Source organism: Triturus cristatus, chromosome 2_1 (assembly GCF_964204655.1).
Source record: "Triturus cristatus chromosome 2_1, aTriCri1.1, whole genome shotgun sequence".
NCBI classification, from domain to species: Eukaryota; Metazoa; Chordata; class Amphibia; order Caudata; family Salamandridae; genus Triturus; species Triturus cristatus.
Window position 1 is genome coordinate 1191564784 of NC_140581.1, and position 1153433 is coordinate 1192718216.

Sequence of the window (1153433 nt, forward strand, 5' to 3'; positions counted from 1 at the left end):
TTAAATTACTGTCATTGCTAAATGTTGCTTTTGTTTCTTCGAATGTTTTCTGATTGCGTGTGGCAAAGAGCGTGTGGCAGAGAGCGTGTACTAAAGTGTGTGGTAGAGAGTGTGTTGCAGAGTGTGTAGTAGAGTGTTGGATAGAAACTGTGGTAGAGTGTGTGGCAGAGTGTGTGGCAGAGTGTGTGGCAGAGTGTGTGGCAGAGTGTGTGGCAGTGTGTGTGTGTGGCAGAGTGTGTGTGTGGCAGAGTGTGTGTGTGGCAGAGTGTGTGTGTGGCAAAGTGTGTGTGTGTGTGGCAGAGTGTGTGTGTGTGTGTGTGTGGCAGTGTGTGTGTGTGGCAGAGAGTGTTTGCAGAGTAATAACGTGTATTACTTGTGTGAACATAGAGATATACAAAGGTAAAAGTTGTGAAAAAAGTTGACACTGCCTCACGTAAGTAACACCATTTGAGTTTGCAGATTGGTTCTCACCTGGATGCTCACTTTCTCATCAGCTATTGTCAACTTAAAGCTGGAAAGTGCAACAAAGTAAGGAAAAAAGAAAGAGGAGAGTATAGACAGTGTGTAGTATACATGAAGTAGTAGAGAGTAGTAGGAGCAGTGTATGTAGTATAGAGTAAGTATTAAAGCATAGTAGGGTAATAAAGTGAGTAGAGATGTAAGTGTTGACTAGGGTGCATGTAGTGGGGGGGTGCATTTAAATGTGTGTAGTAGAGAGTGTGTGCTATAGAGTATGTAAAAAGAGTGCGTGTTGTCGAGAGTGCGTGTTGTCGAGAGTGCGTGTTGTCGAGAGTGCGTGTTGTCGAGAGTGCGTGATAGAAAGTGTGTTAGAGAGTGTGCAATAAAGAGTGTTTAAGAGTGTGTGTAGTAGAGGGTGCATAACAGAGAATGTATAGCAGAATGTTTATTAAAGAGTAATAGAGTTTGTTTAGTAGAGTAATACAGTGCAATAGGAGTGTGAACAAAGAGAAATAGCAAGTTAGAAAAGTGCTGAGAAATGTTGCCAATGCCTCACATAAGTAACACCATGGGAGTATGCATTTTTCATTTCACTTGCATACTCACTTTTTCATCATCAGCTATTGCCAACTTACAACAGGAAAGAGTAAAAAAGTAAGGATAAAAGAGAAAGGAGAGTGAAGAATAGGCAGTGTGCAGTATATATGAAGTAGTAAAGAAAGTAGTAGAAGCAGTGCATGTAGTATAGAGTAAGTAGTAAAGCATAGTAGTGAGTGTAATAAAGTGATTAGAGAAGTTATTTGAGTTGTAAGTGTTGACTAGGGTGCATATAGTAGATTGCCTGGAAACTAGTAGGGGGTGTGCATCTAAATGTGTGCAGTAGAGTGTGTTATAGAGTATGTAAAAAGAGTGTGTGTGTTAAAGAGTGTTGTAGAGAGTGATTATTTTAAAATGTGTAGTTAAATGTGTGTAATAGAGTGTAGTTTAAGAAGTGTGTAATATAGAGTGAGTATTAGTAAATAGTAATTATTAGTAATGTGTATAATATAGAGTGATTAGTAGTAAAGAGTAAATATTAGTAATGTGTGTAATAGAGAGGGAGTAGTAGTAAGTATTAGACAATGTAATAGAGAGAGTATGCTAGAGAGTATAGTAGAGCGTGTGTTAGAGAGCACGTGGCAGAGAGCGCGTGGCAGAGAGCACGTGGCAGAGAGCGTGTGGTAGAAAATTTTTTGGGGGGTTTTCTTTTTCAGGTCTACCCCAATCCGTGTCGTTTCCGTGCAGTGTCATGCAAGGAGTGCTTTTCCTGGTATGTATGCTGCTGTTTGCCTGTCCCAGGTAAGCCATCTTGTCTATGTTCCACATCCAATGCATTTTTCTGTTTCTTTTACTGGTCTACCTCAGCCCGTGTCGTCTCCGTGCAGCGTCGTGCAAGGAGTGCTTTGCCCAGTATGTATGCTGCTGGTTGCGTGTCTCAGGTAAGCCATCTTGTCTATGTTTCTCATCTAATGTTGTAGAGAGTGGGTGGTAGAGAGTGGGTGGTAGAGAGTGGGTGGTAGAGAGTGGGTGGTAGAGAGTGGGTGGTAGAGAGTGGGTGGTAGAGTGGGTGGTAGAGTGGGTGGTAGAGTGGGTGGTAGAGTGGGTGGTAGAGTGGGTGGAAGAGTGGGTGGAAGAGTGGGTGGAAGAGTGGGTGGAAGAGTGGGTGGAAGAGTGGGTGGAAGAGTGGGTGGAAGAGTGTGTGGAAGAGTGTGTGGAAGAGTGTGTGGAAGTTAGAGTGGAAGTTAGAGTGGAAGTTAGAGTGGAAGTTAGAGTGGAAGTTAGAGTGGAAGAGTGTGTGGAAGTTAGAGTGCGTGGAAGAGTGTGTGGAAGTTAGAGTGCGTGGAAGAGTGTGTGGAAGTTAGAGTGCGTGGAAGAGTGTGTGGAAGTTAGAGTGCGTGGAAGAGTGTGTGGAAGTTAGAGTGCGTGGAAGAGTGTGTGGAAGTTAGAGTGCGTGGAAGAGTGCGTGGAAGAGTGCGTGGAAGAGTGCGTGGAAGAGTGCGTGGAAGAGTGCGTGGAAGAGTGCGTGGAAGAGTGCGTGGAAGAGTGCGTGGAAGAGTGCGTGGAAGAGTGCGTGGAAGAGTGCGTGGAAGAGTGCGTGGAAGAGTGCGTGGAAGTTAGAGTGCGTGGAAGAGTGTGTGGAAGTTAGAGTGCGTGGAAGAGTGTGTGGAAGTTAGAGTGTGTGGAAGTTAGAGTGTGTGGAAGAGTGTGTGGAAGAGTGTGTGGAAGAGTGTGTGGAAGAGTGTGTGGAAGAGTGTGTGGAAGAGTGTGTGGAAGAGTGTGTGGAAGAGTGGGTGGAAGAGTGGGTGGAAGAGTGGGTGGAAGAGTGGGTGGAAGAGTGGGTGGAAGAGTGGGTGGAAGAGTGTGTGGAAGAGTGTGTGGAAGAGTGTGGAAGTTAGAGTGGAAGTTAGAGTGGAAGTTAGAGTGGAAGTTAGAGTGGAAGTTAGAGTGGAAGTTAGAGTGGAAGTTAGAGTGGAAGTTAGAGTGGAAGTTAGAGTGGAAGTTAGAGTGGAAGTTAGAGTGGAAGTTAGAGTGGAAGTTAGAGTGGAAGTTAGAGTGCGTGGAAGAGTGAGTGGAAGTTAGAGTGCGTGGAAGAGTGTGTGGAAGTTAGAGTGGGTGGAAGAGTGGGTGGAAGAGTGGGTGGAAGAGTGGGTGGAAGAGTGGGTGGAAGAGTGGGTGGAAGAGTGGGTGGAAGAGTGGGTGGAAGAGTGTGTGGAAGAGTGTGTGGAAGAGTGGGTGGAAGAGTGTGTGGAAGAGTGTGTGGAAGAGTGTGTGGAAGAGTGTGTGGAAGAGTGTGTGGAAGAGTGTGGAAGTTAGAGTGGAAGTTAGAGTGGAAGTTAGAGTGGAAGTTAGAGTGGAAGTTAGAGTGGAAGTTAGAGTGGAAGTTAGAGTGGAAGTTAGAGTGGAAGTTAGAGTGCGTGGAAGAGTGAGTGGAAGAGTGAGTGGAAGTTAGAGTGCGTGGAAGAGTGTGTGGAAGTTAGAGTGCGTGGAAGAGTGTGTGGAAGTTAGAGTGCGTGGAAGAGTGTGTGGAAGTTAGAGTGCGTGGAAGAGTGTGTGGAAGTTAGAGTGCGTGGAAGAGTGTGTGGAAGTTAGAGTGCATGGAAGAGTGTGTGGAAGAGTGCGTGGAAGAGTGTGTGGAAGAGTGCGTGGAAGAGTGCGTGGAAGAGTGCGTGGAAGAGTGCGTGGAAGAGTGCGTGGAAGAGTGCGTGGAAGAGTGCGTGGAAGAGTACGTGGAAGAGTACGTGGAAGTTAGAGTGCGTGGAAGTTAGAGTGCGTGGAAGTTAGAGTGCGTGGAAGAGTGTGTGGAAGTTAGAGTGCGTGGAAGAGTGCGTGGAAGAGTGTGTGGAAGAGTGCGTGGAAGAGTGCGTGGAAGAGTGCGTGGAAGAGTGCGTGGAAGAGTGCGTGGAAGAGTGCGTGGAAGAGTGCGTGGAAGAGTGCGTGGAAGTTAGAGTGCGTGGAAGAGTACGTGGAAGAGTGTGTGGAAGTTAGAGTGCGTGGACGTTAGAGTGTGTGGAAGTTAGAGTGTGTGGAAGTTAGAGTGCGTGGAAGTTAGAGTGCGTGGAAGTTAGAGTGCGTGGAAGTTAGAGTGCGTGGAAGTTAGAGTGTATGGAAGAGTGGGGTGGAAGAGTGTGTGGAAGTTAGAGTGCGTGGAAGAGTGTGTGGAAGAGTGTGTGGAAGAGTGTGTGGAAGTTAGAGTGCGTGGAAGAGTGTGTGGAAGAGTGTGTGGAAGAGTGTGTGGAAGTTAGAGTGCGTGGAAGAGTGTGTGGAAGAGTGTGTGGAAGTTAGAGTGCGTGGAAGAGTGCGTGGAAGAGTGCGTGGAAGAGTGTGTGGAAGTTAGAGTGCGTGGAAGAGTGTGTGGAAGTTAGAGTGCGTGGAAGAGTGTGTGGAAGTTAGAGTGCGTGGAAGAGTGTGTGGAAGTTAGAGTGCGTGTGTAGGAGAGTAGGGTCTGCTATCCTATGGTCACCCCAAATTTTTGCTTTTTGCTTCACTGGTTTTTGACATATTGAGGCTGTGGGCCTGCCAATCAGACCCCCAGCCTGCTGTTCTCTCTACTAAATTAAAACTATGCACCCTAGGTGCATAACCAATTGGAAGTGGATCACCCTGTCAGCCCCTGTACCAGTGTACACTAGGTACCCAGGGCATTGGTGTACCCAAGGCCTGCCAAGGGCTGCAGCATGTATTATGCCACCCCAGGCTTGGCCTAACAATTTGACACAACTGGCTGATCACTCAGCTGGGGTAAGTTGGTGTAATCACCTCTTACTTAGGTGTAGTATACCTATACCTAACCTTAAATGGGACACCTGGTAACCTATAAGTCCCTCCTATGGCAGGCCTTAACAATCCTGAAGGCAGAGTGCTTGGTTCCATGTGAGATGGTGCTCTGGCATGAGCTGAGCCTGTCTGCAGTGGTCGGAACAACTTCCTTCTACTGTTTCCAGATATCGTCATACCATATACTCTTAAGTGCATTATGAACCTCGCGGTTAAATGCTATCTTTTGTTTGGCTTTATCAAAACATGTCGAGTAAGGTGTCATACGAATTGGAATACTAACCCCTCGCCAATTCTGGCGACGGGGTTAGCATTCCACCCTTCTAGAGGGACACGACATGTACAGTACCTGAAACCCGGGTAAAATCAGACATAGCCTCAGCTCCACAAAATGGATGCTGCCACCACAGACACAAGTCTGCCCTCCTGCTGCTGGGAGTCCTTCCAGCTTGGGAGGTGTGGACAAAGGGTTTCCTGCCAGGGGAGGTGCGTGCACCACCCCAGACAGGATTTTGTGTATTGGTCAGGTAGGGCTTGAAAGAAACCAGACATGCCTGTGGCTCACAAGGAGCCTCGGTGCATATGCCAGTTCAAACCGGTCCTGGGGCACACCAGTCCCGGGCCTGGGGCGAGCTGGACAAAGGATTGGGGGTGTAACCACCCCCCTTCCTGGTCCCACCCATAGGGAGGGACCTAGCAGGTAGTCCGGCCCCTAGAATCCGCTTAAAGGTAGGAGCTGTGTCCTAAGACTTCAGACATCCTGGAATCAACTTAACACTAAGAAGAAGACGGGAACTTCGACGCTCTGCTGCACAGAGGACTGAAGCCAATCTCCCCTGTGGTCAGGGAGTGACCACCTTGCTAACGCAAGCACCATCCAGCGAATCAACGTCTGCTTTGCCGCCGCCTCCCGCCGGAGCCCGAGCCCAGAGACTGACAAGACCTGGACCTCCAGACCTCTCACCGCCCGATCCACAGTCCCTGAAAAGAGGAGACCCGTGGAGGCACCGAGACACGTGGAGCCAGCCATCTTGGATCGACTACGACAAGCTGACAAGTGCAACAACCGAGGCTCCCTCCAAGTTGTGCTTTGGGATCTGAGAAGCCCAACTCTCGAGCAGCATTTGCACCAAAGGTGAGCCCTCCAGCATCTCCACGATCTGCGTGGGGCCCTTCTGCATTTTGCCACTCGACGCGCCTAACCGGTTGCTGGCCCGCTGGCTAGTGGCCATCTTGGCGACGAACTCTACGAAAAACACCGCTGGTCTGGTTGCTCCAGACTGGCCCTTGCTCCTCTCCAAAGGAGCAATCCCTCTGACCTTGCTGGTCAGAACCCACAGCTGATTTCCGAATCCTCCTACAATTGCTTTTGCCAAGGCTTGTTTGCTTCGACCAAGTCGCCGACACCGCCGACAGCGAGAGCCTGCGTGGGACAGCTCGTGAGCCGACTCCTGGACGTCGTCGACCTTCAGGGACCACGTGGCTGCGGAGACAAGCTACCCCTCATCACCTGTTTGCACCCGACATTGCCTGGTACCTACCTGGTGCCACGCCGGTCACTGGCTAGTGACTGTGAACACTGTCCCCTCTGCTTTCAGGTCTTCTGCAACTCCGATCCACCCTTGGATCCACCGCATCTCTCCCGGACCGACCGCCTGCAGCATCTTTGTCCCAGGCTCAACGGAACAGATAGAAGAAACCCGACGCACTTTGAGGCCTATGCACCCGCTTCCTGTGGGTGAGGTAAAGCTGGTACTCCGGTGCCCATGTGTAGTAATACATCTCTAGTGCCTGTGTTCCAAATCTTAAGTTCCTAGTCAACCCGGAAGATCTCCTTTGCAGTAACTTTGTACTTTTTACGCACCCATTGAAACCTATGGGAGCCCGCGTGTGACTATTTACTCTGCACACGCCACCCGTGGACCTCCTGGTCACTAACTAACGTTAGCTCCTTGTAGGCCCAGCGATTCTAGAGGCCCTAGGCCTTTTCCCTTTTCTGTTCGTGGTACTTATACCACTATTTTAGTATATGGTTCGAGTGGCCACCAGGGCCTATCCATATAAAGTGCAACTTCTGTGTATTCTGTGATAATCCTGTTTGACGATTTGTGCTCCTGTGCTCATAAAGAGACTAGGGGTTACTTTGAGAAATAAATACATATATATTTTGAATATATATCTGTGTGGTGTCCTTTCATTGGTATAAAAGGGGGTTGCATTTGGTAAAACAGCTGGCTTAACACGCATCACGAGTTTAGCCTCAAAGACTGCTTAGCCTACGCTACCACTAGGGCAGCTAGTCCGAAAAGGTTGACTTACAACCACACCATAAGGGTTGCTTGGCATGGTACAAGGTGACCACTTTAACCAGTGAGCATCATATACCAGGCCAACTTCTCACAGCGTGGAAGAGTGTGTGGAAGTTAGAGTGCGTGGAAGAGTGTGTGGAAGTTAGAGTGCGTGGAAGAGTGCGTGGAAGAGTGCATGGAAGAGTGCGGGAAGAGTGCGTGGAAGAGTGCGTGGAAGAGTGCGTGGAAGAGTGCATGGAAGAGTGCGTGGAAGAGTGCGTGGAAGAGTGCGTGGAAGAGTGCGTGGAAGAGTGTGTGGAAGAGTGCGTGGAAGAGTGCGTGGAAGTTAGAGTGCGTGGAAGTTAGAGTGCATGGAAGAGTGTGTGGAAGAGTGTGTGGAAGAGTGTGGAAGAATGCGTGGAAGAGTGTGTGGAAGAGTGCGTGGAAGAGTGCGTGGAAGAGTGCGTGGAAGAGTGCGTGGAAAGGTGTGTGGAAAGGTGTGTGGAAGAGTGCGTGGAAGTTAGAGTGCGTGGAAGTTAGAGTGCGTGGAAGTTAGAGTGCGTGGAAGTTAGAGTGCGTGGAAGTTAGAGTGCGTGGAAGTTAGAGTGTGTGGAAGAGTGCGTGGAAGCGTGTGTGGAAGTTAGAGTGCGTGGAAGAGTGCGTGGAAGAGTGTGTGGAAGAGTGTGTGGAAGTTAGAGTGCGTGGAAGAGTGCGTGGAAGAGTGTGTGGAAGAGTGTGTGGAAGTTAGAGTGCGTGGAACAGTGCGTGGAAGAGTGTGTGGAAGAGTGCGTGGAAGTTAGAGTGCGTGGAAGTTAGAGTGCGTGGAAGTTAGAGTGCGTGGAAGTTAGAGTGCGTGGAAGAGTGTGTGGAAGAGTGTGTGGAAGAGTGTGTGGAAGAGTGTGTGGAAGAATGCGTGGAAGAGTGTGTGGAAGAATGCGTGGAAGAGTGTGTGGAAGAGTGCGTGGAAGAGTGCGTGGAAGAGTGCGTGGAAAGGTGTGTGGAAGTTAGAGTGCGTGGAAGAGTGCGTGGAAGAGTGTGTGGAAGTTAGAGTGCGTGGAAGAGTGCGTGGAAGAGTGCGTGGAAGAGTGCGTGGAAGAGTGCGTGGAAGAGTGCGTGGAAGAGTGCGTGGAAGTTAGAGTGCGTGGAAGTTAGAGTGCGTGGAAGTTAGAGTGTGTGGAAGAGTGCGTGGAAGAGTGTGTGGAAGTTAGAGTGCGTGGAAGAGTGTGTGGAAGTTAGAGTGCGTGGAAGAGTGCGTGGAAGAGTGTGTGGAAGTTAGAGTGCGTGGAAGAGTGTGTGGAAGTTAGAGTGCATGGAAGAGTGCGTGGAAGAGTGCGTGGAAGAGTGCGTGGAAGTTAGAGTGCGTGGAAGTTAGAGTGCGTGGAAGAGTGCGTGAAAGAGTGCGTGGAAGAGTGCGTGGAAGAGTGCGTGGAAGAGTGCGTGGAAGAGTGTGTGGAAGTTAGAGTGCGTGGAAGAGTGCGTGGAAGAGTGCGTGGAAGAGTGTGTGGAAGTTAGAGTGCGTGGAAGAGTGCGTGGAAGAGTGTGTGGAAGAGTGTGTGGAAGTTAGAGTGCGTGGAAGAGTGCGTGGAAGAGTGCGTGGAAGAGTGCGTGGAAGAGTGCGTGGAAGAGTGCGTGGAAGTTAGAGTGCGTGGAAGAGTGCGTGGAAGAGTGCGTGGAAGAGTGCGTGGAAGAGTGCGTGGAAGAGTGCGTGGAAGAGTGCGTGGAAGAGTGCGTGGAAGAGTGCGTGGAATTTAGAGTGTGTGGAAGTTAGAGTGCGTGGAAGTTAGAGTGCGTGGAAGTTAGAGTGCGTGGAAGTTAGAGTGCGTGGAAGTTAGAGTGCGTGGAAGTTAGAGTGCGTGGAAGTTAGAGTGCGTGGAAGTTAGAGTGCGTGGAAGTTAGAGAGTTTGTATTAAAGTGTGTATGTTAGCTCGTGCTGTGTATAGTACATCATTTTATGATGAGGTTGTGTAGGAGAGTAGGGTCTGCTATCCTATGGTCACCCCAAATTTTTGCTTTTTGCTTCACTGGTTTTTGACATATTGAGGCTGTGGGCCTGCCAATCAGACCCCCAGCCTGCTGTTCTCTCTACTAAATTAAAACTATGCACCCTAGGTGCATAACCAATTGGAAGTGGATCACCCTGTCAGCCCCTGTACCAGTGTACACTAGGTACCCAGGGCATTGGTGTACCCAAGGCCTGCCAAGGGCTGCAGCATGTATTATGCCACCCCAGGCTTGGCCTAACAATTTGACACAACTGGCTGATCACTCAGCTGGGGTAAGTTGGTGTAATCACCTCTTACTTAGGTGTAGTATACCTATACCTAACCTTAAATGGGACACCTGGTAACCTATAAGTCACTCCTATGGCAGGCCTTAACAATCCTGAAGGCAGAGTGCTTGGTTCCATGTGAGATGGTGCTCTGGCATGAGCTGAGCCTGTCTGCAGTGGTCGGAACAACTTCCTTCTACTGTTTCCAGATATCGTCATACCAGATACTCTTAAGTGCATTATGAACCTCGCGGTTAAATGCTATCTTTGGTTTGGCTTTATCAAAACATGTCGAGTAAGGTGTCATACGAATTGGAATACTAACCCCTCGCCAATTCTGGCGACGGGGTTAGCATTCCACCCTTCTAGAGGGACACGACATGTACAGTACCTGAAACCCGGGTAAAATCAGACATAGCCTCAGCTCCACAAAATGGATGCTGCCGTGGAAGAGTGCGTGGAAGAGTGCGTGGAAGAGTGTGTGGAAGAGTGTGTGGAAGAGTGCGTGGAAGAGTGCGTGGAAGTTAGAGTGCGTGGAAGTTAGAGTGCGTGGAAGTTAGAGTGCGTGGAAGTTAGAGTGCGTGGAAGAGTGCGTGGAAGAGTGCGTGGAAGAGTGCGTGGAAGTTAGAGTGCGTGGAAGAGTGCGTGGAAGAGTGTGTGGAAGAGTGCGTGGAAGAGTGTGTGGAAGTTAGAGTGCGTGGAAGAGTGTGTGGAAGTTAGAGTGCGTGGAAGAGTGCGTGGAAGTTAGAGTGCGTGGAAGAGTGCGTGGAAGAGTGTGTGGAAGTTAGAGTGCGTGGAAGAGTGCGTGGAAGAGTGTGTGGAAGTTAGAGTGCGTGGAAGAGTGCGTGGAAGAGTGTGTGGAAGTTAGAGTGCGTGGAAGAGTGTGTGGAAGTTAGAGTGCGTGGAAGAGTGCGTGGAAGAGTGCGTGGAAGAGTGTGTGGAAGTTAGAGTGCGTGGAAGAGTGCGTGGAAGAGTGTGTGGAAGTTAGAGTGCGTGGAAGAGTGCGTGGAAGAGTGTGTGGAAGTTTGAGTGCGTGGAAGAGTGCGTGGAAGAGTGCGTGGAAGAGTGTGTGGAAGTTTGAGTGCGTGGAAGAGTGCGTGGAAGAGTGCGTGGAAGAGTGTGTGGAAGTTAGAGTGCGTGGAAGAGTGTGTGGAAGTTTGAGTGCGTGGAAGAGTGCGTGGAAGAGTGCGTGGAAGAGTGTGTGGAAGTTTGAGTGCGTGGAAGAGTGCGTGGAAGAGTGCGTGGAAGTTAGAGTGTGTGGAAGTTAGAGTGCGTGGAAGAGTGTGTGGAAGTTTGAGTGCGTGGAAGAGTGCGTGGAAGAGTGCGTGGAAGAGTGCGTGGAAGAGTGTGTGGAAGTTAGAGTGCGTGGAAGAGTGCGTGGAAGAGTGTGTGGAAGAGTGCGTGGAAGAGTGCGTGGAAGAGTGTGTGGAAGTTAGAGTGCGTGGAAGAGTGCGTGGAAGAGTGCGTGGAAGAGTGCGTGGAAGAGTGCGTGGAAGTTAGAGTGCGTGGAAGAGTGCGTGGAAGTTAGAGTGTGTGGAAGAGTGCGTGGAAGAGTGCGTGGAAGAGTGCGTGGAAGAGTGCGTGGAAGTTAGAGTGCGTGGAAGTTAGAGTGCGTGGAAGAGTGCGTGGAAGAGTGCGTGGAAGAGTGCGTGGAAGAGTGCGTGGAAGAGTGCGTGGAAGAGTGCGTGGAAGAGTGTGTGGAAGAGTGTGTGGAAGTTAGAGTGCGTGGAAGAGTGCGTGGAAGAGTGCGTGGAAGAGTGCGTGGAAGAGTGCGTGGAAGTTAGAGTGCGTGGAAGAGTGCGTGGAAGTTAGAGTGCTTGGAAGAGTGCGTGGAAGAGTGCGTGGAAGAGTGCGTGGAAGAGTGCGTGGAAGAGTGCGTGGAAGAGTGCGTGGAAGAGTGCGTGGAAGAGTGCGTGGAAGAGTGCGTGGAAGAGTGCGTGGAAGAGTGCGTGGAAGTTAGAGTGCGTGGAAGAGTGCGTGGAAGAGTGCGTGGAAGAGTGCGTGGAAGAGTGCGTGGAAGAGTGCGTGGAAGAGTGCGTAGAATAGTGTGTGGAAGAGTGCGTGGAAGTTAGAGTGCGTGGAAGAGTGCGTGGAAGAGTGCGTGGAAGAGTGCGTGGAAGTTAGAGTGCGTGGAAGAGTGCGTGGAAGAGTGCGTGGAAGAGTGCGTGGAAGAGTGTGTGGAAGAGTGTGTGGAAGAGTGCGTGGAAGAGTGCGTGGAAGAGTGCGTGGAAGAGTGCGTGGAAGAGTGCGTGGAAGAGTGCGCGTGGAAGTGTGTGTGTGGAAGTGTGTGTGTGGAAGTGTGTGTGTGGAAGAGTGCGTGGAAGAGTGCGTGGAAGAGTGCGTGGAAGAGTGCGTGGAAGAGTGCATGGAAGAGTGTGTGGAAGTTAGAGTGCGTGGAAGAGTGCGTGGAAGAGTGCGTGGAAGAGTGCGTGGAAGTTAGAGTGCGTGGAAGAGTGCGTGGAAGTTAGAGTGCGTGGAAGAGTGCGTGGAAGAGTGTGTGGAAGTTAGAGTGCGTGGAAGAGTGCGTGGAAGAGTGTGTGGAAGTTAGAGTGCGTGGAAGAGTGCGTGGAAGAGTGCGTGGAAGAGTGTGTGGAAGTTAGAGTGCGTGGAAGAGTGCGTGGAAGAGTGCGTGGAAGAGTGTGTGGAAGTTAGAGTGCGTGGAAGAGTGCGTGGAAGAGTGTGTGGAAGTTTGAGTGCGTGGAAGAGTGCGTGGAAGAGTGCGTGGAAGAGTGTGTGGAAGTTTGAGTGCGTGGAAGAGTGCGTGGAAGAGTGCGTGGAAGAGTGTGTGGAAGTTAGAGTGCGTGGAAGAGTGTGTGGAAGTTTGAGTGCGTGGAAGAGTGCGTGGAAGAGTGCGTGGAAGAGTGTGTGGAAGTTTGAGTGCGTGGAAGAGTGCGTGGAAGAGTGCGTGGAAGTTAGAGTGTGTGGAAGTTAGAGTGCGTGGAAGAGTGTGTGGAAGTTTGAGTGCGTGGAAGAGTGTGTGGAAGTTTGAGTGCGTGGAAGAGTGCGTGGAAGAGTGCGTGGAAGAGTGCGTGGAAGAGTGTGTGGAAGTTAGAGTGCGTGGAAGAGTGCGTGGAAGAGTGTGTGGAAGAGTGCGTGGAAGAGTGCGTGGAAGAGTGTGTGGAAGTTAGAGTGCGTGGAAGAGTGCGTGGAAGAGTGCGTGGAAGAGTGCGTGGAAGTTAGAGTGCGTGGAAGAGTGCGTGGAAGTTAGAGTGTGTGGAAGAGTGCGTGGAAGAGTGCGTGGAAGAGTGCGTGGAAGAGTGCGTGGAAGTTAGAGTGCGTGGAAGAGTGCGTGGAAGAGTGCGTGGAAGAGTGCGTGGAAGAGTGCGTGGAAGAGTGCGTGGAAGAGTGCGTGGAAGAGTGTGTGGAAGAGTGTGTGGAAGTTAGAGTGCGTGGAAGAGTGCGTGGAAGAGTGCGTGGAAGAGTGCGTGGAAGAGTGCGTGGAAGTTAGAGTGCGTGGAAGAGTGCGTGGAAGTTAGAGTGCTTGGAAGAGTGCTTGGAAGAGTGCTTGGAAGAGTGCGTGGAAGAGTGCGTGGAAGAGTGCGTGGAAGAGTGCGTGGAAGAGTGCGTGGAAGAGTGCGTGGAAGAGTGCGTGGAAGAGTGCGTGGAAGAGTGCGTGGAAGAGTGCGTGGAAGAGTGCGTGGAAGAGTGCGTGGAAGAGTGCGTGGAAGTTAGAGTGCGTGGAAGAGTGCGTGGAAGAGTGCGTGGAAGAGTGCGTGGAAGAGTGCGTGGAAGAGTGCGTGGAAGAGTGCGTAGAATAGTGTGTGGAAGAGTGCGTGGAAGTTAGAGTGCGTGGAAGAGTGCGTGGAAGAGTGCGTGGAAGAGTGCGTGGAAGTTAGAGTGCGTGGAAGAGTGCGTGGAAGAGTGCGTGGAAGAGTGCGTGGAAGAGTGTGTGGAAGAGTGTGTGGAAGAGTGCGTGGAAGAGTGCGTGGAAGAGTGCGTGGAAGAGTGCGTGGAAGAGTGCGTGGAAGAGTGCGCGTGGAAGTGTGTGTGTGGAAGTGTGTGTGTGGAAGTGTGTGTGTGGAAGAGTGCGTGGAAGAGTGCGTGGAAGAGTGCGTGGAAGAGTGCGTGGAAGAGTGCATGGAAGAGTGCATGGAAGAGTGTGTGGAAGTTAGAGTGCGTGGAAGAGTGCGTGGAAGAGTGCGTGGAAGAGTGCGTGGAAGTTAGAGTGTGTGGAAGTTAGAGTGTGTGGAAGTTAGAGTGTGTGGAAGTTAGAGTGTGTGGAAGAGTGCGTGGAAGAGTGCGTGGAAGAGTGCGTGGAAGAGTGCGTGGAAGAGTGCGTGGAAGAGTGCGTGGAAGAGTGCGTGGAAGAGTGTGTGGAAGTTAGAGTGTGTGGAAGTTAGAGTGCGTGGAAGTTAGAGTGCGTGGAAGTTAGAGTGCGTGGAAGTTAGAGTGCGTGGAAGTTAGAGTGCGTGGAAGTTAGAGTGCGTGGAAGTTAGAGTGCGTGGAATTTAGAGTGTGTGGAAGTTAGAGTGCGTGGAAGTTAGAGTGCGTGGAAGTTAGAGTGCGTGGAAGTTAGAGTGCGTGGAAGTTAGAGAGTTTGTATTAAAGTGTGTATGTTAGCTCGTGCTGTGTATAGTACATCATTTTATGATGAGGTTGTGTAGGAGAGTAGGGTCTGCTATCCTATGGTCACCCCAAATTTTTGCTTTTTGCTTCACTGGTTTTTGACATATTGAGGCTGTGGGCCTGCCAATCAGACCCCCAGCCTGCTGTTCTCTCTACTAAATTAAAACTATGCACCCTAGGTGCATAACCAATTGGAAGTGGATCACCCTGTCAGCCCCTGTACCAGTGTACACTAGGTACCCAGGGCATTGGTGTACCCAAGGCCTGCCAAGGGCTGCAGCATGTATTATGCCACCCCAGGCTTGGCCTAACAATTTGACACAACTGGCTGATCACTCAGCTGGGGTAAGTTGGTGTAATCACCTCTTACTTAGGTGTAGTATACCTATACCTAACCTTAAATGGGACACCTGGTAACCTATAAGTCACTCCTATGGCAGGCCTTAACAATCCTGAAGGCAGAGTGCTTGGTTCCATGTGAGATGGTGCTCTGGCATGAGCTGAGCCTGTCTGCAGTGGTCGGAACAACTTCCTTCTACTGTTTCCAGATATCGTCATACCAGATACTCTTAAGTGCATTATGAACCTCGCGGTTAAATGCTATCTTTGGTTTGGCTTTATCAAAACATGTCGAGTAAGGTGTCATACGAATTGGAATACTAACCCCTCGCCAATTCTGGCGACGGGGTTAGCATTCCACCCTTCTAGAGGGACACGACATGTACAGTACCTGAAACCCGGGTAAAATCAGACATAGCCTCAGCTCCACAAAATGGATGCTGCCACCACAGACACAAGTCTGCCCTCCTGCTGCTGGGAGTCCTTCCAGCTTGGGAGGTGTGGACAAAGGGTTTCCTGCCAGGGGAGGTGCGTGCACCACCCCAGACAGGATTTTGTGTATTGGTCAGGTAGGGCTTGAAAGAAACCAGACATGCCTGTGGCTCACAAGGAGCCTCGGTGCATATGCCAGTTCAAACCGGTCCTGGGGCACACCAGTCCCGGGCCTGGGGCGAGCTGGACAAAGGATTGGGGGTGTAACCACCCCCCTTCCTGGTCCCACCCATAGGGAGGGACCTAGCAGGTAGTCCGGCCCCTAGAATCCGCTTAAAGGTAGGAGCTGTGTCCTAAGACTTCAGACATCCTGGAATCAACTTAAAACTAAGAAGAAGACGGGAACTTCGACGCTCTGCTGCACAGAGGACTGAAGCCAATCTCCCCTGTGGTCAGGGAGTGACCACCTTGCTAACGCAAGCACCATCCAGCGAATCAACGTCTGCTTTGCCGCCGCCTCCCGCCGGAGCCCGAGCCCAGAGACTGACAAGACCTGGACCTCCAGACCTCTCACCGCCCGAGCCACAGTCCCTGCAAAGAGGAGACCCGTGGAGGCACCGAGACACGTGGAGCCAGCCATCTTGAAACGACTACGACAAGCTGACCAGTGCAACAACCGAGGCTCCCTCCAAGTTGTGCTTTGGGTCCTGAGAAGCCCAACCCTCGAGCAGCATCTGCACCAAAGGTGAGCCCTCCAGCATCTCCACGATCTGCGTGGGGCCCTTCTGCATTTTGCCACTCGACGCGCCTAACCGGTTGCTGGCCCGCTGGCTAGTGGCCATCTTGGTGACGAAATCTACGACAAACACCGCTGGTCTGGTTGCTCCAGACTGGCCCTTGCTCCCCTCCAAAGGAGCAGTTCCTCTGACCTTGCTGGTCAGAACCATCAGCTTAAACTCCTTGCCTACAACAATTGCTTTTGCCAAGGCTTGTTTGCTTCGATCAAGTCGCCGACACCGCCGACAGCGAGAGCCGGCGTGGGACAGCTCGTGACTCGACTCCTGGACGTCGTCGACCTTCAAGGACCACGTGGCTGCAGAGTCAAGCTACACCTTCCTTCCTGTTTGCACCCGACATCGCCTGGTACCCACCTGGTGCCACGCTGGTCACTGGCTAGTGACTGTGAACACTGTCCCCTCTGCTTACAGGTCTTCAACATCTCCGATCCACTCTTGGATCCACTGCATCTCTTCCCGACCGACCGCCTGCAGCACTTTTGTCTACAGGCCCCACGGAACCGATAGAAGAAACCCGACGCACTTCGAGGCCTATGCACCCGCTTCCTGTGGGTGAGGTAAAGCTGGCACTCCTGTGCCCAAGTGTAGTATTACATCTCTAGTGCCTGTGTTCCAAATCTTAAGTTCCTAGGTCATCCGGAAGATTCCTTTTGCAGTAACTTTGTACTTTTTACGCACCCATTGAAACCTATGGGAGCACGCGTGTGACTATTTGCTCTGCACACGCCACCCTTGGACCTCCTGGTCACTAACTGACGTTAGCTCCTTGTAGGCCCAGCGATTCTAGAGGCCCTAGGCCTTTTCCCTTTTCTGTTCGTGGTACTTATACCACTATTTTAGTATATGGTTCGAGTGGCCACCAGGGCCTATCCATATAAAGTGCAACTTCTGTGTATTCTGTGATAATCTTGTTTGACGATTTGTGCTCCTGTGCTCATAAAGAGACTAGGGGTTACTTTGAGAAATAAATACATATATATTTTGAATATATATCTGTGTGGTGTCCTTTCATTGGTATAAAAGGGGGTTACTATTGGTAAAACAGCTTGCTTAACACGCTTCACGAGTTTAGCCTCAAAGACTGCTTAGCCTACGCTACCACTAGGGCAGCTAGTCCAAAAAGGTTGACTTACAACCACACCATAAGGGTTGCTTGGCATGGTACAAGGTGGTCACTAGAACTAGTGAACAGCATATACCAGGCCAACTTCTCACAGGTTGGCTGCAAAAACTCTCCGAAAAATTGCTCGTTTAACTTTCTTTGCTTTGTAACACTGGCTTATCTAGTATAATCCTGTTTTCATTAATGTTATTTATATCTATTTTTTAACATACTCCACAGACACACTTACACACACACACACTGCTTCCCTTGATGAGCAATTTGAGCGCTCTATTGAAACTTTCACTTTAATCCAGTTCTGGAAATGCAATAATGCGTTAGTTGACTGTGCAGAGCCATCCATAGAGTGCATTTCCTGGTATGTATGGTGCTCTTTGTGGGTCTCAGGTAAGCCATTTTGTCTTACTTGCTCATCTAATGCATTTTTCTGTTTCTTTGTCAGGTCTACCCTGGCCCGTGTCATTTCCGTGCAGCGTCATGCATGGAGTGCTTTTCACGGTATGTATACTGTTGTTTGCGGGTCTCAAGTAAGCCATCTTGTCTTTCTTGCTCATCTAATGCATTTGTATGTTTATTTTCCAGGTGTACCCCGGCTTCTGTTGTCTTTGTGTAGCAGCATACATGGAGTGTTTTCCTTGGTATGTATGCTGTTGTATGTTGTAGAGAGTGTGCCATAGTGAGTGTGCGGTACAGAGTGTGCCATAGTGAGTGTGCGGTACAGAGTGTGCGGCACAGAGTGTGCGGCACAGAGTGTGCGGCACAGAGTGTGCGGTACAGAGTGTGCGGCACAGAGTGTGCGGCACAGAGTGTGCGGCACAGAGTGTGCGGCACAGAGGTTGTGGGTAGAGTGGGCGGTAGAGAGGTTGTGGGTAGAGTGGGTGGTAGAGAGGTTGAGGTAGAGTATGTTGTAGAGAGATTGAGGTAGAGTATGTTGTAGAGAGGGTGTGGCAGAGAGAGGGTGTGGCAGAGAGGGTGTGGCAGAGAGAGGGTGTGACAGAGAGGGTGTGGCAGAGAGAGGGTGTGGCAGAGAGAGGGTGTGGCAGAGAGGGTGTGGCAGAGAGGGTGTGGCAGAGAGGGTGTGGCAGAGAGGGTGTGGCAGAGAGGGTGTGGCAGAGAGGGTGTGGCAGAGAGGGTTTGGCAGAGAGGGTGTGGCAGAGAGGGTGTGGCAGAGAGGGTGTGGCAGAGAGGGTGTGGCAGAGAGGGTGTGGCAGAGAGGGTTTGTAGAGTAATAAAGTGTATTACTGTTGTGAACATAGAAATATACAAAGAAAAAAGTTGTGAAAAAAGTTGACAGTGCCTCACGTAAGTAACCCCGCTGGAGTTTGCAGATTGGTTTTCACCTGCATGCTCACTTTCTCATCATCAGCTATTGTCAACTTATAGCTTGAAAGTGTAAAAAAGAGTGCGCGGTAGAGAGTGTGCGGTAGAGAGTGCGCGGTAGAGAGTGCGCGGTAGAGAGTGCGCGGTAGAGAGTGCGCGGTAGAGAGTATGTCTAATGTCTTTGTGTACAGTTTATATGTATTTAGTTTAAAAATTACTGTTAACATTATACAGCTATTGTTTATGTCTTTGCCCTTTTGTTAAATTACTGGCATTTCTTAATGTTGTTTTTGTTTCTTGGAATGTTTTTTGATTGTGTAGCGGTGTGTCAAGGTAAGTTAGCCTGTTTTACTAGGGAGTGACGCAGCTACATTAAGAAACAGTGTGATATTTCGCTTTTCTGTAGTATGCTACTTTTTGGTTGATTCAAATTGCTTTGTTACATTCTCACTGCAGCTTCTTTGAGGTAAGTCCAATAGGTATTGTTATGTAATTTTTTTTATTGTTAATAATTAATTCTTAGGATAATCTGTTTGTGTTGTAATCTAAATTTTGTCCATTTTTTAGTTTGCTTTCTCGTAATAGTAATTGACTTTATTTAAATATATAGGTAATGTTTTAGGACAATTCCAATAGACGTTTTTAGACGAAAGTGCGGTTATTCATATTTTGTGGGAAGTTCCTCATTTGACTACAGCATGGTGGGGCACGTTTGCCATTGAATCTGGGAGTGGTTTCCAGAATGAACAATGGGGTGACGCAGCTACATTATAGAAAGTGCAATCTTTGTCTAATGTTTATATGTATTTAGTTTTAAAATTACTGTAAACATTATGAATCTATTGTTTATGTATTTGCCCTTTTGTGAAATGACTGTCATTGCTTAATGTTGCTTTTGTTTCTTTGAATGTTTTCAAATTGCGTGTGGCAGAGAGTGTGGTAGTAGGAGTGTGGTAGTAGGAGTGTGGTAGTAGGAGTGTGGTAGTAGGAGTGTGGTAGTAGGAGTGTGGTAGTAGGAGTGTGGAGTGTGTATTAAGAGTATGTGGTAGAAATTGTGTTAGAGTGTGTTTGGTAGAGAGTGTGCAATAGAAAGTGTGTACTAAGAAGTGTGTAATATAGAGATAGTAGTAGTAAATAGTAAATACTAGTAATGTGTGTAATATAGAGGAAGTAGTAGTGAGTAGTATACATTGTAATAGAGTGTGTTGTACAGAGAGTGTGGCAGAGAGAGTGTAGAAGAGTGTGTGGCAGAGCGTGTGTGGCAGAGCGTGTGTGGCAGAGCGTGTGTGGCAGAGCGTGTGTGGCAGAGCGTGTGTGGCAGAGCGTGTGTGGCAGAGCGTGTGTTAAGAGTATGTGGTAGAATGTTTGGTAGAGAGTGTGCAATAGAAAGTGTGTACTAAGAAGTATGTAATATAGAGTTAGTAGTAGTGAGTAGTATACATTGTAATAGAGAGTGTTGCAGAGAGTGTGTTGCAGAGAGTGTGTTGCAGAGAGTGTGTTGCAGAGAGTGTGTGGCAGAGAGTGTGTGGCAGAGAGTGTGTGGCAGAGAGTGTGTGGCAGAGAGTGTGTGGCAGAGAGTGTGTGGCAGAGAGTGCGCGGTAGAGAGTGCACGGTAGAGAGTATGTCTAATGTCTTTGTGTACAGTTTATATGTATTTAGTTTAAAAATTACTGTTAACATTATACAGCTATTGTTTATGTCTTTGCCCTTTTGTTAAATTACTGGCATTGCTTAATGTTGTTTTTGTTTCTTGGAATGTTTTTTGATTGTGTAGCGGTGTGTCAAGGTAAGTTAGCCTGTTTTACTAGGGAGTGACGCAGCTACATTAAGAAACAGTGTGATATTTCGCTTTTCTGTAGTATGCTACTTTTTGGTTGATTCAAATTGCTTCGTTACATTCTCACTGCAGCTTCTTTGAGGTAAGTCCAATAGGTATTGTTATGTAATTTTTTTTATTGTTAATAATTAATTCTTAGGATAATCTGTTTGTGTTGTAATCTAAATTTTGTCCATTTTTTAGTTTGCTTTCTCGTAATAGTAATTGAGTTTATTTAAATATATAGGTAATGTTTTAGGACAATTCCAATAGACGTTTTTAGACTGTTGGACAGGCCACACGAAGGGCTTGCGCCCTCCCCGCATGACAGGGCCCAAGCCCCGGCCCCCCAGGCGCGGCCCACGAGAATCACCCGCACCCCGTCTCCCGACGGAACTCCTGCCCTCGGATCTCCCTGTAGCACGGGCCCAAGCCACCACCGACTCCCTCGGCCGGGTCAAGCCGCCATCTTGGGCCCTGCGCCACGAGGCCGCGTGGCCTCCCCCCGACCCTAACCCTGGGCCTGGCCGGCCCCGACATCCCGGCACCACCATCCACCCAGGAGGTGAGCGGATCACTTGGCAGGTCAATGGGAGGACGAAGTGCCAAGGACTCTCCCCCGCCAGGTGACGATCGCCTCCAGCTCCCCCAGGCACTGGCTCCACCCCCCCGCTGGGTGTCTGGACACCTTCATCCCGGACCCTCCGACCCCCAAGTGCGAGGGTCCGGACATCAAAGGGCACCTGCCCTATAACTGGAGCAGCTGCGGAGCAAGAAGGCAGTTGTATCCTGGAGTCGAGAGACACCGAGAGAACTCAGCCTTGACGGACTACTGGCGCTGCCGTAGCCCTATCTTGTGATCTATCGTCCTGCCTGCTGGCGCTGCCGCGGCCTTCTGCAACATCCATCCTCGTCGGGACCTGCTGGCGCTGCCGCGGCCCGTTGTAACGACCATCTTCACCGGGACCTGCTGGCGCTGCCCCGGACCGTACATCGACCATCTTCTCTGGGACCTGCTGGCGCTGCCGCGGCCCGTGTATCGACCATCTTCACTGGGACCTGCTGGCGCTGCCGCGGCCCGTACCAGCTAGACCACCTAAGCTCGAGGATTGTGAGCTACCCACCACACCACCTCAACTACCAGACTGGTAGCCAGACTGTCCCGCTACCCCCTTTTCCCATCTTGAGAGACTTGAATCGAGGGGACCCCTGAGTCCAGACCTCCTTGTACCTTTTCATCGTACCTTAAGAAGTGCTTATAAAGAACGCTAACTCATCTCCTTGTGTGGTATCTGTCTGTGGGGGGGAAGTTATTTGTCTGTACGATCGCTGGAGACGGCTCTCCCCGGAGACCTCTCCTCTTGTCCTCGGCCGACCCTCCCGGTCCGTCTAACATTGGTGGCCAGCGGCGCGATCCGAATCAACGCGTAATCGTACAGAGAGTAGCTCACCCCACGACAAAAACACGATGTCAGCTAAAGATAGCGGTTCCACTGAAAAGTTCCAAATGGATAAGTTGGAAGAGTATAACCACCGCGAACTTAAACAATTCTGCATGGAACTAGGCATTGCTACCACCGGCCTGAGTACCAAAGAAGATTTGAAGCGCGCCCTTGAGTCGTGGGCAGAAACTGGGATCACCGGATCCTCCGACCAAAACAGTGTCGCACCAGAGGGGAACGCCACGGCTCCCGAGGAGAGGGGAACGGGCCTCTCGCAGGAGGAGATCCAGGAAAGAGAAAGGACCAGATTACACGAGTTGGAAATGGCACGACTCAAGATGGACGGTGAACTAAAGTTAGCCGAGCAGAAACTAAATCTAGAGCATCTGCGGCTCCGAGAGGAGCGAGAAGAAAAACAGAGACAGAGAGAGCTTGAGGAAAAAAGAATAACACTCGAACACGAACGCAAACTGGCGGAAATAGAACTTCGGAAACAGAATAAAGAGACGGGGGTGCCTGAGCGACCGCACACCCCAGGGGCAACCGAGAAAAAAGTCCACATCCCCAAGGATGTTGTCCGAGAGTATGTCCGAGAAGACGACATACAGCAGTGGTTCAAAGCCTACGAGATCGCCATGACCTCCCACCGGATCGACCGGAGTGATTGGGGAGCTGGACTATGGGGGAGGTTCGTCAACGAAGGTCGCGATGCCCTGTTGCAGCTCCCAGATCACCAAATGTCGTCCTACGACCACATGAAGGCTGCCCTCCTCACCCGCTACGGCCTCACACCCGAGATGTACCGCCAGAGGTTCAGCGATTGCACCCGGATCCCGGGTACAACTTGGGTGGAGTACGTAAACTATTTCAGCAGAGCCTTCGAGGGGTGGATCAAGGGGAGCCATGTAACGACCTACGAACAACTCTTTAACCTCATGGTATGGGAACACCTGTCGAACAACTGCTTCGTCGAGCTCAGGCAGCACCTCCTCGACAGTAAATTGACCGACCCCCGGCAGCTCGCCGCTGAAGCTGACCGATGGGAGAGCACCCGAGTGGGCCGGAGAGGACCGCACGAGCAGAACCGAAGCAACCAAGGCCAGCACCGTCCTCGGGGAGGAGGAGGAGGCCAGGGGCGAGGGAGAGACACCCTCCCGGCAACACCCGTGGCCAGCACCCCGCCCCCGGCCGGCCGGGTAAACCCCCCGATGCGTCCAGGGTTCCGAGCCAATGTCACGTGCCACCGATGCCAGCGAGTCGGCCATTACGCCAATGACCCGAGCTGCCCGCAGAACCAGACGCCCAAGCCCCGCCAGGTAGCTGCCGCCGCCCTGGGGGAAGAACGACTGTCAGAGGAACAGGAAAAGTATGAGCCGGCCCAGCAAGAGTGGGAACCGGCCGCCATGGTTCTAGCGTGCCTAGGGGGAAAAGACATAGTCCCGCGGGCTCCCCTACCCGCCAACACCAGGAAATACGGTCAGTGGGTGACCATTAATGGGCATCGGGCCGAGGCCTTACGTGACACAGGCGCCAGTGTGACGGCCGTCCGCTGTCACCTGGTGAAACCCGAGCAGATCCTGCCGAACATTCTCTGCCCCGTCCGCTCAGCTGACAATTCCGAAAGTCTGTGTCAAATGGCCTGCGTCCCCTTCGATTGGGGAGGGGTCTCCGGCCTGTTGAAAGTGACGGTCCGGGATGATGCCCCCGTGGACTGCCTCCTGGGGAATGACCTTGAGAGTTCCCAATGGGCCACCGTCGAGAGAAGAGAGCACCTGGGGATGCTGGGCCTCCCGGACTGGGCCTGCGTAACCACCCGGTCCAGGGCAGCCCGTGCCGTTCCCCGACCAGAAGAACCGGAATGGCCAGCACCTCCGCCCCCGGTCGCCCCAGTAGAAGACAACGATGAGGCCAACCCCCCGGAGCCAACGACCGAAGGGGACGCGCACCTCCAGGACGTCCCCGGCCTGGCTCAGTGGCGTCAAGAAGGGGGGCCCACCCAAGAACAGTTCCGCCAGGAGCAAAAGACCTGCCCCTCCCTCGAGGGACTCCGCCAACAAGCCAGCGCCCAGAGCGCAGGGGACTCCACCGGAACTCACTGGGTCTACTGGGAGAACGACCTGCCATACAGCGAACAGAGGATCGCAGAGCTAGGGGCCGGTCGAGTACTGGTGGTACCTCTCCGCTTCAGAAACTTCCTGCTCAATCTGGCCCACGATGTCCCCCTGGCTGGACACCTGGGCCAAGACAAAACTTACAGTCGCCTAGTGACCCACTTTTTCTGGCCGAAGATGCGGAACGACGTCCTGAACCACTGCCGGTCCTGCCCCACGTGCCAGGCCAGCGGGAAGAGTGGCCGTAAGCTGAAGGCCCCTCTACAACCCTTCCCGGTGGTCACCACCCCGTTCGAGAGGGTAGGAATAGACATTGTGGGGCCCCTGGACCCCCGCACGGCACAAGGACATAGGTTCATCCTAGTACTGGTGGATCACGCCACCCGCTACCCCGAGGCGGTGCCTCTACGAACAGTAACAGCTCCGGTGGTTGGCCGGGCCCTAATGGGGATCTTCTCCCGGGTGGGCTTCCCCCGAGAAGTCGTCAGCGACCGAGGCACGAACTTCATCTCCAAATACATGAAGTCCCTCTGGCAACAGTGCGGGGTCACCTACCGATTCACGACCCCCTATCACCCCCAAGGGAACGGACTAGTGGAGCGATTCAACCGCACTCTCAAGGGGATGATTGGGGGATTGGAAGAGCCCCTCCGTCGCCAGTGGGATGTACTACTCCCGTGCCTCCTCTTCGCCTACCGGGAAGTTCCCCAGAAGTCCCTCGGTTTTAGCCCCTTCGAACTCCTGTACGGGCACCCTGTGCGAGGGCCCCTCAGCCTAGTCAAAGAAGGTTGGGAGATGGCCCCCCTAAAGACCCCTCCAGACGTCTTCAAGTACCTCCTGGCCCTACGTAATCAGACCCGGCGCTTCAGGGAGATGGCCAAGGCGAACCTCGAGGCCAGCCAGGGAGACATGAAGAGATGGTATGATCACAATGCCTCCTCCGTCGAGTTCGAACCGGGACAACAAGTGTGGGTGATGTCCCCCACCGAACCATGTGCCTTGCAAGATAAGTGGACAGGGCCCTTCAAGGTGGTCGAGCGCAAAAGCCCCGTCACTTACCTCATCGACATGGGGACCACCCGGAACCCCCTTCGGGTCCTCCACACCAACAGACTCAAACCACACTTTGTGCGCTCAGAACTCAGCCTCCTGATGGCTACAGACAGTGGGGCGGAAGAAGACTCCGAGCCTCTCCCTGATCTCCTGAAGACTCAGGAGAAAGACGGTTCCGTGGACGGGGTCCGGCTCTCCGATGCCCTCACCCCAGAGCAACGCCAGGGCTGCCGGGACCTCCTGCTGCGGTTCGCTTCACTGTTCTCCCTCACTCCCGGGGTCACCCCTTGGTGCTTGCACGACGTAGACACCGGGGACAGTCCCCCTGTCCGGCACCGGGCCTACCGCGTACCAGATCGGGTACGGGCCTGCATACAAGAGGAAGTGGCCAAAATGCTCACGATCGGGGTCATCGAGCCCTCGGACAGTCCCTGGGCCAGTCCAGTTGTATTGGTCCCCAAAGCCGCTGCCCCCGGCACCACACCTGAACTGAGATTCTGCGTCGACTACTGGGGCTTGAACGCTGTCACCCGAACCGACGCTCATCCTATCCCCAGAGCGGATGAATTGATCGACCGACTGGGGGCCGCCCGCTACCTCAGAATCTTCGACCTAACAGCGGGCTACTGGCAGATCGGTCTCACACCCCGAGCTCAAGAACGATCCGCCTTCTCTACCCCCGATGGCCACTACCACTTCAAGGTCATGCCCTTTGGCATGAAGAACGCCCCCGCTACATTTCAACGTCTTGTGAACCAGGTCTTGGCGGGGCTCGAAGAGTTCAGCGCTGCCTACCTGGACGATATCGCTGTATACAGCCGCCACTGGTCCGACCACCTCCTCCACCTCCAGGAGGTCCTACAGGCCCTCCAGCGGGCCGGCCTCACGATTAAGGCCGGCAAATGCCAAATTGGTCAAGGGTCCGTGACCTACCTGGGGCACCAGGTGGGGAGCGGGCTGGTGGCCCCACTGCAACTTAAGATTGCTGCCATCCAGTCCTGGCAGCCCCCCGTCACTCAGACCGAAGTCCGAGCCTTCTTGGGGCTCACCGGCTACTACCGGCGGTTCGTGAGGGACTACGGCAGCATTGTGGGGCCCCTCACGGGTCTCACGTCCAAGAACCAACCAAAGCGGATTAACTGGACCCCCGATTGTCAAGCGGCCTTCGAAAAGCTGAAGGCCGCCCTGTGCACCGCCCCTGTGCTCCAGGCCCCGGATTACAGTCGGGAATTCGTAGTACAGACAGACGCCTCCGACCACGGCATCGGAGCGGTTCTTTCCCAAGTGAACCCCGAGGGTCATGACCAGCCGGTGGCCTTCATCAGCCGACGTCTCCTGGGCCGAGAACAGCGCTGGAGCACCATCGAGAGGGAGGCCTTCGCAGTGGTGTGGGCCCTCAAAAAGCTCCGGCCCTATCTCTTCGGTACCCACTTCCGGGTACAAACCGACCATAGACCCCTGCAGTGGCTGATGCAGATGCGGGGGGAAAACCCCAAACTACTGCGCTGGTCCATCTCCCTGCAGGGAATGGACTTCACCGTGGAGCACCGACCGGGCCAAGACCACGCCAACGCAGATGGCCTGTCCCGCTTCTTCCGCCTCGACGAAGAGAGTCCCCAAGGAGATGGGTGACTCTCCCCGCCTTCAGCTGGGGGGGACGCATGTTGGACAGGCCACACGAAGGGCTTGCGCCCTCCCCGCATGACAGGGCCCAAGCCCCGGCCCCCCAGGCGCGGCCCACGAGAATCACCCGCACCCCGTCTCCCGACGGAACTCCTGCCCTCGGATCTCCCTGTAGCACGGGCCCAAGCCACCACCGGCTCCCTCGGCCGGGTCAAGCCGCCATCTTGGGCCCTGCGCCACGAGGCCGCGTGGCCTCCCCCCGACCCTAACCCTGGGCCTGGCCGGCCCCGACATCCCGGCACCACCATCCACCCAGGAGGTGAGCGGATCACTTGGCAGGTCAATGGGAGGACGAAGTGCCAAGGACTCTCCCCCGCCAGGTGACGATCGCCTCCAGCTCCCCCAGGCACCGGCTCCACCCCCCCGCTGGGTGTCTGGACACCTTCATCCCGGACCCTCCGACCCCCAAGTGCGAGGGTCCGGACATCAAAGGGCACCTGCCCTATAACTGGAGCAGCTGCGGAGCAAGAAGGCAGTTGTATCCTGGAGTCGAGAGACACCGAGAGAACTCAGCCTTGACGGACTACTGGCGCTGCCGTAGCCCTATCTTGTGATCTATCGTCCTGCCTGCTGGCGCTGCCGCGGCCTTCTGCAACATCCATCCTCGTCGGGACCTGCTGGCGCTGCCGCGGCCCGTTGTAACGACCATCTTCACCGGGACCTGCTGGCGCTGCCGCGGACCGTACATCGACCATCTTCTCTGGGACCTGCTGGCGCTGCCGCGGCCCGTGTATCGACCATCTTCACTGGGACCTGCTGGCGCTGCCGCGGCCCGTACCAGCTAGACCACCTAAGCTCGAGGATTGTGAGCTACCCACCACACCACCTCAACTACCAGACTGGTAGCCAGACTGTCCCGCTACCCCCTTTTCCCATCTTGAGAGACTTGAATCGAGGGGACCCCTGAGTCCAGACCTCTTTGTACCTTTTCATCGTACCTTAAGAAGTGCTTATAAAGAACGCTAACTCATCTCCTTGTGTGGTATCTGTCTGTGGGGGGGAAGTTATTTGTCTGTACGATCGCTGGAGACGGCTCTCCCCGGAGACCTCTCCTCTTGTCCTCGGCCGACCCTCCCGGTCCGTCTAACATAGACGAAAGTGCGGTTATTCATATTTTGTGGGAAGTTCCTCATTTGACTACAGCATGGTGGGGCACGTTTGCCATTGAATCTGGGAGTGGTTTCCAGAATGAACAATGGGGTGATGCAGCTACATTATAGAAAGTGCAATCTTTGTCTAATGTTTATATGTATTTAGTTTTAAAATTACTGTAAACATTATGAATCTATTGTTTATGTATTTGCCCTTTTGTGAAATGACTGTCATTGCTTAATGTTGCTTTTGTTTCTTTGAATGTTTTCAAATTGCGTGTGGCAGAGAGTGTGGTAGTAGGAGTGTGGTAGTAGGAGTGTGGTAGTAGGAGTGTGGTAGTAGGAGTGTGGTAGTAGGAGTGTGGTAGTAGGAGTGTGGAGTGTGTATTAAGAGTATGTGGTAGAAATTGTGTTAGAGTGTGTTTGGTAGAGAGTGTGCAATAGAAAGTGTGTACTAAGAAGTGTGTAATATAGAGATAGTAGTAGTAAATAGTAAATATTAGTAATGTGTGTAACATAGAGGAAGTAGTAGTGAGTAGTTGTTGGACAGGCCACATGAAGGGCTTGCTCCCTCCCCGCATGACAGGGCCCAAGCCCCGGCCCTCCAGGTGTTACCCACAGAAACAACCCGCACCCCGTCTCCAGACGGAACTCCTGCCCCCGGACATCTCTGTATCATGGGGCCGAACCACTACCGGCTCCCTCGGCCGGACCGGCCGCCATCTTGGATACTGCACCACGAGGCCGCGTGGCCTCAGCTCGACCCTAACCCTGGGCCTGGCCAGGCCCCGACATCCCGGCACCACCATCCACCCAGGAGGTGAACGGACCACTTGGCAGGTCGATGGGAGAAAGAAGTGTCGATGGCTCTCCCCCGCCAGGTGCCGATCTCCCTCCAGCTCCCCCGGGCGCTGGCTCCACCCCCCCTGCTGGGTGTCTGGACTCCCTCATCCCGGACCTCCCGACCTCCAAGGGCGAGGGTCCGGACATCAAAGGGCGCCAGACCTATAACTAGGACAGCTCCAGAGCAGGAAGGCAGTTGTATCCTGGAGTCGAGAGACACCGAGAAGAACTCATCCTTGACGAACTACCGGCGCTGCCGTAGCCCTGCCTTGTGAACTATCGTCCTGCCTGCTGGCGCTGCCGCGGCCTTCTACATCCTCCATCCTCGTCGGGACCTGCTGGCGCTGCCGCGGACCGTTGCAACCACCACCTTTGTCAGGACCTGCTGGCGCTGCCGCGGACCGTTGTAACCACCACCTTCATCGGGACCTGCTGGCGCTGCCGCGGACCGTGTAACAACCACCTTCATCGGGACCTGCTGGCGCTGCCGCGGACCGTGTAACGACCACCCTCACCGGGACCTGCTGCCGCGGCCCGTCCAGCTAGAACACCGAGCTCGAGGATTGTGAGCTATCCATCATCGCATCTACCAGATTGGTAACCAGACTGTCCCGCTACCCCTTTTCCCAACCAAGAGACTAGAATCGAGGGGACCCCTGAGTCCAGACCTCCTTGTACCATTCTATCGTACCTAAGAGATCGCTTATAAAGAACGTTAAACCTTATCCTTGTGTGGTGTACATCTGTGGGGGGGGAAGTTACTCGTCTGTACGATCGCTGGAGACGGCTCTCCACGGAGACCTCTCCCCTTGTCCTCGGCCAACCCTCCCGGTCCGTCTAACATTGGTGGCCAGCGGCGCGATCCGAATCAACGCGTAATCGTACAGAGAGTAGCTCACCCCACGACAAAACCACAATGTCAACCAAAGAGAGCGGATCCACCGAGAAATTCCAGATGGAGAAATTGGAAGAGTACAGCCATCGTGAATTGAAACAATTCTGCATGGAACTAGGCATTGCTACCACCGGCCTGAGTACCAAAGACGATTTCAAGCACGCCATTGAGTCGTGGGCAGAAACCGGGGCCGCCAGATCCCCGGACCAAACCATTGCAGCATCAGAGAAGAACGCCACGGCTCCCGAGGAGCGAAGAACGGGTCTCTCGCAGGAAGAGATCCAAGAGAGAGAAAAAAACAGACTACATGAGTTAGAAATGCACGGCTCAAAATGGACGGTGAACTAAAATTAGCCGAGCAAAAACTGAACCTAGAACATCTGCGGCTCCGAGAGGAACGGGAAGAAAAACAGAGGCAGAGAGAGCTCGAAGAAAAGAAATTAGCATCGAACACGAGCGCAAACTGGCAGAAATAGACCTACGGAAGCAAAACAAAGAACCGGAGGTGCCCGAGCGACCACGCACCCCGGGAGCGACAGAAAAGAAAGTCCACATCCCCAAGGATGTCGTTCGGGAGTATGTCCGAGAGGACGACATACAACAGTGGTTCAAGGCCTACGAGATCGCCATGACCTCCCACCGGATCGATCGAAGTGACTGGGGAGCCGGTCTATGGGGGAGGTTCGTCAACGAAGGCCGCGATGCCCTGCTACAGCTCTGTGAGAAGTTGGCCTGGTATATGATGCTCACTAGTTAAAGTGATCACCTTGTACCATGCCAAGCAACCCTTATGGTGTGGTTGTAAGTCAACCTTTTCGGACTAGCTGCCCTAGTGGTAGCGTAGGCTAAGCAGTCTTTGAGGCTAAACTCGTGAAACGTGTTAAGCCAGCTGTTTTACCAAATGCAACCCCCTTTTATACCAATGAAAGGACACCACACAGATATATATTCAAAATATATATGTATTTATTTCTCAAAGTAACCCCTAGTCTCTTTATGAGCACTGGAGCACAAATCGTCAAACAAGATTATCACAGAATACACAGAAGTTGCACTTTATATGGATAGGCCCTGGTGGCCACTCGAACCATATACTAAAATAGTGGTATAAGTACCACGAACAGAAAAGGGAAAAGGCCTAGGGCCTCTAGAATCGCTGGGCCTACAAGGAGCTAACGTCAGTTAGTGACCAGGAGGTCCACGGGTGGCGTGTGCAGCGCAAATAGTCACACGCGTGCTCCCATAGGTTTCAATGGGTGCGTAAAAAGTACAAAGTTACTGCAAAGAGGATCTTCCGGATGGACTAGGAACTCAAGATTTGGAACACAGGCACTAGAGATGTAATACTACACTTGGGCACAGGTGTGCCAGCTTTACCTCACCCACAGGAAGCGGGTGCATAGGCCTCGAAGTGCGTCGGGTTTCTTCTATCTGTTCCGTGGAGCTTGAAGACAAAGATGCTGCAGGCGGTCGGTCCGGGAGAGATGCAGTGGATCCCAGAGTGGATCAGAGATGTTGAAGACCTGTAAACAGAGGGGACAGTGTTCACAGTCACTAGCCAGTGACCAGCGTGGCACCAGGTGGGTACCAGGCAATGTCGGGTGCAAACAGGAAGAAAGGTGTAGCTTGTCTCTGCAGCCACGTGGTCCCTGGAGGTCGAGGACGTCCAGGAGTCGGTTCACGAGCTGTCCCACGCAGGCTCTCGTTGTCGGCAGTGTCGGCGACTTGATCGAAGCAAACAAGCCTTGGCAAAAGCAATTGTTGTAGGAGATGAAATAAGCTGATGGTTCTGACCAGCAAGGTCAGAAGGACTGCTCCTTTGGAGGGGAGCAAGGGCCAGTCTGGAGCAACCAGACCAGCGGTGTATTTCGTAGAGTTCGTCGCCAAGATGGCTACTAGCCAGCGAGCCAGCAACCGGTTAGGCGCGTCGAGTGGCAAAATGCAGAAGGGCCCCACGCAGATCGTGGAGATGCTGGAGGGCTCACCTTTGGTGCAGATGCTGCTCGGGTGTTGGGCTTCTCAGATCCCAAAGCACAACTTGGAGGGAGCCTCGGTTGTTGCACTTGTCAGCTTGTCGTAGTCAATCCAAGATGGCTGGCTCCACGTGTCTCGGTGCCTCCACGGGTCTCCTCTTTTCAGGGACTGTGGATCGGGCGGTGAGAGGTCTGGAGGTCCAGGTCTTGTCAGTCTCTGGGCTCGGGCTCCGGCGGGAGGCGGCGGCAAAGCAGACGTTGATTCGCTGGATGGTGCTTGCGTTAGCAAGGTGGTCACTCCCTGACCACAGGGGAGATTGGCTTCAGTCCTCTGTGCAGCAGAGCGTCGAAGTTCCCGTCTTCTTCTTAGTGTTAAGTTGATTCCAGGATGTCTGAAGTCTTAGGACACAGCTCCTACCTTTAAGCGGATTCTAGGGGCCGGACTACCTGCTAGGTCCCTCCCTATGGGTGGGACCAGGAAGGGGGGTGGTTACACCCCCAATCCTTTGTCCAGCTCGCCCCAGGCCCGGGACTGGTGTGCCCCAGGACCGGTTTGAACTGGCATATGCACCGAGGCTCCTTGTGAGCCACAGGCATGTCTGGTTTCTTTCAAGCCCTACCTGACCAATACACAAAATCCTGTCTGGGGTGGTGCACGCACCTCCCCTGGCAGGAAACCCTTTGTCCACACCTCCCAAGCTGGAAGGACTCCCAGCAGCAGGAGGGCAGACTTGTGTCTGTGGTGGCAGCATCCATTTTGTGGAGCTGAGGCTATGTCTGATTTTACCCGGGTTTCAGGTACTGTACATGTCGTGTCCCTCTAGAAGGGTGGAATGCTAACCCCGTCGCCAGAATTGGCGAGGGGTTAGTATTCCAATTCGTATGACACCTTACTCGACATGTTTTGATAAAGCCAAACCAAAGATAGCATTTAACCGCGAGGTTCATAATGCACTTAAGAGTATATGGTATGACGATATCTGGAAACAGTAGAAGGAAGTTGTTCCGACCACTGCAGACAGGCTCAGCTCATGCCAGAGCACCATCTCACATGGAACCAAGCACTCTGCCTTCAGGATTGTTAAGGCCTGCCATAGGAGTGACTTATAGGTTACCAGGTGTCCCATTTACGGTTAGGTATAGGTATACTACACCTAAGTAAGAGGTGATTACACCAACTTACCCCAGCTGAGTGATCAGCCAGTTGTGTCAAATTGTTAGGCCAAGCCTGGGGTGGCATAATACATGCTTCAGCCCCTGGCAGGCCTTGGGTACACCAATGCCCTGGGTACCTAGTGTACACTGGTACAGGGGCTGACAGGGTGATCCACTTCCAATTGGTTATGCACCTAGGGTGCATAGTTTTAATTTAGTAGAGAGAACAGCAGGCTGGGGGTCTGATTGGCAGGCCCACAGCCTCAATATGTCAAAAACCAGTGAAGCAAACAGCAAAAATTTGGGGTGACCATAGGATAGCAGACCCTACTCTCCTACACAACCCCCCCCCAAACGCTGGGACATTAAACTAGCCTTGACCAGTCTCGTCTTCATGTCCTAAGTGGAAGTACCTGGAGAGACCATCTGCATTCCCATGGTCAGTACCTGGCCGGTGCTCCACTGTAAAGTCCATCCCCTGTAGGGAAATGGACCACCTAAGCAGTTTGGGGTTTTCACCCTTCATCTGATTTAGCCACAAGAGGGGCTTATGGTCGGTCTGAATCTTGAAGTGAGTGCCAAACAAGTATGGCCTCAGCTTCTTCAGGGCCCACACCACAGCAAAGGCCTCCCTCTCAATAGCTGACCAATTCTTCTCTCTGGGGGTCAACCTTCTGCTAATAAAAGCAATGGGTTGGTCTTGACCATCTACATTAAGTTGTGACAGCACAGCTCCCACACCCAACTCAGAAGCATCTGTTTGGACAATAAACTCTTTGGAGTAGTCAGGACTTTTCAGGATAGGTGCAGAGCACATGGCCTCCTTCAGGTCATCAAATGCCTTTTGACAGCTTACTGTCCACTGAACCTTTTTGGGCATCTTCTTGGATGTCAGATCATTAAGAGGAGTCACAATGGACCCATAGTTCTTAACAAACTTCCTGTAGTACCCAGTCAAGCCCAAGAAAGCTCGAACTTGAGTCTGGGTGGTTGGAGGGGACCAGTCCTTGATGGATTGTATCTTACTCTCCAGTGGTTGAACTTGGCCTCCACCTACAAGGTGGCCCAAATATACAACCTTACTCTGCCCTATCTGGCACTTTGTAGCCTTGATAGTGAGGCCTGCCCTTTGCAGAGCCTCAAGAGCCTTCTTCAGGTGGATCAGGTGATCCTCCCAGGTGGAGCTAAAGACAGCAATGTCATCAAGATATGCTGCGCAAAAGTCATCCAACCCAGTAAGGACTTGGTTCACCAGCCTTTGGAAGGTGGCAGGTGCATTCTTCAGACCAAAGGGCATCACCACAAACTGGTAGTGCCCACCTGGGGTTGAGAATGCTGTTTTGGCCTTAGACTCCTCAGCTAATCTGATTTGCCAATAGCCAGCTGTTAAGTCAAATGTGCTCAAAAACTTTGCAGAAGCTAGTTTGTCTATGAGCTCATCTGCCCTTGGAATAGGGTGTGCATCTGTCCTGGTGACAGCATTGAGTCCTCTGTAATCCACACAGAACCTCATCTCTCTCTTGCCATCTTTGGTGTGAGGTTTGGGGACCAGAACCACTGGGCTAGCCCAGGGGCTCTCTGAGGGTTCAATGACACCTAATTCCAGCATTTTATGTACCTCAGCCTTTATACAGTCCCTGACGTGGTCAGGTTGTCTGTAAAGCTTGTTCTTTACAGGCAGACTGTCACCAGTGTCCACCACATGGGTACACCAGTCAGTTTGACTAGGTATCTAGAAAAACATATGTGTAAATGATTGTAGAACCTGTCTACATTCAGTCTGCTGATGGGCAGTGAGGTTGCCTCCAAGGGTCACTCCTTCAACTGTGCCATCTTCAGGGTTCTGAGACAACAGGTCGGGGAGAGGGTCACTCTCTTCCTCCTGTCCCTCATCTGTAGCCATGAGCAAGCCCATGTCTGCCCTGTCAACATATGCTTTAAGCCTGTTAACATGGAGTACCCTGTGGGGACTCCTGGGAGTTCCTAGGTCGACCAGGTAGGTGACCTCTCCCTTCTTTTCCAGGATTGTATGGGGTCCAGACCATTTGTCTTGGAGTGCTGCTGGGGCCACTGGCTCCAACACCCATACCTTCTGTCCTGGCTGAAACTCAACCAAGACAGCCTTTTGGTCATGCCAAGCTTTCTGTAAGGCCTGGCTTGCCTCAAGGTTTTTGGATGCCTTCTCCATATACTCAGCCATCCTGGAGCGGAGACCAAGTACATAGTCCACTATGTCTAGCTTAGGCTTTTTGAGAGGTAACTCCCATCCTTCCTTCACCAAACACAGTGGACCTCTCACAGGGTGCCCAAACAACAATTCAAAGGGGCTGTAGCCAACTCCTTTTTGTGGGACCTCTCTGTAAGCAAACAGAAGGCAGGGTAGAAGGATGTCCCATCTTCGCCTGAGCTTTTCAGGTAATCCTTTGATCATACCCTTTAGGGTCTTATTGAATCTCTCAACAAGCCCATTGCATTGTGGGTGATAAGGGGTGGTGAACTTGTAGTTGACACCACATTCCTTCCACATAGCTGTCAAGTATCCTGACATAAAGTTGGTACCTCTGTCAGATACTACCTCCTTAGGAAACCCCACTCTGGAGAATACTCCCAGCAGGGCCCTGGCCACAACAGGTGCTGTAGTGGTCCTAAGGGGAATTGCCTCTGGATACCTGGTGGCATGATCCACTACCACCAGTATAAATCTGTGCCCAGATGCAGTGGGAGGATCCATGGGACCCACTATGTCTATTCCCACTCTTTCAAAGGGGACCCCCACCACAGGTAGTGGTATTAGGGGGGCCTTTGTTGTGCCACCTGATTTGCCACTGGCTTGGCAGGTAACACAGGAGCGACAAAACTCCTTTGTATCTTCATTCATGTGAGGCCAGTGAAAGTGAGGGACAAGTCTGTCCCAAGTCTTGTTCTGGCCTAAGTGTCCTGCTAAAGGAATGTCATGGGCCAAGGTAAGAAGGAAGCCCCTAAATTGCAGAGGTATAACCAACCTCCTGGTAGCACCAGGCTTGGGGTCTCTAGCCTCTGAATAAAGGAGCCCTTCATCCCAATACACTTTATGGGTACCTTGAGCATTCCCAGCAGCCTCAGCAGCAGCCAGCTGTCTGAGGGGTTCAAGAGAGGGACAGGATAACTGAGCCTGCCTCAAGTCAGCCCTTGAAGGTCCCCCTGTCCCCAGAAACTCAACCTGATCAGGTTCAAGCTCTTCAGGGACAGTTCCTTCAGGGTCCTCTAGATCAGCTTCCTGGGAAGGCTGATCATCACTCTGAGGCAGGGGGGAAGGCACAGCCTTGACCCTCCTGTTCTTCTTCTTGGTAGGTGCTTGGTCCATTGTTCCAGGATCCAAGACCTGAGGTTCAGTGAGGCACTTTTTGGCCTGTGACCTGGTCACAGCAAGGACATGTGATGATATACCTAACATCTCTGCATGAGTCCTGTACTCCACTTCTGACCATAGAGAACTCTCTAGGTCATTGCCCAACAAACATTCTACTGGGAGGTCTGCACTAACCACAACCCTTTTGAGGCCAGTTACCCCTCCCCATGAGAAGTTAACAACTGCCACACTATGTGAAGTAGTGGCATTGCTGGCATTGGTCACCAGGTAGTTCTCACCTGGTATGTACTGTCCAGGGTCCACAAAGCCTGGTGTCACCATAGTGACACTGGCACATGTGTCCCTGTAGGCTTGAGCCACTTTGTCATTAATTAAAGGAGTCTGTCTGTACTTGCCCAGGTTACTGGGGCTCACAGTCAGGGACAAATCAATGTCCCCATCACAGATCAAGACTGCCTGTGTCAGGGTTCTGTCTAAGTCAGAATCCCCTTCAGTTCCCATAGTGATTCCCACTACACCCTTTGTCTGGGGACCAACACTGCTAACAGTAGTACTGGGAGCAGGTGCCTTAGGGGCAACAGTGTTGGGGGCTCCACCCTTTTTGCAATCACTAGTCCAGTGAGTTGTATTCTTGCAATGATTGCACCAGGGTTTCTTTTGACCTTCTTTCTTCTTTTTGGACTGTTGTTGGGACCCACCCTCCTTAGCAGTAGTTTGGGGCCCTGTTGAAGACTTCTGGTCTTTAGATTTCTGATCTCCACCCTTTTGGTCTGTTTTCTTCTGATCACCCCCTTGGCCCTGGTTCTGGTTCTTTTGCTTAACCCTGGTTCTGACCCATTTGTCTGCCTTCTTTCCCAATTCTTGGGGAGAGGTCAGATCAGAGTCAACCAAGTGTTGATGCAGTTGCTGGTTTTGACAGTTATTTAAAATCTGTTCTCTCATCATCAAATTATACAATCCTGTAAAATCAGATACCTTACTTCCCAGCAACCAACCCTCCAAAGCCTTAGTGGCACATTCAACTTATTCAGACCAGTCCTGAGTCTGTGTCTTTTGGGTGTCTCTGAACATTAACCTGTACTGTTCAGTGGTTAAGCCTAACCCATCTACCAGAACACTCTTCAGGACTCTGTAGTTTCTGACATCCTCTTCTCTAACAGTGAGGAGTCTGTCTCTGCCTCTTCCTTCAAAGGAGAGCCAGAGGATTGCTGCCCACTGGTCTTCAGGAACCTGCTGTACTTTGCAGGCTCTCTCAAGAGCAGTTATCCATTTGTGGATGTCATCCCCACTTTTGTAGGGGGGCACAACCTTAGACAGGTTCCTATTGTCAAAGACCCTATCTTTGTCCTTAGGGACAATGCTGCCACCAGTGGGTATAGACCCACTCTCTCTAGGTTGCCTAGCCTTGTTCAGTTTTTCTTCCATCAGGGCTACTTCTAGCTCCTGCTTCCTGATCCTCAGCTGGGCTTCCTGCATTCTGGCCTCATGTTCCCTCCTCTGAGGGGTGGTCATCCTTTTCCTGGAGTGACCTTGAGAGCCTCTAGAGCCATGAGAAGCATTGGAGTCACCTGAGCGATTCCTTTGCCTCCCAAGCCCTGTGTTAAGTCCACTGGGGAGATCCAATGGGGTAAACCCACTGTCAATCCCCAATAGCCTTGGTTTAGCTGGGCCAAGTATAACACTTGGCACTGGGCTAGTTCTCCCTTCATCCTCACCACTTTCTGTATCCCCATCACTTTCCTCCTCTGTAGTATGGTGCTCATCTAAGGGATGGCTATTGGAAGGGGGTACCTCTGTGGCATCTTCAGAAGGGGGGCCTCCTGTTCCTGACCCTAAGGGGGCTAACTGGGAAGCTTTCCTGAGTTCTCTCTGATTCTCATCATTCTGTAAGAGTTCTCTGAGCTCAGCAGAGGTAGGGTTCTTGGGCTGTTTAAGGCCTCTAAGAGTTGCCAAATGCCTGAGCTCATTCTGGTTAAGGGTAGCAAAGCTGGATGGTGCCCTCTGGGGATCACTGTCAACAGAGATGGGTACATTGGACCCCTCTGCCCCAGCCATTGCTCTTAAGTGTGGGTGGATGTGTTGCAATCTACCTACACTTGGGTTTACCTACTAAACCTATCTAGTAGTTGTAGTCAGGGTGTGCTACTCCCTTTGCTCTACAACAACTAAGTTCAGTAGAACTTATGTATATCTAATCTTGTTTTATATGTACCTATAGGTACCTATGTGATCTTTCAATTGGTAACCAAGAGATTACAATGGTAAAACACAGCAAGCTCAAATCCAACCGCTGCTCACCAATGTGAGAAGTTGGCCTGGTATATGATGCTCACTAGTTAAAGTGATCACCTTGTACCATGCCAAGCAACCCTTATGGTGTGGTTGTAAGTCAACCTTTTCGGACTAGCTGCCCTAGTGGTAGCGTAGGCTAAGCAGTCTTTGAGGCTAAACTCGTGAAACGTGTTAAGCCAGCTGTTTTACCAAATGCAACCCCCTTTTATACCAATGAAAGGACACCACACAGATATATATTCAAAATATATATGTATTTATTTCTCAAAGTAACCCCTAGTCTCTTTATGAGCACAGGAGCACAAATCGTCAAACAAGATTATCACAGAATACACAGAAGTTGCACTTTATATGGATAGGCCCTGGTGGCCACTCGAACCATATACTAAAATAGGGGTATAAGTACCACGAACAGAAAAGGGAAAAGGCCTAGGGCCTCTAGAATCGCTGGGCCTACAAGGAGCTAACGTCAGTTAGTGACCAGGAGGTCCACGGGTGGCGTGTGCAGCGCAAATAGTCACACGCGTGCTCCCATAGGTTTCAATGGGTGCGTAAAAAGTACAAAGTTACTGCAAAGAGGATCTTCCGGATGGACTAGGAACTCAAGATTTGGAACACAGGCACTAGAGATGTAATACTACACTTGGGCACAGGTGTGCCAGCTTTACCTCACCCACAGGAAGCGGGTGCATAGGCCTCGAAGTGCGTCGGGTTTCTTCTATCTGTTCCGTGGAGCTTGAAGACAAAGATGCTGCAGGCGGTCGGTCCGGGAGAGATGCAGTGGATCCCAGAGTGGATCAGAGATGTTGAAGACCTGTAAGCAGAGGGGACAGTGTTCACAGTCACTAGCCAGTGACCAGCGTGGCACCAGGTGGGTACCAGGCAATGTCGGGTGCAAACAGGAAGAAAGGTGTAGCTTGTCTCTGCAGCCACGTGGTCCCTGGAGGTCGAGGACGTCCAGGAGTCGGTTCACGAGCTGTCCCACGCAGGCTCTCGTTGTCGGCAGTGTCGGCGACTTGATCGAAGCAAACAAGCCTTGGCAAAAGCAATTGTTGTAGGAGATGAAATAAGCTGATGGTTCTGACCAGCAAGGTCAGAAGGACTGCTCCTTTGGAGGGGAGCAAGGGCCAGTCTGGAGCAACCAGACCAGCGGTGTATTTCGTAGAGTTCGTCGCCAAGATGGCTACTAGCCAGCGAGCCAGCAACCGGTTAGGCGCGTCGAGTGGCAAAATGCAGAAGGGCCCCACGCAGATCGTGGAGATGCTGGAGGGCTCACCTTTGGTGCAGATGCTGCTCGGGTGTTGGGCTTCTCAGATCCCAAAGCACAACTTGGAGGGAGCCTCGGTTGTTGCACTTGTCAGCTTGTCGTAGTCAATCCAAGATGGCTGGCTCCACGTGTCTCGGTGCCTCCACGGGTCTCCTCTTTTCAGGGACTGTGGATCGGGCGGTGAGAGGTCTGGAGGTCCAGGTCTTGTCAGTCTCTGGGCTCGGGCTCCGGCGGGAGGCGGCGGCAAAGCAGACGTTGATTCGCTGGATGGTGCTTGCGTTAGCAAGGTGGTCACTCCCTGACCACAGGGGAGATTGGCTTCAGTCCTCTGTGCAGCAGAGCGTCGAAGTTCCCGTCTTCTTCTTAGTGTTAAGTTGATTCCAGGATGTCTGAAGTCTTAGGACACAGCTCCTACCTTTAAGCGGATTCTAGGGGCCGGACTACCTGCTAGGTCCCTCCCTATGGGTGGGACCAGGAAGGGGGGTGGTTACACCCCCAATCCTTTGTCCAGCTCGCCCCAGGCCCGGGACTGGTGTGCCCCAGGACCAGTTTGAACTGGCATATGCACCGAGGCTCCTTGTGAGCCACAGGCATGTCTGGTTTCTTTCAAGCCCTACCTGACCAATACACAAAATCCTGTCTGGGGTGGTGCACGCACCTCCCCTGGCAGGAAACCCTTTGTCCACACCTCCCAAGCTGGAAGGACTCCCAGCAGCAGGAGGGCAGACTTGTGTCTGTGGTGGCAGCATCCATTTTGTGGAGCTGAGGCTATGTCTGATTTTACCCGGGTTTCAGGTACTGTACATGTCGTGTCCCTCTAGAAGGGTGGAATGCTAACCCCGTCGCCAGAATTGGCGAGGGGTTAGTATTCCAATTCGTATGACACCTTACTCGACATGTTTTGATAAAGCCAAACCAAAGATAGCATTTAACCGCGAGGTTCATAATGCACTTAAGAGTATATGGTATGACGATATCTGGAAACAGTAGAAGGAAGTTGTTCCGACCACTGCAGACAGGCTCAGCTCATGCCAGAGCACCATCTCACATGGAACCAAGCACTCTGCCTTCAGGATTGTTAAGGCCTGCCATAGGAGTGACTTATAGGTTACCAGGTGTCCCATTTACGGTTAGGTATAGGTATACTACACCTAAGTAAGAGGTGATTACACCAACTTACCCCAGCTGAGTGATCAGCCAGTTGTGTCAAATTGTTAGGCCAAGCCTGGGGTGGCATAATACATGCTTCAGCCCCTGGCAGGCCTTGGGTACACCAATGCCCTGGGTACCTAGTGTACACTGGTACAGGGGCTGACAGGGTGATCCACTTCCAATTGGTTATGCACCTAGGGTGCATAGTTTTAATTTAGTAGAGAGAACAGCAGGCTGGGGGTCTGATTGGCAGGCCCACAGCCTCAATATGTCAAAAACCAGTGAAGCAAACAGCAAAAATTTGGGGTGACCATAGGATAGCAGACCCTACTCTCCTACACAACCCCCCCCAAACGCTGGGACATTAAACTAGCCTTGACCAGTCTCGTCTTCATGTCCTAAGTGGAAGTACCTGGAGAGACCATCTGCATTCCCATGGTCAGTACCTGGCCGGTGCTCCACTGTAAAGTCCATCCCCTGTAGGGAAATGGACCACCTAAGCAGTTTGGGGTTTTCACCCTTCATCTGATTTAGCCACAAGAGGGGCTTATGGTCGGTCTGAATCTTGAAGTGAGTGCCAAACAAGTATGGCCTCAGCTTCTTCAGGGCCCACACCACAGCAAAGGCCTCCCTCTCAATAGCTGACCAATTCTTCTCTCTGGGGGTCAACCTTCTGCTAATAAAAGCAATGGGTTGGTCTTGACCATCTACATTAAGTTGTGACAGCACAGCTCCCACACCCAACTCAGAAGCATCTGTTTGGACAATAAACTCTTTGGAGTAGTCAGGACTTTTCAGGATAGGTGCAGAGCACATGGCCTCCTTCAGGTCATCAAATGCCTTTTGACAGCTTACTGTCCACTGAACCTTTTTGGGCATCTTCTTGGATGTCAGATCATTAAGAGGAGTCACAATGGACCCATAGTTCTTAACAAACTTCCTGTAGTACCCAGTCAAGCCCAAGAAAGCTCGAACTTGAGTCTGGGTGGTTGGAGGGGACCAGTCCTTGATGGATTGTATCTTACTCTCCAGTGGTTGAACTTGGCCTCCACCTACAAGGTGGCCCAAATATACAACCTTACTCTGCCCTATCTGGCACTTTGTAGCCTTGATAGTGAGGCCTGCCCTTTGCAGAGCCTCAAGAGCCTTCTTCAGGTGGATCAGGTGATCCTCCCAGGTGGAGCTAAAGACAGCAATGTCATCAAGATATGCTGCGCAAAAGTCATCCAACCCAGTAAGGACTTGGTTCACCAGCCTTTGGAAGGTGGCAGGTGCATTCTTCAGACCAAAGGGCATCACCACAAACTGGTAGTGCCCACCTGGGGTTGAGAATGCTGTTTTGGCCTTAGACTCCTCAGCTAATCTGATTTGCCAATAGCCAGCTGTTAAGTCAAATGTGCTCAAAAACTTTGCAGAAGCTAGTTTGTCTATGAGCTCATCTGCCCTTGGAATAGGGTGTGCATCTGTCCTGGTGACAGCATTGAGTCCTCTGTAATCCACACAGAACCTCATCTCTCTCTTGCCATCTTTGGTGTGAGGTTTGGGGACCAGAACCACTGGGCTAGCCCAGGGGCTCTCTGAGGGTTCAATGACACCTAATTCCAGCATTTTATGTACCTCAGCCTTTATACAGTCCCTGACGTGGTCAGGTTGTCTGTAAAGCTTGTTCTTTACAGGCAGACTGTCACCAGTGTCCACCACATGGGTACACCAGTCAGTTTGACTAGGTATCTAGAAAAACATATGTGTAAATGATTGTAGAACCTGTCTACATTCAGTCTGCTGATGGGCAGTGAGGTTGCCTCCAAGGGTCACTCCTTCAACTGTGCCATCTTCAGGGTTCTGAGACAACAGGTCGGGGAGAGGGTCACTCTCTTCCTCCTGTCCCTCATCTGTAGCCATGAGCAAGCCCATGTCTGACCTGTCAACATATGCTTTAAGCCTGTTAACATGGAGTACCCTGTGGGGACTCCTGGGAGTTCCTAGGTCGACCAGGTAGGTGACCTCTCCCTTCTTTTCCAGGATTGTATGGGGTCCAGACCATTTGTCTTGGAGTGCTGCTGGGGCCACTGGCTCCAACACCCATACCTTCTGTCCTGGCTGAAACTCAACCAAGACAGCCTTTTGGTCATGCCAAGCTTTCTGTAAGGCCTGGCTTGCCTCAAGGTTTTTGGATGCCTTCTCCATATACTCAGCCATCCTGGAGCGGAGACCAAGTACATAGTCCACTATGTCTAGCTTAGGCTTTTTGAGAGGTAACTCCCATCCTTCCTTCACCAAACACAGTGGGCCTCTCACAGGGTGCCCAAACAACAATTCAAAGGGGCTGTAGCCAACTCCTTTTTGTGGGACCTCTCTGTAAGCAAACAGAAGGCAGGGTAGAAGGATGTCCCATCTTCGCCTGAGCTTTTCAGGTAATCCTTTGATCATACCCTTTAGGGTCTTATTGAATCTCTCAACAAGCCCATTGCATTGTGGGTGATAAGGGGTGGTGAACTTGTAGTTGACACCACATTCCTTCCACATAGCTGTCAAGTATCCTGACATAAAGTTGGTACCTCTGTCAGATACTACCTCCTTAGGAAACCCCACTCTGGAGAATACTCCCAGCAGGGCCCTGGCCACAACAGGTGCTGTAGTGGTCCTAAGGGGAATTGCCTCTGGATACCTGGTGGCATGATCCACTACCACCAGTATAAATCTGTGCCCAGATGCAGTGGGAGGATCCATGGGACCCACTATGTCTATTCCCACTCTTTCAAAGGGGACCCCCACCACAGGTAGTGGTATTAGGGGGGCCTTTGTTGTGCCACCTGATTTGCCACTGGCTTGGCAGGTAACACAGGAGCGACAAAACTCCTTTGTATCTTCATTCATGTGAGGCCAGTGAAAGTGAGGGACAAGTCTGTCCCAAGTCTTGTTCTGGCCTAAGTGTCCTGCTAAAGGAATGTCATGGGCCAAGGTAAGAAGGAAGCCCCTAAATTGCAGAGGTATAACCAACCTCCTGGTAGCACCAGGCTTGGGGTCTCTAGCCTCTGAATAAAGGAGCCCTTCATCCCAATACACTTTATGGGTACCTTGAGCATTCCCAGCAGCCTCAGCAGCAGCCAGCTGTCTGAGGGGTTCAAGAGAGGGACAGGATAACTGAGCCTGCCTCAAGTCAGCCCTTGAAGGTCCCCCTGTCCCCAGAAACTCAACCTGATCAGGTTCAAGCTCTTCAGGGACAGTTCCTTCAGGGTCCTCTAGATCAGCTTCCTGGGAAGGCTGATCATCACTCTGAGGCAGGGGGGAAGGCACAGCCTTGACCCTCCTGTTCTTCTTCTTGGTAGGTGCTTGGTCCATTGTTCCAGGATCCAAGACCTGAGGTTCAGTGAGGCACTTTTTGGCCTGTGACCTGGTCACAGCAAGGACATGTGATGATATACCTAACATCTCTGCATGAGTCCTGTACTCCACTTCTGACCATAGAGAACTCTCTAGGTCATTGCCCAACAAACATTCTACTGGGAGGTCTGCACTAACCACAACCCTTTTGAGGCCAGTTACCCCTCCCCATGAGAAGTTAACAACTGCCACACTATGTGAAGTAGTGGCATTGCTGGCATTGGTCACCAGGTAGTTCTCACCTGGTATGTACTGTCCAGGGTCCACAAAGCCTGGTGTCACCATAGTGACACTGGCACATGTGTCCCTGTAGGCTTGAGCCACTTTGTCATTAATTAAAGGAGTCTGTCTGTACTTGCCCAGGTTACTGGGGCTCACAGTCAGGGACAAATCAATGTCCCCATCACAGATCAAGACTGCCTGTGTCAGGGTTCTGTCTAAGTCAGAATCCCCTTCAGTTCCCATAGTGATTCCCACTACACCCTTTGTCTGGGGACCAACACTGCTAACAGTAGTACTGGGAGCAGGTGCCTTAGGGGCAACAGTGTTGGGGGCTCCACCCTTTTTGCAATCACTAGTCCAGTGAGTTGTATTCTTGCAATGATTGCACCAGGGTTTCTTTTGACCTTCTTTCTTCTTTTTGGACTGTTGTTGGGACCCACCCTCCTTAGCAGTAGTTTGGGGCCCTGTTGAAGACTTCTGGTCTTTAGATTTCTGATCTCCACCCTTTTGGTCTGTTTTCTTCTGATCACCCCCTTGGCCCTGGTTCTGGTTCTTTTGCTTAACCCTGGTTCTGACCCATTTGTCTGCCTTCTTTCCCAATTCTTGGGGAGAGGTCAGATCAGAGTCAACCAAGTGTTGATGCAGTTGCTGGTTTTGACAGTTATTTAAAATCTGTTCTCTCATCATCAAATTATACAATCCTGTAAAATCAGATACCTTACTTCCCAGCAACCAACCCTCCAAAGCCTTAGTGGCACATTCAACTTATTCAGACCAGTCCTGAGTCTGTGTCTTTTGGGTGTCTCTGAACATTAACCTGTACTGTTCAGTGGTTAAGCCTAACCCATCTACCAGAACACTCTTCAGGACTCTGTAGTTTCTGACATCCTCTTCTCTAACAGTGAGGAGTCTGTCTCTGCCTCTTCCTTCAAAGGAGAGCCAGAGGATTGCTGCCCACTGGTCTTCAGGAACCTGCTGTACTTTGCAGGCTCTCTCAAGAGCAGTTATCCATTTGTGGATGTCATCCCCACTTTTGTAGGGGGGCACAACCTTAGACAGGTTCCTATTGTCAAAGACCCTATCTTTGTCCTTAGGGACAATGCTGCCACCAGTGGGTATAGACCCACTCTCTCTAGGTTGCCTAGCCTTGTTCAGTTTTTCTTCCATCAGGGCTACTTCTAGCTCCTGCTTCCTGATCCTCAGCTGGGCTTCCTGCATTCTGGCCTCATGTTCCCTCCTCTGAGGGGTGGTCATCCTTTTCCTGGAGTGACCTTGAGAGCCTCTAGAGCCATGAGAAGCATTGGAGTCACCTGAGCGATTCCTTTGCCTCCCAAGCCCTGTGTTAAGTCCACTGGGGAGATCCAATGGGGTAAACCCACTGTCAATCCCCAATAGCCTTGGTTTAGCTGGGCCAAGTATAACACTTGGCACTGGGCTAGTTCTCCCTTCATCCTCACCACTTTCTGTATCCCCATCACTTTCCTCCTCTGTAGTATGGTGCTCATCTAAGGGATGGCTATTGGAAGGGGGTACCTCTGTGGCATCTTCAGAAGGGGGGCCTCCTGTTCCTGACCCTAAGGGGGCTAACTGGGAAGCTTTCCTGAGTTCTCTCTGATTCTCATCATTCTGTAAGAGTTCTCTGAGCTCAGCAGAGGTAGGGTTCTTGGGCTGTTTAAGGCCTCTAAGAGTTGCCAAATGCCTGAGCTCATTCTGGTTAAGGGTAGCAAAGCTGGATGGTGCCCTCTGGGGATCACTGTCAACAGAGATGGGTACATTGGACCCCTCTGCCCCAGCCATTGCTCTTAAGTGTGGGTGGATGTGTTGCAATCTACCTACACTTGGGTTTACCTACTAAACCTATCTAGTAGTTGTAGTCAGGGTGTGCTACTCCCTTTGCTCTACAACAACTAAGTTCAGTAGAACTTATGTATATCTAATCTTGTTTTATATGTACCTATAGGTACCTATGTGATCTTTCAATTGGTAACCAAGAGATTACAATGGTAAAACACAGCAAGCTCAAATCCAACCGCTGCTCACCAATGTGAGAAGTTGGCCTGGTATATGATGCTCACTAGTTAAAGTGATCACCTTGTACCATGCCAAGCAACCCTTATGGTGTGGTTGTAAGTCAACCTTTTCGGACTAGCTGCCCTAGTGGTAGCGTAGGCTAAGCAGTCTTTGAGGCTAAACTCGTGAAACGTGTTAAGCCAGCTGTTTTACCAAATGCAACCCCCTTTTATACCAATGAAAGGACACCACACAGATATATATTCAAAATATATATGTATTTATTTCTCAAAGTAACCCCTAGTCTCTTTATGAGCACAGGAGCACAAATCGTCAAACAAGATTATCACAGAATACACAGAAGTTGCACTTTATATGGATAGGCCCTGGTGGCCACTCGAACCATATACTAAAATAGGGGTATAAGTACCACGAACAGAAAAGGGAAAAGGCCTAGGGCCTCTAGAATCGCTGGGCCTACAAGGAGCTAACGTCAGTTAGTGACCAGGAGGTCCACGGGTGGCGTGTGCAGCGCAAATAGTCACACGCGTGCTCCCATAGGTTTCAATGGGTGCGTAAAAAGTACAAAGTTACTGCAAAGAGGATCTTCCGGATGGACTAGGAACTCAAGATTTGGAACACAGGCACTAGAGATGTAATACTACACTTGGGCACAGGTGTGCCAGCTTTACCTCACCCACAGGAAGCGGGTGCATAGGCCTCGAAGTGCGTCGGGTTTCTTCTATCTGTTCCGTGGAGCTTGAAGACAAAGATGCTGCAGGCGGTCGGTCCGGGAGAGATGCAGTGGATCCCAGAGTGGATCAGAGATGTTGAAGACCTGTAAGCAGAGGGGACAGTGTTCACAGTCACTAGCCAGTGACCAGCGTGGCACCAGGTGGGTACCAGGCAATGTCGGGTGCAAACAGGAAGAAAGGTGTAGCTTGTCTCTGCAGCCACGTGGTCCCTGGAGGTCGAGGACGTCCAGGAGTCGGTTCACGAGCTGTCCCACGCAGGCTCTCGTTGTCGGCAGTGTCGGCGACTTGATCGAAGCAAACAAGCCTTGGCAAAAGCAATTGTTGTAGGAGATGAAATAAGCTGATGGTTCTGACCAGCAAGGTCAGAAGGACTGCTCCTTTGGAGGGGAGCAAGGGCCAGTCTGGAGCAACCAGACCAGCGGTGTATTTCGTAGAGTTCGTCGCCAAGATGGCTACTAGCCAGCGAGCCAGCAACCGGTTAGGCGCGTCGAGTGGCAAAATGCAGAAGGGCCCCACGCAGATCGTGGAGATGCTGGAGGGCTCACCTTTGGTGCAGATGCTGCTCGGGTGTTGGGCTTCTCAGATCCCAAAGCACAACTTGGAGGGAGCCTCGGTTGTTGCACTTGTCAGCTTGTCGTAGTCAATCCAAGATGGCTGGCTCCACGTGTCTCGGTGCCTCCACGGGTCTCCTCTTTTCAGGGACTGTGGATCGGGCGGTGAGAGGTCTGGAGGTCCAGGTCTTGTCAGTCTCTGGGCTCGGGCTCCGGCGGGAGGCGGCGGCAAAGCAGACGTTGATTCGCTGGATGGTGCTTGCGTTAGCAAGGTGGTCACTCCCTGACCACAGGGGAGATTGGCTTCAGTCCTCTGTGCAGCAGAGCGTCGAAGTTCCCGTCTTCTTCTTAGTGTTAAGTTGATTCCAGGATGTCTGAAGTCTTAGGACACAGCTCCTACCTTTAAGCGGATTCTAGGGGCCGGACTACCTGCTAGGTCCCTCCCTATGGGTGGGACCAGGAAGGGGGGTGGTTACACCCCCAATCCTTTGTCCAGCTCGCCCCAGGCCCGGGACTGGTGTGCCCCAGGACCGGTTTGAACTGGCATATGCACCGAGGCTCCTTGTGAGCCACAGGCATGTCTGGTTTCTTTCAAGCCCTACCTGACCAATACACAAAATCCTGTCTGGGGTGGTGCACGCACCTCCCCTGGCAGGAAACCCTTTGTCCACACCTCCCAAGCTGGAAGGACTCCCAGCAGCAGGAGGGCAGACTTGTGTCTGTGGTGGCAGCATCCATTTTGTGGAGCTGAGGCTATGTCTGATTTTACCCGGGTTTCAGGTACTGTACATGTCGTGTCCCTCTAGAAGGGTGGAATGCTAACCCCGTCGCCAGAATTGGCGAGGGGTTAGTATTCCAATTCGTATGACACCTTACTCGACATGTTTTGATAAAGCCAAACCAAAGATAGCATTTAACCGCGAGGTTCATAATGCACTTAAGAGTATATGGTATGACGATATCTGGAAACAGTAGAAGGAAGTTGTTCCGACCACTGCAGACAGGCTCAGCTCATGCCAGAGCACCATCTCACATGGAACCAAGCACTCTGCCTTCAGGATTGTTAAGGCCTGCCATAGGAGTGACTTATAGGTTACCAGGTGTCCCATTTACGGTTAGGTATAGGTATACTACACCTAAGTAAGAGGTGATTACACCAACTTACCCCAGCTGAGTGATCAGCCAGTTGTGTCAAATTGTTAGGCCAAGCCTGGGGTGGCATAATACATGTTTCAGCCCCTGGCAGGCCTTGGGTACACCAATGCCCTGGGTACCTAGTGTACACTGGTACAGGGGCTGACAGGGTGATCCACTTCCAATTGGTTATGCACCTAGGGTGCATAGTTTTAATTTAGTAGAGAGAACAGCAGGCTGGGGGTCTGATTGGCAGGCCCACAGCCTCAATATGTCAAAAACCAGTGAAGCAAACAGCAAAAATTTGGGGTGACCATAGGATAGCAGACCCTACTCTCCTACACAACCCCCCCCCCAAACGCTGGGACATTAAACTAGCCTTGACCAGTCTCGTCTTCATGTCCTAAGTGGAAGTACCTGGAGAGACCATCTGCATTCCCATGGTCAGTACCTGGACGGTGCTCCACTGTAAAGTCCATCCCCTGTAGGGAAATGGACCACCTAAGCAGTTTGGGGTTTTCACCCTTCATCTGATTTAGCCACAAGAGGGGCTTATGGTCGGTCTGAATCTTGAAGTGAGTGCCAAACAAGTATGGCCTCAGCTTCTTCAGGGCCCACACCACAGCAAAGGCCTCCCTCTCAATAGCTGACCAATTCTTCTCTCTGGAGGTCAACCTTCTGCTAATAAAAGCAATGGGTTGGTCTTGACCATCTACATTAAGTTGTGACAGCACAGCTCCCACACCCAACTCAGAAGCATCTGTTTGGACAATAAACTCTTTGGAGTAGTCAGGACTTTTCAGGATAGGTGCAGAGCACATGGCCTCCTTCAGGTCATCAAATGCCTTTTGACAGCTTACTGTCCACTGAACCTTTTTGGGCATCTTCTTGGATGTCAGATCATTAAGAGGAGTCACAATGGACCCATAGTTCTTAACAAACTTCCTGTAGTACCCAGTCAAGCCCAAGAAAGCTCGAACTTGAGTCTGGGTGGTTGGAGGGGACCAGTCCTTGATGGATTGTATCTTACTCTCCAGTGGTTGAACTTGGCCTCCACCTACAAGGTGGCCCAAATATACAACCTTACTCTGCCCTATCTGGCACTTTGTAGCCTTGATAGTGAGGCCTGCCCTTTGCAGAGCCTCAAGAGCCTTCTTCAGGTGGATCAGGTGATCCTCCCAGGTGGAGCTAAAGACAGCAATGTCATCAAGATATGCTGCGCAAAAGTCATCCAACCCAGTAAGGACTTGGTTCACCAGCCTTTGGAAGGTGGCAGGTGCATTCTTCAGACCAAAGGGCATCACCACAAACTGGTAGTGCCCACCTGGGGTTGAGAATGCTGTTTTGGCCTTAGACTCCTCAGCTAATCTGATTTGCCAATAGCCAGCTGTTAAGTCAAATGTGCTCAAAAACTTTGCAGAAGCTAGTTTGTCTATGAGCTCATCTGCCCTTGGAATAGGGTGTGCATCTGTCCTGGTGACAGCATTGAGTCCTCTGTAATCCACACAGAACCTCATCTCTCTCTTGCCATCTTTGGTGTGAGGTTTGGGGACCAGAACCACTGGGCTAGCCCAGGGGCTCTCTGAGGGTTCAATGACACCTAATTCCAGCATTTTATGTACCTCAGCCTTTATACAGTCCCTGACGTGGTCAGGTTGTCTGTAAAGCTTGTTCTTTACAGGCAGACTGTCACCAGTGTCCACCACATGGGTACACCAGTCAGTTTGACTAGGTATCTAGAAAAACATATGTGTAAATGATTGTAGAACCTGTCTACATTCAGTCTGCTGATGGGCAGTGAGGTTGCCTCCAAGGGTCACTCCTTCAACTGTGCCATCTTCAGGGTTCTGAGACAACAGGTCGGGGAGAGGGTCACTCTCTTCCTCCTGTCCCTCATCTGTAGCCATGAGCAAGCCCATGTCTGCCCTGTCAACATATGCTTTAAGCCTGTTAACATGGAGTACCCTGTGGGGACTCCTGGGAGTTCCTAGGTCGACCAGGTAGGTGACCTCTCCCTTCTTTTCCAGGATTGTATGGGGTCCAGACCATTTGTCTTGGAGTGCTGCTGGGGCCACTGGCTCCAACACCCATACCTTCTGTCCTGGCTGAAACTCAACCAAGACAGCCTTTTGGTCATGCCAAGCTTTCTGTAAGGCCTGGCTTGCCTCAAGGTTTTTGGATGCCTTCTCCATATACTCAGCCATCCTGGAGCGGAGACCAAGTACATAGTCCACTATGTCTAGCTTAGGCTTTTTGAGAGGTAACTCCCATCCTTCCTTCACCAAACACAGTGGGCCTCTCACAGGGTGCCCAAACAACAATTCAAAGGGGCTGTAGCCAACTCCTTTTTGTGGGACCTCTCTGTAAGCAAACAGAAGGCAGGGTAGAAGGATGTCCCATCTTCGCCTGAGCTTTTCAGGTAATCCTTTGATCATACCCTTTAGGGTCTTATTGAATCTCTCAACAAGCCCATTGCATTGTGGGTGATAAGGGGTGGTGAACTTGTAGTTGACACCACATTCCTTCCACATAGCTGTCAAGTATCCTGACATAAAGTTGGTACCTCTGTCAGATACTACCTCCTTAGGAAACCCCACTCTGGAGAATACTCCCAGCAGGGCCCTGGCCACAACAGGTGCTGTAGTGGTCCTAAGGGGAATTGCCTCTGGATACCTGGTGGCATGATCCACTACCACCAGTATAAATCTGTGCCCAGATGCAGTGGGAGGATCCATGGGACCCACTATGTCTATTCCCACTCTTTCAAAGGGGACCTCCACCACAGGTAGTGGTATTAGGGGGGCCTTTGTTGTGCCACCTGATTTGCCACTGGCTTGGCAGGTAACACAGGAGCGACAAAACTCCTTTGTATCTTCATTCATGTGAGGCCAGTGAAAGTGAGGGACAAGTCTGTCCCAAGTCTTGTTCTGGCCTAAGTGTCCTGCTAAAGGAATGTCATGGGCCAAGGTAAGAAGGAAGCCCCTAAATTGCAGAGGTATAACCAACCTCCTGGTAGCACCAGGCTTGGGGTCTCTAGCCTCTGAATAAAGGAGCCCTTCATCCCAATACACTTTATGGGTACCTTGAGCATTCCCAGCAGCCTCAGCAGCAGCCAGCTGTCTGAGGGGTTCAAGAGAGGGACAGGATAACTGAGCCTGCCTCAAGTCAGCCCTTGAAGGTCCCCCTGTCCCCAGAAACTCAACCTGATCAGGTTCAAGCTCTTCAGGGACAGTTCCTTCAGGGTCCTCTAGATCAGCTTCCTGGGAAGGCTGATCATCACTCTGAGGCAGGGGGGAAGGCACAGCCTTGACCCTCCTGTTCTTCTTCTTGGTAGGTGCTTGGTCCATTGTTCCAGGATCCAAGACCTGAGGTTCAGTGAGGCACTTTTTGGCCTGTGACCTGGTCACAGCAAGGACATGTGATGATATACCTAACATCTCTGCATGAGTCCTGTACTCCACTTCTGACCATAGAGAACTCTCTAGGTCATTGCCCAACAAACATTCTACTGGGAGGTCTGCACTAACCACAACCCTTTTGAGGCCAGTTACCCCTCCCCATGAGAAGTTAACAACTGCCACACTATGTGAAGTAGTGGCATTGCTGGCATTGGTCACCAGGTAGTTCTCACCTGGTATGTACTGTCCAGGGTCCACAAAGCCTGGTGTCACCATAGTGACACTGGCACATGTGTCCCTGTAGGCTTGAGCCACTTTGTCATTAATTAAAGGAGTCTGTCTGTACTTGCCCAGGTTACTGGGGCTCACAGTCAGGGACAAATCAATGTCCCCATCACAGATCAAGACTGCCTGTGTCAGGGTTCTGTCTAAGTCAGAATCCCCTTCAGTTCCCATAGTGATTCCCACTACACCCTTTGTCTGGGGACCAACACTGCTAACAGTAGTACTGGGAGCAGGTGCCTTAGGGGCAACAGTGTTGGGGGCTCCACCCTTTTTGCAATCACTAGTCCAGTGAGTTGTATTCTTGCAATGATTGCACCAGGGTTTCTTTTGACCTTCTTTCTTCTTTTTGGACTGTTGTTGGGACCCACCCTCCTTAGCAGTAGTTTGGGGCCCTGTTGAAGACTTCTGGTCTTTAGATTTCTGATCTCCACCCTTTTGGTCTGTTTTCTTCTGATCACCCCCTTGGCCCTGGTTCTGGTTCTTTTGCTTAACCCTGGTTCTGACCCATTTGTCTGCCTTCTTTCCCAATTCTTGGGGAGAGGTCAGATCAGAGTCAACCAAGTGTTGATGCAGTTGCTGGTTTTGACAGTTATTTAAAATCTGTTCTCTCATCATCAAATTATACAATCCTGTAAAATCAGATACCTTACTTCCCAGCAACCAACCCTCCAAAGCCTTAGTGGCACATTCAACTTATTCAGACCAGTCCTGAGTCTGTGTCTTTTGGGTGTCTCTGAACATTAACCTGTACTGTTCAGTGGTTAAGCCTAACCCATCTACCAGAACACTCTTCAGGACTCTGTAGTTTCTGACATCCTCTTCTCTAACAGTGAGGAGTCTGTCTCTGCCTCTTCCTTCAAAGGAGAGCCAGAGGATTGCTGCCCACTGGTCTTCAGGAACCTGCTGTACTTTGCAGGCTCTCTCAAGAGCAGTTATCCATTTGTGGATGTCATCCCCACTTTTGTAGGGGGGCACAACCTTAGACAGGTTCCTATTGTCAAAGACCCTATCTTTGTCCTTAGGGACAATGCTGCCACCAGTGGGTATAGACCCACTCTCTCTAGGTTGCCTAGCCTTGTTCAGTTTTTCTTCCATCAGGGCTACTTCTAGCTCCTGCTTCCTGATCCTCAGCTGGGCTTCCTGCATTCTGGCCTCATGTTCCCTCCTCTGAGGGGTGGTCATCCTTTTCCTGGAGTGACCTTGAGAGCCTCTAGAGCCATGAGAAGCATTGGAGTCACCTGAGCGATTCCTTTGCCTCCCAAGCCCTGTGTTAAGTCCACTGGGGAGATCCAATGGGGTAAACCCACTGTCAATCCCCAATAGCCTTGGTTTAGCTGGGCCAAGTATAACACTTGGCACTGGGCTAGTTCTCCCTTCATCCTCACCACTTTCTGTATCCCCATCACTTTCCTCCTCTGTAGTATGGTGCTCATCTAAGGGATGGCTATTGGAAGGGGGTACCTCTGTGGCATCTTCAGAAGGGGGGCCTCCTGTTCCTGACCCTAAGGGGGCTAACTGGGAAGCTTTCCTGAGTTCTCTCTGATTCTCATCATTCTGTAAGAGTTCTCTGAGCTCAGCAGAGGTAGGGTTCTTGGGCTGTTTAAGGCCTCTAAGAGTTGCCAAATGCCTGAGCTCATTCTGGTTAAGGGTAGCAAAGCTGGATGGTGCCCTCTGGGGATCACTGTCAACAGAGATGGGTACATTGGACCCCTCTGCCCCAGCCATTGCTCTTAAGTGTGGGTGGATGTGTTGCAATCTACCTACACTTGGGTTTACCTACTAAACCTATCTAGTAGTTGTAGTCAGGGTGTGCTACTCCCTTTGCTCTACAACAACTAAGTTCAGTAGAACTTATGTATATCTAATCTTGTTTTATATGTACCTATAGGTACCTATGTGATCTTTCAATTGGTAACCAAGAGATTACAATGGTAAAACACAGCAAGCTCAAATCCAACCGCTGCTCACCAATGTGAGAAGTTGGCCTGGTATATGATGCTCACTAGTTAAAGTGATCACCTTGTACCATGCCAAGCAACCCTTATGGTGTGGTTGTAAGTCAACCTTTTCGGACTAGCTGCCCTAGTGGTAGCGTAGGCTAAGCAGTCTTTGAGGCTAAACTCGTGAAACGTGTTAAGCCAGCTGTTTTACCAAATGCAACCCCCTTTTATACCAATGAAAGGACACCACACAGATATATATTCAAAATATATATGTATTTATTTCTCAAAGTAACCCCTAGTCTCTTTATGAGCACAGGAGCACAAATCGTCAAACAAGATTATCACAGAATACACAGAAGTTGCACTTTATATGGATAGGCCCTGGTGGCCACTCGAACCATATACTAAAATAGGGGTATAAGTACCACGAACAGAAAAGGGAAAAGGCCTAGGGCCTCTAGAATCGCTGGGCCTACAAGGAGCTAACGTCAGTTAGTGACCAGGAGGTCCACGGGTGGCGTGTGCAGCGCAAATAGTCACACGCGTGCTCCCATAGGTTTCAATGGGTGCGTAAAAAGTACAAAGTTACTGCAAAGAGGATCTTCCGGATGGACTAGGAACTCAAGATTTGGAACACAGGCACTAGAGATGTAATACTACACTTGGGCACAGGTGTGCCAGCTTTACCTCACCCACAGGAAGCGGGTGCATAGGCCTCGAAGTGCGTCGGGTTTCTTCTATCTGTTCCGTGGAGCTTGAAGACAAAGATGCTGCAGGCGGTCGGTCCGGGAGAGATGCAGTGGATCCCAGAGTGGATCAGAGATGTTGAAGACCTGTAAGCAGAGGGGACAGTGTTCACAGTCACTAGCCAGTGACCAGCGTGGCACCAGGTGGGTACCAGGCAATGTCGGGTGCAAACAGGAAGAAAGGTGTAGCTTGTCTCTGCAGCCACGTGGTCCCTGGAGGTCGAGGACGTCCAGGAGTCGGTTCACGAGCTGTCCCACGCAGGCTCTCGTTGTCGGCAGTGTCGGCGACTTGATCGAAGCAAACAAGCCTTGGCAAAAGCAATTGTTGTAGGAGATGAAATAAGCTGATGGTTCTGACCAGCAAGGTCAGAAGGACTGCTCCTTTGGAGGGGAGCAAGGGCCAGTCTGGAGCAACCAGACCAGCGGTGTATTTCGTAGAGTTCGTCGCCAAGATGGCTACTAGCCAGCGAGCCAGCAACCGGTTAGGCGCGTCGAGTGGCAAAATGCAGAAGGGCCCCACGCAGATCGTGGAGATGCTGGAGGGCTCACCTTTGGTGCAGATGCTGCTCGGGTGTTGGGCTTCTCAGATCCCAAAGCACAACTTGGAGGGAGCCTCGGTTGTTGCACTTGTCAGCTTGTCGTAGTCAATCCAAGATGGCTGGCTCCACGTGTCTCGGTGCCTCCACGGGTCTCCTCTTTTCAGGGACTGTGGATCGGGCGGTGAGAGGTCTGGAGGTCCAGGTCTTGTCAGTCTCTGGGCTCGGGCTCCGGCGGGAGGCGGCGGCAAAGCAGACGTTGATTCGCTGGATGGTGCTTGCGTTAGCAAGGTGGTCACTCCCTGACCACAGGGGAGATTGGCTTCAGTCCTCTGTGCAGCAGAGCGTCGAAGTTCCCGTCTTCTTCTTAGTGTTAAGTTGATTCCAGGATGTCTGAAGTCTTAGGACACAGCTCCTACCTTTAAGCGGATTCTAGGGGCCGGACTACCTGCTAGGTCCCTCCCTATGGGTGGGACCAGGAAGGGGGGTGGTTACACCCCCAATCCTTTGTCCAGCTCGCCCCAGGCCCGGGACTGGTGTGCCCCAGGACCGGTTTGAACTGGCATATGCACCGAGGCTCCTTGTGAGCCACAGGCATGTCTGGTTTCTTTCAAGCCCTACCTGACCAATACACAAAATCCTGTCTGGGGTGGTGCACGCACCTCCCCTGGCAGGAAACCCTTTGTCCACACCTCCCAAGCTGGAAGGACTCCCAGCAGCAGGAGGGCAGACTTGTGTCTGTGGTGGCAGCATCCATTTTGTGGAGCTGAGGCTATGTCTGATTTTACCCGGGTTTCAGGTACTGTACATGTCGTGTCCCTCTAGAAGGGTGGAATGCTAACCCCGTCGCCAGAATTGGCGAGGGGTTAGTATTCCAATTCGTATGACACCTTACTCGACATGTTTTGATAAAGCCAAACCAAAGATAGCATTTAACCGCGAGGTTCATAATGCACTTAAGAGTATATGGTATGACGATATCTGGAAACAGTAGAAGGAAGTTGTTCCGACCACTGCAGACAGGCTCAGCTCATGCCAGAGCACCATCTCACATGGAACCAAGCACTCTGCCTTCAGGATTGTTAAGGCCTGCCATAGGAGTGACTTATAGGTTACCAGGTGTCCCATTTACGGTTAGGTATAGGTATACTACACCTAAGTAAGAGGTGATTACACCAACTTACCCCAGCTGAGTGATCAGCCAGTTGTGTCAAATTGTTAGGCCAAGCCTGGGGTGGCATAATACATGCTTCAGCCCCTGGCAGGCCTTGGGTACACCAATGCCCTGGGTACCTAGTGTACACTGGTACAGGGGCTGACAGGGTGATCCACTTCCAATTGGTTATGCACCTAGGGTGCATAGTTTTAATTTAGTAGAGAGAACAGCAGGCTGGGGGTCTGATTGGCAGGCCCACAGCCTCAATATGTCAAAAACCAGTGAAGCAAACAGCAAAAATTTGGGGTGACCATAGGATAGCAGACCCTACTCTCCTACACAACCCCCCCCCAAACGCTGGGACATTAAACTAGCCTTGACCAGTCTCGTCTTCATGTCCTAAGTGGAAGTACCTGGAGAGACCATCTGCATTCCCATGGTCAGTACCTGGCCGGTGCTCCACTGTAAAGTCCATCCCCTGTAGGGAAATGGACCACCTAAGCAGTTTGGGGTTTTCACCCTTCATCTGATTTAGCCACAAGAGGGGCTTATGGTCGGTCTGAATCTTGAAGTGAGTGCCAAACAAGTATGGCCTCAGCTTCTTCAGGGCCCACACCACAGCAAAGGCCTCCCTCTCAATAGCTGACCAATTCTTCTCTCTGGGGGTCAACCTTCTGCTAATAAAAGCAATGGGTTGGTCTTGACCATCTACATTAAGTTGTGACAGCACAGCTCCCACACCCAACTCAGAAGCATCTGTTTGGACAATAAACTCTTTGGAGTAGTCAGGACTTTTCAGGATAGGTGCAGAGCACATGGCCTCCTTCAGGTCATCAAATGCCTTTTGACAGCTTACTGTCCACTGAACCTTTTTGGGCATCTTCTTGGATGTCAGATCATTAAGAGGAGTCACAATGGACCCATAGTTCTTAACAAACTTCCTGTAGTACCCAGTCAAGCCCAAGAAAGCTCGAACTTGAGTCTGGGTGGTTGGAGGGGACCAGTCCTTGATGGATTGTATCTTACTCTCCAGTGGTTGAACTTGGCCTCCACCTACAAGGTGGCCCAAATATACAACCTTACTCTGCCCTATCTGGCACTTTGTAGCCTTGATAGTGAGGCCTGCCCTTTGCAGAGCCTCAAGAGCCTTCTTCAGGTGGATCAGGTGATCCTCCCAGGTGGAGCTAAAGACAGCAATGTCATCAAGATATGCTGCGCAAAAGTCATCCAACCCAGTAAGGACTTGGTTCACCAGCCTTTGGAAGGTGGCAGGTGCATTCTTCAGACCAAAGGGCATCACCACAAACTGGTAGTGCCCACCTGGGGTTGAGAATGCTGTTTTGGCCTTAGACTCCTCAGCTAATCTGATTTGCCAATAGCCAGCTGTTAAGTCAAATGTGCTCAAAAACTTTGCAGAAGCTAGTTTGTCTATGAGCTCATCTGCCCTTGGAATAGGGTGTGCATCTGTCCTGGTGACAGCATTGAGTCCTCTGTAATCCACACAGAACCTCATCTCTCTCTTGCCATCTTTGGTGTGAGGTTTGGGGACCAGAACCACTGGGCTAGCCCAGGGGCTCTCTGAGGGTTCAATGACACCTAATTCCAGCATTTTATGTACCTCAGCCTTTATACAGTCCCTGACGTGGTCAGGTTGTCTGTAAAGCTTGTTCTTTACAGGCAGACTGTCACCAGTGTCCACCACATGGGTACACCAGTCAGTTTGACTAGGTATCAAGGAAAACATATGTGTAAATGATTGTAGAACCTGTCTACATTCAGTCTGCTGATGGGCAGTGAGGTTGCCTCCAAGGGTCACTCCTTCAACTGTGCCATCTTCAGGGTTCTGAGACAACAGGTCGGGGAGAGGGTCACTCTCTTCCTCCTGTCCCTCATCTGTAGCCATGAGCAAGCCCATGTCTGCCCTGTCAACATATGCTTTAAGCCTGTTAACATGGAGTACCCTGTGGGGACTCCTGGGAGTTCCTAGGTCGACCAGGTAGGTGACCTCTCCCTTCTTTTCCAGGATTGTATGGGGTCCAGACCATTTGTCTTGGAGTGCTGCTGGGGCCACTGGCTCCAACACCCATACCTTCTGTCCTGGCTGAAACTCAACCAAGACAGCCTTTTGGTCATGCCAAGCTTTCTGTAAGGCCTGGCTTGCCTCAAGGTTTTTGGATGCCTTCTCCATATACTCAGCCATCCTGGAGCGGAGACCAAGTACATAGTCCACTATGTCTAGCTTAGGCTTTTTGAGAGGTAACTCCCATCCTTCCTTCACCAAACACAGTGGGCCTCTCACAGGGTGCCCAAACAACAATTCAAAGGGGCTGTAGCCAACTCCTTTTTGTGGGACCTCTCTGTAAGCAAACAGAAGGCAGGGTAGAAGGATGTCCCATCTTCGCCTGAGCTTTTCAGGTAATCCTTTGATCATACCCTTTAGGGTCTTATTGAATCTCTCAACAAGCCCATTGCATTGTGGGTGATAAGGGGTGGTGAACTTGTAGTTGACACCACATTCCTTCCACATAGCTGTCAAGTATCCTGACATAAAGTTGGTACCTCTGTCAGATACTACCTCCTTAGGAAACCCCACTCTGGAGAATACTCCCAGCAGGGCCCTGGCCACAACAGGTGCTGTAGTGGTCCTAAGGGGAATTGCCTCTGGATACCTGGTGGCATGATCCACTACCACCAGTATAAATCTGTGCCCAGATGCAGTGGGAGGATCCATGGGACCCACTATGTCTATTCCCACTCTTTCAAAGGGGACCCCCACCACAGGTAGTGGTATTAGGGGGGCCTTTGTTGTGCCACCTGATTTGCCACTGGCTTGGCAGGTAACACAGGAGCGACAAAACTCCTTTGTATCTTCATTCATGTGAGGCCAGTGAAAGTGAGGGACAAGTCTGTCCCAAGTCTTGTTCTGGCCTAAGTGTCCTGCTAAAGGAATGTCATGGGCCAAGGTAAGAAGGAAGCCCCTAAATTGCAGAGGTATAACCAACCTCCTGGTAGCACCAGGCTTGGGGTCTCTAGCCTCTGAATAAAGGAGCCCTTCATCCCAATACACTTTATGGGTACCTTGAGCATTCCCAGCAGCCTCAGCAGCAGCCAGCTGTCTGAGGGGTTCAAGAGAGGGACAGGATAACTGAGCCTGCCTCAAGTCAGCCCTTGAAGGTCCCCCTGTCCCCAGAAACTCAACCTGATCAGGTTCAAGCTCTTCAGGGACAGTTCCTTCAGGGTCCTCTAGATCAGCTTCCTGGGAAGGCTGATCATCACTCTGAGGCAGGGGGGAAGGCACAGCCTTGACCCTCCTGTTCTTCTTCTTGGTAGGTGCTTGGTCCATTGTTCCAGGATCCAAGACCTGAGGTTCAGTCAGGCACTTTTTGGCCTGTGACCTGGTCACAGCAAGGACATGTGATGATATACCTAACATCTCTGCATGAGTCCTGTACTCCACTTCTGACCATAGAGAACTCTCTAGGTCATTGCCCAACAAACATTCTACTGGGAGGTCTGCACTAACCACAACCCTTTTGAGGCCAGTTACCCCTCCCCATGAGAAGTTAACAACTGCCACACTATGTGAAGTAGTGGCATTGCTGGCATTGGTCACCAGGTAGTTCTCACCTGGTATGTACTGTCCAGGGTCCACAAAGCCTGGTGTCACCATAGTGACACTGGCACATGTGTCCCTGTAGGCTTGAGCCACTTTGTCATTAATTAAAGGAGTCTGTCTGTACTTGCCCAGGTTACTGGGGCTCACAGTCAGGGACAAATCAATGTCCCCATCACAGATCAAGACTGCCTGTGTCAGGGTTCTGTCTAAGTCAGAATCCCCTTCAGTTCCCATAGTGATTCCCACTACACCCTTTGTCTGGGGACCAACACTGCTAACAGTAGTACTGGGAGCAGGTGCCTTAGGGGCAACAGTGTTGGGGGCTCCACCCTTTTTGCAATCACTAGTCCAGTGAGTTGTATTCTTGCAATGATTGCACCAGGGTTTCTTTTGACCTTCTTTCTTCTTTTTGGACTGTTGTTGGGACCCACCCTCCTTAGCAGTAGTTTGGGGCCCTGTTGAAGACTTCTGGTCTTTAGATTTCTGATCTCCACCCTTTTGGTCTGTTTTCTTCTGATCACCCCCTTGGCCCTGGTTCTGGTTCTTTTGCTTAACCCTGGTTCTGACCCATTTGTCTGCCTTCTTTCCCAATTCTTGGGGAGAGGTCAGATCAGAGTCAACCAAGTGTTGATGCAGTTGCTGGTTTTGACAGTTATTTAAAATCTGTTCTCTCATCATCAAATTATACAATCCTGTAAAATCAGATACCTTACTTCCCAGCAACCAACCCTCCAAAGCCTTAGTGGCACATTCAACTTATTCAGACCAGTCCTGAGTCTGTGTCTTTTGGGTGTCTCTGAACATTAACCTGTACTGTTCAGTGGTTAAGCCTAACCCATCTACCAGAACACTCTTCAGGACTCTGTAGTTTCTGACATCCTCTTCTCTAACAGTGAGGAGTCTGTCTCTGCCTCTTCCTTCAAAGGAGAGCCAGAGGATTGCTGCCCACTGGTCTTCAGGAACCTGCTGTACTTTGCAGGCTCTCTCAAGAGCAGTTATCCATTTGTGGATGTCATCCCCACTTTTGTAGGGGGGCACAACCTTAGACAGGTTCCTATTGTCAAAGACCCTATCTTTGTCCTTAGGGACAATGCTGCCACCAGTGGGTATAGACCCACTCTCTCTAGGTTGCCTAGCCTTGTTCAGTTTTTCTTCCATCAGGGCTACTTCTAGCTCCTGCTTCCTGATCCTCAGCTGGGCTTCCTGCATTCTGGCCTCATGTTCCCTCCTCTGAGGGGTGGTCATCCTTTTCCTGGAGTGACCTTGAGAGCCTCTAGAGCCATGAGAAGCATTGGAGTCACCTGAGCGATTCCTTTGCCTCCCAAGCCCTGTGTTAAGTCCACTGGGGAGATCCAATGGGGTAAACCCACTGTCAATCCCCAATAGCCTTGGTTTAGCTGGGCCAAGTATAACACTTGGCACTGGGCTAGTTCTCCCTTCATCCTCACCACTTTCTGTATCCCCATCACTTTCCTCCTCTGTAGTATGGTGCTCATCTAAGGGATGGCTATTGGAAGGGGGTACCTCTGTGGCATCTTCAGAAGGGGGGCCTCCTGTTCCTGACCCTAAGGGGGCTAACTGGGAAGCTTTCCTGAGTTCTCTCTGATTCTCATCATTCTGTAAGAGTTCTCTGAGCTCAGCAGAGGTAGGGTTCTTGGGCTGTTTAAGGCCTCTAAGAGTTGCCAAATGCCTGAGCTCATTCTGGTTAAGGGTAGCAAAGCTGGATGGTGCCCTCTGGGGGTCACTCTCAACAGAGATGGGTACAGTGGACCCCTCTGCCCCAGCCATTGCTCTTAAGTGTGGGTGGATGTGTTGCAATCTACCTACACTTGGGTTTACCTACTAAACCTATCTAGTAGTTGTAGTCAGGGTGTGCTACTCCCTTTGCTCTACAACAACTAAGTTCAGTAGAACTTATGTATATCTAATCTTGTTTTATATGTACCTATAGGTACCTATGTGATCTTTCAATTGGTAACCAAGAGATTACAATGGTAAAACACAGCAAGCTCAAATCCAACCGCTGCTCACCAATGTGAGAAGTTGGCCTGGTATATGATGCTCACTAGTTAAAGTGATCACCTTGTACCATGCCAAGCAACCCTTATGGTGTGGTTGTAAGTCAACCTTTTCGGACTAGCTGCCCTAGTGGTAGCGTAGGCTAAGCAGTCTTTGAGGCTAAACTCGTGAAACGTGTTAAGCCAGCTGTTTTACCAAATGCAACCCCCTTTTATACCAATGAAAGGACACCACACAGATATATATTCAAAATATATATGTATTTATTTCTCAAAGTAACCCCTAGTCTCTTTATGAGCACAGGAGCACAAATCGTCAAACAAGATTATCACAGAATACACAGAAGTTGCACTTTATATGGATAGGCCCTGGTGGCCACTCGAACCATATACTAAAATAGGGGTATAAGTACCACGAACAGAAAAGGGAAAAGGCCTAGGGCCTCTAGAATCGCTGGGCCTACAAGGAGCTAACGTCAGTTAGTGACCAGGAGGTCCACGGGTGGCGTGTGCAGCGCAAATAGTCACACGCGTGCTCCCATAGGTTTCAATGGGTGCGTAAAAAGTACAAAGTTACTGCAAAGAGGATCTTCCGGATGGACTAGGAACTCAAGATTTGGAACACAGGCACTAGAGATGTAATACTACACTTGGGCACAGGTGTGCCAGCTTTACCTCACCCACAGGAAGCGGGTGCATAGGCCTCGAAGTGCGTCGGGTTTCTTCTATCTGTTCCGTGGAGCTTGAAGACAAAGATGCTGCAGGCGGTCGGTCCGGGAGAGATGCAGTGGATCCCAGAGTGGATCGGAGATGTTGAAGACCTGTAAGCAGAGGGGACAGTGTTCACAGTCACTAACCAGTGACCAGCGTGGCACCAGGTGGGTACCAGGCAATGTCGGGTGCAAACAGGAAGAAAGGTGTAGCTTGTCTCTGCAGCCACGTGGTCCCTGGAGGTCGACGACGTCCAGGAGTCGGTTCACGAGCTGTCCCACGCAGGCTCTCGTTGTCGGCGGTGTCGGCGACTTGATCGAAGCAAACAAGCCTTGGCAAAAGCAATTGTTGTAGGAGATGAAATAAGCTGATGGTTCTGACCAGCAAGGTCATAAGGACTGCTCCTTTGGAGGGGAGCAAGGGCCAGTCTGAAGCAACCAGACCAGAGGTGTATTTCGTAGAGTTCGTCGCCAAGATGGCTACTAGCCAGCGGGCCAGCAACCGGTTAGGCGCGTCGAGTGGCAAAATGCAGAAGGGCCCCACGCAGATCGTGGAGATGCTGGAGGGCTCACCTTTGGTGCAGATGCTGCTCGGGTGTTGGGCTCCTCAGATCCCAAAGCACAACTTGGATGGAGCCTCGGTTGTTGCACTTGTCAGCTTGTCGTAGTCGTTCCAAGATGGCTGGCTCCACGTGTCTCGGTGCCTCCACGGGTCTCCTCTTTTCAGGGACTGTGGATCGGGCGGTGAGAGGTCTGGAGGTCCAGGTCTTGTCAGTCTCTGGGCTCGGGCTCCGGCGGGAGGCGGCGGCAAAGCAGACGTTGATTCGCTGGATGGTGCTTGCGTTAGCAAGGTGGTCACTCCCTGACCACAGGGGAGATTGGCTTCAGTCCTCTGTGCAGCAGAGCGTCGAAGTTCCCGTCTTCTTCTTAGTGTTAAGTTGATTCCAGGATGTCTGAAGTCTTAGGACACAGCTCCTACCTTTAAGCGGATTCTAGGGGCCGGACTACCTGCTAGGTCCCTCCCTATGGGTGGGACCAGGAAGGGGGGTGGTTACACCCCCAATCCTTTGTCCAGCTCGCCCCAGGCCCGGGACTGGTGTGCCCCAGGACCGGCTTGAACTGGCATATGCACCGAGGCTCCTCGTGAGCCACAGGCATGTCTGGTTTCTTTCAAGCCCTACCTGACCAATACACAAAATCCTGTCTGGGGTGGTGCACGCACCTCCCCTGGCAGGAAACCCTTTGTCCACACCTCCCAAGCTGGAAGGACTCCCAGCAGCAGGAGGGCAGACTTGTGTCTGTGGTGGCAGCATCCATTTTGTGGAGCTGAGGCTATGTCTGATTTTACCCGGGTTTCAGGTACTGTACATGTCGTGTCCCTCTAGAAGGGTGGAATGCTAACCCCGTCGCCAGAATTGGCGAGGGGTTAGTATTCCAATTCGTATGACACCTTACTCGACATGTTTTGATAAAGCCAAACCAAAGATAGCATTTAACCGCGAGGTTCATAATGCACTTAAGAGTATATGGTATGACGATATCTGGAAACAGTAGAAGGAAGTTGTTCCGACCACTGCAGACAGGCTCAGCTCATGCCAGAGCACCATCTCACATGGAACCAAGCACTCTGCCTTCAGGATTGTTAAGGCCTGCCATAGGAGTGACTTATAGGTTACCAGGTGTCCCATTTAAGGTTAGGTATAGGTATACTACACCTAAGTAAGAGGTGATTACACCAACTTACCCCAGCTGAGTGATCAGCCAGTTGTGTCAAATTGTTAGGCCAAGCCTGGGGTGGCATAATACATGCTTCAGCCCCTGGCAGGCCTTGGGTACACCAATGCCCTGGGTACCTAGTGTACACTGGTACAGGGGCTGACAGGGTGATCCACTTCCAATTGGTTATGCACCTAGGGTGCATAGTTTTAATTTAGTAGAGAGAACAGCAGGCTGGGGGTCTGATTGGCAGGCCCACAGCCTCAATATGTCAAAAACCAGTGAAGCAAACAGCAAAAATTTGGGGTGACCATAGGATAGCAGACCCTACTCTCCTACACAACCCCCCCCCCAAACGCTGGGACATTATACTAGCCTTGACCAGTCTCGTCTTCATGTCCTAAGTGGAAGTACCTGGAGAGACCATCTGCATTCCCATGGTCAGTACCTGGCCGGTGCTCCACTGTAAAGTCCATCCCCTGTAGGGAAATGGACCACCTAAGCAGTTTGGGGTTTTCACCCTTCATCTGATTTAGCCACAAGAGGGGCTTATGGTCGGTCTGAATCTTGAAGTGAGTGCCAAACAAGTATGGCCTCAGCTTCTTCAGGGCCCACACCACAGCAAAGGCCTCCCTCTCAATAGCTGACCAATTCTTCTCTCTGGGGGTCAACCTTCTGCTAATAAAAGCAATGGGTTGGTCTTGACCATCTACATTAAGTTGTGACAGCACAGCTCCCACACCCAACTCAGAAGCATCTGTTTGGACAATAAACTCTTTGGAGTAGTCAGGACTTTTCAGGATAGGTGCAGAGCACATGGCCTCCTTCAGGTCATCAAATGCCTTTTGACAGCTTACTGTCCACTGAACCTTTTTGGGCATCTTCTTGGATGTCAGATCATTAAGAGGAGTCACAATGGACCCATAGTTCTTAACAAACTTCCTGTAGTACCCAGTCAAGCCCAAGAAAGCTCGAACTTGAGTCTGGGTGGTTGGAGGGGACCAGTCCTTGATGGATTGTATCTTACTCTCCAGTGGTTGAACTTGGCCTCCACCTACAAGGTGGCCCAAATATACAACCTTACTCTGCCCTATCTGGCACTTTGTAGCCTTGATAGTGAGGCCTGCCCTTTGCAGAGCCTCAAGAGCCTTCTTCAGGTGGATCAGGTGATCCTCCCAGGTGGAGCTAAAGACAGCAATGTCATCAAGATATGCTGCGCAAAAGTCATCCAACCCAGTAAGGACTTGGTTCACCAGCCTTTGGAAGGTGGCAGGTGCATTCTTCAGACCAAAGGGCATCACCACAAACTGGTAGTGCCCACCTGGGGTTGAGAATGCTGTTTTGGCCTTAGACTCCTCAGCTAATCTGATTTGCCAATAGCCAGCTGTTAAGTCAAATGTGCTCAAAAACTTTGCAGAAGCTAGTTTGTCTATGAGCTCATCTGCCCTTGGAATAGGGTGTGCATCTGTCCTGGTGACAGCATTGAGTCCTCTGTAATCCACACAGAACCTCATCTCTCTCTTGCCATCTTTGGTGTGAGGTTTGGGGACCAGAACCACTGGGCTAGCCCAGGGGCTCTCTGAGGGTTCAATGACACCTAATTCCAGCATTTTATGTACCTCAGCCTTTATACAGTCCCTGACGTGGTCAGGTTGTCTGTAAAGCTTGTTCTTTACAGGCAGACTGTCACCAGTGTCCACCACATGGGTACACCAGTCAGTTTGACTAGGTATCAAGGAAAACATATGTGTAAATGATTGTAGAACCTGTCTACATTCAGTCTGCTGATGGGCAGTGAGGTTGCCTCCAAGGGTCACTCCTTCAACTGTGCCATCTTCAGGGTTCTGAGACAACAGGTCGGGGAGAGGGTCACTCTCTTCCTCCTGTCCCTCATCTGTAGCCATGAGCAAGCCCATGTCTGCCCTGTCAACATATGCTTTGAGCCTGTTAACATGGAGTACCCTGTGGGGACTCCTGGGAGTTCCTAGGTCGACCAGGTAGGTGACCTCTCCCTTCTTTTCCAGGATTGTATGGGGTCCAGACCATTTGTCTTGGAGTGCTGCTGGGGCCACTGGCTCCAACACCCATACCTTCTGTCATGGCTGAAACTCAACCAAGACAGCCTTTTGGTCATGCCAAGCTTTCTGTAAGGCCTGGCTTGCCTCAAGGTTTTTGGATGCCTTCTCCATATACTCAGCCATCCTGGAGCGGAGACCAAGTACATAGTCCACTATGTCTAGCTTAGGCTTTTTGAGAGGTAACTCCCATCCTTCCTTCACCAAACACAGTGGGCCTCTCACAGGGTGCCCAAACAACAATTCAAAGGGGCTGTAGCCAACTCCTTTTTGTGGGACCTCTCTGTAAGCAAACAGAAGGCAGGGTAGAAGGATGTCCCATCTTCGCCTGAGCTTTTCAGGTAATCCTTTGGTCATACCCTTTAGGGTCTTATTGAATCTCTCAACAAGCCCATTGCATTGTGGGTGATAAGGGGTGGTGAACTTGTAGTTGACACCACATTCCTTCCACATAGCTGTCAAGTATCCTGACATAAAGTTGGTACCTCTGTCAGATACTACCTCCTTAGGAAACCCCACTCTGGAGAATACTCCCAGCAGGGCCCTGGCCACAACAGGTGCTGTAGTGGTCCTAAGGGGAATTGCCTCTGGATACCTGGTGGCATGATCCACTACCACCAGTATAAATCTGTGCCCAGATGCAGTGGGAGGATCCATGGGACCCACTATGTCTATTCCCACTCTTTCAAAGGGGACCCCCACCACAGGTAGTGGTATTAGGGGGGCCTTTGTTGTGCCACCTGATTTGCCACTGGCTTGGCAGGTAACACAGGAGCGACAAAACTCCTTTGTATCTTCATTCATGTGAGGCCAGTGAAAGTGAGGGACAAGTCTGTCCCAAGTCTTGTTCTGGCCTAAGTGTCCTGCTAAAGGAATGTCATGGGCCAAGGTAAGAAGGAAGCCCCTAAATTGCAGAGGTATAACCAACCTCCTGGTAGCACCAGGCTTGGGGTCTCTAGCCTCTGAATAAAGGAGCCCTTCATCCCAATACACTTTATGGGTACCTTGAGCATTCCCAGCAGCCTCAGCAGCAGCCAGCTGTCTGAGGGGTTCAAGAGAGGGACAGGATAACTGAGCCTGCCTCAAGTCAGCCCTTGAAGGTCCCCCTGTCCCGAGAAACTCAACCTGATCAGGTTCAAGCTCTTCAGGGACAGTTCCTTCAGGGTCCTCTAGATCAGCTTCCTGGGAAGGCTGATCATCACTCTGAGGCAGGGGGGAAGGCACAGCCTTGACCCTCCTGTTCTTCTTCTTGGTAGGTGCTTGGTCCATTGTTCCAGGATCCAAGACCTGAGGTTCAGTCAGGCACTTTTTGGCCTGTGACCTGGTCACAGCAAGGACATGTGATGATATACCTAACATCTCTGCATGAGTCCTGTACTCCACTTCTGACCATAGAGAACTCTCTAGGTCATTGCCCAACAAACATTCTACTGGGAGGTCTGCACTAACCACAACCCTTTTGAGGCCAGTTACCCCTCCCCATGAGAAGTTAACAACTGCCACACTATGTGAAGTAGTGGCATTGCTGGCATTGGTCACCAGGTAGTTCTCACCTGGTATGTACTGTCCAGGGTCCACAAAGCCTGGTGTCACCATAGTGACACTGGCACATGTGTCCCTGTAGGCTTGAGCCACTTTGTCATTAATTAAAGGAGTCTGTCTGTACTTGCCCAGGTTACTGGGGCTCACAGTCAGGGACAAATCAATGTCCCCATCACAGATCAAGACTGCCTGTGTCAGGGTTCTGTCTAAGTCAGAATCCCCTTCAGTTCCCATAGTGATTCCCACTACACCCTTTGTCTGGGGACCAACACTGCTAACAGTAGTACTGGGAGCAGGTGCCTTAGGGGCAACAGTGTTGGGGGCTCCACCCTTTTTGCAATCACTAGTCCAGTGAGTTGTATTCTTGCAATGATTGCACCAGGGTTTCTTTTGACCTTCTTTCTTCTTTTTGGACTGTTGTTGGGACCCACCCTCCTTAGCAGTAGTTTGGGGCCCTGTTGAAGACTTCTGGTCTTTAGATTTCTGATCTCCACCCTTTTGGTCTGTTTTCTTCTGATCACCCCCTTGGCCCTGGTTCTGGTTCTTTTGCTTAACCCTGGTTCTGACCCATTTGTCTGCCTTCTTTCCCAATTCTTGGGGAGAGGTCAGATCAGAGTCAACCAAGTGTTGATGCAGTTGCTGGTTTTGACAGTTATTTAAAATCTGTTCTCTCATCATCAAATTATACAATCCTGTAAAATCAGATACCTTACTTCCCAGCAACCAACCCTCCAAAGCCTTAGTGGCACATTCAACATATTCAGACCAGTCCTGAGTCTGTGTCTTTTGGGTGTCTCTGAACATTAACCTGTACTGTTCAGTGGTTAAGCCTAACCCATCTACCAGAACACTCTTCAGGACTCTGTAGTTTCTGACATCCTCTTCTCTAACAGTGAGGAGTCTGTCTCTGCCTCTTCCTTCAAAGGAGAGCCAGAGGATTGCTGCCCACTGGTCTTCAGGAACCTGCTGTACTTTGCAGGCTCTCTCAAGAGCAGTTATCCATTTGTGGATGTCATCCCCACTTTTGTAGGGGGGCACAACCTTAGACAGGTTCCTATTGTCAAAGACCCTATCTTTGTCCTTAGGGACAATGCTGCCACCAGTGGGTATAGACCCACTCTCTCTAGGTTGCCTAGCCTTGTTCAGTTTTTCTTCCATCAGGGCTACTTCTAGCTCCTGCTTCCTGATCCTCAGCTGGGCTTCCTGCATTCTGGCCTCATGTTCCCTCCTCTGAGGGGTGGTCATCCTTTTCCTGGAGTGACCTTGAGAGCCTCTAGAGCCATGAGAAGCATTGGAGTCACCTGAGCGATTCCTTTGCCTCCCAAGCCCTGTGTTAAGTCCACTGGGGAGATCCAATGGGGTAAACCCACTGTCAATCCCCAATAGCCTTGGTTTAGCTGGGCCAAGTATAACACTTGGCACTGGGCTAGTTCTCCCTTCATCCTCACCACTTTCTGTATCCCCATCACTTTCCTCCTCTGTAGTATGGTGCTCATCTAAGGGATGGCTATTGGAAGGGGGTACCTCTGTGGCATCTTCAGAAGGGGGGCCTCCTGTTCCTGACCCTAAGGGGGCTAACTGGGAAGCTTTCCTGAGTTCTCTCTGATTCTCATCATTCTGTAAGAGTTCTCTGAGCTCAGCAGAGGTAGGGTTCTTGGGCTGTTTAAGGCCTCTAAGAGTTGCCAAATGCCTGAGCTCATTCTGGTTAAGGGTAGCAAAGCTGGATGGTGCCCTCTGGGGGTCACTCTCAACAGAGATGGGTACAGTGGACCCCTCTGCCCCGGCCATTGCTCTTAAGTGTGGGTGGATGTGTTGCAATCTACCTACACTTGGGTTTACCTACTAAACCTATCTAGTAGTTGTAGTCAGGGTGTGCTACTCCCTTTGCTCTACAACAACTAAGTTCAGTAGAACTTATGTATATCTAATCTTGTTTTATATGTACCTATAGGTACCTATGTGATCTTTCAATTGGTAACCAAGAGATTACAATGGTAAAACACAGCAAGCTCAAATCCAACCGCTGCTCACCAATGTGAGAAGTTGGCCTGGTATATGATGCTCACTAGTTAAAGTGATCACCTTGTACCATGCCAAGCAACCCTTATGGTGTGGTTGTAAGTCAACCTTTTCGGACTAGCTGCCCTAGTGGTAGCGTAGGCTAAGCAGTCTTTGAGGCTAAACTCGTGAAACGTGTTAAGCCAGCTGTTTTACCAAATGCAACCCCCTTTTATACCAATGAAAGGACACCACACAGATATATATTCAAAATATATATGTATTTATTTCTCAAAGTAACCCCTAGTCTCTTTATGAGCACAGGAGCACAAATCGTCAAACAAGATTATCACAGAATACACAGAAGTTGCACTTTATATGGATAGGCCCTGGTGGCCACTCGAACCATATACTAAAATAGTGGTATAAGTACCACGAACAGAAAAGGGAAAAGGCCTAGGTCCTCTAGAATCGCTGGGCCTACAAGGAGCTAACGTCAGTTAGTGACCAGGAGGTCCACGGGTGGCGTGTGCAGCGCAAATAGTCACACGCGTGCTCCCATAGGTTTCAATGGGTGCGTAAAAAGTACAAAGTTACTGCAAAGAGGATCTTCCGGATGGACTAGGAACTCAAGATTTGGAACACAGGCACTAGAGATGTAATACTACACTTGGGCACAGGTGTGCCAGCTTTACCTCACCCACAGGAAGCGGGTGCATAGGCCTCGAAGTGCGTCGGGTTTCTTCTATCTGTTCCGTGGAGCTTGAAGACAAAGATGCTGCAGGCGGTCGGTCCGGGAGAGATGCAGTGGATCCCAGAGTGGATCGGAGATGTTGAAGACCTGTAAGCAGAGGGGACAGTGTTCACAGTCACTAGCCAGTGACCAGCGTGGCACCAGGTGGGTACCAGGCAATGTCGGGTGCAAACAGGAAGAAAGGTGTAGCTTGTCTCTGCAGCCACGTGGTCCCTGGAGGTCGACGACGTCCAGGATTCGGTTCACGAGCTGTCCCACGCAGGCTCTCGTTGTCGGCAGTGTCGGCGACTTGATCGAAGCAAACAAGCCTTGGCAAAAGCAATTGTTGTAGGAGATGAAATAAGCTGATGGTTCTGACCAGCAAGGTCAGAAGGACTGCTCCTTTGGAGGGGAGCAAGGGCCAGTCTGGAGCAACCAGACCAGCGGTGTATTTCGTAGAGTTCGTCGCCAAGATGGCTACTAGCCAGCGGGCCAGCAACCGGTTAGGCGCGTCGAGTGGCAAAATGCAGAAGGGCCCCACGCAGATCGTGGAGATGCTGGAGGGCTCACCTTTGGTGCAGATGCTGCTCGGGTGTTGGGCTTCTCAGATCCCAAAGCACAACTTGGAGGGAGCCTCGGTTGTTGCACTTGTCAGCTTGTCGTAGTCGTTCCAAGATGGCTGGCTCCACGTGTCTCGGTGCCTCCACGGGTCTCCTCTTTTCAGGGACTGTGGATCGGGCGGTGAGAGGTCTGGAGGTCCAGGTCTTGTCAGTCTCTGGGCTCGGGCTCCGGCGGGAGGCGGCGGCAAAGCAGACGTTGATTCGCTGGATGGTGCTTGCGTTAGCAAGGTGGTCACTCCCTGACCACAGGGGAGATTGGCTTCAGTCCTCTGTGCAGCAGAGCGTCGAAGTTCCCGTCTTCTTCTTAGTGTTAAGTTGATTCCAGGATGTCTGAAGTCTTAGGACACAGCTCCTACCTTTAAGCGGATTCTAGGGGCCGGACTACCTGCTAGGTCCCTCCCTATGGGTGGGACCAGGAAGGGGGGTGGTTACACCCCCAATCCTTTGTCCAGCTCGCCCCAGGCCCGGGACTGGTGTGCCCCAAGGACCGGTTTGAACTGGCATATGCACCGAGGCTCCTTGTGAGCCACAGGCATGTCTGGTTTCTTTCAAGCCCTACCTGACCAATACACAAAATCCTGTCTGGGGTGGTGCACGCACCTCCCCTGGCAGGAAACCCTTTGTCCACACCTCCCAAGCTGGAAGGACTCCCAGCAGCAGGAGGGCAGACTTGTGTCTGTGGTGGCAGCATCCATTTTGTGGAGCTGAGGCTATGTCTGATTTTACCCGGGTTTCAGGTACTGTACATGTCGTGTCCCTCTAGAAGGGTGGAATGCTAACCCCGTCGCCAGAATTGGCGAGGGGTTAGTATTCCAATTCGTATGACACCTTACTCGACATGTTTTGATAAAGCCAAACCAAAGATAGCATTTAACCGCGAGGTTCATAATGCACTTAAGAGTATATGGTATGACGATATCTGGAAACAGTAGAAGGAAGTTGTTCCGACCACTGCAGACAGGCTCAGCTCATGCCAGAGCACCATCTCACATGGAACCAAGCACTCTGCCTTCAGGATTGTTAAGGCCTGCCATAGGAGTGACTTATAGGTTACCAGGTGTCCCATTTAAGGTTAGGTATAGGTATACTACACCTAAGTAAGAGGTGATTACACCAACTTACCCCAGCTGAGTGATCAGCCAGTTGTGTCAAATTGTTAGGCCAAGCCTGGGGTGGCATAATACATGCTTCAGCCCCTGGCAGGCCTTGGGTACACCAATGCCCTGGGTACCTAGTGTACACTGGTACAGGGGCTGACAGGGTGATCCACTTCCAATTGGTTATGCACCTAGGGTGCATAGTTTTAATTTAGTAGAGAGAACAGCAGGCTGGGGGTCTGATTGGCAGGCCCACAGCCTCAATATGTCAAAAACCAGTGAAGCAAACAGCAAAAATTTGGGGTGACCATAGGATAGCAGACCCTACTCTCCTACAAGCTCCCAGACCATCAGATGTCATCCTATGACCACATGAAGGCTGCCCTTCTCACCCGATATGGGCTCACACCCGAAATGTACCGCCAGAGGTTTCGAGACTGCACCCGGATCCCGGGTACAACTTGGGTGGAATATGTCAACTATTTCAGCCGAGCCTTCGAGGGTTGGATCAAGGGAAGCCACGTAACGACCTACGAGCAACTTTTTAATCTCATGGTGTGGGAGCACCTCTCTAACAACTGCTTCGTCGAGCTCAGGCAGCACCTCCTCGACAGTAAATTGACGGACCCACGGCAACTCGCCGCCGAAGCTGACCGGTGGGAAAGCACCCGAGTGGGCCGGAGAGGGCCACACGAACAGAACCGGAACAACCAAGGTCAGCACCGTCCCCGAGGAGGTGGAGGAGGCCAGGGACGAGGAAGAGACACCGTCCCGGCCGCTCCCGCTGCCAGCACCCCGCCCCCGGCCAGCTGGGGCAACCCCCCGATGCGCCCGGGGTTCCGAGCCAACGTCACGTGTCACCGATGCCAGCGAGTCGGCCACTACGCCAATGACCCGAACTGTCCACAGAACCAAACTCCGAGACCCCGCCAGGTAGCTGCCGCCGCCCTGGGGGGAGAACAAATCTCCGAAGAACAGGAAGAATACGAGCAGGCACAACAAGAGTGGGAACCGGCCGCCATGGTTCTAGCGTGCTTAGGGGGAAGAGACATGGTCCCGCGGGCTCCCCTACCCGCCAACACCAGAAAATATAGCCAGTGGGTGAACATCAATGGGCGCCGGGCCGAAGCACTACGTGACACGGGGGCCAGTGTGACGGCCGTCCGCTGTCACCTGGTAAAACCAGAGCAGATCCTGCCGAACATTCTCTGCCCCGTCCGTTCAGCCGACAATTCAGAGAGTCTATGTCGGATGGCCTGCGTCCCCTTCGAATGGGGAGGAGTCTCCGGCATGTTGAAGGTGACGGTCCGGGATGATGCCCCCGTGGACTGTCTCCTGGGGAATGATCTTGAGAGTTCCCCGTGGGCCGCCGTAGAAAGAAGAGAACACCTGGGGATGTTGGGCCTCCCGGACTGGGCGTGCGTAACCACCCGGTCCATGGCCGCCCGTGCCATCCCCCGACCAGAAGAACCAGAATGGCCTGCACCTCCTCCCCCGATCGCTCCAGTAGAGGACACAGACTATACCGACCCCCCAGAGCAAACCCCCGAAGGGGTCGCTCAGCCCCAGGACCTTCCCGACCTGGCTCAGTGGCGTCAGGAAGGGGGGCCCACCCAGGAACAGTTCCGTCAAGAACAGAAGACCTGTCCCTCCCTCGAGGGACTCCGCCAGCAAGCCCTCGCACAAAGCGCAGGGGACACCACCGGAGCCCATTGGATCTATTGGGACAACGACCTATTGTACAGCAAACAGAGAATCGCGGAGTTAGGGGCCAGTCGAGTGCTGGTGGTGCCCCTCCGTTTTAGAGACTTCCTGTTAAATTTGGCCCACGATGTCCCTCTGGCTGGACACCTGGGCCAGGACAAAACCTACAGTCGCCTGGTGACCCACTTTTTCTGGCCAAAGATGAGAAACGACGTCCTCAACCACTGCCGGTCCTGCCCCACGTGCCAGGCCAGCGGGAAGAGCGGCCGCAAACTCAAAGCACCTCTGCAACCCTTCCCAGTTGTCACCACCCCGTTCGAGAGGGTGGGAATAGACATTGTGGGGCCCCTGGACCCCCGTACAGCACAAGGACATCGGTTCATCCTGGTACTGGTGGACCACGCCACCCGCTACCCCGAGGCTGTGCCCCTGCGAACTGTAACAGCCCCGGTGGTCGGCCGGGCCTTAATGGGGATCTTCTCCCGGGTGGGCTTCCCCCGAGAAGTCGTCAGCGACAGAGGCACAAACTTTATTTCGAAGTATATGAAGTCCCTCTGGCAACAGTGCGGGGTCACCTACCGATTCACGACCCCCTATCACCCTCAAGGAAACGGACTAGTCGAGCGATTCAACCGCACGCTCAAGGGAATGATTGGGGGATTGGAAGAGCCCCTCCGTCGCCAGTGGGATGTACTACTTCCGTGCCTCCTCTTCGCCTATCGAGAAGTTCCCCAGAAGTCCCTCGGCTTTAGCCCTTTCGAACTCTTGTACGGGCACCCTGTGCGAGGGCCCCTCAGCCTAGTCGAAGAAGGTTGGGAGATGGCCCCCCTAAAGACCCCTCCAGACGTCTTCAAGTACCTCCTGACCCTACGCAATCAGACCAGGCGATTCCGAGAAATGGCAAAAGCGAATCTTGAGGCCAGTCAGGAGGACATGAAAAAATGGTACGATCAAAATGCCTCCTCCATCGAATTCGAACCTGGCCAACAGTAGTATACATTGTAATAGAGTGTGTTGTACAGAGAGTGTGGCAGAGAGAGTGTAGAAGAGTGTGTGGCAGAGCGTGTGTGGCAGAGCGTGTGTGGCAGAGCGTGTGTGGCAGAGCGTGTGTGGCAGAGCGTGTGTGGCAGAGCGTGTGTTAAGAGTATGTGGTAGAATGTTTGGTAGAGAGTGTGCAATAGAAAGTGTGTACTAAGAAGTATGTAATATAGAGTTAGTAGTAGTGAGTAGTATACATTGTAATAGAGAGTGTTGTACAGAGTGTTGCAGAGAGTGTGTGGCAGAGAGTGTGTGGCAGAGAGTGTGTGGCAGAGAGTGTGTGGCAGAGAGTGTGTGGCAGAGAGTGTGTGGCAGAGAGTGTGTGGCAGAGAGTGTGTGGCAGAGAGTGTGTGGCAGAGAGTGTGTGGCAGAGAGTGTGTGGCAGAGGGTGTGTGGCAGTGTGGCAGAGGGTGGTGTGGGTGTGTGGCAGAGGGTGGTGTGGGTGTGTGGCAGAGGGTGGTGTGGGTGTGTGGCAGAGGGTGGTGTGGGTGTGTGGCAGAGGGTGGTGTGGGTGTGTGGCAGAGGGTGGTGTGGGTGTGTGGCAGAGGGTGGTGTGGGTGTGTGGCAGAGGGTGGTGTGGGTGTGTGGCAGAGTGTGTCGAAGAGGGTGCACAATAAAGAATGTATAGCAGAATGTTTATGAAAGAGTAGTACAGTGTAATAGTAGTGTGAACAGAGAGAAATAGCAAGTTAGAAAAGTGCTGAGAAATGTTGGCAGTGCCTCACGTAAGTAACCCCATGGGAATATGAATTTTGCTTTTTGCTTCCATACTCACTTTTTCATCATCAGCTATTGCCAACTTACAACAGGAAAGTGTATAAAAGAAAGGAATAAAGAGAGAAGAGAGTGAAGGATAGACAGTGTGTAGTATATATGATGTAATAGAGAGAGTAGTAGGAGCAGTGTATGTAGTATAGAGTAAGAGTAAAGCATAGTAGCAAGTGTAATAAAGTAAAGAGATGTAAGTTGAGTTGTAAGTGTTGACTAGAATGCATGTAGTATATTTTCTTGGAATTAGTAGGGGGTGTGTATTTAAATGTGTATAATAGAGAGTGTGTGTTGCAAAGAATGTATTGTAGAGAGTCAGTATTTTAGAATGTGCAATTAAATGTGTGTTAGACTTTTTTTTAAGAAGTGTGTAATATAGAGTGAGTAGTAGTAAAGAGTAAGTATTAGTAATGTGTGTAATAGAGAGGGAGTAGTGGTGAGTATGCTACAATGTAATAGAGAGTGCAGTCAAGAGAGTGCAGTCAAGAGAGTGGTGTAAAGAGAGTGGTGTAAAGCTTGTCTGTCGAAACAAGCCCCGTCTTTTTTGGATGGGGGGGCGTGTTTTTTCGCTTCTTTCTCTTTTTAAAGCCCGTCCCTTTTACACTGGTGGGCGTTTGTATTTTTTTTTTTTTTACAGGGACGTTCTCGTGTTTATTCGTGTCTCTTACTGGGATGTACAGAGCGATTTCCGAACCTCTAAGGTAAGCGATCTTTGTTTCTGTACATTGCTTGTTTGCTAATGTATTTTTTGGGGTGTTTGTTTTTGAGGTCTACCCCGGCCAGGTAAGCCATCTTGTTTTTCTTTCTCATCTAATGATTTTTGTGTTTGTTTTTCAGGTCTACCCCGGCCCGTGTCGTCTCCGTGCAGCGTCGCGCAAGGAATGTTTAGGCCGGAATGTGTGCTGCTGATTGCGGGTCTTAGGTAAGTCATCTTGTCTATGTTTCTCATCTAATGCATTTTTCTGTTTGTTTTACAGGTCTACCCCGGATGTGCGGCAGAGAGTGTAGGGCAGAGAGATTTGTAGAGAGTGTGTGATAAAGAGTGTGTGATAAAGAGTGTGTGATAAAGAGTGTGTGATAAAGAGTGTGTGATAAAGAGTGTGTTGAAGAGCGTGTGTAGTAGAGGGTGCATAACAAAGAATGTATAGCAGAATGTTTATGAAAGAGTAGTACAGTGTGTTTAATAGAGTAATACAGTGTAATAGTAGTGTGAACAAAGAAAAATAGAAAGTTAGAAAAGTGCTGAGAAATGTTGGCAGTGCCTCACGTAAGTAACCTCATGGGAGTATGAATTTTGCTTTTCGCTTCAACACTCACTTTTTCATCATCAGCTATTGCCAACTTATAACAGGAAAGTGTAAAAAAGAAAGTAATAGAGAGAAGAGAGTGAAGATTAGACAGTGTGTAGTATATATGATGTAATAGGAGCAGAGTATGTAGTAAAGCATAGTAGCAAGTGTAATTAAGTAAAGAGATGTAAGTTGAGTTGTAAGTGTTGACTAGAATGCATGTAGTCTATTTTCTGGGAATTAGTAGGGGGTGTGTATTTAAATGTGTGTAATAGAGAGTTTGTGTTATAGAGTATGTGTTATAAAGAGAGTAAAAATAGAGTATGTGGTAGTGTGTGTGTGTGGCAGAGGGTGTAGCTAAGAGTGTATGGGAAAGAGTGTGTGTTGCAAAGAATGTATTTGTGAGACCGGCCTCACGGCGTTGCCCTCTCCATCATCCAGCCAACCTGCAACCACCCTCAAGACACGACATCTCCGACTCCGGCCGCCCCAGCCACCCCCGATCCACGGGCCGGCCAGAGGCCTGACAGACTCAACACCCTACCACGCATGCCCAACCGAGGGAGCGGGAACCCTCGAGCCAGACCCAGAGGCGCCAGCCCAGTCACACCTCGGGTCGCCTTCCCCGGGAGGACTCAATCGGCCACCAGGCCCCTGGGGAGCAGGCGCCTCCCCTACCGAGCGTCTGGGGTCCCTCCCAGACCCACCTGAAAAGACCAAAGAAGTGAGCGGCAGGAAATCCCGCCGAACCCCCTCCGTCACCCCAGTCCCCCCTCTGCGAGCACTCCGGACTTCAAAGAACCAGCGGAGTATAACAAGGGGTGCCAGAGAAACAAGGACAGAGAAGACCTGGAACCATCTGAGCCTGCTGACGCTGTCGCGGCTCCTGAACCCTGAAGTCACCTGGGCCTGCTGAGTGACTCGCGGCCTCTTGCTATTGAACCATCTGAGCCCTGCGGACGAGGTCGCGGCTCCCGAACACTGAACCACCTAGGCCTGCTGAGTGACTCGCGGCCCCCAGCTATTGAACCATCTGAGCCCTGCTGACGAGGTCGCGGCTCCCGAACACTGAACCACCTAGGCCTGCTGAGTGACTCGCGGCCCCCAGCTATTGAACCATCTGAGCCCTGCTGACGGAATCGCGGCTCCCGAACTCCGACCACCTGTGCCTGCTGAGAGACTCGCGGCGCTCCCCTTGAGGACGACTCGGTAAGAGATCGCCCAGAGATACGACACCCTCCAGCTCGAGGATTGTGAGCTTCCGCAGGGTATTTCGCAGAGACACTATCTTGAAAGACTGTCCCGCTACCCCCATTCCCCACGACTGATTTGTGGTACGTTGTGCCACTGCTGTACTACTTGCCTTTTGGATCATAAAGATCCCTTGAAATCATCGATAAAAGAACCTATCGTCCTACAAAGAATACGTGTGGTGTCACTCTGTTCGTAGTGCATCTCAGGGTGTGCGCGCCTGGTTCGGCATACTTGGGAGAGGTGGGTCAAAGGGGTGGGCAAGACATGTATCGAACCCCCCTCCGGCGAACGCCTTTCCAACATTTGGTGGCAGACGACGGGATCCGAGCCGACACCGAAAGAGAGCGTGCAGTGAACGACTGACGCACTACCAAACAGAGATGGAAGGAGAAACCTCCCTGGGTGCCGCAGGTACCGAAGTAAGCTCACCGTTCCGAGAGGATCAATTGGACTTTTACACGCATAGAGAATTAAAACAGTTTTGCAAAGACCTTGGCATCGCTACCACCGGACTAAGCACAAAGGAAGACTTCCAGAAAGTACTGAAAGCCTGGGTCGAGACGGGAGCGACCCCGACCCAAACGGAAGGGGATTCTACCCATGAACCACCAAGCATCCCGGCAAGAAACAACGGGCCAGAGGGGAACCTGTCCCCCGAGGAACTAGCGGACCGAGAGAGAAGCCGAAACCACGAACTTGAACTGGCAAAACTAAAAATCGAGGGAGAGATAAAACTGGCAGAGAAGAAGTTAGCCGTCGAGCAGTTACGGCTACAAGGGGAACTCGAAGAGAAGAGACTCCAAAGGGAGCACGACGAAAAGAAACTCCAGCTAGAACATGAACGCGGCCTGAAGGAGATTGAGTGGCGGGCTAGAAACGAAAAGTCACAGCCACCCGGGAATCCACCGTCCGCTCCCACCGGGGAAACCATAATTCACATCCCCAAGGATGTGGTAAAGGAGTATTATAAGAACGATGATATCCAGCAGTGGTTTAAGGCCTATGAAGTCGCCATGACCTCTCACCGAGTCCCGAAAAAGGATTGGGGGGCTGGCCTATGGGGCCGGTTCTTAAGCGAAGGAAGAGACACTCTGCTAGATCTGCCCTCCACGGTCATGAACTCCTACAGCCACATGAAGGAAGCCCTCGTGGGCCGGTACGGACTCACCCCCGAAATGTACCGACAACGGTTCCGAGATTGCAAGAAGATACCGGGCACCACGTGGGTAGAATACGTGAACTTTTACAGCCGAGCCTTGGACGGGTGGATCAAGGGCAGCAAGGTCTCCACCTTCGAAGAACTGTTCGATCTGATTGCCTGGGAACATTTAGCGGCCAATTGCTTTATAGAACTGCGCCAGCATCTCCTGGACAGTAAACTCACCGACCCTCGGAAGCTGGCCGCTGAGGCTGATCGTTGGGTGAACACCCGGGCCACCCGGGGCCCCGTGGGGGACTACGGCCGCCACAGTCAGGGTCCCCCCCGCCAGAGGGGTGGAGGGAACCACGGTCGACCCAGAGACTTCCCCGGGGGGTCCTCAACCAGCCCCCCCAGCAGCCCACCAGCGGCGGGTTCGGCACAGTCCCCAGCAAGCACCGGAGCCCCAGGACGACCAGGTCCACGAGCTAGGATCACCTGCTTCCGCTGCCAGCAGCCCGGACACTACGCCAATGACCCACAGTGTCCCCAGTATCAGCGAACCACAACGACCAACCCCACGGCACGGCAGATGGCCTCCGTGGCTCTGGGGGAAGAGATGGAAGACTCCGAGGAATGGGAACCGGCGGCCATGGCCCTGGTCTCCCTTGGTGATCGAGAAATGGTCCCCGGGACACCCTTGCCCGCCAACACAGAAAAATACCGACAGCGGGTGACCATCAACGGCCACCGAGTCGAGGGCCTTCGCGACACCGGGGCGAGTGTCACCGCGGTCCACCGCAGCCTAATTTCAGAAGACCAGATCCTAACCGGGGCCCTCTGTCCGGTCGTATCCTCCGACAATTCTGAGAGCCTCTGCCAGATGGCCCTTCGAGTGGGGAGGGGTCTCCGGAGAACTGAAGGTAGCGGTCCGGACATCGCAGCCCGTAGACTGCCTCCTGGGCAACGACCTGGAGAGTTCCCCGTGGGGGCAAGTAGAACGAAGAGCCCACCTGGAGATGATGGGCCTACCAGAATGGGTCTGCGCCACCACGCGCTCCATGACCGCCCGAGTGCCTCCCTCCAAGGGCGGTGAAGCCCTCTTACCAAACACTATCCCCGAGAGCCGGGACCCCCTCCCAGAAGCAGACAACCCTCCTTCCAAGGGAGAAGGAGACACTAACCCAGGGGAAGGATCGGAACCTTCCGCCCCAGAGGCCCCGACGGAACTCGAAGAACTGCCCGAGTTGGCCCAGTGGCGCTGCGAAGGGGGGCCCTCCCGCGAAGAGTTCTGCCAGGAACAGACCTCCTGCCCCTTCCTCGAGGGACTGAGACAACAAGCCGAAGCCCAGGCCGCCGGTGACCGAACCGGAACCCATTGGGTCTATTGGGACAATGGCCTCCTATACAGCGAGCAAAAGTCCGCCGAGCTAGGCGCAGCACGAGTACTGGTGGTACCCCTGCGGTTCCGGAGCCTCCTCCTGGGCCCGGCCCACGATGTACCCTTGGCAGGACACTTAGGCCAAGACAAGACATACCAGCGATTGGTGACCCACTTCTATTGGCCCAAGATGCGAGCGAATGTAGAAACACACTGCAAGTCCTGCCCCACGTGCCAGGGCAGTGGGAAGAGTGGCGGAAAACGCAAAGCTCCCTTACAACCGTTCCCCGTTGTGAGTACCCCATTCGAGCGGGTCGGCATCGACATCGTGGGACCCCTGGATCCGAAGACCGCCCAGGGCCACAGATTCATCCTTGTCCTGGTGGACCATGCCACCCGCTACCCCGAGGCCATCCCCCTCCGCACCGTGACGGCTCCCGTGGTGGGCCGGGCTCTCATGGGGATCTTCTCCCGTGTCGGATTTCCCCGCGAGGTTGTGAGTGATCGCGGCACTAACTTTATATCCCGCTACATGAAGTCCCTGTGGCAGCAGTGCGGAGTCACGTATAAGTTCACGACCCCCTACCACCCCCAGGGCAACGGCCTAGTGGAACGCTTCAACCGAGCCCTGAAGGGAATGATCCTGGGCCTCGAAGAGCCCCTGCGCCGGAAATGGGACGTCCTCCTCCCTTGCCTCCTGTTCGCATACCGAGAAGTCCCCCAAAAGTCTCTGGGGTTCAGCCCCTTCGAACTGCTGTACGGACATCCCGTCCGAGGGCCCCTGAGCCTGGTCAAAGAGGGCTGGGAGACGAGCCCCCGGGGGACACCCCCTGATGTGTTCCGCTACATCCTGGCGCTCCGCAACCAGACGAGGAAGTTTAGAGAACTTGCAGAGGATAACCTCGAGGCCAGCCAAGAAGAAATGAAGCGCTGGTATGACCAGAACGCAACCCTGGTCGAGTTCCAGCCGGGCCAGCAGGTTTGGGTCATGGCTCCGGTGAAACCCTGCGCCCTACAAGACAAATGGACTGGTCCCTTCAAGGTGGTCGAGCGAAAGAGCCAGGTCACGTATCTGGTCGACGTGCAGTCCCCACGGAACCCCCTCCGGGTCCTCCACGTGAACCGTCTCAAGCCCCACTTTGTAAGGACGGAATTAAGTTTGCTACTGGCCACTGATGATGGGGCGGAAGAAGACACCGAACCCCTGCCCGATCTCCTGTGCACGAAAGACCTGGACGGTTCCGTGGAGGGAGTGAAACTGTCGACCACCCTCACTCCCCAGCAGGCCGACGACTGCCGCCAGCTGCTCAGACAATTCGCAGACCTCTTCTCTCTCATTCCAAGGGTTACCGACTGGTGTGTCCACGACGTGGACACCGGCGACAGCCCGCCTGTGAGACACCGAGCCTACCGGGTGCCTGACCGGGTCCGCACCTGCATCAAGACCGAGGTACAGAAGATGCTCACCCTGGGAGTAATCTAACCCTCCGACAGCCCCTGGGCCAGCCCGGTGGTTCTGGTCCCGAAGGCGGCTTCCCCGGGGGTCGCCCCCGAACTAAGATTCTGTGTGGACTATCGGGGGCTCAATGCGGTCACCCGCGCAGACGCTCACCCTATTCCCCGAGCCGACGAGCTCATCGACCGCCTGGGGGCCGCCCGGTTCCTCAGCACTTTCGACCTGACCTGCGGATACTAGCAGATTGCTCTCACGGAAGGAGCGAAAGAGCGCTCTGCCTTCTCTACGCCAGATGGCCACTACCGCTTCAGGGTCATGCCGTTCGGGATGAGAAACGCCCCAGCCACGTTCCAGCGGTTGGTGAACAAGGTCCTGGCCGGACTCGAGGAGTTCAGCGCAGCGTACCTTGACAACATCGCTGTATTCAGCTCTCAATGGCACGAGCATCTCCAGCACCTCCGACAAGTACTAATGGCCCTGCGCCAAGCCGGACTAACCGTGAAGGCCAGCAAATGCCAGCTCGGGCAAGGCTCCGTGGTCTACCTGGGGCATCAGGTGGGCAGCGGCCAGGTCGCCCCTCTCCAGCCGAAGATCGACGCCATCAAGTCCTGGGAGCCCCCCACCACGCAGACAGAGGTTCGGGCCTTCCTGGGCCTTACGAGGTACTACCGGAGGTTCATTAAAAATTATGGTAGTATCGCAGGGCCCCTCACAGAGTTGACCTCCAAAAAGCTTCCGCAGAAGGTGCAGTGGACCACCCCGTGCCAGCAGGCGTTCGACGCCTTGAAAACCGCCATGTGCACCGCTCCCGTACTCAAGGCCCCCGACTACTCCCAAGAGTTTGTGGTCCAGACCGACGCATCCGAACACGGCATCTGGGCCGTGCTCTCGCAGTTCGACGACAAGGGCATTGATCAGCCCATAGCCTTCATCAGCCGAAGGCTACTGCCGAGAGAGCAGCGTTGGAGTACTATAGAGCGAGAGACCTTTGCCGTAGTCTGGGCCCTCAAGAAACTGCGGCCCTACTTGTTCGGAACCCATTTTCGAGTACAGACGGACCACCGGCCCTTGCAGTGGCTAATGCGGATGAGGGGGGAGAACCCCAAGCTACTACGATGGTCCATCTCTCTCCAAGGGATGGATTGCACTGTCGAACATCGCCCTGGGACGGATCATGCCAACGCCGACGGCCTGTCCCGGTTCTTCCGCTTCGGCGAGGAGAACCCCCCAGTGGATGGATAGTTCTCCACGCCTTTCAGCTGGGGGGGACGCGTGTGAGACCGGCCTCACGGCGTTGCCCTCTCCATCATCCAGCCAACCTGCAACCACCCTCAAGACACGACATCTCCGACTCCGGCCGCCCCAGCCACCCCCGATCCACGGGCCGGCCAGAGGCCTGACAGACTCAACACCCTACCACGCATGCCCAACCGAGGGAGCGGGAACCCTCGAGCCAGACCCAGAGGCGCCAGCCCAGTCACACCTCGGGTCGCCTTCCCCGGGAGGACTCAATCGGCCACCAGGCCCCTGGGGAGCAGGCGCCTCCCCTACCGAGCGTCTGGGGTCCCTCCCAGACCCACCTGAAAAGACCAAAGAAGTGAGCGGCAGGAAATCCCGCCAAACCCCCTTCGTCACCCCAGTCCCCCCTCTGCGAGCACTCCGGACTTCAAAGAACCAGCGGAGTATAACAAGGGGTGCCGGAGAAACAAGGACAGAGAAGACCTGGAACCATCTGAGCCTGCTGACGCTGTCGCGGCTCCTGAACCCTGAAGTCACCTGGGCCTGCTGAGTGACTCGCGGCCTCTTGCTATTGAACCATCTGAGCCCTGCGGACGAGGTCGCGGCTCCCGAACACTGAACCACCTAGGCCTGCTGAGTGACTCGCGGCCCCCAGCTATTGAACCATCTGAGCCCTGCTGACGAGGTCGCGGCTCCCGAACACTGAACCACCTAGGCCTGCCGAGTGACTCGCGGCCCCCAGCTATTGAACCATCTGAGCCCTGCTGACGGAATCGCGGCTCCCGAACTCCGACCACCTGTGCCTGCTGAGAGACTCGCGGCGCTCCCCTTGAGGACGACTCGGTAAGAGATCGCCCAGAGATACGACACCCTCCAGCTCGAGGATTGTGAGCTTCCGCAGGGTATTTCGCAGAGACACTATCTTGAAAGACTGTCCCGCTACCCCCATTCCCCACGACTGATTTGTGGTACGTTGTGCCACTGCTGTACTACTTGCCTTTTGGATCATAAAGATCCCTTGAAATCATCGATAAAAGAACCTATCGTCCTACAAAGAATACGTGTGGTGTCACTCTGTTTGTAGTGCATCTCAGGGTGTGTGCGCCTGGTTCGGCTTACTTGGGAGAGGTGGGTCAAAGGGGTGGGCAAGACGTGTATCGAACCCCCCTCCGGCGAACGCCTTTCCAACAGTATTGTAGAGTCAGTATTTTAGAATGTGCATTTAAATGTGTTAGAGTTTTTTTTAAAGAAGTGTGTAATATAGAGTGAGTAGTAGTAAAGAGTAAGTATTAGTAATGTGTGTAATAGAGAGAGAGTAGTGGTGAGTATGCGACAATGTAATAGAGAGTGTAGTAAAGAGAGTGTAGTAAAGAGTGTGTGTGGTAGAGAGTGTGTGGGGTAGAGAGTGTGTGGGGTAGAGAGTGTATGGGGTAGAGAGTGTGTGGGGTAGAGAGTGTGTGGGGTAGAGAATGTGTGATAGAGTGTGTAGAAGAGCGTGTGTAGTAGAGGGTGCATAACAGAGAATGTATAGCAGAATGTTTAAGAAAGAGTAGTAGAGTGTGTTTAGTTGAGTAATACAGTGTAATAGTACTTTCAACAAATAGAAATAGCAAGTTAGTAAAGTGCTGAGAAATGTTGGCAGTGCCTCACGTAAGTAACCCCATGGGAGTATGAATTTTGCTTTTCACTTCCATACTCACTTTTTCATCATCAGCTATTGCCAATTTAAAACAGGAAAGTGTAAAAAAGAAAGGAAAAAAGAGAGAAGAGAGTGAAGAATAGACAGTTTGTAGTACATATGAAGTAATAGAGAGAGTAGTAGGAGCAGTGTATGTAGTATAGAGGAACTAGTAAAGCATAGTAGCAAGTGTAATAAAGTGAAGAGATGTTAGTTGAGTTACAAGTGTTGATTAGGATGCATGTAGTATATTTTCTGTGAACTAGTAGGGGGTGTGTATTTAAATGTGTGTATTAGAGAGAGTGTGTTATAGAGTATGTGTTATAGAGTGTGTAAAAAGAGAGTATGTGGTAGAGTGTGTGTTGTAAAGAGTGTGTAGCTAAGAGTGTATGGTAAAGAGTGTGTGTTGTAGAGAATGTGTTGTAGAGTCAGTATTTAAATGTGTGTGGTAGATTGTATTTTAAGAAATGTGTAATATAGAGTGAATAGTAGTAAAGAGTAAATATTAGTAATGTGTGTAATAGAGAGTAGTAGTGAGTATGCTACAATGTAGTAGAGAGTGTAGTAAAGAGAGTGTAGTAAAGAGAGTGTAGTAAAGCGAGTGTAGTAAAGCAAGTGTAGTAAAGAGTGTGTTGTAAAGAGTGTTGTAAAGAGTGTTGTAAAGAGAGTGTTGTAAAGAGAGTGTTGTAAAGAGAGTGTTGTAGAGTGTGTGTGTGTTAGAGAGGGTGTGGCAGAGGGGGTGTGGCGGAGGGGGTGTGGCGGAGAGTGTGTGGCGGAGAGTGTGTGGCAGAGAGTGTGTGGCAGAGAGTGTGTGGCAGAGAGTGTGTGGCAGAGAGTGTGTGGCAGAGAGTGTTTGTAGAGTAATAATGTGTATTACTGGTGTGAACATAGAGATATACAAAGTAAAAAGTTGTGAAAAAAGTTGACAGTGCCTCACGTAAGTAACACCATTGGAGTTTGCAGATTGGTTCTCACCTGCATGCTCACTTTCTCATCATCAGCTATTGTCAACTTATAGCTTGAAAGTGTAAAAAAGTAAGGAAAAAAGAGAGTTGAGAGTGAAGAATAAACAGTGTGTAGTATATATGAAGTAGTAAAGAGAGTAGTAGGAGCAGTGTTTGTAGTATAGAGCAAGTAGTAAAGCATAGTAGTGAGGGTAATATAGTTAGTGGAGATGTAAGTGTTGCTATGGAGCATGTAGTAGGGGGTGTGCATTTAAATGTGTGTAGTAGAGAGGGTGTGGTAGAGAGGGTGTGGTAGAGAGGGTGTGGTAGAGAGGGTGTGGTAGAGAGGGTGTGGTAGAGTGTGATTAGTAAAGAGGGCGTAGTACAGAGTGTGTGCAAAAGAGTATGTGGTAGAGAGTATATAGCAGAATTGTGTGGTATAGTGTGTAAGACAGTGTATGTAGTACAGGAAGTATAGTGGAGAGTGTTTTGCTTAGTGTATATCAGAGAGTAGTAGAGTGTGTCTGGTAGAGTAAGATGTGGTAACATAAAAAAAAAAGGTTTTGGTGCATTGTGATATGCTAAATAACTTAGTGTCCTAGTAACGAAAGTAGACCAACTGCACAGATGTATAGTAGAAATGGCAGGACTGCTTTGTTTTCCTGTGTAAGCAAATGACAGTGCAAAGAAAAGTTAGTTAGTCCAAGCCTTAAGTCAAAAAAATCAATACACTTATTATGTAGGTTGCTTGTAAAATGCAGCGCGCGCTACTGAATTTGTTTTATTAATTACATAGTTTCCTTAGCTCTAATTATCCATATTCTGTTTTTGAGAACCCCCGACCCTGGGCCTTCTTCGCCTCGCCTTTCAGCCTCACCGCAAATCCCTCCAAGGGCTGCGGTACATTGTGCAAAGAAAAGTTTCTTAAGGAAGCGCGATAAGGAGCCCCTATATGTAATATGCTACAAAGTGCAATGTCAAAGTAAATGCAGCAAAAAATTTACAATTCGCGCGTTTAACTTTCGAGGCTGGAAGCATGTGTCTATAGTTTTAAAATGTATTGTGCTGTAAAGTGCGATTGAAAAAAGCAATGTCTCCCAAAAATAATTTTATTAGCACAGCTAAATAGCGAGACTAAAAGCTTCAAGTCTAATGTTTGTAAAGCGCACAATAAGAAAATATACAATGTATTTAGAAGTGTGTATCTAGTTTCCTAAGCGCACAATGTCAAAGTCAATGAAAAGACTAAAACAAACATATTACATTCAAATGCCAGAAATAGTATTAGAATAACCCCCCCCCCCCCCTTCACCCACACTTTGTTTCGTATAAAAAGCAGCTAAGTGTCTCAATGTAAATAACGTGTATACGACTGTCAAGGAAAATATAAAATTAAACATAATGTAGCAAGAAAATCTCTGTAAAGAGGCGAGAAAAGGAGATGGTAAATATATCGTAGTACAAAGCATGACTAAAAGCAATGTATCAAAAACATTTAAAGGTGCGCAGTAAAAAAATGAGTCTAGATGGTAAAGTCTATTGTTTGTAAAGCACACGATAAGAAAGTACACATAGGAATCACAGATGTAATGTAATTTCTGCTGCAAACCGAACATGAGATAATTTCACTGATAGACAGGAGAACGTTTAGCATTATAAAACGTATTTCAGTGGCAAGAGAATAAACGTTAGAAGTGTTACATTGTGGCAGTTCAAAATTCCGTAACAGAGGATAATTGTCCGATCAATGGAAACAGTTGCAAGTATTGAAAGCAAGTGAAGTAAAACTATACACATGCAGAAGTAGCTTTACTAAGTATCAAATGTAACGCAAAGGATAGCTAAGTGTTAGATTAATGGAAATGGTAATAGTGGTGAAAGCAAAACCGCAAAGATTATGTACATGTTGCGAGCGATATTTGTTTTTAATGGTGTGCAACATATGTTGGTTAATCGATAGTGTTCTAAAATAGTCGCAAGTATGAAAATAAAGGTCACCAAGATAATAAACGCGCTCCTATAACTAACAAGCAAAACGGATTTTTAAAGTATTAACTTAAAGAACAACTGCACAATAAATCTGTTAAAAAAGAATTTACCAAATAGTTGCATGCAAAATGGCAAAAGTGTTGAAAGCAAGACTGCAAAGACCATGTACGCATTTAAAGTGATATTGTGTTTTAAAATATGTGCAACATATGTAGGTTGATTGCTACTGTTCTAAAATAGTGCAAAGTTTGAAAAGAAAGGCCAACAAGATAATAAACGCGCTCCTATAACTAACAAGCAAAACGGCATTGTAAACTAAGGCCAACTACACGATAAATCTGTGAATAAAAGGGATTTTATAAAACAGTTGCAAGTATGGAAAGCAAAGCCCCAAAAAACGTTAACATATATTCTAAGACGGTAATGCGAAAGCATATTCTTATTGCAATGTAATAAGTTACTTACCGTGTTTTTGCAACAGAGATAGGTCAGCTCTCGATGTATACCGGATGACGTTCTTCCGAGAAATGTTTAGATGGTTGCTCTTCTAGTTTAAGTACTGTAAAGGAGAAAAAAAAGGGCAGTTACTTAAAATGAATAACAAAAGAGGGCAACACTTGGTGTTTACGAACAGCATGTATGCAAGATGTTGTTGTCTAGCCGTATGCTAATGTTTGGGTGCGGGCTTCCTTGTAAGGATGAAAGGGATGTCTAGGCGGGAGTGTTTTTAATTGTTCGTAAGGATGTGCGAATTACGTGATAAGTGAATGTGAAACCATGCATATAAACACCTAGTGGTGCAGTGAAAAGCAATGTGGCTCCAAGTTGTCTGCCTTTGCTACAAAGTCGTGTTTTAAGAAAAAGAAATGCAAGTGTGTTCTAAAGTAAAAAAAAAAAAAAGCATGCATTTTAAATACAAGCAAGTTGAGAAAAGAAATAATTAGTCTTACCTTTAGGTGATTGTTGACGCCGTACTAACCTATATCGAAATCAGTCTTCAATATACCAACACGGGCGACATACCACCCTGAAAAGAAACACAAAATTAGAATCACCAAATACAACAAAAGACCTGTAAAAGAAAACGAAAAATGCATTAGATGAGAAAGGTAGACAAGATGGCTTACCTGAGACACGCAAACAGCAGCATACATACCGGGCAAAGCACTCCTTGCACCACGCTGCACGGAGACGACACGGGCCGGGGCAGACCTGAAAAAGAAAAAAAACATTAGATGAGAAAGAAAGTCAAGATGGCTTACCTGAGACACGCAACCACCAGCATACATACAGGGCAAAGCACTCCATGCACCACGCTGCACGGAGACGACACGGGCCAGGGTAGACCTGTTACTTACCTTGAGACGCCGCTACACACAATCAGAAAACAGTCCAAGAAACACAAACAACATTAAGCAATGACAGCCATTTAACAAAAGACCAAATACATAAACAATAGATTAATAATGTTAAAATTAAAAAATAAACTACATGTGAGCGGGTGTGAATGACAACGCAAGACGCGGCGTCTAGGTAGAGAGGGTTTTATTCGTAAAGTGTCTTTATAGTTCCTAGTAGCCAGAGTGGGAGGGGTCCGACGGCCTGGTAATGTCCTCGAAGGCCGGTCTCCGGGTCCCGGGGAATGGCTCCTTCCGTCGTCCGATGTTGAAGACGTCTGTTCTGGGTCACGGGCGTAGAAGACAGGGGATTCCCAGTAGCGATGACCCAACAACGGGAGACACAAAGGAATAAGCTGGGGTCAGTAAGGTGTTCAGTGTAAGTTACACTACAGGGACCCGGGGGTGAGGAAGACACTCCGGTGCGCAGGTGACAAACAAAGCCAAACGACCGATGTGAGAAGGGGAAAGGGTGCTCGTGAGGGGGGGGGTATCGTGTTCAGTATTTACAGGCGAGGCGGTAAACAGCCCTGAGGTTATTTCCCCGCTGTCTCCCTCCTCCCGACCCAGCCCGTGAAACTCTCACGTACCTGGGTCAGCCATGCTCCTACGTGGGCGCGGCTCGGCGATGCGTGGGTGCGGAGTCCTCCCGTCTCCGACTTCTCCTCCTTCGACGTAGTCTCTCGCGTCTCCTCGCTTCTCCGGTGTCCATAATCCTTCTCCGATACTCCTCTCGCTTCCTCGTCTCTTGCTTCGGTGTACACACACCCTCTGACCTGTTCCTCCTGTGTTCTTATTGGTTGGTCGCCCGCTTCGTCATCGTTGGGGGCGTGGTTGTCAGGGAGCGACCTCCAGTTAAAGGGGAAGATGTCTGTTGTTGTATTCCCCGTTATGGCAGGAGTCCGCTCGTCTCCCTGCGAAGCATAAAAGACACTGTCCGTGATATTCCCAGCCTCCCACCAGTCCACCCTCTCCTCGTGACACTACATTAATATAAACATTAGACAAAGATTGCACTTACCATATTGTAGCTGCGTCCCGCCTACCGTTCAATCTGGAAACCAACAGAACATACCGACACCAGCAGATTCAAGGAAAAACGTGCCCCGCCCTGCCGTACTCAAATGAGGAATTTCCCACAAAAAACGAATAACAGCACTTTCGTCAAAAACAACGTCTATTAGCATCACACAAAAAGCATTACATACATATCCAACTAAACTCACTTACTTTCACCAAAAAGCAAAGTAAAAACTGTACAAATTATTGAAAAAAACACAAACAGATTATGCTAAGAATTAATTTTAAACTATAAAATAAATACATAACAATACCTATTGGACTTACCTTAAAGAAGCTGTAGTCAGAATGTAACATAAAGCAATTCCAATTAACCAAAAAGTAGCCAAATACATAAAAGCAAAGTATCACACAGTTCCTTAATGTAGCTGAGTCACACCATAGTAAAGCAGACTAACTTACCTTGACACGCCGCACGCAGATGACACGGCCCGGGGAAGACCTGTAAAAGAAACAGCAAAATGCATTAAATGAGAAAGATAGACAAGATGGCTTACCTGAGACCCGCAACCAACAGCATACATACCGGGCAAAGCACTCCTTGCAAGACGCTGCACGGAGACCACACGGGCCGGAGAAGACCTGTAAAAGAAACAGAAAAATGCATTAGATGAAAATAGATATACAAGATGGCCTACCTGAGACACAGAAACAGCAGCATACATACTGGACAAAGCACTCTTTGCACGACGCTGCACGGAGACGACACAGGCTGGGGAAGACCTGTAAAAGAAACAGAAAAATGCATTAGATGAATATAGATATACAAGATGGCCTACCTGAGACACGCAAACAGCAGCATACATACCAGGCAAAGCACTCCTTGCAAGACGCTGCACGGAGAAGACACGGGGCGGGGAAGACCTGTAAAAGAAACAGAAATATGCATTCGATGAGAAACATAGACAAGCTGGCTACCTAAGATCCGCAAACAGCATCACACATACCGGGCAAAGCACTCCTGAAGTACTGGGTATTTTAGTCCCAGCGGTGCAGGGGCACACACCCTATGACTTCTGGGTTCACCCTGTTCCAGACCTACAGAAACACAGAGTCTTCTGGGTGAAGTCAAAGATCGTTTATTGGCTGCAGACCAATTACAGGTATCCTAGAAGTACAACAGCGTGTATGTTCTCAGGAGACTGCTGAAAATCATAGAAACGGACTTCATCTTAAATACACTTTTCCCTGCCTTAAGCATACATTCCTAGTTTTTATGATACGGCAATATACAAGTGTACATTACAAAGAAAAGGCAGAGTCATGATGACCATCCCACATTCCAGTTCGGCCAGCCCACAATGATTTACACAGTAAGGTTCAGATCCCACATTTGATATCAATAGGCCCCAATAAAACACGGGCAGCTCCTGTTTTGGGAAACAGGTCATAAAGCGGGAACAGTCAGGTGTGAAAGAGATTAGCCGGAGGCTCGTGTAGAATGAAAGGGTTTTATGATGGGTCAAACCCTGATGCTAATCACAGGTGGACGGAGGAAGGGGAGCTCGTGAGACCAGTTTGACCTGGGGCAGCAGAGCCAGCTGCCCAGGTCACAGAGAAGTCACGGGAAAGCACATGTACTGCAAGGCCCGTATTTGCTCCATTATAGCCTATGTGAGGGCAATGACAAGATGGCCACCGCTCTCAAAATGGAACCCGCGTAGTGAAGCAGAATAACCTGTACACAGTGCATTCATAGCTAGAACGATATATAAAGCACTCGTACATACCGCATTAATCATTTGCGGTTCGCCAATACCAGATAAACAGGGGTAGGGCCCTGTCCCCTACGCGGTCACAGAGATTAAAGTACGACACTCCATGCACGACGCTGCACGGAGACGACACGGGCCGGGGTAGACCTGTAAAAGAAACAGAAAAATGCATTAGATGAATATAGATATACAAGATGGCCTACCTGAGACACGCAAACAGCAGCATACATACCGGGCAAAGCACTCCTTGCACGACGCTCCACGGAGGCGACACGAGCCGGGGTAGACCTGTAAAACAAACAGAAAAATGCATTAGATGAATATAGATATACAAGATGGCCTACCTAAGACACGCAAACAGCAGCATACATACCGGGCAAAGCACTCCTTGCACGACGCTGCACGAAGACGACACGGGCTGGGGAAGAACTGTAAAAGAAACAGAAAAATGCATTAGATGAATATAGATATACAAGATGGCTTACCTAAGACCCGCAACCAGCAGCATACATATCGGGCAAAACACTCCTTGCACGACGCTGCACGGAGACAACACGAGCCGGGGTAGACCTGTAAAAGAAACAGAAAAATGCATTAGATGAATATAGATATACAAGATGGCCTACCTGAGACACGGAAACAGCAGCATACATACCGGGCAAAGCACTCCTTGCACGATGCTGCACGGAGACGACACGGGCCCGGGAAGACCTGTAAAAGAAACAGAAAAATGCATTAGATGAATATAGATATACAAGATGGCTTACCTGAGACACGCAAACAGCAGCATACATACCAGGCAAAGCACTCCTTGCACGACGCTCCACGGAGGCGACACGAGCCAGGGTAGACCTGTAAAACAAACAGAAAAATGCATTAGATGAGAAACATAGACAAGATGGCTTACCTAAGACCCGCAACCAGCAGCATACATACCGGGCAAAACACGCCTTGCACGACGCTGCACGGAGACGACACGAGCTGGGGTAGACCTGTAAAACAAACAGAAAAATGCATTAGATGAGGAACATAGACAAGATGGCTTACCTAAGACCCGCAACCAGCAGCACACATACCGGGCAAAACACTCCTTGAGCGACGCTGCACGGAGACGACACGAGCCGGGGTAGACCTGTAAAACAAACAGAAAAATGCATTAGATGAGAAACATAGACAAGATGGCTTACCTGAGACATGGAAACAGCAGCATACATACTGGGCAAAGTACTCCTTGCACGACGCTGCACGGAGACGACACGGGCCGGGGAAGACCTGTAAAAGAAACAGAAAAATGCATTAGATGAATATAGATATACAAGATGGCCTACCTGAGACACGGAAACAGCAGCATACATACCGGGCAAAGCACTCCTTGCACGATGCTGCACGGAGATGACACGGGCCGGGGAAGACCTGTAAAAGAAACAGAAAAATACATTAGATGAATATAGATATACAAGATGGCTTACCCAAGACCCGCAACCAGAAGCATACATACCGGGCAAAACACTCCTTGCACGACACTGCACGGAGACGACACGAGCCGGGGTAGACCTGTAAAACAAACAGAAAAATGCATTAGATGAGAAACATAGACAAGATGGCTTACCTAAGACCCGCAACCAGCAGCATACATACCGGGCAAAACACGCCTTGCACGTTGCTGCACGGAGACGACACGAGCCGGGGTAGACCTGTAAAACAAACAGAAAAATGCATTAGATGAGGAACATAGACAAGATGGCTTACCTAAGACCCGCAACCAGCAGCACAAATACCGGGCAAAGCACTCCTTGCACGACGCTGCACGGAGACGACACGAGCTGGGGTAGACCTCTAAAACAAACAGAAAAATGCATTAGATGAGAAACATAGACAAGATGGGTTACCTAAGATCCGAAACCAGCAGCATACATACCGGATAAAACACTCCTTGCGCGACGCTGCACGGAGACGACACGAGCCGGAGTAGACCTGTAAAACAAACAGAAAAATGCATTAGATGAGAAACATAGACAAGATGGCTTACCTAAGACCCGCAACCAGCAGCATACATACCGGGCAAAACACTCCTTGCGCGACGCTGCACTGAGACGACATGAGCCGGGGTAGACCTGTAAAACAAACAGAAAAATACATTAGATGAGAAACATAGACAAGATGGCTTACCTAAGACCCGCAACCAGCAGCATACATATCGGGCAAAGCACTCCTTGCACGACGCTGCACGGAGACGACACAAGCTGGGGTAGACCTGTAAAACAAACAGAAAAATGCATTAGATGAGAAACATAGACAAGATGGCTTACCTAAGACCCGTAACCAGCAGCATACATACCGGGAAAAACACTCCTTGCACAATGCTGCACGGAGACGACCTGAGCCGGGGTAGACCTGTAAAACAAACAGAAAAATGCATTAGATAAGAAACATAGACAAGATGGCTTACCTAAGACCCGCAAACAGCATCATACATTCCGGCCAAAACACTCCTTGCGCGACGCTGCACGGAGACGACACGGGCTGGGGTAAACCTGAAAAACAAACAGAAAAAACATTAGAGGAGAAAGAAAAACAAGATGGCTTACCTGACCGAGGGAGACCTCAAAAACAAACACCCCAAAAAATACATTAGCAAACAAGAAATGTACATAAACAAAGATCGATTACCTTAGAGGTTCGGAAATCGCTCTGTACATCCCAGCAAGAGACACGAATAAACACGAGAACATCCCTGTAAAAAAATACAAACACGCCCACCAGTGTAAAAGGGACGGGCTTCAAAAAGAGAAAGAAGCGAAAAAACACGCCCCGAATCCGAAAAAGATGGGGCTTGTTTCGACAGACAAAGCTCTTCTCCAATGGCTGACCAGCATTTAAGAGGCCAGTCAATGGAGAAGTGGGGCGGGTTCAAGCCCCACTACTGAAAAACATTAAATCGCGCAAGCGCAGCCTTTGCTAGCCGAGACCTAAATAAAAAGGACTCAAAATAAAAGTCAGGGACAAAGCTAGATGCATCTATGACGGCTGAAAAAAGCAAAAATGACGGTTCCTTATTCAAAAACAGGAGTGCAGTGGCATTACATGACCTAAGATGAAAGCACATGATGTAATATCTGATAAGGTCCTACTGATTCAAAGGAAGACAACAGAAGGCAACACTCACAGTATTTAGAGTAGATTCAGCTCAGAGTCATTATCCCCTATAAACCGATTTGCTCTCTGGGGCATCTGCACGAGGCGGGACTCCCTCAATGTAAGGGGTCTAGATAAAACAATAGGTGGAGTATATAAGGGAGCAGCTAATTAAGGGAAAAAATATATAGTATCTGATGAAAAACTATCAAGGGAACATACAGCTTTCACCATGTAACAACAGAAAACAACACTCACGATTATGGAGTAGATTCAGGCCACATAGTCAACAGTCATAATAGATCCTCTTAAGATATCTGCACGAGGCAGTGCTCTCACAAAATGAATGGTCTAAATATAACAAGAGACCAATCAAAAGGATGGTTAATGGGAGCAGCTAGTTTACGAGGGAGTGGACACGCAAACATAGATTTTTAAGCAATTCAGTTAAAAATAGACCCAGAGATATACTTACAGGGGAGCGGCCACCCTCCTGCTATAGTGGGACCTCGTTCTTGTTAAATCGTCGACCACAAAAAAGTGTTGCTGCTAAAGCCGACCTTTAGAGGAACGCCGAAAAGGATCCAGAATGGAAACACAAGTGTGCAGGGAGGTAGCGCCCTGAACACAAACGACGGTCTGATATTACAAGTGACCCCGATTGCTCAATGTAATCCTATGGTGTTTTAGACAGCGAGAACGGACAAGCGCCTATGAGGATCAGGGGGGCCATATTAGAACGGATAGAGAACAGACAATGGGCCATAATTAATCCACAATCCTTCGCGTAAATTAAACTTTAAATCCCAAAAAATGGCCTAGAAAGAAATAATAAATCTACATACTGAATTACTATATATGTGACCATAGGAGACAAATCTCATATAAAAAGGGACCTGCTGCAAACCTGATAAATATGTCCTCAGAAAGGTGCCAAAGGCGGTAAAATAGGAATGTATGTTAAATGCAAAAAATGATGGCAAGACAGACATAGTACTTATATGATAGCATTCTCCCAGGGGAGGGACTCATTGAGCCCATTGTTAAATGTCTGTAAAGTATAAATCCAATAAACTTCCCTTTTGCGTCTCAGCGCATCCGTATTGCCATCCTTGGGTGTGTGTACATGCTCCAATATAATCCATCGAAGATCCTTCACGGAATGTCCAGACTCAAGCCAATGAGTAACCATAGGGGCACTAAGGCGTTTGTTGTGAATAGCCGATTTATGTTCACTGAACCTTACTCTGAACTCCCTGCCAGTCTCTCCTACGTACCCCTTTCTGCAGGGGCACAGAATGAGGTACATCACATTGATGGTTCTGCAGTTGGTCATGTCTTTGAGTAGAAATGTTCTCCTTCCCCACTCCAATTCAGAGGAGACACATGCAAACTCACAAGCGTGGCAGCTCCCACATTTGTGTGTGTCCCTAATGGGATTAGTACCCAGGATAGATTTCTGGACAAATTTGTTATTCTGTGGTACAACTGATTTAACTAGAGCATTCCTAAGATTGTTTTTCCGACGGAACGCAAAGATAGGTTTGGGAAGAGCACTCTTTTGATTAGCCGAATTTAAAATATGCCATTGGGTGTTAATGATTTGGCGAAGTTTGTGGTTAAGATTGGATTGTCTAGTCACACACACACCAATCTTTTGTCAATCTTGGCAGTCTTGTTCTAAGAGAGCTGTTCTGTTATAATATTTAGCCCTTTTGTACGATTCTTTCATGAGTCTGTATGGGCACCCTCTATTAATAATAATAATAATAAACCACATTTGTAAAGCGCGAACAATCACCCGCAAGGGTCTCTAGGCTCTGGGGGCCGTTGGGAAGATTAAGCAAGCTATTGCCCAGAGTCACATGGTGCTGGGCTAATCTGCCGCAGGCGCCGTGGATCGAACCATGATCCCCAGATTCCGGAGTCAGTCGCCCTGGCCGCGGCGCCACACCTCTTCCACATTCAGAAGTTTCTCTTTCAGTTGTCCCGCATGTATTTCAAAATTCTGCATAGTAGTACAATTTCTACGTAAACGCAGAAATTGACTAAACGGCATGCTATCCTTTTGATTACGAGGATGATAGCTTTCATATTGTAAGAGGGTATTCCGTGCAGTGGGTTTGGTATACAGCGAGACTTCAATTTTCAGGTTAATACACTTGGATCTATATATCAAAAAATTTGATTTTTTCAGTACTCATATTGGGACTGAATTTTAGATTAGTATCACAAAGATTAATCCATAAGACAAATTCCTCTAGTTGTTCCTGTGGGCCTCTCCAAATAAAGAGGATATCGTCAATAAAACGATACCAGTGTAGTATATTCTCACTGAAGGGCGCTACTTTATAATAGACAAACTTTTTTTCAAAGGCGCCCATGTAGATTTAATGCGGTGACTGATAACCCAGTTTTCCTGTCAGGAATGCTGCACAAACTCATCAGAACCAAGGGCTACATAGCAGGCCATTTCAAAGATGTTGATGCACACGCTTTAGCCAGTCTTGCCTTTAGGGTTCAATTAATTTGCTCCACTATCCCAGATACCTTCGGCCTGTAACTACAATGCAGTCTTTGATCCACACTCAAGGCGCTATACAGCAACTTCATGACTTTGCTGTGGAAGTGTGTTGCTCTATCCGACTCCAATGTAGTTGGAAATCTGAATCTAGGAATGAGTTCCCTCAGCAATAACTTTGCTACTGTAAGACTGTCACGCCTCCTAGTTGGATAAGTTTCCACGCATCGGGAAAAGATGCACACAACCACCAAGATGTATCTCAACCCATTACACACAGGCATCTCAACAAAATCCAATTGAATCCGATTGAAAGGACCCCCTAATCTGCCAATATGGCTCAAGGCAACAACTGTGTTCTTCCGAGCATTCATTTGTTGGCACGTGACACACCAATGACACACCACTTCTGCACTCATGCGAAACCTCAGATTGAACCAAGTCTGCCGGGACAATCTCACCATTGCACCCCTTCCTATGTGAGCTGCTCCATGAATTTACCTTGCCATTGGGTTTAAAAGACAATCAGGCAATACGGCCCTACCATCAGTTGAAACCCATATGTCATTTTCCCCTTTTTCACAACCTGCTCTGATCGAACCTGCTTGTTCCTGATCTGTGACTTCCATTTGCAAACGCCTGACCTCATCCAATGTCTGCAACAGCTAGCATCATGCCGAGTTCGGTCTTCTCTGCACTCTCACCAGTGTATTCCCCATTGAAAATACATGCAGTGTAGCACAAAAGCAAGCAACTTCACCCGCATATCGTTTCCCTGTTGTAACAAAGTCATCTCCTTTCCCATGGGCAGCACACTTGACGACAGCCACTTCTCTTGGTAATTGCGATGCTTTCTGCAGTTGTCTCACATATTCCCCATTCCAAATGTGTGATCCTGATGATGTTAGGAACTTTCTCTATGACCATAGCTGTCTGGAGTCATGAACCACACCAAAACCGTACTGGCTATCGGTATAGATGGTGACTCTGATCGGCTCAGAAACTCGACATACACGGGTCAAGGCAATGATTTCAGCCACTTGGGTGAAGTGTACTCCTTGTAGACAAGCAGCTTCTACCACTCCAAAGATGGTACGGACGGCAAATGCCACTCTCAGATTATCTTCACTGTTTCTTAGGCATAAACCATCACCAAAAATGACTTGATCGGGATCAGATAATTGCTCATTGACAATGTCAGGTCTCGGCTTGGTGCACAAGTTACTACTTGTGTAACGATATATCTGTAAGAGACATTAGTTAGTGATGGATTCCTTACCTTAGAATATCCCCAGGCGTCAGACTGAATACGGAAAGTTTTTCTAGCAGTACCCCTGCGCGTCAGTAGGTGGCTTCGTGCGGCTCCGCGTCCGTCGCTGGCATTGTAAGCGCCGAGATGACATCACGGAGAATACTTAGGCGCCACCCATGCGCGCTGACGTCAGTTCTGTACACGACGTTCTGTGCCAGGAGCGCAGAGCCATGCAAGAAACTGACCACTGGTGCCAAGAAACTAGGGCCCTGAAAGGGATGACCTTAACCCTAGAAATCAGTTCGCAGAACAGGGAGGATGGGTGGGGCGGTAAGGAATCTTTCACTAACTAATGTCTCTTACAGATATATCGTTACACAAGTAGTAACTTGTGCATCTGAAAGAGACATCTTAGTGACAGATTCCTTACTAATAGATACCCCAGCAATACCAACCCCGGTGGTGGGTCTGCGAATAGATTACACCAGAAAGTCATGGAGAACAGAATGGCCAAAGAAGCCATCTCTCCGGACTTGACTGTCAAGGCAGCAATGCTTGCTAAACATGTGCAGCGAGGCCCACGTAGCTGCCTGACAAATGTCCTGCAAGGGGACGCCACGTACCAAGGCAGTAGTGGCTGCTGTTGCCCTGGTAGAATGGGCACGCAGCCCCACAGGAGGCTCTTTCTTAGCCAACGAGTAACAGGCCTTGAAGCAGAGAAAGACCCACCAAGAGATGATCCGTTTGTGCACAGCCCGACCCTTTTTGGCGCCCACGTAGCCAACAAAGAGCTGGTCATCCACCCGGAACTGTTGTGTGCGCCTAAGGTAGAACAAGAGTGCACGTTTTGGGTCCAGACAGTGGAGCCTCTCTTCCTCTTTTGAAGGTTGCGAAGGCGGAAAGAAGGTGGGCAAAGTGATGGTCTGCCCGATGTGGAAGGGCTTGACAACCTTTGGCAAGGAAGAAGGACAAGTCCTTAAAACCACCTTGTCCGGATGAACGGAAAGGAAAGGAGGTTTGGAAGAAAGAGCCTGGGGCTCACTCACATTTCTGGCAGAGGTGATAGCTACCAGGAAAGCCGTCTTGAGAGTGAGAAGACGCAAAGGACAGTTATGAAGGGGATCAAAGGGAGCGCACATCAGATATGTCAAGACAAGATTTAAGTCCCATTGAGGCATTATGAACGGCACGGGAGGAAACGTGTGCGTAGTCCCTTTTAGGAAACGGTTAACAACCGGAGACTTAAAAAGAGAAGGCTGATCTGGAAGCCGTAGAAAGGCTGAGATGGCTGAAAGATAACCTTTGATAGTGCCCAGAGCAGAGTCCTGCTGGGCCAAAGAAAGAAGGAACATAAGGACTTTGGAAAGAGGGGCAGAAAGAGGATCCACAGCCTTAGCTGTGCACCATGCCACAAACTTGTTCCACCTGCAGGCGTATACCGTTTTAGTGGAGGGATGCCTGGCTACCAGAATAACGTCACAGACTTCGGGAGGAAGATCGAAAGCTGTCAACTGTTGCCGCTCAATCTCCACGCTTGGAGGTGGAGGCTGGACAGGTTCGGGTGGAAGACCGTCCCAAGCTGCTGCGACACAAGATCCTCCCGAAGAGGCAGTTGGATCGGGGGATCGGTCGCCAAGCTGAGTAGCTCGGGATAATAGTACCTTCGTGCCCAATCCGGAGCCACAAGGATGACTTCTTCAGCACTCTGGGCAGAAGTGGTATAGGCGGAAAGGCGTACAAAAGACCGCAACTTCACTCACGACATAAAGCGTCGCCTAGCGAGTGCCGCCTTGTAAATTCCAATACGCAGAACTGAAGACATTGCGCGTTCTCTTCGGTGGCGAATAGATCTAACCAAGGCTCTTCCCACTGCTGAAAGAGACCTTGCACCACTTCCGAGTGAAGACGCCATTCGTGATCTATCAAGCACCGGTGGCTGAGTTTGTCCACCCTGGCGTTCAGAGAACCTGCCAGGTGTTGAACCATCAAGGTGATGCCTTGATGTTCCAGCCATGTCCAGAGGCGCAGAGCCTCCTGACATAGGGTCCAGGACCCCACCCTGCCCAGTTTGATGCAATACCACATGGCGGTGGTGTTGTCCGTGAACACCTGCACCACACTTCCCCGGACAGAGGGAAGGAATGCCTTGAGTGCAAGTCGGATCGCCCGAAGCTCCAACAGATTGATATGGAGCTGGGAGTCCGCCGGAAACCAGAGGCCTCTGATCTCCGCCTCTCCCAAGTGGCCTCCCCATCCCAGGAGGGATGCATCTGTCACCACTGTGTGCTCCGGTTGGGGAAGGGAGAGGGATCTGCCATTGAACCAATCGCGATTCGTGAGCCACCACTGCAATTGCCGTGCAGTGCCCTCTGAGATCTGGACATGATCGGACAGGTTGCCCTGATGCTGCGCCCACTGGAACTCCAGGTCCCACTGCAGAGCCCGCATATGCCATCTGGCATATGTCGCCAGCAGGATGCAGGAGAACATCAGGCTCAGAAGCCAGAGGGTCGTCCTGACTGAAACCCGGGACAGAGGCTGAAAGATTGGAATCATAACCCGTATATCCCGGACTCGCTGCTCGGGAGGATAAAACCGAAACCGCGTCGAATCCAGAACCGCTTCGATGAAGGGGAGCTTCTGAGAGGGACTCGGGTGCGACTTCGGCACGCTGATGGAGAACCCCAGCAAATGCAGGAGATCGGCTGTAGTCTGAAGGTGGTTGACGACTGCCTGGGGTGAGCCCGCCTTCAACAGCCAGTCATCCAGGTAAGGGAAGACTGGCACCCCCGACCTGCGCAGGTGAGCCGCGACCACCATCATCACCTTTGTGAACACCCGCGGGGCGCTGCTAAGGCCGAAGGGGTACAAAAGGGGGTGGTGATGGACGGAGCATCAGAACCAATCAAACACTCACACCCAGTCAACAGATCCGGGTTTGATCCATCACCGTTCTTTAGCCCACTCTGCCACCCCAGTTCAGACATGGCCATTTGCAAATCAGTCTGACCCTGTGCCTCATGGGAACAGTCCAGCCCGAACTGCCAAGCCATGCCTTCCCTGGACCGGAAACAAGCTTCCTAGGACCGGTTTCTGGCATTTCAGCCATCTTTAGCCAGGCTTGCTTGAATCCAGTGGCAAAGTGAGCAAGGGAATCACGTCTGAGCATACCCTGCCAACTTATGGCGAACAAAGCGGTACAAAAGGGGGTGGTGATGGACGGAGCATCAGAACCAATCAAACACTCACACCCAGTCAACAGATCCGGGTTTGATCCATCACCGTTCTTTAGCCCACTCTGCCACCCCAGTTCAGACATGGCCATATGCAAATCAGTCTGACCCTGTGCCTCATGGGAACAGTCCAGCCCTAACTGCCAAGCCATGCCTTCCCTGGACCGGAAACAAGCTTCCTAGGACCGGTTTCTGGCATTTCAGCCGTCTTCAGCCAGGCTTGTTTGAATCCAGAGGCAAAGTGAGCAAGGGACTCACGTCTGAGCACACCCTGCCAACTTATGGCGAACAAAGCGGTACAAAAGGGGGTGGTGATGGTAAGGCCGAAGGGGAGCACGGCAAACTGAAAATGCTCCTGGCCTACCGTGAACCGCTGGTAACGCGGTGGGCCGGCAGGACGGGGATGTGAAAATATGAGTCCTGCAAGTCCAACGCTACCATCCAGTCTCCAGGGTCGAGGGCAGACAGGACCTGAGCCAGAGTCAGCATTTTGAACTTCTCCTTCCGGAGGAAGCGATTAACGTTCCGGAGGTCCAAGATGGGGCGCAGGCCCCCTTTGTCCTTCTTGGGGACCAGAAAGTAGTGGGAATAACAACCACTCCCTACTTCCGGCCCAGGAACGCACTCAATGGCCCCCTTGGCCAAGAGGGCCGTGACTTCCTGCTGGAGAAGTACCAAGTGAACCCCCGACATGCGGTGGCACCGAGGTGGCATGGCTGGAGGGGAGGACTGAAAGGGAAGGGAGTAACCCCTGCGGATGATCTGCAACACCCACTTGTCCGAAGTGATATCGCGCCGATGGGGGCGGTGGTGGCAGATCCTGCCACCCACCGGTTGGGGTGCTCCACAAAGCTCGGATTAGGAAGGTTTGGAGGTAGAAGCGGAGGTGGACTGATCCCCACGCTGATTCCCAGACCCACCCCAGCCGCAGCCGCGCTGAGGCTGGTTCTGCACAGGCTTGCTGAAGGAATGTGCCTGGGCGCCACTGCCGTGGCCGCGAGAGGAACGAAAACCAGGCTCTTTGCGGAAAGCCCCAAGGACTCGGCCATGGCTCACGAGTCCTTAAAACGCTCCAGAGCACTGCTGCCTTATTGCCAAACAGGCGAGTGTCATCAAAGGGCATGTCCATGAGCGAGCTCTGGATATCGGGCGAGAACCCGGTAGATCGCAACCAGGCGTGGCGACACAGCGCTACAGTCGTAGAAATCGCCCTACCCAGTGAGTCCGCGGTGACCAAACCACAACGAATGGCGAACTTAGCCGCATCTTTACCCTCAGCAACAGCTTGGGACAGCACAGCGTGGGTCTCCTCAGGACACTGAGGCAACACCTGTGCAACTGTATCCCACACCGCGTGGGAATAGCGGCCCAATAAGCAGGCGGTGTTCACTGATCGCAGCCCCAAGCTGGTCGAAGAGAACAACCGCTTACCGAACTGCTCCAGCTTCTTAGAGTCCTTATCAGGCGGAGCCGTGGGAAAGGCACTCTGTGACGTCGAGGCTTGGATGACCAGGCTCTCAGGCGTAGGATGAGTGGTCAGAAAAGCGGGGTCACCAGGCGCCGGGCGGTGACGCCTGGCGACATTCTTATCCACAGGGGCCCCTGTGGCTGGCCGCGACCAAGTGCCCAACAAGACGTCAGTGAGGGTGTCGTTAAAAGGAAGCAGGGGCTCCGACGAAGTGGACTCCGTCTGGAGCACCTCAGTGAGGAGATTAGTTTTGAGTGCCACCATAGGGAGATCTAGGTTGAGGACCTCAGCTGCCCGACGGACCACCATCGTGTAGGAGGCGCCCTTCTCCATGGTAGGCAGGGGAGAGGCAAACTCCGGGTCAGAGGAGACATCGAGGTCGCCGACATCCTCCAACTCGTCCACCCAGTCCTGTTCGGAGTCACACTGACGGGCAAGAGGGTCCTCGGACCACTCCCAGTCATCTTCCACCTCTGTCGCATGGGAAACAGACCACAGCGGCAGAGCTGGAGCCGGAAAAGGAACATACGGCATCGGAAACTGCGCCGGCCCGGGTCGAGCCGGCGCCGCGTCCCAATGCGGATCTCAGGTAGGAACAAAATGGTCCTGGAACCGGGGCAAGGTCGGGACAAACGGCACCCACTGCGGCGCCGGAGGCAGAGCCGAGGGTGGTGCTGGGGCCGGAGCTGGTAGCGCTGGACCTTGCGGCGCCGGGGCCGGAGAGCCAACGGTGCAGGATCCTGTGGCGCCGAAGCTGGATCTGCCGGCGGCCCAACAGGATCCGGACGCGGGACCACTGGGCCCGAAGGTGCGCCGGTGGGAGCCCGAGGCCTAAAGAGGCGGTCCATGGTAGCAAGAAATTCTTCACCTGTTCGGGAGTCGCCGACGGACCCGGGTAAGGTAGGTAGGCCGCAGGACTCCCAGGCTCCCCCTCATCCACATCCACGGACCGACGGGGGGACGTGGGAGAGCGAACTCGCTTCTTCGACTTTTTTTTGTGGCGTCTCTTACCCGAATCCGAGGGCGAAGACTTGGAGCCCGAGGAGCGACGACTGCAGCCCCCCGTGCGTTCCGACATATTGCGACGGCAGGCCCCACAAGACTTAAATCCAGGCTTCCCTACGTGCACCAAGGAGAAAAGGAGACAAAGTCTCAAAAAAGAGTAGTCAAAAAGTGACTAAGGTACGTGCTCCAACCGGATCTGCGCTTGCTGGCGCGGAAAAAGAAAGAACTGATGTCAGCACGCATGGGTGGCGCCTAAGTAGTCTCTGTGATGTCATCTCGACGCTTACGCAAGGGCGCTGCTAGCAAAACTTTCCGGATCCAGTCCGACGCCTGGGGATATTCTGAGGTAAGGAATCTATCACTAACGTGTCTCTTTCAGATGCAAAGTTCAGTAACATCCAGATAGTCATGGTCTTCCCAATCAGCATTTGGAACAGGTAACAAGGTAGCAGGATTTAAAACAGAAGAGAGCTTCAGAGTCACATTCTCTGCAGCGAGCAAAACCTGGTCATATCTTGTTAACCTATTATTAATTAAATGCTGTGTTTTGGTCCTCATCATCAGGAGCTCAACTGAATGCAGTACATATACAGAAAGTGGATGACCCATCACAATGCTTTCACATCGTTCAATACTGACACCTGTTGCAAAAACGGATTTAAGACATCTGGGCAACACTGAAGCTACAGGATCAAATGTAGCTGAGAAGTAGGCCACTGGTCTACGGGCACCTCCATGTGTCTGGGTGAGTACAGAAAGAGCTCAACCCTCCCGCTCATGACAGAATAATGAGAATCCTTTGTTGTAATCAGGCATTCCTTAAGCTGGAGTGCGACACAGGCACTCTATCAATTCCAGGAAAGCAAGCAAACAGTCATTATCCCAAGGTACCAGATCGCACACATCCTTGGGGGTCAGCATCTGCAAAGTCTTTGCCATCAAGGAGAAATTAGGAATCCACTGTTGGTAGTAGCCAACCATGCCCAAAAACATCTGACCTCCTTCTGGGTAGTAGACAGATTTATTTTCATGATCGCTTCCACTCGCTCTGGTGACACCTTCCTTTTGCCTCTCTCGATTCAATGAACCAAATACTGTACTTCAGTCAGACAATACTGAAGTTTACTCGTAGATACCTTATGCCCATTGTTGGACCCGGCCTCGTGGCGTGGTCCTTAACCCCCCTGGACTGTGGCCGTTCCCCGCCCCGGCCTTCACGGGCCACCCGTCTGAACTGCTCCAAGGCCCTTCACCTGGAACTGCACGTGGTCGCATGCTCCTCATGGCTCCGCCATTTTGTTGGCATCTACGTCACCCCGTACACCAGCCGGCGCGACCCCGCTCAACCCGGCCTCGACCCCAGCGAAGCCCCGACATCGAGGCACCACGAACTGGCCAGGGGGTGCCGCAGGAGCCATTCATCGCCCCCGGCGGAGGACAGTATCGATGGGACCCCCAACTGTCCTCCCCTCTCGAGGTGTGATCGCCCTGCAACTCCCTTGGGCCTGGCGCCTCTCCTGCTGGGCGTCTGGCCACCTCCACCCGGCCACTCCGCCCCCTCGGGCGCAAGGGTCCGGACATCAAAGGGCTCCAGACCTATATCTGGGGCGACCCCACCACAGCTCGGCAGTTGTATCCCGGAGTCGAGAGCCCTGCTGATCGAATCGCGGCTGACCCTACGGAGAAGAACTCTTGTCGGAACCATCACGAGCCCTGCTGACTGCGTCGCGGCTCCCTCTTGTGAACCTTTCCTGAACCACCTGGAACATCGGAGCCCTGCAGACGCCGTCGCGGCCCCACCTCGCTGAGACCTTCCTCGGAGCCCTGCTGACGACGTCGCGGCTCGAGCTGAGCAGAAACCATCTTGAGAGCCCTGCTGATTGAATCGCGGCTCTCCACGAACTGTACGCCAGAGCCCTGCTGACGCCGTCGCGGCTCGACCCCTCCGAGATCGGAGGTCCTCCAGCTTGAGGATAAGAACTGGGCCCCAGGTACCCTCGTACCACATTCCTGCCAAAGACTGTCCCGCTACCCCTACCCTTCCAAAGAGACATTGAGACTTTTGATGGATCCCTCGATCCCTTCGTGTAAATATTGAACTCGTAACCTTTTATTGATGATAAAGAATTGCTTGTCTTGAGACAACCTCCTTGAGTCCGGTGTGGTGGTGTTACTGTGCTAGTACGTGATAGGAGAAGGATCTCTCAGGAGACTTCTCGGCAGCGCTCGGCTACTTCGTGCAGTGCGAGGGCCCCCCTTGGTGGTCTCACCGACTCCTCGGGGTCCGCCTTCCAACATTTGGTGGCCAGCGACGGGATCCGAGCCGAACGCAGTACGTACCAGCCAGTACCCACTAGCTACCCATCCAAACGAATAGCATCATGAGCAGCCAGGAAAACAACGCGACAATGGAGTTCCAGCCCGAACGGCTGGAAGAATATACGCACAAAGAATTAAAACAGTTCTGCAGAGACAAAGGCATTGCAACCACCAGCCTAGGTACCAAAGAAGAGATGCAGAAAGCTCTGAGGGCATGGTTGGAGGCTGGGGCCGGCCCCTCCCAGGAAGAAGGGCCCTTGCCCCTGACGGAGACCACAGCAACCGCACTGACCCCGGCAACCGGAGGACGAAAGAGCCTAGAAACCGGCCTCTCCGAAGAAGAAATACGAGAGCGGGAAAAGGTCCGGAGCCACGAGCTAGAGCTCGCCCGACTGCGACTGGACGGCGAACTCCAGCTGGCAGAAAAGAAACTGGCCCTCGAGCAGCTACGCCTTCAAGAAGAGATAGAAGAGAAGAGACGACACCGGGAGCTGGAGGAAAAGAAGCTCACCCTTGAGCACGAGCGCAGCCTCAAGGAGCTCGAGATCAAGGCCAAGAACGGAGGGACCAACACCCCCAGTACGAGAGACACTCTACCGCCTGCCGAGGCCAAAGTACATATCCCGAAGGAGGTCGTCAAAGAGTATTACAAAAATGACGATATCCAACAATGGTTCAAGGCCTATGAGGTGGCCATGACCTCCCATCGAGTACCCCGAAAAGACTGGGGCGCGGGCCTGTGGGGGCGATTCCTGAGTGAAGGGCGGGACACGCTGCTCCAGCTACCGGAGGAGGTGATGACCTCCTACGATCACATGAAGGAGGCCCTGCTCACCCGCTACGGGCTAACAGCGGAGATGTACCGCCAGCGGTTCCGAGACTGCAAGAAAATCCCGGGTACCACATGGGTGGAATATGTGGACTTTTTTAGTCGGGCCCTAGAAGGGTGGATCAAAGGCAGCAAAGTAACCACCTACGGGCAGCTGGTCGACCTCATCGTGTGGGAACATCTTTCCAACAATTGCTTCGTGGAGCTGAGACAGCACCTCCTCGACAGCAAAATGACCGACCCGCGGAAACTGGCCGTCGAGGCCGATCGATGGGTCAACTCCCGGGTCCCCCGGAGCTCAATGGGGGAGTACCAGAGGAACCCCAACGGACCCCCACGCCAGCGCGGTGGGGGGGGGGAGGGCCGAACAGGAACCGAGACCCTCCCGCTGGGGCCCCCAGGAGCCCCCCTCGAGGGCCACCGCAGCCACATCTCTCCCCGAGCCTAGCACGAAGGGTGGGCCCGGCCCGACCCGGACCACGGCCACCAGTGACCTGCTATGGCTGCCAACAAACCGGACACTTTGCCAGCGACCCGGCCTGCCCTCTGAACCGAAGAAACGGGGCCGGCGGGCCCCCGCCCCGGCAGCTGACAGCCGCCGCCTTGGGGGGAGGAGAAGAGGAAGAAGAGGCCCTCGACCGAGAAAACACTGAGTGGGAGCCGGCAGCCATGTCCCTGGTCTGCCTGGGTAGCCGGGAGATGGTACCCTGCACCCCCATCCCAACCAACACCCAGAAGTACCGGCAGCAGGTCACGGTCAACGGACAACGGGCCGAAGCCCTTCGCGACACCGGCGCCAGTATCACCGCTGTCCGCTGCCACCTGGTGACCCCTGAACAGATTCTACCGAATGTGCTGTGCCCTGTCCGGACGGCCGACAACAGTGAAAGCCTATGCCAGATGGCCCTGGTCCCCTTCGAGTGGGGAGGGGTGACGGGCCTGCTGAAGGTGACAGTGCGCGACGACGCCCCGGTCGACTGCCTCCTGGGGAACGACTTGGAGAGTTCCCCCTGGGCTCAAGTAGAACGACGAGAGCACCTCCGAATGTTGGGACTGGCTGATTGGGCCTGCGCCATCACCCGGTCCATGACCGCCCAGGCCCCCCGCTCATCCTCGACCTCCGGGACCGCCCGACCCGAGGGGCTCACACCCCCTCCCGCCAGCAGCGAGGAGGAGGCGGACACCGACCCTGGGTCCAGCGAATCCTCCCCCGAAGAGATGACTTCTCCGAGCGCCCTACCGGAGCTGACGCAATGGCAACACGAAGGGGGCCCCACCCGAGAGCAGTTCCAGCAAGAGCAACAGTCCTGTCCCTCTCTCGAAGGGGTCCGGCAGCAGGCGACCGCGCAAGCCAACGGTGACCAGACCGGCACCCACTGGATCTACTGGGCCGAGGGCCTGTTGTACAGTGAACAGAAGGTAGCAGAACTCGGGGCCAGCCGCGTGTTGGTGGTCCCCGTCCGCTTCCGGGAGTTTCTTCTCAACCTGGCCCATGATGTGCCCCTCGCCGGACACTTGGGGCAAGACAAAACGTACAGTCGTCTGGTGACCCACTTCTACTGGCCCCGGATGCGGAGAGATGTGGACAACCACTGCCGGTCCTGCCAGACCTGCCAAGCCAGCGGAAAGACGGGGGGTCGGGTCAAGGCCCCCCTCCAGCCCTTTCCCGCCGTCAGCACCCCGTTTGAACGGGTCGGAATCGACATTGTGGGACCCCTGGACCCCCAAACCGCCCTGGGCCACCGCTTCATCCTGGTCCTCGTGGACCACGCCACCAGGTACCCGGAGGCGGTCCCGCTCAGAACCATAACGGCCCCTGTGGTAGGCCGGGCCTTGATGGGGATCTTCTCCCGAGTGGGATTCCCCAGCGAAGTGGTGAGCGACCGCGGCACGAACTTTATCTCCAGGTACATGCGGTCCCTGTGGCAACAGTGCGGGGTCACATACAAGTTCACGACCCCATATCACCCTCAGGGGAACGGACTGGTTGAGCGATTCAACCGAACATTGAAAGGGATGATCCAGGGCCCAGAAGAACCACTCAGGCGGAAATGGGATGTCCTGCTGCCCTGCCTCCTGTTCGCCTATCGGGAGGTCCCGCAGAAGTCCCTGGGGTTCAGCCCGTTTGAACTATTGTATGGACACCCGGTCCGCGGACCGCTCAGTCTGGTCAAGGAGGGCTGGGAGATGAAGCCCCGAGGCGCCCCTCCTGACGTCTACCGATACCTCCTGACCCTCCGAAACCAGACCCGCAAGTTCCGAGCCCTCGCCGAAGCCAACCTCGAGGCCAGCCAGGAGGACATGAAGCGGTGGTACGATCGCAACACTTCTACTGTAGAATTCGAGCCAGGTCAGAAAGTATGGGTCATGGCCCCGGTCGAACCCGGCGCCCTCCAGGACAAGTGGACCGGGCCCTTCAAGGTGGTGGAGAAGAAAAGTCCCGTCACCTACTTGGTCGATCTGGAGTCCCCCCGGAACCCCCTCCGGGTCCTACATGCTAACAGGCTAAAACACCACTTCGCCCGGACCGAACTGAGCCTGCTGCTGGCGACCGACGAGGGGGGCGAGGACGACTCCGAGCCCCTGCCCGACCTCTTGCAAGCCGACATTCACGATGGATCGATCGAAGGGGTCCAACTCGCCTCGTCCCTGACCCCGGAACAGCGCAACGACTGCCAGCGATTACTGCGGGACTACGCAGCCCTCTTCTCTCTCACCCCGGGGGTGACCCACTGGTGCGTCCACGACGTCGACACCGGGGAGAACCCCCCCATACGACACAGAGCCTACCGGGTGCCTGACCGAGTGCGGGCCTGCATCCAGGCCGAAGTAGCGAAGATGCTGGCCCTGGGGGTCATCGAGCCGTCCGACAGCCCGTGGGCCAGCCCTGTCGTCCTGGTGCCCAAGGCCGCAGCTCCCGGCCACCCCCCGGAGTTGCGATTCTGCGTGGACTACCGAGCCCTGAATGTAGTAACCAAGACGGACGCACACCCGATACCCCGGGCCGACGAACTCATCGACCGCCTAGGGGCCGCTCGCTACCTGAGCACGCTGGACCTCACCGCCGGGTACTGGCAAATCCAGCTCACCCCCGGCGCCCAAGAAAGATCCGCCTTTTCGACTCCGGATGGGCATTACCACTTTCGGGTGATGCCCTTCGGAATGAAGAACGCCCCGGCCACCTTCCAGCGACTGGTGAACAGAGTTTTGGCCGGGCTTGAGGCCTTCAGCGCGGCCTACTTAGATGACATTGCCGTGTACAGCAACCACTGGGCTGAGCACCTCCTCCACCTAAAGGCCGTCCTGGCCGCCCTCCAGCGGGCCGGGCTCACAATCAAGGCCAGCAAATGCCAAATCGGCCACGGATCCGTGACCTACCTGGGCCATCAAGTGGGGAGCGGGCAGGTGGCCCCCCTCCAAGCAAAGATAGAGGCCATCCAGACCTGGGAGCCCCCCACTACCCAGACCGCTGTCCGGGCCTTCCTGGGCCTCACCGGATACTACCGACGGTTTATCCGGGACTATGGGAGCATTGTCGGCCCCCTCACAGAGTTAACGTCCAAAAAGCAGCCCAAGAAGATACACTGGACACCCCGCTGCCAAACGGCCTTCGACACCCTCAAAACGGCCATGTGTACTGCTCCGGTGCTGCAGGCCCCGGACTACCAGAAGGAGTTCGTGGTACAGACGGACGCCTCCGAGTATGGGATCGGGGCCGTTCTCTCCCAAACTGACGAAAAAGGGGCTCGACCGACCAGTGGCCTTCATCAGCCGGCGACTACTGCCCCTGGAGCAACGCTGGAGCACTATTGAGCGTGAGGCATTCGCTGTGGTGTGGGCCCTCAAGAAGCTCCGGCCCTACCTCTTTGGCGCCCACTTCCGGGTCCAGACCGACCACCGGCCCTTGCAATGGTTAATGCGAATGCGGGGCGAGAACCCCAAACTGCTGCGATGGTCCATCTCGCTACAAGGGATGGACTTTGACGTCGAACACCGGCCCGGCAATGACCACGCCAACGCCGACGGCCTGTCCCGCTTCTTCCGCCTTGACGAGGAGAATCCCCAAGGAGATGGGTGACTCTCCATGCCTTCGGCTGGGGGGGACGCCTGTTGGACCCGGCCTCGTGGCGTGGTCCTTAACCCCCCTGGACTGTGGCCGTTCCCCGCCCCGGCCTTCACGGGCCACCCGTCTGAACTGCTCCAAGGCCCTTCACCTGGAACTGCACGTGGTCGCATGCTCCTCATGGCTCCGCCATTTTGTTGGCATCTACGTCACCCCGTACACCAGCCGGCGCGACCCCGCTCAACCCGGCCTCGACCCCAGCGAAGCCCCGACATCGAGGCACCACGAACTGGCCAGGGGGTGCCGCAGGAGCCATTCATCGCCCCCGGCGGAGGACAGTATCGATGGGACCCCCAACTGTCCTCCCCTCTCGAGGTGTGATCGCCCTGCAACTCCCTTGGGCCTGGCGCCTCTCCTGCTGGGCGTCTGGCCACCTCCACCCGGCCACTCCGCCCCCTCGGGCGCAAGGGTCCGGACATCAAAGGGCTCCAGACCTATATCTGGGGCGACCCCACCACAGCTCGGCAGTTGTATCCCGGAGTCGAGAGCCCTGCTGATCGAATCGCGGCTGACCCTACGGAGAAGAACTCTTGTCGGAACCATCACGAGCCCTGCTGACTGCGTCGCGGCTCCCTCTTGTGAACCTTTCCTGAACCACCTGGAACATCGGAGCCCTGCAGACGCCGTCGCGGCCCCACCTCGCTGAGACCTTCCTCGGAGCCCTGCTGACGACGTCGCGGCTCGAGCTGAGCAGAAACCATCTTGAGAGCCCTGCTGATTGAATCGCGGCTCTCCACGAACTGTACGCCAGAGCCCTGCTGACGCCGTCGCGGCTCGACCCCTCCGAGATCGGAGGTCCTCCAGCTTGAGGATAAGAACTGGGCCCCAGGTACCCTCGTACCACATTCCTGCCAAAGACTGTCCCGCTACCCCTACCCTTCCAAAGAGACATTGAGACTTTTGGTGGATCCCTCGATCCCTTCGTGTAAATATTGAACTCGTAACCTTTTATTGATGATAAAAAATTGCTTGTCTTGAGACAACCTCCTTGAGTCCGGTGTGGTGGTGTTACTGTGCTAGTACGTGATAGGAGAAGGATCTCTCAGGAGACTTCTCGGCAGCGCTCGGCTACTTCGTGCAGTGCGAGGGCCCCCCTTGGTGGTCTCACCGACTCCTCGGGGTCCGCCTTCCAACACCCATCGTCTTCCAGATGGTTCAGTAAAGCGATAGTATTGTCCTAACAAGCCTCCTGTGTTTCAGATGCAATGAGGAGGTCATCAATGTACTGAACTAGCACTGAGTTTCTGTGCAGAATCAAGCTCTCAAGGTTCTTTTCAGTACCATATTAAATTTGGGTCAAGTGTGGCTAATTCGCTGTACTGCTTAAAGGCTTGTAATAGGCATGCACTGACTCTTTAGGTTCCTGGGTCGTTCGATCTATCTTAACCCAATCGATGTCTTGAGGGGCTATTTTGGACTGCAACCATGTGATCACCTGCTCTTACTTCTTCATAACCACTGGTGAAAGACCATGAGTTACAGAATCCTTCGCTAGTGATTCAATAGCAATTTTGCATGCAGACCACAGATCACTAGGAACCACAATTTTGAACAAGGTATTTAAGTCAATCAACAACACCTTTGAGATCTTAATAAAGCGATCGACTTGCTTATACCATTCAGCAGGTTTCTCTCTCAAACTGGGAAAATCATTCAGAAATGCAGCAAGGTCACCTCTACTCCAGGGAACATTCACATACCCTCAGCTAGGTACCTCCTACAATGGATATGCCTCAACCGCCTGTGCCCCCCCCCCCCTCCTGGAGGTGGTGTTTCCACTGTCACCTTCCTCACACTCTTCTTTTTCACTATTTTTCTTCCCACTTATCTAGCATACGCCAAGCCCTTATTCCTATAAATAGCTCTAGAATGTGTGTTTTCAATCCCATCATCCTCTTTTCCTCCAGCTCCTGGTCACTGTAGTTGAGCCTATGATTGCCATGTAACATTTTCGCCCGACACAAGTCTACTTCATATCTCTGAGCCAACTCTGATAACTTCTCATGCGCTCGTCTTGCCCTACGGGTGACATCCTTCACTACAAACAGGTCATCTGGCTCATAGGTCTCTAGCCTATCCAAAGGTAAATTCCCAATGATGGTCTCATCTACCTTGGCCTTCAACCTCACCACATCCATTAGCTTCGCTTTCACTGCAGCATTGATTGTACCCTGACTTGATGTATTAATCTGACCCTCCTTGCTATTGATGTGATCCCTCAACCAGGATTCTAAGCCTGAAACTTCTAAGACATGCTGACTTCCAGCGGCTCCCTGACTCGTACTTGCTTCTGAGGCCGCAACAATTGATCCTCTCACTGGAGTTTCCCACATCCGTAGGGCTGAACTAGTGATTGCCATAGGTATAGACCATATAGTACTAGAACCAATGTATACTCCCGAAGGATCAGCAGTAGCTACTAAAGGGGTACTAGATTCCCTAGGCACTAGAGATGGGCAATTCCCCCTCGTGATCCCTGTTCTTCCCAATCCAGTCCCTTCAATCTCTACAGGCTGACTCTGACTAAGGCTTCCGTCTAGTTTGGGTCATATACAGGAACAACAGGACCAATAGTAACCGGTACTGTAAGAGCTTCCGGTAACTGTAAAGCAGCATTAGCTTCATTCTGTTCCATACCTCCTAAGGTGGGTACTCCTGTCCCCCCTACTCCTGCGGATATTCTCTCCACAACTCCTGTACCAGGACCCACTTGAGCTGGTGCGCTTCCCACAATTACATCCCACAATTTCTGCACTTCTGGAGACTTGCCCCCCCATCCCCTGATTGTGGACTGTAAGGTAAAGGACGCTCAGATAACAACCCATCCAACAAGTTGTCTTTGTTGTCACTACTGTCACTTCCATTTATCTTTCTGCTCCTGTTCTAGGAATCTTCCTCTTAGACCAGCACTGGATATAACCTTTCTCCTTCTATGGTATGCACTCTTCATTTTCTAAGATGTGCATCTCTTTGTGCTTTGTGATATGACCTCACAGTTTTCTTCATTCTCCCTTTGAATCTCGCTCTGTGTTTAGCATGTGCTGCACGCGTCCAGGCATCTAATGCTTCAAATTGTGTTGGTCTAGGCAAAGGTCGCAGCGCAAACATTGCTCCTCTTATCTGATGCAGTACATCTAGAGGAAATGAACCAAAGCCTGGAAACAACAATTCACCCTCCTTTTTAGTGATGTTATGCAAATATCGAAGCCAAATAGTATAAAGCCCAACTTTTGTTGCCATATAATGTGCTGGAGTATCCTCGGGCAGCACATCTTTGCCCACTCCAGTGACAAGCCCTTCATCACCCCAGAACAGATGTCACAACACTCTAAAACCTTGCATGATTTCAATTGCAATTTGTTGTTCATATTTTTACAAGGGAACAATTCTTTCCCAACCACAACTTCCCAATGACTACCAACCAATCCCAGTGCAGCGTTACACCAACCGACCTATCGCTGCACAACATTCTCTGATGTACAAGTTACTTACCTTCGATAACGATGTATCTGGTAGAGACGATTCTAGCCGCAGATTCCTTAACGTAGAATTGTCCCCAGGCGTGAGACTGGACCCGGAAAACTTTCTTGCCCAGCATCTCTGCACGCCGGGGGGCGGCACCTCGCTATTCTGCCCTGACGTCCTCCGCAGGCATGACGTCAGCGAGGTCACATAAGCCCCACCCCGGCGCGCTGACGTCAGTTTGCTTTGGAGAACTTTTCCCCGCCACAACACGGAGCCATCACAACAAAACTGAGGAGAGCATGGGAACAGTGTGTGAAAAAAACAGAGAAACAAAAAGAGAGAGAAGGTGAGGAAAAGCAGGGAAAGAGCAGAGCACCTCTGAGGAACAACTGTGCAAGCCAAGGCCATAGCACCAGGCAGCACCAAAGCACCAGAAGGCCACAGCAGTAAAGCCACAGCAGGGAAAGCGTAAAGTACCCCTCAGTGGAACCACCGTGCAAGCCAAGACGATAGCCAGGCTGGAGGCACAAGCAGTGGAAAGCGCTGTAAGAGAAAGAGAGAGAGAGAGAGAGAGAGACTGCAACCACAGACCACACAGCAAAGGGCCACAAGCCCGGAACAGAGGAGCATCAGCAATCCACCCCCAGACTACACAGTCAAGGAGGGCCAGAGCTTCTGAAAGGAGCAGAAGGCCAAGAACAGGCAAAAGAACCCCCAGCGGGAAGACCGCAAGGGGATCAGAAATTGTAACAACAAAGGGAAAAAGAGCAAAAGCAGGCCCCTACACTGGAGAGAACCCAGCTGGAGGGAAGCCCGACAGACAGAAAGTGAAAGGACCCCCACAGAAGACAAGCCACCCATAGGGAGGAGAGCGCAGAAAACCAAGCTAAGGGTCCTCGCAGAATGGGGAGGAAGGGCGGGTCGTGAAGGAATCTGCGGCTAGAATCGTCTCTACCAGATACATCGTTACCGAAAGTAAGTAACTAGTACATCTGATAGAGACTACTAGCCGCAGATTCCTTAATGTAGAATAGATACCCTAACCATACCCAGAAGGGAGGAGGGCCTGCGAGAGAGTCTCCCCACCAGGAGAGACCAGGGCCCCAGTGGGAGACAGGGCACAAGAACAAGAAGGAAAAGGCCAGGATACCCTAAGCCCAACCAAGGGAGAGTGCCCAACACCCCTCAGGGCCACCGCAAACCCAGTGAGAAGAGGTAGACCAGAGCCAGTGCCCACCGTAAGAAACACATGCACAGAGAGAGAAAAGGGGCTGAATACACCTTGGCCGCAAGCAGCGGATAAGGTCAGAACAGCTCCACCACCAACAGCACAGGCGGAAGAAGAAAGCACCAGCGCGCAAAGCCCCTAGCGGAACCAGAGGCAGGGGCGCAAGGGAACACAGCAAGATCACAACGGTGGAGTAGAATAAGAAGCCCCGCACGGGCATGCTCCGCCAGCAACAGGCAACACTACGGAACCACGCACCCAGGACAAGGCAGACGCTCACCAAAGGCAGAGGCCAGGGAAGGCCAGGACACACCCCTAGGGAGGGGATGGGCCAGGAACACACACACACACCCACGAAGAAGTGGAGGAACCGGCTGAAGAGAAAGAGAGACGGAGGACGGCCTCAAGCCGGCCAACGGAACACTGAGGCCAAGAAAGCCAAACCACAGGACAAAAGTGCGGAACCGCCACAACACGATGCCGCAGACAACCGGCCAGACCGGCCGAGCGACGTAGCGACAAGGAGAAAGACGGACCGAGCGCAAGCTGCCCCAAGACAATTGGCAAGAAGATTGCGACATACCGTGACGCCATGGAGAGCAAGGAGCCCGAAAAGGGTGACCACACCTCCCAAGCACATGACAGAGCTATGTAATAGCTACACGTACCCCACATAGGGTAGGTTACGTCCCAAGAACCATGGGAACACCTCTTAGGAAAACATTTCCGCAGCAGAGGACAAAACAGAAAAACCTGCAGAAATAAATCCGCAGACGGCTTACCAAGCAGCCAAGAAAGAAGACACGGAAGGCCTAATCTCAGGCCCCACCGGGCTTACCAACAGCCAAAACCACAAGTCAAAAAATGGTTGGACCAGCAGCCAACAGCACCAAGGGCTCAACAAAAGGACACTAAGGTACACCAACCACACAGAACACACAACGGGGGCTACTCGTTACAAGGCCCCCAGAAAACAACAGGAGAACACCTCCCAAAACACAGACCAACATCCAGGTCATTGAGGGGGAGGAGGAGGAGGGCGAAGCCCTGAAAGAAACCTCTGAATGGCAGAATCTGCAGGGGCATGGAACAAAAGAGCACCATCAAAGGGAAGGTCAACCAGTCATTCTCTAACGTTCTCAGGGAATACACTATCCCGTAGCCAGGCATGGCAACAAAGGGCCACCGAAGTAGCCATGGTACGACCAAGCACCTCCGAAACGTCCAGAGCCGAGCGAAGAATAAAGGCGGCCTGCTCCCGGCCATCCAACACATGGTGCCGCAGATCAACACAGACACCCTCCTGAGAAGCGGAAGACATAAGGGACTCCGCTGAATCCCACAAGCAAGAAGTGGCTCTAGCCAATACACAAAGAGTGTTAAGGGCCCGCAAAGCAGCACTGGAGGAGACAAAGATATTGGGCCCCCAGGAATCTAAACAGCGGGCCTCCCGTGACAGGGGAGGCAACACCGATGGCAGGGAGGGAAAGGCAGTCTGTAAAAGAGGGCCCCTGGTAGAAGGGTGGAGGGAAAGAGAGACAGGATAATGCGGAGCAGGACGGTGACGGTGTAGAAGTGGCTGGGGCACCAGGTCCCCCGTGGCAGGACGCCCCCAGGTCCCCAAAAGAGAAGTGTGGAGCGAAGCCTCGAAGGGAAGAAGCAGCTCCCGACCACCAGTGCCCTGTTGGAGAACCTCCAGCAGATGATCCATGGGTAAATGGGCAGCTGGATCGCCAATGCGCAAGATGCCCGCACCCGTGGAAACAGCCCGAGTGAAGGCAGCACTCGCCTCCGTAGGGCCCCACGGCGGGGAAAGCAGGTCCTCCGTGGGCGACGGCTGCAAGCTAAGGCAGCCGTCCCCCAGCCCAACCGGAGGAAGGAAAGGCCAAGCTCGGAAAAGGGGAGGGGGGACCGATGAATCGGGAACCTGAGGTGCCTCCGACGAAGACTGCGGACGCGGTGATGGCAAAGAACCGTCCTTGGAAGACGCCAGGGAAAAAGCCACGACACAGTGACCAGTCTCCGGAGAAGATGAAACAAACAGCTGCTGAACCTCTGGAGAAGAGGGGGCGAATCAATGACCCGACGCCGGCATGGCGCCGTAGAGTCCGCCACCAGCATCAGGCCAACGTCGACCGGCGCCAAAGAGGACGCCGGAACGACCTCTGCCACAACGCACGGCGCTGGAGACCGGGGCTGGGTCGGAGACGGGGCGGCTAAGGAACAGTGCCGAAAAGGCGTTGACTCGACCACCGACAAGGCAGCTGCCTGCATGGAGGGACATGGGGGGCCCGGGGACACGCCCCAACCCCTATCCGGCCTCCAAGGCGCCGTCAGGGCCAGCAGCTGCCGGCGCCTGAGCGGCGTCATCTCAGCCTCGGACAAGACCACAGCCTGCCCAGGGGACCGAAGGGGACTCTATGACACGCCCCAAGCCCCGGCAACCTCCCACGACACCACAGGGACCCCCGCGGGGGTTTGCGGCAAGGCGCTGTGGTCCGAAAAAGGGAACCCCGAAGGGCCGCACCCCGACGGCACCACATCTTCAGAACCTGGAGCTGAACGTGTCGGCGCCAGAGCTGCCGGCGACGCAGCAGAAGTCCCCGCACACTGCAAGGGATCCACAGACGTCCCAGGAAGAGAAGGAGAAGAGGGAAGAGCCAACGAGGCCTGCAAGGCCGCCGCATAGGCTTCCATCTGGGCTCTGGTCAACCCTGCGCCGGGGAACGGCGGATAGGGGGGCGACGCGCAGGCCGCACCACCCGCAGAGAACCTGCGCCCCCCACAGGCCGGGGACCGGGCCTCGGGGAAAAACTGCGACACTTACCCACAGGTGAGCAACACCCTTGCGGCCTGGGAGAGGGGCGATGTCGGAGACAGAAGCAGAGGTTCTTGAAGCCTTCGGCAGGGGACGGGTGCGGCGAATACGCCGATCTGGACATGCGTGCCGAAAGAAGTTTCATCCTGCGCTCCCGCCGGGACTTTGGCTTCATTTGCTGACACGCCTCGCAGTCCATGGAGTCGTGGTGCTCCCCCAAACACCACATACAGATGGGGTGAGGATCCGTCGCCGATATCTGGCGCGTGCAAGACAAGCACATCTTGAAGCCCGAAGGCATTCCCACACTGTTCTCAAGAAAACGCTGAAAGCAGAAAAAGTAGGCATGAAACAGGCCAGGAACACAATCCGGATCCTCGTTGTACGCGGAACAGAAGAAAACTGACGTCAGCGCTCTGGGGTGGGGCTTATTTGACCTCGCTGACGTCATGCCCACGGAGGACGTCGGGGCGGAGTTGCGAGGTACCACCCCCCCCCCCCCCCCGCACGTACAGATGCTGGGCAAGAAAGTTTTCCGGGTCCAGTTTCATGCCTGGGGATAATTCTACGTTAAGGAATCTGCGGCTAGTAGTCTCTATCAGATGTTACCTTCACTCCTCTCAGCTGCTCACTCTCCTTCACAATTTCTCCGCACGCATTCACTCACACAGTTGCCTTAAACTCTGTAATTGTCTGCCATCATAAAAGATCAATAGAATTCAATAATCCAAGAACATTTACACACAGCGACCCTCGACCTGCGTTGGGCACCAGAATCTGTATACCTTACCTCTATACACCAAATTTACCAAACAATTCCCATACGTCCCGTTCACACAAAGTTCCCTGTCTTTGGGGGAACTGCCAATGACGTCTCCTGACAAATATATATATATATATATGTATTTTTTTTTCCCCCCAAAAACAAGGTTGCCCACAAATGAAGACGCACTCAGTGCAGGTTAAAGTTCCGCAGGAGCGGAATCCTTTTATTAGGCAAACCGGCATAAGCAGCAGGGTAATTTCACCAGCCCTAGGCGTTTCGGAGATCCCTTCTTCTTGTCTTGTAGAAGAGATTGCGAGCTTGGAACAAGAGATTTCAAAGGATGCTGATAAAGATAAACAAGATGAATTAAGAGAGCAAATGAAGAAACGATTACAAAAATACAAATGAAAAATGCAGCAAAGAAAGCAGGACAAATTTGAAAGAGATGAAAGAGATTATATGCAGGGCAGGATTCAGACATTAGCCAATAAATTTGATGGACACCGCAAAGAATTAAACAAAAAGAAAACTACCTCTCCCCCGAGAGAGTCAAAACCTCCGAATCTGATATCACGGAGAATGAACAGTCAGGAGATGACATGGCTACCTTACCAAGTGATAAAGTGAAAACTCCTTTTCACTTGGAGTTAAATCTCATCCGCCAAACGGGGCTCAGAGGTGGGAAAAGCAAGCCACCAGAAAAAGATCAACAAGGCGAGGCGGCTGGAAGGGGAAGAGGAAGAGGAAGAACGACATGACGAGGAACACGCAGCAAGAGGGGCAACAGATGGTATGGGTTGAAGGTAACCTTACCATCATCAATTTAACATCACAAATACTAACCGCAGCAGAAGAATCTGCCCTCCAACTAGGACTAACATTCTGTCCTAATGATCGAATGGAATTTACACAGACCAGGATAGATCTGTTCAAATTTGTGCGAAAAATAAAACTGCACAAGTTTTTCAAACTGAAACCATCAATAACTGAGGCACGGCGGTTAAAACTCAAACCATCAATCAAAGATACCGATATTCTTGCAATACAAGATCTGAGTATGCTCGAAATGTTAGAGGAGTTGTGTTCAGAACAAGAAAATGAAGATAATCAGAGTACAGACGTGGCACTTAGAACTCGACAGGTGGGCATTGAACAATAGGCACCAGTGACTGCCTTTAAACCCTCATCTCAATTCAACCCACAAATGCCATATGACGCAATTGACTTTCTCTGACGCAGTCTTGCGCGATCTCATTAAATTCAGAAGTAACAACAAGTATAAAAGTACAAAACAAAAGAACTTAACCAAGGAGCAAGAAAAGACACTTATGAACCTCAGTAAGGATGATGGAATAATATGTAAACCTTCAGACAAAGGTGGAAATATTGTGCTGTTAACCAGAGAACAATATTGCCGCGAATCATTACGACAACTGAATGATATTAGACATTACGAAAAGACAAATAAAGAACAATACCAGGAGAGTATTACTCTGCATCATAACCTCATTAATAAGTGGCGTGATAAATCGATGCTAGATACTAACTAATTTCTATTCTTGAGGAACAGTGATCTGGTCATACCGACTTTTTATCAACTCCCGAAAATACACAAAGATCAAATTGACCCACCAGGGAGGCCGATTGTCTCCTCAAAAGGAGGACTCACTGAGAATATGTCTACCTATATAGACTTTTTTCTTTTTCAGATGGCAATGCAACTTACCTCTTATGTCAAGGACACTAAAGATTTTATCATTCAAATTAGTGGTATACGGTGGGAACCTACATTTGTATTGATCACCTTAGACATAACTAGTCTTTATACATGCATTGATCACACTCAGGGAATCGAAGCCATGAGATACTTCCTGAATAAAAGGCCACTCAAATTCATGGAACACAGCTTAATGTTGACTGAGTTCATTGAATTTTGTCTATTACACAATATTTTTCTGTTCCAAGGAGAGTTGTATAGACAGATCTCTGGAACGGAGATGGGCACCTGCTTCGCCCCCAGCTACGCAAATGTATTCGTTGGCTGGTGGGAGGAGTAGGTAGCCCTGACCGGAGACTAGGAAAAGTGGACTCAGTTTGTGGTAGTGTGGCACAGATACATCGACAACCTCTTCCTTGTATGGAGGGGGTCAGTTGAACAAGCGGAGGAGTTCATCCAGAAACTTATTGATAACAATCTTAACCTGAAATTTACACATGAGATCAGTTCAGTGGCAGTAAATTACTTAGATCTCAGGGTATATGTCAAGGAGGGAGTACTAGAGACTGAGTGTACAGAAAACCTACTGCCGGCAATTCAATCTGACATGCCGGCAGTAATCATCCTCCTCAATTGATCAATAGTATACCATATGGTGAACTCCTCCGTTTGAAACAAAATTGTTCTAGCAATGTGGACTTCAAGGAGGCAGCAGAGAGTTGCATAGCTAGATTTAGAGCCAGAGGGTACGAATTAGATCTATTAACCACCTCATACAAGAAGGTGCAGAGAATTCCAAGAAAAGAGCTTTTGAAGGTAAAGGAAGCAAATGCTACTGGAAGAAATCAAGATCAGGATAGTGGCCTATTCCATATGATAACTACATATTCGGATGACGCCAACACTTAGAGGGGGATGCTGAAAAGTAATTGGCATATCCTCCAGACAGACTCAGTAATAGGCAAGGACATTCACTCAGTACCATTGATTACTTTTCGTAAAGCAAGATCACTCAAGGACAAATTGGTCCAGAATCATCTGCTGCCCATCGCACAGAAAACAGGAACATTGAAAGACATGAAGGGTTTCATTCCCTGTGGGAAATGCAGGGCCTGTGCGAATAGCAAAAGAGTCCTGCATTATAACATCCCAGGTGTAAAAAAAACAGAGAGCGATAAACAAATTCATCATGTGTTCAACATCTCATGTTGTATATTGTCTTGTTTGCCCCATGGGCTAAGGTACATAGGGAGCACAATACATAATGTTTAATTACGTATCTTGGAACATCAACGTGCCATTGTAAATGAGGATATTAATTATCCAGTAGCCAGGCATTTCGCCTCCAAACACCAGAGTAACAGGGAGCTGTTGCAATATTTTGGTGTGGACCACGTACTAATAAGTCTGAGAGGTGGGGAGAGGGTACTAAGGTTGCGGAGATTAGAATCCCGCTACATAATTGATTTACAGACTATGGCACCACATGGGCTCAATGGTGGGGAGGAGCTTACAGTCCACCTAGGGAGATAATCCCAATGTAATCTTTTGAACTTTGAAAATCTGATTGACAATCTCTCTTGACCATTAACTGTATTTAACTCAGATTGTACATAGAAACGGGCTCATGCAATTTTGTTAGTCTATCCAGCCCTATACAGCAATGACTGTGGAATTCTCCTTGTAGTTACTGATCTACGGTGTGATGTTTTTTGCAAATAGTACTTACTCGATGTATGCCCATTATATAATTGATGTATCATTGGTAGAGCATGATATGATTCTGGCGAGAGAGTGCCGATATACGGCAGGATTCCGAATAAGAGTTGTGATTAGTACTTTATAGTATCTAGTTTTGCCATGAATCGCTATGACAGCTTATACATCACGCTTAGCATAGCGATGGGCTTACAGTCATTGACAGTGCCGATATACGGCGGGAATTGTTATAAGTACTAACAAGGACACTAGAGGTTCACCGAATACACTGTATATATATTGTATATATCTTGTATAGAGTGTGAATAATATTTCTCCAAAGTAGAATAAGGACTGGTAGATATTTCAGTAATTGTAACCATGGCATGCCGGCATTAAAATACGATAATAGTGCCGTGTTAAGATGGCCGCCGTGAGATATGCAATGTGACGAGTATGTACACCGTCATCTATGTTGTTGCATGGATGACGTGAATGAATTTGAAAAGCCGCCTCGCAGCGATCGCTGTAGACACTGACGAAGGATTTTCCGAAACGCGTCTGTTTTGTTTTGCTGATTAAAGAAGCAGTAAGATACACCCCCCCCCCCCCCGAGTGCTCGACTTTGTTTGGAAGGATGATGAAGTCTGCGTAGTGCTGGTTTGAACGTGGGGCACCACCACGACAAGCACCCGCCTGCGAGTGCCCTGGCCTCAAGGTGCATTTGGGGGCGCGATATATATATATATATTACTTACTGGCGGTCGCCAGTAGGTAGTTATAGTTAGGACCTTGTTTCTATTTAAAAAGCGTTTTTTGTTTTCCCAATAACTTTGGCGCCGGTTGACGATTCTTCGCTAAATTTTCAAAACTTATGGCCCGCTCCGGTCAGCTCCTATCTTTTTTTTTTTGTTCTTTTTATTGGCATTTTCTCATAACCACATTACGAAAGGACTGAAACAAGGTAAAAAAAAAAAAAAAAAAAAAAAAAATATATATATATATATATATATATATATATATATAAAAGCCATCAATACAGTGCTTTCCTTCGTAACAGCGATTACAAGTCAGAACATTCGGGTATCTACAAAGGCAGTCTGTATACCATGTGTAGTCCAAATTCGGAGACATAAGTCCCGGCCTCAAACGCTGTTCATGTGTTTAATGCATACCCTGCAACCAGGCAACAATCAACCCACCCCACAGTAACAACCTCACAGCAATCTGATGGTCCATGCTCCCCCATCCCGCAGGCACATTTACGTTTTGGTATACTCCGTTCATGATTCACAACATTAAATTTAGATCATCTGCTGCCTCCGTGCCAAGCCATGCCACAAAGGGCCCCAAAATGTCCAACGGTCTAGATTTTGGCGGTAACAGCTCCCAATAGTTTCCCAGTTGTGTTTTGCAGTATGTCACACTCCCCACCCACTCCTTGGCTGTGGGGGGCGTCAACGCAACCCAGTGTATGGCTATTTGTCTTTTGGCCATGAGTAGTAGCATATCTGGCAGTTTGCGCGCCTTTGGCGGTATGGTAGTTAGGATTCCCAATAGGGTGGCCTGGGGTGTGCATGGTACGTCCCAGCCTGTAATATTTTTAATATGATGCAACATTGATTTCCAATAGTTCGCTATGGGCCTACAATGCCAGTCCATATGTATAAAGGTAGCCCTCGGGGTCCCGCATCTCCAGCAATTATCATCTGTGCGTAACCCCATTCTGTGTATTTGTGGTGGTGTCCGGTATAGACGATGTAAATATTTAAAATATATGTCTTAGACGATAATTTGGTGACAGTTTCTCTAGCAGTTTGCAACTCTGATCCCACTGTTCATCTGTGAGTACCTCCCCTAGGTCGTCATCCCACTCTTTTCGGGCCCACGGGTCTGCCACTGGTGCCGAGCGCTGAGTCGTGCGGTAAATCCGCGATATCAATTTCTTACCCGAGTCATTGGTCAATATGTTTTCAAGTGCGTGTACTGTTTGCAGGGGAGTGGGATAAGAAGTAAATTTGTCTTTACAGAACATCCGTAATTGATAATAGAGCAACATATCCAATACCGTCGGGGGACGCACATGTCATCCATTGTAAGGAAGACCTCCGCATGATACAGATCTCCTGCCTTAGTCAGTCCATGCAAGGTGGTCCTTTCGCGCGCCTTTGCATCTTTGAGGGGGGGCATCATGGGGTTGTTTAAGATAGGCATGGAAGGAGCATATAATAGATCAGCGTGTGTTCTTTTACGGATACCTTCCCACGCCCAACGTAATGTTTGTACGATATCTATTTCGTCCCGTAGTCTACGGTATGGCTGGTACAGTGTGGTGACTAATGGGAGGGGAGCAACTTTATCAATCTCTATGGCAACATGTGGTTGGAACGGCATAGGGTGCATCCAAAAATGCAAAAACTGAGCCTGGGCGCTGTAAGCATATAGCGCGAAATCAGGGGCCACCATCCCTCCCTGTGATTGGGGCAGCGTCAGAATCTCCCATGCTATTCTAGGTTGTCTTCCCGCGCAGACTAATTCTATTATTAGTGAACGTATACGTTTGAAAAAATGCTGCGCTAAGGGAAGCGGGATGTTTACAAAAAGGTATAGTAGTTTGGGTAAAAAAATCATTTTTGCTATTGCTACTCTACCTGCCAGCGAGATTGGGAGATTGCGCCAGCGTTTTACACTCTCTTCCCTCCAATCTATTGTTTTCCCATAATTGGTCTGCCAAATCTCCTGTACATCACCACTAATCCATATTCCCAGATAGCGGACTGGGTCTTTCGCCTAAGTAATTGGAAACTCTGCACCAAATTCTGGGGTGCCTGACGTCAGCGGAAGTATAACTGACTTTTTCGAGTTTATGGAAAGCCCCAACAGTCCCCCATATCTTTCTAGTTCACGCGTCATTGGAGCAAATCTTTCTTTGGGGTCAACCATGTAGAGAGTAATGTCATCCGCATACATGGACACAGTGAGGCCGCGGGTGGTAAATCCGATACCCCGGGCAGCATGATGTTGGCGCAACCGAGCTGCCAAAGGTTCAGTGGCAATATCTAGCAAAACTCCAGCACTTACAGAACGCTGCAGCAAGGCTGGTGCTGAACATTCCAAAATCTGAGCCAGTAGCCCATAGATTAGGAGCCCTCCATTGGTTACCTATTGGAAAGGGAATAAAGTTTAAGTCAGTTTGTCTGGCTTATAAAGCCCTCCATGGGTCAGGATCCCATTTTTTAAAAACACATTTGAAACAATACGAGCCTTCCAGAAGCCTGATATCGAGCCAGGCAAAGCTGATTCAGGTTCCCAAATTTAAGCAGGTTAGGTGGGGGGGAGAAGCGTCCTGCTTTAGGCAGCCAAGACCTGGAACCTTCTCCCTATTACAATCAAAAACAGCACATCTCTGCTCACATTCAGGAAAGAGGTAAAAACCTGTCTGTTAACTTCTTAGGTAGAGCACTATCCCCCGGCAGACCTTGACATTACATCGACTTAGCGCCAAGACGCCCATGGGCAATCGTGCGCTTTATAAATACACAAATCAAATCAAATCAAATGGCGAATAAAAGTGGTGACAGGGGACAGCTGTGCCTCTGGTGATAGTTATTGGGTCCGATATTTGTCCGTTTACTCGCAAACGAGCTGTTGGCATGGTACATAGCAGTTTGATTTGTTGTATGAATAGCGGGCTTAGACCCAGTCTGCGAAGAAAGGGGAACAGAAAGCCCCATTCCAAGGAATCAAACGCCTTAGTGGCATTCAGTAATGCAGCTACAGCCGAGACATGTGGCACCAAGTAATGCAGTAGACCAAATAGTGTTCTGAGGTTGTGTGAGGTAGATCTGCCCGGCACAAATCCGGATTGATCCGGTCTCACAATTATTGGTGATAGTGGTTGCAGTCTAGTGGCCAGAGGTTTGGCAAATATCTTTGCATCAAGGTTTATTAGGGAAAGTGGACGATATGAGTCACACTGGAGAGGGTCTTTGTCTGGGTTCAGTAATGTTATTATTATGGCCTCTCTCATAGACTCAGGGAGAACCCCAGTCTGTTGAGCCTCTTGGTATACTTTTAATAGTTGCGGGGCCAATAAGTCAGAATATTCTTTGTAAAATTTTGGGGTGAGCCCATCTGCTCCTGGTGCTTTGTCTGCAGAGAGGCTACCTACTGCTGCACGTACATCTTCCACGGTGAACGGGATATCCATATACTCCCTGTACCAATCACTGAACCATAACAATTGTATGGAATTAAGGTATTCCTCAAGGATCTTATCTGCTGGGGTCGACTGTGAGGTGTACAATTGAGCATAAAAGTTACGCATCGTGTGAAGTATTTCCGGTGGACTGTGTACAATGTCGTTTTCCGGGGTTTTAAGTGCTGCAATGAAGGTGGAGCTCCTTGGTGGGCGTAATAAGTTAGCAAGTGTTTTCCCCGCTCTGTTGCCCTCCCCGTACCTGCGAGCCGATGCATAATTATTTAGAAAATGTGTTTCCCTGAGTGCCTCCTCCTCGTGTTCAGTGAGTAGCCTGCGTATATCGCCAAGTAATGTGGTCGTTGGTTGTGTGCAGTATTGTTTCTCTAATGTACTCAATTCTGCTTCCAATTTTGCAAGTCTAATGCGTATGTCTTTTAGTATACCCGCTTGTCCCGCTATACATTGCCCTCTAATTACCGCCTTAAATGCGTCCCATAATGTGCCAATACTCTCCACCGAGCCAGTGTTGATTTCAAAATATTCATAAATTTTTTCCCTAAGGTCTTCCCTGAACGCTGTATCCAGGAGCGCGTTGGGGGGCATATGCCATGTAAAAGGGGCACGAGGAGAACACTGACTCGGCGCGCTAAAACAGGATAACCGCCCGTGAAAACTACAAGTCCCATGAGCCTCGGCGTTTTTGACGTTGGCGACGTCAGTACGCACCCGAGGCGTCTCTTTGAAAACCCTTGCAGAACGATGCCGCTTACTTTTCCTTGAGGAGCCACACTGCTTAATCAAGGAGGCTGGTAAGGGTGCTCGTGCACCGACTCTTTTGTTCCATTCCTCTGGGTCGCAGTGCCACGCTCATTTCCTAGTGGTGGCAGTTTTGGGGATCCGCGCTGCTCCTTTTGTTGCTCTGTTGGCGGAATCACTTTGCCGGTTCCTTGCGGAGCAACTTCCGGCACTCACAGAGGGAGAGACCCATGCTGTTTCTTTAGGGGTCTTCCTCTATGGTGTGCAAACGCTGTGTGAAAAAATCCTTGGTATAGTGGGGGCAAGCAAGCCCAGACACGTTTTCCCCTGTTGGTGAACTGCTATCGGTTCTTGCGGGGAAAACGCTATTTTTGTTCATAGCCGGTAACAGTTTGGTTGCCTATTATACACCGCCAGGAGCAATTGGCGGTTTTTGCTTATATTATTTTTTGGGTCCTGTGAACTACATATGTGGGGTACCTATCGCCTCATAAGAAGGGGAACAATCCTTGTATGACAAAGGATAGAGACGGTCTTGAAATCTCCTTGTGCATAGGGATTGTACCCAATGGATCACGGCCTCATTGTGCCAGGGGGCCGGAGTTGTTTCTTGTGGTTTCTAATATTCGTTCCATGATTATTGCAGTCATGTTTGTTTCTTTGTGTGTCCAGTAGCAGGGGTATTGAGAGTGAGCAGGAGGACGGCTCTTCCGCACCCCTGTCTCAGCATACCGGATTGTTCATATGGTATCCTATGTAAACCCTCAAACTTTGATGTTACGTGGTGTTGATTAAACTGCTGATTATGGTAATCTTTCACCAGATTTAGCTGAATACTACGACACACCAGTAAGACTCACAGAATTAGAAGAGAAGATTTTCTTTCTTTACAGGTACAACTCTTACAATTCTGTTTATAAGTCCATAGGGGTCAGGGTAGGACAGGAAAGTATTGTACGGTTTCCCTATCTGTTTATACCTGTCTTGTTCTCTTTCCAGGTCTCCCTCCCTGCTGTCCCCTTCCTTCCCTTCCCCCGCTTGACCACTCCATGGAGTCTGTATATATACTTTCAGACCGTGGTGGTGTCGAGAGGTGGACCATTCTAAGCAACGTACGATTCTGAGGATTCCAGGCCACGACAAATCTGGACTGGGGCGTGGTCAGATAGTGTACGGGCCTGATAGGCTATGGTGGTTGTCCAGGAGTGGATCTCTGGCATCATTAACCAGTAATCCAACCGGGACCATGCCAATCGGTGTTGGGTGATACATGTGCCTTCCCTGACTTGTGGATGAAACACTCGCCATGTATCAAGCAGCCCTCCATCTGTCATCAGTCCCCGCAGTGCTTCCACTGCCTGCGGATGATGTAGACGGACAGCTCCTGCCCAGTCCTCTGTTTGGGACAGCACTATGTTGAAGTCCCCGCCCCCACAATATCCCTGCCTCACCCATTGCCTGTATCTTGTGCCACACTTCCTGAAAGAATGTTGGATTATCTACATTTGGACCGTAAATATTTGCTAATATCATATGCCTACCAAATGGTGTACCCTTGATAATAAGGTACCTGCCCTCTGGATCCCTGACCACAGTCTGTGATTGCCAAGGAACCCCCTGTTTAATCAAGGTGGCTACACCTCTGGAGTAATTGGAATAACAAGCGGTGTGAATCTCACTCCAGCGCTTAGAGTGTAGTTTAGCGCTCGTAGCATCTGTCAGATGGGTCTCCTGAAGCATACATATTCCTATTTCATGCCTTGTGAGGTAGGAATGTACTAATCTATTTTTTCTATGGTCATTTAGACCTCGTATGTTCCATGTAATACATTTTAAGCTAGTCATCTGGTATCATCCCTACTCTGTGATCTCTTCGCTGAGTGATAAGTCTACTTTCTGGACCTCTTGCCTCTACAGGCACGCAGTCTGCCCTGTGAACACTGTTGTGGTTGGACTGTCTCCATCTAGTCAGGAACAATAGTTTGTGTAATGCCTTTGATTTGAATGTGAAGCCATCATGCACTACATTGAAAAGAAACAACAATAAAACTCCCATTCCAAACCACCCACCTCCCACACCAACCCCCCAATTAGGTTGTGTATCCCGTTCAAAAGAACACCCTTTAACCAAAAAGTCACCCAACAATGGGCTTTGGGGAATTATCCCAACGGGGGCGAGGAGTTACCGGCGAACTACCCTGTCGTCGTTGCAACAGGGTGGCCGAGCGTTAACATGAATAGACCATACTGAGAGTATTTTCACCACAATTTGCATTTAAAGTTCCAGCGACCATTAATAGAGCCAACAGAAGATGCAGTCGCACAGCCGAACACACGCTGCACTTCTCAATGTCACTTAAGTGGCCCTGCGGTGAAGTCTCAGGGTCCTGCGCACTGGTTTTCATCTTTTTAGCATGTTGATTAGCAAATTTCAGAGCATCACCTGCTACCGTGAAGAACATAGGTTTTCCATTTGTTTGCACTCGAAGTTTGGCAGGGTACAACATTGCATACTTTGTGCCAATTTGTTGGAAAATCTTTTTTCTCTACGTGCAGCCTGGACCGCCTGCGTGAAATCTGGATAGAACGCTATTGTGTTATTTTGGTATTGAAATGTGCCCCTTTCACATACTAGTCGCAATATCGTGTCCCGGTCGCTGTAATTTAGCAGTCTTGCCAAGATGGCTCTAGATGTGGGCCAAGCGTATGGTGAGCGCGTTCTACAAGAACATGGGTGACAGATCTGCTCCAAAAAGTTCTTGCAGGAGTCCTTCCACATATTTTTCCATATTTGGAATATTGGTTGATTCGGGTACGCCAGTTAGGCGTATGTTGTTGCATCTGGACCTAGCTTTCAAATCTTCGTTGTGCGTTTTGATCACTTCCAGCACTTTGTCCATGCGCAACACTTGCTCACACGTGTCCATTTGATTGTCATCTTGATCCGATACCCGCGTTTCTAGGGCATCCAATCTGTTCTCATGCTTCTCCACTTTACATGGAGCTCTCTACTGTGCCCCGGCGTGAATGCTACACAAGCACTGCAGTTGCACTCTGTACAGGAAGCAGGTACCCAGACTTTCTCTGGAACCGCGTCCCTTAGCAAGCAGTTCAATTGCGCTACAGCACCAGTCCCGTTGGGATCCCACCATGTGATCTCCCGCCTGCCGCTCGTCTCAGCCGCCGAACTCCACTCTTCCCCCTCGGGCCAAATGAATCATCCACCTCACCTCGTTCACGTTGCAAGTGGTCCCGCTGTAACTTTCGCCTGTTCCACTGTACCTTGTACTTCAGCCGCTTGATCCCCTGCTCAGAAATACGCTCCGGCACCGTCCGCACCTCACTCCTCGCGGCTCGGTCTAAGTTTGTGCCCCACGCAGCAAACGACCAGCCCGCCACGGGCGGGCGACTCAGAGGGCCCCGTGGGTGACAGAGGCGGGTGTTGCGATCGGCTCATGCTGCTAGTGAAGTGCGCGGACGGCCGGATCCGCTCCCAGCTCCGTGCCCAATCTCCGCTGTTCCACACCGCACTTTTGGGCGCGAGTGGTGTCAATCTGCGCAGCAGAACCTCTGGTAGCAGTTTTCAATTTATGGGTTCCAGTATGGTCATTGTTTGGACGGATTCCTGGGGGATTTTGCGCTCGGCCAGCAGAGCTGACAGATTAGGCGGCCATCTTGCTGCACGGCTCAGCCACGCCCCCGGTCAGCTCCTATCTTGAAAGTTTCAGAGTGAATTGGCAAGCGGGGCGGAGAAAAAAGGGGGGTCCCAAAACGTGTTTCCTCCATGTTAATTCCCATAGGAAATATTAGACACATCTACAGCCCAAACTGCTGCACGGAATTACACCAAATTTGGCAAGAAAGTAGCCCTTGGTTCAGAAAGAGACCTTTTCTTTAAATGGTCTAAATCCGTTCAGTAGTTTGAGAAATTCAAAAAATAGAGGTCGGAAAATCATTTTTCCCATAGGAAACTTTAGACACGGTTACAGCTGAAACTGCTGAACGGAATTACACCAAATTTGGCAAAAAGGTAGTGCTTGCTTCAGAAAGAGACCTTTTTTTTAAATGGAGTAAATCCGTTCAGTGGTTGCTGAGAAAATCAAAAAATAAATGCTACGATATCATATGGCCGTGGTGGATCTGCGCACCCTCCCGAACACGAGCTGCATTCTAACTGGCTGTCAACACTTCAAACCAGGAAGTGTTGGTAGCCATCTGTGCCTCGGTAGAACAAGAAAAGGGGGCAGGGTAGAAACACCCTGACCCCCTAGGCCTGCTTATGGGTCCCACAAGGACCCCCAGGGCCCAAAAAAGCATTTTTTTTTTTAAATCGCGAGATGCGCGGAGAATCCGCGGATCCGGCCGTGAAAATAAAAAAAACAAAGCGCGGACTCCAGCGCTTCGTTAATAATTAGCCCCCGGGTGGGCCAAGTCCCGGGGGCATGTCAAAAAATATTTGTGGGGGTCCAGGGGGACCCCCGCAGTCCTAGGGACCGCCACTCACCGGGGCTTTCTATAAATATTTGCGAGGGGGCATACAGCCCCCCCTGTAGCCCCGGGGACCGACACCCCAGGGCTTCTTTTTTTAATGTATTGGGAGCCTCAAAGGCCTCCCAAGCCCCAGGGACCGCCACCCCCCGGGGCTTTCATTAATTATTGTGCACACGCCCCCCCCCCACTGCCTCAGGGACCGCCACCCCTGGGGCTTCTTTTAAAAAAAGAAAATACCTGTGTGGGGGGGCTCGAGCCCCCCCACATGCCCCAGGGACCGCCACCTCCCCGGGACACTAATATGTAATACTGAGGGTCCCTGGGGGCCAACTAGCCCACCAGGTACCTCCAGTATGCGCCAGGGAGCTGCGTTGCAGAGAGGTGTCCAGAGGCCACGCCCCTTTTTACACCTCTCTGCAACAAAGCTCTGTGGCACTTACTGGAGGTACCTGGTGAGCTAGTTGGACCCCAGGGACCCTCAGGATTCCGCTTTTATGAGGGTCTGTTGTGTGAAGGAACAATGGTATGTACTATTTTAGTACACTTGTGATTAATAAAACCTTTGTTACTCCTAGATTTGCATTACAGTCGAGTGCTACTGAGAGGACTCATATATGGAGCCTTGTGTGTTTGACCTACAAAAAAAAACATTTTAGAGAATTGGATGAGACTAACGAGTTGTGTGTGTCCTTTTGTTTTTACTTTTGGCAGTCCCTGGAAAAAAGTCATTTAAGTGTCCATTACTGGTGCCAAGCGACCCTGTTTGCCCTGAAGAAATTGCCCAAAATTGTTGTGGCAATGAAACATGTTGGCTCAGTATAACGGTATGCATGATAAGCAACCTATTTTTAATTTGAATAAGGTGCACAGGGAATAATAAAGTTGGTATCGTGAAAAGTGCAACCTTTTTCAATTTTAGATTCACTTTGGTCGCATCGTGGGATGTGATTATTTCACTACCTTTCACAACACTGATTTCTTTTTGTTTGTTTTTGGACACTATAAATTTTATTTTATAAGTTAGATGACAGCCAATGATGATAAAAGTGGGCATAGCTGGTGAGTATGTAAACAAGAGAGGGACTGATGGGCTTTTATTCAAGGAGGTCCAGCATACATGCCCAGTTAATCATGTGTAAAGAAAAGAGTATGCAGTTCCTCAAAGAAAAGGCGGGGGGGTGCCAAAGGAAAGAAGAGACCGTAAAGCAGAGGAATACCTCTATTCGGAACTAGGGTCCTCACACACCCAGCAAGCTAGGTGTCATGCTTCATCATATGGACCTGCTCCTCGTCGGGCCGGCGCTGCAATGCCCGACGGGCACCCTAAAAGGGGCTCTTTGGCGGAGATCTTCAGTTCCTGGCCGTATGATGCAGTGTGTGTGAGAGGGACCTAGTGGTGTAGATGTGAGTGCAGGTAAGCGAATTAAAACAAGTTAGAGAGTCCAAAAATAATTTTATTGGGGATGGCTCTCTACCTGAATAAAAATGTGTGGGAGCAGAATGGCAGCTAACTGATGTTAAGATTCAGTTTGGCTATGCTCATCTGCGCTGGTCGACATGTTTCTTGCCTGATGGTCCTATTGATCCGGGAATCCCGGGTCGAGTGGCGCGAGGGTAGGTTGATAGCCCTTCCTGCAACAACCTCAAAGACACCAGAGTCTTGGTGTCCAGGTGGCGCCACGGCCACGGATAGGAGTATGGTACTAAACCATATTAGGTTTCCCTAGGCAGATGGCGAGACCGTTTCCTAACAACAGGTAGTAGGTAACAGCTGTACTTACCACCCAGTGTAGATTACTGACAGCTTTTTTAGGTCCTGAGGAATTGCCACGGATCAATAGGACCATCAGGCAAGAAACATGTCGACCAGCGCTGATGAGCATAGCCAAACTGAATCTTAACATCAGTTAGCTGCCATTCTGCTCCCACACATTTTTATTCAGGTAGAGAGCCATCCCCAATAAAATTATTTTTGGACTCTCTAACTTGTTTTAATTCGCTTACCTGCACTCACATCTACACCACTAGGTCCCTCTCACACACACTGCATCATACGGCCAGGAACTGAAGATCTCCGCCAAAGAGCCCCTTTTAGGGTGCCCGTCGGGCATTGCAGCGCCGGCCCGACGAGGAGCAGGTCCATATGATGAAGCATGACACCTAGCTTGCTGGGTGTGTGAGGACCCTAGTTCCGAATAGAGGTATTCCTCTGCTTTACGGTCTCTTCTTTCCTTTGGCACCCCCCCGCCTTTTCTTTGAGGAACTGCATACTCTTTTCTTTACACATAGCTGGTGAGTACCAACCAGTGAGCTCGATTGGCGGTGCGTACGTAAGGTGTCATCTTGCTTTTTCACAATTCTTTTGACTATTCTTGCACTTGTTTCATTGATTCCTCCTGTATGTTGGTCAGGGGTGACAAAAAGTGGGGACTCCCAATTGTAAAAACAGTTTAGTTTTTCTTAAAATTGAAGGTATAAAGCTGGAGGTTACTACCTCATATTGGTAAAGAGAGGCATATATGGGAACAAAGAATTGTGTATCCCCACCTCAGCTTAAATGGATATATTGTCAGACACCTTCAGAGACCGGGTCTATATTGTATTTACATTGAGGGAGAATTCTACCATGTGCAGTGAGAGTGCCCCACTCTTGGGGGTTTTAGTCGTTAGGCCTCAGCCCATGCAGTGGGTGAATCTTCTGGGGACCACCTGATCTACTGTGAGAACAATCTCCTTTATAGTGAACCTAAGATTTCTGGTGCTGGGGCAGCCTGTGTGCTAGTAGTCCCGTAATGTTATTAACCTTTCCTACTATGTTTTGCTCACAACATACCCCCGCAGGACATTTAGGGCAAGACAAGACATTTGCCAGGCTTGTCTCCCACTTCCATTGGCCCTGAATCAAGACAGCCTCAGATAAATTCTACAGGACCTGTCCCACCTGCCAGGCCAGTGGGAAATCAGTGAAAAAAAACAAAGCTCCCCCAATCCTACTACCCTTCTTTGGCACCACCTTTGAAAGGGTGGGCATCATTGTCAATGGACGTTTGGATCCCAAGACAGCCCTAGGCAACAGGCATGTCCTGGTGGACCATGCCAACTGCTACCCAGTGGCCATCCCTCTGAGGTCTGTGACTACACCCAGGTGGCGAGAGCTCTGATGGGGATCTTTACCCTTCGTTGGTCACCCAAAGAGACTGTGTCAGACAGAGGCATTAACTGGGACGAGTGTGGTTCAAATTACAAGTTCACCACACCCTATCACCCTTCAAACCAATGGTCTGGTCGAGAGATTCAACAACACCTTGAAGGACATGATCTGAAAGAGACACGTTAGTGATAGATTCCTTACCTTAGAGTAATCCCCAGGCGTCAGTCTAGATCCGGAAAGTTGTCTGCTTAGAAGTACCCCTGCGCGCCAGTAGGTGGCGCCGTGTGGCTCAGCACCCGTCACTGGCGTCGGGCGCGCCTGGATGACGTCACGGAGGCTTCTTAGGCGGCACCCATGCGCGCTGACGTCAGTTCTTTCTTTTAGCTAGTTCAGCTAACTATAACTCGCGCGACCGCAATCCACTGCTGATGACGTCACATATTACATCACTGTATTCACTAAGATACTGTTAATAAGTCAGTTATACAATTAATTTTACAAAAAAAACCATCCATTTAGACACTTATTTACCCATTTATTCTTCCATTAACCTTTAGATATACATATATAAAATATATTTATTTTTCAGAAAGACACATTCACTGGATGATGTCATCAGTGATGTCACTGACCATGTCATGAGTGATGTAATATGTGACGTCATCAGCAGTGGATTGCAGTCGCGCGAGTTATAGTTAGCTGAACTAACTAGAACGGGGGAATTTCAATGGTTTTTTACGAGTGAAATGTCCAGCTAACTATAACATGTGTGAAACCTATGGTTTTTTCAGTGAATTTGCACGGTTTTTTAAATGCTAATTCCTAACTATAACGTGTGTGAAACCTATGGTTTTTTAAGTGAATTTGCAAGGTTTTTTAAATGCTAATTTCTAACTATAACATGTGTGAAACCTATGGTTTTTTTAGTGAATTTGTAAGGTTTTTTAAATGCTAATTTATGTTTGTATTATTATATTTTTTATATATTTATTTTACAATAAACTACCTATGTATATAGTTATAGATTGACTGTATCCTGTAATATGGAATGGCTCAGCTCTTTTTTTTTAAATTTGGATAAGGTTGAACAGCATAGTTAAAATCTTCTATAAACTTATAAACAGTTTAAAATGTTTATTTTTTTAAGGGTTTTTCACCGTGCGCGCACCTCGCGATTTTTTGAAAAAAATAAACTGTTTTTTTCACCCTTTGGGGTCCTTCAGGGACCCCCTGATAAAGGCTAGGGGGTCAGGAACTCTCTACCCTGCCTCCTTTTCACGTTCTCCACCTTTCTTTTTCACTGTCACACACAAAATGGCATCGACACTTCCTGATTTCGACCGATTCGAATGTTGACTGACATCCAACCACCAATCAGAATTACGCTCGCGGACATTTGGTGCGCGCACGGTGCGTGCATATAGATATTTATGTACTTTTAACTGCAATTTTCTCAGGAACCACTGAACAGATTGACACCATATATGCAAAAGGCACATGCCTGACCTTAGGACTACCTCTTTGCCAAATTTCAAGTAATTCTGTTCAGCCGTTCGGGCTGTACCTTCGACTAAAGGTCCTATGGGAAAATGCATGGGGAAAACGCGTTTTGGGACCCCCCTTTTTTCTCCCCCCCCGCTTGATGAATCACCCCGAGACTTTCAGGGTAGGAGCTGAGCGGAGCGCCCCATTAGTTTTGAAAATTTCACGAAGATAAGTCAACCGGCGCCAAAGTTATTCAAAATAGAATTTTCAGATTTCCTATGGGAACTCGGTCCTAACTATAACTATCTACTGGCGACCGCCAGTAGATAATATATACACATGAATACATATATACACACACACAATTGAGTATCACCAGTATCACCAGTAACGCGCCGCCTGAGAGCAAAAGTATTCAAACCATTTCTCTCATGCACTCTCATGCACTCCCACACTTCCGTAAACAGGACTTGAGCTTTACGAAAAGGCAGCAAACTAAACAATGTTCTCGAAGACTAAATGTGCTTGTGTTGATGTAGAGCAGCACCTGGTGGGGGGGAAAAGAAGTATTCCCTAATTTTTGCATTTGCAAAGCACAACGTTGGAACAGTGATAATATTTTAAATGCACATATATTTTACTTACCGTTTTGCAGGTTTTCAATTATAAACTGGGGCACATATACTTATATTTTGGAGCTGAACAAACACTGATCACGACCAGAGTTTTGTAATCTATGCATTATGTGGGTGTGCTGCGAGGTGTTTTGCATGGATTGAGGTTTCACTATGGAGACCCGACATTTGCCGCAGGTATTTAACCGGTGGTCTTCAAGTTGCAAACAGCCATAAGTGCGGCCATCAGCAGTATTGCTATCATTAACTGTAGTAGCTGTGGTATTTTAAGTGTAATAAGGTCAGCATGGACTACATTTAAAAGCTGTTTTAAAAAACAGTAATTTTGAAAGAATTAATGCAGTTGCAGTTTTCTTCTATGTCCATGCACCATGTGATCTGTGACAAATTGTTTAAGTGAGCTTAATATGGTGCCCTAATTATGTGAACAAGGCCGGTGCCTTGGCCGAAACGTGTCAATTTGGCTAAAATAAAAATCAGAGGCTGAATAATCTGGTCTGTGCTGTGTCATTACCTGTAGTATTCATGGACAGGTCATTGCTGATATATATGTATATATATATATATACACTCACATACAATTATCTTTACATTTTTGTACCTTACTGGAAGAGGTGTCGTAATAATGCCTGACCAATGACAGCATTCGTCTTCCACGACGAGTCCAGAAAGTAATGTTTGGTGATAATATGGACATTAGCCCATGCTGCTGCTCTGCAAATGTCCAGCAGAGCCAGTACAGCATACAAGGCCGCAGAACCCGCCACTTTCCTTGTAGAATGACCTCCCACTGTTGAAGACAGTGGCCTTCCTGCTTCCTTCTCGGCACAAGTTTATCACTTAAGACACCCAACGGGCTATAAAGTTTCTTGACAAAGCATTGGCCTTCTTAGGCGGAGCAAAGGAAACAAAGAGTTGGTTTGACTTTCTAAAAAACTTTATTCTGCCTACATAAAATGTCATGCATCGTCTGACATCCACTGAGTGTAAGGTTTTTTCTGCCGTAGTAGAAGGATTCTTAAAAAACATCAACAGCACAATAGGTTCTTTTAAATAAAACTAAGTTGGGACCTTCGGGGTGAACTTTGGATTAGTTCATAAAATGTCTGTCATCCCCTAATCGCAAGAAAGGTTCAGTCACAGTAAAAGCTTGGGTTTCGCTTACTCGTCTTGCAGAATTGAGGGCCAAGAGAAAGGCCAATTTCCATTAAACATATTTCAATTTGTCTAATGTATAGGTTCAAAAGGGCCTTTCATAAGTTGTGATATTACTGTATTTAATTGCCAGGATACTGGTGGATGTTTTACAGGAGGAAAAACTCTGAACAGCCCTTCGTGAATTCTTTTAATCAGTCTATGTTACCATAAATAGACTTCATCTGCTTTTCTTCTAAACCTTGTGATTGCTGCAAAATGCACTTTTATTGGTGTTTGAGCTAGGCCTGATTTGGCCAGGTGAAGAAGGTAAACCAGCAACTGTTCAGGAGATGATGTGAAAGGATGCAGATTGGTATTGTAACACCAATAGCAGAATCTTTTCCATTTTGCGTTGTAGGATTTACTCGTTGACGCAAAGAGTGCTGTTCAAGAATTGACATTCCTGAGTAATAGTCCGTGATCCGAATTCATTATCATGAGGAGCCAGGTGGATACACTGAAAGACGTTATATGTGAATGAATACTTTGACCCCTGTTCATGGAGATGAGGTTCTCCACCGGCTTGAACTGGTGTGAGGGCACAGGGATAGGAGAAGGAGCTCTGTGTAACGATATTGCCTTGGCCACGCTGAGGCTATCAAAATTAATTGACTCTGCTCCCGTTTCATTTTCCGTATCACCCAGGGAATTTAAGTGAATGGAGGAAAAGCATAGGTGAACAGGCCAATCCAGATCACTAGAAAGGCATTCCCCAAGTAGCTTTGTTGAGGAACACAGCTTGCGTATCCCACACATTTCTTGTTCTGGACAGTTGCGAACTGATCCAGGTGTGGGATATGCAACTGTCTGAAGACGTGAAGCAAATGATCCTGGTATAACTCCCAATCGTGACATTGTTTTGCAGTTTGGCTGAGAGAATCCGCCTGTTGTTTTCCACCCCTGAATCATCTTTCACTTGCAAGGAGATGATGTGGGTAATGAGTCAGTTTCAGATCTGCTGGGCTTGACAAGATAGAGCTTTCAATCTTGTTTCCCTTTGTTTTGCGAGATAGAACATGGTTGTGGTGTTGTTCATCCTCACTAGGACAGATGAATTGCAAATGCTTAGAAGAAAGGCTTGCAGGCCTAAAAACACTGCCTTTAACTCTAGAAGGTTGATGTGCATTTTTGATTCCTGAAGAGACCATTTTCCTTGTATTTCTAGGTCCTGAAGGTGAGTTCCCCTGCCCATCAGAGAAGCATTTATTGTCATCACAAACTTAGGTTGCGATGGTATGAAAGAGAGACCCAGAGAAATGTTTTCCTTCTTTCTCCTCCATGACATTGTTGTTTTCATAGTTGGGGTGATATTGATGGTGCCCTCGAACGAAGCCTAAGTTCGTAGCCATTGAGTGTCTAAGTGTTCTTGCAGAGGTCTCATGTGCAGACGACAATTTTGAATCAATGGAATGCCAGAAAACATCATCCCCAGCACTGACAGCAATTCTTTGCTGGTTGGAATTAGGGAAGACCTGTTATAAAAATTACTGGTGGTTCAAAATACAGCAGTCCGCCTTGCCCTCAATAAAACGGCGCACACCCACTCTTTACCTCTCTGCCAACTACGCTGGCTTCCCATTAGGAAACAAGCTATCTTCAAGCTGCTATGTACGGTCTTTAAGTCTCTCCAGGGGACTGGCCCTGCCTATCTTAAGAAGAAACTTGAACTTTATCAACCCGTGCGTCAGTTGAGATCTAGCAATCGCAATCTGCTCTGCACGCGGAGAATAAGGCAGGCCAAAATGGGCGGTCAAGCGTTTTCTCATCTAGCCCCCACCTACTGGAATAGTCTCCCTGAGGAGATCTGCGCCTGTTCCAACCTTTCTCGAATCAAGAAAATGCTTAAGACCTGGCTATTTTAAGATTATACTACTCATAGGGTGTCCTCTTCTCAGGTGCCGAGAGATCCCCTTGGGGATGATTTGCTGCGCCTTACAAATGAGTATAATAATATAATAACAATAGTAAGTCAGAACAGGAGTGGACTCTTTTCTTGACAGGGAACTTGCTATGTCCATTATCTGTTGGATTCTTTCTACTGTAGGATACACTTTGTAAACCTTTGTACCCAGAACTGCTCCCAGTAACACTGCCGATTGAGATGGTATCAGGGTAGACTTTTTTTGGTTTCATTTTTAGACCTAAACTGTTGAATACCTACAGACAAGCCACGGTGGATTCTCTTGCTAACTGGTATATATAAACCTTGACAAGCTAGTCGTCCAAGTATGGATACACCTGGTGGCCGATTCTTATTAGGAAAGCCGGCACGGGTGCCATGCATTTTGTGAACACCCTGGGAGACGAGCATAATCCAATGGGGAGGACTTTGAATAAGGTAATAACACCCTGCTACCTTGAATATGAGAAACCTGTGATGTTTTGCATGTATGGGGATGTGGAAGTAGGCATCTAAGAGGTCTGGGAGGTCATGTAATCCCCTTTGTTTTTGAGTGGTAAAATCTCTTGCAGAGACAGCATTTGGAAAGGTTGTTTCTTGATATATTTGTTCAGCAACCTCCGCTCCATCACTTGGTGCCGTTTCCCGGACTTGTTCTTGATTAGAAAGAATTTAAAATAAAATCCCTTGTTGCGATGTTGAAAAGGAACCTCTTCAATAGCGCCCTTGGAAATATGTGAGCGAATTCCCTGTTTCAGCAGGGCGAGATGATGATTTCTCTTGGGCAGAGGATGGTTTGGAGGCATTTGAGCAAAATCCAAGGTGTGACCATGATGAATTATATCTAACACCCGCTTGTCTGACGAAATAATTTTCCAGTGCTTGTAAAAGTTTGAGATGTGCGGGTTCTCAAAATGATTGGCTATTCGAGGTGACTGGTGCCTTGAAGTTGTCACTGATGCCTTGCCGCTTCCTGTCCCTTTCCATCCGCTGGCGGGCCTTGAAGTGTTGGCTGGCATGAGTACATAGAAGCTGAAGAGGATATGTATTGAGATTGAGCAGGGTACTGAGGCCTATATCCTTGTTGGGAGTATGGTTGGTAACTCCAAGTCTGGTAAGATGCTCTTAATAAAAACTGGCCTCTCCCTCTGCCTCTATGAAAGGGCTGAAAATGTCTCTGCGGCAACGTCTGTAGCGAACATGAAGAATCGGTATTTAAACTCATAAACTGCAGAGCATCATTGACGTGCTTGCCAAATAAATTCAACCTCCATAGTGTTGTCTCTTGGAGCATACTGGTCAGTATAGTGGTCTTCATAAGGATAATGCTCCTGAAAGGAATGATAGCGTTCAGGCGCTTTCTAGTGCCCATCTTTGAATGAGTATTCTCCTTACATATATGCAGAAGTCTGACCACCAGGCTTATCGTTGCCACTGTCCTGACACAACATTGAGCTGTGTGAGACTGTAAGCTGGCCCAAAAAGACCTTCTTCCCCAGATTGCTCTGTTTCAAGTAGATGCACAGGAGGCAGTTGCCAAACCTTGCTCGGAGAAGTTTGATCGGGCGCAGGACCACAGGAATTCACTCAGTGGAAATAAAAACAGGCTATTTTTGGGCCGTTGTCGAGCTCATCGCCGACAACGAAAGGGCCTCTTTGCTACTAGCTGTGCTTCAGAGTGAAGACTGCTTTGCCGATGGAGAATTAAAATTTCCAGTTGACGGGATTATCGTCAACAATGTTGACGACAAGGTGGTGGTCATTGCAGACTTTGTCGACGAAGTCACCATCGTCTTTGTCATTGTCTGTGTTAGTGATGCCATAATACACAAGACCTGATTATAAAGGAACACTATCTTTTCAAGGACACCAAGGGCAGTCTGTTTCCATCTCTGCCCAGGTGCTGGCTTAGTAAAAATGCCCGTCACACGGGGTTTCCAGTGTTAATTTTTAACTATTTGTCAATATACCAAATAGCATTTCATCTTGTGAAAATAACCAAGAAGAAAAAATGTGTGAAAGGTCACAAGGTACCTCACGTAAGCATCACCAAGGGAGCTGCTGGTTGGTACTCACCAGTTTGCTCACGCTATCATTGGTAACCTTCATGACCGTGAAGAAAAAGAAACAGTCTTCTAATTTTAGAGGTGAAGAATAGAATAAAGTGTGAAAGAAAGCAAAATATATGCTTGTGTCATTCTTCGCCAATAAGACCCTGTAGTGAGAAAGAGGAAAATTGCTTCTTCAAGCTAAAATGAGTTGTGACTCACTTGCAGGTAGACATACTTTATTAAACGCCGTGAGCACACTCAGATTAAAAGAATGGCTAGTGTTAGACCATTTAAAGTAAGAAAGGCCGACATGTTTCATTGCCAATTATGTGCGGCAATTTCATAAGGGCTCGGGGACCAGTCTTCACCTCACTGGTACTTCAAGCATAGCCTGTGGTTATTGACAAACAATAAAAAAAAGATGGTGCCAACCATTGAAAGCACATTAAAAATGTTTACTGGCAACATTACCCAGAAGTTAATGCATGTAACTATGAGGTAATATCATATTTACCAGGTGGTTGCTACCCTCGTTCATACCAGCAACACACAATCCGGGAGGTGCACAGAGCTTTTTAGCCACACATACCCTGCAGGGAATAGCAGTCGCCGATCATCAACCTGTGGATATATACAAACATATCAGTAGATATGTACTGGTCCAATCTCCTCGGATTATTTCAGATGACGTTTCCTTTCTAGACGTACAGGCATAGACGATGAGAGTAAGGTGGACTTACTTCCTTTTTGCCAGATTTTGCAGACCCAGGGTCCTTAGAAAGAGATTTTGATTTTTTTAGTGTCCTTTTCGTAGGAGGTAGAGCCCTCATTTTTACACTTTCTCCCCTCTGAGGAACAACTGTGTCCCTCATCTTCAGATCCAGATTCCGAGTGAGTCATTTTCTTCCGGAGTCAGAGGACAAGCCTGGCCTCTCAGTCCTTTAGAGTCTTGGCCGAAGAGGTTCTGCAATGTTTACATTCCTTGAGCTTATGAGGTGTGATATAGGCAATATAAACATTCTTTATGGGTATCATCAGAAAAAAAGTCTTGGTTTACCACAAGACTTGAAAGGCCTGAAAGCCTCTTCTTGGATACCTCAGACATGATGTTGATGAGGATAACAATACAAGTGTACCTCAGAGCTGCTTGGATGTTCAAATATGTCACTTCTAGAAGAAGGCAAGGGTCAAAAGGTGACTGTGCACAGGAACAGAGCAAAGCTCAGGAGACTCACTCAAAAACAACGAGTTAAATTCTGAGGTATGGTGGCCTTGCAGGGGAATAGTGCTTCAGAGTCTGGTCTCTGATTGGTTGGAGTTTGAGTCTTTTATAACAATGCAAATTGGTTAACAATGTCAATTAATATGGCTGTTAATGTCATACATAGCACTGCTTGCTATATATATATAGTGGGACTCCCACAATGACGACGGGGAACATTCAAGCATGTTAATTCATGAAAGATTCAATACTGAAGAAGTAAGGTTTCCTTTTTGATATTTTTCCTCTACTTTCATACAAATCTTTGATGAGGCTATCAAATTAAGGTTCCTACAGTGTAGGTTTAGTTAAATCACTAAAGGGTTATGTTTGTAGCCATTTGGATATCTATGTTGAGATGTACTGCTTTTGAAGTGTCAATTAAAAATATCAAATTGTGAGTCAATTCCATGGGGCGGGTAGCGCCTAAATTGTTGCAAACTCATATGAGCCTCCCTCATTGGCCAAATAATTCTCTGATCCTTAATATGGTATTAAATAGCACAAATTTTGAAAGCAAGTGAAGAGATGTTTTCTTCTTTCCTCAACATTTTCTTTCTGCTTTTTCAGCATGCAGCCATTGCTTTCATCTGCATTCTCTACTTTCACTCCTGATAACAGAGATGTTCATTCATGGCTGAATTTCCTTCAAAACCAACTTCCGTTGTCTGTTGAGACTGAAAAGAAATTAGGATGTGTCAAGGACTTTACATGGCTTATTAATTGGCAAATGCATTATAGCCCCATTGAGACCACAATGAAGATATTATAACAAGGAGTACAGTTGCAATATTTCTGTTGGGCAGGTTCTCAACTCTTTGGCAATTTCTAGTATGTCTATTGTAAAAGTGTACCTTGAATAACGCCAGACTCTTTGCTGTGGCATATTCCTCAGGAGAGTCAAATGGAGAAAGTGAGTAATACAGTTCATATTAGAGTGCAATAGTATCAAGGATTTTAGGATAGAAATGGTAGATAATAGTGCCCAATGGAAATACTGCCACTTATTTACTGACTGCCACACTTTACAGAGACAAACAAAACTCACACAGAGCAAATACAAGAAAATGTCAGGTACACTTATACAGAGAATGATTATCTTTCTCCTCTGCATACACAACAAAAACATGCATTCAATATCATGGAGGCCAATCATTAAACTAGACAGAACACTTTAGGATGCTTTGATCAGTCCAGTTTTAATACTTTCAGCAGCAGAGCTTGAGAGGAAACACAGTTAAATGAAGTTTCTTGTACATTGTTGTTGTACCACAATTAAGATTTCTGACATTTCATTTCTGTTACATACTCACCACTTTAAGGTGCTCTGCTAACAATTACCTTGGTACAAAATAACAGTTGAAGAGTATCTTTCTCACAACTAAAACATATGGCTTTTTCATACATAAATGCTGAATGGACAATAGTCACAAACACTCTCCAGCTACATTCTGTAAACCAGAGAAAAGTAGGTAACCAAACAGGACCAAATGATAACATTTGAGAAGGTTGTATCTTGCAAATCAAATAGGACTGCAAAAACATGTCCCTCTGTACAGATAAACAATGGCCACAGATAGTTCACATTTCACTTACTGTAGGAGTAATGGGGCGATTAACCAGAGCTCCAACAGAACATTCTGATACTTCAGAAATCTTATCAATCATATTAGCCTTGTTAATACAGTAAGTAAACGCATAAATACCGCTTTTAAATATAATAGTATAAAACTACTGTACAAGTAGGAAAATATTTTGTTAATGTTTATATTGAAAGATTCCACATTCAGCAGTATCAAAAATGAAGACAGACGAAAATCTAACGAATTGAGCTTAAGCACAGGGCAAGGAATTGAGTTGAAATAATTCTTTAACAAAAAGTAAAATTATACCTGTATATAGTTTGGCTTTAGTTATGGCACAACATAACTTTTGGGGAATTGAACGAAAACTCACTTGCATTTTTTCCAATACATAGTTGTGGTTCCAACATCTGCACAACTGAAAAATCAAAACATTACCACCAACAGAATGGTGTGAAAAAAAACTGATTTCAGAAACAAACATTCATAGAGGAAGAGACGCCTAATAATAACGTTGCTGGTGTGTGAAAGGGCTGGTACTGTTTTTCAATACATTCAAAAATATATAAGTGGAAAGGAGAAAATATTTTTTTTATATACACAAAAAACTCAAGCATCATCAAAGAATAGCATGATACTCACAGAAATGAAGAGTTCATAGCACCTGTAACTTTAGCTGACTTTTGTAAATTCGCAAATATTTCAAAGGTATCTGGTTGAACATTCAACACTGCCAGCGTGGACGTCGCCTCGCTCTGTAAATGCAATCCTTATTTTCATTTAGAATTAGTCGTCCCTTGTTTCCAGGGGTGGAGCAGGTTAAAGCTTCACCTTGGTGATAGCTCCTTCACTGTGTACTCCGTACCATCACTTCACGTGCCTGACTGCTCACAGGAATGAAGACAACTTCGATGAGAAGCACGAGACCCACCTCTAGGTCACCTTGTTCACAATAGAAATCTCCAAATACATGAATAGATTGTACTGTGGGCAGGAAAGGGGTGGATACGTTTCCATTAAGCCCTAAATATTAGGTATTAGAAGAACAGTATTCCTCTGACCTGAACATTAAAATGATTAGCTTCAACTATTCTTAGAACCTAGACCTAAAGAAGTGGGTACAATTGGAACTACAGACACTCTTGAAAAGAAGGCAGGAATTACACATAAAAGTAGCAGCAAGCTCTAAAATTTCCTGAGTTCAAAATTAAGTGCAGAAAAATGCTTAGTACCTGCTTAACTGCATTATCCCTTAAAACGTATAACCAAAATTCACAAAAACAGTATGAAAACATCTAATTAGAATACATGATGTACGTACACAAAACACACACGCCAAAGAGAGCCATTCTTGTTGCTGCCTTGTCATTTACCATCAACACCCAATTTCAAAGTAGGCACTTAAGAGTTATCGATAATTTCCCCAAACTCAAGATCGACAAGACCAGCCCAGTGACTCAGAAGGGTATGACTATGGTTGTGCTCAAAGTCCTAGACGAAAGAGATGCGTCATGAATCCTATTAATCTGTGTGAGTGCTGTTATCTTTCCCAGAGAGAAGGAGCAGCTTTCCACCTCATTCTTTACTCATCTGATCTCACTTTTAAGGAAAATAACTGCCTTAGTACCAAAAAGCGTAGGCAGAGGACACTTAATTGGACTCCTTGAATTTAAGAGAGGTGGCATCCTGGTCCAGGCAGATTCTATGTCATTCTGCATGGTTGTGAATAGGGCTATAAGTCCAGGAAATAGCAGCTCTGCAGCATCTCAACCAACAGCACTGCAACTTAATGGAACAGATACCCCTGCAATACTCAAAAACCATGAAGCACAGCAATCAGTGGAAAGAAGAGGGAAGCAGCGAGACTTGTGGCACTTATGATGGCTTAAACAATCAGAACTAGAAACCCAGATTCACATCTGTGGGTCCCCAACGACACCAAAAACAAATTGAGCAACACTATCATCAACTCTAGAGTGTCTATGGAGCTGCCTATCCTGGGTGGAAATTCGGCCCAGTTGCCACTTGGAGTTTTTTTGAGTGATGCACTCACTCAGAATATAAATAGCATCTCCAACTTGGTAGATTGGAATTTGTGTACTTTAGTTGTACAATCAGACTAAATGCACTGCACAGGGTATATCATCAGCGCGTGTGGGACTTTTTGGAAGAACTTCATTAGGGCAACTAGATGAGGAAAAAGGCTATTTATGCTTTCTGGTGAAAAGAAGAGTATATACATGTCAATGAATAGCAGATATTCTAATACCATACAAAATACAAGTCCCTCAAACATCATTTAATCATATGGCGTCAACAAGCCCATAATAAAAACATGCGAAGGGACACTTCCTCTCAATGCAGAAGGTACACTTTGCACAGCACAGTTTAGAAGTATTTTATATTCAAGTTATCTTGTAAAATAGGACTACCATATTTAATATTTGGAATCCTAGCTATATACTGACATAGGCAATTGTGAGAATAGCTGTTAACAGTAAACAGTTTATCCGAGACCATGTAATTAACCCACTAGATAGCCTATAAAATCCCTTGAGGAAAAGTAACGTGAAATTCCTAGACGTTACGATAGCACATCCTGAGGTCTTTGCAACTCACTGAAGTTATGGATATGATGATGTAAGCCTGCAGTTATGATACGAAATTTGAATGAATTAAGAAGCCTGGCCATCTTAACACAGGAAATTGAAACAATGTCTCAATCAGATAGAACCGTGCAAATGACAACGACTGGAAAGCGAACCTTTGAGAATTGACAATTTATAGACGTGCACTGTGGTAAGCCTGATCCATTGCAAAATGTCCTTGGAATCTTTGAAATAGCTACAAATGTCAGTATGCCCCTTCAACATCAGCTAAGGAAGTATAACGGAATCTTTCCAAGGGAGGCAACAAATGCTGTGTGCATCAAGGTCAATGTCTAATACGGGGACGTTATCACCCGGGTCCTTTTTAAGCAGGTTTACCTTTCCATAAAAGAAAAATATCCTTCATGGACATCGTAAGCGTTCAAATGCATTAAACCACATGAACAATAAATACTTCGAGTTCCAGAACTGCAGTCCAGGCCCTGAAAATGTTCTTGTTCTCGTTCTCTTCTAACTGTGATAGGAAATGAGGAATAGGGCTCAGGCTCTAGCAAGCAGCTAGCGAAAAGCGAATAGCTTATCCCTGGAGTGGTGCAGTTTACTGAATTATTTCACATTCCTCTTAATTTGGAAGACAGCTGTGTGCATGCATGCCTGATCAGGTTAAGGTAGGTATTGACAGTCAGAAAAAAGTAAATACACAAGATCTAGCTGAAGCCTTCGATACACTGCAAGAAGAATACAAGAGGCTCCAGCTCGGCATTCACAAGTCCCATGCCCCCAAATATAAAAAGCTTTGAGTAGCGACGCAATTCACAGAACCATAAAAGAAGGTAAGTGCTCTGCCTTCAAGTGCAATGCGGCCATCTCTCTTTCCCGTCTCCACTTCCTGTCTTCACCTGTATAGCCTCTGTGTCACCACTTCTCTATACATGACTGAGATGTAGATCAAAAGCAAAAAGATAACAAAGAAATCATCCAGAAAGCCCAGGATCCCGAACAGAGCCTCAGGAATGATGTCCAAGGGCGAGGCCAGGTAGAGGAAGGCACCCACGAGACAGAGGACAATTCGGATTCGGAACATCCAGAAGAGCCCTCCAACCGAAAACATCTCTCGGAAGGCATGTCGAAGTAAAGTGGGAAGATCCATAATCCTTTCCATGATCTGTTGAGATGCAATAAAACAAACAAAACATGTATGCTCATTAGAGATAAGACGTGAGAGTGTGCACAGTATTTAGGGCCATCATGCCAGATAACTTGGTTCTGTGGCCAGCTGGCTCAGTTACTCAACTGATCTGGTGTACAACAACGGGCCGTTCATTCATCTAAATCTAAAGTCATTTTCTCATTACAGTACAAAGGCACGTACATGTGTGATTTGAGTCTTATTAATATTTCATCACATACAAAAAGCAACAACAATGTCAGGATTCTAGAGAAAGGTTGGTGTACAGCGACCACATATGTATGACTAGTGTCAGCTATCATGGTCATATGTGGATGCTAAAAACCGTTTTTAGCACAGATATTTACCACCAGGGTCTACCTGACGATAAGTTCCTGTTTTAAATTAAAACAATATGGCACCAACACATGTAAAAAGCATTGGCAATGCCAACAAGTCTGGCTTTAAAGAAATTATGTATGATAGTGTGAATCATTACAAGTAAAAAGCATAGAAAGAGATATGTATTTGTGGAGGAGCAAATAACTGTAGAATAATATTGGTGTAGGTCAAAAGGTGGGGTGAAATTTGTACTGTTAAATAAGACCTAAAAATACATGTAATGACTGCCTTCCTCCCATCTGTGCTGCTGCCAGAGAAAACATAAGTTATCTAAGATACTAATAGCATTCCAGTGTCATATGTGTGCCCCTGAAAGGTCAAGCTTAGGCAGTTGGATAAATAAACAAAATAATCACAGCTGTATAGAGGGCAAACATTTTTTGGTGAAAACACACAACTTTTGCCCAATCAAAACATGCACTCTTTGCTCCCAACATCTGGACAGAGCCAAAGCCCCTCTCTAGTAATGCTCACAAAACTATCTGGCACCAGCTGCGCTGTCAAGCCAGAACATAAAAAGGACGCAACACAGATTAGCCGATGTCACTGCTCATGTTTCAGTAAAAAAAACCTTATCGAATGCAAAAGTTTTATGTTAAACTATGCAGCACGGTTATCGGAGAATTAAGAAAACCAACAATTGTATTTTCTAAGTAAGTTGGAAAATTCTTCAGGCAAGCTCAAAGAATAAGGATTAGTTCAGGCCACCATACCAATCTGCTCGTGGCTATTGTTCAAAGATGCCCCGGTTACTTTCCAGTAATCTTCATTACTCTGAGTATTGTCTTCCTTGCCACATGAGTTACGTACTGAGCTTTAGCTCTACACCAGAACCCTCCAAAGCAAATTAGCATTCCATGCCTCCCATCATGGCTGACCACCGTCACCCCTGACCCAGCATAAGGGGAGGGTCGACCCACCTCTTTTCCTGTAGAACTACCAAGCCCCAAGCAACGGTCCGAGGAAGCCACAACTTCCCCTTGAACCAGCAATGGAAGAATCTCCTGCAAAGAGAGCATCTTACATTTAACATGCAGGATAAAGGAATTCACCCTCTTTAAATCCAACAGAAACCTTTCTCACCAGAAACAGGATGAAGTAAACTCCAAGACCCCTTTGACAAGCCGGAACTGGACGAATGGCCCCCTTATCGAGAAGATCGTGAATGCCTGCTAAAAGCGCCTCCCATTTTGGCGTGGCTGAACGCGGGGGAGTGAGAATTAAAGTGTCCCGGGGGAGGGAGTCGAAAACAACCGAGTAGCCTTCTCGCACAATCCTCAGAGCCCACAGATCCGGGACGAGTCCTCCCAGGTCTTGATGAAAGTCAACAGATGCCCCACTACAGGAGCCCTGACAGTCGGAACCAGAGGTGAGTCAGGACATGGAAGCGGGGGTTGAATCAGCCTGCTGAGACCAGGATTTGGTGGAGAACGGGGTGCCCTGGCTGCGGCCCCATCCTCAAAAGGGAACACACCAGGAACCTACAAACAGCCGCAAGCCCACACTGCCAGGCAACCCCAAACCAAGCAGGAAGCTGGCTGTGTGAGGCGCCGCCTCCCTGGAGGCAGGACAGGCAGGAAGACTGGAGGTCATAAAATCTTTTGGTCGCCCTACTACAGGGTCGGAATAAGAGACACGTAGGAGAGCATCTTGCGCTCCATGTCCGTAACAGACCGCTTGAAAGAGCTGGCGCATCACTTCACTCGGCCTTAGAGCAGAAGCGGACCTACAGCGGGAAACAGACCGTCCAGGAACACACGCGTAGGTCTGAAACACTGCTGCCTGCTCGTGCCCCAGCCTCGGAGCAGAGACGAGATATTAATCAGGTGAGCCAGCTAGTGTAGGGTTGACTAAAAACAGAAGAGCCCGTTTCTGCTTGAGTCCGCTAGGGCAGGGCTGACCAAGAACAGAAGAGCCCACTTCCGCTAGGGTCGCATGCCACGAGGGTGGGGACCCAGTACCTGAGCCTGCTCGCGCAGTGCCTCCTCCCAGGGCTGTGGGACCTGCTACAGCAGGACCGCACCCCCACTTACCTGAAGCGCTGTGGAGAATCTGCAGCGCAGAACAAAAAAACACCAGGAAGTGGGGTGGGTCGACCCTCCCCTTATTCTGGGTCAGGGACGACGGTGGTCGGCCATGTTGGGGAGGGTTGAGAGGCATGGAATGCTAATTCACTTTGGAGGGTTCTGGTGTTGAGATAAAGCTCACTATGTAAGTCTGGTGGCGAGGAAGACTTACAAGGAGGTAAAGTATATTCTGACTGGGGGACATGAAGAACAGTGCAGCAATGTTTGCTCAGGCCAAAATGCATTTTACAATTGTGCCAGATACAAACTCATCATTTCTGTCAGTTTTCTTGTAAACAGGGAGGTTTGTCTGACCTCATTTGCTTTGTTAATAGATGATGTTTCTTCTGCATTTTTATAAAGTGCACAGAACTGAAGAGCTGAATATCCCTTGTTGTGTAAAAGAGAAAATCCAATTAACCAAATGTTACCAATAGAAGATTATAATGGCCCAGAGCCTATTCAACAAATGATTACTAGGAAGTCAGAAGGTTAGGGATAGAGAGATAGGGGTTAACTTAATTGAGAATGAAGAAATGCTAGAAAAATATTAATAGTCAGGGGTAGCTTACAGCAGGGGAGAGAAGGCAGAATGAGAAGAGAGTAGGGAATTCAAATGTGTTAGATGTAAAAGGAAGAATGGAAGATAGGAAATGAGATGAGGAAAGGGCTGCATGAAGTCAATAAAAGATGCGTTACGTGCCATTCGCAGTTTGAAGGCACAAGTTACTTACCTTCACCTTAGAATACTCTCAGGGTGCCAGACTGGATCCGGAAGGTTTTCTTAACATCAATTCCACTGCTATGAGCTGATGCCAGTCTCTTATTTCCCTTTCCTCGCCCCCAGACGCAGAGAATGAACAATGGTGTGCACTGATCTCCAACATGGTACCTTTTCAGATGTTAAAAAGAGGCCACTCCAAAGAACGGGAAGGTGAAGAATCATCTGCAGACAGAGTATCTTACAGAAAGAGCAATGATATTGGTAAGTAACATGGTCTTCTACAGGATACTTCTAACCGCAGAGTCCTCCCTTGAGAAAGGATACCAAAGCTGTACCTCCCCAGGTAGAGAGTCTGTGCCATGGACTCAGCAGGCAAAGTGACATTCCTGCCGGACCCGGCTGCCACTACAGTAGTGCTTTGTGAATATATGCATTGAAGCCCATGTCACAGACTGGCAGACATCAAGGGGTTGGCACTCTGCGAGCCATCCCATTGGTAGCAACCACTGCACCAGTCAAATGGGCTGCTTCTTGGCCAGTGCAGCGCAGATCTTAATTCAGACCTTGACAAGCTGCTCTTCTGCAGTGTGTTCCTTTTCTTCGCACCGGAGAACTCCACAAAAACTTGTCTTCCACATGGTGTTCCTTGGTAAAATCACTGTAAAAGCTTAAAGCCGTAAATTAATGGTGTCCAGCCAATGGGGACTTCCCTCCTCTCTCTCTCGAGAGAGAGGTGAGGTCGAAAGAATGTAGGAAAGAGACTGCTCTACACTAAAGACAGACACGACTTCTGGCAAGAGTGCCGCCTAGTTCCACAGCTCCAACCAGTTCAGGAATAAGCTAGTATATGGCAACTGCACTTTAGGTGTGTCGACTTCGTTCACGCAATGATCATGATGAGGAAGACCATCTTTAAAGTTAGGAGCTGCAATGAGACTACGCATTGGCTTGAAGTACGTTTACATACAAAACATTTAGACCAAGTTAAGGTCACACTGTGGCATTACAAACAGCTTGGGAGGGGAACATGTATCAGACGTTTAATAAATATCATTAGTTACAGTCAGACAAGCTTTATTAGGTGGCATTATAACATCCATAAAAGCGTCATACAATGAAACAGTTAAAAGTACAATACATAGAAAACAAAAATCAAGACTGAAATTAAGATGATAATACGAACAGCAGCAAAATACAAAAAAGACAGATTTTTAAAACAACATGGACCTACGAGCTCGGACGGCAAATTTTAAAAAGGCCCCAATGTGAAAATCAGCTTCACCGTTGGGTAATAACAATAAAAATCTACAAGCAGGCCTACAGTGACCAATATTTTGACAATTCTTTTTTAAAAACGAAATTAAAAAGAGACTTGTGTACCCTGCATAAAATGTATAGAAGAAAGTAAAATGAAGCATTATTTATCAATATAACAGGTGATTACCTTTAAAAGTGCCAACAGCAAGGCCTTGCCTTGCTAAAGATAAAACAAATAAAAAGATGGACGACAGCTTTGCTTGTAAGTTATCAATCTTACGAGTGCCACACCAGGCTACAGATTTGTCCCAGAGCTCAGTAGAAACAGACTTTACGGAAGGGCACCTGGCGTAAAAGATTACATCCACCACCCCAGGTAGGTCAAACAGGAAGTTGCCACTATGAAATCTCCACGCATGTAGGTGTAGATTGCGCATATTTGGGTGGAGTATCCTGTCCTGTTGCTGAGACAAATAATCCTTCCAAAGTTGAAGGAAAGCATTTACAAGTATTACTGTGAAAACATCAACACGTGGAACCGTCAACCTTGTGCTTCTGAAGGTGGCAGGATCCCATCCTGGTTGAATGCATTCTACAAATCTGCATAACATAATATAACAAACCATAACAAAAAGATTAATCCAGGGTTTTCCTGCTGCTAGATGATGCCCCAAGCCACCTAGGGAAGTAGACACCCCTTGTGATCTGCCAGACGCTACTTGCGCAACCCGATTGCTCGGGTATTCAGTGACCCAGCCAGCTGGTTTACGAACAGAGGAAAGCCCCGGTGCGCCAACCAAGTTCAGAGGCGCAGAGCCTCCTGGCACGGGACCCAGAACCTCACTTTGGGCTGTTAGTTGCAATACCACATGACATTGGTGTTGTCCGGAATTCTTTCAGGGCCAGATGAATGGCCTGTAACTCCAAAAGACTGAGGCGGAGCAGAGCTTCTGTTGGAGATCAAAGTCCTTTGAACTCCACCTCCTCCAGGCTACAGCCATCGGCCAACAGAGAAGCGTCCATCACCACAGTCAGCTCTGGTTGGGTAAGGGACCTGCCACTGGACCATTTTCTTTCAAACACCCACCACTACAGAGCGTGGGCCACCTCCACCAAAAATCTTGATGATATCTGTCAGATTTCTTCAATGCAGACTCCATTTTAACTTCAGATTCCATTGCAGGACCCAAATACGTCACCTGAAGTAGCTGAAAAGGAGGATGCAGGAAGATAAGAAGCCAAGAAATCTCAGGGCCACTTTCACCCTGATCCCGGAGGAAGGCTGAAACATCAGGACCATAGCCCTAATGCCCTTGACTCGTTGCGAAGGAGGAAGGCCCAGAACTGCACTGCGTACAAGTCAGATTCAGTAAATTGATGAAGCCTCTGAGAAGGATTCAGACGCAACTTTGGCTCATTGATAATGAACCCCAACAATGTCAGGAGGTTCGCTGTCACCTGGAGATGGTCTATGACTGATTGTGGCAAGCTAGCCTTCAACAGTCAGTTTTCGAGGTAGGTGAAGACAGGCATCCTTGACCTCTGAAGATAGGCCATGACCTCCACCTTCACTTTCAGGAACACTTAAGGGACACTAGTGAAGATGAAAGGGAGCACAACTAACCAAAAATGCTGCTGGCCTACTATAAACCGTAGATAAAGTCTGAAGGACAGGTATATGAAAACATGCATCCTGCAGGTCCATGGACACCAGCCAGTCGCAGGGGTCCAAGAAAGACAGGATCTCGGTCAACATGTGCATTTTGAATTTGTTCTTCCGGAGTAAGTTCCATAATAGACTGAAGATCCAAATCCTTTTTTGGCCTGAGAAATATTGAGAGCCACAACCCTCTCCTCTTTCTGAGTCTGGTACTCTCTCGATAGCACCCTTGGGGAGTAAAGCTCACAACTTCTGCAGACGAATGGAGAGGCGTTCTTCCGAAATTTTCTCTGATGTGGGAGGAATATTTCAAGGGCAAAAAAAAGGTAGGGCAGCCATGCTGTGCAATTTGTAAGATCCAACTGTCGGATGTGATGGATCACTTGCCAGTTAGAAAGCTCTAGATCCTGCCCCCTTCTGGATGGGCATGCACCACTAAGAGCAAACGAAAGGGGAGGGGGAATGGGAAGACTGATGCTACTGTTGCTGCATGCCACCTGCCAGACTCACATCGACAGCCTCAAAAGGACTTGGGTGACTGCTAAACTGGGTGAAGAGACTGTTTTTGCTCATACTGCAACCCTCTGGAATATCCGCTAAACGTTTTCAACTGGTGTGGAAACTGCTTGACAGGGGTCAACAGACCCAGAGAGCCTGCTGTGACTCTACTTTCTTTAAAGGGCTCCAATGCAGAATCTGCCTTTTCAATAATAAAGTGAGAGCCATCAAAAGGCATATTCATGAGAGAGGCTTGCGCAATGTCAAAACAAATACAGTGGATCACATCCACGCATGTCAACGACGTACAACACTGGTGCCAACTGCCCTCACCAGGCAATCAGTAGTATCTAGGCAAGCACCTCTTGTCTACAATTAATTGCCTGAGTCAAGGAGGCTCTAGGTTCTTCCAGAAATGCTGGCAAGATCTCAATGACCATGTCCCACAGGGCATGTATAGAGCCGCCAAACAGGCAGACAGAATTAACTGATCACAATGCTAGACTGGCGGAGGTAAACATATGTGTGCCAAAAGCCTCAATGCTCTTGGAATCCTATTTAAAGGAGTGGGCTGCGGGGAAATACATTGGAATTCACATTACTAGTTGAAGCCTAAACCACAAAGCTCAAGGGAGTAGGATGTTTAGTAACTAAATCAGGATCGCCAGGAGCACATCTATGAGGTGTGGCCAACTGCCTATTCAACGGTGGGCAGGAACAGGCTTTTGATATGTTATGCTAATAATTTTGTAAAGCAGGCAAACGCCAGTCGGCGTGTGAGCGCTAGTGTCAGACATGAAACCCAAGGAAGGAGGTAGCAGAACAGTTTAAGCGATAGAACGAAAAAGCCAGGATTTTAATTGCGTTCTGATTTTTATGAAGTTTGGCTGCACTGACATAGTCAGGCACCATTTGCATGTGGAGTAGGATTAGTTTCAAAAGCTTCAAATATTTTTACCAGGTGGCAATCGAAGTATTGGTGAGATCCTTATTAAAAGGGAGCCAAGGCCAAGACGTGGCCGGCCAGGCTGGTCTCAACTGAAGACAGCTGCACTTTCTCCTATTGGTGGCTGAAGTGATGAGTCAAACCCTGCCTCAGGCATGTAAAAGTTATCATGTGTATAATGAGGGGGGAGAAAATTATCTCCAGGCCCATCAACATTTTCCACATTCTAGGGGATCCTTTATTCAGAGGCAGAGCCAAAACGATAACAGAGCCTCTGCTGGTGCATCCGTCCTGGTAGAGGCACCAGGTTTGAGTCAGGATGTATGACAACTTGTTGCACTTATGTAATCTCATAGTGCAACATCAGTCGAGATCAAGCCCAAGCGAGTTCTGTGTTCGACATTGGAATTAGCACTGTACCATCTTGCAGCATCAGTACCGGTGTTGCTGCAGAAGGGCGAGGCACCAAACTTGGAGTAAGAGTGGAAGCTTGTACCAGAGTCAATGCTGGGCCTTAGGTAGGTTCCAAGGGCCAGACGGCACCAAGGAAGGATATGCTGGCAGGAACCCCACTGGGCATCTGTAGGCAAAGCTTGGGCATTTGGCATTTTCTGGGGAGGCAAAGAGGTCTACACTGGGTTAATCCCACTGGCGGAAGTACTGGAGTAGAATTTAAAGGTGAAGTTGTTGCCACATCCTCCTGAAGAGATCTGCTAAGTTGTTGTCTACTCTGCCAAAAGGTGGCTCAATAAAGTGGGCAGTTCTGGAATGGACTTCTTTTTATCACGGACAGATAATTCTCAGGGAAGATGATGATGGAGAAGGTCCCATAAGGGGCAGAGGCCCCACACGGGGCATTGAGCAGTTTTGGTGGCAAAGATTTGCGATGCTACAAAAATGGTGCAGGATGTACAGATTTTCTAACCTACATATCTGTAGAGTCCAAACGGGCCCGGAGATGATACCACAAGGGATCAAATTTGAGCTCCATGGAGACATGGCCAAACCGGACCGCGTAGAAAAAAACAATCCAACAAATGAGCAGATGCCCATGCGCATTACCAATCATAGGTGGAGTCACCACACCTTGCGACTTGAAACATTTCTTTGGGAAAAAAACTTGCACATCTGAACCGAGCACTTGATGGCAAGAGTATGCAGAGCATGTGTATCTACAGCTACACATGACACGAACAAGAACTGAGTCCCCAAACAAACCCTCAAAATAGAGAGCTTTCTCACTTTCTGCAAATCTCTTAAGAGTTGGTCCTTCCCATACACCCTAATAAGGCTTGCTAAGAAGCTCGTCATGAACCCTTGCCCTTAGAACAGCAGTACCCACAACTCAGGTAACATGGGAGGGCAGATAGCTTATCACACTTTGTCATCCAAGTCAAAACATCTTTCCTCAACCCACTCAGCCAAGCAAAATGATACAATTAAGCACAGAGGAAAAAGTGTTTATTCCTCTATACAAATCATAGCATTTAATCAAATACTTTACTTACCCTTGGTAAAGCTCTTTCTGGTAGAAACTATCTAATCGCAGATTCCGCATCTGTTGAATACTCCCCCAGGCATCAGACTGGATCCAGAAATTAGCTCACCGGCCCTCAGGAGGCCAGTGTGTAACATATAATCCAGAGTATGATCCTACACAAGATGGTCTGTTTCTGCACAGCCTTATTTTATTTATTTATTTATAAAGTTTTATATAGCGCAAACAAGATCCCAAAGGATATCAGAGCGCTTTACATTAGGATGGAAGGAAGGACATAAATGCAAAATCGGCATCAAGTAGGAGTAAAAAAAAAAAAACAGGATGGAACGGAGATTTCAGGACAATTGCACCATGGAGGGTAATACAATAAACAGGTATAAGCGAGCAATGAAGGGGCTCACAGTATGCGGTAAAGAGGAGCAATAACAAATGAAAGTACAATGGAAGTAGGAAACAATGTCTTTGAGCAGATGAGCCTAGCCCAATTAGGGTAAGAATTTATTCCTAAGGAATCATTTGGCTTCCAATTTGAACGCCGTCGTTGAGGAGATTCTGCGTACTTCCGGTGGAAGAGAGTTCCATATCTTTGGAGCAGCGCCGGAGAAGGTTCTGTGACAAGTTCTCTTTTTGCTAATGATGAGTAGTTTCAAGAGAAAAGTATTGGCACTACTTGAGGCTCTTACACCGCAAGAAAGCTCAAGTTTTTGCGCAAGGTACCTGAAGTGAAGGGCTTTGTGTGCAGGAACGGCAATCTTTAGCTGAATTCTTGCTTCGTAGGGCAACCATTTAAGAGATTTTAGGACTGGGGATATGTGCTCATTTCGTTTGGTGCCTGTAACCAGTCTAGCCGCTGTGTTCAGTGATGCCCTTAGTGGTGCCAGGGTGTATTTGGGAAGGCCACAGAGGGTAGCGCTGCCGTAGTCAAGCCTCGGTAAGACAAGCGCTTGGACCACCTGCTTGAAATCATTTTGTGGTAGGAAAGGTTTGATATTTCTGAGTGTCCTCATCAAGTTTTTTGCTCCCTTACACACCTTGCTGATATGATTTTTCATAATTAGGTGCTTGTCCATGGTGCGATTTAGCTGAGTCTATGATGAGAGGAGTGCAGTTGAAGGTAGTGAGGTGACTCAGCCACAGGTCTAGCTTGGGGATGTGATTCAGGGGGGGGGGGAGATGAGCAGGAATTCCGTTTTGGAGGTGTTGAGCAGGAGATGGTTCTCAGTTAACCAGTTTTGAGTAGATGTTAGGGTAGTGTTGAGTGAGATTATGTTTTCCGGGGAAGAGATTTTCAAATAGAGTTGCACATCGTCCGCATACATATGGAAGAGAATGTAAGTGGAGTTTAATGAGTTAACTAAAGGTTCCAAGAACAGGTTGAAGAGGATAGGAGATAGGAACTGGAGATGGCTGGGAGAGAGAGTGGTTTGCCTTGACTCTTTGAGATCTGTGGTGAAGGAAGGACGGGAACCATTGTAGCACCTGCCCAGAAAAACCCATCCTGTTTTTCAGAATGGCAAGTAGGTGGTCATGATTAACCGTGTCTAATGCGGAGGAAAGGAGAAGGAGAATAAGGAGGCAGGATTTGTTATGGTCAAGCATTTTTAAAATGTCGTCCATAAGGTGAGTGAGCATCGATTCAGTGCTGTGCCGAAAGCTGGTTTGATGCTGGTCAAGGAGTTGGTAATTCTCTATGTGAGCACAGAGTTGGGATTGTACGCATTTTTCTATGAGTTTCGCTAGGGTGGGGATGTTGGAGATAGGGCAGAAGTTATTGAGATCAGCTTTGTCTGCGTTTTTTTTTTTTTTAGTATAGGTGATACCTGGGTTGCTTTTAGGCAATCGGGGATAGAGCCTTGTGAAAGTGAAGCGTTTACAAACCTTGTCCAGGTGGGAATAAGTACATTCTTGATTCTTTTTTTTAAGATGGCCGGGGGCAACGGGTCACTGAAGTGGTTGGATGGGTTGATATTCTGAAGGATCTTGTAGATGTCTTTCACTGAATGGGGTAAAGGTGCCCCATGACGCATTGTTCTTGGTGTTCAGAATGGTAGATCTGTGAGGTCAAGGGGTGATACGGCCCTGGGGGAAGGTAGTAGAGCCTTCTTAGAGGCGAGGTCAAAAGAGATGAGTCTTGCTTTATCAGTGAAGAAAGCAGCAAGATCGAAGAGGGTGGGCTGCCACCAGGGTCAGAGTGGTTTGGACCTACAACTGATTGATGTTTGACCAATTCGAATAGTTTCTTGGGGCAGTTTGCTGCTTGATCTAGTTGGTGTCTGAAGTAGTCAGCCTTAGCGATCTCAATTTGTTTGTTGTAGAGGCTCCTAGCATCTTTAAGGAGTTTTAGTTGGTCCAAGGAGGGATTGGATCGCCAGGAACATTCAACTGCCTAAAGGTTGCGGCGTTCCGTGTTTAAGTTGTCATTATCCCAGGGTTTAGATATTTTTGTTAAAGGCATTTTTTTGTTGGATTGGAGCAATGTCATCCATGATGTTGGAGATGGTTGAATTGTAGGAGTCGGTGAGTGACTGCACCTCAACCAAGTCAGGTTGGGAGGAGAGGGACGATTTACAGTGGGCAGCTAGTTCATCAGAGTTTATTGATCCGAGGTCCCTTTTCCATATCTTTGATTTCGCTGGTTGCGCGTTCCTCATCGACACCTCCCTGTTAATACAAAAGAGGATGCAATGGTGGTAGGACCAGTCACACGTGGTAATTGAGTCCAAGGTGATGGTCTGCCCTTTTGAGATAATGAAGTCTAGAGTTTCTCCTTTAATATGAGTTGGTTGGTCACAGTGTTGAGTCAATTCTTGATCATTTAAGAATGATTCATGGCAAGATACAGCGAGGTCATTGGGGTTGGACCAGTGAAGGTTGAGATCACCAAAGAAGATTTGGGACATGGTTGAATCAACATTGACAGAGTCGATTTCAATTAGTTGCCCGATGAAGGGGAGATTGTCTCCCGGGGGTGGTAGAAGGTGTAAAGTTTACACACCAGTAGGTTCATACTTGAGATGCTGAGACAAAGGTATTCACAGGAGGCAGGCTTAGAGGACTCCAAGTGAGAGATCGAGAGTGTGTTTCTATGAATACAGGCTAGGCCACCACCCAACTTCAGAGCTCTGTCTAGCCTAATTATGTCGTGAGTGGAAGGTACTAGCAGGTCTAAGATCGGAGTGGAAGAGGGATTTAGCCAAGTTTCAGTGAGGATGATAATGTCCAAGTCATTGTGTTGGATGAGGTCGAAGATGTCAGAGGCATGTCAACTGGCTGATCTGCAATTAAGTAATACACATCTAAGTTGTAACGGATTGGGGGGGGGGAGGAGTCTGGGTGACTGCCACACGAGTGAGGTTGTCTTTATTGCTGCCTCTAAGATTGCGAGGGGGTTCTCTGTACGGGTTTAAATGGATGGATTGTATTTGTCTCGGCTGGATCATGTTGGGGTTGGACCAGGTAGAATAAGAGTTGTGAAGGTCATGGAGATCAATGGACGCCGAGTGGGTCTCATATCTTCTGGGGCGGAAGGGAGCGTTAGATAGGGGAATGGATTTTGGGACGGAGGGGGCTAATGGCTGACCCGTGCGATCATTATCATTAGTGGAAGCTCTGGGTAAAATCGCAGAGGTGAGGAGAGAGCTGATCACGCAGGAAAGATCATTATAGAGGGCTTTCAGGTCATGCAGCTCAGAAGTGAGAAGGTGCAACTGGAGAGATATATCAACCAGGCGCGCAGCCAAGTCGGAGTGTTGGGCGAGGGGTGGAGGGAGTGTAGGGAAAGCGAGTGGAGAAGGGGGGTCTCGATGTAAGCCCTTGGGGTCTGCGGTGGAGGTGACTAGTTTCTGGGGAGGAAGTAGATCATTAGGGACTAGAGGAGTTCAAAGTACTTTTAATGGTGAGGTTGGAGCATTAGCAAGGTGGGTGTGATCAATGAAGTGAGGGTTAGGTAAGGTAAAAACCGGAATGAGTGGGATTGACCAATAATGATCGGTGGTGGGCGTTTGCCCGGATTCAAATCTGGTATGAATCGTAGGGAGAAGGCTGAGAGATGGGGGATCAATTGTTGGAGGAAGTGCCAGTAGGTCACACGGGGATCTCTCCAGTCAAGGATCGGATAGGAATGGACTGGCTATATGTGCGCCGAGTGAACCTGAGAAGTCTCTCGCTCTCCGAGTCGAGGGTCTAGCTGGTTGGGGCACTTCAACCTAGGACAGAGCCACTCTGTGAAGAACTAGTGGCAAAGGGTGGTTTAGATGGAGTGGGGGCCTTCCTGGTTGGGGCATGTCAACAGGGGACAGAGCCACTCTGTGATGATCCAGTGGCGAAGAGTGGTTTAGATGGAGTGAGGGCCTTCCAGAAGAAGAGGGGTGCGGACTTGACAAGTCATGAGAGATGATAGGGTAAGTGTGGGTGTCATTGGGTTTCGCCGAAACCACATTTTTGATTAATGGGAAGATAGTGGTTATCTTAACTAGATTGACACTGGGCGCTTGGATTAAGATGATACCATTGTTATACAGGGTGATGGTGGCATTGGCGTGGAGTGTGGACGAGGGTGCTGTTGTGAGCTCGAGACCATGAGGTGTTTTTCTGGTACCTGCTATTCGGAGCATGGAATAGAAGACTTTTCGGCCGGCATGCTCTTTTCCTGGTGTAGAAAATAAGGTCATTAACTCTAGTGCCTTTGTTAGTACAGAAGTAGACGTCAGAGATTAACGTTTCGGGTCTGGACCTGAGTAGGTGATGCTTGTGTTTCTTGGTGGCATTTTTCGATAGGTTGGGTGGATAGTTGATGATGAAGGCGTTGGATCCTGAGGGATCGGGGCTTAGCTCCATTGTGATAGTGTGTCTATTATCCGATGATAATACCTTATCAGTGGAGGGAGGATGGAGTTAAAGTGAGAATTACCTGGAACCAGTCTGTGGCATAATGTCTTCCTGAAACCAGGTATGAGGGGTAATGTCAATAAGCCTACTCCAAGATGGCCCCCAAATGCAGGGGGAGTGACAGGCCTTTTCTCTTTCTATGCCCTAACCAGGTGTGAAAAGATAATGACAACAAGCCCAATCCAAGATGGTCCCCAAAAGCAGGGGGTGTAATAGTCCTTTTCTCTTTCCATGCCCAGCCCAGGTGTGAAGAGATCCAGTCAACATGCCGACTCCAAGATGGTCCCCAAAAAGCAGTGTGTGTAGCCAGTCCTTTTCTCTTACTATGGCCTGCCCAGGTGTGAGAAATAATGACAACATGCCAATTCCAAGATGGCCACCACCAGGAGAAGGTGGAGCCAGCCCATTTCTAGTTCTAGTCCCAGCCGAGCATAGGAATTGGTGGGGGGGGGGGGGGGGGGCATCCAGCTTCAGATTCGATCCCAGAAAAAAACAAAATCGATGCCAGAGAGCATCCCCAAAGCTGAACAAACAAAATGGGTGCCCGCGATGTAACCTCAGAGCTCAGGCAAGAGCCCCAACTGCCAATGAGTCAGAAGGCAAACAATCAGGCCGGTGCGGGGACTTCCTCCCGGGAGATCTGTTTGTCGGGGGGAGCGGAGAGAAAAAGGCGCCGGGAGAGCATGCTCGGTAGAAACCATCCGCACCCACGAGGAAGCGGGAGTGGCAACGGGTGTGGAAGCTGTCAAGCTGAAGCCCGTGTAGCGCAGTCCCTCTCGGCGTCAGCAGGTACACGGGGCAGGAGGGCTCAGAGGCCACCAGACAGCGCTACACACTGGGATCCGTTGGCCGAGAAAGAGAAAAAGACACAGAGCCAGACCCCAGGCGATGCGGGCATTGAGATGTGACACACAGGCACAGGCATAGAAAACAAGAGGGGGCTCGTGGGGGGTCCGGCTGGCAGAACTCACAATCGGCGCAGAGCAAGTAGATGTCCAAGTCCGAGAGAGGCAAGGCGAGGCAATCTCACCATCGCCAATTTTAGGCTCGTTGGGGTTTTGGAGCGGGACCACCCCTGTCGCTGGGCAAGCCTCCGCAGCCGTGTCAGGGAAGGGGCCAGCGGGGCCGGAGATCCGGCGGGAGAAGCCGAAGTGATGGCTCAATGGGAAGGAGGCAACAAAGTGGCTTGGAGGAAGTGGAGTCGCCGAGTCACGGGAGGCCTGCATCCCGTTCAGAGGGACGAGCAGTGGAGTCGTTCTCTGCTGTGCCGCCCCGGGGTGAACCAATAAAGAGGTGATCGTCCAGCCAGTGTTTTTTCATGCAATGAATATAGATGCTGACAACACTTTTCAGATCCAACCGGTGAAGTTTCTCCTCCTCCTTAGAAGGGTGAGGTGCAGAAAAGAACACCGGGAAGGTGATATTCTGATCAACATGAAAGGGAGTCAATACCTTTGGAGGGTCTGCAACTCGCTGACCTGTTGTGCCAATGTTAGAGCAGCACAACTGTCTGGAGGGTAAGGAGTCTGAGAGAGCAACTGTCAAGGGTCCAAAAGGCATGCACACAAGGGATGTAATAACCAAATTCAAGTGACATTGGGGCGCAACAAGCAGAGCAAGGGAGCATATGTTGTAACCCTTTGAGGAAACGCATCACAATGGGTGGGTTACATAATGATTACTCGTCTGGCAACCGTAAAAAGGCAGAAAGAGACAACAGGCATCCTTTTACAGTGGCCAAAGCATTGTCTTGATGGGCAAGGGACAACACAAATAAAAGAACTTCATTAAGTTTGGCATGGAGAACCAACCAACCCATAATATCTTACACAAAACATGTTTGTTACGACTTAATGCATATGCTATACAATGAGCTAGGCAATGTTTTATTTTTATTTATTTTCTCTAGCATTGTATGCTCTGCCCTATAGGTCAGACACTCTGACCACTCCAGGAAGCTCGCTGAACAACAAACACACTTACTCACACGCATAATTTGGCTTAGAGAATAGCCAGATTTAGGGCACACCAATCACAATAGCCAAAGACATATGAGACACAATAATAACGTGTACACTATGAAATGTTCATAAAGTAAACACCCTGATTATATAGTAATGCAAATATGCAGAATCACGCAGTCTTGGTAGACTTAGTACCCATGCCATCATACATGTCTCGCCTGCCTATTGCGGCAGAGGAAGTTCTCTTCTCCAACCTTGTGCCTTGAAGAAGGAGAGGCAAACAGATACTAGTGTTCCATCCATTAATTTGTTCTTTGAAGTAAGGCAGCTGAGACGCATATCAGTTTAACACTGTGAGAGACCTCCAGTTTAACTTCTGCAGATGTGCTCAATCTCTTGTCCTGTATTGGCGGTTGACCTCATTTGACTTTCTGGGTACGCATCCAGTGCCTTCTCATCAGTCGCTCACTTTATCGGACTCTTCAACACCCACTCTCTACCACATAGTGGGATCTGTATCCAAAAACCTATAGCAACAGTTATAGTGTCATCAAAATCTAAGGGATCAAACCTAGATGCCACAAAGGCCGTCGATTCTTTGAAATGGTCATATGTGTTTTTCCTTCTTGGCAGACAACCAAATGGTGGACGGTGCATCAATGGCGTTCTCTTATCACTATTCTCTATCTGCATAGGCACCCGCCAGTGTTGCCCCAGTATACTAGTATATCCCCTTGCCATGGAGCCGCCTGCGGCCCACCTGCGTAAACATCACGTCGAACAGGGGTTTAATTATCTAATCCAACGGCATATGGTCTCCATCTATGGGGACGGTGTGACCGTATACATTTGTAATCCAGCTCGAATTCTCAGCCCTGTGTAGCAGGAGTTCCTTCAATTTGGTGGACTTACTGGGATTAATATATATTTTTCCCATTGACCACAGCTGCGCATATAATAATGTTAATGTAAGAGATTTATAAAACGCACAGTTACCATTCAGTGTCCTGGCGTTAGCTTAACTGATCGGTGCAGAAGACCAATATCTTAACAAAGATCAGAGTTGCTGAAAGTGCCACATTTTCAACCACCTCTGAATTTAAGCAGAGAAGTGATTGATCAAATCGATAATGGAAGCTTGTTCCAAATGGCTACAGTTCCTACATAAAGTTCTCCCACCCCAATTCGTTCTCTTACATTTTGGTACCATCAAAGTCCTGGAATTGGAGGATTAAAGTGGTCTGTTAGGTGAGTACCATCTAAATTTCAGGCCAAGATATTGTGGTCCCTGATTGTGAAAAGCTTTATACGCTAAGCACAGAGCCTTAAATTGTATCCTCTCTTTTACTGGCAGTCAATGCAACTGCTTGATGATTTTCCTCTCCGAGATATGTTTGGGGGTGCAAGAGAGAATTCTTGCTGCTGTGTTTTGTAGTACCTTAGGTTTTTTGAGGCGTTTTATCTGAAGATTCAGGTACCCATCCATTACAATAGTCTAATTTAGCCAGCACCAAGGCCGATATTCAAGCAATTTTCCAAAAGTTGGTTATAAGTGCTAAGATCTTTTTAATTTTTCTTAGAATGAAAAATGTGGAGGATGTCAGAGCATTGATCTGATTGGCAATGGAGGAGTTTACTATCTATAATGACCTCAAGGTTTTTTGCTTTTTCAAGTGGCTTTGGTAAGTCACCCAAGTTCGCAGGCCACCAACTCAGGAACCAAAATGAAGGATTGTTGCCAAAAAGTACCACCTCTGTCTTATTATAGTTCAATTTTAAGCAGTTGAAACTCATCCATGAGCTTACTGCCGTCATGCACTAATTGAATTGCTTACTGATGGAATGAGGTTGTTTCGCGACTGCTACGACAATCTGCGTGCTGTCAGCATAAGACGTTAGGGCAACACCAAAGGGTTTTACGCCTGGGGCCAGGGCAGCAATATAAATATTAAAAAGAGTAGGGCTAGTAGAGGAGCCCTGTGGTACTCCACATGGGAGCCAAAAAGGATCAGACTTGAACGGATCGAAGGCAACATATTGCGCCCTTTCATCTAAGAAAGATTTGAGCAGACTGAGTGCCATTCCCTGCAGTCCAACTACTGACAGCCTTTCCACCAGGATGGTATGGTGGACAGTATCAAAGGCCGCCAACAGGTCTAATAAAATGAGGGGGGGGCCTTCCACCATTATCCAGAGCTTTCCTGATTTCTTCTACCGATTTAATCAGGGCTGACTCTGTGCTATGGCCAGCTCTAAAGCTGTGTTGTGTCTCATCTAGCCAGCCATGTTCTGTAACATAATCCATGAGCTGTTTATTCATTGCCATTTCTCCGAGGTCAGCGGGAAAAGCAAGGAGCAATATAGGACGATAATTATTAGCGTCCTCTCGGTCTAAGTTAGGTTTCTTTAGAATAGACAGAATTGGTGCAGTTTTCCACATCTTAGGAAAGCATTCTGTCTTAAAGATTATATTAAAAAATATTGACAAATTGTCCGCTATAATCTCTTGCGCCATTTTACCACAGCCACTGGCAGGGGACCGTCGGCGAACCGGATTTGGTCTTAGCGATAAGATCTTCAACTTGGGGCATGTCCAGGTCAGCAAACTTATCAAAACTTGGTTCTCCTAAAGGCCTACATGAGGCTGGACCATTGTCCCAGGTGGGCTCTACAACCTTGGTTCTGTGTCTGCCTACTTCATTAAAGAGGCTTTCAAATTATTGCACAAAGTGTGAAGCAATCTTGTCGCACAGAGATTGAGTTGGCACAACCTCGGGAGTGTGAGGCGATGTTAGGTGCATAACTGTATTAAAAAGTTCCTTGCAGGAGTTTTTAGCACTTTCTATTTTTTGGGGAGAAATATTTATGTTTTTTTCCCAGTTATCATTTCTTTATAGTTACAAAGAATTTGTTTATATTTTTGCCTCTCTACAGGATCGAAGGCCCACCACCAGAGACGTTCCTGTTTTTTACATCCTAATAAATAGGGATCGAGTTCCAGTTGTGCTGGGAGGACTCCGAAATCAAGTATATGGACACATGGGTCAGCAGAGATCTCTGCAAGATCTGACCGGAAACTTATGGCAGAGTGATGGCCTGGCTCAAGGGACTGTGCTCCTCTATGGATTAAATTGTCCCTATCTTTGGCTGCTTAGATAGCTCTTACCAAAATGACGATCCTGCCCAAATTCCTTTACCTCTTTCTAACACTCCCTTTCCGCTGACAAAGGCCTTTTTTCCCCAACTCAGCTCACTAGTGGTTTACCTGGTTTGGGCTGGAAGACAGTATAGACAGGTGTGGGAGGTGCTGATGCTGCCATTCGAACAGGGGGGCTATATGTACCTGATCTTGAACTCTATTATTATTGTGTACAGGCCCAGTTTTGCTAATTGTTGGCTCTTCCCTATGGGGTTTCAACACAATACTGCAATTGAGGCAAGCACCGCTGGGCCCTGCCCATTGAAGATGGTGCCTTGCTTGTCCACAAAGCGCCCTCGGGCAAAGTGGACACTATTAAATGTACAATGTGGGGGGGTGTATTTCCGGAGGTGGGTCAGGCTACCCTACCTGTTTTCAAGAAACCTGTGACTGGCACATAAGCCGTTCTAATCTATTACAATGGATGGTTGCATTGGCGAACGTTTTCACCACCTGGGCTCGACAACATTGGGTTATCTATTACCTGATGTCCTTTGTCGCCTTACAGGATATTGGGAGCAGGGCAGAATGCATTCCCCTAGATACACTGCTCTACTATCGGCTATGGAGCATGTGCAGAGAATTGTACAGTGACTATACTCAGGAGCCCCGAGTCTGGCAGCGCTAAATAACAGACTTACTACACCCTCCCCAAAGCTGCTGATTACATGACTAACAATCATTATGCAGGACTGGGCCCTCTCTACTTCGCCTAAAGCACATTTACTCTGGTAAATTTCCTTAGATGGTGATATACCGGATGACCATTGGAATTTCTACTGCACCCAAATGAGCACCATGTCCCCCAACTACAGACTGCATCTAATACATATCAAATATATTCACCAAATCTATCGCACACCGGTCCAGCTACAAACAAATGGCTTATTGGAGAGCTTCTCCTACTCCAGATGTGAACCTGATAGTGCCACTCTTTTACATCTTGCATGGCTGGGGCGGGGGGGGGGAGGCTAAGTTCTGGTTGGAGATGTTAAAGGTTATAGTGGAAATTTGTGGCTTGACTGTTCCTAAAACACCAAAGGTGGCCTACTGGGATTTGTCAAAAATATCCCATCTGGCATTTGGTGAAGATGTTGCCTCTGTTGGCAGAACGAAGGGTGGCTGTGCACTGTGGTGGGAGGGTGTCTTTTAAGGTGTAGACTTGGCTAAAAGACACCTCCTACTACCAGGAACAGCTTGAGAACTACTGCACCGTGATGCCAATTACCACACAACATTGGGCACATTACAGCCTATTTATGGCCATACCCCAGGCAACAGATCAGGCTGGACAGCCGTTACTGCACCCGCTAGTGAGTTGAATGGATATAGGCCCAGCTCACCTGCCAACATGAACAAGTGTTGTCTTGTATGTCTTCTCTTCCTGAGACCTAGCCCCATGGTAGCCATCCAGTTGACTTTAATGTTTTCTATTCATATCCTGCTTTTCTGATATGTGCCATTGGGTCTGCATGTACACTTACATGGGTCTGGTATACGCTCACTACCAAGTAGATATACTGCGACTTGGGCGCCTATTGCCTGAACTAAATGTTACAGGAGAGAATCACATTGGGTGCTGTTTTACTGTAATTGTGTTCTGTACTTAACTACAATAAAAGTGCATTAAAAAAAATCTAAGGCACCCAAAACACAGCCTATTAAGGACATGCTGATTAAGCAGAAGACAAACAAAAAGGAAGATCAAGATACTATGGTCTAGTGCAGTGCAGCACAGATGACTCAACGAGTACTACTGATTTGCAGATAGGAACATTCAGCTTTTGATGCAAGAATTCAAAAAAGACATTGCTGTGCTGAGACAGAACTTTCAAAGTCTCTATTGGACCCGGTTCACGTTTCGCGAAAAGCTGAAAAAAGAATTGACGATATATAAATAAGACTGACTAAGCGGGTCAATTAACGGGCCAAACTATGTTTGATATTGGAAAGGTGTGAACAATTCTAAATAAGACTGGAACATGGGAGATTCACTCCAGTCATAATAACGTGCAAATCCGTAGAGTCAGTAGCGAACCTATGAACACAGAATTGGAGGCTCACGTCAAGACCCTGCCCCTGGCTTGTAAGATTTTGGCAACCAATTAAACAACAACATTCAATTAGAAAGGGGCCAAAGACACCCTTTTCCCCGATTTGGCAGCAGTCCCTTTAGTTAAACTTTAAAGACTTCACAGCTTTCATGAGGAAAGAGAAAATCTCCCTCAAAGGGGGCTTCCCTTTTCGTCTCTTCTTCGCTGTCGATAACAAGCAATACCCGGTCACGCAGCTAGAGGAGGCAACAAAGTTATACGAGGAGAAAATTGTTTTGAACCTCGCTGACCCAACAACTACAAAGGATGCAAGAAACAACGTACTCCCAGGAAACAAAGAGCATCTTGATGTCTATGGTAAAAAAAAAATTGAAAAAGAACTTCTGGATGGGTCATCTAATGTGGGCTGACTCCTGCCAGTCGCTACTTCATACAACCACGGTTAATCTTACTTCAGTGGTTTGCTTACAGTAACTTTCCAGAAGTGCATGTCCACGTCTAGGATCCATACTAATTATATTGGCTGGGCTTTTACTGTTTATTTGCACTAACCAACACTACCTAATCTGTCAATCTTATTAATGTGGATCTGGGGTTATGTGGAGTCCTGGCGATCTTAACAGTTGCTGTTCTGTTACTGTTTGGAGGTGCTAGTTCACTCTGCTTACGAATCTGCTTGCCTGTTTTTGTTTATGTTTTATTATGTTTATGTTGCAAGGTGCCGATTCAAAGCATTTATAGAGGTTACACTAGTGAAACAGATGCAATGGATAACAACGTCAAGACTTTGGTAATTATGCCAGAGATCTCAGACGAACCTATGTATGTGTGTGGAAATGTAAACGTCCATGTGATTCACATGGTCAAGAAGGAATCTATTTGCGTGGAGAGTGTTGCTAAAATGGTAACATGTCAAGCAAGTTCATATTGTCTTATTTTAAAAGGCTCACCTCTTTTAGGAGCGGTCTATCCATCAAAACAGGTCCATTTTTAGTTACAGACTGTAGAATTATGGGTGAGCAGGACATGATTTATATGCACTTTTGTTCCCTAGAGTTGCTAAATTTACAAAGTGGGGTTTGATTATAGGTGGAATTTCAATACACCTACTAGACCCTGCAGAAGATAGTGGAACTGGAAGAGAAGACCCTCCACAGATATGTACCTGCACAAGTATACTGAACAAGCATTAAAAATGTAGTAGGTGTAGCCTTTCATTAAGTTAAAGCCATTTGCTTCGCTATATAATACCATTAGCAAAGCAAATGGCTTTAACTTAATCTAAGGCGAGACTTATTGCATTTTCAATGCTTGTTGTTAATTTACGTTCCTTCGTGCACTACTTTTTTTTGGGAGGGTCTACCTCGGGCTGGTGTATCAAAAGGCACACAATTGATGGACGGAATGCAGAACAAATCAAAACGTTCACCCCCCAGTCAAGAGATCTGGGTAAATCCATCATTCTTTTGCTCACCATGCCACCCCAGTTTAGACCTGGATATAAGCAAATCAGTCTTGACCCTGTGCCTCATGGGAACAGTCCAGCCCGAACTGCCAAGCCAGGTACTCTCTGGACCGGAAACAAGCATCCTGTGAGCATGGTGTATCAGCATGCTGTTCATGCTGGGACCAGTTCATACGGTTTGTATTTTGTTTCCTTATTGCAGCCTGCCCAAATTATTTAAGAATTTGTTTTTTTTCGTCAGGGCTGCGTTTATTTCACAAGCATGTTACCTATGCAACGGGTGCTTTATATTCAGGCCACATTTACGGCTGCTTTTTGTTGTACATGTTTTGTGTTGGCGCACTCTTCCTTTATCTGCAGCCTGCACACATTACTTCCACAATGAATTCTACGCATGACATGTCCATCTAAACCCACTGTGAACATGCGTATGGCACAATTCTCACGATGAGCCTTTTTACTCTCGTTTTTAACCCTTCCACAAGTTAAAATAAAATGCACTAGCCAAGTATTTAAAGGCATAGTGCCCATTTTGTGAAATTTTAGGACAGTGGACCTGTACGAAGCATTAACACCAGCCAATCTCCCTGAATCCCGTCGTTAGCAGACTGAGATAAACATATATTTTAACTGTGAGAGGCCCTAGCCAAGGGACCGCCCTATGTTCAGACCCCATTTACAGCTGCTTTTTAGACGTGTTTTATGTAGGCGCACTGTTTGTTTGCAGCCTGCACACATTGTTGTGTGTCACAGTGCTTGTCCAAATTAACAAAGCAGTGCTTTGTTTTCGCAACATAAATAAAAGCATGCCTTCATGGAAAGTATACTGAGCACACCATGTTGCGTGTAATCCCCAGAAACGCCGCTCATGCACATCTTCTGTCCGTCCGCGTGCACGCTTGGAATCCGTATTGATTCCAAAAGGCTCTCACATGGCGAGAGGAGCGCATGCGCGCTGCTAATGCCAGGCGAGACCTAAAAAAGAATATCTGCCAAACGTATGCCTTTTCCCATTGCATTTTTAGTTTGTGCACGTGCATAAATATGTGCCACAGGATCTGAAAATAAACAATTTGTTGTATATGGTCGCCGTCGCCTGGTGACAGCATTAAGGACTGCGTCATTCGAATGTTCCTTTTTCAAAAGGCGCGTGCACGTGTGATCTGAAATTTGTGCTGAAAGAAAGGAAGATAAAGTAGGCCTGAACGGCTGTTAGAGGGCTGGGACAGAAGATCGAAGCAGGATGAAGTCCTCAGATTCTCACATATGCCTAGTGGCCACAGTTATAACGAGCGAAAATGTGAGCAGTCTTTGCATTCTGGGACGTGTAGTTTTACGCCTAACATTAGTTATGGACTAAAATCTATAGTAAGCAAAGTGCTGCGGCTAAAAGGGCAGTGCCCGCTTGGTGTGTCACTCTTGACATGGAACTACCTGGTGTTTATGTTATGTCATTTTATTCTATGTTGCTGATATCTCTCAGCATTGTATCTAGAAAGTTTATTCCATGCTGTTGCAGCCATGCTGTGGCAGATAGGCTAGGACTGGTCTTTTCTGGCACGAGGGCAGTGTCATAAAACTGGTCCGAAAGGCCTGTGTGTCCTGCTTTAGTGGCATAGGGGTCCGGCCTCTGTCGGATTAGTAAATTAAGCCCATAAGAGCCAAAGGATATGGGCATACAGTTCGTGTGCCGGGTAAGTCTGCAAGCCGTCTGCATAAAGACACGATACTCAGCTAACTTATGCTTTTTTTTTCAACATGGAGCCATTTCCAGAATTTGGTCGAGGGCCAACCTCCCAGATATTATTAAACTATCTTGGGCTAGATGTACTAAAATATAGTCCAATGTACTGCAGCAAGGGGGAGGGGAGGTTGGGTACAGGGTCCTATTTAGAAATTATGGCCCAAGGCTGCACTCTTACCCTGCTCTGACCTGGAAGCTGCTTAACTCCATTCACACACCTTTGCACTGTGGAACAAAGGAGTGTGGATGGTGTCTAGCATACATTTTGTACTGGAATTATACACTTCCACCACAAAATCCAATGCCCAGACAACTTTTAAAATATTTCACATATTTACTGTGCTCAGTGCAGCACCGTGCAATGTGCCAACTCTTTGGAGAGATAAGTGTGTTTCTCCAACTTTGCTCCTGCCTCAAGGGAGGGTTATTTGTTGTTGTAAAGCCTGGTTGGACAACTTTAGCAGATAAGGTTTCCAGTCAAATAAGGCTTAAGTCGAAAAACATGCTTGCTTTCAGTGGAAGGCCTACCTTCCACTCATATAACGCCCCTAACCTCAAGGTGGGGTAAAACAGCACAAAGGGCTTTTTGTGCTAAAAAATATGCTGTAGTAAAAATGAGCACTGAAATGCAAATACCCTATGAAGACTTTAGGCTGCTTTGCCTCACTTTGTATGACGTTGAAGCAGGCAAAGTCTAGCTATATCTGCCCCACGTGTTTGAACTTCTATATTATTCCCTTTACTCACAAGGTCACCATGTTAATCACCCGCACAACTGGATACTGTATTGAGGAATTTATGCGTTTGAGTACTTTACGCAGACCTCAGTGCACATTTTTTCGGCACTCGCTGAAGCGACTCTGCGGCGTCACTTTATGTGCCCCTCGTTTACTTCCAAGGGAGCATTTTGCCGTCTCTCTTCTCTCTATTTATCTCTTTCCTCCCTACTTACCTGAACCTCTGTTTTCTCTCCCCCTCACTATGTCTCCCTCTCAGTTTTCTTTCTTGCCTCTGGTCATCCCCTCTTTAGCTCTTTGAGTCTGTTTAGAGAGAGGAATGGTGGGGCTCGGCTTGATTTCAAAGGGTGAAACTCCCTGACCAAGCTCTGGCCTCTTGATTTCCAGAGGCGCCCTCTGCACATTTGCTTTGACCCGTCACCAGGGGGCGCTACAGTAACAGACCGCGCACAATCAGCTGCAAGGAGGGCACTGCGCAAGAAACGCCTTCAACCTTTCGGACGGTCTTCTTGATGCGTATCCGCCGATTTGTATTAGAATCCTGTTATACGGTACAAATCATTTTTGTTCAAATAGTTGTAAAATAAAAACTGGAACTCTTCGTCATGAAGATGGATTTAAATTAATTAATTAATTCATTCATTCAAGATGCACACGAAAATGGTGAAGGGTTTCAGTTCTTTTTCTGCTGTTTAAAGGCGGGTTTATCTACTTCACGTTAAAATACTACAAGGTGTTGAAAATTGGAAGTGCTCTGTGGCGACGTGGGCTCTCGTTTAGCGTCACTTCGGGGTGAGGAGCTGCAGGGGCTCTTAGAAGGGGTGAAACAACAGCAAGGCCTCATTTACAAGCAAATGGTCTTTTAAAGACCTGTGAAGTGCTCGGGTGCGGCTGCTTTTTTGCCCAGGAAGGTGTCTCATCCCAGGCTGCCACACACGACGGGGGGGGGGGGGGGGGGGGCTGAAGCCCTTTGAGTCCAATGGGTGTTGGCGCCTGGTAGGGTCTCGCAGTCATTGTCTCCTCGTCCCCTTCCTGTCCCAGTCCTTACACCCAGTCCTTACTCAAGGACTGAGACAGGGAGACTTGGACTCGGAGTACTGAAAACTGCCAGTAAGTAACCAGGCATCGACGCACTCTCGTGCCACCTCCACGTGACACCAGTATTTTGAAACGGGCAAATACTGTGGGACCCTAGGCTTATCAATATGTAAAATAAATAGACATCCGAGACGAATGGATAGTGGGAAATACACAAAGAGCCTCCGCTGTGCCTTCTTCACCCCCGAATAGACAACTTGTAGGTATATCCTCATTTGTCTGCCTTCTTTCCCAATTCTTGGGGAGAGGTCAGATCAGAGTCAACCAAGTGTTGATGCAGTTGCTGGTTTTGACAGTTATTTAAAATCTGTTCTCTCATCATCAAATTATACAATCCTGTAAAATCAGATACCTTACTTCCCAGCAACCAACCCTCCAAAGCCTTAGTGGCACATTCAACATATTCAGACCAGTCCTGAGTCTGTGTCTTTTGGGTGTCTCTGAACATTAACCTGTACTGTTCAGTGGTTAAGCCTAACCCATCTACCAGAACACTCTTCAGGACTCTGTAGTTTCTGACATCCTCTTCTCTAACAGTGAGGAGTCTGTCTCTGCCTCTTCCTTCAAAGGAGAGCCAGAGGATTGCTGCCCACTGGTCTTCAGGAACCTGCTGTACTTTGCAGGCTCTCTCAAGAGCAGTTATCCATTTGTGGATGTCATCCCCACTTTTGTAGGGGGGCACAACCTTAGACAGGTTCCTATTATCAAAGACCCTATCTTTGTCCTTAGGGACAATGCTGCCACCAGTGGGTATAGACCCACTCTCTCTAGGTTGCCTAGCCTTGTTCAGTTTTTCTTCCATCAGGGCTACTTCTAGCTCCTGCTTCCTGATCCTCAGCTGGGCGTCCTGCATTCTGGCCTCATGTTCCCTCCTCTGAGGGGTGGTCATCCTTTTCCTGGAGTGACCTTGAGAGCCTCTAGAGCCATGAGAAGCATTGGAGTCACCTGAGCGATTCCTTTGCCTCCCAAGCCCTGTGTTAAGTCCACTGGGGAGATCCAATGGGGTAAACCCACTGTCAATCCCCAATAGCCTTAGTTTAGCTGGGCCAAGTATAACACTTGGCACTGGGCTAGTTCTCCCTTCATCATCACTACTTTCTGTATCCTCACCACTTTCCTCCCCTGTAGTATGATTCTCATCTAAGGGATGGCTATTGGAACTGGGTACCTCTGTAGCATCTTCAGAAGGGGGGCCTCCTGTTCCTGACCCTAAGGGGGCTAACTGGGAAGCTTTCCTGAGTTCTCTCTGATTCTCATCATTTTGTAAGAGTTCTCTGAGCTCAGCAGAGGTAGGGTTCTTGGGCTGTTTAAGGCCTCTAAGAGTTGCCAAATGCCTGAGCTCATTCTGGTTAAGGGTAGCAAAGCTGGATGGTGCCCTCTGGGGGTCACTCTCAACAGAGATGGGTACAGTGGACCCCTCTGCCCCGGCCATTGCTCTTAAGTGTGGGTGGATGTGTTGCAATCTACCTACACTTGGGTTTACCTACTAAACCTATCTAGTAGTTGTAGTCAGGGTGTGCTACTCCCTTTGCTCTACAACAACTAAGTTCAGTAGAACTTATGTATATCTAATCTTGTTTTATATGTACCTACAGGTACCTATGTGATCTTTCAATTGGTAACCAAGAGATTACAATGGTAAAACACAGCAAGCTCAAATCCAACCGCTGCTCACCAATGTGAGAAGTTGGCCTGGTATATGATGCTCACTAGTTAAAGTGATCACCTTGTACCATGCCAAGCAACCCTTATGGTGTGGTTGTAAGTCAACCTTTTCGGACTAGCTGCCCTAGTGGTAGCGTAGGCTAAGCAGTCTTTGAGGCTAAACTCGTGAAGCGTGTTAAGCCAGCTGTTTTACCAAATGCAACCCCCTTTTATACCAATGAAAGGACACCACACAGATATATATTCAAAATATATATGTATTTATTTCTCAAAGTAACCCCTAGTCTCTTTATGAGCACAGGAGCACAAATCGTCAAACAAGATTACAGTAGAATACACAGAAGTTGCACTTTATATGGATAGGCCCTGGTGGCCGCTCGAACCATATACTAAAATAGTGGTATAAGTACCACGAACAGAAAAGGAAAAAGGCCTAGGGCCTCTAGAATCGCTGGGCCTACAAGGAGCTAACTTCAGTTAGTGACCAGGAGGTCCACGGGTGGCGTGTGCAGAGCAAATAATCACACGCGTGCTCCCATAGGTTTCAATGGGTGCGTAAAAAGTACAAAGTTACTGCAAAGAGGATCTTTCGGATGGACTAGGAACTCAAGATTTGGAACACAGGCACTAGAGATGTAATACTACACTTGGGCACAGGTGTGCCAGCTTTACCTCACCCACAGGAAGCGGGTGCATAGGCCTCGAAGTGCGTCGGGTTTCTTCTATCTGTTCCGTGGAGCCTGAAGACAAAGATGCTGCAGGCGGTCGGTCCGGGAGAGATGCAGTGGATCCAAGAGTGGATCGGGGATGCTGAAGACCTGTAAGCAGAGGGGACAGTGTTCACAGTCACTAGCCAGTGACCAGCGTGGCACCAGGTGGGTACCAGGCAATGTCGGGTGCAAACAGGAAGAAAGGTGTAGCTTGTCTCTGCAGCCACGTGGTCCCTGGAGGTCGACGACGTCCAGGAGTCGGTTCACGAGCTGTCCCACGCAGGCTCTCGCTGTCGGCGGTGTCGGCGATTTGATCGAAGCAAACAAGCCTTGGCAAAAGCAATTGTTGTAGGAGATGAAATAAGCTGATGGTTCTGACCAGCAAGGTCAGAAGGACTGCTCCTTTGGAGGGGAGCAAGGGCCAGTCTGGAGCAACCAGACCAGCGGTGTATTTCTTGAAGTTCGTCGCCCAGATGGCTACTAGCCAGCGGGCCAGCAACCGGTTAGGCGCGTCGAGTGGCAAAATGCAGAAGGGCCCCACGCAGATCGTGGAGATGCTGGAGGGCTCACCTTTGGTGCAGATGCTGCTCGGGTGTTGGGCTTCTCAGATCCCAAAGCACAACTTGGAGGGAGCCTCGGTTGTTGCACTTGTCAGCTTGTCGTAGTCGTTCCAAGATGGCTGGCTCCACGTGTCTCGGTGCCTCCACGGGTCCCCTCTTTTCAGGGACTGTGGATCGGGCGGTGAGAGGTCTGGAGGTCCAGGTCTTGTCAGTCTCTGGGCTCGGGCTCCGGCGGGAGGCGGCGGCAAAGCAGACGTTGATTCGCTGGATGGTGCTTGCGTTAGCAAGGTGGTCACTCCCTGACCACAGGGGAGATTGGCTTCAGTCCTCTGTGCGGCAGAGCGTCGAAGTTCCCGTCTTCTTCTTAGTGTTAAGTTGATTCCAGGATGTCTGAAGTCTTAGGACACAGCTCCTACCTTTAAGCGGATTCTAGGGGCCGGACTACCTGCTAGGTCCCTCCCTATGGGTGGGACCAGGAAGGGGGGTGGTTACACCCCCAATCCTTTGTCCAGCTCGCCCCAGGCCCGGGACTGGTGTGCCCCAGGACCGGTTTGAACTGGCATATGCACCGAGGCTCCTTGTGAGCCACAGGCATGTCTGGTTTCTTTCAAGCCCTACCTGACCAATACACAAAATCCTGTCTGGGGTGGTGCACGCACCTCCCCTGGCAGGAAACCCTTTGTCCACACCTCCCAAGCTGGAAGGACTCCCAGCAGCAGGAGGGCAGACTTGTGTCTGTGGTGGCAGCATCCATTTTGTGGAGCTGAGGCTATGTCTGATTTTACCCGGGTTTCAGGTACTGTACATGTCGTGTCCCTCTAGAAGGGTGGAATGCTAACCCCGTCGCCAGAATTGGCGAGGGGTTAGTATTCCAATTCGTATGACACCTTACTCGACATGTTTTGATAAAGCCAAACCAAAGATAGCATTTAACCGCGAGGTTCATAATGCACTTAAGAGTATATGGTATGACGATATCTGGAAACAGTAGAAGGAAGTTGTTCCGACCACTGCAGACAGGCTCAGCTCATGCCAGAGCACCATCTCACATGGAACCAAGCACTCTGCCTTCAGGATTGTTAAGGCCTGCCATAGGAGTGACTTATAGGTTACCAGGTGTCCCATTTAAGGTTAGGTATAGGTATACTACACCTAAGTAAGAGGTGATTACACCAACTTACCCCAGCTGAGTGATCAGCCAGTTGTGTCAAATTGTTAGGCCAAGCCTGGGGTGGCATAATACATGCTTCAGCCCTTGGCAGGCCTTGGGTACACCAATACCCTGGGTACCTAGTGTACACTGGTACAGGGGCTGACAGGGTGATCCACTTCCAATTGGTTATGCACCTAGGGTGCATAGTTTTAATTTAGTAGAGAGAACAGCAGGCTGGGGGTCTGATTGGCAGGCCCACAGCCTCAATATGTCAAAAACCAGTGAAGCAAAAAGCAAAAATTTGGGGTGACCATAGGATAGCAGACCCTACTCTCCTACACCTATGTACTGGTTGAGTGGCCCATCCCACCCTAAATCCTGGCTTGTATGCTCGGCATTGCAGGGAACGAACATTTATACCTGGCTATCTGATCCCACCATTTGTCCAGTGTTCGAATTTCGACAAATGACAAAACGGTGTAGGTATCTGTATCCTGAAGGTCCCATTCTTCCGTACTCTTCCTCGATCCTTATCTGGGACTTGGCATTACTACGGCGGACACCGAGACGTGTCGGCCCCGTGGACCGAGGTTACAATCACACAAGCAGGGATCTCTACAACTAAGAAAACGCTCAGGTAATTCCCAGAGATAGTTGAAACATATGGACTGCATGCCGGCCATTTCTTAACATACTGCATCATACGACTGGTGGACCACGAGACATTGGGGTGCTGGGGAGGCCGAGCCGCCAACGTCTCAGGCCCTGTCCATACTGCTGACGACCGACGCCCCACTCCATGTCATCACATTCTTGTACTCTGCTTTTAACGCTGCCCCACCAGATCACGCCATGAGGGCACATGCAAAATGGGACGCAGGGATCCAACAACCTCTCACTGACGCAGCATAGACTCGCACCCTACAGTTGACTAAGAACGTCTAGTGTGACCCCAGGTTTTGTTTCACTCAGTTTAACTACATACACCACACCTATCTCTCCCCAGATCGCATTCAACGCATGTTTCCAACGCTCTTCCCGGAATACCCCCGTTGCAAACTGCAGACTGCAGATTTCATAAACATGATATGGACTTGAACACCACTATCACAGACTTGGGCAGAAGCTACCTCAACGGTGGCATAACTATCTACATACCCTCTCATTTCCTCTCCCAAATCCAGCCTACTGGGATTGCGATCCCATGCACAGGGGGACAAACACTTGCATCCCTTTATCGACCTAGCCTTCTGTCATGTAGGTTCTATAAATCTATATAGGATCTGCACGTTTAGACAACATAAACTAACAAATTAGTGTCCAGACTGATTCCAGACACCCCCACAGAATATGTTAGCCTTTTGACCAGCTACCTCACAGTGCATCTAATGTTGGGAAGTGATTGAAAATCAAGCCAGGCTAAACAATTCCATCTTTACAGTATTAAAAGAATCTGTCTCAGCATTACAGCTAGAGGAGGCCTGGCTTACCATTACCACATACTCCGGATTTAAACTGTTGTCAATAAAGCAATCAAACGGATCTCGTTATTAATGAATAAAACAGTCTTTTCTAAGAAACATGTATGGGCAGTGATACAATCTTACCGAACGCTGAAACCTCAACCGTACTTGTCTGAACACCTCTCATATCAAAAAAAGCATTATTTGACTGCTGCGGCTGGGGTCATTCCCCTTGAAGGATTTGACCCCGAACTGGAAGCGTACCTGGCCGACAAAGAATGCCGCCTCTGCGGTCAGGGTGAAGAGACATTATTACATCTCCTATGCTCTTGCCCCTCATTACTCGAAATCCGAAAAACTGTCCTTAGAGAGTCATTAAGGAAAGAACAAATAAGGACATGCAGAGCGGCGGTCATAAAATGCCGTGGGGGTTCGTCGATCCAATTGTCCTGTAGAGCTATAAAATTCTGGAAAATTGTGGCAAAAGAACTGTTAAAAAACAAAAGCGATCTAACATGAGTATCCTTGAATTGAACTGTTTGCACACTTGCTATTTGCACAGTCTACATTTTTTAAATATTTTCTACTGAATGGTTTGCACATTGTTCAATTGCACTGAATATACTTTTTAAGATTGTCTCTCAGTCTAATTAGCAGATGACTGTCCGAGGATAGGACCTCGTTGTGTTTTTATCTTTAGCTTTTATAAATGGCTTTCCAATGTATTATGTATAATAGTGGTTTTCCCACTCTTTTATGATTTTTAACGAAATCAAATAAAAGTATTATTGACTTGACAGTGCCACTATAATCCCCTAAACCTTACCAAGGAGTGAATAGGTTCTGGCAACTATCGAACATGACAACCCTTGATCCTTCAATGATTGTGGAAACAGGGCAGACCCTTTTGCTCAGTAACTCGTGCTCACTTAGTCTCTTAGAGATACACAGATTAACAATGGGAACGTTTCCAATAAACATTTACTGAACCAGCATCATTCTAGTATAAAACATGTTTTCTGTGACAATCATTACACAGAAACAGATATATAAGATTATGAGCACCAACAGAGTAAATAAAAGGTAGAATTCTACCATGGTGCTAAAACAGTGAATAAATGCAGATATACAGATGCATGGCAGCAATCACTCGTACTCCATCTATGCGGACTCTATCTAAATGTACCCAGCAAGTATGTGGGTGTAAAGCCATGAATCTCCTAGGAAAGAGTCAGCCCCATTATCTGGTGGGAGAGAACGAAGGACACCGTTTTGGTCTCGAGTTGGACAACCCGCAAAGGATGTCAGACCACTGCGTGCTGGGGTTTCTGCGTGCAGGAATCTCAGGGTCTTGTGTCAGCATGGAAGCTTCTCCTCTGGTTGCCCAGTGAAGATGTGGTTCTTTTATATTCAAAAGGTACCCTCAGGGGTTCTACCTAGATGTGTAATAGTACTGTGGGTCTGTCGTCCAAGGATGATGATAGGGGGTACTTTTGTGCAGCGTTATTGTAACGCCCTGAATGTCTCAGGATCGTTTAACAGACACGATAATGAGAACGCAACCACTTGTGAAGGTTTAGTTATTTTAATGAAGGCAAAAATAATACAAGGAATAAACAAAGGTTATAGTCACTGGAATCCTCCAGGCTAAGTACGTTACCAGCCCACAGTACGGATGGTCCTAACCGTCCTCTGCATATACGCCGATCCCGGCGTATGCCAACAGAGGGCAGAAATGAAATGGCCGACAATGCCAATCGGTAGGCTGTGAGGGGCACGAAGAGTGTTGGGGAGAATCGAGGAGTCAGGGAAACACCCAGCCGGGGTCTCTACCTGAAGGGAGCAGCCGCTCAACCTCTTCCTCAGACTGCACCGGGACGCAGAGTCACCTCCTGGTGATGCGTCACCGATACCCCAATCACAAGCAAAGAAGACTGAACCGAGAGCAGCCGCTCGATCGATCCCGTGGACTTCCGAGTCTGTAACGCGGCAAACACCTCCTGGTGTGCGTTACAGCTGGCAGTCCCTGTATCTCTGGTCGGGCTGGGAGTTACGACTCCAACCAGCAAAAGCGCCACTGCGCTTTGACTCAGCCGAGTCAAAAAGCGAAGCTCAATGGTTATCCGGTAGAGCTTCCGGGTCCTTCACAGGTGACGATGGGGCAAGACACGGCCCAGGGAGTAACGACTCGACCTACCTCCGTTCTTGCCTTACTGGAGCACCACTCCGGAACACTGCTCTTCACTAAGCAGGTACATCGGTGTAAACACAATATCCGACAGCGTTGTACCTCCCGGTTCCTCCCTTTATAGGGCGTGTTTTCCTTGAGTTATGTAACAGCTCTCCTGTTTACATAAGGGCGTGTTTTCCTTGAGTTATGTAACAGCTCTCCTGTTTACATAAGGGCGTGTTTTCCTTGAGTTATGTAACAGCTCTCCTGTTTACATAAGGGCGTGTTTTCCGTGAGTTATGTAACAGCTCTCCTGTTTACATAACCTCTCAACCGCTAAGCATCCTGGGAGATGTAGTCCGTTTTTGCTGGTTACCGTTTTCCTCCCCTCGCATGACAGGGATTCTTGACAGTACATCCTCCCTCTAAGCGGCTCCCCACGGGTCCAGCGCTGGCAGGAAAACGCCGATGGAACAAGGAGACCAAGCGCGGAGCATGAACCCCTTCAGCCGGTTCCCATGACTGCTCCTCCGGGCCATAGCCTTTCCACGCAACCAGGTACCACAGCTTCCCCCTGCGCCATTTGGACGCCCGTATGCCCGACACTTCATACTCCACCTCCGACTCCACGCATACCGGCCTAGGTGTCCCAGACGGCTTGGAGGGTGCTGGTTTGAGCAATGATACATGAAAGACAGGGTGTATCCGCAATGACTGGGGCAAGCACACCTTCACGTTCACGGGACCCATACACTTGGTAATTCGATAGGGGCCCATGTACTTGGGATGGAACACACTGTTCTTTCGAAACCTCATGTTTCTTGTGGATATCCAGACGTAGTCTCCAGTGCGGTACAGTGGCCCGGGCCTTCTCTTCCTGTCTGCCGCAGCCTTGTATCTTCTCTTGGCCTCTATTAGGACAGCCCTTGAGCGCATCAACGTGTCTTTTATGTGTGCCACCCTGTCCGCTGTGGCGGGAATCCTGTCCTCTCTGAACGGATGTAGAAATGGCAAGAACCTGGGATGTTGGCCATAGTTGCTATAGAACGGAGATGACTGTGTGGAGCTGTGAGTGGCGTTGTTATAGGCTATCTCTGCAACCCATAGCAAGTCGACCCATTCTTCCCTGCCCTGGTCCACAAAACATCGCAGATACTGTTTGAGCGTTTGGTTCAGGCGCTCGGTTTGGCCGTCCGTTTGAGGGTGGTAGCTGGTGGACAGGGCGGTCTTAACATGCAGCGCAGTGCACCAAGTCTTCCAGAATTGCGCAGTAAACTGCGACCCCCGGTCCGACACGATCACCCCAGGTAATCCATGCAGTCGTACCACATTCTTTAGGAGTAGTGACGCCAATTCCCGGCCGTAGGGACTCTCTTGCAGGGGATGAAGTGCCCCATTTTCGTCAAGTAATCCACCACCACCAGTATTGCCGTCATCCCCTGGTCTACCGGTAGGCCCACCACGAAGTCCAGTGATATGCTATCCCATGGTCTATCCGGGGTCGGAAGTGGATGTAAGAGCCCTTGGGTTCGGCCATGGTCGGCCTTCATGGTAGCACACGTAGGACACTCCTGTCCCCACCTCCTGACATCCACTCTCATGGTTGGCCACCAGAAATGCCGTCCCATGCTAGCCACCGTTTTCTCAAAGCCCAAATGACTTGCGCATGGAGAGTCATGGCACCAGATGAATGCTTGTTTCCTTAGCCTAGGCGTGGGTATCAATAGGCACCTGCCCTTCAGGGGTATCCCGTCCTTCAGCTGCCATTCTCTGTGACTGAGGAGCCACCTCCGCCATGCGAATGACCTGATCCCTCTCTTTATTCCCCTCAGGAAAGTATCCGGTTGGATAACCCCCAATACCATCCTCGGGGAAATGATGGAATGCTCGGTCGCAGGCAATGGTTCCTTAACTGCAGATTGACGGGACAGGGCGTCCGCCTTCCGGTTTTCCGTCCCCGGCCGATATGTGATGCGGAAGTTGAACCCCGCAAAGAAGATCATCCACCGCAGCTGTCTGGGAGAAAGGTGTCTTGTGGCCGTCATGAACTGTAGGTTCCGATGGTCCGTGTACACCGATACCACATGTCTTGCCCCCATCAACCAATGCCTCCATTCGGTGAAGGCGTCCTTGATTGCGAGAAGCTCCTTCTCCGCAATATGGTAGTTGCGTTCGGCGTCGTTGAGTTTGCGGGACATGTACGCAACGGGATGAAGCACCCCTGTGTCGTGGTTGCGTTGGGACAAGATAGCCCCCAGCGCCACATCCGATGCGTCCGCTTCCACCACGTAGGGGAGCTCCGGATCGGGGTGAGCCAACACCGGCGCCTTACCAAAGGCGCTTTTCAGGGCCTCAAAGGCTGTGTTCGCTTCAGGGGACCAGACAAACTCCTTGGACTTCCTCAGTAGCTGTGTGATTGGGGCCACCAATCCTGAAAATCCATCTATAAACCGCCTGTAAAAGTTGGCGAAGCCAATGAAACTTTGGACGTCCTTCACGCTTTGGGGCACCGGCCATTCTTTCACCGCCTTGATCTTTCGTTCTGCCATCTCCTGTCCCTCTGGACTCAGCATCACTCCGAGGAATTCCACGGATGTGACGTGGAAGTCACACTTGCTGAGTTTACAAAACAGCATGTTTTCCCTCAGCTTTTGGAGCACAGCTTTGACGTGGTGTACGTGCTCCTCCACACTGGACGAATAGATGAGGATGTCGTCGATATATACGACCACGTAGATATCCAACTCCTCTCTGAATACCTCATTCAAAAAGTACTGAAAGGCTGCCGGGGCGTTGCACAGACCGAACGGCATGACGAGGTACTCAAAAAGGCCGAACCTGGTCTTAAAGGCGGTCTTCCACTCGTCTCCGTCCCTCATGCGCACCAGATGGTATGCCCCTTTCAAATCCAACTTGGTGTAGATACGAGCTTTCTTGACCTGTTCCAGAAGTACACTGATGAGAGGCAAGGGGTACCGATTCTTTACGGTTATCGCATTCAATGCCCTAAAGTCCACACAGGCTCTCAGCTCCCCATTAGCCTTCGGGATGAAGAAGAGTGGCGAGGCGGCCGGAGACTTGGACGGGCGGATGAATCCTAGCTTGAGGAGTTTATCCAGGTACCCCCGGAGATGCACGTTTTCAGGCTCCGTCAGGGCATACAGCCTGCCGCTGGGAACGCTGGCCCCTGGCACCAGGTCGATCTGGCAGTCAAACTGTCTATGTGGTGGTAGCACTTCCGCCTTCACCTCATCAAATACATCCTCAAAACTGTGATAAGCCTGGGGGAGAGCCACATCTTTTTCTGCCGCTGTAGCCACCGTCTGACTCCCGCTCTCATCTGCGTCAAAGGATTCCGTTCTTATTCCACAATGCAGGATGCAATACGGTGACGTCAGTTCGATGCGATGTGTTGGCCAATCCACAGAGGGGTTGTGTTTCTGTAGCCACGGCAATCCCAATATGACGCCATATTGGGGCGCTCGGATGATGTTAAAATCGATTTGTTCCAAATGGTTCCTCCCACATCTCATCGGAAGGACCCCCGTGTGCTGCCCGATGGGCCCCGTCACCAATCGCCTTCCGTCTACAGCATAGACGTCTTCGGGTACAGCTTTGGGAAGAAGCACTAGCCCTAGCCTGCATGCCTCGTTGTGGTCCATAAACATGCCAGTGGCCCCTGAATCCACCATGGCCACAACGGGTATCCACTGGTCATGCACTCCCACGTGCACCGTGAGAAACAGGTGTCGTTGTCCCTTAGTGACCGAGTTGTAAAGTGAAGGGATGGATGAGTGACTCCGAGAGGCCCCTTCTTTGGTCTGGGAGTCCTCTAGTTTTCCGCCGGTACGTCCACCACGGCTGTTACCGACCGGTTGGCCCGATAACGTGACGTCTTCGGTTTGGCAGGGCATTCACGTACGTAGTGGCCTTTTTTGCCACAATATAGGCACAATCCTTGTTTACGGCGTGACTCTTTCTCCGTGGCTGTGAGGCTCGCTCGTATTGCGCCGATGTCCATGGGTTCTCCCTTGGATGCGGTGGCAGTTTCAGGACTTCCCACTGTCACATAGGATGGAAGGGATTTTCCTTTTCTCCCATGATCCCCCTTTCTTTCACTTAGCCTATGTTCCAGCCGTAATACCAGGTTGATAAGGCCCTCACATGTCTTGGGTTGTGGGTCAATATGAGCCACGGCGTCCTTGAGCTCATCGCACAGCCCGTGATGGAAGAGCGCCGTCTGTTTAGCAACAGGCCACTTGGTTTCCGCAACCAGCCTTCGGAACGCGTTGAGATACTGCACCAGGTCGTTGGATCCCTGTCTCAACTCAAGCATTTCACGGTCTGCCGTGTACGAGTCAGCCCTTCTGTCGAAGACCTTCAGGAATTCCTCGCGAAAAGCACCCCAATCACATAAGATGAGGTCGTCCCTGCTCACCAGAGGTACGGCCCATTGTGCCGCGTTTCCAGCCAAATAGGATATAAGGAAAGCCACACGCCCTTGGTTTGCACGATAAATGTAGCGCCACTTGTGTGAGGAATACCTGCACTGTGTTAGGATCCCCACTGTACCTCTCTGGTGTTGCCAAGGGGACGGCTACCGGCATTTCCACTACTACCGCAGGGGTCTGGTTCGTGAGGGAGGTGCTGGGCGTGAGCGGGTCCAATTGGATAGCATCCAGTCTGGCTTTTACATCGGCTGTTTCTTGCCTGGAGGCAGCCAATTCAATTTGCACGGTCGCTAAAGCAGCCAGCACATCATCAAGTGTTGCCATGTCTGTTATCGACCGGGAGACAGTTAGTGTTATTAAGGTCGGATATTTTGTAACGCCCTGAACGTCTCAGGATCGTTTAACAGACACGATAATGAGAACGCAACCACTTGTGAAGGTTTAGTTATTTTAATGAAGGCAAAAATAATACAAGGAATAAACAAAGGTTATAGTCACTGGAATCCTCCAGGCTAAGTACGTTACAAGCCCACAGCACGGATGGTCCTAACCGTCCTCTGCATATACGCCGATCCCGGCGTATGCCAACAGAGGGCAGAAATGAAATGGCCGACAATGCCAATCGGTAGGCTGTGAGGGGCACGAAGAGTGTTGGGGAGAATCGAGGAGTCAGGGAAACACCCAGCCGGGGTCTCTACCTGAAGGGAGCAGCCTCTCAACCTCTTCCTCAGACTGCACCGGGACGCGGAGTCACCTCCTGGTGATGCGTCACCGATACCCCAGTCACAAGCAAAGAAGACTGAACCGAGAGCAGCCGCTCGATCGATCCCGTGGACTTCCGAGTCTGTAACGCGGCAAACACCTCCTGGTGTGCGTTACAGATGGCAGTCCCTGTATCTCTGGTCGGGCTGGGAGTTACGACTCCAACCAGCAAAAGCGCCACTGCGCTTTGACTCAGCCGAGTCAAAAAGCGAAGCTCAATGGTTATCCGGTAGAGCTTCCGGGTCCTTCACAGGTGACGATGGGGCAAGACACGGCCCAGGGAGTAACGACTCGACCTACCTCCGTTCTTGCCTTACTGGAGCACCACTCCGGAACACTGCTCTTCACTAAGCAGGTACATCGGTGTAAACACAATATCCGACAGCGTTGTACCTCCCGGTTCCTCCCTTTATAGGGCGTGTTTTCCTTGAGTTATGTAACAGCTCTCCTGTTTACATAAGGGCGTGTTTTCCTTGAGTTATGTAACAGCTCTCCTGTTTACATAAGGGCGTGTTTTCCTTGAGTTATGTAACAGCTCTCCTGTTTACATAACCTCTCAACCGCTAAGCATCCTGGGAGATGTAGTCCGTTTTCGCTGGTTACCATTTTCCTCCCCTCGCATGACAGGAATTCTTGACAGTTATCATATAGAAGATTGTATTCTTGCTGTGCATGTCCTAGGAAGAGGATTAAGATATTATTATATATATATTATCCGGCACATAACTATGTAAAAGGTCAGCACTCGGACCGATATGAAGAGCAAGGTAAAACAAATGTAGGTAAATGGTCGTGCAGCTACCTAGGACTATATTGGGGTACATTGGGGCTCATAACACCCACTCCTCATGCGAAGGTCGATAATATTAACTAATGCTAAAATAAGCCTGTCATAAAAGCACAAGAACATAGTTATAAAAACGAGTGTAAAAACATCTAAAACATGGTATATGTACAAACGATGAAAAATCTCTATAAGTCAATAAAATAGTTAATATACTGTTAGACCAACTGAGTACTCCGAAATCCAAGGTGCCCAGTGAGAGAAGGAGAGAAAAATACAACAAAAATGATGTTTTCGAATTCCAATTTGTCTTGTTTTGGAAAAAGGCTGAATTGTTCCCATCGCACGGAGAGCCAAATGTTTATGTTTCCTGTGTGGGAGACGCAACAGCACTGTCACTTACATTTGCAGACGACGATCCCTGTAACACCTCTTGTATCAGGTCAATGAGGCAAAGATGATCCTCTTCAGTTCGTGCAGCAGCCTCCGAGGAAACACTTGAAGCCATTTTGCTGGCTGTAGAGCCGGTGTCTATTCCGTCAAGAGCCGAAGCATCCTGTGGATGGCTCTAAGAATGCCGTCATCAACATTGGAATACACTGAGGACACTGTAACACGTGGGCCTTTAAGGGGTCCAGTAAATCATAAATGTCTGGTGACACAACAGATGGAAGGGTCAGACGTATGTTCAACACGCATTCATATTCGCAGAATAGGCAGCGGAGCACAGGCAAGATGCAGTCTACTCAAATTGATCTGAACGAAAGAAACCGATGCCGACTTAGCTTCGGAAGCTGAGGTGCACCCAGATGGAGTACCATGCGTTCACGGCTACTTCGCACCAGGAGTGCTTTTCCATCTCTTTGGAAACTGGACCTTCCATTGCGTAGCAGGAGAATTGAAACAAGGATACCCTCTATAAGTATTAGGACCAGCGGAAACCCTCTAAAAATGCTTCCCATCACGGAGTATATAAATGATGGAATAACTGAAGATTCTCTGAAAGGTGCTCAATAGGCCAGAAACTATGCTCTTAAATAGGTGCACAAGCGCACTCGTATCAGACATGTTAGAGATACGATGTACCATTTCTCCGAAATGAAGTGGGAAATTTGTCCAGACTTGCACCTGTATCTCAGACCTTGCAACCTGGAGATCAAAAATCTCTTGGGATGAGGTTATGGCCATGTCCTTCTGTAACAGCATGGCTTTCAGTCTGCTCAGAGAATCAAAATGCATAAGGGAAACATCCAACAAAGGCCATAGTGTTGCCTCCCTAACTTTGTGGGTCAGTGGAAACAATACTTGCATGCAACTAGTAATCTTGGAACTTACTGTGACCAGTAACCAGATATGAAAAGCCGGATACCATCCCACAAAAACCTTGATCATTCAACATAAAAAAACTCTCATTCGAGAGTAGTTTGAACACCGGATGAATCACAGCAGCTGGGGATCCTTTCAAGTGACACGATAGGCTAGCAAACGAAGCATTACAGGCTCCGTGAAGCAAAATATCCTGACGAATTCGAGAGCCACTTAAAGAACTCACAGACTGAACTGCTGAGAAAAACCTCTGTGTACTCATTCCTGCATCTAAATCTTTACGGTAGATCCCAAGATTTATGTATGCACCCCTCTTCCAACGCTTCATACCTGCCTACCTGGTGATACTGTAGACAATACTGAAATAGGAATGTTGTGACTAGCGTTTCTCTACCAGGCACTGTATTGGTTTAAAGACCTCGGCATTTTTTGACCGGGTGGCTGGGAGTCTATGACTTTCTCTAAATTTACCTTATTGAATCCCCCTCAGTTTTACTATTTGTTTAGCCCCCAAGATCGGGCTCTATCTGCTGCTAAACATATACTTTTAAGGAATCCTCTACCGGCTGTATTGGGCCTCTTTTTCCTGTTTATCCCCATGATACCGACTTTAATGTCTAGACTCTTATGGAAGCCAAATCTTGCGCTCTGACACTAATCATCTGATTTAGTGCCATTTTTCTGTCACAAATGTTTAATTCTTTACATTCCTTTTGTAGTCATGTGTCACTTTTTTAATTTCCAGTATCTAGCTTTATCTTATTGGATCCATCTGTTTCGTTTTTTTATCTAAAACCACTAAGTGCGAAGTGGCTGTCACCGGGAGGATTCTGTTGTTCTCTTTAACCTTCGGGTAAGCTGTGATCCTCTGTTTCCACCTCATGCTACTATACTATAGTAGTCTGTTCATAGTATGTATCTGACGATTAATAGTTGTCTGCTCCATTCCTCTTTTTTCTCCATGTTCCTTCAGGGATATACCTACCCTGCTGACCACACCTTGTGCATCCCTTATTCCTACCGATTGTCAATCAGTTTATGACTTTGGACCCCAATCTGGCATTCTAATCCAGGTATATTTTCCTGCAGTGCCGTCTCAACCTTTTCTGACTGCTGTCTTTGCCATCTGCGCATATTGTCTTCTCCTTTTTACTTTTAATCTTTCAACTTGTATATCACTACTGGGTGTTATCTCATATATATGTCTTTATTAAACATTTCTGTGATTGCATATCTACTGAATCACGGGGATCTTCTGGTGATTATCTGTATTCTTTTCTTCTCTTGGTTAGTGGTTCTTTGGCTTTCACATATTCACCATATGAAACTTACCTTGTCACATACTCCTTTCCTATACTATATTGTCGTACATTTTGCTAGTGTGCGCTAACCCTGGTTGAATTGAAACTATATAGATCCCCTTATCAAGCAGTCCTCCTGACGGGTACCTTTGTTTTGCCTGTGATTTTATATAGGGATGTATTATGCACTTGCACCCTGGTCTAACTGTCAATCCCATAATATGTGACCATGCCTTACACTGCATTTGTTTTCATAGGTACTCTTCATGTCCTTTGCTTGCACACAAATTGTCGCCCTGAAGAAGGTGTGACCCAAACGAGGGTTAGACACCAAAACACGCATCGGCGCTGGAGCCCCTGTGCTTCTTTTGCTTGCATCTGCTCCTTGGAGAAGAATCCTTAACATGGACTGCATCGGTTTTATATACTGATTAACAAACAAGCCTGGATTTTCAACATTATTCGACATTGTCTGATGCCCTTATATGATGACCGTGTTCAGCACCATTTAATATATTGTCCTTGGATGGAATGTCTGAGTTTGTGTTTGTCTGTATGTCTGAAAGTGTGTGTGTGTGTGCAGCCTAGGATGTGTGCAATAGTTTGTGGATGTTGTTGTTTTTTTATGTTTTTTCTACTATGGCGATAAAATAATATAAATAAATATGATATCCCTAATTCGCTAATCTGTTGTTCTGTTAAATGTGAAAGGTACCCTACTTAGGACTGTCTTTTATATAAGAGTGACTTATTGCACTATATAAAGAAATATTGAGGCAGAGTACTTTCTTTGATTGTCTCTTGATTGTTCCCCTGCTCACTCTGCCTTAAATCGGTATCACGGGCCCCCTTTCTAGTGAGTGGTTGTCAGTGTAATATGGCCATGGATTAACCATTCTGTGAAGGGTGACTCAGCAATGGTAAAAGGTAATTGGTCCAATTTTTCAATGTGCAGCATTGTATACTTTGCATCTCTTCGTGCCATTGTTGTCTATATTTCTGTTAGATTGTACGCAAAAAACAGAGACATACTGTTAATATACCGCCAGGGCACGCGACCAGAACGCAGTGATTGCAGCATCCAGCTCAATAACAGAATAGATCGCAATTGCGATTGCCCATGCTGAAGAATAGACAAATCCTGTATCTATTACAGAAGACACTATGTTGCTCAGTGATTAAATCCTGGATGCAAGTGTGGTCATGTCATTGTCGACGACTGCCATCTCACGCAATCTCTCAGCAGTCTCCTGCTGGGAGATTTCCCGTACATTGTTATAAATAGCGTAAAGGAAGTGCTTCTGACGTGGCTTCTGGGGGCCAAAAAAATATCCCTAAGATCCATGTCATCGGAGAGTAAGGCCACGTGTTTTTTCACCTGCGACATTGTTGAGGTCTTTAGCCAATCTAGGCATAACTTCCCAACACGGAAAGATGTCACCACACCCGAGTGTTCTCGTTGTACGCAGCGTTGGTCAGACCTATGGATACTAAACCCTTCGGTGGTACCCCTGAATCTTGACTGACACCTACTTGTGTCAATTGGCCTAACCAACCATTCCTTCCAATTGGGATCCGATGAATTGTAGGAAACATTGTGTAGTATTGCATCCAATGTATCCTCACTATGTTGTGTATAATTTTGCCAACCCTCAAAGTGTGAAAGCGATGAAATCCAAGGTGTGTTCAAGTCCTTGATCTTGGCTAGACTAAGACAGGAAGTATTTTGTACTGTATCGTTTAGGAAGAAAATTTGCTGTGGTATGAGGCATGCTTTAAATAAGGCCTCAGTTCCTTGAACGTGCCAATCTTTAGTCCCCCAGACAGATTTTGTTTCTATGGTCAAAGTCAAAACCCTGTAAAGACAACTGGGAAATAAAGGAAGCAGAGTATATCTGTTTCGTATTGGTGAACATATTTTTCTCTGCATGTGTACGCGCAAGCTTACAATAATAAGATCTCAGGTCTGAAGTGTTAAACCCAGAAAAATAAGCAAACGTTTGTGCAAATGTTGTTGAACTACCTTTTGGCGGTTTTGGGCAATGTTCCCATTAATGGTAAGAGAAAACATTACGTTGGATACTTTCATTGTGCAAGAATGATTACCATTTTACTTTCTTGTTCTCCTGTAGCAAGAATTAAGTCCAAGCTTGAACTCTCCTGGGAATTGGACCTAGCCCAAGAGTTTCCTCTCCAAGTTTGGAACTCTTTATGGTTAAAGTTGCACACTGCTTCACGTTCTGCCAGTACCACACAGACTCTGTATTTTTTTTATAATAAACTTTTTTTTACCCCTTCTGATTTATATAGCTTTAAATTGATTGACTCTAAAAAATTTTGGTCTTGCCCCTCTGAGAATAGTGACTTTTTGCATATGTTTTTTCACTGCCCGTTGGTTAAATCCTTCTGGTCCCGTGTTTGGTCTAAACTGAACAATATCTTAGCTACTGACCACACTTTTGAGATTGTTCATATCTTTTTAGGTGGTATGGCTCCTATATGGAATGTTTCTGCTAATGTTCGTAAATTTATTGACTTGTATATAGCCATTACTCTACAGATAATTACAACCAATTGGAAAGATGCCTCCAAGATCTCATATAATGCATGGTGGAATCTATTATTTCATCACCACCGAATGGATCGTGCTTTTGCCACTACTGTACCCCTTTTGATCAAAAAGGATTTGTTATGGTTGCCATTAACCAATTTTCTTTCCCAAACTGTTCCTTAAATAGCTGTTTTCATTTCTCTTATTTTTTTGTTGTTGTTCATTTTATAGATACAGCTTCTCCTAAAATGTTTATTCATCTATTAACTTCTACACTTATATGATGTTTATTCTGTATAATGGTTACATTTTTCCCCCCTCCCCCTCCTTTTTTCCTCTTCTCTACCCTCCCTACCCATTACTCAAAACCTTAAAATGCTTTTTACATATGTATATTCTCTATCTTTCTATGGCACTTTTTTCAGATTTTACGATTTAGTTTTTTTTTTCCATTGTTCTATTACACTGCCTTGGTCTATTTTTATGTACTGATGTTTTACTTGGTTTATGATATTTAATAAAGCTTTCTAAACTTAAAAAAAAAAAGAATGATTACCATAGTGTTGGTAACAATACATGGAGTCAAAATCAGATGTATCATCATACAATTTATTACTTGAAAATACAACAGAGTGTTCTAAATCAGAAAGCATAGTATTTACACCTTCATAAGTCCCAATCATCAGAGTAAGTGCTGGAGGTGATGATATCACTTAAAGAAATTTTAAACATGTGTGGTATTTTTTAAAGTTTAGTTGGACCATATACATAATATGAAACCCTGTACCAAATTATTCCTTCTGGAACAGGAACTGCTGTAATGTTCACTAAGGACAGGTATCTTTGTTCACGGTGTGATGATGCATGCGGTTTCAGGACTACGTTTCCATTCAACACCGGCCGAATCCCAGGATGCTACCAAGCCACCCCACGACGCTCTCACGGACCCTTCAGCTGCCATGCCTGCAAGTTCACCTGCATCCGGACCTGCCCGGCACCAGCACCTACCAAGCCGAACACCAGCAGCTACCACCTCAAGTGCATCCTGCTCAACACCCGCTCCGTCCGCAGACACGCCATCGAACTCTGGAACCTCCTAGACACCACAGCCCCTGACGTCGCCTTCCTCACGGAGACCTGGATGAACGCCTCTTCAGCGCCCGACATCGCCATCGCCATCCCAGAGGGCTACAAGATCACCCTGAGGGACCGCACCGCCAACCAGATGGGAGGAGGCATCGCCATCATCCACAGGAACACCATCCGTATCACGACTAGCACCGACAACATCCTAACCACCGCCGAACACCTGCATTTCCAGATCCACACCGACCCGAAGACCACCCTCATTGGCACCCTGATCTACCGACCCCCGGGACCACGCACTCAATTCAGCGAGGACATCGCCGACTTCGTCAGCCCGCATGCCCTCCCCTCCGCTGACTACATCCTCCTGGGGGACCTCAACTTCCACCTGGAGAACAACAACGACCGCAACACCAGCACCCTGCTCGACAACCTCGCCAACCTTGGACTCAAGCAACTGGTGAGCACCCCCACCCACCTCGCCGGACACACACTCGACGCAGTCTTCTCATCCAGCAAAGACATCGCCTTCAGCCACGCCACAGAACTCCACTGGACGGACCACAGCTGCGTCCACTTCACCTTCGTAAGAACGACGATCCACCACCACCAGCAACAGGTTGCCCGTAGAAGCTGGAACAAGATCACCGTCGACCAGCTCGCCGCCTCCCTGAGCCAGCACCCTCCTGCCAGCTCAGCGAACCCCAGCCAGGCCGCCGAAAACCTCACGAAGTGGATCAGCAACTGCGCGGACGAACTCGCCCCTCTGAGGACCCCGCCCAGCAGACCCGGCAGCAAGAAAGCCCCATGGTTCACCGACGAACTCAAGAGCTCCAAGAAGAACTGCCGAGCCCTCGAGAAAGTCTGGAGAAAGGAACCTACACCGGACAACATGACCACCCTCAAGCTCGCCACCCGGAAGCACCACCAACTGATCCGCGCCGCCAAGAAAACTGCATTCAAGGACCGGCTGGACAACATCGCACACAACTGCAAGGAACTCTTCAACATCGTGAAAGAGCTCTCCAACCCCAACGCCGGAAACAACGACATCACCCCTTCGCAAGACCTCTGCAACTCCCTCGCCTCCTACTTCCAGAACAAGATCGCAGACATACACAACAGCTTCAGCACTCAACCGACGCACGCCACGACCACAGCAACGCCGCCCACCACCACCCTCCGAACCTGGACTCCGATCAGCACCGAAGACACCGTCCGCATGATGAACTCCGTCCACTCCGGATCTCCGACCGACCCCTGCCCTCACCACATCTTCAACAAGGCCGACGCTGTCATCGCACCCCACCTGCGGGACATTATCAACACCTCCTTCAACACCGCCACCTTCCCCGAGAGCTGGAAGCACGCCGAACTCAGCGCTCTACTCAAGAAACCTACAGCAGACCCCACCGAACTCAAGAATTACCGCCCCATCTCGCTACTCCCGTTTCCAGCCAAAGTCATCGAGAAGACCGTCAACAAACAGCTGGCCGCCTTCCTCGAGACGAACGGATCCCTCGACCCCTCACAGTCCGGCTTCCGTGCCAACCACAGCACCGAGACCGCCCTCATCGCCGCCACCGACGACATCCGAGCCCTGATGGACAACGGAGAAACAGCGGCCCTCATCCTCTTAGACCTCTCCGCGGCCTTCGACACTGTCTGCCACCGCACCCTAGTGCAGCGCCTCAGCAATGTCGGAATCCAGGAGAAGGCACTGGAATGGATCGTCTCCTTCCTCGACGGAAGAACACAGAGAGTCCGCCTACCACCGTACAAGTCAGAGGCCACCGAAGTCATCTGCGGCGTCCCTCAAGGATCCTCGCTGAGCCCTACCCTCTTCAACGTCTACATGAGCCCCCTCGCGGCCATCGCACGCCAACACAACCTCAACATAATCTCCTACGCCGACGACACCCAGCTGATCCTCTCCCTGACCAACGACCCCGCCACCGCCAGAGCCAACCTGCACGAAGGGATGAAGGATGTAGCCGAGTGGATGACGACCAGCCGCCTGAAACTGAACTCAGACAAGACGGAGGTCCTCATCCTGGGCTCCTCGCCCACCGCCTGGGACGACTCCTGGTGGCCCCCCGCCCTGGGCACCGCACCCAAACCGACGAACCACGCACGCAACCTGGGCTTCATCCTGGACTCCTCCCTCTCCATGACCAGACAAGTCAACGCCGTCTCCTCGTCGTGCTTCAACATCCTGCGCATGCTACGGAAGATCTTCTGGTGGATCCCCACGGAGACCAGGAAGACCGTCACCCAGGCCCTCGTCACCAGCCGACTGGACTACGGCAACGCCCTCTACGCCGGAACCACCGCCAAGCTCCAGAAGAGACTCCAGCGGATCCAGAACACCTCAGCCAGACTCATCCTCGACATCCCACGAAACAGCCACATCTCCGGACACCTGAGAGACCTGCACTGGCTCCCCGTCAACAAAAGAATCACCTTCCGTCTCCTCACCCACGCACACAAAGCCCTACACGATCAAGGCCCGAGCTACCTTAACAACCGAATCAACTTCTACGCTCCCAAACGCCACCTCTGATCAGCCAGCCACGCCCTCGCCGCCGTCCCACGCCTCCGTAGAGCGACAACAGGAGGAAGGTCCTTCTCCTACCTGGCCGCCAAAACCTGGAACTCCCTCCCGGCCGACCTGCGCCTGACCCAAGACCACCTCTCCTTCAGGAAGAAGCTCAAGGCCTGGCTGTTCGAGCAGTAACGGCCCCCCCCCCCCCCCTTAGCGCCTTGAGACCCTACGGGTGAGTAGTGCGCTCTATAAATGTCTTTGATTGATTGATTTTGTACTGCGGAGCGTTCTGGGAGGTAATGTCCGTTCAGGAGGAGGAAAAAGACAGTCACTACACCTATCCTAAGGACTAGGAACAGTAGACCTATAGCAATCCAGAGCTGTAGCCAGGGAGAAACAAGTTAAGTCTTTTTCAGCCAAAGGTAGAAATCACAAATGTGTTGTTTGTGGGAAACAGGCGGTAGCGGTCACTCTGGTTCACTTGTGTCTATACCTGGAATCCAATCAAATTTTGGATTCCTCGCAATCTGGCTTTTGACCGGGTTTCAGTACTGAGACCGCCATCCTGGCAGTGACTGTCTCCGTTAGGCAGACAATGGACGCGGGAGGATCAGTAGTACTGATCCTCTTAGATCTCTCTGCGGCGTTCGATACCATCTCGCACTCAAAGCTCGCAGAGAGACTATACTCCTATGGCATCCAAGGGACAGCCTTGAAATGGCTGCAGCACTTTATGTAAGACAGAACGCAAACCATCATGTTAGGGCCATACCTGTCAGAAAAAATGCGTTTGGATAGGGGTGTACCTCAGGGCTCCTGCCTAAGCCCGACTTTATTCAACATATATATGGCCGCTCTGGCAAAAATCATAGAACAGCTAGGCTTTGAGATAATTTCATATGCTGATGATACTCAGCTTATGTTTACTATCGGCCCTAATCTAGAAGCAGATCAAATTTGGTTCTCCGTCGGTATGCTTGCAATCTCCAGCTGGATGACGGAGAACTGCCTCCAGTTAAACCCTGGAAAAACCGAGTTCATGCTAATGGGGAAAGCCTCAGTTATCTGGTCGGATGAATGGTGGCTCTCACAATTGGGAGTAGCCCCCGTTCCTAAACAATGTGTAAAAAACTTAGGCCTAAAACTGGACCAGACATTAACAATGAAAGACCATATTGCTGCCACTACCAGCTCCTGCTATTATAGTTTACGTCTACTCCGCAAAATCCTTCCTTATTTGCCCACTAAGCACCGTAGAACTCTAGTTCAAGCTATGGTGATTAGCAGATTAGACTATGGTAACGCTCTGTTGGCCGAAGTGGGAGAGACCCTGCTCACCAAATTACAAGTGATCCAGAACACTGTGGCCAGAATGATTCTGAATCGCCCAGCAGGTTCCCTCGCTGGCCCCTTGTTGAGAGTTACATTGGTAACCTGTAAGGAAGAGATCATACTTTAAAACTTGCTGTCTCACCTATAATGCTCTGAAAGGTAGAGGTCCAAACTATCTGCAAAAGAAACTCGTACAACATGTACCGTGCAGAAATCTTAGATCCAGTACATTAGGCCTTCTACAGGTACCCCGTGTACGTCTGAGTCGCACAGGGCTTTTTCGTATCTTGCTCCAAGATCCTGGAATAAACTACCTATGGCCCTGCGTAAAATCTCCATATACAGCACCTTTAGGAAACAACTAAAAGTCTCCCTGTTTTAATTTTTGCTGCTGGTCCGATTTCTAGTTCTCTTTTTCTAGGCAAGCGCCGAGATGCCCCCGGGTGAGTCGTGCGCTATAGAAATAAATATAACAGAACATATAACTTGGATCCAGAGAGAAAGTATCAAAATCTATGAAGTAGACAGACACAGTTCAATCTATCTTTGGTAACTCAACAGGTTTTGTAGAACTGGCAGATGACTCGTTTGAGACATATTCACATATATTTCTGTATTAGGCCAATTTGAGATCTGTGTTTCATTTGTATTTTGCTGCTGTTCAATTTCAACAGGCACGAGTTCCATTACCTTGCTGGTAACTCCTTCACTTTGTAGAGTAGAATCTTTCTGTCTGAACTTCCTGTATGGTAGTGAAAGGAGATCGGCAGCTACCCAAGAGCCCATGCGGCCTACTACTGAGTATCGGCCACACAGTGTGGTTTGATCAGATCAATTGAGACTAATCTCTTTTCTTTTTTGCCAGCAAGAGGCTGAAGAAGTAATGTTCTTGTTACTTCGACAGCCAGGACAGGTACAGGTAAGATGGCCCAAATTCTTTTTTGTCCAGAATCTTTTCTCTGAAGAGGATCCCAAGCTTCGGGACTCAGGCAGGTCTGAACAAAACAGCTTTCACTTACCCAGTGGCAGTGCATTTTACTGAGACTTTGCTTTGTAATGCCCGAAATTCAATCAGTTCCTGTAAAACAGCCAAACGATCATTCATATCAAATGGTTTTTCATCCGCCACTGTGCTGCCACAATTGAGGTCAGGTACCCACATTCTAGCCCCAAACAGGACTTCATATGGAGTACGCCCCCCTACTGATCTTCTTGGCATGTTATTAAGTGCCCTCTGGAACCCATATAGGTGATTGACTCAACTGCAACCCGAGACTAATACCTTTGTTGTTAAGGATTGCTTTAAGTCCGGTTTTTCCTCCCCAAAATTGAATTTCCCTCGGAATGATACAGAGATGAGTACCACAAGACCACACCCAAATTTCCCATGGCTTCTTTGTAAGCCTGAGAGCTAAACGCAGGGCCACAGTCAGAATGTAATGTGCCAATTGCGTATCTCCTTATAAAGACTCGCAAATCCTTTATAACAGTTCGAGCGTCAGTCAAGCGCTGCGGCCAAACCCACAGAAATCTAGAGCATGAATCCACTGCCACCAGGATGTACCTGTAAGCCCCGTCAGATTGTAAGGGGCCACAGTGGTTCAAATAGAAACATTAGAGAGGTCTGTCTGATATCAGTAGTGGTGTTTGTGGCGGACGTGCTACAGTGGAACCCTTCAGCTGCTGACAGATTTCGCACTTAAGGACAAAGCCTTTGGTCTGTTTGGTACGACCTGGCCACCTATAACGTGGTTTCAAATGTGAAACCGTTGCAGTAATACCTGTGTGTGCTGAACACAGACCCTTGTGTACAGCTAGAATGAAACCTAATCTTGATCCATGTTTGGTATTCCTCTATCCCCCACTCCTGGAGTTTGAGCATCCGGAATGTTTTGCGCATCTTACTTGTAGGATTACTTGAGTGGAAAACCTTTTGGCAAGGCTGAGCTGTTGTTGCACGGTATTACTCTATCCCCCACTCCTGGAGTTTGAGCATCCGGAATGTTTTGTGCATCTTACTTGTAGGAGTACTTGAGTGGAAAACCTTTTGACAAGGCTGAGCTGTTGTTGTGTGTAGCGTTCACAGCTATCATTATCTGTCCGTCTATCCTCGTACTAAAACAAGTGATTGCAGCAACGGGAGCAATTCGCACTGTCGCCTTGGCGGCTTCATCAGCCAGTGAATTCCTTTCAACATGTACGCCAACACGCTGATGACTCAATGTGTGTATTACATGAGCCGGTGGCAAGCCTTTTTTCAGCTCTGACTCTTGTTCCCAAAGCAAGTTGTGCTTTATTGTGCAACCTTTGGAATCTCTAAACCCATTCTGGCCCCAGTAGCGAAGATATTCGTTGTATGACTGGACACAGTAAAATGAATTGCACACAGTAAGTGTGGAGAATTCGCGATCCGTATTTTTAAGTGCCAGTATAAGGGCTTTTAGTTCTGTCAGCTGTGCCGTGCAATCTCCTATAGACTGCGTTTGTGTAAAGCTAGTACAGAACTTACAGTCCCGCAGACATCCCTTCACAATCGCACATGCTGCACTGTATTGCTGTTTACTTCCTACAGCCAGCTGGGCAGATCCGTCAGTGTAAATTATGTATTCATACTGATCTAGAGGCATTATTTAATTCGGGAGAGACTATTCTTGTTCGTACTGCAGGAATGCTTGTGTTTTTAATATAGAATCAAATTTGTAGTCTACATCTGTTGCAGTGAGAGAATTAGCCCATTGTATCCATCATGGATGCAGTGCTTTTGCGTTTGGAACGCTTGCTTTTGTAACAGCCTCTAAGGTTGGTACTGGAGTCCCGACAATTATTAGTTTCCCCCTGAGCTAGTGCTCTTTCTTTCACTACAGCAGTCTTTACTACTGTCAGTATTTTTTCTGTGGATGCAAAACGCTTTTCAGCGTTTGTGTACAAATGATATATGTATGCAATGGGTACTATTTGTACTTCATTGAAGGTTAGGTAAGTGTATCCTGATTGACCCGCTATTACACAGATCACCAATTTTGTAGTGTTCACACGTGTAAGTGTTTAGAAGCTATTATGTCAGCTTGTAAGGAACAGAGAATTTCTGTGTGTTCCTGTGTTCAATGTCGAACTGAAAAATCAGGTCTAATTAGGTTGTAGAAAGGTTTTAATTTTTCTGCGTAATCCAAAATGTATGTTCTGCCAACATTTAGGAATCCTAAAATGGATTGTAGGGTCAGACTGATTTGCATATGGCCATGTCCGAACTGGGGTGGTGGAGTGAGCTAAAGAATGATGATGGATTTAACCCAGATCAGTTGATTGGGGTGAGTATTTGATTTGCTCAAACGCTCCATCCATCATCCCCTTTGGTATTGCTTTGTTCGCCCTAAGTTGGCAGGGTATGCCCAGACGTGGGTCCCTTGCTCACTTTGCCACTGGATTCAAGATAGCCTGGCTGATGAGGGTTATGAACCCGAAACCAGTCTCAGGATGCTTGCTTCTGGTCCAGGGAAGACATGGCTTGGCAGTTCGGGCTGGACTGTTCCCATGAGGCACAGGGTCAGACTGATTTGCATATGGCCATGTCTGAACTGGGGTGGTGGAGTGAGCTAAAGAATGATGATGGATTAAACCCAGATCAGTTGACTGGGGTGAGTGTTTGATTTGCTCAAACGCTCCGTCCATCATCCCCTTTGGGATTGCTTTGCTGTAGTCTAAAACTTGACTGTATGAATTGTGGGGTTTCATTACTGAAAACAAAGGATCATTCATGGAGGAGGTGCAATTCTCAATCATACCTTGGTATGCAAGCTGATCTAAGATCTCCTTAACTGGTTTCTTTGTGTCATGTTTTATTGGGTACTGCCTCTATGGTGTAGGAATAGTTTTAACTGGGATTTCATGGTGAGGTGACTCAGCATCCTACCCTACATGATTGAGGTACAATGCAGGAGCTAGAGCTTCCACCCACTCCTGCGATTATGTGTGTTTTAGTGTTTCTCGAATGAGGTTGGAGAAAGGTGGTAAAATTACCTCTGCCCCCTTTGGGCAATCCATGCCTAACTCAGGCAGCCAATCTCTTTCAACCAAAAAGATATCATATCCAAAAGTCGGAATCTCCCAAGAGAGACCTTCACTTTTCTGGGGTATGTACCCCTCCATTTGGAGCGTAAATTCGTATAAACGATGGGGGCACTTACCCTTGCATCAGGTGTTTCCATTGTGATATGTTCATTCAACGCTGCCGTCACCAGAAATTCCATCAGGTTCCGGCGAGCAATTGTTACTTTTGCTGCAATGTCTAACATCTCAGGAGCCCATTACCCATTCATTATTTGAGTCCTCAGTAGCCTGGGCATTTATTTTAAGGCCAGCTACCTTTTTCTTTTTAAATTGAGGTTTAGCTTTTGGTTTATCTTCTTGTTTGATAATGTAGTCTGAAGTGTGATGTGTGTCTCTTGGTTTCACTCACTCTTATGAACTGCGTTTTGACCGTCCTTCCCTCTCAGAGTTTTTGGATGAGCCCTGAAAGGAACGAGAGAAATGTGTTTCAGTATCCTGATAACTGTCAGATTTTTAATGTTGTCACAGCTTCTAATTTTATATCGTTTATCAAAGGGCTCCTGTTAAGGAGACCCACCCCGTGATTCTGATGCAGTCTGCTTATTTTTTTATTGTTTATTATCCCATTTCTTTTTAGAAGAATTGGGTGCCTGCTTTGAGTTATCCTTTTCAGGATTACTCGTCATTGTGGGTTAACATATCTAGCTACCACGTAATCTCTACCCAGCGAAGCATAGGTATCTTCGATCATTTTTGGTAATTTTCGCTCCTGTTGAGCAGGAATGCATTCCCGCAGGCGTTGGCGTATAGCCATTGCTGCTGCCTCCCTTTTTATGTTAGCTAACATAATTGTGGTACCTGGGCAAAAGTGCCTATCTGACCCTTACTTGTTCTGTATTTGTTTCAATACTTCTGGTATGACTGCTAATGAGGGGGTACCATGAGTCCTGGTATAAACAGCAGTGAAAACTAAACCCAAAGTGGTACAATCCTCTATTGGGGGAGCTATCCCCATTGGCAAACAAATTTTCAGTATTCTGAGTTTTTCTTGCGGGCCTGTATGCGGAAAAACGACCTAAAGCTTGGCTATTTTCTGTGCTATCCAGAATGGCATTTGTTCACGTTTAGTGGGCATTCTTCCCATAATCACATTCAGCGTTTGTGGTGTGATTTTTGATGCAGTCCCTTGTAGTTGACCAGCTTTAGTGACACATGTAGTTTGAATTTTAAGTATCGCATTATGAACTATGTAATATTTCTGTATAGTTAATTTATTTCTTTGTAAAGTTGAGGTAAGTGTGCTGCTGGCAATGTATCAACCTCTGGATGCGGTGTGTAAGCAGGTAGGACCGGCCAAGTTACTCCATCTCTGCTGAGTGGACCGAGTCTCACTTTTTTTGTGGTATAGAGAGGGCGCCTTTAAACCAATTTATATGTTCTTGCCGAGTTAACGGGACTTCTATGTCCTGGTATAGAGAGTATTTTTCTGGTATTTCATCTGGAATGTAACTATGAAATACATGTGTGCGTGCATCTGCAGGCGGGCATTTAACCCAACAGTAGGACACCTCTGTCCTGTATGCCTTGTGTGCCTCAATCACGAAGTTAACGGTTCCACCTAATGATGAGAGACCATAATCTGCTAATTTTTATAGTAAGTGCATTTCTGAAATAGTCTGAAATGTTTAGAGCACCTACCTGTTCAGCTTCCTCCCCATTAGCACCACTCGTACCAGTGCCTGTGGTCTGAGACATTATGGGAGGAAGTATTAGGAAAAAAGAGGAAGTATTAGGAAAAAAGACAAAGTTTTGCACAATGTGGGGAACTATAATCCTTGAAGCTTGAAAAAACCTACAGCCAATATATAGTATATACCTACTCCGCTGTGGCGGATTTTCTCTCCCTACTCCAGACGCCTCTGGGTATATGCGAGATGGAGTCTCCGAGAAAGCACAACTTAACTACTAAGATTTGACCATTAAAAAGAACCAAACCAACGTTGGCGGCGCCATGTTGTGTAGTTCCTACAAATCTATATAGCTTCTGCACGCTTAGACAACATAAACTAAGGGACTGGTGTCCAGACTGATTCCAGACAATCCCACAGGATATGTTGGCCTTTTGAGAAGCTAGCTCACAGTGCCACTATAAGCTCCCTAACTTTACCAAGGAGCGAATAGTTTCTGGCAACTATCGAACATGACAACCCTTGATCCTTCGTAGTTCGTGGAAACAGTGCAGTACCTTTCGCTCAGTAAATCATGCTCAATTAGTCTCAGAGAGAAAGATACACAGAATAAATGATGGGGACATTTTCAATAAACATTTACTGAACCAAGGTCATCCTAGTATAAAATATGTTTCCTGGGGCAATCATTAGACAGAAACAGATATATAACATTACGAGCACCAACAGAGTAAATAAAAGGTAGAATTCTACCATGGTGCTAAAACAGTGAATTTATGCAGGCATATAGATACAGCAAAACACACAAGATGATGGACGGAATGTTGCACATTGGCAAAACATTCACCCCCAGTCACAGATCTGGGTTTAATCCATCGTTATTTTGCCCACCACGCCACCGCAGTTCAGACATGGCCATATGCAAATCAGTCTTGACCCTGTGCCTCATGGGAACAGTCCAGCCCGAACTGCCAAGCCATGTCTTCCCTGGACCGGAATCAAGCATCCTAGGACCGGTTTCAGGGTTTCACCCCTCTTCAGCCAGGATAGCTTGACTCCAGTGGCGTAGTGAGCACGGGACCCACGTCTGGGCATACCCTTCCCACATAGGGCGAACAGCAAAACACACAAGATGATGGACGGAATGTTGCACATTGGCAAAACATTCACCCCCAGTCACAGATCTGGGTTTAATCCATCATTATTTTGCTCACCACGCCACCCCAGTTCAGACATGGCCATATGCAAATCAGTCTTGACCCTGTGCCTCATGGGAACAGTCCAGCCCGAACTGCCAAGCCATGTCTTCCCTGGACCGGAATCAAGCATCCTAGGACCGGTTTCAGGGTTTCACCCCTCTTCAGCCAGGATAGCTTGACTCCAGTGGCGTAGTGAGCACGGGACCCACGTCTGGGCATACCCTTCCCACATAGGGCGAACAGCAAAACACATAAGATGATGGACGGAATGTTGCACATTGGCAAAACATTCACCCCCAGTCACAGATCTGGGTTTAATCCATCATTATTTTGCTCACCACGCCACCCCAGTTCAGACATGGCCATATGCAAATCAGTCTTGACCCTGTGCCTCATGGGAACAGTCCAGCCCGAACTGCCAAGCCATGTCTTCCCTGGACCGGAATCAAGCATCCTAGGACCGGTTTCAGGGTTTCACCCCTCTTCAGCCAGGATAGCTTGACTCCAGTGGCGTAGTGAGCACGGGACCCACGTCTGGGCATACCCTTTCCACATAGGGCGAACAGCAAAACACACAAGATGATGGACGGAATGTTGCACATTGGCAAAACATTCACCCCCAGTCACAGATCTGGGTTTAATCCATCATTATTTTGCTCACCACGCCACCCCAGTTCAGATATGGCCATATGCAAATCAGTCTTGACCCTGTGCCTCATGGGAACAGTCCAGCCCGAACTGCCAAGCCATGTCTTCCCTCGACCGGAATCAAGCATCCTAGGACCGGTTTCGGGGTTTCACCCCTCTTCAGCCAGGATAGCTTGACTCCAGTGGCGTAGCGAGCACGGGACACACGTCTGGGCATACACTTCCCACATAGGGCGAACAGCAAAACACACAATATGATGGACGGAATGTTGCACATTGGCAAAACATTCACCCCCAGTCACAGATCTGGGTTTAATCCATCCTTATTTTGCTCACCACGCCACCTCAGTTCAGACATGGCCATATGAAAATCAGTCTTGACCCTGTGCCTCATGGGAACAGTCCAGCCCGAACTGCCAAGCCATCTCTTCCCTGGACCGGAATCAAGCATCCTAGGAGCGGTTTCGGGGTTTCACCCCTCTTCAGCCAGGATAGCTTGACTCCAGTGGCGTAGTGAGCACGGGACCCACGTCTGGGCATATCCTTCCCACATAGGGCGAACAGCAAAACACACAAGATGATGGACGGAATGTTGCACATTGACAAAACATTCACCCCCAGTCACAGATCTGGGTTTAATCCATCGTTATTTTGCTCACCACGCCACTCCAGTTCAGACATGGCCATATGCAAATCAGTCTTGACCCTGTGCCTCATGGGAACAGTCCAGCCTGAACTGTTAAGCCATGTCTTCCCTGGACCAGAATCAAGCATCCTAGGACCGCTTTCGGGGTTTCACCCCTCTTCAAAAATGATGGATTTAGGCCCAGATCTCTGTACTGGGGTGAATGTATGACATGGTTCTGCATTCTGTCCATCAACTGTTGTTTTTGCATTTGTCACCCCGAGTGGGACGGGTATGCTCAGATGTGAGTCCTGTGCTCTCCATGCCACTGGAATCAAGCTATCCTGGCTGAAGAGGGGTGAAACCCCGAAACCGGTCCTAGGATGCTTGTTTCCAGTCCAGGGAGGACCTGGCTTGGCAGTTCGGGCTGGACTGTTCCCATGAGGCACAGGGTCAAGACTGATTTGCATATGCCTGGGTTCAAACTAGAATGGCATGGTGAGCAAAAAAACGATGGATTTAGGCCCAGATCTCTGTACTGGGGTGAATGTATGACATTGTTCTGCATTCTGTCCATCAACTGTTGTTTTTTCATTTGTCACCCCGAGTGGAAGGGTATGCTCGGACGTGAGTCCCGTGCTCTCCATGCCACTGGAATCAAGCTATCCTGGCTGAAGAGGGGTGAAACCCCGAAACCGGCCCTAGGACGCTCGTTTCCAGTCCAGGGAGGACCTGGCTTGGCAGTTCGGGTCGGACTGTTCCCATGAGCCACAGGGTAAAGACTGATTTGCATATGGCTGGGTTCAAACTGAAATGGCATGGTGAGTAAAAGAACGATGGATTTAGGCCCAGATCTCTGTACTGGGGTGAATGTATGACATTGTTCTGCATTCTGTCCATCAACTGTTGTTTTTGCATTTGTCACCCCGAGTGGGACGGGTATGCTCAGACGTGAGTCCTGTGCTCTCCATGCCACTGGAATCAAGCTATCCTGGCTGAAGAGGGGTGAAACCCAGAAACCGGTCCTAGGATGCTTGTTTCCAGTCCAGGGAGGACCTGGCTTGGCAGTTCGGACTGGACTGTTCCCATGAGGTACAGGGTCAAGACTAATTTGCATATGTCTGGGTTCAAACTGGAATGGCATGGTGAGCAAAAAAACGATGGATTTAGGCCCAGATCTCTGTACTGGGGTGAATGTATGACATTGTTCTGCATTCTGTCCATCAACTGTTGTTTTTGCATTTGGCATATAGATACATGGCAGTAATCATGTGTACTCCTACTATGCGGACCCTATCCAAGTGTACCTAAGTTTACCTAGCATGTATGTGGGTTTAAAGCCAAGAATCCCCTAGGAAAAAGCCAACCCCATTACCTGATGGGAAAGAACGAAGGACTTCACCTTGGTTTCGAGTTGGACACCCGCGAGAGATGTCAGACCACTGCATGCTGGAGTTTCTGCATGCAGGAATCTCAGTGACTTGTGTCAGCATGAAAGCTTCTCCTCTGGTGCCCAGTGGAGATGTGGTTCTTTCATACCTGAAAGGTAACCTCAGGGTTCTACCTAGATGTGTAATGGTACTGTGGGCCTGTTGTCCAAGTATGACGATAGCGGTGACTTTTGTACAGAGTTATTATACACAAGATGGTAATCCTGCTGTGCATGTCCTAGGCAGGGGATAAAGATATGATACTAAGAAACCTCATGCATAATAAATTAGGCTAGTTTTAGAAGAAAACCACGCAACATTTATTCGGCACATAACTAGGTAAAAGGTCAGCGCTAGAACTGTTATGTAGAGCAAGGTAGGACAAATGTAGGTAAAAGGTTGTGCAGCTACCTAGGCCTATATTAGGGTACATTGGGGCTCATAACATAACCATGGCTTGGAATTCCCCGGAGATCCAGGGATGGCTTAGAGTGCTGCTTACATGGACCAGAGCTGAGACACACACACTCAGATTACTCTGCATGAGAGGGGATTACCGCACGGGGGTGACGCATGGAAGACATTCTTGACTGAAGTTGAAGTCAAGACTGATGAATGTCCACCTCAAGCACAATGAGTAACGCACACTCTCCCCTGAGAAGCACTAATGGGCAACACCCCGATGATCGGGCTATCGCTTCTCCTCACACCCAAAGCCACTGAACCTATGCGCCATTTCCATGCATTCCCTACAATGACTCCCCCATGCGCGACTGCCCGATCCCACAGATCTTCCTCCAGGGACCCAGTCTGCCTTTAACTCCCTCACTTATGGCACAATTGGTTACTAACGGACCTGCCCACCTGTTACCACTAAGTAGTGACACCCACACATGCTGGACTGCAGCACAGCTCTCTGTCAAAACTGGGATATGTGGCTGTGTGGACTCTGTATCTCAAAATGTAAACTTCACGGACCGTAGAGCTCTCACATTGTTGTATACTGTGTTTCCCTTCTCTTCCTCCTCTATCCCCCCCCCCGGTTCCTCCCCACACACTTTCTCCACATGGCGGTGGACCACTCAAACAACCTGTCGATCTGTATGTAGTACTTGATCGTTAATTGCTAAATGTGTATATTTTTGACTCCCTACATAACAAGCAACATGCTGAGATCCCCACTGTTAACGGTCGCTCACTGTAATTTGTGTTGTTAATAAAAACATTTACAAACAAGTATTACTGGCTCATTAAGATGACAGCCCGAGGGGACTTCAGGAATAAACTTAGGGTTTGTGCGCAGAATAACTCTATTGTTCCTAAATTACAGGAATGGTTCCTGGATAGTAAAAGCCTGAATTCCACTAACCCTCCTTGCAGACGTGAGAGTGAGGAGAGCTACCTTTCAGGATAAGAACTTTGTATCCGCTTATAGATAGGCTCTAATGGATGTTCTCATTAGTTGTGCAAGCACCGTATTGAGCTGCAATGTTGAAGGAGGTACTCTAACTGGTGGAAATGCCCTTAACAATCCCTCAAGGAATTGCTTAACAAGCCTGCTGGACCATAAGGATGGAGTGTAGGATGGCCTTCTGAAATGGCCTCCAGATGTACCTTTATGGAAGCGTGAGCTAAACCTGTTTGCACTAGGTGTAGAAGGTAAGGTAAAATTTCTTCTAAGTAAGATGAGATAGGATGCCCTTTAGCAGTTTTACACCAAATGCAGAATCTTTTCCACTTCAAGAAGGAAGTTTTGTTGTTACTGTCCGCTTTTGCGCTTGCTAGTAAGTCTCTGCATTCTTTTTTTTATTTTTTATTTTTTTTTAAGGAATTGCAAAATGTTGAAATTCTTGGGACTCAGGAGCCAGGCTGATAATCTGAGAGAACTGGGATCTGTAAGGCGCACTTGTCCCTGGTTCATCGTCAGCAGTGACAGAATAGGTTTGAGGTGTATCTGAGGCTGCACTGATAGGAGAAGAAGTTCCGTGTACCAATGTTGGCACAGCCATGCTGGAGCTATAAGTATGATCTTGCAGGGTTCTGCCTTCAACTTCTTTAGTACTTTTGGAAGGAGAGGAATGGGAGGAAAAGCATGGGCAAATATGCCTGGCCATGCAATTGAAAAAGCATTCCCCCATGATCCCTGATGGGGATGCCAACTTGCATGGCACTGGCATTTGGTGTTGTGGGGAGTTGCAAAGAGGTCCAATGTTTGGCTTTCCCCACTGGAGGAAGATGCTGTTGAGTGTGTGTTGATCCAGTTCCCACTCATGGCAGGTTGTTTTTAGTCTGCTTAAGTTAACCGCTATGGTGTTCTGATTTCCGGGTAGTGACACCTTGTGAACTACTGTCCATTTCCAGATAATTTGAGTTTCCTGGGATAGAATGTGAGATCGTGTTCCTACCTGCTTGTTTATTTAATAATTCCTATTTGTAAATCACAAACATATCACCCCCTTAAGGTTTTCAAAGCACTGGGGGCTGTCGGGGAGAATAAGTGAGCTATTGCCCAGAGTCACATGATACTGAGGGTGAGCTGCCGCCGGAGCCAGGGATTGAATCGTGAACCCTGTGCTCCGGACTCAGCCACTCCGGCTGCTGTGCCCCACCTCTCACTCACATGTAGTGCGTTGTTGCAGTACTGTCTGTTCGTACAAGCACTGAAGAGTTTCAAATTCTGGGCAGGAAGGCTTGTAGAGCAGGGAATACCACTGTTAATTGAGAAGGTTGATGTGAAGGCTCCAATGGGATGGGGGCCATCTGCTGCTGACTTGGAACTCCTGGCAGTAAGCTCCCCAGCCGTCCAAGGAAGCATCTGTTGTGATCACTAAAGGAGAGGGTTGAGGTAGTAATGGTAGACCCAGTGACAGATGACGAGGTTGCGTCCACCAAACGGGTGATGAAATCATGGGTAGAGTGACCTGAATTATGTCATTATATGTTTCCTTGTCTTGTGCCCACTGGCTGTCTAACACTTCCTGAAGAGCAGACACATGTGTAGTAGGCTACAGCATGGAATGAGATGAATACAGGAGGACATTATGCCTAGGAGAGATTTGTAACGGCATATGGAAAGTAAACCTTTTTTGTACGAGCTTTGCCAAAGCCAGAAGCTTCAGTTGTCTCTCCAGTGTGGGATATGCTTTGTTCAGAGTGGTATCCAGTATGGCTCCTAGGAAAGTTAGTTACCATGAAGGTTGAAGGACTGATTTGTTTGGGTTTAGATGCAGACCCAGCTGGTTGAGGAGGTGCATACAGGTGTGGCTTTGAAAGTAGGGGCCTTGACTAGCCAGTTGTCGAGGTAGGGAAACATTTGATGTTGCAGTTGCCTGAGGTAGGCTGCCACCAGCGCTAGGCACCTTGTAAAAATGCAGGGCAGATTTGAGAATGGCAATAATCAGAACTGATAGTGGCTACTGGCTACCGTGAACCTGAGAAATGTTTGGTGTTTCTGGTGTATGGATATATGAAAATATGCATCCTTGAGATCCAGGAATGACATGTAATCGTTATGGAGAAGCAACATATCCTGGATGGTAATCATGCGAAACAATTGTTTCTTGAGGTATCTGTTGAGGCTTCTTAAGTCCAGAATTGGTCTCCACTGCTTTGAATTCTTGCGAATCAAGAAGACACGGGAGTAGAAACTTTTCCCTCTTTAAACGAGTGGTACCCTCTCTATGCCGCCCTCTTTTAGCAAGGTAATAACCTCCAACTTGAGAAGGCGTAGGTGTTTTTGAGGGAAGGTTGAGGAGGGAAGGTTGAGGAGGGGTCGGAGGTGGGTTTTGTATGAATTCAGAAGAATGTCTGAATCGAATTAGGTCTAAGACCCATTGATCTGTGGTAATTTGCTTCCACTGTTGTAGATGATTGAAAATGTTTCCGCCTATTCTGGATGGAATGAGAAATGAAGTAGCTGGCAGTTGGGGGTACTCAAGTCAAGTCATATAACTTTATTCGGTTTCAAACGAAAACCATAAATGTTCATGAAAACGTTCACAACAAATTATTAATTCAAAAGAACAAGTTACTTACCTTCGGTAACGATGTATCTGTAAGAAACATTAGTTAGTTAGATTCCTCACCTTAGAATATCCCCAGGCGTCAGGCTGGATCCGGAAAGATTTTTGTAGCAATACCCCTTGCGCGTCGCTAGGCGTCGTCTGCGGCTCCGCGTCCGTCGTTGGCATCGTGCGCCGGAATGACGTTGGAGTACTTAGACGCCGCCCTCGCGCGCTGACGTCAGTTCTTGTACATAGCTTTCCGCGCCAGGGACGCTGAGCCATGCAAGCGACCGACACTGGTGCCAAAAAATCTAGGGCCCTGAAAGGGAGAACCTTAACCCTAGATGTCGGTTCGCAGAACGGGGAGGCTGGGTGGGTCGGTGAGGAATCTAACTAACTAATGTTTCTTACAGATACATCGTTACCGAAGGTAAGTAACTTGTTCATCTGAAAGAAACACGTTAGTTAGATTCCTCACCAAAGAATAGATACCCCAGCAATACCAACCCCGGTGGTGGGTCTGCGAACCAAGATCACACCAGAAAGTCCTGGAGAACAGAACGGCCAAAGTGGCCATCCCTCCGGACTTGGCTGTCCAGGCAGTAATGTCTCGCAAACGTGTGCAGCGAAGCCCACGTCGCCGCCTGACAGATGTCTTGCAAGGGGACTCCCCGTCCCAGTGCAGTCGTGGCCACTGTGGCCCGAGTAGAATGGGCCCGTAGCCCAACAGGAGGAACCTTTTTCGCCAAAGAATAGCAGGTCTTAATACACAACACGACCCACCGAGAGATGGTCTGCTTGTGTACCGCTTTACCCTTCTTAGCCCCTACGTATCCAACAAAAAGTTGGTCGTCCACCCGGAACTGTCTTGTGCGGTCCAAATAAAAGGATAGCGCACGTTTTGGGTCCAGACGGTGGAGCCTCTCTTCATCTTTTGAAGGATGCGGAGGCGGAAAGAAGGTGGGCAGCGTGACAGATTGCCCGATGTGTAAGGGAGTCACGACTTTAGGCAGGAAAGAAGGACGTGTCCGGAGGACAACTTTGTCCGGATGAACTGAAAGGAAGGGAGGCTTGGATGACAAAGGCTGGAGCTCACTCACCCGCCTAGCGGAGGTGATGGCAACCAAGAAAGCAGTTTTCAAAGTCAAAAGATGGATGGGACAGTTATGAAGGGGCTCAAAGGGAGCGCACATCAGAAAAGTGAGAACAAGATTCAAGTCCCACTGAGGCATTACGAAAGGAACATGAGGGTACATATGAGTAATGCCCTTGAGAAAGCGTGAAACAACAGGGGACTTAAAAAGAGAAGGCTGATCAGGAAGCCGAAGGAAGGCGGAGATAGCAGCAAGATAACCTTTCAAGGTGCCCAGAGGAGAGCCCTGCTGGGCCAAAGAAAGAAGAAAGAGAGGAACCTCAGAAAGATGGGCAGAAAGGGGATCCACAGCCTTTGCTGTGCACCATGCCACAAATTTGTTCCTCCGGCAGGCGTATACTGTCTTTGTGGAGGGACGCCTGGCTGCCAGAATGACATCACAGACTTCAGGAGGCAAGTCAAATGGCATCAACTGCCGCCGCTCAATCTCCACGCATGTAGGTGGAGGCTGGACAGGTTCGGGTGGAGGACCGTCCCCTGCTGCGGCGACAGAAGATCCTCCCGAAGAGGCAGTCACATCGGGGGATCGATGGACATACTGAGTAGCTCGGGATACCAGTACCTTCGTGCCCAATCCGGAGCCACCAAGATGACTTGGGCCCGGTCGCGTCTGATCTTCTTCAGCACTCTGGGCAGAAGTGGTATAGGCGGAAAGGCGTACAACAGACCGCAACTCCACTCGCGACGAAAAGCGTCTCCGAGCGAGTGCCGCCTTGGAAATTCCAACGCGCAGAACTGCTGACATTGCGCGTTCCCTTCGGTGGCGAATAGATCTAACCAAGGCTCTCCCCACTGCAGAAAGAGACCTTGCGCCACGTCCGAGTTCAGACACCATTCGTGATCCATCATGCACCGGCAGCTGAGTTCGTCCGCTCTGGCGTTCAGAGAGCCCGCCAGATGTTGAACCACCAGTTCCCCCAATTCCTCTGCCCAGTCCTGAGACAATTGGGCCTGTTCGGCCAGAGGGTCCTGAGACCCCTCCCAGTCGCCCTCATCATCCGATTCCTGGTAGACAGGAGGAATGATCGGAGCCGGACGGTGGATGAAGCGGTCACCCATCAGCGCCAGTAACGGCGTCGGACGGCGCCGTACCGGCGGCTGGTCCGGAATAGGGCTAAACTGAGGCTCGACGCCGAGCGGGGTCGGGGGCGGAACCGGTGTCGGCGCAGGAGGCGTTGTGAGGTCGACCGGCGCCGGCAGAGATTCAGGCCTGGATCCCTCGGGGACCTGCGCCGTCGGGGCCGGAGCCCTCGACGGCGCCGGGGCCGGAGCCGCCGGCACGCGAGGTTGCCCAGTCAACCCTGCGGGGCCCAAAGGCGCGCCTGCAGGCGTCGACGGCGGAGCCAGATTCCTCATGGCCGAGAGGAAGGAACTGACCTCCGCCGGAGTCGCGTCAGTCCCAGGGACCGGAGGGTATGGGGACGAGCGCGGCTCCTACGGCTCCGTCGGAGCCACGGGGGTGGAACCACCCGGACCCTCGGCCGGGTCGCGCGACCGACGAGGGGAGTCCGAAGAGCGCGGACGCCGCTTGGACTTCTTAGAGTGTTTGGAGTGACGGGACTTACCCGAAGATCCCGACGAGCGATGGCTGCGGCTCCGCGAGCGGTCCTTGGACCTCCTCCTGGACCGGGACCGAGAGCGACGCGGAGCCGAGTGTCGAAGCTCGAGTAGCTTACGGGACCGCTCCCGCCTAGCCTTCGACGTCAAGGCCTGACAGTCGGGGCACGACTCCGCGTCATGGTCGGCCCCCAGGCAGTACAGGCACCGGCGATGGTGATCCGTGACCGACATCAGTCGGTGACAGGCGTCACAATGCTTGAATCCAGGCATCCTACCGGCACCAGATGTCGAGTTGAGTAACCAAAAGAGGTCAAAAAGCTAGTCAAAAAGTGACTAGGGGTAAGCTCTGCCCGGATCGGCGCTTACTGGCGCGGAAAAAAGAAGAACTGACGTCAGCGCGCGAGGGCGGCGTCTAAGTACTCCGACAACGTCATTCCGGCGCACGACGCCAACGACGGACGCGGAGCCGCAGACGACGCCTAGCGACGCGCAAGGGGTATTGCTACAAAAATCTTTCCGGATCCAGCCTGACGCCTGGGGATATTCTAAGGTGAGGAATCTAACTAACGTGTTTCTTTCAGATATCTATATACAAAGCAGCAAAATGAACAGTTCATACCAACCTCATCAGTGAAGTTAAGGTAAACCTATTTGATTTTAAACAAGGACCATAAAAATTCATAAAATCGTCATAATGGATTATTATTTAAAAAGACTATATACAAAGCAGCCAAATAAACAGTTCATACTCATCAATTCATTATATAAGAGGAGGGAGAAGTATAAACCTTAAAACATTCCTCTAATAAAATGTACAGTCTATATTACAAGGCACTCGTCATAATTTCATTATACGGCTCCCTCCATAAAGGTACATCAGTGCTTAGGGTTACATGTTAAAAATGTACTCTAATCGGGTTCAGTAGCAAGGCCTAATCACGTTTCCTAATCGCCAAAGCTACTGTGATATAGTTGGAAACCCTAATACATATATCATAAGTGGCCAAAGAGGATAGATTATAAAACCCTTCTATAGAAGAGCACGGCCTAATTTCTTTTAAAATCGGGACAAAAACCTTTCTCCTGGTACCTTATAGAGGGGGTAAAATAGCATAAAGTGCACAGTGCTCTGGGGTGCCACGTTATCACATGGGCAAGGCACCAGTTTATCCTCCCACCCCAAATATTTTGGGAAAGCCACCAAAAAATGCAAGGTATGTAAACGTAATCTAGTTAAATAAAAACGAGTCTGTACATTTGTCGTAAAAGTTAAATAAAATTGCTGGGGATAAATAAAGGCGCCCTGTTACGTCATGGTTAGAACGTGATGTCCTTACCTCTGTAGAGTTTGCCTCTTTTATGATGTTTTTAGCATTTTCAGGGATGCTATCCGGACAATCGAAATAATGACCCAAACCTAACTTACTGAAGCTATCCCTTACAAATCGAAGCCAAGGGATAGAAAGTGCTCCATCTAGGTTAATACAGTCCTTGATAACCTCTCTGGAGAATACTAGTTCTTCGGACAACCAGATTTTAGCCCATAATAACAGAGGGGCAATTCCAATGCGATCCTCGATGAAATCAAACCTCAGCTCTAGATGACAGAATATCGTGGGGGTACTATTAGGAGTCATCAATAATCTTTTAATAAATTTGTTATCCATAACTTGAGGCTGTCGGTTGTTATGGTATCCCCACACTCCTGCCCCATATGTTACAACGGGCACACATTTGGATTTATACAAACTAACCAACTCAGACACCGGCTTATGGCCCAGCTTTCTGGTAAAACGGAAAAGCCCCTCAACTACCCTGCCTGCCTGTTGCACCCTTGCCGTAACTAACGGGTCCCAACTCAGCCTATTATTAAAAACAATCCCTAGATAGTTACAATTATTCAGTTCATCTCCCACTGTGTATTTCCTTGTTTTTGTCATTTTAGGGCCACGCACCATAATATCCGATTTTATAAAATTCACTTTTAGGTCAAGAGCCAGCATAAAATCTGTAAATGCATAAAGCAATTTTTGGAGGCCAAGTGCTGTTAGTGCCATTAACATTGTGGCATCCGCAATAGAGAGTAGCGGGACCCGTGTGCCTCCAATACGCGGACAATCATTTTCTTTGTCTATTAAAAGGGCCTCCAAACCATGGGTGTAAATTAGAAAAAGAAAGGGAGCCAAAATACATCCCTGCCTTACACCTTCCATGGAGGCTATAGGCCTAGTTTTCTCACCTTGGGAGTCATATCTTATAGAAACGGAGGTCGATGCATGGAGCCTGCGAAGGAGGGAAATCAAAGCCTCATCCACACCCATCTTTCCCATCATTACCCACAACTTGTCCCGGTTAACAGTGTCAAAAGCAATGGACAAGTCCATGAAGGCCAGGTGGATGGAACCCTTCCTGGCCCTCATGTACTTGCCCAGCACCAGTGACAAGTTAAGGCACTGCTCTGTGGTGCCCATCCTTCTTCTGAAGTCATATTGCGATCTTGCCAATACCCTATTGTCAGTCGCCCATGTTTCAAGCCGGGCAAGGACAACCCGCCCTAGCAACTTTGCCGTAGCGTCAATAAGTGAAATTGGCCTATAGCAGGCGGGGTCACTTCGGGGACAACGACTACCTCTATCCAGAATACTGGGATTGGGCCACAAATCACTGCCCTAAAAACATTGGTCAGCACTGGAGCCCATAACTGGGGATTACTTTTAAATAGATCTAAGGGGACCCCATCAGGACCTGGTGCTTTCATGCAGACTCCTTTGGCTATGGCTTCCTCGACCTCAGCCACTGAGATAGATAGACTTAACTCAGAAGCAGAGGTTAACTTTTTACGGCAAATCCCCACTGGGAGCATCTAGATGACGGTCATGGGGGGTTAAAAATGGCTGAAAAATGAGTTTCCCAAGCCTCCCCTGTGATCAAGGAATCTATCCTCCTCACCTCTTCTGTGAAAAAGGGACGATTTATAACCTCCCAAAAACTTTTGGAATCTTTGAGGGAGCTAGCTCTCTCCACATCGTCCCAAGCTAATGACCTTAGTTCTTCCTTCCTCTACTTAACTGTGGTTTTGTAAAGCTTCCTGGCAATTTAAATTTGTGCCCAGTCACTAGGATTAGCGTGGAGGGCCGATTTTAATATTTTTGGGGCATTAGATTAAGCAGCATTAAACCACCTTGTCTCCGGGAGATTCCTGACCTCAATTGATTTGGTCAGGTTTTTTGCAATATCTACACATATCAGTTCGAAATCACGAATGATCTTGGGGGTACTCATTGTTGACAGTTGGTTTCTTTGCCCCCCTCAATCCTGTTTTTCCTCTGAAAGAGGACGTGTTGTAGGCAGCCATAGGTGGTTGACATTGGTGATATTGGGGCCAAAATTACTGGTTAGAGGAAGTGTATGTGGGATAGTGATACTGTTGGTATCTCCCTCTATAAGATGGATGCCCCTTTCTTTGAGCGGCACGAAAAGGCATTTTTTTAAATTGTAAAGTCTCCAGGGACGTAGCTGTGTCTGTATCTACCTTTATTGTTTGGCGAGTCTCATCCACATGTTTTTTAAACAATGCTTCCCCATCGTAAAGCAAGTCTAATATTTTGGTCTGAAATTGTGGCCTGAACATAGTAACTTTGAACCAAAACAGCTGCCTCAGCCAGCGAGCCAGCTATCTGAATCCGGTGGAAGCAATATCCATCGCACAGTCTATTATTTCTGAGGCGGAACGCTCACCTTCCAGCAATATTTTCTTTGCCTCCTCCTTGACCTCTTCTGGAAAATTGTCCAGATATGCAACAATATCTGACCACATCCATTTATTATATCGGCCTAGTAAGGCAAGGAATTTGATGCTCTGACTGTGAGCTATGACATTGTGGAGAAACGTTTGCCGATATTATCAAGCCTTCTACCCTCTTTGTCCGGGGGTGCTGAAAGGGATGTGGAGGGATTTTTAGATCTTTGCTGTGCCGCTTGAGAAAAAAACAAGTCTGGTTTCGGGTGACCCATGAAGCAGGCAGGTGCGTCCTCCGGGGCCTTGTATTCTTTATTTGACCCTGGTAACACTGGTGGTACAGTAGCTGGCTAGCGCATGTTCTTCAAGCCTTGGTCCCAAATATAATCTATGATGGGCATAGATCTTACTGATATCCTGAAAGGCTTTTTAAATCATAAAGAAAGCAATCTTGTTGATGCGTGGGCATGGGTAACTCTAAATCCTCTGGATGATCACTCTAAAGTTGTGGAAACCTCCTATACCTTCTGGAGGAGAATCTGTTTGGGGTGCAGACGGCAACGCCGGTGATGGCAGTATGTAATTATCCCATTCATCTTGTACAATGAGAATTTCGCCGCCTTCTCCATCCTTAGAAGAGGACGATTCATACCGAGTCACTTCGAGATGCCTGTACTGGAGGTGGAGTTAGTGGTTGAACCTGAACTGTAGGTGGTTGAGGAGCTTCTTGGTAATGAGAAGGAGATGTTGGTGGCAATCTCATTTTCTAATCTGCCAACACAGATTGCACACTGGCTACTAGAGTGGTAGGGAGCCATACCTTATATTGATGGTATTGTTGTTGATGACGTTCCTGAGGATAATAATATGGTTGATCATAATAGTCCTGATCATCTGAATCTTCCTGATATTTTACATTAAACTCCGAAGGGCTATAAGCTGCTCCAAAGAGACTGTCATCTTCAGAGTCGTCCTAATCCAAAAGATGTGCAGGCAAAACTGGTTGCACTTGACTTGTGGATGTTAAAGATGGTGTTAACCCATTTGGCTTACTTTTTGCATGAAACTGATTTTGTTTCTCTTTGTCGTCAATGAGGATTTCCTTAAAAACAATGTAGGATCCAATGTTGATAAGTTAGGTATCATCGATGAGGAGCCACCAGTAATCGGAGATTGCCATGGTAGTGCAGACGACGATGGCGGTGGGACTGCCATCGAAGATGATGTCGTAGATGAAAGGTTTGCCGTCGGTGAAAGATTTGCTGCCAACGAGAGGTTTGCCGTTGACAAGAGGATTGCCGCTGACGAGAGGTTTTGCTGTTGAAGAAGGAATTTCTGTTGACAATGGTTTTGAGGTAATATTTACCGTTGATGACAGTGTAGCCTAACTTGTAGACAATGAGGTTATCAACGAGGCGAATGGCGCCGTAAACACTGTAATGGTGGTGATGGTAGAAGCCGTCAACGCTGCTGAGACTGCAGTAGATCTACATAGGACAGAAGAGGATATTTCGTCAATGGAGATGTTCTCGACGAGCCACCCGTCAACAGAGTAAAAGTAGGTTTCTTAAAAGTGTGTTTTACCTTAGGTGGGGATGTAGGGGGTTCCGAGGCCTTTTCTGAAGGGATCATAAGGAAGAACTTGCCTTCTTCTTGTCTTGCTGCTGCTTGTGAGACAACTTGGAAGGAGCTCCATGTCCATGAGATCCCTCAGATGCTTTTTTAGATGCCTTTTTAGGTGGTTCCTGGGACGAGTGACCTACAGGGTCATTTAGAGGTCTCTTAAGAGACCTCTTTAACAAAGACATTAAAGAGGCATCACTCTCCTCATCAGAGACAGAATTATCTCTGTTTTTTGTTGTTTTTGCAGATGCAAAAGAAGCCTCCCTTCACTGTCTTTTAACGTTTTTGTAGAAAACATTCGACATACCTTCCAGTCTTTGGTTTTGTGGTCCGGGTATAAACAATATAAACAGTCCTTATGAGTGTTGTCAACATGTAATCTCTTCCTGCAAGTGCAACAAGGTCTGAAGAGACCTTTTTTAGGTGTTTCAGACATAATGGACGTCAGTTTGCTCCACCTTAAAACCAATATGCAGATCTGTAAAGAATATCTGTTATGCCAGAATAATAAACATTTGTAGAGAATCTTCTTTGAAAGAACTGTGAGGAAAAAACTGAACAGAGGTCAGTGAAGACTCCCTAGCACGACATACAGTAGAATATATGAGGGCCTGGAGCTTCTCTCAAGAAGGTTCTACAGGGTGGTGTCATCTGATTGGTTGTATAAATCGAAAGGCCTAAGGCCTCTATATTTTTATGTCTACTAGGACATTACTTTTCTAAGGTACCAGGGACTCCAATCTCAACGGCGGAGAATGATTCAAGCATGTGAATCTATGCAAGTTCGAATACTGGAGTAAAAGAGGTGAACATCAGGAGGCTCTCCGGCTCTTGACCGTCATCATGAAAATGCGGCCTCTCAAGGAGTAATCCTCTTTTACGGAACAGACCGTCCTTCCGCTTATGAGGGATCTTGCTGGGTGTTAGGTGACTAGCTAGAGCTGTGCACAAGATGTTGGGATAGTAGCCTGTAGTACTTTTGTTCTGGTGAGAGCAAATAGACACAAACTCGGTCACTTCTTTTACACATGTTTTGCACTGGTAGACCACAGTCAGGCCTAGGGTACAGAGAAACCTTTCCAACCAAAAAGATGTACAGATATCTCAATGCCAGCTCACAACTTGAGTGAGAGCAAGAAAGGCACACCTCATGTTCAGGGGGACATGAAAGGTCCCAGTCATGACGAACTATGCAGATTTATCATAGAAAGACAAATCTGCAACCTATTCAATCCAGGGTGTAGATAAAAAGCTATTTATCCCATCAGTAATATCTGTGGCCACAAACGCTGCCCTCCATACTCTGACAACAGGCCGCTCTTGGCATCCCTACTCCTACTGGCTTACTCACCAAACAGAGAATGCTTGCTTGGTCTGAGGGCGGTGTCTCTACGGTAGGCGCTTTGTTCGACGAGGGGGATGCACGCTCAGGAACATGCTAATTTCACCAGGTACCATGGGATCACAGACACACTATATCTCATGCATGCTGCAGTCCTCCTGTATGTGAATAAACACTGGGCCCCGCACAGGGAGGCACCTGCTTAACACAAATCGGTCCATATGACCTACCGGATGGGAGACGGCCGCCACCTCACTAAATGGCTGTACAGAGGCATTACAACACACACTGGAATCACCCTGACGGACTTACGCAATAGATGGTCCACGGATCTAGGAAAAGAGCTGACAGACAAGGAATGATGCACGGTTTTAGAATACCTCCCCAAAAAAACACGTAATGCCAAATGTAAGCATATCTCACCCCGCACCGTCTACAGCGCATGTTCCAAGCCAGGCAACACCATTGCCCCAAATGTATGCTAGAGGAAGCCGACCTGCTCCACATGCTGTGGCTGTGCCCCGTGATCGCCTCTTACTGGTTGGAAGTGGTTACAATGGTTATTTCGGCGACTGGGATTCCCGTGCAGAGTACGGCTGGATTGACCCGGCGCCCCAAGGCGCAGAAAGTACAGCTTCGCTTTGTAGACCTAGCGCTGCTCATGGCCAAACGCTCCAACACGATGCGGTGGAAGTCAGTTAAACCCCCAACACTTTATGGTTGGCACGGGGAGGTGGTAAGATGGGGCAGTGCGGAAAGCGCGGCAATCCGACGAGAGGATGCCCGTGGACTGCACAAAAAGGTCATTTCTCTGGACTGCGATACTATACTGGAAGCTTTCAAGGCCATGGCACCAGCACCAGTCCCTGTAGTGCAGGGTCAATAAGAGCTCTAGCTACCCAGGCCCTTCCCAGCCTGCAATGTAATTTTATATATGGTCTAATGACTTAACAATGTAAAGTAGGCATATTAAAATGTGTAAAGAGTGTGTGGGAACAACCGGTGGAGCACTCTGACAAAAGGTTGAGATGTGGTTAGGGTCAGACGAAGTTGGGGAATTTAGTTTAATTACTCCATTTCATTTATCCTCTCCCCCAGTCTACAACTGTTTCTGTAATACAGCGAGAATCGGACCACTTAGTACTACATACGAACAATACTGTTTATCAAGCACTGACCAACAGGAAAAAGTAATGCTGTTAAATACATACGGTGACACTACTGTATCCACAGTGGCCTTCCTAAACCTGACTGTATTGCGAAATCTGATGTACCTAATATGCATGTCTATTTACTAATGGATGTATGTTATTATTTTCTATTCAATCAAAAATATGACCATTCACATCATAATAAACAATACATAAAAGTAAAAGTTAAAATTACATTAAAATTTTAAATTGTTAAAGAAAAAACCTAATAAAAAGGCACAAAAAAAAAATCCGTGGCCACAAACATCAGTCGTGTCACAGCGTGGACATGGGGACTGTAGTCGTCCATGTTAAAAGCACTTTGGACTAACAACGATCTGCAGGCACGGATATGCACTCTGCTAGGGAGCAACACTTCCAATGTCATGAATAGTGCCTGCCAGGAGAATTGTACATTAGTCTGCAGTGCAGGTGAAAAGCCAGAGTTTGCTAGAAACCATGAAATCAGGAGCACAGGTTAACTGCTTTATGGCCGGAACGCAAAGAAAGAAGAACAATGACTCCAAGCAATTGCTCTCCATCGACGCTTTATTGTGCTAATGCTTGCAGACATATGCAAGGACAAATGTGCATAGACTATTAGCGTTGTGTCACTGGATAACCTGCTGCTCGGCACATCAAGCTTGAGGAATGAACAAGCAGGGCAATCATAGATGGCAGAAAGAGACAGGTTGCAGAGACAAGGCACAAATAGTCTGTGCACATTTGTGCACGGCTATATTTAAATAGGTTAGCACGTTAAAGGCAGATACATTGGTTCTGCCTAAAGTTGTTTGTATACTTTCAAAGTGAATGATACCCCAAGACATGGATCCTGTGGTCGCTGCGTCGAGGCTGGCTGTTTTGAGGTGAAAAAGGTTTGTGAAAGGAAGTTTTAAATGATTTCTGCGTTTTGCTTTAAGCAAAAAAATAAAATGTAAAAAAACAGAAATGTTTTTGCTTACAGATCTAGGCTGCCCGGAGAACCTTCGATTGTAGTCATTAGCATCCCGCAGAACTTGAATTGCTTCGGGCTCATTATTTCCATCACCAAATAGCGGGAACAACAATGTTACCTATGTACATCAAATACATATTATATTAATTGACTTTATAGATATTAAAAAACAAACATAGAATATTAAAAGCATTTAGCGTTTATTGTTTTAGGGTACAGGTTTTCTGTGTACCACATCTCACAAAGACACAACTAATATCAACATTTTATTCTGATGAGATGTTGAAGGGCATGGCCTGGAAGCCTACGTAGTGGGTGCATAACCGGGGCGCCAACAGATCCGTTCAGCTTGAGCCGCAGGAATGCTACTCGCAATTCAGAGGTTTGAAGCACATGGGCCCTGGTATTATGCCATCGAGGAGAGTGGCCAAGCAGCGAAAGGTACTACTGAGTAAGCCTGGGCGGTAAATTCCGTTCCGCTCGCAGAATTTCAAGAATTTAGGTAATTTCACGTTCCGCGGAGAGTGCAGAATTGCCCAAAATTATACGTTCCGCAGCTTGGCGGAATTTTTTGCTTGTTCGTGTTCTCAAAATGCGTGTTCGTGAGATATTTCCCCCCTGAGCACGCACACAGCGTTCGCGAACAAGAAAAAAGCATTGCGAAGAAGCAATTCCGCGTGTTTGCGGAATTTCTGCGTGCGCGCGGAGATTTTTTACCATTTTGCGGAGCATTGCGTAGCGCAACTATGCAAATTCCGCCCACCCCTATTACTGAGGCACCGGAATGTAGAGGCAAGCGGGCTCCCATCAGCAGGCTATCGCAACACAGCGAAAGCATGCAGGATGCCTGTGTGGCGGGCCACAGTAAATACAAGCGTTTGAGTGGCAAGAAGTGATGGAAGCTCCTAGTCTCACTCAAGATGAAATCATCTGCAGTGTAAAGAGTGTCCATAACTCTGCCAGAGGCCGCGGGCACCCTACGAGATGGATGAACTGCATTCCATTCCTCGTGTGTTGTCTTGAAGGGGCCCACACTTTCGACCATTAACAAATGCATTTGAAAGCAAATCTGTACCTCTCCTACATCTGAATCATCCATCTGCAATTGTCACAAATCACAAACTGGACTCTCTTGCCTTCAACATAGTTTATTTTTGAATCAGTATGATCGCCTTTGTTTCTTACGAAAAAGATGTACAGTGTTTGTGGGAGTGCAAAATGCGTCATGCCTTCTTTTAAGAGTGACTCTGTGCCCCTACATGCGACGAGTTCCGCACATTGTCTGCCGGAGTTTGACCTGAAAACACAATCGAAATGAAAGTATGCCTTGTGGATGCCACTTTCAACTGCACTCCTTTATCAATCATCCCTGCAGTACCAGGACAGAACAGGCTAAAAGCCTCTTCACAAGGTCAATGCTCAATGAACCAACGTGCAGTCGGGACGCAGTAGTGTTTGGTGAGAAGACTGGGCAGTGGTTTCAATATTGCCCATGCAGAGTATTCAGAATTACTTTTAGCGATTGTTTTCGGTTTGTATTATGAGAGCGACCAGAAAAAAGAAGACATGCAAAATGTGACATTGCCATTCAGAGGCTCATTCCGTGGCGGGAGACACACGTGATCTGTACCAGATAAGAAAACGGGTGCGCATTTAGGGATAAAAGATTACATACAGGAGAAAAACAGATTGATGAGAGAGTTATTGGCAAAAAGATACGACAGTAACCTGTACATAGAGAGAGGACAGTAATGCATGTAACAGTAAGAATAAAGGGACAAAGAGAGTGGTAGGGTGAAAAGAAATGAAAGGGAGATAACACTGAAAATACTATGGGGCACTCTCCTCTCTCCAGCAGTAACTAGCAGCAATGCATAACCCCATGTTCATTAAAAAAAATAATGCCAAGCAACTTCTCGAAGAGAGTTTGTTTTGGTGGGGCTACACACAGCAGCATTTGGGGCAAGGCATAACGTGGGGGCCCACAAACATCCTTTTGAAATCTGTTCCTTCATTTCTTCAGCTGGCCTGGGCAGAGCTATGGCAGTAACAAGAGCAAGGATGGCACCTCTCTGGAACGTTTCCTAGCCACAGACCGCCCGTGAACTGGAAGAGAACATTGATGGGAGCATTCATGCTCGGCTGAAAATCTTTTTTTAATGGGAGTCGTGATGAAGCAGGGTTTTGCGAAACAAAACCTGCTCAAATTAACGCCCTAGTAACATTTACTAATAGTGTTATGTGATAATAAAATGCACCAACACGAACACATTGGTAAATGCTTTGCGCATGCGTGCACTAATGCTAAGACTAATGCATGAAAGACAAGACCGCCTTTTTGGGGAACGCTAGGTGGCGCACTAGCGAATGGACGCCTTCGCGTAGGGCTCCCGCTGTCCGGCGGTAATTATCCGCTTATTATCCTGAACGGGCACACCTGGGTGCCGTGACTGCAGGCGGAGGATCAGCAGAGTGGCTGGAGTGGACTGTCCGACGTTGAGTGCCCCCGGTGATGTGAGATCGCAGAGCGGCGAGCTGCAAGTTGCGGCGGAGGTGAAGGCCGACAGCGCTGGGCTGCAATCCCGGCCCGGGCTGATAGGCGAGGCCGCGGCTGAACAGGCGGAGGGCCGCAAACACTGAGATCGCGTGGGACGTCCCCTGGGGTCGCCGCAAATTGGCCTGGTGAGGAGTGCGGGGGAAGATCGGAGAACCACTGGAGGGGGTTGTGCAGGGGGGCATCCCTCCTCCCCCTCCCCCCTCGGAGTAGCTGCAGGACCGGAGCTCCTACCGCGGCCCTGATGTGGATCGGCATTGGTATGCTCCTAGGAGAGGACCTCTGAGCGGATTTCTGGATCTGGGGATTGCGGCGAGAGGTGCCGATCCCCCCCCCCCTGGCAGTGTGTGGGCAGCGGTGCGACGGACCTCAGGTACGGAGGGGGCGGTGCCTGGCGAACTGGTGGCGGAGTGCGGTTCTGATCGACTGGGGTGCTTAATCCGTGAAGATTGGAGCTGCTGGAGTCCGGAGTGGGCGAGCACGTGTTGTCCCCCCTGGTGTGAAGACAGAGACTGGTGCAGCCCCGATAGGGCATACTGAAGAGTGGAAGTTATACCGGGCGAGGTACTGGGAGAGAGACTGAACGTGGCCAGTGTTACTGGTGGGGCGTTGCGTCTGCCGGAGGTGAAACGAAGTCCATCACTAGGCGTGGATGGTGCCGCCTGCTGCGTGTGGAATGCAGTATTAAGTCCATCTGCCCTGGCCACTTGTGTCCGTAGGTTGGCGAAGGGTAGAGGCACAAGAAGGATCGGAAAGGGGTTCGTCTCCATCACTGCGCCGGAGACGGCTGATTCCGTCACGGTCCCCTGCTGGTGTTAACGGAGAGCTCTGCCCTGGACCAGGATGGGCAGAACGGACACGAAGCAGCCCAAACTCACGTTTGAGGCCAGTAAGAAAACGACCGCGCCTGGGGAGGCGGCTCGCGGCACGGGGGGGACGTCTGGAGCGGCGGAGGGAGCTGTAGACACGGCGATCAATCTGCAAGATGTCCTACGAGAGATGCGCCAAGGGTTTGCGACAATCGCGGATAAGGTGGACAGGATGTCGTCGCGTATGGATGCGGTGGTGCACAAGCTGGATGCGCATGAGGAGCGATTGAAAGAGGTGGAACAGCGCATGTCGGACTCCGAGGACACGGTGACACAGCACACGTCGCAGTTATCAAGAATGGACAATCTCCTGCGGGTCATCGCGGCTAAAAATGAGGATTTAGAAGCGAGAAGTCGGCGTAATAACGTACGCATTGTGGGTATTCCGGAGACGACCAATGTGGGCAAAATGGAGGAGTAGTATGTCGAGAAGATGCTGGTGGCGGCGATTGGTTCGGACGCCTTTTCTCCCCACTTTATAGTGGAGAGGGCGCATCGGGCCCTGGGCCCCAGACCAAAGCCGGGAGCGACGCCCAGGCCGATCATAGCCCGGATGCTAAATTATCGGGATGGGGATGTGGCCTTAAGAGCAGCAAGAAGTACGCGTTCGTTATCCTATGATGGGAATTCCTTCACGCTGTATCCGGACTTCACTCCACTGGTCCAAGAGGAACGTAGGAAATTTCTCTCAGTTAAGGCAAAGTTGCGAAACTTGCAAATAGACTACGCATTGCTCTACCCGGCGCGCCTGCGGGTCACGCATCAGGGGAGACAGCAATTCTTCACAAATCCTCAGCAGGTGGAGGATTTTCTCAAGCATCATAAACGAACTCACAAGCCGGGGGCTGGTGCGGAGGACGATATGGACCCTCGGCAAGAGATGCTGGTGGATGGTGAACCGTGAGTGGGGAGTTCCTCGACTGCATATTGTTCTGAATGTAGAGCTTAGAGCGTTGCCCAAGAGTTAAGAGTGGGGTTTCTTGCTGAGAGACATTGCACTGATCTTTGTATTAGTTTGGTTGATGTGGGGTTGAGAAGGTGGGGTGATAGCTGGCTGCCTCGGGGGTCTCTGCGGGGTGGGGGCCTTCTCCGGCCGCACTGCGGGAGCTGTACGTTTTTTGCAGACTAATTGCTGGCATTGGTTACTTGTGGCAGGTCCCAGATGCCCCTGATTATAGCGCCGGACGCCCCTCTGTGTCGCCGGGCCGAGCTGCACACTGTGGTTGGGCTTGCGTTCACGGGGGGGTATCAGTGATGCCACCTAGATGTGTTTCCCGATGGGAATTACCCTAGTATATGGTTTTGGGGTTGTGGGGTGTCTTTGCCCTAGTTCTAGGGGCGTCTGTGGGAGGGACGGGGGGTACGATGCTGGCAGGTTGGGGATTGCTTCAGTGGGAGGGGGGTGGGTGCCAGGGATTCAGTTATGGTTTGGTTGTTCGGAGTTCATGTACTGAGATGAGTGAATCGAAAGGGTGCTGGGGTGGTTGTCTACGGAGCAGGGAGTTGACAGAAGTGCAAAACGCTAGTGCTAAGATTACTACTGAGGTTCCAATGTTTGTTCACCGCTGTGATCAGGCGCTGTCTGGACGGTTCCTGTGGCAGAAGATGCATTCGGAGTTGGGTGGCTATTTGGATCCTGGTTGGTTGCGGAGTGATGGCTGAAAGTGCTCGTAGCTCAAGAATTACGATCGTGACCTGGAATGTCCGGGGGTTGAATGATGCGAGGAAATGTAGGAGGGTGGTGGCCTATCTAGAACAGCATCAGGCGCAAATTGCATTGTTGCAGGAAACGCACCTTAGTCCTCGGTCTACTTACACTTTCGCGAGCAAATGGGCGGACGTGCGGAGCTTCTCCTCATATTCTGGGTACGCTAGAGGAACGGCGATTCTGATCAAGAAAGCGGTGCCGTTCGTACGGCTGGGTGAACGCACGGATGACGAGGGGAGATTTGTCCTGTTATGGGGTAGACTGGGTACTGATATGGTTGCGATTGTAAATTGTTATGGGCCAAATGTGGACTCACCTGCTTTTTACACCAAGTTGTGGGGTATGATACTACAGGTTCCATGCATATTATATGGGGCGGAGATTTTAACATTACAATGACTCCTGGGTTGGACAGGTCGGATGGTAGCCCCCAATATAACAGGTGTGCGAGGGATGCTGTGGCGGGCATACTGGAGGAAGGAGGACTAATAGATAGTTGGAGGTTTGTGCATGCTGGGGTCCGTGAGGGGACACACTTCACAGCGTATGCCAACACTTGGGCTGGGCTTGATTATTGTTTCCTATCTCGTGGATTAGCGGTAGACTTAGGCAGAGTGACGCATCTGCCGAGGTCATACTCGGATCATTGTCCGGTTCTGGTTCAGGTAGCGTTACCGGGGTATGGTAGGGCAACACCACGATGGCGGCTGCAACCCACGGCATTATTGGATCCCCTATTCCAGACAGAATTCGGGGCGGAGATAGCGGATTTTTTTCCACGTAACAAGGGGTTGGTAGATAGTGTTGAGACCATCTGGGAAGCGTTTAAGGTGACGATCAGGGGATATTACATCTCTAAGAGCTTCGGTGTACTAAAGGCCATACGAGGCTCGCTTACCAAACTAGAGTCCAAACTTAAGGTGCTGGAGACTAGGATGTCCCGGGAGCCGATGGGTCTTCTCCACAAGGAATTTAGGGAAAGATTGTCGCGATACGAGCAGGAGGCAGACAGAGAGACCAAATTCAGGGGCAAATATTGGCAGGCCCGTCGCTATTGTTAGGGAGAGAGACCGGGTCGGGCCTTGGCGGCGATCACTAGGCATTCGAGGGGAACCTCGCACATAATAAAGATACGGGCACCGAGTGGTGTTATACATCAAGACACAAAGGGAATTTTAAGGCAATTCACGGAGCATTATGAAGGGTTATATGCTGCCCGCGATGGTGGTAATGTTCTGTTTGAGGATTTCCTGGATGATGTAGCATTATGTTGGCTGAGTGATGAACACAGGCAATTTCTCGGAGCTCCATTCGAGCTGGATGAGATACGGGAGGCGATTATGTCTCTGAGTGGTGGTAAGGCTGCAGGATTGGATGGGTTGCTGGCGGAATTTTATAAATGCTATATTGATATCATGGCCCCTGTGCTTCGTGAGGTTTATGAGGAATCCCTGGAGGTGGGAGTGTTTCCGGGGACGATGAGAGAGGTAGTGATTACCTCCCTGCTGAAGCCAGACAAGGACCCGGCGGACTGTGATTCTTACAGGCCGCTCTCCTTGATAAATTGTGACGCCAAGATCTTGGCAAAGGTGCTGGCCACTGGACTCTCACTGCTTATGACTAAAATTGCCCTCCCGGATCAGGCAGGGTTCGTCCCGGGTAGATCCACTGCTAGTAATTTGCGTACTCTTTTTTCTTTGATTCATACAGTGGCGCCGGAACTGCCTGTCGCGGCCATATTCCTTGATGCAACCAAGGCATTCGACTCGGTTGAGTGGAACTACCTGTTTGCTATTCTGTCAAGGATGGGGTTTCCTAAAATCTTTGTGGCCTGGATAAAACTGCTTTATACTGACCCGAAAGCGAGAGTGCTAATCAATGGGGAGATGTCCGATCCCATTCCATTAACCAGGGGGACCAGACAAGGGTGCCCGCTGTCCCCATTGTTGTTCGCTATAGCAATCGAGCCTCTGGCATGTCGCATCCGACAGCTGCACAAGCAAAGTGCCTTTAAATGTTTTCAACGTCAGATTGATGTGTCCTTATATTCTGATGATTTAACGCTATATGTGGTGGATCCGCAGACTAACCTTAATCCGCTGCTCCGAGAGTTTGTGGTGTTTGGGAGATTGTCAGGAATTCAAATTAACTGGAAGAAGTCGCAATTCTTTCCTTTGACGCCTGCGGTGGGGCGATACCCGCCGGATTACCCGCTCGAATGGTGCGAGTCGGATCTAAGATATTTAGGGGTTCAAATTTCGAAGGTCCGGGAAGAGACTCTGCGTTTGAATTATGGCACGGCCATGAGTAAGTTGGCGGAGGATGTTACTCGCTGGATATCGTTACCGTTTACCATGGCGGGTAGGGCCTCATTGATTAAAATGGTGGTGTTGCCTCGCTACTTCTTCCAGAACATTCCGTATTACCCAGGGGCGTTTTTTTTTCGGACGTTGCGCTCTGAGTTGCTGCGACTGTTCTGGGCTGGTAAACAGCCCAGACTGGCTTGGTCGACTATCACCCGGCCATATAGTAAGGGAGGATTTGACGTTCCTGACTTCCTAGCGTATTATTTGAGTGCGCAGGCACACTTTGCTTACCATTGGTTTACCCCTACGCCGTGCATGCCGCAGCTGGCGGTAGAGGACTGGACAGTCAGACCTCTGCCGCTGCAGGGCATTATTCATGGTCCCGTCAGTGCGATTGATATGCCGTTCACTACGGTGACATGCACGATTGATGCGTGGCAGCGAATAATGTGTAGGATGACACTAAGTCTTTTGTATGCCCCGACCTTGCCGTTGGTTTATCATCCGTGCTTGTCTCTGTTGCAGGAAGTAGGGTTTCGTGGGTTATGTGCTAAGATAAAGATCCGACAATGGGGTGATCTCTTTGCGAAGGGTCAGCTCAAGACGAAAGAGCAATTGTTCAATGGATATCAGCCTACTCCGCTGGATGTCTTTTACTATCTCCGGTTGCGGCAGGGGATGTGAACGGTGTTGCCGCATTATCCGGAGGAACCTGAGATAGTGCATCCGTTGCAAGTCCTGCTTACTTCTACGGATGGTAGGCATTTAGTCTCTCAACTATACAGCAGTATTCGAGAGAATGGTGGGTATGAAGATTGTAAAGCGCGCAGGAGTTGGAATGTAGAGTTGGGCAGTGATATAACGGAGGCACAGTGGGCGTATTGTTGTGAGCTCACCTCCCAGATCTCTTCCAGCTGCAGATTGCGTATTATTCGTTACAAGTTTCTGCAGCGTTGGTACTACACTCCTGTTAGAAAGCTTAGATTCCAGCTATCGGACAATGATAAATGCGAGAGGTGCCACTCGGAGGGAGCTGATTTTTTACACCTGGCTTGGATGTGTCCAGGGGTGGCCGAGTACTGGTCGCAAGTCCATACTGCGCTGACGGCTATGGTGGGGGCTGTGATTGAACTGGACCCGCTCATGATGCTGCTGGGCCATACAGTGTCAATCCCTAAGGCGCATCGTAAATTTGTGAACATTGCACTGTTGATGGCGAAACGGCGGGTTGCATGTAGGTGGGGTAGGGGTCGAGCACCGAAATTCAAGGACTGGATAGAAGATGTATTGTACTGCCAGGAGCAGAACGCTATATATGCAGAAACGCAACCGTTGAATAGCAGCGCTAAAGACATATGGGATCCGTTCAGAACATACCTGGCGGCACAGACCAGCTCCGCTGAAGGGGAGAGTCAGGTACCGGCGAGTGTAACACCGACAGATATAGCAACCGGCCAGTAGGGGCTCATTGCGGCTTGGCAATGGCGATGAAGTGATGAGTAGTGGTGGAAACTGTAGTGGGGAGAGGGTCTGTCTGCGGTGGGACTAGTTGAAGCGTGGTAGTTCACATTGCTGACTGATGGAGCTGGAGGGTGAGTGGATGAGATACGTGCACCCGGTGTACATGGCTCATTTTGCAACACGGTGGACGGGCCGCAGGAGTGAGGAATGGGGAGACGTGCTGCGTAGGCATGGTCGTATGGCACATTGTGTAGAGGTCCCCCACGGCTCTGTTTCTCCTGTGGTTATGACTGAAGGGGCTGCTTGGAGATGTGGGGGCTACCTGCCTCAGGGACCTAATCCGATGGGTGCTATGGTTGTATGCCCAATGTGATCGTTACTCTTATGGCCTCTAGTAGGAAGAAGGGCTTCTGGACATCCAAACCCCGGGTCTGATGTTCGCTGGGGGCACACGGAGCATATGTGCTTAATGGACAAACACTCATCTCACGGCACAGGATTGTAATGCATTTCACATGACTGACACTAAGAAAGGTATGTAGCTGCTTGCCGCCGGACCTCCGGGTTGTCGGTAGATTGGCTGTGTACAGGGAGGCTTGTAACATCGAAAACGTGTCTACCATAGCCGGCCCGTGGGGTTGTAGGCGTGAGAATGTATGACTGTGGAATGCTAAAATAAAAGTTTTGGAACTTAAAAAAAAAAAAAAAAAAAAAGACAAGACCGCCTTTTTCACTTTGCTTTTAAAATTAATAAAATAACGCTGCTTTTGCAAATTAATGCCTTTATTAGGAAAACATAACATTGGGTTAGTGCAATGGTGGGAGGTAAACAGTGAGAAGTACATTTTGTTAAAATAATAATGTCTGTGTTCTCATATATTTTAGAAGAAAGTACAGGCCTATGTTTCAGCATGAATGTTAAGGGTTAAAAACTAACGAATATGGAATAATGCTGAAAATCGAGCTCTGAAAGAGAGAGGAGAGACGCGGAGGAGGCTAGTGTTATTGGCCTTCGGAAAAGAATGTTACATGTCAGCCAAAGAACGGAAAGACGGCCATGGGAATGAAAGGAAGATGTATACATGTCTTCCATCGAAAGCGGCAGTGCTGAACAACGTGAGTGTGAAAAGTTGAAAATTGTTGCCTGCGAAAGGAAATGTGCTCAGTGGATGTAGTAATGTCACGGGAAGTTGTATATAACAAAAAACTCTATGAAGAATATGAAGGAGACTATGGTGGTCGAACACCCCCCAAATCAGCCAATGAGAGACAGAGTTTTCATAGATGTTTCAACTATTGTGGGTTGGACATGTAGGTTTTAGGGTATAACTGGGGTGCTCCGAGGGTGTGATAAATTGGCTTTGCTCGAGAGTAGAGGGAGATCGTCGCTGTCCTTCAGTTTTGCTGATAGAGGCCTACCTGTTTCCTGTTCCTGTTATTAGTTTCCAGTATCCGGATCTAATCTTTGTTCCCTGAACCTGTCTCAGGAAACCCTTTACTATCTCCATGGCCAAAGGGTGGTATTTCCTCCAATTTTCCTTAGGTTAGTATTTAGCTAAATGACTCGTACTTGGCATATTAATTTGCAAATGCATTTTTGTCTCTGAAACTCTTGTCTCTTCGCCTAGCCACTCCTTCATGTGCATTTATTTGTTTTGATATGAGTTTGACACTGTTTTGCATGGATATATGTACTCTCTCTCCCCGTGATAATGCATTTTTCTCTCTGTGATTCTGTACATGTTTGAGCTTTCATTTTACATTATTTGGTGATAAACACTATTAAATTTTATACTGAGTTTGTGGTTATTCAGTGAGATGATTAGAGAAATAGATAATACTATTATTACCATCAACTTCTCAACTTTTGGTCCTACGACCAGAGGAAAGAAGTTTGACATTCAGGCTCAGTCAGTTAGAGTGTTGAATACGAGTCTGTATAATGAACAGCTGATTTCCATTTAGTGTTCATTTAGTCTTGATAACTGAGAATAAATATATACAGCGTCGACATCGGAGGGTTATGCTGGTGTAAGTGTGTGTTATATGTTGTTGATGTGTTGAGTTACTGACCCCCTGATTTGGTGCTGGATCAGTCGTGAACTGAATGAAAGAGGACCAGGACTTTAATGAGACCAAGAGAGGCAGAGGATCTGGGGAATCTAAAGAAGTCTACGTACAAGAAATCCAACAAGCATCTTCAATGCGATAGGTGTCACAATTGTGAGATTTTAAGCTATTCGCATTGTAAATGATAATGCCTTTTATTTATGTGTTTTTCAAAGGAACACACATAAAAAGCATTGTCATTTCTAATGCTAAAAGCTCAAAGTCTCGCAAATGCGAGACCATTTTAATGGTGGCTGCGCCCCTTTCTTTAGACGCTGCTAGCCGAATTCAGGTTACAGTGAGCAGCCTCTAAAGAAAGGGGTGCGGTCAACATTAAAATCAAAGCACGTAGATGGCGCTTTTACACAAAGTGTAAAAATGATCACATAAAGCATTTGTTGCGCGGCCGCTAAAGTGAAAGCGGATGCAAAGAAGATTAAAAAATCATTGGCTAATAATACAACTGCCCTGTGACAAGACCTAACTTTAGCAACCACAAGGGCACCCTATAGCACGGCTCCACCCCGTTCGCTGTCAGTAAGCCAGATGCTCGGCGTCTCCCCCATCGGGATGCCCTCCCAAGACATAACCCCTCCCCTCTCCGCCGTAGCTCATTCAGCCTGGACCTCACCCTTTAACCCTTCCTCAGTGACTGAACACACAGGACCGACGTCACCGTTACACCTTTATCCTAACACACCTAATCACCCTACGAACACCACCACTACACCACACTATCTGTCTCCTAACAACTTTCCATCCCCTGCCACTCCTTCCAAACAAGCCGGGTCCCCACAAGTTCCTAAGGATGCATCCCCTTCCCCGGACCCTCGCATCCACATCTCACCTCAGACGACGATCAAGAGTGGTCCCCCCTCTCCTCAGGACCCCGCCACTCAGCTCCTTTCCTTAAACCAACACTCAGATTTGATGGCACGTCTGGACAAGCTATCTCTCCAAGTGAATCTTCTCACCCAAGAAGTCCATGAACTGTTAGCTCTCTCGCTTAACCAGCTTCCCCTTCTCAATTCTCTGAGCTCATCAGGAAAAATATCCACAGTCCCCACCGGAGCACCCTCGGACCTGGACCAGCATGCCTCTCACCTAATTTCCTGAACCTTACCCCTCCCTAACACCCCCTCCCGCCCTAAAAGAATGATGGTCGAACTTGTGCCCAGTGAGATTGAGGAACTACTCCTCTCTTACTCAATCACTCTAGAAATGGACAAGGTCCCTATGGCCCAAATTCAAACCATTCTTGCCAACCCACACAGGGAACCCTCGAACAAACACAGATTCATAAATAGTGACAACCTCAAGCAACTGAATATAGCCCAGACTCCTACATCACACACACACAAAAGACTGAAATGTGCATTACTCAATTATAGATCAGCTAACAAACATGCCTCTGATATCTTCGATCTCATACAAAACAATGAGCTAGATATGATCATCCTCACGGAAACATGGCTAAATTCTTCCTCCACCCCCATTCTAGATCTCCTAGTGCCCCCTAGTCACGACATAATCCGTCTAGACAGAACAATGAAACTGGGCCGTGGGCTAGCTTGTATATACCGGAACACACTATCTGTCTCCCACATGGAGACCCCCTCCTTACCTTTAGTTGAATACCTTTGTCTCAACATATCCAGCAACCACATCTCGGTCTGCAAACTTCACACTGTCTACCACCCTCCTGGTGATAACTTCCTCATCACTGAACACCTAATGGAAATTATATCTTCCATGGATGACCCACCAGTATCCCAAATATACCTTGGTGATTTCAACCTTCACTGGTCCAAACCCAATGACCAAGGGGTGACCTGCCTTAACGCCTTCTTATCTGACCTGGACCATATCCAATTCTGTGATCGGCCAACTCATAATAAAGGAGAGATTCTGGACCTCATTATCTCAAAAGTCGATGTCATCACATTGGAGGACATTACCCCGTGTGACTGGTCCGACCATTACAGCATCTTCTTCTTTATCAACAGGGAGGTGATACGGAAAATGGCCCAACCAAAGAAAATTAAATAGTGGAAAAGAGACCTCAGGAATATTAACACGGACCGTTTAGCTATCGACTGTAAAAATGCCTTGTCCTCCCAAACGGACGTGACTGATGTACATGATCTCACTGATTTCTAGAACTGTACCATCTCTGGTATCATGGACTCAATAGCTCCTCTAGAGCAAAAAAATGCCTCTGCCAAAATCTCCAAACCATGGTTCAACGGCAACCTGACCTCTGTTCTTACAACAAAAAAATCAAGACGACCAAGGCCGATTATTTCAGAGCCCAACTCACTTAAGCCTCAAATCGTCCAAGAAAACGTTTCGAAATTGGCATACAGCAATCAACTATAGCACCCAAGCATTTCGAATGAACAGTCACCTCACCCTCCTGCAACGATCTGGCTATCTTCTTTATGGAAAAAACTAAGCTCATCAATCGTGAGCTCGAATCCAAGAGGGCCCTACTTACACAATCTGCAAATGTGACTGTTCCTGCCCTCTCTGAGAGTCTAAAGCCACTTAGTATTAGCACCAAGAACATGGCCACCTGGAGCTCCCTTTCCCCCTCAGTGAAAACAACATCTTCAAAACTCTGTTGTTTATTAACCCCTTTAATCATTTCAGCGACCCTTTACCCTCGTCTGTCTTCAAAGAAATCAAGGGTGCCCTTTCCCCCTTTGGACAAAGATTGTCAACGCCTTCCTGTCTCAAGGCAAGATCCCAGAATGTTTAAAAGCAGCTCAGGTCTCACCCATTCTCAAAGAACCTGATGCGGATAGATCTGACCTCAACAACTTTCGTCCCATCACCAGCATCCCATAACCCCCCCCCCTCCCCCGGTTTCCAAATCACGTTTATTGTTGGCAATGCCCGGGGTCTTCTGCTTGTACACTTCTCTGTTGGTACGCCTGGGCTTTCTAAATGACAGGGACACTGCACACATCCTTCGCTGAGTCGAACCATGGGCCAGATGACATTCCAGTCGCACTTACTCTCTATCTCAAAATCCCTTCCTTGGGATCTCCTGTTTTCAATACCATATACCTCTTGTTGGCAGGTTTTGGTGCACGTACCACATGGCTAATATGCCAGGACAGACGTAGTGAATTCCGCAACCTACAGTGGTGAGTCACACGTCAATCTTGACCGCACATTGATCCAATATGTATATGTGTTTGAGAATATTAGGTTTTAACTGTGTGTTTGACTCATGCTATATTTACACAGTATATGCATTTGGTGACAACATGCCTTTTGTCTCTATTATAGGTTGTATGCATTACATACTGAACAGTCAATCATATGGGTTCAGTATCATACTTTTGATTTATTCACGTGTTTTTCGTTTCTTTCACGTTTACTTGCACCTAATTAATGCAGTAGCTGAACAACTGACCCTGAAGAAGGCCGTGACACTATTATAGGTCTTTCTGGCCAAAACATATTAGTCTAGTGACCTACACATTTGTCTCTAATGTCGGCACTTGTGTTATCAGCTTTTCACTGTTTTTAATCCTGAAGCTGGGTTGCTGAATAAAGTCATAACATAGCTAACCCTGTAGCCAGTTTAAAATGTTCACATCACAGCACTGCACCTTTTTACACACACGCCTGGCTCACATAGGGGTTTAGTACACCCCGCTTGACTCAATAAAAACATCTCTGAGCTCCTCCCTCACAGAGAGGGGCTTGTAGCCCACGCGAGGACTAGGTCTTTCACGTGAGGAGGCACCCCTATGATGAAGCATGACACCTCTGGTGTGTGAGGGGAACCGTCCTGAAAAGGGAAACCCCCTATCTTGCATGGCAGAATACGTCCCTGGCTAGAAGCCATTTTCAGATTGTCTGGATCTTATGGGACGAGAGCCTGGACCTCGCCCCTCCCTGCTTGTTGAGGTAGTACATGGTTGTTGCATTGCCCGTCTGAAACAGTGGGGAGTGGGATCTTAAGGACGGACTAAATGCCATCAGCGCTAGATGGACTGCGCGCAGCTCGAGGATCTACGTCGATTCCCTCTGTGCCCAGTTGCCTTGGATTTGGAGGTGATGTATGTGGGCTCCCCATTCCAGTAGTGAGATATCGGTGACTATCGTTTGAGGAGGGATCCTCTAATGAAATGGCATACTTCGAAGTAGGTTGGTTGGAGAGCACCACCATGTGAGGGAAAGCTTAGAATGAGGGGACAGCTTTATCCAGTCTTCTCAATTGCTTGCCAGTTGGGCCCACTGGTCCACTAGACATTCCTGCAGAGGGCGCCTGTGGAGACAGGCATTCAGAGCAAGAAAGATGTTGGAAGCTATTGAGCCAAGGGGTAAGGACACTCTTGGATGAGAGGCTTTCTTGATAACCCGACACTTCCTAAGGATCTAGAATCGTCTCCCCTCCAAAGGACACACTCTTGCCTGTATAGTGTAGATGGAGGCACCCTGATAGTGTATAGTCTGGACCAGGAGAGGTGTTAACTTGTAGTTGACCTGAAGGCCCAACCTTTGGAGGAGACTGCAAGTCCAGTGAAAATGAAGCTGAGCATCTTGAAGAATGGATACTTTGATCAGCCAATCGTCTAATTATGGGTAGACAAATATTTTGTGTCTTTGAAGCGCAGCAACTACTGCCATGCACTTAGAGAATGTCCAGATTGATGTCTTCAGGCCAAATGAAAGTATGTGATACTGATAATGGTCTCACCGAATTTAGGAGCGACCTCAATTACATGTTTGCAGCTGGATTCTGGTTGAAAAATTGTGAGATGGTGCCCTTTACTGGCGATAGTACCAGAAGAGTGGGAACAAAAAGTTAATGGCTTAGTGCCTATTGTCTGTTGTCCCTTGCTTGATACTAAATGAATAAATTAACCCTCTGAGGATGAAACTGGCTCTGGTAAGCTTGATGGGAACGCCTTTCTAGGCTGAGAGCCATATGATTCTCCATTTATATATTCTATGTACGGCATCTAGTTGCCAAAGAGGGGAACATTCTGAATCTGAAAAATCGAGTATTGTCTGCTGAGACTCTGGAGTAGGAGCCCTAAGATGAAGCCAAGAATGTTTTCGGAAAATGTGCCTGTGCTGGGTAAAAGGAGGACTCAGTTGCCGCATTGATGACCTTATTAAGCACTATGAAGCCTGTATTGACTATTTGCAGGTAGACTTCCCATTGTACCCTGGGAAGAGCATTTGCCAACTTCACTATCAATTGCAATAGCGCTGTCTCATAACAGCCTCTTGCAGTGGTATCTACCATGGTGGTTGCGGCCGTGGTTGATGGTCAATACGGTCTGTGAGACCAAAAGTTCAGAGCGGAGGACAAGAGAATCCCGCACAGTAGAAATTGATATAGCACAGGCTGGATGTAACACAATTTCTATGCTAGCTTAAGAGCACCAGTACTAAAGAACGGAACACTCATGACACTGACACTGACCAAGTGGTGCAGCATCTCTTTCCAGAACCATTTGGAAGGAGAAGAGCCTCAAACTATTACTGAAGCCAAAGACAACAGAACTGACATCGGTAATGCCAGCCACCTAAAAAATGCAAGACGGTGGAGAGTCCGACAGAGTTGGCATAAATCTCCCTGTAGAAATGGAGGAAGAGTATTGTGATTGACGCCTAGATCATGTGCGAGATCTGGCTTGATCAAGACACAACTTTGGAGGTGAAAACGCCTGTAAGATGTGATGGAGCAAACAATGGCGCTTATTTGATTTATTTATTATTATCATTTAATTTATTTATTTTTGGGAGGAAAAAAGCAGTTCCTGGCAGTATTAGCGCCGGAGAAATAGACAGTAGAGGAGGCGGAGGAACAGAGCTTTTAATGACCGCGACATCAGCTCTCATACGGCACTTAGATGGAGACTTGCTCCTCGACGTTGACCTCCGGTAACAACTCCTCAACACTGACATGTCTCAAAGTCGGTATACACCTCATCGTGGACCTCCTGTTTCGCCTCGACGTTGACAAATTCCTCAACGTCAACTCTGACCTTGACGTCGATGGTCATGACGTTCAAAGCCCATAACGTGAAAGCTCATGACCTGGAAGCTCATGACGCTCAAAGCTCATGACGTTCGAAGCCCATGACGTCAAGGGTCATGACGACCAGGGTCATGCCGTTGATGGTCATGACATGGACACTCTTGCGGTCCATGGTGAACGAGGATCATGACGTCGAAGCCCATGACATCGAGGGGCATGATGTCGAGGGTCATGACGTCGAGGGTCATGACATCGAGGGTCATGACATCGAGGGTCATGCTGTTGATGGTCATGACATTGACGTTCTTGACGTCCATGGCAAACTAAGGTCATGACGTCGAAGCTCATGATGTCGAGGGCCACGACGTCCACGGCGAACGAGGGTCATGACGTCAAAGCCCATGACGTTGAGGGTCATGGGTTCGAAGGTCATGACGTCGAAGCCCATGACGTCTATTGACATGACGTCGATGGACATGACGTCGATGGACATGACGTCGATGGACATGACGTCGATGGACATGACGTCGATGGACATGATGTCGATGACCAGAAAATATGTTTTTGGGTTGTAAGCCTCAGTTTGGACTTTCCACGTTCTTCAGAAGTAAATGGTAGAGCACTGTTGAGGACTGACCCTCTCCTCGCTCTTCAAAGGTAAATGGCAGAGCCCTGGTAGAGGACTGACCCTCTCCTCGCTCTAAAGTCCTACCTTCAGACGATATTCTTTTCTTCAAAGTATGTGCTGAAATTCTTCAGAGCAATGCTGCCTAGAAGGCAGAGTCTTGCTCCCTCAGGCACGTCATATGGACAAATAAAAATGAGCCCTTTATTTGACAGAAAAACACAATTTTCTGTCAGAAAAAGGCAGAAACTGCAAGAGAGACATGAAAAACGTCAAATGAAGTTGAAACCAAAAGAAAACAATGTTTTTTGAAGAGAAAAAACTAAAAATGCTAAGCTCACGTCCATGTTGAACGAGGGTCATGACGTCGAGGGTCATGACGTCGAAGCCCCGTGACGTCGAAGCCTGTGATGTTGAGGGTCATGATGTCGAGGGTCATGCTGTTGATGGTCATGACATTGACACTCTTGACGGCCATTGCAAATGAGGGTCACGACGTCAAAGGCCATGATGCTGAGGGTCATGACGTCGAAGCCCATGAGGTTGAGGGTCATGACGTTGAGGGTTTTGACATTGATGGACATGATGTCGATGGTGATGATGTATATGGTCATGAAGTCGATGACCAGAAAATATGTTTTTGGGCTGTAAGCCTCAGTTTGGAACTTACACGTCCTTCAGAAGTAAATGGTAGAGCCCTGGTAGAGAACTGACCCTCTCCTCGCTCTTCAAAGGTAAATGGCAGAGCCCTGGAAGAGGACTGACCCTCTCCTCGCTCTAAAGTTCTACCTTCAGACGATATTCTTTTCTTCAAAGTATGTGCTGAAATTCTTCAGAGAAATGCTGCCTAGAAGGCAGAATCTTGCTCCCTCAGGCACGTTATTTAGACAAATAAAACAGAGCATTTTATTTGACAGAAAGACACAATTATCTGTCAGAAAAAGGCAGAAACTGCAAGGGACACATGAAAAACGTCGAATGAAGTTTAAACCAAAAGAAAACAATATTTTTTGAAGAGAAAAAAACTAAAAATGCTGAGCTCAGTGCTCCAGGATCCTGTCAGCAGGAGCCCTAAAAAAGAACTGAAGCAACTGCCATCTGCTGAGCATGATGGGATACTGGGTTCTTAATGGTACAGTTTCTTTTTAGCCAGATAATGACAGCCTATGAGGCTACTCTGTCCTGCTCTCCTTCATCTCTATCATAAAAAAGGGTTTTTGAGGGGGATTTATGCTGCTTGCGAATCATCTCAAGTTGTCCTTATTTACTTTATCTTGGCCCTTTTTTGTCTTCATGAAGAAGAATGTGGCCATTGTAGCCTAGGTATATAGGCTGCATAATCTGTCTCTTTCTCAAGTGTCTATGCAGGCCTTTCTTAAGAAAGGCAAAAGTCTACACTTAAGAAGTTATATTGAAGTGCTAGGGGGTCCGTGCACGTGGGTGGGACTATTCAGTGCTTAAGACTATAAATGGAAATCTTCTACTAGAGAAATAGGCGCGGCCGCTGAAGTGAAAGCAGACCATGCTGTAAATTAAATAAGCGCAGCAGCAATAGTTATACCGGACCAGGCTGGAAATTAAATAAATACATGACTAATAACAATATAAAAGCGGGCGGCGTGCTGCGACGTTGTGGGTGGAATAGAGAAGATCATTAAAGAAAATAGCGCTCACCGACTAGATAAAGCAGACCATGTAACAACACAAGTTAAAAGTCCAGTCGTTATGGGAGGTTACAAATGCAGACAAGGAGGACACAACATAATGATGGATAGAGAGCTTGGTCCCAGTGCAGAATGGGAGCCTACCCTAGTTTCTAATACTGATTGTGGGCAGTGAAGATGAATATCTGCAGTCGTGAAGCAGATTTTGGCCCCCGCAAGAGAAATCCTGGTGTGCAGAAAGAAACAGTGACAAGAGGCAGAAACAACAGGGATTTTGATGATGGACAGAAGGCTCGCGAAACCCTTTCAGATGATGGAAAAATGCTAAAATAGCAAAAGCAATCATGCAGAGGTTATGAACCCCCTAGGGGCTTTATTTAAATGATTGAGGTGGTCAACTGAGACAGCAAATAGAACTGCAAAAAAAGTGGTAGTGTGTTGTATAGGGACATTTGCTCCTACATAACCTGAGCAATAGAGCAACAATGTCCAGAAACCCGATTTAATGGTACTCACATTACTGACCTTAGAGGAGAGAAATGCTGAGCTGAATTTCTCAGGGCTCGAACCTGTGACCTGCAAATCAAATAGATTTGTCTAAAGCAAACGCCTTGCTCGTTGAGTCATCTTGCCCAATTGTGATTGAGGAGACTTAAATGGGGACTGATTTTGCCTTTATACCCAGAGGCGGCTGGTGACATTTGAAAGTGGTGGGGCGGAAAGTCATCGTGGTACTGCACTGAGGCAAGCGAGCGTAGCGAGCGAGCCCGAAAAACCTACCGGGGTTGGCTGCAATAGATCAGCTATTTTCTTCATAACAAGCGAAATGAGAAAATGAAAGGCTGTTAAGTACTTTCCCGTTGTGTTTCGACTGCTGAGCTTCAAGCGTGATTTGGTGAATGGCTTTGAAATATTCTACTACAGGTTATGGCAAACTGCAGTTTCTTGTTTTAATGACAGATAAGCAGCCCACTTCACATACACACACACGCACACCATTAGAGCATGCACACACACTCCATCACACTTCCAACACACCTGTGCTCTTGTCACTGGAGAATTGTGCAGCTGCAAAATACGTGCATGCATGCGTACCATAGAGTAGAAAGGTTGCTTGGTGACAACCCTGCCATTTGACCCGCGACACTTCCGCGCCATTTCCTGCTTTGGAAGTTTGTTATAAAAAATGCGCGATTCGGACAAATCACTACATATCACTGTCTCAGAACTAAAATGACTGCATTGGCATAGCTTTTCAATGAGACAGCAGGAGCATTGGTGCTGGGGCACATAGGTCTGGGGAACGGCGGCAGCCTGATTATTGGTGCATTTTACTGCGCAGCCAGCGGTCAGCGGGAGTAGAGGGTGTGGGCACGCTCTTCTCTTCCGGGACATGAGGGCCTGTGGCACGCGCTACACCACTGAAATATGCCTAATGTTATATAACAGTGATTGTGTGATGTAATTTAATGTAGTAGTGTAAAACCAATTTGCTCAGTGCGCCATTCAGTAAAGTGATACTTATATGATCCCCTCCCCCACCCCCAGTCAAATCAAGGTTTCTAAAATCATGTATCAGTAAGATATCACAACAATCTTACAGTGTACTGTGTAAACCCTTCATGTTCAATATATAAAACTCTCCATGTTCTTTGGAAACAGCCCATCTAAACCGGCCATTTTAAATAAAGTAAAAAAATAGATCACATAAAAACAACCATTAATTGCAGTCCAAACACAAACGATTGGAAAAAATACATGCACATTGAATGGTACAGAAATAAAAACACAGACTGAAACCCAGTTCCCTCACAGATACACATACAATTACAGACAAGCTGAAAAAGTTCTAAGCTTCGAGAGGCCTGCATTCACACACTCGCCACAGACGCGCACACCGAGCATATAACCGAACGCACTCATACACACGCATCACACACAACCCTAAAAGCAGAGTGTTTGTTTACATTGTGCCCTATGCGGCTGACACGTTCCTTTTTACAGAAGAGATAATACTGCAGACGATTTACAGGCACCTCGTCCAGACCTTGGTGTATTCTAAACAGAAAGGGATTTAAGGGAAGGAAATTCCGTACAGTAGAAGATTATGCAGTGTTAAAACAATGTGTCTTCTCTCTCATAAATTATAGACTGGTTGACTAAGGAAACAATTTATTAAAAAAACGGTCTACCCAGACATCCTTTCCTTCACAAATAAGCCTAAAATCAGCCTAGGAAATAAACTATACAACTATACAACTTCACTACTCGCAAAATCCTAACCCACCTCTCACAATATCCCCAGCAACATTTTATAAAGTAAGGAACTCTTACCCTAATGCTAACTCTAGATGGAAGTATATTTCGATACTGTAATGCTATGTATTGTAAAAAAATGACAGGTTGCTAGCTGACCATGCGCAGGGGTAAAAGAACCTGCCCAGAACATTGTCTTTTTGGTTTCTGTATGTGTGAGTTCTCCAGCCCTACTGACAAGTCTCTCTTAATTGACATTAAGTGTATTTATTTTGGCGCTGCTTTTAATCGCATGATAAACGAAGTTTCAGTCATCCGACTTCGGGAAAACAAACTTTCGAACTTTTGCTTAGTATTCTAAACTCGACAAATAAGCTATTGTGTTTTCCAGATTAAACGAAAAATGCTTGGAGTGCAGTGTTACTGCACCTTCTCTAAGAACTCCACGTAGATCAGAGATCAGTTCTGGGAATAATTCAGCATTCTTAACATCTCAATGTCCATGTTTCTTGACTCGGCAGTATCTCTCACAAATGGCAATGTAAACACAGTCAGCTTGACAATACAACTCATACATGTAAAGATAGACATGTACACTTTTTAAAAACTGTATTCCCATGTGAGGACTGGTGCTTTACCAATTTTGGCATGCACAGAAATAAAAAATGGCCTTGGCGATTGGCGAGCACAATCATTCTTGCCGTGGTTTGTTTTACTTGTGTGTACTGGTCAGACAACCACTTGTTCTTGTCCTTGCATGATACATGCAACACTTGAGTTAGCCAAGCACCCACCAATCTCTGTACAACTACTACAGATGCCCAAGGAAACTACAGAGCTGTCCCTTCTGTCTAATATTTTAATTTATTTTCATTTTTTATGTAGTTAGCGCTTTTCTAGCACTGCCCAGTTCTTCGCCCTCAAGTCTGCGTAGGTTTTCACGTTTCGCCACAGCGAGGAGATCCCGCTCGGTGGCCACAATCCAGCTTAAATCATGTTGGTGTGCACAACTCTGAGGAGAACGGCACCTCTTCCAATAAGCTGCACACACAGCAGCTGCCAGGCCAGGGATCGATCCTCTGGCAGCCGTGTTTACTCGTTGCCTCCAAAATGCAACACTTTTGTGACAAATTGATCAAGTACATCTCAAAAAGAGTTGGCTAATCGAGGAGGCTGCAAGTTTAATTAAGCAAAATATTGAACTATACAACTTCACTAATAAAACTCGCAATACTAGCGGGAGAGGGGAGGAGGTCGCCGGGGGTGGGGGGATTACAATTTAAAAAAGAAAGCTAAACTTTAGCTTACCAGACCAGGTCCGGACCGCGCGGCGCCTCTCTGCTTCTCGGCCGGGTCCCGTTGGCGCCTCTTCTAACTTAGGAACAGGCAACAGCACTGGTTGGCAGCTCTAAGCCAATACTGACGCTGCTCCAGCAGCGCCAGCATTGGCTTAGAGCAGGGTGACTCACCGCCCGCCTGCCCATTAGGAGACCGAGGTTTGAGCCTTTGCTCAACCCTCGCTCTCCTAATGGGCATGCGCCAGTGTAGGAGAGTAGGGTCTGCTATCCTATGGTCACCCCAAATTTTTGCTTTTTGCTTCACTGGTTTTTGACATATTGAGGCTGTGGGCCTGCCAATCAGACCCCCAGCCTGCTGTTCTCTCTACTAAATTAAAACTATGCACCCTAGGTGCATAACCAATTGGAAGTGGATCACCCTGTCAGCCCCTGTACCAGTGTACACTAGGTACCCAGGGCATTGGTGTACCCAAGGCCTGCCAAGGGCTGCAGCATGTATTATGCCACCCCAGGCTTGGCCTAACAATTTGACACAACTGGCTGATCACTCAGCTGGGGTAAGTTGGTGTAATCACCTCTTACTTAGGTGTAGTATACCTATACCTAACCTTAAATGGGACACCTGGTAACCTATAAGTCACTCCTATGGCAGGCCTTAACAATCCTGAAGGCAGAGTGCTTGGTTCCATGTGAGATGGTGCTCTGGCATGAGCTGAGCCTGTCTGCAGTGGTCGGAACCACTTCCTTCTACTGTTTCCAGATATCGTCATACCATATACTCTTAAGTGCATTATGAACCTCGCGGTTAAATGCTATCTTTGGTTTGGCTTTATCAAAACATGTCGAGTAAGGTGTCATACGAATTGGAATACTAACCCCTCGCCAATTCTGGCGACGGGGTTAGCATTCCACCCTTCTAGAGGGACACGACATGTACAGTACCTGAAACCCGGGTAAAATCAGACATAGCCTCAGCTCCACAAAATGGATGCTGCCACCACAGACACAAATCTGCCCTCCTGCTGCTGGGAGTCCTTCCAGCTTGGGAGGTGTGGACAAAGGGTTTCCTGCCAGGGGAGGTGCGTGCACCACCCCAGACAGGATTTTGTGTATTGGTCAGGTAGGGCTTGAAAGAAACCAGACATGCCTGTGGCTCACAAGGAGCCTCGGTGCATATGCCAGTTCAAACCGGTCCTGGGGCACACCAGTCCCAGGCCTGGGGCGAGCTGGACAAAGGATTGGGGGTGTAACCATCCCCCTTCCTGGTCCCACCCCTAGGGAGGGACCTAGCAGGTAGTCCGGCCCCTAGAATCCGCTTAAAGGTAGGAGCTGTGTCCTAAGACTTCAGACATCCTGGAATCAACTTAAAACTAAGAAGAAGACGGGAACTTCGACGCTCTGCTGCACAGAGGACTGAAGCCAATCTCCCCTGTGGTCAGGGAGTGACCACCTTGCTAACGCAAGCACCATCCAGCGAATCAACGTCTGCTTTGCCGCCGCCTCCCGCCGGAGCCCGAGCCCAGAGACTGACAAGACCTGGACCTCCAGACCTCTCACCGCCCGATCCACAGTCCCTGCAAAGAGGAGACCCGTGGAGGCACCGAGACACGTGGAGCCAGCCATCTTGAAACGACTACGACAAGCTGACCAGTGCAACAACCGAGGCTCCCTCCAAGTTGTGCTTTGGGTCCTGAGAAGCCCAACCCTCGAGCAGCATCTGCACCAAAGGTGAGCCCTCCAGCATCTCCACGATCTGCGTGGGGCCCTTCTGCATTTTGCCACTCGACGCGCCTAACCGGTTGCTGGCCCGCTGGCTAGTGGCCATCTTGGCGACGAAATCTACGACAAACACCGCTGGTCTGGTTGCTCCAGACTGGCCCTTGCTCCCCTCCAAAGGAGCAATCCCTCTGACCTTGCTGGTCAGAACCAACAGCTGATTTCCGAATCCTTCTACAATTGCTTTTGCCAAGGCTTGTTTGCTTCGATCAAGTCGCCGACACCGCCGACAGCGAGAGCCTGCGTGGGACAGCTCGTGAGCCGACTCCTGGACGTCGTCGACCTTCAGGGACCACGTGGCTGCGGAGACAAGCTACCCCTCATCACCTGTTTGCACCCGACATTGCCTGGTACCTACCTGGTGCCACGCCGGTCACTGGCTAGTGACTGTGAACACTGTCCCCTCCGCTTACAGGTCTTCAACATCTCCGATCCACTCTTGGATCCACTGCATCTCTTCCCGACCGACCGCCTGCAGCACTTTTGTCTACAGGCCCCACGGAACCGATAGAAGAAACCCGACGCACTTCGAGGCCTATGCACCCGCTTCCTGTGGGTGAGGTAAAGCTGGCACTCCTGTGCCCAAGTGTAGTATTACATCTCTAGTGTCTGTGTTCCAAATCTTAAGTTCCTAGGTCATCCGGAAGATTCCTTTTGCAGTAACTTTGTACTTTTTACGCACCCATTGAAACCTATGGGAGCACGCGTGTGACTATTTGCTCTGCACACGCCACCCGTGGACCTCCTGGTCACTAACTGACGTTAGCTCCTTGTAGGCCCAGCGATTCTAGAGGCCCTAGGCCTTTTCCCTTTTCTGTTCGTGGTACTTATACCACTATTTTAGTATATGGTTCGAGTGGCCACCAGGGCCTATCCATATAAAGTGCAACTTCTGTGTATTCTGTGATAATCTTGTTTGACGATTTGTGCTCCTGTGCTCATAAAGAGACTAGGGGTTACTTTGAGAAATAAATACATATATATTTTGAATATATATCTGTGTGGTGTCCTTTCATTGGTATAAAAGGGGGTTACTATTGGTAAAACAGCTTGCTTAACACGCATCACGAGTTTAGCCTCAAAGACTGCTTAGCCTACGCTACCACTAGGGCAGCTAGTCCAAAAAGGTTGACTTACAACCACACCATAAGGGTTGCTTGGCATGGTACAAGGTGGTCACTAGAACTAGTGAACAGCATATACCAGGCCAACTTCTCACATTGGTGAGCAGCGGTTGGATTTGAGCTTGCTGTGTTTTACCATTGTAATCTCTTGGTTACCAATTGAAAGATCACATAGGTACCTGTAGGTACATATAAAACAAGATTAGATATACATAAGTTCTACTGAACTTAGTTGTTGTAGAGCAAAGGGAGTAGCACACCCTGACTACAACTACTAGATAGGTTTAGTAGGTAAACCCAAGTGTAGGTAGATTGCAACACATCCACCCACACTTAAGAGCAATGGCTGGGGCAGAGGGGTCCACTGTACCCATCTCTGTTGAGAGTGACCCCCCGAGGGCACCATCCATCTTTGCTACCCTTAATCAGAATGAGCTCAGGCAGTTGGCAACTCTTAGAGGCCTTAAACAGCCCAAGAACCCTACCTCTGCTGTGCTCAGAGCACTCTTGCAAGAAGATGAGAATCAAAGAGAGCTCAAGAGAGCTTCCCAGTTAGCCCCCTTAGGGACAGGAACAGGAGGCCCCCCTTCTGAAGATGCCACTGAGGTACCCCTTTCCAATAGCCATCCCTTAGATGAAAATCATACTACAGAGGAGGAAAGTGAGGGGGATACAGACAGTGGTGAGGATGAAGGGAGAACTAGCCCAGTGCCAAGTGTTATACTTGGCCCAGCTAAACCAAGGCTATTGGGGACTGACAGTGGGTTCAACCCACTGGATCTCCCCAGTGGACTTAACACAGGGCTTGGAAGGCAAAGGAATCGCTCAGGTGACTCCAATGCTTCCCATGGCTCTAGAGGCTCTCAAGGTCACTCCAGGAGAAGGATGACCACCCCTCAGAGGAGGGAACATGAGGCCAAGATGCAAGAAGCCCAGCTGAGGATCAGGAAGCAGGAGCTAGAAGTAGCCCTGATGGAAGAGAAACTGAGCAAGGCTAGACAGCATAAAGAGAGTGGGTCTATACCCACTGGTGGCAGCATTGTCCCTAAGGACAAAGATAGGGTTTTCGATAACAGAAACCTGTCTAAGGTTGTGCCCCCCTACAAAAGTGGGGATGACATCCACAAGTGGATAACTGCTCTTGAGAGAGCCTGCAAAGTACAGCAGGTTCCTGAAGACCAGTGGGCAGCAATCCTCTGGCTCTCCTTTGAGGGAAGAGGCAGAGACAGACTCCTCACTGTTAGAGAAGAGGATGTCAGAAACTACAGAGTCCTGAAGAGTGTTCTAGTTGATGGGTTAGGCTTAACCACTGAGCAGTACAGGTTAATGTTCAGAGACACCCAAAAGACACAGACTCAGGACTGGTCTGAATACATTGAATGTGCCACTAAGGCTTTGGAGGGTTGGTTGCTGGGAAGTAAGGTATCTGATTTTACAGGATTGTATAATTTGATGATGAGAGAACAGATTTTAAACAACTGTCAAAACCAGCAACTGCATCAACACTTGGTTGACTCTGATCTGACCTCTCCCCAAGAATTGGGAAAGAAGGCAGACAAATGGGTCAGAACCAGGGTTAAGCAAAAGAACCAGAACCAGGGCCAAGGGGGTGATCAGAAGAAAACAGACCAAAAGGGTGGAGATCAGAAACCTAAAGACCAGAAGTCTTCAACAGGGCCCCAAACTACTGCTAAGGAGGGTGGGTCCCAACAACAGTCCAAAAAGAAGAAAGAAGGTCAAAAGAAACCCTGGTGCAATCATTGCAAAAATACAACTCACTGGACTAGTGATTGCAAAAAGGGTGGAGCCCCCAACACTGTTGCCCCTAAGGCACCTGCTCCCAGTACTACTGTTAGCAGTGTTGGTCCCCAGACAAAGGGTGTAGTGGGAATCACTATGGGAACTGAAGGAGATTCTGACTTAGACAGAACCCTTACACAGGCAGTCTTGATCTGTGATGGGGACATTGATTTGTCCCTGACTGTGAGCCCCAGTAACCTGGGCAAGTACAGACAGACTCCTTTAATTAATGACAAAGTGGCTCAAGCCTACAGGGACACATGTGCCAGTGTCACTATGGTGACACCAGGCTTTGTGGACCCTGGACAGTACATACCAGGTGAGAACTACCTGGTGACCAATGCCAGCAATGCCACTACTTCACATAGTGTGGCAGTTGTTAACTTCTCATGGGGAGGGGTAACTGGCCTCAAAAGGGTTGTGGTTAGTGCAGACCTCCCAGTAGAATGTTTGTTGGGCAATGACCTAGAGAGTTCTCTATGGTCAGAAGTGGAGTACAGGACTCATGCAGAGATGTTAGGTATATCATCACATGTCCTTGCTGTGACCAGGTCACAGGCCAAAAAGTGCCTCACTGAACCACAGGTCTTGGATCCTGGAACAATGGACCAAGCACCTACCAAGAAGAAGAACAGGAGGGTCAAGGCTGTGCCTTCCCCCCTGCCTCAGAGTGATGATCAGCCTTCCCAGGAAGCTGATCTAGAGGACCCTGAAGGAACTGTCCCTGAAGAGCTTGAACCTGACCAGGTTGAGTTTCTGGGGACAGGGGGACCTTCAAGGGCTGACTTGAGGCAGGCTCAGTTATCCTGTCCCTCTCTTGAACCCCTCAGACAGCTGGCTGCTGCTGAGGCTGCTGGGAATGCTCAAGGTACCCATAAAGTGTATTGGGATGAAGGGCTCCTTTATTCAGAGGCTAGAGACCCCAAGCCTGGTGCTACCAGGAGGTTGGTTATACCTCTGCAATTTAGGGGCTTCCTTCTTACCTTGGCCCATGACATTCCTTTAGCAGGACACTTAGGCCAGAACAAGACTTGGGACAGACTTGTCCCTCACTTTCACTGGCCTCATATGAATGAAGATACAAAGGAGTTTTGTCGCTCCTGTGTTACCTGCCAAGCCAGTGGCAAATCAGGTGGCACAACAAAGGCCCCCCTGATACCACTACCTGTGGTGGGGGTTCCCTTTGAAAGAGTGGGAATAGACATAGTGGGTCCCATGGATCCTCCCACTGCATCTGGGCACAGATTTATACTGGTGGTAGTGGATCATGCCACCAGGTATCCAGAGGCAATTCCCCTTAGGACCACTACAGCTCCTGTTGTGGCCAGGGCCCTGCTGGGAGTATTCTCCAGAGTGGGGTTTCCTAAGGAGGTAGTATCTGACAGAGGTACCAACTTTATGTCAGGATACTTGACAGCTATGTGGAAGGAATGTGGTGTCAACTACAAGTTCACCACCCCTTATCACCCACAATGCAATGGGCTTGTTGAGAGATTCAACAAGACCCTAAAGGGTATGATCAAAGGATTACCTGAAAAGCTCAGGCGAAGATGGGACATCCTTCTACCCTGCCTTCTGTTTGCTTACAGAGAGGTCCCACAAAAAGGAGTTGGCTACAGCCCCTTTGAATTGTTGTTTGGGCACCCTGTGAGAGGCCCACTGTGTTTGGTGAAGGAAGGCTGGGAGTTACCTCTCAAAAAGCCTAAGCTAGACATAGTGGACTATGTACTTGGTCTCCGCTCCAGGATGGCTGAGTATATGGAGAAGGCATCCAAAAACCTTGAGGCAAGCCAGGCCTTACAGAAAGCTTGGCATGACCAAAAGGCTGTCTTGGTTGAGTTTCAGCCAGGACAGAAGGTATGGGTGTTGGAGCCAGTGGCCCCAGCAGCACTCCAAGACAAATGGTCTGGACCCCATACAATCCTGGAAAAGAAGGGAGAGGTCACCTACTTGGTCGACCTAGGAACTCCCAGGAGTCCCCACAGGGTACTCCATGTTAACAGGCTTAAAGCATATGTTGACAGGGCAGACATGGGCTTGCTCATGGCTACAGATGAGGGACAGGAGGAAGAGAGTGACCCTCTCCCAGACCTGTTGTCTCAGAACCCTGAAGATGGCTCAGTTGAAGGAGTGACCCTTGGAGGCAACCTCACTGCCCATCAGCAGACTGAATGTAGACAGGTTCTACAATCATTTTCACATATGTTTTCCTTGATACCTAGTCAAACTGACTGGTGTACCCATGTGGTGGACACTGGTGACAGTCTGCCTGTAAAGAACAAACTTTACAGACAACCTGACCACGTCAGGGACTGTATAAAGGCTGAGGTACATAAAATGCTGGAATTAGGTGTCATTGAACCCTCAGAGAGCCCCTGGGCTAGCCCAGTGGTTCTGGTCCCCAAACCTCACACCAAAGATGGCAAGAGAGAGATGAGGTTCTGTGTGGATTACAGAGGACTCAATGCTGTCACCAGGACAGATGCACACCCTATTCCAAGGGCAGATGAGCTCATAGACAAACTAGCTTCTGCAAAGTTTTTGAGCACATTTGACTTAACAGCTGGCTATTGGCAAATCAGATTAGCTGAGGAGTCTAAGGCCAAAACAGCATTCTCAACCCCAGGTGGGCACTACCAGTTTGTGGTGATGCCCTTTGGTCTGAAGAATGCACCTGCCACCTTCCAAAGGCTGGTGAACCAAGTCCTTACTGGGTTGGATGACTTTTGCGCAGCATATCTTGATGACATTGCTGTCTTTAGCTCCACCTGGGAGGATCACCTGATCCACCTGAAGAAGGCTCTTGAGGCTCTGCAAAGGGCAGGCCTCACTATCAAGGCTACAAAGTGCCAGATAGGGCAGAGTAAGGTTGTATATTTGGGCCACCTTGTAGGTGGAGGCCAAGTTCAACCACTGGAGAGTAAGATACAATCCATCAAGGACTGGTCCCCTCCAACCACCCAGACTCAAGTTCGAGCTTTCTTGGGCTTGACTGGGTACTACAGGAAGTTTGTTAAGAACTATGGGTCCATTGTGACTCCTCTTAATGATCTGACATCCAAGAAGATGCCCAAAAAGGTTCAGTGGACAGTAAGCTGTCAAAAGGCATTTGATGACCTGAAGGAGGCCATGTGCTCTGCACCTATCCTGAAAAGTCCTGACTACTCCAAAGAGTTTATTGTCCAAACAGATGCTTCTGAGTTGGGTGTGGGAGCTGTGCTGTCACAACTTAATGTAGATGGTCAAGACCAACCCATTGCTTTTATTAGCAGAAGGTTGACCCCCAGAGAGAAGAATTGGTCAGCTATTGAGAGGGAGGCCTTTGCTGTGGTGTGGGCCCTGAAGAAGCTGAGGCCATACTTGTTTGGCACTCACTTCAAGATTCAGACCGACCATAAGCCCCTCTTGTGGCTAAATCAGATGAAGGGTGAAAACCCCAAACTGCTTAGGTGGTCCATTTCCCTACAGGGGATGGACTTTACAGTGGAGCACCGGCCAGGTACTGACCATGGGAATGCCGATGGTCTCTCCAGGTACTTCCACTTAGGACATGAAGACGAGACTGGTCAAGGCTAGTTTAATGTCCCAGCGTTTGGGGGGGGTTGTGTAGGAGAGTAGGGTCTGCTATCCTATGGTCACCCCAAATTTTTGCTTTTTGCTTCACTGGTTTTTGACATATTGAGGCTGTGGGCCTGCCAATCAGACCCCCAGCCTGCTGTTCTCTCTACTAAATTAAAACTATGCACCCTAGGTGCATAACCAATTGGAAGTGGATCACCCTGTCAGCCCCTGTACCAGTGTACACTAGGTACCCAGGGCATTGGTGTACCCAAGGCCTGCCAAGGGCTGCAGCATGTATTATGCCACCCCAGGCTTGGCCTAACAATTTGACACAACTGGCTGATCACTCAGCTGGGGTAAGTTGGTGTAATCACCTCTTACTTAGGTGTAGTATACCTATACCTAACCTTAAATGGGACACCTGGTAACCTATAAGTCACTCCTATGGCAGGCCTTAACAATCCTGAAGGCAGAGTGCTTGGTTCCATGTGAGATGGTGCTCTGGCATGAGCTGAGCCTGTCTGCAGTGGTCGGAACCACTTCCTTCTACTGTTTCCAGATATCGTCATACCATATACTCTTAAGTGCATTATGAACCTCGCGGTTAAATGCTATCTTTGGTTTGGCTTTATCAAAACATGTCGAGTAAGGTGTCATACGAATTGGAATACTAACCCCTCGCCAATTCTGGCGACGGGGTTAGCATTCCACCCTTCTAGAGGGACACGACATGTACAGTACCTGAAACCCGGGTAAAATCAGACATAGCCTCAGCTCCACAAAATGGATGCTGCCACCACAGACACAAGTCTGCCCTCCTGCTGCTGGGAGTCCTTCCAGCTTGGGAGGTGTGGACAAAGGGTTTCCTGCCAGGGGAGGTGCGTGCACCACCCCAGACAGGATTTTGTGTATTGGTCAGGTAGGGCTTGAAAGAAACCAGACATGCCTGTGGCTCACAAGGAGCCTCGGTGCATATGCCAGTTCAAACCGGTCCTGGGGCACACCAGTCCCGGGCCTGGGGCGAGCTGGACAAAGGATTGGGGGTGTAACCACCCCCCTTCCTGGTCCCACCCCTAGGGAGGGACCTAGCAGGTAGTCCGGCCCCTAGAATCCGCTTAAAGGTAGGAGCTGTGTCCTAAGACTTCAGACATCCTGGAATCAACTTAAAACTAAGAAGAAGACGGGAACTTCGACGCTCTGCTGCACAGAGGACTGAAGCCAATCTCCCCTGTGGTCAGGGAGTGACCACCTTGCTAACGCAAGCACCATCCAGCGAATCAACGTCTGCTTTGCCGCCGCCTCCCGCCGGAGCCCGAGCCCAGAGACTGACAAGACCTGGACCTCCAGACCTCTCACCGCCCGATCCACAGTCCCTGCAAAGAGGAGACCCGTGGAGGCACCGAGACACGTGGAGCCAGCCATCTTGAAACGACTACGACAAGCTGACCAGTGCAACAACCGAGGCTCCCTCCAAGTTGTGCTTTGGGTCCTGCGAAGCCCAACCCTCGAGCAGCATCTGCACCAAAGGTGAGCCCTCCAGCATCTCCACGATCTGCGTGGGGCCCTTCTGCATTTTGCCACTCGACGCGCCTAACCGGTTGCTGGCCCGCTGGCTAGTGGCCATCTTGGCGACGAAATCTACGACAAACACCGCTGGTCTGGTTGCTCCAGACTGGCCCTTGCTCCCCTCCAAAGGAGCAATCCCTCTGACCTTGCTGGTCAGAACCAACAGCTGATTTCCGAATCCTTCTACAATTGCTTTTGCCAAGGCTTGTTTGCTTCGATCAAGTCGCCGACACCGCCGACAGCGAGAGCCTGCGTGGGACAGCTCGTGAGCCGACTCCTGGACGTCGTCGACCTTCAGGGACCACGTGGCTGCGGAGACAAGCTACCCCTCATCACCTGTTTGCACCCGACATTGCCTGGTACCTACCTGGTGCCACGCCGGTCACTGGCTAGTGACTGTGAACACTGTCCCCTCCGCTTACAGGTCTTCAACATCTCCGATCCACTCTTGGATCCACTGCATCTCTTCCCGACCGACCGCCTGCAGCATTTTTGTCTACAGGCCCCACGGAACCGATAGAAGAAACCCGACGCACTTCGAGGCCTATGCACCCGCTTCCTGTGGGTGAGGTAAAGCTGGCACTCCTGTGCCCAAGTGTAGTATTACATCTCTAGTGCCTGTGTTCCAAATCTTAAGTTCCTAGGTCATCCGGAAGATTCCTTTTGCAGTAACTTTGTACTTTTTACGCACCCATTGAAACCTATGGGAGCACGCGTGTGACTATTTGCTCTGCACACGCCACCCGTGGACCTCCTGGTCACTAACTGACGTTAGCTCCTTGTAGGCCCAGCGATTCTAGAGGCCCTAGGCCTTTTCCCTTTTCTGTTCGTGGTACTTATACCACTATTTTAGTATATGGTTCGAGTGGCCACCAGGGCCTATCCATATAAAGTGCAACTTCTGTGTATTCTGTGATAATCTTGTTTGACGATTTGTGCTCCTGTGCTCATAAAGAGACTAGGGGTTACTTTGAGAAATAAATACATATATATTTTGAATATATATCTGTGTGGTGTCCTTTCATTGGTATAAAAGGGGGTTGCTATTGGTAAAACAGCTTGCTTGACACGCTTCACGAGTTTAGCCTCAAAGACTGCTTAGCCTACGCTACCACTAGGGCAGCTAGTCCAAAAAGGTTGACTTACAACCACACCATAAGGGTTGCTTGGCATGGTACAAGGTGGTCACTAGAACTAGTGAACAGCATATACCAGGCCAACTTCTCACAGCCAGCCACAGTAGACAGTAGTGCGCATGACTCGGCACGGAGAGAAAATTCGCCTCCTTCACCCAGCATGCGCACTGCTGCCTGCTGTGCGCTCTTCGCCACCCCTGGTCTGCTGCATGTACTGTCAGTCACTCAGCAGCATGACGTCGGACTGCCCTCCCCCTTCAGAATCTGAAGGGGGTGGGCAGCCCGAGTTCATGCTGTCTGCTGAGACTGTGACTGACATGATTGACGCAGAGGGAGCTGCCGGTGCGGGCGGCTTGTGGGGCAACGCCCCAGCGCCCTTAATGGACGCACCGCCACTGTTTATACCACAAAACTTTAAGGGATCTGAAAACACCTTGTCAGCATTTAGAGGGACTGATGATACATCTCCATATCTGCGAAGTAAGTCAGAACTTGAGGAATCAGCCAACACTCAATAAGGAAGTTACAAGTAAGGCAAAGGGACAAGGTTCATTGTGGTCTACTTGATAAGACACCTAGCTGGACTAAAATACGTACACAAATAATAATAACTAGCAAGACAGAGTCACAAAAGGAATGGAAAGAAATCTGGCTTACAAGTGCAAAATAGACTCAGAATCGCGGCCAAGTAGGCTGGTCTCAGTTTAAAACTAACAGTCTGAAGTGAGAACTAAAGGATAGGACGCCAAGTAAAGAAAGCACGCAGGACGGCGCAGCCGGATCAGTGAGGGGCCCACAACAAACCCCAACCGGAGGTGGGTACAGAAATGAGAGCAGGCAGTAGCTGAGCCCAGGAAAATGCCAGGCACCAATTGGTCAGCTTGCTTTGAAGCCACTAATCGGCAGGGGACCCCCTTGGTGTGCCTCAAGGATGAAAGGCGTGGGGGGCCCCCAAAGTCATGTGCTTTCGCCTTTGAGAAGTTTGGGCAATTGCCCGGGCTGCTCGGACTAACGTGGCAACCGAAGAAGAGGCCCAGCAGGGTGAGAAGATACTCTAGGTGGGCAACAACGTAGGCGGTGCCTGTTGCCCGCGATTCCCGGAGAAGATTGTGAAACTGGTGTAGTGAGCCATCTAACCACTGCTATACTTTGTTGCACTTCACAGCCTTCCGGCCCGGGCACGGACCGGAGGCTATAAATAAAAGGGTTGACAATCATTCCTGGTTGTCGTCGCACACTAACCATAATTCCGTGTCGTCCCTTTGTCCGTAGCCAACCTAGGCCCCATTTCGATAATAAGCCCCCTCCACATTAGCAACGAGGTAAGCTCGAGCCTGCGACGTGCATCGGCCGCTGTCACCGAGGCGGTGTGCAGCATGTTCGAGACATGAGGGTGACTCACTGTCGCTGGAGGCTGCGGGCCCAGCGCAGTGCGACCGCTGTGACAGGTGAGGAAGCTGTGCCTGCTGGGGGCTAAGTGTTGCTCCGCGGATCGGCTGAGATAGAATCTTGAGGAGGCGGCCTGCTGAGAAGAGCCATGTGTGGTGCAGCACCGCAAGGAAGTGAGGGTGTGCTTCGGCGGAGCGAAGCAAAAGTCTAGCCCCCTCCTGTGGTGTGCACGGAGTTAGCCTGCGACCACGTGACAGAGAGTAGCGGGACGGCAAGGAGCGAGTCAGGACCCCAGGCAGACTGCAGCAAGAGGTGCAACCCGCATGGAAGGCGTGTGTGAACAGGAGGCCTAGAATGGAGGGCACCAAACGTGCAAAGAGCACCAAAGTGGACACCCACACTACTCCGGTCACAGTGAGAGGGGACCGAGGTAAATACAAGCTATGGGGAACCTTAGCAGGAAAATAAAAACACCTAAACAAGCACGAGCAAAGGCAAGGCTTTGAGAAGGACATCAGGAGTGTGGCAAGGCACATCACAATGGCAAAGACGACAGGAGCGGCGGCAGTAGGGGCAAATCAAGCACTGGCAGAAGAAGGAGGACTCCGACAGAGAGGGGATCAACGGGACGTAGCGAGGAAGGGGAACCCTGCGATCTTGAACAGCAAAGAAGACAGGAGATCATGTCTGTGCAGGGGGTGATGGTGCAGGAGGCGGTGTTGGAGGAGTAGTAGAATATTGCTCGCACTCCGCACTAGCGACACTAACCCCATTTAGTCAACTGGCAGACCTGGCCATGGCTGCACCTCATTGGAGGAAATGGATTGGATGCCTGGGAAACTATTTTCTGGTGGCATGAGAAACTAATGGGGAGGTCAAGCGATCGACGATGCTCCACATGGATGGAGACGAGTTATACAAACTATTTCAAGATCTGCCCAACACCGGGAACCAGAATGACTATGAGGCGGCCGTGGCTGCGTTCAACCGGCATTTCGATCCGCAGCTGAACCCTGATTTTGAGCACTTCAAGCTGCATCAGGTGAAGCAACAGGAGGGAGAGACGGTGGATAGGTTTTTCGCCCACCTCTGAAGATTAGCAAGCTCATGCACAGGAATAGACAAACAACTGGAGATACGAGCCCAGTCCATACAAGGATGCAGATCGTCCGATCTGAGGAAACTCATCCTACGGCAGTCCAGCAACTCGCTGGATGAGATACTGATCTTGGGAAGGTCACACGAACTGGCGGACATCAGAGCGGGAGAAATGGAGTCGGCGCTGGCACATCGAGCATCGTAGATGCCACAATCACACCTGGTGACGATCAAGGAGGAAAGGGTGGATGCAGTCCAGAAAGGGGTCAGACAAAGTAGAGGTTACCCTAATGCCCGCCAGGGTAGACGTGGTTGCAACAACTGCGGGATGGAGAACCACCCACCAAGGGGCTGTCCGGTCTATGGGAAAACGTGCCTAAAGTGTGGCAAGACTGGCCATTTAGCCAAAGTGAGCATGAGTACGGCGAAGGTGGCAGGAACAGGAGGACGCGGAAAATGGCTGGAGAAAGTCAAGCAGGTGACAAGGTGAGCCGAAGGGGCAGAAGACTTGGACGCCCAGGATGATGACGCATTTGTGATATCGTTCACAGAACGGGGCAACAAGAAGAAGATGCCTCCTCCAACTGCCAGATAACAATCAGTGACAATGAGGTGACCGCCCTCACTGACTCAGGAGCATCAGTGAACGTCCTGGATGCCAATCACTACAGACAGCTCAGCCATTGCCCACAGTTGATGCCCATCAAGGCAAGGATATTCACGTACGGGGGTGATACCCCCATTCCTCTGCAGGGAGTGATTGAGGTGGAGGTCCAGCACGGCAAAATCTTGGCAAAGACAGAGTTCCATGTGACCAAGGATAGTGCAAGGACATTACTGGGCTGCCATCCCGCTGAAGATCTTGGATTGGTCAGGTTTGTGGGACAGGTTCACCAGTGTCAAGTAGCAGAGTTCTCAGAGCTCTTTGAGTGGCTGGGATGCCTTAAAGGATTGAAGGTCAAACTACACGTTGACAAAGCAGTCTAACCGGTGGCGTTGCGCCACAGGAGAGTGTCATTCCACCTACGAGCGCTTGTGGAGACGAAATTAGACAAGCTCGAGAAGGCCAGCATCATTGAAAAAGTATCAGGGCCGACACCTTGGGTGTCCCCGTTGGGCATTGCTCCCAAACCCAAACAGCCGGGAGATATCAGGTTGTGTGTGGATATGCAGCTTCCCAACAAGGCAATCAAGAGGGAGAGGCACATCTCACCTACTATTGACGAGATCGTTGCGGACATAAATGGGGCGGGTGGTTTTCAAAGGTGGATCCCAACCACCAGTTGGTGTTGAACAAGGACAGCCGCTACATTACAACCTTTTCAATCCTCGTGGGGCTGCGGAGTTTCGAGTGCTTAAGCTTCGGTGTATCGTCGTCAGCCAAAGTATTCCAAGATGCCATTCGGGAGGTACTTTCCGGAATGGTAGGGGTGATCAATGTCAGTGATGACGTGTTAATATACTCGCAGACACTGGAAGAACATCACGAGAGGCTAACAGCGACGCTAAAGAAAATTGTGGAACAAGGCCTGATACTGCACAGAGACAAGTGCAAATTCTACGCGACAGAAGTGGAGTTCTTTGGCTACAGATTCTCCAAAGCCGGTATCCAGGTAGACCCAGCCAAAGTTAAAACCATCCATGCAGCCTCCATTCCCCAAAACCGAATGTAAATGAGGAGTTTTCTGGGGATGGCTAACTATTGTGGGAGATTCATCCCACACCTGGCGACCATCGCGGAACCGCTGAAGGCATTTACAAACAAGCATTTGCAATGCAATAGGTCTCGCATTTACGAGAGTTTGGGCTATTGGCATTGTAAATGACAATGCCTTTTATTTATGTGTTGTTTTTTAAACAGATAAATAAAAGGCATTGTCATTTACAATGCCAATAGCTTAAACTCTCGCAAATGTGAGGCTGATTGTATTGCAAATGCCGGCGCCCATGCTATAAAAAAAATTAAAAAGCATTAGGAGAGAGCATGTCCTGCCTGCTGTGCTGGGAGCCTGTAATTAAAGCAAAGCCTACCAAGTAACAACACTCCTAACAGGGGGTGTCACCATGGGAAGTTACAAATTGAGACAAGGTGGTACTAAGGAGGGACTACTAAGCCTATTGAGCAAAGAACAGCCACAGTCTACAGTGGACAATGACACAAGCCAATTAAAAATGTGGGCGGAGAGGGGAAATACGCCACACCCACCCAGGAGGGGAACACGCCACACCCACCCAGGACGGAAAACACGCCACACCCACCCAAGAGGGGAAACACGCCACACCCACCCAAGGGGGCCTGGTCCAACATGGCTGCGGCTCGGTGGGGCTGTCAGAGAGAGTTGTGAGGTGACTAGCACTGCCAGAGCCCCACGCGCCCTGCACCTCTTTAAAAGCAGCTCCACATCCGGGCCGGGAGGAGACCTGGGAGGGCAAGAGCTGCCTGGGCATGCGCGGTACCTGGAACTTTTCGCCCGCATTCTAAGTTTCGAGTCAGCCTGGCTGAAGTGTCCGTCTGTGGTGATTGTGCCTGTGTGTGAGTGAGGTGTGCTGTCTGTTTGTGCTGTGAGAGCAGGAAGTGGGTAGGTTTTGTATCAATGTCCACCGGCCCCCTCCAGGCGCCTGGCGGGCTTTGTAGTCGGAGGTCCGTCTCGCTGTCTTTTCCGCGTAGGTCTTTGTGAGGCCGCTGGAACAGATGAGGCGGGCCCAGGCATCTGCTGAGAAGGCTACTTGTCTTTCTCTCACAAAGGAACGGGTTACCGGCCTTTAGTGTTCGCTCGAGGAAGTAGGGAGCATAGCGCTGCACACCCGCCGACCGACTGTATAAGCAGAACAGCTCGACGATCACCGGTGCTCCATTTTATGAGGGAAATGCGAGACTTTTGTGGCACCACTGACTGTGGGGGCGTGCAGCTCAAACGCCTGATTGTTATATGGAAGTAAATAACATATGTCCGATGAGGCCCATTAGGATTACTCCACCCCCCCAGTCCCTGAATGCAGCCCAAATGTGTTAAACCCTGGCCGGGAAAGAACCCGAGCGCAGGCCTGGCGAGGACCTATGGTGTAGTGTTGTGTAGCATTGCATTCGTCGGGTTTCGATTGGGAGAACTTGCATAACAGCTTGGGAAACGTGACCCTCGGAGGCTCTAGAAGAGCGTTTTTCACCCCCAGTGGGGGAAGGGTGGTACGAACAACGCAACCCCCAGGCGTCTCCGTTGCACACTGGTGTTCTGATCTCCCTGGCTCGAATGGCTTACTCGTGTGCATGTCTTAGCCCACGAGCAGTTTTATGTTACTCACAAGGTTATGGTTTCCCAACTCCTTTCAAAACGTGTTCAAGATCCCCGTTATTGGTTTAGTTTGCCTGTAGCAAGTAACTCCTCAGTTTATGTTACGACTGGCTTCCGTGGTTGCTGCCTTGTAAACTATGTACCAAGTGTTCAGCATTCTTGTTGTGGTAGTGGATCAGCACCATCTACTCTGCCAAATCACCCCTTTTGGGTTACACGCCAGCGAACTCAGTGTTTAACCTCGCCTCAGGTGACTGAGAACACGTACTTGGGCTTACCACCTGTTATCTGTCAGTCACTGTTATTTTAGGACGAATGCCTCGATGCTAGGAAGGGGTTGTAGATTATCAGATTCGCTTTCAAATTGCCACTCTTGCTGGAGCATTCGTAGTGATGGAGAAATTGGCTGGATGCCTAAGCATATCAAATAATGGTGAGTGGTTGCTGTGTGGTACTGCAGACCGTTCGTGGAAAACTGGTTTTTTTCACGACAGATAATCACCCAGAGAAGACACGTCGCATAAAGTGCATGCGGAAACCACTACTCTGGGGCAGGTGCATGTACATTTATTTTGTAGTGCTGCAACACCCATAAGGACGGGAAACACGCCACACCTACCCAAGGGGCTCTGGTCCGACATGGCTGCGGCTCGGTTGGGCTCTCAGAGAGAGCTGTGAGGTGACGAGCACTGCCGGAGCCCCACGCGCCCTGCTTTGTGTTATGGTCCTATGCTCTGTTTGTGTACGGTTAGGTTGCATAGAGGGATTTTGTACCCTTAATGTTACGTGAAACGCGCAATAATGATGCAGTGCACCAGCTGTTAGTGTGCAAAGATGGTATCGAAGGACACATACAGGAGCAGCGGTTTAAACGAGTGCTAGACTAACGAAGTGAAAAAAAAACAAAGAGCACACAAGAAAGCGACAAACACAAGCAGTTTGGAAGGGAAACAAAACGGGAAATGGAAACAGCTGTTTAAAAATTAAAATCTGACAAATGCAAAAAAAACAAGTTAGGACTATTGGCTTTGTCAATCGTTGTTAGTTGCATAAGATAAATTAGCAGTAACTGTGGCTTGTATATAATATTGAAAAAGCATCCACTTGAAGCCCTAGTGACACCACGACAATGTTACTGCTCCTGAGTTTCAAAAAGAGGCACAAGAATCCAGAGCAGACATGGCGAGTAAGTTGGCTGAAGAGGTGGGGGTGGCAAATGGTGTTCATGGGCGCTTTGATGTCCTCAGTGGCCGCGCGGCTCACTGAAAACATCAAAGCGCCCGCGAAATGTAAGTGATCGCAATCGCGATCACACTTCAAAGCGCGGCTGTGTGACAGGCGAAAGTGAAAGACGAGTGCTTTCAGGCTGCCAAATGGTGCGCGCGCCCGGCACACATGCACAGTAGTTGGCGGCCTGAAAGCACTCGTTTGCACTTCCAAAAGTGCTTACTATAAGTCTCGCCAGAACTGCGCTAAAGCGCTGTCTCAGGCGAGACCTAAAAAGGACACCAAGTGGGTGTGGACAAGTGCAGCATCGCAGTCCTTTCAGGAGGTGAAAGGTGCACTCCTGAAAGGAGCAACGGTGTCATACTTCAAGCCAGGGAGCCTTACAGAGCTGTAAACAGCCATTAGTACGTGACTTGTAGTTTGCATACCATTACAACGCAAGCGTAACAACGTATGCGCTGCAACAACACGTAGCCTTTACTACGCATGTCATTACTTCGCAGTGAGGCGGAGGCGGCCTCTGTGTAAAGTCTTGAGCGGTGCGGTTGGAGCAAGTAGGGGAGAGGCGCTGGTGCCTGGGGCGGATCTGCAGGCTCCTGTGCGCTGGCCGAGGGCTTTTTGGGCACTTCTGCTGTCCTCACCGCCTTTGATTGACAACGCTTGCATCCAAGGACAAGGGACGTGCACCGAGGAGAGAGAGGTAAGAGGGGCTGTGTACTTTTAAAGGGTTTGTGTTTGAGGAGTAGTGTTTTTGAGTTTAGGGTAGTGTTGTGGGTCATGCAGGATAGTGTTTGTGTGTAGGGACAGGAGTGGGAGATGGGGGAGGGTTGTGCAGGGGTTAGTGTTTAGGGTAGTGTTGTGGTGTTTGTGTAGTGTAGGGAAGTGTGGGGGGGGGGGTCGTGCAGGATAGTGTTTCAGCGTAGGGACCGGGGTAGGGGTAGGGGCAGGGTCGTGCCAGGGATAGTGTTTTAGGGTTTAGGGTGGTGTTTCTGTAGTGAAGGGTAGTGTTTTAGGGTAGTGCCGGGGGGTTGTGCAGGGTAGGGTTTCTGTGTAGGGAGCAGACTGGGGGTAGGGGCAGGGTCGTGCTTGGGGTAGTGTTTTAGGGTTTAGGGTAGTGTTTGTGTAGTGTAGGGTAGTATTTTAGGGTTTAGGGTAGTGTCGGGGGATTGTGCAGGGTAGTGTTTCAGTGTAGGGGATGGGGTAGGGTCGTGCTGGGTGTAGTGTTTTGGGGTTTAGGGTAGTGTTGTAGTGTTTGTGTAGTGTAGGGTAGTGTTTTAGGGTAGTGTCTGGGGGTTGTGCAGGGTAGTGTTTGAGTGTAGGGACTGGAATGGGGAAGGGGGAGGGTCGTGTAGGGGGTAGTGTTTTAGAGTTTAGGGTAGTGTTGTGTTGTGTAGTGTAGGGTAGTGTTTTAGGGTAGTGTTGTGGAGTATGTGTTATGTAGGGTAGTGTATATGGATGTAGAAATTAGTGTAGTTTTGGGGGTATTTAAAAAAAAATGCATTGTAAAAGTATGCGGGAATTGGGATCTGTTGTAAAGACATTTTATATGCATTTTAAAGCAAATGCGAAGTAATGGTATGCGTTATAGAAAAATTTGTTGTAATGATACTTGCGAACTAAAAACAATGTTGTAAAAGTATGCGTTGTTTTAGTTTGCGAAGTATCGACATATATTCCTACATAGCACATCGGGGATGCCAGCCCCGCAGGACTTGGGGCAGTACTCCTGCAACACACTGGCAAGAATGGGTCGTATTGCCTATGTCAGCAAGTCTCGGACGGCCGTGGAAACAAGATACGCGCAAATCGAAAGAGAAGCGCTAGCGATCCGGTGGGTTTGCCAACATTTTGACATCTATCTATGTAGGCACAAGTTCTGAGTGGTCACTGACTACAAGCCGTTGATGCTGCTGTTTGGAGGAACAGCGAGGAATGGGCCCCAGAGGATTGAAAGGTGGGCTGTCCAGCTCGAGCAATATGAATTTGAGGTGGTATATTGGCCGGGAGTTAACAATCCAGCTTGCTATCTGTGACGACACCCCATGGTGGCCAACCCTCAATGTCAGCAGGACGTTGATGAAGGAGCAGAAAGCTTCGTGAAGCTGATAATGGAGCTGGCATGCCTGATGGCGCTATCGGTGGAGGAGTTGGCGGAGGCCACCAAAGAAGACAGCAGTCTGAAGGATGTCAAGGAGGCATTGCGAGGACATAACTGGAGCAACTTCCTGGATGGCATGAAGAGACTGACTGATGAAGAGCGAAAGACAAGAACCTGCTTGTGGAGATGCAGGGAACATCTCTGCAAAAACAAAGAAGGTTTGGTGTTAAGAGGAACACAGATCTTTGTACCCCAGAAACTGTGGAGACGGGCAGCGGAGCTAGCGCACCAAGGTCACCAGGGGATAGCTAAAACAAAGGCGAGACTGCGCGCAAAAGTGGGTTCCCTAGGGTCGACAGGATGCTGAGGAAATTGTGAGAGAGTGCCACCCCTGCCTGATAACGAGAGGCGAACCTCCTGTGCCCCCAGTGATAATGGAAGAGGCCAGCAAGCGACCGTGAGCCGCCATCAGCACGGTCTTTTGAAAGTTTCCGGATGGGCGTGCTACTTTGGAAATGATGGATAGCTATTCAAAATTCCCAATAGTGGAAATAGTATCTTCCACAGCTTTTGAGTGCATCAAACCAGTCATGCAAAAGACTTTTGCTATGCTAGGGTTGCCTGAAGAAATCCAGACCGACAATGGGCCACCATTCCTAGGAGTGGAATTTCGAGAGTTCTTGCACCATCGCAACATCAAGCAGCGAAAAGTGACCCCTCAGTGGCCTCAAGATAATGGGGAGGTCGAAAGATTAATGCGGACCCTCAATAAGACACTGAGGATCGGTGTTGAGCAGCAGGTCGAGATGGACAGATGTCTGCATCAATTCCTGAGGGCGTATCGACAGACACCCCACCGCACGACATGGTGCTCACCGAGTGAACTCATGATGAGGAGAGCGGTGAGGGATGTTGTGCCGGTAAGTGACCAGTGGCTGCCGGGAACAATGAATGGAGAATTGGCTCAGGACAAGAGGAATAAGAAAAATGAGCGAGCCAGCCAACGCCGGAGAGAACGAAGGGTGGAACTGAATGCGGGAGATCAGGGGGTTGCAAGAAACAGATATCCCGGCTCAAAGTTCAGGACACCGTTTAAGAGAGAGATTTCGGTGTGGGAAATCAGAGGTCTTGCTATTTGGAGAGGCAGCAGTGAGGTGGGCCCCCCGGATGGTGGCCAGAGGAACTGGGCACCGCGCCACCTCCCAAACTAGTGGCAAAAAATCTGGGAGTCTGTCTGGATCACAAATTAACATTCAAAGAGCATGCCACAACTACTGGTGGGGCATGCTTCCATGCATTAAGTCTTGTCTGCAGAATATTCCTGTTCCTACCTTCAACTACTCGGAAAACTCTGATCCAAGCACTTGTGCAAAGTCGCCTGGACTACCGCAATGTCCTGCTGATCTCCGCTAACGAAGCTTCCTTAAATAGATTGCAGGTGGCCCAGAATACTGCAGCTCGCCTGCTTTCCAACGCTCCCCACGAACGGCCTCTCTCCCCCTCTTGCGACATCTTCACTGGCTTCCGGTGAAGAAGCGGATCAGATTTAAAATCTGCTAAATGGTCTACAAAGCTTTAAATGGACTCGGTCCCAGCTATCTGTCAGAGAAATGCACCAAAAATGTACCACCCAGATCACTCAGATCCGGGTCTAAATCTTTACTTCTTATCCCGCTTTACAAAAAATCCTGCTTGGGTGGCAAAGCCTTCTCCTATCTAGCCCCCTACTGTTAGAACCAACTTCCCAGCCATTTGCGTAACTGCACAGATTATCTGAAGTTTAGAAGGCTGCTTAAAACCTCTCTGTTCTAATTTCTGCATTCTCGTGGTTAGCTGCAGCAATCCGGAGCACAGAGATACCCCTCTGGGGTGATTTGGGCGCTTTATAAAATAAATAAGTAAATAAATAAAAGGAACCGTGGTCACAGCCTGGAGGGGAGAACGACAACCGTCAAGAAATGTGTTGTGGTTTAGGAAGTCTTGTCACCCAGGGAGGCGAGTGGGAGTGAATTCTCAGAGGCCTCATCGTCAGAGGCCCTGACAGAAAATGAGGAGGTGGGCAGACCTTTACCGACAAGTGAAGAGATGGAGACTTTTGCTATGTTCTCTTTATTAAAGGCTATGAGGGATGTAGTGAGCCATCCGGCCACTGTTATACTTTGCTGCACTTCACAGCCTTCTGGCCCGGGCGCGGACCAGAGGCTATAAATAAAAGGGTCGACAAACACTCCTGGTTGTCGTCGCCCACTAACCATAATTACTGAGTCGGACCTTCATTGTCCATAGCCAACCTAGGCCCCCTCTCCCTAATACGTCCCCTCCACAGCGGGCAACGGCGTAGGCAGAGCGCATTGCCCGTGATTCCAGGAAGTCCTTGTGAGGGGGTGAAGAACGGGCAGCAGCGTGGGGTGAAGAACGGGCAGCAGCGTGGGGTGAAGAACGGGCAGCAGCGTGTGCTGAGCACTCTGCCTGTGAGGAGACCTGGAAATGGAAGCGGGCACCGGCATGGAGGTATGCTCGCTGCCCGTGGAAGGGAAGATGCAGACGAGACAGCGGGAAACCTGGAACAGCAGTGCTCACGAGATGATGACACAGTGGAGTTGATGGGGGCGCAGGTTAATTTGAGCATGAGCTCTGGCATTACCTTAAGATGGTCAGCCGCCGCATTGTGTGTCGGTGCGGGCGGCGGTGCCCCCGAAACGGTTGATGACCCCACGTAGTGGAGGTAAGCTCAACAGCAAGGCTCCGATTACCAAAGAAGGGCGCGGGAAGCAGCGTAGCCTTGGTTTAATGTTGCGGCGCACTGAGCATAGTTGGTTGGACCTGGGTGAGATCTGGAGAGCACACGATTTAGCAGGAGGCTCAATGGTGGCCAAACCCCCTTCCCGATGTGGAAGTTCCACTTGCAGGACAATTCTGCTCGAGTAAATGATGTGTACTTGTAAATGATGTGGCAGTAATCCTTTGCAAGACTGACTTTTTCTCAGCAGTAAAAAAGCTTTTGCTGTTGACAAATATTTTCTCCATCTACCCATTCAGGGTTTTTATTTTATTTGCCCAACCAGGAAAGGCCTTTACATCTTTACAAAGAGCTAGTTTCGTATTCAGTTGTCCACTTTTCCACAAAAAACACATTACTAACAACCGCAACAAATGCAAGTAACCATTTACTCGTCCAAAGAGCATAAGGCTTCATCAGGGCATTGAGTATTATAGATTGAAAATACAGTCAGGATGTGCATTTTACCCTTGCTTTTGCTTTCCTATGCGCAAAAACTTAGTGAATGAGGCCTTCGGAGGGAAGAACAGCCTATGAGGCAAAACCAGCTAAATCCAATTTCTTGGTGTGAGGCATGGTCTGAAAGCTGTGAGAGTGAGGATTTGAACCGTATCACTCGATTCACAGCAAACATGGAGAACTAATCACTGTCACATTGACTTAATTATATGGAAATTTTCACTTCTACAGAGGCCACTGGATTAGATTAGAAAACATTATGAAGTAAAACAGAGGTTGGGCAGCTAATAGGATGGTGGAAGCGCTACTGTTAGTAGCGGACAATCATCTCAGTGGTTTGTTACCTGGAACATTTGGAATGACTTTTCAATAACTAATTTCAGCCCCAGATTCTGTATATATTTCCTCTATAAAAACTCCATCCCTAATATCTTCTGGACCCAGACATCTCATTCCAGACTCTTAGATTGTCAACATCCCAAAGCTGTATGTAGGGATGGAGTGACAGCTAGTAACCTGATAGTTAATCATTCAGGATCAACAGATCTCTTCGGGAAATCAGGAGTAAGTCACACCCAAATTCTGGGGTTAGACATGACTACTACTAAAATCTTTATATAAAATAAGCAACGATGGAGTAGGACATGTGAAGTAATTGGGGACTGTTACCTGTAAATCAAAATAAATAAATAAATCGCATAGGCATGTGTCTCTTAAAGGCAGCTTTAAAGTTTGGGGTCTGGGCTAAGACAGTAACATGTCAGGCTAACTGGCCATCCAGGGGCATGCTTGACTCCAACCCTGCCACTTTCCCTGGTCACAACAAATAAGCATGTATTCCGAGAAGGACCCATCTCAGAACCAGGAGGTGTAGTGCAGAGGCAATGTCTTCAGCCTACGGTGTCACAGGCCCCTTTAAGGTAGGCAAGGGTTCAAGCGTTGTTCCCTAGTGACTCTGCTGGCAGTACTTCCGGCAGCTTGGTGATTTAATTGACAACTTTGCACTCTGGTAGCGTAGAAAATGACCTCCAGGGCTTGATCATGCAGGGCACATGCAATGTTAGTCCGGTCAATTGGAATATGCTAGGCAAAAATGCGCTACCACAGGGAAAGACATAAGTCATGTGCAAGCAATCGATGGACAGGCAGCCCATGCGGCCATGCGGCAAAGTTGTTTACACCGCAAAAGACAATGTGGAACAAAGGTTTAGCTTCACCTGTGCTAAGGAAAGACCTTTTCCTGCATCTATAAGGGGAGAAGCTGTTTAAATGGCACACTATGCTAGGTGCTCTCATCTCTACTTTGAGCGAGTTAAGTGCATGTCTCACTGCCCGATAAATCAGGTTATTAGTGGTTCAGTTTCAGAGGTCGGGTGGAAGCCCCAAACGTGCTTACGCAGGCTACTAGACCCTATTGCCATGAGAGGGTGATTTAGGGACAGGCAGATTCAAGTAACTCACTGCGTGGTGGCAGCTCGCAGGAGTTAAACAATGGACAGTGGAAGTCACAAAGAGTTTAACATGGAACAAAGGCCGGCACTAGGGCGGGGTGATTGGCGTCATCTCACCGGGTGCAAACTCCAGGTGGGGGCAATGTGTTAATGGTCTTAAAAGCACCTATGCTGCGTTCCAGGCGTCAGCAATAGTCAGGCAACAATTAAAGTCAAGAAGACTCCAGTGATTAATGTTCTTACGGGAGAGAGAGCGAAGTGTTGCATAGTGGATATTTTGACTCAGCGCAAGGTAGCGCTAAGGGTTAATATTACTGCTGTGGGTGTAGAGCCAAGAATCCCCTCAAGGGATGATCCAATCCAACCCCATTACCTGGTGTGAGAGAATGAACACCCCCGTCTTGGAAACAAACTGGGCATCCCTCACGGGATGTCAGGCCACTGCGTGGTGAATTCTCAGGATGCAAAGACTTCTAGTGTCAGCTGGAGTGCCTCCTCTGCTAATCTATTGGGATGCTCATCTTTTATAATCGAAAGCAGCCTTGTAATGTGCGTATAGATTAGGGATGTTATGGATATGTAGATATCCCTGTTGTCCCATGGATGAAGATAGAGATGACATTTGCACAAAGTGTGAAAAGAAACCTTGTCTATGATGTTCAGGGCATTGTGATAATGTTGGGCAAAGCTAGATGTGTAAACAAGTTTAGTTTCAGGGAAACTAATCCAACATTGTCGTCCACACAAATATGTGCAAAAGGTTACTGCTCAAAAAATAGGACAATGTAAGTAATAAGCTGCTTCCCACCATGGGCCTAACTCGGGAATATAACAGTGGCTTGTGTGGGTACATCAACGTTTTCCTACGCAGAATTCCATGCAAACCTCAAATTTAGATTAAAAAAAAAAAAACACATTTCCCTTACATTTCTGTCCGGGATCACCGCACCGGTACAAATTTCCTACCATCCAGCATTCCCCTTGGTCTTCTGAGAAAAATGATACTGCACTTGTGTGGGAATCCAATGCAGAGACAGCCCAAAACCGTACCTAAAAAAAAATATAGCACTTAGAGCTTGCTGTGCTTTCCTCTCAATCTCTATATTTTAGGCCTGTCCCAGGCCCTTGGCCCACCCACACAAGTGAGGTATCATTTTACTCAATTTTACTCAGGAGACCTAGAGGAACACTGGGTGGTAGGAAATTCGTTCCAGGCGGTGATCTCACACAGAAATGTGAGGAAAAGGTGATTTTTGTAGAAGAATTGGAGGTTTACAGAGGATTCTGGGTAAGAAAACCTTCACCAGGTGTCTAGCTTTCAGAAATGGCTGGGTTTGGTAAGTTTCCCCAGAAGTCCACAGAGCCTCGGACCAAAAACGTAGATGCCACTCTTGCAAAACCAGGTCCACAAGTGCAGTTTTTTTAAAATACGCTTTTAAGGTGACTCTGCTTTGGGCACCCACCCAAGTGAGGTATCATTTTAATCAGGAGATCGAGGGGAACGCTGGGTGGTAGACGATTTGTGCTGGCGCAGTGATCCTTCAACTTTCCCACACAGATATGTGAGGAAAATTAGACTTTTTAGCTGAGGTCTGCAGAGGATTCTGGGTAAAAATAAAAAGGGAGATATACGCAAGGCGCATCGCCAGCCAAGCGAAAGTCCACACACACCACCAGCCAAGTGCCAGTCCACGCACACCGCCAGCCAAGCGCCATTCACACACACCGCCACCAAGAGCTAGTCCACACACACACCGCCAGGCAATCGCCGGTCTACACACACAGCCAGTAAAATGCCAGTACACACACAGCCAGCCAAATGTCAGTACATGCAGACCATCAGCCAAACTCCAGTTCACACGCACAGAAAATGTCCCCCAAAGGGGGCAGAAACGGCAAAAATGTGTGCATATACTTGACTATGGGGCCGCTCCACAACATGCCCATAAACAAATCTCTAGTGCCTAGCGGGCTTTCTGCCCCGATCCGGGGCAGGGCAGTTAAGATGTAATAACCACCAGCTACCCCCCAGGGGGGCAGAAAGACTGGACCCATTTTTTGGGGAGGAGTGGGGGCATCGATATGCCCATTCTGTGCTGCCCCACCCCTATTCTAATAAAAAAGAAATAGTCCCTGGTGCCTAGTGGGCTTTCTGCCCCTCAGGGGCTATTGCCCCTATATGCCCCCGAGGGGTAGAAAGACTGGACCCATTTTTTTAGGTGTGGGGGCATTAGCATGCCCATTTTGGGCAGCCCCCACCCCTATGTTTTTAAAAATAAAATAATCCCTGGTGCCTAGCGTGCGTTTTGCTTCCCCATTGGGGTAGATTAGGGGCTATTGCCCCCATCTGCCCCCCAGGGGAGACAGAAAGACTGAATATGCCAATACAAATTTGAAGGAAGCAAAGGCCCTTGCCCAATGGGCCGCTCCCCATCCCTGGTTGCTAGTGGTGGATCCCTGCTTGCATATTGCCCACCTGTGGCGATCCCCTAGCAGCGATTCACTGTAAAGGGTAGATTCTCCCTTTTCGAACGATACCTCTCCTGTGTTCTTCAGTGCTCAGGGGACTGAGATAACCCCACAAGAACCGAAGCAGTGAAACTGAAATGAGCCGATCGGCTCATTTCAGTTTAACTTTCAATGTAATTATATCAGTGTCCTTTGCGCACGATCGTCATTACATTGGAGAAAATTCAAATGCCTCGGGAGGTTGGGGAAACACTTCTCCAGCTTCCGAGACTCAAAACCCCAAAAAGGAAATCTCTCTGATGTTTACAGCAGAGGAATTTGGTGGTCATGTGCAGAGGATGGAATGGGTACGTCCTCCGCACACGAGCACCAATGCGGAGGACGAAACCGTTCCATCCTCCACACCAAACAGGTTAGATTAATAGGAAATTGGTGTGATCATTAGTGGAGTTTATGTGAGTTCAAGCAAATTATTGGTGGGATAAGTAGATGGGTTCAAGAAGAGTAGGTATTGATGGTTGCAGGGATATAGTTTCAAAGAAGGAGAGGTTGTGATCCATGAAATGAGGTGTTGGCAATTTGTACAATAAAGTAGCTGGTCATGTGATTAGGAGTAAGCTATGCTTAGAAAGAGGAAGCACGCAGAAGATGGAAGGTGAGGAGAGGGTCCTTTGAAAGAAAGTAGAGGGAACAACGGAACGTTTTCATCCAGGGATTTAAGAATCTAGTGGGACAAGACTCTTTGGTTTAGTATGCACTTTGAGGATGTGAAAGTGTCGAAAGAATAAAATTTTGGTGGACTTTGGACATATTTTAAGTGGCACTATCCAGTGATCACCAGCTTCTGGCAGGAGGTGACGGAGGATCTGGAACAGATGCGGCATGTGCACGGCTGACATTTGCCTGCTCGAACTTTACACTAGGCAGCAGGAGAGGAAGGCAAAGTATAGGTTTGTGGATCTTGTCCTAATTACTGCCCACAGAGACAGAGCAAGACACTGAAAGTTCCCGGAGGGCACACTTTAAAACCAGTGGAAGGTGCAAGTGGACAGCTGGGTGACGGCTGAGGGACTAGGAGCCTCTGTAGAGCACCCCTACCCTGGTGGACCAATCATTGGAGGTGCTTACAGCCTTCCACGCACCCTAGGGACAAAACGTCCTGCTCCGGCCTCCCCCTATCCCAGAGGTATAATGTAGTGTAACAGCCACCAAAACAAAGAGCCCTGTGCTCATATGCCAAGTCAACATTCTAAGGGACACCCGACAGCTTAACAAACCGAGAGGGTACTGAGGCCTAAGACAACGTGCAATTCATTGTAAATGGACTGCATCTGTTTAATGTTCAGTATACGTTTTTGGTGGGCTATACACCAGTAATGAGACCCAAATCCAAGTATGTCGCCCTAAGGCGAGTCCTATCAATTGGTAAACCGTTAGACTCAAAGAAGTTCTATCATACCGGCAGCTCACGCGAGTGGCAATTGCGTACCGAAATATTTTTATGCATGCAGTGCTGTACATTATTGATTTTAATCGTGATAACCTCATAACAAGCATTTGCAATGCAATAGGTCTCGCATTAGTTTGAGTTAGAGATTTTGGCATTGATTATATTTTTCTGGATTTGTTTGTTGTTTTCTGTACTGAATGTGTTAGCTACCAGTTTTTTATGTATCTGTGGAGTAAGTAAGTGTATTATACCTTTCGCATTGAATATTTGCTGGTGTAATACTATATGTAGCATAAGCTAGGGTAGCAATAATGTGTATTTTTAAACCATAAAAATAGTACGGATAAAAAAAAAAATCAAAGTGCCGAAATTTATAAAGTAAAAGCACCACGAACACGGATAAAGGCATATATTGGACACTAAATAGAACAGTAGGTAAGAAATAATAGGCAGATGCTGCATGTGGCTGTGCCCTGCAAGCCACCAGAAAGCGCATAAAAACGTATAACAGAACTTATAAGGTACACATAAGGGCATCTGTTTGTACACTACTATTTGTAAAACATTGCAGAAGGTATCAATAACTAGAAATAATGCCTGTCCTTAGAAAAACCCTGTTTAGCCTTCATATCCATTTTCGGTGCGTTTTATATTAACAGATTTAAAAGAACGTGATTGCACGAGCACTAAAAATAGATTAAACAAATATCATCACTACAATTAGTAGTTTACACATCAATATCTAACGCAGGTCAAATTATGTATAAACCCTGCATTTTTTTTCCTGGAGTTCTCAGGGTAGAACAAACTTTTTTTGTAGCAATTTACAGTCTTTTACAGATTGCACTAGCGCATTTTACTATAAAAAGGCATTTTCACTCGGAAATGAAGGCTCACAGTCTGTCCAGCAAATGCTTATTTGAGAAGCGCGGCCTAGAATCGGAGACTCAGCTGCCCAAAAAGGCACACAAATGCACCTTTTGCAATGCCATGGGTGCGCACTCGCACCTAGGGAACTGGAGCGCTTTCTATTTTTAAATGTAAGGGGGGCCCTAGGCCCATAGGTACGACTGCTTTTCCATTTCCAAATTTGCGATTTCCTAATAGTGATTACGACTCTGTAGGAATCGCTATTAGGAAATTGCAATTTTAGTACATTCCATTTCCTAAATTGCAATTTCTTAGGATTCGCTATTTAGGAAATGCAAAATGGAAGTTTCGTACATATGGGCATTAAAGTGTACAATACAACAATACTTACAGTGGAATTCAGGCCAGACCCACCTCTCCCAGTCCTGCCCTGTTTAGGAGGTCCTCTGTTGCTCCCTCGCTCCCCCCTGCTCACCACTACTCATGTCGATGATGACTATATCCCCTCACCTCCTGCTTCTCCGTTGCACTGACGCCCTTCTGCATCCTTTTTTTGGTATTTTTCTGATGGGCCCAGTATATACAATTTACTACTGCAACACCCATCTCCCTAAATGCGCTTTTGTGCACCTTTGATTTATTTAATTTACCACTCCAAGATGAGTATCTGCCATCTTAGAATGGTAAAAAAAAAAAAAAAGAATTGCTGCAACAAGGCGCGCATGCATGGTGGTGTATGATGTGTGAGCATATGTCATTACAGTGGTGTCAAAACCAAAAATGCTGCAGCGACAGCATATATTCACACATGCATGGCGATGCATGAGCAGACATAGGTAACCAAGTTGGGGCCACCGGAGCGTTTTGACGAATATTCGTGATGAGACAGACATCATCGCAATGGTGCTTTTATGGCATATTAAGTTCAGCATCTGCATTAATAATTTTTCAATCATTTCTCATTCATCGCTCCAGGATAACCAACAGGAACCCATGTAACACCCCCAAAGAGCTGCCAACCATCACGGCCTTCTCAACACATTCCAACAACCTTTAATGCTCATGTATCTGTTCAAGAATTTATCTGGGTACAACAAGGTTTACACAAGAAATAATCCACAACAACTGCTCTGTTCCAGCCTCTTGCGTAACCACCAGCCGCCCAGATAACAGCCACAGCCCACCAATGTCTATGCCATTATCTACTGACGAGTCTTATAGGAGGAAGACCACACCCTGGCTGGCGCCGAATACTGTGCAGTACAGTGCAGTCTGAACTGGCCACATTGCCGGCCACTGTGCAGTACACTGCAGTCTGAACCGGTCACGGTGCTGGACACTGTGCAGCACAGTGTAGTCTGAACCAGCCACGGTGCTGGACCCTGTGCAGCACAGTGTAGTCTGAACTGGCCACGGTGCCGTATACTGGGGAGTACAGTGTAGGCTGAACCAGGCACAGTGACGGACACTGGGGAGCATGAACCGGCCAAGGGTTGCCGGCCACAGTGCAGTACATTGTAATGTAAACCGACAAAGGTGGTGGCCCCTGTGGAGCCCAGTGGAGCATGAACCAGCCACAGTGCAGTGCAGCCTGGCCCCTGCAGCACCTAGGTGACTAACAGCATGTCTACAATGCACACTACCGTCTTCACAGAGGCGATACATCTAGTTCCAGGTAAGACAGCAGCGCACAGCACATCATCTGCACTGTTCTTGCAGTTTCACCTCCGCAGCCTCCCACCCCGCACCCCGTGCTGCGAGGACAGCACAGTCCACCAGGTGCCTCGCATGGAACCTCGACACCATGCTGGGTGCAGATGCTGAAGTCCATTAAAGCCAAACGAAGGAGCCCTCCGTCTGCGCGCGCTCGGGTCTTACTTGTGAATATGGAGTCCTTTCTACACCCCGGCCTGTTGGGAGAGGCCGCAGGGGGCAGCACAGGTGGGTCTGGAGCAGAGCAGCCTCGGTCACCGCCGCCGGACGGAGCCTGCGCCGTCGCAACACAATGCGGCTCAGTCAGCACGCGGGGCTCTGCCAGATTGGATCCAGACGGGGAGGGGGAGAGCGGAGCTGAAGTAGCATGACCTGAAAACGGGATGATTGTGGCAGCATGGCCACTTCCTGTTCAACTAGCTTTAGAGAGCTTGCATTCTGTAAACCAGTGGTGCGCGCGCACCACAGAGGAGCGGGGGGAGGGAGCGCGGCAGCGCGTGCTAGACACGGACGGGAATGGGCGTTGCAAAGGTGAAACATGCGCCCGCCGTTGCCCAATTGCGTGCCTTTTTTTAAAAAAAAAACCAAAAACGCGAAACCCAATGGCTGCCCGCAAAAGCGAAACCACACGCACGAGCGTGTGGTCAGCTTCCAGAACCCCCTTACAATACATCACGCGCTACGCACTGCAACGCTAGGCGCGAGACCTAACCTAAAAATACTTGCTGGAGAAGAAAAACAAAGTTTTGCTGCAGCAGGTTCTTTACGCCTGCTGCATCAAATTTGAAACTGAGCTATTCAACTGCAATTTCAACATGTAGTACGCACTTTACACATTTTTTCTGTACAAGGTGCATTAACACCAGCAGATTAGATACAGATCTTTGCAGTAAATGTGTTAACACACTGTGCTATCCTACATAGACTGTGGTATGTAAAATTACCAGCAGCTACTGGATTAACCTGCTTGGCTACCTTGCTGGGTTGGGGGACACTGGGCTGTCACATCGGTTCTGTCCATCACACCCTGCTCTACTCTTGGTACCCAAGGAGGTCTGCCACATAGCACACATGATCATGCTCAAAACTGGCAAAAAAAATGTATAGCCATAACTTGGTTGTCACAGGTGGCCCAACAAAATGCTAACAGATTTAAGAACGCAAAAAGGTGGGATGGCTGATTTAGACCTCAGAAAGCTGACAGAAAGGATGAATATCTGGGACAAGGCCCTGAACTCACTATACTAGCCTGCAGATAGGTTCCTGCCATGATTATGCATATTAACAATGCTAATAATGTACGGAATGATAAGATAGTAGAATACCTAGTAGTAGATAGTAGATTACCAACCTAGGGGACACCCATTTTATGCCCTGCTGCACTGCTGCCTTACAGGGAAAGGGTCAGGACCACGAGACCCAGACTCCCAAGGGACCTGCCCGTCTGCCGCCAATGTCATCTTCCGTGCCAGGGGGCGCTTCAAATACCATCGAGGACTCCGACAGCGCGGGACGCCCGTTTTCCGTCCTGCCACACCGCTGCCTTACAGGGACAGGATCAGGACCATGAGACCCAGACTCCCAAGCGGCCTGCCTGTCTGCTGCCAACGTATTCTTCACTGCTAGGAGGCGCTTTAAAAGTCATCGAGGACTACTGCAGCACGGGACACTCGTTTTCTGTCCTGCCGCCCTGCTACATTACAGGGACAGGGTCAGGACCATGAGACCCAGACTCCCAAGTGGCCTGCCTGTCTACCACCAACGTCATCTTCCGTGCCAGGAGGTGCTTTAAAAACCATCGAGGCTCCCGCAGAGTGGGACGTGCGCAAGCTTGCCTGGGCCATGGGCAGGCCCGTCCCCACCTGTCAGAGCCCGGAGGACGCTGGGCTTAGCCACCCCCGACAGCAGAGATTTGTCTCACATATGCTACGCCTTTTGCTACTTGTGTTCCCTAGCTTGTTTTTATCGTTTGCTCCTTCTTACTTGTGAGTAGTGGCCGGAAGTAGGGGTGGGAAATCGCAAAATCAATAAGGCCAGCAGCAGGGGGGGGGTAGGGGCAGGGGGGTGTACTTGATCGTAATGATAACCTCCTAGCAGAATGTGAGGGTCTTCTTGACCAACCCAGCACCACTTCCTTGCCAAAATCTATCCATGCGCAATCCCCTCCAAGTCCCACTCACCCTGATCGCATACCAGTCTGGGTTGGGATCAAACTGGAATGGCATGGAGAGCAAAAAAAACTATGGATTTAGGCCCAGATCGCTGTAATGGGGTGAATGTATGACATTGTTCTGCATTCTGTCCATCAGCTGTTGTTTTTACAATCTGGGTTAGGCAGGTATTGGCCTTACCATACAAGTACTTCAAACGGAGAGCAATGAAATTCTTGCTGTCTGCTTTCGGTGCGGTACATATGGCGACATATATATTTACAAGGTTTATGCTAGAGGGCTCCGCGGGGGGGGGGGGGGGGGGGGGGGGGGGGAAAGGTCGGAAACAATCTCTGGGTTGGACAAACTTTTACATAACATCTCCTGGGCTGCCTCTGTAGTTTTTGGGGGGACTTTAATACAACTTTTCAGCCCCCTGATAATGGGGAATTCAATCTAGCGGGGAAGGAAGATGAGCAGTGGGGTATTCCTCACCTGGAAATAACCCCAATCAAAAGATGGACAGAGCAGCATTACAGATGAGGGCTCTAAGCTTAAAACATGGCCTAAGGGCGGTCAATGGAAGAACATCTAAACAAGAATGGGGCCCACACGTATAGCAATGGCATCACTCAAGCCGTATCGATTACCTGTTAATTAGTTGAAAAGTACAAGTTACTTACCTCCGGCAACAATGTATCTGGTAGAGACAATTCTAGCTGCAGATTCCTTAACGTAGAAACATCCCCAGGCGTGAGACTGGACAAAGAAAAGTTTGTTGTCCCAGCATCTCTGTGCGCCGGGGGGGCGGCACCACGCGACTCCGCCCCGCCATCTTCCGCGGGCATGATGTCAGCGAGGTCACATAAGTCCCACCCTGGCGCGCTGATGTCAGTTTGCTTCAGAGAACTTTTCCACGCCACAACGTGGAGCCATCACAACAAAACTGAGGAGAGCATGGGAACAGTGTGCAAAAAAGTAGAGAAACCAAACAGAGAGAAACAAAGGGTGAGGAACAGCACAAGTTGGTACCAAGGTACCAGAAACCTATAGCATCGAAGCCATAGCAGGGAAAGAGCAGAGCACCACGTTGAGGAACAACTGTGCAAGCCAGGCGATAGCACCAGTCGGCACTAAAGCACCAGAAGGCCAAGCAGCGAAGCTATAGCAGGGAAAGAGCAGAGCATCCCCCCGAGGAACAAACGAGCAAGCCAAGGCGATAACCATCCTGGAGACACAAGTATATGAAAGCGCTGGAACAGAACGAGAGAGAGACAGAGAGAGGCTGCAACCCCAAACCACACAGTGATGGGCTACACGCACGGAACAGAGGAGCAACAGCAATCCACCCCCAGACTACACAGTCAAGGAGGGCCAGGGCCCCTGAAAGAAGCAGGAGGCCAAAGGACAGGTAAAGAATCCCCAACGCAGAAGACCGCAAGGGGATCAGAAACTCCAGACAAACAGAGGGAAAAACGAGCAAAAGGAGACCCCTACACTGGAGAGAAACCAGTTGGAGGGAAACCAAGGCATGCAGAAACCAACCATCCCTGTATCAAAAGAAAGAAGGGGAGGGATGGAACCATAAGCAGAACCGGACAGCCTGACCGGAAGAAAGCGAAGAGGACACCCACAGAAGACAAGCCACCCAGAGGGAGGCGAGTGCAGAAGCCCAAACAGAGGGTCCTCGCAGAACGGGGAGGAAGGGCAGGTTGTGACGGAATCTGCGGATAGACTCGTCTCTACCAGATACATCATTACCGGAGGTAAGTAACTTGTACATCTGATAGAGACTACTAGCCGCAGATTCCTTAAGGTAGAATAGATACCCTAGCCATACCCAGAAGGGAGGAGGGCCTGCAAGAGAGCCTCCCCAGCAGGAGAGACACAGGGCCCCAGCAGGGGACATGTCACAGGAACAAGAAAGGAAGGCCAGGAGATCCCACGCCCAATTAAGGGAGGACCGCCCAACACCCCGTAGGGACAGACAGCGCCCGAATGGCTGCAAGGAACAAAAGAAGCACCTCAACCCAAGAGAGAAGATGCAGAACCGGAGGCAGGGCCCGCCGTAAGAAGCACACACAGTGATGGGAAACAGCCGAACAAACCTCGGCCGCAAGCAGCAAACAAGGCAGGAATGGTCCCACCGCCAATAGCGCAGGCGTAAGAAGAAAAGCACAGATGCACAAAACCCCAGCAGAACCAGAGGCAGGGGCACAAGGGAACACATTAAGGGCCACAACGGTGGACCAGAACAAGCAGGCAGGCGCAGGCATGCGCAGCCAGCAGCATGCAACACCACAGAGCAGCGCACTAGAACAAGCCAGGCGCAAGCCGAAGACAGAGGCCAGGGAGGGCCAGGACACACCCTAAGGGAGAGGCCGGTTCCGAAACACACACTGACCCACGAAAGAAGTGGGACCAGGCAGGAGAAAAGGAGAGAGAGAGAGACGGAGGACGGGCCCAGACCGTCAACCAGAACACAGAAAGCCAAAGAAAGCCAGTCCCTCTGGAACACCAGATAGAGGACCAGGTCAAATCGCCAGACAAAAGGGTGGAATCGCCACAACATCACGCCGCAGACAGCAGAACAGACTGGTCGAGCAACATAGCGAGCCTGGAGAAGGACAGACCTGGGCGAAACGCAAGCAGCGCCAAGACCATTGCAAAGAGACCGCACCAGCGATATACCGTGACGCCAAGGAGAGCAAGGAACCCGAAATGGGTTTTCCCTATGGGTCCTCTAGAAGATCCGGTTGCGGTTGATGCCGCGCGCTGATGGCGGGGGGGGGAGGGGTTTTCCTGGAATTGGGGTGTTTTGAGGGTGGGGGGTTCTTTTGGAGTTATAGGCTTGTTTAGAAAAGCAGATGAAGGACAATGGATCTTCCGGGCCAACCCCGACATCCTCCGGAGCCCCCATTGAATTTCGCCGCCCGACCCTAGGGTTGTGGGCTGAATGGCTGTGTAAGCAACATCCGGAGGGGGATGGAGGGCTGTGTTTCAAAGCTTTGGTTTGAGATGTAATGTTGGCCGATCATGTAACGATTTACTGATTCCTGCAATAAAAATAATTAAAAAAAAAAAAAAAAAAAAGGAACCCGAAATGGGTGACCACACCTCCCCAGCACGACAGAGCTATGTAATAGCTACAAGTAGCCCACATAGGGTATGCAACGTCCCAAGAAAACATGGGAACACCTCTTAGGAAAAAATTACGCAGCAGAGGACAAACAAAGGCCTGAGGGTAAAACCGCAGACAGCTTGCCAAGCAGCCAATAAAGAAGACACAAAAGGCCCAACCTAAGGACCTACATGGGCTTACCAACAGCCAAAACCACAAGTCAAAAAAGGGGGGCTGAACCAGCAGCCAACAGCACCGAAGGACCCTGGCGGCGCACCAACTACACAGAACACACAGCCAGGGCTACCGAACGGTAGACCTCAGAAAACAATGGGAGAACACCTCCCAGAACATAGCAGAGGACCGACATCCAGGTTCACTGAGGAGAAGGAGAAGAAGGAGGAGGAGGAGGAGGAGGAGGAGGAGGAGGAGGACGAAGCCCCGCAAGGAACCGCTGGATGGCAGAATCTGCAGGAGCGTGAAATTAAAGAGCGCCATCGAAAGGGAGGTCAGCCAGACGCTCCATAACATTCTCAGGGAAAACACTATCCCTCAGCCAAGCATGGCGACGGAGGGCCACCGAAGAAGCCTTTTTTTTTTTTTTTTTTTTTAAATATGTTTATTGATTATCATCCTAGATCACTCAAAAACAATTCAAACATGAGCTTCCGCTCGCATATATCTTCCCTAATACACATGTCTCCCTATACGGTCTTTCCATTAATCCACGGGTACAATTGGGAGTGCTCAATACTATACTGGAGAACAGTTTGGTGGCCCACCAACAAGGCCCACAATCGCATTTCTATAGCAAGGCACAATGTGATAAAGGGCAATAACAGGTATTATATTCGGAAGCTCTGGATCATAGTAAAGAAAATGAGCACAAAATCATAAACCCTATAACATGCAACAATCCATCCTCCCTCCCACCAACCCCCTCCCACAACTCGATAGCTTGAGACATAACAGGGCATTCAGCTCAGTGTCCACAACACAATAACCCTGCAACTGAAAGGTACACATCAAACTTTCATATCATAGGACAGTTGGTAGGCTAATAGCGGTATCATCAATTCTCCAACACCGTTCTAAACCAGTAGTGAGGAGGGCAGGCCTTGCGAATCACTAAGCACAGAGTCCACATCAGTATCGGAGTCTGTGGGTTTTAGCAGCTCCGTTAAGGCTCCCCAGGCGCGGGCAGAGTCCATTGCTTTGTCGCTATGAGCTCGACCAGCCGTTTGCAGTCGGAGAACCGCCTCGCACTCTGCCCACCGAATAAATTCAGCCTTTCACCTCTGCAATCTCGGCCCCCGCTGAGCCTTCCAATTAGCGGTAATTTCCCTTTTGGCCAGGACCAGCCCCAGGTCTATAAATTTACTAGTTATTTTTGTCTTAGAAGTATGGGGGAACCAATGTAATAAACATGGACCTATACCAAATTCAATATCCCTCTCCGTAACATCATAAAGTATTGTCCACACTTCCCGCCAATAAATCCCAATCCGGGGGCAGTCTCACATCATATGGCGGAAATCTGCTTCCTCTCTGTTGCAGCGGGGGCAGGGTGCTGCGAGTGTTTTAAAATAGTGTTTAATTTTGACTGGGGTGAGATCAGCTCTGTGCAAAATAAAAAATGTAATCTGTTGAAATCGGGCGTTCCTGGAGCATTTCCATGGGCGCTCAAGCAATTCAGCCCAGACTTTGTCAGGAATTTCCCCTTCCATGTCCTCCTCCCATTGTTGCTTCAACCTCAGAAGGGGGGGCAACTTTTCACAAGTCATCCGTCGATATAAACAAGTAACAGCTTTAATGGTACCGGCCGCCAGCACCACGTACTGGCAAGCCATTGATGTCTTGGGTTCAGACAGCCCCCCTTTCCATCGCCGCTGAATAGCCGACACTAAGGCCGCATGCAGCAGATAATCTCCGCGAGGGAGATCAAAACGCTCACGAATGGCCTCAAAAGGCATCAGAACATTATCTTCATATAAATCTCCCACAGCTGTCAATCCCGAAGCACACCACCCCGTGAGCGCCGACGAGTTGCCCCCATGAGGCAATTGCTGGCACATTAACAACGGGATCTCAGGAGCGTACGGGCAGGCGATCCGCGCCCTCTGTTGACTCCTATTCCAGCACAACCGAAAAGCCTGCACGTCCCCAGGGAGATCCCCAAGGCGAAGCGGCTGTTATAAAATAATTCTAGATAGCAAGTAGGCAGGAATCCGCCCCCCGCAGCATCTCCCATGCCCCGGAACTCCCGAGCCACCGCTAGAGTCAACCATTGCAGCTGGGCCGCCAAGTAATAGGATTCGAAGTCCGGAACTGCTAACCTCCCTCCCCCCGCGGACGTAGCAGAGTGTGCAAAGCTACACGTCGCCTGCCAGAGAGCCAGAGAAACCCCGTTATCATCTGTTGAATCCTCTTAAAAGTCGATGCAGGGAGCCAAACAGGAAGCGTCCGAAAATAATATAACAGCCTGGAGAGTGCCACCATCAGGGACAGCGGCAACGACTGCCAAAAGTCCATACTGCCTTGGAGACCCCGTATAGCCCTGCCAATATTACCCTCCACCAGATCTTTCTGTTCATGGTAGATACGTGTCCCCAGATACGTTATACAGGTATACTCCCAGTTTACAGCCTCCGTAGACCGAGGACCCTCAACTGTCTTGGAGGTGGGAACAGGCACGATTTTGTCCAGTTCACTCCCAGACCTGCCATTTCTTCAATATGTCGAAGCAGTCGCTTAGATCCTAGCAAAGCTCCTGGGTGTCGGCTAGGATCAGGAGGAGGTCGTCCGCGTAAAGCGCAATAGAATGGGTATCGTCATGCACCTGGAGCCCCCTGAACCACCTCCCCGTTCGGGCCTGGGCCGCCAGTGGCTTTATGGCCAGTGCAAATAATAGCGGGGATAGAGGACACCCTTGGCGAGTCCCTCTACGCACCGCACAGGGAGCCGATATCAGACTTCCTGACTTAGTTCTAGCCGTGGAGTCCCTATATAGCAAAGCCGTCCAGGTCACAAACCGCTCCCCCAATCCAAAGGCACGCAGTACCTGAAATAAATAAGGCCACTCCAGGCTGTCAAAGGCCTTTTCCATAACAACCGAGAATATGGCAGCAGTATGGGACGAGTACGTATCGGCCTCTAAAACACGGAGCAGGCGACAAACGTTGCCCGCTGTATTCTGTTTGGGTATAAACCCCGCCTGATCCACATGTACTAGGTGGGTCATATACAGCAGGAGGCGAGTGGCTAGTATCCGACTTAAGATCTTATAGTCGGTGGTAAGCATGGAGAGTGGACGGTAGGCAGTCCTGTCCGAGGGGGGCCTCCCAGGCTTCAACAGAGGTATGATAAGCGCCTCACGCGTCGTAGAAGGAAGCCGGCCCACCCTCCGTGAACCATTATAGAGGGCCACTAACCTAGGGGCCAACAGATCAACATAAGATGCATAAAATTTGATCGGCAAACCATCCACCCCTGGAGTCTTCTTCCATGCCATGTTTGATTGCACCTCGTACTTCCCCCAATGTGATGTCTTGACCCAACAGATCTGCTTCCGCTTTGGCAAGGGCCGGCAAACCCGCCTCTGCTAAAAACCCCTCTAGACAACCCTCGTCCAAGGAGACTTTACTGCAATAAAGTTCCTCATAGTAGTCAGAAAAAAGGCGATTAATGCCCTGCTGAGAGTAGCATATACTCCCCACTGGATCGCAGAGTGCCAAAATAGGGACCGCCTGCCTCGCGGGGTTTGCTAGCCACGCCAGCAATGTGCCAGATTTGTCGCGCTCTGCGTGGGCGCATACCATATACCTCTTATAATCATAACATCGCAGCTTCTCAACCCCCACTGCTACTGCCTCCCGGGCCGCTAACAGCTCCTCCTGCCCAGCTGGATGTTCTGGGCGATCACGCTCCAAGTGGCGAAAGCGCTGGTCCACGGTGTCCATCTCCTGGAGGAGAACTTTTCGTACCCCAATCATATTAGCAATACAGAGTCCCCTCACCACCACTTTAAAAGCGTCCCACTCCACTGTCAGTGAGGACGCTGTACCTGCATTCTCCTGAAAATACTGGGTCGTCCCAGTTCTTATCACCTCCCGGAAGGCCGGGTCCTCCAGTAGCTCCGGATTTAATCGCCATGTCGGGATTGCTGGGCGCTGTGGGGCCCAACGAAGTCTCAGCATCAGGGGATTATTATCCGAGAGCTTTCTGGTCAGGTATTCACTGTGCTGGACCACCATGTGTATCTCAGGGGAACAAAGTATTGTGTCTAATCTAACGTGCAACTCGTGGAGAAAAAGGAGTAGTCTAGCTCATGTGGGTGGTGCTCCCTCCAGGTATCCAACAACCCCCAATTCGACTGCCATGTACTTCGAGCCCTAGCGATCTTTAATAATTGGTGCTACAGGAAGAGGGGGGTGAGACCTGTCAAGGGCGACAACTGTAATGGAATTAAAGTCACCTCCCAGCATCACTGCACCAGACAAGTAGGACGCCAGCTTCTCCGACAATAAAGTACAAAAGGCCTGTTGCTCAGTATTCGAGGCATAAATACTGCCCAGCGTAATGTCCCTCCCATCAAGTCTGCCCCGTACCAGTACATAACGCCCTTCCGGATCTACAATGTGCTGCACAGGTTGAAAGGGGACCCCAGCTCTGATCCACACCAAGACTCCTCGTGCAAAGGCTGAATACGAGGTATGAAAAACCTGACCTCTCCATCTGCGCTGCAGTGCAAGACCCTCTGAGCCCGTGATATGTGTTTCCTGGAGGAAAGCTACCTGAACCCCCCTCCGCACCAGATATGTATGGATCTTATGCCGACGGCTCATGGTGTGCAAGCCCCCAACGTTCCACGTTATGCACTTTAAATCATTCAGTGAACCCATGGTATATAGGATGTCCAGTGCCCCAACAATAAAGTACAAGCGTCATGCCAGAGCCCCTGATAAACATTCCCAAACTCCCAAACCCCCCTCCCTAGGACAGTTACCTTAAAACTAGTGCCCATCCAAACAATAAAAAGTAGCAACTAAGCAAAGTCCTCTGACTACTTCAGAGGCAAGGGTGAACGCAGCTGGCCCAGGACAAGATCTGCAACCAAACAGAAGGCACCAACCGCATATAAACATAAAACCTTCCCAAGGACTGCTCGCCCAGCACACAATCAATTCCTTTCAGCAAGTAGCCAGAATTTTCCAACCTCCCCACAGTAGAGTCATATTATATCATCCACACTCTGGGGCGTTACCACTGGCAGTCTCGCACTACTAGTAGTAGAATTGTCCGAGTCATTATCTGCAGAGGCCCTGGTAGAGCCTGCCTCATCTTCCGGCGGGGGCGGACTGACGGAACCCGCCACAGATTCCACCGCCCATAGAGTGGCTGCCCGCTCCAGTTCAGCCTGCGTCGTGGAGGGTTTCATCCGGGCCATCCGCCGCAGCCGCCAAAACCCACGCATTCCAGTCAAACCACCTCGGGGCGCAGATCCCCCATGCCCGGCCGTGGCTGTCAGACCACCTTTATACTCCTCCAACTAGTCCCAGGCCTCCGCCGAGGAGTCAAAAAAGTGGGAGGTATTATCGACAACAATTTGTAGCCGTGCTGGAAACAAGAGGGAGTACTGCAAGCCCTCCTCCCTCAATGCTTTTTTGACCTCCAGGTAAGAAGCTCGCTTTCGCTGGACCTCCAGGCCCAGGGTATAATCGGGGAACAGTGTGACTCTGCTGTTATCCACAGTGAAGGGGCCCGCCGTTCTCGCCCTTTGAAGCAATAGATCCCGGTCACGATAATGTAGAAGGCGAGCAATCACTGGTCTCGGTTGTTTGCCCGGCCCGAATGGCCTAGCTGGGACCCTATGAGCTCGCTCCAAAGTGTAAAAGCCAGATAGGCCCTCCGGGGCAACCACAGTCTAAAGCCAGGTCTCTAAGTACGCCACCATGCAGTCCCCTCCACTCCTTCCGGCAGCCCAACCACTCGACGTTGTTCCTCAGATTTCTGCCCTCCGAATCTTCAGCTCTGCGTTCCAGGGAGTTCACTCTATCCGTAAGAGCATGCAGCTGTTGGGCCATATCCTTATGGGCAGGGAGCAATTCCGCTATGCTGGTTTGTGTCCTTGACCCTCCCCGCTAGCTTCTTATGTTCATCTCGGAAGAGCCCTAGCCCAACCGCACTAATGTCCTGGTGGAGGGTGGCTTTAGTATCTGTTATGGCTGCTAGAATTTCTTTGAGCTGCCATTGGATAGGTTCCCCAGGGGCCATCTGCGACAGGTCAGGTGCTCCATCCTCAGGGTCCTGCTCCGTACCAGCGATCCTGGCTTTGGGCTTACGCATGGCAGCGAACCAGACCCCAACCAAAGGCGCCCCTGGTCTTCAGGCCGAAAGTCCCTGGACTGGAAAGGCCCTGCTACTCCCTGTGCCGCTCACCACTCACAGCCGGCTAGCAGGTCCCAGAGACAGGCCCCCACAGGCTCCCTCAGGGCACCGCAGCTAGTATACCGGACCCCCTGATCTCGGAGGAGGCAGATTCGCACTGTCCGCAGTCTACAGGCAGGCCTCACAGGACTCCGTTCCGCACCCAGTCCCAGAGACGTGTAGCAGCACAGGAAGCGCTCAATCAGGGCGATCTCGGCTCCAGCACCCCTATATCCCTAGGAGCCGCAGCCAGGGAGAAACGCACACCACTCTGCAGAGGCTTCACCGCCAAATCCGGACACCAGCGGCAACTATCCAGAGCCCAGCAAGATCCAATATGGTGGTAGACCTACGTGGGCCCCAGCAGACACTGCCCCTTAGTTACCAGCCCAACCTCGGTAGGACCGGCTAACACTCACCACCGGGACACCGATTGAACTCCAACCAGCTAGCTCGTCATATGGTCCATCCAGGTCACCAGTTGCGTCACGCCGCCCCTCCAGCAATAACCTCACGGGGCCGATGGTCTCAGCACTCCGCTATAATTCACCCACCTTCACTGGGCAAGTGTTAGTAATTTGCAAGGTGTCTGCGTGGTCGTGGCGATGGTCGCGGTGAAGATCCGCCGCCCCTCCGTTGCGCATGCCGCCCCAGCGTCTCGGCCGCAGCACCTCGGGCCCATCAGTCAGCCCGCGACTGGGGATTCACGTAGTCACGCAGCCATCCGTGCGCTCCACAGGAAGTCGCCGCCAGAGCTCCTTGCGCCCAGAGAACCAGGGACAGCTGCCGCCTCGTCCACACCGCAGCGAGGATCGCCCGAGTGCTGCCGGTGACCACCGCCGAACACAAGCGGGCAGTCAGGTGTGGCACCGCAGCCCCGGTCAGCGTTTGATGCAGGATTTATGTGCGGCTGGTGCGGAGCTCCTCGCTCACGCGTCCGCCATGGATCCCAGGCAAGCCACGCCCCCCCCGGCCACCAAAGAAGCCATGGTGCGACCAAGCGCCTCAGAGACATCCAGAGCTGAGCGAAGAATAAACGCCGCCAGCTCCCGGCCATCCAATACATGGTGCCGCAGATCAGTGCAGGCACCTTCCTGAGAAGCACAAGACAGAAGGGACTCCGTGGAATCCCACAAGCAAGAACTGGCTCTGGCCAGCACACAAAGCGTGTTGAGCGCCCGCAAGGCTCTAACCACCGGGCCTCCGGTGACAGAGGAGACAACACCGATGGCAAGGAGGAAAAGGCAGTCTGCAGAAGAGAGCCCCTGGTAGAAGGGTGGAAGGAAAGGCAGACAGGATCATGCGGAGCAGGACGGTGGCAGTGCAGGAGCGGCTGGGGCACCGGGTCCCCCGTGGCAGGACGCCCCCAAGAGAGAATTATGGAGCGATGCTTCGAAAGGTAGAAGAAGCAGCTCCCGTCCACCAGAGCCCTGATGGAGAACCTCAAACAAATGATCCGCGGGGAAATGGGCAGCCAGGTCTCCCATGCGCAAAATCCCCGCGACCGTGGAGACAACCCTGGCGAAGGCAGCACTCGCCTCCGTAGGGCAACACGGTGGGCAGATCCATTCCTCCGTGGGCGACGGCTGTAAGCTAAGCCGTCTGTCCCCCAGCCCAACCGGAGGAAGAAAAGGCCAAGCTCGGAATGGGGGGAGGTTGACCGATGAGTGGGGAACCTGAGGCACCTCTGTGGGCGTGGGGACACAGCGTCCCGTCTCCGGGGAAGAAGAGACAAAAAGTTGCCGAACCTCTGGAGAAGAGGGGGCCTCCGAAGACTAATCAACGACCCGACTCCAGCACGGCACCGTGGAGTCCGCCACTGGCGTCAGCGCAACGTCGACCGGCGCTGAAGGGGACGCCGAGACGACTTCCGCCACGACTTGCGCAACGGGAGAACGGGGCAGGGTCGGAACCTGGGGCGGCCAAAGAACGGCGCTGAAAAGGCGTCGACTCGACCTCCGACAAGGTAGCCGCCCGCATGGAGAGACGAGGGGGAACCGGGGATGCGCCCCAGACCCTAGCCAGCCCCTATGGCGCCACCAGGGCCAGCAGCCGCCGGTGCCCGAGCGGCGTCAGCTCGGCCTCGGACAAGGCTGCCGCCTGCCCAGAGGACCGAGGGGGACTCGAGGACGAGCCACGAGTCCCAGCAACCTCCGGCGACACCACAGGGACCCCCAAGAGGGTTTGCGGCGAGGCGGAGGTGCCGTGGTCCGAAGGAGGGAACCCCGTAGGGTTGCACCCCGACGACACCACATCTCCAAGACCTGAAGCCGAAACTGTCAGCGCCGGGATTAGAGCCACCGGCGACGCCGCAGAAGGCCCCGCACATGGCAAGAGATCCGCAGACGTCCCAGGAAGAGGATGAGCCAAGGAGGCCTGCAGGGACGCAGCATAGGCTTCCATTTGGGCTCTGGTTGCCCCCACGCCGGGTAGGGTGGCGACGCGCGAGGCCGCATGACCAGTGGAGAACCCGCACCCCCCACAGGGCGGGGACCGGGCCTCAGGGACAAGCTGCGACACTTACCCACAGACGAGCGACGCTCTTGCGGCCTCAGAGAGGGACGATGTCAGAGACGGAAGTGGCGGTTCCTGAACCCTTCCGCGGGGGACGGACGCGGTAATGATGCCGACCTGGACATGTGGGCCAAGAGGAGTTTCATCCGGCGCTCCCGCCGGGACTTCGGCTTCATCTGCTGACAAGCCTCACAGTCCGTGGAGTCATGGTGCTCCCCAAACACCACATACAAATGGGGTGACGGTCCGTCGCCGCCATCTGTTGCGTGCAAGACGAGCACGTCTTGAAGCCCGAAGGCATTCGCAGACTGTTCCCAAAAAGAAACGCAAAGTGTGAAAAGAGGGCCTGAAAACAGGCCAGGGACACGATCCGGATCCGCGCTGCACGCTGAAAAGAAGGAAACTGACGTCAGCGCGCCAGGGTGGGGCTTATGTGACCTCGCTGACGTCACGCCCGCCGAAGACGGCAGGCGGAGTCACGTGATGCCGCCACCCGACGCGCAGAGATGCTGGGACAAAAATACATTCCGGGTCCAGTCTCACGCCTGGGGATAATTCTACATTAAGGAATCTGCGGCTAGTAGTCCCTATCAGATCTTTGGCATACTCTACAAGACATGGTCGTGATGGACAGAATTGAGAGCGACCACAATCTACTATGCACCACGTTCATAATCGGGGATTAACAAGAGAAATCTCAAATTTCCAACTCACCTTTCACAGTTGAACTGGTATTGACCAATGATATGCGACACCTCAAATGGCCAATGATAATCGAACGACCAGAAATGTTATCAGCCATTAACTCTGATGTGGAACACACTCTAACTGAGATGGTGTCTTCTTTTCTTGACACCCGCTCACCAAAAGAAATAACACTATTACACACCACTATATTAGAAAGAATGCGCTTATATTTCCAAAACCCCTGCAGGCCCAAGGTGAGGGGAAACCAGCAACAGTTACAGTGGTATAATAGGGAATGCAAACAAGCTGGCAGAGCCTTGGGGCGGCAAAAAGAACAGGAGACCAGTCTAGAGTTCAACTCACTAGGAAGCTTTATAAGAAGGCGATGATGAAAGCAAAAAAGGCATGGGATTGGAAAAGATGGCAGGATTCAAAAGAAGCAAGTATTGAGAGAAAGATGCAACACTTTTGGAGCTTGGTAAAATGGGGCGCAGTGGGAGTAGTGCAATCTTCCCAAAACCACGTGAAACTCGAAACGTGGGTAAAGTTTATTTCAGAGCAATATGCTGATAACAATAACGAGGACTTTGATCCTTCTTGGGCTCACTTCTATTCACCTGATATCGTTTTTAGGTCTCGCGAGCCAAAGGCTCGAAGAGACATTTTATATGTGGGATTTTCAAAGTGCTACACACAGTCTTTTGGCTGGCCTAAACCTTGAGTGCACGATCACATGCACGTGCACAGCTGCTCCTCTGATCATTGCATTCCCCCCTCCCTTCTCACCCAGCCCTTTGATGCTCTGCTCGATTACTTTCACTTTCGCCGCTTTGACCCTTGCATTCCCCCTCCCTTGTCACCCAGCCCTTTGATGCTCTGCTCCCATCTCCCTCCTCCCTGGGCGTGAAGGTAGACAGAGCCATCCTGCTTGATTAATGGCTTTGCATTCCCATGTGTTCCCGTAGTAAACATGCCCGAGGCGCCAGCCGAGCACAAGGCTCACGGAGACATTCTCTTTACCCTCGTTTTGCTTCCTAGTTAACCCACAGCATTTGTATCCTGCTCATCGTCAGAGGTGTCTGGAGGGAGCCTGTTGTGTTCTTTGCACTTCGCTCCAACCCCCATCTTGCATGTTTTAATAATTTTGAACATATTTTATCAGCGCTGCGCCCGTTTCAAGAGCGTTTCACACACTTGTCAGCAGTGCCACTGACTGACTTGCAGTTAGCTACCGTGAACTCGTAATACCGAGGCTTCCATTTTACAGCGCTGTACATTAAACGGGTGCTGCAAGATGTGTCAGTGTGACGTTTAACAGCACAAGTTGCCATTCTTGAGCTTGTCAGAAATGTAAACCTAGCACCCTGCTACTGTGGGAGCCATTCTCGGAATGCTGTGTTTGTCCACGAGTCGAAATTGACAAAGGTTTGGAATTGTGCTAAGTACAAACCAAGTGATTGCATTGAACTGTATGAAGTGGAGAGGGGGTCAAGTTGAAGTTTTGGCTCTGCCTAGTGACGTCATGGTTGTGTGCTACCCTATGAATCCTTTTATTGTGAATGCACCAGCGTACCTTAAAATGCCAAAAAGGAAAGGAAAACCTTCCGAAATTGGTATTTTCGAGGCCTAGTTACGTAGCACTTGGTTCTGTGGCATCTTTGAAAAGCAATTTTACCATTTACTGGGGAATTGCCACATATAATCCCCCCCATGACATTGCATAGCCATCCATTCAATACCAGTTGATGCAAGCACAACTCCTCTTAGCTTTCGGCTTGTAATCCCATACTGGATTATTGTCCACATACTGAGTGCGCTGTAAACACTCAAACTACCGTAATTGCGCACACAAAGGGGCCACGCTCTGCACAAAAATAATTGCTCTGTCCGATTCATGTCTCCCGTCGACACTGTAACTCAATCACAGTTTGTCCAGTACTTTAAGTGCTATGATTCTACACTCTGGCCATACCATCTCCCACCCCCGGTACAGTTCTCTGTAGCCAACAATTAACTGCACAAGCAGACCTATCAGATTGCTATGTTTGCTCCCTATCTAGAAGTAACCAGTTCCTATAGCTACAGGCTATCCACTCTCACTATCCAGCACAAACTTGCCTGGCCACTCACACACCTTGTTACTTTTAGGAGGAAGTTGGGAAGCACCTTTTGGACCTGCCAGTTCAGTATTTCCTTCAATCCCAAGGAAACTCCACGCTGTAAAGGAGACCATGGATTTTTTCATAATTGGATCTAAGAAGTCGAATGGCCTTCCTTATAAAAAAAAGGCAAACCTACTGCAGGATCTATAACAAGCATTTGCAATGCAATAGGTCTCACATTATTAATGTTCGAGCTATTGTTCTTGCATTATTTAGCAATGCCAATAGCTCAAACTTTAATAATGCGAGACCTATTGCATTGCAAATGCTTGTTAATTTAGTGGATGTAAGCATTGCACTGTGCACAATTACTAGTGGGAGAGCCCCAGGTATTGATAACGTGTCTGCAGATATCTTCCTGCAGAACAAGGCCAAATGGAACCAGTATATAATGGTCCTAGCGAATGCCATCGCCCATGGTGCCCCAATCCGGACACTTGGCGGGGGCGGAGATTATCCGGATATATATAAAAAAGGGGACAAATCTTTACCAGGGAACTGTAGGCCGATAAGCCTTTTTGACTCAATTCAGAAAATAGTAGCACAACTTGTTTTAGCAAACATTCAATCCTGGATTGATGATAATGACATCCTGAGCCCACTTCAGGCAGGCTTCTGGGCCCACCAAAGTACTATTGATCAGGTCTTTCGATGTCTATTAATTTACTGGAGGACGGTGGCCCTTGGAAAAGGCAGCATTTATGCTGCCTTTGTTGACCTCAAGTCTGTCTTCGACTTAGTTTCACGTCCCACATTGTGGAGGGTACTCCAAGAGCTCGGGCTGCCCCTTGACCTACTCTCCCTAATTGTTCGTCTCCACGAAAACAATTATGTTAAAATTCAATGGGGGGCACGGGGAAGCAAGACTGATCCCTTCCCAGTTGAGAAGGGAGTGTGTCAAGGCTGCGTCCTAGCTCCCACATTATTTTCAATAGAATTGTCATTTTTTGGCTTCTACTTCCACAGACGCTACAGTCCTAGCAGGCAAAAAAATCCCAATATCAATGTTTGTGGACGACCTACTTATATTATCTAAAACACAGAGCGGGTTAAAGCATCTGGGCAGCGCTTCGAAGAATTCTGGTCATTGCGTGGTCTAAAAATGAATACTGCAAAAGCAAAGTTTATGACCTTTAACCAACACAGGTCATTTAAGGGTGGCATGGTAATGGATGAGCTACCCCTGGAGCAGGTAGATGCATTCACTTACTAAGGCATTACCTTGCATAAAGGACTAAGATGGAGGCTGCACATCGATACCATGGTTGTAAAACACCGGCAATTAGCCAGTGTCATGATCAAGGAATTCAAAACATCATTGACAAAGCCTCTTATCCTAGTGCTGCAGATCTACAGCTCCAAGATATTGAGCTCAGTCCTGTATGGTGCCGAGTTATGGGGTTTTGAGAAATTATCTTAATTAGCTGCATCAGAGAACAGGTTTTTTTGAGGGATCACAAGCATACCTCAAAGTACACCTATGTTTCATTCAATCAATCAGTCACTTGTAAAGCGCACTACTTACCCGTGAGGGTCTCAAGGCGCTGAGGGGAGGGGGGTGCTGCTACTGCTCGAGCCAGATCTTGAGGAGTCTTCTGAAGGTGAGCAGGTCTTGGGTCTGTCGCAGGTGGGTAGGGAGGGTGTTCCAGGTCTTGGCTGCGAGGAAGGAGAAGGATCTGCCGCCGGAGGTTGTTCGTTGGATGCGGGGGACGGCTGCGAGGGCGAGGCTGGTGGAGCGGAGCTGGCGGGTGTGGGTGTAGAAGCTGAGTCTGCTGTTCAGGTAGGCTGGTCCGGTGTTGTGGAGTGCTTTGTGTGCATGGGTGAGGAGCTTGAAGGTGATCCTCTTGTTGACGGGGAGCCAGTGCAGTTGTCTCAGGTGGGGGGTGATGTGGCTGCGACGAGGGATGTTGAGGATCAGTCGAGCGGAGGTGTTTTGGATGCGTTGTAGTCGTCGTAGGTGTTTGGCAGGGATTCCTGCGTAGAGTGCATTGCCGTAGTCCAGCCTGCTGCTGACGATGGCTTGGGTCACCGTTCTTCTTGTTTCGGTCGGGATCCATTTGTAGATCCTGCGGAGCATTCGGACGGTGTTGTAGCAGGCTGAGGGGATGGCGTTGACCTGCTTCGACATGGAGAGGGAGGAGTCGAGGATGAATCCTAGGTTGCGTGTGTGGCCCGTGGGTGTCGGTGCTGTTCCCAGTGTGGTCGGCCACCAGGAGTTGTCCCAGGGGGTGGGCCGAGGATGAGGACCTCTGTCTTGTCTATGTTCAGTTTCAGACGGCTGCTCCTCATCCACTCGGCGACGGCCTTCATTCCCTCATGGAGGTTGGTTTTGGCGGTGTACGGGTCCTTGGTGTGGGAGAGGATGAGATGAGTGTCGTCGGCGTAGATGATGTTGAGGTCATGCTGGCGGGCCACTTGTGCGAGTGGGGCCATGTAGACGTTGAACAGAGTAGGGATGAGCCCTGGGGTACGCCGCAGATGATGTCGGTGGCTTCAGTTCGGAAGGGTGGGAGGCGGACTCTCTGGGTTCTGCCGGAGAGGAAGGACGTGTTCCAGTCCAGGGCCTTCTCTCGGATTCCGGCTTCTTGGAGGCGTGTCTTTAGTGTGCGATGGCAGACTGAGTCGAAGGTGGCTGACAGGTCCAGGAGGATGAGGGCTGATGTCTCGCCGTTGTCAAGTTGGCGCCTGATGTCGTCTGTGGCGACGATGAGGGCTGTCTCGGTGCTGTGGTTTCGTCTGAATCCGGACTGGGACAGGTCTAAGATGTTGTTGTCCTCAAGGTGGCGGGTCAGTTGCATGATGGCGATTTTCTCGATGACCTTCACCGGGAAGGGGAGCAGGGAGATGGGCTGGAAGTTCTTGAGGTCCGCCTTGGGCTTCTTGAGGAGGGCGTTGATTTCGGTGTGCTTCCAGCTTTCTGGGAATGTCGCTGTTTTGAAGGAGATGTTGATGACCTTCCGTAGTTGGGGTGCGATGGTTTTATCCACTTTGTTGAATACATGGTGTGGGTAGGGGTCCGATGGTGATCCTGAGTGGATGGAGTTCATGGCCATGCGCGTCTCGTCGTCGTTGACGTTGGACCAGAAGGTCAGGTGGTCGGTGCTGGTGGTGTTCGAGGGGGTGTTGGAGTCTGACGTTGTCGGGGCAGTCATATTGTTGAAGCTGTCGCGGATGTCGGCTATCTTGCGGTGGAAGAAGGTGGCCAGTGAGTCGCACAGATCTTGTAAGGGCGGGATGTCGTTGGTGTTGGCGCTGGGGTTGGAGAGTTCATTCATTATGTTGAATAGCTTTTTGCTGTCGTGTGCGTTGTTGTCCAGGCGGGCTTTGAAGGAGGATCTCTTGGCTGTTCTGATGAGGTGGTGATGTCTGCGGATGGCGTCCTTGTGGGCTGCATGGCTCTCCGGTGTACGTTTGTGGAGCCATTTCTTCTCCAGTTTTCGGCATGTGCGTTTGGAGGTCTGGAGCTCCTCGGTGAACCATGAGGCTTTCTTGCTGGTGTGGTTGTTGGAGGGTTTCTTGAGCGGGGTGAGGGTGTTGGCGCAGCCGTCGATCCACTGTCTGAGGTTGCTGGCGGCGGCGTCTGGGTCGGTGGGAGGGTTCTGGGCGAGGGTGGAGGTCAGCTGGTCTTCGGTGACTTTGCTCCAGCAGCGGCAGGGCGGCTGTTGGGTGTGGTGGTGTGTGGTTGGTTTCTGGAAGGTGAAATGGATGCAGCGGTGGTCGGTCCAGTGGAATTCGGTGGTGTGGTTGAAGGCGACGTGAGTGCTTGTGGCGAAGACGGGGTCAAGCGTGTGGCCGGCGGCGTGGGTGGGTGGGTGTGGTGACAAGTTGTCTGAGGCCGAGGTTGGTGAGGTTGTCGATGAGGGTGGCGGAGTTGGTGTCGTTGTTCTCGAGGTAGAAGTTCAGGTCCCCGAGGAGGTTGTAGTCTGTGGAGGCGAGTGCGTAGGTGCTGGCGAGGTCAGCGATGGAGTCGCAGAACTGAGCTCGGGGTCCGGGGGGTCTGTAGACGAGTGTTGCTCTGAGGGTGGTGTTTGGGTCGATGTGGATCCGGAAGTGCAGGTGTTCGGCGGTGTTGAGGGTATCGTCTGTGTGGTTGTAGCGCTGGAGGGTGGACTTGTGGACGATGGCTAGACCTCCTCCAATTCCGTTGGTGCGATCCCTGCGGGTGATCTTGTAGCCGTCCGGGATGGCTATAGCGATGTAGGGCGCCGAGGAGTCGTTCCACCAAGTCTCGGTCACGAAGGCCACGTCTGGGGCGGAGGTGTCGAGCAGGTCCCAGAGCTCGATGGCGTGTTTGCGTGTGGAGTGGGTGTTGAGAATGCAGCAAAGGTGGTTGGGTCCGGTCTTTGGAGGTTTGGTGGTTCTGTTGCAGGTGAAGTTGCAGGTAAGGCAAGAGAAAGGTCCGTGGATACCGTTCGGGGCGGTCTGGAAGCAGCGGTTGTCACGGCAGGTGTTGAGTGCGAGGAGAATGCTGGCGTCGTATCGGAGTCTGGCGTCGTGGTGTGCGCGGGGTCCAGGGGTTCTGACTCTGGGCGCGATCCGGGCGCAGACGGGCTTGCCTCCGGCACGCCAGCGGCGCGCCCGCTGCACGTGTCCGCTGCGCGGCCGCACAGCGCCCGCCATTTAAGGCGGGGAGGGAGGGAGGAGCAGCTGGGAGGCGGGGCGGCGAGGGGGCAGGGCCGCAGGGGAGCAGCGGCGGGGAACAGGCTGAGGGGAAGCGGAAGAGAAGAGGGGGGAGGGGGGGAACGAGCTGGAAGCGAGGGCAACAGTACAGTACAGATTCACAAAAAGAAAAAACACGCACTGAATCAAAGGGGCAACAGTACAGTACAGAATCACAAGGCAGGCACTAAATCAGATGGGGCGCAACAGACAGCAGTATCGCACTCACGGAGGAGGAGCAGCGGTAGCGAGGGAGGCGCTGGCACACAGGTGGAGCTGTGCGGCAGCAGGGGAGCGACCTGGCCTGCAAGCAGGGTCAGGGGTCACATGCTTCCCCTGAGTTACGATCTAGGCAAAAAAGCATTTGCAGATTTAGCAAGACTATGCCCTATCCTCTACTGGCGCAGAATCTGGTGCACGCCAGAACTGGCCATTTTCTCAGAAGGTCTTAGAGATATAATGGAGGCTGATTGCTTCCATAAAATCAGCTGGTTGCGTGACATCAGAAGTTCTCTAGCCTGTATGGCAATGTCATCATTGTGGGAAACCCCTAACAGCACCCATTTCCCATCAAAAGATTTAATTAAGCAAAGGTACTGGGAAAGGATTGTACAAGAAGCTAACAGAAAAACGAAAGTTGTTGCAAACAAAACCAAGCCCGACTGCTGAGAACTATTGGGATGTAATCTCCAAGCCGCTAGACCGCAAAATGTATTTTCAGTTTAGAGCAGGATGCTTACCCCTGAAGTCTTTTAATGCTAAATGGTTTGCCACTGACAATGGTAAATGTCCAAACTGCACTGCCTCGGAAGAAACATGTGCTGTTTGTATGTCCTGCGTATGTCGCACCCCGTAAAGTATGGCTGGCGCCGACTTGTAGGAATATGGGCCCCAACTCGTCGAGTGTAGTCATGAGAATTTTTTGTACTGATCCATCTCTATCGTATGAAGTACCAATGGCGAAATTTTTAGGATGGATGGGGATAATAAGATCTAAATTACTTCCTGCAAATAACTGAATGAAGGACTTTCCCACCAGTGATAATGAAATATGTTTTAGTTCTGCTATGACTTTTTAAAGTGTTACTAACTTATTTGTTTTAACTTACAATATTGTGTGGATGTTTTTCACTTTTTTCCAAGTTTTCTTTCTATTTTAATATGCATCTTGCGGTATCGATTTTATTCAACTACTTTTTTTTAGCCAATGTTTAAACTGTGAAATTTGACTTTTTATGTATCTAGCTTTTATGACATTGAATAAAGCTTATGCTGATTATAGAACATCTATCACTAAAGGCCACACTAGATGACATATAAATGATTCACAATTCATGAAGATTTGCTACAAGAAAGGTTAAGTCGATGCTATTAAAAAATTAATGTGTCTGAATCTGTGTGATGTTTTGGCGGGTTCGTTGCCATTACTGGTTGCTCTTTCTTAAAGAGGAAACAGAGACCTCGATTTTTATCTATCTTCGTCACTGCTGTGAAGGAAGTGTTGAAATACAGAGCTCATCGGGTTTGTTTCAGAGACAAAGCTTTTCTTCGTGTTGGCGCAGAATAGCGGTTACAGAATGAATTATTGCGCATTCACTGATAACGTTGATTAGGAAATCTAATTAGCCACCCCCAAGATAGCATGTGTAAAATAAATAAAGTGATACATTCGACATTTGGCTTTGGCCACAAAAATAATACAGGGATGAATTATGAGTAATCTAGTCGTTTTTTGAAGTATATGATAACTGACTTATGTTTTTTAAGGAGAATACTTCTTGGTTCTATTATGTACTCTGCTCTGCTACATGTATGTCATTTGCTTTGAAGCTGTGCTGTTTACTTATGCACAAATATTTCTTGTGTTTCTTTTTTTGCTATAAATCCTCTATTTATCTAAAATACGAAAAAAATGTAAACAAAAATGAATAACAAGCATTTGCAATGCAAATAGGTCTCGCATTTGTGAGTTAGAGCTATTGACATTGTAAATGGCAATGTTTTTTACATACATGTTTTATTTTTGGAGTGAATGTATGTAGTGTGCAAAATCCCTTGGAAAGGTCCTGCACTTCGTAATAAATATATGGAAAAAAACGCAAAGTGTGGATTGTGTCAACAATTGCTTGGCACGTACCTCATGGGTGAAGTGTCGCCACACATGCACAACGTGGTGCTTTACTAATGCGAAACTCATCAATAAAAGTAGTGCTTACAGACTAACCAACTCGATCGGGATCGGAGCATGTGAATCTGAATCCCGGCTTCTCTTTCATTTTCTAGACTATTTGACTCACTCTCCTGCGTCTTGGTTAAACCCCAAACACTGGGAGGGAATGAAGCTTGCCAGGGGAGCTCCGGGGGTACATGAAAATGTATTAATTGCCTAGTTGTCAAAGGTCAGCTGGTGCTATTAGTTAAAAGTGTGCAGATTTCAGATTTCATTAAGATATTAAGAGTACTTTACTCGCATCTATGAGAAAATCGACATTAACTAAACAAAATGCCAGAATGCGTGTCAGTTTTCACAGTGTTTTAGACAGTACTGGTCGCTTAGTTTCATTGCATTAATTTTTGTATTTACTCTTTTACACAGCATCCAAAGTAGGTTCCCTAACCCCAAAGCCCCGAGTTGTTAAATGACCAATAGATGGGAGTGTTTTACAGTAGAGACAATGTGTCCAAATGTAATTTTGGTAGTGCCATGGAATGATCAGCCAATGAGGTACTCGATGAGCAGGTATTTAACTACACATTCAAAACGTACGGTATTGTGGCTGTTTGTTTGTACACAACCACCTCTCCAAATGTAATTTTGGTAGTGCCATGGAATGATCAGCCAATGAGGTACTCGATGAGCAGGTATTTAACTACACGTTCAAAACGTACGGTATTGTGGCTGTTGTTTGTTTGTACACAACCGCCTCTCTGAATGTGTTTATTAACACAGAGCTTCATCTACCAGACAGTGTTCACAGAGGGGCGACTAAAGCACAGAACAAAATGTATTCATTTATCCTGAGTGTGAAGATACCCAGAAGGCTTAGGTGCCCGGCCGGAGAGGCTAGGGACCCCAGCGCTTTTACAGACTCTGCCGTGCTCTTCTGCACCAGCAGGGCACAGCACAGAATCTGCCGCTTCTGCTAAGAATAGGTGAGGGGGATGAGGTTGGGGCATGTAGTAGTTGCCGACAGATTTCCAGGTTATTGAAAGTGATGATTCTTATGCGAGGCAATGGAGTCTGACTTTGTCTGTTTGTCTGCACCAGTCTATTTCTCTACCATCTACCGGGCTCACTGTCATGTATCCATTCATCTCGCTTTGTTAGAGGTGTGTGAGCAAATATATTAATTAACAGGTAGAGCCAGCCGGAGAAGAGCCAAGCGTATATGAGCCAGTGGGCGAGCCGTGAAAATGATCGGCATGTTAATCATACAGTAAACATGATGTAAATGTGCGATAATGTCTCTTCAGAATTCAAAAAGGTGCATTTCTTTTGCGCGTCACCTCGGTACACAAGATTATAGCACTGAATTGAGAGGAAGTTATTAAAAGTGCTTGTTTTAAGCATGAGTTAAAACACTGCCGCTCCTCCCGCCCGACAACAATGCCATGTGAACTAAGAGGCATCAGTTGCCATGCATATCCCGAATGTTGCCTAGCGTCTTATTATATTTAGAGTAACATTAAAATCTAGTTCATTAAACACAAGAAGTTTTTGTACAGCACGCATCCTGAACTCGCATATTTAAAGGTGGCAATGATAAAGATGAAAACGGAAGTGCCAGCAGGCAAGAAAACACAAACGGGAGTGGGGGTGGGGGGGTTGAGAAGTCACAGACTGAGGGAGGGGGCGGTGGGGTGGGGGAGACAGGGAATAAAATAGTGTTAGGAGTAAAGGGGCCAATAGCCGTGGAAGGATACAAATGATGAATGAGGAGGGACTAACAAGCTTCAAACCAATCGGAAGGCAGCATTTAAGAGAAAAACCAATGGGCAGAGAGTGGGCAGAGCTTCCACGAAGCATCCACACTACAGTATATACTGCATGTCTCGCAAAGCGATGGCAGCGCATTCGCACTGCAATGCTAGCCAAGACCTAAAAGAAAATAGTGTCAGGAGTAAAGGTACCAATAGCCGTGGAAGGATACAAATGATGAATGAGGAGGGACTAACAAGCCTCAAACCAATCGGAAGGCAGCATTTAAGACAAAAGCCAATGGGCAGAGTGGGCGGAGCTTCCACGAAGCTTCCACACTACAGTATGTACTGCATGCCTAGCAGAGCGATGGCAGCGCATTCACGCTGCAACGCTAGGCGAGACCTAAAAATGTGCGTTACATATCAATACAGAAAGGCTTGGAAAAGGGGGCCATTAATCTAATCAATCAAGATGTTATAATAAACCGATGTTATGCTGCAGCCATATGTACAGAGCAAATGCCCTCGTATTATGGCGTCCTACAACTGTGGACAACAAGGGTCGAGTCATCCTACAAGGATATTTAGTAGCGACTGTGTTCATTTGGTTTATAAACTGGACAGCGAGCTATTGGTGTACGATTTTGGAGTCTGATTGATTGGTATATTTGGAGGGGTTTAAATGTTTTAGGTTGGCAGCATGCATACATGAAAGAGATGACGTACGTAGGCTTTGGTTTTTTTTCATGGAAAAAGGCACCCACCACACTGACTCTACAATCTAAGTGTTTATTAATGAATGTAACACTGACATACCCAATGTAACTGCCGTACCAGTAGCAGCAGTGAGTCTTTTCATGTGAATGTACAGAGCAAAAGTACTTACATGACTCACACCGAATGCTCCTTCTGCTGCACACTGCGCCTTATGTTGCATCCATTTTAAATGTTACATATTTGTGAAACTATAGAGCAAAACGTCCCATTACAATGAAAGTAGGTGCTGTAGTCTGATCGGGTCCCAGCCATGGAGCATAAGTGTGCGTTTGCTCCAGGATATAGCAAAAGAAAATTGCTTTCTCTAAATGTATAGTACTTTATACATTGTCTCCCGAAAACAGTCAAAGCTTGAACTATACACACAAAAACACCTAAGCACTGGCGCCGTGAGGTATTCAGATTGCTATACTGAAATGACAAAATAAAAGCTCTGCATTTTATTCAGATACAAATATCCTTAATTACTTAAATTTCAATCAAAAGGTGCACCAAAGCACAATATGAATTAATTACAATATGTGGTACATAAAGCAAAGATTACCTACCGTTTGTCTGCAGATCGGGCAACTGATAGCGCCAAGCCAAGAGCCGTACCGCCAATATGCAATAATACAAGAACCTGGACGGAAAGAAAAATGTCAATGACCAAGACTGAACATCGAGAGTTAAACCAACAGTTTGAGCCTCAGTTAGTTGTACAGGCCACACACAGTTATCTGTTATGTATTCATAGATATGAAATGTATGGAAAAAGTGAGTCATCTTTTTTGATGCAGGGAGATGAAATCAACTTTTCCACCCTTAGTGCTGTTCCATTAGAACTGGCCAACAATCCTTTAAGTAGTAAGGTATTAATAATGCCAAAACGGGAATACATTCTCAAGAGCAAACCAGAACTTGTGAGAAAAAGACATAAAACAGATAGTCATGAACCTAGCCACGATATGTAGGGTGGAACTATAAAATGATCACATACTCCCACCACCTAAAGATAGTGCAAAATGCGAATTACTTGATTCCATTCGCAATATCCTAAAAAAGGGAATGGTAACTGAAACATGACTGGCAAAGAAGTCCTGCAAGGTGGTCATAGCTCCCCCATGTAGAAGAACATGGAAATGGGGGCCAGCCTCCCCCATCAACACAAATACAACGTGCTATCCCACCTAATGGTGGCATACTTCTGGCTAAGTATTTTCAAGATAGAAGTAGCAATAAGGCTGGCAAGGCACTGCATGGCGCAATCAAAGTGCAAGAGCGGATCACCTTATTTATTACCCCCAACAGCAACCTCCAGAGATCAGAGACTTGTTGGGGCAAGAATCCCAATAGCGGGAAGTGGACAGTTATATGGGAAATACCTATTTAGGATGGGACCCCCTGACCAGCAATACCGAAAATCAGTGGTATAAGGAATGGCGGTAAAAACGAACTAGAGCAATTTAAGCCATAATACGAAATTGTGTGCTATCTGGGCACATGGACACAGCAGTGACGCCTGGTCGAGATGCGGCGAGAGCTCTGTCGCCTGAACGGACATAAATATGCAATACTTTGGTTGATTGCCTCAGATGCAATGTCTGACACTAACACTCCGCTATTCTTTACCTGTTGCACAGGACTCATATTAGTCATGGTTGGCCACTGTTCAACCAAACCGCAATGTAACTCTCGTCGTACATGTATTGATCACCTGTCCCTGCCTCATATATGTTTTTTCTTTCTATACCCTTTCTGTTACCTGCACGTTTGACGAAATGCAAATAAAGATATGTTGTACTCCTAATACTCTACCACCCTTCTTTGTCTTCACCCTACCTTCATCCCCTTCGTTCGTCCTTTCCCAACCAATCACACCCTGTTTCCCCTGTGACGTATTTTACAGTATAAACATGACGTTTATGGAATGTTCGTCATTACGATCTAGTTATGTGCTTGATATTGCTCCACCTGCGTGTGGGTCATATTTATATAGATTTATCTTAATAAATCTCTTTTCTACCAACTTCCGTTGGCTTATTTGACACAACAATTTTGGCGACGAGGATGGTTTTATGGCCCACTACGCAAAATATAAAGGATTTTTAAGAATATAAAAAAAAAACTTGGATTGAAATCAACGGACCATAACGGGAGGAAAAATGAAAATTAACAGCGTACAAGGTATTTAACGAGCGCATATTTATACAAGCGCGCAGTTGAAAAACCTGAATGTGACGGAGATTGTCTTGAGGAGATTTCGGTTTGGCAGTTGGGAATGCGGTTAGAAGACAGCGCGAGCGTGCAGAGCCCTGCCTCGAGCCTTAATCGTGACGTATTCTCCTGTTGATCAGCTATTCTTTTTACCTTCCGAGCGTTCGTATCCACGCAGCATGCATACGTAATGCGTGCGGCCATTTTGGAAGAGTGAAATTGACTTTTTTAAGTGGAAAATATACGGAGCAAGTTTATTTTGGTTACTAACTTTATTAAAACATGGAAAATTAAAAAAAAATACTAAAGTAACGTATAAAAAGGAAAAAACTTTATAAATCTTTATTTAATTAAAAAAACAAAAGAAATCCATTAAGTGACACAGAAATTAAAGAGGACACAGGAAATAAAAACCAGACAAAAACAGTCATGGCGCAAAGTAATGCAATCTGCACACCGGCGTGTTTTTTGAGTGAGGCAGGAAAACCACCTTTGAGATGGAAAAATTGGCACAGAGCTTTTGAAAACTACTTGGTGGCAATAGATGGGAAAGAGTATAGTGCAGAGAGAAAAAAAGCTATAATGTTTGGTTTACTCGGTAATGCTGGTCAAGAAATCTTTGACAGTTTACCAGAGTTTGAGGAACCGGCAGGTGAGATGGATGATTTTTGAATATTTTGAAGCAGTTAAGCGCATGGAAAAACAATTTTCAGAAGAACCAAACATAATGGTTGGCAGACATAAATTTGCTATGCGCAAGCAAATGGAAAGTGAGACAGTAGAAGAATATATTGCAGCACTGAGAGTACTTGCAACTAAATGTGAATTTAAGGATATGGTAGATGTTTATATTAGAGACCAGTTCGTTTTCCATTGTTTCACAAAGAAAATACAGGAACGTTTATTGGCTTGCAGAAATCCTACACTACAGGAAGTAATTGATATTGCTAAAGGGATTGAACGCTCTTTAATATCAACAATGGATTGTCTAGAGATACTACAAAAAATGCTAATGTTTTTTCTTTGCAAGAGAAAAAAAAATATGAACTAAGAAATGAGAATTTAAACAGAAATTATAACACGAGAGAATGCAAAAGTTACAGTTGTTACAGATGTGGATCTAAAGAACACTTAGCTAATTTTCAAAAATGTCCAGGACTTGGTAAGAGGTGTGGAAAGTGCAAAAAAGTTGGACATTTAACGAGTTCATGTAAAAATAATAAGAGTAGTTTTCCTAGTAGAGTTAAAGTGAATGCATTAGAAGAGTTTGATGAGGAAATGTGTTCAAATATTGTGCTATCTATTGATGCACAAGAAAATAGAATAAGAGCACCTTTGGGTAGTGTACACATTGGTGCAATTGAATTACAGATAATGGCTGATTCAGGGTCACCTATAACCATAATTTCTGATAAAACCTTTGATGAACTCTGGGAGGATTGTAGTTTGAAACAAAGTGATGTAAACCCAAAAGCATTTGGGGAGTTTGAAATTGAAATGGTGGGTTATTTTGAACATTTCTCTAATTTTAAAGGTAGAGTAATCTTTACAAAAATTTATGTGGCAATAAAAGGACGTAATATTGTAGGTTGGAAAGATCTTGCAAAACGTGGTGTCATTTTAAAACCATGTTCAGATGAACCAATAGTTTTAGATGAAAATTTTTGTAACATGATTAGTTTAAATGAAAAATTCAAAACTCTTGACACTGTTCTGGAAGACAACAAGGAAGTTTTTGAGGACCACATTGGTTGTGTAAGAGGGTTTGAACACAAAATCAAACTAAAAGAAAATGCAATTCCAACCACACACAAAGTTAGGCAAGTACCATTATCGGTAAGGAAAGAACTCAAGTTATTATTAGAAAAGCTTTGTGAAGAGGGTGTAATAGAGGAAACTGATTCCTCTGAATGGGTTTCTGCCATTGTCGTCACTAAAAAAAAAAATGGCGAATTAAGATTGTGTGCTGACTTGAGATCATTGAACAAAAATATTGTAGTGGACTGACACCCATTACCCAAAATTTACGAGATTTTAGCCTCTACTAATGGGTCAAAAATCTTTTCTTTGATTGATCTCAGATCAGCATATCATCAGGTGAAATTGGTAGAAGAGTCAAGAGATCTAACTACGTTTGTGACACCATTTGGAGCTTATCGGTATGTAAGGTTGCCTTTTGGACTGGCATCAGCTGCAAGTGTGTTTCAGAAGATGATGGATATAATTTTTAAAAATATGAAAGGTGTGGAAAAATTTCAGGACGATATTTTAATACATGCTCCAACACTGCTTGAACACAATCACATCTTAAATGAAGTATTAAAAAGATTGAAAGGAAAAGGAATGACAGTAACTAAAAAAAAAGTGTATTTTTGCTCAAGATAAAATAGATTATCTTGGACATCAGTTAACGTCAAAGGGAGTAAAACCAAAAGATGACTTGGTGCAAGCAATTAAAGACGCACCATTCCCAAATGATAAAGACACTTTAAAATCATTTATGGGTTTGTGCGGGTATGCCATTAAAGTTGAACCTTTAAGGAAGCTTTTGAGGAAAGGTGAAAAGTTTATTTGGGAGAGGGAACAGATACAAGCTTTCGAAGAAGTTAAAAAATCAATACTTTGTGCACCTACATTATTACCATATGATCCAGACAGTAAAAATGTACTAACTGTAGATGCAAGTTCTATAGGTATTGGTGCAGTATTTAGTAAAAAAAAACTGAAAAAAGAATCTACTGTGGATTTCGTTTCAAGACGATTAAAAGAGGCTTAGTTGGCGTATAGTACCATTGAAAGAGAAGCTCTTGCATGTGTTTGGGCAGTAGAAAAACTTAAAACATATTTATGGGGCAAAGAATTTGAAATTGTCACAGACCATAAGCCTTTAATATATATGTTGGATGGAACTGGAAGAGGTAACAATAAAGCATCATCAAGGCTTGTTAGATTAATTTCTAAATTGCAAGAATATAATTATACTGTAAGTTATATTCCAGGAAAAGACAATTCTAGAGCAGATTTCCTTTCAAGGTTACCTATTAATGATTTGGGGGATAAAGAGAAGGAGGAAGTGGAGTGTGTTGTTGCTCCCATTGATGCTACTATACCAAGTATAGGTGATATATCAGAAGCAGAATGGATTGAAAATGTAAAAAATGACGTCATTTTGCAAAAAGTAATTGGATTTATAAAAAGTAAGCGGCCACCATTGCGAAATTTGAATAATAACTTGAAGTGTTATCATCACTTATCTGATGAATTGACTTTCGCAAATGGTCTTTTAATGAGACATGATTTATTTATTCCACCTAACCATCTTCGGAAAAAACTAATTTACATTGCGCATAATGGTCATCCTGGATCTACAGCAACAAAAAAAAAACTTAAAGAGCATTATTGGTGGCCAGGATTAAATTCAGATGTAAATAACTACATTGATTTTTGTGAAGACTGTCTTAGGGCAGATAAACATTGGAAGGTTAGTAAAAATTATTAGCTATTGACTTTTCTGGACCTTTTATAACTATGGATGAAAATTGAAAATACCTGGTTGTTTTATCTGATTATTACACAAAGTGGATCCACTACAAATTTTTGTCTAAAATTACAACTGATTTTGTGATAGATTTTTTGGAAGATACGTTTGCTGTTGAGGGACAACCTAAAATCTTGGTGTCTGATAATGGAACACAATTAGTTTCTACCAAAATGTGCAATTTTTTGAAAAGCCTAGGAATAAAACAAGAGAAAACACCTTTGTACAGCCCTTCTTCTAATGGTCAGGTAGAAAGGGTAAATAGATTTCTAAAAGAAGGTATTCAACAAGCGATGGCGTCTAAAATACCAGTAGAAAAATGTATAAAAGAAAAAGTAAGTGCTTACAACAACACTATAAATGGCATAACAGGGCAAACACCTTTCTTTCTTATGAGAGGGAGAAAGAGTAATACCATGTTAAACCCTAAACTTAAAAATTGGTATCAAGATAAAACTAAGTGTACTAGAATTGATGACTCAGAATTAAATATACATCAAAAAATTGTTGATAAACAAAAGATAACTAAGGAATACCATGATGTTTCAAACAAAACTAAAAAAAAACCATTTCATTCTGGAGATTTTGTCATCATTAAAAAACCAAATATGGTACGTAAAAGAGAATCGACTTTTACTCAACCATACAAGATTAAAAAAGTATCTGAAGGTTCTGTTTTCCTAGGTGAAAAAGGTTGGTGGAGTAAAAGTGATGTTGTAGGACTAAAACCAGGTCAAGAGAAAATTCTACTTAGAAATAAAGATAAAATTGAATCTGAATCTAATTTGGAGTTTTATGACGATTCCAGTAGAGATACCAATTTGAGCCAATGTCATTTAAATGAATTTATGGGAAATCCTGTTATGGTTGAAAATGATCATTTTGATTTTCAAGAATCTTCTGCAAAGGTTGTTTCCATGGATCAACAAATTAAAGAAAATGTCAGAAATGATAATTTACTTGATTCATCACAATATGGTGAAAATTCAAATAGAAGAATGTGTATGAAACCAAAACATTTTAAAGATTTTGTAATGTACTGAATTTCTTCTTTCTTTTATAAAGCAGGGAGATGTTGTACTCCTAATACTCTACCACCCTTCTTTGTCTTCACCCTACCTTCATCCCCTTCGTTCGTCCTTTCCCAACCAATCACACCCCGTTTCCCCTGTGACGTATTTTACAGTATAAACATGACGTTTATGGAATGTTCGTCATTACGATCTAGTTTTGTGCTTGATATTGCTCCACCTGCGTGTGGGTCATATTTATATAGATTTATCTTAATAAATCTCTTTTCTACCAACGTCCGTTGGCTTATTTGACACAACAAGAAACTGTGTGATTGTGATAATCCCCAAGCTGAGCGTTGGCTGTCGGCAGGGGGATTAATTAAATAGCTACTATTTACACAGGTGTTATCCATCCAAATTAAAAGGAAGCTTGGATCGCTGAACATTCCCCGATACAAGCGAGAGTACTGACCTCAGGCAACTGAAAAAAAACAAATATATGATATACAAAGCTCACTGCCAATATCCCGGGGCCCTTGGTAATGAAAGCGAGCTGCAGGGGGGGGGCGGAGCTTGCTCACGACCAAGATGGCCGCTTGAGCTCCGTAACAACACTACACTATCCGTCAAATATTTGCACCCTGAGGCATGGAGTGGGCACCTGGAGAGGAGCAGAACGCTGTTGCTCCGACTGCTGTGCGGCGCTGGATGACGAAGCGGGACCCGGCTTACTGCGGTGAGGGCGGCTCGGCCTGAAACCCCGGGCTGTCGTTAATGCAGCGGCCGCTCTCCCACCCCCATTGTTGCGGCTGAGAGCGGTGCCCTGCGATCGGCGAAGAGGCTCGTCCCTCCCTGCTCCTGACTGAGGCTGGAAATTTGCCCTCTCTATACTGGCTGCTGGCGAACACCTCCTCTGGCTGACTGTGTTGTATGTTGAGCATGTGGCTCTGGGGGCGCCTGCCGGCCCACGCCCTGGCCTCGGTCGACATTGCTGTTGCGACTGCAGATGAGGCGGCTTGGGAGGCCCGACGGAGCTTGAAAGACGCTGCGGGCTCTTGTAGGTACTGTACCTGTGGCTGCAGAATTGGTACACAACACACTTGAGGCCAGATTGGCAGTCCCGGATCCCCGCTGGTGCAGGCGCTCAGCCGCCATTTTGATCTGTCCTCACCCTATCTTGCCCTAATGAACGTCTGGCTGATGGAGACAGATGTGTGGAGCTGACCTTCAGGGACTATCGGCTGGACTGGGATGTGTGGTAAAGACCGTGGCCTTTCTGAGACTGCTGTACTGTGGGTTGCTCCCACTCTCCTTTCTAGGACGTGCCGGAAGCGAGTACTGGCCCGAGCTACCCCATCGGCAGCCTGCTGCTTACGACTGTTGGCGCTCTGGCTCTCCCTTGCCCGGTTCTGGACTGTCTCCGTCCTATCAGCGAGCTTCCACTCTCAGTCAGCTGCTTATAGAGTTCGGCTGCTCTTGCATTAGTCCAGAGTGAGGGAAAACACCAAAGATGGGCAAATTCGACAGAACGCAACCGAAGATCACCTTTGACCAGAGGAGGGCTAAGGGACGTGAAGCAGTGGTTGAGGAAGGTGAGAACATGCAGGATCCGCCCCAGGAAGAGCCAGATGGGGACATCCGCACTATGCTGGTGGCAATGGAGAAGGGCCTACAGAGTAGTCTAGCAGTGCTGGACTCCAAGATGGAGTCTCTCTCCTACCGTATGGCCAGAATGTCCGAAAGACTGAACAAACACGCACAGCGATTGGATATGGCAGAACGCCGTGTCACGGAGGTTGAAGAAGCGCAATTAACACTAGATGTGGGCCACAAGCAGTTGGGAAAAGTTATGCAAGTCCTGCAGTACAAGACAGAGGACTTGGAAGCGCGCTGGAGGCGTAGCAATCTTAGAATCACAGGCCTTCCGGAGTCCACCCAACTGGAAACATGGAACAGTTCATTGAAAATTGCTAGTTACACTCCTTGGGCAGGAGATTTTCACATCCATGTTCGTTGTCGAGCGGGCACACCGCTCTCTGGGCCCGCGTCCGGTGCCCGGGGCGGCCCCGAGGCCCATCATCGCGAAGCTCCTTAACTACCACGACAGAGATTCTGCACTTCGAGCGGCCAGAGACAAACAACCACTTCAATTTGAGGGCTCTACTATTTCGCTGTTCACTGACTTCACTTTCAAGGTTCAGGAAGCACGTCAACAGTTTAATCCCTTGAAGAAGCAACTAAGAGAGAACAATATGGACTACGCAATGCTCTACCCCACCAGACTCCGGATTAATCGCCATGGTCAGATGCACATATTTACAGACCCGAAGGCCCTACAGAGGGCCATGAAAGACTGGGCTAGAGACAAACGACACAGCCCTGAACGACCTCTGCTGGATGAAGCATCGGGAGGAGGTCTTGAGGAACAGGACTGATGGTGCAACTCTGTTCCACGCAGATAAGATTATTGCTGGGGTTTGAGCAGGATGTTACATGGCATTAGAGAAGATTTTTTCTGATATGTTGTTTTTTACGCCTTATATACGTGGTACTGTTACTATGCAGGATAGGCGTGTGCTGTGAAGGGTTACGGGAGAGGGGGGTTATCAGATTACGCCTCTTTATTGTCATGGTTAGTCCACTAACACGCCGTCGGGAGGGGGAGGGGATTTTACTGTATGATTCCAGCCTCAGAAGTTCTTAATCCGTAGGTGGTGTGAGGAGCAGAGACCAGGCATGGTCTCTTTCAGCTTTTAGTATAGGAAATGTGCCACCCCTGCCCATGAGTGTTATGCACAATAGGGGTATTGTTCCAGGCGGGGTGTGGGGATGGGTCCACTTTGCGTTGTATTGAAACTTCTGTCTTTGTTGTTATTCTATGATGCTATGCAGGAGGTCTGTATGCTAGTTAATCGTCTAGGCAGTGTTGGGGTTGGCCTGACGTGGGTGGGGGGTGGAGAGGGATGGGGTCTTATGATGCACAGCTCTGCTTGGAGACACTACACACATTGCACAGTTACTATGCATGTATCAGGATCTTATGGCTGACACTGGTGTGAATGGTTCGACGGAGTACGACGCTACTGACCGCACTTCCCGCAGGGTTGGTACACAGGGCGCTCTACGTGGTCTTACATGGAATGTGTGTGGTCTTAATGACCACAGGAAACTATGAAAAGTATTGGCATACCTAACTAGACATGACATCGATATCGCACTTTTACAGGAATCCCACATGCCTCTGTCTAGTCCGCTACTTCCTAGCAGAGGTTTGCAAGGGAACACGCATGCTGCGGGCTTCATTACACACGCCGGGGGAGTACTCACATGGGTTCTCCCTAAGTCTGCCTACACACTGGAGCCATTACATACTGATGTTAACAGTAGATTTGTGGTCTCTAGCTGTTGGGGTAAGGGCCTGGATCTACTGGTTATCAATGTATACGGGCCCAACTATGACAACCTGGACTTTTATATAAACTTGTTTGGTAGAGTGCAGACTCTTGAAAGGGAGCAGCAACTATGGGGCGGGGACTTCAATTTAGTTATGAACCCAGAATGTGACCGCTCAGGGGGACCGACCAGACGTGTCACCGCCTCGGCTCGTACACTCGCTGCATCTATGATACATACAGACCTACGTGATGTATGGAGGCAGCAATTCCCCGACAAAGGTGGATTTACACACTATTCGGCATTCCATGACTTGCACACACCTATTGATTACTGGTTAGCCTCCAGACAGCTGTACAATCAGGTGCGAACTTGTGAGGTGCTTGCACGTACGCTTTCGGACTATTCCCCGGTTTTGGTCGTAATTAACACCCCCTCAAAGACAATCCCTCCTTACACCTGGAGGTTTCCTCCATATTCCCTAATGGACGAGGTATTCAAGGCTGAACTAGCAGAGGCAATTGAAATATATTTTGACAAAAATGTGGGCTCGGAAGAGAGCTTCCAGGTAGTATGGGAGGCGTTTAAAGTATACATTCAAGGGGTCACGATTTCCAAGCACTCGGGAGTTCTTAAAGCGCTGCACAGAAGGTTCACTGACTTAGAGGCCAATTTGGCTGACCTAGAGACATGTCTGCAACATGGTGTTGATGATAGGGTGATGGCAGAATTCAAGACCCATCTGGCGGACTTTCAAGAAACAGCTGATGCTGAAATTAAACATCTCTGCAAATATGAAACTGCACGTATTTACGGTGAGGGTGTAAGACCGGGTAGGGTACTTCCACAGTTACTACGGAACCGCCGTGACCACTCTGGGGTCACCGTTCTGAACTCTACAGAGGGGGTTGCACAAACAGATGATCATGCCATAGCAGAGCGGTTTAGACAATTCTATTAGTTATTGTATTCTTCACGTAGCACAGGCTCTGAGGCTGAAATATTAAACTACTTATCACATATTAAGCTGCCATGACTGAATGATACACATCGCGAATTTTTGATGCGGCCAATAGAGAGAGAGGAAATACTTCTAGCGCTATCTACCATGAGAGCGGGTGGCGCCCCGGGGATAGATGGCCTAACGGTGGCATTTTACAAGGTGTTTTTGGACCTCTTACTGCCGCACCTAACCGCTTTATTTGATATGTGTGAATCGGGCTCGATGCCGCCCTCCATGAGAGAGGCAGTAATTGTGGCCATTTTAAAACCAGGGAAACCGCCTGAGGAATGTTCGTCATATCGTCCCTTCTCATTGCTCAACGTTGACACCAAAATCTTCACAAAGATTTTGACCAATCGACTGGTGCCTCTAGTCCCCATGCTAGTCGCACCGGAACAGGCTGGGTTTGTCCCGGGACGTAACATCACTTATAATCTATGCAGTGTTTGGTGCTTCACAGCACACCATTCCGGAGACGCGTGCAGTAGCGGTGTTTCTCGATATGGAGAAGGCATTCAACTCTGTTGAATGGCCCTTCATGAGGCAGGTACTGTCACGAATGGGCTTGGGACCAGTCTTGTATTTGTTGGGGATACTCTATTGCTCAACCACGGCACGCATTAAAATTGGAGACTTGGTAACAGATCCGATATTTATATCACGGGGCACGAGACAGAGCTGTCCACTCTCTCCGATTCTCTATGCGTTAGTAGCAGAACCCTTAGCCTGCGTGCTGCGAGAGTATCATAGATATAAGGGCATTCGCATCCCAGGATATGAACTCATAATCTTGACCTATGCCGATAACACGCTTCTTTATGTGCGTGATCCTGAACGACATCTCTCATCGGTTTTGCGGGAAGTGGTACTTTTTGGGGGGTGTTTCGGGTTTGCGAGTCAATTGGTCCAAATCTATTATATTCCCCCTCACGCCGTCTACGACACAATTTGACCTGGACTACCGACTTCAATGGACGACGGACTCAGTGAGGTATCTTGGAATACAGGTGCACTCAGACTCGGATGTGGTTTTTATAGAAAATTATGGAGTGCTAGTGTTAAATGGTAGCGGCAGTTTCAATCGATAACCTTTCAAGTATTTGCCCGGCGGTAATCGCCTCTCATACCACTCGATAATTTACCAATGAAAGAGGCAGGCGCCGGAGACTGGAAGGCAGGAAACAAAGTTTTATTCCGTCGGAGCAGAACACATCAGATCAGACAGCAAGGTATCGTCACGAGGTGCTCTAACTGCATCTCTGAGACCTGGTCTCTTATACACAGGTTTATTGCTTTATTACACATAATACATTCTTGAGATTCCCTTGATGCATGAGAGAACATCCCCTGAAGCCCCGGCTCAGATCCGATCCCACACATAGCTACAGTAGAAGTTCCCACCTTACCCGCAGTAGGAGATGGCTATCGCGCAGCAGGGTATTCCGCCAATTCCCGGGGGTGTGTGTGACCGGTCGGGTCTCAGGGGGTAGGGGCTTTAATCTACTGTAATCCCTTTGATGTGGGGTGTTTCCCTTACAGTAGGAGCAATAAACTGCATCCGCAGGGCTAGGTGATGGCCTGGGATCGGTTCGGACAATGGGGCGCAGAGGAAGGGGGGGTTTATCAAAGAGAGGCATGACCATATATGGGATGTCGGTCAGGTGTGGGATGTGGTTCCATGGCAGGGTCGTGCTGAATGAGAGGGTTTATGGCCCGTGTATGAGAGAGCGGGGGCGGCCGGCGCGCGGGGGGATGCTCGCAGCGCCAGGGGAAAGCGCTGGCGATCGAGAATGAGCGGGGAGAGAGTGGGGTGCTTAAAATGGCGGCCGTGCATTCGCTGTGCGTGGCGCTGGGGAGAGGCAAGATGGCGCAGATAATGTTCAGTTTGCAAGCTAAATTTCCACAGTCCTCCCTTTTAACATATCTCGCCAGCTTGCCTAGTTCGGATCTATCCCCATAATACTCCGAACTTCCACCTCATACAGAGCTTTCATTCGCTCTGTTTCAAAGTCCAAAGTCTTAGGGCAGATGCAGTTCATAAAAAGCGAACATAAAGGTGGCAGACACTGAATCCCCAAGCAACATCCACATAGTATCACAATTGGTATGAGGATAAATGAAAACAGCCTCCATCCCCAACTTTTAATAGTGTCCCAAAACCAACTCCCCAGTGACCATTCTCCTTGTTCTTGATGGACCTCTGCGGACAGTCTGTGGAGGTGTTCAATTGCTTTGTAGACTGAGGGTGAGTTATCCGGTACGTAGGTACAACAGCTGGACCCAATGATGCGGCATGCTCCTCCACGATCAGCCAGAACCACATCTAGAACGAGGCGGTTCTGAAGGGCCACTAAGCGGACGGCCTGGAGCTCGGCGGTGTTGTTGGCGAGGGCGCCAGCCGTAATGTTCATTGTCGTTTCGACTGCCTGGGTTAAGTGGCGGATGGCACGGCTGTTTGCCATTGGACCCCAGAGTGGAACAAGGCCTTTCACTGCGTCCATGAACTGTGCTCCGGCGGAGTCGGCTTGCACAATGTCTTTGGCCCGCTTCTGTCGGTGATGGTTTGCTGGAGCCACATATGTCGGAGGAAGGACAAAGGCGATGTAGCAGGTGCCTCCCCAACCTTTCGGAAGCCAGGTGTAGGCCTTAGTACCACAGACGAAGTACATATTCGGGGAGGCAACAAAGGAGGGTGGGTCAACTGAGTCCAATGTTCGGGTGATGAGGCAGGAGCTGTGGCCCACCAGCTGCGCCCCCAGGCCTTCGAGGCACACAAATCCAGTGATGTTGATGACGGACAGGGCCACTGTTAGGGTGGCGGCCGTCCGTTTCCGGAGGTAAGAGAAGGTGGGTCTGGCTGGGTTGTTGAACACTTGCATTTCAACTCGTTCTTTGGCAGGGATGTCCATGTGAAAGGAAGTGTTCGATCTCAGAGGGCAGAAGTTCTTCCAGTTTTGTTCAGCCAGAACCCATGGTAGAAGTGTGACATGGTTCTGCCGGAAGTGGCATTGTCCTTGTAGCTTTCTTGCAGGAGGATTAGCCAGGCGAGGCAGGAACCATGGACAGAAAAAGGTGAAGGGATGAAAGGGATAGAGTGTCCAGTGGCATGTGGTAGCAATCCACAGATCCATCAATTAGTGGCGTTGGCAGCAAGATTGTGTTGGTGGAGCAACTGCACAAAAGAGTTATTCCAGAACTCCTTACGCCTTTCTCGGAGTTGAGGTGAAAGTGAGATCAGATGGTGTTCTTTTGTGGTGGTAGGTTGAACGGTGGTCAGCAATATCTTATGAGCGGGTGTGCCCTCCTCCATGATCCAGAAGGTGACCACGAGGAGAAGGCAAAAGAGAAGGGTAATGAAAAGTGCAATAGTCTTTAAGCTGTGCATTCGGTCAGTCTTTGGGTTTTTGTAGTGGATCTTCGGACGTCCGGTTGCTTCCATCATCTTCATGTCGGGCGCTTCCATCACCTTCAAGAGACTCGTAGCGGGCAGAACCACAGACTTCGTTTAGTTTCTCTCCTGGTGGCCTTTGAGGTGACTAGGCTACCGCTCTGAGATTTCCACTTAGCCTGTGGTCTGCTTAGCCGAAGTTCTCTCCTTTCGTCGCAAGTTATATCCTTCCTTGGATGGCACGGTGGGATCAGGATATCTTACTAACTCGAGTGTCTCTGTATCTGGGCAGCGGCTCAGGGATGGTCGGTCTTTGTCCAGAAGTTCTTCTTGGGCGGCGATGTTGTCCGTGGTTGTCAGGGTCGGTGATACCTTCTTGCAGTGGTGTGCATGCAGCCAATTGCGTTTCCCCTCCACTCGAAGAGCTGTTCGGGTGGTGATCAGGACTTGCAGGGGGCCCGTCCACCGGGGCTCCAGACTCTTGGTGCGCTGGAAGTTACGCACTAAGACGAAGTCACCGGGTTGGATGTCGTGTCCGGGGCCCCTGGAAACATCGGGAATGGCGTGCAGCACCTGCTGATGGATGACAGACAACGTTTTAGTTAGGTTATACAAATAGTCAGACATGAGGACGTCCGGGACGTCGTGGATGGATGTTGGCTTTGGAGCAGCCCAAAGGTTCATGGGCCGCCCGAAAACGACCTCGTAGGGGGTTAAGTGGTGTTTAGTGTGTTGTGGCTCACCGTAGAGCACTGACAGCCCGAGGGCGACACGCCCGTAGGAGACGGGCGTAAGGAACTACATATCCCAGCGCGCTTTGCGAGATGACGCTCCGACGTCATCGCGCACGGCGCGAAGACGATGAAAAGGAACTTCCGGCATCAAGCGGGTGCCGGTTATTTTGGATTTCCAGGTTCGAGTGCGGACGAGATCGAGAGCGGACGATAAGTGGCGTTCTGGTAGGGGTGCTTCGCACCAGCCTTGACTTTGTCGCGCACTATTGTGCGTGTGGTCCGTGCTAGAATTCCGAGGGTGAAATAGAACCGCTGCGGTTCCGTTGGACGCCTTTCCAAGGCATTGCGGGATCCCCCGAGCGGTGAGACATTGTACTGTGGTTCTGGTAATTGCATACCAGCAACTCCAAGGATTGGAGCCTTTCCTATCGTTCCTCCTGTCAGAGGGAAACCTTCTCGGAGAACGAGAGTGGGCCCGCCCGCTGGGGTTCTCCTTAGTTCACGCTATCCCAGGAGTATGGGAGTAGCATTCTAAGTTTGTACAGAAGTCGGTGAAGGAGCTGCATGCACCGAACAGGGCTTAAGCTTCGCTGCACCTCAATTGTTTATTTGTATCCAACAGGGGCGGAGAGGACTTCTGACATACGTCCTTCCCCACCCCCTGTTATACCCGAGGTTCAGGAATTGTGGTAGGTCCGTTTGTTCTGGGGATAAAGGAGAAGGAGGGGAAAAGCAAGTAGGGGTATCTTGTGGCTAAACCATGTCCTTTCTATAGGTCCCGAACTGCTTGTTCCTCGGCTCTCCAGGTCTCCCAGTCAGGAGTGCTTTCTTTCCTTTACAGGTACAGCAGGGGAAAATAGGGGAAACATTGAGTACGGGAATTTAGGGGTTGTCCTAACCATATTGCCTTGTGCTTTTTCTTTCAGATCTCCCGCCCCGCAGTCCCCTTCCTTTCCTTCCCTCGCCTGATCACCCTTTTGTGTCTGTCATATACATACCAGACCAAGGGGCTATCGGGAGGTGGACCCCTTACAGCATCGTGCGACCCTGAGGACGTTGGACTGCGACAAAATAACCGGCCCACGAATAGCAGTCCTCCCAGTCGCACGGTGGGATGGCCACCTTAGAGGACGTATTGGCTGCTTTGGCCCTGTTACAGGCCGAGGTAGTCACCTCTAGAACAGAAACTGCCACACTACAGGCGCAGGTAGACCGCTTGGAGCGTAACCCCTTTGACGCTGGCACCCCCCGCGCTATCCCAGCTGCTCCTGTGGTGGTAGAAATCCCCACGCCTGTTCCGTTAGCCACTCCCGAAAGATATAACGGGGATAGCGGGAAATTACAGGTCTTTCTCACACAGGTAATGCTACACTTCACCTGTAAGGCCCGGGCATTTAACACCAACCATTCGAAAGTCGCCTTCTTGCTCTCCTATTTATCCGGGGACGCTGCACAATGGGCCGTTCCATTGGTGAGAAGAGACGATCATATCTTGTATGATTGGAACGCCTTTTTGATCGAATTTGAGAAGACCTTTAATCGACGAGCGGCCACGCTCTCAGCCGACAGAGATCTCCTGGAGTTGCGTCAGGGCAATCGGGACGTCATCTCCTATCTCAACGATTTTAGGAGACTGATTACGGAAACTGAGTGGCCTGAAGGGAAACATGCGGCTATCTTCCATCAGGGGCTGAGTGAAGACATGAAAGATGTGCTGGCTCAGATCGACCCGCAACCCTCCTCCTGTGAAGATCTCATTAGTTTGGTCCTAAGGCTGGACCATCGCATGAGCGAACGTAAAGGGGAGCACCGAAAGAGGGAGAAACCCGTGCCAAGCGTGGAATTCTCTCGATCTACGAACTCCGGGGTACAGAACAAGACAGAGCCCATGGAAATAGGCGCTGTTCGTTCCCCGCTATCGGCGGAAGAAAGAGACTACCGGAGGAAGCGAGGGCTGTGCCTGTACTGTGGTCGAAAGGGTCATTTTATACGGGAATGCAGCCTAAGGCCGAAGGTCCCCCGTCCAGAACAAAAGGCCGCGGTAACTCGCACAAACAGCTCTACTGCGGGAAACGACTCTGCTTAAAGGAGGAGGAAGGGAGTCCTTTGAGCGCAATGTACATCCCTTCTTTGGAGGATTTACCCCTCCACAACAAAAACCACTTCTATGTCGAAGTACACATCCTGGTGGACGAGGAGTGGATTCCGGTTAGTGCATTGGTGGATTCGGGGGCCACGGGGTGTTTTATGGATCAAGCCCAGGTGGTAAGGCTAGGGATCACCTTGCAAGAGAAAGACAAGCCTGAAAGGGTGTTCGCCGTAGATGGGAAGATGTTGGAGTCCGGTCCGGTGAGATACCATACAGAGCCATTAACGATGAGACAGGGGACTGAGCATCAGGAACTTCTTTCCTTCAATGTCATACCGGCACCCCATTATGGATTAATCCTGGGGTTGCCGTGGCTGCGTCTCCACAACCCTCTCATCAATTGGCAGGAGAAGACCATATTTTATACCTCAGGCTACTGCTTGGCTAATTGCAATGGCTCACCCAAGAACCCAGCCTCATCATTGGCTATCTGCTATCAAGTAGCGACTGCAGTAGAACACGCAGTCACCTTACCAGACGCTTACAAGGAATACGAGGACGTCTTTAATGAGGACAAGGCAGAAGTCTTACCACCGCATCGGTCGTACGACTGTCAAATCGACCTGATCCCCGGAGCGGTCATTCCAGCTGGACGCGTATATGCCCTAACGGAGCCCGAAAATAAACACCTCAGGGAGTATTTGGATAAATACTTGAGCTTGGGCTTTATACGAGTGTCGAAATCTCCCGCTGCATCGCCTCTCTTTTTTATCCCTAAGGCGAACGGCGAGCTGCGCGTGTGTGTGGATTTCAGGGCCTTGAACGCCGTTACGGTGAAGAACCGGTATCCCCTTCCATTAATCAACGTCTTGCTGGAGCAGGTCAAAGAGGCAGTGATATACACGCGTCTTGACCTAAAGGGGGCATACCATCTGGTCCGTATGAGGAGAGGAGACGAGTGGAAGACCGCATTTAAAACGCGCTTCGGTCTCTACGAATATTTGGTTATGCCGTTTGGGCTGTGTAACGCCCCAGCGGCGTTTCAGTTCTTCTTAAATGATGTCCTTCGTGAACACCTTGACCGCTTCGTCGTCGTATATATAGACGACATCCTGATCTACTCTACGGACACCAAAGATCATCCACAACATGTCAAGACCATTCTGCAAACCCTGCGACGACATCACCTCTTCTGCAAGATCAGTAAATGTGAATTTGGGGTATCATCGGTAGAATTCCTAGGAGTAAACCTCACCCCTTGGGGTCAGGAAATGTCGGAAAGAAAGGTAATGGCCGTAAAAGAATGGCCAACCCCACGTAACCTTAGGGATGTGCAGTGTTTCCTGGGGTTTGCAAATTTTTATCGTCGTTTCATCGACCGCTTTTCGGAAGTGGCCAGCCCTCTCACGCAACTGCTGCGTAAACAATCGATGTTTCAGTGGACTGAAAAAGCCCAAAAAGGATTCGAAGAGCTAAAGGAAGCCTTTTCGACAGCCCCGGTATTGGCTCATGCACACCCGGAATACCCCTTCATAGTGGAAGCGGACGCTTCCGACACTGCGGTGGGAGCAGTCTTGTCACAAAGACATTGCGAGACAGGACGTTTACATCCGGTGGCCTACATGTCCAGAAAACTGAACCCCGCTGAATGCAACTACAATATTGCAGAAAAGGAGCTGCTAGCCATCAAGAATGCCTTCAGTGAATGGAGGCATCACTTGATGGGCGCCCGACATGTAGTTACGGTCTACACGGACCATAGAAATTTACAGTTTATGACTGCAGCCAGACACCTCACACCCCGTCAAATGAGGTGGACACTCTTTTTCGCAGGGTACAACTTTCTTGTCACTTACAGACCCGGAAAGGATAACAAGAAAGCAGACGCTTTATCCCGGCAAGCATCCCAAGACATCACCTCAGCTGCTAATACAGGAGCCATAATCAGCCCAGAACACGTAATTGGGGCGACTTGCACGGATCCATTCTTAAAGAGCGTATCACAGAACGTGCGGACACCAAAGTGGAAGAACTGGCTGAAAGACAATCCTGATTGGAAACTAGTACAGGGGCTACCGATAAGAGGAAAACAACTGCTCCTGCCCATCAGATCCCTACGGCTACAAGCGTTCAAATGGTGCCATCAACTGCCCTGTGCAGGTCACAACGGCAGGGAAAAAACACTTGACAGAATCCTGAGACAGTTCTGGTGGCCGGCGGTTCGGAAGGATGTGATCACATGGGTCCAGGACTGCGGGGTTTGCAATCAAATGAAGGCTTCCCATACCAAACAAGCAGGTTTATTGCAACCTCTTCCCACACCCGACCTCCCTTGGGAGAACATCTCGGTAGACTTTATTGTGGGTATGCCGCGTGATAAGGGATGCACAGTGATCACGGTGGTGGTGGATTATTTAACGAAGATGGCGCACTTCGTCGCCTGTAAAGCTCTGCCCTCGTCAGGCCAGTTGGCGCACTTGCTCTTGGAGAACGTGGTACGCTTACACGGATTGCCTAGAAAGATTATTTCCGATAGAGGCGGCCAGTTCACTGCTCATTTCTGGAAGGCCTGGTGTTCAGCCTTGGGAATCGAATCCAACATATCCACCAGCTTCCACCCCCAGACGGATGGGCAGACAGAGCGGGTTAACCAAACCCTTAAGCAATACCTTCGGTGTTACTCCAACGCTTCTGATAACGAGTGGGTGGATTTCCTATGGTTGGCAGAGGTAGCATATAACAGCGCTACGCACACGTCCACCAAACTTACACCTTTTTATTGCTCTTATGGGTTCCATCCTTGGTTTTCCCCTTTCCTGAATCCAGCGCAGGTTACCAAGATCCCCGAGGCGCAGAGTAGGGTAGAACGCATACAGGCAAACTTACTCGTAGCAAAAAGCAATCTAAGGGCTGCGAAGCGCAACTACAAGGCATCCGCGGACAAGCACAGAAGGTCAGGGCCTGTCTATAAAGTAGGTGACTACGTATGGTTGTCCACAAGACACATACGTTTTAAACGCTTCAGCATTTTCAATCCCAAATTCATCGGTCCTTATCGGGTGCTTCAATTGGTAAACCCTGTGGTAGTGAAGCTATCCCTACCTTCCTCGTTACGCATCCATCCTGCATTTCATGTATCCCTAGTGAAGCCCGCACGGGTAGGGCCAGATCGAAAGCCTACACCAGTGGTGGTGCAAAGCGAGGCAGAATACGAGGTGAGGGGTGTGTTGGACTCCAAGATTTACCGCAACAGGTTGTGGTACCTCCTTGCGTGGGAAGGTTACGGGGAGGAGGAAAATTCTTGGGAACCTGCCTCCCAGGTCCACGCTCCTAAACTCGTTGCCCTGTTCCACAAGAAACATCCCATGAAAGCGTGCTTATGTCAGTGCTCTTCGGGGGAGGGATGTACTGTTGTGGCTCACCGTAGAGCACTGACAGCCCGAGGGCGACACGCCCGTAGGAGACGGGCGTAAGGAACTACATATCCCAGCGCGCTTTGCGAGATGACGCTCCGACGTCATCGCGCACGGCGCGAAGACGATGAAAAGGAACTTCCGGCATCAAGCGGGTGCCGGTTATTTTGGATTTCCAGGTTCGAGTGCGGACGAGATCGAGAGCTGACGATAAGTGGCGTTCTGGTAGGGGTGCTTCGCACCAGCCTTGACTTTGTCGCGCACTATTGTGCGTGTGGTCCGTGCTAGAATTCCGAGGGTGAAATAGAACCGCTGCGGTTCCGTTGGACGCCTTTCCAAGGCATTGCGGGATCCCCCGAGCGGTGAGACATTGTACTGTGGTTCTGGTAATTGCATACCAGCAACTCCAAGGATTGGAGCCTTTCCTATCGTTCCTCCTGTCAGAGGGAAACCTTCTCGGAGAACGAGAGTGGGCCCGCCCGCTGGGGTTCTCCTTAGTTCACGCTATCCCAGGAGTATGGGAGTAGCATTCTAAGTTTGTACAGAAGTCGGTGAAGGAGCTGCATGCACCGAACAGGGCTTAAGCTTCGCTGCACCTCAATTGTTTATTTGTATCCAACAGGGGCGGAGAGGACTTCTGACATACGTCCTTCCCCACCCCCTGTTATACCCGAGGTTCAGGAATTGTGGTAAGTCCGTTTGTTCTGGGGATAAAGGAGAAGGAGGGGAAAAGCAAGTAGGGGTATCTTGTGGCTAAACCATGTCCTTTCTATAGGTCCCGAACTGCTTGTTCCTCGGCTCTCCAGGTCTCCCAGTCAGGAGTGCTTTCTTTCCTTTACAGGTACAGCAGGGGAAAATAGGGGAAACATTGAGTACGGGAATTTAGGGGTTGTCCTAACCATATTGCCTTGTGCTTTTTCTTTCAGATCTCCCGCCCCGCAGTCCCCTTCCTTTCCTTCCCTCGCCTGATCACCCTTTTGTGTCTGTCATATACATACCAGACCAAGGGGCTATCGGGAGGTGGACCCCTTACAGCATCGTGCGACCCTGAGGACGTTGGACTGCGACATAGTGGGGGTGGAACGCATTGATAGCAATGCTAGCGGGAGAGCGTCTGGCCATCTCAGTCCTGTGGTGGCGACTATTTTTGCTATCTTAAGCTTCAAGGTGGCGTTGTGTCGCTCAACCAAGCCTGCAGATTGGGGATGGAAGACCGCATGGAATTTCTGTTTCACACCCAACCCCTTTAAGATGAGTTGGATAACTTCGGCTACGAAGTGAGGGCCGTTGTCGCTCCACAAAATTCGACAAAGGCCGTATCGGGGGAAGAATTCCTTCAGTAGTACTTTTGCGGTAGTCATGGCGGTGTTGTCGTGGGTTGGATAGGCTTCCACCCACTTGCTGAAGGCACACACAACGACAAGTACGTACTTCAAACCTTGGCACCTTTCTAACTGGACATAGTCCATTTGTAGGACTTCAAAAGGGTGATTGGGGACCCAGAACCCTCCCCGGGGTACAGCAGTTCCTTTCCCAGGGTTGTGTTGGAGGCATACTAGGCATTGTTGGACCAGACGTTTGGCTGAGTCTGGGATCTTGTCGTTGTGCCAGACTTTGGAGATGAGTTCGATCATGGGGGCAGACCCTATGTGTGCGGGGGAGTGTGCCATGGTCAGCATGGGGATCAAGTATGAGTCTGGTAGCAACCATTTGTTCGAGTCTTTAGTCCGCCAGCAACCATCATCGTCCTTCAATCCCACCCGTGCCCATTCAGTTAACTCGTGTGGTGTACTGGCTAATTGGATGTCCCTAATCGTTTCCCTAGCATCCTTCCATTTCTCAGCTTGTGACCTGGTCACGTACATACGGGTCGTGGACCTATTCTCGACTGTGGTTCGGGCAGTAATGTCAGCTAGTGCATTTCCCTGTCCTATAATGTCTGTCACCTTCTTGTGTGCTTGGCATTTGATCACAGCCAGCCGTGTGGGGAGGAGGACCGCTTCGGTCAGGGCAGAGACTAGATCTCCATGCAGGATGGGTGTGCCATGAGAAGTCAAGAATCCCCTCTCTTTCCATAAGAGCCCAAAGTGGTGAACTACCCCGAAGGCGTACTGACTGTCTGTGTAGATGTTTGCGGTTGTCCCTGCTGCCAGGATGCAGGCTCGTGTGAGAGCAATTAGTTCCGCCGCCTGTGCGGATCGCTGTATTATGCGGGCTGTCTCAACAACTGTTCGGGCTGTGGTGACTGCATAGGCAGCTGAGGTGGTGCCATCGGGGAGCTTGATGCATGAGCCATCCACCCACAGTTCTCCGTCAGGGTCCGGGAAGGCAGTATCTCGGAGGTCGACCCTACTCTTGGTCTGTTCGTCGGTGAGGGTCACACAGTCGTGTATAGGGGACGCATTGGGATCAGTGTCAGGGAGAGGTAGTAGAGTAGCTGGATTCAGAGTGGTGCATCGTTTCAATGTGATGTGGGGTGCAAGCAGAGTCAGTTCGTAACCGGTCAGTCGTGCGCTAGTCAGGTGTTGAGTCTTGGTTTGGTTCAGGAGGGTGTCAACCGCATGGGGTACCAATACTGTGAGGGGGTTTGAGAGTACGATCCCCTCGCTTTGCCGGATAGAGATAGCCGCGGCGGCTACTGCTCGAAGGCATGCGGGCAAAGCTCTGGCTACAGGGTCAAGAGTGGCAGAGAAGTAGGCACAAGGGCGTTGTTTAGGGCCTATGGACTGGGTTAGGACAGACAACGCACATCCCTCCCTTTCGTGGGTGTAGAGGGAGAAAGGTTTAGTGTAGTCTGGGGTTCCTAGGACTGGGGCCGAACAGAGGGCGTCTCGTAATTCTTTGAAGGAGGATTGACATTCGGGTGTCCAGGGGAGGGGGAAGGGGACATCTTTAGCCAGCAGGGAAAGCAGAGGTTTTACGATAAGACTGAAGTTTGGCAACCATTGTCGACAAAAGGAGGTGAGGCCTACTAGGGACCGCACTTGCTTCTGAGTTTTGGGAACAGGGGTTTCTAGGATGGTCTGAATTCGGTCAGGGGTAAGCTTTCTCCCGTCTTTGGATAGTAGGTGGCCTAGATACGTTACTTGGGGCTGGCAGAATTGCAATTTCTTTCTGGAGACCTTGTGACCGTTCTCCGCAAGGAAGCGGAGGAGGTGAATGGTGGCTGTGACGGCAAGTGGAGTGGTGTCGGCCGCCAAAAGAATGTCATCCACGTACTGTATCAACACCACTCCATCGGGTAGTTGGACTGCATCTAGCTGCCTCTTGAGGGCCTGGCTATAAATACTGGGACTCTCAGTGTAGCCTTGGGGTGCCCTGCAGAATCTGTACGAACGGGCTTTTAAAGTGAAGCCGAACAGGTAGCGGCTGTCTGGGTGGATGGGGATGGAAAAGAATGTGTTTTTGAGATCAATAACAGTAAAGGTGGTGGCAGTGGATGGAATCAGGGTGAGGATGGTGGTGATGTCTGAGACCACGGGGTACTGGGGTATGACTACTTTGTTAACCTCTCGCAAATCAACAATGAAACGGTAGGCTTTCTCATCTCCCTCGCCTTGCTTCTTTACAATGGGTAGGATAGGGCTGTTGCAAACATTACTGACTACTTCTTCTACCACTCCTGCCTCGACTAGGGACTCGATGATTTCCACCAATGCCTTCTCGCCTTCGGGTGATATCCGATACTGTGGAAGCTTTGGGAGCACTGCGTCCGGTCGGACGGTTATGTGTACCAGGTCGATCACCATGCGCCCTACATCTGAGTCGGTTTTAGCCCATAGATGTGAAGGTAATGTGTCGAGTAGGGACATGTCAGCATCGCTTATAGAGAGCATACGCCGCGTGTGACAGGGTCTGGACAGATCTGGGTTATCGTGTAGGATGACTCGAACTCCGTCTGGGGAGCATCTGATGGTAGCTCGAAAATGTTTTAGCAAATCAAGTCCCATAATAGCATCGGGGGTGTTGGAGGAAAGCAAAAAGGTCGTGTCAGTGGTGTTATCTTCTAAGTCAAAGGAGATTGGTGTTGATAAGGGGTTAGTGGAGGGCGTTCCATCGAAGCCTATTGAGGTTACATGTGAGCCAGACAAGGGTGCCCTAGGGATCAGTCGTTTGGATAACGCACTACGTGTCGCCCCAGTGTCTACCAGGAATGGAGATTTTGTGCCCACGACCTTAGCAGTGACGTAAGGGCCTTGCTGGTCAACACGGAGTTCGACTGGATCCCTCCCTTGCCCCTGGCGGTCCTATGCGAAGTCATGGGTGCTTTCGTAGTCGGACTGCTGACACTGGTTTTGTCGGGGGCGATCAAAGGTGTTTGGTCTGCCTGGCCTGTCGTTGATTGCGTCGTTCGTGTGCCCTCGTCCCTGTCCTCTATTTCTGGGGTCATATGCTGTGTCTCTGGGATCCCTATTTTTGTTCAGCTCCAGAAGGGCCGGGCACTGGGATTTCCAGTGTCCGAACCCTCTACAGAACGCACATTGGTTCCCATCTAAGTCTCTCCGTCCGTTGTAGGGTGCAGGTGTATGGTCTCTAGGGGGTAGCTTTCTAGGGGCGGTTGGTTGGTAATTCCCTTTCGGGGGTTCCCTTCCTATGGTCACCCCTTGCAACTGTGCTATCATTACCCTCTCCTTCAGTTCCTTTTTCTTCCTCTCTGACGCCCTATCGTTCTCGTTCTTCTGGTTTTCGTAATATTGGGCCATCTGGAGAATTGCTGCGGGTTTGGAGGCTGCCCAACTACTCTCGCTGGTCTGTAGCTTCTGGGAAACTTCTTGTGACAGACCCTTCACATAATTCTGGACAAAGAGGTGATGTCCGGTTGCAGTGGTCATGTCCTGGCCACTATAATCGGAAAACACAGTCTCGAACCGAGAGAAATATTCAGACACATCCTCCTGGGGTTTCTGGCGACAAGCCGTCACTATTGACCAATCTACCTTTCTTTCCGGGATTAGAGTCTTCAACTTAAGTACAATCTTGTCTGGGAGCTCTAATATGGCTTTCGGGGGTTTCTGTCCCGGTTCTCGCTGTTTATCTATGGTATCGAGTTGTACCCAGGTATATCCGAACGGCTCAGCGTGGTCAATTTTCCGGATTTGCTTCCACACATCAGCCGGCAGACATAGCCCAAAGAACAAGTCGATATCTGCTAAAGTCATTATCGTAGAACCTAAGGCTGTACCCAGTTCAGTGTAGAAGGCAGTCGGGTTCTTTCTCAAGTCGGGTAGAGTTTTTCTAAAGGTCAAAATATCTTGTCGGTCCCATGGCTGGTAGACCCAATTATATACAACCCTTCCCTTCGCATCTTGGTGGTTGATGTCGTCATGTGTTCCCTGACCTCGTGGGGGGACCCAGTAGGGGGCAGCCTCTTTGATGGGCATCATGGTATCAGCCCTTCCTTCTTGGGGCTTAGTCGCTATGGGGGTTTCTGCTTTGGTGGTCTGCCTGTGTTCTCTAAGGTGTCGATAGACCTCGAGTGTACGAGTGAAGAGGTTCGTTACATCGCCCTCTCCTTCTTCCCCAATGTCTACCTTCCTATATAGGGTCGCTAAGCCTTCGGGACCTTTATCGCGGTACCTATCCTCATATGCATTTAGGGCATGATAACAAAGTCGTACGACAAAGTGTCGTCTGCGGCTGTCTGCATACGAGTTATATGCGTCTGTTATATACTCCTCACTTTCCTTACGCTCCACTAGAGTCTTTACTATTTTGTCGATTCCTGCTCTTTCATCCTTCGTTAGTCGATTCATTCTGGTGGAATCTTTCTTTCTCATCTCAGGGTCATCCAACGTTATTGCCGACGTTGTGTTCAGTACAGGAGGCTCGGCCGGCGCGGAGGCCGCGAGGGCCGAGGCCCCTGTACTGCTTTCGTTCGTGTTTGGGGGTTGTGGGTGTTGCACTACCGATTGGGAGGGTGCGTATGGAGGGGGCATGTAAATGATCGGGGGACCCAATAGTAATTCATCGTTCGTTCGCTGTTTAGAGGATAACTCAGGGTAGAGCAAAGAAGGGGTCCTAACAGCGTACTGGCCTGATGTTTCGGGCTCCTGTCTTAGTTTAGTTTCCCTTCTCTCCTTTATTTCTTCTTCTAACTTTCTAGCGGCAAGGTGAGCTGCTTTTCGTAATTCCTTTTCTGCTTTTACTTCTTCCCTCTTTTTCCGTTGTGTTGCTTCTTTGCGCCACATGCCGATACTGTCAAGCATAGTAGGCGTCGTTTTATTGCTACGCAGAGCTATTTCTAGCACTTCTATCTTATGGTCGTCGAAGGATCCCATCAGTGGCCACTGACTCTCGGGGTCCTTCTTTGTATATTTATGCCATAGCTTGGTATAAGCTACGGCGACTAGTCCATATTTAGTGAACATGTCCTTATTAGGGGTGCCTTCCAGTGGGGCCGGATGGTCCACCTCTAATAAGCGGTCCGGGCAGAACCAACTACCAATCAGTGGGGAGAAGATAGGCATGACGGGTTTCAATGGGGACAAAAGTCAGCACTACCTATCTTTTCACTGCTTGCAAAGACTAGACAGAATATCTCTATTCCTCGTTATTTGTAAGCAGAGAATACCTCCAAAAGAACCAATATCGAACAACTAGTGTTCGGACAATCAATCAATCAATCAATGGGGAGATAAAGATAGGCACGACGGGTTACAATGGGGACAAAAGTCTGCGTTACCTACCCTTCACTATTTGCAAAGACTAGACAGAATATTTCTATTCTACGTTATTTGCAAACAGAGAATATCTCAAAGAGCACTATTCTTCAAAACAATCAATGTTCGGACAATCAATCAGTGGGGAGATAAAGATAGGCACGACGGGTTTCAACGGGGACAAAAGTCTGCGTTACCTACCCTTCACTATCTGCAAAGGGAGAGAGAGAGAGAGAGTATTTCTACCCCTCCCCGTTTGTAGACCGCGAATATCTCAAAGAGAACAATCAATGAGCACAATCAATGAGCAATACTAGTATTCCAAAGCTTCAAACAATCAATCAATTATTTCGCAATTTGTCGTGTATCACGACCTTACCCGGACCGCGTGGACAGTTTCTCGTCTTCCGCCTCCAGCGCCCGATCGTCCTCTACTCTCCGTATTTGCCGCGGCACTCCTGATGGTTCCCAGTCAGGACCGTAGATCACTCGAGAGAGGTCTGCTCGGAACCAGTGAAGTTCGGATGATCGGCTGCCAGACGAGGGTCTATTGGGCAGGAGCTCTCCCGATCGTTGCAGTCGTTCACTCTGTCGTCGGGACCTCTCCCACTGGATCCACGTGTCGCTGATGGGCCCCACGTTTGGGACGCCAATTGTTAAATGGTAGCGGCAGTTTCAATCGATAACCTTTCAAGTATTTGCCCGGCGGTAATCGCCTCTCATACCACTCGATAATTTACCAATGAAAGAGGCAGGCGCCGGAGACTGGAAGGCAGGAAACAAAGTTTTATTCCGTCGGAGCAGAACACATCAGATCAGACAGCAAGGTATCGTCACGAGGTGCTCTAACTGCATCTCTGAGACCTGGTCTCTTATACACAGGTTTATTGCTTTATTACACATAATACATTCTTGAGATTCCCTTGATGCATGAGAGAACATCCCCTGAAGCCCCGGCTCTGATCCGATCCCACACATAGCTACAGTAGAAGTTCCCACCTTACCCGCAGTAGGAGATGGCTATCGCGCAGCCGGGTATTCCGCCAATTCCCGGGGGTGTGTGTGACCGGTCGGGTCTCAGGGGGTAGGGGCTTTGATCTACTGTAATCCCTTTGATGTGGGGTGTTTCCCTTACAGTAGGAGCAATAAACTGCATCCGCAGGGCTAGGTGATGGCCTGGGATCGGTTCGGACAATGGGGCGCAGAGGAAGGGGGGGTTTATCAAAGAGAGGCATGACCATGTATGGGATGTCGGTCAGGTGTGGGATGTGGTTCCATGGCAGGGTCGTGCTGAATGAGAGGGTTTATGGCCCGTGTATGAGAGAGCGGGGGCGGCCGGCGTGCGGGGGGATGCTCGCAGCGCCAGGGGAAAGCGCTGGCGATCGAGAATGAGCGGGGAGAGAGTGGGGTGCTTAAAATGGCGGCCGTGCATTCGCTGTGCGTGGCGCTGGGGAGAGGCAAGATGGCGCAGATAATGTTCAGTTTGCAAGCTAAATTTCCACACTAGTGAGTAAACTGGAAGACAATGTGGATCGTTGGATTCGATTACCGTTGACGCTTCTGGGTACAATTTCAATAATGAAAATGGCAATACTCCCTCGATTCCTGTTCCTTTTTTACAAATATCCCGATGGTCCTCCCCGGTATAATCTTTAAGAAACTCACAACTCTGATGGTTAAGTTAGCTTGGGCGGGCAAACAGCCGAGAGTCAAATGGCAAATACCCTACCATACCACATGGGTGGGTTGGGGGCAAAGGACTTCGATCTTTATTATAGTGCTGCGCAGAGCACCCACGCTCATCTCTGGATACACGGTGCTCCAGATATTCCTCACCTACGCATTAAGCGTGAGGTTGCCGCCCCGAGCCCGCTGCCCATGTTGCTCTTCGCGCCTCCGGATCGTAGAACTGGTATTCTAGACTCGATTAACGCAACCAATCACGTCTGGCATCACCTACTGAAGTTGCAAGCTGATTCTCTGCTGTATTCACCTTTGGCGCCCCTGGATTGGTGTCACTGGCTGTCGCCATGTAGATATAGGGGTGTGGTCCGTGCGCTTAACTCGATTGGGGTCAATACTATGGGGGACTTGTTTGAAAGTAGAACCATGAAGGGTTGGGGCTCTGTAGCTGGTGAGGGAACTGCACCCTCGCTCCTCACCAAGTTTCAATATCATAGGACAAGACATGCATTGCTGCAGCTGCTAGGCACTGACCTGACTGAGCTGCCGGAAATAACTGCACTCTCCTTGATCATAAAAACACCAGCCCCGACGGGAATGGTCTCTAAAATTTACAAACTAGCTATGTCATACAGAGAGAACCACTACACTAAAGCTCGCTTAGCCTGGCAGACCGACCTGAATAAGGAAATAGATGACGACATGTGGTTATAATGCTGCCTTAACACAAAACAAGTTTCCCTTAATGGTAATCACCGCCTAATACACTTTAAATTCCTCAATAGAGTCTATTATACCCCAGAAAGACTTTGCAGATATGGGTTGCGGGAAAACTCGTGATGCGAGCGATGCAGTGATCAGGTAGCAGACTTTACACATCTAGCTTGGCTCTGCCCCGGGGTGGCAAATTTTTGGAGACAGGTATTCTCAGAATTGACAGCTATAACAGAGCAGGAGCTTACACCAGACCCGGCTCTGGTGTTGATGGGCTACTCGAAACCTTTACCTAAGGGACTACGCAGGTTAGTTGATATGGGACTACTGATTGCGAGGCATAGGGTGGCCATTTGTTGGTCGAGAGGCCCGCTACCAGCTTTGACCCAATGGGCCTCTGACATGTTATATTGCTCTACGCAAAAGGAAAATTTCAGTGACCTCATGCCCTCCGCAATAGACCTAAGAATTTTTGGGCACTGTACAATACATATAAGGCCAATAAAAACAACGAGGGTGGGGGCTCTCCGAGAGAGGTACAGATATGATCGGTTTTGCCTCAGACACGTGGTTCCTATGCTATATTACGTAGGGAGTAAGCTGTCCTAGGTAAAATACTGTGAGTGCGGGAACCGAGGTGGGTTATAGTGTTATGTGAGTTGCCTTATGATCATAAATGGACTGTCCTCCTGTTACCCCCCTGTGGGTATGTTATTCTCGTATCGTGTACGTTGTGATATTTGCTTGTATATTACCCTGTTGCACTTCGAACTTTCAGTGAATTTTTTACTAATTTGTCACTATGATGCCATAATAACTGAAATGTGTCTGCAGCTTATTGTACAGCTCGCAACTGGTCTTTCTTTGTTCTTGTTAAAGCGCAATAAAAAAAATAAAAAATAAAAGCGAGCTCCATGAGATAACAGAGGATGACTGGAGGGAGGCAGTGGGAAGCACCTTAAGAGGCCATATTTAACTCTAGGTACAATTTACATACCTGTATATGATTTAATACTCTAGACTGAGACTACACAGTAGAGGTAACAGCGCCCCCATGACTACACAGCAGTGATGGTTGTATCACCCTGTATGGGATTCCAAGTACATTCTAACATTTTGAAGAGAAGTGCACCAAACTACATCCACAGTGATGAGGTGGGCGGATGCTCTGCTCCCAAGATGTTCGAGAATCCAGTGGAGACTTCAATGGCAAAATAATTTGAAGCATGGGCTTCCTGGTGGCCAAGTGGGACGTAGCAGCTTACCAGGCAGCACTTACATGGAAATAAGGGATTGATCAGTGTGAGCTGTTTGAGGAAATAGCCTATAAGCACTCTGAAACATGGCAACCTATAGGGATGAGAAGAAGTGAGTTCAACCTAGGACACCAGGTTACCTTGAGTAGTGGACCGGCTGGAATGAAACGTTTGGGAGGAGACAACACAACCCTGAACAGACTCATGGTCCGGTACGTCTAATGCCACGAAGAAGAGACATTGACTTGAGTCAGATCATCCGTCTGTGTTCTTGCCAAGGTCAAAAACTATATAAGGTGTTTCGGAACGGATGCCTGGTCACATTCATAGTTCTGTAGTGTTGCAAGGTGGCGTAAATGCACAAGCATGCCACGGTCTGTTCTGATGTCTTAATTCGCTAGTTTTACAATTATGACGCAATCCATTTCTGTGAAAATGCTAATGAAAAATAACTTTTTAATAAGAGAACTGAGAGTTGAGGCAGAAAGGAAGGACTGGGTTGTAGCACATAGAAGAGATGCATGTTTTACCCATAGCACTTCACAACCGTAAAGCGAGCCTGAGGGCAATGACATTCTTAACAAGAACACGCCAGCTATTAAATACTAAGATTATCATCTACACACAAAAAAAAAAAGCATCAAGAAATTATCAGTATACAAATCATTGTTAACCTTTTCTAGACAACAAGTAAGGGATTACCTACAGATCTAAGAGTCATATCCCTGAGAGATAAAGAGCCAAAAGAAGGCATGGCCTTTCAATCTGTAGTGTTTTTGGTAATGTGGACGGATAGAATAAATGTCGGAGTACTGCATAAAATGCAATGACCCCCAGAGAGTCAAATAAGTCAGGCAACTTAATTACTCAGCCTTCAACATCTTTTAAGGTGAGGAGCGGCGGTGGTGGGATTTTTCACCAAATGGGAACAAAGTGGTCAAACTTTCTTGGGATCTGAATTTAGCTATCTCCAGAAAGGAAAACAGCCTCCCATAGGTTTTGAGGCCATAAACAGATTTGAACAAAATTGAGAGTTAACCCACAGGGTGTGTATTATCCCCTTTACCTCCTTGTCTGCTTTCATCTCTGCAAAACTAATTGAAGGGGTGTCCCTGCTCCTCGAAATGTTGATGCTGATGATCCTAAACACTTTAAAAATAATCTTTTTATGTGGCTAATGTTGCCCTATGAAATATTTCCTCTCTTTTACAACTGGCATTAACAAAGACCATATGATTTTATTAAAAAGGTATGAATTAAAACATTTACTTACCTGTAAATGTGGTTCTGTAGCATTGGTATCTTTCATAGATTCACATGCTTGAATCATTCTCCGTTGAAGTGGGAATCCTATGGTAACTTTACAGTAGCAGTACAAGTCACTTTCTGCCAGAAAGTCCCCAGCATAGTGACAATTTATTAGCACATCCACCTCACTGGAAAGACCCAAACTCTGGCCAATGAGGTAAGAGTGCCCTTAGCCGCAACACTCCTAGAAGCCATCTCACCACATACTTCCAGCACAAAAATGGAAACATACATGCATATCAACTATAAACTTAGGTCAGCCTCTATTCGGGGTGGAGGGCAGCCACATGCAATTCTATGAACGATACCAACAATGGAGAAGAAAATGCAGTCGACTGGTTTGAAAATAGGATCCTGATTTGGTCCAACCTCCCAATAACCTTAGCTGGCGCATAGCCATCACCAAGATGGTCATCTTACTGAAGTTCCTTTATTTATTTCAAAACATTCCAATACCACTCACAAGCACATTCCTCCAGCCACTCAGTTTTAATTTGATATCCTTGACCTGGGCCGGAAAACAACTGAGCAGGTTCTCACTTTGCCTCTTACACGTGGAGGGTTAGGTGCGCCCGACCTGGCGCTATATGCCCTCTGCACACTGCATACAGGCTCAATTCTTGCATTTCTGGATACACCCCACCCCATTTCATCAGCATGTGGCTTTTGAACAGGACCGCGCTGCCCCTCTCCCCGTTGACAACGCACTCTACACTCCATACAAGGCTCAGCGCGGAAAATAAATACAGTAGAATGTGTTAGATGGGCTTGGGAGGGAATAAGAAAAAGGGTAGGACTTCCACAATTATACGCCCCATCTATCCCACTCAGCGATAACCCAATGATGCCACACCTACAGGAGGCTGGTGCTCAAAGAAGGGCGCAGCGACTCAACCTTCACAGGTTCACGAACATATATGCAAGAGACAAGTTCCTCCAAGCACCAGACACACAACAGGTGAACACAGCAGACACTACTATACTACCAAATTAGGGCGATGTGCCACAAGCGGTACCCTGCTTTCCCAACACAACCATAGGCGGCACCATATTAGAAGAAATGATCAATACACCCTCAGCTCAGAAACTAATCACACGATTGTATACCGGAGTACAGCAGTAAGAGACAGAACTGCAGGCTAAGTTTCGTTGGGAAACAGACCTAGGCCTGGAATTCACAGAGGCACACTGGGAATTATGTTGCGGACAAATGGACAAGCTGTCTCAAAACTACAGCCATAGGTTGATATATTTTAATTTCTTACACCGCCTAGCTCATACCCCTTTGCAGCTACACAGACTTGGGCTAACAGACACTAAGGGCTGCCCCAGATGTGGTGCCCCGGGGAGGATTTTCTTCATTTGGCATGGGCTTGGCTTGCCCAGAGGTTGCGAGGTATTGGTCCGCAGTATTTGCGGCTATCCATGCCATGGCGGAGACACAGGCTTGTGGCCATGCTCCTGCTCTTGGCAAAACGCAGAGTGGCAATGGTGTGGGGCAGACGACGAATACCAAGGGAGAAGGACTGGCTCCTGGGTGCGGTTTACTGCAGCGACCAACTTTCTCACTATTGGGATTTGATGCCACCAATATCCCGTCCAAAAGACATTTGGGAACCATTGCAGGAATCCTTAAAATCCAAAGAAGACCAAAGAGTACCAACTCCACATGCTGGTCCCCCCAGCCGTACCAGCCAAGAAAATCCAGAATAAAGCCCCCTTTAGAAAACAACTTGTTCAGGTGCATGCCAGACACGACAGATAGCCCAGGTCTAAATAAAAATGTCAAAAGTAGATATGGACACTACCCAAGCGAAATTAAGAAGGTGTTGTTACCAAGTCCAAGACTCACACAGGTGAGAAGAAGACCCAAAGGGACAAAGGTATGATTAACTCACAGACTATACCGAGGGACTTTTTCAATTGTTAAGTGTCATTTGTTTTCCTTTCTCTTTTGTTGTATTTACAGGTATGATGCCTTCTATAAGATGTATATTCATCTTGTCTAACTCACAATGGGAATGCAAAGGCCCAAAGTTTGTATGTTATATAAATGCAAATAAAGAAATAAAAATAAAAAATAAAAAAAAACAATGGAGAAAAAAACATACTTACCTTTGTTAACGCTCTTTCTGGTGGACGCTCTATTTAATCCAGATTCCTCACCTTGTGGTTGAGCTCAGACAGAAGACTGGATCCAGAGAATGTTCTTAGCAAATCCATCACACGTCAAAAGATGGCGTTGAGCAGCTCCACATCAGGTCTGAACCATTCTGGATGTGATGTTGGGGCCACTGCATAGCCACCAACTCCACTTGCTGATATTAGTTATTTTCTTCCTGCGCCTTCTGACTGGGCCATAGAGCTTGCTTCCTTGATTTCTGTCAGGCCTCACAGACTTTGACACAACATTTGTTTCCAGTATGCTAGCAACATGTTCTACCAGAAAACAACAGGTTTTAAGTAGTGCAAAGATTGCCACACACAGATGTCAGTGACGGACCTCCACAAGGTCTGCCTCTGGTTTCTGGGTGCAACGTACTTCAATAGCATATGACAACTGAGCGAAGATGAACCCGAAGGCCATTCAAGCCCATAAAGCTAAACTTTACGTTGTGAAACACAGTTGGAAAACAAAGAAGGCCTGCTTCAGAGTGAACTCTTCGTGTCTTTGTAATCAGCCTTCCAGCTTTCGGGTGGCAGAAGGCAAACGTTGCAGCAAACCATCTGGAAATTCCTTGCTCAGAGACTAGAATGCTTTACGTGGGTTGCGGAAAGAGACTAACAACTGGTTTGTCTTTCTGATGTCCTTCAATATTTTGAGGTATAACTTGAGATACCTTATTACAGCTCACCAATGTAATGCCCAGTATACTCTGCGTGACTCTTCACTACATGCCCTCTTTAGCATGTTAGAAGAGTTTTGAAAGAAGGATTTAAGGACTACTGTCTCATTCAGATGACCTTATGTGTACACCTTCGCTATGAATTTCGGATTAGTCCTCTGAATAACTATCCGTGGTAAATTGCAAGTAAGGTTCCATACTTGTGAAAGCCTGTCACTCACTTACTCACCTTGCCGAAGTCATAACCAATTGCGCCACTGTCTTCCAAATTAGTTTGTGTGTGATTTATGGATGAACGCAAATAGGATGAGAAACTACAGTATTCAATCCTCATTTCGTTGGTGGAGTCCTTGATGGTGAGGTGACTCGGACATGGCCTTATGACAATTCCTCAAAAATCAGATGACAGCACAAGTAATGCGTAAGGGGAAATATTTGCTAGATGGACTTTAACGGACACATGCTTGATTTTATTTACTGTGTTTCAATTGGTAGGGTAAGATTTGGGGCTATGAATCTGAAGAGGGTGAAAACCTTTGGGAGGGCATCAGACACAGAATCTCTTCCATTTTGCAGTATAGGTTTTGTTGGTTGACAAACCTCTGAATATTCCTACATTCTGATGAATATCTACAGACCAACATTCATTGAGTTCAGGAGCCATGTCAACATTTTCAGAATACCTGATCTTGATACCAGATCTGCGCTCACTCCTAAAGGAATGGGTGGAGTCTACGCTAGAAGTAGAAGGTCCATAAACTAGTTTGGTCTTAGCCATGTTGCTGCTACGAGAATTAGCCTGCACCATTTCCTCTTTATTTTAGTAAGCACTTTGGATAGAAAGGGAAGCCGTGGAAACACATAGGGAAATATTTTGCACCCATTTGATCAAAAGGACATTCACACATGAGTTTGGTTGTAGACACCTGGTTACAGTAAATTGCCATTTCCTATTGCTTTTTGTGGTAAATATATTGATTTTCGGCTCTCCTTATACATTGAATATCTTTTGCGGAATCCTGTCTTTTAACACCCACTCTGACAGTCTTCAAATGTTCTGTTGAGCTAAACTGCATTTTTGTTTCTCACCCATGGATGGTGTTCTGCTTTTAGGCTTTGTGGCTGTGAATTGCTCAATGGCACAGAATCTGTGCCTATGCTGACACATTATTGTAAGACATTGTGGTAGTGGTGTCCATCTGGATCAACACTGGTGAGTGTTAAATGTGTGGGAGAAATGAGTGTAGGGCTCTCCTGTCAGCTTTTAGATCAAGAATAAAGCGGTCTTTTTTCTTGTGATTACCAAAGGCCTCTTGCTCTTGAAGGTGGGCGCCCAACCCACTGATTGAAGCATCTAAGCTGTCAACAAAATGTGACTGGAAGAAAAGGAACAGGAGATCGTATTCTATGTCATAGTCCAAGTTCTGGGAGTTATAGCTACTTGATCATCGAAAGACCCCGATGTTTGAGACCACTGGCTGTCTAGCTCCTCCTGAACAGGCCGCATGTGTAGGAGGCTGAATGATAGTAGCACTATACAGGAAGACATCATCCCCAGGAAGCATTTCACAACTGACTGCTTTAGAAATGGTCTTACCAGCACGTTGAGAGTGGACTACCTGTTTGTCAATGGGCATGCTTTTGCCTCCTTTGTATTTACTACAGCTCAAAAAAACTGAAGTTTCACTGTGCCAGAGCAGATTTGTTGCCGTTGATCTTGAGTCCCAATCTTTTAAAAAGCAGGATACAGGCTGCAAGTGAGTCTTTTGTAGAGTCTATAGATGAACGCTTGACCATCTTGTTTAGTTTTGGCAAGATGTAGTGACGTAGACAGCAACAGTGGGCTGCAGCGGGTTTAATGTATTTTGTGAATATTGTGAGAGCAGATCGGAGGAGGTGGAAAGGGAGTACATTAAACTGATAGTGGCAACCGGTTACTTCAGATCTGAGGAATCTGTGATGCTTTTTGAAGATTCGCATGTTTCAGGTCAGGGAGCTTATGTATTTATTTGTCATGAGCAGCAATAGTACCTCTTGTAGAGTCACCATTATGAATGGCTGCTTTCTTAGAAAACTATTAAGATGCCACAAGTCCAGAAGGGGTCTTTATCCTTTGAAGCTTTAATTTTCATAAGTAACAATTGGGAGTAAAACCTAACATTCTGATGAAGTTTGGGGGCTGGTTCTACAGCTCCCTTTTATAGCATGTTGCCAATGTCTGATTTCAAGATGTGAAGGCGTTTGTGCTTGGTTTTAGGTGAAGCAATTGTTGGCGAATGCAGCAGGAATTCTAATGTATGAGCAATCTATATTAAACCCATCACCCACTTGCCTGCAGTGATATTCATCCAATCATTGAAGACAGATGAGATTCTGCCCGCTAAAAAGCCTGAGATGTTGCAGGGAGAAAGGGTGGTAGCCGGTGCCTTTGGTCTGTCAATGGCGTCAAGGGCCTTGGCTCTTTGCCTGTCCACCTCCTCTACGCTTTGCCGGTGGCATGGTGTGCGGCTGAGTAAGTGACTGTACGTCTGTTCATATTGCTGTTGTATATTGGCGGTATGGCTGGGGCTGGTATAGTAGGTACCCCTAAGGTCGATAAGATTGATGGTGTCGCTGCATTCTCCCTTTATCTCCACAATATGAATGATCCATCTGTTTTAATGCCACTAATGATTGGGCCATCGGGGTATCTGCTTTTATTCTCTGGAAAGTATAATTTCTATATTTTCTGAATAATTACTCCCAGTCAAATACCATGTCAAGAATTACATGTTGGTAGGACCGTCCACCACATATTGGAATGAACAAACTCACCATGGGATGGTATGACGGTGGCATAGCGTTACCAGACATACAACATTATCACCAAGCTTCGCAACTGACCGCAATAAATAGGTGGGTGTTTGGTCCACATGACGACCCTAACCTCCGAACAGATCACTGGCTCATGGGGCAGGGTGTCTACAATAGGGCACTATACACTAATCCCTGTAAGCTTAACTTGACAGGCCCTACAGCCCGTACGGTGGAGATCTGGCATGGAGTCAAGAGGAGGTTAGGTTGGCACAACGGCTTGACTAAGGCAACGCCACTCTCGGAGCATGACATATTGGGATAGCAAAGTAAATGTCCTGGGTTTTATAAAATGGGACACAATTGGGGTTTCCTCAGTAGGGGACATGTGGGTGAAGGGGAGGCTAGCCACGTTCGCCAAACTTCAGACTAAGTATCAATTGACACACACTATGAGACCTTCAGATACCTCCAGATCAGCCACGCCATCTCGGCGGCCATTCCTAAGGGGCTCCCCCTACCCGAGTCTTCCCCCCTAGAGGACCTGTTTCTACTAGACCCCATGGACCAAAAAGTAATATCCCTCACTTATAAAAAAACTTGGTAAAGAACTGTACTGACCCGATGCAGCGACTACGTGTGGGTTGGGAATTGGACCTGGGAAGTATCGACGATAAGGACTGGCGAAACGCGCTGGCCTTCCCCAGGGGAGTCGTTACAAATAGGGTAAATCCAAAGGTACTGGGACCTGGGTATTTAAGCAGTACAGCAAAGATGGGTCCCAGCAAACAATACTCTTAAACAGAAGACGTTACATAAATGGTTACAATACATAAAAGAAATCACAACGATAAATGACTGAGTGATGTTATTTAATCACATCCTCATCTTTGCTATCATATGAAAAACCTTCAGGCTTATATTGATAAAGTACCCAGAAGAGGGGCAGCGGGGTATAGGTAAAGTGCGTGATTTTTTGTGACGGATGGAGTGATATAGACAGGAAAGGTAATTGGTGCAATCAAACAATTCACATTTGGCATCCAATATGCTTGTTATTTTGCCACATGAAATATTACAGTAATTATTGGCCAAGCCTATGTAGTGAAAAACAGTAAGAATAGTCCGTTGTTGATAGGCTGGTTAACAAAGATGTTGATGTTTCGACCCCAGAAAGTACGTAGGTTACTGGCAACCTTACAGCGGGGTCTTCCTCAGGACTGTGATGGGGTAAAGGGGGCACCTACGATTAAATAAAGAGTATTTGTTTTAAAAAACGGGGAATAGTTACCAAGAGAAAGCCCTACACTAAGGGCTGAAGCACAGAGAGGTCGGGCGCGTGGGATCCACGAGGAAAAGAACGTGATAACTCCACCTGCAAAAGTAAAGTGTCGTTTGAACATCCAACCTTCAAAAGTGAATGAATGAAAGGTTGGGAATCAGCATCTAATGTTGACCCACAACTCGCAAGCAAATAATGAATGCAGGGACACTTACACGTGACGGAAAAAAATCCGGTACACTTCTTAGAAGCCTGCCGTATTCATCAGCTTGCCGCCACTAGTTAAAGAATCTAGACAAACGGAGGAGTAATTATAGACTGTTGACCAGAAGCAACGTGAAAAATCTAAAAATACTTAAAAAGTTAGGGAGAAGTAATCGATGTTATGTAGACGTTCATCACATTAAAGTTACCTGCTCACCTCCCCGAGATGTATATTACGAGGGAATTAAATATGGGGAGGAAAAAATAAAAAAAAGGAGGTATATGGACACAACTTATTGGTCCTTAAAAATGGAAATAGAATCCACAAATTGAACGAGTGCAGTAAATATATACAACAAAAGGGACTCACCACTCCTCGGTGGTCCCGTCTCATAAAACTGATGTCATCGCGCATCAATCTATAATTAGACAGGGCAGGATTAAATCAGTGACCGCCACTCCCCACTGAAGAATAAAGTATCTTGTTAGGCAACGGAGCATAATGCTCAATTGTGCTTACCGCGAGTCCGCTGTCAGCTAACATGAAAGAGCGCGAGGGAAAGAAGCCGGGCTCACCGTGTCATTAATAAAGTGCGTGCGTGTACCGCGTCATTGCCAGCGTGTGGTACTCGCAGACACTAGATGCTGCTGCAACAGTGTCATCGCGTCATTGTCCAATGAATGGAGAAGGACAAAAGACTAATCCGTCCAGTTTATTAAATTAATGAACTCGCTCAAAATAGCCTCGTGTAGAGGAAGGGAACCTATTGAGCAAATGTAAATTGAAACTTAAAACATTATACATTTCGTAATACGGAAAACGTGGATATGGAAATACACGCATATAATCATTGAAAGACATTAAAAACAAAGATGGTCTGAAACTCACGTTTCGAGCATAGATCAAATACACCTCATTATCCATAGAAATAGATGCTTATACAGGTGAAAAACATAATTATTCAAGGAAAAAAAGAATGTCAATATTCAAAGTGAGGAAAATATATACATTTGGCTGAGCAAGCTCCTTATTAAACAAATAGGGAAAGAGTCGGATTACTTCACATACAGTTGAAAAAACTAAATCACAGAGGCTACGGCCACTCTCACCACAGAATGTAAAATGGTAGAATCAGGACAACCCCTCATTTTGAATAGAACTAAATCTAGTGATTCGTAAGGGGTCAGAGTCATGATTATAGGGCGAGGCAAGCTAGTTGAGCATAACTAGCATCTTGTTCATTTCGTCCATCTTTGATAGAGTCAAAATGTGTCATCCATTTGCCTTCCCCGAGGTTCAGAATATTCCCTATATTACCTCCTCTAGCACAATCCAATGAAGTTCCTCTGGTCCAGGTCTTGCAATTTTGAAATGTTCGACAAGTGGTGCCCCCTGCACATCACACCGTATTCTGCTGCAATGTTGCAGAATCCTTGCTTTAATCTTTTGTTGTGTTTGACCTACATAAATAAGCCCGCAAGGGCATGTGATACAGTAGATCACATTGCTGTTGTTGCAGTTTGTAAATGACTTTAAATCAATGGTGTGTTGTTTATGTGTGAAACGTTTAGTCTGTATAGTCGTCTTGCACGCCTTGCACTGTCCACATCTAAAGTGTCCTATTGTTACCGGTAAGTTCCAAAGGGTTTGTATAGATGGTGTTTCAGGACTTTCAAGAAAGGAGCGCACCACGTGGTCCCTGATACTCTTTGCTTTCTTAAACGAATGCATCGGTGGGAATGTTTGCTCAATATCCTCCGATATCAGACCCCAATGTTTGTTTATTATCTTTCAGATGGCATTACTCTGGGTACAGTATGTTGTCACACAGATCATCCTCTGGGCGCTTTTGTCATTCCTAATCTGCATGGTGAGTAGGATTTCTCGAGGGCTGTACCAAGCCCTCTTCTGAGCCTTCTTAATCAGTCGCTTAGGATAGCCTCTCTCCAGTAGTCGTGTGCTCAGGTCATCAGACTCAGTCATGTAATCTTCTTTTCTCGTGTAGTTCCTGCGAATACACAGGAATTGGCCTACTGGCAAGTTATCTCTCAACCCACGTGGGTGGTGGCTGTTGTATCTTAAGAGTGAATTTCGCTCCGAAGGCTTCCTGTATAAGGTAGTAAATAGTCTGTCCTCTTCATTGAAGATAGTAATGTCTAAGAAGTCAATCCGATTATTATCAGACTGCATCGTGAATTAGATGTCCTGACTTAGCTGGTTAAGCCACTCATGGAAGGAGCCCAATTGTCCTTTGGTGCCAGACCACAGCATCAGTACGTCGTCGATGTATCTTCTCCACAATGTGACCTGAGTACGATATGGGTTAGTCGCATTAAGAACATATTTCCGTTCAAAATCGTCCGTAAAAATAATGGCTAGGTCAGGTGCGAAGGCTGCCCCCATCGCAACTCCTTTGGTCTGTAGATAGAAATTGCCTTGAAATAAGAAGAAATTCTTCATCATGGCAATTGATAGTAGGTCAATGATAAAGGTGGTAGGTACCACCATGGGTGCTGGAACGTTGGTCTAGAGCACACCGGATAACTTCAAGGGCTGCCATTTGGGGAATATTGGTGTAAAGTGATATGATGTTGTTTATCCGAGTCAAGGGAAGTTGATCCACAAGATTAATAGTCTGGAGGTTATCCCTCAGGTACGTTTCTGTGGCTTCTGCAAGTGGTTTCAAAAAGAAATCGATATATCTGCAAAGTGGCTCCAACATCGAGCCGCACCCCGATACTATAGGTCTTCCTGGTGGATTGAGCATGTTTTTATGAATTTTGGGCAGGTATATATGGTGGGTAGCCGGGGATCTTTCTGATTCAGATACTGGAATTCTTGTTCACTCAGGAATCCCTGTTCTTTGCCTTCCTTCGTTATGGTCAATATCTCCTGTGCCAGATCTTTTGAGGGTCTGTTCTCAATTTGAGATAACTCACTCCATCCCCTAGTTGGTTGAAGATCTCAAGTTTGTACTTGTTGGTATCCTGTACCGTACCACGATGGCACCACCCTTGTCTGCAGGTTTAATTATGATGTCTTTGTTGTTTTTAAGTGTAGTAAGGGCTTCACTTTCGAGTCTCGTCACATTGATGTTCGTATGTTTGTGCACCTTAAGTGCATTGGATACATCTTTCAACACAGTGTGTTCATATGCCAGAATCTGATTGCTCATGGAATATGATGAATATAACTAAATCTAGTGATTCGTAAGTGGTCACAGTCCTGATTATAGGGAGAGGCAAGCTAGTTGAGCATAACTAGCATCTTGTTCATTTAGTCCATCTTTGATAGAGTCAAAATGTGTCATCCATTTGCCTTCCCTGAGGTTCAGAATATTCCCTATATTACCTCCTCTAGGGCCAAGGGTCACCTTCTCCAACACAATCCATTGAAGTTCCTCTGGTCCATGTCGTGCAATTTTGAAATGTTCGACAAGTGGTGTTCACTTTTTTTTTTTTTTTTTAAAGCAAAATAATTGGGTCTGAGCACTGACGACGGATATCAAGGAGATTGGCATCAACCCCAGGGACCTTTCCTTTTTTTTTTTAGGAGAAAGCCAATGGAGACCACCGAGAGATCGAGGTGGCAATTGGTCCAGAGGAGCACCTCGGGGACAGCACCCCATCACGTGAGCTGGGAGAGGGGGAGAGGCAAGACCCAGAAGCAGGTACGCTTTCCACCAGAGAGCCACGGGGAAATAGCTACTCGACGCAAGGTCTACAGGTGGTGAATAGACAGCCCAAACCAGTGGTCAACATCTCTTCATATGTTCTAAAGGAAGATGAAGAAAGTATCCTCAGCAAGGGTTTGTCGTTTGTACCTACAGCACAACCCAATTAATTTGCTTTAAAAACTGAATTATTGAGATTCTTCCGCAAGATCAGATTGCGCTATTTTTTTAGGAACACTTCCACACCATTGAGTACATCACAGACAGGGTTACGAATACCCTCTACCTTTGTTCCTCCATCATATTCCATGAGCAATCAGATTCTGGCATATGAACACACTGTGTTGAATTATGTATCCAATGCACTTAAGGTGCACAAACATACGAACATCAATGTGACGAGACGCGAAAGTGAAGCCCTTACTACACTTAAAAACAACAAAGACATCATAATTAAACCTGCAGACAAGGGTGGTGCCATCGTGGTACAGGATACCAACAAGTACAAACTTGAGATCTTCAACCAACTAGGGGATGGAATGAGTTATCGCAAATTGAGAACGGACCCCTCAAAAGATCTGGCACAGGAGATATTGACCATAACGAAGGAAGGCAAAGAACAGGGATTCCTGAGTGAACAAGAAATCCAGTATCTCAATCAGAAAGATCCCGGCTACCCACCATATATACTTTGCCCAAAATTCATAAAAACATGCTCAATCCACCAGGGAGACCTATAGTATCGGGGTGCGGCTCGATGTAGGAGCCACTCTGCAGATATATCGATTTCTTTTTGAAACCACTTGCAGAAGCCACAGAAACGGACCTGAGGGATATCCTCCAGACTATTAATCTTGTGGATCAACTTCCCTTTGACTCGGATAAACAACTACTGGTGACATGTGACATCATATCGCTTTACACCAGTATTCCCCAAATGGCAGCCCTTGAAGTTATCCGGTGTGCTCTAGACCAACGTTCAGCACCCAAGGAGGTACCTAGGACATTTATCATTGACCTGCTATCAATTGCCATGATGAAGAATTTCTTCTTCTTTCAAGGCAATTTCTATCTAAAGACCAAAGGAGTTGCGATGGGGGCAGCCTTCGCACCTGACCTAGCCATCATTTTTATGGACGATTTTGAACGGAAATATGTTCTTAATGCGACTAACCCATATCGTAATCAGGTCACATTTTGGAGAAGATACATCGATGACGTGCTGATGCTGTGGTCTGGCACCAAAGGACAATTGGGCTCCTTCCATGAGTAGCTTAACCAGCTAAGTCAGGACATCCAATTCACGATGCAGTCTGATAATAATCGGATTGACTTCTTAGACATTACTATCTTCAATGAAGAGGACAGACTATTTACTACCTTATACAGGAAACCTGCGGAGCGAAATTCACTCTAAAGATACAACAGCCACCACCCACGTGGGTTGAGAGATAACTTGCCAGTAGGCCAATTCCTACGTATTCGCAGGAACTGCACGAGAAAAGAAGATTACATGACTGAGTCTGATGACCTGAGCACACGACTACTGGAGAGAGGCTATCCTAAGCGACTGATTAAGAAGGCTCAGAAGAGGGCTGGGTACAGCCCTCGAGAAATCCTACTCACCAGGCATAATATGAATGACAAAAGCGCCCAGAGGATGATCTGTGTGACAGCATACTGTACCCAGAGTAATGCCATCAGAAAGATAATAAACAAACATTGGGGTCTGATATCAGAGGATATTGAGCAAACATCCCCACCGACGCATTCGTTTAAGAAAGCAGAGTATCAGTAGTCCTGAAACACCATCTATACAAACCCTTTGGAACTTACCGGTAACAATAGGACACTTTAGATGTGGACAGTGCAAGGCCTGCAAGACGACTATACAGACTAAACGTTTCACACAAACAACACACCATTGATTTAAAGTCATTTACAAACTGCAACACCAGCAATGTGATCTACTGTATCACATGCCCTTGCTGGCTTATTTATGTAGGTCAAACACAACAAAAGATTAAAGCAAGGATTCTGCAACATTGCAGCAGAATACGGTGTGATGTGCAGGGGGCACCACTTGTCGAACATTTCAAAATTGCAAGACCTGGACCAGAGGAACTTCAATGGATTGTGCTAGAGGAGGTAATATAGGGAATATTCTGAATCTCAGGGAAGGCAAATGGACGACACATTTTGACTATCAAAGATGGACTAAATGAACAAGATGCTAGTTATGCTCAACTAGCTTGCCTCTCCCTATAATCATGACTGTGACCCCTTACGAATCACTAGATTTAGTTATATTCAGAATGAGGGGTTGTCCTGATTCTACTATATTACATTCTGTGGTGAGAGTGGCCGTAGCCTCTGTGATTTTGTTTTTTCAACTGTATGTGAAGTAATCCGACTCTTTCCCTATTTGTTTAATAAGGAGCTTGCTCAGCCAAATGTATATATTTTGCTCACTTTGAATATTGACATTTTTTTTCCCTTGAATAATGATGTTTTTCACCTGTATAAGCATCTATTTCTATGGATAATGAGGTGTATTTGATCTATGCTCGAAACGTGAGAGTTTCAGACCACCTTTGTTTTTAATGTCTTTCAATGATTATATGCGTGTTTTCTGTATTACGAAATGTATAATGTTTTAAGTTTCAATTTACATTTGCTCAATAGGTTCCCTTCCTCTACACGAGGCTATTTTGAGCGAGTTCATTAATTTTAATAATGCCAGTTACTTACACTTTAAACTGGAAGGATTAGTCTTTTGTCCTTCTCCATTCATTTGACGGTGACGCGATGACACTGTTGCAGCAGCATCTAGCGTCTGCGAGTACCACACGCTGGCAATGACGCGGAACACGCATGGGCTTTATTAATGACACTGTGAGCACGGCTTGTTTCCCTCGATCTCTTTCATGTTAGCTGACAGCGGACTCGCGGTAAGCACAATTGAGCATTATGCTCCGTTGCCTAACAAAATACTTTATTCTTCAGTGGGGAGTGGCGGTCACTGATATAATCCTGCCCTGTCTAATTATGGATTGATGTGCGATATCATCAGTATTATGAGACGGGACCACCGAGGAGCGGTGAGTCCCTTTTGCTGTATATATTTACTGCGCTCGTTCAATTTGTGGATTCTATTTCCATTTTTAAGGACCAATAAGATATGTCCTTATACCTTCTTTTTTTTGTTTCCTTTTCTTCCCCAGATTTAATTCCCTCGTAATTTACATCTCAGGGAGGGGAGCAGGTAACTTTAATGTGATGAACGTCTGCATAACATCGATTACATCTCCCTAACTTTTGAACTATTTTTAGATTTTTCACGTTGCTTCTGGTCAACAGACTATAATTACTCCTCCGTTTGTCTAGATTCTTTAACTAGTGGCCGCAAGCTGATGAACACGGCCGGCTTCTAAGAAGTATACCAGATTTTTTTCCGTCACATGTAAGTGTCCCTGCATTCATTATTTGCTTGCGAGTTGTGGGTCAACATTAGATGCGGATTCCCAGCCTTTCATTCATTCACTTTTGAAGGTTGGCCGTTCAAACTACACCTTACTTTTGCAGGTGGAGTTATCACGCTCTTTTCCTCTTGGAGCCCACACGCCCGACCTCTCTGTGCTTCAGCCCTTAGTGTAGGGCTTTCTCTTGGTAACTATCTTGAGCTTTGGCCCATAGTAATTGTTTTGAAGTATTTTTATTTTCCCCCTTTTTTAAAACAAATACTCTTTATTTAATTGTAGGTGCCCCCTTTACCCCCATCACAGTCCTGAGGAAGACCCCGCTGTAAGGTTGCCAGTAACCTACGTACTTTCTGGGGTCGAAACGTCGACATCTTTATGTTAACCAGCCTATCAACAACGGACTATTCTTACTGTGTTTCACTACATAGGCTTGGCCAATAATTACTGTAATATTTCATGTGGCAAAATAACAAGCATATTGGATGCCAAATGTGAATTGTTTGATTGTACCAATTACCTTTCCTGTCTATATCACTCCATCCTTCATACAAAATCACGCACTTTACCTTTACCCCGCTTCCCCTCTTCTGGGCAGTTTGTCAATATAAGCCTGAAGGCCTTTCATATGATTGCAAAGCTGAGGATGTGATTAAATAACATCACTCAGTCATTTAGTGTTGTGATTCCTTTTATGTATTGTAACCATTTATGTAACGTCTTCTGTTTAAGAGTATTGTTTGCTGGGACCCATCTTTATTGTACTACATTCCCCAGGGAAGTGGCCATCCCCATGAGACTACGTCTCATCCAGCTGAAATTTCTCCACCGAGTCTATTTTGATGCTAAACTCCTTTTTAGACTTGGTAGACGGCCTGACCCTCTCTTTCTCCGTCATTGTAATCAGACTGGCACCTTCGTTCACATACTATGGGAATGCCCACAAATTAAGCATTACTGGGATAAAGTCACAAAGCAAATGTAAAGGACATGCGATAAGTCCCTAATGTCATCTTCCCAACTCGGTATCCTTAATATATGGGAGGCTACTGACCTTTCCCAGGCAGAGCAGGCATGGGTGTCGATGGGTTGGGCCATCGCGAAACGGAATATTGCACAGAAATTGGGGGTGGACACGATCCCAACTCTGCCAACTGGGCCATGGATAGTGCAATGATCGCTGAGAAGGCTGTGTTCAAGGGTAGAGGCTGCCCCAGGAAATGGGAACATAAATGTGGGAAATGGAACAAATATAGAGGGGATATCTGCATCTCTCCTACTATAGAACTGCAGTGTGAAAGAAACACTTAGCTATCTTTACTAACAGATACTGATGAGCTCTCTTCTCCGGCACACTAAGGAGGATATATCTTGTGCCTCATTCATTTTACACTTACTGATGTATGTATTTCCTCTACTTAGTGATTCGTCACATAAGTGGCTGGACATTACCCGGAGTGGTGGAACCTATGATTATTGTCATGTTGTTGTAAAGATGATGGAGTCCTTTATTGGGGGCCTGACTATTGCTTTGACATTGCTCTGTACCGATATTATTTGGTTGAAAATAAAAATGGTTTACACACAAAAAAAGAGAATTACATGTTGGTTCTCGGGGCTAATTGTGGTGGTTATCAGCCATCCCTTCTTCCTTGAAACAACTGCACTGGCCAGTAGCTTAAAGCATATATTTGCCACATTTATTGCTGAATAAATCAGCGCAGCAGAAAATCTTTTTTCTTCTTGAAGGATTACTTTTACTTTCCGTTTATTTTCATCAGGATGTAGATCTAGACATTGTGCAATATCTGACCCGATTGACATTGCTACCATGAAGAAGACTCTCTTGCTAAACATATCCATTCTACAGCCTTCCCCATCAGGGGAAGTGCATGGTGTCATTGGGTTTCTGGAGCTTCATTGCACACACACCATGACAACGGAGTTTGCTTTAGGGTAGGTAGACAAGCAAGCTGATGAGTTTTCTCGAACCTTATACTTGTTATCCAGGTTGGGTGCTACTGCTGCCACTGGGGCTGGTTTTGCATTAATTCCACTCCCTTTTGCAATATATGATAAACAAGAGGAATTGGTCCATTGAACTGTCTAGCAGGTTCTTTTAAAACATGCAAGAAACAATTGTTCTCCCTGGCTGTGACAGGCAGATCAGATCGCTGTGTCTCTTTCTTTTAGAATGTGGATTCTAATGAAACTGTCCAGCAGTATATTGGGGCGGTATTAGGAGATCTGCTGCTGGAAGGATGTAGTCATGTCACTTGTCACCTCTGGGCCTATGGGTGTCGGGCAACTCCCCTTCTTCAACATCCTTTCAGGGGTCTCCAACCGTTTCTGTACTCAGAGCTACTTCTGTTCAATGAAAAGCATTGAAAGCTACAAATATTATTAGTGTTGGATAATTTCAATTTTGTTAGATGTATATTAATTCAACCAAGCAAAAGCTTCATAATTTAATAAGCTGGGCTGCATCCAGGTGAGCTACTCAGAGGTAGCTGGAGAGCTACAGCAGCCGATGAGCTACTGCTTGGAGACCCCCATATACTGACCATCATCAGACATGTCCATCTGAATTGGCTTTTGCTGTAGGTTGGAGAATTGGTGGATTTGCTGGTGCAGACATGGAGGTGGTGGAGCTTCCATCTTCTTATTTCTTGAAACTTCAGATGCTTGACCTGACATTTGAGGAGATTTTGGAACAGCTGGTTGCTGAAAAGGGTGCAAGACCATTTGAGGCTGTTAACCCATTGGGAGTCTGCTATGATATGGTGAAGATCTTTTAGAAGATCCACCTGTACTCTCATCATTAGGGGCTCTTCAAAGTTTTCACATACAGACTCAGAAGTATCACAGTGATGATCATAGTACCCTCTTTCTCCTATGCAGTGTTGTCCTTGATAGGTCAAGTAAGTGGGATGAAAGGTATCGGGCAACAGGCAACCACATACGGGACAATTGGGTTAAAAAAAACTCCGCCGCTTCAGTTGCCAGAGGCATAGCTGGTGTTTACGATGGAAATGTGCATAGGAGTGTGTGTTCTAGATGTAGTTCTCCTAATGCCTTCTCTTTTTGCGTCTGCAAAGATGACTCCTTCATCAACTGTGAACTTTTTGATGTCATCAGTGGTTTCATCTAGGAGTCAGTCGACGATGGCTTTTTTGATGATCTGCTACGGTGGTGCTATATCCAGTGAAGTCAAGGATAGTATCTTCTTCACTGACTGTCTTGTGAACAGCACCTTTGGTGAACTGCATGCCATGAGATGCTTCCTCACTTCAGCAAGAGGCATTGAGAAAGGGTGGTCAGCGAGGTATGTCGATGGTACAGTTGATGGTGTCACTGTCGACGAAGTAGTCTACTTCCCCTCTTTTACCTTCGGAGACTGAGAACGAGGCACAGATGTAGGCGACTTTCTCTTTTACCACTCTTGTTCAGGTGACGATGGGCAAACAGATTTTCTTCAGGATTTTTTTTCCCGTTTTTTCTTGTAGCTCATTTGAGTCAAATTCTTCAGTAAACATTCTTGATTTTGAATCCTTCGCTGTCTCTGGCTTACACTTCGTCAAAATTGTTTCTGTAGATATGTGAGATCTTTCCCCAGTCATCCCCTGAGGAGGGGTTTTCAGCAGCCTTATGTTTCTGAACAGGGCAGCTATAGGGCGGTATGGCCGTACTGGGTGGTTACCTGGAGGGGTTCCCTGACCTCTGGGTGGTGCTGTCGCTGTGTTTAGCAATAATATACTATTTAAAAGCATCTGCAGCACATTGTTCCCCCTTCACTGCAGCGTTTAAGGGAGACCTGGGAGGGCGATATGGGTCAGATGGAGGAAGAAGACTGGACGGAGCCTTTGGCATCTCCGCAAGGAGCGGCCATCGCGATGAGCCTACGACTTATCCAATTCAAGTACCTACATCGGGTATATTATACCAGGGTCAGGCTCTAGAGGGCGGGTTTGGTGGCCTCCCCGGTGTGTCTCCAGTGCGAACACGAGGGCGGGACCCTGTTGACTACTGTCTGGCATTGCTCTGCATAAGCGAGATTCTGGAGGGGGGTGCTGGCCTGTCTCTCTGAAGTGCTGGGGTGGGAGCTTCCCAGTTCACCGAAGCTAGACCTCCTACATGCTATGGAAGGGATCAGGGGCAATATTTACAAGCACCCTCTTATGCTTCTGGGCTTTACCCTGGCGAAAAGGGACATTGCTAGGGCTTGGAAGGCAGCAGTGGCTCACTCTGTCTCTGCCTGGAAAAATGGTCTAGACTTTTGTATGGGTCTGGTGATCCCAATTTTTGTGTCCAGGGGGTGTCCCCGAAAAGAACTTTAAGATCTGGAAGCGTTGGGCTGACTATCGAGGTTTGGAGCTTGAGCCGCCACAGGGGGACCGGGGCCGAGACCCAGTGTGATCTCCACACCTTTCACTGTTACTTTCCTTTATTTTCTGTTTATGCCCTTTCCTGCAGCTTATCGGCAGGGCGGTTGCCTCGTAGGTCATGATAACTTACATTTGTACAATGACAGTTTTTGATGTGATGTGTTGCTTTGGAATAGACGACTGTGGGGTGGGGGGGTTACAGTTTTGAGGTTTTGATTTTAGTTGTATCGCTTTTCATCTTCTCCTGAAAATTTATGAAAATGGTCAAATTCAAATTAAGTATATCAATGCGGCAGCTGCCTCTAGGTCACAGAGGTCTGCGACATATGTGATGTTAGGACAAATAAAATCTGTTTTAAAAAGAAAAAGCACCTGCAGCAGAGTTTTTTGTGCATCTTGCTTCCAGGCAGCTTTAAAAATATCATAACTACTGTGATTTATGTTCCTGCTAGAGAGAAAGACTGGATTTTAACTCACCATAAGGTAGGGCAGAGGGTTAATATGCCTGCTGCAAAGAACATATCTGTATTTTATGAGGATAGCTGAGTGAAATAATAAAGCAAGCCTTTACCAGCACTGTAAAACAAATGAAATATATTTGAGAGAAGAGCTATGGAGGGATGATGGTCACTTTTCCTCGGGTGGTAGTAAGGAAATTCGAGGCGGTGGTCATGGGGGGGGGGCGCCAAAAAAAGATTGTCGTACCTGGCGGCACCAGCACTAAAGCTGGCCCAGTTACTGAATCCACCTCAGAAACTTAACCTCTCTGTCATGGAGTGTTTTAGCAAAACATGTTTTACAGATCTTACAGTCTTCGGGTTTATAAGTTGAGTAGAAGCAATAAATGCTCCTTTTGTGCAGATCAGCTGTGAAAATTCTTAATTCAACAGGAATCACAAACCTTGAACATGCTCCTTTTTTATTATTTTTCATATTATCAGTCCTTTTTTGCTCCAATCTAAAGATAGTAGTGGGAACTAAGGAAGGGCGTTTAAGAGGAATAATTCTGGTAAATCAGCAACTTATCTGATCTGAAGAACCTCCTTACACATGACGTGTAGTAGAAATCCGAGGTGAGATGCCCTCTGTGAGTGTTAAGGCTAAGGGCACTCTGACCTCCCTGGCTGAAGTTTGAACTTTTCCAGTAAGCTAGATGTGCTAATAAAGTGCCACTGTTCTAGGGCTTTTAGCCTTTTGCAGTCAATGCATTATACTGCAATTAAAACAGGTCTCAAAATGGTCATTTTTCCCTGGGTCCTACCAGCACCGGCGTGGAATCTCAACATTGTACTCACACTACTCATGGGCCCTCCATTGGAGCCTCTCCACTCCTGCCCCCTTCAGGTCCTCTCTTGGAAGGTGGAATTTCTGGTTGCTATCACTTCACTAGGCGTGTCAGTGAGCTTCAGACCGTAACCCTGGAAGAACCTTTCATCCAGATACATAGGGATAGAGTTGTTCTCCATGCCAAACCCAAAATTCTCACTTTTTTAGTCTCTCACTTCCAACTTAATCAGTCCATTAAACTTCTGTCTTTTTTCCACAACCTGACCCAGTTGCGGAACGGGCTCTCTATACTTTGAATGTAAACGAGCCCTCATATACTACGTAGACAGAACCAAACCATTTAGGAAGACACAACAACTTTTAGTTGCTGTGGTATTCCACTTATATTGTTATGTTTATATTTGTAAGTCCTCATGCTATGTTAAAATAGAATCTTACTGATGTCATGGAGTTCTGTGCATGAAAAGGTTCTGATTTGATTCAGTTACTTGACTGTCTGCTTGATGATGGATGGGATCATTTCTCTTGGAATAAACTTCTTAAATTAGCATTCCTGAGTGCTGGATTTATTGTCCAGGATGCTTCACTGGCGTAGTCGGCAGGATCACTGACAAGAGAAGATCTCAACATAAGGACTTGGTGAGATTTATACTTTTTAATTTTCATTCCTTGATTTAAGCCCTGGATGACTTCATCTCACTTGTCTGGCAAGCAGTGAGCTTTGAGAAATCTTCTGTTTATATTGAAGATAAAGATTAAAATACAAGTCTAAATCTCCTGAAATATAAAGACTTCTTTTTACAAAGGACAGTGATTTGGAGCGTGATATGTGGCAAGCCATTTTGATGAAAAGTGAAGCTTGAGGATTGCTGAGCATAGGAGCGCTTCAGCTGTGCTGTGTGAGTCTTTTTCTACTGTTCAGGGGTGTTTGGTAAAGCAGTAAGGCGCTTTTGCCTAGCTATGAAGATTGTGTCGAGGAAAAGAAAGAGCGACATGACATTATTGTGACTGGTTCATTGCATGAGATATTGCGGAGGATTGCTGTTTTTCTTGAACGCCTGCAAGTATCAAAAGTCAGTTTGAAACACGGCGCATTTCGTTGTTACTTTTCAAAACATACACAACATTGTTAATTGCTCGAGGCATTGCACGACGTAAGTTTCAGGAGTAAACACAACATTGTTAATTGCTCTAGGCATTGCGCGATCTAAGTTTCATAAGTAAACACTACGATTCTGAGGAGCAGACATTGTTCTTACCTGGAGTTGGAGTCTTCTTATCATTCTGGAATCTCGGATAGCGCTCAGCGCTCTTCGCCATCTGACGTCTTGGATCTCTCTCAGCGCCCCTCATCATCGCGCACATTCATGCGTGCGTGGGGGCCATCGTGTTCGGTTGCCTAGCAGCACTCAACAAGTTCCTTACGTAAACATAAAAGCTCGCAAGTGACGCGCTCACTATAACGTGAATACGGAGGCAAGTCAGTATTGCGCTCACTCCAATGTGTTTGCTTATGGATAATATTATGATTGGGTGATCTCGAAAGCTCGTCAGTGATGCGCTCACTCAAGCTGAATCTGAAACTCCGTCAGTACTCCCGCTTGAAGGTATTTGGGTATTGATATATTTGGATCTTAGCAGTGACAAGCACACTTATACTTGCATTTTAAGCGTATCTCAGTGACACGCCCACTTAAGGATATTTGCGTGTTACTAATGCATTGACATCTCAGCAGTGACACGCACACTCAAACCTAAATTTTGAATGTCCACGATTGGTGATACTAAGGTGGCACACTCACCTTGTTGGTAATTTGAACTTGTATGTCTTTGTCTAACGTACAATTTTCATCCTTACCTGTATGAATTCATGAATCTTGTTGCACTTTGATATTAACTCATTCTATCTCATGTGCAGTTTTACAGTTTAACAAATATTTTGAGCTGTTGGGTAAAATTACAGTCGGAATTAATAATATTCCATTTGATTTGATTCAATTTTAGTTTGCGCCAGGTGCAATTCAAGGTCTATATATATTGATAAATTAATTTCAGTAGAAATGCAAAATGTTACAGCAGCTCCATTTTTCTTATCTTGTCCTTGAACACCTCCTATAAAATGGAAAAAGTGGAAGGTTGATTTTGAGCGGAGTCTGTGGACCTTCTATAAGCGCTGAAAGTAAGTCATCATTGTTACTTCATTGTTTAGGATCCGAAGGTCAAGATGTTTTTGACCATTTGCCAAATCTTCCATCTTTGGAATCTAATAGTTTGAATGACTAATGAGATTTGTATTAAAAAACTAGACAAGCATTATCTGCCTAAAGTCAGTACTATTCTCGAAAGGTAACAATTTGCAAAGCAGATGCAAGGCACGGATGAGACAATTGAAGACTATGTAACCCAATTTGGAAAGCTTGCCTCTTCGTGCAGATTCGAGAATTTGACCGACGAACGCATCCAAGATCAATTCATGTTTGGATGCAGTATAGAGAAAGTTAGGGAGGAATTGTGGCTAAGAGACGAACCAACCCTTGAAGAAGTGTTAACAGTTGCTAAACGTATTGAGCATTCTTTCAAGTGTGTTGCTGTCATAAAGAAGGACTCTGAGAAAGGGGCCAGTGTTAAGATAGTTAAAGTTAAATCTGAAAAGCGAAATGTAATTGATAAAAAAAAGACGCTGATAAAACATGGACAGAAAGAAAATGTTATAGATGTGGTAAGGCTGGACATCTTGCCAATGACAAAAGGTGTCCAGCTCTCAACCAAACATGTTCCAAATGTAAAATAAAGGGTCATTTCACAGCGTTATGTAAAACCAAGCTTAAACCTAAGGTTAAGGAAGTAGAAATCTATGAAGGGGCAATGGGAGGATCTAATTCTGAAGATCTTGAAGGTGGACAGATTATTGTGCAGGTTGAGAATAGATCTAATAACAAATCTTGCCCCTTTGACGAAATTTCGGTGGAAGGAGAGCAAACTAGGGTACTATTTGACTCTGGAGCAAAGATCACCATTATCTCAAATGAGTTTTTTAATTCCAAGCTTAAGGGAAAGATTACACTAATGAAAGCGGACATTATTCCGTTAGCATATGGGGGGAACCTATAAAGCTACAAGGATATTTCATAGGCCTCATAGAATACAAGGATAGATTAGTATCTGGAAAGATTTACGTCTCAAAGAGAGGAGACAGTGTTATCAGCTGGATACATCAAGGTGACCTGGGGGTATTTTTAGATCCAAATGCTAATCCTCCTATACAACTGAGACACAAAATCCAATCTGTGGAAAAGAACTGTGATGATAGTTTTGTGCATAATCTAAAGGCAGAATTTCCTAATGTGTTTAGAGAAACGTTAGGTTGTTTAAAGGGCTATCAGCACAAAAGTCAATTAAAGGGGAATTCCGTTCCTGTGTGTTTTAAAATTAGAAACGTTCCACTCTCTGTTAGGGAAGACATGAAGAAAGAAATTCAAAAATTAAGGAATAGCGGGGTCATAGAAGAAGTTGAAGAATCCGAATGGTTTGCTCCGGTCGTTGCAGCATGCAAACCCAATGGGGATTTGCGTCTCTGCATTGACCTGAGACAACTTAACAAATGTGTTGTGGTGGATCGGTACCCTTTACCCAATATTACTGAATAGACCTTACATCTGCATATCATCAGATTGAGTTAGAGGAGTCATCCAGAGACTATACATCCTTTATCACTCCCTTCGGCACTTTTAGGTTTAAGAGAATGCCCTTTGGGTTAGTGTCTGCTTCTTCGGTATTTCAACGTGTTATGGAAAGAGTATTAAAAGATCTTCCTGGGGTATGTACTTATCAGGATGATATTTTGATATTTGCCAAAGATGAAGTAGAACATGATTCAAGATTTAAATCTGTTTTGAGGAACTTATGCAAACACAATCTCACAATCAAAGTGGGAAAGTGCAAGTTTAGGTCTAACACTATTAACTACTTGGGACATAACATAAATGGGGATGGTGTAAAACCCAAAGCTGATTTGATTGATACCATAACAAAAATTAGTTCTCCTACAAATAAGACTGAATTAATGAAATTTTTAGGAATGATTGAATATTATGCCAAGTTTGTGATGGGTTTTGCTGTTGCTATTGTGAATATGAGGCAACTGCTACGCAAAGGTTAAGAATTTTTGTGGTCTGATCTTTGCGAGGATGAATTTGTTGCTATCAAAAAGAAACTTAGCCAAGCTCCTTCATTAAAGAGCTTTAATCCAGCGAACAAATCCATCCTGGTTACTGATGCGAGTGAAAAAGGATTGGGAGCTGTGTTAAAACAAAGCGGTCCAAGTGGTATTCAAACCATTATGTTTTTGTCAAGGAGTCTGAGAGATCCAGAAACACGATACTCGGTTGTAGAAAGGGAGGCTTTAGCAGTGTTTTGGGCAATAAAGAAACTTAAAACATTTCTTTGGGGTTTGGATTTTGAGATACACACGGATCACAAACCTTTGATTGAGATTTTTAGCAAGAAAGACTTAGATCTGGTTTCTGGCAGGATAACCAAATGGATTATTGGTTTACAAGAGTATAATTTTGGGATTAAATATATTCCTGGAATTGAAAATGGAGTTGCGGATGTGCTTTCACGTTTAGTCTCAAGTGATCATATGCAGGAAGATATTTCGGATGATGATGATGATGATGATGATGATGAATTGGTTTGTGTTGTAGATCACGATATCATTTAAGAAATAAGATGGTCTGAAGAATTAGGCAATGATGCAACTCTGTGTGAAGTGATGTCTTTAGTTAAAAAAGGGTGGAACAGTAGCAAAGACGGGTCAGAATCTACAAGATCTTTTTGGATTGTACGGAATGAATTATCAGTGGACAATGGTTTGCTATTTTGAGGGACAAGATTGATTCCACCCACTAGTCTTAGAAAGGAATTGATTGATTTAGTGCATGTTTCTCACTCAGGTTTGTCTAAAAGTAAAGAAAGACTTCGTATGTCATATTGGTGGCCTGGAATGGACAAAATGGTGGAGCGAGTTATAAGAGATTGTATTCCTTGTGCTATCAGTGACAAATCTAAGTGTACTCATGTACAACCTATGGTTTTAAGAAGGCGACCTAATGGGCCTTGGCAAGACATTGCCCTTGATATAGTTGGTCCTATACATGGAAAGGAATCACAAATGTTTTTGTTAGGAGTCATTGACATGTATTCAAGGTGGCCAGAGATTTTATTTTTATCAGCTGTTAATTCTTGTAGTGTAATTGAATGTCTGAAGAATTTATTTTCTAGGGAAGGTTTACCAATTTCAATTTTATCTGACAATGGTGTCCAACTTATTTCTAAGGAAATGGAACAATTCTTATCTTCTAGAGGGATTGTCCATAAAACGTCTGCTCTTTACCATCCCGAGGAAAATGGCATGGTTGAGAGATTCAACAAAGTTATTAAAGAAACCATTGCGTTAGCCAAAAGTGTGGGTCTATACTGGAAAAAAGAAGTCATCTTGAAAATTGAAGCGTACAGATTAACTCCACATGCGACGACTGGGAAAAATCCCTTTTTGTTGTTTCGTGGTAGGGTACCCAATACTTGTGTGGAACCTTATTGGGTTAATAAGTATGAATTATTGAAGGGAAAGGAGAGTGCATGTGATAGTAAGGATATTCAAAGAATGGAAGAGGAAAAGGCTAAACAAATGAAGGAATATGCTACTTACCAGTATGCATCTGTTCTTGGCATGTAGAGCTGCAGATCTACACACTCGTGCATAGATCGCCGTCTGGTGTTGGGTCCGTATGTTTGCAGTTATTTTTCCTCTTGGAAAGTCTTTGTAAGTCACGAGGTCGGCGACTCCTCCTTTGGATCGTATTGCGCATGGGCTTCGGCTCCATCCTCAGATTGTTTTTCGCCAGCAGGGAAATGATGGAGCGTAGTAATAAACAGTGAAGATGTCCATGTGTGTTGTATCTAAATAAGATAAACTGGAACAGATAAAGGTAGCCGGGGAGGCGGGTGGGCGTGTGTAGATCTGCCGCTCTACATGCCAAGAACAGATGCATACTGGTAAGTAGCATATTCCTTTCGAGGCATATGAGCTGCAGATTACACACTTGTGCATAGATTATATAGCAGTACCCACCGTTAGCGACGACCACCCGTATCTGTTGCAGTGGTTTGAAATAATGTTTTGAGTACAGCCTGGCCCACACTAGCCTGTTGCTTAGTTTGCACATCTACACAATAGTGTTTAGTGAAAGTGTGCGGTGTTGACCATGTAGCTGCTTTGCAGATATCATCTAATGGGATGTTTCCTAGGAAAGCCAGTGAAGCCCCTATTTTACGTGTAGAATGGGCTTTAGGGGGGAACGGATAGCGTTTGTTTTGCTTTGTGGTAGCAAATCTGATTGCATTTGACAATCCACCTAGCTATCCCTGATTTTGAGATGGGGTTGCCTTTGTGTGGTGGAGAAAAAGAGACAAACAGTTGTTTGGTCTTACGGAAAGGTTGTGTTCTCTCGATGTAGTAGAGTAAGGCTCGTTTGACATCTAGTGTGTGAAGATCTCTTTCTGCAACGGTCCGTGGTTGCGAGAAAAATACTGGTAGTTCTACAGATTGGTTTAGGTGAAATGGAGAAATGACTCTGGGGAGGAATTTGGGGTTGGTACGGAGAACCACCTTATTATGGTGCATTTGTAGAAAAGGTTCTTGAATAGTAAGTGCTTGTATCTCACTGACCCTTCTGAGGGAAGTGATGGCTACAAGAAAAGCGGTTTTCCATGTTAAGAATTGAAGTTCACATTTGTGTAGTGGTTCAAAAGGAGGTCCCATTAGTCTGGTGAGAACGATATTTAGGTTCCACACAGGTGAGGGTGGCACTCTGGGGGGAAATATTCTTTTAAGGCCTTCCATGAATGCTTTAATGGGAGGTACTCTAAAGAGTGAGAGATGTTGCCTATTTTGTAGGTAAGCTGCTATGGCTGCGAGGTGTAGTCGAATGGACGTATAGGCTAGATTGCACCTTTGTAGGTGGAGTAAGTAGCCTATGATGTGTTGAATGGACACATCTAGGGGATCGATGGTGTTGTTATGACAATAGACAACAAAACGTTTCCACTTGGCGGCGTAGCACGCTCTAGTGGTAGGGCGCCTAGCTTCTTTGATGACGTTCATACAGTCAGGGGGAAGATTTAGGTACCCGAATTCTAGGATTTCAGGAGCCAGATCGCAAGGTTGAGCTGAGCTGGGTCCGGGTGTCTGATCTCAACATGGTTCTGGGTTAAGAGGTGTGGAGAGAGGTGTAATTTTTGATGCGGTACTACCGATAGTTTTAGCAGTGTGGTGTACCACGGTTGTCTGGCCCAAGTTGGCGCTACTAATATTAGTATGAGGGAGTGCTGTTGTAGTTTGCGCACCACTAGTGGAATGAGTGGGAGAGGCGGAAAAGCATACGCAAATCTGCCTGACCAGTTCATCCATATCGCATTGCCTTTGGACAATGGGTGTGGGTATCTGGCGGCGAAGCTTGGGCATTTTGTGTTTTCGTGGGTGGCGAAGAGGTCTATCTGTGGATGCCCCCACATTTGAAAGTACAGGTGAAGAACTTGCGTGTGAAGTTCCCACTCGTGGAGTTGTTGTGTTTGTCTGCTGAGTAGATCTGCCATAGTGTTTTGGACTCCTGGGACATGTTGGGCTAGGAGAAAGATTTTCTGGGGTATGGCCCATCTCCATATGCTCTGTGCTAATTGAGAGAGCTGTGGAGAGTGTGTGCCGCCTTGTTTTTTAATATAATACATGGCGGTCATGTTGTCTGTGCATATTAGGACTGCCTTGCCTAAAATCTGTGTTTGAAAAGATTTTAGGGCTAGGAAGATTGCTAGTAATTGCAGATAGTTGATATGGAGTAGCTTCTGTTGAGGTGTCCATTTGCCTTGCATGGTGAGATGTAATAGATGAGCTCCCCAGCCGGAGAGCGATGCGTCTGTTGTTAGTACTATCTGGGGAACCGGGTCCAGGAACGGTCGACCTTTGGAATGGTTTGTGGTGGTTCACCACTGCAGAGAGCGATGGGTACGACCATCTACCAACACCAGATCTGTTAATTGACCCTGGGCCTGGTTCCATTGGTGCACTAAGCACTCTTGGAGAGGACGCATCTGGAGTCTTGCGTAAGGTACTATGAAGATGCAAGAGGCCATCATCCCTATTAGTTGCATGAACACCCGAGCTGGAAGGGAGTGTTGTGCTATGAATTTTGCGTGTAGAGCCTGAATGCTTGCAATCCTGGCAGGATTGGGGTAGGCGAGCGCTTTTGAGGTGTCTATAGTGGCACCTAGATATTGTTTTATGTGGGATGGTTGTAGATGGGACTTTTCGTGGTTTACCGTGAAGCCTAGCTGGTGAAGTAGCTGGATCGTGGTGTGTGTGTGTTGTACACACTGATTGTATGAACTGGCTATTATCAACCAGTCGTCTAGGTATGGGAAGACATGAATTTGTCGTCATCGCAGATGTGCTGCCACCACTGCTAGGCACTTGGTGAATACTCGTGGTGCGGTTGTGACTCCGAACGGGAGCACTTTGAATTGGTAGTGTTGGCCGTCCACTACAAATCTGAGGTACTTCCTGTGAGCGTTGTGCACTGGAATGTGGAAATAAGCGTCTTTTAGGTCCATAGTGGTGAGGAAGTCGTTTTGGGAAAGCAGCGGAAGTACCTGCTGAAGCATCACCCTATGAAAATGGTCTGAGTGTATGTATTTGTTTAGGGGCCGAAGGTCTAGGATGGGCCGTAGAGTCTCGTCCCTTTTTGGTATGAGAAAATATAGGAAGTAGACCCCCATATTTTGTTGGTTGGTAGGAACGTGTTCTATTGCGTTTTTGTCTAGGAGGGAGATTACCTCCTGCTTGAGTAGCCGTAGATGTTCTGGTGACATTGGGCGTTGTCTGGGTGGAATGTTTGGCAGGGTAGATATTAGTTCTAGGCAGTAGCCTGCCTGAATTATTTGTGTTACCCATTTGTCTGAGGTGATGGTAGTCCAGACCGGAAGGAAATGTTGGAGTCTGCCCCCGACCGGAGTGGGATGGTCTGGGGGAAGTGGAGGGAAGTCATTGGGTAGGCGCGATGGCAGAGCGGGCGGTGTTTGTTTTGCCTCTGCCTTTGTTATTGTTGCCCCTGTAGCCACCTCTTTGATAACCCCTTGTAAAGGTGGACTGAGTAGGGGATTTGTATGAAGTGGAAGTGGTGTCTGAGGAGTAGCCTCTGGATGTGCTCCGAAAGGAAGAGCGGCGAAAGGAGCGTCTGGGAGGGTGAGATTGTAAGGCTCCCATGGATTTTGCCGTGTCAGTGTCCTTTTTCATTTTTTCTAGGGCGTCATCCACTTTTGGGCCAAACAAATGTTCCTGGTCAAAGGGATGGTTGAGGATGGAGGCTTGTACCTCCGGTTTAAAACCTGATATCCTTAGCCAGGCATGGCGACGGAGGAGGACACTAGTATTGATGGCCCTAGAGGCTGCGTCTGCTGCATCCAAGGCACATTGTATGGAGGTATTAGTAATTGTTTTGCCCTCCTGAATTAGCTCATTGGCCCTAGCTTTGTATTTATCAGGGTGATGGTGCATTATGGCTTCTAACTCGTCATAATGGGCCCTGTCATACCTCGCTAGTAGTGCTTGTGTACTGGCGATACGCCATATATTGGCCGCTTGAGATGCAGTACGCTTGCCTGATGCGTCCAAGAGTTTAGACTCTTTGTCAGGTGGTGGTGCGTCGCCTGACGCCTGGGAGTTGGCCCTTTTCCGTGCTGTGGATACTACCAGGGAATCTAGTGGCGCTGGCCCTCTGATGTAGGAGGGATCTGTTGGGGCAGCTTTATATTTCTTTTCAATGCGCGGGTTAATGACCCTGGCCCTGACTGGGTCCTTAAAGATCTCCGGCGCATGTTTTATAACACCTTTAAGCATAGGCAATATGGAGGTGGTCCTATGCGTGGTGTAAAATGTATCTAGGAGGAAATCCTCCTTCCCTGGGTCGGTATGTAAATCCACCCCGTGGTAGTGTGCCGCCCTTTGCAGTAAATGGTTGAACCCCAAGGAGTCTTCTGGTGGAGAAGGTCTGGAAGGGTAAAGATCGTCTTGTGGGACGTTAGGGATATCAGGGATATTATAATCGTCCCATGGGTCTGGGGATCCTGTGGGAGTGGGGTCCCCTGTAGGTGTATCATGGGGCACATCCCCTATGTCATCATATGGATCCGCTTGATCATGATCATCCGGGGATGGGGTCGGGGAATGATGAGGAGGGGGTGGAGGAGGGGAAGGTGGAGGAGGTGGTGGAGGTGGGGAAGGTAGTCTGAAAAGGGAGGTAGCAGAGTCCTTCCTTTTTGGAGGTGGAGGAGGTTTCTCTAACTGTCTCTTTTTGATCGAGAGCATCAAATGTCCAGTTTTGGGATCCTTAGTTAGTGTTTTTTGTAAGGGATCCAGTGCGAATAGTTCTAGAGAGGTTGGTTGGTCCGTCGGCGCCGAAGGCATTGGGGCCGGTGGTTTCTTAGGTTTATCGGTGTTGGTTCGTTGTTTGGAACCATGCTTGGAAAGCTCCAATTGTTTAGTAGGCGCCGAGTTGGATTTCGGCTTCGAAGTGTCGGTGGCCTTGTGTGCTTTTGTCGGTACCGAAGATGGGGTCGGTGCCGAGGAGCTGGGTCTCGACCCCGAGTGTTTCGGTGTGGGGCTCGGTGTCGAGATGGAGGCCGGTTTCTTTTTCGGTGCCGAAGAGTTTATCGGCTCCGACGGTGGGCTGGCTCGAGCCCGAGCCTCCCGAAGGCTTAATTGGCTTCTTTACCGGTCCCGAAGGTGCGGTGTGGAAAGCAGTGTCTTTGGTCTTGCTTAGGCCTGAAGGCAAAGGCATGACCGAAGCCTTTTTGGGTGCCGGTGAGGGTGTGGGAGGGGGTAGATTAGTACTCACGACCCTCTGTGCCGGAGTGATGTCCTCCACATCAGAATCGTCAGCTTCAGAGGCGCTGACGAGTCCCTCGTCGGTATGTTATTCTGGAGCGTCGACGCCTTCCCCAAAGATGTCGTCCGGGATCGCCGTCGAGGAGTGTGCCATGGTTCTTCTGGCTCTTCGGTCGCGAATAGTTTTCTTGGACAGGAAGGATTTACACGCCGGACAGTCTTGAGCCTCGTGTTCAGGGGAGAGGCAGAGATTGCATACCTCGTGGAGATCGGTGTGGGGGAATTTGGACCCACATCTAGGGCACTTTTTAAATGGAGTCCTTTCCATTAGCCAGGACCGGAGCTTGAGTAGGCCCGAAGCCCGCCGTCGACGACGACTGGAACCGAAGGTCTTGCCGATGAGAGGCGAGTCGAGTGGGGAGATCGCGATCGAAACAATACCGCGAATTTGGGTGAGGATTGCGCGTCGATCGTCGAACTGGAAGCTGTTCGGAACCGGAGCGCGAAGATTACATCCGAGACCGATGGCGTAAAAAAACAATCTGAGGATGGTGCCAAAGCCCATGCGCAATACGATCCAAAGGAGGAGTCACCGACCTCGTGACTTCCAAAGACTTTCCAAGAGGAAAAACAACTGCAAACACCAGATGGCGATCTATGCACAAGTGTGTAATCTGCAGCTCATATGCCTCGAACATCATATTTTGATGCTAAGAACGTTGTAAAGAAAAATGAAGTGAAAGTAGGTGACTGGGTCATGATTAAGCGTTCTGGTATGTTGGGAAGCTCTTTGTTTAAATTCATGAAACCCATCAAGGTGATAAAAAAAATTAATAATGCTATTCAAACACAAGACCATCGCATTTGGAACTTAAATAGAGTAGTTGTGTTTAGAGGTAATTTAAAACATGACAAGAATGTGGATTTAACTAATGGAAATTCTACCTTCTCTCACACTAAGTCTAATGAGGTTAATGATTCTAATTATCCTAGAAGCTCTTCCAGGTTAACAAAGAGACCTAGTTATCTTTCGGATTTTGTTTAAGTTATCATTTTTATTTCATGTTTTCATAATTAATTTCTCTTTTCAAGGAAGGGAGATGTGTGGTATTCCACTTATATTGTTATTGTGATGTTTATATTTGTAAGTTCTTATGCTATGTTAAAATAGAATCTTACTGATGTCATGGAGTTCTGTGCATGAAAAGGTTCTGATTTGATTCAGTTACTTGACTGTCTGCTTGCTGATGGACGGGATCATTTCTCTTGGAATAAACTTCTTAAATTAGCATTCCTGAGTGCCGGATTTATTGTTCAGGATGCTTCAGTTGCTTTCTCCAAACTCCACTAAGGAAACGGTCTATCCAAGTCAGACATTGCTATATAGATAGTTAGAAGCATCCAGACATGCTATGCTAAAGCTAAAAGGAATCTGCTCACTCTTCCTAGAGCCCACACCACTAAGAAGAAATGAGCCTCTATGGCCTTTCTGAGGAACATCTCAATAGCTGATGTATGCAAAGCAGAAACTTTTACAAACTATTATTGTGTGAATGTCCTAGACCGACAACAAGCTAATGTTGGTCAGGCAGTGCTCCATACACTCATTCTGCTGTATGACCCACAGGTTAGCCACCGCTTTTCAGGAGGACTGCTCTACAGTCTATGCACAGCATATCTATTTACAGCCACATATGCCTCGAACAGAAAATGTTACTTACCATGTAAGCATCTGTTCATGTCATGTAGTGTTGTAGTTTCACTTGCGTCCAACCTCCTCCCCAGATGCCTCTGGCCGTTGGACTGTTTCTTGTGCATGAACATCTTCATATATCGCTTTGCTTCACATTCCATTTACACCTGCCGTCCAGGAAAACAATCTAACAACGGAGCCAGTGATCATGCGAATTATCACCAAAAGGATGAGTCACAATACCTTGTGACTCGAAAGACTTCTTTGAAGAAAACAACTTACTTGCACACATCTAGGCCCAACACTAGATGGTAGGAGCATGCATAGCACATGCATCTACAGCCACAAATGACTCAAACATGACGTCATGATTTTAGTGTTGCGTTTTAACTTCGTCTCTCTCTACAGGCCATACTCCAACCAGTATAATACAGAAGCAGGCCAGAGTTGAAGAATAGCACAAAGCTGACCCTGCCCCACTGAAAAAGTCTCAGTCACCTACAGTGGCGTATGCACAAAACAATTGTAGGTCACTGTGTGCATGAACGCTGCAAGAGTGGCTACCTTCCTCTGTGGAGAGTGTCTGACCACCATCATGGTGCCAATCTCACAATATTGGGGAGAGGAGTTGGCCTAACGGCTAGGGCGGTCGACCTTGAATCTGGGGAACCGGGTTCGAGTCTCGGCAATGATGCTGAACTTCCTATGATTCTGGGCAAATCACTTAATCTCCCCGTGCCTAACAAAAAAAATAAAGAAATGAATGTGTCCTCATGTAACGCAACTGGTGCTATGTAAAGCGCTCTGGTACCAGATACCTTCGGGTCAAGTTCGCTCTATATAAAACTCCGATAAAGAAATAAACTACCAAACTGGGCTTAAATTTCGCGTATTTCTAGAAGAATAAATTGAAAGCGTCAAGAAGTATACATTCACAAAAGCGCTTCACGATTCAGACAGAAAGCACAATAGTGGCTAAAAGAAACAGAAGAAATAAAGAACATTTAATCTATTCAGCCTTGCAGATGGAAGGGACCCAGCCCAAAAAAGAGATATTGGTACTGCCACAAGAAGAAAGAGCAACAGGGCAGCGTAGAAAGCAATGTGTAAAGCAAAGTGCCAGCTGACACAAAGATTCCAAGACCATAGGGTAACATGGAGTCCGACTACGGAGTCCTGGACTAACATGCCATGCCCAAGAGGACATTTCCTTCAAAAGACAGCTATTGACCAACTTGATCCACACAAAAAATAGGAATATGCATTCTATTCTTGTCCTTATGCTGAATGTATCTGGAGAAATATGGATAGTACTCAAACTCAGGGCCTTGAGCAGCAGACTTCTCAATCAACACATCTTCAAGCCGGTCTCTCTACAATCGATGCCCTAACTAAAGGAAGCCTTACAAGTGCAGGGGCTAATTTTATGTTTTCATACCAAGAGTCACTAATATAAGATTTATATTTCTCTAGGGTCAATGCACAGCTGGTCCACTCTACACCAGTACAACCATGGAGTGTTGATCAACAGCAGGAAGACTACCCTTTCTCCAGACTTTGAGGTTTAATAGAGGCTTGTTTCAGAGAAAACTAGGAAACTTATCCTGAACCAAGAGAGAGCCTGGAGTCTCGCCTCTCTTCTAGGGAAGGAGCATCTAACCACAAAATGACTACAGATGTATGGCAACAAAAAAAACTCCACTGATCCCTGGACAAAAGGTCATCTCAAAACACTGGCAGGGCATCACTTAACACTTTCATTTCCTAGTTCCCAGGTGTTTGAAACTACTAGTCTGGAGTCTCAGCATATGATGAATAACTTTGATTGGTAATACTACCTACCAAATTTGATGTCAGGGTGTTATTAGAGATATTCTTAACTCCCTTTCTACTGTCTGATAAACGGCAAGCTTTGCTTAGAGAAAAGACAGTCTCCTGGGTATGTCAGCAGCAATTCTTCAAGGGAGAGAATGGGCCTGCGGATCCCGTCAACAGATTGATCTATTCCTGAGTGCCATCTCAGCTGCATGCCTGCAAAGTTAGACAGGTTATTAATGATTGGCGGTGTCCCATGATTCGAGAAGGTGGGCTTGTGACAATGTTGCTCATTTTGGCACACAGAGACCTGGGTTCTAATCATGGTTTCAACATTTGACCGACAACTGAGTAATATTGGGCAAATCAGCCTTATAACAAGTGTTGTGTACTGTTATTATAATGTAATGTTAAGCAACTGTCCCGTTTTGATACCAAACAACATAATCACAACTCATTGTAACCAATTTTCCACTAGTTATCTAATTAATTGACATGTAACTATGTACAGAGCTTCTGATAGAAATACTAATCTATAAACAAAAACATCTCTTTGCAGACATGAGTAAGGATCTCTTTCTGTTTTTGCCTGAGTCTGTCTCTGATGGAATGAAAAGGGGCATAGTACAATGGTTTCAACATCTAATGTAGTTATTCCACCTGATGCCACTGCTTTTAGGGTTTCATGAAAACAAGGAGCTTATGTGCTCACATGCTTCTGATCTTCCCTTGCATCAGGATATAGTACTTCCTGATTTCCATTTAAACCATGCATCCCCAAAGAAAAGGCTCCTCCCTACCATTCATTATATGAGGTCTTTATTCATCTTTTTGGAAGGATGTCCTCCTTTAGCTCAGGTGATGTTAGGTTACGCCTCAGTTCTCATACTGTAGGTGCCTCCTCAGTGACAACCTGTCGTGTACCACTTCTCAACAGACAATGCAACCTCCAAAAGAAAGGCTTGCTTAGACTGAAAAGGTAACATGTTTCCTCACTCCTGGACTTACAACATGTGCCTTTCCAATGATCTATCTAATTGGGCAGGGAGTAATGATCCCTTGTACATATATAATCTACACCTCCTATACCACTCCAGACCTCTTCATATACTGAACAGACTTCTCTTTCCAAGAACTACTGCGAGCCTGAAAAATTGCTTATCTTGTATTGCATGTTTCATATATGGGGCTCGTATATTGTTCTATGCAAGTCTCATTTATTATTTCGAATGCTGCTGTGTGAAGCTCTATGTAACTTAGGGGTCTGGTTAATACTATACAATATTGTATATTTATTATACAGTGGTAGTTGCTACTTTGTTTTTATTAGTTAGGTTACAGTTTCCACAGAAAGAGTGTTTTTGTTCCGTTAAGAACTTTGGTGATGTGAGAAGTTGGCCTGGAATATGCTGTTCCTAGTTATAGGGACACCTTGCATTAGTCCAATTCGACTCTTATTGATGATAGGTTTAAGACAACCTTTAAAGAAAGCTATCCTAGTGGTAGCTGTGGAGAGCAGCCATCAGGCTAAGTCTTGAAGGAGTGTTAAGCTTATTGTTTTACCCTAAAAACCTCTTGAATAACCAAATGAAAGAGTAGCCCACACAGGTATATATATAAAATATATGTATTTATTCTAGACAGAATCCCACAGTCGCTTTATGTGACTAGTGGCAAAGTTACACTTCAAACAAGCATTTATAAACACAATAAATAGCACAGAAATCAATGGGCCCCGGGGGGGACCAAACCATATACTAAAATAGTGGTATAAGAACCACGACAATTCTACAGGCAATGCCTAGGGCATTCAGGATCGCTTGCCCCTTCAGAATCCACCCACAGTTATGAGAAGGGGACCAACGGGAGACGCGTGCAGTGCAAAGAGCTGCTATCGGGATCTCAATGTTAGCCTATGGAGAATGTCGCGGTTTGAAATAAACAGATTAAAAATACTTCTAGCAATAGTACAAAGTTAAAACTTTGGAGTTATGCTTTTGAAGAGCCCACCACCTCGAGAGTACCGTAGTACCACTGTTACCTGCCCCAGGGAAGCCGGGTGCATAGGTCGATTCTGGTGTCGGGTCGCGGGCTGATTTTCTATAGGAAAATAGTCAAAAGTTCTGCTAGCCAAAAGCGTCGATGATGTCGTGAAGATCAAAGATGTGAAGATTGTAGAGAAGAACCTGAAAGCAGAGGGGACAGAGTCTGGGTCACGGCACAGTGACCAGGAGGCTCAAAACAAAGAGCCCTTCGATGTCGGGTGCTTCAGGTGAGAGGTGCTGTTGCTTGGATCTGCAGCCACGGGCTCCGGGAGGCTTCAAGGAAGGCCAGCTTCCGGAGGGCGACTGTCCCACGTCGGATGAGGGTCGCTGCGGTGTTAGTGTCCGGATTGGATCCACTAAGCCTTGGCAACCGCAACCCACGAAGAATAAACAAATCAACTACAGTGCAGACCCACGAGGTCTGGGAGAGGTCTCCTCTGGAGAGACTGTAGAGCAGGCCTGGAGCAACCAGGGGAACTCTTGTTTGTCGAGATAGACCTCCGCTAGGGCCCACAAGTCGAGAGACAAAGGATCGCGGGAGGCGGCAATTTGGCATGCGTAAAAGGGCACCCACGGGCCACCGGAGGGGGCTAGGGCGCCGGTCTTTGGCACAAATGTTGTAGAGTGGTTGGCTCGAAAACGGGCCAAAGCACAACTTCCCCACTGGTCAGGGTCGTGTGCTATGCAAGAGGTGGCCGGTGTCCTGGGGTATTGGGGATCTCGGCACCCACGCGGTCCACGGTGCCCAAACTCGTTGAGCACACTCACTGGCCTCTGGGATGCGCTGGAAACCCACCTCTAGGTTTCTGGAAGTCGTCGAAGTTCGTGAGAGCAGCGAAGTTCCAACCGGGTCACTTGCAGTGTTTCAGGTGCCTGCCAAGCAGGGGAATAACTCCTTTATCCCAAGGGAGATTTCTTCAGTCAGCTGGGCAGCAGCTCGTCGAAGGTCGGTTCTGTGAAGTTCCAAATTAATCTGAGGCTCTGGGGCCACGTTATTCACCTTTATCCCCAAGATTAGGGGAGTGTCCAGAGTAGTGTCCACCAATGGCTGGTGAGGCAGGAAAGGGTGGCTACACCCTCTCCCCTTTGTGTGTTTCCCGCCTGGGCGAGGGGCAGGATGCCCCTGAACCGGTTCCAAGCGGTGTATGCAGAATTAGGTCTCTGCAGCTGCCTACGTGCAACTCTGAAAGGACATTTGGTGCACCCACCCTGTTCCAATCCACATTATCCTGTCTGGGGAGATGCTAGCACCTCCCTGCCACAGGAGCCCTATTGTTCAGCTGGCGAGGCTGGGGTTTTCCCCAGCAACAGCCAGCCAGGGTCGTGTAGGTGGTGGGCAGTAGCCATTTTGTGAAACTTGTGCACTTTTAAATTGGTGTCTAAATTCTACCGCTTTTCCCATATCGCCCTTCTAGCAAGGGGGAATCGTACCCTCATGCCCATGGCTGGACTGGGGGTATGATTCCTACATGTTTGACACCAAACACGATATGGTTCTGTGTAGCCATTCTCAAGTTATCGCAATATCGCAATAGACTAATAATGCGGTTAAGAGTATATGGTATGGCTACACTACAAACAACCCAGTAACGATTTTACGACGGTTGCAGAGAGGCCCTACTCATGTAGGGGTCCCCCCTCACACATACCTCAGCACCCTGCCTTGTAGGATTACCAAGGCCTGCTATAGGGGTGACCTATGAGAGTATATGTGTTGTAATGGGGTGGGATATAGGGTACCTATATCCCTGTAAGGGGTGCTAGCACCACCTTACCCAGACTACAGTAGTGGTCTGGTGGTGTCAGTTTGTGTGGCTGTCCCAGGGTGGCACAATAAGTGCTGCAGCCCTGGTAGGCCTACTGAGGGACCCATGCCCTGGGTACCTAGGGTACCATCTACAAGGGACTGGTAGGGCATGCCCAGCATCCAATTAGGTTTGTACCTAGAGTACTCACATCAGTTTTAGGGAGAAAGCAGATAGGCTGGGGTCCTGGATAGCAGGACCCCAGCCAGACTAGTCAAAAACCACTCAAATACCAGGCAAAAAGTTGGGGGCAACCATTAGTCAGATTCCACCTTCCTACAAGTGACGTAAGACAAATCTTCACAAAACTTTCCACAAACAAAGTTCACCCACCTCAGCTCTTTGCTGGATCCGTCGAGCGGTGGCAGACAATACAAGCATTTGCAATGCAATAGGTCTCGCATTTATAAGAGTTTGAGCTATTGGCATTGTAAAATTACAATGCCTTTTATTTATGTTTTGGTTTTAAAACAAATAAAAGGCATTGTCATTTACAATGTCAGTAGCATAAACTCGCATAAAAGCAGTGTGTGGAGTGCAGCAGTGTGCAGCGTGCAGCAGTGTGCGGCATGCAGCAGTGTGCGGCGTGCAGCAGTGTGAGGCGTGCAGCAGTGTGAGGCGTGCAGCAGTGTGAGGCGTGCAGCAGTGTGAGGCGTGCAGCAGTGTGCGGCGTGCAGCAGTGTGTGGCGTGCAGCAGTGTTTCGTGTAGCAGTGTGAGGCGTGCAGCATTGTGTGGCGTGCAGCGGCGTGCAGCAGTGTGCGGCGTGCAGCAGTGTGCGGCGTGCAGCAGTGTGCGGCTTGCAGCATGCAGCAGTGAGTAATGCAGCAGTGTGCAGCAGTGTGTGGCGTGCAGCAGTGTGCGGCGTGCAGCAGTGTGTGCTGTGCAGCAGTGTTTCGTGTAGCATTGTGCGACGTGCAGCAGTGTGTGGCGTGCAGCAGTGTGTGGGGTGCAGCAGTGTTTCGTGTAGCAGTGTGCGGCGTGCAGCAGTGTGTGGTGTGCAGCAGTGTGTGGCGTGCAGCAGTGTGTGGCGTGCAGCAGTGTGAGGCGTGCAGCAGTGTGAGGCGTGCAGCAGTGTGAGGCGTGCAGCAGTATGCAGCAGTGTGCGGCGTGCAGCAGTGTGCTGCGTGCAGCAGTGTCGTGCAGCATGCAGCAGTGAGTAATGCAGCAGTGTGCAGCAGTGTGTGGCGTGCAGCAGTGTGCGGCGTGCAGTAGTTTGTGCCGTGCAGCAGTGTGTGGCGTGCAGCAGTGTTTCGTGTAGCATTGTGCGGCGTGCAGCAGTGTGTGGCGTGCAGCAGTGTGTGGCGTGCAGCAGTGTGCGGCGTACAGCAGTGTGCTGCGTGCAGCAGTGTTGTGCAGCATGCAGCAGTGAGTAATGCAGCAGTGTGCAGCAGTGTGTGGCATGCAGCAGTGTGCGGCGTGCAGCAGTGTGCGGCGTGCAGCAGTGTGCGGCGTTTAGCAGTGTTTCGTGTAGCATTGTGCGGCGTGCAGCAGTGTGCGGCGTGCCGCAGTGTGTGGCGTGCCGCAGTGTGTGGCGTGCCGCAGTGTGTGGCGTGCCGCAGTGTGTGGCGTGCAGCAGTGTGCGGCGTGCAGCAGTGTGTGGCGTGCAGCAGTGTGTGGCGTGCAGCGGCATGCAGCAGTGTGTGGCGTGCAGCAGTGTGTGGCGTGCAGCAGTGTGCGGCGTGCAGCAGTGTGCGGCGTGCAGCAGTGTGTGGCGTGCAGCAGTGTGTGGCGTGCAGCAGTGTGTGGCGTGCAGCAGTGTGTGGCGTGCAGCAGTGTGAGGCGTGCAGCAGTGTGCGGCGTGCAGCAGTGTGTGGCGTGCAGCAGTGTGAGGCGTGCAGCAGTGTGCGGCGTGCAGCAGTGTGTAATGCAGCAGTGTGTAATGCAGTAGTGTGCGGCGTGCAGCAGTGTGCGGCGTGCAGCAGTGTGTGGCGTGCAGCAGTGAGTGGCGTGCAGCAGTGTGTGGCGTGGTTTGTAAACAACAAGAAAAGCTGACATCAAAGGAAGGGTGGGAGGGAACGAGCATAAGGGGTGTGAGTTATAACGAAAGTTAATTGTTGTAAGAGGGGATGCAGGAAGTGAGGCCGAGCGTGCGCTGGCGAAAGCAGTCTGCTGCTTTCAAGTCCGATGCCAGATGCCAGCTTCGCGCTTGAATGCCTCACATGCACTGGCCATAAACCGCATTCCTAAGGTCTTGTGCCCCTTACTAAATCTCTCTGAATGCGTGAGGGGGCGCACGCGCAGGAAGTAGCTGGTGGCAAATGGATTGCGCGTGGTTGTGCGCGTAACCGCCACCCGATCCGCCTGGGAAGCCTTTGGGAGCATTTTCTGAAGCCCCTACATAGGTCTCGCTGTGCGATCGCTTACGCGATAGCCAGGCGAGACCTAAAAAGGGGATCCCAAACTGTCTTTTCTCCCCATGTTAATTCCCATAAGAAATATGGGACGCGATACAGGAAAACACACTTGAACAGAATTACACCATATTTGGCAGCAAGTTAGATCTTTACACAGAAAGAACACTTTTGGGAGTATCGGTGTTAATTAGTGAATTGCTAGGGACTGTTTAAACGTAAGCTAAAATCGTATTACCTTGCTTCAATTTAACCTTTGATTTTTAATACCACCCCCCCAAACATCCCATTCCGCCCACCTACCCACCCATCCCTCGAAACTGCTCAGTTGCAATTGTATGATTCTGATAGCACACATAAATATCTTTTGGAAGGAGATCATTTTTACGCCAGTTGAGGCGCGGCAAAGTAATATTCCATAATACACCACTACTTAATTTAGCGGAATTCTTTTGAACTTTATGCCAAGGGTGGAATCCAGTCCAGCACAAAAGGACTGTGACAAGGAAGTGTAGGACTCGAAGTAATGAGGGTTATCAGGAAAGAATCAGGGTATACAATGCACAGATAAAGAATATGAAAAGTTAAAAAACAAAGGCCGCTTGAGAAAAAAGAATGTAGCCGAATACCTGAGGCAAATGCAAAGGCACCCTAATCTGTTGATGTCTGTAGTGGGTGACATTTTGAACCACAGCCTAGTACTATCAGCATAACGATCCTAGAGAAGTCACATCAGTTTGCGGATCTCCAGTACACAAATGTTAATCTGGATGACAGAAAATCCCCTTAAAGCAACTAACTCTACAAAATGTGAGTCGCCACGAGAAATCCTTTCCAGAAAATATAATCCGACTGGGAAGGGTGGACTCAAAATAACATGGCACATCTGCCACCACGTATGCGGACAGCCGGTCAATCACATGAAGAGCGGTGGTCACATTACTGCATAGAGAATAAAATCCAGACAGTCTCTGTGAAGGTAAAGGAGATTAAAATAGTGAACTGTTGAGCTGCTACAGTGATTTTAAAACCATACATGTCTGGCATCTCTACATGTGGCACTGTTACATTTTTGAATACATTGAGGAATATGGTCGCTTATACATATGTATGGAACGGGAAGTTAAAAAATGTAAATAGATCAAACGTTATTTACTCTATTTGATTTCCACAAAAGAAATATCTACCTCTGGGTAAATATTTTACTATCATGCTGTTTCTGCACTTGCCACTACTGCTATGCAGTATTGCTATTGGTACGAGCACTCCATTCCTACAATTGGATCAATTTTGCTTCGAAAAAAAACTCTTTGGAAAGTTCAAGTAAAAACAAAAACATATTGCCAGCTGTGCTGGTTGATAAAGGGAAAATGTAAAATAAGATTCAGAAGAAAGCAAAATGCGGAATCATTTAGATTCTTGGGTAAACTGTGGTTGCAGAAAACAGTGGCACAAATTATATCGCAGGTTCCGGATGCACCTGATTTACACTTGCATGTAAAAATATGAAAATGGGAAAGAACATGCACATTTTAATTCACGCCTAATTTTCGTGCTTATTTTTAAATTTTGCTCAGGCAGGAACCCCAGCGAACCCAGCTGGCAATTCCATGGCAAAAACGAAATCAAACAAAACTTGAGCTGGTCTCTAATTGGTGCTGGTGCTACACTGTGCCCATATACTTTTTATGACAATTTCAGTAGTTCAGCATGGGTCTATGTGAATTACTCCCTTAGCAGGAATCAACTGCTAGCAGCTTACCACAGAAAAGGTGTCCACAGTTTGTTTCAACAGGAAGGGTGGCCTGCTGTAAGCAAACTGGGCAGGACAAGTCAGTGTAGTACTGAAGCCGGTGCTCAGGAGCCTCATTATCCTGCCGAGCTGTATTATCCTGCAGAGAAGATAAATATTGGTAAAAGTCAGCAATCAATTTTTAAACTTGTTTGATTATACTCTTTTACAGACAACAAAATCATACAGGAGCTTCCTTCATCTAAGAATTCTGGGACAGTTTATGAAAAGAATGTAGCCACAGCATTGAGAAACACAACTGTTTAGCAACTTCATTCATTAGGTATTGACTAACTGCTTTCCACTGGTTGGCTTTACTGGTATTCTCACTTCCAAACTTTAGCTTGTGTTGGATTTCCTTCTTACGTTTGTGCCAGCCCTAAAGATTAACAAATTACGTGTGTACTTCTAATGTTTGCTTTTCAAGCACTTTTGTTCTTCTGGATTAAGATATATGGATTAAGATATATATATATATATATATATATATATATATATATATATATATATATATATATATATATATATATATATATATATATATAATCTACTGGCGGTCGCCAGTAGATAGTTATAGTTAGGACCGTGTTTCCATAGGAAATCCGCAACATTCTATTTGGAATAACTTTGGCGCCGGTTGACGAATCCTCGCGAAATTTTCAAAATAGGTGGGGCACTCCGCTCCGCTCCTACCCTGAAAGTCTCGGGGGGATTCGTCAAGCGGGGGCTGAGAAAAAAGGGGGGTCCCAAAACGCGTTTTCCCCATGCATTTTCCCATAGGACCTTTAGTCCGAGCTACAGCCCGAACGGCTGAACAGAATTACTTGAAATTTGGCAGAGAAGTAGTCCTCAGGTGAGAGATGTGCCTTTTGCAGGTCTGGTGTAAATCTGTTCAGTAGGTCCTGAGAAAATAGCATTTAAATCAATATATATATATCTGTAAGCGCGCTCCGTGCGCTTACGGTAAGCTTACCGTACGCGTACGGTGCCGTGCGCGAGCTCAATTCTGATTGGTGGTTACATGACTGTAAACATTCGAATCGGTCGAAATCAGAAAGTGTCGGCCGCCATTTTCTGTCTCTCGCACTGAAAAACAAAGGTGGATAACGTGAAAAGGGGGCAACGGAGAGAGTTGCAGACCCCCTAGCGTTTGTCAGGGCATCCACGACGGACCAAAAAGTACGAAAAATACATTTAATAATTTAAAAAAAAAATCGTGGAGTGCGCGTACGGTAAGCTTACCGTACGCGCACGGCAAAATTAAATAAATAAAAAAAAAACGAAATAATCACATTTATTAAATAAATTGAAGGACCCGCAAGGGGGAAAAAAAAAATTGTTACTGTGTAAAAAAAGGCGAGGCGCGCACGGTATGAACTGCGCAACGTGGGCGCTCGGTGCGCGAAGTGCACCGAGTGCCCACAGCGGGGTGTGCGCACGGTGAAAAACCAGAAAAAAAAATAAAAAAAAAATACATAACTTAGCATTTAAAAAACCGTACAAATTCACTGAAAAAAACCATAGGTTTCACACACGTTATAGTTAGGAATTAGCATTTAAAAAACCTTTCAAATTCACTTAAAAAACCATAGGTTTCACACATGTTATAGTTAGCTGTACATTTCACTCGTAAAAAACCAATGAAATTCCACGTTATAGTTAGATCAGGTAACTATAACTTGCGCGACCGCAATCCACAATGTGTCATTTCAGATGTCATCATTGATGTCATGAGTGATGTCACTGACCATGTCATGAGTGATGTAATATGTGACGTCATCAGCAGTTTATTGTGGGCGCGCAAGTTATAGTTACCTGATCTAACTATAACGTGGAATTTCATTGGTTTTTTACGAGTGAAATGTACAGCTATCTATAACATGTGTGAAACCTATGTTTTTTTAAGTGAATATATATATATATATATATATATATATATATATATATATATATATATATATATATATAGATAGATATAGATATTCAGGCACCTCGGCTTGTTATTATGACATGTTATATCTCAGGCAGATGACTTTCTTTGTGAACATATTAGTTCGCTAATTACGTTTGTTGGTTAAGCATGCTGACTGTGCATTATGCTGTTATTCGTATTTATTAATTTGTTGCACTTTGCACTTTATGTAATGTTATGACAAGCATGTGTTACCAGTGACATAATGTATCGCACAGTCTATTTTCTATGTCTATTTATGCCTGAAAGAGGGAGGAGGGCTATATATACCTAAAAGCATATATATATCTATAAGCGCGCACCGTGCGCGTACGGTAAGCATACCGTAAGCATACCGTACGCGCACGGTGACGTGCGCGAGCGCAATTCTGATTGGTTGTTAGATGTCAGTAAACATTCGAATCGGTCGAAATCAGGAAGTGTCGGCCGCCATTTTGTCTCTCGCAGTCTGAGGCAAAGCAAAACAAAGGGCGAAAACGTGTGAAGGGGCCAGGATGGACAGGTCCTGACCCCCTAGCCTTTGTCAGGGGGTCACTGAAGGACCCCCAAGGGTAAAAAAAAAAAAATTGCGGAGTGCGCGCACCGTACGCACACGGCACGAACAACGCATCGTGGGCGCTTGGTGCGCGAAGCGCACCAAGCGCCCACAGCGAGTGCACGGTGCGCGCACGGTGAAAAAACTTAAAAAAAAAAAAATACATAACTTAGCATTTAAAAAACTGTACAAATTCACTGAAAAAACCATAGGTTTCACACACGTTATAGTTAGGAATTAGCATTTAAAAAACCTTGCAAATTCACTTAAAAAACCATAGGTTTCACACATGTTATAGTTAGCTGGACATTTCACTCGTGAAAAACCATTGAAATTCCCCCGTTATAGTTGGTGCAGGCAACTATAACTCACGCGACCGCAATCCTCTGCTGATGACGTCAGATATTACATCACTGATGACATATGTGTCTTTCTGAAGAAAAAAAAATTTGTAATATATGTATAGCTAAAAATTAATGGAAGAAGACATGGGTAATTAAGTGTCTAAATACAGTGATGTAATATCTGACGTCATCAGCAGAGGATTGCGGTCGCGTGAGTTATAGTTGCCTGCACTAACTATAACGGGGGAATTTCAATGGTTTTTCACGAGTGAAATGTCCAGCTAACTATAACATGTGTGAAACCTATGGTTTTTTAAGTGAATTTGCAAGGTTTTTTAAATGCTAATTCCTAACTATAACGTGTGTGAAACCTATGGTTTTTTTCAGTGAATATATATATATATATATATATATTACCTACTGGCGGTCGCCAGTAGGTAGTTATAGTTAGGACCACGTTTCCATAGGAAAACCTCAACATTCTATTTTGAATAACTTTGGCGCCGGTCGACGAATCCTCGCGAATTTCTCAAAATAGGTGGGGCGCTACGCTCCGCTCCTACCCTGAAAGTCTCGGGGGGATTCGTCAAGCGGGGGCTGAGATAAAAGGGGGGTCCCAAAACGCGTTTTTCCCATGCATTTTTCCATAGGACCTTTAGAACGAGCTACAGCCCGAACGGCTGAACAGAATTACTAGAAATTTGGCAGAGAGGTAGTCCCTAGGTCAAGGAAGTGCCTTTTGTAGGTTTGGTGTAAATCTGTTCAGTAGATTCTGAGAAAATAGCCTTTAAATCAATATATATATCTGAGCCCGCTTACGGTACGCTTACCGTACGCTTACGGTAAGCGTACGGTGGCGTGCGCGAGCGCGATTCTGATTGGCTCTTAGATCTTAGTAAACATTCGAATCGGCAGAAACCAGGAAGCGGCGTCCGCCATTTTGTCTACCGCACTGAGTGTTATGTATCAAACATGATGGCCAAAAACATGTTACGGGGATGTTTTGACAACTCCCTCTCACATAGTCATGTTGAGGGAGTCCCCAAACATCCCCCAAGAGCAAAAACGGCATTATTTTTTTTTCGGCAATTTCGCGGGGTACGCTTACCGTACGCTTACCGTAAGCGTACGGTAAAAAAATAAAAATAAAAAAAACACTATCCACACTTTATCCACCCCTTGTGCAAATGGTGGCCGAAGGCCACCATTTGTGCATGGCTTATCAGAGCACAGAAATTTCCCCAAAAATTTCAACAGATTACCTATCACAAGGAAGCGCATAATATGTCCTCCATGTGCGCACGGTGCGCGAAGCGCATCGTGCGTACATGGCCCATCTAGCGTAACGTGGGCACGGCACTAACTGCGTAAAGTGGGTGCGCGGTGCGCGAAGCGCACCGCGTGCTCACTGTGCGCGCACGGTGCGCGAAGCGCACCGTGCGCGCACGGAACGAACTGCGTTAAGTGGGCGCGCACGCCACGAATGGCGTAAAGTCACTTAGCATTTAAAAAACCGTACAAATTCACTGAAAAAACCATAGGTTTCACACACGTTATAGTTAGGAATTAGCATTTAAAAAACCTTGCAAATTCACTGAAAAAACCATAGGTTTCACACATGTTATAGTTAGCGGAAATTTTACTGATAAAAAACCAATGAAATTGCCCCGTTATAGTTAGTGCTGGCAACTATAACTCACGCGACCGCAATCTTTTTTTTGCTGTGGGTACGTTGGTAGTTAAAGATGTAGCCAGAACACAACCCTGTGGTTAAGAAAACGCTTCAACGAGCATAAATTGCATTACTGATGGCCTTTTATTATTCGGAAAACGTTTCATTGTTAGTCCGACAGCGCTTTAATGAGCACTCCCACCTAAACACCAGACCATATAATGCTAAGCACGTGGGTGAAGAGTGATTTGCCTAGAATACCGGAAGGCCGATCTTCCCGCTAGCCCTGAACATGGTTTGTTAAGCATGGCATTGGGCCACTCCAGCCATTATTTCACGTACCTTGCTACTTAAACTGTAAGTATACCTAGTACAGCTCTCACTGTGCTACATATTTTCTGGTGTGTGCAACCTGTGACTGCTTTGAGAAGAAGTGACTGCATTACTGCAGACCCTGACCTAACTGCTGGGCTCCTCTCCTCGTATGAGGACCCCCAACGAACAGTGCAGCCAATAGCCAAATTAGGCTTTCCTGCGGCCATACATTACCCCCCCCACCCCATGTAGCACTGCCAGGTGCCAGGCACCACATGTACAATCTTCCTTGCTCCCTGTCGTGAACGGGGGAGGGTGGGGCCTTCTTTCCACTAATCGCGGCACAATCAGCCTCCTGTAAACTTCTCGTTGACGCACTGCCAGACACTCATATCTATGCACACTCCGCCGGCCGCGTGTGCCCATGAGCGCGCCACCCACTGTTCGTTCCACAATGCCGGACTGGTGTCTTTATCCCCGGCGTGCCGCCCTTGTGTGTTAATCAGTCCTGCTCACTAGTAGCCGGTATCCGAAGGCAGCGTACTTTAGTATAGGGCACCCAGTTTCAGAACTTCACGTACAAAGATCAGATTAACTGCCAGTTCTCCACGCCCACCAGTACCTTTAACGTTGGACAGATGTAACAAAGAACTACTGTAAATTGTTATTTTTTCCAATAAGAATTTCGTGCAGGGAGTGTCACAAAGTAACAATAACAGAAAAAGTAATACAGAGGGCAGGGTTTTAAGGACAATGAAAAATGTGTGTTAGGGTTCTCTGAAGAGCTGTGGCCGAAAAGCGTGTCTTTTACAAGAAGCTGTAAAATATGAACTAAAAACACGTTTGATACAGCATATCATCTCACTGGTGTTTGGGTGCCTCTGTGTTTTCGTTAATCCTTCCAAATATATGGCACACAAGGAAATTATGCCACTGCTGACTTTACCAATGCTTGTTAGCACTGAATTGTGTTCAATATCGTGGTCTTCGCCTTCATTTCCTTCTGCTAGTCTCTCTCTGTTTGTCACCTACGCCCTTTTTTGTCCACCCTAGTGGTGTAAAACAAACAGATGCGCCCCCAGACCCCGCAGAATGTGGTGGGACCCCAGAGTTTTCTTCATCTCACCAATATCCATTGGCCTTGGGCTGAATGAGGGCCCTGAAAGGCTGGGGGCTTATTCCAAGGAATCCCACCCCATCCGCAAGGGCTTGTGTTATGCTACTGTTCCACAAATATTTTTCTGCATTTCTTCTATCTGCACGGCTCATCCTTCACCTCTCCCTCTATCCCAATATTTCCGCTCACTTCTCTGGATATACTTTCTTTTATCTCCTCCACTTCACCATACTCTCTCATTCCTTCTCGCACATATCCACAAAAGCTGCAGTCTTTTCCAGAATCTTAATTACCACTACCCTGTGCTCTCTGCAGAGAGGCCAAGGACTGGATGGACATGTTGTCTGAACCTCATTATGACACAGCAATGGGCCGTGTGAGAAACACACGCTGCCTTCTGCCTCAACTCCAGAACACTGAATCCTCTGAATCGCGCCCTGCCATGAACACACAGCCACACACTGAACTCTCGCTGAAACAGAGAGGTGGCTCAGTTTACAGTACATGCTTCACTAGACTCACGTTGCATGAGAAACAAAACTATAGACACACCTGGGCGTACTTACTCCTAGAATGTAGGGAAAAATATACCAAGCAACATGTTAAATATGTGATGAGTAGCAGGAACCGTATCACTGGCTTTGATCACCTTAACAGTTCTTGAACATTTTTTCTAGACAGTGCTGAAAAGGGGACTTGTTGAATAACTGAGCACTACAAACTGAACTAAGGGGTAATCTGCACATGAACTTTGATAAATGCCCAAGAGATATGCTAAACCCCAGGGATAAACTTCGATAGAATTACCAAAGGGAAGGACACCCAGGAGAAGGGACAAAGTGGGGTCAGAATCCAAGGCACACTAGCCCAAATGCATGTTTCTAATTGTATCTGTGACCTGCTCTGTGCAGTATTAAGTTTTAAGAGTGTAGATTTAAGAACTTTTGTTTATTAAGATAAAGCACTAGGTTGGCCAATCAGTAATTGAGTTGCCCAGGTCATTTTTGAATTCTTATCTTGATAAGCCTACACTATCCCTCTGAAGAGACTACTTACCATTGCTACCACTGAGAGTCAAGTGACGAAGGGGTTGTAACCAGGGCCGGACTCTGGCCGTAGCGGGCACCGGGCAATCCCCCGGTGCGCCGAACGGGTGGGGGCCGGTTTTGTTACAGGGCCGTTTTAGCAACATAGCTGCAAAATCGGCCTTGTAAAAAAAAAAATCGGCCGAAAACCGGCTCTGGCAAAGAGCTCGGCGGCACTCCATCCATCCCCCCCCCCCCCCCCGCGGGGAGGGGGTGGAGCAGCCGAGCACTGTGCCAGAGCCAGTTTTGGTTCCCAGTCCGGCCCTGGTTGCAACATGGCCCAGTTTTGCTGAGCCATTCTAGGACTGACCCTAGGACATCAGAGAGAGACAACCTCAGACCCCTCAGCTGAGGCCCAGTAGCCCCTGCTAGCCCTGTGGCCTGAACAGGGTCTGAAAACCTGTTTCCAAGTTGAAACAAGCATTGGCATAGCCAATAGGTCTCGCCTTTGGGACATTATAAGTGTTTAGCCATGCAAACGTTGATGTTGCACCAAGGATATTGTGCTGCATAATTAAATACTTATAAGGCCCCAAAGGCAAGACCTATTGGCTATGCCAATGCTTGTTTTATAAGTAGTCATTGACACGTGATGCACATAGATATCAACAATGGGCTTTTCATATGGAATGTTCACAACCGCCATATTGGAACGGTGTTGAATTGATAAGTTAATACAATCCCTTGCATATCAGAACATTATATTTATCCTTGCCATAAATACAAGTTTGAATACATATTGTGCCGTGTATCGGCATGGCACTATATCATCCGACATTTTAAACAAAGATTATCATTTCTCAGTATCCACTATGAGCTGCATAGCATAGTAATCTCGCGCTATTATAGAACGGTGTCATGTTAATAATCACAATGATCAACTTAAGAATAATCACAAACGCCATACTGGAACGGTGTTGGGTTCATATCGTGAAACAATCCCTTGCACTTAAAATCATTTCATTTGATTTTGCCATAATTATAAATTTAAATTCACGATAAATATCTTGCCGTATATCAGCATAACATTATATTGTCCAATATTTTGAGCAAAGAATATCATTTCTTAGTAGTAGCTGTGGACTAACACAAATGATAAGTATGAGTGATCCCGCAGTGGAATGGGCCCTGGATCCTAAGAACAAGCCTCTTAGTTCTCCCGATAGGGACCCCACCCCGAACACTGTAACTGTCCATCCCAGTCTAGTTGCCCCTCCCAAACTGCCTGAGGTTCTACTACTAACCCCTAGTCCTAAATCTACCATTATCACACAGGATGCATATCTTCTTACTCCTACACATCCCCATGTTCCCATCTGTTTTCATTGCAACTTGGAATACTCTGGTAACCCGGACAGGGGAGAAAATACAGTGTTATCCATTGATTCTTTTAACAAGTGCCACGCAACGCTACTAGAAATAGAAGATCATTCAGTGAACGAAGCTCAGGGGGACATTCTAGTCAATTGTAGCGCATCGAAAAATCTCAAGGTTGTATATCTTGGAATGTGGCAGGCATTAAAAGCAAACTAGACTGCTCTGAATGGGGAATGGTGGAACCAACTCGCATGGGCTTTGCTTCATTTCATATACCTGCCGTAACTAGGGGACGGGGTAGACCCTCAGGCTGGCTCTGCACTTGGGTTGGGTGTCATTTAGGATGTACGATCACTCCAGAGTACAATTCCCCAGACATACTGTGCCTCATACTGACTATTACTTCAGAGTTCAAAATCGCCCTAATTAACGTCTACTCGAGACCGGTGAAGACTGGCCAAGAATCACCAACTCTAGACCAACTTGATAACCTGTTATCCGGCCTCTCAAATAACGCTCTAGTTGTGCTAGGTGACGACCTACACTACCAATTTGAACCATTGAAAGACCCAATTGGCCCACCTGTTACAGAGGAGGACGAGCTCTGGGCTATTCCTGAGACCAATATCTCTCCGATTAGGGCTTGGACACCTCTACACTACAAATTAAAGCACTTACTTTAAAGTATTCCTTGCGAGCCTGTAATGGTCGCTTTGGCTCAGGCTCCCCCGGGAACCATACATACAATAGAGTTGGCCACTCATCCATTCTGGATTATATCTTAATAGAAACAAGGTTGTGGGCCCTGTTCAAGTACTTTACCGTCCGGCCGCGCCATGACAGCGACCATAATGCCCTAACACTTGTACTCACTCTGCCAATGAATATAGCGATAACATAGCAGAAACATGTGCCACGGACCAAAGACTGACATTAACTAACAACAGGCGGGCATGGCTAGAAAAATCGTATGAAAAAAATGGCCCTCCTATTCGAAGCCATTATTCCCAACTTTGAGGCTTTATCAGAGATTGTGAAGCATGAAGATCTCGCTGCTTCCCTTGTAGAAGTTGCAAGATTGGTGAGTCCACTACCTCTAAGCTGGAGGAGGTGTTCTGGACCGTGTGCACCAGGGGTCGTGGGAGGAAGCCAAAGCAGTCCTGGTTTAATGACAGTTGCCGGGCGACAAAAAAGGCACTGATAGAGGCTATAAAAACAAAGTGTAATATTGCAGTAAAATCAGCTAGGTCCCTTTATAAAACCACCATTGCATCTGCTAAAACCACTTGGGAAATGGATCAGTGGGATAGTTTGAAACTGGCTCTGGAATCTAAAGACATTCTGGAGTATTATATCTACAGGTAGTAATAAAGGACAGGCGGCCCTCGAGCCAAACATAGCGGCCGATAGCTGAAGAGAGCATTTTAGCCCTTTACACCCAACATGATGCTGTGGCTACTTAGTGAGACACTAGTAAATTCGACTCCTCCAGTGTCTGAGTTAGCTATTCCCGAGACTGCTCTGCCAGAAGTCACTAAAGCCCTAAGCAGAATAGCTCCTGGCAAGGCTGCTGGCCTGGACAAGATACCATGGCATCTGTATCGGGCAGAGCCCAAAATTTGGGGTCCTTATTTCTGGGTGGTCTTTAATGCGATTTTGCAGGGAATGGCTCTCCCTGCGACCTGGCTAGGCGCCGAGATCCTCCCTACATATAAAAAGGGATCACAATTATTACCCATAAACTATACACCGATCAGTTTGATCGACCTCTCACAAAAGTATTTGCAAGTATTTTATTAGATCGGCTGCAATCCTGGTTGAAGGAATAAGAGATCTTGACACCGTTGCAGGCCGGTTTTAGGGAAAAAACATCAACAATAGACCAGATTTTCAGGCTCCAACCTCTCCATTGGAAAACAGTACATCTAGAAGGAGGTAGCCTGTATCTGGTCTTTGTTGATCTCAAGAGTGCATTTGACCTGCATTTGACCTGGTACCCAGAGATGCTCTGTGGAGGGTTTTGAGTGAACTAGGACGTCCCCTTTATCTTTTAGATATATTGAGAAGGTTACACAATGGAAACTATGCACACATTATATACGGGAAAAACGGGGAACTTACGCAGCCCATTGCTGTAAATAGGGGAGTAAGGCAGGGATGTGTGCTCGCCCCTACCTTGTTCTGCGTTTATATAAATGGACTGGTAAGTGTGCTGAAAGTTTGTAAGGACATAGACGCCCCTAAACTAGCGCAAAAGCAAATCCCGGCCATGATGTTTACAGATGATACCCTACTCCTCTCTAAGTACCCTATGGCTATCCAGAGAATCCTAGATGGGTTCTGTGAATTTTGTAGGACTAGGGGGTTGGAGATCAACATTCAAAAAAGAAAATGTATGTTCTTCAACCCTAACATATCAACCCGCCCCAACCCCTGTATGAATGGCATCCCCATGGAGCGGGTATCCAAATTCGACTACCTGGGCCTTACACTCACGGAAAACATGACTTGGGGCCCTCAAATAGATAAGTCCAACCTCATACTGACCCAGACCGCAAGTGGCATGGCCAAGTTTTTTTAGAAAGTCGTTCCACAAACCGGTGAGCCCTGTTATGGAGATTTACAAAACCCAGGTTAGGAGTGCTGCCCTATATGGGGCTGAACTCTGGGGGCACTCTAACCTTAGGCCTATTGTTAAAACCGAGAACAATTTTCTTAGGCAACTACTTGGATTTACGATAAGTTCCCCTCCTATTCCATTGCGTATGGACCTCGGGGTGAGATCCATAGCAGAGGAAATTGGCTGCAGGTCTTTATTTTTTTGGCGGCGCATCTGGGTGACACCGGACCTGGCGGAGTACAGATCTGAGCTCCTAGAAATTTTGAGACTCCCGGCATAGGAAAGCTGCCATGGTTTGTACACATTAGGGAAGGCCTTTGTGCAATAGGGCGAAATTCATTTTGGGATAACCCAGATACAGCATGTTTGAGAACCTTGCGTAAACATCTAAGTACAAGTTATTGGGGTGGCAACTTGCTAAACTACATGAAGATTCTGCCACTGGTTCTCTTACATCACATATACTGGATGTGAAGGTCACGTATAATCTGAAGCCATGCCTTGACGAAATCCGTCCGGCATTAGCCTGGAAATTATATGTGCAGTTTTTACCCACAAGTGGTCTAGTGGCACTCCATTGGGGTGTTCTGCTTGTAATTTGGGTGAAGAGTCTGAACTCCATGTCTTCTTTTTCTGCCAGGGATACCATTCAATTAGACACAGATGGCTGGTCCAGTTGTGTAGAAACCTTAGCACAACACATTGCATGGAAGCATTCAGGCTCCTAAAATATAATACCGAACTCGACATTGCCTATGCGGTCACACGCTTTCTAAGTTCAATGTGGTGGGCAAGGATGAACTTTCTTAAAGTATAAAACAAGGATTTGGCAATGTGATTGACCTCCTCATTGTTTTTAACCTATGTATCTTCCTAATCTAAATTGTTTTAATCCCTTTTTAATCTTTTTAACTGTTTTAGCTTGTTCTGTACATACCTGTATTTGTTCGTTTATGGTGCATAAACCGAAATAAAGAAAAATATGATGATGATAATGACAAATGATAATCACATCCACCATTACAAAACATTACCAAATTAATAATTCAGTCTTTCAGCTCAAGTTCCTTCCTCTGTCCATCTCATGAATACATTTATATAAAAAATGGATTGGTCGTCCAATTATGCCGTGTATCTGCTTATCATTTATCCTGTGCCACATGCATGCCTAATTTAATTGATTCTATAAAAAGACTCTGCATACACACATTTATACTTCATTTCAATAATAAATTATTGTTGATTCAGCTCATGCCATGTATTGGCTTCCACATTATCAATATCGGCTTTGAATTCCACGCTGCACACAGTAACCCATTATTAGTCTCCTAAGTGTATTGCAAGTTCCTCCCCACTATTCATCCCTTTCAGAGTTTTCGTTTGGAGGTCTATGATGTATCTTGATTCTAACCTATGAAGTTTGGTGATTCTATCACCCCCTCTCACATTTAATGGTACCGAATCTATGCCAAAGTATTGTAACAACTCCCTGTTGCTCTGATGTTTCTCAGCGAAGTGTCTGGCAACTGGGTATGGGGCATCTTTTTCAACTATGGTACGCATGTGTTCCAATATCCATAACTTTAGTTTGATGAATGGTGCTTCCTATATACTTAAGTCCACAGGGACACAATAGGCAATAAACCGCATACGTGGTATTACAAGTAAGGAACTTGTTTGTAGTTTTACGTTTATTTAAACCTGGTATTTCATATGATAATGTTCTCTTACTGTTGATGCAAGCTTTGCATTTACCACATGGGAAGAATCCCCTCATTTCTGTGAGGGTTCCCTTATTGCTTCACTTCTTTTTTAGGTGACTGTGTACTAGGTGGTCTCCTATTGATCTTGCCTTCCTAAAAGTGATTTGTGGAACTGCTGGTAAGTCTGGACCGATAACTCCATCCGTCTTAATGATGTGCCAGTTCTTTTTTAGTATATTCCTCAGGTGATTAGCATCCTCTGAGAATGTTGTAATAATTCTGAACGTAGCTATACCCTCGTCATTGATCTTTCCATCTTTTACCTTCAATAGCTACACACACATGCACATATATATACAAACACACACACATATATATATATACACACACAAACAAACGTATACAAACACACACATTTATATACCCACACACAAATATATATATATATATATATATATATATATATATTGGCACACTCCGCTTGCATTTTACTGCCGCCGATCTGAGTGAAGGAGCACGGACCACGTTATCAGTGCACAAAGGTTTTTATTCAGACTCCTCAAACACCAGCCATCATGACGCGTTTCGAGCCCTACGGCCCTTGATCACATGACGCGCTCCCAGGTGACTGGTAAGTTTAAATACGTTTTTTTACATTTTTTTCACCATTTTTTTCCTCTCTTTTTAAAGTGACAGTACAATGGGTAAGGTATATAATAGACATAGCGGACAGACTTGCGACCTTATGAACTTATAGGCAGGTATTTTAAACATAGCAGCAATTAATAGATAATTACCCGAATAAATAAATAAATACATAACTAAATAAATAAATATACATTCACAATTGGTTATCTGTTAAGATTAAAAACAGTTTTACATCTATTTATATAAATATAAAAACCCTTGTTGTGAATAACTTGTTATGCCTAGCAGCTTGAATAGACTTCGGCAATGGTGCTTGGGTCTGGCTGTGTCTAGTTCTAAGTTAATATATGGGGTACCCTTTTTAATGGGTATCCCCGTTTTTATTTTTTCATTTAATATCTATAATTGTCCCTGCTTGGTTTTAAGGTGTATTGCCTAGTTCTAGTTTTTTGTCCTGTCATACTGTTATGCTGTTAATTTTTCTGAATTAACCTTTGGGGGTTAGATGTGGCATTCAAGTCTCAATACCTGGTTTTGGGCCAACCTAGTTGAAACTTTTATTGTTATCTTATGTAGCCCTCAAGTCCCTTGTATCTACCTTAATTGTTCTGTTGCGGGCTCTAAGGTGTCAAAACCCCTCACGTAATCCTATCCATTGCACGTAGTGTTAAAAGTATATGATTGATAAAAGTGTAAACTGCTCGAGTGCTATTATCATAATTGATACCCCGTCTTAAATCGTGAATAATTGTTTTAAAATCAATTTAATTTGGGGTTGGGCGGACTTCATCTCTGGTCAAGTGACCTAGTGACTATTGTTAAAAAGCTGTCAGTTTCTGTTAAATTTTGTGCAAATGATTCCCTAAAGGCAAGTATAGAGCTCCTTGGTAGCGTTCAGGCCCCGTGGGGCCTTGGTGTTGAGATCCAAGATGTATCGGGTCTCTAAGCGTCTTAGTGCCTTTTCTCTGTTACCTCCTCTCTTGTTGGGTGCGATGGCATCAATGAGAAAATACTTAAGACCAATCGGGTTTCCATTGTTTTTTTCCTCAAAGTGCCTTGCCACTGGGTATGTTTGGTCGTGGTTTTTAATGGCTCTTATGTGTTGGAGTACCCTTTTGTGGCCCTGCAGGACAGTACTACCCACATATTGTAGGCCACATGGGCACTCCAACACATAGACAACAAACTCACTTTTACAAGTTAAGGCTTTGGTGATGGGTTTGCTCTCTTCATTGAAGGGTGTCTGGTAACTGGTTTTGTTTGTCCCAAATTGGCATGCTCTACACACTTTACATTTATGGAATCCCTTCCTCTGAGATAACCATGAGCCAGTTGCTGGTGTGCCTACATCATTGTGCACCAGAGAGTCCTTCATTGAAGGTGCCCTGCTGAATGTGATGGACGCTTGTTTAGGCAGTAAGTGTCCTATCACAGGGTCTCCTATTAGGAGAGGCCAATTTCTCTTGATGATATTTTTTTATCTTTCTGTGTTGTTTGTTGTAGCCAAAAATCATTCTGAATGTAGTGTCGTCAACTACTTGTGTGACTTGTTCGCTTTTGTCTACTTTCCGTTCTAGAAGGCTTGTTCTGGGGATGATTGCACTTTTTTTAATGGCTGCATCTATACATGCTGGTGTATAGCCCCTAGCTAGGAATATATATATATATACACACACACACACACACACAAACATACATATATATAACAGCGAGAGAATAATTGGACATATATATATATATATATACACACACTCACACACACACACACATATACACACATACATATAGACACATACACATATATATATACACACATACACATATATATTCCTCTTCGGTGATCCCTCTCACGGACCGTAATTGAGGCGCACACCAGGAGATGTATAACTTAGTAGATTTATTTGCCACGAACAAAACAAACACCCGACAGACGCCTTTGTCAATGTCGGTAGGGTCCACATTTGTGTTAATTTTTAAACAAAACAATAAAGTTCATCGACATAGAAAGGGGAGGCAGTTCATTTTCATCCTGGAAAGCAGGGAGGTATTCGCAGTACCACATTAAAATTTTTTGTGGCGGCCATCTTGTAATGTATTGTTCCCTCATACATTTCAAATGCATCTACATTGTACATGACCCTTATTATACATGTTGGATACACATTTTGTTATTTTTGCCTGTACAAATATATACATAACCTATATACAATTCTCGTCTCTCTAGATATATACATGTACAATCTCTACAAATATATACAGCATCACGCCCTGAATGGGCAGAAATGACATTTGTCTGGGGTGCCTTTGTGTCGCCTTCAGATATTTTGATTCGGCTATGGCTGTACCTTTTATCTTTGCATTAATTTCTAGGTGGGATCTATTGTTATGGTCATCTTCGAATTCTATTCGCTTATTAAGCCGTAGATGGGCTATTTGCATCCTGTTTACACCTGTAATACCCTCCATGTATAAAACACTATAAACACCTCAACTGTCAACCATTGCCACCCATATTCTCAGTGTACGTCCCTCCTTTTGTTCTCCGCAAATCTCTCAAACATAAAATAACAAGTAGTGATTAACAGTGCAGATTTTCAGTAGCTCTTTTTGGTATTCTTATGTAATGTGTATCCAGAGTTCCTCCTTATTATTCAATCCAGAGGGGCTCTTGGTTTGCATCTCGATTATATATTTAGACTCTAGCTTCCTTAGCCTTTTAACCCTGTCCCCAACCCTTTCGTCCTTCGGGATGTGATCCAGGCAAAAGAACTTAAGGAGGTTCTGATTGGATTTGTGGTACTCTTGAAAGTGACGTGCCACCGGATATGTTACATCTCGATTTTTAACGGCACGCATGTGCTCGAGAACTCTCTTCTTTGTAGGATGGATTGTGCTTCCTATACAGTTGAGTTCGCATGGGCAAGACAGACAGTATACAGCAAACTCTGTGTTACAATTCATCAGTTTATTCATTTTTATTTTTGCTGTTCTGCCCGGAATAGAAAAGTCTTTGACCTTTTTTCCGTTCTTACAGGCCTTGCAGTTCATGCACGGATAAAATCCTGTGACTGCAGCTTTTCTTTGGGATTTTTTGTAAAGTGGCTCCTTACGAGATGATCTTTTAGGGCTGGACCCCTTCTGTAGGTTATTTGGGGATTCTTAGGAATGTGTGGTCCTATGACTATGTCTGTTTTACGTACCTTCCAATTTCTTCGGAAGATTTGAACAATCTCCGAGGATTGGGCTGAATAGTCTTATCATTCTTACTTCATTTTTGTTTTCCATTTTTGCATCTCGGGGTTCTCTCTCTCCCATTATCACATTTTGTCAAATGTTCTCCTTTTCTTTCTGCCCTTTTTAGTACTCTTTCTTTATATCCTCTCTCTCTGAGTCTGCTGAATGTTTCCTCTTTAGATTTCAAAAACTCCTTGTCAGTTGTACAATTCCTTCTTATCCTGACAAGTTCCCCATCTGGGACCCCCTTGATTACACTGTCAGGATGGAAACTTACCGCATGTAGCGTGCTGTTTCCGGCTGTTGGTATTCGATATAATGTTGTCTGAATGTTATCATCTTCAATGTAAACAAGTAGGTCTAGCTAGGGTACCTGTGTTTCGCTAATACATTCCGTGAAACTCCAGTTACACTCGTTGTTGAGGGCCACCACATAGACATCCACCTCATCTCGTGTCCCCTTCCAAATGATGAAGTGAGCCCACAACACAATGTTGTCCTGCTATTTCTCATTGTCTCCTACCCAGGCCACGTGCTTCTCCCACCAGCCCACGAATACATTCGCGTAGCTGGGGGCAAAGCATGTGCCCATCGCAGTTCCCTGTTCCTGATGGTATAGTTCCCCTGCGAAAAGAAAGATGTTATTTTTCAAACTCCCTGTTCCTGATGGTATAATTCCCCTGCGAAAAGAAAGATGTTATTTTTCAAACAAAATGATGTAAGTTCCATAATCATTAAGTTATGTTCATAGTACTTTGCATTTTGCTTTTTCAAAAAGGACAATTGCTCGTAGTCACTTGTCATGGTGTATGCTTGTGTAGAGACTTGTTACGTCTAGAGTTACAAGCAACATGTCTGATTCCCATTGAATACCTGAGATAACACTCAAAAAGTCCTTGGTATCTTTTATGTAGGAGCTTAGGTCTCAGACTAGTGGATTTCAAAAACAATCAATGTATATGGAGGCATTTTCTAGCAAACTATTCAGCGAAGATACTATTGGCCTACCCGGTGGATTCTTGTTACATTTATGCACTTTCGGCAAATGATAAAAAGTGGGAATTTCTGGTGCTTCACAAAGAATGAATCCTTCAGTAACCCTTTATCAAGCCATTTCTCTAGGATTGTGTGAAATTCATTTATGCTTTTTTCGTTTACTGGTCGAGTAACAATCCTGTAACTTTCTTTGTTCGAGAGTTGTCTCCATGCTTCTCTTTGGTACTGCTTCCTGTCCACCAATACAATATTTCTTCCCTTATCCGAGGGTGGGTTTTATGATCAGGTCATCATCATTTTTTAGGTCCATTATTGCTTTCCATTGGGTTTGTGTGATGTTTTCCTTACTTAAGTCTGGCCCCCTAGTTTGTAGTTTTTTCAAATCACTTATGATTAAATCATGGAAGGTGTCAATTGTGTCATATGCTGTCTGGGGAATAAATCGTGATTTAGGAGGGATGTTGCTGGGGGCGCCTACTTGTGTTATTCCAGTGTCCTAATTATATCAACCAGGCTTGTCATTGCACTTTCATATTCTAATTCACGCAGTAACTGTACTGTCTCAATGTCCATGCCAGTGATGATTTCCCCTTCTGATTGTATCTCTTCGGTTGTTGGTTTTGGTTTGGTTGGGTGTAGGAGATGCATTTTCATCAATTTCATTTTTCTTATATATTTGTACTAATCAATATCCACATTTGCGTAGTCAAATTGTGCAGTGGGGCAAAAGGAAAGTCCCAATTCCAATAAGTTTTCTTCTTCCAATGTCAACAGTCTTTTCGATAAGTTAATAATGGTTTGTTTGTTACTTCTTTTCCCCCCTATGTTTGCTCCTTGTCACCATGTACTCCGATATTCCGGCTTTTCCCCTTCCTGCCCCTTCTTGCTCTCCGTTTCCTCTTCCTTTCGGTGGTTGGTGTGTTCTTGCGGCCGGCCTCTGCTTTGCCTGTCTTAATAGTTGATACTCGTGAAAAAAAGTGGGAATCACTTCTTTCTCTTTCCGTGTTGACTGTTCCCCTTCGGAAAAAAATATATATATATATATATATATATACACACATATATATACACACACACACACACACACACACACACACACACACACACATATACATACACACATATATTACCTACTGGCGGTCGCCAGTAGGTAGTTATAGTTAGGACCCTGTTTCCATAGGAAAACCGCAACATTCTATTTGGAATAACTTTGGCGCCGGTCGACGAATCCTCGCGAAATTTTCAAAATAGGTGGGGCGCTACGCTCCGCTCCTACCCTGAAAGTCTCGGGGGGATTCGTTAAGCGGGGGCTGAGAAAAAAGGGGGGTCCCAAAACGCGTTTTTCCCATGCATTTTTCCATAGGACCTTTAGACACAGCTACAGCCCGAACGGCTGAACACAGTTACTTGAAATTTGGCAGAGAGGTAGTCCTCAGGTCAAGGAAGTGCCTTTTGTAGGTCTGGTGTAAATCTGTTCAGTAGTTCCTGAGAAAATAGCATTTAAATCAATATATATATCTGTGGCAGCTTACGGTGCGCTTACCGTACGCGCACGCCGCAGTGCGCTAGCGCGAGGCTGTTAGATCTTAGTAAACATTCGAATCGGTCGAAACCAGGAAGCGGCGGCCGCCATTTTCTCTCTCGCAGTCTGAGGGGGTGTAAAACAAAGGTGGATAACGTGAAAAGGGGGCAGGCTGGACAGTTCCTGACCCCCTAGCCTTTGTCAGGGGGTCTCAGAAGGACCCACAAGGGCAAAAAATTAATTTAAATTTTTTTTGAAAAAAATCGCCGAATGCGCGCAGCGTACGCGCACGGCGTAAACGGAGAAATTTCGCAAAATTCGCGGAATTACGTGAACCGTGCGCGCACGGTTAAAAAAAAATTCCAAAAAGGAAAGCTTAAAAAAAAAAAAAAACAATTGTGAGGTAAGGTTGGCTCTTAAAAGAGCCGTTGGGTTCATAGAGGGATGGAGGAAAGAAAGAATGGGAATATTATGAGCGTCTACAAACGTGCTGGTCTATCTTATTGTTAATAAGGGGAACACTGGTCTCCCCAAAAACAATAAGACCAGAGCACGTTATACACCTCATTACAACCCTCCCAAATCGAGGGTTGACGTCCAGAGGAGCAGAAGAAGGTGCTTACTGAAGAGTTTTCTCCAGTATGTCGATCAAAGGTCCTGGGATGTTTATCCTTAAGGTGTCTCATCATAGAGTGATTTCCAAAGGAATACTTTTTCCTAGGATTTCCTCTTGATAAAACACGGTCACAAAGTGTGCAAGTGACCAGTGGAGCATTGACCTTTTTCTCCCCCTCTGGAAAAGTAAAATACTCCCATACAAAAGAAGTCTTCTGTTTCCTCCTTCTCTGGATGATGGTGGTGCTGCTAGCCTCACTCTCAGAAGAGGTCTGCTGTTCTGCCATTGTATCCCAAAGAGAATCACAAGCAGTAATGAGGGGAATGGGTGGGGTGTGGGAAGTTTCTGGAACTGAAAGTAGTTTCAACCAATGAAAAGTGTTCTTTCAAGCAGTAATGAGGGGAATGGGTGTGGTGTGGGAAGTTTCTGGAACTGAAAGTAATTTCAACCAATGAAAAGTGTTCTTTGTGGATCACATGACCTACCGTGCACGCTCCGTAAGCTCACGGTACGCGCTCGTAAACAAGTACGCATGCGCAAACGTGACGCTTACGGAGCGCTTACGGAGCGCGTACGTAAGATGCACTCGCGCATGCGCATTACACGCCCCTGCGTAACCGCGACGTTGCTTCCGCGTGTACGCGTACGTCACGCACGTATCACGTAGGCGCGCTGTACTTATGACGTGCTGAGCACGTAGCGTCAGCTTACGGTACGCGTATCCTATTACGTACGCGCACCGTACTTATGACGTACGGAGCGCATACCGTCAGCTTACCGTACGCGCACGGAAAAAAATGCATAAAAAAAAAAACCTTTCCATAATGCAGGATATAGTACATATATTATTTTATACATAGGTTTACAAAAAATGTCAAAAAAAAATTGCATTTAAAAAACCGTACAAATTCACTGAAAAAACCATGGGTTTCACACACGTTATAGTTAGGAATTAGCATTTAAAAAACATTGCAAATTCACTGAAAAAAACATAGGTTTCACACAAGTTATAGTTAGCTGTACATTTCACTCGTAAAAAACCAATGAAATTCCCCCGTTATAGTTAGTGCAGGCAACTATAACTCACGCGACCGTATTCCTCTGCTGATGCGAATACTGTATTTAGACAATTATTTTCCCATGTCTTCTTCCATTAAATTTTAGCTATACATATATTACAAATATTTTTTTTTCATAAAGACACATATGTCATCAGCAGAGGATTGCGGTCGCGTGAGTTATAGTTGCCTGCACTAACTATAACGGGGGAATTTCATTGGTTTTTTACGAGTGAAATGTACAGCTAACTATAACTTGTGTGAAACCTATGGTTTTTTCAGTGAATATATATATATATACACACACATTACCTACTGGCGATAGCCAGTAGGTAGTTATAGTTAGGACCACGTTTCCATAGGAAAACCTCAACATTCTATTTTGAATAACTTTGGCGCCGGTCGACGAATCCTCGCAAATTTTTCAAAATAGGTGGGGCGCTACGCTCCGACCCTGAAAGTCTCGGGGGGATCCGTCAAGCGGGGGCTGAGATAAAAGGGGGGTCCCAAAACGCGTTTTTCCCATGCATTTTTCCATAGGACCTTTAGAACGAGCTACAGCCCGAACGGCTGAACAGAATTACTCAAAATTTGGCAGAGAGGTAGTCCCTAGGTCAAGGAAGTGCCTTTTGTAGGTTTGGTGTAAATCTGTTCAGTAGATTCTGAGAAAATAGCCTTTAAATCAATATATATATCTGAGCCAGCTTACGGTACGCTTACCGTACGCTTACGGTAAGCGTACGGTGGCGTGCGCGAGCGCGATTCTGATTGGCTCTTAGATCTTAGTAAACATTCGAATCGGCCGAAACCAGGAAGCGGCGGCCGCCATTTTGTCTCTCGCACTGAGAGTGATTTTTAAAATATCAAGCCCAAAAACATGTAAAGGGGCTGTTTTGACAACTCCCTCCCACATAGTCATGTTGAGGGAGTCCCCAAACATCCCCCAAGTGCAAAAACGGTTTTATTTTTTTTTCGGCAATTTCGCGGGGTACGCTTACCGTACGCTTACCGTAAGCGTACGGTAAAAAAATAAAAATAAAAAAAACACTATCCACACTTACCCCACCCCCTGTGCTTTTGGTGGCCGAAGGCCACCAAAAGCACAGGGCTTATGTTAAGGGCAAAAAACACTATCCACACTTACCCCACCCCCTGTGCTTTTGGTGGCCTAAGGCCACCAAATGTACAGGGCTTATTATAAGGGAAAAAAACTTAGCATTTAAAAAACCGTACTAATTCACTGAAAAAACCATAGGTTTCACACACGTTATAGTTAGGAATTAGCATTTAAAAAACCTTGCAAATTCACTGAAAAAACCATAGGTTTCACACATGTTATAGTTAGCGGAAATTTTACTGATAAAAAACCAGTGAAATTCCCCCGTTATAGTTAGCGCAGGCAACTATAACTCACGCGACTGCAATCTTCTGCTGATGACATATGTGTCTTTATGAAAAAAAAATATTTGTAATATATGTATAGCTAAAAATGTATGGAAGAAGACATGGGCAAATAAGTGTCTAAATACAGTATTAGCATCAGCAGAGGATTGCAGTCGCGTGAGTTATAGTTGCCTGCGCTAACTATAACGGGGGAATTTCACTGGTTTTTTATCAGTAAAATTTCCGCTAACTATAACATGTGTGAAACCTATGGTTTTTTCAGTGAATATATATATATATACACATCATATATATATATACACACACACACATATATACTCCACAAAGTCCCGCAATCACGAGAAACACTCGGACACCCAAGTTGAATGCAGCTAATTTATTTAGCAAGTAACAAAACGACGAGTTTCACCTTTACGGCTTGATCACGCTCGTGTACTCAAAATTCCACCATGTTTAAATATCTTACACCATGAATTCAAAGACGGACTCACCACGTCAGTGTGTAAAGTAGCAATGCAACAATCACGGCCATCTTCCAATGTTATACAGTCTTAGGGGTTTCCACATCTTGTCGCGTTACAGCCAACAATAGATATCGTGATAATCTAGAACATGCTCGACATTAGTATTTGTATATTCTGACAACTTTACCATGATATATTTGATCGTGAATACAAATACTAGCCTATAATACGGCTCTTCTGTCTATTCATTGAAAATAATTCATGTTCTATTAAGTAATGACATTTCACTACTAAATCCTCATGTGATATCCACTGCGCATGAATGTAACACAGGATACATTGAAGGCAATATTGTTTGTTCTCGGCAGCTCGTCAGAATACCAATAAAGTTGTAATATTCAAAATGCCTCGTTACGCCCAAGTGGGCATAAACAAACCGTTAGTGAACATTTAATAAACAAGTGAATGCAAGATTCAGAACCCTTTGTCTTTGCATATAAACATATCACTTCGCAATATCAGCACACTGTACTTTAAGCCAAGTGGGTATATATAACACTCCAATCTAAATGAACTTGTCCAATTAATTCATCACATGTCTATACGTTCTTTCTTGATGTTATATTGACTTCGTAATGCTTTATGGATACCCCACATTATATAAATCTTCCTTAAATGACAGATTTTCACGTTGCACAGAAAGGTGACTCCATCTGAAAATAAAACAAAATTTAAAATCTTAGCAATATAATAGACCATTGTGGGCAGAGAGGTGGTGCAGGTTGTGCCCCTTTTTACACCTCTTTGCAATGGCGCTTACTGGACGTACCTAGTGGGCTATTTTGCCCCTAGGGATCCTCAGGATTCAAATGAACTTAATCTCCCAACTAAAAACGGCCACAGGGCATGTTTACACAGTGGTGAAGGGAGGGGACGGGGCCTGAGTTAATGTGTGCAAGCAAGCCCTGTGGCGCGTTTTAAGTTGGGGAAATAATTCCCCTTCAATCCTGAGGGACCCTGGGGGCCAACTAGCCCACCAGGTGCTTCCAGTAAGCGCCACTGTGCTGCGTTGCAGATAGGTGGTCTAGGCCGTGCCCCTTTTTACATCTCTCTGCAACGCAGCTCTGTGGCGCTTACTGGAGGTACCTAGTGGTCTAGTTGGACCCTAGTGACCCTCAAGATTCAAGGGGACTTAATCTCCCAACTTAAAACGGCCACAGGGCGTGTTTACACAGTGGGGAAGTGAGGGGACGGGGCCTGAGGTGACGTGTGCAAACACCCCCTGTGGCGCGTTTTAAGAGGTAGTTTTAATCCCCTGCCCTATTGTATACTAGGGGCTTACAGAGGAGGTCATGCTGATCACAGGGGGACCCCAACGCATAGTGTTCCCTATTGTATGTAGGTGTTTTCACTGTATTCTGAGTGTCTTTTAACATAGCACTGGCTCTAGGACTGGTTAGTCAGACTCAGTTACCACCAGTATCCGTCTGAAAAAGTTGAGGGTACAGGATGATTTTGAAACAAGGCTTCTCTCTGCTCTTCTGTTTGTTCTTTCTGCACGTTATCCTTCTTCCTGCACTTTTCTTCGTCTTTGAGGACTTCTGTTGCTTCTTTCTGCATTTCTTTTTTTTCTTTGTGCATTTTTTCTTCTTTCTTCACATGTCCTATCTCTGTAGGCATAGTTAGAAATTAGCATTTAAAAAACCTTTGAAATTCACTGAAAAAAACATAGGTTTCAGGCACGTTATAGTTAGGAATTGGCATTTAAAAAACCTTAGAAATTCACTGAAAAAACCATAGGTTTCAGGGACGTTATAGTTAGCTGGACTTTTCACTCGTACAAAACCATTGAAATTCCCCCGTTATAGTTAGTTCAGCTAACTATAACTCGCGCGCCCGCAATACACTGCTGATGACGTCACATATTACATCACTCATGACATGGTCAGTGACATCACTCATGACATCACTGATGACATCATCCTTGTGATAAGAGTGGCAGACCTCCTCTCCCCCTAATATAACCTTTGATACACACATTCAAAAATAGAAACTAAAATTTTCAAAACAATGGACATGCCAATATCCGTTACAACAACCTATTCAGTAATTCTAAGATCCACATACACATCCACTCATTCACCAACAGTCCTATACAGTCACTCATACATGCACTCACTCACTCATATGTACTCATACACCTATACATCCTGTTACACAACGCCACTCATCCATAGAGTTACTCACACACAGCCACTCATGCTAATAAAGAATCAAACATCCATTTACTTGCATATACAGTTATACACACACACCACCACACTTACTTCTACAGAAACTTACACATACTTAGTCTTTTAAACAATCACTTAAACACATACTTATTCATACAGGAACTCTTTCAATCTCTCACTCTCACATATACTCATTTATATACACCAATAGTCACATATACTAGTTTAAAACATATGTAGTTACTCATAAAGACACTATTGAGACAGTTATTCACTCACTAACACACCCATGCACAAACTCATCCACCCATACAGTCCTGCACACATGCTGTCTTCAACACATACAAACAGTGAGTCACTCATTTGCACCTATGCACTACGTAATACACCCTACGGAACCATACAGACACTCATACTGATACTCAAAAAACCAACTAATAACCTATATAGACACTCATGTAGCTACTCACCAACCCATGCAGCCACTTATACACAAAGTGAGAGACTGATACAGATATTTACATATTTAAACATTACTCACTAAGCCATGTATTCACTAAGATACTCTTAATCAGTCAGTTATACAATTAATTTTTCAAAAACAAATCATCCATTTAGACACTTATATACCCATTTATTCTTCCATCGACCTTGAGATATACATATATAAAACATATGTAATTTTCAGAAAAACACACATTCACTGGATGATGTATTCAGTGATGTCATTTGAGATGTCATGAGTGATGTCATGAGTGATGTCATGAGTGATGTCACAGACCAGGTCATGAGTGATGTAATATGTGACGTCATCAGCAGTGCATTGCGGGCGCGCGAGTTATAGTTAGCTGAACTAACTATAACGGGGGAATTTCAATGGTTTTGTACGAGTGAAAAGTCCAGCTAACTATAACGTGCCTGAAACCTATGGTTTTTTCAGTGAATATATATACATACACACACACACATATATATATGTGCAAAAGTCCAAAATACGTGCGCTCTCAGTCCAAAAACTTCACGTGAGCAAGGCTGTGGATACAGTTGAAACGCGTCGTGTAATAAAACTTAGTCACATCATATTTTGAGAACGTGGTTTTTGGACTGAGAGCGCACGTATTTTGGACTTTTGCACAGAGGATTGCCAGCACGCTCTGTTGGCGTGTACGCCACTTTCCACGGGTGCCAGCTGTCCGGAAGGGGCTTTTTCTTTGAGGATATATATATATACATACACATATATATACATACACATATATACACACACATATATATACACATACACATATATACATACACATATATATACACACACATATATACACATATATATATATACACATATATACACACACACACATATATATACATATACACACACATATATATACATATATATACATATACACACACATATATACATATACACACACATATATATACATATACACACACATATATATACATATACACATATATATACATATACACATATATATACATATACACATATATATACATATACACATATATATACATATACACATATATATACATATACACATATATATATACATATATATATACATATATATATACACACACACACATATATATATACACACACACATATATACACAACACACACATATATATACACACAACACACACATATATATACACACACACACACACATATATCTATATATATATTCACTTAAAAAACCATAGGTTTCACACAAGTTATAGTTAGCTGTACATTTCACTCGTAAAAAACCAATGAAATTCCACGTTATAGTTAGATCAGGTAACTATAACTTCCGCCCCCGCAATGCACTGCTGATGACGTCACATATTACATCACTTATGACATGGTCAGTGACATCACTCATGACATCAATGATGACATCTGAAATGACACATTGTGCATTGCGGTTGCGCAAGTTATAGTTACCTGATCTAACTATAACGTGGAATTTCATTGGTTTTTTATGAGTGAAATGTACAGCTAACTATAACTTGTGTGAAACCTATGGTTTTTTAAGTGAATTTGCAAGGTTTTTTAAATGCTAATTCCTAACTATAACGTGTGTGAAACCTATGGTTTTTTCAGTGAATTTGTACGGTTTTTTAAATGCTAAGTTATGTATTTATTTTTAATTTTTGCGCGAGGATTCGTCAACCGGCGCCAAAGTTATTCCAAATAGAATGTTGCGGATTTCCTATGGAAACACGGTCCTAACTAGAACTATCTACTGGCGACCGCCAGTAGATAATTTATATATATATATATTATCTACTGGCGGTCGCCAGTAGATAGTTATAGTTACAACCTAGTTTCCATAGGAAATCTCAAAATTCTATTTTGAATAACTTTGGCGCTGGTTGACGAATCCTCACGAAATTTTCAAAACTAATGGGGCGCTCCGTTCAGCTCCTACCCTGAAAGTCTCGGGGTAATTCGTCAAGCGGGGGCCGAGAAAAAAGGGGGGTCCCAAAACGCGTTTTCCCTATGCATTTTTCCATAGAACCTTTAGACACAGCTACAGCCAGAACGGCTGAACAGAATTACTTGAAGTTTGGCAAAGAGGTAGTCCTCAGGTCAGGCATGTGCCTTTTGCATATATGGTGTAAATCCGTTCAGTAGTTCCTGAGAAAATCAAAAGTAAAATCATATACATATCTGGGCGGAGCCTAACCACACATCTCATTGTGAGATCTGATTGGCTGTCAGCACTTCATCCAAGAAGTGTTGGCAGCCATCTTGGGACCAATATACATGATAGCACCTCATTAAAAAGCATTGCAGTTAATAGAAGGTTTTAAGACTTTAGTTACATTATAAATCATTTGTTGATGGTACCATACTTATTTTAGGAATTGTAGTATGTTCTAAGGTGATTTTACCATGTGAAAAAGCCTTCTGCTGGGATATCATGAATCATGTTTGAGAGAAAACTATTTTCACATGCTTTTCCCACAGAGGTTTGGAAGGTGATCTATAAGCTAAACTGAGAGCATATTTTCTGTAAATTCACATTATCTTTCTCAGTCAGTCATGTGAGAATGAAGTCTGACATTCTCAGTAAAACATGTACATCCAACAAGGGCAGAGACTGTCAGTTGATTCCTTTGTGTTCTACTGCAGCTTCCCAGAGTGTTCCAAAGAACAACTAGAGCGCTAACAGTCTTACTTATGACAAAGGTATGGCACACCTGAAGCCATCTTGATTGGAATAAAGTGGTAACATTTAAAACATTTAATTTAAAAAGGATCAAAATGAGAGGGTTCATTTTGCCATAGAATGTACGATTAGTGCTGCAGAAAGAAAAATTAGGGCACATTTTGAGTGACTTCTCAAATCCTCTTCTATTTCATTAAAGAATTCTGACATGCAGACTGAAACATGCACTTTCAATACCAGCAGCAGACTTCCCTGGTGAGCAGTAGCTTTACTACAGTGATCTAATGAGCAACTAGAGTGCTAACATTCTGAATTTATGGCAAATGTGTGACACATCTGAATGCCTTCTTCATTGAATCAAAGTAAAAAAACTGACAGTATGCCTACTGAGGAGACTGCAGTAAATGAGGAAATTAGGAAACGTCATAACAAGTCTCCCAAGATGGCCACCAGAGACAAAAGAGCCCAAATGTAGCACAAATATCACCGAGATGTAGCCCAATGACAGAAATCCCAGAGTGTTTTAAAGAACAACTAGAGCGCTAACAGTCTTACTTATGACAAAGGTATGGCACACCTGCAGCCATCTTGATTGGAATAAAGTGGTAACATTTAAAACATTTAATTTGCAAAGGAACAAAATGAGGGGGTTCATTTTGCCATAGAAATTATGACTAGTGCTGCAGAAAGAAAACTTAGGACACATTTTGACTTCTCAAATCCTCTTCTATTTCATTAAAAAGTTCTGACATGCAGACTGAAACATGCACTTTGAATACCAGCAGCAGACTTCCCTGGTGAGCAGTAGCTTTACTACAGTGATCTAATGAGGAACTAGAGTGCTACCATTCAGAATTTATGGCAAATGTGTCACATCTGAATGCCTTCTTGATGGAACCAAAGTAAACAAGCATTGAAAATGCAATAGGTCTCGCCCTCGTTTAAGTTAAAGCAATTCTGTTTGTAATTAGGTGGCTTTTTAGCTTTGCTTGTATTAGAGTTTTGTCAAACTTTCATGTACATACCATGCATATGTATGCATATATGTATATGTTTCCTTTCAGCTGCAGCCCAATTTCTTGACACATGGGCGCTCTTACTGGTGCGTACGCAATACGACGGAGCCAAGTCGTTACAATATCCACACAGGCGTCTCTGGTTAGAGACCAACTCGCTCGCACTCATAAATGAACACAGCCAGTTCTTTGTTCTTCAGTGATGTTACGATTTAATTCAACATTTCCAGCATTCCAATAAAGTATCCTCTACGCATTTCAATCTTTACAAAGATCTTGTTCACGAGGGTCAATCATAAAAAGGAGAGCATTGCTTGTTAATAATTGTTGTTTGTACAAAGTTTTTGTAATTAGTTGAAAAACTACATGTCCCATAATGCCTGTATATTTGACAGGAAGTGATGTAACCCGATTGGGCTTTTCCGCGGGGTTTTTTTAATTTAAAAAAGCAAAATCACAATCATTACTTTACCTGTGAGCAAGGTCTCCGTAGAGACCGAAACGCGTAAGGTTTTCTTTTGCTGGATGCTGTAATAAACGTTTTGGAAATTCGAACGAATACCTGGTGGTATTTTCCTTGAATCTTGTACACGGGAGTGCACGAGGAACAAACCTTCCCTACGGGAAAAACTGAATCATTTATTTCGCAGCTGGTCCTGCTGCGCCTCGCGTGCACCGCCAGAGAGAACCCGGAAGCCTTCGACCTTGGGCCAGACCGAATCATATATATATATATATATATATATATATATATATATATATATATATATATATACACACATCCAAACCAACCCTACTCCTCACAGAAAAGGGCACTTACACGAAGAGTGCTAGGTTTCAATAGACATTTATTGCATTAGGCCTCCTCCGACCCAGCAGCACAGAGAGAACGCGTTTTCAGCTGTCACAGCAGCCTTCCTCAGTCTGTAGAGCGCCACATTGTAAAAACATTTATAGTCTACCAGAATGTATAGACACAAAAGACATACTGCTTACATTGTAAAAATTAAGAAGACACACTCTTAGAAAGCACGAACCCTCTTGTGTAAAAACTAAGAATGTGGAACATATGTAATGGACGTAAAGGGTGGTCATGAAAAATAACATCGACATATAGTCCTGGTAGTTCGAATGCCCAGTGCCTGATGCAATGAATTGCACCTATAGCCCGCAAAATGCTTCTGTAGACCCGCCCTGATAGCCTGCAGTCACCACTTGTTGCTCAAATGCTTTCAGTGTGCCTTAGATCATAATTCGTAAGCAGCTATTAAAAGAATAACATAAATTTTAACAATAAGCGCGTGCATTAAAAACATTCCTGAATAGTAATCTAACATATTGCGCGATTATAGTGCAATGATATACACATATAAACATATACACACACATAAATGTATATATCAGGGGAGGGTGTGTGTATATATATACACATATATATACATACATACACAAACATGCGTATATACACAAACATATATATACACACACATACATATATATATATATATACGTATATTGGCTGGCCTTGAAATTAAACCGCATGGTTTTCATTTGCAGCAGTCATGTGTCCTCATGCGTTTGGGCATCTTGGTTGAAGAATATATATATATATATGCAACTGCTCCACAATTGAGGCATCACACACGGTCATGTTAACCTTTTATTTGGCAGGAAAGCGGGACATCATCATCACCCTACCAGCTTCAATAAAGTGTCCAGCCCTTGTTCACTGGCATGTTCGAGGGGGAATCCGCAGCATAGTTCTCTCGCCACACTCGCGGCGTTCAATTTCAATCCCACCTCAGTGGGCGTGTTCAAAACTGCACTGTGGTCTTGGAAGTTCTTCAAATTACCATAGTAGTATGCTGTGATGCTTCCTATTGTTCCCTATAGTAGGTCGCTGTAGCAAGGTAATTCTGGGGCCCGCTTATTTTCACCTCGCCAAAGTAGTCACGCCATTCCCCTTACGCTCCTCTCTTATATATATATATATATATATACACACATACACACACATACATATATACACCCTGTCTGGAGGAGCCTGGGGAGCTGGACTTGGAACCCCTTGTTTATGACTATGTCCTGACAACGCAGGTACGGGACGAGACCGGTCCCTTTAACATGCCAGGAACATGTCAGGAGGAGGAGTCAGGATGCGTGACGCCAGCCCTGTGGACCCTATCCATCAACACTGACGTATTGAAGAGGGAGGAGTCCGGAACAACAAGGAGCGCCACAAAAGAGCCAAGGGAGGTGGCGGGAAAGGAGAAAACGCCGGACCAGCAGCCTGCTGAGACCCGACTGTCCAGACGTGCACCGGAGACCGCCACAACAACCCCGACACCAGGAGAAAGCGTCTGCAGGGTCCGATACCGCGCCACGGCCTGCCACTTTCCAGGAGGAGGGTGGCTGGAACAGGTAAGTGAGCGTGTCCTGGGACTCGTTAAAACACGGGGAGGGAACGGGTAGTAAGGTGGGAGGTCACCGCTGCCTCTTCGTGTCTTTGGTTTCCACCCGTATAGCAAGGACGGTGCTCCCCTCACTTCTGTCTCCTCCCCCCCCGCTCAGTTTGGTTCTCCATAGACCATCCCCTGAACCTTGGTTTCTTTTTGGGGACTTCCTCGTCTTCCGGAGCCAGCCAGGAACTCAATCTGGAGCATCGGAGTTGGAGCCGTCCTCCTTACTGTTCGTGGACCGGTGAATTCAAGAGGAACACTCTTCAACCGGACCTTACACTTACACTGTGTTCTCTTTTTGATTTTGTTTGAACGGACCGTTGGCATTAAAGCCTCTCATCTTGAACTTCCTGAGTACCTATGTAAGGTGTGACAAAAGTGGTGGAGAATGTGGGCATAACCCATCTGACACGAGATGGAGCAGATTATAGCCCAGATGCGAGAGGCCCGGAATAAGCTGGAGTGGGCCATGGAAAAGAATGACAGCCAAGCCCAGAGGGACGTGTTTACCTCGGCCATTCAAACACAAGCAGACAACCTTACGAAGCTGGCGGAAGGACAAACCCAACTTTTACAGGTCTTGGGACAAGGAAGAGCACCTGCCCTACCCGGAACCGTTATTCCTTTACAGAAATACGTTCCTGGTGATGACCCGATCTCGTATTTTTTTATTTTGAACGGGCTACAAGGGCTAGCGCCTGGCCAGGGATCGTTGGCCTTTTTATCTAGCAACCCTCCTCACTGGAGAAGCCCAGGTGGCTTACCAAATAGCAAATCGGGACGGCACCGCTGCCTATGAACATTTAAAACAATTCATACTCGATCGCCTTGGGGTCAACGACGAAGCACGCCGCCTTCGCTTTCGGCAAGAGAGAGGCGTGACTGGGGATACACCAAAGACTCTCTTCTACAAAATCAAGGATGCCGCAGACCGGTGGCTTAAACCTCTAGACTCTACTCGAGAGGAAATAATGGAGAAAATCTATCTCGAGCAATATCTGGAGGCACTCCCATACGCGACACAAAGGTGGCTACGCCAGCATGCAGGCCTGACATTGGAGCATGCGGTTGAAATGGCCACCTCCTACGTTAGGGCCCAGAATAGAGGGACTTCCAAGGTTCGTCCAAGTGGGAAAAACTGAAAAGAAAAACGCCAAAACCTGGTATGAGTCGCAAAAACCACGCTCAGGACGTGCTGATGCTGTTCCCTCTGTTGGCCCTCAATGTTTTGAGTGTGGGGAGTGGGGCCACATCACTAAGTTTTGCAGGAGGCGAAAAGAAAAAGCGGAAGAAGAACCTATGGATGTAAGCTACCTGCCTCAATCCATCCTCTACGCACAGGAAACCGGTCCTGCGAATTACGTGAGTGTGATTTTGAATAACCATCCCATAACCGCCCTCTTAGACTCTGGTTGTAAACACTCAGTAATATGACGTGAGCTTGTGCCCCCTCCTCTTTCCTGCCAGGGAAATACGTTTGCATTAGATGTGTACATGGAGACATTAGGACTACCCCCTAGCCCGCATTAGACTCCAGAACCAACAGGGCCTGGATGTCACTGCTGATGTTGGGGTCTTGCCCCAGCGCCCTGAACCACTAATCATAGGTATAGACAACCCCTGGTTTCCTGATTTGATGTATGGAACACGGAGACGCAGTTCGGGCTTTTCCTCCCCCCAGAACAGCGTCCTGACCTCCGAATCCTGGGCTATAGACACCCATTTTAGGACAGCCCAGCTTAATGACAGTAGTCTCAGCAATGCCTGGCAAAGCACCAAGGATGCCCTTCTCCTCCCAAATAGGGTGTCCCCTTGTTTTATTGTGATAAAGGGGCTTCTATATCGGGAGGGCAAGGAAGGGGATGAAACACAATTGCTGGTCCCCACAGCTTTCAGGGACCAGGTTCTGTTTTTTGCGCATGCACACCTTTTTGCAGGGCATTGCAAACATCACAGTCCATACTCCTTAGTTTCTTCTGGCCAGGTGTCCACGCTCAAGTAAAACGGTATTGTCAGGAATGCACCATACGCCAGAGGAGAACCTCTACATCCCACCAAAATCCCCCTTGAACACTCTCCCTATAATAGCAAAACCATTTGACAGAGTGGGCATGGACCTTATAGGACCCCTCCCAAAGTCTAGCAGGGGTTATCAATACGTACTCGTGATAGTTGATTATTCATCGAGATATCCCGAAGCCTTGCTATTACACTCTGCTAACACGACTACCATAGCTCAGAGACTTATAGAAGTGTTCTCCCGGAGGGAGTTTCCCAGGGACATAATCACAGACCAGGGAACACCCTTCGTTTCGAGACTTATGAAACAAGTCTGCAAACAATTGAATATCAGACACATAAAGACATCTGTGTACCATCCCCAGACCGATGGTCTGGTGGAGAGGTATTGGCAACCTCAAACTAACCCTTAAAAAACTCCATACAGGAGATGGGAAGAACTGGGATCAGCTTCTTCCCTTGGCCCTGCTTGTCCTCAGAAGCCAGGTCCAAGGTGGCTTAGGGGTGTCCCCCTTCGAGTTGCTGTTTGGAAGGAGGACTCGAACTCTTCTTTGGAAGAGGTGTGGCGCAGCGGACGCTAGGGATCACGGTTCGATCCCCGGCACCGGTGGCAGGTCAGCCCAGCACCATGTGACTCTGAGCAATAGCTCGCTTAATCTTTACGACGGCCCCCAGCGCCGGGATGCCTACGGGTAGCTGTGCACTTTACAAATACTGGATTTTTTACTAAAGAGAGCTGGGAAAAAGATAGCGCTCAAGAAGCCCATACTTTGCTTGAATATGCCAACCAGGTCAAAGCCCGCCTCCATAAATTAAGAACCCTCACCCATAACACTCTGGAGAAAGCCCAGGAAAAACAAAAACAGGCCTATGATAAGGGCAAAAGGTTAAGAGAGCTGAAGATAGGAGACTGGGCTTTAATATTGCTTCCTTCCTCCACCCACAAATTAAGGAAAGAGTGGGAAGGCCCTTTTCCAGTGATGCGCAAGATAGGTAAAACCACCTACTTATTACAACTCACTGCAACCAAAACACAGATGTATCATATAAATTCACTTAAGAAGTGGCTAGGGCCCCCACCACAAAAAACGCATATGGTCTCCACTGTGGATACCGACTCTTCCACCGTCGAGTCCACCGTAATCAACGACAAGTTGATTCATGATCATGCTAATGGCATTCGTGCCTTGCTCACCTCCTTTCAGGATATGTTTTCCGACCAGCTAGGAAGGACCCATCTAGCAATGCACTCTATCCCTACTCAAGAGGGCGTCACTAAAAAACAACGACCATACCATGTCCCCGAGGCACGATGACAGGCCCTCCAGAAGGAGGTGAAACAGATGCTGAAGTCCGGAATAATAGTACCCTCTCGTTGCAATAGGTGCTCACCGATCGTGTTTGTACCGAAGCTGGACGGTAGCATCCGTTTCTGTATTGACTTCAGAGCGGTGAACCGTATCTCCAAACAGGATTGTTATACCCTTCCCAGGGTGGACGAGCTGATAGAATTGCCTTGGTGAGGCTCTGTACATCTCTACCATCGACCTCACCAAGTGCTATTGGCAGATCCCCCTGGACCCCAGGGACCAGGAGAAAACAGCTTTTTTCACTCCCGATGGCCTCTTTCACTTCACAGTCCTGCCCTTTGGTTTACATGGGGCACCAGCCAGTTTTCAGAGACTGATGGACACTCTCCTTGCACGGCATTAGGACTACTCATTGGCTTACTTAGATGACATAGTGGTGTATAGCAAGACATGGGAAGAACACTTGGGACACCTAGCGGCCATTTTCTCAGAGCTCTGATCTGCGCACCAGCATGTCAATGCAAGGAAGTCACGTTTTGCCTTCCAGAAAGTTAAATACCTTGGCTATTTGCTTGGAAAGGGCTTAATTGAGCCACAAACCAAGAAGGTGAAAGCCATTCAGAAACGGTGTTCCCTGCGACCAAACGTGACCTCCGGGCCTTTTTGGGGTTGGTAGGCTATGAGAAGTTGGCCTGGCATATGCTGTCCTCTAGTTATAGGGGACACCTTGTACCAGTCCAATTCGACTCTTATGGTGAAAGGTTAAAGACAACCTTTAAAGAAAGCTATCCTAGTGGTAGCTGTGGAGAGCAGCCTTCAGGCTAAGTCTTGAAGGAGTGTTAAGTGTATTGTTTTACCATAGATAACCTCTTGAATAACCAAATGAAAGAGTAGTCCACACAGGTATATATATAAAATATATGTATTTATTCTAGGAATAACCCCACTAGTCTCTTTATGAGGCTAGAGGTGAAGATACAATTCAAACAAGCAGTGATAGTTACAATAAATAGCACTGGAATCACAGGGCCCCATGGGGGGACCAAACCATATATCAAAAAAGTGGTATAAGAACCACGACAATTCCACAGACAATGCCTAGGGCATTTAGGGTCGCTGGCCCCTTTGAAACCACCCAAGGTAGTGAGGAAGGGGACCCACGGGAGACGCGTGCAGTGGCTAAAGCTACTGTCGGGATCTCTATTAAAGCCTATGGAGAATGTCGCGGTTGAATTTTACAAGTTTAAAAACACTTCTAGCAGGAGTTCAAGTTCAATACTTTAGAGTTAAGCTTTTGAAGGGCCCACACCCACGAGAGTACCGAGGTACCACTGTTACCTGCCCCAGGGAAGCCGGGTGCATAGGTCGTTTTCGATGTCGGGTCGCGGGCTGATTTTCAATGGCAAAACGTGAAGAACTGCTGCTAGCCAAAAGCGTTGTCGTTGTCGTGAAGACTGAAAATGAAGATCTTGTAGAGAAGGACCTGAAAGCAGACGAGGTCCAGGAGGCGTCAAGGAAGGCCAGCTTCTGGAGGGCGACTGTCCCACGAAGGATGAGGGTCGCTGTGGTGTTAGTGTCCGGATTGGATCCACTAAGCCTTGGCAACCGCAACCCACGCAAGAAACACAAAACTGCTACTGGTGCAGACCCACGAGGTCTGAGCGAGGTCTCCAGCGAGGAGACTGAAGAGCAGGCCTTGAGCAACCAGGGGAACTCTTGGAATCGAAGATTGACCTCTGCTAGGGGCCACAAGTCAAGAGACAAGGGACCGCGGGAGGCAGCAATTTGGCGTGAATAAAGATGTGCCCACGGGTCGCCGGAGCGGGCTAGGGCGTCGATCTTTGGCACAGAAGATGCTGAGAGGTTGGCTCAATAATGGGCCAAAGCACAACTTCCCCACTCTTCGGGGTCGGGTGCTGTGCAAGAGGTGGCCGGTGTCCTGGGGTATTGGGGATCTCGGCACCCACGGGGTCCACGGTGCTGAGCTTTGCTGTGCACACTCACTGGCCTCTGGGATGCTTGGAAACCCACCTCAAGGTAGGAAAGAGTCGTCGATGTCCGTAGGAGCAGCGAGGTTCCAACCGGGTCACTTGCAGTGTTTCCGGTGCCTGCCAAGCAGGGGGGTAACTCCTTTACCCCAAGGGAGATTTATTCAGGTAGCTGTGCGGCAGCAAGTCGAAGTTCAAGTCTGTGAAGTTCAAGAATAATCTGAGGCTCTGGGGACCCAGTATTCACCTTTATCCAAAGATTAGTGGAGTGTCCAGATCAGAGCCCACCAATGAGAGGTCAGGTGGGAAAATGGTGGCTACACCGTCTCCCCTTTGTGTGTTTCCCGCCAGGGCAGGGGACAGGATGCCCCTGAACCGGTTCCAGGCGGTGTATGCAGAATGTAGGCACTGGAGAAGCCTACGTGCAACTCTGAAAGGCATCCTATGGTGCCCCCACCCAGTTCCAATCCACATAGTCTGTCTGGGGAGGTGGGAACACCTCCCTGCAACAGGATCCCTATTGTCCAGCTGCCGTGGCTGGAGTTCTGCCCAGCAACAGGCAGCCAGAGTCGTGTGGGTGGCGGGTAGCATCCATTTTGTACTACGTGTGCACTTTTAAATTGGTGTCTAAATTCTGCCGCTTTTCCCATATCGCCCCTCTAGCAGGGGGGAATCATGCCCTCAGTCCCATGGCTGGATTGGGGGTATGAATCCTACATGTTTGACACCAAACACGATATGGTTCTGGTTAGCCATTCTCAAGTTATCACGCTATCGCGATATCGCAATATACTTATAATGCGGTTAAGAGTATATGGTATGGCTACACTACAAACAACCCAGCAATGATTTTATGAAGGTTGCAGAGGGGCCCTACTCAGGTAGGGGTCCCCCCTCACACATATCTCAGCACCCTGCCTTGTAGGATTAGCAAGGCCTGCTTTAGGGGTGACCAATGAGGATATATGCGTTGTATTAAGTGGGATACAGGATACCTATATCCCTGTAAGGAGTGCAAGCACCACCTTACCCAGACTACAGTAGTGGTCTGGTGGTGTCATTTGGTATGGCTGTCCCAGGGGTGGCACAATAAGTGCTGCAGCCCCTGGTAGGCCTCTGAGGGACCCATGCCCTGGGTACCTAGGGTACCATCTACAAGGGGCTGATAGGGGGTCCTCAGTATCCAATTGGAAGGTCCCTAGGGTACTCACATCAGTTTTAGGGAGGAAGCAGATAGGCTGGGGTCCTGGATAGCAGGATCCCAGCCAGACTAGTCAAAAACCACTCAAATACCAGGCATAAAGTTGGGGGCAACCATATAGTCAGATTCCACCTTCCTACATAGGCTACTACTGGCATTTCATTCCCCAGTTTGCTGACAAAGCGGCTCCTCTAACTGACCTGCTAAAAAAGGCTACCACCTCCTCACAGTTGCGCTCCCCTACAACCCGTGAGCAGGAGGCCTTCCACACTCTCAAGCCCGCCCTGACCACGTCACCAGTACTACAAACCCCAGATTTCCGTAAATCGTTCATCCTTCAAACCGATGCCTCTGGGATGGGTATAGGTGCTGTTTTGTCGCAACATAATAGCGAGGGCCTGGAAAGACTTATCCTGTACATCAGCCGGAAGCTCTTCCCCAGAGAATGGGCCTATCCCACCATAGAAAAAGAGTGTCTGGCAGTGAAGTGGGGGATAGAAAAACGAAGATATTACCTTGAGGGCAGACCTTTTGTTTTATACACCGACCATGCCCCGCTGACGTGGCTACAAAGGAACAGAAGATGCAATGACCGGGTGATCCGGTGGTTTTTGTACCTGCAACCCTTTCAGTTTGAGATCCGACACCGCAAGGGCACCGAACTAGGCAATGCAGACTTTCTGTCCCGATTCCCTATTTTCCCCGATCGGGTAAATCCTGGGGGAAGGGCATGTCGGGAGGAGCCTGAGGAGCTGGACTTGGAACCCCTTGTTTATGACGATATCCTGACAACGCAGGTACGAGACGAGACCTGTCCTTTTAACATGCCAGGGAGGAGTCAGGATGCGTGACGCCAGCCCTGTGGACCCTATCCGTCAACACTGATGTATTGAAGAGGGAGGAGTCTGGAACAACGAGGAGCGCCACAGAAGAGCCGAGGGAGGTGGCGGGAAGGGAGAAAACGCCAGACCAGCAGCCCGCTGGGACCCGACTGTCCTGACGTGCACTTGAGGCTGCCACAACAACCCCGACACCAGGAGAAAGCGTCGGCAGGGTCTGACACCGCGCCACGACCCGCCACTCTCCAGAAGGAGGGTGGCTGGAACAGGTACGTGAGTGTGTCCTGGGACTCGTTAAAACACGGGGAGGGAACGGATAGTAAAGTGGGAGGTCACCGCTGCGTCTTTGGTTTCCAACCGTATAGCAAGGACGGTGCTCCCCTCACTTCCGTCTCCCCCCTTCTTTCAGTTTGGTTCTCCATAGACCATCCACTGAACCGTGGTTTATTTTTATTTTTGAGGACTTCCTCGTCTTCCGGAGCCAGCCAGTAACTCAATCAGGAGCATCGGAGTTGGAGCCGTCTTCCTTACTGTTCGTGGACCGGTGAATTCAAGAGGAACACTCTTCAACCGTACCTTACTCTTACATTGTGTTCTCTTTTTGTTTTTCTTTGAACGGACCGGTAGCATTAAAGCCTCTCACCTTGAACTTCCTGAGTACCTATGTTTCCTTGGGGTCAAAAACCTCCCCCCAGTAAGGTGTGACACACACACACACACATATATACACGCATTCATGCACACATATATACACATACATACACACATACATATCTACACACACACATATATATATGTACACACACATACATAAATATATATATACACACAGACACATACAAACATATATACACACAGACACATACAAACATATATACACACAGACACATACAAACATATATACACACAGACACATACATATATACACAGACATACATACATATACACACAGACATACATACATATACACACAGACATACATACATATACACACAGACATACATACATATACACAGACATATATATATACACACACATGTACACATACACATACACACGTACACACAAACATATATACATATACACTTACATACATATATATATATATATATATACACATTGTCGCGACTTGCCTGGTCGCATCTAGGGAGAGGAGGATGGTGAGGATGCATTCACCCCTTACGTCTCTACTCTCCTCTGTTTCCATGCGGCTGTTTGCGAGGTTTAAGGCGCCTTTAAGGGAATTAACTTCCTGGACTCCACGACGGCTCACGTGGGCCAATCGGAAGCCCTGGGGATACCGCGACTGGCTTCATAGCCAGCTTCTCTTCGTTATGACAGCGTTGTCCCGAGTACATGGGAGTACTCGACCACGGAGGATTACAGAAGTACTGAGACCAGCAGCCCGACGAACGAAGACATCGTGGTTCCAAGCAGGACGAAGTCCATTGCAGGAGTTCGGACCGAGGACTCCTACCGAAGATCCAAGAAGGGAGTTGGACCCAACCCTGCAATAAGAATTGTCCAGCTGCGTTCCTGGAGAAGCGTGGCTCTCTGAGGCAAACCAGGTGAATTGTCAACTCCCACTACTTGTTCCCCAGTAAAAGCAACAAAAGGCAGTTTGTCCTAAAGAGTCTCTCTCTCTCTCTCTCTCTCTCTCTCTCTCTCTCTCTCTCGGGACAAGCCCCGTAACGACAACAGGAAGGAACAAGCATTTCCTCTCCAGAGGACAGAGCACAAGGAGACGGAGACTGGTCCTTACATGTTGTACACCAATAAAAGATCTGTGTTCGTCATCAATACCTCTCGCTTGTCATCCTTAAAGTGCCACACATACACATACATATATACATACATACACACATACATATACATACATATACATACATATACATATATAAAAACACATTTATACACACATACATGTGTATATACATGCACAAATACATATACACACACACACATATATATATATATATATATATATATATTATCTACTGGCGGTCGCCAGTAGATAGTTATAGTTAGGACCTATTTTCCATAGGAAATCCGCAACATTCTATTGGGAATAACTTTGGCGCCGGTTGACGAATCTTCACGAAATTTTCCAAACTTTTGGCCAGCTCCGCTCCGCTCCTACCCTGAAAGTTTCGTGGTGATTCGTCAAGCGGGGGCCGAGAAAAAAGGGGGGTCCCAAAACGCGTTTTCCCCATGCAATTTCCCATAGGATCTGTTGTCGCAGCTACAGCCCGAACCGCTGAACGGAATGACACCAAATTTGGCAAAGAGGTAGTCCTCAGTTCAGACTCGTGCCTTTTGCTTAAATGGTGTAAATCCGTTCAGTAGTTCCTGAGAAAATTAGAGTTAAAAGTACATAAATATCTATGGCCGGGGAGGATCCCCGGACCCTACCCACACCGTAAGCACACCCTCCCCGAACCAAGCGCGCACCCTCCCGATCGCGCACTTAATGCTAATTGGCTGCCAACAGTCTGAATCAGGAAGTGTTGGCAGCCATCTTGTGCCTCGGTAGAACCGAGGCACAAGAAAGCACAAAAAAAAGGCGCAAAACGCGAGAAGGGGGCAGGGTAGAAACACCCTGACCCCCTAGGCCTGCTCAGGGGGTCCCACAAGGACCTCCAAGGCCAAAAAAAATTATATATATATTTTTTTAAATCGCAGGATGCGCTTAGGGTCCGCGCATCCCGCTAATGAAAAAAAAAAACGAAGCGCGGGCTCCCGCGCTTCGTTTTGATTTAGCCCCCGAGGGGGCCAAGTCCCAGGGGCAATTTCTTTATTATAATGGGGGGCCCAGAGGGGCCCCCCAGCCCCGGGGACCGCCACCCCCCTGGGCTTTAATTTATTGTATGCGGGGGGCTCATGGTCCCCCGCAGCCCCGGGGACCGCCACCCCCCGGGGCTTGTTTTTTTAAATAAAAAAACCTGTGTGGGGGGGGGCTCGCAGGGTGGGAGCCTCGCAGCTCCCATCCTGTCATAGCAAACTGCTTTGGTATTTGGAAGAGAGAGCAGGAAACCTGCTCTCTCTTCCAAATACCAAAGACGATTGGTTTTCCACATGGGGAGCAGCATGTTAGCTGCTCCCCATGTGGAAAAGCAATGCCGGCTCCCGCAGGACGCGGGGAGCCGGCAGGGCCGTGGGGGGATTGGGGACCCCCCCACGGCCCCCAACGGAGGCCAGGCCCCGGGGGATGGGGTCCCCGAGGCCATAGGAGGCCACAGGAGGGGGGCTACGCAGCCCCCCTCCATAAAAAAAATATATTTTTTTAATAAAGGGCCATGCCCCAGGGGATGGGGTCCCCGGGGCAAATTATGGCCTCGGGAGGGGGGCCGCGCGGCCCCCTTCCCGATTTCTTTTTTTTTTTCTTTTTTAAATAAAAAAAATAAAATTGGGGGAAGGCCCTGAGGGATGGGGTCCCCAGGGCCAAAAAAATAAGAAAAAGAAGGGGGGCTACACAGCTGCCCTTCTTAAAAAGAAATATTTTTTTTAAAACGGGATTGCAGAGGAGGCCACGCCCCCTCCTTTCATCACTCTGCAAACGCGCCCCCTGGCGCGTTTGCAGAGGGGGAACGAATTCCCCTTCAATACTGGGGGCCCCTGGGGGCCAACTAGCCCACCAGGAACCTCCAGTATATGCCAGGGGGCTGCGTTGCAGAGAGGTGTAATGAGGCCACGCCCCTTTTAACACCTCTCTGCAACGCAGCTCCCTGGCGCTTACTGGAGGTACCTGGTGGGCTAGTTGGCCGCCAGGGGACCTCAGGATTCAAGGGTACTTAATCTCCCAACTTAAAACGCGCCACCGGGTGCGTTTGCACAGTGGTGCAGGTAGGGGGCGGGGCCTGAGGTGATACTGTGCAAACACGCCCTGTGGCGCGTTTTAAGTTGGGCAATTCATTCCTCTTCAATCCAGAGGTCCCCTAGGGGACAACTAGCCCACCAGGTTCCTCCACTAAGCGCCACGGAGCTGTGTTGCAGAGTGTTGTAAAAAGGGGCGTGGCCTCTGAATACCTCTCTGCAATGCAGCTCCCTGGCGCATATTGGAGGTACCTTGTGGGGTAGTTGGCCCCCATGGGACCACAAGATTGAAGAGGAATTAATTCCCCAACTTAAAACGCGCCACAGGGCGTGTTTGCACACGTCACCTCAGGACCCTCCCCCTTCCTTCACCATTGTACAAATATGCCTCTAAAATCAGCCGAACTACGAATTCCGATTTACTCACCTGTAATCAGGAGAGAACCCAGTGCTGCATCTTTTAGCTCAGCACTGACCCTGAAAAGTAATTCTAAGCGTACTTACCAGTAACTTGTATTTCCTTCCATAGGAATCCATTGTGTGGTTTTCACCAGAAAATTTCTAAGAGTCCATTTTTGAAACGTACAAATATTCCTCTAAAATCAGCCGAACTACGAATTCCGATTTACTCACCTGTTATCAGGAGAGAACCCAGGGCTGCATCTTTTAGCCCAGCACTGACCCTGAAAAGTAATTCTAAGCGTACTTACCAGTAACTTGTATTTCCTTGCATAGGAATCCATTGTGTGGTTTTCACCAGAAAATTTTCAAAGTGTCCATTTTTGAAACGTACAAATATTCCTCTAAAATCAGCCGAACTACGAATTCCGATTTACTCACCTGTTATCAGGAGAGAACCCAGGGCTGCATCTTTTAGCCCAGCACTGACCCTGAAAAGTAATTCTAAGCGTGCTTACCAGTAACTTGTATTTCCTTCCATAGGAATCCATTGTGTGGTTTTCACCAGAAACTTTTCAGTGTCCATTTTTGAAACGTACAAATATTACTCTAAAATCAGCCAAACTACGAATTTCGATTTACTCACCTGTTATCAGGAGAGAACCCAGGGCTGCATCTTTCAGCCCCGCACTGACCGTGAAAAGTAATTCTAAGCGTACTTACCAGTAACTTGTATTTCCTTCCATAGGAATCCATTGTGTGGTTTTCACCAGAAAAGTTTTTAAGTGTCTATTTTCACAAACTAAAAATATTCCTAAAAAATCGCCTGTATGACTTAAACACATTCTTTCAACTGTTTACAGGAGGTTGGCCAGTGCTGGATTCAGGATCCACCACTGAGTAAGAAAAAGTAACGATAACACTACTTACCTGCTAAGTGAATTTTCTGCTATAGGATAACATTGGTGATTCTATGTGAAAAAATTTCTGTGTCAACTTTTAAAATATGATAATATTCCTTAAAAATCACTACTGTAACCAAAGCGCTTTTACTCAACTGTTTACAGGAGATGTCCAAGGACTGGATCTAGGATCCAGTCCTGTGGTTAGAAAAGTAATCCATAAAGTAACTAATTGCATTTAACTAGAAATTCACATTGAGCTCAATGTTGCTTTGTGTTTGAAATTGTGTTGCCCATTGCAACAACTGTAACTACAGTACTTAAAAGTCTGTTGCCTATTTGCCAAGTATTTAAACTAAAGTAATTCATTCTGAGAAAGTATATTTTGTATTGTAATGTATAATGTAATTATGATGTAATTAAAAAAAATATATCTAAAAATAAATAGTTTAAAAAATGTAGTAAATCAGTATAAAAAAAATCAGTATAACAATTAATACATTCAAAATTGTCATTTACAAAACCTTTGAAATTCACTGAAAAAACCATAGGTTTCAGGCCTGATATAGTTAGGAATTAGCATTTAAAAAACCTGTGAAATTCACTGAAAAAACCATAGGTTTCAGGCCTGATATAGTTAGGAATTAGCATTTAAAAAACCTGTGAAATTCACTGAAAAAACCATAGGTTTCCGGGGCGTTCTAGTATAAAACCCTAGAAATTCCCCCGTTATAGTTAGTTCAGCTAACTATAACTCGCGCCCCCACAATGCACTGCTGATGACGTCACATATTACATCACTCATGACATGGTCAGTGACATCACTGATGACATCACTGATGACATCTGAAATGACATCACTGATGACGTCATCCATGTGATAAATTAGTGCATCTTCTCACACCCTTTGATATACTCAATCAAAATTTCAGACGTCCATTCTCAAAACTATAGATACTCCAATACCAATAACTACATACCAACTCATTGACTCTTAGATCTACACACACATCCACTCACTCACCTGTACAGTCACTCATACTGCTTGAGGCACCGTTGACACCACGCTATTACTAGTCAGGCGTTTCTGTGCTTTTGCTTATTTTGCACATTCAATTGCTGATTTTGCACAACTGAGCTCGTATTGCCCTCATACCTGCACTTTAAAATTGACAATATTTTATCATCACTCCTTCATCTTGTTGCTTTTAATTTGTGTTTTTAACTGGGTGTACCAACTACTTCCTGGTTCCCTCGCGGGGCCGCGAAGAGCCGCCATCTTGGGTCTGGGGCGCTCTAGTCGTGCACACTGGACGACTATTTGATGCGCGCCGGTCGGACGCGCAGCGCTTGAGGCACCGTTGACACCACGCTATTACTAGTCAGGCGTTTCTGTGCTTTTGCTTATTTTGCACATTCAATTGCTGATTTTGCACAACTGAGCTCGTATTGCCCTCATACCTGCACTTTAAAAGTGACAATATTTTATCATCACTCCTTCATCTTGTTGCTTTTAATTTGTGTTTTTAACTGGGTGTACCAACTACTTCCTGGTTCCCTCGCGGGGCCGCGAAGGGCCGCCATCTTGGGTCTGGGGCGCTCTAGTCGTGCACACTGGACGACTATTTGATGCGCGCCGGTCGGACGCGCAGCGGACGCGCGCCGAAGGCAAGCCCGTCTGCGCCCGTCCGCGTCCCGACCGCTTCCAGCGCCAGGTATGCTGCCCGTGCCCCTCGCTGTTTGGGGGGTTGATTGACATACAGCCGCCATGATCTACTGGCACTTAGACCCAAATCTTGTAATCCCAACTTGAATTGGGATTTGAGTTGCCGCCATCCTTTATTGTGCACCACCTGTCAATTTTGTCTGAGCCATGCCCCTAGAGGGCTACACCCTCGCCTCAGAGGGGCGATTAGTTCTAACGCTCGTCCACTGATTAAAGCTGGCCTGATTAACAGTCGGTCGTTGGTAAAACACTACCAGGATATTTTTGACCTTATCATAGACCAACATTTCGACCTTCTGTTTATCACGGAGACCTGGATGAATGATTCTTCCAATCCTATTGTTCAGATTGCGATCCCAACAGGCTATTCTATCTGCCGAGCTGATCGCCTGTGTGGCAGGGGGGGTGGTGTGGCCATTATTCACAGAGATGTCTGGGAGGTGACTTTGGGGAATAATCTCTCGATAGACCAGAGTGAACTCCTTGACTTCTCTATTGTTCTATCGGCCCACTCTACGCTGGCAGGTACCTTAGTTTATAGGCCACCTGGCTACGCTGGTCCTTTTCTTAGTGGTCTTGGTGAGGTGCTTGTTTCCCGTGCACTCCGTTTCTCACAATATCTTTTCTTGGGAGATGTTAATATTCACCTTGACCAGCAGGATTTGAGTGATACTCAAGTCTTCCTAGATGCAGTTGATCTCGCGCAGCTTACCCAATGGGTTAGCTCTCCTACCCATTGTGGCGGTCACATTCTAGACCCTATCTGCTCAAATTTTCCTATCTTTATGGAAAACCCGCTTCCAGTCTCTTGGTCGGATCATTTCCTCTCTTGCTTCGCTTGGTCGGTGAGTGAAGGGGCAGTTGACCAACAGGTCAATTCCCGTCCTCCATCTGCTAAAATTGACCCTATAGCTTTTCGGCTTTGTTTAGATAAATCTAGGGTGATCCTTCCGACTGATTTGAAAGGGGCCCTTGCTTGCTTTTTGGGGTGGATTGGGCGAGCTGTGGATAGTCTTTCTCCCATGTCCTACCGGCGTCGCCATAGAGATTCTCCCTCGCAACCTTGGTTTTCCCCTAACTTGAAATTGCTGAAACAACAGTGTAAAAAGCTTGAACGCATTTGGAGTTCCGCCTTCTGCCCCTTAGCTAAGAAGGCGCTGAGAGATGTCCAGAAGACTTACTATCAGGCCATTCGCCAGGCGAAAAGCCTTTACTTTACTAAGCGGATTGAGGCCGCTAGTAATAACTCCAAAGAAATTTTTTCAATTGTTCAGAGTTTCATGGCCCCTGAAGCTATGGCCACCAAACTCCCTGTTTCTGCGTCTTGGTGCGGTAAGCTATCTGACTTTTTTGCTGACAAGATTTTGTCCATTCAGGCGACGTTCGCTTGTCATAGTGGACCCCCAGTTGTAGGTCCTACTCCAGCGGTGCTATTTTCTTCTTTTTCTCCTGTGGACCTCTCTGAGTCCTTCAAATTATTGCAATCTTTAAGGTCAGGATCTCCGTCAGATCCGTGCCCGGTCAGGCTTTTGGCCTCTATTGCCGAGACAGTCAATCCCGTGGTAAATTTACTTGTTAATTTGTCCCTCACGGAGGCTGTTGTTCCATTGGACTGGAAACAAGCCAAAATCATCCCGTTGCTAAAAAAAACATCCCTTGATACCGGCAACCCCGCCAAATATTGCCCAATTTCTCTTCTTCCATGTCTGGCAAAAATTTGTGAAAGGGTAGTCAACAGACAGTTGACTGCTTTCGTTGAGAAATCGAGGATTCTCCATCCAGCCCAATCGGGTTTTAGAGCCTCCCACAGCACTGAGTCGGCCCTGGTTGAGGTCTCGGAAGCTATCCGCGAGTGTCTGGATTCGGGGGGAAGTGCAGCCCTTATCCTTTTGGATCTGTCGGCTGCTTTCGACACCGTGCCGCATACGATGTTGTTGTCTCGGCTTGCTGATATCGGCGTCACAGGTCAGGCCTGGAAATGGCTGAGATCTTTTCTCTCTCTGCGGTCTCAACAGGTCTGGCTCCCGCCTTTTGCGTCCCATCCTCAGCCTGTGACTACCGGTGTACCTCAGGGCTCCTCGTTGAGTCCTCTACTTTTTAATATCTATGTCACACCTCTTGTTCAACTGGCGGAGGAATGTGGGGCAAAAGTTGTTGCATACGCCGATGACACTCAGCTCCTGTTCACATGGGGTAATTCCGATTTTTCTACTACCAGAGTACAGGGCTGTTTATCTGCAGTTTTTGAGTGGCTATCTGGCGCGCAATTAAAATGCAATGAGGAGAAGACGGAAATGTTACTTTATGGTAAATTTCCTCCCCATTTTAGAGACTCTCTCTGGCCCCCAGCTTATCCCTCTCCTTCTTGCACTGGCCTTCTAGTTAAAAACTTGGGGGTTTGGTTTGACGAGCAATTGTCCTTTCAGCCCCAGATTAAAAAACTTACAGGCTGCTGCTTTGGGATTCTCAGATCTCTGCGAAAGTTTTTACCTTTACTACCTAGATCAGCTAAGGAAACAGTGGTCCGGGCTTTGATCCTCTCTCGCCTTGACTATGCTAATGGTCTATATATTGGCCTTCCCGATTATTTACTTAAAAAACTACAGGTCATTCAGAACGCGGCAGACCTGCTGGTGGTCAATCTTCCTATTAGAAATTGCATTGCGCCTTCGCTCCACTTGCTACATTGGCTGCCAGTCAAGAAACGCGTTGAATTTAAGGCCTTGGTTCTTGCACATTGCGCTCTTTATGATGGAGGTCCTCTCTATCTTAGGAAGCGCTTCTCTTTTTATAGGCCTTCCAGGCTCTTAAAATCTTCCTCTCAGCTTCTTGCATCTACCCCACGCGTTCGTCTTCAGCGTATGGGGGTAGATCTCTTGCTTCTAAGGCTACCATATTGTGGAATGCATTGCCGCTATCCTTACGTGCTGTTCAGGATCCAGCGCTGTTCAGGAAGCATCTTAAAACACTCCTGTTCTAATTTCTTGGTGTCACTCTCCTCTTGTTCGCGCCGGGACACTCCTAGGAGTAGCTGTGCGCACTATAAAACTACAATAACATAACATAACATAACATACTTACAGTCACTCAGTACAGGACTATCATATGCATTTATACACCTACATAGACACTCATACACCACCAATCATCCATAGAGGTACTCTCACACCTAGTCAGTCATGCAAATAATTAATCACACTCCCATTTACTCACCTATGCAGTTATACACACACAAGTTCACTTACTCATAAAAATAGTACCACATTCTTACACTCTTATACAAATCACTGATACAAGCACACACTAATCCATACAGCCACTCTCACAATCACACACTATCACATATACCCACTTATATACTCTTACACACATATACACTGCCTTTCACATATGTAGTTACTCACACATGTACCACTGAGATATACATTCTATCACTAACACACCCATACATACACTCACCCAACCATACAGTCCATCACAGATGCACTCTTAAAACCATGCACCCATAGAATCACCCACTCACACATGTATGCACAAAGTCACACACACCCCACCCACACAAACACTCAGGTACCCAAACAGATACTCAGACAACCAATCAATAACCCATAGAGACACTCATATAGCTATTCACAAAACCATGCAGCCGCTTATACACCGACAGACAGATACAGACATTCACACATTTTAGTCACTAGTCTGCATTAAGATACGTTTAATGACTCACTTATAGAGTCAGTCACGCACCTACTAAATCATCCATTCACACACTTATACACCCACTCATTCTTCCATAGGTTTTTCCCTATATATATATATTAAACATATTTAAAATTTACAGAAACACACTCACTGGATGACGTCATCAGTGATGTCATTTCAGATGTCATTTCAGATGTCATCAGTGATGTCACTGACCATGTCATGAGTGATGTAATATGTGACGTCATCAGCAGTGCATTGCGGGGGCGCGAGTTATAGTTAGCTGAACTAACTATAACGGGGGAATTTCTAGGGTTTTGTACTATAACGCCCCTGAAACCTATGGTTTTTTCAGTGAATTTCTAAGGTTTTTTAAATGCCAATTCCTAACTATAATGCCCCTGAAACCTATGGTTTTTTCAGTGAATATATATATATATTCAGAAACACAAAGGATGCCGCACTCCAGAGATTAGTTTCAGAGTTGCTTTATTTTCACCACTACTGGTGGTAGTGGTGGTGAAAATAAAGCAACTCTGAAACCGATCTCTGGAGTGTGGCATCCTTTGTGTTTCTGAAATTAAATATCGGGTAAGGATTCTACCCGTTGCTGCCTGCACCAGGTACTGAGCACGCTGACATTGGGAATGAATTGTTTGATATATATATATATATATATATACATATATATATATATATATATATATATATATATATATATATATATATTACCTACTGGCGGTCGCCAGTAGGTAGTTATAGTTAGGACCACGTTTCCATAGGAAATCCGCAACATTCCATTTTGAATAACTTTGGCGCCGGTCGACGAATCCTTGCGAATTTTTCAAAATAGGTGGGGCGCTACGTTCCGCTCCTACCCTGAAAGTCTCGGGGGGATTCGTCAAGCGGGGGCTGAGATAAAAGGGGGGTCCCAAAACGCGTTTTTCCCATGCATTTTTCCATAGGACCTTTAGACAGGGCTACAGCCCGAACGGCTGAACAGAATTACTTGAAATTTGGCAGAGAGGTAGTCCTCAGGTCAAGGAAGTGCCTTTTGTAGGTTTGGTGTAAATCTGTTCAGTAGATTCTGAGAAAATAGCCTTTAAATGAATATATATATCTGAGCCAGCTTACGGTGCGCTTACGGTACGCTTACCGTACGCGTACGGTGGCGTGCCCGAGCGCGATTCTGATTGGCTCTTAGATCTTAGTAAACATTCGAATCGGCCGAAACCAGGAAGCGGCGGCCGCCATTTTCTTTCTCGCACTGAGAGTGATGATGAAAATACAAAGCACAAAAACATGTAAAGGGGCTGTTTAGACAGCTCCCACACACATAGCCATGTTGAGGGAGTCCCCAAAGATCCCCCAAGGCCAAAAACGGAATTTTTTTTTTTCGCTAATTTCGCCGATTACGCTTACCGTACGCGTACGGTAAAAAATGATATAAAAAAAAAAATTATCCACACTCTCCCCACCCCGTGTGCAATTGGTGGCCGAAGGCCACCAATTGTGCTTGGCTTATAACTAGGGCTCCCGGTTTTCCGTTTAAACGGATTTTTACATATAAATACAGACGGAAAACAAGTTTTCCTTTATCTGTATTTATATATAAAAATGGGAAAATACTACTATATTTGTAATTGACATTAATAGAATCACACCCCCAACCATCTGGTGTCTCCCCCTCCTTAGAGGGTTAAGAGGTGTCAGCCCGGGGCTGAGACAGCTTCCAGGAAGCACATAGCCACCGCACCCAAGTACTTCACAGGTCTTTGAAAGACCGTTTACTTCTTAATGAGGCTTTGTTGTTCTTTGACCCCTTAGCCCCTGCCTCTTCACTCTGCCGATTACACCAGCACCCGTCTTTTCCTCGCAGACTGGGTTTTACAAGGGCTCTGTGTTGCAGTGAATAACGCTTGCCGAAACTCAACTACCAAGTTTAGATCCAGTGGCTGATTACTCCAGATAACGATCGGGATGCCTACCTACCCAGTGGGGAGATAGATATCCAGTATGTCACGGCCCTGGCCCAGTAACTGCAGAGATAGGGGCTCTAAACAGTGTGCGCTGCATCTAAAATGGGTAAATAAGGGCGAGCCAACAGACTGAGCACGAGCAAAGCTTGGAAAATGGTTGCAGTGAAAGCAGCGACGAGGGAGGAATTTGATGGATGGACACCGGGACATTAATTAAAAATAAAACACCCTCTCACAGAATTGGAAATCGGAGCGAAAACACACTTGTGTGAAGTGAAGTGCTCTTAACCAAATAAACAAGCAGTGATGAGGGAGGGGGTAGAGGGCTAGAGGCATGGAAGAGGCACTCTCTGAAAACAGTGTCTGACATCTGAGCTCGGTCTTTGAATGCCCAGCAAACGTGACGAGATAAGAACTTGATGAATTCTTTCCTTCTGGAGATATTTACCATCCGCGCGCAGCTAAGGTTCTGGCTGGCCTGCCTATTACATGCGTTGATGACAATTTGATACGAGCCTTCTTATTTATGCGTCCAAAGTCCACGGAATTGCGTGATGTGTTCAGTGTCAGACGCAGGGCTGGCACTGATAGCCCAAAACCTTCGCGAGACAAGATGCCAATCCTGTGTATTTATTTTGCACTGGGCGCCACCAGGCCTGTGTGAACAAAACCGTGTGATCCTGGGCAGATACGCTCAGTGTAAAACCACTGCATGACCACACTCTGCGATCCTGGGCAATTAACATACATCTGAGTACCTTCAAATGCTGAGATCAGGATGAACAATGTACAAATCCTTCCGTGCATTAAATCTACCCAACTAATATGTTGCTGCTTGCATGATAACAAATCCGGGTGCAACACAAGAATTCCCTTTCCTCTCGCATCACAAAAGCGTTCTCTCCAGAGCTGAGACAGGAATGTTTCTCCCTCCTCATTAACCAGTTTCCGATAACGACGCAGGAATCTTGCATTCAGAACTGCGCCTGTTTTCTCAAGAGACGGTAAGGGGGGGAAGATATGGGAGGGCTGTAGAGTGCTGCTGCTGCCCGTTGCCCACCATGCAACAGGAACATTTATTGGTTTACAAACCTATGTTTGGTTTGATATGATATAATAGACTATAATGTTGCTCTTTTAAGCATATTTGGGATGTTCTGCAAATGGCAAAGTTTTCAGATGAATGTATAGTGTTGACCAATAACAACCGAGCGCATGTGTGCATTGTCAATTTAAATAAATGTGGAAAAATACTAGCTGAAGCGTCGTCTTTTGCTTGTGAAAAAAATAAATGTGGATAAATACAGAAAAAATGCCCAAAAAATAAATATGGATAAATACAGACGGAAATGGCAAAAAAATAAATACCATAAAACCGGGAGCCCTACTTATAACCGATGAGATAAACTATAATATTTAAAAAAAAATTAATAAAAAAAAAAATTATCCACACTCTGTCCACCCCGTGTACAAATGGTGCCCGAAGGGCACCATTTGTGCATGGCTTATAAAAATTACGAAAAATTAAAATATTACCTTTCAAAACGAAGTGCATCATATGTCCTCCATGTGCGCACGGTGCGCGAAGCGCATCGTGCGTACATGGCCCATCTAGCGTAACGTGGGCACGCGGTGCGCGTAGCGCACCGCGTGCCCACCGTGAGTGCACGACACTAACTGCGTAAAGTGGGCGCGCGGTGCGCGAAGCGCACCGCGTGCTTACTGTGCGCGCACGGTGCGCAAAGCGCACCGTGCGCGCACGGAACGAACTGCGTTAAGTGGGCGCGCACGCCACGAATGGCGTAAAGTAACTTAGCATTTAAAAAACCGTACAAATTCACTGAAAAAACCATAGGTTTCACACACGTTATAGTTAGGAATTAGCATTTAAAAAACCTTGCAAATTCACTGAAAAAACCATAGGTTTCACACATGTTATAGTTAGCGGAAATTTTACTGATAAAAAACCAATGAAATTCCCCCGTTATAGTTAGTGCAGGCAACTATAACTCACGCGACCGCAATCTTCTGCTGATGACATATGTGTCTTTATGAAAAAAAAATATTTGTAATATATGTATAGCTAAAAATGTATGGAAGAAGTCATGGGCAAATAAGTGTCTAAATACAGTATTAGCATCAGCAGAGGATTGCGGTCGCGTGAGTTATAGTTGCCTGCACTAACTATAACGGGGGAATTTCATTGGTTTTTTATCAGTAAAATTTCCGCTAACTATAACATGTGTGAAACCTATGGTTTTTTCAGTGAATTTTATATATATATATATATATATATATATATATATATATATATATTTTCCAAATGCAAGACACTCCTCAATGGAAAGGCCACACGCAGCGTGATAAATTCTCCTTTATTGGCAGACCGCAGAATGAACACACAGCAGCTCCAGCAGTAACTTAGCCCATTCTGCCATACGCGTTTCTGGAAAGTATCCCTTGGTCACTGGCTTGGGCAAAAATGGAGACAGGTGAGGCAAACAGTAAAGCTGCACTTGCAGCGTGATTTTAAAGTCCTGCAAAATGGGCGTGTCATCAGGTGCATTCTGGTAATGCGAGTCTGTTATTTGAAACCCGTAGTGGGTATTGCCTCTCGTAGCACTCCTAACATAGTTTCTTACCCCATTGGGTTAGTTCAAAGCATGCCAGGTGAACATCCCGCTTCTTAAAGTCCGCCAAACGAACCACGTTGCTCTTACGGCACCACTTCAATCATCGGTGCCTAAGACCCGCTCAGTCAGCGGCGGGGCCATTTCCGCGACTAGAGCCGGCCGCCTATATTCCAAATGCAAGACACTCCTCAATGGAAAGGCCACACGCAGCGTGATAAATTCTCCTTCATTGGCAGACCGCAGAATGAACACACAGCAGCTCCAGCAGTAACTTAGCCCATTCTGCCATACGCGTTTCTGGAAAGTATCCCATGGTCACTGGCTTGGGCAAAAATGGAGACTGGTGAGGCAAACAGTAAAGCTGCACTTGCAGCGTGATTTTAAAGTCCTGCAAAATGGGCGTGTCATCAGGTGCATTCTGGTAATGCGAGTCTGTTATTTGAAACCCGTAGTGGGTATTGCCTCTCGTAGCACTCCTAACATAGTTTCTTACCCCATTGGGTTAGTTCAAAGCATGCCAGGTGAACATCCCGCTTCTTAAAGTCCGCCAAACGAACCACGCTGCTCTTACGGCACCACTTCAATCATCGGTGCCTAAGACCCGCTCAGTCAGCGGCGGGGCCATTTCCGCGACCAGAGCCGGCCGCCTATATTCCAAATGCAAGACACTCCTCAATGGAAAGGCCACACGCAGCGTGATAAATTCTCCTTTATTGGCAGACCGCAGAATGAACACACAGCAGCTCCAGCAGTAACTTAGCCCATTCTGCCATACGCGTTTCTGGAAAGTATCCCTTGGTCACTGGCTTGGGCAAAAATGGAGACAGGTGAGGCAAACAATAAAGCTGCACTTGCAGCGTGATTTTAAAGTCCTGCGAAATGGGCGTGTCATCAGGTGCATTCTGGTAATGAGAGTCTGTTATTTGAAACCCGTAATGGGTATTGCCTCTCGTAGCACTCCTAACATAGTTTCTTACCCCATTGGGTTAGTTCAAATCATGCCAGGTGAAAATCCCGCTTCTTAAAGTCCGCCAAACGAACCACGTTGCTCTTACGGCACCACTTCAATCATCGGTGCCTAAGACCCGCTCAGTCAGCGGCGGGGCCATTTCCGCGACCAGAGCCGGCCGCCTATATTCCAAATGCAAGACACTCCTCAAAGGAAAGGCCACACGCTCAGTCAGCGGCCGGCTCTGGTCGCGGAAATGGATATATATATAGTTTTTTTTTTTCACTGAAAAAACCATAGGTTTCAGGCACGATTTAGTTAGGAATTAGCATTTAAAAAACCTTAGAAATTCACTGAAAAAACCATAGGTTTCAGGGGCGTTATAGTTAGCTGGACTTTTCACTCGTACAAAACCATTGAAATTCACCCGTTATAGTTAGTTCAGCTAACTATAACTCGCGCGCCCGCAATGCACTGCTGATGACGTCATATATTACATCACTCATGACATGGTCAGTGACATCACTGATGACATCTCAAATGACATCACTGATGACATCATCCTTGTGATAGAGTGGCAGACCTCTTCTCCCCCTAATATAACCTTTGATACACACATTCAAAAATAGAAACTAAAATTTTCAAAACAAGGGACATACCAATATCAGTTACAACAACCTATTCAGTAATTCTAAGATCCACATACACATCCACTCATTCACCAACAGTCCTATACAGTCACTCATACATGTACTCACTCATCATATGTACTCATACACCTATACATCCTGTTCCACAACGCCACTCATCCATAGAGTTACTGACACACATAGTCACTCATGCTAATAAAGAATCAAACATCCATTTACTTGCATATACAGTTAAACACACACCACCACACTTACTTCTACAGAAACTTACACATACTTAGTCTTTTAAACAATCACTTATAGAAACACATACTTATTCATACAGGAACTCTTTCAATCTCTCACTCTCACATATACTCACTTATATACACCAATAGTCACATATACTAGTTTAAAACATATGTAGTTACGCATAAAGACACTATTGAGACAGTCATTCACTCACTAACACACCCATGCACACACTCATCCACTCATACAGTCCTGCACACATGCGGTCTTCAATACATACAAACAGTGAGTCACTCATTCATGCACCTATGCACTACGTAATACCCCCTACGGAACCATACAGACACTCATACTGATACTCAAAAAACCAACTAATAACCTATATAGACACTCATGTAGCTACTCACCAACCCATGCAGCCACTTATACACAAAGTGAGAGACTGATACAGATATTTACATATTTAAACATTACTCACTAAGCCATGTATTCACTAAGATACTCTTAATCAGTCAGTTATACAATCAATTTTTCAAAAACAAATCATCCATTTAGACACTTATATACCCATTTATTCTTCCATCGACCTTGAGATATACATATATAAAACATATGTAATTTTCAGAAAAACACACATTCGCTGGATGATGTCATCAGTGATGTCATGAGTGATGTCACTGACCATGTCATGAGTGATGTAATATGTGACGTCATCAGCAGTGCATTGCGGGCGCGCGAGTTATAGTTAGCTGAACTAACTATAACGGGGGAATTTCAATGGTTTTGTACGAGTGAAAAGTCCAGCTAACTATAACGCTCCTGAAACCTATGGTTTTTTCTGTGAATTTCTAAGGTTTTTTAAATGCTAATTCCTAACTATAACGTGCCTGAATCCTATGGTTTTTTCAGTGAATATATATATACACATGACTCTATATGTATCCATGTATATAGATGTATATACACACACACACACAAACATAAATACATATACACTTACATACATATATATATATATATATATATACACACACATTGTCACGACTTGCCTGGTCGCATCTAGGGAGTGGAGGATGGTGAGGATGCATTCACCCCTTACGTCTCTCCTCTCCTCTGTTTCCAGGCTCCCTTGGATGCGGTTGTTTGCGAGGTGGAAGGTGCCTTTAACCCCTTCCCTGCTCATGACGGAACCGTTCCGTCATGAGCCACGGTTGGCGTGTGCTCATGACGGAACGGTTCCGTCATGACAATCCTGTCGGCGGCCGCTCCGCCTGCGCGGCGCTGTTTCCCCGCCTGTGCGGGGCGACAACGCAAATGGGCGGAGTCATGACGGAACCGTTCCGTCATGAGCACAGCTCAACTGTGGCTCATGACGGAGCGGCTCCGTCATGAGCACAGGCCCACCGCGCTGCCCCCCTGCCCCCCCCAGCGCTGCAGCGGAATGTCCGCAGCAGCGAAGGGGTTAAGGGAATTAACTTCCTGGACTCCACGACGGCTCTCGTGGGCCAATCGGAAGCCCTGGGGATACCGCGACTGGCTTCATAGCCAGCTTCTCTTCGCTATGACAGCGTTGTCCCGAGTACATGGGAGTACTCAACCACGGAGGATCACAGAAGTACTGAGACCAGCAGCCCGACGAACGAAGACATCGTGGTTCCTAGCAGGACGAAGTCCATTGCAGGATGTCAGACCGAGGACTCCTACCGAAGATCCAAGAAGGGAGTTGGACCCAACCCTGCAATACGAGTTGTCCAGCTGCGTTCCTGGAGAAGCGTGGCTCTCTGAGGCAAACCAGGTGAATTGTCAACCCCCACTACTTGGTTCCCCGGTAAAAGCAACAAAAGGCAGTTTGTCCTAAAGAGTCTATCTCTCTCTCGAGGGACAAGCCCCGTAACGACAACAGGAAGGAACAAGCATTTCCTCTCCAGAGGACAGAGCACAAGGAGACGGAGACTGGTCCTTACATGTTGTACACCAATAAAAGATCTGTGTTCATCATCAATACCTCTCGCTTGTCATCCTTCAAGTGCCACACATACACATACATATATATACACACATATATACACACATACATATATAAATATACACATTTATACACACATACATGTGTATATACATACATATATACACACACACACATATATATACATGAATCTATATGCATACATGTAAATAGATGTATATACACACTTCATACGTATACACACACACACACATTTATATATATATACACACACCTATGTATATATATATATATATATATATATATATATATATATATATATATATATACATACACACACACACCTATATATAAATATATACACACACACACAACTATTGGGTATCAGGAACATTGCCCGGCGCTTCCAATTTCAGTTACTGGTCCCTAGAGAGAGAGAGAGGGAGAGAGGCAGAGACAGAGGGAGAGAGAGAGAGAGAGAGAGAGGGGGGAGAGAGAGAGAGAGAGAGAGAGAGAGAGAGGGGAGAGAGAGAGAGAGAGAGAGGGAGGGGGAGAGAGAGAGAGAGAGAGAGAGAGAGAGAGAGAGAGAGAGAGAGAGAGAGAGAGAGAGAGAGAGAGAGAGGGAGAGAGAGAGAGGGGGAGAGAGAGAGGGAGAGAGAGAGAGGGGGAGAGAGAGAGGGGGAGAGAGAGAGAGAGAGAGAGAGAGAGAGAGAGAGAGAGAGAGAGAGAGAGAGAGAGAGAGATATATATATATAGTTATAGTTAGGACCTAGTTTCCATAAGAAGAGTGTTTTTAAATTGCCAATAACTTAGCCACTGTTTTCTGAATCATTGCAAACTTTTCAAAACTAGCTTGCCACTCACTTCAGCTGGCGTCTTGAAAGTTTTGGGTAGATCTGTCAAGCGGGCCGAGAAAAAGGGGGGGGGGCCAAAAAAACATTTCCACATTTTAATTTCCATAGGAACTTTAGAAATAGCTATTACAACAAATTTGGCAGAAAAGTAGATGCTGGTCCAGGGAAGTGCCTTTTGGGATATGGTGTAAATATGTTCAGTAGTTGCAAAGTTATCAAAATACATTTTAAATTGTATATGTAGGGATACGGATGATCCGTGACCCCTCCCGATCTCGTTTTGAGATCTGATTGCCTGCCAACACTTCAAACCAGGAACTGTTGGTAGCCATCTTGGGACTTGAGTCCCAGAAACTTTTTTTAAAGAAATTAAAAGGGGACAGGGTAAGAATACCCTGACCCCTTAGGGGAGGAGGGTCTCACAGAGGCACGGCTAGAAAAGCATTTTTTTTTTAAACGCAAGAGTCGCGCTGTATCTGCGGCTCCTGCACAAACTTTTTGTTTTAAAACAGAAGCGCGAGCTTCCACGCGTCTGTAAACTTGAGCCTCCGTGTGGGACAGGTTCCGGGGGATGAGATAGTATAAAAAGGAGGGGGGCGCACAGGGCCCTCCTCCTACGGCACCATTTTAAATTTATGCGGGGGCTGCCCACATGGCAACCCCCACACCATGGGGTCCGCCACCTCCCCAGGGCAAATCTAAAATAAATGCAGGGAGGGCCCGCACGGCGCCCCCCCGTGTACCGCCACCTCCCGGGGGTATTAAAACAATATGTACGCGTTGGACCACCTCCCTAGGGCTAAATAGAACATTAATGCGTAGGCGCGTGACCCCCCCCCATCCCCCGCAATGCCAGGGACCGCGAACTCCCCGGGGCTAAACGTAACAATGCAGGGGCCACCTGCCCGCACCTCCCCGCAGCCCTGGGGACCACCACCTCCCTGGGGCTAAGTAGTCGCAGTGGAGGCCCCTCCTGGAGCCATAGATGGCCCTGGGGACCACCACCCGCCAGGGCCAGCTCCTGCTATGTCCCTGTTTGCTGTGGCTTGGCAGGTGCTTTACTACTTCCAGCAAGCGAGAACTCAGAAATGCTCTAGCTTGCTGGAAGTAGAGGGTGCATTCAGCCACAGGAAGCTGCATGTTTAGCAGCTCTGTATGTTTGAACCAAATGCCGGCTTCCGCAGGAGATGGTGAGCTGGCAGGTAACGTGTGAGCATTCAGGCTCCTCCGAGGTCCCACTGGAGACTAGGTGCCCTGAGGTCACCCAGCAGACATGGCTAGGCCAAGGGGAATGGGGTCTTTTTATGACTTTTCACGCCAGAAGCGTGGAGCCATGAAGTGAACCAACTAGTGTGTGTCCAAACTAGGGCCCTGAAAAGGGAGCAACCATAGCCCTATAAATAGGTCGGTAAAGCGGGAAGACAAGGGTGGGTCTGTAGGGAATCTGCAGCTATATATTGTCTCCACCAGATAATGCGTTACCAAAGGAAAGTACCTTGCTCATCTGATAGAGACTTCTAGCTGTAGATTCCTTACCTTTAAATAGCTACCCAAGCCATACCCTCATGGCAGTGGTATGCAGACAAATTACTAGACTAAAAAGTCCAGCAGGACAGAATGGGCGAAATGTCCATCCCTCTGGATCTGACTGTCCAGGCACTAGTGTTTAGCAAACGTGTGCAGGGAAGTCCACATTACTGCCTGAAAGGTGTCCAGGACTGGCACCGTACAAGCCAGCACCATGGTTGAAGCCTTCCCTTTGATGGAATGTGCCCTTACGCCCTCAGGAGTCTTTTTATTCAGGGCATATCAGATCTTTATACAGAGAATGACCCAGAGCGAAATGGACCACTTCTGTACTTCCCACCCCTTTTTAGCTCTCACATATCCCACAAAGAGTTGGTAATCCACCCGGAACTCTTTTGTGTGGTCAAGGTAGAACTACAACACTTTTTTTGGGTCCAGAGGGTGGAGTCGTTCCTCCTCTTTAGAGGCATGTAGGGGAGCATAAAAGGTGGGCATGGTGACCGATTGACCCAAATGGAATGGGGTCACCACTTTAGGTTATAAAGAGACCCGGGTGCGAAGAACCATCTTATCTGGAAACATAATAAGATGTGGAGATTTGGATGATAAAGCCTGCAGCTCACTCACCCTGCGGGTAGATGATATTGCCATTATAAATGCTGTCTTGATGGTAAGCAGCCGGAGGTGACAATTATGTAGCGGCTCGAAGGGAGCAGGCATGAGGCAAGTGAGAACCTGGTTCAGATCCTGCTGAGGCTTAATGAAGGGCGTGGGAGAAACATGTACATCCCTTTCAGGAACCCATTTACATCAATCAGTCTTTATTTCGACTTGTTGTCATAAAAGACACATATAAAAACACAATTCATCATCAGGTACATAAAAAAACGCAGTTCATCATCAGGTACATCCGTTGGAGCTACACATTTGAGTTATACACAGAAAATGTAACACTGAAACTAAAAACAGCAGGATTTAAGATCACTACGTAAATGGTATTCCTACTCGACCAAATAAGAAAATAAATATCTGTCTTCCATAAAAACATACTAAAACTATAAAGAAGTTCCACAGTTGTACTGGGTTTACTTTAGGGCGACTGGAGAGCTTTCAGTTTCCCAACTCTTATTGTCCACATCCATTTTAAAAATATTGCTGTCGCTATCACTATTGTTTCAGAACAGTCAGTTTGAAATATTCTCAGTGCAGTAATCCCCGTCATAATACCCTTTTGAATGCAAACTGCTCTTATCCATTTGTGACGGGGAGCCTTATATTCTGGGCAAATAAACAAAACATGAGCTATAGTTTCCGGGTGTGTTATACAGAAAGGGCACATTTGGTCACTTTTACTAAATGCCCATTTACAGGTGACCGTATTGAATGGGAGGGTAGCTAACCTAAACTGATGGAATAATTTCCTATCATGAGGCATTGTAATCAAATCCCAGTACATCTCATACCCAGGAGTGTGTTTCAGCTCCAAAAAAGCCTTAGTATTCGATGGAGCAGTGTGTGACTGGAACTCCTCCTGGGATATGAATGACCAGTAGGCCTCTTTTAACTGTTGTTTGGTAGGAAATATTGTCTCCTGAGGATTATCCCATAGATCCCCCATACCTAGAGACTTAAGGAGGGTTTTAACCTTTCTAAACCATAGAATTTTACCCCCAGAGTCCATATCACGCGTTTCCAGGAGTGCTAACGCATAGTGATGCAATTCTGGGGTTACCCACAGTCTTCTCCAATAGGCAACTGGTCTAAATCTGCAGATATTTTCTAGACTCTGACAACCCAGATCCATGCGCAGAGGTACGAGTGGTGTGGAATGTGGAAGCCCTGTTATACAGCGGAGAAATTTGTTGTGTGCTTTTTGTAGACCTGCTATATCAGACGACCCCCACAGTTCCGCTCCATATAGCATGGAAGATCTTACTCTTGAGTCATAAATTCTTAATACTGGGGCTACAGGTTTAGTGGCTGACAACTTAAATTCTCTTAGAAGGGCACCAGATAGTTGTGCGTGCTTAGAGATTAAATGGGCCACATGCGGCTTCCACTGTAACCTAGAGCCCAATGTGATGCCCAGGTAGCTGAAGCTATCAGTCTGCTCTAACGGTTCCCCATTCATAAAGACTCTGCCCCTAATGTTCCTATGCCTATGCATCGTCATAAATTTGGTTTTAGAGACATTAACAGAGAGGCCATAGTCATTGCAAAATTTTTCAAAGCAGTCTATTGCCTTCTGAAGCCCTTCCTGAGTCTTAGATAAAAGGAGGGTGTCATCGGCAAACATTAGCAGGGGGACGGGGATGCCGTTCTGTTTGGGTGCATCAGTAGTGGAGTCCCTATAATAATCTATAACTCTATTTATATATAGTGTGAATAAAGTGGGTGCCAGCACACACCCTTGCCGCACACCCCTTTCCGTTGGAAATCTGTCGGTCACCTGGCTCTGGTTACCCCATCTGACCTGCGCGTAGTTATTTTAATGTAGTTTTATCAAAACCGCAAGCAGTTCTGGTGGGATACCCTGCTCGTGGAGCGCTCTCCACAGCCTATCTCTTGGGACTAGGTCGAATGCAGCCTTTAGATCAACAAAGGCTGCATAAAGTGTGCCACCCCCCAGGACCACCCATTTCCAATTTATTGTGGAAAATCTAAAAACTTGATCTACCGTGCTAGTCAGGGGTCGGAAGCCAGCCTGTAGGGTGGACATGACTCCAGAGTCCTCGATCCAATTCTGGACCCTAAGAAGTACCATTCTGGCCACAACCTTCTGAATACAGGCTATTAGGCTAATTGGCCTATAGTTTCCCGGGTCAGCTCGGTCACCCTTCTTAAAAATTGGTATGATTTCTGCTCCCCGCCATATATCCGGCACCGTAGTGCCTTTGGCAATAGTGTTCGCCAGTAGTTCGATGTAAGGGACCCAGACTGATTTACTATGCAGAAACAAATCTGCTGGAATTTTATCTAAGCCCGGGGCCCTGCCCTTGGGTATTAAGTTAAGGGCACATTCAATATCTTTCTTGGTGAACACTAGCGTGTTTGCTAATAAAGGACGGCTGAAAGAGGCCAGGGCAGGTGTTGGGACATTGTTTGTGTTAGCGAACTGGGACTTAAAGTGCTTAACCCAATGTTCTGGCGGGACATAATTAACCGGGGTTGGTTTTTGGTTCCCCGTGCCCCACCTCACAAGATGCCAGAAGTCCGTTGGATCTCTGGACTTGCTGGCTACCAATAGCTCCTCCCAGTATTTAGTGTCCCACGCTTTTTTCGCGGCATTTTGTGTCCATTTGTAATGGTTCCTTGCCGCCCGAATGGCCTCCCTGTCAGTGGATCGCACTGCATCAGCTAGGGATTTGTATGCAGTCCTACAGTTTTTATCATACCATGACTCCGGTTTTCTTTTCCCTTTACCAGAGTTCCTCTTCCTCGGAATACTAAAATATTTACTTAGTTTAAAAAAAAGGGTTGAGTGAATGTGGACTAGCCTGCTGCAGTAATCCTCATAATCCAGCTGCCCCTGTATTTCAATGATTGCTTCATTTACCATGTCATTCATTTCACTAATGGTTTCGGGTTTACCCAGACACTCGGCCATCTTACCCGCCGAGTATCATTTGCCATGACGATGTCATCTACTATGTCATCTGATGTTAACCCCTGCCCTTTGTGAAGCTGTAGCTCAAGACTGAGAGGGTTGTGGTCACTTTCGATGCGATGAATTACAGTCATATCACGTATTGATGACCAGAATTCAAAATTGACCAGAATATAATCAATTCTGCTGGTGCTCAGTCCGTTGTTAAAAGTTGGATTACCCCGCTCATCCCCTCGTGTCCTGCCGTTCACTGCTCTCAACCCGTGTTCTAAACTGAAGGTCTTAAGTTGTAGGGCTGCCTGGGTCCACCGTTTAATAGGGGGTATACTAAGGGGGGGGGATTTGCCAACAGATATCCTCTGCCTCAGTGAGCTCTAGATCCGTGTGGTCCAGAGGCTCATAGGAGCAGTTGAAATCTCCACAGATTAGTATATTAGCACCTCCCCTCCAAATGCTAACATAGTGTCCCAGTGCCGCAACGACTTCTGACGATTTCCCTCCCGGCTTTCCCCTGGCGTACACGTTAAAAATAATGAGTTCACCAAGTGAGGGAGATTTTAACTTAACCCCCAGAATATCCCTTGAGTTAATTGCTAGTTGTGTAGTTGTGAATCCATCATCCTGTTTTACCCAAGTGGTCAGTCCCCCCTTAGGTCTTCCTTTATTTATTTTGGTTGCAGCTATTGCGAAGTGAAGATACCCTGGTCTGTGTTGGGGTTCTAATGCCCATGTTTCTTGCATACTGACAATCATGTAGTTATCAATAAAGGTAGCCCAATCCCTGGAGGCCATCTTATTCTTGAGACCTGCCACATTCCACGAGACCAAAAACTGGCTCTCCACATTACTACTTAAAGGATTGTGAACGTTTGTAGTGTCTCCTATGCTGCTGTTAGCCAGCACTCCCTCTGTCTCTGGTCCACTGGCCTCCACCAGACAGCCAGTTTCGTTAGCCTTCCTTGAACAGTTACTAGGTGTAAGATAACCTGTGACTCCAGGGACAACTTCATATTTGATTATACCATGGATTGTTGTATCACTTACACGGCTACCTTGGTTGTCTGTTTGTGTGCAGTGGTCAGAATTTTCTGGCACAATTATAATGACATTAGTCGGGTTAGAAACTCCATCAGATATACTTGAAACAATGGGTACATTCCCTTCCAAAGCCTCAACCAAACCACCTGCAGTTAAAATATGTGCACCCACTGTCTCCTCCCCTCCTGACTGTAGACTTCAATCACAGGCATCCAGACCACTAAAGATGTCAAACCTATTTGACATTTCCAGTGGAGTGAATGGTACTGGATAGTCCATGCTCCTATGTACAGTAATACTTGGCCTAGTGGGTACTATATTCCACCCAGGTGTTTCTGCAATTGGGGCTGCATGATGCACATAGGCTGAATTCCTGTTATTCATCATAATGGGGAAGTGGGTAGTAGGAAAAGAGTAACCAAGAGCAGGTTGGGAAGGAAATACTACAGATCTTGGGTAGAAGTAGGTCAGAGGGCGTGGGATGATGCTACTGTTAAGGTTAACCTGAGGCCAATTCAGGATGTAGCGTACTGCATTGTGATCTCTGAAATTGACCACAACCACGTCCCCCCCGATGTCTTTAGGTCTTCCACCCAACCACTGAAGACGGCGTACATAGACTATTTCGCCATCTATGTTGCTGGCAAATGGCCTGTGTGATGTCAGCCAGTGTGTTATTTTGTTCTTCAGTTGGGAAAAACCTTCCCTCTTGTTCACTGGGAGCTCTGGTACCCCTGTGAGAATCACTACATATGGTACGGCCTCTGGCGGAAGATCCGGTAGTGGTCTCCTTGACTGTACCCCCCGGGTCTGCCTGAGGCCTCCCTCCTCATGTCTCATTGACCCAATCGGGCGATTGCCCAGATCTCTGGTAGATTTATTATCAGAGGTTGATGGATAACAGTTGGATTTAACTGTTGCAATACTTGCAGGAGCATTTGTCTGATTAGTAGTGGAATTATTATGAACGGGTTTAGGAGCAGGAGCTGTCCCACTCAGAGGGTGACTACTAGAGGACGGGGCGTCTAATGTGGGGTTATTTGAAGTTGTATTTAAAACTGACACAATTTCAGTAGGTGATGGTCGAGAATTATTGGCGGATTTAGCCGCTAGGGAAGGAACTGAGACCAGTTTGGGCTCTAAATTAGCTTTTTGTCTAGTAGGGCTTCTCTTCCTACCCAAGTCTGCTTCTATTTTCCCTAATCTGTTCTCCATATTTTTCAATCTTTCCACTATTGCTAGAGTGTAGATTCGCATAATCATCTCAATACTATCCAAAAGATTACTGGTGTGTATTGTATTAGACCCATTATCCTCCAAGCTGTGTTTAGTGCTATGTTCCCCCTCTGTATGTGCAGAAGTTAACAATGATGTGGTAGCATTATCCATTCCAGTCACGTCCATGGGAACTGCAGCAGCTATAACATTAGTACTAGAGGGGATAGCCTTCTTCCCAAAGTCAGTAGAGCTCAGCTTCTGCTTGGAAGGTTCCATCCTTTTGCGTCTCCTCTTGGTAGGTGGTGGACCATAATTTGTAGTTTGTACAGGTTTCTTAGACCTTTCTCGTAAGGTCTTGGGAGGAATAGGTGTCACAGCAATCAGAACTCTAGAAGTACTGGGAGTGCAAAAAGGATTATGTGGTGAGATTGGAATGTCTATTCCAGTAGAACAATTGCTGGGCACTTCACAATCTCTCAGCAAAAGAGGTACACCATCTGTGAATAAGGTATCATTAGCTAGGTCTGGGGCTAACTCTTTATTAGGAATGGCTGCGGGGTTAGGCTCAGACAGTGCCCTATTCTTGATATTTTCAATAGAGCGTCGACGCTCAGCTCGGCGCTCTGCGAGTGAAAGTTCTGTTGAGCCTCCGGATGGTGTTCTAATAATATAATTATCCAGAGTGCCATTCAATAAAGTCCCCACTCTATCAGCCACCGTTATTGTCGGACTCAGCACAATCGAGGACATATTATAAACTTGACAAGTAGATGACGTAGCGATAGAGTGTAATAGCAACTTACTGTACGCTGAGTTCTTTTAAATCACAGTTTGGCCAGGGGGACGGGTCCAGTCCAGTCTCGTAGGTCCTCGGAGGGCCCGCTCTTTGCCCGGTCTTCGCGCGCGTCCCGCGTTCGAAGGCCTGCCTATGTAGGAGGAGAAAGGGGGCGGGAAGAGGCACCAGGTGCGCGCGATATCCAGGCGCTAGCACTTCTGGTCCTCGCAGTCCCGCTCCCTGTGTCAGGGCGTCAGCTCTCCCCACCAGGTTGTTAGCGCCCAACAGGAGGAAGAATGACCGAGCACACGGGCTCCCAGGTCAACAACAAGAGTTCGCCAGTTACGGGCAGCAAAGGTTCTCCAGGACGTGGTCTGCAGGCAATAGGAACGACTACGAGCGGCTCCCGCGAAGCGGGGGCCGCGAGTCGTTTTGAGGATGCAGGGAGAAGGGGGCGGGAAGAGGCACCAGGTGCGCGCGATATCCAGGCGCTAGCACTTCTGGTCCTCGCAGTCCCGCTCCCTGTGTCAGTGCGTCAGCTCTCCCCACCAGGTTGTTAGCGCCCAACAGGAGGAAGAATGAACGAGCACACGGGCTCCCAGGTCAACAACAAGAGTTCGCCAGTTACGGGCAGCAAAGGTTCTCCAGGACGTGGTCTGCAGGCAATAGGAACGACTACGAGCGGCTCCCGCGAAGCGGGGGCCGCGAGTCGTTTTGAGGATGCAGGGAGAAGGGGGCGGGAAGAGGCACCATGTGCGCGCGATATCCAGGCGCTAGCACTTCTGGTCCTCGCAGTCCCGCTCCCTGTGTCAGGGCGTTAGCTCTCCCCACCAGGTTGTTCGCGCCCAACAGGAGGAAGAATGACCGAGCACACGGGCTCCCAGGTCAACAACAAGAGTTCGCCAGTTACGGGCAGAAAAGGTTCTCCAGGACGTGGTCTGCAGGCAATAGGAACGACTACGAGCGGCACCCCATTTACAATACAGGGCTTGAATAAAGAAGGTTGTAAGGCAGGGGCAGGAAAGCGCACAGAGCACAGCCCTGCTGGGCAAGGGTAAGAATACGCAGAAGAATATCAGAAAGTGAGTCAATTGACTTTTCTGTACAATATTTTACACATTTTTGCCAACGGCAGGCATATACCATTTTGGTGGAGGTACACTTGACTGTCAGAATAAACGTTCAAACTTCGGGAGGAAGGTCAAAAGCTATCAACTTTCGCCAGTCAATCCCCACGCAAGGTGGGGGCGAGTTGACAGGTTCGGGTGGCACACACTCCCCTGCTGCTGCAACAGCGGATCCTCCCATAGGGGCAGCTCGATCGGAGGATCGATTCTCATCTTCAGAAGCTTGGAATACCAAACTCTCCACGCCCAGTCCGGAGCCACAAGAATGACTTGGGATCGATCTTTCCTGATCTTCTTGAGAACTCTGGGCAGGAGTGGTATGGGTGGGAAGGCGCACATGAGGAAAGAGCTCTACTGGCAACAAAAAACATTATCGAGCAATAGCCGCCTTGGAAACTCCAATGCATAATACTGTTGACATTGCGTGTTCTCTTTGGAGGCAAACAGATCTAACCAAGGCTCTCCCCACTGCTAAAAAGGACCTTGCGCCACCTCCAGCCACAGACACCATGTGTGATCTGCTAGGCATCGACAGCTGAGTTTGTCTGCCTTGACATTCAGAGAACCTGCTAGGTGTTGAACCACCAGGATATTGCTATGCTGTTTTAGCCATGTCCAGAGATGCAGGGCCTCTTGACAAATGGTCCACGACCCCACTCCACCCTGCTTGTTGAAGTACCACATGGTGGTGGTTTTGTCCGTGAACACCTGCAATAACTTCCCCTTGACAGAGGGAAGAAATGCTTTTAATGCTAGTTGAATCGCTGGGAGCTTCAACAAGTTGATGTGAAGCCCTAATTATGTCGGACAGCAGAGTCCTTTGATCTCCACCTCTCCTAAATGGCCGCTCCATCCCAGGAGTGATGCATCAGTCATTTATGTGAGATCATAGTTGGGGATGAGAGAGGGGTCTGTCTCTAATCCAATCGCAGTTCGTAAGCCACCACTGCAGGTCCTTTGCAGTTCCTCTTGAGATCTATACCACATCAGAGAGATACTCCTGATGCTGCACCCACTGAAACTTAAGGTCCCACTGCACAGCCTGCATACGCTAGGCTGCATGATTTACCAACACAATGCAGAAAGCCATGGAGCCCAGCAGCCTCAGAGTCATTCTCACCGAAATCCGGGATAGAGGCTGAAACATCAGTATCATAACCTGACTATCCTGGACTCGCTGCTCAGCAGGATAAGCCCAAAACTGCACTGTGCCCACAACAGCTCTGATGAAAGGGAGTGTCTGAGAAGGAAGAAGGTGTAACTTTGGCAGGTACTCCGCAGTAGTCTGGAGGTGGGAAAAAACAGTCTGTGGCGAGGACGCCTTCAACCGACAGTCATCTAGGTAGGGGAAGAATGAAATGACACCCCTAACCTGCGAGGATGAGCTGCAACCACCGCCATCGCCTTGATGAACACCCGAGATGCATTGGTAAGGCCAAAATGTAGCACAGTGAATTGAAAGAGCTCATGGTCTACCTTGAACCGCAGGTAACGCCTGTGGGCAGGCAGGATGAGGATGTGAAAATATGCATACTGCAAGTCCAATGCTACCAGCCAGTCTCCTTGGTCTACGGCAGACAAAACCCGAGACAATGTGAGCATCTTGAATTTCTAGTTTTTGAGAAAGCGATTTATGGTTCGGAGGACTAGAATATGACATAGACCTTTGTTCTTTTTGGTTAGCAGACATAACAACCACTGCCTACTTCTGATATTGGAGCCCTTTCTAAAGCCCCTTTGGCCAGGAAAGCTGCAACTTCCTCTTGGAGCAAAATAGGATGCTCCTCCACCAGTTGTTCTTGATATGGCAGTAAAGGCTGGAAAGGGAGGGAGTAACCCCTCCGAATCATCTGTAAGATTCATTCATCCAATGTTCTAGACTGTCAGAGGATGTTGGATTCTCCCTCCAACCATACACCCATGGTCTTGCAGAACCAAACTTGGAGAACTTAGAGCCTGCAGCTGCTAGGGGGTTGGCGGCAGACGACTTCTGGCTACCATACCCACAAGGTCGGAATGCACCGTGTCCACTTCCTCACACAATTAGGGAAGTCTTGCAAGACAGTCGATGGGGTATGACTGATGCAGTTGAAAGCCCCTTCCATTGCCACGAAAGTAGCAAAAGGCAGACCTGGGGGTGAGGTGTCACTGAGAGGCCCAAGGACCAAGCCGTAACCCGCAAATCCTTGAGGTGCTCCAGGGTGAGTCTGCCTTCTCTAAGAAGAGACAAGTCTTGTCGAAGGGCATACCCATGAGATTATCCAGGACAACCCCCGAAAAGCCAGAAGTTTGTCAGCCAGGCCTGGGATGCCGCAAGACCACCTTCGGCGAAACCGCTCTGTCCAGCGAGTCAGTCGTATCCAAACCACACCTAATAGTGTACTTTGCTGCACCCCTCCCATCTCTCACCGCTTGGGAGAGCACGGCCTGGGCCTCCTCTGGGACCTGTGGCAGCACTTGCGCAACCATTTTCCATAAGGAACACAAGAAATGGCCCAAAAGGCATTCAGTGTTCATCTACCGCAATGCTAGGCTGGCGGAAGCAAACATCGTCACAAATGCATCCAACCGCTTGGATTCTCTGTCTGGGGGAGCGGAAGGGAATGCACAATGGGATGTTGAGGCTTGCACTACCAAGCTCTCAGGGGTAGGATGTTCACTGAGGAAATTTGGGTCACCCAGGAAAAGGCGATGATGGCATGCTCTTGTCCTGTTCACAGGAGCCATGGTGCTAAGCTTGGACCAAGTGCCTAAAAAAACATCCTTCAGTGCTTCATTGAAGGGCAAAAGGGATTCGGAGGAAGCACCCACCAGGCTGAAGCACTTTGGTCAAGATGTTAGTCTTGACCTGTACCTAGGGCAGCTCCACGTCAAGGAACTCCTGCCCTCTTCACCACCATAGCATAAGACAGTCCCTCCTTCAGAGCCACAGTAAGTGAAGAGAGCATACCAGCATCTGGAGAGGTGTCCTGTCCATTGACTTGCACAAACTCCTCATAAAAGTCCAATTGCTCACTAGGAGTATCTAACTGGTGTTCCATAGGGTCCAGTGACCACTCCTACTCTTCTCCCATGCCTGTAAACTCCTCAAAATGTTCAGGCAGTGACTTAGAGCCCCTGAGCTCCTTCTGCGCTGTAATCAGCATCGATCAACGCCGTTCCGACTCAGAGTCCTCAGGAATCAAAAAGGGGCTAGCACCGCCGAAGGGTGGAGGCGGCGTCAGGAGCATCGACACTGGGACCGGCGCCAGGGAAGGTCTTGTTGGCATGGCCGGCACTGATACAAATCCGGGATCGGATCCATGAGACCCCACCAGAGCTAAGTCCGAAGCCATCGGCGCGGGACCTGATGGGGCCTCTTCCTGCCCCCGCGGGATCCAGAGGCGCACTGTAGGGGTCGGCTAGCTCCAATATTAGGCACATGGCTTTGTAAAACTCTTATTTGAGTGGGGGTCGCTCCGGCTCATGGAAACATGGGGGGACGCAGAGTCGGACCTGGCAACGGCTCTTCAGAACCATGCCTGGAATGTCGATGTTCCTCACTCGTCTTATGAATCCTCAACGAACGAGGTGAAGTCAAAGTCTGTCTGAACTTCTTCTTCTTGTGCTTCTTTGCCAAGTGTCCTGAGGGCCTAGAGTGTGATGAAGAAAACTTGGGGCTCTTTTCGATGATCAGCGCTCATGGTGTGCACAACGTGCACTTAAAAAGAACTTTTTAGCCAGAGCAGTAGGGGCAACATTAGATTTTGCGAAAAAAGAATAGGGTCGAAGCTGTTCCCTGCGCTCTTGAAGGTCTATAACGCGAAGTGTATTCCCATGACCTCCTATGGCAGCGACATTTGGGGTTACAAAGATGTGAAAGAAATCCAAGGGGCGGAGAACAATTTTATGCGCAAACTTCTCTCGGTCGCCATATCTACCCCAATTTTTTATTTACATGAGGAGCTGGGAGTGGTGAGGAAAATAAAAATCTATGAGGCCTATGTGTCCCCATGTGCCCCCCCCAACGCTTATGTGCACATACATGTAACCTATGTATTTCCCCTCCATGGCCTTTCTATCATGATGCTTATGCTATAACGTGGCCTGCCATCATCCAGTCTCCCATGAGAGAAACGACAAATCTGTATTGAGGCCTACACGTTTTTCATCATGTTTTCCTGCATTTTCATGAAGCCCATGTTTATGGCTCAGCCAGAGCCGAAAAGAGGTTTCATGCCTCAGAACGCTCTGAAAGCTGCAGCTACGTATCCTTGGCCTTGCACACTTGGGCCTCAGCCAAAGGGGCCCCGACCGAGGTGCCGAGACAGCATGAGCACGGTTATCTGCTTACTCCTACAGAGCCGCATTCTTGCCTGGTGAAGGAGGAATGAACGCGACCCATCTGCAAGGAGGGAGCCCAGCCTTACTGTCTCTCTTTGTGAGATTGCAAAGCTCACGTCAGTAAAAAGCCCATAGCCCCCATGTAAGGCCTCTGCAGTAAATGAAGTAAATGAAGAAATAGATGCCACATCGGCTCTTGGTGATGAGCAACCTATGTCACAAATCAGTCCCTGCTCCAGACATCGGATATCAGATAATACAAGATGTGCTGGTCGTCCTGACACTGAAGGCCTCACTCACTGAAGGCCTCACTTCCAGACTTGTCCGGTTGCATAGCAACCCTCCCCACGTCAGTTACACGTCATGCTCGAGTTGAGCACAAGTAAGGCAAAGTTCCAGTACAATTCCAGCAGATCACGCAACCCCCTCCAGGTATCCACCCACCTATGACAAATTACCTATTATCATCAAGTGGACGCCCACATGGACGCCCACCTTCACGCCTACTTACACGCCCACATGCTCTTATCTCATTCTCTCTTGCTCTTTTGCTTACGTACAATTGAGAAATGTATATATACTGTACTCTGTGAATAATGTTTTGAGAATATTGAGAATACTTTTGAGTCCCTTTCCAGATCCTTTGTGGTGATGGTAATATTCTCCCTTTGACTCGAGTTATTGGAATAAAGCCCTTTTTGAACCTGATACCACAGACTCAGCCTCTTGCTTTATGCATGATCTTATTTATATACTAAAAATTCTGAGAGCGTAATATTTTATTTACCACAGTGGGTTAGATCTCAGACCTGATTGCGGCTGCGCCACACCTACGTTGGTTGAGAATTTGGGCTCAACCAACCCCAAATTTAAATCAACTCATTATCCTAGATTGTTAGCCCTGGAGAAGGCATTAGATATTCCCTAGTTGAAATATATCAAGGATCAGACTGAGAATCTTGGCTGCCCCAATCTGTTTTTGTCCCCTATACCTTTGGCTAAGTCCGCCATTAGAGCGGTTAAACAGCAGTTTCTAGACAGACGTCAAGGCCTAAGGGAGGAAAAAGAACTAATCAAACCATCGGTGAGAAAGTTTGTCACATTGAGCCTGGGCCAGCAGATGCAACCATATTTAACATATGTAAACAAAGCTTACCATTTCTTTGTTCTGACGAGATTTCGATTGAATATGGTTCCCTGGTTACTAGCCTTTCCTAAAGGCTACTATAAACCGGACTCAACAAACCCCTGTCCGTGTGACAACTTCTCTGAGCAAGACACTCTTCATATAATGTTTTTCATGCGCTTATTACGACTCCTTGCGCAGGAAGTTCATTCTTCCCCTGTGAAGGGGCTGTAATGTTGTGCAAGTAAAGCCGGCGCTGGTCTATTTACAAATGCTAGCCTCTCCTATAATCTGTGCTGAGGTAGCAAGTTTTTTTAATTGGGGCCATTAGACACAGGAATAGGTTGTCGTTGAGCTAGCCTTTGTGGACATGCTGGTAGTATAAATAGGATTATTTTCTAAATAATGTAAAATAATCTTAATGAGACTATATACTCGCTCCCAGTATTCCATTTTATTAATACGTTTGTTCTTAATTTACCTGCCACCATGGAAAGCTAATACAGGGCTATTTTTACCTTGATATGCTTTAATTTTTACTACCAAGATGAAGTGTGTCATAAAGGACTGATCTTTTTATATAAATACTTCTTGTACGAATTTTATAATGATGTTCAAACTGAATCTTTCGGCCCTTTTTATGACAGTCTGCATTTTACCCAGTTGTTTTTTTCCTTTTTTAAAAAGCGCTGTGTTGTCTATGAATTACGTGTTGATATGAATTTTAGATTGATTATTTCACTGTGCCATGGAGTAATTGTTTATCTGACCTTTTTGCAATATCTCTGTCTTTAACAGCCAAAAAAACTGAACACTGTTTTCTCGGTTTAATATTTTTAATGGTTTTTAAGATCATTAGGATATGAACTCTTTATTGGTTCATATGATGCTTTATACTGTTTCGCGGTGTACTTTCATGGCTCTAACCAGCCAAATAAAGTTAATTTTGACTTTGACTAGGGGATCCTGGAGCGGTCCCGCAACCTTCTCTTCTTCGATCAGGACCGAGACCTCCTAGGAGTTGCGCTAGATGGCATTGTCTGCTGGGCCGCAAGGAGCTTTAGGGTCCCCTCCCTCAAAACCTCGGGCACCGTGGCCCGGCAGTCCGAGCACGACTTGGAGTCGTAGTCGCGCTTGAGACTCTATAGGCACACAAGGTGAGGGTCGGTAACCAACATGGCCCGGTGACAGTGATGGAGCGGGTAGAAAAAATGTTTGTATACCCCCCCCCCCCATTTCTGCATGATTCACATTAATCTAAATAATCTATTAATTGTAATAATATTAATCTGTTTGAAGTGATATCTAATCAATCGTATTAATCAAAGAATTACACGTGGGATTTGCATGGCTAAATAATTTGTAAACTAATATACGTACGCATACTAATGCTAGAAAATTAAAATATTGCATGATATATGTTGCTTTTGTAACGTAATTGTAAGTCGCACCAGATGACATCGTTGGGTGAATATAAACGCTTTGAATGTTGCTATTATGCTAGATAATTACATACACATAGGGGAATTAGTGAGGGTTAAACATTTTATTAGTTATTTCTATGTTTTAATTACGTTTTGTGTTTGTTTTGCTTAAGTTGACCAACTGGGCCTACGTCAAGATGGCCGACTTTTGACATGATGGGACTAGTCACCATTCCACGAGGTTTCGGGTGAAGTGCGCCTGCGCCACCGCAAGCAACAGTGGCCTCGTCCTGACCCCATGCAAGATCTACCCATCAAGGTCGTAATGGGAGAATAGCCAGAACTTTAAACAAAGGACTGTCTTTTAAACCGGAACCAGCAAGTGTGATGACCTAACCAAATAGACTATGTGAGAACTTCACCGAACGACCACAAACCCACCAATCAGGACTGCCTAAAACTGATTTTGTTACATCTTGACATTAAATTTATAATAAAAGATGGTAGAATAGTGAGTTGACGTGACGATGACGGAGAGATTTCTTCGACTTCGACTCGAAGACGTGCAAACTGATGGTTATTTTCCTGACGTTATGCTGACGGAGAGGACAGTGACACTGCTGGACCGCTGTTTCCCTGAATCTTTGACAGACTGAATTGCTGCCGATTCTGATGAATTAAAGATTTCCACGACTTGGTTGACTTAGAGGACGACTAATAGCCAGATTAGGTAAATATGATGTTCCGTGGTTTGATTAACAATTTATTAAAATTTGCAATTAATTAGATAAACAAAATTATTATTTTAACAAACAAATGTGTTGGGCTGGTCATTGATAGAGAAAAGATTGAGATTAAATACAAGATAAGAGGATTGAGTCACCATTACCCAATAACAACTAATTTGATCTGTCGACTAAATGGAGGGAATATCTAGAAGAGCAGAGTTTAATAAAGGTATTTAATGTATGTTATTTAGGTCAAAGGGTATTCCTTTCATGTCAGCGTTTGGAAAACTTATCTCTCCCATAAGTGCAGATCAGAAATGTGTAAGTGTTGGTGTTATGGGCCCCACCAATGAATGTATTGAGTGAATGTGCTAGTGCGATATTTGGTCTGTGACGAAGGGAGGATTTAAAATTCCACGCTGCATCAGTATTTCTGATAGCAGTATGATGGTTGTTATTGTTTTGGTTTCGTGATTATTGCTTGTAAATTGCTTATTGATTATTGGTTATTGATTGATATTGGGTTATGTACTAACACTCTATGTTGAGTTGTGTCGAGTTCTATGTGGTTTGCACGACTTCTGAGATGTAGGAAGTCGGAAGTTTGTAACGGTTCCGTAGTAGGGCAGAGGTAAGCGCTGCTCTCGGTAAGACGGAATTGTTGTTGCCCTGTAAGTACACGGGGAAAACGTGCGATGATTGGAGTTGCACGACGAATTGTCTGTGTTCGGTTTAGTAGCATCGTCGTGTGTTGCCACTAGAGACATTTTTCTGTATAAGAGAAGTGTGTATGATGGCGAAGGTTACCTGTGAAATTCTGGTCATAGGTACCAGGAGGCCAGAAGGTACTCTGATAACGCTTATCACTGGAAAAGTAGCAGGTGTTCTCTAAGCTTGTTAGAAGGACAGAGTAGAGGGAAGTGCTATTTTGTTAATGAGTGTTATAATTCTGTAGTAGGACAGACTGTTCGCTGTTCTGGGAAAAAACAGAATTCTGTGTAAATGTACTACAATTTTCCTGTGTGAAAGTGCGTGAATGAAAAAAGGCATTCCAGTTAATTGCGAAACTCTGGTCTTATTTCTCAGGAGCATCGGGTCTCCAACTAAGTGTCTTAATTCTGGAGAAACAGTTAGCTAAAGCTTGTTAGAAGGGTAAGGTAGAGGGATGTGCTACTTTATCAACGGAAGTAGCGATTCCGTAGTAGGGCAGAGGTAAGCGCTGCTCTCGGGAAAGACAGAATACTTGTGAGAAAGGTCTATTGCTATTCCTTGGTTAGCGAAGCAGACAATAGTGGTATTTTTGTGTTGTTACTAACAGATTTGTAAATTTGAAACAAAACTTACCGAGTGAATTTTGTAAAGGAGGGGTAGACAGGAGCAGGAGCTGCGGCAGCGGCTGCTGACGTCAGAACGACCGTGCTGGAATTGGCCAGTCAGTTAGAAACGTAGAACGCTCCTAATTGGTGCGTTAGTGTACGCCGCGCTAGGAGTGGAGAGTCACAGGGTGACGTAGACGCTCCTGATTGGTGCGTTAGTGTGAGTTGCGCTGGGATTGGAGAATTGCAAAGGTGACATAGACGCTCCGGATTGGTGCGTTAGTGTGAGTCGCGCTACGATTGGTCAAAATAGTGGTACAGTCGAGAGGAGAGACTAGTGATACACGAAAAGACAGAAAAGATGTATTACGATCCACCTGAAAAGGAGAAAAAGTCCTGCATCCTTTATGGTTGCGAAATATGGATATCACACCTGTATTTGGTTAGACAATTGGGTAAAGTACACTAGAGACGACGGAGTCTTGGCTTTTCCAGAACATGGTTCATTTAATTTAGCAGTTCTGAGAAATTTAAGAGAGAAAATGATGAATCTAGAACCGAGACCTAGACAGACACAATTTGAAGCATTGACAGAATGGGAAGATGAGATGCATGACCGAGAGAGACACAGAGGAGAGACGGAAGGTATAGGTACATGTTTGGTAGATCATACAGACATGAGAATCATGATGATCGAATGAGAAGGTGGCGGAATACGAGTATGACTGAGGGTTTGTTTCCCGTAAGAACTGCAGAAGAAAATGGAGGAAGAAAATGCACAGAAAAGAGACATAATGTGGAATTGCGAGGGTATGAAGTGAATGAATCAGAGGATGATGTTCTTGATGACATATTTTATAAAAATCCACCTCCGTATCGGCCAGAACCAGAAATATTAACACCAAGTACCCCAATGAAAGAAACTTTACGAATCATAAAGTCAGAAACAGTGTCCCAAGATTTAGAGAAAAATAATTCCATTAGAGAGGAAGTCAGAAAGTAGAAAAATTTTTGAAAATTCAGCAGAATTAGCGAAGACAACCTTAGAATTAACAGAGAAAATAAGAGAATTGACAAAAAATCTGGAAGCTGTAACAGTTCAAATAACCCGTTTATAGGCCAAAATTTGGCAGAAAGACGTATAACGACAGTGGAGTCAATATTAGAAACACAAAAGGATTCAGAACAAAGTAATGTAGAGAAGCTAGTAGGACCATCTACAGAAGAATTAAGTGAATGGTTGAGAAGCTTGCAGAGAAAAGACAAAGAATCTCAGTCAATAGATTTGGCCAAATTACGAATGATAGTGGAAGAGTTAATAGTAGGAACTAGCCCTACAGAGAAATTAAAAACTTACCAAGATGAGGAATTATTATTTTTGTGCAAAAGTGTGACATGGAGAGCGAAGAATCTACATGAACGACTTGAAGAAGCAGCAAATGAAATGGGTATAGATATTGAAAAGGTAAAAGCTTTGCAAAACCCTATCGAATTAATTACACTGAAAAGGATATTGAAAATTTGAACACCACAGGACGGATAAGTCAGATTAAGGAAATAATTATCTTGTTGAGAAAATGGGGAGATGTGGATAAATGGAGAAGCAGGTGGTACCGAAAACGAGATGATGCCCCAGATAAAACGTTTGCAGCATTCCCTGTAAGAGAAAAAGAAAAAGTAGTAACAGAATGCCCTATGAGAGAGATTCCAGGAGGAGGATATGTGCATGTCCCATAGACAAGACAGGATATTTTGTCCTTTACAAATGATTTCCCTCGACTAGGCGAAAAGCCTGTCAAGTGGTATAGGCAGGTGGACAGATTTGTGAAGTTGTCTAAAGTATTATGGATTGACCTGAATAGCCTATTTGACATAATAGTACCAGCGGATCTATGGACAGAGTGCAAACTCATGATAAATTGGCCAACACAAGAATACCCTAGGGATCCAAAAACAGGGGCTCCAGACCCCGAGGTAATGAAGAAATACGAACAGGTTATTGCTTTTCTGAAGTATAAGGTTCCACCTAAAGAGACAGAATGGGTGAAAATTGACAGATCACATCAGGAAAGCAAAGAGTCAGTACATGCATATTATGAGAGGCTGATCTTGGCCTTTAAACAGTTTAGTGGAGATGAAAATCTGAGTGCAAAGGATTCAAGTCATTTTGTATACAGATGTGTATATGGTCTACGTCCAGAAATTAGTGAGATGATAAAACAACATACTGTAGATTGGCAAAATAAGAAAATAGACGAAGTATTGAGACATGCCAAATATTTCAGTGATGACATTGAAGCTAAACAGCGAAAATTAAAAGAAAAGGCTATGTGGGCACAAGTAAAGGTAGCAGAGAGGCAGGAAGCTCAATTAGTGGAACAAGCGAATAATACAGGATCAAGACAAAAATTCAGTCCTGGGAAAGGTAAGGGTAATTTTAATATAGAGGAAGCCAAAAAGAAATTCCCATGTCATAATTGGGCATTGGAAATCCGAGTGTAAATTCCCCCAAAGTACTAACAATGAAAATGCATCATTGAATCCAAAGGTGCAGAATGAGGTGAGTGGTCAACCGCAGCAACAGCAGCAGGTTGTTACCCAACAGAATCAGGTGCCAAAACCGCCTTTTCCACAGAGCAAAAACTCCCAGAAGTATAGTAGCGAAACGGGATTCTACAACGAAGAACAGGTAAATAAGCTGCCACGCGCTAGCGCTGTTTCGCAGTATTGGCTACAACGCGATGAGAGTGATTCAGAAGAGGTTTATTGACGGTGCCGATGAGAGGAAGAAGAGTGCATACTTGGAACAACTCTAGAAGTAGACCAGGCAGGCCCATTTGTAGATGGAAAGATTAATAATGAAAGTATTACTTTCCTAGTTGATACTGGTGCTACACGATCAACTGTCAGATCAGCTGATGTTAAGAACCTTCCTCTCTCGGATGAAACGATCCAAGTAGTTGGTGTATCCAACAGGCAGATTAAAACGTACCTTACAGAGCCGGTTAAAGTTAGCATAGGGAAATTTTCAGAAATGCACCGCTTTGTCGGGTGCGATACCAGTCCTGTGAATTTGTTAGGTAGGGATTTGTTGTGTAAAATGAACTGCACTATATTTTATACCCCGGATGGGATAGCATTTGAAACCCCGGATGAAGATGTGCTGTATAAAATGACAATGGCAAACAGGGAAAATGAGGTTATTGAAACCTATGCTGTATTTAACCCTGATGAATTACCTAAAGAATTAAAACAGTCTGTAAAAGCAGAAGTTTGGGATTTCACAGGAGAAGACGTGGGATTAATGAGAAATGTAGATCCAGTAAAAATAACAGTAAAAGAAGGAGTAAGCTATCCAAATGTTCCTCAATATAAATTGACACCTGAAATAATTGAAGGAGTAACTCCTGTGATTGAGAAAATGATAAGACAAGGAATTTTGAGAGAAATAATGAGTAGTCCAAGTAATTCACCAATAATGGGACTGAAGAAGCCTAATGGGAAGTTCAGGATAGTACAAGATCTGAGAAAGATAAACAAAATTGTTGTGTCATGCTGTCCCATTGTACCAAATCCATCTGTGATTTTATATCAGATTCCCCATGACGCGGAATGGTATACAGTGATTGATCTAAGCCATGCTTTCTTTTTCATCCCATTGCACCATGACGGCCAGCAACTTTTTGCGTTTTGTTTCGGCAAGCGTATTTTGGCTTGGTGCCGAATTCCACAGGGGTATACAGAAAGCCCCTCAATATTTAATCAGCTATTGACGAAGTCTTTGGAAAGTCTAGAAATGCCCGAAAATTCAGTGTTAGTTCAGTATATCGACGACCTTCGTGTGGCGTCAAAAACCCGTGAAGCTTGTGAACTAGACACTATAGCCTTGCTGAATCATTTGGCAGATGGAGGACTTAAAGTGTCACCATCAAAATTCCAATTTTGCAAGAAAGAAGTACAATATTTAGGACATCATATTGAAAAAGGACTGAGAAAAATACCGATAGACAGAATCAGGATCATAAAAGGAATGAGAGCACCCATGACCCAAAGAGAGGTGAGAATGTTTCTGGGAATGGTTGGATATTGTCGTCAATGGATCAGCAACTTTTCGTTGATCGCAAAACCTCTGGTACGACGGACGAGAAGCGATGTAAAAGATCCCATTGATTTGAACAAGGAAGAATTGGCAGCATTTAAACGATTGAGAGATGGGCTGTGTGAAGCACCTGCATTAGGTATGCCTGACTACGAGAAAGAGTTTGAGTTGTATTGCAGTGAGAGAAATTGATGTGCACTCTCTGTGCTAATACAGAAGCATGGAAAACTGAGGAGACCAATTGCATATTTTTCATCAATGTTGGACCCAGTAGCTGTAGCCCTACCTGGGTGTTTGAAAGCTGTAGATGCTACATGCCGAAGTTTGGAACAGAGTGAGGGAATTGTGATGGGATACCCTGTGAAAGTGTTTGTACCTCATGATGTGGCAATCCTCTTAACAAGGAATCATACTCAGTATATGACACATAGTCGGCTGACTAAGTATGAGAAAGTCATACTAGGTGCAACAAATGTACGTCTTGTGAGATGTTTAAATGTGAATCCTTCAACATTACTGCCTGATGCTGAGAATGTGGAAATCAGAGATGAAGCAGATAATGACTGCCTGGATGTACTTGATTTCTGTACAAAACCATGACCTGACATAAAAGATGTACCCTTACCAGAAAGTGATTTCGTCATGTTCGTAGATGGGTCTTGTTTGAGAACAGATGATGGAGTGTGAAGTGCAGCATATGCTGTATGTACGGTTGCAGCAGTAATGGAAGCATCATATCTGAAAGGAGTAAAATTGACCCAAGTAGCTGAACTTGTTGTTTTGACGAGAGCATGCAAGATTGGGAAGAGTGTGAGAGGGACTGTGATAACTGATAGCCAGTATGGCTTCGGAGTCGTACACGACTTCGGTCAGATATGGCTGCAGAGAGGATTTTTGACATCAAGTGGAACTCCCATTAAGAATGCTGAAGTGGTTGGAAAATTGCTTGAGGCTATACAGCTGCCTAGGCAATTGGCTGTAGTGAAGTGCGCTGCCCATAGTCAAAGTGGTGATTATATCGCCACTGGCAATAAATATGCAAATGACATGGCACAATACTGTGCACAAAATCAGAATTCCATTAATCGGGCTAAGGAAAGAGAGGTGATTTCTTGCTCCTTGATGTTTACTAACATTGTCGGAACATGGGAATAAGTGAGACAATTACAGGAAGAAGCAGGAGATGAGGAAATGAAGCAGTGGGTAAAAGCAGGATGTGCACCAAGAGAGAAGGATCATGTGTGGGTCTATCGGGATGGAAGACCAGTTATGCCTGATAGCATGATGGCTGCCATGGCACGGATGGACAGGTGCCAGATACAGAGAGAGAGGGAAAGATTATTGCGGAAGACCCGCGAGGAGGTGTAGGGAACTCCAACATTCAGTCAGAAGCAGTGACAAGTAGTCAGCAGGAAGATTGCGTGTCGGAGATTCGAGGAGGGACAGAAGTAGGGAAAACAAAAGAAGTGGTTGAAAAAGAAACTGTTGAGAGTAAAAAGCAAGTTGAAACAGAGTCAGAGGAAAGCGAAGATGAAATACCTGAAGGTCGAGTTCCAAGAAAGAGAGCTTGGAGAACTGAAAAGAACGATAAAGGAAGTAAATTGAAAAGAGCAGCAAAGGACGACGTTTGGCCGAATAAAATAAAAAAATTAAGATATCGACTGACACAAGTAAATTCACCAAAGACTGAACAGGTGAATGAAGTGACGAGTCAGGAGAAATCAAAAGACGAAGAAACCATTGTAATTAAAGAGAGCTAAAGAACAAGAAAACCTAACAAGAAGTATTAATCACCAGAATGGACGTGTGTGGCCCTGCCTGAAGTAAAAGTAGGGGCGGATAAGCCAAGAAAATCCAGAGGTGGTTGTACCAGAAGTGGTTGAGGAAGACAAAGAATCGGAAATCCTGAGAGTTTTCTTGTCCGATATTGGAGAAGAAGCGGATGTTCAGGACATTCTGTATACAGATCACGAAGGAAAAGTGAAAGATGATGAAATGCCAAACTGAATGAGATAAGAAAACTACTGATGGAAAGACAATAAAATACGGAAAAAGACAAAAACTGGTAGAACAAAGTAGGTGCTTAGAGCCTTGGGTTAGAAACTAGTTGTGAAGTAGAAGAGGCTAAGTCAAAAGACACTGTCCATTTTAGCAAAAATGGCAAACACAGATAGTAGAAAAGGTAGATGTACGTTCATGAAAAGATGGTGTAAAATGTGTTGTTGTTGTACAGGATTACTAATGCTTTTGTGGAGTGTACTTGCTCTCGTGATCTCATTTAAAGTTACTATAGATACAATAGAAGGACATAGTGAAAACAAAACTAATATAGAAAAGATTCAAAAGGTAGTTCCGACTAGAATAGATAAAAACTATTTACATAAAGACAGGTCTATAACTGATTTTTCTAATAATGTGTTTTCAAAATTGTTATATGAATATGTAAAGACAATGGACGTAAGTGACTGCTATGTTTGTATGCAGTTACCTGCCTCTGTATCGGAGGGAGTGACCTATCGCCACCTTCCAGTAACATATGCAATAACATGTAGTGTAATAGCTAGTCTATTTTATCAAACAGGGAAATTAGAATATTATTTTTCAGATGTAGATACTATATTTTCATAAGTACCGTCAATTAACAAGCTAAACAAGGTAAAACCTGCAAAGGTATTAGGTGATTTTTTCTTGGAAACTAAGATTAGAATATATATTTAAAAACAATTTGACATGCAGTTTAAAGAAAGAGGAAAAGACATTTTTAGATATGGTTGAAGAAAGGAGACTGAAAATGCAAAGAATGGCGTCTGAAGGAAAAGTGGAGAAGACAGTCTGGGATGTAGAAATGGAAAAACACTTGGAAGGGGAAACTAGTCCAACTATGGCTTTAGATTGGCCTCAGAAAGGAAAATTGTGTATTAGAAGGAATCAAACTGCATATGATATCTATTTTGTAGGTAATAGCGAGTGCCATGATACATACCGACTCATGGGTGGATGGGGATTTTAAGGTGGAAAAGATCCAGTTTTTCCTGGGTTATATTTCATTTGTGGGAACAGGGCATATTATCGTTTGCCAGACCATTGGTATGGCACGTTATGTAGGCCTGGTTTTTCCGAAGATTTTTCATATGGATAGAGGAGAAGATGGTGTACATAGTTTAGGTAGTTATTTAGCACGTAGTAAGAGAGAATCTTGGTCAGAAATTGTGGGTGACATTTTTGGAGCATTGATACCAGCAGTGGGAATATCTCTGAATGCAAACAGAATTAGAAGACTTTCAACAGTAGTGGATCGCTTGTCAACAAGCACCGCTGGAGGATTTTTATTGGTAAACACTGAAATGGTTGCCATGAGTGCCATGGTAATGCAAAATCCACTTGCCCTTGAAATATTATTGGCAAAAGAGGGTGGAGTCTGCGGAATGCTGAAAGTTCAACAAAGATTTGAAAATTTATATTAAAAATATTACAGAATTGCATGACGAAATTGCACCACTGGAGGTTGAAGGTGTTTGGGAGAAGATTGGAAAGAAAATATCAGCTATTAAAGATTTCTTAGTAAATTTAGTTAGTACCTTTTTAGGTAAAATATTATTTCTATTAACATGGGTGATTTTCATAGTATTAATAATAAGATTAGGGTGTATCTGTCGTAAAAAGAATACAAATCAGAAAATGTTAAAAAGAGAAAAATTAAGGAGAAAAGACAAGAAACAAAAGAGAGAATTAGAAGAGATGGAATTAGAGGAAGTTTAGGAGAGTATGTACAAATCAGCAAAAAGAGAAGAAACCGGGGAAACTGAATTATGAATAAAAGCAAGAAATCACTTTGAAATTCCGTAAAAGAGATACAAAATTTTGATGGTGTAGTGATATAATCACCAAAGGGGGGATTGATGGAGCGGGTAGAACAAAATTTTGTATACCCCCCCCCATTTCTGCATGATTCATATTAATCTAAATAATCTATTAATTGTAATAATGTTAATCTGTTTGAAGTGATATCTATTCAATCGTATTAATGAAAGAATTACACGTGGGATTTGCATTAGCATGGCTAAAATAATTTGTGAACTAATATACGTACGCATACTAATGCTAGAAAATTAAAATATTGCATGATATATGTTGCTTTTGTAACGTAATTGTAAGTCGCACCAGATGACATCGTTGGGTGAATATAAACGCTTTGAATGTTGCTATTATGCTAGATAATTACATACACATAGGGGAATTAGTGAGGGTTAAACGTTTTATTAGTTATTTCCATGTTTTCATTACGTTTTGTGTTTGTTTTGCTTAAGTTGACCAACTGGGCCTACGTCAAGATGGCCGACTTTTGACATGACGGGACTAGTCACCATTCCACGAGGTTTCGGGTGAAGTGCGCCTGCGCCACCACGAGCAACAGTGGCTCGTCCTGACCCCATGCAAGATGTACCCATCAAGGTCATAATGGGAGAATTGCCAGAACTTTAAACAAAGGACTGTCTTTTAAACCGGAACCAGCAAGTGTGATGACCTAACCAAATAGACTATGTGACAACTTCACCGAACGACCCCAAACCCACCAATCAGGACTGCCTAAAACTGATTTTGTTACATCTTGACATTAAAGTTATTATAAAAGATGGTAGAATAGTGAGTTGACGTGACGCTGACGGAGAGATTTCTTCGACTTCGACTCGGAGACGTGAGAAACGGATGGTTATTTTCCTGACGTTATGCTGACGGAGAGGACGGTGACACTGCTGGACAGCTGTTTCCCTGAATCTTTGAAAGACTGAATTGCTGCCGATTCTGATGAATTAAAGATTTCCACTACTTGATTGACTTAGAGTACGACTAATAGCCAGATTAGGTAAATGTGACGTTCCGTGATTTGATTAACAATTTATTAAAATTTGCAATTAATTAGATAAACAAAATTATTATTTTTACAAACAAATGTGTTGGGCTGTTCATTGATAGAGAAAAGATTGAGTTTAAATACAAGATAAGAAAATTGAGTCACCATTGCCCAAAAACAACTCATTTGATCTGTCGACTAAATGGAGGGAATATCTAGAAGAGCAGAGTTTAATAAAGGTATTTAATGTATGCTCTTTAGGTCAAAGGGTATTCCTTTCATGTCAGCGTTTGGAAAACGTATCTCTCCCGTAAGTGCAGATCAGAAATGTGTAAGTGTTGGTGTTATGGGCCCCATCAATGAATGTATTGAGTGAATGTGCTAGTGCGATATTTGGTCTATGACGAAGGGAGGATTTAAAATTCCACACTGCATCAACAGGCGCCACACAGCTTAAACCCTACCTTTCTAGAGGTCATCCCTCGACACACAAGGAAACAATCTTAGACAAAATGTCTGTCAAAAAGACAGAGGGTTAGCTCTTCTCCGGATCAGCGCTACCTGGGGCGAAAAGAAAATAATAGACGTCCGCGCGTTTGGGTGGCGCCTATTTAAGTGACAACAAAATCAAATCCGACACCCACAACGCCAAGCGAAATCGAACAGAGCCACCCGACGGCGCATAGGGGTACTGCTCCCACGAAAAGTTTCTAGATCCAGTCTGACGCCTGGGAAATTCAAAGATAAGGAATCTGCAGCTAGAAGTCTCAGATAATTTATTTGCAGCGGCAGAAGTCTGGGCATTTTTCATTTAAGTAGGTTGCTAACCAGCTTACAGATTGGGCACATAATTTTTGATAGTAGGGAGTAAAAATAATGGTTATAACTCTCATTCCTGGCAGTCAATAAGCTGTACCTTAAGTTATACATAATTATGCTTTATTCTTTGGAGGGCACTCTTCATGGGACAATACCTTCTTCCGAATAACCCTCTACTAAATTGACTACTTTCCACATGACAGCAGTAAATTCCATCATTCCTAAAAAATAAATGAAGTCAATTCAATTCAATTCAAATAGACTTTATTCGGATTTCACAAACCATCCATAAAAGCACATAATCAAACATTTTAAAATACACATCAAACTACAATTTTGGGCCGTCAGACATTACATATAAAAATATAATTTATAAAAAGACAGCAATGAAAACACAGGAACCTACTAACTGGGCTGTGCATGATACAACTGAATAATATGTTAAATTCCATCAAGACATGTTTTAAAGTGCAAAGTGAATGTTTGACAAAACTAATCAATTTTCAACGACCTGCGTGAGCATACAATTGCTTTAAGGAAGCTACTAACTCTAAAAATTAATTCATCAGATCCTAGCATTAAAAAGTGTCTATAGGCAAGGTTGTGGCTAAGCAAATCATATTTCTTACAATATGGTATTAGGTAATGTTTTGTGAATTTCATATAAAATCCACAACCGAAGATAAAATGGAGCATACTCTGGGTTCCACCGTGGTCACAAGGACAATGTAGTTTTTCCAAATTTTTAGTATAACCCAGTGGAAAGCAGATGAGATTTATAATGCTCCTGTCCCTGAATCTAAATAATAAACATCTGGTCCATCTACCCAGTTTTTTACATAAGTAAGGCTGGGGGGACATCGGGGATTCAATATGAGATTCCTGGATTGATAAATAGTCGACTGTGGATTGTTTCACAAAAACCGCTCTTTCCCTTTCATTCTGGAAATGCTGATAGAGTGCTCTTCTCACCAAATTTTTATGAGAGGCGTCAATCCTATCTGGGTGTGTGAACAGGTGTCCGTAATTGACGCTCTTAAGGCTGCTCTCTACCGCATTAATCCATGGGATTAGGGCTACATTATCACTTTTCAGACAGTCTAAAATAATCTCACGAGTCAATGAGGCTGCCGGATTTTGCCATATCCTTAGCCAAAATAATGCAGGTCTTGCTCTAATAAAATCCTCAACATATTTTAATTTTAATTCATTGTGGCAAACAAAAGTCGGTGCGCTAATAACTCCCCCCAGGATTTTTCGACAAAATCTGTTCTCTTCTCTCTGTATTGGTTTGCAGTTTGAGAACCCCCAAACTTCTGCACCATATGTGCCAGTTGGGAGACATTGGGTTCGATAAATTTGTAATAGGCTAAGAACCACATCAGCCTGACGCGGTTGGCGTAGGGAGATGATAGAATTAATTGATTTTGAGAGTTTGTTTCTACCCATCGCCACGTGTGGTTGCCATGCACCACTATTAGAGAATAGGAGGCCCAGATAGGGGAAAGTGCATGTGCTTTTTAGAATGTTTGGACCTATCACAATCTTTGGGATTTTATAATTTTTAGGGCCGCAAGTCATGATAAATGATTTGTTAAAATTAGTGCACAGCCCAAGATCGGACATATAATTAACGAATCCCGTTATTAAAATACGTAGAGCATTCGGAGTGCGGCCCATAAGGACCGCATCATCAGCGTAGAGTAATGCCGGGATAGGTTTCTTATTGATAATTGGAACGTCCTTTGTCAAATTGCACAGAGAATGAGTTAATTCATTGATGTATAGGATAAAAAGCAAGGGGGCCAAGACACAGCCCTGTCTTACCCCCTTGCTAATTAAAATCTCATTTGAAACCTCACCATTATTATTTAAGCGAACTCGGGCTTTCAAGTTGCGATGAAGATTAGCCAGAAAGTGAACTAGGGGTTCATCCAAACCATAATTTAAAAGAATGGACCACAAGCGAGAGCGATTAACGAAATCAAACGCTGAGCTTAGGTCCATAAAGCCAAAGTACAGAGGAGATCGTTTAGCTTTCGTGTATTTGGCCATTATGAGGTTAAGGTTTAGACATTGTTCCACCGTCCCAAGCTTGCTCCGAAAGCCGAGCTGGCAACGGTGGATGATGGAGTTATCGTCTGCCCAAGTGCTTATTTTATCAAACAAGACCCTGCCAAGGACCTTCAGGGTGTTGTCGATCAGAGATATTGGACGATAACACCCCGGGTCCAACCTGTTTCCCTTTTTAAAAATAGGCACAATGGTACTGCAAGACCATGTGGGAGGGATAGATTCCTTACCTAAATTATTAAAGAGATTGCAAAGTAGGGGGGCCCAAAACCATGTATTTGATTTTATCTGGTCGATGGACAGACCATCCGGGCCAGGGGCCTTGTTGCCAGCACTATTTGCGATGGCTTCCTCCACCTCCTCTAGTGTAATGACTACAGTATCATCTGGGAAAGTGTCCTCAGAAGAATTCCCAGCTGTGGCATAGAGCTTAGAAAAATGGCTGACCCATGAATCACCTGTGATATTACAATTTATCGGGGTGATATTACAGCCCAGGGCTCTCAAACTTTTTACTTCTTTCCAGAAGCCGGTGGTGTCTTTTAGGGCGGTTGTTTTGGTGAGATTGTCCCAATGGCTTATTAGGAGCTCTTCAGTTCTTGTTTTTAAAACCTGTTTATATTTAAAACGTAGTGAACTGACAAGGGAAATATCTCGGGGTTTAGCTTCAAGAGCTTTCCTAAGTTCTCTATTAGCCCTGGAGCAATTGGTATCAAACCATCTTTGAGTGTTTGTATTATGTTCTAGTACCGGTCTGGAAATAGCCCTTTTTCTTGCTGCACATAGATCACAAAAGGATCTAGTAATATCAGGTCCACCAAGTGTTAAACAGTTGGAAATCAACAGGGGATTATTCTTAATTACATTGGTCAGGATCTCTCGGTTATTAATCCCTCTCCAGATGATTCTTAGTCTATCAGACGATACATTAATATTTTGAGCTCCGACCTCACAAAGACCTACAGGCTTTTTAATAGATTTAAGATAAATTACTAATGGTAGATGGTCACTGTATGGGCTACTGACAACCTTAGATTTAATTAACACTTCACTAAGGGGGGGAGAGGTAAACATATAATCAATCGTGGTTGAAGAACCACGACCAATATACGTGGGGGCCGGTACCTTTCCCTCATCAATTCCAAAATGGCCCATGACATCATCTAGATCTCTGCATTGTAAAAGTTCCAATAATTCCGAGCCTCGTCTACAGGGCGGAGATGTAGTATAAATATGAGCATTAAAGTCTCCGCCAACACAAATACCATCGAATAAACCGTATTTTTCACCATCCACAACATCATCGATAAACTTAAACAGTTCTAAAAAGGTGGGGTTAGGATGGTTGACAAAATCATTATTATAAAAATTTATAAAACAAATCTTTACCCTTGCAGCATATTTAACGGCTACCAGATTTTTACTAACCACATTTAGAGGTTCAATTTTCGTATCCTTAGAAATTTTTGCCCAGATAGATAGACCGCCACTTGGACGTCCCAAGGCAGGGGTCGGTACAATAAGATTGTGGCAAAAGAAACCCTCCAACAATTGGGTAGATGTACTGTACACCATGTTTCCTGTAACATTACCACATCAAAGTTACTTATCCAGGTAACCCATTCTTTGATTTTCATCTTACCTGGGAGCCCTGCAATATTCCAACTAATGACGCTTAGGGTGTCAGTTGATGGACTAATGGTAGAGGGAGTAGGAATAATGGGACAGTCTGGACAAGCTACATGTGGTAGGACTAATCTATCTGGACAAAATGTATTGGTGCGTATAAAGTTGACCGTATCCAATGGTACTGTACTAGCAACCTTATCCACCGTGGTGGGAAATGTTGATGGTTGTCAGTCTAAACTTTCTAAGTCCGATAAGGCGGAGAATCTATTAGCTATAGGGACGGTGTAAGAGGCTGTCTGAGTTGGTCTCTGGGGGGGCCTATAAAAATACCCCAAAGGGTGAAGGCTTATTGTAGTGGATGTACTGGCATAGGTGTTACGTGTGTCCATGAAATATTTCACAAAGTTCGGATGTCTAAAGTTAATGACTATACAATCCCCGCTAATATTTTTCTGTTGTGGCCCCACCCAGCTAACCCTACGAGTTAGTATAATTTCATTTGATATGTTCCATCTTGCCCCTCTATGTTTTGTCAGCCAATTAATGCATTTATTATGTAGTTGTACCCATGACTCACTTTGACCTTCTTTCAAGGCAGGTACGCCAGCTAACACTAAAACATACGGGCAAGATTCTGGGGGTAGGTTGAGGAACTGCCCTAAATTATTAGCAGGTCTGTTTCTTACTAATGGGCCTCCGCCAGCCCTTGTATCCTCCGGAGTAGTACCTATCCTGTCTGTTCGGGGGACTAGCGGGGTCTTGGCATCCGGGATAGAGGTACCAGTTATTGTTCCTTCTAGACCAGGGGGGTCATGATCAGGACCCGTGGACAATGTAGGTAAAATGTTAGCAGAGGTACTGTTAGATGACACAATTTTATCAACAGTAAGACCCTGCAAATTTACACTGCTGAAATCAGTGGCGACATTCTGATACCCCTCCCTCAGATCCTTACATAAAGTTTCTAATTTACTCATAATTTTATCACCTCTAACAACGTCTAAGTTAATAGATCCTTTCCTTTTTATTTCCTCTTTTTTAACAAGGTTTTCGATTTTGTCCAGTCTCTTAAAAACAGTATTAAATTGTTTGACTATTTGAATTTCGACTTGTTTAAAAATAGTATCAACAATCGTTTCTATCAAGTTGCCATTGAATTTGAGTAATAAGTTTTGATCGGTGACCTCAGTCTGGGTACTGACTGTATTGACGCTACTCTCCTTGGATGACATAGAGACTCTACAAATACTTTTGTCCGCCGTTGGTGACTCTAATCTTTGTGTGAGAGTAGTAGCTCTCTCGGGTCCTTCATCCAATGGAAATGACGAGAGTAGTGAGTCCTCATTGGCACTTGATGTTACTATTTCACAATCTTTGGCTTTATCTTTATTCCACAAACTCTGTGGTGTTGGTTGATTTCTGCATCGACCTAATTGTTTCCTTTTATTTACTATACTTTTCACTGGGCCTCTCTTACGTTTCTCTCTTACAGGTTTGTTGGAGCGTGGCATTTTGTCTGGTGCTGGCTCCGCTTGACAGTCTGTTACAACAATAGTCCGCAAACTTGATTTTCCAGTGGTCATACTTAGAGTGTCCACGTTACTATTTGTTTTAACGACTGTTACTATGGGGGAGAGGGGGAGGTCCGGATTAGATAAAGACTTAGGTGATTGTGAACATGGCACAGTAGTAGTAGTGATGGGGAATCCAAAAGACATTCTACGTTCAGTGTCAGCGATCTCATTTGTAACCATAGTGAGGGCATTGGCCAACAATGCATCTATTGATGTGGGCGAATCAACAGGGGCGGTAGTAACAGTGCATGTAGTTTTCGTGGTACGTTTACCCATGCTTGAAGTAGTTACCTGTTTCGTATGTAGACTCAAGGGGGATGGCCCAGCCCGGCCTCTTCCGTCCACTGAGGGCCACAGAGGGCCCGCCCTTTGCCCGGGCTTAGCCCGGCGCCGCCCGCGTGCGTCCCGCGAGGCGGAGGGCGGCGTCAGTTTTGTAGCGCCTTCGGGCGCGAAAATGCGGCACTTCCGGGGTGCCAAGGATCATGGGAGATGTAGTTTCCCAAGCGTCTCCCCCCACACAGCGGTCGCGTTTGTCCGGCGACGGCGGGAGGGAGATTCAGGCGTCAGCAGGGAAGGCTGCCCCAAGGATCAGGATGCACTGCAGGTAAGTGCAACAGCACTCATGGATTGTTTCCACTTCGTAGCACCGGGCCCCGCTCTGCCAAGGGCGGCGTCAGTTTTGTAGCGCCTTCGGGCGCGAAAATGCGGCACTTCCGGGGTGCCAAGGATCATGGGAGATGTAGTTTCCCAAGCGTCTCCCCCCACACAGCGGTCGCGTTTGTCCGGCGACGGCGGGAGGGAGATTCAGGCGTCAGCAGGGAAGGCTGCCCCAAGGATCAGGATGCACTGCAGGTAAGTGCAACAGCACTCATGGATTGTTTCCACTTCGTAGCACCGGGCCATCATCATGCTTCTTGTCACAATTAATAGCAGCTCGTTTGCTACATAATGTTTCAAGTGGCAATGCGATTTTGGGCCCTGATCTGAGCTGCCGATGGTATCTTCGCTGTGGTTACTGTTAACTTACAGCGGAAGACCAAGTAATTCAAATGTGTTCCCTTCCCACAGTAGACTCCACCAGGAAGAAGTTATGCATGTCCATTTTGTGAGTCAGCAATTTTCTGGATACGAACGCTAGACGATATCAGTCCTCTTACGAGTGTGCTAATTTGGGGGCGTGTCCAAGAAGCCGGAGGCTAGTTGGCTCCCTTCCTGACACCCCACAGAGAGATTTCTGCGTGCTGCAGAAATGGCCGGAGTAGCGATGTCGAGGCCTACATTTTGCTCTGGGGTGGAGCTTCGTCCGATCTTAGCGTCTAAATCCGGAGTCCCTGTTGCTACGTTGGGCGATGGATGCCTTCCCCGACACTGGGGATGGCTGCTGGAGGCCTTCCGGGTGTAACGGGGAGCTGGGACCAGCGAGGAGCGTTGACTCTCTTCCGCCCCACCCGACGCTGGAGTGAGCCAAGTTTCTGCCCTACGCCGGAGACCTCACGAAGGGCGTACATCGATGTCAAGAAGTGTCAGGTGATCTCTACAGTCTCTGTTTTTGCTGTGCTGTTCCCCTCAAGCTTGTCTGTCCCTGGATTAATATAGTGGCCGACTGATGAATGAAGATCGTGACTTGTTTTGCGGCCTACTTTTACCACCACTGGACCCCAGGAGCATAATTTAGCCATACCCTTGGTGCTGGACAAGTACTACAACTGTGAAACTTAAGCCCTCTCTTCACCTTGGGTCAGCTTATTTTTCACGACATGGACAGCAGGAGCTGAGGCTGCCTGGAGTGTTGGTGTGCATCGGGAAGATGGGAGGACGATGGTTCTGGGGTGCTGTGCCAAAGCTCTTGTGATGATGACCAGCTAAGTTGAGCTGTTGCCAAAGACACCTTTGATGAGTGTACTGTGAACTCTCATTTTAGCTGCACACACTTACCTCTTCCTGGGATTATTTCCATCCTGCAAATACTATCGGATGGGAGTGCCTTTTATTATAACTTTTTTTTATTGGCTTTTAAATTCCTCGGACCTGATATTCTCGCATCAGTGCCTATCCTAATCATGGGTCCCACGCTGCAACTCTGGGCAATAGCTTGCTTAGTCTCCACAAGGGCCCCAACAGCGCTGGGATGCCTGGCTTCACCATGGGGGTGCACAGAAGTGGACACTTCACACGGATAGCCAGGAAGGGTTCCTACAGCGGTATGAGTACAGCGCGGAGATACCCCCAGGGGTGATTCGGCGCTATATAAGCACATACACACACACACACACACCATACAGAAATAAAACAGAGCAGCGAGGTGCGAAGTCCACCACCGCCCCCGCCCTCCACCCTAACCCTCCCGGTCCAACATGATCCCAAAGAAATAAACAGGAAAATCCATTTTGCATAATAACAAAATCCATCACATTAGACCATCAAAATCGTAAAAAGCGCTACTCTTAAAACAATCTTTCTGGCGCCAACCATTCATAAAGTTCATAAAGTGCATAAAGTGCAAAATTGTAATTCATCAGTTTTAAATATACATTTATAAAAATAAAGTGGCCCATGTGAAAATGCAAAGTCCAAAATGCAAAGTACATGGAGAAAGTACAAAAAATGCATAGAGAACTTTGCAGGCTAGGCCAATCTTCTAGTCTTCAATTAGATAGGCTATTTGCCCCTCAAGCGGCTTTGCTAGAGAAGCTCAGGAAGTAGGAAGCATTGCCCTCCTCCCTAAATTTATTGAGGATTTGTCAGGCAAAGCTAGCCAGACAAAGGTTCTCAGATAACCAATGCAACACAAAAAGATGTTGGACGGAATGTTGAACATTGTCAAACATTCACCCCCAGTCACAGATCTGGGTTTAATCCATTGTTATTTTGCTTACCACGCCACCCCAGTTCAGACAACCAAACCTTTCTTTTTGGCCCGAATACCCTTCTTAGAGTAGATTGCTTTTTCTAGATTATATATTGAATGTAGCTGGGCCAACCACTGTGAAAAAGAAGGGGAATTAGGGTCTAACCAAGCAGATGTTATACGCAGCCTATAAATTGCCACTGCGATAAAGATCAAAGCCCATCCACTTTTCCTATCTAAGCAGTCTTGTACACCCAGTAAAACCATCGAAGGAGTGAGCTGGATATCTCGGACTATCCAGAGAAAGCCTTGTATCTTAGTTAGCAAAAGACCAAGTTTCTCGCATGTGGCGAACATATGAAAGGAGTCTGCACTATATTCGGAGCATCGAGGGCAGTTGATGCCTCTTCCAGTTCCCCATTTTGCAATTCTACTTGGTGTATAATACAAAAAAAACAGAATGGGCTTGTAAATTAGCTGATAGTAAGTCACTTTGAGCAAACTGGAGAGCTAGACAGAAGGCAGTATTGGTGATATCCAATTTCTGTTGCCATTTCCTAGAACTTTCGGCCATGTCATCAGGCATTAGGCTGTTAAGAGTGCCCTAGATGGACCCAATTCGGGGGATTGTGTGATGTAGTAATCTCTCAATAAGTTCATGTTTAAAAAACTCAGAGGGCCCGCCTGCATTGCGTGGAAGAAGTTCCTAATGGCTAGATATGTAAAGGCCTCCTTATAGCTCAAATCAAATTGAATTTTAAGATCCTCAAATGCCAGGACGCCCTTGAACAGATGGGACTTTCTGGTAGCGTTACCCTGAAACCATAATAGACACTACCATTGATGCGTTGGCATCTGCCAAGGCCCACTGCTTGCGCACTGCTTCCTGACGCCTAAATATGTTATGGTTGCGTTGCGATAGGTCCTGTGCTTCATTAGTGGGCTGACTGTTACTTTCCCATAAACACTCTGCGTCCCGAGGGCCAATCCGGGAAGGTGGACATTTGCTGGTCTTGTGGAGGCCATTGTGGTGTGATGACACACTGCTGCCTCTGCTATCGTTACTGGCTCTGTTTCTCACTACTGTCACTGTGTGATTACTGTGGTGTACTTCTACTGGGTTCCAACATGGTCTCACCCTTTCCCATACCACATGGGTGCATCATCTGGTGTTGCAGTGCCACCATGTCCAAAACGAAAGCTAGTAAGAGTGGGGAGGGTGCTAATGTATGCACTATCTCTGACACTGGTTCTCAAACACACCATTCCTCAGTACAGAGGCATTTGCAAGACCACACAAAGAAATTCACTCAACTATTGGTGGCTGTTAATAACCCAAAGTCCACCTTAGAAACTACATTGGACTCACTGATGATTGATGTAGAGTTTCTTCCTGAGGATCATGATAAACTCAAAGACAGAGTGAAAGACACTGAGATGGAGTTAGCAGCAGTTCGTACATCCATGTTGGAACACCAGCAACATATTGAAATGTTGCAGAAGGAGGTAGCTCAACAGCAGGCTCAACTGCAGGCTTGTGTTGATGATGCAGAGGGGCTTTCCAGAAGGAACAATATAAGAATGGTGGGCCTTCGGAGGTCACAGAGGGCCCCAGTGTGGACCTTTACCTGGAAACATTGCTAGCAGAGCAGGTCTTGAGCGGGAAGGTCTCCAAGTTCTTTTCTGTAGAGAGAGCACATAAGAGTGCTAGGCCGTCCCCCGAACCCAGGAGCTCCTCTGCGACTCGTAGTGGCAAAGCTATTCAATTTTCGAGACAGAGAAAACATTTGTAACTTGCTAGAGCCAAGGGTCCTTGGACTGCAGAAAATGCCAGTCTCGATTTACCCAGATTATATGATGGTGGTACGGATGTTGCGTGATTCGTTCCGTGCGGTGAAACAACAACTACGCACCCTGGATATCAAATAAACCCTGCTGTTACCTGAGAAACTTAAGAGTCATTTCAGACAGTGGCACACTATTCTTTCAATCTCCAGTGGAGGCGTGGGCCTCACTGAAAACCAAAGGTGACTTTCGTCACACTTCCCAACCAACTCGAGACAGTGTTTGGGAACCTCAACAAACTAGGAAACGCTCCATTAGAACTGATCAAGGTAAACCATCAAAGGTACAGGCAGAGCGGAGGCCCTGCTGGTAGCAAGTCCAACATCTTTACCCAACTCAGATAACCAGGCCTCTAATGAGGACGCTGGATCATTGTGGGGGGTTATCCCAGAGTTTGACCTACTGGAGGAACTGAAAGGTGGTCCCTTGGTCTCCCCCATGACTGTAGACATGCTGCAAAGTACTTGATGAAGAAAAATACATCCTTTTTGGTGTAGTGTTTCAGGTGCTTAGGGCTTTTGGAAAAGCCAGGATGGAGGGGATTCACCGTAGGGGTAACGTTTGCACTGCGAGAGGGGGGATGGGAACTCATTTTCCTGTGATAACAAAGGAGACTCACTTGGTGATTTTGAAGGTAGACCATCTTGGATACCCCTCTCTACCAAACAGACTTCAGTTTGGTTGCTCAATCATTGATAGCACTGTCTGGTTGAGACCGATTGTGGGTGTATGCTGGGATTGTGGGTTTGTTGGGGATTGTTTATTGGAATGTTGTTATTGTTTTCTTCCTATATTGTTTGAAATATGTTTTGTCTAGCCCGGCGTATCTGCTGTCCTGTCACCCCCCTGTAGCGAAGTTCAAGTCTGGTGCCTTTTATTTCATACTTACTACATGACTACTAAAGTGGAATGTGAGGGGTATGGGCATATACAGGAAAAGAGGTGCTCCAATTGGGATTTGGACCCTCGCACTCCTTGGTGTGAAATGTTTTCAATTGGTGGCAGGCCGCTGATTAAATTCATTAATTTTGTTGGTGCTGGTGGGTAAATCCTTCTGAGTGTGAGGATAGGAACTATGTGGGCATGCGCTGTCCCCGAACAGGGAGGCGTCTCCCAGTCGCACTCTGTTGTAAAATGTTAAATACATTTGTACACGTTGTTTGTTGATTCATGTTTTGAAGAATTCTATATTTGTTTTATATCATTATTCTATTCTTGAATTCATTTGATTTTTACTTTCTTCAGTAACATCCTTTTTATACATCAATTTGAGCCCAATGCATTTCGGGCATTACCCTTCATCAGGGGATTTGTTCTACAACCATAGAATTAACAGTGGCTCAGTACATTTATGTTATCCTGTTCAACTTCATTGAAATGACAAAAACTGAAATCCCCTATATATTTGCATGCCAATTTGTGTATTATTAAAAGCATCGGAGTGTTCCAAAATTGTAGGTAGGAATGCGAGTCAGTGAAATAACTCAACTATGAAAAGACGCCAGTGTTGGTAATGGTTGCGTGACGAATTTGAGAGGGCGAGAACAAAGGTTGTGTTTTCTATAAAAAACAGTGAAGGCGGACTCGTAAAAAGTGAGTGCTTTACAGATAAACGTGAGTGCAAGTGCAAAGGTTGTGTTTATTTTTTTTTAAAAAAGGTGAAGGTGGACTCGTAAAAAGCGGGTGCCTAATAGATAGACGCGAGTGCAAGTGCTTGGAATTAATTAATGATGTCGGGTTCACATGAAACGTCAAATGATCCTGTCCTGGAATTTTTTGTGAATGTTAGTAAATTGTGGTCATCGTAGTTTGTTGTACATAAAAATAGAAATAAACTTACGGAATCTTTGTAATTCTTAGCGTTCTGTTATCGTAGCACGACTCCACAATGAATAATAACCTGTAATGGTATGTCTGTGGTTAGTATAACACCGAATACTCTATACGGTGGTGAGCAATCTCAGGAAAATAGACAGCTTTGAAAAAAATTCGGCTTACCTTAACTTTCAAAAATTCAAAATACTTCGGTTCTTCGTGGTTTCTCTCTGCAATTAGTGATGCTGAGAAGTGAACTCAGTATTTCACCCGGGTGACCCGGAGGTTATCGGTCACGTGTACGCGCTTAACAAAAGAAGTAAAAAACTGACTGTTTTTTTAGAGCTGTCATTATCTAGTGAAGTTAGACTATGTTAGTGACCCGGACGTTGGTAATCACGTGCACATGCTTGTTGAAAGACAGACTGTCAATGTTAGGTGGAAAGTGAAAAACAGACTACATTATGAGTGTAACAAAACAAAAAGACAAATAAGTAACTCAAAGTTTTTCATTGCTTGTAAATGCAAAAAAGAACCAGAACACAATAAACTGGTGCACTTTTAATCATATGGAATGAGTGATGTGATTGTATAATTAATTTGAAAGCGTGATGATAGGGAAAAAAAGAGACCGAGTGTAAGCATGTGGTAGAGTGATCCTGTGTGATTTCATATAAGAGATCGTTGAACTTTGCAATGGAGAAATAACTTTTTTGCAATGCGTTGATCATTACATCTTCCATGTGACACTTGTATAAAGGAATTAAATAAACCAGCTTTCATATGTTGTATATGAACTAAAGAAAAGATATTAACATATCTCTAACACTTTTATAAGAAACAGCTTAAATCCAATCGTTCATTTAGTCCCTTTGGATTGACTGTTCAAATAATTGATCCAGAATGTTTCTCTTTGCAATAAAAACTGTGCATTGTCTCTTCCTGGTAAAATCGGTACTTGCTCTAATACCAGAAATCTTAATTGACTTGTATTGTGATTGTGAGTGTTAAAGTGACTTGCCACTGTGGATTTAGTTTTTTTTAAACGTATATTGCTTTTGTGTTTATTTAATCTTATCTTGATTATCCTTTCTGTTGTCCCCACGTATGCTTGTCCACATGGGCACTTTAACATGTACACTACGTTGCTGCTGTTACAAGTCGCTCTTACGTGTAATTTGACATTAGTTACTCTGGTAGGATGTGGAATCTGGTTTCCCTTTATGATGGCATTGCAATTGCCACAATTCAAACAGGGAAGAGTTCCCCTGTAATTTGTTTCTTTCTGGTCATTTTTTTTATTCTGAAACTTCTGGTTGAAAATCTAGACAAAAATACCATTCTTCGTTCATCATCATTGCATTGTTTTGTAGAAAGTAAATTGTCTAGTTTTTCCTTTTGTACTTTGCTGATTGCCTCCTGTAATATCATTTCTGGGTATCCCCGTTGTCAGAATTTTTCAACTGTGGTGGTCATGCTTTTAGTATACAATTCCTCGGTTGATGAAATTCTCTTTAATCTTAAAAGTTGTGAGAACGGTAAATGTTTTTTTAAGGATGGTTGGTGGAAACTTGTAATATGTAAAAAGTTGTTGCGGCCAGTGGGTTTGGTATAAACACTTGTGGTTAGTAGCCCTTGTTGGTTCCGGATCCGAACATCAAGGAATGTGATTTCTTCTTCAGGAATGGTGCTAGTGAAACCAATTCTTTCATTTATGGTGTCAAGTTTTTCAATTGCGCTCATTAATTCCAATTTCGTTCCTATCCAAAGAATAAAAATATCATTTATGTATCTCTTGTAGGTTATTAATTTGTCCGTCCATTCTTGTTGCCTGAGTATATGGTCTGATTCAAATCTGTACATGAATATATGCTAGAGCTGCGCAGTTTCCCATAGATGTGCCTGATGATGGAATGAAAAAATTCCCTTGCCACTCAAAATAACTGTGAAATAGTGTGAAATGTAATCGTTCCATCAGAAATGATATAAAACAAATTGAGAATTCTTCAAAACAAGAATCAACAAACAACGTGTACAATTTTTAAAAACATTTTACAACAGATTGCGACTGGGAGACGCCTCCCCGTTCGGGGACAGCGCATGTTCACATATACAGGAAAAGGCACATGATTTATTCCTACCTTAAAAGGTGTCATATTCAACTTGCCTGCTTGCAGGAGGCGCATTAAACTCCTGGGGACCTCTCAAAGCTCCGCAAGCAATGGTGTATTCTTGTGATGGGTACCACTTGCTCCGCTTATGCCAGGGGGTCCTTCTGTAGGTTGTACCAGGAGTGCCATTTGTACCAAAATACACTACAATTCACCTTGAAGGCAGATAGGTAATCACTGAAGGCACATTGGATGCGGAACCTTTTATTTTGGTGGCTTTTTACGCACCTAATGTAGGTCAGCCACTTTTCTTGACCTCCCTGTCCCCGGCCCTCCTCTGTTCAGCACACTCACCCATATTTTGGTGCTGAGATTTTGTGTTCCCGATCTGGACCTTGATAGGTCCACTCCCCTTCTAGGGACACACATACTACCTCCAAACAACTGCAAATGGTCACGAAACATACAGGATTTGGTTGTTTGTGGCACATTATACCCGCTTAAACAGGAATATGCCCATTAATTTATAACACATGCTCTCCACACCACAATGGATCTAATTTTTGATACAGGGACTCTTGTGAATAAATGCAAGCAGGCAAAGTGTTTGGGACCCCGCTGTTGGTGTCCTTTCAATGGGTGAGACCAGGCCCGGCCATTTCCATCTGGTGATTGAAGCCACATGCACTAGTTGGCAATATTTTTACAACAGGTTGGTAGGTAATTAATGGAAAACGAAGGTTCCGCTTCAGATGAACGAGTAGAATGGGACGCCTTCAAAGCGGTGATCAAGGGTGTAACGATGTATCTGGTGGAGACACAGTCCAGCTGCAGATTCCTTAACTTAGAATATCTCCAGGCGTCAGACTAGATCCGAAAAACTTTTTCTCCAGCAGTACCCCTGCGCGCCGGGGGGTGGCATCGTCCTGACTTCGTCCACGGAAGTGACATCAATGGAGCCATATAAGACCCACACCCCCACGTGCTGACGTTTTCTACAGTGAAACGTTGCTGCGCCACAATGTGGAGCCACGACACAAACTGTGAGAGTATAGGAACAGCGTGTCAAAAAAGAACAAAACCCTTGAAACAACAATGATAAGAAATCATAGAATGAGAAACAACACCATGTTGAAAAAGTACTCAACACTGGAAGGGACTAAAGGGAGCAAACAGAGCACTCGTCCCAGCAAAAGTCCTAGCAAAGAGAAAAGCCGTGCCCCCCCACCCCCCAAAAAAGGCAACGGTAGGGGAAACGAATGACATGACAAACGAAGGACAGTATGCAACTACAGGATGGAACTGTATGAAAAATAATCTGACCACAAGACTGGAACAACATGTCCAGAAGTGAACAACATAGAATGTGCACCACACCCCCCACGGTGACCTACGAACTGTAGCATAGTCAAGTAGAACCGCAAACCAATCGAGATAAACGAGAGTGGAGGAAGGGTAGAGGAACATGAGAATCTCCACGCCGGAAGAAAGTTGAATAACACATAACTAAGCCACCCAAGAACGAGAATGGGTGAAGAGCTAATGTGCCAATAAAGAATGACATGCCCTAATCCAGAGGTAGGTGAACTACAGCACCCATCAGAAAGACCAAGGCCACCTGTAGGGATGCAAGGTGGTAAAACCCCACCAGGAAAGTCCCTCACAGAACAGGGAGGATGGGTGGGCGTTAAGGTATCTGCTGCATAGACTGTGTCTCTACCAGATACATCGTTACCGAAGGTAAGTAACTCGTTCATCTGATAGAGACATCTAGCCGCAGATTCCTTAACTTAGAATAGATACCAAAGATATACCCCATAGGAGGAGGGTCTGCGACCGAAACCCACCAAGTGTCCAAAGGACAAATTTCATCAAGAACAGTGACTGAAACAAGGTGGGGGCCATAATGCCAGCGTGGCTGACACCACACCCATAAAGCACCGCATTGCCAGTGGAGCGGATACCAGACCAATAAGCTCAGGGCGGAGAATGAGCAGGGGAAACTAAGTATGAACTGTAGTAAACGGGTGAAGCACTCCTTAATAAACTAATTTTATCAACTTCTTTTTTACTGTTTTCTTAGCGTGCGACAGTGGCTGGCATGCTGTCTGTACATGCCCTATTACTAAACCACCCTTTCCAAGTCTGAGATGACCTGACCACTATGCACTTTATCTAGGTGCTTCTGCACTGTATTTTTCAACACACTACATAAAATTTCTTACATATTTTTTACACTAAATTTCACATATATCAATACATTGTTCATCCAAACTTATACACAATTTTCTTCATTGGCATTTCTTTTATTCATGTAAATTCAATAGATTTTTTAGAGATCACATAACAATTTTATGTCCAACATTCTCCACATTCCCTTCTTGCCCAATGCATTTCGGGCCGGTGCCCTCCTTCCAGGGCTCCAATCTACAATAATACAAAAACAGATCTCTTAACTCTCTGTGCAAGGAATTCGATCATCTGTAATTTATCTCCATTTTCATAAATCACATATCAGTACTTAAAATGCTCATTTCTAAATTCCTGTACATAATGTCTACATCACTCGCCATATAATGTTGTTTTAAGAAAATAAAAAAGGCTTCAGAACAAGAAGTAGAAATAGAAGAAAGAAGACGAGAGAAAACTGAATCTGAACCACACCATACACAACTTATTAATCAATGAAAATCCCCCGTTACGTGCCTTACTTTCAACACCCCTGTGAAGGTTTAATACTTACTTAACCACCTTGTTCAAAGTACTCTCTGTAAAACGCAAAAAATACCTGGTCAAAATTGCTCGTTTTGAAAAACAATCTTAACACCAAAGTATGCCTCTGGTGATCTTTCACGCACCTGGCCTTGCTCCGCTCTCTTCGATGACCACTGCCTTGGCGTCTATGTATTATGTGCCCAACACTCCCTCGAGTCCTGAAATACTGAAAACACGGTCGCGTCAGCTGTCCGCAACCACTCCGTTTGATACCCCACTTCTATCCCGAGTTTTTTCTTCCTCACCTCCCTTCTTGTCAATGTCAACCACGTCGCAAGCCAATAAAGTCTTCTTCCTTGCAAAACGATTAAATCTCGCTGGTGCGCCCTCCATTAAATCCACCCTCTTTCACCAGAAGTGTACGTCCCTCGACACTCACAAGGTAATGGACAGACTCGAAAAAGTCTCAACACACGAAATAAAAAATGGACTCTAACCTATATCTTCTCTGTAGTTAAATGGAGAACTCCACACACTGTACCCTTTAAAAGGGAATATATCAGCGCATCTAGTCACTCCCTACAACATCGATCATCCAATTATGAACAGTCTCCTATTGTGAAATAAAACTGCGGTGGACCAAAGCTCGGTGGGTCTACTGTGCTATTGCCTCATCCAAAAGCTGATAGTTCATACATACTAAACAATAAAGGTTCAAAACAGATAGTAAAAGGAAAGAAATGAAAAAGAACGTGAACAGAAATCAGATTCCAAGGAGTGTATGAAGGAGTACTCACACTCCTCACAGGTTGAAATACATATCATAAAGTCAAAGATCCTCACAATTACAATCTAAATCGAAGGTAATATCCATAATCTATTTTCTCATTTGTGTATCCAATCTCCTTATCCAATAGATCATTCTCTGGAGTAAGGATCTAGTCAGATCCTTCCCCGGAACTTGTATTACTTTCTCAATTATTTGGAACTTGAATTGTGCTATTGTGTGTCGGGCCTGTGCCCAGTGTAAGGCTAAACTGCTTGTTGAATTGTGCGTTCTGATCTTACTTTTGTGCTCTGTCATTCGTATTTTTGCTTTTCTTTCTGTTTTTCCAATATATAACAATCCACACGGACATTTAATACAGTAGATGATTTTATACGAATTACAGTCTGAGTTGTGATACAACTTGATATGTTCTCCTGTGCGTGGATGTTGTAATTTATTTCCAGCTATGACATTATTACAATGCACACAATTTGAGCATCTTTTAGTTCCTTTGAACTCCTCTTTAGTGTGTCAAGGTTTAACCATCAATAGTTCTTTTAAATTCCTTGATCTAGTATAGGTGAACAGAGGTTTATGTATGAGTAGATCGTTGAAATCTTTCTCATCCTGTAAAAGTTCCCATTGGTTGTTGATTATATTCTTAATTGTTTTTGAGCTTGTTGAAGATTTAGAGACAAACACTTGCATCTTAGAATCTTGTTTTTGTCCGTTCTGCAAAAATTCACTTCGTTCCTTTCCCTTCATTCGTTCTATGGTGTTGTCTAAGATTTCTTTCAGGTATCCTCTAGCCATATATTTTTGCTGTTGAATTTGTACATTTTTATCCAATGCAGATGCTTTGGAACAAATCCTCTTGATTTGCAAACATTGTGAATATGGTAAATTGTAGATCAAGTTCTGATGATGGAAACTATTAAACAATAATGCATTATTCTTATCAGTTTCTTTCCAGTGCATTTCTGTTTGTATTTCCATCTCTTCAATCGTGATCAAAACATCCAAAAATGTTTTTGAGTTTTCACTGATGTTATGTGTGAACTGTATAAGTTCAGTTGTGAAACTTTTTTCTCCAGCTCTTCCTGACTGTTGGTCCAGATTATGAAAATATCATCGATAAATCTACAATATAAAAGGCGATGTTGCATCCAATCTTGATCACTGTATATATGGTCTGCTTCGAACTTCGCCATAAAGGTATTAGCATATCCGGGAGCCCCCGCGAAACCCATAGATGTTCCCATTAGTTAAAGATAGAACTGTTCTTCCCATTGGAAGTAGCTATGATGCAGACAAAAGTGTAACCATTCTAGTAAAAACACTTTGTCAGCCCTTATTTCCGATTGACGTAGGAGTGCCCACTCCACAGCTTCCATGCCTCCTGCATGAGGAATAGATGTATATAGGGCTTTCACGTCTACTGTGCACAGCAGTACCTTTCTGTCTGGTTTTACTGACTGTAATTTAAGAAGACAATCAGTGGTGTCCTTGATATACGATGTCCAATCCTGGACAAAAGGTTGGAGAAACTGATCTATATATTGGCCCAAAGGTGCAAAGATAGTACCACATCCTGTTACTATCGTTCTTAATGGTGGGTTTTGTAAGTCCTTATGAATCTTTGGCAGCATGTACAGCCGGGGTCTTCTTGGATTTACCACTGTTAGATATGCCTTGGTGGAAGTTGAAATCCATCCCATTTCTAGGGCATTTTTCAAAATTATTTCCAAGGTGTTTCCTAACTCAAGAGTAGTATCATGATTCAAAAGCAGATAGGTTGTGAAGTCTGAAACATGTGTATTGACTTGGTTTGTATAAAATGACTTGTCCATTACAACTATCGCACCTCCTTTATCAGCCTTTTGTATATGTATCTCAGGGTTGTTCTGAATAGACCGAAGAGTATTCATATCTTGAACCGTGAAATTCCTTCTTTTTGATTTCTTCATGTTCAATTTAGCCCAATCTTTTTTTCACCAAGTTTTCAAATGCGTCTAACACCTTATGTGAAACCGGAGCTTTTAATTTCTATTTCGGTTTAAACTCTAAATATGCGGTTTCTGGACTCTCTGGTTTTGGTGGAAGTATGTTAGAAAAAAAGTGCCTCAGACGTAAGACTCTCATAAATTTGAATAAAGCAATCTCACATTATAAATGATTGGTGTCATATGTAGATGTAGGGACAAAGCCCAATCCTTTATTCAAAACACATAACTGTTCCTCGTTCAATATGGTAGATGAAATGTTTACAACAAGGTTGACTTCTGGATCCGTGTGCGAGCCTCTTCAGCAGCTTCTCCTTGTTTTCCTCCACTTGCTTTCCCTGGAGGTTGGCTTGTTTCACCTACTTGGGATAAAAAAAGACTTAAAACCTGATGCTTGAGCAGTTGTTTCATTGATTGGTGCTGTTGTAGGAGAAGGAGTCAGTAACCCTCAAACATAAAATGTCTGAAAAAGCATAGACCTATATACAGAATGATGCCAGAAAGTATCTGTAGATAAAATACATCGGTTGAAAAGCAGAGGTCAGGAGGAAAAACACTTGAGCCGTGAGCGGCAATGTGAGAAGTTGGCCTGGCATATGCTGGTCACTAGTTATAGTGGCCACCTTGCACCAGTCCAATTCGACTCTTATGGTAGGTAGGTTTACGACAACCTTTTAAAGAAAGCTATCCTATTGATAGCTGTGGAGAGCAGCCTTCAGGCTAAGTCTCAGAGGAATGTAAAGCAGCTTGTTTTACCTTATAATCTCTTGAATTACCAAATGAAAGAACACCACAGAGGTATATATTCAAATATTTATGTATTTATTACTAGACACACTCTACTAATCTTTTTATGAGATTAGAAACCAGATACACATTCAAATGTCAACGTTTCACAATAAATTAAGCACAAATATGGCTGGAGTCTTAGGGGCGTACCAGACCATATACTAAAAAAATGGTATAAGAACGTCGACTTGCAAAATGACAAGGCCTAGGGCCTGGGGAATCGCTGGGGCTTCACTACTGCAGTGTTAGCAGGTAAGTAACAGGCCCACGGGAGACGCGTGCAGTGTGTGAACACAGCCGCGGGTTCCCTATTGATTACAATGGTGCAAGTCGCTGTTTGATTTTTAAAGTTTTAGGGTACTTCGAGGAAGTCTACAAGCAAGCCACTTACAAGGTAAGTACTTCGAGGGCCAACACACACTAGGGCACCGGAGCGCACGAGTTACCTTACCCAGGGAAGCCTGGTGCATAGGTGTCTTTTGGTGTCGGGTCGCGTCGCTGTTTTCTATGGAGACCAAAGAAGACTTGCTGCTTGCGTCGACTGAAGAAGTGTCTGGTGGAATCCAAGGGTGGATTCAAGATGCAGAAGACCTGAAAATTGAAGGGACAGTGTTCAAAGTCACTTGACAGTGACCGGTGGCCAAGAAGATTGATGACCACAGATGTTGGGTGATTTCAGGTCGTCGATGGTGTTTTGACTCTTCGCTCACGAGGTCCAGGAAGGATCGACGATGACCAGCAGCTGGATTCGGAGTGTGCCACGACGTCTGCAGCTGATGACGGTGTCGGCAACCGGATTGGAGCCAACAAGCCTTGGCAACTGCAAGTCTCGTGTAGACTGAAGAAAGTCGATGGTGCAGACCAGCAAGGTCTGAGGGACTCACCCAGCGAGGGTAAGTGAGGGCAGGCCTGGAGCAACCAGGGGAGCCCTTTGAGTCGATAGGAAAGTCTTCGGGGGACCCACTAGCCAACGGGCAAGTGATCGCGAAGACGCCTCTTTAGAAAATGCTTCACAGGAGCCCACGGTCACTCTGGACGGGGTAGGCCTCTGATTTTCGCTGCAAAACCTACTGGATGCTTGGGCCACAAATGGTCCAAAGCACAAGTTCATAGAACGTCGTGAAGGGATTGCACTCGACAATAGTGCACGGTCCCCGGGTATTGCTGTTCCTTGTCACTCGTGGGGTCCACTCGCCACAGCTCTGCTGGGGACTCACAATGGCAGTCGAGAAGTCAGGAAATCCACTTCCAGGGCAGCAGGGACTTCGAACTCCGGCAGGAACGGGAAAGTTTGCAACCGTTGATTAAGGTTTTTTGGTGCCTGCCAAGCAGGGGAGTCACTCCTTGACTCCAAGGGAGATTCTTCTGTCTTCCAAAGGTAGTGTAACGTCGAAGGGCCAGAGCGTCGTCCATGGTTATCTGCTTTGCAATGGCAATGCTTACTATCTTTATAGTGAAGATAGGGGAGGGACTAGCTCTATGCCCACTCCTCTAGGAGGGTCAGGGTAGGGGGTAGTTACACCCACTTCCCTTTGTCCAGAGCAGGGACAGGTAGCCCCTGAACTGGTTTGAGCTGGCATATGCAGAGGAGCCTACTGCTCCCCCAGTGCAGGACTTCAAAGCACTCTAGGAGTGCACCCACCCAGCTCCAATACACTAAATCCTGTCTGGAAGGTGGCGACACCTCCCTGTGACAGGATGCCTTTTGTTGGCCCTCCTCCACTGCGAGTTTCAGTCAGCAGCAGGAGGGCAGCCCAGTGTCTGTGCTGGTGGCATCCATTTTGTGATGCCAGGGCTCTATAGGATTTCTATCGTTTTACTTGTCGTCCCCTCTAGAAGGGTGGGATCATGCTCCCACATCATGGACTGATGTGGGGGTATGATTCCAAGTTGTTTGACACCAAACACGACATATTTTGATGCAGTCATTCCAAAGTTAGCACTTTAATGCACTTAAGAGTATATGGTTTAACCGCATCCACAAACAGCCATAGGGAATAGACCCTGGTAGCTGCAGAGGGGCCCTACTCATGCAGAGGCACCCCCTCACATTGTAAACCACGCACCCTGCCCTCAGGAATGATAGGGCCTGCCATAGGGATGGCTGATAGGTTTATATGTGTGGGTATGGTGAGATATAGGAACCTATATCTCTGTGAGGAGTACTAACACTACCTCACACAGGCTGCAGTAGCCTGTGGTGTCAGACTGAGAATGCTTCCCAGGGGTGACATAATACATGCTGCAGCCCCTGGTAGGCCTGTGAAGTGACTATGCCGCAGGTACCTAAGGTACCATATACAAGGGGCTCATAAGGTACCACAGTATCCAATACCTAGTGCATCTAATATGCACACCAAGTCGTTTAGAGAGAACAGAGAGACTGGGGCCCTGATTAGCAGGGACCCAGCCAGACTATAGCCAGAAACCAGTGTATACATCAGAAAAAAAGTGGGGGCAACATAAGTGCAGATCCTACTCTCCTACAGGCAACAAACAGAAAACCCCAGAGTCTAGGCCAGAGATTGGCCGAGATAAGCAAGGGCACAAGGCAAAACACAACAGGGGTCCACAGTGGCGAAAACTCTACCGCCCCTAAGCAAACCCCAGGCAGGGTGTGCCCAAGCCCTTCCCAACACCAGGGAAGAAGGCAACAGGAAGAAAACACAACTAAGACAGTGGCTCAAGGAACACCACGGGTCCCCCGTGATAGCACACACCCCCAGCGTGGACCACCGGTGGTGCCCGCCCAAAACACAGAAGAACCGATCCAGAGCGGAACGGAACAAGCGCCCACAGGGGCGCATACCCACACCCAAGACAGCCAACAGTGCAAGGGGCAGAATGAAGGTGGAAAGATGATCCAAATGCAGGGCAGGAGGACGGAAACCCCATTGGGCGAGTCGGATACGACAAAACCATAACATACACCGGAGCACTGCGTCCACAGATGCATGAGAGTGCGACAGAACAACCGTGGCAGCACTACAGACGCTCCAGGAGAGGGCCTACATCAGTCCGTGGGTCTCAACAGAGGAGGCGTTCCACCACAGCAGTTAGGATGGAACAAAGTGAGATGCACACAGCATAACCCACAGGAAAAATGCCCAGAGGGACAGAAAGACCAAAGAGAACTCCACGGGAGCCACCGAAACTTCCTGGTAAGAAAAAGCAGCTACACAATAGCGAACAAATACCCCACATGGGGTATGTCACATCCCTATAAAAAGCAAGGGACACCTCTTGAGACAAGCTCATAGGCAGAGGTAAAAAAGAGCTATATAAACAGCTGGCCCTACCAAAGGAAGGAAAGAACCACGGCCGAGCAGCCATACAGTCTGTCTGGGAAATTATGTGTGGAACCCAGAGACGGAAATCATAAAAGCAGAGACAAAACTGCATACGAAAACGCAAGTCTACTTTAGAGGACTAAAAACCTGGCAGTCATGGAAATTCAGATAGAAGGCGCCGAGTCGGCATGCTCATCAAAAAGATGGACTCCATCAAAGGGCAAATCTCTGAGATGCTGCCGAACATTCTCGGGGAAACTGTCATCGCGCAGCTGAAGCCGAAGTCCCAGGCCATGTCAATGTGAGGGCCCTCTGGCAAGGAAGGAAGGAGTTGTCCAACTGAGTCCCAAAGGGCAAAAGTAGCCCGAGCAAACACGCAAGTCGTGTTCAGGGACCGAAGGCCTGAGCTGTTGGACGCAAAGACATTGCGGCCACACAACTCCAACCACCTAGACTCCCGAGTGGCAGGAAGCAATGGCGGAGGAGAGGAAGGGAGCACTGCCTGGACAACAAGTCCATGAACCCTAGGATGGAGGAACAAACAGGCAGGGTCATCTGGAGCCGGACGATGGCGATGTGCAATAGCACGACCCACGGAGTCACCCGATGAGGGTCTGGCCCATGTCCCCAGAAGGACATCATACAATTACCCGCCAAAAGGCAATAAGGGCTCCACATCCACTATGCACAGGTGGAGACGATCCAACAAAGGATCCGAAAGCAGAAGACAGGGGGCGGATGCATCTGCAAGATATCCGCTGCCCGGCAAACCGCCCTCACAAACTCTGCGCTAGCCTCCGTGACCATCCGAGGAGGAGACAGCAAGTCATCCGTTGGCGACGGCTGCAGGCTAATCCGTCCACCCAACAATAGAGGCCCTACAGAAGAATGAACCCGCCAGTGCCTCATGGGCCCCTGCTCCATGGAGCATTGAAAAAACCCTGGGGTTGGGGAACCCACTGGGGTGACGTCCTCCACCAGCAGAGGAACAGCCCAGGATGGAACCGGCTTCGACTGACGTAGAGTCGGCGTCGGAACGACATCAACGAACCCCGAAGAGGACTCGTCCGTCCGGCATCGGACCGGCGTCGACTCGACCTCCAAGGCAGGAGCCAGCGGGGAGGAACGAGGTTGACTCAGAGTTGAGCCCACGCTGCAGCCACATCCAGCGACGACGCAGGGAGCCCGGCAGGACTGTGTGAAGACTCATCAGGAGGACTAGACGTCTGAGTGGGATGCCCCTCTGGGACGTGTCCCGACGTCGCAGCGACTCCGGAACTGGAGTCAAGGCACTCGGTCGGCGCCGAGGGCGAACCCACCAGGGAACTCCCGATCTGAGTCCCTACCCCCACTGTGGGGCTCAAAGACGCGCCAGGGAGTGGGTGTGACCCAAAGATGGCCTGCAGAGCCTTGGAATAGGCCTCCATCTGGGTACGAGTCGCCCCAGCACCAGGAAAAGGCGGGTAGGCGGGTGCCGACTCCTGAAGGCCCTTGTCTGGTGAAAGCTGGGAGCAGCGGGCCCAGACATCACGCTTGTGCGAGGTCGACAACCTCTATGATTTCTTTTGGTGCTTACCTGAGGCAGGCGACTGACGTCCACGGGAACGACTCCGGGACCTGTCCCGAACAGGAACCTCAGCGTGTGAGGAAGAGCTGCGCCATTGGGAGCCTTCCGCCGGAGACAGAGGCCGGCGCCGCGAGGATTCCGACCGGGACAACCGGGCCTACATCAATTTCATCCATCATTCCCACAGGGACTTCAGCTTCAGCTTCAGCTTCAGCAGCCGGCAGGCGTCACACTCGCACCATATACAGATCTCCTGTGGATCAGTCGCTGACATCTGCCGCGAACACCACACACAGGACTTGAAGCCTGCAGGCATCGACACACTGTTCCAGATGCACAAAGACATCGTAAAGGTCTGAAATCAAAACAGGCAAAAGTAGATACATGGTGCTGGAAAAAAAAATACATTCATAAAGGCCGGAGAGGAGTCACTTATGCCCCTAGCTTACCCTTAAGAGAACCACCACTTTACAGAACCTTATGGGTGCTTCACTTAGTGGATGATTGGACGACAGCAGGCCATACAACTTGGGGAGATGTGACAGTGGATTGTACTATACGCACGTTTGCGGACTTAGTGGAGAGTGGAAGCCTACCCACGAGACAGTTTCTGGTGTACTCAGCCCTACAGGGTTTGGCTGGCAAGATGTGGAATGCTGAGGGATATTTCTTTCAGACAACTGGTCCCCTGGAGCTGATGTTGACTACCACAACCTTGCACCGAGTGATATCTGTTCTATATGATACTCTGACTCTTTGACCAATGTTCCCATGCCCTCGGAGATTGCTGGGCGAAATTGACCATAGAGCTAACAGAACCTGTTTGGCTGAGATGCTTTAGCTCCCTTAAATTTATATCACGGAACGCTCAATTCCGATTCACACAATTCAATAACCTGCACCATACATACCTTTCTCTAGACAGAATAGCCAAGATTTACCCTGGCGCCAGTGCGCAATGTCCCAGATGCAGTCATGATATAGCGGACTTTCTTCACATGGTCTGGACATGTCCAGTGATCTCGATTACTGGCATTCGGTGACCCCTTGTATTTCCACCATTACTAACTCCATCCTACCTTGTGATCTCACCTGTTGTTTCCCTAATGCAGGGGTGAAAACCAAAACGACGACACAATTAATGTATTTCCAGAATCTAGCGCTGATCCTAGCAAAGCAATGTGCCATGTCCTGGAAGGCATTAGCTGCCCCTGTCATTCTGAGATGGCAGGCGGATGTGGTGCACTGGGCATCGCTGAGCTCTCCATTAGAACTGACGCACAGGCTAGAGATTGCAGATGCAATCTCATGGAGCAATGGGGGGGATTACATTAACAAATTGAATTCTTTGTTGTTCTTTAGTGTGGATGATGTTGTGTCATTTTATGTGCACATAAGTGGGGGAGGGAGGGAGGAGCTGACAGATGAGAATGGAGATAATGGCCTTAGTTGTCCGATGTGATTTGATGTTTGGTTTTACTTTCTTATCCTTATTCTCATTTTAAACAGGTACAACATTGTTATCAGTGTGATACTGTATATGCATGTTTCCATTTACATGTTAAGTGATTTGTGAGTGCCTCTAGACACTATTGTATAGCGTGTGTTATTGTATCTCACACGATAACTGATATCGAGCTAATTCGCTGCCTGCTGGTCTTTCTATAAAATCAAAAATAGGATTATTTTATTTTTTATGGAGTGTACCAATTTTATCATCAAGACATTACTGTAGTGGTCCCCTCCCAGGTCTGGTTAAATGAAGGCTTCATACAAAATAGGATTTTGGAAATTCTCTTTCAGAGACGCTAACATCTTCAATTGTATATTAAGCCTTACAGATTTCAATTTTTTTTTATCTGGAATGGGATAGACCACTGCATATTTATGATCAATCTTTAAAAATGATCGACATTTTGAGTAACAGATCTGACACTCAATATGACCATAAATCCCAACTTACTTAATAATGTTACTCTCAAATGAGCGTGCTTCACATAGTGCTTTTGATGATGGTCTGGTTACAAGCCAGTCATCCAAGGAAAGGTGTACAAGCCTTTACTCTGTTCTGAGGTGTGAAGGCAATCTCTGGAGACAATTTGATCTTAGCAGGACTATGACTCAGTATTTCTACCTTATGTCACAAACAAAGTACATTTAGCTTAACTAAGGAACTACATATCCTTGAAATATATTTTTAGCAAATAATTACACCTGCTTTTCTAGAATTGTTATGCTTCAAGGTACCTCTGGTACAGAGGTGAAATATTTGAAGGAGCTGAAGTAACAGGAAGCAGATTGCTCATGATACTGGGTCAATATTAATCTATTTATGCTTTTCTGGAAAAAAGTAACATCTCCTTGACCAGAATATCTTAGTCATGTTGGCAGGTATTCGCACGAGTCTTCCTGCTGGATGTCAAATTGTTTCTTTTAGATTTTGCTGCAGAAGTTAAAAAAAAGTTGAAGAAGGAAGGACTAAATATATTAGCATGCAAATAGACCTCCTCGACCACGCATGACTATGTACTCTAAGGGCTAAGGTAGGGAAGCGTTGAGTCTTGCATGTTCTTATAAATCTACAGATTTGCTATATACTGCATTGTTGGGAAAAACTGCACATCAAAGCCGAAACAGGGTTATAACTAACACTGAGGGTAAAATGAGTAAAAAAGATTCTCAAGGAAAAACAAGGGTCTGGACATGTGGGAACCCTGGATGCTTTTTAACAAGGGCGGAATCTGTCCTGGCCCATGAAATTCAACTTACTGAGAGAAGACTTTCTCTGGATACTCTGATTATGCAAAAACGTTTGTCTTTGAGTGGAGGGACTCTAGCCATCGACCAATTGACTTCTGGCCAAGCAGTAGATGATTTGAATTCTGCAACAGCCCGAGTAACAGCCCCAGCAGTGAATCCATCTTTATCCACTGCCGATATAGATGAGGAGTATAACACAACTCAGGAGCAATTAGTGTCCAATCAAGTGGAAAATGACTATTCGGACGCAAAATCTAAAAAAAGAAAGGGAGGCGACCCCTTAAGGCAAAAAACACTAAAGCGGGCTTGTAAGGAGAAAGATATTGGGTGTAAGAGATTGGACACAAGACCATTATCACAATCAAGGACTACTAGATCTACTAGACAAAGTGAAACTACCAATAAACCAGCTATGGGGACTGATCACTCTTGCAACTTTGATTTAATGGAAAAATTAGAGACTATGTTGTCTACATTATTGGACCCTATATTGTATAAACTGTCCAAAATAGAGGAAAAACGATCTACTATTGAGGCCTCTCATGTCTTAACTCACCCCCTTCCCGACACGACCCTGCTAACTAATATACCTACTTCTAATTCTCAAATGGGCATATCCCCCTCTATGTGGCCTGATAGGCCAAATCTAATTATTGATAGTGTGGGATCCCAGGCCCTACATCAATCAACAGGCTTCCTGTAGTTCTTCCTGGCTCTGCCCATGACTCTACCAAAATGTTAAGAGCCAATGTACATAAAAATAATGGTAGAACACAGGTACAGGTACAGGTACAAGATAACCATCAGAATACTGGCCGCTCAACGCTTCACGATGAGTCACAAACACCTATTAGTTCGACAGTTCCTCACCCACATATAATTCGATCAGTACTTCCAACCTGTCCGGACGGAGGTCCACAGTCATTGTGTTTAGGAATTAGAGCCTCCCAGTACCAAGGTGAAAGTGGGAAGTCCAAGTCAAGATTGGATCTCCCTCCAGCTGCCTGTCCTTATGTTATAGTCCTGGTTAATACTCCTGAACTGAAACCAAACATGATAGAAAGTACGAAACAGCTTATAACTAAATCTAAGCATTGGCTATCTAAGTGTTTAGCTGAAAATATCAATGCCTTCCATAATGTTATTATGGCCAGGAGAGTTTCTTGGGTGGGAAGAGCTCCCAAAAGTATTAAAGGAGATTGTCTCATAGTGAATTTTGATAACCATCATATAGTGGGTGAACTATTATCTGGTCTACCAAAAATGCCATCATTTCATTCTGAAATCTTTGCTCTACCTTTGGGGTTTTTCTATAAACCCTATTCTACACCACAGTCATCTATTGTAAGTTCAAATGCTCCTTGGAGACCATCCCGTTTCCCATTTAACCAATCTTTTCCCCCCATAGTCTCACCGTTTCCTTTAAGGAATAGATTTGCTGCTTTAGAAGGCCTGTCCGCTTGTGACTGACTGGATTATCAGGTTATATTACCTAGTGGGGATGATGTGTTAGAGTTACAAAAACTGTCACCCTTGTGCACTTCCCCTCATATAACTGCTTGTGTGACATCAGCAAGCCACCAAGATAGCTTAACTTTGTCAAATACTATACAACCCCGAGAGAATCTCTTGGGAGCTATAGCGGTTATGTCTTGGAATATTGCAGGTTACAACCAAAAGAGGTCTAATACCGATTGGCTGTCTTTGTTGACACGGAGCGATATAGTGTGTCTTCAAGAGACTTGGGCGATAGATCCAATATTCCTCAATGGGTACCGCACCTTTTATACTCCTGCCGTACCGTCACCTGCTGGTCGGGTTAAGGGTGGTTTGTTGACGCTACTTTCCAATGCTTTTCCTTTTAAAATAAAGGCATTTTTTAATATGTCACCCTATTATCATATTATTGTAATTGAATACTCTGTGGACTATTGCTGGCTTCTTATTAACTTTTATAATAATACATTTGGAAGTAAACAAGCAGAGGTGCTGGCCCCGCTGGAAAAAGCTATTAATGATTTGCAAGATAAATGTACCAAACCCTGTAATATAACCTGTCTTGGGGATTTTAACATTCATCCATGTGATTAGATAAACGTGTTAGCTTGTGGAATACAGGATGATCATGGGGAAAGTGCCCCTCATTTTTGTCACTGGGATTATGACAACAGTTTAAATAGATTATTAATAATAAATAATCTAATATTATTAAACACTATTGAACATTTAACTGATCAGTTAGAACCTACCTTTATAAATCATTTTTCTTCCTCAACTCTTGACTATGTGTTGGTCTCTGACCCTATGAGAGACCTTTTTTTTCACTTTAAGAGTGTTTTTTACTCATTCAGTGACCACGCTGCAATAACCTTTTCTATGCAATCTGCAAAGAAAGTTGATTGTGCCTTTAAACATCCTATAAATCCAGTAACTGCAAGAGAGAATGGGATTGTTTTAAAGTGGGAAAAGGTAGACACGGGGAGATTTTTGACCAATTTAGTGTCCAACTGTTTTGGAGAGATAATGCTTTGTCTAGATCCAGCTTTACAAGACAGCATGATTTCGGATTTTGAGTTAATTTTAAATGATGTTAACAATAATTTAACCCGTGCTATCCATAATGTCCGGCGCAAAAGATTTAGTTGGTTTGATGCCGACTGTGATAAAACATTAAAAAGTTTACGTAAAGCATTGAAGTCTAAGCACCGAAATACAATATTAGTTAAAGACTTGTGGCAGGCTTATAAGAAAGCAAGAACAACCAGGCTTAAGCTCTTAAAGGAAGAATGGTGGGAAAATCTGCAGAAGGCTGCAATATTAAAAAGCTTGCAAGCATTTTGGTCTTTGATCAACGCTCTGTTTCTAAAAGATGAGGAGGCTATGACTACAGATAACAACGTTGACCAGGAAGATTGGGTAACACATTTTGAAGGTCTTTTCGGAGCGGGAATAAAGATAACTTTACGACCTATCTCCCAAAATTTAGAAAGAGCTGAGGTTGCTGCTAGCTTTACTCTTGCGGAAATCAAACGTGATTTAAAACAATGTAAACGAGCAAAGGCACCAGGACCGGATGGAGTCCCTATTGACTTGTTCTTAGATAACCAAGATCTTTGGGCTCCACTTTTAACCAATGTTTTTAATAAAATTGCCCAAACAGCTGCACCACCATCGTGGAAGACAACTGTAATTCTCCCAATATATAAAAAAGGGGGATAGGTCAATTGAGAAAAACTACAGACCTATCTCTCTTATAGATTCTTCTGCAAAGCTAATGGGCTGACTGATTTTAAATAGATTAGAGGATTGGGCCTTGGAAAAAAACATCATTATCCCATGCCAGTTTGGTTTTAGAAAAGGGAAAGGCACCGTGGATCAGTGTCTGAATCGGAGTCTAATTATAGCAAAATACACAGCTGCAAAAAAAGGTCCTCTCCATTTAGCCTTCATGGATCTGTCTGCAGCCTTTGACTGTGTGGCACAGCCTAGGCTGTGGCAGATCATGGAGGCTATGGGAATTGACTTGAATATTATCAATATCATCAGTGACCTGTACCCAGGTGCCTCAGCTTGTGTTCGCTATGGAAGGGATGGTGAGTGCACTAGATCTTTCAAAATTGCAAGAGGTGTGAGGCAGGGCTGTGTTTTTGCCCCTTTTTTATTTTCACTCTATACCAACGGTGTGGAATCTGCATTGTTAGATTCCACTCCGGATGTCCCTTATATTAATTCAGCACAGGTCCCAATTTTATTATATGCGGACGATGCTGTGCTTTTAGCTCGTACTAATAATGCATTGCGTCGCCTAGTCCTGGAATATACGAAATTTATGAATAACCTTGATATGAAAGTTAATTATTCAAAGTCTTATTTTAGTAGCAGGTACTAAGCAGCGAAATCATCCGCAAATTATTACTGAAGGGGGAAAATTGGGAGCTGTTGACTGTTTTAACTACTTGGGGGTATTGTTTGACCCCCAAGCTAATTGGCAAAATATGATTACTAATAGAGGGTCACAGATGAAAAAGAATATTGGGGCATTAACCAAATTTATTTTAAAAACTGGCTTAAAACCTATAGATGTATTAAAAACAGTGTATCAAGCTAAGATCATCTCTGCTTCCATCTATGGAGCAGCTGTCTGGGGAATGAGAGATTGCTCAAAACTACCGATTCTTGAAGATAACTTCTTAAAAGGGGTCCTTTCTTTACCAAAGTCATGTGCCAACTATAAGTGCCACATGGAATTGGGAGTACCCTATATTATAGATAAAATTGCAGTGGCCCCGATTCTCATGTGGCACTCAGTATGGCGAAAGGAGACCCTTGCCTTAACAAGAGAGATTATAAAGGATGTTTTGAAACTAGATGGGGTAGGCAATATCACTTGGTTACCTTACGTTGAAACCACATTGAAAGCAGTTGGGCTACATCATCTCTTTTTGGATCCTACTACTTGTTGTTCCATCTCTGAAAATGATCTAAAAGCGCAATTACTTTCTAGCAGGCAGATAAGAAGGGAAATTAAACACATCAATTTGTAGACGGTAAAAACATACTTGGCTTCTCAGAGTATAACGCAAATGGACAAAAATGCAATATACCTTTCCTTCGTCACTAATTTACAGCACATGTACATTTTACTGAGATTTCGATTAAACTACAGGCCGCTTATGTTGGGCTCCCCTCGTAATGTGTATGTTGCCTCTGACCTCCCATTTTGTCCCTGTGATCAGCGATCTGTACAGAACGATTTACACTTTGTTTTTCTGTAAATTTTATTCTGATGAAAGGAAACAATTTATTATTCCCATTATGCGTAAAATGAACTTCAAACAGTGTCGTGTAGCCCTTTGTTACCTGCAACTATTACCTGACCCTTTCATCTGTTTCTCTTAGGCGTCCTTTCTGTTGTCTGCCTTAAAAAAGAGACGTTCAATTTGCTAAAATTATTTTTCGAATAATGAATCAATTTTATTGTATGTATAAATAACTATGAATTTAGAATTTAATGTAATCATTTTTTATACTTTATTGTAATGCTGTGAAATGTTTGTTTTTTTAACTGTAGTATACTTTTTATGCCTACATTGTGTTGTCAAACTAAAGTTGTTCTGACTGACTGACTATGGGATTTCTGCCATTACTGGAGGTCTCAGTTAGATGAGGTCTTTGGTCACGAGTATTTAATGTTATTTTAGCTTCATTAACCAAGTTAGTCAGTCACTCTGTGCTGTAAATGGAGTGGATAAAATAGCTGATGAACATTTCAGACTCACCAGTTACAGCTTCTGTAGGAACCGTCCTTTCTTTGGAACCTCTAGTTCATGTGTGTTTGCTTTGGGAACAATTTATTCTCGAGGGGTATGATGATCACAAATGATGTCAGATGATGATGATAAGATAAGGTCTTACGATTAAGGGTACGTCTTCCAAATCAAATACTTTTTATATATAAAACTGCTTTAAGTGCAAACTAATATTTATCCACGAGATCAAACGGAAAATGACATTCAAAACATGAGCTTGCAGGCAAAGCCTCTGGTACCTTCAAACAGAAATCAGAAAAACATTGCTATCAATGTGGCTGCTGCCAGGCACACTACCTGATCTGTTTGTAGCTGTTCACGAAGGACTCTCACGAGCTCCTGGTTCTCAGGATGAATATTCTGTTGTTCATTTCTGTTCAACAAAGCACAATGAAAAACAAGGAAAGGTGTTTTACAATGTTAACCACATATGCTCAAATCAACCCTACATTGCACTGAAAATTATATTTGAATGTAGTCAAAAAGCCAAACAATATACATCACAAAATAGCATTGGACAACTGTTTTTCTGAAATAAATTAAGCAAGACTGAAAAGGGGTGATACGATGCAAGTTAGCTATGATGGTTCAAGTTTCAGTCCCATGTCAATGTACACTTTCAACACACAAAAAATAGCTTTTGCCATTACAGTCATTACTTTACAAACTAGCCGCCTGGATTGCCCATTACAGATTGACAGAGGGAGTGGCCAGTCATTTACATATAGTGTGCTATTTGATACAGTTTAAAGGTGACTGCTAGGAAACAGAGCCAGGAAAAGATAGTAGACCTCGAAAATTGTTTTGCGCTCTCAGGCTGGAGAAAACAATTACATCGAAGGTTGAGTTGTTTGAACTCCTTTTACTTTGTCGGCAATGTTGTATCTTCATATGTATACAAATTCTGCGTTCCTGGCCCCTTTCGGGGCCCGCAATCAATGGCCTGGTCCCGACTCCTTTTGATAATGTTTATTTTGCATGTGCTGATGAAGATGATAATCTGTCAATGGATTACAATAAAATGCTCACACTTATCATTGACATAAAATAGGAGCAACCCATACATTTTTTAAAGAAAATACTTGACTGGCTTGCATTTTATTGCCTTTATGTCGGTCTCTGGCTAGCCAAAGTCTGAGGTTTGAAGGGCTGAGTAACAGTCAATAAGAGGTTTCATATAATGCATAACATGTAGACGCTCCTGAATTGTTACCCAGCAGCACCTGACGTGGTGAGACACAGGCCACGCCTACAATGGCCAACAGCAAACAGACAGGTTCCAAAACAGAGTGCTGCAATGAAAAGGCGTGGGCTGGCTGATGCGGTCAGATAAAAAGAAGCAACAAGGATGACTGAATGGAAGCATATTTCAAGTCAACTTTACTATTAGTAGGCTGACAAGACTCTGGAATAGTCAGTGCAATTAAAAAATAACTTGCAAAAAGCCTGTATGGTTGGGTATGGATGATTCCCATCAAAGGTCTGTGTCTGAAAGGTTAGATAGCCTCGTTCAGGTACGGTCACGGCACACCACACATTTCTGTACAAAAGACTAATATAGCCTCCTTAAAGGTTTCCATAAGAGGCCAAAATGACAAGCATCTGACATGGATGCTCCAGGTTTGACTGACGTTCTTGAACAGGGTATAGCCGGCTTTTAACACTGGTGGCACCCTGTGCAACATTGTTTGTTGGTGCACCCCCAATGACAACCCCTGCCACGGATTCCCTCACTACCACCCTTTAACAGTGACCTTCTATTCTACATAAGCACTGCCTCTGAGATTAATTTAGTTTTATAGCACCACTCCTACCAGTGTAAGGTGTCAGAGCACTTTACATCATACACACGTTGCACAGAGACAATCATACGTGTATAAATCAGTATATAGGGAATGTTACATTAGACAGGACTACAAGGTATAGGAATCACATGTCATCCATCATTGTAGGCAGCATAGTTTAAGAGCCTCAAGTCTGGGAAAGCACAAATTCAGAATTTCAAAACGTAACACCACTGTCAGGGGTTCTCTCCAATAATAATGGATATCTACCCAAATGAAACGTTTTTGCAAGATTAGCATACTGAAAGACTGGGCAGAAAAAACATATTGCTCTAATATATAATTTGCAGTTTGCATGCAGCTCTTTGATTACAGTTAATAGCTCGCTGTTCTATGTTAGAATTTTAACTTACGAACTGCAAGAAACAAAAGGATCTCTCTGACAGGAGCAGTAACACACTGACCTATTTTACATTATCTGCACTTTTTGATCTGCATGGTAAACATTATTTGCAGCCAGCATATTAACCCCTTCTGTACTACCTTACAAGCAGTCAAAACTTCCCCTAGATGAAACTCCGGTCCCTCTCCAGGAAGACGATTAATCACTCGAGTTATCTTGACAATGTAATTGATGCCTGAATATTGCTGGAGGCCAGGAACGCGGCAGCAGGTGCTTTTAAAACAAATACGAATATACTCGAAAACTGACGCCCCACCCCAGTCAGCGCCCGGTGCGGTGGCACCTATCGCACCGCACTAGAGCCGGCCCTGGTTGCATGATGTTTTGAGCCAATCTAGAGCTCCTCAGAAAGGTGTATTTATGTGTTCTAGGTAAATACATTATCTTAAATGTAATGTTCCTTTTTTGTAAAGGGCTACAAGAAGTAGAGCGATCTAAAAGTACTAAGGGTGCAACAGAAATAGGAGGAGTGAATTACAAGAGATAATAGGTGGCGCAGCAACGATGTTTAATGTTTACATGATTCAGATTCAGGCAAACAAAAAGGATTATGTGGGTCTAGAACTGCCAAGACATTCCTGGCAAACAAAATAAGCAAGTGGACAGATAAGATCCGACAGAGATGAATGGTGCCCTAGTGGAATCGTCCTTGACACTGCTGCTGTAAAGATCTCGTGGCCAGCTTTCACTATAAGTTCAAAGGCCCTCAATCGATACTGCCCAGTTTCTGGCATCTGCGTAGGCCTAAGCAGGAAACACACAAACATAAATCCCAAAACAAACAATTGCACAAAGGAAATTCACTTGAGGATGACAAACAATTATCTGACGGTCACCCAGTAAAATCCAAATAAGGATAGTCAGCAACATATTTGTAATACCATCTCCCTGCCTTGGTCCCTGTTCCTGGGATCTTCTCCCCACCACTCACAAAACAGGAGAGAGTTATCAAGAGAATCTTCTCATTTCCCCATGCAAAGACTCATAATAATTCTAGCCAAGACCAGACCACGCTAAAAACCATACCTAGGCCTCCACACTAACCTAATCAAAAGACTTTAAAAAAGTCTAAAATTTGAGAGGCTGCGCGCAAGATGGTGGCGGCAACATTAGAGTGCTCCTGGCCAGCGCCTCTGCTCCTGTGGTATCCTGGCCCCCATCCAGGCACTTCAGCCCCCATCCTAGAGGCTGCTTGCCCCCGCTGACCTGTGGACCTATCCTGAGTGGCAGGGTCCGCGAGGTGCAGTCCCGAAGATGCAGCGGAGCGAACCACGCGGCCCGCTGAAGGGCCCGGCCTCCTCTTTTCCCGGCCATGGTGCAGGCAGTCGGCTCTCTTGGCCCAGAGCCCCCTTGCCTCAGTGCCCAGCGGTGTCGCCATATGAGAGATGGGGGGGGGTGAGGGGCGGTTGCCTGGAAGAAGCGGGCGCTCACAGGGAGGCCGCCTAGAGAGCGGCTGAGGTCTTCTTGGTGCAATGTGAGCGCCCCCGGGGGAGGAGGAACCCTTTCAGCGATGAGCTAGCCGCGGAAGAGAAGCGGACTAACGGCTCTCGACAGGAGTGCCTGACTTACTGGGCCTGAAGGGGACCAGTAGGAAGGTAAGTCTTTGGGCTTTCCTGACTTGTTTGCAGGGGACTTTCCTTCCTAGTCCTCTGGAGCCGCCTTTGAGGCTGCCTGGATGCCACACTGGCCCAGGCTCTTGAACTGCTGCAACAAATTTCCACCCCCCTACCACGGGTTGCTCCTTGCAGTGTGCATGGAGCCCTGTGTACCTGGGGCTGCTTGTTCCGCCACTGAAGAGAGTCTGGTGGGCCAATCACAGCACTGGTGGCTGTTGAGCGGATTCCTGTGGGGTGGGCAGAGTTAAGTGCTTCTCATGCTGCCTTAACTGGGGAACTGGAGGGCCCAGCTCCGTCGCCCTCCACCCCTCACACGATAGCCAAGGATAAACTGGCTCCATAAAAGGGCAAACTTGATCATTTCGTTAAATTCTTGCCCCCACCAGAATCTACACCCTCTTAAGGTTTGAACCCTTCAGCCATGGAGGCCTAACACAGAGACAGCCAGTAGATAATGCAGCCTTACTACTTGCCATCCAGATGGCCAGGTCAGTACTAGAGACTAAAATTAGGGAAGTCGGACGGATGTCTCACTCATCCATCAGGGTTTGCTCAGCACGACTGGCCGGGTCACTGAGGCAGAGAGGCGTATCTCGGCCCTGGAGGATGCTGTGCAGGCACTGCAGCAAACGATCCATACTTTGCAAGTTGCAAAGCCGGACATGGAACATATTGACAACGTCACGGTTAACCCGTCACAACAATCTACGCTTTGAGGGCTTGCCGGTGGGAGCTCAGGGGCCTCATCGAGAGACATTCCAAGAAACACACCGGTGGAACTTTCTACCGGATTACCAATTCTCCTGTTTTCTTGCTAAACACACCCACAGAGAATTATCACGGCTCCCGCCGCTGGCGAGGGCTATTATTGTAAGATATCTAAACCACCATGAACTGGTTCTGCCCTCAGCAGGCCTGATGGGAGACACCCACTCAGAATCTTTCAGAATCCTTATTTTCCTATACCAAGTCGATCCAATCCCAAAGGAAATCCTTTGAACCGGTTAAGAAATAGCTTTGTGACATGGGTATCCTCTATAAGCCAAGCCAAACTGAAGGTGAGCTTCCAGAGGAAGCCATTTTTTTTGATCACCAAGACAGCGTGGAAGTGGGTCGAGGAACAAACCCCACATATGGCCCCGAACCAGGTCATGTCCAGGAGGTGACGTGGGCACAGGCAAGGACAGTTGCATGGAGGACCGGAGCTCTCGCAGACACAGGAAAAGTAGAGGTTGATCTTGTAAATGAAAACATCGCTATCTCAGCATCCAAGGATGCTCGAGGGTCGCAGTATCCATCGGACTCGGTGGCTTGCAGAAGGCCTGCGTGGCCAAGGTTGGACCATGCTAGGCTGGCTCAACATTGTCAGACGCCACCTGAGGTCAAGAGTGAATGACGAAGAGGCACACCCCACATTTTCATTGTTCACTTATTTTGGAGATAGATGGTAATATCTGATGGATGACAGATGCCTCCGGGGGTATGTGTAGGGTGCATGCTTGTTGGTGGGGGGGAGCAGATTTTGTTATGTGCTGCTTGTTCTTTTCAGTTCTGGTTACTGATTACTGTTTTTATCGGTACAGGGTATGAAAAACTGCTCCATCCGTGCATAGCGGTCACCCAACACAAGTACTACCTTCACTCTTTCAATTGGCCCCCATAGTAAAGTATTAACCTGGAATGTTAATGGCCTCCTTGACAAAGTAAGTAGAGGTGTAGTTTTGTGCTACGTTAAACGACACTCCCCGGGAGTGTTGTTGCTCCAGGAGACCCACCTGTTGGGAGCCAATTGTTCTTTTCCTTGCTCACTATGGCTATATGAGGGTGTTTCACACCAGCTTCACCAGGGGAGCGATAGAAGTGGCAATACTCTTACATCACTCATGTCCACTTGCTATGAATAACACTCATTGGGATACACAGGGTTATCTTCTTCTGGAAGGAACACTGGAGGGGTGGTCATGGACCATAGGCAGTGTATATGTGCTCCCAGCATTGGTAACCACCATGCTGGTGGATCTTTCTGGAAGCGCTGCTGCAGACACAACCGGGCGCTCTCATATTGGAGGCTGACTTTAACGCAATCATGGACAGAGCACTCAACACATCCTCAGACCACCCTTCCTCCAGGATGCTGACAATCAAGCGATGCAAAAGACACACAATTGATGGACGGAATGCAGAACAAATCCAAACATCCACCCCCAGTCAAGAGATCTGGGTTAAATCCATCAAACCGGTCCTAGGATGCTTGTTTCCAGTACAGGGAGGACCTGGCCTGGCAGTTCGGGCTGGACTGTTCCCATTGGGTGTAGGATCAAGACTGATTTACATATGGCTGGGTCCAAACTGGAATGGCATGGTGAGCAAAAAATAAATAAAAAAAAGTAAAAGGATGGATTTAGGCCTAGATCTCTGTAGTACTAGGGTGAATGTACGACATTGTTCTGCATTCGGTCCATCAATTGTTCTTTTTGCATTTGTCACCCTGAGTGGGACGGGTATGCCCAGACGTGGGTCCCGTTTTCTCCATGCCACTGGAATCAAGCTATCCTGGCTGATGATGGCTGAAACCCTGAAACCAGTCCTAGGATGCTTGTTTCCAGTCCAGGGAGGACCTGGACTGGCAGTTCTTGCTGGACTGTTCCCATTGGGTGTAGGATCAAGACTGATTTGCATATGGCTGGGTCCAAACCGGAATGGCATGGTGAGCAAAAAAAAATGACGGATTTAGGCCCAGATCTCTATACTAGGGTGAATGTACGACATTGTTCTGCATTCTGTGCATCAGTTGTTCTTTTTGCGATAATCAAGCGATGGGCACACTCTCTCGTGCTTATAGATGTTTGACATCATCTAACTGAATTTTTCCTCAATTGTTTTTCAAGTCTGCACTCTATCTCATTGTAATATTTTTTTAAAGTTTTATCTATCATGAATACAGAAATGGCCAATAACACAAGGAACAAGGACAGCTCTGAAAATACAGTTATAAGTGTTGGGTTTAATAATACTTCAGCTATAACATAACCTTGTAAGCGTATGAGGGCTATTCCTGTAATCCCCAAAGCACAACCACCATCTGGCTAACTATTCTCTCTTTGACCACTTAGAAATTGAAACACGATCCAACGGTCACCGGTAAACCCCCAACCCTCTAGAATTAATTTTTGGAACTTCCATAGCTAAAAGACACATCAGTTGCTAGATAAAACTCACATGTGATTTTCCTCCTAAACTATTGAGAAAACGTTGTGCGAGCTCAACTTGTGTGAAAAGCATTAAGATTTCCCCCATGCACTCAATAGACAAGGAACCAACCCAATAACTGAACATGTAAATCTAACAGACTAGTTTTTATTTCTCACAATGGCTTTCTTCTGTGGTAGGTCTAGATTTGAGTCAGGAAAGGGACTATAATCCTTTCCCCCTCATAACCTAAATCTTTAAACATTCCCACCACCCTCTAAATCCGTTCTCTTTAGTGGACTTTAGGTTGCCCAATTCTGTTGTTCATCTAGATGGTAGCATATCATACGTAACTTAAAACTTGGGCCCTTCTCCTTTATTTAGGGTCTTCTCAATAAAACTCTTAACAAATGTTTTTGAGATCATTGCCCACAAAGAGGGATGATATACTCAACACTGTGATTTCTTTTTAAGTCTCTTGCCTAACATCTGCATTAAATGTTTTACACTTCACTGCAAGCCCATATTTTCTCATGTTGCTTGACAAGCCCCTTCACTTTGCACAATGTCAACCTAGAATGCCTTCACTTTCTTCAAAACCCTCAACAAATGAAACTCTGGTGCCAGTGTCTTCCAAGGTGAGCTCCACTTGGTACATCTTTATTCATAATTGGTCATCCTTCACTGATGGATTCTACTCAAAATAGGAACACTACAAGAGTTGGTTGAACTCAAGGTCCCCAGCGTTTCCTTAAGCTTTGCATTTCAGCCCTTCTTTGATATGTTGCCTCCAAATGCTAACTCAGTTATCTATTGTGTCTTTGTGTGTCCACTTTCAAGCCATCTCCTTGAGGTGTCTCCAGTGTGCTCAAATCACCACCTCTCCAACCCCTCTCATCCCATTACCTCTCTCAAAGTAATTGGCCCAAGGCCTTCGCGGGGAGTGCAGAGTAGATTTGTCCTCTCCCACCAGGATGCACAGGTCCACAACCACCTTTGGTATAACAGCTGTTCGCAAGCCTTTGACACTTCTGCCCAGCTCCGTCGAAAGCAGCATGTTGGTTTGAAGCTGTGTTACGGTAGATGATAAGCGCCCTCTTCACTATTGCTGCCAAACTACTGCAGATAGTGGAAGGGAACAGAAATTGCTACTCATTACCTGTTGGTCTTCTGACCCAATAACATCTACATTAATGGTCAGTGTGTCATTATAATAGTTTCTTGAGATGTATTCCTTGCTACAATAGTGTTCATAAATATTGAATGTCAGGGAGAATTGTTAAAAGCCCATATGCAAATTATTTATCTACCAAGAAACGTGCTTGCTTATTCTTTAACTCGGTCAGTCCTGGTGAGCCACTGGTTCCCTACTGGCATTCACACAATCATTTAAAAGTTAAAAATCAGGATTGATAGCGATTCTTTGCATTAGGATGCAACAGATACCTACATGAAGTTTGGACTGTGTGGAAGTATCGACTGCAATCTTTGATTTTGGAGTCTCAAGAAGTTAGATTAAAGCATAAGGATATTTCATGCTCACTGTGCCCTATCTGAAGTGTTCTTGGATCAGGTCCAAAGTCCCCATGCTGCATGTCGATTTCCTTTCAAATGAGGTCATGGATTCCTTTATTTATGGTTATATTCTCTGCAGTCCGAAGGTTTCCGTGAGTGGTGCCTTGAAGCACAGGAGGGAGGGACAGGTTCTCTAGATAGATTGATCTGTTCAGTATCAGAGAGCATTCAGGTCAATTTGATGGTGTCTTTATGGTCCTAAAAAGTCACTGTATTGTCTATCGGGTCCTCCTAATGTGCACTGCAATATATTCAGGTATCTTTCGCATGAATGAATCGCCAGCAAACATTTCCCAGACAACCTTCCAGGGAGATTTCACACATTGGCCATGTTTTCTAAAACCCATGCTGGTCTCCATCTGTATTCGGGAAATAATCTATGCTGTGGGACAAAACATTGAGATTTACTTATGGGTTTTTTGAGTGGACCCTGAATGTTTATTCGGATACACAAGGCTCTGCTAGCAGAATGGTCACTGTTGAGAGGCTCTAGTGATTGAGACTTTGGTAGGGGCAGGCACTGGTGTAATAAAACTTAAGGGGGCCCCCCTGTAAGGTACGTGGAGGGGACCCCTCCAGACTCATTAAGGAGTTCTCCGGGCAGAGTACTGTACTGAGGGGGGCCCCTGGAACTTGGGGCTCGCCCCGCACCGCGGGGCTGCTGGGGCCTGTGTTACGCCACTCGGGGCAGGTGTTGCATCTTTCCCTAGGCAGTGCAAGGTACATGCATTTGGAGTGGACTCTGGTGTATGGCCTGCCACTCATGCATGCAGGGTGAAGGACATTGTTGGTCAAGGCTTCTCCGCACACATTCACCACAGTCTTGTTATTGACTGAAGCTTCGCTCTTTCTTAGATGCAGTCTGAAGGTAAACACTAAAATTCACACCAGCAAGATGGTGGCCATTACATGGCTTCAACATCCAGAAGGAGAAAATGTGCATAACTGTTGCAGCTCCAAAGCTGTTTTGAGCAGGTGCACAAGACCAAAGAGCAACTATATGCACTCTATACTCATGTCAATAATGTCAATCTAACATTTACACATTTCTTTCTCTGTAGAAGGCCAGTTGTCAGATCACTCCTAGATCAGTAACTCATATTCAACCCTTATGGCCTAAACTATTCCTGCATTGCTAGTCCTTGATTCTACCTGCTCTAATACAGCTTTTGTATGTTACCAAAGCATTCAACCACTGTAAATACAACCTTAAAGACTCCTGGGTGCTGTGGGTTAGGAAACTGTCCTGAGGATCAGTTTTTCGTCTTTCACTATGCCTTCTGGAAGGTATCCTGCAAGTCTTGCATGTATTCATATGACAACTGGTTTTTGCCTCTACAAAGAGCAAGTTCTGTCAGCCCTCATGTGTCTTCTGTACACTTGTATCATCTATTATCTCGCAGTCTATTGAAATCTTTTGCCAGCATCATCTATTAATTCAATCAAGAACCAGTTCTCAAGCCATCACATCTGTCCTCGCCTGATATTGGCTTAACACAGTCTCGCAGTGTAACAGAGACAATATAATTTTCTACAAGCTTTGCAAAATTCAACAGAATCTCTAAAGTAATACACCAGGCGCACTGCTAAATTCTGCACTCCCTGAAGCTTTCAGAGAGAGCTGGTAGGGAGACCTAAGTAACACACATTGGCATTGTCAAGCTCTGAGATGGAGGCAGCATGAACTATCAAGGCTCTGACTTTGGCAGAGATGAATGGAAGAATTTTCCTCAGGTGTCTCATATGAAAATACCAAGAACCAACAGGTAAATTTATCAATCACCTTTCAAATGAAGAAGTGCAGTGCAGATCCCCTTGAGTAGGGCTCTGATGATCCTTGTGCCCCCCCCCCTTTTTTTTTTTATTCTTCATTCTGCTAGCCCCCTCCTCCGCTTGGGGTGCGCATCTACCCCCAATCTTCTTCCTGGTTCCCCGCCTCCCTCTCCTATTGCGGACAGGGTCCAGGGGAGGGGAGCACACAATGGGTTTCCACTGCTGTCATTCTACTTTTGGTTAACAATGTTATGTTCTTTGGTTGTTATTAGGTTGTTCAAGTAACATAAAACTTAAGTCGCAGTGTTGATACGGTTTCACATGTTGTTTGTCAGCTATACACTATGGTCATACTACTGTGTATTGTACCTGCATTGGTTACTAGAGCTGGTCTTAGCGACTATCTGTGGATTCTTTTTCCAACTATATTCTTTTTATTACAGGCCATGTTGGATTGAATTGATTTATTTCGGCCAAAACCAACGTGTGTACTGTAGTGTTCTCCTGTATACTATGCAACTGCTGAATAAGGAGAGAGGAGGGGGAGGGAGAGGGGGAGAGAGTGAGAGAGAGATGGAGAGAGTTACTGTCCTTGTGGGGACTTGGGAACCATAACACACTCACGCTGTTAAGACTTGATTGCACTGTGGGAACCTGAACCCAAGTCCCCACAAGGTAATTTCTTCCAAATAATAGAAAATCACTGCAGAAACATCGCTGCCAATTCTCCCAACTTTTTTTAAAAAATTGCCTTGTGGACTTATGTTTAATAAATTGTGTTTATATTTTCGCTAAGTTCTGCCCCTATAGACAGGAGCCTGTATTGCAATCTTAAACACATGAAAGAATCTCAACACACTTCAGTAATCTGATTCCCAGTCCCCCTGCAAACAGCATAGTCTAACTAGCGGCAGGATGATTTGCACAATTTCAGTACTTTTAAGTTACGTTTGTTACAATTCCAGAAATGTTGCTATTATGCCACTATGCATATTCACACACCATTTACAATAATAATTTAATGCAAATACACTGTAACAAGAGAGCACAATGCTTTTGGATTTTTGTACTTTTTTGTGTGAAATGCATTCATGTGTCAAAAAATAACATGAGGACATAGGGCTAAATGATGGATTTGCAATTTAAGTATGCCAAAATTTTACATATTTACACAAAATGCAATTTATGTGAATTGCGCACATCCCTAACACAAACTATTTGCCACTGTTGCACAGCATAGTAAATAACATAAGTACCCAAATAGTTTTCTTTGTGTATTTTGTTCTACTGTTTAACCCCGCCGTTGTTTATGCCGCCAGACTCCTGAACTCCGCCGCTGTTTAAACCGCCACACTCCTCTCGCTACCGTTCAGGAAGTTCAGATGGAAGCTTTAATAACTAAAGAAGATTCCCCTCTCCAAAGAGAAGTTGTAAACAACAAAGAAGTGATACTTCTTCCTGTTGAAACAACTACAACTGTACAGTCAACAAGTAAAGAAATCTCAATTCAGAAAACTGACAATCTCTCTGTGAATATGCCACAGATCAAGTCATCTCCCAGTTCTACAAAACCTGCTGAGCTGCCAAAAATACACCGGGCGGCATCTGGCTACTTCGTGCATGATGACGAATTCTCATCGGATTCAAGGGAACCAGAGCTGCCACCACGCCTCTCCCTTTCAAGCTAAAAGTGTATGCTCTCTATCTTTAGCTGAAAAAGACATACTTTGTTGTTAAACGGATACATCTCTGGATTACTTTTTCTGGTCCTCTGGACTGGTTTGGTAACTGTCTTTTTCCTACTTCTGAAAGGACACTTTCCTCCAAGAACGCTCGGCAGGACAACTCGTGAACTTGATTCTGATACCACATGCATCATCGCACGGTGAACTAAGGGACCTGTCCCTGGTGCACATTACAGCAGATCCAGTTCTGGAAGGAATAATGTGGGACAGGGTATCGCAATATGATCCCACGTAACTTTTGCAAATGCCTTATTTGTTTAAAATTTCCTTAAAATTATATCATCACCTCTAGTACTTTCTATGATGATTGGGTCATTGAAACTGTGCACAATTTAATTGCAGATCCACAGCAAATCAGCTGCATTTTCTAATGATGACTTGTATGATGCTACATCTTAATTTTGGTGACATGTTCTGTTACCAACATTATGGTTACCATTTCTTACATGAAGCTAGTATCCTAGGTGCTGTTTACAAATACACTCATTGGGAACATTGCCCAACACCGCCAAAAGATAGTTCAAAAACATTTGCACAGAAATTTGCTTATTTTCTGGTTTCAATACATCAGACCCAGCCTCTTAGTATTATAAACTTGCACCTACACCTTCAAAGAAAAATATGCTAAAAAACACCAAGCTGATATACTCTGCTTCCTTTATTTACCAACTGTCTATACAGGGTTTTGACTTTTGGAAAGACAGCATAGACACAAAATCTGTCTGGGGGACAAACGATTGGCAGGTTCAGGGAACTGAGGCCTTATTTAGAGCATGCCTCATACTACGTCAAATGATTTTCCTGAATATAACAGTGCAACAAACTTCCTGTCTTGGACTAGCCAAAATAAAGGATTTGAACACACCTTGTTTTCCTGTCTTCTCACGCTTCGAGAACTGGCAGCACTTAACACACTTCAGTGAGGATACACTAGCTACCATGATACATAAGGGTTCTTTTAATTCATCAGACCCCCAATTAGAAGGGATGGTTGGTTTGGCTTGTGGACACTAATGGGTGTCAATCTAGATTCCTGGGCAACACCGAAGCATTTAGGATCAATAGGCCTGGTCTGCGATATGTACAAACAGAACTCCTTGGGTGGTGAAATCATATAGAGCTGGGATGTTGTGCCGAGATTGGCTAAAGACCTCAACACTTTGCTAGGTGAAACAACACTTGTCACTTCTTTCTGATGACATGGATCTCAGGGACTTTGTATTAGGTCCCATGAACCCACGTCAAAAGCACTTGTATGGAATATACGAGCTGTGAAATATTTCTCAACAGGAAGCTGCTGAGAGATTGCGCGAAATTTACAGGGTTAATTTAGAAAAGGCTTTGGCTGTGGTTGACAACAGTATGACCACATTATCATCCAGAATGTATTCACTGAGCCACATAGTGTCTTCTGCAAGTGACCTAATACAGCAAGACGTCTATTTTACAGCATGGACAGTAACAACTACAGTCCATTGTAATACTGAGCTGGACGTTGCAAAACCTAAGTTCTGGCCACGTGCCATGGCATTATATCAGTAGTATGAGTCTGTTTTCTGCATTTGATCTAACGGAACAACAGATAGTGATGGCACGCAGAGATGCGAAATATGCCATGACGCACATTGAAAAATTAGACCAATTGACTTTCACCGTGGCTGAGACACCATCCACAGACGGAATAATCTGTGGTTACATCAACCTACCGGTCACGACCTTCCAATTCCAATATTGTCTACAATACCAATTTTGCAGGTTCAAAAATGAAAAATTTGCAGCACACTATTGCATTTTTTGCAGCACTTTATTTTAGTAAAAAATCATAGTTTTTAGCCTTCACAAACTATTCCAGCAGAGTATCTGACATGAAATAGACATGTTAAAAATAATGGAGAGGTTTTTTTTTAATATATAGATTCCTTCCCCTTCAATAATCTGTTAATTGTACTTCAAAAGGCTAGCTCCTAAGGGTTCTGAGGAAGTACTTCCATGGAGGCGACTGCATATAGAAACTACTTTTTCTGTATCTCAGAATGACTTCATGCTTATCTTAGTACAGAGAACCCTCTCAAACTTTTTGGATTATGCCTGTGGCCTCTTTCTGCATGTTTACTTTGCTGAGTACTTTCATCCAACTTGTAGCTTTTCACTGCCATTTCTCTCTACAAGAGGAATCTCCATGCACTGAGTGCAGGTGACCATCTTCTCTATCTTCATCTGCGCAAGTGGCCTCTCTTTGGCATCTCTCCGCTATTAACCTCAACCTTTCCCTTCAATTTACATTTTTCGTACCTCTGTCCATCTCTGTGCAGAAGATCTGTACCTGTCCCTTCCATATAATTGTAAATTGTCAACACTTCACTGTGCAGATGCCATCTCTTATCATCCTGCTCTCTTCACACTGCCCCTCTCCAAATTGGTATGTTGGTATCCTACCTAACTGTACCTTCTGTATCTAGTGACTCTGTGCCACTTTCCAGTATAGGACACTTCTTGATACATCTTGGCTGGACAAATAGACTTTTTTGTCCCATCTATGTACAGACATTCTCTATTTCTGTGCCAGTGACTTTCTTTGCACTATCAAAGTGCACATAGTCCCTTCATGTTGGCGGTGACTGCTCTTTGCATCTTTCCATCTAAGCCACTCACTTCCCGGTCTCCTGCCCATTTAGGCTTCCCTGGGCCAAAAATAGTGAGTGATAGAAATACTCAATATAAACTTTTCAGACTATCCTGCTTTTCACAACCCGCAGGCTTCTATAGTGACACAAAGGTTTGCATAAAGCTACACATTTAGCGTCTGAAACTCACTGATCCAGCAGATGGAGACATAATGGAGACACCCCTCAGGTCTGCTGTGAAGATTATATTTTTATACATTTTTAGAGCCCAAGGTGAGCAAATCCACTGGAGGGTTCAGTAGATACAGATTTTTCAAGAAAACTGAAATCTCATTTTAACCGCAAACAAGGAATGGTAATGGCAAAGCTTGTAAGCTTTTGAAAAGTTTGTAAGAGTTGTGTTTGACTACTTGGAAACAACTTAGGCGACCAACTCTGAAAGGGAGAAGGGCTGGGGGGCCAATAAGGAGTATCTGGACAGTTACCCAGCTACCAAAGACTTCTCCAGTCCAGTTCCAAACTTTACAGCATGACCGCAATAGACTTCAATGGAGTGGTCCTGATGCTACGGATGCAGGAGATGGAAGATACCCAAGGATGCTCTGGCTGCTGTGTGGCTGATGGGGGTGCGTTTACAGATATTCCTCAGTCCACAGATCAGGTAGGGCGACTTTGGCCATGGAAGTCCTGGTCCCTTGAAGTCCTCTTTGCGCCAGTAGGATTGTTGCTGCTGGGTCACCGGTCTCCGTCCACAGCAGTCCCAGCAATATCCTGTGGTGGAGGCTGGTGTCCCTCTTGGGAAACTAATCTGGACTCAGATGACACTCCCAGGTATGGCAAACTCGGTGCAAATGTTGGCCATTGAGGATCGGTCTCTTGGAGTGCCAAGAGGAAGTTAGCAGTGATTCTTCAGAAGTGGCTGCTGGCTTGCTGAGTTGGCCTATTTCAGCTGGTGCTCGTTCCAGGAGATCAGCTGACTGACCCTTGGGAGTCACTTCTTTGGTCTGGGGCTTGAGAGAGACTTTTTCTCAAGTCACGAGCCACAGGCACAGTCCTCTCTTTGCTAGACCATGGTGCGCCAGGTGCAGTCCAACAGACGGTGCAGCCAAGTCCAAGGGTCAGCAGGGTAGCCCTTCTCTGGTTCTTTCTCCAGTTCCAGCATGATCTGATGTTCAGGGTGCCACAGGTGCCATATTTATGGCCACAGAACGCCCTGGGGGGATGATGAGGTCACTAGCTAATGGGCTACCAGGTCCCCTACCGCTCTGTGATGACTTTCCAGCTATGTGTGGCATCTAGCAATCCCCAAGTGCACTATTCTGCCTATCCTCAAGATATCTGAAACCTTCCCTTGATGTTATGATCTTGGTAGCCCACCCTAGAACTGTGGCTACCTGTGGGCAAAAAGTGACATTAAATTCGACTTGCGCATCAGGTCAAGTTTAATGCTAGACTGAGTGGTCAGCTGGTAACTATCTGTTATTCAATGGTGCTACTAACTCTCCCACAGCAAAATAAAAATTTGGAAGTGTTGCTGTCAAGACATATGTATAAAATACATTTCTGAATAATTCTACAACTCCCTGGCATAGGGCTCAATAGGCCTCCTTAAGAGAGACTTACATATATTGTTAAGGGAAGTGGGGGCTTCGGCATTGGTTTTAATGGCGAAGTCAAACTAGCAGCTTTAATACTGCCCTTCCAGTCTGCAGTGTCAGGCCCGGAGCGATTTTATACTTTGTCACTCAGAGTGCGACACAATCAGTGCTGCAGGCCTGGGTGGACAGTCTGCCTTACATGCCCTGGGTACCATATACTAGGAATTTATAAGTAGGTCAGTCTCTGCCAATTTGGGCTAGCCAATTCAACATACACTTTGCATGGGTTAGAACACTGGCGCTGAGGTCTGGTTACCAGGCCTCAGTGCACTCTCAGACTCGAAAAACCAGCAGCATCAGTACCAAAATGTCGGTTCGAAAATGCAAAAAGAGGCATTTCCTTACATAGATCTTCTGGGGTTTAAGACTATCCCCACTTGTGAAGGTCATAGCACATTTTTAGTAATCAGATTCATAAGCATGTGTGGGCATGTGAGTCATTTAAAACATTGAAGGAATAGGAGTATTGCATTGCCACAATATCATATTAGACATAAGACATGCAAGTATGGATCAAGGGATTGTATCAGCCTTACATCATGCAGGATGTCGCAAGGGCAGAGCAGTCTCTGAGTCAGATTTACAAGCAACTCAAGGTAATCTTGTGTGGCCTTGCGTTGCTTAGTAAACCTGGAGTATCGCAAGGCAGCACTACTTTGCATTAGACTGCCCTAGAGAGGCATTCCATGGGTGGAGCATGGGTATAACCAGAAATCTACCCATGGATTTTGGCATATTCCCTGATTTACCATTAGAGGGAGACCTGGGAATGCGTCAGAAAGCTATGCCTCCCCAGGGTATGCGCAACAAGGAGAAATATGTTTATTTCTCCTACTTTTTTCCTCTTTATACGTGTGCTGCATTGTGCAGCACACACAGAAAGAGGAAAAAGCCTAAGAGGATTGCGTTTGTGCAGGAAGGCGTCCCTTACTACACAAAAACAATCCTGCCTACAGCGCAGGCATGTTGGCACCCTTGGACCATGGTGCAAGGGGACCTGTGTTGGCACTAGGCAGCTGTTTGTGTGCCAGCCCAGGTAGAGTGTGTCAGTGTTTAAAGGCCGGTTACGCGCGGTCTAAAGCGAGTTAACCAGGAAGTAAAAACCCCATTGCAAAACTAAATTTACATTTCACATCGCACGTGATTCAAATGCCACGCCAGATACAGAGTAAAGGGAGGTCGGTGACCGCCAATGCTGCCGATTATCCTGATGGATAGCCTCGCAGACAACTCCTACAGACTACGGTATCTAAGGCGGTAAGAGTGCCTAGTGAACCTATCTTCGAGCTGTCTTCTCGGGAGAGAGACAGCGGGGTTCGTTAACCTCGTCCATCTCCTCCGTTCGGTTGAGACCGGCATTTCGCGGTCTCTTGCGGGGGAGGTTTACAGCCCACATGGGCTCTATGGATAGTCCTTGTGTTTCTCCTCCATTGGATGAGACCGACTTCTAGTGGTCTTTTGCGTGGAGAGTTTCATTATCACGTCATTTTGGTCACGAAGCTGTTTGGTTCGTTTTGCTTGCTTCAAAAGAACAGTTCTCGCTTGAAAGGCATTGTGATCTTTAACAGTGCGGTTACTTAGAGCGATAGAACTTTGTTGTTGTCCCTCATGTGAGGAAACTGAGGGAACTGTGATAATACAATCAAACCTATGAACCTTTGCATTATAGGCTAAGTCAAGACTGTGATAACATTAGCCTGTTCTTACTTTATTCACTATTGGTTGTTCCTTGTTCTCTGTTTTCATTCCCAGGATAGAGATATAGAAACGGGGTGTTCAGTCAGTCTCTGCCTTGTATCTACCGTTGCTACCACATGTATTCTTAGGTATGTGATAAGGGGGGATTATCGCAAATATATATATAGAGTGGAAAGCAGGGAAGGATTTGTTTCACCTGTATGTTCTCTTTTCTTCATAGTTTAATGTGGGGAACATGCATCCACCTTACTCTCTTCTGGCAGCAAACTCTCACCCTTTTTACTTTTCAGGTAGGGTGTATGAGGCCCAGTATTATAAGAATGTGGTGATCTCGCTTGGTTGTGATACACATATATTGGTTTACACTTACCCTGTGTTTCTGTGTCCCCCTCAGATCTCCCTCCGAGCTGTTCCTACCCTTTCCTTCCCTCGCTTGACTATCCCAACAATCTGTGTGTGTTCACATTCCAGACTTGGGGCCGTCGAGAGGAGGACCCCCTTTGAGCATCAGCACAATCCCGAGGATTCTGGAAGGAGGAGTCTGACAGAATAATCTGCCCAAGAATTCTTTCCTCCCGATTGTGCTGCGGTCAAAGATGGACACCTTGGAGGATGTTATGGCGGCTCTGGTGTTGGTACAAACGGAGCTTGCAGCTTCACGTCATGAGACAGCGAACTTGCAAAGTAGAGTAGACAGAATGCAAAGAAACCCGTTTGATGCAGGGGGAAATACACACTCTGCGTCAGTTGTACTTGAAATGCCAGCACAGATACCATTGGCTCCCCCTGAAAGGTTTTACGGGGATATAAATTTATGACTCAAGTGCTGCTCCACTTTACTTGTAACCCTAAGATGTTCGCGACCAACCAAGCCCGAGTGGCTTTCTTAATTTCCTATCTGGGTGGCGAGGCAGCACAGTGGGCAGTCCCTGTAGTAAGAAGGGATGACCCCCTTCTCTATGATTGGGACGAATTCAGAGGGGAATTTGAAAAAACATTGATCGTCGGGCAGAAACCTTCTCTGCAGACAGGGACTTGTTAGAGCTTCGACAGGGCACCACGGATCTGGTCACGTACCTCAATAACTTTCGAAGACTTGTTACAGAGACCGACTGGCCGGAATCCAAACAGTCGGCCATCTTCTATCTGAGGCTCACAGAAGAGCTAAAAGACGTCCTTATCCAAATCAATCCCCAACCTCGCACTTGTGCCACTCTCATCGAGCTTACACTGCGTCTAGATCATAGACTGAAAGAGCGGAAAGGGGAGCATAAGAGGAAGGAGAGACATGCCCCGCTGAACGATCGAACATTCACTACAGATGAGTCTCCAACAACGCCCGAGCCAATGGAGATTGGGGCAGTGAGAGCATCCTTAATGCTTAGTGAGATGGACCATCGACGCAAACAGGGCTTGTGCCTGTATTGCGGGAAAAAAGGACACTTCATCCGTGGCTGTCCAGTCCAACCCAAGTACGGCTGTCCTAGAACAGGTCAACTGGCCACAGTAACAGCGGAAATGGGAGCGAAAAACTTCAAAGCTTGAAGGTAGTAGAAGGGAAACCCTCAAGCAGTTGTACCATCCCTTCAATAAAACCTTTCGCCATCACAGAATCAGAACATTTTTTCATCTCCTTGGATGTGGGGATTGATCAAGAGCAGAAACCAATAAGGGCCATGGTGGATTCAGGGGCCACAGGATGCTTTATAGATAGGGATGAAGCACTGCAATTAGGAGTACAACTCCTATGTAAACCCAACCCTTAATTGGTGTATGCTGTTGACGGCAAAGAGCTGGAATCAGGACCCATTAGCCACAGCACCCCAGAATACGAGCTTACCTTTGACGGCTACCATCATGAATGGTTATCCTTCATCATCATTCAAGCCCCGCAGTATGGGGTAATATTAGGCCTCCCGTGGTTGCAAAAACACAAACCCACCATAAACTGGGCAACAAAAACCTTGCAGCTGAACTCCCCCTACTGCCAGAGCCATTGTACTCAGTCCCTTAACAGACCTTCTCAAGCATTGGCCTCTAGGCACCACATCGCAACAGCTGCAGAGAAAGACGTGATATTACCTAAGTGCTATGAAGCCTATGCCGATGTATTGAGCGACACCCAGGCGGAAGTGCTCCCTCCGCATCGAGAATATGATTGTCGGATTGACTTGACTCCAGGAGCAGTAATCCCATGTGGCCGGATATATGCCCTTACCGTACCAGAGAATGAATATCTACGGGCCTATCTGGATAAACACCTAACGTTAGGATTCATCTGTCCCTCCAGGTCTCCTGCAGCAACTCCCCTCTTTTTTATCCTGAAAGCCAATGGGGACTTGAGATGCTGCATAGACTTCAGGGCACTGAACGCCATCACCATAAAAAATCAATACCCGCTTCCGTTGATCCCAGTTCTAATAGAACAGGTAAGAGCGGCTGGCATCTATACAAAGTTGAACCTGAAAGGGGCGCATCATCTGGTCCGGATGCTCCGAGGCGATGAGTGGAAAACCGCCTTCAAGACACGGTATGAGGTTAAGGGTATCCTAGATGCAAAGAGGGTGCGTGGGAGGCTGTGGTGTTTAGTTGCCTGGAAGGGCTATGGGCTGGAAGAAGACTCTTGGGAACCAGCAGTGGCAGTGCACGCCCCCCCGTCTGGTGGCCAACTTTCATCGTTTGCACCCTGACAAGCCGCCTGCCAGTCAGCGTCCTCTGGGAAGGGGACGTCCTGTCAGGGTTTAAAGGCCGTTTACGTGCTGACTGTCTAAAAAGCGTTAACCGGTGGCCGCCAACACTGCTGATTATCCTGACGGATAGCCTCGCAGACAACTCCTACAGACTACGGTATCTAAGGCGGTAAGGTATTTGAAGAATGACTCAATAGCACTGTAGGAAAGTGGCATCGACTGCATAGTTGCCCCCAACTTTTTGCTGATGTTTTGACTGCTTTATGACCCTAGCCAGGCTGTGGCCCTGCTATCCAGGACCCCAGCCTATCTGCTTCCTCTCTCAACTGATGTGAGTACCCTAGGTACATCCCAATTGTATACTGAGGACCCCCTATCAGCCCCTTGTAGATGGTACCCTAGGAACCCAGGGCATGGGTCCCTCAGAGGGCCTACCAGGGGCTGCAGCACTTATTGTGCCCCCCCTGGGACAGCCATACAAACTGATACCACCAGACCACTACTGAAGAAGGAACTGTCCCAGATGAACTTGAGCCTGATCGGGTTGAGTTCTTGGGGGCAAGGGGACCATCTAGTGCAGACTTGAGCCTGGAGCAGCAGAGCTGCCCCACTCTTGAACCCCTCAGACGGCTGCTGGGAATACTAGAGGAACCCATAAGATATATTGGGATGATGGACTCCTTTACTCTGAGGGTCGAGACCCCAAGCCTGGTGCAGCCAGGAGGTTGGTCATACCTCAGAAGTTTAGGGGTATCCTACTCACACTGGCCCATGATATTCCCTCAGCAGGACACCTAGGCCAAAATAAGACATGGAACAGAATTGTCCCTCACTTTCATTGGCCTCAAATGAGTGAGGACTGTAAGACTTTCTGAGGCTCTTGCATTACCTGCCAGGCCAGTGGCAAGGCAGGTAAATCCACAAAGGCCCCCCTGATACCACTACCTGTGGTGGGGGCTCTCTTTGAACGGGTAGGGATTGACATAGTTGGTCCCCTTGACCCACCAACAGCATCTGGGCACAGGTTTATTCTGGTGGTAGTGGATAATGCCACCAGATACCCAGAAGCTATTCCCCTTAGGACCATCACAGCACCTGTGGTGGCAAGGGCCCTCCTGGGAATCTTTTCCAAGGTGGGTTTCCCGAAGGAGGTTTTGTCTGACCGAAGTACAAACTTTATGAGTAGCTACCTCAAAGCCATATGGAAGGAGTGTGGTGTCAACTACAGGTTCACCACCCCTAATCATCCTCAATGCAATGGGCTTGTTGAGAGATTTAACAAGACCCTAAAGGGTATGATCAAATGGCTCCCAGAAAAGCTTAGGCGAAAATGAGATGTTCTTCTGCCCTGCCTTCTCTTTGCATACAGGGAGGTGCCACAGAAGGGGGTTGGTTACAGCCCTTTTGAACTTTTGTTTGGTCACCCTGTCAGAGGGCCACTCTGTCTAGTGAAGGAGGGATGGGAGTTACCTCTCAAACCCCCTAAACAGCATATAGTGGACTATGTACTTGGTCTCCACTCCCGGATGGCTGAGTATATGAAGAAGGCGACAAAAAACCTTGAGGCAAGTCAGGAATTGCAAAAAGCCTGGCATGACCAAAAGGCTGTACTGGTGGTGTACCAGCCAGGACAGAAGGTATGGGTGTTGGAGCCAGTGGCCCCAGCAGCCCTCCAAGACAAATGGAGTGGACCCCATACCATATTGGAAAAGAAGGGAGAGGTCACCTACTTGGTGGACCTTGGCACTCCCAGTAGTCCCCACAGGGTACTTCATGTAAATAGACTGAAACCATATGTGGACAGGGCTGACATGGGCTTGCTCATGGCAACGGATGAGGGACAGGAGGAGGAGAGTGACCCTCTCCCAGACCTACTCTCTCACAACCCTGATGATGGGTCAGTAGATGGTGTAGCCTTGGCAGGCAGCCTCACTGCCCAGCAACAGTCTGGCTGCAGACAAGTTCTCCAGTCATTCAGGCATATGTTTTCACTGACTCCAAGTCAGACCACCTGGTGCACTCATGAAGTGGGCACTGGGGACAGTCTGTCTGTAAAGAATAAGATCTACAGGCAACCTGGCCATGTCAGGGACTGCATAAGGACAGAAGTCCAAAAGATGTTGGAATTGGGAGTCATTGAGCCCTCAGACAGCCCTTGGGCTAGCCCAGTAGTCCTGGTACCCAAACCTCAAACCCAAGACGGAAAGAGAGAGATGAGGTTATGTGTAGACTACAGAGGACTCAATGCAGTCACTAGGACTGATGTACATCCCATTCCCAGAGCAGATGAGCTCATAGATAAATTGGCCTCAGCCAATTATCTGAGCACATTTGATCTGACAGCTGGCTACTGGCAGATAAGGTTAGCTGAATCTGCAAAAGCCAAAACAGCATTTTCTACCCCTGGTGGGCACTATCAATTAATTATTAATGCCCTTTGGTTTGAAAAATGCACCTGCCACTTTTCAAAGGTTTGTGAACCAAGTCCTCTCAGGCCTGGATGACTTTAGTGCAGCATATCTAGATGACATTGCTGTCTTCAGCTCCACCTGGGAAGATCACCTGATCCACCTGAGGAACGTTTTGGAAGCCCTGCAAAAGGCAGGACTCACTATCAAGACTACTAAATGCCAGATAGGGCAGAGTCAGGTTGTGTACCTGGGCCACCTTGTAGGTGGAGGCCAGGTTCAACCACTACAGAGCAAAATCCAGACCATCATGGACTGGGTTGCTCCAACCACCCAGACTCCGGTCCGAGCTTTCTTAGGCCTGACTGGTTATTACAGAAGATTTGTCAAAGGATATGGATCCATTGTGACCCCCTTAAATGACTTAACCTCTAAGAGGATGTCCATGAAAGTTCAGTTGACTGTCAGCTGTCAGAAAGCTTTTGATGACCTAAAACAGGCAATGTGCTCTGCTCCAGTGCTCCAAAGCCCCAACTACTCCAAATAATTCATAGTTCAAACTGATGCTTCGTAGGTGGGGGTAGGTGCTGTATTATCACAACTGAATGAAGAGGGCCACGATCAACCAGTAGCTTTTATTAGCAGAAGGTTGACCGACCAGAGAGAAACGTTGGTCAGCTATAGAGAGGGAGGCCTTTGCTGTGGTCTGGGCCTTGAAGAAGCTGAGGCCATACTTGTTCGGCACTCACTTCATTGTTCAAACCGACCATAAGCCCCTCCTATAGCTAAAACAGATGAAGGGTGAAAACCCCAAACTACTCAGGTGGTCCGGTTCCCTACAGGGGATGGACTTTACGGTGGAACATAGACCTGGGAGCAACCATGCCAATGCAGATGGCCTCTCCAGATATTTCCACTTAGAACATGAAGACTCAACTGGTCAAGGTTAGATTAATGTCCCTGCGTTTGGGGGGGGGGGGGGGGTTATGTAGGAGAGTGGCATCGACTGCATAGTTGCCCCCAACTTTTTGCTGATGTTTTGACTGCTTTATGACCCTAGCCAGGCTGTGGCCCTGCTATCCAGGACCCCAGCCTATCTGCTTCCTCTCTAAACTGATGAGAGTACCCTAGGTACATCCCAATTGAATACTGAGGACCCCCTATCAGCCCCTTGTAAATGGTACCCTAGGTACCCAGGGCATGGGTCCCTCAGAGGCCTACCAGGGGCTGCAGCACTTATTGTGCCACCCCGGGACAGCCATACAAACTGACACCACCAGACCACTACTGTAGTCTGGGTAAGGTGGTGCTTGCACCCCTTACAGGGATATAGGTACCCTGTATCCCACTTACTACAACACATATATCCTCATAGGTCACCCCTAAGGCAGGCCTTGCTAATCCTACAAGGCAGGGTGCTGAGATATGTGTGAGGGGGAACCCCTACCTGAGTAGGGCCCCTCTGCAACCTTCGTAAAACTATTGCTGGGTTGTTTGTTGTGCAGCCATACCATATACTCTTAACCGCATTATAAGTAATCGCGATAGCGTGATAACTTGAGTGGCTGCACAGAACCATGTCGTGTTTGGTGTCAAACATGTAGGAATCATGCCCCCAATCCAACCATGGGAGTGAGGCCATGATTCCCCCCTGCTAGAGGGGCGATATGGTAAAAGCGGCAGATTTTAGACACCAATTTAAAAGTGCACACGTAGTACAAAATGGATGCTACCTGCCACCCACACGACTCTGGCTGCCAATAGCTGGGCAGAACTCCAGCCACGGCAGCTGGACAATACGGATCTTGTTGCAGGGAGGTCCCACCTCCCCAGACAGACTATGTTGATTGGAACTGGGTGGGTGCACCATAGGATGTCTTTCAGAGCTGCACGTAGGCTTCTCCAGTGCCTACTTCTGCATACACCGCCTCAAACCGGTTCAGGGGCATCCTGTCCCCCGCCCAGGCGGGAAACCACACAAAGGGGAGAGGGTGTAGCCACCCTTTCCCGCCTGAACTCTCATTGGTGGGCTCTGATCTGAACAGTCCCCTAATCTTTGGATAAAGGTGAATACAGGGTCCCCAGAGCCTCAGATTATTCTTGGACTTTACAGACTTGAACTTCGACTTGCTGCCGCACAGCTGAATGAAGAAATCTCCCTTGGGGTAAAGGAGTTACCCCCCTGCTTGGCAGGCACCTGAAACACTGCAAGTGACCCGGTTGGAACCTCGCTGCTCCTACGGACATCGACGACTCTTTCCTACCTTGAGGCATCCCAGAGGCCAGTGAGTGTGCACAGCAAAGCTCAGCACCGTGGACCCCGTGGGTGCCGAGATCCCCAATACCCCAGGACACCTCTTGCACAGCACACGAACCCGACGAGTGGGGAAGTTGTGCTTTGGCCCATTTTTGAGCCAACCTCTCAGCATCATCTGTGCCAAAGATCGACGCCCTAGCCCGCTCCGGCGACCCGTGGGCGCATCTTTACGCACACCAAATTGCTGCCTCCTGCGGTCCCTTGTCTCTCGACTAGTGGGCCCTGGCGGAGGTCAATCTTCCCTTCCAAGAGTTCCCCTGGTTGCTCCAGGCCTGCTCTTCAGTCTCCTCGCTGGAGACCTCGCTCAGACATTGTGGGTCTGCACCAGTAGCTGTTTTGTGATTCTTGCGGTGGGTCGCGGTTGCCAAGGCTTAGTGGATCCAATCCGGACACTAACACCGCAGCGACCCTCATCCTTCATGGGACAGTCGCCCTCCAGAAGCTGGCCTTCCTTGAAGCCACCTAGACCCCGTGGCTGACGATCCAAGCTACCCATCTTTCACCTGGAAGCACCCAACATTGAAGGGGTCTTTCTCCTGAGCCCCCTGGTCACTGTGCCGTGACCCAGACTCTGTCCCCTCTGCTTTCAGGTCCTTCTCTTCAAGATCTACATCTTCAATATCTTCACGACATCTACGACGCTTCTTGCTAGCAGCAGTTCTTCACGTTTTGCCATTGAAAATCAGCCCGCGACCCGACATCGAAAACGATCTATGCACCCGGCTTCCATGGGGCAGGTAACAGTGGTACCTCGGTACTCTCGTGGGTGTGGGCCCTTCAAAAGCTTAACTCTAAAGTCTTGAACTTGAACTCCTGCTAGAAGTGTTTTTAATCTTGTAAAATTCAACCGCGACATTCTCCATAGGCTTTAATAGAGATCCCGACAGTAGCGACTACCACTGCCCGCGTCTCCCGTGGGTCTCCTTCCTCACTACCTTGGGTGGTTTCACAAGGGCCCAGCGACCCTAAATACCCTAGGCATTGTCTGTAGAATTGTCGTGGTTCTTATACCACTTTTTTGATATATGGTTTGGTCCCCCCCTGGGGCCCTATGATTCCAGTGCTATTTATTGTAACTATCAATGCTGGTTTAAATTGTATCTTTACCTCCAGCCTCATAAGGAGACTAGTGGGATTATTCTTAGAATAAATACATATATTTTATATATATACCTGTGTGGACTACTCTTTCATTTGGTTATTCAAGAGGTTATCTATGGTAAAACAATACGCTTAACACTCCTTCAAGACTTAGCCTGAAGGCTGCTCTCCACAGCTACCACTAGGATAGCTTTCTTTAAAGGTTGTCTTTAACCTATCACCATAAGAGTCGAATTGGACTGGTGCAAGGTGTCCCCTATAACTAGTGGACAGCATATGCCAGGCCAACTTCTCACAAGCACCAATAGAGCAATATATTTGGACTATGTGTACATCAAAAAGAGTTCTAAGAGTTGTGATGAGATATTTTTGATAGGATGAAAAGAGTCAGATAAAATAGCATGGGTAGTTATTTGGGGTGGGCGGAACTCGATGAGCTTTACTCTGCGGAATCCCGTGGAGTTACATGAAAACTCTGCAAGATTTCACAGTTTTGCTAACAGGCGGAATTAGGCATGCAGCTCTACTTGCACCGGGAGCTTGTTCCACGCTGAAAAATCAACATGAACAGCACCAGAGGACGCTGCTTCTCGAGTTGATTTTGCTGCTACTCAAGTACATTTTCTACTTGAATGGCGGCTTTCTGACTGCGAATGGTCACGACCACCTGAGCGGGGAAAATATTGCGAGGTGGCCTTCTAGTGACCGAAAATCAAGCTAAGGAACGCAAAATCTCACTCTTACTCACCAACTTACCATTGGTGGGCCGCACAGGAGAAAAAACACTGCTACATGGCAGTTGGCGAATTTGGCCAGAACAATGCGTAACATGGAGTGGACAAAACTACACCAACTCTGTTTGTGGAGCGTAATTTATTGCCCACTCCTAGTAGTTATCAGTGTCTTCTTTAAGTGAAAAACAGAGGAGGCATAGGAGAGAACATTATTGATGTGGTGCGATGCAAGTGTTCAAAAGTCTTTGGGATCAATCTAAGTCTCAGTGATGCCACTGAAATGAAGTGGGGATCAACAAAAGTCACAATGATCAATAATAAAAGAATTTATTGTGGAGCAGTCTTGTATTTATAAATAAACTAAGGTGGCTTGAGTCTTTCTGGTCTGTCTGTGGAATTTTAGCATTCCTGTAATTACACTGTATGTCTGCACCATTATAATCTCACACACTGTGTGGAGATGTGAACATGCCTATAATCACACATTATCTCTGGGCTTGAAAATCTTTATCTTCATACACTGTGTGTGAAATTGAACATACTATAACCAGTAGGGGCTTGAATATCCTATAAACACACATGATCTTTGTGAGAGCTTGAACATAATTACCTTCACACACAATTCTCAGTGGAGAGTTGAACATTCCTTTAATAATACACTATTTCTGTGGGGATTTGATCATAATCTCCACACGCTAGTTTTGTAGGACTTGACCATCCCTTTAATCACAAACTATCTTTGTAATGGCATCTAACCACATATTGCCTCTGTTTGGACACAATTATCATTATCTTCACAGACTGTGTGGGGACTCAAACATTAGCTTTTCAAACTAATCACTACAGGGATTTGAAAATGATTTCCTTCACACACTGTCTTTGTACACTAGCTCTGCAGAGCCCTGAGCACCACCATAATCACACATTATTGATGAGGAGACTTTAAAAATGCCACATTATCTCTAGGCACGAACATAAATATCACACACTACATATGTGGTACTTGAATATTATCTTTACACATTATCGCTGTGGGTCTTCAACACATTTATTTGCACACACTATCTCTGTAGGGACTTGAAGAGGATTACCTTCACAATCCATCTATGTGGGGACTTGAACAGTGATTGAGATTTGAACATTATATTTACACAGTCTTTAAGTGGGGACTCGAACATGATTGTCTCCTGTCTCTTGTGAGGTGGGATGTATTTCTGAAAATAACTAATCTCTTACTTTTGAAAAGCGTCTACTAGTTAATTAGAAATGTTCTTTCATTTGAAAGATTGAAAGAGGGGAGGTTTAGAATGGTTTGTGTACACGTATGTGTGGGGGTATGGTTATAAATATATATATATTATCTACTGGCGGTCGCCCGTAGATAGTTATAGTTAGGACCTATTTTCCATAGGAAATCCGCACTATTCTATTCCCAATAACTCTGGCACCGGTAGATGAATCCTCACGAAATGTTCCAAACTTTTGGCCAGCTCCGCTCCGCTCCTACCCTGAAAGTTTCGTGGTGATTCGTCAAGCGGGGGCCGAGAAAAAAGGGGGGTCCCAAAACGCGTTTTCCCCATGCAATTTCCCATAGGATCTGTTGTCGCAGCTACAGCCCGAACCGCTGAATGGAATGACACCAAATTTGGCAGAGAGGTAGTCCTCAGTTCAGACTCGTGCCTCTTGCATAAATGGTGTGAATCCGTTCAGTAGTTCCTGAGAAAATTAGAGTTAAAAGTACATAAATATCTATGGCCGTGGAGGATCCGCGGACCCTACACGCACCGTAAGCGCACCCTCCCCGAACCGAGCGCGCACCCTCCCGATCGCGCGCTGAATGCTAATTGGCTGTCGAGTGTCTCTCTACATTCGAAACCAGGAACTGTTGGCGGCCATTTTCTGCCTCGGTAGAAGTGTCTAAAACATATAAAGGGGGCAGAGTGGAAATACTCTGACCCTCTAGAGGTGCTTAGGGGGTCCCAGAAGGACCCCCTGGGGACCCCCTTTTTTAAAAAAAAAAAAAAAAAAAGGCGAAATGCGCGCACGGTGCGCGCATCCTATCGCGTTGGATGCACGGATTCTCTCGCGGTGGGTTCGCGGATCCAAGGGAAAAAAAATGAAATTGTTGGGAGATAAAGATTAAGCTTAACTGTTTTGTTCTTGAGTGGCTCTAAAAAGAGCCGTTGTGTTCATTCTGAGTTTATGGTACTTATAAGTAAATACCTATACAGAGTCTAAAGTTGTTGAGGAAGACTCTGTTTCCTTCATCAGTAAAGTGTACTCCTTCTCTCCTATACATCTCTTGCATATGAAAGCGCAGATTGTTATTGTAAATGGACCCCATTCTGTAGTCTCGGAGAAAAGCAGAAACAGATTTATTCACATGTTTCCTAGCTTTCTCAATCTGTGGACAAAAATGATCGGACCAGTTCCATTTCTGCCTTTGGCATATGTTAGAATACACAAAGGCAGTTTTAGGGAAAAGTGAAATCAGTTCTGCAAAGGTGTCCTTCATAAGCATTTCCAGACCTACCCCAGTCAAAGTGCCTAGGTCATTGCCACCACAGTGCACTATTATGAGGTCTGCAGTATGGTGCAAGGGTGCCTGTGTCACCACATGGTTGCAGTTTAAGCAGCCGTGCAGAGAGAAGCATAGATTTGCAACATATTTATGTACATATGTTGCATCCCTGTGCTTCGGAAGTACTACAGCACACTGCAGTTAAAGAGGTTACTGTGTGATGCTGCAGCACTTCCTCATAGTTCTGCACTTAAACATTCACCATACGCTACTAATGCATTCATTCAGTCAATTACATACTACACATACATTCATCTAAACTAACACTAACAAAGAAATTTAGCTCTTTTTTTAAACCAGGAAAGTTAGTTCTTACAAGAACTTTTTTTTTCTTCTTTCTTTTATAATTTTTTGGGGGTTTTCTGAACAATTTTTAAATTTTTTTGTTTTTTCTGCAAAAAAAAATACAAAAAGCAAAACAGGAGAAACCAAACAATGAACTTCAGGGAACAATAAACATTTTTTTTAAAAACTAGCAAATGCGACTTTCTTGGCGGCAGCAGATCAGATCGATCGACTGCTCACCATAACACAAAGTCGCATTGCCGTGCCGCAAGAGTATTTCTTGTTAGGATCCCCTCTCGATAGGACTCTTTTGCAAATCTTGCACATGACCAAGGTGGCATTGGTCTTATTCTGCCCCTCGGGAAAAGTAAAAAATTTCCACACCACTGAAGAAAAACGTTTTTTGAGTGGTGCCTCAGAAGTATGAGGTGATGCAGGTGATGCCTGCTGCCCTGAAGCCATTTTTGGTTGAAAAAAGTTAGAGCCAAGTGTAAACTTAGTCTAAAAAATCTTCTTCTCTCCAAAAAGATGGTGCTCTAAAGAAGGTCAAAGAAGAATGATTGAAATGGGTTAGTTAGAACAGGAAGTGTAATGAACCAATCAAATCTCTTTTTTTGCAGGTCACATGGGATCCGCGCACCCTGCGCGTACGCAGCACGCACCCAGCGTGCATCCGTGAAATTGAATTAAAAAGAAATATAGGATTAGATGTAAAAATATATTAGTTTTAAGACTAGTTTAGAGTTTGTCTTCAATTAATATTCACATGAAATACATATATATATGTTTTTTTAAATGTCGCGTTACATACATCGAACGTGTCGCGTATAGGCTGGGAGTCGCGTACCGGTCGCATTGCGATCGCGCACTAAACACGTACCCAACTCGTACCATGCGCGGATGCTATCACGTAGGGATCAAGAACGGTGCGCATAGGGTGCGCGGATCCAAACACATTGAAAAAAATATATATAAAATAAAGTTTTGCACATATAGTTAAAAAGATATATTTTGAAAAATATAAAAAAATATGTTTGAAAAACCCATTAAGTTCAAATAATATCTTTTAATTTTTAAAAGAATTAATTGAAAAAATAAGTTTAAAAAATGGTGATAAAAAAGTATTTTAAAAAAAATGTAATTAATGAAATTGACACACTGAATTTGAAAAACTATAGAAATCCAATCAAAATCATTAAACAGGATATCTTCAGAGATAAGTTATAGATAGGAATTAGCATTTAAAAAACCTTTGAAATTCACTGAAAAAACCATAGGTTTCATGCACGTTATAGTTAGGAATTGGCATTTAAAAAACCTTTGAAATTCACTGAAAAAACCAAAGGTTTCAGGGGCGTTATAGTTAGGAATTGGCATTTAAAAAACCTTAGAAATTCACTGAAAAAACCATAGGTTTCAGGGGTGTTCTAGTTAGCTGGACATTTCCCTCGTACAAAACCCTAGAAATTCCCCTGTTATAGTTAGATCAGCTAACTATAACTCGCGCCCCCGCAATGCACTGCTGATGACGTCACATATTACATCACTCATGACATGGTCAGTGACATCACTGATGACATCACTGATGATGTCATCCAGTGACTGTGTGTTTCTGTAAAGTTTAAATATGTTTTATATATTTATAGTGAAAGGCCTGTGGAAGAATGAGTGAAGAATGAGTGGGTGTACAAGTGTGTGAATGGATGATTTTCTAGGTGCGTAACTGACTATCAGACTAGTGACTAAACTGTGTGAATGTCTGTATGTGTCTGTGTGTAGGTGTATAAGTGGCTGCATGGTTTTGTAAATAGCTATATGAGGGTCTATATGGGTTATTGATTGGTTGTCTGAGTATCTGTATGGGTGCCTGAGTGTTTGTGTGGGTAGGGTGTGTGTGACTCTATGCATAGATGTGTGAGTGGGTGATTCTATGGGTGCATGGTTTTAAGAGTGCATCTGTGATGAACTGTATGGTTGAATGACTGTATGTATGGGTGTGTTAGGGATTGAATGTATATCTCAGTGGTACATGTGTGACTAACTACGTATGTGAAAGGCAGTATATATGCGTGTAAGAGTATATAAGAGGGTACATGTGAGAGTGTGTGATTGTGAGAGTGGCTGTATGGATGAGTGTGTGCTTGTATCAATGATTGTATAAGAGCGTTAGAATGTGGTACTATTTTTATGAGTAAGTGACCTTGAGTGTGTATAACTGCGTAGGTGAGTAAATGGGAGTGTGATTAATTATTTGCATGACTGACTAGGTGTGAGAGTACCTCTATGGATGATTGGTGGTGTGTGAGTGTCTATATAGGTGTATAAATGCATACAATAGTCTTGTACGGAGTGACTGTAAGAATGAGTGACTGTACAGGTGAGTGAGTGGAGGTGTATGTAGACCTAAGAGTTAATGAGTGGGTATGTAGTTATTCGAATTGGAGTATCTATGGTTTTCAAAATGGCCGTCTGAAATTTTGAGTCGGTGTATCAAAGGTTATATTAGGGTGTGAGAAGATGCACTAATTTATCACATGGATGACGTCATCAGTGATGTCATCAGTGATGTCATTTGAGATGTCATCAGTGATGTCATCAGTGAAGTCACTGGCCATCTCATGAGTGATGTAATATGTAACGTCATCAGCAGTGCATTGCGGGGGCGCGAGTTATAGTTAGCTGAACTAACTATAACAGGGGAATTTCTAGGGTTTTGTACGAGGGAAATGTCCAGCTAACTATAACACCCCTGAAACCTATGGTTTTTTCAGTGAAAATATATATATATATTGAAGTGCTAGGCTTTATTTTTCCCCAGTGTGGAGTGCGCTTATTTGTGGACAAACTGTGGACATTAATAATACGTCCGTCCAGCCGTTTTAGCGCACCACTGCCTGTTATGTAAGGTGGGTTTGCGGCTTCATGATGTCGAGGCCAGGCGGAACACTGGGAGCCGATATTTTCATTTCAAGAGAGCACTTTTTAATTTCAACCTTATCAAGGGTAATGACAATTATTTAATATTTACAGCAGCATTTTAAAGTTAGATGGATTTTGGGACTGTGAATACCAGCATGCACTGCTTGTTGATGTCATACTCACCTGAGTGTTATTAAAGAGATTTAAGCAGTGCTGGCAGTTTCGTGAAACCTTGTAACTATTGCTGCTGGCCCGTGAGCAAGGAAATGTATTCCGAAACGCGTTGGGCTGTTTGATTGATGAAAGAAACTTGCAGCCTTGAAGTGCTAGGCTTTATTTTTCCCCAGTGTGGAGTGCGCTTATTTGTGGACAAACTGTGGAAAAAATAATATACATATTCACTTTAAAAACCATAGGTTTCAGGCACGTTATAGTTAGTTGGACATTTCACTCATACAAAACCATAGAAATTCCGGCGTTGTAGTTAGTTCAGTTAACTATAACTCGCGCCCCCGCAATGCACTGCTGATGACGTCACATATTACATCATTCATGACATGGTCAGTGACATCACTAATGACATCTCAAATGACATCACTGATGATATCATCCAGTGACTGTATGTTTCTATAAAGTGTAAATATGTTTTATATATATGCCAAGGTGTATTGAAGAATGAGTGGGTGTATGAGCGTGTGAATGGATGATTTAGTAGATGTGTGACTGATTGTATAAGTGACTGATTAAGTGTATCTTACTGAATGCGTGCGTTAGTGAGTAAACTGTATAAATGTCTGTATCAGTTTCTTAGTTGGTGTGTAACGACCACATGGGTTGGTGAGTAGCTACATGAGTGTCTATATGGGTTATTGTTTGGTTGTCTTGAGTATCTGTATGCGTGCCTGAGTGTCTGTGTGGGTAGGTGGGGGGTGTGACTCTGTGCATAGATGTGTGAGTGGCTGTTTCGCTGGGTGTATGTGTTCAAGAGTTCAATCAGTGAAGGGCTGTATAGGTGGGTGAGTGTGTGTATAGCTGTGTTGGTGAGTTAATGATGTCTTAGTTGTACATGTGTGAGCAACTACATATGTGAAAGGCAGTATATTTGAGTGTTGAAGTATATAAATGATTATATGTGAGAGTGAGTGATTGTGAGTATCTGTATGGATGAGTGTGTGCTTATGCCAGTGATTGTATAAAAGAGTAAGTATGTTTTAGTATCTGTATAAATAAGTGAGGTGGTGTGTGTATAACTGAGTAGGTGAGTAAATGGGAGTGTGATTAATTCTTTGCATTACTGACTAGCTGTGTGAGTAACTCTATGGGTGAGTGGCGCTGTGTGAGTGTCTGTATGGGTGTATGAGTACATGATAGTGGCTGTATTGATGAGTGACTGCATTTATGAGTGACTGTATAGGTGAGTGAGTGGATGTGTGTGTTGACCTAGGAATCAGTGAGTGGGTATGTAGTAATTGGTATTGGTGTGTCTATGGTTTCGAGAATGGTAGTCTGTATTTTAGAGTGGGTGTGTCAAAAGTTATATTAGGGTGTTAGGAGGTGTGTCAGATTATCATGTGGATGATGTCATCAGTGATGTCATTTGCGATGTCATTAGTGAGGTCATCAGTGATGTCACTGACCATGTGATGAATGATGTATTATGTGACGTTATCAACAGTGCATTGCGGGGGCGCGAGTTATAGTTAGCTGAACTAACTATAACGCTGGAATTTCTATGGTTTTGTACGAGTGAAATGTTCAACTAACTATAACGTGCCTGAAACCTATGGTTTTTCAGTGAATTTCAATGTTTTTTTAAACGCTAATTTCTAACATAGCAGCCGTGTTTGCAGAGTGGTGAAGAAAGGTGAGCGTGGCCTTCTAACACCTATTAGCAATCGCACAGCCTTGGACCACATCTCTGCAAAGTAGCTCTGAGGCGCTTACTGGAGGTACCTGGTGGGCTAGTTTGACCCCAAGGACCCTCAGGATTGTAGGGGAATTAATTCCCCAACTTAAAACACGCCACAGGGTGTGTTTGCATAGTGTTGCTGGGAGGGGGCAGGGCCTTCGGCGCGATGCCGGCTTTTGTTTTTAATTTTGTTTCTTAGAAGGAGGGCTGTGTGGCCCCCCCTTCCTTTCCTATTTTTTGGCCCCTAATTTCTTAATTTTTTTTTTTTAAAAATTTAAACGGAAGGGGCCGCGCGGCCCTCCTCCCGAGTCCATTTTATTTTTTATATTTTCAAAAGGAGGGGATCTGCATGATCCCCCTCCTGAGGCCTCTGTTAGCCCCGGGGACCCCATCCCCCGGGGCTGGCCCTCTCAGTTGGGGACCGTGGGGGGGAGCCCCAATGCCCCCACGGTCTGCGGGAGCCGGCATTGCTTTTCCACATGGGGAGCTGCTGACATGCAGCTCCCCTTGTGGAAAAGCAATCTGCTTCGGAGTTTGGAAGCGAGAGCAGGAAACCTGCTCTTGCTTCCAAAATCCAAAGCAGAGTTTGCTATGACAGGGCGGGAGCCGTGCTCCCACCCTGTCATAGCAAACAGCAGTGTCCCGGGGGTGGGCACCTCGGGACACTGCAGGAGCCGGCCCTGGGTGTGGCAGTCCCCAGGGCCATCACGGCCTCCAGGAGGGGGGGCTGCGCGGCCCCCCTCCCTTCAATTAGAAAGCCCCGGGGAGGTGGCGGTCCCACATTTGCATTTTAGTGCCCTGGGGAGGTGGCGGTCCCCGGGGCGTGTGAGGGGGCTCGAGCCCCTCCACACAGGTTTTTTTAAAAACATTTTTAAAAACAAGCCCCGGGGGTGGAGGTCCCCAGGGCTGCGGGGGGGGGGGGGAATGTGCCCCCGCATATATTTTTGAAATGTCCCGGGGTGGTGGTCCCCGGGGCACGTGAGGGGGCTCGAGCCCCCCCACACAGGTTTATTAAATTTACAAAAACAAGCCTCGGGGGTGGCTGTCCCCAGGGCTGCGGGGGGACCGTGTGCTCCCACAAATATTTTAGTAAAGCCCTGGGGATGGCGGTCCCCGAGGCTTGGGGCGGCATTAGAGGCCACCCACACATCAAAAAACAAGCCCCGGGGGTGGCGGTCCCCGGGGCTGCGGGAGGGCCACGTGCCCTCCCGCATATCATTAAGAGAGCCTCGGGGAGGTGGTGGTTCCCGGGGCTGCGTGGGGCCCCCGCGGCCCCCGCAATTAAAAACTATACATTGGGCAATGCCTCCGGGACCTGGCCCACCTGGGGGCCTCATTTAAATGAAGCTCGGGAGATTTTATTTATTTTTCGTCCGGATTCGCGCACCCAGCTTTTTTGGGCCCTGGGGGTCCTTGTGGGACCCCCTGAGCAGGCCTAGGGGGTCAGGGTGTTTCTACCCTGCCCCCTTTTCTTGTTTTTCACGTTTGTTACCGAGTCACAAGATGGCTGCCAACACTTCCTTGTTTGGAGTGTTGACAGCCAATTAGAATGAAGCTCGTGGTCGGGAGGGTCCACGGATCCACCGCGCCTCTAGATATCGATATTTCTATTTTTTGCATTTCTCAGCAACCACTGAATGGATTTACACCATTTATAAAAAGGTCGCTTCTGAACCAAGCACTACCTTTTTGGCAAATTTGGTGTAATTCCCTTCAGCAGTTCGGGCTGTAGCCTTGGCTAAAGTTTCCTATTGAAATTAACATGGAGAAAACACTTTTTGGGACCCCCCTTTTTTCTCAGCCCCCACTAGACGAATCACCCCCAAACTTTCTGGATAGGAGCTGACCTGGATAGACCTTATTTTTGGAGAATTTCGCAAAGATTCGTCAAACGATGCCAAAGTTATTAGCAAATCAAAAAATGCTTTTCCTATGGAAACTAGGTTCTAACTATAACTATCTACTGGCGACCGCCAGTAGGTAATACATATAACCGGTAACCTCTCTCAGACCGCCGCACGGCGGTCTGATAGAGGTTACCTGGAACCCACCAATATAGCCACAATCTTCAACTCGTGTATAGAAGGATACTCAAATGCTCCTGTATGCCAAATATTCAATGTAATGACTTCTCCGACGCGTTTTGGCATTGCGCCTTGTTCACGGTCAAAGTAATTGTTGGATATATATATATATCCAACGATCAATTTGACCGTGAACAAGGTGTAATGCCGAAACGCTTCAGAGAAATTTCTTCTTGGGTTCAGATTCCCTTGCTAAGCAATTGCAACAGCGTGTGCTGAAAAATCAAACATTTACATTTAAATGCAAGCATTATCATTTATCAGCATAAAAGTAACTGTTTTAATTTTGCCACTGCAGACGGAAAGGTTTTTAACCGGGATATTAACTAACTGCAAGTTGGACTGAGTATTAAGTATTCTACTGATGGTGAATGTTGGTTATCTGAGATTAGAAAAAGACTACCTAATGTATTACACTGTGCATTTAAAGGATGGGTTACACGATTGGTAATCTTTCATACCTTGTGATCAAGGCTCAGGAACAGGAGCCGAAACGCGTCAGGTTTATGTTGAAGATGCATGCTGTCACTCTGAATTGTACAATGGGTAACCTTTCAAATCCATATATATCAGAGGATTCTGGGTAGTTCTCAAGTTTATGTGGAGAGCAGCTCTTATACAGGGCACCCTGCAACAGCAGTGAATTTGCCTGAAAGGGTATTGTTGTGAGATATAGATAGATATATACATATATATATTCCATGAAAAAAAACAAAGCTTAAGGATAAGTTATAGTTAGGAAAACGTTATCTCTTACTAGAAGTCATAGTTATACTTCATGTTCATACCACCTTCAAATTACTGTAAGTCGTGCAACTACATACACAGTCTTGTCGCCTCACTTGCCACACTACATAAACTATAATTCACAATCACACTTATCACATCTGAAATAACATGATTTGTCAGTGCACAGTGCATGGTAGAGTGGCGAATTATAGGCCATTCACTCTAGCGAGTGAGGTGAGAAAACTGTATAGGTAGGTGCACGACTACCAGTAATTTGGAGGTGGTGCGTATATCTCCTGGTATAACATTATTGCAGTGGATGCAATTATGACATTTAGTGGTACCACTAAACTTCATAGGTTTTCTTGGGTTTGTCTTTTGATAAAACCTCTTTCAAATTCTTTCCTCGAGTAAACACAAATAATGGTTTGTTACGAAAAAATCCATGGAACTCTTCTATTTCTTCTTACAGTTCCCATCGTTTGGATATAATCCTTTTAATCTGACTTGATACAGTATTTGTATTTTGTATTTGTAGGGGAATTTATATAGCGCATGTATACCGACTGGTCTCTTAGCGCTTGACAGAAGGAGATTGCAAAATTAGCCCGGTAAAGACAGTCCTGGATGCAGAGATCTTAGAAAATGTCTCTAAAAAGCAGCGTTTTTAGTATCTTTCGAAAAGGGAGTAAGCCTGGCTCTTTCCGAATGGCATCTGGCAGTTGATTCCAAAGGCGTGGCAGGATCACAGAGAAAGCTCGCCCGCCCTTGGAGGCCAAGTTGCTTCGAGGACAGACCAGTTGGAAAGCATCTGTAGAGCGGAGTCGGCGTCCCGGAACATACTTAGCCAGGCGATCCCTAATGTAGCTGGGAGCGTGGCCATAGAGGGACTTATGGGCGATACATAGGGCCTTAAATTTAGCGCGTTGTCTAACGGGCAGCCAGTGTAGCTTTAGAAGCAGAGGTGTTACATGAGACCTTCTGGGAAGGCCAAAAATTAGCCTAGCGGCATCATTCTGTGCCACCTGGAGCCGGTTAGTGAGTTTCAAAGGGAGACCTAGGTACAGCGCATTTCCATAGTCAAGGCGAGACAGAATAGTAGCCGAGACTATGGATTTCATAGAGGAGGTAGACAGAATGGGGACTAGTTTCCTCAGTTGCCTCATAATACCAGAGCAGGTGCCTACCACAGAGGAGACTTGATGACTTAGTGAAAGTTCTGCATCAATCTTAATGCCCAGACTCTTCACAGCTGGGGAAGGGCATGGGGGGGTCCCAAGTTCTTTGGGCCAGAACAGGCCACCCCAAGAGTTGTTGATAGTTGGGATGACGAGGACCTCCGTTTTATCGGGGTTGATTTTTAAAGAATTCGCTGTCATCCAACCAGCTGTGAATCTTAAGATGTTTTGAACCGTCTCTTGGGCTTGAGCTGAATTGTCAATCCTCAGAATGAGCTGGGTGTCATCAGCATAATTAAAGACACGACAGTCAAGATTAGATAAGGCGGCCACCAAGGGTTGCAGATAGATATTAAAGAGCAGAGGGGACAGCGCAGAGCCCTGGGGAACACCGCAAGGAATGACACCTTTCTTAGAACAACGGTCGCCAAGCTGCACCCTTTGCGAGCGCCCAGAGAGAAAGGATTTTAGCCAATCAAGGGCCGAGCCCCTGAGTCCCAGGTCCAACAGACGGGTCAGCAAGATGGAATGGCTGACCGTATCAAATGCTGCGGAGAGGTCCAAGAGCACAAGTGCGCTTGGCTCTCTCTTATCAGCATTCAATCTAAGATCGTCGAGGACGGACAGCATGACTAACTCCGTACTATGGTATGCTCTAAATCCTGCCTGACGTGGATGTAGGAGCTGAAATGTGTCCAAAAAACCTGAAAGGTGTTTTAGGACATGTTGCTCCATAACTTTAGCCAGAAAGGGGAGTTGTGAAATAGGCCTGTAGTTTTTCAATTCAGCCTTATTAGCTCCTGGCTTTTTCAGTAGAGGAATAACTCGAGCCTCCTTCAGGTTACTTGGCAGAGTATTTACATATGAACACAATCTTATTACCCTCTTGCTTAGTTTGTTTAGTCAGTAAATTCTCCCATGGCCTCGGCAAAGTTGTTTTTTTATGTTCCTATAACATTGCTATCGGGTATCCTCTATCCATGTAGTTTCTTTCTTGTATGCTGATGGTTTCTTCGCAAATCGTTGTTTCTGAAGTTCTCCGCCTTGTTCTGAGGAATTGTGAATATGGAAGATTTCTCACTAGTGATGACGGGTGAAAACTTTGAAAAGGCAGTGCGCTATTACGATCTGTGGGTTTTTAAAAAAGTTGTGTGCACATTTGGTTCTCATTAATCTCAATCCAAATATCCAGAAACGCCAATCCACTTTTTTTGACTGTGTGGGTAAATTGGATTCTTGCATCTTGCTCATTTAGTAGTCTTATGTTCTCCAGCAGATCTTCTTCTGTTTTTCCACATTAAAATTTTTTTGTCAGTAAAGCGACAAAAAAAGACTAATCCTTCCATCCATTCGGGATTTGTTAAAATGTGGTCATTTTCAAATCTTGCCATAAAAGTATTGGCATATACTGGGGCTCCAGGCAACCCCATTGATGTTCCATTCAGTTGTAAATAGAACTGTTTATGCCATTCAAATTAACTGTGCTTTAAGCAAAACTCCAGTAATTCCAATATAAAATATTTCGGAATATCATCATCGCTTTCTCCCAATAATGCCCACTCTACTGCCTCAATGCCTTGTGCGTGGGGAATCGACGTATATAATGCAACCACGTCTATAGTGTATAATGTCTAACTTTCTCTGCCCTCCTCTGGCAGTAGTTGTAATTTTCTCAGAAAATCAGTTGTATCTTCTATATACGATGTCCATTTCCTCACAATAGGTTGAAGATATGCATCAATATATCTCCCAGGGTTCTCAAAAACAGACCCACACCCCCGATACAATGGGTCTGCACGGAGAATCTTGCTAATTTTTATGTACCTTAGGGAGCATATACATCTTCAGCCTGCGTGGATACTGAGTTATCAGATATTGTTTAGTTGTTTCATCAATCCAATTCAATTCCACTGCTTTCGATAGAATGTTCTTCAACAGAGTAGATGTTTCGAAAGTCGGGTCATTCTCTAATCTACTGTAGGTGTCAGTGTTTTCAACGTGTTCATATACCTTGTTGTTGTTGGAGAAGTGTAGCTCACTGTGGAGAAGTGTAGCTCACTGGTTAGAGGAGGCATACCCTGAAGCAGAGGTCAGACCCGGGACCAGGGTTCGATTCCCGACGCGGCAGGGTCTGGAGCCCAATTGTCCACGGACTCGATAATTCTCGCTTCGGTGCCTACTCTAAGCACGAGTTCACACTATGCAGCTCTGGGCAACAAGCTTGCTTAATCTCCACAACGGCCCCCCGCGGCGGGATGCCTGGCTTTCACCTTGGGGATGCCCAGTATGGGCTATCTCACAGGGAAAAACCAGGACGGGTTCCCAATGCAAGCGCCGAGATGCCCAAGGGTAATTTGAGCGCTATATAAGACCGCACATACATACATGACTCCATCCGTCATCCCGAAATGCATTGGGCGAAGACTCTCAAGCATCGAATTGTTAAATACATCTTATGATTGAAAATGTGACATGTATAATGAATTGAATATTGTTTTGTTGATGATTATTGGATGAAGAAAATAGTATGGGATTAAATACTATCAGAACAGTCAAGTTAAATCTGGTTAATTTTTGATGCAATTGAAGGATATCGTTTATGCTGTGCATGCTTGTGTCCAGATCCCACAACCTTTCCACACAGAAATGTGAGAAAAGTGGGACTTTCTAGCTAAACTGAAGGTTTGCAGGGGGTTCTGGGTAAAAAAAAAGCTGGAGGCATAACGCAAGCCACACCCCCAGGCAAGTGCCATCCATGCACACCACCAGCCAAGCGCCATCCATATACACAGCCAGCTAAACACCATCCAGACATCATTAGCCAAGTGGAAGTCCACACACACAGCCAGCTAAGCGACAGTCCAGACACTGCCAGACATGTGGCATCCAAGCAGATCCATGCAGACCGCTAGCCAAACGACAGTCCACGCACACTGCCAGCCAAGAGCTAATCCGCACACACTGCCAGCTAAGCGCAATTCCACATACACCTCCAGCAAATGCAGGTTCACACACAGCCAGACAAACGCCAGTACACACAGAGCATCAGCCGAACTCCAGTTCACACACACTCACAAACATGCACACCTACATAGAAACTAGTGTCTAGTGGTTTTTTGCCCGGGGGGGGCAAAAAGACTGGGGTTATTTTTTGGGGAAGTGGAGGGTAGCATTGACATCACCTATTATGGCCAGCCCACACTAATCTTTTTTTGTTTGTTAGTTAGTCTAGTTGGCTTTCTGCCCCCTTGGGGGCAGATCGGGGTTAATAATCTCCATATGCCCCTCAAGTTGGGCAGAAAGACTGTCCCTTTTTTGTTTGTGGGTGAGGGCATTGGCATGCCCATTTTGGGCTGCCCTCACCCCTACATAGTCAAAACCAAAAATCCCAGGTGCCTAGTGGGCTTTCTGCATCGGGGGCTAGTACCCTCATCTGCCCCCCAGGAGGACAAAAAGACTTCTGTTTTAATAATTGTATGTGGCGGCATGGCGTTGCCCTTTGGAGGGCAGCCCATATCCCGCTTTTATTATAAAAATTAAATACCTGGTGTCTAGTGTGCGACCAGTTCGGGGCTAACAACCCCATTCACCTCCCAGGAGGGGCTGAAAGACTGTTCCTTTTGTGTTGTGGGTGAAGGCATTGGCATGCCCATTGTAGGCAGCCTCCACCCCTCTAATGTAAAAACAAACTATAATCCCTAGTGCCTAGTGGGCTTTCTGACCCCTGGGGGACAGATCGTGGGTCACTGCCCCCATCTGCACCCCAGGGAAGCAGAAAGACTGTGCCAATTTTTGGGATGGGTGGGGGCATTATAAAGCCCATTTAGGGCCCTATGTTTCCCTCCCCCCAAAAAAAACTCAGGTGTCTACTGTGCTTTAGGGGGGGGGGGGGTCTGAAAGACTGAATATGCCCAAATAATTATATGGGTAGCAAAGGCCCTTGCCCAAGGGGCCGCTCCCCCCTCCCTGGTGTCTAGGGGTGGGTCCTTGTTTGGGGACTTCCTCCTGTGGCATTTCCTAAGCAGGGATCCACTAGAGAAGGGTACCATTGGGAAGGAGTGATTCTTCCCTTTCCAATGATATCCCTCCTGTTTTCCTACATGCTCGGGGGTCCGAGGTAGACCCAGGAGTACGTAGGCAGTGAAAGTGAAATGAGCAGATCAGCTCATTTCACTTTCTCTTTCAGTGTAGTATCACTACACTAAGAAACAAAAAATGCCTCAGGCAGCTGGGAATCTCTTCCCCAGCTCCTGAGGCTGAAGAAAACAAGTCCTGTGACTAATGCAAGCCCGCTGTGTTTGCTCACCCCACAGGCTAATTAGTTATATAAGTCTCGGAGCACAGGCTGCAGTAGGGGGAGGAGGCTTCGGTGTCCGAGGTAGCCCGGTGGGCACTCGCAAGCATGGTCAGATGAAACGACCAAGGAAGCTGAAAAAAGGAGTGCAAGGAAACCTAAGCAAATAGACACAAAAGCAACAATACAGTTGCCAGAGCCAGTCGCCGGGACCGTAACCACCCACCGAAAGGCAGGACAAATGTGAAGGTTAGCCACTGAAAGGAAGGGTTCCGCAAAAGCACACAAAGGAACTAATGGGAAGTGAGGGGTGTGGTCAATATGACTGGAGGAGATACCAGAAGTCTCGCAGAGCAGCTCATGCTCTGCTAGGCTCGACCTAAAAAAAAAAAGGAAATCCCTCTGCTAAATAGTGGGCCTTGGACATAACGGTTACGTCCTTGGCACTGGAGCGCCACAGCCTTAGACGTAACCATTACGTCCAAGGCAAGGAAGGGGTTAAAAGTAATAATGCATATTTTGAATTTGATTCTCTGTTCCACCGATAGCCAGTGGAGGTCCCTCAATAGAGGGGTGACATGGCAGCTTGTAGGTAGTCTGAAAATCAGTCTGGCTGTTTGATTTTGAACCATCTGCAGCTGATAGAGTAGGGTCTTTGGTAGGCCAATAAATACTGTGTTTGCATAGTCCAGTCAAGATATAATTAGGGCCATTACAACTGTAGTTAGGGCATTCTGTGTGAGGAACATGGATATCTTCTAAATCATTCTCAGTGTGAAGAAGCATAAGTAGATCACTGGTCCATATTTGTTGTTTTAAGGAGAGCTTTCTGCCTGTAAAAACTCCTAAGCTTTTGGCTTGTTTCTTGGGGGTGGAGGCCACACCCATTTCAGCGGGCCTGTGGAGGGGATTCCAGAGGTGGGCTTTGTTATTCAGAGTGACTTTTTTTTTTTCCTGAGTTAAGCTTTAGGTAGTTAGTGCCCATTCAATCATTCAATCAATATAAATCTATGTTTGATCTTAAAAAACAATTCATTAAACATATAAAATGTAGGCAGCATAATAAATGAAGTTCTCAGTTCATTCAAAATAGCTAAAAACATTAAAATCACATCAGTCCAACACAATCAACACATTAAATTACTGAAAGAGTATAAAACTGTATTCTAGACGTCTCAGCTACCCCACTGGCTCCTCTGTATTGATCTACTACTACGGATAGCCATCTTAATGAAACAACATACGCTATAGCAAATATCAAGGCTATTTGACATTTGAAGGAAGGTTAAAGCCACCCTACATTTCTGAAAGGCCAACTTTTTCAATGTGGGATTAAGACAAAGCTGAAAAACATACAATTAAAGCCACAGAAAGACATAAAATGTAACAGGGATTGTTCTTTCCTACCATTACAAGGACCGGGCAGCACGTTACCCCACACGAACAAGTTACTTACCTTCAGTAACGATATATCTGTAAGAAACATAGGTTAGTAATAGATTCCTTACCTTAGAATTACCCCCAGGCGTCAGACTGGATCCGGAGAAATGTTTTCTTAGTAGTACCCCTGCGCATCAGTGGGTGGCGTCAGTTGACTCCGCGTTCGTTGTAGGCGTTGTAGTCGCCGGAATGAAGCAGCGGTATCCACTTAGAAGCCGCCCATGCACACTGACGTCAGTTCCTTTACACGTCATTCTACGCCAGAAGCGCAGAGCCATGCAAGAGACTGACCACTGGTGCACAAACTAGGGCCCTGAAAGGGAGTCCCTCACACTAGAAGTCAGTTTGCAGAACAGGGAGGATGGGTGGGGCGGTAAGGAATCTATAACTAGCCTATGTTTCTTACAGGTATATTGCTACCGAAGCGAAGTAACTTGTTCATCTGAAAGAAACAGTTAGTTATAGATTCATTACCTTAGAATAGATACCCCTGCAATACCAACCCAGGTGGGACTGCGAAGTAAGTTCACACGAGAAAGTCCTGGAGAACAGAACAGCCAACAAAGCCGTCTCTCCGGACCCGACTATCCAGGCAGTAGTGCTTGGTGAACTTGTACAGAGATACCCACGTGGCTGCCTGATATCACTGAGGGGGACTCCACGTCCCAAAGCGGTAGTGGCTGCTGTCGCCCTGGTGGAGTGAGCGCACAGTCCCACCGGAGGTTCCTTTTTCGCTAAAGAATAGCTAATCTTTATGCAAATAACGACTCACTAGAGATGGTCCGTTTTCGCACGGCCCAACCTTTATTAGCACCCGCATAGCCCACAAAGAGTTGATTGTCCACCCGAAATTGTCATGTGCGAACAAGATAAAATGACAATGCACGTTTTGGATCCAGACGGTGGAGGCTCTCCTCCTTGGACGGATGCGGGGGCGGAAAGAAGGTGGGCAAAGTGATATTCTGACCTATGTGGAAAGAGGTAGAAAAAGAAAAGAAGGGCATGTGCGGAGCACAACCTTGTCCGGATGGACTGCAAGGAAAGGAGGCTTAGATGAAAGAGGTTGGAGCTCACTCACCCTGCGTGCAGAGGTGAGGGCAACCAGAAAGGCAGTTTTAAGAGTGAGGAGCCTGAGAAGGCGGTTATGCAGCGCCTCGAAGGGAGCGCACATGAGGTAGGTAAAGACTAGGTTGAAGTCCCACTTAAGCATCACGAAAGGAACAGGAGGAAAAAGATGAGTGATGCCCTAAAGAAACTTATTTACAATCGGGGGCTAAAAAGAGAAGGATGATCAGGGAGCAGAGAGAAAAGCCGAAATGGCCGAAAGATAGCCTTTCAGAGTACCCAAAGAAAGAAGGAAGAGGAGAACCTCCGAAAGGGGGGCCTTTGCTGCACACCATGCCACAAACTTGTTCCACCTACAGACATATACCGTTTTAGTGGAGGGACGCCTGGCTGCCAAGATGACATCACAGACTTCGGGAGGAAGGTTGAAAGCTGTCAACTGTCGCCGCTCAATCTCCACGCAAGGAGGTGGAGGCTGGACAGGTTCGGATGGAGAACCCTCCACTGCTGCTGCGACAGAAGATCTTCCCGAAGAGGCAGTCGGATCGGAGGATCTATGGCCATGTTGAGCAGCTCAGTATACCAGACTCTCTGTGCCCAGTCTGGAGCCACAAGAATGACTTGGGCCCAGTCGCGCTTGATCTTCTTCAGCACTCAGGGCAGAAGTGGTATAGGCGGAAAAGCGTATAGAAGACCGCAACTCCACTAGTGACGAAAAGCGTCGCCGAGCGAGTGCCGCCTTGGAAATTCCATAGCGCAGAACTGCTGACATTGCATGTTCTCTTCGGTGGTGAACAGTTCTAACCAAGGCTCTCCCCACTGTCGAAAGAGACCTCGTACCATCTACGAGTGAATACGCCATTCGTGATCCATCACGCATCGGCGGCTGAGTTCGTCCGCCCTGGCATTCAGAGAACCTGCCAGGTGTTGAACCATCACGGACATGCCCTGATGTTCCAGCCATGTCCAGAGTCGAAGAGCCTCTTGACATAAGGTCCACGACCCCACCCCGCCTTGTTTGTTACAGTACCACATGGCTGTGGTGTTGTCCGTGAAAACCTGCACTACTCTTCCTCGGAGAGAGGGAAGAAATGCTTTCAGTGCAAGACGGATTGCCCGTAGCTCCAAAAGGTTGATGTGGAGCTGGGACTCCGCCAGAGACCAGAGGCCTCAGATCTCCGCCTCTCCCATGTGGCCGTCCCATCCCAGAAGTGACGCATCCGTCACCAATGTGAACTCTGGTTGGGGAAGGGAGAGAGATCTGCCGTCGACCCAATCCTGGTTCGAAAGCCACCACTGCAGCTGGTGTGCAGTACCCTCCGAGATCCGGACGCAATCAGAAAGATTACCCTGGTGCAGCGCTCACTGGAACTTCAGGTCCCACTGCAGAGCCTGCATGTGCCACCTGGTATGAATCCCTAGCAGGATGCAGGAGGCCATGAGGCCCAGCAGCCTCAGGGTCATTCTCACCAAAACCCGGGATAAGGGCTGAAACATCGGAATCATAGCCTGAATATCCGGGACTCGCTGCTCGGGAGGATAGGCCCGGAACTGCGCTGTCTCCAGAACCGCTCCAATGGAAAGGAGCTTCTGAGAGAGAATCAGGTATGACTTCAGCACATTGATTGAGAACCCCAGTGAGTGCAGAAGGTTTGCAGTAGTCTGGAGGTGTGAGATGACAGCCTGGGGCAACCTCGCCTTCAACAGCCAGTCATCAAGCTAAGGGAAGACTGATCTGCGCAGATGAGCTGCAACCACCGCCATCACTTTTGTGAACACCCGAGGGGCACTAGCAAGGCCGAAGGGGAGCACGGTAAACTGAAAGTGCTCGTGGCCTACCGTGAACCGCAGGTAGCGCCGATGAGCAGGCAAGGCGGGTGTAGGAAAGTGGAATCTGACTACATGGTTGGCCCCACTTTTTTCCTGGTGTTTTGATGGTTTTTGACTAGTCTGGCTGGGATCCTGCTATTCAGGACCCCACGTCTATCTGCTTACTCCCTTAAGCGACATGGTGTACACATTAGGTGCACTAGTGATTGGATACTGTGGTACCTTATGAGCCCCTAGTATATGGTACCTTAGGTACCAAGGGCATAGGTACTTCACAGGCCTACCAGGGGCTGAAGCATGTATTATGACACCCCTGGGCCTGGGAAGCAGACTAAATCTGACACCACAGGCCTACTACTGCAGCCTGGGTGAGGTGGTGCTAGCACTCCTCACTGAGATATAGGTTCACTATATCTCTCCCTACACACACATTTAAACCTATCAGTCACCCCTAAGGCAGGCCCTATCAATCCTGAGGGCAGGGTGCTTAGTTTCCATGTGAGGGGGTGCCTCTGCCTGAGCAGGGCCCCTCTGCAGCTCTCAGAGTCTATTCTCTGGGGCTGTTTGTGAATGCGGTCAAACCATATACTCTTAAGTGCATAATAACCTTGCGGTTAGTGCTAACTTTGGAATGGCTGCATCAAAACATGTCGTGTTTGGTGTCAAACAACTTGGAATCATACCCCCACACCAGTAACTGGTGTGGGAGTATGATTCCACCCTTCTAGAGGGATAGACATGTACCTACTGTGGAAACGCGGTAGAATCCTGCAGAGCCCTGGCATCACAAAATGGATGCCACCAGTCACAGACACTGGGCTGCCCTCCTGCTGATGACCGAAACTCGCAGTGGAGGAGGCCCAACAATAGGTATCCTGTCACAGGGAGGTGTGACCACCTCCCAGACAGGGTTTAGTGTATTGGGGCTGGGTGGGTGCACTCCTAGAGTGCTTTGAAGTCCTGCACTGGGGGAGCAGTAGGCTCCTCTGTGCATACACCAGTTCAAACCGGCTCAGGGGCTACCTGCCCCTGCTCTGGCGCGAAACTGGACAAAGGGAAGTGGGTGTAGCCACCGACTCCCCTGACCCTCCCATAGGCGGGGTCATAGAGCTAGTCCCTCCCTTCCTTTCTTTCAGTATAAGTTAGGGAACCCTTGCCATTGCAAACTAGATATCCCTGGATGACGCTCTGAAGAAGAATCCTGGACCTACGACGTTCAACTACCTCTGGAAGACGGAAGAATCTCCCTTGGAGTCAAGAAGTGACTCCCCTGCTTGGCAGGCACCAAATCTTGCAATCAACGGTCGCAAACGTTCCCGCTCCCGCCTGAGTCCGAAGTCCCTGCAGCCCAGGAAGAGGATTTCCTGACTTCTCCAAGGCCATCGTGAGTCCCCAGCGACGCTGAGGCAAGTGGAACCCACGAGTGACGAGGTACCGCAATCCCTGGGTACCGTGCACTATTTTCTACGAACTAGCGCATTGGACCATGTGTGGTCCAAGCCTCCAGCAGGAATCCCTCCGAAGATCAGAGGCCTACCCCGTCCCGAGTGACCGTGGGCCCCTTGTTGAGTAAAATCCTCCAGAGGCGTCTTCGCGAGCCCTTGCCGGTTGGCTCGTGGGTCCCCTGAAGACTTTTCTACAGTTCCAAAGGGCTCCCCTGGTAGCTCCAGGCCTGTCCTGACTTCGCCGCTTGCTGGGTGAGTCCCTCAGACCTTGCTGTTCTGCACCGCTTACTTTTTGTCCTTTCCACGAGACTTGCTGTTGCCAAGGCTTGTTGGCTCCAATCTGGTCGCCGACACCGCAGTAAGCTGCAGACTTCGTGGGACACGCCGAATCCAGCTCCTGGTCGTCGTCGACGCCTCCTGGACCTCGTGGCTGAAGAGTCAAGGCACCCGTGATCACTTGAAATCACCCGACGACTGTGGGCATCCAGCTTCCTTGCCCTAGGTCACTGCCAAGTGACTTTGAACACTGTCCCCTCTGCTTTCAGGTCTTCCTTCTGAATCCAGCCTTGGATTCCACCGGACACTTCTCCTGTCTTCACAAGTAAGCAAGTCTTCTTTGGCTCCCATTGAAAACGACGCCGCAACCCGACACCAAAAGACACCTATGCACCCGGCTTCCCTGGGTGAGGTAACTCCAGCACTACGGTGCTCCTGTGGGTGTTGGCTCTAGAACTACTTACCCTGTAAATGACTTGCTTGTAGACTCTCCCGAAGTATCCTTAAACTCTAAATTTCCAATCGTGACTTGCTCCATTGAAGTCAATAGGGATTCGCGGCTGTGTTCTCACACTGCATGCGTCTCCCGTGGGTCCTTTACTTACCTGCCTAGGGTGGTTTCGTGAGGTCCCAGCGCTTCTGAAGGCCCTAGGCTTTGTCCCCTCGCAAGTCGTTATCTCGAAGTCTCTTTTTTAGTATATGGTCTGGTATGCCCCTAGGGCCCCAGCCATATTTGTGCTTAACTTATTGTGAAATGTTGATTTGTGCATATGTTCCTGACTTCTAATCTCGTAAAGAGATTAGCAGAGAGTTGTTAGTAATAAATACATATATATTTGATATATATATACACCTGTGTGGTGTCCTTTCATTTAGTAATTCAAGAGATTATAAGGTAAAACAAGCTGCTTTACATTCATCTAAGGACTTAGCCTGAAGGCTGCTCTCAACAGCTACTACTAGGATAGCTTTCTTTAAAGGTTGTCTTAAACCTACTACCATAAGAGTCGAATTGTACTGGTGCAAGGTGTCCACTTTAACCAGTGAACAGCATATACCAGGCCAACTTCTCACAACGGGGATATGGAAGTAAGCGTCCTGCAAGTCCAATCCTACCATCCAGTCTCCAGGATTGAGGGCAGACAGAACCTGAGCCAAAGTTTCCATCTTGAACTTCTCCTTCCGGTGGAAGCAGTTGACGTCCCTGAGGTCCAAGATAGGATGCAGGCCTTTGTCCTTCTTAGGCACCAGAAAGTAGTGGGAATAACAGTCACGCCCTACTTCTGGCAGAGGGACTCGCTCGATGGCTCCCTGGGCCAAGAGAGACATAACTTCCTGTTGGAGAAGGGCCATGTGATCCTCCGACATGCGGCCGAATGCTGGTGGCATGGATGGAGGGGCAGTCTCGAAGGGGAGGGAGTACCCCCTTCAGACTATATCTGCAAAACTCACTTGTCCGATGTAATGGTGGATCAGTGGGGAAGGTGATGGTGGATCAGTGGGGAAGGTGATGGGGAATCCTGCCACGCACTAGTCTTTCGTGGCCATGAAGGATTGGACTAGGAGGGTTTGGAGGCTGCTACAGAGGAGGCGGTGTTGGACTGGCCCGCTCTGGTCCCCTGACCCACGTCGCTGGGCCCCACTTCCCCAGCCGCGCATTGGTGGTTAGTTTGCTCCGGCCTGTGGCATTAGTTGGAACGTGGTGGGGTACCCCTTCGGCGGCGTCAGCAGTCGAATCGGCATTGGGGAAGCACCAGTGAGGTCGACCGGTGCCGATCCGGATCCAGTCCTGGATCCAAGAGTGACCTGTGGTGTCGGGGCCGGAGCCGCCAGCATCAAAGGCCTACGTCCTCCAACCGAGTCCGCGGGCCCGAAGGCGCACCGGCGGGTTCGGGCTGCCCAAAGATGGCATGCATCGCCTCGCCTCGTAAAATTGACGTAGCTGGGCAGGGGTCGCTCCGGTTCCCAGAAAGGGAGGGAAGCGGGGAGCCGATCAAACAGGCTCCGCAGGCGGAGCCGGAGAGCGACGACCCTCCGCATCCCATGTTGCGGCGCATGAAAGATGTCGAGAAGGCGAAGAGTGAGGATGTTTCATCGCCTTCTTTTCGTGCTTCGACTTACCTGAAGACTGCGAAGACTTCGACCAAGACTGATGGTGTTGACTCCGCGAATGGTCCCGTGACCTTTCTCGCAACCATGACCTCGAGCGGTGCGGAGCCAACTGCCGGGCCGCCAAGAGCTTTCAGGCCCGCTCCCGCAAAGACTTCGGGACCATGGCCCAAACGTTGGAGCACGACTTCGGGTCGCGCTCCAGGCACCAGAGGCACACGAGGTGTGGATCGGTAACGGACATCAGCCTGTGACACTCGTCACAAAGCTTGAAGCCCGGACGATGAGACATCCCTCGCGCACCAGAAGTCGATGAGACTCGAAAAGGAGTCGAGAAAGCTTTGTCAAAAAGTGACAAAATGGGTAAGCTTCTCTCAGATCAGTGCTAGCTGGTGAAGAAAATGAGCGCACATGGGTGGCGTCTAAGTACATACCGCGATGTCATCCCGGCGACTATGACATCAATGACGAACGTACAATCAACTGACGCCAGCCACCGGCACGCAGGGGTCCAGATCCAGTCTGACGCCTGGGGGTAATTCTAAGGTAAACAATCTATAACTGACTGTTTCTTTCAGATATTAGTCCCATCGTAAAAAATTGCTAAACGGCAAACCATCCTGACCTGAAACTAAAAGGAGGGACCTCTCCCAGCGGATTAATTTTAGTGTCAGATATATGGCAGTATCGCCTGTTGCAAAAAAGGAGTAATAACGGCAAATAGTATGTTTACAAATGGCCTCCTGAATCCTCTGTGTGAGGAGGTTCGTTCAGCAAACCTCGGCTTGACCACCCTTTTTTAAGTCTTAGTAATAACACCAGGGGTACTAAATAATTCAGGAAGACCAATATCGAACCAGAATTTGCCGACATAGTTCATCCAGGGAAGGGAGAGCCCCTTATCCAGACTCAGACAGTCCTCAGTAACTACTCAATTAAAACTTGCCTCACTATTACTCCACACGCTCACCCAGAGCCGGAGGGGTGCCAGTTTAATACTATCTGAGATATACTATAGATTCAGTTCAAAGTGCAGAATAAAATTGGCACTCAAACGAAAGATTCAACAGTCTCCTGCAAATTCTATTTTCTTCTACTTGTAAGGCAACAGCGTTATGAAATCCCTAAACTGAGCCGCCATATGCAGAATTGGGAACACATTGCATTTCGTACACTTTATTAAATCATGGCTCTACCATCCTTCTAAGCTAGATTGAAAAGGGAACCCGTTGCCCTTTCAATTTCCAACAGGCTGTATTTACTTGCCTCTGCCAAGACCTACTGGGGTCAAACACCAGGCTTAGAGAGCAGAATATTCCAACTGCCCTTAGCTGCTTTTTGCCCAGTTTTAATATTATTGAAACTTTCTTACCAGGTCAGAAAGCCAGGATATGAGATTTCTCAAATTTGTTTTCATATCTAAGGAACTCATAAATAATACAAAAGATTCCACCTGGCTACACAATGCACAAGGGGTTCTGACCAACAAACTGCGTCGTCGGCATATAATAAAGCCAGAACAGCAGAGTTGGCAATTTTTGGCACATCCCTGGTTGAATTGGTTAAAAAGACATTTAGATCATTAATGTATAAATATTCTTTTCCAGAAAAAAGGTATGATGTTTTGAAAGATTTACTGGGAGGCAGAAGAGCAATCTAGTTGAAGTAGTAGTTGGGAGTCATAAGTAGAATTGGATAGCTTGCAGTTTCTTTCCCTAACTCCTGGATTAAATGCCTAATATACAGTTTGAAAATGTGGGGGGGGCAGACCAGAACCATGGGGCATCCTGCACTCTTACCTGTGCTGCAGCAGAAAGGTTTGAGTTCCACTGTCCAGGAAAGATTTGATCCAACCAAGAGCTGTCCCCTCATTACCCCAAAGCCAGCAGCTTCCACACATTCCACCAGTAAAATCTGATTGACCGTTCTGAAAACATCTGATCAATCCAATAGGACCAGTGCTGATGTTAGATCTTTATCCCAGTCACAGTGCATGTTGTCAATCACAGATAGCTTAACAGATTCAGTGCTGTGCACAGCACAGGAAACAGCTTGGAGAGGATCTAAGAATTTAGTTACTTGAAGGTGATACCATAGTGCCTGTACTACGTGAGCATCCAGTAGTTTGGAAGCAAAAGGTAGAAGTGAAATTGGGTTGTAATTTTTTCAAGAGTGTAGGGGTTTCACCCTGTTTTGCAAAAGAATTAAAATTGTGTCTTTGAATGAGCTTGATACTATCCCTTGCAAGAGGGATTTGTACAACAAGGATAGAAGCGGGCCTAGGATTTCAGATGGTAGGAGTTTTCAAAATCACAGAGGGCGAGGATCAAGAGGTAACTAAGATTTCGTCTTGGACATCAGGGCTTGAGGTCATTCTTTGTTGTTAGAGTGAAGAGCAGATACTGTGGTCTGATTCATATGTAGGGGAGAATTTGAAGTAATAGTGTGTCTACGAGGGATACTATCTTTCATCTTCGTCATTTTATCTTTGAAATATATATTCAACAGCTGGTGAAGCTCTTGTGTGGGGATAATGGCCTAAGACAGTCTATCTGAGTTTGAAAACTATGTAACCATTTTAAATATATATATATTTTTGTTTATTTGTTGACTGCAAGATTTTGTTGGTAAAAATAAGTGTTTAGGTTTTAGTTAGCAATGTATCACATTCATTTACCCTTTTTTAAAGAGGCCCCTATTTTTTTTTTTTTTTTTTTTTTAAAAACCTTTATTGATGTTTCAATCATTTACACGTATGGGCCTACAACCCCCCGGGGCCGGCCGCTAAGTAACCAGGATAATAATAGCAAATGTCAACACAGGCGGCACCTCGGAGAGCAAAGTCTTCAATCCAATATAGTCCGGCCAATGAGCCGCGCAGGTAGGACACCAGGAGAGAAAGGGTTTTCCATTTTATGATAAGACAAAACAGTAGGATCAGGTGCCAAACAATTTCCAAACAGCGAGAAGGGGCAAGGATAAGAGACGTAACCAATAAGCAGCACTACATTAAATCAATGGCGCAGGCGCGGGAAAGTACGGATGAGGAGAAATATCAAAGATAGTTGCGCCTACAGGTCCCCATACCTCAAGCCCAGCGAACCCCCCGGAAACTGTGGCACACATGAAGAGCAAACGATTCACAATCAGGGTGGTGTATCGCACTGATCCCAGAAAAAGAAAGCAAAAAGAAACAGAAAAGAAAACGGAGGCCATGGAAAAAGAGATAAAGACTAAAGCGTCCCCTCCCCCATCCCCCCACCCTGCACCTCTGCGAATGAGTATGGCCCCACCCCCCAGCAGTGTGCCTGGTGCCCTGGAACTAGACCCGAAATATAGAAGAGACAGGGAAAAAGAGAGTGAGAAAGAGCCCCCCCAGACGGGGGGGCGGAAAGGATATAATAAACTGGAGGAGGGCCTTAAAAACATACCCCCGGCTTCTCCCTCCCGCACGGTGAAGTCTCCCCCCAGCAAACGATTAGCAGCACCAAATCGACCATATCAAAAAGGGGGGGGGGGAATGGGGAGCATTATACACCAACCATGCGAATAACCACGAGAGCGCGCAACCATGAGTCCGCCTGTCTACTAGGTGACCACCCCCGAAGGATCAGCCTCAGCCTTGACCGCTTTTTACGATTCTGCCCATGTCTGTCCCTCGACCCAGCACCATGTCCGATGTCCCAAGGTACAGGAGTGTCCAAAAACAGTCGGGAAGCGCCGCACACAGATGGGGTGGAAGTCTCTGAGCATCCGCACAGACCGCTTCATGGAGGGGCGTCTTTTCCAGTGTCGCCCCAGGATCTGCACTGCACACAAGGTCCAGACAGGCTGAATCAGCCAAATGAGACACACGTTGCTGGAATTGTCCCTGGGCCGCCGGAGACCGCACACGGGACAAGGCCACCATCTTCCGCTCAGGTCCGATACCTCCGGAACAAATCAAGTCCACAGTTAGCCGACCACACGGTAGCATATTGTCCGGAGTGTATGGCTGTACACTAATCGCGGGGGGGGCCGCAACATCTTCCTCTTGTGTGCAGTGTGGAAAGCCACTGTGTACCTGTGGACCAGCATGCCGCCACTGTCCCAACGCTGTTACCACAACATCTAGCTTCCCCTCCAGGACCCCGGCGCCATGAGCCAAGGAGTAATGAAGGGCACCAAGGGCCTCCAGGAGGTCGCCGTATCCCAGAGCAGCTCCCTCCGATCGCTCCGCCACACTCCCGAAAGTCACACACCCCCAGTCTCGTTGCGTCCCAGCGGACAGGATGGTAGGCTGCATCGCGACAAAATGGCCGCTGGGAAGGCCCGACTCGTAGTTGGGCCAGGACCCCGGGAACAACTCCTCAAGGTCCACGTCGCTGAAGACAGGGATCCTGGGGCAGGCACAGATTCAGCCGTTGCGCGGTCACGGGCAACAGTCGTCTCCGCCACGGACCAGCTCCCGCGAAAAGCCGGGAGCAGCCCACAAGGATCAGGGCGAGCCAGGGACGGCGTCTGGGCAGCTCACCATCAAAGGCAGGGGCAAACGCCACGGAGTCCGAGAATTGCACACCCGGGCATGTCCTCAGTCCGCAACGTTCAGCAGGGGGGAGCGGCCGCAGCAAAATGCGGGCCGAAGGGAGCTCCACTTCGGTGGACCGACTCCACCCAGTCACCACAGGCCGCTGTTGTTCAACTGCCACCCGGCCAAGGCGTCCACTCGAGGTCCCGGCTTCGGGACCGCACGGGCCGCAAAGTTCAACCGCTGATTTCTCCGGTCGTACGGCAGTCAGAGACCTTGGAGTCACACAATCGGTTGCCACTTTCGTTCACGAACACGATCTCGTAGCGCAGAATAAGGATCTCATGCAGGATATCCGTGCGGGATGCGGAGGTTCACGGAGCCGGGAATCTACGCTGCCGTCCCGGTCGCCATCTTGGCTCCTCCCCCTGTTTTTCCTTGTTAACTGCATGAGGCCCCTATTTTTGATGGTGTTGTCTCGATGTCATTCCCATTCTAACTGGCCAAGTTTTAGTTTGGCAGCATTTAATTCTTCTGAAAACCAAGGAGCTGATTTAGTGCGTAAAGTTATCTTTACATTTACTAATGGAGCAGGTTTACGACTCCCTGTCAAGAGCCAATGGTTAAAACCTTTCTCAGCAATGTCAATATCTTGGATGAGAAAAGCGTTTTTCAATGTTAACAAGATGCCATTTGCAAGATAGTTTATACAAAATGTTGCTGTTTTGTGTCGAGAAGGGGAGCTTAAACTTGATCGTATGGCAGGCTGACCAGATACGTAATATAACTTCCGTCTGAGATAATTGGAGACTGAGAGTCCATACTTGGCCATGGTGTGGCCTTTAAGGCAAGTAGGAACTAGTATATTTTGATTTAGTTTAAGACTATTCATTATCTCTCTCAATTCAAGAGATTTCGACTCATATTTTCATCATGAGCCCAATAGTTGAGGTCTCCAATTATAATTAATTTGGAATAATCACCAGGCAAGGGGCAGATGAGATCGTAGAATTGTTAGGAAAAGGCTTGCACATGGTTGGGGGGGGGGGTGATAGATAAACAACCGGGTGAGTATCGGATTTGTACGCTCGATTTTTAGTGTTAAGATGTCAACTTCAGGTATAAGATTGCATTAAAGAATTTACATTTTGAGTTTTTGATGCATAATTGCCACCATCTCAGCCCCCTTTTTTGCCTGCCCTTCTGTTAGTATGAAACACAATAGTTTGGTATGCCACAAATATATCAGGTGTTGATTTCTCCGTAGGCCATGTTTCAGAAAGCAGCAGTGTAGGAGCCTGGCTCAGTATATAGTGTCGATCTATGGAAAGGCACTGTGCACTGAGTCCAGGCAACCCTTAGTGATAGTGCTTAGGTCCCTGATAACAAAAGCTCTCAAGGGGTAGCTATGGAGAGCAGCTAAGGCTTATTAAGGTGGGTGTAAAGTGGGTGCATTTACTACAGAAGTCAGTTCAGCAACATTTCTGTCAGGTTCCCCCTTCCTGGACTCCTCGGGGTTGTGCTGATGCTCAAAGGGGTCCACCTCTCGACTACCCCAAGTCCGGAATACATATAAACACGGACTGGTGAGATAGTCAAGTGAGGAAAGGAAAGGGTAGGGACAGCATGGAGGGAGATCTGGGGAGGACACAAGAAGCACACTATTAGTCTTTGCTGTCGGTTCCAACCAACCCAATCAGACAAGGCATAACATCAGAGCGACTGCATTAGTTAAACACGCTACCTGAAAAGAAAGAGAACGATGAAGCGACACCAGAAGAGAGAAGAGGGTGATTGCACTGTCCCAGCCCAAAGATGCAGGTAAACCGGTTCAAAGTGCAACACAGTAGTTTCCTTCACACCCTCATACGTCTTTCTCTCTCCTAGAAGAATGGAAGATAACGAACAATCAAATGTAAAGTAATAACAAGCAGCAGAGGTACAATCATCTCTTGCACATTGCTGAAAACGGAGGCACACTGGCATGTACTAGGCCCTTGAGAATCCAAATGAAATGGTTTGTTTTGTTCGCTAGGCACAGACCAAACTGCATGGAAATAATTATCTCTCCACAGTTTCAAATACTTCAGCAATTAATCCTTCAGGGAATGCATATCCTGGAGTAGAGTATTTCATGTATGCCAACCAAAGACGTTCAAACCAACATGATGACAAAGTGAAGAGTAAAGCGTCAGCAGCAACCCACAGTAGTAACAGCTTGGTAGGGTTTGGGTTGACTATGCTGCTACTGTTCAGTACTTATTTAGTCTCTCCCAACAGGGAGTTTTTACGAGGTATAGTGCCCAAAGAGTCTCACCTGCGCTCCTCTGCAATGGGGCAGTGAACACTCTGTCCCTCCCAACAGAGGAGCGTCAGACAGAAGCGTGGAAAACACGGGGCTCTAACGCGTCCCTCTGCATGAGACGCTAAGGAGCTGTCTCGCCAACAGAGGAGCGAGCGCAGTGTCCCCTCCACGAAACCAGGAACACAGATCACCAGGAAAGCCAACAAGCAAGGGGTGCTAGAGCGCTCCTCTACAAGAGACGTGGAACTGCAGTCTCGCCAACTTAGAAGCGAGCGCGACTTGCCCCGAACAGAACCGCAAACAAGAACCTCCAGGTAAGTACTCACGGCACCAAGGCATAACGAGACACTCTTCTGCCGCTGAGTCTCTTGTACTCCAAGGAATCGCATGGACCGCCATCCGTAAAGAATAATCGGCAGCGCTTGTTCTTCTGGCTGGCGTTAAATCAGATTCCCGCATAACGTCCGAGTCACGTGGGGCGTGACTCGCGCTATGCCCGCTGGGAAATGTAGTTCGGAAGGGCCGAATGGCGTCCTGGTTGCCCTATTATGGACAGTCAGTGGTTACCGGGTGCTCGGCCTGACAATGCATCCTCCTCTTGGAAGACACGGACTGGCACCTGGTTTTCCCGGGTACCGGTTGTGGAATGCAGCAACCAGACGTATGGCATGCACCGCTTCCGCTGGTTCCCAGGAGTTTTCCTCTGGGCCATAGCCCTTCCAGGCAACCAGGTACCACAGTTTGCACCTTGCAGCTTAGAATCTATGATCCCCCGGACTTCGTATTCGAGATCGTGCTGTACCCATATAGGCATGGGCTGTTTCTTCACTGGACAGTGTGAGGGCTTCAATAGAGAGACGTGAAAGACAGGGTGGATACGAAAATGTGCCGGCAGTTTCAGTCTCACCGCCACTGGGTTGACATGTCTAACCACACGGTAAGGACCTATAAACTTGGGGTTGAATACGCTGTGTTTCTTAAACCTTATGTGTTTTGTTGACAGCCACACCCACTCCCCTCTTTTGTATGTGGGGCCTTGTCATCGGGGTTTGTCCGCTTGGACTTTATACCCTTCTTTGGCATGGAGCAGATTGCTCTGAGTTTCCAGCAAGGTAGTACGGATGTGGGATAGCCCCTTACGTAAATCTGGGAGTTTGGTGTTCTGACTAGGAAGGATTAACTGGGTGAAACGAGGGTGGAAACCATAGGTGCTAAAGAAAGGTGTGTGTTGTGTAGAGGCGTGTTTGGCACTATTGTACGCTATTTCTGCTACCCACAGCCACTCCACCCACGCTTCCGTGTTATGGTTGATGTAACACCTGAGGAATTGTTTCAAGGTTTGGTTGAGCCTCTCCGTTTGGCCGTCGGTTTGAGGGTGAAAACTCGTGGAAAGCGAAGATTCTATCTTCAGTTCTGAACACCAGTTTTTCTAGAAACGGGTTATGAATTGGGCCCCTCTATCAGATACGATTACTTTCGGAAGGCCATGGAGACGGATTATATTAGTCAGCAATAGACTTGTCAAAAGACCCGCAGACGGAACTTGATTGCAGGTGATGAAATGCCCCATCTTCGATAAATAGTCAACCACAATCGCGGTGCACCCTTGATCTTTGGGTAACCCCACGACGAAATCCACAGAAAACCTTTCCCACGGGGTGTCTGGTGTGGGCAACGGCTGCAGAAGCCCCTGTGTAGGACGGTGGTCAGTCTTCATCTGAGCGCATGTGGAACAGCTTTTTACCCAGGAAAGAACATCCGTACGTACCGTTGGCCACCTGAACTGCCGTAGCACTCTCTCCATGGTTTTCTTCCCTCCATTATGTCCCGCACACGGAAGGTCGTGACACCAGGTGAATACCATTCTTCTCAGGTCTTGTGTTGGGACTAATAACCGTTGGTTTTTCATGGAGAGGCCTTGACGCATCCGCCATTCAGGGTGGAACTTCAGTCAGTTCCTCCAAGTATAGGATTGAATTCCTTGCCGGGTCTTTTGTAGGAACTCGTCCGTTTGTATGGCACAGATCACTCTGCTGGGTTCAATGATTGCCCTTTCTACCGCGACCGGTTGCTGCGTAGGGTTTTCTTGCCTCGTAAGTGCATCAGCCTTCTTGTTATCTTTGCCGGGGCGAAACGTGACAACGAAGTGATACTCAGCAAAAAACAGCATCCAACGGAGCTGTCGTGGGGTGAGATGGCGTGCGGCTCGCATAAACTGGAGATTCCGATGATCCAAATAGACAGTTACTTGATGGGTTGCTCCCAACAATCAGAGTCTCCACTCCAGAAATGCATCCCTAATGGCCAGTAGCTCTTTTTCGGCGAAGGTGTAGTTCTGCTCCGCAGGATTGAGTTTCCTAGACATGAAAGCAATGGGGTGAAGGTGTCCTGTCGTTTCGTGTCTCTGGGACAGCACTGCTCCTACCGCCACTTCGGAGGCATCTGCTTCTACGATGAATGGCACCTCAGGGTTGGCATGGATGAGAACAGGGGCGGACGTAAAGGCTTTCTTAAGGAGATCGAATGCCACCTGTGCCTCTTCTGACCAGAGAAAAAGGGCCTTTTTCCAGGTCAGTCTGGTGAGGGGGGCTAACATAATAGAGAAATGGCGGATGAACCTCCTAGAAAAGTTGGCGAATCCCAGAAAACTCTGAACATCCTTCACGTTCTGCGGTTGTGGCCATTCGGCGATTGCCTTCACTTTTCTCTCAGCCATGACCTGGCCCAAAGGTGTAAACATGACCCCTAGGAATCCCACGGTGGTCACGTGAAACTCACATTTGGTTACCTTACAGAACAGTTGGTGGTCTTGAAGTGCTTGCAAAACGTGTCCTACATGGACCACTTGTTCTTCGTTAGAGGAATATATCAGGATGTCATCTATATATACCACAACGAAGTGGTCCAAGAAGTCTCTTAGAACATCGTTGAAGAAGAATTGAAACGCGGCGGGGGCATTGCACAGCCCAAATGGCATGACCAGATACTCGAATAACCCATACCGCGTCTTGAAGGCCGTCTTCCATTCGTCGCCGTCTCGCATTCGGACCAGGTGGTATGCCCCTCTGAGGTCCAACTTGGTGTATATTACCGCTGTTCTAACCTGTTCTAGAAGAACCGGAATCAACGGCAGCGGGTATTGATTCTTGACGGTAATGACATTCAACGCTCTGTAATCAATGCAACACCTCAAATCCCCGTTGGCCTTAGGTATGAAAAAGAGGGGAGAGGCAGCAGGTGATCTGGAGGAGCGAATGAACCCCAAAGCGAGATGTTTGTCCAGATATTCCCGGAGGTGTAGGTTTTCGGGAGCGGTAAGAGCATAAATCCTACCGCATTGTATCACAGCTCCCGGAACTAGATCAATCCGGCAATCGTAGTCCCTATGTTGGGGGAGCTCTTCAGCCTTGGTGTCGCTGAATACGTCAGCGTATCTCCCGTAGCACTCGGGCAGGATCACATTCTTTTCTGCCGCTGTGGCAATGTGATAACGAGTGGCTAGGGTTTTGGAAGGTCTTGTGTGTGGCTGGTTACACAGGTTCTGACAGTAGGTGGACCGCAGGGTTAGCGTCTTGTTGGTCCAGTCTATGGTGGGTTCATGTTTCTGCAACCAGGGGAGGCCCATTATCACTTCATATTGAGGGGCTTGAATGACATGGAATGACATCCATTCATGGTGGTACCCACCGTAAATAAATTTGTGTTCCTTTGTAACGTAGTTGATGGGGCCCGATTCCAACTCCTTGCCGTCCACGGCATAGACTCGTTCAGGGGGTCTGTTTGTGGATGAGCGGTATCTCCAGCCTCTGTGCTTCTTTGCTATCCATTAAGCACCCCGTGGCTCCGGAATCCACCATGGCCTTTGTTTGTTTGTTCTCCTGGTTGATTCGGATATCCAGCACAATGAAGAAATGTTCCGATTCCATAAAAGCGTAACGGTTCACTGAAGGGATCGTACAATCTTCTTGCGCCTTCAAGCTCTGAAGTTTTCCGCTTCTTTTTCTGCGGCTACTGCGGCCTTTTCCGCAATAGAGGCACAGACCTTGTTTCCGTCTATGGTCCCTTTCGTTAAGAGTCAATGACGCTCGAACCGCCCCAATCTCCATAGGTTCCGGCTTGGTTGCGTTATGTTCTATGGGAGGAGCCCTATCGTGCTGCAGGGAGTACCTGTCTTTCCGCTTGTGTTCCCCTTTCCGCTCTCTGAGACGGTGGTCCAGTCGTAGTCAGCTCGATGAGGGCGGCACATGTTTGTGGTTGTGGATCTATCTGGGCGAGGACGTCTTTCAGTTCATCCTTGAGCCCCTGATAAAAGATGGCGGCTTGTTTAGACTCAGGCCAATCTGTCTCTGCCACCAGTCGTCGAAAGCTGTTTAGGTATGTGATCAGATCTGTGCTTCCCTGTCGAAGTTCTAACAAGTGCCTGTCAGCTGCGAATGTCTCTGCCCTGCGATCGAAGGTTTTCTCGAATTCCACCTTAAACGCGTCCCATTCATAAAGCAAGGGGTCGTCTCGTCTCACTATGGGCACTGCCCACTGCTCCGCCTCCCCTGCCAGATATGAGATCACAAAGGCCACCCTAGCCTGATTGGCTGCAAACATATTTGGCTTACAGTTAAAATGAAGCAGAGCTTGGGTCATAAACACCTGTACTTTCTTGTTGTCCCCATGAAACCGTTCGGGAGGGGCTAACGGTATTTGTGAGGACATTTCTACCACTACCGGGAGAGGTGCAGGGTGAGAAGGCCCCCCTGTATCGAATGGTTCCTTTGCATCCTTTCTACTCTGGCTTGGAGAGCAGCTGTCTCATTGCGTGAGGCAGCGAGCTCGGCCTGTACTAGAGCCAAGGCCGCTATGACGTCCTCAAGGGTGGCCATCCCTGACACCAGCACAACCAGGAGGAAAACAATTTGTGGGCCGATTATTCAGTCAGGTTCCCCCTTCCTGGACTCCTCAGAGTTGTGCTGATGCTCAAAGGGGTCCACCTCTCGATTGCCCCAAGTCCGGAATACATATAAACACAGACTGGTGAGATAGTCAAGTGAGGGAAGGAAAGGGTAGGGACAACATGGAGGGAGATCTGGGGAGGACACAAGAAGCACACTATTAGTCTTTGCTGTCGGTTCCAACCAACCCAATCAGACAAGGCATAACATTAGAGCGATTGCATTAGTTAAACACGCTACCTGAAAAGAAAGAGAACGATGAAGCGACACCAGAAGAGAGAAGAGGGTGATTGCACTGTCCCAGCCCAAAGATACAGGTAAACCGGTTCAAAGTGCAACACAGTAGTTTCCTGCACACCCTCATACGTCTATCTCTCTCCTAGAAAAATGGAAGTTAACGAACAATCGAATGTAAAGTAATAACGAGCAGCAGAGGTACAATCATCTCTTGTACATTGCTGTAAACGAAGACACAATGGCATGTACTAGGCCCATGAGAATCCAAATGAAATAGTTTGTTTTGTTCGCTAGGCACAGACCAAACTGCATGGAAATAATTATCTCTCCACAGTTTCAAATACTTCAGCAATTAATCCTTCAGGGAATGCATATCCTGGAGTAGAGTATTTCATGTATGCCAACCAAAGACGTTCAAACCAACATGATGACAAAGTGAAGAGTAAAGCGTCAGCAGCAACCCACAGTAGTAACAGCTTGGTAGGGTTTGGGTTGACCATGCTGCTACTGTTCAGTACTTATTTATTCTCTCCCAACAGGGAGTTTTTTACGAGGTATTGGGCCCAAAGAGTCTCACCTGCACTCCTCTGCAATGGTGCAGTGAACACTCTGTCCCTCCCAACAGAGGAGCGTGAGACAGAAGCGTGGAAAACACGGGGCGCTAACACGTCCCTCTGCATGAGACACTAAGGAGCTGTCTCGCCAACAGAGGAGTGAGCGCGGTATCCCCTCCACGAAACCAGGAACACAGATCACCAGGAAAGCCAACAAGCAAGGGGCGCTAGAGCGCACCTCTGCAAGAGACGCAGAAGTGCAGTCTCGCCAACAGAGGAGCAAGCGCGACTTGCCCCCAACAGAACCGCAAACAAGAACCTCCAGGTAAGTACTCACAGCACCAAGGCGTAACGAGACACTCTTCTGACGCTGAGTCTCTTGTACTCCAAGGAATCGCATGGACCGCCATCCGGAAAGAATAATCGGCTGCGCTTGTTCTTCCAGTTGACGTTAAATCAGATTCCCGCATAACGTCTGAGTCACGTGGGGCGTGACTCGCGCTATGCCCGCTGGGAAATGTAGTTCGGAAGGGCCGAATGGCCTCCTGGTTGCCCTATGATGGACAGTCAGTGGTTACCGGGTGCTCGGCCTTTCACACAACAAAGAACCACACAAAGGTTTATAAAAATATTGTAGCTTTTTTTACCCAACACTAAGGACTAACTTGGTATATCTCCTACCCAGAGATATCAAATACACATAAGAAATACTAAGTACCAATGCGAGACTGATACCCAAGGATGAAGAAGCGCAGTTGAATCACGGAATCACCAAAAGTGAGTAGCTAGGGACCCCAAGGCTCCGGGGTTGCAGAGTGGTTGCGCTGGGTCAAAAGTCCATAGCATAACACAGGGTTAGTCACGGTTGGTGTTTTCTTGTTTCAGGACCCTTACCAAAGGACCCTGAGGACAACAATTGGATCAAGGGAGGGTCGAGGGCCACCCCACCCGTGAAAACCCATGGAACCACAAAACCAACAACAGGGAGCCCGCCTGGGTGCATAGGTGCAAAAATGTCGTCAGAACCCCCAGTAGAAGCCAACAGAGGATCTTGGAAGTCCGGCGGCTGCAGCGACTCATGGACCAGGACAGTGTAACCCAAACTTGAATTCTGTACGAGAAGTACCTGCAAGCAGAGGGGACAGAGTCAAAACCACCAGGAGATGTCCAGTAGGCGCAGGAGCACAATGCCACCCCTTGTCAGAGGTACTTGCTGTAGCACGACGGTCTTGATGAAGCAGCTGTGCAGGAGAGACGATGCAGGTGGACATGAGCCATCCACGCACAAGCTGTCCCACGACAAATGAAGAATGCAGGAGGGTCAGTGGCTGGCAGGACCAACAACAAGCCTTGGCAACCGCAACAGTCAGGGCAAAGGAAATGATGATTGGTTGCAGACCAGAAAGGTCTGTAGCACTAGCCCAGTAATGTTAAGTCAGGGTCGGCCTTAAGCACGCAGGAGAGCCAGCAGGAATTGTTGGAGCCCCCTATAGGACCCTGCAGCAGCAGGCACAGGAAGCTGCAGGGAAGCCTCAGCAGCACACAGAAGATGGAGGCCCACGGTGCACAGGATTCAGGCAAGACATCACTCTGGGAGCTGTGCGAGGCAGAGGCTTCTTGGAACTTGAAGATCTTTGTTGAAGAGAGTCAACAAGCCTTGGCAATGACAACCATACGCGGTACACAGCATGCGGTTCAAGTCGGCTAGAGAGGGATTGCAGTCTTCCAAGTTGCTGGGACAACTAGGCAGGCCTCTAGAGAGCCAACAAACCACAACGTATGTTGCCGAGCCGGGAGGTGGGACAGCAGGATCAGCAAACCAGTTGTTGTGCAGCCTGCAGATGCAGGGAAGTGACTCCTTCACTCCAAGGGAGATTCCTTCTTGCTTGGATGCTGATTCGGAGGATGCACTGCCAGAGAGTTGCAGAAATTTGGAAGAGCAAGGAGAGGAAGTTGCAGCAGGAGTCTTCCCACCAAGAGAAGTTTTGTCTTTGGTCCTGGCTCGATCCAGCAGCAGAGCTCCAGTATCCAACAACAGAAGAGCCTTTAGACCATCTTCAGAAGACAGGCAGTCGGTTCTTAAATATGGAGTTTGGACGAATCTAAGAACCTACCCTCAGGGGAGCCTTAAGTAACCGTAAAAGGACTTCTTCTGTGGTGACCCAACTATCAGGGGAGGTAAGGGACGCTACTCAGCTGGCCTAGCCAGTCAGATGCTCCCAGGGAACAAGATTCAACATGGCTGAATCAAGTGACCACCTAGAGGGCTCTGGGCACCTCCCTATGGAGGAGCTGGGCAGGGGGGTGGACACTCACCTGTCCTTCGTGTTTTTTTGTGCCAGAGTAGGAGCCAAGGGCTTCTGAACTGGGCAAAACTGGTTTATGCAACGAGGTACCAAATATCCCTTCAATGAAGCCTGGTGGCACTCAGAAGGGACCCCACCCTACCTAATTCTAAAGGAGAGGTGGTCACACCTCTTCTTCACAGGAAATCGTTTGTTCAGCGTACCTGCCCGAGTTAGGGTCATCAGCAGGGGGGCAAAATAGTGTCTGAGGCCGGCAGCAGCATGGGCTGGCAGGCAGACCCTGTGAGGCTAAAAAAGATTGGTATCGGAGGGTCCTCTAAGAAGCCCACCAATACATGGTCTCATGCAACTAACACTAGAATCGGTGTAGCTGCATGATTTCACCATGTTTGATACTAAACATCACCAGGTTCGGGGTAGCAATTATGTAGCTGGACATCTCGACTTGCCAGTGTTCACTACATACCTTAAAATGGCTTCCCCATAGTTACAAAGCCCAGAGAATAGAATCTGGGGTTTGTACGGGGTGCCTCTGCTTGTGCAGGGGTACCCACACACGTGGAACCATGCACCCTGCCGTTGGACCGAAGGGCCTACCTTTGAGGTGACTTATAGGCTTAACGTGCAGTGACTGGGATATAAGGGAAACTTTATATCTAGAGTGAAAGGTGTATGCACCATTTCACGCAGACTGACGATAGCGGCTCTGCAGACAGTTTGCATGGACTCCCATGGGTGGCACAATACATACTGCAGTTCATGGGAGTCCCCTGGTGTACCAATTCCCTGGGTACCTCAGTAAGATATACTAGGGACTTACAGTGGAACCCCAGTATGCCAATTGTGGGATGTACAAATTACTCACCATCCAAATTAGAGGAGAGAGCCACTGGGGCCCCGGTTAGCAGGATCACAGAGAACAACAGTCAAAACACATTGACACCAGGCAAAAAGTGTGGGTATCTATGCCAGAAATATCCTACTTTCCTACAACCAGTATAGCTGGTCTTATAATATTGTGCAAGTCGAATATTTCCATTTTATAATTTGCTTCAGTTATGTAAACAGCTATTGGATTAACAAATTTAGGTTGCTACAATTAAGTATCTAATGCTTTGGCAATATTTACTAGTCAGTATGTTAGTTAAGAATACATTACGTTTTTGACATGTAGATAATGCAATTCCTCATGGTACCATGATTTTGTTGCTGCATGTTGTTACCTATTAGGGTTGCTTAGAATACAAATTGAGAGTGTCTTGCTTGCCAGCCCCTGAAATGCATTGTTTCCATTGAAAACGCCTTTGATGTGTATTATATCATTGTTATACATGTGTTAGAATATGTGGGGTGGGGTGGGGTGCATGTGCTGAAACCACATCATTGATAAGACGCTACCAGAGAGGTTAGAATTAGACTCAACTGCCAATATGACCGGAGCATCTGCTCTGCTTTCATATGATTATAATCCACAGCTATGCAGGAGAAGGTAACAACCATTGGACCCTGCAGGCTGGCTGTGGTAAGGAATAGACTAAGGACAGGAAATTATGATTAGGATGTTGGGAGGCAGCGTGTACCACAGCCCTACATTCTACATTCCAATTTCTAGCAATAGGCATGGAGTTTTAGGATCGTTCGTCATCAATAATGAACCTCAGGTGCAGCAGAGAGTCTGTTGATGAATAGATGCTAGCTTTACTGAGGACTGCTGTTCTGATCCACTAGGACAGCCAGAGATCCCAAACCATTAGTGCACAGAGCAGAAGAACCTTTAAAAGACGGATGTGCACCATCTAACAGCTAGATTAAACAATTATTCTCAATTTAAGGCTGGCAAATTGGGCAACAGATTCAATACACAATCCAATATAGCAGCAATGGAAGAAAAGTTGCCGAAGAGGTGGGGGTGCTTTCTGAAAAGCCTTGAATTTCGTACGCCCCGCGCATAGCCACAGAGAGGAAGACTTTGAAAAGAAACACTGCTGAAGGTACTGTAGTGCCATGTCAGACACCGCACTGTGATGTTGTTGGGCCAGTGGAATCATGCTGAGCAGTCTCTGGCACAGGGGCGGCTGTAGAGGCACTGAAGAAGGGGTAGCCGACTGGAGAAATGAGCAACACAAAAACTTAGACCAATACCGCCCAGAGAATTGGACAAGATCCAAGCAAGGTTTGCAGGGGGATTTAGGAAAACAGCCTGACTGCTACTTGAGGGGGAATGATCAAGGGAAGAAATAGACAGACTGGGAGGGCTATATAGAATTAGGCATGGTTTCAGTGATCCCTAGCATTCAGAAATTGTGATGGTGGGACTTAGTAATAGGCACTGAACTGGCAGGCAGACTATACATAATGATTCTTGAGTTACAACCACATACATAGTATTGATAGGAAGAAGAGTAGACTTGCTTGGGAAAACATAAGGTACCTTTTACATGCGGTGCAGGGTCCTGGGGAAGCACGACTGCTAGGAAACGTTGGGAGCACATTATTGCAGGTCAAATGATGGAGAGCTATGTTCAGTGAATGCGCATTTAATCTTGATGAAGTTACTCTCTGACACCCCCTAAGGGGATCGATGAATAGCAAACACACATACCCCTTGGACCTACTGTTGGACTGTGTGTCTTGAAAACCTATTTAACAGCATGAATACATCTTTCTACCTCAAATGTTGCTAGCATTGAAAGATAACAGATTGCTTGTGCACCCTCAAAGTATTTGGGGAGGAAAAATCCCACTTTCTGATAGCCATCAAACATTTAGCTGCAAAGCTTACAATATCCTTTGGGGTCCTGAAATAGCTTAACAAATAAAAAATCATATCTTTCTCAAGCAGATCTTTATTACTACATGTTGGACATGGCCATCTCTGAAGGGTGACCTATAATTTATTTTCTTTTTACTCTCCACTTTTTGTTGAAAACGTTTGTGTTGGCCTTAGAACTCTGTTAACTTTACCATTGCTAACTAGCACTAAAGTGCTTGTGCTCAATCCCCTAAGCATGGCTCGATTGGCATATACCTAAGTGGCATATTTAATTTACTTATAAGTCCTTTGTAGAGTGGCATACCATATGCCCAGGGCCTATACATTAAATTCTACTAGTGGGTCTGCAGCATTTATTGTGCCACCAACTTAGGAAGCAGGGGCCTGCCATTGCAGCCTGAATGCAGTTTTAAACTGCCAATTTAACTTGGCAATATAATTCCCTTGCCAAGCCTTAAACTCTCTTTTTATTATATATGTGTCACTACAAAGGTAGGCCATAAGTAGCCCATAGGGGGAGAGTGCATTTTAATCAAAAGGTTGGACATGCACTTTTAAGTTTTACATGTACTGGTAGAAAAAAAACTCCTAAATTTGTTTGTCACTACAGTGAGGCCTAAATGTCCCATAACACTGGGTTGCCTTATTGCACTTAATAAGTACTAACTTTTGATTGGGACTGGGTGTGCAGTTCATGTCTGGTATCTATGAAATTGTAATGAAAAATCTACTTTATTGGTAAAGCTGGAATTTTAATTATAATTTTGAAAATGCCACTTTTAGAAAGTTGGCAATTTCCCGCTCATAGACATTTTGCACCTGCAGCATGTCTTGGGTCACATGACTGAGTGTAACTGACAGATAGACTTTGTGGATTCCTCCTACATGGTCATAAAATAGAGGGATTAGGTGTGCCTGAATGGCTCATCTGCTGGCAGGATGGGCTTGGAGGTGAGCACAGCCCCACCTTCACACAAACGACCGATCTCCTTCACATTGTCACTGCAGTCAGCATGGGGTGAGGGCAGGGGTCATGAAATTCCATGCGCTTCAAAGAACCTTTCTAGAAACGTCTCCCACTTTCCAGAGAAAGGGTACCAGGGTATAATAATAGGACCTTCAGACCTACTCTTCAGTTCACTCCTGGAACTGCCAAAAGACTCTCAGAGGACTGCCTGCTGCTGTGCACTCTGCAAAACTGCTTTGCTGTACCTGGAAGGACTGTTTTACAGCCTGGGGCCTGCTTTCAACCCTCAGATTCCAGCCCTGGTGTTTATCCCTGCATCTTCACCTGAGCCCAGGATGATCAAAACTGAGGATTAAGCACATTTCTGGCCAAAAACTGCTCAGAGCAGACGTGGACAAACCTTTTTGCCTATTACCACCTCCCCCCCCCCGAGGTGCCTTGAGAGTTGGATTGACTTTACGACTTATCCCACTATGTTATTCTCAGCAGCAGCATATCCTGTTCAGTAGTCCTTCTCCGAAGAGGAAATCTGGCCTTGTGGAACTGTCTTCGGCTACAGGCCTATGCCTTATTCCGCTGGAGATTTTCAACCTCCAAATAAGAGACTAAGTCCAAATATAGAAGTCTTTGCCCCGAGGCTCCCCGATCAGGACGTTACCTTCTTGAACTCAGCCTACAGCCTTGTCCCGCTGAACTTTACCTACTCAGAATACTTTTCTCAAACTTTTGTCTATGTCTGAAGGTAAGCACTGACCGGGCCCAATGCACTTCTTGTAACCGAACCACGCTGCATCATTGTCAGCCATATATTTTTAATTTGGCCCATTCTTGCGTGATTAGAGGTCTACGGTTGGCACTTTGATCTTTTAGGCACTAGTTTTTACTGAAAACATTTAAAATTCATAACTCCGATTTCTACTGATCGGAATTTTTGTTGCTTTAGTGTCAAATAATTTATTAATATTTACTCTATTGTTACAAATTGGTGCAATATTTTTCTTGTGTTGTGTTTTCACTTAATTACTGTTTGTGTGCTGCACAAATACTTTACACATTGCCTCTAAGCTAGGCCTGACTGCTTTTTGTGCCAAACTACCCAACGTTAAGCACAGGTTAATTTAGTGACTTTTTGTGGTTCACCCTGCAAGGAAATGTGGCTGTTGCTTGACCAGGGCTCACACCCCTGTCAACCAACAACCCACTTTCTCACACTACGTCATACACTGAGAAGTAAAAAAAAAAAAAAGAGTTTTGCAAGGTGATTTATAAATTGCAGTCAGACTTGTAGAATTGAAGTGGAAAAGAAGCTCCAAAAAAATGTAATGTACATGGAAGTCAGAAGCTGAGAAAGTTGTGAATATGAAGTATGAGAGTGTGGAAAAAAGGGTCAGAAGAAATTTAATATACGAAACATTGCAAGGTGTCAAAGGGTAATGATATTAAGAAATGTTACCCTTCTCTATATGCAGGTTCTGAAAGGCGGGACATTAGGCATTGAACAAGTCCATGGGGTGGGTGCCAGAAGGAAAGACCTTGTGAGCAGACAGAGGCATGCTAGTAAAGATGTTGGCTAAAATCAGCGCTTTTTGCTGGAGACAAGGCAATCCCACTGATCTTTCAGGGTGATACAATACTGCAGAATGCACTGGAGCACAATACCAGCAATGATGAACGTCAGGACCATTTGCTTTTCATAGAGCCTTCCAGGTGGCATGATTTTTCAACTGGGCCAGATAAATCATCACATGACTTTGATGGAAGATGGACTTAAGCTGCCGAGATCACCAAAAGAGCAAAAGACAGTACTACAATAAGCACGTCCAAAAGGGGCACACCCATGAGAAGTGTGAGACAACACTCTGGGAAAAGAGGTCAAGACATACCTAAAAGAGATGAACTGTGTGACCATAATATTACAAGACAGTACCAGAGCTGATCCGGGAAATTTCTGTGGAACTTTTTTGGGACTTTTAAACCTAGGCACAAGAGGGATTGTGATGTACACAGGTGCTAAAGAATATACATGGGAAAAAAGGAGAGTAGAGATACGAGATGGTAATTAATAGTAAAACATACAGAATAGAGATATGAAATGGTAGTTAATAGTAAAATATATTCAGGTGCTCAAAAATAAAACCAAAGTAGAAGGTATGGATGATTGGTTAATTAATCCCTCATAACAGGATCTGTAGCCATGAAGGTGAAAGTTTGAGGGCATCAATAAATAAGGTGCTAGCTATGTGGTGACATGATTTTATGGTCTCCTAGAAAAAGGACCGAGTGGTCTGCTTGAACTGAAGAGGAGGGGACACTCATTGGAAAATATATATGGATTAATGAGGTAATTATGGACTGCGGTGTCTTAATTGATATAATCACAACTTGGATAAGATACTGGGTATGACTACCAGCTGATGATGCAATGAGGTTAGAGCATCATTAGCTGCCTACTTAGAGGGTCAAGGAGGCCTGGAATTACATGCCTTTGACATCATAATCTGATTAAACTATTCTACTATTCTTTTTCACTAACACTGGTTTTATCAGAGACTTAACATCAAATATGGCTGTTAGGTGGGGACCTAATAAAGGTAGAACATAATTAGCTGCATTGTTAGATGGCAAAAGAGTCCAAGGTTCTAACATGCTTGGCTCATCATAACTTTATGAAATCATTTTAATGCTCTCAATTTTTGACATTATGACTAATAGTGCAGATGTCACTCTGGCTTTATCAGACATCCAATATCAAATATGTTGGTTTATGGGCTTATATGATAAAGGCAAAAAGTTACCATCAATACAAGACATGGTTGATGTAATAGGTGTTTTCCTGTCTTCTTATTATGAATTCTATTGGGAATGATTCAGTATCTAAAGTATGAATTAATGAATATTCTCTCTCAATGAAAATTAATTTTAAACATGAATGGACAGATAGATAATGTCAGTAGTAAAAGACAGTTTGTATATAATAAGTTTCCCATACTGTCATCTACTGGGCGTGCAAGATTTTGAATTAATAGAGAATGACTGTTATAACACCGCCATGGAATGTACAGACAAGCTTTACTGTTGTATTTGAAGAATGAGTATGGCCTCCTACTTAGTTGAATGTTTGTGTCTGTGAACAATGTAAATATGTAAATCGATGAGTTAAATTTAAAAATATTGTTGTAAATATGTTTTTAGAAGAATTTAAAATAATTTTTGTATGTTATCTATGTTTTGTAGCCCTGAAGAAGTCCTTCAATAGGACGAAACACGTTGGCTACTGGGAAGAATAAAAAAGAAAATAAAGATTCAAGGAATAAAAGACCTGTGTGAAATAACTTATTTTGTGAACGGACTCCTTGGTTGCTTTGTGCGGACCAAAATACTGTTCATATTTGTCTGTTGTGGAAGGTTTCACAGCATAGGAAGCCAAAAGGGTCTGGTTTCCTTTGGTCAACGCACCAGATGATTAAAAATCTCCCCACTATATAAATAGGTGCGGCATTGTATCCTAGATCCTTTTGTTTGTAAATCATTATCCAACCATATATTGTATAGTCTCAGTAAAAGGGTCAGAAGTTTCCAATAAAATAGTTTAAAATAATGTAAAACAGTGTAAACTGGTCACCGTGAGATTCCATTGTTACCACCCCAGTGAGTTCTCTTTTTAAAATTCATTAAACTTCTTATGATACAATAAAAAGGAAAAGAGATTGGGTTTTTTATACAATCCAAAGAATATTTCAGTTATTAGTATATTCGTCTTTAACGCATCACAGCTTTAACCCAGCTTTTTCCTTATTAGGCCCACTATAAACAGATATCTAGATAGGGCAAATATAACATGTGGTACGGTGCTAGTGGTCAGTACCCTAAGTGCCTCTTGGTGCTTTCTGTATCCCATTGGATTACATAATGGTCGGATCCATTTCCTCCCAGCCCTATCATACGCTGGACAGAAAAACAAAAAGTGTGCTGTGCTTTCTATATTTTCTGTAGACCCTAAAGTGCATATAGTTCATAAAGTGCAATAACGGTCTTCCTTACCCTCCCAGTTTGCAGTATGGCTTTTGATCTGTAGTATGTTGTACCTTAGCTTTAGGTATAGGATTCTTGCTAAGTACGGCTGTACATTGTCAAGAAACTCCTTGTGACTCAGACTTGGCTTGATAGTGAGGAATTGAGATGTTAGCCTTCCTAATCTCGGGTCGCAGTAAAGTGCATTCAATGTGTATTGCTAATAGGCTCCCTTCAGTGTGTCTTTACAGCTTGATTTTAAACGGTGCTGGTTGGTCCAATATGATTCAAGGCCTAACTCTATGAGCCATTTCCGTACACATCTTAGCCATGGGAAGGTAAGGCATGTGTCAATAGCCAGTAATTCACGTCTCTGTATACTAGTAATTCTGGCGTTATCAACAATCGTATCCAGTAGAGCATTGGTCGCAAAATTTTGAGATGCCCTATACGCTTCATGTCTAAATCATGAAACATTGGGACAAGTGGTGTTGATAGGGGTAGCCCCAATAGTCTCCTCGCAAATTTATTTTCCCCAATTATCAGTTGTTTGGTGTCACTGCTACCCCATAGCTTAGATCCATACAGTGCTGCTGCCTGGACCTTGCATTTGTATAGCTCGAGCACTGGTGTCACAGATATGCTTGAGGACGATCTATACTTCTTAAGGATTGTCCCTGTCCCTTAGGCTAACCTTAGTACCGAGTGGTTGACTTGCTGTTTCCAAGCTAATTTAGATCTAATAATATGCCCAAATAGGTAAAATTAGTGGCATGTTCTATTCTCTTCTTACTCAGCACAAGAATACTTTTAAAGCCCTTGTGTGGGTTTATGGCCATATACCTGGTTTTATTGCCATTTATTTTTAAACCTTTTTAGGTACAATATCCGTGAAAAACGTTCCTACTATTTTGAGGTCCCTTTAGAGTCTGTGAGATCTGGATGGTATCGTCTGCAAAGAGCAGCGCCGGTACCAAGTTCCCATTCAGTTTAGGAGGGGGTGGGGTCATTTTTTTAGTTAATATTTTTATTCAGCAAATAGCCTTAAAAAGAAAAATCTCACAATACAGCGTACAGTTAAAATACAAATGATACAAACAGTGCAACCATAGAAACTGTATAAAACTCAATAAAATCCTAATAAAATATGCAAAGGGAGCTGTGCCACTCTATAAAAAGCTCCTAATTCATCGCCGAATAGAAAAAGAGTCACATGTATATTAAATATACATTCCTACATGCATACGGACTTCCAAGGGTCAAAACTTTTCCCAGGTCATGGGTAAAGTCGTATTTCTACCCCAAATCCAATTCAAATTATATTACCAATTCATCCAACGATTTCTGTATTGCAATTAAAAATCTTCCTATTGCACATGTTACATTTAAAATTCTCATATTTATCAATAGGCTAAGTGCCTGGTCCCTACTATCAGTTTTATAGGCAATAAAAAGAGGTTTTAAAAGTTATTTCCGTTCTTCCAGGAACCACAAACAATCCAGCAAAATATGTGGGCCACTGCATTTTACTTGTAAGCCACATGTGCACAGACGGTGTTCATTCGTCATTGCAGATTTTATCTTCCAATCAGCATTACATGGATTCAGGCCAACTCTAAATTTCAATACTGTATTTCTAAGCTTTGAGTTTGGCATGATCTCGCTATATGGGAACATCTGGTCATTAGTCCATCCATTTACCAAGAATTGGGTGGACGATTTGCTCCCCAGGTAACATAAATCTTCTTCTCGGGCCTTAGTGTTGATAATATCACGTAGCTCCTGCTTGGGGATCTGCTGCCCTGATTTCCATTGATCTGGTTCTAAGAAAAGTTTAGTGTGTAGCTTATCTAACTTATGTCTAACATGGGATGCCCAGTTAAGTTCCCTTTCCTCTATTTCTTTTTTACAAAGATTTTATATTTTTGGGGGCCTTTCTCTATTCAATCTCTGCCAGAAATTCAATTATGCTTACATTTCCCGAAGATTCCAGGCTGTGAGGTGACATTTCACTCTTACAGTCTGTATCATAGTTGACAGAGGGAGAGCAAGGAGCTGTTTTCACGCATTTACCCTCCTCTAAATTCCAATCCAATTTGCAACCTAAGGCTAAAACCTCATCACCGTATTGGAATTGTGGGTAAACCACTGCATTAAAAGCTGATAGAATTGGCCGCAGGGAAGGGCCTCCATACTTCTGCTTAAATTGTTTAAGGCCCCATACTGAAGAGAGAACCTTTGTTTTTGATTACTGTATGTGGTCCCTCCAATTTAACTTGCTATTGAACCACATACCGAAATATTTATATTTGTCCTCTTCTTCGACTCTGACCTCTCCCAGTTTCCAGTAAAAGGTGCTCTTTCTTTTACCCAGCACCATTATTTTATTTTTTTCTAAATTAACCGTGTTTTTTTTTTTAAACAATAATCGTAAAAAGTGTCCCTTTTTTTTTGCAAACCCAGGTCTGTCATGTCCGTTATCACTAGATCGTCAACGTATAGCTAACATGATATATGGGTGCCCCCCATCTTAGGGCTCAATCCACCAGCCTTACTCAGTATATTTGGTAAATCGGAAAGGAACAAAGAATAACAGTGGAGCCAAAACACAGCCCTGACGCAATCCATTCTTTATCTAAATTTTCTCAGATAAAGTTCCAAGTGTATCCAAGATTACCCCCACCCAATTCAGTGAATGCATTTCCAGGATTAATGAAAGTACCGTCATGTGGATTCCGAGCTTTGCCAGCATAATCCACAGTAGACTACGGTCTACTGAGTCGAAGGCGGCTCGGAAATCAACAAAACAGCAGAACAGATTTCCTCGCACTTCCATTGCCTTTTTTGCCATTGCCCATAAACGAAGGCAGTGGTCTATAGTTGAGTGGCCCTCTTTGAAGCCATTTTGCTCTAGTGGTATCAAATTGTACTGTTCTGCCCAGGACTTCTATACGCCTAACAATATCTTAGAGAATACTTTCTCCCCTACATCCAGCAGGCTTATAAGGCAATAGTTCTGGGGCAATGGGGTGTCGTCCTTTTTATATATTGGTCTGACAATGGCCCCCTTCCAACTTTCTGGGAGAATCCCAGAGGTTAAAATGTATATTTTTTTTATTGAAGTTATACACAGTACATATATGCATTTTTAGTTCATTCAATCAACTTAACCAAACATAACAATGTGTGGCGTGTTAACAATATAATGATACACAGATGTCTTCTTGTAAATATATTGCAATGCTGCAAGTACAATCACTTAGAATACCCCAGTATTATCATATCTCTGAGTCAGATGGCGTTCCACTTACATGTGAGCGTAGGTTTTGTCGCAGAGGTTCCCAAATGTCCTTTGGTCTGGACGTGGTGGGCAGTTTCTCTGTGTACAAGGCCAGGGACTCCTGACAATATACCATGTCTTTCAACCATTGCATAGTAGAGGTGAACCCACGGCTTTCCCAGAACATAGCCACCCTGCGTTTGGCTAGTAATAGTGCTATTTTTATTAATCTGCACATCACCCCCTTCAGAGAAGGCACCAATCCCAACAGGCACACCTGTGGGGAGCACTCCAGGGCGATGCCGGTCATCTCCTAAATTACAGCAAGCACATCTACCCAGAATTCTGCTATTTTCACACACTCCCATGCTAAGTGCCAAAAGTCTGCACCCGAAGTCCTACACCGCTTGCATCTGTCATGGTCTCTAAGGCCAAATTAAAAAAGTTTATATGGTGTATGGTAGGCTTGGTGTACATCTTTGAAGTGGATAATCCGCAAGTTGCCATTTGCTGTGAGGTCTCGAGTTAGCTGGAAGCAACATTCCCAGTCTTTCTGTGTAAGTGGTGGATCTATTTTTTTATTCCATTGCTCCATACTCTTATTGTAATGCAATGGGGTCTCGTCTCTAGCAGCTCGGTATAGCTTAGTGACCAGTTTATGTCTTGTGGGGCAGTGATTGCAGTGTCGGAGGCTCAATCGGGAACGTTGGGTAATGGGCCCACAGTGTTTCTCGTAGTCTGTGAATGATGAACACGAATAGAGGCGATTGATTTTGTATATAACCGAGGTTTGACTGAGTTATAAAGCTGCCATCCGGAAATATGTCTTGCATTTTGTCAATGCCCATTAGGGTTAATGGGCGCATGGCGCCCTTCTCTTGTGTGACCGATAGACCCGCGTGTTGTTCCAATGGCATCAGTGGGGAATGCAGTGGAAGTTTGTCTGCTCTGCGGCCTAGCTCTTGCCAGGCATCAATAGTAGCATTATTAATTAAGTTAATTTCTGATCGAGAAACCCCCCGCTTCGTGTGAGTCAATATAGAGCCTAGGGGGATGGTGTGCGCATCTCCATCCTCCACATCCACATGCGGGATGTAATCGTGAGAGCAGGACCAATAATGAGCAAACTGCGCCTGTGCACATACATAATAAAGATATATGTTGGGCACACTGAATCCCCCTCTACTGTAATCTAGAGTAAGTGTTAATAGACTCACTCGTGCTTGCTTACCCCCCCCCATATCAATTTAATTTGAAGCAATCAGAGTGTTTTGAACAACGTTGCGGGAAGAGGTATGGGGATGGTGCTGAAAAAATAAAGAAATGTATGCAGTATAACCATTTTTATAAGTGCCATACAATCAGCGAGTGATAGCGGTAATCATATCCATTGGCCTACTTGTTGCTCTAGCTTGTTACAGGCCACCCCGTAGTTTTCACTGATCACAAAGTCTGGGTCTCGGGGGACCCAGACCCCGAGGTATTTCATTGGCTCCATTGACCATGGCAGTGGAAATTCCAGCGGGTAGGGAGAAGTGGAGAGAGTAAGTGGGACCACTATTGACTTTGACCAATTTATTTTTAGGCCAGAGAATTGTCCAAATTGAATATATTCTCTCAATATCGGAGACAGAAAGATCTGGGTTTCCCTCACGAACAGCAGCATGTTGTCTGCATATAAGGAGATAATCACAGGACGATGTGCAAGCTGCAGTACTGCTGCTCTGTGTTGTTGCCGAATCATAGAAGCCGGCGGCTCTAGAGTTATTGCGAATAGCAATGGTGAGAGGGGACACCCCTGTCTCGTGCCCCTTTGGATCGGGATGGAGTCTGAGGTGACCCCCGCTATGCGCACTCATGCTGACGGGTCTGTGTATAGCAGACAAATCCACTTGGTGAAGAGTGGCGGCAATCCCATACGCTGTAAAATACCGAAAAGGTAACTCCACTCTATTGAATCAAAGGCTTTGGCAGCCAACATGACAGCTGCCGCTTGCAATTCAGGATTAAGAACATGGTACATTGCCAACAGAGTCCGCAGGTTATGCGATTTGGACCGTTCATAGATAAATCCGGACTGGTCCAGTAAAACTAGGTTAGGCATTCACGGTGAGTCGAGTTGCAAGAATTTTTGCTAGAATCTTTGCATCTAAGTTTATGAGCTAAAGCAGGCGATAGGAGTCGCATCGGTTAGACAGTTTGTCTTTTTTAAGCAATCTTATGATAAGGCCATCCCTAAGTGTCAGAGGAAGCATGCCCGACTCGTATGCTTCGTCGTACATTTCAATAAGATAGGGTGTCAATTCTTCTGCAAACTCTTTATAGAACTCACTAGTGAGTCCGTCAGGGACTGGGGCTTTGTTGTTTGGGAGGGATTTTATAGCTGTTTTTATGTCGTCTTCAGTGATAGGTTGACAGAGGTATTCCCTTTGATTGTCTGAGAGCCATGCAATCGCAATGTCCGATAAATAGTTATCTAGGTCGGCTGGTGGTGCACTGGTCTGTGTGGTGTACATATCTGTGTAAGCCATCCGAAATTGTGGGACAATATCTCTTATTGAGTAATGATCTATTTCGAGGTCATCTGTTATTTTTGTGATAATGTGCCTGTCTTCCCTGGCTTTAATTTTGAGCGCTAGGGTGTGTCCCGGTCTACCTGCCTCCCCGTATGCTCGAGCAGTGTGGCACCTTGATAGATATCGACTTTCTTCCTCTGCTAGCTTATTATACTCCGTGATGGAGTCCTTAATTTGTGCCAGAAGCGCAGTGCTGGGGGAGCGTTCATAAGTTCTCTCTAGGTGCTGCAATGTGTGTTTTGACGCTTTGAGCTGGCCCCTGATGTCAACAATTACACATTACGTCAAAAAATAAGCAATACATTAGGAGAGGAGAGAAAGGAGAGAGAAAAGTAGTGGAGGGGGGAAGGGAAGATGAGAAAGGGAGGATGAGGGTAGAGACAACAGTAGAGACGAAAGGAAGTCTGTCTAACGACCGACTGGGTAGGTGACGTCCAAGGAGGGAATCCACAGCCCGTCTTCCCTTTAGCTAAACCAGGTAGCTCCATCGGGCATCAGACAAAATAGTTCGGTCTCAAGTGGCGAGGGAAGAAGTTCACAGAAAAACAGGGTGGGGACAAAGGGCAAGTGAGGGCAAAGGTCAGAAGCTTGAAAGAGATAAGGTCAGGAGTGACGCGGGAGAGTTTGCCCAAAGTCCGGCTGGGTAGGTGATGGTCAAGGAGGGAGTCCAAAGTCCATCTCCCCTTTAGCTCGCGAGGTAGTTCCACCGGGCATCAGACAAAAATAGCTAGGTCTCAGCTGTCTAGGGAAGATAACAGGGTAAAGGTCCTGGTGGGTGGGCGGGAACAGGGACGGGTGAAGGCTTGTTGAGCTCCCGACGGTGGTAAATGATTAAAGATCAGAAGGTCTCACTGAGTCGGCCATCTAGAGCTCAGGCAGGGGGTACAAGTCATTGCAAGATTCGGATTCAGTCAGTCTCCATGAATCTCTATGGCCCAGAAGGGAAGTGTTAGGATGGCCACCTTAAGAGCCGGTCGAAAACGCTGAGACAATTTGAGCCATTTGCCATATAAAGATCGTCTTGGAGACAAAAGCGGCCCCACAATGATAGGCATCTCCCAATCAGTGGGCACAGGTACAGCAACAATCATCCAGCATGCCCAGGTCTCCTCGCGCAGCACCCCAGGCGAGGAGGAGACGCTCTGAATAGTCCTCGGTTCGCCATCATTTTAGGGTCAGGCACCATCCACGAGGAGATCGTCGAGGAGACTAAAAACGGCCTCACAATGAAGCGCTCCTCATAGCCAACTGACAGCATCAGCGCAACTGACCAAAATCGCCCAGACTTCAGCGACAGTACGGTGATAGCGCGACCCTCCCCACCGGCACTGGGAGAGATCTGAGTTAGGACTCGGTGTAACTTCCAGGTGTCCCGCTCGTCATGCAGGCAGTTGACCGCAGTGAGTAGTCCCTCGATGCAGAGATGGACCCAGGGAGAGGGAACTGATAGATGGGCGAACACGGAAGCCGGCGCCCACACGGAGCAGCTCCCATGGCACTGGGCAAGACCTCATCACTCGGCAGGCGCCATCTTGGCCTCTTCATGGCCTGGCATATGCTGTTCCTAGTTATAGGGACACCTTGCACCAGTCCACTTCGACTCTTATTGATGATAGGTTTAAGACAACCTTTAAAGAAAGCTATCCTAGTGTTAGCTGTGGAGAGCAGCCTTCAGGCTAAGTCTTGAAGGAGTGTTAAGCTTATTGTTTTAGCATAATAACCTCTTGAATAACTAAATGAAAGAGTAGCCCACACAGGTATATATATAAAATATATGTATTTATTCTAGACAGAATCCCACAGTCGCTTTATGTGACTAGTGGCAAAGTTACACTTCAAACAAGCATTTATAAACACAATAAATAGCACAGAAATCAATGGGCCCCAGGGGGGGACCAAACCATATACTAAAATAGTGGTATAAGAACCACGACAATTCTACAGGCAATGCCTAGGGCATTCATGATCGCTTGCCCCTTCAGAATCCACCCACAGTTATGAGGAAGGGGACCCACGGGAGACGCGTGCAGTGCAAAGAGCTGCTATCGGGATCTCAATGTTAGCCTATGGAGAATGTCGCGGTTTAAATTATACAGATTAAAAGTCACTTCTAGCAGGAGTACAAAGTTAAAACTTTAGACTTAAGCTTTTGAGGAGCCCATTACCACGAGAGTACCGAGGTACCACTGTTACCTGCCCCAGGGAAGTCGGGTGCATAGGTCGATTCTGGTGTCGGGTCGCGGGCTGATCTTCTATAGGAAAATGTTCAAAAGTGCTGCTAGCCAAAAGCGTTGATGATGCCGTGAAGATCAAAGATGTGAATATTGTAGAGGAGAACCTGAAAGCAGAGGGGACAGAGTCTGGGTCACGGCACAGTGACCAGGAGGCTCAAAGCAAGGAGCCCTTCGATGTCGGGTGCTTCAGGTGAGAGGTGCTGTTGCTTGGATCTGCAGCTACGGGCTCCGGGAGGCTTCAAGGAAGGCCAGCTTCCGGAGGGCGACTGTCCCACGTCGGAAGAGGGTCGCTGCGGTGTTAGTGTCCGGATTGGATCCACTAAGCCTTGGCAACCGCAACCCACGAAGAATAAACAAATCAGCTACAGTGCAGACCCATGAGGACTGGGTGAGGTCTCCTTTGGAGAGACTGTAGAGCAGGCCTGGAGCAACCAGGGGAACTCTTGTTTGTCGAGATAGACCTCCACTAGGGCCCACAAGTCGAGAGACAAGGGACCGCGGGAGGCGGCAATTTGGCGTGCGTAAAAGGACACCCACGGGCCACCGGAGGGGGCTAGGGCGCTGGTCTTTGGCACAATTGCTGTAGAGTGGTTGGCTCGAAAACGGGCCAAAGCACAACTTCCCCACTGGTCAGGGTTGTGTGCTATGCAAGAGGTGGCCGGTGTCCTGGGGTATTGGGGATCTCGGCACCCACGCGGTCCACGGTGCCCAAACTCGTTGAGCACACTCACTGGCCTCTGGGATGCGCTGGAAACCCACCTCAAGGGTGCTGGAAGTCGTCGAAGTCCGTCGGAGCAGCGAAGTTCCAACCGGGTCACTTGCAGTGTTTCAGGTGCCTGCCAAACAGGGGGATAACTCCTTTATCCCAAGGGAGATTTCTTCCGTCAGCTGGGCAGCAGCAAGTCGAAGGTCAAGACTGTAAAGTTCAAGATTAATCTGAGGCTCTGGGGCCACGTTATTCACCTTTATCCCCAAGATTAGGGGAGTGTCCAGAGTAGTGTCCACCAATGAGTGGTGAGGCGGGAAAGGGTGGCTACACCCTCTCCCCTTTTGTGTGTTTGCCGCCTGGGCGAGGGGCAGGATGCCCCTGAACCGGTTTCAAGCGGTGTATGCAGAATTAAGTCTCTGCAGCTGCCTACGTGCAACTCTGAAAGGACATTTGGTGCACCCACCCTGTTCCAATCCACAGTATCCTGTCTGGGGAGATGCTAGCACCTCCCTGCCACAGGAGCCCTATTGTCCAGCTGGCGAGGCTGGGGTTTTCCCCAGCAACAGCCAGCCAGGGTCGTGTAGGTGGCGGGCAGTAGCCATTTTGTGAAACTTGTGCACTTTTAAATTGGTGTCTAAATTCTACCGCTTTTCCCATATCGCCCCTCTAATATTTTTCCTCTGTGCTACAAGGCTTTGGGATTGCGTACTTCCACTCAAGGTGTTCATCCTCTTCACTGGTCTTATGTCTTTTCTATGTAAGTTCTCCCTTGGTCCCTTTTTACTTCTGGTTCCATCTAACAATCGCCTCTCTTGGTCTAGTATCACCCCTTCCTGCCCCATTACTTCGATTTGGATGCAAATCCCTCATCTTTCTCAACATTTTCTGCGGGTTCCTTCTAATCTTTTTCTCGTATGTATACCACTTAAATCTTCAATCGGGCCTCCTTTTTATTACCAACATGGGGCACTTTGAGATGTATACCGTCGGAGGGTTTTCGGTCTGTATGGATTCGCCCTCAACAGCGCATGATGACACATATACCTCCTGATCTCTCTTCTCTATTACTGGTCGTACTATAGTAGGCATACAGTTATTAATTTGTTTAAGTTCCTCTGTGAGCTGCAGTAATTGAGTTTTATAGGTTTTCCCTTGTCCATTATTCTCAACTAGAGCTTAAAGTATTGCCTGAAGGGTCTTTTGCATTAAAAACATCACCTCTAGTAATGACGAGGCCGGGGTAGCTGTCATATCGAGTGCCAAGGACGACTGTGAGGAATCAGGGGAGATAGGGCCTTTCTGGGGAGTATCGGATCCCTCCCTCCCCTGCCTAATAGCTGCTTGTTGCATCGCTTCTTTATCTACCGTGGGGCTATCAATTCCGCTACAAGAAAGGCAGGGCGATGACGAGAACCTAGGTTCCAGTAATAACAGCCCCTGTCAATTACTCCCCCCCCCCCCCCCCCCCCCCCGTTCTCCCAGAGCTTAGTCCAAATCTGGTAGAAGAGAGTCATTTGTTACACTTGTTGTGTTCCTTAGGCTCTCTTTACGGTCTTTTTCTTGGGTTTCTCCCTACACAGAGGAATGATCACAAACATCAAGTTTCTTTTTAAAGTATTTTCCCACAATTTGTTTTATAGATTGCCCCAAGGAAGTCTCGCTCACTTCTTCTGCTGGGTGTAACAATGTATCTTGCCTACTAGACGTCGACATTTCTTCTGGGTAATCAATAATAGTATTCTCTAGTGACTTTTGCTGCTGGACCTTTTTGTCCTTTCGTAGTATGACAACTTTCGGACCCTTTTTAAACCCGCATGATTTCCCTTTTGGTGACATTTCCCTTGTACCCTGTGGGTCAACGTAGCCCGTGACACAGCCGGGTCATTTCGTCCTTTGACTCAGGTGCGGTCAACAGCCGATATCTTTCTATCCTTCTAGGCAGTTGCACCCTTTGCCGCTCCTCCTCCGTGCCGTTATCTCCGAGGGCCTAGATGTTTGTTGTTCCAGGAATTTATGTACCGTATTTAGCCCCCAACAGGCGCAAGGTACCTTTTCTGTGAGTGCCTTTTCCTCCTCTTTACCTTAGGAAGGCTAGTCAAGTATGCAAATAGGCTAACCGAATCTGGGCAGAGAACACCAGGTCTTCCCACAAACCGCACCCAGACCTAGCTGGGCTGTCTCTGCGGGGGGCCTAGGCACCGCAGAGGGACACTACGCCCTCCTTACTCAGACTCTCGCCTCCTTCACAGGCTAAGCAGGAAGGTTAAGAGCAAGCATCTACAGTGGTGGCTCTAGCAAAGGCGATACTTCAGAACTGGACGGAGGAGCCCCCACGCTGCGACCAATGGGCTCCTCTGTCTTTGCCTGTATGTGCAGGATCAAGCACAAGTTCAATACAAATTGAGGCCTCCTCCACTCTCAAACGAGTCTCCTCTCCTCGTCGTGCAGGTACGGATGCCAAAATTAAAGTTCAATAAAAAAAGTAGGAGTACGAAGTAAGAGGGAACAGGGGCTGGGGCTATGGGCTAGAGCATGGGCAAAGTTAAGAGCAAAGTTCGGATTTTCTGATGGAGAGCAACAATCTGCTAGCCCACCCCTCGCTCCCTCCCCACTATGTGTGTGCTGAAAAAACAAAGTCTCCTTCTCTGTTGCCCAATCTTCTTCTTCTTACCTCACCTGCGGCAGTACTGATGCAATACGGCAAGGTATGGTGCGGGTGACCAGGACTCTATTCAATGCTGGCAGATCCGCTCCTCTGCAACTCCTGTAACCTCCCTGACTTGGCCGTATTTTCCACCCGGAAAACAATTGGGCGGATAACGGTAGATTACGCCACTGCCCGCGAAACGCCACTCGTGGCTTACAGCTCGCGGCTCCCACGGTCGGTATCCTGACTCCGCTACTTCCATCACTTCCTCTCCAGCGCTAGAGTTCAAATCAGCGTCCCCCTCTGCAGCGCTATAGTTCCGATCAGGGGGGTCATTTGCTTGATCTTGTAGGCAATTTCCCACGTCATTGATATAGAGTGAGAACAGGGTGGGAGCAAGTACACACCTAATTAATTAATAAAGGCTTATCCATGGGTTTTTTCTACCCCTCCCCCCCAACCAGGGGACTAGCAAGAGGCAATACCCCCAGGGCTAGAGCTTAAAAGACACCCACCCCCACCACCCCTTAGCCCTTTCCATTTATTCACCCCAATCGCTTTGACGCGCTCTCTGGTTTTAAAGATATCGACTGACTACCTGTGTATTCAGGTAGCCTAGCCGATTTGAGAAGAACAAGTTTACAACGTGCAGACCCAGGGAGAGATTCATATGCAGATGATATTGGTAACAGGCAGTTTAAAGACTTTTCTGGTCCCACTTTGCAAAACATCAGCAGCCCTCGTAACGATATAGAAAAACCTGAAAGCCTTTTTCGCGATCCCATTTCGGTCCCCAATGATAGTCTTGGAGGGGAGGGGTTTGGTGTAGCAGCCCTGCCCACCATGCCTGTCGTTATGTTAACTGAGGTGGGCTCGACGAGTCAGGGACATACTACTCCCCGTGTAAAGTTATTTCTTGGAATGTAGCAGGTATACCCGCGAAACTGTCTAATGAGGATTGGATGGAGTATATTAGGGGTTTTGACATCATTTGCCTCCAGGAAACATGGCATATGGTTGATATTGTGCTGTACGGTTACTGTTCCTTTACCATCCACTTAACTCCTTCACCGGCTGGGAGGGCAAAAGGAGGGCTTGTGACCTTAATCTCGGTTAAATATGGGTCCATGCAAGCCCTTGTTGTGAAGTCCTCACCCTGATACCAACTAATCCTCATCTCCAATTTGATTCGGGCCAAGTTATTACTAATAAACTGATACTATAACATCTTTAACGAAATGGTTACTTACCAGTAGGAGTAGTTTTGCAGCTTGAAGAATTTTCTGGATTCACATGCTGTGCATTATTCCGCCACCTATAGGTTGGGTCCGGAATTGTCTTTGTGGTTTTTTTTCTTCTCGTTTTGGTCGCTTTCGACCACCATTTGGTGCTAGGTACGTCCCCTGTGTGCCGTTAGAAGGTATCCTGGAGGTCGATGTGCGTGGGGGCCATCTTCGCATTCTTTTTTCTGTTCCTAGTCTCTTTTTTGTAATCTTTGAGATGGTTATTGAATAACTGATGTAGTTCTTTGCTTCCCCACCTGTTTGTTTTCCTTGTAAGGGAGGCCGGTTGGGTCGCATGTGAATCCAGATAATTCTTCAAGCTGCAAAACTACTCCTACTGGTAAGTAACCATTTCGTTTTGCAGTGTGAATCCTTTTCTGGATTCACATGCTGTGCATTCGAATATGTAGCGGTTTCTCCCGTGTCTGGGAGGTTGTGGTGACAGGAAGACCTTGCAAACAGGTGTTGAAGCACCCGTTGTCCAATTTGAGCTTCCTTATTCATTTGTATATCCACACAATAATGTTTTGTAAAAGTGTGTGGTCATGCCCATGTTGCTGCTGCGCAAATGGAGTAAATGGGTACACTGGCCATAAAGGCTAGCGTTGCTCCTTTCGTTCTAGTGGAGTGAGCTGTTGGTTGAATTGTTAGTTCTTTCTTGGCATTGGTATAACATAATTGGATAGCTTGTACTAGCCATCTTGCAATTGGTGTCTTTGTGACAGGTGAACCTGTGTTGGTATGTGCGTAGGCGACAAACAATTGTTTTCTTTTCCTGATCTGTTCTGTTATTTGCAAATAATACAATAAAGCCCTCCTTACATCAGGGTATTGAGGCTTCTCTCTCCATTAGGCTTTGGGTTTTTAAAGAAAACCAGCAGGAGAATGTTTTGATTTAAGTGATACTTAGATACCACTTTTGGCAAGAACTGTGTGTTAGTTTTTAAAATTACTTTATCCTTGTCCATTTGTAAGTAGGGTTCTTGTATGGTTAATGCTTGCAGCTCACCTACTCTTCACAGTGATGTTATCGCAATGAGAAAGGCTGTCTTTAGAGTAATGTGTTTGAGGTCCGCTGTATGCATGGACTTGAAGGGCTTTGCCATTAGTTGAGAAAGTACTATATTTAAGCTCCATGTGGGTACAGGAGCCGCTCTTGGTGGGGCAATTCTTTTTGCTCCTTCTAAAAACCTTTTGATTACTGGCCTTGTAAAAAAACGCTTGCATGATTTTCCTCTTGTGTATGCAACTATGGCAGCAAGGTGTACCTCTATGCTTGAGTTAGTTGACGTTGCTGTCTAAGAGGTAAGTAAGGTATGTAATAACCTTTTCTTGCGTGTTGATTGAACTGTTTTTCTTGTGAGCGGTGCACCATGTGGTATATGGTTTCCATTTTGCTGTATAGCATGTTCTTGTTTGCTGCTTCCTTGCCTCTTTTAGAATTTCCACGGTCCGCAGAGGCAGATTGAGGTGCCCCAATTCTTTGTATTCAGGCACCAAGCTGCTAGATGTAGAGTTGCTGGCTCTGGGTGAAAGATCTGGCCCTGTTAGCAGGTCCTTTTCTGCTTTGATCTTGATCATTTGTCCCCTAGATAGTTCTAGGAGGGTTGAGTACCATGTTTGCCTTGGCCATTGTGGGGCAATGAGAATCATATTTGTTCCTGGAGTTTGCCTTTTGTAACACTCTTTGCATCAGGGGCATTGGTGGAAAGGCGTAAGCAAATGTCTGTGACCAGTTGAGTGAAAGTGCATTCCCCTTTGATAGTTGGTGCGGAAACCTAGAGGCAAAGAACTGGCATTTCCTGTTATGCACTGTTTCAAACAGGTCTATCACTGGTGTTCCACAGATGTTGAACAGATAATGTACTGTTTTCTGCTTCAACTCCCATTCGTGGGAGCAGTTGCTCTGTCTGCTCAGCTGGTCCGCTGTACTGTTGTCTACTCCTGGTAGATGAACTGTCTGTAGGTTGATTTTATGAATTATTGCCCATTGCCAGATTTCCTGTGCAAGTTTGCTCAGGGGAAAGGACCTTGTACCTCCCTGTTTGTTCAGATAAAACATTGTTGTAGTGTCTGTTTGGATTAAGATGGTTTTCCCCTGAATGTGTTTCTGGAATGCCTTGAGAGCCAGCAGGACAGTTTTCATTTCCAAAAAGTTGATGTGCTTTGTGGAATCCTGTTTGTTCCATTGACCATGAACTTTCAGCTGGTTGAAATGCGCTCCTCAACCGTTGAGAGATGCATCTGTGGCGACTGTCACAGATGGAGTTGGGTTCCTGAAAGGTCTCCCCTTTGCTATGTTGTTGGATGCCCACCATTGTATCACTGCTTGCACCTTTGTGTAACAACCACTAGATCCTCCCAACTTCTTGTGGCTTGAGACCAGCTGTTGGTAAGCCATTCTTGGAATGGGCGCATGTGTAGGCGAGCGTGAGGGATAAGTGGGATGCATGATGCCATCATGCCCATTAGTTTCATGACCCTCCTCATTGTCAGAGACTGACCCGTCTGGTAGAGGGTTGTTTCTTGATGATGGTCTCTGGGGGGTATGCCCTTGCTTTCGCTGTATTTAACCTTGCACCCAGGAAGGTTTTTTCTCTTCCTGGTGTTGATGAAGTTTTTTGTGGTTTATCGAGAAACCCAGCGTTTGTAGCGTTTGGATCATTCTTTGAACATGCTTGTGACATGTTTGCTTTGAATGTCCCCTTATGAGCCAGTCGTCAAGATAGGGGTAGACATGGATTCTCTCTCTTCTCAGGTATGCCGCCACTGTGGCTAGACACTTTGTGAACACACATGGAGCTGATTTTATTCAGGAATGAAGTACCTTGAATTGGTAGTGTGTTCCGTTGTGCAAGAATCTTAGGTACTTTGTGTCTTTTGTTCATGGGGATATGCAAGTAGGCGTCTTTGAGGTCTATTGTTGCCAAGTAATCCCCCTTTGGAAATTGTGGGATTATTTCTTGGAGGGTAATGAATCTTAAGTCCATGATTGATCTTAGAGTTTGATCCTGTTTGGGTATTAGGAAATATGGGGAGTAGTTTCCTGTGAACCATTCTGGTCTTGGTACCTTTCCTATTGCCTGTTTTAGGCTTAGTTCCTTGATCTCTGCGTTGAGCAGTGTCTGTTCTTATCTCCTTAATTACCTTGTTTTTGGTGGGTTTGCAGGTGGTATCTTCGTTAGCTCTATGCAATACCCGTATTTTACCAAATTTAATATCCAATTGCCTGTTGTGATCCTTTCCCATTGACTGTGGATAAAGAATATTCTTCCCCCCACTGGTGTTTTATGTGGGTCCTTCTTTGTGATTGAGTCAATTTGACCCATGCCCTCTTCTTCTAGAGGATTGGCCTCTTCCTCTGTCATTGCCTCTTCCTCGAAAGGGCTGCTTCTGTTGTTGTTGCCAACCTTGATAGCTTGACTGCTGACCCATTTGTTGTTTTGGGTTCTGCCCTTGAGTGTGTTGTGAGATCGATTGTCCTTGACCAAAGGTGCCTCTACCTCTAGGCTTTCTTTTACTGAATCCCCCTCTTCTAAGGGAACCCTCTTTGCTGCAGGGCCACCATTGCCCTTGCTGTTTCATTGTCCTTATTGATTTGTTGAAGGGAGTCATCTACCTGTTTGCCGAACAGTGCTTCTCCATTGAATGGCCTATTAAGGATGGAGGTTTTAACTTCCTGCTTAGAACCTGAGATTCTGAGCCAGGCATGTCTTCTCAGGCTGGTTCCTGTACACATCTGCCTACTAGCCGTATCTGCTGCATCCAAAGCGGACAGGTGTTTGCCACGTTTTTCCCCTCCTGGACAATCAATCTTGCCCTCTTTTTGTCTTCCTCAGGGAGATTGTTCAAAATCTCCTCTATCTCATCCCACTGTTGGTGGCCATATCTATTTAGTAGGGCATTTGAGTTAGCAATACGCCACTGTGTTGCCGCCTCCTTTCCCATCTTATCCCCACCATATCCATCCTCTTACTTTCGTTTTCAGGTGGAGGCCCGGTGTTGGAGACTGCATTTGCTCTCCTCCTGGCTGTGGTGACAATAATTGAATCAGGTACTGTACTTCCCTGAATATATTTAGGGTCCTTTGAGGAGGGTTTATACTTTTTCTACACTCGGGGGTTACCCCCTTGCTTGAGGCTAGTTCCTTGAAGGCTTCTTTGCATTGATCCATAATATTGGGCAACATAGGAGGGTATTGTGTTCCTTTTGTAGCTGGTGCCAGAGTTTCTAGCAAAAAACAAGTGTCCCCTTTTTCTTCGTCTAAGGGTACACCAAATTGATTTGCTGCCCTTTTTACAATGTCATTATAGAAAGCTATGTCATCTGGAGGTGAAGCTTTCGAAGGGTAACTGCAAATTTCTTCTTCTGGGCTCTCGGTGTTGAGGTGGTTCCACGTATCCTCGAAAGTTTCAGAGTTTTCCTCTACTTCAGGTATGTATCCATATTCCTCTGGTTCCTCCCCTCGAGGTTCAGGGGTTGGAGGAGAGTCGAAGATGCCTTCTGCTCCCCCCTTCGGCTTCTTCTGCCTCTTCTGCATTAACGTTCTCTAGGTCTGCAGCCGGTGTCTTTAGGATTCGAAAATCCTTAAGTGAGGCGTCAAATTCCTTTTTCTTTTGTAGGAGTGTTGCCAGTTCCTCCTCGAGTCTTTTCCTTTCAACCTCGAGGGCCCTCTCAGCGTCAGAGGCCGGAGATTTTCATTTCATTCCGACATCGATGTTAGTCTTCGATGGTGTTGTGCCCTTTTTAGCAGGTTCGGTGTCGACCCCTGGCTTCGGCGTTTTTGGCGATTTTCCTCCCTCGATTACCTTTCGTTGGGTTCAGTGAGGTTCCTTCATTCGCGGCCGACCCTCGATCGCCTTCTTGCTCGGTTTCGGGGCTGCCTTGTGCGCCTTATGTTCGTGGCCCTTTGGTTCCGACAGATCTTTATGGTGTCTTACCTTCTCAGTCTTCTTTTTCAGATCCCTCACCTTCTCCTCAGCGTGGATTTATTCAGAGTCTCCTTGTAGGATCTCGACGTCCGATCCCTGGTGCGTCGACTCCACTAGTGCTCCATGTTCATCTTCATCGCTAGAGAAACCCAGGTCTCTCAGGGAAGTTTTCTTTCTCGTCTGCAACATTGTGGCGTAGTGGGCCTGTCTTTAGTTTCGGCATGTTCTTAGCGTCTTTGGCAGGAATGCTGCACAGGCCTCACAGTCCTTGTCCTGATGATCTTCTCGAAGGCAAAGGTTGGAGACGTTGTGTGGGTCGCGTTGAGGGTACTTTTGGTGGCACTTGGGGCAGAACTTGAAGAGGGTATTCTTCATGACCCCTACCTTCCCATTTGTAGACCAGAGTGGTCCTCTGGTGTTAAACCGAAGCTCTGCTCCTGTCTTCGGCCAAGTCGTCGATGATATTTCTTGATAATCTTCTTCTTTTTCAAAGTTTTTGGGAAAAATCAAAATTTTCTTTAGAGCTTTCCGTCTTAATTCAAGACCCATCGGCGGGAAAAAAATCTGAAGATTGCCACCACACACGTCGACCTCCAGGATACTGTCTGACGTCACACAGGGGACGTACCTGGCACCAAATGGTGGTCGACAGCGACCAAAACAAGAGGAAAAAAAAAGAAAACAAAGACAATTCCGGACCCAACCACTAGATGGCGGAATAATGCACAGCACGTGAATCCAGAAAAGGATTCATGCTGCAAAACCATAATAGCAGATAGTAGTCATGTGATTGAAGCCCTACAAGCGGAGATTAATAATTGTGCTAGGAAGTGGCAGCCTTTATGCATCCTTTGGGTGGGGGATTTTAATTGCACCATTTGTTTGTTCAGCAACAATAAAGTCTGTGGGCTGATGGACAAAGAGGGCCAGCCACAGCCGCATTTTATCCACACAGCACAGGGTGAGGCTCTAAATTCTATTATTTTTGAGAATGACCTGGAACTTATTAGTACTATTAACTTGGACAGCAGCTCCTTACCTCAGTGCCCTACTTATGCTGGAGGTGACAGAGAAAGCACTATTGGTTTTATGTTTATCACAAGAACGTTCTCCCTGCTTGTTGGTGACTTAGAGGTGGTACCAAATATTGCAAACGACCGTAATCCCCTTACAGTTTCCTTCAGTATAACAGCTAAGGTTGGGAAAGGCGATGGTTGCTCTATCTATTTTAATCTAAATAAGGGATAAGACTAAACTGGGGCAAAATTAACCCTACCCAATTTGAGGAAAAACCTGTTCTGGCAAATCTAAACCTTATAATCAGATGCCTCCAAGATGATTCTCTCCCTGACAAGGTCATTCATGATTTTGAACTGATCTGTGCAGATGTGACAAAACAAATTACCGATCAGTTCGGAGTAGTGAACCGAAGAAGACACGGTGGTTTAACACTGAGTGTTCCAGAGCTCATAAGAACCTTAACAAGTATTAGCATAGCCAATAGGTCTCGCTTTTGGGACCTTATAAATATTTAGTTATGCAGCACAATATGCTTGGTGCAATAACATCAACTGTTGCATAGCTAAAAACTTATAAGGTCCCAAAAGCGAGACCTATTGGCTATGCCAATGCTTGTTATTATCAGCATTTGTTTGTATTATTTGCATGCTGTCTGCAGTTTTCCTGAAAAGTCAGAAATCTGTAGCATGCTTAAAGGACACTAGCTTAAGATAATTGCACTGATTTCTCTTTATGACAAGTTTATTATTTATTCATGTGATCAATAGACATGAAATAGAACATTACTAGAAAATTGATTTTACAATCAATTGAATGAAGAAAGGGTAAGCATAAGTCACACAGTCAAGCATGCACATAAAAGTGTGGTCTCTGCCAATCTGACAAAGCTGTATATAAATTACATCACAGTAGATTTTTGTGCAAAGCTGAGGAGTGTGAGTTGAAGTGGAAGGCGTGCAAACTGGCCTCAGGACACGTGGCATGAACCGTCAATTAGTAAGGTTGCCTTAATGCAGCATAGAATGAACTTGGAACTGCCAGAAGGTCAACACCACAGCTTATACAGGGTCCTAAGTAAAAGTACTGCATACTGCTGATAAATCCTGGTTGTCCCCATTTCAAATTCAGTGAGTGTAGGTACTCCGTGGCTGAAAATGTGTGCCCATGTATAGCTGGGTGTGTGTTGATTGGCACTGGGTGGTTTCCTGGGCACCTGGCTTTGCTAGAAGGGAGGCTGTGGGATGTCAGGACGCCCTGCTGAAGGTGGAGGGGGCAGGAAAGGGTGATGGCAGATTATTAAAAGTGCGCCTCGTGGTATCGCTATGTCAGGAATGTCCTTATCGCTTCCGCTGAACTATGGGGTCCTGCAGGGGAGGGGGGATGAGGCGGCCTCTGAGGGCATGAAACGAGAGGGCGAGGCCTGGCTGCAGGAGCCATGCTGCATGATGAATAAATTGTATATAAAGATTCCAATTGTGATCAAGCATTGGCCGCGCAGCAGTAAAAGTAACGCCGCGCGGCCGTAAAAGCAAGTCATCGCGATCGCTCTGAAAGCGAAAGTGATCGCGACCGCGATGACGCGCTTAAGCACGAGTTTTCAAAGTGCTGCTGAAGGCTAGCGGTTTGCGCGTGCACGCTTGCCTGAACACAAGCGCTAGGCCAGCCAGCAACACTTTGAAAACTCACCTCCAAGATGTCTCTCCGAGCCAGCGCATGCGCTGGGCTCAGCAAGACCTAAAAAGGGGAGAGTTAAGCTGATGGGTGACTAAAATGCACTTGTCAGAGATCTGCCCCAAATCCAAAGCGTGTACACTTTTGTTTCAAAAGGTCATGTTTTGACATGCAGATAACCTATTTTTAAGTAGCACTCGCAGTCGAGTCTAATTAGGAAACTAAGGCTCGTGGGAAATAGCGTATTCCCAGGACCACACGAGTTAGTCAAATGAGGGAGCCGTAATTAGAACTTCCGCTTTCACAATAGCCCTGTAGCCAGTGCTTGAAATGGAAAAATAAAAGTGCAGGTACTCTGTACTCTGTTTCTGAGAAGTGCCCTTTCTCTCTAATTAAAAGTATTATGTTTCTCTGAAGAAGTGCAGGTACTCTCGGTCTCAAAATAAAAAAAAAGTGCCAGTACTCAGTACCGGCACATTTAAAGCACTGCCTGTAGCAACCTATCTCAGAACATCTGCCCTCACAGTGTTGACTTTGGGAGGAGCACATCAAATCGCCCAATACTCTGCAGTAACAGTCGCAGTGCTTGGACAGCGACAAAGTGCCTGCTTCCTTCAGAAGTGCGGAAATCGCACTTGCAAAATACAGTGCTGCTGAGACGTGTCGGCACTGCCCCAGTAGCAACAGGACAGCGCCGCTTAGAAATGTGATGCTATAGCATGATCCCAGTACCAACAGTACAGGCCAGGTGTGGAGTGCTGGTACTATTCAGTAACATCGGTACAGACATACTAAGAAGTGGTGCTAGTCTTTCTCTGATGTGCCAGTACTATAGCAGTAACGTTTCTGCTAAGAAGGGCCAGTGCTGTATCAAAAACAAGAATATTGTCCTGATAAGGAGTGTCAGTATTCTATTAGCTGTAGAAAGGTGCTGACAGAACATATTTCTGCAGATAAGTACAACTGCTGCCCTAGTAACGGTAAAACATACTAAGACGTGCAAGTGCTGTCTTTAATAATAATACCACTGTCCTGCAGAGAAGCGCCAGCAAAGCACCTTCTGAGCACATTCACAAGTCATAACGCCCCAGTTTGTGTAAGTTACTTCATTATTATGTCAGCAACCACAAATGTTACAAGCGAGATGCGTAAATGTAGGCAGGGCACTCCACCAGGAACAAGGACCTATCTGCTCACCCCGTCAGACCCAAATGACTCTCACCGCCCACATTCCACACTCATATCCCACTCATGCAGCACCACTAAAACAGGCTGAGGTGTAATATATATGAGGCAAGGTGGATGGCGGAAGGTCAAGATGTCCTCAGACACATCTATTTGGCAGAAAATTGTGTCTGTTCTGTGGTGCCTGGGGCTCTTCAGGTGAGCACTGGGTACATGGCCTTCCGATCCAAGTAGTGAATGGGTCGCATAAACATGCACTGAATTTACTAATGAAAATTGCTGCAATGTGTTTATTAACTGCCTCAAGTTGGTGGGTTTTTATATAACATACATTTCTATTTTATATTACATGTGTTGTTTATGTGAGAGTGTGCATGACTGGTTTGGTCAGCCCTGGAGCCGACAACATTGGGCTAGCCACTCCTCCCCGACCCGCCCTCTCCCTACCAATCCCTTTTTCTGCTTCTCGCACTGCGAGAAAGCAGTGGGGCGACGCTCCTCCGCCCACGTGGAGGAGCCGCCCCTGAACTGTAGCAATAGTTTATAGTACTGAATATACTGCTCTAGTAGGTATAGTGGCTTATGGTGGAGTAATTATGGGTCCCGGGATATGCTTAAATGTTGCACTGCGTGCCAGTCGCTTGTAAATGGTTCTCTGCAAGTATTGAGCTTGCTTTTTGCTGTGAGGCAAGAATCTGCCACATCTTTAGAAGTGTCTCTTGAAAAACTGTTAAAAGCCACATTCCTTTAGATCAGAATAAAATATATATATATATTTTCACATGTTTACATTCACAGATTTCATGCTATCGCAAAAAATCTCCACCTACTATATTCCTTAAATCCCTCCATGAAAAATTGACCTTGAAATAACATTTTATTTTTCCCTGGCTTATTTATTTTGAATGAACCTCTGGTTTCCTTCTACCTTCTGAATACCCAGTGCTTAATTTGAGCCGGTGGTTTGCGGTGCTCAGCACCGGCACTTAAGTGTCAACACCAGCACTTATGTCAGCTGCCACATGGCAGCGCTGTTTGTGTAATTTATAGATGAGAAGCACAACAGTGATTTATATTTACAAAAACTAATATATGTCGCCCACGTCATTCTTATAGCTTTGGGAGCTTCAAACAGTCTGAATTGCCAAACTTGTAGCAGTGTGATGGTTTGTAATTGTGTCGGTACCCTCAAAGACAGCGCTGGCAGTGACAATGGGTGGTGCCAGCTGTGGTGGCCTCCTGTCTAGGGCTCTGGCACTTACTTTATCTACAAATTAAGCACTGTGGCATTCCTCTTGTGTACATAAACTACTCTAGATCTCATGCCTGCCTATCTTAAAGCTCTGTTTCTAAAATCATATCTATTGATTCCCACAAGCATTGGCGTCTCACATAACCCCTCTATTCATCACACCCAAGTCACTATTGTACCACACAGAAACTGGAGTCAATGCACGGAGAATTCATGGAATGGTTTCCTTTAGTCTGCAAGCCAGTGGACTGACCACTAACCTGGGGCTCCCAGGTAGCAGTGTGCTTGCCGTACTTGCCGGGGGTAGTAAGCATTATGTAAAGGCAATTTCAGTTTCAATTCAATGCAACACAGGATCATCCCAGTAACAGCACCGTCCTGAGAGGAGCAGTCCTATCTCAGTAGCCTGCTGGGACTTGCCAGTGCCGTCTGGGTACCAGATGAAACATCCAGCTAAGAAGTATCGTCACTGTTCCAGTAAAGATTATATAATCTGTCTGATGAGTGGCTGCACTGTCCTAGCAAGGATAATATCATCTATCTGAGAAGTGGCTGCACTGTCCCAGTCAAAACAGTGGAGCCCTGGTTTGAAGTGCCAGTACTGTCAACGGAAGAGTAAATAGTCGTGCTATCCGAGGTAACTTAGTACAGTTTGTTTAGTGTATAGGTGCCGTAACTGTGTAGAAGGACAGTCCTGCAGAGTCGTGCCTACGCCGCCCAACAGCCGAAGTACAATCCTGCTGGCTGTTACTGGCACTGTCCCTGAAACAGTAAGACGGTGTTCCTGACAAGTGTCAGTACTGTGCCAGTGAGGATAGGACGTACCAATACTGTGCCAGTAAGGGTAGTACAGGCCAATACTGTACAGGTAAAGGTAGTACGTGCCAATACTGTGTGGGTAAGGGTAGTAAGTGCCAATACTGTGCCAGTAAGGGTAGTACGTGCCAATACTGTGCATGTAAGGGTAGCACGTGCCAATACTGTACAGGTAAGAGTAGTACGTGCCAATACTGTGCCACTAAGGGCAGTACAGGATTGCTGAGAATTGGTGGAAGTGTCCCTGTAGCAGTAAAGAAGAGCCAGTACTGTCCCAGTGAGAGTGGGTCATTTCTGCTATACAGTACTCATGCTGTCCCAATGAGAGCATGTCAGTCCCGCTAAAAAGCACTACACACAATAATAACACACCGCCCGTCACATAATGTGGCATAACATATTTTCTACCTATGCCTCCCTGGTGTTTTAGCCGCGTCACTTTCCATCGGTAATCTTTTTCCCCTTGTACAATAAATCAAAAGAAACACGCATAAAATCACGTTTCCCCACAAGACCAACCAGCGTTAAGTGCGCAGTAGAAATAAATTCCGACCACGTCAGAAATACCTTCTGGAACTACTATTTATGAAAATACTCGCCCGCAAGCACAACTAGCCCAAACCAGCCCCCGTGCGCTGCCTTGTTCCGCAGTAGAAGAGGCGGGTGTTCTGGCGGCAGCAAGTGCAGGGGGAGAGGCGCTTCCATACCTGCTGCCGAGGGGTCCGGGGCTCCCTGTAGCGTTGCGATGGGCGTCAACGGTAGAGGCTCCTCTCCATGAATTTACTGCCAGCAGCAGGGCGCGCGGGTCTCGGTTACGACTGAACTCGCAGCCCGTGGGCATCGGGGGACTCGTGGAGCACCGCATGTCCCCCCTCTTGGCGCATGCCCGGGGCTACCTGCTTCGTGCCGAGGACCAAGCCTTTTTGTCCGGAGTCCAGAGCTCATAGGCCACCCACACAAAGTCTGTCAGGGAGGTGGGGACAGGAGGAGAAAGCTCGCCTCAGACGCCCACCCTCCTCCTCCCCAGCTACCAAGTGCCAATGGAAGCTACATAACAAACAAGACGGCGCCTATCACGGTGAACCGCTGTTTAATTCACACGCCATTACTGGTTCCAGGTGCGATAATCAATTGTGGCTGGTGCAGTGACTCACTGACGCCAGTCAGCCATCTTCACAGACCTGGGGGACAGGCACGGGACCCGTACAAAGCGCCTTGACTACCCCAAGATGAATTCACGCTGGGTCACACATTCCATTTCAGCAAAGGGTACTTTTCTGAACAAAAGCAAATGATTTTCACACAATGGTTACTTGGATTCTATACACTGTATGACGTAAGCCGGCAGCACGCACGATGGTGATGATGTCGACCATTTGATTGTACGCCAGAGGAAACTCCGTTGTGCTTTGTGTCCACGCGCTCACGCTAAAGTGGGCGGCTGGGATGAAGTGAGCCGAAGCAGTAAGACAAGAGTGGACATCAAAGTGTCCTTCTGCACGTCTGACCGCGCTACATCCCTCTAACTAAAAACTTATAACTCAGCATTTATAAACATATTACATCGAAAAGTGTAACTGGTTTAAAGAGAGTTACGTGACTGTGCATCATTAGTTTTCAGGCCTTTTCCGGCAGAGACCAATGGAGAGAGAGCATTGCCAGAGCTTCAAGAACTTATCTTGTGTTACTTGTCCACGGACAGCCAACTGAAATAGTTAAATAACAATCATTGGCCGCGCGGCCGTGAAAATGACACGGCCGCGCGGCCCGCGAAAGTGAAAGTGCAAGCACGGCGAGACACATGGCGGCTGCGCGCGTGCATGCTCACAAGCACGCAAGCTTTAGGCCACAGGCAGCACTTGGAAAACCCGCATACAAAATGTCTCGGCCAGACCAGGGCATGCACTGGATCAGGCAAGACCTAAAAAGGACCTCCATGCTAACCACCGTGATAGTACACAAATTAAAAACTTAAGACAGACTTAAAAACGTACTATCAAGGAAAGAGTTTAGCTTGGGAGGACTTGGAGAAAGCCACTGCACTGAAAGACACCCAAATCTTTTGGAATATCATAAATCGCCCCCTATTCACAGACGAGTCTAAGCCTGTGTATTCACTGATTTTGGGGGCAACTTGTGAATCCCATTTTTGAGCCATATTTAACCCAAACAGTGTTTTGTTAGTGGAGGGAAATGGGGAACCGACATGTGATTCGTCATAGGCTTACAACTGAGTGCATCATTCAAAGTGGCTGAAGTTGAGGAGGCTCTAGCAAGGGGAATCTGCATGAAAGCCCCAGGGCCTGATGGGGTCCCACTAGATCTGTTTAAAAGAAACCCCAATCTGTGGGCACCCTTGCTCACAAATGTTTTCAAAGCCATAGTGATTGGCCCTATTCCAACAACCTGGAAGGAGGCGATTGTGGTCCCAGTGTACAAGAAGAGCAACAGGAGGGACCCTGCCTGTTATAGGCCAATTTCACTAATCAACGCCACTGCTAAGGTATTGTGGAGGGCTGTCCTTGCACGCCTTGAGACCTGGGCAAACAGTACAGGGATTGTGTCTAGATTGCAACATGGTTTCAAAAGGGGTATGGGTACTGCGGAACAGTGCCCCAATTTGTCTATGATTATGGGCAAGTACCTGAAGGCCAGGAGGGGTTCTGTCCACCTGGCCTTCATGGACTTTTCCAGTGCATTTGACACTGTTAATCGGGAGAAATTGTGAGGACTAATGGGGAAAATGAGTTTTGAAGAAGCCCTCATTTACCTTTTACATAGGCTTCATACTTCCACTATGGTTGTCATAAGATATGGCTCTTGGGGGGCGGGGGAAAGACGGGCCCCATTGTCTCCACAGAAGGTGTTCGGTGGGTGCATTTTAGCTTCATGTCTCTTTTTATTGTACACAAATGGCTTAGAGGCATTTTTAATAGGGAAGGAACTCGACTTTCCTAAAATTGGAGGTAACCCGGCCCCTTTGTTATCTTACGCGGATGATACCGTGCTAATGGCCCTGACAGCTAATAGCCTCCAAAAATCTTTTACAGATATTTATGGCAGCATTGGATTTAAATGTCAATTTTATCAAATCATATGTTATGGTGTGTGGCCCCAAAGCAACCAAAACAAGAAAATTCTCTGTAAGGTGTATGATTATTGACAAGCTGTCCAATTTTACTTATTTAGGGAACATTTTTAATAACACTATGGATAGGGACCCCTTATTACCGCAAGGGTCCAACACACTAGTCGGGTTGTGAAGGGGTTATTCCGCTTTGCTTGCAAGCTAGGACACAAGCCAGTGACAGAATTGGTTACCCTCTACAAAGCTAAATGCTTATCTGTAGCATCTTATGGGGCTGGAGTTTGGGGTTACCACAAAAATCGACACATGCAGGTCTTGGAAAATAAATTTATAAAAAGGCTATTGTTGGCCCCAAATAGTGCCTCCATACGTTTTTGTCATCACGAGCTAGGGCTGGACTATGTTGAAGATCGAATTGATATTGCCCCTTTGCTGCTGTGGGCAAAGATTTGGCTATCTGAGGACTTATTGTTCTCAAGGGAAGTCATTAAGGACTGTATCAACTTGGATAGCGCATTGTCGATCCCTTGACTCAGCTTTGTGAAGGATACATTTCATGAGTTAGGTCTAGGGCACTACTATGACAACCCTGCATGTAACCACACAAATGTGAAAGCCCTTATAAAAGAGGCGCATTATTCTGGGGCATATACGCATCGCTTAAAACTGGTAGTGTCAGGTACCCCATGTTTGTTCCCTGCAGAACAGCAATTCTATTTAACTTTTACTACCAATGTTCAAGTACGATTCCTCTCGACTAGATTTCGTTTAAGCACCTTGCACTTTTTTAGTGGCATTCCTCAAACAAGCGTGATGGGTGGATAGATTACCGCCTTGTTCGTGTGACAATTTGTAAGCTCAGACCACTGTGCACTTTAAGTTGTTTTGTCCCCTTAATAAAGAGCCTAGGGGAAAATTTCTAGCCCCACTTTTGAGGGAAATCCAGCCATGTACCTACATTGACGGTTTTAACCTTTTGCATTCCTTGTCTACCTTATCTATTTGTACTGCAGTTTTTAATTATATTAAAGTCGCAATGTCATAAGAAAGCAATATGACTCAATATAGATGAGCAAAACTTTAAAATAATAATTTTTCACACTTATGAAATGTTATGGCTGACGTTATAGACTGTTGCATTGGATACTTGGTGCAAGGGTTTATATATCCTATCAAATTTGTCTGAATGCCATCTTTTGTCTGTTTTTATACTGATTTCATTTATGCTTTTATGCCTTTGTAACTATACGATATGAACATTTTATTGCGGAAAGTATGAGTGTGAAACTTTTATGGTCTCTCTGGAACCAAATAAAGTTATTTTGAATCGAAGTAGAGTTTGTAGGTGTGCACAGCAGACAGGGCATTCCAACCAAGGATCTACCGCTTCCAGCTTACTTTACGCCCATTTATGTAGATCTGATGTGAAAGTAGTTAAACTACTGCCTGTCTAGAATGCAAATCCTGATATAATACATTCCTTGGCATAATCAGTAATGATATTACTAGAACTTTGCAGCTTTAACTTGTAACCTCACTGCATTGCACCTAAAGGGTCAACTGTATTATTTTTTTTACAGGAAATGTAGATTTTGTAAGCATACGGCCCCTTGGACAAGTAAATATTTTATCACATTCTACACCTGTGCATACTGCATTTACTTTGTGAACTTCACATTGTTAGTTGAGTGCAAAATAAACAAAGCCTGCCGTCCAGCCCAACGTACATCCGACGATTATCCTGGCTCCCTCGGACCCTTGACGAGTCCTGGAGGGAGCGTGGTGGCACCGATCCCTAGCGGAGGGCGATTGGTGAGCGAAGGCGGCGACCGGCAGTGCGGAACTCGGACGCCGGCGAGCGCGCGAGGCGCGGCCTGGAGAACTGAGGCAGAGCCGGGGCCTCGATTTGGACTGATTCTGGTGCTGGGGGATCGGCGGCTGTATCGGGCCGCGGTGGTGGGACTAGTGAGGCCCCATGGGAGCTGTCTGAAGGCTCTTGGGTCATCGGAGTCCCGGAGGTGCGGAGTGTAATCGTCCCCCCCGGGGCCTATGATCGGTGGCTACATCGAGCCGGGCCCCTCCCCCCCCCCCCCTTTCTTGAGACCGCGGTCGAGCGGTTGGAGGCCAGGCAGGGGGACGGTGCTACAGACGGGGCCTGGGAGCTGGCCGACCCCGACGGGTGGATTGGGGCGAGATTGGCTTGTGGGCTGAGGCGGTCGCCGGTGGATTGCGGGCCCCGGATCGGGGGTGCTTTCCTGCCTTGCTCCTGTACCTTGTTCCTCTCCTTGGGTTCGGGCCGGGCAACGATTCGGCCTACGGCGTGTCGACACTGGGGAGGCACTGGTGCGGGGGCGCCGTTCACCCTAACCTGAAGGTGCGAAGAGGCCGCTGCAGGCAGCCATGACGAGAGACAAGGGTGGTGGCGGATCAGCGAAGCATGGGCCGATAGACAAGTTCACGGGCCCGGGGGCGACGGGTGGGGCCGGCGGGGTCTCCCAGGACGCCGTACCAGACAATGCGGCCCTGATGGCGGCGATCACCCAATCCCAGGATATGTTGGATGCCAAAATTGGCGCAGTGGGTGCTGATGTTATGTTACTACGCCAAGATCTTCGGAACGCAGTGTCTCGTATCACAGAGGCGGAAGCCCGCAAATCTGGGGTGGAGGATGATGTCGGGGTCCTCAAGCAGAAAGTGGCGGGCTTGGAGAGCATCCAGAAGGGCTCGGGTCGAGGATGCGGAGGGACGGGCCCGGAGGAACAACCTGCGCTTTGTTGGATTTCCGGAGGGGTGTGAGAATGGTAGCATGGAGCGATTCCTCACGCAGTGGTTGGAGAGTTGGCTTCCGCCTGATGCATTGTCCCGGTGCTTCGTCGTGGAGCGGGCTCACAGAGTGCTTTTGCAGAAACCCCCGGTGGGGGCTCGTCCAAGACCGGTGATTGCAAAACTATTGAACTATATGGACCGAGACACTGTGCTGAAGCAGGCCCGCGCCAAAGAACCTTTGCTATACAATAACCAACGTATCCTGGTGTTCCCAGATTATACACGGCTCGTGCAGCAACAACGCCAATCATTCATGGCGGCGAAGGCCAGACTGAGAGACCTTAATCTCCCGTATGCTCTCCTATTCCCTGCTCGCCTGCGAGTGGTCTTTCAGTCCCGCACCCACTTCTTTGATTCACCGGACGAGGTCTTTAAGTGGACCGACGAAACTGTCCAGGTGCGGGTGCGTACGCCGCCTGGGCTGCACCGACAGCGCCGGAGAGGGCATGGACGATCGCGCTCCCGGAGACGCTCTGCATCCCGGGGTGCCCTGGCTCAGGAGGACTCTGCCTCCCAGCCTCGGACATTGGATCCTTGATGTCCGTGGGGAGGGTGATGCCGGGGCGCTTCCTGCCTTACCCTGTGTAACTGTTTACGTCTATGGGTCTTGAGGGAGCCTCTAGGAGGGCTGAGTCCCCACCTATTCAGGGTTGTGGGGGTGGGCCTGGGCCTGGGCGATATGGGCTGTCAGTTGGGGATCCATTGGCGGGTGCGGTCCATGCCCCCCTGTTGGGGGCCCGTAGTCAACCAAGCCGCGACAGGTACTTCAGTGTTTTTGAGGTATGGGGAGGGGGGTTTGTTATGGGGAAGGGGTTTGGTTAGGGGGACGAGTTGCGCTTTTACATTGTGCCCATCTGGTCGTACACACCTGCAGCTGGGATTTCATATCCGTGTATTATCCAGGCTGATCGCCCCATGGTTGTGGGTTACGTAGAGGCTGGGAGGTCCCCGGGAACCCTCCGCATTGTCAGCTGGAATGTACGTGGGGTGCTGGACAAAATTAAACGAGGTGCGGTCCTGCGTCAGGCAAAAAGGGTCGGAGCTGACATTCTCCTCTTACAGGAAACTCATCTGATGGGTTCTAAGGCCCTGTGCCTGCAGCGTTATGGCTTCCAGCAGGTCTTTCACGCTGGGTTCATACAGGGTTCTAGGGGGGTAGCGGTATTGGTACATCGTAGGGTCCCGTACGTGCACGCACAACAGTGGCTTGACCCGCAGAGGCGGTACCTGTTTCTTCGGGGTAAGATTGGTGAGGAGTCTATTGTGCTCGGCTGTGTCTATGGTCCCTGGTGGAACGGTTGCTCTCTTTGTGGGCGGCCATGCCGGACGTGGCGGCGGTGGTGGGTGGAGATTGGAATGATGTTATGGATACTGGGAGGGACAGGGCGGGAGGGGATTTGGGGGGCACCCATCCCACGAAATTGCGCTCCTTGGTGAGGAGCCTTGATTGGGTCGACACCTGGCGACATGTACATGGGGATCGGAGGGAATATACATACCTCTCTGCGGTTCACAAGTCCTTCTCGCGGTTGGATTATGTTTTCGTACCCCAGGCGATCGCAACGAGAGTAATGTCCGCAGAGATCCTTACTAGGGGGCTGTCGGACCACTCACCGGTATCCGTGGTGCTGCAGTTGGGTAGGGGGTGGCAACCATTTCGCTGGCGACTAGCAGTGTGGAACTTGCAAAACTCGGACTACGAGAGGTGCATGAGGGAGGCGATAGCGGACTATTTTGTCGCTAATGCGGGGTCGGCCCCCAGTGCATTAATACTATGGGAGGCGTTGAAGCCCACTTTACGTGGGGTGGACATTGCATGGAGTGTTGCGGCCCGTATGAAGCGTCAGGATGAGTTGGTTAGGGCGGAGACGGAGGTGGAAGGGCTTGAGCGTCGGAGCCGGGAGGCGGGCTGGTGGTGCGACAGCTGCTGCTGGCACGGCAGTCGTATGCCTCTCTCCTGATGGATGAGGCTCGCCAAGTATGGCTTGCGACGCGCAGCAGACCAATGGGGCGACAAGTCGAGCAAGATGCTTCATCGGCTCTGCCAGGGTGTCTTCTCTCCCCAGGTCCTCCCAGGGGTGCTGGATGAGAAGGGAGTGCCGATCATTGACCCTATGACCATAGCAGAGAGTTTTGCCGCCTATTATGCGGATCTATACGTCCCTAAGGAATGCCTATCGGAGGCAACGGTGGTCAAGTTCATTGAGGACCTTCCGCCCAGAGCGGTGCCTGACGAGACACGCCAACAGCTGGAACTCCCCCTCTCGGAGGAGGAACTGAGTAAGGCCCTGGGGGAGCTTAATTCAGGGAAGGCACCGGGACCCAATGGGTTCCCAAGCGAGTTTCATCGTCGATACAATTTACAACTAGCATCTTACTATCGGGCGGCGGTGGAGGAGGCCAGGGAGGCCGGTCGGCTCCCACAGGATTGGCGACATGCGGAGGTGGTGGTGTTCCACAAGCCTGGTCGGCCTCCGGAACAACACGCTTCATATCGCCCCATCTCGCTCCTAAATATCGAGGGCAAGGTTTTGGCCAAGGCCCTAGGTAATCGCCTCCTACCTCATGTCTCGACTTTGGTCCACCCGGACCAGGCAGGATTCATCCCTCATAGGGCGACGCAACATAACATAAGGCGGGCACAGCAGCATTGGCGGCGGTCCGAGGGACGGGGGAGCCGGCGGCGGTCCGAGGGAGCCGGCGGCGCTCTTACTGGCGGACATGGACCGGGCATTTGATGCCCTAAGCTGGATTTATTTGTTTGCCCTCCTTCGCCGGATTGATCTCGGCCCTCGGTTCCTGTCGTATGTGATGCTCTTGTATACCGAATTGACAGCCTCGGTCCGCGTGGCGGGAGCGGTCTCGTCCGGCTTCCCCATTTGTCGGGGTACTAGACAGGGGTGCCCTCTATCGCCCTATTTATTCGCCCTCGCCATGGAGCCACTGGCGGCGTGGGTGCGTATAGATGCACAGTTGAAGGGGTTTGAGTGGGCCCCTGGCCTATCGGACAGGATAGCATTGTATGCCGACGATGTCCTATTCTTTTTAACAGCATTGGATAGGTCGGGACCACGCATACTGGAGATAATGCAAATTTTCAGGGAAGCGTCCGGGCTGTATATGAACCCCCGCAAGTCCACACTGTGGGTCTTGGGTACTCGGGTGGGGGTGGGGGTGGGCGCGTGGGCATCTGTGCTGCAGGTAGCTGACGGAGGCCTTAAATACCTAGGAGTTTTCCTGTCGGAGGTGCCAGAGATAGCGTGGGAGCGGAGCTTGGCACCGGTGTGGGAGCGCGTCCGTGCAGATGTTACGACATGGTCCCGTATGCCGCTGACTATATATGGTAGATCGGCTATCTTTAAGATGGTCGCGCTCCCCCGCTTGCTCTATCAACTACAGAATCACCCGTACCCGATCACTCCTCGCTGGTTCCGACTGGTGAATACGGTGTTAGGCCGGTTTCTATGGGGGCAGGGGGCGGTGCGGGTGGCGTTGCGCACGTGCTTTCTCTCCACTTATTGTGAAGGGCTGGCGACCTCAGATATGCTTTCGTATTACCAGGCATCGCACCTGCTGGTCCTCAACGAGTGGTGGTATGGAGACCGAGGGGATCCGGCTTAAGCGCTGGAGAGGCATCTAATGGGGCGTCATACTCTTCACACAATCCTATACTCAGCGACGCTGCGGAATGCACTGCCGCCGGTGTCCAGGGTGGTTTTCCAGATTTGCCGGCAGTCCCTAAGGAGAATGGGGTGGTGGAATACACTGACGGGGGAAACCCAGTTGTGGCACAATGGACGGCTGCCGGAGCTGGTGGCGCTGCAGGGGTTTAGCAGATGGGATGACATCGGCATTTCCACTCTGAGCGACGTGATGAGGAATGGGTCCCTTAAATCATTCCGGGATTTGCAGAAAGAATTTGGCATGCCCCGGACCCAGTTCTACCGGTACCTCCAGCTCCATCATACGCTCTCCGCTAGCTTGGAGGGTCTCGCTGATATTCCCAAGTTTAGCCCATTGGAGGCAAAAGTTTTCATGGGTGATCTCGCAACCAAAAAGATCTCGCGGATCTATCAGTCCCTGGTCACCCACAGTGCGCCTTCGCTGGACAAGCTACGGAGGGTGTAGGAGGAGGATGTGGGTACGCTGGAGGAGGAGGACTGGAGGGAGGCCTTGGCCGCCCCTCGGGGGCGGCCATTGCGATGCGCCTCCGCCTCATCCAATTCAAGTACCTTCACCGGGTGTACTATATTCGGGTGCGACTGTATCGGGCGGGCCGGATTGCCTCCCCGGAATGCCTTAGGTGTGGTGGGGCGGAGGGCACATTCCTACACACAGTCTGGCATTGTTCGTGGCTGGACCGCTTCTGGAGGGGGTCTCCTCTTGTTTGTCTGAGGTCCTGGGGTGGTTGCTCCCGCGGACGCCACAGCTTGCACTGTTGCATGTCATGGATGGCATCGGGGGCAATATCTGTAAACGGCACCTTATGCAGCTGGGCCTTACGTTGGCGAAACGCGACATAGCCAGGATGTGGAAGGATGAGCGGGCACCCTCGGTGGCCGCTTGGAAAAATGGCCTAGACTTCTGTATGGGACTGGAACAGCCCATTTTTGTGGCCCGGGGCTGTCTGCGTAAGCATTGTAAAATATGGAAGCGGTGGGCGGACTACCGGGGCCTGTGGCTGGAGCCTCCAACGGCGACGGAAGATCTCCTAGTGGGATAGGGGCAGGGCTAGAGTGGCTGGGTCTGTTGTTTGGGGGGGGGGGCCACCGGGTGTGAGTGTGTGCTCAGAGTGGGATGGTCCTCTACTGGATCGAGTTGGCCGCCATTTTCATTACTCTCATTGGTCCTTGAGCGTGGGCGGGTGAGCGGTCATCAGTGGGAATTGCGCAACTTGTGAGGGTGGGGGGAGTTGGGGGGAGGGGGGTGGATATCCGAGATGACACTCAAGTTCAAAGAATGTGTTTGTTTTCATAAAAAACGAAAATGTCCTTTGCGATTCTATTATTGTGTAATTTAATGCTGCAGTGGACTCTGGGGTACAGAGCCCTGCGTATATTCTGCAAATGACTAATAAAATAAGCGTAGGACGTGTTCCTGACTAGCTCCATCTTCCCCGGGGCCCGCTATACGGCAATCATACGCCTGATGCGGCACTGGTGAACTAAAACGCTCAGGATTGCCCCCAGGAGCTGTGGGGGCTCACCTAGCAGCAGTCAGTGAACCGAGCGGCCGGATCCTTGGCAGCTCGCACCGCCGGAGTTCCGCGCCAGGGAGCGACGATCGGAGTCCGCCATCTTGACGCTGGCACTTGCGGCCCACAGTGGGGCCCAGGAGGTCACTGCCAGCCCCCGGAGCCTCCGGCGGCCGTCCTGGGTGTGCTTGAGCCCTCAATTGCACCAGGGGGCGGCACCCTCCTTCTCCTGGACTAATGAGGCCGGGGTCAGGTAACTAAGGCATAGCACCAAAGGGCAGAAGATCGGAGGCCGCCATCTTAGGATCTAACCTGGGGATCGAGAGCAGGGCAGGGGAGATTGCCGGCAGCCCGTCCAACACGTCACAGCTTGCCCGGTGAGTGCCTGGGCCCCCCGACCGGCTTAGTGGGCAACACCCTGCGCCCCTGGGCCACCGCTGTCTGCAGGGGAGAGCGGAGGTCACCACCCTGAACCGGGCAACCACGGTGCGCCCGGCCCCCCGCTGCGGATCATCACTTGCGCCGTGGTTGGACTGGTGGAGGCCTGGGCCCACGACGGACTCTGCGGGGAGAACAGAATCCGCCATCGTGCAACACGCGCCTGTAGCGCGCCCGTCCCCCATATCGCCTCAGACGAGCCATGTTTGATCTTCCAGGGGAGTCCCCCAGCGACTGCAAAGACTGTTGGTCGAGGCGCTTGGCGCAGTGGGCCCTGTGGTGGGACGGGCTGGGCGTTGGTCTTGCGGTTGGACCCTGCATGAGACTTGACGCCCCACAGATGGTTGGGCACAGCACAGGACCCCCTCTGCTGCCGCGCGGGGCCAGGAACCCTGGGGGGGTGGGCGGCTCCTGCTCGCTTTGCGCTGTGGCTTGGGCTGCCTGGACTGGACTAAAGTGCCCCTGCCCATTGACGCACGCGAGGAGGCCAGACGGCGGGCCTACAGGACGACCACACAAGGAGGCTAGACGGAGGTGGCAATCTTAGCGTGGTGGTGATCTTACACGTAGAGCCCTGTGCCCTAGCGCTACCAGACCCTGGATATGCCACGCTCTAAGGCAATCAAAGACAACCCTTGACATCTCTGTGGAACAAGGCCCCACAGCCAGAGGAGACAATGCAGGTCTCAGCTTCGAACCCGGGGCTGGCGGGAGACGATCCCTTTGCGCCAGTTACGCAGGGTTACATGGATCATTTCCTACAAGAGATACAGACAGACATCTACCTCAAGGACGAGTTTAAGTCAGGCCTCCGCGACATCCGGAGAGAGGTGACTGAGATTGGTGACCGGGTGCACAACCTGGAGAAGATGGTCGATAACAGGTCAGAAGACCACGAGATGCTGCTCAAGCACATCAGTGCCCTAGAGGACCAACACATCGAGCTCCAGACCGAGCAGGAAGACCTAAGAAATAGGAGCCGCCGCAACAACATTCGCATACAGGGGGTCCCGCCACATGTGGAAGGCACGGACATCGTGGCATTCACGGCGGAGCTCATACAGGCGGGCGAGGAGATTAGGATGCATTCCCACCCGCCCTCAATCAGGCCCACAGAGTCACCATGAGAAAGTTTTTACTTCATGGTCAGCATGCTAGTTGTTACCACGCTCAAGAGGGGATAAATGACGTTGCTGATGCAACCACGCAGCACAGATTGAGTAAGTTTCCAACAGATTTAGAGAGCAGCACTGCGGAGTGTTCCCACTTTGTTAGTAGCGCGCTCGTTTTTACTTCGTTTTTAAATTGTTGATATTGTTTAAATGGCTTATTTTATATCCTACCTGTTTGTTGTATTCTACTACACCAGTTTGGGATCGACTGTTTACCTGATCACGGTGCCCGTCTGTAAGAGCGGGCCCGCTTTCAACTGGTCAGCGTGCTAGTTGTTACCACGCTGAAGAGGGCATAAATGGATGCGCGCCGCTGGCCTGCTGAAGGCGCGCCAAAGGCAAGCCCATCTGTGCCCGTCCGCGTCAAGACTGTACCTAGCGCCAGAACCCCTGTAGGTTTTAATGCAACTACTTATTCAAGGAGTCAACTAGCGGTTTTAAACACTGGTAAGTGTGCTAATCACACTTTGGATGTTAATAGTTTGTACAAATCCATTTGCATCTGCCCTCAATGCGAATATCAACTGTCCTCTACCAAGGCTATAAGCGGTCCTGAGGTGGCCCCTTACTGTTTAGATGTCTTAAATGTAGATAATAATAACGTGGCAACAGGCAGGGCTTCGCAGGCTTATCGCATACAGGATAAAAATGTCCCAGCCACTAATATTAACAGGCTATTCTGCTTAATGTGAGATCTATTACCAAACATAAATTGGAGATTGAATGCCTGCTTCAAACAACCTGCCCTGATCTTATCTTTCTCACAGAAACTTGGGTTTCGCCTACTTATGAACCACACTGGGTGGCGGCCCTGCCTCCGGGTTATTCCCTTGCCTTGATCCCCAGAGTGGGCAAAATAGGTGGAGGAATTGCAATAATTCATAGAACAGAATTCAAGATGAAATTTGAGGCAATATCCCTCACCGGAGCTGAAGCCATGACACTTAATATTAAAATTAATAATAAGGTCAATTTTTCAGGTTTGCTCCTCTATAGATTGCCAGGTCCTAAACTTCCTTTCCTACAAGGTCTTCTTGATCTTATGGAGTCCTGTACAGATACCTCCTTTTTTACAGTACTAGGTGATTTTAACTTCCACCTTGAACTACTCACTGACTCCATGACTATGGCATTACTAGATACTTTGGAAGCTCTTGGTCTGTCCTAGCTAGTGGTCGGCCCTACTCACAATGCGCTACATACACTGGATGGAATTTTTACAAATTATTCCGCAATCCAGATAGACAAGATTTTGCCACTGACCTGGACAGATCATAGGGCAATCATTTTTAGGTCTCGCGCCTAGCGTTGCAGTGCGCAGCACTGCTCGTGCAGCGCGAGACTTCTTGTAGGGGCTTCTGAAAGCTGACCACATGCTCGTGCGTGTGGTCAGCTTTCGTTACAGGGCTATTGGGCTTTGCGTGCATCTTTCTGAGAAAGACAGCACGCAATTGGGCAAAGGCGGGGGCATGTCCCGCCTTTGCTCCACCCACAGCCTATTGGTGTTGGTTACCCACACAGGCCACATCTGTTTTCAATTATCGTGCCCAGACACGGGCGCGATAATTGAAAACAGATCGCTCGCTGTGGCGCGCGCGCGCACCACTCGCGGGATCGTTCTACATTACAGCGTATTAGAGTTTACATCCTTCATCTTTGGATATGATGTTTGCCTCATGATCTAGTGAAAAGAATGCTAAGCAGCCGAGCTTTGGAAATACTTACCTGACTGCCTCTTCACCAGGGCATGTCTCCACCATGTTTCTGAGTAAAGTTTCTCTGGTGCAGCTTCACTGTCTGAGGCTCTGGAACATGCCTCCCAGAGACCAAAGCACCGACGGGAGAGTATCAAACGTCTACTTCATAGGGTCGGGGATCTATCCTACAGGGCTAATATTTCCAAATTATTCTTAATCCACAGGCCTTTTATTTTGACCGTGCTATGAGTGAGGTTCATGGCCCAAACTGTATAAGATTAAATCTCGGGAAAACGTGTCATGGTGGACACACAGTTAGTACTACAGAGCCAGACTGGAAAACCCCACAAGTGTAGTGCAGGAAAGATGAACCCATTCACATTGCCAACCGACCTTGACTGAAGTGGGAAGCTCTGATTTTTAAATAAAAATCTTGCGAGCTCATTCAGGTCCTTTTCAACAGGTGCACAGCAGATCACGCGGAAAATTAATGAATTATCAGGCCATACAGTGTCACCTCTGCCCCCATCTTCATTGTTACTGTAGAGGAAATTAGTGCCTGTGCTTCTGCTGAGAGGTTCAACAAGAGAAGTGAGAATTTTACTATAATAAGTCAGTCCGAATAGAGATACTGGCACCTGGCAGGGCTGCCTCGACCGAATTGTTGTGAAACAGCCAACGGGATTGACTGCATTCCTGCTGACGTACTACCTTCATATGCTGGTGGTCTCCACAGACAATTGGTTTCACGTTTAGCTCAGTTCGGAGCTGCAATTTCTTGCAGTGCAACAATGATCTGAGCCCACCTGCTGCATTGCTGTAGAGCAGTGTGGCTTCTGTGTAACATGGCTAAAAAGTATTTTTTTTTTTTAAAACAAGCCCCATAAAAGTTATAAAAGAAAAAGCACTACGGTGCGGCCAGTGCTGGCCGTGTCATAGCGCTTTATTGTCTTATTGCGGGTGGGAGGGAAGAGGCAACACAGAGTACTGCAGGAGGTAGGTTGGGGTTCAACCCTCCATTCTAGTGTTGCCAAGTAAAACAAGCATTGGCATAGCCAATAGGTCTCACCTTTGGGACCTTATAAGTATTTAGTTATGCAGCACAATATCATTGGTACAACAGCGTCAACTGCTGCATGGCTAAACACTTATAAGGTCCCAAAGGTGAGACCTATTGGCTATGCCAATGCTTGTTAATCTACTTGTTGAGTTTGTTCCAGTCCGCCTGCACGGTGTCCACCCACACTTTTTGCACGGTCCTGGCATAACTTCAATCCTAATGCCTATGCTGAGCAGCTGACCAATACTGTTCCCAAGCTGACATCTGATCCCAACTTGGATGCAGATAATTATGATAACTGGATCAGAGCAGCAATAGACAAATTAGCTCCCTAAAGATCAGTATGCCAACACAGACACAAACTTACTGCCCCTTGGTATACTACGGAGCTAAAAAAAATTAAATCACAGTGCAGGCGTACCGAACGTGAATGGAGGGTGCATTATACTACAGAAGGCAAGCTTAGCTATAACAAATCTCTTACAGAGTACAAGGAAGCTATTTTTAGAGCCAAAACGGACTTCTATACTGGCAAGATAGAGGAGGCAAAGAACTCTACTAGAGAACTTTTTAAGACTGTTTCCTCCCTATCAAAGCTTCAGCAAGGAGATTCGTTTGATCCTGATCAAAATCTATGTGACCAAATGGCCGGGTTCTTCCAGTCAAAAGTGCAAACAATTTACAGCGAACTGGAGGGATTATACCCTGGCCCCCATAATCCATCTTCTCAGGACAGTAAGGAAGGGTTTGAAATTATTAATCAGCTATCCAGCTTCTCCCCTATGACACTGGACTAGGTAAATTATCTTGTATTGACCATTAAGTCTGGCTCACCAGAGGATCCTTGCCCACCGAACATAATTCATGAGGCCGCGAGACTAACCAGCTCGCTATTGATTACCCTTTTAAATACTATCGTGGGGCCTGGAGATTTTCCCACAGCATGGAAGAAAGCATGCATTAGACCTATTTTAAAGAAGCCCTCCTTGGACCCTAGGGACGTTAAGAGCTATCATCCTATTTCCTGCCTTCCTTTGGCGGCCAAGGTCTTGGAGAAAGCTATTAACCAGGAACTAAACTCTTTATCTCCAATAATATTTTGGACGTCTCACAACATGGTTTTCGTGCAGACCACTCTACAGAGTCAGCTCTAGTCATAGCCACGGAACAACTACGCATGCCAATTGATAGTGGTGGGAGGGTGGTCCTGATTCTACTTGACCTATCAGCCGCGTTTGATACGGTAAATTATCTCATTCTTACGCAACAGCTGAAGGCAAGTGGGATCCAGGATAAGGCGCTGGCTCTTCTTTCATCATATCTGACAAACCAAGAGCATAAGGTTTGTTGGGACGACCTCAAGTCGGATATATTTCATCTCCCCTGTGGAGTCCCACAAGGGTTGGCGCTCTCACCCACACTTTTTAATATCCATGTGTCTCCATTGGCCAAACTAGAGACTTTGTCTTCTCACTTGTGTCATATGCCAACGACACTCAAATCATAGTCTCTGTATCTTCGGGAATGAGGTACGGTTGGTAAGGTTTCACAGATGTCTTGATTGCATCATAAAATGGATGCACACCAACTATTTGAAACTAAACACACAGAAGACTGAAATCATGTGGTTTGGTAATGGCCCTCCAATTTGGAATGCAGCCTGGTGGCCAACGGGGGCAGGAGACAAATCTGGGTGTGGTCTGGGACACACAACTTAATTTCTCTGGTTACCTCAGCCTGTTATTTTACACTAAAGATCCTATGGAAGATCTTACCATTTCTTCCAATGGAACTAAGGAAAACAGTGGTGGTAGCGCTCGTGTTATCCCGGATCGATTATTGCAATGCCCTTTATCTAGGGGTTGACAAACGGCAGCTAAAGAAGCTATCTCTTCAGAACACTGCTGCCCAGACATTACTCAATATTCCTAAATTCAACCACATCTCTGGGGCCATTAGGAGTCTCCACTGGCTCCCTGTAAAGCAGCATACTGAGTTCAAGACTTTATGTCTGGTCCACAAAAACTTTGTATGGAGGTGGTCCTATGGCGTACCGCAATTTGTATCAAAGGTACTGTCCAGGGCGTCCATTAATGTCTGCCAATCAGGCTTTAGTCAAAATCCCAAAATGGAGTAAGGCCAGATGGTGTGGTAGATGCCTCTACTATCTGGCTCCTAAAACTCTGGAACAGGCTGCCCTTGGATATTAGATCTCAATTGGTTCGGTGTAAGTTCCGAGGTTTATTAAAAACTTGACTTTTTTCCAGATTAGCAGCGGATCTTATCTTATAGACTTTTCATCTCTTCTGTGTTTTCTCAAGCACCAAGACGCCTCAGCATTATAAAATGAATACAAAAAATAAAAAAAGGTTGAAGCTAATTAGGTTTTCACGATGAGGCAATAGTAAAGGTGCACCTAGCAACCTCACAGTATTAGGGCTGCTGGTGAGATGGACTTGAGCAGGCAGTCAAACCTTAACATAGGTTTGCTTTCATAGGGATCTTGTGTAGGTAGAAGCAGATGTTGCGGGTGGAAGTGTGTCAGGACTCCGCTGACGACAAGGAAAAGGAGTTGTCTCACGACTCTGTTAACGGCCTAATATTGCCTTACATGCAAGCAGGACGGGAGCCCTTTAAAGAAACTCCATCGGAGGAACACCCGGAGGTGGGGCCTGTGACGTTTCCCTCCACCGTCCAATCAGGCGAGAGAGCGGACGGAACAAGAGAAGCGAGCCCCCGCACGTATGAGGAAGGAGAAACCCGGGAGAGAGGAGTGTCGGAAGCGTGGAGGCCGGAGAGAAGAGACGAACCGAGGGACTTCTAGAAGAGAAGCGCTGCAGTCGAGGAAGACGCCAAGCCAGGAGGCCCACGATACCGCGCCCGCCCCGCCACCCTCCAGGAGGAGGGTGGCTTGACAAGGTACAGGTGAGATTTCTGGGGTTTTCTGGGTAGGGGTGGGGAACGAGAGGGAGGTCACGACAGGGCTCACCTGGTGTCGGCGTCCTTGCGGTGATTCGTCCCTCACTCCCCGCTACCCCTTATTAGGAAGAGTGCTAATTCCCCACTGATCGTACCATTCTTTTCTTTTGTTTATTTATTTTTGTTGGTCTACCTCCGGTACCTGAGCTACGGACGTCCTAGAAGCCCGGACTTCCTTTACTTTCTCCCTTCCCTGGATGTAACCAGGCGAACCGAAGACGAGGCACACCCCCCAGGCGGACAATAGTATACCGAACATTGTTTTAGGAGGAAATAAAGACCTGTTATACATCATCCTTGCTCTCGTTGTTACTTGATACCCCCTCATAGCGAGACCCCGTTACAAAGTGAAATTGTTGTGAAAGCACTAACCCAACCATAGCTGGCGGTATATGTGTAGTGGCAACTGTGGGGCTGTTGGCTGGCGGAATGTGTGGCTGTTGACTGCCGGAATGTGGGGCTGTTGGCTGGTGGAATGTGTGGCTGTTAGCTGGCGGAATGCGTGGCTGTTGGCTGGCGGAATGCGTGGCTGTTCGCTCAAGGAATGCGTGGCTGTTCGCTCAAGGAATGTGTGGCTGTTCGCTCAAGGAATGTGTGTATTGGTTTGCTAAATGTAGTTTCTATAATACATTGGCCTTATAAATGGTAGTGTGATTGGTGTTTCAATAAGGTTGGCCCATGAAGGTGATGGGCCCTTGAACGCCAGCGGTTTATTGATGCAAGTGTTCTGTGTGTTTGGTATGTAGCAGGCGGTATGAATTGCTAGTGCAGCGTTCATGAAAGACTTTTGAATGGACAGTAAAGTGGTTGGTGTCTTTGCGACTCACTAAGACTAGGTTTTGCGTTCAATATTCCGATACTGTTATTAATATTGACTCTTTGACACGAATACTACTGCGCGTGCCAAAACCAACAGGTATGAATGTATGATTGAGTAGTAGATATGCCTTTACATCCCCGTATATTTTTTAAAACTGAACACCCTAAAGGTGTCTAGATGGTGTGACGTGCATTGTTTCTAGTCACTTATTCACATTGCCCTGCAAAATTCAAACTGTCCCATGTGACTAAAATCACATTACTGACATTTCCGTGACAGACACTTTCAGAATCTGGGTCTATCCACAAAATTCCTAGTACCAAGTGCTTCAACCCTTGTTTTTATAAAGATACTAATAAACACACTTGCGTAGCTTGCTGTAGGGCCTGTGACACAAACTCCTACAAAACAAAGTAGATCCATTTGCAATTAGAGAAACTGCGTATTTGGGCCAGAGCTCAGTGGCCTCCAAGGGTAACCTACCAAACTCTCACATTTCTGAAAACTGATCACTTGGGGGAATCTAGGGTGGTGTGCCTTGCGTGAATCCTACTATGTCACCTTTTTACACTGAAAACCGCCCCATGTTTGCAATGTCGGTACCTGCGGATTTTGGGCCCTAGTTCAGCTGGCATCAAGGAAAACCCACTAAACTTGCACATTTCGGAAAACTAGATACCTTGGCGAGTCCAGGGTGATTTGACTCTCAGGAAATTTTACCAGAAGACCTTCCAGTCACACCAACCTGGACCCTCCCCGGTATCTAGTTTTCAAAAATGTCCAGGTCTGGTAGGTTTTCCTAAGTGGCAGCTGAGCTAGTGCTCAAAAAACGCAGCTACCCAAATTGTAAACATATGTTGGTTTTCAGTGGAAATAATGACGCTTCCATCTTGACCCACGCACACAAGTGAGGTATCATTTTTATCGGAAAGGGAGGGACCCTGGGTGGTAAGAAATTTGTGGCTTCCCCAGATTCCAGGCCTTTCAGTCCCAGAAATATGAGGAAATGTGTATTTTTACCAAAAGTTTGAGGTTTGCAACGGCTTCTGGGTAAAATTACCTAGTGAGAGCCATGCAAGTCACACCACCTTGTCAGAAATAGTTTATTTTTTTCTACTCTTTTTCATATTTTTTTCATTTCAAAAGTTAGGTTTTTTGGGAACACCTTGATGGATTTACACAAATGACCCCTTGCTGAACTCACATTTTTGTCTATTGTTTAGAAACCTATAGCTTTCAGGCATCACTCATGAGTTTCATACCTGTTTCTAGCACAACCTGGAAGTAGATTGAAAGCAAAAAAATTAGGGAAAATTGTCTACCTCTTAGAAAAATGTCAAAACAATGGTAAAATAGTTTTTTGATTATTTAGCTCTGCGTGTTTCTGCAACCTGGGAATATGGTGATTTTAGCAGAGCAAACCTTTTGTTGATTTGATTTTTTTGAGGGGGGAAGGGGGGAGACAGACACTTTCTTTTGCAGCACTTTTTTCCATTTTTCCCAAAAAGCTCAAAATGTAGCTGTTGTTGATGTTGGGGAAGCAAGGGGCAATTTAGCGTGGATACCTTACATGTAAAAACATTTATGGCGGCGTAAGCACGAAGTAAAAAAAAAAAAGCAAAAACAAAATAGCTCAGCACTGTAGGATGGATCAGCCTCAACAGCTAAGGGGTTAAACTACTTTACTTACTTTGATAGCTTTATTTCGGTCGGATGACCATAAAAGCACAGATAAAATATATACAAGCATAAAATACATAAATAATTCAGAATTTGAGATAAAAAGTTATTAAACAGCAGTTATCAAAGTGAAAACAATCATGAGTACAATGTACATATTCAAGCTCTGTAAGAGATAAAAAAAACATTTATAGGGGTCCTAACGCCTTTAAGATTCTGTTGCGCGTGTGCCAAACATTAGTCAGGAATTTTGCTAATGCGAAAACAATTGGGCCAGAGAGATCAGTTTTTAAAATTCTGTACATTGGTGCGTATTCCCTACAACCCATGTTCCTTATCAAGGGGAGGAGCCAGTATTTACGTGCTATTTTATAGGCGGGGCAGAAGAAAACCATGTGCAAATCAGTTTCTTCCATGGCATCACAAGCCGGACACTGCTTTAAGGTGGGACCCGAAGACCAGGTACTTGTAAAAAATCTAAACGGCAGTGTGCCGTATCTCCATTGGAGAAACAGCTTCCTGGTAAGTACGGGGGAGATGGAATCCAGCACCCTCTCCAGTCTATAGACATCCTTGCTCTGCATGAACACAGAAGCTAGGGACCCTTCTGCCTGGGTAGCTTGAGCCCTGTCTAATTTATATTCATGGTAAACCTTAGCCAGGGACCTTTTGGATATTTTCGGTGCGGCTCTCGCCGGGTCACTCCATAGGTCGGGGAGCCCTATTCCCACACAAATGGCTTGGATGTTTTTGACCCAGGGAATACTGAGCGCCATTGGTTCTTTCAAAAGTTCAGCCAATTCCGCCCTGTATTCTACAAGATCGATACTGCTCCACAGCCTACGCCAAAATGCTAGAGGTCTCAGGCTTATTTCATCAGCTAATGGTCGTAGGCCCAGATCTAGCCTCAAGGGGAGGAGCGGAGTACTGGGAGGGAGTGCGGCTATCTGTCTAATAAACTTATTTTCCACTAATGACAGACTCTTACAGGATGTGTGGCCCCATATTTCCGCCCCATACATTATTGCTCCCCGAGCCTGGGCTTTATATATCTGGATCAATGCCCCCAATGGACGGTATGATGAACCGTTCATCATACGAGCAATACCCCCAGTGATCTGCGTGAGTTTGAGGCTTGCCCTACTCTGGTGGGATCCCCAAGTCATGGTCTCGTTAATAGTCACACCAAGGTATTCAAAGGTAGTCACCCTCTCCAGCCGTCCAACTCCCAATTGCGGGTTTGGGCGAAGTTTTTGCCTCGGGTTCAGAACCATATATTTGGTTTTTGCCGCGTTGATTTCGAGCCCCCTATCATTACAGAAGGCCACAAAGGAGTCGAGAATCCTCTGAATACCCATAGGGGTTTTGGATAGCAGCAGGGTGTCGTCCGCAAACATAACTGCGGGCACCCTGCTGCCATTCAATTTCGGAGCATCAGTGTATTCAGTGGCATTCAAATGGGCGATTACCCCGTTGACAAAGAGGCAGAACAGGGTCGGTGCCAATACACAGCCCTGCCTTACCCCCCGGTCAACGGGGAATCTGTCAGTCAGTTCCCCCGCCCTCCCACACCTCACTCGGGCATAGTTGTTGTGATGCAGTCTCTGTAAGATCAAGAGGATGTCCGGGGGGACGCCCATCTCTGCCAAGATGCTCCAAAGTTTCCCCCGGGGCACCAAATCGAAAGCGGCCCGTAGGTCCACAAAAATTGTGTACAAACTACCGCCCTCGATTTTTGCTACCCGACAGTAGGCCAGATTCAATCTAAAAACCTGGTCCACTGTGGATACCCCCCTCCTAAATCCCGCCTGGTAAGGGCTAAGGGCTCCCACCTCCTCAATCCAGTCCTGTAGCCTATTCAACATCACCCTACCAAACAGCTTCTGCGTCACGTCTATCAAGCTGATTGGTCTATAGTTGGCTGGGAGGAGAGGTGAGCCCTTTTTAAAGATAGGGACCACCTCAGCCCCCAGCCAAGTACTAGGGATCTCCATACCACCAATAACTCCATTGAAAAGGGCGGTAAGATAAGGGGCCCATACAGCAGGTCCCTGCTTAAACAAGTCCCCTGGTAGTCCGTCCAGTCCCGGCGCCTTTCCAGGGGCAAGTCCTGTAATGGCAGCAATCACTTCACCGAGTGTTATCAGCTCCCCTTCGTAATCCGGGAAGCCTACCGCATCAGCAACAGGGGATTCTTCCGAGTCAGGGCTATATAGAGTCTGAAAGTGAGCCTGCCACACCCCAGGAGCAATATTCGGCTCTAGTGCCGATTTTAAGTTCCCCGACCCCCCATTCACAATCCTCCAGAACAACCGATGGTCTTGGGTTGCTAGTGCCTTAGTGAGTTTTTCCCACTGTTCTTCCTCCCATTCTGCCTTAGCGTGGGCAGTGAGTTTCTTATAAACTCGCCTGCATTGTTTTAGGGTATCCCCACCAAGACCCTCCTTGATTAGTTTGAGGAGCTCAGTTTTTGCCCTTCTGCAGGCCAGGTTATACCATAGTGTTTTTCCTGGACGCCCCCCTTTTGCCTTTCGCGGACTACAAGTGAGATGGGGTGCCGCAGCTTTTATGAGTTCCTCATGGGCTTTGTATAATTTACCCTGGGAGTCTTTGTTGAATGGTTCGGCGTCCAAGCAACCCACAGTTTCCAAAATGGGAATTATCCCATCATAGAGCCTAGGGAGTTTATTCTTGCTCGAGGCCAAGTGCTCCCACCTGATCCTTCTGCGGTTGTTTTCAAGGAGAAGTACAGGGGTGTTTTCTACCACATTATTCAAAGGTGCTTGGGGGCCAGGATGGACAAGGTCGAGCTCAAGTGCGTTATGATCGCTATCAGACCTATCCATCACCCTGAAGTCCTGGATTGTCGGCCACTTCGCTATTTGAGCCAAGACATAATCCAGGCGGGACTCTCTACCCAGCCTGTTGTAGGTGGTTTTACTGGGTATATCAGATTTTATTCGCCCATTACAAGCTCTGAGTCCAAACTTCAGGGTGAGGGCTGTGATTTGCACCGCTAGAGGGGTCCACGCCTTTGGAGGTGGGGCTTCCACCATAGGGACTGACCATTTAACTTCTTCGTCAGATGATAACCCATCCAATAGACCAGGGAGTGGCTCAAAGTGAGAATTAAAATCCCCTCCCACAACATAGTATGAGTCACTCGATAGGTCAGTTAGAAAAGTGGAGAGTTCATCTATGGTCGGCGATTCCTTTGCATTCCCCATTGGCCTGGAATATATGTTAATGAACACCAGTTTAACTCGGTTGGGCCATAATAGAGAAATTGCAAGGATGTCCTCAGAGTTGGTCGGCATCAGAGTTGCCACACAACCCAGGTGGGATGCAACCCAAGTAGTGAGTCCGCCAGACGGCCGGCCTTTGCCCTCCCATCTCGCTGGAATGGAGAATGACATGTAGCCCTGATGGCCATATTCCTCTCTGGCCCAGGTCTCCTGGAACATACATATGTCCCCCGACTCGATGTAATTTACCCAGTCCAAGTCTTCCAGTTTGTTAGCGAGGCCAGCGATATTCCAGCAGATTAGTCTCAAAAATCCGGAGATGTTAGGTGCCGGACCAGGAGAATTAAAAAGTGTAATTCCGGGCTCCACCGAAATCGGGGATACTAACGTAGTACTAACAGTAGGGGCCGGTAAATCAAAAGGACTACTGCGGACATTCTCCACCAATGATGTGTCAATCTGAGTTCCAAGGGCGTTGATAACATTATGGGCCAATAAGTTATCCAAAACAGCCAGATTGTTCAGTGGCCCTTCCAATTCAACAGCAGTCGAGGTAGGTAACTTAGGAGAACTGCAAATACCACTATCCACAGCCATTGACTTGTAACTAGAGAGTCAATCAACCCCATCCAAACCATTCAGGCAATTAAAACGATTAAAATGGAAGTAGGGCCTGTCCTGCACTTGAAGATTTGGACGTTGTACATGATCCCTGTATCTATGTCTGTGTTCCACCCTCACCCACTCATCTTGTGTCGGGATGTGGTGCATATGGGTAGGGGGGAAAAAAAAGGATACTGGCATGGTCTGGATAGTAGAGTCCAGTGACCTATTTATTCCTTTACAAATGTGCCGCACAGTGCCCGGGTCCTTAAAGCTTGTCAGGATACAGTCCCCTATTATTGATTTCCTAGTTTTACCTAACCAGGGGACCCTTCTTACCATAATAATCTCATTATTAAAATGGGACGGTAGGGGTCGATTCCAATTCAGCCATTTAATGACCTTATATTTTAGTGATTGGTAATCTTCGTTCTCCCCTAGTCTTAGGCGGGGGACGCCTGCTAGGACCACCGTTAGACTATTAGCCTCTGGCGGCAAGTCTGGTCTCCGTGGACTTGGAGCCGGCCGACCCGGGGAGGGTAGAGAGATACCACCAACTTCTAGATTGCCGTCAATAGTCCCCAAATGGGAACTTTGAGAGGCAGAATTCATTGTCTCTCTGGGCCTATTTGATACATTGCAGCGCGGTGCCTGGTCTAAGACAGCCATTAATGGTTGCAAAGGAGGGGCAGTAGTCGCACTCTGGAGGGAGACTTTGTTGTTACCCTTCGTAATTCCTTTTTTAGTAAGGTTTCCTGCGGAGGGATAAGGTCCCGTGTTATTGGATTGCTTACTAACTAAGGTGTTCAGATTAGTAAGAGCTGTTTCCAATAAAGTGAGCCTACTCTCTACTTTTATCAAACTATCGCTAATGGGCTGTAGAAGAGAACGCAGTAGCGATTCTAAGCTCCCTATAGCTGTAGAAGAGTTAGGTGTATCAGCCACTGGGATGTTTAGAATAGTAGCTCTAGTTGGACTAGAGACCTTTGAGAGAAGAGCAGTGGGGGCAATCTTATTATCCCTCCCAGGCTGGGGTACAAGTGTGTGTTTTTTTCCGAAATCTAGATGCGACGGTTTGGCTTTCCCCCTGCCCCCCGTTGACTTTTTACTACGTTTACTCGGTGGGGGCCTGTGCAACTCTACCTCAACTCTTTGTTTAGGCTTACTTTTCTTGGCTGCATGCGGAGGTGGGGTTTGAGTGACCAGATTAACAGGGGTAGAACAAGTCCCTGAAGGGGTTATATCTAGGAGTTTTCCAGGGGCCAACTCAGGGGAAGTGGGGGTGTCCTGCAATAAGAGAGGGAAGTCCTCAGGGGTCAGAGGTTTTAGGCTAAGTGGGGGCATGCCATCCTCTTGGGTAATGGGATACGGGATGATCTCTGGCAGGGGCGTATTCTTCATTGAATCAATGGAGCGCCGCCGCTCAGCCCTGCGTTTCTCCAATAAATTTTCCTTACCTACATCTTCTTTAGTAGGTTTGAAGTACTTGTCCAACGACCCTGCCTTGCAGCCCCCTTCCTTGGCAGTGGATTTGCACGGTCCTGGAGAGGGCATCCTCCTAGACTCGTTTGCGTTTAAGAGGAAAGGGGCATGGCCCGGCCCGGCCTCCTTCGGCCCCTGACGGCCACAGACGGCCCGCCCTTTGCCCGGGCTTAGCCCGGCGCGTCCCGCGAAGCGGGTCCCTCTGTGGTTTTATGCGCCTCCTGGCGCTTGCTGCACGTCACCACGTCGCGCCGCCGCTGAGGCTGCCGGGAATTGCAGTCCCGGGGCGGCGACGCGGAAGATACTGGTGACCGTTTGACCCTTGGCGGTGGCGGCGATGGCGGCAATGGAGTATCGTGGCAAGGCTCCGCAGGTGAGTTTGTAGTTGGGCTGCTCCCCCCCGCTCCGCCGGTCCCTCTGTGGTTTTATGCGCCTCCTGGCGCTTGCTGCACGTCACCACGTCGCGCCGCCGCTGAGGCTGCCGGGAATTGCAGTCCCGGGGCGGCGACGCGGAAGATACTGGTGACCGTTTGACCCTTGGCGGTGGCGGCGATGGCGGCAATGGAGTATCGTGGCAAGGCTCCGCAGGTGAGTTTGTAGTTGGGCTGCTCCCCCCCGCTCTGCCGGTCCCTCTGTGGTTTTATGCGCCTCCTGGCGCTTGCTGCACGTCACCACGTCGCGCCGCCGCTGAGGCTGCCGGGAATTGCAGTCCCGGGGCGGCGACGCGGAAGATACTGGTGACCGTTTGACCCTTGGCGGTGGCGGCAATGGAGTATCGTGGCAAGGCTCCGCAGGTGAGTTTGTAGTTGGGCTGCTCCCCTAAACTATAATCAGGCTATTAACCTTCATAAAATATTCGAACGTGTAGTGTGATAACAGTAGAGCACGGGCAAAGTCATGTAGGCGCATTGCCTGCTAGCAATATTTAAGTTTTGATGGGACAGTGTTTAAGAAAACTAGTAAAAATCCATCTCCCTACCTAAACCAAACACTGCAATACTTTTTGAGGAGCGATTACTTGCTGATGCACCGAGGTGGTGCTGAGTATTTAAGACACAGTTGTATATCAGCGCACTGCAGGTGATAACACGTTCCCCCACTAAGTTTTCACTCGATCATCATTAACGGCATTCCTTAATGTAGAGGAAAAAGCACTCATATGTCTACATGACATCTCACCTTAACAGTAGGTACACTACTGCAGCAATGAACGAAATACTAAGAACAACAGTCACCAGCACTTGATCACTTATGCCTTCGATAAATGACTCCTCGTTTAGTTTCAAACTTCGAACTTCTTCATGATGTTCTGCCATTCCAGGCTTCAAACATCAAGCTCTAAAAACAAAGAAAGCAAATAATAATCAGAAATAAAAGTAAGCTGAAATATAATAAAAGCACAACAAATGGGACAATCATCAAGTAGCAGTGACTGCATATATTACCCTTACGTTGCTATTCTGAATAGGTGAGTAACTGATGTTTTAATAGTCTGAGCATTTCTTGATGATAGAAGGACACTGAGGTCCTTTTGCACACAATACAGTTAAAAATAAACAGCATATTAGCAAAACTGTTATCAATGCAATGTCATACAAAAGACATAACTACCCAAGACTTACAGACGTACACGTAAACTAAGCGTTTTTTATTACAGCAAGGCTCATGTGATACTTCTGTCTTTGCATTTATTAAGAAGATAACGTATTCATTTGGGATTACAAATCCAGGGTATATTTAAATATATTCGAGCTAGATTTCTGGGAAGCTTGCTAGGTACTACAATGAACTAAGTCTTGTCCTAAATCTGCAAACTAAATATGCACGGTTTGTTCTGAACAGAAGTGAATATCAATTGTAAAGCAGAAAGAACGGCTAAAAGGGGCTCTGAGGAAGATTTACTAAATAGGTTAATTAAATGAATTGTAAATTATGGTAGATATGGTTTAGCAGCAATATCTTTCTTTAAAGCTTGGTGGATTGGCGTGAAGACAGTGGTTTCAATTTGGAAAGTATTTCCGCAATCTAAATATTCCACTGACTTAAGTTAATATGCAAATGCACTACCTTCGAAAATTACTGCTTTCTTTTGAAATCAAAGTAAGAGCCAGTGCAGGGTTTATTAGGGCCAGATCCAGCACGGAAAAAGGCTCAGTCTTTCTACCGCAGTCAGTCATGTGGGATTGTGTTTCAGTAAAATACTTTTAGTACAAGGGATATGTTAGCATCCCTGTTTATGGGCCTTTGGGTAAGCCATCTCCTTCAGTTTCGATTAACAACTTAAATAATTTTGAGTAAAAGGCACATTCCACACAATGAATCTGTGAAGAGAAGCAGTGGTGGATGTCACCATCATTACTCCCGAAACTACTCCAAAACAGACCACTGGGTCGGCTCTGTCAGCTTCAATTTGTTGACTAGCCCGCCTCTAATTTTCTTTGCTGCAGTGCCAAGCTCTTCGATGAGCTCTTTATCTGGGAAGCACTCATGTAAAGGCGCGTGACACTTTACCTTCCAGGATCCCGGCTACACCGGTTCTAGCCTAGGAGGTTGCTCCTCGCTATATGCTTTCGTGCAGTTCTGACTTCTCCACAGCGGTCTATTTTCCTAGCCCCTGCTCCTCGCGGACAGGAGTGTCTGTCTGCTGTCTGCTTCCCTCGGAATAATCAGACAGTGCAGCAGCACACCGAGCCAAGCTGCTTTTCCCGTTCACCAGCCTCTTGCGTTTGTCTTTACTTTTAGGGTGGCCGGCCTGGGACGTGGATGTTACGTTATAGCATTTCCTTCAACCATTCCTCCGCGGGCATCTGAATAAAGAATCGCTCTTAAGCAACCAACGATCGGCTGAATAAACACTTGCAGTGTATTATTGTCCGACACCTAACAATGGAAATATTGTGGCAGCGATGGCCATTTATAAGGTGGCAGGCCGAATAGACATTTTTTTGTTTACCAACTCAATACCTTGTTCCATACCTACAACGTAACCTATAATGAAGAGAAACGCATCACTGCAGGAGGATGGTGAGCACTAAATGGCTCTGCGTGCAGCTGCTCTGGTCTGATGTTCCGAGGTAGGCGGGCTTCAGCCATTCCTGTCAGTTGAGTGGCAGGTGCTGGGAAATGCGCTGTGTTACAAGAGGAGGGCTGAACCTCGGGGAGCCTATGGCGAGGGAGAAGTCCTCCCAATACCGGAAGAGTCCGAACTCGGCTGTAAAACGCCTCTTGGGACAGAGTCGGTGCTCGCTGAGGATTCTGGCAAGTACAGTGTCATGCGCCGTTACGTGAGAGACTCTCGGACCCACGCAGCTCCTCGGAGAGCCTACACCTGCAGAATAAACATATCTCGAGCGGAATATGAGGATGGGCAGAGCATCACATTTGTTGTGTAACATTGCTTTGAGGAAGAGTCTGGATAAAGTGGTTAAAAGTCAATAGCATTAGATGCAAGGGTGAGAGCTGTGCACTTTTTGGCTCAGTGTTATATTACGTCCGCTGCATCTACTGTTGTTGCAGGGCATGGGGCCCGGAATTCATTACAATATGACACTGCTGTCAGGGTCGGGCTACTAATAAGCAGAAGGGAATTTTGCGGCCGCAGAGTTTTCTGCATAATTATGTATTTTCAGTGTATGTATAAAAAAGGGCCCCCTGTAAATGTTAGGTGCTCCTAGAACAGGGAAATAACTCATAAAGAAACAACATTCCTAGGCAACAATTAGCTTAAATTTGCAAGTCTGAATTGACACAAGAAGCTAATAGAATTGAATCGGTGTACTCTCAAAGAGATAAAATTATAAATCGTTTTATTTGTAGCAAGTAAAAAATAGATGTATTAATGTCTAATCTAGCAATGTATACATAAATATAGTGAAGACAGGTCATAGATAACATAAATGGCAAGACCTAGACAAATCATAATGACAAGTGATGGTACAGAAAATCAACACATTACAATATATACAATACAACAAACGGTGGCTCGAAAAACAATTTATGATGTTATTTTCAGTACGATGTAATTTACAAAAAAATTAATGTGTTGATTTTCTGTACCATCACTTGTCATTATGATTTGTTACTTGATACAAATGCAAATAAAATTATTTATAATTGTATCTCTTTGAGAGTACACCGATTCAATTCTATCAGCCAATTATATATTTTCCACATGTGATACATAATCTGTAGATTTCAACAAAAAAGAAGGTTTTGAACTGAGCAAGCTACACTCCGTCGTTTGCATATGCATATACTAGTATCCTGCTTAATACACATTAATCAGCTGCGAGGCTGCAGGTACTCAAAAACATTCCAATTAGTAGACTTTACATTCAGGCCCCTTACATCTTATGGCTCCGGTGCCACTACACTGGCTGCACAATTGATACCGGCGACTCCGATTTATACCACTTTTTAAGCATGAACGCCGACTCCCTGGACACGATGTCCAGTCAGGGGAGTGTCGACTGCAACCTGCCTTAGGTCTGAGCATGGAGAGGCGACTTGAAAAGAAGCAGGGAGGTAGGTTGTCGATGAGCTCCTTTATTTCTGTCCAGCAACACAGTTCCCCCGGCAGCAACTGCCGTCCCAATCCGTTCCACATTCCCTGCACGGAACCTACATTCCAGGTTCCGTGCAGAGAACGCCAGAACACAATACTAGAACACCCAACACACCCCCCTCCCTTCACAAAAAAAAAAAAAACCACACACCCTTAAATACATAAACCATAACAACCCACAAGAAAGTGCATTTATTACAAAACACAGAAAATCAAAATCTAACATAATCCTGTAACTTAACAGGAGATGACCTAGCTCTGGAAGGAAGAAACCTGGTCTTCATGAGACCCTGTTGAGGAACAAGGTTACTTCCCAACGTGCGATCCCTAGAATTGACAATGCTGGGAGCTGGAATTGCACTATGAGTATTTACACCAAATTTGCTTCTTACAAACTCCACTTTAGGTTTAGGCACAACTGCAACAGCAGACTTATTCCAGACTTTCCCATTCTCCAGAACAACCACATGATCTCTCACTTTACTAACCTTAACAGGAGCAGAAAAACGAGAGAAACCCTTACGAACAATAACTGGTTTCTTGATCCTTACCCAATCGCCCTCACACACAGAAGACTGCCTGGGACAAATGGAACCATACTTGGCTTGAGTAGCAGCTCTAACATCAGCCACAACCCCTAGCCTTAGTGGATCTAGTACTTTCCTAAGCATCCAATCTTTGTTGAGTTTGGAACCCGCAACCCTCCCCCTTAACAATGAAAATGGAGACATTCCAGTACTACAATGTGGAGTAGTTCTCATTGCCCAAAGCACATCCGAAATCACACCCTTCCAATCAAGGCCATTTATGGAGGCCAACTGTAGCTGCTCCTTGATGACACGATTAAAACGCTCAACCAAGCCATTACTGCGTGGATGGTAAAGGGAGGTAAGTGTGTGTTTGATGCCATGCTTGCTCAAGAAACTTTGCATCTCAGTAGACACCAACTGCGTACCATTGTCTGTCACCAACTCTTCTGGAAATCCCTCCCGAAGGAAAACCTCCAACAAAAATTTAATAACCACACTAGAGTTGATACCATCCACAAATTTAACCTCTGGCCACTTGGACATATAGTCAATCAAAACTAACACGTATTTGGGAGAAGCCCCCAAACCACTGAATGGACCAGCCACATCAAAAGCCAATTTAAACCATGGTGTCTCCTTGACTACAACGGGGCTGACAGAGGACGGACACGTTACCTGAGATTTGTCTCTCAGCACGCACGCACCACAATCCCTGACACAATGCTCGATGGACCTATCAACACCCGGCCACCAAAAATCTTTCCTCACCCTCCGCTTCATAGCTCGAATGCCCAAATGACCTTCATGGGCAAGGTCTAAAACTTTCTTCCGTAATGACAAGGGAACAACCAGCAACCCACCCCTGCGCAAAATCCCATCAACCAGAGACAACTCATCACTAATTCTTGAATAAGGAATTAGCTCCGAAGGAATATTAGTATTGTTTGGCCAACCGTGAATTACCAAATCAATTACCCTACCAAGCTCAACATCCTCAGAAATGGCCAGTTTCCAATCAACTTCTGATAAAGCAGCTCCCGTACCAGCTACAGTGCCAACCGCACACACCATCTCCAAAAGATCATTTGCAGGTTCAACAACATCTTCAAGAATAGGCAACCTTGACAAACAGTCAGCCACACAATTTTTCACACCAGCAACATACTCCAGATGATAATTGAACTCATTTAGTCTGTACTGCCACTTAGCAATGCGAGGCGTCGCCCTACCACCACCCTTCGTGGTAAACAAATCCACCAAAGGCTTATGATCAGTCCTGAGAACAAAACCATTTCCCCACAAGAAATTCCGAAAATACTGTACACCCCACCATAACGCTAATGCTTCCTTTTCAATGGTAGAATAGGTTGCTTCAGCGCCGCGAAGTGTCCTGGAAGCAAAAGCAATAATTTCTTCCCTATTGTCCGACCTCTTTTGCATCAAAACAGCACCAAGACCAACATTACTAGCATCGGTGGTGACAATGCATTGGTCATTGATGTTGAAAAGTTTAAGTGGCTGCGCCTGTACAATGGCCTCTTTGAGTGACTTGAAATCAGATGCACACTGAGCAGACCAGACATACTTCGTATTCTTCTTGAGAAGACCACGCAGACATACCGTTCTATCAGAAAAGTTGGCTACGAATTTCGCATAATACTCAACTAGCCCTAGAAAAGAGCGTAATTGATCCTTGTTTACAGGCTCAGGTGCATCCTTAATGGCATCCAGTAACTTCATTTTTGGTTCTACCCCCTTAGCGGAAATGTGGTGACCAAGGTAATCCACCCCCTCTTGAAGAAATCTGCATTTATCTCTTCTTAACGTCAACCCACTAGACTTGACTATATCTAATACATGCATGACCCTAGCATCGTGCTCCTGTATGGTCTTTCCGTGAATAAGGATGTCGTCCTGGAAGAACACCACCCCCGCAGTGTTTTTGAACAAGTTACCCATGAGACGTTGGAACACTGCAGAAGCTGATGCCAAACCAAACGGCATACGTAAATAGCGGAAAGCACCATCAGGAGTCACAAATGATGTAAGATGTCTGGAGTCCTTGCACAATTCAACTTGATGGTACGCAGAAGATATATCAAGGGAAGAAAAATACTTTGCACCCTCTAAGGTTGACAACATCTCATTAATGTTCGGTAGAGGTTGGCGGTCCACCCAGATACAAGCATTCAAATCGCGCAAGTCTACACACATCCTGAGGGACTTATCGGCTTTGCGCGCTAAAACTATGGGTGACAACCATTCAGACCCTTCAATTGCTTCAATCACCCCCAACCTGCGTAACCGTTCCAATTCAAGTCTCAATTCGCTACGCATGCTAAGCGGTACTTTCCGTACCTTGTGCGCCACAGCCTTAGCACCTTCCTTAAGAACAATGCGGTGTTGAAAACCTTTTAGTTTGCCCAAATTTCCATTAAAAACCTCAGGATATTTTTTGATCCAGTCATTCTCAACACACACATCAGTTGTAATAGTGTGCACAGGAGCAACCTCCGACAGACTAGCATAATATTGTTTAGCTTCCCGTTTGGATAGAACCATGTCAGCATGATTTGGATCAAGGATGATTCCAAGTTCACCTTGTTCATCCCAACCTAGCAAATTTGCACCCTCTTCCACGATGAATATAATGCCAACCACACAATCACCCTTGAATTCTAAGTTCCCCTTAAATTTGCCTAACACCTTTACTCTTTTGCCACCATAAGCAAAAATCTTTATACCGGAGTGAGCTATTGGAATGTCACCCAAACCTTTAAAATCCTTTACATTAATGAGGGTAAAAGGGGAACCAGAATCGGCAAGAAACTTCATGCCTTTTCCATTCACGTTAATAGTGCACACAGGACTTTTCCTTCTACGTCCCTCCCCGATGGAAGCTATTTCTACAACCCCATCTTCAATCGTAGCTGACGAAGATAACATTAATAGTTCATAACATTCATCATCTTCATACACGCAGCTCTCTTCAATGGCCCTCACAGTGCGTGGGGGTACCCTCTGGGGTAGAGTTGCTTTGCACATACGTGCTAAGTGTCCCTTCTTCCCACACTTGAAGCAAGTCTGATTTATGGCATAACAAAATTTAAAATTTCCCAGATGAGAAGTGCTACCACAACGATAACATGAAGGATGTTGCTCAACTCTCGCTTTCTGAGAATTAGGTACGGATGGTGGCCGGGAAACATTTCTGTTAGTACTGTTAGTACTGTTAGTGACTGATTTAACGGGAGCTTTCGTGGTAACTAGCTTGACTTCAGATGCCGATGTAGGTTCAGATGTTGATACAGGTGTATTTAACTCCTTCATGCACAGTTGCGAATGTTCAACACTTTTAGCTAAAATAAGAGCAGTCTCTAGGTCAGGATCATCAGAAGATAGGAGTTTCTGCTGAACTTTCTTATCGCATGTGCGTTCAATGAGTTGATCGCGAATTATTTCATCACGAAATTCCCTATAATTACACTTGACGGCCAAAATTCTAAGAGCAGCAACAAAGTCATCAATAGATTCACCAGGCATCTGTGCGCGCTGCAAAAACTTGTGCCGTTCTAAAACTACGTTGCGCTTGGGATTAAATCTTTTGTCGAGGGTTTTTACTAATGAGGCATAGTCATCAACAATTAGAGAATCACCATCTTCACCTCCGCTGGTGCACGTCCACACCGACTCCAAAGGTAAGGTTTGCAAAATTGACCTGGCCTCAGCACCTACATTGTACATAAGTAAGGCCTTCTTTTTTTTAGATGTGAAAGTATCACCATCAATTGCCTCCAGATAAGCCTCAAAAGTGGCCTTCCATTGTTGCCATAGCATAGGAGGGGGACCAGGTAACTGTAGAAAAGGAGGTGGAGCAGCAATGTTGTCCATTGTTAATCTAGCGTGGGTGAGTTGCTGCCACTAAAGATTAAACACTCACTTGCAATTAACAGCTTTGAATCTTCCTGCAATTATTAAGAGTGTCTTTAAAACGTTGAATAATGTCTTATTTACTAGAAACTGCTTTCATGAGTACATAGCCATTCATTTCTACCAGCGTACTGTATTTCCAGTCTTTATTGTTGAAGAAGGCACTTCAAGGCGACATCCCCTTAGCAACACGAGCAGATAGATGTAAGCGCAAAAACGCTTTAACGCTAAAACAGTCTTGCAGCCTGTGACCGAAGCGCAACGGTTGCCAAGGAGACAGTAAACACGGAGTGGAAAGCACGCGATGACGCTCGCGCTGACGCCGCGCGTCGATCTACGCGCCGAAGGAAGCACAAAGAAGAACAGGAAACGGCGAGAAAGTCAAAAAACGTCTCACCCCTAAAGATCGCTGGCAGAGAAGCAACAGATGAAGATTCCGGGTCCGCGATCCCAACGAAGTCCAATACTTCGTGTGTGCCACACCAACGGAAATCACAGCATGAGCATGGCAGGATCACGGAATCCACATGGAGGAAGACTGGATGCTGGACCAGCCCGTCGCCAATGAAAAGAAGCAGGGAGGTAGGTTGTCGATGAGCTCCTTTATTTCTGTCCAGCAACACAGTTCCCCCGGCAGCAACTGCCGTCCCAATCCGTTCCACATTCCCTGCACGGAACCTACATTCCAGGTTCCGTGCAGAGAACGCCAGAACACAATACTAGAACACCCAACACGACTGTTCTGAGAAGTACATGCATTACTCACCGATTTAATCCTCCTGGCAGCAGTCAGTGATGAGAGAGTAGTTGAGGGAAGGGAGTCACTTTGTGGGGTGGCCTTAATGTACAATGGTGTGTGCATTTGGTGGGTCCGTGGACTCAATTATGTATCAGGCAGCACTGTAGGAGGGAGAGCCAAAGACTCAGCACACTGCTCCCTGCCCGGGCAACACACTATCGTGCAGCAAAGAAGATGATAAAGCAGACTTGCTACTCCGGCCTGGTTAACTGGTTCCTTCCTTTATGTGGAGCCAGGATCCGTTCATCTGCTCAGCACAACAGCAAACTCAGAATCTAACTGTCTGCCAATGCCCACCATTCCACTTATGCTGTCCTGGTGCAGAAGTGGAATAGTGAGCATACCCCATAATTAAACACCACGCCATACTATTCCACCACACAAAATGCCATTCCACATAATTACATCCCACATAATTCCAGTACACTTAATACCACATAATGATCTCAAGAACTTCCGGCCCATCTCCCTGCTCCCGTTCCCGGCGAAGGTCATCGAGAAGACCGTCAACAAACAACTGACCCGTTACCTCGAGGAAAACGGCATCCTGGACCCGTCCCAGTCTGAGTTCCGCAGCAACCACAGCACCGAAACCGCCCTCATCACTGCCACTGATGACATCAGGACCCTGCTAGACAACGGAGAAACCGCGGTCCTCATCCTCCTGGACCTGTCAGCCGCCTTCAACACGGTCTGCCACCGCACACTACGCACATGCCTCCACGACGCTGGGATCCAAGAGAAGGCCCTGGACTGGACCATCTCCTTCCTCTCCGGCAGAACACAGAGCGTCCGCCTCCCCCCCTTCCGCTCCGAAGCCACCAAGATCATCTGCGGCGTACCACAGGTCTCATCCCTCAGCCCAACGCTTTTTAACATCTACATGGCACCGCTCGCCCACGTCGCCCGAAAGCACGACCTCAACATCATCTACACCAGTGACACAAAGCTGATCCTCTCCCTCACAAAGGACCCCCACACCGCCAAAACCAACCTCCACGAAGGAATGAAGGCCGTCGCCGAATGGATGAGGAACAGCCGGCTGAAGCTGAACTCAGACAAGACGGAGGTCCTCATCCTCAGATCCACCCCCTCGGCCTGGGACGACTACTGGTGGCCGACCGCACTGGGAACAGCTCCAACACCCACTGACCACGCATGCAACATAAGGGTCATCCTCTACTCCACCCTCTCCATGACTAAGCAGGTCAACGCCATCTCTTCCTCGTGCTTCAACACCCTCTGCATGCTCCGCAAGATCTACAAGTGGATCCCCACCTTTACGAGAAGAAGGTCACCCAGGCCTTCGTCAGCAACAGGTTGGACTACGGAAACGTCCTCTACGCAGGAGCCTCGACCAAACTCCTGAAACGGCTTCAACGCATCTAGAACGCCTCTGCACGCCTGATCCTCGACATCCCTCGCCACAGCCACATCACACCCCACCTGAGAAACCTGCACTGGCTGCCCATCAACAAGAGGATAACCTTCAAGCTCCGCACACAAGGCACTCCACAACACCGGACCAGCGTACCTAAACAGACGACTCAGCTTCTACACCCCCACCCGCCAGCTCTGTTCTGCCGACCTCGCCCTTGCCACAGTTCCCCGCTTCCGAAGAGCGACCTCCGGTGGCAGATCGTTCTCCCACCTCGCCGCCAAGACCTGGAACACCCTCCCCACCCACCTACGGCAGACCCAAGACCTGCTAACCTTCAGAAGACTCCTCAAGACCTGGCTCTTCGAGCAGTAGCAGCATTCCCCACCCCCAGTGCCTTTAGACCCTCACGGGTGAGTAGTGCATTTTATAAATGCTATGATTGATTGATCGATTACTATCTACTTGTTTCCATTACATACTATGCCCTATAATTCCACTACACAAATTCACTCCACATTTTCACCACACACAATTTCACCACTAACAATTCCAAACCATGTATTTCACTCCACACCACATATATCACTTAAATCCAAAACACATGGGTAAAACGTTCTAATTTACAGCACTAATACCTCTAACTCTCAAAATGCAAGACCAATTTCCTTTTCAAATGCTTGTTTTACATTGCCTTCTCCAACCATCACATCTCTGCTAGTGAGGCCTTTAACTCTGCGCTCACTTACAGCACCCTCATTACTCCATATCAGTTCTGGTCTGATGTTGTATATGTCCAAGGTTGTGCCTTAAAGCTCAGTCATCCTCCACCCCAGGAAATATGGAAGTTGGGACCTCTGATGGAGTCAAGGCAGTTACAGGTCGCTCAGTGTTAAGACTCCTGTACGCCCCAGGTCCCCATCCAGCATGAGCACACAAAACACTTCCAGACCCCGTATGTGTTCTGCTGAGACTCTGCCACTAGTTAACAAGCAAATGACAAACAAGATCGGAGTACCCTGCTGAAGGCTAGGCGGAGCAACCAGGTAAGCTATTAATCCTGCCACCAGTCACACTCACTGTATTGGTCCAGAGGGAATTTCAGTTCAGTGTACCCCTTAATCTATTTTCAGACAGCTTGCTTACAGTTGCTACACTAAGATTTCCAGTACCAGATTATTTCCTCCATTTTTACTTCAAGTGAATTTCTACACTAATTTTACCACCCAACACATTGTTTGCCAATATACACAGACTGTTCCAAAGTTAATTTACTTCAACTCCTAGTACCATATTCTGAAAATTCCCGTTTAGAGCGTAGTTCAATCAACTATGGTAGCAAAAACAAAAAACTGTCTGAACCAAAACATAGTGGATGGGCATCAGTTCCCTGGTAATTATTTTGGTAATAGCTTAGATGAAAGCTCAAATAAAATTACATTTATTATTAGGCTATTTTAGGCACAGAGCTCAGGGTATTACAGGAACGCTGCAAAAGGGCTTTGTGTGTCTTACTGACATGGGGTGTGTTATTTTCTGTATAATACTAAGCAATGCAGAGGTCTGGAATTTCCGAGATACAATCGTAAGTAGTTCATCCAGTTGAATTCTTGCTTTGCTTTCTGGAACTTTTACAGGCCACGAAAAATTATAAAAATGTTACCAGACCAGGTCTAGTGACGTAAGTAATCTACTTGACCTAACAATAATGTATTTTACCCATAAACTGGTCTCAAACTGTGAAACCCTAGGCAAATGTTTAATTTCACAGAGCCTGATTTTTCTACATTATCACACACGAGAGCGCCTCCATGTAATTAGGTTTAACATGTCTGCTGTACAAAAACAAATTTCTTTGCTCTTCTTCCTTTTTCTCAGTCCCAACCTTGGTTTACTCGTATAATCACCATTCTATGCTGTTCCTCTTCCCCTCCTACTTTTCCTTCCATGTGTAGGTGAATGGAAATGTTGCTAATCCAAAACAGGTGAAGTAGAATTTGTCAGCCCCGTTCGAGCTGGAGCTAGTAACTATCTCTGAGAGCATTACCCAGTGCTGTAAAGAGATACAACCTGTATAGATAAAGATGCGCACACTTTGTTCAATGACGCATACGCTCCTCGAGACACCCTCTACCTATAAGAGAAGTTCCCACTCCTAAACATACGCACCCAGCGTGCACACATAAAACTACCCTGCACAGACATAGCCCCAGCAAACAGACTCCACCTGCACATACAACAGATGCAAACACACACATATACATTCCAGCGCAGACCCCCCACCCCAAACTCTCAAGCTTCCTAATTCCATGTGTGAGTATTTCATCCAGCTCATTTATTTTCTTTGAATTTGGAGACCTGTAGTCCTAGTTTTAGAATAGGTTAAACAACTAGAACACAAATCCCAGCATGCAATGAAAAAACCTGGACTGGATGATCTTCTCATACATGGAACTGAAAACATGAAAGTTCTTTCATTCCCAGCACAGACACCCACACTCTGCAGATTATATATTACCTACTGGCGGTCGCCAGTAGGTAGTTATAGTTAGGACCACGTTTCCATAGGAAATCCGCAACATTCTATTTTGAATAACTTTTGCGCCGGTTGACGAATCCTCGCAAATTTTTCAAAATAGGTGGGGCGCTACGCTCCGCTCCTACCCTGAAAGTCTCGGGGGGATTCGTCAAGCGGGGGCTGAGATAAAAGGGGGGTCCCAAAACGCGTTTTTCCCATGCATTTTTCCATAGGACCTTTAGACACAGCTACAGCCCGAACGGCTGAACAGAATTACTTGAAATTTGGCAGAGAGGTAGTCCTCAGGTCAAGGAAGTGCCTTTTGTAGGTTTGGTGTAAATCTGTTCAGTAGATTCTGAGAAAATAGCCTTTAAATCAATATATATATCTGAGCCAGCTTACGGTGCGCTTACGGTGCGCTTACCGTACGCGTACAGTGACGTGACATCCAATGCAAAACATATATTTTACCTGTCCCAACGATGCTCTTCATGTGTCCTCCATGTGCGCACGGTGCGCGAAGCGCATCGTGCGTTCATGGCCCATCTAGCGTAACGTGGGCACGCGGTGCGCGAAGCGCACCGTGCGCGCACGGAACGAACTGCGTTAAGTGGGGGCGCACGCCACAAATGGCGTAAAGTAACTTAGCATTTAAAAAACCGTACAAATTCACTGAAAAAACCATAGGTTTCACACACGTTATAGTTAGGAATTAGCATTTAAAAAACCTTGCAAATTCACTGAAAAAACCATAGGTTTCACACATGTTATAGTTAGCTGGACATTTTACTGATAAAAAACCAATGAAATTCCCCCGTTATAGTTACTGTAGGCAACTATAACTCACGCGACCGTAATCCTCTGCTGATGACATATGTGTCTTTATGAAAAAAAAATATTTGTAATATATGTATAGCTAAAATTTAATGGAAGAAGACATGGGCAAATAAGTGTCTAAATACAGTATTAGCATCAGCAGAGGATTACGGTCGCGTGAGTTATAGTTGCCTACAGTAACTATAACGGGGGAATTTCATTGGTTTTTTATCAGTAAAATGTCCAGCTAACTATAACATGTGTGAAACCTATGGTTTTTTCAGTGAATTTGCAAGGTTTTTTAAATGCTAATTCCTAACTATAACGTGTGTGAAACCTATGGTTTTTTCAGTGAATTATCTACTGGCGGTCGCCAGTAGATAGTTATAGTTAGGACCCTGTTTCCATAGGAAATTCGCAACATTCTATTTGGAATAACTTTGGCGCCGGTCAATGAATCCTCGCGAAATTTTCAAAATAGGTGGGGCGCTATGCTCCGCTCCTACCCTAAAAGTCTCGGGGGGATTCGTCAAGCGGGGGCTGAGAAAAAAGGGGGGTCCCAAAACGCGTTTTTCCCATGCATTTTTCCATAGGACCTTTAGACACAGCTACAGCCCGAACGGCTGAACAGAGTTACTTGAAATTTGGCAGAGAGGTAGTCCTCAGGTCAAGGAAGTGCCTTTTGTAGGTCTGGTGTAAATCTGTTCAGTAGTTCCTGAGAAAATAGCATTTAAATCAATATATATATGTGGGCGGAGCCTAACCACACATCTCATCCTGAGATCTGATTGGCTGTCAGCACTTCATCCAAGAAGTGTTGGCAGCCATCTTGGGACCAATATACATGATAGCACCTCATTAAAAAGCATTGCAGTTAATAGAAGATTTTAAGACTTTAGTTACATTATAAATCATTTGTTGATGGTACCATACTCATTTTAGGAATTGTGGTATGTTCTAAGGTGATTTCACCATGTGAAAAAGCCTTCTGCTGGGATATCATGATTGAGAGAAAAATATTTTCTCATGCTTTTACCACAGAGGTTTGGAAGGTGATCTATAAGCTAAACTGAGAGCTTATTTTCTGTAAATTCACATTATCTTTCTCAGTCATGTGAGAATGAAGTCTGACATTCTCAGTAAAACATGTACATCCAACAAGGGCAGAGACTGTCAGTTGATTCCTTTGTGTTCTACTGCAGCTTTCCAGAGTGTTCCAAAGAACTACTAGAGCGCTAACCGTCCTACTTATGATAAATGTATGGCACACCTGAAGCCATCTTGCTTGGATTAAAGTGGTAACTCTTAAAACATTTAATTTAAAAAGGAACAAAATGAGGTGGTTCATTTTTCCATAAAAAGTATGATTAGTGCTGCAGAAAGAAAAATTAGGGCACATTTTGAGTGACTTCTCAAATCCTGGCATGCAGACTGAAACATGCACTTTCAATACCAGCAGCAGTTTTCCATGGTGAGCAGTAGCTTTACTACAGTGATCTAATGAGCAAAAAGAGTGCTAACATTCTGATTTTATGGCAAATGTGTGACACATTTGAATGCCTTCTTGATGGAATCAAAGTAAAAAACTGAAAGTATTTCCTACTGAGGAGACTGCAGTAAATGAGGAAATTAGGAAACTTCATAACAAATAAGTCTCCCAAGATGGCCACCAGAGACAAAAGAGCCCAAATGTAGCCCAAATATCACCCAGATGTAGCCCAAGTATAGCCCAATGACAGAATGTCCAAGAATGTTCTTAAAAACAACTAGAGCACTTACTGTCTTCATTATGACAAAAGTATGGCACACCTGAAGCCATCTTGATTGGAATAAACTGGTAACACTTAAAACATTTAATTTAAAAAGGAACACAATGAGGGGGTTCATTTTGCCATAGAAATTATGATTAATGCTGAAGAAAGAAAATGAGGGCACATTTTGAGTGACTTCTCAAATCCTCTTCTATTTCATTAAAAAATTCTGACATGCAGACTGAAACATGCACTTTTAATACCAGGAGCAGACTTCCATGGTGAACAGTAGTTTTACTACAGTGATCTAATGAGCAACTAGAGTGCTAACATTCAGAATTCATGGCAAATGTGTGACATATCTGAATACCTTCATGATGGAATCAAAGTAAAAAACTGAAAGCATTTCCGACTGAGGAGACTGCAGTACATGAGGAAATTAGGAAACTTCATAACAAATAAATCTCCCAAGATGGCCACCGGAGACAAAAGAGCCCAAATGTAGCCCAAAATCACCCAGATATAGCCCAAATATAGCCCAATGACAGAAGTGTGCAAAACACTTATTATTTTGTGTTTTTGCAGTGTTATATAGTGCAGACTTGTCAGGTATTGGAGTGCTTTACATGAGCATTGGTTACATCACACAAGAACAAATTCATTTTGGTTGTAGACATGGGGAGACTAAGTGATTTGACCAGAATCACAGAATGTCGAGCTGAAGCAGAAACTTCAACCTGGTTCCCCAGTTGCAAAGTCTGCAGTTCTGGAAGTAACACCACATCCTCTCCCCTAAGTGCAACATTTAATCAAGTTGTCAACTAGATAAAAAAACATAAAGATAACAAATAATTTAAAAGTGCTTTGTCGCTATTTGAAAACTCAGAAAATATGTCCTTATTTTAGTCTTTTAGAGCACTAACCATAATTTTGATGCCAATAAGACCCTCTCATATATGTAATTTCTAAAGGAATGCTCTAGGTATTACAGTTTTGATTACATCAAGATGATGTCAGGCATTCCACACTTTTGTAATAAATATAGAATGTTAGCAATCTAGTTGTTCATTAGGATACTGTTGAGAGGCAGAGGCCAGGGGCACGGACTCTGAAAATTGAAGGCAGGTAGGAGGGTGCAAAGGCAACAATTTAACCACACTGAGCAGGCAGGAAGGGCCGTGGAAGCACAACAGACTATGGAGGGCAGTGGAAAGGGGGGCAGGGGCAACAAACCAACAATACAGGACTTGCAAGAGAGGCTGTTGGAGGGAAGATCTATTACGGGTCAAGGAAGCTAGGGGCGGTCCCCAGAGCCCCGGGAGCCACCACAGAACTGAGCAGGAGAGTGAGTCAGGGACAAAAGGGGCACCTTAATTTGAGCCGGGGTGCCTAGGAACGCTTGCTCCAAAAATGAAGAAAACAGACATATGAGACATGGAATTGGAGGCAGAATACAATGGCAGTTTAATGAGAAGATGCAACTTCAAAGAAACCGCAGAATAGAGACATAAAGTACAAAATACAGAATCCAGATAATCATACAGCTGTCATGATATTCTCTGTATCTCAATTAATGGACTGACAGAGAGAGAGAGAAAACACATCTATAAATGCATCATGAGAAACAAGTTACACCAAGGAAAATGTTACCTAGGGACACTCACATTTACTCTTAGAGCAAGCATTCCTGCAATTACAATACAACATCTTTTAAATGCAAAAGTAAAGAGAACAATGGTTAAACATAACATGACATTTCATATAGGTAAAATAGAATAAGATACTTCAAGCAAAGCAGAGCAAGACATTTTAAGCAAAGGAAGACAAGAGCTCCCAGTTCTTGGGGAAAACCTGCACAGCCTGTTAATCTACATACAGACGGCGAGGTTGTCCGTCGATATCTGTGGGTGCTCCCTTTTTATATCATTTTGTGGGCTCCTTTGCACGCTACATCTACCTACGTATGCTACCCAAAAGCTTCGTCTGCAGATTTTACCAGACATTTCGTCATTTACCCACTTAATGCTGACAATGGACTGGGTGAAAAGGTCAGTCTCTCAGGCCAATCGCTTATCGTAAGTTCCATAGAGCAAGCAGAAAATAATGGGTATTGTACAGGAATTCAATATATTCATGTATAAAATCTCCTCAGTTCTCCTAACTTGACGCTCTGCGGTTGCCACTTCCTTAAAAGCGGGAAACCTGCCCAGGAAGCAAGTACCAGTCCAGGATGCAGCCTACTGTATGTCGACAGCTTCAGGGGGATGTTGAACTTTGATACCGAGCACGGAGCACTCGAGTAGGGTGGGGGCTACTAGTTTGGAGCAGAAGGCCTCGCAGACCTGCCTTCAGACTGCTATACACTAAAATTGCAGAGCTATGGTCAATTTAACAAAGAGGCCTACATATTGAACAGAAGGGCCTACACAGGGGTTTTATGCTGGCTGAGTGGTAAGGATGTCTCAGGATAATTATATAGCAACACAGGACCCGCTGGTCAATTTAATACGGCCTACAAATGCGGCTGGCAGGGCAAGGACAAGGGTCTCATACTTCAGGTGTGGACAGAACGGGCCAGGGGCCCCCTGTGATACAAAATCTACCCTCCTTCAAGGCTGTGGCAATGTAATAGACCATTGTGGGCAGAAGGAAGAGGCAATGGTAGTACAACCATACATGCCAACAGACCCGATTCAGCCAGGAAACGTCCAATGTTTTTAAGCTCAAATGGGCTTTATTTGATCTGTCTCCTGTCTACAATATCCTCTTTTTCAATGTAACTCAAAGGGGAAAATCAATACCCCAGTTTTTTTTCAAAATCTCCCTCTTACCAAGTTCAAAATGTTCGCAAGTATGGTACATTGGATCATGGAAGGAAATGGGAAGGGACATGGACTTGGATAACAGAGGACAGGAGAGGTGCACCAAACTGACCCTGCAGGGCAGGCATCAGGGTTTGCAGCAGCACAATACACCACACAGGGCATGCAGGACGGGAGTGCAGCACAACAATCCATAGAAAGCAAGAGGGAGGGGACAGGACCATGCACATGGACAACAGAGAACAGAGGGGCAAGAGGCAATGGTAGCTAGCTGACCATAATGGACAGACAGGAGAGAAGGCTGCAGCATAACAGACCATAAAGGGCAGGAGGGACGGATCAGGGGCATTACAATGGAACAGACAAGCCAGGAGGGAGGGAGTAGGGGTCTGCACATGTAAACAGAGGGCTGGGGGCAAGGGGGCAGGGCAGGAGCAGCAAGATGGCCATGGAGGTCAGGCAGGATGGGCACTAGAAGCAAGACACAACATGAAGAGCAACAGTGAGACTGTGATGGCATACACACAGACCATGGAGGGAAGGTGGGAGGGGGTCAGGGGCAGCTAACTGACCTCACAGGGAAAGTGGGAGGGGCCATGGCAGCACAGAAGACCATGCATGGCAAGTGGGAGGGTTAGTGGCAGCACAATGGCTATGATGGGCAAGAAGGAGGGTGCAGGGGCATGCACAAAGGACGATGGAGGATAGAAGGGAGGGTCAGGACCTGTGCACAGACAAGAAAGTTCAGGGGAAGGGGCCTCACAACAGACCACACGGGGCAGGCAGGAGGAGCAGTTGCAGCACAACAGACCAGGGAGGGCAGAAGGGTGTGGCAGTACAATGGACCATGTAGGACAGGAGGAAGAGGATAGAGGCATGGCATGTGGACAGGCAGGGTGGAGGTGGCAGGGACAGGTTACAGTCATCTGACAATGCTAGGCAGGTGGGAGGGGAGTGGCAGCTCAACAGAACACTCAGAGTAGATAGGAGTGGCAGGTCCATGGGACATGGTGGGCAAAAAGGATGGAGCAGGGGCATGCACAAAGACATCGGAGGGCAGGGGGAAGGAGAATAGGGGCAGCAAGCTAAGCACAGAGTTTAAGCAGGAGGTCAATGATGGGGCATTGAATTGGGCAATGGAGGGCAGGAGGAGTGGACTGGTACATCATACTAAATTGAGGGCAGTGGCAGCACATCAGACCATGCATGGCAGGAGGGAGGAGGCTAGTCCATGGATTCACACAACAGAGGATAGGGAGGAGGGGGATGGGGCAGCAAGCTAACTGTTCAGAGAAGGCGGGTATTAGAAACTTTATTGTTTTTAAAACATTTTGTCTGTGCAAACTACTTAAAATATGAACAAGTATGCAGCATAATCTCACTTTTATTCAGGAAGAAGAAGACGTTAGTGACTGTGACTCCGGGCTCACTTGGCAAAAACACCCCCTGACCCTCCACCCCCTATCGCAAAATGTAATGCCCGTGAAAAGGGTAGGTGAACACAGTGTTATATAGAACATAGTCCTGAGAGCACGATTGAAAATGAAAACTAGATATAGTGTATGGTATAAACTATGCACCAAAAAGTGTGATATAAGATGAACCAGGCGTGAAATATAATATGCAATACATTGTGCGCAATGACATTGGAGAGCGCGAGATAGCACAGGCACTAGCGCGTGCTATGCGATATGCGCCTTGGAGTGTAATATGCACAGGGCAGTGTTGTGTAACCTAACTAGTCTCTAAAGTTGTAATATAAAATATGTGCTGGGGAGTGTAACGTTGCATATGCACTGTGACAAAGATATGGATCCCAAATTGTAATATGTATGACATAGCACTGTGCGTTATAACATAGGCATCGAGGAAGGCACGTTAGATGGGGCAATATAACCCGTGCGAAGACAAGTGTGGCATGACATTTTCACGGGGTGGTGTTACAGTGCACATGGGCTAGAGAGTGTCATAGCATATGCACTAGCTAGTGGAATACAATACAGAGGTGTGTGGCACTCGGCAGGCAATGGTGGGTGTAACACAGCATTGGGCTCTGTCAGGAGCGCGCTGTGACTCGCAAGTGATGTTCGTCCCCTTTCCAGAGAGTAAAATAAAAAGTATTACACATCCGGCAGTGGATGTGTGTTTTATTAACTGTGAGGGGGGTTTCTTGCATAGTTTTGGTCGAATTTTTGTCGAATCCCCTTTGAATGGCTTGGTGTGCATGTGTATTAAATGTGCCCGTCAATAGCTACCCATGTTTGTATAAATAAACGACAAGGGTGTCTACCGGGATTAGGCACGGTAGAGCATCAGACATGTCAGAGCTTCACTAGTGGTGTAAATACATTCCACGTGGATTAATTGCATGCACAGTCGCCTTTTAATGAATATCACGCAAATCGTCATGGTGATAGGTACGTACGGTTTGTCCAGCATGTCCTAGGTGTGTTTATAAATATATATTTTTTAAAAATAATAAAAAACAGTGGCCGGCCCTGGGGATTGGGGTCAAAAAAATATAATTAGGAGACAGACCCTGGGGGATGGGGTCATCAGGGCCAATAAATTAGAATAAGAAGGGGAACCACACAGCCCCCCTTCTTAAAAAAATAAAATAAATAAAAGACTGGCATCGTGCCGGAGGCCATGCCCCCTCCATGCAGCACTCTGCAAACTCGCCCCCAACAGGCATCTCCAGTCTGCGCCAGGGAGCTGCGCTGCAGACAGGTGTTCTGAGGCCAAGCCCCTTTTTACACCTCTCTGCAACGCAGCTCTGTGGCGCTTACTGGAGGTACCTAGTGGTCTAGTGTGACCCTAGGGACCCTTAGGATTCAAGGGGACTTAATCTCTCAACTTAGAACAGCCACAGGGCGCGTTTACACAGTGGTGAAGGGAGGGGACGGGGCCTGAGGTGACGTGTGCAAACACGCACCATGGCACGTTTTAAATTGGGGATATAATTTCCCTTCAATACTGAGGGCCCCTGGGGGCTAACTAGCCCACCAAGTGCTTCCAGTAAGCGCCACTGAGCTGCATTGCAGAGAGGTGGTCCAGGCCGTGCCACTTTTTACACCTCTCTGCAACGCAGCTCTGTGGCACTTACTGGAGGTACCTAGTGGGCTAGTTGGACCCTAGGGACCCTCAGGACTCAAATGAACTTAATCTCCCAACTAAAAACGGACACAGGGCGTGTTTACACAATGGTGAAAGGAGGGGACGGGGCCTGAGTTAACGTGTGCAAAAACGCCCTGTGGCCTGTTTTAAGAGGTAGTTTTAATCCCCATGCCCTATTATATACTAGGGGCTTATAGAGGAGGTAAGGCTAATCACAGGCGGACCCCAACGCATAATGTTCCCTAATGTATGTAGGTGTTTTCACTGTATTCTAAGTGTCTTTTAACATAGCACTGGCTCTAGGACTGGTTAGTCAGACTCAGTTACCACCAGTATCCGTCTGAAAAAGTTGAGGGTACAGGATGATTTTGCAACAAGGCTTCTTTCTGCTCATCTTTTTGTTCTTTCTGCACGTTATCCTTCTTCCTGCACTTATCTTCGTATTTGAGGACTTCTGTTGCTTCTTTCTGCACTTCTTTTGTTTCTTTCTGTGCTTTTTTTCTTCTTTCTTCACATGTCCTATCTCTGTAGGCATAGTTAGAAATTAGCATTTAAAAAACCTTTGAAATTAACAGAAAAAACCATAGGTTTCAGGCACGTTATAGTTAGGAATTAGTATTTAAAAAACCTCAGAAATTCACTGAAAAAACCATAGGTTTCAGGGGTGTTATAGTTAGCTGGACTTTTCACTTGTACAAAACCATTGAAATTCCCCCGTTATAGTTAGTTCAGCTAACTATAACTCGCGCGCCCGCAATGCACTGCTGATGACGTCACATATTACATCACTCATGACATGGTCAGTGACATCACTCATGACATCACTGATGACATCTCAAATGACATCACTGATGACATCACTGATGACATCATCCTTGTGATAGAGTGGCAGACCTCCTCTCACCCTAATATAACCTTTGCTACACACATTCAAAAATAGAGACTAAAATTTTCAAAACAATGGACATACCAATACCAGTTACAACAACCTCTTCAGTAATTCTAAGATCCACATACACATCCACTCATTCACCAACAGTCCAATACAGTCACTCATACATGTACTCACTCATCATATGTACTCATACACCTATACATCCTGTTACACAATGCCACTCATCCATAGAGTTACTCACACACATAGTCACTCATGCTAATAAAGAATCAAACATACATTTACTTGCATATACAGTTATACACACACCACCACACTTACTTCTACGGAAACTTACACATACTTAGTCTTTTAAACAATCACTTATAGAAACACATACTTATTCATACAGGAACTCTTTCAATCTCTCACTCTCACATATACTCACTTATATACACCAATAGTCACATATACTAGTTTAAAACATATGTAGTTACTCATAAAGACACTATTGAGACAGTCATTCACTCACTAACACACCCATACACACACTCATCCACCCATACAGTCCTGCACACATACTGTGTTCAACACATACAAACAGTGAATCACTCATTCATGCACCTATGCACTACGTAATACCCCCACCGAACCATGCAGACACTCAGACTGATACTCAAAAAACCAACTAATAACCTATATAGACACCCATGTAGCTACTCACCAACCCATGCAGCCACTTATACACAAAGTGAGAGACTGATACAGATATTTACATATTTAAACATTACTCACTAAGCCATGTATTCACTATGATACACTTAATCAGTCAGTTACACAATCAATTTTTCAAAAACAAATCATCCATTTAGACACTTATATACCCATTTATTCTTCCATCGACCTTGAGATATACATATATAAAACATATTTAATTTTCAGAATAACACACATTCACTGGATGATGTCATCAGTGATGTCATCAGTGATGTCATTTGAGATGTCATCAGTGATGTCATGAGTGATGTCACTGACCATGTCATGAGTGATGTAATATGTGACGTCATCAGCAGTGCATTGCGGGCGCGCGAGTTATAGTTAGCTGAACTAACTATAACGGGGGAATTTCAATGGTTTTGTACAAGTGAAAAGTCCAGCTAACTATAACACCCCTGAAACCTATGGTTTTTTCAGTGAATATATATATATATATACACACACACACACACACACACACACACACACACACACACCCTCTGCTTGGAAGGACACCCGCTTAGAGAGACACACCCTTCCTCAAATGTGCATACGTACACCTGATATCCTCCTCCTTCACATCCTCGAGTAAACCAACATGCTGAATGATAAGGGGCGCTGCATAAACCGAAGGGTGGCGAGGGTAGAAGTTAAGAATAGCAGAAGCATTGGGGAGCAGGGGAGATGAAATATCCTGTATGGTGTAGACTGCCACGGGAGCAGTACATGCAGAGGCTATATTCACAGCAGATGACAAACCTAAGTAGTTGTAGCAGTGCTGTCTAAAGACTTCGTGGCTGCTCCTCCTGCTGGTTCAGAAGTGCTACACTGTAGGTCTTCACACATCATCTTATTTGCATCTTTAAAGGTGAAAAATAAGGCTCCAAAGAAGCTTTTAAAAGGATCACGTTTATGTTGCAAATTCAGCTTCCCCAAAACTTATTAACTTAGAGAAGCCGGACCTCCACCAGTGTATTGCGGGGCTCACACACGGCTAGCCACACACTGGACTTGTGCTCCCATCCCCGAACAGTGAAGACCCTCTTCACCTCTCCTGGAAAGGCCATCATTTGATTATGTTCCAGATTGCTATTACAGACTCTAAAAATCAGTCTGCTTGGGGTGGGGGTGCAAAGACCTATAGAGCTTGGTAGCTATGACCCAGAGTTTAGACTTTTTTTTTAATTTTTCAAAAACCTTTATTGTTAAAGATATGTGTCACGACACAGTACAGGTTGTCATTGCAGTGTAGATACAGTCACAATTACATTAACACTTTAAATTCTTTAGCGGGGATGAAAAGGATGTTGGATCTGAAAGACACAATGCCTGGCCTAATCCACGTAGAAGGAGTTTAGGATGGATTGTTGGGTGCACGTGAAGGCAGGTGTGACGATGGGGAGTTGTCAGTAGCGCTACCTCCAGCATTCAGCACGTCTGTTGCGGGAGAGCCTGATGGTGGTCTGTCTGGGGTGGCTAGGCGCTGCAGGTAAGAAATGAGAGGGTCCCAAATGTCAGGAGGTCTGGTGGCTGCCAGCATTAAATCCCAAAATACACTGAGCAATGTCTGACAGTGAGCAGAGTCATCCAGCCAGTTTTTGACTCTGGGCACCGGTTTACGCCCCCAGTGAATTGACACACTACGTTTTGCAAGAACCAGGAGCATGGCGGTTAGTTTGTGGCTTGTATCCGGTATGTTTTTTACATAACCTATGAGGCATACCAGGGGATCGGCAGTGATGCGTACAAGTGTGATGTCGCTAATAGCTGCGCATACGCCCTGCCAAAAGGCGGAGACTTTGAGGCACAGCCAGGCTAAGTGGGTAAAGTACGCATCTGGAGCGGAGCACCGTGCGCACCTATCACTTGTGAGTAACCCCATCTTGTGTAGTGTAACAGGAGAGCGGTAAAGTCTGTGAAAGTATTTAAAATGTATGAGCCGCAAGCGATAATTAGGAGATAAGCGTTTGGTCTGATTGCAGCAGTATAACCATACCTCCTGGGGAAGGTCCCTGCCCAAATCCACACTCCACACAGTGCGGGCTCGTTCAGTGTCAGTAGGTGAGGCGGCTAGCGTAAGAGCAAAGAGTCTGGTGACCAACTTACGCAGGGAGCTAGAGGAGAGGACCAGCTCGAGGGCAGCATGCTCCTTGGGGGGCCTGTGGAAACGTGGGGTTTGCCTCCTTACTGGTCGCTCTAATCTGATAGTGCAGTAACCTATCTATTGGGCCGGCATTACCAGATAGGGCGAAGAATGTGTTGTCCGGGTAGATGTCTGCTATGCCGTTAAGTCCAAAGAGGACAGCATGGCGCGCCATTCCTGCAGTCTGTAGCAGGGGAAATGCAGGATTGCTGGCTAGGGTCATGGAGGGATCATAGAGTGAGCTGACACCAGCATATTTTCGAAGCTCATCCCAGGCCAACCGTAGACACTCAACCGTGACGATCTCGCCACGCGGGGGTTTAGGTGGAATGAAAAGCGCGGTCTAGAGAGGCCATGGGGCAGCAAGGTCGACCTCGGCTGCCACATGAGGTTGGAAAGGCGTGGGATGCAACCAGAAGTGAAGGAAGCTGGCCTGGGCGCATAGCGCGTACAACTTGAAGTCTGGGGCGCCCATCCGGCTACGGGTCAAGGGAAGCATGAGAATTTTGTATGCAATTCTAGGTTGTCGCCCTGCCCAGGTCAATGTTATAATGTGAGAGCTGAGTATGCGAAAAAAATGTGATGCGAGTGGGACAGGGACGTTTAAAAAGAGGTACAGGAACTTTGGGAGCACCACCATTTTTGCAATGGCAATGTGCCCTGCAAGCGATGGGGGGAGCTTTTGCCACACACGGATCTGAGTCTCCAGCCAATCCATCCCTGCTCAGCGAAATACCAAGATACGTGGTAGGGCCAGATGCCCACACAAAGGGGTAGTCTGGGGTGAAGGGCTTTGTGGCGTCTGTTAGGGGGAAGAGGACCGACTTGCCCCAATTCATTTAGACTCCCGACAGGCCACCGAATCGCACTGCATCCCTTGTCATGGGGGCCTGGTTGTCCTGGGGATTGCGGATGTAGATAGTGACATCATCCGCATACATGGAGATGACAAGAGCCCGGGCTGCAAAGCCAATGCCCCTCTAAGTGTGATGTTGATGCAGCCGGGCCGCGAGGGGTTCCATGGCAATAGCCAAGAGCATGGGGGAAAGGGGGCACCCCTGCCTCGTACCTCTCGAGATGTGAATTGGCTCAGTGACCTGTCCATTTATTCTGATTAGAGCCGTGGGGAGAGTCTATAGGAGCTGTATTTTTGCACAAAATCCAGACTGAAGCCCACGCGCGGGAGGAGATAAAACAAGCATTTGCAATGCAATAGGTCTCGCATTCCTTGCGAGTTTGAGCTATTGGCATTGTAATTGACAACTACTTTTATTTATGTTTTGGTTTTTAAAACATAAATAAAAGGCCTTGTCATTTACAATGCCAATAGCTCAAACTCGCGTGAATGCGAGACCTATTGCATTGCAAATGCTGGTTACAAAATGTGACGTTTACTGCACACATTTTAAACATTCTGCCTCCACCAAATGACGCTGTAGGACGCCCGGGATATAACGTATGCTGTCTGCAGAGACAAAGACATGTGGTTTGTGCGATATGCAACCCAAGCCTAGCTGAATACAGTGTGGTTTATCAGAGCCATATATTTTAGCGTGCGCGGTTCTGCTGCAGTCCGTAATTTGAAGCGGAGGGATGTGCCACTCAAAAATGAACGCAGATGGAAACAAACTTATACACTGCCGAAGAGCGACACAGACAAAATCGCAAACACTCTGGTACTATGTAAAGCTGAAACCAAAGGAATGCGCCTCGCCACAAAGAGGTTGCCCATATGCCGTTCACGGCAAAACTACAAAGAATGCAGAACCCCAGGCTCGACAAGCGGCTCACATCTCCTCGCCTATGCAAAAAAAAAAATAGTAAATAAAAACCACAGAAAGAAGAGCAAGTTGGGCGCGAAGAGACTTACTCAAGTTCGGCAGAAAGGATCGGCGATAAGTTTGATGATGTCTCAAAATTAAAAGACTGCATGTCATGGCTCAATAAGTGTTTTTGTTTTTTTAAATCTTAATTTATACTTGTTTTCCATCCAATATAAATATGCCAAAGCTGGTTTAAGATAGTCGATATCATAGGCTTCAATTTAAGAAACAAATATTTTATTAAAGTGATGACACCCTACTATACATAGATACTAGTAGCCACTGGGGAATACAAGTCCCTGCAGTTGTTTAACAAAGGGGGATTTCTTTTTCAGCAGCTGTGTTGTGAAAAGCTAAATGCAGTCTCTCAAATTGAAGGTATCCAATGTCTGGAGCTGGACGACCCAATATCTTGTACTGTGTGGAGGGAGCATCATTATTTTTTGGGAAAAGCAAAGACCAGCAAGACAGCTAAAGCTATCTTTAGGCCAGATATAAAAAAGCAATCATAAGAGTGAACAGTTATTTTCTCTTTTAGCCTGCAATTGTACTTTCGTTGATGACATTTCTAGAAAAAAAACTCTCACTTCATTGCACAATGTGTTTTGCCATTCTATGAGAAACAAAATGCAGTTTTTGCTTTTTTCTCAGACAGTCATCAAATAAGAAATATTCTGTATTTTTAAAAGAGCAACAATTTGGTCCCAGGGTGACAGGTGTGGTAAGATGAAGGCAAACTCTTTAAGCTTTCTCTGAGTTTTAAGTAGATTTCGTATTTCACAACTAACTCAAGCCACATCTAGGAGTGTTTTTGGGCTAAAAGATGCTGATGGATTTACCCCCTTATCCCTAACAGAAGACATCCTGGTGAGTCTAAAACCCGGACCAGCTCGTCTGTAAGCAGATATTGCTTCTAGGTGAAATAGTCCAACCATATGTCCTCATTTTCCAAAGTAGTTTTTTATTGTAGCGTATCACTCTTGCTTTATCTTTCTAAAACGGGAGAGGAGTTGGCCTAACGGCTAGGGCGGTCGACCTCGAATCGGGGAACCGAGTTCGAGTCTCGGCAATGACGCTGAACATCCTGTGATTTTGGGCAAATCACTTAATCTCTCTGTGCCAAACAAAAATGAATGTGTCCTCATGTAACGCAACAGGTGCTATGTAAAGCGCTCTGATACCAGATACCGGGTCAAGTTCGCGCTATATAAAAGTACTAAAAAGTTATCTTTTCAAGAGTTTGCAAGATGTTGTGCTGTTGTGTTTACATCTATGCCAACGTTGTTTTGCAGAGTTAAACATTGTTCGTTACTAAGTTATATGTTGTCTTTGGGGCTAAATATGAAAGTGATATTGAGTGGCGAAGAGGCTTGCAGGGCCTTGCTGATGCTCCGATACTTTCTGATATCAAAAATATCCTGGTGAGGATGCAACAAGGCGCTATCTATCTCGAAGGCAACCTGGAATCTGTATTTTAGTCGCTTGTTCTCTTCCCTGGAAAGGCTGGCTCCCCTTTGACCCTGGTGACCTATCGCGTTCTTAGTGTCTGTAGGGGCTTATCTGATCCCCTACCCCCTTGTACAGATGGAGGGAGGGGGGCCGGTAGAGCAGGGGGTACGGGGAAAGCGGAAACACACAATGGAGAAGAGGGGGCTAAATAAGACGGAGAGAGAGAGGTGGACAGGGAGACAGAGACAGCACATAGAAGAAAGAACAATATACACAGAAGAAGAAATATGTGCAGACAGACAGCTGGGGAGGATATGGAAAGAATGAGTAAAAGAAAAAAAGAAGTAGAATTAATAGTCAGTGGTTGGGAGAAACAGAGAGATGGAGACAGAAAGATTGAGAGAGAAAGAAATGGAGGGAAATATGAAAAAAAAGCTGCGAGAGATAGAGAGGCCAGAGAACGAGGCAGGGGAGAGTGAATGGTACAAACAAACAGAAAGTGGAACGAGAGGAAGAGGGCAATGCATGTAATGGAATACGTGGCAGGAGGGAGAGAATGTGGTCCGTCGACGGCTGCGCTGCCGCCTCCTGAATGTGTAACGTAAATACGGTGCTATGTAAAGCGCACCAATACCTTCGGGTCGAGTTGGCGCTATATAAATATGCTACAAAAAAAAAAACAAGACCAGCCAGACGGAGCGTGGCACGCGCGCTTGGCGGGGGAGTGCATTCCAGGCGGGGGAGCGGACCCTTTGAAGTTAGATTGCCAAACGGATTGCATGGCGGCACGATGCGCGTGATTGTGCGCGTGCTCGCCATGCAATCCGCTTTTCGGAGCACTTTTAAATGCCCCTTACTATAGTCTCGCTTTGCGATCGCTAACGCGATAGGAAGGCGAGACCTAAAACGAAAGGCCACTTGAGTGTCAAAGCCTTAGTGGCATCTAATAGTGCAGCTACGGTCGGGAGAGCTGGATTAATTTAGTGGAGTACAGCAAAGATGGTCTGAAGGTTGTGGGAAGTGGCACGCCTGGGAATGAAACCGGATTGATCTGTACGTGCGATTAGAGGCATGAGTAGGAGGAGACGTGTAGCCAGCAATTTAGCATAGATTTTATTATCGGTGTTGATGAGGGACAGGGGGCAATATGAATCACAATACTCTGGGGATTTATCGGGCTTCAGAAGAAGGGTGAGCAGGGCTTCGCGGAGAGACTGGGGAAAGCACCCTTGTTCGAGAGAGTCATTATACATGGTGGGGCGAATTGTTTGTAAAAGGCTGGGGAGAGGCCATCTGAACCGGGAGCTTTATCACCTGGGAGCCCCGTGATCACTGCGGAAATCTCCAACTGGGTGAATGGTTCATCCAGGTATTCCCGGTGTCGGTTGCTCAGACAGTGGAGTTCAATGGTCTCGAAGAATTGATCGAGCACCTCGCGAGGGGGCGCCTCGACAGCAGAATATAGCTGTGAATAAAAGGTAGAATTTGGCGACGATCTCTGTAGGGGAGGTCATTCTATCAGAAGCCCCATCCTGCAAGGCGGTGATGTATGAGGAGGCGTGCGGTGCCGGAGAAGGTTAGCGAGGGTTTTACCGGCGCGGTCGCCCTTACCGTAGCGACGGGCTTGCACCTCCCTGCCCAAGAAGGCTATCTGCCTCTGCATTAAAGTCAGTGATTTTCCACCTTATCTGTGCCAGTGTGTCAGGGTTCGGATCCTGGGACTGAAGGAGATCCAAAGTCTTAATCTTATTCTCCAGGCGCTCCAGGGAGCCCCAGATAGATCTCAACACCCCGGACTGTTTGGAGATGCACCCCCTCCCCCGAATTACAACCTTGAAGCCTTCCTAAAGAGTTGAAGTTGATTCCACCGAGCCCACATTATGTTCAAAATAGTCAACAATGGCAGCGCAGGTCTCCTCGCGATAAACCGCGTCACTGAGTGTATTGGGGGGCAGTCGCCACGCATACATACTACGCATGGTGAGCGGGAGTTGCAAATGCAACCGTACAGGAGCGTAGTCGGAGAGGGTGCGCGCCATGTGATCTACGGATGTGGCCCAGGAGGAGATATCATGAGTGGTGATCCAGAGGTCCAGACGGGACCAGCAGCTCCGTGTGCCAGTTACACATGTGCCCTCACGTCTGTCTGGGTAGGCATGTCGCCATGCATCCAGCAAGGAATTGTCGGACATAATAGAGTGTAAGAGTGAGGTGGCCTGGGCATGTTGAGCACGTCTCCAGAGCGGTCGAGTCTCTGAGCAGAGAGCAGGGTCCCAGAGAGGAGACGAGCTGCCAGACGTGTGTGAAAAAAATCAGGATTGTCAGAATTTGGGGTGCAAATTGCCGCTAGAATTAAAGGCTGGTTAAAAAGGGTACCGGAAAGGATGACGTACCTGCCCTCGGGGTCAATGAAGGACTGGATTGTGCACCAGGCAAACCCTCTACGGAAGAGAATGGAAACGCCACTGGAATAGTTAGAATAGAAGGACAAGTGGGTCTCGTCCCAGTGCCTCGAGTGCAATCTAGATGTGGTATGAAGGAGGTGAGTTTCCTGGAGGGAACAGATGTCCACCTGGTGCCTTGTGAGGTGGGCGTGCATGAGGTGTGTCTTATGATGGTCATTTAGGTCCCTATTGTTCCATGTCCAGAGCGTGGTGTCCATCATTTGATAGCATAGTGGTGTTGCACGACGGATAGCGTCGGGTGTGTTGGAATAGTGACAACAGTAGGTGTCGCAATGTACGGCATAGTATGAATTACACATCGCAACAATAGGCCTATAACAAAACCCAACTATAAGAATAACAAGCCTCTGGTAGGAGGCGGCAGTACCATAGATAACTTCCCCCCTCCCCCAACCCGCCACCCACTCCAACCCCCCCAATTGGGTTGAGCTTCCATACCCTCCCCACCCAGGAAACCCCAACTTGGAGAGGAGCAAAATAAATCGAAAAGGGAATCATCCCAAGGGGGCATGGTTACACCTGGCATACACCCCCGTCACTTGGAACAGGGTGTCCAAGCCACAGTAGTGGTCGGACAGCTCTATATCAAAGCATTAATAGGCAAAAAGGCACCCCCGTGTCCAGGGGAAAGTCGCTGCTGGACAGTAAGTGAGAGAGGTATCAAGACCCGGGGGTCACAACAGTAGTACTTAAAAGAAACGGTGCATGATGAGTTCCAAGTTTATCTATGGGTGGTTCAATATGGTACATTGACAAAGCCAGATGTCGGGGCTGCAGGGGCAGCTTAGCATTGTAGAAAGCAGTGGTTGGTGAGGGTCACAGGCAAGACAGCAACAAGACAATGCAATTTGGCAACAGACAGGGTAGGCAACTAAAACTTCCACAGTGGATATCAAAAACAGAGCAGAAGAATTCCTCGTTAAGTCATTATCACTTGCACCACCTCCGTCATCTTGCTGTGAGTTGGACGGCGTTAGACGCTGTTGCTTGTCCAGCATTTTCGCAAAGGCCAGGGCAGCTTTTGGGTCATTGAAGAGTTGTGTTTGTGACCCAGCCTTGATTCTCAGTTTGGCCGGGTAGACCAGAGAGTAGGAGATGTCATGTTTCTGGAGCAACCTCTTTGCCGGGAGGAATTCCCGCCCGGCGGCCTGTATGGCTAGCATGAAGTTTGGATAGAAGGCGAGAGTGTTCCCCTGGTGTCGCACCGGACCTCTCTCTCGGGCGGCAGGCAGAACTGCGTCTCGATCACGGAAATTCAGTAGTTTGGTGATACTCGGGCGGGCAGGCGCGCCCAGGGGAGGCCTCGGTCCCAGAGAACGGTGTGCCCTCTCCGCGATGAAGACCGCTGAGAGTATCTCACCAAAAAGATCACGCAGTAGTTGTTCAATGAGGTCCTCGATTTTCGTGATGTTGTCATGGTGCCCTCAACGTCCGAGACTCCCGACTCTAATTGCGCGATGTGCACATCATGGGAGTCCACCCTGGTTTTCACAGTATCAAGACTGGCGGGCAATTTATCAAGCTGGGTTGCGATGCCACTGACGCTGGCCTTGACGTCTAACATAATTGCCTTCAGATAGTCATCCTGCATTGCGCCAGGTTTAGTCTGGGTGGTGAGTTCTCCCATCTTCGGCATCGTCCCCTCCTGTCTGGTCTGCCTGCGCTGTTCGAAGGCTATCTGGGGCTGCTTGGTGTCCATTTTACCCATGGTTGAGCTGCCACAGCAAGGCGGGCACACCACTGGACTCCTGGATACCCAGAGGGGGGGGGACAGATGGTGTCTGGAGTGTGAAGGCACAGGAGGTCCTAGGGCAGCAGGTGGAGTGACACTAGCGATACACCTGGGAGCATCAGCGAATGGGAAGGTGTAGGCCACAGGGGCGGCAGCTGCAAAACAGCAGGCAAGACAGCGGAGCGCCCCCCCAGTGGGAGTAACAACCTGCTGGTCACCGTGTCATCCAGCGTCGATCGGGTGGAATAAGGCGTCAGTGCACCGCCACCTATCTCCCCAAGTGCGGTAGGGATCAAGCCGTCCCTCAGACGTGGCCATTACAAAAAATGGGATGACCCAAAAGTGATCAAGGACCTGGGTAAGGTACAGTACAAAAAACAGCGGTCCTAGACCTTCATTCATAAATCAACAAATGATTTTGTGAGCATTCATTAGAACAAATTAATTGCTCATAGAACTTCATACATTATTTGTAACAGAAGAGTGCAACAAACCATAGTCTGGTTCACCATACATTTTATTTCATGTCAATTGGTGAAAATCATATGTACGTTATCAATTTGTCAGAGAAGGTTGCTACAGAGGTAACGTGCATAAGAATAAGGGTGCTCAAGTGGAAGGTGGTGAGAAAGAATAATCAAGAAGGTGGCAAAAGGAAAGTTTACTACATCAGAACAGTTGGACTGGTTTTAAATCACCGTCCTCAGACGTGTAGCTGGGCCTCTGGAGGATAAATGTGCATGATGGACCTGCGCGCGAGGGCAGCGTGAGGAAGTTGAGGCTCAAGGACGGCAGCGGGCCAAGGAGGTATTTGGCCGGTGGCTCGGTGGATCATGTATGGCTCAAAGAGTCAGGCGGCTCATTGCGATGGGGCGCACGGGTTATATTCACACCCGTGTCAGGAAATCATGCGGGAAGGGCCGCGGGGAGAGCTTGCCGGACGGAGGCAGCCAGCGGCGGGGAGACGTGGGGGTGCGCAGCTTCACTCAGCGCTGCCTCCTCCACCACGCCACAGAGTAGGCCCCTCAGCCGCGCGCGGGCCCAGGTCACTCCAGGTGCTTTCTTTCTTCGCCGCAGCGCGGCTTCATGCTGGCAATTAAATCAAGCTGTGCCCCTGGATGCAGGGGGCCAGGATCACTGGGCGTGGGCATCAGAACCACGCAGGTCCACAGGATTTTGCCGGATTAGGAGCTTGGCCGGCAGAGCCCACTCAGAGTGCGGCCATCTTTCAGCTGGCTAAGCCATGCCCCCCCGCCCCCCAAGTTTAGACATTAATGTAGCATTTAAAAACTATCAGAATGCTCTATCGCATTTGAAATAATGGCACCCCTTAAACATTCTAAGCAGATTTCTTCCACTGCCTTGGTTTTCTAGTGAATTAAGTACGTTGAAAGCAGGGTTCAAAAAGCTCGAAAGACTGGCACAGGTCAAAAACAAATGACAAAGCAGCGTTTAAATCTTGTCTATCTGAATACCATGCCCATATCAGAAAGACTAGGAGGAGTTTCATCTGCAGCAAGACTGTGATTGCGGGCAATTCTTCTCAAGAGCTCTATAAGGTGCTCAATGATTTTATTAACCCCTGTGCCTGCATTTCAAACATTGCTCCCAACAACTATGTGGCTCCCTGGTTGAATTTTTTTAGGACAAGCTTGTTGCTATATGCAAGAAATGTCCCATCAATCAGGGCCACATTAATTCCATCCCACAGACGGTGCCCCGTAATTACGCTGTTCCGCACTGGGACAGGTCTGGACCTCTCACTGCAGAGCATATACTAGCATTCCTGACTAAATTCCTAAATCAGGTTTCCCTGCAGATGTCTGTCCCCCTAGGATCTCGGCTACTCCATCAGCAGTGCTAGATCACTCCATCCTATTTTTATTCAACCTTTCTCTAGAGTCAGCAAAATTACCATCAGCTTGGAAGACGGCTCATTTCTTTCCCATACTTAAAAATCTAATGCAGAGCCAAAAAACCTGGCAGACTATCGTCCCATATCCCTCCTCCCCTTGTTGGGGAAAATCCTCAAAAGCTGTGTAAACAATCAGCTCATTTCATTTCATTTTTGGAAGATCATACGATTCTTGATCCCTCTTTATCAGGATTTAGAGCGGCCCACAGCACAGAGACTGCGTGGTTGCTGTCACAGATTCCATCTACCTTTCTTTGGGCGCCCCTGCTATGCTTGTGCAGCTGGACCTCTCAGCGGATTTTGACACGGTTTCTTATGCAATATTGATTAGCAGATTGCATCAGATCAGTGTTAGAGGTACTGTCCTTCTGTGGATGGCTGATGTTTTAGATGGCCAGACTCAAATAATTACCCTGGGTCCATTTAAATCTCGTCTGGGTTCCATCACCAAAGGGGTACCGCATGGCTCATGACTGAGCCAGGTGCTGTTTAACATCTATGTTGCTCCTTTGGTTCAGATCATTAAAGCATTTGATTTTTAAGTAATTTATTATGCTGATAATACTCAGTTGATCATCTCCCTGGGGCAGTTTATTAACAGTGCCATACACCAATTTTCAGATTGTATGAGGAATATTACGACTTGGATGTCTAAGAACTGTATTTAGTTGAACAGCAAGAAGACGGAGGTCCTACTGTTTGGCAAAGCCCATCATCTCTAGTCTGCTGACTGGTGGCCTCCGGAATTGGGGTCAGCCCCCTGCCCAAGACAATCTGCAAAAAAACTACATATTACAATGGACCTGTTGTCAATGAAAAGCCACATAGCCGCTACTATGCACATTTTGAGAAAAGCTTTTCCCTGACTTCCAGCTTCGGCTAGCAAAGCGTTGGTCCAGGCTTTGGTAATTAGCCGTCTGGATTATAGCAACACTTTGCTTATGGCAGCGATCAATACCTCATGTCTGAACTACAGGTGGTGCAAAATACAGCTGCCCGTTTAGTTTGTAACCTCCCGACAGGCTCTCCTTCTGCCCCCATCCCCAGGGCCCTCCACTGGGCTCCAGTCAGAAAGTGCATAGTTTTCAAAATATGCTGTCTTTACCCACAAAACTGTGATAGGCAAATCTCCTTTGTATCTGAAAGACAAATTACATTGTCATTGTCCTGTTTGCATACTAAGATCCAGCGACAAGCCGCTTCTGACCATTCCTCTCATTCATGCCTCGAGATATGGGGACAGAACATTCTCCTTCATGCAGTATGTAAGATCTAAAAACGTAGGTATTCTTCCTATTGCTTGGTAGTTCCGTGTTAAAAAAACATTTTATTGTTCGGGTCTTGTTGGCAATAAACAACGGCTTCAGATGCTTTATACTCAACTCAAGGAGAACTGGGCAAGTACATATAATGTACTTGATAGTTTAATTATTTTAATTATAAAGTCGGCACGCTTTTGTAGTCATACAGTTCAAGTTCCAGTAACCTTCACTAGCAGAATATAAAACAAGCAAAAACGTAGGAACATGAATTTACAAGATGGTGCAAAGGTTGATGAGAGATACCCCCAAGTTGCGTGTGAATTAGAATCCATGGTGTAGTCAGAGAGCGTATATGATTTCAATATGCTGGGATCTTCTATACTGCTATTGGTGTTTAAAGTGTCACTATCCAGCCTTTCTGCTGTAGCCATTATGTTGCAGCCAAGACCTGTACGGGCGGTAGATTATGTCTTGTAGCAATATTATTGACTGAGGCTAAACTCAGAGTAGAACTAATAGTCTTGGAACTTCTCAATTTGTCAGCAATAAGCTGCTTTACCGACTCCTTTGACGATACTAGACAGTCACATATGTAGTTTAGCTTGGTCAGCTAGATATCAGAGAACGGTAAAGAGAGTTCCAGTCTACGTCTTCTCTCCGGTGTTGACCGCTGTAAGAATAGCAGTGTTTTTCTCTCAATATTGTTGATTTTTTTTCTCAAGATAATAACTGTTGAGTTATCAAAGACCATAGAGCCATATAATAACATTGGAATCAATTTCAAATTAATTATATTAAGTGCCTGTCTAACTGTTCTCCCACCATAAGTGCTAGCAAATCTATTCACTGATTTAGTGATAATGAATGCTTTCTTCCGTTTGTTTCCAACATGTGCAGACCATGATACGGTGTAACAATGACCCCCACCCCTCCCCCACATAGTCATATGATTTTACTTCTTATAGGCAAATCGTGGTTATAGACAACTTTCCAGCTTTCCTGCACTTCCCAATGATCCAATATTTTAGTCTTTTTAAAATGTACCCTTTGATCTTTAACATGATTACAAATTCTTCCACTTTCCATAAATGGTTTTGGAGTCCACTAGGGCTAAGTGATAAAACTATAATACCATCCGCGTAGGGTATGAATTACTGTCCTAATTTTGGCGCAAGTCCTCTGTCAATCTCCAAATAATGAGACAGACCTGATACTTATAACAAAAAAAAGGAAGAGGTGGAAGAATAAAGCCTTGCTTAGGGCTGTTGTTGGTAAACATCTTAGGTCAAGCATATTGCAGGTTAGTTTAATTTAAAGCCAGGTGTTTTCATGCTACAAAACCAAAAAGTCTAGTAGTGTTTGACTAATGGCCCGTTTAGTTTTTCCAGCAACTTTGATCTGTTGTCCCGATTAAAAGCTGATGAGTAATCAACGAAAACAGGTGTATAAGTTGTGATCCCTTTGCAAGGTTTTATCAATAAGAAGTTTTAAGCTGACAGTGTTGTCTGTGACTGATCGGGTTTGCAAGAATCTGGATTGGTGTAGTGGCAAAAGCTTGGATTCCACCGCCCAAGCATAAAATGCATTCAATAGATATTTGCCAAATAGCTTCTCTTCGAAGTTAAGCAGAGTTATGAGTTTGTAATTCTTTGGGACCGCTTTATCCCCTTTTTGTGAACCAGCTGTACAATAGCTTCTTACCAGGATGCAGGAATTTTGCCAGATCCAATAAATTCTGGAAAAAGAGTATATAAAAGAGATTCCCATAGGTCCAGATCAGATCTGATCACATGGATTGGAATTCTGTTTGGGCCGACGGCTCTTGATGAGCACAATTTTTTCATGAGTAGTTTTATTTCTTGTCTAGATATCTATAGTGTTATTTAGCTAAACTTGTGAAGTGCAGGTAATACAGCTCTTTTCTCGATAAAGGCACAGAATACGAGTCCACCATGCCTCAAATTGAATGAAGTGATCATTGGCATGTCTGTAATTTCTAATATTGAGCCCAATGATTTGCCAGAACAACTTCAAGTTATTTGCCTTGATCACTGTACACAGCTCCAGCTAGGAGGTTTCACACACGTTTTGTTGTATCCGTTTCAATTGAGTCCTATACTCCTTTTTGGAGTTTTTAGTCTGCACATTACGACCTTCTGATTGCGGAGTTTCCAACAGGCTCCTTAAGCATCATTGAGGTTTCGTTTTCGCTATCTTGAGTAATCTCTCCTTATTAGTAAGTGTGGAACACACTTTTATGTTCTCTCATGAACAGAAAGGTAATTTCCCCTTAGAACTTGTTTCAATTCAGAAAGCAGATCCACATCTCCTGCTATGTGTTGCTGAAACTGCAATATGAAGTGTTGATTTCCCAATTGAAGAAGGTTTTGCTGGTTGTTACTGTGCCACATTATAGATCTCTGACGAACAGCAAAAAGGAGATTTAGATGGACAGTCTCCTCTGCATTATAACGAGTATAATTAAATTTCAAAGATATTCACTGTGGATGATGATCACTTTCTTCCCTGTGAATGATTTGACAGCTCTTACAGTAGAAAAAAAGAATAGTGCAATAAACAGAAATCAAATATACTGTTAGTTTGTGTAGAGACAAATGGGGGTCTGGCTACTTGATCAGCTCCAAACCTTCCATTTAACATACAAAACCACAGATTCCTAAAGAAGCTTAGCAAATATCTATTTTTAGGTTGTCTATTGGCAACCTGTGCTTCAAACATGGGTGAAGGAAGATTGAAGATTTGTTCTGGCATGTCATCTCTGACTAGGATCCTTTTTTCGGTAAAGTGGAGATTATCATTGCAATTTCGGAAAATTACAATTATTAAGTTTTTTTTCTCACCCGACCATCAAACCCGATTAGTCCATTCACTTTTTGAAAAGGCTGTGGGAAGTGCAACATTATAATTAATTATAAAACAACTGCTTCCTTATCTTCTTTATGCAACACAATTCACTCTTAATTATTTCATCTTTACATTATGTGGCTATTTTGGGTTGCTCCGAAATTATCAATTTGCTCCAAAATCTCACTGATCGCACTAAAGCAATATCAGACCAGATTCCATTCTGACTGTTGGAGCAATAGCACATTTTGGGATGGGTAACAGATTTTTTAGACAGAAACCCTCCATCTTTTCCCAGTCTAAGTGACCACTCGGGCAGAAAATCTCCATCTCATACACAAATTGCAGGGGAACCACTGCACTATAAGCAGCAAATGTTGGATGGTGGGAGGGGCCTTCAAAATAGTTTTTAAAATTTTCTTGGGCCTCCAATAGTTAAAAGGTCTTAGATTTTAGAAATTTCGATGTGCTAACTACAGGATAAAGATCTATTAAAGATCATCCCTATATACGTGTATTCTGAGACTTTCTAAACTTGTATATGCCCTATGGACCACCCATACTTGGGTTGCTTTCTATCAGCGGTCATAGCCTTGGTCTTATCAAAGTTAAATATTAATTTATTACTTTGGCAATACTTATCAAATCCTGCAAATCTTCTTTGAAATCCCACCGGGGTCCTACCCTATATTACAATGTCATCATCATAAAAAAGGCTAGGGATGTGGCAACCCCCCCATTTTGGGTGACTATAAATGTGTGCCTAGCAATGTTTTACAGAGGTCTGTTACGCATAAAGCATATAAGGTTATTTAGAAGTGAGTTTTGTATAGCGCAGACTTGACCGGAAGGCAACAGAGCGCTTCACAGAGTTAGCACAGCAGTTACAAGAGATTAATTTAATAAATAAATAAAAACGTACTTTTGCCTCCAGTCCCGGACTCCTGGACTCCCGTGTCTCCTGCTCTCTGCTCACAGGAGGCCGAAGCAGGCAGTTTCCCTCTCTTCCCCTAAGCTAATCACAACGCTGCAATGGCAGTGTTGTGATTGGCTAGGACGCCGTCCTTACAGGCGTCTACAGGGTGGCCGTTTTCTTCATGCAGGCTGCACAGCAGCATACATGAAGAAAACGGAGAGTGCTACGACTGGTTTGGTCGGCCCTGGTGCCGACCAAACTGTCAGTGCCCAGAACATTGGGCTAGCCACTCCTCCCCAACCCGCCTCCCCACTTGCCCCAACCAAGCATACCCTTCTCCTGCTTTCTCACAATGCGAGAAGGAGAAACGTAAAATGGTATTCATACCATTTTACGTTTCTGCTCCTCGCACTGCGAGAAAGCATTGGGGCGACACTCCGATGCCCACGTGAAGGAGCCGTTCCTGATAGTAACCATATAAAAAAGAGGTCTACTTAGACAGTAGGATATGGAAACATTATAGTTCTGAGGTAGATATGGCAGGAGTTGCAGAGGTGGGGAGAGTGGAGTCACAGTTTTTTCCAGGGTAGAGGTACTGTAGTTTCGAAGGAGGGTGTGGGGAGGAAGCACCAGGCCAATCAGCTCGTTTAGGAGGGATGGTTTAGGTATTTATTGAGTAGAAGAAGTTTGTTTCTTCATGAAATGGGGGAATGAGTGATTGTCTCGTAGGTTCTGAGGTAACAAGTTCCAAATTCCAGGAGCATTCCTGTAAAAGGAGCAGGTGCACGAATATTCTTTCTTGAATTTGGGCAGAATCTGGAGCAAACTGTTAGAGCTTTAAAGGGGTGTTTTGTGGCCAGCTTGTGAAAGTTTGTTTGAGAGGTAAACTGTTTTTTCCAAGTAGAGAGCTTTGTGGGTTATGCAAGCAGTTTTGAATATATATATCTTGCCTCAATTGGAAGTAGGTTGAGTTTCAAAAGCATGGGAGTTATGTGGTCGAAGCGACTATCCCCTGATAGAAGTCTGGCCACAAAAGACACACAATTGATGGACGGAATGCAGAACAAATAAAAACATTCACCCCCAGTCAAGAGATCTGGGTTAAATCCATCATTCTTCTGCTCACCATGCCACCCCAGTTTAGACCTGGCTATATGCAAATCAGTCTTGACCCTGTGCCTCATGGGAACAATCCGCCCGAACTGCCAAGCCAGGTCCTCCCTGGACCAGAAACAAGCATCCTAGGACCGGTTTCGGGGTTTCACCCCTCTTCAGCCAGGATAGCTTGATTCCAGTGGCACAGTGAGCCCAGGACTCACGTCTGAGCATACCTGGCGCACTTAGGGCGAGAAAGCAAAAGACACACAATTGATGGACGGAATGCAGAACAAATTAATGGAATGGCATGGTGAGCAAAAAAACGATGGATTTAGGCCCCGATCTCTGTACTGGGGTGAATGTATGACATTGTTCTGCATTCTGTCCATCAACTGTTGTTTTTGCAGAAGTCTGGCCACAGCATGGAGTGTGACTTTCAAAGGAGCTAAGTGAATATTTGTGGCGCACCTGATCGTTTCATTACCCTAGTCCGGTTTGGAGAGGACTAAGAATTGTAATTCACTCTTTAGGTCTTAGCTGGGGATGAATGGTTTGATTTTTCTCAGATGTTTTAATGCATGTAGGGCACTTTTAGCTGAGGCATTATCGTGCTCTTTCATGGTCGAGTTTATGTTCAGTGTAATTCCCAGAGATTTTACAGTTGGAGATGGATAGTTTGCAGTTTAATGCAGTGAGGTCGTCAAGGCAGGACTTATTATTTGGTTGGATGAGTAGCAGTTCTTTTTTGCTTGAGTTGAGCTGCACACTCTTGGCACAGACCATTCTCAAATCTCCATCATTACTTAGGTCTAATTATTCTTATGGAGTTCATTCAAGATCTCTAGTGTCCCACCAGCGAGTTTCATGCCGTCTAGTGTTGACCACGGGATTTCTCAGTTTACCAGGTCAAAGGTGGATCAAAAATCAACAAAACATGTGTATAGCGAGCCCCCTGCATCCATCGATTTACACACTATGGCCCACAGGCTAAAACAATGGTCTATGGTGGAATGCCTTTCTTTAAAACCACACTGGCACGCAGGGAGTTGACCTCCTTCCCTTCTCTTCTCACCTCGAATCGTAGGTAACACAGATTTCAACCTAGGTTTAAACTAAGCCGAATTTCACTTATGGTGACAACCTGAGTGTCGGTCAATTTGTCATTTATTTGACACAGAGGGTCACTTGTCCTTTACTGACTGTCGTTCCACATTTGCACTGCCCGAAACAGAGCGCTATAGATGTATTCAGATTCGGCACTGGATAATGCACCCTACAGTCCGCTCTGGGGCAAAAATAACTGTCATCGCCTATGAGAAATAGCTTTTATCCAAGTCATCGGATAGACACGTGATTACTGAGTTTTATAAACTACTGCAGCAACCCACTTCACACATTATTAATGCTCATCAAAACCACTGGGAATCTGAATTAGGCCGCTCCCTAAGGCATTGTGAATGGGAGGACATATACAATTGAGCACGCCATACAGCGGTCAATATGGCTAGTGTTGAAACATCTGCTGAGATAATCACTTATTGGTGCCTCATCCCAGTGTTACATAGGCAACCCTTCCCCTGCTCCTGAGTGTTTGCGTGGATGCGGTGCCCTGGGTACTTAACTGCATCTACTTTGGGAGTGTCCAGCGCTGGCCTCTTATTGGACCCAAGTTTAGGCGACATAGATGTCAATTTTCCAACACAATTAGCTAGATTCCCAGCTTACGTCCTATTGGGTCATCCAATTCCCCTTAAGCTTCCATTAAAATCCCGCAGAGGTAGACAGATTGGTCTAGCCTTAGTGGCAGCGCTTCAAAATATCTTAAAACACTGGGGCACCAACTGGGTCTCTACTTATCAAGGCTGGCTTTGCCACCTCTGGCAGATACTAGGTTTGGAAAGAATGACCCTCACAGTCAGCGCAGATCACACCATTTGCCTCTTTATTAATTTACTCTCTACTGAATTTCAAGAACTTACTTGCCCTAAATACCTTCACCTTCTGCAATTGGCAGATACCTCATCCACTGCATCATATGAAGGGAACATTTGAGACATAGTTTATCCCGTTGTTAGATTGTATTGCCCCTGCTTCTAGACCTCTTTAGGTTCTGGGAAGAAGGGGGGGGGGGGGGGGGGGGGAGTTTGCAGATTCCTTTTTTATGCATCCTGTCACAATATGGAGCTGTGTTTGATCAGGACAATTATATGTATCAATCTCAGAGCTATGTTTGATCAGGACAATTATATGTATCAATCTCATGTTTTCTTTTTCTCAAACCCTTTCAATAACCAGATTTAAACCATAATACCAAATTATTCTATTGGGATTCAAATTTCCTCTTCAATTCAATTTTTAAGGCTATGAAGCAATATTTTACATAAATCTTTGCCCGCACACCATTTAGGCTGATTAGGAAGTAATATTTGGTATGAGTAGGGGCACTGTGATCGTCTGGACCCCGGAGTTGGCCTTTGCGTATAGTTATGAGGGGGACAGGTCGAAAGGCAGACAACTCAGAGGCAGGTTTGTGGTATAATGGAGTTGCTTTTATTACTCTTCTTCGGTAGAATTGAAAGCAGTCCCTTCGCTATAGTCAGGCGTACACACAACGAACTACAAAAGTCCCTCTATTGTCGATCTTCCTCGTGTATCCTTGGGCTGCTTGTTTGCTTGGCGGCTCCTCCTGTCTCTTCCCCTCGGTGGACACGTCGGTGGTGCATGTAAGGCAAGGGAGACAAGAAAAGCACTATAATCGACTGCCGTGATGTGTTCTGTTTGGGGAAAGGCGTGAGGGACACCGGTGCTCGTATTTACAGAAGGTGCAGTGATCCCAGGATTTGCAAGGACAAAATAGAAGGGAGAGCCGACTAAACCTTCTCACGCCTCCCGAACACCACCCTGCCATACGCCCACGTACCTGGGTGAGCCACGCACCTCCAGGTACGTGGCTGGGCGATGCGCCTTCCGGTTGGCCTCCTGGCTTTCGTCCTCCTCTTCCGTCCTCTCTGTCGTCCGTGGGTCTCCTCGAGTCTTTGTCCAGTGCGGCGTCTGTGCAGCCCTCCGACTCCACGGTTCCCGGCGCGCTGTCCTTCACGTCTGCTTCTCTTCCTGGAGCGTTCGTCTCCCTGACGTTGTAAGCCAGGTCCCTTTTCATTGGAAGATGGCAGGTCACGAGGTAGTTGTGGGCGGGTTCCTCAGCACTCCCGGGAAAATTAAAGGGGTCCGTCCTGTTCCATGGATCTTCGGTGGTAGTGGGATCACAATTCCCCTCGTGAGGCTGTGGGGAAAAGACAGGGCACCGGCCAGGTAAATGTTGGTCTAACGTCACTGGGGAGCCCGCGCCCCCATACCACTGTGCACCTTGTGAGTCCGGGGCGACCCCGTGACATTTCCCCCCCCCCTAGGATTCTCCCGATCGGGGAGAGGTAGAATGCGGGATAGGAAGTCCGCATTACCGTTCTCACTGCCCTTTTTGTGTTTGATGGTAAAGGAGAAGGGCTGTAGGGTCAGGAACCAACTTAATACTCTGGGGTTGTGTCCTTGGTTCCTGCTTAGCCATTGTAGAGGGGCATGTTCCGTATACAGAGTGAAATGGGTCCCCTCCAGATAGTATCTTAATTTATCAACAGCCCATTTCACCGCTAGGCACTCTTTTTCGATTGTCGGATATTTCAGTTCTTAGGGAACAGTTTTCGACTTATGAAGAGAACGGGATGTTATATCCCTTCCCGCGATGTTTGTGAAAGTACAGCTCCGATCCCACACCCGGAGGCGTCTGTTTGTAACAGGAAGGGGCGTGTGAAGTCGGGTGACACCAGGACTGGGCTGGTGGTGATGGCGTGTTTAAGGTTTTCGAAGGCTTTTTTTAAGGTCTCAGAAGGCTGCTGGAGGGCTTTGTTCTTTACGTCCTTTTTTAATACGTCAGTGAGGGGTCCGGCTATCTCGGAATATGAGGGTATAAACCTCCTATAGTAACCGAGGAGGCCCAAGAAGGCACAAACCTCCCTTTTGGTGCTAGGAAAGGGTGTCTCTCGGATAGCCCGCACCTTCTCTTCTTGAGGGGCAATCAACCCGTGTCCCAACACGTACCCTAAATATTTGACAGATTGGTAACCCACTCGTGATTTCTTTGAATTGATGTGAAGGCCCGCCTCCCTCAAAGCGCTCAGGACGAGATCGAGGTGCTGTAGGTGCTCTTCCCATGTTGAGCTAAAGACGACTATGTCGTCTAGGTATGCTGAGGCACAATGCCGGACGTCTTTCCGCACCTCGTTCATGAGGCGTTGAAATGTTGCCGGTGCCCCATGAAGACCAAAAGGAAGCACTAAAAACTCATACAACCCATCTGGTGTGGAGAAGGCGGTCTTTTCTCGGTCTGATGGATGCAAGGGGACCTGCCAATACCCCTTGGTAAGGTCGAATGTTGTGATAAAACGGGCCTCCCCTAGTTTCTCAATTAAGTCATCCACCCTTGGTATGGGGTATGAGTCAAATTTCGAAATCTCGTTGAGGGCTCTAAAGTCCATGCAGAAGCTAATGGAACCGTCGGGCTTTGGGACCATTACTATTGGAGAGTTCCATTCACTCCTGGAGGGTTGTATGACCCCCATCTGTATCATGTCACGTACCTCCTTCCGGACGGCTTCCCGTCTGGCAGCTGGTATTCTATATGGCTTTTTATTAACCACTTGGCCAGGGCGGGTGTGTATCCTATGTTCGGCGAGGGTAGTTCTACCGGGTAGGTCGGAAAAAAGTGGGACATATTTCTGCAGGAGGACATTGAGCTCTTCCCGGTGGACACTGTCTAGCTCTACATTGACTACTAATTGCTCTAAGGTAGTGTCGGTTGTCTTGAGAGTGGGTAAGGTAAAGCCCACCGTTTGGGGTACAGGGCCCAACCACTTGCGAAAGAGGTTAATGTGGTAGGTTTGAACTCTATTGGGGTTTATTTGTAGTTTATAACTAGTTTTCCCCACGGTTCCCACGATCTTATAGGGTCCCAGTTTTTCGGCTTTGAACTTGCAGGTGGAGGACGGCATCATGACTAACACCCAGTCTCTTTCCTTCAGGACTCTCCACTTTTTCCCCTTGTTATAGTGGTGTGCTTGTTCCATCTGTTTTTTTTCTAGATGTGAATAGGCCAGGTCTCGTAACTTTCCCAAGCGGGACTTGAGATCCCGCGTGTACTCCAGTATTTCTCTGGTGCCTATCTCCTCTTCCTTCTCCCATGCCTCCTTTGTCATGTCCAGAAGTGACCGGGGTTGCCGTCCATAGAGTAGTTCGAAGGACGAACATCCGAGGCTACTCTGGTATTGGCTCCGGATCACATAGAGAGCGAGGGGTAGGAGGCGGTCCCAGTCCCAGTCCCTTCCCTCTGCCTGCAGCATTTTTTTGAGGATGAGTTTTAAAGTCCCATAGTACCTCTCAACCAGGCCATCGGTTTGGGGATGATAAACCGAGGTACGAATGTGGGACATATCGAGGAGGGTACAGACCTCTTTCATAGTCCGGGACATAAAAGGGGTTCCCTGATCCGTAAGGATCTCCTTGGGAAACCCTACTCTCGCAAACAATTCCACCAGGCAATTGGCTATATTTTGGGTGGTCGTGGCTTTTAAGGGAAAGGCTTCAGGGTACCGGGTGGCATAATCGACCACCACGAGTACATATTCATGCCCTTTTCGGGTCTTGGGGAGAGGACCGATTATATCCATCCCAACCCTGGTGAATGGAGTACCAATAATCGGGAGTGGTTGTAACGGTACATGGGGTGGTTGATAGGGGTTGCGCTTTTGCACGTGGCACACTCCTGGCAGTATTGTTTCATCTCTTGATATATCCCTGGCCAGTAGATGTGTCTTAACACGTTTTTTAAGGTTTTTTTCTACCCCGGTATGCCCAGCAGTTAGGTGGGAGTGTGAAAAGAACATAAGCTGTGAGCGAAAGGCCCTAGGCACCAACAACTGGGCCTCGTCCTCTGGTGCTGGTTTTCTATACAACATTTCTCTATCAATAAAGAAATAGGGATAGGTTGAGGTATCGGTATTATTCCTTCTACGGGTGCTTTCCCAGGCATTACGCAGCGTATCACAGAGGATTTGTGCGAACTTGAAGCTTCTGTCCAGAAGCCAGGGTTCTGGGGTAAGTAAGGCGTGTGTGACCGTTGACCCTACTCTGGTTATGTCTGGTTTTAGGGCTTGAGCTTGGAGGAGGTGCTGGAACTGGTCTAGGAATTCGGGGTTATCTGTTCCTATTATCAATGCTTCAGGAAGGCCTGTCATTACACCAACCCTGATGGAGTGTGGGGTTTTCCCAGGATATGTGACTTCTAAAAGGGCTACAGGGTAGGGCTTAATGTCTCCGTGGACGCACCTAATGTGTACCTGTTCTTCTGGCAAGATCTGGTTTGGTTCTACCAATTCCCTCTTTACCACTGACTGCCTACACCCGGAATCTAATAAGGCTTTCACCGACAGACCGTTCAACAGGACACTCACGTAAAATGCGTTTCCCAACTCGGCTGTATATAACACTGTCTTCGGTATATACCCGATTTCCATGGGTTCTTCCTGGGGTCTTCTCTTGGGGCATGCTCTAGCAATGTGACCCCAGTCTCCACAGTCATAGCACTGCGGCCCCTTAGGAGGCACTCCTTCCATGCGGCGCGGAATTATTCGCAGAGATTCCGGAGGGGGTTTTATCGCTCTCCTCTCAGGCCTTTGACTCTGGAGTCAGTTCCCACGTTCCGTTTCCGGTTGGGGTATCCGAGGCTGGGCTCTTGCAAACGTGGAGGCCATCTCAATGGCAGCAGTAGGGGTAAGACCTGAGTGTTGGCGGAGCCACCGCTGTGTATTGTAGGGGAGGGCCTCTAAGAATTGTTCCAGATAAATGTTATCGAGTATTTCCTCTTTCGTACTGTCTTGTGAGCGCAGCCACTTGTCCGCCTCGTTCTTCAGGCGATAGAAGAGGGTCTTGGGGTTCTCTCCCGGGTGTCCCTTCTCCTTGCGGAAACGTACGCGGTATGCTTCACTGTCCATTCCAAGATGGTCCAGTATGACAGTTTTAATGGTCTCATACAGGGTGGTGCCATTTGGGTTTGCCACCTGGTATGCGGCCTGTGCGTTCCCCGTGAGTAGGGGAGCCAAGACAAAAGGCCATTGTTCCACTGGCCACTTACAGGCCCTTGCAGCTCTCTCAAAGTTCAGTAGGTAAGCGTCTGGATCGTCACCCGGTATATATTTTTGCAGGGCGATGCCTGTCGGACCTGTGGGAAAGGATCGGGGTGCCTCTATCCCACCACTTGTTTTCTCACTGGAGAATCTCACTAAATGATCCAGTTGGGCCACAAAGGAATCCTTGAAAACGTCTCTATCTGCCTGGGCAGATGCCATCTGCCGTTCGACCGCCCATTTGAGTTCATCCTGCCCTTTGATGAGGTGTTGGATGACGGTTTCCATTATTTCGGTGCTAATGGCTACTCTGTCCGCATTCTCCACCAAATGTGATCGTCTGGACCCCGGGGTTGGCCTTTGCGTATAGTTATGAGGGGGACAGGTCGAAAGGCAGACATCTCAGAGGCAGGTTTGTGGTATAATGGAGTTGCTTTTATTACTCGTCTTTGGTATAATTGAAAGCAGTCCCTTCGCTATAGTCAGGCGTACACACAACGAACTACAAAAGTCCCTCTATTGTCGATCTTCCTCGTGTATCCTTGGGCTGCTTGTTTGCTTGGTGGCTCCTCCTGTCTCTTCCCCTCGGTGGACACGTTGGTGGTGCATGTAAGGCAAGGGAGACAAGAAAAGCACTATAAATCGACTACCGTGATGTGTTCTGTTTGGGGAAAGGCGTGAGGGACACCGGTGCTCGTATTTACAGAAGGTGCAGTGATCCCAGAATTTGCAAGGACAAAATAGAAGGGAGAGCCGACTAAACCTTCTCCCGCCTCCCGAACCACCCTGCCATACTCCCGCGTACCTGGGTGAGCCACGCACCTCCAGGTACGTGGCTGGGCGATGCGCCTTCCGGTTGGCCTCCTGGCTTTCGTCCTCCTCCTCCGTCCTCTCTGTCGTCCGTGGGTCTCCTCGAGTCTTTGTCAAGTGCGGCGTCTGTGCAGCCCTCCGACTCCTCGGTTCCCGGCGTGCTGTCCTTCACGTCTGCTTCTCTTCCTGGAGCGTTCGTCTCCCTGACGTTGTAAGCCAGGTCCCTTTTCATTGGAAGATGGCTGGTCACGAGGTAGTTGTGGGCGGGTTCCTCAGCACTCCCGGAAAATTAAAGGGATCCGTCCTGTTCCATGGATCTTCGGTGGTAATGGGATCACAATTCCCCTCGTGAGGCTGTGGGGAAAAGACAGGGCACCGGCCAGGTAAATGTTGGTCTAACGTCACTGGGGAGCCCGCGCCCCCCTACCACTGTGCACCTTGTGAGTCCGGGGCAACCCTGTGACAGGCACCCTTTTCAAGTATAGCTTTAATTATGGCACCTTTTAAATATGCAGGGTATACACCAGTTAATGTGAAAATCTTGAATAACTCAGATTTGTTTTTTTACTACCAATCTGAGTTAGATTTTATTATATTTGCTGGCAGATTATGCAAACCTACTTCTCTTTTTAGCTTAATTTCAGGGATTTTGTATTTTACTATTGATTCAAGAGATGAGTGTTAGGTCCTCATTTGCTATTTGAAGGACTACCAGGGGCACCTTGTCACCATTTCCCTTATACGGTATTGTTAGATACTCCACCCATAATTCCTCTGGAACCTTGCTTTCCTCTCTTATCATTGCCATGTGTGCCAAATCTAACTAATTTCCAAACTTTTTGGACATCCTTTGCTAAAATTAGACCTAATTTCCTCACAGTTTCATATATAATATAGCACTTTGTGACGTTTTATTTTAGATTTATACTGTCTGAACATTTTATGATAGACAGTAGTAGCAATAGTGAGCTTCTTTGATCATTTTGATTTCCTTAGATTTTTTCCCAGCTCCTGGCATCCAGAGTCAAATACAGTTTTTTTCCATCCTTGACAATTGGAGGAATTCACTTCTACCGAATTCTTCTGCCAATCTTTGACCAGACAACTCACCACTGCTTTTATGGTGTTCACATACTTATTGATCGGATCCCCACCGAGTGATTTCAAACACTTTGGTTCTGTATTTGCTTGCAAACCAACCACCAACTGTATATGAAGAGAACTTATTCGAGTTGTAAGGCGCCTAGTGAATTCTATATCCAGTCACGGCTGGCATGACTCGCGGATCAGAGTCATGCCGTTGTGTTGTGTCTCCTCTCTGCGCCTAACCCCTTACACGAAGCACGCAGCCTCCCTCTCCTCCCATAAGCCAATCACAACGCTGCAATGGCAGCTTTGTGATTGGCTAGTACTCCGACCCCACAGGCGTCTATGGGAAGGCCATTTTCTCTATGTAGGCTGCATGCAGCCTACATAAAGAAAATGCAGAGTGTGCATGACTAGGTTGGTTGGCCCTGTCAGCGCCCACAACAATGGGCAAGCCACTCCTCCCCTGTCTGGAGCAGGAAGGCCCACCCGCCCGCCCCCAACCAGGCATACCCTTCTGCTTTCTTGCATTACGAGAAGCAGAAACATCAAATGGTATTTAAAATACCATTTTATGTTTCTGCTTCTCGCACTGCGAGAAAGCAGTGAGGCAACACTCCTCCACCCACGTGGAGCAGCCGCCCCTGTCTATATCCAATGCATAACTGTAGCTCTTCGCAGCATTTTTAATAAGAATTCAGCTCTTAAAGGAAAATGATCTCTATCTGAATGAGCAAGCACTTGAAAATCCTGGAAAATAAAATATACACCAGTCTTGAGTTAGTTATAATTTATAGGCCGAATAACTGTCCTGACTGAAAGTCCGGCTAGCTGGAATATCTGAATGGGAACGACCATTTAGGTAAATGAGACTCCTGCGCTCCAAGAATCTTTGCATTTCCCAGATATTTTGGATTTTGACTCTCTGGAAAGATTGCTGGAGGTATCTTCAAAGCTTTTAAGTAATTCTCCAGGGCACATTTCTCCTTGACATGGTTTTAGTCGCCTATTGATATTACCCAATATTAATATCAAGGAGTTAGATAACAATGAACAAATAGGGCCTAAACCTCTTTCAAGCACTACTTCTCCATTATTAGCACTACTTCTCCATTATTATGCAGATCTATCTTGGTCGCGTTGAGCCACTCACTTTTCCAAGGAACCTGCGTGCTTTGACCATTCATGCAATTGGAGTTGAAATTAGCATGCTTCAGAAAAGATCTGGATGAAACCCGGGAAAACCAATTTTTCTCCCTACAATCACGTTTCTTGGAAATAAAAGATTTTATAGTCTTCAAGAATTTGTTATATTAATTCAGATTACGCCCTGAGTGTGCAGACTCCACCACGACTACAGGGCCTACGCCACTAGTGCGGAGGCCCTTTGTAAATCAGGCCCTTTGTCGATAAGTCTGCTAAATTCCTGTTCTGCTCGTTCACCTGGGTTAACACATACACTTATGTTGCTTGTTTGCTGTAAATTTCATTAGTAGGTTGTCTATATTATACCCAACTATTCTTTGTAATTGGTTTATATTCATTCTTCCGGAACAAGGTTTACTTATATTGTGTCACGTCATGCATGCCAGTTTACAAAAGGCTTTATATGGAGAGTTTTTTTCTCTGGGGGTGGTACCACACGAATCCCTTCGGAGGCAAATCTTTTCCCAGCTGCCAGGATGGTTTTCTTTATTAACTGGGACAATAGTATGAGAGGGACCACCTTTAAAGGTAGGGTCTCCATTTTCGCTGGACTGATTTGCGCCCATAACAATATTATTAACAGGATTACCAGGCTTTCTATGGTATTTCTCTGCTTTACATTGTCTTTCTGGCTCCGATTTTTTTTATGAGATAATTTCCTGCTTGATTTTGAAGTTTTGATTTATTTTGAGGTATGTAATGCTAAAAGGCATTTATAAATTGTGAGATCATGTATTGATCATTGACTCCATTTTGCTTTAACTCACTTTCATCTAAAGACCCCGCCTTTAAATATATTATCTACTGGCGGTCGCCAGTAGATAGTTATAGTTAGGATCGTGTTTCCATAGGAAATCCGCAACATTCTATTTGGAATAACTTTGGCGCCGATTGAGGAATCCTCGCAAAATTTTCAAAATAGGTGGGGCGCTCTGCTCCGCTCCTTCCCTGAAAGTCTCGGGGGGGATTCATCAAGCGGGGGCTGAGAAAAAGGGGGGGTCCCAAAACGCGTTTTCCCCATGCATTTTTCCATAGGACCTTTAGTCCAAGCTACAGCCCGAACGGCTGAACAGAATTACTTGAAATTTGGCAGAGAGGTAGTCCTCAGGTCAGAGATGTGCCTTTTGCAGGTCTGGTGTAAATCTGTTCAGTATTTCCTGAGAAAATAGCATTTAAAAGCATATATATATCTATAAGCGCGCACCGTGCGCGTACGGTAAAACTTACCGAACGCGCACGCTGCCGTACGCGAGCGCGATTCTGATTGGTTGTTAGATCTTAGTAAACATTCGAATCGGTCGAAACCAGGAAGTGTCGGCCGCCATTTTGTCTCTCGCAGTCTGAGGGGGTGAAAAACAAAAGGTGGAGAACGTGAAAAGGGGGCAGGGTGGACAGTTCCTGACACCCTAGCCTTAGTCAGGGGGTCCCAGAAGGACACCCAAGGGCCAAAATTTCCTTTAATTTTTTTGCGAAAAATCGCGGAGTACGCATAGCGTGCGCGTACGGTAGAAACGGAAAAATTCCGCGAACTGCGTAACGTGGGAGCGCGGTGCGCACCGCACGCCCACAGCACGCGCACGGTGCGCGAAGCGCACCGTGCGCGTACGGTACGCGAACGTTAAAAACCTTAAAAAAAATAATAAAATAAATACATAACTTAGCATTTAAAAAAACCTTACAAATTCACTGAAAAAACCATAGGTTTCACACACGTTATAGGTAGGAATTAGCATTTAAAAAACCTTGCAAATTCACTTAAAAAACCATAGGTTTCACACATGTTATAGTTAGCTGGACATTTCACTCGTGAAAAACCATTGAAATTCCCCCGTTATAGTTAGTGCAGGCAACTATAACTCACGCGACTGCAATCCTCTGCTGATGACGTCAGATATTACATCACTGATGACATATGTGTCTTTCTGAAAAATAAATATTTGTAATATATGTATAGCTAAAGATTAATGGAAGAAGACATGGGTAAATAAGTGTCTAAATACAGTGATGTAATATCCGACGTCATCAGCAGAGGATTGCGGTCGCGTGAGTTATAGTTGCCTGCACTAACTACAACGGGGGAATTTCAATGGTTTTTCACGAGTGAAATGTCCAGCTAACTATAACATGTGTGAAACCTATGGTTTTTTAAGTGAATATATATATATATATATATATATATATATATATATATATATATATACCAGCATTTATAAAGTGCACAGTTGCGAACACAGGCTGACCTCAGGCTACTTGCTCACACACAGAAATGTTTGTTTTTCACTTCACCAAGCCGTAGGGATAAGCTGGTAGAACTGACACTGTGGGTTGCTTAGCCCAAGGATGGCAAAGTGACCACGACGAGGAGAGTGCAGCCAGCACAAACAGTGCAGATATAAGTAGGGGCAGCTTCTAGAGGCCTCTCTCTCTGTTAGTAAGAGTATAAAGACCGAGACCTTTTCGTGCTTTGACAGGAACACTTTTAGGAGTGGACGCACTGCCTAAAGACCTTTCCCAGATGAAGAGTGTAAGAATAAAGGTCACTCCAGATTCATGTTGAAAGCAGGTTTATTCCTAAGAAAGGATCCCATCCACGAACAGCAGCTACAATCTGCTGCTTCAGGTTACACAGCTCAGCTCTCAGTGAACAGTCCCAGCTATTCACATCATCACATTCTAAAGTACTTAGCAACAGGCATAGAACTCTAAGATGCCACAAAGAGCTTCTGCCAAGACGGTCAGCGGGTTCCCCAGTAGTGCTGGCAGGATGAGGCAAGACAGACAGCGGTGATGTATTCCAAGTTTCAATTACTAATTCTTTATATGCATTATTGCTATTTCATATATGGGAACTTGCTGCAATAAACAGTTCCCTTTACTTGGCAAATGAGTGCTGAGCTTTGTTTATGTTGTATTGGTAACCTAAAGGGTGTAGAGTCCTATTTTGAAGAGTATTTGCGTTGTGACCTGGTGTTTTGAAGTCTTGCACTAGTGTTCTGCAGAAAAAGCAAGACAGGCTATAACTTTTACCATTGTGTTAGTTATTTTTCGGAGGTTTTACCTGGTTTCTTCTTTCAATTCTCTTGGTACTAGCTCTTCGAGTCAGAATAATTCTTCTGTAGAATATATAGACGCCTCTTTTTTGACTTACATTGGGGCCAAGAGATATATTTCGGGAGCTGAGTCCACCCCAATTTCATTTCCCAAGTGGCTTATTGTTCGATTTGAATCATTTGAGGCCACAGTGGGATACACCAGAGAGGTCATACACACTTTTATTGCCTTTAATTCCTCTGAGATACTGTTCAATAAACCTGTTTGTTATATTCATCATTATTTAAAACCACAGATTTAAGGATTCGTGCAGCATTTTGTGCATAAATAGTAGCCCGTCCTATATGGGGACCCCAGGGCCAGCTGAAATGTGTTAGTTGGATAAAAGAAGCTGATGATTTGACTAGTTCAAGGGAAGGGGACTTTCAGGGGGGCTTTCATTGAGATTTCTACTCTAGACACACTTTCTATTTGTTAAAGATTGTTCCTCCTATAGCTGTGATGCATCCAGGCATATTAATTCCTTAACAGAAGAGTGCTCTGTATGAAGGCCATAGGCACTTATCAGTCATATTTTTGGGGCAGAGAATAGCTGTAGCTCTTAAAGGGATGATGGCTCCTCATCTTGCTATAAAACAAAGGTACTTCCATCAAGAAAATCTGCTGATTACCAGTTCCTTATTCAAGCTACCAATTGTTATTGGCAGCATGGGATTCAACTCATTCTTAGATTTTTTTCCAAAATGCTTAAAAATTAAGGGGCTGATTTCGATGTTAGGCGGAATTGCTTCTGCCTGACACCGCCTCAGTCCTGGCACGATCACCCGGTCAGCGGTCCAGACTGCCCCATTACAATGCTACCGAACACTGTTCGGTCACATGCTCCCTTTTCTCAATGGGAGCTTGTATTACAGCCGTGCAGCAGGTCCAGTGGCACCAGGCCCAAAAGTTGTCAGAACATCTCTAAACACCTAATATTTCTATATTTTACTACTAAGCAGGCAGTCACAATTGCAGTTACTTTGCAGTTAAAGGGGGCATGATTTGAATAGTCCATCACAAGTCAGGCAGTTACAAGTGCAGTTTGTTACCTTGCAGGCAATAGGGTCATGATTGAAATGGTGCAGCAGGTGCAGTGCGCTGGGGCCAAAAGTGGTCATAACTACTCTAAGCACCACATATTGCTATATTTTATTGATATGTTACTACTATACAAGTGCAGTTATCTTGCAGCCACTAGGGTCATGATTTGAATGGTGCAGCAGGTGCAGAGGCACCGGGACCAAAAGTTGGCAGAACTCCTTTAAACACCAAATTTTGACAAGTGCAGTTACCTTGCAGGCACTAAGATCCTGTTTTAAATGTAGCAGAATCTGAACGAAGTGATTGCGGTGCTTTACATGAGCACGCTCCGTGGTGCTCTGAAGGGATGTATTTACCACCTTTATCCGTTGGGATATTTCTGTATAACATTACAGCCCCAGACAACTGCTGCAGAGTCTTGGATTGTAAATACACTCATGTGCCTGTTCTAAAAGTATTCCTCAAGTTTTGTCATTGCAGCCTTATCCTTCTACTGGCCAGCAAGGGAAGCTGTATAGTTTCAAGAGCAGTTAATTCAGAAACTCCAGCTGCTGGTCATTGTTGTCGCATTGCGTCAATGCCTGTCTTTGTGAGAAAGCGTGTTTGGGGAATGCATGGGACTTGTGCTGCTGTTCTTTCTTTTTTCTTTTTCTCTTTCTTTTCAGAACTGATTATTTTGGAATACTTTTAAATAAAAAACCTTTTTTTCTTTTTTGATGCGATTTCTCCACTTTTTTAACACCAAGAATTTAGCTTAGTGTTCAGGTAGGTGGTAAGACTGGCTTTTTTTTTGACTCGGCTTTAGTGTGCAGATTGTATTGTTCTAGCACCAAAAACATGTTATATCGCTTGCTGTATTTTCAGTTGGCCATATGAATAAGCAATGAGGTACCTGAGCGATACTCTGTAAACTGAAGCAGGAGTTATTTCCTAATAGAGAGAATTTTGCTGTTCATCTTTCAGTGCATGTAAAATCATTCATATTTATTTGCATAATTATAAAGCGTGGTATTTCAGCTTAATGATTGCAAAAATGTTTGAGTTCTCCAAAGTAATTTAAACAGCCTCCTTTGTTTTCGTTGTTATACAATATAAGGAACATCAACTGCACATTCTTAAAACAGGCAAACGCTTTGTCTAATTTCGCTAGCTTTATGCCTTGTATTTTAGCTTAATGATTGCTAAAAAGGGTTGGAGTTGTTCAAAGTAATTTAAACAGTCTCCTGTATTTTCGTTGTTATATAATATGAACACCAACTGCACAATTCTTAAAACAGGCAAAGTGCGGTTATCTAGCAGGCCCAAGGGTCATGATTTCAATGCCACCCCACACAATGGGGTTCAGGCCACAGCACAGAAGCAGATTTGATGGCTGTGGTCGAAGAACTCCGATCCTTGTTGGACAAAGGAGTGTCAGTGACTATTATTCTCCTGGATACAAGCGCTGCCTTTGACACAGTGTACCACTCCACACTTATCCATAGGATATCTGGAGCGGATGTCAACAGCCATGCTCTGAATTGGCCCTCCTCGTTTCTGATGGACAGAACCATTCATGTGCTTGATCAGTCTTGGTACTACGACAACTTTCCCCTTCATTGCAGGGTACCTCAAGTCTTCTCTCAGCCCTGCACTTTTTAACGTTTATCTGTGCTGTTTGGCTGAGATTGTCCACCCATTTGGGTTGTTATTTGTTCCATATGCCGATGACACCCAGCTGGTGATCTCAATCTCCCCAGACCCTAGCTTCAGCCACCTCAGCCAGGCCCCTTGCCTTCAGGAGGTGCCCAAAAGGAGGACCAACTTTAATTTGAAGCTCAATGAAGAAAAGAATGAGGTGATGATACTGGGCAACAATCTTTATAAAAAGCTCTCTCCCTTTGTGCCAGATTGTCTGTCGAGTCTGCCCAGTACCGTGGGGTGGGGGAGGGGGCGGGGGTAAGCAGGAGCCTAGGAATCTCACCATGGACTGTCATGCAAATAAACTTGCGGCCACCTGCTTTGGCATCCTGAGAAGGCTTAGAACGGTGTTATGTCTGCTTCCTTTCCTAGCTCGAAGAATAATTGTCCAGGCTTTTATCATCTCCAGCCTCGACTATGGTTATGTCCTTCATCTAGGTTCACCTAGTGATGTTAGAAAGAGAATGCAGGCTACACAGAACACCACTGCTCGGCTTCTTCTGAATGTTCCAGGGTACCAATCTGTAAAAAGAGCCTTCAATTAACTCCACAGGCTCTCATTTGAGCAGAGCCTCCAGTTTAAGACTCTCTGCATCCTGCACAAATTGCTTCATGAGAAAGGTCCCATTTTAGTAAGATCATTAGCCATACCCTATACCCCTGGAAGACTACTCCAATCATTTTCAGCTCATCTACTGCAGGTCCCTCTGTTTAGCAGATCCCGTTGGAGTAGCACTTCTTTCTCTTATAGGGCACCCAAACTTTGGAACACTCTTCCTTTGGAACTACGTTTGCTCTGCAAAGAAATCACATTCTATAAGGCTCTGAAAATGTCTATATAGCAATTAGCCCTGCTGAGTGCAGGCTAACACGACTTTTTAGTTCCTTTCTGACTGTGCTAGCTCTTGGAGGCCTCCCGGAAGCTCTGCGCTATAGAAGAACTATAGAATAGAATTGTGCAGCCGGTGCAGTGGCACTGGGACTTATTATAACAAATACCTTGAAAAGAAATACAGTATTTGTTAGAACATACAAACTTCAAAGTATATAGCACAATAATTGATAATGTCAGTATACTGAGTCACACAATGACAATGCAAGTGCAAATATTTACTATATGTTCACTGTGCCCTGACCCTGAGACAATGGCAAAAGAGCGGAAAGCCATTATCGCAACACTGGAGGAAGACTCAGCCGCCGCAGACTATGTGCTCCTTATTCTTTCAGAGTTTATGTTCCTGTTTACGTTTTTTTGCAATAATAAAGAAAATGTGCAGTGCAAAATAAAAAAATACTTCATAAGAGAAATCTGTAATAAAAAAAACGTGCCCATCTCAATAAAACTATCATCTGACTTTCAGTGTGTTTCACTTATGTTGCACAACTGCTCATTTGAAAAATATAAAGTTCATTTTCATGTGTTTATCTTAATAATGGACAATAATTAAACACCTTTTCATCTAGATTTCGTAATCTTGTTTTTTAGATTTGCAAAAAACAGCATACATCTGGATGAAAAACCATACTGTTTACCTAATCTCCGCATAGCTGCACCACTTTCAAGCTACTCATCAGGTACATGTGTCCTCCACCATTTACGTAATCTCCCAACATTATGCCACACGTAACAGCACAATATATTGCCTTTTTGTACATAAACAAGTCTCTCTTTAACAGGCTTTCTGTATCTTATATTGTACAACTACTCAGCAAGCTACAATTAACAACAAAACAAAGCTTATTATTATTATTTACAAAGGCAAAACCTAATGGAGGGCTCGAAAAATCAAAAAATTCTTACTAGTCCTGCAAGTCTAGTAACTTCACAAATCTACTTGACATAACTGTAGTGCACTTGACCTCTATGAGCAAATGTGATAAGTTAACAAGAGTTAAAGCCATTTTTATTGCTCATTAACTGTGCGAGCAATAAAGATGCCTTTAAATCTTGCTATCTTGTCACATTTGCTCGACTTTCAGAGACAGAGGTCAAAAGTCGGTCTTCCTTCCTACTCGCCAGAAAGGGCAAGTAGGACGTAAAAATAGCTCGCCCTAATTACATCTGGCTCGCAAATGCAAGCAGGCGAGTTTTATTTTTCAAGCCCCGATTTATTGCATTTACTAATGCTTGTTTAAAAAGTGGGACAATAGTGGAAAGGGTCCAAGAACATGGGATCTTATTACATGAAGATTTATTGAATACATTTGTAAGCAGAGGACACCACAGGTCAGTATTACAATTGATGAAATCCATTGGGACCCCAACCGGCCGTGCGGCTTTGCCACTCTGACTTTGCCTAATGACATCGGCCACTTCCTTTACGGTGACAGCGTCTTGAGTGACAGAAGAGATTAATTCAACATTCCTGTTTTCAGGGGAGTTCCAAAACAAGGGGTGCCCTGTCCAACAGAAACCACAGCCTCCGGTTGGGCGATCGTTTGTGGCCCATTAATATTCTGACCTGACAGTGATTTCTCTTTTCCAGCAACATTGGCAGCTTTCTATATAACTCACCTTGCCCTAGGCAAGAAGGCTCTTGTTGAAGACTTGTTGAATATTTTGATGATTTAATACAGGAAAATAGGTGCCTCTACTCACCCTTCTCATGTTTGGTTGGTCGAAGTTGCCTTTCTCTCTGTGATAGCCCTCAATGCTTCACTTTTGGGTGTCCGACCCTGATTTGCAGTTAGAGTTTGAAGTGCCTTGAGAGTGAACACTGAAAGGAAGCCTGGGCGCTGGCAGGTGCCACACAAAACCCTCTAAGCACTACACCCTGTGACACAGGGTGGGTAGAAGATGGTTCTCTTCAGACTTTAGCAAAAAAAACTTGAAAGGGCTATGACATGCAAAAATAAAAAGAAGAGAAATGAAAAGTTAAAAAAACAAACAGGCAAGCATCATGATTAGTCATGGAATTACTTCCAGTAAAGGTGTACTTTTTTTTGTTCTTAGCGACTTCCCATCCGAACGGAAATCCTTGCTGTTGCCAAAGCAAGCGGAAGGAGAGGCAGAAAACTACAACAGAAATACAGCCATTCTCCTTTGCTAAGGTTACTACCAAAAGTGCCTCTGCACCACAGCACAACCAGAGCCACATCAAAAGGCCAAGAACCCCACAGGCAAAACTGGCGTAAAATCAGCAGCAACCACCCTCAACATGGCAAGCAAACAATCCTGGGCCCAGCAGCTCGGTAGCCACGCTGCTCACACGTCAACCTCGGACGACCATGAGGGAGCAGAGAGACAGAGGGGTGGAAAGCCAGAACAGGAAGTGAAAACTGCTGGGGACCAGACCGTGTTGCACGAGCGAGCACCACTATGGGAGGGGGTTGGGAGGTGGTCAGGCGGGTCAGTTGTTGAGGAGTGGATCACCTGTAAGTGAATGGCCAACCTTATCTTAAGGTCTAGTTGTCCATTAGAGAAAATCAACACAAAGACGCTTTGACTCCAATGGAAAACCATAGATTTCTGGTGATACAAATTTCATATCCCTGAAAACTTGGGAACTCTTAAAACGGTTCATTAACATCATTAGATACAGGTTCCTTAACTTTGGAGTGCTAAAAATCACGAACAATGGTATTGACTGCAGTACTGCTACAGACAGTTTAAATGTCATTATTGTAATCAATGCATCGCTTTTGCTCATGACTTGATGGTTTCTTGTCAATTGTACTTTAGAGCTCCTGAATGGATGGCTTTACTCTCTGTTCTTGTGTTTGTCCCACCTCAGGAGCATATGTTTCACTCTTGTTTTTCACTGGGTGAGCATATCCTTCTAGTCCTGTCAGGAAACTATTTTTTTAACTCTTATTTATGATTTAGAACTACAAAAGAGGGCATCCCTTGCTACTTTCTCTCTCAGTATCAAACACTATTTTCCTTCCTCTACCTGTCTCTCGTTTTCTCTCTCCCCACCCCTGTCAGTTTTCCCTCTCCCCTCCACCACCAAGCACTACTATAGCTAGGTGCCAGGCTTTCTCTCCAGTTCAAACATTCCTCCACCTTCCCCCCGCTATTGGATTTGCCAAAGCTGAGTGCTTTTAACTATGCATTCATTGGCAAAGCCAACAGCAAGCAGTGGCCAGCCATGCTGGGAGTGTATTTTTCATACTTCCAAGATGGCCACTGCATTTTGAGAGACAAAGCAGTGGCCATCTTGGAATTCACTTGAGGACCCACTGATTCACTCCGTAGGTGATGGGGCATAGTCAGGAGCCTCTGATTATGCTGAACCTTCTTTACTGTTTTTCTCACAGCAGCCAATAGTAACAAACTACTTTAGGCATGTGTAAAAAAAAAATGACAAACCCATGATGCAAAACTGTCCACTCATAACATCAGCAACCATATAAAACACTCTCTTCATAGTCCTTCCTCCTATTTCTTTGCTGCTTACAGCAGCTGAGCCAAGTACCTTGACCCTTATTCTTTTACAGTTAGCTGTTGTGGGAATATTATCGAAATAGAACTTGAATGATAATACTAATACCTTTACTTATCAGGCAACTTTATGCATCTGCGATCCCGAAATCTAGTCATTTCCTTTAAATACTCTCTTGGAGACGCAACATCATGTCCTGGTCTTTGGGCTTGTCCCCTCAGGTTCTTGTCTTCAGCTCACCAACCAAAATTTCTCTCGGGGGATTATCTACCTTGCAAAGGGCACACAAGACTTGAGCGCTCCCATCCGCCCCGCCCTGAAAAAATGTTTGAGTCAGCGCTCTCCCCACAGGCGGGTAGAGTCCACTCTCGACTCCTTAAGCGCCCATTCGGAGAAGCACAGCGGCCAATTTTGAACACTTCCCACCAGTGCGCTCTCTGCAATCCGAGGCAGACAATTCAAAGATCAGTCCCATTAGTGAGACAGGGACCGGGCTCATACTTGTTTAGGCTTACTTGCTATATTTCTGGGATTACTTGAGGACCCGCTGATTCACTCCGTAGGTGATGGGGCATACTTAGTCAGGGATTTGTCCCCTCATAACCACTGGGAAGGAGACAAACAGCAACCCCTGCGTTTGTTCAGTATCTTTATTCGGATTAATCAAAATCCATTAAAGCAAAAACATAAAACAGCATTCATCAGTTTATAAAAAGCAACTGCTTTCCACAAATGTAAAATATGAAAATAAAATGCCATTTTACAGTTTATACAATCTTTTTTTTAATCTCAGTGCAGCTAAGAGATCCTTACACTTACTAAATTGGCAGAAGACTACTTGTACGTTCACAGGACTTTGGATCAGAGTCCTACAAAATAGACCCAGAACTTAACACATGATAGACCAGGCGGTCTTTAAACCTTTTGACGAAGGACTTTCAGAAACTGCAGGACAGTCCCACCTCAACCCCTCATGGTTCACACAGTGGCCCACCACAGATGTGCCAGAAAGATGCAGGTACGCCCACAATGGGGAGCCAGGACTAGAATGTTTTTCAGATAAAGCAGACCCCATTTCTAAATTACGTAAACTCAAATACCTCTCCCAGTTAGTAAATACATAATGTTTCAAGACTGCCGATTTGCACGGCGAACACGCCAAGGCCTGGAGATCCGACGGGTTCTACCTAATACTGCCGAATGGGGCAGCTCTTCTGAAAAAAGAAAACCCCCTTACATTTGGAAGCATATTTAGCTTTAGACAAGAGACGCATTGGTCTACCTCTCCAGGAGCAGAACATATAGGAAACCCTTCTGGGTTAGAATTATCACCGGAATTAATAGACTTCTTGAAACTGACCTGAGCCCTGAAGAAGTCACGGGGTAGTCACCTGTAACAGTGACGAAACACGTGTTGGCTAAGAAGGCTTAAAGATCATGAATTAAAGACATCTGAAAATATAAAGACAAGCATCATTGTGATATTTTATGTAACTTTATGTATTTCCTTTTGAATGTGTGCAGAGGATTTGTATATATAGCATTAGTGGTCTGCTGGCCACACACGTGGGAATCTGGTAGTATTTCCCTACCTTATGCACCGAGCCAGATTACCTGCCATAACTGATTTGTACTTGTGATAGACCTTAGAGCGATCCATTTTGCCTATTGCTGACCACCGACTGTATAACTAACCTCTTCCAGTTAGAACTGGTGTCTGAAGTCCTAGTGGTCTTTTGTTTCCTGACAAAATGCAATCTCCTTCCACTGCTGACCAAGACATGGTAGATACTAATTCTGCCTCTTCTGACGGCTTCCACATATAGTCCAAGATATCAAGGGATTGGCATCCTCCTGGAGGGGCTGAAAAGAGACCCAAGAGAGAACATGGCAAACTCTCAAAAGACTGGGATCGACATACTGATCTGTTTGACACAGAGGATATCAGAAATCTGCATTCTTCAGAGTTGAACCCCACCTCAAGGTGGCTTTTTACTTAAAACAATGATTCTGACATCCCATGATGGACAAAGATTAGGAATAGACTACGGGCAGAATGTCCGAGGCACCTATTGAGGGGAAAGAAGTAGTGACTCCAGAATAAGACACCATCATGCCTTTCTAAAAAAAATTAAGGACCCTAAACTAGATTGGTCCTGGCGTACTTGCTGGGACAAGCTCTTAGACCTGGCAGGGCCCCTGATAAAGACAATGGAGCTAGCCAAGGCAGCAAAGGAATCAGGCGATCGAATAAACCCTGAAATGTTGGCAGGCTGGGCACAGAGGTGCTCTATCCTTCTTAGGCTGGACCCTAAGCTAGGGGAGCTGGCGCTACAGAAGTGGCCCCTGAAGCTAAAGGTAATTTGTTCAGAGATGGCTTTGTACAGAACCTGTCAAAATGTATTCAAGCCTTCATGGCACTGGACAAGTCTTTACTGAAGAGTGTCTGCTCCCAGGGTTTTAAGTTGGGCCAGACGTGGTAGGGGACGCTTGCCCGGCCGCTTCTTCTCTTGTACTTTCCAAGGAGCCCAAGGTCTAAAGAGAGCCGACTGATCAGACCAGAAGGGTTACACCCCCTTCTTCCCTTTCCGTAACAAGTATCGGAGGGGACAAACAGGGAGAGGGTCAGGCAAAGGAGCCCCAAATGTGGCGGGGAAGAGTTTGGTTTTCTTCCCTAATAACACAAGGGAGTAGTACAGCTGAATGTCTCCACAGGTGGAAGGAGATCTCCAATGCCTGGGTTCTCCAGGCAGTTCAGTGATTCCACATAGAAGTTTGGTGTGCTCCTCATCAACCCATAAGAACAATCCACATACACTTTTCAGTTGAGGCCATCGGACCTTATAGAGCAGGAGATTCAGAACTTGAAAGCCAAGGTGTGATTGAAGAATCCTTCTTGAATCCAAGGGGGTTCTTAAGTAACTTATTTGTAGTCAAGAAAAAAACACAACGGAGTGACGCCAGCAATAAATCTGAGAGAATTAAATTGACGGCTGGTCAACATACATTTCAAGATGAAGGGGATCCATCTTTTGAGGGGAATTCTCAAACAAGGCTAGTGCACGATATGCTTGAATCTGATATACCCCTATCTTAAAATTCGAGTAGTCCCACCCCACAGGTGTTTTCTACAATTCATCTGGAAGCTTCAGTTCTGGGAGTTCAAGGTCCTGTCATTGTCCTTTCATCAGCACTGTGGTGTTTTTCCAAAATTCTAAAGCCAGCAGTGGAATGGCGGCGATCACAGGGTTCCAGACTCCTCATTTATCTAGAGTACCTCATCCTGATGGCAGAAACGCAACAAGTACTTGTTGAGCGGGCTCAGATGGCAGTATTCCTGCTGGAGGATTTAGGGATACTTATGAACATGGAAATGTGAGACCCAGTTCCCATGCCACACATGGATTTTTTCAGTTTTACCACAGACTCAAAAGCAGCATTCTTAAAACTAACTTTCCACAAGATCTCAACCTTCATGAGGGAACTCAGGAACATGATTGAGATGCCCATGGTGTAGCTTGTTCAATTGCCAAGATAGTAGGACTTCTATCCTCATTGTTTTCGATGATATTCCTGGGGCCTCTGCATTACACGGCCTTTTAACATCTCAAGATCAAGCACCTTCAGAAAGGACAATTGTGCTAGTAAGAGGTCCCTCTGTTCCAGGAGGCCAGAACAGAGCTGATCGGGTGGCTAAACTACAAGGTGGCGTGGAACGGTCTAGCAGTCTTCAGATCAGCACCAGACATGGTGATAGAATCTGGCACCAGAAACTGAGGAGCTCTCTGCAGAGATATTTCCACTGGAGGACGGTGGTCTCATGAAGAGTTATCCCTCCACATCAACTTTATGGAGCTTCTGGCAGGCTCTTTCACTATGAAAAGCTTAGCGAAGGGCAGGGTCAGATGCTCATCTCCTGAAGATGGACAACGTTATGGCGGTCCACTACGTCAAAAAGCTAGGAGGGGCAAGGTCGAGGACAGTGGCAGAGATTGACAAGGATTTCTGGAACTGTTGCCTGCAGATGAAGGTAGGCGTCACAGCAGTTCACCTGCCAGGACAAGCCAACACAGTGATGGATTGAAACTCCTGGTTCCTCAGGGATTCCAGCTGCTGGTAACTTCACCCCCTGGCATTTCTGCAAATTTGCCTCAGGTGAGGCACTCCGATAAGTGACTTATCTGCTTCCAGACTGACTGCTCAAGTTACACAATACTTCAGCTGGAGCCGGGAGCGGTTCTGGTGGAAGTATTTCTGACAGATTGTAGATGGAGTCTCAACTACCCCTTTCTTCCTTCATGCTGATACCCAAAGCATCAAATTGAGCCAGGGATCAACAAGTAGAGTGAATCTGATATGAAAATCTCAATGTTGGTTCCTACTGGTTCTAGAAATAACCTGCGATCTTCCAGTCATGATTCCATTGCACCAACAGATCCTTCAAGAAAGGAACCTCATCCGCTAGTGATGGACAACCTACTGCCCCTCAAGGCGTGGCGCATTTCAATCAAAGCTAAAAGATGCCAGGACTCTCACAGGAAGCTACCTTCATCATAAAACAGCCCTCTGCAGCATAGTCTAGTTTGTGTGTGGAGAGATATGTGGATACCATGGGGGCAGACAGTCGCCTGCTTCTGAATTTTCTAGCCTAACTGGCAGAGAGAGGGAGAGCCTAATCTACCATTAACTCCTTCAGGTCCACGATCTCAGGAGGCCATGCACCAACAGCAAACAACCCAACTGGTTTGCATCTCGTCATCTGCAAGCTAATGAGAGGTATCGGACTGTCGCACCCTTCGACACCAAATATTCTAAATCATGGGATGTCAGCTTAGGTCTGAGGCTTTTCTCAAATTGGCCATACTAGTCAGACCTGTCTTGGAAGTAGCTCATTGCCAAGCTAACTATGCTACATGCTTTTTTGCCTGAAAGAGTATTGGACATGTGAACTTTGGAACTACCAGGCTGATTTTTTTTTTTTTACCCCGAACAGCGTTGTCTTTACTAGCGCCAAGCATAAGAAACCCATCACTTGCATGGTTCAGTATCTTTCATTCTTGGATAACCCCAAATTCTGTGTGGTGAGGAGTCTTCAACAATATGAAAGTATGTCCAAAGAGCTCAGCCCTAAAGGAAATGACCTGCAACCTTCCAGTCATGATTCCATTGCACCAACAGATTCTTCCAGAGGGGAATCTCATCCATTAGTGATGGACAACCTTCTGTCCTTCAATCCATTTATTTATTTATTTGTTTTTTACAAAGCGTCACAAAGCTGCTTTGTCACCCACCTTGGTGAGATGGGTGATTCAAGAGCAGGGATTGACATTTGTGCTTCACAGCACACTACCAGAAGGGTAATGTCTTTTAAGGCCCTCATCCTTGGAACTAGACTGGAGGATACCCTGAGATCAGTGGACTGGTCTTTGGACTACACCTTCAAAAATGTTTATTTTAAACCAATGACAGAAATGGTTACGTTGGTGGTAATTAATCTTTAAACTAGCATAATTGGAGTCTCCAGTCCTGACATAGAATGAAACATTTCCTAGCAATCGTGACGGAAAGTTTCAATTCTATTAAAGACATTGAGGCAAGGATTAGCATCCTTCTAGAGCTACCCAGTACAACGAAGTAATAGGTTTATAATGATTGATGAGATTAGATAAGACACACGTAGGATTGCTTCAAGAGACCCACATGTCACAGCCAAAACTGGTGCGCCTGCATAGTAGATGGAGAGGTCAGGTATTCGGCACTACCTTTTCGGCGCATGTGTAGGGCACATTGGTGTGGGTCAGGGCCGGGGCCCCGTTTCTTTGTGATGAGGTCCTCAAAGACGTGGAGGGCAGATATACCTTTGTGAAGGGGCGGTTAAATGGCCTAAACATGCTGCTGGGTTCCATCTACGCCCCCATTGTCAACCAAGTATCCTTCCTTGAATGCATATCTGGGGTCCTGGCCCGATGAAATGGCATCCCCTGGCTGTTGGGTGGCGATTTTAACTCAGTAGTTAATGTAGAATTGGAGACATCATTCCTGCCATTAAATAGGAGCTCTTCCCGGTATAATGCGAAGGCCCTCACACATTGGCTTACGCACTGGGCTCTTATAGACCTATGGCGTTTCCTTAATCCCACTGCCCGGGTTTATTCTCATTATTCCGCAGTACATAACCTACATGTGCGTCTCGACAGACTTGTTTGCTCGCAGGCGCTCCTCTCCTTGATCCATAGCACTGACTACCTAGGACGGACGCATTCCGATCATAATCCCCTGTTGCTGCGGCTCCAATGGGAGATACAGTGCCCTCCAGTCCCTACGTGGCGACTCCAAACTAATGCATTGGAGGAGCCGGCATTCCGTGCCTTGCTGGGGCTGGCAATTTTGACACATTTTGAACTAAATGGAGGTACAACAAGCGACGCACTTATTGAATGGGAGGCATTCAAGGTGTCCATTAGGGGTCACTGCCTAGGTGCCACCTGAAATATCCGGAAGCAACTCTCCAACTCCCTTACAAAAATAGAACAATAATGGTTGCACTACGAACAGGGAGGAGATGAGGCGGGCAGAGATGTGAAGCATCTCGAGGTGTTGCGGTCTATGCACACAGAAAAGTTAGAGAGTCTTTGCTGCCATAATTACACTGCACATACAGCTTGCATGCACGCTACTGCTGATAGAGCGGGCAGGCTGTTGCGTGGTTGATACAGCAGGAATACACACATGCCCCCATTGGGACACTGCGGGAGGGTCAGGTGAGATGATATGTACACAACGTGAAATACAAGATGCCTTGACAGAACACTATACCGACCTATACTGCTCCCGTAGACGAGACAATGGGCGCGACCTAAGGGGGTTTCTGGACGCACTACAGCTGACAACGCTGGGTCGAGAGCATAGAGGCACTAAACACACAGGACACATTGGAAGAGATTGGAGAAGCCATACAAACGCTTGGTTCTGGAAAGATCCTGGGCCAGCAGAGTACTACAAAGCCTACTGAGTTTCCCTTGAACAGCGTCTCCGCACCTTATACACCACTGCATTAGAGTCCCAGCAACTTCTACCCTCTATGAGTGAGGCGCACCTGATATCGCTGTTTAAACCTCATAAAGACCCTCATATAGGCCCTTGGCTCTGCTTAACACCGATTACAGGATACTAGCGAAGGTGCTAGCGGATAGACTGGTACAGGTAGTTCCGTCATTGGTTCACACGGACCAAAATGGCTTTGTGCCTTCCTGTAGTACTTCCCTTAATCTACAGCGCTTTTTCAGGGTGTCTGCGTACGCAGTGGAAGCATGGTCCCCGGCGGGTTACCTTTTATGAAACCTAGAGAAAGCGTTTCATTCCCTGGAGTGGAGTTACCTATTTATGGTGCTTGAGAAATTCGAGCTGGGCCCAGTCTTTAACCAACTCTCACACCTCCTCTACACCAACCCCACAGTCCAGAGTCAAAGTGGGACCCTACCTTTCAGACTCTATTCCAAAACAGAGGGTTACACGACCGGGGTGCCCTTTATCTCCGCTCCTGTTTGCGCTCGCGATAGAGCTATTGGCAGAAGCACTACGCACCCAACTGGGTGACGGAGTACCTCTGGGAGACGCCATGTGTGAGAAGTTGGCCTGGCATATGCTGTCTCCTAGTTATAGGGGACACCTTGCACCAGTCCAATTCGACACTTATTGATGATAGGTTTAAGACAACCTTTAAAGAAAGCTATCCTAGTGGTAGCTCTGGAGAGCAGCCTTCAGGCTAAGTCTTGAAGGAGTGTTAAGCTTATTGTTTTACCATAGATAACCTCTTGAATGACCAAATGAAAGAGTAGCCCACACAGGTATATATATAAAATACATGTATTTATTCTAGACAGAATCCCACAAGTCTCTTTATGAGGCTGAGGCAAAGTTACAATTCAAACAAGCATTGATAGATACAATAAATAGCACTGGAATCATAGGGCCCCAGGGGGGGACCAAACCATATATTAAAAAAGTGGTATAAGAACCACGACAATTCTACAGACAATGCCTAGGGCATTTAGGATCGCTGGCCCCTTAAGAATCCACCCCAGGTTATGAGGAAGGGGACCCACGGGAGGCGCGTGCAGTGGAAATAGCTGCTATCGGGATCTCTATTGAAGCCTATGGAGAATGTCGCGGTTTGATTTAAACAGATTAAAGACACTTCTAGCAGGAGTTCAAAGTTAAAAACTTAGAGTTAAGCTTTTGAGGAGCCCACTACCACGGGAGTACAGAGGTACCACTGTTACCTGCCCCAGGGAAGCCGGGTGCATTGGTCGTTTTTGATGTCGGGTCGCGGGCTGATTTTCAATGGGAAAATGTACAAAACTGCTTCTAGCCAAAAGCGTTGATGATGCCGTGAAGATTGAAGTTGTAGATCTTGTAGAGAAGAACCTGAAAGCAGAGGGGACAGAGTCTGGGTCACGGCACAGTGACCAGGGGGCTCAAAGGAAAGCCCTTCAATGTCGGGTGCTTCAAGTGGAAAGAGGTGTAGCTTGGATCTGCAGCCACGTGCTACGGGAGGCTTCAAGGAAGGCCAGCGTCTGGAGGGCGACTGTCCCACGTCGGATGAGGGTCGCTGCGGTGTTAGTGTCCGGATTGGATCCACTAAGCCTTGGCAACCGCAACCCACTCAAGATAAACAAATCAGCTACTGGTGCAGACCCACGAGGTCTGTGAGAGGTCTCCTTTGGAGAGACTGCAGAGCAGGCCTGGAGCAACCCGGGGAACTCTTAAATGTCGAGATTGTCCTCCGCTAGGGCCAACACATCGAGAGACAAGGGACCGCGGAAGGCAGCAAAATGGAGTGCGTAAAAGGGAGCCCACAGGCCACCGGAGGGCGATAGGGCGCTGATCTTTGGCCCAATTGCTGCTTGGTGGTTGGCTCAAAAATGGGCCAAAGCACAACTTCCCCACTGGTCAGGGTCGCGTGCTATGCAAGAGGTGGCCGGAGTCCTGGGGTATTGGGAATCTCGGCACCCACGCGGTCCACGTTGCTCAGACTTGCTGTGCACACTCACTGGCCTCTGGGATGCTTAGGAAACCCACCTCAAGGTTGCTGGGAGTCGACGAAGTCCATAGGAGCAGCGAAGTTCCAACCGGGTCACTTGAAGTGTTTCAGGTGCCTGCCAAGCAGGGGGGTAACTCCTTTACCCCAAGGGAGATTTCTTCAGTCAGCTGGGCAGCAGCTCGTCGAAGGTCAAGTCTGTGAAGTCCAAGATTAATATGAGGCTCTGGGGCCACGTTATTCACCTATATCCCCAAGATTAGGGGAGTGTCCAGAGTAGTGTACACCACTGAGAGGTGAGGCGGGAAAGGGTGGCTACACCCTCTCCCGTTTGTGTGTTTCCCGCCTGGGCGATGGGCAGGATGCCCCATAACCGGTTCCAGGCGGTGTATGCAGAATGTAGGCGCTGTGCAACTCTGAAAGGCAACATATGGTGCACCCACACAGTTCCAATCCACATATCCTGTCTGGGGAGATGTTAGCACCTCCCTGCCACAGGAGCCCTATTGTCCAGCTGGCGAGGCTGGGATTTTCCCCAGCAACAGCCAGCCAGAGTCATGTGGGTGGCGGGTAGTAGCCATTTTGTACTACATGTGCACTTTTAAATTGGTGTCCGAATTCTGCCGCTTTTCCCATATCGCCCCTCTAGCAGGGGGGAATCGTGCCCTCATGCCCATGACTGGACTGGGGGTAGGATTCCTACATGTTTGACACCAAACACGATATGGTTCTGTGTAGCCATTCTCAAGTTATCACGCTATCGCGATAGACTTATAATGCGGTTAAGAGTATATGGTATGGCTACACTACAAACAACCCAGCAATGCTTTTACGAAGGTTGCAGAGAGGCCCTACTCAGGTAGGGGTCCCCCCTCACACATACCTCAGCACCCTGCCTTGTAGGATTAGCAAGGCCTGCTATAGGGGCGACCTATGAGAGTATATGTGGTGTAATGGGGTGGGATATAGGGTACCTTACCCTGACTACAGGAGTGGTCTGGTGGTGTCAGGTTGTATGGCTGTCCCAGGGTGGCACAATGAGTGCTGCAGCCCTGGTAGGCCTACTGAGGGACCCATGCCCTGGGTACCTAGGGTACCCTCTACAAGGGACTGTCAGGGCATCCTCAGCATCCAATTGGTGTGTACCTTGGGTACTCAAATCGTTTAAGAGAGGAAGCAGATAGGCTGGGGTCCTGGATAGCAGGGCCACAGCCTGGCTAGGGTCATAAAAACAGTCAAAACTTCAGCAAAAGGTTGGGGGCAACTATGCAGTCGATGCCACTCTCCTACACCATGCATCAAGTGTCGCTCTATGCCGATGACCTCCTCATCTACATTGGAGACATCAACCATACCCCCGCCCACCTTATGCAAATATTGGAGGAGTTCGCTGGGCTTTCTGGGCTGACTGTCAATGTGGATTAATCCTGTATTTACGCTTTTAAAGAGGGGCTCCAGGACCCTAATCTCGTTATGGGTGGTAAAAAGGTACGGTGGGTGGCAGACACATTCCACTACTTAGGCATCCAAATTTACCACCGTACGAACTATCTTGTCGATGGGAACCTAGGCCGGGCAGTGACATCCCTCAAATCTCTGATGCGATTTTGTAGCACTCTACCATTATCTGTGACAGGCAGGGTTGCACTTACCAAAATGGAAGTGCTCCCGAGACTCTCATACTATTTCACAAATTTGTTGGCCTACATCCCAGCCTCTTTCTTCGCCCCCATATAAAAACAAATTCAGGATTTTATCTGGGGTAACGCCAGATATAAGATAGCGTAACGGAAACTCTACCTGCCGTAGACCAGGGGGGCGTCTCCTTGCCTTGAGCATTATTATCTTGCCTCAGAACTTCAATGGGTGGCGCATTGGCTCCCAGACCGCCATTGTGCAGATACTGCCACTACGCGTCCGCTCTATCCTCTGCAGCATATAATCAACCTCTTTCACCCAGGTGCAAGCGCTTGACCACCGGAGCCTCTACTACTTGATGTAGCCTATAGATGCTTCTGCAGAAGCCTGCACCTCACCCTAGGAGTGACCCCCTATGCGCCAGAGATACCTCTGTAGGGAACCCCCTAAGGCAGCGCAGTAATCTCTCTGCAGATCCTTAGAAGGTGGTAGGAGAACGACATTCAGACGCTTGGAGACTTATATCGGGATGGGGTACTTCTACCATACACATCCTTGGATTTAGAAGATGGGCTACCGCCTGGACATTTTCTGACTCACCGTGCATTGGTTACAACAAACAATTGATGGACGGAATGCTGACAATGCAGACATTCTCCCCCAGTCAAGAGATCTGGGTTAAATCCATCGTTCTTTTGCCCACTACACCACCCCAGTTTAGACATGGCCATATGCAAATCAGTCTTGACCCTGTGCCTCATGGGAACAGTCCAGCCCGAACTGCCAAGCCATGTCTTCCCTGGACCGGAATCAAGCATCCTCGGACCGGTTTCTGGCTATCAGCCGTCATCAGCCAGGATAGCTTGACTCCAGTGGCGTAGTGAGCACGGGTCCCACGTCTGGGAATACCCATCCCACTTAGGGCGAAAAGCGTTACAACAAACAATTGATGGACGGAATGCTGACAATGCAGACATTCTCCCCCAGTCAAGAGATCTGGGTTAAATCCATCGTTCTTTTGCCCACTACACCACCCCAGTTTAGACATGGACATATGCAAATCAGTCTTGACCCTGTGCCTCATGGGAACAGTCAAGCCCGAACTGCCAAGCCATGTCTTCCCTGGACCAGAATCAAGCATCCTCGGACCGGTTTCTGGCTATCAGCCGTCATCAGCCAGGATAGCTTGACTCCAGTGGCGTAGTGAGCACGGGTCCCACGTATGTGAATACCCATCCCACTTAGGGCGAAAAGCGTTACAACAAACAATTGATGGACGGAATGCTGACAATGCAGACATTCTCCCCCCAGTCAAGAGATCTGGGTTAAATCCATCGTTCTTTTGCCCACTACACCACCCCAGTTTAGACATGGCCATATGCAAATCAGTCTTGACCCTGTGCCTCATCGTGCATTGGTGGCCTCGCTCACAGCCAGATGGGGAGATATGAATACGGAGCCACAGACACACCTTACTATGCAACACTTACATGGTATGGGGTCGGGTAGGCACCTGACGCTGTGGTTCGCAGCTTCCTTGAGGACCCATGCTGCAATTAGCCTTGACCCATTACGTCATAAGTGGGAGGAGGATCTAAGACACCAGCTTACTCACAGAGAATGGGCTTGGGTACTTGAAAGCCCGACACGTATACCCCACAATATGGGTTTCTGACAAATACAGCTTTTTATCATTCATAGGGCGGATCTCACACCTGCGAAAATTAATCAATACTTCAACCGGGTAGATGCCGAGTGTCCAAGATGCACTGAACGAGGGGCTGACTTAATCTACATGCTATGGGGTTGTGCCTGGGTGGGTACCTATTGGAACCAAGTGGCCTCTCTCCTGTGTACCTGCACAGACCGAACACTGACGCATGACTGGCCGACCTACCTGTTGAATAAGTTCCACAGAACTTCTGCTACAAAGGTTACCTCTAGATTTAGGGCTGATAGTGGCCAAGCGACTCATTACCAAGAAGTGGAAGGCGCCTGACCTCCCCACCTTAATGGCCTGGCGGAACTCTATGCTTGCCTGGGCGAAGGCAGAGAGCATTGCTATTAGGCACGAGGAAACACTGGGACTGCGCAAGACCCCCATTGCAGCATGCTGGGACACTCTCTACAATGAGCTGCAGCGCTCACTGAGGGCATGGTAGAAGAGGATTCCCCTGAGCCACACTCCATAGGTGAATGAGTTTGGGTGGCGGCTACTATGCGTCGCATCCTTAATGTATTACATACCACTTGTACGCATGGGCTACTACAACTCATAGCTGGAAGGAATGGCAGTTGGTAATCTCCGGTTGTGAGTAAACAGCACACAACTTTCAACAGGATGTCAAGGGCTGGATAACAGTTACTACGGTTTTAATATGTTCTTCTTTTGCAAGTTAATGCAATCTGTTTTAATTTCTCACTCTAAACATGCAATACTGCCTAAAACAGTGCAAATAACAATGTTATTATCCGCGTAGTGCTTTAACTTATGTGAAGGCACACATCAACAGACAGAGTACAGTGTGTACAATCTTTTGGATAACTGCGGCCGAATGTTCATGATTGTTTACCTGCTTTTCTTTTCTCTCCACAGCTTCTCCCCCTCCCCCCCCCTTTTTTTCCTTTTAAGACTGATTGATGGACACCAACTGTGGCTATGTTCACTAATTTGGGACTACTGTTACCTCCCGATCCAGACGCACATTGAGCTTCTGATCCTCATACTATGTTTAGGTCATATTACCGTATATATACCATACTCATGTTGCATGTTACAATGTCTACTACTGCTTGCACGCAGGTGTGATTAGTATTGTAATCTCTTTACAACAAGGAATAACAATAAAACAGATTTGCAAAAATGATTGATGAGATTAGTGTGGTTTGTACATATTGATATGTTTTAGATTTTCAAGCACTGCAAGTCCCTAACTGGTATTAGAAATACTTGATTTGTATCCATTAATGGACTATGATGATTAAAAGTAATATTAGAACTAAGTAAATCCAGGCAGAGAGAGCTTAAATCTGTCATTTGTATTTCAGTATCGAAAAAGAAGCAATTAAATCCTAACTACAGTAAATTCTCGCACATAGGCTTAAAGAAGAGTTTCCTTGAGGAAAGAAACAAGGAAAGACCATGAAGAGAATGTTTTTTATGGTTGCTGGTGCAATGATTGAACAGATTTGCATCATGTGTTTGTAGTTCTATAAACATGCACAATGAGTACGGTAGTTTTTTTTGGGGGGGGGGGGGGGCTCCTGTGAGAAAAACAGTACAGAAAGTTCAGCATAGTCCTCGCCCCGGTGACCTTAATAGAATTTAAACTTTCCGTCACGACTGTTAGAAACGTTTTCAGTATAGAAAATACACTTCTGTGATGGCAGATGGCAATGTGGCAGAACCCTGGAAGCAGGGGTGTGAAATTGCTATAGCCCGACGCCCAGGACATATTGTTTTGGGTCAAGGGCAACAAGTTTTAATGTGTATTTAGTCCTTGGGACAATAAGGCCCAACCCCCTACAGCACAAATCCATTGGCTGCCAGTTTACAGTAACGCATTATGGATCAGGGAAGGGCATTGTCTGCAGTTAAGGTAATATTTGGTAATGCTGTCCAAACTTGTATTTATGGTTCATTAATGCAAAGCCTTTATTATTAGGGTGAGTGCTCTAAATAAATGTTGTAAGCTCAGACAGCACTACTGACAGTGGTTCCAGTATAACAAGGTGTACACATGTTTTAAAAGTTCAGCAATATGAGGCTATGTATAATGCACCAAGAAGGCTCTCTAATTAGATGCAAATATTTGCAGAAGCTTTAAGCAAGATTGAGTCTTTGCTTTCAAAATAAAATGTTCACAAAAACATGCAAATAGGAAAAAAAACATTTAGCCAAACTACTGTAAACTTTTAGGTGCCAATTCTTTGCAGCGTCATTTGGTAAAATGTGTTGATGTATGCCAGTATTTCCCAAATATATTCATAAAGAAAATCATTGAAACCAGTTTCAATAAGATTTGAGAAACATAATTGACAAAGCCTGCAGGTCTGAAACTGGTGGCTAGCCTTTTGGTTTTGTCAATGTGCGACTTGTATTGGCATGGTTTTTGTAAAACCTTATTGGTGTGCGAGCTGCCGGGCCCTCACAATTATAACAAACATTGGCAAAAGAAAAAATAGTTTTTGGTCTCAAAAAGCACACATTGCTGCAGTAGTTCCCGGCACTGAAGAAAACTACGTTGTGTGCTGATATGCTCCTTGCCTACATAGAACAAAAAGGCCCAAAATTATGCACGGAATGTGCAGCACAGAAATCCTAAAGTTTTTATAGTATAATGCTTTTTTTTTTGTAACAGGTTTTTGTTTTCTTTAACCAAGTTTAATGTTTTTATGGTTATGAATGTCGTTGTGTTTGTTTTATATTCCCTTTTTCTTTCATTGTACACTACACACCCACTCTGGTTCACACATGGCTTGGAATCTTTTCCTACCACCCGCTACATAGCTTATTGCCAGTTTGTTCCTATCTGGCACAACTTTCTATTTAACACACAACTCATTCTTGTACACCCCGCTCTCAGTCCGTATCTCTTGTTTTGTCCATCCTGTTAATTTCTACCACTTCTGCCACTCATAGCGTTTCTCTTGTTATCCAGAATAACTTTTGGGTTTTTTTCATCTCCCTTTCAAAGACTACTCCATTTCTCCCTGTCTTCAACCCTGTTTCTTACTTCCTCTTCACACCTCTGTTGTCTTCTTCCTTGCTAGTATCCCTCTCCCAAATCAATACTCGCATACCTTCCCTACTCTATTCCAGTCTATTCCATACTAAATCTCTTTTTCCTCTTTCTACAAATCTCTCATTTCCTGCCAAATTCTTCTTTCACTTTCCCATTTGATAAATACCAATCTCTCTTCGTATCCCCTTTCTTTCTATTTTTCTGTAAATAATCCTCTTTTCTTTCTAACCGGTTCTTCCCCTCTACTTCTCTTTTACCAGTTAATTTTCTGTTCTTCTTTTTATTCCGTCATTTAAAAAATATACTAACCATTTTGGGTGAATTCTACCAGCTAATATGACCAATTCAGATGTAAACTGGTGATAGTATTATCCCTCTCATATCTTTTTTCACCTGCCCCATTCTTCTCTTACGTCTCTTTCTCCCGCAAAACTCATGCACACTGCTCTTAAAACCCTCTTTCGATCTCTCACGCACATATCCTACCCTACTACGATATCGCTCTCTCCTGTCATGCATTATCCCCGACCCTTTCAGCAGCTCCTTCCCTATTTTTTAAATCCTTTTTCCAATGGTGTCAATTGTTTTCCACCTGCCCTCCCTCGTAATCTATTTCCCATGTTCTAGTTCTCCAGCGCTGCCAGGGCATAGGAATGGCAAAAGTGCTATGCAAATATAATCACTCCAATACAAAGAAAAACACAAAAGTAAAAAACATTGTCATTTACAACGCCGATACCTCTAACTTTCACAAATGCAAGACCGATGGCTTTGTAAATGCTTGCATTTTTTAAGCATGGGGAGAGTTATTTGCCCCGAATCACAGCCAACACCGAGACTTGAACTTGGCTTACCAGTTGCAAAGTCAAAAACTCTAGCCGTTATGGCACTCCTCTCCAAATCAAACACCTCTAGTGTTTCTCCAAATCATTTGAGCAATGGACAGTGAAATGCGGACATAGAAGAGAAATGTTAGCAGCTTAGTACGATCGGCATCATAAACGTAAACTAGCCAGCCACCGGTCTGCTACTTACACGGACCCCCTGTAAATTCAGCTTGTCATGCATTCGTTGTTGATCCTTCTTGGGATTTCATTTTTCCGTGATATTAGAACTTCCGGGTTGCATACAAACCTATTCCATTGCTGAACATATTTTGGAAGTAGTGCGGGAGTGGGACGTACAGCTAATGCGAAAGATGACCTAGGATTGGAGCATCTCAGCAAATTGTAGGGCACAATACAAAATACCAGCGTGCTGATTGGCTGTAGAGTACGCTTATAATTTGTCCGAGCTGGTCAATTATAGCCCTTGAATTGCTAACGCCTGGTGTGGAAGGGTTGGTGTTGGTCAGAGGTAGTGGAGTGCCGCTTACTGTTCATAACATAGGAAAGAAAGAGGAAGAAGGCTTCTTACGCCCAGGCATGGCTGAAAACAACCCCACTACACTTCCCATAATGCTCCTCTTTGGTCATCCAATGTTCTTGATTGCGGTACTGTTACTGAAAACAACCAAGCATCACAGGGTCAGGTGACTAGTATTGTATAAATGAGGGTTTCCCATCTACAACGTTGCTTGGTTTACTCCTACTTCGGTTAGGACCACGCCCCTTGCCCGTATCTTCTATTGAGCGCTTCCTGTGTGTTCTGAGAACCGTGTGAACATACTCCACAGCGTTTGTAAGAATCTCTGGAGAGACTTCTGAAGACTCATCTGACGGTCTCGTCGGAGTTTTTTATTTTATGCTTTGCCTCCTGGTTAACCTTTCATTCCTAAGGCAGAAATCCAACTGTTGCCTCTCAATTCTATTACAGGACCGGAGGCTTCGTTGTATGCTTCTTTCTTATTTATTGCTACCCACAGCAGCCAATGAAACTTGGCATTGTGTAAAAAAAAAAAACATTATTCCCATGATGCATGCACCACATCACTTCCTGCAATGCCCCATAAGAGCCAGCAATACCGGAACCTGTCCTCTTTCTTTGCTGCTCACGCAGAGAGTTAAGTTACAGAGATCTTTCTTGACACTTACATCGCTAGAATTGTACTATTTTAATGTTTAGTGATTTATAACTGCTCAAGCGGCGCATTGTTATTTATGTTAGAGCGTAACTGAACGCCGCTTTGCTGTATCTAAATGTACCCTGTATTTGGCCATTGCCTTCGTTAACGCCGTGCAGGCGATTTGGATTTCACGCCCTTGGCGCTGCGGGGCTCCCGCTGGGAGCGCTTGTGTTGGACGGGTTCTCACCCTAGGGATTTGGTTACGGAGCTTACAGGATTGCGCTGATTGACGCGTGAAGAGCGGCGCTCTGCCGCACTGTTGGTGATCTCCCAGCGCGTTCAGCGCTTCAGCAGGGAGAGAGGGCACGGTACTGCCCCGCCTTCGGCGGGTAAAATTAAAGATTAAAATCAGCGCGAAGGCTCCCCTCATATGCCGGTGCGCTTGAAGCCAGTTACTTTTGCTTTCAGTTATGTTTCCACGTGCGTAGCCCAATTGGGCTATTTTGGTAGGATTTGGGCTACGCACGTCATTACAGCCCGGTTTTCTGTCGTTTTTCTTTCGTTTTTCTCATTGTAATCTGGGATTTCCACAGAGAGCACTGCTTGACGCCTGGCTGGCTGCAAAAACGACCTGGGCCTGGAGGGAGCACACCTCCTTGGATTTCTTTGCTCTTTTTGGCTCCACTACGCCCTGTGGGCTGCAATAATTGGGACACAGCTGTTGCTGAGGAGCTAGGTACCTGTGCTGTTGTGCTGTGGGTTGGCTCCCCCCTCCCTTTACTCCTCCTTACTGTTGCCTTTATGAGCAAGTACGTTTATAAATTTGGCTCCACAATGGAAAATTGGGTGCACTATGAGGAGGATGACACCTTATATGAGGAGGAAGTAGGTACACCTTCCATTGAAGAAAATATTGTTGAGGCCCTGGACGCTTCCGTACAGGAGTCAGTCAACAAGGCCCTGGAGAAGGCAGTTCCGTGAACTGTGCAGCAGGCATTGGCGACTGCGTTGAAGCCTATTACCAGGCAATTGGAGAGGTTCGCGAAGCATCATGGCTTCACTACCCCGGCAGGGGTTCCGTCAGAAGGCCCACAGCCTAAGCCTTGGCCTCATTCTGCCTCTTACTCTTCACTTCCGCGCCCTGATACAGAAAGAGAGAGGGTTCAGGATACCGATTCGGAACCTGGTTCCACCGAATCTGACACCCCAGATGATTCCCTTCCTAAGAAGAAAACTAGGAAGGCCAAGAATGTGGAAACTCCACAGACGACCCCTACTCCTTTTACGTTTAACCCCTCGGACATTGTTCATCCTAGGTCCTCTGATTGGCTGCCCGCCCCAGAGGTGGCGGCGTACCTGCATGAAAATTTGCGCAAAAGTTTTGACAAGGAGGTGCGCAATAGACTACGGTCTGAATGTCCCCGACCGGATCTCTTGGACAAGGTGGCCGAAACGCCTGAAATTGACTCCAGTCTATTAACTTTCCTTAAAAAGTTTGCTAAGGACCCTAAAAAGGGTATAGATCGCACCTGGCGAGGGTGTCAGGACAAGCTTCTTGATGTGGTCGGCTCTTTGGCCAAGATCTTGGAGATGGCTCTGGAGGCGCAGGAATCGGGAACCACCATTGACTCCCATGTGTTGGCGGGCTGGACCCAGCGGGCCATCTGCCTCTTAGGTAATGCCAACTGTGCAATTTCCACGGAGCGCCGAAAGTCCATTCTTATGCGCATGGACTCTAATCTAACAGAGTTGGCGGCAGCAAAGCCTGGGCTATTGGCGGACGGAAACCCCTTTGGGGACCGTTTCGTCAAAGATGTGGCGAAATACGTGGGCACTTTCACGACCCTGGATAAAGCACAGGCAGGAATCAAACGTGTGTTTCAAGCTGGGGTTTTCAACAGGGCCGGACAAGGCCGGGGACGCTCGTTTGGCTCTCAGTTCTCCCAAGGTCCTCAGCGAGGAGACTTCGGTCGCGGCAGGGGAGAGTGGGACTCTACCCGCGGCAGCACCTTCTACCCCACCAGGCAGCGCTTCAACAAGCGACGCTTTAATAAAGACTCCTATTGGGGAGGATTCCAGAACACAGAATCTTCAGGTGAGCGCTCCAGACTTATTCCTTCTTCCATTGGGGGGACGTATTCAGCAGTTTTATCACAATTGGGTTCAACTATCGCAGGATGCCTGGGTTTTGCAGACAGTTCAGGGGTTTCATCTAGATTTCTTTCAGACTCCTTATCAGGTTCATCGGCCCAGACAGCTTTCGTTTTCCCGACTAGAGTGCGATTTCATCGATTCAGAAATAGAAGGATTGCTGCAGAAACACGCGATAGCACCTTGCGACGAGGGCCCTCGCGGTTTCTGCATCAATATTTTTCTGGTGCAGAAGAAAGGCGGTGGTTACAGGTTGGTACTCAATTTGAAGGATTTCAACCAGTACATGACTTACAAGCACTTCAAGATGGAGGGCATCCATCTGTTGGCAGACCTTCTGAAGCAGGGGGACTGGTTGGTCCATCTGGACCTGAAGGATGCCTATCTGTCCATCCCCATATTTCGACCACATCGCCGATTCCTTCAATTTCAATGGCGGAACCGGTGGTACGAAAATTTGGTCTTTCCTTTCGTATTTTCCTCAGCACCGTGGTGCTTCACCAAGGTTCTGAAACCGGTAGTAGCTTACCTCCGGGAACAAGGGGTTCGCATGATTGTCTATCTAGACGACATGCTCATCATGGTGCAGTCCCAGACATTGGCGATTCAGCACTTGCGCATGACCATTCGTATCTTGCAAAACCTGGGGTTTGTGATCAACGAACCAAAATCGGTTCTGTGCCCCAAGCAGACGATAGACTTTTTGGGGTTCGTCATAAACTCTCAGACGGCCCAGCTCAGTCTTCCACGTTCCAAGCTTCGGGATATCAAAAAGGAGCTTCGCTCCCTCTTGACCAAACAAATGGTTTCTCTCAGGGTGATTGCCCGGATAGTGGGACTTCTTGCGTCGTCCATTCAAGCAGTATTTCCGGGACCCCTACACTACAGGGCCCTTCAACGACTCAAAATTCAACACTTGCAGAAGGGTCTTTCCTACACGGACTTAGTCCCTGTTTCCCCGGAAGTGCGGGAGGAGATACAGTGGTGGCTTGCCCACGTGGAAGCGTGGAACGGCAGAGCAATTTTCGTCTCCCTACCAGAAGTGGTCATAGAATCCGACGCCAGTCGTTGGGGCTGGGGAGCACGCTGCGGAAATATTTCCACAGGGGGACGTTGGTCCCTAGACGAGTTAAATCTACACATAAATTGTCTAGAACTCCTTGCATGGTCATTTGCGATCAGGACACTATCTCCCAGGCAGGCCTCATGTTGCATCCTTCTTCGGATGGACAACATATCGGCGGTACGGTACATCAACAAGCTGGGGGGCACGAGGTCCTCAATGCTGGTAGAGATAGCGAAGGACTTTTGGCATTTATTGCCTGAGTCATCAGATTTCGGTCATAGCCGAATACATTCCGGGTCAGTCGAATGTAGTAGCGGATTGGAACTCGAGCCATCTCAAGGACTACAGCGACTGGCAACTTCTCCCACGGGTGGTTCAGTGGTTGCAGGAGATATGGGGTCTTTGCAAGATCGACCTGTTTGTCTCCAGACTGAATCGTCAAATGACAAAGTTTTTCAGCTGGAGGCCGGACCCATTGGCTCTAGCGACGGATGCCTTTGCACAGGATTGGACCCCGACTTTGAATTATACGTTTCCACCCTTCATTCTAATTCCTCGCCTGTTCACACATGTGATGTGCCAGAAAGAGGAGGTGATATTGGTGACTCCCTTGTGGAAGTCGCAGCCTTGGTTCCCGTTACTGCTGGAGGCGAGTTGCGACTTCCTCAGGAGGATCCCATGGTCCTCGACAATGCTCCAAGGCCCTCATGGAGAGATGCACCCGATGGTACTATCGGGGCAACTGTCTCTGATGGCCTGGAGACTTTCCGGCAGCGTTGGCAAATGCCAGGTTTTTCGGAACAAGCTTCAGGCTTCATCAACCAAGCGTGGGCCCCCTCTACCAGGAAGCGATATTCTTCAGCCTGGGGGTGCTGGGTTTGTTGGTGCATGGGACAGCATGTGGATCCCGTGGGGGCAGAATTACCCTTCATTGTAAATTTCCTGTCCGAAAAAGCGTCGGAGGGTTTAGCGTATCGCTCTGTTAATAATTTCCGTTCCGCCATATCGGCGGGCCACTCTCCAATTGAGGGCAAACCTGTCGGAATGCATCCCCTAATATGCAAGCTCTTAAAGGGTATCAGAGTAGCTAATCCACCCAAGCCGAAATATTCTTCTCTGTGGGATGTCGCGCTGGTTCTTTCCCTGTTTAACCGATGGCCCAGTAACAGTATGTTGTCTAGGAAACAATTATCAGCCAAACTGGCCATGTTGCTATGACTTGCGGCTTGTAGACGTTCTTCGGGTGTTAAGGCTCTAGATATTACAGGTAGAGTATTTACTCCGGAGGGAGTTTCTTTTAATATCACGGCTAGAACTAAAACGATGTCACGCAATGTAGACTATCATGCTTTTCCTGACAATGCTAAGCTCTGTGTGGTTCAATGTCTTAAGGCTTATGAAGAATGTACAAGGCCTACTAGGCCTGATGGTGTGGTACAATTATTGATTGCTTTGCAGAAACCTTACAAACCTGTTACTGTGGCTACTATAGCCAGATGGCTGTGATAACGCCTCCGAACAAAATACGCTGCATATGATTTTTTTCTGTAAATTTTACACCCTGTTACGTAAGAAATTCATTTGCCCCATTTTTAAGAACTGTCACTTTGAGCAAGTAAGGCCCGCGTTGGTATTCCTGCAAATGCTGGGTTCTCCTTTTGTCTGTTTCGGAGTTGCCAGCTATCTTTCGGGGGCTATTAGAAGTAGAAATCGAATGTAGTTTAATATATCCTAGCCCTATTTTTCAGTATGTTTGACAGTCTGAGACCGGGCCTTTTTACCTTTTTCTCTTGAAACCATGAAATAGTTTTATAAATTTTGGCCTGCCTTACTTTTTAATGTCAATATTCGCCAATTATTTGTTTAAACATGTTTTTATGTATAATTGTGAACTGCGTATTGTTTGAAACTCCTTTGTTAATTATTTTCAAATGTAACTATTTGCAAATGAAATTTTGTGTATGCTTTAATGGTTTTAATTATTAACCGAATAAAGCTATTGTTGACTGACTGGTTAAAAAATGTTATGCAGGAAGCAGGTATTGATACTCTAGTCTTTGGTGCACATTCTGTTCGAGGCGCTATGGCCTCTAAGACCTTCATGTTGGGTTCCACTGTTCAAGATATCATGCATTCTGCGGATTGGTCATCTGAGTCAACATTTAAACAGTTTTATTATAAACTGGTGGGTGACATATCCTCTGTGGTTTTTAATCAGCGTTAAACTAGCATAATACGAAGCCTCTGGTCCTGTAATAGAATATAAAATTAGCTAGCATTCGCGCCAAGAATTTTCAATCCTATTAAGGACACGGAGGCGAGGATTATCCCACCCGGTTTAATTACAGTATTGTAATTCTTGCCCACCCGTTTGCATATGTATTCTGGTTATACAGAAGTTACGAGTTGTTCTATCTCTGATTTTTTCATGATCCGAAAAGAAGATGGATTAGACGTAATCCTGCTTGAAGTTAACGTTCCTCCCAGCTGGTCTGGTTCTTCAACGTTGGAGGCTGTTATTGGACTTTTTGTTTATGGTTGGACTTTGATGTTCGAAGCAAAGAAAGAGGACAGGTTCCGGTATTGCTGGCTCTTATGGGGCATTGCAGGAAGTGATGTGGTGCATGCATCATGGGAAATGTAGTTTGTTTTTACACAATACAAGTTTCATTGGCTGCTGTGGGTAGCAATAAATAAGAAAGAGAAGCATAAGCCTCGCCTCCGTGTCCTTAATAGAATTGAAAATTCTTGGCGCGAATTCTAGCTAATTTTATATTCTTCCACCGGACTTCTCCCTTTAAGACCGGCAGCCTTTCCCAGCATGTGGATGGACGCGCTGACACTGGGAAATTACTTGCCTCGCTGCTCCCTCAGCTGTCCCCCTAGCCCCTCCCCGCCAGAGCTGAATTATTTTTCCAGCGCCGATCTGCCCTGCTGCTCAAGGACTGCATTTCTTTGATACATTGTTTCTCCTCCGTGGTGCACAGCCTGGTAAAGTGACAGAGAGCCTCTGGGGAACTCTCTGTGTACAGAAACTGCTTGCTTTTTTTACTTTCGGATCCAGCAACAATTGTAGCAGGATCACTACCAGTCACGGATGGTGAACATTTTTTTTTTTTGGTGCCCCTTGCCTCATTCACAAGGGAGACGTGTGCCTCTGACCTTTAAGACGGCACTATTTGAGCACCTTCAGCTCTTCCAATTAGAGCAAACTCAGTACTTTTATTTCTTGCTATTCCTGAAGAGACTTCTGATATTAAGCTCAACCCTGCAGTTATTTGTGTAAGTATGTGATGGTGCGCTATCAACAATATTGGATGTTTACTCAGTGTAATACCCCTCGCTGGCAAGGTTCATTGTGAGGTAATACTGCTAACGTTCGGTATATTGTTTCTTTTTCTCTTTTCTTTATTATTTTGTGTTTCTGCAGTCTGGAGACACACGCTTAGACAAGTCATTGCTTCTTCTCCCCTGTCCTGCTGCTGGTCATCCCCTGGTGGTCCTCGCTTAAGGTCTCTTCTCTCCTAGGAAGTATTAGGCATTACCCAGGTAACTGTTCTTCCTGGGCTGACTATATCTTATTGGAGAGCTGAAACCCATCCTCGCTCCTGTGGATACTGGTCTTCTCTGCATGACTGAAGGAAAGTCCTGATAACGTGTGTGGTTCGACTATGTCACCTTCTTTTATAACTGGCAGCCAGGCAGGCCCTTTTGGCTTTTTCTCAGGTACCTGGAACTTAGGCAAGGTCCGACCAGTTTTTTTCAGAATTAGGGGAGGCAGTTTTCTAATGCTCATTGTGAGAAGTTGGCCTGGTATATGATGCTCACTAGTTAAAGTGATCACCTTGTACCATGCCAAGCAACCCTTATGGTGTGGTTGTAAGTCAACCTTTTCGGACTAGCTGCCCTAGTGGTAGCGTAGGCTAAGCAGTCTTTGAGGCTAAACTCGTGAAGCGTGTTAAGCCAGCTGTTTTACCAAATGCAACCCCCTTTTTATACCAATGAAAGGACACCACACAGATATATATTCAAAATATATATGTATTTATTTCTCAAAGTAACCCCTAGTCTCTTTATGAGCACAGGAGCACAAATCGTCAAACAAGATTACAGTGGAATACACAGAAGTTGCACTTTATATGGATAGGCCCTGGTGGCCACTCGAACCATATACTAAAATAGTGGTATAAGTACCACAAACAGAAAAGGGAAAAGGCCTAGGGCCTCTAGAATCGCTGGGCCTACAAGGAGCTAACGTCAGTTAGTGACCAGGAGGTCCACGGGTGGCGTGTGCAGAGCAAATAGTCACACGCGTGCTCCCATAGGTTTCAATGGGTGCGTAAAAAGTACAAAGTTACTGCAAGGAGGATCTTCCGGATGGACTAGGAACTCAAGATTTGGAACACAGGCACTAGAGATGTAATACTACACTTGGGCACAGGTGTGCCAGCTTTACCTCACCCACAGGAAGCGGGTGCATAGGCCTCGAAGTGCGTCGGGTTTCTTCTATCTGTTCCGTGGAGCCTGAAGACAAAGATGCTGCAGGCGGTCGGTCCGGGAGAGATGCAGTGGATCCAAGAGTGGATCGGAGATGTTGAAGACCTGTAAGCAGAGGGGACAGTGTTCACAGTCACTAGCCAGTGACCGGCGTGGCACCAGGTGGGTACCAGGCAATGTCGGGTGCAAACAGAAAGAAAGGTGTAGCTTGTCTCTGCAGCCACGTGGTCCCTGGAGGTCGACGACGCCCAGGAGTCGGTTCACGAGCTGTCCCACGCAGGCTCTCGCTGTCGGCGGTGTCGGCGACTTGATCGAAGCAAACAAGCCTTGGCAAAAGCAATTGTTGTAGGAGATGAAATAAGCTGATGGTTCTGACCAGCAAGGTCAGAAGGACTGCTCCTTTGGAGGGGAGCAAGGGCCAGTCTGGAGCAACCAGACCAGCGGTGTATTTCGTAGAGTTCGTCGCCAAGATGGCTACTAGCCAGCGGGCCAGCAACCGGTTAGGCGCGTCGAGTGGCAAAATGCAGAAGGGCCCCACGCAGATCGTGGAGATGCTGGAGGGCTCACCTTTGGTGCAGATGCTGCTCGGGTGTTGGGCGTCTCAGATCCCAAAGCACAACTTGGAGGGAGCCTTGGTTGTTGCACTTGTGAGCTTGTCGTAGTCGTTCCAAGATGGCTGGCTCCACGTGTCTCGGTGCCTCCACGGGTCTCCTCTTTTCAGGGACTGTGGATCGGGCGGTGAGAGGTCTGGAGGTCCAGGTCTTGTCAGTCTCTGGGCTCGGGCTCCGGCGGGAGGCGGCGGCAAAGCAGACGTTGCTTCGCTGGATGGTGCTTGCGTTAGCAAGGTGGTCACTCCCTGACCACAGGGGAGATTGGCTTCAGTCCTCTGTGCAGCAGAGCGTCGAAGTTCCCGTCTTCTTCTTAGTGTTAAGTTGATTCCAGGATGTCTGAAGTCTTAGGACACAGCTCCTACCTTTAAGCGGATTCTAGGGGCCGGACTACCTGCTAGGTCCCTCCCTATGGGTGGGACCAGGAAGGGGGGTGGTTACACCCCCAATCCTTTGTCCAGCTCGCCCCAGGCCCGGGACTGGTGTGCCCCAGGACCGGTTTGAACTGGCATATGCACCGAGGCTCCTTGTGAGCCACAGGCATGTCTGGTTTCTTTCAAGCCCTACCTGACCAATACACAAAATCCTGTCTGGGGTGGTGCACGCACCTCCCCTGGCAGGAAACCCTTTGTCCACACCTCCCAAGCTGGAAGGACTCCCAGCAGCAGGAGGGCAGACTTGTGTCTGTGGTGGCAGCATCCATTTTGTGGAGCTGAGGCTATGTCTGATTTTACCCGGGTTTCAGGTACTGTACATGTCGTGTCCCTCTAGAAGGGTGGAATGCTAACCCCGTCGCCAGAATTGGCGAGGGGTTAGTATTCCAATTCGTATGACACCTTACTCGACATGTTTTGATAAAGCCAAACCAAAGATAGCATTTAACCACGAGGTTCATAATGCACTTAAGAGTATATGGGTATGTGGGTAGCAATAAATAAGAAAGTGAAGCATAAGCCTCGCCTCCGTGTCCTTAATAGAATTGAAAATTCTTGGCGCGAATTCTAGCTAATTTTATATTCTTCCACCGGACTTCTCCCTTTAAGACCGGCAGCCTTTCCCAGCATGTGGATGGACGCGCTGACACTGGGAAATTACCTGCCTCGCTGCTCCCTCAGCTGTCCCCCTAGCCCCTCCCCGCCAGAGCTGAATTATTTTTCCAGCGCCGATCTGCCCTGCTGCTCAAGGACTGCATTTCTTTGATACATTGTTTCTCCTCCGTGGTGCACAGCCTGGTAAAGTGACAGAGAGCCTCTGGGGAACTCTCTGTGTACAGAAACTGCTTGCTATTTTTACTTTCGGATCCAGCAACAATTGTAGCAGGATCACTACCAGTCACGGATGGTGAACATTTTTTTTTTTTTGGTGCCCCTTGCCTCATTCACAAGGGAGACGTGTGCCTCTGACCTTTAAGACGGCACTATTTGAGCACCTTCAGCTCTTCCAATTAGAGCAAACTCAGTACTTTTATTTCTTGCTATTCCTGAAGAGACTTCTGATATTAAGCTCAACCCTGCAGTTATTTGTGTAAGTATGTGATGGTGCGCTATCAACAATATTGGATGTTTACTCAGTGTAATACCCCTCGCTGGCAAGGTTCATTGTGAGGTAATACTGCTAACGTTCGGTATATTGTTTCTTTTTCTCTTTTCTTTATTATTTTGTGTTTCTGCAGTCTGGAGACACACGCTTAGACAAGTCATTGCTTCTTCTCCCCTGTCCTGCTGCTGGTCATCCCCTGGTGGTCCTCGCTTAAGGTCTCTTCTCTCCTAGGAAGTATTAGGCATTACCCAGGTAACTGTTCTTCCTGGGCTGACTATATCTTATTGGAGAGCTGAAACCCATCCTCGCTCCTGTGGATACTGGTCTTCTCTGCATGACTGAAGGAAAGTCCTGATAACGTGTGTGGTTCGACTATGTCACCTTCTTTTATAACTGGCAGCCAGGCAGGCCCTTTTGGCTTTTTCTCAGGTACCTGGAACTTAGGCAAGGTCCGACCAGTTTTTTTCAGAATTAGGGGAGGCAGTTTTCTAATGCTCATTGTGAGAAGTTGGCCTGGTATATGATGCTCACTAGTTAAAGTGATCACCTTGTACCATGCCAAGCAACCCTTATGGTGTGGTTGTAAGTCAACCTTTTCGGACTAGCTGCCCTAGTGGTAGCGTAGGCTAAGCAGTCTTTGAGGCTAAACTCGTGAAGCGTGTTAAGCCAGCTGTTTTACCAAATGCAACCCCCTTTTATACCAATGAAAGGACACCACACAGATATATATTCAAAATATATATGTATTTATTTCTCAAAGTAACCCCTAGTCTCTTTATGAGCACAGGAGCACAAATCGTCAAACAAGATTACAGTGGAATACACAGAAGTTGCACTTTATATGGATAGGCCCTGGTGGCCACTCGAACCATATACTAAAATAGTGGTATAAGTACCACGAACAGAAAAGGGAAAAGGCCTAGGGCCTCTAGAATCGCTGGGCCTACAAGGAGCTAACGTCAGTTAGTGACCAGGAGGTCCACGGGTGGCGTGTGCAGAGCAAATAGTCACACGCGTGCTCCCATAGGTTTCAATGGGTGCGTAAAAAGTACAAAGTTACTGCAAGGAGGATCTTCCGGATGGACTAGGAACTCAAGATTTGGAACACAGGCACTAGAGATGTAATACTACACTTGGGCACAGGTGTGCCAGCTTTACCTCACCCACAGGAAGCGGGTGCATAGGCCTCGAAGTGCGTCGGGTTTCTTCTATCTGTTCCGTGGAGCCTGAAGACAAAGATGCTGCAGGCGGTCGGTCCGGGAGAGATGCAGTGGATCCAAGAGTGGATCGGAGATGTTGAAGACCTGTAAGCAGAGGGGACAGTGTTCACAGTCACTAGCCAGTGACCGGCGTGGCACCAGGTGGGTACCAGGCAATGTCGGGTGCAAACAGGAAGAAAGGTGTAGCTTGTCTCTGCAGCCACGTGGTCCCTGGAGGTCGACGACGCCCAGGAGTCGGTTCACGAGCTGTCCCACGCAGGCTCTCGCTGTCGGCGGTGTCGGCGACTTGATCGAAGCAAACAAGCCTTGGCAAAAGCAATTGTTGTAGGAGATGAAATAAGCTGATGGTTCTGACCAGCAAGGTCAGAAGGACTGCTCCTTTGGAGGGGAGCAAGGGCCAGTCAGGAGCAACCAGACCAGCGGTGTATTTTGTAGAGTTCGTCGCCAAGATGGCTACTAGCCAGCGGGCCAGCAACCGGTTAGGCGCGTCGAGTGGCAAAATGCAGAAGGGCCCCACGCAGATCGTGGAGATGCGGGAGGGCTCACCTTTGGTGCAGATGCTGCTCGGGTGTTGGGCGTCTCAGATCCCAAAGCACAACTTGGAGGGAGCCTCGGTTGTTGCACTTGTCAGCTTGTCGTAGTCGTTCCAAGATGGCTGGCTCCACGTGTCTCGGTGCCTCCACGGGTCTCCTCTTTTCAGGGACTGTGGATCGGGCGGTGAGAGGTCTGGAGGTCCAGGTCTTGTCAGTCTCTGGGCTCGGGCTCCGGCGGGAGGCGGCGGCAAAGCAGACGTTGATTCGCTGGATGGTGCTTGCGTTAGCAAGGTGGTCACTCCCTGACCACAGGGGAGATTGGCTTCAGTCCTCTGTGCAGCAGAGCGTCGAAGTTCCCGTCTTCTTCTTAGTGTTAAGTTGATTCCAGGATGTCTGAAGTCTTAGGACACAGCTCCTACCTTTAAGCGGATTCTAGGGGCCGGACTACCTGCTAGGTCCCTCCCTATGGGTGGTACCAGGAAGGGGGGTGGTTACACCCCCAATCCTTTGTCCAGCTCGCCCCAGGCCCGGGACTGGTGTGCCCCAGGACCGGTTTGAACTGGCATATGCACCGAGGCTCCTTGTGAGCCACAGGCATGTCTGGTTTCTTTCAAGCCCTACCTGACCAATACACAAAATCCTGTCTGGGGTGGTGCACGCACCTCCCCTGGCAGGAAACCCTTTGTCCACACCTCCCAAGCTGGAAGGACTCCCAGCAGCAGGAGGGCAGACTTGTGTCTGTGGTGGCAGCATCCATTTTGTGGAGCTGAGGCTATGTCTGATTTTACCCGGGTTTCAGGTACTGTACATGTCGTGTCCCTCTAGAAGGGTGGAATGCTAACCCCGTCGCCAGAATTGGCGAGGGGTTAGTATTCCAATTCGTATGACACCTTACTCGACATGTTTTGATAAAGCCAAACCAAAGATAGCATTTAACCGCGAGGTTCATAATGCACTTAAGAGTATATGGGTATGTGGGTAGCAATAAATAAGAAAGTGAAGCATAAGCCTCGCCTCCGTGTCCTTAATAGAATTGAAAATTCTTGGCGCGAATTCTAGCTAATTTTATATTCTTCCACCGGACTTCTCCCTTTAAGACCGGCAGCCTTTCCCAGCATGTGGATGGACGCGCTGACACTGGGAAATTACCTGCCTCGCTGCTCCCTCAGCTGTCCCCATAGCCCCTCCCCGCCAGAGCTGAATTATTTTTCCAGCGCCGATCTGCCCTGCTGCTCAAGGACTGCATTTCTTTGATACATTGTTTCTCCTCCGTGGTGCACAGCCTGGTAAAGTGACAGAGAGCCTCTGGGGAACTCTCTGTGTACAGAAACTGCTTGCTATTTTTACTTTCGGATCCAGCAACAATTGTAGCAGGATCACTACCAGTCACGGATGGTGAACATTTTTTTTTTTTTTGGTGCCCCTTGCCTCATTCACAAGGGAGACGTGTGCCTCTGACCTTTAAGACGGCACTATTTGAGCACCTTCAGCTCTTCCAATTAGAGCAAACTCAGTACTTTTATTTCTTGCTATTCCTGAAGAGACTTCTGATATTAAGCTCAACCCTGCAGTTATTTGTGTAAGTATGTGATGGTGCGCTATCAACAATATTGGATGTTTACTCAGTGTAATACCCCTCGCTGGCAAGGTTCATTGTGAGGTAATACTGCTAACGTTCGGTATATTGTTTCTTTTTCTCTTTTCTTTATTATTTTGTGTTTCTGCAGTCTGGAGACACACGCTTAGACAAGTCATTGCTTCTTCTCCCCTGTCCTGCTGCTGGTCATCCCCTGGTGGTCCTCGCTTAAGGTCTCTTCTCTCCTAGGAAGTATTAGGCATTACCCAGGTAACTGTTCTTCCTGGGCTGACTATATCTTATTGGAGAGCTGAAACCCATCCTCGCTCCTGTGGATACTGGTCTTCTCTGCATGACTGAAGGAAAGTCTGTAAGGATCTTACCCGGTCAGAGTTCCGCAGGGGCGTCATGCAACACCAAGTCCAAATGTGGAGAAAGTCCCAACCCTCCACCTCCCTCTCTGCCTCTATCAAGCCCTAGAGCACAGAGGTGGCGGCGGAAAGGAGGGTAACAAAACAAGGAAAGAAGGGGAAACACAGGACTGCGGTCTTCTTCCTTCTGTTGTGTCTTTATGCAACTGTGATTATGTTCGTGAAACAGTGATCTGTGAATGTGAAAAAAGAACAATATAAGTGACTCTCCAACCTATAAAGACCCTAAGACCCCCACCCCTTGTGTAGTTATGTCTATCAGAATACCTAACGGCTAGAGGCCCTCCGCTACCTATGGAGATGCACAGGAGATCAGAAGAGGTCAAGCAAAGGCAAGGCAAGTCGTAATCTGCTACTGGAGTGGATGCAGTTCGACCCTACAACATAAGAAGGACTCAATATAACAGTTCATCAGCTGAAAGTCTAAAGAATCCCAAAGTCCCTCCCCACTTGTCTTACTTGGAGAATCCGGGGGAAAATCACAGTAGATACAAGGCACCTGGAGAGGCTTCTTCGTGTAGATTCCAGACACATCAGCAGGAGAAGTGCACGTAAAGAAGGAGGGGAGAGTCTGGCACTCGCTGGAGGTAAGTCTACCACAGGAATAAATGGTAGGACCACAACTGGCCTCGAAGATGGGGGGAGACAGGGCAGAGACACCCGGCCGGCCCGCGGGACAAAATCCGGCAAGGTGGGCGGAGCGCTCTGGTCCCTGTGAGCTTGGATCCCAAAACAGGAAAGTATCCGGAAGGACGGGGCAAAAAGAAAGAGAACAGCGGTACCGCAAAATATACAACAGAGCTCTGCTGGCCGAGAAAAAACACTCAGCAATACGTCCGTATAACGGACTGTCCGATTCGTTCTCCAGGAAAGAGGACGGAGAAGCAAGGAAAGAGGAGAGTCCAAAACGGACGCCGAAGCGCCCGCGCAACAGGAGCAAACCGGAACCCGGAAGCAGGAACAGGAAGTTCATGGAACAGCCTGGGGCAAACACTAGAACGCGAAGCCCCGAGCCTTCCGAATGGCAGGCTTTTCTACTGGTCTGCCGCCATCGCGCGTGCGCGATAGCCAGACGCTGCAGATGGTTCGTCACCAGAGGAGGAGTGGTCGCGGCAAGCATGACAGTACACCCCCCCTAACGCACCCCCCACGGGTTTGGGTTTCTGGGGATGTCGTCTGTGGAACAATCGTATCAAGCGAGGAGCATGCACCTGGCTGGCAGGTTCCCAGGTGCGATCTTCAATGCCATACCCCTTCCAATGTATCAAGTATTGTAGACGGCGTCTACTCCGTCGGGAGTCAACAATGGATTCTACCTCATATTCTTCTCCCCCGTCAACTAATACCGGAGGAGGGTGAGCTGGTAAACGAGTACCGGGTTCCACAGGTTTCAGGAGGGAGACATGGAAAACAGGGTGTACCTTGATGGTTTCAGGGAGTGTTAGTTCCATAACTACAGGATTGATGACTCTAGAGATCGGGTATGGTCCAAGGAACTTAGGTTTAAATTTACAGGACCCCTTCAATGGAATGTATTTGGTAGACAACCATACCTCATCGCCCTCCTTATAGTCTGGTTCTAACTGTCTATGGCGATCTGCTCCTTTTTTGTACGCTTCCTTTGCTTGTTCTAAGTTTGACTGTGTCAGCTGGTGTATATGTTGGATTTCATGAACGAAGTCACTAACTGCTGGTGCGTTACAAGAAGAGGCTCTAGGTGATAGAAAAGCCTTTGGATGATAACCATGTGAACAAAAAAAAGGAGTGTACTTCGTGGATGCATGTTGGCTGTTATTATATGCGAACTCCGCCACCCATACCATCTTATCCCACTCGCTGCGTGAGTGTAAAGACTGACTTCGTACGTACTGCTCAAAACACTGGTTGACCCTTTCGGTCTGCCCGTCTGTCTGCGGATGATGGCTAGAGGACAGTCTCACATCAATCTGCAGTAAGGAGCATAGCTGTCGCCAGAATCGAGAGACAAACTGGGCACCCCTATCGGAAATTACCACAGAGGGGAATCCGTGTAACCTGATCACAAGCTGTAAGAAAACAGTGGCTAGGTCTGCTGCAGTGGGTAATCCCTTCAGGGGGATGAAGTGTGCCATCTTAGTAAACAAATCCACCACCACCAACAAAGTGTTAAAGCCCTTGATAGTAGGGGGAAGTTCCACTATGAAATCTAAAGACACCGTGTGCCAAGGGAAAGGAGGTGTGGGTAAGGGTTGGAGTAACCCAGAGGGGTGTTGCCGCGATACCTTGCTTTGAGCGCATACATGACAGGTCTTAACGTATTGTTCAGTATCCTTGCCCAGGGTAGACCACCAAAAGCGGCGTCGTACATTATCCAAAGTCTTTTTAATTCCGGGATGACCGGCCAAGGGATGGGAATGACACCACTCTAAAGCTTGTTCCTGTAAGGCATGTGTAGGTAATACTAGCCCTCCCTGTACATATATGACCCCTTCTCTAGTCTCATACTCTGTGGTCTTAATCAACTCCTGCCCCTCGGGACCTTGCTGTTCCCTCACGACTTCTGAAAGGAAGTCGTTCTCGGATAAGGCTCCTATGATCTTGTCTGGCGGGATGATCAAGGGAGGTTCTACCTTCTCTTCTGGTATCTCAAACCCTAAACGGGACATAGCATCCGCTTTACCGTTCTTTCTACCCGCCCGGTACTGTATAGTGAAGTCATACTCACTAAAGAACTGTGCCCAACGGAGCTGTCTCATGGAAAGGGCCTTAGCTGATCGTAAAAATTGCAAATTACGATGATCTGTATATACAGTCACCGTATGTTTGGTTCCCAGAAGGTATTGCCGCCACTCTTCAAAGGCCTTTTTAATAGCTAACAACTCCTTGTCTCCCACTGCATAGTTGACTTCTGCAGGGGTTAGTTTGTGTGAAAAAAAGGCTACTGGATGCAATTCTCCTGAGTGTCTATCTGCTTGTGATAGTACCCCACCTACTGCGACCTGTGACGCATCAGCCTCCAACACAAAAGGATAACTCGGGTCTGGATGTTGCAGTACTGGAGCTCGGGTGAAGGCCTCCTTCAGGGTTTGAAACGCTTTATCGGCTTCGGTTGACCAAATGAACGGGACCCCTTTTCTGAGTAGTTGCGTTATAGGGGCTACTAATCTGGAAAAGCCGTTGATAAAGCGCCGATAAAAATTGGCAAAACCGATGAATCGCTGTATGTCTTTGATCTTTTGAGGAGCCGGCCACCTTGTAATGGCCTCCACCTTTTGGGGATCCATTTGCAACCCCTTGGGAGAGATTATATACCCCAAAAAGGGAACTGATTGTACATGAAATGTACATTTTTCCAATTTGCAGTACAATTGATTGTCCTGCAAGCGCTGTAGAACCTGTCGTACATGTGAGATGTGTTCTTGTACAGACCGTGAAAAGATCAGCAAATCGTCAATATAGGCGATTACACAATTATCTAGCAGGTCTTTTAGCACCTCATTTATAAAGAATTGGAAAGCAGAGGGCGCGTTGCAAAGCCCAAAGGGCATTACCAAGTATTCAAACAGTCCATACTTGGTACAGAAAGCCGTCTTCCACTCATCTCCCTCTGCTACCCTCACCAAATGATATGCCCCCCGTAAGTCCAATTTTGTGAATACACGGGCATCTTTTACTCTGTCTAGGAGGGCGGAGATGAGTGGAAGAGGGTATCTGTTCTTGATGGTTATTTTATTTAATGCCCTATAGTCAATGCAACAGCGTAGACCCCCTTCCCGTTTGGGAATGAAGAACAGAGAAGAAGAGGCCGGTGATTTGGAAGGTCGGATGAACCCTAAGGAAAGCATGTTGTCTAAATATTCCCGTAGATACAGGTTTTCCTTTTCTGTCAAGGAATAGACACGACTGAACGGTATCTTGGCTCCTGCTTGAAGGTCTATACGACAGTCGTAGGATCTGTGAGGCGGCAAGGAAGTGGCTTCCTTGGGGTCAAAAATAGCGTTTAAGTCTTGGTAAACCTTAGGCACCTCTTCTTTGTTCCCAGTACTTCTGCTCTCTTGGTTTTGACTAACAGCCAGGGTGTGTGCCTTGCAACATTCTGGTCGAAACTGTAAAGTGGCCTTATGCCAATCTATGAGAGGATTATGTTTCCTTAACCAGGGTAGGCCTAAGAGAACAGGAAACTGAGGCGACTGAATAAGATCGAATTCCACCTGCTCCTCATGATTGGTTTCTAGGAGAACTCGGATGGGTTCGGTCTTCTGTGTTATGGGCCCTGATTTTAACACACTCCCATCTATAGTGGTAACCGTCTCTCCATACCCCTTGTCCTGGGGCTGAATGCGGTGTTCCTGAGCCCATGTTATATCCATAAAGTTCCCTGAAGCCCCAGAGTCCAGCATGATTTGGGTTTCAGCCTGTCCTTGTTTCCATTCTAAATCAGCAGGGACAAAAAAATGACCAGAGGAAAATGTGATAGGGTCGGAAGAAGAGACACTTAATCCGGATGTACCCGAAGTCCTTGTCTCACAGGTCTCCGGGCTTCCTAGTTTTCCGACTTCTTGCCTGACACTGGTTTGGTGGGACAGGCCCTCAAAAAATGTCCCGCCTTCCCACAATATAAACAGAGCCGGTTTTCTCGCCGTCTCTCGTCCGGGGTTAAAGGACCTCTCACTATACCGATCTGCATCGGTTCTGCTTCCTCTACTGTAGAGGGGACTTCAGGTCTTCTCTCTCTTATTGTTACTACCCGGACCTCTGTTTTACCTCCTCTCTCCTTCTTACGTTCCTGCAGGCGGTGATCAATCTGCACTGCCAGATCAATGAGGTCCTTACAGGAACGGGGAAGGTCCACTATCTGAGACAAAGCGTCTTTGATCTCGTCCCTCAGGCCCCTATAGAACAATGTACCACGTTTCTCCTCGGGCCAGTCTGCCTCAACTACTAACTTCTGAAAGGAAGAAATATAGGTGGCTATCTCATTAGTTCCTTGTTTTAAGGAAAGCAATTCCGTATCGGCTGTGAGAGTATATGTGTGTTTATCGAATAACTTTCTGAATTCGTTCTTGAAAGCCCCATAGTTCTGTAAAAGAGGGTCGTCTCGGTCTATTAATGGAATTGCCCAATTTGCAGCAGACCCCCCGAGGTATGATATTACAAACGCTACTTTAGCCTGATCTGTGGGGAAACAGGGGGCTTTACAAGTGAAATGCAGTTGACACTGGCTGATGAACGTGGCAAATTTGGAGGAATCGCCCGTAAACCTTTCAGGAGGGGCGAGAGGAATGGACGGAGGAGTATGGACCTGTATAGTGGGTGCGGAGTCACTAGCATGGCTTTCCCCCTGCCTCTCTCTCTGTATAGAATTTACTCGCAGTGCCAACGCCTGGGTCTCTGCCTGAAGATTCCCAATCATGTTGGCGAGATCCGCCAATGTTACATGTTGTTGCTCCATGACGCCCGGGCAGAACACACCACGTGGGCTTCGCGTTCTGTAAGGATCTTACCCGGTCAGAGTTCCGCAGGGGCGTCATGCAACACCAAGTCCAAATGTGGAGAAAGTCCCAACCCTCCACCTCCCTCTCTGCCTCTATCAAGCCCTAGAGCACAGAGGTGGCGGCGGAAAGGAGGGTAACAAAACAAGGAAAGAAGGGGAAACACAGGACTGCGGTCTTCTTCCTTCTGTTGTGTCTTTATGCAACTGTGATTATGTTCGTGAAACAGTGATCTGTGAATGTGAAAAAAGAACAATATAAGTGACTCTCCAACCTATAAAGACCCTAAGACCCCCACCCCTTGTGTAGTTATGTCTATCAGAATACCTAACGGCTAGAGGCCCTCCGCTACCTATGGAGATGCACAGGAGATCAGAAGAGGTCAAGCAAAGGCAAGGCAAGTCGTAATCTGCTACTGGAGTGGATGCAGTTCGACCCTACAACATAAGAAGGACTCAATATAACAGTTCATCAGCTGAAAGTCTAAAGAATCCCAAAGTCCCTCCCCACTTGTCTTACTTGGAGAATCCGGGGGAAAATCACAGTAGATACAAGGCACCTGGAGAGGCTTCTTCGTGTAGATTCCAGACACATCAGCAGGAGAAGTGCACGTAAAGAAGGAGGGGAGAGTCTGGCACTCGCTGGAGGTAAGTCTACCACAGGAATAAATGGTAGGACCACAACTGGCCTCGAAGATGGGGGGAGACAGGGCAGAGACACCCGGCCGGCCCGCGGGACAAAATCCGGCAAGGTGGGCGGAGCGCTCTGGTCCCTGTGAGCTTGGATCCCAAAACAGGAAAGTATCCGGAAGGACGGGGCAAAAAGAAAGAGAACAGCGGTACCGCAAAATATACAACAGAGCTCTGCTGGCCGAGAAAAAACACTCAGCAATACGTCCGTATAACGGACTGTCCGATTCGTTCTCCAGGAAAGAGGACGGAGAAGCAAGGAAAGAGGAGAGTCCAAAACGGACGCCGAAGCGCCCGCGCAACAGGAGCAAACCGGAACCCGGAAGCAGGAACAGGAAGTTCATGGAACAGCCTGGGGCAAACACTAGAACGCGAAGCCCCGAGCCTTCCGAATGGCAGGCTTTTCTACTGGTCTGCCGCCATCGCGCGTGCGCGATAGCCAGACGCTGCAGATGGTTCGTCACCAGAGGAGGAGTGGTCGCGGCAAGCATGACAAAGTCCTGATAACGTGTGTGGTTCGACTATGTCACCTTCTTTTATAACTGGCAGCCAGGCAGGCCCTTTTGGCTTTTTCTCAGGTACCTGGAACTTAGGCAAGGTCCGACCAGTTTTTTTCAGAATTAGGGGAGGCTGTTTTCTAATGCTCATTGTGAGAAGTTGGCCTGGTATATGATGCTCACTAGTTAAAGTGATCACCTTGTACCATGCCAAGCAACCCTTATGGTGTGGTTGTAAGTCAACCTTTTCGGACTAGCTGCCCTAGTGGTAGCGTAGGCTAAGCAGTCTTTGAGGCTAAACTCGTGAAGCGTGTTAAGCCAGCTGTTTTACCAAATGCAACCCCCTTTTATACCAATGAAAGGACACCACACAGATATATATTCAAAATATATATGTATTTATTTCTCAAAGTAACCCCTAGTCTCTTTATGAGCACAGGAGCACAAATCGTCAAACAAGATTACAGTGGAATACACAGAAGTTGCACTTTATATGGATAGGCCCTGGTGGCCACTCGAACCATATACTAAAATAGTGGTATAAGTACCACGAACAGAAAAGGGAAAAGGCCTAGGGCCTCTAGAATCGCTGGGCCTACAAGGAGCTAACGTCAGTTAGTGACCAGGAGGTCCACGGGTGGCGTGTGCAGAGCAAATAGTCACACGCGTGCTCCCATAGGTTTCAATGGGTGCGTAAAAAGTACAAAGTTACTGCAAGGAGGATCTTCCGGATGGACTAGGAACTCAAGATTTGGAACACAGGCACTAGAGATGTAATACTACACTTGGGCACAGGTGTGCCAGCTTTACCTCACCCACAGGAAGCGGGTGCATAGGCCTCGAAGTGCGTCGGGTTTCTTCTATCTGTTCCGTGGAGCCTGAAGACAAAGATGCTGCAGGCGGTCGGTCCGGGAGAGATGCAGTGGATCCAAGAGTGGATCGGAGATGTTGAAGACCTGTAAGCAGAGGGGACAGTGTTCACAGTCACTAGCCAGTGACCGGCGTGGCACCAGGTGGGTACCAGGCAATGTCGGGTGCAAACAGAAAGAAAGGTGTAGCTTGTCTCTGCAGCCACGTGGTCCCTGGAGGTCGACGACGCCCAGGAGTCGGTTCACGAGCTGTCCCACGCAGGCTCTCGCTGTCGGCGGTGTCGGCGACTTGATCGAAGCAAACAAGCCTTGGCAAAAGCAATTGTTGTAGGAGATGAAATAAGCTGATGGTTCTGACCAGCAAGGTCAGAAGGACTGCTCCTTTGGAGGGGAGCAAGGGCCAGTCTGGAGCAACCAGACCAGCGGTGTATTTCGTAGAGTTCGTCGCCAAGATGGCTACTAGCCAGCGGGCCAGCAACCGGTTAGGCGCGTCGAGTGGCAAAATGCAGAAGGGCCCCACGCAGATCGTGGAGATGCTGGAGGGCTCACCTTTGGTGCAGATGCTGCTCGGGTGTTGGGCGTCTCAGATCCCAAAGCACAACTTGGAGGGAGCCTCGGTTGTTGCACTTGTGAGCTTGTCGTAGTCGTTCCAAGATGGCTGGCTCCACGTGTCTCGGTGCCTCCACCGGTCTCTTCTTTTCAGGGACTGTGGATCGGGCGGTGAGAGGTCTGGAGGTCCAGGTCTTGTCAGTCTCTGGGCTCGGGCTCCGGCGGGAGGCGGCGGCAAAGCAGACGTTGATTCGCTGGATGGTGCTTGCGTTAGCAAGGTGGTCACTCCCTGACCACAGGGGAGATTGGCTTCAGTCCTCTGTGCAGCAGAGCGTCGAAGTTCCCGTCTTCTTCTTAGTGTTAAGTTGATTCCAGGATGTCTGAAGTCTTAGGACACAGCTCCTACCTTTAAGCGGATTCTAGGGGCCGGACTACCTGCTAGGTCCCTCCCTATGGGTGGGACCAGGAAGGGGGGTGGTTACACCCCCAATCCTTTGTCCAGCTCGCCCCAGGCCCGGGACTGGTGTGCCCCAGGACCGGTTTGAACTGGCATATGCACCGAGGCTCCTTGTGAGCCACAGGCATGTCTGGTTTCTTTCAAGCCCTACCTGACCAATACACAAAATCCTGTCTGGGGTGGTGCACGCACCTCCCCTGGCAGGAAACCCTTTGTCCACACCTCCCAAGCTGGAAGGACTCCCAGCAGCAGGAGGGCAGACTTGTGTCTGTGGTGGCAGCATCCATTTTGTGGAGCTGAGGCTATGTCTGATTTTACCCGGGTTTCAGGTACTGTACATGTCGTGTCCCTCTAGAAGGGTGGAATGCTAACCCCGTCGCCAGAATTGGCGAGGGGTTAGTATTCCAATTCGTATGACACCTTACTCGACATGTTTTGATAAAGCCAAACCAAAGATAGCATTTAACCGCGAGGTTCATAATGCACTTAAGAGTATATGGGTATGTGGGTAGCAATAAATAAGAAAGTGAAGCATAAGCCTCGCCTCCGTGTCCTTAATAGAATTGAAAATTCTTGGCGCGAATTCTAGCTAATTTTATATTCTTCCACCGGACTTCTCCCTTTAAGACCGGCAGCCTTTCCCAGCATGTGGATGGACGCGCTGACACTGGGAAATTACCTGCCTCGCTGCTCCCTCAGCTGTCCCCCTAGCCCCTCCCCTCCAGAGCTGAATTATTTTTCCAGCGCCGATCTGCCCTGCTGCTCAAGGACTGCATTTCTTTGATACATTGTTTCTCCTCCGTGGTGCACAGCCTGGTAAAGTGACAGAGAGCCTCTGGGGAACTCTCTGTGTACAGAAACTGCTTGCTATTTTTACTTTCGGATCCAGCAACAATTGTAGCAGGATCACTACCAGTCACGGATGGTGAACATTTTTTTTTTTTTGGTGCCCCTTGCCTCATTCACAAGGGAGACGTGTGCCTCTGACCTTTAAGACGGCACTATTTGAGCACCTTCAGCTCTTCCAATTAGAGCAAACTCAGTACTTTTATTTCTTGCTATTCCTGAAGAGACTTCTGATATTAAGCTCAACCCTGCAGTTATTTGTGTAAGTATGTGATGGTGCGCTATCAACAATATTGGATGTTTACTCAGTGTAATACCCCTCGCTGGCAAGGTTCATTGTGAGGTAATACTGCTAACGTTCGGTATATTGTTTCTTTTTCTCTTTTCTTTATTATTTTGTGTTTCTGCAGTCTGGAGACACACGCTTAGACAAGTCATTGCTTCTTCTCCCCTGTCCTGCTGCTGGTCATCCCCTGGTGGTCCTCGCTTAAGGTCTCTTCTCTCCTAGGAAGTATTAGGCATTACCCAGGTAACTGTTCTTCCTGGGCTGACTATATCTTATTGGAGAGCTGAAACCCATCCTCGCTCCTGTGGATACTGGTCTTCTCTGCATGACTGAAGGAAAGTCCTGATAACGTGTGTGGTTCGACTATGTCACCTTCTTTTATAACTGGCAGCCAGGCAGGCCCTTTTGGCTTTTTCTCAGGTACCTGGAACTTAGGCAAGGTCCGACCAGTTTTTTTCAGAATTAGGGGAGGCAGTTTTCTAATGCTCATTGTGAGAAGTTGGCCTGGTATATGATGCTCACTAGTTAAAGTGATCACCTTGTACCATGCCAAGCAACCCTTATGGTGTGGTTGTAAGTCAACCTTTTCGGACTAGCTGCCCTAGTGGTAGCGTAGGCTAAGCAGTCTTTGAGGCTAAACTCGTGAAGCGTGTTAAGCCAGCTGTTTTACCAAATGCAACCCCCTTTTATACCAATGAAAGGACACCACACAGATATATATTCAAAATATATATGTATTTATTTCTCAAAGTAACCCCTAGTCTCTTTATGAGCACAGGAGCACAAATCGTCAAACAAGATTACAGTGGAATACACAGAAGTTGCACTTTATATGGATAGGCCCTGGTGGCCACTCGAACCATATACTAAAATAGTGGTATAAGTACCACGAACAGAAAAGGGAAAAGGCCTAGGGCCTCTAGAATCGCTGGGCCTACAAGGAGCTAACGTCAGTTAGTGACCAGGAGGTCCACGGGTGGCGTGTGCAGAGCAAATAGTCACACGCGTGCTCCCATAGGTTTCAATGGGTGCGTAAAAAGTACAAAGTTACTGCAAGGAGGATCTTCCGGATGGACTAGGAACTCAAGATTTGGAACACAGGCACTAGAGATGTAATACTACACTTGGGCACAGGTGTGCCAGCTTTACCTCACCCACAGGAAGCGGGTGCATAGGCCTCGAAGTGCGTCGGGTTTCTTCTATCTGTTCCGTGGAGCCTGAAGACAAAGATGCTGCAGGCGGTCGGTCCGGGAGAGATGCAGTGGATCCAAGAGTGGATCGGAGATGTTGAAGACCTGTAAGCAGAGGGGACAGTGTTCACAGTCACTAGCCAGTGACCGGCGTGGCACCAGGTGGGTACCAGGCAATGTCGGGTGCAAACAGAAAGAAAGGTGTAGCTTGTCTCTGCAGCCACGTGGTCCCTGGAGGTCGACGACGCCCAGGAGTCGGTTCACGAGCTGTCCCACGCAGGCTCTCGCTGTCGGCGGTGTCGGCGACTTGATCGAAGCAAACAAGCCTTGGCAAAAGCAATTGTTGTAGGAGATGAAATAAGCTGATGGTTCTGACCAGCAAGGTCAGAAGGACTGCTCCTTTGGAGGGGAGCAAGGGCCAGTCTGGAGCAACCAGACCAGCGGTGTATTTCGTAGAGTTCGTCGCCAAGATGGCTACTAGCCAGCGGGCCAGCAACCGGTTAGGCGCGTCGAGTGGCAAAATGCAGAAGGGCCCCACGCAGATCGTGGAGATGCTGGAGGGCTCACCTTTGGTGCAGATGCTGCTCGGGTGTTGGGCGTCTCAGATCCCAAAGCACAACTTGGAGGGAGCCTCGGTTGTTGCACTTGTGAGCTTGTCGTAGTCGTTCCAAGATGGCTGGCTCCACGTGTCTCGGTGCCTCCACCGGTCTCTTCTTTTCAGGGACTGTGGATCGGGCGGTGAGAGGTCTGGAGGTCCAGGTCTTGTCAGTCTCTGGGCTCGGGCTCCGGCGGGAGGCGGCGGCAAAGCAGACGTTGATTCGCTGGATGGTGCTTGCGTTAGCAAGGTGGTCACTCCCTGACCACAGGGGAGATTGGCTTCAGTCCTCTGTGCAGCAGAGCGTCGAAGTTCCCGTCTTCTTCTTAGTGTTAAGTTGATTCCAGGATGTCTGAAGTCTTAGGACACAGCTCCTACCTTTAAGCGGATTCTAGGGGCCGGACTACCTGCTAGGTCCCTCCCTATGGGTGGGACCAGGAAGGGGGGTGGTTACACCCCCAATCCTTTGTCCAGCTCGCCCCAGGCCCGGGACTGGTGTGCCCCAGGACCGGTTTGAACTGGCATATGCACCGAGGCTCCTTGTGAGCCACAGGCATGTCTGGTTTCTTTCAAGCCCTACCTGACCAATACACAAAATCCTGTCTGGGGTGGTGCACGCACCTCCCCTGGCAGGAAACCCTTTGTCCACACCTCCCAAGCTGGAAGGACTCCCAGCAGCAGGAGGGCAGACTTGTGTCTGTGGTGGCAGCATCCATTTTGTGGAGCTGAGGCTATGTCTGATTTTACCCGGGTTTCAGGTACTGTACATGTCGTGTCCCTCTAGAAGGGTGGAATGCTAACCCCGTCGCCAGAATTGGCGAGGGGTTAGTATTCCAATTCGTATGACACCTTACTCGACATGTTTTGATAAAGCCAAACCAAAGATAGCATTTAACCGCGAGGTTCATAATGCACTTAAGAGTATATGGGTATGTGGGTAGCAATAAATAAGAAAGTGAAGCATAAGCCTCGCCTCCGTGTCCTTAATAGAATTGAAAATTCTTGGCGCGAATTCTAGCTAATTTTATATTCTTCCACCGGACTTCTCCCTTTAAGACCGGCAGCCTTTCCCAGCATGTGGATGGACGCGCTGACACTGGGAAATTACCTGCCTCGCTGCTCCCTCAGCTGTCCCCCTAGCCCCTCCCCTCCAGAGCTGAATTATTTTTCCAGCGCCGATCTGCCCTGCTGCTCAAGGACTGCATTTCTTTGATACATTGTTTCTCCTCCGTGGTGCACAGCCTGGTAAAGTGACAGAGAGCCTCTGGGGAACTCTCTGTGTACAGAAACTGCTTGCTATTTTTACTTTCGGATCCAGCAACAATTGTAGCAGGATCACTACCAGTCACGGATGGTGAACATTTTTTTTTTTTTGGTGCCCCTTGCCTCATTCACAAGGGAGACGTGTGCCTCTGACCTTTAAGACGGCACTATTTGAGCACCTTCAGCTCTTCCAATTAGAGCAAACTCAGTACTTTTATTTCTTGCTATTCCTGAAGAGACTTCTGATATTAAGCTCAACCCTGCAGTTATTTGTGTAAGTATGTGATGGTGCGCTATCAACAATATTGGATGTTTACTCAGTGTAATACCCCTCGCTGGCAAGGTTCATTGTGAGGTAATACTGCTAACGTTCGGTATATTGTTTCTTTTTCTCTTTTCTTTATTATTTTGTGTTTCTGCAGTCTGGAGACACACGCTTAGACAAGTCATTGCTTCTTCTCCCCTGTCCTGCTGCTGGTCATCCCCTGGTGGTCCTCGCTTAAGGTCTCTTCTCTCCTAGGAAGTATTAGGCATTACCCAGGTAACTGTTCTTCCTGGGCTGACTATATCTTATTGGAGAGCTGAAACCCATCCTCGCTCCTGTGGATACTGGTCTTCTCTGCATGACTGAAGGAAAGTCCTGATAACGTGTGTGGTTCGACTATGTCACCTTCTTTTATAACTGGCAGCCAGGCAGGCCCTTTTGGCTTTTTCTCAGGTACCTGGAACTTAGGCAAGGTCCGACCAGTTTTTTTCAGAATTAGGGGAGGCAGTTTTCTAATGCTCATTGTGAGAAGTTGGCCTGGTATATGATGCTCACTAGTTAAAGTGATCACCTTGTACCATGCCAAGCAACCCTTATGGTGTGGTTGTAAGTCAACCTTTTCGGACTAGCTGCCCTAGTGGTAGCGTAGGCTAAGCAGTCTTTGAGGCTAAACTCGTGAAGCGTGTTAAGCCAGCTGTTTTACCAAATGCAACCCCCTTTTATACCAATGAAAGGACACCACACAGATATATATTCAAAATATATATGTATTTATTTCTCAAAGTAACCCCTAGTCTCTTTATGAGCACAGGAGCACAAATCGTCAAACAAGATTACAGTGGAATACACAGAAGTTGCACTTTATATGGATAGGCCCTGGTGGCCACTCGAACCATATACTAAAATAGTGGTATAAGTACCACGAACAGAAAAGGGAAAAGGCCTAGGGCCTCTAGAATCGCTGGGCCTACAAGGAGCTAACGTCAGTTAGTGACCAGGAGGTCCACGGGTGGCGTGTGCAGAGCAAATAGTCACACGCGTGCTCCCATAGGTTTCAATGGGTGCGTAAAAAGTACAAAGTTACTGCAAGGAGGATCTTCCGGATGGACTAGGAACTCAAGATTTGGAACACAGGCACTAGAGATGTAATACTACACTTGGGCACAGGTGTGCCAGCTTTACCTCACCCACAGGAAGCGGGTGCATAGGCCTCGAAGTGCGTCGGGTTTCTTCTATCTGTTCCGTGGAGCCTGAAGACAAAGATGCTGCAGGCGGTCGGTCCGGGAGAGATGCAGTGGATCCAAGAGTGGATCGGAGATGTTGAAGACCTGTAAGCAGAGGGGACAGTGTTCACAGTCACTAGCCAGTGACCGGCGTGGCACCAGGTGGGTACCAGGCAATGTCGGGTGCAAACAGAAAGAAAGGTGTAGCTTGTCTCTGCAGCCACGTGGTCCCTGGAGGTTGACGACGCCCAGGAGTCGGTTCACGAGCTGTCCCACGCAGGCTCTCGCTGTCGGCGGTGTCGGCGACTTGATCGAAGCAAACAAGCCTTGGCAAAAGCAATTGTTGTAGGAGATGAAATAAGCTGATGGTTCTGACCAGCAAGGTCAGAAGGACTGCTCCTTTGGAGGGGAGCAAGGGCCAGTCTGGAGCAACCAGACCAGCGGTGTATTTCGTAGAGTTCGTCGCCAAGATGGCTACTAGCCAGCGGGCCAGCAACCGGTTAGGCGCGTCGAGTGGCAAAATGCAGAAGGGCCCCACGCAGATCGTGGAGATGCTGGAGGGCTCACCTTTGGTGCAGATGCTGCTCGGGTGTTGGGCGTCTCAGATCCCAAAGCACAACTTGGAGGGAGCCTCGGTTGTTGCACTTGTGAGCTTGTCGTAGTCGTTCCAAGATGGCTGGCCTCCACGGGTCTCCTCTTTTCAGGGACTGTGGATCGGGCGGTGAGAGGTCTGGAGGTCCAGGTCTTGTCAGTCTCTGGGCTCGGGCTCCGGCGGGAGGCGGCGGCAAAGCAGACGTTGATTCGCTGGATGGTGCTTGCGTTAGCAAGGTGGTCACTCCCTGACCACAGGGGAGATTGGCTTCAGTCCTCTGTGCAGCAGAGCGTCGAAGTTCCCGTCTTCTTCTTAGTGTTAAGTTGATTCCAGGATGTCTGAAGTCTTAGGACACAGCTCCTACCTTTAAGCGGATTCTAGGGGCCGGACTACCTGCTAGGTCCCTCCCTATGGGTGGGACCAGGAAGGGGGGTGGTTACACCCCCAATCCTTTGTCCAGCTCGCCCCAGGCCCGGGACTGGTGTGCCCCAGGACCGGTTTTAACTGGCATATGCACCGAGGCTCCTTGTGAGCCACAGGCATGTCTGGTTTCTTTCAAGCCCTACCTGACCAATACACAAAATCCTGTCTGGGGTGGTGCACGCACCTCCCCTGGCAGGAAACCCTTTGTCCACACCTCCCAAGCTGGAAGGACTCCCAGCAGCAGGAGGGCAGACTTGTGTCTGTGGTGGCAGCATCCATTTTGTGGAGCTGAGGCTATGTCTGATTTTACCCGGGTTTCAGGTACTGTACATGTTGTGTCCCTCTAGAAGGGTGGAATGCTAACCCCGTCGCCAGAATTGGCGAGGGGTTAGTATTCCAATTCGTATGACACCTTACTCGACATGTTTTGATAAAGCCAAACCAAAGATAGCATTTAACCGCGAGGTTCATAATGCACTTAAGAGTATATGGGTATGTGGGTAGCAATAAATAAGAAAGTGAAGCATAAGCCTCGCCTCCGTGTCCTTAATAGAATTGAAAATTCTTGGCGCGAATTCTAGCTAATTTTATATTCTTCCACCGGACTTCTCCCTTTAAGACCGGCAGCCTTTCCCAGCATGTGGATGGACGCGCTGACACTGGGAAATTACCTGCCTCGCTGCTCCCTCAGCTGTCCCCCTAGCCCCTCCCCGCCAGAGCTGAATTATTTTTCCAGCGCCGATCTGCCGTGCTGCTCAAGGACTGCATTTCTTTGATACATTGTTTCTCCTCCGTGGTGCACAGCCTGGTAAAGTGACAGAGAGCCTCTGGGGAACTCTCTGTGTACAGAAACTGCTTGCTATTTTTACTTTCGGATCCAGCAACAATTGTAGCAGGATCACTACCAGTCACGGATGGTGAACATTTTTTTTTTTTTGGTGCCCCTTGCCTCATTCACAAGGGAGACGTGTGCCTCTGACCTTTAAGACGGCACTATTTGAGCACCTTCAGCTCTTCCAATTAGAGCAAACTCAGTACTTTTATTTCTTGCTATTCCTGAAGAGACTTCTGATATTAAGCTCAACCCTGCAGTTATTTGTGTAAGTATGTGATGGTGCGCTATCAACAATATTGGATGTTTACTCAGTGTAATACCCCTCGCTGGCAAGGTTCATTGTGAGGTAATACTGCTAACGTTCGGTATATTGTTTCTTTTTCTCTTTTCTTTATTATTTTGTGTTTCTGCAGTCTGGAGACACACGCTTAGACAAGTCATTGCTTCTTCTCCCCTGTCCTGCTGCTGGTCATCCCCTGGTGGTCCTCGCTTAAGGTCTCTTCTCTCCTAGGAAGTATTAGGCATTACCCAGGTAACTGTTCTTCCTGGGCTGACTATATCTTACTGGAGAGCTGAAACCCATCCTCGCTCCTGTGGATACTGGTCTTCTCTGCATGACTGAAGGAAAGTCCTGATAACGTGTGTGGTTCGACTATGTCACCTTCTTTTATAACTGGCAGCCAGGCAGGCCCTTTTGGCTTTTTCTCAGGTACCTGGAACTTAGGCAAGGTCCGACCAGTTTTTTTCAGAATTAGGGGAGGCAGTTTTCTAATGCTCATTGTGAGAAGTTGGCCTGGTATATGATGCTCACTAGTTAAAGTGATCACCTTGTACCATGCCAAGCAACCCTTATGGTGTGGTTGTAAGTCAACCTTTTCGGACTAGCTGCCCTAGTGGTAGCGTAGGCTAAGCAGTCTTTGAGGCTAAACTCGTGAAGCGTGTTAAGCCAGCTGTTTTACCAAATGCAACCCCCTTTTATACCAATGAAAGGACACCACACAGATATATATTCAAAATATATATGTATTTATTTCTCAAAGTAACCCCTAGTCTCTTTATGAGCACAGGAGCACAAATCGTCAAACAAGATTACAGTGGAATACACAGAAGTTGCACTTTATATGGATAGGCCCTGGTGGCCACTCGAACCATATACTAAAATAGTGGTATAAGTACCACGAACAGAAAAGGGAAAAGGCCTAGGGCCTCTAGAATCGCTGGGCCTACAAGGAGCTAACGTCAGTTAGTGACCAGGAGGTCCACGGGTGGCGTGTGCAGAGCAAATAGTCACACGCGTGCTCCCATAGGTTTCAATGGGTGCGTAAAAAGTACAAAGTTACTGCAAGGAGGATCTTCCGGATGGACTAGGAACTCAAGATTTGGAACACAGGCACTAGAGATGTAATACTACACTTGGGCACAGGTGTGCCAGCTTTACCTCACCCACAGGAAGCGGGTGCATAGGCCTCGAAGTGCGTCGGGTTTCTTCTATCTGTTCCGTGGAGCCTGAAGACAAAGATGCTGCAGGCGGTCGGTCCGGGAGAGATGCAGTGGATCCAAGAGTGGATCGGAGATGTTGAAGACCTGTAAGCAGAGGGGACAGTGTTCACAGTCACTAGCCAGTGACCGGCGTGGCACCAGGTGGGTACCAGGCAATGTCGGGTGCAAACAGGAAGAAAGGTGTAGCTTGTCTCTGCAGCCACGTGGTCCCTGGAGGTCGACGACGCCCAGGAGTCGGTTCACGAGCTGTCCCACGCAGGCTCTCGCTGTCGGCGGTGTCGGCGACTTGATCGAAGCAAACAAGCCTTGGCAAAAGCAATTGTTGTAGGAGATTAAATAAGCTGATGGTTCTGACCAGCAAGGTCAGAAGGACTGCTCCTTTGGAGGGGAGCAAGGGCCAGTCAGGAGCAACCAGACCAGCGGTGTATTTTGTAGAGTTCGTCGCCAAGATGGCTACTAGCCAGCGGGCCAGCAACCGGTTAGGCGCGTCGAGTGGCAAAATGCAGAAGGGCCCCACGCAGATCGTGGAGATGCGGGAGGGCTCACCTTTGGTGCAGATGCTGCTCGGGTGTTGGGCGTCTCAGATCCCAAAGCACAACTTGGAGGGAGCCTCGGTTGTTGCACTTGTCAGCTTGTCGTAGTCATTCCAAGATGGCTGGCTCCACGTGTCTCGGTGCCTCCACGGGTCTCCTCTTTTCAGGGACTGTGGATCGGGCGGTGAGAGGTCTGGAGGTCCAGGTCTTGTCAGTCTCTGGGCTCGGGCTCCGGCGGGAGGCGGCGGCAAAGCAGACGTTGATTCGCTGGATGGTGCTTGCGTTAGCAAGGTGGTCACTCCCTGACCACAGGGGAGATTGGCTTCAGTCCTCTGTGCAGCAGAGCGTCGAAGTTCCCGTCTTCTTCTTAGTGTTAAGTTTATTCCAGGATGTCTGAAGTCTTAGGACACAGCTCCTACCTTTAAGCGGATTCTAGGGGCCGGACTACCTGCTAGGTCCCTCCCTATGGGTGGGACCAGGAAGGGGGGTGGTTACACCCCCAATCCTTTGTCCAGCTCGCCCCAGGCCCGGGACTGGTGTGCCCCAGGACCGGTTTGAACTGGCATATGCACCGAGGCTCCTTGTGAGCCACAGGCATGTCTGGTTTCTTTCAAGCCCTACCTGACCAATACACAAAATCCTGTCTGGGGTGGTGCACGCACCTCCCCTGGCAGGAAACCCTTTGTCCACACCTCCAAAGCTGGATGGACTCCCAGCAGCAGGAGGGCAGACTTGTGTCTGTGGTGGCAGCATCCATTTTGTGGAGCTGAGGCTATGTCTGATTTTACCCGGGTTTCAGGTACTGTACATGTCGTGTCCCTCTAGAAGGGTGGAATGCTAACCCCGTCGCCAGAATTGGCGAGGGGTTAGTATTCCAATTCGTATGACACCTTACTCGACATGTTTTGATAAAGTCAAACCAAAGATAGCATTTAACCGCGAGGTTCATAATGCACTTAAGAGTATATGGTATGACGATATCTGGAAACAGTAGAAGGAAGTTGTTCCGACCACTGCAGACAGGATCAGCTCATGCCAGAGCACCATCTCACATGGAACCAAGCACTCTGCCTTCAGGATTGTTAAGGCCTGCCATAGGAGTGACTTATAGGTTACCAGGTGTCCCATTTAAGGTTAGGTATAGGTATACTACACCTAAGTAAGAGGTGATTACACCAACTTACCCCAGCTGAGTGATCAGCCAGTTGTGTCAAATTGTTAGGCCAAGCCTGGGGTGGCATAATACATGCTTCAGCCCGTAGCAGGCCTTGGGTACACCAATGCCCTGGGTACCTAGTGTACACTGGTACAGGGGCTGACAGGGTGATCCACTTCCAATTGGTTATGCACCTAGGGTGCATAGTTTTAATTTAGTAGAGAGAACAGCAGGCTGGGGGTCTGATTGGCAGGCCCACAGCCTCAATATGTCAAAAACCAGTGAAGCAAAAAGCAAAAATTTGGGGTGACCATAGGATAGCAGACCCTACTCTCCTACACAACCCCCCCCCCAAACGCTGGGACATTAAACTAGCCTTGACCAGTCTCGTCTTCATGTCCTAAGTGGAAGTACCTGGAGAGACCATCTGCATTCCCATGGTCAGTACCTGGCCGGTGCTCCACTGTAAAGTCCATCCCCTGTAGGGAAATGGACCACCTAAGCAGTTTGGGGTTTTCACCCTTCATCTGATTTAGCCACAAGAGGGGCTTATGGTCGGTCTGAATCTTGAAGTGAGTGCCAAACAAGTATGGCCTCAGCTTCTTCAGGGCCCACACCACAGCAAAGGCCTCCCTCTCAATAGCTGACCAATTCTTCTCTCTGGGGGTCAACCTTCTGCTAATAAAAGCAATGGGTTGGTCTTGACCATCTATATTAAGTTGTGACAGCACAGCTCCCACACCCAACTCAGGAGCATCTGTTTGGACAATAAACTCTTTGGAGTAGTCAGGACTTTTCAGGATAGGTGCAGAGCACATGGCCTCCTTCAGGTCATCAAATGCCTTTTGACAGCTTACTGTCCACTGAACCTTTTTGGGCATCTTCTTGGATGTCAGATCATTAAGAGGAGTCACAATGGACCCATAGTTCTTAACAAACTTCCTGTAGTACCCAGTCAAGCCCAAGAAAGCTCAAACTTGAGTCTGGGTGGTTGGAGGGGACCAGTCCTTGATGGATTGTATCTTACTCTCCAGTGGTTGAACTTGGCCTCCACCTACAAGGTGGCCCAAATATACAACCTTACTCTGCCCTATCTGGCACTTAGTAGCCTTGATAGTGAGGCCTGCCCTTTGCAGAGCCTCAAGAGCCTTCTTCAGGTGGATCAGGTGATCCTCCCAGGTGGAGCTAAAGACAGCAATGTCATCAAGATATGCTGCGCAAAAGTCATCCAACCCAGTAAGGACTTGGTTCACCTGCCTTTGGAAGGTGGCAGGTGCATTCTTCAGACCAAAGGGCATCACCACAAACTGGTAGTGCCCACCTGGGGTTGAGAATGCCTGTTTTGGCCTTAGACTCCTCAGCTAATCTGATTTGCCAATAGCCAGCTGTTATGTCAAATGTGCTCAAAAACTTTGCAGAAGCTAGTTTGTCTATGAGCTCATCTGCCCTTGGAATAGGGTGTGCATCTGTCCTGGTGACAGCATTGAGACCCCTGTAGTCCACACAGAACCTCATCTCTCTCTTGCCATCTTTGGTGTGAGGTTTGGGGACCAGAACCACTGGGCTAGCCCAGGGGCTCTCTGAGGGTTCAATGACACCTAATTCCAGCATTTTATGTACCTCAGCCTTTATACAGTCCCTGACGTGGTCAGGTTGTCTGTAAAGCTTGTTCTTTACAGGCAGACTGTCACCAGTGTCCACCACATGGGTACACCAGTCAGTTTGACTAGGTATCAAGGAAAACATATGTGAAAATGATTGTAGAACCTGTCTACATTCAGTCTGCTGATGGGCAGTGAGGTTGCCTCCAAGGGTCACTCCTTCAACTGAGCCATCTTCAGGGTTCTGAGACAACAGGTCTGGGAGAGGGTCACTCTCTTCCTCCTGTCCCTCATCTGTAGCCATGAGCAAGCCCATGTCTGCCCTGTCAACATATGCTTTAAGCCTGTTAACATGGAGTACCCTGTGGGGACTCCTGGGAGTTCCTAGGTCGACCAAGTAGGTGACCTCTCCCTTCTTTTCCAGGATTGTATGGGGTCCAGACCATTTGTCTTGGAGTGCTGCTGGGGCCACTGGCTCCAACACCCATACCTTCTGTCCTGGCTGAAACTCAACCAAGACAGCCTTTTGGTCATGCCAAGCTTTCTGTAAGGCCTGGCTTGCCTCAAGGTTTTTGGATGCCTTCTCCATATACTCAGCCATCCTGGAGCGGAGACCAAGTACATAGTCCACTATGTCTAGCTTAGGCTTTTTGAGAGGTAACTCCCATCCTTCCTTCACCAAACACAGTGGGCCTCTTACAGGGTGCCCAAACAACAATTTAAAGGGGCTGTAGCCAACTCCTTTTTGTGGGACCTCTCTGTAAGCAAACAGAAGGCAGGGTAGAAGGATGTCCCATCTTCGCCTGAGCTTTTCAGGTAATCCTTTGATCATACCCTTTAGGGTCTTGTTGAATCTCTCAACAAGCACATTGCATTGTGGGTGATAAGGGGTGGTGAACTTGTAGTTGACACCACATTCCTTCCACATAGCTGTCAAGTATCCTGACATAAAGTTGGTACCTCTGTCAGATACTACCTCCTTAGGAAACCCCACTCTGGAGAATACTCCCAGCAGGGCCCTGGCCACAACAGGTGCTGTAGTGGTCCTAAGGGGAATTGCCTCTGGATACCTGATGGCATGATCCACTACCACCAGTATACATCTGTGCCCAGATGCAGTGGGAGGATCCATGGGACCCACTATGTCTATTCCCACTCTTTCAAAGGGGACCCCCACCACAGGTAGTGGTATTAGGGGGGCCTTTGTTGTGCCACCTGATTTGCCACTGGCTTGGCAGGTAACACAGGAGCGACAAAACTCCTTTGTATCTTCATTCATGTGAGGCCAGTGAAAGTGAGGGACAAGCCTGTCCCAAGTCTTATTCTGGCCTAAGTGTCCTGCTAAAGGAATATCATGGGCCAAGGTAAGAAGGAAGCCCCTAAATTGCAGAGGTATAACCAACCTCCTGGTAGCACCAGGCTTGGGGTCTCTAGCCTCTGAATAAAGGAGCCCTTCATCCCAATACACTTTATGGGTACCTTGAGCATTCCCAGCATCCTCAGCAGCAGCCAGCTGTCTGAGGGGTTCAAGAGAGGGACAGGATAACTGAGCCTGCCTCAAGTCAGCCCTTGAAGGTCCCCCTGTCCCCAGAAACTCAACCTGATCAGGTTCAAGCTCTTCAGGGACAGTTCCTTCAGGGTCCTCTAGATCAGCTTCCTGGGAAGGCTGATCATCACTCTGAGGCAGGGGGGGAGGCACAGCCTTGACCCTCCTGTTCTTCTTCTTGGTAGGTGCTTGGTCCATTGTTCCAGGATCCAAGACCTGAGGTTCAGTGAGGCACTTTTTGGCCTGTGACCTGGTCACAGCAAGGACATGTGATGATATACCTAACATCTCTGCATGAGTCCTGTACTCCACTTCTGACCATAGAGAACTCTCTAGGTCATTGCCCAACAAACATTCTACTGGGAGGTCTGCACTAACCACAACCCTTTTGAGGCCAGTTACCCCTCCCCATGAGAAGTTAACAACTGCCACACTATGTGAAGTAGTGGCATTGCTGGCATTGGTCACCAGGTAGTTCTCACCTGGTATGTACTGTCCAGGGTCCACAAAGCTTGGTGTCACCATAGTGACACTGGCACATGTGTCCCTGTAGGCTTGAGCCACTTTGTCATTAATTAAAGGAGTCTGTCTGTACTTGCCCAGGTTACTGGGGCTCACAGTCAGGGACAAATCAATGTCCCCATCACAGATCAAGACTGCCTGTGTCAGGGTTCTGTCTAAGTCAGAATCTCCTTCAGTTCCCATCGTGATTCCCACTACACCCTTTGTCTGGGGACCAACACTGCTAACAGTAGTACTGGGAGCAGGTGCCTTAGGGGCAACAGTGTTGGGGGCTCCACCCTTTTTGCAATCACTAGTCCAGTGAGTTGTATTTTTGCAATGATTGCACCAGGGTTTCTTTTGACCTTCTTTCTTCTTTTTGGACTGTTGTTGGGACCCACCCTCCTTAGCAGTAGTTTGGGGCCCTGTTGAAGACTTCTGGTCTTTAGGTTTCTGATCTCCACCCTTTTGGTCTGTTTTCTTCTGATCACCCCCTTGGCCCTGGTTCTGGTTCTTTTGCTTAACCCTGGTTCTGACCCATTTGTCTGCCTTCTTTCCCAATTCTTGGGGAGAGGTCAGATCAGAGTCAACCAAGTGTTGATGCAGTTGCTGGTTTTGACAGTTATTTAAAATCTGTTCTCTCATCATCAAATTATACAATCCTGTAAAATCAGATACCTTACTTCCCAGCAACCAACCCTCCAAAGCCTTAGTGGCACATTCAACATATTCAGACCAGTCCTGAGTCTGTGTCTTTTGGGTGTCTCTGAACATTAACCTGTACTGTTCAGTGGTTAAGCCTAACCCATCTACCAGAACACTCTTCAGGACTCTGTAATTTCTGACATCCTCTTCTCTAACATTAAACCAGATTGGTCGCACACTGCTACACCTACCAGGCGTGTTCCCCCAATGAAAATGGTCCCTGAAGGTCAGCGTCGGCGGATACACCTATGCTCGAGTGTGAATGCAAGTATGCGTGGCGTGTGCCATCCCTGGACACGTGTTTCGAGGTAGTTGCCTCTCGTCAGCAGGGAGTAGGAAAATGTGTGGGGTTGCTGTGTAAGCTGCTAAAATCGTATCAGGTCTAGTACCTCTCGTAGCGCGCAGGTGCGTAACCATAAGTCCGTCGACTCCACCGGCTCAAGGGAGCCTGAATATAAAGTTAAACCAGATTGGTCGCACACTGCTACACCTACCAGGCGTGTTCCCCCAATGAAAATGGTCCCTGAAGGTCAGCGTCGGCGGATACACCTATGCTCGAGTGTGAATGCAAGTATGCGTGGCGTGTGCCATCCCTGGACACGTGTTTCGAGGTAGTTGCCTCTCGTCAGCAGGGAGTAGGAAAATGTGTGGGGTTGCTGTGTAAGCTGCTAAAATCGTATCAGGTCTAGTACCTCTCGTAGCGCGCAGGTGCGTAACCATGAGTCCGTCGACTCCACCGGCTCAAGGGAGCCTGAATATAAAGTTAAACCAGATTGGTCGCACACTGCTACACCTACCAGGCGTGTTCCCCCAATGAAAATGGTCCCTGAAGGTCAGCGTCGGTGGATACACCTATGCTCGAGTGTGAATGCAAGTATGCGTGGCGTGTGCCATCCCTGGACACGTGTTTCGAGGTAGTTGCCTCTCGTCAGCAGGGAGTAGGAAAATGTGTGGGGTTGCTGTGTAAGCTGCTAAAATCGTATCAGGTCTAGTACCTCTCGTAGCGCGCAGGTGCGTAACCATGAGTCCGTCGACTCCACCGGCTCAAGGGAGCCTGAATATAAAGTTAAACCAGATTGGTCGCACACTGCTACACCTACCAGGCGTGTTCCCCCAATGAAAATGGTCCCTGAAGGTCAGCGTCGGCGGATACACCTATGCTCGAGTGTGAATGCAAGTATGCGTGGCGTGTGCCATCCCTGGACACGTGTTTCGAGGTAGTTGCCTCTCGTCAGCAGGGAGTAGGAAAATGTGTGGGGTTGCTGTGTAAGCTGCTAAAATCGTATCAGGTCTAGTACCTCTCGTAGCGCGCAGGTGCGTAACCATGAGTCCGTCGACTCCACCGGCTCAAGGGAGCCTGAATATAAAGTTAAACCAGATTGGTCGCACACTGCTACACCTACCAGGCGTGTTCCCCCAATGAAAATGGTCCCTGAAGGTCAGCGTCGGCGGATACACCTATGCTCGAGTGTGAATGCAAGTATGCGTGGCGTGTGCCATCCCTGGACACGTGTTTCGAGGTAGTTGCCTCTCGTCAGCAGGGAGTAGGAAAATGTGTGGGGTTGCTGTGTAAGCTGCTAAAATCGTATCAGGTCTAGTACCTCTCGTAGCGCGCAGGTGCGTAACCATGAGTCCGTCGACTCCACCGGCTCAAGGGAGCCTGAATATAAAGTTAAACCAGATTGGTCGCACACTGCTACACCTACCAGGCGTGTTCCCCCAATGAAAATGGTCCCTGAAGGTCAGCGTCGGCGGAAACACCTATGCTCGAGTGTGAATGCAAGTATGCGTGGCGTGTGCCATCCCTGGACACGTGTTTCGAGGTAGTTGCCTCTCGTCAGCAGGGAGTAGGAAAATGTGTGGGGTTGCTGTGTAAGCTGCTAAAATCGTATCAGGTCTAGTACCTCTCGTAGCGCGCAGGTGCGTAACCATGAGTCCGTCGACTCCACCGGCTCAAGGGAGCCTGAATATAAAGTTAAACCAGATTGGTCGCACACTGCTACACCTACCAGGCGTGTTCCCCCAATGAAAATGGTCCCTGAAGGTCAGCGTCGGCGGATACACCTATGCTCGAGTGTGAATGCAAGTATGCGTGGCGTGTGCCATCCCTGGACACGTGTTTCGAGGTAGTTGCCTCTCGTCAGCAGGGAGTAGGAAAATGTGTGGGGTTGCTGTGTAAGCTGCTAAAATCGTATCAGGTCTAGTACCTCTCGTAGCGCGCAGGTGCGTAACCATGAGTCCGTCGACTCCACCGGCTCAAGGGAGCCTGAATATAAAGTTAAACCAGATTGGTCGCACACTGCTACACCTACCAGGCATGTTCCCCCAATGAAAATGGTCCCTGAAGGTCAGCGTCTAACAGTGAGGAGTCTGTCTCTGCCTCTTCCTTCAAAGGAGAGCCAGAGGATTGCTGCCCACTGGTCTTCAGGAACCTGCTGCACTTTGCAGGCTCTCTCAAGAGCAGTTATCCATTTGTGGATGTCATCCCCACTTTTGTAGGGGGGCACAACCTTAGACAGGTTCCTATTATCAAAGACCCTATCTTTGTCCTTAGGGACAATGCTGCCACCAGTGGGTATAGACCCACTCTCTCTAGGTTGCCTAGCCTTGTTCAGTTTTTCTTCCATCAGGGCTACTTCTAGCTCCTGCTTCCTGATCCTCAGCTGGGCTTCCTGCATTCTGGCCTCATGTTCCCTCCTCTGAGGGGTGGTCATCCTTTTCCTGGAGTGACCTTGAGAGCCTCTAGAGCCATGGGAAGCATTGGAGTCACCTGAGCGATTCCTTTGCCTGCCGAGCCCTGTGTTAAGTCCACTGGGGAGATCCAATGGGGTAAACCCACTGTCAATCCCCAATATCCTTAGTTTAGCTGGGCCAAGTATAACACTTGGCACTGGGCTAGTTCTCCCTTCATCATCACTACTTTCTGTATCCTCACCACTTTCCTCCCCTGTAGTATGATTCTCATCTAAGGGATGGCTATTGGAACTAGGTACTTCTGTAGCATCTTCAGAAGGGGGGCCTCCTGTTCCTGACCCTAAGGGGGCTAACTGGGAAGCTTTCCTGAGTTCTCTCTGATTCTCATCATTTTGCAAGAGTTCTCTGAGCTCAGCAGAGGTAGGGTTCTTGGGCTGTTTAAGGCCTCTAAGAGTTGCCAAATGCCTGAGCTCATTCTGGTTAAGGGTAGCAAAGCTGGATGGTGCCCTCTGGGGGTCACTCTCAACAGAGATGGGTACAGTGGACCCCTCTGCCCCGGCCATTGCTCTTAAGTGTGGGTGGATGTGTTGCAATCTACCTACACTTGGGTTTACCTACTAAACCTATCTAGTAGTTGTAGTCAGGGTGTGCTACTCCCTTTGCTTTACAGCAACTAAGTTCAGTAGAACTTATGTATATCTAATCTTGTTTTATATGTACCTACAGGTACCTATGTGATCTTTCAATTGGTAACCAAGAGATTACAATGGTAAAACACAGCAAGCTCAAATCCAACCGCTGCTCACCAATGTGAGAAGTTGGCCTGGTATATGATGCTCACTAGTTAAAGTGATCACCTTGTACCATGCCAAGCAACCCTTATGGTGTGGTTGTAAGTCAACCTTTTCGGACTAGCTGCCCTAGTGGTAGCGTAGGCTAAGCAGTCTTTGAGGCTAAACTCGTGAAGCGTGTTAAGCCAGCTGTTTTACCAAATGCAACCCCCTTTTATACCAATGAAAGGACACCACACAGATATATATTCAAAATATATATGTATTTATTTCTCAAAGTAACCCCTAGTCTCTTTATGAGCACAGGAGCACAAATCGTCAAACAAGATTACAGTGGAATACACAGAAGTTGCACTTTATATGGATAGGCCCTGGTGGCCACTCGAACCATATACTAAAATAGTGGTATAAGTACCACGAACAGAAAAGGGAAAAGGCCTAGGGCCTCTAGAATCGCTGGGCCTACAAGGAGCTAACGTCAGTTAGTGACCAGGAGGTCCAGGGGTGGCGTGTGCAGAGCAAATAGTCACACGCGTGCTCCCATAGGTTTCAATGGGTGCGTAAAAAGTACAAAGTTACTGCAAGGAGGATCTTCCGGATGGACTAGGAACTCAAGATTTGGAACACAGGCACTAGAGATGTAATACTACACTTGGGCACAGGTGTGCCAGCTTTACCTCACCCACAGGAAGCGGGTGCATAGGCCTCGAAGTGCGTCGGGTTTCTTCTATCTGTTCCGTGGAGCCTGAAGACAAAGATGCTGCAGGCGGTCGGTCCGGGAGAGATGCAGTGGATCCAAGAGTGGATCGGAGATGTTGAAGACCTGTAAGCAGAGGGGACAGTGTTCACAGTCACTAGCCAGTGACCGGCGTGGCACCAGGTGGGTACCAGGCAATGTCGGGTGCAAACAGGAAGAAAGGTGTAGCTTGTCTCTGCAGCCACGTGGTCCCTGGAGGTCGACGACGCCCAGGAGTCGGTTCACGAGCTGTCCCACGCAGGCTCTCGCTGTCGGCGGTGTCGGCGACTTGATCGAAGCAAACAAGCCTTGGCAAAAGCAATTGTTGTAGGAGATGAAATAAGCTGATGGTTCTGACCAGCAAGGTCAGAAGGACTGCTCCTTTGGAGGGGAGCAAGGGCCAGTCTGGAGCAACCAGACCAGCGGTGTATTTTGTAGAGTTTGTCGCCAAGATGGCTACTAGCCAGCGGGCCAGCAACCGGTTAGGCGCGTCGAGTGGCAAAATGCAGAAGGGCCCCACGCAGATCGTGGAGATGCTGGAGGGCTCACCTTTGGTGCAGATGCTGCTCGGGTGTTGGGCGTCTCAGATCCCAAAGCACAACTTGGAGGGAGCCTCGGTTGTTGCACTTGTCAGCTTGTCGTAGTCGTTCCAAGATGGCTGGCTCCACGTGTCTCGGTGCCTCCACGGGTCTCCTCTTTTCAGGGACTGTGGATCGGGCGGTGAGAGGTCTGGAGGTCCAGGTCTTGTCAGTCTCTGGGCTCGGGCTCCGGCGGGAGGCGGCGGCAAAGCAGACGTTGATTCGCTGGATGGTGCTTGCGTTAGCAAGGTGGTCACTCCCTGACCACAGGGGAGATTGGCTTCAGTCCTCTGTGCAGCAGAGCGTCGAAGTTCCCGTCTTCTTCTTAGTGTTAAGTTGATTCCAGGATGTCTGAAGTCTTAGGACACAGCTCCTACCTTTAAGCGGATTCTAGGGGCCGGACTACCTGCTAGGTCCCTCCCTATGGGTGGGACCAGGAAGGGGGGTGGTTACACCCCCAATCCTTTGTCCAGCTCGCCCCAGGCCCGGGACTGGTGTGCCCCAGGACCGGTTTGAACTGGCATATGCACCGAGGCTCCTTGTGAGCCACAGGCATGTCTGGTTTCTTTCAAGCCCTACCTGACCAATACACAAAATCCTGTCTGGGGTGGTGCACGCACCTCCCCTGGCAGGAAACCCTTTGTCCACACCTCCCAAGCTGGAAGGACTCCCAGCAGCAGGAGGGCAGACTTGTGTCTGTGGTGGCAGCATCCATTTTGTGGAGCTGAGGCTGTGTCCCTCTAGAAGGGTGGAATGCTAACCCCGTCGCCAGAATTGGCGAGGGGTTAGTATTCCAATTCGTATGACACCTTACTCGACATGTTTTGATAAAGCCAAACCAAAGATAGCATTTAACCGCGAGGTTCATAATGCACTTAAGAGTATATGGTATGACGATATCTGGAAACAGTAGAAGGAAGTTGTTCCGACCACTGCAGACAGGCTCAGCTCATGCCAGAGCACCATCTCACATGGAACCAAGCACTCTGCCTTCAGGATTGTTAAGGCCTGCCATAGGAGTGACTTATAGGTTACCAGGTGTCCCATTTAAGGTTAGGTATAGGTATACTACACCTAAGTAAGAGGTGATTACACCAACTTACCCCAGCTGAGTGATCAGCCAGTTGTGTCAAATTGTTAGGCCAAGCCTGGGGTGGCATAATACATGCTTCAGCCCTTAGCAGGCCTTGGGTACACCAATGCCCTGGGTACCTAGTGTACACTGGTACAGGGGCTGACAGGGTGATCCACTTCCAATTGGTTATGCACCTAGGGTGCATAGTTTTAATTTAGTAGAGAGAACAGCAGGCTGGGGGTCTGATTGGCAGGCCCACACCCTCAATATGTCAAAAACCAGTGAAACAAAAAGCAAAAATTTGGGGTGACCATAGGATAGCAGACCCTACTCTCCTACACTCATATAGCATTTCTCATTTTTGACTTCGGATTTTCCGTTTATGCGCTACTTGTCAGCCCTGTCATGTTTCCCAGGTCTGTGTGTGATGTGCTGCTCCAGGTCATGTGTTTTTCTTTGAATACTGGGATTTGTAGTGTTGTTTATTAAATCATAAAACAGATTGTCCCCTCCCAGAATTCAGAGTTAAAACCGGTCTGGAGCAGCACATCGCGGTTGTACCTGGAAAACATGACCGCTACGTTGATTGACAGCCGAATGCTACTGTTCAGGGCTCGGATTTTCTTACGGTTTCCTTCGCTCTCTCTGTTTCCACCCATTTAGAACACTTCCCACTGCAGAAAGGCAGCTTCACTTCAGCTAGGCAGATGTCATTCCTTCTGTCAGATGGGCATTATTTACACTTGTCTGTTTCTTGTGGCTCCTACTTCTTGGATTTCCTTTCTGCACATCAAACCGTCCCCCCTTGGTTTGGCTTACTTTGGTTCACGTTCTAGTGTGACCTAGATCTGTAATCTCACTCTGGTTTCACCCACTTTTCATGATTCATGTTGTTTTCTATTCCATGTACCCTTCTGGCTGTTTGCCTCGCTTGTTGACTCATGCCCTAATTTGTTTAAACAAAGCAGTGTAAAAAGTAAAGCACTAGACTATAGGTAGTGATAATTGTCTGTCACCATAGCTGGATCCCCTGTAATGTTCAGATCAGTGGATTCTTATACCTTCCAGAGCACTTGGAGAAGAGTCGAAATGCAGCACGTAGCGCTTGATAAAAAAAAATGATATATTTAAATCTGTTAAAGTCTGCTCAATGACACCCACAGGTTGTGGCTTTAATATACTACATTTGTTGTGTTGTTCCTGATGGAGCATGAAAGTTTAAAGATGTTTGCCTCTTTCAATTCCCTCTATTAGATGAAATTTACAGTACTAATTTTAACTAAATGTGCAAAATGGAACGATGACGAAATAATGAGATTTTTAACTGCATCGTAAAAGCATGCAGAAATGTTCTGAAACATAAAAATATGACAAATATAGAAAATGAGAGCAGAGAAATAGTTAAATGTTCATGAAAAGTAGACACGTGTTTGGAAAATAAAACATGCTTGATTTAGAAATGTGCTGCTGATTACCTAAAGTGATATAATGAAAAATGCTTACATAATGAATTACATGAAAATGAATACATATTTTAGGTCAAAGATGCTTAATAGTTCGAGTTTTGCTGCATTTCATTAGAAATTAATGAAATGTAATTTAAATGACAAACATGACCTACATATTAAGCTGTTGGTAAATAGAACGTGTGAAGTGTTTAATAGGGCCTAATATTGGCGTGTAAACTTTGAAGAAAAGAATAATGAGAGAATATTCTAGGAAAATTGAACTATTCATGATGATGTATATTTAGATTAATCTTAAAGTAGTATTGATTTTGTTGAGTTTTCATGCAGGCCTCGATTTTTTTTTTCTTCTATTCGCTTTTTCTTTAACAAGCAGAATCCAGCTGAAGCAGTCATTTTAACGCTGTGAGAACTTTTCCGAGTTTTTCTTTTCTTGCTTATGAACAGTGGGCCTTTCTGTTTTAGCAACACTTTTGACAGAAATGTATCAGTATAGTTGCAACCCCAGAGAAAGTGCCTGGGAACGGACAGACAGTGCATCACATGAATTACTTAACTTCAGAGGAAAGCACGCCAATTATAAAGTTGTTGAAATTTATGTTTCCGGATTTCTTAGTGAGGTATTGATAACACCATGAGCAGCCCACTGTGGACAACCACTGAAAATCATAATGTATGATTTAAGTGATACTTAAACTTTGGAAGTGTAATTGCTGCCATGGAGGAGTAGTCGATGCAGGTTATCATTTTCAATTTTCCTCCCTGGCATGCTGTCGGATCGAAGTTTGATTTTCCCTTTTACGCCAAACACCCCCCCACCCCTCCTCCGAACTGGACTTTCTGAACTGACTTGCTTGCGCTTTGCGGGCTGGAGAGTTATGGACTCAATCCTGTGACTCCTTACGCTTCAGTTCTGCCTAATTGGTTTGTATGACCTAAATGCTGAATTCGATTTCCTGCGTTCTCTATCTTTTTCTTATACCTTAGGTGATCAACAAAATGTCTATTTCCTGAATCTGTATGATATTGTGTGACTAATTGTACTAAATGAAACCATGCGAAAAAACTTAAATGTGATTTGTGTTTCTTGACCATTCAAATGAGGCAAAGATAAACGACAAATCTGAGACATTTCCTTATTTCGAGTCATTTTTGTGAGTGGAATTCGTGTCAATAAGATTTATTGATTAATATGTATTGAATGTTGTTTATTTTAGTTTGAAATTGGCATTTTCTCAATCCAGGTCCTTGCAAAATTTGCTTCATGTTCTCTTTATATCCAAGTCCCTGTTCGCCCTCATAAAAGATCCATCGGAGGATCTAAAGTGGTTGATTTGGTTTTTGACATGGGCCCGTAAAGGAAATTGATTGAGTGTAAGTAAAAAGCTTCGCGAAAGAGCATTCCCAAATGCTGTAATGTATGATACACAGTACTGGTTTGGGCTGGCATCCTTTGTCAATTGCCTCTCAAGGCTATTCTGCAGACACAGCCTTTGTGCAGAGTGATGCACCTGACAGCAGGGTAGTCTCCAGCCTGGAGCACCCACAACAAAGGTAGTGAACTGACTGCTCCTGACTATAAACAGCCAAGACTGTGAACAGTAGAGAGGTAAAAGGCTGTTCTCACCTGAAGAATCCCTCACACTCTTAACAAAACATACTGTAGAAGATCACTCTGGGTCAGTACGACCCTCTCATGACATACATGGTGATACGTAAATACCCCATCAATAGTGGTGTAGAAGGTGTATGGAAGCAAGAAAAGAAGGGAGGGGGGGTTCCAGTTTGAAATGATGTAATGTACAGGACTATTCTTTTTGAGTTTTATAATTCTTTCATGCAAGATGATGCCATGTGAACTTGGACTCTTTAGCTTCTCTTCCTGACGTCCTATACTTAGGAGGAGTTTTAACAAGCTGGATCCATATATTTGTGGGGGTGGTAGAGGACTATGAGAATTCATTGTAAAATGTCCTTTGGCATCTTTTACAAAACATAAATCTCTCATTGATGTGTAATGCTAAAATGACGATTTATTCACTCGCTAAATATGGCCTTTTATATACTTGCACTTTGACATAATAATAAAGAAATGTATCTAAAACAAATTGAGAGACTGTAGCGCCCTGCCCTCCCCCATCCACCGATTTTCAGTGCTACAGGAAGTTTATTCAGGAACTCCTTTCAATAAAAACACCCAATTGAATTTCTGTAGGAACCCCCAGCCCCCGTCGCCTTTGTCCCCACTTTGGTGACTTAGTCTCTTCCCTCCTGCTTCAGAATTGTTAGCACTACACTTCCAATGGCTAGTAAAACAAAATCAACTCCATCTTGTACACAGGAACAGGCCAGGGGTTTTCAAAATGGAACACACAGGCCTCCATTACTCTGCATCCCTTATTCGTACAATACATACCCTACACTGGCCTCATACGCACACATATGCACAACATACACCTTGGATGTTAGCTGTAAGTACTCCTCATATCGGAGGTTACTCTGCTGTGCCGGTGAGACAACATAGAATGTGAGTAACAAAATAAAGTGTATATCTGACTGCACATTCACGAGATGCTGTTAGCCAATGTCAAATAACTCATTTGGCTGAGGCAGTAAAAACAATAAAGTAAAAATCTTTAATACAGAATAGTGGGTAAAAATCCTTAAATAATACGTTTTCTTTATGCAGCAACTCTTGTGCAGTGTACAGATCCTGTACCATAGTTGCCATACTCCACACTATGTTTAAGAGTGCTGTCCTAGGGTTGGTACACACCAGGCTAGACTCTTAATGTTTAGGTGATATGTAAACTCACATGTTTTAAGCTGTCTGCCCAGGATATGGAGCACTATGTATAACGTTTTCTTTAGCTTACATCTTCAGATTGCTTTCTATAACTTACATTCTTAGATTGCTTGCTATTTTAAAGATTTGCCTTCCACTGTACTCCTAAAACCCGCACGAAAAAACTGAACTTGACTTAATTAATTCCGCTTGATTCTTTTAGACTTGATTCTTCTCCTTTCTTTATTCAGTGTCTCTCTTCTTAGATTCCATCCTCCACAGGCTTTCTATTCCTTAGTATAGCTTCTTCTCAGTATCATGCCATTCTGCCTTACTCTCCCTTAATGTAATTCTGCAAAAGGTTGATGCCTCATTTCATAGATCACAACCTCTACTGCTTCAAAACCTTATCCCGGCAACCGAACACTACTTCGTCTCGCCCATCCTGCCTCACCAAGCATTCACCTGAAACCACATAGTCCCCACTATTGATCACACCTAACTGGTATTAATAAAATCTTTCACAAAGTAACTGGAGTAAATGCATGCAATGTTTTGTCTTGAGAGCACATGACTAATCACAATAGCCAACATTTAACCACTGGATTAACCACTAACTTTGGGTTCCAGATTAGCGTGCTACTTGCCGTAAAGCATTTCAGCACCTTGTCAGGGGTAGTAAGTGCTATATAAAGGCAATTACGATTACAATTGTCTGAGTATATCAAACTTTGTATCATTTTTTACAGGGCAGGTGCAATTTTTCACTGCTCCCATGCAAGTAATAATTTGCTAGATACCCATGTTCCTGAGGGGCTCTGACGTTTGTTATGTTGGCCCAATGAGTCAGCGGGTCGATGGGCTAAGTCCCCGGCAAGAAACAAAAGATATAGTTGTGTGTTATTAACCCACTCTCACGAGTGGATAGATGTTTTATTTGCCCAGCCTACATCACCTGGGGACTTAACACCAGGTGTCACACCACAGGGTAGCTGTAACTTAACCTGCCTTATTCCTCCTTTTGGGATTCTCCAACACTACATTTGCCCTTAACTCAAATATCAATAAAACCAAACATCCTCTGCCATCCCACCAATTAAGCAGTTCAGAGTTCATGTCTGAAACCATTTGATGTTCATGTAAATGAATATCAGTTGTCGTTGACATCTTCCTCGGCCTCACAACTGTTCATCCCTTCTTTCACCATCTTAGCGATTGGCCTCTGGTCACTTTTTGAAGAATGAAATGTTCCTTGTCATTGTCTCAGCCCCCTTTCTGGCTGACACCACCGTGTCCTTCACAGTGGTCTTTGTATAGGGCCAGTGATCATTCAGGAGTAGAAATTTGCTCTCAGGATGTTTGTCTTTCACTAATCATTGGCTCCTCATTTGTAGCGCTCACAGGTAGGCGTTCCCGGACATTCTGCTGCTGGAACAACAAGTTTTAGGTTGCTGTTGTTGCGGTCCACTCAGAATGATAGGGAATAATGTCTGCCACCCTGCAACCTTGACACAACACAATCAAGACCACACCTGTAGTGATGTGTAGGGTCTCACAGTACTCCTTTAGGAACAAATAGATGGCCCTTTTAATATTCTGCTGCGCTGCTTGAGCTATGCAAATGACCTTTGCCAGGGTTCAAATGAAACCTTCTGCTTCCCCATTTGCCTGTGGCCACCTGGATATCTTCAATCAGTACCAGTCCTGGGCATTCTGGGCTGCCGGACACCTAGCACAGTTCACACGGTCAGACAATTTGCTCCATCAAAGCGTTAAGCCATGGGAAACATGCTTTGCTTCACATTCTGCTTTATGTCTTGACCATCACTTGGTGGAAGCTATGCACTTAAGGGACAACTTGTTTTGCGAGGCTCTGAGGTATCACTAAGCGGGGCCTTCAAATGAGGCACTCTTCAGCAGTGACTGCCAGCTCATGAGCAGGGTGGTCAAACTATTTATGAAGCGTCTGCACTAATTGACAATATCCGATAAACTCCAGATGCCTGTCTGTCATCTGGACCTGGGCTGAGCAAATGTCTTGTACTTTGGCTGGATCAGGGTCTACATCTGTCACTGAGAATCTGTATCTGAAAAATTATCTAATCTTTCAGGAAGTCTCACTTCCTCTCGCGAAGCGTAAATCCGTTGTCATTGAGTATCCTGAATACCGCCGTCAAACGTGAGAAGATTCTCCAGGGTCGGGCGTAAACCAGAATGTCTTCACTCACATTGCGGGCTCCCAGGAGACCTGCTAGCATATATTTTAAGATGTCCTGAAATACTTTCTTCTCTTTGTTTCTTCTCAGGTTGCTTCAAGATATCTGGTTGACTGGTTCTGCCTTCATCGACTGCTGCACCACTGCCTTCATTTGGGAAGCTCTAGCCTTGGACTGTTCTTTCCAGCGCCCCAAAGTGAGGATGCATTACATGGACTTCCCCGGGTCTTGCAGAATTTGCTCTCTTAGCTTCACTGATGGATAGCCTTGAATGAACTGTCCCCTTGCCTTGTTTGCCTGGAAGAGTGTACATGCTGGGTAACTCGTACACTTGCCCATCGAATGTATCCACTAATTGTTTAGGCTCTTTTTGGGCTTGGTGCAGCAGGAACCTCTCTTAATCTGAGTTAGCTAACAGTTCGAAGTGGGTGGTTAAAGCTGTTTTCAGGTTGGTGTAGTTGAAAGGCAGACCGGCTTTCATGACCGTTTTGGACAGGTTGTAGATTCCGTCACCTGCTGGGGGAACAAGCAGGGTGGCTTTTCTTGTTGTCGATGGCTAGGGTTGCGAAATGCATTTCCATCCTTTCTACTCAGTTCTAATGTTTATCGGCTTGCTCTGATGGTGGTCCATTAGCCACGAAGGGCTCCATTACTGGAATGGATGCCATGGAGGGACCTCCATAGGCGTGTCTGTGTATGAGGACTGCTAGCGGTGCTATTGCCTGTCTCTTGGCCCACATCCAGGAAGCATCCTTCCTTCTGGGGCTTATGTCCTGGGAGATTTGGATTGTGGACCTCCGTTTTATGTGGGTCTCTGGTCCCTGCAAGAGTGAGGTTGCCTAGGGCAGCTCATGCAGGTTGCGCCTTTTGCTTGTATTGATTATTCTCTCAAAAAGCAGTAACCGCTTCCACGCTCTCATGTCATACCCTTTTCTGCGCAGAGATAGTTGGGCATTCTCTTTGTAGGCAGATGTCGCCAGCATCGGAGGTTAGGGCCTCACAGCGGTGTTGCTGGTGCGTGGGGCTCGGCCTCTCAGTCGCGCCATTTGGTCAAGTGCATAAGCGGAGCAATGTGAGCGTCCTCACCGCCGCTTGGGCATCCTGCCATCCAGATGAAAGGCCATGTTCAGCTGCTCTTCCTGGGGCTTTGCATTGGTAGTGGATTATCCAGCCCAACCAGTGCTTCTGGGATCAGATTGGAGTTAGCTGTTCACCCAGTAGAAGCAGGAGATTTGCACCTTGTCACAGCCAGAGGTTTCAGCAACATTGCCTGCCTCATCGCCATTTATATATCTGTCCAATGAGGTAGCAGGCCGACATTAAAGGTCCCCTGGAACAAATGAAACATACATTCCATTTGTGTGGGTTATTTAGGGCTCCCGGTTTTATGGTATTTATTGTATTAGCATTTCTGTCTGTATTAATCCATATTTATTTTGTGTTTCGCATATAAATGAAGTTGTAAAACTGTACATTCCCATATTTATTTAACTGATAGACGCGTGCTCATACTTTGTTGTCTGTCATGTTTTAGCTATGTAAGCTACCAAATATGACATAACAATGCATTGACTGGTAAGAACTAGCATTATACCGCAAAGGTATATAGACACTAGCTGTATTTAAAGAAATTTCATCCTGGTTTTTAATTTCCCATGCTCTCCATCTGCTCAGCTGTTGGGCTATAATTCATGAAAGACAGCACATAGAGTCACTTTAAAGCAGCACAATTTTCTGTTCCTGTATTGTTTTCTGTCTGTATTTATTTGTAAAAATGCGTAAAAATGGAAAACAGAGAGCCTTAGTTATTATCCCATCCTCACCGGCGGATGTCACCTGGGGACATACCACTTAGTTTCACACTATGAGGCTGCAGTAACCTCACCCGCCGTATTCCACTTGTTGGGATTGCACAACACTACAATGTTCAGAAGGATTGCCTGCCCTGGTAAATAGGGCATATTATGCACCCCTGCTGTTTTTGCACTTTCTCTAGTAATGGGACATATGATGCTGAAGTTAGCCTGTTATTCGGCGAGGAATTTATTCTCAGGCAGATGTTAGCATCTTATTCAACCAGTGTGAGAGGCTGGCCTGCTATATGATGTCCACTAATGTATGTGGGCACCCTGCACCAGTCCAGACAAACCTTACGGTGATTTAGGAGGTCTTTGACAACCTTAGAAAGCTCTCTTAGTGGTAGCTGTGGAGAGCAGCCTTCAGGCTTAGTCCAGGAGTGTAAAGCAGTTTGTTTTACCAGAATGCAATCTTATAGTATAGATTAATCAAAAAAGAACCAAACAAAGTAGTTATAAAAATATGTATTTATTATATAACACTCTCTAACACATAGAAATATCTCTTATGTGCACAATGCTTTAGCAAAAAAACACAGCAACCAGGACTGGAGTCAAGATGGTGTGGATAGGACGTAGAAGTGATAGGGACCCAAGGAACCACCCAAGGTAAGTAGATAGGGACCCCACAGAGAGTGTGAGCAGTGTGAGTACACAACCGCGTGCTCCGTACAGCTCTATGTGTAAGTAGCGGTTGGATTTTAAAGATTAAGGACCCTTCCCAGTGGACCCTGAAGAACCCTGTGGGAGACAGAAGGTTGGAGAGCCACCAAACCCATGGATGCCCTAGTACTCTTGTTACCTACACTAGGGATGCCGGGTGCATATGTGTGAAGTGGTGTCGAAAACCGCAGTCAAACCCAATGGAGGACTTCAGGAAAGTGCCGCTGCTGGAAGAGAAGAAAGTGTCCATTGGAATCCGAAGATGTATTCTTGAGAGTGACCTGCAAGCAGAGGGGACAGTGTCTATGTCACTCAGGAGTGACCAGGAGACTTGGAAGACGAATGTCCTCCGATGTCGGGTGTTGCAGGATGGATGACGGTGAACTTGACTCTGCAGCTGTGAGGACCAGGCAATGCTGAGGAAGACCAGGAGCCGTGCACAAGCTGTCCCAAGAAGGATGTCGAGTGCTGAGGGGTGGGTGTCCGGCGGGAGTACCAACAAGCCTTGGCAAAGGCAAGCCACACAGGAATCAAAGTAGGAGCAACATCGGGACCAGCAAGGTCCAGGAGAGACTTACCAAAGGCAGGGGAATCAGGGCAGGCCCAGAGCAGACAGGGGAGCCCAAGAGAAGCAAAGGTGACCCTCAAATGGACCCACAGGCCGGAGGCACAGGAGTCGCGACAGGACGTCAAGCAGCTCACCAAAAGATGCAGGCCATGATGCACACGATGCGGTGTGGCTGAAGATTCTAGTCACAGGAGATGCTCGAGGTTGGGGCTACTTGGAACCCGAAGATCTTCTTGGAAAGAAGTGAACAAGCCTTTGCAACTGCATGTTGACACGGTACACAGCGGTTCGGTTATTGCAACCCCCACGAGGAATGCTGGCGTCAAACTTAGTGATAGGGTAGAGCAGACCTCAGGAGCGGTGGAAAACCACCACCTGTGTTGCAGAGCTGTTCGGAGTCTGAAGGAGCCCAGGGTCATTAGACCGGATGATTTTATTGCTGTGCCTGCGAACGTAGGGGAGTGACTCCTTCACTTCAAGGGAGATTTCTTCAGGTGTCTTTGATGCTTCACAGGCCTTGGAAGGATCCTGTATTATGCATAGGCACAGACGATGCAGCAGACTGGAAGGGAGACAAAGTCAGGCCCAAAAGAGGTCCAGCGAAGTCCGGAGTGCCAGGCGGTCGAAGTGCAGTGGTGTCTGATCTGAATTTTATCCCATGATGAATCTAAGGTCCTACACCCAGGTAAGCCCTTAAGTACTCTTGGGAAAGGGTGTGAAGATTCAGGCGAGGGTCTGGACAGGGGGGAGGTTACCCCCATGTCCTTTGTCCAGTTTAATGCCAGAGCGGGAGCCAAACTGGTTTGAACTGAACTATGCACAGGGACACCAACTGTACCCCTCATGCAGACTGAGTAGCGCTGGCAAGCGCACCCACCCCACCCCAATCCACTGATCCAAGAAGGCTGGTAACGGGAACACTGAGAGCCTAACAGAGGGCTCTTCCAGTGCTTGGAATCATACCCACACACCGTTTACAGTGTGAGGGTATGATTCCAACATGTTTGATACCAAACATGATAGGATTCGTTGCAGCCGTTTTCGTGTTTGTCGCGGTACTCTTCTATATATGGCTGCTACACTGACAACCCGGGAGAATAGACTCTGTAGGCTGCAGGGGTATCCTGCTCATGCAGGGGCACCCTCTCACTTAGAAGCAAGCACCCTGCCTTCAGGATTGCAAGGACTGCTAGGGGGGGGGCTTGTAGGTGTTAAGTGCAGTGACCCTAGATATTGTAAACCAATATCTTTAGTAAGTGGTGCTAGCGCCAACTTACACGGGCTTCAATGGCAGGCATGTAGTTCCATTTTGCATTGTCTCATGGGTGGCATAATACCTGCTCAGCTCATGGAAGACATCTGAGGTACCTATGCACTGGGTACATTAGTACCATATACTAGGGACTGATAAGGGTATCCCAGTATCCAATCTGGGATGTACCTAAGTACAGAACACAACAGGTTAGGGAGAAAGCAGATAGACTAGGGTCCTGATTAGCAGGATCCCAGTCAGACTAGTCAAATACAGCTTAGCACCAGGCAAAAAGTGGGGTTAACCATATAAGTAGATCCTACTTTCCTACAACCAGCATCTTATTTGAAGGCAACATTTTATAGAAAAATATTCCATTTACTGAACCTTAAACAATTCATCCAACTCATTGTTATCTGACTTTGCTTTGCCATTACACGGATATGATTTTTTTTTTCTTAATCATAACACATGCCACTAAAAACTTTACCATCAAAACACGGGACAACTGTTACTCCCTCAAAATTCAAGTGGCACCAAATTGGCTGCTCACACCTCAGAGCATTCCTATGTCGTAATATCAGATTAGGAAATCATACTAGTCCTATTAGAAAATCACATTGGCTAGCAAATGTTGTTTGTTTTCAAATACACCTCATGCCATACAAGGTCCATGAGGACCAAGGAGCCTCTATGCCACCTTCCAGCCAATGAATTGCTACACAGTTATTGATGAATAAGCAACCATCCTTTCTTTCATGAAGATCAACTTGGCACAAATATATCAACATTAATAAATGGAGTTCTCTGCTACACTACCCTTATGTAAATTTTCGGAGCTGGGCACATCAGTACCAAGCAGGCTACCCTAACCACATTGTATTTGTGTGCAGTTACATCCGAATAAGTAATCCTACTATCGGAAAATCACATTGGCTCACAAATATGTAAGTTGTTTTTCAAACAAACCACATCCCCCTACAATGTTCATGAGGATTTAGCCTGAACCCACCAACATTTCCATCAAATAAATTGCAAGCTGTAATTACTTCGGTGTAGGGTGTTGAGGGTATAGGAAGTAATGGTGCCTAGCTGCTTCTGCGTGTGATTTGGTGGAATTCCGATAAGAACGGTGCAGAAAGGTAGGGGAGACATCCTAAGACTTCTAATTGTGTAAAGGAAAAAATCCTGCACAATACGGTAAACCAAAGTCCTATGCACATGTTCTATTACTCTCTGCAAGTTAATCAAGTGATTGAAGTATGATTGTCAATAAAGTCCAACGGATCCGTTGCTTGTCTTTCATTCAAGCAAACACAAAGAGCATCCAGCCAACACGTGTTTCGTCAACTGAAAATATCCCTCGACTTCTTCAGGGCTGGGAACGATACGATAATTCTTGTATAAACACATTGTGGAGAGTAAAATGGGAGGAATCCGCACCTCTGAACAATTTAAAGTGAAGATAAAGCACCTTTAGAGTGGAAACCCTAGACATGTTATGAAACCAATTGTGACCATAGCTTGCTTATTTTGAACGAGTGTGAAAGAAACAGTAATATCTCAATATGCGAAAATGATGTGTTCGGTGCCTCTCATCAACTGTGTGTCAACCCTATAACCTGCAACAAATGAAGTCACATAATTAAAAATGAACATGATACAGGAGAGATGTAAATTCTATACATGGTGTGTATGTGTATATGTGTAAATATATGTATATATATCTCTGTTCAAGCTGTTTTTTAATTCAAACATATGCTACCTGTACTTCGTGTGGGTGTTCATTCCAGTGATCTATAACAAAGAATAGTGGCATGGTAAGGAGAAACTATCATTTCAAAAACAAGGTGGATCTATGGTGCTTCAAGGTGTCATATATTAGTATGATGACCTCACCACTCCGCCGGTTATAATTACGGCCCGGCAGGCCAATGTTAAACGTCCTCTTAGTAATCTCAATTGAGTATGTGTGCTGTCTCCAACCTAAATGGATAACGAGGTCTTTTAGTGCCAAATATCAAAGAATGAGAAAAAATGGGAAGAAAAACGTCTAATTGCGGCTGTTATCATAGTTGCATGGTCCTTGCCTATATTAAGGTTGTTTGTAACTGACCTGTGCCGAATCGTGAGGAAAGCCTGATCCTTGTCACACAATAAAATCTTTAACCTGTAAAATGGATCGTGCCCCATTAGATTCTGATCGTAAACTGGGAAATTCGTGGCATGATACAAACGTAAGCCTATCTTGCAGTAATCAATCTTACCGTGAGCGAGTACGCCGTCGGTCTTTGTAGGCATCGGGCGTGTTCCCTGTTCCGGATGCGGACATGGACATGACCCGGAAGTGACTATTTATACCCGAGTTAACCCAGAAACAACTAGAGCATATGCCTCCCGATCATTAAATTCAAAGGGAGGAAACTTTATCAACCGCGATCGTTTCTTGACATGCTAACAATCCAAAATTGAACCGCCGGTTTAAAAAGGGGGGCATGATTCTGATTGTAGATCAATATCACTTGTTCTTCCAGCTCCCTCATGTGTGAGAGAATTATATACACGAAGTGAAGGCATGACCAAAAAAATGAACGTTTAAGCATCTCAGGCATAGGGGATCCCACTGAAGACTCGCTGATTATGTGCATTTAGTATTTGGACCCCTTGTACAGAATCTGCCTTCTTTTATCCAGGATACTAAGCAGATTCTGAGCATCCTGGCGGACTTACAATGGCTGTAGTGTTATTGTACAGTAGCATCAGACCACACTTAGGCCTATGAGCCATACAACAACATCTACACAACAGGCCAGCGACACAATGGCAACACACTAATATGCTTGCCACAATGATGGACTTGATCTTACAGAACAATTTTTTCATAGTTGAAAAACATTGGTGTAGGAAGGTGGAATCTGACTAATGGTTGCCCCCAACTTTTTGCCTGGTATTTGAGTGGTTTTTGACTAGTCTGGCTGGGATCCTGCTATCCAGAACCCCAGCCTATCTGCTTTCTCCTTAAAACTGATGTGAGTACCCTAGGTACAAACCAATTGGATACTGAGGATGCCCTGACAGTCCCTTGTAGATGGTACCCTAGGTACCCAGGGCATGGGTCCCTCAGTAGGCCTACCAGGGCTGCAGCACTTATTGTGCCACCCTGGGACAGCCATACAAACTGACACCACCAGACCACTACTGTAGTCTGGGTAAGGGGGTGCTAGCACCCCTTACAGGGATATAGGTACCCTATATCCCACCCCATTACAACACATATACTCTCATAGGTCACCCCTATAGCCGGCCTTGCTAATCCTACAAGGCAGGGTGCTGAGGTATGTGTGAGGGGGGACCCCTACCTGAGTAGGGCCCCTCTGCAACCTTCGCAAAATCATTGCTGGGTTGTTTGTAGTGTAGCCATACCATATACTCTTAACCACATTATAAGTCTATCACGATAGCGTGATAACTTGAGAATGGCTACACAGAACCATATCGTGTTTGGTGTCAAACATGTAGGAATCCTACCCCCAGTCCAGCCATGGGCATGAGGGCACGATTCCCCCCTGCTAGAGGGGCGATATGGGAAAAGCGGCAGAATTTAGACACCAATTTAAAAGTGCACACGTAGTACAAAATGGCTACTACCCGCCACCCACACGACTCTGGCTGGCTGTTGCTGGGGAAAATCCCAGCCTCGCCAGCTGGACAATAGGGCTCCTGTGGCAGGGAGGTGCTAGCACCTCCCCAGACAGGATATGTGGATTGGAACTGGGTGGGTGCACCATATGTTGCCTTTCAGAGTTGCACGTAGGCTGCTACAGCGCCTACATTCTGCATACACCGCCTGGAACCAGTTATGGGGCATCCTGCCCCTCGCACAGGCGGGAAACACACAAAGGGGAGAGGGTGTAGCCACCCTTTCCCGCCTCACCTCTCATTGGTGGACACTACTCTGGACACTCCCCTAATCTTGGGGATAAAGGTGAATAACGTGGCCCCAGAGCCTCAGATTAATCTTGGACTTCACAGACTTGACCTTCGACGAGCTGCTGCCCAGCTGACTGAAGAAATCTCCCTTGGGGTAAAGGAGTTACCCCCCTGCTTGGCAGGCACCTGAAACACTGCAAGTGACCCGGTTGGAACTTCGCTGCTCCTACGGACGTCGTCGACTCCCAGCAACCTTGAGGTGGGTTTTCTAAGCATCCCAGAGGCCAGTGAGTGTGCACAGCAAGTCTGAGCACCGTGGACCGCGTGGGTGCCGAGATTCCCAATACCCCAGGACACCGGCCACCTCTTGCATAGCACACGACCCTGACCAGTGGGGAAGTTGTGCTTTGGCCCAGTTTTTGAGCCAACCACCAAGCAGCAATTGTGCCAAAGATCAGCGCCCTAGCCCCCTCCGGTGGCCCGTGGGCTCCCTTTTACGCACTCCATTTTGCTGCCTTCCGCGGTCCCTTGTCTCTCGACTTGTGGGCCCTAGCGGAGGACAATCTCGACTTCCAAGAGTTCCCCTGGTTGCTCCAGACCTGCTCTACAGTCTCTCCAAAGGAGACCTTTTCCAGACCTCGTGGGTCTGCACCAGTAGCTGATTTGTTCATCTTGCGTGGGTTGTGGTTGCCAAGGCTTAGTGGATCCAATCCGGACACTAACACCGCAGCGATCCTCATCCGACGTGGGACAGTCGCCCTTCAGAAGCTGGCCTTCCTTGAAGCCTCCCGGAGCCCGTGGCTGCAGATCCAAGCTACACCTCTTTCCACTTGAAGCACCCAACATTGAAGGGCTCTTTCCTTTGAGCTCCCTGGTCACTGTGCCATGACCCAGACTCTGTCCCCTCTGCTTTCAGGTTCTTCTCTACAAGATCTACAACTTCAATCTTCACGGCATCATCGACGCTTTTGGCTAGCAGCAGTTTTGTACATTTTCCCACTGAAAATCAGCCCGCGACCCGACTTTGAAAACGACCTATGCACCCGGCTTCCCTGGGGCAGGTAACAGTGGTACCTCGGTACTCCCGTGGCAGTGGGCTCCTCAAAAGCTTAACTCTAAGTTTTTAACTTTGAACTCCTGCTAGAAGTGTCTTTAATCTGTTTAAATCAAACCGCAACATTCTCCATAGGCTTTAATAGAGATCCCGATAGCAGCTAGTTCCACTGCACGTGCCTCCAGTGGGTCCCCTTCCTCATAACCTGGGGTGGATTCTTAAGGGGCCAGCGATCCTAAATGCCCTAGGCATTGTCTGTAGAATTGTCGTGGTTCTTATACCACTTTTTTAATATGTGGTTTGGTCCCCCCGTGGGGCCCTATGATTCCAGTGCTATTTATTGTATCTATCAATGCTTGTTTGAATTGTAACTTTGCCTCAGCCTCATAAAGAGACTTGTAGGATTCTGTCTAGAATAAATACATATATTTTATATATATACCTGTGTGGACTACTCTTTCATTTGGTCATTCAAGAGGTTATCTATGGTAAAACAATAAGCTTAACACTCCTTCAAGACTTAGCCTGAAGGCTGCTCTCCACAGCTACCACTAGGATAGCTTTCTTTAAAGGTTGTCTTAAACCTATCATCAATAAGAGTCGAATTGGACTGGTGCAAGGTGTCCCCTATAACTAGGAGACAGCATATGCCAGGCCAACTTCTCACAATTGGTATAAGCAAAAAAGAGGTGTAGCTATGGGCTCGAAATTGTTGCACTCTTTTGTGAATTTGCTCATGGGCAGCCTGGAGGAAGAGTCGATTTGGGGCCAGAAAGGGGCACCATGGATTGATTCCATTGTCTTTTGGGGTCGTTACAAAGATGACTGCCTCTTACTATGGTCCGGAACTCAAGATAAACTAGAACAGTTCTGCACCTATCTGAACACCAATACTTTTGAAATAAAGTTCACGAAAGAATACAGCAAGTCCAGCATTACATTTTCAATCAATCAATCAATCATAGCATTTGTATAGCGCGCTACTCACCCGGAGGGTCTCAAGGCGCTCTATATTAGAGATGATAGACTACACAGTCGACTATACCGAAAGGAGACTTCCTGCAACTCGATCCTACATGCAAGCAGTGCACACCTGGCACGCCAAATATAGGCCATCCCATATGGGGAATTCTTGAGGGCAAGAAGAAACTGTAGCGAAGATTTTGAGTTCAACAAATGTCTCTCAGAAATGAAGTCTAGATTCACCAGGAGAGGTTACACTCGCCACGTAATTGGGAGGGCAGAGAGTAGAATCAGAAGAACACAAAGGGATGTCACATTGATGGATAAGGTTCGGACAACACACCACAATCAACCGGTGAGACTGATAAATGATTTTAAAGACACTAGTGACATCTTAGAGAGAAGTTTGACTAAACATTGGGGGATTCTGAAAGCAGATAGATCACTTGAAGACCATATTGCATCTCATCCTGCAATCACCTACAGAAGGGGCAGGACACTCAGCCCTCTATTCCACGGGTTCATGGTGACTCTTCATGGCTCAACCCCCCGAACCGTAGGCTTTTATAAATGTGGCTCCTGCGGCACTTGCAGATGGGGCAAACACGACACTAAGAAATTTACGGGACATGACAACAGAAAATATGATATAAGATCTAACATCAACTGTAACACTAGATATGTAGTGTATAATATTGAGTGCGCGTGCCAGAGGCAATATGTGGGCAGTACCATCAGACCCCTTAGGGATAGGATTGGGGAACATGTAAGGGCCCTACACCAACAAGATGCTAGATACCCCGTGGCACTACACGCTGCCGTTTGTCCTTCTCAAGGACAAAATAAACGTTACGCATTTTATGGCATAGAGGTTGTGGGACCAAGTCCACAAGGAAGCAATAGAGAACTCAGACTCAGACGCATGGAGGCAACATTTATTATGCGCCTTCAAACTGTTGAACACTGCCTTAACAGTGGCCACCAGATGCAGTACTTCTTGGGGGATTAAACCGAGATGTTCGGATTCTTTGACACATGTTATCTGCATAACATTGCAGGTTTGACTGAGAACCGTTTATGTAATCATATATGACTAGGTATAGTCTACGGATTTGAGCTGCGCTACTCACTTTCATTTTGTGTTATACACCGTGAACTTACTCTGACTATTTATGATGTGTTTCCTAAGTGACAAGGCTTGATTGCTAGAACACTGTTAGCTCATCTTATTATTAAGAATGCGTCTCCGAGTATTTTAAGTATTGGGGTTACACTTAGAATGAGGATACAAACTTTTCGCCTCCCTATTTTTGTAAAGATTATGATGTATATGTTATGGGGTAAATACTACACATTGCAGCATTCTTATTTTCCAACCTTCAGCCATAATCCATGCGTTTATTCTGTTTTAAATACAATTTGCAGTCACACTAAGGTTTCGAATATGTACACATTACATTATGGTGTGGTCCACAATAGCATAGCCGATTTTAACTTAATCTCTCAGAGTCTCTGTTTTTGGTGGAACTGAAATCGAATCCCTATAGAATAGATATAGGCTTCGGAATGCATATGAATTATACACTCACTTGACAGTCACAACTACGACTTGCCGACACTACACTAATTGATGAGTGTCAGGAACATTTGTGAACACTTAAACGTTCATGTTTTTGGTCATGCCCTCACTTCGTGGATATAATTCTCTCACACATGAGGGAGCTAGCAGAACAAGTAATATTGATATACAATCAGAATCATGCCCCCCTTTTTTAACCGGTGGTTCAGTTTGGATTGTTAGCTTGTCAAGAAACGATCGCGATTGATAAAGGTTCCTCCCTTTGAATTTAATGATCGGGAGGCATACGTTCTAATTGTTTCTGGGTTAACTCAGGCATAAATAGTCACTTTCGGGTCGTGTCCCTGTCCGCATCCGGAACAAGGAACACGCCCGATGCCTACACAGACCGATAATGTACTCGCTCACTGTAAGACTGATCACTGCAAGATAGGCTTACGTTTGTATCTTGCCACAAATTTCCCAGTTTACGATCAGAATCTAATGGGGCACGATCCATTTTATAGGTTAAAGATTTTATCGTGTGACAAGGAACAGGCTTCCCTCACGATTCGGCACGGGTCAGTTACAAACCACCTTAATATAGGTAAGGACCATGCAACTATGATAATAGCCGCAATTAGACGCTTTTCTTCACTTTTTTCTCATTCTTTGATATTTGGCACTAAAAGACTTCGTTTCCCATTTAGGTTGGATTTTAGAAACGCCACACATACTTAATTGAGATTACTAAGAGGACGTTTAACATTGGCCAGCCGGGCCGGAATTACAACCGGCGGAGTGGTGAGGGCATTATACTAATATATGACACCTTGAAGCACCATAGATCCTCCTTGTTTTGAAATTATAGTTTCTCCTTTCCATGGCACTATTCTTTGTTATAGAGCACTGGAATGAACACACACTTGAAGTACAGGTAGCATATGTTTGAATTTAAAAACAGCTTGAACGGCAATATATATATACACCATGTATAGAATTTACATCTCCCCTGTATCATGTTCATTTTTAATTATGTGACTTCATTTGTTGCGGGTTATAGGGTTGACACACAGTTGATGAGAGGCACCGAACACATCACTTTCGCATATTGAGATTTTACTGTTTCTTTCACAATCATTCAAAATGAGCAAGCTAATGGTCACAATTGGTTTCATAACATGTCTAGGGTTTCCACTCTATAGGTGCTTTATCTTCACTTTAAATTGTTCAGAGGTGCGTATCCCTCCCATTTTACTCTCCACAATGTGTTTAGACAAGAATTATCGTATCATTCCCAGCCCTGAAGAAGTCGAGGGATATTTCCCGTTGACGAAACACGTGTTGGATGGATGCTGTTGGTGTTTGCTTGAATAAAAGACAAGAAACTGATCCATTGGACTTTATTGACAATTATACTTGAATTACTTGATGAACTTTCATATAGTAATATAACGTGTGCATAGGACGTTGGTTTACAAATTGCAAGCTGTACCACCCTCCTGCCAGTGCAGTAAATCCATGTGATAGCAGTCCACCTGATTTCAGGGAACTTCCATTTATATATGAATTCTTCCATTACTCCTAGCCTCCATTGCTCTTGTCTGAACAGCTACCAACAACTTCAAGAGACAGAAGAGTCATAGTGTCTAAGTTCCATTTGATAGGCCTGTAAATTTACTTACAACATCTTTATTAGACCTACAGAACTTGACATCTGGCATTCCCTTTCTAGCTGAAAATATATACTTTTATCACCCTTTGCATCCTACTTTTCTGAATTGTATTGCTTCTTAATGCAAACGTTGGGACTAATCTTCTAAAAGGAGTATTCGTTATATCTGAAACGCTTGCTTCACTTGATTCGTTATTGTTGTAAAAGAGTAGTGCAATCCTCAAAGCTTGTACATGAAATCTTGGGGAAGGGGAGGGGTCGCGCGCGCGCGGGGGGGGGTCGCTCGCAGTGGGGGTCGCTCGCAGTGGGGGTGGAGGGGGTCACGGGGGGTGTTTAATTTAATAATAACAAAAAATAATTAAACTTACCTTTCCGCCGGCTGGGTCCCACATCATCTCTGCTTCTGCTCCAGGAACAGGAAGCAGAAGCAGGAAGCCAGGACCCCTCGCCTAAGCCAATCACAAGACTTCAATTAGCGTTGTGATTGGTCGGAACACCGCTCAGCCAGGGGCTTATAGGGAGGCCATGTTCTCCATGCAGGTGCAATGCAGCCTGCATGGAGAAGGGCAGAGTGCGCATGACTGGTCTGGGCGGCCCCAGGGGACCAAGCAAACAGTCTTTGCGCACTCTGGAGTGGGCAGGCGCACCACTCTTCCCCTGCCCTGCTTGCAGAGCAGCCATGGCCACCCACCCGCCCGCAACCAAACATAAAATGGTAATAACTGAAAGTTATTACCATTTTATGTTTCTGCTTCTCGCACTGCAAGGAAGAAGTGGGGCGACGCTCCTCCCCCCTAGTTGAGGAGCCTCCTCTGGATCTAGCATTTAACACCGATAAGCTTCTCAAAACAAAAGCCCTCAATATTATTAGTAAGAAACCAATAAGGCCCGAGGCTGTCAGCAGCTTAAATCCTTTAATTATAAATAGTTTTGTACATAACAAAAGAAATCATTACAAGACTGCCAATGGTATCATGCAAAACAGATGTAAAACCAGATTCAGCTGGATATATTTATTTTGCAATGCATCTTAAAGCTCTAGCCGCACAATCGTTTATTACATTGCTGATAGGGCGTGTAATTTTCCTGCAGCAAACATTGCAGATCTGTCTTTTTCTAACAACTTAGGTTTCCATCTCTGTAGATTGCATAAAACAACCTGCTTCCACCAGAATGGAGCGGAGCTTATTTGAAGATGCAGGGATATTGGTTTTGGAGTCATAAAAGCTAGCAACAGTGGTTTTTATAATGGATGGTTCTTCCAGTATGGCTATTGCCCTTCTTAAGAGTTAAAACACCTCTTTTTATAACCAATATAACCACCCTGTGGAGACTTGGTATGCCATTTGTGATGATTGGGTCTAAATAGGGAGGCTAGATTTGAAAATGACTAAGTAAGGGCCCAGAATCGTGATGGGAACTGTCATGTTGTACTGCTCTGGTTTTATTTGCTCTGTAACCACATACAACTCTTAGTAAAAATAATGAATTTTCCAAAATTAAATATCGAAAATTAAATAAAATATATAACTTGTTTAAATACATTTCAAAATGTAATGCATATACATTCATTTGAATGAAAAAATGAAAACACTTTTAAAAATCCCAAACGCAATTTTCTAAAATAATTTGAAATATTGCTTTTTAAAAAGAAAGCTCTTTCAAAATTGAAAGTGTGGTACTTTAATAAATTATCTTGATTTCTATACGCATTGTAAAAAAAAAAAAATATGGAGCACTCAAATTTATTAATACAGCTCAAATACTATATTTACATGATTCTGTGTTATACCCCAATCCCCACATTCATTGATAAAATTGCATCCCTAAAGTTGCTAAAATGTAGTATTCTGACTCCCATTCATCAGACATTGAGAGAGTGCACATTTCTTGGGGGGGGGGGGGGGGGGAATTGCAGCAGATGTATTATTCTATCTCCAGTGCCATAAACCTTGAGAATATATCTTATATTGTTTGAGTGTAGATGGAGTTTCTATTTTAACCCTATGCCAACAACACCGGGAAAAGATAATTAATTTGAGGGGGAGGAGTTAGAATAGTAATCTTATCTCTAGTCCCACAAACCATTTAGAAAGAGAAGTTATTGATAAAGGAGAATGGCATAGTTCCGAACACCCTCATTTTTGTTAAGTTACAAAAGTATTCAATTGTTAAAAATCGATATTTTATTAACAACTTTGTAACTATAATTTGTGCCCTAAGGTAAGTATAATTTGTGCCCTCACCATGCACTGCTAATTACTCCACATATTATAACACTCATGACATGTTCTAGGAAATCATTGATTATATCACTTCTACATTTGCAATGAAATATTGATGGGAAAACCATGCATTGCAGGGGCACGTGATAGAGTTTACCTAGGGCACGAGTCATAGTTCCTTGAGATAGCTGTAACTGATGAATTTCAGTGGTTTGTTTGTTTAAAATGGTCTGTTTTAACTGACATTTTCAACTGGCTACTACGTCCCTTTACCCTTTGGTTTTGTTCACTGAAAAAAAAAGAACATATATATATTATATATATATATATATATATATATATATATATATATATATATATATGTGTGTGGTTGTGTTGTCTTAAAAATTCTGTGGCTCCTTGTAGTCTCCTTCTGCATGCAACATTGTCAGAATGGTGGCATGCAGGGAGGTGTAGCCCCCTGATCCTGTACGCAGGCTTGTAATGAGCCACGATGCGCAGGCACAAAACAAGATGGCACCCAAAGACACCACCACTTCCTGAGAGTGCGACGGCCTGAGTCTAGATACATGAGAGCAGAAGCTTGCAGGAGTGCGGAACGTGCCCGAGAAGCCACACCTGAGTGTGGCTGCCCACAGGTAAGGATAAGCTCCTTATACTCTGCCTCCTCTTAGGAGTTCCTGGTGTATGGGTGAAATTCAAATAACATTGTTCAACTAAAAAATGAGCATTGACCTTTTCTGCTGGTTCCCAAGGACAATCACAAGGGTTATACTCTTTGCAGTCGATAAGATTTTGAAATGTCCCTTTAAAGTACCTAGAATCACATATCACCGAAACCTGGTACTCAGGTTGGCCATCAACCAGTGTGGGAGCTGGTCTCTATAACTTGAGGATCTCTATGACATATATATGTTTTTAAATGGAAACATGAAAGGAAGAATGAACCCACTAGGAAAAGGAGAGCTTGAGTCGTACAGTAACAGGATTAATAATCTTAAAATTTGAAAATGGGCCCTAAAACATTTTGACCTATAGATAGAGGCCAACCATACTCTATTGCCTTTCTTATAAGTAGGAGCTGGTCACCTATACACGTTGGCCTGTATTATCTGTATAGATTTAGTAGTCCGCAAATTTTTAATTAATTTCTCACTGACCTTCTTTAACCTTTCTAAAGAATTTTGAACTGCAGGTACCGGATCTTCAGTTTCTAATGAATCTGCAGAAGTTTGAGGATGGAGTCCTATCAAGGTGAAACGGGTAGAGAAGTCAATGAATATAAGGATTGCATTATTGAGGGCAAACTCAGCTTTGGCTAAGACAGATTTCGAATCGTCTTGGGTAGCGTAAATATCGTACCTTAAATACTCATTAAGAGTTTGATTTAACTTTTCAGTTTGCCTATTAGCTTGTGGGTGGAAGTTAGTGCCCTTTGGATGCCAAGTTTATGACATAGGGATTTCCCAAATTTTGAGACGTATTGAGGTTCACAATCAGAAATGATTTTCAAGGGTATTCTGTTGAGTCGAAATAATGCGACATCTGTTGAGTCGAAATAACGCGACATAGAAAATCTTAGCCATTTGTGAGTCAATTGGCAACTTGGGAAGATGAAAAAGTAAGTATCTTAGTAACTGTTATTGTGGTCCAGTTCTCAGATGGAGGCAAATATTACTATAAAGTGAGTAGAAATTAGTTCCCTGCAGACTTCACAGGAGTTGATAAATCTTGCTCTGCCTGTTGGAGAACTTTAGAGATTTCTGTGGTCGGAGTAACAGTTACTCAAAAGAGAGCACTCAATAAAAAGATTCTCCATTCCATAAAGGCTGTCTTCTTGCACTGATGATCTTTCTTCATAACGGTATAGTTTCTTTCTAACGGAAAGAATGTTTTGGAGAAGAAGGTGAGTGGATGTTGTTTTGCCTTTTGGCTGAGCTGAATCAAGACTGCTCCCATAGCTAGATCTGAGGCATCATTCTCTGGAAAAAGGGGCTTGAAGGCATCAGTCTGTGGCAATATGGAAGTTTGAATAAACTCTTTCTTAAGATTTTTGAAGGCCTGGGTGGCACTATGATTCCATTGAGTGGTTTTGTTCTTCTTGCGAAGATCAGTGACCGACGAGACAAGCTTGGAAACATTTTTGGTAAATTGTTTTGTAATTTGCTAGGCCCAACAAGCTATGGCTTTCTTTCACGGAAGTGGGAGTGAACCAATCTAGAAAGACTTGAACCTTCTGAGTGTCATGTAAAGGGCACAACCACGAGCTCCCGCCCATGCAGCACACAGACTTTGGGCCTATACCTTCACAAAAGTCTAGTGGATTGGAGAGTGGGACATTTCTTCCCCCCTCTCTTTTGTTTTAATTCTTCCACTACCCCACCACCCTTCCGGTGCCCCCCCAATCAAAGTGGATGCAGCGCTCTTCTATTTACATGTCAAAGCTTGAGGATGGAGCAGACGAAGACCCTTAAGGTCCCTGGTTACAGTTGAGTTGTGAGTGGTTGGGTGCGGGCCGACAGAAGGAGTCAGATGGTGCTTCTCTATCATCTGACCTATCCAACGCATGCGCGGCTACTCAACGTGTTGGAAAGGCCTGCCACAGGAACAGCTACCCTACATGAGGGCCACACTTACCATCAACGGACACAGGCCTTCCACCCTTTTTTTGTGTCCCAACTTGTACCGCGCCATGTCCACTGTCCAGGTCTAGGCCAGTCCCTTGTGGAAGCTATGGCACACCCCAAGGAAGGGCGTTCACTCACTGACATCCAAGATTGACAATATATTCCTCACTCAAACTTGTAGGCACAAGGACCCCACCTTCTCGCTACTAAGCTCTACTGGTGTTCATTTCCCACACAGATCATCCCATACTACGGCTCCAGAGGGGTTGGACATCATGTGTGGGAGACCCAGCCGGAGTATAATAGCTGGTTGTGCTAATGTGACTGGGCACATTCTCTATTCCACGGACGTCTGATGGACTGTTGCCTCCAAGCTCTGTACTGATCTGTGACTATACAACTAGTCTGCAACATTTGTGAGAACCTCTCCTAATGGGCAGGGTCAAAGCTACTAAAAGTGTATCACAGATAATGAAGGGGAAATTTAATGGTTCAATGATGGAGGGCTCCCCCCTGCGAGCCAGCCTGAACATATGATGCAAGGGGAGGAACCAGCACCAGACAAACTAGATCGAATCCAGGCAGCTATTGGCAAAAAACATAGTACCCTCAAAGTGAAACATGGCGCACTAGCAACAGACATAAACTTGCTTCATGAAGACCAGCAAAAGGTGAGAAATCGAGTCTAGCAAAATCAAGAAACATTACATGAACTTCTGCAATCTACAGCCATGCTCAAAACACTGATAAGCCTCACAGAGAGGATTGCTTGAAAGCTGCACTGAAGACACTGAAGGAAGGGCCATGAGAAACAACCTCCGCATAGTGAGCCTTCCTGAGAACACTAATGGGATGAACTATTCCTTTACATCGAAAGCTGGCTTCAGAATGAAGCACCCCCCCCCCCCAGGGTCTGTCATCTGAGTTTGTATTTGAGCTAGCACATCGGGTCCAGACCAAAAAGCCCCCACTTGGTGCCCTGCCAAGACCTGTTGTTGCAAAGATCTTAAACTTTCGAGATTGTGACTCTATTCTTCAAAAGGCACGCCTTTGACAATCCATAACTAAGATAATGATCTAATGATCTTTCCTGATTAGCCCCTGGCAGTGCAGCACTGCAGGGCTTCATTTATGGGTGTCAAAAAGAAGCTTAACTAAATTGGCCTGTGATATGGTCAGCCCTTCTCTTCTAAATTGAAAATTGTGGCCGATCCGATCAGTGCACCTCCTGTATCACAGAAGAAGCTTAGGCTAGGGTTGAGCAATATAAGGATGTACTGAATACTGTAAATGATGTGAGGAGGCCACATCAGTCACCAGCATGAATTAGCCTTAGACACCTTACCAGGCGGTCTCACTGCAGGTGGCGGAGGCTACCCCCTTGCTCTCTCAAATCCAAAAGACACACAGAGCAGCCACTGAACATTGAAACAGTGGCAGTTAGTTATCAATGATTCGGTCTTAATCCCACTCATTATAGACACAACATGTGATACTACTGGATCAGACACAAGCAGGGACTCTTGAGTTGGCCCTCTGGTGACACTGCAAACAGCAGATGAACTAATATGAAATATGCATGATATTATTATATTGCTGCCTGAGTACTGATTTAACATTGTAGAGATTAATGGGGCACAGTCCTGAGTTCCTGCCCCATTAAGTGGATGACAAAGTTGACATCACCCAATTCACAACAAAATAGTGGGTCTGTATGCCAGCTGTAATGGAGGAGGCATATGCTAATCATTCTATGGCTACAGACTAACATTTATAGCTATACAGGGATGCCTTTGTCACCAGATCGAGATGATCCACTGTCTTCAGTCTATGCTATTACATGGGTTCCAAACGTAGGCTCAACCCTGGCGGGCATGATGTCGTAATTCCCTCATAGATGATTGTACCACCACTCAAGCTACGGCAAAACCTTTGTTGTCACAATGTTAAAGTTCTAGGTAAGGGTTTACTCTGTTCTTGGTTGGTTTGCTGTTCCGCAACTAATCTTGTGTTCCAAGAGGAACATGAGTGAGGTCTGTGGTCTAGGAGGAGTGTCCAATCCTTATTCTGGCTTTAGGGAGGGGCAAGCTTTGCATTGGTTTTCACAACAGTATATAGAAGCATGGCGATCAGAGATAAATACATGTTTACAACCTGGAACAAGAGGAACTTGGGAACAGTTTGCAAATTATTTAAGATTTTAGACCAGCTCAGACATCGAGGTGCTCGTATTGTGTTCTTATCATTTTTTCCGGGAAAAAGAATGCTAAATTGAAACAGAAATGCAGGGGACAATCATATTACACTACTCTTTTAGCTTTTGCAGAGATTTGGGTAAAAAACAGAAGTGCCCTTTAAAATCGAGGTGGTATGACTCAACCCCCATATCCCTATCTCCTGCTTAAAGGAAACTGGAATGGTTTTCCTTCAGTATTGGGAAGAATTTCTCCACCTAATGTGGATCAACTCCTGTCCTACATGACTTCTCATGGGAGCGCGCTGTAAGAAATTGGGTTTTTGGTTTAGAGGGGCTAAAAACCCAGCTCAAGCAACAGCTACATTGCGTGTCAGAGTGAACCACAAAGGTCACTAAATTAACCTGTGCTTAACTTCCTGATAGCTTGCACAAAAGCTGTCAGGCTCAATTTAAAGGCGCTGCATAAAGGATTTAAGTTGCACACAGTCCGTAATAAAGTGAAAACACTACACGAAAAATCTCACAGCTATTTAGAAAAACAGAGATAATTAATAAAATGACACCAAAATGAATTAAATACAATCAGTAGAACATGAGTTATGAATTTCTAAAGTTTATAGTGAAAACTAGCACCTAAGAGATTAATGGCCAACCGCAGGTATCTGGTCATGTGAGACCGGGGCAAAGTTCAAATTTAAGGGCAATCACAATGAAGGGCGTGTCAAATACATGAGGTGGACTGGGCCCTGTCTCGACTTCCCTTCAGACTTGGAAGCAATTTTGAAGAAAAGTGTAAAGTTCAACGGAGCAAGGCAGTAGGAGCAGTCATCATCACCAGAAAGCGCTAGAAAAGGTCTCAGTGAAGTTGCTGTTGATGGCGGGAGAAAGCTCTACCGTGAAGTCAGGCTGACCAGAGATGTACCTTGGTCAGATTGGCTGACAGGTAGGTCCTGTCTTCTGTTGATTGTGCTGGCACTTTTTCGTCCCAACTTTTAGATTTAGGCAGGAGTATAGGAAAGTAGTATCTGCTTCTTATGGTTACCCCCACTTTTTGCTGATGTCACACTGTTTTTGGCCTAGTCTGACTAGGATCCTGCTATCCAGGACCCCAGTCTATCTGTTTTCTCCCTTAATTGCTATGCATGTACTTTAAGTACACTCCAGATTGGATACTGGGGTACCCTTATCAGTCCCTAGTATATGGTACACCATGTACCCAGGGCATAGGTACCCCAGAGGCCTCCCATGAGCTGAAGCATGTATTATGCCACCCATGAAAGACCATTCAAAATGACACCACAGGTTTTCTACAGCTACCTGAGTAAGCTGGTGCTTGTACCACTTACTTAGATATAGGTTCACTATATCTATCTAAATCACTACACCTAAAAACCTATCAGTCACCCCTATGGCAGGCTTTATCAATCCTGAAGGCAGGGTGCTGGGTTTTACGTGAGAGGGTGCCACTGCATGAGTAGGGCCCCTCTGCAGCCTTCGGAGACCCTTCCCGGGGTTGTCTGTGATGCAGCCAGACATATAGGTCTAAGTGCATTATAACCTTGTGGTAAATGCTAACTTTAAAATGGCTGCTTAGAAACATGTCGTGTTTGGTGTCAAACACCTTGGAGTCATGCCTCCACACCAGTAACTGGTGTGGAGGTATGATTCCACCCTTCCAAAGGGACATATGTGGGTCACCGGTCTACCCGGTACCAGCTTTCTCGACCCAGGCAACACAAAATGGACGCTGCCAGCCACAGACCCGAACATGCTCTCCTGCTGCTGAGCCAAGCTCGAGCAGAGGAAGGCATGAGAATAGGCATCCTGTCACAGGGAGGTGTGACCACCTCCCAGATAGAGTTTAGTGTATTGGGGCTGGGTGGGTGCACTCTGAGAGTGCCAGAAAGTCTGCAGTGGGGGCACATTTGGTGTCCCTGTGCATAGTCCAGCTCAAACCAGTTCTGGGAGCCATTGGCTCAAGCTCTGGTGTGAAACTGGACAAAGGACATGGGTGTAGCCACACCTCTGTCCTGCCCCTCCCCTAGGAGGGTCCCTAGAATCTTTCCAACCCCTTCTCATGGGTATAAAGTGGGTTACCTGGCTACAGGACTTTAGATTTTACCTGGAAAAGATTCTGCTAAGAAGAAACCAAGTACTTTAACTGTCTGCATGCCGTTGAATGACTGAAGAATCTCCCTTAGAGTAAAGGAGTTACTCCCCTGCAGAAGCAGGCACCTAAGTGCATCTGACCTGTTTGCTTTTTCCGAGCTCCTGAGGACTCTGAAGATTTCAGCAACACAGAAGGTGGGTTCCCGAAGGTCCCTGAGGTAGATCTGACCTCTCAGCGATTCTGAGACCAGTATCCCTCGTGGGGGCTGTTGTAGTATGGGTTAATCACTCCCTATGTACAACGCTAAGTTAGCATAACCTCGTCGGCTGTTAGAAAGCCAGCTTGCCGCTTCTGCTGCTTTTGCACGCGACACTGTTGTTACATGTTATTCATTCGAGAACTGCTGACTCGACTTTGCTTCACATGAGAACCGTCTGTTGTTTAACATCCTTAACTGTGGGCAGTGACCTTGGTCTGTACACCGTGTAAAGAACGAGTCTGGGTCACTAGACGGTGCAGGTTGTTGTGTTCAGGTTGATCGTACCACTTCTTAGCCATAACATACATACAGCTGCCAATACCTGAAAGAAGAGTCCTTTAATATTGCAGAGCAGCATGTTTTCTGTAGCATTCGAAACGAAGAGCTGTTGCAGGAGAGAGCCTAGCTGATCTTGTGATGTGATTCCACTAAGCTGATCTATAAAGTATGGGGTCCCCCATGCAAGCCTAAGAGACCTTCTATTAGTCTAATAATAATAACTTATTAGTTGCTAGAGAAAGGAGGGTGGTCGCTTTCCACTGTCATTATTATTATGATTGCTCCTTTCATTTTCTATGGTATTGTAACAATGCTGATGGTTCTGATCTTAACCATTTGTCTGCTTGTGTTAGCCAAAGTACTGCATCTTAGGACGCGAGGTTTATAAAATAAACTCTTTAAACTTTACCGTGTCTTTGTTATTCTGTTGTGGACTGATATATAGCTACCAACGGGTATTTCGGATTCCCACCACTCCTGAGAGTATCTAAGTCGCTTGTTCTGGGTTGTCTATACATTGGGACCGCCGAGCTAAATCTCGGATAACGAATGTGACACTAAGCTAGTCGGATAGGGGTTCTTGGGTCTGAGGGGAGTTTCTGGTACACCACAATTCTCCGAGGTCCTGGTTTCCTGCGCATAGTTCTGTGCATAAGCAGAATCCCTGCAACACTGTGCAACCCGAACCCCTGTGCACTGCGTACATTTGCAAGTGCATATGTTTGTTGGCGATTCCCAAGCTTGTACATTGGACTTCATGTAGTCCTGACCCCAAGCAGTAATTGCACTGAAGATATCCGACCTCCACTCACCGAGTATCCTGTGGGCTGGTACTTTGCAAACTAGCTTGAGGTCTTCTCACGATCCCTGGTCCGTTGGCCTCTGGGTCCTGGCGAAGGTCAGCTTGTTTGTTCTTGGGATTACCTGGTTGCTCCAGACGTGACCTGACTCTCCATTGCTTGGGGAGTCCCCTGGACCTTGTTCGTCCACACCGTAACCTGTTTACTCTGACCGCATAGGTTGCAATTGCCAAGGCTTGTTGGTGCTCCAGCCGGACATTAACCCCTCAGCACTTGACATCCTTCGTGGGACAGCTCGCCTCCAGATCCTGGTCATCCTCTACATCTCCTGGTCCCCGTGGCTGCAGAGTCAAGCAACCCTTCTTCACACCTGAAGCATCTGACATTGGTGGGCATTCGACTACCCAGCCCCTTGGTCTCCTGAAGTGACCCAGGCTCTGTCCCCTCTGCTTTCAGGTTCTTCTCACCTAGAATCCAGGCTTGGATTCCACCTGACACTCTCCGCCTCCCTGGCAGCAATACTTCTTTGCAACTCTACATTGAACACGACGAAGGTTTCCGACACCATTTGACCCCTATGCACCCGGCTCCTCTGGAATAGGTAACACGGGTACCTCGGTACTCACTGGTGGGTTCCAAAGGGTTTGCTCGTAGTCCTCGTAGAAGTGTCCTTCATCTGTAACTTTGCAACCGCAACTTTCCCATTGAGTTGTACAGAGCACGCGGTCGTGTTTCCTCACTGCACCCGTCCTCCGTGAGCTCCCTGTGTTACTCCTCTGGATGGTTCCTTATGGTGCCAGCGATTCTACGTGCATTAGGCACTGTGTCTAGTCAAGTCGTGATTGTTATACCAGTTTTTTAGTATATGGTTCGGTCTCCCCCTGGAGCCCGCTGTATATTTTGCTACTTACAAATGTTCTATTGATTCAGTATTGTGTGATTTGTGCCCTAATCTCGTGTAGAGACTAGTAGAGAGTGTGTGGGCTGGAAGGTAACACCGGAGAACGATTTGGGGTTTCAAGTGTTTTTATTGCTCGGTGTACACGTTTACGTATGGGGGTAGGTCGGTAATAGGGTAACGGTGTCTCTAAAGTCGTCTCTCGAGAGCCCCTCCTTCCCGCCGTGCTTCTTCTCCCTTGTCTTCGGTCCAGTTCGGCTTGCCTTGGTCCGTGGGTGGCGGCGTAGTGCAGATGGGCCCGGGAACAAAAACCGAAAGGGATCCAGGTATGAGTTGTCTATTTTTAATGGGAGATAGGACTTTCCGGAGGTCTTCTTTTTCAGGATCTGTTAGGTCGTCGTTTACCACTAACTCGGCCAGAGTGGAGCGGGAGGGGGCAAACGTCGGTAGTGTTAGGTGTGCCGCCTTTGGTGGGGGCCCTAGCCATTTTTTTAGCAAGTTGATGTGATACGTTTGGATTTTTCGTGCATTCACTTGGAGCTGGTAGCTAGTGTTCCCTATGGTCCCCACCACTTTATATGGTCCCTTCCATTCAGCTTGGAACTTCTGTGTGGATGAGGGAAGAAGGACCAGAGCCCAATCGCCGATGTCCATTCGCCTCCACTTTCTCCCTTTATCATAATAGGCTGTTTCGTTTCTCTCAATTTTCCGATCTTGGATTTTAGGGCTTTCGTGTATTCTAACATCTCACGCTCCTGTTCTCCTTCTTCCTTCTCCCATGCCTCTTTGGTCATCTCCAAGAGAGACCTCGGTTGTCGTCCGTATAACATCTCAAATGAGGAAAATCCGAGGCTGCTCTGTCTCTGTCCCCTTATAACATATAAGGCCAAGGGCAGGAGTTGATCCCACTCCTTTCCATTCACTGTCAACATTTTCTTTAAGGTGGCTTTCAGAGTTCCGTTATATCTCTCAACCAGCCCGTCGGTTTGGGGATGGTAGACCGAAGTTCGGATCTGCCGTAGTTGTAAAAGCCCACACACCTCTTTCATCAAGCGGTATACAAATGGAGTCCCTTGGTCCGTTAGGATCTCTTTGGGGAACCCTACTCTGGAAAATAGTTTTTTCGTGCATTCACTTGGAGCTGGTAGCTAGTGTTCCCTATGGTCCCCACCACTTTATATGGTCCCTTCCATTCAGCTTGGAACTTCTGTGTGGATGAGGGAAGAAGGACCAGAGCCCAATCGCCGATGTCCATTCGCCTCCACTTTCTCCCTTTATCATAATAGGCTTTCTGTTTCGTCTGGTTTTTCTCCAGATTGGAATAGGCGAGATCTCTCAATTTTCCGATCTTGGATTTTAGGGCTTTCGTGTATTCTAACATCCCACGCTCCTGTTCTTCTTCCTTCTCCCATGCCTCTTTGGTCATCTCCAAGAGAGACCTCGGTTGTCGTCCGTATAACATCTCAAATGAGGAACATCCGAGGCTGCTCTGTCTCTGTCCCCTTATAACATATAAGGCCAAGGGCAGGAGTTGATCCCACTCCTTTCCATTCACCGTCAACATTTTCTTTAAGGTGGCTTTCAGAGTTCCGTTATATCTCTCAACCAGCCCGTCGGTTTGGGGATGGTAGACCGAAGTTCAGATCTGCCGTAGTTGTAAAAGCCCACACACCTCTTTCATCAAACGGGATACAAATGGAGTCCCTTGATCTGTTAGGATCTCTTTGGGGAACCCTACTCTGGAAAATACTTCCAGGAATCTTTCTGCAATGATGGGTGGTGGTAGGGGACCTCAATGGGAAGGCTTCTGGGAACCTGGTGGCGTAATCGACTATTACGAGGGCGTACTGGTTTCCTCGTCGGGTTTTGGGAAGAGGCCCTATTAGATCCATCCCCACCCTTTCAAAAGGGGTTCCTATGATCGGAAGAGGTTGGAGAGGTACCGCGGGGGGCGGAGGGTGTTCCTTTTTTGGCACACTTCACATGCCTGGCAGTGGGTCTTTATATCTTTATACACCCCGGGCCAGAAGAAGTGACGTTCTACATTCTGCGTGGTTTTTTCGCTTCCTATGTGTCCTGCCATTAAATGGGAGTGGGAAAAAAACATGATCTGTTCTCTAAAGGCCGTCGGGACTATCAGCTGATGGGGGCCTTTCCTATCCCCTTGCCTATATAATAGCCAATCCTTTATCAGAAAACGGGGAAACGTTGGGTTGGGGTTGTCTTGCTCCCGGTGAGCCTGCTCCCATGCCTTAACCAATGAAGCATTGTTTGCCTGGGCGAACCTAAAACTTCTGTCTAATACCCAGGGCTCGGGGGTTGTCAGGGTAGGGAGTGGGGGGCCTGGGGCTGGTCCCAAGCTTCCTGATGTCGTCTGTTGTTGCAGAGTACTAGTGAACAGGTCTAAAAACTTGGGGTTATCTGTTCCCAGTATAAGTTCTTCTGGTAGGGAATCCAACACTCCCACCCTGACGGAGCACTGTACTCCTTCGGGCAGGCCCAGGGGTATGATGGCAACTGGATATGGTTTGACATCTCCGTGTACACATCTGACGTGCACCGTGGTGTCGGGGAGGATCTGGTCAGGCCTTACGTATACCCCCTGTATAACGGACTGTCGGCAACCTGAGTCTAGTAGGGCCTTTATGTCTTTCCCATTCACCCGTACACTTACATGGAATGCACTCCCCAACTCGGCTGTGTAAAGGATGGATTTGGGGACGTAACCGACCTCCATAGGTTCTGCTGAAGTTTTCCGTTGGGGGCACAGTTGGGCGATGTGCCCCCAGGCTCCGTACTCGAAGCACTGGGGACCTCGGAACGATGACACTACTGGTTTCGGGGAGGGCATCCTTGAGGGTTCCAGCCGGCTTTTTCTGTCGTATCTGTTCCCTACGGGGCGGCTTGACTTCTCTGGTTCCCATGCCGGTTGTTTAGGCTGGGCACGAGCATAGATGGCAGCCATATCCATGGCTTGTTCGGTGGTGAGACGGGGGTGTTGGCGTAACCATTTTTGGGTGTTGTAGGGTAAGGCCTCCAGAAACTGTTCTAAATATATCCTGTCCATTATTTCTGCTTTCGTACTGTTGGCCGGGGTCAGCCATTTATCCGTGGCCATCTTCAGCCGGAAGAACAGCGTTTTCGGATTTTCTCCGGGTGTACCCAGTTCTTTACGAAACCGTACCCTATATGCTTCTGCGTCCAATCCGAGGTGGTCAAGGATCACCGTCTTGATCGCTACATAGGGTGTAGTTCCGCCCGGATTGGTCACATGATAAGCCGCTTGGGCTTCCCCTGTGAGCAAAGGGGCTAAAAAGAACGGCCATTTCTCTATGGGCCAACCACAAGCCCGGGCCACACGCTCAAAATTGAGCAGAAACGCATCAGGGTCTTCCCCTGCCATGTTTTTTTGGAGGGAGATTCCGGAAGGCCCCGGAGTAGAGGATCGTGATTCTTGTGGTGTAGGGATCCCCTGTGTCCTTAACATCTCATGCAGTCCCTCCAATTGGGCGGTCGCGGTGTTTTTCAAGGTATCCCTGTCGGCTTGAACGGATGTCAGTTGCTGTTCTACCACCCAACCCAGTTGATCCTGGCCCTTCACCAGGTGTTGAATTAGCGAGTCCATCGTATGAGTGCAGATGGTGTCTAGTATGGCCGCATTTTCCACCACTTGTGGGCTGGAAGGTAACACCGGAGAACGATTTGGGGTTTCAAGTGTTTTTATTGCTCGGTGTACACGTTTACGAATGGGGGTAGGTCGGTAATAGGGTAACGGTGTCTCTAAAGTCGTCTCTCGAGAGCCCCTCCTTCCCGCCGTGCTCCTTCTCCCTTGTCTTCGGTCCAGTTCGGCTTGCCTTGGTCCGCGGGTGGCGGCGTAGTGCAGATGGGCCCGGGAACAAAAACAGAAAGGGATCCAGGTATGAGTTGTCTATTTTTAATGTGGGATGGTGAGGGAAGGGTGTGAGGGACCACTCTTGTGCACAACACAACAACAACCGTGTGGTTTGGTGTTTGGCGGGGCGGGGTGTTACCGGAACATCACCAGCGCAACAAAAGTAAATACCCAGACGTTCCCTTAGGCGTCTATAGACGCCCTCCCTTTCTTTCCCACCCAGCCCGTGAAACGTTCGCGTACCTGCGAGAGCCACGCTCCTCCAGGAACGTGGCTGGGTGGCTCACGATATCGTTGGCCTCTTGGCTCTCGTGGCTCGTAGGCAGCTCCCCCTCGAGATTCCGTCCGCTTCTCCTCCTCTCTCGTTCCTCCGTCCTGTACCGCTTCCGCTTCCTCCGCTGCTCCGTCTCGCTCTCGTCCTCTGGTGTAAGCACACACCCTCGATAGCGTCCTTCCTGGTATTTCAGTCCAACCCTCCTCGTCGTCACTGCTGGGGGCGGGGTTCTGTGATAGATCGTCCCACTTAAAGGAACCGCGTCCTTTTTCCTCCGCCGTGAATGGGAACTGTGTCCCCGAATGGGTCCACTCCATTTGCTGGTGAAAGATAAGAGGGGAAAGGGTGTCGATCACCTTTGGTGTCCTGATGGGACTCTCCTCAGTCAGCTTCCCCTTGTTACAGAGTGTTATATTAATAAATACATATTTTTATAAAACTACTGTGTGGTTCTAATTTCATTTAGTCATTCAGGAGGTGATATTCTGGTAAAACAAACTGCTTTACATTCCTTCAAGATAAAGCCTGAAGGCTGCTCTCTGCAGCTACCACTAGGATAGCTTTCTAAAGGTTATCTTTGACCTCATACATCATAAGGGTCATGTGGACCGGTACAGGGTGCCCACTTTAATTAGTGGGCAGCATATACCAGGCCACCTTCTCACAAGGAGTAGCACCTCTAATACCACTTCCAAGGTTCCAGGACTTGGGGGTGGGGGTTAAGACTCGAGAAGGAAAAAGGGTTCAAAGTCTCTGGAGCTTGTTATGCCGCTGTAGCTCACACAGGAGGCCAGACAACTAGTAACTCTGGTAGTCCTGGGTTAAAGCAGCAAGGCAGGCACTAAGCAGCAGGGCAGTCCTCTTGGGGTCTGGGCAATCCTTCTGAAATCTTCCAGAGGTCGAGAAGTGTACTAAAGAGTTTCTCTGAGAATCCAGTATTTTTACCTGGGGCCAGCCTTTGAAGTGGGGGAATCTTCTAGGCTACACCCACATATAGTTCTGGAAGGTTCCTCCCGTACGCACTCAAGGCTCCAAGAAGCCTGGGGTGACAAAAAGGATAGTGTGAGGTTCTTTTGTGGGTGTGCTAAAGGCAGTCTTTTGAAGTGTAAGTGGGGCAGGTGTGAGAGGCTGGCCTGGTGTATTGTATTGTAATTGCATTTATATAGCGCTTACTACCTCTGACTAGGCGTCGAAGCGCTGATGTCAGCTTATGTAAGTGGGCACCTTGCACCAGCCCAGACAACCCTTATGGTGATTTAAGAGGTCTCAGACCACCTTAGAAAGATATCCAAGTGGCAGCTGTGGAGAGCAGCCTTCAGGCATAGTCTTGGAGTGTAAAGCAGCTTGTTTTACCAGAATGCAATCTTATAGTATAGATTAAATGAAAAGAGATTCACACAGTAATTATGAAAATATGTATTTTTTTATATAACACTATCTAGTATGTTACAGTATGTCCCATACAGAGATAGACACAAAGCAGACAATACTTTAGCAAATAAATCACAGTAAATAGCCCTAATAAACAGTGGACCCCAGGTGGAGACCAAACTATATACTAAGAAAGTAGTATAAGAACCACAACTCGAGTCAAGAAAATGTCGAGAGGACATAGAATTGATGGGACCCCAAGGAACCACCCATGGGGAGTAGATAGGGACCACACGGAGAGCGTGTGCAGTGTGTAAACACAAACGCGTGCTCTGTACAAGTCTATGTGCAAGTTGGGGTTGGATTTTTAAACATTAAGGCCCCTTTGCAGTGGACAATGAAGAAACCCTGTGGAAGACGGAAGGTTGGAGAGCCACCCCACCCGTGGATACAGTGGTACCCAAGTTACCTATCCCAGGGAAGGTGCATAGGTGTGAAGTGGAGTCGGAAACCGCTGTTAAACCCAGTGGAGGACTTCAGGAAAGTGCAGCTGCTGGAAGAAGAAAAAGTGTCCAGAGGAATCCAAAAGTGGATTCTTAATGAAGAGTACCTGAAAGCAGAGGGGACAGAGTCTGGGTCACTTGGGATTGACCAGGGGCTCGGTAGACGGATGCCCACCGATGTTGGGTACTTCAGACAGATGTCAATGACCTTGACTCTGCAGCTGTGGGGACCAGGCGATGCGGAGGACAACCAGGAGCTGGATACGAGCTGTCCCACGAAGAATGTCGAGTGCTGAGGGGTCGGTGTCTGGCGGGAGCACCAACAAGCCTTGGCAAAATCAACTCACGCAGGAAATCAAGATGTTGCAGAAAGAGGACCAGCAAGGTCCAGGAGACTCGCCACAAGCAGGGGAGTCAGGGCAAGGGGAGCAATCAGGGGAGCCCAAATGAGTTGTTGTTGACCCTCCACAGGACCTACAGGTCAAAGACACTGGAGTCGTAGGAGGACCTCGGGCAGCTTTACAAAACAGGCCACGGAGCACACAGTGCGATGTGGTTGAGAATCTTAGCAGGAGAAGTTGCCTGAGGTTGGGGCTACTTGGAGCCCAATGCGCTTGCTGTAGAATTGCCAACAAGCATTTGCACCTGCAAAAGTACGGGGTGCACAGAGGTTCGTGTATTGCAGCCCCCACGAGGGATTTTGGCCTCAAACTAAGTGAGAGAGCAGCTCAGCCTCGAAGGACAAAAAACCCACCTCCTGTGTTGTTGAACCCTTCGGAGTCCATAGGAGCTCAGGATCAGCAGACCAGTCAGCAGTGTTGCAGTGCCTGTGAATGCGAGGTAGTGACTCCTGCACTCCAAGGGAGATTATCTTCAGGTGTCTTGGATGCTCCACAGGCCCAACACTGATCCTGTATGTTACACAGGCACAGACGAGGCAGCAGACTGAAAGGGAGACGAAGTCAGCCCCAAACGAAGTCCAGCGAAGTCCAGAGTGCCTAGATGGTAGAAGTGCAGTGTTTTCAGTTCTGAATCTTGTCCACAGCAAACCTAGGGACTTACACCCAGGTAAGCCCTTAAGTACCCTAAGGAAAGGGTTTGGCAGATTCAGGGGACCCAGGGGAGGGTCTAGACAGGGGGGAGGTTACTCCCATGTCCATTGTCCAGTTTCGCGCCAGAGCGGGAGCCAACTGCTCCCAGGACTGGTTTGAACAGGACTATGCACAGGTACACCAAATGTGCCCTTCTGGCAGACTTTCAGGCGCTGGCAAGTGCACCCACCCAGCCCTAATACACTAAATCCTGTCTGGGAGGTGGTCACACCTCCCTGTGACAGGATGCCTATTGTTCTGCCTTCCCCTGCTTTAGCTTGGCTCAGCAGCAGGCGGGCATAAATGTGTCTCTGGTTGGCAGCAGCCATTTTGTGCTGTCCAGGACTAGAAGGCTGGTACCGGGAACAACGAGAGCCTAACGGAGGGCTCTCCTGGTGGGTGGAATCATACCACCCACACCAGTTACAGTGTGGGGGTATGATTCCAACATGTTTGACACCAAACACAATAGGGTTTGTTGCAGCAGTTTTCGAGATGGTCATCGCGCAGTCACGTAATGTCCCTCTATATTAGTATATGGCTGCTTCACTGACAAACCGGTAGAATGAACTCTGTAGGCTGCAGGGGTGTCCTGCTCATGCAGGGGCACCCTCTCACTTAGAACCAAGCACCCTGCCCTCAGGATTGTAAAGGCCTGATATAGGGAAGACTTATAGGTTAGAGGTGTAGCGACCCTTAGATATAGTAAACCTATATCTTTCATAAGTGGTGCATGCACCAACCTACACAGGCTGCAATGGCAGGCCTGAAGCTCCATTTTGAATGGTCTCTCATGGGTGGCATAATACATGCTCATGGGAGACTTCTGGGGTACCCATGCCTTGGGTACATGGGTACCATATACTAGGGACTGACAAGGTTGCCCAAGTATCTAATCTGGGGTGTAACTACATAACAGTTTAGGGAGAAAGCAGATACACTGATTAGCAGGATCCCAGTCAGACGGGAAACAACCATTACAATGCAGTCATTACAACGCACTACCTTTACAATGCAGTCATTACAACGCAACATCCTTTACATCGCATGCCATTACATCGCAGCCATTACAACGCAGGTTACTACAACGCATGCCATTACAACGTATGCCACTACAACGTATGCCACTACAACGCATGCCATTACAACGCATTATAAGGTAAGTAATGGGAAACAGTAATTTTTACCCCTACACTATCCAACACTTACCCTACTGTTGCACTAACTGGAGTGGAAATAGTTATGTTTACCCCTACACTATCCAACACTTACCCTACTGTTGCACTCACTGGAGTGGGAATAGTCATTTTTGCCCCTACAATATCCAACACTTACCCTACTGTTGCACTCACTGGAGTAGGAATAGTAATTTTTACCACTACACTATCCAACACTTACACTACTGTTGCCCTAAAAGTATTATGTGTTGTAATGGTATGCATTGTAATGGTATGCATTGTAATGGAATGCGTTGTAAATGTAGTTTCTAAAAATGCGTTGTGATGGCATGCGTTGTAAAATCATGCGTTGTAATGGATATTGCGCTGTAAAAACAGCGTTGTAAATGCATGTGTTGTAAAAGTTTGCGTTGTAATGTGTCCTATTCAGTCAGACTAGTCAAAAATCAGCTTAGCACCCAGCAAAAAGTGGGGGTACACATGTAGAAGGATCCTACCTTCCTACAGCAGGGAACACCTCCGCCCACAGAAATCCAGACAGGATGGCCCATTCTGCCAACACCTTGTGCACTTTGTCTTACTGCTGGTGAGGAATGCACAAAGCCCAACAGCTATGTCATTCATAGTCATATGCCCCAGGACATTGGCAGCACAAAAATGGTTTGCATTTAATTGAAAGGCTATAGGTACACATGCAGTACTACTTTACTAGAGACTTACAAGTAAATTAAATGTGCCAACCAGGTGTAGGGCAATTGTACCATTTTGTAATGAGAGAGTGCAAGCACTTTAGCACTTGTTAACAGTGCTAAAGTGCAGGGAGTCCTAATGCTAACAGACTAATTTCAGAAAACAGGAGGGGTGATGGCAAAAGGTTTGTGGGTGACCCTGCAGAAAGGGCCAAGTTCAACACTTGCTGATTGGGTAGTTTTGCTCTGGGTGCTGGGTGGGGATTCTAACAATGTACTCAATATACACTTAGATTATTTGCATACGTCGCTGCCAAATTCACTCACAGTTCAAAATGGTAGAGAGCTGGGACTTGTGTATTAATAGTGTTACGAGGTCCCAGCCCGTGGCAAAAAGCATAATGCATATGAAAAGTATTATGCATATATATTTTAGCAATAAGTAATCAGGTTAAATCCAGAAACATTTTTATAAGTGTCCATTTAAAGGACACACTCCAGGCCCCAACTCGGAACACCCTTACAAAACCTCTCAAGAAGAATACATCTTTGTCACAATGGAGCTCCAAGTGACTCCTCAATTAAAGCATATACTAGCTCTCAAGCAGTCTTTATGTTTGGTGCTTAACCAATTGAAAAAGGGTCAAGCATTATAAGGAGCCAACTAAACCTAGGATCACTGGAATTATGCTTCAGGGAAGGACATACTCATGTAGCAGATTTGTTTAAACTATGCAGCAAGAAAAGGCAAATTATTAGGCTGTGAGGAAAGTGGTATATTATATGGAGTGGTTGTGCGACCTCACTGTGTAACAAACTCACTGCCTGCACTGTTTCCAGTCAGATTCATTTGAAAACCCTTAGCTCAATTCTTGGTAACTATGGCTTCGAGCAGTCAGGCTTTGCCAAAGGAACAAGTGCAATGCATTTAGAAGAACCAAAACTGTTGATTAAGAAAGAAATACATTACAAAGAAAATCTGACACTAATTTTGAACACACTAAAATAAACAACATTAACTGGAGGGTTCCTGAGATATAAATTATTAAGCAAATAATACATCACTACTTGCCATTCAAATCACAAACAATCATTGGCAACTACAGCTGGTTCTTGAAAAACATTTGAAAACTTTTGTAAAGGTTGTGTTTGACTACCTCAGACCCCTTGGGTGGCCAATTCTGGCACTGGAGTGAGTCACCGGGGCCAATGAGGCTTGACAGGACATTTATCTTGCAGTCAAAGCAGACTCTAGTCTAGTTCCAGGGTCTATGGGTAAACCGCTATAGACATCAATGGAGTGGTCCTAATGCAAGGGATACAGGATGCTGAATGATGCTGAGCTAGTGAGAGAGTCACCCTGGAGCCACTCCTCGGTCCACAAACACGGTGGGGGGACTGTCAGACTGGGACACTTACCTGTGCTTGTTCTCCTTTAGGAGTGAAACACATCTGCAGGGATGCTTAGCATACATCTCCATCACCTCCATAGACCAGCACAGAGAAGCAGCACAAAGGGCAGCTTTAGAGAAGTAGGGAAAAGAGGGGCTGAGAAAACAAGGAGAAGGGAGAAAAATGAAGAGTTCCAAGCACCAATATCTAGGCGTTGGGTGAGGTCCTCGTATGGCCTTCTTGGGTTTCAAGTCTTCCCAACTGGTGGTTTGTGGGTGTTGCTGTGTCACTGCAAATCAAGAACAAAAGGTTAATAACTGTACCCTACTTGTGATTCTTTTGTCTCTGCAAGTTGCTATCCCCATCTATCTAACAAACACATTGAAAACCCCTATCCCCCTTTCCCTGTGTTGCTCCTGTGTGGTAGGGTTGTGTGCTCGAGTCATCTCTGGAAAAAGAACACATGGCATTGATTAAAGAGTGGTTATGTCCTGTCTACCCTACTTCTTAAATACCCCATCTCTCTCTCTCTACAAACCTCTGTTACCTGCTCTCCCTTTTTGGGGAATGCAGTCTTTTAGGTGGGACGTCACACCTCAGGCCTTAGGCTATTCTTGTACAGCTTCTGAATCTGTGGTAAACAATATGTACTTGCCCTAAGGGCATGTCCTGTTTTGCACAACTGCTCTTTTACACACATTAGTTTCCTCACTAGCACACATTCACTATGAGTTTTTGTCTTGTCCTTTTGGGATACCAGTCAGGTAAACTGAGCATGCAATCACCACCTCCCTAGATCAGCCCTGAGAAAGGCCAGCACTAGGGAAGTAGGAGAAGGGAGGCGGGAGGGTTGAGAAAAAAAAGAAGAGAGAAAGTTAAAGAGCACCGAGCATCAATGCCTCTAGGTGTTGGATGAGGTCTGCACATCGCCTTCTTGGGTTTCAAGTGACTTAAACTGGTGGCTTGTGGATGTTGCTGTGCTGCTGCCAAGACCCAAAGATTAATAACTGTACCTTTCTTGTGCGTCTTACTTCTCTGCCAGTTGCTAGCTCCACCTATCTAGTAACCCACCTTGAAATCTCCCTTTCCCTGTGTTGATCCTATGGGGTAGGGTTGTGTGCTCAGTCATCTCTTGAAAGAAACACATAGCACGGAATAAAGAGTGGTCACTGCCTATCTACCCTACCTCCTACATATGCTCTCTCACTAGAGACCTCTGTTACCTGTTCTCCCTTCTTGGGTATGTTGTATTGCAGGAGCTTTGTTATACCTCAGGCCTTAGGCTGTTCCTGTACAGCTTTAGATTGTAGTAAACACCATGTCACTGGTAAACAATGTCACTGCACTAAGTGCATGTACTAACTTGCATAACTGTTGCTTTTACGCTCTAGTGCACATTTACCATGAGCTTTTGTCCTTTCTTTCCTTTTCTCCTCAGGTCACCTGTGCTCATTTGCCCCTTTTGGAATGCCAGTCAAGTAAGCTGAGACTCTTTCAAATGAGTTAAGCATGCAAGTAGGAACCAGCACCTTACCTTATAACTTGCGATGACTTGTTCTTACTGCTTCTTCCCTTTTCTCCCTACAGGTTTATTTCACAAGTGGGATTGTGTTATACTGCTACTCAGCCTGGGTGTCTGTGTGAGAGAATGTTGGTGAATCGAATGTTCTTGTGTGTGAGAGTCAGTTGGTGATGGGCTGAGCAGCAGTGAGGCTGCTCCTGGTGGGGCTCTCCCTTATGTAACATCCTACCTGAATAAATCTACATAAAGAAACTACATGTACCAGTCTACATTCATTTACAACAGATCCTCCTCCAGGAAGGCGGCGTCTGCAGACAATAATAGGTAAGTCACACTGGGCCAATCTCCAAGGCAAGCGCAATGTTCTTTTTGGGAGTTTGACAAGGAGCTCCTGCTCCTGACAAGACTTCTGGATGGCAGTTTAGGCATGGCCTTTTATATTCTTGCTACATTCAAAATAGGCACCGGTCACATGTTCATTCTGAATCCTCGCAAGACTTAGCAAGTATCTGGAGTCTGTTGGGGTTTTTTGGAGGAATTACATTGGCTCTCTTCTCTCTACATAGTGCTAGAGAGCACTTACACCAGTGTTTGGTTGATGGTTGTAAGGTGATGGAGGACACATTGAGGGTTACCTGGGTGATCTCATCAGGGTGTCTCATGAATTCCAGACAATGACTTAGGCCACAGGGGTTGATGTAATTATATATCTGTTTGAAATCCAGACAAAGACCTGTTGCCACTGGTCTACTGGCCTTCTTTGACAGCAAAACCAACAGTTTTATTTAACTGAGGCTAGTGTTTGTCGTGGGCGACCAAATTGAACTCTGACAACTCTCCTAGGTCCAGCAGACTAGGGTGCAACTTTTGAGCTTCGAGATTCGGTCTCCCAGGCTGCACTTTGGTGGTCAGTGGCAGTCAGGCAATCTTGGCTACCAACTGATCAAGGCAGGCTTCTTCAGCTTTTGTGGCCCTGTAGCTGTGACAGGAGGTCAGCTGACTGACTCTTGAAATCAATTTTAATGTCTGGGGCTTGGGAGTACTTTTCATCAAGCTATGTACCCTAGGCACAGTCCTCTTTTTGCTAGCCCAAAGATCAGCAGGTGCAATTCGGCCGCTCTTTGACAGGTCCAAGGAACAGCAGAGCAGTCCTTCTGCAGTCCTCTTCTCCAGTGCAGAAGTGATCTGAGGTGCCAGGGGTGCCACTTTTATGTCCAGAACTTGCCCTCTGGGATGCGGTGGCTGCTAACCACAGAGCTAGCCTGTCCTCTCCTGCCTGATGACAATATGCTGTCAGGTGTGGCATCTAGCTGACCCAGAAAGCAATATTCTGCCCACTTCCAAGATGGCCGAACCCTTCTCTTGATTTTTGAAGCTTGGTATCCCACCCTGGATGTTTGACTACCTGAGGGCTACACACCAACAGGAAAGCTGGTTTGGCAACTATTTCCCCATCTTGGTTCCCGATGCCAACCTGTCTCCCAGAATAAAAGAAAGAGCCCCAGTTGTGTGTGTCCACCCTTTGCCCTTCAACGGCATCTTCCCCTTTGAAGGTCCCCTTTTGGGCACACCCCGGTTTGACCTTCCTGCCAGGAAGAGATAACATCTCTTCCAATGCCTGGCCCTTTTTGTTCTTTCCTGAGAGTCATTCTAGCCTCCTCGCAGGAGTTTTTAGTAACTCTTAATCCGTTTGAACTAGAAATCTATTTTTTTGTTAAAATCTACATATTGTGCAGTTGATGATGGATTATTTGGCAAATCCATAATTATGCAGAAAACCCAGTGGCCGCAAAATTGCAGTGCCCATGATCAAACTCCAAATATGACTATTTTCTGATCCTTTCTTGCTTGCATGAGGAGCCAGTGCACACTGCTGCGCCAGTGTGTTTTCTTGGGAACTCAGACCAATGGCACACTAGAGGGGAGAATTGAAGCAGAGGAGACACCTTAGTTTGGTCATCATAGAGATTGCAGTGAGGGAGATTTGGCAAGATGGGAGCCCATGTTTTCAACAAATGGTGGAGGATAAAGCTCACTTTAGAAGGCAGCATCTGTCAATGGTGAAGCAGATGCAGCAGAACTGGGATCTAGGGGTCTGAGGAACCCACTGGATCACAATTATGACTGTCTTTCTCTAAAAAAAAAAAGGGTATGGGGTTCATTTTGGTTGGTAGCATTAAGGGGGAGGGCAACTTTACTGCAAAAATGGGCGCTGGGGGCTAAACATGGGAGTTCATTTTGTTTTCTAAAAGGAAGATGTGGTCGAACAACAGTAGCTGTTGACTTTGGAACTGGGAAACCTGGTTCGTGTCCCGCTGTCAGTGCAACATTCTGTGATTCTGGACAAATTACTTAATCTCCCTGTGCCTAAAAAAATAATAATTACTCTAACTATGTAATTGGTGTTCACATAAAGTGTTCCAATGCCCTTGGGTCGAGTCAGTGCTGAATAAAGCTCAAAGAAAAGGGAACAGAGAGCCAAAATTGCAGTGGTGCTCAGGCATGGTGGAGAAGGAGTGAAAGAGATAGACTGCTGCTCAGTGCCACAGCTATTATTCGTGTAGTAGGTGCAGTTGCATTGAGGCCCAGGAGTGAGAGTTGCTCACAACACCCAAATTATGGGGAACACAGTTTTTTGGTCGGTTTCTGTTTTTGGTGGATTAATTTGCCCTATTATAAGTCTCACGTTTATTGTAAATTAAGAGCTACAGAAATGGAGGTCTCTAGTTGGCAAGGGTTTGTACCTTTATTGAACCTCCCTTGATCGTATATACTAGAAGTTCAAATCTTAAAGAGCTACTTGCCAGGAAGAACAATGGCAGCAATACTAAACACACAGGTGTTCGAGGGAGTTATTTTAGGGGGCACGGGGGCCCTTCACCGAATGATCGAGGGAGTGATTTTGGGGCAAAAGGGGCACCTTAACTTGAGGCGGGGTGCCTAGGAACGCTCGCACTAAAAATGAAGGAAACAGATATGTGAGTCTTGGAAGCTAAGCCAAAAGGTTTAACAGATTTATTTAGAAGGTGCAACTTCAAGAAACTTCAAGAAAAAGGCATAGAAATAGAAAATACAAATATAGTGACCTTGCATGAATCAAAAGGCATTTCTACATGGAAGCATTGAACTCGTTTGGAGAGAGACACTTCAGAAACCCTCAAAGACACATTTATAAATCCTTTATGAAAAACATAAGTTAAATCAAGGAAAATGTTCTCAGAATGGCCTCTGATGCGGAGCAGGCCGCACTGCTCACCCGTCCGATTGGCGGTGAAGAGGAACCGGCACAGCGGCACTCCCTGCAACTGTCAGCATTCAAGTCGTGTTCCGCAGCTTCAAAGGACGACGGGACACATTTAGGGGGAAGTTGGTGGGCTCAACACGCCATTAGATGCCGTGGGAGAGCATCGGCGGCCGGAGCTTCAACGCCCTGCGGCCATGCTGGTCGACGGCTCGGCCACACCCCCACAAGTGGATTCACTTGCCAAGTGGACGTGGCAGTACCAGACTGCACACGGGCTCTGTAATGGCAGGCCAGAGTTACATTTACAGGATGCTTGTGTGGGTGGCACAACCAGTACTGCAAGCCAACTAGCAGCATTTGATTTACAGGCCCTGGGCGCGCACGGTGCACTGTTCTAGGGACTGTTTAGTAAATCAAATGATCCAATCATGGAAACACCAATCCATAATAACAATTTACAACAGGAGCACTTGCACTTCATCACTGAACAGCAGTGAGAAAGTGCACAGAGACTCTAAACCAGCAAAATCAGAGTCAAAACCGGGAAGTTAGAAAGCAAAAAGTCAGGGGAAACGCACCAAAAGATGCCAAGTCTAACAAAGGCCCATACTTTCTTTGTGTAATCATGTCTGAGAATAGTCAATGTCCTACATCAAACCTTTTTTACTTGTGTATACCATCCAAGGAAGCCTTCCCAGGCTTAGCTCCAAATAGTGAAGTTCCTAAGGTAGTAGTGGTTACCAAGATCATACCTAGAATTGAGTGTTCCTGGATTACATCAGAGTAAGGGTCAGTCTAATCCCCTCTGCAATATTACAGGGGATGTCCCCTCATACAAAGTCAGAGCACCGATAGGCAAAGATGTGACATCAAAGCAGACAGTCTGTATGTCAACAACGTAACTAGACAGATTTTACATTCCTAAAACATTTTTATGGCAAGATTACATTTTTTCAATCAATCAAAACAAGCTTTATTCGAAATCATAGAGTGAATCATAAAAGCGACAAAAATATATCCATGACAAAGTTTAAAAACCAGAATACAAGTTTAAAACGATGTACAAAAATTATTCTATGTAAAAACATATATATTACTCAGTTTCTATTTACAGCTGCATCCTGTAATTAATAACAGCCAGCAGAAATCGTGATATTACTACACATGTGTATAAGTTCGGTAGCATTTGCAGATGAATACAAGCTGGGCAACACTGTGTAAAACCCAGCTGTAATAACAAAGGTTTGATGAATTTCTTTCTCAACCCTGAAAAATGTTTACAGAAAAGCAGTCTTCTGTGGTGTGGTATCATCACGCGGGCAATTCCCCAGGTCAGGTGACCAGTTGTTAACGGTAGGAAAACTAATTAAACAGTGGAAGATGACCAACAGAAAGTGGGTCAACACGAACCTGTGGCACAAATTATACACATTGGCTAAATATGGTTGCATATAATAGCTAGTCAGAATGATTTGATTCCTCAACACCGAGGGTTTCCAAATTTCAGAAGATAATCTTGTTTTCTCCAATAAAGAAATGCATTTCAATTGCAAGGCTTTTCTTTGGACGCTGACGAGACTCTCGGGAAGATTGAAATATTCGGGATGGCCCAGGTCTGTCAGGAAGTTGTGTACAAATTTAAGCCAAGGGATGTTAAACGCATGCGAAGATTTTAAACAGTCAGCAATTATGGCTCGATTAAGAGTAGCATGTTCAGATGACCACATTTTATGCCAGAGTAGGGCTGACTGGATCCTGATTAAATCTGATATGTAAGGGGCTCCTAGTTTGGAGTGACACACATAGTTTGGGCTACTTTTGGGGAGAGCAAGGAGAGTCCTTAAAAAAGCATTTTCTTCAAGCTGAAGTGTATCAATCTTTCCATGCCTCCAGAGCTCAAACCCGTACATCGTAGTGGATCTGCATTTGGCCTTATAAATTGTCATCAATTCCTTCGGGTGTTTAATGCCAAGCTGTCCCGCAAAATTTAGTGCAGCCATTATCCTTTTGACAAAATGCAGTCGCCTTCATTTAATTGCCCCTTGCCAGTTCCCAGGTTGACTAAATGCAATACCCAGATATGAGAATGATGCAGTGAACTGAATTTTAGAAACCTCAATGAAGATGTCAAGACAGTGGGTGGCCTTCTTCCCAATCTTCATGGCGAAGGTTTTGCTAATGTTAATTTTTAGCCCAAGGTTTTGCATGAACTGGGTCATTTCGTCAACTAGACGCTGGAGACCGATAGAAGTACGAGCCATTAATACCACGTCATCGGCATACAAAAGAGCTGGTATAGGCCGATGTCCCACCTGAGGTAGGTCCGCACATTTGCTTGCCAGTATTTCGCCTACACTATTAAGATATAGATTGAACAGGAAGGGGGCCAGTATGCATCGCTGGCGAACTCCTCTTCCTATTTTAAATGGCCCAGTACAATTGCCATTATGCCATAGCGAACTCTACCCCTGCCTTGGGCTTACAGATCTCTGAGAAAGTTCATGATAGTGCAGTCCAAGCCCATGTTAGCCATGATTGACCATAACATATCGTGAGCCACAAAATTAAACGCAGAAGATAAATCTACAAAAATTAAAAACAAATTGCCACCTTTTTATATGCACATATTTAACAATGACTAGATCTAAATTAATGGCCTGCTCTACAGTCCCACGCCCAGCCCTAAAACTGTACTGTAGGTCCAAGAGATTGTTTGTTTCTGCCCAGTCCTGGAGTCGAGAAATAGGCCTGTATTGCGCTGGGTTGTTACGGTCACCCTTCTTGAAAATAGGGACAATAAGCGACTCAGGCCAGGTGGATAAAAATCCTTGTTCACAACAGGCTCTGAAGAGCAAGGTAAGGATGGGGCCCCAAAGATCGGTGTTAGATTTAAACAGTTCAATAGGGATCCCATCAGGCCCCGGGGATTTATCCCTCTTCCTTACTTTCAGTGCCAGAACAACTTTGTCCAAGGATAAATCTGGATATCTCAAGTTGTTTAAAGGTCCAATATAATTGGAAACCTTGGTGATAGGCGCGGGTCTGGGGGGGTGGGGATTACAATGTCTTCCTTAGGAGAATACAAATTAGTAAAATATACTATCCATAGGCCTCTGTGATGGCTATCTCTGCCCGAGGGCAGTTTGGGTAATTAAGGGAAAGAGAGTTGATGACACGCCGAAACATGGTATTATCATTGGACAGGCTAGCCTCAAGTAATCTGTTCCACGTTTTCTCCTTCAAGTTTCTTTTCACATGTTTAATGCCTAGTTTATACGCTAGTCTGCATTCCCGGACCTCATTAACAGATCTTGGTTGTTTAACTAAGGCTAATTTAAAACTTCTATCAGTTTTTGTACAAGCTGGATCAAACCAGCCACAATAACCCGCCTGTGCTCTTTTCTGCTTTACGTGGAGCCCCTCACTAATGCCCTTTTTTATGCGATTGAATGCTAGAATAAACTCGTGTACCTCTGTAGTTTCATCTAGGCATGCTTCAAAAGCCTCCCTCTCTTTTTGAATTAGTTTCACTAAAACGTTAGATGGATCCTGTGAGAAGTTGGCCTGGCATATGCTGGTCACTAGTTATAGTGAATGCACATTGGGGGAAGCCGTTGCACACCTAACTTTATTCCTTCTTGTTTCAATGTAATCGATTCTTGTGATTTTGTTAATTATGCGTGCAGTCTGGGACCGCGCCTCTCCTCTTTGCCCGGGTTGTAAATAACAAGCGTCCACGTGCAGCCTATGTAGGCTGCAAACCCATTTGCACAGCAACGAATTAATGTATACCAAATTTTCAAAATATATCATTGATATTCTTTTATTGTTGAATTTGCCAACTCGACTTCTTTTATGCCAAAAACGTCCATTTAAGCTTCACACAAAATAGTTGTGCCCATCCAAGCCTCTTACCACTTTGCGATAGGACATTCAATTCATGAATAACAGCAAAAGTCTTAATATTCCCAATGCATTTCGGGCTTTTTTTTAACGCCCTTCGTCAGGGGAAACTGTTGAAAAAATATATAAAACCCATGTTCATTGTCCATCATGTCTTCCATAAAAACGCTTAAAACAATGCATGTTATAGTGGCCACCTTGCACCTGTCCAATTCGACTCTTAAGGTGATAGGTTTAAAAGACAACCTTTAAAGAAAGCTATCCTAGTGGTAGCTGTGGAGAGCAGCCTTCAGGCTAAGTCTTGAAGGAGTGTTAAGCTTATTGTTTTACCATAGATAACCTCTTGAATGACCAAATGAAAGAGTAGTCCACACAGGTATATATATATATATATATATATATATATATATATAAAATATATGTATTTATTCTAAACAGAATCCAACAAGTCTCTTTGAGGCTAGAGGTAAAGTTACAATTCAAACAAGCATTTATAGATACAATAAATAGCACTGGAATCACAGGGCCCCGGGGGGGGGACCAAACCATATATTAAAAAAGTGGTATAAGAACCACGACAATTCTACAGACAATGCCTAGGGCATTTAGGATCGCTGGCCCCTTGAGAATCCACCCCAGGTGATGAGGAAGGGGACCCACGGGAGGTGCGTGCAGTGGAAATAGCTGCTATCGGGATCTCTATTGAAGCCTATGGAGAATGTCGCGGTTTGATTTAAACAGATTAAAGACACTTCTAGCAGGAGTTCAAAGTTAAAAACTTAGAGTTAAGCTTTTGAGGAGCCCACTACCACGGGAGTACCGAGGTACCACTGTTACCTGCCCCAGGGAAGCCGGGTGCATAGGTCGTTTTCGATGTCGGGTCGCGGGCTGATTTTCAATGGGAAAATGTACAAAACTGCTGCTAGCCAAAAGCGTTGATGATGCCGTGAAGTATGAAGTTGTAGATCTTGTAGAGGAGAACCTGAAAGCAGAGGGGACAGAGTCTGGGTCACAGCACAGTGACCAGGGAGCTCAAGGAAAAGAGCCCTTCAATGTCGGGTGCTTCAAGTGAAAAAGGTGTAGCTTGGATCTGCAGCCACGGGCTCCGGGAGACTTCAAGGAAGGCCAGCTTCTGGAGGGCGACTGTCCCACAAAGGATGAGGGTTGCTCCGGTGTTAGTGTCCGGATTGGATCCACTAAGCCATGGCAACCGCAACCCACTGTCAAGAATTCCTGTCATGCGAGGGGAGGAAAACGGTAACCAGCGTAAACGGACTACATCTCCCAGGATGCTTAGCGGTTGAGAGGTTATGTAAACAGGAGAGCTGTTACATAACTCAAGGAAAACACGCCCTTATGTAAACAGGAGAGCTGTTACATAACTCAAGGGAAAACACGCCCTTATGTAAACAGGAGAGCTGTTACATAACTCAAGGGAAAACACGCCCTTATGTAAACAGGAGAGCTGTTACATAACTCAAGGAAAACACGCCCTATAAAGGGAGGAACCGGGAGGTACAAGGCTGTCGGATATTGTGTTTACACCGACGTACCTGCTTCGTGAAGAGCAGTGTTCCGGAGTGGTGCTCCAGTAAGGCAAGAACGGAGGTAGGTCGAGTCGTTACTCCCTGGGCCGTGTCTTGCCCCATCATCACCTGTGAAGGACCCGGAAGCTCTACCGGTCAACCATTGAGCTTCGCTTTTTGACTCGGCTGAGTCAAAGCGCAGTGGCGCTTTTGCTGGTTGGAGTCGTAACTCCCAGCCCGACCAGAGATACAGGGACTGCCAGCTGTAACGCACACCAGGAGGTGTTTGCCGCGTTACAGACTCGGAAGTCCACAGGATCGATCGAGCGGCTGCTCTCGGTTCAGTCTTCTTGCTTTTGATTGGGGTATCGGTGACGCATCACCAGGAGGTGACTCCGCGTCCCGGTGCAGTCTGAGGAAGAGGTTGAGCGGCTGCTCCCTTCAGGTAGAGACCCCGGCTGGGTGTTTCCCTGACTCCTCGATTCTCCCTAACACTCGTCGTGCCCCTCACAGCCTACCGATTGGCATTGTCGGCCATTTCATTTCTGCCCTCTGTTGGCATACGCCGGGATAGGCGTATATGCAGAGGACGGTTAGGACCATCCGTGCTGTGGGCTGGTAACGTACTTAGCCTGGAGGATTCCAGTGACTATAACTTTTGTTTATTCGTTGTATTGTTTTTGCCTTCATTAAAATAACTAACCCTTCACAAGTGGTTGCGTCCTCATTATCGTGTCTGTTAAACGATCCTGAGACGTTCAGGGCGTTACACCCACACAAGATGAACAAATCAGCTACTGGTGCAGACCCACGAGGTCTGGGCGAGGTCTCCTTCGAAGAGACTGCAGAGCAGGCCTGGAGCAACCAGGGGAACTCTTAAAAGTAAAGATTGACCTCCGCTAGGGCCCACAAGTCGAGAGACAAGGGACCGCGGGAGGCAGCAATTTGGAGTGCGTAAAAGGGTGTCCACGGGCCACCGGAGTGAGCTAGGGCGCTGATCTTTGGCACAGTTGCTGCTGAGAGGTTGGCTCAATATTGGGCCAAAGCACAACTTCCCCACTGGTCAGGGTTGTGTGCTACGCAAGAGGTGGCCGGTGTCCTGGGGTATTGGGGATCTCGGCACCCACGGGGTCCACGGTGCTCAGACTTGCTGGGCACGCTCACTGGCCTCTGGGATGCTAGGAAACCCACCTCAAGGTTGAGAGGAGTCGTCTATGTCCGAAGGAGCAGCGAAGTTCTAACCGGGTCACTTGCAGTGTTTCAGGTGCCTGCCAAGCAGGGGGGTAGCTCCTTTACCCCAAGGGAGATTTCTTCAGTCAGCTGGGCAGCAGCTCGTCGAAGGTCAGGTCTGTGAAGTCCAACATTAATCTGATTCTCTGGGGACACGTTATTCACCTTTATCCACAAGATTAGGGGAGTGTCCAGAGTAGTGTCCACCAATGAGAGGTGAGGCGGGAAAGGGTGGCTACACTCTCTCCCCTTTGTGTGTTTCCCACCTGGGCGAGGGGCAGGATGCCCCTGAACCGGTTCCAGGCGGTGTATGCAGAATGTAGGCGCTGTAGCAGCCTACGTGCAACTCTGAAAGGCATCCTATGGTGCACCCACCCAGTTCCAATCCACATAGCCTGTCTGGGAAGGTGCTGGCACCTCCCTGCAACAGGATCCCTATTGTCCAGCTGCCGAGGCTGGGGTTTTGCCCAGCAACAGGCAGCCAGAGTCGTGTGGTTGGCGAGTAGCATCCATTTTGTGATACGTGTGCACTTTTAAATTGGTGTCTAAATTCTGCCGCTTTTCCCATATTGCCCCTCTAGCAGGGGGGAATCATGCCCTCATGACCATGGCTGGACTGGGGGTATGATTCCTACATGTTTGACACCAAACACGACATGGTTCTGTGTAGCTATTCTCAAATTATCATGCTATCGCGATATACTTATAATGCGGTTAAGAGTATATGGTATGGTTGCACTACAAACAACCCAGCAATGATTTTTACGAGGGTTGCAGAGGGGCCCCACTCAGGTAGGGGTCCCCCCTCACACATATCCCAGCACCCTTGCGTGTAGGATTAGTAATGCCTGCTTGAGGGATGACAAATGAGAATACATGTGTTGTACATAGGTGGGATACAGGTTACCTGTATCCCTGTAAGGGGGTGCAAGCACCACCTTACCCAGACTACAGTAGTGGTCTGGTGGTGTCATTTGGTATGGCTGTCCCAGGGTGGCACAATAAGTGCTGCAGCCCTGGTAGGCCTCTGAGGGACCCATGCCCTGGGTACCTAGGGTACCATCTACAAGTGCTGACAGGGTATCCTCAGTATCCAATTGGGTTGTACCTACGGTACTCACATCAGTTTAGAGAAGAAGCAGATAGGCTGGGGTCCTGGATAGCAGGGCCACAGCCTGGCTAGAGTCATAAAACAGTCAAAACATCAGCAAAAAGTTAGGGGCAACTATGCAGTCGATGCCACTCTCCTACAGATCCACCAAGGATCATCTTAATGTGTACCATTACGGCGGGAGATCGCAATTTCCTCTAGTGCAGTGTCTTTTTGTGCATCTCGTGACTGTCCAAAAAGGTCAAAATTCAAGGCGACACTTTGGGGTAAATGATCTCTGATTGCTATGTCATAGATACTAAACTCTAAAACCAGTGCTGAATAACGCTGAGGGAACAATTGGAAGTCTATCAAACTGTTATCGCCCCTTCCATTGTAGGTACACCTCACTGTAACTGGTATACGGATAAGTTCATTACAAAACCACAAATTATGTTTGAAAAGTAAATCATTTAGAGTATCCCCATACTCCGAATGGAGAAAGTGGCTGATCTCACAGTTATCGGAAGATGTCATGCCACACACCTTATTAGATGACACAGGGCAGAGATGTGTATTAAAATCTCCGCCCCATAAAATAATTGGATCCCTACAATTGTTGGTAAAAGCTTTCTCCAGGTCATGGTCTAATTGGTGGAGAACTGTAATAATTTTCGATGTACAAGTGTTATTATGTAAATTATAAAAATTAACCATGGCCAGAGTTGTGTGAGCAGAAATTTGAAGGGACACAATTTGATAAAACACTCTTGTAGCAATCATTGTAGTATTTAGAGGAGCCAACATGTTTGACACATAAATACACAAGCCCTCTTTCAGTCGCCTGCAATTGGACTTGATCACTGGGCAGTGAAATGTTTTAAAGCCATTTAAGTGGATTGGCTCCACTGCCCAAGTTTCCAGTAAGCAAAGTATGTTAAAACTTAGATGAGAAGTCAAACCATTCATTGGTAATACATTTATGGCGTAAACCAGCTACATTCCAATAAAGAACTGTAAGGGCTGCTACAGAAGTCTTAACCACGACAGAAGGTAAATGCGAAACTGGGGAGTCATTCGCGAAACAAGGCCCAGGAATATCTGGGACACAGACGCATCATGTATCTCTGTACATAGCCCCCTCTCATGCACCACTCTGATTCTCCCTGCTTAACTTATCAGTAGTCTTTAGTCCATCTACACCGTTTAATGTTGAAAGACAATCAAACCTGTTGTGGGTTTCATTTGGGTGTTGATGTTCTAGCATGTTCCCCAGATGACGTGTACGGACTGCTTGAGGCAACATTTGGAGGGGGGCGTGAGGTTGATAGAAAAAGCCAAGTGGTAGGACCGCAATCTGCTTTGTGGCTAGAGATGGTTAACAGGCTGTCTCGAAGATTAGTTTCACTAGATTAGGGGCAGTGAATGAGAGCACCACACAATCGCCCTCTAAAGCTTTGCTTCCCGTTCCCACCCATTTAACCTTCCTAATCATTTTCAGGACTGCAAAAAGTGCTCCCCCAAGCCCTACCCTCGCATTCAACCAATTTAAAGATTTGTTCCTGAGAGATTCCCATGATTCATGTACAGAGCTAGAAGCCCCCGGTTCGTTAGCTAAAATTACTACATAGGTTGTAGCTGCAGGCGGAAGCTCTAGGCAGTCCATTTTTGAGACAGGAAAGGTACGCATACATTTAACACTACCCGAACCTACTGGGCCCTATTCACAAAAGTAATTTGAGACAAAATCCTAACTTTACGACTTCAGGTATTCACAAAGGGCATTTAGGAGCTTTAAAGTTAGAAATCCTAAATGCCCTTTGTGAATACTGAAAGTCGTAAAGTTAGGATTTTGTCTCAGTTAAACTTAAGTTTTGGTCTTAAGTAGATAAAAGAAAGGACAATCCACAGCCTAGTTCATAAATAAATTTTGCGTTATTACAATGTGTATTTGATTTATTTTTCTATATTTCACACGTTTTTCAAATATTTTTCACTGTACATCTATTGAGTTGAATGTGGATTGTCCTTTCTTTTATCGCACCAAATGTGTAAGTTTAAAAAACGTTTGTGTTCAATTATTACTAAAACAAATTCGAGGTCATGATTATTGAGTAAAATGTACCTCATGCATACGTAAATGTGTTTAAATCTCACAGCCACCTGATTTTGTTTTGTGTATACACTTGTCCAAGGCCCAAGGAGGTTGTAGGTAAGGGACAAACCCCCCAGTCCACACAGAATTTAGGGTGAGTCTCATACTTGCGAGGGTAGTAAGCTATAATCAAAGCAAGTAGCAGAGAAATCCTTTTAGCATTAATCGCTCAAGGTCCATTGCCACAGTTTGGACCTTAAAAATGAGTTGTCCGAAAGAGACACCCTTTCCTTCAAGGAGGATCACATTCAAAATGTGATTTCAGCACCCTCTATCTTTCCTTCAATATCACTGAGCACAACAGCAAAACAACAAAGCCGAAAATCTTACACTACTCAAAAAAACAAATTTAAACTGGATTTTATGGGCACATACTTCTTGAACATCTAAAAGCGGGCACATTCCCATGGGGCCTCCGAATTAAAAATGTCCCTGTAATTTTCACGGATGGTCCAGATTACAAAAAAGGATTCAGCTTCGTCATGCCAAAATGTAGTAGAGACCTCATGGTCCACACTATTGAAACTGCCCAAAGAATTTACAAAAAACCACTAGAAGCATTGGAACAAAATATCGAGGACAACCAAACAGTTGCGGAGGCAAAGACGCTGCTTGGAAAAATAGATAAGGAAATCACTACATTCAAGGATCACACAATCAATTCAAAGATCAACAAGTTTGAGAAGGATGAAAAAACTTTCAATATTGAATCGGTTTATCCATACTTAAAAGAAGACTACTACACAGGAGCAGAATGTAGGATGGCATTGGTTAATTACCAGGGAAGATCTAAAAATCGTTTTACGACTTTCTCAGACACATCCTCTTCAGAATCAGCTGCAGACTCTGATCAAAGGAGCAATTCTAACACATCGAAACCCAATAGACAATCCTTTTTTAGAGAAAGGCCAACAACAAAATCGAGTTCAGTTCAAAACCCAACCATGGGAGATGCGCATGAGGCGTCAATACTACAAGAACTAACCAACACCAGGAATTGTGAATTTACTGGACTTTTTTAAATCTCGCGACCAAGAGAGACTCTTATAATTAGGCTTCACTTTTGTACGAGAGAAGCCTACTGATTTTCCCAAACTCAGAACTGAGGCCTTCAAATTCTTTGGGAAAATGGGATTAAAAGCTTTTTTTCACAATAAGGATGACACCGTTGAGGCTGAGCCATCAGGACTCAATTAAAATCTTCATTCTACCCTCCTCTGCATTCAATACCTAAAGAATTTGTAATGTTTGAGCAAGCGGTTATGTCATCCATCATTCAATTGGAAAACAAAAAAGAATACTTTAGAAGCAACATCACCCGTGATCAACAAAGAGCAATACAGGAACTGAAAGAGGACCAGTCTGTAGTTATTAAGCAAGCAGACAAGGGGGGCACAGTTGTTGTTTGGTGAAAAGATGGTTACACCTCAGAGGCAAATAAACATTTGGACAATAGGAACTGGTATCGACTTATAACAAATGATTCCACAAGAGATATCCAAGAGGAGATCCATCAGGTGCTACAGAAATGTTTCAACAACATCATTTTGGACCCAAAGGAATTTGCCTACTTGGCAAAATTCATGGACCCCGGCTCTTTCCTGTACATTGTCTTTTGCGCATTGTGCAGTTTTTAAATAACAGTGGATTAGGGTTTATAAAATCCAAGTAGTAGCAATATGTCAGGTGACCCTGAGCATCCCTTCCTCATGTAATACGGGTAAGCACTCCCCTCATAGTGACTGTGAATAATTTAGGTAAATAGATGACAATAGGGATGTCACTATAAATTAAATATACAATGAGTACACTGAGCCTTTTGATGTTACATTTTGACAACAGATCGTCATCTTCTCTTTTTACAGATGCCATCAGCACTCCATAAACTGCAGAGGATTTGTAAACCCCTGAATACAGGTGACATGGTTGTATTTGTTTCAACCTTGTTTTTACATCACTTTTAGTCGTTGTCAGGTCTGCCAGGTTGTCAGTAGCGCCCAAGCCAATAACCCGCCACTAACCTGCAATGTAGAATCCAGCAGAGACGATAGATGAGAAGGTCCCTGACTCCCAAAAACCTACTCCCCAGCAGCGGAAGGTAACCTAACTGCGTGAGATCAGGTCTGTGGGAAAAAGGGAAGTGGATAACATAAATAGATGAGGCCAGGGATAGGAACTCTCCAGGATGAAGGTCGGGGTTGTAATCTCCTCTGGGAAGATAAGTACCTGCAGACATGGGACGAGAGAGAGAGAACCGGTAAACAGGAGACTTCTCTCTATATAATGCAGTGAAGGCACAGGACTACGCCTACACGCCTGAAAGGAGATGTCGGAAATTACCTTTCTTATTGCGGAACTCTCACTGTGGCTCCCCCTTAACTGCCTTTAGCCGCACACACCCTTTCCTGGGTTACTCCACAATCCCCTACTTCAATGTCACTAGAAAGCACTAGGTCTTCGGGAAGTGATACTCTCTCACCCCCACAAGCCAATGACGGAATGGGTCCAAGCGGGAGCCCTCCGTACGTGCACAGTCACAGCGAAAGTAAAGTTCAAATAACCAAATGATAATCCCTTCCTCGGGACTTCGTGGATACTTTTCCAATTGCGAGGCAGGACGGCAATGAGGCACTCAGTGTCCGTGTCTACATTACACCGACCCCACCATGTCCAGGCAAAGAGGGAACAAGTAATCCGGGATATTGCAATGTCTCTCACGGTGTCAATAAAGTTATGTTGACGAAGCAACACTCGTGGCTTACCAGAATAGCTGAAGAAACTACCTTCCCAAATACCTCGGCGTCTCGCTCGCCGCTGAATCGGGCTGGCTTCCTCGGGAACGCGGGACGGGCTGGCTTCCTCGGGAACGCGGGACACGGCCCGTCACAGGGATGGCTGCGGAAATGCTTCTCGCTGGAATCCGGCGGGGAACACCTTCCGCCACAAACATCCACAAGCTCTCTGATTGACAAGCACCGTCCGCTTCCCGCGGAAGTGCTTATGTAGACAGGGTCGTCGGGTGCGCCCCAGTGCATGCAGGGATTTGTAGTTCGATAATTCCTGACATCGGGAAAACGCGGAAACACTCCCGGTTTCCTGACAAGGGGCATAATTGGTGGTGAGACTGCTGGCGATTGTTACAGTACCCCTTCTCAAGGACCGACGACTCGGCGGTCGACCTGGTTTACCTGGGTTTTCTTCATGAAACCGTTCTACCAGATCTGGGCAATGCAAATGCTCCTCAGGTTCCCAGGTTCTCTCTTCCACCCCAAAACCTTCCCAGTCCACGAGATATTGCACCCTCCCCCGGACCAACTTAGAATCCAGGATTTCTCGCACCTCATACTCCTCCTGACCCTCTATCTCTAGGGGCTGCGGTTTTGCTGGTACTCTAGTGCTGGGGAGACAGGGTTGAAGAAGAGAGACATGGAAGACAGGGTGGAGTTTCCAGGCCCTAGGTAAGGACAGTCGCAGGGCTACTGGGTTTATGATTTCTTCTACACTATAGGGTCCCACGAATCTGGGCTTAAATTTATTCACTCCCCTTAAGTGTAGATTCTTTGTCGACAGCCACACCTTGTCCCCCACCTGATACTCGGGTTCTCTTGTTCTCTTTCTGTCTGCATAGGTCTTTTGAGTGGCCTGGGCATCTGCTAGATTTTGTTTAGCTTCTGTTAATACGGCCCTGAGGTGTGCATGATGTTCTTGGATACTGGGTACGGGGGTTTTGACTGGCCATTCAAACGGGAGCATGTTGGGGTGATGACCATAATTACAATAAAATGGGGAACAACCCAAGGTGGCATGTGTGGCGTTGTTGTATGCGAACTCCGCCATCCATAACAAGGTAGGCCAGTGTATGGCATTTTGCAAAGAAAAGCAGCGGAGATATTGTTCCATGGTTTGATTTAGGCGTTCTGTTTTGCCATCTGTTTGGGGGTGGTAACTGGATGAAAGACGTGCATCGATGTCCAATGTTTTGCAGAGAGCCTTCCAAAAACGGGAGGTGAATTGTGTCCCCCTATCAGTAATTAAGACATTTGGTATTCCATGAGCTCGGATCACATGCTGTAGAAAAACCCCAGCTAGTTCCTGGGATGTGGGTAACCGTCCCAAGGCAATGAAGTGACCCATCTTGGTCAAATGATCAATCAGCACCAATATTACTGTCTTCCCATCGCTGGGGGGCATTTCAACTACAAAATCCATTGATATTGTGTGCCAAGGTCGTGGGGGAATAGGCAAGGACCGTAGTAGCCCTACTGGTTTCACATGTCTGGCCTTGCCTTGCACACAAACAGCACAATTCTGCACGTAGTCATGAATGTCTTTTCGCAGGTCTGGCCACCAAAACGATCGTTCCACACAAGCGATAGTCTTATAGGTTCCGAGATGTCCGCCCAAAACAGAGTCGTGAGCCCATTGCAAAACCTGCTGCTGTTGACTGGGATGAGGAATGTACAGCGCCTGGTAGCGATAGGCCAACTCCTCTACTTCCGACCTGATTTCGGGTTCTTCTTGAATCCAGGCTTGCACGTCGACCTCTGCTAACGACACCTTCACATCTTCGAGGAAGTCGGAAGAGGTGAGAAGAGCTATCGTCGGTCGGGGTTGCTTGTTCTCTGTGAGTATACATGGTGGTGGATCTACGTTCGGGGAGATGTTGTTGTCTGATTCTCCCAAGCGAGAAAGGGCATCCGCTTTCCCGTTTTGGGGTCCAGGCCGGTATTTGATAACGAAATCGTAGTCCGAGAAGAACAAGGTCCAGCGTAATTGACGAGGGGTCAGAGCTCTGGCTGTCTTCAGAAACAACAAGTTCCTATGATCCGTGTAAATCTCTACCGTGTGCTGCGCCCCCAGGAGGTAGTGTCGCCATTCCTCACAAGCTCTCTTTATAGCCAGGAGTTCCTTGTCTGAGATGGTGTAATTGACTTCACACGGAGTAAGTTTTCGGGAATAGAACGCAACAGGATGTATTTGTCCTGTTTCAGGATGACGCTGAGATAGTACCCCTCCCACGGCGTGTTGTGAAGCGTCCGTTTCCAGTATGAACGGGAGCCGTGTATCAGGATGTCGTAGGATGGGGGCTTGAGTGAATTTGTCCTTCAGCTCCTGGAAAGATCGCGCAGCTTCCTCTCCCCACCTGAAAGGAACGTTTTTTCGTAGCAACCCAGAGATGGGGCGGATCACCTTTGAAAAATCTTGGATAAAGCGCCGATAAAAGTTGGCAAACCCAAGGAAGCTTTGCACGGCCTTGATATTCTGGGGAGTAGGCCATTGAGTGATGGCTTCTACCTTAGAGGTTTCCATTTGAAATCCTTGGGCGTTGATGATGTATCCCAAAAATGCAACCTCCTGAACATGAAAAAGGCACTTCTCCAGTTTAGCATACAGAGAATGTTGTTGTAATCTTGCTAACACCGCTTTAACATGGGTTAGGTGTTCCTGGTATGTTGCTGAATGTATTAGGATATCATCTATGTATACTACACAGAAGGTATCCAAATAACCCCGCAGTACTTCATCCATGAAAAACTGAAAAGCCGCCGGGGCGTTGCAGAGCCCGAAGGGCATCACCCGGTACTCAAAAAGACCGAACTTAGTTCTGAAAGCGGTCTTCCACTCATCTCCTTTACGAACTCGGACAAGGTGGTAGGCTCCTCGGAGATCAAGTTTGGTAAAGTATCTTGCCCCTTTTAACTGGTCCAACAGTACCGGTATGAGAGGGAGTGGGTACCGGTTCTTGATGGTTATCCTATTCAACGCACGGTAGTCAATACACGTCCTCAATTCTTCGCAGTCCTTCTTCGGAATGAAGAAAAGAGGCGAAGAAGCGGGAGAGGAGGAATGTCTGATGAATCCGGAGGCCAGATTATCCTCGAGGTATTTCTTGAGATAAAGGGTTTCCGGCTCAGTCAACGAGTACACTCTACTGCATGGAATGGGTGCTCCTGGTATCAGTTCAATGCGGCAATCGTACTCTCGATGAGGCGGAAGGGTAGTTGCCTTTTGTTTATCGAAGAGATCGCGATACATGCCGTAGTCATCCGGCAGGGTGCTGGAGCGACTGGACCGTTCTGACTCGCAGGCAAGCGCTAAATAAGCGGCCGGTGTTTCCCCTACTTCAGGATCCTCACTGTCTAGACTTTTACAATGTTCTTGGCAATACACGGAGGCCAACTTCACCGTGCGCTCTGCCCAACTGATGTCAGGGTCATGTAAGGTCAACCACGGTACTCCTAGGATTAGACGAAATTGAGGGGCGTCTATGAGGTCGAATTGGATATACTCGTGATGGTCTGGCTTGATAGTCATTCTCAGAGGCAGGGTCCGATATGTCACCGGTCCGGAAGAAAGGGCTGTTCCGTCTACTGTCTTTACATGCTCCGGAATCTCTTTCATTTCGTGGGAGATCCCCAATTGCCGGGCAAACTCCTGGTCTATGTAGTTTCCTGTGGCTCCAGAATCCAACAGCGCATCTACTTCCAACATGTTCTGAGGCGTGAGCCACAAAGACACCCCGATATTCAGATGGGCAACAGCTGCTTGCAGGGTATTGGCTATTACCGATGAGATCATGACACTAGGAACGTCCAAACCAGAGACCTCAACCTGATTCGGACATTTTAGTTTTCCGTCGGTTCGTCCAGTTTCATAGCAGCCTGTACTCGAGACACTGGTGTTTTGCTACCGATTGGCGTCCGAGCACGGCACTCTCGTATGAAGTGGCCGCTCTTGCCGCAGTAGAGGCACAGTTTCATTTTTTGTCTTTTTTCTCTCTCTTCTGGGGTGAGAGGGCCTCGAAGACCTCCTAGTTGCATGGGTTCCACCCCCTCTGGGGATTTAGGTGGTTCTTCCGGGACGTTCCGTGGCCGAGTATAGGAAAATCGATTTTCCCCTCGGTTCTTATCCCCTTTTCTCTCTAGGAGACGATGATCCAACTGGACGGTTAAGTCGATCAGTTCTTCACATGTTTGTGGCAGTTGCACAACTTGGGCTAGGACGTCTTTGAGCTCCCCCCTGAGTCCTTGATAAAACAGGGTTAGTCTTTTGTCAGGGGGCCACTCGGTCTCCACCACCAACCGATTGAACGTGGTTATGTAGGACAGCAGGTCTTGTGATCCCTGTCGTAAGGTGAGTAATTCACGATCCAGTGACAGCATGTGGGATTTTCTGTCAAACAGTTTCCGTAAGGCCAAGCAGAAGTCCGTGAAATTATGGAGGACTGGATCGTTTCTTTCCATCAGAGGGATGGTCCAACTGGCTGCGTTGCCCCCCATATAAGACATCATAAATGCCGTTTTAGCTGTATCTCCCTGAAACACTGTAGGTTTGCAGAGAAAATGAAGCCTACACTGATTTAAATAGGTCTCGAACTTTTTTGGATCCCCATAAAAGCGTTCAGGTGGGGCTAACGGAATGCTGGTATTCTGTACCACGTGAACCGTAGGAACCGTGTCTGTAGATGCGTGGGAATGAGGGGTGGTGAAAAAGCCCCCTACAGGAGACGGGTTAGTGGTGGTAGAGACAGGAGGGGGCAAGGTTGCTGGTCTAATGTAAGAACTCTCCCCCTGACCCCTGCGAGAAAGACCTGCCACTTCTCTCCTCAAGGAGCTTACTTCTCTCTGGATGTTCTGATTTTCTTGTCGGGATGTCTGAACCTCTTGCTGTAGAGCCGTCAGGCTGTCCAGCAGAGAGGTGAGCACTACACTGGTATCCATCGTCTGGGCTGGGCGTAAACGTGGGCTTGTCAATCTGTCAGGTCTGCCAGGTTGTCAGTAGCGCCCAAGCCAATAACCCGCCACTAACCTGCAATGTAGAATCCAGCAGAGACGATAGATGAGAAGGTCCCTGACTCCCAAAAACCTACTCCCCAGCAGCGGAAGGTAACCTAACTGCGTGAGATCAGGTCTGTGGGAAAAAGGGAAGTGGATAACATAAATAGATGAGGCCAGGGATAGGAACTCTCCAGGATGAAGGTCGGGGTTGTAATCTCCTCTGGGAAGATAAGTACCTGCAGACATGGGACGAGAGAGAGAGAACCGGTAAACAGGAGACTTCTCTCTATATAATGCAGTGAAGGCACAGGACTACGCCTACCCGCCTGAAAGGAGATGTCGGAAATTACCTTTCTTATTGCGGAACTCTCACTGTGGCTCCCCCTTAACTGCCTTTAGCCGCACACACCCTTTCCTGGGTTACTCCACAATCCCCTACTTCAATGTCACTAGAAAGCACTAGGTCTTCGGGAAGTGATACTCTCTCACCCCCACAAGCCAATGACGGAATGGGTCCAAGCGGGAGCCCTCCGTACGTGCACAGTCACAGCGAAAGTAAAGTTCAAATAACCAAATGATAATCCCTTCCTCGGGACTTCGTGGATACTTTTCCAATTGCGAGGCAGGACGGCAATGAGGCACTCAGTGTCCGTGTCTACATTACACCGACCCCACCATGTCCAGGCAAAGAGGGAACAAGTAATCCGGGATATTGCAATGTCTCTCACGGTGTCAATAAAGTTATGTTGACGAAGCAACACTCGTGGCTTACCAGAATAGCTGAAGAAACTACCTTCCCAAATACCTCGGCGTCTCGCTCGCCGCTGAATCGGGCTGGCTTCCTCGGGAACGCGGGACGGGCTGGCTTCCTCGGGAACGCGGGACACGGCCCGTCACAGGGATGGCTGCGGAAATGCTTCTCGCTGGAATCCGGCGGGGAACACCTTCCGCCACAAACATCCACAAGCTCTCTGATTGACAAGCACCGTCCGCTTCCCGCGGAAGTGCTTATGTAGACAGGGTCGTCGGGTGCGCCCCAGTGCATGCAGGGATTTGTAGTTCGATAATTCCTGACATCGGGAAAACGCGGAAACACTCCCGGTTTCCTGACAAGGGGCATAATTGGTGGTGAGACTGCTGGCGATTGTTACAGTCGTTAACGCAATAGCAATACTTTGTTGTGGTCCTGAAGAAGGCCTAGGATTACTTTAATCCGGTTGGCTGAAACATGTAGACCCCCTCTTTTCTCCATTGACTGATAGTTATTTTGTTAAAACTGTCTTTGCACTGTTTCTATTTTGAGCAGTAGGAGATGCCCATTAAAATATTTTTTCTCTTACTGTTCAAATTTAATTCACTCATTCTCACTTTCATGCACTGCACCCATCACTCCTATATAGAACACTTCCTCACATCTGTTGGATCTGACACAGCGTGTTATTGCGCTTTAGTTAATTGGTGAAACATCTGTGAGCTCCCCTTTTTCACTGAAGGGGTTGTAGCCCTTAGTGGCACCAGCGTGTTGATAGGAGGAGTTGTGTTGCAATATTTTGTTGAGGAATATATCCACGCCTGACATCTAAATGTGCCCTTAGACCCCCCTTTTTCTCCTCGAGTGTTTGTTTAGGTCTGGATTTTTTGCAGCGGCGATATGCCATGTACCAAAAGCGCATACTTTAAATACCATAAGACTTGGTCTTGCACGCTTGTTATCTGTGAATATGCGCTCTGAAAAAACTGTTTATTCACGTGGAGAAAGCGAATGCAATTTAATTGCAATAGCAGAAAGAGTGCCCTTGATATAATGCAGCACAAATGGTTAGGCAGCAAGATGCTTCTCAAGTTTTTTTTTTTTGTAAAGCGAGAACAACTAATCCTGATCGCAAGCATTTTCACAAGGCTTGTCGAGTGTTTATTGTATTTTTGAAGTGCGCAGGAATAAGCAAAGACTGAAACAAGTCGGTTTCATTTTTTACAGAAAGAAATCACACCGGGCTCCAGAATCCACTTCTTTTTAAGTTTAAAGATTTTTATTTGATGAATAAAAATAATTATAGGATAATACAGAATTAATATCATAAACTAGAAAAAGATAATAAGAGATCATATCAAAAAGAGAAAAGTAGGAAGGGAAAGAAAAGGAAAAAAGAGGGAGGAGGAGAAGAGTGAAAAAAGGAAAGGAGGAAAATATATTAATTCAATAAGCAAAACGGTATTACAATAAAATGTTCCTAATGCATTATAACCGCATATAACAAAAGAATAGAGAAATTTAAACAACAAAGGTTGCAAAAGTCAAGGTGGTTTAGGTACTTCTTCAACAGAGGGTTCATGCAAAGACATCTTTTTAGCAGATGCATTAAAAAAAATGTGTAACAGGTAACCAAAGTAAATCTCTTTTAATTGCAAGCAAGATGGGATATACATAGGCTGTATCTAACCTATGATTATAGTAAATTCCGTACCACCATGCCTGAAAAGAAACCATCGAGGTATCTTTCCATGATTTTGTAATTTGTTGAAAGGCAACAGCAAGGAGTAAATCAATAATATGTCCCCTAGTAGTTTGTGACGACCAATCCTCAGAAAGGCTTCCGAGAAAGATATGAATGGAAGAAAATGGGATATGAGTATGAAAAATACTGTTAAAGTTTTGCCAGACATGAGTCCAGAAAGTATGAATTAATGGACAAGTAAATAACATATGTTTGATGTCCAAGAATGTATTGGCACAGGACCAACAGGTAGAGGGAATGTTGGGTTCAATCTTTTTAAGTTTAGCAGGAAGAAGCATATTGTAAACAAAAAATAGGGTCTGTGTTGTAGTAGCTGCTCTAGAGGACTTCTGTATTTTAGCCCAGACTTTATTCCAAATTGAAACGGAGAAGGATTCACCTAGATCAGATTTTCAACTAAGTTCTACGTCTAACTTATCTTGCGAAAGGGGGATGTTCGGTAAGAATTTATAAATTTCAGAGGCAATCAATCAGGGGGTTTATATAGTGCGCTGCTCACCCGCGAGGGTCTCAAGGCACTGAGGGCATATTACATAGAACTGAATTTATGCTAGTGGATGAAGGGACCGGAGGAGGGTTAGAGGGTAAATCATTGTAAGAAGCTTGAGCTGTTGCAATCAAAGATGTGTATCTGTGCTGATATGATGAGGGGAAGTTAAAACGAGATTATAACGTTGGGAAAGGGATACAAACACCATCTTGAAAAAGCTGATGGGTTCATTTAAGGCCTTGAGCTAACCATTCTTTCCAAAAGATAGATTTATTATTAATTTTGATATGTTTATTATACCAAAGTGGTGAATTTAAAAATTGTGTACGATCATCTTGTGAAGAGGAGAAGAGAGGTTGGAAAAGTTTAGAGCATTTTTGAGAATGGGAAAAGTAAAAGAGGGAGGAGTATGAGAGAGTGAGAAATTCTTCAAAAGAAAAAGGGTGAAAAAGAGATTTTTCAACTTCCACCCATAAAGGGCAAGTTATAGTGCCAGACTGATTATCAGATAGAAGAAAAGCAGATTGTTTAAGAAAGAAAGCTGAGTGGTAAGAGTGAAAATCTGGGAAATTAATGCCTCCCATATTCTTAGGTCTTTTGAGTTTAGAAAGGGGCTTTCTTGCTATTTTTAGGTCTCGCCTGGCGTAGGCTGCGCGCATGCGCAGTCTCGCTGGCGAGATTTAATGAGATGTGGGTATTTTCTGTAAGGGGCATTAAGCCCCGCCCCTCTTTTCCATTGGCTGGCGTCACCGTTTATGCTAAACGGTGGCCAGCCATTGGAAAAGAGGTGTCGGTGACGTATTTGCTTGGCTTTCTGAGCCGTCCCATTTGGACAGCCTGGCCTGCTTTGCGTTCGTCGCAAAAGGTTTCTTATCTTTATGGGGCCAAACACATGGTCCCATAAAGAGACAAGAAACCTTTTCGCAGGCGAGGCCGTCCAAGTGGAACGGCAGAAAAAGCCCAGCGAATACGTCATGGCGTGCGCTTGTTTGTTTTTTCAGTCAGAGGGAGATTGAGCCCGGACTACAAACCTGTTTCCCCCGTTTCCAAGTTGTGAGCTCTGGTCATTGTGCCCCATATTTTCCAGTTACAACAAATCTCAAGGACCTAAACCCGAGGAACATCTTAAACCTTTCACCTGTACTACTGAGGATGTTGTATCTCACCTAAACTCCTAGACCGTTGAAGCGTGGCTTCAACTATTCAATCGCTGCTTCTCTCTGTTCCCACTAGTTGCATACAGAAGATTGTGAAGAGATCATGCGCACTGCCTGTCAACGCAAACAGTTGCACGGCTCTGTACACCATGCAAACGGCATCTCGACTACATGTGGCTCACCTTTTTTTCAACATAACACACAAATGTGTGTTATAGTTTTTTTTTAGCACAATCTTGTGGTCCGTTCTCTTTCAATTATCCGCTCGTGACTAGGGCGCTGGACTGTTCTCTCTAAAGACTTAGCTCTTAGTCCTTCGTCTATGCCAAGAACCCAAACTGGACTAGACACCTAGTCTATCTTCTCTGATACTTACCCCTTACACCACTGTCCGTCCTCTCTGTCTGAGTACTGAACGTTTGGCGCGAGCGGGAACTGCCGAGAGTAGGACCACAAGACTGGGAAGGGAAGACCGGGAGAAGAGACTTGGTTTCGTAGACAGGCCTAGAAGCGCATACACTAACCTTGAGGGAATCCGACATGGCAGGGACCAAGCTCAGCGAAGGCTGCATCATGGTGAGAGGGGCTCAGTGGCTGCCGGGCAGTGGACCAAACAAATGCTGAATAAAGGGAGGGTGTAATTTGGGATTATGATGTCTGTGGAACACAGAGGGGATTTGATTTGATGTTCTGTGGCATTGAGCATTGTGGGAGTGTATGGAGGTTGATGGGTGGCCTATGTGCTGGTGTGTGGGGGGAGGGGGTGGTGCAAGAGTCGGTCCATTGTGGATGGATGCAATGATTGTGGGCAGCGGTTCTTGTTCGAGTTGCAAAAGAGTTGGGGGTGGTGATGGGAGCCGGATGGGGGCAGGGTATGGTCGGACGAAGGTGAAAGCTACTATGAGGTGTTAAGGCTGAGGCAAACTCCACCTATCACTGAGAAATGGCATGCATTGGGGCATACAAATCCCTTTGGTTCTCGCCTCATGGGTCTTGTTAGTTCTTGCTTAATCAAGAATATTGCTTTTTTTAACTTCATTCAAAGTATTTACATGTTAACGTTACATAACTGTTATAAAGTGAATTAGAGATGGCATTATCTGAAGCGCCTTATCCTGTCATAGATTTGCAGCTAACATCTCCACTGGACTCAATCATTCACTCTCTGTTAGGAAGATCCTGTGGTACTAGGAGTACGTGGGGACGTTCTCTTGTGCTACAGTGCAGAACTGATCTGCTGTGCATTGTGTGCTTGTGGACTGCTGTCGCGTTCCTTAAACTAGTTCAGCTGGTAGGAAACAAGTGGTAAATGCTGTACTTATTTTTTCAAGCATGTTGCACTTAGAAAATATATATCAGTTTTATTAAGGACTCTAAGGAGAGCATTATGCATAACTTTTATTAAATAGCAGTTGTCTTAAAGATAACTTCGTAAAAACAGCAGAGTAAATAAACCACATCTCAGCAACCTCTGGAAATCGGTAACCATTAGCAACAGCCCTCCAATCATAACATGGGTCCTTGTATATAACCCTGTGATGGCCTTCCTGTTCCACTTCTTTATGCATTGAAGTTACCCGTTAGGTCTTTCATTGTTGACTTTTCTGTTCGTTACCTTAAAGTATTAAATCAAAAACTTTATCCAAATCTTTCATGCAAATTATTGTTCCACTTTAATGCGATCAAGTAAGATTGCATGATACAATAATTGCATGTCCATCATAATGGGAAACAGCATCCTAACTTTAATCATGAAACAATAAAGCATCAATTGAAGCATTAAGGTAGACCTAGGTGTGTGTTCACACCGAAGAGTGTGACATTTACAGTGTCGCAGAGAACTAATCTGGTTTGTCTCGTATCCAGCTTTCAACGATAATCCTAAATTGTGGGAAAGGTGTGGCTCAGTGGCCACAGCGGCTGACTCTGGTGTGTGGTGTTTCCGGTCCGCTCCCCAGCTCTGGTGGCAGTTCAACATCATGTGACTCTGGGCAATAGCTCACTTAATCTCCCCGATGACCCCCAGAGCATCGAAACCTTAAGGGGTGATATGTTCGCGCTTTACAAGCTATGGGATCCAGGTGTCTCGCCATACACCAACAAACTCATTGTTTCCAAGCCAAGCAATATAACAAGATGGCACATGTGGGCTCCTCACAACAGATACAGTATGCTTCTGTAGGGTGGCATTGGCAAGAGTATGCTTCTGTAGGGTGGCATCGGCAGGAGCATGGACAGTGCTTGTCGGAGAGGGTGACCAGTGCTTGAATGTCACAGCGCATTGAAGCCCTCCAGGCAGGCCGGTAGGCTACAGCAGCAGGACACAGGCAGCACACACGGATGAGTCGGACCACTCCCAGTCACCTGAATCCTGCCAAGTGGAGGCATGGGCAGCACATAAGCAGACACTTGATGCCACCGTCAGTGCCCGCCAGTGCACCAGTCCATGCCCCACATCAAAACCTACAGAGGCCTGTGGCGTAACCCAAAATTATGCCCCCCTTTTTGAATGTGCTGAGGGGCCCCATATCTCTCAAATATTAATTGACCATGGTCGATTCGGGCACCCTGATTGGGTAGGGGGCCACCCTGCACCCCAGGGATTGCAGAGGCTTGTGTTTTACCTGTGATAGAGGCTCGTATGTGGCTTTAGGGCAGGTTCAAGGTACGAGGTGACAATTGCTTGACAGAGGTTATAAATAATTTCCGTGCTTACTTGTCTACAAGCAGCAGATTCCTTAAAATCGTATTTCTGAAACCATGAATCGGGAGACAGAAGACTAGGTCTCAAATCGGGAGTCTTCCGCTTGAATCAGGAGGGTTGGCATGTATGCCAAGATAATGCCAGTGCACTGAACAGTAGTTCCTCCTTAGGCTCCAGTCTGTTCCAGGACCCTGAGAGGCAGGGTCAGCCTTTTCTTTCTAAAAAGCAGGGCTGGTTAGAGAAGCATGGGTCAACAGCAGAGGGGTAGGTAGAGCCTTTAAGACCTCCTCTAGATAAACTTCCACCCAATATGTCTGCTTTTTTATGTGCATTTATTTACATATATTATTTTATATATAAAGCAGACTCCACCCAATTAGACTTCAGAGCACAGCAAAGCCAGACAGTGAAAGCAAGGCAGGAAAAAACAAGGATTTGTAAGAGTTGTCAATGCAATAGGTCTCGCATTTGTGAGAGTTTGAGCTATTGGCATTGTAAATGACAATACCTTTTATTTATGTGTTTTGAAAACCTGAAAGCGGTGTGTAAATAAGCACTTTGGGCCTCATTTATGAGGTTTTGCCGTAGGGAAGCGCAGCAGGAAGGCCTGCTGCGCTTCCCTGCGGTAAAAGAAAAAGGCAGGAATGCGCCGTATCTCTAAGATACAGCGCATTCCTGTCCTTTTCCCCTGCACCAGTGCACAATGGGCTGCCTGCGCCAACGCGGGCACCTTTGCACAATGGTGCAAGGGTGCCTGCGTTGCAGGGATGATTATTTTTGTACAGGAAGGGAAACCTTTCTGTTCAAAAATAATCACAAGAGGCTTTTCCTCTTTCTATGTGTGCTGCAGAATTCAGCACACACATAAAAAGGAAAAACGAGGAGAAATATTTATTCCTCCCAGTTGCGCCTCCCTTACGCCTCCCCTGGGGAGGGGTAAGCTTTTGGCACTGCCTCAGATTTACGATTTCTCGTAAATCTGGGGCAGTGCCAAAAGGCCATGGATGTTGCTGGGAACACCCCCAGCAACACCCATTGCACGCCCCTTTAACGCAGAACACTGTGTTAAAGGGACTGATATTTATCAGGCAGCATTAAGTCAAAAAAAGTGACTTAGTGCTGCCTGATAAATATCACGCAGGCTTCGGCGCCACGGAAACGTCACAAAGAGTGACGTTCCGATGGCACAAGCGGCCTCATAAATGAGGCCCTTTGTACTTGTAGTCCTTGCTTACGACAAGCAAGTCTTTCAGTAAACTAGGCGCAGTTACTGGCAGCCTGGGTTCTCGTAAGCAACGACTATAAGTAGAAAAGTGCGTGTTTACGACCGCTTGCAAGTTTTTAAAACACATACATAAAAGGCATTGTCATTTTCAATGCCAATAGCTCAAACTCTCACAAATGCGAGACCTATTGCATTGCAAATGCTTATTTATTATTCCATAAGAATTTGGATAGAATGGAGTACAGCTTTTTGCAAAAAGATTTAGGAATATTGATTGGGATATTAGATAAATAAAACAATATGACTGGAACTAAAAATGTTATGGTATCCAATCGACCCCACCATAAGTAAAGAGGGTGCCATCGCGAAGTGGATACAGATACTACTGATAACTCCTTCAAATTTAGATCGACCGTATCTTTAATGGAAGTAGTGAACCATAAACCAAGATATTTGATCTTGTTTGAATTCCAATGAAAAGATGAAGTAGAAAAATCTGCATAAAAACAAACTATTTGAAGGAAGGATTTCAAATTCATCAGCATTTAATTCATAACCGGAAACAAGGGCAACATGATCTACTTGTAACAGGAAAGCTGGTAAGGATGATTGTGAATTAGAAATAAATAATAAAATGTTGTCTGCATATACCGAAAGTTTTAAACATTTGTCACCAAATGGGAAACCTGTAATAACTGTTTTTAATCGGATTTTGATTAAGAAAGGTTGCAGGGCAAGAATAAATAATGGAGAAAGTGGGCAACCTTGTCGGACTCCTCTATGAAGCGGAAAAGAAGGGGATACAAGACCATTGTCTAAAATAAAAGATTTAGGAGAGGAATATAATAAGGAAACATAATTGATGAATTTCGGGCCAAAACCAAACCAGGCGAGAGTTTGAATGATAAAGGACCAACTGACTCTATCAAATACCTTCTCAGCATCTAATGAAATTGCAGCTAATTAATTTTTATATGTTTTGGATTTATTTAATACATTGAAAAACAGTCTGGTGTTATCAGATAGATGACGTCCTTTAATAAAACCTCATTGTTCTTTCCCAATCAAATGGGGTAATAAAGAATCTAAGCGAAGGGCAAGTATTTTTGCAAACATCTTATAATCTAAATTGATCAAAGAGATGGGCCTATAATTTTTTGCATAAAGTATGGTCTTTGTTTTCTTTAGGGAGGAGACCTATTAAGTCCTATTGAAAGGATCCTTTGATTTCTGGGTAGAGATGAAGTGTTGAAATAGCTGGAAAAGTTTAGGAAGAAGAATCTGGGAGAAATTGGTGTAGAATTCAATTGTAAACCCATCAGGTCCTGGAGCTTTACCTTTTTTAATAGAATGAATGGCGGTCAAAATATCATTAATTTGGATATCGTCTTCTAGGGAAGAAAAATCTACTTCAGGAGAAGAGGGAGGAGTGATAGGAGATAAGTAAAGAAGAATATCTTCTTGGCCAGAGGGAGATTCAGGAGTATACAGAGAATGATAGACGTTAGTAAATTCTAAAAGGATATCTTCGTTTTTATGAACACCGACAGCCAGCTGAAGTTAAAATTGAATCAATCTTAGTTCGTTCTTTTTTAATCTTAAAATAATTTGTGAGAATTTTCCCAGCCTTATTTTGGGCACCATAATATTTAGCGCTGGATTTAAGCAGAATTAGATTAACAGCTTCTGTTGAAAGCATATTAAACGAAAATTTGGCTTTAAGAAGTGCATCTAGATCAGATTGGGATTTAGTAGAATGAAAGCAAAGTTCTAATTGTTTAATATATGAATTGAGTGTTTGTAATTTTTTAGAAGAGAATTTACGTTTCAGAGCTACAAAAGAAATAATGAAATCCCTAGAGGCAGTTTTGAAGGTGTCCCAAATTAGTGATGGGGAGGTATGTGGGGTTTCATTTTCTAGACACAATGGGGGCGATTCCGATCCTGGAAAAATTTCCCCTGGCCGAATTGAATCTGGACTTTTTACCGTCCGAATCGTACAAGAAGCGTACAAACTGCCAAGTACGATTCGCATGGGAAAAACTCCATACGAATCGCATCCGGAAAAGTCCCCCACACGTCCTCTGGTCGGAAATTGTGTCCGACACATCCCCGGACGATTTACCGTACGATTGGGAAAAATGAAGTCCGACCGCGCAAGTACGATCACTCCCGTCCTTTCGATTTCACAACTGTATGGAAAAAACACCGTACGGACCGAACTCCCATAGCAACCATGGAGACACGTGCCCGCATACGCGCCGAACACCCCACCACAGACCCCGCATGCATGCGCAAAATGCCCCCCGGCCGCGCCGAACCCCCACCAGTGTATGCATGGAGCGTACCTCCACCCGTGTATGTATGGACCGTACCCCTACCCGTGTATGTACGGACCGTACCCCCACCCCACCCGTGTATGTATGGACCGTACCCCCACCCCACCCGTGCATGTACGGACCGCACCCCCACCCCACCCGTGCATGTACGGACCGCACCCCCACCCCACCCGTGTATGTACGGACCGCACCCCCACCCCACCCGTGTATGTACGGACCGTACCACACCCCACCCGTGTATGTACGGACCGTACCCCCACCCGTGTATGAATGGAGCGTACCAACACCCCACCAGTGTATGTACGGACCGTACCCCCACCCGTGTATGAATGGAGCATACCAACACCCCACCCGTGTATGTACGGACCTTACCCCCACCCCACCAGTGTATGTATGGACCGTACCCCCACCCGTGTATGAATGGAGCGTACCCCCACCTGTGTATGTACGGACCGTACCCCCACCCCACCCGTGTATGTACGGACCGTACCCCCACCCCACCAGTGTATGTACAGACCGTACCCCCACCCGTGTATGAATGGAGCGTACCAACACCCCACCCGTGTATGTACGGACCGTACCCCCACCCCACCAGTGTATGTACGGACCGTACCCCCACCCGTGTATGAATGGAGCGTACCCCCACCCCACCCATGTATGTACGGACCGTACCCCCACCCGTGTATGTACGGACCATACCCCCACCCCACCCGTGTATGTACGGACCGTACCCCCACCCCACCCGTGTATGTACGGACCGCACCCCCACCCCACCCGTGTATGTATGGACCGTACCCACACCCCAACCGTGTATGTACAGACCGTATCCACACCCCACCCGTGTATGTACAGACCGTACCCCCACCCATGTATGTACGGACCGTACCCCCACCCGTGTATGAATGGAGCGTACCAACATCCCACCAGTGTATGTACGGACCGTACCCCCACCCGTGTATGAATGGAGCGTACCAACACCCCACCCGTGTATGTACGGACCGTACCCCCACCCCACCAGTGTATGTACGGACCGTACCCCCACCCGTGTATGAATGGAGCGTACCAACACCCCACCCGTGTATGTACGGACCGTACCCCCACCCCACCAGTGTATGTACGGACCGTACCCCCACCTGTGTATGAATGGAGCGTACCCCCACCCCACCCATGTATGTACGGACCGTACCCCCACCCGTGTATGTACGGACCGTACCCCCACCCCACCCGTGTATGTACGGACCGTACCCCCACCCGTGTATGAATGGAGCGTACCCCCACCCCACCAGTGTTCGTACGCACCCTACCCCAGGCCCACACACCAGCACCCTCACCCAACATCGGGCATGTACGAGTCGTACTAAGCCATAGCAAAGGACAGCACTGTACAACAACATGGCCCATGTACGCACCGTACAGAGGCTAAAAACACTCCTACTGAACCAGAACTAACCAAAAAAACACAAGGACAGTCAATCCGAGGCACACAACACCACAAAACATATCCAACAAGGCCAAATACATCCTATACACTGACCTGCAACTGACAAACAGAGAAACAGAGGCCCAAACCACTACCACTCCTTATAACCCACCCACCCAAAGTTCAAACACAGCCACACCCACAAATGGACCAATAAAAAGGCCCAACACACACAAACCATGATCCTTTGCAACAGATCCACTGCTGCCAGACCCCAGAGACAACGCACTGCACCATACTTCAACCATCAATACACCTTACACTTGCACTCCTTCACACAACCACCATCACAAACACACCCTCATCACATTCACACACACACACCTGCACACCCACAACCATCCACACCCACACCCACACCCATCCACACCCCCACCCCCACAACCATCCACACCCCACACCATGCCCACAAAAAAAGAATCCAAAGTTCACAAAGGACGAGCTGGAGTCCCTTGTCGACGAAATCATCAGAGTCGAGCCACAGCTCTTTGGAACATTGGTCAGACGGACCAGCATATCAGAAAAAACTGCCATGTGGGAGAGGATAGTCAATTCCGTGAATGCTGTTGGGGCCACCAGAAGGACCAGGCATGAGTGCCAAGCCAGGTGGTACGATCTGCGGAGGACGGTCCGCCGCAAAATGACAGACGAGCACAACCAGGCCAACATCACTGGAGGAGGTCTGTCCCGCAGACCGGTACACTACCATCCCTGGGAGGAGAAGGTGATGGCCACGCTGCCGCCGTTGGTAGTAGACGGACTAGGAGGAGTCCGAGAGCCTGGTGAGTACACAAACAACTCACCTCACATGGGGGGGAACGCCATATACAACCCAAATACCAATCATGCACGCAAACCCCCCAAAGCCAGCCCCGGACACAACCACACTCCAAAAACACACACATGCCACTAGCGCCTCCATGCCCCAAGCAAGGCCATGCCATGTCACAGGCTACACAAAACACCAACACAAGACAGGATGTCCCTGATGCCGGGAGGGTGGGCCTCAAAACTAACATAGAGCAACTCTGAAGCACACAACAATGCCCTCAGCCCATATGGCCTAGGGCACAGCCATACAAACAGTGTGTCCCCACACAGTCCTGGTTGCCTGCTAATGGTGGCCGCGTTGCAGGACGACATGGGTATGAAGGCACAATTTGCACATAACAGCAGCCAATGAAGACGCAGCACACTGAAAGAGTGTCAGCACACACCGCCACAGCAGCAGCGCAGACTCAGGCACTCCGTCCAATGGGTGCCGGCAGAGAAGAAACAAACCCACATGAACAAGCCAATGGCCTTTGCAAGACCTCAAAACTGTGTGTGCCCAGGAAGCTGGGCTGAGGTGACAGAGGGTGACACAGAGGGAGGGAGAGGGGCAGAGAGAGGGACAGAGACAGAGGTGGACACAGGGAGACAGACAGAGGGAGGGAGGAGGCTGACAGAGGGAGGGAGAAAGGGAGATAGAGGGAGACGGACAGTGGGAGGAGGCTGACAGAGGGAGGGAGAAAGGGAGACAGAGGGAGACGGACAGTGGGAGGAGGCTGATAGAGGGAGGGAGAAAGGGAGACGGACAGAGGGAGGAGGCTGATAGAGGGAGGGAGAAAAGGAGACGGGCAGAGGGAGGAGGCTGACAGAGGGAGGGAGAAAGGGAGACGGACAGAGGGAGGAGGCTGACAGAGGGAGGGAGAAAGGGAGACGGACAGAGGGAGGAGGCTGACAGAGGGAGGGAGAAAGGGAGATAGAGGGAGACGGACAGTGGGAGGAGGCTGACAGAGGGAGGGAGAAAGGGAGACGGACAGAGGGAGGAGGCCGATAGAGGGAGGCAGAAAGGGAGACGGACAGAGGGAGGAGACTGATAGAGGGAGGGAGAAAGGGAGACGGACAGAGGGAGGAGGCTGACAGAGGGAGGGAGAAAGGGAGACGGACAGAGGGAGGAGGCTGACAGAGGGAGGGAGGAAGGGAGATAGAGGGAGACGGACAGTGGGAGGAGGCTGACAGAGGGAGGGAGAAAGGGAGACGGACAGTGGGAGGAGGCTGACAGAGGGAGGGAGAAAGGGAGACAGAGGTAGACGGACAGTGGGAGGAGGCTGATAGAGGGAGGGAGAAAGGGAGACGGACAGAGGGAGGAGGCTGATAGAGGGAGGGAGAGAGGGAGACGGACAGAGGGAGGAGGCTGACAGAGGGAGGGAGAAAGGGAGATAGAGGGAGACGGACAGTGGGAGGAGGCTGACAGAGGGAGGGAGAAAGGGAGACAGAGGGAGACGGACAGTGGGAGGAGGCTGATAGAGGGAGGGAGAAAGGGAGACGGACAGAGGGAGGAGGCTGATAGAGGGAGGGAGAAAAGGAGACGGGCAGAGGGAGGAGGCTGACAGAGGGAGGGAGAAAGGGAGACGGACAGAGGGAGGAGGCTGACAGAGGGAGGGAGAAAGGGAGACGGACAGAGGGAGGAGGCTGACAGAGGGAGGGAGAAAGGGAGATAGAAGGAGACGGACAGTGGGAGGAGGCTGACAGAGGGAGGGAGAAAGGGAGACGGACAGAGGGAGGAGGCTGACAGAGGGAGGGAGAAAGGGAGACGGACAGAGGGATGAGGCTGATAGAGGGAGAAAGGGAGACGGACAGAGGGAGGAGGCTGATAGAGGGAGGGAGGGAGAAAGGGAGACGGACAGAGGGAGGAGGCTGACAGAGGGAGGGAGAAAGGGAGATAGAGGGAGACGGACAGTGGGAGGAGGCTGAAAGAGGGAGGGAGAAAGGGAGATGGACAGAGGGAGGAGGCTGATAGAGGGAGGGAGAAAGGGAGATAGAGGGAGGCGGACAGAGGGAGGAGGCTGATAGAGGGAGGGAGAAAGGGAGTAGAGGGAGGCGGACAGAGGGAGGAGGCTGACAGAGGGAGGGAGAAAGGGAGACAGAGGGAGACGGACAGTGGGAGGAGGCTGACAGAGGGAGGGAGAAAGGGAGACAGAGGGAGACGGACAGTGGGAGGAGGCTGACAGAGGGAGGGAGAAAGGGAGACAGAGGGAGACCAAATCACCCTTGGGTGGTGTGGTCATGTCCGCTCGTCAGCAGGTGGACTGTGTGCATGTAGACAAGGTTTGGCAGTGCCTTAACCCCCCCTTCAACCTTTGACAAACACTAGGCCATGTGTCAATCTGTGCACGAGTACATCCGTGCTGCAGGCACAAACAGAACCTTACACCCAGTATACCTACCCACTGTGTTCGTCAGAACCCTGTCACAAATTGTTAAGTTACCTACCTGCATTCTCAAATAGCATGGAATAAACACCATTTGGCCACGTACAGTGCAACACGTAAGGCGGCTCTGCATGGCTTGCTACGCCCGCTCACTACACTGCTGACTGCGTTCCCAAAATATGCACCAACTAAGATTGTGTCACACATAGGTAAAGTGTCGAAAGCTGTGGCCAAGGGACATACCCATGCACAAGTGCACTGTGTGAGGAATGCTAGCCAAATCCAACCACCCAGAGGAACTGTGCCTAATCAAAAAAGAATGAAACATGGATGTCGCATGTAACACAATTAACACTGTCTCTCTCACACACAGGTCAACGTCATCGATCTCCCCCCAACACTGGGGTGGAAGACTCACAGGACCAGGCTCTGCGTGAAGAGGACACCACCGGCAGCGACGACTCTCACCACTCCGTGGATGACCCAGACCAACCTGGCCCCTCTGGTGTCCAACCACCTGCAGCACCTGCGTCAGGTACAACTGTGCCAACCACCACCCCCATCCCTGCCACATCCCAGGAGACACCCAGGAGCCCTGCCCGCACACAACAACGCAGCCAGTCTGTCCAGGAGGGACAAGGTTCTCCGGGCACCCAGGAGGAGGCAGGCGACACCGCAAATGCTATCCCTCAGGGGTCCCGGAGACCCGATGTGCCCACAACGGCAGGCCAGGCGCAAGTGGGCAGGGGTGGTGGGAGTGGAGGACGGCGGAGGCGCGAACCTGACCAGTTGGCTCAGGACCCGGCTATGGCACACGTCAGAACCATCCTGGACGCATACCGGCGTGACTCCAGAGGCATCGCCCAGGTAGTGGGGACCCTCAATGAGATGAAGGCCCTGCAGGTTGAGCATCATGCCAGGATGGAGGCAAGACTTGCAGAGCTCTTGGCGGTGCACAGGGACGTGAGCTAATCCCTCCATCAGATCGCCCAAAGCCTGGCAAACCCTCCCTGTGCCACCAGGCGTAGAGCAGCACCAGACACAGTGAGGGAGGAGGAGGAGGATACATCTGATGGAGCGTCCCTTGCATCGTCAAGGCAGGCGTCTGAGGGTCCCCGCAGGAAGGTGGGTCGTCCACGAAAAAGACCGTGAGAGTCAGCGGAACATCACCATCTCCCAGGTCACCTGGCCTGGCACCTGACCCTCTGGCCCAACAGCAGCACAGGACATTCTCTGCCACATGGCCTTGCTGGTCACTGTCTGACCAATGTTGACAAAGACTGTGGCACAGACTCTGATGACTGTCAATGGCAAGGACACCAACTCCCCCTGTGAACTTTGGATTCTACACTCCCGCCAAGCACCTCTTGTCCCCCCCCAAACACGTACCCCAGCAGTAATAAAAATCATCACAATCACAAGATGATGCCGTCATTTTGCATTATTCCACTACATGTCTGTGTTGCAAACTCAAACCATGCCTGATTACTGAATTAACTCCAAACATCCATACCCTGGTGTCTGAGTCTGGCACAGGACACACATGGGTCACAACGTACCATCCAAGACAGACATGGAGCACCATACTCACCCGTGATGGGCCCAACCAGCTGAGGGGGTGCCCGCACAACTGTGCCCACAGACCTATTTAGAAGAGCAACTGTCATGCGCAGAGGTCAGGGATCATGTGGAGTGTCCTGGGGTGGGAGTCCCAGGTATGTGTAGACACGTGGCAGAACCATGTCCTGCATGCTTGAGTCAGGTGGATGTGGAGAATGGTGGGCCAGCCAAGGTTGGATGCATGGAGATGGCACAATTGGGTGTTGGATCACAGTGCCACAAGGTTGTGTTGTGGGTGTGGGCTGCATCCTGAGTGTGTGCGTGGATTGAGAAGGTCATCCTGCAGCTGGCAGTGATCCACTCCTCCCATCTCTGTTGGACGTTGATGTGGCCTGGTCGCCGGATGTAGTAGCAGAGCTGTGCAGATGCACCCTGGATGTGGACAAGTATCATGGGATTTCTAACGCACATGTCCGTAGAGTGCAGGGTAGGAGTAGACACGGATGTCATAGTTGACCTGGGGGATGTCTCCCTCTTGCCTTGAGGTGGATGGAACTGGGGATCTTGTGCATAATGCAGAGTGTGCTGCCGCATGAGGCACAGATGCTGCTGATCAGCATAGCACATGTCAGCAAGCAATCCATGATGAACACCAGCTCGTTTGCGTGGACACTGGGTGCCCTTGCAGCAGGGCCTGCAGCAGCATGCGCCATGTCAAGGAAACAATGCCACAAGTAGCACACAAAGACAAGGATCTCAGGAAGGAACCATGCAAAAGGTGTATGTCAAGGAACGAATGTCTGGTTCAACATGGCACACACACACACAATGGATTCACATGCGGCACAGTGGCCGTCGTGGAGACTGACATGCCACAAAACCTACACAGCCATGGACATCATGCACAATACAGAATCTAATCCCTGACAAACAGCTTGCATCTTGCTACTCTACACATAGACTCATATGCACCATCTCTGAGAACAATGCCAGACATGCCGCATGCACAGTGGCAACAGACCACCATTGACAGAGATGAGGCACCTTGGAGGCAGAGGGACACCTTTATTACTCATGTGTGTCGGAATGCTAAAGCAACTCTGTCAACACATACACAGGTCATGTGGATGAACACGTGGGACCAACACTGGCACCCCCCTTACCACCACAGATGCTGGAAATCCATGGCACTGGCACACAAGTGACGGATTACAGCTAAACACCCCCTGCTGCTCACGGAGAGCCTGCTATACACCATTGAGCCCCTAATGGGGAATTCACACACCATGTCAACCCGGTGCAACCCGTATGTTTCCGAGGCCAGTGTTACACACTTTGATGGCTCCATCACAATCCCATTACAGATAACTGTCACCAAGTCTGACCATCAATTCAGGTGAATTCTGCTCCAGGTCATGTGCCCCATAGTGAATCTAGATGTATGTGAAGTATCCAAACTTGAACAGGAGCAGTGCACACACATTCAAAACAAATACCACTCCCAAAAAGCCGTGCTGCATCCCTTACCCGAAGGAGATTTTCGAACTTGTCCGTGCATGTCACGCTGATTCAGCACATGTTGCTGTGTTCATGAGGAATAGCAGGAGCACAACAATGCCACCAGCAGACAGCATGCGCAAGTACCTGTGGATGGGAGACACACCAGAAGTCAGCCAAAAGAAGCACATCCGCATGCATGTGCATGTACTCGACACGTATTAGGTTGTCAACATGGGAGGTGACAATGATGACTCTGGAACAACATTATTCTATTGCACCATCACTCGAGTGACACATCCAAACACCTCAGACGCACTTGGAAGACATGCAGATGGACACACACATTGCAACACATGCCACACACAGCCAAATGCGTGCACACTCAGACACTGGAACTCACCACTAAGCAAAGAAGTCGTGTATGAGCCGACTCCGCATGTCCTCTACCGCCTCCTTCTCCTCCACATCACTTGCCTCGTGCCCAAGCCCTTCATCCTCCACGGGTGGATGGTCCTGCTCATCTGGATCCAGGATGAGTGGCACAGCTTTCTTCACTGCCATGTTGTGCAGCATGCAGCACATGAGGAATATCTTGCAGACCTTCACCGGTGCATATGGGAGTGCGCCACCGGTCTTGTGGAGGCAACAGAATCGGCTCTTCAGGAGACCAAACGTCCTCTCTATCACTCGCCTGGTCCGCCTATGGGCGTTGTAGCGGTGATCGGCAGCCGTGCTGGGGTTGCGGAGAGGCGTGATCAGCCATGGCATGTTGGGATAGCCAGCGTCCCCTACATGGAAACATCATGGACAAGAGTGGGTCAGGAGAAGCAGTAAGACAGGAAGATGACGTTAAATACAGGACTGGCAGAGTATACCCACCAACAATACATGCCCGTTCGTTGCGCAGCTGCAGCATCATTTCAGGCACCCTGCTACGCCTCATGATGTACGCATCGTGTGCTGATCCTGGGAAACGAGCACAGACATGTGAAATCATCATGTTGGCAAGACACACCGCAAGGGCATTAATTAATGGAGTGGTAATGCTTGCGGTTACGGAAGGCTACCTCCTGTGCCTGTGGTGGTACCAAAGCCACATGTGTTCCATCTATGGACCCAATGACATGGGGCATCCCTCCCAGGGCATAGAACTCACGCTTGACAGCTGTCAACTTCTCAGGAGTTGGGAATTTTATGAACTCATCAAGGTGCTCCAACATGGCCTCTAAAAAATCATGCAGAACACGGCTTAACATGGTTTGGGACATCCCACCGACATGGGCAATGGTATGTTGAAAGGTGCCCGTGGCCAAGAAATGTAGGGCTGCCATCACCTTCATCTTGGGTGTCATTGCACCAGGATACCTGTGTAGCGGTTGGAGGTGTGCTGCCAGCCGTGTCGTCAAGTCCACAATCAAACGTTGGGGGAAGCGGTAGCGGCGTATACAGTCATTTTCCCGCATGTCAGCCAAGTCCGGAATTGCTCGAGGGAGAGGCGGAGCCCTGCAGTGAATTAGAAGGGACAACGAAGAGTGAGTACAGTACACCACCAATGTCAATGTACTGAGCACATGGTCAACCGGCAATACACATATGCTACATACAGAGTCAGGTCTGTGCAATATGCCCTGGACACGTATGCCAGCCATGTGACACTCCTACCAAGAGACAGCTCCAAACGTTTATTCTCAACCTCATTATGCCATGCCATGAAACTAGCTGTGGGCCAGTGTAAGTGAGCAGGCAGACGCATTACAGGAGTTACAGACAACCAAATATGTGCAGAGGAAGGATGTTTATTGTACAGACAGGTTGCGGAACACTAGAGGCACAGGTCACATGTAATAGAAAAAGGACAGACCACACACCTTGCCATGAAGGATTACCTTTCAAGAATGATGACACATACATTGAGAGTATGCAGATATTTCCTTGTTTTGAAACTCCGTGTCGATGCATACATACACACCTTATGTCGGATTCCACATGTGGCCTGGTATGCGTAACACTGTGCCATGGCCATCTACACACAGACACATGTTGGTTGCAGCAACTGCAGATGCATTTGACCAAACACCTACAGCAAGCTAATGGGAACACACGACACATACATGACATAGTCACATTGTGCAACGCGGGTAGTCACATGTCAGGTGTGAAAACCCCTGTAGCTGGCATCAGGGGACAGTTGCGTGTGTTGTTGACTGTGCCATGGCAGTGACGCTTTTCACAAGTGTTCTGTACTACATGCACACATGTCAAAGGAGTGAAGGGGATGTCTGGCACATAGTCCACCATCACACATGACATCTGTACACATCTCATCATACATCTATTGCCTTCACAACTCAGGAGTAATGTGCCACATTACAGCCTGACACACCTGTGCCCCACACATGTAGTACTGCACAGACAATGCCTTGATGTCCAGCCTTGGACAAGTATGTCAGCTCTATTCCTTTCTGTGTGCTGCCTGTCACCACTGTCAGGTGTGAAATGCACCGTACATGCGCTCTGAGGGCGTGTGTACGTTCCCCATCACTATGGGAGTGCTGCCGTAGGCCTACCCATAGTGATACGGAGCGTACACGCGTGTGTACGGGGCGTATCAATATGGGTACGCATACGTGAGCAAACCCATAGTGAAACGGCCCGTACACGCGTGTGTACGGGGCGTATCACTATGGGTACGCATACGCGAGCAATCCCATAGTGATACGGAGCGTACACGCGTGTGTACGGGGCGTATCAATATGGGTACGCATACGCGAGCATACCCATAGTGAAACGGCCCGTAGACGCGTGTGTACGGGGCGTATCACTATGGGTACACATACACGAGCAAACCCATAGTGAAACGGCTCGTACACGCGCGTGTATGGGCCGTTTCACTATGGGTTTGCTCGCGTATGCGTACCCATAGTTATACGCCCCGTACACACGCGTGTACGGGCCGTTTCACTATGGGTTTGCTCGCGTATGCGTACCCATAGTGATACGCCCCGTACACGCGCGTGTACGGGCCGTTTCTATGCATTTGGGGTGCCCTAGGGCCCTGGAACTCACCGTACCTGTGTGTGAATGTCCAAATTACATAGGGGACACATGAGGGACAAGTATAAAGCCCTACATGCATGCTGGTTGTCATGGAGACCGAGTTTAAAGTTTGAATTTTTTTCATCAGGTGCCCAGCTAAAGTCGGTTTGAAAGAATCTACTTTGTTGCAAAGTAGTTGTTGAGTTGACATAATGCTCAATAAAAAAAATAAGCAAAGCCACTGACTGTGGTAGGTTTAAAGGGATTGGAGGAAACATAGGATGCAAATGTGAGTGACCAATCACTCTGTACTCCTGTGAATGAAACAGGGCAGCAAGGCAGATATAAGGCAGCCAGGTCCCACGAGAGAGCACTTGCCTGCACATCCTTTGATCCAACAACACTGCTGCTGCTCGTGAATCCTCTGGCACCATGTCCAGGTCTGTGGAGAGGGCCCAGCCTTTCACCCACGAGGAGAACCAAGCCCTGCTGGATGTGATCCTCCCACAGTACACCATGCTGTATGGTCGACCAGGGGTTCAGGTGAGTGCTGAGTCCACTAGCAAAGACTGTGCCCCTTTTTTGTGACTGTGACTTCTGCCATTGTGTCCAGGTGTAACACACATGCAATGTACTGTAGGGTGGGTCCCGGGTGGGGGAATGCCTAATGTCTCCCAGCCAGAGCATGCTGTGGTGCATGTCTGCTCTCCTCACTTGCATTGTGTGTACTGTGACAATCACTGCATGTGGCATTACACATTCTGCCTGTCTAATCCTCCTGGGAATGTTGTTACTACAGTCCTTATGTGAATCTGTGGTCCCCCCAGTGTGACAGGTGGCAGTACCCACAGATGTGTGTTTGTTTAGTGTACATGTGCTGAGAGTGTACAAATGATGTGTTTGTCCCCTGGACATTGGTGTGTGTGTGTAAGTCCCCGGTCATGTGGGTGAGTGCATATGTGGAGTGTAGCGCCCTAGCTGCATGAGGGATGGATATACCCTGCCCATCTGATGTGAGCAGGGAGCAGTGCTGTGTGTCTGCGGTGATGGGCCAGCCCCACACCTGTGACACCCCCCAGTCTAGTGGCACATGTGCAGAGTGAGGTGTGTAGCTGCAGTTGGCAATGGCAGGTGATTGTCCTGTGGCTGTGTGTCTGTGTACTCTGCTGAGGGCGCCTCAGTGGCCTGTGGCATGTGACTGCTTTGAGGTGCTGCACATAATCCTGGTGTCGCTTGTGATGCACAGTGTGAGCCTGGATGATTGATTGTGTCGTACCCCTCATGCCACCTGTGTACTCTACAATGCCACCTAGTGCATTTTGCCTTCCACAGAGGAAAATGTCCCTATGACACAGGTGTAATGAGTTTGATGCATTCTATGCCCTGTTAAAACCAGCCAAATTGTTCTAATGTGTGTCTCTGTGACATGTCGCAGGTGTATTGATGCGGTCTCACTTTTTCATCCTCACAGGTAGACGCCTGTGCCAAGGAGCATATCTGGAAGGACGCCGTCAGTGCCGTGAGGAAGACGGATGGTCGGAAGCGGCGCCTAGCCCAGGTGAGGAAACGCTGGCAGGATATCCGGTGCTGGACGCGGAGGATCGCACGGGTCCTGCTGGGGGACTCGCCTGTGAGCCAAAAGAACCATGGGCGCCGCCGTCTGACCCACATCCACAAGCGTGTGCTGGCGGTCGTCTTCCCTGACATGGACAGGCGCTTACGGGAAAAGCAGCAGCAGGAAGGGGGTAGGTACATGTGTGTTTGTTGTGTGTCACCAGCATTTGTAAGTGCACAGTTGCATAAATACACTGCCAGGGTTTACATGTGCAGTGCAGTTCCTGGTCCCCAAAGTGTAGCGGTGCGGTCCTTCCTCCCTTCCCCTCCTTGCCATGTGTACCCTGGTCTGTGTGTAGTCACACTTGCACAAGGTTATCTAGGCTGCCAGTTTATCGATGTGCCCAATGCTTGCAGCTTCCTGTGTGGGGGTGGTGTGTAACAGGTTTTGGGACCTTGCCTGTGCCCTGTCCAGTTCAGTACTTGTGGGGTCCATGTCAGTTGTCACTGATGCTGAGTCCAGACATAGGAGTGTGTCTCTAAAGTGTATTGCTTTACAGCATGCATGTCCTATTTTGTGGCCTGTGACATGATGTGCATGAGTGTAAGATATGCAGAGTGCAGGGATGGTGGCTTGTGTTGCAGTCATTACCATTCAGGACCATGGAGTAGTGTGGCCACTACTGTCCCCTGGGGAATCTTTTCCTAGGTATCATGTGTGTAATCCAAAAATGTCGACAATCTCGGTGTCTACAGCATAGGTTGTGCTCTGTGCCATTGTACCCTGGCACCATTTGTATTTACGTAAACTCTGCTACATGTGTCCACTGTACAGGCTGACCAAATGTCCCTTGTTCATACTCACGGGGGCCAGTGCCTGTGTGTCTTGGCAAAATGATCTGATGATGGCCATTTGTAGATGATGTATTTGTACCGGCGCACCAGGGGTATTTTGTGTCCAATCAGGATTTCTTGCAGGCCATGTGTTTTTATTCCAGACTAAGAGATGTAAGTGCTTCCTGTGTCTCAAAAAATTGTCTCATGTAGGGGGTGGTTGGTGCGGGCAAGGCCTACATGTCTAAACCTGAAGTCTCCTTGCTAGGTCTGGCCAGTGTGTGATGTTTGTCTGGACATACACTCAAGGTGCAGTGACCCATTAATGTTGGGCATGTTTTTAAGTATTACCTTTGCAGCATGTGCCTACAGTTAATAGACGTGGTTCCTGCTCATCCCTTTTTACGCCAACGCTGTGTGCTGCAGATGCTGTGCTGGATTGTCCTCAGTGCCTGGCTCCTCTGTCCAAATCCATAACATGTTATTTGCTTTTGTGTCATGATCTCCATAGTTGGTCAGTGGCATGGTGGGTCAACCAACTGTGTGTTGCAGGGCCTACATATGTACCTTGTATTGTAGATGTTACTCATGTTGCTTTTCAGGCTATGCACTGTGACCTATGTGGATTTGACTCATGTGACATATGTATACAGGTGTCTGATTATTTCCTGTCTCTTCACCTTGCCCACAGCATCGTCGGGGGACACCGAGGGAGACACTGGCACGGACCGTGAGGAGGGAGCGAGCACCAGTGCCAGCAGTGCAGAGTTGTCTGGCACATCGAGTGGCACGGAGGCCGACGGGAGTGCAGCGGAGGACCTGTCCAGTCAAACCACCACCGACTGACGCAGACGGGTCCGAGGCTGAGCACGCCGAGGGGGCGGATGCTGGTCCCACAGCTGACACCAGCACTCCATCACTACCCGCCCCCTTCATTCAGATCACCGGCCTCCCACTTGCTCGTGTCCCTTCCCGCCGTGCTCGGTCACCACGTGTCTCCTTCTTGCCAGGCACCGCACCCCCTGCCCCGGTCTCCACTGCTGCCACCAATGCCGAGTCTGTGGACATCCTGCGGTAGTTGCGGGTTGGTCAGACTGCGACGCTTAATGTCCTCCATGGCCACAGCCAAGTGCTCAACCAGATGGAGGCATACTTGGAGGGCATTTCAGCCGCGCAGTCTGACCAACGCAACTTGCTGAGGTCCATAGACTCGACACTGACTGCAGCAGTGGGTCTCCTGCAGCGCTACGTCCCACCCCCTACCCCTGCCCCATCCACCATTCCCACTCCCATGCCTGTCCCACGTACACCCAGACGTCAGCATGCACGCACCCCACCAGACGCAGGCACCACACCAGCAGGGCAGGGCAAGCGCACACTTCCTGGCACGCACACACAGGGTGAGGTAGGCACACCCACTGGGTCGGGGGGCAAACGTAAGTCACGCAGCCAGAGTGGGAGTCCACATTCCGCAAAATCCACTCCCTCCAAATCCACTCCCCTCAGCTCTCCTGGCCACGAATCCAGCAAAGATTCCTTCATGGCCGCTCTGTCCCTGAGCCCAACAGTGACACCACCCCGCAAGCGGGCAAAGGAGTCCCCGGTCAGGGTAGTTGAGTGCCCCCCCCTGTCCACACCCTCCCCAGTGGCGCTGCGACCCATTCCTCCGCCCCCCCCCCTCCTTGGGGCCTGTGGTTCCTTCGGGTGCAGGGGGGACCTTGCTGACGTGTGCAGCGCCATCCTCACCATCTCCTTTGGTGCTGCCCCACCCCCTGTGGTGGAGTCCTCCGTCCCTGCACCCACAACGCCTGCCCTTGCCCCTCCTGTCCCTGCGGTGCCTGGTCCTTCCCCCCCACATGATGCCCCCCCCCTGTGGAAGACAGGGTGGTCTGAACTGTGCAGGCAAGCTAGGGGACACGCGTCCCACTGTGTCCCCCATCCAGCTGTGACTTATGGACTGCCCTATGGGCTTTGTAAATATTGAACTTTATCCACACAAACATTTTTTGATCATGCTGAATAAAGCCATTTTTTCTTTCCTTAGAACACTACTGCTTTTCTGGTATTGCTGTTGGTGGGGCTGCTACATGATTTTGGGTGGTGATCATGTGTTGGGTGTGTGGGAAATGTAGTAGTGTGCTGGTCATAGGGGGGACCCTGGTATCTGTGTGCCATCACAAGGTGTTAGCTAAGTTTCTTTGTTCATGTAAGCAGTTACTGCATGGTGAAATTGTCCCAAGGTGTGTTCCTTCCTCTGTGTACCCTGACATCTTCCCTGCAGGGTGTTTCCAATATGTTGTGCTGAGCTGTGTCTACATTAGCTGGGTGTGTGACGGACCCCTTCAACTTTGGCCATGCATGCAGAGCGATGTCTCCACCTGCATCATTCGTGCCTTTTAGGCAGTATGCATGTGTGTACTCCCAGCCTCGCACACATGTGTTACATGTACTGCAGGGTCTTTGTGCACCTGACTGACAATTGTGGCCATTGGATCTGTGGGTACTCCACCCTTTTTTTTCCATGGGCACTGCTGGGGGCCTCTGCACCCACCCCTCCTGTGTCTGGGCACTGCTGGGAGTGATAGGCACCCACCCCTCCTGTGTCTGGGCACTGCTGGGAGGACTCTACACCCACCCCTCCTGTGTCTGGGCACTGCTGGGGGGACTCTGCACCCACCCCTCCTGTGTCTGGGCACTGCTGGGAGGACTCTGCACCCACCCCTCCTGCGTCTGGGCACTGCTGGGAGTGTTAGGCACCCACCCCTCCTGTGTCTGGGCACTGCTGGGGGGACTCTACACCCACCGCTCCTGTGTCTGGGCACTGCTGGGAGGACTCTGCACCCACCCCTCCTGTGTCTGGGCACTGCTGGGAGGACTCTGCACCCACCCCTCCTGTGTCTGGGCACTGCTGGGAGTGATAGGCACCCACCCCTCCTGTGTCTGGGCACTGCTGGGGGGACTCTACACCCACCCCTCCTGTGTCTGGGCACTGCTGGGAGTGATAGGCACCCACCCCTCCTGTGTCTGGGCACTGCTGGGAGGACTCTACACCCACCCCTCCTGTGTCTGGGCACTGCTGGGGGGACTCTACACCCACCCCTCCTGTGTCTGGGCACTGCTGGGGGGACTCTACACCCACCCCTCCTGCGTCTGGGCACTGCTGGGAGGACTCTGCACCCACCCCTCCTGCGTCTGGGCACTGCTGGGGGGACTCTGCACCCACCCCTCCTGTGTCTGGGCACTGCTGGGAGTGATAGGCACGGATTAGTTACTTACCTGTAATCCTAGTTCTCTTCCAGGGGTATCCTCATCAAAGTCATAAGCATTAGAATATTCCCGCCCATGTGCGGGATCCCGGAAACAGTATATTATATGTGCCCCACATATATATATCCATACATATATACCTATATGTATACACAAGCAATTGCAGCCCATAAACCCTAGAGCTGAACCATGCTGCAAGTAATTTCCACTACACATAAGAAAATAGCATTATAAACATGAGAAACAACATTATAACTTGTTTGGAAACTGTTTTAATGCTTAGAAAACAGCAGAAATTCTTAGAAAACACTGAAAGCATAGGAAGCTCCCAGGCTGCATTGCAAATACCCAGTCTAAAAAGACTGAAAAGCTAACTCATAGCTGCATAGCAAAAAACTGACACCGTGCCTTTAAGGCACACCTGACCCCCACCTTCCCATCATGCCTCAGGGGTGGCAGTTAGGTCAGTTGTTCTTTGCGGAGACTGAAAAGTCATGGCATAAAGAAAAATAATAACCTCTGAAAACTATCACACCTTTGCCCGGGGAGGCGGGAGGGTTGCTTATGACTTTGATGAGGATACCCCTGGAAGAGAACTAGGATTACAGGTAAGTAACTAATCCTTCTCTTCCAGGGGATCCTCATCAATAGTCATAAGCATTAGAATAGAATAGCGAGCCTCACCTCATCCCCCTGCGGGCAAAGGAAAGAAAAACAGAGAAGGAACAGTATGCTCAGATAGCTCAGCTACCCAAACAGGTTCCTCAAGGAGGCTTGGCCTACTTGGGCATCCGCCCTGGAATCGGATTCGAGGCAGTAGTGCCTGGTAAAGGTGTGGACCGATTTCCAAGTGGCCGCCTTGCAAATCTCTGCCATTGGAACGTCATGCAAGAAAGCTACTGTGGCCGCTTTCCCCCTAGTAGAATGAGCCTTAGGGGCCAAAGGTAAGGGCCTTTTCGCCAGCTGGTAGGCTAGGGTAATGCAGGAAACAATCCATCTGGAAATGGATCGTTTAGCCGCTGGGAAGCCTGTTCTCATGGCTCCATAGTTGACAAACAGCTGATCCGTCTTCCTAATGCTTCTGGTACTTGCCAGATAGAATTTAAGTACCCTCTTGAGGTCTAAGGAGTGGAGCGACTGCTCAGCCGGGGTCGCTGGATTCGGGAAGAAGGATGGCAGAGAAATGGACTGATTAATATGAAAATCAGACACTACCTTAGGGAGAAAGGATGGATGTGCCGTGAAGACCACTTTGTGCTGGTGAAAAACTGTGTACGGTTCTTTAGTACACAGAGCCTGGATTTCGCTTACTCTGCGTGCCGATGTAATGGCTACCAGAAAAGCGGCCTTCCACGACAGATGCTGTAAAGAAGCTTTGTGGATCGGCTCAAAAGGTAGGCCCATCAACTTGGATAACACCAAGTTCAACTCCCACGGAGGCGAAGGGTTTCGAACAGGGGGGTAAACTTTTTTCAACCCCTGCAAGAAGTCCTTGACCACCTGCATCTGGAAAAAAGAAGGTTGACTGGGAGACCTCCTGCAAGCTGTAATGGCAGACAAATGGACCCTGATGGATGCATACTTCAAGCCTGATCTAGCTAAGTGAAGGAGGTACGGAAGGATGACGTCCTCCTGCCCCTTTGTAGGATCAAGGTGATTCTCCCTACACCAAATGAAGAACCTCTTCCACTTAAACGCATAAGACGCTCTTGTGGAGGGTCGCTTTGCTTCCTTGAGAATATGCATGCAGTCAGGTGGTAGACCTAAATGTCCGTATTGCAGGACCTCAGGAGCCATGCTGTTAAGTTCAGTGAGGGAAGGTTGGGATGCAGAATCCTCCCGCCCATCTTGGACAGCAGGTCTGGCCTGCAAGGCAGCCGCCTGTGAGGTCGAACTGAGAGATGAAGAAGGTCCGGGTACCACCACTGGCGCGGCCAGTCCGGAGCTATGAGGATCATCTTCATGTCGGATCTGAGCAGCTTGGATACCACCTTCGGAATCAGAGGCAGGGGTGGAAAGGCGTAGGCAAATGTCCCGGACCAATCCATCAAAAGAGCATTCCCCCTGGTCCCTGGACGGTGGAATCTGGACGCGAAGGCGTGGCATTTTGAATTTTCGTCGTCTGCAAACAGATCGATGTCTGGACGACCCCAACAACGGAACAGGTCTGCCACCACGTCGTCGTGCAGCACCCAGTCGGGCTGATCTTCGAAGTGCCTGCTGAGTGCGTCTGCCTTGATATTCAACTCCCCTGGAAGGTGTACTGCCACCACCGAGAGGTTCCGGGCGAGCAGCCAGAGCCAGATCGCCTGCGCCTCCAGGGAGAGGGGGCGTGACCGAGTCCCGCCCTGTTTGTTCAGGTAAAACATGGTCGTGGTGTTGTCGGTCTGCACCAGGACTGAGTTGGTCTCGATTGCTGGGAGGAACGCCTTTAGAGCAAGGTGGACTGCTCGAAGCTCTAGCATATTTATGTGGTAGCCCTGTTCTTTTGCAGACCACTGACCTTGTATTTGGAGGCACCCCATGTGGGCCCCCCATCCTTGCAGCGATGCATCTGTCACCACCGATTGCACCGGAAGTGGCTGGTGAAACGGGACTCCCACCAACAGATTGTCCTGACGAGTCCACCATGCTAGGGAAGATTTCGCTACCTGGGAGAGAGAGATTCGATCTCCCCAACGGCCTGTGGACTGATCCCATTGGTCCTCCAGGGCCTGCTGCAAAGGTCTCATTCGCAGTCTGGCGTTGGGAATTAGAAAAATGCAGGACGCCATGGAACCCAGCAGAGATGCTACCTGCCGAGCTGACGGCCTCCGCATCTGCTGCATAAATCTGCATTTCCTCTTCATTGAAGACAGTCTCTCCCCTGAAGGATACGCTCTTCCCACGCCTGTGTCCAGAACGGAGCCAAGGTAGTGGATGGACTGAGTGGGCTGCTGCACGGACTTTGCCATGTTGACGTGAAGGCCGAGAGCGTGCAACTGTCTCAGACAGATTTGGAAGTCTTTCTTCACCTGCTGCTGGGATGGAGCCTTCAGCAACCAGTCGTCTAGGTACGGGTAGACGAAGAGACCCTGCTTGTGTAGGCAGGCCGCCACCACTGCCATACATTTGGTGAAGACTCGCGGAGCCGACTTGAGTCCGAATGGGAGGACTTTGTACTGGTAGTGCTTGCTTCCAACCACAAACCGCAGGTACCTGCGGTGATGTTTCGCTATTGCAATGTGAAAGTACGCATCTTGGAGGTCCACCGAACACATCCAATCCCCGACTTGCAGATGTGGACATATTTGGTGAAGCGCCAACATACGGAACTTCTCCTTGACGATGACTTTGTTTAGGAGACGAAGGTCCAGAATCGGCCGAAACTTGTGCTCTTGATCTTTCTTGGGCACCAGGAAGTACCGGGAGTACACTCCTTTTCCGACCTGCGAAGGAGGAACCCTTTCTATGGCCTGTTTTTGCAGAAGGGCCCTCACCTCCTGCTTGAGCAGTTTTAAGTGGTGAGGACAGGACCTCTTTGGCGGGATGTCTCTGGGACGTGCTCAAACGTAGCGCATATCCATGACGCAGTATATTCAGCACCCAGCGATCTTTTGTGATGCTGTCCCACTCTGCTAGATGTTGTGACGCACTTCCTCCCACTGGAGTGGGCAACGGCCGTAGAGGAAGCCACAGCTCATGACTTTCCTCCTCTTGTGGCAGTGGAGGACTGTTGCTGGTGTCCACCTCTGCCCCTGCCAGACTTTCCGCCTCGAAACTGGGCTTTCCCTTGGGGTTTGCTCTGAGACCACTGAGGGGTTTGAACCCTCTGTTGAGGCCCCTTGCGTTGGGTGGGTCGAAAACGGCGCTTGAATTCCTTTTTCTTCTCCAAGCCCACGGCTTTGAGGGTGTCCAGCTCAGTTTTCATGCGCCCCATCTCCTCATCCGTGTGAGTGCCGAAGAGGGAGTTGCCAGAGAACGGGAGGTTTAAAATCCGTTGCTGTGCGTCTGGCTTGAGCCCTGTCAGCCGCAACCAGGACGACCTCCTGACGCACACGCCGTGTGTGTAAGAGTGGGCTGAGATTAGCGCACCATCCGCCGCTGTGCTAATCGACTGATTAGCCACCAGAGCCCCTTCAGTAACAATCTCCTCAAAGTCCTTTTGGTCCTCCTTGGGGAGCTTGGACTTGAAACGCTCCATCGAGTCCCAGAGAGCCCTATCGTACCTGCCCAGAAGCGCCGCCGCGCTGGAGATTTTGAGGGCCGCCGCCGCAGAAGAGCAGGCCCTGCGTCCCCATGAGTCCTGGGTTCTGCTCTCCTTATCTGGAGGGACGGAAGAGGAGGCCGACGCCGTCTGACCCTTTCTTGCAGCTGCCACTATGACCGAGTCCGCCGGCGGGTCTATCTTCACAAAGACGGGGTCAGAGGCAGCTGGCTTGTATTTTTTTAGGATACGAGCCGGAACCGCTTTGACGGTCGCCGGGGTGAGAAAGGTGTCCATGACTGGTTCCATGAGTCCTGGGACCAAAGGCAGCAGTGGACGAGAGGCAGACTTCTGGTGAAGTGTTTCAAAAATCACCGACGTGGTGACTTGGGGGACTGACATCTCAATTCCCAGCTTCTGCGCTCCCCGCTGCAACACCTCCTGGTAGGTGTTGATGTCGTCTATGGGCGAGACCCTGGACACTGGGCTGCCCGAGAGCGTGGGTGAATAGTCCCTGATGGAGGGCCTGGAGGACGAGGAAGAGGACGATGATGGAGTCCTTCTCCGCTTCCGGCGATGATCACGAGCCCGTGACCCAGATGAACGCTCCTCCCGTCTGGGGGAGCGCGATCTGCGTCGCCTGTCGTCCGGCAATCTCTGACGCGCTGGCCTGGGGGGACTAGCTCTGTCCACAGCCGCCACCAGCCGTTGCAGCGGAGAATCATGCACTGGACTGACGTATTCCCGCAGCCTCCTTGTAGCCCCTGAGTCCTGCCAAGGATGTGCTGGCAGCAGCCATCTGGGCGACAGATTAATTGTCTGAGTCTGAGGAGAAGACCTACGGGGTTGACCTGCAGGTTCTCGTGGATTTGCCGGTCGTGGAGATGCCCCTGAGCGGGAGGAGGAATGGCGAGACGCCGACTCTGTCACCAGGACCACCGACCTGTCCGAGGCCTGTCTCGACGTCGAGCGCGGTCTTGACGTCGATCCGTGGCGTCGTCTCCTTTCTCGCCGGGACTCTTCTCTCGACGTCGAACGACGCCTCGATGTGGACCGGCGGCCATGTTCAGTGGGCGAAGAATGCCGCCTCGACGTCGAACGGCGATATGACGACGGAGGCCCTCTCTCCCTCGACGCCGAACGCCGCGGGGACGCCGGCGGAGATGCTGCCTCTCTCGACGTCGACACGGATGCCAACCTCGACGCCGAACGCCGCTTGGATGACGACAGCGGAGGATCCTGCTGTCTCGACGTCGAACGCCGATGGAGCCTCGACGACGGAGGGGATCGTGCCCTCGACGACGGAGGGGTGACACTCCTCGACGCTGGTCGTCGCCTGGTTGACGACGGCGGAGGGTCCATGCTCCTCGACGCCGATCGACGTCGAGATGTCGACGGCGGAGGTTCCCTGCTCCTCGACGCCGAACGCCGCTGGGTTGGCGACGGCGGAGGCTCTCTGCTCCTCGACGCCGATCGTCGCCTGGTTGACAACGGCGGAGGTTCCCTGCTCCTCGACGCTGATCGTCGCCTGGTTGACGACCGGCGGAGGTTCCCTGCTCCTCGACGCCGATCGTCGCCGGGTTGACGACGGCGGAGGGGTGGTGTCTCTCGACGCCGAACGTCGCCGGGTTGACGATGGCGGAGAGGCTCTGGATCTCGACGCCGATCGTCGCCGAGTTGGCGATGGCGGTCTGGACTTCGACGACGTACCTGCTCTCGACGGCGAGCCCGCTGTCGAAAGCCTCTTTTTCGAAACACGACCTACCGGAACATCTTTTCTCAGCGCCGAGCCCGACGCTGAGGCGGAAGGACGAGAAGACTTGCTTCTAGATGAATCTCTAGGCCTCTTGGAGCCCTTCCTCACCGGAGATCGGCCTCTGGATGGTTGTGCCAGGCCATAAACGCGAATTCGCTCTCTGTCCTTCAAAGTTCTTTTGGACAGGCTCTGGCAGTGAGTACATGTCTTGGAATCATGATCCTCCGGTAGACACAGGATACAGACCCTATGAGAGTCAGTCCTGGCCTTCTTCTTGCCACAAGCAGGGCAAGGATCGAAAAGAGAAGGCATTTTAAGTTGGAAAAAATGCCCAAAAATGCCTAAAAAAGGCAGCCTCTTACTGACTTAGATGTAAAACGTCGAAGTAAGGGAAAAAACAGTTGAAAAACAGACAATATTTTCTGACAAACTCAGAAAAAAGTGGAGCTCTGTTGCCAGGATCCTTCCAGAAGGAGCCGGAAAGAACAACTGACCTAACTGCCACCCCTGAGGCATGATGGGAAGGTGGGGGGTCAGGTGTGCCTTAAAGGCACAGTGTCAGTTTTTTGCTATGCAGCTATGAGTTAGCTTTTCAGTCTTTTTAGACTGGGTATTTGCAATGCAGCCTGGGAGCTTCCTATGCTTTCAGTGTTTTCTAAGAATTTCTGCTGTTTTATAAGCATTAAAACAGTTTCCAAACAAGTTATAATGTTGTTTCTCATGTTTATAATGCTATTTTCTTATGTGTAGTGGAAATTACTTGCAGCATGGTTCAGCTCTAGGGTTTATGGGCTGCAATTGCTTGTGTATACATATAGGTATATATCTATAGATATATATATATGTGGGGCACATATAATATACTGTTTCCGGGATCCCGCACATGGGCGGGAATATTCTAATGCTTATGACTTTGATGAGGATCCCCTGGAAGAGAACCACCCCTCCTGTGTCTGGGCACTGCTGGGGGGACTCTGCACCCACCCCTCCTGTGTCTGGGCACTGCTGGGAGTGATAGGCACCCACCCCTCCTGTGTCTGGGCACTGCTGGGGGGACTCTACACCCACCCCTCCTGTGTCTGGGCACTGCTGGGAGGACTCTGCACCCACCCCTCCTGCGTCTGGGCACTGCTGGGAGTGATAGGCACCCACCCCTCCTGTGTCTGGGCACTGCTGGGGGGACTCTACACCCACCCCTCCTGTGTCTGGGCACTGCTGGGAGGAGTCTGCACCCACCCCTCCTGTGTCTGGGCACTGCTGGGAGGACTCTGCACCCACCCCTCCTGTGTCTGGGCACTGCTGGGAGTGATAGGCACCCACCCCTCCTGTGTCTGGGCACTGCTGGGGGGACTCTACACCCACCCCTCCTGTGTCTGGGCACTGCTGGGAGTGATAGGCACCCACCCCTCCTGTGTCTGGGCACTGCTGGGAGGACTCTACACCCACCCCTCCTGTGTCTGGGCACTGCTGGGAGGACTCTGCACTCATCCCTCCTGTGTCTGGGCACTGCTGGGAGGACTCTGCACACACCCCTCCTGTGTCTGGGCACTGCTGGGAGTGATAGGCACCCACCCCTCCTGTGTCTGGGCACTGCTGGGGGGACTCTGCACCCACCCCTCCTGTGTCTGGCCATGTACGCTCCATACATACACGGGTGGGGGTACGATCCGTACATACACTGTTGGGGTGGGGGCACGCTCCATACATACACTGTTGGGGTGGGGGTACGCTTCATACGTACGCGGGTGTGGGTACGGTCCGTACATACACGGGTGGGGGTACGCTCCGAACATACGCGGGTCTGGATACGCTCCATGCATACACGGGTGGGGGTACGGTCCGTACATACACTGTTGGGGTGGGGGTTCGCTCCATACATACACTGTTGGGGTGGGGGTACGCTCCATACGTACGCGGGTGTGTGTACGGTCCGTACATACACGGGTGGGGGTACGCTCCGAACATACGCGGGTCTGGGTACGCTCCATGCATACACGAGTGGGGGTACGGTCCGTACATACACTGTTGGGGTGGGGGTACGCTCCATACATACACTGTTGGGGTTGGGGTACGCTCCATACGTACGCGGGTGTGGGTACGGTCCGTACATACACGGGTGGGGGTACACTCCGAACATACGCGGGTCTGGGTACGCTCCATGCATACACGGGTGGGGGTACGGTCCGTACATACACTGTTGGGGTGGGGGTACGCTCCATACATACACTGTTGGGGTGGGGGTACGCTACATACATACACTGTTGGGGTGGGGGTACGCTCCATACGTACGCGGGTGTGGGTACGGTCCATACATACATGGGTGGGGGGTACGCTCCGAACATACGCGGGTCTGGGTACGCTCCATGCATACACGGGTGGGGGTACGGTCCGTACATACACTCTTGGGGTGTGGGTACGGTCCGTACATACACTGTTGGGGTGGGGGTACGCTCCATACATACACTGTTTTTTTTGTGTTTAAATTTTTTATTAGCATTTCAGAATCATTAAACAAAAACAAGAAAACTCAAATACAATTAATAAGGGTAAGGATCATATGATAGAGATTAAAAAGTAAATTCATATATAAAACAATATTTAATATTATGCTATCTAGGACAATAAATATATATAACAATATATAAAGGAAAGAGTGAAAAAGCATACACAATCAAGTTTTAAAAACGAAATGATAACAAATACAAACATGTTAAGAAAGTTAAAAAGGATTCCATATCTGTGAAAATAACTCTAGTTGATCTTGAATATTATATATAATCCTTTCATGCGAAGCATTTTGAATCATAGCAGATAACCAGGACTCTTGAGATGGTGGAGTGGAAGATTTCCATTGTCTTAATATACAGATTTTAGCAGTTGCAAGCGCGGTATGTAGGAAACGAGATTGTGGTTTAGAAAGAGTGGAAACATTTCTGAAATCATGTAATATAATATTAGCTGTGGAGAGGGGTAAATGCAGTGAGATAGACTTATGTAAGGTCTGACCTATGTAAGACCAATAATGTTTAACCAATGGACACGTGCAAAGAATATGAACAATATCACATCCAGAAGCATTACATCTCCAACAATTGGAATGCGGTAACAAGCCTGCCTTATATAATCTAACCGGAGACCAAAGCCAGTCATGTAGAATTTTAAATAAGCAAAACTTTAAACGAGCTTCTCGAGCTCCCTTATCCAAACCGTCTAGTATATTCATCCATTCCATATCTGAAAAAGAAGTCTGTAAACGTGTTTGCCATTTATATCGGAGATCGCAGGATAATGGGTGTGAAAATAATTGAGATGTAATTGTTTTGTAGAGACCTGAAATGACACCTTTCTGTTTGCCTCAAATTTGTAAATAAAACACTATTGGTGATATAGATAATGACCAAGGTGTGGCATCAAGAGCTTTGAGAAGAGATTTTCTAAGTTGATCGTATTTGGCATGCTGCAGCGGGGGTAAGTTGAATTCATCCGTTAACTGTGATAGAGGTTTAAGATCCCCGTCATGGAGAATTTGGTCTAGTGTGAGAATGCCTGCCGATTTCCATTGAGGCCATAGAAAGCTTCTACCTTTAATGCGTATTCTGGAGTTGTTCCATATAGGAGCCTTTACATGTAAACGAGAATTAATGCCCAAGATACGATGCGCTCTTTGCCATATCTTACGCATTGCAGACAATAGGGGGTTACGTGGATCTATTCGGCTTGAACCAGATCCATATAAGACTGCAAGACCATTTGTTGCAGAGAGAAAATGTCGCTCAACATGGACCCAATGTGGTGTATTTAAATTATCTTGGAGCATGTATGAGAGCTGTGATAAATGCAAGGCAATGGTATAATGTTCAATGGAGGGAAGACTGAGACCACCATAGGAATGATGAGCATTTAATTTATGTATAGCCAGACGAGGTTTAATAGAACCCCATATGAAAGATTTAATTTTGGAATCTATAAGGCGCAATGTGGATAAGGGAACATGAAGAGGAAGCATACCAAGAATATAAAGAAAGCGCGGTAACATAACCATCTTCACCGTTTGAACTCTACCCCATAAAGACAGACCCAGCGCTTTCCATTTATCAAAATCTCGTTGCATCTGAATGATTAAAGGCCCTAAATTATCTGATACCATGGCGTCCAATCCCTTATTTACCAAGATACCTAAATATTTTAACCGAGAAGGTTGCCAATGAAATGGATATCCCTGTATCACATCCCTTGAGGTGCCATCTGAAATGGGAAGTGCTTCACTCTTATCCCAATTTATTTTATACCCAGAAAAAGAAGAAAATTCCTCTATAATTTGAAGTAACGATGGTAAAGATCTGTTTAAATCAGTAATAGTGAGCAGTATATCATCCGCATATAGATAAAGTTTAGATTCACCCACCGGTAAGGAAATACCAACCACATTGGAAGATTGCCGAATAGCGGCCGCTAAAGGTTCAATGGCTAATAAAAATAAAAGCGGGGAGAGGGGGCATCCCTGGCGGGTGCCTCGCTGTATAGTAAAAGTATCGGAAGTAAATCCTCCACAATTGACCAGTGCAGTGGGTTGTTCATATAACAATTTAATCTTTCTTATAAATTGTTCTCCCAAACCAAATTTTTCTAAGATTAGGACTAAATAATCCCACTCCACTCTATCAAATGCCTTTTCAGCGTCTAATGATAATGCCAAAGCATCATCCTGTAAAGATTTAGCAGTATGCAGAGTGTGAGCTAGGGAGCGTAAATGATTTCTGGAAGATCGGCCAGGTACAAAGCCCACCTGGGTATTATGAATGAGAGAGGGAATTACTCTGCGCAGACGAGAAGCAAGAATACTAGCTAGAATTTTAATGTCACAGTTAAGAAGTGAAATGGGACGATAACTGCTACAAAGAAGTGGATCTTTTCCTGGTTTTGGTAAAACTGCTATTACTGCTTTATTAGATATATAACCTAAGGTGGAAGTACGTTCGGCTTCTTGAAATGCCGCATGCAAACAGTCTATAATTTTATCTCCGGACCAGCGATAAAATTCTGCTGGAAAACCATCCTCTCCTGGTGCTTTGTGATAAGGAAGTTTAAGGATAGTGTGAGAAATCTCTTCTTTACTAATGTCTTCATCAGAAAGAGATGGTAGTTCTAATCCATTTAAAAAAGACAACATTTTACCCTGATCTATATGGGCGTCTGGAGTGTATAAAGATTTAAAGTATGTGGCAAATTCATTAGCAATATCCTGAGGACATGTTAACATGGAACCCTTAGAGGATTGTAAAGCAGGGATAGCCATAGCAACCTCTCTTTGCTTCAATTGTGCTGCTAGAAGTCTACCCGCTTTTTCACCCTGTTCATAATGTCTTCCTTTCATTTTTTGTAAGGCATATTCCGCCTTGGAGGTGAAAAGAGAATTTAATGCCATGCGTGATTGTTCCAGTAAAAGTAGGGCTTTTAGTATATACACGTGTGAAATTGGTAATGTCTTGTTGCAATTGATTTTGTTTAGCAATATTTTGTTTGTTGAACTGGGCTGCATCTCGCATAAGTCTACCACGAATATCAGCTTTAGCAGCAGCCCATATGACCCTGTGAGAATCCACTGAATTTTGATTAAATGTGAGATAATCATGAAGATGTTCTTGCAATTGTTTTTTACCAAGGGGTGTTTTATGACGTTGGATGTTCATTCTCCAGGGTTTACGACCTGGTTTGGGTGTCCCAGTCTGTAGGCACAAGAGGACCGGAGAATGATCAGAGATGGATGCCTCCAAAATACAAGAATCTTGGATTGATTGGACCGTTCTTTGAGAAATTAAAAAGTAATCCAATCTTGATAAGGTGCCCTGGGAGGGAGATGTGAATGTATATTCAACATCATTTGGGTGTGATAAGCGCCAATGATCTATAAGGCCGTTGTCTGCAATGATATCATTCATAAGGGCTCTGTCCGCTGCATTATTCTTATCAAGAGATCCAGTTTTGTCCAAAACTGGATCTCTCACCAGGTTCCAATCGCCTCCGATGATGTATTGTGAGGCATCAATCTCCGACAGCAAACGATTCAAACGTAGAAAGAAATCTTTTTTAGCACCAGTAGGAGCATAAACGGAACCCACACATATATGAATATTACCAATGCACATTTTTGCAAAAACATATCTGCCTTGTGAGTCTTCCCATGTTTTAAGTACACAAACTGGTAATGTTTTTCTGATAAGGATTGCTACCCCACATTTTCGAGTAGGGCCTGCTTCTGAAGAAGACCCATTGCTGATACTACTGTGGATAACTTTACCCACCCAATCTCTACGAAGTTTTTCAGACTCGAGTGTAGTTAGATGAGTCTCTTGAAGAAGAGCCACATCCACCTTTTTAGATTGTAAATAGGAAAGAACCTTCTTCCGTTTGATATAGTGTGTTAATCCATTGACATTCCAGGATATAGCAAATAAATCATGAGCAAGGACCATGTTAGAAATAAAAATAAATAAATAAAATAAAAATTTAAAAAAAATAAAAAAAAAAGAGAGACTTGCAAAAAGATGTGATGGAAAAGGATATAGAAGAGGAAAGGAAAAAAGCCACCAATAAGAAATATAAATAAAGATAAAGTATAGAAAGCAAATAAAGAACGATTTATAGAATACAAAAGAATAATAGAAAGAGTATAATAGAATAACAATAGACTTTTAACCGCGGGTCTGGGCGCACTATAGCACCGCTCTGGGCCGGGACTCCATTAATAAGGAAAATCCGGGGCTAGAACATTTAAAGAGAGAAAAAAGAAGGAAAAAATTTAAAGTGGCCAATAACATTGATATGAGAAGCTAGGAAAGAAAACCCTGAAAGAATAAAATAAAGTAAAAATAGAAAATATGAACTAAGCTGGTAAGGAATATAAAGGGATATAAAATCTGCCCTTTAAAGGATAGCATATTAAGAGAGCATAACATTTATATTATAACATTTTGGAAATATATTAGAAGATTTAAGTCATAGTAAACTAAATATTGATAAAGATATAGGATTTGAAATATATAAATATCTAAGAATAGGTCAAATAGTCATCATAGATAAAATAACTATATTGCATGTGATAGATAAATCATGCACTAATAACCTATAAAGGACATCATCAAGAAATATAATAGTGAATAATCAAAATCCATAACCTAAATAATAGCCCTAATAAAAAATAAGCATGAAAAGTTAATACTGAGACATTTTGATAACTAATATATGTAAAATGCTACAGAGTTGTGACTTATCTATTCATGAATACAGGAAAATAAATAGAACATTCCAAAAGGACAAGAGAATTTAACCAGTAAAACAGCACAGAGATCATCTATATCTGTCAATTAGAGAGACATAAGCAAAAGTACCTGCAACCTATGGCTTAATAAGTTATATAGGAGCCATGACATCAAAATTATTTCTCATTAGAGGCAGACTTTAGAGGAGAACGGGACTTATCTCAACGTTGTTCCTGAGTTAAGGTGGAGACAGTGTTTAAGGCGGAAGATGTATCATCTTGACTGCGAATAGACCGTTCAAATTCTCTGCCTCTTTGACGGGATTCATGTAGATTGCGACGCATGTCATCCACAGATGTGGGAATAGCTTGAGGATTCCGAGAAGGAGCAGGGGTAGGAGCAGACTGCGTGTCCATGTCTTGAGATGTCATGTCAACCAAAAAACGTTGTAATTCATCTGGATTGTAGAAGTCTCTGGTGTCCCCATTCTTAGAGACTCCAAAGCGTGCTGGATCAAACAAACCACACTTAATGTCTAATTTCCTCAATTGAGGTCTCATGGAGAGAAACGCTTTCCTTCTTTCATTGGTGTCATGGGAAAAATTAGCTGCCAATCGTATTTCATAACCGTCATAAGAGTAGGAACCCTGAGTACGTGCTGCTATCAGTAGTTGTCGAACTTGCTCATGCCTTAGGAAACAAGCAATAAGGGGTCTTGGACGTGTATCTTTACCGTGCCGTGGATGACCTAATCGATGTGCTCTCTGGATCTCAAGCGGCGGATCGAACTGTATGCCAACTAATTTAGGGAGTACATCACACAAAAAGGCTCTGGTATTCTGGCCTTCAATTTTTTCTGGAAATCCAAAAAAATGAATATTGTCTCTTCTGCTGCGGTCTTCTAAATCCACTAACTTACTACGCAGAAAAGGAAGTTCTTCATCTCTAGACTGCGTTGATGCGATTTTATTTTCAACAATTGTCAAACGTTGATCAAGACCCTCTGTTTTAGCATGGAATAGTGCTATGTCAGCTCGTATTGATTTAGTTTCTGACGTAAGAGATGAAATGTTTATATCCATGTCTGTTAGCCGACAGCTGATTGTTGAAATTTCTTGGAAAAGACGATCCATGGCAGCATTGGATACCGCCAAGGAAGTATTATGTGCCTTATTAGAAGTTGATGCAGTGGAGTTTTTTCCAGACATCTTGCGTGGTTGTTTTAATACATCAGCAAATAAAAGTGAATGAGAAGGTGTGTTTCCACTCTTGTTATTAGACATTCACTTCTAACTTCAAATGTCGGGGAATATTTAAAACTGCAGACAAACAACCCTTCAAGTAGAGCGATCCAAAAAGCAAGATATAATCAAGTGCTACTGGAGTCAAAAAGCATTGAGGAAAATATCGCAGCAGTTTTATGTAGATTAGAAAAGTAAGCAACCAGTAAACCTGCAGCTGAAAAATCTCCTTATTTTAATGAAAATTATCATGAGAGAAATACTTAAGTTGTGAGGAGAAAAATAAATGAGGAGTTTGCGCTATATGAATAGCATTGATGCATATTGATGTACATGCAGACAGCATTAAACCTTTCAGGGAATGCTGGAAAAATCACTGCAACAATGATTTCCCTCACTTTCTTTCAGTAATAATCCTCATATGAGAGAAAAAAAAATGCAGATTGCGCAATTCTGCACTTTGATTATGTTAAGCCTCAAGTGGAGTTGTCATTCATCATATATAAAATATGAGACCGGGAATATTACATCCAGACTGAGGCCTGCAACACTTGTAGCCCAATTAGCAGGTAAGCAGTGAATATAATGTGCTATCAACTCACTTCCTTTTTTAACACATGTCTGTACACCGATTACTTTTAGCCAAAAGTAAAGCTGCCTTTTTTCATAAATAAATTTTCCATTGTTAGTCCATTTAGCAGAGAAGTCAGCAGGAATACAAGTCACACATGCTCAAGGAAACATAAATTATTACTGGGCCCGGCAGCCATGTGTTGAAGCAATGTTTCTTATTTCACTAAAGCAGTTGAAAAAAGCTTAACCTTAACCCAGAGAACATAAATTACTGCTGGGCCTGGCAGAAGTGTATCGAAACAATGTTTCTTGCTTGAAAAGGAACTGTGGAAAAATGCTTAAAAAGGCAACTTAATATGAGACAGCAGAATTTCTTTAAATTGTTGTATTAGCAGTGAATTGTGAGTGGTTTTTTCCTCAGAATACAACACTTCAGTTATAGATGATTATAAAAAGGGCCGGTTTACCTCATGAAGAAAAAATGTTTTTGACCGGGAATGTTTCCTCCAGCCGTGTCTCTGGAGTCACAGCCCAATTAGCAGTGAGGTCATCGGGAGTTCAGGTTACGCAAGCACCGGGGATCCTAGGATTCTGCAAGGCCCGGCAAGCCACAATGTATCCACACTTCAGAAAAGCCTGTTAGAGATGGTCTAGCAGGACAGAATGTTCACAGCTGACAGCTTCAATGTTCCGATTGATCAGAAATGCCAAAAGAACATCCTTAGACACCTGCAAATAGATGTTCAGTCCATTTGAGTGCCGGCCCAGAGCAGAGCCTCACAGTTAGGCGGCCATCTTCCTACGTGGCCAGACCACGCCCCCCATACATACACTGTTGAGGTGGGGGTACGCTCCATACGTACGCGGGTGTGGGTACGGTCCGTACATACACTGTTGGGGTGGGGGTACGCTCCATACATACACTGTTGGGGTGGGGGTACGCTCCATACGTACGTGGGTGTGGGTACGGTCCGTACATCCACGGGTGGGGGTACGGCCCATACCCAGGCCTTTGGAACGTGGGTACGTGCCGTACCACCATTATTGGGGTGACGTAGGGGTGGGCGTGGTACGACTCGTACCCACGCTCTTAAGGCATGGGTACGGTACGTACCGGACTTGTTGTGTTGTCGGTTCGCGTCTACATCCACTTCCGTTGCTGGACACGCCCCCACCCCCTCGAAGTGACCAGGCCCTGAAGGTCAGGTATGTCCAGGGCATGTATGATTTGTGACTTGGGTGGGGGTTTTGTGTCCTGCCCCTGCCCCCCCTTTGCCCCTGGGTGTTGTTCTGACCTTCTGTGGCGTCTGCGTCGGTTCCTGTAGAGCAGGTGGACTGCTATGAGGGCTGGGATGACACGTAGGTTCGGGTCCATGGCTGTCCGTCGCGTACAGGTGCTCCTTGCACGCGTCGTCCTGATTTCCCGGCAGTTTTTGGCAGGCGGAGGATTTTATCCGTGCGGGGTGACGTCAGTGCGGATCGTACTTCCTGGTTCGTGAAACGCAGCCTGAAGGCGTCCCGACGTCACGTCGGAGCTATCCCGGATCACATTTGTATGTATATTTTCGTCGGTCGGTGTTTTGTACGATTCGTACGGAAATGGTGTTTCCGTGCGAATCGTACTTGCATTTTTGTAATGTTTTTTCACCGGGTACGAGTCGGACGGAGAAAATGCTCCGTCCGACGGTTCGTACCCGGTTTCTCCAGGATCGGAATCGACACCAATGTAGTTGAATAATGTTGAAAGGCCGGGGTAAAAGTGGGGTCTAGGAGAAGGGAGTTGTTGAATCTCCATTTTTTAGAACTTACCGTCGGAGGAAGCAAATATAAATTGAGAGATACAGGAGCGTGATTCGAAAGCAAAATGGATCCTATATTGGAATGTGAAATATGTTGTGTGAGGGCCTTAGATATAAACAAGTAATCTATGTGGGATTGAGAGGAATGTACAGGACGGAAAAAAGTATATTCTTGAAGGGTAGGGTGGCATAATCTCCAAGCATCAACAAGGGAGCGTTGGGTAATAGTAGACGTGAATTGAGAATGGGAGACAAAAATGCAGAAGTCTCCCATTGGGAGATAGCAGGGTAGTCTCCACCAATATTTTTACATACCTTGGCGTCCTGTTTGAGCATTCAGGTTCTTGGGGGTCGGCGGTCAAGGCTATGGGTCTTCTCCCTATGAAGTCGACTGCGGCCGTTGTAAATCTTTCGAAGAAAATGGGCAAAAGACCTCCGGGTATCCTACTTAAGATTTATCAAGCGAAATACGTGAGCATTGCGACATTTGGGGCGGGAGTCTGCGGTTTTTATGATGCATCTCCTATACAACGTGTGGAAAATGCCTTTTCAAGGTATATTTAGCAGGACCTGTTAGTTCCCCAGTTTTTAATTGCCATAACGAGCTGGGTATCCCTTATATCTCAGATGTGATTAAAGTACAACCGGTGTTACTCTGGCATAGAGTTTGCACCTCCAGTTTTAAAGGTCTAAATAGGAATATCATGAAGTAATCAATGAATTTGGATCATGCAAGTAAGATTACTTGGCTGAAATATGTTAAAACATTTTTGACTGATCTGGGGCATCAAGAAAATTATAATTCTCCAGAGTCAATGAATTCCATTTTAAGGAAGGAATTTAAAGCAATCTGCATGAGCCATCTTGAGTCGCTTAGCGTTGCCGTGGAGATGAATAAAAGTATGGTAGTTCAACATCAAATGACCTTGATTACATATGATATTCAACCGTACCTTTTATATTGTACCGGGGGATATGATAGATATCTTTTAATACATTTTAGGTTTGGTACTTTTCATCGATTAATTAGCTATCCAAAGATGAATGATTGGTATAGAGATCTCTGCCATTGCCCATGCGACAATATGTCACCACAAACTACTATCCATGTGCTAATGTTATGGTAAGGAAAGATCAAGATGGATTATGCCTCTATTTAAGGTGGGGGAAAGGAGGCAGTGCCGTCCTGCCTTTTTATATTTGCAGTTGCTGAATAGTGTCTATTGTATCCGTGTTATGGCTGGCTTCTTAAAGTACATTCTGAAAGTAAGGAAAAGAATAAATAGTTAGATTTTTAAATATATAGATCTGGTTGCACCAATAGCTGTAGGATTACTCTGCTCTTAAATGTATATCACCCAAATACTAATATGTTCAGTTTAATTATCTTTTTTTAACAAATGAACTGTGTAACAAGTGTATATGTTTTATGGTCTGCTTTTGTGATTTTTAATGACTAAATTCGAATAAAGCATATTTTGATTTGAGTAGTAGAGGGGATTAATCTAGATAGTGAACGTCTGTCAACAAAAGGATCAACAATCGTATTACAATCCCCACCAACAATTAAATAATCGTCACTGTATGTCATTAGATTAGATAAAGTCTGGGGACAAAAAAGCTTATCAGGATTAGTGGGTGCATATAAATTAAAAATAGTCAAAGGAATTTTGTTAACTAACCAGGAAACCGAACCCCATCTAACCTCATTGTCTGCATCTTGTGCAACAACTTGGATATGCAAACGCTTATAACAAAGAATAGCTACCCCATTACGTTTCCCCGAACCAGGAGAAGCAAAAACATGGCTCACCCACTGTCGTTGAAGCTTGGATATCTCATTTTGGATTATGTGAATCCCCTGCAATAAAACAATATCACCTTTCAAGCCAGCAATATGTGACAAAACCCTTTGACGTTTTATAGGCGCACCCAAACTTTTAACATTCCAAGATAAAACTTGCAACAACATCTTAATTTAAATAACAATAATTCAAAAAGCACAGTACCATGAAATAGAAATGATAGCGAGGAAAGAGCTAACAAGAAAAGAATAGTGTAAATAAATATCAAGAAAAAAGGAACATAATTCGAAAAGATAATGTAATAATTAGGGAAAGAAGATGGAGAAGCCAGAAAGAGGAAAAGAGAGAGGAAAAAGGAAGAAAAATTAGAAAATATAAGAATAGATAGGAAAAAGAGCCAGGGAATAAATATATAGTCAAATAGAAAGACCAAAAGAGGATAGAAAAAAGAAAAAAATAAAGAGAAAACAAATGAACATACAGTAAAAAAAAAATAGGGTGGTGGAGCCACATAAGGAAGACGGCACAGCCACTCGGGAAATTTCAGGACGGGAAAAGGAGGAGGGCGACCAGACTGGATAACGGTCACAAAATCAGGGGACCACGGAAACCTTACCTAGTAATAAAAAGAAAAAGAATATATTATACATAACCATGTAATCTGAAACATATTACGGCTAAAGGGAAACAAATGACAACAGGTTAAAACAGAACAACCAGATCCAAGGAAAAACTAGTAACCGTCATGTTGTATCTTCTACAGACAAGTAAACTAGAAAAATATGAAAATAGAGGAGAAAAATAGAAAATAACAATGTTAACACAACATTCAAATCAACGAACGAGGAATGTCCGTATATTTTCCCTGCAGGTATCCAAAAAGTGCTGTAGTAGAACAGGATCTTCATAGTTAGTAGTTTTGTTTTTGTAAGTCACCTTAAAGAGGCAAGGATGAAACAAATATCTGGCATTCAGATTTCGAAGTGCAGGCCTCATATCTAGAAATTGCTTCTGACGTTATGCTGTTGCTTTTGCATAATCCTGAGCAAAAAACAGGTTAGAACCTTGCCAAGAAATTTTACCTTTAAGTTTGGCTGCCTGTAACACCTTATGTAAACCAGTATATTCCAAAAAGTACAAAATAACGCCTCTTGGTTTAGTTGATGAGGAAGAGGCTTGCGGGATACAACCCAGATGGTGTGCTCTTAGGATATTCAAAGGTGGAGATTCTGAAATGTTTAGAAGCTTTGGAAGAAAAGACTGGAAGAAGGCAAGAGGGTCAGAGCCCTCAAGACCCTCCACAAGGCCATAAATGCGTAGGTTATTACGCCTATTTCTATTTTCCAAGTTTTCCACTTGTTGCTTTAGGTGGGAGATTTCCTGATGCATGGAAGGCACTTGGTTGACAACCACTTGAACAAAATCTACTCTATTCTCCAAAAGAATAATTTTTTGATTGTTATGAGACCAATTATTTCGAGACTTTGGAGATGAGCATTTGTTTCCGTCATATAAGGTTTGAGAGCATGAATTCCATCAAGAAGTAGTTCCATAGATCTAGATGTTGGAGAGCTGGAAGGGGAAGGGGGATCTTTCTTGACACGTTTCCCTATCGCTGATGAGGATGCAGAGGGTAGCTTAGAGACTGGTTTAGGCGCATTTCGTGTAGAAGCAGGTGTAGCTCCACTTGTGGCGGAGGAAACGGAGTTGGAATCAATCTCATCCATGTTGTCTTGTAGGATATTGAAAGGATTATAGTCTACCAGAGTAGTAGGATCAAGAGAAGAGGTTGCACCACGGGTAGGTTGTGCTTTCGCCATAAAACCGTACACCAATAATGCTAACACCCTCGTAAATATAGCAAGATGTTGATTTATAATGTTGAGATTCTTGGAAAAGAGTTGGATGGTGCCAAAAGGGAGAAGTAACTTTGTTAGAAAGTTAAGCAGACCAACGAAAGTCCCAAGACCTCAAAACTAGGTGGACTAGCTTCATATGTTACACAAGAGTTGAGTAGAAAATAGCATTCAAACAAACTGGCCCCAGCTAAGCAAGATGGAGCAATTTCATAAACAGTCAACGATGTAACATCCCAAAGCTGCCATGTAAGGATGTATCAGACTGAAGATTAAGGGCGCTCTTCCTCAAGAGAAAAGATCATGAAGTTCAGTATTGCCAGTAGAACTCACCACTTTTACAATCAAGCCCATGAGGTTAAAGTTAATACTTTTCCAGGACTCCAGAACATAGCAATGCATCAAAAATGCCAAAAGCAGTCAAAAAATAACCAAAAATAGGAAACAACGGCAGGGAGGAGCAGTAGCCAGCCATGAAATAGGGGGAGCGCACATTTGTCAGAATTTGTACGACCTCCAGGTATAGAATCAAAAATCGAGCGATAACACTCAAAATGGCAGCCCGAGCTGACTGAAACGAAGACTGCGAGAAAAAAGACAAAGCGCTCACCCCAGATGAGCAGGAATGCTACAGTGGACGCAGGACAGCTTGATTTCTTCTCTGTCACTGTGGCAGCGAAACATCAAGCGGGGACGTCCCAAAATTGCCTACATTCGCCGCACCGTTACGGAGCCTCAAGGAACGGCGGCCATCTTCTCAGGCGCCGAAGCCACCTCCAGAATCCACTTCTAAACAAACAAAAATGACAGAGACTTACAGATAATAGAAGCTTTGGAAATCACCATGTACTCTGCTCTTCACTACCATTTAAAAAAAAAACGTATTTATTGAAGTTTCTCCTTTCTTTTCAGAACAACATGAGCAATCTAGAAAAGCCTGTCCTGCTCCTTTGATTAGGTGCACGAGTACAAATCCCTAATAATCTCGACAACTGATGAGTCGGAATCAAAACCTTTTGTTGTGCCCCCTAAGGTAAATTCATAACCATTGCGCTACGTGAAAGTATATTGGAGTTTACTGATCACTCGATTCTAAATTATTTTTCCTTCACCCTTGCAGAATTCACCAAACCCTTGTCCTGAAGAGAACCCGGGAAGAAAGTGTTGGTTTGAAATGCGTGGACTGGGATCAATAGGGGATCCTAGTTCAACCAGTATCAATATGGTAGTATAAATTAATTTTTCTAAAGAAACTATTGGAAACCCATATTAGATACCTTTGGACCCTTCATACGTTCCAGTACTAAGACCACTTTCTGTGAATGTAATGCTCTGGTCTTGTAAAATCTTGGATTGGTGAAGATGCAATTTTAGCCTAGTTCATGTATAAATTCTGCATTATCACCATGTATATTTGATTTATCTTTCCATATTTCACACATGCCTTTCAAATATTTTTCACTGTATGTCCATCGAGTTGAATGTGAATTGTCCTTTCTTTTATCGCACCATATGTGAATGTTTAATAAAAGTTTGTGTTAAATCATTACTAAAACAAATTTGAGGTCCTGATTGTTGAGTAAAATGTACCTCATGTATAAGTAAAGATGTGTTTAAATCTGACAACCACCTGATTTTGTTTATCTATACAATTGTCCAAGGCCCAAGGTGGTTGTAGGTAAGGGCCAAACCCCCCCAAATTCACAAAGTTAAAGATTTAAGCATAAAATTCCAATTTATCCTATCAAATGTTTTTGCGGCATCAATAGTTATTGCTGCCATTGGGAAATAAACAATGAAGGATTTCCTCAAGACCTAACAAAATAACTTTCTTTATCTGAAGCAAATATACCTTTTATAAACCCTGATTATTCTTTTCCAATTAAATCTGCTAAAAAGTGATTCAAGCGTAATGCAGCATTTTGTCAACAATCTTTTAATCAATATTCCCAAGTGAAATTGGTCTATATTTCTACATTGGATTGGAGCCTTCCCTTCTTTATGAATAAGACAAATTGTTGCATCGTGGAATGCACTCTTAGTCATACCAGAGTGGAGGAGAAACAATTAAATCATTTTAATAATCTTTGTAATAGTATTTAAAAGAAATGAAGGACATATTCAACCGTAAAGCCATGCAGGCCAGCTGTTTTACTTTCCTTAAGTAAATTAAGTGCATTCAGTATTTCTGTAAAGATATGTCATTCTGTAGAGGAGAAAAATTAATATCACCAACAACGGGGTTTTGAATTTCTTTTAAATAGGAATAAGTATGAGATTGTTGTGGTATAATCTCTGGAGTATAAAGATTTTTTGTAAAAATTAGCAAATTCAGCTAATATATTAACATCCTTAAATAATGGAACAGCCTGGGATCTATAAAAAGAATCAACATTGGATCACTGCTCCCTGATTTTGAGATTGTTAGCTAACGTTTTGCCTACTTTATTATGTCCACTGCTGTAACAAGTGCTGCTTCTTAGCAAAATAGAGTGGTCATTATTTATAGAAAGTACATTAATGTGTAATTTGCCCATGAACAGATATTTTAAATCTTTAGACTTAGATGAACAAAACGGATGTTTCAAAGTTTTGGTAGAAGAGAGTAATGCCATATATTCTTGGTTTAGTTTTTTCCCTCTTTCTTGATACATATTCAATAACAGAACCAGGAGCAGCTGCCTTAATAGTTCCCCAGTGGAGCTGAGGTGATGTATGATTATGAACTGTGAAAAATTAAAAAGCATGGAATAAAGGAAAAGGCAAACTTAACAAATTTTAACAATGAATTATTGAATCTCTATCTATTCCATTTGGTTTAGGTAGGTATTTAGTCCAAATCAGTGACCACTTTTATGCGGAAGAAATGTAACTGACGATTGCTGATCAAAAAAGGGATTCATAATCTTATCACAATCACCACCTAAAATAAAATAGGCATCATCATATGGAAGACCTTTTTGGAAACACCAGACCCAAAATTCTAATCAACTTGTGTAGGGCCATAAATATAAAATACTGCTAAAGAAATGTTATTAATAATGCACCTTGTGATGATCCACCTACCTTGTCAATTTCCTTAGAGACTAGAGTGAAATTCAATTTTTTGTTACACAAAATAATGCCACCATTCTTTTTATTATGTTTAGAGACATCAAAATTGAGCCCCCCAAACCATTTTTAAGGTTTAAAGCTTACATTTCTGTGAGGCGAATCTCTTGTAGCAAATCTAAATCAGGATTATATTTAGCCAAATTGTGGAAATGTGGATTTTCCTGATCAGTTATGTCCCCTATCTTGGACCCCAACGGTTCTATATGCATGTTACAAATACATGTATGTTCCCTCCAGTTCCAGTTTCTAAGAACGCAAATATATGTGTGTCTACCGTCGACATGTTCTCTGTCAGATCCGCCATCAATGGGCTGGATATTCGATTCCTAAGTATGAAAGGCCACCGACTTTATATGGCTAAGTTACTCCATTTTTACAGTTCAGGCAAGTAGGCCCGATTCTGTCCTCAAAGCCTTTCCCTGCTCTCTGTCTCTGACAGCTTCAGCTTGAGCTCGCATCTGTATCCATGAACTTTGTCCTACTCCCTGTGCAGCTAACGGTGCCTGCCTCGGCCAGTTTTCGCCTGCCTGCCAAGAAGCTGTATTTCACCTTCGAATTATCTATTTTGCTCCTCAGCCGATGCATTCCTGTCTAGTAGTTTAAGTAAACATTCTTCCAGCTACCAAGCAAAGGACTCAGCCTTTCCGTCCTCCTGCAAGTGATTCATAGCCCTGCTGCCATGGAAAGTTTTCTGCCTCTCGCATCTCATATAGACACTTAGGCGTTTGTGCACGCACACAGTCAGTATAGACTAGATTCTGTCCGAGAGTCCTTCCTTGTGGATAACATAGTTCTTTAAACATAGGATGTTAGATATGATTTGGGATTAGGTTGACTTGACCCCCCAGACTTCTCGTCTCCACATGTAGAGCTAAATGTCAAGTCCCTTCACCCCCTAGTTGCACGTCACTCACACGTCATGCTGCTGCGCGCGCATCTATGCCAAGTATTATCTTATAGATCCACCTATGTCTGATAATCCTAACCAATCATGTTTCTTTTATTCCTTATTACGCCTAGTTTCGATTACGTACCTGTTATGTCACTTTTCTTATCAAATGTTACGCCTTCTACATTCGTTTCATTGTAATGTACTTATTATAAAAATGCATGTCTGTCAATAAAGTATTGTACTTCACTTCCTGAACCCTCGTGGTGACGGAACCTGAAGGCCGCGACTCGAGTCGGCCATTTTGAGTGGAATAAAGCCCATTTAGAAAACCTCTTATACCACGGATTCTGCCTCTTGTTATTTTGAGCTATTTTACTTTATTTTAAGATTCCGTATGAAATTCAGTCCGGTAAAGAAGATTTTATTTACCACATAATGGCGCCCGAATAGGGACACTTTCTCATCTCACGCGCCGGCGGTGCGTTGCAGGCCCGGTCTCCTGCCACAGCTGGACGGACCATAAACGCGTACCAGCAGGATTTCCTGTAAGCTCCCTCCGGTCAAGCGGGGGCGACTGAGGCTGCGATCAACCCAGACGAGGCGGTGAGAAGTGCGAAGTATCCCGACCAGAGCCTAGCTGAGAGAGCAAGATCCGAGGTATACAGAGGCCCACCAGATATTTCGAAATCCCGATGTCCAGAGGGTCCGCTGTCCGCAGTCATCGAGTCCTGTCCATTCTCTGAGGCCTTCCGTTTCAAGGAGCTACTCGGTGAGTACCATCGCCGGGGAGGCGTGTTGACGCGCACATAGGTTGTGCCGGTCAAGACGGATTTGGGTACACAAATCCGGTCTGCACTGTTTAGCAGTGTATATGTACTGTTTAGCAGTATATCAAGTATTCCGAAGTATGCAGTTATTGTCAAGAATTCAGCGTGGTGATTAGTTAGGCAGACTGTCATCATTGTCGGTCATTGTTAAATGTTTAATGTTTAATGTTTTCAGAAATGTCTTGCATATTGTGGTATGAATGATTGTTCATTGTACACTGTTCATTATTGGGGTTTTTCGTATTAAGTAAGTTCAAGAGTAAGTATCAGATCAGTTGTCAATATGCCGCTCTTCTCGAAGTTAAGACAGATTACTACCAGAAAAGGGGTGCTTGAAGAAGCAGTTCCTATTCCTCCTAGGGACACTCCAGGGCATTTTATGTACCATAAGCATGGCTTAGATGCCATATTGTTTCTTGATCTATGGGTAGATTATACCAAGGGATTGCCGGAAAGTCAAAGGTGGCCCGTAGCGGGAACCTGGGATGCAGAATGCATCATGAAAGTGGAGGAAGAGTTATGGAAAAGAAAGGTCAGACAATCACAGAAAGACGCTGTTGAGTTATGGCGTAAAGAATCTCATAGACGAACAGAAAAAGCACGTAGACAAGAAGAGAGGAGTAAAGAAAGTTCAAATAAAGTTCAAGAAAATCTATTAATTAAGGAAGGTATCCGAGTGAAATCAGAACAAGTAAATAGACAAAGAAATGCTCTTATGAATGGTATGTATCCCCTTCTAGCCGAAGGACTACCTAAGGCTGCTCCAGAGATGCCAAAAGACTTGCCACCCCCATTATTTCCAATTAAGGTACATCCAAAAGGGCATCCCAGAACCGCAGAAGATGTTTTTCTTTCCTCATATCTAGACGACGCAGCTCCCGAGTATGCTAACGCCGCACCACATAGACCGTCTGGTGTAGGGGTTCAACGTCAGGATCAGGTATCTGTCCCCGTGCAACAGCAAGTCCCGACACAAGCTTCGGCAAGCACATCTGTTTCCGCATCTGTCTCCGCAGTCGACTCTACAGAGGTATCGACACCCATAGTTGCTGTGTCACGTTCAACGAACCCATTCACACCCGACGCCCCAGATGGGGCCACGGGAGGTGCTAGCATTACCTTTACACCACCTAGAATAAATAAACTTGTCTTTCAAGAGTCAGCACATTCACGTACACCTAAATTCGTAAGTGAACGTACGCTTAAGGAACTCCTTGTAAATTGTAGATATGACCCGGTGGTTGGTAAAGAGGACGAAATGGTCCTGGCATCATTACGTATCAGGCGAGCCGCAGAGTATTTAGCAAGGTTACCAGGAATGACTACGCATCTAGATAACATATATCATTTTGTTCAAACAGGACGAGATCCAGGATGTATTAACAGAGCTATGGAATTCCAGAAAGTAGAAATACAGGGGGAACTGTTACGTTTCCTCATAAACTGTGTGATCAGAAATCAAGACCGCCCGGGGGTAGACCCGAATGCAATGCTTATTCTTACAAGATGGAGTCAGAATATATCAGAAGGGAGACACGATAAGCAAAATTGTATAATAGCCATGTGCCGAAAAATCCGTAAAGAAATAGAGCGTATTCATGAAGAAAGATTGGGAACAGACGAGTTTGAGCAAGATGAAGTGTCCGAATCAGGGAATTCCGCAAGACAGTCAGAGACCATAGCCTATGTAGGCAGAGGAGGATCCTGTGATAATGCTAGATGTTTTTCTGATCCCATACACTCAGTATGCCCAAATAATAGCAGAACGTATCCGACGCCTATAATAAATCTGAAGTCTCCTGAACATTCGTTTCAAGCCGCAGATAAAATACTACGAGAACGAAGGGGTTACCACCTCCTCGATTCCATGGATGAGCAAGAATTAGCCAGATCAGCCGTTCACTGGATTGACAGTCCTGAAAAATACGGTGATGAGACCGTAGCACACACGTTTTTTAATCTCAGTACAGATGAACAACGTTTAGCTGGAATCTATATGATTCAGCAACTCCTCATATTATATAAGAGCCAACATGCTGACCCTGGTCCTTTACCTGATATATTAACGGAACTACTCACGAACAGATGGAGAGGTTCTAGTAACAAGCTAATTAAAGAGATATTAGTGTCACGTAAGCAGTATGTCCTTTTTGTAAGTCCGGATTCTCTCTCGCTGCCCCGCAGAGAAAGAGCGCCGTACTATATGGATAGACAAAATCCCCTACGAGAAGTGCACCCAATAAAAGGCGAAGACAATGAGTTTCACCGTGTATTTGTTTACACACCCATATCAAAAATGGAATTATTAGAAATGAAAAAAGTAGTACCTAGTCATGACAAAGACCCAGCGGGTTTCCACCGAGAAATTAAAGACATGTTACTGATGGGAGAGTACACCTTTCCTGATATTATGACGATATTAAAGGTGCTTTTGCCTGCTGGCATTTATGAAAAACTGAAAGAAAAAGAGTGGGAAGTGGGTGACCAAAAGATAGACTGGACAGCATTAGCAGAGGAAGAAAGGGGCCGAACTGCAGGTTCAGGGCTCGGGGATAAAGTTAAACTGTTACCAGGTTTACTAGTACAGGTACTGCCACGTTTATTAACTACAAAAAAGGAAGATTGGGGTGCAATCACAGCCTGCAAACAAAAGCAAGATGAAGACACAAGCGATTATTATGCTCGATTTGAAAAATGTTTTGGTATAAATAGTGGTATAAAAGCAAGTAGTGACTCATATCCACATTTATTTGTGACAAAATTAGTGGAAAATGCATTGCCTCCAGTAAAGAATAGAATATTGAAATTCGAGAGTACCTGGCAAAGTAACACTCCGTCGCAAATGCTACAAATGTTACAGTATCATCACAATAGAATTAGGGATGAACAAGAACACGAGCATAGACGCATGAAGGATACAAAAATGAAAATGCTAGTTTCTCAGACAGTACCAGCAGATGGTCACAAAAAGGGTGTGACACATTCTGGTGATTCTGCAGTTCCTGTAAAGGGAACCTGCAATTACTGTAAACAACTGGGCCATTATGTACACGATTGTCCAGTCCTGAAACGTAATATAGCTACAGGTATTGCAAAGGAGAGACCACGATTAGTTAGACAAGATCAGAATGAACAAGGAGCTATGCAGCATGGACAGTCCATGCCAGTTCAACAACAGTCCATGCCAGCCTCACAGCAACCCATACAGTTTGTGCCAGCTGCACCACCGTTGCCTGCTACTGCCACACAAACCACAACACGGCAAATGTATCAGACTGCACAGTATGAATACCCTGAGTATCAGCGTTACGCATGAACCAGCCTAGAGAGGGAAGTTGACTTACCGCTTATCGAGATTCCTGTAGATCAAGAAGGACCTTATGTACATAGTGAATTATTAGGTCAAGATAGAAAATTCTTACTCGATACAGGGGCAAGTCGAACAACCATAAAACGTAGTGAAGTTCCAGGGGCACCCCTCTCAGGCTCTCAAAATGTTTCCCTTGGTTTTTCAGGAAAACCTATTGTTAATGAAGTATCACAGCCTCTACCACTTACGATAGGACCTTTGACACGAACTACAGATTTATTGCTTACTAAATCATGCCCAGAAAATCTGTTAGGAATTAAAACTCTGAAAGCACTAGGAGCCATAATATGTTGTTCTCCGGAAGGAGTAAGGTTGTTTTTACGTGATTTTAAAGGTCACTATGTGTCTAGAGACATGGATCCCCGACTACAGACTTTACCAGTACATCTATGGGCACAAGGCCCTACAGATGTTGGCTGCATGAACATTACACCCTATCGAGTCACACTGAAAGCAGGAGTGGTACTACCACGAATGCGACAATACAAGTTACCGCATGATGCTGTAGTGGCTTTGCTGAAAATCATTGATGAGCTGATTGCCCAGGGAGTAGTTGTAGAAACAGACTCCAATGTATGTAATTCACCGATAATTCCGATTCTTAAACGAACTGATCCTACTGCCCCACCAGTGTACCGATTGGTTATTGATTTGCGTGAACTAAACAAGTGCATTGTACCACAATTCCCTGTGGTCCCTGATATATCATCATTGTTGACAGCAATTGATTCCGAAGCAACATTCTTTACTGTAATCGATCTCAAGAATGCCTTTTTCAGCGTCCCAATAGATCCGGAAAGCCAATACTTGTTCGGATTCAGTTTAAATGGGCGCAGCTTTAAATTCTCACGCGCTCCCCAAGGATTCACAGAAAGCCCCAGCATCTACAGCCAAGCACTGAAACGAGAACTTGACAGTATCCACATGCCAGTCAATACTGCACTGCTTCAATATGTCGATGATCTGCTGATCACAGCGAGAAGCGAGCCAGAATGTGAAAAAGCTTCTCTGACAGTTTTACATTTCCTAGCCGACAAGGGGCACAAGGTGTCTCCTTCTAAGCTGCAATTCTGTGTCCAGCGAGTTATTTATCTTGGTCACTCGCTGTCCAAGGAGGGAAGGCAGCTTACACCAGATCGCATCCAGTTAATTGCTAACATGTCAATACCCCAGACACAAAAGGAGGTGCGGGCTTTCATAGGCCTCACTTCATATTGTAGGCAGTGGATCCCTCAGTACGCATTTCTAGCAAAACCACTCATTCAGTTAACCACACAGGAGGCAGCCACATCGACTGTTCTCCCTTGGACTCAGGAACATACACAAGCTTTTGAAAGCCTAAAGGAAGCTTTATGTCAAGCACCTGTTTTAGCAACACCATGTTATAGCAAACATTTTACACTCTTTGTTACAGAACGCGAAGGTACTGCCTTGTCAGTACTCACTCAGGATCAAGCAGGATCACGCAAGCCATGTGCTTATTTTTCCAGTACATTAGATCCCGTAGCTCAGGCTTTGCCTGCATGCCTGAAATCAGTGGCAGCGACAGCTTTAGCAATCAGACAAAGCGATGCCATAGTATTAGGACACCCATTGACAGTACAAGTACCACATGCAGTAGAGGTTCTTGTGAACCGAACACAAACACAACACTTGACCATAGCAAGACTTACCGGTTATGAACTGACATTGTTTCAACCACACATAGAGATCCGACGGTGTAATACATTGAATCCTGCTACACTATTACCTGTAATTGGAACAGACCCACTAGCTCATGATTGTGTTGAAATCATTGAAATAAAGACGAAACCTAGACAAGACTTGACAGACGTTCCATTGTTAGATCCAGACCTGACGTTGTATGTAGACGGATCGTGCATGAGAACAAATACAGGAGATTTAGTGACCGCGTATGCAGTCACAACAGACACTGAAGTTATTGAGACAAATTGTATAGATACTTTGTCAGCCCAAGCAGCAGAACTTATTGCTCTAACACAAGCCTGTATTCAAGCCACAAATAAGAAAGTTAATGTATACACTGACTCACGTTATGCATTCGGAGTTGTACACGACTTCGGCGTGCTATGGCGAGAGAGAGGTTATTTAACCTCCCATGGTGCCCACATTCAGCACGGACCCCTCATTCATGCTTTGTTAGACGCAATACATCTACCCACTGCTATATCGATTATGAAATGTAAAGCACACACGAAGGTTACTGATACCATTTCTCAAGGCAATGATTTAGCTGACAGAACAGCTAAACAGACTGCTCAGAATCGCACATTAGACATGACAAAGCCAATAGTTCAGACACCAACACAGTGTATGACAATTAAGGATCCCGCACTTGACGTAATTGACATACAGACACATGCCACAGCAGAAGAAATAAAGAAGTGGACTGAACTAGGAGGGATCCAGACAGATCAAGGATGGATGACGAAGGAGAAATCTGTATGGTTTCTCCCTGATTCCATGGTTCAAGCCATTATAGCTACAGTTCACAGTCCAGCACATTTAGGAGAGAAGGCTATGCTAGACAGCATTCAGCACATTTGGTTCAACAAACATTTACGAGCAGCAGCTAAACAAAAAGTTCGTACCTGTATGATATGTTGTCAGTTTAATCCAGGAAAGAGTGTTCCCGTAGAGCAGGGTGGATTTCAGCCTCCTGACCATCCTTTTGAAGTCCTCCAGATGGATTATATTCAGATGGAACGTTGTCGAGGATTCAAATATGTTCTCGTAGTTGTCTGCGCTCTCTCCCGTTGGACAGAGGCGTATCCCGTATCAGATTACACTGCCCCGACTACTGCCAAGCAGCTAGTTCGAGAATTCTTCCCACGGTACGGTTTACCACGTGTTGTATATTCAGATAACGGCCAGCCTTTCTCATCCGAATTAATGAAACATGTCTCGCTTTTGTTGGGATATCAGTGGAAATTCCACTGTGTCCGACACCCCGAGGCAGCAGGTCTCGTGGAACGACATAATCAACTTTTAAAAATCAGACTGTCTAAAATATGTCAGGAAAAAGGTGTGGACTGGATAGTAGCTTTGCCAGTTGCGCTATTTTACATGAGGATGGTAGCACACTCTCGAACAGGGCTATCACCTTATGAGGTGATCTTTGGTAGACCACCGAATATGTGGGGGACGCCTATACCCCGTAAAATAACTGATGTTGACTGTAATATGCTGACAGATTACCTGGCTTCCTTGATGTCTGCACTACAATCTTGTCGTTCACAGGTAGTCGCAGCTTTTCCCGACAACACCGAGGTGAAACCTCATGATGTAATTCCCGGCGATTATGTTCTCGTCAGGAATTTTGATCGGAAAACCCAACTGGAGCCAAGGTGGAGGCTTCCTGAGTTGGTCCTGCTGACAACCAGAACAGCTGTGAAGATCGAAGGGAGAAAAGGCTGGGTGCATTCCAGCCATATAAAGAAATTTCATGGACTTCCTCCTGACACAAACAGTACTCCTCGTGTGTCTTCCCCCATTGACTCAAAGCTACCTTTGGCTGAAGCCAGTAGCACCGAACTCTATAAGCAGAAACTCAGGTCCAGATCCAAACTGTCGGACGATTTGATTGTTTAAGTCCTCTCCAAGGTGAAGCGGTTGAATCTGTCCCGACATGTATCCCTTAGGTCTGAATGATGTAGAGTCCAGAATCATAATAAAACGACATGCTTATTGTAAATTACTGCGTAGCCACTGTATTGTGACTTTATTAATTTTGTTTTCCTTGAGTTTTTTAATAGTTACTGCAAGCATATTGTTGCATATGTATTATCCTGTTTCTAAACGTGCTTTCAATATAACTGATGAACATTCTTTTAGTGAATTACCCCCACATGAGTTGTCCTATAGACTTGCGCTGCGCAACAACACCTTCATTAGTATGTTACATCATTCCCATCAGACTAGTAATGCCACCAATTGTTGGGTGTGTGGCCGACTCCCTCCCTATCAGAATAACAAAGGAGTTCTGCCTTTCTTTCCACATCCGTTCACACACAATGGCTCCTGTGGAGCATGGTTTAGTTTATTAAATTCCATAGACCCAGACACAGCAGTTTATCAACAACATTGGATATGGGGAAATCTGAATCTAGTTTTATTCAAAGTCTGTCACCCTAATAAGGAGGGTCACCCCAGTAGAACAGGAACTGATTTAGAAAATGAAGTGTATAAATTAGGTAATTTTACGCCTAATCTTATGATTTTGAATGTCAAAACCGAAGTTGAACTAATTCTGCCCACTATGTCAGTATTTCCAGTTAAGGGTGAATTATGTGTAAGAAAAGTTGGTTCCATACACATGGGCCATAGCCAATGCGTTACTACAGTAGAATATAGTGATCAAGGTAAATCTTCATTTAGAGCTTCTCGCCATTCTTACTTTATATGTGGTCAGACTGCATATATGCGTCTGCCTCTAGATTGGGATGGTACCTGTTACATAGCATTCCTTTTGCCACCTGTTTTTCTAGCTCCCCCTGATTATTATCGAAATGTTCATTTAGTACACAATAGAGAGCGAAGAGATCTCCCAGTTGTCGATTATACTGAGACGGCATGGGACAAGTATGTAGATTTCAATAAAGGTATCTTTCCCTATATAGGTACAATATCAAATAGTAAGCTGATACGCAGACTAACCAAGACTCTTGAAGCTGTAGTAAACGAGACTATAGCCGCCCTAGGCAATCTGACAGAAGAACAATCAGTGATGAGAATTGTTGTTCTCCAGAATCGTCTTGTCCTTGACGTCATCCTGGCCGATAGGGGCGGAGCTTGCAGGGTCATCGGATCCAGCTGCTGCATATTTATACCAGAAAATTCGCCATCTGTATATAAAGCTATAACACGCCTTCATAAGATTGTGAGCCAGATACACGAGAATCCAGGCACTTGGACGTGGTCCGGGTGGTTTTGGAGTGTGATATCAGCCTGGGGATGGAGAGTTCTATCCTTCCTAGGTATTGGCCTTCTTATGCTTTTCAGTTGTTGTTTATGCCTGCAATGTGGACCAGCGATTTGTGGTCTGTGTGCCACATCATGCATTCCATATCACAGTTCTCGTTCAAAACACCGGAAGAAGAAGGAAGAAGAAATGATGCTCCATGAGCAAATCGATGGAATGATGAAGATTGATATCTCTTAAAGGGCAAGTAGGGGACAAGGAGGGAATGTGGAAATGTGGATTTTCCTGATCAGTTATGTCCCCTATCTTGGACCCCAACGGTTCTATATGCATGTTACAAATACATGTATGTTCCCTCCAGTTCCAGTTTCTAAGAACGCAAATATATGTGTGTCTACCGTCGACATGTTCTCTGTCAGATCCGCCATCAATGGGCTGGATATTCGATTCCTAAGTATGAAAGGCCACCGACTTTATATGGCTAAGTTACTCCATTTTTACAGTTCAGGCAAGTAGGCCCGATTCTGTCCTCAAAGCCTTTCCCTGCTCTCTGTCTCTGACAGCTTCAGCTTGAACTCGCATCTGTATCCATGAACTTTGTCCTACTCCCTGTGCAGCTAACGGTGCCTGCCTCGGCCAGTTTTCGCCTGCCTGCCAAGAAGCTGTATTTCACCTTCGAATTATCTATTTTGCTCCTCAGCCGATGCATTCCTGTCTAGTAGTTTAAGTAAACATTCTTCCAGCTACCAAGCAAAGGACTCAGCCTTTCCGTCCTCCTGCAAGTGATTCATAGCCCTGCTGCCATGGAAAGTTTTCTGCCTCTCGCATCTCATATAGACACTTAGGCGTTTGTGCACGCACACAGTCAGTATAGACTAGATTCTGTCCGAGAGTCCTTCCTTGTGGATAACATAGTTCTTTAAACATAGGATGTTAGATATGATTTGGGATTAGGTTGACTTGACCCCCCAGACTTCTCGTCTCCACATGTAGAGCTAAATGTCAAGTCCCTTCACCCCCTAGTTGCACGTCACTCACACGTCATGCTGCTGCGCGCGCATCTATGCCAAGTATTATCTTATAGATCCACCTATGTCGTCTGATAATCCTAACCAATCATGTTTCTTTTATTCCTTATTACGCCTAGTTTCGATTACGTACCTGTTATGTCACTTTTCTTATCAAATGTTACGCCTTCTACATTCGTTTCATTGTAATGTACTTATTATAAAAATGCATGTCTGTCAATAAAGTATTGTACTTCACTTCCTGAACCCTCGTGGTGACGGAACCTGAAGGCCGCGACTCGAGTCGGCCATTTTGAGTGGAATAAAGCCCATTTAGAAAACCTCTTATACCACGGATTCTGCCTCTTGTTATTTTGAGCTATTTTACTTTATTTTAAGATTCCGTATGAAATTCAGTCCGGTAAAGAAGATTTTATTTACCACAAAATGAGAACTCTGTCTTCTAGAACTCAAACCTTTAACATTCCATGAAAGTTCTTATTATCTAAAGTGACATAAATATGACATGGGTTGTTGTCACGGGGACGAGACATTAACGTGGGACTCCCCCCCCCCCCTTTTAGTGAACCAAGAACTTGCTCTCCTTTTATGAACAGCATCAGAGATTATGATGGATTTGGTCCCTTTAAATCCGGCTTCTCCTTTGTACAGGGGCGAGGTCACCAGGAGGAGACAAACAAGACATCGATGTAAAAACGTCAACATCCCGAGAGATAGGGTTCGGTGTCTCAGATGAAAAGGATCCGTAGAAGGTATTGAGGGTGGACGAGAGGATTGCCGCCAAGGAGCCTCCTGCAGAGACTGGACCAGTGGACGTGACGCGACAGGAGGAACCTGTTGAGGGAAAGAGACTACCAGCTAGAAGTAGTGGACGCCGCCAGTCAGACACAAGCACCAGATATGCTCCAGGAGGAGCATGGCTTTCTCAGGTGTGTAAGCGCTTGAAAGGCTGGTTAAGAGGCTCATCCAAAGGGTAGAAACCGCTTGAGTGCAGTGGAGAATAGACCAGCAACATGCAACCGCTCCTAATTAAAGGGTTGCTCTCTTTTTCGATTATTTTTTCTGTATTTGGCACATTCTTATGACACTTTAAAAATCCCACTGAGGTTTGCACTGCCTTGATAGTACATGAATCCACGGGTTGGAATTGTGTTTTTTTTTCTCCCTTTTCACTATAGTTGCACTAAAGCACACCGGGTGATTGGGAAAGGAACAAGCGTGATGCTTACCTGCCATGTTTTTTTTTCTTTACCGAGGGGAAGCTGGAGGTCACTTAACAGATCACATTACAAAGGAAGAAGGAATCTCACTATTCACAAGAGGGACTGGCATGTTTGTATAAATGATTGTTTAATCTTTTGTTGACTAAAACTCACACTAGCAATGCCTTTACTGGCTCAGTGCCCTGCTTCAAGTTTCCTAACCAATTCAGTGATGAAGATGCTGGGGATTGGTCCGCCACCTGTAACGAGATGGAAAATATGATACAACAATTGGCGGAGGTTTAGAAGAAACTGGAGTGGGTCCTTGAATGCCATATAACTAAAGCCGACACCAATAGGGCAATTTTCGCCAGTCCGTTAAGGCACAAGGAGAACATCTAAGTAAGATGTCAGTAGGTCAATACCAGCTAACCACTGGGCTGGTTCAAAGCAAATCACCCACCCCCATAGGGCCCAGTGTTCCCCTACAAAAATATGTTTCAGATGAGGACCCTGTGGCTTTTCTTTTGAATTTTGAACCAGGCGCTAGGGACAGCATGTGGCCAACAGAGGGGGTGGCCATTCTACCTTGCCATTCATTTGGCAGGGGAAGCTCAAGCTGCCTACCAGACAGCTAATGTTGATGGCACTATGCCATAGTCCGGGGTAAAGACAGCTATCCTTGATCGTCTTGGGGTTAATGATGAAACCCCAAGGATTACATTTAGAAAAGAGAGTGGAAGATCTGGTGGCACCCCCAAGACCCTATTTTTTATTATGAAAGACGCCACAAACCGTTGGTTAAAACTCCTCGAGTCCAACAAAGAAGAGATCATGTGGAAAATCTATTTGGAACAATATTAAGAAGCTCTCCCTATCCCACACAAAAATGGGTGCATCAGAATGCCAGACTAACCCTGGATCAAGCAGTGGAAATGGCCACAACATGCAACAACCCAAGGTTGCAGCTCTTTTGAAGAACCTGAGAAAGGGAGCAAGCCCCATCATGCCGTCACCACCATCAAACAAGAGAATAAAACTTTGGAGAATACTTGAACAAGCTAAACCCCATACCCAAAGAGTTACCTAGTACTTGACCCCAGTGCAATGAGTGCGGGGAATGGGGCCATATAGCCAGGTTCTGTAAAAATAAAAAAACTGAAGAATCAGTGGACATTCGCTATGTACCCCTGTCCATTTACTAAGCACAAGAAATGGAACCCATATTTTTTGTAAGTCTCTTAGTCAATGGAAAATGGGTAAAAGCCCTTTTAGTACTCAGGTTGTTTCCAATCTTTCATCAAACAAAAATTACCTTGTTCTTTGTTCCCAGATTATTCCTAAAAAACTAGTAGGGGTTTGATGTGTTCACAGGGATACAAAAGTGTACCTTTTGGCTGCTCTCACTGTAAAAAAAAAAAATCAAGCAGGGCAAGAAAGTAAAGTAGGCATTGGGGTTTTACATACACTACGTGAAGAACTCATTTTGGGCACTGATAATCCCTATTTTTTTTTACCTTCTCCTGAATAAAATCCAAACTCATACTCTTCTACGTGAGAATGTACCAAGAGCGCGCTTCTCAGTCTGGAACCCTCGGTCCTTGACTGTAAATTTAAAGCTGCCCAATTAAATGATGTTTCATTTCAAAATGCATGGCAGGAGGTTAAAACCAATTAAACTAATGTCCCTACCTCATATCCTAGATTTGCCATTGTTGGAGGGCTTCTTTATTGAATAGCCAAAGAAGACGAGGGTCCTCCACTGCTTGTACCTTTTGATTTTAGGGAACAAGTATTGTTATATGCACACTCCCACCTACTGGCAGGACATGTAGGCAAGGAATATACTAATCAGGCTAGTCTAAAGAATGTTTATTGTCCTAGTATATATGCCCACATTAAAAAGTTTTGTTCTGAATGAGAAGTATGTTAGAAAGGAAATCTCTATCAACCTCCTAAAGTGCCCTTACAGTTTATGCCCATTATAGAGAAGCCTTTTGACCAAGTTGGTATGGATTTAAAAAAAAAACAAATTTATTGGCAGTTTCATTAACATAAACCACATTACAACAACAAAACAAGCCAGTTGGACAGTGCATCTTCCCACAACCATCTGTTTTATCGTGGGACAAAACATGGAGAAAAAAGAATGCATCATCTAATCACACATTTGACTGGGTATCCTTTGCATAACACTTTTATGAAACCTGCATCTTTTTTTTACCCTACGCGGGCCAACAATGGTGTGTAATCACTCTGCTGCAGTTCTACATCAAAACCTACAGGAGTACAGCAGTTATACAATCTGGTCATTTACACCTGTATATTCATGCGCATCATTTGTTAAGGCGTGTGAGGAACCAAGGGATTCCATCTGACCCCCAACACCCCCGTTCCCCAGTGTCACTGCGAAACAAGAGCTCCCTCATATTTACTTAGCCGCGTCTTTCTGATTTTGTGCCCATTGCAGAAAGGGCTCCCAGATGTCACGAGGCCTAGAGGTGGGCGGCATGAGCTCCCAAAAAGTAGATAGCTGAGTGTGCCCAAATGTTACCGCGGCGAGTCAGCCCTCAATCGATGGCAGCCTTCTCCCACCCCAGCACACCGCCACCTGTCTTTTAGCAAATAATAATAGCAGAGCATGTAATTTACGCGTTTTTGGCAGGGTGTCTTTAACAAATCCCAATAGCCCCACTATGGGAGATAGCAAATCAGATCTTCCAATTATTTGATTCACTGAGGTAAAAGTTGGTATGGATTTGATTGGCCTTCTCCCCCGCTCAGCCAGAGGCCATCATTATGTTTTGGTATTGGTAGACTACTCTACCCGATATCCAGATGCTATTCCTTTAACTCCTTCGCTGCCAGACCTTCCCCGTGCCATGCCTTTTTTTTGGCTATTTGGAGTAGTTCACGCTTAGGCCCTGTAACTTTTTGTCCACATAAGGTATCCACGCCAAATTTGTGTCCTTTTCTTCCAACATTCTCAGGATTCTAAAGGCACCCAGGGTTTGTGGATTCCCTTGGAGGGCACCGAGAAATTAGGCAAAATACAGCTAAAGTGGGGAAAATGTGCTGAAGAAGACTGCGTCTGTTTTTTTCCCCCCACAAATGGTATCAACAAAGGGTTTGTGGTACTAAAATGTCCATCTTCTCAGCTTTCAGGAACAGCAAAACATTCTTAAGAAAACCAAACTTGTATCTGGGCATTTATATTATTCGTGACTTGGGGGAGTTCTATAAACAAAATTTGGGAAAGCAACTAGATCGACTTATTGCTGAAATTAAACACTGGCGAACGTTGCCATGGACACTGATGGGCCACGCAGCCCTGTTTAAGATGATGGCACTCCCCCGCCTTTTATATGCTCTCCAAAACACACCGCATGAAGTATCCCCGCGATCCTTCAGGAGAGTGGAGTCAGAGCTCAGGACACTGCTGTGGATTGGGCCGCCTTCGTATTGCTTTGTGTAAACTCCAGAAAGGGGTTTATGATGGGAGCTTGGCAGTGCCGGATATTCGAGCATATTATTGGGCAGCGCAACTGGTGAATGTGAATTGCTGGATATTTGGGGAAAGATCCGAACAGGCGTACAGTGGACAGAGTAGCTAAGGGGCCCAGAGGACCTCAGGCAGTTCTGTATGAAACACGGGTGAGTAGACTCCTCTCACCCCACATGCGCACAGTAGTCAAAGTATGGAAGGCGGTTACAAAATATTTAGGGTGGGATAACAAGTTCTCGTTAATGACCCCTCTCTGGGTTGGGGATTTTCTTAAGTCGGTGGGCAATTTGACAGGTTTCACAAAATGGGAATTAATAGGGATAGAGAAGTTGGGGGATGTATGGAGGGGGGAGGCGTATATTACCTTTGCAGAGCTGCAGAAAGACTACTCCTTGGGTCAGGGTGAATGGCTTAACTATACGAGACTGGGCCATGCGCTTAGGGGCCATATCAAGGAGGGGGGGGGGGACGCTCATGGAGTCCGGTCCATTGGAAGATAGGGTGCTCACAGAGTAGATACAAGACAAGACTCTTTCTCTATTCTACAAAAAAATAATTAATGCTCCAGAGCCCATGAGTGCGCTCCGCTCATCTTGGGAGGGCAATGTTGGTACTCTAGAGGATAAGCAATGGGTTGAAATAATCCAAGGTCCGAGGGAGGTGGCGATTCGGGCTAGATTTAGACTCATCCAATTAAAATTTTTACATAGAGTGTACTATCCCAGGTCAGCGCTTCGGCAAATGGGGAAATGTCCGGACGCAAGCTGCCATAGTGGATGCGGGTTGGAAGGATCCTTTTATCACCTCTGGGGGAGTGTCCGAGCATTAAGGAATTTTGGGGAGTGGTTACCCGAGTGATGTCAGAGGTGGTGGGGCTTGAGGTGGAGCAGGAACCGAAGTGGCTCCTCTTGCTCACCAAAGCAAACGAGGATTGGCCTCGACAAGTGAAAACATGGCTGGGGTTGGCAGCAATAGTAGCCAAGCAAAGTATCGCCAGGAAATGGGGACACATCTACCCCCACATTGGAGGAATGGGAAAATGACTTTGATTAGTGTTGGCAAGCCGAGACAGTGGTATATAAAAGTAGGGCATGCCCCAATAAAGGAGAGAAGATCTGGGAAGCATGGAAGGTGTACCGGGGACTATGATTGGGTGGGGGGTTGGACTGTAGAGCTTATGCCTGATGCCTCTATTGGTAACCTGTACCACAGATTTGAATGTCAAAAGTTTGTTTTGATTCTTGTATGTGTAAGCATGTCTTGGTTTAATAAAAAGATTTCTCCTCCCCCAAACGAAACACAAACTTTTCTACTTTTACTGGGACATAGCGTATTTTTCCTATTTTTCATGCGTTCAACAGCCTTCCAGTTAGTTATAGAAATGGGTGTAAAAACAATGGAGCTCAGAAAGCCATACTTTTCTGAAAAGTGGACTTCATTCTGAATTCAGCAAGGGGCCATTTGTGTAGATCCTTCAAGTTTTTTTTATAGAAACTAACAGTTGAAAATAAAGAGATATTGAAATTGAGTTGAGAAAAACTGACATCTGTGCCAACGTTTTCACATGTAACTTCTAAGTATGGCAGATTTTTTAAAGCAATTTACTCTTCTATCCGCTGGACCCTTCTGATTGTGGGGATAGATAGGACTTGTAGATCCACCAAGAATCCGAAGAACCGAGAGCCAATAACTGAGCTGCGTCTTGCCATTTTTTTTCATTGTGTACCAGGTATACAGCAATACATTTGGTAAACTATAATGAGTGAAACATAGGTACCAAGGAAACCTATATATTTCTGAAATAGGAACAACATATAGAGTCTAGAAGCACTGGTAATTTGCACATCTCTGAAATTGTGGGTACCCATGCAAGCATGTGACTTCAAGGATATTTTTCATAACATTTTTTACAAATTGTCTTACATTTGGAAGGCAGAAATGCAAAGAAAGTCAATTGGTAATAACACTTGTTCTACTATTTTGTGTTCCCCTAAGTCTCCCAATAAAAATTCTACCTCACTTGTGTGGGTAGACCTAGTGCCTGTGACAGGTAACTCCCCAACACAAAACATGCACACATCACATTTTTCCAGTGAAAACTGACCCTTTGTTTGCAATGTGCTTACCTGTGGATTTTGGACCCTAGCTCAGCCGGCACCTATGGAAACCCTTCAAACCTAAATATTTTTTAAACCTAGACATCCAGGGGAATCCAGTATGGAGGAGGGACTCGTGTGGCTCTCGCTAGGTCCTGGTACCCAGAATCCTTTGTAAACCTCAAACTTTGTTAAAAAAAAAAAAACAACAAAAAAAACTACATTTTCTCACATTTGTGTGATGGAAAGTTCTGAAATCTGCGACGAGCCACAAACTTCCACCCACCCAGCACTCTCCAAATCTCGCTCTAAAAATGGTACCTCACTTGCGTGGGTAGGCCTAGTGCTCGCGACAGGAAATGGTCCAAAACGCAACGTGGACACATCACATTTTTCCAGTGAAACCAGACCCTTTATTTGCAATGTGCCTACCTGTGGATTTTGAACCCTAGTTCAGCCGGCACATAGGGAAACCTAGGAAACCTATACACATTTGAAAACTAGATACCCGGGGGAATCCAGGATGGTGTGACTTGTGTGGCTCTCACTAGGTTCTGTTATCCGGAATCCCTTGCCAACCTCAAACCTTGTAAAAAAAAAAAAAACAATTCCTTAAATTTCTTTGATGGAATGTTCTGGAATCTGTGGAGAGCCACAAACTTCAACTCACCCAGCATTCCTCAAAGTCTCCCGGTAAAAATGGTACCTCACTTGTGTGGGTAGGCCTAGTGCTAGCGACAGGAAATGGCCCAAAATGCATACATGAACACATCACATTTATCCAGTGAAAACTAACCCTTTTTTTTGCAATGTGCCTAGCTGTGGGATTTGAACCTTAGCTCAGCAGGCCCCTAGGGAAACCTAGTACACCTACACATTTTTTGCAAACTAGACATCCAGGGGAACCCAGGAAGAGGTGCCTTGTGTGGCTCCAACCAGGTTCTGTTACCCAGAATCTCTTGCAAACCTCAAACTTTGTAAAAAAAAACCCCACATCTTCCTCACATTTCTGTGATGGAAAGTTCTGGTATCTGCGGGAAGCCACAAACTTCCACCCACATAGCCTTCCCCCAGTCTGTGGGGAGCCACAAACTTCCACCTACCCAACATTTCTCCTGATAAAAATGGTACCGCACGTGGGTGGGTAGGCCTAGTGCCCGCGAAAGGAAACGGCTCAAAACGCAACATGGACACATCACATTTTTCCTGTGAATACTGACCCTTTTATTGCAATGTGCCTAGCTGTGGATTTTGAACCCTAGCCCAACCGGCACCTAGGGAAACTTAGTAAACCTATACATTTTTAAAAACTAGACACCCAGGGGAATCCAGGATGGGGTTGATTCGTGTGGCTCTCACCAGGTTCTGTTACCCAGAATCCCTTGCAAACCTCAAACTTTGCACACAAAAACCGCACTTTCCTTACATTTCTATGTTAGAATGTTCTGGAATCTGTGGGGAGCCACAAACTTCCACTCCCCCAGCATTCCTCAAAGTCTCCTGGTAAAGATGGAACCTCACACTTGTGTGGTTAGGCTTAATGCTCGTGACAGGAAATGGCCCAAAATACAAACATGAACACATCTCATTTTTCCAGTGAAACCAACCCTTTTTTTGCAAAGTGCCTAGTTGTGGATTTTAAAACCTAGCTCAGCCGGCACCTAGAGAAACCTAGCAAACCTATACATTTTTCAAAAACAGACACCCAGGGGAATCCATTGTGGGGTGACTTGTGTGGCTCTCACCAGGTTTTGTTACCCAGAATCCCTTGCAAACCTCAAACATTTTCCAAACGTTTCTGTGATGGAAAGTTCTGGTATCTGCGGGAAGCCACAAACTTCCACCCACCCAGCCTTCCCCCAAGTCCCCCCTAGTAGACCAAATTTGAGGTATGCTGAGGATTCTGATTATGAAAAAGTTGGGAACTCCACGCAAGCCACACATCCTTGGACCCCCCTGGGTGTCTAGTTTTCAGGAATGTCGGGGTTTGGTAAGTTTCCCTACATGGCCGCCATGATGGGGCCAAAAACGCGAGTGACCCCCTAACAAAACCAGGTTGTTTTGTGATTGATCATTTTGTATTACTTCACATTATATTTTGGGCCATTTCCTGTCCTGGGCACTAGGCCTACCCACACAAGTGTGGTACCATTTTGATCAGGATACTTGGGGGAACGCTGGGTGGTAGGACATTTTTGCTGGCCCAGTTATGCCAAAGCTTGCCTACACACAAATGTGAAACAATTTGGGATTTTCTGTAGCCCAGTTGGAGGTTTGCTGGGGATTCTGGGTAGGAAAACATTGGGGAATCCATGCATGCCACACATCCTTGGGCTCCCCCAGGTGTAGCGTTTTCAGAAATGTTTGGGTTTGGTAGGGCTTCCCTACATGCTGCCGAGCCCGGGGCCAAAAACGCAGGTGAACCCCTAGCAAAACTAGGTCGTCTTGTGATTGATCATTTTTTATGCATCCACTATACATTTTGGGCCATTTCCTGTCAATGTCACTGGCACTAGGCCGACCCACACAAGTGAGATGCCATTTTTATCGGGAGATCTAGGGGAATGCTGGGCGGTAGGAAATTTGGGGATTCTTTCTGACTCTGGAAAAATATGGCACACTAATGCAAGGAAAATGTGTGACTGTGGTCACATTTAGAGGTTTGCAGGGCATGTTTTGGTAAGAAAACATGTTGGAATCAACAAAAGGGACACCACCCTGTACTCCCCTGTGTTTCTTATTTATGAAAATATTGAGAATTGGTTGTTTTTCCCTAGATACAATGTACACCCTAATGGAGAAAGCTGGAAAATGCAAATGTTACTTCACAATCAATCAATCAATTAAAACTTTATTCGGCCACGTTATGGCCATAAAAGTACTTTTTACATAACACACATACATTTTGGATTAAAACTACACTGGGTTAAAATCTATTCACAATAAAAGAGACCTAGTCTAACGACCTGGTTCATTATTGTAAACACACCAGATTATTTCTCTTACAAATTGCCCCTGATAAAAACCGTGCAACCCCGTAACAAACAAGTGGGGAAGAAAGCATTTGTAGGTAGATCAATGCTGGCCTGCCTTGTGCTAAATAGCAATCTCTTACAAGCGGTTGGATGTATTTAGCTCGCAGCTCAGTATAAAAACCACAAAAGAACATAAAGTGCATTAAATCTTGGTCAGAAAAATTATCACATGCACATGGTTGCAAGGAACCTAACTTTGAAAAACCTTTGGGTATAGTTAGGAGCCAGTGGATACAATTAAATCTGAATCTAGATAAAAGAAAGCGAAGATGCAGATTGTTAACAAAAGACCAAAAGGGTTGAGTTAAAATTCCAGGACTTATAATCATAAAATATCTACGTGTAGGTTTCTTAAGTTCATTTGCTTCTCTATCCAACTGTCTTCTCATTAAGAATTGTGTTTTTAAAGATTTCACAGCTTCAGGATGCAGCTTTCTAGGTTGATTAAATAGCTGTTTGTCCAAGAGCTGAAAACTGCCGTGAGAAATAGTTTAACCAAGGAATTTCTGCAGCTCTATCTAATCTCATGCAGTCCTCTAAGATAGTCTGATTTAGATTTGGCTTTTCTCTAGACCAACTTTTTAGCCACCATATCAGGGGTGCTACAGCAATATTATCTGTCAATAAAAGCTGGAATGCTAGAGGGAGCAGCTAGCAGTTTACGTAAATGTTTATTTTCTACTCCTTGAAGTTCTTTACAATCCTTGAAACCCCAAACCACACTACCATACACTGTCATAGCGACACATTTCTCATTGTATATTTTCAGCAGTGGTTGTACGGGTTTGTTCCCTAATCTTCTAGCGAAGTCCAGTGAGGCTCCAGCTGCTCTTGCCAAAGTGTTTTTCTTTAGAGCACGCTGTGCTACCCAGGTGCCCTTTTCATCAAATAACACACCCAAATATGGATATCTGGGCACATTGGTTAGCACTCCTCCTTTACAAGGAAGTGATTTATTCCCTCTTTTTTGGTAGCCAATTGACATTATGTGAGATTTAGTAAAATTGACCGCAAGGTCAAGAGCTACCATAAAATCAATAAAAGTGTTAACTAAAGATTTCAAAGCAATCGGGGTCCTGGCAATTAAAACTGCATCGTCCGCATCTAAAAGTGCTGGGATTGATTTAGAACCTACTCTAGGGATGTCTAGATACGAGTTTGACAGCACTGCCCACAATCTATTTATATAAAGTGTAAATAAAACCGGGGCAAGAATGCACCCCTGCTTCACTCCTTTTTACCTTTCAGGGATTAGCTAGGGAGCCATCCTCATTATACCTTACAGAGGCAGTCAAAATAAGATGGGACCAGTGCAAGAAACTTACTAAATTCCTGTTCATCCCTATTTCTACCAACAAATGCCATAACTTAGACCTATTTACCCTGTCAAAAGCGGACGTTAAATCCATAAAAGCCAAAGACATGCATCCTTTTTTGGTTAGGGTTATTTGCTGGTGATCAAGAGTAGGTTCATACATTGTTCTACTGTACCCCTGCCCTTGCGAAAACCAAATTGTAATTCTGACAGCACTTCCTTTTCTTCCAACCAGGTGGTTAGGCGATCTAAAATTACTTTGCCCATTATTTTTGCTGAAGAGTCCCAACAAAGAAATTGGACGATAACAGCCCGCGTCTTCTCTAGCACCTTTTTTGAAAATTGGCAAAATCGCCACCGTTGGCCATGAGTGAGGTTGACCTACCCTTATGGCCGCATTGAACACTCCTGTTAAAATTTTCACCCATATACCCAGGTCTGACTTATAGAGGTCCACAGGTATTCCGTCGGGACCAGGGGCTTTTCGGGCAGACATACCCTCAATCGCTTTCTGAACCTCTTTTACATCAAGCACTAAATCGAGTGGTAAAGCACTCGGTACCCAGGAAGGGCCTATTTGTTCAGTGACAACCTCGGCATATATCTGTTCAAAGTGGCTAACACACCAGTCGGCTGGAATTGCGCACTCTACTCGTCGTGATATTATCTTTAAAAAAGGAGCCGTTTACTACTTGTGCAAAATTTTGCATATCTGCTTGAGTACTCGCCGGTGTTAGATCGTCTCATGCCTGCTCCCTTAAAGCAGCCTTCCTTGATTTTTAAGGCTGAATCATATGCTTTTCTTCGAGTTTTAATCTGGTCAGGATCTCTAGGTACACTTTTTAATGCAACCATAAGGGCTTTGGAGCAATCAGCATTAAACCACGTAACCTCCTTAGTATCTGCCTTGATCTTTTTACCAGTTAACCTTTTACCAATTAGCTTAGTTAATGTGTCATAAGCCTCTAGTACGTCTGTGGGCTTGCTATGTACATTTAGGCAATACTCAATTTCCTTTTTACACTCAGTATACAACTCGGCTAAAAAGAGCTCGGGGACAATTTACTCCCATCTTGATTTTCGATTCCGGGCCGTAGGCCGAAAGTTCCCATTTGCGAAGGTTTTTGGCTCTGCACCCCGAAAGACCAAAAGACCTTTAGTTTCCACAATGATGGGATTATGGTCGCTAAAACCAGTTTGGACTGCCCTAACTTCCCGCATATGTATATATAGAGGCGCTGAAATTACAACATGATCTATAGTGGAACTGCATCCTCTTCCAAAAAAAAGATAGTATCACCTCTGCTTCCACCCCAGACTCTAGACAGTGAAAATTAATGTTTGCTAATAAGCTATCTAACCGGGTACCTTGGATGTATTGTTAAAAATGGGCCACAGGTGGTAAATCTTCATATGTCTCCCCATCTAACAGACAATTTAATTTACATTGATGTATATTAAAATCCCCCATTATAACTATTTCGTAGGGAGTATATCTCTCCTGAGCAAGTTCCTCTAAAAAGATTTCAAGAGCAGTTAGATGTTCACTCTCTCATAGTCCCTACAAAATGAGTAGTAAAATTACAATTACCAGAGTAACACCACTAGAAAAAGTCAATTCTACTGCTAAAAGATGTGGAGAGGGGCTAGGAAGACCCTTGATGGTGCAAGACAGTTTAAGCGAAATGAGGGTAAGCAAGCCACCCTTCGCTCTTTCTACTGTTGATGGGGATGCAGATTTAAACAAGCATTTGCAATGCATCAGGTCTCGCATTTACGTGAGTTTGAGCTATTGGCATTGTAAATGACAATGCCTTTTATTTATGGTTTGGTTTTTGAAACATAAACAAAAACGCATTGTCATTTACAATGCCAATAGGTTAGACTCGCATAAATGCGAGGCCTATTGCAAATGCTTTTTTGTTGTTGTTGAGCGGACAGTCTTGTCACAGCACACCACCCATTCATGAGTTCATTAATTAACCATGCTCTCAGCCACTACTTCATTCATCCATCAATGCATTCACACATCCATCCACCCGTTCTCACATTCCCCCACTCACCAATCAGACACACAAATTTGCCTGCTTCCAGAAGGGGAAAAATAAAGGGTAAAACACGCTGGACAACATGCAGTGGACATGAGGTGGTCACACTAAATATGTAATTGTAATGGTCCGATAACTTGCGTAACCGGCACCATGGCAATTATCAGGTTACTTGTAATAGGGTAGACTGGTGTGGCTTTTTGTAATCGAAATAAATCGGTCAACAGGGGGGCTACCTCTGCTGTGCTGCCCATACACAAAATGCGAGACCTATTGTTGGAAGTGGGGTTTCTATATTAATATAGCCATCTAAAGTAAACACCGAGCATGGCGTCAGTGATTAAAGAGTCTGCACATGGAAAATGAACCAGAGCAAACAAAACACGAACGCGTCTCACTACAGTGCAGGCTAACATAACAAGAGAAAGGCTTCATGCGAAAGAAATAAAAAGTTCTACTTACACGATGGCCCCTCGCAGCATGCCGCTTCTTATGCCATGCAAGACTAAACAAAAGCACTGGTTTACTAAAACAGAACATATGGATGCTCTTTTAGATTATCAATATGGGCGCATGTGAACAATGGCGGCTCAAGCCCCCTCCAGCTGTGATTTAATTGAAGTTTAAACAGGAAGGCGCCACAAGGCACTTTACATAAAGCAACGTTTTTGCAGAAATTCTGCATGGGTGCGTGTATTTTGTGGCTCTGTGGAGATGACCTCTCAGAAGGGGATACTTGCCCCCACAAGGTGATGAGACGAGTGGGAGGGGGGCTGGCCTCTCAGAGGCCTGGACATTTGCTCAATGTGGGGATGTGTCTCGGGGCTCAGTGGGGAGCAAGTGACTGGCCTGTCAGAAGGCACGAAAGTTCACCCCACCGCGGGGCTGTGTGTGATGGCTTCTATCGGGAGGGGGTCACCTCTACTGATTCTTGCCCACCATGGGTCAGTGTATATGGAGGCTGAGTGGGGCCATAAAACTGATCCCTCAGAAGGAAAGGTTACATATAAAGACACTTCTGTCGTCGGCATGTTTCTTCCGGGTCACTTGTGCATGTGTACTTCCGAGACGATTCTACCCGAGGCATTTTCTAACACAAATGCAATAGCCAGTGGTGATTGCTTGCAAACTGCGTGGTGTGTTTAATTTGGTACACCCTGTGATTATTTTGAATGCTGAACACCAATCTCCGGACAGAGCCTGAGTGCTTTAAACATTACCGCGTTCGGGCGCTGTACTGTAAATAAATAGTTCATTTGCATAAATACAAAAGCTGGCGCATGGTCCGGACATAGCTTGTGTGTTTTAAACATTACCGCGTTTGGGCGCTGTACTGTAATTAACTATGTCATTTGCATAAATACAAAAGCGGGCGCATTGCGCAAGCAGCAACAGGCAGAAAAGCACACGCGGGTACAAAGCTGCAATAAAAGTAGTCCCTAAATGGAATAATAACAGCCCAGCAGCGTACCTACACTGTAGTTGGTCGGTGCTGCTTCCTGCAAAACGGGAGCAAAGCGGAAGTGACGTTTCGCATCGTGAGCCAACCATAAGCAAGATAAGAAAGAGCAATACAATGTTAAACAAATGGTGATCAACAGGACATATTAGCTGCCAATAGGCGGAGTTTCACCCAACATAGAAATTACTTCATGCCTCGGAGAGGCAGCGCATGCGCTGCCCTTTGCGAGACCTAAAAATGAAGCAAAACCATCCATTACAAAGGAGTCAGAAGTATCCCAGGTTTCTTGGAGTGCAATGTTTGTGATGCCCTCCCTTGGGGCTGAATGAATCTGTTGCCCTCCAACCTGGGGTGTAGTGGCCCTTCTGGATAAAAAAAGGAAAGTGGGAAAACCTGTATTCCCATAGACACCACAGCTCTCATCTGGCCTTGTAACATGGCTCTTACGTGTGCAGGGTGGGTTACATTAACCACAATGCAATCCCCACTCCTATCTTTCCTTGTGACTTTCCCTACCCAACCAAATCTTCTGGCCATATTGATGTGAGGGGAAAAAGATAGAGCGTGTGATTGTGTTCTGCCCAACCAGTGTGTTCCCTTGTGTATTAAGTCCATTGTTGACTCTTTGGTGTTCTCCTGTAGGGGTGGAACTCCTACTAGGACAGTCACAAGCGGGGCTGCCTCAGAGGGCAGGTGTAACACTTCAGATCTTGGACTCACCAGGCAATTGGGTTAAACAGGTCTCCGGCCATTGGACTAATTTCCATGCATCAGTCCAGTCTCCTCAGGCGCAGCCCCTAGAGGATTACGCAGGGCTGGGGCTGGGTCTGAGGCAATTCCTTGGGCTATGCCATTTTCGGGAAGACCCATCATTCCTTGTAGGCCTATACAACCTGAGTTCTGCATACTATCTCTTGATAACTGCTGTGACAACTTGTGTACCCTTGGGTTACTATTGTAAGTTTAAAACCCCATATTTTGTGAGTGACTATTTGAGTCATTCTCCTTAGCCACTAACGGACAAATCTGTCCACTTGGAGCTAAACCCGTGCAGACCGGGGTACTAGCAGTAAGACATTGGTTTGCCTGAAGTAGTAGTTGTAGGAGAGTAGGGTCTGCTTTCTATGTTCACCTCCACTTTTTGCTTTTGCTTCACTGGTTTTCGACTTAGATGTGGCTGTGGGCCTGCCAATCAGACCCACAGCCCAGCTGTTCTCTCTCTAAATTTATACTATGTACTTTAGGTGCATAACCCAATTGGTTAGGAACACCTTATTGGCCCCTGTACAGTGTACCTTAGGTACCCAGGGCATAGGTGTACCCTAGGCCTACCAGGGGCTGCAGCATGTATTATGCCACCCCTGGCCTGGCCTTCCATTATGACACAACTGGCTGATCACTCAGCTGGGGCAAGGTCGTGTAATCACTCCTTGCTTAGGTGTAGTATTCCTATACCTACCTTATATATAGACACATGTGTACCTATCAGCCACTCCTATGGCAGGCCTTAACACTCGGGAGGCAGAGTGCTTGGTAACATGTGAGATGGTGCTCTAGCATGAGCTGAGCCTGTCTGAAGCTTTCAGAACCATGTCCTTATAGCTGTTCTATGATATAGCCTACAATATACTCTTAAAGTGCCTTATAATCTTAAACGGTTATGGTAACTATGGTTTGGCTTTATCAAAACATGTCGTGTAAGGTGTCTAACACTTTGGAATAATACCCCCATACCATTTCTGGCAATGAGGATATTATTCCTCCCTTCTAAAGGGAGAAGACATGTTGAAACCTACTTACCCGGTTAAAGTTAACCAGAGCCCCAGCATCACAACATGGATGCTGCTGCCACAAACACAAGTCTGACCTCCTGCTGCTGGGAGTCCTTCCAGCGTGGGAGGCTTGGACAATAGGTTTCCTGCCTTGGGAGGTGCGAGCACCACCCCAGACAGGAGTTAGTGTATTGGGGCAGGGAGGGATGAAAGAAACTAGACACTGCCTGGGACACACAAGGTGTCCCATGCATAGTCCAGTTCAAACCGGTACTGGGGCACTCCAGCCCCAGCTCTGGCGCGAAACTGGACAAAGTAAAGGGGGTGTAACCACTCCCCTTCCTGGTCCCACCCATAGGAGGGACCGTGCAGGTAGCCCAGCCCACTAGCCCAGTATATCAGTAGGTAGCTGAGCCCTCCTAAATTAGATTAACCTGAATCTGCAACTTGTACAGAAACTCTGGACCTTCGACATTCGACCTCAGGAAGAAGACTGAAGAAATCTCCCTTGTGGCCAAGGAGTGACCACCCTGGGCAACCAGGCACCATCCAGCGACCGCTGCTTGCTTTGCGACGGATCCTACGAGGGACGACTGCAGAGACTGACCAGCGCCGAGACTTCCAGACACCTCTGACCCAGATCCACATCTACAGCGAAGCTGAGACCCGTGGAGGTGACGAGGGACGTGGGACCGGCGACTTGGGAAAAGTGGCTAGTACCTGACTAGCGCGACTTCCGAGGCTCCCTCGAGGCTGTGCTTGGGGAATTGAGAAGCCCCCATCCCGAGCACCATCTGCAAAGAAGACCAGCTCCCCACATTTCACATGTTCTGCGTGGGGCCTTTCTGCACCTGAGTTGCTCGACGTGTTGTCTGGTTGCTGGCCCGCTGGCTAGTGACCTCTGCGACGACGAACCTTTGTTTTCATCTTGCTGGTCCGGCTCCTCCAGACTGGCACCCGCTCCTCTGTGAAAGAGAAGCACCCCAGACCTTCCTGGTCTGCACCAGAAGCAAGTCCTCCATCCTGCGTGGGTTCCGCTTGCCAAGGCTTGTTGGGTCCAAGAGCCTTCGTGGGACAGCTCACCTCCTGGTCCTGGTCGTCCTCGATGCCTCCTGGTACCCGTGGCTGCTGCGACAAGCTTCACCTCCTCACCTGCATCTTCACGACATCGCCGGGTTCCTTCCTGGTTCCTTCCCGGCTCCTGGCTGGTGACCTAGACTCTGTCCCTTCTGCTTGCAGGTATCCTTCTTTCTTGATTCATTCCTTGGGATCCACCGGACACTCTTCACTGACTGCCTGTCAGCAACTTTCCTTCAGGCATCCATAGGAGTCAACGACGAAACCCGACGCAAGTTCACACCTATGCACCCGCAGCCCGTGGGCTAGGTAACTTGAGTACTTCGGTGCTCACAAGGGTATTGACTATCCAAGGGTCTAGTTTCTGAGTCTCGACTTCCTAGCAATACCAGAAGTGTCCTAAAACTGTTAATTGCTAACAACTTCCATTTCTATCGACTTTTACGCATTACGCGTGAGTGTTTCCACTCTGCACCTGAATCCCGTGGGCCTCCCACTTCCTAACCTTTGGTAGTATAGTGTAGCCACAGCGATTCCCTAGGCCTAGGCCTATCCTGTGTTCGTGACAGTGGTTCTTATACCACTTACTTAGTATATGGTTTGCGTGGCCCCTAGGGCCTAACTGTATTACTTACCTGTGTGCCTTAATGTATGCATAAATAAGACTGTGTTGTACTTACCTCGACTCTCATAAAGAGTGCTGAGGGTTTGACTAGAATAAATACATTCTATTTTTATATACATCTGTTGTGGTGTCCTTTCATTTGGTATTCAAGGGATTACATATGGTATAACAGCTGGTTTCACATGCCATTCAGAGTTTAGCCTAAGACTGCTCTTGTGCATGCTACCACTAGGATAGCTGGTCTATAAGGTTGACTTTACAACCAATCACCATAAGGGTTGTTTGGACTGATACAAGGTGTACACTAGAATTAGTGACATCATATATCAGGCCAACTTCTCACAGTAGTGATTCTAGTTTATCCAGCCTGACAAGAATAGGGCTAAGGTGCGATTTCATAATTCCTTCAACATTGACAGAGAGGCTATTAACAATTTGTCCAAGTCCCACATTAATTTGATCTTCAATAGATAACACAGTTTGTGTTTTCAGCCTGAGAGCTATTTTTTCTGCCTCCGCCTCTTTTATTTTTTTACTGGCGGCTCAAATAAGGAGGGGCCCTGATCTTGGTTTCCATCAACCTCGTCAACCAAATGGGTGTCAACCAATGGCGATGGCACGGGCTCACTTTACACAATATGGGGTGAGGTGTTTGATGGTATCGGGCTTGAGGGCAGGCTGAACAGTTCCAGCGAAAGTCTCCGCTCAGTTAAGGCAATTTCGTTGGATAAAACATTTGCAGCCCTGGTCAAAAAAAGAGTCTAAAGAGTAAGTAGAAGGGTTGCTTCCTTTTAGACATGCCTTCCCTAGCAGAGAACAGACTAATTCCTTACAAACTATTTCCGACAATTGCAAAAAGATGTAATGAGACAGTAATCCAGTAATCACGGAGTCATGGCTGCCAATAAAGGGAGATGATCAATTAGTAGTCCCTGGCTGCCAAGAGTTCAAAAGAACAAAACTGTCTAGTTGGTTCACTTAACAGTCCATGTAATAGCCCACAGCCCTCAGAACTTTTTCATTAACCTGACAGTCAGACTCACTTAATTTGGGTCCTGGCAGGTTTCCATGGAGGGAGTTCAATGTTCAACAATGCGGCCCATAAGTCAAAAGAGAGGTGGCCCAGCCCTGCCTCTTCCTGTCAATGACGGGCAAGGACATGCCCGCCCTTGGCCTGGGCTTCGCCCACTCACATCCCTTGCTTTGGGAGACTTCAAGCGCTTTTGAGCGCTACACTGCAGACTTGATCCTCCCTCCTGGGAGAGCAAGGGATGCTGGAATCCGGAGTCCCCAGCCGCCACAGCCACATATTTGCTCAAAAGCAAATGCAAATGTTCTGTTCTACGAGGCTACAATTCGCATAAATCCTCTCGGCGCTCCACTTCCCTACTTTACAACCAACTATTCATTAAGTACATGCACGTACTGGTTGGATTTGGCACGAGGGTGAGTGATGGCTCAGTGTATAAAATGTTATTAACAAGAGATTTCACAATACGGAAATGCACTGTTAAAACCGGAACCAATGATTCACAGCTATTGAATCACGAGCTGTAAAGTCACGACAAGGCACCAACCTCTTCACAGGCCATTCACACAGATTTCATTTGTGACACATACAAGACCATTCACACTGCCAGCTGCGAGCCCAGCACATTACAACACTCACATCAACAGGCCTATCACTACACATCCACATGCCTAACACAGCAACCACACCAGCTGATGGAGTTTGTGGACTGGTGTTTGTCTAGCAGTGTGTGTAGTGACCAGTAGAAAGTCACTACTCACATACTGCCAGCCAAGAGGCAGTCTAGGCACACCGCCAGCCAAGTGCCAGTCCACACACACCGCCAGCCAAGTGCCAGTCCACACACACCGCCAGCCAAGCGCCAGTCCACACACGCCACCAGCCAAGCGCCAGTCCATGCACAATGCCAGCCACTCGTCAGTCCACACATACCCCCAGTCCACACAGACCGCCAACCAAGCATCTGTACACAAACACCACCAGCCAAGCATCAGTTCACACACACCGCCAGCCAAGCACCAGTCCACACACACCACCAGCCAGCACCAGTCCACACACACCGCTATCACATATTTTATGCAAAAAAACACACAAACCAATTGGCAATAGAAACAAAACTAGACCGACAGGCACAACAGCTCTAACTAATTACATCACACTTATGCCAACCATGAAATCTGAACAAAAATATCAAACGATACAGACCAGTCAGTTTGCTTTTATGCTCACAGTTGCAACCAACAACTCCATTGTGCGTGGTACAATTTAAAACATGTGGGCAAACACAGCTTAGGATTAGAAGGACAATAGGGGCAATACATATGACTCTCCTTCCGCGCACCTCTTCGGGCACAGACTCTACATTGTTTAGCGGGAAAGTCTTTTTTGGCCATGGGAGGAAGATGATCAGGAAGGAGGCGATCTTTCAATCTAGCCACATCCTCCACCACTGCTTCTCTAGAAACTCCTGCCTGTTCCACCAGGCTGCCTATCAAAAACTGCAGAAACTGAACAGATGTCATCTTTGACCCTGGAGAGCAATCCTTAAATACAACAAAGGCATTGTAGCTTGCTAAATGGAATAAATGGATAGCCAACTTCTTATACCAAATGTACGCCTCGCGAACAGCAGTGTCAGGTTCAAACCTCGGATCTACTCAGTCTACACCACCCATGTGCTTATTGTAGTCTAAAATGCACACAGGTTTGAGCACTTCAGCAATACAAAAACAAAGACCTGTTCATCCGAGGCTCCTCATCTTGAGGGTACTTATATAAGTGGAGGCGGGGATTACATCACTCTTTTTCCCTAACAAACCTCACTTGCACCAGAGGTAGTGTCCTTCCACTTTACTTCCTGAATTTTCTTTAAAAAAGACTTTTGCATATGACAGTCATTACCCACCTACAACCTATAGGGATGTGTATCAAACAAAAAGGTACATCAATCTGTGTTACCCTTACAAAAAATGTGTGAAAGGACAAGATGGCACCTCATGTGCGCACCACCAGTCGAGCTTCCTGATTGGTTCTCACCAGCTATGCTCACTTATCTCATCATTGGCAACCATCTTGCCTTAAATAATAAAGAAGTGTCCCAAAAATTAGTGCCAAAAATTATAATAACACTGTGATGTGTGTATCACAACTACCACAAGAACAAGACCCTGTGAAAATAAAATTGAAATAAGTAGCACAATTACCAACTTTATTCTTCACTTGTGCACCTATTGAAAATTTAAAACCGGCTGCATTTATGCAGACCACTTTATTACTCAGCCGACATGTTTAATTGCCAACACTACTTAAAGGCAATTTCGTCAGGTCAGGGTCATCAATCACCAATCTTGGACACTGGTGTTGTTCTATAAAATGACATGTGGGAGCCCAAGTCACTCGTACCCGCTCTAAAACAGTCACAATTAGGATGACTCAAACCGTGAGTCCCTCTCATATGCGTGTACTCTACCGTAGTACAATGTCGCCTTCTCAACAAGGAGCACGTTCTATCATCCCTCGTGAGAGATGATAGAACGCGCTCCTTGTTGAGAAGGCGACATTGTACTAGGGTAGAGTCCACGGTTGAAGTCATCCTCATTGTGACGGTTTGGTATAAGTGCCCTCAAGATGAGGAGCCTCGGATGAACAGATCTTTGTTTTTGTATTGTAAGTTGAGAGGAGGGCGACCTGTTTATTTATTTCCTTCTACAGCTCCTTATTGATTGAGAGTTGAGCACTTCAGCAACCTGACCCCAAAAAGTCACAGGTAAAAGACTCTCATCATGGATGGTAGTCAGCATATAGACATCTCTCCTGCCAGAAAATTTCAGAGTTAGAAGCTCTTTACTATGCAAGCATTGCACTGTCCCTTCACAAGTTTTTTTTTACAAACCAGCTCTTTTGGGTAACCTTTACGGTTAGAGTGGATTGTGCCACAAGCAACAGTGTCCACTTTGAATGAACAATTCCTTGAACAATGGCACACCAGTGTAAATGTTATCTACATATAAATGGTGACATTTGTTAAAAGGTCCTCCACACAGGTCTCACACAATTTTCTCTGTAATTCCGAAAGTGGACGGACAACCAGGGGGTCAATACTGGAATCCCCACAAGTGTAGACCCTGAAATTATAGACAGATCCAGTACCACTCTCCGATAGCTTATACATCCTAATTCCAGAACGTGCCCTCCTGATAGGAATGTACTGCCTACAGGGGTGGGTAATTCGTATCGCCTGACGCCTGAGACATTAAGATTTATTGCAAGGGCAAGAAGTTTTAATTACTGTTTTGTCCAAAGGGCAAGTAGACAGTAAATTATAGACTGAGACCAAACTATCCTCTGACCTCTTAACAAAGGCAGTCAGTGTCTCCTTCACAGTGTAATCACCTAACCCAGGCACGCATTACATAATTTATAGCAGGATGCAGAGGAGCCTATTTTCAATTATGTAGCCTGCCTGAGCATTCAAGAGAAACCCGGTGAAAAGAGTGAGTGATTCTTTACTGCTTATAGTACATCGGACACAGCTTTTGGATCTAATACTCAGAAAATGACAGTAAGGAGAGTGTGCACATGTATTTTAAGAATTCTAGCTCTTCCTCTTGATGACAGTGCATGCGGGGTACACCACATAACTTTACACAAAAGATCTGAGACCTATTTCAATTAATTGCAGTGTGTTCACAAAGTAAAGCACAGCATGAACTTTGTGTAGCACGGAATTTTCTAAACCAGCTTATTCAAAAGAGAATGGTCTGTATCTAGTTTTTCCTTAGAGCACGGGCGAACATGAAGCTTTTTGTAGCTCGAGAACACTCCCAGCAATAGCAGGTAGGAGACTGGCTTCTCTGCTCCTAGCTTTTACCCGACTTTTTCAACTTTATTCACCCTTCTGATTCTGCCCTTTCTTGGCTCCACCCTTGAGCCTCTCGTTCTTAACCCAGGTCGCTCTCCTCTGCTCCCCTCCCCTTCCCTCGCATCCGAGGCTTGCAGTAAAGTGCTTTGATTTCTTTAGTCATGCAGTTCTTGGGCCCCTCTCTTTGCACATTGCTTGCCGTCTGTGCTGGATATCTCAGCCTCTGTCTCAACCAAATCTACATTAATGCGCCTTACTTTCCCTGTGGGGCTCTCGTGCAGCCCACAGGCCCGCCCCTGTTGCCTTCATTTTCACGAGCCTCTAATTTGTAAACCAGTGTCTGCACTACGCTCTTTTCTTCCCCCTATGGCTCTGCATGTATTCCTTCACCAGCACCCAGGAATCGGAGGCCAGAAAAAGAAAACAGAATAGGCAAGGCAGAGTTTGCCAGGAGGCCGGTTTGCAGTGATACATTTACCACAAATTAAAAGCCTAAGCCTTACTGTCTGTGATACGATGTCACCCAAATCTTGCACCTGAAACTAAGAGGCTTTATATGCTGTTCTGTGCAGCGCCAAGCATGACTTTAAAGCAGCACCTGGGCTCTTGACTAAGGGTGATTTCTTCAAGTCAGTAGAAATGCCATCCATCTGCTACATGATGCGACCTCAGGCTGTCACACTGACTATAGCCAGGGCCACTGTAATTTTGTGATTGAGCATCCGCAGTGTTTGCCACATAATCCATCATCTGTTGCATAATCCCCAGATTATAAATAAATAAAAAAATTCTAGCTCAAACCATTAAAAAGTTACACAAAATGCGACTGTGTTTTGCCGCGCAGTGAAAGCCTCTTTGCAAAGCTGGACTGGTCACCTTTCTGTTGCTTATTACTGTATTTGGATGCTCAACTGATACTAATGAGTTGCAACCAATGCCCACAGGGTGGTACCAAGTTTGAAAATGATGAAATAATGAACTAATACTATTACAAAATGTGCTGTATTATGTCATATAATTTGCCTTTTCTTGTTGCATAATTTATTCAACCCTGCCACATAATTTCGTCCTGTCTTGCCGCATAATTCCAGTGGCCCTGACTATAGCTCTGGTCTGACCGACAACAGGCGTGCCTGCAGGCGTCTCAAAATCCCACGTTTTACCTAATTTACAACAATAACAGGCAAGTCTCTGAAAGCTCATTTTGTCCCTACTACCCATTGCAAACACTAATAAAGTTAGGGTTAAAAACTGTGCCCCTGTGCTGTTTAGCAACTTACTGGCGTTTTAGGTAGCTCTTATTAAATGAGTTAACTTTTATGTGAACACTCCTAATCTTGCAAGATTAGGAAATGGAGGACCAGAAAAATAAAACACTTGCCCCGGATCACACAATGTGGCTAAGTGGTGGTGAGTCCAGGTTAGAGGCTCAGCACTCATTTGGAAGCTGATAAGCCACATTCCTACAAGAACCTGGTGCACTGCGTGCTAAGATAAGGTAAGTATGTGGAATGGTTACCTCCGATGTACCGGGAGGGGTAAATAAACAAAGGAGCATGTATGGATGAATGGTGTGTTTATGCAGCCCATAGAAATGTGCTTCTTAAAAGTGTAGAGTAAAGGGAACATAGTAATGTAAATGTGTCCAAATAAATCCTGCTTAGAGTAGATAGGTTGGGCAGGCCCTCTGTTGCTTCACCACAGCAGGACTTATGGCTTTTAGGCTGTAAAGGCCTCACTGGGCCTAGAAGTCTTTCCTTTTTGTTGTGCTGGCCACCTCTACCCTATGCCCTGGATTCTATAATAAAGCTACATCTGTCAAGGGAGTGATGCTTCAAATGGCACCACAGACACAAGGTCTGTACCCCGAGGCAGTGAGGAGCAAGGATTGTTTTTTATGCTGTTGGAAAGTAATCACAGGCAAAGCAAGCAAATAGACTACATGTAGAATGTCCTGTTAAAAGCTGCGAAACTCAGAAAGAGCTAACGTTGCAAACCTCTCCGGAGATGCAGCAGAACAAAGTTAAATTGTTCTTATGCTGTTTGCTTTCGTTTATAGCCAAAATCACAAAATGCCAACTACAGAATCTCCCCTACTTAACAGACCAACCACATCAACTTGTGTCTATGACGCTTCCTTTTCCTGTTTACTATCTCAGCACTGTCCTTTTTCGAATTCCCTGTTCAACTCATCGTTTTCTTGCTGTCTCAACCTTCTGCCATTGATCTTGTGCCCAGTCCAAAATCATGTTATATCTCTTCCCCCCCCCCACGTCGCCTTCTTTCTCTTCCTTTTGGATCTAAATCCTCAAACATCTCTAGACAACTTTTACTCTTATTTATTTTGCTCTCAGTTGGATGCTCACCTGTCCCCTCTCAAACTCCTGATGTAAAACCACCATTCCCCCACTTCCCTGCCCTACTGCTCTCCATTCTCTTGCTTCTCTCTACCATCCATCTAGTTCCCTATCTTACACATCTCCTTTTTCTAACTGTTTAGCTCCCATCCCCCTTACTTCTGTAAAAAACAAAATCATCTTATCTCTAGCTCTATCCTACCCCCTCTCATCAAGCCATCAGTAGTTTCTTGTTTAACACCTCTTCCATCTCTTGTGAACTTGTATGCCAACACCGTCTCCCACTGTAATTCCTCTGCTGCAACTGGATTCCTGTGTAATTGTCCCTCAGGACAACGCTGCCTCCTCTTGAACTCTCCCCCCCTTAAGACATCATTGTCTGTAAGTGTAACCTCTTTGTCACCACTGTCTCACCGTGTAACACACAGGGCTTGAAAAATCTGAAAAATGGTACTAGTCCTGCAGGACTAGTACCTTGAAAAATCTCCTCACCCTAACAGTGACCTACTTGACCTCCGTCTCTGAAAGCGGAGCAAAAGTGACAAGATAACAAGATTTAAAGGCATTTTTATTGCTCATTTGCTTTGTGAGCAATAAAAAGGCCTTTAAATCTTGTTATCTTGTCACATTTGCTCCGTTTTCAAAGACGGAGGACAAAAGTTAGTATGTTTTCCTACTCGCCAGAAAGGGCGAGTAGGACCTAAAAATAGCTCGACCTCATAAAATTTACCTCGCAAATGCGAGCGGTCGAGTGGATTTGTCGAGCCCTGACACAGTTACCATCTCTACGTCCTATGTAATGCTACTACAAAGGTCTCCAAGTGTGGTCACCTCTGTCATACAAGTGATGGCAGGGGTGTTCCGTGTTCGTCTGTCAGGACATGCTTGGATCCTGTTATGCACTGGAAGACACCAAGTGTTGCTTCTTTTCAACCTTGCGGTGTTTGGTGACCAGGCACAACACTTGCTTCAGTGGTCTCATGGACTTGTACTCCGGCTACTGTCCTTAGGGAGACACCTACAAGGGTTTGTGAATCGCTGATCACATCATTTGGATGTTACTGGTTTTTGAAGGTTGAATACTGGTACAATCACCACACATTATCCTTGGGGCTGAGGTGACTGTCGTTTACTGTCATTTCTCATTTTTTTCCAGCAGATCAGCTTTTCCATCCCTCTTCCCTCTCTTGTAAATGTCCTAAAATCTCTACTCTTCAGGTTGCTCCCCGTTGTCTTCCAAACCCTCAGGTATGCTACCCTTTCTTTAAAGTTGTCCCTTATTTCTTACCCTATTCCAGAACCACTTTTTCCTCTAAATCTCTCTACCTGTGGATTTGTGAGATGTCTTTCTTGAAGAAAAATGAGGCCAGAGTACAACTACAGACCACAAAGTAAAAACGATTCACAAACTATTGTGGATGGTCACCTCCCCGATGTCTGCACCCATACCCTCTCAAAAAGCCCCCACAGTTTGATAGATCAGTCTCTAGTCTATAGCTGCGATTGTGAATGTTTTGAAAACAAAACCGTTTTTACTTCTGGCTTTTTGTTTTTTTAATAGACCCCTGCTTCTTTTTGATAGGAGATTTGTACTGCACGATACGTTCCTCGTGTTTTTCCTGGGTTTCCTCTTACACCACAGTATACTTTATTTAAAAAGCAAGTCAACTGACATGTTATTTTAGATCATGTGCAGTTCAGTATATGAACTGTCCTTGTATCAGTTCAATATAGAAGGCAGGGGCAGGGTAATTCGCCCCTGTCCTCGAGTGATAGTTTATGGTTTCCTTCTGGAGTGTCTGCCACTGTTTTATGAGCCTGTATAACAAATTGAATCTTGAGCTTGGTTGAACATATTACTGACCAGCGAACCAGTATTGCAGTGGACTTTCAAACCGCTGCAAACTCTTTCTTTGGGATGCTTAAATAGATGTCTCTGGTGCAGTAAAGATTCAGGCTTAGTGATTTTTCCACATGCTCCAAAGGGCACTTCATTCCCTAATAATGCTTCTAGGACGGCTTGTGTATTGTTGGTAAAACCTCTACAGCATAGGCCCAAGGGTGCCCCCACCCCAATCTTTCCGTTATGTATCACAATGTCACAGATTGAGTCGTCCAAATGAAAACCTTACACACTTTCAAAGATGATGCTTTGATCTAAGTGGGGCTGAAATCTGAAGACCCGTCCCTTTGGGAAAAAAGTAATAGTCTCCTACCCTTCCCATGACAGCTAGAAAAGTCATGCTTTTGATGCAGTGTGGAATTTTAAATCCTCCCTTCGTCACAGATCAAATATCACACTAGCACATTTACTCAATACATTCATTGGTGGAGCCCATAACACCAACACTCACACTTCATTGATCCGTTCTCACGGGAGAGATTGTCCAAACGCTGACATGAAGGGAATACCTTTTCAACTAAGGAACCTAATTTACCTGAACCTACATTAAGTACCTTTATTAAACTTAGAACCTCAAGATATTCCCTCCATTTAATCGATGAATCAGTTAGTTGATTTTGGATATTTGGTGACACAATTCTTTAATCTACATTTAATCTTATTTTAATTTCACTTCAAACAGATTAATAATATTACAATTAATAGATTATTCGGATTAATATAAACATGCTGAAATGGGGGGGGGGGGTATACAAAATGTTGTACTACCCGCTCCAGCAATCCCCCCTTTTGTAATTATATCACCAACACTATCAAAATGTTGTATCCCTGTTACGGAATTTCAAAGTGATTTCTTGTTTTTATTCATAATTCAGTTTCCCCGGTCTCTTCTTGCTGATTTATACATACTCTCCTTAATTTCCTCCAATTCTATCTCATCAAATTCTCTCTCTTGTTTTACATCTTTTCTACTTATATTTTCTCTTTTTGACTTTTTCTGGTTTTTATTCTTTTTACAACAGATACACCCTAAATTAATCATTAATACTATAAAAATCACACATGTTAATGGAAATAATATCTTCCTTCCAATCCTTTACCATACACCTTCAACCGCCAGTGGTGCAATTTCGTCATGCAATTCTGTAATATTTTTAATATAAATTTTCAAATCTTTACTTTCGTCAGGAATGCAAGTACAACAATGTTGAACTTTCAGCATTCCACAGACTCCACCGTCTTTTGCCAATAAGATATCAAGGGCAAGTCGATTTTGCATTACCATAGCACGCATGGCAACCATTTCAGTGTTTACCAATAAAAATCCTCCAGCAGTGCTGGTTGACAAGCGATCCACTACTGTTGAAAGTCTTCTAATTTTGTTTGCATTCAGAGATATTCCCACTGCCGGTATCAATGCTCCAAAAATATCACCTACAATTTCTGCCCAAGATTCTCTCTTACTACGTACTAAATTACTACCTAAGTTATGTACACCATCTTCTCCTCTATCCATGTGAAAAATCTTTGGAAAAACCAGGCCTACATAACATGTGCCATACCATGGTCTGGCAAACAATAATATGCCCTGTTCCCACAAATAAAATATATTCCAGGAAAAACTGGATCTTTTCCACCTTTAAATCCCCATCCACCCATGATTCGGTATGTATCATGGCACTCGCTATTCCCTACAAAATAATTATCATATGCAGTTTGATTCCTTCTAATACACAATTTCCCTTTCTGAGGCCAATCTAAAGCCATAGTTGGACTAGTTTCCCCTTTCAAGTGTTTTTCCATCTCTACATCCCATACTGTTTTCTCCACTTTCTCTTCTGAAGCCTTTCTTTGCATTTTCAGTGTCCTTTCTTCAACCATATCTAAAAATGTCTTTTCCTCTTTAAACTGCAAGTCAAATTGTTTTTAAATAGATATTCTAATGTTAGTTCTTTAGCCTCTAAGAAAAATTCACCTAACACCTTTGCAGGTTTTACCTTATTTAACTTGTTAATTGACGGTACTTGTGAAAATACAGTATCTACATCTGTAAAATAATATTCTAATTTACCTGTCTGATAAAATAAACTAGCATTACACTACATGTTATTCCATAAGTTACTGGAAGGTGATCAGTCACTCCCTCCGATACAGAAGCAGGTAACTGCATACAGACGTAGCAGTCCCTTACATCCATTGTTTTTATATATTCATACAACAATTTCAAAAACACATTATTAGAAAAATTAGTTATAGACCTGTCTTTATGTAAATAGTTTTTATCTATTCTAGTCGGAACTACTTTTTGAATCTTCCCTATATTAGTTATGTTTTCACTATGTCCTTCTAATGTATCTATAGTAACTTTAAATGAGATCAGGAGAGCAAGTACACTCCATAGAAGCATTAATAATCCTGTACAACAACACATTTTACACCATCTCTTCAAAAATTGACATCTACCTTTTTTACTATCTATGTTTGCCATCTTTGTTAAAATGGACTGTGTCTTTTGACTTCGCCTCTTCTACTTCACAACTAGTTTTCTAACCCAAGGCTCTAAGCACCTACTTGGTTCTACCAGTTTTTGTCTTTTTCTGTATTTTATTGTCTTTCTATCAGTTGTTTTCTTGTCTCATTCAGTTTGGCATTTCATCATTTTTCACTTTTCCTTCGAGATCGGTATACAGAATGTCCTGAACATCTGCTTCTTCTATATCGGACATGATAACTCTCAGGATTTCCGATTCTTCGTCCTCCTCAACCACTTCCGGTGCAACCACCTCTGGATTTCCTTGGCTATCCGCCTCTTCTTTTACTTCAGGCAGGGCCACATACATCCATTCGGATGATTTATACTTCTGGTTAGGTTTTTTGGTTCTTTTGCACTCTTTAATTTCAGTGGTTTCTTCGTCTTTTGATTTCACCTGACTTGTCACTTCATTCACCTGCTCAGCTCTTGGTGAACTTACTCGTGTCAGTCGGTATCTCAACCTTTCTTTTTTTTTTTTTATTCGGCCAAACATCATATTTTGCTGCTCTTTTCAATCTACTTCCTTTATCATTCTTTTCAGTTCTCCAAGCTCTCTTTCTTAGAACTCGACCTTCAGGTATTTCATCTTTGCTTTCTTCTGACTCTGTTTCAACTTGCTTTTTACTTTCAACAGTTTCTTTTTCCACCACTTCTTTTGTTTTCCCTACTTCTGTCCCTCCTCGAATCTCCGTCACGCAATTTTCCTGCTGACTACTTGTCCCTGTTTCTAACTGGATGTTGGAGTTCCCTACACCTCTTCGGGGGTCTTCCGCAATAATCTTTCCCTCTCTCTATATCTGGCACCTGTCCATCTAAACGTGTTGTTTCTGGTGTAATTTCTCTCAATATTTCATCTGGTACTTCTTTCTCATGAATCTTTAAATATCTCTTCACTGTCTTTTTCTTTGGTTTGCCCTCGTTTTTCCTTTGAACACTTCGCTCCTTGTTCAGTCTCTGAGTCTGAACTGGTATCAGAAATCTGTAACCTTCTTCTCAGGGAAATACTTCTTGGAACATGTGTTAGACTTTGTTCTGCTTCCCCCCTTTCAGGGTTTTCTTTTGTTTTTGGCTCTTCTTCATCTGACTCAGTACTGGATTCTGATTCATCAAAATACTCCTTTTCTGTACTGTCCACTGGATTTGGAATTCTCAATGTATGGCTTGCATGGATCCAGTTTTTCAATCCAGCACACTTTACAGCTGTTATTGTGGTCAAGATGACTTGTCTTGGTTTTCCCCACCTCGGGACCAAACAATTTCTTCTTCTGTGTACTTTTATTCTCACCCAGTCCCCTGGGCTTAGATCATGGGCTGGCTTCTTTTCAAGGGTGGTGGCATCCGCTCCAACCTGATGAAACACAGAATGAACTGTGTCAGCCAGGCTTTTACAGTATTCCAACACCATGTCATCAGTTATAGTCATCAGCTTGTTGACTGGTATAAACACGTGCCGCATGGCTCGTCCCATGATGATTTCATGAGGCCCTAACCCTGTAGTGCTATCTGGAATTGATCTAATAGTCATGAGTACCAGAGGCAAGACATCAGGCCATTTCATACCTGTGGCTAAACACATTTTCCCTATCCTGTTTTTGATAGTACCATTCATTTGTTCCACCACACCAGAAGCCTCTGGTCGGTAGGCACAATGTAGTTTTTGTTGTACATTAATGCTTCACAAATCAGTTTTATGATCTCATTATGAATCAGAATCAGAATCAGAAAAACTTTATTCGATTGAAGTCAAACAATCATAAAAGTGTACATAAAAATTCATGATAATAATACATACATAGTTACAAAAAACTATTCATGAAATATATGATCCCAAGCAATTATAACAACAATAGATAAAATGTATTAAAATGTCATCCTTTTCCTAATAAAAATCACTTTTTTTAAATACAGATTAAGCGTGGCAACACAAAAGTGATTATCCAGGCGTTGAATCTCATAAAAAGCACGACGGCAATGGTGATGGCCTATCATCCTCAATAATGGCAATAATAAGGTTCGCCTATCATGATTATAAAATTTACAAAATAATATAACATGCATCGTGCTTTGAGGCGAAGTTTCATCACAGGGGCAGGGAGGCAAATCATGAGACCAATTATTTATCGTGGGAAAACTAACCAATCTGTGAAAAACACCAAATCTAAAGCGACACAATAAAAATCTATCGTAATTACCAGCAACATATACCAAATAAGGTTGAATGTTAAAAGAAGTTAAAATTAATTCGTGTTGAGAAACAGTAGGTTTTAAAACCTCCACAGTACACCTTCGTGTTTCAAGAAATGACAAACCCTCTTTTTTGAGGTCCTTCCGGGAGACTGCTGAGATGGTAATAGGATTTGTAAAATAATCCAATTTACCTATGTCTGAAAAAAATTTATGAATATAACACAGCCATGGTATCCTCATGTGGCCGTCTAGTCTTAAAACATCTAGAAGAATATCACGATTAAGCTTAGGTTCTTCTTTGGACCATATCCTGTGCCACAGTGATATGGGTTCTAGCTTAATAAGATCCGATATAAAAGAGAGCCCCAATTATGTATGGCAATTAAAGTTAGAGGAACTCTTAGGGGCCGCAAGGATAAACCTCAAAAAAGTATTCTCAACTACCTGGAGCTGAATAGGATCCACAAAACCCCATATCCCGCTACCATACATAGCGCCGGAAACGCATTTAGCTTTGTAAATTTTAAGTAACTCTGCGGGGGGTCGGGTGCCTAATTTCCCTGAAAAGGACCTCAGGGCGGCAGTCGAGCGAATCATTGCTTGTTTTTTTGCAGCCAGTGCCTCACCCCAGGAATCCTTTTGGGTAAATAAAATACCTAGGTAGGAGAATTGCTGTGTAAAGACTAGTCGCTCACCTTCAATACAAATGGACTTCCTTGATTTGGCATTTCTACCACTGTCGTAAATGAAGTATTGCGCACTCATAGTTTCTATGTCAATATGATCATGCATAAAGCAAGAGGCTGAGTCTGTGGTATCAGGTTCAAAAGGGCTTTATTCCAATAACTCGAGTTATAGGGAGAATAGTTCCATCACCACAAGGGATCAGGAAGGTATCAGAATTCTCAAAATATTCTCAGAATATTCTCAAACTTTATTCACAGAGTACAGTATATATACATTTTAATAATATACGTAAGCAGGAGTGCTTCAGGCGGAGCAAGAGAGAATGAGATAAGAGCATGTGGGTGTGTAGGTAGGCGTGAAGGTGGGCGTCCACTTGATGGTAATAGGTGAGTGTCATAGGTGGGTGGATGCCTGGAGGGGGTTGCGTGATCAGCTGGAATTTTACTGGAACTTTGCCTTACTTGTGCTCAACTCGAGCATGACGTATAACTGACGTGGGGAAGGGTTGCTGTGCAACCGGGGAGTCTGGAAGTGAGGCCTTCAGTGTCAGGACGACCAGCACATCTTGTATTATCTGATATCTAAAGTCTAGAGCAGGGACTGATTTGTGACATAGGTTGCCCATCACCAAGAGCCAATGTGGCATCTATTTCTTCATTTACTGCGTAGGCCTTACATGGGGGCTATGGGCTTTTCACTGACGTGAGCTTTGCAATCACACGAAAAGAGACAGAAAGGCTAGGCTCTCTCCTTTGCAGACGGGTCGTGTTTATTCCTCCTTCTCCAGGCAGGAATGTGGTTCAGTAGGAGTAAGCAGATAACCGTGCTCAACACTGTCTCGGCACCTCGGACAGGGCCCCTTTGGCTGAGGCCCAAGTGTGCAAGGCCAAGGATACGCAGCTGCAGCTTTCAGAGCGTCTGAGGCCTGAAACCTCTTTTCGGCTCTGACTGAGCCACAAAACATGGATTTTCATGAAAATGCAGGAAAACATGATGCAAAACGTGTAGGCCTCAGTGCAGATTTGTCGTTTCTCTCATGGGAGACTGGATGATGGCAGGCCACGTTTATAGCATAAGCATCATGATAGACAGGCCATGGAGGGGAAATGCATGGGTTACATGCATGTATACATAAAGCGTTGAGGGGCACATAGGGGACATACAGGTCTCACAATTTTTATTTCCTCATTCCCTCCTTGTCCCCTAGTGGACCCTTCATGTCACATCTATTCTCATGAGACAGTCGATCTGTTCTTGCAGCATTATTTTTCCATTTTCAATGCTCTGTAAATGGGGATGTGGAACACATGCAGTAGCACACAGGCCGCAAATGGCCGGGCCACACTGCAGACATAGACAACAACTGAGCGTCATTAGTAGTATTAATCCACAGACGGTCAACACTTTCCATCCCCATGCCGATATTATTCCCCAAGTATTAAAGTATTAAAGAACTAAAGTAATCCAAGTATTCAGGTGCACCGATTTAACTGTATGAATGTTATTGTCTTAGTCAGGTTCAGTTAGGTTTGAATGTGTCAGGTTTTTATGTAAGTTTGTTTCATTGTGGTTTTTGTTTTTTGGGTCATTGTGATTTTTGTTTTCGGTTACATTCCAACATGCCGTTATTTTCGAAACTGCGTAAGATATGTACCAGAAAAGGTGTACTAGAGGAACCAGTTAACATTCCGCCTAGAGACACACCTGGACATTTCATGTACTGTAAGCATGGTTTAGATGCCGTGTTGTTTTTAGAACTATGGGTGGATTACACGAAGGATTTAGAGACAAAGTATAGATGGCCTATCACAGGAACGTGGGATGCGGAATGCATTATGAAGGTAGAGGAAGAGATTTGGAAGAGAAAATCTAGACCTGCTCAGAAGGATGCCATTGAGTTATGGCGCAAGGAGTCACATAGAAGAACAGAGAAGTAGACAAGAGTCCGAAAAAGCCAAAGAAGAGAAATTACAGGAGGAAGGGGAACGGGTAAAAAGAGAGCAGACTGAAAGAAAAAGAAATACTGTCGTTGCTGGTATTTATCCCGTCCTTTCAGAGGAACTAGCAAAAGTGGCCCCAGTAGAAGGACCCATTAGAGTGCCACCGCAAGTACCCCGAAAAATAAAACAAAACAGCATCCGAAACGTTTATTAACACCTACCTAGAGGAATCCCCACCAGCATACGTGGACGGATCTTTCCCTGCACCCCCAACGCAAGAACAGCTCCAGGAGCTCGAGGACGGCGGGGAGGGAGGATCCGGGACAACATCAGGAGGGGGGCCGACAGTAAAAGTAGACATCTCCGAATGTATATATGATCCAGATCCAGGAAAGGGCAGAATGCTCGTGTTTTCGCTACGGCTTAGACGAGCAGTCGCAGATTTGGAAAAATTACCAGATATGGATAAACATCTAAAGGAAATGTACACATTCATAAGAACAGGGGAAGGTTCTGAGTGCATAGCAGAAGCTGTACAAAATAGAAAAGTAATTATTAAGAACTATATCCTTCGCTTCCTAATTAACTGTCTGATCAGGGAAAAAGACGAAGGTGACGGGGACGTAGACCGTTGTTATATTGGTTGGAGTGATCGCATAGATGCTGGTCAGCATGATAAATCAGGACAGACAGACAACATGTTGACCAAAATCCGAAAGGCAATAATAGCGTCACACGAAGGAGGCCCAAACGAAAAGGCTGAGTTATCATCTGATGATGAAGCAGGGGACAAAGACAGAATACACTATGTGGGCCATGCCCGGCGATTCGAAAGGCCCAAGGGCCTCAATCACCGTAAACAGGGAACGGCTATAAAAGAAAGATATTCCCTTGAAAGTTTGTTCCAAATCACCGAAAAAGCGGTGAATAAATGGTTAGGTAACGATCAGCCCCTCACCCCGACCGAAAATGAATTAGCACGGTCAGCCACCCTGTGGGTATCCCAATATGATATATATAATAATGATATCGTAGCACAGACGTTATTGAGCCTCCCACCAAACGAACAGCGCATAGCTGGTGTTTACATGGTCCAACATTTGATCACGTTGTATGAGAGTCAATATTCTGGTCCTGGTCTATTGTATAAGTTGCTGGACGACATAATACTAGACAGGTGGATGAACATGGGTACTGAATTGATTAATGTCATCCTGGATCAGCGACACAAATATATAGTATACGTGACTAGGTCCCTGCTTCCCGCTCCACCACAGGTTAAGGGACAGTTATACGACAAGCTGAACCCCCTACGAGAGGTTCATCCTGTAAAGGATGCAAACAATGAGCTGCAACGGGTGTATGTCTACACCCCCTTGTCAAAATTAGAGATACTGGAAATGAAAAAAATGTTGCCCTCCCATGATAAAGACCCGGGGGGTTTTCACCGAGAACTAAAAGACATTCTCCGCTTAGGAGAATATACATATGCTGACATTCTAAAGTTATTAAAAGTACTATTGCCTGCTGGTATTTACGAGAAGCTTTAAGGACAGGACTGGGAGGTGGGAGAGAAAAAGATCAGCTGGGATCTGTTGGAAAGAGAGGAAGAAGCAAGAGGCCCGGGGGTTGGTCTGGGTCCCCGAGCTAAAGACTTACCTGAACTCCTTGTACAAGTTTTGCCCAGATTATTAATTACCAAGAAAGAAGACTGGGATGCTATTTCAGCCTGTAAACAGAAATCAGACGAGGACACTAGCGATTTTTACTCTAGGTTTGAGAAGTGTTTTACTATCAATAGTGGCCTTAAGCCCGGTAGCGATTCATATCCCCATCTTTTCGTGAGCAAACTAGTAGAAAATTCCCTACCAGAGGTGAAGTATAGGGTACTGAAAGTTGAGAGTACTTGGCAAGCAAACAGCCCTTCCCAAATGTTACAGATGTTACAATATCACCAGAACAGAATTAGAGAAGAACACGACCAGGAAAAGAGACGCATGAAAGACACAAAGATGAAGATGCTGGTGGCCCAATCGACACCGGCAAACACAAACACGAACAAGAATAGCACGAAACAAACTAATGGGACCTGTAATTATTGCAAGAAGCCAGGCCACTTCGTAAATGAATGTGCAGTCCTGAAACACAATATAGCTATAGGTAAAACAAAGCCACGTCCTTATCCTCCCAAGGAAAATAACACACATCAGACATCAGATACGTTTCCACCGCCGCCACCGCCTGTCCATGCATCTGCACCAGCCCACGCCACAACACAAATGTATGAGCACGCTCAAACTAACTATCCAGAATACCAAGCATATTCATGAAGCAGCCCAGAGAGGGAATTCGACTTGCCCCTTATTCCAGTTCCTGTGGACCAAAAGGGTCCCTATGTACATGCACGTTTACTAGGACAAGAGAAAAAGATTTTGATTGACACTGGGGCAAGTAGAACTACCATCAGTCATTCCGAGGTTCCAGGGGCACCCCTCTCGGGCTCAAAAAGTATATCCCTGGGCTTTTCAGGAAAGCCTATTATTAATGAGGTTTCAGAACCAGTCTCTTTAGGAGTTGGTCCACTAATACATACAACAGACTTACTGCTCACTAAATCATGTCCAGAAAACTTACTTGGTATAAAAACATTAAAGGAACTGGGTGCAATTATTTGTTGCTCGCCAGAAGGAGTGCGACTGTATTTACGTGATTTTAAGGGACATTTTGTAATGAAAGATATTGACATCAGGCTCCAAAATGTACCACAGCACCTATGGGCACAAGGCCCGACTGACGTAGGTTTCATGAACATTACACCACACCAGGTCACCCTCAAGAAAGGAGTAGTGCTGCCACGGATTAGACAATACAAAATCCCACCTGAGGCTGAAGTAGGGTTACTGAAAATAATCGATGAACTCATCGCACAAGGGGTGGTGATAGAGACAGATTCAAACATATGCAATTCACCTGTTCTTCCTATTCTTAAAAGAACTGATCCCAATACATCACCTGTCTATAGATTAGTTGTGGTCCTGCGAGAATTAAACAAATGTGTGGTGCCACAGTACCCTGTGGTCCCGGACATTTCTTCATTATTGACTGCCATTGACGCGAAGGCTACGTTCTTTACAGTTATCGATCTGAAGAACGCATTTTTCAGTATCCCAATACATCCAGACAGCCAATATCTTTTCGGTTTCAGTTTAAAAGGCCGCAGCTTCAGATTCACAAGAGCACCACAGGGCTTCACGGAAAGTCCTAGCATCTACAGTCAGGCACTCAAAACACAACTAGACAGTATTCATATGCCTACCACTACAGCACTGATACAGTATGTAGATGACATTCTCATCACTGCAAGATCGGAAAGTGACTGTGAAAATGCATCACTCACGGTTTTACACTTCCTGGCTGACAAGGGGCACAAAGTGTCCCCTTCGAAGCTACAATTCTGTGAACAGCAAGTGGCGTACCTTGGGCACTTGCTATCCAAGGAGGGTAGGCGACTGACACCAGAACGTATTCAATTGATTTCTGGCCTTTCACAGCCCAAGACACAAAAGGAAGTACGTGCATTCATTGGCCTCACTTCATATTGCAGGCAGTGGATTCCCCAGTATGCTTACATAGCCAGGCCCCTAATACAGTTGACGACACAGGAGGCAGCTTCTACTAATGTCCTCCCTTGGACACAAGAACACACTGTGGCATTTGAAGAATTAAAAAGAGCTTTATGTCAAGCACCAGTTTTAGCAATCCCTGATTACAACAAATCTTTTATGCTTTTTGTGACAGAGCGGGATGGAACAGCACTATCTGTCCTAACACAAGATCATGCAGGGAAACACAAGCCCTGTGCTTATTTTTCTAGTACATTGGACCCAGTAGCACAGGCTTTGCCTGCGTGCCTAAAATCTGTTGCAGCAACAGCCTTAGCCATAAGACAAAGTGACTCGATAGTGCTGGGCCACCCCCTGACAGTACAAGTACCGCACGCAGTGGAGGTTCTCTTGAACCGGACACAAACCCAGCACCTGACTGTAGCGAGACTGACAGGTTATGAGCTGACGTTATTTCAACCACACATAGAGATCAGACGATGCAACATACTGAATCCTGCTACTCTTTTGCCCTCCAGTACAGAAAACGTTTCCCCACATGACTGTGTTGAAGTAATACATACCGTGACTAAGCCAAGACAAGACTTGACAGACGTTGCACTCCCAGACCCTGACCTAACACTCTATGTTGACGGCTCATGCATGAGGATGGGGGCGGGAGAATTAGTGGCAGCGTATGCAGTGACCACTGCTACTGAAATCATAGAGACTAAAAGAATAGACATACTGTCAGCACAAGCAGCAGAGCTCATCGCCCTGACACAAGCGTGCATAAGAGCTAAGCACCTGAGAGTAAACATTTACACCGATTCACAATACGCATATGGGGTAGTTCATGACTTCGGAGTACTGTGGAGAGAAAGAGGTTTCTTGACCTCTCATGGGGCCAAGATACAGCATGGCCCCCTTATTCAAGCCCTTCTGGAAGCGATACATTTACCAACAGCCATAGCTATCCTGAAATGCAAAGCACATACTAAAGGTACAGATACCATTTCTCAAGGCAATGATCTGGCAGACCGAACTGCTAAACAGACAGCTCAGACCCCACTAGACATGACAAATTCACAGATACCATCAATGACCAAAGCCATGACAGTCAGGGATCCTTCCAAGGATGTACAAGACATACAGACACATGCTACTCTAGACGAATTAAAGAAATGGTCGGAACAAGGAGGGGTACTGACTGATCAGGGTTGGATGACTAAGGGCAAAACAACATGGTTTCTTCCTGATTCGATGGTACAAGTGATCATAAATACCGCACATAGTCCTGCACACTTAGGAGAGAAAGCAATGCTAGACAGCTTACAGAATATCTGGTTACAAAACTAGCAAAGATTTGTGCAGAAAAAGGTGTAGATTGGATGGTAGCCCTGCCGGTTGCCCTCTTTTACATGCGAATGGTAGCCCATTCTAGAACAGGCTTATCTCCCTATGAAGTGGTCTTTGGTAGACCACCGAATATGTGGGGCACTCCAATGCCTAAAAAGATTACCGATGTTGATAGTAACATGCTGACAGATTACCTGGCTTCCTTGATGTCTGCACTACTCTCTTGTCGTTCGCAGGTCGCTGCCGCCTTCCCTGACAACACCCAGGTCAAAGAACACTCCATCGGTCCTGGGGATTATGTACTAATAAGGAACTTTGATAGATCAAGCCCTCTTGAGCCGAGGTGGAAGGCGCCGAAGTTGGTGTTATTGACCACGAGGACAGCCGTTAAAGTCGAAGGACGGAAAGGATGGGTTCATCTTCATCATTGTAAACGCTACTTCGGGAATAACGATTCTTTTAAAGGACACAAACTTTTCAGACTTTGAGCCCCCTTTACTAGAGGAGACTCCCCAGCAGGAGTACAAAGCTAAACTTAGATCTAAAAAGTCAGAACCCGTTTGATCAATTAAGTCCACTAGGTGGTGAAGCGGTTGAACATGTATTCTGGCTTGCATAAGATCTCGGACACTAATAATGATAAAAAGAGCAAGATGAAAAGCAAATACTGTAAAATATTACGTGGTAGATGTATAGTGACTTTGATTTTTCTATCTCTTCTGTGTATCACGATAATATGTATCAGCTTAATACTACATGCTATTTTTCCTCCTATTGTCTCACTCTTACACTCCTCCACTAATGATACCATAATGCACACATTTAGTGACCTGCTATCCCATGAGTTATCATATCGGCTTGCCTTACGCAACAATACCTTTATTCAGATGCTGCACCATTCACATCAGACTAGCAATGCTACAGACTGCTGGGTCTGTGGCCGACTTCCCCCGTATCAGAAGGTGAAGGGAGTGTTGCCTCTTTTCCCTTTTCCGTTCTCCCATAATGGTTCTTGCGGAGCATGGTTTGCCTTAATGACATCCATCAATGGTGATGCCAAAGAATGTCAAGACAAGGAGTGTAGGGGCGACTGGGTATGGGGTAACTTGAATAAAGTCATGAATGAAGCATGTTTTCCAGATGAAGAAGGTCTTCCCCAAAGGAAAGGTACAGATCTAGAAAATGAAGAGTATCTGCAAGGAAATGCGACCCTCGACTTTATAGTGTTGAATGTCAAGCCCATACACAATTTAGGTCCATCCTCAATTACAGTCCTGCCAGTAAAAGGGAACTTGTGTGTCAGAAAAGAAGGCTCAGTACATTTGGGGCACAGCGAGTGTAATACTATAATAGTGTTTAAAGACAAAGGAAAGTCTTATTTCAGAGCATCACGACACACCTACTTTATTTGTGGCCAGACAGCCTATGTGCAACTGCCATTAGACTGGGGTGGGACGTGCTACATATCATTTCTTTTACCACCCGTTTTCTTGGCCCCATCCAACTATCATCAAAATCTCCGACTAGCACTTATCAGAAACAGACGAGGGTTCGATGCCTCTGGCATTGACCAGACTGAAACAGCTTGGGAGCAATATTCAGATTTCAACAAAGGATTCTTTTTCTTCATAGGTCCCGTCCAGAATAGTAAACTCATCCGCAGGCTAACAAGGATTCTAGAAACGGTTGCTAATGAGACTGCATCAGCCCTGGGGAACTTGACCCAGGAACAGTCTGCTATGAGAATGGTCGTTCTTCAGAATCGTCTTGTTCTTGACGTCATCCTGGCGGATAGGGGCGGGGGTTGTAGGGTCATCGGTTCCAGCTGTTGCGTTTTTATTCCTAATAACGCACCGTCTGTATACAAAGCAATAACAAGGCTCCACAAGATTGCCCAAAGCATACATCAAGACCCAGGCACGTGGACTTGGTCCAGTTGGCTCTGGGGAATAATATCGGCATGGGGATGGAAAGTGTTGACCGTCTGTGGATTAATACTACTAATGACGTTCAGTTGTTGTCTATGTCTGCAGTGTGGCCCGGCCATTTGATGCATGCTCTTGAACATACCGGTCTCACAAGTGAGACACGTCTTTACCGTGTTCATTAAATGAACCCGTCTTTAATGCAACCCCCATGAAAAACTCACCGGGAAGCAGAACTTGAAGGCCTCGGACACTTGACGCTGCGCAGGGAATGGCGTATCTTAGGTGGATCTCTAGAAACCTCGGACACAGCTCTCTCGCAGGGTGGGCTCTGGGTTGGGACGATCCGCAATCCTCACCGCCTCGTATGGATGCCTGGTCGCAGTCCGTCTCCTTCGTTGGCCTGAGGGAGTTGGCGGGAAAACCCGCGACGTGCGCACTTGAAGTCCGTCACGGCTGTGGAAGGGGGCAAAACTGGACCTTCATCTCCGGCGCGTGGGGAAGGAGATTTGTCCCTGTTCGGGCGCCATTAATGTCGTAAATAAAGTATTACGCACTCATAATTTCTATGTCAATATGATCATGCATAAAGCAAGAGGCTGAGTCTGTGGTATCAGGTTCAAAAGGGCTTTATTCCAATAACTCGAGTTATAGGGAGAATAGTTCCATCACCACAAGGGATCAGGAAGGGATCAGAATTCTCAAAATATTCTCAGAATATTCTCAAACTTTATTCACAGAGTACAGTATATATACATTTTAATAATATACGTAAGCAGGAGTGCTTCAGGCGGAGCAAGAGAGAATGAGATAAGAGCATGTGGGTGTGTAGGTAGGCGTGAAGGTGGGCTTCCACTTGATGGTAATAGGTGAGTGTCATAGGTGGGTGGATGCCTGGAGGGGGTTGCGTGATCAGCTGGAATTTTACTGGAACTTTGCCTTACTTGTGCTCAACTCGAGCATGACGTGTAACTGACGTGGGGAAGGGTTGCTGTGCAACCGGGGAGTCTGGAAGTGAGGCCTTCAGTGTCAGGACGACCAGCACATCTTGTATTATCTGATATCTAAAGTCTGGAGCAGGGACTGATTTGTGACACCAAGAGCCAATGTGGCATCTATTTCTTCATTTACTGCATAGGCCTTACATGGGGGCTATGGGCTTTTCACTGACGTGAGCTTTGCAATCACACGAAAAGAGACAGAAAGGCTAGGCTCTCTGCTTTGCAGACGGGTCGTGTTTATTCCTCCTTCTCCAGGCAGGAATGTGGTTCAGTAGGAGTAAGCAGATAACCGTGCTCAACACTGTCTCGGCACCTCGGACAGGGCCCCTTTGGCTGAGGCCCAAGTGTGCAAGGCCAAGGATACGCAGCTGCAGCTTTCAGAGCGTCTGAGGCCTGAAACCTCTTTTCGGCTCTGACTGAGCCACAAAACATGGATTTTCATGAAAATGCAGGAAAACATGATGCAAAACGTGTAGGCCTCAGTGCAGATTTGTCGTTTCTCTCATGGGAGACTGGATGATGGCAGGCCACGTTTATAGCATAAGCATCATGATAGACAGGCCATGGAGGGGAAATGCATGGGTTACATGCATGTATACATAAAGCGTTGAGGGGCACATAGGGGACATATAGGTCTCACAATTTTTATTTCCTCATCACAGTGCATGATAAATGTTTTAGCAATATTAACTTTGAGGCCCAATTCTTTCATGAAAAGGGCAAAACTTGTAACCACGCGCTGTAGTCCCAATTGGGTACGGGACATCAGTACAGCATCGTCCGCATACATTAATAGCGGGATCGGACGACCAGCAATACGTGGGGGATCAAAATTATTGTTTTTGCACAGAGCTTTCTCCAATCCATTTATGTATAAATTAAAAAGGAAGGGGGCGAGGACACATCCCTGCCTTACCCCGCTCCTTATTGGTATTTTGCCCGTGCATTCCCCATTTTTTCCATAGCGTACGGACGCAGAAGCATCACTATAAAAACATTTAAGAAAATAAATAATATTAGCTTCAACCCCAATTTGTTCCAGTAGTATCCACAGTTTGGAATGAATCACGCAATCAAAAGCAGCTGAGAGGTCTACAAATGCCACAAACAAATTCTCCCTTTTTGCCCTGGTATATTTCCCTGTTAACATCAAGAAGTTTAGACCCTGTTCCACTGTGCCTAGCCCAGTACGAAAACCATATTGTAAGTCTGATAAAATTGAGTTATCCTCCGCCCATAGAAGTAGGCGGTCCAGGATTACTCGTCCAGCTACTTTAGTAAAGGAATCTAAGAGGGAGATCGGTCTATAAGAGACCGGGTTATGTCGATCCCCTTTTTTAAAAACAGGGACAATTATGGACTCCACACAAGTGGGCAAGAGTTTTGACACACAACAGGCGTTCAGCACCTGCACCAGCAGGGGAGCCCACAGAGTCAAATCAGCCTTAAATATGTCTATGGGTACACCATCAGGGCCAGGGGCCTTCCCACTCTTGCTTGCACAGATCGCCTTTTCGACCTCAGTTAGGGTGAACTGCATATCTTTCAAAGATGGATAGTTAGAAGGATTACAAAAGGAGGAGAACGTTCTATCCCCCTCATAAACTTTTGAGAAATGGTTGATCCACTCGTCCTCGGAAATTGCTATTTCAAGAGAGGGACAAGACTTTTCAGTGAATAAAGGATTCCTGATAATCTTCCAGAAACTGGCACTATCTTTACGTGTCGAGGCCTCATGCAATGCCTCCCAAGATTCCTTTCTTATCTCATCTTTCCTATCTTTAATAGCAAGTTTATATTGCGTCCTGAGTGTGCGTACAGCTTCTAAACACCTAGGTTTTTTGTGTAATGCCTCCTTTAGGAGGGAGTACGCCTTAGTACACCTAGAGTTGAACCAACCCTCCTTCGGGGGTTTTTTAAGTCTACATTGTCTTGTCAGAGAGGATCTAATCTCTTTACAAATTGACAAAAAGGATGCTAATATATTGTCTGGAGTGACATCCATAGTTAAGCATGCTAAAAAATCAGGGGCACAGTTAGTGCATACCCTTTTAAGCGTTTTAAGTTGATCCACCTTGTCCCATTTAAGCGTAAAGCCATTGTAGGAACCAATGGCAAGATTGTTCCAGAGTATATCATGGTCTGAACCTTTTTTTGGGGCTGACCGTTTTGGAATCAAAATGGAAATACAAAGTGGGAAATGATCGCTTAAGACAATATCGGATACAATAAAAGTTGATATATTAGAAGCATGCTTATTTGTAATAAGTGCAAAGTCAATCGTGGAGGAACAGCCTCGCCCATTAAAGGTTGGTGGAAGATGAAATGGTATGGGGCAAACCTCATTGACAAAGCCCAGATCCAATTGGCCAATGAGTTCATTCAATTGTTCACCCAAAATAGAGTGGTTAAAATGAGACCAAAGCAAACCATCATCATCAACATCTTTACCATAACTGCATCTATTGTCTGCAATCAGATTACATAAAAAGCAATTAAAATCTCCCACAAGGAGTATAAGCGTGTTAAATCCAAGGATTTTTTCCTGTGAGAGAATTACTCTAACTATTTTCTTGCAGATGCTAGGAACTTCCCCGGAGGTCATGTTATTATAAAGCTTAATCAAGACAATGGGGGTTGCGATATCCAAGGTTATTGTCAAAACCTGGAAATAAGGATCTTTAACTGGCTCCGTTATCTTAATTAAATGCAATTTGTTTGATATATAAGTTTTCAGACCCCCCTTGGCTCTACCATGAAGGGTATCCACAGCCGGAGTATGGAACGTTTTAAACCCATTTAGATGTATCGGGTCTATGGTCCAGGTTTCTTGCAGGCAAACAAGATCTTGTGAGTTAATAAAATCTTGCCAAAGTGGGTTGCCAATTTTAGACTTAATACCCGCAATGTTCCAAGAACAAATGCTACAAGGTAGAGATCCAAGTGAGGGACAGACAATAGGAGCCATAGTAGAATCTACCGTAGAAGGTATTGAGCCCATCTCACAACCTATCCCTAGTCCCAATTCCATAGTAACTAAACATCCTACGTTATCATCTGCCTGTAATGGGCATTGAAATATTTCCGATTCAGACAAAATATCATTCCTGGGATCACACCCAGGATCTGTGATAGCAGTAGGTGCAATGTGAAGAGGATAGGTTTGCTGTCAGTCATTATTGTCTAGTCCACTTAGAATATCAAAATGGTTAAATGTTGGTATGTTAGATCTTTGCACTTCAGAAAATCCCAAATTATAGAGTTGGGGGCCGCGGCCCCATGACCTTTCGTAATGAATTGAAGGATAAAAGAAGTCTAGGGGCACGATATTAACATGATCGACAGCTAAATGGCCAGTATAACATTTTTCTAAAATGTGGTTAACCAACAAAGGGGACCTAAACGAGACAATCACACAATCCCCTCTTAATGATTTTGTTGACGATCCAAGCCAATGGACTCTTCTAACCATCTTAAAGTTTGAAAAAAGAGCAGTATTTGGCCCAAATTTAATTGACAAATAGTGAAGGGCTTTGTTCCTCAGAGTTGACCAATGCTCAAGAGTGTCTGGGGCAAGAGGTGGAACATTTGCTAACACCACCGTATAGGGTCGAGCCTCAGGAGGTAAGTTTAATGTAGGTAAGGTGGGTGTAATAATTTTTTCCCTGGTATCTACAGCAGGTCTAGCAATAGATGGAACTAAATTAGGGACTGAATTAGAGGAACCTTGTCCATTTGTTCCCTCTAAGCTAGTAACATTGATACCAATAAACTCTTTCTGTTGACATCCACCAGATGTCTCTGAAGTTTTCACAAAATTACTAGGTACGTCAGAAACAGGTAGTTGGGGTGCAACAGACTGTAGGGAAGAAAGTTCATTTACCTTTGAAACTTTTAAAACCCCCACCACATGAGTCTCCATATTATTCACCCTATCTTCAATGATTGCTAATTTAGATAAAATAGGTGTAATCAAGAAAGTCAACATGTCCTCCATTTTTTGCCAAAAATTCTCTCCTATGCACAGATCACTCAAAGGAATATTAGGAGGAGCAGCTGAAGATATGTTCTTTTCCTTTTGACCTTGTTCCATATTAAGTTTAATGGCAGGTTTACAAGGTTTAGTAGTTCTCTTTTGTTTAGCTTTTAATAACTGCAGACCTTCCTTTTATCACAATGTTTTGACTTATTCTTCGCCTTCTGGCCTCTGGTTCTCATTTGCGGTATTCCAATAGAAGTACTTTGCTCTGAGCCAGTGATAGAGGTTGGGCTTAGAGGTAGTTCTGTACCCGGCTGTACTGGTGGGTCGTCATGCATAGGTGAAATATCAGGCGAATCCTGTATAGAAAAAATAGCCGGGGACAGGGAGAGCCTGGATTGAATAGGCAACACATCATCAGCTGTCTGCTGTTGGGAAAATGCTAAATTCCCTAAATCTTGTTGTGCTCTCGATAATGGGAGATCGATAAAAGATTGTACGATTAAAGAGTCATGGGACATAGTAGTATAGACCGATGCATTGATTACGGAAAGATGGGGGGGCAGGCCAGCAGGGAGCGAAAGACGTCTTTCAGTACTTTCAATGGCCGAAGCAACCACCCCGATTGTTTTTTGAAGCATACGGTCAATAGCAGTCAAGGTTGGCAATGGTGTATTATTTTGCCTTGTGTCGTTATGAGAGTGTTGAGCCTTGTGCTTCCCCATGGACACAGTCGATGCGGTAGAGCAGTAGCAGACTTCGGTTGACGCCTTGATTGATATAGGAAAAGAGACAAACGTCTACACCGAAGGTACTAACGAATCACACAGTTCTGTGCATTGACAGTAAAATACTTTTAAAAATAGTAATAATAAGATACAGTACAACTATACCAAAGAGATGGGACCCGGCCCGGCCTCAGTCGGCCCCTGACGGCCACAGACGGTCCCGCCCTTGTCCCGGGCTTCTCCCGGCGCTACCCGCGCGCGATCCCGCGATGCGGGAGCAGCGCCGAAGATTTAAACGCCTCCTGGCGCGCAACTATTGGTCAGCTGGTTGTGTCCGTTAGGGCTGCTGGGGCGTGTGGTCCCGTCTCCCCACTGCGGCCGCGATAGATATCAACGCAGCGGCGGGAGACCGGGACAGCTGCAGGGAGCAGGACAACAGGAGCAGGCAACGAAATCCGCCGGTCCACACCACCAGGAAGGGGCGAGGTGCCACGTAAGTTTTGGATAGGTGACCCGCTCTGCCGAAGCAGCGCCGAAGATTTAAACGCCTCCTGGCGCGCAACTATTGGTCAGCTGGTTGTGTCCGCTAGGGCTGCTGGGGCGTGTGGTCCCGTCTCCCCACTGCGGCCGCGATAGATATCAACGCAGCGGCGGGAGACCGGGACAGCTGCAGGGAGCAGGACAACAGGAGCAGGCAACGAAATCCGCCGGTCCACACCACCAGGAAGGGGCGAGGTGCCACGTAAGTTTTGGATAGGTGACCCGCTCTGCCGAAGCAGCGCCGAAGATTTAAACGCCTCCTGGCGCGCAACTATTGGTCAGCTGGTTGTGTCCGCTAGGGCTGCTGGGGCGTGTGGTCCCGTCTCCCCACTGCGGGCGCGATAGATATCAACTCAGCGGCGGGAGACCGGGACAGCTGCAGGGAGCAGGACAACAGGAGCAGGCAACGAAATCCGCCGGTCCACACCACCAGGAAGGGGCGAGGTGCCACGTAAGTTTTGGATAGGTGACCCGCTCTGCCGAAGCAGCGCCGAAGATTTAAACGCCTCCTGGCGCGCAACTATTGGTCAGCTGGTTGTGTCCGCTAGGGCTGCTGGGGCGTGTGGTCCCGTCTCCCCACTGCGGCCGCGATAGATATCAACGCAGCGGCGGGAGACCGGGACAGCTGCAGGGAGCAGGACAACAGGAGCAGGCAACGAAATCCGCCGATCCACACCACCAGGAAGGGGCGAGGTGCCACGTAAGTTTTGGATAGGTGACCCGCTCTGCCGAAGCAGCGCCGAAGATTTAAACGCCTCCTGGCGCGCAACTATTGGTCAGCTGGTTGTGTCCGCTAGGGCTGCTGGGGCGTGTGGTCCCGTCTCCCCACTGCGGCCGCGATAGATATCAACGCAGCGGCGGGAGACCAGGATAGCTGCAGGGAGCAGGACAAGAGGAGCAGGCAACGAAATCCACCGGTCCACACCACCAGGAAGGGGCGAGGTGCCACGTAAGTTTTGGATAGGTGACCCGCTCTGCCGAAGCAGCGCCGAAGATTTAAACGCCTCCTGGCGCACAACTATTGGTCAGCTGGTTGTGTCCGCTAGGGCTGCTGGGGCGTGTGGTCCCGTCTCCCCACTGCGGCCGCGATAGATATCAACACAGCGGCGGGAGACCGGGACAGCTGCAGGGAGCAGGACAACAGAAGCAGGCAACGAAATCCACCGGTCCTCACCACCAGGAAGGGGCGAGGTACCACGTAAGTTTTGGATAGGTGACCTCATTATGAAAATGCCCTCCTCGGTCTGATTCAATTGTCACTGGGAACCCAAATCTAGAGCTGAATTCCCTCAAAAGTAATTTTGCCACTGTCATCCCATCATTTCTTCTGGTTGGGAATGCTTCTACCCATCTAGAAAACAGACAGACCATAACCAAAACATACCTCAGTCTGTTACAGAGAGGCATTTCAATGAAATCCACTTGCATTCTGGTAAAAGGCCCTCCTTCTTGACCTATTGTTCTAGACTCACTACTGTCTTTCTTCCTGGATTGTATTGCTGACATATGAGACGTCTCTGACAAAGACTTCCTGCTACAAGTCTGAATTTTGCATTATACCAGGTTTGTTTAAATGACCTGACCATAGCATCTCTCCCTATGTGTCCCTGTCTATGATACATCCGTGCCATGGCAGACATCATGCTATCAGGCATGACTGGTCTTCCATCTCGATAGACCCACACATGATCTTTCTCTCTGGGTGCACATCCTGCTTTTACCCACTGCTTCATTTCCTCTTCTCCTACCTCTTCCTGCAATTGTCTTACTTCTTCCCATGTTCCCACAGTGTTAATAAACATCAAAGAGCAAGAAATCACCTCTCTTTCCTTAGCCCGATTAATGGAATTCTGATTTTGTGCACAGTATTGTGCAATTTCATTCGCGTATTTGTTGCCAGTGGCGATATAATCTCGAAATCAAGTACATCCAGACAGTCATGATCTGCTTCATCTCTGACTTCCACATTCTCAGCATCAGGCAGTAATGTTGAAGGATTCACATTCAAACATCTCACAAGACTTACATTCGTTGCACCCAATATAACTTTCTCATACTTAGTCAGCCGATTAAGTGTCATATACTGAGTGCGACTCCTTGTTAAAAGAATTGCCACATCATGAGGTACAAACACTTTCACAGGATATCCCATCACAATTCCCTCACTCTGTTCCAAACTTTGGCATGTAGCAGCTACTGCTTTCAAACACCCAGGTAAGGCTACAGCTACTGGGTCCAACATTGATGAAAAATATGCAATTGGTCTCCTCAGTTTTCCATGCTTCTGTATTAGCACAGAGAGCGCACATCCATTTCTCTCACTGCAATACAACTCAAACTCCTTTTCATAGTCGGGCATACATAATGCAGGTGCTTCACACAACCCATCTCTCAATCTTTTAAATGCTGCCAATTCCTCTTTGTTCAAATCAATGGGATCTTTCACATCGCTTCTTGTCAGTCGTACCAAAGGTTTTGCAATCAATGAAAAATTGCTAATCCATTGACGACAATATCCAACCATTCCCAGAAACATTCTCACTTCTCTTTGGGTCATGGGTGCACTCATTCTTTTTATGATCCTGATTCTATCTATTGTTATTTTTCTCAGTCCTTTTTCAATGTGATGTCCTAAGTATTGTACTTCTTTCTTGCAAAATTGTAATTTTGATGGTGACACTTAAAGTCCTCCCTCCGCCAAATGATTCAGCAAAGCTATTGTGTCAAGTTCACAAGCCTCACGGGTTTTCGATGCCACAAGAAGGTCGATGTACTGGACTAATACTGAATTTTCGGGCATTTCTAGACTTTCCAAAGACTTCTTCAATAGCTGATTAAATATCGAGGGGCTTTCTGTATACCCCTGTGGAATTCGGCACCAAGCCAAAATACGCTCGCCGAAACGAAATGCAAAAATTTGCTGACTGTCATGGTGCAATGGGATGGAAAAGAAAGCATGGCATAGATCAATTACTGTATACCATTCTGCGTCATGGGAAATCTGATATAAAATCACAGATGGATTTGGGACAACATGACACAACAATTTTGTTTATCTTTCTCAGATCTTGTACTATCTTGAACTTCCCACTGGGCTTTTTCAGTCCCATTATTGGTGAATTACATGGACTACTCATTATTTCTCTCAAAATACCTTGTTTTTATCATTTTTTCAATCACAGGAGTCACTCTTAATTTTACTGCATCTACATTTCTCATTAATCCCACATCTTCTCCTGTGAAATCCCAAACTTCTGCCTTAACAGATTGTTTTAATTCTTTAGGTAATTCATCAGGGTTAAATACAGCATAGGTTTCAATGACCTTATTTTCCCTGTTTGTCATTGTTATTTTATACAGCAGATCTTCATCTGGGGTTTCAAATGCTATCCCATCCGGGGTACAAAATATAGTGCAGTTCATTTTGCACAACAAATCTCTACCTAATAGATTCACAGGACTGGTATCGCACACGACAAAGCGGTGCATTTCAGAAAATTTCCCTATGTTAACCTTCATTGGGTCTGTAAGGTAAGTTTTAATCTGCCTGTTGGATACACCAACTACTTGGATCGTTTCATCCAAGAGAGGAAGATTCTTAACATCAGCTGATCTGACTGTTGATCGAGTAGCACCAGTATCAACTAGGAAAGTAATGCTTTCATCATTAATCTTTCCATCTACAAATGGGCCTGACTGGTCTACTTCTAGAGTTGCGCCAAGTACGCACTCTTCTTCCTCCCTTCGGCACCGTCAATAACTTTCTTCTGAATCACTCATCCCGTTGCAGCCAATACTGCGAAACAGCGCTAGAGCGCAGCGGTTTATTTACCTGTTCTCCGTGGTAGAATCCAGTTTCATTACTATACCTCTGGGAAATTTTGCTCTGTGGAAAAGGCGGTTTTGGCACCGGATTCTCTTGGGTAACAACCTGCTGCTGTCGCTGCGGTTGACCACTCACCTCATTCTGCACCTGTGGATTCAATGATGCATTTTCATCGTTAGTACTTGGGGGAAATTTACACTTGGATTTCCAATGCCCTATTCTACCGCAATAATGACACGGGAATTTCTTCTTAGCTTACTCTATATTTCCCTTACCTTTCCCAGGACTGAATTTTTGTCTTGATCCTGTTCTGCTAATTGAGCTTCCTGTCTCTCTGCTACCTTCACTTGTGCCCACATAGCCTTTTCTTTCAATTTTCGCTGTTTAGCTTCAATCTCATCACTGAAATTTTTAGCATGTCTCAGTACTTCGTCTATTTTCTTATTTTGCCAGTCTACAGTATGCTGTTTTATCATCTCACTAATTTCTGGACGAAGACCATATACGAACCTGTATACAAAAAGACTTGGATCCTTTTCACTCAGATTTTCATCTCCACTAAACGTTTTAAAGGCCAAGATCAGCCTCACATAATATGCATGTACTGACTCTTTGCTTTCCTGATGTGTTCTGTCAACTTTTACCCAATTTGTCTCTCTAGGTGGAACCTTATTTTTCAAAAATGCAATAACTTGTTCGTATTTCTTCATTACCTCGGGGTCTGGAGCCCCTGTTTTTGGATCCCTTGGGTATTCTTGTGTTTGCCAATCTATCATGATTTTGCACTCTGTCCATAGATCTGCTGGTACTATTATGTCAAACAGGCTGTTTAGATCAATCCACAATACTTTGGACAATTTTACAAATCTGTCTACTCGTCTATACCACACGACGGGTTTTTCATGTAGTCGAGGGAAGTCATTTGTAAATGACAAAATATCTTGCCTAGTCCATGGGACATGTACATATCCTCCTCCTGGAATTTCTCTCATAGGGCATTCTGTTACTACCTTCTCTCCAACAGGGAAAGCTGAAAAGGTTTTATCTGAAGCATCATCTCGTTTTTGATACCATCTACTTTTCCATTTGTCCACATCTCCCCATCTTCTCAACAAAATAATTATTTCCTTAATCTGACTCATTCGTCCTGTGGTATTCATATTTTCAATGTCCTTTTCAGTGAAATCTATTCGATATGGTTTCTGTAGGGCTTTTACCTTTTCAATATCTATACCCATTTCATTTGCTACTTCTTCTAATCTTTCATGGAGACCTTTTGCTCTCTACGTTATGCTCTTACACAGAAATAACAACTCCTCATCCTGGTAGGTTTTTAACTTCTCCGTAGGGATAGTTCCTACTATTAACTCTTCCAGTACCATTTGTAGGTTGGCCACATGTATAGACTGAGATTCTTTGTCTTTCTTTTGCAAGCTTCTCAACCATTCACTTAATTCCTCTGTAGATGGCCCTACCGACTTTTCTACATTACCTTGTCCAGAATCCTTTTGTGTTTCTAATATTGACTCCACTGTTGTACGTCTTTCTGCACAATTCTGGCCTACAAAACGGATTATTTGAAAAATTTGGTTCAATCATACTTATTGTCTTTCTCCATGCATTGTCATTTTGAATCGGTTTTGGCTTTCAATCTGTTTATTGCTTTTATAAGGGACCGTTAAACAATGTTCGCCATCTTTTTGTTTATCGAAAATAGGCATTACTGGACCTATCGTTACTGGAACTGTTACAGCTTCCAGATTTTTTGTTAATTCTCTTATTTTCTCTGTTAATTCTAAGGTTGTTTTTGCTAGTTCCGCTGAATTTTCACCATTTATTCTACTTCCGGACTTCCTTTCTACCTCTCTAATGGAATTGTTTTTTCCCAAACCCTGGAACTCTGGTTCCGATTTTATGATTCGTAAAGTTTCTTTCATTGGGGCACTTTGTGTTAATATTTCTGGTTCTGGACAATATGGGGGTGGATTTTTATAGAACATGTCATCAAGAAAATCGTCCTCTGATTCATTCACTCCATACCCTCTCGTTTCCACATTATGTCTCTTTTCTGTGCATTTCCTTCCTTCATTTTCTCCTGCAGTTCTTACTGGAAACAAACCCTCAGTCATACTCGCATACCACCACCTTCTCATTCGATCATCATGATTCTCATGTCCGTATGACCTACCAAACATGTATCTATACCTTCCGCCATTTCTCTGTCTTTCTCGGTCATGCATCTCATCTTCCCATTCTGTCAATGCTTCAAATTGTGTCGGTCATTTTCTCTCTTAAATTTCTCAAAACTGCCAAATTAAATGAACCATGTTCTGGAAAAGCTAAAACTCTGTCGTTCTCAGCATACTTGACCCAATTGTCTAACCAAATACAGGTGTGATATCCATATTTCACAACCATAAAGGATGCGGGGGTTTTGGGTGGAGGAAGTAATTGTCCTTCCCTAGTTACAATCGGTTTGTCCTTCTTAAACCACTTTTTAAATTCTACCAAACCAGGACTTCTTCTCCTTTTCTGGGGGGTCGTAATACATCTTTTCTGCCTTTTTGTGTATCTCTAGTTTCTCCTCTCGACCGTACAGTTTTTCTGTCCAATTGTAGCGCGACTCACACTAACGCATCAAACCGGAGCATCTACGTCACCCTGTGATTCTCCACTCCTAGCGCGGCGTACACTAACGCACCAATCAGGAGCGTTCTACGTTTCCGACTGACTGGCCAATCCCAGCACGGTCGTTCTGACGTCGGCTGCCGCAGCTCCTGCTCCTGTCTACCCCTCCTTTACAAAATTCACTCAGTAAGTTTTTTCTCAAATTTACAATTCTGTTAGTAACACAAAAACACCACCATTGTCCACTTCGCTAACCAAGGAATAGCAATAGACTTTTCTCACGAGAATTCCGTCTTTCCCGAGAGCAGCGCTTACCTCTGCCCTACTACGGAATTGTTACTTCCGTTGATAAAGTAGCACATCCCTCTACCATATCCTTCTAACAAGCATTAGCTAACTGTTTCTCCAGATTTAAGACACTTGGCTGGAGACCCAATGCTCCTGAGAAATAAGACCAGAGTTTCACAATTAACCCGAATGCCTTCACATTCATGCACTTTCACACAAGAAAATGTAGTACATTCACACAGAATCCTGTCTTTCCTGAGAACAGCGAACCGTCTGTCCTACTACAGAATTATGACATACGTTGATAAAGTAGTACTTCCCTCTACTTTATCCTTCCAACAAGCTTAGGGAGCACCTATTACCTTTCTAGTGATAAGCGTTATCGGAATGCCATTTGGACTCCTGGTACCTAGGACCAAAACTTCACAGGTGACCTTCGCTACCATACACTTCTTTCATACAGGAAATATTTCTAATTGTAACACGCGACGATGTCACCGGATCGAACCCAGACAATGCGTTGTGAAACTTCAATCGTTACACATTTCTCCCTGTGTACCTACAGAGCAACAACAATTCCGTCTTTCCCGAGAGCAGCGCTTACCTCTGCTCTACTACGGAACTGTTACAAACTTCCGACTTCCTACCTCCCAGAAGCCGTGCAAACAACATAGAACTCGACGCGACTCACCATAGTGTTAATACATAAATCAATATCAATCAATAACCAATAACCAATAAGCAATTTACAAGCTATATTCACCAAACCAAAACAATAACAACCATCCTCTGCTACCAGAAAAACTGATGCATCGTGGAATTTTAAATCCTCCCTTCGTCACAGATCAAATATCACACTAGCATATTTACTCAATACATTCATTGGTGGGGCCCATAACACCAACACTCACACTTCATTGATCCGTTCTCACAGGAGAGATAAATTGTCCAAATGCTGACATGAAAGGAATACCCTTTCAACTAAGGAACCTAATTTACCTGAACCTACATTAAGTACCTTTATTAAACTCAGAACCTCGAGATATTCCCTCCATTTAATCGATGAATCAGTTAGTTGATTTTGGATATTTGGTGACACAATTCTTTAATCTATATTTAATCTTATTTTAATTTCTCTAAATAAATCACCCAACACATTTGTTCGTTAGAATAATAATTTCGTTTATCTAATCAATTTCAATAAGTCATAAACCAAATCACCGAACATCAAATTTACCTAATCTGGCTATTAGACGTCCTCTAAGTCAATCAAGTCGTGGAAAAGTCTTTAAATCATCAAAGTCAGTCAGCAATTCAGTCTTTCAAAGATTCAGGATAACAGCTGTCCAGCAGTGTCACTGTCCTCTCCGTCAGCATATCAGCATAACGTCAGGAAAAGTAAAATTTGCTCAGAAAGAAGGATTTTTCCTAATTCGCTTTGTCTACCCACTTTTATAATGAAACTACCGTCAAAATGTAACAAAAATCTGTTTTAGGCAGTCCTGATTGGCTGGTTTGGGGTCATTCGGTAAAGTTCTCACATAGTCCGGTAGGTTAAGTCATCACATTTGCTGGCTCCGGTTTTAAAGACAGTCCTTTGTTTCGTGAATTTGGTGATTCTCCCAGTGTGTCCTTGATGGGTACATCTTGCCTGGGGTCAGGACGAGGCCACTGTTGCTGGCGGTGGCGCAGGCGCATTTCACCCGAAACCTCGTGAAACGGTAATAGTCACGTCGTGTGTCTCAGTCAGCCATCTTTTCTTAGGCCCAAATAGTCAACTTAAGCAAAACAAACACAAAACGTAATTAAAACATTGAAATGGCTAATAAAATGTTAAACCCTCACTAACTCCCCTATGTGTAAGTAATTATCTAGCATGATAGCAACATTCAAAGCGTTTATATTCACCCAGTGATGTCATCTGGTGCAACTTACAATTACGTCACAAAAGCAACATTTATCATGCAATATTCTAATTTTCTACCATTAGTATGCGTACATATATTAGTATACAGTTAGTTTAGCCATGCAAATGCAAATCCCATGTGTATTTCTTTTGTTAATATAATTGGTGAGTTATCACTTCAAATAGATTAATAATATTACAATTAATAGATTATTCGGATTATTATAAACATGCAGAAATGGGGGGGGGGTATACAAAATGTTGTACTACCCGCTCCTGCACTTTCCTGAAGAGGACACCTTAATCTAGACATAATCACAGATCACATTCATATCCACCCCTGAAGCCTGAATCTCAAATGCATTGTGGGTAGCAGCTTGGTTCTAGCCGATATGTGACTGCATTTTATATTCTTTGTAAATACCTTATGCAAAAATGTTGTCCTGTAAATATGTAATACTGACGTACACATTACCACAGTGTACATTATACTGGTAATTTGATTCGATTATGCAACCTTTGTTGACACTGTTCTCCTAAATGGAAGCTTCAATATAGTGAATGTCTAAAATGCATGGTCTAATACCTAATTTACGCTTTTGCCTGTCCATCTCATTGGTTTAGTGAAGAAGTAAGGCAAGTAGATTTTGGGGGGCGTGGCTTGGCTGCGAGGCGGAATGGCTGCCTGAAACCGCAGCTCCGCCGATCAAGTGAATTAATCCGGCATACATCCGTACAACTTGTGCCTGGACTCGGCTCTCTCGTCCCCACCTGAACGCCTTGTGTAGGGGCTCGGCCGGAGGGGATCCCTGCCACAGTGGTTGCAGCTGCAGTGACGATCGACCCGCCGAGAGGCGGCCGGGGGCTGGGCCTGTGACGCTCGTGGACGCCGGGGAATAGCGTGGGGCTGGTGCCCGAGGAGGTGCGGTGCTACTCGGCGGCGTGCATCTGGTCGCCCCGGACCCAGGTGCGCGCTGCCTCACAGGATCTACCCCCACGGGGGGCGCTGGGGTCCGATGGCGGTGTGCCCTGTGCTGCGGATCGTTGCTGGCGGCATTGCGGTTCAGTGCCGGGAGGGCGCTCTGTGTCCCTGCGCTTGGGGCGCTTGGAGGCCGTCCGGAAGCCGTGGAGCACGGGCCTGGGCCGGCGACCGGAGAAGGACACTGTGGAATAGCGTGAGCCGGGCTTGATGTGCCGAACCTTCCAGCGAAGGGAACCGTGTTGTGCCTGCGGGGCGCCTCTGCTCCCCTTGGAGCGCTGAGACCTGCGCCGGACCTCGAGACCTGAGGCGGGGGGCGGCCATTGCACCCGGAACAGCGACGGTACAGTTGCCTGCGAGAGGGCTCCCCGTGACAGCGGACTGACTGCAAATATAGCCGGTGGAGGTGTGCCCGCTGCCCGGTCCCGGAGACTGCGCGCTGCTGAGCCGTAGCCCCTCGGAGGCCGGTGCGTATGCCTGTGGTGACGAGGGCCGGCGGCGTTTGTGCCCGAGAGGTGCCGTGTGTGTCGCCAATTTGCCGGATCGGAGTGCTGCTGAGGCCGAGCGGTGTTACCGCGAGGCCCTGACCTGTGAGTCCAAAAGTGCAGCGGTTGCGCTGGGGGCGGCCTGCAGCTGGTGACCTGTGCCGCAGCTGGCCCGGGGGAGCGGATTGTTCCGTGGAGGGCATACTCTGCCGTGAGAGACGGTGCCCACCCTGACTGCTGGCGACGACCGTCCGGTTTGCGGTCTGCAGTGGACGCCCGGAGCGGAGTGTCTGGGGATAGTGGTGGCGCCGGGGCTGCGGCGGCTCCGTTCCATTGTTAGCGTTGTGAGGCAGCAATGGGTTAGCCTGATACCCGTCAACCGAGACTGACATTCGACAAATCTAAACAAAAAACGCAGGACCCAGACGCTCGGTACTCTGAAGCTGCTAAGGACGCCCAGGGCGGCTCTCCAGACGTGGACATTAAATCAATGTTTCAAGAATTAAAGGCGAGCCTGCAGGGAATAGATGGCAAGATGGACGCGCTAGCGGCACGCATGGATGGCATTACGACGCGAATGGACAAGCAAGAAGGCAGAGTAGAAGGGCTAGAAACGCGTGTCGCGGAGTCGGAAGAGAACCAGTCGGCACTAGTCACACAAATGAGGGGCATGGACAAAGTACTGGCTCTCATACAGCAAACAAACGAGGACTTGGAGGCGCGCTCAAGGCGCAATAACATCCGCGTCACAGGGGTGGCAGAATCAACGGACATCACCAACATGGAGCAGTATGTTGAGCAGATGCTGAAAGATCTGTTTGGGACGGGTCTCTCGCCGATGTTCCTAGTCGAGAGGGCGCATAGGACACTGGGACCTAGGCCAAAGCCGGGAGCGCCGCCCAAGCCCATCATTGCGCGCATCCTGAATTACAGGGACCGGGACACGATATTCCGCATGGCACGAGACATGAAGGACGTGCAATACAAGGGCAACCACATCGCACTATACCCGGATTTCACTCTACAGGTCCAGGCCACTCGCAGAGAATTCATGCCGGCGAAGAAAATCTTCCAACAAACGGGCACAAAGTACTCCTTGATCTACCCTGCCAAGCTCCGGGTGCAGGGCCCGGGGAAACCCTCTTTTTTCGTGGATGCGAAGGCAGCCCTGCAGTATGCGAAGCAATTGGCCAGAGACCAGAAGAACCACCCGCCTGCGGAGGGGCCAGTTCTCCAGGACAGGCTAAGTGATATTGAGTGATTGTATCCGATGGGGATTTGGTGTTCCGTTATGACCTGCCTGTATGGGCTGGATTGGAGACTGGTGACTGCTGGGGACATCGGGGGTGGCCTCCAGGTGGCTGGGGTGCTATTAATATGACTTTTTGATCTAGGGGGGGGGGGAGGTCCTCGAGCTGGCACATTAAGCAGGCGCTCGATCGCCCTGTCAAAAGTACGGGGTTAGTAGGTGGCCAACCTGCGCGCCTCAGGGGATGATTCCCACTCATTGGTTGCTGCCAATGGCCTTAGTTAAAGTTTGTGGGGTAGGGAGGGTGACCTGGGGGGATTTTGCACAACCTGATTTGGGGGGTTGGCGCGGGTGGGGATTCTGGAATTGGGTGTTTGGCGGATGTTATGGTTGTTAGTTGGGTTAGTAGCGAAGGACCAGAGGAAGCGTATCACTGTGATTTACCAATTGCTATACAGTACTCACTGAAATGTTGTCCGTCGATTTGCACGAGGTGCTGCGCTCACTCCTGTGTTTGGTTGCTCGTCGAGCCGCTGGAGTTCGACCCTCGCGTCTGCGGGTGGGGAGAGTGTGGCGTGCTGAGTGGATATGGGCTGCTGCTAGACCGTGGTTTTTTGATGTCCTTGTCGCCGTGCAGAACGTGAAGTGCCTCACTTGGAATGTGCGGGGTATGAATGACAGCCGTAAGGCCAGGCTGGTGCAGGCCTACTTACTTAGGAAAGACATAGACATCTGCCTCCTGCAGGAAACCCATTTAACTACTAATACGGTGCAGCTGCTTCAGCGGCATAGATGGGCAGAGATAGTGCATGCGGCGTATTCCAACTACTCCAGAGGGGTGGCGATACTGATCAGAAGAGGGCTTCCATGGACCACACAAGAGACGATTAGGGATGCTGAAGGCAGATACATAATCCTTGTGGGGGCGCTGCATGGCATGAGAGTGGTGCTGGTGAATGTCTATGGCCCAAATGACGATAACCCAGATTTTTATGGAGATTTATGGCATAAGGTACAGACCCGGGGACCGGTGGCAGTACTGTGGGGGGGTGATTACAATGTGGTGCTATCCGACACGATGGATCGGCAGGGCGCGGCCATGGACCACCATCCTAGAGCGGCGGAGGCGCTCGGCAGTATTATACAGGATGCGGGGCTGGTGGATTCCTGGAGGCTATTACACCCCGGGGATCGCGCGGGCACATGCATAACTGCACATAGGGCTGCCTGGTCCAGGCTGGATTACTGGTTGTTATCCAGAGATTTACACACCACGGTACTAGAGGTGGAGCACCTGCCGCGGTCACTTTTCGACCATGCTCCGGTGTTCTTGTCAATGGCCACCCCCTCCAAATATGCTACACCGTTTAGCTGGCGGTTCCCCTCCCAGGCACTGCGCGACCAGGTATTTCAGCAGGGTCTCCGCGAAAAGCTGGAGGAGTACTTCGAGTTCAATGAGGGCTCTGTGAAGTCCCCGGGCACACTGTGGGAGGCCTGCAAGGTGGTCACGAGAGGGTATTGCATGTCCCTAAAGACGGGAGTTCTGAGATCCATACGGCGTACGCTTCGCTCCCTGGAGATGGAGCTCGCGCAGCTAGAGTCCGCGTTGCTTGCGGCGCCTTCTGACAGCGTGCGGGCTGCATTTCGATCGACGCTTACTAGGTACCAGGAGGAAGCTGACCGTGAAGTCGCGTATTTGTCTAAGGACTGTCAGGCCAGACGATATGGTGAGGGGGACCGCGCTGGCCGCACGCTGGCGAACTTGCTGCGGGCGCCGCGTGGGGCGGACCATATCCTGGAATTACAGAGTGAAAAAGGTGGAGTGGTGAGGGAGCCACCGGATATACTCGCCACCATGAAAGACTTCTATAGAGAATTATACACCTCCAGGGTGGATCCGGACGACGCGGTTCTCCGAGAGTACCTAGATACTATAGCGCTGGCATGGTTCAATGACAGCGCCAGACAGTATATGGACCTCCCGTTTGCGCCGGACGACATACGGGCAGTGATCTCTAGCATGCCCCCTTGCAAGGCACCAGGCCCTGATGGGCTGACAGCGGCCTTCTATAAAGAATATGCTGATATCCTGGTTCCGCGCTTGCACAAGGTATTTGAGGAGGCGGTTGAAACGGGCATCCTCCCCCAGTCAATGCACGAAGCTCTGATTATCACGCTACTCAAACCGGGTAAAGACCCTACCAGCCCGGACTATCGCCCACTTTCATTGATAAACCTGGATGCTAAAATCTATGCGAAGTTGCTCTCTGACCGCCTAAAATTTATGATGCCACAGATAGCGCTGTCTGATCAGTCGGGCTTTGTCATGGGGAGGTCCACCTCACATAACCTGAGGGTGCTTTTTGGGCTCCTACACTACCTGGATCCCAGGGTGCAGGCGACGGCGGCGTTACTGGACGCGACCAAAGCATTTGACTCCCTGGAGTGGAAGTTCTTGCGGACGCTGTTTACCAGAATGGGTTTTAGCCCGCCATTTGCCAGGCGAATCGCGTACTTTATAATGACCCGACGGCAAGAGTGCGGGTGAATGGTCAAACGTCTGCACCCATACGCATAACCAGAGGGACTCGACAAGGTTGCCCGCTTTCGCCGTTACTCTTTGCTATCGCCGCGGAGCCACTGGCGGCTCGCTTGAGGCAACACCACACTCAGCGCAGCATTGGTTTCACGTCGCGTGGTCTGTTAATATCGATGTATGCTGACGATCTTACTATATACATGTTGAACCCGTCAGAGAACTTTGATCCGTTGATGAGAGAGGTGATACGCTATAGTGGCCTCACCGGCATAGATATAAACTGGTCAAAGTCGGTGATGCTACCGCTGACAGACGGCACGGCCGTGTGTCATACGGAATTCCCGATCGAATGGGCCACTGACGAGGTCAAGTACCTAGGTATTAGGATAAGTCGCTCAATTCAGGACGTGTGGCTGTCCAATTTTGGGGTGGCCATGGAGTGGCTGGAGACCAAGGTGAAGAGATGGAAGACGCTGCCGCTTTCTATGTTGGGCCGCATTGCTATCGCAAAAATGGTCATTGTGCCTAAATTCCTCTATCTCTTTGTAAATATCCCTTTGCCGCTAACAAAAGCATTCTTTCACCGCCTTCGCTCGGCCGTGATCGAACTAGTCTGGGCGGGTAAGCAGCCTAGAGTGGCTTGGAACCTCCTTACACTTCCCTTCTGTCAGGGGGGCCTCGCAGCCCCGGACTTCGAGCTGTATGCGTACAGCGCGCAGGCACAATATTTGCACTACTGGCATCACCCGATTCCTTACCAGCCACACGTGGCGATAGAGATGGACGTGGCGGCACTCTGTCCGCTACGGACAGCGGTGTATCAGAAATACAAACGACCTGGGGAAGACATTGACACTGTGGAGATGGTGCGCTGGGCCTGGGCGGGCATTGCTAAGCGCGCGGGCATTTCTGATCTCTACGCCCCGAGCATGCCTTTGGATGGCAATCCCCTGTTGGGTCCGTTGACGGACGTGGCGGTGGCGCGCCGGGCCCGTGCGTGTGGGCTGACAGTGGCAGGTGACCTGTATCCGGATGATACTTTCCTTACACTGCATGATATGGCCGCGGCTTCTGAGTCGACGGCATCGGAGCTGCTGCTTTACTATCAATTACGGTCAGCCTGTAAACAGAAGTACCCTACGTTCCCGGAGGCCCCGCCGTCGCTGGCGGCCTTGGAGGACGTACTGTCCAACTCCTCCTCGCGGAAATTAATAACACGCATATACAGGACTACACAACACGCAACGCCGGTTGCGCATGTGAATTCCAGGGCACTGTGGGAGGGGGAAGCAGGCTTACGCATCACGGAAAAACAGTGGGAATTCTGTTGCGCCCAACTTGAGCAATTGTCGCCTAACTATAGACTGCGACTGGTACACTTCCACTACTTGCACAGGACGTACCGTACACCTATACAACTTTTCAAAATGGGACTGCAGGCTGACACGAAGTGTTGGAGATGTGGCGAAGGGGACGCTACGTTCTTCCATCTTGTATGGACGTGTGGACCCATAAATAGATTCTGGGACGCTATTTTAAAATCCATAGGTGAAATAGTGGGCATGGCTATTGTTCCGGACCCACTGGTGGCCCTCCTGGGTTTTGTCAAGAATGCACCCACTGCGTCGCGACGCCTGGTGGCCCTTCTTTTATTGCTCGCCAAGCGTCAACTGGCGGTACACTGGAAGAGGAAGGCCCCGCCGACTGTTGCGGGATGGGTTAGGTCCGCGATGTACTGCAAGGAACAACTCACTGCCTATTGGGATCAGTTGCCGCAGCGCTCACGACCTGTAGATATATGGCAGCCGTTGGTGGACTGGCTGGCGGGGAAGGGTGCGACTGGAGAAAACTGAGATCGTGTGCGATTGGACTGGTGGTTTGGCGTGGATGCGTGTTGGGTCTGCATGGGGAGGCAGCCGACAGTGGGGAGCGCTGCATTGATCATAGTTGCTCTGGCGGCTGGACTGCGCTGTGAATGACTGGGTTGTCTGGTGTTTCCGCGGCTGCGGCACCGCGAGGGTAACGTGACGGTAACGACAGGGGTATTGGTCTTTAACGTATGCTGCTGTTCCTCGACTTCGCTCTCAGTTGTTGTTGTTGTGAATTGCGAACCTTCTTACTTTGGATATTCTGCTTAGATGTACGGTGTGGATGAGCTTCGGCGGCGTGCCGCCACGTAACCACGCTGCCTGCCTCCGGGTTGTTGGCTGAATAGCAGTGTACACTTTGAAGTAACAATAAAGGTTTTGGAAAAAAAAAAAAAAGGCAAGTAGATTTTTTTGCAGGACAAGTAGATTTCTCTAAAATGTTGTCCCTTAGACAAGTAGATTTTTTTTTTTTAACAATGTCACACCACTGTGCCTAGAAACCAATCGGCCCTGGAACAGGACCAAAGACTCAACCACAGCTATTTCTTTCCCCGGCACATAGATCTCTGAAAATCGATCAACAAAGCAATCAAGGACAGGCCGAACCTTAAAAAGATGGTCACAATCAGGGTGATCTCGGGACAACACAAAAACATTATCAACGAAATGCAACATCCGAAGAAGAAGCAATTACCAATTACGACTCGTGGTTGCAGGAAATATAGCTGTTGCCATCAAGGGATTGGTAGACCAATCGGAAGACAATGATGGCTCCCTAATCAGGCCCTTCAAAAAAGTGAAACCCAAGAACTTCTTCAGCTCATCCAGATTTGTGGAAGTCCACCGGGTAGCCCTAGAGTTGGGCTTAAATCTGGCACTGTTGTCTCTCAAATACTGTTCAGCATACAAGTTAGTCTGCTCAACAATCTCAGCCAAAAATACATTGTCCATATACAACTGAAAGAAATGTATCAGCAAAAACAATTCAAACTTCACTCTACATCCTGCAACACTACTAAAGACAGGCAGCACAGGCTGCACCATGTTTGGGTCAATCCAGAGTCCAGCACTTCCAATGGGAAGCCTTGCAGCCCCAGGCTGCAATCCAGATACCTCTTACTACACTATCTGCACATCAGTGTCCTCCTCCCAAACAGGCACTTCATCTGCACTCAGAGTAGCTTCATCATAAGATGATTCCTGCCAGAATCCTTGCCTTCCTCCTCTGACCCAGATGCAGAGCAAGTCTCATAATCAAGGTCAGAAGAAGACTTGTAAAGCATCCCAACAACCTTCTAAGCAGTCATACTGCGGCTAGCCATAATCCTTAGTTATACTAGTAACTTGACAAATAAGTCAACAGTTCCCAACACCGTGTAAAAAAAGTAATAAACAAAGTGTGTATTTATTAATCAAAAAGAAGAACTATAGGCATAGAGCAGTTGCAAGGTAAAGTCAATCAATACAAAGCACACAAAGACCTATATACTGTAAAACAATACCACTCACTTGCCAGAGGCAGTGGACTCACCAGCACCTACTCTTACACAGCAAGCACCAATATCCCACTAAAAAAGATAACAAAATAAAATTATACACAAAGCAATACAATACACATTGTGCACAAATACAAGGAAAATGTCACACACATTCAAACAAAAGCTAAATAGGCTGCTATTACTACAACATTTCCAAAAACACGTTCATGCAGGCAATTGATGCACATTAGTAGTAAACAATATAAAAAAAGTTTCCTTACCAAATACTTGCAACCAAACAAACAGCTAGTTAGACTTGGCATCTTTTGGCGTTTTTCTCCTGGGTTTTTGCTTTTGTGACCCTCCAGTTTTGACTGGCTTAGTGTCCCTGCGCACTTTTCTCACTGCTGATCAGTGGTAAAGTGCAAGTGTTTCTGTGGAAAATTGTGTTCTGGATTGGTGTATCCATGATTGGCTTATTTAATTTCTGTGTCAGTCCCTAGTAAAGTGCACTGAGTGTGCCAGTGCCTGTAAATCAAATGCTGTTAGTGGGCTGCAGCACTGGATTGTGCCACCCACACAAACAGCCCGTAAATGTAATTCTGGCCTGCCATTGCAGAGCCTGTGTGCAGTCTGGGACTGCCGTGTTGACTTGGCAAGTGTACCCACTTGCCAGGCCCTAACCTTTCCTTTTCTTACATGTCAGTCACCCCTAATGTAGGCCCAAGGTACCCCTGTGGGCAGGGTGCAATGTATGTGAAAGGTAGGACATGCCTTTGTGTGTGTGGCATGTCCTGATAGTGAATTACTGCCAATTTCGTTTTTCACTATTGCAAGGCTACCTGTTCCCATAGAACAGAATGGGGAGTCTGTTTATAACATCATATAAACATAACTGGCCTTAGGAACTGGGTAGAAACATGAAGTTTACTATGCCTGAACTCAGACTCTAAAGATGCATCTTTTAGTGAAGGTGATTTTTACATGCTGTGTTTGAAAATACTACTTTTAGAAAGTAGGTATTTTCTTGCTCAGCCATCCAGTAGGCCTCTGCTGGGTTTATGGATTGACTGTCTGGGTTATGGATGACGGGCTTGGAGGGAGCAGTGGCTCCAAATAGTCTAGGTGGGTCAGGAAGGGCTGACTAGACCTGGGCTTCATTTAGAGTATGGGGGAGGAGATTTCCTTGCACCTGAATGGGCCTGGTCTGCCTCTGACAATGCAGTCTCCACCTCCTGCCAGGAAGCCACACCAGAGAGGGAAGATCTGGTTCTGGCTGGGCACAGACACTCTCTGCCTGAGAGGACAAAGTTCAGGGGTTTGGGCCTGAGAGGCCCAAACCCCTGAACTTTAGAAACTTTTGGACCAAGAAGACTGCCAAGAAGAAGAGCTGGAGAAGCTGTGGGGAGGAAGTACCTCTTTGCTGTGTACTTTGCTGTGTTGGCCTGCAGTGGCTGCTTCTGTCTTGGGCAGTGAAAGGACTGAACTGAACTTTCTGCAATCTACTTTTGTTTGTTTCTCCAAGGGCTTGAGGTGGAGCTTGCCCCCTGTTCACGAAGTCTCAGGAATAGCAAAGACTTCAAGTTCTTCTGCCCTCAGCACTGGGAAATGTGTGTTTTGTGCTGCAACAAGAAGAAAAAGCAACCCGATGTCGACAACGTCGCTGCGGACTCCCTGTCCTGAAGGCACCGCAGAGGGCACTGCCGCAACGCCGCAACCCTGGTCTCACCGATGACACCTGCTGATGCCGCCACTGAGCCGCTACTTTCAATGCGACCCGTGAGCACCGCACTCCGCATTGCCTCGCTTCACGACACCGCCTTGGTATCCCCGATGATGCCGCTCCATGCCAAAATAGATGCCGCTGCTTGCACCGTGATTAGAGGGCACCACTTGTAAAGTTACACGACGCACTGCTCACATCCCGCACCGCAGCCTTGGCCTACCGACGCTGGCGCCATCAACTCAAGTTTGTTAGCCGACGACAGCTCTTCAGCAACGACGATGCCGCTGCTTGCACCGTTACCTGCCAGCACCGCGACGAGCACCGCATCACTTTTCACCGCGACACAGGTCCCAACGACGATGCCATCTGACGCTGCCACCCAGCCGCTGCTCGCACTGAGAACTGAGGGCACCGCACCACTGCACTTTGCACTGCAGCACTCGACGCTTGCCGACGCCAGCCCTCCAGACTTCAACCGCGAGGAGTTCGATCTGCTACGCGTGTGACTTCAAGTGCCTGGCGACTCCTGCACTGACCTCCAGAACCGACGCCTGCGAACGCTGTGCTTTCAGAAGCTAGACGAGAGGTCGCTGACGCCCTGCGTTTCTAAAGATACTGTTTTGCGGGTCTTGCGGGCCAGCTACGTTGTCAGGGACGCTCGATCAGCTGAACTGTTTGGATTTGTTGTTCACGACACCTTGATCGCCCCAGACAGAGCTATCGACTTCAAGGATCTGTTTTTCAAGAGTATTTTGATAACTGAAGATTTCTAAGTACTGTATTGTGGATTTTGTAAATCGTTTTTGGTCTTGTCTTAAGTATATAACAATATTGGATATATTTCTAGACTGGTGTGGTGTTCTTTTGCAGTGCTTACACTGTATTACTGTTGGTTATGTGCAAATGCTTTACACACTGCCTCTAAGATAAGCCTGACTGCTCGTTCCAAGCTACCAAGGGGTTGAGTAGGGGTTATTTTATGAGTGTACCCCCTTACCCTGACTAGAAGCAAGGGTCCCTATTTGGACAAAGGTACCTACCTCTGCCAACTAAAAACCGCCATTCCTAACACTGCTGCTCTACCAGTGGCTTAACCGCAAGCACAAGTTACACCAAGTAAAACAAAAGCTTTGCACTAAAATGAAAAGGAGAAAAAAAAGTTATACTCGCAAATAATGGCAAAACACACAGACCATCAGCTGAACTACATTTAACACACAAACTTTTCCTGGGAGCACATTGGCTTAAAAATACAAGGCCTATGGGGGCATAAAGAGCCAGAATATTCACCCCCAAAAGGGGAGCAATCCTTGCCCTGGGGCCAACTCTCCAAAACAATTTACGCAATAAACAATAAAATCCCTGGAGGTCTAGCAGCTTTTGCTCCCCTTTGGGTCAGATGGGCCTAAAAATATACAGCCAATCTGGGGCAGAAATGGGCAAAACATTTATTCCAAAAAGGGAGAGACCCCCCCCCCCCCCTGCTTTGGATTTGTGATCTGAGGACAAACAATACTAAAAGGTATTAATCGGTCCCACTGTTTACCATCAGTGGTCAGCATTTTTTTAAGGGTCAGCTTTAGGGCCCCATTGTACCTCTGGACAAGATCTTCAGTTTGGTGGTGGGATACTGAGGTGGTAAGGTGCTTAATATCTAACTGTTGACAGTCAAGTCTGACGAAAAACTCTTTCCTTTCCCCTGTGTCTGTTTTTCCCCAAAATAACGCCAGAGAGAAAGACTTACCAGATCTACGTGCTCTCTTTGGACGCAATGGAAGCAAATGGCTTCAGGCGCATCTCCGGCAGCCTATGATGACATTGGCACACTGTGAGTGTGCCCATGTTATCCGATTGCTGAGGGAGGGGTTGGGGGAGACTGCTCACAGAGATCCTCACAGACCAGGGAACCACATTTGTCGCCAGACTGGTCTGTCAACAGTTGGATATTAAGCACCTTACCACCTCAGTATCCCACCACCAAACTGAAGATCTTGTCCAGAGGTACAATGGGGCCCTAAAGCTGACACTTAAACAAATGCTGACCACTGATGGTAAACAGTGGGACCGATTAATACCTTTAGTATTGTTTGTCCTCAGATCACAAATCCAAAGCAGTGGGGGGGGGGGTGTCTCTCCCTTTGAACTCTTTTTCAGCAGGACACCCCAGACACCTGGGAAAAGGATAGTGGGGAGGAAGCAGTTTACCTTCTGGGATACAGTTCTCAGCTGAAAGATTGGATAGGGAAGCTAAGGGAGTTGGCCCATGCAAATATTGAGAGAGCCCATGAGAGACAAAAACATTTTTGCGATTGAGGAAAGAAATGGCAGGAGTATATTGTTGGGGTTTAGGTATTGGTTCTACTTCCCTCTTCCCAGTCAAAAATGAAATCAGAATTTCAGGGTCCCTTTACAATACTTTTAAGCTCTACATATTTACCTCTACCTGAGAGTGGCTATATTCTTTCAAGTAGGTGGGACAGTTTTGCGAACCTGCAACATTTCTATGTTGCTCAGATTAATAAAAACTTTATGGAGGTGGTGTCAATCTGGATCCTCATATATTATGCTGTGTTGTCACGTCTTACAATCTCATGAATTACTGCTTGGAAAGCCTCACGTGTCATGTTGTATTTCTATCCCTATCAGTCTTCTTGTTCTTTGATGAAAAAATATGAGTTTATATTGACAAGGTTTTTATATACAACCTAGATACTTTGTGACAATGTCAACTTCAGTACAATCCAAAAAGGCCTTACTCCCTCCATTGCTGTAGAAACCGATTATACCATTATGTTATCTTAACCTAGTAATGCCCAACATAAACTGTCATACTTCACATATGGGCTCTCTCCTGCCCACATAGCCCGAATTTTTGTTGACTTATCTCGACGCCCTCATTGCTGTAGAAACTGATTATACTATATCATTTGAACATAGTTTTGCCCAACAAAAACTGTTTTACTTAGCATATGGGCTCTCCCCTGCCATCACATTCGAATTTCTGTTGACTTATCATTTGGTCTGTGTTTTCCAAACATCTCGTAATATATATATATATATATAGTGTAAGAGGTACATCCTTGTGAACCCATACTAATGATACATTGTTCACGATAAGAGATACGATATAAAGTTAAGTTAGTCTGAACCCCTAAATATGGTGCTGTCGGCTGTCGGGTATGACCTATTTCGGTAAAAAGTTTTATGTAGTTAATGCTGTTGCACGAATGAAACCAACTTCGTGCACACCTCTTTCTTGACATATGGGATTAAATCTACAAATCAAGTTCATGCATCCGCCCCCCCTCACCGCTTTTTTTTTTTAACGTTGGCTATTTTTCTACCATTATCTGTTGAATTGTCACCGGCGATAGACAATTGCCCTGCCCTACCGGAGTCTATATTTAAATTAACTTTTTGGATCTTTAGTATTAAAAACAAAATTGCTTCCATCTATCTAAAATTAAATGGTATGCTTTTATAGAATTCTTACTGTATTAATGTTTGCGAGGTGGAGAGTCTTGGGAAACAAATGTTTTTAACTCGGATTACCTTATACCATTATCTGTTGGAATGCTACCCGTGATGTATACAAATGTCTTGACCTATCTTAGTTTATACTCTAACAAATGGTTTGGATCCTTAGTATTAAAAATAGTTGTTTCAATCTATCTAAATTAAATGACATGCTTTCATAGAATTCTTATTATGCGAATGTATGTGGCACATTCGGAGAGCCCTGAGAATTCATGAGCTGTCATGTATTTGACTCATCCAAAATGGCACCTTTGCGAACTTTTACGGATGCCGATGTGTTATTGAATTGGGGTTCTCTTCTCGACTATGCCATATCGCTTGACTTAAAAACAAGCCGTACATTTTAATATGTCCTTTTGTTTGGTGATATTTGAGATTTCGGGTGTCTCGGATTACAATATAGTTTCGCCCGTGCTTACTTATAGCTTTATGTTTATTTTACTCGTCAATATTGACTTTTTCTTTCTCATAATTTTATTCATGAACTTTTGTGTTCTTTGAAGATACATAGGATTTACTTCTTATATTTGATGCATGTTTGTCTATTTATTAATGGCGGCTGATTTACCCTGACTCGCAATATGAGTAAATAGGTATTGATGTACGGCCCTACCCTTATTGGTTACTGACTAAACTGGGGGTGGAGTTTCGTATATTTAAAAACAATGGCAAACTTTGCCGATTCACCGACGAGAAGAACCTTAGAACCACAGACACTCTGAGAACCAGATTCTGGTAAGGTTATGCTGACTGGGGTTATACGCGATGTGCACTATACTGCCATTTTGCGCGAAACAAAAATGATTTTCATTATGTAGATTGCGTATGTTATGTTTGGTTCCGGGATGCCGCTCCACTTTCTTAATCGTTGACTTGACAGCCCTTTCTGTGTTTTTTTGTGTTCCTTGCACTTTTGTTTTTTGTGTGTCTTGGACTTGGGGTTTGGTATTGGACTGTTCCGAGGTCCCCGTATCTCACACGAGTGTGTTGGGTCCTTTTTAGGTCTCGCCTGAGACAGCGCTTTAGCGCTGCTCTGGCGAGACTTATAGTAAGCACTTTTGGAAGTGCAAACGAGTGCTTTCAGGCCGCCAACTACTGTGCATGTGTGCCGGGCGCGCGCACCATTTGGCAGCCTGAAAGCACTCGTTGTCTTTCACTTTCGCGGCCGCTCGGCCGCTTTGATGTTTTATCGTGATCGCGATGCTTATCTTTAGATGTTTGTCCTTGTGTTCCAGCAGCAAAGCCTGTTTCTGGGGCTGTCCTCGTTACCATTGTGACGCGCTCTCACCCACCCATTTAAACCAAGCTGTAGCTTCCTGATAGGCCCTGGGGGCGGGGCCATCCGCCAAAGAATGTAAATTCTCTGTTTTTTTTGTTTTGTTTGATTAGTCTCTATTTCTGTTCATCTACTTTATTTTGTAAAATAATCTGTATTACTTGGGACAGTTGTGAAATGTGTATGTGCAAAATTATTTGCCTAGTTTTTACTAGGATTGAGGCACAGTTAGGAAAGGTCACCCACTGTCTGCATTCAAGCTGTGGTGTCTGAATTCCACACGTGCTTATCATGTACAATGCATGGTTTCGCCCTTCACTCCTCGTTTTGAGATGGCTCCATCATATGTAATTTTAACGTGCCTTTTGCATTGAGCTACAGGCGACCGAGACCACGTTGTCCCTCTGAGCGGCCTCCTAGTGATAGTGGATGCTTTTTCAATATTATATACAAGCCACAGTTACTGCTAATTTATCTTATGCAACTAACAACGATTGACAATGCCAATAGTCCTAACTTGTTGTAGGTATCATGTTACTTGCTGTATCATTATGCCTGGATGCAATGACAAAAGAGACAGCAAAATACAAGTCGTATAGACCCCGCGCAACACCGCCCCCCACCCCCACCCATTTTTTTTTATCCCACTTAAAGCCCTGGGTAGGATACTCAACAACAGGGCCAAACTGGAACCCCAAAGTAGGCCTGGCAATTATGTCGGACCAGCTGGAGAGTCATGGGGGAGGTTAACTGTGAAGCACTTTTTCTACAGGAAACGCCCGATGCCCGGGCAAGCCAGCCCGGCCCTGCTCAACAACCCTGTTCTCTCCCGCATTTACCTGTGATCAGGCGCGCATCACCCATTGAACTCAAAGGGCTTCAGCCCCCCCCCCCCCACGTCGTGTGTGGCAGCCCGGGATGAGACCGCTTCCTGGGCAGACACAAAGCCGCGCCTGAGCACTTCACAGGTCTTTAAAAAGACCATTTGCATGTTAATGAGGCCTCGCTGTTGGTTCACCCCTTCTAAGAACCCCCGCAGCTCCACTCTGCCTAGATTCAGCCCCCCACCCCCGAAATCAGCGCCACTCTGCCTACTGTTTAAAGATTCAGCCCCCCCCCCCCCCGAAATTTTTGCTTAGACCCCCCCCCCGAACATTAACTATCAAGTGATTTCGCTGGTCGCTTTTTCACAAGCTCTGAACTTTGGCAGTGATGTTTCCCCTTGATAGAGAAGTTTCAGTTTCTGTATTTGGATTCCATGCCCATTCCTTCTTTGTCCTCTCTGCTGAAACTGCTGTCTGAAGTGTCAAATTTTATTAATACTAAACACAAATCGCACTACCGTGCCAGGGCCAGACTTGGCGTTGATAATGATTGTTTGAAAAGGGAACTTTGAAAGGATACGAACTTGACCAATTCTGGTTTCAAGATATAAGAGAACACTGTAGAGGCATGCGTCTACCGACTGTTATATATAATTTGGGATATATTTCTTAATCTGTCGAGTTCAGCCACTGCATGATTATATTGTTGTCTCTTTTTGAAACTCAGGAGCAGTAACATTGTCGTGGTGTCACTAGAGCTTCAAGTGGATGCTTTTTCAATATTATATACAAGCCACAGTTACTGCTAATTTATCTTATGCAACTAACAACGATTGACAAAGCCAGTAGTCCTAACTTGCTGTAGGTATCATGTTACTTGCTGTATCATTATGCCTGGATGCAATGACAAAAGAGACAGCAAAATACAAGTCGTATAGACCCCGCGCAACACCGCCCCCCACCCCCACCCATTTTTTTTTATCCCACTTAAAGCCCTGGGTAGGATACTCAACAACAGGGCCGAACTGGAACCCCAAAGTAGGCCTGGCAATTATGTCGGACCAGCTGGAGGGTCATGGGGGAGGTTAACTGTGAAGCACTCTCTGTCTTTTATGTAAATACTCGGAAAGCATGTTCAGCTGAAAGGTAGACTCCAAATTAACAAGCATTTGCAATGCAATAGGTCTCGCAATTACGCAAGTTTGAGCTATTGGCACTGTAAATGACAATGCCTCTTATTTATGTTTTTGTTTGTAAAACATAAATAAAACGCATTGTCAATTACAATGCCAATAGCTCAAACTCCCGTAAATGCGAGACCTATTGCATTGCAAATGCTTGTTGTCAATGTGCCCTTCTTGTCTTGCGGGACCCTTGTGCCTCTGGTGGTCTGATAGTGGCCTACTTTCGGTGCGTAATATTGAGGATTGGGGTTGGCGCTGGCTCTTATAAAACTGATTTTTAACATCGCCCAAATTGAGCATCTGAATAAACATGATGCATGTTTGGAGTTGTGGTTGTTTGTTAAACCATACGGTTGTGAGATTAGTTAGTTGAGGTTTCATACAGCACCTCTATGCCAGTATTAATAGGGTAATGATGCTACTAGTATCTTTGTGCTGATTATATTTTCTGCCTTTCTTTCTGACTTTTAAAACGTAATCTTAAAAAATACTGTGATTTTTAAATATTAGAGTCTAATATTAGACATCATATTTTCTATTAGGGACTGTAGATGCGGGTTCAATACACTGCATTCTATGAATGACTTGAAATGATATGGAAATAGGAAATTTAGAAATTTAAGGTATGTTTTTTATTTGTTGAAATCCATCTGTAATTGATTGACTATGCTGTACCGTTATATATAACATTACGGTTTTGAAGCATATAAAAAATAATTATTTGAGAGACAATCATCCTATGGGATTTTGAAAGGCATTGGATTTGTGAAGCTACTTTTTACCTGTTTCCCTGCCCCAGCCCTTTTATAAACTATATATAAAGCACACAGATTGCTGTCTCCTCATGTCCACATGATGGATTGGGGGATTGATTACTTTACCAGTTGGCCATGTATATTGGTTTGAGATATATTTAATGAATTATGTAAATGAGTGTGCAATGAGAATACGAATATACGAAGTATGCTAGGAAGAGAGGGGAGGAAAAGGAAGGAACATGTTGAAAGAGCATTCCACAGGTTGTACAAATATAATATCTTGGCAGTTGCTTGGGAGACCGTCATATTACTTTCTATGTAAATTTCAGAGTTCCTGCTCAGATGCAGGTATGCGATCTGTTATGTAATGTTACATGCATTAGTCAAATGTTTGATATCTATGTTTCTGTTCTTGTCGGTGTGTTTTTTAAGATAAGGATCTAATATCCATTTGTCTGTCTTGTTGGTCCTGTGTTTTACAAATTTGAATGTAATATACATGTTGTCTTGTCATGTTGCAGCCCTGATGAAGTCACCCTTGCGGGAATGAAACGCGTTGGCTGGACTTTTTATAACAGATGAACCCTTTAATAAGTTGAAATAAAAAAGCTATTTATTTATTACTACCTGCCTCTTGGACTTTCTGAACTGTGAATCCCCACCTATGCTCAATCTTTGTTGATCTGGAACACAGTTACGCTGCTCAACGGCTGGCGCTTGGGGTCGATTACACAACTATTACTGTCATTGGAACTGGTGTGAGGTGCGGCAAGAGAGGTCCGCCGTTGTCCCAAATAGAATATTAGAAATTGGAAAGGGCATCATACAAAATTCAGATGTCCAGGCATAGACAACCAGTATATCATATAAACCTGTTACAAAATGGTTAGGACCTCCTCCTTTCATGCAGTCCTCCCTCCTGGCTCCACTCTCAAAAGTCCATATATAGATTACTCTCTCTCTAGCAAAAAAAAAGAGACCAATTGTTCAAGACCTTAATGGGCTTTGCTTCTATATTTTCAGACACACCAGAATGCACCACTTTAGCCAAACTTGATATAAATACCAAAGCAGGAATGGTCCTAAAATAACAATCTGGCTGAGTCCCTGAAGCTAGGAGACAAGCACTTCAAAGAGAAGTAAAACAGATGTTCGAGATGGGAGTCATTGTTCCCTCCACTAGCAACTGGTGCTTACCCATAGTTCCGGACCCAAACTGGATGGAAGTCTCCCGTTTTGTACAGATTTTAGAGTGCTAAACAGTATCCAAACTCAACAGCTTTCCCCTACCTAGAGTGGATGAGTTAATAGAGTGCCTGGGCGAGGCCCATTTCATTAATACAATCGAAATACCAAAGGGATATTGGCAGGTACCTCTAAATCCAAAAGGTCATGGAAAAACTGCCTTTTCCACTTCCTGTGGATTATACCATTTCACTGTGCATCCTTTTTGGCATCCACTGGGCCCCAGCCACATTTCAGAGACTAACGAACACTGTGTTGGAAAATCATCAGGAATATTTCTGTTCCCTAAATTTTCAACTCAGGACTCCCATGGCTTATTGGCTGTTGGCCGCGGCTCCCTATTATGTGACATTTTTTTGCTGGTGGATGGATGCAAGCCCGTCCTCAGGAGTAATTACACTTTTCTCCATAAAAATAATTGGGATAAAGTTGGGTCATGTACCTCATGACATTCCGAACAGTCATGGGGTACTCCTGTAGTGTAGAAGGGGATGGAACGCCTAGTTCAGTTGGGACATTTCTTACACACAATAAATTTCAATTCTTTTCTGTAGGAGAGTAGGATCTGCACTTATGTTGCCCCCACTTTTTTTCTGATGTTAGCACTGGTTTAACTATAGTCTGGCTGGGTCCCTAGTATATGGTACCTTAGGTACCAAGGGCATAGGTACTTCACAGGCCTACCAGGGGCTGAGGCATGTATTATGCCACCCCTGGGAAGCAGACTAAATCTGACACCACAGGCCTGCTACTGCAGCCTGGGTGAGGTAGTGTTAGCACTCCTCACTGAGATATAGGTACACTATATCTCTACCTGCACACACAAGTCACCCCTAAGGCAGGCCTATCAATCCTGAGGGCAGGGTGCTTGGTTTCCATGTGAGGGGGCCTCTGCCTGAGCAGGGACCCTCTGCTGCTCTCAGAGTCTATTCTCTGTGGCTGTTTGTGGATGCGGTTAAACCATATACTTTTAAGTGCATTATAACCTCGCGGTAAATGCTAACTCTGGGATGGCTGCATCAAAACATGTCGTGTTTGGTGTCAAACGCTTTGTAATCATACACCCACACCAGTAACAGGTGTGGGAGTATGATCCCACCCACCTAGAGGGATAGACATGTGCCTACTGTGGAAACACGGTAGAATCCTGAAAGAGCCCTGGCATCACAAAATGGATGCCACCAGCACAGACACTGGGCTGTTCTCCTGCTGCTGACCGAAACTCGCAGTGGAGGAGGCCCAACAATAGGCATACTGTCACAGGGAGGTGTAACTACCTCCCAGACAGGATTTAGTGTATTGGGGCTGGGTGGGTGCACTCCTAGAGTGCTTTGAAGTCCTGCACTGGGGGAGAAGTAGGTTCCTCTGTGCATATGCCACCTCAAACCGGTTCAGGGGCTACCTCCCCCTGCTCTGGCGCGAAACTGGACAAAGGGAAGTGGGTGTAGCCACCCGCTCCCCTGACCCTCCCATAGGTGGGGTCATAGAGCTAGTCCCTCCCTTTTAGTATAAGTTAGGGAACCCTTGCCATTGGAAACTAGAAATACCTGCACGACGATCTGAAGAAGAATCATGGACCTTCGACGTTTCACTACCTCTGGAAGACTGAAGAGTCTCCCTTGGAGTCAAGAAGTGACTCCCCTGCTTGGCAGGCACTAAAACTTTGAATCAACGGTCGCAAACTTTCCCGCTCCCGCCGGAGTCTGAAGTCCCTGCAGCCCCGTAAGTGGATTTCCTGACTTTTCCAAGGCCATCGTGAGTCCCCAGCGAAGCTGAGGCAAGTGGACCCCACGAGTGACGAGGAACAGCAATACCCGGGTACCATGCACTATTGTCGAGTGGAATCCCTTCACGACGTTCTACGAACTTGTGCATTGGACCACATATGGTCCAAGCCTCCAGCAGGATTTCCACCAAAGATCAGAGGCCTACCTCGTCCCGAGTGACTGTGGGCTCCTGTGAAGTGAATCCTCCCGAGGCGTCTTCGCGGTCCCTTGCCGGTTGGCTTGTGGGTCCCCTGAAGACTTTTCTACAAAACCAAAGGGCTCCCCTGGTTGCTCCAGGCCTGCCCTGACTTACCCTCGCTGGGTGAGTCCCTCCGTCCTTGCTGGTCTGCACCGCTGACTTTTTACACTTTCCACGAGACTTGCTGTTACCAAGGCTTGTTGGCTCCAATCTGGTCGCCGACACCGCAGTAAGCTGCAGACTTCGTGGGACACGCCGAATCCAGCTCCTGGTCATCGTCGATGCCTCCTGGACCTCGTGGCTGAAGAGTCAAGACACCTGTGATCACCAAAATCACCTGACTACTGTGGGCATCCAGCTTCCTGGCCCCGGGTCACTGGCAAGTGACTTTGAACACTGTCTCCTCTGTTTTCAGGTCTTCTTTCTTCTGAATCCCGCCTTGGATTCCACCGGACACTTCTTCTGTCTTCACAAGCAGCAAGTCTTCTTTGGCTCTCATTGAAAACGATGCCGCGACCCGACACCAAAAGACATCTATGCACCCGGCTTCCCTGGGTGAGGTAACTCCAGCACTACAGTGCTCCTGTGTGTGTTGGCTCTAGAACTACTTACCCTGTAAGTGACTTGCTTGTAGACTCTCCCGAAGTATCCTAAAACTTTAAAATTCCAACCGCGACTTGCTCCATTGAAGTCTATTGGGATCCGCGACTGTGTTCTCACACTGCATGCGTCTCCCGTGGGTCCTTTACTCACCTGCCTTGGGTGGATTAGAGAGACCCCAGCGCTTCTGAAGGCCCTAGGCCTTGTCCCTTCTCAAGTCGATATTCCCAAACCTCTTCTTTTAGTATATGGTCTAGTACGCCCCTAGGGCCCCAGCCATATTTGTGCTTAACTTGTTGTGAAACGTTGATTTGTGCATATGTTCCTGACTTCTAATCTCATAAAGAGATTAGTAGAGTGTGTCTAGTAATAAATACATATATATTTTATATATATACACCGGTGTGGTGTCCTTTCATTTGGTAATTCAAGAGATTATAAGGTAAAACAAGCTGCTTTACATTCCTCAGAGACTTAGCCTGAAGGCTGCTCTCCACAGCTACCACTAGGATAGCTTTCTTTAAAAGGTTGTCTTAAACCTATCTACCATAAGAGTCGAATTGGACTGGTGCAAGGTGGCCACTTTAACTAGTGACCAGCATATGCCAGACCAACTTCTCACATTGGTGGGCAGCGTGTGGGATTCCAGCTTGCCATTGTTTTACCAGAAAATCTCTGTTTGAATTACTAACTGAAAACCACTAAAGGTACTCAAGGTACATATAAAGTCAAGCTTAGTGTCAATAAGTTCTACTGAACTTAGAGCTGTGTGTCAAGGGATAGCACACCCTTTCTACAGCTCAAGCTAGGATCAGTAGGCCACAATCTAGTGTAGGTAGTACAACACTGCACAACACTAGAATGTCCTTAAAGGGTGGAGCCAGTGGGTCCACTCAGCCTCGGTATAAGGACATGACTTTCTTTGACTTGAAAGCCATGTGTGCTGCAAGGCACCTGAAGCTAGGACAGAGTCCCTCCACACTACACCTGATAGATCTGCTGACAGCTCCTAGAGCTAATCTAAGATCATCTGCTAATAGGTCTGTATCAGGGGGTAGGTCAATTACAGTGTCTGGGTCAGATGATGAAAATCAAGATGACCTGGACTCTGTGGTTGAAGGGCCAGATCCACAAGGATCAGAAAGGACAGAGGAATGCTCCCTCAGAGAACTGACAGAGTGGAAGAGAGGCCTAGGTCCCCTTCTAGGGAATCTGACCACTCCTATCACTCTGGCAGAGAATCTGTCCAACAGAGGAACTCCTACCTTAGTAGAAGAGAGACCTCTGAAAGAATGTACAAACTGCTGCAGTATGAGGAAACAAGATTTGCCCTCAAAACCAAGCAGTTGGTATTAGATAAAGAAGCCTTTGAGTTCCAGAGAGCTTCTAGAAGAGAGGGTTTAGAAACCCCTGGTGGCAGCAACAGTGTCCCTAGAGTCAGATAATACATTCCAGACCATAGGAACCTGTCCAAGGTTGTTCCTCCCTACCAGAGTGGGGATTATATCTACAAATGGATAACTGCTATGGAAAGGGCCTGTAGAGTACAACAGGTCCCCCAAAAGCAGTGGGCAGCAATCTTGTGGCTCTCCTTTTCAGATAAAGGTAGAGACAAGCTCCTCACTGTTAGAGAAGAGGATGATGATGATTATGAAGTCCTGAAGAGTGCTTTAATAGATGGGTTTGGCTTAACCACTGAGCAGTACAGGTTGAAGTTCAGAGACACCCAGAAAGCACAGACTCAGGACTGGACAGACTTTGTAGATTGTGCAACCAAGGCTCTGGAGGGTTGGCTGTTTGGTAGTAGAGTTACTGATTTTAAGGGATTGTATAATCTTATGATGAGAGAACAGATCCCTAATAATTGCCAGAACCAGTTGTTGCATCAGTACCTGGTGGACTCTGATCTGACCTCTCCCCAAGAATTGGGAAAGAAGGCAGACAAATGGGTGAGAACCAGGGTGAGGCAGAAAACCCAGAACCAAGGGGGTGACACCAAGAACCAAGATCCTAAAGGCTCTGAGAAAGGTGGGGATAAGTCAAAAGACTAGAAGTCTTCACAAGGGCCCCAAAAATCTGCATCTGGTGTGGAGTCACAATCCAACAAGGGAAAAGCCAAAAGAAGCCCTGGTGCAAATTCTGTAAACAGAAAGGACACTGGACTTCTGATTGTAACAAGTCCAAATACCAAACCACCACCACCACCACTCCTGCCCCTAAGGCAACTGTTCCCCCTAGTTCAGCAACTGGTGGAGGTGGTACTCAGAATAAGGGTGTAGTAGGGTTGACCCTGGGTTCTGAAGTGGACACTGGCCTAGTCAGAGTACCCACTCAGGCACTGCTGATTTGTGATGGAGACATTGATATGTCCTTCCTAGTGAGCCCCAGTAATCTGGGCAAATACAAACAGCAGCCTGTAATAAATGGCAAACAGGCTTTGGCATTTAGGGACACAGGTGCTAGTGTCACCATGGTGCCAGAGGATCTTGTGGACCCTGGACAGATCATCCTGGGCGAAACGTACCAGGTTACCAATGCATGCAATGTCAGGACCAACCATAGTCTGGCAGTTGTGAATTTCTCCTGGGGAGGAATAACTGACCTCAAGAAGGTAGTAGTCAGTGCAGACCTCCCTGTCGAATGTCTATTGGGCAATGATCTAGAGACTTCAGCCTGGTCTGAAGTAGAGTTATGGACTCATGCTGAGATGTTGGGCATACCTGCAGAGGTATTTGCTGTGACCAGGTCACAGGCCAAAATGCATCAAACTGAACCAGCTCTGGATCCTGAAACTATGGACCAGGTGCTACCCAAGAAGAGGAGCAGTAGGGTTAAGGCAGTGCCTTCCCCTCTGTCTCGGATCACAGATTCACCTCTTGAGGGAGGAGAAGCAGATCCTGAAGAAGGAACTGCCCCAGAGGGACTTGAACCTGATCAGGTTGAGTTCTTGGGGGCAGGGGGGGACTTCTTGGGAAGATCTGAGTAAGGAGCAACAGTGCTGCCCCTCTCTTGAACCCCTCAGACAGCAGGCTGCTGCTGAGGCTGCTGGGAGTGATAGTGGGTCCCATAAAGTTTATTGGGATGAGGGACTCCTATATTCTGAGGCTAGAGATCCAACCCCTGGAGCCACCAGGAGGTTGGTAATACCTTAGACGTTTAGGGGGTTCCTCTTGACCCTAGCACACAACATCCTTTTAGCAGGTCACTTGAGCCAAAACAAAACCTGGGATAGGCTTGTTCCACATTTTCATTGGCCACATACGTCAGAGGACACCAAGGAGTTTTGTCGCTCCTGTGTCACTTGCCAAGCCAGTGGCAAGTCAGGTGGCACAACAAAGGCGCCCCCGATACTACTACCTGTGGTGGGGGTACCCTTTGAAAGGGTAGGGATGACATTGTTGGTCCCCTTGACCCTCCAACTGCATCTGTGCACAGGTTTATCCTGTTGGTAGTGGATCATGCCACCGGGTACCCAGAGGCAATTCCCCTGAGGACCACCACAGCCCCTGTGGTGGCAAGAGCCCTCATTGGAGTTTTCTCCAGAGTGGGTTTCCCAAAGTAGGTCATATCTGACAGAGGTACCAACTTTATGTCAGGATATCTAAAAGCAATGTGGAAGGAGTGTGGTGTAACCTATAAATTCACTACTCCCTATAACCCACAATGCAATGGGTTAGTTGAGAGATTCAACAAAACCCTAAAGGGAATGATTAAAGGCCTCCCAGAAAAGCTTAGGCGAAAATGGGACCTTTTACTTCCCTGCCTTCTGTTTGCATACGGAGAGGTTCCACAGAAGGGGGTTGGTTACAGCCCATTTGAACTTCTGTTTGGGCATCTTGTAAGAGGTCCATTATGTTTGGTGAAGGAGGGCTGGGAGTTACCTCTCAAACAGGATGTGATGGACTATGTACTTGGTCTCTGCTCCAGGATGGCCGAATACATGAAGAAGGCAACTAAAAACCTGGAGGCAAGCCAAGAACTACAGAAAACTTGGCATGACCAAAAGGCTGTGCTGACTGTGTACCAGCCAGGACAGAAAGTATGGGTGTTGGAGCCTGTGGCCCCGGCAGCCCTCCAAGACAAGTGGAGTGGCCCCCATACAATTGTTGAGCAAAAGGGAGAAGTCACCTACCTGGTGAATCTTGGAACTCCCAGGAGCCCCCTTAGGGTGCTCCATGTCAACAGATTGAAACCATATGTTGACAGGGCTGACATGGGCTTGCTCATGGGAACTGATGAGGAACAGGAGGAAGAGAGTGACCCTCTCCCTAACCTGCTCTCACAGAACCCTGATGATGGGTCAGTAGATGGTGTTGCTTTGGCAAGCAGCCTCACTGACCATCAGCAAACTGAATGCAGACAAGTTCTGCAACAGTTTAGACATATGTTTAGCCTGACCCCGAGTCAGACTTCCTGGTGCACCCATGAGGTGGACACTGGAGACAGTCTGCCTGTCAAGAGTAAAATCTACAGGCAACCTGACCATGTCAGGGACTGTATCAGGACTGAAGTCCAGGAAATGTTTGAACTGGGTGTGATTGAGCCTTCAGATAGCCCTTGGGCTAGTCCAGTAGTTCTACTGCCCAAACCTCATACCCAGGGTGGTAAAAAAAGAAATGAGGTTTTGTGTAGACTACAGAGGCCTCAATGCAGTCACCAGGACTGATGCCTATCCCATACCAAGGGCAGATGAGCTGATTTATACTTTGGCCTCAGCCAAGTATCTTAGTACATTTGACCTAACAGCTGGCAACTGGCAGATCAGGTTAGCTGAGGATGCCAAGGCCAAAACGGCATTTTCGACCCCTGGTGGGCACTACCACTTTGTGGTGATGCCCTTTGGATTGAAGAATGCACCTGCCACTTTTAAGAGGTTGGTGAATAAAGTTCTGACAGGGATGGAAACTTATTGCTCAGCTTATCTGGATGATATTGCTATCTTTAGTTCCTCCTGGCAGGATCACCTGGTCCACCTCAGAAATGTTTTGAAGGCCCTGCAAAAAGCAGGCCTCACTGTCAAGGCCACTAAGTGCCAGATAGGGCAGAGTCAGGTTGTGTACCTGGGCCACCTTGTAGGTGGAGGCCAGGTTCAGCCTTTACAGAGCAAAATCCAAACCATAATGGAATGGGTTGCTCCAACCACCCAGACACAGGTGAGAGCCTTTTTAGGCCTGACTGGGTATTATAGGAGGTTTGTTAAGGGATATGGATCTATAGTGAACCCCTTAAATGATCCTACCTCAAAGAAAATGGCAAAAAAGGTTCAGTGGACAGCTAGCTGTCAGAAAGCATTTGAAGACCTAAAGCAGGCCATGTGCACTGCCCCCATCTTACAGAGTCCAGACTACACCAAAATGTTTATTGTCCAAACAGATCCTTCTGAGCTGGGTGTGGGAGCTGAACGGTCTCAAATGAATGATGAAGGTCAAGACCAGCCAGTAGCTTTTATAAGCAGAAGGCTGACCCCTAGAGAGAAACGTTGGTCAGCTATATAGAGGGAGGCCTTTGCTGTGGTGTGGGCCCTGAAGAAGCTGAGGCCATACTTGTTTGGCACTCACTTCATAGTTCAGACTGACCACAAGCCCCTCCTATGGCTCATACAGATGAAAGGTGAAAGCCCAAAACTTTTAAGGTGGTCCATTTCCTTACAGGGGATGGACTATACAGTGGAACATAGACCTGGGACCCGACACGACAATGCAGATGGACTCTCAAGGTATTTCCACTTAGAACACGAAGACTCAACTGGTCAAGGTTAGTTTAGTGTCCCTGCGTTTGGGGGGGGGGGGGTTGTGTAGGAGAGTAGGATCTGCACTTATGTTGCCCCCACTTTTTTTCTGATGTTAACACTGGTTTCTGGCTATAGTCTGGCTGGGTCCCTGCTAATCAGGGTCCCAGTCTCTCTGTTCTCTCTAAACAACTTGAAGTGCATATTAGATGCCTTAGTGATTGGATACTGTGGTACCTTATGAGCCCCTAGTATATGGTACCTTAGGTACCAAGGGCATAGGCACTTCACAGGCCTACCAGGGGCTGAGGCATGTATTATGCCACCCCTGGGAAGCAGACTAAATCTGACACCACAGGCCTGCTACTGCAGCCTGGGTGAGGTAGTGTTAGCACTCCTCACTGAGATATAGGTAAACTATATCTCTACCTGCACACACATATAAACCTATCAGTTACCCCTAAGGCAGGCCCTATCAATCCTCAGGGCAGGGTGCTTGGTTTCCATGTGAGGGGGTGCCTCTGCCTGAGCAGGGCCCCTCTGCAGCTCTGTCTATTCTCTGTGGCTGTTTGTGGATGCGGTTAAACCATATACTCTTAAGTGCATTATAACCTCGCAGTAAATGCTAACTCTGGGATGCCTGCATCAAAACATGTCGTGTTTGGTGTCAAATGCTTTGGAATCATACCCCCACACCAGTAACTGGTGTGGGAGTATGATGCCACCCTTCTAGAGGGATAGACATGTACCTACTGTGGAAACACGGTAGAATCCTGAAAGAGCCCTGGCATCACAAAATGGATGCCACCAGCACGGACACTGGGCTGCCCTCCTGCTGCTGACCGAAACTCGCAGTGGAGGAGGCCCAACAATAGGCATCCTGTCACAGGGAGGTGTAACCACCTCCCAGACAGGATTTAGTGTATTGGGGCTGGGTGGGTGCACTCCTAGAGTGCTTTGAAGTCCTGCACTGGGGGAGCAGTAGGTTCCTCTGTGCATATGCCAGCTCAAACCGGTTCAGGGGCTACCTGCTCCTGCTCTGGCGTGAAACTGGACAAAGGGAAGTGGGTGTAGCCACCCACTCCCCTGACCCTCCCATAGGTGGGGTCATAGAGCTAGTCCCTCCCTTTCTTTTAGTATAAGTTAGGGAACCCTTGCCATTGCAAACTAGATATCCCTGGACGACGCTCTGAAGAAGAATCCTGGACCTTCGACGTTCCACTACCTCTGGAAGACTGAAGACTCTCCATTGGAGTCAAGGAGTGACTCCCCTGCTTGGCAGGCACCAAAACTTTGAATCAACGGTCGCAAACTTTCCCACTCCCGCCAGAGTCCGAAGTCCCTGCAGCCCCGGAAGTGGATTTTCTGACTTCCCCAAGACCATCGTGAGTCCCCAGCGAAGCGGAGGCAAGTGGACCCCACGAGTGACGAGCAATAACCGGGTGTCGTGCACTATTGTCGAGTGCAATCCCTTCACGATGTTCTACGAACTTGTGCATTGTACCACGTGTGGTCCAAGCCTCCAGCAGGATTTCCCCCGAAGATCAGAGGCCTACCTCGTCCCGAGTGACCGTGGGCTCCTGTGAAGTGAATCCTCCCGATGAGTCAACGCGATCCCTTGCCGGTTGGCTTGTGGGTCCCCTGAAGACTTTTCTACAAAACCAAAGGGCTCCCCTGGTTGCTCCAGGCCTTCCCTGACTTAACCTTGCTGGATGAGTCCCTCCAACCTTGCTGGTCTGCACCGCTGACTTTTTACACTTTCCACGACACTTGCTGTTACCAAGGCTTGTTGGCTTCAATCTGGTCGCCGATACCGCAGTAAGCTGCAGACTTCGTGGGACACGCCGAATCCAGCTCCTGGTCGTCGTCGACGCCGCCTCCTGGACCTTGTGGCTGAAGTCAAGACACCCGTGATCACCTGAAATCACCCGACTACTGCGGGCATCCAGCTTACTGGCCCCGGGTCACTGGCAAGTGACTTTGAACACTGTCTCCTCTGCTTTCAGGTCTTCTTTCTTCTGAATCCAGCCTTGGATTCCACAGGACACTTCTTCTGTCTTCACAAGCAGCAAGTCTTCTTTGGCTCCTATTGAAAACGACGCCGCGACCCGACACCAACAGACACCTATGTACCCGGCTTCCCTGGATGTGGTAACTCCAGCACTACGGTGCTCCTGTGTGTGTTGGCTCTAGAACTACTTACCCTGTAAGTGACTTGCTTGCAGACTCTCCGGAAGTATCCTAAAACTTTAAAATTCCAACCGTGACTTGCTCCATTGAAGTCTATTGGGATCCGCGGCTGTGTTCTCACACTGCATGCGTATCCCGTGGATCCTTTACTTACCTGCCTTGGGTGGATTAGTGAGGCCCCAGTGCTTCTGAAGGCCCTAGGCCTTGTCCCTTCTCAAGTCGATATTCCTAAACCTCTTTTTTAGTATATGGTCTGGTACAACACGAGGGCCCCAGCCATATTTGTGCTCAACTTGTTGTGAAACGTTGATTTGTGCATATGTTTCTGACTTCTGATTAGTAGAGTGTGTCTAGTAATAAATACATATATATTTTATGTATATACCTGTGTGGTGTCCTTTCATTTGGTAATTCAAGAGATTATAAGGTAAAACAAGCTGCTTTACATTCCTCTGAGACTTTGCCTGAAGGCTGCTCTCCACAGCTACCACTAGGATAGCTTTCTTTAAAAGGTTGTCTTAAACCTATCTACCATAAGAGTCGAATTGTACTAGTGCAAGGTGGCCACTATAACTAGTCACCAGCATATACCAGGTCAACTTCTCACATTTTCTAAGAAGAAAAAAGACTTACCTTAGGAAGATGTACTTTATAACTTCAGGAAGCCAAATATTGCAATCTGTTCTCAGAGTTAATGTTTGTGGTTACTTTGTAGCTAAAACTATGCTGTGGGCTGTCTGACCATCTGTGACAGAAATACAGCTTTAATGGGAAGTTTATCTTTGTACTCAAAGCGCAAAGTCAGGCTGTTTCTGCAGATGGAATAATACACACTTCTTGTTGGGCAGCATTGGTGGAACTGAGCTGCTTGAGCACCCTCCATGTTGGGACTGGTTGCGCTTTCATCCTATTTCAATTTCGTATTAGCTCAGGGTGTGTGCGCCTGATGAGTAGAAGTGTTCTATAGTGCTGCAGAGTCAGAAGAAGCAAGTGACTGGCACTGTCAGAACTGCAAATGTAGAGGTTGAAGGTGCTACACTGGTATGAGAGACAAACTGAGGTTTATTGCTGCTTGTCATTGAACAAAGCTCCTCATCATAGGAAAACTGTTGGAGTGGGTCGTGAGGAAGTACGCATGTCCTGATGGGCTCAGCGCTGCAAAGGTGCAGCAGCAGGTGTGGTGGAATAAGCGCATTTATGGCGCCTCAGAACAGATCTTAGTCCAGCTAAGCAGTGGTCACTATCCTCCAGTCTCTCTGTTGATTGCCTTCACTGACACTCAGCACCATCGGACTCCAGCTCTCCAGAAGCAAGGCAAATTATCTCAATACTGGGGTAGGTAGTGTTTCTTCTTTCCCTTTTTAATTTCAAAGCAGCACTGTTTTTCCTCAGTTCTGGAGTAATTCCCTAATCCTACAGGAAAAACAACCAAACGTGTTGCCTCCTCTTCCAAATTTATTTCAGGACTGTATAAGCCTGGAGGGTGCTGCTTATATCCAGTACAATGATAGCTGGGCTTCAGCTGCTCAAATTCAAAATGGGCCATATATGTTCCAGGGTAGCTTCATTACTAATCGCTTTTCCTTCCTGTGTGCTATAGTAGCCTGCTACCATGACCAGTGTCACTCAGGTTGTGGATTGGGAAGGAGGTGACCTCGTGCCATGCAGATTTCTTGTTCGTTGCTGGGTTCTTAAGCAGGAAATATAAGTAACCCATTTCCACTAGTAACATTCAGTTATTCGCTCTTAATAAAGAGTGCACTGCTGCGATCTGGTGGACGAAGAGGTTTTATGCTTTTACAAAATAAAATCACATTTCTGTGATGTTACCGGCAATTTATGACTTGAAATCTCCCCTGTCCTATCACAAACTAAACTATGGTTAATCTACAAAGCTTACTGGACTCCGGCACGGCTTCACCTACTTCAAGACTCGACTTGCTGGAACTGCAAGGAGCAGATAGGAGACTTACCTCACCTTATCCTCCATTGCAAATCTGTCAAAATTCTGGGATAAAGTTTTCCTGTTCCTATCTAACCTCTTTGGCTGCTAGCTTAAATAAACGATAAAAATAGTCCTGAACAATTGGAAGGATACTAAAAAAAGCCTCCTTCAAAAATTGGACTAACTGGATTATTCATCTCAGGGGTGCAGATAACATCACCTTCCAATAATCTCCCTGGAAATTGCCAGTCAACCATGGATAATTACTTCACCACAAAAAAAAAACACACTGACCTGACACGCTATCCCGTACGTAGGCTCTCATACAACATGCTTGTTGCATGTAACATGCTCGCTCAACAAATCTTTTATACATCTCACCTCTGTACAAATACCGGCTCCTCATCAGTCTCTCAGAAATGCAGGCCATCCTTTGTTTGTTTACCTTGATATGCTTTCATTTGCTTATTGGTTATCTCACACATTGACTTGTTCGCTATGTAATGATTTGTTATATACATTCTGACATCTGTTTGTAAACGTTCCCCTAAACTGTATGTGAGAACATGGAATAATTTCCGGACCCATTATTAATGTTGTTCTAAGCCACCTCTTTACAAACAGTTAAGTAGTATATCCTGTTTTATTTTAAAAATACCAAATAAAAATCATTTGAAATTGTGAAATCTAAAAATCGGAAACCTTCTGGGCTCGGCGCCCCTGGCTAGTTTGGAGGAGGCACCTGGGTGCCGCGGTGCACAGATTGGGAACCACTGTTTATGAGGATCCCCTAACTCACCTGCATACGATTAGCCGTATTGAAAAAAGAACAGTTACTCATAAACACGATAAAATCCTGTTTCTCCTGTGATAAAGTTAAATACCTAGGATACCTGTTGGGGATGGGATTAATCAAACCTCTGGTTGAAAAGGTCAAAGCCATTTCGGAGACAACTTATCCTAAAAACAAACCGGATGTCAGGGCCATCCTAGGGTTACAAGGATATTACAGAAAGCTCATTCCCCAGTATTCTCAATTGGCCTCCCCCGTCACAAATTGTCAAGACTAGTATTTGCGACTGTCTTAACCACACAGGAGCAGAAGGACGCTAGGTCCCAATTCCCTTCTCAGAACCCTCCCTGCTAGGTTTTAATGTTCCATCGCAGGTGAGTTCTAAGGGGGGAAAGGGGTTGGGGACAGAGAAGAGACTGCATCATATTCTGCCTGTTCTGCTACATCCTCTTCTTCTTCTTACAGGATTGTCAACATAAACATTAACACTTAAAACCAACTGTACCTTATTCTTACTGTTCCTTCATTTGCATATAGATTACTTATCTTACCAGTGTATCTTTTAAAGCTTGCTTCTCTTCTTACTTCTCATGCTTAATCTGCATAGTTGCTATGAGAAGATTTCACTCCGTTCTCTTCCTTTTATTCGTAGGTATTATTCGCAACTGAACCTGCTATGCCTTTGACACAAGAAACATATGGTAAGTATCTAGTTTATTTTTATTCTTCTTAAATAGTATTGTCTGAATTCTCTTACTCCCTATAACTCACTGTGAAGTGACTGAGTAACGTTTATGCTGGGGTTCTGTTGCTGTCTTTTATTTAAATACGTTGTTCTTGCAACTCTGTGGGCTGTTTAATGTATTGCCTCTTTTTAGATAAACTCCTTTTATCACTTGTACTATTTAGTGCTCGTAATGATTAAGTTTTATTTCCTAAGTACTGCTGTGGCCTCCGACCTCTCTTCTTTGATCGTGAAGAGAATCGGAATCTTTTTCCGGAAGACGCGGCGTGTTGACAGGTTACGCCCGCGTCTAATGAAGAGAAGTAACCAGCTGCGTCTAAACTCCTGTTTACCTTGACGCGCTGTGTTTCTGTTCTGTTGGGTTAAATGTGCGGCAACGAAAATACAATGCCCGCGTTTGACCTTCAAGACGAGATTTAATGGTGGCTCAAATGAATTCATGGCAGGCGATCAAATACACACGCCCGCGTCTGACTAAATTAGAAGTTGCCGGTATTAGCTGTGCAGAGTATTATATCAGAACGGCCACCGGATAGGAAGTGGTGAACGTTAAAAGAAATTTAGCCTGTTTAACTACGTGACTACATTTATCATTACTTCAAGAAATTTTAAATTGAGTTTATTTTCATTTCTCTCTCTCTCTGAATTACCACACAATTTAGCATGTACTTGACACTAAACTGAATCCGAGGGGGGGGGGGAAAGTGTAGTGTCCGACGAAGCTAACCCCGGTTTTAGCGCAACTACCCTAACTAACTTCCACGACGCTGGGATAAACAGGTGCTCTTCTCCTAATCTCTTCAGTGAAGTGCGCAGTGGAATGTTGAAGCGCACTTCACCAGATGTCAGGAAGCCTAAAAGACTTGACTGCTAACAGCAGTGTGCTGTTGCAGTGTCTGAATGTTGGCGGCCATCTTGGATATCCATCGGTGCCAACTAGCACTCCAACCTGAGGGATTAACTGCCTTTTGGTAATCTTGTAGGGGGTAAATGGTAGCTAGCGTTGCGTTAGAAGGAGGAAACCTGTGAGTCCTGACACAGATCTCCTTAAGCGACTCTTACCTCTAAACCGGTTTTACAGTCCCACAATTTTTCAAAGCCTTTTATTCTCCATACAGATGCCTCTGATATTGGTATTGGTCCTGTCTTCTCACAAGAAGATGACGAAGGACAGGAGAAACCTATAGTCTATATTAGTCGGGAACTCTTTCCAAGAAGAAAAGGTTATCCTGTCATTGAAAAGTAGTGTTTTACAATTAAGTGGGTAGTTGAAAAACGCTGTAGATTATTTGGATGGGAGAACCTTCCTCCTCCTTTATACTGATCATGCAATACTCATCTTGCTCAGTAGGACTAGGGGCAATAATGCCAGAGTTCTCCATTGGTTTCTATGATTGCAAATGATGCCATTTTGATGTCCACCATAGGAAGGGCAAAGATCAGGGAAATGCAGACTTCCTCTTGTGTTGCCCTATTTTCCCCGAGCGGGAAAATCCCACGGGGTGGATGGGTCATGGGGACGAGAATTTAACAGGGATGCCGACATGGGATCGCCCCTGCAGAGAAACAAGAAGTACCTTTCCTTTTTTAGGTCTTGCAGACCTAGTGCTGCAGCACGCATGCTCGGCGAGGCTTATTGTAGTAGGGTAGGCTTTAGAAGTGAAGTTAAATCCCGTCCCATCTTTTTCAGTGGCTGGCGTCATCGTTTATGGTAAACGCTGGCTTCTGATTGAAAATGAGGCTTCTTGGTTACCACCCTGTCTCCTTTTGGGACCGCCCATCAGGACTGGATCTTATACTTGCGGCGTTACACTGTCTCCTTCATTAGTCAGTGAGCACTTTTTTTGTTTCATTCGCGCAATGGCGACAGCTTGTATTTATTGTATTTAGGTGCTCCTTCTTCACCGTCACCTCAGACTCTGCATTTGTTATTGGCTTGGTAAAGGATCAGCGTGGTACACTGCGCTTCATTTTAAAGCATGGTCCTTTAACAGGGGTTACTTCCCCTTCAATTAAGCTCCCCGTGCATTCACCAAACACTTCCCACCCGGAGTATGCATGCACCGTAAGATAGCCGCAGGCGTGTCTGCATTTTGTTTGCTGGCTAAAGGATCAGCGCGGCACACCGCACTTCATTTTAAGCATGGTCCTTTAAGGGGGGGGGTTGCTTCCACTTCAATTAAGCTCCCAGTGCGTTCACCCAACAACACTTCCCACCCTGGAGTGTGCATGCAACCGTGAGATGGCCGCAGGCGTGTTTAGTTGCCTGTGTATAGGGCGGCAGCTACATGCTATAAGTAACTTTACTCATTAATTAAGAGCACTGCTCTTCAGCAGGTTTGTTTTCCTTTCTGCCCTCGCGACGCCGCAGCGCACAGCGGTGCATCCACTTCACTTTATCTCCTATGCCTTCCCCCAACAACACTTCATGCCATCATAAAATAGCCACATGCCTGTCTAGCTCTCTTTCCAAAGGGCAGCAGCTACATGCTGCCACTAATTAAATAAAAGCACTGCTCTCCAGCATATTTGTTTTTATTTCTACTCTCTCCTCGCCGCAGCGCAGGGCACTGCTAACCCTTTATTTCATCTCCCCCTGCCTTCCCCCAACATCGCTCCGGAGTGTGCATCTCATCGTGAAATAGCCACAGGCATGTCCAGTTGATTTGTAAAGGTTGCCAGCTACATACTATGGCTAGGTAAATTACCTATTAAATAAAAGCATTGCTCTCAAGCATGTTTATTTTTCTTTCCACCCTTTCCTCGCCAGGGAGCTGCTTCCAATTCACGTAATCTTCCTGTGGCTTCCCTCAACAGCTCCTCCCACCCCAGAGTATGTACGTTACTTTTATTTTATATGGCAGCATTCCTAACTCCCGTTCCTGCACGGCACTAATTCCCATCCACCAAATCTAAAATACATTCTCTATTATGAGCAGCACGCGCTCTCTGTTGCAGTCCTTTCCCCATGGTGTTTTATTTACTTTGGGCGCCGTGTTCATCAATGTTCATGTTTTTTTTTTTTTACTTCCCACTACAGCCAGCGGTCACACAGCCTTTCGTACAAATAATATAAATTATAATATTGTTGGCAGAGATGCCCAACAGCATAGTCCGACTTGTTGGGGGCGGGTCCAGCAGTCCTTAACTTAATTATTGGTACTGCATGGGCCTCGGGACGGCATAAACCTTCATGTGATCAAATGACGAGAAGGGCCGTTTAAATCCCAGGGCAACGTCAAGCAGTTACTTTGCTGCCACTGGGTCAGAGGCAACCAGTTCGTCCGTGCTGTTTTATGGCCAAGAAAGAAACTACAGTAATTAAAACAAGCAAGCATTTGCAATGCAATAGGTCTCGCATTTACGCGAGTTTAACCTATTGGCATTGGAAAATGACAATGCCTTTTATTTAGGTTTTAAAAACAAAAATAAAAGGCATTGTTATTTGCAATGTCAATAGCTCAAACTCGCATAAATGTGAGACCTATTGCATTGCAAATGCTTGTTATGACAAACATCGGAAGTTGTGATGGATTTGTTCCCTTTAAATCTTACTTCTCCTTTGGACAGGGAGTGTGGTCGCCAGAAGCAACTGAACCAGATGTTGACGTAAAAAAGTCAACATCCCAAGAGATAGGGTTCGGCGTTCGAGATGAAAAAGATCCATGGAAGGTATCGACGGTGGACAAGAGGATTGCTGTTAAGGAGCCTCCTGCTGGGACCGGACCAGTCGAAGGGAGGAGACAGAAAGACCCCTTTGAGGGGGAAAGCCTACCAGCTGGAAGTAGCGGACACCGCTGGTCGGACACATGCACCAACCACACTCCAGGAGGTGCTTGGATTTCCCAGGTGTGTAAGCGCTTGAAGGGCTGGGGAGGAAGGGCATCTAAGGGGAAAAATTGCTTGAGTGCAGTGGAGAATAGACAATTCACAAGCAACCTCTCCTAACAAAAGGGTTGCTTTCTTTTCCGATTGTTTTTTTTTCTTTTGTTTCATACGACATTTTAAAAATCCCACCAGGGTTTGCACAGCCTCGATAGTACTTGAATCCACCGGTTGGAATTGCGAGGATTTTTTTCCTTTTCACTACAGTTGCACTAAATAGCACCAGGTGATTGGGAAAGAAATAAGCGTGTTACTTATCTGACATATTTTTTAGGCCGAGCCTAGCGCAGCGCGCATGCGCTGCTCTATGGGGAGGCCTCTTGGAATCACTCAAGACTTTCTCCAAACTGGTCAGTATGGTTTTGCAACTTCCACACATTTTATTGGCCTTTGTGTGTGGCTTTCAAAAATGAAAGCACGCAATTGGCCAAAGGCGGGTGCATGTCCCACCTTTTCTCTAAATGCTCACTCCCACGGCATCCAGCTGTAGGGAGCGAGCAGCGGTGCGCAGGATGCCAGCTGCATTCCTCGTCGTGGGTCATTAAACAGAGCACTGTACGCCACTACCCTGATGTTTATTTAAACCAGGGCGGCTGCACACGCTCCCAGTGCCTGAAAGGTGCTCAATCCTCCACAATCACAGGCCAAGCTCTGTCTGAGCTCCAGTATAATTGTTTTTAACTGCTCTTTGCCTCAAAAGCAGACCCCTCCCACCTAATACACAGCATCAAGCAGCACTCGTGCACCTTTATTTTATTAATGACGCCTGTATGTCGAATTTTTTTCTTGACTTGCCTCCAAAGCACACCCCTCCCACATCCAACACAGCATGGGCGCGCACAGCGGCGTTTTCACTTTGAATTTGTCTGCTTGCAGTGTTGTTTGTTGGATTTCCTCTATAGCAGACCCTTCCCACCTCCCGACACAGCATGACTGCACACCTTTACTTACTTATGAACAGCCCGCTTTTACTTTACATTTATATGTAAATAGCTTTACTTGTTTTGGCAGGGGGGCATGGGGAGATAAAGTGATCTGCCCAGAATCACAGGATGTTGAGCCAACGAGGAGGCTCAAACCTGGTCCCCTCCGCTCCAAAGTTGGCTGTTTTGGCCGTTATGCCACACCTTCTCCTTTGTCATATCGACTTTAAAAAAAGAAAAGAAAAAACTTGTACGATTATTCAAAGATGTTAAGGGTGTGTGGGCATGCCAGTGTGGGATAATGTACTGCACTGCTAAACACTTATAAGGTCTCAAAGGCGAGACCTATTGGCTATGCCAATGCTTGTTTTTTGTTACCGAGGGGAAGCCCGCAGTCACTTGACAGATCACATTACAAAAGAAGGGATCCCAGTATTCTCAGGAGGGACTGGCATGTTTGTCAAAACGATTTGTTACATATTTTACACTACCATGCCTTTATTGGCTCAGTGCCTGCTTCAACTTTCTTAACCTATTCAGTTTCACAGTTGTCTACAACAAATGCACAATATAACAAGATAATTAGGAAAACCCAATCCAAATAAGGAATGTTAATAAGAGAAAAAGACATGGGTGGAAATTAGTAAGGAACAAATGCAACCAGTAAAAAAATTGATTACAGCATAAAAGTCAAATTTACAATAAAATAGGGTTTTGCATCCCTCCTTCTGTATAAAAATGTATAAAGTTATAGTTTCATATATGATTGAAAAAGGAGAAATCCACATTTACATCAAATATAAAATATGAGAATTCAAGGATTCTAAGCCCCATTGATCCACTAGTGATGCTAGGACCAGGTTGCTTACACGTTCATTTATCTTTCTCAGAGTAATTTTTTATCATTTTTAATCTCGTCCACCAGGCATGGAGCAAGTACCTCGAGATTGTAAATTCGAGTCACTTTGTAGTATTGGACCTAAAAACACGTAGGGTGTCAGAGGGGCGTGAGAAAGAAAGCAAACGACAGGCAGGAATTAACCAGGTTTTCCTGAGATTAGCATAGGTTGGACAGAAAGAAAAAAAAATGATCTAAAGTCTCAGGAGAAGAATGGCAGGACGGGCACAAAGGTGTTACAGAGGCATTTGCCCAAGTACTTGTCCTAAAATTTAAAGGGAGAACCCCGTACCTAAATTGGATATAAATTGCTCGTGCCTGGGGGGGGGGTGCAACATCATCCATAAACATTTCAAAAGCAAACCATCCCTTAACATTCATAAAACTGGAGTTTGTGCCATGTGTGTTAACATCAGTGCATTGTGAGTCAGCGTACTCCCAGTACCTTCTTTTGTGCAGGGGAACCATTTTTTTCGTAATGGACTTTGGGTCTTCCCACTTGAACACCAACACCAATTTAGTAAATCAATCCTTGACCTTATTGAACCAGGCAAGGCGTCCTTCTAAAAAGCCTCCTTTCCCGGTACCCATGGGAGTGTGAGTGTTTCAGTTAGATGTCCTTTTCAGCAGGAAAAAGCTGCATCCAGTCTTGTATTTACTCCACATTACAACATTTACAAAAATGTCTGCCCTGCCAACCGATTACTCGAATGACGTGGCAGGCGCATCATGACCGATTCGGACACAGCCATTGGCTGGTAGTTGTTTTAAAACCTACTTTATTGAGGACCTTGACATCACATCCAATGCAAAGATTGATACAGAAGGCCTTTTGTTTTTGGTACAGTTTCTACAGGAACATTGCGTGAGTCTACTATACAGTGGCCAAATATCACGACAGAAAATGAACTACATGTACTTCCGAATAATAGCTATGAGTTCAAACAAACGTGAATTAGTGTTGCATAAATGTCAATAACAAAGCATATATATATTTTCAATTAACTAAAACAACCCAAACTATGTCCCCTCCCCCCCCCCCCTATCCCACCCACCCTTTACTCCTGGTCTGACTATGCTAAATACTATAGTAGCCTAAGGGACCTACATTACCCATGGACTGCAGTAAATAACCTAGGGTTTGGGAGGTTCGGGTCGATTGGTCCTAAATCAGCATCATGACTCAAGGTTTTGGGGTACACTGGGGATAGTAGGTCAAGTAGCTCGAAGTCATGTAGCATAATATCCCATTCCATGGAGTTGGGTTGTTTTCGCAATCCTTTCTCTTCCTCCCTCTGCGCTCTCTGCTTTCCCCCATTGTATCATGTCGTCTTAACAGCAGGGTAACGTCAGGCATCTGGGGGATTTCCACCTCATGGTGAGGGATCTTACTGCTAGTATGAGGGCCAAATCTAAGAATCTTAGTTGTACTTTGTGCACTTGTACGTCTGCGAAGGCCCATGAGGCAAGCTAGGGCGCCATCTTGAACAGAAAGACATGTGACCTCGCCTAGGGACTGACGAACGCCTCTCCAGTAGTCCTGGAGGCGGGGGCAGGACCATAGCATATGAATTAAGTCTGCATCGTCCCCTTTACAATGGGGGCAGCAATGGTGTGCCTCAGGGAACATACGATGGATTCTCTGTGGGGTGAGATATGACCTATGAAGGACCATTGTTTGAATGAATTTCAGTTTGGTATTACGGGATACTCGTTTAGGATGTTAAAGCATGCTCTTCCAGGCTTTATCTATGATTTCCGTATCGGTATCTTCGGACCATTTTGTTCTGAGGGATGTAAGTGTGACTGCAGCATGAGCCCGTATACCCCTGTATATCCATCTGACTAGGTGTCCCCCCCCCCCATTCCCCATATAGTATAAGAAGTGGACCAAGTCGTGCTGTGGTGGTTCTCTGCGCTGTGGGGCCCATGTGTTAATGTAATGGGAAACTGCAGCATGTATTAAGTATAAATGTGTTGGTGCACCTGTAGCCTGTAGAAAAGATTGTGATCAAGGAGATTGCCATCTCCAAAGAAGGCTCCGACATCTTCTACTCCCGTCTCTGTCCAGGCGCGGATCCTGACCCTCGTAAGCCTGCCCAGCGGTGTGGGAATACCCAATAAGGGTATGTTCGTCGAGTATGGAGTCACTGTAGAGGTATATTATAATGCCTTCTTCCAGCACTGTAGTGCCATCCTCAGCAGGGGAGGGCTTTCTGCAGGGATTTTGATGTTAGGCAGAAGCAGGGAGTGCAGTGTGCCCCAGTCTAGGTCTCTAGGTGTATATCCAATAAGACAGCCATTGGAGCGGACTAGCATAGTAATATGCTCTGAAGTTGGGTACTCCCAGGCCTCCTCTGAGGCTCTAATTGGAGTTTCTGTAGGCTTACTCTCCTACGGCCTGTCCCCCAAATGAGTTCTACTAATATAGCATTCAGGGTATTAAAAATAGACTGCGGGACTACGATAGGTAAGTTCACAAAGTGATATAATAAGCGAGGGAGCATCACCATCTTCGAGATGGCAATGCGCCCCATCACCGACAGGGGCTGTGAAGTCCACAAAGCCACACTAGCTCTAAGGGCCATTATGGCCTTCACTAGGTATCCGTCGAGTTGATCTGTCTGCGTTCTGTATACTTGGATGCCTAAGTATTTGAAGGTGGTGGGGGCCACTGACAGGGTGTACGTGCCAAATTGTAGGTCATCTGGGTATGGTATTTCCTGAAAAAAGTAGGCCAAAGATTTCCTCGGATTTATAGCAAGGCCGGAGACCTGTTCAAAGGTGGAAAAAATTGCGGGAAGGGGCGCGTTGTCGGCAGTCAGATCATGTAGATATAGTAGGATGTCATCCACATAAATTGAAATGAGGTGGGTCGTGCCATCTATGGGTATTCCTATTCGGAGTGCCACCGCCAGATGCTCTAATGCGAGAACAAACAGTAGGGGAGACAGCGGACATCCCTGCCGCGTACCTCTATGAATTGTTTACTGGTCTGAGCTATAGCGCCCCGTATGGGCTCGGGCAGTGGGGGAAGTATACAATACGTGTACCCATTTAAGGTATGTGTCCGGGAGCCCGAATCGTTGGAGTGCCACAAACATGTTATCCCAAGAGAGGGAGTCAAAGGCCTGCCGAAGGGCCAATGCCAAGCAACCCGTGGTCTGGTAAGCGCACGGAGTGGCCCCCATGACGTAATGTAGTCGTCTCGTATTAAGGGACGTGCTAGGATTCGGCAGGAACCTGCATTGGTCACTATGTATAAGAGTATTAAGGTAGGGTTGTATGCGGTTAGCAAGGGCCTTGCTCAGTATTTTATATTCTGTCGCCAACAGGGAGAGGGGACTCTAGTTGGACAGATTAAGGCTATCCCGTCCCAGATTAGGCAACAAGGTGACCAATGCTTCCATGGTGGATTGCGGTAGATGGCTGGCTTCCATGGCAGTCCTATATACCGCTTCTAGTGCGGGGAGCAGAGCATCCAAGTAAGTATGATAAAATTCGATAGGCAGCCCGTCGAACCCAGGTGCTTTATTACGATTCAGGCCTTTAATTGCGGCTCGGATTTCCCGATGGGTGATGGGTGTAGGAAAGTGTCTCTATATATACTGTTCCCAAATAGGTACAGCGTGTATAGAGTCCACAGTCCCCAGAGGTTTGGCAGAGGCTGAAGTTAGATATAACCTTACTCTCTAAAGTGGTAGCTTGGTCGAGCAGTAAGGCAGTATCAGAGGACAGTGTAAAGCATTTGTTGTACACACTCAGTCAGCAAATGGTCTCACACACTCAAGAACTGAACTCTAGGCCAATGGTTTGTATAAAAATATATGGTTGTTTTATTTTAGAACCAACAATGGGTATTTAAAATATACTTTCTCAGAATGAGATGCTTTAGTTAAATACTTTGCAATATGCAAATGACTTTTGTAGGTAATAGTTAGTTTGTTACAATAGGCAACACCATTTCAAACACAATAATACATTGAGCTCAATGGGAACGTTATGTTATATGCAATTGATTACTTTCAGGATTACTTTTCTACTTCCAGGACTGGATCCTAGATTCAGTCCTGGGGCAGTTCTTGGAAACAAGTGAGTAAATTCGGTTTAGTTACTGTTGTGATTTTTAGGCAATATTTTTCTATTTTAAAAGTTGACAAACTTTTTCTGATCAAATTACCAATGTTATCCTATGGAAGGCATTTCACTTAGCAGGTAAGTGGGGTTATGGTTACTTTTTCTAGGTCAGTGTTGGATCCTGGATCCAGTACTAGTGTACCACCTGCACGCAGTTGAGAAACTGTGTTTAAGTTATACAGGCGATTTTTAAGGAATATTTATAAGTTTGCAAAATCGACACCGAAGAAATTTCATAGAAAAACAGTCAATGGTTCCCTATGGAAGAAAATTCAAGTTACGGGTAAAGTATGTTCTCGTTACTTTTGTAATCCAGGGCTGGGCTCCTAGGCTCAGTACTGGGACCTCTATCTAAAACAGGTAAGTGATTACGTTTTCACAGTTGGTACGATTTTTAAAGAATATCTGTAGTTTGCAAAAATCGACAGAGGAAAATTCACAGAAAAACAGTCAATGATTTCCTATGGAAGAAAATTGGGTTAGTGGTAAGTACGGTTGTGAGTACTTTTCAGGGTCAGTGCTGGGCACCAAGATCCAGCACTGGGATCTCTCCTAATAGCAGGTGAGTATTTCTGTTTTCATTACTCGGTTGATTTTAGGTGAATATTTTAAGTTTTAGAAACTCCACACTTTCAGAAGAAACCAGTCAATGTTACCCTATGGAAGAAAAGTGAGTTATTGGCTTTTGGGTAAGTACTCGACTGGCGGAGTTAAGGTTCTGGGCACAGACTCAGGGGTCTCCCAGGGTCAGGTAAGTACAGTTGTAACACCCTCAGCGGCACTGGTGTGGCCGGGTGCAGAGTGAGTTAGGCCCAATGTTATCCTATGGGAGGCAGGGGGCCCTTGGTTGGTGGCTGCTGACTAGCAGGCCACGCGGCTGTGGTAGCTGGGCTCCTGGTCACTTGGTCAGGGCAAATGGGGAGGTAGGTAGGAGTAGAAGTTAGAATGCCAGGGCCCCTCGGGCGGCTGGGTGCAGGGTGCTTTTGAGCCTTATTGTGCTCAATGGATTTCAATGGGAAAGCTCAAGGACGAACAAAAGCTGCAAGCTCGGGGACGAAGATTCTTCAGGTGCCACCACCACTCCGAGAGGTAAGTTGGGTAGTTGGAGGATAGGTAGGTACCCAGGAGTCGGGCACAGGGGGCCGCAGGGCGCCGGGTGCAGGGGTGCCTTTTGGTGTCGGGAAATCTTACCCTCTGTTGATCGCGGTTGGGGGGCCCCTGGTTCTGAGTCTGCAGGCGCCGTCAGGAGCGTCGAGGTGGGTCCTTGGGTGCCGGATTCAGGGTCACATTCGCCGGGGGGGATGTCCTCAGGGTCTTTGTCCACTCCAGCACAGGCCAGGCTTGGCGGGTGCAGAGTGTGCAGGGTTTGCAGTTCCGGGCTGATGCCAGGGGTTAGATACTTGCTTTGAGCAGAGCCACTGCTCGTGGGAGTCCCGGAAGCTCAGAGTCACAAGGTAGCCAGGTCCTCCGGGGTATGTGAGGTTGCTGGCCACAGGAGGTACCGGGATTTAGCAGGAGCAGGTTCGAGGGTCGACAGGCCGGTAGGGCTGGGGCCAAAGCAGTTGGTGTCTTCCTCTTCTTAGCAGCTGCACAGCAGGTCTTCTTTCTTCTTGTTCTTCTTTGCTTTTTCAGAATCTGGAATCTGAGGAAGGAAGGTTCAGGGTGCCCCTAAATACTAGATTTAGGGGCGTTACAGGTAGGTAAAGGGATACACCCCCTATCCTGCCAATCTCCTGTGGCAGTGGGGCAGTAGCCTAGTCCTGATTGGGCAGGGCTTCCCATCTTCAAGATGGCGAGAGCCCGGAGATGTGCTTCACCTCGCCTCTCCCACCTGAGGGGTGGGGTTGGCAGAAGCTAGCACATCCCCTGTCCTTACTTGTATGTATGTATGTATGTGTGTGGGGTTTCCAGCCAGTCTTCCTGCCAGTGTGGGGGTCAGAACCGGTGGGGGCCAGTGCGGAGTACACCAAGTGGCCTGGAGAAGCTCCCAAAGCGGCATGCCTTTGAAGCTTCCCTCTGCCCATCCTGGGGGAGGAGACGTAGCACCTCGCCCAGGATGTGCATTGTTGCAGGCCCCGGAGAGCGGGGGCTCTCCACCCAGGGGTCCAGCAACATGTCTGCTGTGTAGCAGCCTAGGCAGCCTCTCAGACAAGACGTGGATTGTAGGTTAGGTTTCAGGAGGCCTCTCTAAGATGCCCTCTGTGGTGCTTGGTACATTAAATCCCACACTGGCATCAGTGCGGGTTTAATGTGCTGAGAAGTTTGACACCAAACTTCTCAGTCTTCAGTGTTGCCATTATGGTGCTGTGGAGTTTGTGTTTGACGAGCTCCAAGCACCATATACCCTTAAATGGCAGCACTGCACTTACAGTGCCCAGGAATGGATCTGGGTATTGTAGGGGCACAGGGCTCATGCACCTTTGCCCACACCACTGGCATAGGGCACCCAGCTAGAGGGGTGGCTGATGTATGCCAGGGCAGTGTAGGTTGTGGGCATGGCACACAGGGATGTGTGCCATGTCGACTCTTTGTTTTGTCTTGTACCCAGGCACTCAGCCTGCAAGGGCAGTGTGTTTGGGTTAGGGTACAGGGCCCCTAAGACTTGCACAATAAGTGCTGCAGCCCTTAGAGCCTGGCCCTGGGTACCTAGGTTACCATTTACCAGGGGCTGACATGTTGCCAGGGTTTGCCAATTTGGGTTTTAGTTTTTAGGGAAGGAACATAGGCCCTGGGCACCCGATTAGCAGGAGTCCAGGGCACACTCAGTCAAAATACAGTCAGCAATTCAGCAAAATGTGGGGGCATACCATGCAAGAAAGATGGCACTTTCTCACAATGGGGCCAACCATCTCCTTTTGTACAGCATCGTGGAGTACAGGAAGTGTAAGATTCTGTAAAGTCCACAATGGAAGGGTTCACATTTAGTGTGGGTGCAGCCTAGAGAGTGCTAAGGTATGTGTAAAAGGCTTCATTAATCTCTCGTTTGGTATGGGCCATACTCCCATCCGGTGGCGGATTTGCGTTATAATCGGTGGGTCTGACCCGTCTCGCACCAGGCGGGCTAGCAGTGTCCCAGTTCTATCAGCCTCCAAGTGTTTTCTCTGCATGAAGGCCCTATGATCAATTGTCCGTAGTGTTTCGGTGTGGCTAATACGGTCATTTTGCAGTGCCTCCCGTTTTTCTGGGTTTGTCACTGCTTCCTGTTCTAGTGTAGTCATTTGCTGTTCGATTCTGAGCAAGTTTTGGTGTGTCTCCTGTCGGGCCCCCACTATCTGTCCAATCAACGCCCCCCTCACGACTACCTTTAGTGCGTCCCACTCTATTAGGTTAGAGGAGGCTGTGTTCCAATTTTCCGCTAAATAATTAGTGATGGTGGTGGAGAGTGCTACACGAAATGGAGCATCCTTCAGTAAGTGTGGATGTAATTTCCAGGTGGGTACTGGGGTCGGCACATTACCCCAGGTAAGTGTGAGCTCTAGGGGGTTGTGGTCCAAGAGGGTTTTCGCTAGATATGTGGAATGACAAACCTGAGTGACAATAGAGTTGGAGCAGAGGAATCTATCTATCCTGGTATGAAGACTATGTATGGGGGAGTAAAATGAATATTCTTTATGGGTAGGATGCAGACATCTCCAGACATCTGAAAGCACCCATCCCGTCAACCAGGTATTAAACAGTTCGTTCAGCTTACGGGCAGTTGTACCGTGTAGTGGGGGGTGGGATCTGTCCATAGTAGTGTCCAAGACTGCATTCCCCCCCCAATATCCAGGGGATAGCATCCCACCCAGCCAGTGCCATACCCAGTCGGTTGAAGAATTGGTCCTGATCAAAGTTAGGGGCGTAAATACTGCCCAAGAGCACCAGTGAGCCACCTAGTGTAGGATGTATCTCCCTTGATCATCTACGCGGCGCTCCAGTTCAATAAATGGAACCCCATGACATAACCATATGGTCGCCCCTCTATCAAAAACAGTAATTAGTGGAAGAGATCTGTCCCCGCCATTTCTAGCGTGTTTTTTGTGCTTCCGACTCAGTTAAGTGTGACTCCTGCAGGAAAAGTATGTGGGCTTTGTGTCTAAGGAGATAGGCATGTATACGGTGCTCTTCTGTATCGCTCCCATCCCTCGTACATTCCACGTTAGTAGGTTGTAGGATCCTAATGTGGCAATGATTCTAGGCATGGAATACTAGACTGCACAGAGCTCCATGTTATATGGTCCCGATAGACTGACATAGACCAGGAGTTCCCATTCCCTAACACTAACAAAACATGGCTCAGCGCCCAAACTATGCTGGGCCCAACAACTAACTTCAACATTCATGTAACAAAAAACGGTGCATACGGGGGGTGGTATAACTGAACATGCCAAACTGTAGTTCTGCCCAAGCATTCCTAGATAATCAACAGCCAGGGACCCAGCAAAACATTGACAAATTCTCAGTCATAGGAGCAGTCCGCCATTATGCCCTATACTGATAATCTAAACCTACTACAGTGTCATACAGATTAAGACATAGCAACAACATTTATAGGCGATTTGTGATAAGGATATAATTGTTGCTGAATGTCGGAGTCCACGTCTTCTGTACAAGAGTTCGATTTGCAGCGAGTCCTGTGCTGTTATGCTCATTTTGCACCAGTATCCTGCTTCAATTGTCGATTAGATCAGCTACTGTTCGGGGTGTAATCGTTGGGAACAGGGTAATATATGCCAAGAGTCTGAGTTTAGGGTGCCGTCCTCAGAGTCCGTGGGGATCTTGGTAGAGTCCTCTCAAAATGCCCCAGCAACAGCTAGGGCCCCCTCCTGATCGAGTCGTTGTTGATCACGTGACGGTCCAGCGCCGCCCTTATTCTGAGTGGTCTTCTGTGTCCGGCGGTAACCCGGTCTCTGCGGTTTGCTGGAGCCCTGTCTGATTGGCTGTACTGGCTTGAACCAATGCACATTACCTCGAGCCATTCATCGGCGTCCATCGGGCTCCCAAACAAGTGAGTTTTTTTGTCATAGATAACTTTTAATATAGCTGGGTACAAAAGAGCGTATTTGAGTTGTGCTTTCTGCAGTTTCTTCTTCACGGCCTGATGGGACGATCTCTGTCTTTGGACCATGATAGTGTAATCGGGGTATAGAGAAATGCGAAGCTTTTCGTACCGGATCAGGGCTTTTTCTCTTGTTTTTTGTAGAAGGACATCACGGTCCCTGTAATTTAAAATTTTCACTATCAGAGGTTGAGGTGGTGCGCCCGGCTTGGGTGACCCGGTTGATATTCTGTGGGCTCGTTCGACACAAAAGTAAGGAGAGAGGCCGCTTGTGCTACATGGTCCTTGAACCAGGCTTCCATGAATTCTGCCGCCTTAGTGCCTTCACTGCGCTCTGGCAGGCCAATCACACAGATGTTATTGCATCTATTCCTGCCCTCTGCATCTTCCACCCGATCCAAAAGGCCCGTCACTTGTTGCTGCAGATGTTGTAGGGTTGTGGTGTTTGCTGCAATTCGGGGATCTAGGTCTTTGAGGGCTTGATCGAGTTCTTTGACGTTGTGAGCCAGTTTCCCGTGGTCCGCCCTGAGTAATGTAAGGCCTGTGGTGAGCGTGCCGATCTGCAGTTCAAGGGCTGCCCCGGAATCCCGGATTTCTTTTAGTATTAAATCCAGCATGTCGGGCGCACCCTCAATAAGCTCAGAAGACGTAGCCCCTGGTGAAGGATGCCGACTGGAGATTTCTGGTATGGTGGAGGGGCCACCCGCACCTTGGTGGCCATCCATTGTTTTCCCTTTGACTCCTTCCATACTGCTTGCTGAATTTGGCGAGATGTAGTAAACTTCTGTTGTCTGAGATAGGCGAATAAAGGGATGGGGGGGGGACGAGCCTACCCCCTCTTGCACAATTCAGGTCCCTCGGTAATTCCTCAATAGGAGGGTATCTGCGTGTGCTGATAAGGTGCAATTTAGTAGCTGCTCGCGGGTGCTCGCCCGAGTTTCACCTGTAGAGGCCGGGATAGTGAGCCACGATCAGGCCCATACAGCAGGAGTGGGATTAGGTGGTAGAGGAGGTCCCACGGTGAAACCGGTAGGAACACCGTCCCGCTGAGTACCTATTAGGGGGTCTTGTACGGGGGTCCTTTCTTTATGGGAAAACCACGGCAGGCCAGCACAGTCCTCAGTGAGCCTTTGATTCTGATAGTGCCCCCACCAATCCGGAAGAGGGCGCATGCGTTTCGTGCCATCTGGCGCCCGCCAACCATGTACCCCTGAGCAAACAAGCGGCACCTTAATGGATGTTGCTGTCCACTCGGGCCATTCCAGCTGGTGCTGAGGCACAGCGTTGGTATTGCGGAGCCTCTGCTGTACACGTGCGTGGGCCAATGCAAACAAATCCAGGTGTAATAGTGCCCAGTTGAGGTCCGGCACTGCAGTGTTGCCCCCGAGGGCGGGAAGAGGCCTGTATCAGCAGGGGGATGGTAGCGCTAAAGAGTCCCAGCCTCTGGCTTCCCGCTGATGTTTCTATGCTCGTAGTGTTCGAGCTTCACAGAACCCCAGGCCAGAGGGGATTCCAATCGTGCACGGGTGCTGAGGCTCGGGGGAGGGTGAAGCGCAGAGTCAAAGTGCGGGCTCGCCAATCCACCGCACGGCTGCAGTACGCGCCTCGTCCTTCCTCGTCAGGATCTTCCCGGCACTTCCTAAGTGGCCCTCGCCATCGCTGTGCACCTCAGAGCGGCGCAGGTCTAGTGTCGCGCGGCAGCCCCCGGTCACTCCGCGGGTACCACCGTGCAGCGGGCCGGCCGCGCCGGACCTCCTGATCCTAGTCCGATCTCCTCTGTCCCATGTACCTCATGGGAGCACGGGCTCGGGGGCCAGGCTTAACACTACACCGCTCCAGAAGCCCCTGAGCACACAGTGGATGCCGCCGTGCAGCACGCTGGGCCGCCTGTGTCATACTGGAGTTCCCAGTCTCAGTCCGATCTCCTTGGCGGATAGGCCCGTTCCCCGCACCTCACGGAACCGCTGCTCCGGAGGACAGGCACGACATCCAACTGCTCCAGGATCTCTGGCTGATATCTGCCTGTGCCCTAGGCCGATTTCAAACCACAAAGGGCGGTGTAGGAGAATTAAATCCCCCCGAGGGTCTGAGGGTCCGGAGCTCTACCAGGACACGTCCGCCATCTTAGGTGGCTAGCCATGCCCCCCTGGCTGGTAGTTGTTATGGTGACAGACGCGGGTTTCTATTCAAAGGACGCGGTAGGCGCATCATGACCAATTTGGACCCAGCCATTGGCTGTTAGTTGTTATGGTGACAGACGTGGGTTTCAGAAGGTGTCCTCGTTGCGTGGAAACCGACTCGGCAACCTCCCATTGCCAATGCATCAAAGTTACTAGCGGTCCGACTACATTTTTTCTAACCACGCGGTAGGCATGTTGTCTGCAAGCAATGTAATGCATATGTCATCAGTGACACGACGCACGTTCACCTAGCTTCCAGCAATGTGCCAATCAGCTATAGAAAATTTACGTAAACCTACGTGCGGTGGCCATATTGGTTGCACGGAATTTCGTGTGCAACAAACTTCTTCAAAAATAAGGTAAACCCTGTTCCAGTGGCTCCAGGGCTAAAAAATAAAATATTCAGCTCTCATTTCCGATTTTTAACCGCACTGCTTCAAAGCTGAACTGCCAGTGCATGTACTAGTACGTCCCGATTTTACAACTGCACTGCTTCAAAGCTGAACTGCCTGCGCATGTACTAGTGAGACCTGCAACTTTATGAAACAATTAGTATACAGAAGTACCCCACATTTTACTGTCACGGCGTACTTGGCCTTGGAATCGCTGTGAGGAAGAGTAACTAGTGAGGCAGTGAACTTTTGGGCACCAAAATAAGTTGGACTAATTTGTTGCACATATATTCCTCTATATGTGTGTGAATAGTTCACATTTTATCCTCATCCTACAAATTATTCTCTTGGAACAATGTGTGCATTGAGTTCTATGAATCTAACTAATCCTCAGCCCTTTCTTCCATCTAAGGGTGAGCCTTGCATGCCATTGAAAGAGTGGAAGGAATATTTTTGTAATTACATTGAAACATTTGATGATGAGGATCCGACATCTGATAAGAAGTAAAAAGTTTTACTATATTGCTTGGTCCGAGTAGTTTAAAGACATATAATCAAATCGAAAAAAAAAACTTGGGGCATGTCTTGAGAAATCTAAAGTGATTGCAAAAAGCTATACGGGTAACAGTATTGAATTCATTGGAACTCGCAAACAGGAATTTAAAAATAGAAAGGCAATGTGCAAACTATTTGTAGCAAAGAAAGGACCTTCTGTCCTTGGCTGGAGCGATCAAGCAGAGCTCGGCATCATTCTTAACCCTCATAGTGGCCATCCAGGCCTGTCCATTAACGATATTGACAGGGATTGCTCTTGCATCTTTAAAGACTACCTTGAATTATTTTCTGGCACTGTGGGTTTGCTAACCAACTTTCAACGCAGAATTGGATTAAAAATACATTGCTTTGCCTTGCGTCCACAAAGTAAGATATTTGCCAATCTCCATTAGAGATTAAATACACTGGAGGATGAATGCATGATTCCTCCAAGATAAAGACTTAGGGGCAGAACTTCAACAATACTTCTAACTAACCAAGACTCTGTCTCCTCCCCGAGCACTGTATAGGAAGCGGGCAAGACCACTATCCGCGGCTTTGTCAAGGGTCAGCTCAAGATCGAACACCTACGAAATCACTCTATTTGAGGCCGGGGCAACCTTCCTTGAGAACCAGGTGACAGGACGGCAAGATGAACAGACAGCTTGCACTTCTGAGAGCTGAAATCAAACAGATCTCCATGGAGGCCGCTAAGCTACTGTGAAGATCCTCTGTAGCCAGAGTATATGGATGGGGAGACAAAATGGGAAAATCCTACATTGATTGGCCACATACCCCATGGCTAACCACACAATCCCAGAGATTTAGGACCTAGAAGGCACTGTCCACTGCCCATCCTCGGCGATGGCCCAGATTTTTACCACTTATTATTCCAAACTTTACTCGAGCAACGCCCTGAACTTTCTCTCCCGGAGCTAATCAACCAGGAACGCCTCCACCTCCCCTGCCTCAGTGAAGCCAAAATGACAGACCTAGACCGTCCTATCACGCAAGAAGAAATCAGCGATGCCATATAACGCACTGCATCAGGCAAAACTACAGGCCATGATGGACTCCCGCAGGAGTACTATGAGGCCTATCGCGAGACACTCGTCCCATATCTCTTGGACATGTACGCCAAAGCTGTCAAAGGGCTCGTTTCTACCAGAAACTGATGCCGCCACCATTGTGGTGATCCCTAAAACATTACCTCCCTCAGCGAATTGAGCCGAATATCGCCTAATCTCCCTCTAATCTAATGTGGCAGTTAAAATATTTGAATCGGTCCTAGCCAACCGACTGAGGCACTATCTTACTAAGTTGGTCCACCCTGACCAATGTGGATTTATGCCATCTCGTGGTACCAGACACTGCCTTAGGCGCCTCCACATAGCCTTAGCGGATCGCTGAACCCTAACCCCTTATTTAGCACTTCTCCTTAATGATTTTGTGAAGGCCTTTGATTCTATAGACTGGGAGTACCTGGAGGACGTACTGGCCGAGATGGGCTTGGGCCAGCATTTCCACAATTTGGTTAAGGTGTTATATACTAGACCAGAGGCACGGGTGCTCATCAACGGGGCGCTGTCGGAGCCTTTTCCTATTAAGAGGGGCATGAGGCAGGGCTCTCCCCTCTTTGCTCTAGCATGCCTCATACGGTCTGACAACCAAATTAAGGGATGAAATGGCCAGGCGCTGACAAGGACAAAATTGCTTTATTCACGGATGATGTCTTGCTCTTTCTGGCTGAACTGGCCCAATCTGGTCCTCACTATCTTCGGGCATTGCACTCTTTCGGACAAGCTTCTGGCCTGCAACTAAACCCTGCAAAGTCTGTCCCAGTCCCTCGCCATATCTCGAGAGACTGTTTTGATTGGCAATCCACAATACCTATTAGAAAGCAACCCTTCAAATTTCTGGGAATCTGGGTGGCTCTGCTCACTGACCTTGAATGGTCACTCAACATCACCCTGCTGGTGAAGAGAGCCGGAGATGACCTCCACAAATGGCAGACACTACCATTTAATCCACTGGGAAGAGTCGCCCTGTTCAAAAATGATGATAATTCCCAGATTCCTTTACATAATTCAAAGCACTCCATTTCATTTCCCGCGGACTTGGTTTAACGATCTGGACAGTCTGATGACTACATTCCTTTGGGGCAGGCGGAGGCCCCGCATAGCCCTGTCCCAGGGCCGGATTCCATCCTTTGATGGGGGTATTGGCATGACCAATTTATACCTGTACTATTTGGCAACCCGCTTACTTAAATTGCATGACTGGTTCAACGGAGGCTGGTCTGACCCAGCATACAGAGTGGAGTTGAACGACTTGGGCCTACCCAGGATTCAGTCGATGATGTACGGGGGACCTATCCCCAGATCTATGCCCATGGTGACGCAGGTGGTCCTCCTGGCTTGGCGCGCATCCTTGTGCCACACCCAATGGTCGAATAGGTTGACCCGGTACACGCCGCTTTGGCAGGGTTCCTCGCTTCGAGAGGTCAGCAATTTAGAGGGATTCAGGACCTGGGATCTCATTGGTATTTCGCAGCTTGGGGACATATGGACAGGCGACCACATGCACACTTTTCAAGACTTGCAGACCTGGCACTCCTTACACTCCTTTCAATTTTATAGGTATCTGCAACTACGCCATGCCCATCACAGCCACATTCCAAATGACACCTCACTACCAAAGTACGTCCTTCCGAAGCGCAAACCATGACAGGTAACCTGAGAAGGGGAGGGCTCTCCCGTATTTACCGCTCCCTGACAAATAACACTCCAAACACGTTAGGTCAACTTAGGAGTCAGTGGGAGGGATGGATCAGGCCTCTTGAGGAGGAAGACTGGAGAGATGCACTGATGACACCCAAAACAGTCACCACTTCACCCAGACTCCATATGATCCAACTGTATTATTTACAAGCTGCATATCTAACACTAAAACTCCTTCATAATGCAGGTCTGAAACCAACTGCATCATGTACACTTTGCGAACAAGACCAAGCAGATTTCTACCACATGGTATGGACCTGCCCTGTTATTGTACGATATTGGGACTCCATAGAAAAGGAACTCTCAGAGGTTGAGCTGGGAGGTCCCACACAATCCATTAAATGGGCTCCTGGGAATCAGGGATGGTTTAGATGGCTCCAGATCTGACAAGCTGTTTCTGAACACAGCCATGGTAGTGGCCAAGACGGACATTGCTGCTAACTGGATAAACCCTGCCCCACCTCCTATAACGAAATGGTGCAGGGGGGTGGACTGGTGCACCACACAAGAGAAGTCTCTGTATGAGGCCAGAGGGTTCCCAGCGAAACACTGCAAAGTCTGGGGCAAATGGCTGAGGCAGATAGAATAACAGTACCCCACATTAGGAAATTTGATCATTGTGTGAGATTTAATGAGACTATGTATCGCAGGTGCATTTTCTGTATATGTAACATAACAATATTCTACAGCTGTTGTAACATGCTTCATTTGATTACTGCTGGTTTTTCTTGTTTAAAATCAATAACAATGTGATTATCAAAAAACAGATGAAGTACACAAGGAACTTAAAAAACTTGTTACTGATGGCATCATTGAGAGAGTGGAATCTGCTGAGTGGGTTTCTCCATTAGTGGTTGTGAAATATCCTAATGGCAAGGTCAGACTCTGTATTGAGAAAGAAATAATCAAAGAGAGGGAGTGAAGAGGTATTAGGATAGAACCTACCTCCTATCTGATATTTAGTAAACAAAAGTGATTCTATCCTATCAAAAGGTGTAAAAAAGTGATACTAAATAGTTAATTAATTACTTAATTTATGTTTTTGATTTTTACAATGATTAGTACGGTGAATTTAAAGTGATCCGTGGAATGCCACGGAAAGCACTAAGTGTTTTTAAAATACCCCTCACACACTATGAGTCCCATAGTGTCATGCTTCATCATGGGGGTCTTCCCGTCCCTCTACGGGGCGGGGCGTGCTACTACCAACGGCTACGCGGGAGCACTGTTGTTTGTGATAATAAGGCTTATGTGTAGTGCAAGGGATGTGAGTGATTAGGGATACGTGAAAAGTAAAAATTAAAAAGACCCTGGCTAGTAGAAAAAACAATTTTATTCTGTTCTCTAGCTGGGACCGTTAAAAAGGGGAAATAGTAGGAAATCTCACAAATTAGTGGTTACCTACTGGGTCGACATGTTTCGTGAGCAGTCCCCACTGCTATACTCATCAGGACCAAAAAATAATAATCCCTTGAACACTAGAGAGAATCTCTAGATTAGTATGCCTATTCGTCTCTATTAGCAGACTTGAATGAAAGCTGCGCCCTAGGGTACACTGACCCCAATCGGAAAATAGGACCAAATTGGTATCTGAAAAAAAGGAAAGAAGATGAAGAGAACACCAGTGATACATGGCTTTTTCATCATTGTCGGGTATGAACACATCACCATACTTAGAGTATATCTTGCTGCAAATTTAGTCGATATTGATTTGTGATATATTTTTCTGAAGATATATATTTTTCATTCTATATCTAAGTGGGTAGGGTAAATTCTACTCAACACCCGGTTTTTAGAGAAGCTAAAAGAGAAAAGGGGAGTTGGACATAGAAAACAGACTATACGAGACATTACAACACAAACACACACAATGGTATTGTATGAATTCGTTGACTGTATACATAAAATAAACATGATGGCACACAGTCATCCACTACATGCAAGAAGACGTAATGTACATACTTTGATTAGTTGTAATGTTCAGGCTTCATGAGCACGCACTGGAGGGGAGAACGCCTGGTAATAGTCACTACAGAATAGTAGATATCGTAATAGTTAGAGAAACGTTAGCTGCTGGTGGTAGGCGAGCTTACCAAACTCCTGACCTGTTTTTAAGGACCTGGCCAGGTCGCAACTTACAGTTTTCAGGATCTTGCCTCACTTCCGTATGCCTCCGTGCCGCTCCGTCGATGTAAACACTGAAGTGTGCAGCAGTGTTTTTATTGGCCGGGAGCACGTAGGAAGCAGGCGCGCTACTAGAGCGTGAAAGGCTTAAAATGGCCGCCCAACATGGACTTTTATGAAACACCAATCCCTCACTTCCTGGTTACGGCAATATAGTGGCGACTTGATGCAGAACACCGAAAATGAAGTCACAAAACGATCGCGTGGTTCATTGGTCGTTTTTTCAATGAAATGTCTATTCATTGTCTGTGTTCATCGGATGCCTCCCCGTCATTGTTGCAAAATAAAAACACAGAGAGCATACTGTTCATGGGCACAAACTCATAAAGGGAAAGCAGAATGATCGTTTCACTCATTGTCTGTCATAGTTAGAGTTTCGACTGCGTGCTGTAAAAAGAAATCAAAAGACCATCTCCTAGACTATATCTAACAAAATGGGGGACCAAAAAAGCGCTCCCCAAAATATGTCGATAGTTACAGAGTGGGTCTGCCAGAAGGTGGATCAGATAGATTAAATGCAGCAGGTGTTGAGGAATAAAGTTTTTTTTGAAAAAAATTCTATTTGAAAAAAATTCTATTTGAAAAAAATTCTTAATGGAATTATAACTGACTCCATGGAACATCATCATTAAGGCCTTTGATGTTGGTCTTAATGCGATGTACCCATCTTTGTTCTTTTTCAAACAGGTGTTTCTCATTTGGTACATGTTCTATGACTGTCCATGATATTTCTTCTGGTGTGTGTGCGAAGTCAATGAAATGTGCTGCCATTTTCGTTGCTCCTTTTTTGCACTTGATGTTGCTTTTGTGCTCGCCGATTCTCACTTTTACACATCTCGTGGTCATCCCTATATATTCCAATTGGCAAGGACATCTGATCAAGTACACAACGTTGTTACTGTTACAGGTGGTGAATCTTCTCTGTTCCCATTCAGTGCCATCAGAAAAAGTGATACTTGTAGTTTTCTTGGTAAGATTGCAGACTTTGCATCTTCCACATGGATGGTGTCCTTGGATTTTGGCCATGGCGGTTGATAAACCTGTGGGATCATTGTTGCTGGGTCTAGTATGGACCAACATATCACGTATGCTTTTGCCTCTTCTGTGTGCGAAGATGGGTTTTGGGAGGTTGAGTCCACCACTGTTCAAAATGCGCCAATGTTTATTTACGATTTTCGTAATTTTATTGGAGTTGGTGTTATAAGTGGTGATGCAAAAAGGTCGTTCTTCCTTTGCTTTTGGTGTGGTTGGTTCAAGAAGGCTTTCTCTGCAATTGTTGCGTGCTCTTTTGTATGCTTTCTCGATAATTCGTTTGGGGTATTGTCTTTTTGCTAATTTCACTTTTAGTTCTTCCGATTGGTTTTTGAAATCTTCAACCTCAGTGCAATTGCGTCGTAGGCGCAAAAATTGTCCATAGGGAAGGTTATCACGTAAGTGTTTAGGGTGGAAACTCTGATACAATAGAAGGCAATTTTTCGCTGTTGTTTTGAAGTGAGTAGTAGTCACAAGTCTTCCATCTTTCGGTGATATATTTAAGTCAAGGAAGGTCAGCTCCTTGTTGGATATTGTGCTGGTAAACTTCAGAAACTCATCTTGGTAGTTGAGCCAGGTCATAAAGTGATTGGCAGTGGTCTCATCGCCATTCCAGATGATCAAAATGTCATCAATGTATCTTTTCCAGATACCAATGTGGCCCTGGAAAGGATTATTGGGATGTAAAATCCTCGTGGTCTCTAGATGATGCACATAGAGACCAGCTATACTAGGAGCAAAGGTGCTCCCCATGCTGGTCCCGTGCTTCTGAAGGTAGATGGTGTCTTCGTATCTAAAGAAATTTTCTCTCAATGCTAGGCTGCAGCATTCCATAATGATGTTTCTGGGGGTTTGATACACCCAGTCCATGTTGAATAGAACCTCCTCAATTATGTTAAGAGTCTCTGTGTGTGGTAAACTGGTATAAAGGCTCTCAACATCACAGCTAATGAGCAGTTGATGTCTAGGGTCAAAAGGAAGGTCTTCTAATAGTACGAGGACATCTTTGGTGTCCCGCAAGTACGTGGATGTTTTTTGAACCATGGGTTTTAAAAAGGCATCTGCAAATTTGGAAACTGGTTCTAAAATGGAACCTATACCAGACACAATTGGGCGACCTGGAGGGTCTTTTAGTTTTTTATGTATTTTCGGGAGTGTATATAGATAAGGTGTTCTCGGTGAGTCTTGGATAAGAAAGTCTCCTTCTTTTTTTGTTATCCATCCATGTGCGAGTGCCTCTTCCACCATGCTCATAATCTTGATCTTTACCTCTTCAGTTGGGTCATTCCCCAAAATTTCATAATTTCTAGGGTCTTGGAGTAGGCGCTTACATTCCTTATCATACTGTTCTTTCGATTGTATGACAATGGCCCCTCCTTTATCGGCTGGTTTTATTACCAAGTTGTGATTGCTGTTCCGTTCTTGTATTGCTTGTTTTTCACTTCTCGTTAGATTTTGAAAGACATGGTTAGTAGTTGGATGGAGATTCTCCAGATCCTTCATCACAGCCTTCTCAAAAGTAAGCAGCTCTATGGGAAGGGTGATGTCTGATGGAATAAAAGAGGATTTGGGTTTCAAACCGGTGTCTCCCTCTTGTGTTTCTCTGGGTTCTTTGTCTCTAAAAAAGACTTGTAGTTTCAGTCTCCTCATGAAGTCTTGAATTTCTTTGCATAACAAGAAACCATCCATGTTTGCTGTAGGTACGAAACCTAGTCCTTTTTCCAGGACTGAAACCTGTGCAGTTGTTAGTGGTTCATCGGTGAGATTGACTACTAGACTCATTTCTTGCTTGTCGACGCCTTCGTCATGCTCCTGGTCGATATTCTCGCCTGTTCTTCTTCTCTCGGTGTCCAATGGACATTGGTGCCCCTTCGATTTCTTCCTCTGTTTCTTCCTTGGCGCGTCCCTAAAAAAGGAGTTTGGTCAAAATACGAGTATTCTTGAGGTGGGTACTGCCATGGTGGATATGTTCCTTGAGGGTGTGGGAATGGAGGTGGTCCATAGAATTGTGGAGGATACATAGTGGGTCCCTGGAAACACTTCTGCTGGAGGCGGAGCTTCCGGCCCGGAGGCGGAGCTTCCGGGCAGGAGGCGGGGCTTCCGGCCCGGAGGCGGAGCTTCCGGGCCGGAGGCGGAGCTTCCGGCCCGGAGGTGGAGATTTCAGCCATAGCTAAATCGGCCGGAATCCCCACCTCCGGGCCGGAAGCTCTGCCTCCGGCCCAGAAGCCCCGCCTCCGGCCCGGAAGCCCCGCCTCCGGCCCGGAAGCTCCGCCTCCGGGCCGGAATTTCCGGCCCGAGTGCAGACGTAAGTTTAGGAGTCGTAAATCCATTCTGTGAATAGCAAAAGTACTAAGTTCATTCTGTGAATAGCAAAAGTAGTAAGTTCATTCTGTGAATACCAGAAGTACTAAGTGCATTCTGTGAATACCAGAATGGTACTAAGTTTAGGATTTAGTCTTAAGTTTGTTCTGTGAATCGGGCCCGAAATGTTTAGCGTCACCAAAAGGTATGCAATAGTTTTCCACAATCGATTTAAAGTCAGCATACCACCAAGTACCATTGCATGTGCATAGTAAAAAATATGCCACTTTTATAACGCCGTTTGGTTGCTATCGCTACACTCGTGTCTTATTTGGACTAGCATTTCCCGCAGCTCTCTTTCAAAGAATAATGCCGAACATCTTTGATGGGGTTGTTAGTGTGAAGTTTTTCCAGGCTGATATCTTGGTCTTTGTTAGCAACAAAATGGAACATGATGCACACTTGAGGCAATTATTTGAAATTTTAAAGGAAGATGGCTTAACTATAGAGCTCCATAAATGTAAATTCGCTCAAAGTGAAGTAGTATATCTGGGACACACAGTATTAGCAAAGATAGTATTAAACCTAAACAAGTTTTGTCGAGGCCATTGTTAAAGCACCCTGGCCAACCAACAATGATGATGTCAGGGCATTCCTTTGGTTAACGGAGTACTATTCAAAGTTCATCGAAATTGTTTCGAAAAAACGTATCACATGCAACAATTTATCAAAAACAAAATCAAATCTAATTGGTCCATAATGTGCGAGAATATAAAGAATGAAATTAGCAATGCACCCTTCCTGAAGGGTTTTGATCCCAAAGAACACATAATTGTTAACACCGATGCCAGCAACAAAGGTTTAGGAGCTGTTTTATCACAAAGATGCTGATAATAATGCATGGGTAGTTGCTTTCCCTTCAAGCTCCGTTACCCCAGTGGAAGAAAAATATTCCGTAATCGAGCGTGAAACGCTTGCATGCTCCTCAACCATTTTCAATTGTACATATGGGGCTACCATGTACTACCTCACACAGATCAAAAGCCCCTTGTTAAACTTTTGTCCACAGCAGGTTTACAGACTGCCTCACCAAGAATAAGTAAGATGCCTGTAAAGTTACTGGATCATACTTATGTAGAATACTGGCCTGGAGTTAAAAACAGGGTTGCCGACTTTCTAAGTAGATTACCTTTACCCTTCAAGAAGATAAAAAAGACTGATGATATTGACAAAGTTGTTCTACTTTTCTGCAATGGGTTAAATGGCATTGCATTATCCGAATCGAGAGATCACATGCTAAGGGACAATACGTTGCAGCGTATTTGCAAATGTAGCAACATTCAATGGCCTGAAAAAAAGGATCTGGATGTTGATGGACGAATTTTTGGGGAAGTGAGGAAGGAGTTGAGCGTCAAAAATAACTTACTATGTAGATTAAGGTAAAGTGGTTTCACCTGTTACCCTAAGGAAAAGGATGCTTAAACTTTGCCATGAAGGTCATCTTGGCATATCTAAAACTAAGCAAAGAATTAAATGCAACTATTGGTGGCCAGGGGGGGGCAGAGCTTGCTGGCTCAACAAGATGGCCGCGAGCTAGTAAAGCTCCGCTACACCACTGTCCTATCCTGCACTATCCTGGCAGACTTTGCATGCTAACTGGCACTAATTTGGGTGCCTGAACGATCGGAGGTCCTCTGGTACCAAACCTCGCTGGTCCAAGTCGACAGCGCGGCAAATTGGTGGAGATAGGCCCTCCGAGAGGTGGCGTGGGCCCCCGAGCCTCCCTGCGAGCTACGGCGAAGGGCGGTGACCTTCCGAGACGTGCCCTGGAGATTGGAACAGTGCCGGCTTCACAGACCACTGCGCTGGCAAGCTAGCGTACTCTGACGGGTGTGGTGTGCGTGCAGCCTGAATACCCTTTGTGGATTACCTGCGGCCTCAGCGGAAGACCTGACGGGCCTGTGTGGGCGCATGGCAGAACCGGCTGACGTGGAGCTGGAGGCCTGAGACAGAGCGGCGCCGCGGTTGCTGCTGCTCGAGAGCTCCCTGCGATTCGCCCTGACATCGGACCCCGGAAGCCCTGCCTGAAATGACGGTGAGGAGCATGTGATACTAGTCTCACTTTTGGGCCGGGACACTTTTCCCACCATGTACGTAATTGAGCGGGCACATCGTTCGCTGGGCTGTGGCCTCCTCCGGGTGCCCCCCCCCCCCGCGCCCGATCATCGCCAGGTTCTTAAATTATAGGGACAAAGACGCCGCACTGAAAAAAACCAGAGATTTGGGATCTTTACAATATGAGGGCTCCACAATATCATTGTTCCCCGACTTCACGGCTAAAGTGTAGGAGGCACAGAGACAGTTTGCGTCATTAAAGCGAGCACGGCATGCTCAAGAACTAGACTACGCCATGCTCTAACCTGCGCGTCTGCGAGTTGCTATGGATGGAGTCTCAAAGATTTTTCTAGATCCAAAGTCCGTGCAGAAAGAGATAAAAGACTACACTAAGATGCAACAACATGCAACTGCTGTGGATCAGTCGCAGGGAGCTGAGGGGGGCACCATGGATGCAAATAACTAGAACTGCACTGTATGTTTTGCTCCTAGTAGGCCATAACTATGCTATGGGGGTGGGGGAGGCGGAGGATTATTGGTTCTTTTTCTTGACACATAGATTATGCGGTTGTTCGTCAGAAGGATTTAGCGATGGATTGGATTGCTCTTAGCTGATGGCTGCTATTTGGGCAGCTCCCCATATAGTTGTATCATTGGGTTTATTAGAATTGGGGGGTAATGCCTGTGCGTTTCTCTATACCTGCACATAAAAGATAGGGCTGTGTGGATTCCGGATTTGCACTTTTATTGCACTTGTGATTTCAATTGCGGCAAGAATGCGCCAGCCTCTTGAGGGCACCTTGTTTTCTGCTAAGTTGTGGTTCATAATTGCAGTGCTGACCCTGCAGATAGCGGAGGCCTCGAAGATGCGGCTACAGTTTGGAGAGACTTTGTTTCACTTACCCTGGGTGGTGCCTATTAGCTTCCTGGTGCCTAGGTTGTCTGTTTGACCATGATCCCTTAAGACATAATGTGCAACCTGCCATTATAGTATTGAAATGGCTGTATGTCACTGTTGGTGGTAGCTGAGAGCGCGCTGGCGGAGCGGCAACATCCGCCCCTGTGTGTGCACCACCACATAGCACTATGCTACTTTACGCTTGAGTTACAGGGGAGGGATGATCGATTGTGTCCAGTTGGGGTTGACGCAACGTGGGTGGGGGGATGATTGTTGGGGCTTTTTGTTTGAGCCGCAGATACAGTAACGAATTTTTTTGACAACAAACTTTATTGGCATTTTTAGGACACCGGGGAACTCGTCCCCATACATGGTACCAATATGGATAGAAGAACAATGAGAATTGGCGTCCCTGTTCAACCCCCCCCTGGTCTGTAGAACATCAGACCCCCAAACCCTCCCCCCCCTCCCGCACAGCACACCAACCCACAGTCCAACATAGATATGCAACATTTCCTATCAGCGTTGGCTCCATACTCTGATTACTCTCCCTCAGTTCATAGGGCCCGGGGCCTCGGAGGGGGAAGCCACCGGGGCTCTGATTAGCCTCTCTATTGGGTCCAACGTCACTGCATCCTCCCGTACAGACAATACAATGCCCCGATATCGCGCCCATCTCTTCCGGACTTTACCATGCTTGTTCGGACAACCCCTTGCCAGGAATACCGCCTCTTCCGCAGACATGCAGCGGTCCAACGCCTTCTTCCAGGCCTGAACCGGGGGCGGGGCAGAGGACTTCCAATGCTGGGCAATATCTCGTTTGGCCAGCACAGTAACGAATTTAAGGACCATTTCATTTACTCTAATCCAATGATGGTGGTGGACACGGCGGGTCTGCTTTTGTCTCCTATAGTACTCTCCATTTTTATGCGATGACACAACGGGACGGTCAAACAATTAGATTCTTAACATGGAACGTCCGAGCCCTCAACAATCATCGCAAGGTGCGTAATGTAATAGCTTACCTTAAAAGACACTCTGTTGACATAGCCATGCTACAAGAAACCCATTTGCCCATGGATAGCATGATTTTTTTTGTTAAATTATTTTATTGAGTTTTCCAACCGTCTTATCAATAACTCACAGTTACATACAGTAGCATCTTATATGAGGCCCAGTCAGCAATGCACATATATGGATAGCATGATGCTATCGCAGAGAGTACTCCAGGGTTCGTTTCATGCCTTGGGGTTCTCTTTGCATGCTAGAGGGGTTCATCCGTGGGTCAACCCAAATTCAGGATTCCAAATTGATCCAGGTGTGGCAGATACCGAGGGGCTGTTAACCATCTCCAGGGGAAGGGTTTAGACTTACTGGTCATTATTGTGTATGGTCCCAATTACGATTGTCCACAATTTTACCAATCCCTTTTCACGTCGCTGGGTGTTGATGCAGGGCTTCTGCTCTTAGTGCGAGGTGATTTTAATTGCGTCTTTGACCCAACCTTGGATAGATCCGGGGGCTCTGAACACCGCATCTCGGCCTCAGCAAAACACATCACGGACACAAAATACGATTAGACATGGTGGATGTCTGGAGGACACGATACCCGGGACAAGGGGGCTACACACACTACTCCACCCTACACACAGGAATAGATTATTGGTTATTGTCGCGTGAACTGTATCCGGAGGTCAGGGATTGCAAAGTTCACCCGCGTACCCTGTCCTATCATGCCCCTATACTCCTGGTCCTGCGTAGCCCGCAGAGGTGGCCTGCCCAGTTTACCTGGAGATTTCCCCCATACTCACTACTTGACACAGTTTTCAAAGCTGAGATGGCCGAGGCGATTGAGGACTTTTTCTCACATAACATAGGATCGGTGCCACTATTTCCCACGATCTGGGAAACGTTTAAGGTATACATAAGAGGTATAGCTATATCTAAGCACTCTGGGGTGCTCCGCTCAATTAGGAACACGCTGGATCAACTAGAGCAATGCCTGACTGAGCTGGAAACGGCAATGTGTCGTGGTGTATCGCTGGAGGGGGATTCCGAACTACACAAAATGCTTGCGGAATATCAGGAGGCTGCGGATAGTAAGGTTCGCCATATGGGAAAATATGCAGTCACCAGAAGCTATGGGGAGGGGGAGCGACCGGGAGCCATGCTTGCTGCGCTGCTGAAGAAAGAGAGAGGCATCAATGATCACGGCAACACGTTCAGAGGACGGCGTGATGCTGACAGACCCTGAAGGTATAGCTAACCAATTCAAACAGTACTATGATTCCCTCTATTGTTCTCACCCCCAGGCTGACGGCAGCGCGATTCATGACTATTTAGAGCACATAAAATGACCCTGGCTTACAAATGAACACCGAGAGTACCTGATGAGGCTTGAGGCTTGGGAAATACGAGAGGCTCTACACCATATGCAGTCCGGCAGCGCCCCGGGACTAGACTGTCTGACAGTGGCCTTCTATAAGGAATTTCAGGATCTCCTTGCTCCGCACTTAGTGACGTTGTTTGAAGAGCTTTACAAATCTGGGGCACTTCCCCCATCAATGAGGGAGGCCATATTAGTCACTATACTTAAGCCTGGTAAGCCACCAGAGAAGTGCTCCTCTTTCCGCCCGCTGTCGCTTCTGAACGTACACACTGAAATATTCACCAAAATACTAGCCAACCATCTGGCTTCCTTGGTTCCTAGCCTGGCCAGCACAGAACAGGCAGGGTTTGTCCCGGGTCAAAACCTAACATATAACCTGCACACTTTCTTTGGTGCACTCCAACATGTCAATCCAGAGGTCAAGGCTACTGCGATAATTTTCGATGCTGAAAAAGCATTCAGTTCGGTAGAATGGACATTTATGCAGGCAGTGCTGGAAAGGATGGGGGTGGGAGAAGTGCTCTTGAATTTAATCGCAGTACTATACAACTCCCCAACTGCTAGAATACGCATAGGAGATATGGTCACCGCCCCAGTGAAAATCTCTAGAGGCACTAGGCGGGGATTCCCTGAGAGCCCCTTGCCTGTGCTCTCAGGGAATAACATAGATTTCGAGGGACCCTGTTCCCGGAATATAACTTAATAGTATTGTCATATGCAGACGACACATTGCTTTACGTCAGGAACCCGGTGGTCAACCTTTCCCCAGTGCTTCGGGAAGTTGTTCGAGTGGGTGAACTTTCTGGTTTAATAATTAACTGGACTAAGTCCATAATCTTCCCACTGATACTATCCACCACTCCTATTGCACTGATTTGCCTTTGTCCTGGACCACAGAGCCAGTTCACTATCTGGGAATACAAATTCATACTGACCCTGAGACAGTCTTCAAGGAAAACTATGGGAGGGCAGGCACTAAACTAGAGGAGGATGTTGAAAGATGGAAACGACTGCCTCTTTCGCTCCTGGGATGTATTTCGCTGATGAAAATGGTGATACTGCCGAGGTTCCTATATTTTTTTTCAAATATCCCTTTGGTCCTCCTGGCACACGTTCTTAAAACTATTACCTCTATATTGATTAAACTAGCGTGGGCGGGAAAGCAACCGAGAGTGAAATGGAAGGTCCTCACACTACCTTACCATTTTGGAGGTCTGGGAGCTCCAGACATGAACTTCTATTATAGAGTAGCGCAAAGTACACATGCGTTTCATTGGTTACATCGGGCACTAGACCCTCCACATTTGCAAATTGAACAGGTGGCATTTGCCCCCTGTGACCTTCCCACTAGTCTATTTCGTCCTCTGGATCGCCGCACGGGAATCATGGATTCAGTAACTTCTATGGTGCATGCATGACATACTCTGGTCAAAAGACAAGACTGTAACATTTTATACTCTCCACTGGTTCCGCTGAAGTGGTGCGCCTGGCTTCCTATATGCAGAGATCGTGAGCGCTCAACGTGCTGCAGTCTTTGGGTGTTACTGAAGCGGGCGACCTCTTTTCGGATGGAACAGCCTGTACGTGGGAAGAGGTAGCGACAGAGGGCATGGCTGTCACCCTATTAGTTCAGTTCCAATATCATAGAGTGAGGCATGCACTGCGTGAGATACTAGGTGAAGATATGGTGGAGCCCCCTGAGATCACCCCACTCACACTTGAACTGAAAGCAGAAACACCGGCTAAACTAGTGTCGAGTTTTTATGGAATAGCGCAGGCCTATCGCGGGAACTTTTACAAAAAATCTAGACTAGAGTGGCAAAGAGACCTAGGCATGAATATTGATGACGATATGTGGCGATTCAGTTGTGAGGCGACTCGCCGAGTGTCCCTGAACAGTTGACACCGATTAATACATTTAAAATATTTGCAAAGAGTCTACTACACCCCGGAAAGGCTTTTTAGATATGGGCTGCTTGATACAGCTGAGTGTGAGAGGTGCGGGGTGTGTCTGGCGGACTTCCTACATGCAGCCTGGCTTTGCCCACCTATTGCAAACTACTGGGTAAAGATATTTCAGACTCTGAGTGACATCACCGAGACACTAATACCCCCTGACCCGTTAATTGCCCTGCTGGGATATTCTAAGAAACTAAAGAAGGGAATTAGACTATTGGTTGAAATGGGAGTGTTAATTGCGAAGCGTAGGTTAACAATGCGCTGGGTGCGGGGTCCTCTGCCCACAATGCAGGAGTGGTCACGAGATGATATGTTCTGCAATACGCAGACGGAATAGTATAGCGAGCTACTTACTCCCCATAATTGCCCCAAGAACTTTTGGGGATTATACCAAACATATTTGGCCGGGAAGCCTCCTCTGAACACGGATTCACCACCTACCATTGTGGATACCGTAGGGTAAATTCTTAAACTATTAACTACTGTCGCACGGACGTTTCTGACCTTCCTGTGTAACTAATTTAATGACTGAACTGCACTATGGGAGTTTAAGAATTGTGGCTGCTAGATCCGCCGAATGACCTCACTGTGGCTCATGTTTTGTTAAAAAATGGTTTGCTTTGCTTATGTTACTGTATATATTTCTGTTAAGGCTTCCAGAATGCATTCTTTGTAATGGGTTCCTTATAATGCACGGATTGTAAAAGCGAGAAATGTCTCTACTTCAATGTATAACCTAATAAATAAAAAATAAAAATAAAAACTATTGGTGGCCAGGACTTGGTACACAAATCAAAGTTTTAGTCAGAGACTGTGTGGCCTACAGTGATTCAGATCAAAGTCTTAAAACCTTTAAAGTTCCTTTAAGCCCAAGTGAGTGTCCCAGTATGCCCTGGGAAAGGATTGGCTTAGACATTGTGGGACCGATTGAAGGTCATGATGGCAATATCAAATACATACTAGTTTTGATGGATCATTTCTCCAAATGACCAGAAATCAAAACAGTTCCCAAATCAGATTGTGCCTGCGTAATTTATTTTAACAGACAATGGGTCACAATTAATGACAGCTCCCTTCAAAACATTTGTAGAAAGGAATTGTATCACACACACAACACTACTTCCCTCTACCATCCTGAAGGGAATGGTCTTGTTGAGCGTGTCAGAGTCCTAAAAGGTTGTATACTATTGTCTAGAAATAGTAACCTTTTTTTTATCAAGTTTTATTGATTTTAGGAGAGAGCAACAAAAGAACATAACACCAGCATTGTACACAATAATCAGCATAGAGCAGAGCAATGGAGCACCCACATACATGAATTTAGCAGTACGTAGAATGCTTTGCAGCACCCACCCCAGTCCTTGGTTGTTCCCCGACCCACTTGCCCCACATTCTGCTAAACTTTTTTGGGCATCCCCTGGACTCATACAGGGGCCGCTCCAGTGCAGCGCACCAGTCCACCCCCCGGCGCTAGCGCACGATGGCAGGCGCATTCGGGTCCAGCCAGCTGGCCGCAATGTCTCGTTTAGACACTATCAATGCCATGTTAAGAAAGAGCTTTTCAGCCCTGGAAACATCCAGCCCCTCGGTGATACCCAGAAGCAGATTCATTGGGTTAAGGGGAACCTCCCACCCTAGGACCTCAGTAAGCTCTCCTGTCACGGACTCCCAGTAGCGCGCAATTATGGAGCAGAGCCATACCATGTGATAGAAATCGGCTTGCGGGTGATCGCAGCGGGGACAGGATGCATCAGGTCGGAGCCCAGCTCGGTAAAGACGCAGCGGCGTGAGGTAAGCTGCATGGAGGTAATATACCTGAACTAGGCGGAGTCGTGCCGAGGCTGTGACTGTTTTGGTGGCCATAAATGCGTCTCTACTGTCGGCATCATCCAAGGACCTGAGCCAGCCCTCCCATTTGTCCCCGAGTTGGAATAGTGTGTTGGGGGTGTTGTTGGTAAGGGACTGATAAATACGGGAGATCCCCCCCCCCCTCCCCAGATTACCGTTCATGATCTGTGCTTCAGGCAGGCTATATTCCGGCAGGGAGGTGCCTTCTGAGATATTAGAATGGATAGCGTGGGGCAGCTGCAGGTACCGATAAAACTGGGAAGCTTGAAGGGAGAATCGAGTCTGCAAATCTTGGAAGGAGTGTATGTGATTCTCACCCCGACATCCCCCAGTTGTGAAATCCCAATGAGATCCCATGCCCGAAAACCAGAGAGGTTGGCAACCTCCCGGAGCCATGTTCCCCTCCACAGAGGACTATATTGGGTCAGTTTACCTGACCAGCGGGTATGGCACAGAGAAGCCCGCCAGGCCAAGAGCACCCCACGTGTAACCCCAGGCACAGTTTGGGGAACGGCGTTCCCATACAGCATCCCCTGAATGCTATGCAGGGCCAGCATATGCAGCTCCAGGCGATATGCAGGGTCTGACCAGCTCCCATTAAACCAGTCACTCAAGATGAGGCGCTAGGTAATAGAGGTATAGATTAGTCATCCCAGGCTGCCATAGAAGGGTGGGATCCAGCACTGGGCAAGGGCCAGTTGAGGCCTTCGACCTCCCCATAAGAACTTGGCAGCCAAGCTATCCAGCTCACGGAACCACACACGCAAGAAAGATCGGTCAGAGTTCCGGAGCATATAAAGGAATCTGGGCAGAACCGTCATTTTGACTAGAGCTATTCTGCCCATTGGGTTCAATGGGAGTGTCCGCCATTTGAGGAGGTCAGCGCGAACCTTTTTCACCAACGGGGTAACATTAAGCGACCAGACGAGGTTGGGGAGGAGGGCGACCCAGATCACCAGGTATTGAAAAGACTGCCGCCGAAGAAGTATCAACGTCTTCCAATCAGAGCACTCCCTCGAGAGGTGAAGGGGGACCAGGACGGACTTAGCCGAATTCAATCGCAGACCAGAGGTTTTTTCGAAACTGCTCAGGGCCCAGAGGCACCCGGGGTCGCGACTGGGCTGGGTCTGCTAAAAATAGCAGAACGTCATCTGCGTAGAGGGCGATCTTGTCCTCCTCTAAACCCGGCCACCGCCATCCCATGATGAGTTTGTCAGCTCGTACCAGGCTGGCAAAGGGTTCCATTGCCAATGCGAAGAGGAGGGGTAATAGGGGTCATCCCTGCCTCTTACTTCTGCGGACGGGAAAGGGGCGAGACAGGGCACCATTGGCCAGTACCTGGGCCCGCGGCTTACAGTATAGTGTCTTGACCAGACTGCGGAAGGGGGCACCAAACCCTATTTCCGTCAACACCGCCTCTAGATATCGCCAGTCCACCGAATCAAAGGCTCTTTCGAAATCCACGAGAAGAAGAGATAAATATGGGGTCAGCTGTTGTCGGTTCGCTAAGGCCAGGTGGAGGCGTCTGAGGCAGTGTCTGGTTCCCCTAAAGGGCATGGATCTGCTCTGTTCGGGGTGGACCAGCGTGGCCAAGTATGGTCATATGCGGTTGCCCAAGATGGAGGCGAATATTTTGTGCACCGAATTTATAAGTGAGATATTCAGAACAATGTTTCGAAGGAGGTTGAGATTTAGGGATCACCACGATGGTGGCCGTATCTGTCTCTGGGCGGAATGAGCCACAGTCAGCCGCCTCTTGATATACCTCTAGGAAGTGAGGGATCAGCATGTCCCGGTAGGATGCGTAGAACTCCTGTGGTAGTCCTTCCGGCCCTGGCGTCTTACCGGCAGCCATTCGTGAGATGGCATCGTTGATCTCGTCAGGTGTGATCGAGGCATCCTGCGCCTCTGCCTCAGATTCGCTAAGCCGTGGGAGAGGGAACCGTTCGTGCCGAAGGAGTTCCGAGAGGGAGAGACTGGGAGGTTGTGCAGAGTAAAGATTGGCATAGTATGTGTCAAAACAATGGGCCACTGCCACCGGGGCTTGCTGGATCACTCCGTTCAAACCAAGCACCTCGGGAATGATAAGGTTGGCAGGGGATACATGGCCAGACGGTGGAGGATCTTTCAATTTTTATCTCCCCATCCGTATACTCGTGTCACAGAGGACCTCCACAACAACTTGGCAGCTTCCAGGGAGGCCTACTTAATCGCATCTCTTAGGAACGCTAGTTTCCTATCTTGAGCTGCAGTTCTCTCCGCCGGAGGGTGGGCCTCAAGAAGAACAGCCTGAGCCTCCAGGAGGGTGAGTCGGGAATCCTGCTTCGCACGCTGGAGTTTGAGCTGGCCCTTGGCGAAGCCCCGGATGGTGTCCTTACCAGCCTCCCAGAGGGTGCCAGAAGAGGGAACCAAGCCCTGATTGGTGGTCAAGTATTGGCGAAGCTCATCACCCACTTGGTCCCTAAATGTCCTGTCTTGGAGAAACCAGGCGTTTAATCGCCAGATTGGGCGTGAAGATTCAGGAAGGTTACCCAGCTGGATCGCCACTGGAGAGTGGTCCGATAAACCCCTCGGGAGGATGGCAATATCCTGAATTGCTCGACAGTCCAGGGCTGGCATGAAGACGTAATCTATTCATGCATGCGTGTGATGGGATGTGAAGTGTGGGTGTACAGTTGAGTCGTTGGGTGCCAAAGTCTCCAGGCATCCAGAGACCTTGAGCGGCAGCCTAATTCGACAGGAGATTCGAGGGAGTAATTCTGTAGTTTGAGGGGGCCTTAGCAGTGTCTAGGTCGGGATCCATGACCGCGTTGAAGTCTCCCCCAATGACAGTCATCCCGTGGGGCAAAGCAGCAATCAGGGTGGTGAGACGTGGAAGCGTAGAGGGCAGCGGGGGGGGGGGGGGGGGGGAAGTATACTGTGAGCAGGTCCAGAGGCCGGTCCCCAAGGCTCCCCTTTAAGATGACGAAGCAGGCCTGAGGGTCGTGGGTCACCCTACACACCGCATATGGAAGGGCACGGCGTACCAGGACAGCTACCCCTCTGGAGCCGTGCGTGAAACTGGAGTGCCAGACTCTACCATAACTGTAGTGCACCAGAAAAGGACAGTGATTGCCTACCAGGTGGGTTTCTTGGAGCAATAGGACGTCTATGGTGTGGCGTTGGGCATATCGAAGGACCGTTGTGCGCTTGTCCTGGTCTTGCAGGCCATTAACATTCCAGGACATTATGTGGAGCGATGCCACTCCGGCAGATGTGTCAGGCATATTGAAGACAGGCAAACGATCGGTCACCCAAGGTGGGTGGCGGGCGTGGGTGAGGCGGTGCGCTTGTTTGGGGTCGTATAGTACTGGGTTTTGACGCGCCTGCGCCGATGCTGGAAAGGAATACTAGTGCAGTAAACAGATGAAACAACTGAAAAACCGGGACAACGGTCCCATCCCCCACCAAAGCCAGTTTCTTCCCCCTCCCTATACTTCAAGAACTGAAGCATCTGTCGACCTAACTAAGAACACAAAGTAGACCAAACTAGAACGCTTGGGAATGGGGAATCGTGGAGGACCCCTCCTCCTAGCAGGATGTTCAGTGGCAATGTCCAATGGGAAGTAGAGTACAACAGGTTGATGCGCAGCCTCATACTTGCAGAATTGGGTGCAGCAAGAAGGTCATGGCAGGCTCAGGAAGTTCCTACAGAGAGAATTGGGCTACGGGCAAGGTCTGTGTCCACCAGTGATGAGTGAGGCCCTGGATCCGAGCAGCCCGAAGAGCCAGCCCTCCGTCCAGCACGGGGAACCCCCGAGGGCGCCCCAAATGTCGGGTGATGAGAGGGACCCAATGGTAAGTCTGAACGGGCTCTTCTCTGGCCCCGTCCCCTGCGAGAGCAATGACGCTGTGGTTGAGGGACAAGGACGTTGTGGCAGGAACCTCCAACATTACCCAGGGATGATGGACTACGGGCGCTCCGTCATCCATGACCAGGCCCCCTCAGGGGAATCAAAGAAGGTCTTGTTCTGAAACACGACCTGGAGGCAGGCCGGGAAGAGGAGCCTGAATTGGAGGTGGAGAGCACGCAGCTTTTGCTTAACCTCACCAAAAGAGCGGTGTTGACCCTGAACTTTGAGTATAGTCCGAGAAGACCATGATCGTTTGATCTTCATATTGGAGGTATCGCTGCTTGCGGGCTTCAGCCAGGATGGAGTCCCTGTCCCTGAAATTAAGGATCCGCAGTATTATCGGCCTATGGGGTGCGCCCGGTGGGGGTTTGGGCGCAAGAGAACAATGCGCACGTTCCACCGTGAACCACTGGGAGAGTGAACCTTCAGGCATCCGTGAACGCAGCCAGCGCTCGGTGGAGTCAGCCACCCGGCCCTGTTCCGCACCCTCCGGAAACCCCACCAGGCGGAGGTTATTACGCCGGGACCTGTTTTCGACATCTTTGGCCCGTCGGTGGAGCTCCTGGGTATGCGTCTGGAGGTGAGCAACTTGGTCCTTGAGCTGGTGGACATCGGCCTCTACGGTGGATAGGTGGGATTCCGCTTCCTAAAGCCGGGACGTCACATTGCGGAGGTCTTGCCTGGTAAGGGTCATGTCAACCTGGACTTCAGCAATCTTGCCCTCCACCGAGGATTGCGAAGTATGTATGGCTTGAAGGATAGTGGTCAAGCCTGTAGGGGAGAGTGTGTCTTTGTCTGCGGTTTCTCCGGTCGCCCCAGGGTCCGTGGTTGTGAACCTGTCCATTTTTGTCTGAGTGGCGGGGGTTTTGGGGCCCCGGTCTCTACCCATGGCTTAACTGAGCAGATCCAGGGAGCCAAGCGATCCTCAGGTAGGCAGGCGGGAGGGGAGAGAGAAGCAGAAGAGGAGGATACGGGTAGAAGGGGAAAGTGGCCGCCCGCCCGCCCGGTCGGCCATCAAGATTCACCCCAGCAAAGCTCCTCGGCCCCTCCCGCAAGAGACCAGGTGTAGAGATCCCTGAAGCAGGCCGGAGGTAGGACAATGTTGGTGGTCAGAGGAGAGGTAGAACCCCACTCACCCCGCCGCCCGCCACGACGGCCGAACCCTTCCTGGAGATAGCTGATCAACTCCGACTACGGTTGCCTCACAGCAACCGCGAGGGAGGTGCCATGCACAGCCTCCTATCGCCGCCCCCAATTAACTGTCCACAGGGCCGACCCTAGACCCACGCCAATCCGTCAAGGGCTACAGTTAATCTGACTCCCCGCTCTGGCCGCTCCTCACCGCAGCAGCGGCCCAGGAGCCAGATCGTTGAGGGCTTCAGTCAGGCCCCGGAATGGAGGGCCGATGAGCCATCACCGAGAGCTGCAGGAGTAAGGCAGAGGTGGGGATTGTGGAGGGGGCCCTCTCCCAGGACCCCGCGGCGCTCAGTGCCTGCGGCCTGTTCCATTCCCTCCCACGGGTGGTCTCATGCACCGGAGGCGCCCACAGGAGCCCCCAGATCGACGGCCTGAATTCAGGCAATGGGACCCGGCAGGGACCAGTGCAGCACCGCAGAGCCAGGGAGTGGTGGAGGGGGCCCAGACCCCATGCTGCACGACTGAGCAGCCGATTCCACACTCCCAATGGCAGACAGCCCAGAGTGCACGGGGAGCACCAGTCCCGCCCCCCCCCTCATCTCCAATGCACTCACCGGAGCTCTGGGCCTCCGCACAGCTGGTCTGGAACAGCCCCCCCCCCCCTTGCAGGTGTGTGGGCCGCCAAACATCGGTTGCAGCCGGATCCTGCCCAACCGCAGACTCCCTCCTCCCTGCCACAGGCCACCCCCACAATCACCCGGGGTTGCGCCAGGGAGGCCGAGCCCCACTCCAGGAGCGAGGCCGGGACGAGACCTCAGTCAGGACGGAACAGCAAGGGGGCAACGGGGGAGGCGGCGCTCCTCGTGGATTGCCCAATCGACAGCCGACCGTGCCTCGCACCCCCTCCGTAGCACCGGTCCGCCGCGGGACACGCAACCGGCTGGGCCTCCGCAGGCCTCCCCCAGCGCCGCTCCGTTAGATTGGCACAGGTCGTTACCGGAGGGGAGGGAGAGGCACCGCAAGGACCAAGCGGGACGCCACCAGTATTTCCGCAGGATCTTCGCCTCTCCGGTCGCAGTAGGAAGAACCTCAGATTGCAGGGCCACGGCGGGCCGGGAGATCACCGCGCCGCAGCCCCCATTTTATGAGCGCCACGGAGCAGAATGCTGTGCCGGGGCTGTCCACGGCACATGTACGCCACGTACACCGCATCCAGGGACGACTTCAGGGTGCAGGATAATCAGTCAGTCGGGTTGAGAGGTGAGTGCTGACCGATGAATATAGATGAAGGAGCGGATGACGGAGGGGTCCGGAGCACTTCTAAAGTGCGACTGCCATCTTGACGCTCCTGGCCACGCGCCGAAATAGTAATCTTAATTGGGAAGAAAACATTTTAAAGTTAATCTGGGCATACAGAATAACGCCTAGTGCTGTCTCAGGTAAAAGTCCTTTTGTCCTTATGAGGAGTAGACAAGCTATCCGCAAGGATCTCAGTTGGATACCAGCATCCAAACAAGTTGAATAGTCACCTAAAACTGATAAAAACAAAATAGCGGTAGCACAGGAATGTTACAAGGGATGGTATGATAAAAAAAATGGAGTGAAAATCATTCATTCAAATGTGGCGATACGGGTATAGTATGTTTAGAGAAAAAAATCAAGAAAGGAGAGAGGCGGTTCACCCTCCCCTACGCATTTGTAAGTTATACTGCAATGCTGCAAAACTCAGCGATGGCAAATGTCTGGCACATGAGCAGATTGGCCAAATGTACTTCAGAAGTAAAGCCAGACTATTGTGGATTTAAGAACATGAACAGTCGCAATAATGATTTGTGGTTTGATTATAATGATTCTGTAAGCTTGTCTAAATCTATGAACACCAACAATGAAATGTCTAACAATGACAGTAGTGTCGGTATTGATGATGATCCATCTTCTGCTGAGCCAGCTAGAAATCACATCTGATCATAGTGGTGAACCAATATCACCCTCTGCTTCTGAAGGCATGGGTGTTAGCCTTGGTATCAGTGGAAGATTTGGTAGACACATTACTAAACCAAAAAAGTTAAATGACTATGTCAGCTTTTAACTAGCAGGATATCACTTCAGCCTTGTTTTTTTTCTTTTCTTATATATTGCGGGAAGAAGATGTGTTGTAATGACGTAGGACGGCACAGCCACTTCTTGGCACAAGACATCCTTTATGATGCAAGTAGCTTATCCTGTTCCTATTGGTACTCCCTGTCTCCCCATACCCCTACATTCCATTGTGACTGTTAAACTGTAGATTTGTCAGTTGCTCTGGTGTTGGCTGCTCTGGTGTTGGCTGATGTACAAGACATGTTTGGGGCTTGTGCAATAAACTTACCTTCTAAACCTCAACGAAAGCCTATCTTAATTTCTACATGGACCCATGTCTATGTCTTCTATAGATCTGGCAGGCTAGTGGCAATGACAACCTTGCTATAGGTGGTATGCCACTGTAGGCCAATACCCTTCAAGGCTGTTAACTCATCTGATACATTTCCTGTGCCAGTGGAGTGTAGGGTATGCATTATTCTGACAGTGTTCGAACCCTCTTGCCTCCAAGGACTCCACCTTCTGCATAAATTCCTGTTAGTCAAGGGGTCTGTGGTCTTTATTGTCTAGTGCCTTTAAAATTAGATGTCAGTCATTACATCCTGCTTTTGTTTGGGTACATCATGTGGATGGTGTGTGTGTGTGTCCAGGACATGTCTCAGTAAGTTACAGTGTTTTACTGTCTTTACAGGGACACAGTTGTTGTATGCGTTAGTTGAATGTGTATAAACTGTATGGTACATGAATGTTTGTCACACAATTGGAATTATAGCGATGACATGCTGTGATTGCAAAGTTGTACAGTAGCTAGCGTTGTAATCTACAGCTTATTCTGACCTTATGCAGCAGTTATAGTGTGAGAGTCTGGGCATTTCCCAATTCTGTGAAGCGGACATAGGCCACAATATGCTCATGTGATATTCCATTTTATTCTGTATTGGTGTACACATGGCCGTGCATTTGCTTGTACAACCAGAAAATTATGTACCAGGCCACAGTGTGGTAAGCAGCAGGATGGGGATATATTATCTATCCCAGGAAAATGTTAGTTACAATGTGTTGGACAAGCTTTACAATGAGTATTTGTGTGATAAGTGAGTTTGAGTGTGTCTCCATGGCCAGAGAGGATGTGTGACAGAACAACTGTAACCAAGACAGGATGCATGGCACTTCAGGCTTGTGGTTTTGTTGTTTGTTCTACTTGTTTTTTCCATTGTGATAAGCTTTATGTTGTTGATCCAATGAAACCTACTGGGTATTCTGGTTTGTCAAGGGTTTGTTTGTGTGTCGTCATAGGGATATGTGTCGTGAGTATGTGTCTAGCTTTCAACCCAACTGAGTAACTTGCCAGTGCATTTCACATATGTGCACAAGTTCTAAATACTGTTGTTTCAGACATATGATTTAGAGATGGGATATGACACACCTAACATTGTACCTACAATGGCAGGTAGTTTATATCTGCCAAAGGCTGCAATAGTCATATCATTTAGGTGACACACGTGACTTAGCTACATATGGCTTAGGAGTTGTCACGATACTGTGAGGAGTAGATTGTGCTTGTTGTGTTCAGGACACTTCATCTACTTGTTCAGGGACAACCGTAACCCTTCAAAGAGACATCCGGGGCACGTCGCATGGACCCTCGGGTATCTCCCTACAGAAATATGTGGCCAGGGAGGACCCGGATGCATTTCTGTTAAAACTTCGAACGCGCCGCCAGGGCCTGCTGCTGGCCTGAGGACAAATGGCCCTTCTTTTTGGCTCCCCTGTTGACTGGGGAAGACCAGTCAGCTTATCAAGTGGCTAACGCAAATGGGGACACCCCCTACCCTGCAATAAAAGACTTGATGCTGGATCACCTCGGCCTGGATGCCGAAGCATACCGGGTACGATTCAGGAAGGAGAGGACACGACCGGGGGAGAACCGCAAGACTCTATTCTTCTGACTCAAGATGGCAGCCGACAAATGGCTGAGACCAGCCACAAGCACCAAGGAAGACGACATGAACTGAATGTACTTGGAGCAATTCCTGGAGGCATTGCCCTACGGTACACAGAGGTGGTTGAAACACCCCCACCTCACCCCAGAGCTGGCTATCGAAAAGGCTACGATGTTTTCGCGATCCCAACCCCGCAATCCGGTATGGGACAGTGAGAAACCCACTAGGCCCAACCCCTTGAAGATAGAAAAAAAATGCGAGCGGGGTAGAGCTTCCACGGCCCAAGCCCAGCAGAACGGACATGCCATCCTTCCGCGGACCGCAGTGTTTCGAGTGTGGCGACTGGGGCCACATAGCCCGACTGTGCCCCAAACGTAAACCCACCGAAGAACCAATGGAAGTGGGCCATCTACCGAAGTCCATCTTATACACAGCAGAGATGGGGACTGCCTTTTATGTGAGTGTACAGGTGAATGGAAGGAGGGTGAAAGCGCTGTTAAGATTCAGGATGCAGGCAGTCAGTTGTACAGAAACACCTCCTAACACCCTCCCTGTACGTCCCTGACACCATGGAGCACATTAGGTGTGTTCACGGGGATGTAAAACCCTACCCTCTTGCCTCTATAACACTCACCCCCCAAACTGGACTCCCTGTACTGTCCGGGTGGGGGTGGTAGAGGGACTACCCGGAAAGCTGCTTTTGGGAACAGACAACCCCGACTTCATGCGGTTATTTCACCGTAGCATACGGGGGGTACCTTATCAACTGAAAAGGGGGTTGTCAACCACTCACTACCTGCCCTTACGACCCCGAAGCCCTGGTTAATGGACAGAAGTTTTCGGTTTGCTCAAGCCAATTACGCCACCCTGTTCAACGCATGGGAAGCTGCGCATGTTAATCAAGACAGCCTGTCACCCCCCCCCCCCCTATCCCCACTTCCTGATCAAGGACAGTCTGTTGTACCGCAAAGGCAATGCAGACGATCCAGAACAGCTGCTTGTCCCTATGGCACTCAGGGAACAAATACTCTTCTTCTCCCACTCTCACCTCACTGCGGGACACACTGGCGCAGAGAAGACGACTCAAAACGTATTGCGGCATTTTTTTGGGCCCGGCGTCTATAGAGACATCAAGACCCATTGCCAAACCTGTGAAGAGTGCCAGAAGAACACCCAACGACCACCAGCGGTTCCCCTACAGCCAACACCGTTGGTAAGGAACCCGTTTGAGAGGATTGGGATGGATCTGATCGGGCCCCTACCCCAGACGCAAAAAGGGACCCAATATGCCCTAGTAATCGTGGACTACGCCGCAAGGTTTCCGGAGGCCTTTCCCCTCAGAGCCACAACCTCTCAAAACATCAGACAAGCTGCTGGAGCTTTTTTCAAGGGTGGGATTCCCAAGGAAAATCCTCACGGACCAAGGAACACCTTTTGTGTCACATCTGATGAAGGTCTGTCGCACCCTGGACCTGCGCTACATAAGAACCTCCGTCTACCACCCGCAAACGGATGGCCTTGTGGAGAGGTACAACAGAACGCTGAAGACCACTCTGAAGAAGATGCTAGCCGTCGAGGGAAAAGAGTGGGACCATCTGCTACCCTTGGCGCTCTACGTAATCAGAGGCCAAGTCCAAAGTAGTATGGGCTGTTCATCTTTCGTGCAACTGTACGGCCGACAGCCCAGGTCGTTATTAGAAATGACGAAAGAAGCATGGAAATGGGAAGAAGAAGAGAACAAAGGCGTGTTGCAATACACACAGCAGCTGAAGTGCAAGCTATGGAAACTGAGAGACGTGGCCTACTCCCAACTTGAAAGGAGCAAAGAAAAACAAAAAGCTTGTTATGATCGAGGGAAGAAGTGGAGAAGGTTGTCCGTCCGAGATTGGGTCCTTGTATTGCTCCCTTCTTCTGCGAAAAAGTTTGTCGGAATGGCTGGGCCCCTTCAAGGTTGTGGGGGTCATCGGAAAGACGTCCTACCAAGTCCAGATGACACAGAGACGGACACACACCTACCATATAAACTTGTTAAAGAAGTGGCTGGGGCCCTTACCAAAAACAGCACATTTGACTCTGCCTACCAATGCTGTGGAAGGAACCACTCTCTACCAACTCGTGGCCAACGAGGATCTCTCAGAAGAAGCATAAACCGAACTCCACAAAACCCTGCTTCCGTTTTCTCCCCTCTTCTTAGACATCCCTGGCAGGACGGGTCTCGCCGAAGACCGTATATCGACTCTGCCAGGGAAGGTAATAAAACAGCGGCCGTATCAGATACCGGCGGCAAAAAGGGCGGCGGTCAAGAAGGAGATACAGGACATGTTACGGTTAGGGGTAATACGCCCATCAGTGAGCGACTGGTCTTCACCGATTGTGATGGTACCAAAGCCGGACAGCTCAGCGAGGTTTTGTATGGACTTCAGGGCCTTGAACGCCATCTCTGCCTTCGACGCATATCCTATCCCGCGGATCGACGAGCTTATTGAGAAGCTGGGTGATGCCGGGTATATTACGACACTGGACTTGACTAAAGGATACTGGCAGGTGCCCCTGAGAGAGGAAGACCACAGGAAGACAACGTTTGCTACGGCTTAAGGCCTCTACGAGTTCAATGTCCTACCCTTCGGGCTACACGGGGCTCCTGCTACATTCCAACGACTAATGAACACGGTGCTCCAAAACTACCATCCCTTTTGTTCAGCATACTTGGACGACCTAGTGATCTTTAGCAGGACCTGGGAGGAACATCTGACACACCTCCGGATAGTCCTCCAAGCTCTACAGCAAGCAGGCCTCCACATTAACTCCAGTAAGTCCAGGGCAGCATATCAGAAGGTGATGTACCTGGGGTACATTTTGGGTCATGGCCTGATAGCTCCACAGGCCGAAAAAGTACGGGCTATAGCAGAAACCCCCTTTCCCACCACCAAAAGGCACCTCCGTGCTTTTCTAGGGTTACTAGGGTACTATCGACGGTTTGTTCCCCAGTTCTCCGAAGTGGCAGCCCCCTAACCGACATTCTCTGCAAAGACGTCAGGCCTCAGCAATTACTTCAACCAACCAAAGAGATGATGGAGGCATTCCAAACTCTTAAGAGGACTATTCACCACGAGTCCGGTATTGGCATCACCTGACTTTAACAAACCATTCATATTCCACACCGATGCCTCCAATTAGAGGCTGGGGGCTGTGCTATCTCAGATGTCAGCCAAGGGGATAGAACATCCTATTCTGTATATAAGTTGGAAACTATTCCCAAAAGAGGCAAATAGAGTGCTTAGTGGTGAAATGGACAATAGATAAGCTTAGATACTATCTATTTATTTATTATTTATTTATTTTTTCAATTTATAGGGCGCAACAGCTACCCAAAAAGGGTTTCCCGGCGCCTAGACACAGCTAGTTTGAGGACAGGAAAGAGGGGTAGTGGCTATTGAGTATTATTGTTCAAATAGCCAGGTCTTAACAGACTTTCTGAACCTGATGTAGTTTTCTTCCTTTCGGATGAAGGGAGGGAGTGTGTTCCAGAGGGAAGGTCCCAGATGGGCGAAGGATCTGCCACCTGCTCTCGCCCGTTTGAATCTCGGTACGCAGAAAAAGGCTGCCTTCTGTGACCGAAGGTTGCGCTTGGGAGTGTAAAGGTAGGCGAGGGTTTGAAGGTATTTAGGTGCTGTGCCTGCTTTAATTCTGAACATATAGTTCAGGGCTTTAAAGCGGATTCTGTTTTCGATCGTTAACCAATGGAGTTCCCGACGATGGTTCGAGACTCCAGAGTTTTTGGGAATATTGCATAGTAGACGAACTGCTGCGTTTTGCACCACCTGCAGTCGGCCGACAACAGATTTGTTTGCGCCCAGATACAGAATGTTGCCGTAGTCAAGCCTTGATGTAATAAGGGCATTGACTACGGTCTTTTGCGTGGACAGAGGCAGCATCCAGAGGATCTTTCTAAACCATTTCACTATGGTGAGGCATAGGCCAGTTAATTTACTGGCCTGTTGGTTCATGGATAGGGAATTGTCCAAAATGAAGCCCAAATTTCGAGTATGGGTCACCGGAGTAGGAAAGGCGCCCATCTGGTCAGGCCAGTGTACGGGATTCCACAGATCTTGATCTTTTCCCAGTACCAGTATCTCCGTCATATCGCCGTTTAGTTTTAACTGGTTTTTTGTCATCCAGTTCAGGATGTTTAGGAGTCCATCTTTGAGTAAAGAAGGGGAGTGAGGACAGGATTCGGATAGGGAAAAAATAATTTGGGAGTCGTCGGCATAGTTCATAAGAGTGAGACCCGATTGTTCAACAAGGTCGGCCAGGGGTTTGAGATATAAATTGAAGAACAGAGGGCTAAGAATAGACCCTTGGGGCACTCCATGGGGTGCAGGCAGGATATCCGAAACGGCTCGTGAAGATGTGATCTGAAAGGTTCGGTTTTTCAGGAAGGACCGGATCCACTCCAGTGCCTTTCCTCGTACACCATTTTTGTGCAATTCTTTGATAAGTGTTTCGTGGGAGATGGTGTCGAACGCCGCGCTCAGGTCTAATAGCACGAGCGCGACCGTCTGACCTTGATCCAGTAGCTTTCGGATGTGTTCAGTGACTCCAAGCAGGGCGGTTTCTGTAGAGAAACCAGCCCTGAAGCCGGATTGTGATGGATGTAGTAGAGAGTTTTCTTCTGCAAAAGTAGCTAGAGCAGAATGCACGTGTCTCTCCAAACATTTGGAAAATGCCAGGAGCAGGGATATGGGTCTGTAATTGGCGAGGATTTCCGGGTTTGCAGTCGGTTTCTTCAGAAGGGGCGTAACCATGGCATGTTTCCATAAGGCTGGGACAGTGGCAAGATCAAGGGCGGAGTTCAGAAGATTTGTAATGATCTCCAATGAGTTATCATCAAGTTTTTTGATGATTTTGATGGGGATGGGGTCCCTGGGGGAGCCGGATTTTATGGTCTTAAGAATTAATTTCAGTATGTCTACTGAGAGAGCAGGCCAAGATTCCAGTAAGTTGTCACAAGGGGAAGTTGGTACTGAGTCAGAGGGAGAGGATGGTTTTGTATTGTTTGCCTTGATATCTAGGATGATTTTATCAATTTTTTCAGTGAAAAAGCATGCTAATGCCTGACATTGTTGAGTATTTAATGGGGGTGCAGCAGCTGTAGTGTGTGCACCAGCCAGTTCTTTAACTTTGTTGAAAAGGGTTTTTGGCATATTAGTGGCTTCCATGATAGTTTTTGAGACGAAAACAGCTCTTGCTTTTGCGCAGGCCGTGTGATAAAGATTCCTGGCTTCCTGGTAGCTTCTTTTCGCATCAGGGGCGTAATTCTTACGCCATTTGCGTTCGAGCTTTTTGCATTTGGATTTATCAGTCTTTAGGGTATCATTATACCATGGAGCGGGAAAGCGGTGTCTATTTCCTTTGCTGCAAGAAGAGGGCAAACATTTGTTGGCTGCATCGCTAAGCCAATTTTGCGCTTCGGTTGCTAGGCAGTCCATGTTTGAGCTACAACTTGGTGGGTTTTCTTGTAGTGCCGAGTTTAGCAGTTCCAAGTCTACTAGCTTCCAGTTTTTCCTAGGATGAGCCTTGAGCATCATCAAATTGCAGGTTAGGGGAGGGTGGAAAATTAATGCTGAATTTGATAAGGTGGTGGTCAGACCAGCTTATTGGCAAGGTGGCAATACAACTTAGTTCATCGATGTTGGAGATTATAGGGTCCAGCAAGTGGCCAGCTATATGAGTAGGGCTAGAGTTGATCAGGGATAGGTTTAAGGCCTTCAGGTCTTCAAGAAGGTTAGAACAGGAGGGGATGGTGGGGTCCTCTAGGTGCAGGTTCAAATCGCCCAGCAGGGAGAAATTACTTAACGTGATGTAATAAGGGGTGATAAGATTGGCTAAGTTGGATACCCATTGAGAGGGATTTCCTGGGGGGCGATAAATCAGAATGCCTGACATCGTGAAATTCGGGTTCAAGGAAATTTTGAAGAGACCCGCTTCACAGTCTGGAATAGCTACAGGTTCCAGGGTACATTTTAGTTCTCTCTTAAAGATAATAGCTATCCCACCACCTAGCTGTTTGTTCCTGTCTATTCTGACAATGGCGTAGTTGTCAGGGAGGGCGGTAGCAACATCCGGCCCGGCGCTGTCGTGCAGCCAGGTCTCAGTTAAGAAAAGGGCACTGGGACCGTTTTCAGCTAAGAGGTTGAAAATATCATATTTATGTTTTGGCAAAGATCGGCAATTTGTACTGTAAAATACGTAAGTTAGAGGTTCGTTTTTACGCAGTATTTTGCTTTTCCTATGTCTTCTGGAGGTGTCAGAGTGGGGTTGACAAATTGAGGCGGACAGTTTACAGTCCGCGCAGGAGCGTATTCCGACTTTGTGGAGGTTTAATATTGAGCACCTCGGATTGGGGGTAGGGCGCAGCGCTTTCAAATCAGATGACGATCTTACCAGCCTACGAGATGTAGGGGGGGCGGGAGCCTCTGCCTCGTGCCCCGCCCTGGCACGGACGGGCACAGACGGGCTAGTCTTTGGCGTGTCTTCGGCGTGCTGATGGTGTGCCCGCTGCGCTCGACCGCTGCGCTCTCGAAGAGTGAGCATGGTAATACGGAGGAGGGGGGGGTGTGGCCCCGAGTCACGTGGGTGGTGACGCTAAGGAGGGATATTGATCTTCCCACTAAAGCGCTTGTAAAGTGCAACAATTATTACCACAGTTTAAAGTTCTAAAATCAACATAAAACAGTGTGCTAGAAAGACAATTTTAAAAAACAGTCGAGGAGCAAACACCCCGGCTTCCGCCTCAGGGTAGCTAGCAGGTCAACACCGGCTGCCGACTCAGCGCGGTGTTTTGTACTTCCTGGAGTGGGCGTGGCTTCATGGGAGGGGCGTGGCCCCGAGTCACGTGGGTGGTGACGCTAAGGAGGGATATTGATCTTCCCACTAAAGCGCTCGTAAAGTGCAACAATTATTACCACAGTTTAAAGTTCTAAAATCAACAGAAAACAGTGTGCTAGAAAGACAATTTTAAAAAACAGTCGAGGAGCAAACACCCTGGCTTCCGCCTCAGGGTAGCTAGCAGGTCAACACCGGCTGCCGACTCAGCGCGGTGTTTTGTACTTCCTGGAGTGGGCGTGGCTACATGGGAGGGGCGTGGCCCCGAGTCACGTGGGTGGTGACGCTAAGAAGGGATATTGATCTTCCCACTAAAGCGCTCGTAAAGTGCAACAATTATTACCACAGTTTAAAGTTCTAAAATCAACAGAAAACAGTGTGCTAGAAAGACAATTTTAAAAAACAGTCGAGGAGCAAACACCCCGGCTTCCGCCTCAGGGTAGCTAGCAGGTCAACGAGGGATCACAGACCATGCCCCCTTACAGTGGATGTGTAGGAATAAGTCTCAAAATCCCAGAGTCCTGCGCTGGTTTTGGCACTACAACCCTTTTCATTTGAAGTGTGACACTGAAAGGGGAAGGACAATGGAAGCCCGGACTACCTGTCCAGGGTGTTTCCTCTCCCCGATCGGGAGATTCCTATGGGGTGTATGTGACTAGGCCGGGTCGACGGCAGAAGGGTACCCCACTGTTGTGGACTGCAACATCCCCCTCTCCCCCTCTTGTCTCTCCCCAATAGGACGAGTCGAGATCACCGTCCCTTACACTGCTGGACACATCAGAAGACGACGGAGAGGGCTCCTTTAACTGGGGATTCTCTCACAATGGAACTCCGCCCCAGGATGACGTCACCGCATTCAGCGCGATAAGGAGAGGTGATAGCAGGAAGTTGGTGTGTGCTAACACCAGAGAGGAGGAAGGCGTCGGTGGGCTGAGCGTTGTGTACTACAGAGGAAAGGAAGAGGCCGAGGAGAGACCAGACAGTGTGGCCGCATCATCAGGAGCCCCGGGAGTGCCAGGAGGCCAACGGCACCGAGAGTCGCCCAGCCGCACTCCAGGAGGAACGTGGCTTTCTAAGGTATGGGAGCAGTTCACGGGCTGGATTTGGGAGGAGGGATAGGTGTGCTGTATTCTAGCCGGGTCCCTCTCTATACTGCCCACCTTCACCCTACCCTGAGCACCATCACTTTCATATAGATGTGCGTCATGGTGTGCGGTGTCCCTTCATTCCCCACAACTTCGTTCTCAACCATATCCTTATACCCGTTCTCCTTTCCTCTGTTTTTTTTCCCCCAACACTAGGGAGTCCCCTGGAAGCCGACGACCTCCACGGCGGGAAGAAGACCAGACAGCACCCGGGAGAGGACAGACCTCAACCCATAAGAAAGAACATTCCCCCCTCTCCCCCATGTGACTCTTAAAGAAAGAGGCGTGTATTAAGAGCAATAAAACCCTCACTACCACGACTTGGTTTCCGGCCCGTTCTTACCCCCCCCCCCGCTACACTCACAAATGCTAATGACTAGAGCCCAGCAACCAAGCACTGCCTTTAGTGTGCAGTCACTGTTACGAGCTACAGGTGGACAGACCGCTCTCTTGGGTTTGCATCCATAGTGCATCAGGGTGATGCAGAACCAATACACAACACCCCCTCACCTGCAACACTAAGGAATGTGCTCAATGTGTTTGGCACAAATATACCTTCCTTTCATGGCCTGGAATGTTGTATTTGTGAAACAACCTTGGCTTTCATGCCACACTTGACTTGTGAGATAATGGGGTAGCCCAGTTAGGTGCAGAACCTGGGGATTCGTACATTAAGGGAACAGTGGTTCTGCCACCTATTTGCTTCAAAAAGCGTGAAAATCTTTCACAATTTTGTCCCTCTATTAAGATGACTAGCATTTATTGAAAAATATACATATCTTAATTACGTCCAAACCAAAAAGAAAACTCAGGTGCTTCTGATTAAATATATGATTTTATAGTAAATTGATTAAGTTGTGTACTCAAGAAAATATATGAATAAAACAAATATATGCACTCACAGATATACACTATGCAATTACACTTAAATTGGTGACGTGAAGTGAACACAAAAGAATATATTTACATATCACAACACAATTTATACATAACACATGAACATATATTCAAAACACACATTTAAACATAGTGAGAGGTATTTGTGAATATGTATCAACCCAACTAGCAATTTATCTAGTTATTCTCAATTGTCCTGGGTGATCATTTACACTTGGCATGAAGCGTCAACGTTTCGACCCCTTGAAAATATTGCGATTATGTAATCCTCTTGGGGGGGGGGGGGGGGGGAGTCTTCTTCAGGACTAAATAATGAATCTGTGTGTGGCCTGTTTGAGAAAAATCAAGGTACTTTAGTGTTTTTGCTAGGTTTGGATAAATGATTATAAGTGGAGAGACCTTATGTCTCTGCTCACCTTCAAGGAGGTTCCACCCTGATATCATATGACAGCATGGCAGCTTGTGCACATTAGATGGTTGACCTGTCAAAAATAAATTATGCCTGTCACCACCTGTGTTCAAATGGAGCATTCTTAAAATCTCTATATGGGAAGCCCGTGCTGTAACTCTGTGCTGCAGCGGGGGCCAAGCGGGGTCAAGCAACTATCAGTTTATATGCATTTATGATCTGGGTCCATATATTTGCATAGCCTGGAGACTGGGAGTTGTCTGTCTGTCTGTCCGTCCAAGCGCCCTCCCACTGACACAATTCCATATACATCATTACACGTGCCAGGTGTGTAAGTGCTGGCAAGGGATCCCGTAGTGTAGGACGCACGCCAGCTCAGGTCAAGGACAGCCACAGGACGAGGCTGGGCTGGGCCAAGGCCAAGGCCCCTGGCCATCTATTACGGGTATAGGAGCGCCTGGAAAAGAAACCCTTAGTTGAGCTATAAGCTTGAGGACTGTTAGATATAAAGGGTAAGGAGATGGGGAAACGTAAGACCGTCATGACCACGAAGGCCAGGCCACTAACCTCATCAATTACGATCTTTTTAACGACGGTGATGGGGGCAATAACAAGTGAAATAGAGTCCGTGGAGGAGAGGTTGGGGGAAACGCAACGAGCTCTGCAAAATGGCATCCCAACGGGAATTGTGGGTGAGCACTGTTAGAATGGGGAACCCCTAGTTGGCACAGGTAGGTACTTGTGACAAGCAGTGGTCCCTTCTTCTATTCAGGGTGAGAGAGTTACCCCCTCAGAACAACCCCTGCTCACCCTATAGGTAGTGTGGCGCGAGCAGTCAGGGCTAAACTTCAGGGCGCTAGTCAGTTAAGCATTTATGATCACACACAGTAAACCACAATGATCCCCCACAAACGGACACCAGGCGTAAGTTGTATCAAAAATACGGATGCTTTATATAAAAGATTCTTTGTTACGCAGGCATGTACAAGACCATCAATAACGGTTGCGAAATGGAAGCCACAAGATGATAATTAGGCACTGTTATTGTCTTTGGTAACTTATTCGATCACGAGCGCTTCACAGGGCTCGGTTGAGTCGGTCCAGTCACGATGATGCGCAGTGCACCCAGGGTACAGTGATACGGGGAAATCAGAACGTTGCGGACCCCGAGTCCGATAGAGAGTTCACTGTACCTGGGAACGTGCGGTGTGCTTGGACGAGTCTTCAGGAGAGATGCAGGTTCTGCACCTCGTGGGTCTTCCGGATCAAGAATTCAGCGGGCGGCTTTCGGTAGACAGGTGCGGCCCAGGGCCTCCGACACGGACTGTGCGGGAGGTCACTGCGGAGGGCGGCACGGTCAGACTCAGGCTGGGAGGTGAAGCGGGGCGGCCGGATACGTTACGACGTACGGGCGGCCGTCCGAGGCTGGATTTCACTTCCCCACTAGAAATCCGGCGGGAGGGCGGAAGGGCACCAAGCGCGCTCCAGTAGCAGGCAGGTGACAGGGAAGCGGGACGGCCAGACTCGGGGGTCCAGAGCGACTCAGGTAGAGCGGGGCTCTCGGCGAGTGGAGGCGGCCAGGCTTCTGGGTGTCACGGCCCTAGGAGGGATGCGAAGGTGCGCAGGGCACTCCGGCGGGAGAAAGCACACGGCTCGAATTCTCAGACGAGCGGAGACACGGTGAACCCACTGGTCCTGGGGTTCAGTTCAGGGGGCAAGCTCTTCTTCCAAGCCCTTGGAGATAGTTGAAGAACAAAGTGCAAAAGTCTCTTTCAGTCTTTTTCCTCTCCTTCCTTAGCAAGGCACCTACTGCAGGCCAGTCCCTTAGGTCAGGGAAAGTTACTCCTCCTTCAGCTTCTTCCAGGTCCTTCTAGTCAGGCAGAGTTCCTTCGTGGTTCAATCTGGATCTGATTTCTTAGGAGCCAGGCTCCTACTTTTATACAGGGATTCTTTTGTTCTTTAGCGCCAGGGGGCCTGGGCCTGGCTCAGTCCAGTTTTGGAGCACTCTGTTGTGGTGACTCGGCTTGTTCCTTTCAGCAGCAGGGCAGAGACATCAGCCGCTCCACAGGGGGCGGCGCCGGCTTTGTGGTGGCAGAGCACAGGTCTATTCAAGAGTCAGGGTGCACTCCTCCCACCCATCCTGGGGTAATCTCTCTACCCACCACCTGGCAGCCAACCTGTCTCCTGGAATCCCCCCAGCCCTGCTCCTGTACTGTTGCTAGGCAGAACACACACATACAGCAGAGGCGGACTGAGATGGTTAGGCACGCAAAGGCTAACTTCCTAAAAGTAGCATTTGCAAACCCAGGATATTAAAATAACCTTTACTAAAAGACGTATTTTATTATCCTGAGTTCAGGCATACTAAACATGACTTTCTACCATGCTCTCTGAGTCCACTGGGGTCACAGCGTGTAGCGATCCCAGCAGCCCATTCTGGCCTATGGAGAGCAGGTAGCCTTCAATAGTGAAAAACGAAAATGGCTGTAATTCACTATTAAGACATGCCACACACGTCAGGGCATGTCCTACCTTATACCTACAATGCACCCTGCGCTCAGGCCTACCAGAGGGGTGACTAACATGTAGTTAAGGGAAGGTTTAGGGACTGGTAAGTGGGGACACTTGCTCAGTCAGCGCGACGGTACCAGACCGCGCGCAGGGCCTGCAGTGGCAGACCCTAGACACATTTTACCCCGCTGCTTCGGTGGGTGGCACAACCAGTGCTGCAAGCCCACTAGCAGCATTTGGATATACAAGCCCTTGGCACCCCTGGTGCACTCTACTAGGGACTGATAGTAAACCAAATAAACCAAACGTGGAAGTCAATTCACATAATACATTTTACCATAGGGAGCACTTGCACTGTGGCACTGGATGGCAGTGGCACAGCGCCCTGAGCAGCTAACACCAACACAAAAACACATTGAGGCACAGACAAAAATGGAAGGGTGACCCACGCCAATGGTGCCAGGTCTAACACGTGTCCCCTCCAGCTGAAAAGTGGGGAGAACTACCCTACCCCAGGGAGTTCTGCATCACTAAGGCGGAAAAACCTGGACAGACCGTCAGCATTGGCGTGATCTGTGCCAGGGCGATGCTCCACCGTAAAGTCCATACCCTGTAGGGAGATGGACCACCTCAACAGTTTTGGGTTCTCACCCCTCATTTGCATCAACCATCTGAGGGGCCTGTGGTCGGTCTGAACCCGGAAGTGAGACCCAAACAAGTAGGGTCTTAGCTTCTTCAGCGCCCAGACCACAGCAAATGCTTCTCGTTCTATCGCACTCCACCTTTGTTCCCGGGGAAGTAGCCTCCTGCTAATAAAGGCTACGGGTTGGTCAAAGCCCTCCTCAGTGATCTGTGAGAGAACAGCCCCTACACCATGCTCTGATGCATCCGTCTGCACCAGGAACTCTTTGGAGAAGTCAGGAGCCAAGAGCACGGGCGCCGTGCACATGGCAGTTTTCAGGGTGTCGAAGGCTTTCTGACAGGTGTCAGTCCATATCACTTTTCTGGGCTGCTTCTTCGAAGTCAGCTCGGTCAAGGGGGCAACGATGCTGCCATACCCCTTGACAAACCTCCTGTAGTACCCGGTGAGTCCTAAAAAGGCCCTCACCTCCGTCTGGGTCTTTGGGGGCTCCCAAGCCAGGATGGTTTCAACTTTGGGTTGGAGGGGCGCCACCTGGCCGCTCCCCACTTGGTGTCCCAAGTACACCACTGAACCCTGCCCGATCTGACACTTGCTTGCCTTGATCGTGAGGCCTGCCTTGCGCAGCGCCATCAACACTTCCCAGAGATGTTGCAGGTGTTCTTCCCATGTGCCGCTGAACACTGCGATGTCGTCCAGGTAGGCGGCGCTGAACTTGGTCAGCCCAGCCAACACCTGGTTGACCAACCTCTGGAAGGTGGCAGGGGCATTCTTCATCCCAAAGGGCATCACCCGGAACTGGTAATGCCCATCTGGCGTAGAGAATGCGGACCTCTCTTTGGCCCCATCAGTCAAGGCGATCTGCCAGTACCCAGACGTTAAGTCAAACGTGCTGAGGTACCGTGCAGCCCCTAACCGATCGATGAGCTCATCAGCTCTGGGGATGGGGTGCGCGTCAGTCTTCGTGACTGAGTTGAGTCCTCGGTAGTCCACACAGAACCGGAGTTCGGGCGTGGCACCCGGCGCTGCAGCCTTTGGGACCAAGACCACTGGGCTGGCCCAAGGACTGCTGGAGGACTCAACCACCCCTAGGGCAAGCATCTTCGAGACCTCCTCTTTGATGCAGGCCCTGACCCTGTCAGTTACCCGGTAGGCTTTGTGCTTCACAGGTAAGCTGTCTCCCGTATCCACATCATGGACGCACCAATTTGTGATACCGGGAACCAGGGAGAACAGGTCAGGAAACTGTCCCAGCAGCTGGCGGCAGTCACCCTGTTGCTCAGGGGTCAGGGTGGGTGAGAGGTTTACCCCATCCACTGACCCGTCTCGCTCTGAGGCTACCAAGAGGTCAGGAAGAGGCTCGGACTCCTCTTCCGTCCCATCATCGGTGGCCAAGAGCATGCCCACTTCGGACCTCTCCAAGTGGGGCTTCAGTCGATTGACATGTAGGACCCTTAAGGGGTTCCTAGGAGACCGCAAGTCCACCAAGTAGGTGACAGAACTCTTGCGCTCCACAATCTCAAAGGGTCCTGTCCACTTGTCCTGGAGTGCACAAGGCTCCACAGGGGCCAGGACCCACACTTTTTGGCCAGGTTGAAGCTCAACCAGAGTGGCATTCTGGTCGTACCACCGCTTCATTTCCTCCTGGCTGACTTCCAGGTTTGCCTCAGCAAGTTGCCTGAAACGCCTAGTCTGGTTCCGGAAAGCCAGCATGTAACTGTATACATTCTGGGGAGGTTTCCTGGGAGATTGCTCCCAGCCTTCCTTGACCAGACTAAGAGGTCCTCGTACTGGGTGGCCATACAAAAGCTCAAAGGGACTGAACCCTAGAGACTTTTGTGGCACCTCGCGGTACGCAAAGAGAAGGCATGGTAAGAGGACGTCCCACTTACGCCTCATGGGTTCCTCGAGACCCATAATCATGCCCTTCAGGGTTCGGTTGAAGCGCTCAACCAACCCGTTTCCTTGGGGATGGTAAGGTGTGGTGAACTTGTAGGTTACACCACACTCTTGCCAAAGGGACTTCATATATTTCGATATGAAGTTGGTCCCCCTGTCAGACACCACCTCTAGAGGGAATCCTACTCGTGAGAAAATTCCCATCAGTGCCCGTCCCACCACGGGGGCCGTCACTGTCCTCAGAGGGATGGCTTCAGGGTACCGGGTGGCATGGTCCACCAAGACCAGGATAAACCTGTTGCCCATGGCTGTCTTGGGGTCCAGTGGCCCCATAATGTCAATCCCCACCCGCTGGAATGGGGTACTGACCACAGGGAAAGGTTGGAGTGGAGCTCTCAGCTTCCTTCCACTCTTGCCACTTGCCTGGCAAGTCTGGCATGTCCTGCAGTGAGTGTCAGAACTCCTGCGCATTTGGGGCCAATAAAAGTGGGTGACAAGCCTTTCAAAGGTCTTGTCCTGCCCCAAATGTCCTGCTAACGGTACGTCGTGAGCCAGCCCCAGTAGGAAGGCTCGGAACTTCTGGGGTACCACCAGCGCACGGGCTGACCCAGGTTCAGCAACCTTAGGCTCGGAGTATAGGAGGTCGTTCTCCCAGTAGATCAAGTGAGTTCCGGACTGATCACCATTGGCCTGGGCTGCAGCCTGCTGCCGCATACCCTCTAGAGAGGGGCACTCTTTCTGCTCCCTGCAGAATTCCTCCCTGGTGGGGCCTCCTTCTTGCTGCCAATGGGTCAGCTCAGGCAGGTCCCCCAGTTCGGCTATCTGTTCCCCGGTAGGCTCCAGGGCATCCCCCTCAAGGTCTGCTTCCTCCTGGGCCGTGGGAACGTTAGGAGCCGGATTCCCGTGCCTCCCTTGCCCTCTCTCTAAGGCCGGTTCCTGGGCCTCTCCCTCAGGCTCCAGGGTTCCTTCAACACCCCTACCGGCTGCCATCGACCGGGTGGTCACACACGCCCAATCAGGCAAGCCCACCATCCGCAGGTGAGTCGTCTTCTCCACCTTTTCCCAAGGGGAGCTCTCCAAATCGTTACCTAGGAGACAATCAACAGGCATGGCCTCTCTCACAGCCACTTGCAGAGTACCAGAGACCCCCCCCCACTCAAAGGGAACCTGAGCCATTGGACACTGACTCTCTGTGTTGTCAGCGTTGACAACACGGCAGAATGCGTGCGGGACAACCTGCTCTTGAGACACCAGGTGTTGCTTGACAGCAGTCACACTGGCTCCAGTATCTCTAAGAGCCCCCACCCTCTTGCCATTTATGGTCACCCACTGCCCATACTTTTGCGTATTGGGGGGCAGCTGGGCCTCAGCGACCATCTCACTGTCTCCTAATGAGACTAGGGTCATCTGTACGGGATCCCCCGCCCCTTGGACATCTATCTCCCTCCCCAAGGCTAAACTATTCACCTGCTTGGGGGGTGGAGCACCAGAGGGTGCTGGTTTACCATACAGGGGGCACTTGGGATCCACGGAAATGTGCCCCAGGTTGTTACACTTGTAACATCGGAGGGGCCCTCTTTGAACAGGGTTACCTGTCGGGGCCCCGGTCTGCTTCGGGGGTGGGGGTGGCTGAGAACCTTTCCCTTGGTTCCCTTGGGAATTACTTTGGGGCCCTCTGTAGAACTCCCTCTGTTTACCCTTGTCCCCCCCACTCTTCTGCTGGGGACCCTGAACACCCTTGGCGGGGCCTCCTACGGGACCCTTGTGGACCCTGGTGCTGATCCAGCGGTCCGCCTCCTCAGCAAGCTTCCTCGGGTTGGACAGCTTGCTATCGATCAGGTGTTGGCGTAGCTCAGGAAAACAATTATCCGACAAGTGCTCCCATGCAATTAAATCAAACAGCCCTTGGTAATCATTCACTTTGCTACCCTTCACCCAACCATCCAGCGCTCTGCAAAAAAAGGTCACATATTCTACATAAGTGGTACCAGGTTTCTTGGTGCAATCCCTAAATCTCTGTCTGTACAGTTCAGGAGTTAACCCATACCTTGTCATAAGAGCCTCCTTCATGTGTGGATAGGATGTGTGGACATCAGAGGGGAGGTCTAGCAGAGTGTCCCGCCCCTCACTTAGGAACCTTCCCCACAACCCCGCTCCCCAATCCTTCTCAGGGACCCGGTGGGAGGACATGGCTACTTCATAGGCCCTAAACCACTGCCCAATATCATCCTGCTTATAATATTCTTTGACTACATCTTTAGGAATGTGCACCCTTGACTCTGTTGAATTGCTGCCACCAGAGGGTGAGTTGTCTAAACTCCTGGCCTTGAGATCCAACTCCCTCATTTTTACCTCATGCTCCATGGCCAGTTTCTGCCTTTCTCTCTCCATTTGCAGTTTTGCCATCTCCACCTCGTGTGCTCGGGCGGCACTCCTGTCGGCCAACTCCTCTGGCGACAGGCCTCTGCTAGGCTCAAACACACCTTCGGGGGGTATCACCTCCCGGGCATTCTCTGGGAACTTTGATTCGTGCCAGGCTCTCAGTGCTGTCACGTACTGATCCTTGTTGCTTAGTCCACTTTGCTTGATTCTGTACTTGGAGAGATATCCCTTCAGGACATCATTTGTGCACTTCCTCAGTGCCTCGGGCTCCCAATCGATGTCATCCACTCCAGAGAATACAGAGGGCGCTCCGCCTCCGTTGACTGAGCTAGGCATGGTTTCTTAAGGTGGAGATTTTTCTTTAGCAACAACTGTCAATCAATCTGTGGCTGCGTTATAGGTCTGCGCTACGTGGTGATCAATAATTCACTGTATGTAAATCATAAATGCAAATTCGACATCCCACCGCTGCCACCAATGTTAGAATGGGGAACCCCTAGTTGGCACAGGTAGGTACTTGTGACAAGCAGTGGTCCCTTCTTCTATTCAGGGTGAGAGAGTTACCCCCTCAGAACAACCCCTGCTCACCCTATAGGTAGTGTGGCGCGAGCAGTCAGGGCTAAACTTCAGGGCGCTAGTCAGTTAAGCATTTATGATCACACACAGTAAACCACAATGATCCCCCACAAACGGACACCAGGCGTAAGTTGTATCAAAAATACGGATGCTTTATATAAAAGATTCTTTGTTACGCAGGCATGTACAAGACCATCAATAACGGTTGCGAAATGGAAGCCACAAGATGATAATTAGGCACTGTTATTGTCTTTGGTAACTTATTCGATCACGAGCGCTTCACAGGGCTCGGTTGAGTCGGTCCAGTCACGATGATGCGCAGTGCACCCAGGGTACAGTGATACGGGGAAATCAGAACGTTGCGGACCCCGAGTCCGATAGAGAGTTCACTGTACCTGGGAACGTGCGGTGTGCTTGGACGAGTCTTCAGGAGAGATGCAGGTTCTGCACCTCGTGGGTCTTCCGGATCAAGAATTCAGCGGGCGGCTTTCGGTAGACAGGTGCGGCCCAGGGCCTCCGACACGGACTGTGCGGGAGGTCACTGCGGAGGGCGGCACGGTCAGACTCAGGCTGGGAGGTGAAGCGGGGCGGCCGGATACGTTACGACGTACGGGCGGCCGTCCGAGGCTGGATTTCACTTCCCCACTAGAAATCCGGCGGGAGGGCGGAAGGGCACCAAGCGCGCTCCAGTAGCAGGCAGGTGACAGGGAAGCGGGACGGCCAGACTCGGGGGTCCAGAGCGACTCAGGTAGAGCGGGGCTCTCGGCGAGTGGAGGCGGCCAGGCTTCTGGGTGTCACGGCCCTAGGAGGGATGCGAAGGTGCGCAGGGCACTCCGGCGGGAGAAAGCACACGGCTCGAATTCTCAGACGAGCGGAGACACGGTGAACCCACTGGTCCTGGGGTTCAGTTCAGGGGGCAAGCTCTTCTTCCAAGCCCTTGGAGATAGTTGAAGAACAAAGTGCAAAAGTCTCTTTCAGTCTTTTTCCTCTCCTTCCTTAGCAAGGCACCTACTGCAGGCCAGTCCCTTAGGTCAGGGAAAGTTACTCCTCCTTCAGCTTCTTCCAGGTCCTTCTAGTCAGGCAGAGTTCCTTCGTGGTTCAATCTGGATCTGATTTCTTAGGAGCCAGGCTCCTACTTTTATACAGGGATTCTTTTGTTCTTTAGCGCCAGGGGGCCTGGGCCTGGCTCAGTCCAGTTTTGGAGCACTCTGTTGTGGTGACTCGGCTTGTTCCTTTCAGCAGCAGGGCAGAGACATCAGCCGCTCCACAGGGGGCGGCGCCGGCTTTGTGGTGGCAGAGCACAGGTCTATTCAAGAGTCAGGGTGCACTCCTCCCACCCATCCTGGGGTAATCTCTCTACCCACCACCTGGCAGCCAACCTGTCTCCTGGAATCCCCCCAGCCCTGCTCCTGTACTGTTGCTAGGCAGAACACACACATACAGCAGAGGCGGACTGAGATGGTTAGGCACGCAAAGGCTAACTTCCTAAAAGTAGCATTTGCAAACCCAGGATATTAAAATAACCTTTACTAAAAGACGTATTTTATTATCCTGAGTTCAGGCATACTAAACATGACTTTCTACCATGCTCTCTGAGTCCACTGGGGTCACAGCGTGTAGCGATCCCAGCAGCCCATTCTGGCCTATGGAGAGCAGGTAGCCTTCAATAGTGAAAAACGAAAATGGCTGTAATTCACTATTAAGACATGCCACACACGTCAGGGCATGTCCTACCTTATACCTACAATGCACCCTGCGCTCAGGCCTACCAGAGGGGTGACTAACATGTAGTTAAGGGAAGGTTTAGGGACTGGTAAGTGGGGACACTTGCTCAGTCAGCGCGACGGTACCAGACCGCGCGCAGGGCCTGCAGTGGCAGACCCTAGACACATTTTACCCCGCTGCTTCGGTGGGTGGCACAACCAGTGCTGCAAGCCCACTAGCAGCATTTGGATATACAAGCCCTTGGCACCCCTGGTGCACTCTACTAGGGACTGATAGTAAACCAAATAAACCAAACGTGGAAGTCAATTCACATAATACATTTTACCATAGGGAGCACTTGCACTGTGGCACTGGATGGCAGTGGCACAGCGCCCTGAGCAGCTAACACCAACACAAAAACACATTGAGGCACAGACAAAAATGGAAGGGTGACCCACGCCAATGGTGCCAGGTCTAACAAGCACGATAAAACACTAGAAGAAGAAGAAAGATTATCATCTATCAATTTGGAAGCTAGTGGAGATGAGGTTAATACTGGCATGACTCAGGAGGGAGGATTTGTGGATACTCTCTGCCCACCACCATCTAAAAAATCTAAGGCGTGTGGGAAAGCCAAGAAACTTATAGAACCCATAGTGACACGGAAGAAAAACATGGCTCCAACACGTAAGCCAGTAACACGAGCAATGGGTGCTGCTAAGGACCCCACTAACATTGAGTATATGGGGGATAATGCATTATTTAAATGTTATACAAGCTCGATGGAGGCTGTCATCAAATCAATTTTAGACCCCCTGGTAGGGGTATTAAACAGCATTGATGTCTCGTTAAAAATATTAATTGGCTCTAGCATTTCGAAGGCAACTATAGGCTCAGAGACTCTAACAAACCCCATCTCGAATATGAATTTGGATACTCCTGAGGTAACTCCACTCTCTGATACCGGTTTCTGGGGTTGGAGTAGTTATCAACACTGAGACTACAATGCACCCATCCAAACATTATCATAATAATTTTAAAAGTGCAAATATTACTATTGGCCAAGAACTTGAAACTGCACTTGTGAAACATATTGAGAGGATAAAAATGGATTATGCAATACTCTGGGGGGGGGGGGGGTAATTTTAATTGTAAATTGTGCTCACTGTCTAAATGCGAGGCATGCCACCATTTAACAAGGGATGTGGTGGGTGGCTATCACTTTGAGCACAATCCTTGTGGGAAAATTTTTAATTCTTTGTCAAAATTTTCACTTTTCTTAACTTTAGACTTCATTGAGCGCTTAAACTCTGATGTGGTAACATATGTTGGAATAGGTCAAGGGACGCTAATTGATTTTATTATTCTGTCTGATTATTTTAACACTGAAACTGTGGTTTTTAACATTCCCAAAATCCATTTTAGCGACCATTACCCACTAACACTACAATTAGCAATCCTACCAGTTCCTCAAAATACACCAGTTAAGGTAGTCCCCATATAGTATACTAAAAATAAGGGGTTAACTCTGAAGTGGTCCTCTGTCAACCCTGAGATCGTTCTGGAGGAGATTATAAAGAGCAACTTCTGATGGATACATCTGCCAGTGGATTCCTCACCTTGTGAATATCCTCTGCGCCAGCAACATTCGGAAATTTTTATAGCAGTCCACGCCGATGAGGTCGAAGACGACGTCACAGAGACTCGGCTCCGCTCGCGACTCCGCTGACGTCACCGGCTCCATAAGAAGACCTCGTCGGCGTGATGACGTCAGTTCCCTTTTTTCCGCGCCATCGACGCCAACGGATTTCGGGAATCTCTATCTGTAGCTTCACTGTTACTTTGTGTTTCTACTGGATTTCTCTGTTCCTTTTTCGGAAAAATGCCGGCAAAGAAATCGGGTTTCAAGCCCTGTCGTGAATGTGGAAAACATATGTCGATCACGGATCCACATGACGACTGTGTATGGTGTTTATCATCTGACCATGATGTGGATGGATCCTCTTGCTGTCGCAAGATGAGCTCCAAGGCTCTCAAGGAAAGGGAGACAAAACTTTTCATCGCAAGGATGAAAAAGAAGAAGAGAGGAAGGAGGAAGTCTAGAACGAGGTCGAGGTCGGCGTCTAAGTCGACTTCGGGGCATGCTTCGAGATCCAAGAAGCACAAAAAGAAGAGGAGACATTCTTCTCGACGTCACTCTGACAAGAGTTTGGCTCCAAAGTCGAAGTCGCCTACTCGACGCCGTAAGGACTCTGTGTCTCCTTCACCCGTTCCGGATCCGCCTGCTGGTCTTTCTTCTTCAGTGAATTCACTGGTTCATTCTCCGGCTCCATCTCCGACACCGGTTCCATCCCCGGCTCAGTCTCCGTCCCCGGCTCCGGTTGAGGAGTTTCAAGCACCGGGTGAGCCTTTGTTACCACAAATTCCACTGTCAGCGCCGGTTGGACCGAGTCCGGTGATGCCAGATCAGTACCCTGCGTTCCCTGGACCGGGTCAGGACCCCACGCATTATTTAAATGCTATGTACGGTGTGTTTTCAAGAGCCATGTACTCCACTGGTGCACCTTCGGGTCCGATGGGTCCCATGGCCTTCAGTTTGGGGGTGCCTCAAGCCTATCCACAGGCCCCCTTCATGGCATTTTTTTTGGCAACGCCATCTTGGCATCTACCGGCGCCGAGGACATCGACGCCGGTCCCTTCTTCACCGGCGCCGGCTCGACCTCGTTCGACGCCGGCTGCTCCTGTGGATCCACGTTCGACGCCGGCTCCGTCGGATTCGAACACGGCGCCGCCGACGCCGCTTGTACGGATCCGGTCCAGGAGGGAAGCTCAAAGGGTGCTTGATAAGCGAAGGTACCTTCTGGAAGAGGCAGAAGGAGAGCTTGTGGAGTCTGATGAAGTTTTGGAAGAACTTAAAGAGGCTAGTGGATTGGATATGTCTCCTGAGTGGGAAATTACTCCACCTTCCGATGAACCCTCGACGGATGTGGCTCCATATCATGCAGTCATTAGGAAGGCAGCTGAATAGTTAGATCTTCAGTTGCCTACTACTGAATTTAAATCAAAGATTCTAACGGAGGTACTGCATTCTCCTACTACAGTTTCAGAGCCATTATTGCCTTTTAATGAGGCCATTATAGATCCTGTGATGGAGGTGTGGTGTAAGCCTTTTTCTGCTCCCGCAGTTTCTAAGACAGTTGCTAGGAGGTACAGGGCAGCTCCAGGGGGCCCCGAGTTCTTAACATCACATCCATCGCCTGAGAGCCTGGTGGTTCAGGCTGCTTGTTCAGGAAAATCTAAGGGTGCTTTTCCTCAGGTTCCAAGCGACAGAGAGGCTAAAAAGTTAGATCAGTCGGCCAAAAAGGTCTTTTCATCGGCCAGCATGGCCCTTAAATCAACAAATGCCACTTGCCTTTTGGGACGCTAAATTCATGCGCTCATGGACTCTGCAAAGAAACTGGCGCCAAAACTATCTGAGGAGGATAGGGTTGGCTTTAATGAGGTCTTGACGGATGCCCAGGCAGCAGCACGTCAGGTGATACAAAGTGGACTGGACACAGCGGATTCAGTGGCAAGAGTCATGGGGTCTTTGTGAGAAGTTGGCCTGATATATGATGTCACTAGTTCTAGTGTACACCTTGTATCAGTCCAAACAACCCCTATGGTGATTGGTTGTAAAGTCAACCTTATAGACCAGCTATCCTAGTGGTAGCATGGACAAGAGCAGTCTTAGGCTAAACTCTGGATGGCATGTGAAGCCAGCTGTTATACCATTTGCAACCCCTTGAATACCAAATGAAAGGACACCACAACAGATATTATAAAAATAGAATGTATTTATTCTGGTCAAAACACCCTCAGCACTCTATGAGATTCGAGGTAAGTACAACACAGTCTTAATCAAGCATACATAAGTCACACAGGTAAGTAATACAGTTAGGCCCTAGGGGCCACGCTAACCATATTCTAAGTAAGTGGTATAAGAACCACTGTCATGAACACAGGTTAGGCCTAGGCCTAGGGAATCGCTGGGACTACACTATCCTATCAGTTGCTAGGCAGTGGGAGGCCCACGGGATTCAGGTGCAGAGTGGAAACACTCACGTGTAATGCGTTAGAGTGGATAGAAATAGTAGTATTTAGTTATTAAGAGTTTTAGGACACTTCGGAAGGAACTAGGAGTTAGAGACTTGGAAACTAGACACTAGGATAGTCAATACCCTTGTGAGCACCGGAGTACTCAAGTTACCTAGCCCACGGGCTGCGGGTGCATAGGTGTGAACTTGCGTCGGGTTTCGTCGTCGACTCCTATGGATGCCTGAAGAAAGTTGCTGACAAGCAGTCAGTGAAGAGTGTCCGGTGGATTCCAAGGATGGAATCAGGAAGGAGGGTACCTGCAAGCAGAGGGGACAGAGTCTAGGTCCCCAGCCAGGAGCCGGGAAGGAACCAGGATGGAACCAGGCGATGTCGTGAAGTTGCAGGTGAAGAGGTGAAGCTTGTCGCAGCAGCCACGGGTACCAGGAGGCGTCGAGGACGACCAGGACCAGGAGGCGAGCTGTCCCACGAAGGCTCTTGCTGTCGGCGGCGTCGATGTCGAGTTAGGACCCAACAAGCCTTGGCAAGCGTAACCCACGCAGGATGGAGGACTTGCTTCTGTCGCAGACCAGGAAGGTCTGGGGTGCTTCCCTTTCACAGGGGAGCGAGTGCCAGTCTGGAGGAGCCGGACCAGCAAAGCAAAGTTGAAGGTTCGTCGTCACAGAGGTCACTAGCCAACGGGCCAACAACCGAACAAAACACGTCGAGCAACTCAGGTGCAGAAGGGCCCCACGCAGAACACGTGAAGTGTGGGGAGCTGATCTTCTTTGCAGATGGTGCTCGGGATTGGGGCTTCTCAATTCCCCAAGCACAGTCTCGAGGAAGCCTCAGAAGTCGCGCTAGTCAGTTACTAGCCACTTTTCCCAAGTCGCCGGTCCCACATCCCTAGTCGCCTCCACGGGTCTCAGCTTTGCTGTAGATGTGGATCTGGGTTAGAGGTGTCTGGAAGTCACGGCGCTGGTCAGTCTCTGCAGTCGTCCCTCGGAGGATCAGTCACAAAGCAAGCAGCGGTCGCTGGATGGTGCCTGGTTGCCCAGGGTGGTCACTCCTTGGCCACAAGGGAGGATTCTTCAGTCTTCTTCCGTAGTCGAATGTCGAAGGTCCAGAGTTTCTGTTCAAGATGCAGGTTCAGGATAATCTAATTCTGCAGGGCACAGCTACCTTCGAATATACTGGGCTAGTGGGCTGGGCTACCTGCAAGGTCCCTCCTATGGGTGGGACCAGGAAGGGGGGTGGCTACACCCCCTTTCCTTTGTCCAGTTTCGTGCCAGAGCTGGGGCTGGAGTGCCCCAGCACCGGTTTGAACTGGACTATGCATGGAGCATCTTGTGTGCCCCAGGCATGTCTCATTCCTTTCAGCCCTCCCTGCCCCAATACACTAAAGTCTGTCTGGGGAGGTGCTAGCACCTCCCCAAGCAGGAAACCTATTGTCCAGGCCTCCCTGGCTGGGAGGGCTCCCAGCTGCAGGAGGTCAGACTCGTGTCTGTGGCAGCAGCATCCATTTTGTGATGCTGAGGCTTTGGTTAGAGTTACACAGCAAAGTAGGATTTTAACATGTCTCTCCCTCTAGAAGGGAGGAATAATATCCTCATCACCAGAAATGGTATGGGGGTATTATTCCAAAGTGTTAGACACCTTACACGACATGTTTTGATAAAGCCAAACCATAGTTACCATAACCGTTTAAGATTATAAGGCACTTTAAGAGTATATGGTAGGCTATATCATAGAACAGCTGTAAGGACATGGTTCCGAAAGCTGCAGACAGGCTCAGCTCATGCTAGAGCACCATCTCACATGTTACCAAGCACTCTGCCTCCAGGATTGTTAAGGCCTGCCATAGGAGTGGCTGATAGGTACACATGTGTCTTTTGTGAGTGTAGATATAGGTATACTATATCTAAGCAAGGGGTGATTACACGACCCTGCCCCAGCTGAGTGATCAGCCAGTTGTGTCTGATTGTAAGGCCAGGCCAGGGGTGGCATAATACATGCTGCAGCCCCTGGTAGGCCTAGGGTACACCTATGCCATGGGTACCTAGGGTACACTGTACAGGGTCCAATAAGGTGATCCTTACTAATTGGGTATGTACCTAGGGTACATGGAGTTCATTTTAAAGAGAGAGCAGACAGCCTGAGACCCTGAATGGCAGGATCTCAGGCCAACTAAGTCGAAAAACCAGCTAGACACAAGGCAAAAAGTTGGGGGTAACCATAGTCAGATATCCACCTTCCTACAGTCTTCTGTTGCCACTAGGAGGGGTGCGTGGCTGAAGTCTTCTGAGTTTTCCCCGGATGTACAGTCAACACTGTTGGACTTGCCATTTGATGGCTCTGGATTGTTTGGCAAAAAGGTGGATGCTGCTCTTGAACGTTTTAAGGAAAGCAAGGCTACGGCTAAGTCTTTGGGCCTTCAATCCCAGTCAAGGGGATCGTTTAAAAGATACAGGGGTTTCAGAAAGGCAACCTGTCGTTCCTACAGGCAGACCCAACAGCAACAGCAGCAAGGCTCTCTTTATAAGGGATACAGAGGCAGAATCAGGGGTCGCACACGTGGCCGTCGGCTCTCCTCCTCCTCCTCCTCCTCCTCCTCCTCCTCTTCCTCTTCCTCAGCCCCTCCCACCACCGCAAAGCAGCCCTAGATCCGCCATTCTGGATCATGCTGGTCCTGTAGGGGGGCGGCTTACCCATTTTCTACAAGGTTGGGAATCTGTTACTACAGATCTTTGGGTTCTAGATCTTGTAGAAAATGGGTACGCCCTTCCCTTTCGGGAATTCCCTCCAACTTACCCTCCTTGTCAATGGGCTTGCTCAGAGAACCACCGTCTTCTCCTACATGAGGAAGACCTGAAGTTACTGCAGAAAGGTGCGATAGAGGTGGTTCCAGAGCAGGAGAGGGGTCAGGGATGCTACTCCCGGTATTTCCTGATTCCGAAAAAGGACGGCAGATTGCGTCCGATATTGGACCTCAGGATCTTGAATCTTTATCTGAAGCAAGAGAAGTTCAAGATGCTCACCCTTGCGCAGGTTCTTCAAGCGCTGAATCAGGAGGACTGGATGGTGTCGATCGACTTGCAGGATGCGTATTTACACATCCCCATCCTGAAGTCGCACAGGAAGTATCTCCGGTTTACGGTAGGATCGCAACATTATCAGTTTGCGGTCCTTCCATTTGGTCTTACTACTGCACCCGAGTCTTCACGAAGGTGGTGGCAGCCCATCTCAGAAGGTCGGGGATTTCCGTTTTTCCCTATCTGGACGACTGGCTGATCAAAGCGGAGTCGCCAGAGAAGGTGCTACATCATCTGCAGGATACAACTCGGCTGTTGTTCAAATTGAGTTTTTCGATAAACGTGCCCAAATCTCACCTGGTGCCCTCTCAGCGCAACCTGTTCATAGGTGCGGTACTGGACACTACTGTGTCGAGCATTCCCTCCTCCTCAAAGGATTCTCGACATACAGGAAATGATTCCTTTATTTTGCAATGGAGCGGTCCTTCCAGTCTTGAAGGTCCTTCCCCTACTCGGTCAGTTTGCTTCCTGCATTCTGTTGGTCAACCATGCACGCTGGCACATTTGGGCGATGCAGTGGTATCAGCACAAAGGATCTGTCTTGGTGGAGCGTGGAGGTCAATCTGTCCCAAGGAAAGCCCTTCCATCTACCTCCATGGGTGGCCACAGTGATCTGGGGGATCTGGAGATCAAAGGACTTTGGTCTCCAGAGGAAAGGTTGCTTCACATCAACCTTCTGGAATTGCGGGCGATTCGTTTGGCACTCAAGGCCTTCCTCCCTTCCCTTCGCGGTCAGTCTGTTCAAGTCCTGACGGACAACACTACCGCGATGTGGTATGTCAACAAGCAGGGAGGAGTGGGGTCGCGTTGTCTCTGCAGAGAGGCTCTGCGTCTATGGTCCTGGGCACAGGACCATCAGATTTGTCTGATGGCAAATCATCTGGCCGGGGTGCTGAACGTACGTGCGGACAGTCTCAGTCGGCAGTTCTCCGCCGACCACGAGTGGAGGCTCCATCCGGAGGTGGTTCGTCACGTTTTTCGGATGTGAGGGACTCCTCGGATAGACCTATTCGCCACCCGCGAGAACGCGCACTGCCCGTCATTCTGCAGTCTCCAGTATCCGATGCAGGGAGCGTTGGGGGACGCGTTTCAGTTGAGTTGGGGCTCATGACTCCTTTATGCGTTTCCTCCCATACCCTCGATTCCTCGGGTTCTGAGGAAGATTTGCCGCCCCGGGTTGGCCAAGAAGGGTGTGGTACACAGATCTTCTCCACCTCTCCTCGTGCCCTCCGCTCCGTCTCCCTCTGAGGGCAGACCTCCTCTCGCAATCGGAGGGGTAGGTTCTACACCCCCACCTCCAGAGCTTACACCTTCATGCCTGGAGATTGAACGGGGCAACCTGAATTATTTTTCTCTCCCGCCTGATGTGGTAGATGTGATTTTGTCTGCCAGACGTCATTCCACCAAATCTATCTATTCCTATAGGTGGTCTAAATTTGTTATCTGGTGTGGAGAGAAGTCAGTTGATCCTTTGAGGCCTCGTTTAGCTGACATTCTGCAGTTTGCCCTTTCTCTTGCTCAGCAAGGATTTGCTGTGGCTACTGTTAAGGGATATTTATCGGCTTTGTCGGCTTTCCTTTGCTTGCCGGATCAGCCGTCATTATTCAAATCACCTATTGTTCTACGATTTCTCAAGGGCCTCACAAACAGGTTTCCTCCTACTCCCTTTATTGTGCCTCAATGGGACTTAAACCTTGTCTTGACTTATCTTATGGGTTCTCCTTTCGAGCCCTTCCTTTGAGGCTGTTGTCTTTGAAAGACGGTTACTATCAAAGGCAGTGTGTTATCTCTTTTGCCTTTCTATTTATTTTTCCACACTGTGTGTGTTGCTTGTATATTATGTACCGTGAATACTGTGTATATATTACTGTCAGTCCGACCATGTGCCTCGAAGGCACTGAAAAAAGGACGGAACTGACGTCATCACGCCGACGAGGTCTTCTAATGGAGCCGGTGACGTCAGCGGAGTTGCGAGCGGAGCCATGTCTCTGTGACGTCGTCTTTGACCTCATTGGCGTGGACTGCTACAAAAGTTTCCAAATGTTGCTGGCGCAGGGGATATTCACAAGGTGAGGAATCCACAGGCAGATACTGTATCCACCAGAAAAAACGTTACCAAAGGTAAGTAACTTGTTCTTTGTGCAAATACTGGATTGTTTGGATGAAAATTTAAGTGCTATATCCGTGATCAAATCGTATAATGTAATAATTGAGACAACAAAGGCGCTCTTAACTAAAAATCAGTTGAAATGCTCACAGAAAAATAAAAAGTGGTTTGACAGGGAATGCTCCCAATTACATAATAAATTAATTAAGATTCTAAAAACTATACCAAGAGATAGGGTGGGAGTGAGACAGGCGCGCATAGATTATAAACGCAAACTGGAGAAACGTAAGAAGGAAATTAGGCAAGAGGCATGGGGCAAACTATACTTGGCATCACAGAGTAAAGATTCCAAACTTTTTTGGGAAACTGTTAAAGAAGAATATTTTGATGATACAAAAAATGGCCATATTGATGCAACAAATCTGCCCGAATTGTGGGTAAAATATTTTGCCAGCCTCTATAGTAATAGCACTGAGAAACAAAGTGCTGCTTGCTCCCAATATGTGGCCTGTCCTATGGAACCCCCAAATCTAGTTGAGGTAAATAGGGTGCTCTCCCAGACTGTAAAGAACAAGGCCCCCGGGCCGGACAGTATACCCGCTGACCTATTTCTAGCAAATACCCCGTTGTGGCACCAGTTATTAACGAACATATTAAGATGCTATGCAGTTCAGGCCCCCCCCCCCCCCCCCCCCCGGAGTCATGGAGATCAGTTACAATAGTTCCCATATTTAAAAAGGGTGATAGATCAGATCCCAAATGCTATCGACCCATTTCTTTAATTGACAGCACTTGCAAGATTATGGGACTAGTAATACTGGAGAGATTAGAGACTTGGGTCACAGAAAAAGGGAAGTTCTCCGCTGTCCAGTATGGCTTCAGGAAGGGCCTGAGCACTGTAGAACAGTGCCTTAACCTGCACCTTGTCATTGGCAAATACATCATGGCTAAGCCAGGGTCCTTATACCTGGGGTTTATGGACCTGACATCTGCCTTTGATTGGGTGCAGAGGGGGAAATTGTGGGAGAAAATGCTCCTTATGGGCATTGATCCCTCCACCGTCTATTTTTTAGCTGCAATGCATCAGGGTGTCACAGGTAGAGTACGCTATGGAGCATCTGGAGAGCTTACCCGACCCATAAAGATGGATTGTGGGGTCCTACAGGGATGCGTACTTGCTCCTTTCCTGTCTATATATAAATGACTTAGAAAGCCACATCAGAATTGGAAACATAGATGCACCAACAATAGGCCGCAGGACTTTACCAGCCCTGTTATACGCGGACGACTGCATTCTAATGTCAAGAACCGGGGTGGGTTTACAAAGGCTTTTAATCAGTTTTAATGAATTTATGAGCGATCTTGGGTTAAAAACAAATGTTCTCAAGTCACACGTCTTGGTAGCAGGAAAAGCTCCTTCTAAGACGAAAACTTTCTACGTAAAGAATGAAATATTATGTCAGGTGCCAATTTTTTCCTATTTGGGCACTCTTTTTAACGAAAAAAATCTTGGTCCCACCTAGTTAATGCTGGGATTGGGGGCTTCAATAAAAATATGGAGGCCATTTTTAGATTCACAAAAAAATTAGGTTCTCGCCCCATAAAAGTAATTATTGATATTTATAAAGCAAGAACATGCGCCGTTACATTATACGGCGCTGGAGTTTGGGGTTGCTCAAACATATCGAGTCTCCAAAGAGCTGAGAACTTAATGTTAAAACGTGTGCTGACATTACCTAAAAGCACCCCTGCCACTATGTGTCATAATGAATTAGGTGTTATACCATTATCCTTTCGCATGCAATTAGCACCATTGATGTTTTGGCGTAGCATCTGGGTAAAAGTGGAACCAGTCCTGAACCGTGACATAATTTTAGATTGTTTAAAACTGGATTATGCAAAAAAAATACCATGGCTCTCTTACTTGCAAGAACAATTGGAGAAGTTGGGATTGCAGAATTGTTTTAACAGCCCCGGAAATATATCTGCAATTCCTAAGGCCAAGCTCAAAAGTGATTTTCTTTTACTCCTGAAGCATGAAAGAGATAGCCAAGAGATGGTTAAAAAAAAAAGGGTCGTTGAGCATTCACTACTAATTAGCTCCCCACGAATTGAATCCTATCTCTCATTCTATTTTAATCAAGCAAAGATGTTTTATTTGATTAGGTTCAGAATGGGTATTGCTCATTTACTGGTATCGTACCCACGTGATGCATATTGTGATGTCAAATTAAAACTGTGTCCATGTAATTCAATTTCTGTACAAAGCACCTTGCACTTTGTTTTTTTGTAAATTGTATCTTAACCCTAGACGCACTTTTTTAAAACAATTATTAAGATTTGTAAATATTAGAAAGTGTCAACCTGCACTATGTCATCTACTTCTTTTAAATAATGAATTCACTTGTCTTATGGTCTATAAGTAGATCTCCGCTGCAGTTCGACTTCGTAATGTTGTCGGAAAATGAACTCTTGGGTATCATTCAAATTGGTTAAAATCTTAATATGCGTATTATTGTTAAAATAATGTTTTATTTGTTCTTTTATGGCTGTCATTAAGCCGAATAAAGATTTTTGACTGACTGGGAAGCCCTTGCAGGGACTGTACCTGATTCAGACAGGTCTCAGCTTATCAGTTGGTTAGATTAATCAGTGGCACAGCATGCCTGTAAATCTATAAAGGGATGATGGCTTGTATTAGTCATGAGGTCTGACTACATTCATATCAGGCACAATACGTCACATTTCAAATTATATTAATAAAAGTCATTTTGGGCGAGAGGAGTTGGCCTATTTATTTTGGTCACTTATATCTTGCACGAATCAACCCCAATGGGATCTTTCAGTGCTGGAAAAAGAGGTCAGAGGGGAAAGAGCATTAAAAAAGCCATGTTTTGTGCATTTTTTTAAATTGAGCCAGATTCGAACATTGGCGGATTGGTTCAGGAAGGCTGTTGTTCCACAGCTTGGGGGCCAGGTACGAGAAGGAACGACCCCCCATATTTACCTTCCTAATTCTATGATCACAGTGTTTTACGATTACTGGATCTGAGCTGCCTTGTGGGTTGATACCATTTAAGTTTATCAGTAAAATAAACTGGCCCCAGTCCGTGCAGGGACCTGAAAACCAAACACAGCATTTTAAACAAAGTCCGTTTCCTTACTGGAAGCCAATGTAGTTGGCGTAGAAGCGGCAGAGAGGAAGTTCGCGCAGGCTTATCAAGAGCAAGGCGGGCGTCAGTATTTTGCACTACCTGCAATTTGGAAAGAAGATCCTCCCTAATTCCAACCAGTAAGGAGTTGCCATAATCCAGGCGACTCATTCGCAGTGCCTGGATGAGGGTCTTTCTAGCACTCAGAGGGATCCATGGGAAGATCTTCCTCAACATCCGCATGGTCCCAAAACACGAGTAAGCCAGTGTTTTCACTTGTGTCTCCATTGAGAGCTGATTATCTAGACTAATCCCTACGTTCTTCGCCCAACTTCTAGGGACAGGGGCCGTACCCAGTTCTGGTGGCCCCCAGTCTGGAGTCCATAGATCCGCGGCTTTAACAAACAGAAGAATCTCGGTCTTGGAGGAGTTTAGTTGTAAAAAATGACTCCTCATCCAGTCTGCGATGTTAATCATACAGGTTGCAAACTTAACTTTCGTTTTGGCGGGGTCATTACCGATGTTTATGATCAGCTGCGTGTCATCGGCGTATGATATGGCCTCAAAGCCACAGTTCCTGATGATGGAGGCTAGAGGGGCCACATATAGATTGAATAGTGTGTTGCTCAATATAGAGCCCTGTGGCACCCCCTTGTCCACCAATACTGGAGATGACACATAAGACCCCAATTGAACAGATTGGGATCTATCAGATAGGTAGCTCTGAAACCATTTGAAGGCTGAGCCACCGACACCCACCTCCCACAATCTGCTTAACAGTATATTGTGGGAGATGGTGTAGAAAGCTGCTGACAGATCCAGCAACACCAGCATGACCGGAGAGTCCCCATCGAGCAGCAGCCTGATAGTATCCGTGACTTCAAGCAGAGTAGCCTCAGTACTATGTGATGTGCGAAACCCTGACTGAGTAGAATCTAATATCTTGTTCTCTTCTAAATAGTTAGAAAGATGACGATTTAAAATAGATTCCATGATTTTAGACCAACATGGAAGAAGAGAAATGGGTCTATAATTTTGAACCTCTGTAGGGTCAGCTGATACCTTTTTAAGCAGCGGCTTAACGCAAGATACCTTCCATTTACTCAGGAAGGTTGCTGTCGCTAACGACATGTTACAGATGACTGCCAAAGTGTCTGCAAGAGTAAGAGGCAATTCCTTCATGACCCTAGGTGGCAATGGGTCCAGGAATGATCCTGACTTGGTTTTGGCAACAAAGCCCCCACCTGAGAACCTGTAATGATAGGAAAATCATCTAGGCTAGGTGAACAAAAAGCTGGCCTAGGTGCCAGACCATCATTAATATTTTTATTTCCCTCAAAAGCACGATATATCTTATCAATTTTGTCGGTTAAGTGGGACGCTAACGCATTACAAAACTCCTGCGTAGCTGGCGGGAGTGAATCATTTGCCCGCGGGTAAGTTAATTCTCTCAAAATGCTAAAAAGCTCCCGTGAGGAGTCCTTAGCCTCCATAATCCGGGTACCCAGGTGAGCTCTCCTAGCCTTATTACAGTTATTTAGATAAGTTCTATGGGCTTCGCGATAACTATCTCTGTTGGCTACTGCTTTAGATTTTCTCCATCTTCTTTCTAAAGATCTACAACTGGCCTTCTTTTTTAATGCTGCAGTGTACCATGGCGCTGGGGCTGTTCTAGCCGAAATTCTTATCAATTTCACTGGTGCAATCACATCAAGAGCCTCAATAATAGAGGCTTCAACTCTCTAAGGCTAGATCACAGTCAATCTCGCCAAATGATGGAAAGGAGTAATTACAGCTAAAAGAGGAGGCCGTTACTCTTTTCCAAGCTCTACGTAGTTCCATGCGCTGCTTGGGTCGTTCAAGCGGCCTCAGCGCAGTCCAGTGGAAGCGAAGTGCGAGATGGTCTGTCCAGTCCACTTCCATCGGGGGATCTACTCTCAGGTCTGACATATTGGAAAAGATAGTATCCAAAATATGTCCGGCCCGATGGGTAGAGCTGGTAACTCTAGAGAGGAGCTCAAAAGATTCCATACTAGCAAGCAAACTTGCTGAATCACCATTGGAAAGAATTTCCAAATGGTGGTTAAAATCCCCAACCAATAAAAATGTAGTTGATTGCAATATAAAATGGGCCAATCTTTCAGAGAGGGCAGTACAAAAGCCCTTTTTTTCCACTATTAGGGGTGATAAACTAAGGCTTCTGTCAGTTCGATAGTATGAGCTTGCTGCACTCGAAAGATCAATAGTTCTAGAGAGGGGGAAGAAACCCTATCCAGAATTGTAACATGGTAAGGGGGGCGTATTGCAATAGCCAAACCTCCACCCCTCTTCCCAACTCTGTCCAAACGTATGACAGAATATTCTCCCGGGAAGGCAATTACTAACGAGGAAATATTTTCATCGTTAAGCCAAGTTTCCGTAAATAAACATATATCTGGCTTGAGGTTATCCAGAAGATCCCAGATTTCAGTAACATGTTTGGGTAAAGAGCGTACATTAAGATGGAGACCTTGTATGGCTGATGATTTCCCCCCCCCTGCTGCTTCTCCCCCTCCTTCCCAGGAGAAAATCCCACCTGGTGACCTAGCTGATATGGCTTAAGAGTACCAGCACATTGAGTAGTAACAGTGACTGGGCAGCCATATTGAGATAAGTCACTCTCTAGAGTAATCTCACCTATATAAGGTACCAGTCTCCCTCCTACCCGTTTAGGGACCTTCTGACCCAAGTGTAACAGACTTTCTCGAGAATACACGATCCTCCGGACAGGGCATACCTGGTCAAACGTGAGCAGCATGTCTGGGCAGCCTGCAGCGTACAAGGCGCGGATGAGCGCAGACAAGCTTGCCTTGGGCGCGCGGCTGCTGACACTATGACCCGGAAGTTGGTTAAAGCTGTACCGCTAACCGCTACAATGGCGGTCCGTGCTCTGCCGATCGGCAATTAATCTCCACTCAGCAGCTGGTAACAGGCTGCGGTGGAGCAGAAAGACTGCCTAAATTCAGTGAAGTTTAAAAATTATAATAAAAACAGTCGGTGTACTCAATTTAGCAGATTCCCCCCAGATTCCCACATTCAGCAAGGTCGTAACTTGAACAAACACAATATTTCATTAAAAAAGGGAAGAAAAAAATAGTAGGCTTTCAAAAAGCTTTCAACACGCAAAACAAAGCGCGCGCTAATCAATTTCACCCTATTGGCTAGGGCGCTCGACCTCGGACCTGGGGAACTGGGTTCGAGTCTTGGTAATGACGCCGAACATCCTGCGATTCTGGTCAAATCACTTAATCTCCCCGTGCCTAACAAAGAATGAATGTGTGTCCTCCTGTAACGTAACTGGTGCTATGTAAAGCGCTCCGATACCTGATTGGATTCGGGTCAAGTGTGGGAAATGCCTTCTGCCTCCAAAAAAAGCTCTGTGATGGTACCAAAGGCTAACTAATTGCCTTTGAATACCATAGAAAGAAAATTAATGCAGATGCCTCCTGTTGTACTCCGTCATTATGTATAAAGTTATTCTGATGCCAAGTGTGGTTGCACTGTGTTGTTGCAGCCTATCTGTATCGTTGTGACGTTGTGATAGAATTCTGGCATGCTATATAGTTGACGTCATGAAATGCCTGGCATTCCTTCGTCAGCTGTCGATGCGTCAGCACATGCTTCCTGCCGTCCGCTGTGGGCCTTATTATTGGTATTATAATAAATATACTACTATTAATTTATTTATGGTGTTTCACCTTGTTATTTCAACTTCATCGCTACTACAATTTGGCGACGAGCGTTTTCTTCAATTTGGGAAGTTTTGGGCCCACGTCAGACTTACAAGAATTCTACATTTACTGAAATTCTACGAGGATTACCTTATTCTACAAGGCAAGTTACTACGTTCATATGTGTTGCTGTACCTTGCCAGTTTACTAATTTGAGAATGCATTGTGCATCCGATGTTTGTTTATTCTAGCGTTCGAGTGAAGCTTGTTGACTGTTGAAGGTTGACAGTTGAAGTCTGTCAACTAAACGGCACTTCCAGCTGTAACTGTCAACGGCTGATTCCTTTGTTGGTAACGGAGTTTCATGACGTAATTGACGCAACGTGCGTGACTCCATCTTGAAAATCGGCAAAATTTCTGTAAGTTAACCGGAGATCGGGCATTTCTGTCAGCAATCTACACGCAAGTGGATTATTTCTGCATATCCAAGGTATTGAAGAGCAAATTAATTTATTCACAGTTAGTGCTTTTGCTAATACGTTCATTTTAGAAGAAGTGAACATTTAAAAAAAAAAAAAATATATATTTTTTTTTTTTTGTTCTACTCTAGGAATCTAAATTTAATATTACAATTCAGTATACATTTCCAATTCTATTTTAAGGTTGCACTATATTTATCATCAGCCGTCTTCAAAAATTGCTCTTAAATTTAAACAAGAGGAAGACTTTCATGACAGTAACGACATGTCTCAAAATTCTAACAGAAATGCACCAGTTGCATTTTTGAGTGAACCAGGCAAACCATCTATGAAATGGAAGAACTGGCTACGTGCATTTGAGAACTATTTAGTGGCAATAGACGGTAAAAAATATGAACCAGAAAGAAAAAAAGCTATTATGTTTGGGTTACTTGGTGTTGCGGGTCAAGAAATATTTGATAGCTTACCTGAATACGAAGCGCAACCTGGTCAATTCATACCATTAGATGAATTTCAAGAAGCAGTACAAAGATTAGAAAAACAATTTGGTGAGGAACCAAATATTATGATAGGAAGGCACCGTTTTGCCATGCGAAAGCAACACAAAACTGAGACTGTGGAGGAATACATTGCCTGTCTGAGAGTGTTAGCCACCAAATGTGAATATGATGAGATGGTAGATGTTTATATTCGTGATCAGTTTGTTTTTCATTGTTTTGAAAAAAAAATTCAGGAAAGACTTTTAGCGTGTAGAAATCCTTCTCTACAGGAAGTAATAGATATTGCCAAAGGAATAGAACGCTCTTTAGAAAGCACAAAAGAACTTTCAGCGGATAAGAATCCAAATACAAATACAAATGCTTTTTCAATTCAGGAAAAAAAGAAAAACTTTGTAAAAAATATACAGAAAAGTAAACCTAGTAATGTCGTAGATACTAAAACATTTGTTTGTTTCAGATGCGGTTCTAAAAACCATATTGCAGATTTTCCAGGATGCCCTGCGCTGGGTAAGAAATGTACTAATTGTAGTAAAATTGGGCATTTCGCAGGAGTTTGCAGAAATTTTAAATTTAAACCACCACTAAATGTAAGAGTCAGTTATGTTGATGATTTTAATGAAGAAATGTGTTCTAACATTGTTCTAACCATTGAGGTAAATGATGGCACTATTAAAGGGCCATTAGGTGTGGCACATATTGGAGAAGTTGAGATAAACGTAATGGCTGACTCTGGGTCTCCTATCACCATTGTTTCTGATACAAAATATGAAGACAATTGGTCACATGTGGGGTTATTAGCTTCTGATGTGAACCCAAAAGCTTATGGCGATTACGACATTAACATGTTAGGTTACTTTCAAGATAATTTTAATGTAAAAGGAAGGTCTATTTCTACACAAATCTATGTGGCAGAACGTGGCAGAAATATTGTTGGATGGAAAGACCTAGCAAGATTAGGAATTATGCTGAAACCAGGTGCAGATGATCCAATTGTTCTTAGTGATGTTTTGGTTGCTTCTGTCCAGTATTCTTGTTTCCCTTCTTCATCTCACAACAGTTTAGATGCTGTTCTGTGCAAATATGAAACATTATTCGAAGACCGCATTGGATGTGTTAAAGGATACGAGCATTCTATCAAGTTAAAGAAAAATGCAATACCTATCAAACATAAGGTAAGAGCTGTTCCTTTATCCATCAGAAAGGATTTACAAAAATTACTTGATAGATTAGTCAAAGAGGAAGTAATTGAACCAACGGATTCCTCAGAATGGATTTCTGCAATTGTTATCATTAAAAAAAAAAATGGCGATTTACGCTTATGTGCTGACTTGAGGTCACTTAACAAAAATATTTTGGTGGATTGCCATCCCTTGCCTAAAATTCAAGAAATATTGGCATCCACGTCGGGATCTACATATTTTTCATTAATTGACCTCAAATCGGCCTATCATCAGGTGAAACTTGCTGATGACTCTAAAGATTACACCACGTTTATTACCCCATTGGGAGCTTTTAGGTTTATTAGACTCCCTTTTGGTTTAGCGTCATCTGCAAGTGTTTTTCAAAAGCTTATGGAAAGTATTCTCAAAGGTGTCAAAGGAGTTGAAAAGTTTCAAGATGACATTTTGATTCATGCCTCAACTGTAGAAGAGCATAACAGTATTCTTGACACAGTTCTGCACAAATTAAATGAAAGAGGTATGACTGTTTCTAAAGATAAGTGCACATTTTTTCAAAAAGAAATTGAATATTTAGGCCATTTTATCAGTGGTAATGGTATTAGACCAAAATTGAATCTTGTGAAGGCTATTTCTGAGGCACCTAGACCTGAAGATAAAGACGCTCTACGGTCCTTTTTGGGCCTCAGTGAATATTACTCACGGTTCATAGAAAGCTATGCAGAGAAAGTAGAACCGTTACGATGCCTTCTTCGCAAGGGAGAAGTTTGTGTGGTCAAGTATTCAGGATTCAGCTTTTTCAGCGATTAAACTTGCTATTGTTAATGCACCTACTCTCCATCCTTATGATTCAGAAGGTAAAAATATAGTAACTGTTGATGCCAGTTCGGTAGGTATTGGTGCTATTTTTACTCAAAAGGTTAAGAATGCCGTTCACACAGTGGCTTTCATTTCCAGGCGCCTACTTGATTCCGAGCTGCATTACAGCACCATTGAAAGAGAAACACTGGCCTGTGTTTGGGCAGTAGAAAAACTTAAAATGTACCTTTGGGGTAGAGAGTTTGAATTGGTCACTGACCACAAACCTTTAACTTACATGTTTGACGGTTATCGTAGAGGTAATGGTAAGGCCTCGGCCAGACTAGTTAGGCTTATTGCAAGGTTACAAGAGTACAATTTTACCATTAAACACATTCCAGGCAAGGATAATATCCGTGCAGACTTTTTGTCCAGGTTACCTATAGAGTCTTCAGAGCCACAAATGGAAGAAGACACTGAATGTGTAGTTGCTTCTGTAGATATTATCTTGAACTCAGAACAGTCTTGCAGTGAGACTGAATGGTTGGAGCTCAGCAGTAGAGATTATATATTGAACAAAGTAAAAGAATTTGTTAAAGGAAAAATTGGCCACCATTAAGAAATTTATCTTCAGAGTTTAAAACATATTGTCAGGTGGAAAATGAACTAAGTATAGTAAATAATTTACTCTTCCGTGGTGATCTTTTGATTCCTCCTACTAAATTGAGGAAAAGGTTAATGGATATCGCGCATAAAAGCCATCCTGGCTCAACACTTACCAAGAAAATGTTGAAAATGCATTATTGGTGGCCAGGAATGGATGCTGATGTGGATTTATTGGTTGACAGTTGTGTAGTCTGCTTGAAATCCGATAAGCACTGGAAACCAAGAGTCAATGAGATGCAAATAGTCTCCATTCCTAACACATCTTGGAGCAAAATAGCAATTGATTTTGCAGGTCCATTTTATGTTTTAGAACCTGACTGTAGATTCATGATAGTGATTTCTGATTACTACAGCAAATGGATTTATGTTGATTTTGTAACAGTCATAGACACCATTGCAGTAATCACATTTCTTGAAAAATGTTTTGCTGTTGAAGGACTACCTTGTATTTTAGTGTCTGACAATGGCAAGCAATTTATATCAGAAAATATGTTGTCATTTTTGCAGCACTATAGTATTAAACAGGAAAAGACTCCTTTTTATTCTCCAAAATCCAATGGACAAGTCGAGAGAATCAATAGGTTTCTGAAGGAAGGCATCCAACTGGCCATTGCCTCCAAGTTTCCAGTGAAAGAATTCATTCAGGAGAAAGTGAATGCGTACAATAACACTACTAATACTGTTACTGGTTTTTCACCCTTTTTCCTTATGAGAGGCAGGAAGGGTAAGACATTGCTGACACCTATGTTTGTTGAACGAAGGAAAAATCCATCAAGCATTGAGGAAATCAACGATGGTCTTATAAAAGTCAAAGACAAAATCCAAGAGCATCAAATCAAATCGAAAGCCTACCATGATAAAATCCACAGAGCCATCAACAAAAGCTTTGCTAAAGGAGATTGGGTCATCGTGAAAAAGCCTTCAAAGGTTCAAAAGGGGGAATCCAAGTTCACAGCTCCCTTTGAAGTTATTGATGTTACTCATAGTTTGGTTCTCTTGGACAAGTTAGGATGGAGAAGCAAGAGTGATGTGGTTAAACTTAAACCAGGTCAAAGAGAACTTATTGAAGAGTCTTTCAAGAAGAACTTAGAGTCAGAGAATGATTATTTATGGTTGCCTTCAGAGACATTCAGTTGTTATCACAATGTGTCAACAGATGCTACGTGTGTTTCTAATCCTTCAGAGACAAATGTGATTGATAGCAGTAGTTCTTCTTTACCTGTTCACCTTTCAGCTGAAAGACATCAGGAATCAGAATGCAGTGTAGATAGGCAAAGTCCACAGTTTACAGGTGAAACCACATCAGAAACTAATGTGCCATGTGATGTTTCATCTTTTAATCTTAATGTGTTTGAAGGTACGTGTACCACCTCTGGCAGAATGTCATGCATTCCCAACAAGTATAAGGACTATGTTTTGTTTTAACTTACTCTTTTATTGGAAAAGGGAGATGTTGTACTCTGTCATTATGTATAAAGTTATTCTGATGCCAAGTGTGGTTGCACTGTGTTGCTGCAGCCTATCTGTATCGTTGTGACGTTGTGATAGAATTCTGGCATGCTATATAGTTGACGTCATGAAATGCCTGGCATTCCTTCGTCAGCTGTCGATGCGTCAGCACATGCTTCCTGCCGTCCGCTGTGGGCCTTATTATTGGTATTATAATAAATATACTACTATTAATTTATTTATGGTGTTTCACCTTGTTATTTCAACTTCCTCGCTACTACACCTCCATTAGTTAAAAGCATTGCGTAACTCGTGGTTCGCCTAATAATGGTAACTGGGTAGAACAAACAGATCCAGCGTCTTACCTATGGCCTTGCATACCTCGGACTGGAAACCGGGAATCTGTTCTCACGAGTGGCTGCCTCTCTTAAATAGAATCTTTATGGCAGTATGAAAGTGTCTTTAGCGTCCTCGTGTGAGGATGCTAAGTGTATGACACGACTGCCCTCTTGTGGGGATCGGCTACAAAGAACATCCCTGACTAAAACACAGGGAGCGAGGCTAAACTCACGCGTTCGCTCTGAAGTAAAGGCCAGAGTAGATACAGAACTATATGTATGTGAAAAACACATGTGGATGGTATTTAAACATTATATGTGCCAGTAGATAATGGCTATATTAACAAAGGCTAGTATGTCCCTTCAGTTATTCAGCATACCACACAATTGTCATGTACATATCAATGCTCGCCTATTAGATAACATATGGTCACGTCCTGAAATAGCACATATTGTAAAATTAGAACATTAGGAATACTTTTGTATAGTTCACTTCTATTTTATGCGGTTACATACATGTTCTATTGGCTTACATTATATAGTATGGAATCAGCATTCATGTTTAGCAATTATATATATGTTGTGATGTTATACATTGCATATTAAGTAAATTTCAATCATGTTTATTCTGTGATAGAAATTAACAGATCCCTGTTACAAATTCAGCCTAAGTCATGCTGAGCAGAGATCTGTCTAGAAATCTCTTCCTACTCATTCAGACCCCCATTTACCGAGTCAAGTAAATGAATCCTTTTACATTCGCGTAAGTTCATGGAGGCAGATAGTGAACCTCCTCTGGGATTTGGCAATATCTTTTCAAGTATCCACCATTCAAGGTTGTTGCTAGTGTGTTGTTTCTCGCTAAAGTGTTCAACCAGCGGGGCACCCTGCACTTTACAGCGAACGCGTGAACAGTTTTGCAAAATTTGTGTCTTTATTTTCTGTTTCGTCTGTCCTACGTATACTTTGTGGCAGGGACACTTAATTAGATAAATTACGTCCTGCGTTTTACAGTTCGTATGATGGTGTAAGCTGTATCTCTTGCCATTGTGTACGAATTCCTTTTGCTCAACAGTGAACTCACAAGCTTTACAACATCCGCATTTAAAATGTCCTTGTAGTGGTGGCAACATTAAAAGTGAACGTGTGTCTGGTGCTGGCTCTTCTGTGAGGTATGAGCTGACAACATAGTCTTTGATGATTCTTCCTCGCTTAAATGCAAACAAAGGACGATCTGTGCTACCTATTTCCTCCGAAACTAGGTGCCAATTCTGATTTATAATCCTCTTGATTTCATTGCTCCTATTAAGTAAAGTGGAGACGCTGACAATCCGATTAGTGTTAGGGTATTTGTCAGTGTTGGTTTGTAGAAGTATGTCTCTATGACAGTACCACGCCCGCTTCCTAGATCTCTTAAGGAGACTGCTCAGATATCCACGTTCCAATAGTCTCTGTAGGAGAGAATCAGATTCTTTAAAGAAATCAGCCCTACGTGTGCAGTTCCTGCGAAGTCACAGGGCAGATTGTCTCGCAAGTTCCTGGGATGATAGCTCTTATATCCCAACAATGTGTTTCTTTCTAGTGGCTTCCTTTAGAGTGACGTGTATAGCTCATTATTTTCACTCTGTACAGTTAGGTCAAGAAAATGAACCTTCTCTTTACTGTAGGTCATAGTCATCTGAATATCATCAGATCTGCCATTAAGCCAAATGCAAAATACTTCTAGGGTATCCCAGTTACTCGTCCATATCATGAGGACATCATCGATATAGCTCTTCCACAGAGTAATATTTTCTGTGAAAGGGTTATCGGAATTGTAGATGTTCCTATCCTCATAGTTGTCATGTATAGATTAGCTATATCCGGGGCGAATCCTGCCCCCATTGCTACTCCTTTTGACTGGTAGAAAAAATCTTTCTGGAATATGAAGAAATTCTTCGTCATGGCCACCTCAAGTAAACCAATGATAAATTCAGTAGGTACCCTTTGTGGTCTTTCACTACGTTCTAAGACTTCATGTGCTATGGCTAGAGCTTCTATTTGTGGAATACTCATATATAATGAGGCCACGTCCATAGTTACCAGTATCTGTCTGTCCTTATCATAGGGGCGGCCTACTACCCAATTGATGACATCCAAGGTGTCACGGATGTAGGTTCTAGTCTTGGAAACCCAGGGTTGCAGAAAGATATCTACATACCGGCATAGGGGTTCCAAGACTGAGCCACATCTGGACACGATGGGTCTCCCTTGTGGTTTGTCCCTGTTTTTGTGGACTTTAGGGAGTGTTAAATCGTGGGGACACGGGGGTCTTTCTGATTAAGGTAACCATATTCCAGTTGGCTAAGGTAACCTTCTTCCAATCCTTGGGTGGTCAATCTATGTATTAATTTGGATACTTCTTTCGTGGGATCTCCCCTATTTTTTTGGTAGTTCTCAGCCACTTGTAATTGTGTCTGGATCTCGGTAACATAATCCTCTCTGTCTTGGACCACAGTGGAGCCCCCCTTATCAACATTGTTTTTAAGTGTCTCCAAACTTATTCTCTCTTCCTTTCTGATGTTGTGTTTAATATATTTTTTGGTGCCGAACAGTTTAAGAACGTCCTGTAACACCACTTGCTCAAAGGTCAGAATTTTGTTTGACATTAAATGTGTCGGTAGTGAGAATGTTTATGGTGTCTGCAAGGGAGTTTCTGGGGACCTATTGGTACTGATGGGGCTTGAATGTTTATTAAAGAAGTGCTTCAATTGAATCTTTCTGAAGAAACGATACAAATCTATCATAGTACCAAAACTGCTGCTGGGCTTGTGGTCACCCCACACACAGAGTACACTATGCATTCTCATGATTACGGCATGTGGCCACATCACTTATGAGTGCTATGGATGTGACTGCAACCTGCCCCTGCCTGGATGGACATCAGTAAATCCTATGTTACGCCCCCACAACTGAGGTCTGGCATTCATAATGTAATCGTACCTATTTGGGCACTGCTCAACAGGGATGAGTGCAGAATGTGAAGATTTATGAATGGTTGTGATCATGTATTTTGCACAATCTTCAACTGGCAATTGTTTTGTCTGTCCAAGCTTGGATTTAAAATTCTAAACAGCACATCATTTGTGTGTATGTTTTCATTTGTGCATTAATGACAAATGATTACTTTTGAGCTATGCTTGATGCTGTCCCAGATCACACAGAGCTGAACTAGGAGTGCTGCTATGTCTATTGTATTGCACTGTGCTACATGTGGGAAGCAGAGTGGACTGTGAGTGCACAAAAGTGTTGTGGGCCCGTCTGCTATGCAGATGCTACTGGAGCCTGTGTCACACCCATGCTCTTAGTTGCCACACAGGGGAGGAGGTCATTTTGGAATATGAGGCATAGCTGCAGATGTGTTTTGCAAGGATAATGTTGCATGGGCGGAGCTAGCTTAACTAGGATAGAGATGAGAGAGACTTGTGTTTCCATTTTGGAAATGGAGTGGAGACTCATATGTAATGGGGGCAGGACAAATTTGGAGTTTTTCAGAGTGCAGGGAAGGAGTTAAGTTCAGATGCAGTTCTTGTGTAGGAGACGTGAAGTATCCTCATTGTTCTTAAGTGAATGTTTTGAAATGCAGGGGTGTGAATCAGAATGTGTGACCTTGTAAGACTGGTTAAATACTGAGCAAGGTATGCTAGGAATAGGTAGATGTGATAGAGGTAGAACCAAGTAGACAAGGTTGGAGTGTGGAACCGAGATGTGGATGTGATAGGGACACAGTGAGACAAGGTTCAACTTGTCATTTGTAGCAAAGTGGATAAGTGTATGTCAAGGGTATACACCAGTTGTGTAATTTAGGGTGCTGTATGGTGAAGTGTGAGATGTTGTCCAGTTGATGTATGTTGTGTTGGATTCTGTGGATGCATTTGTTTCTAAAATGATTATCTGTAGAACTTAAGCAGAGTAGAGTTGGCGAATGGTGCGATGTGAATGACTGAGCACATATTCATCAAGCAATGTAAGTGATTTGTTGAGAGACGTGGTGATGTGTTAAGTGTGAATGTCAGAGTTCGCTGTGATGCAGCACATTGTGATAAAAATGCAGTCCAAAACATTACTGAGGGTGAAACTGGTGATGAGAGTTGTCCATTTGACATGATACATTTAACATCTGCTGAGGAGGTGATGAGTGTATACATCATGTAGATATATCATGTATGTGAGAGATGTTGTTTACATAGTGATGAAGAGTGGTGCTGTGAATGTAGGTGTGGAAGTAAGAAGGGCAGCGCCAGTGTGAGATTGTGCGATTCAGCTTGGAAGAGTTTGAGTACAAGGCTGGAGCTTGTGGGGCAGACATGCTTTTCCGGATAGCTGCACCAGAGGGGGATTATGCCGTGCTTGTGTATGTGTGATAGTTTGAAAGATGAACATGTACTTTGAGGTGGATGTGAGAGGGTTCAGACCCGCACAAGTAGAGATTATGCTGTCCAAGAGGTAATGTTGAAATGTACATATGTGTAGATTATGTGGATGTAAGCATGCGAAAAACATTTGCCAGGTGAAATATGAGGATGTAGTATGTGTTTGTTGCAGCTTGCTGTCTGCCATTGATTGTTCATGACAGATCGTTGAAATGGCCTCTTTGAGTACACTGGCATATGCAAAACCTATTGGCATCACAGGACAAGTTGCCTCCACCTAGCCTTCCCTTTTCTGAGTTGTGTATGGGCATAAGTGCCAAGTAACCCTTTGTAGGTAGATGTTGTCACTGATTGCTCATTCTTCCACTTGGACAATGGCCTGGGATGGAGGTGTTGATTGCTCATATTGAACTGTCATGATGCAGAAACATTGGATGGCAGTCCATTGCTTAGAGGGCTATAACGCCCCCAAGTGAGAATTCAAGGATGTGTTGATGGGCCACCTAGGGGCAACCTACTCTGGAAACGCATAGCCTGCTTCGTGCTGGAAATCTTTCTCATTCCTGTGAGAGTTCATCTCCAAATATGTCACTGATGACTGGGACACAACAACTTCTAAGTTGTTGGAGTTGGAAGCACTGAACTCAGTACTGAGTGGCTGAGTCTGGGGGCTTGGGTGTTGTCTAGGGCCAACAACCCCAGGGATTTGCTGTACACAGAGGCTTCACTATGTCATCAAAAGATTGTGGTTCAGTTGCAGGCTGTGATGTTAGCCATGCTGACAAATGCTCAAACACACCACAACCATCGGATTGAGCAACTGCGTTGCTTTTACTTTGCAGCATGACCAGCTGAGATGCACACAGAGTGGGATAAGTCAGGGCAACTCCTGTCCTGCCTCCTCTGTTGCTTAACAACCCAGCTGATGTTAATGATTATGGACCGCCTGCCCCAGCTACACACTAGTCAGGCAATCATCCATGAATCCTTCACAGTGTATTGTTGTGGCCTATACATTCATACTATACACGCAAGGTAGATGTTTCCTGATTCCTGACTGGATTGAATCTACCTGTACTTGATCTGGCAGCACGTGCAGCGATCAACACCCCATTGGCTGGTACAAGAGATACTCAGAGTGATTCTGTGCACTGCCACATTGACCACTCATGCTTTGGACAGCCTTTTGCCAAGTGTCGATGATACCTATGAGCTCGTACTTAAACACAGGTGACTGTATTTCTCTTGGGCCACCTTGAGTGATTGGAGACACCCACAATCCATGTGGCAATTTCTTTAGTGTACATTTTAAAAACCCAACAGTGACCTAGCTGAGCCTATGGCCACAATCTCCTTTAACCACGCTTGCCAGGAATTGTTAATCCTGTCAAGGCCTTGAATCCTCGGAGTCATACGATGCTCAATGGGGTCCACCACCTGATAGCTCCAAGGTTTGAGTAATACAACAGACTCAATGAGGTGATCAAGTGAGGGAAGGAAAGGATGGGGTCAGCGAGGAGGGAGACCTGCATCGAGAGAAAACGACTATAAGGTCATAGCACATACACCATGAGGCACGATAATAATACTGTACCACATATATCTCTGGTACGAATACCTGTAAAGGAAAATAAATGCTCTCTTCTTGAACTGATGTATCTTGCGCAGTGAAGTCACTAGTAACTATGAATAGAACAACATAATTATTATTGAGTCATGCCACTGCCCCTCAATTCATAGTGGGATACGAAATAAGAACAACGTACCAACAGTATCTCAAGTAGCGATAAACAGGGCGGGAGCAGAGCTGCCTTCTTGATTTGCTCAACAAGCCCCTGTTGTAGGATGTAGAACAAACAAGCCAAGACAACTGTCGGATTAGTGAATGCGCCTGGGATTTAGTTACCACTTTTGTACATTTGCATACACATGAAAAGCATTTAGAAAACTCCAATTCTCCTTGGAACCTTTTCGTGAAAACCAACCAAGTTCGATGTGCACAATGCCAGGTAGTCATTAAGAACAAAACGCAATACCCTTTGGAAGCACTCTCAGGTATATGCCTTTAGATAGTAAGCCTGTTCCCAGCGTTATGCCAAGCAATCCGCCTTGGCTACTGCTGGGAAATAGGTAGGTTCGAAAATCAAAAGTAGAACCAAATGTGAAACTAATAAGGAGTTCGGATTGAAAGCGTATAAAGGTTTAAACCCTCTGAGGATTACACAGAATGCTGCACAATCAGCCCCGCAAGATAAAGTGAAAACGGTGCCCTTAGCACCCCTACCAGTCCTCTTCTTTTCCTTCTTCAATCTGCCTAAAATCGGGAATAAACGGCACCCGACCGGTGCCCCGGAAGCCTCCTTATTCCCAGCTTCCTCAACGCGGTGACGTCACGGGCGTCACTTTCCAAAGGCCTCATGGGACTTGCGGTTTCAGTAGGTGCGTCCTGCAGAGGAAATGCCGGTTCAGGTCTGCAGTGTTCCATGGCGGCCAAATCGATGCGCCACGACAAATCCTTATTATAGTAGTGGTGCCTCACCTGCTGGTACACCAACAGCATCTATTGCGTGGTGTCCAAAAGGATTCTATCCCTAAGGGATCCACAAAACGTAACATTCTTATGCAAAATAGTGTGCTGTAGCTGGTCCATGGGAGGTGTCTCTGCGTAGCCTGCTTGGTGCTAGGATTCGTAAAAACATACAATACCATTGATTGTGTATACCTGTTTGCCAATCTGTGTCAAAACTGGACATGACAGGAAGGCTGCAACAACACATATGTGCTTTTCATGCCAAGCCAACTGCCCAAGTCAAGTGTCACCATCTTTTAGATTGTGCAGGGGACCTCATTGGGGCTGTGCCATTTCCCCACTTCTCTTTGTCCTGACAATGTAGCCGGTAGCACAGCAACTTTTTCAGGGGTGTTAATCATAGTGAGTTCCACTGGGCGATGAGGCACATGTAATATCCATTGATGCAGACGACATGCTGCTCTTTATTCAGTCTGTCTGCAGGGACATTCCAGATATTTCTGTGAGACAATCAGATTTGAAGGGTGTGTCGAGTTTGTGTGTTAACAGGGCCAAGTATTGCTTTTTAGCCCTCTGTGTGGATTATCCTCCACAAGAGGTGATGGTGGATGAACAGAGTGTGATGCGTGACCTTCATGTTATTGGGAAATTATGGATCTGTAACTGTGTTGATGCAAAGTATCTCATTGTGTGAGTCCTAGCAAGGCCATATCCTCATTACGTCCACAGATGTTTTATGATCACTACTCCAGTTACAGGGCAAAGCTGTATTTCACTTCATGAGGAGATACTGGTCCCCTGCATCTTGTGTTTTTGCCATCACCATACAGTGGCTGTACCTGGTGGCCCCTGCAGGGAGTTTGACACCATGCTGCGATGGTTGATCTGCAATAGTGACATGATCAATGTGGCTGTGTAGGGTGCAGCTGCCAAATCAAAGGCTGTCAAGGCTGTTCATTTCAAAAGGAATGTTTTGTGGAAGGACCACTGCAATGGCCAGTGTTAAGTGTGTTTGGTAGGCAGTTGTACAAAGTGAGCATGTTCTCAAAATGCAGGTCACATGAGATTGCTGGATCAATGTTGCTCCCTGAAGCACAGCTCCCTTGCGGAGCTGACAGCCAGGTGAAAGTGTGTTTTTGGGGTAGTGGGCCTGTGGCTACTGAGAGACATGATCCTGTGCTCTCCGTCTCCTATTCTGCACGTCCTGGCTCATTTCCATTGAAGCATTTTTGGGAAGGACTGACAGCATGGAGAGAGCTCAGTGGGGGACCTAATCAGGTTCCGGGAGTTCCTTACCTTTGTCCAGTTGCAGGAAGATCCTGACATTGCAGGGGTCCATTTCTTGGCACATGGCACACTGATGGCTGAGATGGACACATGTGGAGAGTGACAGACACTTATTCGGTGCATCGGCCCCTAACCCACAGCCTGCACATCATGGGTGGAGTTCATGGACTGGTGATCTTATTTGTTGATGTGTTTGGACACATGAAGAATGACTCATTGTCACCTGCTCGCTAGCTGAGGAGTGAGAATAAACTAGGCACTACCGATGTGCAGTATGTCATGATGCCAAACTCCTTTCCATTCTATTTGATATCTGGCACAGGGCATGTCTCACCTCAGCTGTCCCACCATGAAGGTTTGTTTCCTGCCATCTGTGCACATGACAAAATGCACCTATTTTGAAATTGATACATATGTTCTGGACATGGCTGTATGCTGCAAAGCTGCGTTGCTGTGTTACAGATGTACCTGGCCCAGTGAGAGGTGGTTCAACCTCCTTGCATTGGAGTGGATGGAGAGAGGGATATTCCTGGTGATGATGTTTTTGAAGATACCCAATGAAAGGATGGATTTGTAAATGCTAATCAGACACCAGGCCATTTGCATGCACTGTTAGGCCACTGCAGTCCCAAGACTGCAACACTGGTGTGCAGAAACTTGCTAATGGTGTAGGGCTGAGGCTGCTGCACAGAGTGGGGAGTGAGTTGTGTGCCTCCAGAGGATTGCAATAGTTAAGATGTGGGTCAATTTGTTACATGAAGAGCCGCTGTATGGGTGTAGGACTTTGTAGGGTGAGGGTCATAGACAAATGTCAACGGCCCTATGAGAGGTGTTCCAGACATGGCTAGATGAGGAAGCTGCTCTGCCATGTGAGGCAGACTGGCTGCATGACATGTCCTCCTTTGTTCATGTGTAGGGGTGACTTTTGGAGTACACACATGCTACAATGTCAACTGTTGTCTATTGCTATTGTCTTAGATGCCCCAGTATCACCCCCATGTGTGGCCTGTGAGGTATGTGTGTAGCTGACCGTCTAAATGTGCACGATCCCTCTGTGCTGTTCTATCTTGTTATGTTTATCATGTTATTTGAAATTATTCCATATGCACCTGTTGTGGTATGCTTGATTCCTTGCTGAATGTTTGTTCTGCCCATCTGACCAGATCTGCATTTCCTGAATAATAAAGATGATTTACTATACATCCCAAATTGTGTCCAGGACATGATAATGAGCTGATAGAGAGGTTTTGGTTTTGATGTGGAAATGTCTTGTGATTTGTGTGCAGAGACATTCATTGTACCATATGCCAACAACTGCATTTCCCTGTCTGTCTTTTGTATGTGAGAAATTGTCTTAGTTTTAACATGTGTGTCTTTGTAGTATGTCATGGACATGGCATATGATGTGCCTTCCATTATCATTGGGTCTTAACTTTAGAATGGTACTGTGTCATTCATGATGTCACTGTGTTCTATGTTGTGGTTGAGATGATAACAGCAGTTGCTGCATGGAGTTTGCTTGGGTGAGATCTCTGAAGATTAAACCTGCTTCTACTTTACTTTAACTGCCTCTGGAGTCATCATTCCTGAAATCCTACACTGGCGTAGTCGGCAGAGAAGCTAAGAGATCTCAACACTACCTCTTAGGAAAAAAAAATTATTATTTTTTTTTTTCGTGCAATTTCGAGGTGCAGGACTCCTGATTTGCTTCAAGTTAGCTGTTAACATTGGAGGTGAACTTTCTATGGGATTGAGGATTTACGTGCTGTGGAACTATCTAAACGTTTTCCAAGTGACAAGCAAAAAACAAAAAAAAAAAGGAAAAGAGAAAAAGAGTGAAAACGACTACAAACGGACGGTTTACTCTGAAACTCGAGCATTTTAACTCAGCTGTGAAGCTAAGGATTTACTAGCGCATCTGGGGTTTCATTGGTTTGCCGATTCTGGGAAAGTTTTTGAAGAATTCGTGAATCCCCGTTGGATCGTGCTGTGGAACCGTTTCACATTTTGAATCATCACAGGTGCGCTTACCTTCGCGTGAGGCTTCGCGCAGAGAACGCTGTGCTCTTTTTCCTTTCCTCGTTCCAGTTACTCCATTGTTTCTTCCTGAGGCTGCGTGACACACGGGTAAACGTCACCACGTGGGAGCGTCATCGCGTGTCAACGTAGAAGCCATTTTGAGGCTTTCGCTGACACGCACGGCTTGAGCGTGACTGTGTTTCTTAGCAACAAGGGAAACTTCCGTTGTTATGCACTCCGGACTTGAGGCGCAATCCTGAACAATAAAGAAGCCTTCGCCGACACGCACGGCTTGAATTCAAGTGCGTTTTCTGGCATTTTATGGGTTTTGCTGATGCTTATGGCGGTGTTGTGTATAACACGCACACCGCGTGCTTACATTGATATTCGTGCTGTTTAAACACACGCACATTGCGTGCATACATTGCGTGCATACATGGGTTGTTGTTTATATCCTCATTTTATGTACAATTGTTGGTATTTTGGTATTGTTTATTAAGAATATCAATGTATGGCATGATGTTTCTTTAAAATGTTTTTAGTTTAATGTGATATTATAACAGTACTCAATACTGGCGAATTTTGAGGGTTGTTGGGTCATTCCTTTGTTTATGCTATAACTTACCTTATAGTAGGTTATATTTAATGGTGGTAACAGACAAACTTTTATAGTTTTGGTTTCCTATTTTAAAGTCTGTTGACCTACGTGCAATATGCAGAACGTCACGGCAGCTCCATTTTTTTTGTCAGAACCTGGTGACCCCATCATAAAATGGAAAAAATGGAAAGTAGTATTCGAACGTTACGCTAGGGTGTGTGGTCCCTCGCTTAGTGCGGAGAGAAGATCTGCATTGCTTCTACATTGCTTGGGGTCAGAAGGACAGGATGTGTTTGATCATCTTCCCGATTTAACACCCGCAGAAGCACATGGTCTCAATGATTATGAGATATGCATAAAAAAACTAGACATACATTATCTTCCCAAAGTAAGTACCATTCTTGAAAGGTATACCTTTGCGAAAAGAATGCAGGCTGAGGAAGAGACTGTAGAGAGTTATATAACGGTGTTGAGAAAACTGGCATCGTCTTGTAAATTTGATGGCACGACGGATGAACGTATACGTGACCAGTTTATGTTTGGTTGCAATATTGAAAAAGTAAGAGAGGAATTGTGGTTGCGTGATGAACCCACTTTAGAGGAAGTTTTAGTCGTTGCCAAGAGGATTGAACATTCAATTAAATGTGTCGAAGTTTTGAAGAAGAACTCTACTAATGATTGTAAAGTGCAAGAGGTTAGGAGTAAAAGTAAATCTGAGATAAAAGAGAAAGATAAGAGTCAGAAAGAGAGTATGTCGACAAAAGGGAAGACGAGTGAGAAGTGGGTCAACGGCAAGTGCTTTAGATGTGGGAAGTTAGGACATTTAGCAAATAATCCTAAGTGTCCGGCTCTTGCATCTGTGTGTTCAAAGTGTAAAAAGAAAGGTCATTTTACTGCTTTATGTAACAGCAGGATTACACCAAGTGTAAAGGAAGTTCATGTGTGGGAGGATAATTTTGAGGAGTTAAATTCTGGGGAATATGAGTGTGGCCAAATTGTTGTACAAGTGGTAACTGGGGAGAAGAAAAGGAATTCTCCGATTGATGAGATTTTGGTTGAAGGAAAGAGAACCAATGTCTTATTTGATTCGGGGGCGAAAATCACGATTGTGTCTAGTGATTTCTTTATGAATAACTTGAAGAGTAAGGTTGATCTGTTAAAGCCAGATATAAAGCCATTGGCTTATGGTGGCGAGCCCATTAAATTACATGGCTACTTTCAAGGTTTAATTGAGTACAAAGAGAGATTAATTACAGGTAAAATTTATGTGTCAAAAAAAGGGGACAGCATTATAAGCTGGATACACCAAGGCGATCTGGGTGTTTTTCTGGATCCGAATAGTGTTCCTCCTATCCAATTGAGAGGGGATGTAAATTCCATTGGAAGGGTGGGACATGTCAATGTGGATGTCAATTTTGTTGATAGCCTTAAAAAAGAGTATCCTAATGTGTTCAGAAAAGAATTAGGGTGTCTCAAGGGTTACAAACATAAAATACTACTCAAAAGAGATGTCATTCCCGTATGTTGCAAGGTGAGAAATGTACCTCTTTCGGTGAGGGATGATATGCATGAAGAGATTAAAAAATTAAAGAAGGGTGGCATCATTGAGGAAGTCGAGGGGACTGAATGGTTGGCTCCGGTTGTGGCAGCTCGTAAACCTAATGGAGATTTGAGACTCTGCATAGATTTGAGACAACTCAATAAGTGTGTGATTATTGACAAATATCCATTACCTAACATCAATGAGTTAATGTCTCTTTTGGGGAGAGCTAAGGTGTTCAGCACGATTGACTTGACCTCGGCGTATCACCAAATCGAACTGGAGGACTCGTGTAGGGATTACACTGCCTTTATAACGCCGTTTGGTACCTTTAGATTTAAACGAATGCCATTTGGGCTGGTATCGGCCTCTTCCGTTTTTCAGAGGGTTATGGAGAACTTATTAAAAGGTCTACCTGGCATTTATGTGTATCAAGACGATATCTTAGTTTTTGGGGAGGATTCTGGTCAACATGATATACGTCTGAGGTCTGCTTTGAAAAGGTTAGCGGATCACAACTTAACAGTGAAAGCAGAAAAGTGCAAGTTTAGGACTAACTCCATCGATTATTTAGGTCATAACATAACGGGCGAAGGTGTGAAACCTAAAGAGAACCTGATTAACACAATTCAAGAGATGTCTTCTCCTTCTACTAAGAGTGAACTGATGAAATTCTTAGGGGTAGTTGAGTATTACTCGAAATTCGTGAAGAACTTTGCTAGTCACACAGTGAATATGAGGTATTTGCTTAAGAAAGGTGTGGATTTTCTGTGGACGGAAAACTGTGAGCAGGAATTTGTAGACATTAAGAGTAAACTTAAGTCTGCTCCTTCTCTTGCAAGTTTTAATCCCAGGATCAAACCTGTTCTTATTACGGATGCAAGCGAGAAGGGTTTAGGTGCAGTTCTTCAACAACAGGGTGAAGGTGGCATGTACACGGTCATGTGTCTGTCACGTAGTCTTAAAGATCCTGAGACAAGGTATTCCGTGGTAGAACGGGAAGCTCTTGCGGTGTACTGGGCGGTTAAGAAGTTGAAGAAGTTTCTTTGGGGCATCAACTTTGAAGTGAGAACTGATCACAAGCCGCTTGTGGAGATATTTAGCAAAAAGGGGCTAGATTTGATATCCAGCAGGATCACTAGGTGGGTGATAGGATTGCAGGAGTTTAGTTTTGACTTAAAGTACATACCGGGCGTGGAAAACAATGTGGCTGATGTACTATCACGTCTCACGCCTAGAACAATGGTGGAAGAGGATGATTGGGAAGATTCGGAAGAATTGGTGTGCGTTATTGATCAGGGTATCATTAGCGAGGAGAGATGGAGTAAGGAAATGTCTGTGGATAATGTTTTGAATGAAGTCATGGATTTAGTTAGGAAGGGTTGGATCAGTAACAAGATGGGGTCGCTTGACTCCAGGAAATTTTGGGCGGTACATAATGAGTTATCAACAGATAATAATCTGTTGTTTAGGGGAACTAGATTGATTCCTCCTTCCAGTCTTAGGAAAGAACTTATAGATTTGGTACATTCGTCTCATGCTGGTATTACTAAATCAAAGGAGCGTTTAAGGATGTCTTATTGGTGGCCAGGCATGGACTTGGAGGTGGAACGTGTTATCCGAGATTGTGTACCATGTACTTTGAGTGAAAAGTCTAAGTGTACTCGTGTTCAGCCCATGGTGGTAAGGAGACGTCCATTGAATCCGTGGCAAGATGTTGCCATGGACATTCTGGGTCCCATTCATTCTGATGGATCCCAATCTTTTGTGTTGGTGGTGATTGATATGTTTTCTCGCTGGCCAGAGGTTTTCTTTTTGTCATGTGTTGACTCTAATCACATTATTAAATGTTTGAAGGATTTATTCTCCAAAGAGGGCATTCCTAACTCAATATTGACAGACAATGGGGTGCAATTTGTGTCCAAGGATATGGAGACATTTTTAGCTTCCAAGGGTATATCTCACAAGCTGTGCTCTCTCTATCATCCCGAAACTAACGGAATGGTGGAGAGATTTAATAGGGTAATCAAGGAGACTATTGCATTATCAAAATCTATGTCATTAAACTGGAAGGATGAGGTTTTAAAAAAAATAGAGGAGTATAGATTATCTCCGCATTCAACTACGGGTAAAACTCCCTTTTTGTTGTTTCGTGGGAGAATTCCCAATACAAATGTAGAACCAACATGGGTCAACGATTATGAAATGGACAGAGGTAAAGAAAAGCAGTGTGATAAGAACATGATTCAGATGAGAGAAGAAGGGAAAAGCAATGCAAGGAAGGTGTACTTTGATAAAAAGAAAAGTGTGAAGGTAACTAACGTTGCTGTGGGTGATTTGGTGATGATTAAACGTCCTGGGTTGATGGGTAATTCTACCACCAAGTTCATGAAACCTATGAGGGTTGTTAAGGTTTTTAAAAATGCAATCAAGACTCAGGATCATAGGATTTGGAACTTGAATAGGGTTGTAGTGGTAAAAGGAGGGCTAGATGGGTGTCATGATAAGGATGTTATTGTTAATCCTAATTCATCAGATAATATTAGGTGTCGTATATCAACCAGAGTGTGCAAGAAACCATCTTATTTACTAGACTATGTGTGAATGAATAAGTGTCATTCACTGTTGATGCATATTTTGTTGTTTCATTGTAATATGTAAATGCTTAGTGTGTTTTAGTTGTAGTATAAGTCTTTAGATTTGTAATTTTAAATGGGACGAGGGGAGGTGTGTAGTATGTCATGGACATGGCATATGATGTGCCTTCCATTATCATTGGGTCTTAACTTTAGAATGGTACTGTGTCATTCATGATGTCACTGTGTTCTATGTTGTGGTTGAGATGATAACAGCAGTTGCTGCATGGAGTTTGCTTGGGTGAGATCTCTGAAGATTAAACCTGCTTCTACTTTACTTTAACTGCCTCTGGAGTCATCATTCCTGAAATCCTACAGTCTTCTTTCATCGAAGGTTTTGGATGATGAACCATCCTTTGTGTACCTGCAGATCTAAAACCTACTCCATCAGGACTGTTATAACCTTTTCTCTTTTTTGAGTGCTGTGACTCCAAGGGGGACATTTTGATACCCTGTCTTGACTGTACAGGTAGGTATACTATCCCATGTCCTGCTGGCTGGCCTGAGTAAACAGTGGTGGGTGACTGGCACGGGTCTACCAGGGGCGTGTCAGCCTGGCCTGGCAAAGCATAGTGTGCCCCAAGATAGTTGTGTCCCAATGTATTTGAGTGAGGTGTGTGTGGTATCTGACCTGCGTCCTGCTCTGTTACGGTCTTCAATGTGACCCGCTGTCAGACGCTCGACGCAGCGTCAGGAACTAACACTCCCAGCATGCCGCAGTACTTCCGTGATACACAAGGTGCTTCCGGTGTGGGCAGAATCATAAGGAAAGCCGGCGCGCCAGCTGTTGCAGATTATTCCTGGTCGTTGGAGGAAAGATGTAGGATTCCATGCGTCTCTTTTAAGGGTTGGGTAAGGGTACCCAGGCACCGCTTCCCTTTTAACAGTATTTATATTTCTTCTTTGCCAGTTCGTTTTGGTTTGCACGAGTGAAGAAACCTGCTGAGCCGGGATTGGGTGTTTGTTTTTTGTTTGGCTGTCATAGGGGTGAAGAGCATCTTAATGCTTGTGCTTGAATCGTTATCTTGAAATACTGATGAAGGAAGCTAAAAGGCACAGACATCATTGTGTGGTTTTTATCCTAAATGGAAGATGCAAAGCATGGGTATATGTTCCTTACAACAGGCATTGAGGCAACTGCCCTAAAAAACGTTGTTGTTTCTTCTTGAAAACTTTCATGAATTGCTCATTTTCGGTCCATGTGTTATTTGGAATGCTATTGAAACCTGGAGAAACGTTTCAAAGGAATTCTAATTAAAGAAGTATAATAACGAGTACTAAGTGATAACACTACTACTCTATGACCTCAATACTATATTTATTTATGTGTTTCATGCCTAGCAATTAACAGGGACCCTAGTAGGAGTGAAGTCCACACCCTGTGATGAATGTAAAGGCAATTCATATGGTATGTAATGAAAACAATTGAGAATGTTTGTTTCTTATGGGATAGCTATGGGAAAGTAATGCTATATTTGTTCCACTTTTCCTGTGACTATCGTATCCTACGAAGAGAAGTTCCTGTTATTTTCTTTTTCAGGTACATTATTTTGTATAGAGTATTTAGGATGAGAACATTGGTGGTCTATTTATGAATAGTTTCAAAATAGTAATTGCACGTTCTTCTGATTCCAGATCTCCCTACATGCTGTCCCCTTTCTTTCCTTCCCTCACTTGATTCTATCAAAATTCTGTGCTATTATAGCAAACAGAATTGATATGATCAAGAGGTGGACCCACTTGTGCATCGCTCCAATCCCGAGGTACAGGACTGCAGATGACAGATTAATCTGCCCACGTTAGATTTACCTCCTGGTTGGATCAATAACGAGATGGCCACATTAGACAATGTAATGGCAGCGTTCGCATTAGTACAGACAGAGCTAAGAACTTCTAGAGCAGAGACAGCTGCCCTACAGGAGAAAGTTGAGAGGATGCAAAGGAATCCTTTTGACATTTCAGAGAGTAGAATCAATGAGGGGTCCTCTTGGACTGGGGGTGCCACTTCATTTCCATATCCACCAATGACGGTGGAGATCCCCACCCCTGTTCCATTGGCTGCGCCAGAATGCTTTCCTGGGGAAACAAGTAAAGCACAGGTCTTTCTGACACAGATTTAACTACATAAAGCAAGACTGTGCACACGTTAATTCCACAGTGTTTAAGGTATGTTACCAATTTGTATCAAACAAAATTCATGCAATATAATAATTGGATAATGAGGGATCACAGGACGATCAAGTAGATTCAGTTTTCGGTTTTATGGTGAAATTCAGAAAAATCCAGCCAGCCAACACGTGTTTCGTCATGGGGTACACACACCCCCGACTTCTTCAGGGCTGGTAAGAAAACATATACAGGGTATATATCACAGACAAGTATCTGAATGTAATGACATACAGAAATCTAGTTAAAAATCTAACTCGGAAGGTGGGAAAAACTGACACTGGTCAATTGCACCATGGATTTCAGAAAGGTAACCAGGTGTTAAGGGTTAATCACCCATAAATAAGTATAGATGACAGAATGTAATTTGAGTATTCTTGACCAAAACAGAGAGATAGAAAATTATCTATAGGTATACGTCGTCCTTAGTGCGTGAAAATACTATGAAGACCCCTTCACAGCAGGTGCCGCGTGAACGGATGTGTCCTCTATTTTTACACAGTGTTACATGTGCGAGTCTTGTGTATTCAAATATCATGATTAAGACTGTATTAAACCGAGTGAACCAAGTGAATGTGGAAAATTCTATCATTAGCCCCGGTCAGGGAGAAAATTAAAATACACGTGCGAGCCGATATCGAAGTACCCCTACCTTATCGTAGTACGGCCAATGATTCAGACCTATAAGCAAGTAAAGATAATCCACACACTATCACGATCCATTTCTTGATTATTAATTAGCCATAAACAAACACTGAAGAGTCCTTAGATACACTATTTCACCATATGCGGTGCAGTAAGTACTTAGAATCCAGGCTTACCTTCCACCTGGTGATAATTCCGACCCAGGGGGTCTTATATTTCAAAAAACAACCGGTGTAATTAAGCGTTGTCCGCAGTTGTTTACCCAAAGGTCCAACCAAGTCTGTGAGTAAGTCACACTGTTCAAATTTCGACATTCAGGCTCTGTAAAGAGTAATATGAATCGGTCACTCGCACGCTCTAAAAAATATCGAATGGGGCCATCAATTAAACAGGAGTCTCCAAGTTCCGGAGTAATTCTTACCCGTTGACGAGTACGTCTATCCGTAGGTGCTCGGTGTTCTCCGCGTGTATTTGCGTTTCTATCAGTGCGCATACCCGGAAGTGTTTATATTGGGAAACTAAGTCAAACACTAGAACGTGTGTATGTGAATGTGTTTAGTGGTGCGCATGCGTTGGATTGAGTTTGTGTTTATCTCCAAGTTTGTCAAGAAACGCGAATCTCGAAAGAAAGGTTAAGACAATTCTAACATGAAAATACATGGCCGAAAATCAATATATATTTTAAACGAAAAGATTTTTTTCACTTAACGGATTACGATGGAGAAGCGGTACAAAATGCAGCAAAGTATCGATTGGTATGAAAAACACTTCATAGAGAAAAGCAGAGACATTCAAGTGCACATAGGAAAAGAAAATAAGTCACAATACTTTATCGATGCATGAAATTTCATAACACAGGTCTGCATTACACATTACTGACCATCTGATATCGTTCTTAGTCTACCCTTATTCAATAATTATTGTGACATTTGTTTCTTAGAAAATGCAGTGTGGTGTGATTGTTGGTACATGATGTTACTATCCTTTATTAATACGGTTTATGGTTCAATTGTGGTTATTCCCGTATGTATACATTGTCGAGATGATCACATGCTAAGGACCATACTCCAAAATCAATAACCCTTCAGACTCCAAAATGAAAAGGAACCTATCAGTCTCCTAGGAAATAGTGCATCTCATTGTCACTATTAAAACCTAGGTCGTAGGTTCTCAAGCGCATGATCCAAAAGGCTTCCAGTCTTCTCAAGTTAAGCTCCCTATTACCTCCTCTAGGGTTCTGTTTGCAAAAGTCTATACCATAGAATTTAAACTTCTTGGTCTGGCCTTGTGTGGGACACTCCCAAATGTGTAATGCCATGGGGTATCTTGAATCTTTCTGTTTTAAGGCTCTTACGTGTTCTGCGATCCTTTCCTTCAGGCATCTTATAGTGCTGCCTACATATTTACCTCCACATGTACATTCTAGTACATACACTACAAATTTGGTGTTGCAATTAATGTTTACCCTGATCTCATATTCTTTACTTGGGCCTTGAAACGTCCTTTTCTTGTCATCAGCCCATCTACAAATGCCACAACAACCACATTTGAAAAAACCTTTGGATCTTACGCTAAGCCATGTGTCTGGGAAAGCATTGTGTGTATAGCTCGGACTTAGGCGTGCGCGTAAAGTTTTGCCCCTTCGATAAGTAATCTGTGGTTTTTTGTTAATGAACTTTGATAAAGAGGGGTCATTTGTGAGGATGTGCCAGTGTTTCTGTAGGCTTTTGGATAGGGCCCTACTGTGATCATCGTAATTAGTGATCAGCCTGACTGATGTATCTGCGGGTTTCTTCTCCTTGTCTGTGATTGTTTTGATTCTGTCAGTGTTTCTGATTTTGTTCCCTGCTTTCTGGATTACAGATGTGTTGTATCCCCTTTTGATAAATCTGGTTTCCATGTCCCGTAAGCAATGTCGAAAATCTGTGTCAATACTGCAGTTCCGTCTGGCCCTGGTGTATTCGCCTAGTGGATTGGCATTGATTTGGTGCGGTGGATGTGCACTTTTTGCGTGTAAAATCGCATTACATGCGGTGTCTTTCCTATGTAGTCTGGTGTGCAGTTGGTTGTTTTTAATGAATATTTCAATATCCAAAAATTTGATACACATGCTGCTTGATTCTTGTGTGAATTTCATATGTGAAGTGTTTGAATTTAGGTATATGCAGAATTCCGTGAGTTTTTCAGGGCTGTGTGGTAAATATTTAAATTACCTGTACTATTTTTATGCGGTAAAGTCTAATAAGAATAACTCAGAAAAATAAGAGGCAGAATCCGTGGTATTTGAGGTTATAAAAAGGGCTTTATTCCTTACAAAGGAATTGGTTCGAACCAGGCAATCGGATTCCGTCACCACGAAGGTTCAGGAAGGGATCGAGCGCAATACTTTATTGACAGGTTAACATATATATAGTCAATGCATTACAGTAAAGACAGATGCAGGAGGCGTAACAGCTGATATGAAAGATAAGAATACACATACGTAATGAAAAAGGCGTTACAATAGGCGTGCATAAAGGCGTATACTAGAAACGTCATTGAGATGATGTCACAGGTGGGTGGATCCATAAGAGAATCCTGCAATGTCAGCAGAAATACTTGGCAAAGATGCGCGTGCAGCAGCATGACGTATGATTGACGTGTAACTGGAGGGTGAAGGGGACTTGACATTTAGCCCTACATGTGGAGACAGAAGTCTGGGATGTCAGAACAACCTAATCCCAAATCGTATCTAATATCTTGTGTTTAAGGAACTGTATTATCTGGAAGGAAAGGTCTCTCAAGCAGAGGCTATTCTATACTGGCTGCTTAGTGCGTGTATAAGCGTCTACGTGTCTACATGAGATGCGAGGGGGCATGGGCCTTCCATGGTAACGGGAGCTATGAATTACTTGCACGGAGACAGTGAGGCCGGGCCCTTTGCTCTGCAGCTAGAAGGATGTTTACCTAAACTACTAGACAGGAATGTATTGGTCGAGGAGCGGAGCAGATAACTTGAAGGCTGAATACAGTCTTGGCAGGCAACAGGCCGAGCCAGGCACCGTTAGCCGCGCAGGGAGTAAGACAAAGGTCATAGATACAGATGCAAGTCCAGGCTGGAGAATTCAGAGGCAGAAGGCAGAAAAAGGCTCGATGGCAGAATTCAGGGCCTACTTGCCAGAGCTTAAAAACGTGAAAGGTGCACCAGATAAAGTCGGTGGCCAAGCATACTTAGGAACGGAATATTCGACCCATTCATGGTGGATCTGAAAGAGGACATGTTAACGTTGGACGCATATGTATTTGCGTCTTCATAGCTGGAAGTGGAGGGAACATACATGTACTTGTAGCACGTACATGGAGCCGTTGGGGTCTAAGATAGGGGACACAATTGATCATAATAATTCATATTTCCTCATTCCCTCCTTGTCCCCTACGGACCCTTCATGAAATATCGATCCTCAGGAATCCATCAATCTGTTCATGTAACATCATTTGTTCTTCTTTCTTCTTCCGGGATTTGGAATGAAAACTTGAATGTGGAATACACGATGTGGCACACAGGCCGCAGATCGCTGGCCCACACTGTAGGCACAGGCAGCAACTGAATACTATGAGAAGGCCAATACCTAGGAAGGATAGGATCTTCCATCCCCAGGCTGCCAACACACTCCAGAGCCAACCGGACCAAGACCAGGTGCCTGGATTCTGGTGTATCTGACTTGCAATCTTATGAAGACGGGTTATGGCTTTGTATACTGATGGCGCGTTTTCTGGGATGAAAACACAACAACTAGATCCGATGACTCTACAAGCTCCGCCCCTATCGGCCAGGATGACGTCAAGGACAAGACGATTTTGAAGAACAACAATCCGCATCGCAGACTGCTCCTCTGTTAAGTTGCCTAGGGCAGAGGTAGTTTCATTCACTACTGCTTCAAGGGTTCTTGTTAATCTGCGTATCAGTTTACTATTAGCTACAGTACCTATGTAGGGAAAGAAACCTTTATTGAAATCTGTGTATTGTTCCCATGCCGTTTCAGTGTAGTCGACAATCGGGAGATCTCTCTGGGGTCTATTGTGTACTAGATCAGTATTTCTATGATAATCAGGAGGGGCTAGGAAAACAGGTGGCAGAAGGAATGCAATGTAACAGGTACCATCCCAATCTAGAGGTAAACGTATATATGCGGTATGACCACAAACGAAGTAGGAATGACGGGAAGCTCTGAATGTAGACTTGCCTTGATCACTGAATTAGATCACAGTAGTACATTTACTATGACCCAGGTGTACTGAACCATTCTTTCTTATACATAATTCACCTTTAACTGGTAATACTGACATAGCAGGCAAGACTGGTGCTGCTTCGGATTCAACATTCAGAATCATGAGGTTAGGTGTAAAGTTACCTAATCCATATACTTCATTTTCTAGATCAGTTCCTGTTCTTTTGGGAAGTCCCTCCTTGTTAGGGTAACAGACTTTAAGCAAAACTAAGTTCAGGTTTCCCCATACCCAGTTGTCTTGGTAAACTGCGGAATTTGAATCTAAGGAATTAATCAAACTAAACCATGCTCCACAGGAGCCATTGTGTGTGAACGGATACGGAAAGAGGGGCAGAACTCCCTTATAGTTCTGGTAGGGAGGGAGTCGGCCACATATCCAACAGTTTGTAGCGTTGTTGGTCTGATGAGAGTGATGTAACATACTAATGAATGTGTTGTTGCGCAGCGCAAATCTGTAGGACAACTCATGCGGTGGTAATTCGCTAAAAGAATGTTCGGCAGTAACATTGAAAGCACGCTTGAAAATAGGATAGTATATGTGTAACAGTATACTTGCAACAATAATCAGAATGCTTAGAAAAAACATAATTAATAATGTCACTATACAGTGACTACGAAGTGATTTACAATATGCACGTTTCTTGAGCTGTATCTGTCTATTTCTCTCTCTATTTCGGTCTAAGGGATACATGTCAGAAACTAGTTCAACCGATTCACCTAGGAGAGGACTTAAACAATCAAACTGTCTGACTTGCTAGACCGTAGTTTCAGTTTATAGTCTTGCGACTTTGTATTTTCGACCAGGGGGAGTTTTGAGTCAGTCTGTGGAGGAGGGCAGGGCTGAGAGTTTAAATCAGAAGGTGGTCCATGAAATTTCTTGATATGGCTCGAGTGTAGCCAACCCTTGCGACCCTCAATCTTCACTGCTGTCCTCGTTGTTAGGAGTACTAGTTTCGGTGTTTGCCAGCGGGGCTCTAGCGGGCTCCACCTGTCGAAGTTTCTTACGAACACAAAGTCCCCAGGAACCACTTCGTGGGGCTTCACCTCGGTGTTATCGGGAAAGGCTGCAGCTACCTGTGAACGACAAGATTGTAGTGCAGACATCAAGGAAGCCAGGTAATCTGTCAGCATATTACAATCAACGTCAGTGATTTTACGAGGTATAGGCGTCCCCCACATATTTGGTGGCCTACCAAAGACCACCTCGTACGGGGATAGCCCTGTTCGAGAATGTGCTACCATTCTCATGTAAAAGAGCGCAACTGGTAAAGCTACTATCCAGTCGACACCTTTTTCTCTACAGATTTTAGAAAGTCGGATTTTCAGAGTCTGATTATGACGCTCCACGAGACCTGCTGCCTCGGGATGCCGGACACAGTGGGATTTCCATTGATAGCCTAACAGGAGTGAAATGTGTTTCATTAGCTCGGATGAGAACGGCTGACCGTTATCTGAGTACACAACACGGGGCAAACCATACCGTGGGAAGAATTCACGAACCAGCTGCTTGGCAGTGGTCGGAGCAGTGTAATCTGAGACTGGATAAGCTTCTGTCCAACGGGAAAGTGCGCATACAACTACGAGGACATATTTGAATCCTCGACAACGTTCCATCTGGATATAATCCATCTGGAGGACTTCAAAAGGGTGATCGGGAGGTTGAAATCCACCTTGCTCTACGGGAATGCTTTTACCTGGATTGAACTGACAACAAATCATGCAAGTACGCACTTTCTGTTTGGCTGCTGCTCGTAAGTGTTTGTTGAACCAAATGTGTTGAATACTATCTAGCATAGCTTTTTCTCCTAGGTGTGCTGGACTATGTATTGTGTTAATGATAACTTGAACCATGGAGTCGGGGAGAAACCATATAGATTTTCCCTTCGTCATCCATCCCTGATCTGTTTGGATCCCTCCTAATTCAGTCCATTTCTTTATTTCCTCTGGTGTAGCATGTGTCTGTATGTCAATTACATCAAGGGCGGGATCCTTAACTGTCATGCAGTGTGTCGATGTCGGAACTATTGTTTTTGTCAAGTCAGTTGTACGAGTCTGATTCTGAGCTGTTTGTTTAGCTGTTCTGTCAGCTAGGTCGTTACCCTGGGAAATAATATCGGTGACTTTTGTATGGGCCTTGCACTTCATGATAGATATCGCAGTAGGCAGATGTATTGCATCTAATAGAGCTTGAATGAGGGGCCCGTGTTGAATGTTGGCACCGTGAGAAGTTAAATAACCTCTCTCTCGCCAAAGGACTCCGAAGTCATGGACAACTCCGAATGCATAACGTGAATCTGTGTATATATTGACTTTCTTATTTTTGGCTTGAATACAGGCTTGGGTCAGAGCAATGAGCTCTGCTGCTTGTGCTGACAAAGTGTTAATACAATTTGTTTCAATAACTTCAGTGTCTGTTGTGACTGCATAAGCGGCTACTAATTCCCCTGTACTGGTTCTCATGCATGAACCATCTACATAGAATGTCAGGTCTGGATCTGGCAATGGAACGTCTGTCAGGTCTTGTCTGGGTTTCGTCGTAATAGTAATGACTTCAATACAATCATGTGCCAATGGGTCTGTTCCACTTAATGGTAAAAGTGTGGCAGGATTTAATGTACTACAACGTCTGATTTCTATGTGTGGCTGGAACAATGTTAGTTCGTAACCTGTCAGTCGTGCTATAGTCAAGTGCTGGGTCTGTGTTCGGTTTAAAAGAACTTCCACGGAATGTGGAACTTGCACTGTCAATTGATGTCCTAATACTATGGAATCGCTTTGTCTGATCGCTAAAGCTGTCGCTGCGACTGATTTCAGGCACGCAGGAAGAGCCTGAGCTACTGGATCTAATGTGCTAGAAAAGTAAGCACATGGTTTGTGTGATCCTGCTTGTTCCTGTGTGAGTACTGACAAGGCAGTACCTTCGCGTTCTGTAACAAAAAGTGTAAAAGGTTTACTGTAACATGGTGTCGCTAAAATAGGTGCTTGACATAAAGCTTTCTTTAAGCTTTCAAAAGCTTGTGTATGTTCCTGAGTCCAAGGGAGGACAGTCGATGTCGCTGCCTCCTGGGTTGTCAACTGAATAAGTGGTTTTGCTAGAAATGCATATTGGGGAATCCACTGTCTGCAGTATGAAGTGAGACCTATGAAGGCCCGCACCTCTTTTTGTGTCTTGGGTGGTGGCATGTTTACAATTAACTGGATGCGGTCAGGTGTGAGCTGTCTCCCCCCCTTGGACAGCAAGTGCCCAAGGTACACAACTTGCTGAACACAGAATTGCAGCTTCGAAGGGGACACCTTGTGCCCCTCGTCGGCCAGGGAATGTAAAACCGTCAGTGATGCTTTTTCACATTCCGGTTCGCTTCGGGCGGTGATCAGCAGATCATCGACATATTGAAGCAGGGCAGTGTTAACAGGCATGTGGATACTGTCAAGTTGTCTTTTCAGTGCTTGGCTATAGATGCTGGGGCTTTCTGTGAATCCTTGAGGTGCGCGTGCAAATTTAAAGCTTCGTCCATTTAAACTGAATCCGAACAAATATTGGCTTTCCGGATCTATTGGGACGCTAAAGAAGGCGTTCTTGAGGTCAATTACAGTAAAGAACGTTGCTTCTGAATCAATAGCTGTTAGTAATGAAGAGATATCTGGAACCACGGGATATTGTGGTACAATACATTTATTTAATTTGCGCAGATCAATAACTAATCGATATACTGGGGGTGCTTTTGGATCCGTTCGTTTAAGAATCGGAATGATCGGAGAATTACATACATTGGAGTCGGTTTCCACAACCACTCCTTGTGCAATGAGCTCGTCAATGATTTGCAGCAAAGCCACTACAGCATCTGGAGGTAACTTGTATTGTCGAATTCGTGGTAATACCACTCCTGCTTTGAGTGTAACTCGATATGGTGTAATGTGCATACAACCTACATCAGTGGGGCCTTGTGCCCATAAATGTGCAGGTACATTCTGTAATCTGTTATCCATGTCTTTTAATACGTAGTGACCTTTAAAGTCACGCAAAAATAATCGTACTCCTTCCGGAGAACAACATATAACAGCTCCTAGAGCTTTCAGTGTCTTTATACCTAACAAGTTTTCTGGGCATGATTTTGTAAGTAATAAATCTGTAGTCCGTGTCAAAGGACCAACTGTAAGAGAAAGAGGTTGCGATACTTCGTTAATAATAGGCTTTCCTGAAAATCCAAGGGAAATATTCTGTGAGCCTGAGAGGGGTGCCCCTGGAACCTCGTTGTGACTTATAGTCGTTCTGCTTGCCCCTGTATCAACTAGAAATTTTCTGTCTTTCCCTAATACTTTACTATGTACATAAGGTCCCTCTTGATCTACTGGAACCTCAATAAGGGGTAAGCCAACTTCCCTCTCTAGGCTGCTTCATGTGTATCACTGATAATCTGGATAGTCAGTTTGTGCATACTGGTACATCTGTTGTGTCGTGTTTTGTGTTGCGGCAATAGGCTGTGACTGTGGTACTGCTACTGTTTGTTGTGGAACCGGCATAGGCTGTACATTTTGAGGTACTTGTTGTTGGATCTGATCCTGTCTAGGTGGACGTGGTCTCTCCTTCGTTTTACCCGTAGAGATATTGTGTTTCAGAACTGCACATTCGTTTATATAATGACCTGGCTGTTTACAATAGTTGCATGTCCCTTTAACAGGAACCGCCGAATTACTGGATTGTGCCGCACCCTTCTTATGGCTGTCAGCTGGAACTGACTGAGCAACAAGCATTTTCATTTTCGTATCTTTCATACGTCTTTGTTCGTGTTCTTGTTCTTCTCTAATTCTATTCTGGTGATACTGTAACATTTGTAACATTTGTGAGGGGGTATTAGCTTGTCAAGTGCTCTCGACTTTCAATACTCTATTCTTAACCTGAGGCAAGGAATTCTCGACTAATTTTGTTACAAAAAGATGTGGGTATGAATCGCTACTTGCTTTCAGACCGCTATTAATACCAAAACATTTTTCAAATCGGGAATAAAAATCACTAGTGTCTTCATCGGGTTTCTGTTTACAGGCTGAAATTGCGCCCCAGTCTTCCTTTTTCGTAGTTAACAAACGTGGCAATACTTGTACTATCAATCCTGGCAACGCTTTAGTTTTGTCCCCAAGCCCTCGGCCTGCAGTTCGGGCATTTTCTTCGTTTTCTAATGCAGTCCAATCAATCTTTTGGTCTCCCACCTCCCATTCTTTTTCTTTGAGTTTCTCATAAATACCGGCAGGCAATAATACTTTTAATATTTTCATGATGTCAGGATAGGTATAATCACCCATGAGTAACATGTCTTTTATTTCACGGTGGAAACCTGCTGGATCTTTGTCATGGCTGGGCACTAATTTTTTCATTTCTAATAGTTCTATTTTAGTTAGGGGCGTGTATACAAACACGCGTTTAAAAGTATTGTCTTCATTTTTAACTGGGTGCACTTCGCGTAAGGGGTTCTGTCTGTCTATGTAATACATTTTTCTTTCCATGGAGGGAGCTGAATCATGCTCTGGACACAGGAAGGCACTATATCTGTGCCGCTGTTCTAGAATTTCTTTAATTAGATCGGTACCTAAACCTCTCCATTTATTCATGAGTAGTTCTATCAGTATATCCGGTAGGGGACCAGGATCGGAGTGTTGGCTTTTATACAATATAAGGAGGTGTTGTATCATGTATATACCAGCTAAGCGCTGTTCGTCTGGGGTAAGATTCAAAAACGTGTGTGCTAGCACGTCATCACTATATTTATCAGAACTGTCAGCCCATTGTACTGCTGACCTGGCTAATTCCTGTTCATCCATAGAGTCGAGTACATGGTACCCCACTCGTTCTTGAAGTATTTTATCGGTAGCCTGAAATAAGTGTTCAGGGTTCTTTGGGTTTGACATGGCTGTTAGAAAAATTCTCTTACTTTCTGGACGTATCGGACGCATTGAATTATTACAAGATCTTCCCTTACCTACATAAGCTATCATTTCTCTAGCCGGTAATTGTAATTGTCCTGTTGCCATTTCTGACTGTTCCTCCTCCTCCCCCTCTGATTCAGTTTTATCTGCTTCTAATCCTTTTTCATGTATTCGTTCTATTTCTTTTCGGATCTTTCGGTGCATAACTTCTATACTCTTCTGTTTATCATGTTTTCCGTCTGATATATTCTGACCCCATTTGTTAAGTAGTTGCATTTCTTCCTGGTCGGCATCAGGCCTATCTCTGTTTCTGATCAAGCAGTTTATGAAGAAGCGTAACAGTAGTTTTTGTATGTCCACTTTCTAGTATTCCATGGCCTCGCCAATACTTTCAGGGCCTTGCCCTGTTTGGACAAAGCGATATATATTGTCTAGATGAGCAACCATTCCTGGTAGTGTTATTAAATAGTTCGAAGCTCGTCGTATACGTACTGATGATAGCAACATTCTGTCGCTTTTACCGGGCACTGGATCATATCTACAATCTGTAAGAGGTTCCTTAAGTATATCGGAACTCGCTGTTTGAGGTGTACGTTGGTATGCTAAATCCCTAAAAGTCCATCAGTGTGTTTGCGGTGGCGTAGAAAAACCTCCTGTCGCACCTCCTGAGGTGCTAGGTTCAGAAAATGGATTTGTTGGGTGTAAGGTAGGGATATTAGGTGCAGGAAGGAATGGAGGAACAGACGGAATGTTTGAAACGGTAGGAGAAATATGTTGCTGCGTAGGTGGGGGCAGATTATCTGGGGGTCGAGCACCATCAGGTGGTGTGTGTGGCGGCGGAACGTTAACATATTCGGGGGCTACATCATCTAAATAGGAAGAAAGGAAAATATCCTTTGCGGTCTTGGGGTGCGCTTTAATCGGAAGCAAAGGAGGTGGCAGATCTTTTGGTACTTCCAGAGTGGCCTTCGGTAAACCCTCGGCCAGAAGAGGATACATACCATTCATAAGAGTGTTTCGTTGTCTGTCTACTTGTTCTGTTTTTACTCTGATACCTTCCTCAATTAGTACGTTTTCTCGGGCTTTGGCTGAATCCTCTCTACTTTTCTCTTCTTTTCTGAACGCTTTCTCTGTGCGTCTATGCGATTCTTTACGCCATAATTCAATGGCGTCTTTCTGTGACTGTCTAGCTTTCTTTTTCCATAATACTTCTTCTACTCTCATGATGCAATCTGCATCCCATGTCCCAGCAGCGGGCCATCTCTGACTCTCTGCTAAATCTTTGGTGTAGTCTACCCATAACTCAAGATATAATACGGCATCTAAGCCATGTTTATGGTACATAAAGTACCCTGGAGTGTCCCTAGGTGGAATGGGAACGGCTTCTTCGAGAATCCCTTTTCTAGTTTTTATCTGTCTTAATTTTGAGAATAACGGCATCTTAAATCTGTATCTTGCTACTTGACTCTTACTTAGACTTGAACACAATTAATACAATTAATACAATGAACACAGTAATGGAAATCAAACAATCACTCATGCCACGACATTTAAAACATATTAAAACATTTAAAACGAACAATGATAATCAGAATAAAACTAGCTAACTGCATAATACTTGATGTACTGCTAAACAGTACAGATACACTGCTGAAACAGTGCAGACCGGATCTGTGTACCCAAACCCGTCTTGACCGGCACAAACCAATGTGCACGTCTAGATGCGTCCCCAGCAACGGTACTCACCGGGAAGCACGGAACGGAACAGAAGGCCTCGGAAACTCTGGACTGGACTGGACCGGACTCGTGAACGGAACTTCGGAACCTGGTGGGCCTCTGTATACCTCGGATCTTGCTCTCTCAGCTAGGCTCTGGTCGGGATCCTCCGCACTCCTCACCGCCTCGTCTGGGTGTTGATCGCAGCCTCAGTCACCTCCGTTGGCCTGAGGGAGGTACAGGAAATCCTGCGGGTACGCGTAGTTGTCCGTCCGGCTGTGGCAGGAGACCGGGCCTGCAACGCACCTCCGGCGTGTGGGGCGTGAGAGGTGTCCCTGTTCGGGCGCCAATTATGTGGTAAATATTTAAATTACCTGTACTATTTTTATGCGGTAAAGTCTAATAAGAATAACTCAGAAAAATAAGAGGCAGAATCCGTGCTATTTGAGGTTATAAAAAGGGCTTTATTCCTTACAAAGGAATTGGTTCGAACCAGGCAATCGGATTCCGTCACCACGAAGGTTCAGGAAGGGATCGAGCGCAATACTTTATTGACAGGTTAACATATATATAGTCAATGCATTACAGTAAAGACAGATGCAGGAGGCGTAACAGCTGATATGAAAGATAAGAATACACATACGTAATGAAAAAGGCGTTACAATAGGCGTGCATAAAGGCGTATACTAGAAACGTCATTGAGATGATGTCACAGGTGGGTGGATCCATAAGAGAATCCTGCAATGTCAGCAGAAATACTTGGCAAAGATGCGCGTGCAGCAGCATGACGTATGATTGACGTGTAACTGGAGGGTGAAGGGGACTTGACATTTAGCCCTACATGTGGAGACAGAAGTCTGGGATGTCAGAACAACCTAATCCCAAATCGTATCTAATATCTTGTGTTTAAGGAACTGTATTATCTGGAAGGAAAGGTCTCTCAAGCAGAGGCTATTCTATACTGGCTGCTTAGTGCGTGTATAAGCGTCTACGTGTCTACATGAGATGCGAGGGGGCATGGGCCTTCCATGGTAACGGGAGCTATGAATTACTTGCACGGAGACAGTGAGGCCGGGCCCTTTGCTCTGCAGCTAGAAGGATGTTTACCTAAACTACTAGACAGGAATGTATTGGTCGAGGAGCGGAGCAGATAACTTGAAGGCTGAATACAGTCTTGGCAGGCAACAGGCCGAGCCAGGCACCGTTAGCCGCGCAGGGAGTAAGACAAAGGTCATAGATACAGATGCAAGTCCAGGCTGGAGAATTCAGAGGCACAAGGCAGAAAAAGGCTCAATGGCAGAATTCAGGGCCTACTTGCCAGAGCTGAAAAACGTGAAAGGTGCACCAGATAAATTCGGTGGCCAAGCATACTTAGGAACGGAATATTCGACCCATTCATGGTGGATCTGAAAGAGGACATGTTAACGTTGGACGCATATGTATTTGCGTCTTCATAGCTGGAAGTGGAGGGAACATACATGTACTTGTAGCACGTACATGGAGCCGTTAGGGTCTAAGATAGGGGACACAATTGATCATAAAAATTCATATTTCCTCAGCTGCCTGTCCAAATCATTAGACAATCATCGATGTAGCGCCCCCAGTATAGAATAGAGTCATGGAATCTGCCTCCTCCTGGTCCCCATATCCAGTCCTCTTCCAATTTACCCATGAACAGATTTGCGAAACTGGGGGAAAATTTGGATCCCATCGCCACTCCCTTCTTCTGTTTGTACCATTGGGAATTGAATAAAAATACATTGTTATAGAGAATAATGCGCATCATATCGATCAGCATCTGTGTGTGTTTCCATTGGGAAGCAGCTCTTTTAAACAGAATGTTTTCTATGGATTTTATTCCCAGTTCCAGTTCAATGCTGGTGTACAGAGACACCACGTTTATCGTCACCAGGATCATGCCCTCCTCCCATCTTAGATCTGACAGAATGTTCAATATATGCTTCGTGTCCCTTATATATGAAGGAAGGTTTTTTACCAGTGGTGACAGAAACACGTCTACATATTCAGCTAATCTCTCCGTGGGACCCCCAATTCCTGCTACTATTGGTCTACCTGGAGGGAAAGTGAAATGTTTGTGTACTTTCGGAAGTGTGTAAATTCAAGGGTAGTTGGGTTTAAACACTTTGAGATAATGCATTTCTTCCAGGGTCAGCAGACTGTCATTATACCACTCAGTAAGTTTGTGATTAATCGTTTGTGAAAGTGGACCTATTGGATTGTGGTGTATTAGTTCGTAGCATGATGTATCATTGAGTTGTGAAAGTATTTCTGCATTGTAATCCTGCTTATTCATTAACACTACGTTGCCTCCTTTGTCCGCTTCTCTAATTACAACATCTTTGTTGTTTGCAAGTTCTTTAAGGGCCACTCGTTCCCCTTTGGACAGGTTGTCCGTGTATCTTGATTTCTTTTTGTCCCTTTTGTCTTCAAATTTGTTAAGGTCAGCCAGTACTAATTTGTGAAAAATGTCTATTGAGTTCCCGCTAGTTAATATGGGTGTCCACTTGGATTTCGATCGAAGCCCACTGGTCAATGTGTAATCTGTCTGGATGTCAAGCTCTTGTAATAGTGAATCTATTCGTTGGGGTGTTTCCTCTGTGTCTGCTAAAGATAAGAGTAATTGTGTATTTAGCGCGTCTTGGATACTATAACTGATGTTCGAAGAATCAGTAGGAATATGCATAGAGATTTTATTGGGTACAGGGTTCATTTCAAAAAAAGTTTTCAATTTCAAATTTCTCGTAAATTTGTATAAATCCACTTTGGTAAAACACATCACCCTCATTAGTGGGGTTAAAACTCAAACCTTTTTTTAACAAATTAACCATTTCATCATTCAAAGATATAGAAGACAGGTTCATGATCTCAATAACATCTGTCGACCCTGCCTTTATTTCTTGTTCTGACCTGACCTCAGTTTGGTGCGGTAATCCTCTTTTTCTCCCTGCCCTCTGACCTCTGCGGGTTTTGCGTTTGTGGGATCGCGGATAGGTGGAAGTCTGTTCCCTCTCCTGATTCTCAGTACCTCTCGTAAAAAAGAGGAAGAGGAAGGTGCCCCTGCATTCTCTAATTCGCTGTCGCTAGTGACTGGTGCATTTAAAGAGGAGGTACTGGAAGAGATTGAGCTCATATCCTGTCTTAGATTAGTTTTTTCTGATTCTTTCCCTGTCTGAAAAAGATAATCATATTTTCTCGCATAGGTATACACTCGTCCTTCCTTGTAATCTATTTCATCCCGTTTCAGTTTTCTCGCTTTCCTTTCTTTAATCTCATTCTGATGTTTCATTAAAATCTCATTAAGTATTACATAATTTTTCTCGGTGGCTTCTTTGAGGTCTAGGGCTAATATCTCTTGTTCTAATGTTTCAATATCTTTTTGAAGTTTTATCAATTTCCTGTCTGTATTCTCAATTAGAATTGTCATGAGTGTTTGGGATTTATCAGTTAATGTGTCTTCCCATTTCTTTAAAAGGTCCTCCTCCAGGTCATCGTATGTTGGGAAGATTTGCGATCTTAGACCCCTGGGGACCCTATTGAGACGCATGTACTGCTTCAATGTAGCTCCGTCCCACCATTTCGAATTTTCAGTTTTTTTCAATTTTTCTAATCTCATGAATTTGTCCCGCAGACCCTCTTTGCGTGTGGGTATATTAAGCCCAGCACTTGCTGCTACTGATTGCCCTTTGGCAAGGTTGTCAAAAAGTTCCTCTGCAATTTTATCTCTATCACTGTTCATGATGAGTCTTCACGCGGATGCTGCTCTAACCTGCGTACCAATTTGATAATTAGCCACAATGGGGGTATTATTTCACACTGTCAGGTTAATAATGAGCGCTCTCCTTTGAACGTTCTTGTCTCAAGTTGAAATAAATCAGAAACGGTGCAACAGAAGAGGGAAAACAACCCCTAAACCCTCTACAAGTGGGCCTGAGCCCGCTATACGAACATAAAGCAAGACTGTGCACACGTTAATTCCACAGTATTTAAGGTATGTTACCAATTTGTATCAAACAAAATTCATGCAATATAATAATTGGATAATGAGGGATCACAGGACGATCAAGTAGATTCAGTTTTCGGTTTTATGGTGAAATTCAGAAAAATCCAGCCAGCCAACACGTGTTTCGTCATGGGGTACACACACCCCCGACTTCTTCAGGGCTGGTAAGAAAACATATACAGGGTATATATCACAGACAAGTATCTGAATGTAATGACATACAGAAATCTAGTTAAAAATCTAACTCGGAAGGTGGGAAAAACTGACACTGGTCAATTGCACCATGGATTTCAGAAAGGTAACCAGGTGTTAAGGGTTAATCACCCATAAATAAGTATAGATGACAGAATGTAATTTGAGTATTCTTGACCAAAACAGAGAGATAGAAAATTATCTATAGGTATACGTCGTCCTTAGTGCGTGAAAATACTATGAAGACCCCTTCACAGCAGGTGCCGCGTGAACGGATGTGTCCTCTATTTTTACACAGTGTTACATGTGCGAGTCTTGTGTATTCAAATATCATGATTAAGACTGTATTAAACCGAGTGAACCAAGTGAATGTGGAAAATTCTATCATTAGCCCCGGTCAGGGAGAAAATTAAAATACACGTGCGAGCCGATATCGAAGTACCCCTACCTTATCGTAGTACGGCCAATGATTCAGACCTATAAGCAAGTAAAGATAATCCACACACTATCACGATCCATTTCTTGATTATTAATTAGCCATAAACAAACACTGAAGAGTCCTTAGATACACTATTTCACCATATGCGGTGCAGTAAGTACTTAGAATCCAGGCTTACCTTCCACCTGGTGATAATTCCGACCCAGGGGGTCTTATATTTCAAAAAACAACCGGTGTAATTAAGCGTTGTCCGCAGTTGTTTACCCGAAGGTCCAACCAAGTCTGTGAGTAAGTCACACTGTTCAAATTTCGACATTCAGGCTCTGTAAAGAGTAATATGAATCGGTCACTCGCACGCTCTAAAAAATATCGAATGGGGCCATCAATTAAACAGGAGTCTCCAAGTTCTGGAGTAATTCTTACCCGTTGACGAGTACGTCTATCCGTAGGTGCTCGGTGTTCTCCGCGTGTATTTGCGTTTCTATCAGTGCGCATACCCGGAAGTGTTTATATTGGGAAACTAAGTCAAACACTAGAACGTGTGTATGTGAATGTGTTTAGTGGTGCGCATGCGTTGGATTGAGTTTGTGTTTATCTCCAAGTTTGTCAAGAAACGCGAATCTCGAAAGAAAGGTTAAGACAATTCTAACATGAAAATACATGGCCGAAAATCAATATATATTTTAAACGAAAAGATTTTTTTCACTTAACGGATTACGATGGAGAAGCGGTACAAAATGCAGCAAAGTATCGATTGGTATGAAAAACACTTCATAGAGAAAAGCAGAGACATTCAAGTGCACATAGGAAAAGAAAATAAGTCACAATACTTTATCGATGCATGAAATTTCATAACACAGGTCTGCATTACACATTACTGACCATCTGATATTGTTCTTAGTCTACCCTTATTCAATAATTATTGTGACATTTGTTTCTTAGAAAATGCAGTGTGGTGTGATTGTTGGTACATGATGTTACTATCCTTTATTAATACGGTTTATGGTTCAATTGTGGTTATTCCCGTATGTATACATTGTCGAGATGATCACATGCTAAGGACCATACTCCAAAATCAATAACCCTTCAGACTCCAAAATGAAAAGGAACCTATCAGTCTCCTAGGAAATAGTGCATCTCATTGTCACTATTAAAACCTAGGTCGTAGGTTCTCAAGCGCATGATCCAAAAGGCTTCCAGTCTTCTCAAGTTAAGCTCCCTATTACCTCCTCTAGGGTTCTGTTTGCAAAAGTCTATACCATAGAATTTAAACTTCTTGGTCTGGCCTTGTGTGGGACACTCCCAAATGTGTAATGCCATGGGGTATCTTGAATCTTTCTGTTTTAAGGCTCTTACGTGTTCTGCGATCCTTTCCTTCAGGCATCTTATAGTGCTGCCTACATATTTACCTCCACATGTACATTCTAGTACATACACTACAAATTTGGTGTTGCAATTAATGTTTACCCTGATCTCATATTCTTTACTTGGGCCTTGAAACGTCCTTTTCTTGTCATCAGCCCATCTACAAATGCCACAACAACCACATTTGAAAAAACCTTTGGATCTTACGCTAAGCCATGTGTCTGGGAAAGCATTGTGTGTATAGCTCGGACTTAGGCGTGCGCGTAAAGTTTTGCCCCTTCGATAAGTAATCTGTGGTTTTTTGTTAATGAACTTTGATAAAGAGGGGTCATTTGTGAGGATGTGCCAGTGTTTCTGTAGGCTTTTGGATAGGGCCCTACTGTGATCATCGTAATTAGTGATCAGCCTGACTGATGTATCTGCGGGTTTCTTCTCCTTGTCTGTGATTGTTTTGATTCTGTCAGTGTTTCTGATTTTGTTCCCTGCTTTCTGGATTACAGATGTGTTGTATCCCCTTTTGATAAATCTGGTTTCCATGTCCCGTAAGCAATGTCGAAAATCTGTGTCAATACTGCAGTTCCGTCTGGCCCTGGTGTATTCGCCTAGTGGATTGGCATTGATTTGGTGCGGTGGATGTGCACTTTTTGCGTGTAAAATCGCATTACATGCGGTGTCTTTCCTATGTAGTCTGGTGTGCAGTTGGTTGTTTTTAATGAATATTTCAATATCCAAAAATTTGATACACATGCTGCTTGATTCTTGTGTGAATTTCATATGTGAAGTGTTTGAATTTAGGTATATGCAGAATTCCGTGAGTTTTTCAGGGCTGTGTGGTAAATATTTAAATTACCTGTACTATTTTTATGCGGTAAAGTCTAATAAGAATAACTCAGAAAAATAAGAGGCAGAATCCGTGGTATTTGAGGTTATAAAAAGGGCTTTATTCCTTACAAAGGAATTGGTTCGAACCAGGCAATCGGATTCCGTCACCACGAAGGTTCAGGAAGGGATCGAGCGCAATACTTTATTGACAGGTTAACATATATATAGTCAATGCATTACAGTAAAGACAGATGCAGGAGGCGTAACAGCTGATATGAAAGATAAGAATACACATACGTAATGAAAAAGGCGTTACAATAGGCGTGCATAAAGGCGTATACTAGAAACGTCATTGAGATGATGTCACAGGTGGGTGGATCCATAAGAGAATCCTGCAATGTCAGCAGAAATACTTGGCAAAGATGCGCGTGCAGCAGCATGACGTATGATTGACGTGTAACTGGAGGGTGAAGGGGACTTGACATTTAGCCCTACATGTGGAGACAGAAGTCTGGGATGTCAGAACAACCTAATCCCAAATCGTATCTAATATCTTGTGTTTAAGGAACTGTATTATCTGGAAGGAAAGGTCTCTCAAGCAGAGGCTATTCTATACTGGCTGCTTAGTGCGTGTATAAGCGTCTACGTGTCTACATGAGATGCGAGGGGGCATGGGCCTTCCATGGTAACGGGAGCTATGAATTACTTGCACGGAGACAGTGAGGCCGGGCCCTTTGCTCTGCAGCTAGAAGGATGTTTACCTAAACTACTAGACAGGAATGTATTGGTCGAGGAGCGGAGCAGATAACTTGAAGGCTGAATACAGTCTTGGCAGGCAACAGGCCGAGCCAGGCACCGTTAGCCGCGCAGGGAGTAAGACAAAGGTCATAGATACAGATGCAAGTCCAGGCTGGAGAATTCAGAGGCAGAAGGCAGAAAAAGGCTCGATGGCAGAATTCAGGGCCTACTTGCCAGAGCTTAAAAACGTGAAAGGTGCACCAGATAAAGTCGGTGGCCAAGCATACTTAGGAACGGAATATTCGACCCATTCATGGTGGATCTGAAAGAGGACATGTTAACGTTGGACGCATATGTATTTGCGTCTTCATAGCTGGAAGTGGAGGGAACATACATGTACTTGTAGCACGTACATGGAGCCGTTGGGGTCTAAGATAGGGGACACAATTGATCATAATAATTCATATTTCCTCATTCCCTCCTTGTCCCCTACGGACCCTTCATGAAATATCGATCCTCAGGAATCCATCAATCTGTTCATGTAACATCATTTGTTCTTCTTTCTTCTTCCGGGATTTGGAATGAAAACTTGAATGTGGAATACACGATGTGGCACACAGGCCGCAGATCGCTGGCCCACACTGTAGGCACAGGCAGCAACTGAATACTATGAGAAGGCCAATACCTAGGAAGGATAGGATCTTCCATCCCCAGGCTGCCAACACACTCCAGAGCCAACCGGACCAAGACCAGGTGCCTGGATTCTGGTGTATCTGACTTGCAATCTTATGAAGACGGGTTATGGCTTTGTATACTGATGGCGCGTTTTCTGGGATGAAAACACAACAACTAGATCCGATGACTCTACAAGCTCCGCCCCTATCGGCCAGGATGACGTCAAGGACAAGACGATTTTGAAGAACAACAATCCGCATCGCAGACTGCTCCTCTGTTAAGTTGCCTAGGGCAGAGGTAGTTTCATTCACTACTGCTTCAAGGGTTCTTGTTAATCTGCGTATCAGTTTACTATTAGCTACAGTACCTATGTAGGGAAAGAAACCTTTATTGAAATCTGTGTATTGTTCCCATGCCGTTTCAGTGTAGTCGACAATCAGGAGATCTCTCTGGGGTCTATTGTGTACTAGATCAGTATTTCTATGATAATCAGGAGGGGCTAGGAAAACAGGTGGCAGAAGGAATGCAATGTAACAGGTACCATCCCAATCTAGAGGTAAACGTATATATGCGGTATGACCACAAACGAAGTAGGAATGACGGGAAGCTCTGAATGTAGACTTGCCTTGATCACTGAATTAGATCACAGTAGTACATTTACTATGACCCAGGTGTACTGAACCATTCTTTCTTATACATAATTCACCTTTAACTGGTAATACTGACATAGCAGGCAAGACTGGTGCTGCTTCGGATTCAACATTCAGAATCATGAGGTTAGGTGTAAAGTTACCTAATCCATATACTTCATTTTCTAGATCAGTTCCTGTTCTTTTGGGAAGTCCCTCCTTGTTAGGGTAACAGACTTTAAGCAAAACTAAGTTCAGGTTTCCCCATACCCAGTTGTCTTGGTAAACTGCGGAATTTGAATCTAAGGAATTAATCAAACTAAACCATGCTCCACAGGAGCCATTGTGTGTGAACGGATACGGAAAGAGGGGCAGAACTCCCTTATAGTTCTGGTAGGGAGGGAGTCGGCCACATATCCAACAGTTTGTAGCGTTGTTGGTCTGATGAGAGTGATGTAACATACTAATGAATGTGTTGTTGCGCAGCGCAAATCTGTAGGACAACTCATGCGGTGGTAATTCGCTAAAAGAATGTTCGGCAGTAACATTGAAAGCACGCTTGAAAATAGGATAGTATATGTGTAACAGTATACTTGCAACAATAATCAGAATGCTTAGAAAAAACATAATTAATAATGTCACTATACAGTGACTACGAAGTGATTTACAATATGCACGTTTCTTGAGCTGTATCTGTCTATTTCTCTCTCTATTTCGGTCTAAGGGATACATGTCAGAAACTAGTTCAACCGATTCACCTAGGAGAGGACTTAAACAATCAAACTGTCTGACTTGCTAGACCGTAGTTTCAGTTTATAGTCTTGCGACTTTGTATTTTCGACCAGGGGGAGTTTTGAGTCAGTCTGTGGAGGAGGGCAGGGCTGAGAGTTTAAATCAGAAGGTGGTCCATGAAATTTCTTGATATGGCTCGAGTGTAGCCAACCCTTGCGACCCTCAATCTTCACTGCTGTCCTCGTTGTTAGGAGTACTAGTTTCGGTGTTTGCCAGCGGGGCTCCAGCGGGCTCCTCCTGTCGAAGTTTCTTACGAACACAAAGTCCCCAGGAACCACTTCGTGGGGCTTCACCTCGGTGTTATCGGGAAAGGCTGCAGCTACCTGTGAACGACAAGATTGTAGTGCAGACATCAAGGAAGCCAGGTAATCTGTCAGCATATTACAATCAACGTCAGTGATTTTACGAGGTATAGGCGTCCCCCACATATTTGGTGGCCTACCAAAGACCACCTCGTACGGGGATAGCCCTGTTCGAGAATGTGCTACCATTCTCATGTAAAAGAGCGCAACTGGTAAAGCTACTATCCAGTCGACACCTTTTTCTCTACAGATTTTAGAAAGTCGGATTTTCAGAGTCTGATTATGACGCTCCACGAGACCTGCTGCCTCGGGATGCCGGACACAGTGGAATTTCCATTGATAGCCTAACAGGAGTGAAATGTGTTTCATTAGCTCGGATGAGAACGGCTGACCGTTATCTGAGTACACAACACGGGGCAAACCATACCGTGGGAAGAATTCACGAACCAGCTGCTTGGCAGTGGTCGGAGCAGTGTAATCTGAGACTGGATAAGCTTCTGTCCAACGGGAAAGTGCGCATACAACTACGAGGACATATTTGAATCCTCGACAACGTTCCATCTGGATATAATCCATCTGGAGGACTTCAAAAGGGTGATCGGGAGGTTGAAATCCACCTTGCTCTACGGGAATGCTTTTACCTGGATTGAACTGACAACAAATCATGCAAGTACGCACTTTCTGTTTGGCTGCTGCTCGTAAGTGTTTGTTGAACCAAATGTGTTGAATACTATCTAGCATAGCTTTTTCTCCTAGGTGTGCTGGACTATGTATTGTGTTAATGATAACTTGAACCATGGAGTCGGGGAGAAACCATATAGATTTTCCCTTCGTCATCCATCCCTGATCTGTTTGGATCCCTCCTAATTCAGTCCATTTCTTTATTTCCTCTGGTGTAGCATGTGTCTGTATGTCAATTACATCAAGGGCGGGATCCTTAACTGTCATGCAGTGTGTCGATGTCGGAACTATTGTTTTTGTCAAGTCAGTTGTACGAGTCTGATTCTGAGCTGTTTGTTTAGCTGTTCTGTCAGCTAGGTCGTTACCCTGGGAAATAATATCGGTGACTTTTGTATGGGCCTTGCACTTCATGATAGATATCGCAGTAGGCAGATGTATTGCATCTAATAGAGCTTGAATGAGGGGCCCGTGTTGAATGTTGGCACCGTGAGAAGTTAAATAACCTCTCTCTCGCCAAAGGACTCCGAAGTCATGGACAACTCCGAATGCATAACGTGAATCTGTGTATATATTGACTTTCTTATTTTTGGCTTGAATACAGGCTTGGGTCAGAGCAATGAGCTCTGCTGCTTGTGCTGACAAAGTGTTAATACAATTTGTTTCAATAACTTCAGTGTCTGTTGTGACTGCATAAGCGGCTACTAATTCCCCTGTACTGGTTCTCATGCATGAACCATCTACATAGAATGTCAGGTCTGGATCTGGCAATGGAACGTCTGTCAGGTCTTGTCTGGGTTTCGTCGTAATAGTAATGACTTCAATACAATCATGTGCCAATGGGTCTGTTCCACTTAATGGTAAAAGTGTGGCAGGATTTAATGTACTACAACGTCTGATTTCTATGTGTGGCTGGAACAATGTTAGTTCGTAACCTGTCAGTCGTGCTATAGTCAAGTGCTGGGTCTGTGTTCGGTTTAAAAGAACTTCCACGGAATGTGGAACTTGCACTGTCAATTGATGTCCTAATACTATGGAATCGCTTTGTCTGATCGCTAAAGCTGTCGCTGCGACTGATTTCAGGCACGCAGGAAGAGCCTGAGCTACTGGATCTAATGTGCTAGAAAAGTAAGCACATGGTTTGTGTGATCCTGCTTGTTCCTGTGTGAGTACTGACAAGGCAGTACCTTCGCGTTCTGTAACAAAAAGTGTAAAAGGTTTACTGTAACATGGTGTCGCTAAAATAGGTGCTTGACATAAAGCTTTCTTTAAGCTTTCAAAAGCTTGTGTATGTTCCTGAGTCCAAGGGAGGACAGTCGATGTCGCTGCCTCCTGGGTTGTCAACTGAATAAGTGGTTTTGCTAGAAATGCATATTGGGGAATCCACTGTCTGCAGTATGAAGTGAGACCTATGAAGGCCCGCACCTCTTTTTGTGTCTTGGGTGGTGGCATGTTTACAATTAACTGGATGCGGTCAGGTGTGAGCTGTCTCCCCCCCTTGGACAGCAAGTGCCCAAGGTACACAACTTGCTGAACACAGAATTGCAGCTTCGAAGGGGACACCTTGTGCCCCTCGTCGGCCAGGGAATGTAAAACCGTCAGTGATGCTTTTTCACATTCCGGTTCGCTTCGGGCGGTGATCAGCAGATCATCGACATATTGAAGCAGGGCAGTGTTAACAGGCATGTGGATACTGTCAAGTTGTCTTTTCAGTGCTTGGCTATAGATGCTGGGGCTTTCTGTGAATCCTTGAGGTGCGCGTGCAAATTTAAAGCTTCGTCCATTTAAACTGAATCCGAACAAATATTGGCTTTCCGGATCTATTGGGACGCTAAAGAAGGCGTTCTTGAGGTCAATTACAGTAAAGAACGTTGCTTCTGAATCAATAGCTGTTAGTAATGAAGAGATATCTGGAACCACGGGATATTGTGGTACAATACATTTATTTAATTTGCGCAGATCAATAACTAATCGATATACTGGGGGTGCTTTTGGATCCGTTCGTTTAAGAATCGGAATGATCGGAGAATTACATACATTGGAGTCGGTTTCCACAACCACTCCTTGTGCAATGAGCTCGTCAATGATTTGCAGCAAAGCCACTACAGCATCTGGAGGTAACTTGTATTGTCGAATTCGTGGTAATACCACTCCTGCTTTGAGTGTAACTCGATATGGTGTAATGTGCATACAACCTACATCAGTGGGGCCTTGTGCCCATAAATGTGCAGGTACATTCTGTAATCTGTTATCCATGTCTTTTAATACGTAGTGACCTTTAAAGTCACGCAAAAATAATCGTACTCCTTCCGGAGAACAACATATAACAGCTCCTAGAGCTTTCAGTGTCTTTATACCTAACAAGTTTTCTGGGCATGATTTTGTAAGTAATAAATCTGTAGTCCGTGTCAAAGGACCAACTGTAAGAGAAAGAGGTTGCGATACTTCGTTAATAATAGGCTTTCCTGAAAATCCAAGGGAAATATTCTGTGAGCCTGAGAGGGGTGCCCCTGGAACCTCGTTGTGACTTATAGTCGTTCTGCTTGCCCCTGTATCAACTAGAAATTTTCTGTCTTTCCCTAATACTTTACTATGTACATAAGGTCCCTCTTGATCTACTGGAACCTCAATAAGGGGTAAGCCAACTTCCCTCTCTAGGCTGCTTCATGTGTATCGCTGATAATCTGGATAGTCAGTTTGTGCATACTGGTACATCTGTTGTGTCGTGTTTTGTGTTGCGGCAATAGGCTGTGACTGTGGTACTGCTACTGTTTGTTGTGGAACCGGCATAGGCTGTACATTTTGAGGTACTTGTTGTTGGATCTGATCCTGTCTAGGTGGACGTGGTCTCTCCTTCGTTTTACCCGTAGAGATATTGTGTTTCAGAACTGCACATTCGTTTATATAATGACCTGGCTGTTTACAATAGTTGCATGTCCCTTTAACAGGAACCGCCGAATTACTGGATTGTGCCGCACCCTTCTTATGGCTGTCAGCTGGAACTGACTGAGCAACAAGCATTTTCATTTTCGTATCTTTCATACGTCTTTGTTCGTGTTCTTGTTCTTCTCTAATTCTATTCTGGTGATACTGTAACATTTGTAACATTTGTGAGGGGGTATTAGCTTGTCAAGTGCTCTCGACTTTCAATACTCTATTCTTAACCTGAGGCAAGGAATTCTCGACTAATTTTGTTACAAAAAGATGTGGGTATGAATCGCTACTTGCTTTCAGACCGCTATTAATACCAAAACATTTTTCAAATCGGGAATAAAAATCACTAGTGTCTTCATCGGGTTTCTGTTTACAGGCTGAAATTGCGCCCCAGTCTTCCTTTTTCGTAGTTAACAAACGTGGCAATACTTGTACTATCAATCCTGGCAACGCTTTAGTTTTGTCCCCAAGCCCTCGGCCTGCAGTTCGGGCATTTTCTTCGTTTTCTAATGCAGTCCAATCAATCTTTTGGTCTCCCACCTCCCATTCTTTTTCTTTGAGTTTCTCATAAATACTGGCAGGCAATAATACTTTTAATATTTTCATGATGTCAGGATAGGTATAATCACCCATGAGTAACATGTCTTTTATTTCACGGTGGAAACCTGCTGGATCTTTGTCATGGCTGGGCACTAATTTTTTCATTTCTAATAGTTCTATTTTAGTTAGGGGCGTGTATACAAACACGCGTTTAAAAGTATTGTCTTCATTTTTAACTGGGTGCACTTCGCGTAAGGGGTTCTGTCTGTCTATGTAATACATTTTTCTTTCCATGGAGGGAGCTGAATCATGCTCTGGACACAGGAAGGCACTATATCTGTGCCGCTGTTCTAGAATTTCTTTAATTAGATCGGTACCTAAACCTCTCCATTTATTCATGAGTAGTTCTATCAGTATATCCGGTAGGGGACCAGGATCGGAGTGTTGGCTTTTATACAATATAAGGAGGTGTTGTATCATGTATATACCAGCTAAGCGCTGTTCGTCTGGGGTAAGATTCAAAAACGTGTGTGCTAGCACGTCATCACTATATTTATCAGAACTGTCAGCCCATTGTACTGCTGACCTGGCTAATTCCTGTTCATCCATAGAGTCGAGTACATGGTACCCCACTCGTTCTTGAAGTATTTTATCGGTAGCCTGAAATAAGTGTTCAGGGTTCTTTGGGTTTGACATGGCTGTTAGAAAAATTCTCTTACTTTCTGGACGTATCGGACGCATTGAATTATTACAAGATCTTCCCTTACCTACATAAGCTATCATTTCTCTAGCTGGTAATTGTAACTGTCCTGTTGCCATTTCTGACTGTTCCTCCTCCTCCCCCTCTGATTCAGTTTTATCTGCTTCTAATCCTTTTTCATGTATTCGTTCTATTTCTTTTCGGATCTTTCGGTGCATAACTTCTATACTCTTCTGTTTATCATGTTTTCCGTCTGATATATTCTGACCCCATTTGTTAAGTAGTTGCATTTCTTCCTGGTCGGCATCAGGCCTATCTCTGTTTCTGATCAAGCAGTTTATGAAGAAGCGTAACAGTAGTTTTTGTATGTCCACTTTCTGGTATTCCATGGCCTCGCCAATACTTTCAGGGCCTTGCCCTGTTTGGACAAAGCGATATATATTGTCTAGATGAGCAACCATTCCTGGTAGTGTTATTAAATAGTTCGAAGCTCGTCGTATACGTACTGATGATAGCAACATTCTGTCGCTTTTACCGGGCACTGGATCATATCTACAATCTGTAAGAGGTTCCTTAAGTATATCGGAACTCGCTGTTTGAGGTGTACGTTGGTATGCTAAATCCCTAAAAGTCCATCAGTGTGTTTGCGGTGGCGTAGAAAAACCTCCTGTCGCACCTCCTGAGGTGCTAGGTTCAGAAAATGGATTTGTTGGGTGTAAGGTAGGGATATTAGGTGCAGGAAGGAATGGAGGAACAGACGGAATGTTTGAAACGGTAGGAGAAATATGTTGCTGCGTAGGTGGGGGCAGATTATCTGGGGGTCGAGCACCATCAGGTGGTGTGTGTGGCGGCGGAACGTTAACATATTCGGGGGCTACATCATCTAAATAGGAAGAAAGGAAAATATCCTTTGCGGTCTTGGGGTGCGCTTTAATCGGAAGCAAAGGAGGTGGCAGATCTTTTGGTACTTCCAGAGTGGCCTTCGGTAAACCCTCGGCCAGAAGAGGATACATACCATTCATAAGAGTGTTTCGTTGTCTGTCTACTTGTTCTGTTTTTACTCTGATACCTTCCTCAATTAGTACGTTTTCTCGGGCTTTGGCTGAATCCTCTCTACTTTTCTCTTCTTTTCTGAACGCTTTCTCTGTGCGTCTATGCGATTCTTTACGCCATAATTCAATGGCGTCTTTCTGTGACTGTCTAGCTTTCTTTTTCCATAATACTTCTTCTACTCTCATGATGCAATCTGCATCCCATGTCCCAGCAGCGGGCCATCTCTGACTCTCTGCTAAATCTTTGGTGTAGTCTACCCATAACTCAAGATATAATACGGCATCTAAGCCATGTTTATGGTACATAAAGTACCCTGGAGTGTCCCTAGGTGGAATGGGAACGGCTTCTTCGAGAATCCCTTTTCTAGTTTTTATCTGTCTTAATTTTGAGAATAACGGCATCTTAAATCTGTATCTTGCTACTTGACTCTTACTTAGACTTGAACACAATTAATACAATTAATACAATGAACACAGTAATGGAAATCAAACAATCACTCATGCCACGACATTTAAAACATATTAAAACATTTAAAACGAACAATGATAATCAGAATAAAACTAGCTAACTGCATAATACTTGATGTACTGCTAAACAGTACAGATACACTGCTGAAACAGTGCAGACCGGATCTGTGTACCCAAACCCGTCTTGACCGGCACAAACCAATGTGCACGTCTAGATGCGTCCCCAGCAACGGTACTCACCGGGAAGCACGGAACGGAACAGAAGGCCTCGGAAACTCTGAACTGGACTGGACCGGACTCGTGAACGGAACTTCGGAACCTGGTGGGCCTCTGTATACCTCGGATCTTGCTCTCTCAGCTAGGCTCTGGTCGGGATCCTCCGCACTCCTCACCGCCTCGTCTGGGTGTTGATCGCAGCCTCAGTCACCTCCGTTGGCCTGAGGGAGGTACAGGAAATCCTGCGTGTACGCGTAGTTGTCCGTCCGGCTGTGGCAGGAGACCGGGCCTGCAACGCACCTCCGGCGTGTGGGGCGTGAGAGGTGTCCCTGTTCGGGCGCCAATTATGTGGTAAATATTTAAATTACCTGTACTATTTTTATGCGGTAAAGTCTAATAAGAATAACTCAGAAAAATAAGAGGCAGAATCCGTGCTATTTGAGGTTATAAAAAGGGCTTTATTCCTTACAAAGGAATTGGTTCGAACCAGGCAATCGGATTCCGTCACCACGAAGGTTCAGGAAGGGATCGAGCGCAATACTTTATTGACAGGTTAACATATATATAGTCAATGCATTACAGTAAAGACAGATGCAGGAGGCGTAACAGCTGATATGAAAGATAAGAATACACATACGTAATGAAAAAGGCGTTACAATAGGCGTGCATAAAGGCGTATACTAGAAACGTCATTGAGATGTCACAGGTGGGTGGATCCATAAGAGAATCCTGCAATGTCAGCAGAAATACTTGGCAAAGATGCGCGTGCAGCAGCATGACGTATGATTGACGTGTAACTGGAGGGTGAAGGGGACTTGACATTTAGCCCTACATGTGGAGACAGAAGTCTGGGATGTCAGAACAACCTAATCCCAAATCGTATCTAATATCTTGTGTTTAAGGAACTGTATTATCTGGAAGGAAAGGTCTCTCAAGCAGAGGCTATTCTATACTGGCTGCTTAGTGCGTGTATAAGCGTCTACGTGTCTACATGAGATGCGAGGGGGCATGGGCCTTCCATGGTAACGGGAGCTATGAATTACTTGCACGGAGACAGTGAGGCCGGGCCCTTTGCTCTGCAGCTAGAAGGATGTTTACCTAAACTACTAGACAGGAATGTATTGGTCGAGGAGCGGAGCAGATAACTTGAAGGCTGAATACAGTCTTGGCAGGCAACAGGCCGAGCCAGGCACCGTTAGCCGCGCAGGGAGTAAGACAAAGGTCATAGATACAGATGCAAGTCCAGGCTGGAGAATTCAGAGGCACAAGGCAGAAAAAGGCTCGATGGCAGAATTCAGGGCCTACTTGCCAGAGCTGAAAAACGTGAAAGGTGCACCAGATAAATTCGGTGGCCAAGCATACTTAGGAACGGAATATTCGACCCATTCATGGTGGATCTGAAAGAGGACATGTTAACGTTGGACGCATATGTATTTGCGTCTTCATAGCTGGAAGTGGAGGGAACATACATGTACTTGTAGCACGTACATGGAGCCGTTAGGGTCTAAGATAGGGGACACAATTGATCATAAAAATTCATATTTCCTCAGCTGCCTGTCCAAATCATTAGACAATCATCGATGTAGCGCCCCCAGTATAGAATAGAGTCATGGAATCTGCCTCCTCCTGGTCCCCATATCCAGTCCTCTTCCAATTTACCCATGAACAGATTTGCGAAACTGGGGGAAAATTTGGATCCCATCGCCACTCCCTTCTTCTGTTTGTACCATTGGGAATTGAATAAAAATACATTGTTATAGAGAATAATGCGCATCATATCGATCAGCATCTGTGTGTGTTTCCATTGGGAAGCAGCTCTTTTAAACAGAATGTTTTCTATGGATTTTATTCCCAGTTCCAGTTCAATGCTGGTGTACAGAGACACCACGTTTATCGTCACCAGGATCATGCCCTCCTCCCATCTTAGATCTGACAGAATGTTCAATATATGCTTCGTGTCCCTTATATATGAAGGAAGGTTTTTTACCAGTGGTGACAGAAACACGTCTACATATTCAGCTAATCTCTCCGTGGGACCCCCAATTCCTGCTACTATTGGTCTACCTGGAGGGAAAGTGAAATGTTTGTGTACTTTCGGAAGTGTGTAAATGCAAGGGTAGTTGGGTTTAAACACTTTGAGATAATGCATTTCTTCCAGGGTCAGCAGACTGTCATTATACCACTCAGTAAGTTTGTGATTAATCGTTTGTGAAAGTGGACCTATTGGATTGTGGTGTATTAGTTCGTAGCATGATGTATCATTGAGTTGTGAAAGTATTTCTGCATTGTAATCCTGCTTATTCATTAACACTACGTTGCCTCCTTTGTCCGCTTCTCTAATTACAACATCTTTGTTGTTTGCAAGTTCTTTAAGGGCCACTCGTTCCCCTTTGGACAGGTTGTCCGTGTATCTTGATTTCTTTTTGTCCCTTTTGTCTTCAAATTTGTTAAGGTCAGCCAGTACTAATTTGTGAAAAATGTCTATTGAGTTCCCGCTAGTTAATATGGGTGTCCACTTGGATTTCGATCGAAGCCCACTGGTCAATGTGTAATCTGTCTGGATGTCAAGCTCTTGTAATAGTGAATCTATTCGTTGGGGTGTTTCCTCTGTGTCTGCTAAAGATAAGAGTAATTGTGTATTTAGCGCGTCTTGGATACTATAACTGATGTTCGAAGAATCAGTAGGAATATGCATAGAGATTTTATTGGGTACAGGGTTCATTTCAAAAAAAGTTTTCAATTTCAAATTTCTCGTAAATTTGTATAAATCCACTTTGGTAAAACACATCACCCTCATTAGTGGGGTTAAAACTCAAACCTTTTTTTAACAAATTAACCATTTCATCATTCAAAGATATAGAAGACAGGTTCATGATCTCAATAACATCTGTCGACCCTGCCTTTATTTCTTGTTCTGACCTGACCTCAGTTTGGTGCGGTAATCCTCTTTTTCTCCCTGCCCTCTGACCTCTGCGGGTTTTGCGTTTGTGGGATCGCGGATAGGTGGAAGTCTGTTCCCTCTCCTGATTCTCAGTACCTCTCGTAAAAAAGAGGAAGAGGAAGGTGCCCCTGCATTCTCTAATTCGCTGTCGCTAGTGACTGGTGCATTTAAAGAGGAGGTACTGGAAGAGATTGAGCTCATATCCTGTCTTAGATTAGTTTTTTCTGATTCTTTCCCTGTCTGAAAAAGATAATCATATTTTCTCGCATAGGTATACACTCGTCCTTCCTTGTAATCTATTTCATCCCGTTTCAGTTTTCTCGCTTTCCTTTCTTTAATCTCATTCTGATGTTTCATTAAAATCTCATTAAGTATTACATAATTTTTCTCGGTGGCTTCTTTGAGGTCTAGGGCTAATATCTCTTGTTCTAATGTTTCAATATCTTTTTGAAGTTTTATCAATTTCCTGTCTGTATTCTCAATTAGAATTGTCATGAGTGTTTGGGATTTATCAGTTAATGTGTCTTCCCATTTCTTTAAAAGGTCCTCCTCCAGGTCATCGTATGTTGGGAAGATTTGCGATCTTAGACCCCTGGGGACCCTATTGAGACGCATGTACTGCTTCAATGTAGCTCCGTCCCACCATTTCGAATTTTCAGTTTTTTTCAATTTTTCTAATCTCATGAATTTGTCCCGCAGACCCACTTTGCGTGTGGGTATATTAAGCCCAGCACTTGCTGCTACTGATTGCCCTTTGGCAAGGTTGTCAAAAAGTTCCTCTGCAATTTTATCTCTATCACTGTTCATGATGAGTCTTCACGCGGATGCTGCTCTAACCTGCGTACCAATTTGATAATTAGCCACAATGGGGGTATTATTTCACACTGTCAGGTTAATAATGAGCGCTCTCTTTTGAACGTTCTTGTCTCAAGTTGAAATAAATCAGAAACGGTGCAACAGAAGAGGGAAAACAACCCCTAAACCCTCTACAAGTGGGCCTGAGCCCGCTATACGAACATAAAGCAAGACTGTGCACACGTTAATTCCACAGTATTTAAGGTATGTTACCAATTTGTATCAAACAAAATTCATGCAATATAATAATTGGATAATGAGGGATCACAGGACGATCAAGTAGATTCAGTTTTCGGTTTTATGGTGAAATTCAGAAAAATCCAGCCAGCCAACACGTGTTTCGTCATGGGGTACACACACCCCCGACTTTTTCAGGGCTGGTAAGAAAACATATACAGGGTATATATCACAGACAAGTATCTGAATGTAATGACATACAGAAATCTAGTTAAAAATCTAACTCGGAAGGTGGGAAAAACTGACACTGGTCAATTGCACCATGGATTTCAGAAAGGTAACCAGGTGTTAAGGGTTAATCACCCATAAATAAGTATAGATGACAGAATGTAATTTGAGTATTCTTGACCAAAACAGAGAGATAGAAAATTATCTATAGGTATACGTCGTCCTTAGTGCGTGAAAATACTATGAAGACCCCTTCACAGCAGGTGCCGCGTGAACGGATGTGTCCTCTATTTTTACACAGTGTTACATGTGCGAGTCTTGTGTATTCAAATATCATGATTAAGACTGTATTAAACCGAGTGAACCAAGTGAATGTGGAAAATTCTATCATTAGCCCCGGTCAGGGAGAAAATTAAAATACACGTGCGAGCCGATATCGAAGTACCCCTACCTTATCGTAGTACGGCCAATGATTCAGACCTATAAGCAAGTAAAGATAATCCACACACTATCACGATCCATTTCTTGATTATTAATTAGCCATAAACAAACACTGAAGAGTCCTTAGATACACTATTTCACCATATGCGGTGCAGTAAGTACTTAGAATCCAGGCTTACCTTCCACCTGGTGATAATTCCGACCCAGGGGGTCTTATATTTCAAAAAACAACCGGTGTAATTAAGCGTTGTCCGCAGTTGTTTACCCAAAGGTCCAACCAAGTCTGTGAGTAAGTCACACTGTTCAAATTTCGACATTCAGGCTCTGTAAAGAGTAATATGAATCGGTCACTCGCACGCTCTAAAAAATATCGAATGGGGCCATCAATTAAACAGGAGTCTCCAAGTTCCGTAGTAATTCTTACCCGTTGACGAGTACGTCTATCCGTAGGTGCTCGGTGTTCTCCGCGTGTATTTGCGTTTCTATCAGTGCGCATACCCGGAAGTGTTTATATTGGGAAACTAAGTCAAACACTAGAACGTGTGTATGTGAATGTGTTTAGTGGTGCGCATGCGTTGGATTGAGTTTGTGTTTATCTCCAAGTTTGTCAAGAAACGCGAATCTCGAAAGAAAGGTTAAGACATTCTAACAATGTGGTTGTTGTGGCATTTGTAGATGGGCTGATGACAAGAAAAGGACGTTTCAAGGCCCAAGTAAAGAATATGAGATCAGGGTAAACATTAATTGCAACACCAAATTTGTAGTGTATGTACTAGAATGTACATGTGGAGGTAAATATGTAGGCAGCACTATAAGATGCCTGAAGGAAAGGATCGCAGAACACGTAAGAGCCTTAAAACAGAAAGATTCAAGATACCCCATGGCATTACACATTTGGGAGTGTCCCACACAAGGCCAGACCAAGAAGTTTAAATTCTATGGTATAGACTTTTGCAAACAGAACCCTAGAGGAGGTAATAGGGAGCTTAACTTGAGAAGACTGGAAGTCTTTTGGATCATGCGCTTGAGAACCTACGACCTAGGTTTTAATAGTGACAATGAGATGCACTATTTCCTAGGAGACTGATAGGTTCCTTTTCATTTTGGAGTCTGAAGGGTTATTGATTTTGGAGTATGGTCCTTAGCATGTGATCATCTCGACAATGTATACATACGGGAATAACCACAATTGAACCATAAACCGTATTAATAAAGGATAGTAACATCATGTACCAACAATCACACCACACTGCATTTTCTAAGAAACAAATGTCACAATAATTATTGAATAAGGGTAGACTAAGAACGATATCAGATGGTCAGTAATGTGTAATGCAGACCTGTGTTATGAAATTTCATGCATCGATAAAGTATTGTGACTTATTTTCTTTTCCTATGTGCACTTGAATGTCTCTGCTTTTCTCTACGAAGTGTTTTTCATACCAATCGATACTTTGCTGCATTTTGTACCGCTTCTCCATTGTAATCCGTTAAGTGAAAAAAATCTTTTCGTTTAAAATATATATTGATTTTCGGCCATGTATTTTCATGTTAGAATTGTCTTAACCTTTCTTTCGAGATTCGCGTTTCTTGACAAACTTGGAGATAAACACAAACTCAATCCAACGCATGCGCACCACTAAACACATTCACATACACACGTTCTAGTGTTTGACTTAGTTTCCCAATATAAACACTTCCGGGTATGCGCACTGATAGAAACGCAAATACACGCGGAGAACACCGAGCACCTACGGATAGACGTACTCGTCAACGGGTAAGAATTACTACGGAACTTGGAGACTCCTGTTTAATTGATGGCCCCATTCGATATTTTTTAGAGCGTGCGAGTGACCGATTCATATTACTCTTTACAGAGCCTGAATGTCGAAATTTGAACAGTGTGACTTACTCACAGACTTGGTTGGACCTTTGGGTAAACAACTGCGGACAACGCTTAATTACACCGGTTGTTTTTTGAAATATAAGACCCCCTGGGTCGGAATTATCACCAGGTGGAAGGTAAGCCTGGATTCTAAGTACTTACTGCACCGCATATGGTGAAATAGTGTATCTAAGGACTCTTCAGTGTTTGTTTATGGCTAATTAATAATCAAGAAATGGATCGTGATAGTGTGTGGATTATCTTTACTTGCTTATAGGTCTGAATCATTGGCCGTACTACGATAAGGTAGGGGTACTTCGATATCGGCTCGCACGTGTATTTTAATTTTCTCCCTGACCGGGGCTAATGATAGAATTTTCCACATTCACTTGGTTCACTCGGTTTAATACAGTCTTAATCATGATATTTGAATACACAAGACTCGCACATGTAACACTGTGTAAAAATAGAGGACACATCCGTTCACGCGGCACCTGCTGTGAAGGGGTCTTCATAGTATTTTCACGCACTAAGGACGACGTATACCTATAGATAATTTTCTATCTCTCTGTTTTGGTCAAGAATACTCAAATTACATTCTGTCATCTATACTTATTTATGGGTGATTAACCCTTAACACCTGGTTACCTTTCTGAAATCCATGGTGCAATTGACCAGTGTCAGTTTTTCCCACCTTCCGAGTTAGATTTTTAACTAGATTTCTGTATGTCATTACATTCAGATACTTGTCTGTGATATATACCCTGTATATGTTTTCTTACCAGCCCTGAAGAAGTCGGGGGTGTGTGTACCCCATGACGAAACACGTGTTGGCTGGCTGGATTTTTCTGAATTTCACCATAAAACCGAAAACTGAATCTACTTGATCGTCCTGTGATCCCTCATTATCCAATTATTATATTGCATGAATTTTGTTTGATACAAATTGGTAACATACCTTAAATACTGTGGAATTAACGTGTGCACAGTCTTGCTTTATGTTCGTATAGCGGGCTCAGGCCCACTTGTAGAGGGTTTAGGGGTTGTTTTCCCTCTTCTGTTGCACCGTTTCTGATTTATTTCAACTTGAGACAAGAACGTTCAAAAGAGAGCGCTCATTATTAACCTGACAGTGTGAAATAATACCCCCATTGTGGCTAATTAACAGATTTAACTACACTTCGCATGTTGTCCCAAGGTATTCAATACTAACCAAGCCAGGGTAGCGTATTTAATTTCTTACTTGGCAGGGGATTCAGCACAATGGGCTGTTCCCATAATGAGAAGAGACGATCCTCTCCTATACAACTGGAAAGAGTTTAAAGAGGCGTTTGAACACATGTTCGATTGTAGGGCCCAATCATTCTTGGTTGATAGGGTGTTGTTGGATCTAAAACAAGGCAACACAGAGTTGTTGGTGTATGTAAACACTTTTCGGAGGTTAATGTCAGAAACCAATTGGTCTGAAGATAAACAGGCAGCTATATTTCACCATGGACTCAAAGATGAGTTGAAGAATGTAATAGCTCAGATTGACCCTCAACCTAAGACTTGTATATATCTCATTAATCTGATAATGAGTTTGGACTGTCGGTTAAGTGAACCCAAGGGGGATCGGCGGAAATACGAACGCCCTCAACGATACGACAACGTGCTACCTTTGGAGGATCAGGGCCCGGGGCAGAACCTATGGAAAAAGGAGCAGTGAGAGCCTCTTTAACAACAGAAGAGGGACTATTGTAGGAAGCAGGACTTATGTATGTATTGTGGTAAGAAGGGGCACTTTGTGAAGGAATGCCTGTCTAAACCAAAAGAGAATAGATACCGTAAGGCGACTACTCCCTATATAAAATAACAGGAAAACTGATTATCCCTGGTATTAGAGAAGGAGGTACCATGGGCAGAGTCGATATTCCTTCTATTACTGGAAAGACAGATCATTTCAACATCGATATACAGCTAGTTGTAGATGCCGTCCCACACAAGGTCAAGGCTTTGATAAACTCCGGGGCTACCGGTATATTCATGTATATTGACATGGTTAGTAAATTAGGCATCCATCAAATCACAAAGAAAGAGCCAGAAATTGTGTTGATGGTGGATGGGAGAATGTATCTTCTGGTCCCATCTGATTTCAAACCCCAGACCTCGAAGTCATAAGTCAAGGGAGATATAGAGATGATTCCATTCAACATCATTAAAGCTCCTCAATATGGTGTTATTTTGGGGTTACATTGGTTAACTCTTCACAACCTCACTATTGATTGGGCAAATAGGTGTTATTCAATTCACCGTATTGTGAGTCAACACTCAGTTCTCGATCTACTAGCCCTGTAAAGTATCTCGCAATGGGCTACATCATAGCTACAGCTGCAGAAAAAGACATTACACTCCCTGACATATATACAGAATATATGGATGTATTCAGTGAAAGACAGGCTGAAATATTACCACTTCACAGACAATACGACTGCCAAATAGATTTGGTACCAGGGGCTATTGTCCCCTGTGGAAGAGTGTATGCCTTGTTGGAACATGAAAACGAACACTTACGTGATTACCTAGAGAAATATCAGAGTAATGGTTTTAATCGTCCATCCAAATCTCCAGCAGCCTCGCTATTATTCTTCATTTCCAAAGCGAATGGCGAATTGAGAACTTGTATTGACTTTAGGGCATTGAACAAAATAACAGTGAAGAATAGATATCCTCTTCCTTTGATTCCTGTGCTATTAGACCAAGTACAAAAAGCTGTGATCTTTACCAAACTAGATCTGAAGGGAGCATATCACCTGGTGCAATTGAGGCAAGGTGATGAGTGGAAAACAACCTTTCGCACCAGGTATGGGTTATTTGAATATCTGGTTATGCCTTTCGGGTTCTGCAACGCCCCTGCAGCATTCCAATATTTTCTTAACCCCTTCAGCGCGGCGCGGATTACCGCGCCGTGCTGAAGGTTCGTTGCGCGGGCGGGGCCGTGACGGAGCGGTTCCGTCATACGCACAGCGCGACCGATGCGCATGACGGAACCGCTCTGTCATGCGCATCGAAAGGGTTAAGGATGTCTGTTAGAACTGGGGGTCTCTAGTTGGTTGAGGTAGGTACCTTAGTCCAAATAGGGACCCTTGCTTCTAGTCAGGGAAAGGAGGGACACCCTCTTAGATAACCCCTGCTCACCCTCTGGTAGCTTGGCACGAGCAGCCCAGCTTATCTCCAAGGCAATGTGTAAAGTATTTGCAACCACACTCCCAGTAACACAGTGATAACACCACAAATGGACACTACACTGATTTAGGAAAATAGCGGTATAATTATCAAGAAGAAATACGATGAGACGAAACGATAAAAATATCCAGCATATGCGTATTCGTAATATTTCACTGGGCCGATTATTAGGCCAACAATCACTTGTAGGTTCTTGCAGTATTAATGAGCAGTTCACGATGGTCTAATGCAGTCCTAATGCAATGCTATGCAGTTCGTAATGTAGAAATAAGACAGTCCTTAATGCACGTACTAATGCGGTTCGTAAAAGCAAGTAATAATGCAGTTCATAGTGCAAGTACCAATGCGGATCGTAAAAGCAAGTAATAATGCAGTTTGTAGTGCAAGTACTAATGCGGATCGTAAAATCAAGTAATGCAGTTCGTAGTGCAAGTACTAATGTGGACCTTAAAAGCAATTTCAGCAGCGATCGTGGTGCTAGTCAAGGTCTCTATGCCACTCTTGGCTGACTCGCGGTCAGCGACTGCCAAAATACGCCCACAATACTGTTATGAAGGAAACAAAGTGCAGCTCCACAATCCGACCCCGGTACTGCAATTCCTAGGCAAGTACGGGCCGCGATACTGATTTGAGCGGAGGCTCGCACTGCAAAGATGGGAAAGGCCGGAAGCTGTCTCTCGTAGCACGCACTCCACCCCAGGCCGGACACACGCACGCTCGCTGAGCGTTACCTGGGGGGGTGCAGTCTCTCTCTCCCTCCTTACGGCTTGGGAGCCACGCTGTGCGGTTTCGGGTTGGCGGCGGCTGCTCCTCGCGGTGAGAGTTGGGCTACCAGGTGACAGCCTCGCAGCTGATCGGCTCCTGTCGCGTCTCCGTCGATCTTGGGCAAAGGACCTCGGACCCACCAAGGTGAAGGTTCACAGGTCTCTCCTTGGCAAAGGCAGGCTCGGGCCGGCGGCGGCGATTTCTCACGGCTCCACCTTGGGACGACGGTCCGGGCCGATGGCGATAATGATCACAGCACTTCTGGTGATACTGTTGATCGAAGCAGAGCGCAAGACTGCTCCGGGGCACACGGTCACGGGGCAATTCTCACAAAGGTCTCAGGCTGCAAAAAGCACACGCACACATCGTCGCTGAGACACACTTGGAAACTTTGATGTTCCTGAGTTTCCACAACAGGGAGACAGCTCCTCTTGGGCCCTTGGAAACAAGTTACTTCAGGACACAGCATACAGCAAAGTCCTTTCAAGCAGGGGGACACAGCAAAGTCCCTTGTCCTCTCCTTAGTCAAATCAGCAAACTGCAGGCCAGCCCCAGAACACACAGCAAGGGCAGTCCTTCTCTTCAGTCTCTTCAGCTGTTCTTCTTTGGCAGCGGTTCCTCTTGATCACAAAGTAGTTTAAATCTTTTCAGACTTGAGTTCAGTCTCAGGGGTTTTAGCTCTCACATTTATACCACTAAATGCCTTTGAAGTCTCTGTGTTCAGGGGGTTCTGAGCCGGGTCCAAGCCACTTCTGGGTGTCTTCCTGCCAGTACACACCTTCTTTCTTTGATAGTGAGGGTCTGGGCCTCAGACAATCCGCAGGAGGTGGAGCCATTCTTTTGTAGCAGCAGCACAGCCCTCTTCGCTTCAAAGGGGCTACTCCTCCCACGACACCAAATGCGGGCCTGTTGCTGTCTCACCTACTCCTTCCTGGGGTCAGGACACTCCCCAGACCCTGTCACATCCAAATCCAGACAGTCAATACACAACCAGGCAGAGGCATGCAGGATGGTTAGGCCAAGAAACCAGCCACTTCTAAAAGCGTGGTTTCTAAACGCACAATTTAAAAACCATCTTCACAAAAAGATGTGTTATTAAATTCTGAGTTCATGCACACTAAACTCCATCTCTCCAGCATATGCCTTATGGGAAGATATGCTGGAAACATGTGATCCAGCATTCCCTATTCTGTCCTATGGGCAAGATGGCCTTGCAACAGTGAAAAACGAATTTGGCAGTATTTCACTGTCAGGATATGGTACACACCTCAGTACATGTCCTACTTTTCACATACACTGCACCCTGCCCAGGAGGGGGTCATTGGGCCTACTATAGGAGTGTCTGATGTGCATGAAAAAACAGGGAAGGGTAAGGCCTGGCAAGTGGGTGGACTCGTCAGGACAACAAGGCAGTTAACAAACTGCGCGCAGGCACTGCAGTGGCAGGCCTGAGATCTCTTTTTGGGGCTACTTGGGTGGGTGGCACAATTAGTGCTGCAGTCCCACTAGTAGGATTTGCATTACCAGCCCTGGCACACATAGTGTACTTTACTAGTAGGACAAACATACCACTTATGGACAACCAATTACCATAACACTTTATACAGGGAGCACTTGCACTTTGACACAGATCAGCCGTGGCAAAGTGCCCAAAGCATCGAAGCCAGCAAAACGATATCCATCACAGCATCAAAAATAAGAGTAGGCAGAGGCAAAAAGTCTGGGGTAGCCTGCCAAGAAATTCCAGGTCTACGTGTCCCCTCCAGCTGAAAAGTGGGGAGAACTACCCACCCTTATGGAAGTTCTCATCACTAAGGTGGAAAAATCTGGACAGACCATCAGCATTGGCGTGTTCTGTTCCAGGGCGGTGTTCCACCGTAAAGTCCATTCCCTGTAGGGAGATGGACCACCTCAATAGTTTTGGGTTCTCACCCCTCACCTGCATCAACCATCTGAGGGGCCTGTGGTCGGTCTGAACCAGAAAGTGAGTCTCAAACAAGTAGGGCCTCAGCTTCATCAGCACCCAGACCACAGCAAAAGCGTCCCTTACAATTGCACTCCACCTATGTACCCTGGGAAGTAGCCTCCTGCTAATGAAAGCTACGGGTTGGTCCAAGCCCTCGCCGTTCAATTGTGAGAGTACTGCTCCCACACCATGCTCTGAAGCATCTGTCTGCACCACAAACTCTTTGGAGAAATCAGACGCCTTGAGCACTGGCGCCGTGCACATGGCAGTTTTCAGGGCATCAAAAGCGTTCTGGCAGGCATCAGTCCAGATCACCTTCTTGGGCTGTTTCTTTGAAGTCAGTTCTGTGAACGGGGCAACAAGGGTGCCATACCCTTTTCACAAACCATTTGTAATACCCCATGAGTCCTAAAAAGGCTCTCACCTCTGTCTGGGTCTTGGGGGGGGTTCCCAAGCCAGAATGGTATAAATTTTTGCCTGTAGGGGCGCCACCTGGCCGCTCCCTACCTGGTGTCCTAAGTACACCACTGAACCCTGCTCTATCTGGCACGTACGTGACTTGATAGTGAGGCCTGCCCTCTTCAGGGCCTTTAACAGTTCAGAGGTGTTGCAAATGTTCCTCCCAACTGGAGCTGAACACAGCAATGTCATCCAGGTAGGAGGCTCTGAATTCCTCCAGCCCACACAGCACCTGGTTAACCAGTCTCTGGAAGATGGCAGGGGTGTTCTTCAACCCAAAGGGCATAACCGTGAATTGGTAGTGCCCCTCTCGTGTTGAGAATGCTGACCTCTCTTTGGCCCCCTCGGTCAAGGCAATCTGCCAGTACCCAGATGTCAAGTCAAATGTACTGAGGTACCGGGCAACTCCCAGCAGATCCACAAGCTCATCAGCTTTGAGTGTCAGTCTTGGTGACCGCATTGAGCCCACGGTGATCCACACAGACCCGGATTTCTGGGGTGGCACCAGGCGCGGTTGTATGATTAAACAACTACCTCTGGAATCACGAGTGCCTAAACCACGAAGGCTAAAAAACAACCAACTCCTAACCACTACATTTTTAACCACGACTTACTGAACCAAGAAAAACTTCTATTGACATAAAATCCGAATCTATAAGCGGGAATCTTGTTATTGTTTAGTATTCCCTTTAAGAAGGTCGCTTTCAGTAAAACATACTTTTAAACTTTTGGAAATGAAAACCTGATATCTTTTAAAATGCTACTCTTTCAGTGTGTTTCTTTTTTTAACAATACTAATTTTTACACTTAGACCCTTACCTCAGATTTTAATTATTTTTCCTGCAATGCTACTAACCGTTAATCTGCAGACTTCAATTAAAGAAAAATGTTGCTTTGTGTTGACGTTTTATTACGGAAAATCTATTTTCCCTTTGTGAACTTGGCCAAGTTATTTTTTTGGGATGCTTTCGTAGCGGAGTCATTCCTAGAGCTGCAAATATACTTGCATAAAAGAGAGAAGAATGGAAGAAAATAAATTATGTAAACCCGCGAAAAGGGCAGTCCTAGTGATGAAAATGAACCTGCTATAATCAGCTATAGAAAGAGGAAGTGCCGTGTGGTCTTTTCCTAAAATGATAATATACATTCCAGTAGCTGCTTAATGTAGCAGGAAACATTAACCCACTTTATTTCTTATCACCGAGTTATATAAACTGATTAAAGAAGTTCAAAATGCCAGATATTATATAGAATGACACTGTTAAACTGGGATGTGAATGCGATTTAAAAAAAACACGTCAGCATAAAAAAAACATCTTTTGAAAACAATCCTAGAGTGCCATCTACTGGCCTCAATGTAAATTAAAACTGTGTCTGTGTGTCCAAGATTGTTTATTAAAAATAGTTTTCTTTCAAAGTGATCTTTAAATTAATTACATTTTTGTTCGTCTTTAAAGGTCTGAGTCGTTGTTAAGGCCACTCGTTGTTTAATTAAGTAGTTGTTGAGGAGGTCGTGGTTCAGTTCCAGGCCGTTGTTCAGGAGTCGTTGTTAAGGACACTCGTTGTTGAAAAATCGTTGTTCAGGCCGTTTCCCACCAGGCGCAGCAGCTTTTGGCACAAGGACCACTGGACTAGCACAGGGGCTGCTAGATGGCACAATTACCCATAGCGCCAGCATCTTGGAAACCTCCTCCTTGATGCTGGCCCTCACTTTATCAACTACTCTGTAACATTTTTGTTTTACAGGCAGGCTGTCTCCTGTGTCCACATCATGGACGCACCAATGGGTGACTCCTGGGATCAGGGAGAACAGGGAGGCGAAATGAACCAATACCTGGCGACAGTCCCTCTGCTGTTCTGGTGTGGAAATGTGGATTTTCCTGATCAGTTATGTCCCCTATCTTGGACCCCAACGGTTCTATATGCATGTTACAAGTACATGTATGTTCCCTCCAGTTCCAGTTTCTAAGACGCAAACATATGTGTGTCTACCGTCAACATGTTCTCTGTCAGATCCGCCATCGATGGGCTGGATATTCGATTCCTAGGTATGAAAGGCCACCGACTTTATATGGCTAAGTTACTCCATTTTTACAGTTCAGGCAAGTAGGCCCGATTCTGTCCTCAAAGCCTTTCCCTGCTCTCTGTCTCTGACAGCTTCAGCTTGAGCTCGCATCTGTATCCATGAACTTTGTCCTACTCCCTGTGCAGCTAACGATGTCTGCCTCGGCCAGTTTTCGCCTGCCTGCCAAGAAGTTGTATTTCACCTTCGAATTATCTATTTTGCTCTTCAGCCGATGCATTCCTGTCTAGTGATTTAGGTAAACATTTCCTTTAGCTCACAAGCAAGGACTCAGCCTTTCCGTCCTCCTGCAAGTGATTCATAGTCCTGCTGCCATGGAAAGTTTTCTGCCCCTCGCATCTCATATAGACACTTAGACGCTTGTACACGCACACACAGTTAGTATAGAATAGATTCTGTCCGAGAGTCCTTCCTTGTGGATAACATAGTTCTCCAAACATAGGATGGTAGATATGATTTGGGATTAGGTTGACTTGACCCCCCAGACTTCTCGTCTCCACATGTAGAGCTAAATGTCAAGTCCCCTTCACCTCCTAGTTGCACGTCAATTACACGTCATGCTGCTGCGCGCGCATCTATGCCAAGTATTATCTTATAGATCCACCTATGTCTGATAATCTTAACCAATCATGTTTCTTTTATTCCTTGTTACGCCTAGTTTCGATTATGTCACTGTCACGTCATTTTTCTTATCAAATGTTACGCCTTTTACATTCGTTTCATTGTAATGCACTTATTATAAAAATACATGTCTGTCAATAAATTATTGTACTTCACTTCCTGAACCCTCGTGGTGACGGAACCTGAAGGCCGCGACTCGAGTCGGCCATTTTGAATGGAATAAAGCCCATTTAGAAAACCTCTTATACCACGGATTCTGCCTCTTGTTATTTTGAGCTATTTTACTTTATTTAAGATCCCGTATGAAATTCAGTCCGGTATATTTTATTTACCACAGAATGGCGCCCGAATAGGGACACTTTCTCATCTCACGCGCCGGCGGTGCGTTGCAGGCCCGGTCTCCTGCCACAGCTGGACGGACCATAAACGCGTACCAGCAGGATTTCCTGTAAGCTCCCTCCGGTCAAGCGGGGGCGACTGAGGCTGCGATCGACCCAGACGAGGCGGTGAGAAGTGCGAAGTATCCCGACCAGAGCCTAGCTGAGAGAGCAAGATCCGAGGTATACAGAGGCCCACCAGGTTTTCCGAAATCCCGATGTCGAGAGGGTCCGCTGTCCGCAGTTATCGAGTCCTGTCCATTCTCTGAGGCCTTCCGTTTCAAGGAGCTACTCGGTGAGTACCATCGCCGGGGAGGCGTGTTGACGCGCACATAGGTTGTGCCGGTCAAGACGGATTTGGGTACACAAATCCGGTCTGCACTGTTTAGCAGTGTATATGTACTGTTTAGCAGTATATCAAGTATTCCGAAGTATTCAGTTATTGTCAAGAATTCAGCGTGGTGATTAGTTAGGCAGACTGTCATCATTGTCGATCATTGTTAAAATGTTTAATGTTTAATGTTTAAAGTATTCAGAAATGTCTTGCATATTGTGGTATGAATGATTGTTCATTGTTCACCGTTCATTATTGTGTTTTTCATATTAAGTAAATTCAAGAGTAAGTATCAGATCAGTTGTAAATATGCCGCTCTTCTCAAAGTTAAGACAGATTACTACCAGAAAAGGGGTGCTTGAAGAAGCAGTTCCTATTCCTCCTAGGGACACTCCAGGGCATTTTATGTACCATAAACATGGCTTAGATGCCATATTATTTCTTGATCTATGGGTAGATTATACCAAGGGATTACCGGAAAGTCAAAGGTGGCCCATAGCGGGAACCTGGGATGCAGAGTGCATCATGAAAGTGGAGGAAGAGTTATGGAAAAGAAAGGTCAGACAGTCACAGAAAGACGCTGTTGAGTTATGGCGTAAAGAATCTCATAGACGAACAGAAAAAGCACGTAGACAAGAAGAGAGGAGTAAAGAAAGTTCAAATAAAGTTCAAGAAAATCTATTAATTGAGGAAGGTATCCGAGTGAGATCAGAACAAGTAAATAGACAAAGAAATGCTCTTATGAATGGTATGTATCCCCTACTAGCCGAAGGATTACCTAAGGCTGCTCCAGAGATACCAAAAGACTTGCCACCCCCATTATTTCCAATTAAGGTACATCCAAAGGGGCTTCCCAGAACCGCAGAAGATGTTTTTCTTTCCTCATATCTAGATGACGCAGCTCCCGAGTATGCTAACGCCGCACCACATAGACCGACTGGCGGAGGGGTTCAACGTCAGGATCAGGTATCTGTCCCCGTGCAACAGCAAGTTCCGACACAAGCGTCGGCAAGCACATCTGTTTCCGCATCTGTCTCCGCAGTCGACTCTACAGAGGTATCGACACCCATAGTTGCTGTGTCACGTTCAACGAACCCATTCACACCCGACGCCCCAGATAGGGCCACGGGAGGTGCTAGCAGTACTTTTACACCACCTAGAATAAATAAACTTGTCTTTCAAGAGTCAGCACATTCACGTACACCTAAATTCGTAAGTGAACGTACGCTTAAGGAACTCCTTGTAAATTGTAGATATGACCCGGTGGTTGGTAAAGAGGACGAAATGGTCCTGGCATCATTACGTATCAGGCGAGCCGCAGAGTATTTAGCGAGGTTACCAGGGATGACTACGCATCTAGACAACATATATCATTTTGTTCAAACAGGACGAGATCCAGGATGTATTAACAGAGCTATGGAATTCCAGAAAGTAGAGATACAGGGGGAACTGTTACGTTTCCTCATAAACTGTATGATCAGAAATCAAGATCGTCCGGGGGTAGACCCGAATGCAATGCTTATTCTTACAAGATGGAGTCAGAATATATCAGAAGGGAGACACGATAAGCAAAATTGTATAATAGCCATGTGCCGAAAAATACGTAAAGAAATAGAGCGTATTCATGAAGAAAGATTGGGAACAGACGAGTTTGAGCAAGATGAAGTGTCCGAATCAGGGAATTCCGCAAGACAGTCAGAGACCATAGCCTATGTAGGCAGAGGAAGATCCTGTGAAAATACTAGATGTTTTCCTGATCCAATACATTCTGTATGCCCAAAAAACAGCAGAACGTATCCGACGCCTGTAATAAATCTGAAGTCTCCTGAACATTCGTTTCAAGCCGCAGATAAGATACTACGAGAACGAAGGGGTTACCACCTCCTCGATTCCATGGATGAGCAAGAATTAGCCAGATCAGCCGTTCACTGGATTGACAGTCCTGAAAAATACGGTGATGAGACCGTAGCACACACGTTTCTCAATCTCAGTACAGATGAACAACGCTTAGCTGGAATCTATATGATTCAGCAACTCCTCATATTATATAAGTGCCAACATGCTGACCCTGGTCCTTTACCTGATATATTAACGGAACTACTCACAAACAGGTGGAGAGGTTCTAGTAACAAGCTAATTAAAGAGATATTAGTGTCACGTAAACAGTATGTCCTTTTTGTAAATCCAGATTCTCTCTCCCTGCCCCGCAGAGAAAGAGCACCGTACTATATGGATAGACAAAATCCTTTACGAGAAGTGCACCCAATAAAAGGCGAAGACAATGAGTTTCACCGTGTATTTGTTTACACACCCATATCAAAAATGGAATTATTAGAAATGAAGAAAGTAGTACCTAGTCATGACAAAGACCCAGCGGGTTTCCACCGAGAAATTAAAGACATGTTACTGATGGGAGAGTACACCTTTCCTGATATTATGACGATATTAAAGGTGCTTTTGCCTGCTGGCATTTATGAAAAACTGAAAGAAAAAGAGTGGGAAGTAGGAGACCAAAAGATAGACTGGACAGCATTAGCAGAGGAAGAAAGGGGCCGAACTGCAGGTTCGGGGCTCGGGGATAAAGTTAAACTGTTACCAGGATTACTAGTACAGGTACTGCCACGTTTATTAACTACAAAAAAGGAAGATTGGGGTGCAATCACAGCCTGCAAACAAAAGCAAGATGAAGACACAAGCGATTATTATGCTCGATTTGAAAAATGTTTTGGTATAAATAGTGGTATAAAAGCAAGTAGTGACTCATATCCACATTTATTTGTGACAAAATTGGTGGAAAATGCATTGCCTCCAGTGAAGAATAGAATATTGAAATTCGAGAGTACCTGGCAAAGTAACACTCCGTCGCAAATGCTACAAATGTTACAGTATCATCACAATAGAATTAGGGATGAACAAGAACACGAGCATAGACGCATGAAGGATACAAAAATGAAAATGCTAGTTTCTCAGACAGTACCAGCAGATGGTCACAAAAAGGGTGTGACACATTCTGGTGATTCTGCAGTTCCTGTAAAAGGAACCTGCAATTACTGTAAACAACTAGGCCATTATGTACATGATTGTCCAGTCCTGAAACGTAATATAGCTACAGGTATTGCAAAAGAGAGACCACGATTAGTTAGACAAGATCAGAATGAACAAGGAGCTATGCAGCATGGACAGTCCATGCCAGTTCAGCAACAGTCCATGCCAGCCTCACAGCAACCCATACAGTTTGTGCCAGCTGCACCACCGTTGCCTGCTACTGCCACACAAACCACAACACGACAAATGTATCAGACTGCACAGTATGAATACCCTGAATATCAGCGCTACGCATGAACCAGCCTAGAGAGGGAAGTCGACTTACCGCTTATCGAGATTCCTGTAGATCAAGAAGGACCTTATGTACATAGTGAATTATTAGGTCAAGATAGAAAATTCTTACTCGATACAGGGGCAAGTCGAACAACTATAAAACGTAGTGAAGTTCCAGGGGCACCCCTCTCAGGCTCTCAAAATGTTTCCCTTGGTTTTTCGGGAAAACCTATTGTTAATGAAGTATCACAGCCTCTACCACTTACGATAGGACCTTTGACACGAACTACAGATTTATTGCTTACTAAATCATGCCCAGAAAATCTGTTAGGAATTAAAACTCTGAAAGCACTAGGAGCCATAATATGTTGTTCTCCGGAAGGAGTAAGGTTGTTTTTGCGGGATTTTAAAGGTCACTATGTGTCTAGAGACATGGATCCCCGACTACAGACTTTACCAGTACATCTATGGGCACAAGGCCCTACGGATGTTGGCTGCATGAACATTACACCCTATCGAGTTACATTGAAAGCAGGAGTGGTACTACCACGAATGCGACAATACAAGTTACCGCATGATGCTGTAGTGGCTTTGCTGAAAATCATTGATGAGCTGATTGCCCAGGGAGTAGTTATAGAAACAGACTCCAATATATGTAATTCACCGATAATTCCGATTCTTAAACGAACTGACCCTACTGCCGCACCAGTATACCGATTGGTTATTGATTTGCGTGAACTAAACAAGTGTATTGTACCACAATTCCCTGTGGTCCCTGATATATCATCATTGTTGACAGCAATTGATTCCGAAGCAACATTTTTTACTGTAATTGATCTCAAGAATGCTTTTTTCAGCGTCCCAATAGATCCGGAAAGCCAATACTTGTTCGGATTCAGTTTAAATGGGCGCAGCTTTAAATTCTCACGCGCTCCCCAAGGATTTACAGAAAGCCCCAGCATCTACAGCCAAGCACTGAAACGAGAACTTGACAGTATCCACATGCCAGTCAATACTGCACTGCTTCAATATGTCGATGATCTGCTGATCACCGCAAGAAACGAGCCAGAATGTGAAAAGGCTTCTCTGACAGTTTTACATTTCCTAGCCGACAAGGGGCACAAGGTGTCCCCTTCTAAGCTGCAATTCTGTGTTCAGCGAGTTATTTATCTTGGTCACTCGCTGTCCAAGGAGGGAAGGCAGCTTACACCAGATCGCATCCAGTTAATTGCTAACATGTCAATACCCCAGACACAGAAGGAGGTGCGGGCTTTCATAGGCCTCACTTCATATTGTAGGCAGTGGATCCCTCAGTACGCATTTCTAGCAAAACCACTCATTCAGTTAACCACACAGGAGGCAGCCACATCGACTGTTCTCCCTTGGACTCAGGAACATACACAAGCTTTTGAAAGCCTAAAGAAAGCTTTATGTCAAGCACCTGTTTTAGCAACGCCATGTTATAGCAAACATTTTACACTTTTTGTTACAGAACGCGAAGGTACTGCCTTGTCAGTACTCACTCAGGATCAAGCAGGATCACGCAAGCCATGTGCTTATTTTTCCAGTACATTAGATCCCGTAGCTCAGGCTTTGCCTGCATGCCTGAAATCAGTGGCAGCGACAGCTTTAGCAATCAGACAAAGCGATGCCATAGTATTAGGACACCCATTGACAGTACAAGTACCACATGCAGTAGAGGTTCTTGTGAACCGAACACAAACACAACACTTGACCATAGCAAGACTTACCGGTTATGAACTGACATTGTTTCAACCACACATAGAGATCCGACGGTGTAATACATTGAATCCTGCTACACTATTACCTGTAATTGGAACAGACCCACTAGCTCATGATTGTGTTGAAATCATTGAAATAAAGACGAAACCTAGACAAGACTTGACAGACGTTCCATTGTTAGATCCAGACCTGACGTTGTATGTAGACGGATCGTGCATGAGAACAAGTACAGGAGATTTAGTGGCCGCGTATGCAGTCACAACAGACACTGAAGTTATTGAAACAAATTGTATAGATACTTTGTCAGCCCAAGCAGCAGAACTTATTGCTCTAACACAAGCCTGTATTCAAGCCACAAATAAGAAAGTTAATGTATACACTGACTCACGTTATGCATTCGGAGTTGTACACGACTTCGGCGTGCTGTGGCGAGAGAGAGGTTATTTAACCTCCCATGGTGCCCACATTCAGCACGGACCCCTCATTCATGCTTTGTTAGACGCAATACATCTACCCACTGCTATATCGATTATGAAATGTAAAGCACACACGAAGGTTACTGATACCATTTCTCAAGGCAATGATTTAGCTGACAAAACAGCTAAACAGACTGCTCAGAATCGCACATTAGACATGACAAAGCCAATAGTTCAGACACCAACACAGTGTATGACAATTAAGGATCCCGCACTTGACGTAATTGACATACAGACACATGCCACAGCAGAAGAAATAAAGAAGTGGACTGAACTAGGAGGGATCCAGACAGATCAAGGATGGATGACGAAGGAGAAATCTGTATGGTTTCTCCCTGATTCCATGGTTCAAGCCATTATAGCTACAGTTCACAGTCCAGCACATTTAGGAGAGAAGGCTATGCTAGACAGCATTCAGCACATTTGGTTCAATAAACATTTACGAGCAGCAGCTAAACAAAAAGTTCGTACCTGTATGATATGTTGTCAGTTTAATCCAGGAAAGAGTGTTCCCGTAGAGCAGGGTGGATTTCAGCCTCCTGACCATCCTTTTGAAGTCCTCCAGATGGATTATATTCAGATGGAACGTTGTCGAGGATTCAAATATGTCCTCGTAGTTGTCTGCGCTCTCTCCCGTTGGACAGAGGCGTATCCCGTATCAGATTACACTGCCTCGACTACTGCCAAGCAGCTAGTTCGAGAATTCTTCCCACGGTACGGTTTACCACGTGTTGTATATTCAGATAACGGTCAGCCTTTCTCATCCGAATTAATGAAACATGTCTCACTCTTGTTGGGATATCAGTGGAAATTCCACTGTGTCCGACACCCCGAGGCAGCAGGTCTCGTGGAACGACATAATCAACTTTTAAAAATCAGATTGTCTAAAATATGTCAGGAAAAAGGTGTGGACTGGATAGTAGCCTTACCAGTTGCGCTATTCTACATGAGAATGGTAGCACACTCTCGAACAGGGCTATCCCCTTATGAGGTGATCTTTGGTAGACCACCGAATATGTGGGGGACGCCTATACCCCGTAAAATAACTGATGTTGACTGTAATATGCTGACAGATTACCTGGCTTCCTTGATGTCTGCACTACAATCTTGTCGTTCACAGGTAGTCGCAGCTTTTCCTGACAACACCGAGGTAAAACCTCATGACGTAATTCCCGGCGATTATGTTCTCGTCAGGAATTTTGATCGGAAAACCCAACTGGAGCCAAGGTGGAGGCTTCCTAAGTTGGTCCTGCTGACGACCAGAACAGCTGTGAAGATCGAAGGAAGAAAAGGATGGGTGCATTCCACCCATATAAAAAAATTTAATGGACTTCCTCCTGACACAAACAGTACTTCCCGTGTGTCTTCCCCCATTGACTCAAAGCTACCTTTGGCTGAGGCCAGTAGCACCGAACTCTATAAACAGAAACTCAGGTCCAGATCTAAACTGTCGGACGATTTGATTGTTTAAGTCCTCTCCAAGGTGAAGCGGTTGAATCTGTCCCGACATGTATCCCTTAGGTCTGAATGATGTAGAGTCCAGAATCATAATGAAACGACATGCTTATTGTAAATCACTGCGTAGCCACTGTATTGTGACTTTATTAATTTTGTTTTTCTTGAGTTTTTTAATAGTTACTGCAAGTATATTGTTGCATATGTATTATCCTGTTTCTAAACGTGCTTTCAATATAACTGATGAACATTCTTTTAGTGACTTACCCCCACATGAGTTGTCCTATAGACTTGCGCTGCGTAGTAACACATTCATTAGTATGTTACATCATTTCCATAAGACTAGTAATGCCACAAATTGTTGGGTGTGTGGCCGACTTCCTCCCTATCAGAATAACAAAGGAGTTCTGCCTTTCTTTCCACATCCGTTCACACACAATGGCTCCTGTGGAGCATGGTTTAGTTTATTAAATTCCATAGACCCAGACACAGCAGTTTATCAACAACATTGGATATGGGGAAATCTGAATCTAGTTTTATTCAAAGTCTGTCACCCTAATAAGGAGGGTCACCCCAGTAGAACAGGAACTGATTTAGAAAATGAAGTGTATAAATTAGGTAATTTTACGCCTAATCTTATGATTTTGAATGTCAAATCCGAAGTTGAACTAATTCTGCCCACTATGTCAGTATTTCCAGTTAAGGGTGAATTATGTGTGAGAAAAGTTGGTTCCATACATATGGGCCATAGCCAATGCGTTACTATAGTAGAATATAGTGATCAAGGTAAATCTTCATTTAGAGCTTCTCGCCATTCTTACTTCATATGTGGCCAGACGGCATATATGCGTCTGCCTCTAGATTGGGATGGTACCTGTTACATAGCATTCCTTTTGCCACCTGTTTTCCTAGCTCCCCCTGATTATTATCGAAATGTTCATTTAGTACACAATAGAGAGCGAAGAGATCTCCCAGTTGTCGATTATACTGAGACAGCATGGGACAAATATGTAGATTTCAATAAAGGTATCTTTCCCTATATAGGTACTATATCAAATAGTAAGCTGATACGCAGACTCACCAAGACTCTTGAAGCTGTAGTAAACGAGACTATAGCCGCCCTAGGCAATCTGACAGAGGAACAATCAGTGATGAGAATTGTTGTTCTCCAGAATCGTCTTGTCCTTGACGTCATCCTGGCCGATAGGGGCGGAGCTTGCAGGGTCATCGGATCCAGCTGCTGCATATTCATACCAGAAAATTCGCCATCTGTATATAAAGCTATAACACGCCTTCATAAGATTGTAAGCCAGATACACGAGAATCCAGGCACTTGGACGTGGTCCGGGTGGTTTTGGAGTGTGATATCAGCCTGGGGATGGAGAGTTCTATCCTTCCTAGGTATTGGCCTTCTCATACTATTCAGTTGCTGTCTATGTCTACAATGTGGACCAGCGATTTGTGGTCTGTGTGCCACATCGTGTATTCCACCACCAAGGTCTCGTTCAGAATGCCGGAAGAAGAAGGAAGAAGAAATGATGCTCCATGAGCAAATCGATGGAATGATGAAGATTGATGTCTCTTGAAGGGCAAGAAGGGGACAAGGAGGGAATGTGGAAATGTGGATTTTCCTGATCAGTTATGTCCCCTATCTTGGACCCCAACGGTTCTATATGCATGTTACAAGTACATGTATGTTCCCTCCAGTTCCAGTTTCTAAGACGCAAACATATGTGTGTCTACCGTCAACATGTTCTCTGTCAGATCCGCCATCGATGGGCTGGATATTCGATTCCTAGGTATGAAAGGCCACCGACTTTATATGGCTAAGTTACTCCATTTTTACAGTTCAGGCAAGTAGGCCCGATTCTGTCCTCAAAGCCTTTCCCTGCTCTCTGTCTCTGACAGCTTCAGCTTGAGCTCGCATCTGTATCCATGAACTTTGTCCTACTCCCTGTGCAGCTAACGATGTCTGCCTCGGCCAGTTTTCGCCTGCCTGCCAAGAAGTTGTATTTCACCTTCGAATTATCTATTTTGCTCTTCAGCCGATGCATTCCTGTCTAGTGATTTAGGTAAACATTTCCTTTAGCTCACAAGCAAGGACTCAGCCTTTCCGTCCTCCTGCAAGTGATTCATAGTCCTGCTGCCATGGAAAGTTTTCTGCCCCTCGCATCTCATATAGACACTTAGACGCTTGTACACGCACACACAGTTAGTATAGAATAGATTCTGTCCGAGAGTCCTTCCTTGTGGATAACATAGTTCTCCAAACATAGGATGGTAGATATGATTTGGGATTAGGTTGACTTGACCCCCCAGACTTCTCGTCTCCACATGTAGAGCTAAATGTCAAGTCCCCTTCACCTCCTAGTTGCACGTCAATTACACGTCATGCTGCTGCGCGCGCATCTATGCCAAGTATTATCTTATAGATCCACCTATGTCTGATAATCTTAACCAATCATGTTTCTTTTATTCCTTGTTACGCCTAGTTTCGATTATGTCACTGTCACGTCATTTTTCTTATCAAATGTTACGCCTTTTACATTCGTTTCATTGTAATGCACTTATTATAAAAATACATGTCTGTCAATAAATTATTGTACTTCACTTCCTGAACCCTCGTGGTGACGGAACCTGAAGGCCGCGACTCGAGTCGGCCATTTTGAATGGAATAAAGCCCATTTAGAAAACCTCTTATACCACGGATTCTGCCTCTTGTTATTTTGAGCTATTTTACTTTATTTAAGATCCCGTATGAAATTCAGTCCGGTATATTTTATTTACCACACTGGGGTCAGGGTAGGCGAGAGGTTCACCCCATCCACTGACCCATCCTTTTCTCTGGCTGACAGGAGGTCAGGAAGAGGTTCACTCTCCTCTTCCACCCCATCATCTGTAGCCAAGAGCATGGGCACATCAGACCTCTCAAAGTGGGGTTTGAGGCGGTTTACATGGATGGCCCTCAGAGGGTTTCTAGGAGACTGTGTGTCAGCCAGATAGGTCACTTTGCTCCTGCGCTCCACCACCTCATAAGGCCCAGTCCACTTATCCTGGAGCGCACAGGGCTCCACTGGTGCCATCACCCACACATTTTGCCCAGGTTGGAACTCGACCAGAGTGGCATTCTGGTCTTACCACCGTTTCATCTCTTCCTGGCTGGCTTCCAGTTTCGCCTGAGCGAGTTGCCTGAAATGCCTAGTTTGGTTCCCAAAGGCCAGCATGTAGCTATATACATCCTGGGGGGTTTTACTAGGAGCCTTCACCCAGCCCTCCTCCACCAAACTCAAGTGTCCTCTTACAGGGTGACCATACAGTAGCTCAAAGGGACTAAACCCTAAGGACTTCTGAGGCACCTCTCTGCAAGCAAACAGCAGGCATGGTAAGAGGATGTCCCACTTACGCCTCATGGGTTCCTAAAGACCCATAATCATGCCCTTCAGGGTCCGGTTAAATCTCTCAACCTCCCCGTTACCTTGGGGGTGATAAGGCGTGGTGAACACCGCACTCCTTCCACAGCGATTTCATATACCTAGATAATGAAATTAGTATCACGGTCTGACACCACCTCTCTGGGGAACCCCACGCAGGAGAAAATCCCCATCAGTGCACGGCCCACCACGGGGGCTGTCACCGTCCGTCGAGGGATGGCTTCTGGGTACCGGGTGGCATGGTCCACCAAGACCAGGATGAACCTATTGCTCATGGCTGTCTTGGGATCCAGAGGCCCCCACAATGTCAATGCCCACCCTCTCAAAGGGGATGCTGACTACAGGGAAAGGTTGGAGAGGAGCCTTGCACTTCCTCCCACTCTTACCACTTGCCTGGCAAGTCTGACAGGTCCTGCAATGAGTATCGGGGCTCTTGCGCATTTGAGGCCAGTAGAAGTGGGTGACAAGCCTCTCAAAGGTCTTGTCCTGTCCCAAATGTCCTGCTAAAGGTACATCATGAGCCAACCCCAGTAGGAAGGCTCTGAAGCGTTTGGGTACCACCAGCACATGGGCTGACCCAGGCTCAGCAACCTCAGGCTCGCTATATATAGGAGATCATTCTCCCAGTAAATCAAATGTGACCCGGACTGATCATGTGCTGCCTGGTTTGCTGCCTATTGTCGCAAACCTACAAGAGAAGGGCACTTTTTCTGCTCCTTACAGAATTCCTCCCAGGAGGGCCCTCCCTCCTGTTGCCATTGGGTCAACTCAGGTAGGTACCCCAGTTCAGCAACTTGCAGCCCCGAAGGCTCCAGGGCATCCCCCTCAAGGTTGGCCTCCTCCTGGACCGTGGGAAATTTGGTGGCCAGTTTCCCATGCCCCCAGCCTCCTCTCTTTAAGGCAGGCACCTGGTCCATTGTTTCAGGCTCCAGGTCCTCTTGAACACCCTTTTTTTTTAAAAAAAAATTTCTTAAACTTTATTGAAAATAGGTAAGTAGTGTACAGCACGGCACCTTGCCTACATCCCCAGTCGGGCCGGCAGTGCGATATTGCTTCTGTGTAAATAGGAAGTGACTATAGGAAGAGGTTCACACAGCAAGCCGCCTACAACCCTTCCGGGCCGGCCGCGTCACGAGGGCGTTTAGCTGCAGCACTAGGATCAGTATCTGGTACATGTATTATCAAACAGTTATAAACATTCAAAACTGTAGTGAACACCAGATCCCCCAAGGAGGATAGTGTAGCAGATCGTGCCATCGCTAACAAAGTGTATTGGTCTACACCCTACCATAGCAACCCATAACGACCCATTCCTTCCAGTGTGGTATAAGTGCAAGTCTAGGACCAAGGGACCAGTGAGGGGTGGCGCTAAGCACTTCCTGGAGTCGTATCAGTGTCCGCCGTAGCAGCATGATTCAGCAAATAATTCTGCAAGGGCCACCATATGTCCTTCGGGCGAGAGGAGGGGGGTTGGAGATCCGCATAGACCTGTAACTGGTCTTGACAATAAGTGAGATCACGAATCCACTCCTTAAATTTCGGTGCCCTCCTTCTGCCCCATTTACATGCAATTCTGCGCTTAGCAAGCAGGAGCGCCAGTGAGGTGTACCTACGCACTTTGGCAGCCAGGGGTTCTGTGTAGCCGAGCAAGGCAGTAAGGGGATCCGCAGGGACGTGTATACCTGTCATAAAATCCAGCGCAGTAAAAACTTCCCCCCAGTAGCGCTGAATAGAAGGGCAGTCCCAGGCCAAATGTCTAAAGTCCGCCCCCTCTTCCCGGCACCTGCCGCAGCAGTCATCATCCCGGAGCTTCAATCTATGGAGCCGCGCTGGCGTATAATATAGGCGATGAATAAACTTATAATGGATAATCCTCAGCCTACTGCTTGCCGATATTTCGCCTGTCTGCCTACAGCAGTAAAGCCACTGTTTCTCCGTAATGGGATGACCTAACTCGTCTTCCCAGCGACTATGGGCTAGCGGCGGGGCGTACTCTCTATTAGTTTGGACACTGCGGTACAGAAGGGAGAGAACATGTCCCGGGGCGTCCTGCTGGAGAAGAGCATGCAGCGCGGGCATCACCAGGGGTTCAGAAGGGAAGGCAGGAGTGGCAGCCTTCACGCACTGCCGGAGCCGGATATAGTAAAAACGGTCCAGGGGGGTGGGGTGAATAGTCCCAAAAAATTCATCGCAAGTGCGGAACTTCCCCTCAGAGTAAAGTTGTCCCCAAGTGCGTATCATAAGGCGTTTAAGCAGCGGTTTGCAGCCCCCCTTCTGCGCAACGGGAAGGTCTCGACGCCCAGGGAGAGGCAGAAGCTGGGAATACAATTCAGGGCATTTGGCTATTCCAGCTAAATCGTGCCACGCATTTACAGTGCATTGGACGGTAGTGGTCGTAAGATGCCGGGGTACTCAGGGGACGCTGAGGTACGCGGCACTGGGAGTGGGCGCCATGTAGCCATCCTCTATCGCCAAGTGGGGCATGAAGGGGGGAGGCTGTATCCAGTAAGCAGCAAAATGCGCCTGAGCACAGTTGTAATATAGCTCAACGTCCGGCACCGAGAAACCTCCTGCCCAAAAAGGCCGCTTCCCACCCCACAATACACGAATGAGTTGTGTCTTTATGGCGGAGAAAAAATATCGGCTAGGAGCGTAGGGAATGTTAATGAAGAAATAAAGAAGTTTAGGGAATATGACCATTTTAATTATGGCTGCTCTGCCCGCCATGGAAAGGGGCATCGCGATCCATCGTGCAACTTTATCCGTAATAGATTCTAGTAGTCTCCCATAATTGTCTCTCTTGAGCTCCTCGCGATCTCGAGAGATGGTGATTCCGAGATATGTGAGGGTGCTCTCACACCACTGAAGAGGATAATCGGGTGTAACTCGGGCAGTAGAATTAGTAAGGGGGAAGATGTGCGATTTAGACCAATTTAGATTAACTCCGGATAATTGCCCAAACAAAATGAAGAGTCGTAGGATGGGGTTCAGACTGATGTCTGGGCGGCGCAGATAAAGAGTGAGGTCATCCGCGTAAAGCGAGATGAGGATCTGCCGCGACGGGTAGGGGATGGCATGATCTCTGTAATGTTGTCGTATTTTCGCAGCAAGGGGCTCTATAGCCAGAGCGAAGAGCACCGGGGAGAGGGGGCATCCCTGCCTAGTGCCTCTCGCCAGCGAGAACGCAGTTGAGTGCAAGCCATTAATCGTCACACTCGCACGGAGTCCTGTGTAAAGCAAGTGTATGCATGCCAAGAAGGGGTAGGGAAAGCCCATGCGTACCAAGACATAGGACAAATAGTCCCATTCCAGGGAATCAAATGCCTTGGAGGCATCTAGGAAGACGGCAACCGCGTCTTCATCGGGATGGATATCCTGGAGCAGTGCAAACAAAGTGCGCAAATTATGAGCGGTGCTTCTATGTGGGATAAACCCCGATTGATCGGGGAGGACTAAGACCGGCATCAGGGGCTTGATGCGGTTTGCAACCAATTTGGCTAGGATTTTGGCGTCGACGTTAATAAGGGAAAGGGGCCTATAGGAATCTAGGTGCACGGGATCTTTGCCAGGCTTGGGTATGGAGATGATGAGTGCTTCCCGCATTGTGCGGGGTAAAATGCCATTTTCTCGGGCTTCCTCAAACACATGCCGCAGTATGGGAATAAGTAGGTGGCAGTATACTTTATAAAATTCGTCTGGTAGGCCGTCCGGTCCCGGGGCCTTGCCAGATGCTAACCGCATGATGGCAGAGATAATCTCCTCATCTTCATGGTGCGCCAGGAGATATTCTCGCTGGCCGTCACCCAACCAGGCTATAGCGGTGTCGTCAAAAAAGGAGTCGAAGTCCGCAGGGGACTGACGTTGGGTGGTGTAGAGTGTTTTATAAAAACGTTTAAAGGCAGCAAGTATGTCCACCGAATTTCTATGAGTGAGGCCGTCCTCGTCCACCACTTCCAAAACCGTGTTGAAGCGCAAAGGTCTGATGGAGGAGGCCAGCGCCCGACCCGGCCTCTCCCCCTCCCCCTCCCCATAGCGACGAGCTATGTGATACTTCCCTCTAAATTTACATTCCGGGTCTGCAGTGTCTTGATATTCGGTGAGTAGCTTGCGCAGATGCGCCCGGCGAGCCGGAGAGGGTGCAGTCTGAACGTCGGATTCAGCACCCTTGATATCAAGCTCCAACCTGCGGACCGTGTTTCGGATATCCCGCAACACTCCCCCTCCCTTTGCCATACACACCCCCCTTATAGTCACCTTGAAAGCCTCCCAGAGGGTCGAGTACTGAGAGACTGAGCCAGTATTGCGAAGGAAGAAGTCTGAAATCTCTTGCTCGATCTCAGCCTTGAAGACCGGATCCAAGAGCGATTGCGGGTTAAGCTGCCAAGAGAGGTATGGGGTCCCCATCTGAGGCGGATCAAGAGTCAGCAGCACAGGCGAGTGGTCCGAGTACGTGCGAGGGAGGTACGATACATTGGAGGCCCATGCCGCAAGGCCTCTGTCCACCAGCCAGTAATCAATGCGTGACCAGGAAGCATGAGCTGAGGAGTAGCAGGAGCCCTGACGTGTCAGTGGGTGTCGAGTTCTCCACGTGTCGATGAGGCCGTGATCCTCCACCAGAGTTTGAATAACCTGTTGCACAGCTGTGTAATGATGTGGATGTGGGTGCGATGTATCTAACCCGGGATTAAGAGTAACATTAACAGAGCAGGTGCGTTGAATCTATGTCTTGTATTTTCCCCAACAGCACTCGGAAAAATTCCGGGTCGTCAGAGTTAGGCCCATAACACGACACCATAGTGATGGACTGTTCGAACAGTCTCCCCCACATCATGTTGTACCTGCCTTGGGGATCCACATAGGCGCCAATGGGGGTATAAGGTAATGTCCGCTTCACAAGGATGGCGGTGCCCCGGGAGTGAGAAGAATAGCACGAAAAGCCCCTAACCTTGGCCCATCGCGCCGCAAAGCTTGGGGGTGTGCTAGGGGATAAGTGGGTTTCTTGTAGCAATGCGCAGTGGACTTTATGTCGATCCAGGTAGGCAAGAATATGCCGTCTCTTCCGGCGGTTTCCCAGACCGCGCACATTCCAGGTCAAAAAATTATATTGAAGCGCTTTGGAATCGGAATGCGTCATCTAGAGAAACAGGAATCACGGTGTAAGGCAAATCGGACATAGGAAGGCAATGACAGGATATTACGGAGAACCGGAGCATTCACACAACAGACATCAACAGAAAACCCCAAGGTGGGTCCCTCCCCCTCCCCCTCCCACAACAGCATACCCACCCTGCTGTGTCAGTACCCTCCCCCCTCCCAAATCGTCCCGTAAACCCCACTCCCAACAGGGGATGATGGGGTAACATTGAAAACCAATAAGCTGATATCAGTCAATAGGGTTCACCTGGTGGGCAGCAGCCAGAGGGCAACCAGGTGCTCTTCGCGGTTCGCGAAGGTGATCGGGCATAGTGGTTAAGGTCCATAATGGCACAGATAGTGAGTGAGGCCACAGGCCCAGGTGTCTCCGCGTAACAGAATAGGGCAATATGGCAAAGGCAGCGCATGCTGCCCACGCCAACATGAACGTCTCAGGTGCCTACCACAAGCGCAAAATCTCAGAATAAGTCCTGTAATGCGCGTCTCCGCAGCAGGGTATATGATGTCGTGTTAGAGATGTACCCCGGCAGCATGAGACAGGTGCAATAGGCTCCCTCACCGTAGGGAAATTCAGCTAGTTTAGCAAAGAGGCGGGGGAAGTGGTCAACGAGCCAGGTCGCATCCTCCTCAGGCATCAAAGCCCGGGGCCGGGAGGTAACCTATTCAATGTCGGACGCCCCCCTATCAGTCTCATCTCTCCGCGTCGGGGAGCGACGCTCCATAGGTGCCTTGGGCAGCGTTTTGATGAAGTCCTGAGCGTGTTGCGGGTTGGTGAAGAAATGGTGTTTCCCTTGGGGAGTCACCTTCAGACGAGCCGGGAACAACATGGCGTAGGGAATGTTAAGCTGTTGCAATTTCTTTATGACTTGGAGGAATTTGCGCCTTTGTTCCTGCACAGCCACGGTAAAATCAGGATAGAGGGAGATCTCCGTCTCCTCATGCATGAGGCGTCCCTTCTCCCTAGAGAGCCTTAGTGCCGTATCTCGGTCGCGATAGTTCAATATTCTAGCTATTATAGGGCGTGGGGGGGCTCCGGGGGGGGGTCGGTTCATAAGAGATCGGTGGGCCCTCTCGACCGGATGTATGTCGTTACAACGCACACTTTTACAACACATGCACTTACAACGCATTTTTTACAACGCAACATCCACTACAACGCATTCCACTACATCGCATGACACTACAACGCATATTTAAAAACTACCTTTACAACGCATTCCAGTACATCGCATACTACCTTTACAACGCATACCATTACAACGCATAATATTACATTGCATTTAAGGTAAGTATTGGATAGTATAGGGGTAAAAATTACTATTCTTACTCCAGGGGGTGCAACAGTAGGGCAAGTGTTGGATAGTATAGGGGTAAAAATTACTATTCTTACTCCAGGGGGTGCAACAGTAGGGTAAGTGTTGGATAGTATAGGGGTAAAAATTACTATTCTTACTCCAGGGGGTGCAACAGTAGGGTAAGTATTGGATAGTATAGGGGTAAAAATTACTATTCTTACTCCAGGGGGTGCAACAGTAGGGTAAGTGTTGGATAGTATAGGGGTAAAAACTACTATTCTTACTCCAGGGGGTGCAACAGTAGGGTAAGTGTTGGATAGTATGGGGGTAAAAATTACTATTCTAACTCCAGGGGGTGCAACAGTAGGGTAAGTGTTGGATAGTGTAGGGGTTTTAATGTAATATTATGCGTTGTAATGGTATGCGTTGTAAAGGTAGTATGCGATGTAATGGAATGCATTGTAAAGGTAGTTTTTAAAAATGCGTTGCAGTGTCATGCGATGTATTGGAATGCGTTGTAGTGGATGTTGCGTTGTAAAAAATGAGTTGTAAGTGTAGTGCGTTGTAATAGTTGCGTTGTAAAGGTTGTTCCCCCTCTCGACCACAAACACCCCCGAGAACGCCTCCCTGCCAAAGAGCGCGACGAGCAGACGCTCCACGTACTCCTCCATGCGACCTGTGGCCGTTGATTCCGAAATGCCTAAAATGCGGAGATTATTCCTCCGGGAACGCGATTCAAACGCCTCATTTTTTGCGGCTATCACCTTCAGAACTTTGTCCATTTCGAGTGTGTGGGCAGAAGTCGCAGAAGATTTGTCCTCCAAGTCCGAAACTCGCCGTTCCGCCTCATTCAGGCGATCGTCGTGTTTATCCACTCTGCATTTCAGCCCGTCTAGGCGGGCCGACATGGAGTCCATCTTAGAGGCTATTGACGTCAAGCTCACCTGCATAGTGAGCAGAAGATCCTTTGGTTCCGTCGGGGTCGGAGGCTCAGCCGGATCATCGTCCGGTCCCGGCTGGGAGCGCGGAGTTTTCCGTGTGTCGAAGGTAAGTTTGGTCTGTTTGCCGTCCGACTTCCCCATGATCGCCCAGCAGGGTGGGGGGGGTACCTGCGCAGCAGAGGGTCAATGGGAGCGCGGCGGCGACTCCAACAGGGCAGTCTTGCAGATGCGCAAGAGGCCGAGGGGCACGGGACGGTATAGCCAGAAGTCCTCACCCTCGAGGGACACCTCACAGCAGGCGCTGCACAGTCGCTAAGATCAGGGGAGATCTTCTCAGTCACCCTGTCGGTGTCGCAGTCCAGCGCACACAGTTATATTCCCGGCCCCAAGTTGAAGCTCCAAAGCGGCTAATCAGCGATCTCTAGGGAGCCGGCAGCTCGGCATTCATTGCCCGCACCCTCTGTCACCAAAGCCGCTCCAAAGGGAAATGCAAAGCCACAAATCTCCTCCGCCACCAATGCGTCCCCGCAGGGACTAGTCAGGAGGGTCCTTGCCAAAGATCTCCTGCAAGAGGGGCCAGGGATAGCCGCAGATCACACCATGTTCGTAGCCAGGCGCAGGGTCACAGGATGTCTGAGAGCGGGTTCAGCGTTTCCACTCCCACAGGGCAGGCCAGGCTCCAGTCCGCAGTTCCGCAGGATACAGCCTCAGGCCGGACCCGGCCGGACTCGGCGCGACAGCGGAGGCAGAGCCAGGGCACAGCACCGCCGAAGGGGGAAGGACCACGGCGCCAATGCGCAGGCAACCCCCAGCCGCGGGCCACGCGTCCAGAACCTCGGCTTCGCCGCAGCCGCCAGTCGCGGCCCACGTCCGCCCGCACCCCCCAACCACGACAGAGGCGGCGAGGCAAAGAACCGGTGGAGCACCCCTGAGAGCAGGCAGGCAGGCGCTACACCGTCTACCGGACAAGGGCCCCCGAGAGAGACCCCGCCAGCAGCGCCCGTCCACCCGGCCCGTCCCCAGCTGTAGCAGGCCCCCCAGCCGGCTCCCCTACCTGGAAGTCGCCAAATTCCGCCGCGCCGGGCAGCCGCGTCCAGCTCTCCGCAGCCCGCTCCCACCGTCACAGCCAGCCGCCTCCGTCTGCAGGCATCACACGGCACCAGTCGGGAAGCATCCAAATACCAGCAGGAGGGCCGCGTGGAGGTCGCCGGCACACAGGCGCAGGGCAAGGGAGCCGCTCAGCGGCAGCAGCCAGAGCACTCCCTCTCAGCCGGGCATCTCAGGGATCCCGCCCGGCCGCCATTTTGTCCAGCGCGATCGCCGGGGGCAGGTTCCAGATCAACCTCCAGTGCAGGTGAAAAGTGCCGCAAGACTGTCCCCGCAATATCGCCGATGCTGTCCCATGCAGGGGGCTTGCCGCAACAGGAGAATTCGCCAGGATGGATTGGGCGCCCGATCCGCAAGAGCCTCACACGGGTGCGGCCATCTTGCTCGGTGCCCTCTAGCGCCCCCTCTTGAACACCCTTACTGGCTGCCATAGACCGAGTGGTCACACAAGCCCACTCAGGCAGACCCAACATCTCCAAATGTGCCTGGCGCTCTATCTCCTTCCAGTGGGAACTCTCCAGGTCACTCCCTAGCAGACAGTCTACAGGCATTGACAGACTTACAACGACCATCAAGGAACCTGAGACCCCCCACCCACTCAAAGGGAACTAGCACCACCTTGCAGAGGCGCAAAAAGTTGTCTGCTGCAACTACAGGGTGAAGTACATTGGGAATTACCTGCTCCCACTGACACCTGACAGATGTCACACTGGCTCCTGTGTCTCTCTGGGCATCCACCCTACTTCCATTTATGGTCACCCACTGCCTGTACTTCTTAGTGTTCTCAGGCAGAAAGGTTTCCTGGTCCATCTCTTGATCTCCTAAGGAGACCAGGGTCATAGCTGCTTGCTCCTCTGTTAAAGATTGCAGGAATCTGTTAGCATGAGCTGAAAGCCATTTTGTTCCTGGCAGCCATTTTAGTTAGCCATGAGCTTTCTCCCTCTTCCAGAGCCTTGCACCTGCTCAGAGCGACCTGTAGCTGCCAGAATGCACCTGCTCCTAGTATAGAGCTGTCAGGCTGTTCTAACTGATGTCAGCAACTCAGTACTCCTCCTACTTATTGACTGTGCATTTTCTGTATGACCATCTATGTGTGTAACTCTTCTCATGTGTACTTCAATCAATCAATCAAAGTGGCTTTATTTCGATATGAAAATATCTTTAAAAGTATTACAGAAATAAAAACACAACAAAGTTAATTAAAATCTATAAAAGCATGAACAATAAGTGGCTAAAAAAGGTCAAGTCACAAAGACCATAATTAAACAATTAGTAAAAGCCATTTTGTCCTAATAAGCCACGCCCAGCTTAAGTATTTGGCTAAGCCACAAACATACAGCGGCCGAGTATCTGAGCTCATGTGTACTTGTACCGCCTCCTTTTGAGCCCCTGTGTGGGTATATAAGGCCCCTGTTCTCTGTACTCCTTAGAATGTCTCCTACTGTGGCCTGAGGGTACTGTGTAACACAATCTCCCTCATCTGAGGTTAATAAATGCATTGTTTTTATATTAAAACTTCTGTGCCAATCTCTTCTTTGTTGGTTTAAAAGGACCAGGTGTATCAGTGAACCCCTTAGAAGGTTTTTATTTCTTCAAATGGTGTACGAAACGTGGACCTCATCAGAGAAGCGGCTATCCAAGGGAGTGGTCTTGACAGGAGACAGGAATCTACTGAGGAGGACAGGACAGGAATCTACTAAGGAGGTACCCTGCGCACAGAGATTCTCTGTCTCTGCAGCCCAGTATATTTCTGGTCTTCCTGATTTGATCCTCCAAATGTTTACCGCTCCGGACTGAGAACCATTTTGGCGTGAGTATTCTAAAAACGACCGTTAGGTCATTCAGAACTTGGCAGTGTAGGCTGGATATTTGTCCTTGAAAAGGTCGTCGACATGTGATTTGTTTTGGTTTAGGCCAAAGATTTTGGAATTTGGAAATATATGAATTACAATTTGTGTAGGCATTTAATGAGGAGATGTTTCTCTAACTTTTGAATAATTTGTAACGGCACATATTGTGTTAAGTGCCACTGCTGTATAATATTGTATATGCTGCAATATATTTGGCATGCCTGTTTCAAGCGCACATCGTAGAATGTGCTGCTTTCTTGGAGGTACCAATGTGAATCTAGAATGGAATCAGCCAGCTCCCCTAGAGGGGATACCTAAATAGGTTTAGGTATATTACAAAACATATTTCTTCCTTGGTGACTAAGTACCCCAAGGAACTAAATATGTACATAAAACGGATCCTGGTCTATGCACATAGTAACATTCATAAGTGGTGATATGCAGAACACTTTTTGGGTGTTCTGCCAGCCAAAACTAGTGAATTTGGTGTATTTTGGCTTCTTGAACATGGAACAGTCTTTTGTGCAGTTTTTTGTGCAGTTTTTTGGACTACTTTTGAGAGCTTTTCTTGTAAATATGACTTACAATTAATATTTACAAATGGTTTGGTTTCAGTAGTCTGTGGGCTGTCTTTTGTTTCTGTCCTAAATGTTGATTTGTGGGTTAATTGTGTGTTTAAATGTCTATGTGGTTTGTCAGTAAGTAGCGATTGCGCTCTTTGTGTAAGAATGGCTAGCCTTAAGCACGCTGTACTATGTGTTCTGAGTGTATGACCCCCTTCTGAGAATGTCTGGAATGAGCTCAATGTGTTTTTTTTGTCATCATTCTGTTATGTAAAATGTCGTTGAATGAATTACATTTTTTAACAAAAAATCCAGAAATGAATTATGTAATATATGCTAAATAGCTTCACGCGATCATTACAATTGAAAGAGTAAGGAACTATACATGTGTGTAAATTGCCCCAATGCTAAAGATAAATTAGAATTCACAATCAATAGGAATAAAATAGGCCTCACAGAAAGGAAGGAAAAACGAAATTGTGGGCTTTACAATAATCTGGACTAAGATACAAAATGTCACAGCATTTATCCTTATGTATTAGGTATTAAAAGGCATTCACATCATCTGAGTAAATTGGTTGTTGCTGAACTAAACACAACATTACAGAATGATTGATTTTGGGATGGCTTGAAATGCCTCATTTTTAAATAGACTCCACCATGTTCAAATTTCCTGCACCACAAAAAGAGCTTTCAAACAGCTGTGTTTAAACTCTCTCATTGAGAAGAAGCTGTCTGTCACAACCAACAGAGATTAAACTTTTTCAGAACATTACAATGTAGCAGAAGGGTTTTTCTCCTGAGAAAGGCGTGTAAAGTGACGCCTGCTGGTCAGAGCAACAGCTGCGTCAATAACATATGGCTATTTCTGGTCCAAAGCCACACAGAAAAACTGGTGAGTTAACTAGATTTTACTAGATTACAGAATGCTGAGTTTAAGAGTTACAAAAGACAGTTTCATTATTTTGGATAAAAGAGAAAAGATTAGAAGGGATTTCCTTTCTTAATGCCTTTTTACATAAGCATATCTGTGGTTCTGATGTTAAATAATAACTGTCCTTTAAAAAGTGGCATAGACTTTTCATATATCAAGTAAGGCTTCTGTGCTTAGGGTTATAAATGAATGCGTTTAAATATGATAGGAAAGGAATGAGGGTTACTGGTGATAAAAAAAAAAAAAGGGGAAATTTTGATTATATGAAAAAAAGTTTATTAAAAATATGTCTACTAAATTCATTTTTTAATCTCTATAATGCCTAATAATCATACTGTGAACTCCTAGCATCAAAGTTGAATTTAAGCAGCGCTTTACAGCAATGGGGGGAATTAAAATGGAAAATGTCTCTTTACCCAGGCATATAAAACTCATTTTTTAAGGGTGTACCTTATACATTTCTGATCCCCATTCCTGGGATATGTAGGGGACACTCTGGGGATGGCTAAAATTGCCATAACATTGCAGGATATTCATTTTTAAGTGCCCCCAACACCAAAGTCGAAATTGGGCAAAATTCACTGTTTAAAAGCAGTTCTGCCACTCAGAGCAGTTTTCAAACTAATCTTAGGCTTCAGTAAATGCACACATGTAAGTATACATTGAACAGCTGACCTCTTCACTGCTAGAAAAGCACACCGCACACTGCTTACAATTGAAAATATGTATGAAAAACCCAGCAGAAGTTAATAAGCGTCCCTCTAAATTACTGGACAACAGGAAGGGAACAGGACTGCCTTTCAGCTGTGATTCTTCATAGTTGCTTTGAATTGGAAAGTCCGCATGGCGTAGCCCTTCTCAGACAGAGGACAACAGGTTTAAGGGTCAAAGGCCAAAGTCTGTTTTTAGAACTAACAAGCTGAACCTGCAATTTCCACGTAGGGAGCCACTGTGACAGTATGTGATTTCTTTGTATTACTTAAATATCCTGATCCTCGCACTGTAGGGTAAAGCACTATAAGTAATGTTTTAGGTAACATTAGCTGAAGGAAATATTGCATATTTTGTTAGGAGCACACAGGGATATCACTGTTTTCTTGAGATATAATACAAGTGTAGGAAATGTGCAGGTGGGGTTATCCTATTGAATACCATTATCAAGGGATAGCAGCATTTGTAAGTCATATGCAGAGATAGCTCTGCCATGTATATAGCACTAATGGTTTTAGCTTAAAGATTACTGTGCAAGGGCTGAGATAGGCAATGGGATTTAGTTTGAATGTATTCGCCCTCATGTTACACTAGTACAATTGCTAAAGGAATTGGTGGTTGGTTATTAATGTTTTCTAGTGAGCTCAATGTGCTATTTACCTCCTACAAGTGTATTTGTGACCAGCTGCCACAAATAGGGGTTGATAGTGTCGACAGACATGAAACCTGTTTCAGGTTTTCCTACTGTCGAAATAGGGGAAGGAGGTTAGCTCCTCTACAAATTAAGGGTAGGCAAATGTATGTTTTCTCTCTCTTCTTCTCACTCTCTTTTGAGCCTGTCTAAGCTGTCTGGGAAACATCCATAAGACATTTAATTGTCTATTCAGTAATACTGTTTTAACATTGTTAGCATTTAATAAAATGAAGAAAAAATATATATATGCTATGTTACTGCCCATCCTCTCTGATGAAATTATGAAAGGATGAGTAGTCTAGGTTGCTGTTCCCTTATTTGACATTTAAGGGGAAACTATATGTTATTCTCATGTTATTTACAGTTTTTACAAGGGCATTGCTGGTCTTTTATTAGTTAGTCTGTGTAATTGAGTTGACAGCCCTTATTAGAGCTGGTGAATAGGATTTTTTCCTTTGAAAATTATGTTGCATAGTCCACATCGTGAAAAGTAGAATTCATAAGGTTCATAATGTCGGGGAAGACGCCCATGTGATCCTCAGCAAACATTTTTGAAGGAATATATTGTTTTATAGGAGTTTGTTTGTTACAATATGTTCTGCTGGAGAAACTTATGAACCCACTTCGTTGAGATTTTTTTAAAGTTCTTTATGTAATAAGAATCGATGTTAAATTAGCAGAGTAAGATTTTCCTGCTGCACCTAGAACATGAGAGCATGGTCCTAAGCGTACAATGTAGGTGTCTTTATGAAAGAAAAATCATTTTAGAAGTGTCTGCAGTCCTGTACAAGTAATGTAAAGGCTATAAGTAAAAGTGTAGAACATTTCCTTTTTTCTTGAGGGCCTTCAGATGAATAATATAGGACAACACAAATGTAAGGATTTGGAGTATGTCTGTATTGTTTTTCTCTTTTCCTCAGAATTTAGTAAATGAACACAGACTTCCTTAGCTGCTTCAAATAGTGTCATAGGTCCAGGGTTGTTTTTACTCATCGATAGATGAAGTAGTTCTTAGGTGCCTTGCTAATGTAGGGGATGCCTCAAGACTAAAAGAAGTTTTCTGAAATAGAATATCCTCTCTGTTGATAGATTATTTGTATGCCTTGTCTAAAGACCTTTTGTTCTGTCCACCAATAGATATTTGCTGCCTTACAACCATTGCCAGAGGGGCCCGGACATCAGATCCAGCCTGAGGAGTCAGCACCAGTCCAGCTTGAAGCCAAGGTGAAGGTAACCAGCACAGGCATTGCTGGCAACTAAAACCTCAGTGAAGGTAGAAGGCCGGAAGCACTGGGATGTGAAGTGTGTACCTCTGCCACTGTCTTGGACGAAAGACGGGGTCACAAATCAGAAAGGAGAAGTCGTGGATCCAGTTTTTGATGCCCAGCTTAGAGAGTCACAGACCGACCAGAACGGCAAGGAGGCTTTTACTTGAGGTGACCCCCTTTGAAATAAGGGTTGCTTCAGGTACTTCAGCATCACGCTCCTGAATGCTGGCTGTAACGTCTGCACCTTTGTTTGTTGATCAAGAGATACCTGGGTATACTGGATACAATCTGTGGCCGCAACGAAAGTGCAGTGTGCCAGCAGAGCAAAACAGGAGTTAGGGAAGGACTTGAGTTCAGGGTACAGGTGCTGTGTCTCTGGTGCCTGTTAGATTGAAGTGAAGAAAACTGGTGCACTACCTGAGACACTGGACAGGATCGCTGAGGGCATTTGTCCTAGGGGGTGATTGCCCTATCCTGAAAGAAGAAACTTTTCCCTTGAAACTGGGCCGAGATTCCTGAGTTGCGAGTTGTGCAGCTCCACTGTGGGAACAACAAGAGCCTGCCTGTGAGGCTCAAACGGACACAGGGCGAAGACTCCCCTCTGGCTGGTTGTAAAGCGTCTTCAATTTCCCAAGGACTTCTTTTTGTTAGCAATGTTACTTTGCCCTCCTCCTAAAAGTACATTAATTGTTACTCTAGCCCTTATAAAAGGAACACTGGAAAAGTCTGTTGAAAATGTTGTTATTTACATAGAATTAGACTAGATGGTTCTAGGATTTGCTTTCTGCTTAGGGTTGAAAAATATTGGTAGTTGTGTTTTTAATAAGTCATTACTCTCTCCTGCTTTCTGTATGTTAATTATGACCAAATGCTCTGTTCCCTTTGTCCTCCTGCTTATACCTTATATATACCCGCTTAATGAAATGTTTAGGATGAGAAATGCCCACCTAGCAATGGATTAGGATATTGATGAATTTATGAAAATAAATGTGCAAAATATTTTCTATGTTCCTACTAGATCATAGGGATGTCTTTAGCTCATGCTAAAAGGACCATCTGTTAAAGATTGCAGGAATCTGTTAGCATGAGCTGTAAGCCATTTTGTTCCTGGCAGCCATTTTAGTTACCCATGTGCTTTCTCCCTCTTCCAGAGCCTTGCACATGCTCAGAGGGACCTGTAGCTACCAGAATGCACCTGCTCCTAGTATAGAACTGTCAGGCTCTTCTAACTGATATCAGCAACTCCGTATTCCTCCTACTTGTTGACTGTGCATTTTCTGTATGACCATCTCTGTGTGTAACTCTTCTCATGTGTACTTGTACCGCCTCCTTTTGAGCCCCTGTGTGGGTATATAAGGCCCCTGTTCTCTGTACTCCTCAGAATGTCTCCTACAGTGGCCTGAGGGTACTGTGTGACGCATTCTCCCTCATCTGAGGTTAATAAATGCATTGTTTTTATATTACAGCTTCTGTGCCAATCTCTTCTTTGTTGGTTTAAAAGTACCAGGTGTATCAGTGAACCCCTTAGAAGGTTTTTATTTCTTCACCTCCACATCCCAAGGACTCAATTCCTCCCCCAACGCTACACTCACTAAACCCAGTGTTGGAGCACCAGTGGGTGCAGGTGGTTTCTTGGAGCATTTAGAGGCAATGTGACCCACCTCCATACAAAAATAACAAATAGGAGGACCTAGGATGTCCCTCTTTCCCCTAGGGGATCAGGACCTCTTAGCCATGGTGTAGGAAAGTGGGTTTCTGTTGCAGTAACCCCCCCCCACATTTTGCCTGGCTACTGATGCACTTTTTGTTGGTGTGCCGTGGGTCCCTGCCAGTCAGGTTCCCAGGGCCTGTGTTCTTTCCCCCAAATAAACCCAATTGGCATCTCTGGCCACATGTCAGCCCCTGGTAAATGGTACCACAGGTACCAAGGCCTGTAAGGGCTACAGCACTTGTTGTGCCACCCTTAGAGGTCCTGTACCCTGACACTCACACCCTGCCTTTGCAGGCTGTGTGCCTTGGTGCAGAACAAAGTGAAGAGTCGCCATGGCACACATCCCTGTGTGCCATGCCCACAAACGACTGCCCTGGCATACATCAGTCACCCCTCTAGCTGGGTGCCCTATGCCAGTGGTGAGGGTACAGGTGCATGAGCCCCCTACAGTGCCCAAGTCCATTCCTGGGCACTGTAAGTGCAGTGCTGCCATTAAGAGTATATGGTGCTCGGAGTTTGTCATTACGAACTTCACAGCACCATAATGGCTACACTGAAGACTGGGAAGTTTGGAATCAAACCTCTCCGCACATTAAACCCACCTTGATGCCAGTGTTGGATTTAATGTAAAATGCACAATAGAGGGCATCTTAGAGATGCCCCTTGAAATTCGACCAACTACTAGTGACCTGGCTGAGTGGCTGCTTAGGCTGCCATCACCAGACATGTTTCTGGACCCCTGGGTCGAGAGCTTGCTGCTCTCGGGGGGGGGGGGGGTCTGAAACAATGCACATCCTGGGACGAGGTGCCAAGCCTCCTCCCCCAGGATGGGAAGGGTTCACAAAGGGGAAGCTTCAAAGGCATGCCGCCTTTGTAAGCGTCTCCAAGGGAGGAAAAGAGGTGTGCTTACCTCTTCCAACTCCACCCCTCAGGTGGTGGAGGCGAGGTGAAACACAACCTCGAGTCCCCGTCATCTTGAGGATGGGGGGACTAAGCCAACCAGGGACAGGCTCCTGCCCCCCTCCCACTAGAGTGTGGCAAAATAGGGGGTGTTCCCACCCCAGGGAAGGGATCCATTGGTCCCTGCCCTTTACCTACCTGTAACACCCCTAAATGTAGTATTTAGGGGGCACCCTGAACCTTCCTTCCTCAGATCCAGCCTACCTACAAGAAGAAAAGATGGACGAAGAGCCGTGCGGAGCTAACAAGAGGATGACACCCACTGCCTTGGCCCTAGCCCTACAGGCCTGTCTCCCCTCGAACATGCTCCTGCAAAATGCTGGTGTGTCCAGCAGCCAGCAACATCACAAACCCTGGAGGACCTGCCTGCCTTCACTTCCCAGACTGTTTCTCCTGTGAACACCGGACGTGTTTAAACTGCAGCTTCTGATGCCAGCCAGAGACCGTGAATCCAGCCCACTCTGCACCCGCCGAACCCGGCCCAAGCTCGAGTGGAAAAACACCACAAGGAGGTCCCCCCCAGCAATCCTGATCCGAGATCCGGAAACCCCTGACCTGCCTCAAGCCTCCAGACGATGCCTGCAACCTCAATCCAGAGGACCCCCCTTCCGAGACCAGAGCGGGTAAGAAAATCCGACCTCAAAAGGCACCTCTGCACCCGACGCCCCAAGACCTTGTGTGCCCAAACCAACGGTGCCTAACCAACCCACGACATCCCAACTTACTCCTCGGAGTGGTGGTCGCACCCAGGAGATCCTCGTCCCCGAGCCTGTAGTGTTTTTGTCCCAGAGGTTCTCCATTGAAAACAGGGAACCCGACATCAAAACAACACCCTGCACCTGGCCGCCCTAGTGCCGCTGGGGGTGCACCTTCGGTGCTACTTTGGTCCCCAAATTGCCCTGAGCTTAACCCTAGGAGCTTTGCTCCCACAACCCAGTGGCCTGCTTGCCAGCAGCCACCAACCGAAGGCCCCCTATTAGATAACATTGGGCCTCAACACTCTGCACCCGGCCGCCCTAGTGCAGCTGAAGGTGCAACAACAGTGCATCACTGACCCTGAGAGACCCCTGAGTCTAACTCCAGAACCTTAACTCTCACAGCCCATTACTTACCTGAGAACCGTTAACCTGTTTTCCCTCCATAGGATAACACTGACACTTTTTCTCTAAAAAGTTTTTAAAGTGTGGAGTTTAGAAATCTAAAAATATTCCTTAAAAATCGCACAAATAACCAAAACGTGTTTACTAACCTGGTTGCAGGAAATGTCCCAGTGCTGAATCTAAATCTCCAGCACTGAGTTAGAAAAGTAACATTAAAAGTAACTTACCTGCAATTTACTGTAAAAGCCTATTCATTTCAATGTACTGCTCCAAAAAGCTTTTGTGTGGAGTTTTGAAATCTGAAAATATTCTTTAAAAATCATGCGAATAACCAAAACGTAATTTCTTACCTCTTTCCAGGAAATGTCCCAGTGCTGAATCTAGGTATCCAGCACTAAGTTAGAAAAGTAACGTAAAAAGTAACTTACCTGCAATTTACTGAAAAAGCCTATTCATTTCAATGTACTGTATTTGCTAAGTGTTGCATACTACTGCTCCCCTGTAAATCAAACAAAGTACAATTTCTATTGCATTTTCAAACTGTCCTATAACCAGTAACTTATTACCAAAAAGTATTTAATGCTTACTTGTACCAGGCTTTCTTGGTTCTAAAAATAAACAACAGTATATTTTTATACAAACACAATTGGCCTAGAGTTCAGTTCTTGAGTGTGTGAATTAATTTGCTGACTGAGTAGGTACATCAAATGCTCAACACTGTCCTCTGATATTTCAACCCCGACTGATTCCGAGGGCTAACGAGGGACACCAGTACAGATGCTGTGGTTCCTCTTTTTACACCCATTCGTTTTGGGGCCTTTCCTCCCTCTCCCCCCGCCTACTCCCCTGTTACACACTGTTAGTGTTTTTTTTCAGCCAGAAAGTGGCTTGTAAAAGGTGTGAACCTCTGGTGGGTTAGATTTCGTTATAGTTGAATGTTTGTATTATTGGGTTTGAAGTTCATAAAGCCAGGTAGGCGTTTAAACAGTCACAGGAGAAGATGTTCAACTCCTCCCCACTGAACTGAAGATAATAATTAGAATTTATAGTAGTGAGGACCTGCCTCCAATGTAACTACTTATTTTGCGTGCGATTGAACGGATATATGATATTACGGCTCTGTATGACCTTTTTTTCTTGCTTTGCAGGTGCTCCTTTGTGTTATTGTGCTGGATTTAAACGATAAATACTGCACTATGTAAGATCGGGTATTATCTCAAAAGCGATGTTGATTATTACGTGTACATATCTATATATATGCCAATAAAAAGATATTGAAAAAAAACACTGTCCTCTGATACTGCCTTACTGCTCAACCAAGCTACCACTATTAAAGAGTAAGGTTCTATCTAACTTTAACCTCTGCCTACCTTTGGGGACTCTTGGACTCTATACACACTGTACCTCACTTTGGTGCAGTATATCTAGAGCCAGCTTCTTACACTTGGGGGACTGGGACTCCTTTACATGGGAACTACTTTGGGGCCCTTTAGAGAACTCCTTGTGGTTACCCTTGTCCTCCCCCCTTCTGCTGGGGACCCTGTACACCTTTGGCAGTGGTACCCCCAATCCCCTTGTGGACCCTGGTGCTGATCCAGTGGTCCACCTCCTCAGCAAGCTTACCGGGATCAGTCAGCTTACTGTCTAAAAGATGCTGGCGCAGCTCTGGAACACACAGAATACTCAAGTGCTCCCAACTAATTAAATTGCATAAGCCCTTAAAATCAGTTACCTTGCTGCCCGTCATCCAACCATCCAGTGCACGCGTGTACGCATTCACACACTCCACCCAAGTACTGGATTCCAGTTTCTTGACGTTCCTGAATTTCTGCCTGTACTGTTCAGGAGTGAGCCCATACCAGAAGTATAAAGCCTCCTTCATGTTGGCGTAGGTCAGGGTTCCCGCCCTCTCTAAAGGTGGTAAAACATCCCTCTCAGAAGCCTCAAAGTGTCTCCATAGGCCCGCCCCCCCAAAGCTTCTCATGCACCTCATTCATCCTCAGTGTGATCTCATATGCCGTAAACCACGCATAAATATCATCAGCCCTTTGGTAATCTCGCACTAAGTCTTTGGGAATGTACACCTTACCCGCTGGCACTGGCTTTGTGCTGCCACCATTCGAACTGGACTCCACCTGTTTAGCCTTAATGTCCAGTTCCCTCATGCTTAACTCATGAGCTAAGAGAATCTTCTTCTCTTCCAAGGCAAGAGCGTTCTTGCTCTCCTCTGCTCGCTTTTCACTTTCAATGAGAATCTTTTTCTCCTGTGCTTGAGCCTTAATTTTAAAACCTCCAACTCATGCTGTCTGACCCTTTAGTTTTCCTCCAGCTCCTCTGGCAAAAAGCTCCTCCCTGAATGGTTACCACCAGCCCCTGAAGCTGGTTCTCCCACCGGCAAATCCTGAGGACCAAATCCATTCCCTGGCTCATCCTCATCCACCTCAGCATCACCTGTCTCCTGAGCCTCTTTGGCTTCCCACCAGGCCCTCAAGGCCAGTTGCAGCTCCTCCTTCTTGGTGCTACTTTTCACGGGACATCCCAAAGCTCTGCAGAATTGCCTCAATTGATCAACTTTGTAGGTAAACAATGCCTCAATGTTGAATTCCAATTCTGCAACCTCAGTGGCTACTTGACTCCTTTGAGACATGATGTGTGGCTTAAAGATCGCTCAAAAATAGAACCAAGAATAAAAAAACACAATATGTGGTTGGGCTGTGGTCTGCGCTAAAACTAGTGATGTATACCAATCACTGTGAGCCAATTGCATATACAAGTTCAAATCCCAACCGCTTACCACCAGTGTTAGAACTGGGGGTCTCTAGTTGGCTGAGGTAGATACCTTAGTCCAAATAGGGACCCTTGCTTCTAGTCAGGAAAAGGAGGGACACCCTCTTAGATAACCCCTGCTAACCCTCCGGTAGCTTGGCACGAGCCACCCAGCTTATCTCCAAGGCAATGTGTAAAGTATTTGCAACTACACTTCCAGTAACACAGTGATAACACCACAAACAGCAAGTTACTTCAGGACACAGCACACAGCAAAGTCCTTTCAAGCAGGGGGACATAGCACATAGCAAAGTCCCTTGTCCTCTCCTTCGTCAAATCAGCAAACTGCAGGCCCGCCCCAGAATACACAGCAAGGGCAGTCCTTCTCTTCAGTCTCTTCAGCTGTTCTTTTTTGGCAGAAGTTCCTCTTGATCACAAAGTAGTTTCAAGCCTTTTTCAGGCTTGAGTTCAGTCTTGAGTTCAGGGGTTTCAGCTCTCACATTTATACCCCTAAATGCCTTTGAAGTCTTTGTGTTCAGGGGGATCTGAGCCCGGTCCAAACAAGTTCTGGGTGTCTTCCTGCCAGTGCACTACTTTCTGTGATAGTGAGGGTCTGGGCCTCAAACACTCCGCAGGAAGTGGAGTCATTCTTTTGTGGCAGCAGCACAACCCTCTTCGCATCAAAGGGGCTACTCCTCCCACCACACCAAATGCAGGCCAGCATGTTGCTGTCTCACCTACTCCTCCCTGGGGTCAGGACACTCCCCAGACCCTCTCACATCCAAACCCAGACAGTCAATACACAACCAGGCAGAGGAATGCAGGATGGTTAGGACAAGAAACCAGCCACTGCTAAAAGCGTGGTTTCTAAACAAACAATTCAAAAACCATCTTCACAAAAAGATGTGTTATTAAATTCTGAGTTCAGGCACACTAAACTCCATCCCTCCATCTTATGCCTATGGGGAGATATGCTGGAAACATGTGACCCAGCTTTCCCCACTCTCTCTTATGGGCAAGATGGCCTTGCAACAGTGAAAAATGAATTTGGCAGTACTTGGACATGGTACACATGTCAGTACATGTCCTACCTTTCACATACATTGCACCCTGCCCAGGGGTGTACCTTGAGCCTACTATAGGGGTTTCTGATGTGCATTGAAAGGGAAGGGTAAGGCCTGGCAAGTGGGTGCACTTGTCAGGACAACATGGCAGTTAACAAACCGTGCACAGGCACTGCAGTGGCAGGCCTGAGATCTCTTTTTGGGCCTACTTGGGGGGGTGGCACAATTAGTGCTGCAGGCCCACTAGTAGCATTTGCATTACAAGCCCTGGCACACATAGTGCACTTTACTAGGGACTTTACTAGTAAGACAAACATACCAATTATGGACAACCAATTACCATAACACTTTATACAGGGAGCACTTGCACTTTGACACTGATCAGCAGTGGCAAAGTGCTCTAAGCATCTAAGCCAGCAAAACAAAATCCATCACAGCATCAAAAATAGAGGAGGTAGAGGCAAAACGTCAGGGGTAACCATGCCAAGAAATGCCAGGTCTAACAATGTCCTAAGAGAATACTTGGATGTATTTGCCATAGTGTGCATCGATGACATTTTGGTGTATTCTTCTACTCATCAAGAGCACAGTCAGCATGTGGGAAAGGCATTAACAGCTCTAAGAAACAATCAACTCTTTTGTAAACTCAGGAAGTGAGAGTTTCATGTAGACATGGTATAATTTTTGGGGATGATATTATCAGCTCAAGGACAAGAGATGGCTGAAAGGAAGGTGCTGGCTGTACAGAATTGGCCAACTCCTGTTAATGTTTGCGATGTACAATGTTTTTTGGGCTTCGCAAACTTTTATCGCTGATTCATCAACCAGTTTTCAAATGTAGTAGCACCCATTACAAAGCTATTGAGAAAGAGAATCCAGTTTAGCTGGACCATCACAGCAGACCATGCCTTTATGAATTGAAAAAAGCATTTACTTCTGCCCCAGGTCTGGCGCATCCCAAACCGGACAAGCCATATCTGGTGGAAGCAGATGCTTCTGAGGGAGCAATAGGAGCTGTTTTATCACAACGTGACTCTGAAAATGGAGTGTTACATCCAATTGCTTACATGTCCCAAAAACCTAGAGGCAGAGGTAATCTACACGATAGCTGATAAGGAGCTCGTAGCTATTAAGGATGCCTTTAAAGAATGGAGACATTGTTTAATGCTAGTCAAACACATAACAACGGTATATACTGATCATAGAAACTTACAGTTCATGAAATTGTCTTTTGTCACCTAGACAGTTGAGGTGGATGTTATTATTTGAGGTATTTCATTTTATGCTCACCTACAGGCCAGGGAGTGACAACAAAAAAGCAGATGCCCTGATTAGACCGGAATCTGTGCACGTACCGCGAGAAAAAGCAACCCATGCAATCCTAAACCCTCAGCACGTCATCAGTACGTTGCAAACAGAACAATTCCTAGACAAAGTAGCTCGTGCTATAAAAGTTCCTAAAGGGAAGACATGGTTATCTAACCACAAAGATTGGAGGGTAAAGGAAGGCTTACCCATTCGAGGAGCACAGTTGTTAGTACTACGAGCAAGTTACAAAAAGAAGTGTTACTGTGGTGTCACTCAGCGCCAATCGCAGGACATAATGGGATTGAAAAGACTATAGAAAGAGTGTTCAGTCAGTTCTGGTGGCCTTCTATGTCACAGGACATTAAGGACATGATCCATAAATGTGAAGTATGTATGCAAGTAAAACAGATAGAGGTAAACCTTATGGTTTCTTCAGAACTCTACCCACTCCTGAGGTACCATGAGAACATATTTCCTTGGACTTCATTGTGGGGTTAGCACAGGATCAATACTGTACAACAATATTGGTTGTGGTGGATAGTTTAACTAAGGTGGGTCACTTCATTGCATGTTCAAATACCTCCACATCAGGACCAGTGGCTCAGTTGTCACTTAAAAATATTGTAAGATTGCATGGGCTTCCGAAAGTGATTATCTCTGACAATAGAACACAATTCATGGCACAATTTTGGAGGGTCTGGTGCTCTGCACTATATATATCATCCGCTTTGTCCACAAGCTTTCATCCACAAACAGATAGGCAGAATGAGTGTTTGAATCAAACCCTTAAACAGTATCTCAAATGCTATATGGACAGAAACACTGAGGCTTGGGTGGAATGGCTATGGATTGCAGAAGTGGCTTATAACAGCGCACAGCACAGTACCACGAAAGTAGCTCCTTATTTCACCACTTATTTATTTATAAGGTTTTTTTATAGCGCAAACAAGACGCTTGCGGTATCAGAGTGCTTTATAGGGCAAATATGGGTGAAAGAAACACGCATAAAGAATAATATAGGTTAAACTAATACAAAAGTAGTAACCATTCATTCATTCATTTGATAACTTTATTTCGGTCAAAGACCATAAAAGTGCAGATAAAATACATACAAAGCACGAAGAATAAAAAACAGGATAAAAAGAGGTATTAAAAAGACATTAAATTCAGTAGTTATCAAAAATGAATTGGAGGGAGAAAAAAAAAAGGAAACTTTATCTATAACATATTTACAAGAACATTTGTCTTCTGCGCCACATACTAAGTAGAAAGCGAGATACAGCAAAGACAATAGGAGGATGGGTATCATAAATCAAAACCCGGCAGGCCTGTGCAAAATGGCGAAATCCAAGGTTCCTGCATAACCAGCATTTCCTAATTCGAGCATATGCAGGGCAAAAAAACATAACATGGGGGACATCTTCGCCTTTATAATTACATATAGGACAGGCTTCCCCTTCTGATTTGACCCATTTAGAAGTAAAATGCCTAATGGGTAGGCTACCATGCCTGAGTTGAAGGTACAACTTCCTTGCTTGAGGCGGTTGTATTACGTCTAAGAGTTCTTCAAATCGGGGTTCCATTTTTACAAAGAGGAACTCAGTAAACAACCTGCCCAATGTTACGGATCTCTGTAGATTTGACAGGTTCTGCCGCCTCATCTGAATTTGAAGATCTGATTTCGTCATCCCCAGGCAAGACAACTCAGGGGTATCCCAAATCTGTAAAATACCTAGCTTCTTACTAGAGGCTTTGATATGGAGCAACCATGGGATATTTTGGTTTTTTAATTTGTGCCAGATCTCCTGGAACTCAGCTCTATAGGGGGCCAACTCTGGAATAGACCATAACCTCTTCCAGTATAGCATAGGTCTTACAGCTACAAGCTCATCTATCGGCTCCAGCCCCAAGTCAAAGCGTAGGGGAATGAGTGGTGTACTTAATGGTAAGCCTACCAGATTCCTCGTAAAGTTCTGCTCCGCCCTCAAAAGACTGGAAATATTTTTGTGGCCCCAAAATTCAGCACCGTAGATTGAGGCCATTCTTGCTTGGAGTCGATAAATTTCTAGGGCCGGGGCTACCGGTTTAAGATCGGATATCCTATGAAATTTACTAATACCTCCGCTCAGTTGTGTTAGTTTAAGGGCAGATTTGGAGATTTGGGGGCCCCATTCAAAATTTTCTGTTATAGTTATGCCTAGATAGACAAATATTTTGACTCGCTCCAAAGGGATCCCGTTAAGGACAGGGTTCGGTCGTGTCCGCCTCGGGGGGTTGAAGATCATATACTTGGTTTTATCCAAGTTTATCTCCAATCCCCGCAAGGCGCAAAACGCCACAGAACCATCCAGGGTACGCTGGAGGCCCGATGATGTTTTGGATAGCAACAGAGTGTCATCCGCAAACATCAGAGCGGGCACTCTCCCAGTCGCTAGTCTGGGAGAATCACTATCTGTAATACCAGACAGATGATCAACCAGACCATTTATATATAGGCTGAATAGCGTTGGAGCCAGGACGCAACCCTGGCGTACTCCCCTTAAATCAGGGAAGCGTTTAGATAAATCCCCATGCCTCCCGCACCTAACCCGAGCATAATTATTAGTATGTAATCTAATTAATGCTGTCAGAAGGTAGAGCGGGAGTCCCAGGTCTGCCAGGACACCCCATAACTTAGCCCTGGGGACAAGATCGAATGCCGCCCGCAAGTCAACAAACACAAGGTAGAGGCTGCCACCCTCCACAATTGCAGTTTTCCAAAATAAGACCTGAAGGCGGAATATTTGATCCAAAGTAGAGATACCTGACCTAAATCCTGCCTGAAGTGTTGTTAAAACTTCATTTTCCTCCATCCAGCTCAAGATCCAATCCAAAATAATCCTGCCCATTAGCTTTTGGGTTGTATCTATAAGGCTGATGGGCCTATAGTTGGATGGGGTTAGCGGACAACCCTTTTTGTAAATGGGAACCACCTCAGCGCCCAACCATGTCCCCGGGAGATCAGTTCCAAATAAAATCTCATTAAACAGAGCAGCCAGGTATGGTGCCCATATTTTTGGCTGTGTACGAAAAAGGTCACCTGGAAGTTTATCCAGGCCAGGGGCCTTATTGGGAGGTAGTCTTCCTATTGCTGACTCAACCTCCTTCAGGGTTACAATTTCGGGCATTCGGGGTACCTCCCATCCCCAATGTTATTTGGTTCTTATTCCGCCGTCCGCCTGAGGCCCCCTCCAATCGGTACTCCTGGGGGGAGCCCCGGGAGGTCGACGGATAAGGTGCCCCATCTATCCCAAGCGGTAGGGCAGCCGGCCACTTTAGTCCCATTTCCTTCCGGGGTTTACTATTTGGGTCAATTATAGTGTTCAGTTCAACACTATTTATTTATTTATTTATTATGCAACTTATACCGCGCAGACTAAACCCGAATGTATCAAGGCGCCTATCAAAATCAATAAACAATAAACAGAATATACAAAGCACCACTACGGGAATGCACGTGTAAAAAGGTGAGTCTTAAGCGCGGATCTAAAAGTTTGCAGAGAGGAACTGGATCTTACTTCCAAAGGGAGGGCATTCCACCACTTAGGTGCCAGGAAGGAAAAGGCCTTACCTCCCCATCTTGCTTTTCTGACACGGGGTACAGAGAGGAGAAGTTTGTGACTGGAGCGAAGATTTCTACTGGGGTTATGCCGAGAAAGAATGGATACCATGCTTGTAGGGCTGGGTTTAGCTAAGGCTTTATACACCAGGCACATGGATTTGAAAAGGATCCGGTATTCAACGGGGAGCCAATGCAGTTGTTTTCGGGCTTCGGTGGCAGAGGCACGTTTTGGTAGGTCAAGAGCAAATCTCGCTGCCGCGTTCTGGACCACCTGCAAGCGCTGTAGAAGACTCTTGTTCAGCCCTGCATACAGCGCATTGCAGTAATCCAGTCGCGAACCCAAAAGGGCGACAGCAAGTTGCTTTCTTGCCTGGGGAGACAAAAAGTGCCTGATTTTCCTCAGAATGTGGATAATCCCCCAGCAGGTCGAAACAGTCCTGTTGACCTGTTGGCACATACTAAGGTTGGGGTCGATCATAACTCCCAGGTTTTTTGCTGACAAGGTGGGCTCAGGACATACGCCCAGCGAGTTCGGCCACCACTCCGCCGACCAGATCGGTTCCTTTCCTCCAAAGACCATCACCTCCGTCTTCTCCCCATTCAGTTTTAGTGAATTGTGGATCATCCACTGGCCAACTGCCTCCATGCAAGATCTAAAATTGGCGGCAGTTGATGTAGCTGGCTGGGAGAGAGAGACTAAGATCTGGGTGTCGTCCGCGTAAGAAACTACCTCCATCCCAAAAGATCTAATGAGTCTGGCAAGGGGGGTCACATAGATATTAAAAAGGGTAGGACTGAGCGCTGACCCTTGAGGGACCCCACATTGCACAGACAGGGATGGAGATAGAAACGATCCCAGCATTATCCTTTGTTCTCTATGGTCGAGAAAAGAGGAAAGGAGTCCCAGAGCAGGCCCGCGGACCCCAATCTCCCTCAGGCGAGATGTTAACACCACAGGAGACAGGGTATCGAAGGCCGCTGTGAGGTCTAGAAGGATCAGGAGGGAGGTCTGACCCTCATCAACTCTAGTGCGGATGGTATCCAGCACTATGGTGAGGGCAGACTCAGTGCTGTGTTCCCTCCTGAAACCATGCTGGGAGAGATCCAAACAGCCCGAGCTCTCCACAAATGCAGCCAGATGTTTATTTAGATGGGCTTCGAGCATCTTTGCGGGAGCCGGGAGCAGTGAAATGGGGCGAAAGTTCTTTAACACCCCAGGGTCCAGAGAAGGCTTTTTAAGCAAAGGTTTTACAACAGCATTCTTCCACTGCTGGGGAAAAATGCCTTCCTTCATCGCTCTGTTCATGATGTCAACCAGAGGAGGAAGGAGAGATTCTCTGCACTGCTTGAGGATCTTTAGCGGGCAGACATCCAACGGGGAACCAGATTTGGTTTTATCAAGCAGGATTTCAAGATCCTGACAGGAAAGGGGAGGAAAGGAAATCAAATCCTGATGTTGAGAGGATTCAGCAACACTGGACTCAGGGAGAGCAGGCAGCAAAGGAACGGCGGTCAGGGATTTTTGGACCTCCAGAGCAGCATAGATGTCGGCGATTTTTGACTGGAAAAAGGCGGCTATCTTGTTGCACAGGTCCTGAGAGGCAACCACAGGATCCGGTGTCTGAAGGGTCGTAAGGGAATCGACAATCCTAAAGAGTTCTCTAGGAGATGACAATGAGGAGGTGAGTGCCGTGAAGTATTCCTGCTTGATCTTAATAACTTCCAGTTTGTAATTTTTAAGCAGGACCCTATGGGCTTCTCTATCCTTAGGGGCCCAACTAGAGTGCCATAAGCGTTCCTGCCTTCTTACTACCTGTCTCCGGAGCCGGAGCTGTTCGGAGAACCAGGGAGCTGAAGGTCTTTTCCTAGCAGAATAGCAAGACCTTGCAGGAGCAAGTTCCTCTAAGGCCTCAGCAATGGTATTTTCAAATATAGAGACCGCAGTGGAGGTATCTGCCTCCTGAGGAATGGACAGACTGGTTGTCCATGGATGGAGGGAATCTTCCCTGATCTTTTTGAGGTTCCTTCGCACTTCCATGGTGCTCGAGGCCCTTCTAATATAGCCCCGTGAGGGATACATCATATTAAAGGGAACGGCCAGATGGTCCGACCAGGAGAGATGGAAGGGGCTGGCAGCTGTCAGCCTAGGGTCGTTAGAGAAGATGCCATCGAGCGTGTGCCCCGCTCGGTGGGTGGGACCGTTCACCAGCTGGGTGAGTCCGCAGGCTGACATTATTTCTACCAGGGAAATAGTGTCGTGAGCCTCCAATAGCTCAAGGTGGAAATTGAAATCACCTAGAATGGTCAGATTTTGTCGGCCAAAATAGGGTTCCAGAACCTGCATCAATTTCAGCCCAAATCCTGCTCTTGGGCCAGGGGGGCGGTAGACCAAGATTCCATTAAATGCTGGATTAGCAGAATCGGAGAGGGAAAAATATAGGACCTGGAATGTGTCCTTGGGGTCAGAGAGGGGTATAGTGTGGCAGTGAAATTTGTCCTGATATAGAATAGCCAGACCACCGCCAACACGGCCTAATCTGTCAAATCGAGTTAGGCAGTAACCCTCAGGGACCGCTTCAACCAGATCAGGACCCGAGGAGTCTTTGGCCCAGGTCTCCGTAATAAAAACCCAAGAAGGTGTTTTATCTAAGACCAGTTCCTTGAATACAATGTTATTTTTAATAAGCGAGCGAGCATTGAGAAGAAGACAGGACTCGCTGGGATTTTTAGGTGTTGATAAAGAGCGAGGCTCCGGAGGAGCAGAGGAAAGAGAAAGCAGAGGCTCATCTGCATCAATCGGAAAGCACGCACAGCTAGGACATGTCAAATAATGCTCAGGTCTGTAGCGATGTGAGCAAGGGGCAGGGGCGGGCTTAAGCCGCAGCATTTCCCTTAAAGAGTATTTCAGGACAGGGGCACCTGCCTTGTAATGGCCAGTGGTCCAGCCGTCCAGCCCGTCCTCAGCGCGGACGAGCGCAGACGGGCAGGACTCAGGCACGACTCCGGCGCAGGTTCGGCGCGTCCGCTGAACGCGTCCGCTGCGCGGAGGCATTGCCTTCCGTTTTTATAATGGCCAATAGAGAGCGTGGAAACGCTGCCCCAAACCAAGATGGCCGCCAAAGTCGATTCTACCTGGCCGAGGCTCGGCTATCTCAGCATCCAAATCGGCTGAGGGTGATCCGAGTATCAGGGTGAGTGCTAAATTAAACAAGCGGGGGGCAGGGGGATAATTTCTGCCACTTTTACATCAAACAGAGTAAATCAGTCACAATTACTAAACAGTGCTAAACAATTACTAAACAATTACTAAACACTAGCGTATAGAGCACTAAAGTGTGCCTCCCACACTGATGACACGATGTTTGGGACACAAGCACTATCACCCCCATTCGTGACTGTTGCAACGGTAGCCCAAAATGACTTAGTATCCCTACGCTTGAGTGCGGATCCCATCTCTTCCCATACCTTATCCTCCCAGTCCTTCTTACCCCTTGTAATTGCCTTTTTGTAGAGAAGTCGAAATTTCTTTATACAAACTCTATCTTGGGTTTTAATGGCAACCAGTAGATCTTTTTTTGCCTTTCTACAAGGGGCATCGTACCAGGGATGTAGCTTCACCCGTGGTGGTTTGGCCGCAACTACAGGGCAGAACATATCCACTAGATTCTCTACCAATTGCTCGTGGATTTTCACTGCTCTGCCCTTGTGGGCGTCATCCCCCATTTCAAGAATCGAGGGAATGGCTATGTTATAGATTTTCGCCAATAGAATAGGGGACTCCTGTAAAAGTGGCCATTTAACCCTACGTCTGTTGTTAGTTATTATGTAGGGAGGAATAGCACTTGTTATATTGGGCGAAAGATTTATCAGCCCAAAGCTGCCAGGTTTTAATGATAGTACAAGGGCATTATGATCACTATCGTGCCTTGGGACAACCCTAAAATCCATCAGCCTGTCCCAGTGTTTAATTTCCATCATTATATAATCAATGATGGAGGTTTGGTGTAATCTATTAAACGTAGCTGACCCAGGTCTATCGGGCTCCACCCGCCCATTACATGCCCGCAAAGAAGTTGAAAGGGTAAATGATTGTAGTTGCAGGACCAATGGAGTCCAGGCCTTAACAGGGATAATCTGTGGTTCGGGAACATGCCAGAGCTGGTCTTCATCGTCCTGTTCATCCCACCCAGGACTCGCCAGGGGCTCAAACTGACAGTTGAAGTCTCCTCCAATCACGAGTGCTGTTGTTGGATCAAGTGACTGGATACAGTTTTTGAGAACATCAACTGCAACAGACTCCCGCCCGCACTTAGTGGGTCTAGAATAGATATTCACTATAGCCAACTGCGGCATATTTTCTGGGGTCAGAAGTACACAATGGACATCTGGGGAGTTAAGGTGCATTTGTACAACCCTGGCACCCAAATGCGTAGCCACCCATATTGTTAGCCCGCCCGATGGCCTCCCCCTAGCCCCAATTGAAGCAAGGATATCAAAGGTAACATACCCAGGCATAACACTCTCCTCCAATGCCTAGGTTTCCTGCATCAAACAAATGTCATGGAGAGCCATAAAGGAGCCCCACTCGGGCAGCGGCAATTTGTTTTTTATTCCAGCCACGTTCCAAGACAGGATTTTTATGGGGCCCTCGGTCCTTACTGGATTACTTTGTACTCTTTCCATACCAATATAGTTCCCAAGATCCGAAATCTGATTCCTATGCTCGAATTCACCTACGGGGGTCTTATTAGGAGATAATAGATCGTTAGGGGCACTAATCTCTACAGATTGTTTTAGTGCCCCCCGTTGCATCATAACTTCATTATTTAGAAGGTAATTTGTGCTAAAATTCAATTGGGGGGAAGGAGAGGCCCTACCCTTTGACTCGCCGGTATGTCCATCCATGCCACTGTATAATAACCACTAAAACAACCTGGGTCTGGTGCTGAATCAAAAGACTAAACCAGGAGACAGTATATCTACCTATTCCGACATCTCTTTAAGAGAGAACCCTTCTTGGACAGGACCCATCAATCACAAAAGGTGGTGAAATATCATCATTTGGGTCTGTATATCTCAATGTGACGGACCAAGTCTTGACATAACGACTAGGTAACGTCCAGAGAGAATGCAACAAAGGAGGGTTGCTGTCAGATCTCAAACAATGTCAAAGCGACAGTATATCCAAAAGTTGTAAAGGGGATCCTAAAGTGAGCCGATAATCTGTTCAATATGGGACTGGAACTCTAATAATAAATGTGTGGCCCAGATAGGAGTTCCTACAGGGACTGTAGATGGATCGTCGGCAACCTGTACGGGTACGATCAAAGGTGTAATTTTTTTACTTAGTTTCTTTTGGGTTTTACTTTTCTTATTTTTTGGTCGAGAGTTGGCTACATTTTTCACCAAAACTTGCGGGGCACAATTAGACAGTGTGGGACTGGTGGCAATAGTAGTAACGGGCTGGGCACAGGGTAACTCAGAAAAAGACGATGTACGGAGGAAACTACAATCTAATGGGTTAACTGTGGCTATCGAGTAATCCCCCTCTTGCTGTGGTGGAGGGCAGGCTGGAGTAATCGAAAGTCGCCTCTCCGTATTTTCTATTGCTGTCGCAACCACCCCAATCGTTTTCTGAAGCATTTTATCGATTGCTGTTAAACTCGGGAGGG

The 1153433-nt window shown here is 46.8% G+C and overlaps 2 protein-coding genes across 4 annotated transcripts; one reads left to right on the forward strand and one right to left on the reverse strand.

Moving 5' to 3' along the window:
- Nucleotides 1–146229: 146229 nt before the first annotated feature.
- LOC146866615 (E3 ubiquitin-protein ligase RNF170-like) lies at nt 146230–703362 on the reverse strand. Of its 3 annotated transcripts, none has more exons than XM_085636635.1 (7): nt 703205–703362; nt 625930–626088; nt 501038–501113; nt 380958–381087; nt 306758–306831; nt 225684–225794; nt 146230–150406 (listed from the first exon to the last, which is right to left on the reverse strand). In XM_085636635.1, the coding sequence occupies exons 2-7, from the start codon at nt 626064–626066 to the stop codon at nt 150137–150139; spliced, it is 798 nt and encodes a 265-aa protein (XP_085492761.1). In that variant the 5' UTR covers nt 626067–626088; nt 703205–703362; the 3' UTR covers nt 146230–150136. The 3 variants fall into 3 exon arrangements, with proteins under 3 accessions (XP_085492761.1, XP_085492762.1, XP_085492760.1); XM_085636636.1 differs by lacking the exon at nt 703205–703362 and adding an exon at nt 627727–627826; XM_085636634.1 differs by lacking the exon at nt 703205–703362 and adding an exon at nt 627262–627418.
- A 287018-nt stretch (nt 703363–990380) lies between these two features.
- On the forward strand, nt 990381–1015355 carry LOC146866616 (uncharacterized). Its single transcript, XM_085636637.1, has 3 exons — nt 990381–990898; nt 1014688–1015026; nt 1015251–1015355. Exons 1-3 carry the CDS (start codon nt 990893–990895, stop codon nt 1015329–1015331), a joined length of 426 nt encoding a protein of 141 aa, XP_085492763.1. The 5' UTR covers nt 990381–990892; the 3' UTR covers nt 1015332–1015355.
- The last annotated feature ends 138078 nt before the right edge of the window (nt 1015356–1153433 follow it).

Coding starts and splice junctions, on each gene's coding strand:
- LOC146866615 (XM_085636635.1), bottom strand. CDS start 626,066: ATGGCAGAACATCATGAAGAAGTTCGAAGTTTGAAACTAAACGAGGAG. Junction 501,114..625,929: donor GTAGTGTACCTACTGTTAAG/GTGAGATGTCAT, acceptor TTTGTTGAACAG/AAATGAACAACAGAATATTC. Junction 150,407..225,683: donor TCTCCGGGCAGCCTAGATCT/GTAAGCAAAAAC, acceptor GCATCTCAACAG/ATCATGGAAAGGATTATGGA.
- LOC146866616 (XM_085636637.1), top strand. Junction 1,015,027..1,015,250: donor GAGGAACGTGGCTTTCTAAG/GTATGGGAGCAG, acceptor CCCCAACACTAG/GGAGTCCCCTGGAAGCCGAC.